Source organism: Canis lupus, chromosome 12, assembly GCF_003254725.2.
Source record: "Canis lupus dingo isolate Sandy chromosome 12, ASM325472v2, whole genome shotgun sequence".
Classification (NCBI taxonomy): Eukaryota; Metazoa; Chordata; class Mammalia; order Carnivora; family Canidae; genus Canis; species Canis lupus.
Window position 1 is genome coordinate 19,328,437 of NC_064254.1, and position 1,153,433 is coordinate 20,481,869.

At 40.1% G+C, this 1,153,433-nt stretch overlaps 11 protein-coding genes, 8 long non-coding RNA genes and 5 pseudogenes across 40 annotated transcripts in view; 12 read left to right on the forward strand and 12 right to left on the reverse strand.

The window, feature by feature from the left end:
- Window positions 1-32,798: 32,798 nt before the first annotated feature.
- On the forward strand, window positions 32,799-86,473 carry LOC112641206 (uncharacterized). Of its 3 annotated transcripts, XR_003124550.3 has the most exons (10): window positions 32,799-32,887; window positions 33,662-33,837; window positions 39,312-39,489; window positions 41,841-41,946; window positions 42,319-42,477; window positions 47,553-47,648; window positions 61,769-61,852; window positions 75,722-75,945; window positions 83,534-83,795; window positions 86,263-86,473. It is a non-coding gene; the product is annotated as an uncharacterized LOC112641206 (long non-coding RNA). The 3 variants fall into 3 exon arrangements; XR_004804354.2 differs by lacking the exon at window positions 42,319-42,477; XR_004804353.2 differs by lacking the exon at window positions 61,769-61,852 and having other exon boundaries at window positions 86,263-86,472.
- A 23,696-nt stretch (window positions 86,474-110,169) lies between these two features.
- PKHD1 (PKHD1 ciliary IPT domain containing fibrocystin/polyductin) lies at window positions 110,170-580,080 on the reverse strand. Its single transcript, XM_025419015.3, is given in 71 exon segments — window positions 110,170-113,273; window positions 127,831-127,950; window positions 132,120-132,278; window positions 138,325-138,432; window positions 145,696-145,783; window positions 146,956-147,091; window positions 157,394-158,408; window positions 228,448-228,605; window positions 230,391-230,559; window positions 231,689-232,567; window positions 237,654-237,806; window positions 239,187-239,341; window positions 255,230-255,317; window positions 257,765-257,878; window positions 274,003-274,140; window positions 316,138-316,266; window positions 322,550-322,615; window positions 333,393-333,588; window positions 334,960-335,137; window positions 347,430-347,676; window positions 350,166-350,301; window positions 356,640-356,774; window positions 361,288-361,393; window positions 362,635-362,747; window positions 373,120-373,250; window positions 373,692-373,748; window positions 376,230-376,355; window positions 379,656-379,847; window positions 382,121-382,278; window positions 383,088-383,298; window positions 410,394-410,606; window positions 430,949-431,105; window positions 483,263-483,413; window positions 489,757-489,976; window positions 495,654-495,797; window positions 497,763-497,781; window positions 497,783-499,362; window positions 500,808-500,875; window positions 501,585-501,780; window positions 502,177-502,312; window positions 504,221-504,351; window positions 524,568-524,843; window positions 525,552-525,657; window positions 526,862-526,984; window positions 527,919-527,981; window positions 527,983-528,104; window positions 530,379-530,506; window positions 532,713-532,851; window positions 535,453-535,628; window positions 536,650-536,780; window positions 538,143-538,285; window positions 538,965-539,055; window positions 539,167-539,256; window positions 540,474-540,752; window positions 541,917-542,031; window positions 544,840-544,856; window positions 544,858-544,982; window positions 548,236-548,331; window positions 549,141-549,242; window positions 552,191-552,261; window positions 552,890-552,929; window positions 553,441-553,505; window positions 554,857-554,931; window positions 556,202-556,280; window positions 559,582-559,639; window positions 563,751-563,859; window positions 566,508-566,652; window positions 567,253-567,330; window positions 568,856-568,990; window positions 569,336-569,588; window positions 579,909-580,080. Coding segments are annotated over 69 exon segments (12,225 nt in total). The 5' UTR covers window positions 568,908-568,990; window positions 569,336-569,588; window positions 579,909-580,080; the 3' UTR covers window positions 110,170-112,818.
- On the reverse strand, window positions 135,808-135,928 carry LOC112641878 (U4 spliceosomal RNA; annotated as a pseudogene).
- LOC112641735 (keratin, type II cytoskeletal 8-like) lies at window positions 395,880-397,469 on the reverse strand (annotated as a pseudogene).
- LOC125752212 (uncharacterized) lies at window positions 404,268-408,464 on the forward strand. Its single transcript, XR_007401174.1, has 3 exons — window positions 404,268-404,402; window positions 407,419-407,559; window positions 408,346-408,464. It is a non-coding gene; the product is annotated as an uncharacterized LOC125752212 (long non-coding RNA).
- A 20,514-nt stretch (window positions 580,081-600,594) lies between the features above and the next one.
- On the reverse strand, window positions 600,595-601,341 carry LOC112641207 (transcription factor BTF3-like; annotated as a pseudogene).
- An 846-nt stretch (window positions 601,342-602,187) lies between these two features.
- On the forward strand, window positions 602,188-602,603 carry LOC112641208 (40S ribosomal protein S24-like; annotated as a pseudogene).
- A 469-nt stretch (window positions 602,604-603,072) lies between these two features.
- Window positions 603,073-604,313, forward strand: LOC125752213 (uncharacterized). The gene is made up of 2 exons (XR_007401175.1): window positions 603,073-603,329; window positions 603,484-604,313. It is a non-coding gene; the product is annotated as an uncharacterized LOC125752213 (long non-coding RNA).
- A 76,198-nt stretch (window positions 604,314-680,511) lies between these two features.
- On the forward strand, window positions 680,512-688,344 carry IL17A (interleukin 17A). The gene is made up of 3 exons (XM_025418042.3): window positions 680,512-680,538; window positions 686,347-686,549; window positions 687,943-688,344. Exons 1-3 carry the CDS (start codon window positions 680,512-680,514, stop codon window positions 688,178-688,180), a joined length of 468 nt encoding a protein of 155 aa, XP_025273827.1. The 3' UTR covers window positions 688,181-688,344.
- A 30,232-nt stretch (window positions 688,345-718,576) lies between these two features.
- Window positions 718,577-720,195, forward strand: LOC112641210 (quinone oxidoreductase-like; annotated as a pseudogene).
- Window positions 720,196-730,187: 9,992 nt separating this feature from the next.
- Window positions 730,188-733,905, reverse strand: IL17F (interleukin 17F). Its single transcript, XM_049092606.1, has 3 exons — window positions 733,879-733,905; window positions 731,589-731,794; window positions 730,188-730,428 (listed from the first exon to the last, which is right to left on the reverse strand). The coding sequence occupies exons 1-3, from the start codon at window positions 733,903-733,905 to the stop codon at window positions 730,188-730,190; spliced, it is 474 nt and encodes a 157-aa protein (XP_048948563.1).
- Window positions 733,906-749,545: 15,640 nt separating this feature from the next.
- Window positions 749,546-770,903, reverse strand: MCM3 (minichromosome maintenance complex component 3). Of its 3 annotated transcripts, none has more exons than XM_025419016.3 (17): window positions 770,700-770,903; window positions 768,485-768,597; window positions 767,865-768,073; window positions 767,287-767,417; window positions 764,874-765,112; window positions 764,299-764,407; window positions 763,083-763,236; window positions 762,383-762,514; window positions 761,596-761,804; window positions 757,871-758,045; window positions 757,414-757,540; window positions 756,473-756,623; window positions 754,437-754,577; window positions 753,222-753,325; window positions 752,402-752,487; window positions 751,905-751,974; window positions 749,546-750,459 (listed from the first exon to the last, which is right to left on the reverse strand). In XM_025419016.3, exons 1-17 carry the CDS (start codon window positions 770,775-770,777, stop codon window positions 750,261-750,263), a joined length of 2,427 nt encoding a protein of 808 aa, XP_025274801.1. In that variant the 5' UTR covers window positions 770,778-770,903; the 3' UTR covers window positions 749,546-750,260. The 3 variants fall into 3 exon arrangements, with proteins under 3 accessions (XP_025274801.1, XP_035553285.1, XP_035553286.1); XM_035697392.2 differs by having other exon boundaries at window positions 768,485-768,611; window positions 770,700-770,874; XM_035697393.2 differs by lacking the exon at window positions 770,700-770,903 and adding an exon at window positions 770,210-770,363.
- A 22,824-nt stretch (window positions 770,904-793,727) lies between these two features.
- On the forward strand, window positions 793,728-888,846 carry PAQR8 (progestin and adipoQ receptor family member 8). Of its 7 annotated transcripts, none has more exons than XR_004804024.2 (4): window positions 793,728-794,344; window positions 805,639-805,752; window positions 887,126-887,291; window positions 888,655-888,846. XR_004804024.2 is itself a non-coding variant. In XM_025419017.3 (4 exons), exon 4 carries the CDS (start codon window positions 880,012-880,014, stop codon window positions 881,074-881,076), a length of 1,065 nt encoding a protein of 354 aa, XP_025274802.1. In that variant the 5' UTR covers window positions 793,747-794,344; window positions 805,639-805,752; window positions 835,344-835,477; window positions 879,933-880,011; the 3' UTR covers window positions 881,077-884,416. The 7 variants fall into 7 exon arrangements, 3 of the variants coding, with proteins under 3 accessions (XP_025274802.1, XP_025274803.1, XP_048948108.1); XR_004804022.2 differs by lacking the exons at window positions 887,126-887,291; window positions 888,655-888,846 and adding exons at window positions 835,344-835,477; window positions 843,605-843,878 and having other exon boundaries at window positions 793,733-794,344; XM_025419017.3 differs by lacking the exons at window positions 887,126-887,291; window positions 888,655-888,846 and adding exons at window positions 835,344-835,477; window positions 879,933-884,416 and having other exon boundaries at window positions 793,747-794,344.
- LOC112641740 (uncharacterized) lies at window positions 851,581-879,938 on the reverse strand. Of its 2 annotated transcripts, XR_003124812.3 has the most exons (3): window positions 879,681-879,901; window positions 853,053-853,298; window positions 851,581-851,777 (listed from the first exon to the last, which is right to left on the reverse strand). It is a non-coding gene; the product is annotated as an uncharacterized LOC112641740 (long non-coding RNA). The 2 variants fall into 2 exon arrangements; XR_007401176.1 differs by lacking the exons at window positions 851,581-851,777; window positions 853,053-853,298 and adding an exon at window positions 876,415-876,604 and having other exon boundaries at window positions 879,681-879,938.
- LOC125752214 (uncharacterized) lies at window positions 853,896-863,272 on the reverse strand. Its single transcript, XR_007401177.1, has 3 exons — window positions 863,150-863,272; window positions 857,751-857,844; window positions 853,896-854,156 (listed from the first exon to the last, which is right to left on the reverse strand). It is a non-coding gene; the product is annotated as an uncharacterized LOC125752214 (long non-coding RNA).
- Window positions 888,847-893,574: 4,728 nt separating the features above from the next.
- EFHC1 (EF-hand domain containing 1) lies at window positions 893,575-957,083 on the forward strand. 2 transcript variants are annotated; one of them, XM_025419020.3, is made up of 12 exons: window positions 893,575-893,728; window positions 902,131-902,352; window positions 905,749-906,036; window positions 910,181-910,330; window positions 913,532-913,724; window positions 918,708-918,928; window positions 924,594-924,734; window positions 930,855-931,068; window positions 931,461-931,608; window positions 951,810-951,950; window positions 955,213-955,426; window positions 956,844-957,083. In XM_025419020.3, exons 1-12 carry the CDS (start codon window positions 893,666-893,668, stop codon window positions 956,913-956,915), a joined length of 2,067 nt encoding a protein of 688 aa, XP_025274805.1. In that variant the 5' UTR covers window positions 893,575-893,665; the 3' UTR covers window positions 956,916-957,083. The 2 variants fall into 2 exon arrangements, with proteins under 2 accessions (XP_025274805.1, XP_025274806.1); XM_025419021.3 differs by lacking the exon at window positions 910,181-910,330.
- Window positions 922,056-924,029, reverse strand: LOC118350459 (uncharacterized). The gene is made up of 3 exons (XR_004804291.2): window positions 923,969-924,029; window positions 923,512-923,622; window positions 922,056-922,789 (listed from the first exon to the last, which is right to left on the reverse strand). It is a non-coding gene; the product is annotated as an uncharacterized LOC118350459 (long non-coding RNA).
- Window positions 957,084-960,843: 3,760 nt separating the features above from the next.
- TRAM2 (translocation associated membrane protein 2) lies at window positions 960,844-1,044,504 on the reverse strand. Of its 2 annotated transcripts, XM_025419022.3 has the most exons (12): window positions 1,044,288-1,044,504; window positions 1,018,597-1,018,689; window positions 1,001,840-1,001,903; window positions 980,613-980,722; window positions 979,993-980,109; window positions 973,447-973,505; window positions 972,243-972,327; window positions 971,384-971,454; window positions 968,886-968,990; window positions 968,464-968,607; window positions 967,452-967,615; window positions 960,844-966,200 (listed from the first exon to the last, which is right to left on the reverse strand). In XM_025419022.3, the coding sequence occupies exons 1-12, from the start codon at window positions 1,044,405-1,044,407 to the stop codon at window positions 966,127-966,129; spliced, it is 1,206 nt and encodes a 401-aa protein (XP_025274807.1). In that variant the 5' UTR covers window positions 1,044,408-1,044,504; the 3' UTR covers window positions 960,844-966,126. The 2 variants fall into 2 exon arrangements, with proteins under 2 accessions (XP_025274807.1, XP_025274808.1); XM_025419023.3 differs by lacking the exon at window positions 1,018,597-1,018,689 and having other exon boundaries at window positions 1,044,288-1,044,502.
- On the forward strand, window positions 1,037,388-1,039,407 carry LOC125752306 (tropomyosin alpha-4 chain-like). The gene is made up of 2 exons (XM_049092596.1): window positions 1,037,388-1,037,428; window positions 1,039,024-1,039,407. Exons 1-2 carry the CDS (start codon window positions 1,037,388-1,037,390, stop codon window positions 1,039,376-1,039,378), a joined length of 396 nt encoding a protein of 131 aa, XP_048948553.1. The 3' UTR covers window positions 1,039,379-1,039,407.
- Window positions 1,044,505-1,044,947: 443 nt separating the features above from the next.
- On the forward strand, window positions 1,044,948-1,115,849 carry LOC112641744 (uncharacterized). Of its 4 annotated transcripts, XR_004804036.2 has the most exons (5): window positions 1,044,948-1,045,143; window positions 1,046,769-1,047,193; window positions 1,106,910-1,106,973; window positions 1,112,734-1,112,918; window positions 1,115,724-1,115,849. It is a non-coding gene; the product is annotated as an uncharacterized LOC112641744 (long non-coding RNA). The 4 variants fall into 4 exon arrangements; XR_004804035.2 differs by lacking the exon at window positions 1,112,734-1,112,918 and having other exon boundaries at window positions 1,044,953-1,045,143; XR_003124818.3 differs by lacking the exons at window positions 1,112,734-1,112,918; window positions 1,115,724-1,115,849 and adding an exon at window positions 1,107,387-1,107,541 and having other exon boundaries at window positions 1,044,954-1,045,143.
- LOC125752215 (uncharacterized) lies at window positions 1,089,882-1,124,597 on the reverse strand. Its single transcript, XR_007401179.1, has 2 exons — window positions 1,124,367-1,124,597; window positions 1,089,882-1,090,169 (listed from the first exon to the last, which is right to left on the reverse strand). It is a non-coding gene; the product is annotated as an uncharacterized LOC125752215 (long non-coding RNA).
- A 17-nt stretch (window positions 1,124,598-1,124,614) lies between these two features.
- Window positions 1,124,615-1,126,215, forward strand: LOC118350371 (basic proline-rich protein-like). Of its 2 annotated transcripts, XM_049092154.1 has the most exons (3): window positions 1,124,615-1,125,027; window positions 1,125,226-1,125,333; window positions 1,125,791-1,126,215. In XM_049092154.1, exons 1-3 carry the CDS (start codon window positions 1,124,630-1,124,632, stop codon window positions 1,125,792-1,125,794), a joined length of 510 nt encoding a protein of 169 aa, XP_048948111.1. In that variant the 5' UTR covers window positions 1,124,615-1,124,629; the 3' UTR covers window positions 1,125,795-1,126,215. The 2 variants fall into 2 exon arrangements, with proteins under 2 accessions (XP_048948111.1, XP_048948110.1); XM_049092153.1 differs by lacking the exon at window positions 1,125,226-1,125,333 and having other exon boundaries at window positions 1,125,792-1,126,215.
- Window positions 1,126,216-1,129,598: 3,383 nt separating this feature from the next.
- TMEM14A (transmembrane protein 14A) lies at window positions 1,129,599-1,144,221 on the forward strand. Of its 2 annotated transcripts, XM_025419027.3 has the most exons (6): window positions 1,129,644-1,129,734; window positions 1,130,076-1,130,129; window positions 1,133,883-1,133,974; window positions 1,139,061-1,139,162; window positions 1,141,041-1,141,128; window positions 1,143,931-1,144,221. In XM_025419027.3, the coding sequence occupies exons 3-6, from the start codon at window positions 1,133,905-1,133,907 to the stop codon at window positions 1,143,968-1,143,970; spliced, it is 300 nt and encodes a 99-aa protein (XP_025274812.1). In that variant the 5' UTR covers window positions 1,129,644-1,129,734; window positions 1,130,076-1,130,129; window positions 1,133,883-1,133,904; the 3' UTR covers window positions 1,143,971-1,144,221. The 2 variants fall into 2 exon arrangements, with proteins under 2 accessions (XP_025274811.1, XP_025274812.1); XM_025419026.3 differs by lacking the exon at window positions 1,130,076-1,130,129 and having other exon boundaries at window positions 1,129,599-1,129,734.
- Window positions 1,144,222-1,145,777: 1,556 nt separating this feature from the next.
- Window positions 1,145,778-1,153,433, reverse strand: part of LOC112641747 (glutathione S-transferase-like) — a 29,067-nt gene continuing 21,411 nt past the window's right edge. For all 4 annotated transcript variants that reach the window (XM_035697479.2, XM_035697478.2, XM_025419025.3 and 1 more), the window contains 4 exons: window positions 1,152,901-1,153,033; window positions 1,149,832-1,149,973; window positions 1,147,520-1,147,651; window positions 1,145,778-1,146,127 (listed from right to left, as the gene is read on the reverse strand). In XM_035697479.2, coding sequence (XP_035553372.1) covers window positions 1,145,957-1,146,127; window positions 1,147,520-1,147,651; window positions 1,149,832-1,149,973; window positions 1,152,901-1,153,033 — 578 coding nt within the window. In that variant the 3' untranslated portion in view covers window positions 1,145,778-1,145,956. The remainder of the gene's footprint in view (window positions 1,146,128-1,147,519; window positions 1,147,652-1,149,831; window positions 1,149,974-1,152,900; window positions 1,153,034-1,153,433) is intronic.

The following is a 1,153,433-nucleotide window of genomic DNA, read 5'->3' on the forward strand; positions in this document are numbered from 1 at the left end:
ATTTAACACACTGAAGCAGCAACTTCTGGAATGGTCCCCCAGTGGCCTGACAGGGTCCTGTTCTCTATGAGATGTCTGTCCATTTGACTCCCAGTGAAAGGGCTGCATCAACAGTTACCAGCAAGTACGCACAACGCGTGAGCTGCTGAGCAGAGCATAATGCTTAACACAGTCTTTTGATGTTTTGTGGGGTAGACAGAAGCCTGGAAATAGGGGTGTGTTGCTGGGAATCCAGATATCTCAGAGCTGGGGTCCCTCTGGACCGTCACACTGGACGGTCCAGGAAACGTCACACTGCAGAGTCAGCGGTCCATATACTTACACCATGTCACACCATGACAGCCACAAAATATGGATCTCAATTTTGACTCCTCCTTGCACCACGACATGGCCAGTGTGAAACCTCAAATTTCCAGAAAAGGAGGCACACACGTCCTTGAGGTGGCTGCAGATGCAGCACTGTCTGCCTTGCTCTATGCTGAGCGAGAGGCCATCAGTTCATCTGAGCCTTTGGAACTTTGGAAAGCAAAGCAATCATATCCATTTTCCCCTGTCTTTTAAAAAGAAACACATCTTAAAATGTGTTTTATGAGGTCATTTCCTCAAGACTGCCATCCCATCTTATTGCAAAAACCATCATAATTTTAACAGTCTTAATGAGAATAAAACCTCCATTCTGAGCAGACCTGGGCAAAGATTTTCACTCTCACTCCATGGATATGTGTATACTGTTGGGGCAGCTTTTCGTTATGGCTGCCAATCAGTGCATGCACACAAGGGGCAGTCTCTCTTTTTCACCTCGAGGTCTGAGAAATGCGAGTTTACAGAGGGAGTTCTCCATAGGAACAATGGAGGGAATCAATGAAAGATCCATAGAGAGCTGTGGAAAACAGTTCAGATGAGATGAAGGTATTAGATGACTGTAAGGGGTTGCCCTCATTTTCTCCTACCAGTGGTCCATGAAGGGCAAGCACTGAGTCCTCTCATCATCTAAGCAGAAGGACTCCTTCTTCTTTCCTGCCCCCAGGATGCTGGGACACAGTGGGGTTCATCCAAGGTGCCCCGGAAGAATCAGCAGGCTGGCAATGAGAATCCTGTCCCTAACATGCATGGGTTTTAGAATGTGTAAATCTTGGTTAAGGTTATTGTGTAAAAGATGAAGGATGGAGGATGAAAAGAATTCCTCTCTATGAGCTTCCAAATGGTGAGACTCCCTGAACTGCTTCCCTTCTCTTGTAGGGGGCAAAGAAAAAGAACTAACTACAAAGTCCCAGAAACTCATGAATGGAACAGTTAATTCAAGATGTTTTTTTCTTTCAATGAAGGCTCTACACCCAGTGTGGAGCCCAGTGTGAGGCTTGAACTCGTGACCCCAAGATTGAGACCTGAGCCCATATCAAGAGTCAGACATTTAACCAACTGAACCACCCGGGTACGCTTACAGGTCTTCTTTATTGGCCTTCTCTCCTCTCTCAGGCTTTTTCCCCACCTACAACACGAGAGAAATAGTCGCCTAATGAGCTCTTTGTTCATTTTTTTCAGACAGAAAGAAGGCTCATTGTTGGCACCTTCAGTATTTCCAAAGGTGGGGACTAGCATAGATAACAAACAAGTTGAGAAGTTGGGTTGGATTTGTCATAAATTTTAGTTGCCCCTGCCTAGTCCCTGTGCTCTCACTGAACAGCGTTTTGCCAAATGAGGAGACTCTTTTAAAAAGCCACAGGACCACCTGGCCTGATGTTCGAGCTTGTGAAATTGAGCTAGAGCTAGACGGAAGGCATCTTGTCTGTGGATTATTACCTACCTGGCTTCTTGAAGACTTTTGGAGGTCACTACTAGTTTCCCCAGAATTCTCAGATAGGTTTAACTTGTTCTGAGGCCTCATGAGCTCTTCTTGGGCTGTGCTTTCAAAACAGCGGTGACAACCCTTTGATGGATCTGATTGACAGCAGTGAAAAGAGACACAGAGAGAGAAAAACAAGAAGGAGGAGGAGGAGAAGAAGGAAAAAAACAACACAGTACAGAAACAATATGTTACATGTAAAGAGAGTGGATGTTGTTTAGTGAAATTTATTTTTGTTCTACAGACATGCAAACACATACATGTGAAGATATGCATATGTGTTTGTGTGGGAGGGTCGTCCTGAGTTATCCCTTAAAAATCTGTTTGTTGCTGAAAGTCTCATACAAAAATGTTTGAAAGACACAGCTGTGGGGTGAACAAAGTGTTCCAGGGAATCACAGCATCAAAACAGGCCCCTAATTCAGTGACGCACTCCTATGGGGCCTCAGCGTACAATTTTGCTCTCTCTTTGAGTTTCTTCTACAAATGGCACCTCACTGCCCCCTAAACTTAATGACTGAACTATTTAATCACATGTCTTTTATCCACACTGAGTCATGCCAAAATCAAGTATTCTCTCTTCTTCTCTCTTCTACTAACTAGGATTCTGTAAAAAAGGAACAAAACCAATTCACATTTAATAATATTGCCATTTGAAGAAGCTTGACATTCCTTGTAATCAAAGTATTTGCACCAGGCGAGAGCATCACCTAAGCACCTGCTCTGGGTTAAGCGTTAAGCATTTTCTTATGTTATGTCACTTCATTTCTTTCTTTTTTTTTTTTTTTTTTTTTTTTACAGATTTTATTTATTTATTCATGAAAGTCACACAGAGAGAGGCAGAGACATAGGCAGAAGAAGAAGCAGGCTTCCTGTGGGAGCCCAATGCAGGACTGGATCCCAGGACCCTGGGATCACGACCTGAGCCAAAGGCCGATGCTCAACCACTGAGTCACCCTGGTGCCCCCATGTCACTTCATGTAAGTCAGTGCAGGGGCTGCAGTGTGAGCTGAAATGGAGAGTTCTGATGTGCCCAGGTAGGCTTGGTGAAATGGCAGGGCTAAGCTGCCAGGTGTTTATTTGCCTCAAGGGCTGAGAAAACATCTGGGAAAGAACACAACCCAGTAAAATGGGGTTTGTCAAGACAAACTCAACCAAGAAACAAAGCTTCAGTCATCTGAGTATCACATTGTTGCCCTTCAGCCTTGCCTTTGAGCCAGAATAACAGCTGGGTCATGTTTGAATCCTGTGAAGCTAGAGTGGTCTGGGAGAAAGCAGGAAAAATAACAGCAACTGAGAAGAGTTAATTGAATTAAAACTCTATGCAATGCAGCATTGCCCCGGCATCCTTTTAGCAGAGCAGGCCATAGATAGGATAGGAGAGATCTTCCCTCTACTTTCCCTCAAGCACTCATGTGGCTCTGACACCATTAGATTCCCTGTGCCTTGGCAGCAATACCCAGTAGGAATATGTGGTGTCCAGAGGAAGATGAGTGTGTAGTGGACAACGGGGTGCCTAGAACACGTGGCAGTGGGACCTGTCTGCAGCAGCGGGTGATAACTCACTGCGGGCACATGTGACGCACCCTCTGAAAACTCCCAAGTGTACTTTAAAACTGGGACTTTGGAATGGGCAGGTGTTCTACATGGAACAGTGAGAGAAATAGCCAGAGAAATATTGGTTACCCGTATTTTATGTGTAAGTATTAAATGGCAAAGAACCCACAAACAAACCCATATACTAGATCACATGTTTCCTTCAAGTGTCCTTTGGAGAATACAGCATATCATATTTTAGCTACTTGTTTTTCTAAGTTACTAATAAGGACTACACAGCATGTACAAGGAGATGCTCTACATAATTGGAAGCTAGATATAGACACACAGATCAGAGAATCTGGGTCACAAAGGAGAAAATGCTTCAGACTTCCTGGACATGCACTAAGGAAGATACATTGCTTCAGGCAAGTTCTGATAAGAAGTTACTAAGGAAAGAAATATGAATTGATCATTTCTAGATTCATAAGTTTACAGTTGACTCCTAAGGTGCAGAGAGGTGTCAGAGCATTTGAAAATTAAAATGATCAAATATTAGTTTTTTAAGCTCTGGCTGGAAGGAATTTCAACAATGTAAGATATCAAAATGAGCTATCCAGTTCGCTTGCTGGAGTGTTCTCAGTTTATCTACAAACAAGGTAATATCTTGATATTAGATAATGGAATACTTTTAGTCACTTTTCCTAGTTTTACTTTTGTGTCATTTCCCAATTCTAAATGAAAACTACTTTAATCTCATGGCGGGGAGGGCAAAATGCTGTGATTTTTTTTCACGACTTCTTGTGTTTTATGATCTTGTGATCTGAAATTATCAAACAGTGTGGCAGTCGGGATAAATCGAGCCTGGATAGTAAGCTCATTTTCTGGTGTTAGAGTCTGGTTTTTGATATATTCTTCACAAGTAAAGCAACAGCTACCAATCAGAGATGAACCAAAATAAGCATGGTCCTCAGATTTTTCAGACTGGGGAATGGCATTTAGAAAACTGGAGAGGAGAATTGATCTTCTGCTTTATACATACAATGAATGCCAACATTTAAACAGCATGTAGGCAAGTATCTTAAATATCAAATCCATCCCTACTCAATACCATTTATTAACTATTAATCATATGCACAGGCCAAATGTACTACAATAAAATTGGGTCAATATTGTTGTGATTTTTTTTGGGGGGGCATTTGTGATCAGAAGATACTAAGTAAAACATACCAACCATGATTATAATGCACATTATAAAAAGTTATGCAAAAACTTGTCAAGGGCTTGGCACCTAAATAAAGGAAGAACCAGGATAGTGCAGTGACAAAAAGTAAAATAAGTATTGGGCAGTCTGGGTGGCTCAGCGGTTTAGCGCTGCCTTCAGCCCAGGATGTGATCCTGGAGTCCTGGAATTGAGTCCCACGTCAGGTTCCCTGCATGGAGCCTGCTTCTCCCTCTGCCTGTGTCTCTGTCTCTGTCTCTCTCTCTCTCGAATAAATATAATCCTAAAAAAAAAAAAAAAAAAAAAGAGGAGAAAGAAGAAATGTTGATAAAGGAGCCAGTAGCCAAAACAATGAAATGCTTCAGAGAGTTTGAAGTAGAAAAAAACATAGAAAGTAGTTTTTTGTTTTGTTTCATCTTCTAGTTGTATTCCATTCCCTTTTACAGATGAGGAAACTGAGACATGGAATTAAAATAACTTGAGGAGGTTCGTATTGCCAGACTCAGAATTTAAACATGTTTACTTGACTCTAAAGTATGAACCTTTATATAGTATTGGGAATCATTGTTGCAGTCACCCAGCAAAAACTGCAGAGGACCAAATCAAGATTTTTAAAAAAATATTTATTTATTTTGGGGGCAGGGGAAGAGAAAGAAGAGGAGAGAGAGGGGGGAGAGAGAGAAAGGGAAGAAGCAGATGGAGAGTGAGAGAGAGAGAAGGGGGAGGGGCAAAGGAAGAGAGAAACTTAAGTAGACCCCACACTCAGTGTAGAGCCTGGGGCTCAATCTCATGACCCCAAAATTATGACCTGAGACAAAATCAAGAGTCAAATACTTAACTTACTGCACCACCCAGGCACCCCAACATTTTTTTTAACTTTCAAGAATTCTTAGTCTCCTGGAAACTAGAGCAGCAGAAGTAATTAGAGGATTAACCCAGGATTAGGAAAATGGCATAAATTCAGAATTTAAGACATCTAGTTGAGGATTTAAATGATTAGAATTGAGGGAATTAAACTGTTGATCCCAGGTTGCAAAATGGAAGAACAGCAAGGAAAAAGTGAGATGACAAAACTGAGTGAAAGAGTGCTGTGGTTGGAGTTTTCCATAAGGATGAAGACCAAGTTTGACAGGAATGAGAAAGTGCTAAAGGCATACTCAGGGAGGGCTATTTCAGAGTTTAAGATCACATAGATGGAGGTGCAGAGTGATGGTGTCTGACACGTAGACATTCAGGCATCTGCAGAAACAGAGTAGGAAGGTCACTGAGTTTGAAGAAGTGGAGTCAGGGCACTAGAAGTGATGTAATGAGAATCTGAAATCCACACGAGCCATTCAGAGATGTAGGTTAGACATTACTCTTGCACTGAACATGCCAGCAAGTTTCCTGTTTTGCTTGGAGTGGGCATTAGGACAAGACTGGGAAACAAATTGGACACATGGAGCTCTCCTTTTTCTGGTTTCAGCCCACATACCCTATGGCTGGATTGGGAGGACTGCGAAGAATAACAATGCCCATATTAATATTATTCTTCATCAGTAAATTCTGAGTGGCTCATCCCACTTGCTTTAGCTCACATAATCACTTTATACTTTATCTGAATATATATTCAGAAGAGAAACTGAGGCACAAATACAGAAATTCAAAGAGAAGCTACGTCAGTTTACAAGGACCTTAAGCCCAATTTTTAAACCTGACCTCATACCTCTTTGCTTCTAGACTTGCCATTAGAGCAAAATTCTTAGAAATATGTCCTGACTCAGAGAAAAAAAATATTGAGCACTTCCTCTGTGCTAACTAGTGTGCTAACAACTTTATGTGACATGACAGTTTCTAAAACAACTTCCAATGATCTCCACCCCTTGGTTTTAAGGCCCATGTTTAAATCTCTCCCACTTGAGAATGAGCTGGATCAAGTGATGTACTGCTAATGAATATAATATGGCAAAAGTGATGGGAAAGCACTTCTGAGATTAGATTATAAAAGATTATGATTTCTGTCTGGCTCACACTCTTGCCTCTCACTTGCTCACTCTGATGAAGGAAGTTGCCATGTTGTGAATGGTCCTATGAAAAGACCCACATGGGAAGTGCCTGGATGGCTCAGTCGGTTAAGCATCTGCCTTCGGCTTAGGTCATAGTCTCAGGGTCCTGGGATCAAGCCCTGCATTGGGCTTCCTGCTCAGTGGGGAGTCTGCTTCTCTTTCTCCCTCTGCCTCTCCCCCTGCTTGTGCTCTCTCTCAAATAAATAAATGAAGTCTTAAGAAAAAAAGAGAGAGAGACCCACATGACAAGCAACTGGAGGTGGCTTCTGACCAATATCCAGTGGATAACTAATATGGTCATCAGTCTAAGTAAATTCTTTTCCATTTGAGCATTGAGATGACCACTGCCCCAGCCTTGATTGCAGCCTTGTTAGAGATTCTGAGTAAGGAAGCGCAGCTCCACGATGGCTAGATTCCTGTCCCTGTTGTTTTAAAGCCAGTAAGTTTCGGAGGAAGGGGTAATTTGTTATGCAGACATAGATAACTAATACACATGGAGTATTTTGATTAGTCTTTGCAATAACACAATGAGATAAGTAATATTATGTTTACGGGTTAAAGAAACTGAGGTTCACAAGTATTAAATGATTTCTCAAGATTACATAGTAAGTTGTAGAGCTGAAATATTAATTAAAAAAATGTTACTTTGCTAACACAGCGCGTGTAACATTAACTAGAAGTAGGTAGCATGGTTATAAAATATGCATTTGTAGCAAATTCTTTTCCTGATTTTATGTTATCATGTGGTCAGTAGTGACTCCAATACCCCAACAGGATTGATGAAATAGTTTTCTTAAGACAAACTATCATAGGGCAAAGTGTTATGGTTTCCAAAAGTCTTCATCTCCTTTAAACCTTTTTTGGGGGAAACTAAACTGAATTTGTTTAAAAAGCACAGAGGGTGTGGTAAACTTTCATTTCACACAGTGGTGGGAAATATGTCACCCAAACATCCAATGACCTCTGATAGATGAGTCTAATTAATGATAAATGCAGCTCACTGCAAAATGTTTTCAAGAGTTTGCAATTCCACTGAATCTTTTTTACTTCAAAAACTCAATTTCAAGATATCGACTGTTTTTCTAGTGACTCTTACTTTTTAAGGTTTATTTACTTATTTTAGAGAGAGAGGGCACATGAGTGAGTGAAGAGGAGGTGGGCAGAAGGAGAGGGAGAGTCTTAAGCAGACTCCCACACTGAGCATGGAGCCTGACAAAGGGCTCAACATCAGAATCCTGAGATCATGACCTGAGCTATAATCAAGAGTCAGGCACCTAACTGACTGCACCAGCCAGATACTCTCATTTTTCTAGTAACTCTTAAGATTATTCTGTATGATCTAATTTTACACTTACCTGCGGAAAAAGATTTGGATTCTCTGTATGTTCAGATAAGGTTAGATGTGTTGGAATCCACGTGTCCCTTCTAACCTCTGCCTTGGAGTATTTTGTTAAAAGCTACCATTTCCTAAAAGCTTATTGGCATGGGAAAATCTGGTTGTTATATTTTCAGAAAAGATTTGTTTCTTGTCGTTTTTTTTTTTTTCCTTAACAAGTATAAGAGAATGAAAACAAACCTCACTTTACCTTAAGAAGGAACTCCTTGGGGATCCCTGGGTGGTGCAGTGGTTTGGCGCCTGCCTTTGGCCCAGGGCGCGATCCTGGAGACCCGGGATCGAATCCCACGTCGGGCTCCTGGTGCATGGAGCCTGCTTCTCCCTCTGCCTATGTCTCTGCCTCTCTCTCTCTCTCTCTCTCTCTCTCTGTGTGTGACTATCATAAATAAATAGAATTAAAAAAAAAAAAAAGAAGGAACTCCTTGGAGGCTGGTGTCTAAGATTGGAACATCAAGGTTTCTTCAAAATGTTGATGTCAAGCATGGGGTGGATGTGTGTGTGTGCATACATGTGTGGTGTGTGGGTATGTGAGTGCTTGTGTCCACGTGTGTGTTAATACTAAGGTCCTTGTGCAGACCTATGGCTATACTTGCTAGCTTTATCATCTCTGCTTTGACTGTCCCAGTTCCCCTATCATCTTTAGTCTCTAGACCTCTTCCTACATCATCCATAAATATGTAACAAAAAATGAAAGCTATAAGGTAGATAAATGATTCTTCCATAAACTCCATTTTAGAAAATATAAATAAGGTTCTGAAAGGACAGGCTCATGCTGGTTCAGGGACCAGAAGTAGTAATTGTCATTTGTCAAGTTAAGCACAATTCTAAAAGCCTCACCTATATCAACTCAGGTGCTTATTAAGACAATATTACCATGAGGCACTAGTGGAATCCCCATTTCATAAATGAAGAAACTGAGGAACAGAATAGTTAAGTAACCTGTAAGTAGTTGCTCATAGTCTAAGAAGAGAGCCAAGACTGAAAGTCAGGGTCTGAGTGTATGAGTACTAACCCCAGGGTCATAACTTCTCCATTCAGAAACTATGCTAATTTTTTTCACTGTTATCAACATGCTTTGTGTCCATGTAGACAGATCTTTACCCTTTAGCCCCAGATTTAGACTGTGTGTTTAAACTTGAGGAGGATTCTGAAATATTGCTGCCTGCTTCTTTTCTAATCCAGTAACTATATTTTATGGGTTCACAACATCATATTGTGAACATAAGAGCTTTTCTATAATACTAGCTAAAATGTCAATATTTAACCCTAATCCACATATGTGTCTCCACAAAATGGGTACACATGCTTTGCCTGTGATACATAAACCACAATCTACACAGTCTAAAATTATACCCTGAATGCCTTTATACAGTAATAAACACAATCATATTTGATGTTACTCTCCATTCTAAAATCTTAAAATATCACTTTCAAAAGTCTGACAATAATAAACATTATGTGGAAAAAAAAAGATGATTTTAGGATGATGAAAAGTAACTTCATTCTCTTAACATATATAGGCATATATTATTAGATCTTTTACTCTTGTTTCCCAAACTAACCTTTCTTCCCATCTCCTGGAGTCATCCATGTCTAGGCAATGACATTCTAAAAAAATATTTGTTATCTGATCTTATAAGAGTTTATACATTGGCAGCTTGCAACTTGCCATGTCACAAAATTAATTAATTAAAAATTAAGACAATGAGGTGTTTCTTGAGAACTATTTGATGAGGATGGAAAAAGAGAGCCTCTATTACTTGAGAGGTCAGAGGAACCTATGGTAAAACTAGCTCACTTTTAGCTAAGGGTCTATTCATGGACATGGTGAGTAACTCCTGTTAATCACATTACTATTAATATAATTGATCTTAATTCTCTGATCAGAGATGAAAGACCAGAATTCACAGTCTCCGTGAATTTATACGAGTGGAGAAAGGAGTTAATTAATACGAGTGGAGAAAGGAGTTAATCCTCTAAGTCAAGAGTTAGCAAATGTTTTCTCTAATGGGCCAGATAGCAAATATTTCAGTGTTGCGGGCCATATGGTCTCTGTTGCAACTACTCAACTCTGCCATTATAGTACAAAAACAGCCATGAACAAACATCAATGAATGAATGTGGCTGTGTTCCAACAAAGCCTTTTTTTTCTTCTACAAAAGTAGGGACTAAGCCTTCTTGGGCTAGTTTGCCAACTTTGACTTAAGTTATAGGTTTACTATCAACTCATTTCAACGTTTTATTAAGTTCCTAAATTGTATAAGGCATTACGCGGAATATAAGAAAAATGTCTGACAAGTTCAGCACATTCAATAATTCAATCATTTTTGGATGGGGTGCCTTTGGGGAATTAAGCAAGAAGCAATTGTAAGATCATATGCAAAACAAAAGGGCTTATCTGACTTCTGCTTTCTTGAATAGACTGTCATAAGGTCACAGACCTAAAATGGTTGGGAATCTCAAGAGAGTTAACCCTGCCATCATTTAGCCATTTGTCAAATACTATGGAATGCTTCTGTGCCAGACACTCTGGAAGGGTCAGGGAGACATGGATGAAAACCTCACAGTGTAACAGGATATAGACATGCCAACAATCAAAGCACAACATGACATATACTAAAGGGATAATGTGGTCCAATCCCTGCCTTCCTATAGACTCATTAATTTTATTGTTATTCCCATTTTGTAGTTGAGAGAAATGAGGTCCAGAGACTTTTACAAAGTCCCTATTTAAGGAAGTTACTCTAGATTCTTTAAGAGTAAGACAATTGTTTTTCTCCCATACTGCCTCTCTTGAGTATTATCTTCTGAGCCCATCTCTGATCTGCTGTCATCTGTGTTATCATTCAGACCTGCAAAATGGGAGGAATGACACTGTCTTGTCTTATTTACATTTTGAAGTTGAAGGTGATTTGTTCTGGAAATGCTGACTCCTTGACTATTCATGTTTTGTTGTATCAACTGGGTTTTATGAATTGTGAAATCATTTACTAATCAATGAGGATTAGAATCTTCAAACTTTGTCCTTATGATCAGGCCCACAGACCTGTTCCCTCATTTCTAACTCTGCATAAAAAGATGAATATTGAATCGCCAATATCCATAATGTCCCCTGGATTGGCTAGAGTATGACCTGAGCTCTCTGATAAATTTCACTCTTCCTATATATTTGCTTAACCCATTGATTTTTAAGCATGTGGTTTAAGAAAAACTATATCTGTACACTTCTGATTTGCACTTTTTAAAAAAGATTTTATTTTTTATTTATTTGAGAGAAAGAGAGAGCTAGAGAGAGCACTAATGGTGGGGAGGGGGGCATAAGGGGAGGGAGAAGCAGATTCCCCACTGAGCAGGGAGCCCGACATGGGGCTCAATCCCAGGACCCTGAGATCCGGGTATCATAACATATAAAGAAATAAGTTGAAGATGCACCCTGTAAATAGAATTCTGTCCATTTTCTGTGTTCTAAGATTAAAGTCCCTTTCCCACTTCCTCCTAGAGCCTGAGCAGCTACCAGTTTGTAAGCCACTAGGCGGCCCTCATAGCCACAACAGAAACTAAAAAGACATTCTGGCTAATTTTACCCATCCGCTGAATGAGATGTGTCTTTTTTAGTTGGAAAGGTGGGAAAAGATAGGAAATCTGACAATGCTTTCAACCTCTGATCTACAATCTCCTGTCAGGGAGAGGGGGCAGAGAGAAAAGGTAGCCACCAGCTTACCACAATCAGGGAGACAACCCCATAGGCTTTGATTTTCAGCTGTGAATCTCTCACACCCACAAAGGCCTTGGAGCAAGACCTTACCTTGGCCTGAGGTACCAACCCTACTTCAATCACATCCCTGAAGAAATAGGAAAAGATGAGGGAAGACAGAGTTTGTGCGCTCTTATACTTGCCTGCCATATCCTCTTTTGAAAGTTCGATGTCATCTTTCTTGGGCAATGGAAGCCAGGTGTTCTTTTGGTCCTTGGTCTCATTTTGTGTGTGAAGGTTAATGCATATCAGGAAGCACTTCGACGTGTAGATGCAGAAAATAGCAAGGTAATAAAAAATGCAGCCCACACTATTCCAAAGCCTTAAACCGACCACATTCCTTTGCATTATAGCACACAACATGTAAAAATGAAGCAATTTATAAAAACCCATCCTCATGTTTGTATCATCAAAATGCTAAATTAATATTGAATGACTAGAAAACAGAAGCATTTCAGGTAGTTTTCACGTTGGGCTATTCTCAGCATACATCATTTATAGTAATAAAGGGCAGACAAAGTTGAACAGAATCAGATGGTGATTTAACTCTGATCTTGAAGAAAGAAGGTTTGGAGTAAAGAGAGATTTTTTTTTTTCTTGTTTCAGTTTCTGAAACTCCTGTAATTATGTGCAATTACCTATTATGTCGGAAATTGGTTCTCAAAGATGTAGAACCTACTTTGTGTTCTTAAAAAAATTGTAAAAAATATGCAATTTAAGAAGGGAGCAGTTTGAGTGTGGAGAAAAAATGAGGCTACAGCTGTAGGATTTTGTTATGCTTTTAGTACCAAATCACAAAACCCATTAAATTATTTATCCTACAGGCAGGCGTTGTACTGCAAACGTTGAATACAATTGCAGATTCCAGGAAAAGAAATGTGTGCATTTTAATTGCGTCTGATTTAAACAACCCCTAATTTCATTAGGCTTAATTTTTTTTTCCTTTAGAAATAAAAGAGTTCATTTTTGGTAGTAGGACACAAATGACACTAATATTTTTTCTTTCCTTAAAGAAGTAGTCTATTGAGGATCAAGCCATATAGGAACACATGTCCATATATACATGGAAGGAAGCTGCATACACATGCATAACACGTTCTTCTGTACATACAATCTGCAATATGCCCCCAAAGAATTCACAGTGCACTTATCATATTCTTCGCACCTCACACATGCATATAGATTGGCTTACTATATTTCACTTCCATTGTTTCTCTTGCTACTATGTTACAAATGAAGATATCCTCCAGAAGTCCTGCTTAAAAGCAGATTTTTGTTCCCAGATGAAGAACACGGAAATTTATCAAAGGTTGGGTAATATGGGGGGAAGCTCTCTCAAGTCATACTTTTGGGTTCATTTGAAAAATCTTGGTTTTGCCATCTCTGTAATTAAAACTCTTCTGTTTTAAGATTTATTGGTGCAGTAGTGAATGCGCATTTTCAAAATGTTTCTTTACAGCAGCTATTGGAAATCTCTAACTCTGCCTGGGGCAGGATGCCGCGGCTGCTGTACTTTTTGGGGTCTATTCTCCCCATGATAAATGAGCTTAACTTCAAAGATAAGTTACAATAACTCTCTGAGGGGAAGCCCTTATTACTGTTAATATACGTTACTCTCTATCATTGCATTTCAAATACTGTTGCGTGGAAAAGAGACCATACAAGACTCCTTACATCTTCTTTGTCAATAGAGTCAGGGTAGGCATATGTAAGAATTTAATTGGAAAATTGGATAATTATCCCCTCCCAAGTTATAGTACTTTCTTTTGTATATTGGGAAATGGGTATATTGAATAATACATGATCCAGTGATGCCACCTATATGTGTGAGCAAACCCCGATGTCATGATGATAATATCATTATTTATTATCTGATTCAATCACTATTATGCCGACTTGACCCACCTGACACTCCTTAAAGTGAGATTTTTAAAATTGCATTCAAATGCTATGTTGTCTCTAAAAGGATGTGTGATTTTACTGTGATTTTGACTATTTCAAATTTCATAGTGTATTTCTTCCTTTCAGAGCCCTTATTTCCAGATTTCTAATACCCCACTCCTTTCTCTAAAAGTATGCTTCCTAAGTTTGCATGAGAATCCAGAAATAAAAGTGAAACTTGTAGTTGTTTGGTTTTACCAAGTTAATAATACACTCATACTCCCATCCCCATCATTTCACTGTGTTCCTTATCCGAGAACGGATTTGTTCTCCTGGCTAATGAATTTTTACTCTTCTTCCTGGGTTGTCAGCAAGGCAACACATAGATGGATGGGTGTGTGCAGATTGGAGCATGGCCCTTTCTCCTTTGAAAGGGTTAAGTGGAAAGGGGGCTGAAAGTAGGGAGTCAGGAGGGTGGGGGTATGAGGGAAGGGAAAAGGAAAAAGAAAAGGTTAGTGTTTTCTGTCCATTAAAGCGAGTATTCTGTTCTGAAACCAAATTGGTCATGCATTCCAGAAGCGTTTCCTGGTAGAGTGGAGTCTGACCGGAGCACCTGCCTCGCTATTGTACTAGGTCTGCGCTGCTCTCCTCTGGCCCTTTGCTTTAGAGGAGGCGGAATCTGTCACTTATTACAGACAGATTGCTCGTGGGCCCAGAAGGGCTGTGTGCCACCGTGGGGATGGGGAAACACTGTGACCGCCTGCGTCTCCACCCAAGCCACGGGGTACGCAGAGCTTTGTTTTTCCTCTCTGAGCCCTTAAAGAACAACAATGTGAATTCCTAATGACATCATGTTGAAGTTCACCAAACAAATGAGACCATCTGAACCCAAGGTACAGATGGGATAATATCCCAAGCTAAAGAGCAAGAAGTACAAAGAAAGGGTGGGAGCTAGGGGTTCAGTATTGCAGGACCCTGGAAGAAAAGGGGGTGTCATAGCCAGCATGTTGCAGGTGGAATCTATTAGCTCCGTAACACTGGAGGTAAATGATCGGACTTGCTTTGTAGATCCTGGGGGGAATTCCCCAGTGTCCCAGCTGTGTTTTTCTCTTCCACACAGACTACCTCTGGATTTATGCCCTGGACAACCTCAGCACTGAGGAAAGACACCTTATCCAGAAATGATGTCATAGCCTTACTCCTGCGTGTTTCAACTCGTTGTTTTTTTTTTTTTTTTAAACATGTTGCTTAAGAGGCAAACACACTGTGAACAACTTTTTAATGCATGCTTTAAGGGATTAGTCGGTTCCTCTTTCATCTAATCATTTTATTTTCTTCATTCAAGAACTGCGTAATGAACAGAAGAGAAAAAAAACAAGTTTTTTTTTTTTATTGCATTCTTTTTAATGTGCGCACATTGAAAGGAACTTGCTGTGATAAAATCCAGTTGTGGAGGATTCACATTGCCCTGTGGCTATCTGTTCAGATGAATGAAAGGTAGCCTTTGTAACCAAATCTCCCAACCCTAGGGTCACCATCTCTGGCCCCTCTACAACTGTCCTGCTGAACCTTAGACAGAAAGACAGACCTTAGATATGTTGGACATTGACGTCTTTGCTGATGTCTCCTGGACAGATGTTAATTATAAGAAAAATGTTAGTAGAAATGTATATGGCATAGAAGACAGTTATTAAAATTCAACTTATATAAATCATATTTTTAGTCAAAAGGTTTGGCTAGGAAGAGCACATGGCAAAGACTTACACAGAGCACCCCTACCCCCTTGTGGCACAATGACACTTGCGAAATGGAAATTTCATCCTTTTTAGAAGTGTTGAGACTTTTGAACTCAGAAGCGCCTGAATTGGGCCTTGAAGCACTGCCAGTTCGTTGAAGATCAGAATACTTAGAAAAAAGATGACTGCTCAGCTCTCAGGAAGAAGGGAGAGTATGAGGGATTTTGTTTTTAGATTATTTGGGTTTTATTTTGGTTCTAAGCTGCAGCACATTAAAATCTATGTGACCTATTGAATCATCAGCACTCCGGCTAAATCTAAAGACTTCATCATTTATTTAGTTAAATGTTTATTATCCTAATCAAAATAAAGAAAAACTCCAGAGTTTCTAAAAAGCTCTGACAACCATTAACTAATTTGATGCTTCTAATCACTTCAGGGAAAAAAAAAAAAAAAAGGCTGTTCTTATTTTGCAAATGAGGAAACTGGAACTCAGAAATAGTAAGAGCCTTGCCGAAGTTGACATCATGCTCAACAAAGACTATCACAGGGTAACATACCTGGTCAAGGAGGAAGCCAGGACTTGAGCCCAGGTTTTCAAATACTAAAGCTTGGAGTCTGTGGTACTCTGTATCTCATAATTTAAAAATATCCCAATGTGTTTAGCACATTGAGCTCTAACCGATGGTCTTATTCACCTCTCTCATCTTCAAGATCTTCTATCTACTTCTCACTCAAAATGTCTGCTCATCCTTGAAAATTCTCTTGAAAAATTGCCTCCTCCATGAAGCCTTTTCTGGTTTCCATAAGCAGTCATGTGTTCTCTCTATGTTTCACTCATTCTTCCATTGTAGCCATTTCTCTGTTGCACTGGCATTATCATCTTATCCATCTGTATCTCCACCATAGACCATGACTTGGGAGAAATTGTGGCTCATTCATGCCTGTGTCTCAACATTTATGGTGGAACCTGGCACATACCATCTATCAGGAGATATGTGGGGCTCCATATGACAAGGTGAATCTCCCTTATTGACAAGTAAGTCCCTTGTCAATAATGTTGGTGTCCAGGAACTCTAAAAGGGCCTTTCTGTGAATAAGTTCCAGGATTCTTTATCCTGGAAAAGAATAAAAGAAGAAAAGTCCCCACCAGTCTTTCCCTTGTTTTCCTATCCTTAATGTAGCAGACACCAGAATGGCTCTGGCTTTAATTCATTCATTCATTCATTCATTCATTCATTCATGTATTTAACATTTGCCTATTAATTCAACAAATCTTGAGTACTTATTTCAGGGTAGGTACTATGCTAGGTGCTGGCAATACAAAGCTTAAAAAGATAAAGGAAAGAAATAGTTTTGACCCCAAGAGACCCAAAAGGTAATGGGGAAGACAGCAAGCAAATAAACATGATGATGGAAGCAAGCTGGGTACAAATTCTTCTGAAGCCGATTTTAGGGGACAGAAGATAAGTAGGAAGATAAATCTATAAAGTTCCCTGGAAGAGGTCATATCTGAATAGTATTTTGATGCATGACCAGACAGAGCGTAAGGGTAGAGCAAGGGAGATGTGGGTAGAGTACTGTAATCAGAAGGATTAGAGTGAGAAAATAACAGATTCTGAGAAAATACAGCAAATTCAAGATATTGCAAAATGTTCAGTATGGCAGTCATGGTATTAAGGAGGACAACAGTAAATGATGAGGTTGGTGAATATTGCCAGAAACCCACCATGAAATACTCTGTGAGTCATACAAAAACCATCATTCTGAAAATAAAAAAGCAATGAGGAGCCATTGATGGACATTAAGGAGGTGAGTATGGTGATCATGTTTCCTTTTCCTGGAAAATTCACTTTAATAGAAGTGCAGAGAACACAAAAAAAGGGTAGGACTTGGGGGAAGAGAATCTGGTGGAAAGGCATGAGACTGAAGGCAAGGAAACAACTGGAATATTACACCAACTTGGGTAACAATTCAGATAAATAAATGGTGAGGGAAAGAACTAAGAGTTCCAAAACATATTTAGAAGATCTCATTTTACAAAGGAGGTAAAGAGGGGACTTGTGTAGGGGGGAAGCTAGCAGAAGAAAGAAGTTTAGAGGGAGAAGAGTGGAAACAACAGAAGACACACCACTCAAAATAAACCTGCAAACTAAAGTTCCAAAATTTGAAAAATCAAATACTAATAAACAGAAAAACTAAACCCAGATAAGTTCATGTTTGGGATTTTCAAAGACAGATGAAAGTATGTCTTCCATTAAAAAAGAAAGATAGAAACAAGAGGCAGGTATGCCTGGCTGGCTCCGTTGGTGGAGCATGTGACTCTTGATCTCAGAGTCATGAGTTCAAGCCCTACATTGGGCATAGAGCCTACTTAAAACAAAACAAGAAATGAATCAGAAATAGATCAAAATTAAATAAAATAAGATCTAGAAAGTGAACAACTAGAAATCTTATAAATAAAAAATAAAGGCATTGAAATAAAAAATAAAATTTGATAAATAAACTGGATTGGGATAAAGGAAGGATAACTGTACCAAAATTAACACAGAACTAATGCAGAATTAACACAGAACCTGGCACCAAGAGATAAGAAGATAAAGATATGAAATGTCAGTTACTGTTTACTGAATAAAGATTGAATGGGTCCAACAAATATTTAATAAGACTTCCCATAGAAGAAAATGCTGAGAATTACAGAGAAGTGATAAATACTATGGAATATTCCAAAATAAAAAATGTATATATATAAATCAAAAGTGCATTCCAGTCATTGATTAGGATAAATAAAAATAAAGCTACATCCAGACAGATTCCAGTGGAAGTGTGTAGTCTTTTAAAGACAAGGAAAACTCCTCAAAGGCTATCAGAAAAAGCATATTGCTTAAAAATTAATAAAAATTAAGTTAACTAAAGACTTCCTAGAAGTGACAATAAGTGTCAAAGCCTTTGGAATAATATCTCCAAACCACTGAGGGAAAATAATTATCAACCAAGTATTCCATATCCAAATGTATTATCATTTAAACTGAAGATCGAAAAAAGAAACATCTTAAAACATACAAAACTGGGAAAGTTTACCTCAAACTCACTAAAACAATCATTAAGTGATATTCTTAAACAGGAAGAAAAGTCAGGTGGAAAGCAAGAATAATAAAAATAACAGCTAACAATTACTGAGTATTTACTCTCTGTCAAGCACAGTTCTGAGTGATTACATTATTTAATTAATTGTTTTAAAAATTTAGTTAGTTATTTTAGAGAGAGAGTACAGCAGGGGAAAGAACAGAGGGGGAGGGAGAGGGATGGGGAAAGAATCTCAGACTCCACACAGAGGGCAGAGCCCGATTTGGGGCTTTATCTTGTGACCTTGCCTCGATCTCACCCTCACTGAGCCAAAACCAAGAGTCAGACACTTAATCTACTGAGCCACTCAGGCCCCCCTTTTAAAATTAATTTTCATAAAAATCCAGGACAGGTACTATTATTATCCTCTATTTTACAGTTGAGAAAACTGATTCACAAGAAGGATATATAACTTTCCCTCTGCTAGAAACCTGCAGACCTGGGGTTTGAACCTCAGCAGACTGGCTCTAGTAGACACATGCTCAACTACTACATACACTGCCTCAACAGAAGACAAAGATGAGCAAGAAATTGATGAGGCATATTGCTAAATGTAATTGTTATATGTGAAAGTAACCATTTTTTATGCCTGTAAAAATATCAGGAAGAGGTAAAGAAATGGAGACTGGTCAAAGATGACTCTTGCTTATAGAGAGTGGTGAGGAGGAGACAGAGAACAGAAGCATCAACTTCAATATCTGTGTGCTGAGAGACAGATTCATAATTGGGGAGCTGGCTGAGATGAAGAAGAGAATGTAGATGGAGCGAAGTGTCAGAGGCAGCAGGAGGAAGTGAGACCATGGCATAGGAAGTCTTCCTTGATTATTCCTTCACTTTAATCTTGCCTCTTTGGATTTCTAGAATCTTTAGGACCTCTATCACTCACATTGGCAAGTCATTATGGACTGAACATCTCTTATTTCTGTTTCTATACATTCTATCCTCTGTTACCCTCAAGTAAACACTAAGTTCCTTGAGGTGAGGAATTATGTTATATAGCCCCTTTATCCTCTTCAAGTGTCTAGAGCAATTCGTTGTATGGATACTGTGTATATTTCAAGAAACTTAGTTTAATTCATTAAAGCAATGGAAGCCTTGGAAATACTTACATTGGGTCTATAGGACTAACAGTTCTTAATTCTTTGGGATTAAAGTATTTATTTCTTCTGATCATTGTCTCTACAAGCTACACAATATATAATAGAGCTTTCTTAAGACATTTTCATTTGTGAATATTTGCCCATTCCTGAGCAGCTTCCACTGACTATTATAAATCTAAATTTGGAGATCCCAGAAATGAGTCCATGGACAAAAATTCTTTTTTTAAGAAAAGGGTGGGCACTCCTCTCGATTGAATCTCTTACAGAATCTGAGAATTATTCTAAGTTTATAGTCTCTAATTCCTCACTCTGCATTCCACTGGCTCAGTCAGCTGTCTCTTAACATACAGTCCTAGAATATTACTGTTGAGTTTGAGGTCAAGAGAATCTGCTCTGGAGGGACCAATCCAAATGTCTTGGTCCCTCTCCCTTTTTACTAACTTCAACAAGATTACTTCTAGAGAGGATCTAAGGAAGGCTCTAAGGTCTCTTTGAGGCTGCTAACGTGATCTCGAATGGTTGATTTGTTCTTTTCTTTTTCTCTAAAGTTCTAGCATGTGCTGCTATACCACAAGGTAAAGTTTATTGGTATCTTGGATCTGCTTGGAGTTCCTCAGCTCACAGGAGCCCCAGTGACCAGCTCTGGTCCTATTGTCAGAGGGCTCTACACAGTGGTTAGGAAGAAACTATTCCCTAGCTTTCTCCAAACTCTTCTGCTGTATTTCTAATCTGACCTACCAAATGAGTTCAGGTGGGGAGTCAGGGGCCAAAATGAATAACCAATGATCTCCCTCAGAACTGAAAAGCTTATATATACAACCCACTAGCACCCACAAACAATGCCCAGAAGCTTCTGGTAGCACTTTTTGAGATCCAGTGGCATGGTGGTGAAGTGTCTTTCAGGATCCACTAGCACTTCCCAAGACCCATTGGTAAGTACCCCACGGGATCTCAGACTCTTGAAAATGATCTGTCACACACCTCTAGATGCCCCACGGACTCTAATAGCATTTCCCAAAGGTACCTGTGGGCTTCTCGGGCCTTTTGTTTTTCCAGAGTGGCATTGTGTCTAATCAATTCTTCTGATCATTGTGCCAATTTATCAGGAGATCAGTTGAGCTTGAGAGAGGTGTCAGAGTCGCTGATTACTACAAAAAGCCAAAATTTAAGTAATAGTGAAGACTTTAATCACTCACTACAATAGCATAAACAAGAGGCTAAACCAGAGAAAGTGTCAACTAATCCATATTTCATCTGCTTGCTCCCCATTGCATGGCACCTGTAAAAGATCAGATGGATCAACACAGACACGGAGGTAGTCTTGCAGCCAAAGGAGCCTCTAACAAAAGGCTTCTGTGGACCTGGGACCGGACGAAGGAATATAGACATGCCTAAGAGTATGGCTAGCCAGGGGAGGGAGTCCATTGGCTGTGCACCAAGTCTGGTGTGGGTAGGGCCACTTTCCCCATGAGGTCTGCCATGTAGAGCCCTTGTAATTTTCTTTGGTAGAGTCTAAATAGTTGCACATAAGTTTTTGGTCAGGATCTGGACTCCCCACCTAGCACACTTACCTTCAGGGAACCCCTCTCCTCTCTGTGGGGCCCTGGTGAATTTGGCAATGATCATCATCATCCCTTTCTCTGTCCTCTACCCCTGCAATTGGCCAATTGTGGATCAGTTATAGTATTTTATTTCCCAGAGTGCCGTGACTGATCTGAAGATGGAAATACTGAGTCCAGACTCAGCAAATGGGAGCCCTTGCCCAGAATTTTCAAAAATTTGTATCAGAGAGAGTAATGAACTCTTCTTCTCAGCTCACAAGTTCTTAGTGTTGCCAGGGCCAGCATTTCTGCCAGTGCAGAGAGCTTGCCTGAGAATAAAGCCAACATACAGTGAAAAGACAAGCCAAATGATGGAGAGAGAGATAAAACTCTAGTTTGAATGGCCCTTGAACTTCCCAGTCATATGAACTTGTAAATCCTTTTTTTTTTTTTTTTTGGTTATAGAAGATGAGGTGATTGTTACTTAAAACTAAGCAGCCCTAACTAATGCTTTATATTTCAGTGGTCCCTTCAACCACCAATGCCTGCTCATGCTTGCACTCCCAGCCTCACCTCCAACATCATTCCACACCTTATCTTCTCAGTTCATCCCAAACACTAGATCTGTGCCCAATACCCTGAAACCCACTGTAAATCTGTTGCCAACCAATACAAGTGAAGGCATCTGCTCATGTTAAATATCAGCTTCAAAACCCAAAGAAATATAGGGTCAATTAGGCTCTTGGACAGGGAGGATTATTTTGAGGGAAAGAGAAGTAGTGGAACTTCTCCATGGTGTTCCTAAAATCGTAAGTGGTAGGAGACTGACTTTGTAGATGAAAAATCTGTCATTTTGGGGGCAGAAGAAGGAAACACTTTCCTATCAATTTTTTTTATTTGATTCTGTATGCTATGAGATAGGTTTTGAAATGTGATCCAAAGTGGAATTATCACAAAGAATTAGGCATTCCATGAAAGTAAGTGTACAGATACCCAACAAAGCAGTGACAGGTTTGACTTTCACTAAGTCCCAGGACTATTACATACTAGCATAGATTAAAACAGGAAGATGTGAGGATTATTTGGATATTATGGTCTACATTATGAATCATTAGATTCCCTTTGAATGAAAAGTTAATTGCAGATTTAAGTTTTCCACCTACCGTACTTGCTTCAGTAGGCCATATACTGTTTTCCACCAACTGAATTTTGCTGGATTATCTAAGTATAATAACATTCAAAATCAACCTAATATTTCTTGTGTAATTTTGGGGCACAATTGTAATTGATTTTTATACCTCTCTAGGGGTAACCTTTGCAATAAAGGAATACCTTCATTAGACCTATAATATGTGGTAAACTATTCCGAGAATCAAAATTATCACATGTGCTGTTGACAGTCCACCACCTGTGAGATAGTGGTCTATATATTTTTCTGACTTAAGTAATAAAATGCCATTTATTAACAAAGGGGAGTCTTAGGGGCATTCATGGGAAGCCTTTTAGGTCAGGACACTGGCTTGAGCTGAAGAATCTGCTTCTTCCAGAGATAGTTCAGGACACCCGAATTTTGATGGGCTTATCTCTTTCTCCTGCTCTCTAACCCAGCTATTCACTAAAAGCAGTTTGCCTCTGGTACAAGGCAATTTGGGAGTCTCTGTGTATGAGGATGGTGCTAGTCCCTAACATCACTTTGCTCTAGCCCAATAAAGGGGTGCCTGCTTGTGAGGCTCTGTGGCTACCACATAAGGCTCTGGGCTCCACACTCAGTGGGGAGTCTGCTGCTTTGTCTCTTGCTTTCTCCCTCTGACATCCCCCTACTCATGCTCTCACACATGCTTTCTCTAAAATAAATAAATAGGTATCAAAAAATTTTAAAAGAAGCTTTGTGGCTCTAAGTACAGTAACTGTATTTGCTGAGCACCTACTTGGGAATCTTTTCTGGTAAATGTAATTATCAGACAAGGAGCTTAGCAATTTAGAAACCTGAAATTCGTGGTTGTAGTATGACTAATATTTATTTTATCTATAGTTTATCTAATGCACTGTTCATCCAATTTATTCAAGTCTCGAATTATTTTTCCATAACACAAGTTACTATTTAATGAACTAGTGGGCAATAGAGAACACCCTTTCGTTTATGTGATGACAGATGATTTCTACTGGCCACCTGCCCCTTGATGCTTTATCCTATTTAGTTGAAACAGCAATCATACGAGGTTAGTACTTTTGTTACACTGATTCTGCAACTGAAGGAACTGAAGCATAAGGAGTGTTAGCATAGTGCAAGGTCACACAGCTAGTGCAGGGCATGCTTGGCTACAGACCTAGGAAGTCTGACTCTATGGATCACATTCTTAATTACTACACTATGTGGCCTCTAATATTTCCTGACTGGTGGTTATGCATTGAATATTCACCATGATGACCCATATATAAATGCTTGAATATAAATCACTGTACAGTTTCAGATATTTTTACAGAGCTGATATCCTGCTGCAGAGCTCATTGGCCAGGCCACTGTTAGCTTATGGCGTGAGTCCAGAGATCATTAGGTCAGTATCCTGCTCTGTAAAACAGCTACAGATAGAAGCAGTCCCTCACAGAGAGGATAATGACATAGTGAATCAGGTTAGCTGGCCTAGTAAGCTCTTCCCTGGCAATTAGCCAGGTGCTTCTAGAAGCTGAATGTTCTTTCAGTCGATGAGGGCAATCTAGGGTATAAATCACCCCTATGTCCTAAGTGTTCACCTAGCAGACCAATAGCCCAACACCTGCCCATCCCAGGTAACACTCCAAGCCCTTGCCCTCCTAACCTCTTGTGGCATACTGTGATGTGATAGCAGTTTAACAAGGGAGCTCACTCCTGATAAGGCTGTGGGGTTTTGTTTTGTTCTGTATAGCTGTAACTTCTCAAAATTAAAAACAATGTAAGAGTAAAGCAAGCCCATGTTAGGATCTACTGGTTTTGTTCTATCATTGTATCTCTAACTTGCATTTTTTAATATTGCAACACATTTTATACTTTATTCATCCACTCATTCACAAAATATGTACTGAGAGTACACCATATGCCTGAAACAGTGACAGCTACCTTGAAACACTGAGATCTCTGATTTGTGGGAATTGTCAGGGAGGAAAAACCCAATCGACTGTTCTTTTTGCAGAAGTTACTAAAGGCCCAGTGCGTGTGTGCATGTGTGTGTGTGTATTAAGATTTATTTATTTTGGAGAGAGAGAGAGAGACAGTGCTTGAGAGCATGAGTTGAGGAGGGTTAGAGGAGAGAATCTTCAGCAGACTCCATGATGAGAATGGAGCCCAACACAGGGCTCTGTCTCAGGACTCTGAGATCATGACCTGAGCTGAAATCAAGAGTCCTACACTTAACCAACTGAGACATTCGGGTGCTCCAATATCCAGTATATATTTTATTTTATTTTTGTTTTAGTTTTGTATTTGCGTATGGTTGATAGTCAGTGTTACATTAATTTTGGGGGTACAATGTAGTCATTCAATAACTCTGTATATCATGCTACACTCACTACAAGTGTAGCTACCATCTCTCACAATACAACATTATCATAATACCATTGACTATATTCCCTATGCTGTAGCTTTCATCCTCATGACTTACTCATTCCATAACTGCAGGCCCGTACCTCCTACTCCCCTTCACCTGTTTTGCCCATCCCCCACCCTCTCCCTCCAGTGTATCTTTTAACTTATTTTTAATGGTATAGAAAAGAACTCAGTCATAGAAAAACGAGTTAGACATTATGATAGGTTCTTTACATATAGCTGATGCTCACTTCACTATTATAAATTTGATATTATGTTTCCACTATTCTTATTATTTACAGACAAGGAAAAGAAAGCTCAAAAAATTAAGACAAGTACAAGGTCACATTGCTAAGGAAGGATGAGCAGTCTGGCTCTAGAAGCAGATGTTCCTGCCAATAACTAGAATCTCCTCTTCATTCTGGTAATTCTGAGGATAGGGTGCTTGTAGTAATTGTCAGGAAGAGCCACTGAGTAAGTGATAATCTGGAATCCCAATGCACAAAACCCAGGGTCATTAGGGAGAACTTTTAAAAGAATGGGCTTTGGAACAGTCTATGTTTTAACTCCGTCCCTGAAGACTGCATTTATTAAGAGTTAGCAGTATATGTCTTCTGATTTCTTTTCCCAGTCAGAATTCAAGAGATAAGTTTACCTGAAAGATAGAATGGTGTTGAAGAGCTGTGGGAAGCAATGGGATGAGAAGGCATGATTAAATTTAAGAAAATAATTGGATGTTTAGACCCAGAAATGATTTTGGGGGTTCACTCACTGAACCTCACCGAATAACACATATTCTCCAGGACATGCCAACCCAGGGTGAAACAGCACCTAATCTTTTCTCTTTTACCACTTGCATTTGATATAGGGAAACTGCTGGTTCCACTGTTTCTGGAAGGCTAATAGATATCTCACCCTTATTATCAGAAGTCCTCTTCAGAAACTTTCAGCTTCCACGGATTCCAAGGGTTCACCCTCTATGAAGCCCCAGGATGCTGCTCTCCTCTGCCACAGTAACTTAGTCCAACCCAAACTCAGGCTGCCTCCAAAAACACCATCCCAGGCAGAGCCACAAGAGTAACTGGTTACTCAGGGAGAGAGGGGACGTCTGACATTTAATTCCTGAAGCCACAGTCCCCAGAAGTTGAGAGATTTCTAAGAAACGCATCTAGTCATGTCCAAGATTGCACAATGAGCTTCTTTACTTTGTCTTTGACAAACAACTGCATGTGTTTAGGAAAAGCTAAACAGAGAATTGCAGAGAATACCAATATTAGAGCAGACATCAGAACCCTGAAAGTCAATGTTTACTAGGCATGTGATGTTTGTCTATATGACATGCACATTAACTCCTCCAGGACAGGGCCTGTGTCCTGTGCTGATATTTGCCTATCCAAGGCCCAGCACCATTCACAGTATGTGTCCAACACATGTAGAGTAGAGTCAGATATTCCTTAAGACACTTTCTTTTTTTTTTTTTTTAATTTTTATTTATTTATGATAGTCACACAGAGAGAGAGAGGCAGAGACCTAGGCAGAGGGAGAAGCAGGCTCCATGCACCGGGAGCCCAATGTGGGATTCGATCCCGGCTCTCCAGGATCACGCCCTGGGCCAAAGGCAGGCGCTAAACCGCTGCGCCACCTAGGGATCCCCAAGACACTTTCTTTAAAGCCTGCATTGCTTGTCAGTCATCATATGCCTTATCTCCAGTTATATTCTTCTTGTTGATTTTCAGAGTGATGATGGGGTCTCATTTTCATCATTTTGACCAATAACTTTGTAAAGCTTCATGCTAGTGTTTCTTGTAGCATCTGGAACTCTGGGCATCTTCTTGGAATATTTGACTCCTGAGAAGCTGAGGCCAGTTCAGAGGGAGGAATAGAAGGGGAAACTGCATGTGCATATATGAGCCACAACCCCCCAAATCCTTTATGCCAAGACATGACAAATCAGGTGATAATAAAAAATTGGGAGGAGACATGGGATAGTCCACACACGGATTTTGTCAAAGCTCTAAGAGAAAAGGTCATCTAATAAGAAACCACAAATCAGCAACTCCAGAGAAAGATTTAGAATTAATTATCAGGCTCATGGACACAACACTTTCTTTCTATAAGATGCCATTCCATCTCTTTTATAGTCAATAATGAGTTGTAAATAAGTGGGAAAATACAAGTCTTGACATCTGAACACAAGAGTTTGACTCCCCAAGCTTTCTCACTGCATCTAGAAAAGCTGACTTACTAGGGCAGATCAGCTAAAATTGCATATATATACAATTGTATATATAATATAATGATTTGTATAATGAATTATAATGATTTGTATAATGTATATGTATATGCATATGTAATCACACCAAGATATAAATATTTTTTATATCCAGTATAAATATTTTTTGTCCAGTAAGTTATACCCTGGACGGCTATAGGTGGCAATATTTTATTCCAATGTTTCCACTTTATTCCAATTGTCCTCCTGGGATTCTAGGTTCTTTTCACAGCAATGGGCAGCTGGGAATCCCCGATATTACATTAGTTAAAATTGTAACTGGGCTCTCTGTTTTTAAACTAGCCTGGTTAATACTTGACAGGTGGCAGTGTTTGAAGGCTGCCTTCTGAGAGTGAGTTTACAAGAGCACCCCAGGCACCCTCTGCAGAAGTATTTGTGCTAAATTCACAATCACTTTATTATTTTTTTTCTTTAGAGTCTGCTGTAGTTTACATCTGTTTGCCCCATGAGTCCACTCGTAAAACAAGAGTAGAATTAACAGTTTGTGAGGATTCGTAGGGACTTTATATGTTTGTGAAAATGAAACTAATTCAGCCTAACTCCAATATAACTGCTGCTGCACGCCGCGCACAGTACCCTGCATCCTAGTGGGTTCCGCTAACGGTTGTTGACTGACTGATAAACAAGTTCCAGGGTTCTAATTGGCCACGGCCTCCCTGGCTGCTCTGATGATACATTGCTTTGGGTGGAAGATCCAGCCTATATCACTCAGAAATGAGCAAAACAAAAGTATGCAAAAAAGACTATTTTATAGGTCATACTTGAGATTTAAGCCTACACCAGCTCCTGACTCCCTCTCCTTCCTTGTTGGCCATGGATGGAGGCTGCAGCCATTGGACAGTGCACTCAGACCCGATGGGGATGTGTTAATAACACAAGCCCAGTTGGAAGACCTGGAGCCATCGAGGGAGTCCAGAGAGGGCAAATTCAGTTCAGAGCACTTCAACTCATCAAACTCATTGAGCAACTTTGGGTCAAGCCAGACATTGGAAATGAGGAGATAAAAAGCACATTTTAAAAAATTTTTCAGTGGGGTAATTGACAAATATATAATTATGAAACTGTGTATTAAGTGCAATTTGAGCATTGCATATAGGAAATTGCCTTAAAGGGTTACTAAGTACACTGGGTGGTGGTGGCAGGGAGGGGAATTCAGGGAAGCCTTCCTGAGTGTAAGAATAGAAAGGATCCTGGTGATGCTAGGGGAGCCCTAGTAAGAGGGCAAGAGAATGGACAGGTATTGGAGAAAGCCAGGACAGTGTGATGACCTCGCATCAACTGGCTCACACATGCACTCATTGTGTGGCTTGTGGTGGGCCTGTGTAAAACCCTTGGCCTCTCTGCAGTGTATCGAATCGCCTGTCACATTTACCTTGAACTCTCTCTTCTCTTGGTCTCTGCACCACAAGCTCTTTCCAAGTCTCCTCACTCCATGAGTCTTGCCATATTATCTCTTTTGTAGGCTGACTCCTCATCTCTCTTGCCCCTGTCAGCGTTGGGGTACCCCCAAACCCTCTCCTGCATCTATGCCTTGTCCCTCAGTGGTCTCATTCAGAGCCCCGACTTTCAGAGCAATGATTAGGTTGATGAATTCTCAGTCTGCATTTCCAGCTTGACCTCTCCCCCGAATGCCATATGTTGGAAGACATGTAAAAGACATGTTGGAGACAGTAAAGTATCCCCCAAATTGAGATGGCACTTTAAGACCAGAAAACAAAACAGGCTACTCCACCCAGTTTACACAGAGTTTTATTCAGGGTAACTTACTGACTAGGGGAATCAGACAGAGGACAATTCATGGTAGCTGCATAGTTATGCTTTGCAAAATCCAGACCTTAGCCCCCAGATTTTAAAGAGCAAGGGGACACATAGAAGGGCATCATCATAGTGAGACCAAAGGGTTCACACATACCTCAAAGGGCTTGTGTGCACCTAAGTGACAGCTAACCTCTAATTAGATCTTGTGGCACCACCTGTGCATCAGGAAGGGAAAAGATCATGTTATCTCTAACAGATTCAGGGGAAGCCAAAACAAGCCTCCCCCCATCCCAGCCCCGGCAGGCATTTCTAAGGTATATATATTCATCTCCAAGGTGCCTAGAACATGTAGCCAAAAAGAGGTCACTGAGCAAAAGGGAACAAGCTAGAGGGCCAAAGATGGAGTCAGTATTGTCAGCATCCCTGCACCATGTTTGCATGTCACATCTCTACTCAGATCTCAAGCTTAACGTAGTGAATCCAGAATTCTTACTGTCTTTCACTCTCCCATAAATAGTACCACGAACCGCTCATCTGCTTAAATAAAACACCTAGGAATCATCTTGTTTCCCCCTTATCCTCGTATTCCATATCTGAATCAAAAACAATTCTCTTGGCTCAGCTCCAAAATAAATCCTCATTTTAAATGCTCCTTAGCATTGCAACTTCTAAATCTCTAGTTGAAGAGCTATCATCTCTCGTTTGAACCACTGCAATAGCTTCCTTTAGGTATTCATTCTCAACCCTTAGGATCTTTTTTTCAGATTTTATTCATCTTTTCGAAGCAAAATCAAACAAAATTTTTCCTCCTTGAACTACTCAATGACTTCTCATTTCAATGAGCATAAAATCCAAGCTTCTTGGGATACCTGGGTGGCTCAGTGGTTGAGCGTCTGCCTTCAGCTCAGGGGTGATCCTGGGGTCCTGGGATGGAGTCCTGCACTGGGCTCCCTGCAGGGAGTCTGCTTCTCCCTCTGCCTATGTCTCTGCCTCTCTCTCTATGTCTTTCATGAATAAATACATAAAATCTTTTTAAAAAATCCAAGCTTCTTGGTATAGCCTGCAAGCCCCTTCTCCCCTCTCTGCTTTGTCCGGCCCCTTCACTGTCTCCTCAATTTCTAGTTTCAGACCCCTTGCCCTTTCTCTGTCTTTAGCCACACCAAACATTTTCTAGTCTCAGACCTCTGCAGTAACTGTTCCCTTTGCTTCAAGCACCCTTCTTCATGACCCTAGAATGCTACCTCCACTCCTTCAGGGTTCAACTCAAATACCCCCGACACACACACACACACACACACACACACACACACACACAGAAAGCTCTTTTCTGACCATCCGAGGCTCAGCGGTCACCACCAAATCTCTTCTCCTATCTCTTTTTTATATTCCTCAAAAATTGTGTTATAGTCTAAAACTGTCTTACTGGTTTGTTCACTCACTTACTATCTCTCTTCCCTGTTGAGAGAACAGGGACTTTGATTTGCTCACCCCTAAAGCCCTAGTGCCTAAAGAAGAGTGTGACATACAGAAGGGCTTAGTAAATATTTTCCAGTCACCTTGTGAATGTCTGAACCAAGGGTAATTGGCTGTGAAGAATCACCAGCAAGAGCTCAGCTGATTCAGGATTGTCATCATTGTATCGTGAGGGACTGGACCCATCAATTGGATTGGGATGTTGTGAATTGGAGACACTGGGAGTAAGACTGTCAGCACCAGGGTTGATGGAAGCAGAGCTAGAAGTGATGTCGCTATACTGGTGGTCCATTAGAGTAGAGGAGAGTGGAAATTTCCTGCTTGGGAGATCACAAAATGATCAGACTGCCAAATGATTTTCTGGGAGGCCTCACCCTGCAGCTTACAAGATGGTTACCTGCTCTTCCATACTTCATCATTAACTAAGTTAGCCTGAATGTGTCTCTGTTCTTACACTTTGCAAGAGACTAACTAATGGAAAATTTTTATTATATCTTCACTTCAGCTGAAAGCATACTGGGATGCAGAGGGAGGGAGGGAGAGACTTGCTCAAGATTGCAGGGCTGAGTCAAGGCTTGAACTTTGCCACCATATTAGTTGCCTCACAACTGTCCTAGGAGATAGGAAGGAAATAAACTACCTTGAGAAAGACTCTCTTATCCCTTAGGTAATTCACCTGGAAGTTGGATAACTACCTATAGGGAATGCCTTAGTAGAGGTCCATGCTTTGGATTCACAGAAACTAGACTATATTGGCTTCTTAGAAAAATTCAAAGCCTGAGAATCCACGATGCTGTATTAAAGGGAAAGCATATGTATGACTGAGGTGTCCTTTCCTCACACTGGGGTTTCTTCTCCATAGTCCTGTGGAAGGCTCATTCATTTGGAGATCTTGGTATGCTAATACCTCTTCAGGAATTTCAGTCACCAAAAAAAAAAAAAAAAAAATTTCTTCAGTTAAACTTCCATTCAGGTCTAAGTTCCACAGATTTCTTTATCACCTGGATTCTCTGCTGTCGCTCTCCTGATCTATGAGGTTTTTAATTTCTGATCCATTATACCTGTAGTGACCAGGAGAAGCTACAATTCCTGGGACTTGCCTTCCCTAGTAACAATAAAATAGTCCTTTGTAAAGGATGTAGCAGCTACAGCACCAGTAGGGTCCCTACTTGTGAGGCAATTCTGTGTTTCCATAGGACTGTGACCCAGCATGAGAAAGTGATTTGTACCTTCACATAGGCCACTCTCAGCCTAGAGTTCAACCTAAATCTTGAAGTGCTGTGCTACTGGCTTTCCTCAGAAAGGGCAAATCATGTCTGACCTGATATAACCCTACCATTGTTCAAAGATCCCCATCATGACATACAATATCTCTTTCATCTTAGTAAGCTATAAAATCTGGAGTGCAAAGTCAGAATGATTTGTTCCCAGGTATTTTTTTTTTTTTTTGAGAATCGTAGGTGAAATATTTGGGACTCTCTATGATGTATTTCAAAGTATTCACTACTAGCTCTGGAGGACTGTGCACTAGATATACTTCTGCTACTTGGTGGTCCCCAGAGGTTGACACACACCAAGCACAGCAAAGCATCTGGAGAGTTCTTATTTGCAAGACTTTGAACATGTAGACACAAGCTCTTGGGAAATTTCCACAAGCAAAATCACATGATAACCTGTGGAAGACCCAGGTTTGGCCCATCACCAGGTAGATAGGAGAAATTGGGAGTGGTGGATCTGTATATTCTCTATTTCTCCTGAAATCCACACAAGAAGAAATGGGCAAACCAAGTCATAACAAAAATTGCAAGTTATACTTTCAGATCAGCTTTCTCATTGAAGGTGTTATAACTTACAGGGCTATATAAGAACTTTTAATAAGTTAGACCACCCATGAAATTACTAAAAAAAAAAAAAAATCCAGTCTTAAAGAAACCAAATAGAGCAATATAATATTAATTTAAAAAGAAGATATAATGTGGGCCTTAGTGCACTAGAAATGTACTTCAAATTAATGGCACTATTACATGAATCAGATTCTGTTGTTGGTAAGCATATTTATGCCTTTAAGGTCTTTTGAACTAGTTTATAAAGCTAATAGGTACGGGTCTACCTAGAAATTTGGGGGTGCTATTTTGCCCAGAGGGATAGAATGAGGGACTTAGAATATCTGTCTCCCTGGGATTCTTTCTAGACATACTAGAGCCACCAAATTAAAAATGAGAGAAATATAAAAATATCAAATTGCATACATTTCACTAACATATAGTGATCAAGCACCTGCAAGACATCTGCCAAAAAAGGGGCCAAATTTGCGGTGCCCCCACCCTAACATTCCTGCCCCAACCCCAGAGCACGTTAAAAAAAAGTCCCCCAAATAAGCAAAGAGTAGAGACCATGAATACTGTGCTGTAGTCATTCAGTGAAAACCCAAATTAACACTAATTATATTCTGGCTTGCTGTGGTGCAGCCAGTGTGACTTCACAAGGGAAAATGGCATCCGTGGCACTGGGTGGCATCATTCTGACACATTTACAGACCATTAGCCAGCGCTAATATCATTTCAAAGGGCTTGTGTCAAAGTGGGGAGGGCACCCGAGGAGCGCCATTCAGTCCTGTGTGATCTGTGAGTGAAAACTCTGGGCACCCAGGGGAGAGGAAGGGCTGGCACTGGGGGTAGGGGTCCGTTCCTAGCTTACCTACATCCCTCAATGTGGGTCACTCAGGGCAGGTTGTGTCCTCAGGCATAGAAAAAACTTCTAGAAACTTCTCTTTTTTGGGGAGGGGTTGGGGTGGGATCTTGTCAGTAAATGCCCTTGCCTCATTAACTCATAGAAAGATGTTAAGTTCTTCCTTGGTGTCTGAGACTAATGGCCACGTGACGCAGATGCTTCCTGGGTGAAAGCTGTAGTTTGTTTCCATAATTGGAGTTTCCGAATTAGGCTCTCTTAGCCTAGCAGGCTTCTACCAGGGGGAGGTGGCCAGGTTGACTGTGACCTAAAGGAATTGCTAGACTGGTGGGGAATTCAAAAAACATTCATGGGTTTCAGAGAAGTAGGGCAGGAGAAGCTGCCACTGGCAGTATGGTCCCTGACCAGCCAACAGGGCATCCCTGGGGACTTGCTCGATAAGCAGGGTCTCAGGCCACAGCCCTCCTAAGCCAGAATCTGCATTTCAATAAGATCCCCAGGTGATTCCCATGCATATTAGCTTTTTTAAAAGCCTGACCAAAAAGAATGCTTTTTAAGAGAAGGGTCTTTTTTTTTTTTTTTTTTTTTTTTTTTTTTAATGAATGTCTACACTGACATTGTATGTCTACATACACTGAAAGCTCTTGGGCTTTCTTGAAGTTAGACCTCCACCAAATCTCTTCTATCTGCCTTATGTCCTCTTTTACCAGTCTATTGCTCTACCTCCTCCTATGCGCCCAGTTTGTCCATGCAGCCTCCATAGCCATCTGGATCCTGCCAGCAGAAGGCCCCAGTCTGCAGTTAAAGCAGCAGAAAAGTGGAAAAAGCACCCAATTTAGATCATAAAAACTGGATCCAAACCTTAGTTCTGCGGAATCCTGAAAAAGTAAGTCTTTCCACTTCTCTAATAACACCCTCGATGTTTTCCTGGATGCAGAGATGAAGTAGCGTATGCAAAAGAGTTTTATGAGCTGTAAAGCATTAAAGATAAACCTAAGGTCATGTTCCCCAAGGGGCTATTTTTGAACATAAGCTATTCATCAAGGGGGCAATACTGTGTAAAGTTTAAGGACGTGGGCTCAAAGCAGATTGCTGGGGTTCAAATCCTAGAGCTACCCCTTCCTGGTTCGAAGACATCTGACTCCGTTTCCTCATTTGTCATGGTAGCTGCTTAATTATTATGATAGGGCCATTGTGAGGAGTGAAAGAATTAATATCTATGACATACCCAAAGACGCCTTATAAATGTCAGCAATGATTACTATCTGTCCCTGATGTCCAAAATATCCGTAAATATCAGCAATGACTACTGCTAAGTGTGGGTAACTTTACATCTGGGAACTTTATACTTGTATCATCTGTAAGGGAAACACAGAGACATGGAATGAATGAATAGAAAACAAACTTAGAGGCATTTGGGAGTGGGGGAAAGAGAAAGAGATAGACAGATATCCCGAGCTACAAAGGCATAGAGTAATACATAGAATAAGCAAAAAGCAGCCCTGGGTAGCTTATAAAAGGGTAGACTTTATATTATAAGGAAAAATAAGCATGGGGGGTATCACTGCAAACAAATGATTATTTGTTATAGTTCAGAGCCAAAATAGTCTAGGGTCCTATGTCAGGTGCTTGCCCACCTGCAGGGACAGAATTGCCATTATTGTGCATGGAGGCTAATTCTACATATTATACGAATAAGTTATCATACCATGCCCTTAAATAAATAAACTCAAGTTAAAGAGCATGACTTTATGCCACACAATAAAATTATGGAAATGCATTGAAATGCACTTACGATAGATCTCCAGAAAAAGCTTTATGTTCTTAGATCTCCAGAAAGAGCACTTCATGCCATCCCTCTTCATGCCATCCCTCTTGTATGGAAGTTTTGCTTTTGGTAACTAAACCAGAGACCTGCCCTCAACCATTTCCTCCCTGCCACATAAAAGACCACAAGATTCTGTGAAATCCTGCCATGGTCCTTTTCCTGTGGCTCTGGGACTCTCCCTTCCAGCCATGGCTCACAGTTGCTCACATAGCCATGGTCCTCTTTCCTGGGATCTTCTCCTGTTGAGTCTCTTTTGAAGGAGTGTTTAATGTGTCCCTGGATCGCTATTTTCTAGATAGCTAGCTCAACTTCTGCTTTCTCACGCTCTTTGCTACCTATGCTCCTATCCTGACCTAGTCCAGGTACAGGGCTTCCACTTCAGGGGGTGTAGGCAGCCTCCTTCAGTACCTTCTGCAATCGCCCTGTGCTCATGGCCATCATGTTAAAGACTGCAGTCTTGAAAGATGATCCTTCTCCTACATAGAACCCTTCTCTTCACTTCTGAAGTTCTTTTCCATTCCCCCAACGTCCTCATGGTGTCCTTTGTTTTTTTTTTTTTTTAATTTTTTTTTTAAATTTTTTTTTAAATTTATTTATGATAGGCACACAGTGAGAGAGAGAGAGGCAGAGACACAGGCAGAGGGAGAAGCAGGCTCCATGCACCGGGAGCCTGACGTGGGATTCGATCCCGGGTCTCCAGGATCGCTCCCTGGGCCAAAGGCAGGCGCCAAACCGCTGCGCCACCCAGGGATCCCCATGGTGTCCTTTGTTGAGCACAATACCCCACCATGGTGCTCCATTCTACCACCATTCATCTGACTTGCTGCCTGAAATCCTGCCATCAGATATTCTTAAGGTAAATGCCTCTCAGAGAAGTACCCTCAATTAAGCCATTAATGAACATGTGGGGGAAATTAGTGAAAGGGGATCCAACACCTTATAGTGTTTAAGATTTGACCAGATGGAACAAAATGGTACAGTGTGAAGAAGTTCTTATTGGAACAAATGTCACCTTGTAATGAGAGAAAGTAAGCAGGCTGTCTCATCAGGACTTAATTCTTGGGAGGCAGCCTTTTGCAGTAAATGAGATACAATGAGACAGTATTGTGAGGAAGTTTTATTCTGCCTCAGTTATTCTCAGATGTTGATTATGCCAACAAGATCATTTCCAGAGTCCTCCTAAAATAATTATACATATGAAATTCCATGGATTTGTGTTTGAAGTATTCAAATCTTCCTGGAATCCAAGACTCCACAGCTTCATTGAAAATTCAGTTAACATCCTTGCCCACTGACACTAGAGTATTGATCGAGTGGTATTATAAACATGTGCTTTCTAAGGATGACACTTGATGGGATGAGCACTGGGTGTTATACTATATGTTGGCTAATAGAATTTAAATAAAATAAAATATCTTTAAAAAATCATGTGCTTTGGGGTGACTGGGGACTCAGTTGGTTAAGCCTCTGACTTCAGCTCAGGTCCTGATCTCAGGGTCCTGGGATGAAGTCCTGTATCATTGGGTTCCCTGATCAGTGGGAAGTCGGCTTGTCGCTCTCCCTCTGCCCCCCCCCCCCCGCTTGTGCTTTCTCTCTCTCTCCTCTCTCTAATAAATAAAGAAAATCTTTAAAAAACAAACATATGCTTTGGCAAAGAATAATTCAGTGACATTTGTGTACAGTTTTCCCACAAAAGTTCTGGGAGACAGTTTTGGATCTGCTGGTCCAACATGTTCATTAATGTGCCCAGAGGGAGCTCAAGGCAGTCAGCTAATAAAAAAAATGGGGATAAATGGTTATTTTTCTTCCTTCCATTCATGAAAATCCTTTCTCTGAGTGACTTAGTATATGTAGAGCACAGACTCCTGAATGAGAAGAAAGGAACAGAGGATGAAACTGATGAGTGACCTCTCCTTTGATTCTTAAACAATCACCAATATCCATTGATTACAAGCACGTTCACACATACATTTCAAGGTATCATTGTGGTTTTTTATTTCATTCACATGCGTGCTCTCCCTGTCTCTCGGTTACTCCCTATCTCTGACTCTCTTGAATTATTTAATGTTTTTCTCCAGTTAATCTAAATTAGAGGGTTTTTTTAAGGGGGGGGGTGGATGGGAAGAGACACTAAAAATAGTCACTGAAGCCAGGATATATTACACCAACTGCTTTTGCCTCTGGTGGTTACTGGAGTTTCCTTTGTTGTCTTGTTTGATTGTTTCATTTATATGGCAGGTTAGACAGCAACAGACTTCTGTTATTGCCTTTTCTCAGTGGTGGATTTTTTAGGCTCAGCTCCCCCTGAGGCAGCCACTCCCCATCCACAGCTGGTGACAAGAGGTGCTGTTGCTCTCAGTGCTTACACCTACTGGAGAAAGATCAACAGAGATGCTATTAAGTGGCATAGAGTGTCTCCATTTTTAACTGTTTAGGCTTTTGTTGAGAGACACACGTGTACACACACACACACACACACACACACAGAAATTGGCAAAAAAAAAAAAAAAGCTAAGAGAGAGAGATCATCGGGCCAGTTGAATCTTCTAGATTCTTTCTGTCCTACTTCTGCAGCTGTTCAATTGCGTTTGTCTTTGTTCTTGCCTTCCCATCCCCAACTTCTGTCCTCTCCTGATTTTTTGCTGCTATTTTTCAATAAACAGAAATAGTTTTCTAACCAAACTGTGACAGAAATACATTAAAGTGAAGAAGACATTTGTAGGTAGGGCCAGGGTTTTCGAAACACAGTGAGAGCACGAGGATCAGAAATCCAGTCCTCGGGGCTATGTTTTAAAGTTCTCCCAGGAAACTTTGGGTCATTAGTCCCTTTCTCACTTTCCATTACTCTTTTAGTTAATGCAGCCTCGGAGTCATCCTTGGCATAAAACTGGGAATGAGGAGATTTATGGAGGAAAAGGAAGTGAAACTTTATGAAATTAAACAGATTAGATGGTTCTGGTAATACTTCAGGCAGTAAATTAGCACTACAAATTGCAAAGAGACCCAAAGGAATCTTCCCAGTTAGGAGAGGGTTCCTGCCCTCAAGTCTTCAGGCACATTGGCTGCCTTTTTATTTCCACTAAAGTCCAATCAGCAGAGAGTCGGGGTACAGAGTCTCCAAATAGTCACACTGTTGTTTTTGGTTGTGATGTTTTTTATTTTTTATATGCGTGCTAAAAGCAAAGTAAGGTAAGGAAATGTAGGATTAAGAAATATCACCTAGTCTTCAGTTTAAGGCCAAAACCATCTGATCACCTACTATGTGCATAGCACTGAGGTATATATAATCATACTCCAAAGAAAACATTCAAAAGATATTAAAAAGGAGGGAGACTCTGGAGCCAGGTACCTAAATTTAAAGCCATACCAGAGAGGATGGCAAATGTCTTTTTTTTTTTTTTTTAAGAGAGAGTAAGCATGTGCACATGAGTGGGTAGAGGGTGGGAAGAGAGAGGGAGAGAGAGTCTTAAGCAGACTCCCCACTGAGCAGAGCCTGACACAGGGCTCAGTCTCTCAAGCCCGATATCATGACCTGAGCTGATATCAAGAGTTGGACACTTAACCAATTGAGCCACCCAGGTGCCCTGAGGATGGCAAATGTCTTTAAGGAGATTATAAGAGAAAGTCAGCAGTCCCTCCTGTAATAATAATGCAAGTCACCAGGTGACTAAGAGTCCAGGTTAAGTCCTACAGAAGATCAAGAAGGGTGGTGTAATCAGAAATGGCCTGGCTGTGCTGAAATTATCATTGGGAATTAAAAAATAAGTAGGATTTGGACAACTGTTATAGATCGAAGAAGCCATTTTAAAATGTCTCCCTCTTTCCAAAACTATAAATTTATGAGTGAATTTGGCTCTATGTTTTAGAAAATCCCCAAAGTCCTGGCTATTTTCTCATTTGAATAAACCTGATAGGCTCCCATTAATATCACGAACTCGCCCCCTAAGCAAACTGAATGAAAATGTGGTGATGTCATATCATAGAATACCGCATGAGAAAGGCCTTCAACATCCTGTGACTTCAATTTCATTTCTATTCTTGATTAGTCTAGAATGGGATTTCATTTTAAAACTGGGAATCCTTTTCACAAAAATATAATCAATCTTGAGAACCCCCTGAGTAATTTATTAATCATATCATCAATGTTTCATGGCACAGGAGAAGGAGATTTTAAAACAATGTTTCATTTAAGGACAGTCTATAATTCAAAATTGATACATTCCAATATAATATTTAATAATATTTATGACACAAAAGAGTTAATTTTTACTTTTCCCCATTTAATACATATACACTATTTACTTTACTATTTAATTATGTAAGAAAAAGCATCATTTGTGTACAAATTAATTTTTAAAAAATGTGTTGAATTTGGTTTGGGGGCATCTGTATTAAAACATGAATTAAAAATTAAGTGTTTTACAACATCAAAATCTTTTAAAAATGCTATTATAACTTCTTATTTGGAATTCATATGCTTTATTCTCAAGTAATTGTTATTTTTAAAATATTTTTTTCTTGTGTTTCTAAAGGAAAAGATAATGGAGAAGGATTTTGGCTATTATTTGCATTGTCTTTGTAAATAATACATCTTAGATATGGATAGTCTATTTCCAACAAATGAACAGCCAAATTGGCCATAATAAGTGCTGTGTTTCCAACATGTGTTTCACAAGACTGGAGACAAGGTAATGCAGGAACTCTGATGAGGTAAGTGTGCCCTGTGGGTTCTGGGTAGCCTTTTCAGGGAGAGCTAACATAATGTGATGTTGAGAGGAGGATCCTGGAGCTGGGCACCTGAATTTAAATCCACCTTTCCCACTTTCTAGCTGTGTGACCTTAAGCAAGTGACTTAACCTTTCTGAGCATCAGTCTCCTCATCTATAAAATTGGGATAATAATAGTGCCCACCCACCCTCTGAGATTATTAAGAAAACTGAGTTAATTCATATTTTTATTTTGTATTATTTTTAAAAAGATTTATTTATTTATTTTAGGTTGGGTAGGGGAGAGGTAGAGGGAGAGGGAGTGAATCCCAAGCAGATTCCCTGCTGAGTGCTGAGCCTAATGCAAAGCTGGATCCCATGACCCTGAGATCGTGACCTGAGCCAAAATCAAGAGTTGGTCACTCAACCAAAAGAGCCACCCAGGGGCTCCTAATTAGTATTTTTAAAGCAATTAGGACAGTGCCTGGTATATGGTGCACACTATACATATATTAAATAATAAATTATTTAATAATAATTAAATAATAATTATTCTCCTCACTAATTTGTATTAAAAGTAAAATACCAGCATTTTTATGTGTATTGCTTGTATAGATTATATCCTGATGTCTAAGAGTAAAAATGATTTTAAAATGTGTAATGGTTCACATATAAAATGTGGCTGGATCACACACAGGCTCATAGAATCAATCAGTCAGCATGCAAATTTATGTCCCTTTTTGCATATGTTCAGGCTCCTCCTTCTTTAAGAGCAAACATTTAGATAATTATTTTTTAATTGAAATTGAAACTGACATCATTACCACCTTTTAAAACAGAAATTTCCTGGAACATCTTTACAAACTCCATGATTTGGAAAACCAGGCCAACAGTTTATCTCTAGATTTGAAGGCAGCTCATAGTATCTTTGTAAAGCTCGCTTTCATTCTGGCTCAAAATAGGAAGAAATTTCAAACTTACACACTCTCAGTGTTGCTTATACAGCTGTGCGGGCTGCAGACTGCACATCTTCAGGGTCCTGAGCCATTTTCTATGTGAACGTTGCCACCAAAGGGTACAACTGAGTACCCCTGGATCCCCTACTCCCTGTATGATCTGTTGAGCCATTTAAGACCTATCTTGTCTCTCTGTCACATGGCAATCTTCCTTCAAATACTGGGAGATAGTGATCATATTATTCCAAGTCTTCTCTTTTCCAAGTTAAATACCATAACTTTCATCAGTCCTGTTTCATATGGCATTTTTCCAAATTCTAAATTTGTTTGTTCAACATTGATTGAGTCTTGACTTTGTCCCATGGTAAGCTAGTCTGTGGTGATACCACTCTGCATAAGGTATAGCCTCTCCCCTCAAAGACCATGTCCCAGTTTGTTGTCTTCCCCTTGTATGTTGCCTAGCACTCAACAACGTACTTGGTTGATGAAGTCTGGATTGTAGCTTGCTTTTTTGATTGCCACAGACAGGTGCTGAGTGTCCAAACTCACATATTCTGTGCTTAGCTATGTCTCTCTCTGCCCAGAGTTTGGCATTTTGATGCAAAGAGCTTTATTTTCATTCATGCTGATTTTCATATTCTAAGACAGTCTATCAAGCCCCAGTTATTAACATTTTAAAAATATTCAATATATTCATTGTCATTCCAAATAAAATGACATTTTTAAGTCATCCATTTAAAATGTTAGACAAAGCAGAGTTCCCATTGAAGCCCTGCCCCCTGGTACCATTCCTATCCATTAACATGTTCCCTATGGTTTCTGTTGTTTGCATGCTAACTATATGCATTTATAATCTTTAGTCCTCAAACTTGTCCACCAAAGATCTCATGTGGGGTTTTTTCAAATTTTTCCCTGGAGTCTTGCTTTTATGTCGGTTATATTTCCCTAATTCTTGGTGTAAAGAACCTACCAAAGGAATAACTGGATATTGTAGAAATTGCTTGTTTTAGGAGACCCCATGTTGGTTCTTAATAATCACTACTACATACCCTAGGATTCTTAAGCCAGCCCTTTAATAAAAAATCCTGATTATTCTGGAGGCAGTAATACTAGAATTAAGGACCTTAGTAGGTTGTTTGCAAAACTTTCCTTTTAAAATTATTCCTCTTAAAAATTACCCTGGCAACTCCTGGTCATCAGTTCTGGCATCCGTCTTATTCTCCAAGATTCCTCTAAGACCAAGGATTACAAATTCAGCCATCTTAATTGCAAATCCTCTCTGCAGAGCTAAAGGCCATGGTGGAACTCTCAGAAGCTGGCAGAAAACATCCCTTGCCTCAGACAGGATCATCCTAATTAATAATAATCACAATAATATTGTGCTTTGCATTTTATCCAGGGACACCTGAACAGCCGAATGCTTTATGAACACTATTTAATTAAGCCTTATGACAATCCCGTGAGGAGAACCTGGAAACTGAAAGATTGGTTTAATCTCTGCATAGGTAAGGAGACCTGTCAGGAGGAGCAGGGCAACAATGTAGGAGGAGACAGGGTGGGAGGTTAAATAGAGAGAGGGATTGATGGCAGATGTGCACTGAAACCTTTCTAACCAGCCACCAGCCACCAGCCACCAGCCACACACCTAGAGGAAATTCTCATATCTGAGTCTTTCTGAAATGTTCTGGTGGAATTTTATGTCTGTCCCTCCGAAATAATAGCCATGCTCTATGTGATTCATGCTTCTAGATGTGACTTTAAATTTACTAAAGAAAATTCTGATTAAACAATGTTTGTATTTCCTCTCACTGTCTTGCTATACCTTCTCTCTCTCTCTCTCTCTCTTTGGTCACCTCTCTGGGGCTCATATTTGTCAGCCACAAGAATGAGATGCAATTAAGTAAAGCAAATGATCACATTCATTGTCAATGCCAAGCCCACCTGGTTCCATCCTATCAAAGTGGTCAGAGACTCAAGGTCTAGCTGGAGAAAGCTATTCCAGATTCATCCAGGGCAATTCCACTCTTGCCCAAGAGGTGCGTATGAGTGCACAGGTGCACAGCCTGGGGCTGGTATCTGCTCTGCCCTGGGAAGCCAGACTCCTTAAAAAACTTCCCTAATCACCTAACACAAAACCAGAATAAACAGTTCAACCTCTTCTTTGCGAAGCTCCCTTGAGAAATAAAGTCTGTGTGATATTGAGTAATGGAAAAAAAATAATTTGAAACTTCCTCTATTGACTTAAACACAACACACAGGGACCATTTTTTTTTTAATTGTGAACACTTTTGAAATAAAACTTTTACCTCCCTAAAAAGTACTTGCTAAGCTAAATGGTCTAAACATCGCAGCCGATCACAAAACCAAGGTGTGTTGAGTTGAGTTAAAATAAGTTTAATGGAATGCTCTTTCCCAACTGAGTTTATTGTCTTCCTTCACACTTGGCCACCACGTAGCACTCGCACACCTGAGGAGTTTCTCAGTAGGTTTCTCTGGCTATGGCTTTCCTTTCCTGCGTCACAGCTCACAATTCCACCCCGTGGATGGACCAAATGATGGACAAGAAGAAAGCAGACATGGTGAATAACTGGTTACTGAGATAAGCATCAGTAGTTGGTCATTTAGGTTGCTCTGTATTTTCTGTTGCAAATCAGTCTGGGCACTTTGTGGAAAACTGCCATAATTGTCATTTTCACCTTACTGTCAGGGAATGAAGCCAGCACATCTGTATATATATATATATATATATATATATATATATATATATATATGCATATGCAAATGTGGACAGAGAAAACGTGCACACATTCAAATATGCACAAACAGGAGATATAGATACTTATTTATATATCTATATATCTATATATTCTTCTCCCATCCATTCACCGCCAACACCAATTGCTTCAGAGATGAGGAAATGAAATGCTATTTTTAGAGAAAAGACCGATCTTTCATACGGATTGTCCAGAAAATGACGCAGCCTGCCACCCATTCAGACCTCAAGGCATTCAAGTGCTGCTTTGTTCCAATGCTTACTTCTATTCAAAGTTCATACTCTAAGATTAAATGAGCCTCCTTTGGCCAAAAGAAGAAGCTCCACCAGCATTGCCACTGATGCCCTTCTTTCTGTGTCTGCCCTACACGGGAGAAAAATGAACTTGGGCTTTGCAAAACTAGCGGCCCAATTATATTTTTAAAAAGATGTTTTGCTGACATCTAGAGGCATTGGGTAATAACACTTATTAATAATGATTCTTCCCACTTCTAGGGTGTCTCGCGTCGCACGAGCCCCTAGCTCTTTACACACATTAATTAATTACGCATCACAGCACCCCTGTGAGGTAGAGTAGGTAAGCATTATTATGTGCAAAGGATTTATTGATTTTTCAAAGCAATATATAGCTGGGGCACAGAGGGGAAAACCATAGGAGCATGAATTAAGGAAGGGAAAAAAAGAGATACAGTGAATGTAAAAGAAAACAAATAAAACGAAGAATTACCCCCACTGTGCTCTTTAGAAAGGAGTGATTACTTCACAAGTTTCAAGGGCCTGAATGTTAACTAATTTGATTGTTAGCAACTTATGCTAAAGCAATGGAAATTGGAGGAAGAGAATCGTCAATAAAAAGTCCAAGTCTTCCTTTCCAACTGCATTCATAGAGCTCCCTGCTATGAGTGCTCTTTGCCTGGGCACTCCCAGTAGTTGGTAAGGGGCTGTGAGAGTGGGACAGACCTCTGATTTATGACAGAGGCATTTTGTTTGTGGTGGGAGTGGGGGTGCGAGATGGGGTGCATAGAGAAGGAGCGGCAGACACTACAGCTAAGTTTCTATGCAAAAATATGCTTGGAGGCTCTGGAATTTAAACTATGCCACTGAGTGCAGCTATAAATCGACTATTTTTTGGAATCCTTCTAGTCTTGTTTTATGGTAGTGGCTCAGCTGCTATTTTTTTAAAGCGATAACTATCCTAGGTTCTTATTTTAGGCATGATTCTTATTTATTTCCATGGAGCGAAAACTTCTGGGGCTTACGATTCATTTCCAAGCTGAAAGGTAATATTCTACTTAAAAAGAAAAGTGTCATAAAATCGCTAGCTTGCAGACACCAAGACATGATAGAAGATGCGAGAAATGCTTTATATTCTTCATATAAGTTATCATAATGCTTTGTTTTTATGAGGCTAACAATAAGTTGCCTTTAAAACAGCTTATTTTGTTCAAAACTCATACTCATTGGGTCTGAAAAAACATAACAACAGAGTAAAGTGAACATAAGTGAGCATAAGTGGCTCTCAGGGATTTGGGGGTGTTTATCCTTGGAGTTGACACTGAAATGAAATATCACCACCTCGCCCACCTCTTCCCCCACATTCCCAGGCACATGGAACCCAGATCTGTCACAATAAACACTGTTACCTCTGTTGTATGTTTGTGCACAACTAAAACTCTAGACCTAGGCCCAAAATGAGAGGGAGAGGATATTGTGAGGAAACCAAGGCCCATTAAGGAAAACCCAACTTCTGGGCACAGCTTCCTGGTGGACTTCCTTCTTCCATTCTCTACTAATGTGACATTTTTTTTTTTCACTTCATATTGCCATACTGACAGAAATTCCACCAATCCTAAATTTCTTAGCAAAAACAATTTCCCCCTTTCCCCCTTTTTATAGACTTCATACATGAGGTTTATCAATCACTTGCTCACTGAAATGAAGTCACCGTTCCTCCCAACTTGTAGCTACAACCAGCTATTTTGAAGACACTGGAATTTTGTTTGAGGTGGAGGTGAGATGAGTCCTTTGGAATTGTGGCTCACTTCGGGGAAAGGCAGGCCAGAGAGTGACATATATTAGACATAAGAGCCCTGAAGGCCAGGGAAGAGGGCTGCTGGGTAAGAGAAAGAGGTGTCTATTGGAAGAGAGGGGGCAGATACCTGACAAATCATCAATCTCTAAATGTGGCCTGGTTTGTCTCAATGCCTCTGAATGAGGGAAGAAACCCTTCTTCCTCTTCCTTCTCCACCTTCCTGCCTTTTGTCTGTGCTAGCATTTCTGACATCACATCTTTGTTAGAATCTAACCATCCTCTGGGGCTAAGGAGGCTTCAGGAGCTCACCTGGGAATCCAAACACTATCAATAATCTTTTTTCTCAGGGAATATGTCTTTAAAGTTCCAAATTATGGGATAAGAAGATAATTTGGGAAACTACCCCCTTCAAAAATCAGAGACTGCTTTATTGTCATCAAACAAGCCAAGAAGTCCCCATAGTCATCTATATGGCACCACGTTTCTTTTAGTTTCAGGACCCGATTCAGTTCATGAATACTGCTGTTGATACATTCCATGATTTAAGAAAAAAAATTTACTATCAAACTTTCTGTGTACAGTCCTGTCCTACAAAGGATATGCAGTCACTTGCCTAAGATAGCAACAATTTATACCAGGTGAAGATTAGCAAATATATATGTCACTTCTTTTTTATGGCTAGATGCCTTCCAGGTGAAGAGAAGCTTGGATAGTTAAAACATTGCCATTGACTATTTTCACATGCCATTTGCAAAGCAGCTAGTGATATGAAGGAAAACATGTGTGGGTTCTAAAAAAAATCAAGGAATTTGCTTTAAGAGACTTTTTTTATTATTTAGGACTGGGCCTTTTTGGAGGGTCATTTTCAGTTCTGTATTCTATTAAGCAAAATTTTATTTCAATAAAACATTTGGAGTTAGTGGAATCAATGAATGGAGGCTTACAAGGACTTTTTGCTGCTTGGCTTCATCTTAAATTCTGGATGATTTAGGAAAAGAGGAAATTTGGAGAGGAGATGTGTTGCTGGCTATACATGAACATCGGAGTTAATTGCAGAGAGCAGAAAGGTCTCTGCCTCATTATTACTGCCTCTAACCACACTTAGGACCTTTATTTCTTTATATGATCACACAGCAACCAGTTGGTTCACTCATCTGACTGTATGTACTGATCTCTGGTTCAAAAGATTAAAAGACAGTCAAATACAAGCATCTCTCCTTTGTCCAAACCCCTCCAATTACCTTCCATCTCCTGCACAGTAAAAGCCAAAATCCTTACCACAGCTGACATGTTCCTAGCTAGTGTGTTCCCCTTCCCCTCTGACCTTGGCTCCTATAGTCTCCCAGTTATGCCACTCAGGCTTCCTCACTGTTCCTTAAGCACTTCAGAAATACTCCTGCCCCGGGGCCTTTGCACTTGCCATTTTTTCTGTCTTCTGTTTCCCTGGATATTTACGTGGATCTCTCTCTTATTTCTTTTAGGTCTGGGCTTCAGTATTGTCTTCACAGGGAGTTTTCCTTGGCCTTCATAGACTTTTTCAACACTCCTTTCCCTTCCCAAACCGTGCATGCTTCTCATCCTTTAACTCTGCTCTACTCTTCTTATAGACATTTTGATAAGCATAAAATTATTTATATTTTACCTCCTTATCATTAGTATCCCTCAAGTAGAACAAAAGCATATAAGGTCAGGAATTGTTGCTTTGTTCACTGCTGTATCCTCAGGGCAGAGAACCATATCCAGCACTTAGTAGGTGCTTAATAGACATGTATTTAAGTGAGTCTAGGGGAAAGTCCTAGGGATCAAAAGCAGAAATTGTTCATAGAAATCTGATGTGTAAATGTAGGAGCACCAAGCAGTAAATTTAAACGTGCAGAGAAATTAACTTTCTTTAAAGTGGCCAGTTGAACAAATTGAAATCACAGACCAAATTATGCTAGCAAGCCTTTAATGAAACTGCCACAAGTTCATTCAAGGCCGCCCAGATGATTTCAAAAGCAACGTGGCAGAGTGTGTCTATTTCAGAGTGATAAATGCACATTCTACTGCTAATGCTTCTTTCAGAAATCTTGTGTAGCTTCACTGAAGCTAATTTATAAACCTTAACTACTGTAGCTAATTTAACTCGCTAATTTTAGACATTGTATTGAATTAAAGTCTGCATTTTATTGTGTATCATTTTGTCTACTGCTAACATTAATATGCATTTTGTAAAGTGGAACTACAAATGTTTTAAATACATATTTATGCTTTAAGAAGCATTTGTGTTAAGTAGTTGTTTTTTTTTTCTTTTGTATATTTTAAAGGCTGTCCTATCAGATCATAGAGCCATCAAGCAAAGCCTCACATGCATAGGGCCAGATGGAAGCGCATCCCAGACTGGAAGGCCTGATAGGAATTTGGTAAATTCTTCCTTTTATTTCTTTTCCCCTATTGGAATAGCAAGAAAATGTGGTCTGGGGAGAGATGCTGAAATATTGCAATTGGTGTCCACATGTAACCACTCAGACAGTGCAGCTGTATTGCCAAAAACAAAAGAAAACAAAACAAAAAAAGGATGTTACTGGCAAATGGACTCAAGTCAATCCAATGTAACTGAGAGGGTCTATAAGCATTTTGGAAGAGTTAATATGTATTATAATCCCTTTTTCTTTACTATCTTATAGCCTAAATTGATAAAATGTTAAAAATTTCCACCTATATTCCATATATGTTCATTCTTTCCTACTTGCAAGCTTCTCAAATTCAGATAATTACTTATGGTCCTTGCCTATCCCACTATCCCCCAGACACATCATCCCTTCCCACACTGACACCTTCTGGTGTATAATACAGTTCTATGCATGTTGAAAGAATCTGAACAAATCATTGTTTGTAGAAATAAAAAAAAAACTTAGATTATATATATATATTTGAGCATGCCTACCAATTCTGGCCTCTGTATAGAGACATAGGCATGCCACTATCACTACAAGATTACCATATCCCCAGAGTGGAGATTAACCATTCTTTTCCAGGCAGCTTTACAGCTATTAAGCTACCCACTTTTCCAGGGAAGGGCCGTATCTTTTTACAATTAATTTATCCCGCTTGTGAGATTGCATGTATGCATTTGATGCTTATTAGTAGTAAGGGCTTGTGCTATGCCACCCATGAACACAAAAGATTTAGAATAAATGTTGGAAAAGACTGGCTCCATTATTTGCAGGCAAGTGTAGTTACTCATTTTTAAAGCAAGAAGGATGAGGAGTTAACATTCCTTTCTCCTCTTAAGCGTAATTGGCATTTCCTTTGAGTTAATAACTATAAAGTTCCTTTAAAGGATTGGTCCAAGCTTTAGTAAAAGTAATGAGTACATAAAAAAAAAAAAACATTTATAAGATAGGGCTCACAACAGATCTTGCTGGAAGACAGCAAGGGGTAGTAGAACAAGTGTGGCAGTTGGTAAGTCTTGGGTCCCTCACTTGCAAACTGTGTGTCATCTTTAAAAGATTGGAACTTACTAACTTTTACTTTTTAAAAAATATTGTATTTATTGAGAGAGAGAGAGACAGAGAGAGAGAGAGAAACAGAGAGAGGAAGCACGAGTGATAAATGTTTATCACTGGGCAGGGGCAGAGGGAAAGGGAGAAGCAGACTTCCTGCTCAGCAGGGAGCCTGACACAGGGCTCAATCCCATCCTGGGATCATGACCTGAGCTGAAGGCAGACGCTTAATCAACTGATCCCGTTAAGCACCCTAGCACTCACTAACTTTTAAATAAGTACTACCATCCTCGTATTATAGATGAGGAAACAAAGACTCAAGAGAGTTTGCAAAAGAAAAGGATCTAAAGTGCTTAGCACACAGTAGAAACTTGATGCATGTTAACTCACTATCATTAACAATAAAAACACTACCTGCATTTATGAAACCTTTACTGTTTCTCCAGCATTCTGGGGATCACTTTGTATGATCTCATTTAATGGTCATAACAATCTTCTGCCCCTTTAGTAGGTGGAGAAACTGAGGCACAGGTGGCTCACACACACACACACATACACACACACACACACAAGCACTATGGTTTTCCCTGGGAAAGACCATAGTTGCCAAGCATTTGCCAAGACCCTTTTGCAATGCCAACACTGAGACGTAGCTTTCCCAACTTAATTTTTTTTTATCTCAGTACAAACACAACCCTTAAATTCTCTTTATACTACAAAGGGCAATTACACACTGAGTCATCTTCTCAGATATTTTGAAATAAATCTCACATTTTCCTGAGCTATTGAAACTCAATGTAGTGTATTTTGTTTTGGAGAATCTAATCTTAGGTAGTTGCCTACATTTGCAAATTCATTTTCTGCAGCTGTGGACATTTCCCCTAATTTTATCTATCCTGAAACAGTAAAGGAATAAGATACTTGGTCTTACCGAAATGTGTATTTAGGTGAGTGAACCAATTCTCTTGTTAAGACTGAGAGATAGCAGTAATGGTTATGATTTTCATAGCAGCTAGCAGTTGGTTAGTGCTTTATGGTTGACATAGTGTTGTCCCAATTAATTATCACTTTGAGCCTTACAACCCAGCAAGATATCAGGGATCCTTGCTCTACCTCACAGATACGGAGGCTGAATGAAAGCTCCAAGTTGGGAGAATCCAAAAGGAGATTGGTACAGTGGGCATTGTGCAGACATCACCTCCAACCATCAGGACAACTATGCACACTTTAATTTTGCATCCCCATATACAATAAAGAGAAAGTTAAGCAAATCGGTTGACAAGGAAACTTTTAAGTGGCAGAAATGGAATTTGAGTTCAAGACTCACTGCCCGCCTCCAAGGCCATCGTATCAAGTCATGCTGACTTCCCCAAGTCTTTCCTTCCTCTCATTATTTAGCTTCTATTTAGGTCTTTTTAGCTTCCGCTCACTGTAAAGCCAGCCCCAACAGAGCTTTGTAAGGGTCATACATGGGAATAAGTTATTTAAGGTTCTTAGATAGATATCATCTTGGGTTCCTAAAAATGTTCAAAATGTGCAGAGGCACAGCATCGGTGGTGGCTCCTGGTGAGCGATTTCTCACTGGAGAACAATGGAATGGAACAGTGGAATATGTCTAAAACACATGATAAATGTCCATAAAATTCAAAGACATGGAGCAAAAAGATATACATCCCTTATTAAAAAAAAATGTCAGCAGGACCAAAAGGCACATATGTCAGAAGAACTTTGGATTCGCAGCCCCGGATGACCACTACACTATTCTGTGTTTGTGATTTCCTCTTCCCTGTATGTAAAATTCAGGCCTTTTGTCAGATTTGAACAACAAGTGTTTATTGAGAATCTATTGCACGAAGCATAAGGAAATTGATGTATGACTATTAGAAAAAATCAGGTTTCCCAGTTCCCCTTGAACCACAACAGTGATTTCAAATCACTTGAAAACATTTTGTTCCATTTTTCTTAAGCTTTCTAATTTAATCAAGACATTTAAAGAAAATCAGCTCAAGCTTATTAAAACCCTTAGCCCATGAAATGGAGAGGAGTGTGGTTGTATATCTACGTATGTATCTATCCACATATCTGTGTATCTGTCTATACTCACACATACATTTATCTATATGCATGCATGATTAAGACTTCCTAAAAATGATAATGGCTTCCACAAAAGTCATTGTTTTGCGGAGAGCTAGGGAAACATCCTTACAAGCCGAAAGCTTTAATTTCATTGTATCAGAAAGGATAGGCTGCCCATACACCGACAATTCTGCAGCCCCTTTCTCATCCTACCGTGTGCTGTGCTTCACATAACTTTCCCTTTCCTTCCTCCAGTTCTTCCTTTCTGGCTTCTCTCCCTCTTTTTGCCTTTATTAGGGAGTCTTTGTCCTTTAGCCAGAAGCAAGCCTCCAGGCGATACCCCATGTTCTAATAAAGCAGCCCCTTTGTCAATGGCAGTAATGATGACCTCTTTTGCAGCTGCCCCTGGTGTTGCATTTTGTAACACAATTTGGCCTCTTTGGGCTCTGGTTTGTCCTATTTAACGTACTGCAGGGGTCCCCTGTTTGATCTCTAATTGATATAATTGACTGGGAATAATCGGGAAGGCTTTATAGATGTTTATTGATAGCTAATTTTCCTTCATCCATTGTTTAATTCGATAAGAGCATAACCTAATTTATTGTCACTCCAATAGGGATCCATTACCCTTTTGATAAATGCTTCTGGGGCCAACTTGTCAGTAACTGATTTCAAAGAGCTGTTTAGCCCACAGAGTCCATCATTAGTTAATGGCAGTTTAGAAAGCTAATGATGTTATAAATTACAATCAATAAGAACATGGAAATTACAGTTGTTGAGCAAGATAACACTATATTATTAAACCAACACCAAACCACACCTTTGCTTAGTGTATGTGGTGGAGGGTTTGTGCATCCATGTACTAATCTTCATGATTACCCCCGAAAGCCATGGATTAGGAGGGAAATGGTGGGAGTAGTGGTACTCATTCTTACAGCACATTGCAGGAGAGAGAAATTACAGTATGTTCCTCTCTCGTGGAGGGAATCCAAAGCCCAACACATGAGCACACACATGTCTGCAGCTCCCCATTTTCTCAAGTCTTTCATCTGAGCCTATCACACTTCCTCACAAACCATGACTTAGCAAAAGTAACACCTTGAATTTATCAACACAGATGCTTAATTGACTAATAACCCTTGGAGCTTCCAGATGACATCATCTATTTTATTCCAAGTATCTAGTTGGCAAGCAGCACTTTTCTCCTTTTGAGAAAACTTCCCTCCAGTACTTTATTTAGCTGTGTCCAATATCTATTTATTTAATACTTAATATGTGCTCGATGAGGACACAATTATGGAAAATCCTGAAACAGTCCCTGCTCTACTGGAGAATATACTCAAACTGGGAAGATAGACACTAAGGAAATCAACAAACAAATAAAATAAAATAAAATGTCCAACTGTATAGGAAGAACTATGAAGGAAAAGTTTAAGGCTCTCTGGGTGTACCAAGAGAGATGTGGGTCCCTATGGTGGCCTCAGGAGCTAAAAGAATCTTATCTTAAATCCCCAAAAGCAGGACTTATTTATTTTGGTTTTATGGCACAACATTTAGCTTAGGATTCTGTACACAGTAATTGATTAATAGATACGTATTGACTAGAGTTATTTTCAAATAGGTGATCCAACTATTTCACTCACTTTTAATTTTTTTTAAATTTTTATTTATTTATGATAGTCACAGAGAGAGAGAGAGAGAGAGACATAGGCAGAGGGAGAAGCAGGCTCCATGCACCGGGAGCCCGACGTGGGATTCGATCCCGGGTCTCCAGGATCACGCCCTGGGCCAAAGGCAGGCACTAAACCGCTGCGCCACCCAGGGATCCCCAAATATTTCACTCATTAATGAAAATAGTCAATTAGCCAATTATCAAATCATTCTAGGTAAACAGATTATTCTCATTTTTCTTCCAGAAAAAAAGAAAAAAATTTAGATGCACAATCTCCCTCATTATATAACTTCACATGGAGTTAAATTCAAATCAAAAAGCATAAAAGTTATTTCCTATTCATATTGGTTTCTTCCTCAATATACCAATTTCATTAATTGGAAGGATGAGGGAACTCTATTCAGAACTCTATGGAGGGGATGAGGGAACTCTATCCAATGATCATGTGTGAGGTGAGTGTTATGTATAATGTCTACCATTACTGAGCTTTGGATTTTCACTGAATCACTGCATCAAAGAAACTCTTTTTTAACACATTTTTACTGTATAAAGCATGAATATACTATTGTGCATATTTTATGTTTCCCTAAGGCTTAGCATTGAACCATATCTCACAGAATCTCCATTTGGGGGCAGGTAGAGAATTGGGAGGGGGAAGGGGTTCCCACAAAACCTCGTCTCTCCCTCCCTCTCCAGTTCTCTCAGTGTCTCCACTTCTTCATCTGTAGCATCAAAATCACTTTCAGAGAAACCATTTGTAATCTTGCAAAAAATGAATTGCGAGATTGGGTTGGGAATAAACAGCTGAGCAGATGAAATCTTAAAAAATAAGTGAAATATTCTACATTCGGACATGGGCCATTAACAATAAGCAAGGGAAGCACCGTGCAAGTCCCAGAGAGGGAGCGGATCGGCGGCTCCACATCAGTCTTCTGTGAGCCATTGGCTGCCCCTCCACTGTGCTCCCTTTGCTACTCTGAAGACAGCAGAAGGGGAGCAAGTGGAGGGAGCTGCTTGCAGATTGATTTCCTTGCTTCAATAGCAACTTGACATGGCAAAGTTTGGCTCCATTCTGTTTTCAAATTGAAAATTTATACAGAAATGAGAAAAACCACCACACCCAACAATGAATTAATAATAGCTGCCAACTAGCTGCAAGACCCATTATATTCATAATGCTTCCCGATGCTGTTCTCATTGCCTGCGAAAGAGAATTTGTCCTTAAGCTGCTTATTTCTAAACTACATGTGAAGACAACAAATTGTATGGCATGTTTATCCAATAAGGCATAGCAAGGAAACGAAGGAATCAGATGGGAGGGAGTGAAAAGAAATAGAAATTTAGCAGCTAGCTGGCCAGAAATAAAGCAGGCAAGATTACGAGACACATGTACATTCTCCACGGTCCCTAAAGTCTCTAGCGAAAAGGTAGAAATGAACTAATTTATTAGTAAAATCACATCAAGGGCAGTAATTTCATGTTAGTGAATTTACATGTAATAACATTAGGCTCCCCACCTCCATTTCACCAGTGTGGCCCTATCCGATGATGAATGAGGTGCCTAAAGAAAGATGATAGTTTGATTGTTTTCACAGCAAACAGATCAGCATTTTAATTTCTTGCCTCTGTGTTTATTGCTTATTTGGCCCCTTGCTCGGCTTGTAAAAACTTGGCTAAATGGAAATGAATAAATGTAATTACTGCGGGTGACAGTGGTAATCTGTGTGGGTTTTTCATATTGGCTTTGCCAGCGTTAATCTAATCACCGGAGAATATGTGTCACCGCACAAATGCACTGACAGAGAAGCAGAGTTCTTAGTGCCAAGCACACGCAGGCTGCGAAGCACAGATGCAGGGGGGCTGTTTCCGCACCGCCCACTGCCTGTTTGCCCTCTGCTGGAGGAGCAGAGGCTTCCAGTATCCTGCCAGGTGAACGTGTGTGTGCAATGCTTCCTAGTTCGAAGTTAAGGGGTGGGAACCCCAAAGGAGCCTTGCATGTGATCCTGAAGCCCAAACAAATGGCGATCCATGTTTTCCCCAGTGTCAGGATGAGGTGTCCCAGGGCTCAGGGCTAAGTGAAGACTGAAATTTTCCATTTCTCCCCAATACTAAATGGCTGGGAGGGCTGGTTAATAAGTGGCTTCACCTTTCAGGGTTTTGTTTTCCATCTAAGAAGAGGGAGAGGGGACAAGTCAGATTGTTTGATGTTTGCATTGCAGGGGAAGCAGCAGGGGGTGAACCAGGCAATCAGTGTGGGGTAGGAAGGATGAAATGAGATAATGTATGTTAAAGTGTCTTGAGAACTACAAAGCAAAGCTAAATGGAGCAGAAGAGAGTCCTTCAAAACAGACTTTATTATATACAAGATTTATTTTATCAAAGCAGCAGGGAAGCAAAGGATTATTCAGTAAATGGTAGTTGAATAGCTGCTTAGCATTTCAGGAAAAAAAAAAATCAAGACTCGAAACTCCAAATACTGGTGAAAAGTAATTCCAGTTGGATAAAATAATTAAATAGGAAAATAAAATGTTGGGAAACCAGATGAGGAATTTAATATTCACTGGATTTGGGGGATTTGAGAGAGGACTCTCTACCCTGGAAAATAGTAAAAGAAATCATGTAGGAAGAATAAACAAATTTGATGACATTAAGGTTTCAAACTTTTGCAGTCAAAATAAGGTATCCCAAGTGGGAAAGTACACAGTATTTTCAGCAAATAAGGAAAGGGCCAATAACTATGTTACATCAAAAGCTCCCACATATTTATTTGAGAAAAATAAGACCCTATAGATAATTGTCAGAAAGGAAATGGATGGGAAGTGTCCAAAGAGAAATACAACTAACAGATGTGAGAGGGAAAATGTTCAGACTCGCCAAGAATCAAAGAAAAGCACATTCAAGCAAATTAGTAAAAAGGTATGATGCCTGCTTCTTTCAGAGTTGTGGATAGACAAAATTTCTAGACTACTAATGGCACCTAAAGTTAGTATAAACTTTTTGGAAACTAAGAAACAAAAGTTGTCTAGTTTTGGCCTAGTAATTCCACTTCTGGGAATATAATTTAAATAACATTTTATTTTATTTTATTTTTTTTTTTTAAATAACATTTTAAAAGAAGTGACTATTCTCTAAAAACATATATATGAGTGAAAAATTAGAAATAATTAAATGGTGCAGTTTATTGCTCAACATTCAAGTAATTAAGCAAATTAGCTACTTATCCTATACAAATACATTTTTGTTTGTAAAAAAATTATGACTTTTCCAATGTGGCATTGATAGACTGCCCAGTAAAAAGGAAATTCTGCAAAACTGTGCTTTCCTAAAAGCCCCTATTGGACTTCTCCAATCTCATAGGCCAGTATGAGGTCACATGCCCATTTCTAAACCAATCATTGGCAAAAACAACAACAACAAAACAAAACCAAACCCTGGGATAGCCATGACTGACTTAGAACATCCTTTTGAAGAATGGATATTTAGGCAATCTTCAGAGAGGGAAGGAATAAAGACCACCAAATGATACTCTTAGGGGAAAATAGATACTTGACATGTAGGGGTAGGAAAAGAAAGACATAGTATATAAGAAGGTGAGTAAAAGTTACATATATATTTGGAAAATTGAAAAGTTAGAGGAATGACTATGGTTTCTCAAGTGAGATACCAAAAATAATCTTGTTCCAAATTTTAGTAGGAAGGAAGGAAGGTGAGAGAGAGAGAAGAGAGAAGAAAGAAAGAAAGAAAGAAAGAAAGAAAGAAAGAAAGAAAGAAGAAAGAAAGAAAGAAGAAAGAAAGAAAGAAAGAAAGAAAGAAAGAAAGAAAAAAGAAAAGAAAGAAAGAAAGAAAGAAAGAAAGAAAGAAAGAAAGAAAGAAAGAAAGAAAGAAAGAAAACCAAAGAGGAGAGAGACAGGGTGGGGGATAGAGAAAGAGAATGAAAGGGAAGGAGGGAGAAAGGAAAGAAAAGAAAAAAGAAAAAAAGGCAACGAAAAGAAGGGGTGAGAATAGAGATCGAGAAAAAAAAAATCACTTCTATAGAACATCAGTCTTGGGAAAAGAAACTCTGGTATCTAACCCCTTCTGTTGTAAAACAAAGACTTTTATCACCATACTTTCAACCTGCAAATGGTCTCAGGGATATAAGGCCTCAGGCAATCTGCTGGGAAGGCAGCTGAAAGTCTTAGAACTTTCTTATGAAGACTACGAAGCATGACGAAACCAAAGTTAGGCCTTTCTGAGGAAGGCAATACAAGGTGTAATGTGACCCAAAGTATAGTAGGTAGACCTCCACTCTTTTAAGACACAGTGTGTGAACTAAGTCATGATAAGAGACAGCTAACCAGGAGGCGTAGCAGTCATTCAGACTTCTCAAAAAAGAGCATGTTCACTCAGGAGTGTTAAGCTTAAAAAAAGAAGAAGAAGAAGAAAAAGAAGAAGAAGAAAAAGGAAAAAAGTCCTCAAGGAATATCAAGTCAAAACTACTAACCTCCAGAGATGGGACCTCAGCAACCTGGGCATGTTTGCAAAGTGCCTCTTGTTGGCAGTGTATCCACAGAGGGAATGAGCGTCCATTTTAAAGTTCTTCCACTGACCCACATCTCTAGGGTACATTGTAATGAGCTTAAATAGGAAAGCACCACATGTGAGGTGATCACTAGGAAAAAGAATCTAGATCCAGGAGCAGATGTCAAGCCATCTCCGCTGGCTTCAGGGAGGCTGTGGAGCCATCTTTCCCAGAAGAGAGTTTATAACTACTTCTATAGAATATTTACATAATTCTTTCCAGGTCAGGGAAAGACAGCCATAGAACCTTCCAGAAAGTGGATTTTCTCGTTCTGTAAGTCAGTGATTTGGATTCTCATTTTGTCTGACAACTAGAGATGGTTTTCCTCCAGCGACACCCAGGAAGCTGGAACCAGTGATCCTAGGGGCAGAGATTTCAAAGCTCTAGCTTCACTACCAGGGAGAAGAAATCAAGGCGACTCAGGGCCTCTAGTTTGGAAAGTGAGAACTAAAGTACAAACACAGTACTCTCACTTGACAAAAAATAAAGATGGGGAAAAGTTTCTTTTATGTTTCAGGAAATTATTACATTTTGGTGAAGTGCTTAGAGGTATAATATGAGCTGGATAATTTTCACAGCATTTGATGTAGCGAATGTTGTGGGGCTTTTCCATGACACGTAATCAGTATTAAGCCAACATTTATAAAATAAAAAATGAAACCAAGTTTCTCACCAGGAAAATTGGTTTCCCTTCAACAAGATGTCCTACGGCAGCCTTATAATTTTTAGGTTTCAGTTTTCAGTACTCACTTTTACCACAAGGGATGACATTTAGAAAATAAAGAATCCTAGGTGTCCCCTAAAAGGAAGTGTACCAAAATATTAGGAGAGTATCTGACCCCGAGTAAATCAATATTTAATTATAACCATTAGTTTGAAACTTCTTCTTGTCCTCTTGCTGTCATAAAAAACTCCAATATTGCCGCTTTTTCTCTTTTGAATAACTTTACAGATCAACTTTCTTCCTAATATTGCACTTAGCATAAAAAATTGATTTTGACATGTCTAAGGAGAACTACATAAATCAGTGCTATTATTATTATTTTTTAAACGTAGGCTCTACGCCCAGCATGGAGACCATTGCAGGGCCTGAACTCATGACCCAGAGATTGAGACTGGAGCGGAGATCAAGAGTCAGACGCTTTGCTAAGTCACCTAGATGCCCCTAAATTAGTGCTATTAATATTGATTAATATTTTTTAAATCTTTTTTTTTAAAGATTTTGTTTATTTATTCATGAGAAACACACACACACATAGAGAGAGAGAGAGAGAGAGAGGCAGAGACACAGGCAGAGGGAGAAGCAGGCTCCATGCAGGGAGCCCGATGTGGGGCCCGTTCCCGGGACTCCAGGATCACGCCCTGGGTGGAAGGCAGGCGCTTAACCGCTGAGCTACCCAGGGATCCAGTGGGGAGCCTGCCTCTCCCTCTGCCTGTCACTTTGCCTACTTGTGCTTGTTCTCTCTCTCTGTCAAATAAATAAAATCTTAAAAAAAAAAAACTAAAAAAATATATAAAACATCACATTGAAACTTTTCAACACATGATTTGTATCAGACGCATTTATCATGTTTGTTAAAATGCATATGCCAGGGGCCCACCCAAGATTTATTGAGTCAGAATTTCATAAGGATAGAGCCTTGGAAGCTGCATTTTACTGGCACTCCAAAGTTGGTGAATATTTGCATTATATGAAATTGCCAGAATCCTTTCTAAGGACTAGAAGTTATCTAAGCAAACAGCAAAAGCAAAATTCTAATGACTAGAAGTTATCTAAGCAAACAGCAGAACAGGGAGATTATATTTAGTTGAGATGTTCAGGAAAAGTAACCCAGTATATGAAATTTGAACTTGGTGTTGAATAATAAGCATTTTGGCAGTGGTGAGAAGACAATACAAAAGATAAGGATGTAACATTTGAAAAATGCTGATGGGAAAAAAAGCCAACTGGTTTGGCTAATATTGAGAAGTATTTGGAGAGAAGCTGGAAAGATAATTTAAAGAGTTCTTGAATGCCTAGCCAAGATCTCTATACTTTTCCATTTTTAAAAATAAATAGTAAGGTAAGTATCTAATTATAAATAATGCAATTTTACTAATAAAATATTGTCTAGTTTTAAGAATACAGACATTTCTGAGTTGTTGAGAGAAAGCTGATCTTCACAGAGCATCCATTATCTTAGAAACAAAATACAAAACTGAAAAATCCTTCAAAATCATCTTTCCTAAGTACTGTACCAGGCCCAGGGGAGCCAGGAGTTTTGTGAGAAATACAAAAATAATTTCTCCTTCTCATTAACTGCCACAATAGCCAACTGATTCTGTGTTTTCTATTTACAATTCAAGGAAGCTACTGTGTCTGAAGTTCTTGCTCAAATGCATTTTCTCTCTTTCACAAGTGGAAAAAGAGGAGCACTGTGGAAAAATCTACTCCATTTCCCAAAGCCAAACTCCTATTCCCCTGGTGGATGAGAAAGGAAAACTGGATGAAAAGTTAACAATTGGAAAACCTGTCACGGCCATTCACCCTACTCTGCCCATGTATAAATAGGTGGATTCCTACTATTACCTTTCTCTGCAGAGGTGAAACCCCTTGGGAGCATCGCCTATCCTTTGGATGCCCTGCTGGTGGCAGCAGGGGAATTAGGGTACAGGTAATTCACAATTCCATGCCAGGCAGACGAATGCTACTGGCAAATTCTGAAAAGGATACACTATGCTGCTTGAGAGATCTGCCCCCTGGCTGCAGATGCCTCACTCATTCTGTAAAGTCACATCTAAGTAAATGAAAGAGGAAAAGAGAAAGACTGTGTGACACTGCAAGAATCGAGCGGAATGCAAAATTTAAACCGGGAGAGTGCCCTAGGTCTTCCATTAATAGGGCCATGATTAAGAATAGGTCTTGCATGGTTATGTCCCAGAACGATTTAGGATCCAACAAGACAAAAATACAAGGCCGAGTGGGGTTTAACTTACACTTTTGAGAATATTTCTGTGCAGAGTCTTCCTCCTATTAAGGTGAGGGATGAGAGCATGGAAGCACTCAAAGGGACCTGGCACAAAACCGGAAGCCCAAACTCTACGTTTAAAGAGGCAAATGAGGGTCACCTGGGTGGCTCAGTGGTTGAGTGTCTGCCTTTGGCTCAGGTCGTGATCCCAGGGTCCTAAGATTGAGTCCCACATCAGGCTCCCCACAGGGACCCTGCTTCTCCTTCTGCCTATATCTCTGCCCCCCTCTCTCTGTGTCTCTCATAAGTAAATAAAATATTTTTTAAAAGAGGCAAATGAGGTAAATAATTAAAATGAGCAATAGCTGAAGGTGCCAAAGAATACAGACTTAGTAAAACGGGTGGGTGGGAAGGATATGGGGAAGTCGGGGGATTTCCTAGTAACAGGTGAAACATACAGAGGGAAATACAGAAAATGCTGATGAAGAAAACAGCTTTGGAAGCTGTCCTCTGTGTCTCATGACGTTCATGCAGTTTTGCCTGCGCTGGAACACATGGACACCGGTAGGCCACGTCTTGCCTTCAGCATCCCCTGCTCTGGGTCCACTTCCATCCTCTGCTGCCCTCTCTTCTCTCACATCTTCTGAGATGTGTTCACAAACCTTCTGAGCATAACTCTCACCTGCAGATGAGATGGGATGATGGTGGGAGCAATGGCTCTCCCAGCAGAACTTGCGCACAGTTGTTTTTAGGCATACCTGCTTGGAAGAGTACTCATCATCACACTTGACAATTTTTTTCGATATGTGTTTCAGATACGACATGGTGTAAATTTAAAGTGTACGCATTAATTTGATACCTCTAGATAGTGTAATATGAATGCCTGCAGTGATAATTAACACCTCTACCACCTTACAAAATTATCATTTCTTTCTAGTGGTTGGACATCCTTATACTTTTTATTGAAACACATTACCCACAAGTATAGGGAAGGTTGAGGATGATCCTGGCCCTACACTTTGTCCTGTACTTCTTTCTGCTATTCTGTTCACTATATTTAAACTAAACTTGAGTCTTTCCACAAAAGAAACAAACAAAATCCTATTGGGCTTGCTCTCATTTTTTCTGTGTGACACAGGGTAGATGACACTTTTAGTAATAGTGAGTCATTATATCCTAAATCTTCAAATACTAGAACCATTATTATGTTTATATGATGCAAGTCAAGTAAAAGGATTATAACAACAATAGGTAATTGTTTTTAGATCTCACTATGAGCCAGGCTCTGTTGAAGGTATTTTTCATGCCTTAACACTTTAAATAGTCAAATAAAGGGTAGATGGGATAATTATCCTTATTTTACAGATATGAACATTGAATCATTGAGAAGTTAAGTGGTTTGCTCAAGATTACACAAGTAGGAAGAGGTGCAGCAATAATTCTAGTGCCTGAGTTCACAATCCTTGAATCATAATAACTTCAAATGAATTTTTAACTTTTAAAAGTAGGGAGTGAGATACATTGCCTAAACATCCCACACTCACAGGCAACAAATACATAGCAGTGTGATTTATGCAAAATGAGCACTCTGTGTGTGTCCATGTGAAAGGGTTATAGAAAACAAACCCAATATATAGTCATGAGGGACTTAATGATAAAGATCTGGAGAAGCTGAGTGCTAATGATATGACAATAGCACTAAAAGAATCACCAAAAAGGGTCAAAGACCATGTTTCTAAACATTTAGTTCATTTTTTATTTATTTATTTATTTTTATTAGCTCTGGCCTAGTTGGAAGCTGTAGGTGTTCATCATGTAGGCACACATTGGAACGGAGGATACACTCTACAAAGGCTTCTAATTGGTAAGTTGGAAGGGAATCCACTTGATAAAAGAGAGGCAAGTTGGTGGGGGCTCTCTTGCCTGAAATGCCTCAGAAAGGTCTTGAAGGGAAGCCCGGGTGGCTCAGTGGTTTAGTGCCGCCTTTGGCTCAGGGCGTGATTCTGGAGACCCGAGATCAAGTCTCACGTTGGGCTGCCTGCAGGGAGCCTGCTTCTCCCTCCGCCTGTGTCTCTGCTCGCCACCGCCCCCCCCCCCCATGTCTCAAATAAATAAATACAGAAGTAAATAAATAAATAAGTAATATCTTTAAAAAAAAGAAAGAAAGAAAGGTCTTGAAGAAGAACCTTTGAGAAAGGCTCACTGTGGGGTTCGGTACAGCTAGAACTAAGCCTGGAGTATCTTTTGAAGCCTTCTATTCACATGGACCCATCACTGTCTGCCCATCTATTGGTTACTCTGCTTTCATGTATGAGAGGGTACAAGAAATGCCCCTGGGAATAAACTCTTGCATTGGTATTCTATGTCCATTGGCAGTTGTCTCAAGCCTTCCTCCCTAAGGTTTCAATTACAGAAGATAGTGTTAACTTTTCATAGGCTTCAATTTAACATCTGCTCCTGCCAGGTTTATTTCATCTGGCCTGGGAGAAACAACGGAAGGAAACTTCCTTCTCTCCCGCTCTGCCTGATGAAATGGGACATAAAACACAGATTGGTGGCAAAGAGGGAAACACACAGGAGTCCCTCTACCTTTGCTGGATTAAGCCTTCAAAGATCAAGGAGAATATTAACAAAGACTTACTTACAGGAAAGGATATCAGATGTGCTTCTTCTTTTCTCCTGATGGGTTGGAGAATATGGGTTCTTTGTCACTATGTAACTATCACTAGCTCGCTAGTTGCTAGTTCAAAACTGTACTAAAAAGGCTGCATGAAGGAGGCTTGACAAAAGAAATAAAAATAGAAACTAGAAATAATAATAATAGAGGCAGATTTTTTGTACCAAAAGGCAGAAACTATATAATATTCCTTTAATCCTTAATTCTATTTCTGGTAAACATAATAGGAAGTTTTAACATGTATCCTTTAGAGATACAGGGTAGCAGCCCCATGGATGTCAGACGGAGGCACATAGAAGGGACTTGCTGATTTTGCTGTCTAGACTAGAGCTTACATTGATTAGTTTATATAAAAATAATGAAAGAATTGGCCAATAAAAACAGAATTAGCTAAAGAAAGGCTTCTGGACCCAAATGTAAGTCAAATGCCTGCAGCTCTGGGAAGAGAATGGGTTATTGGTTATTTGATTTTTTTGTTGCCTGCCCATAAGTAATAGAAGTTAGTTTGGGTACATCTTCTGACTTTAAACTATCAAGGTTTCCCCCAAATATTATTTCTCAAATTGTATTTGTTGAGACAACACAGAGCTATCTATTTCCCTTTGCTGGTGTATGGCTGCAAGGACAGGAAGTAAAGGTGAAAGTGGTAAATTAAGAGAGGACATCTGGCATTCTCCAGAAAATTTACTAATTGGACCTTTTTTTTTAAGTCCTTTAAAAAAAACTGCAAAGAAGAATAAAGTTTTAGACCAGGGAAGAGTTTAACATTTTAAAGAAATGACCTTGTTCCTCTAGGTCTGGAGGCATTCCCGACAATAAAAATGTCAAACCAGAAAAATCACACTCTTGTGAAATTCAAGTACACTCACTCTTAAGGAGAGACTATGATAAATGTAATCAGGTGAGACACTGACTTAAACAAATTGTTATGTAGGTTACAATAAAAGTATATACATAACCCAATAAGTTAATTCACCTTATTTGTTAAAATATATCAGTAATAGCTCCTATATGTCACTATATATGAGACATCCATTTAAGAATTTGATTCTAAGTTAGGTTGTTGTCCTCACAAAATAAAAAGAGAATACTCTGTAACAGGTTTCATTGGTGAAACATATTCTGGATAAAAACAAAATTTTGATGCCTAGTATTAGTAGGATGATCATCCTAGTGAATATCATCTAAGAATGAGAAAGAATCTTTTAACATCAACATTATTTTTAAGGTAGATAATAAATATATAAAATTATAACAAGGTGAAAGCTGATTACTTGCTGTATAATCAATAGATTGTAAACCATCCGTTGTTTTTTCCATATACTAATTAGAAAATGTTACATAGTAATTACATTTCTTTTTTTTAAGATTTATTTATTTATTTTGATAGAGAGCAGGAGGAGAGCAGAAGGAGAGACTCTTTCACACAGACACACCTCACTGAACAAGGGGCTCAATGTGGGGCTCAATCTCACAATGCATGAGATCATGACCTGAGCCTAAATCAAGTCGGTTGTTCAACCAACTGAGACACCTAGGCACCCTATAGTAATTACATTTCTTTAGATCAGTAACAGTTGGAAAAATTAATATTTATATCATTTATAATGGTTTTCTAAAAATGACATAGCTAAGAAGCTATAAAAATATATGTAAAACTTTTTATGAAAATGTTATATACTTTATTGAAAAACATTTTATAAACCTAAATGGAGACATACACTATGTTCATGAAGCCAAAAACTCAATATCATACGGTCATATTTTCTCAAATTGATATACAATTTCAATGACATTTCAGTGAAAATGCTAGCATTGACTAAGAATTGACTAGATGCTTCCTTTTTAAAATTTAAATGGAAAAGCATTTTAAAAAAGCCAAACACTCCTGAAGAAGAAAAAGAACTAATGTATGACATGAGGGGTAAATGATATATACCAACAATGAGAAACTACTTGTTCTAAAGATATTATAGTATTGACTTAGGTAGAGTTGGCTAATAAAAGGACCAAGGGAATTGATGTGGAGCCACAAAACAAGCCCATGCATTTATGGCACCTCGATGTATGACAAAGTTCATGTCGCATATCATTGGGCAGAGGATGGTGTGGGGCACCTGGGTGGCTCAGTGGTTGAGTGTCTGCCTTTGACTCAGGGTGTGATCCTGGAATCCTGGGATTGAGTCCCACATCAGGATCCTAGTAAAGACCTGCTCCTCCTTCTGCCTATGTCTCTACCTCTGTGTCTCTCATGAATAAATAAATAAAATCTTAAAAAAAATAAAACAAGGTATGGAAGAAAAGCTCAGTTATATTTTGCGAAAAAAATAAATTAAATCCTAGCTTATACATCACAAAAATCAATTCCAGATGGACTAAAGATCGTTTCATTCAATTTGAGGTTTACTATTTAACAAAAGATACCATAAAGGCAACAAAATACTTGCAATATGTATAACAAAAGGATTAGTATATTGAACATAAAAAGAACTCCTATAAATCAGGAAGAAAAAATGTATAATAGCTAGGAGCTGGCATTTGACTTATTAAGACACACAATTGAACAATAAACATAAATAGAGATCAATCTCGTTAATTATAAATGAACAAATTAAAGCCCAAATGCACAAACATTTCATGTCTTTTAATTAGAAAACAAATAGAAAAGCATAGAAATGCCTTAGTAAGGATTAATGTAATAAAAATTCTCATCTTCTGCTAGTGTCATTAATGATCTAAGTGGAATAAATGTACCCTCTGATGCTCAGTAACTCTATCCTAGGTATACACTTAGAAAAGTACAGAATGTTCATGGAGACATTATTTGTGATAGCAAAACCTGTAAACTACCGAAGTAATTGTCAGTGTAAAATGAGTAAATTGTGGTATATTTATTCACAAAATATACTATCAATAACAATGAATCCTTATTCATAAAATGAAATATTAATGAAATGAATAAAGTCAACTACAAGTTTCAACACAGAAAACCCCCAAAAATATGATGTGAGAAAATAATTTGTTTATGTAAAACCACAACAGGTAGAACCAAACAATGTATTATCAAAGGATAAATATAAAAATACAAATTAGAAAATATTAGAGGGTGTGTCCTTAACAGGAGCCGGAGCTCCTATTAGAGTATAAGGTTAACAGAAAATTTTAGGATATCCAAATGTATCTCATCTAATCTTGTAAGAACTCTTTAAGGTAGGTATAATTTCCCCCATGTTGGCAAAGTGGACTTGTTATACATTTCACAGAGAGATGGACACAATGATGTAATTTGTCTTATGGTCACATCAGAGTCAACAGATCTGAATTCTAATCTGAGCATCCAGTATCTTTTTTTCTTAAACCTACTATTTCTCAACTTTTGCACTATTGACAATTCGCAAGAGACATTTCTTTATTGTGAGGCCTGTCCTGTGCACTGTAGGATGTTCGGTTACCTCATTGGCCTCAACCTACTAGATACCTCTTTTACCCCCATACTCTGATTAAGAATACTTAAATGAAACCATGATTTTAAATTTGTATGTTTGCATCTTTATACATTATTATAATAGTGAGTTAGTTACTTTTTCTTTTTTAAAATATGTTTATTTATTTAAGAGAGAGAGAAATCACAGTGGGGAGGGGCATAGGGAGATGGAGAGAGTCTTAAGCATACTGAGCCTGAGTATGGAGCCTGATGCACGGGCTTGATCTCATGATCCTGAGATCGCTGTGTGAGCTGAAACCAAGTGTTGGTTGCTTAACCAGCTATGCCACCCAGGTGCTCCAGTAGTGAGTTTCTGAAAGTAATGTGTCCTACTAAACTCTGTTCCTCTAGAGTTCACAAAAAATTACTGGTAAAGAGTATTTGTTAATTTAAAAAATATACGTAAATGTGCTTAGAAATGCATCTGTATAATTATAAATATAGGAAAAATTAGAAATCACATCATTTTTAAATGCTGAAGTAGAGTCCTTTAAAAAAAATTCTGTCTCAAAAATTTTAGATCAATTAAATTTAAATGAGTTGAAATAACTCCTGACAATATGAAGACAAAGCTGAGGAAATAAAAGTGGTGGCTGATGCATACATTTAAGAAATCAATAATAACTTCATCAATAACTTTGTTATTTATTGATTATTTGGTTTATTATGGCAGTAATTATTTACATACCAATCTGGAGATGTTCTGCTCTCTGTATCTATAGTAACATCATTAACTGATTCAAGGTGTCTGGTAATTTGTTAAAGTGCAAATGGGAAAATGCATCTCCGTGATTTTCCATGGAAAATCCATAAATTCCCCATAATCAGGGGAATTTATCTGGAAATTGAGAATATAGTTTTTCATTTGTTAAAAAAATATTAGCACCTATTTAATATTAGGCACTGTACTATAAGTAGATGTGTGGTGAAGATATTTTAAGATTAATTCAGTGATGCTTCTGAAACAGTGTTCAATCTATGGGTTGGAAAAATAGAGAGATTTGGCTAGTTTTGTTATGGAACAAAAGACTGGCTTCTTGGGAAATGACAGTGGCATCCGCATGTTTTGAAGCCTAGAGGAGAAGAGACTTTGAAATCTGTTCATGATCTCCTTATACACTGTGCTTAATTAAGACTTCAGTATTGTCATCAAAATCAGAGAAATATTACTCTTTTATCTAGTGTCCACACCAGAGCAATTTTCATCTCACCAAAAGGAGAAGAAAACTGAGGAAAACATCAAGTATACTGTCAATATTTTCATACAGTGATTTCTCTTCATCTGACATATCTTCAATATGCTTTATCTATATTTCTATTTTATTAGTGTACACACACACATACAGAATTTTCTGCAGGCATCAGAAAGATAAGAAAAGCCTCTTGCTTCTTATCTGAGGTTTTTTATATCTTTTATTTTAAATTCTTTTTTAAGTAAATCATTTTTAATTGAGGTAAAATGGGTATATAATGTTATATTAGTTTCATGTGTACAACACAATAATTTGATTTTTATTTTTTTAAGATTTTATTTTTACATATTCATGAGAGACAGAGAGACAGAGAGAGAGAGAGTGGCAGAGACACAGGCAGAGGACAAAGCAAGCTCCATGCAGGGAGCCCAACTTGGGACCTGACCCTGGGTCCCCAGGATCATGCCCTGGGCTGAAGGCAGCGCCAAACCGATGAGCTACCAGGGCTGCCTTAATCTGAGTTTTATATCCACTACAAAGTGGTCACCACATCCATCCATCATCCATCATCACAATTACCATCTATCACCTCATATAACAAATCCCCTTCAATCATTTCAATTACCCCCAATCCTCTTCCTCTCAGATAACCACTAATCTGTTCTCTGTACTATGAGTCTTGTTCTGTTAATGCATTTGTTTTGTTTTTAGATTCCGCATGTATATGAAATCATGTGATATTTGTCTTTTTTTGTCTTACTTCACTTAGCACAATACCTTCAACATCCATCCAAAAATGGCAAGATTTTTTTCTTTTTCATGCCTGAGTAGTATTCTAGTGTGTAGCCTGTGTGTGTATAACATCTTTTAGTCCAATAATCCATCAATGGACACTTAGGTTGTTTCCATATATTGGGTATCATAAATAATGCTGCAATGAACTTAGGGATGCATATATCTTTTGAAATGAGTGTTTTCATTTTCTTTGGATAAATACACAAGAGTGGAACAGTGTATCATATGGTAATTCCATTTTTAATTTTTTAAGGAATCTTCAAACTGTTTTCCATAGTGGTTGAGCCAATTTACATTCCCTTCAACAATGTACAAGAGTTTCCATTTCTCCACATCCTAACATTTGTTGTTTCTTATCTTTTGATAATAGCCATTCTGACAGGTATGAGATGACATCTCGTGGTTTTGATTTGCATTTCCCTGATGATTAGTGTTGTTGAACATCTTTTCATCTGCCTATCAGCCATCAGTGTGTCTTCTTTGGAAAAATGTTTACTTATAACTTTTGCCCATTTTTTATTTGAACTTTTTGTTGGCTTTGGTTTCATTTTGTGATTGAGTTGATTTTTTTATGTATTTTGTTTGTTAAACCTTGATTACATAAAAGATGTGCAAATATTTTATTCCATTCTGTAGATTGGCTTTTAATTAGAATTTATTTTTTATTTTTTATTTTTTGAGAGAGAAAGCAAGAGTGGTGGGGAGGGGCAGGAGAGAGAGAATTTTTAGCAAGCTCCATGCTCAGCATGGAGGCTGATGTGGGGTCTGATCTCAGTACCATGAGATCATAACCTGAGTTGAAATCAAGAGTTGGATGCTTAACTGACTGAGTCACCCAGGTACCCTTTGTTGCCCTTTCATTTTGTTAATGATTTCCTTTCTATGCAAAAAAATTTTTATGTAGTATGATATATGATGTAGACTCACTTGCCTATTTTTGCTTCTGTTGCCTTTGTTTTTGAAGTCTTATCCAAAAATTTGACACCAAGATGTATATCAAGGAGATTATTATCTATATTTTCTTCTAGGAATTGAATGGTCTTAGATCTCACACTTAAGCTTTAATCCATTTTGAGTTAGTTTTGTATATAATATAAGATAATGGCTTACTTTTATTTTTTTATGTGGCTGTCCATTTTTCCCAATATTATTTATTGAAGAGACTTCCTTTTACCCATTGTACATTCTCCTCCTGTGTCATAAATTTATTGACTTTCTATGTGTGGATTTATTTCTGTGCTCTCACAATTATATTCCATACCATTTTGATAACTATAGCTTTGTGATGTAGTTTGAAATCAATGAGTGACACTTCTAACTTTGATCCTCCTTTTTGAGATTGCTTTGGCTATTCAGAGTCTTTTGTGGTTCCACACAAATTTCAGAATTATTTGTTCTAGTCCTGTGAAAAAATACCTTTGGGATTTTGGTAGGGATTGAATTGAATCTATAGATTTTTTGGGAAGTATGGACATTTTGATATTAATTATTCCAATGCATGAGCATGAGTATCTTTCCATTTATTTTTTTCTTTAGTTTATTTTATCAATGTCTTATATTTTTTAATACGCATATCTTTTACCTCCTTGATCAAATTTATTCCTAGATATATTATTCTTTTTGATTGAATTGTAAATGGAATTTTTCTTAATTTCTCTGATAGATAGTTCATTATTAGCTAATAGAAATGCCACATATTTGTGTATATTGGTTTTGTATCCTGCTACTTTACTAAGTTCATTTATTAGTTATAATGGTTTTCTGGTGTGGTCTTTAGGATTTTCTATATATAGAATCATGTCATCTGCAAATAATGACAATTTTACTTCTTCCTTTCTGATTTGGATGACTTTATTTCTTTTTCTTACCTAATTGCTCTGTCTAGGACTTCTATTTCTATGTTGAATAAAAGTGGTGAGAATGGGCATCTTTGTCCTGTGTTGAGTATATTGTTAGCTGTGGGATTGTCATCTATGGCCTTCATTATGTTGAGGTATTTTCCCTCTATTCCCACTTTGTTAAGAGTTTTTATAAGTTGGTGCTGAATTTTGTCAAATGCTTCTCCTACACCTATTGCAATGATCATATGATTTTTATCTTTCATTTTGTTAATGTGGCGTGTCATGCTAATTGATTTGTAAATGTCAAACCATCTGCATCAAGTAAAATCCCATTGGTCCTGACGTGTGATCCTTTTACTATACTGTTGAATTTATTTTTCTAGCATTTTGCCAAAATTATTGCAACTATGTATATCAGGGATAAACCTCTAATTTTCTTTTTTTTTGTGGTGTCCTTTTTTGTGGTATGTCTGGTATTGGTATCAGGGTAATGCTGGCTTTCCAGAATGAGTTTGGAAGTGTTCCTTCCTCTTCAATATTTTGAAAGAGCTTGAGAAAGATAGGTATTTCTTTGAATGTTTGGTAAAATTTACCAGTGAAGCAGTCTGGTCCTTGACTTTTATTTGCTGGGAATTTTTTGGCTACTGATTCAATCTTCGTACAAGAAATCAGCCCATTCAAATTTTTATTTTTTCATGATTCAGTCTTGGAAAATTGTATGTTTGTAGATGTATCTATTTCTTCTGGATTGTCCAATTTGTTGGCATATCATTGTTCATAATGATATCTTATGATACTTTGTATTTCTGTGCTGTCATTTGTAAATTCTCATTTATTTTCATTTTATTTGAGCCCTCTTTTTACTGAGTCTGCCTAGAGGTTTGTCAATTTTATCTTTTCAAAGAAACAGCTCTTAGTTTCACTGATCTTTCTATTATGTTTTAGTCTCTATTTCATTTATTTCTTTTATCATCTCTATCATTTCCTCCCTTTTACTAACTTTTGGCTTTGTTTGCCCTTCTTTTTCTAATTTCTTTAGGTGCAAAGTTAAACTGTTTGAGATATTTCTTCTTTACTGAGGCAGGCCTGTATCATTATGAACTACCTTCTTAGAACTGTTTTTGCTACATGTCATAGATTTTGGAATGTTCTATTTAAATTTTCATTTGTCTCAAAATATATTTTATTTCTCCTTTTATTTCCTTGTTGAACCATTGGTTGTTTAGTAGCATGTCGTTTAATCTGCATGTACTTGTGAATTTTCTAGTTTTCTTCTAGTAATTGATTTTTAGTTTTATATTATTGTAGTTGGAAAGATACTTGGATCATACTTGGTATGATTTCAGTATTCTTAAATTTATTGAAACCTATTTTATGGCCTACCATAATCTGTCTTGGGGAATCGTCTATGTGCTCTTAAAGAGAAGACGTATTCTGCTTGTTTTCCATGGAATGTTCTGTACATATCCATTAAGTTATCTGGTACAGAATGTCATTTAAGGCCAATGTTTCCATATTGTTTTTCTGTCTACATGGTCTACTATTATTGTGTTGCTGTCAATTTCTTCCTTGTGTATATTAACATTTGCTTTATATGCTTCTGTGTTAAGTGCATAAATATTTACAAATGTTATATCCTCTTGTTGGATTGGCCCCCATCATTATATAATGCACTGTTTTGCCTTTTATTATAGCATTCATATATATATATGGATATATATGAGTATATATGAACATATATATGTGTATATATGTGTGTATATATATATATATATATATATATAGAGAGAGAGAGAGAGAGAGAGAGAGAGAGAGAGAATGCAAAATACAAACAGGAGGGGAAAGGGCTCAATCTCATGACCCTGAGATTATGACCTAAGCTGAAATCAATAGTCAAGACTTAGCCACCCAGGCACCTCTATAGTATTGGTTTAAAGTCTATTTTGTCTGATATAAAAATAGTTGCACAAGCTTTCTTTTTGTTTCCATGTACATATAATTTGTTTTTCATTCTGTCACTTGCAGTCTGTGTGTGTCTTTAAAACTGAAGTGAGTCTCCTACAGGCAACATTTAGATGGGTCTTGTTTTATTAATCCATTTAGCCACTCTATGTCTTTTGATTGGAGAATTTGGTCCATTTACATTTAAAGTAATTATTGATAGGTATGTACTTATTTCCCTTTTGTTAATTGTTTTCTATCTGTTTTTGTAGTTCTCTGTTCCTTTCTTCTCTCACTTTTGTGGTTTGATTAATTTCTTTAGTGTTGTGTTTAGTTTCTTCTTTCATTATCTTTTGTATATCTACTATAGGTTTTTGTTTTGTGGTTACCATGTGGTTTATATATAACAGCCAATATGTATAGCAGTCTATTTTGAGTTGATAGCAACTTTAGTTTGAACACACTAATAAAAACTCTATCTTCTCCTCCCCCATTTTAACTTTTATATTTCTTATTTTAGGTGCCCCTTAATTAATTATTATTGTTATAGTTAATTTAACTACTATGGTCTTTTAGCCTTCCTTCTTGTTTTATAAGTAGTTAATTCACCAGTTTTACTAAGTATTTTCCTTGCAGTGAGATTTTTACTTTTATATGTTTTAAAATTTTTTTTAAAATTTTTATTTATTTATGATAGTCACAAGAGAGAGAGAGAGGCGCGGAGACACAGGATAGGGAGAAGCAGGCTCCATGCACCAGGAGCCCGATGTGGGATTCGATCCCGGGTCTCCAGGATCGCGCCCTGGGCCAAAGGCAGGCGCCAAATCGCTGCACCACCCAGGGATCCCGTACTTTTATATGTTTTACTCTTATTAGTTTGTGCCTCTTCTTTTCAGCTTAAAGAGGAAACCTTAACATTTCTTATAAAGTTAATTTAGTGGTGATGAACTCCTTTAGTTTTTGTTTATTTGGAAAACTCTGTCTTTCCTTCAGTTCTGAATGATAGCACTGGCAGGTAGAGTATTCTCGATTGGAAGTTTTCTTTTTTTCTCTTAGCACTTTAAATACATCCTGCCACATTCTTCCAGACAGCAAATTTTCTAAAAAATCAGCTAATAATCTTATGGTGGTTCCCTTGTATGTAGCAAATTGTTTTTCTCTTATTGCTTTTAAGAGTCTGTGTGAAAGCCTTTTAAGAGTGGACTCTCTATATCCTACAGCCTTTTGGTCTTCTTGATATAAGCTCTGTTGCTTTTCAGAGCCAGATGTTTTGGGGACCTCTCTCTCTAGTGTAGATACCAAATTTTGGAGTATTTTATATGCAATATGAATCCCTTGCTCCTCAGGGGAAAATTCTGTGTTTGTTTGATCCCTCTAGATTATGGGTCACTGCACTTGGGTTAGGGGCATGGTTTTTGATGAGACCACATCATTGCCTTTCCTACCTCTCTTAATGTGGCCCTTTTATCCTTTGCTGTGCAAGAGCTCTTCAGCCAGTTTTCAGGTTTTTCTCAGAGGGAATTAAATATAGCCATAGACTTGGTATATCTATGGGAGAGGTGAGTTCAGGATCTTCCTATGTCACTGTCTTAAACCACTCTCCTCTTACCCAAGGTTGTAAAAATAATAATAATAATTACCTTTATTTCCTGCATAAACCTGAATCAGTGTAACCATCTTATTCATAAATGTATGACTGTGTGAATGGATACTGTGGAGAGAGAGGGGTTATCTGGTTGACAAATTGGTGGTTTGTTACGTAATCTTATAATTATCAACATGAATACAACTCTCCCCCTTTCATACCTCAACACTCAGAAAATGAGAGAGGTTCCTCATTTTCCCAATCTTCTAAAGATTGAAGACCTAGATTTAATGTCAAAAATTGTTCTGGATCCTTAACTGACAGTAATTATATTTGAAATGTATCTGTTAACTGGGAAAACATACTTAAAAAAACTGAAGTTCTATGAAGTGATGATTTAAATAAATTTAAATTTTATTTATTCTAACATCTACATATATTTGAAAAACTAACTATATGTGAGATATATTATTGAGTTCATAGAAAATGTCTGGTATGCAAAAGAAGTTTGTCCTCTGCAGTTGCTCAGATATTAATAAATGAAGGATGGGGAATACTCAAAGACCTAGAAGATCTGCAATGAATTTTTCTCCTGGATCTTGGGAAAGACAAAGCCAATCAGACACTGTACTTGTAGGGTCCTTAGAGACTTCAAGGTGTGAGTTTTCTTATCTATAGACTGGGAACAATAGTTGCTTGCAGTACAAGAAAAGTTTGGTACAGTGGATATTGAATAATTATAGACTAACAGGTTTATTAAGTAAAAAAAAGAATCATTACATGATAAAAGTAATTCTTATTCTCCTAAATTATTTTAGCTTATGCCATTCATTTGGTGTTTTGATAGAAATCCATGTCAAGTACTGTTTTTGAGGAGTCTGTGACTTATTTCCTCCATTTAGATTAAATTTTTCTTTTCTTTTCTTTTTTCTTTTTTCTTTTTTTTTGTTTGAATAAAATCCACACCAAAAAGAAGAAGCTGTGAGTGGCAGAGCAAAGAGACAGAAAATACCTGATTTCATACCTAGCACCTGCACCACCTTTGTATTTCCTGGAGTATAAGATATTGCTATTTAAGTTTATTTGAATCAGATTCTTGTTACTAAGGGGAGGAAGTGTCCTAATGGATTACAGTCCTCTTTTCAATTGTGCTTTCTCCGAGGAACAAAACAACCTACTTTTCTTTCTTTTTAAAAACATGAATTTTTAAAAACTCATGGGGTGCCTGGGTGGCTCAGTCAGTTAAACATCTGCCTTCAGCTCAAGTCATGATCCCAGGGTCCTGGGAATGTGCCTTGCATGAGACTCTGTTCAGTGAGGAGCCGGCTCATCCCTCTCTCTGTTGCTCCCCTGCTTGTGCTCTCTCTCTTTCTCTCTAATAAATAAATAAAATCCTTTAAAAATAACAAAAAAGTCATATAAAACATTTTAATGACCATCCCTTGTTTAGATCCCTGTGAATTTTCATAAGTGTGGAGCCTCACGCTATCCCAAGTGGATTATCAAGGTAGTTTTCCAAACAAAGGTAGTTTCCATTCTAAGAAGAGTTCTGGCAATATTTATTAAGAACATTACTATTTCCTTATTACACATCCATCAACTATTATTTCTTATCAGCTCTGAGACAGAGCTGAAGCAGTTCTCATCTTTTTGCCCCCAGTGAAAATACCGCTATGTATCCTCCCCGCAGACTGCTACATGATCTTGCTATCAGAGAGCAGAGAAGAGGCCCTCTATTTACTTCTAGCTTTTAAGAAAGAAATCTGAAAATACTTCACTCTCTCCTTGACTGCCTTACCATCTGCAGCTACAGAGAGAGTAGATAACCAGTCACCCCATTTAATTCAGCCAGAGGGGGTTACCCATTGTAATGCATGCTGTGCCCTGCTACCAGATTTCCCTCTGGATTGAAGGATCTGTTGCCCACCTGCGGGATGTACAAGTTCACATTCAACCCTCTGCATTTTTGCTCTCTTCAGGAATTGCCCTCCACTGAAGAGAGCTGCTTGACCCAAAGTTTTACTTTTTCCAGGGGGCAGCCAATAGAATTGATGATGCAGAACGCAAAGGACCAGTATCCTTATCTCAACCTGATCAACCTTGCAAGACCATTTTGGCTACCGAGCTCCCTGGGAAATGTCTGAGCCCACTGTTGTGACTGTGTCTGCACCAGAGCCAACTTCTCACCCATCTCTGCTGCCTTTCTTTCTCCCACAGGTGAGAGAAATCCATCAGTACTCTCCAAGACATCTTCTGTAGACAAGTTCTCATCCAGGAGTCTCCTTTCCCTTCCTGGGGAACTTGACTGATAACAGTAGCAGAAGTAAGAGAAAGCAGATGCTGGCATGAGATTCTGGAACTGATTCACCTGCCAGCCAGTGGGCAGGAGTTCCCTATTACTGGTGGAAGGCACAAGACAGCAGTTAAAACTTCCATCTGAGGTAAATTGCAATGGTACCCTGGTGGAAGAAAATGCATTAGTGGGTGTGATATATTAGGCGCTTGGGAAATACAGAGACAATAATAGCTATAGGAACGATGAAATTGAGTAGGTTTGCTGGGGGATATTTGAATCTTTGGAAAGCAAATAATGGAAGGCTTGGAGTGATTAATCATAAATTAAAGGCTAGGTATGAAAGCCAGAAAATCCTCTTGGAAACATATAACGTTAGATCTATCTTGCACAATTGAAAAGCAGAACAACCTAAGGACCAGCCCAAGATTTATCCATAAGAATGGCAGAACTTCAGAGAACCTGAGCTGGTCTTCTATGCCAAGATCCAGAACCTGGTTAGGAAGAATGAGACCCTAAGATAAGTGATGAAATATTGAGCATTATGTATTGAACACTGCAAACCCCCAAGTTCCCCTAAACCAGGACTTCTCAATCTCTGCTTTATTGGCATATGGGGCCAGATAGTTTGTTGTTGGGAGGGGTCAGAGAGGCTGTCTTGTGCATTGTAAGGTATTTAGCAGCATCTCTGGTCTATCCACTAGATGCCAGCAGCCACTAGCTTCCCCCCAACCATTTGTGACAATCATTGCCAAACATCTACTGGGGGTGGAGGGAAATTACCCAGGTTGGCAACTGTTGCTGTAAATTCTCAGGGCTGGCGGGAGTGGCCTATCCTCCCTTTTAGAGACTGGGGCACATCTTTGCTTAAAGATAGTACAGAGACCTCTACTTTTCAAATCAAGTAGTACCCCACTCAAGATGTACTCTCATCTTTCCTCACAGTCCCTAAGCCAATGGTTAGGTTTAAGTCACATATTAGTCAGCTGGGAAATGTGCCTGCCAAGGGAAGTAAAGGACGACACCACAAAGAAGCTCCAGGACCTAGCCATCATACACCAGCAGGACCCTGGAGAGCTCATGTGGAGCTTGGTCCCGAGAATGCCATATTAAAGCTGGTGGAATATGATGGTGGATAAGGGAGAACAATCTCCCACAACACAGGATTTAATCTCCTGGCAAGGAACCCAGGAAATGATGCCAATGTGTTGCTAGAATGGCTTACAGAAGCTCCATACAAAGTGAAGTGTAAATGTCATAATTTCCATATCTGATGGAGGAAGAAGGAATCAAAAAGCTCAGAGAAGTAAGTATGCCTGAGTGGATGTACATTGTATAAGGTTGTAAATGTACTAGAAAATTATGGTCCTACAGGGGAGTCTGGTGGATACTTCATTTGCTAAGATAACAGAAAATGTGCTGATGAGATGGGCACCAGAATCACTGAAAGCCTTATAGTAGGAGGTAGGAGATGTTACTCTAGATCAGGGCTCAGAGATAGTGATGGGCATGACTAGATAGTGATGGGTCCAGCATTAACGGAGGCATTATTATAATGAGAATTGGATTGCCCGGATGTCCCACAGAACATCATACTGGTCCACTTCATTGATGGCATCCTGCTAACTAGACCGTAGGAGCAGAAAGTGATATGTGCAGTAGTACACATGTTTCCAGAGGGTGAGACAAAGCTTGGGTAATCAGGGATCCCCTGCATCAGTGAAATATTCAGGGAGGTGGTGGTTTGGAGCATGCAAGAACATCTTATCTAAAGTGAAGCTATTGTAGTCACAACACCCGCCACGAAAAATAAAGCAGAATGCTTGGCGGGCCTCATCAGGTTTTGGAGGCAGCACATTCTATACCTGGGAATACTTCTGAGCTGATACACTGATGGAATGGTTTGAGGTGAGCACCAAACAGGAATGGCTCTGAATGTGGCTGCGCCCATTGGGCCACATGATCCAGTAGGTCCAATGAGCTTGGAATGTATATGGTGGGGAAAGGTAGCATGTTAAGCCTTCCTTCCTTATGGAGCCTTAATGGAATAAAAAAAAAGACCCCTGGGTTTCTGAAACAGGGCAATGCCACATGCATTGGAAAATTATGCACCTTTCAAAAATCAGCTCCTAGTGTGCTACTGGGGCCTGGTTAAGAAGGAGCACGCAACCAATTGACTATCAAGTGACCATGCAGCTAGAATCACCCACCATGAGCTAAGGTTGGTCAGAGCCACTAAGTCATATGGTTGTCCAGGCTCAGCAACAATCCCGAATAATGAGAGTGGCTCATCTAGGATGAAACATACGCAGTACCAAAGGGTTACAAGTGAGCTGCACAAGCAGGCAGCCCAGACTCTCCTATTATCTATAACTGTTACATCACACTTCTCCATCAGCTCATACCTGTGGCCACATGGGGTGTAGTCTCTTATAACCAGCTGACAGAAGAGAGGAAAGGTCAAGCTTGGTTCACAAATGATTTGGCTTGGTATGAGGATGCAAACTAAAAACAGACTGCCCTACACTATAGCCTCAGGGGTAGCCTTAACACACAGTGGTGTGGGGAAATCCTACTAATGAATGGTCCACCTGACCATCTAATTTTGTGGACCCTAAGGGAGCAAGGACCTTGTTTGTCTCCTTCAATTCTGTACTTTGAGTACCTAGAAATTTACTTGGTGAGAAAGAGGTACTCAGTATATATTTGTTGAGTCAACTCAATATTCATTGAACATAGACTCTGACCCAGGAATATAATGTTTATTGGGGGCTTATGAATTAAGATTCTTGTTGATGTTGTGCCTGGCACAGCATATTACCCATGCAGAAACTAGGACATGTGTAGAATCAATTTTTTATTTATTTATAAATATTTTTATTTATTTATTCATGAGAGATGCAGGGAAAAAGGGAGAGAGAGAGAGAGAGAGAGAGAGGCAGAGACACAGGCAGAGAGAGAAGCAGGCTCCCTGCAGGGAGCCCAACGCGGGACTCTATCCTGGGACTCCAGAATCATGTTCCGGGCCGAAGGCAGGTGCCCAACCACTGAGCCACCCAGGGACCCCCAGAATCAACTTTTTTAAAGCAATGGTTAGCTGTTGAGTCTTTTACCTGAAGAGAGAGTTTGTGCATGAATAGCCAAGACTGGGCAGGAAGCACAGTTAAGGTATCCAGAGGCAGAAACATGGGACAAGGAGCTGGCATTATCTGACACAATTTTCCACTCACATTTCCATAATTCTAAAAGTTAAAAAAGTTTTTCATTTATTTTGAGCTAGATGCACACACTGTTCTTGCACTTATTTGGAAGGAAAATTACTGTTTCCAGGCATTATTCCATCTTATGTGGTAACCCTAGCATTTATAGATTTCTACTAAATTGGATTGAATTTCGTAGAATGTGCAGGGAAGATGATGGTACATGTAACTTAGGTAATAGTCTGAAGAGTGGTAAAATATAATCAATCAGATTGGTTTATATGTGGCAAATATGTACGATAGTTCACAACCTGCCCATAGACTGTAATATGAATAATGTACACACATATATGTTCTTCCCTGGTCCTTGCAAAACTTCTGTTCAAAATTCCATATATAGAAATAAGACTAAGATCCAGCAATTATGCTGCTTGGTATTTACTCAAATGGACCCATGAACAAAGAAGAGAGCCCCAAAATGTGAATTGCTGTTACTTTGGGCACAGGGAATTCAACCCACAGCACCCGACTCTCCTAATCTCATCTAGTACACATGCACAAATATAACCATGCCTGGTGGCTTATGTACTCCTGAGCAGGAAGAAAAGTTCTGGCTGAAAAGAACTTTTTTGGAAATTAAGTTGAGATTAAATTTGCATATAGTAGGGTCCTTGATTGGCTTCCATCTTTCAGAATTCTTGTGTGCATATTGTGTGTTTTAATTTATACATAAGTGGGAGCTGAAGTAAGTCAGGATACTGTCTATACTACTTACTTTTCAGATACATACCACCAATATGCAAAGATCTGAAGATACTAGCAACATTAGACATGGTGTCTGCCTTTTGGTACTTCTTCTTCATTTTTTTAAGATTTTACTTATTTATTCATGACACACACACACACACACAGAGGCAGAGACACAGGCAGAGGGAGAAGCAGGCTCCGTGCAGGGAGCCCGACGTGGGACTTGATCCCGGGTCTGGTCCAGGATCACTCCCTGGGCGGAAGGCGGCGCCAAACCACCGAGCCACCGAGGCTGCCCTATCTCAAGTTTTAAGCATATATAATCATTAGACAAAAAGGAAATGTGAGTTTTCTCTATTTAACCACAGAGTGAGTGCTTGACAGGACACACAGAAATACTTGCAAACATAAAAAGGAGTAACTCACCAAAATCTTCTGCAGCATAGAGTGAGATGGTACCTGGCACTCTGCAACTTTCTGATACCATTATGGTACATAGGCATAACTTGACAGGCATAACTTGACAACCTAAACTGTTGACTGTTTATGAATATGTGAAACGAAACAAGTCACATGTCAGTTGCACTTCGCAACATCAGGCTCCCTTGGAATTATTGTGTGATGGATATTTTCTATCTTTGATGTTAAGTGTTACAGGGGTGGCTCCTTGACATCTCATTTTAATATATTTTAAAGATATATCATCTTTCTTTAATCAAAATTTTTATAGACACTCTGTAAGAATCACTGTCTAAAGTTTATAATATCCTTCACAATATTATATCCCTGGTCACTCAGTCATATTTTGTTCTTGTAATCATTAAATATTTATTGAGTGCTTAATAAATAAATACTAGGCACAGTACTAGACCCTCTGAATCTGGTAGGGAATAAGGCAAATGATGGTCCCTCACTTTATGGGATTTAAAGATGTTTTTTAAAGATTTATTTATTTATTCATGGAAGACAGAGAGGAGCAGAGACACAGGCAGAGGGAGAAGTAGGCTCCCTGTGGGGAGCTCACTGTGGGACTAGAATCCCGGGCCCCAGGATCAGGCTCTGAGCAGAAGGCAGATGCTCAACCCCTGAGCCACCCAGGCATCCCAGAATTTACAGATTAATGGGGGAGACAGACATGAACTATTAACTATTAACATTTCCAAATATGAAAAATGCTATGAAAGAGAATATGTATAGACTCTGATTGAGTGACCTAAAGCTAGTCTTTTTGGAAGATATGTACTAAAATAAACATTTATATCTTTTCCCCATAATCCAAATTTGAAGTGCTATATTATTAACCTTTGAAACTATCTTTGGTCAGGATAAGATCAGAAAATGCTAAGTTCCAAAGGCATTCCATTTTGGAGGTTGATAACTTGAGACTTTGCCAACATCACACCAAAAATAAATAGGCAACGAGACCCATCTATATGCAGCTGTATTGAAAATTGTATTCCATATGTGACAACATATTATTAAAACAGCAAAATCATAGCTTCCATCTGCCTGTTGAGATGCACAGCGTCACTCTTTTCCCTGTAATGTTAGACTTTATTGCGTTTGTCGGCAGCATATTCCATTTTAATATTTGATAAATAGATATAGGAGGAATTGTTTCAAGCTACGATCCTGTACTGCTTCAGCTGTTCACCTCCTCTCTGAAGCAAACTCTCTATCCTCAAACTAATATCCCCCAAAAATCAATTTAAAACGACTGTGAAAATGTGTTTATTTTTCTACCCTCAGGATTAAAAAGCTGAGAAATGATTAATAATAATTTGTCTAGAAAGATAATGCAGGCATTATAGGGGGGTAGTGATTTTGCATCTTTAATTTTCATCAGTTCTCACATTTTATCATTAAAACTGCATGAATATATATAGAGAGAGATAAAAGAAAACGAGAGAGGTAGTAATACCTCATATCTCTTAGGCGGTATTTCCTACGTTTCAGATTTCTACGTTGTCTGACCCCATTTCAGTCAATTTTCCATAGCCTGCCTGTCTCATATCCGCTGAGGGAACACACTAGTGCTGTGTTTATGCTAATTTTATGCTCTCTGAGTTGTGTCTGTTATTCAAAGCAGTTGAAGCAGTTATTGCCAGTAATCTTATTTCTGTGGGAGCCCCAGGGCAGACGAGGCCTCAAAATCAGGCGTGCAGACCGAGGCAAAGCCATCACAGCCTGCTGGTAAATGGCAGTTCTTTCCCTCCGAATCTGATATCAGTTACTTCGCAAACACAGTAATAAAATGAAACAAATCAGATTTTCAAGTAAATAAACCAGACTTCAGTGGGAAGCAACAATGGTCAGGGCAACAGGAGTTTAATAAGTGATACATAGGGGGAAATACAAAAGCACTATGGCCTGTTCCTCTACCCTCTTTATTTTAAAGCAACCTCCTCAACCTCCTTGACACTGAAAAAAAGGAGGTTGTTTAAACCCAAAAGCAAAAAAAGGGAAGGAAAGTCAAATCAAACAAGGAGTAAAATTGATATTGACTTCCTTTTATCTAAAATCAAGCAAAAATACTGAAAATTGTATTATTTACTATTGAAGAGTGGCTAGGGATGTATCAACAAAAGACTGGCAAAAACAAATGGATTTGTCTATTCTCCTCACCCACAACAACTAATAGTCTTTTAGAAATATCAACAAAATGGAAACAAAGTTAACCAGTACAGTTTCCTGAAAGGAACATTTTTCCTCCAGCAACACAAAGCAGTGTGAGAGCTAAGATGCAACAAGAACAGTGACTAAGGTCTCTTTGCCAGATCAAAGAATCATGGACTCTGGAGATCATTTACCTTGGACAACTTCTTGTTTTCCAATACATTCTTAATTCTATCTATTCTAAACTACTTCCCCACTCAAGCCCCATCTGTCTTTATCACTATTTGCTATAAACAATTAAAATGTTTTCCTAATAATAAAGAATAAAATGAGGAGTGTCTAAATCTAAGTTACTACAGTCATAGAATTCTTCCAGAAACCAGTGGTGAATAACTTTGATGAATTTAGATGAAGTACTATGTTAATAAACTTGTATTTGTATATTTTTTCTTTAATCTCCAACAACATACTCCTGTCCAACCCAATAGCTGACTCATTCATTCATTCATTCATTCATTCATTCATCAAACATTTACTATCTGTCTACTTTATGTCACATACTCTAATTGGAACAAGGAATATAGTATTGAAAGTGTTAAAACTCTACTTACTCACCTAACTGCTATGAGTGAGCCATGTAGAAGACACTGTGGAGATACACTGAAGTACTCATGGTTGAAGATGGGCTTCTTGAGGAGATGACTTCTGAGTTGAATTTTGTTAGAAGAATAGACACAAGTCAGGGGGAAAGAGGACAGTATATTCTAAGTAGAGAATTAAGTAAATCCACTTGGAGAATATCAAGGAGATTAATATGAATGGGACAATTTCAAGGACATGATCAGGAAAAAGTCTAGGAATCTAGATTCATGAAAGACCTAGTATCTTAGTTATAAATTACCTACTGCTAGTACACTTATGGAATTTACACAAGGTAGTGGCATTTTCAGAATTTGTTTTTATAAAGATCACTTTTCCAAGCAGTATGGAAGATAAAAAAGAGAGACTTTAGCTGAAAACAGAGAGGCTGGTAGTAAACAAAAGAGGAAAATAAAACATAATGGAATCAGAGGACAGAGGTAAAGGAAGGGATGGGTTGATGAGATATTTGTGGTGAAGATGTCTTGTTCAATGTGGCATATTGAACACATGATTTTATCTTTGCATTCTCAGAAAGGACACTAAAATGACAGCAGAAGAAGAGAATACTTAAGACCTTACATAAACAAAGATAACAGAAAAGGAGATGATAAGAGATGAAAAATGTCAAGAAAAGGTTGAAATGGAAACTAGATGTATGTGTTTAATTGAATTAGTAGAGCCAAGAAGCTAAAACCAAACTTCTATGGGGAAGCCAGCTGACTGAATACCTGCTTCAGAAACCCCAAAAGATCTAGAAGTTGGAGGAGCCAGTATCTCTGAAAGATGAACAATGGTATGTAGTCAAAAATAAGGAGAATTGGTTGATAGTGTGTAAGGGAATAGTTGAGCCCTCAGAATCTTTTCCCAATCTCAAAGGAATACAGGGGATTTTCTTTCCAGAGAGATTGAATTAGAGAAAGTTGGGATTCAGGCATGCAAGTGGATGAAGGGTAAAGCTGCATCCTAGATGTTGAAAATTTCTTAGCATTCTTTCCCTGGTCAGCTCTCAAAATAACGGCAATTTTGCTCATAAATCTCAAGTAAAGATCAGTAGAACTTCTTTTTAGAGGAACTGACCCCATTTAAAAAAGAAAAAACTACAAATGGTAGTAAATTAGGAATTCAATGCAAATAGTCAAATCAAGCTTAATCAACTTACAGTGAGCCTTATGAGCTCACTTGTGCATACAGAGCTTCTATAGTTACCTTTTTAGTACCTCATTTTAAATATAAATGTACAGTCAAAGATTGCCAAAATTTTAAGGTAGACTTCTAATATACCAAAAGAAACTAAAAATAAAAATTAGAACTTGAACGATAGAGAGTGTTCAAACAAAACTCTGTATGTGTGTGTGAGAGAGAGTATGTTTGTATGGGTGTGTGCCTATTATCCTAGGAGAACTGAGATAAGGAGATATTATTTTCAGGCCTTCATGAACCAAGAACAGGATTCTATAAGTCAGGGATATTCTAAGAGTAAGAAAGAGATCTTGGAAATGAAAAATATGAGATCAGAATGTATTTAAAAAATAGAAAAATTGAATAGAATAATAGAGGACTGTTCTCAGAAACTAGAAAAAAGACAAAAAAAGATGAATTTTAAAAGGCAATAAAATTACATGGATGCATTGGTGGTTCAATAGATTAGGCGGCTGCCTTTGGCTCAGGTCATGATTTCATGGTCTTGGAATTGAGCCCCAAATCAGGCTGCTTGCTCGGAGAGGAATCTGCTTCTCCTTCTGCCCCTCCCCCTGCTTGTACTCTCTCCCTCTCAAATAAATAAATAAAATATTTTTAAAAGGCAATAAAATTACAGAATTTATATTAGGCATTCAATAGCTAACAAATGTAAGTACCTAAATGAACAGAGAAAACAAAAAGAAATCATCAAAGAAGTAAGTCAAGAAAATTTGTCAGACCTGAAATTCATTGACTTCCAGATCGAAAAGGTCTACTGAGTGTTGAATACAGTAAATAGGAAAAGAATATACACACTAATAAGTTTCAAGGTAACACTAACAAAGAGTTTTAAAAACCTCTGAAAAGAAAAAGAAGTGAGAATCAGAATAGCATCAATTTCAAACTGTAACAATAAGAAGTAGAAGGCAATAGTTTAACGACTTCAAAATCCTTGGGAAGTGATTTCCAGTCTAGAATTCTATACCTACTATACCCAGAAATTTGGCAGAAATGGATGAGATAAAGCAAAAGAAAATTATTTTTTGCAAAACTACTTTCTTTGTTATCATGCTACAAAATTCAAATGTGATGGATGCTAAATCATACTGCTAAGTGATTTTATTAGAAAATTACACCAATAAGAAACACCTGGCTGACTAGGTCAGTAGAGCACTGAACTCTTAATATTGGGATTGTGAGTTCAAGCCCCATGTTGGGCATAGAGATTACTTAAAAATCAATCAATCAATCAATCAATCAATATCCTACTCTTCTTCCTCCAACTACAAAAATGCCCCCTCTGCCCAAAAAAGATCTCCCAAATTATACACACCTATTGTCCTAGGAGTATAAAATCCATCTCTGAAGAACTATTAGAAAAATCCTGGTTTCATGTTCATTGACTCAGAAAAGTTATACCAAAATATAATCCATTCATTTACTGAGAATTAGTGTACTACTGTATAATATAGTTCATGATTTATAAGATAAACATATTGTCATAAAATAATATATCCATTGTTAGTCCCAAATCAAATTTACCTCTGTATTCAGGATTATTCTGCCAAATTGGGTAGATTCCATAATATGTTTTTTTAAGAAAACATATGTACATGTCAGAGTCTTAATGATATTAATCCTTTCAAATGAACAGGGTCTCAGAAGTACATATGGGCTAGACTTGAAGACATACCATGCTAAAGACTCAACTCTGGCTCTTCCATACCCAAGGAAAGTGAAATGAAAAATATAGTTACTATTTGCTGAGTGTTCAATAATGCTCAGTGCTATACCATGTTACATTTATTACCTAGTAAATTGTGAGCTTGAAGATAGTAGATAAAAGCTGAAATTATGAGTTATTTGTTTGAAGGTGAGTATTGTTGAGGTCTTATAAAAGAACTTAAGTGAATGGTAAACTTTTACTAGAAGTTGTTAACCATCATAAAATCAGTTTTGAAGCAGGAGCAATAGATTATCTTAATTTAACTCTGAAAATAAACACAGATTCATGTACTAATGGTCTAAAAGATCTAAAAATAGGTATTTTTCAGAAATTTAATACCTTTTTTTTTCCTTAGGTAGGCTCGATGATGCGCGGAGCCTGAACAACATGGGGCCTGAACTCAGGACCCTAAGATCAAGACTCTGAGATCAAGATCCTGAGATCGAGACCCAAGCTGAGATCAAGATCTGGATTCTTAACTGACTGGGCCACCCAAGAGCCCCATTTAATAATGTTTTAAAATGAAATCCACTCTATTAAATTTTATCTTTTAAATGATCATATCATAAAATTAACCTTTCTGTACAGTACTGTAAATGTTAACACATGTATATGTATTTATGTAACCATCATAACAATCAAGATACAGAACCGTTCCATCACTCCAAAACTTCCTCTTGTTCCATCTTTATAGTCATATCCTCTCCTGATCCTATCTCTGACAACTACTGATATGCCTTCCATATTATTTTTCTTTTTGAGAATGTCATGTAAATGGAATCATACAGCATGTGACCTTTAGAGACTGGCTCCTTTCATTCAGCACATCAATGTCTAGGAAATTTTCCTCTAATCTAGGTCATGAAGATTTTCTCTCAGTTTTCTTCTAAAAATATACTTTTATACTTTATTTTAAAGACTACGATCCATTTTGAGTTATATTTTATATAAGGTATGAGTTTTAGGTCAAAGTGATTTTTTTAAATTTATGGATGCCCAATTATGCCAACATAATTTATTGAAAAAACTCTCTTATTTCTTGATTTACTTGTCTTTTTGGGTTTTGCAAAAGGAAATGGCTCTATTTTTATGAATCTATTTCTAGATTCTCTAAATTTTTCCACTGATTTCTGTATCTAGGCTTTTGACATTACCACACTGTCTTGATTACTAGAGCTTTGTAATATAGTTTAACTTAATTCTTCTTTTCGAAACTGCTATAGTCTATTTCTTTTGTCTTTCCATTTACATTTTTGAATCATCTTGCCTATATCTATACAAAATCTTTCTGGAATTTTTTTATTGATGTGATATTTCTATAAATTGCTTTGGGGACAGCTGATACTTTATTATGATGATTCTTCCAAACCAAGCATATCTGATGTCCCTCCATTCAGTTAGGGCTTTTTTATATTACTTTCATTGGCATTTTGTGATTTTTAGCATACAGCTTCTGCATATGCTATGATAGAATTATACCTAAATATTTAATTTTCTGGAAATTTTTGTAAATGTTCATTGAAGGACGTCATTGAGAGGTTGTGAGTACCAGTTGACTTGAAGGCTGGACTCAGGCAATTGGAGGCTCCTTGCCCCCTCTTCTGTCCTTGGAATAGACGTTCCACCCACCACCCTCCAATTAAATAGGTGGAGCTGCTTCAAAGATGTAGCCTTGAGAGAGTAAAGTATTGTTAAGACCACATGTACAGAGTAAGTAACTGAATCCAGTTAATGCCTCTGCATGAACTTTTAAGACTCTGAAGAGTGCAGCTACTCAAGACAAGCCTTGTATGTAAATTCCCTTGCTTATTAAAACTGCCTCTTATCAATCTGGAGCAGTCTGCTTCTTTCTTCAGTCTCTCCTTGCCCTGTTCATAGGGGCCAGTTTCGGTTTCACCTGGGAAACTCCCAAGGTTTCAAATCAATACTGTTAAAGTTCCGTTAAATTTTGTTTTCAAACTGCATATTACTAGTATATGTAGAAAAATTATTGATTTTTGTGTACTGATCTTATATCTTATTACCTTGTTAAACTCAGTTTTTGAAACTGCCTTGGTTTTTACAACATAAGAAATCACGTTTGCATATATAAAGACAGTTATATTTCTTCCTTTCCACTCTGTATGCCTTTTACTTCTTTTGCTTGCCTTGTTTCACTAAGACACACTGCAGAAGTTTTAAGAGTGAAGATTCTTGCCTTACTACTGATATTAGGGGATAAATCACTGAGTATTTCCCCAATTAAGTGTAATGTTTCCTACAGGTTTTGTGTAGATACCTTTATCAGATTGAGAAAGTTATCTCTGTTCTTAGTTGGAAATAAGGTTTCATCATAAATATTGTATTTTGTCAAATGCTTTTTCTGCATCAAAAGACCATACTGTAGTACTGGAAGTCCTAGCCTCAGCAATCAGACAACAAAAAGACATTAAAGGCATTCAAATTGGCAAAGAAGAAGTCAAACTCTCCCTCTTCGCCGATGACATGATACTCTACATAGAAAACCCAAAAGTCTCCACCCCAAGATTGCTAGAACTCATACAGCAATTCGGTAGCGTGGCAGGATACAAAATCAATGCCCAGAAGTCAGTGGCATTTCTATACACTAACAATGAGACTGAAGAAAGAGAAATTAAGGAGTCAATCCCATTTACAATTGCACCCAAAAGCATAAGATACCTAGGAATAAACCTCACCAAAGATGTAAAGGATCTATACCCTCAAAACTATAGAACACTTCTGAAAGAAATTGAGGAAGACACAAAGAGATGGAAAAATATTCCATGCTCATGGATTGGCAGAATTAATATTGTGAAAATGTCAATGTTACCCAGGGCAATATACACGTTTAATGCAATCCCTATCAAAATACCATGGACTTTCTTCAGAGAGTTAGAACAAATTATTTTAAGATTTGTGTGGAATCAGAAAAGACCCCGAATAGCCAGGGGAATTTTAAAAAAGAAAACCATATCTGGGGGCATCACAATGCCAGATTTCAGGTTGTACTACAAAGCTGTGGTCATCAAGACAGTGTGGTACTGGCACAAAAACAGACGCATAGATCAGTGGAACAGAATAGAGAATCCAGAAGTGGACCCTGAACTTTATGGGCAACTAATATTCGATAAAGGAGGAAAGACTATCCATTGGAAGAAAGACAGTCTCTTCAATAAATGGTACTGGGAAAATTGGACATCCACATGCAGAAGAATGAAACTAGACCACTCTCTTTCACCATACACAAAGATAAACTCAAAATGGATGAAAGATCTAAATGTGAGACAAGATTCCATCAAAATCCTAGAGAAGAACACAGGCAACACCCTTTTTGAACTCGGCCATAGTAACTTCTTGCAAGATACATCCACGAAGGCAAAAGAAACAAAAGCAAAAATGAACTATTGGGACTTCATCAAGATAAGAAGCTTTTGCACAGCAAAGGATACAGTCAACAAAACTCAAAGACAACCTACAGAATGGGAGAAGATATTTGCAAATGACATATCAGATAAAGGGCTAGTTTCCAAGATCTATAAAGAACTTTTTAAACTCAACACCAAAGAAACAAACAATCCAATCATGAAATGGGCAAAAGACATGAACAGAAATCTCACAGAGGAAGACATAGACATGGCCAACATGCACATGAGAAAATGCTCTGCATCACTTGCCATCAGGGAAATACAAATCAAAACCACAATGAGATACCACCTCACACCAGTGAGAATGGGAAAAATTAACAAGGCAGGAAACAACAAATGTTGGAGAGGATGTGGAGAAAAGGGAACCCTCCTACACTGTTGGTGGGAATGTGAACTGGTGCAGCCACTGTGGAAAACTGTGTGGAGGTTCCTCAAACAGTTAAAAATATACCTGCCCTACGACCCAGCAATTGCACTGTTGGGGATTTACCCCAAAGATACAAATGCAATGAAACGCTGGGACACCTGCACCCCGATGTTTCTAGCAGCAATGGCCACGATAGCCAAACTGTGGAAGGAGCCTCGGTGTCCAACGAAAGATGAATGGATAAAGAAGATGTGGTTTATGTATACAATGGAATATTACTCAGCTATTAGAAATGACAAATACCCACCATTTGCTTCAACGTGGATGGAACTGGAGGGTATTATGCTGAGTGAAGTAAGTCAGTCAGAGAAGGACAAACATTATATGTTCTCATTCATTTGGGGAATATAAATAATAGTGAAAGGGAAAATAAGGGAAGGGAGAAGAAATGTGTGGGAAATATCAGAAAGGGAGACAGAACATAAAGACTGCTAACTCTGGGAAACGAACTAGGGGTGGTAGAAGGGGAGGAGGGCGGGGGGTGGGAGTGAATGGGTGACGGGCACTGGGTGTTATTCTGTATGTTAGTAAATTGAACACCAATAAAAAAAAAAAAAATAAAATAAAAAAAAAAAAAAAAAAAAAAAAAAAAAGACCATACTGTTTCTCTTATTTCATTGATATGGTGAGTTATATTGATGTGTTTTTGAATATTCAACAAGTCTGTATTCCCAAAACAAACCCAACCTGGTCTTGGTGTATTATTTTCTTTATATATTGCTGGCTTTGATTTGCTAATATTAAGGATGCCCATATTTACAGGCATGAAGGGTATTGGTCTATAATTTTCTTGTAAGTGCTCTAATCTGGTTTTAGTATCTGAGTATAGCAAGTTTCATAAAATGAGTTGGAAAATGTTATCTCCTTTTTTATTTTCTGTAAGCTGTTATCCAGAATTGCCATTATTTCTTATTTAAATGTTCTGTAGAATTACCAGTGAAATCATTTAGGCATGGAAGATTCTTATTCAGGAGATTTTTAAACAATAATTTCAAAGTTATTAATTATTATAGGACTACTCAGATCATCTACTTCATATTGGTTAAGTTTTGGCAGTCTATAGATTTGGAGGAATTGGTTAATTAGTCTGTTTTTGGAGGAACTGGTCCAATATGCATGGAGTTATCTGTAGTTTCGTTTACTATTCTTTGTAACATAATGTGATAAATAAGTATAATACAATACAATGGAATCTATAGGAACACTCTTTCACTCATGATAATGGTATTTTGTGTCTTTATTTTGCTCTTGTGAGAGATTTATCGATTTTATTGATGTTTTCAATGAACCAGTTTTTGCTTTCATTGATTTTTCTCTATTGGTTTTCAATTTTCAATTATATTGCCTTCTACTATCTTTATTATTATTTCTTTCCTTCTATTTGACTTGGGTTTATTCCTTTAATATTTTTTCTAATTTCTTAGGATGAAAGTTTAGATTGCTGATTTGAGATATTTTCTTATTTTAATTGAATTATAATTAATTAATAAAGTATTATATTGGTTTCAAGTGTACAATATAATGATTCAACAATTCCATACATTACTCATTGTCATCACAATAAACGTATTCTTGGTTTCCTTTATCTATCTCACCCATTGCCCCACCCAATTCCCCTCTGGCAACCACCAGTTCTCTGGATTTAAGAGTCTGCCTTTGTTTGTACATTTTTCTTTCTTAAATTCCAGTGTAAGTAAAATCATATGGTAGTTGTCTTTCCCTGACTTATTTCCTGTAGCCGTATGCCCTTCAAGTCCATCCATATTGTTTCTAATAGAAAAATATTATTTTTTTATGGCTGAGTAATATTCCATTGTAAATGTATACCACATCTTCTTTATCCATTCATTTATTGTTGGATATTTGGGTTGCTTCTATATCTTGGCTATTATAAGTAATGCTGCAATAAACATAAGAATGCATCTATCTTTTCAAATTTGTGTTTTCATTTTCTTTGGGTAAATACCCAAAGCAATTTAAAGATTTAACGCAATCCCCACCAAAATACCAACAGCATTTTTCACAGAACAATAACAAATAATCTTAAAATTTGTAGGGAACCAAAATGAGTAGACAAAGCAAACTTCAAAAAGAGGAACAAAATTGGAAGTGTCACAATTTCAGATTTCAAGATATAATATAAAAACAGTATGGTACTGGCATAAAAATACACAGATCAATAGAATAGTATAGGGAGTCCAGAAATAAATCCATACTTACATGGTCAATTAATCTACAACAAAGCAGGCAAGAATATTCAATGCATAAAGGCAAGTCTCTTCAATAAATGGTGCTGGGAAAATTGGACAGCTACTTGCAAAATGAAACTGATCACTTTCTTATATCATACACACACAAAATTCTCAAAATGGATTGAAGACCTAAATGTGAGATCTGAAACCATAAAACTAGAAGAGAAATTTTCTTATTCTAATGTGAGCATCTAACTATATAAATTTCCCTCTAAGTATTGCTTTTGCTGTATCTCAGAAATTTCAATAAGTTTCATCTTCAGTTTCAGTCAGTTCAAAATATTTCATAATTTTCTTGGAAACTTCCCTAATTGGCCCCTGGATTTTTATTTATTTATTTATTTATTTATTTATTTATTTATTTATTTAATATTTTATTTATTTATTCATGAGAGACACAGAGAAAAGGAGACTGAGACATAGGCAGAGGGAGAAACAGGCTTCCTGCAAGGAGCCCGATGTGGGACTCCATCCCAGGACCCCGGGATCATGACCTGAGCTGAAGGAAGATGCTCAACCACTGAGCCATCCAGGCGTCCCGGCCCCTGGATTACTTAGAAGTATGTTGTTTAATGTCCAAGTGTTTGAAGATTTTCTTGCTATTTTTATATTGTTTATTTCTAAGTTAATTCTATTGTGATCAGGGGTCATACTTTGTTTGACTTCAGTCCTCCTAGTTTGTTCAGGTATGTTTTATGGTCTCTCCCCATGAATATGTATAACTGAAAAAGTACTGCTGCCGTTGGATTCAATGTTCTATGAATGTCAGTTAGTTGATGGCATCATTCAGTTCTAGATTTTTTCCAGTTTTTAATGTCTCTTGTTAGGTATAAAAACAGCATTGTTATATCTTCTTAATTAATTAGCCCTTTATCAATATATAATGTCTCTTCTCCCTAAGTAATTTTCTTTGCTTTGAATCCAATTTGTCTGGTAAGATAGCCATTCAGCTGTCTTTTCATTAATGTTTGTACTGTATATCATTTCACATCCTTGAAAAGTGTGAAGAGGATTTTATATAAGGAGAAATGTGTGAGCAGTTTTCTTTAAAGAAAGCCATTGCCATCTCATGAGGCCAAATCTAGGAAGTGATAGGACTGCTAACTATGAAAGTGGTTTTTGTCAAATCACTTGGAGAACTTGAAATATTTGCTCTTCAGTGTAACATGGAGGATTGGTGCCTGACTCATGCTTAGGAGAGCTAAAGTGGCATATGTCAATATTGGAATTGCCTTACATTTGCAAGGTTTGAGTACATATGCCTTAGTACTTTCTATGCACCAGATGTTGGCCGCAGGGGAGTGAGAATCAGCTTGGAGATTTTCAGTTCTATTCTAAGAGTGAATACATTTTAAGAAGGAGAGTCTGTATAGTGAATTTATGGAAATTGGGCACTGAAAAGGGAGTAGGGAGTCACAAGGAATGCATTACCTGAGAATGAAAATGTAGTATAGAGGTTTCTCAAAGTAGAGGACACTAAAGATCCAAAGAATATGTCCTTGTTAAGAACTGTGAAAGATTTGAAATTTTACCCTTTTATAAGTTAGTGAGTTTGCTTTCCAGGGTTTTATGAATAATGGTAGAACAAGACTACGGGGTCAGAAACCAAGGACTTTATTACTCACATCAGTAGCAATACTCAGAGCATCAGCATTTTCTTGCACTAGTTTCCCAAGCCCCAGTTTCCACAGGGATTTGGAAAAAAAAAAAAGATCATGTGGCAGCTCTCTGAGCAGTAGGTTGCATTACAGAAGAGGAACCCCGAGTTCAGTGAATCTAAACCTTTTCTTTTGGACAGTAAATATGCCTATCAGCTTCTTTGGCAGGAAACACTGTTCCTGTCTTCTAAGGATGCTAATGATGTAAATACTCTCGGAAAGATGGTCTGGGACAAAGACAGTCAATGGCTTTGCTCATGAGATGCTCAGAAACAGAAGAGACACACCAAGAATTATCTTCCAACACCACAAAATCAGCTTTCAAAGTCTGCCCAATGAGGATGGCCCAGGAAGAGTAAAAATCAACTTTAAGTTTGTTCTCTAGAGGGGAAGGGGGGATGGTAAAATAGATAAAGGGATTAGGGGAGGATTATCTTAACAAGCATTGAGAAATGTATAGAATTGTTGAATCATTATATCTTACACCTGAAACTAATATGACACTATGTTAATTATACTTCAATACAAAGGAGAAATCCTTAAACAAGGAAGAAAAAAGTCAACTTCCAATGGTATCTGTTGCCTGATCAAGAGGTACTTTCCTGTCCTTACTTGTCACTTTGGTCCCAGAGCTCGTGAGAGGAGGAAGGGATGAACAGGGTAAGGAAACAAAAGTCACCTATCGACTTTCTCCAATGCAAACTGTCCATCAGTGCAAGCTGGTTGGAAGTAGAAAAGTTACTTTTCAATTAAGTCAAAATGTTGATTGGTACCTTGAATGGGACACTATCTTTTTCTGAATAAATTTGTGTTTGTATATCATAAAGTGAATATAGAACTATATAATACTTGTGGAGGAACAGAAAAATCATGTGGTCTGATATTTCATACCGTGACAGGGTAGAGGTATTTTCTACCCACAAAGTTTAAAAGAGTGGTAAAAGATAAACATGAGTTGCCTTTTGATTATTATGCATTCCATGCTATTCCATTTATTTGTTACAATAATAGTAGTGGCTACCATATTTTGAATGTTACCAACCTTCAGCATGTTCTTGTTCCTTTTACATAAACTAATTAATTTCACCTTATAACAATCCAAATGGTAGTTGTCATGATTATGCCCATTTAAAAGAAGAGAGAAAAGCAAGACATGGAGAAGTTAAGCAACTTGCCCAAGATTGAAGAGCTGGTAAGGTGGTTAAGATTCAAACCCCATTAGCTGACTTTAGAGCATCCTTTTCTAACCACTAAACTAATTTATAGCACCTGTCTCTGTTAGGGTAAGCACAGGTGTAAAGGACCAACTGGAGAAAATAGGGAGGAAGAGAAGTTGCTTTATGGTTGAAATTCATATAAAATTTTAAGGGCAGTCTAATGATTTTTGAAAGCCACTACTAAAACTGTGTGAGTGGATAAGTAGAAGGCTTACTAATTAGGGACTTTTAAATTGTCTTTGTTTCTTTGAAGAATTTAATGATTTAACCTATTAAATCTGATTCCTTATTTTTAATACAAGGGTATTAGATGGGAAGGATTTTTAAGTTCCTTATAATTCTCTAAGTCCATTATGTTGTAAATCTATCATGGCAAATCCAGACACCTATGAATTCAAACTTAATAGACAAAAGGAGAGAAGTGTATTTAGAATGTATTTACAATAGAAATAGAGAAAGTATACAGCCATATAAATAGATGGCATATATGTTTCATATTGTGGAGTGAGGAAGTTGGCACAGTTTAAAGAAAGTGTAAAACACATTTTAGTTGATATATGATCTATCCCAAATGGATATCTTCTTGTAAACATAATTGGATAATACAATTTTCTTCCCAAAGTAAATTTTGGATTATGTCATGCAAAAGTGGAGCACAGATCATCATCATGCATCCACTTAGAAGAGCCAGCCTTAAGAATGGCCTGACTGCCCTTTACCCAAAGCATTGGTATCTTGGGAGGTGCATGGTTTTAGAGTTAAGAGAGCCAAATTTACTCAGAATGCAACTAGCCCTGAAATGTCTTATGTTAGAGAAATCACTTTACATTTCTGAGCTTCAATATTCTCAAGAGTAAAAAATAATCATAGCAATACAATCCTCACATTGTATAATTTAGGATTAATAATTGTCACTCTGTTTATTAAATGGTTTGATTTTCAGAGTGGATCAGTTTAGATTTGTGATTTATAAACCTTTGAAAGATCATTATTATAATTATTTCTCTCTATAGAATATAAAATGGTACCATACCTTTTAAGAAAGCACTTTCCTAGGGCTATTTATATGATACTTTATATTCAATCAAAATGCTTGAATTAAAAAAAAAGTATAAGCTATCTGGTGTCCTAATGGAAAGGGAGCAAAGTGAATATGAGATAATATAATTGTCATAACTATCTCTGAGCTGAGTGTGACCTTTGCTTAAATCTACTACTAATATAAAGGTTTTTTTTCCCCAAGAAAATCATATACTTGTCAATTTTCCTTTAACTTGGATATTCTGTTTCCAGAAACGTAATAAGTTTACAATATTCATATAAACATTTAGAAAGAGTAACAAGAAAAAAAATTCGTAGGGGCAATCTAATTATCACTAGCAGCTGTAACCTGTTGCATTCAATGCTCGAACTACAAGATAGCTGCTTTAACCAAATGTTCAAGCATTTAAAAGGCTTCTTTTATCTTTTCTTGGGATTCAAAAGCAAATTACAGAGGAAAAGCCCAATGTAAGATACAAATGTGTTTTCTACCACATAGAAAAAGTCTTAACCTATCTCCAGTTAGCACTGATACTTTTGAATTATGAGTCCCCTCACCTCTCAAAAAATTAACTTCACCTCCTAGAGATAGAGATGTCAAGTATTTCACACCATGTGGTTTCCTTTTCTCTATTATATATTCCTCTTAATAAGATGTTGTTGCAGGCTGTCTTAGTACAATGACTGGAATACTTGTCATGGTGTTTCATAAGAGAATGATCTCATTTTAACAGAATACAATCAATAAAAAAAATTCAGATTTTGGCGATTATACATTTTCTGTGAAAATCATAATTTATTTGATTGAAAATCATAATTTAAAATAGGTTGTCACAATTCATTTAGATGGTTTGATTGATACACACATAAACAATTTGCGTTGTGCTTCTTAACAGCTATTATTTTGTGAAGGGAAGGATTCTTCCGATGAAGGAGACATCAAGCTCTATTTCATTCCTGGGATGCAATAGGTTGTGTCTATCCCCTTAAGTACACCCTCTTAAATAAGCTTACATATAGCATATGAGTGGTAAACTAGTAAAACTTTTTACCAAAGATTCTATGTTGTATGAATGTGTTCTACTCTCTTTAATAAGAAAAGTTTCCTCATTCATATGATGGGAAAGGGTAAAAGTGGAAAGAATCTTGAAAATGCAGTGTAAGAAGAGAAAAATATAAGAGACAAAAATAATTAAGATTTCTACAAACTGTTCTCTTATAGATAACGCAAACAATATCTTGTCTTCTTTTTAATTGAATCAAATCGTCGGGATCCCTGGGTGGCACAGTGGTTTGGTGCCTGCCTTTGGCCCGGGGCGCGATCCTGGAGACCCGGGATCGAATCACACGTCAGGCTCCCGGTGCATGGATCCTGCTTGTGTCTCTGCCTCTCTATCTCTGTGTGTGTGACTGTCATAAGTAAATTTAAAAAAAAATTGTGATTTCTTTTTCTTGCAGTCATTGGGTGCAGAAACCTTAATGATTTGTTTTACACATTTTGAGAATTGATATTTTTCCTTTGCAGTTCCCTGTAATTTTTGCTGAGGGTGTAGCAGTGAGAGTATTTTGTATGGTGACTCTTTCCCTTCCTCCTTCCTTAAGATAAAGTTTACTGCCTTTCTATTCCTAGTAAAGGAGAAAAACATATTATTGAATTTATTTTTTAAAAAAGAAACCTCAAATGTTGTGTGTTCAAACGTTTCTCCCCTCACATCGAGGCTTGGGAAGAATTTAGTGCTAAATAAATGCTGCCTCAAACCAGGCAAGATAAAACATAAATCATTGCATTAAAACCTCTAACAAGTCTATCTGCTTTTTGAAATGACTGGAAGATGAAAGCGAGGAGTCTCATTTAAGAAGGCCCAGCGGATCAGTTCTGCATTTATATAGCTGTTATCAAAAGCAATTCATTTGGAGATCAAATAGACTGACAGATAGGACAAGCAGGGGATCACCACTGCCTTCGGGCAGCCCAAAGCCAGGACGGCTCCCCAGCACCATCACTAATATTGAGTCTAGTCAATGCTCCTGTTTATTACCCTTCCATCCTCTGCCAGCTGCACAGTACTGCACATTTCTTCCACTCCTTCCTAGTCGGGCGACTGTAGGAAGAAGAGTATTAAGAATAATGTTTCCCCACTGGGTCTGGTGGAAAAACCTCTGCAATGAGCAGACTATGTTCACCCTAATTTTGGACAAGGGTGACAATGGTAAAGAGGAATAACAGCAAAAAATGAGAGGGGCTTGCCAAGGGGGCCTTGGGTTCCATGATCTCTTTCTGGCTGCAGATTAAGCTCAGTCCTCTCCAGCCGATTCTCCCACAGTGGGGCAAGAGGGTAGCACGTCAGTACAAAGTGCTTTTGTACAGGTAAGCATTTTCAAGGTCAGCAGAGGAGGGCTCTATTTATCACTGCAGAGGTTGGGGGTCTCTAGTCTTCTTTTTTTTTTTTAAATTTTTTATTTATTTATGATAGTCACACAGAGAGAGAGAGAGAGAGGGGCAGAGACACAGGCAGAGGGAGAAGCAGGCCCCATGCACCGGGAGCCCGACGTGGGACTCGATCCTGGGTCTCCAGGATTGCGCCCTGGGCCAAAGGCAGGCGCTAAACCGCTGCGCCACCCAGGGATCCCTCTAGTCTTCTTTTAAAGAAAGCTTACTAGGGCACCTAGGTGGCTCATTGGTTGAATGTCTGCTTTTGGCTCAGGTCATGATCCCAGAACCCTGGGATCAAGTCCTGCATCAGGCTCCCTGCAGGGCAGTCCCTGCAGGGAGTCTGTTTCTCTCTCTGCCTATGTCTCTGCCTCTCTCTGTGTGTGTCTCTCATGAATAAATAAATAAAATCTTTAAAAAAAATAAAGAAAACTTACTTTTTAAAATCCCATCAAAAGTAACCTGTTGAAGTCTAAATAAAACAAAAAAAAAACAAATTTTCAAAGATTACTTCTGTTAACACATACACACACATAAAAAGGCATAAATGCATATGCACAAAATTATGTGTGATTATACTCTATTTACATGCTATATGCTTGACTTTAATATTAAAAAATTGAGATTCTTATGCAATTATTTAAAAACATAGTTTTTATGAATCAAAGTCTTTAATTATGTGGACATACCAATCTTGATTTAGTTCTATCTCTTTTGTTGATAGTTTAGGGAATTTGTTGTTGTTGTTTTGGTATATGAGAAGAGTATATATTTTGCCTCATACTTTTCAATAAATTATTTCATTCCATTTTTATTTTTTAGTCACTTATATAAAATATATGCACATTTTAAAGTCTTTTGATAATGATCAAATTGCCCTCTATAAAGTTTTTACCAACTGATAGCCACACAGAGAATGCATGGGTAGGTTATCAGAGTGTATATTTGCCAGCATTAAAGAGTGCTCCCATAAGCTATTGTCATTTCTTTAAATGTTTGCCAAATGGATGGGTGAAATGTGGCATCACTTTGTTATAATTTGCATTATTATTGAATTGAACGTTTTCACAGGATTACTTGCTTGTATTTGTCCTATTGTAAATAGTATGTTTTTAGTTTTGAGGGGAGTTTTCCATGGTTATTTTTTTCCTAAGGAGTTTTAAAAGGCTTTTAATTATTCAAATTTATTTTACATGTTACAAGTAATTTTATCCAATGACTTTATCTTTGAAGTAGCATTAAATTAAACATTTAAAAGGGATGTAATAATGACATACATTATCAACTGTAAGCTATTGTATCTTGACCAATGGTTTCTAAAGCATCATGTGATTGTATAAAAGTTAGGTTTTACTTATTTTTTGAAGATTTATTTATTTACTTGTGAGAGAGAGAGCTCACACAGGGATAGGGTGGGTGGTAGGAAAAGCAAAGGGGGAGAGAGAGAATCTTAAGCAGATTCCATGCTGAGCACAGAGCCCAACTTGGGCTTGATCTCATGACCCTTAGGTTATGACCTGAGATCATGACTCGAGCTGAAATCAAGAGTCAGACACTAAACCAACTCTGCCACCCAGACATCCCTAAAGCTTAGGTTTTAAAATACTATTTACCCACAGTTTATGTATAAAGTACTTGTTTGTTTTTTTTCAGAGTACTTGGTTTTTTTAAAAAAAAATTCTGTAGAGTGCTTGTTTTTAACTTGTAGTATTTTAGAACAGAATAAAAGAGAAAAAAAATATTGGAAGCTCCATCTTAAATTTATTTTACATTTAGAACTCCAACCATTTGGATATAGAATGTTCAAGAAAAAAGAATATTAAGCCAGCTAATGTCATTAAAGTGAACCCAGAATAATTTTCCTTCTATAGAACTTACATTATCAATTAACAAATATTTATTGAGCACCTACTCCTGATTGCCTAGAAGAATCATAAATATTTAAAAATATTTATTTATAAATATGTTAAAAGGACAGATCTTGCCTTAAGTCTGATTTAAGAAAACAAATTTTTTCATATACTCATTCATTCAACATTTGTATCCACTCTGTTACTGAGGTATTGTATTAGGACAGTGATTCCTACTGTATTAGGAGTGGTGAGAATTCAATGATACAGGAGACATGGTATTTGCTGTCACTATGTTTACAACCTAGTTGGGGAGATAGACATTCTATAAAATGCCAGCAGTCACTCATCACCTAGGCATGTCCTTATATTGTAATGAGGGCAGCATAGACCATCTCAGGCAAGGAAAATCTCACTGGGGCATGAGGGATCATAATTAGACCCTGTCTGGACTCTGAAGAATATATAGGACATGAATTGTAGAAGGAAAGGAAGGGAAAATTATGAAGAAAAACACAAGTATTCTTTCTTGTAATTTTTTGAGCTTCAAAATATAATCCTCTTGCTTCAAGATCCGATAGGCTCAATGACTTTCATGTTTGTGTCTGTGGTGTCTTTCTTTCAGCTTTGGTACCTCCACTCCAGTATGACTGAGAGGGGACCTTGGAGACAGGGGGACAGAGGGGCTCCACTTTGTGACTTCTCCAACTTCGCTACCACAGGGACTATAAAGGTATATATAGAGGTAGGTATCATAATGAAGGACTCCATCCTTAATTTCCAAATATTATACTCTCAGCTTAAGGCAGGATTGTCATTACTATAGCTTTTCCTTCCTACAGAGGCAATCTCACCTATAGACATAAACAACCAGCGAGGTTATTATTGGTGGTAGGCTGAATGGTGGCCACTCCAAAGCTATCCCCCTCCTAATTCCTGGGAATGTTAGCTTACACTGTAAAAGGGACTTATACAACTGACAAGATTAAGGATCTTGAAATGAGAAGGTTACCCAGGACTACCCAGGTGGGCCCTAGATGTCATCACAGTGGGTCTGTAGAGAGGCAGGAGATCAGAAAAAAAACTGTAGGAGATATGAAACAAGAAGTTAAAGTGAAGTCAACACTGGAGATATGCCTTAAAGATACAGAAGGGACCACAAGCCAAGCCATACACACAACCACCAGGAGCTGAAAAAGGCAAGGAAACAGATTCTCTTCTAGAAACTTCAGAAGGACCCAGCCTAGACTACATTATCATTTTAGCCCAGCAAAACAGATATCAGACTTCTGACTTCCACAACTTTAAGAGAAGAAATTTGGTCTGTTTTAAGGCACAAAGTTTGTGGTAATAGCAGCAATAGGACACAAGTACATTATTTAAGGTAACTCTCCTAAAAGAGCTTTCTCCAGTAATTGGAACTCCAACTTTAGATATATTCTTTTAGGCCATGGCTTGAGAAATCTGTAAAAATAAAAATACTCCCAGCGGGTATGATATATTCAAATGTCACAGCATATGAATTATGAATTACGTGTGAATTATTCTGTGAAACTATCTAGAAATTCTGGAAGAAACAGGTCACTGAGTAGCCTAAGTTTGATGAAAAGGATGGAGAAGGAGTAGATCTAGAGCTTGAAACACATCTGGGATGAGCTCTTCTCAGCACTGAAGATATGAAGACTGAGATTAGAAGTAATAAAATAGGACAAAGGTCAGGGCAAGCCCCAAACATTCGTGTTGATAATTCCACAGTTTTGCCTCAAGTTAGCCCTGCTTTTATACTCTTTACATATATAATTTATACCCATTTCTAAAGCAAAACATTCCATTTTAATTAGCTTGTGCACAAAAATACTAAAGAGGAAGAACAGTTAAATCAAACATATCTAATTAAGCATCCAACGGCTATGGATCCTAAATACAATAACTCAAGTTAAAATTTCTACATTACCATATAAACTTTCTTCTTTGCACAAGGGAGCATGGCGTTATTATTATTTTTAATACTAAATGTAGCATCTTCTATCTCAGAAGCCAGACTTCTGCTAAGGTGAGAAATGTTATAGCTCCTTTGGGAAGTGAATGCACTATTTAGCCCAACACTTGATTTATATTTTTAGATCTTAAATACATTAATGCATCTAAGCTGCATTCTAAAATATAAGTAGAGATATTTTTATGCAATATCAGTTGTTCTTCTAGCACATTCCTAAGTATCTGAAAAGCAACTCAGGTTCCTTTACAGACTAGTTGTATCAAGAAGAATGTTTTTTGAGCTTAACCACAAGTCAGGGAAAGTAGGGGATAAGAATGACATTATTTTCAGATATTGATAGTAATGCTTTAGCTGCAACCTCACATATTTTGGAAGTCTGAACTCTATCTACCAAGTTTGAGCAAATCAAGTTCACTTCCAGATACATCTATAAGTTTATTTAGCTCAAGATCACTTTACAAAAATAAGTCCATGATACTAATAATTTATTATAGGATAAGAAATTACTATTTTACATTAATTATAATGGTAATATATTAGGGTGACCAACTCATCCTATTTTTCCTGGGACTTTCTTGGGTATCCTAGCTTTAGAACTAAAAGTCCCATATCCTGGGAAACCCCTTAGACTTGGGCACATCAGGACAAGGGGTTATGCAGGTGGTAAGTACAAACATATTCCTGATGAAACATCATTTCAAAAATGGTTTACCCACTTAAAATGAGCAAATTAAAAGAAGGTACATTAAATTATATTCTTCTCTTACACATAGAGCAGTATGTGTAATTTTTATTTAAATTTATTAAGTGGCATAGGCATAAATAGAATGTATTTTAAGTAATGGTGGTGCTTTCAACGTTTATCATTGGCTCAAATTTTACTTAGTCTTATTTTTACTTCAGTGAGCAATCAAAATGTGCTTTTATCATTTTGAAGCTAATCACACTTTTAAGGTTCCAAATCAAGATTTTCTCTATACACAGTCAGATGCCACCTGTCAAAACCCCAGACATGCTGGTAATTGTCCACATATTCACACCCAGAATGAAACATCTATATTTCTAATGCTATTTCAAGGCGGTGTATCAGATTTAAGATCTTTATTATCTCTGAGACAGGACAGCATGTAGATAAATGTCCTGATAGTCCAAGCTTTCAAAGAATGTCACCATTTATTCTGCAGATATGCATCCTTGCGCAGCCACCAGACATGACACAGCTAAATGCGATTCTGTTTCCCCAATTCCCTTCTCCTTCTCCTTTGCCTTCCAATTGTCTCTTTTCTGTTTTCTGCTCCCTCTTTCAAATGTTCATTTGAAAAAATACTTTTTACTGGGATTAAAACAGGGTTTGCATTTAAAAATTTCATTCACCAAACAGAACAATATTTTTTACTAGAAGGGAACGGTATTAAGGAGAAGTGATTTTCCGTGTGCCCTGAGGCCTGGCATAGACAGGATTTGATTTGCTATGTTCAGCTGGAATCTGGATTGATACGCAGAGATGAGAGGGGGGTGTTTAATAAAATTTACATTTCATTTTCTCATTTGACACCAGTCTCCTGTCACTCAGTGAACTGATGGGAATGCCGCAAATAACTTTTGTCAGAATCTAGTTGGGGAAACAGACTGGGAAATGAGAAGACAAGAAGGATATAGAGAGAAAAGAATAATGTGGCTTGTTTTTTGTCTTGTGGTTCTAGTGGCTCAAGGACCTGACAGCTGGCAGATTTTATAAAGAGGGAGTGCATGTGCCAGTGGTAAACTTGGGAAGACACCTGACAACTGATAGGACTCAGTGGCCCGCAGTAGGCAACCGTGCTGTTGGGAAGGAATCTCTGGATGGAAGGAGGAGTTGAAGTTCTGGAGGACTAGAAGTGATTTGTGTTAGCTGAAAAAGAGATCAGAAGAAGCCCAGGAAAAGACAAGAGAGGAGGACTAGGCTCCCTTTTTGTTTAGTGAAACCAGTTTCTATATTGGTTTTCTATGGCTGTGTAACAAATTATCACAAATTTGGCCGCCTAAAACAATACCCACAATATATATTATTCAGTCTTAAAAAAGAAGGAAATCCTGCCATTTGTGACAATGTGGTTGGACCTGGATAACATTATCTCAGTGAAATAAGCCAGACCTGGAAAGATGAAAATGTATGGTCTCACTTATATGTGGAATCTAAAATAGTCATACTTACAGAACTAAGCAGAGAATGGTGATTGCCAGAAGCTGGGGGAAAGGGAAATGGGGAGGTGATGGTCAAAGAGTACAAACTTTTAGTTCTGGAAGATAAGTTCTGAGATCTATCAATTCAGCATAGTGCCTATACCAAAAAATACTGTATTGTATACTGAAACTTTTCTAAGAGGATAAATCTTGTATTATTTGTTCTTACTACTACCACTACTACTACTACTACTACTACTACTAATAATAATAATAATAATAATAAGTGAAGAAATTTGGGAGATGATGGAAATTTCTATGGCCTGGATCGTGGTGATAGTTTCACAGATGGATACTTATATCCAGACTCATGGAGTTGTATACATGAAATATGCATACAGCTTTTTTTTTTTAAAGATTTTATTTGTTTATTCATGAGAGACACAGAGAGAGAAAGAGAGAGAGAGAGAGAGAAAGAGAGATAGAGAGAGGCAGAGACACAGTCAGAGGGAGAAAAAACAGGCTCCATGCAGGGACCCTGATGTGGGACTTGATCCTGGGACTCCAGGATCACACCCTGGGCCGAAAGCAGACACCAAACCGCTGAACCACCCAGAGATCCCTGCATACAGCTTTTTGCATGTCAGTTGCACATCAATAAAATGGCTTAAAACCAAAAATACAACACCCATTTATCAGCTCTCAGTTCTGTAGGTCAAAAGACTGGGACAGCTCAACTGAATTTTCTTCTTAGGGTCTCACAAGGCCAAAATCAAGATGTTAGCCAGGCTGAGCTTTTATCTAGAGGCTTTGGAGAAGTATCAGCTTTTAAACTCATTCAGACTATTGGCAGAATTCATTTCCTTGTGGTCAAAGGACTTAGATTCCTGTTTCTGTGCTGTTATCTGTGGGCCACTCAGCTCTCAGAAGCTACTTGGATCCCTTGCCAGGTCATCTGCTCTATTTTCAAAGCAGCAATGACACAGACTCCTTCCCAAGTTTGGCATATCTCTGGCTTCCTCTACTACCACCAGCCAGAGAAATCTGTGTCTTTTTAAAGGGTGCATGTGATTAGGTTAGGCCCACCCAAATACATTTCTCTATTTTAAGGTCAAGTAATTAGCAACTCTAATCAAAACTGCAGTATTGTTTTTGCTATTTAATGTAATCATGGGTATGACACCAAGTGACTGAGATAGTGGAGGTCATCTTAAAACTCTGCCTGCCATATTGTTTTATGTGTGACTCTTGGTGCCAGCCCAGGATAAACAGAATAGTTGCTGAGGTTAGCTGGTGGTTTCTGAGAAGCTAGAAGAAACTTCTGGAGATCCAGAAGGGTAGCAAGCAAGGCATTAAGCCAAAATATATTTATAAATGTCTTAATCTGTGTCCTTAAGAAAAAATAAGATATAGAAATTACAATTACTTTGTATTGATCAGAAAGATAATATCAACGCCAGTTTGGCACATTTCTCAGCACTAAGTCAAAATGGTTCTTCTTTCACTAAAGTTGATATGACAAGCAAAGGAGGAATCTAAACAGCCTTTGGAAGCCCTGATGGAGGGCTCAGGACTGTTTGGACAGAAAATTCAGTCTTGGGCCGTCAATGAATGGATTAGAAATGGTGGGCATCGTGTGTGATTAGGCACATCATCTTGGCCTCATGGATTCTCTAACTATGGGGAAGAAGGCATCTGCAGATGAGAGGAAGTCCAAATGGCGCTCTCTAAAGCCCAGAGCCTGGGCTCTGGTCCTCACTGAGTCTAAGGGCAGTATTGTCTGGGGTGCCATATGTCTTTGACCCCGATTTTATTTGACAGATGAAGAAATAAGAATACCTAGAGGTGGGCAGCCCCGGTGGCTCAGCGGTTTAGCGCGTTACCTTAAGCCCAGGGCGTGACCCTGGAGACCCGGGATCGAGTCCCACGTCGGGCTCCTTGCATGGAGCCCTTCTCCCTCTGCCTGTGTCTCTGCCTCTCTCTCTCTTTGTGTCTTTCACGAATAAATAAATAAAATCTTAAAAAAAAAAAGAATATCTAGAGGTCATTTACTCCATGACCTCCTACTATATTTATTAGACTAGCAAAGTAGCATTTAACCATGTCTTAAAAATCTTAAGAGTAGGATGCTGAAAGAATTGTAATATTTATACTCAGCCATTAGAAATGACAAATACCCACCATTTTCTTCAACTTGGATGGAACTGGAGGGTATTATGCTGAGTGAAATAAGTCAATCGGAGAAGGACAAACATTATATGTTCTCATTCATTTGGGGAATATAAATAATAGTGAAAGGGAATATAAGGGAAGGGAGAAGAAATGTGTGGGAAATATCAGAAAGGGAGACAGAACCTAAAGACTCCTAACTCTGGGAAATGAACTAGGGGTGGTGGAAGGGAGGAGGGCAGGGGTGGGGGTGACTGGGTGACTGGCACTGAGGGGGGCACTTGACTGGATGAGCACTGGGTGTTATTCTGTATGTTGGCAAATTGAACACCAATAAAAAATAAATTTATTATTAAAAAAAGAATTGTAATACTTACTGATATTTTCTTCAAGTAATAATTTTCTTTCCTAATGCCTAATCTCTTCATATATGGTGGGTATACTTCCATCTAGCCCAATCTAAGTTGAAATCACTTCTACCATCATTTTAATATAATTTCACATGCTTAAAATGGTTATTAATTATTCATTCAGGCTTTTATTTCCTGTGTTTAACAGCATTATTTCATTCTTTGAACAATCCATGATCTGGGGATAAGTAACTCTTCCAGTCCAATTTATATTTCCCCCTATCTGAAATGTCATCTTTTAAAAATTTTATTTAAATCCTATCTATTTTCTAAAGGCTTACTTACATTTTCCTTCCCTTTAAAGTTTTTCTTCCCTTATTTAAAAAAATTATTATCCTCTCTTTTCAGTGATTATTGCTAGTATACAAACAGACATATGGAGAGAATTTTCAAAGTATTTAAAATAATTTAGAAAAAAGATCTTATAGTTGTCCAACCATTCCTAAATAAGAACAAAACTCAGAATGGCTTCTGACATCTCCTCTCCTCTAAAACATTAAGTCAGAAAATACTGGAATGATGTTTCCACAGTTTTGCAAAGCAAAGGTTGTGATTCCAATGTTTATACTCAGCCAAGTGGTGTTACATGTCTGAAACCATCTTCTAAGACGATAGGCTTGGAAAGACACATCAACTTCCCATATACTAGTTCTCAGTTCTGTAAGTCAAAAGACTTGGAAGACTCAATTGGATATTCTTCTTAGGGGCTCACAAGATTTGGGATCAGAAACCCAGCTTTGAGCCTTCACTCTATTGCTGAGAAAGTTGTCTTCAGTGACATTAAGAGGGAATCAAGGAGAAGAGCCATTACAAAAGCCAAAAGAGGAAAATGGTTCAAAAAGACGAAGAGAAAGTTTGGATTAGATGCTCCTGAGATGTCATATAGGGTGAAGAGAAAGAATTATTCTTTAGAACTGGCTATATGGAAGTTCCTAGGATTGCCCCAGGAACAGTCCCTGTTCTGTAGATGGTCAGAAAGCATCCTGGAGTGCCTGTTAGAGTTCATGAAAACTGAGGAAGAAATGGAATGTGTGAACAAAAGTCTTTTAAACAATGTTGCTGGAATAGGAGTAGAAAAAAGAGAACTGAAGGGGCCTATAGAATCAAAGAATGTTTTCTTTCTTTCTTTCTTTCTTTCTTTCTTTCTTTCTTTCTTTCTTTCTTTCTTCTTTCTTTCTTTCTCTTTAATTTTTTATGGGAGCTACTTAACTATGTTGGATAGTAATGGGAATATCTAGTAGATGGGGAGAGATTGATAATATTGAAAGATAGCTGATAGTTGAGGTAGTGACATCCTTGGAAACAGAATGAAGATATACAGAAAAGAGTACTAAAGAGAAAATTTGGTATTACTAGACATATAGTCCAAGTTTATAGCACTTATAGAGTTGTTTAAACTGTAGCTAAGCATACAGGATTATTTATTCATCCCCAAATTTAAGAAAATTTTGGAGCATCTTATTTCTCAGGCCACATCCATGATTTGGAAATTAAAGTCCACAGTCTTTTTATTTAAAGCTTTATTTTTTATTTTTTATTTTTTATTTAAAGCTTTATCACAAATCTCTGAGTCTGCGGAATCTGCCTAATAAGTGTTCTGTGATAGCTGCTGCCAAGAGTCAGCCTTTTGTGTTCAGGTCTTAATACCACATGGTATGGATTTAGAATAAGTTCTTATGGAGTTGGGCTGGAAGAAGAATACAGTATTGCACTAAGCTGATAGAGAGAGGCATACTATCCAGTCGGCACATCTCGGTAGCTATGGGTATTGTGTTGGGCCTACTCATGACTTAGGGTGAGCATCTGCTTCCACAGTGTATACTCCATAAGGGTGATGGGAGGGTGGCTCTTTTATATTTGAATCTTACTAAGAAATGCTGAATCCATAGCCAAATACAGATTTTCCCTCACATGGTGGGATCTTAGGTGGCCTGCCCTATATGATATTCCAGGGATACTGTGTGAAAATTCAGATTTGTTAGTACTCTAACCATTGTCCACCAAGGAGCATTCCTTTCTTAAGTTGGAGACTTTCCTTCCTTTCCCTCTTATTCCTTTTTGGCCTCTCTTTCTGACATACTCATCATTCTCTCTCTCTCTCTCTCTCTCTCTATATATATATATATATATATATATATATATATATACCTTCCATCAAGAACTAAATGCATTTTCTATAAGCAAGTCCTACTCTTGGATGAGAACTAAAGAGATTGCTAACTTCTGGTCAACCATAAGTTTCAGAAAATATTTTTCAAAATTTTTAAAATTTAAAAATTTATATTAAAGTAATATGTCTTATAAAACACTGAAATACAAAGATATAAAATATGAAGTGCAAATTTGCTCCATTCCCTAAAGATAACTATTATTTTCAAAAGGTTATTGGCTATCTTTCCATAACTTTTCTATACATAAATAAACTAGAGGTAAAAGCATAATATATACATTGTTTTGCAATATGCTTTTTTTTTAGCTTAATAGTATACCTAGAATAATTTTCTATATCAGTCATTCTACTGGATGGACATACCATTACATTAAGAACATTTTAGATAGAATCAGATATAGTCCAGACAAATTTCCAATTTTGCCTTGGACCCTTGCAAAAGTTTAGCAATTGATTGTTTCTTCATCTATAAAGTAGCGAGAGAAGTGGCCATTTCCCACATTTTTCAAAAGGAAACAAACTTCCCCTTTGTTAAAGATACTAATTTGAAATAAAATATATGGTTATAATAATGAATCATTATTTTGAGACTGAAATAAGAAAAGAGAAAATTCTTAAAAACCTAGTAAATTCTAGACAGTCCTCCAAATGCATTAAATAAATTTCTGTTTCAAAAGAGACCAGATTGATGGGCAGAGAAATCCCTCTTCTTGAGTTGTTCCAAGCAGAGAACCCTGGTCTTTTTTCATGTATAAAAATAACAAATGTTAGAAGAATATTTGTAAACACACAAATCGCCATATTCTACCACTTAAGTATCATTTAACTTTATAAAAATGGCTTATATTTTTTAAAAGATTACATTCAGAAAATGTTATCTGTGTCTTAAATATATCTGCAATGCATCGCAGTGCTATCGTGTAGGCTGAAATAAACTGTTCTACACTCAGTAGAGTAATTCCTTCCGTGTATAGTGCTTTCAAAATTGACACTGAATACATTATAAATTCTGGAAACAAAATATGGAATAAATGCATGAATTTTAAATGATAGAATTAATTAAAATCCTTTACTGTTATTGACACGTAGGATTTTATAGAAGCTTGGTTGAATAATATTTGCATGTGATTTACATTCAATTTCCCCATACTCAGTTTTGCATAGAGTTTGCATACATCTCAATGTATAGTAATTTCATACATTTGGATTTATACTGCTAGATGGAAAAGAGCCATTCACTAAAAAATCCTTGAAAGGTCTGGGTCTCTTGGTTCTCAGTAGCCTCATTGGACAACAATATGGGCAAACCTGCAACAGGACACAACCCTAGTCAGATTGGCTCAGTCTGTCACTCTGAGGGAGACATGAAGTTCTGTCAAAGTGTATAATACCTTCTCTGAGCACACCCCTAAAACTTGACAGATGGTGGAAACTACCCTAGTTCTCTTCATCCTTCCCTCTTGATCTTAACATCCAGAAATATTTATAAATATTTTTGAACTCTTAAGAATTTTAGTTTGTTCAGTATCTTGGGGAAAAGAATCTACCATATGTAGAAAATCAGAAGGGAAGCAAGAAGAGTTGCTTCAAAATAACAGAGGAATAATGTACTTCTCAATTATTTATTTCAATAAAGAGTAAGGCCTGTCGCTGCTGGGAATTATTTTCTTGGCCACCTGTGTTAATGGTTTGAATAAGTTTAGGGTTGGCTGAAAGCGGTGCTTTATCTAATCAGCTCATTGCCAGACATAAATGACCCAAGAGCAACTGTCTTGGCCTCCAGTATTTACCCAGTTCTCCCATTTTCTGAGAAGAAAAAGAAGACTGGCTTAATTATGGGTTAGAGGATTCTAACTAGAATCTGAACTTCCATGACACATGCTAGAACCCTGCAAGTTACTCTGGATATTTCTGGCTGCTGTTCAGGGCCAAGGAGTCCATTTTGGCCCCAGGGATCCCAAGCATTGTTAAGGGAGCATTAACAGATTAATGACGGTTGTTCTTAAACAGAGGGATAGCTCAAAGTTGCTTTCCGGAAAGATCAGTCATTTGGCACAATGAAGATGATAAGAAGCTAGTAAAGGTTGGAAGAAGGGTAAAGAAGGAGTAGAAATAACAGCTGGGAAATGACTGGAAAGAATAAGATAGAACATGGAGTCCTGATTGACATCTAGATTTCCAAGCAGAGTACAGTGATATTGTGTGGTTGTGTGAGGGCGAGCACGAGGAGAAGCAGGTTTTAAGGCCATGTAACTTCTTAATGGATGTGGGATAATCTAGTGGAAGTTCTTAGTAGGTAGCTAACTCTTTGGTGTAGAGCTCAGGAAAGAAATCTGGGCTGGAATTTGTGGTGGTAAAAGAAGTCACGGGAGTGAAAGGGAGAATGCATAGACAAACCCACAGCAGTAGTGCTAAGACTGCTGTCATTTTATAATTCTCAAAAGTCTTAACTTCTAAAATGCTTTTGTACAAAAGATTACAGATCTCTGATGACTCAATGTATATACTAAAGATTGTAAATACAAATAACTTCATGGACCAGGAAACTACAAAAAAATAGATAAGGGACAGGTTATAGCAGAGATTAATTAAACTAGAGAAAATCTAGTCTGTCTAAACCAATCAAGTTATTTTTTTTCTTTGTTATGCTTTTAAACGTTGTTAGTGCCCAAACAAAACACAAAAAGGACTTAATCTGCAGGAAGCTAGTTTGTACCTCCAGAGTAAATTTCTATAGACCGCATTGCCCATCAATGCCCTTCTTAAACACAGCCTGGATTGAAATTTCTTGGAGAGTATCAGTTTGACACCTGCTGGTTATCTCCCTCAGAATCCAATACCATGTCACAGAGAAAGCTGCCTCCCTCCTTTCAAGGCAGCTTTACGATTTGAGATGTCTATAATACATCTAATGAATGGACAAAAGAATGTTCCTAAAAACTCATAGTAGGGTAAGACATACTTTCCCATTGATGCCTTGCAGATGATGACTTTTTGTCAGTACCCACTATGGGTCTAGTTCCAGGGCACCATTATTTAAAATGCTGCAATAGAAGAGTCTGTTTCCTTTCTCTATTCTAATTCCAACATAGGACAGCCTCTGAATCTTTCAGAGATTGAAAAATTCTGGTTTATATTTTGGGAAAAACTGAGAAAGTTGTTTCTGGAAATTCTCCTCATCTCTGCCATCCTTGCTCTACTCTCTTAGAGTGTAAGGCCTTTTGGATCCAGAGCCAAGAAAAAATCAAGCTGCTGGAAGTGTCTAGTCTGAACACTGAGGAGCATTCTATAAATGTTTGAATTAGGTGAAACTGCCTTTAGCATCCTTACCCAGCTTGTTACCAGTTGACCCTCTGCTCTGGTCTTCATTAGAACTCCCAGCACACAGACTAAAGAGGTTGCATATGATAGAATCTCTTCCCTCCTTCATTGGGCAGCTGTATGCATTATCTTCTCCAAAAATCAGTGCTCTGAAATATGAGTTCACTAATAATATGCTTGGGCATTTGGTTATCTCTGGTCTCCCAAAATAGTTTTCTTCTAGTTGTAAATTTGACCCAGCTATTAATGGAAAGAACTATTTAAAAATGTAACTTTGGTCCATGGACAATTTCCTTCCCCAAACTTACTGTTTTTATAGCTTTGTCCTTAATTGAAGTCTCAGCAAAGCCCATGGGAACATCAATTTTCATGCGCGAGTCACAGCTGTTCCTGAATAGTTTCTGGGTGTACTAAATGAGGACAGGATGCCTGGGTGGCACCACCAGAGGCTTTCTTCTCTTGGGAGAGCCCCACACTTCCTCCTTCCTGACCCAACTGGCTCTGCCCCTGTAACTGCTGCCTCTCTCGTCTGAGGTCTGGGCAGAGCAGCAACCTCTGATCTTGGCCTGCCAGCTGATAACTAACCAATTGCTCTTGGGCCTCCTTCCAGTTTCCAGCCTCTTGCAGGTATATCTGCTGATCAGGAGAGCCTGGAACACAGGTGTGCCCCTGGGATGTGATGCTGATAATCCTGGGAGCAGGTACAACATCCTCTTCTCGGCTGCTACCCTCCTCTCGGACTGCGCGACGGCTGACCTTTCTTCTGGACACTCCATTCAGTGATTGGTGGGGGAGCTGGTTCACCTTGTCCATGATGACCTTAATCTTCATATCTGTGAGAGAAAAGAAGTAGGGGAAGAAATGAATTTAGTTCTCAAATCAGTCAAGGTTAAGAACCCTCACTTTACATACTTAGCATTCCCAAAATGATACTGTCAATTAAAGATTGAATTGTATTAGCTTATTGATTTCCAAATATCTTTAGAAATATATTTTTCCCATAAAACCCCCACTGTATCCCATACCTAATTTATAATTAATATCAGTTATCTAATAAAAAATCGATAGGGGTGTCTGAGTGGCTCAGTGGGTTGAGTGTCCAGCTCTTGACCTCAGCTTGGGCCTTGATCTCAGGGCTGTGAGTTCAAGCCCTGCATTGGGCTCCACTAAATAAATAAATAAATAAATAAATAAATAAATAAATAGATACATACATACATACAAGTAATAAAATGAATATTTGATAATATCACTTCCCCAAAAAACACTTTTTATGATGTGGATAGGTCAACAACGATTTCTCCTTGTAAGCACAGTGGCTTACATGCAAAAACCAGACCATGCTCAGGCCTTACAGAACAGGATAACTCACATTTTTATTAAGACGTTTGAGCTCCAAAAGCCAGTCTTACTTAACACTGTGGTTTTTGTGGCAAATTCACAATTTGAGTATCTTTGATTTTGTAAAACATGAATATAAACATATGTAGAGATAACCTAAATCTATCAATAAACATGTATCCATATGAGTGTGTACATATATTGTTGTATAACAGGGGAAAGAGAGAAGGAGTACTAGACTGGAGTCACAAAACCAGGGTGAAATTCCCCCTTCCCTACTAGCTGGCTCTGTGACTTTCTTTCTGTCTCTTAGCCTCTCTGGACCTCAGTTGTATAATTTCATATTACTCTCAGGTGCTACTACACAGTTTACTAAAATGTGTTTAATTTTAGCAGTTCTGTTTTAATTACAGTTTTCTTCCCTTGACATTTCATTTGTATTTTACTTTCCTATTCAGCAGAATGAATATTCAACTCAGAAGAGTACAACATTGGTACTGGCTAGGGTAAACAGATGATCTGGGTACTTTTGCCCTAATCCATCCCAATTCTTTATAGGATGTATTATAAAAGCCATAACACTTCTAAGCCTTTAAAATGTGATCATGCCATATGTGAATGAGCTAACTAACCTATCATATTACATGGGTAATAAATAAAGATGAATTAGAGCTATATAAAGTTCTACTGAAACAGTTAAGTAAAACCTACTAAACCAGATGTTTATGGTATTAAATATGTGAGAGATGGTCCCCAGAAGCAACAGAGTAAAGCAGCTAAGAGTACATACAGGCTTGGAATCAAGCAATATAGTTAGATTTCCTGCTTGGTCCCTTACTTGCTGAACACATGTGTGGATTGTACTAACTTTCTATGTACTTTAGTTTCCTCATCTGTAAAACAGTTATATTGATAGTATCCTCCCCATAAGACTATTTGAAGGTTCAGTAAGATGAATCATGCTGAGCACCACCCAGAATCTACAATATGGTAGACTGGATAAATAATCTTCACCAGAATTCAAATCACTAATGTTCGGAGTACTAATCCCTGCCAAGCACTGTTCTTAATACTTTATATCCATTCACTCATTTAATCCTCATATCTACCCCATATGGCTAGTCCTATCATTGTCCTCATTTTACAGATGGAGAAACAAAGGTAGAGAGCATGGAGTTACTTGCCCTAATTCACAAAGCCTCCAAGTGTAGATATGAGTTTGAACTTAGCTAGCCTGGTCTTGACCATCTTTTTTTTTAAAAAAAAAAAACCTATTTTTAAATTTTATTTATTTATTCATGACAGAGAGAGAGAGAGGCAGAGGGAGAAGTGGGCTCCATGCAGGGAGCCCAACGTGGGACTCAATCCCGGGTCTCCAGGATCACACCCTGGGCTAACGGCGGTGCCAAACCGTTGGGCCACCGGGGCTGCCCATGGTCTTGACCACCTAACATAACTATTTAATACGACTCTATATGCATCGTTTTTGATGCTGTCTACAATTTGCCTTAATAAAAAATATACCCTAAATTAATAGCCATGTAGATATCTTTATTTTGCACAGATAGAAACTTTATACAAATTCACATTAAAATAAAACAAGCAAGCAATATCAACAAGAGAGACTCTAGATGTCTCATTTGGGAGTATCTTTTTTTTTTCCAAGTTTGCTTAAATTTCGTATATATATTCCATTCTCACCAATTTTCTTAAATGTCAGCTCTTCGATTTGCATTTATTTGTCAAATATCTTGGTTGCTAAAGCTTTGAGACATTTTCATTCTGAAGTTTCAAAAGTGCCTCAGATTTGACATCTCAAAAGAATGAACTTATCAAATTTTTCCCAAATTCTATTCTTTTCTCTCTTTACCCATTTTATTTATGCAATTCTTTTTCAGAGGCTCAAACTAGATTCCAAGAGGAATCATTCTGAGCCTCCAGAAATTCTTCATTGGAGAGCTCATCTATTTTCTCACTGGTTTGTTAGTTCATTCATTCATTCATTCATTCATTCATTCATTATTTTCTGAGCACCTACTATGTGGTAGACCTAGAAATATAGCAATGAACAAGAGGCAGTCTAATATCATGGAGTTTATGCTCTAGTAGTGTAGACAGACATAAATCAGAAAATGCATGGAGCCTGTTCTAGGTCCTATAATAACAAAGGTTCTAGAAACATGACCACTGCTTTCCAGGGGCTCCAGGAAACAGATCTCTATGCTGATTAAGGTGACAGTCTTATAGTGTGGGTAGCAAGTGTGTAAGTAAAATACTAGGGAAGACAAAAGAGGAATTACTTAACCCTGTCTGAAAGGTTAGGAAGACTTCACAAATTTTGAGTGGAGACACTCTAATATACAGTATGGCACATGCAAAAGCAAGGTATCAAGAACAAAAACAATGTGTTGGAGACTCTGAAAATAGCTCCAGACATTGAGAACTGAGGTTGTGTATATAGATGTGGATATGGATGTGGATGTGGGGCCAGGGGTAGTAAAAGAAAAAGGTAATCATACTTGATAGAGGCCATAATATAAATAGAGTCCTGAAAATTCTACTAAAGAGTCTGGAATTTATTTCATAGAAGATGGGGAGGTGGTTTTGGAGTAGGGAGGTGACATATTATTCCCATCTTGGGAAGAATTGCTTTTCTATAATGAAGTCAGTGAACTCTGAGGGACTGGTGGAGGTCAGTTGAAAGACTACTGCAATACTCTGAGCAAAATATAATAAAGAACAGTAGGCCAGAGTCAAACATGCTGAAGAGCAGAATAGACAGATTCTGAGTATGCATTACAACAGTGGTTTGGAAGAGAAGAAGACTGGTATTTATTAAACATCTACGTATGGGCCAAGGACTTAAAAACTATCCCCATTTATATATGAGAGATTAGAAGAAAGAAGAAATCTTGTAATCTAGAGAAAGTAAAACATAGTGTATTTCTATTGCATCAGAAAAAAACACAAAACATTCTTTGGTGCCCAGGAAAATAAGCCGATTGAAAATAAAAATATTCCTCTCGAGCTCTATTACTGGTGGCTGTCCAACTTTCTGATGGCTATGGATGCTAATGAATTTTTCTTGAATGAATACTATAAATATAAGGACATTAATACATTTTACATTTTCCCCCAAGAAATTTTAGCCTTCCTGAAAACATGGGCTTGCTCTCACTCTGCTTTTATCTTCTGTAGAAATTATCTCACTGTTAGCACTGACATTAGTTTCCTTTTTTGTTAAAAGGAATGTTTAAGAAAGTGGGAAACTTTCTCATATGATATATCTGGAAAGGTATTTCATATACCAAAGGCCCTAATTTTTCACATTCTGGCCAGTGCTAACTGTGTGTGTTTGTGTACGTGTGTGTACACTTGCACATGACCTCAGGGCAGGTGGAAAGAGCACAAGTTCTGGAATGGGATAAACTATTGAACCCATGTCTTGGTTGACTAGAAAAACTGACCCTTTTGGGTGCCTGAGTGGTTCATTGGTTAAGCGTCTGCCTTTGGTTCAGGTCATGATTTCAGGGTGGGGAATCGAGTCCCCATCGGGCTCCCTACTTCGCAGGAAGCCAGCTTCTCCCTCTGCCTCTGCCTGCTGCTCCTCCTGCTTGTGCTCTATCTGACAAATAAATAAAACCCTAAAAAAGTCAAACAGTTAAAAAAAAGAAAAAGAAAACTGACCCTTTTAATTGCAGTTTTCTTATTAGTGATATGGGATAATTTGGTCTGCTATCTTCTAAAATTGTCATGAAAGCAGTTGAGTTCCAATGTTTTGGCACCTTGTAAACAGTGAAGGACCCTACAAAGCTCAGCTGTTGTGTTACGGTTGTGTTGTTATTGTGGTGATGATGACAACTTGAGGAAGAAACAGAGGAACCATTCATATGAGCATTTCACTGAAATTTAATGTACACACTGGCTTACTCATTACAAACATTGCTCTAAAAAAAGTATAATCCTTTCTAACTTCAACATCTTAATGTCCCTATAGCTGAGTGTTCAAGTCCAATTCTTTTCAAGTACTTTAAAGACACATAGTGCTGGGTCTCTGGCTGCATCCTCTTCTGAGCCCAGAAGTCTGAATTCTTCTCCCTAATTACCTCATCTTCCACTTGTAAGAATTATCTTAAAACACCCTAGGCCTGAAATATTTTTTCCATCCTATCTTTCCACACTCTGTCTTTTATTCATCTCCCAAATGCCTCAATTCCTTCAGAAAGGACTTCCTAACTCATGTGTTTCTTATTGTCACAATACGTTGTATATAGAGGGATGTATCAATATGTTTTTATACACATTAAGCTATTATGGTTTGATCTAAAAAATAGTGGGGATCCCTGGGTGGCTCAGTGGTTTGGCGCCTGCCTTTGGCCCAGGGCGTGATCCTGGAGTCCCGGGATCGAGTCCTGTGTCAGGCTCCTGGCATGGAGCCTGCTTCTCCTTCTGCCTGTGTCTCTGGCTCTCTCTCTCTCTCTCTCTCTCTCTCTCTCTGTGTCTGCCATGAATAAATAAATAAATAAGTCTTTAAAAATTTGTTTTATTAAATTATAATTTTTTTTACCAAATTAAAAGGAATTCAAAATTGTTCCATTAATGATACCCTTATCATTTGCGTTCCAGGGTGTGTCTTTTGAAGAGGAACAGGCTAATAGTTGAAAATAACACTGAAATAGCAATTAGAGCAATTATCACATGTTGGGCACTAATTATACATATGTATAATTTAATACTTACTACAAACCCCTGATGTAAGTGTTATTATTATCTCCCTTTTAGAATGGAAGCCATTGAAGTACAGAGAAATTAGGTAACTTCCCAAGGCCACATACAAAGTAGTGACAGATCTTACTTACTTTACAGAATTCAAGATTTTTGGCTTCAGAGTCTATACTTTAAGCACCACATAATACTGTACAAAGTTGAGGACAGCAGCAGAGAGTTAAGGAAGAATGTTGGGTTGGATACATGCATGTATGCAAATGTCATCTTTCATGTGCTTTATGGTGAAAACAAAGGATGAGAACTATCCTAAGTTTCTGGGCAAGGGGCAATACTGTCATGAACATTTCCCATCCCTGCTTTCCTTATATCTCACTTTCAAATACCTTAATCACTTTTTTATGTGTAACGTAAATGCTAATTTGTTAACCTGTGTCATATCTGCTCTCTGTTTCCCAAGAGCTGTTTTGATGAGCATTAGCAGACAGTGATCTTGTCTGTATCATACTCTAAGAGACAGTATTGGGGCAAAGGATATCAATTTCCTGCCTCAATTTAATCTGATGACGAAGGGGAAGTGAGGTGAGGAAAGGAGGACTAATGACATAATATAAATATATGTGATATACTTTTGACGTGGAGCAGTCAAATGAGAGACAACAATCATGATGTTTACATTGTTTCTGTAATACACCAATTAATACGCTGCCACACCCATGTTATACCTATCTTCTCTGTGCTTTTCCAGAGTCCTTTTCCCTGGCATGTATCTGCTTTGGGATATGACCTAACTATGGGATGACTGTTCTGCTTAGAGATATGAGAATTTTCCGATTATCCTAGTTTCCCTATGGGATCTTCAGATCCTTCCAGAACTGTTCTTGAACAGCTCAGACTATATCAATTTATGCCTCAATACTTGATGACTAAAGTTTCTCATTTTACTTGGGCAACTGCTTTTATCACCTTTCCTTGTATGACAGCCTCTTCTTCCTCTTGGGATGTTCTGGGAAGGACCATTTTATGCCATCAACCTTGTCTCCCTACTACTCCCAGTCCTATGCCAACTACTGAGCTTGGTGTCATCTCCATAATTACTGCTCCTCCCAGAAGAAAAGATATAGTTTATTGAGATCAGCAAATAACCAAAGAAAAAGAAGAATAAATTGTCAGATAGAAGTAAACTTAAAAAGGGGGTGGGAGAAGACTTCGAATTTTTATCCCTTGGTAAAACCAACACCACTTCATAGAAGAGGAATCAAACAATGCAAGTCACCTATTTTCAACCCCTTGAAGATATTGTTGTCTTGTTTTTGAGAGACCGTCATTGGAGATCTGTTCTCCCTTGTTCTTCAAGTCTGCATCTATTCATAAAAGACTAACACAAGAGTCTCTTTCCTTTCTGGGCCCCAGAACATTTAAAAATCTCCCATGAATTATTTACATGGAAGCTCCAATCAGCAACATACCTGACAGACTCCCCAGTCGAAATGAAAGTGTACTGTGTAAAGGTGCCCAGGGAGGCTGGCCACCTCCCACTGTGAGGTTATAGACAGAACTAAGTCGGCACACATTATATGTCAGCACTGACATCAGAAGGAATCAGATCCTTTGATCTCGGACCTCCACAGGAAGCTTAGATCTCAGACAAATTAGATAAAAAATGAATTTATAGCAGATACGTGTCCTAAGGCATTCAGCTGAATGGGTTTTAGGGAAGGAAGAATAGTGAATATCAAAACATATGAATTGGCATGACTCTATTCTACTTCCACCTTGTTGGACAGTCCCCATTAAAATGGAAAGATAAGATTTCAAATGCCAGTTACAGTCCCACTAGTGGGTTTGATCAAGTTTTAGGAAGAATGAGATAAAATATGGGGCTATATATCCCTTTTCTATTAAAAAGAAGATTCAGTATTTTTGGATCCAGTTCACCATAGGTAGCTATAACTTTTCCAGCTATCCTTAACCTCCTTTGTCTTCCAAAACTTTCTTGGGCAACAAGTATATAGTGTGCCTGTGATTGTTTTAAATTTGTGTGGGTACTACTCACTAGCTTCTTTTGCAAGGAGAACATCAACAATGAATCTCTCCTCACCCTCCCATCACCTTCACTGCCCATATTTTCCCATGACCTGCATTCTGTGTTGGATGACCTGGATTCAGCATAGAAGGTCAAATATACTCATTTGGACCTTGGAGCCTAAATAGGGTCTAAGGCAGACAGATGGACAGTTGATCAACCAACAGAAAGAATGCACTCCTCCTTGGTTCCTCATTTGTTAATAAAAGCAACCGTTCTGCCTACATATTGAAGAAGACAAATGCAATAATTAAGATGAATGAATCTAGATTATTTTTTCCTCTAAGTGAAAAATTATATATTTTTAATAAGAAATGCACTGCAAATCAGAAGGTATGGGAATATTAAAAGATAAAGAAAAATGCATTTAATCCTATATCATATCATGAATGATTTCCATTTTATTTTTTTATAATATTCCAGCAATGAATATGTTTTAGTAAACTTGATTTAACTCATTAATCCATATGGGATCTACGTTGGTGTATTTTTATTTTTGAGAAAGAGGGAGAGACAGAGAGAGAAAGTGTGAGCTCAAGCGGGGGTGCGGGAAGGAGCAGAGGGAGAGAATCTTTTTTTTTTTTTTTCATTTTTTTTCCATTTATTTATGATAGTCACACAGAGAGAGAGAGAGAGGCAGAGACATAGGCAGAGGGAGAAGCAGGCTCCATGCACCGGGAGCCTGACGTGGGATTCGATCCTGGATCTCCAGGATCGCGCCCTGGGCCAAAGGCAGGCGCTAAACCGCTGCGTCACCCAGGGATCCCCAGAGGAAGAGAATCCCCACTGAGCATGGATCCTGACCTGGGGATCCATCTCACAACCTGAGATCATGACCTGAACCAAAATCAAGAGTCAGATGCTTCACCAACTAAGCCACCCAGGCATCTCACTTTGCTGTAGTTTTTGAAATGTGAATCTAGAACTGAGAAATGTTCTAAATAGTCAAATTTACTAACCCCATTTATAGACTAACACTTGTTTTCCTTTGTTTTTATTATTCCCTTTATCATTTGTTACATTTATATATCTAATAACTATATCTAATCGAAGTTATTTACACTAATATCTCCACATATTCTTGTGTCGGTATCACACTGCCTTAAAAATAGTAACCTAAATATTATTCCTTTGAGCTACCCATCCTTCCTCCATAAAGTCAATTTCTTATTTAAAAAATTGGCTTTGTATCATTGATCTGTATTTTCTGAAGAACTTTAGAATCATCTTATGCTGTTCTATTCAGTGTAAAATGATTGCAGCTGCATTAAACCAAAGTTAATTTAGGAATTACTGATGTCTTGCAATATTAGTCAATCTAATTAGAAGCATGTTGCAATTCCTTATGAAATCAAGTCTCCCCATTAAACAATTCAATAGAATATAGTTTATTTTTTATATAAGTCCAATACATCTCTTGTTAAGGTTGTTTTCCAAGACAGGATATTCTTTAGTCACTATTATGCATTTCAGTATGTTTCCTAACTGCATACCATTGATTTTTACATTATTTTTGCATAATATAATATTTGAGTAAGCTACTCAAGTTACTTATAAATTATAGCAGTTAATGGTTGAATCTTTAAAGTTACTGTTAAACAATTATATCATCTGAAAACCATCACCTATTTTCTCTAATACTGCCTTAGTTTTGTTTTTATATCTGTATTTCCTAGCATTCTAAAATATATATTTTAAAGTTGCGATAATGAGTTATTTGCTTTTGTCTTCATGAGACTAGTACTTCTAATATTCCATCATTAAACATGATATTGGATCTTGATTGCAAGAGCATTGGAACTCTCCATCTTATTTAGCAGGAAGGCTCTTATTCCTAGTATTTTAAAAACTATTCCTATTTTTACAAGTTTTCTTAAGGAATTAAGTGCTAGGTTTTATTCACATTTTTAAATTAGGAGATATTCATATATTTTAAATTATATGATGCAGGCATGCTATTTATTAATAATTTCCAAATATAGTTTTACTTTCCTGGGAACTTGGGACAATTTGTAGTCCTGAGATGTTTTGTTTTCCCTGCTTCTGGACATCTTGAGGCAACCTCCCCTCTCCCTGTCATTCTTATAGATTTGTACTTATGAAGGTAAACTGATAGTTCTTTTTATTTCATATTCATAAAATACATCATACATAGTCAATAGAACTCTAAAGTTGGAGACATAAATCCCTAAAGTTGATGGTTATTGTCACACATACATAATATCTTGCCATTTTTACATGTCAATTTACAATTCCCAACATTGGGTACATGGAATAAAGAAGGAGGAGGAGGAGGAGGAGGAGGGGGAGGAGGAGGAGCCAGTGACCAAAGATCAGTGTTTGCTCAGGAGAAGGAAGCACTAAGTTCTGTAGCAGCAGCTGTCCCACAAAGAGGAAGGCAGTAGCAAGGAAACTAAAGTGGTCCTAGCAAGCATTTTGCCTGGAAGTAAGAAGTCACATTTTGCCAGTTGTTAGGACCCCAAAGATGTAATTCATTATCCTGTGGTTAATTTTGTGAACCCAAATAAGCTTTCCACATTTCCTTTAGAAGAGATAGAGGGCTTTTCCTATAGCAGTTGAAAAAACTGCTGGAATCTAGGATTCTCTAGAGAGGGGGAAGGACAGGAAGGGGTTTCACTTCATCTCTAACTTCATGTTTCACTCAGCAACCATTATTATAAGCCGTCTAATATCCTAACGCTCTATGGTAATAGTGCTGCTGGAATTAGAAAAGATATAGAACTTTTACAAAAGGATCTAGACCACACAAACATCACAATTATATTATATTTAAAGGGTGTTAAGTGAACAAGAGGCAAATGTTATAAAAGATAAGAGAAGGGTATCGATCATTCCTTCTAGCTATAACAAAACAAAACAAAACAAAACTCAAAACACATACATACACACAAACACACAAACCAATTGAAAAGGAGAAGATTGGGATCCCTGGGTGGCTCAGCGGTTTAGTGCCTGCCTTCAGCCTGGGGCATGATCCTGGACTCCCAGGATGGAGTACCGCATCGGGCTCCTTGCATGGAGCCTGCTTCTCCCTCTGCCTATGTCTCTGCCTCTCTCTCTCTCTCTCTGTGTCTCTCATGAATAAATAAATAAAATCTTTAAAAAAAAATAAATCTGGAAAGATTTGAAGATAAGAGTTTAAAAAAAAAAAAAAGGAGGAGATACCATCCTGGAGGGAAAAGAAGGAGTGGTAGAGTGGACATCTATAAGGGGCGGGGTGTGAACTGAAACTGAACTGATGATAGATCTGTGAAAGAGTGGGTGAAGATGGAAACCAAAGATGTTACAGAGGTGGAATTGGTCAAACTCGAACAAATGCACAGGGTGGTACAGGGACAAGAGGAGGTGAAGATAATTCTGAGGTATCTCTCCTGGGAGATTGGCCCCTGGTTCACCCAATTAGGGGAGCAAGGGAACAGTTGAGAATGAATGATACAAAATTGACCTTTGACAGAGCAAAGTTAGATTCGCTCCCTGACATTTCTATAAACCTGAGTGGGTGAAGATTGGACAACCAAGGCAAATAGGATTTGAAACAATGTGATATGATTTAGGAGCTAGAGGGACTAAACATGTAACTTAAGTTGATGATATTCTTTCTCTCTTGGAGCATTCTCTCCCATCTATAAACTCATTGAATACATGTCATTCATTGTAATTGCTTTATATCTAATTATTTGCTGCCTAGGATTGTTCTCTCATTTACCCCCTAGTATTATTCTTACATCCCAACCATACTGCAAACTCATCACAGATAGGGGACCAGATATCACTTCCTTGCAACTATACAGCAAAGATCTCATAAGGTATTAAATAAATATTATAAGGTAAATAAATACTTATTCAATATTTATTCAGAGACATAATCTAACTGCATTTATCAAGGCATTCCAGCATCTTCCATTTACATGTTACAAAGACAAATAATAGCTTCTGCTAGGGTTTCTCAACCTTGACATTATTGACATCTTGAGGCAAACAATCTTTATTGTAGGGTGGTTTGTGCATTATGGATGTTTTATAGCATCCCTGGTTTCTTCTCACCAGATGCCTGAAATATCTTCCCCTCCCTGTGAAACTGTGACAATAAAAATGTCTCCAGACAGGAACACCTGAGTCATTCAGTTGGTTGGGTATCTGACTCTTGACTTCAGCTTGGGTCATGATCTCAGGGTCCTGGGATTAAGCCCTACATTGGGATCTGTACTGAGGGTGGACCCTGCTTGAGATTCTCTCTCTGTCCCCTCACCCAACCCTCTTGTGCTCATTCTGTCTCTAAAAAAAGAGTCTCCAGACATTGCAAATGTCCTCTGGAGGTAGGATGACCAACTATCCCAATTTGTCTGGGACTGAGGGAGTTCCTGAGACACAAGACTTTGATTTTTAAAACTGGAAAAGTCTTGGGATAACCAGGATGAGGGGACCACCCTATTTGGGGGCCCAAATTACCCTGGTTAGGGGCCATTGGCCTGTAGGAACAAAGATCTATCTATCTATACATTCTTAAAAAAGCAAGTACTACCATGGAGGTACACATTTAATGTTCTTGTCATCCAAAGAGGAAAATACTAATTTTCAATGAAGTAGGAGTGATTGGGAAAGACTTTATGGAAAAAAAAGAACACACGTATTTAGTGGCGCTTAAAAGCTTTAGAAGGTTTTAATAGGTGAAGATAAACAATCCAGCTGGAAGAAACTGTGCAAGCAAATGGATGAGAAGATATTAGACACATCTCAGAATGAGTGAGCTAGTATGGGGAGTATGAGCAGAGGGCAGGAAGGTGAATTGCAAAGTAAGATTACAAAGATAGGATGGAGTCAGGCTTGGAAGGCTTTGAGTCTTAAATAACAAGAAGAACCAAAATAAATAACACATATATATTACATACAATATGCCAGCAATTGTTTTGCACACTTTAGTGCAAATCTTAACTCACTTAATCTGCACAACTATAAGTGTGGGCAGTATTATTATGGCCACTTTACCAGTGAAGGAGCTGATGGACACAGAGAGGATAGTTGGCTTCCTTGAGATCAGGAAGCAAGCCATAGGATAGTTAGAATTAAACTTGCTCTATCTGACTCCTGATTTTCATGCTGTTAACTGTCACATTCTCCTGCTTTCCGGCTAATGCTGGGAATTCATTAGATCTGATTGGCAGAGTGATGAGCACAATTATGAATATTAAAGTCTGGTTCAGATGATTCTATATGTATGGCTGGTGACAGTAAAATATGAAGAATATATGCACCACTCTTTTCTTTCTCCATTGTAACTCTCCACCATCCCTACTGCATCCATGCAATTTTTAATAAAAGCCATAACATGATGAGTTTACAGTCTGAATCTACTGGGCAGTGGAAACACTCAGTTCCACCAGCTAAATAATTTTAGTGCCAGGATAGTACTTAGTGAATGCAATGTGCTCATGAGAGACAGAGCCAATCTTTTGATCAGCAAAGGCCAAGAGTTTAGAAAAAGAGGAAAAAGGGAAGCTTAAGTGCCATGGAAATATTGAAACAAAACCAAACTTATTCAAAGCTAGCAGTAATTAATTGTTTCATAGCTGGTAATAATTCCTGAAGAAAAGTAGGAGATGCATCATTACTTGCCTTGGAACGGATGCTCTTTAGATTTGGACAAAGGGTAGAAAATAAGGAAACAAATCTGCTATGATCCCTAGGGGAGGATTTGGATAACATATCTTTCTATTTTTAACCTGGATGTCCCAATAAAATGGCCTTTGATACTCCCATCTCTTCAATCTAAACTTTTCCACAGGAACCCTGCCCCTTATCTCATTCCTGATAATTTATTAATAAGTCACCATATAAAAAATGTTCCTTAATAAAACACCCAGGCATTGTGGACTGCTTAATGTAGTTAATTTAAGTAGAGCAACTGAGATTCATGTAGATAGCCATATTAGATTAGGGAGAGATTAGCATCACTCTTGCTGTTTGCTTAAGAATGCAGCTGAATATGCTGTTCTTTGCAGTGCTGATTTCACATGAGCATTTTTGAACACTTGTCCTGAATTTGATTGCAATAATATGGACAAGAGGTTTCTAGAAACCAAATTAAAATGGTCTTAGATGGAATCCAGAAAGAATTCTTGTCTCTTTCTCTCTCTTCATTCTTCTCATACCCACTCACTCTAAACCTCCTACCATCTTCTGGTATAGGTCTAGCCTGGAGTATGGCTGGCTAATTTGTTGGGACATTTCTAAAAAATTAACTTCGTTTTTTCCATGTGAAAAAATACAAACAGGAGAACAAACTGATATTTTACACACACACACACACACACACACACACGCACACACACCCCAAAGTTCATTGAACTAGTTAGAGGCAGAACAACATTGAATTGCTACTTTTTTGTTAAACATGGTACTAGAACCATTGGAATCATATTCCTTTCTCAAGCAGAAAATATCATGAATATTCACTATTGCTTAGAATAAATAAAAATATTATTTTCTTTAGAGTAAAGCCTACAAAGTGTTTCAGATCCATGGAAATTATATGAATATTTTTCATACACCATATCCATATTCTGCAAATCCATCTTGTCTTCTATTATCTTCCTATTTTCTATGTCTTAGAAGGACAAGGGCAAAGCAGTGGTCTGAAGTAAACGCTTACCTTTTCTTTGCTTGTCACCAATTCTAATGGCAATTAAAAAACATAACAAGTAAAATCAACTGGCATAATGTACAATGTAAGCAAATAATGCATTTTGCTAAAAGTATGACTAAAGAACAAAGCAGAGCTTAACAAACCTGACTCATTTCTTAAGGGTTCCATATTCAATCTAATTTGCATAGTTGGTATTTGGCAACTCCACTGTCTTATTTCCCAAATTCAATAATGTTGCCAGATTGGCAGCTTTGCAATAGCTAAGGGAAAGATGATATGCCTATACTTTAGTTTTCCTTTTTCTATGTAGCAAATTCAACTGTTAAACCAATTATCATCTCCTAAGAAAAAAATATGAACGTCAGCTTGAATAATTGGTTAATAGCTGAGTGAATCAGCGGGACTTGTATACTCTTAGGCTGGGGTATAATTTCCTTGAGAAGAAGTAACAAAGACTAAAGAAGCCACTAACAAATAAACTGATTCAGAAACTGACAGCCATGGGGAGAAGGAGGCCACAGCTCATCCATGATAGGTGTCTCTTGTGGGAATCATTCCTACTGTCCAAGCTTACCTTCTCCCATCATGGTGTCTTCCTTTTTAGTCTCTTGTGATCTTGGGTGTTTGGATGACATGTGAATATGACTCTTTTGATCATTAGTCTTGAATTCAGAAATATCTTCACTTTTTATTTCTAAATTAATGAGAAAAAAATGTGAATGTTTCTTGTTTTTTAGAATAAGACATTTTTATTCGTAAACAGGTCCTAAGTGTTAAGGCGTTTCTCTTCTATGTCTCAACAAAATGACTGTGATATACACACACTAAAATGCATGTAATGTATTCAGAGCTTAAGGAATAATGAAATACAATCTCATATACTTACCGGCAACTTTGAGGTGTCATACTGAACTACACAACAGCCATCATATATGGCTACTGAACACTTGAAATGTGACTAGTTCAAATTAAGATGTGCTATAAGTATAAAATATACCCTTGATTTTGAAAAACTGTAAAATATCTAGTATTTTTAATTTATTCCATGTTGAAATAAATTTTGATATATTAGGTTAAGAAGATACTAGAAAATTACATCATGTGCCTCACAGTTCATATTATGCTTTCACTGGATTGAGGTGGTATGGATTGTTACAATGCTCTTTTTAACTCTTTTTATTTTGAATTAATGATAGATTCACAAGAAGTTGCAAAGAAATATATAGGGAGAAGTCATGCACCCCCATCCAGCCTCCTCCACTGGTAACAAACTATATAACTGTAGTATGATATCAAGACCAAGACATTGACATTGGAACAATCCATAGAGCTCATGCAGTTGTGTGATTTGATTAAAGACTCCTACTTTTGACCAAAGGGATGTTTTATATTCTATTCATTTATTTATTAAATATCATAATAAAAAATATATATACATTTCTCATGCCAGGAACTGTTCTAGGCAATGGAAAGACAATGAGTAAGAAAGACTCAGTCTTTCTCTCACAGAGCTTTTATTCTACTTTGGAGGGCAGACAATAAAAATTGTAATGTAATTTCAAATGATGCCAGGCCATGGCATATGATAATTTTTCTCATGGAAAAGCACTTTAGTGACTGAGTTTAGCTAAAATAGCTGATTTTAGGGGTGCCTGGGTAGCTCAGTAGGTTAAGCATCTGCCTTCAACTCAAGTCATGATCCTGGAGTTCCCAAATGAGCCCCATATCAGGCTCCCAGCTCAGTGGGAAGTCTGCTTCTCCTTGTGCCCCTCTGGTCACGCCCCCTCCTACTCTCTCTCCCTCACTCACTCTCTTACATAAATAAATACAATCTTTAAAAAAATAGAAATAATAAAATAGTTGATTTTTTCACCGAACACCATTTTTACGTTGAAAGAAATTGGAAGAACAAAAGACAGATTCTGGTTATTCAAACTTGGATATTTGGTAGATTTTTTAAAGTGAATGACCAGCCTGTAACTTCTATGAAACAACTGACAATATTTGCTGCCAGTGATAAAATTCAAGCTCTCATGGCAAATTTAGAATTTTGGACAGCTTACGTTTTGCAGATATCTAATTATTAAAGTTTAACAAATGCAGTTTTTAAAAAATTATACTGTGAAGTATGTCAGTATTTGGAAGATTTTTATAACTCAGTGATACAATATTTTCCAAATGGCTAAAGCATAATGTTTCAAAATCACACATAGATAAATCTCCACTCAAAGAACATGACAGATTAGTAGTTTTTCCTGTAACCAAGTACAAAAAGTACATCAAGATGTACCTTTCAGTAACTATCTCTTGGCCAGTTTGGGTGCAGTATCAAAGAAGATTACCCACAATTAACTGTGAAGTCTATTAAAATACTCTTCCCCTTCTATTACGTATCTGTGTGCTGCTGAATTTTCCTCATATACTTCAGCCAAAAAACAATACGTTGCAGCAAATGTAATGCAGAAGCTGCTAAGTGAATCCAGCTTATTTTTTGATTCATGAGACACAGAGAGAGGCAGAGACACCAGCAGAAGGAGAAGAAGGCTCCATGCAGGGGAGCCCGAAGCGGGACTCCATCCCAGGACCTTGGGATCAGGACCTGAGCCAAAGGCAGATGCTCAAGCACTGAGCCACTCAGGGGCCTCTCAATTTGTTTTAATATTCCCAAATTGTCAAACACATGAGCACATACTCCTTGTATGAGAGATGAGGTGAATGGCATGCTTGAAAGTACAAGATGAATAAATTCTTTAAAAATGTTAAAAAAATGTCAATTCTTAAGGCAGACATTAAAGAGTTTTATAAAAATGGCATTCTTTTCATTATATATATTTGAAAACATAATTTTTAAATGTAATAATGTTAATTATGTTAACATGCATGTATTATTGTTATTTTAAGGTGAATAAATTTTACATTTGCTCTTTTAACTTCTTATTTGGAAATACTAATCTATGAACACACATTGACAAAAATTCTTTTTGGGTTTTTAATAATTACTGAAAGTGGAATAAGGTCCCCAGATCAAAATTTTGTATACTGCTGACATAGACCGTACAGCTGAATCAGAGAACTCTGTTTCATGAGGAAGATGGGGAATGATACTTTTTATTCTAAAGTAATGAATGCTAATTATAGAAAATTGAAAAACACAGAAAGATATAAAGAAGAAAATACAAATTACTCATACAGAACTGATTACTCTACCATTTTTTCATAAAGTGCTTCCTGATCTCTTTACATTTTTGTAAAGAAAATTAGGAGTCTGCATCCAGTCAGGAAAGTATGTGAATTTAATACAGAGAAATGTGTCCACAGATACTGAAAAGTTGAAAGAGCAAAAAAAGAGGATAGTGAAGTAATGATATGTTAGTAACTGCAGGAAGAAGCTTCCTCTGTAACTAGGGAACAAAAGTGAAGAGATGGGGTGAGCAGAGCTAGGTGGGAAGTCCCTCCATTGCTGATACACATACCTGTAAAATGGAGGACAAGAAATAAATAGGGTATTTCACAGAGTCACATGAAATTAAAACTTATGAAAGATCTTTGCTTTCAAACCAGAAAGCAACACATGCATGTGCGTGCACACACACACACACACACACACACACACACACCACATTTAGATTTAAAAGCAAAGACCAAAACCTGCATTCAACAAATGACAGGTGACAACCCAGAATGAAATCCCATTCTTCTTGAGAAAGACAGTTTTCCCAGCCCCATCAAGACAGGGAGAGAAGGGGGATATCATGCTGATACTTTGTTCAAAATAAAGAATGGATCTCCTGGAGCTTCCCTTCCTCAGCATCTCTCAGAAACCCAAGCTTGGTGAATCTTCTATTTCTGGTACCATGCTTCTCCCTCTTTCTTTTCTTTATTTTGACTTTCTCTCTGCTTCACCTCATTTGTACTCATGCTTGCTTATCACTTTGGTTTCCTAGCATCTCCTAATATCACAAGTGTTTCAGCCCCCCATTTATTTGGGTGGAGTAAGTGATTTTCCACTACCTGGTCTGCCTCCCTATCTCCCTCACTTCTGCTTTCTATGTAGAAAGATAAAAAGAAGCTTCTTTTAGGGGATCCCTGGGTGGCTCAGCAGTTTAGCGCCTGCCTTTGGCCCAGGGCGTGATCCTGTCCCGCATCAGGCTCCCTGTGTGGAGCCTGCTTCTCCCTCTGCCTGTGTCCCTGTCTCTCTCTCTCTCTCTCTATCATAAATAAATAAATAAAATCTTAAAAAAAAATAAGCTTCTTTTCCAGAACTCCTTTCCATCAGTGTTCTCTATGTCTCCAGCCTAAAAGAAATTATTTGCTTCTGGGAGAATGTCCAAGAATATAGTTTTCATGCTCCTAGAGGGAAAAAAACCCACCAAGCATTCTCTTCCTTCTTTTGATTCCCTTCCCCTTGATTCTTAAACATACTTTTTGGAGGATTATCCAAGCAGTGGAACATAATGGGATCTGGAGCCAAACTGTCTAGTTTTTCCTGATTATGCGACATTGGGCAAGTTACTTGACCTTACTGTATATCATGCTCCACCTGCATAACACAGACATAATATTTAATACCTACTTCATAGAGTTTTTGTGAACACTAAATAAATCCATGCATATAAAGTACTTACTACCTGGTCCATAGTGAATATTCAATCAATATGAGCTTTCACTATTATTGCTATTATTATTTAAGGCTAGGTAATCTTTGACTCTACTGTATGCATTGAATAATTTGGTTCCATGTGGTTTAATATGTTGCACTTTCATAAAAATTTCTCTTTGGGGGAAGAAAAAGAAATGTTACTATATTATACATGATGACATTTCCCCACCAATATTTTCATTCTAAAAACAAAATCTACATACTTCTGCTTTTGCTTTTCCTAAACCAACAGCACACCAGACAGCATAGAGCCAGCCATGAGGCCACTGAGCATAGGGAAACAGCCAAGATGATGCTTGACTTCTCTGATGGAGCCGCAGGTAAGACAGTGAATGACCTTGATCGAGCTGTAAAATTGGCCCCTATTAAAAAAAACAATAATAACATATTAATAAGATAAAAGATGCTGATATAATAAAAATATGTTGGAAGAGATATGTTTACAACAATATCTTCCGCTTAGTAGGTTCAACAAATATTTATTGAATTAAGCGATTAAATGAACCAAAAATAAATCCAAAATTTGTATTTCTGAAGAACTACAAGAATCCAATTCCAACAATAACATGCAATTGTTCTTTCCAATTCTGTCCATTATTCATGGGGCACTCTTCCAATTCTCTCCTTTTATTCTCAGACTTACCTTTTCCACCAATGCAAAATTTCAATTTCACTCTCATGTTCCACTAATTAGAACAGAAATGCTCTCAGCTCCAGAATGTGTGAAACTACTTGCTCTAACGTATGTATCCTATTTAAAAAATGGCATGTAACACATCAAAACAGGGGAACAGAGACTCCTACCATAGAGCCAGGAGAATTTGCTAATGTTCATGAGAATTTTGTTACCTGAAAAACTAGGAGTAGAGTAGTGGCAAATAGATAAAGCCATTCTGGTCATGATGGTGGAGCAAAGTGGACAAGTTCCTTTAGAGATGGGATCTTTCTAAGAATTTGTCTCAAATTCTTTAATAGTCTGAAGAATTTCATTCTCATTCCATTATTATTTTGAACTAAAGCATACAAAATCTGGGGCACCTAAGTGGCTCAGTCGGCTCAGGTCATGATTGAGTCGGCTCAGGTCCTGGGATTGAGTCCCTGCTGAGCAGGGAGCCTGCTTCTCCCTCTCCCTCTGCTGCTCTTCCTGCTTGTGCTTTATTTATAAATAAATAAAATCTTAAAAATAAATAAAGCATACAAAATCTAAAAAAATAAAAGCATGTTTATGTGCACAAAATTGGTTCACAAATATTTATAGCACCTCTATTTGTAACCACTCAAACCAGTAAACAACCCACATGTTCTTCAACACAGGAATGAATAAACCAACTATGGTTTATCCAGACAATGGAATACTACTCAGCCAAAAACAAGGGGGAAGAAAAAGAAGAAGGAACCAAAAAAGGAAGGGAGGGAATGAAGGAGGAAGGAATGAAGGCAGGCAGGAAAAAGAAAGAGAAGGAAGGAAAGAAGGTAGGAACATAGGAAGGCAGGAAGGAAAATAAAAAAGAAAAGAAGAAGAGAGAAAAAAGAAAAAAAAAGAAGAGAAAAGAAATAGAAGAAAGAAAAAAGAAGAAACTATTAGTAAGAAAGTGACAACTGGGATGAACTTCTAAGGCATTATGTTAAGTGGGAGACGTCCATCTCTAAAGGGTATATACTTTATGATTCCATTTATATGACATTGTAGAATAGACAAAATTATACTGATAAAGAACAGGTAAGTGATTGTCAGGCATTAATCATAGTGGCAGGGGAGGATGTGAGGACAGAGGAACAGAATAAAGGAGTTTTTCTGGGAAATGTTCTATATCTTGATTGTAGTGGTAATTACATGAATCTATTAATGTATTTGAATCCATAAAAACATATAAAATTAATTTAACGTATATTATTTTTAAATTTAAAATTTTAAATTTGCGTATAATCTTGAGGGTGATAGGTATGTTCATTTTCTTAATTGTGGAGATGTTTCATGGAAGTATATATTCATCAAAATTTATGAAACTGTATATTTTCAATATGTATAGCTTATCATATGTCAATTATACTTAATACAAAATGAAAAGTTAAAGAAAAAAAAAGTTTGCCTATGAACATGAGTTAGTTATAGCCTATGATTTGTTTCAAAACAAACCAACCCACACCAAACCTCTGCTTTCATCTGCATAATGCAGGCAAAAAAAGAATTTTTATTTTCTCTTCTCAGGGAGACATTGTGTTTTTCTTTTCTGTGCTTTCCTTGGGCTGAATCTGATAATTTGATTGAAAGTCACAGTCAGGTTTTCAGTCTGTTGACTCCTGGCTGACTTGGTCCCAAAGCTACCATAACAAAATTAGCTAGAAATGGTTCTCCTGTGTGTACATCTTATACTTGAGACATACTTGGCTTATTTGTTATTAATTAGTTGCTTTTTATGAGCATCTGAATAAGATAAATCTAGCCTAGAGATGAGGGGGTGGATTTTACTAGGGCTTTGCAGAAGTAAAACAAAATGCCTCATGCTTTTATCCATTTTCAAATGATTGCTCAGTGATTGTTTACTTTGCTAACTGGATGAGTTATTGTTCTCATTCTGAAGATATTTAGAAGCTACTAGATAAAATGAGATATATGTACAAACATTTATAATACAAATCAGAATGTGACACATGCCAAAAGAATATTGCAAATCAATTTTTCTGAAAGGATATTTCTCATCAATATGGTCAGGGAAAACAACCCAAAAGAGAGAATATTTAAGTAGGGCTTTGAAGCCTAGGCAAATAAAGACAGAAAGGAGAAAGGAGCAATGGTTTAGGAAATTAATGCTGAAAAATACTCAGAATTAATGCTGGAAAGCATTGGAGATAAATTTTGATGCACAGTAAATGTCAGCAAAAGATCCTTGACCATATTCTGAAGGCAATGAGGTGTCAAGAAGGAAAACTTCTGAGCTGGGAAGTGGCATGAACCAAGTGAGATATAGAAGATCAGGCTGTGGAAGAGTTTCAAACACATATAATGGCAGATGGGCTAAAGTCAGTGAATCCACTTTAGATGTATATGAATCTAAGGGTATAGACCACCAGCTTTCAAATATTTCTGGCAGAAGAACATTACAAAAATGTAATCTTTGACATAATCTCAATATCCTTACTTATAAACAAATTGTGCCTATGTTGTGCCAGATTTTTCTACACTCTGAAGAGATAGCGCTGAACTCAGCAGAATTCCTGTTCCTTTTGGGATTTAGGTTCTAATGGGGGGGGGGGAGCAGAGCACATAGGCAGTAGACAAACAAGCAAATACCCCAATAACCTTGATGCTATGTAGCAGTAAGAGCCATGAAGACCAAAGTGAGGCTGGCAGAGAGTGACTGGAGATGGAGCAGGGTTGGGAAGAGTGGTGGTACAGCCTGAGTGATGCAGAAAGGGCCTCTCTTTGGAGGGAACTTTTGGGAAGAAATCTGAGTGAAATGATGACGGAGTCATGTGAATTTCAGGAGAAAGAGTATTCCAGGCATGACAATGGCAATGACAACAAGGGTTTCTCTGGATTTGGTGGCCAGGAGCAGCCCTGGCTCCCTCAGACTCTTTTCAGCCCAACAGCCCCTGAGAATCCCCTACAAGCTCCCATGGCTCCAAGGAATGATCAGAGAAACCACAGCCAGATCATGGGAATGCTAACGAAGAGAAATTGGCTAGCTGGGAAGCCAGTAGAATAAATACACAGAAGGCCTTCTCGCTTGGTGGTGCCTCAGGACGCTCTATACTGAATAAGTGAGCTGGATTAGTCAACATATTAGAAAGACTTGTGAGGGTCCCATACACATTTGGCCAGACCTTTAGTTGTTCAGTTTCTCAAATTTTATTATTTCTAAAATAGGAGTAAGGATTTGTTCTTCTAAGACATATGACTTTCTGTCTTCCATCTATTCTCCTCTAATTTAGACTGTAAATATCATTCTATTAGTAATAATCGCGCCTCAGATAAACCTCATTGGCTATGATACTGCCACTTCGCAAAGCTTGTAGATCTCATTCTGACAGAGCCTCACCTCATAGATGTGGTTTTGAGAATTATGAAGATTAATTTAAGGAAAAATGCTAAAGAAATACTTTCTTTTTTTAATATTTTATTTATTTATTCATGGGAGACATGGAGAGAGAGAGGCAGAGACACAGGCAGAGGGAGAAGCAGGCTTTCTCTGGGGAACCTGATGTGGGACTCAATCCCAGGATCCTAGGATCATGACCTGAGCCAAAGGCAGGTGCTCAAGCAACTGAGCCACCTAGGCTTCCTAAAAGGAAAACTTCTCAAGATAATTCTTCAGTTAGCCTCTTCTATAAGTTATAGTGAAACCTAAAATAAAGTAGTAGTGTAGTAAACATGAACACTACGGCTGGCACAAAATCATGTTATTGAGAAGTTTTTGTCTACACCACGTTTTATATCTGGCTTTATAACTTATTCCTTACAATAAATATGATAAAGTAATTAGTCTTAGTTTACCAATGAAGAAATTAAAGGACAAAGGTCCTTTAAAAAATCCGGCAAATCTGGGTCAAAATATCCAGCTCTGCATGGATTGCCATTCAAAATATATACTTGGAAATCCCGTGGTCAAGAACACTGAACATGGATCTCCATGGATCTATACTTAACATAAGGACACTTTCATAGGTACTTAAAGGCTATTTGCCTTGCAAAATTAAAATTGATAATAATATATTTGACCTCAGAAGGTAATCCTGAAGCTATGTAGCAGTAAGAGCAGAAAAATTGCCCAAGATTTGGAATTAAGGGATAAAAGTGATTACTGATCTGATCAATGTCATACCGGAGACTTTAAGTTTATCAAATTCCCTGGAACATATTTTTTAATATTAATTATGCCCAGTCTTGTTAATTTGTAAATTAGTAAACTGCAAATGATTTTGCTCCAGTAAAGGTGCAAATGGTATCAATAGACATGTCATCTCAAAGGTTACAGCTTTATTGTCCTGTATGCAATGTGGCAAACTTATTTCAGCTTGGCTATGTGATCCATATCTCTCAAATGCTCTTTGTCTTATGCTTACTGTTTTACTGAGATAATCTCAAATATTCTTTAAACCAGATTTGCCATCTTCCTGGTACCCTCACTTGTGAGGTAAAAAATTTGTTGACAAATACTCATTATATATTTTCACAAGAGCCATATTTTTCACTTTTTGAGAAGTACACTATGACTGTTTGAATTTAAGTTTCATGAGGGATAACTAATATGTGGACTTACTTAAACATTTGTTGTTGGGCTTTGGATATCTCACATCAAAATATGGGATTCTTCTGGCCATTTCCATTAACTAACTGGTTTAAATCCAGTAATGATTATTCAAATGTATTTCATAAAACTTTGCATTATCACACCTGTGTATTAATGGCTTTCCACAGTTGCATGGCTTTCACATCAGACTAATTTTCTGCCCCAAATCAATAACTGATTACAAATATCAATTGTACTTTTTTAGTTCAAATGTGGGGTTAGCATTTTTAGAATTCTTTTCATACTCTCTTAGCTAAGGAATTTTTTTTTTCTGGTAAATCACAATAATAAATGGAAGAGTTAAATCTCCTTTCCCCCTCCTCCACCCCAGTGGATTACTCTGTGTCTCTATTAGAGCCCAATATTTTAAAAAGAGTATGTCAAAAACTATACTCTCAAAAAAAACCCTCAAAAATGCAAAACAAAACAAAAACCTCCATTCTTACATTCTTGCAGGAGAAGACTTGGCTCTATTATTTGTGGAAATGAGAGAGGAGTATTTTGCATGGGCTCATTTGAAGTTTAATTAACATGTTATCTACTTCAAACTTATTGAGTAGTATTGCCTTCTAATAAAGCAAAAATTGTCAAGAAGGGGGAAGACTTCAAGGTTTTGTCAAGAAGAACTGGAGCATATAGACAATTTATACACACCTTATATATCTCTACTTCTAAAGTACCAGGATTTTGAATGGATATGATTGCCATTTATGGAGTTGGGAGGAGGCAGTGGTTGAGGAGGGCAGAAATCGTAATATAAACTCAATATCCCATGACTCTTCTTATTAGTTGAAATGTTCTAATTAATATCTAACCAAATGCCACCACATGTCAGAGAAATATTAAATAATAATTTAAGAAAAGCATTCAAAGTAAATTTTAACAACTAGAAGAAAATGTACATTTGGATCCTTGCTTACCAGAATTCTTCTGGAGCTTAATTTCTACATGTGTTCTTGCTTTTCAAACCTTAATGATATAACCAAGTGAATTTTTTCTCTAAGCTGTGACGACTTCTTATTCATGATAGGAGCTCTTCCCATCGTGAAAGAGAAGGGGCTATTTTTTGTTTTTTAAAAAAGAAACAGATAGTAGAAACATACTCTGCTGATATTACCTGGAGGGGAAGTGACAGTAAAAATAAAGTGCCAATTTGACCCAGAGATCAAAACTGCCAGGTTGGAGAAGCTCACATAACCATCTTGACTTTCTGCCTGAGTACACCCTACAAACAAACACAGAAACACAAAGCGTTAGTTACCTACTCAAGAGCAGTTTCTTCAAGTCTTCTCTGTAAAGAGGCAATTGGACAATAATGGAAAATAAAAAGATTTAATGAAAGAGATTATGAAATCCATCAGGCTTTTCTTAGATAAATCTTGGAGCCAAATAATCCAAGAGAGAATAATAATAACAACAGTAATCGAAAGTTTGCTAGGCCAGATAATGTGCTTTATATACATCATTTTAAATAAACTACACAACAGGAGATAGATAAGTTTATGGAAAGTGAAATTACTCGGTGTTCAGATTATAACTCCACATCCGCCTGATTTGAAAGTTTGCATTCCTAACCACTACTATATGTTGATTATTTTATTATTAAATGTCTGTCAAGAAAGAAAGTCTGTTATCTTATAGGTGGTCACTTTCTAGGTTCTGACTCTCTTCTATTCAAGGGATCTGTAGTTTATGTAGTGGCAGAGTTAGGCCAATAGAGCAGGACCACAGCAATGCATCAAATCATGACTGAGAAAGGCTACCCTGATTTAGCAACTTGGGTTGCTTGCACTGTGGTTTCCTTGAATAAAATGCAAAAAAAAAAAGAAAGTTTACGTCTTCTAACAATAGGCCATCCATTTTTAAAGTGGAAGAAGGCAACTTAACTCAGGATCCCATTCTCAATGCCATTAATTAGTTTTCTAACTCCACCATCCTTAAATTACTTTGCTAATTAACAGCTGCTACAGTTCACTCTGGAAATGTCACTATGATTGATATGATGGACAATGAGTTAGGAGAGTGATCTTAAAGTTTATAAATTGTTTTGAGATCTTTAAGGCTGAAAGGTATCATAAAGATATAATATGCTTAGTGTTACATTTTTCAATTCAATTGCTTAATCCTTTTTGTGGCAACATTGTCTTTCCTCATCAATTTTGCAGAGCTAACAAAAACTCCTTTTTCAAAAACATCTTTTCCTTCATCTCTTCAGCATCCCGAAATAAATAAAATGCCCAGAAAAATGGAAATAAATAAGCCAAGACTCAAATAAATGATAGGCGCCCAAGATAAATGCAGTTTATTCTCTTTAAAACCTATATGCATCAAAATTATGGTCAATAAACTCTTGCAAACAATGAACTGCAGAGTACAGATGTTCAACATGAAATCGTTTGCTGCAGTTTTTCCTTTGACAAACGTCCTTATTGTTCCCATCTTTGGAGGAATACAAAGCAGCATTTAATCGAAATGTGTCCGTCGAGCACAGTGAGTTTGCCTCGTAGAACAGCCGCCAAACTGCCTAATGGAAAGTGTTTTAGCTCCAAATGGGTTTGCTTTTGTGTTAAATACCAGCTTGCCTCAGAGATCTCTACAAAGATTCCCATATATATCTATGATATTCTCAGATTTGAAGCATATGTGCCCAAAAGCTGAGGCAGTTGTTGCCAAGTACAGTACATTACTCCAGGGTTCATCATATCTCTGGAATGGTAATTGTAAAATATACAAGTGCCATCGACAGGCTCCCTGATCAAGCTGGTATAAGCAATGTACTGGCTGGGGGAACTTGGGATGAGATGGGATGCTGGGCTTGAAGCAAGACTGAAATTGACTCCATGACTTAACAGAGAGTGCTACTGATTGTGTTTCTGTGGGCCCTATGGTTTCCAAAATACTTTCCAGCCCTAATTCTCTCCTACAGTCATCCCTTTCACCCCTAGCTATATTAGCAAACTGATAACATCATTAATGTTGAGACTTTATTTTTTTAATATCAAAAATGTATTTTTTCCTATTATAATCTATAATTAAATATTAAAGGGTCTATAGGACTCTTAAATAATTATCTTCCAGTATATAAATTCACCTTTTTTGTTAACTGATTATAACCTCCTTTTTTATTTAGGAGGATTTACTGATACAAAAGAACATAAAGTTAAATTACAGGATGAAAGACTAGACTAGACCTACAAATATGGTTTTGTTGTTATTTTGTCTTTCACTGGGAAATACTTAGAATAAGCTAGGTAATCCATCCCAAATTGTTTTGGTTCCACTCTTTCTGAAGTTTAAGAGAAGCATTTTATGATGGCTTCAAGAGATACTTTCACTCATATGAAAAAGGGTGCTTTGGTGATGTGGGCATTCTAAAAACACACAACTCTGTAAAATTGTTTCTCTACTTCATGACACACACACAAATGTGTGCATAGAAACAACTTCAGCCCATTCCTCATACTTCCTCAGTGAATCCCCCAAGATTAATCCAGATGAGTCAGCTGGCTGAGTGTGACATTGTTAATTGAATAAAAGAGCAAACAGTTTAATTCATTTTGCATGGCCACAATATGATTCTAAGCTAGTCAATGATATCTTTGGAATAACTGAAAGAAAATGAATGATTGGGACAGGGTGTCAGGAGTGGGACAAAGTAAACATGGAGGATGAGTAAGGTATGGTACATAATGAGGTATGGAGGATGGATAAAAAAAAACAGAATATGGGTAAGGTGATGAGTATGGGTAATGTTTGAAGAATGGTGAGTTGTGGAGTATGAGTAAGGAATAGAGTCTAAGTAAGGTATAACAAATGGGTAAAGGTATGAAGCATGGTTAAGGAGTATAGGTAACTGAACTGTACATGTCAAAATAGTTATGACAGCAAGCTTTTGTTGTATATATTTACCACATTTTTTAAGAAGGAATATGGGCAAGGTGTAGAGTATGACTAAAGATGTGAAGTAGGGGTAAGGCATGGAGTATGAATGAGGTACTGGATATGGGTAAGTTATAGAGTATGGATAAGGTATTGCTACGGACTTAATGTCCATGTCCCTCCAAAATCCCAATGTGGAAACTTCATCTCCTGTGTGCTGGAATTTGGAGGTGGGGTCCTTGTGGACTGATTAGTGCTCTTATAAAAGAAACTCTAGGGGTGCTTGGGTGGCTCAGTCGATTAAGTGTATTCTTCTAAAAGAAAGAAGAAGAAAGAAAAAGAAAGAAAAAAAGAAGAAAGAAAGAAAGAAAGAAAGAAAGAAAGAAAGAAACAAAGAAACAAAGAAAGAAAGAAACAAAGAAAGAAAGAAGAAAGGAAGGAAGGAAGGAAGGAAGGAAGGAAGGAAGGAAGGAAGGAAGAAGAAGAAGAAGAAGAAGAAGAAGAAGAAGAAGAAGAAGAAGAAGAAAGAAAGAAAGAAAGAAAGAAAGAAAGAAAGAAAGAAAGAAAGAAAGAAAAGAAGGAAAGAAAGAGAGAAGAGAAAAAGAAACTCCTTTGGCCATGTGAGTACACAGTGAGAAGATGGCCACCTGTGAATCAGGAAGCTGGCCATCACCAGACATCAAATTTGCTGTACCTTGATCTTGGACTTCTCAGTCTCCAGGACTGTGAGTGGTAAATTTTTGTTTTTGTTGTTGTTGTTGTTTTAAGATTTTATTTATTTATTCATGAGAGACACAGAGAGAGACATAGGCAGAGGAAGAAGCAGGCTCCCTGTGGGGAGCCTGATATGGAACTTGATCCCAGGATCCCAGGATCATGACCTGAGGCAAAGGCAGATGATCAACCACGGAGCCACCCAGGTGCCCCTTTAGTTGTTGTTTATAAGCCACTCTGTCTACAGTGTTTTGTTATAGTAGCCTGAAAAGACAAAGACAGATCTGGAGTGTGTATAAAGTTTGGAGCATGGATTCTTATCTATATGAGCATGGAATACGGGTATAATGTGAAATAGAGGATTAGGGGTAGGTGAGCTTCAGTATCTAGGTGAGGACAGTTGATGTGCACATTACTGAAACATGGAAAAACAGCAGAAAATTGGTATTTTGACACTGTCGTCTTAAGATTAGAAGGGATTGTTATATCTTCTGAATTACTGTTATGTCTTCTGAATCTCATAGCAAAATGACACCAACAGCTACGTGGCATTGAAGAATGGACAGAATACATCATCAGAGCAGGCAGTTTAAAACTACCTGATAATACAATTTTGAATGTTTAATTTTCATATTGGCCAATCCTGGATTGCTTTGCTTAACTATCTTGCTTTCTTTATGATGTGGCTTGTTTCTGTGAATTTGCATGTCCTTATCATTTTGGGCTGTCCTCTTTCCTTGGGATTTTAAACCTAAGGTGTTTCAGGCTTAACTGCTTTGGCAAAAAAATGACCAAGAATAGCAAAAATATGAGTCAGCATTATGGGTGTTACTTTCACCAAAGTGAGTAAAATATACATTGTTATGAGTGGAAGAATGGAAAATATGGAGTCTGTGAGGTGAGTCTCACAGAATAAGCAGCATTACCTGGGCCTTTAAAGTTGAATTGTACAAATGAAGAGTGGACAGGATGCTCAGGAGAGTAACAAAACTATGAAAGTTTGGGGAAATAATTTTTGTGCACAGGCTGAAAAGATTTAGTTTCTCAATAAATAAGTAGATAGGATAGGGAATTTATAGGCCAAAATAGTTGAAAGGCAACTTGAAAAAAGATAGCAAAGAAATTTATAGCTCTAATAAGAAAGGAAGAGAATGAGACAAACCTGAGACAGGGTTTTTGAAGCTATGAAATATTTAATCATGAAATGTCAGTTGCCTCCTCAAGAACATTTTCAGAAGGGACTAATTCTGTTTTTCTGGAGTTGATGAGGGGTAGCTTTGCAGGAAAACAAAATGTATAAGCTAAATAGGCAGTGATATAAAAAACTTCTGGGATTAATTCATTAAAAACTATGTTGAGTGATAATTCATTAACTTAGAAACTTTATCATAAGAATTTTATATCTTTCTTTTTTTTCAAGACAATCACAAAGAATGGAAGGACAACAGGAGAGACAGGTGTTTTATGCCAGATGACAGTAATAGTTCAGGCCAAAAAATAAATTCAACTAGCAGGAGAGGTAAGATTTAGCATTTATTTCTACAATGGATTTATTCCTATATATTTTAGTGTTTCATATAGTTTACAGAATCCATCTGAAAGAGTTTAGGCTCATAGCCAGGATAGAGCAAGAAATAACAGTAAAGTCATGGCTTATTCTTGGAAACCAGCAATTTTATAGATATTTTGAACTGGTAGATGATTCATTTACAAGTTTGAGGAAAAAAAAAATTACAGACAACCCTAAACCAATAGAAATGTCTTGACCAACTCATGAAGTACATAAGAAAGCTGATAAGCTCATTTTTTAAAAGTTATTAATGCACTCTCTAATTTTGGTTCTAACTGTTGCCTGTGCACTTGATGTCAGATCTATGAAATTATTCCTAAAACCAATGTCAAGATTTCATTTATTTTTTCTAGGGGTTTTTTAGTTTCAAGTCCTTTTTTTTTTTTTTTTTTTTTTTTTAGTTTCAGGTCTTATGTTTTAGATTTTAATCCATTTTGAGTTACATACTCCAAATGATGTAAAATAATGCTCCAATTTCACTCTTTTCCATGTGGATATCCAGTTCCCCAACACTATCTGTTGAAATGTCTATCCTTTCCCCATTGTGTATTCTTGGCTCCATTGTCAAATATCAGTTGGCCGTATATGTGAGGATTTATTTCTAGGCTCTCTATTCTGCTCAATTGGTCTATACATTTATCTTTAGGCCAGTACCATACTGTTTTAATTTTTATAGTTTTGTAATACACTTTAAAACTACAAAGTGTGATGCTTTCAGTTTTGTTTTTCTTTTTCAAGATTTCTTTGGGTATTCAAGATCTTTCATGGTTCCATATAAATTTTAGAATTGTTTTCTCTATTTCTGTAAAGAAACACTATTGAGATTTTGATAGAGATTGCACTGAATCTGTAGATTGCTTTGGGTAGTATGGACATGTGAAGCAAAGTTAGACAAGATGCTTAACACCACTAATCATCAGGGAAATGCAAACTAAAACTCCAATGAAATACAATCTCACATCTATTAGGATGGCTATTGAAAGAAAAAGAGAAAGAAGGAAAAAAAAGAAAAAGAAAGAAAGAAAGAAAGAAAGAAAGAAAGAAAGAAAGAAAGAAAGAAAGAAGAAAGAAAAAGAAAGAAAGCAAGCTGGTAAAGATGTAGAGACACTAGAACTCTTATACACTGTTGATGGGAATGCAAAATAGTGCAACCATTATGGAAAACAGCATGGAGGTTCCTCACAAAAATAGAAATAGAATTACCATATGATCCAACAAGCCCACTTCTAGATATTTATCCAAAAGGATTGAAATCAAGATCTTAAAGAGGTATCCAAATCTCCCATATTCATCGCAGTGCTATTCATACTAGCCAAGATATGGAAACAATCTAAGTGTTCATCAACAGATGAATGGATTTAAAAAATGCCATATATGCATACAATAGCATACTATCCATTAGTCTTAAACAAAGAAAATTCAGAAATATGTGACAACATAGGTGAATCTAGGTGAAATAAGCCAGTCACAGAAGGACAAATACTGCATGATTCCACTTATATGTCATATCTAAAATAGTCAAACTCATAGAAGCAAAGAATAGAATGTTTTTTTTTTATTTTTTATATGAACAAGCTGCAGGGAAAATAAATGAAGCTAGCAGTGGTCCTAGGACTTACTAGGAAGGCAATAGAGGAGAAAGAAAGATGGAGAGGGAGACGTAAACTCTGAGAGCCTACTCTGGGCCAGGTGCTTTGCATTTGTCATAGCATTTATCCTTCATAACACAGAGTATTTCTATTTTCCTATAGAAACCACATCATAGGGGTGCCTGGATGGCACAGTTGATTAATAATTCGACTCTTGATTTTTGGCTCAGGTCATGATCTCAGGGTCATGAGATCAAGCCCTGAGTGGGCTCTACACTCAACAGGGAGTCTGCTTGGATTCTCTCTCTCCTTCTCCCTCAGCCCCTCCCCCCATGTCATGTACTCTCTCTCTCTTTTAAATAAATAAATATATCTTAAGAGAAAAATAAAAGGAATAATATCATATCTGTGACTTGCTCTCTGGGACAGTCCATGACACTGTACCAGAATCACTTGTCTTGGGGACATGCTTTTTTTCTTATATCATATTAAGGATACGATTATGACAAAATGGTCCTTATCATGCAAAGGGAGAAAAGGAGGTGGCTTTTAAGTATTTACTGCCGGTCTAATCTTCCTTTTTACAGATATGGCATTGTAGACTGGGGATAAAGGAGATTTCTTCCAAACTACCCATGATATTGAGTATTACTGACCTTGCTAAAGATTCAAATCGCTGCAAACATTTTCTTTCAGATGTAGTACTAACAGGTGTCTGAATGTCACAGGTACCTACCTTTCAGCACTGGATCTGATGTCCCTTCCAAGGAAACAGAAATGGCCCAAGGTTCTGATGGGGGACCCAAGGACTCTATTCTCTGATTCTGGAAATAAGAAAAAAGGGTGGGGGGAGTTGAATTGAGAGGAGAATTTTATGAAGTTATCTCAAACAGTAAAGGACCCTGAGAGAATTTTTTATGAAACATATTCAGTAGAGATAGGTAGAGGAAAGAAAATGATGAATATTTTCTTATGTTAAGAATATATCAAAATTAGTTTATCAAAAAAAGAGTATGGGGGGTACCTGGGCGGCTCAGTTGGTTAGGCATCTGTCTTTGCCTTGGGTCACAATCCTGGGATCTTGGGATTGAGCCTGATATGCGGCTCCCTGCTCCCAGGGAGTCTGCTTCTCTCTCTGCTCCTCACCCCCCTCCCCTACCCACTCCTGTTAGTGTGCATGCACACACTCTCTCTCTTTCTCAAATAAAATTTTTGAAAAAAAAATAAAAGAGAAGATAATGGAGATTATTGTAGGAGTATTTGGGGCAGGTCAGTGAAGAGGTGAAGAGAAAATCAACCTTACAGGAGAGGACAGTGGTATTTCCATTGAAGATTAATAAGGAAGGTATGATTGAGCAAAGGAAGCAGGGCTCAGCTGTCTGAGTGCCAGATTATACTTCCAAAAGGACAAATTTCCAAGTGTTGACCTCAATCTCACCACCTTCTTCCCCATGCAATCATGTCAGGGGTATATATGTACAATTAAGAGTAGAAAGCTTATTTCACTACTTTATTTCCCTTCCTTCCCCACATGACTTTAGTAAATATGGAAGAAATAAGATAGAATCAGAGGACACAGACACTAAAATTAGAATCACACAGACGCCTCTGTTGATGATTTACTTAACCACATATAAGAGGCATCATTTAAAATAACATAAAACTGTAATGCAGATGTGATAACAGACATTCCTTCATTAGCATATGGAATGATTTCTTTGGGAAGGCTAGATTTCCAGGAGATATGAAAGACCCGCTTCAAGAATTTGCTTGGGGAGGGAAAGTATCAGGATTTTATTTTTACTTTTCATCAGATCTTGGGCACTCACAGGAAGCGAGAGGAAGCCAGACCTCAGCTGTGAGGTAGAAGGCAGACGACAAAGTACACAGAGGTTCTCAGGGCAGCAGACAGACAGCCACTTGGTAAATGTGTGACATGTGCCCCATAAGACATGCTCCCAGCTCTAAGAGAGATGCGTACCCAGGAACCAGTTACCTGCTTATCCAGAAAAACAAGCCGTGGCTGTACTGTAAGCTCCTTTCCCACTTCTCCGTCTGAAGGCTGGACGAGGACCGAGAGAGCATAGGGCCGGATATATATGAAGTTCCCAGTTTTAAAACTGCTTGCATTTCTGGCACATGTTGACAAAAATAGAACACATCCATAAGGTTACAGATATCATAACAATTTCTCAAGTGCATTATTACCAGTGAAAATATTTACATTGGCTGTTGTTTCTAGAAACTTCATAATGTATTATATGGAAAATATGACCTTATAATCAAACAATAATTAAATATTTATTTTTCTGTGTTTGTTTAGCATTGATAAAGGATGGACTGGTGTGTGGGAGTGGAAAGAAGCACAAATTACAAACTTGGATTTTTATCACCGTTCCTTAATATCGGCCCCAAGAATGCCTTACCAGACTAAAATGTTTAGAAGGTGTAGATATGTTCACTAATCTGCTCGTAAACCAGCTCTCCCCCCAAAACTCTGATTTGTGGTATTTTCCAATTTTTGTGGTATAAAGACTTCTACCATGGCTGATTCGAGGTACCAAAATGATGTCACTGAAAGAATTGGAAAAGATGCCTGACAGCAAGCTCTGACAATAGCACTGTTCTGCACAAAATAGCTTAAGGACTCCTCACAACAACCCTTTCATATTTACATTCTCCACAGTGTGCTTGCACTAAATAGGCTCAATAACTGTGGAATTAATTGATTAATTTATTTTAATTGAATGAAGCCCTTAGGGAGAATAATACCTTAAAATTAATATATGCTGAGCGCTTACTGTGTACCAGGAACTATTCTAAGCTTTCCACATATAAACCCAGTGCATCTTTAAAATGACACTGTGATGTAGGTACTTCCAGTTAAACTAGAAGAAACTGAGACTCAAAAGGGTTTAAGTAACTTGTCAAAGGTCTCACAAATGATCAAGGTCTAGAGCCGTTAATCAAGGAGCTATATTATTTTTCACCCCTTACAAGCATGTTAATTGCTAATGTGACTCAGTAATAAAATACAATAAACATAAAATGGTTATGCAATTCATGATACCTCAAAATATCTTTTTTCCCAAAGCTTTGGTGTTTTTTCTTTTCTTTTCTTTTAATATTTTATTTATTTATTTGACAGAAGGAGAGAGAGAGCACGCAAGCACACAAGCAGGCAGAGTGGCAGACAGACAGAGAGGGAGAAGCAGGCTCCCTGCCAGCAGAGAGCCAAATGTGAGACTCAATCCCAGGACCTTGGGATCATGACTCTAGCCAAAAGCAGACACTTAAGTGACTGAGCCATCAGGTGACCGAGCTTTGGTGTTTTGATGACCAATACAGCTCTATTAAAAGAATATTATAGATTATATATCCATTGTCCTATTAAGCCTATTGTGTATATGCATCACAGCCATGCAATAGATTTTTAGCAATTACATGGTGATATATAGAAATCATATCACACATATTACCCTAGTAGAGGGCATCCTTTGTTGACTTATTCTCAAAACAGCCTAGGTCAGTTCTAACAAGGCTTTGATTAAAAAAGAAAGAAGAGGAAGAAGGAGGAGGAGGAGGAGGAGGAGACAGCTACTCTTCCCCAATTAAATGCTTCTTTATTCCCCAACCATTTTTTTCTTCCTCTTTCACCTAAGGAGAAAAGGATAAAATATTTATTTAACATGGAAGGTGTATGTCAGGCAAAGATGACAATTCATCCTAAAAAGAGGAAAGAGTGGAAGAGCGAAAGAGCAAATTGAGTGGATCACAAACTACGAAGTTTCTGTAGGAAGCATTTTCTCCCTCCCCTGAGAATCCTGGGTGAACAAGGCCAGGGTGGTCGTATGTGGTCCTAGGAATCCCCTTTGGTCATCTACTGGCTAAAGCTCTGACCTCTGTGCTAGAACCACTCACTGGGAATTCAACATACATTAGTTTAATCATCATTTATTAGTTTGCTTAGCCTGAATGAGTAAGTTTTCTTTTTTTAAGGGGAACTATTTAAATCAGATTTTTAAAATCCATGCTATTAATCCTATCCTTCCATGGGGCCCAGATTATTGGAAAATTCTAACATTGTTACCAGATCCTATCTCTCCCCTAAATCCTTTCTTAAATGCTTTCTGATGTGGGATAGGGTGCAGGCTAGCAATGGGGTTAAGGAAGCCAGAAGACTCCAGCGCAGATCCTGACGTAAGTACATTGCCGTCTAGAGATGAAGAGATGGGAGTCAACTGCCTGAAAACCTGCTGAAAGGCTCGTCCCTGACACATTTTAAAGTTTATTGTGAGCAAACATCTCTTATTAAATGTAAACAGCATCTCACTGGAGGTCAGAGACTTGCTGCTACAGCATATCCCAAGGTAATACCACTTTAAGCTCCGCATAAACTCTTAAGCAGTTTCTATCCTAAAACCTGACCGTAGGTGGTACAGTTTTTTACGATATGTTATAATAGTGCAATAAATCTGTTAGCTTAAAATCGAATCTCCGTGGCCTTTTAGAGAAATCATCATTAAATGCAGGGTCCTGTTAATGATGCCATCGAAGTGAAATTGTTTAATCTGCTAAGGGGGTGAAAGGTCACCAAATGAATTTTTTATAATACATCAACTTGACACGCAATAGGGAAAACTGTAATAGATAAAAGCAAAAGAAAAGGGCACTGTCTTCTTCTGATAGGTCAATAGCAGCCAAGAGAGTCACTCATCCACGTTCCTTTCACGATGGGGCTCCTTTTGCATTTAATATGGACACCCAATTAATACCTCAGCACCACAGACAACCTCATTTTAGGTGACTTATAGCAATTTCTCCCCCTTCCCTGAAATGAAAGTGATCACAATACATCATAGCATTGTGCGAATTAACGTTAATTGATTCAAGTTACCAAGCAATGATGGGCCACTTATATAATCTAGGCGTTATTGGGTGCTAGAAGGGATGGAAGGAAGATTAGATTCCAGTGTCCGTTGCTGTGACGACGGGAGTCACCTGACGCCTTGTTAGACAGTTGTAAGGTTCTATTGCTGGCCCCAGTGGGGTCGTCAGTAAACTGGAGTGATGTCCAAACATCATTAGACGCTGCTCCGATATTAAAGCAAAGGGATTAGCAACTTATTGCAAGCAACCTGGATTTGTCATTGTGCTGTCGTTATCCAATTTCCAACTGCTAATGTGACTGTAGCCTGCAGGCAGAAGGACCTACAGCCAAACTTTAAAAAATAGGGGAGGAAAGTGCCCTCCAATCCTCCCAGTTTTAACCACTATTTAACAGCTTCCAATACCCAGTCAAGTATGTGAAAGAATTTACCCCCCTTTGATGATGCTTAAGTACAAGCTAAAAAAAAAAAAAAAAGATCAAGAGAATACAGGCATTTCCCAATTCTGAGATCACCACTATTCACTCCAGCTCTTGATTTTCAATCTGCCAGATCTGAAATGCTTACTTTTTCAAGAGGAAAGGATTATTTCTATTTGCATGGCAAACTTGGAAAATAAACAAATAAGTTCTGTTGAAAGCTGGTTCTGGGCAAGACCTATGGGGGTGGGCTGAAGGTAGGACTGTTAGAGATACTTAATTGTTCTTTCTTCAACCTTCACCTCCTCAAAGTTAAGTCAGATTTCTGTAAAAGTGCCCCATGTTTCTATTAAATGTTTCAGTTGTCCTATATTTTCAATTCTTCCTGTTTTAAGTAGGCTAGATAGAGCAGAATCTATATGTGCCATGCATGAGGTGACTGGAATTCCAAAGAAGTTTGCAAGATTCCATACCTGGAAGAAGAAAGTAAGCTCTCTAGTCAACTCAGTTTCACAAACACGTTAACCCTTCCAACTATGTCCAAACATTGTTCTATGCACTGTGAGATGTGCAAACATAAATAAAACACCATGACCTCTGTCACTCAGGAACAGAGTCCCCCCACCCACTCCCTATACAGTCTGCAAGGCAAGAATGACTTTCCGGAGTACACACATACCATTTTACTTATATTTCCCAGTCCTTGTCCTCCCTATTAAACTTAGCCAGATGCCTTTAGCTGCTGTCAACTCCTAGGGAGAGAAGAGGGAAGAAATGGCTTAAGATCTGATGGTTTCCTTCTGGCACAACAGAGTGGTTCCAAACCTGGTACATGGTAAGCACCTAATACATGTTACTGTAGTAACATTATGACAGATCAGTGCCCATCATGCATTTCTCTGCTCTTAGGTCTTCATATGCCTCTGGAAAGCCATTACCTATCTTGGCCTGGCCAATCTCAAGTTCTGGCATATTTCTCATTTGGTATGCTTTGTGCTATGCTCTAGTATTTATTATTAAGCTCTGTGGTTCTTTGAAATTACTCATTTCAAATTGAGACTCCAGTAACCCTAGGTGTAGGTTGCAGTGTGCCAGGAGTATATAAAGGCAGAGAATAAACATGGCACATCTTCCAACAAGGTCAACCCAAGGGTTAAAATCTAAGCATTTTAGGTAGAGAAACTCATTTAAAATAATATTTTGTAATAAATCTATCATGACTATCTTATCTGGGATATTGGAAACTCTGAATACATTCTTTAAGATCACACACAAACTATTCAAAATGTTCTGTTTGCATTAGGGTGCTGTAGCAGTCATAGTGCAGCCAGGAAAACAAGAGCCAAGATTTATTTGCTGGGAGATATTTAATACAGGATATTGGTTACACAGGAATATCAGAATAACGAAGAAGCCAAACAGGTTACATTTCACTGCAACAAATATTTAATGGTTATTTATTTGCATGACTCTATGCTTAGGCACTCTTGGGAATATAATAATAAATTGAAGCATTGACCACCTAATAATTATTACAAAGAGAAAAATACACTACAGTTAATATAACTAAAGTTAATTTTATAAAAAACTAGACTAACGGTGAAGCAGGTTCATACTGAATTAATTTCTTTATAATTATACATAGAATTAGATTCAATATGACATATTCTTGTTAAATAGTTGTACAAATGTTTGTTTTGCCTTTCCATTAATTTTTAAATCTCTAGATTTTCATATGAGCCATATAATTTTCTGGATATAATAGCTATTCAATTAATGTTTGGGAACTAAAAGATATTGAAATCTAAGCTTTTATGAGTCCTTATTATATCTACCTACAACTTCACCATCTGTACACAGAGATCTTAGTTACTTGATTTTAAGGTAGCATGGTTCAATTTTAGAGTTAGAGCTACATGCAAATGTGATTGAGAAACTGCTGGATACAGATATGTGAGTGGTAGCAATGGATTACAGTTACATCCTGTTTATAATAAGGAAAATAGCAGAAAAATATAACCTGCAGAAGTAAAGTCAAGGATTTAGTGGTCTGGGGCCAATTAGTGTAAGAACAATGGTCCCTAAGGGTATCACTGCAGAAACAAGACTGTGAAATAAATGATAATTTTAATGATAACCATGAGTCATCAATAAAAATGTGAATGATCTACATTATTTCCCACTTAATAAGGGTCGATAATATGTGGGGGATTTTTTTGTTTTGTTTTTAGTTTAAGTGATGAATGCTTTTAAAAATGTAGTGATAAAAGGAACAATTTTTAATTAAATGGAAAGTTTGCCTATGCAAAGCATTTCATTTTCCTTAAAAAGCCAGATATATGAAATACCATTAAGACAATTTCGCCATCCACCTAGCTCAACAAAGCAGTGAATTTGTATGGTAGCAAAAAGAAGAAAGAGCACAGAAACATTCTTCAATGACAGATCACTGTTTTTTGCCATGAAGGAGGAAAGAGACAAGCTGGCAGTACAGAAATCTCTTCCAGGATGAACCTTCTGCCAGCCTTGAGAAGAATGTCCTCCCATGTTGACAGAAAATTCTGTTCTTATATACTCAATAGCTGTTTCCTAGAAAGCAGGTGCCTGGGGATATGGAGAGGTTATACAAGAGAAGATGCTAAATGAGACTGCACATCAATAGACTAGTTAGTCTCACCAATGGTCTGAGCTAGTTCTCTTCTCTATTCCAAGTTCATTTGAGAAGCTGCTATTTACAGAGTAAGGGAACTTAAAAAGATGCTAAGGTGATGGGCTCAAGAACTTACAGAAAGCCACTCATACAATGTCTTGCTCACCCTCATTAGAACCATTTTCAGGAGCCAAGGATCCTGGCAATGTCATAAACAGAGAACTTTATTTGAGATAGCATATTAGGTCTTTATTGCTGCATGACAAATTACCATAAACTTAGTGGCTAAAATAATACAAATTTATTATCTTTGGGTTATGGATTAAGAATCCAAACAGGCTTGGCTGGGTTTACTTCTGGAGCCTCTCAGGAAAAAACAATTTCTAAACTCATTCAGATTGTTGGTGGAATTTATTTCCTTGTGGCTGTAGAATGGAGGTCCATATTTCCCCACTGGCTGTCAGCCAAGGTCCATTCTCTATTTATTCCACCTGCTTTTTTTTTTTTTTTTTTAACATGTTCTCCCTTCCATCTTAAATCCAGTGATGGTTTTAAGCTCTTCTCACACTTTGAATCCCTCTGTCTTCCTCTGTGGCCAGAGGAGGAGAAAGCTCTCTGCTTTAAAGGGCTCATGCTATTATTTGGGCCCACCTTGATAATCTGGGATATTCTATCTTTGGGTCAACTGTGCCACATAACGTTCTGTATTGAATGAAGTTCTATCTCACTATATTCATAGATATTTGGGATCAGGGCAGAACATCTTTGGGAAGCCATTTTAGAAATTTTGCCAACAATAAACAGCCTTGGCATTTCAATATTTAAACATCCAAAAAGATACAGATATATTTAATTTTACTGTAGGACAAAGAATATTACTTAAAGGTGTTTAAAAAAAATATATATATATATATTTTTATGATAGGCATACAGTGAGAGAGAGAGAGAGAGAGGCAGAGACACAGGCAGAGGGAGAAGCAAGCTCCATGCACCGGGAGCCCGACGTGGGATTCGATCCCTGAATCCCGGGTCTCCAGGATCGTGCCCTGGGCCAAAGGCAGGCGCCAAACCGCTGCACCACCCAGGGATCCCAAAAATATTTTTTAATTAAACGGGAAAGGGAGAGAAAAGGGAAAGAAAGGAGAAACATTTGAGAGCAAAAATCAAGTTCCTACTGAAAGAAAGGTAAGCAATATAAAATGTGTCCTGCCAGGATTCCGGATGAAAAACAATATATAAATAAGACTTCTGTGGAGAATGCTTAGTTTAAAAAGGGCAGATTGAATTTATGGTTATCTCTGTGCCCCCAACTCCACTGAAATTACTGAAAAGCATAAATATAAATAAAATGGTGTGAACCATTAGCATAAATGGTTTTGTAAACTAACAAAGATAAAGACAAAGAAGAAGAGAGAAGTATTGACAAGAGGTCAATGAAGTTTTGGAAGGTAGAAAACAAGTTCCTGGAACGGACTTAGCCAAGTGGACAAAATTTAAATCCAGATGCCTCTAGGAGAGAATAAGACCAGGAGAGGCCAATTCACAGTGTATCATTTAACTAAAAAATAGAACGAATTCCATTTTTCCTCCTCAAAAATAAATTGGTAGCTTTTTTCGTTTTTTACTTTGGAAAGCAGGTAGTATTCCGCTTGAAAAGTAAATGTCCAATATGGCCTCAATTTGTTGAAATGCATGCAAACCCATTAAATTAGCAAGAGTGAACCTCTTGAGAACATCTATGGTGTTTTTTATTGAAAGGCCTGCGTTTCTGGGCTGATTCTGCTGTGTCAAGGTCAGTTCATTAGCTTGTCAATGGCTCTCCAGTGAGTTCAATGGAAGTCCCAACTGACACTGATCAAAGTTGAAAGAAACAGGGCTGGCCTGAGGCCTGCATAGGGCTCCAGGGTTGTTTAGCATATTGTGCAATTCTTTGGACCATGGGAAATCTTGCTAATTTTCATTCAATCCCTTAGGACAAGGCATTTCTTATTCTGTAGAGATTTATTCAGATATACTTAAGAAGCAGCTTTTCCTTATCTTCAGAAGATTTGCTTTTTGCCTTACATTTGAAATCTCTCTTAAAATACTAGAGGGACACAGAGAGATAAGGGAATAGAACATATCCCAACAGAAAATCGATGCTATAATATACATGTTTGGCAGCTTCTTATTAAATCAGAAATATCTGAGTCAAAAGTGAAAACATGATGGCTATGATGGATAGTAGGCCATAAAGGTGATCTCTTCTCTGAAGCTGTCTCATCTCTTCATAATAGAAAGATCGCCCACAGATATGTGTCTGTACCTAAACTGGTACTGGTTCTATTCTCCTTGCTGGGCTTCCTCTGCTATACATCCATTGCTTCTACTCTGACTTTTCTCTCCTTGTAGTTAAAGGCTAAATATTCACTGAGTCTTTTTTTATACATCACACAAAAATCAGTTATTTGGGAATGATGACCTGTTAGAAAAGCTCAATACTATAAAATCTAAATAAATTTTAGCAATGGATTGGCCCCTTTTTCTCTCTAGTCAGTCAGTCATACATGTATTATATCTATAAGAACTCAATGGGATCTAAATGAAATCGGGCTAAAGGAAAAAGATATTTAAATACAAGCTAAGATGCACTGGCATCATTTTTTTTCATATTCTTGATTCTTATATTACCATGCATTCATTATATATAGCATAATGACATTGATGACATGGTGAAGGTTTGTTGGTTGGTAAAAATAGCCAAGATTTAATAGATTCTGAGCAATCCACATAACTAAGAGTACTTTTTAATTTTTTTTTTTTTTTACTTTTTAATTCTAAGATAATTCCTAAAGTCCTTCAACTCAACAAGAATTCAAGGGAAAAAACTGCTTGAGTTTCCTTTTGATATCTCTCATACATATTAATGTACTGTCTGGAAGATGAATATCTATCTATGTTATAATTCAGGTAAAGTATGACACAAAAACACTAGCTGAGCTTTCATTTGGATATATTGCTCTATATATAAAAAAGGCAATAAGTATATTAGTTAAATATGACTAACAATGTGAAGGTGTCTTTTTTTGTTTTTACTTTGTTTTAGACCAAATCCCATATTCATTGAAGATGGCATATGGAAGTAACTAATATCCATTAAATATCAATTGCTTATTAATACTACCACAAATAAGATGAAAAAGCAGTAACATCAGAATAATCTAAAAGAATATGAATGCTTTAAAATCTATTGAATAATATAGATCAGAATATAAATAATCTTACCTATACCAGGGACCCAGTATCATCTGAAAATATGCACTGGTTTGAGCTTATTTTCTAGTGGTGATGACAAATTTGTAGGGAATACCTATGTTGCCCACCTTTAGCCCGTTTTAACTAGCAATATTCATTTATATATGTTTCTTAAGCATTATAACAAGTTCATTTTGTCTCTCAACCTGGGCTATCATTTTTCGGTTCTTTTGCATCTGCTAAAAATTGAAGCTTGGGACTCAGTCTTTACTTTATGAGAGATACTTTAGATGAACTTGGGCTAGTCAATTAATCCGTTGGCTAACACAATCTATAAAATTGAGAGTAATTTACACTTGACTTCCCTTATTGTGTACTTCCCATGCTTTTCCACTCACTAAATTCAGATAACATTCAGATAACATTCAGATAAATTTAATTCTGAAACATCTATTAACAGAAATCTGGTGGAGGATTCCAAAATATAAGTGTTTACAGTCAGAATAATATAGCACAAGGGGTGTTACAGATCTTATACAGGTCTGTGTCATAAATGTAGTTGGCAACAGGAATACTCCTGGTCATACAATTTGACAAAGGCATCCTCTTCAGGGCTTTATAATTCTAGGCTAAATAAGACCCAATCAGTCACTGCATTACCCTAGTAAACTTCTAGTCACCTCCAAATTTTTCCTAAACATTAGCCCCTTCCCCAGCTCTATAGGAAGAATTATTATCATCCTCCTCAATACTCAATTTTTAGCTTGTAGCTTGTTCAATTGTGATAGGTAGTGTTTCTGTCCCTTAAGGCAAAGATCATATCTGTTTCACCTTAGCAATCCAGGAATCTAGCTTACCACTTAAATTCATTACATGAATAAATGAATGAACAAATGAACTGAAAACAAGCTGCTTTGGAAAAATTTCTTCCTACATGATTTTCACTTTGAGGTACCAAAATAGAACATTTTCAACTACACAAAATATAGAATAGTCATGAAAAATATAGATTTAATAAAAAAATTTTAAATTGAGAATTAAGTCTATAAGTGACTCTCTAAGTTTTTATTCTTTTTTTTGTTTTGTTTTTTTGTTTTTTTTGTTTTGTTTTGTTTTGGTTTTTAAGTTTTTATTCTTATCTTAAGCATACAGGTTCTGTGATTCAGTGGAAGTCGACTGACATTTGCAATATGTGCCCAAGAAATCAGCCCTTGTCTAGATGTTATCATAATTAGTACTCACCCATAGTCAGTGACTCCCTTTGGCTGAGTTACCAGTAAGGCCCCAATAGTCATATTCAGAACATTCTCTAGTACTCCGGTCTGTTGAGCAGTGATAATCTGGTGAGCCAAATTCTGTAATTTGTTACTTGTTAAATATGAAATCAGTCTAGTGCTCCTTATTGTTGGCAGATCACCAATTTCAATGACTATCACTTTTGAAGCAGTTTCCATAATGGTTGGTGATGGGACCCTATATGAACTCATTTCCGTCATAAGAGGTCTTCGTTGACCGACTCTGTAAGGACTAGCACAAGTCACAGTTGGGCAATTGCGCTTTCTCTTTGCTTTATTGTCAGCAATGGCCTTTAAGGTTGCTTCATTGCCAGGCATCTCATGAATAAACCTGATTTGATCTTGGCTAACCTGCAAGAAGTCAGTTAGTCTTTCAAGGATGATGATTTCCCAGCCTTTTTCTAGAACTGAAAACATCACAGTGAGGGCCAAATGAATAGAGACACCTGAGTGTATTTCAATGGGCTCCTGTCCTTGTAGGACAACATACAAGAGGTTATCCAAGATGCTGAAATAGTTGGAACCAATTGACTCATCTAGCAATGAGGAAGTTGATTGAACCATAATGGGTGGAATGAAACTTTCCCCTATGAAAACACGGGGGTTCTGAAGTTCATGGTAGAATACAGCCAAAAGAAGCTTGGAGGTACTTCTGTTCCCCAATAGAAAAAAACGCAACACTTGGGGAGTCTGATCCACAAAGCAGATCTTGGTGATTTCTCTGGTAGGTAAAATGGAATAGAAAGTAGATGCAGACCCTGAAGTAGAACAGGGAGCATCGGCATTTACACTACTAAAGGTGTCGACAAAACCACGCGTAACAGATACAACTGGATATAACTTCTGCATTGCCCAAGTGGCATCAGCATTGTCAAGAATTAGAATTGCTTGGTCAGACTGTTTGCAGATGTAGCCTTGTATCAGGGCTCGGTATGTACATTTCTGTTCTTCTCTAAATGTACCTATAAAATAAAAGAAAATAAGTAATATACAAACCACAATCTCTCAAAGATGATTTGCAATCTATCATCCTTATTATCATCTGTAACTTCACGAAACATTTATTGAACTCAAGTGTGCTAGATACTGAGTGTGTAAAGAACTCTGGATAAAATATGAAAGGGTACATACATTAAATAACAGCTATGGATAACCTAAGTGTACATGTTACATAATATACATTATTTAAAAGTAATCATGGGGATGCCTGGGTAGCTTAGCAGTTAAGCATCTGCCTTTGGCTCAGGGTATAATCCCAGAGTTCTGGGATCAAATCCTGCATCGGGCTCCCTGCATGGAGCCTGCTTCTCCCTCTGCCTGTGTCTCTGCCTCTCTCTCTCTCTTTGTCTCTCATGAATAAATAAATAAAAATCAAGAGTAATAATAGATATAATAGTTCAGTGAAAAAAAGAGTTGAGTCAAATAATTAAGGAAAAGGAATAATCACTAAGGCCTCCCTAACAGAAAAAGGATAGGGGAGAAGGAGATAATAATATTTAAGTCAATGAAAAAAGAGGTAGATTGAGGGGGCTGGAAGGAATAATTTATGGACGTGTATTTTTAAAAATATTTTATTTATTTATTTGAGAGACAGTGAGCATGAGGGAGGTGAAAGGAGAGTAGAGGAAAGGGAGAAGCAGGCTCCCTGCTGAGCAGGGAGCCCGACATAGGGCTCCATCCCAGGACCCTGGGATCATGACTTGAGCCAAAGGCAGATCCTTAACTGACTGACCATCCAGGTGCCTGTATGGAGGTGTATTAAAATTGAAGAGGTATACTGTGAAAGGGTGTGAAAAAGTTTGGATGTCAGACTATATGATTGTCTTCATTTTCTCTTTTCTCTAAACATGAAGAATTTTTAAAAAATACAAGAAGAGGAAAAGAATAAAGTAGTAATTTGGGGGTATTGATACTAAATAGAGCCCAAGTTGAGGATGATTGGGGCTAATCAAGACGTTTAGAGAAATAGCATTATCCATTAGTCCTACTTAGCCTCAGGATTGGAACCAAAAAATCAAATTACTACATTTGGGCATAATCTAGCCTTCTCCTATTTCCTTCCTTCCATATGATATGATTAGAAATCTATGCCAAAGCTGCCTTTGATATCCATAAAATTAATTACCAACATGTTGCTTCAGGAGTAGGCCACATGGTTTAATTTTGCCTCAATAATAATAGCAACAATAGTCAAAATTATGAAGGAAATTGTAAAATGTTTCCATCTGAATAATAATGAAATCTTAGCATCAAAATTTGTGGATTTAAGGTTCTGCCTTACAAATTTAGAAAACAAGCAAAACAAATCCAGAGTAAATAGAAGAAAGGGAATAATAAATATAACAGCAGAAATCAATGAAATAGAAAAGAAAGAAACAAAGAAGCAAAAATAAAAGTGAACAAAGCTAAATTTGATTCTTGGAAAATATTAATTAATTATTTAACCCACTCACTAGACTGATAAAGATAAAAAGGAAGAGCATAAATCACCAGTTTCAGGGATGAATGGTTATTACTACAGATCCTACAGACAAAGGTTAAGAAACTACTAAAACAAACTTCATGCTAACAAATTCAACAATGTAGATGAAATAGACAAAAAGAAAACAGATACAGAATAAAACAGAAAATTCAAATTGTTCTAACTCTTTAAAGTAATTGAATTCACTAAATTGAATACTAAATTATTAATTTAAGTAGAGATTCAATTATCAAACATAAAAGAAGGGTCACTTTTAACATAATATGTTTTCTCCCTATGGTCATATAATATGGAAACCCTAATGTAAATCAAGAATTATTTTCAAAAACATGGAACCAGTATGAAGGGAATTAATTCCATGATCTTAACAGATATGGAAATTGTGCCCTGAGATTCTGATAAACAGCTCTACTATAGATATATCCTTTTGAAATGAGATATTTAGGGGGCCTTCCTAAAAAAAACAAAACAAAACAAAACAAAAAAAACCACTACTTTCCTTTTCTTTTCTTTTTTTAATTTTAATTTATTTATTTATGATAGTCACACACACAGAGAGAGAGGCAGAGACACAGGCAGAGGGAGAAGCAGGCTCTATGCACCGGGAGCCCAACGTGGGATTCGATCCTGGGTCTCCAGGATCACGCCCTGGGCCAAAGGCAGGCGCCAAACCACTGTGCCACCCAGGGATTCTCTACTTTCCTTTTCTAAACTTTACAGCTCACTCTCCTTCTTTTAACACGTTTTTTTTTTTTTTTTCTTTTTTAGCCATGTTGATGTCATGTCAATTATTCATTCACATTCTATCCAGTTTTATAGATGTCTGATTTTGTTCCTCCTGGTTTTGATTCAGGAGATATAACATCTTTTAAAGTGATCTCTACAGATTGCTAAATTTTAGGAACTATCCCTAACTAAACTAATCACTCTCTTATTTGATACAATTCTCAATCATTCTCTGCTACTAACTATAAGTAGTTTGATAAATTACACAGAATTTGTAAGTGTCAGTGCTTCTAAGGGGTTATTTCTCAAGGTGAGGGACTATATCTCCTATTACCACAGGGCTTAACACAATAACTCAAACACAGTAGATGCTTCTTAATATGTATTAGTTGATTGATGTATAATGTCCTTTTCAAAACTCTTATTTTTAAAATAATTTTTAGGGCAGCCCAGGTGGCTCAGCAGTTTAGCACCACCTTCAGCCCAGGGTGTGATCCTCAAGACCCTGGATTGAGTCCCACGTCAGGCTCCCTGCATGGAGCTTGCTTCTCCCTCTGCCTGTGTCTCTGCCTCTCTCTCTGTCTCTCATGAATAAATAAATAAAATCTTTAAAAAAATCTTTAAAAAATAATAATTTTTATCAATTCTTTCCAAGTATCTAGTTATAAGATTATTTTTCTATAGCTTGAATACATTTTAAACCAACATATGACAACAATAACAGAATATACTACAAAAATTTATTATGAGACTCGCCCCCTTTAATATATGACAAAGCTCAATACACTGAGAAATCCATCTATTTCATATGAAACCATAAGATTGAAATTATGGCTGATTATATTTATATGAATTTTCTTATGTTCCTAAAAATATTATTGATTTGTTTGCAAAAGAATTATGTTATGACAAAGCATTTTTTCCTATACTAACTCATTATATAAATACACATGTAGAAAAATGAGTATTTATTTCTATTCCTGATGGCAAGTGCCTTCTAAAGCTAAAATAACAAAAATGGAGGATTTCTAATGTGATTTAAATATTCTTTTACAAAGAATTTTTTTTTTACAATTTATTTTATTTTACAAAGCAAGCTCAGGTATAAGGTGATAGAATAGAAGTCACTGTCAAATTTTTATAACCTGTTGGAATTTTGTAGGAGTTAGATTATGAACCCCAAAAACCAGGCAAGAAATTCAATAAACATTTACTGAATTCCCTGTGCATGTTTAACCTGTCAACAGGAAGATTTTGTTACTATGTCTCTTCTCTCTTCATTGTTAGGAGTGAGTTACCTTTCTGTATTATTAAGCGTTGTGATGTGATAAAGATTAAATGCTAAGCGCATATGGCTACTCAAATATGTAGGAATTATTTGCTTATTTAAACGTAGTTACCTTCCTTATTCAGAGTAGTGCAATGCCAATTACACACATTGTTTCTATTCCTAATGTATTCATTTTTGTGTGTGTTTTGAAGCTCTGTGTGTGAACATCTCACTAAAAGGAACACATGCTTTCTGATGCTGAGACATTTGGTTGGAGACTTACTCCCATGACCTCCACGAAGTCAATAATTAGTATCTCCTAAGTTACATAAAAAAAAGTTTCATGAAACATTGGTTATTATAAAATATTATCCCCCATGCCTTCCTTCCTATACCCCCATAAGATGGAAGACAAAACATTTGATCCAACGTAAGTAAATAGAATACTTAAATTACTTCTTTGTTTCAGGTCTTCTTGACAAAATATAAAACAAATGAAATACTTTTCCTCCAAAATCATACACCCTACAATTTTTGCTATTCTAGGAATAGCACTGTAAAAAATCTGTAATAAATAATCTACTAATTATATTTTCAGGCTGTCCAGCTTATGAAAGAGTGTTTTTCTGGCCCACATGTTTAGAACTGTCAAATGTGGAAAATTTCTTATGAAGTTTTCCTCATGTATGAGCTGTAATATTTCAATAGCTTTTTATAGAATAACTTTTGTGGCACGGTCAATTAAAAAACCTACTTCTCCTCCACCTCTCACTTTCTTCTCATGCCTTAGGATACATTTGTAACACAGGAGACCCAGAGTCTGGCTCCTGTTTATCACAGCATGGGCAAGTTGACATAAATGGCTAGTAAGAACTTTATATAGAAGTGATTTCGAATCACAAAAAACAGACCTTTTTACACCCATACCAAGTGCATGTCCAGCTCAATTCTCTGTTAGCTAGATCTTAAAAATGCTTGTATCCATTGTTACCCACCCTCTCAGTGCTTATGATGGAGGAGAATTTAGAGCCAGGAGAGTGTTAGCTTAAATTTTCATTAAAATATCTCAAATTTGCAAATTTTACAAAAAAACATAGGGCCAGGGGATCCCTGGGTGGCACAGCGGTTTAGCACCTGCCTTTGGCCCAGGGCGGGATCCTGGAGACCCAGGATCAAATCCCACGTCGGGGTCCCAGTGCATGGAGCCTGCTTCTCCCTCTGCCTATGTCTCTGCCTCTCTCTCTGTGTGTGTGTGACTATCATAAATTTAAAAAAATAATAAAAATAAATTTAAAAAACATAGGGCCATGCATGGGCAGCCCAGGTGGCTCAGCAGTTTAGCGCCGCCTTCTGACCAGGGTGTGATCCTGGAGATCTGGGATTGAGTCCCATGTTAGGCTCCATGCAGAGCCTCTTCTCCCTCTGCCTGTGTCTCTGCCTCTCTCTGTCTCTGTGTCTCTTATGAATGAATGAATGAATAAATAAATGACCTTAAAAAAAAAACATAGGGCCATGCAAACTCATTGCTAGCATTCCTTCTGGAATCTTGATAGTGGCCTGTGTAAGCAAAGACCCTGAAACCTCAACTTTACCACCTTCACAGTAAGTCAGCCTGGATTGTAGAGAGCCAATGAGCAAATGCCTTGGATATGCTTAATAAGATATCATGGGAAAACAGGATGACTGGGTTCACTGAGATTAGGTTTCTGCCTGTGACTGAGAAGAAGGGGCAGAGGGTCACAGGTATTAAAGATATTTTCAAAGAACCAATCATATGAAGCATAGCACATCTCAGCTACAAAAGGAGAGAAATGAAGTAAGGGATGTTATATACAAATAATACTTGAAAAAATATAACAACAACCAACATTTATGGAAGACTTTGTCTGTGCCAGGTATTCTCCTAGAGAAGCCTTGAAGATGAGATGAACAGTAAGAGACTGAATATACCAACAGACAATAGCCATACCATACACGAAAACAACTCTGATTCATAGTCAGCAGTGACCAAGCCAAGAAACCGGTTTATTATTAGCACAACCAGTTGAGGAAGGTCACATTTCTATCTGTATCTAGTCCGGGATGACCAAACAGTAACCTCTGAAAAAATCAGCCCCAAATAGCTAGCACCTGATTAATAATTGTCAACTTCCCCCTCTCCAACTGAGGACCAAATGAAGAAAGCCAAACACATGCCTCTAATCAATTGCATAGGATGTCACACTTCTAAGTAGCCCACCTCCAGCTTCCCCATGCCAAAAACAGCACCCAATCAGGATATACCTGAAATCTTTCCTTTTTTCCACCATAAAGCTTTCTCACTCTCTCTGCCTTTGAGCCTCTGCCAAATGCAAGTGATGGTGGCTAACTCGCTTGCTATAGCAAATCTAGGTAAAGAGCCTTTGGCTGTTCTTTTTTTTTTTTTTTTTTTTTTTTTTAAGATGAACTGATTTGGTTAATTTTATTCTTTGGTTGTTCTTATTTGAGTAGTCTTTATTTTCACAGAAGTCAAGGTTTTAGATGAGTTATTTACCTGGAATAAGAGTGATGACAGAGTTAGAATGGACAAGGAAACCATAAACTAGTTTCAGTGGCTTTCAGGGACTGAAAAGCAATGGCTACCATGTCAATATGACACAGGTAGTGAGCCTAATGACATCAGCCACAGAGAAGCAGGGGTTTTTGCTTAAGGGATATGACATAGGGCATGTGAATAACATTGAAATGTGAAGATTTGAGAGTGTGATAATAGGTAGGCTTGAGGCAAAAGGGTTAAAGAACACTATGAAAACAGAAAGCAGTTTGTTGAATCTAATTTCAGAGCTAATTTCACATAGCACCAGGAGCAAGATTTGGAGAAAGAGAGTCAAAGGTTGGTTGACCTCATGAATGATCAGGAAAGACATGTGTATTCTGGAGGTGTAAATAACGTGTGGTGGACTTCTGATGGCGATTGTCGGAAGGCAGGGATGCTAAACAAAATACACTATACCCTTATACTCTCTAATGTGGTGTGGAAGTTGGACACTATCAGAAGGGTTCTATGGATTTCACAGCTTGTCAACTGGGGACTCTAGTTACTGCTTAAATTAGTCTTGTTGGCCAGAAGATGATCATCTCATGGTTGTTTCAACTACTATAAAATGGTTGCTCAGGAAAGTTTCAGGTATAGAAATATCTGACAGCAGGTCCACAGCCTAATGGAAGTGGTATCTGGAAGGGGAACAGGATGGGATAGAGATTAGAATAGTAGAGGAAGATTTACTTCCCTACGAAGATATCCTCAAGCCATCGGATTGGTGATCCTACCGTCCTTCTCTATTTTTTTTTCCTTCCTTCTTTCTTCTTTCCTCCCTTCCTTTTTCCTTCCATAACCCTCTTTACCTAAAACTTCTACATGGCAAGTTTATTATTCCTAGTTCATAGACAAAAAAACTGACTCACAATTTTAACTTATAATTATGTAGTAACAATAATGAGGAGAAAGGGGAAAAGAAAAGCAACATAATCCAAATAACTTCACTTTGAGTTGTATTTAGTTGTAGAGTCAGCTGTGATGAGTAATACTGGCCAAGAAGTACCACAATCATCAGGAGTTCTCTCAACACAGTGAGAGAGAGCAACTTATGGAGAGGTTTTCAGTGATTGGTTATTATTTGTCACATCATATATTTGGTGAGAGTCCATTTGCTTTTTTATATTGCCACTTGGTCTTCTTAATATTTTAGCATACTATCCCAGAACTCTAAACACACAACCACACATTTAACAAAGGCACCAGTCTAAAGATTATCAGCAAGTAACATTGATTATTATTTTATAGCCAAACTTGCAGCCCTGGTGTTCATAAATAAGAAATTTTATTTTTATTCCTCCAGAATTTAGCACTAAGAGACAGCGTGGTTCATCAGTCTCTTTCCATCCACTTTCCTAAGTCATCTCCAGAGCTAATCAATTCTAGTATTTTAATTTTAATGCGAGGCAAAATAAAGCATATGTAAGCAATGCATTAAGGTTCCTGCTAAATGGGCATGGTTCTTAACTGTAGGGGAGAAAACACGGGACTTAAGAGAAGGGTGTGCACACGGCCAGCAGGCATCATCATTTACTGTCCTGGCCACAGCTGGCAGAAGCTCACGGTGACAATCTGGCTTCCCTTCCCAACAGTGTTCCATCTTTTCTTCCTCTGGATTTCTTTCCCTCTTGCTTCTCTCAGTTGGGGAAGGCTTAGTTTTGAGTAATGATTATCTTTCTCACTTGTTTCTGTCTTTTCTTTTCCCACTTCTCCAAATGGCCTTATCTGCCAGTCACAATTTTTGTGGTCTGCAATTCTGATCACTTTTAAATGAAACCCATGCTGGCTTTGGTAATCATAATGTCATTTACAATTTACCACTAAACACGTTTATTCAGTTAGTAGCACACTGGAGAAAGAGAACTCCATATGAACTCACCGTGAAAGGCCTAATCTGATTATTTCCTCATGAAAATCCAGGCAGGGGTGCTTGTAAGAGGGGCTGAGAGGAGAAGAGGAAAAAAAGCAAGGTCTGGCCACAGCTGACTTTCATAATCAATGTGAAGAGATAAGTGACACAGCCTGTCAGGGCCGGCCGCCCAGTCACCCCAGGGCATTCCTCTCAAACAGGCAAGAGTGGACAGGACTTAATAAATGCTGAGTGACCAGTGAGTATTGGCTTGGCATATGCTATTGCATTCAAGATGGACAAGCACAGTGATAAAGTCCAGAAGCTCTTCTCTAAGTGGGGGAAATTAGATTAAGCAGGTTGTATTTGTGTGTGCATGTGTGCACATGAACACTTGGCTTTGTGTATACTTTAACATCCTAGAACGTCCTAGACATACAATATCCTCCATCTTCCTCTCCCTTGACTGGAGACCTCAGACCTAACAACCAAGAAAAAAAGTGAATTAGGTATGTCTGGTGAAGGAGGAGAAAAAAAGAAGGTATGTGTGTGTGTGAGTATGTATGTATACTCAGGTTGCTTCCAGGGTTCTAACAAATATTAACTTTGTGTCAATATTTGTCCTTCCTGTCGTGAAATGAGGATTTTCCACCTCATTTCACATTTGAAAAGAAAATATGCCAAAGGGGTCGTCTTTGCTAGGAAAAAAAATTAAAAGAAAAGGGAAAAAAAGAAACAACCTCTATCCTTTATTTAGAAAAATGGGTCAGAAGGAAAGAGAAAAAAAAGTATTTTTAAAATAAATGTTTTGACTCAAAGGCACATAGAATCCTTCCATCTTCCCCTTTCAACAAAAGGAAAAAATTTATATGTTTAAAATTGAATGAAATACATCAACATTAATGATTTTTTTTCCTCGAGGTTAACATCACCATTTCCCTCAATATTTTTTTTTTAGCCATTTTGTGATAGATTTCCCAATTCATGGTACAGTAAAGTATAGGAGATTTTGACAAAAGCAAAATATATAATCATTCTCTTATTTTCAAGAAATGAAATCATTTACAATTCTTTTCTGTCAAACAACATTTACACCTCATTATTTCTAATTTAACAAATATAAATGGCCACAGATCAAATAAAGTGTAGACAGGTTGAATTGATCCCCATTTATAGATGTTGTTGTAGACCTTCAGGCTATGAAGGGAGACTCCAAAATCTCAAAGCTGTGTTCCTAAATATACAAAGAGAGTAGCTGAAATCTTGGAAAGAAATATGAAGGAAGACATTTTGGTCATACTAAAAATAATAGACAAAAACTATCCACTTTTTTAGAATGAGGAATTCTTGCTAAGAGTTCTGTTTTATCTTTTAAACTTCAGAAATAATGGCTGTGCGTTTTATCTGTAAGGTGAATTGAGAATGATGCTCTTATGCATCATAGATTCAATATGGATGACAGAAAACATAGGCTTGCTTTAGAATTAGAGGTTTGTAAATTCTGTTGAGTGACTACAATATGGTAGTACTAGTAATCATAAAAGAGATAAGATAGATATGTATATATGTACAGTCACATACACAGATGGCATTATAAGATAATGTAATTTGAGAAATTTAAAGTTTATTAAATTGAAAAATTAATGTATTCAAAGTTCAGGACTGGAAGCTTCAAAATTAAGGTATTTTCAGCTTGGCTTTCATAATTCATTGAACAGTGGTGCTTAGGAATGTAGTCTCCTCTGGCATCATTCTTACTGAAAAAGACAGCACTCTTATAGCTGGTGATCGGCGTGGTGCAGTGGCTTCCAATGTGTAGGAGTCCTGAGCGGGCAGAAAAGAGAGGTCCTGGTGTGGAAATAGCAGTACAGGACTGAAGATACTGCACAGAAGAGGAAGGTGCTAGATGAGAAATGCACACCTCTGTAGGCACACAGAATGGGAGATGGACTTCAGGGGCTCTAGATGATAGGATTTGCCACAATTTCATGAGGAATCTCACCAAAGTCCTTGAACTTAGGTCTATTTTTGATGGGAATACATTTCCAACCTAATCTGAAAAAAATGGAAAACTATATAAAACTAACCATTACCTGAAGCAGGATGCCCATATGGCCTTTGGTGAAAGATCTTTCTATCTTTACTAAGATCCCTTGATGAGTATCTCCAAATATTTGGGTCCTTTTAATAGAAATGTTACTTTGAGAGGGAAAAATGATCAGAAAATGAAAGTATGTGATAAAATGACAATGAAGATGAGGGATGAGCATTAGATACATATCAAATAGATCCTTCTTCTGAATCAATCTTTTTTTTGTTTGTTCTTTTTAAATAAACAACACTTATTTTTATAGATAAGTCCATTCAAATCAATTCCAGAAGACTACTTTGTATTTTTTTTACTAAGTTGAAATGTCATCTATATTCTACTTAAAATAAGTGACCTAAAAATGCTTTTATATTTTTGTTATTTTGTTGTATTATGATTTGCCCTGCAAACACCAATGGGTATGGTCTCAATTATGACTTTTATTTTTTGACTACTACAGTGAAAACAGCCAAAGTAAATGCAAGTTCAGGAAAAACAGCTTGGTAGGTAAGACATCAATTTTTCTAGCCAGAGAGATTTGCATTGCACTTTCTACCTGCAAGACCAAGGGCAAGTTACTTACCCTCTTTCTGACCCAGTTAACTCATTTGTAAAAGAGACTGAAAATAGCATCCAACCCATAGGCTGATGGATAGGTTTAAATGAAATGATGTATGTTGGAAACAAACGTGCTAATAGACGTAGGTTGCTACAGTAGCCATACTAAAAAAAGTAGTATTCTTTAAGATGCTTCCCACTCTCCTTTTGCCTTTTTTGCTACTACCCTCATCACAAATTAATAACGTTCAGTGCCGTTTAGTCTGAAACAGCACCGACAAGTGCTGCAAGTATTCATAATGAATAATGTTGAAAGAGAGAGGTTACAGGTGAAGAAAATGCTACAAAGCAGATATACTATCTACGATCTTAGAAAATATGTGCAAGAAAGAAATGTACATGTCTATAAGCAGAATGTCTGTTTTTTTCACCAATCAAAAAATTAATAAAACCCTGCAAAATGCAAGATGGTTTCAACCCTTCCATCTAATCTTAGCTTTTTTCCTTCATTAGTTTGGTAATATTCTCCACCTCACTTCCCCTTTCTCTCTACCCTCTGATTTCCTTTTGCTAGCAACCCTTGCCTGCCATTTTTGACCACAGTGATGTTCAGGGGTTAGATTAAAGTCAGGAGCAGCCAACAGCCTTCGTTACAAATACAATCTGAGCATGCTCTTTCCCCAGAATGATAAACTTATCACCTCTCCAGCCCTCGGTCTGAAGCTGCAGCAGTAATTCTGCTGGATGCCAAAACTAAAATGAATGGGACTGTGCCATGCCCAGCTCTGAGCTGTGGCTGTAATGAGATTTGAATGGGAAGCCCCGGACACAATAAATCTGCGCCATATGTGACCATTTCCTGTGTCAGTTCCTTTCTCATAACCAGTGGAGACTTTTTTTTTCCCTCTCATGACCCCACACCATGACTCTGAAATCTTTCATGGCTGCTTATGGGCCTCAGGCTTTTTACAGCAGTTGTATAAATAAATGAATTTGACAGCAAACATCATAACAGTTAGCAGTAATGTGTGTTCGCCACAAGTGCCTATACTACTCACTGGAGAAATGGCAGAGGAAACAGCTTGTTTTGTTACCTAAACAAAAGTAGTTTCGTTTGACAAGTGGTGAAAGAATTAGTCAAATAAACTTGAAATCCACTAGGACTGTTTTTGCCAACCCTCCCTGCCAGTAAAATGTTCCCAGCTTCTCAGTGCCCATGATTCACAAGAGATAAATTTTCCTCTTTTATTCTGAGATAAAGATCTGGGCTGGGAATACAAAACCTTTGCCTGATATTTTATATTACTCTTCTTCACAAGGCAAGAGTGTCATGTAGGGGAACTCAGGTATGGTAAAGCGTTTCCAAAGGAACTTAGGAAAGAAAGACCAAGGGAGGTAGTTCAGGTAGGAAGGAGGAGAGTTCGTAATAGTGACCCCATCCCACTGATTACCTGTTGAAAGTAAACCAGAGCCTAGGAGGGCTTCCTTTTCTTTCATGTTTCCTTTATTCAAAAAAGGTTGTTGAAAGAAAGGGGGGGGGGGGGTCATCATTTTCCCTCTATCTCTACAGTCCCAGTAAAATGAAGTAGTCTATTTTGGGGAATTTGTGGTCAATTCTGATAAGTACAAAAAAAAAAAAAAAAAAAAAAAGCAAAGATTCTTCTCAGTTACATGGATTCGTTGGTTTAAGTCCTTAAATGTTTTTGCTCCTCTACTGGAATCTCAATAACCACCTCATTATTCCAGCTATGAAAAAAAGATGTTTTTTTTTTTTTTGTCTTTTGGGTTTTCTAAGAGATTTTATTTATTTATTCATGAGAGACACAGAGAGAGAGAGAGAGGCAGAGACATAGCCAGAGGGCAAAGCAAGCTCCTTGCAGGGAGCCCGATGTGAAACTGGATCCCCTGACCTTGAGATCACGCCCTGTGCCAAAGGCAGACACTCAACCACTGAGCCACCCAGATGTCCCTATGAAAGAAAGACCTTATAGCTTAATAGTTATTCTTATGGACTCTGGTCCAAACTGCCTAGATTCAAATCCTCACTTTGATACTTACTCTCTGTGATTTTAGGCAAGTAACTTAGCTTCACTGTGCCTCAGTTTCCACTTTTGCAAAGTGGGAAGAAAAATGGTATGTCATAAGGTAGCTGTGACAATTAAGTGTGTTTTAAAGGGCTCTGAACATAAATGATAAATGGGGACATTATGCTAAGTGAAATAAGCCAGTTTAAAAAAATAAATACTGCATGATAATACTTCTATGAGGTATTTACAAGACTCAAATTCATAGAAGCAGAGAATAGAACGGTGGTTGCCAGAGGCTGGAGAAGGGGATAAAAGGATCAAAGAGTGGCTAGGACTTAATATGTATTATTGTTGTCATTATTATTATTCCAAACAAAGAAACTTGGAAAATAGTGGTTTAAAACCACTAGAGCTCTTCTCTAGGATAGCTTGATATTGGCAGCTTATCTGGGAAATAAAATTTAAAACCTGAGGGGCACCTGGGTGGTTTAGTGGTTGAGCATCTGCCTTTGGCTTAAATTGTGATCCTCAGGTCCTGGGATTGAGTCCTGTATCAGGCTCCCTGCGGGAGCCTCCTTCTCTCTCTGCTTATGCCTCTGCCCCTCTCTCTGTGTCTCTCATGAGTAAATAAAATAAATAAAATTTAAAACCTGTGGGGGAAAACCATAATAGTACTTTCATTGAAGTCAATTGCAATTAATTATACGATGTAGTACATTGTTAATAAAAATATCATCTGGATTTGAAAATATTTTTTGAGTTGTAGGCTATTTTCACTCTTTCTAAAGTAGTGCTCTTTGTCATGGTCAAGTAACTTTTGCCTCTAGAATCTTCTCATACTCAATAGAAGAATCATTGATTAGGAGAATAAAAGTTGGAGCTATCCCCAACTAACAACAGATCTTAGAGTCTATGTCCCACTCTCTGTTTTTATCTTTTTAAAAGTTATTTATTAAAATGTTTCACTAACATGTTTTGTTTGTGCGATAATATGCAAGAAAGCACCTTAACATTTTAGAAGGTGCAGATTATAATTAATATAACAGAGATAGTTCAACTTATAGAGTCTACTACCTACACAATAAATTCCTAATTTCTGTTTTAACTGAGAAATGCACTTAAATATATATTTCTATATATCTAGTCAACTGTTTCTGTGGAGAAAGTCAGAAATATGAATGACTTGAACTGTGCAAAATTAAATGGACTCTTTCAGTTTTGCTTTTAGAGCAGTACCTAAAAATGGAAAGAAGTATGTCAACCAAAGTTAAGGAACCATTTGGCTTTATAAAACAATGACGAGCCAGGAGCGGGCAAAATAGGGTTGATTGTGATTTGGGGAGGTGAGTTTTGCTAGAAAACCAAATACATAAAGTGACATCATCCTGTGGTAAAATAGACTTAATGGAGACTCCATATATAGTAAAGTAAACAGACAACCCCATCTTATCATTGCTCCAGGTTACAGGCTGCAATGCTACATCTAGGAAATGTCTCCAAAATTGGTCTGTGAGAAAATAACTTTGTGCCCTAGGACCTTCACTGTTGAAGAATGTCATGTAACAAGACATCTTCCTTACTACATCCAAGTCCTTTCCCAAGATCGGCTCCTAGGATGCATATCCTGATTCACTGTTGGAGTTGCAAACGTGAAGATTTTATGCAGCTGATAACCCCAGCTATTTGCACCCCACAGCACCACCAAGGATGAATAAACACAGAGCTGAGCAGTGCTCTTTGTGATTGACTGGCCACTCCTACTGCCTCTTAAATAGAAAATGAACACTGCTACCTTTTAAAGTCTGTTTTGCTGAGTTAAGGAGAAAACTGAGAGGGCAAAGAAATTCTAAAAGAGCAGTAGCTTCATCAAGCATTGTGGAACTATGAAAATAACTGCTCAGCTCTTTCTTCATCATTTTCTGTGTATGTGTATCAACATCTATACAAGTTAGGCTTGTCACAGGAAGTGACAGGTTTGTACTTCCCTATCCTCCTATGGTTGAGTAGAATCATTTGTTAGTCATCAATCATTGAGCAGAGGTAACAAGCAACTTTTGGGGGCCATACAATTTAATTGAAAGAGTTGGCAAAACATAGGCCATAGGCTCAAGCCAGCCCACTAGCTACTGTAAATAAAGTTTTATTGAAACTTGGTTACAGGTGTTACTTCTCTGACCTTCAATCCTACTACAGAAATCTTGGCAATTGCTTCAGAAGAAATGAAAGAAGCAGTCAGATTGGTTCACCTTCCCTCCTGTACAGTATTTTCAAACTTCCCAGTCATTAAAAAGAAGACTATTTCTGTTGTTCATACCATGGATTTTTCTCCCAGAAGTGGATATTTTGCCTTGGGGAACAGAAAGGGCAAGGCCCTGCTATATAGGTTGCACCATTACTCAGACTTCTAAAGAGAATATTTAAAATGCAGTTGAGCCACAAGAGAAGCCCATCCTGATATATCTTTTCAGAAACTTTCTAATCTGTGATGATATATGTATAATGATTTGAGTCAGCTGTTCTTATTTAACAGCAATGTCTTAATAAATAGCAACTTTTGTTTGTTTGTTTTTCACTGTGCTCAGTTTTTTAAAAGTACAAAAACAAACATCAGGATTACAGGAAGCTGTTAATGTACGGAACAGAGAGTGCATATGAACCGCCTGGCTATCAAACCCATGACTTAATATCCAACTTCCACGTGAGGTCCAGGAGGTTCCATGAGCTCCAGGGGGAGGAGTGCAGTGAGGCCGTGTCCCCTGAGGCCAGGCAGCTCCGACCTGGAGGACCCGGCGATTGCTGCCCAGGTGGCCCACCGAGTCCCCGAGAGCGCCACCACCACCCCCCCCCCCCCCCCGGGGTGGACAGCCTGTTCTGGAGCACCTACACACTCCAGAGAACTAATATGAACATATTTTTAAACCAGTTGAAGTTGATGAAATAAGGAGACCCTGTTAAAGCACGAAGCCCATGTGCTCTCCACAGGGAGCTTCTGCCGCTGGGTGGTGCGATTTCGTGGGGGCCACATGCGGCTCCACGGGGACCTGCAGGAGCAGTCGGCCACTGGGGAACAGTCCACGTGCAATGGTAGACAGATGGGCCCTGTGAATTTGGGCCCATATTCACTTGTTTACCTATTATAAACTAATGTAAACTACTTTTGCACTGTAATAGCAGATTTGAGTAATTGTGACTGAAGCTCTATGGACTTGAAGTTGAAGTTGGAAATATTTACTGTCTGGCCCTTTATAAAAAATGTTTGCCAAAAAAAAAAAAAATGTTTGCCAATCCCTGCTCTAAGAGTTCTAAATTTGTCTCTGAAGCAGTGAGCAGCAAAGTACAAGATGGAGGCTTATTTCTCATCCTGGGTCCCCGCCAGAGATAAACAAGAAGAATAAGCAAGGAATAGACCTTTGTTATTTTCAGGTATCAAGATTTGCAAGTTGTGCATTATGACATCCTAACTTAGCCTACTCTGATGGATACAGAATCTTTACTATTCTCATGTGTATCTTTTTCTCTGCACATACATAATATATCCTGCTTTAGGGAAAGGAATGAAAAGCATAAGAGGACTTTATTCTCTTTTTTTGTACTCAGGAGACATGATGAGGACATGAAATGTTTGAGTTCTCAGTCAATATTTGGCTGGAATTTTTCCCCTTCTAAACATAAATTTTCTTTATATAGCTTATCTCAATATTTCCTTCAACTAATACCTGAGAATCAATCTTCTTTGTTAAAGCTCTTTGAAAACTTATTCCACAAATCTCCACAAACCTGCCTTCCTTGCCATGTAAAGATGAAATTTCTTCAATATATTGAGTACAGAAGATTGTTGAAATAATTAGAGAAAAAGATTTCTGTAAGCCCAGAATTGGCATGCTGATGTCTTTCAGAATGAGTTCTTGCATTTGGTCTTTGGCAGTTCTAATACGGTAGAAAATGCATACAGCTGGCTCTACGTGTTCATTTTGCTATGTCCAGATCTTCTCCTTTGGGGGAAAAAGAAACAGGTCCTTTTTTTTTTGGCAGAAAACAACATGGTCTCTTTCAACCTCACAGAAGTACAAGTTGATGGGACAGCCTGCCACTGATACTGCTCTTTGAAAGCAGGAAGTGATAGAGGCCATTACAAGAGTATCATGTTCCTAGTGTCAGCCATCAAAGGGAGAGCCAAAGGGTATCTTGCCAAGACAAGTGCTGTGATCTGATGGATAGGGACACTAGTTTGAAGATGGCAATTCTGATTTATATTCTTCTTACCCTTGATAACTTTGACAACAGACTACCATGCATCTCAGTTGACTTATCATACATTATAAAGCAATATACATGGATATTTACCTACAGAAAAATTGTAAAAAAGTTAACTGCATTAATGTCTATGACATACTGCAGGGGAAAGGGAATTGAAAGAGGCAGCAACCCAAGCAATCTGCCCACTGAGGGCAATAGGTATGAGCCAGGGGGGAGAGTGGATAGTACACGTGATGAGGTTAACCTGGTACTGTTCAGTCATTTGAACAAATAATTTGTTAGGTTTTTTACAAGTAAGATATTGGACCAGGGGCTCCCAGGTAAGCTACTTCCAAGTTACCTTTCAAGTTCAATGGCTCCTCTTAAAAACTGGTACAAACAATTCACCAGGATAAAAGAGTTTTAAGGACATTTTGAAACTTAATTTGGAGGAACAAAACATAACTAGACTACTGAGATGCACAATGAGCTCAGACAAGATGGCTTATTCATAGCAAGGGCTGTATAAAAACTGGAGGCAAAGTAGTGTCTGGAGCTATAAGAATAGGTACTACAAAATATATCTATAGATACCAATAAACACTATCTAGAGATTCAACATGGGAAAGAATAACTGATTAAGAAAAATTTTAGTTATACTCAACTATATGTAAGATTTAGAAATTATTAACAGTCATGTACTATGGTTTACATGTAGGGATACTTCAAGATGAACTCTTCAATTTGGATGAAGTCTGGTATGGAATCAGGAAATCAATAATCATTCTATGCATTATCTTATCATCTTGAATCTTTGTAAATTCTGGAGGAGGGGAGGGTGATGAGAAAAAAACAGGAACTGAGTATCATTTTCTAGCTAATTCATTGTACAGGTTTGCCATTTTAAGCATTGATTTAACACTATATTTGGGGCATTAATAATTATCCTGATAATGATCTAGGCTCTGGTAATATGTAGTTAAAAATAAAAGATAGTCACGATGCTTGCCGTCATGGAACTTACTTAGAATCAAGTTTCCAGTACAAAAAAAAAAAAAAAAAACAGTTTTCTTTTTCAGATAGTGAACTCATCATGAGCAATCAGAGTACAGATATCCACCTTACTTATCTTGGCAAGTCTTGCTCCTGTCCCAGAGCCTGTTACAGTCAAAGGGAAGAAACATCAAAATTCTATGGATGTGTCCTTATGGGCCAGGTATTGCAGGAGTCATTCATCATGTCTTATTTTACTTAGTCATCATGCCAAGCTGAGAGGTATGTTTTTATCATTTCTTTTTTCCAAATAAAGAAACTGGACTTGAAGCTGAATGTAGGGACCCCAAAATAGCAGAGTCAGACTAGAAGCAAGCTAAATGCCTGAGTCACCAGGATCACAGCTGCCAGGGGAGCCACCCAGTCTTCTTTAGGTTGAGATGCGAATGGGAAAAAAAAAAAAAAAGTTGTCCTTTTGTTGAACAATTGAGATTTGGGGGTTATCTGTTAACTGGAGTCAGTTACTCTGTATCACACAATATCTGTGTTTTATATGAGCAAATGAAACGAATAAGTACACAGACATAAAGAACAAACAAGGCTAAGGTCCCAGTTGGTTTAGAAGTAGTATTAAGAGGAAAGGTTGAATGCCCAGATTTTCTGACCTAGACTATACCTACCACTTAAGGAGGCTCCATTTAGTGAGAGTGTTGCTCTCTCTTGGAAGTTCACTGAGAACTGGCTACAGATGAGTTTACACTCTAAATGATCTCCACTTTGTAGCCAGCTCAAAACTAACTTGGGAGCTCTTAGAGACAGCTAAAAATTCAGTTTCACTAAGGTCTGGAATACAAGAAAGCAAGCAGCATACTGCATGCCAAGAAAGAAAAGTAGAAGCTCTAAGTACCTGGTTTATACTTTGAAAAAAGTTTGGGAAAAGAGCAAGAGCATAGTTATAATTCCTTAGGGATACATCATGTGCTTTCTATTGGACCTGCTCTGTGTCAAAAGCCTATTTCCATCTAGTACCATACACTAAGTTAGTTATCTGAATATTATATTTAGAGAAATGCACATATTGGGTCAAAAGCAAAATTAGGCCATCTCCGTAATTGGAAAGTTTATCATTCCACCAACTACAAAGTTCTTTTTGCTTGGAATCAAGGCTGATTTCTCCTGAAATGACAGGATTTTCCAGATAACACTAGTCACTGGCCTTTCAAGAATGGTTTTATAGGTTAATAGGAGCTGCCTCCTGAGAAAAACTATAGCCCATAATGCATCTGGCCAATTCTCTGGTGCCATTCAAATTGTTAGGGGTAAGAGTGGGAGAATTCCTTCCCTCTCCTCTGAGACGATCATTTTATGCCCCAAAGCTTCAACTTCATTATTCTTATCTTAGGGCATAATTATAATGTTATTATTGGTCATAAAATTAACCAGATTTTCCTCTCTTTTCTTTTCCTCTTTAGCATTTGACTCCCTGACCTTCCCCAACAGAAAAGTCTATGGACTGATTATATGCTAAGTGTAGAAGTATTTCCTTTTATTTGTTTAAAAATTTCCCACTGTTAACTTCATTGAGAGCATACTTGTTCTCATATGAAATAAGGTAAAGAAAAAATAAAAGAATTTTTACCACTTCTTTAAAATGTGAAAATTTTTATTCCTGTCTCTCAATGCTTCTAAGACTGTTCACTTTTGTAACTTCATGATCCAGAGATCCTGTTCTGCATTTACATCAACCTGCGGGTACTTGGTTCACCTTATACCCCGAGAACCTTTGTCAATTGCTCCTCTGTATTCTATGCAAACTTCACTTAACTATTCTTCAAAGTAACTTCTTTGTTCTAGCTAGCTAACCCACATGGAAAAAGGTTTTACTTTGAGGGCTGGTGCCTATCTGTGGCAGCAGCTGCCAAAATACTGTCTTAGAAAGGATTATTAAGCCATATAAGGACTCAGTAGAAAAGTGCTATGATAAGTTAGCAGTCTGCTGGGGTGAGAGGTGGTATATACAGGGGAGTCTCAACAAAACTTGCTGTCAGGACAAACACCACTATATCTGCTATACTAACACCTCTTATGTATTATGTGAGCTCTCCGTGTCCACATATCCAAATTCTAACCATAGTCCATTATCCAGAATTCTATCCAAATTCCATTCACCAATCCACATCTAGTCCTTTTTAAGCTTCTTTATCTTAATTTATTATTATTATTATTTTTTAAAAAATATTTATATTTGAGAGAGACAGCACACAGTGGTGGTGGTGGGAGAGGGAGAGAGAGAATCTTAAGCAGGCTCCATGCCCAAGCCTAGCATGTGAGCCTGACATAGAGCTCTGTCTCATGACCCTGAGATCATGACCTGGGTCAAAATCAAGAGTTAAATGATTAACTGACAGAATAACCCAGGCACCCCAAAGGTATATATTTAAAATTTTCTAAGGAAATTTTCCTAAAAATGCTTTCCAAGAAGGACTGGGTATCAAGGTTGCCATATGTCACTCAGGAACTTACATTTTCTCAGATATTCCATTTTCCCTTCATTTTCAGTAAAGTTGATATCCTTAGCTTCCTAAAATCCTAATACCACAAATAAAGACATAAGCTATTTCATTGCAAAAAGTGAATGAGAAGGAGAGGGACAAACAGATGTAAGGTCCAAATAGATGATAGTATTCCCAGTACTTTCTCCATAGAGGGGAATGAATTAAACATGAGGCAAGAAGGTCATTAAGTTAGGTACATGATTTCATCAGATTGCCTGGATTGCAGCAAGATTTCAACAAGAACTGGAAGGTAAAAGAACTTTACCCTTGTATTGTGCCTTTTAATATTCAAATAATTATAACTCCTGCTATTACATGAGAATATAGATACTTGTATGAAGAGATATATTGCATGCATTACATATCTTACAGATGAAGAGACTGATGCTTAGAGAGGTTAAATAACATGAACATCCATTTACTCAGTGGCAGAGTCAGCATCTGAAGCCATATTTTAGTTGCTGTATTGTGTACTTTGCCTCCATTTTACCTGTTGTCATTTGCTCTTTACAACAACTATAAAAGGTGGGTATGAGAGAGGGTATTTCCCTTTATCTGATGAAAAAACTGAGTTTCAGATACTTTAGTACTTGCCAAAGATTGAGTGAATTATCAGAAATACTATTCTCCTGACATCTTCGTACAATAGCCTTGCCACAACTTGATGATCTTTGCGTTGGCTATAAAACCAATGTATTACCCAGTAGTCACCCAAAATCACCCACATAGTGGGTGAACTTAAGAGTGAAAATATCAGTCAAGGCATGATTCTGTCATTTCCAAAGTGATTCTGAAATCATTTTTATATTTTCAAACCATGTGGATTAATACTAAAAACATTTTTAATTAAAACATAGAGGGTAACTATCAGACTGAATTCTATAAATAGTATTGCCTTGAGGTCCATCCACTTGAATTAACCAAAAATTTTGCACCACTAATTAGCTAGAGTTAAGCAAGGGCTGGTGCTAGGCAATGTGACCTTTTTATGTCACATGTCACTGGGATTACATTTTCTTTCTGATGTACAAGTCATTGGTCACAATAGGCTGCCAGAATTTGACACTATGGATTTATTTGACGAAGTATCCATATTGGTTTGTTAATTTCTAAGCATTATCTAGAGTCATTTTGTAATAGTGTGACCTCTTTTACAGTGTTTCAAGTATAGAACCCTGTGGCTTATTAAACACACTCTCACATGAAAACAGAGGAACTGGGTTCTACTAGCACTTTTGCCAAAATCAACTGCTCTTTTTAAAAAAATATTTTATTTATTTATTAGAGAGATAAAGAGAGAGAGGGAATGTATATGACTAGGGGGGAAGGACAGAGGAAAGAAGAGAAAGAACCCAAGTAGGCTCCAGGATAAGCACAGAGCCCTACACAGGGCTCAATCTCACAACCATGAGACTATTACCTGAGCTGAAATCAAGAGGTGGAAGCTTGACAAATTAAGCCACGCAGGCGCCCCCAAAATCAACTGTTCTTAAACAAGTTGCCTTAGCTCTCAGAACTTCAGACTTAGGGATCCCTGGGTGGCGCAGCGGTTTGGCACCTGCCTTTGGCCCAGGGTGTGATCCTGGAGACCCGGGATCGAATCCCACGTCGGGCTCCCGGCATGGAGCCTGCTTCTCCCTCTGCCTGTGTCTCTGCCTCTCTCTCTCTCTCTCTGTGACTATCATAAATAAATAAAAATTTATAAAAAAAAAAAAAGAACTTCAGACTTACCATCTTAAAAATGATATTGGACTAAATAAGCTATTGAGATCACTTTCAACATTCAGCATGTAATTGATTTTATCACTTAGAAACCATCCTCCTCATCACCACTCTAATGTTGGATCCTGGCCCTTTCATTTCTCCACCTTTGACATGGTAGAAAAGAAAACTCATCCTCCAATCAAAAACTACACTTTTTAATTAAAAATTATTTGTATTTATGTTCCTGCTGTATCTATTTGCTTACCTCACTGAAACTTTAGCCTTGGTCTATCAGCTATCTCCTGACTTCCTTCCATTACTCACATAATGGCTACTTACTTCCATTACTGCTTTGGACTCTCTCTCATCAGCATTTTCTGACCTCTCATTCTTTCATCCCTCATTTTCTGTCCATATCCATGTATAAAATCCTTGAATTTGGCAAAGCTAATGCATCCACTTCCATCGCTTTTACTCCTGGAAGTTTAAGAACCTACAGAAAACCACATCATTAAAAAAGAATAAAACCATCTATAACCAAGAACTGTGTTATTTGGTGCTATCACAAGTGCTTTATCTCCAATCTCAATCAAGCCTTCCATGTTAATCAACCCATCTTTCATTCACCTCTAGTGGAAGAGTTTGTTTAAGGCTTTGGTGTTCTCTTTCTACCATCATGACCAAGTCATGTCCTTCACAAATATATTTAAGGACACAGAGAATTAATCCTCCCACTTTTACCCCTAATGTTTTAAAATATTCACTCTTTCTTATATCCTCCTCATCTTCCCTATTTCCCAAGCTAACCTCTACACAGATGACCTTATCCCTATCTCTTCCTGCTTGAACACCACAAATTAGCCCTCATCAATCATTGGCTGTTTCTTGGATCTTCAAACTTCTTCAAACTTCTTCCCATCAGCCAGAAGCATATATAAGTTTCCCATATTATAAACACTTTTCTTTCTTTCTTTCTTTCTTTCTTTCTTTCTTTCTTTCTTTCTTTCTTTCTTTCTTTCTTTTTCTTTCTTTCTTTCTTTTTTCCTTTCCTTTCCTTTCCTTTCCTTTCCTTTCCTCTCCTCGCCTCGCCTCTCCTCTCCTCTCCTCTCCTCTCCTCTCAAATTCCTTGAAAATAAAGGTTTTCTTTTTATTTTGATTTATGTTACTTATTATTGTGCTTTTCTCATCTTTTAGACAGGTCTCAATCTACTGAGGTCTACACGTTGCCCCAATCATTCTACCAATACTATTGCCAGTAATGTTACTAGAACCTAAGCTTCAGATCCAGTTCTAAGGTCCAGTTGCTTTTTTTCTGATTTATTACTTGACATAATTACAGCATTTGCTATTGCTATTCTTGAGATGCCCTCTTGCCTTAATTTCTAGAACATCATTATCTCCTGTTTCTCTCTTATCTCTGTGCCTCCTCAACTACTATTGTTTCCCTGGGCGGCCGGGGGTGGCGGGGAGGCAGGCTTCTTCATCCAATCCTTTAAAGGAAGGTGTTTTTCAGGATTCAGTTCTTTGCCTCCTTCTCCTAATAAATATGCCCCGTGGACAAGCTCATACACGCAAAAAAGATAGAGAGAGACAGACAACAGAGGAAGACAGAGAGAAAAAGTATACGACAGAGAGATAGAGATAGAAAGCATGAGACAAATTAGAGTTCATGTGCTAATGGACCCTAAACTCATGATCTCTCTTTAATGACAAAACTGTAGTGTCAAGTATTCTCTCTTTCAAGGCATTTCACACACACCTCAAACATAGGTGTGTTTCCTGCATCCACTCCATGCAACCACTCCATGCTTCAAGAGGAACTATGTGCTCACACCTAGTTACTTAAGAAATGATTAGATTTAAAAGATCCAGAAAGTCAGTAGCTTACTTATTCCTTATCATATATGCAAATTTATTAGAAGAGGTTCCAATAGAACAGCTTCTAATACTGAAGCACTGAGTATGCCCCTGAGATTGCATGGAATAATTTTATAAGGACTGTAGTAAGTCAAACCTAAAAGTCTATGCTATTTTTATCTCCATTTAAAGATGTAGAGACCAACTAAGGAATTCAGAAATTTGCCAAACAAGTAAGTGATAGAAACATGGATGGTACCCGGCCCGTGTGGTTGCAGACCTGTTCTGGGTGTGATTCTGCCTTCAGGAGACAGTTTTATTTAAAGTATTGGATGACAGGGATATAGCAATTACCTCCTTTGCTCACTGAAAATAACAACAACAACAGTAACAGACTACATGGATTAAGTGTTTACAATGTGATACTGCTTTAAGTGCTTTATAAGCATAAGCTCATTGAATCTTCATGGTAACTTTATGGCATAGGTACTACTCTTACTCCCATTTTACAGATGAGGGAAATGCGGCATATATGGTTTAAACATCTTCTCCATTTTCAAGTAGCTTAAGAAAAATGAACACTAGGCAGTCTGTTCCAAAGCCCATGTCCTTGACCTCTATGCTATACTCTCTTGCTATTTAAGAACTTTATTGTGTTTCTGCAAGTAGCATTGAATGCTGGTTGCTATGCATCTCTTCCCTCTATAGCATCACCACACTACCTGGCTTTGTCCCAATGATTTATAGCCCTGCTGTTATAATACTTGCTTATTCTTTTCTCCTCTTCCATGTTTTGGCTTATTAGTTTTTAACAATGTCTTCAAATATTTTCTTTCTCAGTACCCCCAAAATCCAACCATATTCTGTTTCATCCTGGATAACCTAACTTTACTGATCTTCTTATAAGCTATACACTACTTCTATCATAAAAAATAAGAACTACTTGAACCATTACCACTCTCTGCATACATCTTTCTAAGTTTGGAGTGACCATGTAACTTATTGTTTATAACCAAGACACTTTTGAAAGTGGCTGTTTTACAATCATGCTGGGACAGCAAATATAGATTTGGGTTGTCCTAGGCAAACAGGAGTGATAGCCACATCACTTTAGACCCACAGAAGACTCAATATAGCTACACAACCACGTTGTTGACTCAAGAGATTTCCTAGCTAAAAGCTTCTCCACTGACAATGACATCATGGCTTCTCCCAATAGCACTGACTACACAAGAATTGGAATTCTGCTGGGGCCTTCAAATAACAACAAGCACAAAGAAAACAATCTTGCCAAAATTTTAAAACAGAAAATGAAGAATAAAAAAAATGATTTAAGGCTGTAAGTCTATATAACCAATGGCAAGTAGACAGAACTGAATAAAAATGGACTTAAAAGTATTTAGTAATATTTCTTTAAATCAGCAGGGTTTAAAGAACAGAGACCTTACTTCTTAAAGTCTTTCCAATAAAATCCTTAGTTTAATCTCATTGAAAACACTCATTTCTTGTTAAATAAACATTATCTAATGAACAAAGGATTTTCGTAAAATCCTTTCATATCTTGTTATTCTCAAGTATAAATTAAAGCTTTTAACTCGTCTTTTTAATGCAACCTCAATCTCAACCTTCTAACCTTTCTCTATAGCATTTAATACTGTTATTTCTGAGATATAAAGACCAACTTGCCAAAAATGAAATCTTGAAGTTTATAATCTATTATATTATTGGTGATCAAGAAATAACCTCTACCTATTTCACTTATTTCTAGGGTTCATTTCTATAGTTCTTCAGCTTGAACCAATGTTGCATTTATCTGAGTCTCAGAAATTGATACTCAAGAACATTTTTTCCCTAGGCTGTGAAATTGATAACTGATGGCTATTTAATATCATTGATTTAAAATAATAACACTATGGATAGATGTGGAGATCTCTAGGAAGTACATTAATTATAAAGTTCTAGGGTTTTGCAGACTGTAACGTGTGTAAGATTTTATTATGTAACTGAACTCTAGAATGGAAATCTTAATTCCTTCTCTTTCCTGCCTTACTATCTTGTATCTGCTGTACATCTGGATGTGAAGAGTAGAAGGAAAATGGCACAAGCCCAAAGTGAAATTGTGAAATAGGAAAAGTTTGCCTTTGATGGCCTTTTGGTTCTTGGAAAAACAACCTCTCCCACTTTTGGGTTCCCAAAACTATCCTCTCTTCCTACAGAAGAAGAAAGAATCTGCTATCCTTATTTGAATTTTGATGAAAACTTGTTTTAATAAGCTAGCATTCCCAGTTTCCATTTACAAGTTTGAACTTTTAAACTCTCCAGTGGATTTAAAAGTCTATCTTCAAGTAAAGGAATTATAAGCTATGACTTTTAGAAAGGGGTCTTCCCTAGTCTGCAAACCCTTAGCATTCTGAAGGCTGAATCTGAAGCCAGTTCTGCTTTAAGAATTTGGCGCTGAAGAAAAACAAACAAACTAACTAACAAACAAACTAAAATTAAAAAAAAAAAAAAAAAAGAATTTGGCAGTGATGGACAGACACCAAGATAGCCAAGAATAGCTGCTGGTCTATATAGCCCATAGATACATTATTAATGCCCAGGAAAGGGAGGAATTGGGCCTGAGGATTTTAGAAGGCTAGCTTCTAGGAGCAACATAGCAAAATTTATGAAAGGCGCATGACTACACAAACATCTGCCCAAATGTTCTGGAAGTGGTTTTCTTTAGTCCCAAACCAAGGACTGAGATACCTCATCCTTTCCCCTATGCACTCTCCCCTCAACAGTTGATTATTTATATAAAATCATTTTCTGGTTCAGGTACCCTACTATTGACTATCTCAATATAAAGAGTTTATTTACAAGATCCAGAAATCAGAAAGAGAGAGAGAGAGAGAGAGAAGAAATCAGCAGGATTTTTCTGCTCCAATAACCTTCAAGTTTAAAGATCAAACAGTTACACAGAGGATTAGCAAACTAGAAGATTAGAGGCAAAACTGATAACTGTAGCCCTGGAGAACTGTCATAGAAGCAAGGCAACCCCAGCTGATAGGATGTGGACCCAAGAAACTGGTGTCATTGATAGGAATAGATGAGGAAGAACTGATGACTGATCTTTGAAAACTAACTATAATAGAGAGGAAAACAATGCTTATTCACACAGGTTAAAATATGATACTGGTAATAGTCCTCTTAATGAGCTGTGTTCCATGTGTGCCTAATCAAACATGCTGCAAAATAATTGTAATGTATATCATGAAGTTTCTGTTAGATTAACATTGCTTTGCAATTTGCTTGATTACAATAATAAATACTCTCCTTTTTGCCCTGAGTCTGATTTGAGAAGTCCCTTGTGAAAATCACCTCAATACATATTCTGTACCTACCATGTTCAGGACAATGTGCTCAATGCTAAAAACACATTTTCTTCATTTTGTAGATTGAGGTTTCTCAACTTTGGCATGACTGACATATTAGATTGGATAAATTCTCTGTTGTGGAGTCTGTCCTACAAATTGCAGGATATTTAGCAGCACCTCTGTTCTCTACCCAATAAATACCAGTAGGTATACTCCCCCCAGCCTCCAGTTGTTGCAGCCAAAGATGTCTCCATATTTGCCAAACATCCCCTGGAGGGCAAAGTTATATCAGTTGAGAAGTCACTACTATAGAAGGATTCTCTACATACATGGTTCTTAGGTCACTTACTGCTCATGTAACAAGAGCCTTCTTATCAAGTTCTTATGTCAGCTAGACCTCTGCTTAAACAACAACAAAAAAATATTTTCATTGAGTAGAATGCCTGTGTTCCAACTCTTGGGTATTTGCAGAAGAGTTTGTCTCTTATCTGTCCTTCATTTAAAAAAATTCTTCGTTAGGAAGCTATAGATGCCAAATAAATTGCTGCTGGCCCTAAAACAATGCCTGTACATTTAACATCTACCTAGGTGATAGGAAGACCAAAAAGATCAACTTATATTAGTTAGCCAATTAAACTGTTTCATTCTTAAGGAATCAAATCAATATATTAGAGAGAAAATGGTAAAAAGTAACTAAAGACATGTAAGTTTGATAACTCCTGGGAAGAGGTTGGGAATAATTCATTCTGAGACCATAGCACATAAGCACTGAACAATCATATTACAAATACACAGCACCTTATTTGCTTTTCCACATATAAAATGAGACTTCAAATGTATAAAACCCATTAGGTGAGATTGTATCTAGTAATTTTCGCAGCCTCACAGTAGAGTAGAAAATCAAATGCTTGAGAATTAGATCAAGTGTATCACAACACATTCCTATTATTTGGGACCTCAGCAGTATCATCAAATGGTCAAAATAAAATTAGCTTTTAAAAATATAAAAGAACTTAGTTGTATTATATTGTTCCCTTTAGCCCAGCTTTCTCATCCACATCTCGGCAATGAGAGTCAACACTCTTTGAAACAATGGTCAATGCTTTAAAAGGAAGATTTAAATGTCCCTCAAAAGCATCAGATAATTACCTAAGCCAGAAGCAAGATGTTAGACTAGGCAGACTAATGATGTGATCTAGGATGGTAATTCCCATGGTTCTTAAGGAGCACAAACATCAATCATTTAATAAATACGTGGTTTCCATTGGACTCCAGACTGGGTAAAAAAAAGAAAATCTTAGCAGTGAGAAAATTGCCCAAGTTTTCCTGGCATATCAATATGCATGTCCCTTACAGCAAGGCTCTGTCTAACATAACACATTTCTAATCTTTCTTTCAAATTCTGTTATATTAATTAATGCCAGAATAAACACCAGAGGGGGAAATCTACATAACTGGGCAACAGAGTGATGGGCTCGAACAAGATTCCACAACTCTGCTTCAAATTTTGAAAAAGTATAGGAGAGTTTACTTTTTGACAGTAGTATTTTATGCTTTTTGAAAAAATTATTAAAGGGGCACCTGCATGGCCCAGCTGGTAGAGCAAGTGACTCTCTATCTCAAGATTGTGAGTTCAAGCCCCATGTTAGGCATAGAATTTAATTTTTTTTAAATAATTTTAGAAAATGATACTATAGCTGAATTTCTACCTTCCATAATTGTGTTGTACCTGAAAAGTTACCACCTGACTGTCTCAATTGGTTAAACAATTACCTAAATCTTAAAAGCTGAGAGATTTTGTTTTTTAATTATCATATGGTGTTTTTTTTTTTCTTCTTTTGGTGCTCATTTACCTGGAGTTCAATAATGTATCCACTGTTAAGATATAAAACAATTCCTTCATGCCTCCAAACTTCCTGTGCTATACCTCTGTAGTAATATTCTCACCATGCCCATATCTTTGCCAACTCCTGACCTTTTCATTGGCTTTATAGTTTTCTCTTTTCCAGAATATCACATAGTTGAAATCATACCGTATGTAGCCTTTTCATACTGGCATCTCTCACTCCCACAGGTCTTTGAGAATTATCTATCTTACATGTAGTAATATCAATATATGTCAATAGTTTGTTCCTTTTTACTTCTAAGTAGTATTCTATTGTACGGATATACCATGGCTTGTTTATCTATACCAATGTTGAAGGACATTGGATTGTTTGCAGCTTTTGACCACCACAAATAAAGCTGTTTTGAACATTTGTCTATAGGATTTAGTGTGAACATAAATTTTCATTTCTCTAGGGTAAGTGATCAGAAGCAGGATTGCTCAGGAATATGTTAAGTACATGTATAACTTTATTAAAAAAAATTGCCAAACTCTTTTCCAGAATATCTCTGTAATTTTGCTCCTACCAACAGTGTATGAGAGTTCCATTTGTTCCACATCTCCCCCAGCACTTGGTACTCTAGGCTGACAGTTTCAGTCTAAGAATAATAAAATGGCTTTATTAAAAAAAAAAAAAACTTTATCAACTGTTATAAGGTAGTATGTGCTTAATATAAAGCAACTAGTTCTCCAACTAAGAAATAGCATTATTTCCCAATAAATTGTTTTGTAGAAAGTGCTTTGATATCGAATATTTGAAACCATAATACAGTGTTGTATTCAAATAATAAGATCATCTAAAACTGTGTTAAGTAATTTGTTAGGAGACAAATTCCCTGAACTACTCATTTAATTCTTTTTTGTGTGTCTATGGTAACTATAAAAATGGATTCCATGCTTTTGGGGCTGCTACAAGGACCAGAACCACAGTCATTAGTTCAACAAATATTTGGTAAGTGCTATTAGCCTAGGAATAATATCCTAGGAGTAGTTATAGATAGGACAGACTTGGTGTCTGTCCTCATTTTATAAATATATATAAAATAACTAACTGCATGAGTAGTCAACCTAAAGATCTACATAGGAAATATTAGCTGAAAAAAAAAAAAAAGGAAATATTAGCTGAAGATGTTTTAGGAGAACTTGGTCTTGGTTTGATCAGGGTCAGGTACTCACCCACAGGAGACTGTGCTTTAATCCAAATAATGAAATTAACAAGTGTTTCTGATAAATTAATATTTATTAGAAACTAAGAAATTAATATATATTAGAAACTGAACAAAGCCCTTCAATTGCAAGATTCTGGAAAAAGCAGAACTAGAATACAAACAGAAAGAAAACTATGATAGTTTAAAATATCAAACCTCTTTTGAAAAATGGAGAGAACATTTTTAAAGAATTTTATTTATTAATTTATTTTAGGGGGGACAGGGAGAGGGACAAGCAGACTCCAGGCTGAGCATGGAGCCCAATGCAGGGCTTGATCCCACAATGCTGAGATCATGGTCTGAGCCAAAACCAAAAGTCAGATGCCTGACTGATTAAGCCATTCAGGTGCCCCTGGAGAGAGCATTTTAATGTTATTGATAGCTAAAACTTAATTCTCCCCTCTACTGAAAAGTGTCATCAGACCCTATCTCCCTCCCCCCACCTTCTTTCTCTGAATGTTCTCTCCTTGTCTAGATTCTCCATTTCTATCTCATTATTAAGGATCATACCAGGGTTCTTATTCTCTAACTCCTTTGATTGCTGGCTCTGGATCAGATCTGCATCTTCCCAGTGTTAGATGACAGCCAGCCCATGAGGGACTGCATTTGTCCCCATCTCAGATTTCCTAGCACCTTTGCTGGGCCATCTAGAGAGGGAACCAGATATTAATAGCTCATTTGTGATTCACTAAGGAAAGGATAATATGCCAGAACCATTCTCTCACATGCACTTAACATTGCTCCGTTGGGTAAAATGCAACCTGAAAGTCCTGTGAAATTGGCGGGGAATTGAAAACCTCATGCTTATACAGAAGGCTGAGTTGCTTCCTAAGGGTTAGGCAAGTAACTCAGAGCTCTACTGCTAACAGGATTCTTCAGAAATGAAGCCACCTGAACATAATCAGTTCACTCTAATTGATTGCATACAGTTTTATTACATAACTGATGGTTTTAAACCCCCAGCCAATTAGTTTGTCAAACATAGGTTAAATTCTTGACTGGTTTATTCAAACTAAATTTAGGCAGGATTTACAATAAACCCATCTTATCCAGGCAGTGGAAAATGCACTCTCTTAACCAGTGAAATTAGCAAGGACTTCCCGGAAACAAAAAAGGAAAAAGAGAAGTTTCACTAAAATGCTAACCTTAAATAGCCAAGGCATAAACTCTGGGTTTCATTTTACCTTCTGCAATTCCTTTGCTACGTAGTTAACTGATTTTGAGAACTTTAAAAATATTTGTATGGTTGATGTTGTTGGTAATGCTGCATTTGAAGTGATTAAATTAAAAGTAAGCAAAAACCCACCCATTTGGCCTAATGTGTTAATTCAGAGGCATCTCTTAGGCTGAGTTATCACCTCTAGTTCTTCACAGATTTCACCAACTTCTAATGTTTGGCAGAAAGTTAAATCTGATGATTCTAGCATTTATTTCTGAGCATATCTCTCATAGTTCAGCCCAGTCATTTAAACTAATCTTCATTATAAATATGTGTTACATTGAATTTTTAGGATTCCATTAATTAAAATTCTAATAGCATAAGGTAAAGTGTTTTCCTAACACTGAGCAGCTAGAGAAACAAATCAATTAACCACTTTTTATGAAGTACCCATTATGCATTCAGCTCTATGCCAAGTCAAATAAGGTAGAAAAGAAGGGTCAGACAGAAATGTAGGTGAGAAGCAGAATTCAAGATTTCAATGACCAGGCTAGTGTTATAAGGTTACATCAGGGAAATTTTTACAGACTAGTTGTTTCTTAAGCTTAGAAAGTATTTTATAGAATAGAAGTCAGAAAATCTTTCCTGTAAGTATTTTAGGCTTTGCAGACAGAGGCAAAATTGTGAATATTATATGCATACTTATATAATAAGAAAGAAAACAGATTTCCACAATTTTTATTGATGAGATTCAAAGCTTATATCAGATTTACATATCTCAGAGAATGTAATTAGTAATGGTTATATATTTTATCTTCTAAAACCTCAATGAAAAAAAATAAAAACTCAATGAAGAATAGAGAATTCAAATTTAGCAAATTTTCTCTGGGATCAAGAATTATCAGAAATTCATTCTTTTTGCTTGGAGCTGCCTTTGATTAAATAGGTATCAATGAAATATTTACTATGATTCTTGTGGAATTTGTGCTAGCTGATGAGGACATGAAGAGAAATGGCCCCCTAACTTCAAAGCACTAAAATTCGAGGGGAGACAAATAGATAAAATACTATAATGTCATATAATGTGTGTGCAATAAAAGTAGGTATATAGTGCTACATAAAAATTTATATAAAGTGCTCCATAAACACAGATGGAGGCTTATGAAAATATTGCTGAAAGTTTTTCTAAAAATGTATATTTCTTCCTTGCAGTCTTAGTAATAAAGACATTGAACCTTCAGAATATTTGATTAAGAATTACAGTTTTGCTTCTGAATAACCTTTCTGACCCATTTTCTTTGTTTAACTTCACAGAGGTGGACATTCCAGGTGATTTGCTCGAATTGGAAGGGACAATGAAGATAGAATCAATAAGTTATTTTATTTGGGTTTTTTTTTTTTTAAGCTATTTTATTGTGATTTTATTGTGATACCTGTCACAGCAAGCTTTCTTTCTTACTGGCAATTAAGATTCTGATTATTTGAGAACTCTAACTAATGGAAAATTTCCCTCTGGAAGTTTCAAAAATTCAAACAAGAATTTATGAGAACAAACAAACAAAAGTCCAGATCATTCACTATAAATCCAAGCCAGAAGAAAGAGGGAGAAAGTTTTAATAGTAGTATCTTTTTTATCTTTCAAAGCAAGAACATACAACAGGCAATAAACCACCAAGCCACACACTTGTTTTATAAATTCAGAAGGAAACCAAAGTCTACTATCTCCTCTCTCCTGGGGAGGCCTGTGGTAAAATATTACCTACCATTGGGCAACATGCCTGATTGATGAAGTATTGAAGACTTTCAAAACTAAAGGTTCACCTTTGGTTTTAAATCCTGGAAAGCTTATCTGGCAATAGACATAAAGAGAAGGGTCTAGCAGTTAAGATGCAATGCTGTTTCTGAGGAATAGAGGCTATTCATATCTCTGTTCTGATGGTCCTAGTTTGGAGAGTGCCTGGGACATCTCTGAAGTTATTTGTACCTCAGAGTCAGGCTAGTCCAACCAATCTTGATGAGAGGCAGTAGTAACCAGGTGAGAAACGATACATGCTCTGCCTTTCTTTATCCTTCCCGACACGAGCTTTAGTCACACCTTCCGAAAGGGAATTCACTCCGCAATCCCTTCTAGCATGGAGTCTATTTTCTAGATAAGTAGATAAGACACAGTCATGAAACTAAGAGAATGGTCCAGAAGGACATGCTGTCCAGAGGTTGTACTGTGAAAGGATGTGGTGCCTGAAAGAGGAAGCCAGAGTTTTGTGAAGGTGGTTAGATCACAAAGCACATCAGATGTTATGTTAATAAACCAAGATTTTGTTCTGGAAAATAAAGGGAATCAGGTTAGCAGGTTTATGCAAACATTTACAGATCAGATTTGCATTTTGGAAAAAGCACTTCTTCCTTGTGCAAATTTTAGAATTATAGAGGTTTAAAATAGTAAAATGAACAGCATTTACTGCTTTAGCTCAGATAAAGGCTCACACCAAGGCAGTAGTGAGAAAACGGAAGAGTATAAATTTAACAGCTATTAAGGAGAGAGATTTAGCATGTTTTGGGGACTGCATAAGGGAAGCCACATTAAAAGGCAAAGTAGCCAAGAATGACTACTAATTTGGGAGATTGGATATGGGGTGGAGGTGGAAGATAAGGTATTCTAAAATGGGTAGAATGGAGATATCTGATAGGTAGTTGGATAGTCAGGTGTGGAAGGGAGGTGAGCCTCGAATAGAGGTAGAGATTTGGGACCCTGGAGTCAGAAGTCAGGGCACTGATAAGGTCAGGGTGGGAAAAAAGAGGAAAAGAAGGTGATTATTATTTTTTTTTTTTAATTTTTATTTATTTATGATAGTCACACAGAGAGAGAGAGAGAGAGAGGCAGAGACACAGGTAGAGGGAGAAGCAGGCTCCATGCACCGGGAGCCCGACGTGGGATTCGATCCCGGGTCTCCAGGATCGCGCCCTGGGCCAAAGGCAGGCGCCAAACCGCTGCGCCACCCAGGGATCCCAAGAAGGTGATTATTGATAAAACTTTAGTGATCACTAACATTAGAGATATGAATAGAAGAAGACTCAGATGGTGAATATGAGGGGGAGGCAATACCTAGCCAGAGGTAGCTCTAAAATTTCCATTCAACAGGATCCATATCAGCAATTAGGTCAGAAAGGGGCCTGAATATTTGTTTGCATAGTACTTGATATACGAATTGAGAAAACCCAATAACCCATATCAAGAAACAAGGAATGCTGCTGGACATTATGTTTCCCCACCCCTACTCCCAACCCTGGGTTCAGTAGTTCCTCTAAAACTGAGAGGTTGGAGAACCAGGGGAGCACATTGCCTTGCCAAGAAACATAAAGAGGATGGGATTTTAAGAATCAGGGATCAGACTCAGAGTCAAATTCAGCAGATCATATACATAAGAAAACATCTGATCAATTTGTTGGTGTTTGCCAGGGCAATTTTCATGAAGCAATGGGGGAAGAAGTGACAATAAGTGGAAGATGGAATGATAAGTAAGATAGAGTCAATGAGGGCAGGCTTCTTTTTGAAGATGTTCAACTATGAAGAAATGAAAAATATGGTAGTAACCATGGGCGGATGCCAAGTCAAGGAGCCTCAAGAATAGTTTGAAGACATAAGGAGAGAGCCTGCCTCAGAGCTAGTGCTTGGAATGCCATGTGACAGGTCTGTACTGCCCACAGCACAAGCTCACGGCTGCCTTTTTCCAGAAAATGCCTCTCCTGCAGGGCCCCATTTCCATCTAAAAGTTTGCTAGGAAAGAATCCTCTGGATGAGCCTTAAAGACTTTTTCCTAGTAGCAATTTTCTATTACAGTGAAAATACCTAAGTGACAACTGGAAATGAGGCCAGGATAGATGCTTAAAGTAGAAAGAGGAAGTAAGAAGGAAAAAGCCAAAGAAAATCTTTGCCTACCTCATAGTTTTTGCCTGAGTTGGCCCCAGATGCAGTCACTAGTAATGCCAGAAAATTACTTGTGTTCTGTAATGGGCAGAGAACACTTAATCACAGATGTTGTTGAGCTGAAATTATCCTCCACATCCTACATACAGGGAGGCATCATACATAGATTATCAATCTCTAAGAATAAAAATACAATTTAAAAAAAGTAATACTAATTTGCATCAAAATGAAATCTCTCAGGAGATATAGATGGTGCCTAAAATTGTTAAATGCCCCAGGGTCAAACTTATAGGAATCAATTGCAATTTTCCCTCATTACAATCACAGAAGTGATGTAAGGATATGAGGAAATCTAAATCTGACAGTGGTTACTAGGTAAAACCTAGTACCTTTTGAAAGGTAGCAGCATATGCCTCACAAAAAAATGCCACTCTGGCATATCAGTTATTTCAAGCTGAAGACAATTGAGAAATAACAGAAATTTAAAAAGCTCTCTGCATTCCCTCTTTTCACCTAAAGATAAGAGATATATCTGTCTCCTTTCTACCAGGAAGGATTGAAGTTAATAATCATCTGAGACTCTAGACACCCCCATCAGCCTAGAGATTATACCAGAGGAATCCACATAATAAATTTTACTATGTAACCCTTGCCTGCCATTAATTTCTCCATATATTTGCCTCCCACAATTTGCCACCTCTAGAAACTCAAAGTCTCTTTATTTTATCTTGCTATTTTTCCACACAATTAGTGTTCTTTGCTAACATGCTATATAAGCTCAAGTTCTAACCACTCTTGAGTTACTCATCACTGAGTCTTCCACATATATAGGTGATGTACATGTTGGTAGACTTGTTTGTTTTTTTTCTTGTTAATCTGTCTTATGTTGGTCTAATTTGTTGAACCTAAGATAGATAGAAAATTTCCCTCCCCTACACATTCCTTCAAAAATTGAAACAACTCACTTACATTTGTGTCTGTTGTGTCTGCTATCCCCATCCCAAGTTCTCCTTCTTTGGATCCTTGTTTTGTTTTCTCATATACTGAAAGAAGGTCATATACAATTTATGTATGTACAATGTATAAATGTCCCAATGTACAAATGAGCAACTAGAAAAATACTTTTAACCTATATAAGAGCTACTGCAGCCCCAAGAAGGACCTTCCTTTCCACTTGCATTTTATTGTCCTTTCTTATCCCTATGAAGGACAAGTTCATAAACCATCTATAAATCCTATGTCACTCCAGGATTGGTCTATATTGGTAGAAAATATGTAGCATGGCTAGTAAAAGAGGGAGGAGAAGGAAGAAGAGGAGGAGCATGTAGAGGAAGAGTAGCAAATGGAATAGATGGAAGAAAACTCATTTAAACACCAAAAACCACTTTCTAGATATTCAATTATGATACTCCTCTTCAGGCTCTAACTTCTGTCCCATTTTATCACCTATCCATTCATGCCTTTTCTCCATAGTCCCATCCTTGGCCAAACACTTATATGAAATGCCTAAGAAAATGTGAATCTGATTCTCCTATGAAATAAAAATTAATTTCACTTCAATTCTTTGAAAGTCAAGGAAGTACTACTACCTTTTATATATGAGATTGCCTTTCTCAAAAGCAGCAGTTGAGCCTAGGACCCTAGCTTGTGGGTCTGACCCATGGCTAAGTTACTATAAGTAGAATTATTATTATCAAAATTATTGCAAAGAATCTGAGAATTCATATGTTAACCAAGCACTGTGTAGACTGGAAAAGTAATATTTGACACACAGATTCCCACTTTTTAAAAAATTTGCATAGCTGTATGGTGATTACTAAAGTATGTTCATTTAAAAGACTTGCTGAATATATAGTAGCTTTATGTCAATGTGTGTTTTTCCAATATCAATAGAGAATTAAGAAATGATTACTATTATGACAGTGTCATAAGTTTTTGACATTGATGGTGGAGGCATTCTCCCAGTTAAAAAGATTAGGAGTCACAATAAGGAAGAATATTGAACTGTAAATTCTGCCTGAAAGAAAAAAAAAAAAAAAAAAGAGCAGCATCTTCATGAATCCTTTCTGCTTTCTATTGCTTCATTTGAGATGTTCCTATTTCTATATAAGGCCACCTCTAGCCCAAAGGGCTGTGCTCTGAATCCTACATCCTTCTGGTTTCTCATATAACCTTGCTCCTGTACCCTAACATTATGTCCTTTGACTTTTTCTCATGCACATTAAAACATGTTCAGGACCTCCCTTATTTTAGCAAACCCCATCCTCATTCCCAAATCCAGCTCTAGCTACCATCCTATTTCCTTTTTTCCCCTCCAATGTTTCAACTTGCTGGGCTTCTTGATACAAGGTTTTACTTTCACTATCTCTATGTACTCTCACTCTTTGATCCAGAAGAGTTCAGTCTTCTCTGAAACTGCTTGTATTAAGATCACCAATGAAGGCTGTGTTAATAGATCCAATAATTTCTTCTCAAATCTTATTTTGTTTTCCCTAGTTGTAGTATTTTATACTAGCACCATCCCACCCATCTTGAAATGCTTCCATTCCTTGAATTTAGTTCTCTACAATATCCCAATTTTCCTCCCACAGGTCTGTCTATTCCTCCTGGTACGCTTTGTGAGATCTTCCTTGCCTAGCCATTCCTTCAACATTGGGAAGCTCTTCTTATTCTATATATGTGGTTTCACTAAGTTCTGTGGTCTTGGTTCCCACCTATATGATGATCTTCAAATCTATGACCTCTCATGTAAACAGCAGAGCCATATATCTAACTCATTAGATATCATCACTTGGATATCTAACATATACCTCATATTTAGCATGTCTAAAACTACATTCTTATTTTCCAAACCTGCTCTTTCTCCAGGGTGCATTTTTGGTTAAGGTTACCACCAGACACCTAGTTGTTTAACTCATAGTTTAAGAAAGAATCTGGAAGTCATCCTTGCCTCTCTCTCCCTCATCCCCTATACTCAATCAATCAACAAATCCAGCCAATTTCACCTCACAAATCTCACTAAACCCATATATTTGTCATTTTATCATCCCAGTCTATGCTGCTTCATTATCTCTCCTTTGGACTTTTGCCACCATACTAGACTCCTTGCTATTTCTCTTGCCCTCATGCAGATCTAATCATGATGCATGCGCCTTCATGTAAAATCCTCTGTAAATCTGTCTAGATCACCAGGATCTAGGCCTAAAATCCTTAACATGGATTATAAAACATTCTACGAACAGAACTCTCACATCTCAGTGTCACCTTGGGCCATTCTCAGCCAGGCTGTGTTTCTCTTGATCCTTTAAAGACACAATATAATCTCTGCGCTTTTGCACATATTACTGCTCCATCTGATATCCGGCTTCCTATGCTGTATCTGGCTAACTCATTCATTCATACTTCACACTACAGCTTACATGTCACTTGCTCCAGAAAGCTTTCCTGATCTCCTAGATAAGGCATTGACAAACTATGGCCCATGGGCCAAATTTTCCCCTGGCTTGTTTGATTATAGGCCTCAAGCTAAGAATGGTTTTAAAACTTTTAAAGGATTTTAAAAGAAAAAGAGGAGGAAAAGGAAGATAAGGGAGAGGAGGAAAGAGACCATATATGGCCCTTAAAGCCTGAAATAGTGAAAACCTAGCATATTTACTAGGCCCTTTGCAGAAAAGTTTGCTAAGACCTGCCTTATACTGTCAGCTGAGGGTCCTCTATTGTGTGCTCCCTTGATACCCTGGACTTCCTCAGTTACCACACTGATGCTTTACTGCAATTATTTAATATCTCCATCTCAAACTAGTCTCCACGCTTGACAAAGTCAGGTACCATGTTGTTTATCATACTATATCCCCAGATGTCATACATGGTAGATTCCCAGGAAACATTGGTGAAAAGCCAAAATGAAAATGAAAATAAATGACAGCTTCCATATTACTGTGTCTATAAATAGGCCACAGAAGTACTTTCAGGGGCATATAATTGGGACAACCATACATCCTTGTGCTGTCAGGACAATGATGATTTATACTTGTCATCTCAGCAAAATTATTGGTAGTTCCCTCTTTCCCTCTCAAAAGCATCCCACTTTGGAAGAAGATAGGATACTTGGGGAAACATCCTACTCCCCGGGAAAGGAAAGCTTCTTAAAACCACTGGAGCAGAAATTACAGTGGCTTTTGTATCAAAATGCAGAGCTCTTCATATGGGGAAAAGAATCCTTGTAACACCATGTTCAGAATCCAGAAAAATATTAGTGAAATACTGAGCTTGTGGAACATCATGATTAAAATAGGCTTTTGTTCACTGACCTGGAGATGCCTATTTTTTTCCAATGTAATCACTGTGTGAAAACACATCCCATATTGTAAATAACAAATGTTGGGAAATCAATCCATCTTGAATTTGGAGCAGTCAGTAGAATTACATTTGATGAACATATTTACAAGGTCTTTTCTCGTCCATGCTATATACAGGTAAGTCACTTTGGGAGAGGGCATGACTGGGAAATTAGATATTCTGGCTAATAAAAATGTAGGAATGATAAAATTAGTTAATTTGGATTACAAAATTTAAGAATTGAAATTAATAATGGTCTAGTTCAAGTTCACCACCCTTATTTCATGGAGGGCAAGGGAAGTAAATATTCCTGCAGTGTATCAGGCTCCTTTGGAATCAGTAACAGGTCTGTTTAAATTTTTTCCCGTGAATTTAAATAAAATTAAACATACCTGAAACAAAATATCTTTTTACATTGTACTCCTTTTTTTAAAATAATTTAGAATAACTTTGGGATCTTCATGCCTGAGAGTCATCTTAAAGAACGTTAGTCTGTACTACACTTCCCATACAGGAATCATACCTATCCAATGAAAGATATGAACCTTACATCTCTTCAAAATTTCCTATTCTGGCAGCCCCGGTGGCTCAGCAGTTTAGCGCCGCCTGCAGCCCAGGGTGTGATCCTGGAGACCCTGGATCGAGTCCCACATCAGGCTCCCTGCATAGAGCCTGCTTCTCCCTCTGCCCGTCTCTGCCCCTCTCTCTCCTCCCTGTGCGTTCTCATGAATAAATAAATAAAATCTTTAAAAAAAAAATTTCCTATTCACTTCTCTAAATGGTGTTTTGCCACCACAGTCTGACCCGCAGACTAAGCTCCTCAAATATATCTTTAATATTAATACTATTAAATATCAACGATAGAATTTATTGAATATGTGCAATGTACTAGGCGCTAAGCTTATGTGATTTACTTACTCATCACAACAACCAGATAAATGCCATTAATTAAAAAATGAGAAAATTGGAACTAGGAGAAAATGACTTGCCCCAGATACACAGCTGGGAAGTAATCCAGGTGGAGCCTCAACTCATATCTTTCTGAATTGACTCCGAACCACAACCCTATAATTACCATTTCTTGGGGATGCTTTTGTTGGGTAACTCTGTATGCCACGTCAAATCTCCATGATGTCAACTCTTTCTCCAGCTACTGACATGGCTCTCAGTTCTACGCAGGAGAAATCTAAAGAGAGATCTACTTGCCTTCTGCATCTGGGTGTCTCTGATACTACTGCATGATGAACCACCTTGCATTCACACATGTATAACCAGAAAGTATTTGAGTTGGGTCTACCTTTGACCAATCAGAGACATGAACTTTGTCTTGAGCCTTTTCTCTTTGTCCATGGTTAATATTGAGACACATTTCATAAGTTCTCAGAAGGTCTCACAAGATCAAGTAGCTCCTGTAGGCATCTTGAGTTGCTTTCTCTCTTTTGTTTCATTACTGCTGCCCCTCACATTCGTTCCCTGGAATCACTTCCCAAATAAATAGCCTTTGTCTCAAGCTTTGCTTTCAGAGGCATCCAGGATAAGAAGGGGCCATTTCCCTCACCATCTGAAACCATCTTGTCTCTACTCCTGAGCTTTATATCACTAATATGCAACAGCTAACATACTTTATCTGAAGAGGAAATCCCTTGTCTCTGATGGACCTGACTTCTTCATTTCCTGTGAATAGCAGAGCTATCTGCATCTGTAGGGTCTCAGGACAGCATTGAGAATATTTGTCTACCTCTGCTGGAAGCCCTTCTGATTAGTCAGGCTCCTTGAGTTGGAAACATAAGGATTTATAATGAAAAAGAATCACACAGTAAAAACAGAAAGAATGAAAAGAAAACAAACCAATAAAGAACCTATCCTATCATAACATTTGAGGTTCTGGTATTTGCTGGCTTTGGAGGGAGTTCAAAATAAATGAAAGAAATGTGTATTTTATTAAATGCTAATATTTAGAAGATGTGGGGGGGAAGGAAAGATAAATGCTTCCAATCATATTTGCAAATATGAGGCATCTCCTACTTCCTTCAAAATGGTTAGATGTTTTCCTTGTATTTGAGCCACCTACTCAGTTTTGGAAGTAATGCCTGGGACAAGCAGAAAATTGTGTGAGGAGTAGCAAATTTGCACAAGCATCCAACCAACAGAGATGGGCACTGCACTGTGCTCTCAGCCTGGACTGTAATACAATAACCAGATTTTTCTAGCCAAACTGCAGCTGCCCATCCGACTTCCTCCACAGGAAGAGCCTATTGCTTCTGACCCCACATAGATCTGCCTATAAAAAATTCTATCCTTCCCTTACAACATCTGCTATTGTTAACATGATCTCTGTTTGTCTTGAAGTATAAATAGGCCCCAAATTTCAAGAGTTCAAAATACACTGAACCATAACAGCATAGCTTCTTCCTTTTCTTCTTGGTAAGAGTCTTATCCCTCTCTTGGGTTTTGGAATTCATTTTAAGAACAACAATGAAATAAAGTGGAGAGGAAGAAGATTTGGAAGGATCAAGAGTACTCAGGCAGTCAGAAATGAAGAGTTGCTCCTTGCTTTTGTTTTTCCTATATTTGCAGTCATAGAGATTAAATGTCAATTTGAGCCATGTTCTGTATTCACTTTTCCCCACATTAAATTTAAGAGTTTGGGGCAAGAGAAAAAACAAATTTAGTTATTAACTAGTATCCAAAGTGTTTTTGCAATATTCAAATTTACCAATTTAAAATTTAAATTTTTGCTTCAGCAAGACATTTCCTTGTTATTTATAATTAATGTACTTGTTTTCATGAAAGGAAAATAGGTGAGCATGGGTCCTTTTCTCCTATGTAGTATATGGACAAAAAGCAAGACACTGAGGCCCAATAGCCTAGACTAGAATTTCCATTAGGTTAACTGATAAGTATGCTTAATAAATATTAGATGATAGTAATTATTCAGTAGGTATAATTTTTATCTTCCAGTGAGACCAAAAATCTAACAGTTCAGTTTTCTGAACTACTTCAGATAGGGAGGAATCAGCTCTATACGTGTCTTCAACTGAGGGGTTAAAACAGATAAAGTGCTCAGAAGAGTACCTAGCAGGCTGTAAACACTTGATAAATGTTAGCTATTCATCACCATCACTATTAATGTATCATTAATAATGTACAATTATCCTTAGTATTGTAATCAGTTTATCGAATGAGTTGGACTCAGCAGGTGCAAGAGAAGAAATTCAGTGTTTCTGACCAATTCTCATTTAAACTCATGCTGTCAAATGATTTTTCTCAGATCCTGGATGAAACCCTAGGTAGATGACATAGCTTTTCTGATTACTTTCACATATGAAAAATTCCAGTCCAATCCAATCCAATCTCAAATTCTTTTGAAAACATCTTCCTTCCCTCAGTTTGGGTCTGCCTCAGGCTGAGAAATTTGTGATGAAAAGAAGTGTGGTTGGCTTTGCACCACTTCCCTCCCTTGATTCTTCCTCCTCCACTCACTGTGAAGCCACTAGTTCTCCAGGGTTGAGCCTGAAGCTTGGGGTTAAGAGAGGGAAGAACAACCTAGGATGGAAGAGGTCTTCCTTTACTAAAACATTTACAATCCAGCATTGATGTTGTCTGAGTATTGTGAATTTCTAAAACAGTCTTTTTTGAGTTAGGTCCTCCTGAGGGTTCCACAGGGATTTATACCAAAGATCTGCAGTTGCATGCCTGGCATGGTGGTGCCTATTCCTACTGTCTAAGACTTATTTGGTAATTCCTGCTGTCTAGTGTCTACCCCTCAGTTAAAGTCACCTCACACCTCTTGGGTGGTTCTCTGTTGAAATGATGCCTGACTCTCTCCCCTAAGTGGCCCATACCTGGTCTACTGTTGGCCATCTTTGCTCAGCAAACTGGGAAGAGGAGCCCTCTTCAGCATCATCCACTTAAGCCAGTCTCTCAGGTTCAACTTTTCAGCATGACTGGCAACATTCTCTGTCTGTAAAACTCTCCTAGTTGTGCTTTAAACACTAACTCATTTGGATAGAAACATGAGGGCAAGCACTATTCTGTGCCCTTCTGTGAGAAGAGATGGAGAATTCATAGCACATTGAAATGATCTGTAACTTAATGCTCAGAACAGCTTCTTCCAACTCTCAATGAATGTACATTTTCTCTTACATATCCTGGAAGTACATGAGGACTAGGTAGGCAGGGGCTGTACTAGATTTTAGCCACTTCCTTTGCAAGGTCAACATCGACTGTCTTAGTCTACACTGTCCAACACAGTTGCCACCCACCACTTGTGTTTATGTACATTTACATTTTAACTAACCACAATACAGTAAAATATAATTTAGTCCCTTTTTCTCCTGAGCCATATTTCAAGTGCTCAATACTCACATGTGGCTGGTGGCTACTATAGTGGACAACATAGATATTGAAAAATTCTATCATTGCAGAAAGTTCCATGGACAAAGCTGGAACTCTAGCACCTCACTTTAGAAGGTGAAGTTTTTGTCATTATTTTTTGTTGTTGCTGCTATGTTCCCAGCCCTTGAAGTCTCTCCTAAAGCTACAATACAAGAGAAAATTCACATTTACCATTTTTTTTACATAATCAGTAAGTAGATAGATTTTGACATCTGGATTCTGGACTAGGGATATGCCAAAGCAAATGAATAGAAGACCATTTTTCACAATGCTAAAATCTTAGATAAAATGGAAATAATTAGAGTTCTCATGATTGAGCCTCAAGTCTAAAAAAATATTTACTCAGGCAGAATAAACATGTCCATCATTTCTGCCCCTATCATGGGACACAGAACCGTGTCCACCAAACGTATTTTCCTTTATATTTATGGTGTTTTACAGTTTATGAGCCACATGAGCTAATCTCATTTTTTTTCTAAAAGCAACTATAAAAAGTAGGCAGAACAGGTATCATTGTACATATTTGTGATGAGGAAGTGACCAAGGGAACATAAATACCTAAAGTCACAGAGTCAGTAACTGGGAGAGCCAGTGTACCCAAGCTTCTTCTACTTTATTATGCTTTTTCCTGGAAGGCCAGACAATTCCAAAAAATCAATTCTTACTACATAAAAAGAAAGCAGAAATTCTGAATTGAATCACTTTCAAAGACTTTCACAATTTTGACTTATCCATCATGTATATTCTTTCAGATATCTGGTATGCTTAGAATTAAAATTAAACGCTATTCTATTAGCAGGATGTTGAGAAGCACTTGGTCTGATAAGGAACATGAAAGACATATACTAGAGGTATTCCATTTTCCTCAACAAAATTGGGAGCTGGGTTTTGTCCTTGAGCACATTCTCACTTTGTCTCTTTGTAGCTTCACATCATTTATTCAACATTACTAATAGAGTTAATGCCAATTCCTTGGGAGGACATGCAGAGAAATGTATGACCCAATATGGAAAGGCATTTGAATACAGACGATAACAGGGTGAGAAATGTCACCGATACTGGTATTTTCCCGTGCAGAGTAGAAGCTTGTTTATTCATTCTTTCGTAAACAAATTTAATAAAGACAAAATATGAAGAAATGCATAGGAATAAGAAATACCAAATTCAAGATAGTGATCTCTGGGAGGGACAGGGAAGGGAATTCAATTGAAATCATGGAGGGGCCTAAAGGGTCTTCAACTACCTTTGTAAGTTTGTAATGTTTTACCTCTAAAGATGATGGTGGGTACATGGGTGCTCATTGTAGTTTTTTTTTTTTTTTTAATACCATCGAACAATAAAATCCTTCAAAATCAACTTTTAGTGATAAAAAAAGGAAAGTTAGTAAAGACCCACTTGCTGGGACACAGATTATTTTTATAGGCTTATTGGTCTTAAATTGTTGAAACACAACACTCACGTGTTTTTCTAGGCCAACAGAAGGCTAAAACCTAGAATGTTCTCTGAATAGGGCTGGCTTTGCCCAAGTGGGCTATAAATGTGATATGGAAATGAATGAAATGACGTTCTTGTAATTTAGCTTGACCACACCCTTCACACCAGTCACTGATACACTCCTGAATCTTAGGAGGAAGAGCTAAGGAGAGATGCAGCATTTATCTGAAAACATTCCAAAAGCACTAACATTAGCAAGCTTGCAGTGTAAATATAGGTAAAGACACAAATCTAGTACAATGAATGGTTTGGATTTATTGTTAGGCAGTGGCATAAGGTAATGGTGCCCATTCCCACTGCAGGGTCAGGAGAAGGTTCAAAAAGTATCTCTTCAGATGGGTCTTGGGAGCTGACCTCTGACTAAATGGACCCATAACCAAGCTCTCTCCAATCATATTCCCCCATTCTTTTGGACCCAGTGCTTTGTCCTGAAAGAGGCCTAAAGGACAAATAGGAATTATCAGTATTTCCCTAGGCCTGATACATAGATTTTGGGAGAAAACAAAATTCCTTTTCAGCTAGGGTTACAAAGCTGAACTAGATGAAAAAGGTTCTTTGGCAGAAGAAGAGAATGAGGTCAAGAGTCTCAAGGAGCAGAGAGAAGCAGCAACAGCAGAAAGCGGGGCTGACAGCATTAAATCCTTGGATCCAATTCCTAGTAGTCCTCAAGGCTCAGATCCTTCTAACTCTTTCTGCTATTGTGCCAGGGATTGCAATATCCTCTTTGTAGGCACAAGCCAAATATTTACATGTTGCTTAAGGTTCTCAGAGTACTGATTCACTTCCTTGCCCTGATTGATATTTTGAGTCAGCAATCACCTAAGGCAGGGCAGGAAAGGGGACTTTGAGAACAGAGTGGAAGGGACACAGGCATGAACGCATGAGGCAGTATTAGAGAAGGTAACCTAGATTCAAGGGGACTGGGTCTGTTAAGAAATAAAGCCAGCATTGTAAGCAAAGTTCAAGCCAAGAAAACAATTACTTACTCTGAACCTCACTACAAGTACCTACCTTATGTGTCTCATTTCTAAAGGTCAAAATATCTCACCAAGGTACCCCAGTGCAGAAACCTCTGGTTAAATGATCTAAGTCTTTTTTTGCTACCAGTTAAACATTTCTGCTGCATCTCAGAGCATTAACATTTTAATAGTGGCCTGTTCAAGCCAAGAAATTCTTCATTACACTTAATGATCAATCTTTTCTATGGAAACACAGGGCCTGAAGGCAGGTGGGTTGAGTTGAAGTCAAAGGAGGGAGAGGAACCATTTTTCAAGGTCCTTTAAATCATGCTGTGAGGACCATTGTGTGCAAGGCCTACACACACCACACTTTCTCAATAGCTGTGCTCTTCCACTGCGTACACCTCACTGCATCCACCCAATGATGTGGGCCATACTTCTAGTAACCATAAAAACAGTTGATATTCTCTGATGCTTACTTCCCCTGGGGAAAAAAAAATGGGGGAAAAAGTTGTCCTCATGGAACCGAATCATGAAATATTGTCATCAATGTTCACAGCCTAGAAATATGGATCTAGTCACTATGGTTTAGGAGGTAAAATCTCTAAAGGATACATAAATACATTAAAAATTTCTTTGCAGATTATCTTCTTGAAGTTTAAGCAATAAGGGTATTACTGGTGAGATTTGAGGTTGAGCATGGAGAGATTTTGCTATATCAGATCCGTTAAATAACACTTATTATCTGTCATCTGATCTGTAGATAAATAGAGATAGTCTCAATGAAAGTGATTTATGATATTTCCCGCCTCCTTCACACAAAATGAAACAAGTATAAATGGAGATACAATCAAATAAAAAAGCCTGGCAACAGCATTTTAAGTTGATAATGCAGATCAGTGTGATGATGCATACAAGTGTACCATATCAAGACAAAGGGAAATACAAACCCAATGTTCATGTGTTTGTATTCTTATTTATGGTGTGGGAAATTATCATTTAAGTACTTATAATATAGCACGAGGGTTATAGTATTTTTGTGCTTATGCTATTCAGACATTTCAATGTTTTATTTAACTCAGTCTATAGCCTACTGACCAGGTCTCAATATATTGACATGTGGTTGCTTCATAGAAATGCATAAGAAGTAGCCAATTTTAACCACATATATGAATACAGATTTAACTTGAATGTCAGTCAGATTGTAAAACTTCTAGGACAAGTAATGAAGCATAATGCAGAATGTGTCAAATTAGGAGTTGGATTATATTTTAGGCTAAAATTATTTTTCTTAGAGATAAAAAAGGAAATAACTTACAGCAAAGTCTCTCACCCTCCTTAGCCCTACTGACATTTTGGGCTGAATAATTCTTGTCATGGGGAGCTACACTATGCATTATAGGATGTATAACAGCCTCTTTAGTCTCTATACATTAGATGCGAGTAGCACCCTACCAGTTATGACAACTAATACGATGTCTTCAAACACATTTGGTTCCTGACTTAGAAGGGTTCAACCTAATGTTTTTTTTACTTTATGATGGTGTGAAAGCAATATGCATTCATAGAAATCATAATTACAACGTTGAATTTTGGTCTTTTCCTGGGCTAGTGATCTGTAGGACAATCCTTTCTTGTGATGCTGGGCAATAACAGTGAACATAGCTCCCCAGTCAGCCACATGATCACAGAGATAAATAGTTGGTACACTTACAGCGCTTTGTACCCATGCAACCACTCCATTTTTCACTTTCAGTACAGTATTCAATAAATTACATGAGATATTCAACTTCTTGTTAGATTATCCTGCCCAACTATGAGCTGATTTGTTTTGAGCACATTGAAAGTAGGCTAGGCTAAGTTATGATGTTCAGTAGGTTAGGTGTATTAAATGCATTTTTTGACTCAAGATATTTTCAACTTATGAAAGATAACCCTAAACATCCCCCTGGGGGATGCCAAATATCCCCAGGGACAAACTCAATCATTTCATTGAGAACCATGACTCGGAGGATTGTTTGAGAATCAAAAGAGATAATATCTGTTGCTATCTTTATAAAGTGTAAATTCCTTTATAATTATGATGTCTCTTATAATAGCAGACCTAATTTCCCCATCTTCTAATTGGACTGATTATACTGTACAATAGATGGCATTGCTCTCTTGTAGTAAAAACATTACCTCCTTGACAAAATTCATAAATAAAGCAAGATCTGATAGTTCTTCAAGCACAGGATCATTCTTTATTCACATATGTATCCCCAGTATCTAATACAGCTCCTGACACATGTTATCATCAAATCTTTATGTATTAAAAATGCTTAAAAGAGATATTACTATATATATGTTAAAGAATGCTTTAACTTTAGTGAATCTCAATGAATGACATCTATGTGGCATTCCAAATATTAGGAAAGCTTTCAGATGTATGTGCATGGGTCAGGGCGAGGGGGATATTTCTGAAGAACAAAGCACTCTTAATTCTATTGCCAATCATAGTTCTGTATCTTCTATTAAATATTTTCCAAATTATCAAAAAATTAGCAGATTTCCACTGCTACAAGAGCAGTCCATGCCACCATCTTTTATCACCTGGATCCCTGCAGAACTGCCAATTCATCTTTCTGTTAACCATTCTTGTAAATCTCCATTTATTCTTCCACAGATTTAAAGATGCAAAGTCAATTAAGTCAGTCTCCATTGCAAGTAGAATAAAATCTCATGCACTCAAAATGTCCCACAAGACTCCTCAGGATCTGGCTCTCATCCATTGTTCAACCTCATCACAGGCTACTCACATATATATGTCCTCACCATTCTTCAGTGCCTCTGGCCTTCCTTCCTCCAATATTCTCTCCTGCCTTGGGATTTCTCTCAGCCTAGAAAGCTTTCCCTTCCACACACAACCTGGTGAATGTCTACTCAATTTCAGTCTTACTTAAATATTACTTCCAAGAGCAGCCTTCATTGACTCCCCACCACCCAACCCTACCATTCTAAAGTAGTGTACTCATGACACTCCTCTTGTGTCATTTATCATATATAGAATTTATGTTTTCATTTGTTTTTATGTATATATTTATCTCTTATTGTTTACTTTCCTTAATAAAATGAGGGCAGGAATTATGTCATTTTGTATACACAGCTCTATCACAATACCTGGTATACAGTAGCTGCCAATAAATTTCTGCTGAATAAATGAATGAATGAATGAATGAATGAGTATATCTTAACAATGACTTTCCAAAGGAAAATATCTGACAGCAAAGTTAGCAGTTCCAAGCTAAAAAGGAGAAGGCAGTATGGGTAGGGGAAGTACTTAGGGGCTGGTAAGACCCCGGGTGAACAAATCCCCTACATCATACTGTATCTGCACCTATTTCCTCCATCAGCGCACAAGACTGGCATATAGTCTTCTCCCGATAGATGACACCCCACCCCATCTTTGTCACAGTTATTATTTTCCTATAAGTACTCCAGAAGTCAATAAGTAAGCATACAGTGAGAGCTTTTGCTCCCATGGTGGGTAGTTCTACCTTTGTGTCTCCTTGTTTCTGTAACAAGATATAAATGCCATGTATCACTTATCTGCTTGCACACTTTCAACGGCTCTCCTCAATGGCATGCATTCATCAACACTCTGGCTTCAGTTTACTTGCTTTCTCCCTTCCTTGGAATCTTTCTTTCCCCTTAATGTTTCACCAACCACCTAATTCTTAATAATTTTTATTTTATCTCTAGCTGCAATTTATCTTCCAGTCTCTAATCCTAGAGATTCTAGCCACCAGCTGCCTATGTGAATAGCTCCTATCCCATACAGTAGGCACCCCAAATTCACTAAAGGCAAAGTTTATGCAATCATTCACTTTATCTTACTTCCCCTATTTGCTCTTGGAACTTCCATTCCCCCAAATATTCCATGCTGACTTCCTCTCATCAGTTCCTAGCAGTCAGAAGTAGGGAAGCCCTTTCTACTTCTCTTTTGCATTTCTTTGATCTATACCATCCTCTCCATTCCAATTCCATCAATCTCTTTCAGATACTCAATGCATTTACTCTAAATCTAAACAATTGAAACAGTGTCCTAACAAGTCTTCCCAGTCTTCTTTCTCTGTCAAAATTCCATCCATCCAGTCTGCTCAGAGTATTCTTCAGGTATTTGCAGGTGCTTATCATATATTGCTTCATATTATAGTCAGATGCTTGGATTATTATACTAAAGTATCTCCTTGAGGGTCAAAGATGAATCTCACATGTAATTCCCCAGACAGCGTATATACAGAAAGGGTCATGGGCATTAAGAAAAAAAACTTAGGCATTGAATTCAGACAGATTTGGGTATAAATCCTGACTTATCACTGAACATATCATCTTAAACAGAGTCCTTAAACTCTGAGAGCCTGTTTCATTCATTTAGAATGATAAAAATGATGCTTACTTTGCAAGTTATTATAAAGATATGACATATAAAACACCTAACACAATGGCTGGTAGGAGAGAGGCACCCAGTAAATGGAAGCTACCACAATAGTAGTATCACTAGATAGATTACTTTGTTTTATATTGTTTTAAGGTTTTTAATTTTTAGGTAATCTCTACACCCAATGTGGGGCTTGAACTTTCAACCCCAAGATCAAGAGACCCAGGCTCTACCAACTGAGCCAGCCAGGCATCCTTATTATTACTTAGTAATACAGAATGAACACATATTGGTTAAACAACTAAAATTAGCATAATAAATCTGCCCTGTCCTCCAGGAGGTTATAATCAAACTGGGGAAAGAAGTCACCATTACATGCTAACATAATTAAGCATTCTAAACAAAATGTAACATGAATGATTGTTAGAGGCAGTTAGTTAGGTTCTAACAGGATCCCTGGGGACGCTAAAGAGGAAGTCATGGCCAACTATGAGAAAGTCAGAGGCCTGTCCTGGCAGCACTCTAAAATAAAACCACAGGAAACTGGATCAAACCAGATAGGCCCAAGATGGGTGACAATGCAGACCAAAGCTCATATTATTCTTCCATTGTACTATGTTAACATACTAAAATCTCCTCCTTAATGATGCCATGACAGGAAACCCTTGACCAAATACAAAAGAAAGAGCACATAACCCTGCTTCCCAGAAATTCCTCCTCAAGTCATGAATATTCCACTCCCTTGTTAACAACTGTTAATAAAAGATACCCAAGGGATCCCTGGGTGGCGCAGCGGTTTGGCGCCTGCCTTTGGCCCGGGGCGCGATCCTGGAGATCTGGGATCGAGTCCCGCGTCGGGCTCCCGGTGCATGGAGCCTGCTTCTCCCTCTGCCTGTGTCTCTGCCTCTCTCTCTCTCACTGTGTGCCTATCATGAATAAATAAAAATTAAAAAATAAAATAAAATAAAAGAAACCCAAACCCCAGGGGCCAAGCTCTCCCTTAAACTCACCCACTCTTACATCTTGACAGTATATTTTCACTTTGCAATAAAGCTTCTTCTGCTATACTTTACTCTGACTTGTCCTCGAATTCTTTCTCACAACAAAGTCAAGAACCTGGCATGGGCTGGTGACTGAGGTCTCAGGGCCTGAGAACTCCCCGAGTTTAGTATCATGATGACATCACCAGTAAGTTCCAAGGTTTTCTGAGGAAAAAGACTATTTGGTCCTAGAGTGGAGAGGGCATCCCCTCAAAAGACAGGTAGGTTCTCCAAAACCTTTTTGGAAATTTGGAATAGCAACAGTAATAGGCATAGTCTGAACAGTAAAGGGTTACTCTCAATCATTTTTCTTTTTCTTTTTTTTTTTTTTTTAGGAAAAAAAAAGAAGCTTGTTTTAAATGAGCCATTAATCATTTACTTACTTCACTAATTACTGATTTATTTCTTAATTAACTTTTTGTTAAAAGGCATTCTAATACAGGAGGAAAAATTCTGGCTTGAAGACTATAAGACTGGTATAATAGGCTGCATGATTATAAAGAAATCATTTTGCTCCTGGGACCTCCATGATACCAGCTGAAAATAGCAAAATGTCAGATAATGCTTTCAACAGGAAACTAGAAAGAGTGAGGGATGAACCAGTTGGCTATTTCCCTCCTTAAAAAGGGAAGATGGGGAATTTAGTAGCCTTTCTAGTGACTGAATACTATCATATAGACCAGTGCCAGAGTTCATGTCTACAAACTGGCCCTTCAAGAACAATTTAGGTTCAGCTGGAACAATTTTGAAACACATGGGAAAATCAATGGTTGAGAATTTCAAATGGTGATGATAAACTGACCTCCAAAACCCAAAGTGAAGAATGTTCAAAGAATATTAGAAAAACAATTGATGGTGAGATGTTATTTCAGATCTGTTGTGATTGTGTGTATGTGTGTGTGAGAGAGAGAGATTCATTTAGGCAACTCAGGAGATTTTCTTTCCCCATTCTCCTTCATCCCTTTCAAGAGGAGAAAGGGAAAGATAACACTCTAAATTACCAAATTTGTACTTTCCAAAACGAAATATATATATTTCATTTTGGACTCTTGGAATCACCAAACATGTTAGTCTGAACACAATGGCCACAAGAACTCCATGCCTTAATCATTGGACCCCATGACCATTGCCTTATATGATTAAGGATTGTGAGGTGGGGAGACTATCCTGTATTATCCTGGTGGGCTCTAAACATAAATCACAAATGTCCTCACATTTGCAGGGAAGCCAGGGAAGATTTAACCACAGAAGAGGAGAAGTTAGAGTGATGCAGTGACCACGCAAATAGCAAGAGGCAAAATGGATAGCAAAACATTCCAGTCGCACAGTGAAGGAAATTAAGGCAAGCCCCAGTCATGAGGCTGTAGGGAGAAAAGAGATGGAGAGAAGCACCTCTCAAGCCATGTGGTTCAGTGCTTCTTGGTTGGGACTTTTAGCTCTGAAGTGAAAGCAGGTGCCTAGGAAAGGGAAAGCGGTCCACAGTTAGGTTTCTGGAAAACAGAGGGGCTTCCTGGGACTGCTGTGTGTTCCTGCTGAGGAAAGGACCCCTCCCTAGCCCAGTGAAGAGGCCTCACCAGTTCACATGGTTGCTTTCTCCATAGTGGTTATTCAGCCACCAGCATGGGAGAATTGATGCCTATTCACTCAAATAGGCATTCGTACCGTTTCAAAAACAAGCCTAAAGAGGTGCTCCACGTTTGAAAAACTTCTGTTCCTGTGGCTGTTTTCACATTCAAGGCAAATGGAGAGCCACATTGAGCCTCTGCAATGGAAACCTTCCCTATTTCAGGGGAAATGTCACCCAGGATGTCCCTCGAAAGAATTTCCCACCACGTGCTTCATGATGTCCCTCCTCTATCTGGAGAAATGGGAGGAAGAGGGAAAATACTAAAGAAAAAGAAAAAGAAAGCAGGAACATGGGGGCAAGGAAGTCCAAGGAAGAGAGAGAGAGAGAGAGAAAAAGAGAGAGAGAGAGAGAGCGAACATCGGGTGCTTGTGCGTGACTCTCTTTCACATGGAATTAATGGTGGTTTAATGGGGTATGAAAGAATGTTTTACTGGAAACAATGAGGAACAATTGTCTAGCTCACGTTTCATTTCACAGGTCATTATTGCATTAAGAAGTAAATCGACCAAGTCCGGTAAATAACAGTGTGCGTATTGCCGAGAGCTTCAAACCAACAATTTTAGCCATTGCCAACTAATATCTCTGTCATTTTAACCCTTGCAGGGTAGTGCTGGGGGGCTAAACAATCACAGTCTTCATCCAGCTCTAGCAGGTGAGCATAATTCATTGCCCCTCTAGTCGCTTCTTTTGCAAAACCCAGGAGGCCGTATTTTAGCATTGTTGTTTTGTTGATGAGCCAGCCTAAGCCCACTGAAGCTCTGGTGGCCTTGAAAAACAACCCCCATTTTAGTGAGCGCTGCAGGCGTCTTTAAACAGACTGCTTTCTCTGCAAAATTAATTGCTGCAAAATGCAGTGCTCCCTCATCGAAGCTTTTGCTAGCTCATACTCAGCTATTTAGGTGGGCCATCGAAGTATCTGAGAGAGCCAGGGAAAATGAGCTGCTTTCCTTTATTATGGAAGTTCACATTTGTGTCACCGAGCATCATCAGGCACTGGACATCCAGGAGTTTCTAATGCCTAAATTCTGCTTCCCTTCACTCGGGGGCAATTGGTAGAGGAGGCAAATGCTAGCACAGGAAATAAATATATCAAAGGTGGGGTATAGCAAACAGTTGAAGTTAAAATATATGTAATAAAAGATATATTTAAATGCATAGCAGGGGATCCCTGGGTGGCTCAGCGGTTTAGCGTCCGCCTTTGGCCCAGGGCGCGACCCTGGAGACCCGGGATCGAGTCCCACGTCGGGCTCCTGGTATGGAGCCTGCTTCTCCTTCCTCTTGTGTCTCTGCCTCTCTCTCTCTCGCTCTCTATGTCTATCATAAATAAATAAATCTTTAAAAAAAAATAAAAAAAATAAATGCATAGCAAAATAACGTTTTCTTGTTTCAACTTATTACAAAAATGAGACAAAAATCAGGTTATGAATTACAATGTTGCATAATCACATCAAATAAATCAGGTTACACTGGTAATTTTTCCATCAAGCCTTGATGTTCACCCTGCAGAACAGCTGCATATTTCTATAATATCTCTGAAGCAAGACAAACGAAGCCTCACTTTTTTCCCTGTAAGAGAAGTCTACCCCTGCCGGCTTCGAAGGTTAAGTGGGCCACAAGTCAGGGAAAGTGAGGAGACTCAGAAGCTAAGTGTGACCTCCAAGCCTACCAGCAAGGAAATGGGGACTTCAGTTCTACAATCCCACAGAACTGAATTTGACCAAAAATCTGAGTGAGATTGGAAGTGGATTCATCCCTAGATACTCCAGAAAGGAGTACAGTCCTGCCAATCCCTTAATTTGGTCCTTGAGCGACTCAAAGTAGAGAATCAGCCAAGTCTAAGAGACTTCTGACTTGCAGAACTATGAAACAATGCATGGGTATTGCAGTGATTTATTATGGCAGCAATAGAAAAGAAGCACACAAGAATCATTAAAATGTGATGCCTGAAATGTTGGAAGTCATTGCCCCAGACAGAGCCACGGTCAATGGTGACAACAGAATAGTGATCATGAGTATTTACTTGGTGCTTATCTCAGTCAAGGTTTGGGACTAAGTATTTTATGTACATTGTATCTTTTATAGCTCTAAGGTCTGCTCCTTTGCCCCGGAAGCATTCAGAAAGAATATGGCCCAGATGTAGGGAAAGTCTGGTTTCCACACAGGCAACGCTCAAGGAGAGGTGCATCCTACCAACATTACCCAAAAGGGAAGAGATTATTATCCACAGCCACATTAAAAAAAAAAAAAAATCGGCTTCAACTCCCTTTCTCCATGGCAATTACTTTCAGGAACTTACATTCAATTTGTATTAATATTTCTCCTGTGAGGGAGTTAAGCAAATTGGAATTGGGTCCTACAGGGAGTCCCTAATTCCATAGTAAAAAGATTGGCTTCTAGGTCTACGAAAATTTCTTTTCTTCTGTGTCCCTTTTCTTGACATGCTTTACATAATAACCAACTCATTTTTCCAGATTCCATTTGTTATATAAATGAGTTTTACTATCGTTATTCTTATTAAAATAATAAGTTATACATATACATGATTTTTTAACATGGCAACCTCACAGTTGTTCCCTCTGAGCATGAAGATCAGGAAAGAAGAGGGCTAAGAGGCAGGGAGTGTTTTCTTTCTCAGTGTTATGTTTTACCGTTTTGTTTGTTCATTCAACAAAAATCCCTAGGATAATGTCTTAAAAGTGGAATTGCTGAGTCAGAACTTTTAGATGGGTACCAGATGCCAAGAGGCTACATCAAATGATATTTGAGAACAAAGTATGAGGACTATTTCTCTGCACTTTCTCCAACACAGAGATGAATGATCAAACTTTTTAAATCACTGCCAAGACAATTGCTAAAGCAATATTAATAGTAATTATAGTAGCAGTAGTCACCATTGTCTTAGTAATAGTGGTGGACACTTTTATTGAGCTTCTCTCTTTTAATCCTTACAATAATCATGAGCACATAATATTGATGTCTCCACCTTCTAAGTGGTGAAACTGAGGCTCAGAGAGGCTAAGAAACTTGCTTGGAGTTGAATATCTAGTAAGCGGATACAATCCAGGCAGCCTGACTCAGTGGAAAAACCCAGTGCTTTGATTATGAGAGAAATTGGACTGTTTTTATGTTTACTGGCATTTGTATTTCTTTCTCTGTTAAATACATTTTGGGAATCCTTTGAATATTTTTCAAATTGGTTTGTTCCTTTTTGTTCTTAAATATTGCTATGAATTCTTTTGTATTATAAGGTAATTAGCTCTTTTCTCTAGGAGTTGTAAATTTTTCCTAGTATTTTAGTTTAGTTTTTGATATTCTTTGCAAAACTTTTTAATTCTTAAATAGCCAAATTTATCAAATATTTATCTAATGTTTCCTGGGTTTTGATTTATGCTAAGGAAGGTCTCTGTAACTAGAAGAGTATGATCTCACCAATATTTTCTAGTAATTCTATATATTCAATATTTTCATCTTTAATCCATATGGAATTTATTTTTATAAAAAGAAAGGTATAAACTCCTCAATTTTTTCCTTAAATGACTACTCAAATGTCTTGATGTCATTAATTGAATAATTTCTACTTTCTCATGATTTAAAAATGTCATCTTTTTATAAACTAATTTCTCAAATACTTTAGGTCTATTCTGATCTTTAAAAGTTTTTTTGAAAAAAAAAATAAAATAAAATAAAAGTTTTTTTGTTCCTTCAACACATCTATTTTCAGGATATATTTAATAATTACACTCAAACCATTGTAAAGCAGCATTAGTTTTTACATCTAGTGAGTGTGCAAAAATAGATGCAGAAAAAACTGAGAACCAGATCAAAGAAATTTCCAGGTACATAATGTTGAAATGATAAGGTCTGAGTCACAAACTTGTTTAGTACATATTGGTAAGGCGCAAGCATTTTATTTACTGATGAGACTGTTCAAGTATTTCCTTCCATTAAAATGCACATGTGGGTGCACACACTCACACACAAACACACGTAAAAAATATATAAAATAATCATACAAATAAACAAGCAACATCCATCTGTCTTAGGTGTAAAATAAACTAAAGTTTGAGCTTCTGCCTTCTAAATCTTTCAATTTTATTGTACCAAAAGATTGAACACAGCAATGCAGGATTTTTCCATTATTAACATTTAAAAAATAGAAATACAGTTGACTATTCAATGAAGTCTGGAAATAATCTCAAGAGAGGGAATAGGGGATGGGGCAGAGGCAAAGAAAGAGAGAAAAATAAAGAAAACTAAGGAAGATTAGAGAGCCAGTATATTATCACAGCAAAAAGTCAGGTAATTTCATTTAGTTACAGATATTCAAAAATAGCCCCTCTTGTGAAACACTGATATTATCAATATTCTCATATAACAAAGCATACAAAAGTAAATAGACTTTTCAGTAAAAGGTCTTTGAATGGTAAAATTCTCAGTCTCAGAAATCCTTGATGCTTTTTGGAGAACTGGGTATTTGAACAGTAGCTCCTACTAATGGCAGATAATTCTGATAAGCTTCTTTCTTTTACTGACTGGCTTATGTACCCAGAACCAGTTAGGTGGTCTGTAAAATGGTTTCTAATTTTGGGCTTAGTGTCTAATCCAAAGAAACCGAAGTTGTATCTAACGATCTATAAAAATGACTTACAAAAATGAAATTTAAGAGATGAATAAAGCATGTAGTATGTAATCTATATAGTAGTAAATAGGTTAAAAAAAAAAAAAACACTTCTCTTTATTTGACCTCCCAGAATTAGGGAAGAAAGATACCCATTAAGGTAATCATAGCTAAATATAGTTATTTAACCCTTGAAATGTGACTAGTGCAACTGAGAATTAAATTTTAAGTTGAATATGATTTTAGCTACTTATAACTTAAACTGCATAAATGATTAATTATTGGAAAATATTTAGGTATATTTGGAACAACTTGTACATGTGAATCTACTTTTTCAATTGGAAAGTTTATGAAATCTAGACACACAGAACATATTCCTGATGAAAATATAGTCTCTGAATATGCCATAACTCTGAAATACAAACAAAATTTCAAATACATAATATGAAAAAATAAATGCAAAATATCTCAGTTTTATATTTAATCTTAAAATGATATTTTTAATATAGTAGGTTAAATAACATTCATTATTAAATGTAATTCCATCTATTTCTTTTTACCTTTTTTAGCCTATACACTAAAAAATTTAAATTACATTTAGGGTTTGCATTATTCTGTCTAGAGGACAATGCTGTCTAGATAGGTAATATTCTGGCTTTGACATTTTAGAAAAATCATCAACAAATTGAAGAATACCAAAAATAAATTTAGAAAATGAAGACCTAAAACAATTTTTAGTCATATGTTGACTAACAGAAGGAATTTAGAATTATTTGCTTGCAAAAGGCATACTGGGTTATTATAAGATCGTTGTTTTACTGATTTGAATAAAAGGCTGTAATATGGAAAGAATTAGACCTGTACTCTGTCACACCAAGAGGCACACTAGGTCACTGGTGGTGCAACTCACAGAAAGAATCCTAACAATTAAACTTATTCAGGGGGATCCCTGGGTGGCGTAGCGGTTTAGTGCCTGCCTTTGGCCCAGGGCGCGATCCTAGAGACCCGGGATCGAGTCCCACGTCGGGCTCCCGGTGTATGGAGCCTGCTTCTCCCTCTGCCTGTGTCTCTGCCTCTCTCTCTCTCTCTCTCTGCGACTATCATAAATTTAAAAAAATAAAATAAAATAAAAAAATAAACTTATTCAAAATATATTAGGTAGCCCTGTAAGCAAGTGAATTCTCACTTCCCAAGAAAGTTAAAGGTAGAGACCATCTATGCATTGTATGGGAAGTGGAACATATTAACCTTCAAGGAAACATCTAAAGTAAACATCCTGTAATCTCATTTCTTTCCAATTGGCATGTATCCCTACAAACTAATGAATTAATATGAGCTAATGTTTCTCATAATGCATTCTGAAGTACAGTAATTGTGTAGTATGAATAAGTACTCACTGGTTAAGAAGTTTGAGAAATATTTAATAAGACAAATTTAAATAGTATTTTTAATTTTTTTTTTAAGTTTTTTATTTATTTATGATAGGCACACAGTGAGAGAGAGAGAGGCAGAGACACAGGCAGAGGGAGAAGCAGGCTCCATGCACCGGGAGCCCGACGTGGGATTCGATCCCGGGTCTCCAGGATCACGCCCTGGGCCAAAGGCAGGCGCCAAACCGCTGCGCCACCCAGGGATCCCTTAAATAGTATTTTTAAATTTAATTGCAGAACGTATCAGATCCTATAATATCTTAATGTACAAGATAGATCTCCAAAATGGGAAGAATTAGAGTTTTCAAAATTTAGCCAACGACCACAATTTGTACCATCTCCTGAGGTGAGTGAATAGGGAACATTCTTTGAGAATGCTAAAACAAATTATATATTAAGTAAATCGATACAATTTACTTTGTGGGACAGTTGACTGACAACCTAAACTTGAGTTCTTGACTTTTTTACTCATTTATTCACCCATTTATTCATACATTCCCTCACTCAGCAAACATTTACTGAGCATATATTATGTCCCAGGGACTGTACTAAAAATTCAAGGATCTTTGCCTTCATAGTCTGGTGAGATGACAGGCTTGGAAGATGATGGCAGCAGAGCATCAGATGTGCTGTAATGGAATTTGGTGATAGGTAGAGCACGGACATAAAAGGCAGCTGCATCTGAAAGCCAGGGAGTGTTCCACAGGGGAGCGGCCACACTGCCACACACTGTGTCTACTGCTTCTAAACACCCCCTTGTACTTGCGTCTTTCACATATGCTTTTTAAAGCTTTTCCCAATGCTCTAGGCTTATGGCAAACTCTATTTCCTTCCTAGAGCCTTTGTCTATATCCCCAGGTACACATGGACTCTCCAGTGTATATTGTGCCAATTTTATATTAACTAATTTTCTCCATCTTGTAGCTTAGCCCCCCTCCACACATCCACAAGGGCAGGGATAGTTTCTTATTTGCCTTGCTGTATCTTATAGGATACCCCAATAATACATAGTACTTTGCTCTCCCTGGACTTTCAGTAAACATCTGTCTAAGTTGGACAAAACAAAACAGAACAAGAACCCTACCTCAATTTATTGGAGGAAAGGGGAAGCCACAGAAAAATTACCATAATAAAATTTTTATCTCATGACCAAAGCTTCTACTTCATACTGCTTGCTCTATGGTTGTCACACAACTTCCATGGGTTAACCCTGACAAAATGCTTTTCTTGGATGTGACAAAGTCCATTTACTTTGCACATTGGAAATAGCTATATATCATACAAAGGAGAGGAACTAAGTGAGGCTTTCTTGTGATCATTATTACCATTGCCTTTCAAAAATGTTACGGTAATTAACAGTTATAATTTAAAATCTAAAAATTGATTTGCTATAAGATGGAAATATGTGAATTCTTGAGTTAAATATCCCTCTGTGCAGTTCCTCACCAGATGATTCAGACCACAAGATGATAATTATCTAGAAGTGATTCCAAGCCCAGATTTTGGAATCAGACAAATATAGATTTAAATCTTGGTTCTGCACATTCTAGCTGCAGGACCATGAAAAATTAGTTAGCTTCTCTAAACCCCTATTTCTTCAAATGCTGAAAAGGGATAAAAATCCCTACATGTTAAGGTTGTTGAAGGGATAAATGAGAATGTTTATAAACCACTTAGTATAATGCCTGGCACATGGAATATGCTCGATAATTGGTAAGTATTATTATTGCTAGTTGGGGTGGATAATTGCTGGAATAATTGCACAGTCTCAGCTTGCTTTGTTCTGTGTAGACAGGAATCTGTGTGTGAGAATGGCTGATAGATGTAAGAGAACTAACACTGGAGAATGTAAAGAAAAAAGGAAAAAAAACTTAGCAATAGGGTACCATGTACAGTATTATTTTTTTATTATTATTTTTTTAATTTTTATTTATTTATGATAGTCACACACAGAGAGAGAGAGAGAGAGAGAGGCAGAGACACAGACAGAGGAAGAAGCAGGCTCCATGCACCGGGAGCCCGACGTGGGACTCGATCCCAGGTCTCCAGGATCGCACCCTGGGCCAAAGGCAGGCGCCAAACCGCTGCGCCACCCAGGGATCCCCCATGTACAGTATTATGTAGTGTTAAAAACACAGGTTCAGTCCAGAATCTTCTATTAATTAGTCATGTGGCTTGGGCAAGTTACCTAATATCTCTATATCAGTTTCCATAGCTTTATCAGGTAGGGAATAAGAATGTCTACCTCATAGGATATATTCTGTTGATGGCATTCCATGAGATAATTCATCTGACGGTCTTAGCACGGAGTCAGAAACATGGTGACTACTCACAAGTATTAGCTTCTAATGGAAGATTTGAGGATCAAGAAAATCTCAGGAATACAGTGTCCAGATTGAGGAGAAGCAACAGAAATTATTCCCATGGCTCATATGCCTTTTCACATCATCCTTTACAAATTACACATGAAAAGCATTCCAACTCACAGTATGGACGATTTCAAAATGCTATCAAACACATATGCCATTTACGGCCTGGAGACAGGGCAAGTCATGTGGGAGTGAGAGAATCAGGTGAAGGAAAGGTGCTCTTTGGGTCTCATAAAGGATCACTGAAAGCTTTACCCTCTTCTGCTTGGGAGAAAAATCCCTGCAGCCACACACCCCAAGATTCTAATATTTTCTGAGACTCTACTGTGCCTTTATATTTTAATACCCTGACATCTGGAATCCTAAAAGTCTAATGTTTAACCATAAATATCTGCTGAGATTAAAGAGCTATATACCAAGTTTCAATTTTGGGGGCCTATAATTGCTTGGGAAAAGAGAATGGTATTTCCCCCTCTAGCTAGAAGAAAAAGACCTCTGCAAGCACAGATATTGGCAGACAAACCATTTCCTCTCTACATTCTGTCCCTTCATTTTCTCCCTCCCTCTCCCTTCTCCCATTTTATAATACCATCTTGCTGTCATTCCCAGGACAAATGGGAAGAAAGAGAGGCCTAGAAAGCTTAAAGAAAAGATACATTTCGAGATCTAGCAACAAAGAGTTGAGAAAATGTTAGCCATTCCGTCTGCAAGCAGCTGAGCGTATGTCTCCCGTGCTGGAGCCTTCCCGTTATTCAGTTGGAAACCACTTCATCACCCCATGGGCTGACAGTCAAATGCCAGCTTTATTTTCTTTTTTATCAACCTAATCTTTCATTTTTGATTTGAGGCCAGTCATTTTTAAGGTCTCCATAATGGTTTATAACTTTCTTTCTCAAGAAGCGACCAAGAAGGAACACCATTTGAAAAATACTTCTTATCCTCTTGTGGCAAAGAGTGGGAAACTCTCAACTGCCTGGAAGGTGGATCTGGTCAGAAGTCCTGGTCAGACCACTGTACTTTGCTGGGAATGACGTCAAGGAAAGTGTGGGAAAAGCTTATCATGAGTTTAGGTTTTTAATATAATGATTCAATGTAGAATTCAAAAAATAAACTTAGCACTGAACTCATTTTTATCCAATGCTTTATTATTAAGGTGACATTTTGAGGTCATTCAACTCACTCTAGTACTAGCAAAAGTAATCTACGTTTAAAAAAGTTTAATTGGGGATCCCTGGGTGGCGCAGCGGTTTGGCGCCTGCCTTTGGCCCAGGGCGCGATCCTGGAGACCAGGATCGAATCCCATGTCGGGCTCCCGGTGCATGGAGCCTGCTTCTCCCTCTGCTTCTCCCTCTGCCTGTGTCTCTGCCTCTCTCTCTCTCCTCTCTGTGCATTCTCATGAATAAATAAATAAAATTAAAAAAAAAAGTTTAATTGTTACTATTCAAAGACTTAATTTAGATTGTAAATATTCCTATATCTTTTTTAGTTCATATCCTATTTCTTTTCAGAAATACATCCAGTGTGTATATAAGTGAGTATATTTATGCCTTTGGTATTTGGCACAGATAGTAAATTTTTTATTTTTCGTGAGAGATTGAGACTGCTCACTTTTTAAATTAAAAATATTGTCTTCATAACATCCCATCTATCTACTTCAAAGCGAGCATATTAGTCTCTAGCTAGTGTTTCTCAAACCTTAGCACAGCAGAATCACTTGGGGAGATTGTGTGTGTGAGTGAGTGTGTACATGTGTGTACGTATGTTTAAATACAAAGGCCTGGGCCTCACACATACCTACTGAATCCCCTGCAACATGCAAATTAATGCTTAATGTCCTAGGTAATTCTGATGGTAAGTCAGCTACAGAAGCCACTGTGCTAAACACATTAAATTTACCTTCTGAAACTAAAACATTTTCTTAAACTGGAAAATATTTGGCAGGAGAACAGGGATTTTTTTGTTTGTTTGTTTCATTCGTTTGTTTTTGTTTGTTTTAAAATTTCCAGTCCATTGAGGACCAATACTTTACAAAAATATAAATTATCTGACAAATCATACAAAATAAAAGCCCCAAGTTCTACTGATTAGTGTCAACAGATATAAAATTACTCTGTCATGTGTTGTTTCTAATTGATCCATTCATGTAATTATCTCACTGTAGACTAGTGCAAGACTTTGTGTGCCAGCACACGTGAGCAGAACACTTGTGGGGTCATGTATCCCCAAGCCGCCCTTAGCTGTAGCTTCCTAACAGCATTGCCTGCCCTGAGTCTGACTCCCACAGCCCGTTTATTCCATGGCTGTATATCCCATCTTTCCAGACAGTGAACAAAGTCTTATCACCACCTTTCTTTAAACCCTCCAATATCATCTTATCAAATGACCCTGGCCTAGGAAGGAGCTGGGTGCTGGCTACCTGCAACTACTCCCGTTCCCATTAATCACACACCGGTAGCACTGATCTCCTTTTCACCCACCCCTCATACACTTTGAGGCCATTCTTGTCCCAAAGCCTCTGTTCTGGCTGTTCTCTATTCCTACAAGGCTTCTCCTCTGCTCAGAGCAGTGACTCCTTGCTCCTCATTCAGGTCTCACTGGAAATGTAACTCTGTTTCAAATAGCAACTGCCTTATTCACACACAGATGCACACATGTACACCCTTCAACCTGCCTCTCAAATCCAAAACCCTATACTATTTTCTTTTTTTTTTTAAGTTTCTTTTTTTTTTTTTTAATTTATTTATGTAAGTCACAGAGAGAGAGAGAGAGAGAGAGGCAGAGACACAGGCAGAGGGAGAAGCAGGCTCCATGCACCGGGAGCCCGACATGGGATTCGATCCCGGGTCTCCAGGATCGCGCCTTGGGCCAAAGGCAGGCGCTAAACCACTGCGCCACCCAGGGATCCCCTTATTTTCTTCACACTTCCCCTCACTTCTGGAGTATTTCGATTTATTTTTTTATATATCTCTCTCTACTGGAACATAAGCTTGATGAAAGCAGGAGTGTTCACAACTAGAGCTCCCAATCTTGGAAGCCTTAGTAGACTGTAGGCGGCCAAAATGCATTTGCAGAGTGGATGAAAATGTCAACTTCAGCATGTAGCATGCAAAAGTCACTCATGGAATGCTACCTTCCATTGTATCTCCCTTCTACTTTCTTCATCATGGCTCAGAAATTATTAAATGCCATTTAAAGTAAAGCTCTGATTTCTTCCACTTAACCATATAGGTACTCCGTGCATACGCACTGGTCTGGGAGGTAAAGCCAACCACTTGTAGCCTGGGACAGACTGGAAATGACTAAGATGTTGGAGTGCGAAGCTCTGGCACCTGTCTAGTCCCACCTAAGTAGACCTTAATTTCAAGACTTTGTTTTTCTCAAATAAATAAATAAATAAATAAATAAATAAATAAAGACTTTGTTTTTCTCAATGATTTTGGATCTTCAGATCATTAGCTGCTCCCATACTCAAAAGAAATCCTTTCCAGAATAAAATGCAAATGGTTCTCAGAACATCTCCTGCTTGGGATTAGCTGCTTTGCACTCTATTGCCATGCATGTTTCAAAGTTGGCTGCAAATGCAAACTTACAGATAAGTACAAATCAAAATTAACAGCTCACTTTTCCCCTGGCTACACACCCTGCATCACACAGATAGCAAAACCCACTGGCACAGTGTTCCTTATAACTGATCCACATGGATAATTTTTGCTTCTAATGCCAGAGTATATGACAATGTGCCGGGACCTGTGGATATCTGTCTGGGTTGGTAGCTTTGCTGTGAACTCATATGTGCAAATACAATCTGTATTTTTCAAATTAAAAATAACCCTCAAAGGCAATGGACTCCAAACTGGTTATTAACAAAGTTGAGAAAGAACATAAGGGTGTGTCACACTCAATGTCACTTGGAATAAATATGAGAGTTGGTTCCAGTCGTCTCCATTTTCATCTCTCCTGCACTCCTCTTCCTGTTCCTCAGAAGATTATAGATTCTCGTCTCCGAGAGGAAAAATACAAAATAGACACTCCTCTTCAGATTAAATTTGTGTTTTTCTCATCTATCAGATTGTGTTCGGGAATTGGAAAGTGGCATAGAATTGAATGGTTTAAAAAATAAAAAGGGACTTGAATCAGGGAAGGAGGATCTATTCATATTTTGGAAATAAAGGAAAACCCCATAATCCTGTCAGCACCAGGAAGGCACCATTTATACTATGTGCTGTCTCCTTTGTTGCAAGAAGACACAGATTGTATTTTTAGTGCAGTAAACAGCAGGTTCTACTGTGGGAATCCTTGCGGTTGGTACCTATAGCAAACTCATTTAAAATGTTGTAAAGCTTTAAAACATCAGGAGTTGAAAGTAGTCAGTCATATACATTTTCTTATATACATTCAATCTCACACACACACACACACACTCATGCTTGTCTACACATTGATATTAAGCAGTATGTGATACTGTAACACCTGCTGGAGTTTTACCATTGAATCATACTTCACAACCAGGCTAGAGAGTTAAGAAAAATAAAATATACAACCAGCCGCAAGAGGACGTTTACGCCTAATCAGCATATTTATACCACACGGTAAGCAACCATGTGAGTTCATCGAACCACCTCATCATTTACACATGGAGTATTTTTAAAAGGTATAGTTATTTATTTGACAGAGAAAGGGGTGAGGAGAGAAAGAGCATGAGCAAGGAGAGCGGCAGAAGAAGAGGGAGCAGACTCCCCATTGAGCAGGGAGCTTGATGCAAGGCTTGATCCCAGGACCCTAGGATCATGACTGGAGCCAAAGGCAAATGTGTAACTGACTGAGTCACCCAGGCACCCATACACATGAAGTATTTGATCAACATTTTAGAGCTCCTACTTGTACCAGACATTTTTAGTGCCACGGCCATATGTTTTTAGCATTCACCTTCACCACCAGAGATGACTACTGCAAAACCCTACCACTTCCTTCTGAGAGAGGTTTGTTCCTGGCCAGAGGAAAGAGCATAGTTAGCCTTTGCTCAGGGAAAGCCAAGAGGCTGGAGAGTTAATGCCCAGAAGCAAACTTCAGCCAATGATAAGCGGGGATTTGAGCTATAAATACCTTAGTCTCTCCACAGCTTAGCAGGGACACATTTCAGCCATGGGTCCACGGTCTCTTGGATCCTCTCACCCCCCTCCCACCCAGACTTGAGCTCCAGCAGTCCATAGTGGTAACCAGTTTGATTACATCCCTCCTGGATGCATCCTCTTCCCCGTCCTACTTCCCCACTTCTCCGCTTTACCGAGATCACCTCCTCACATAAAACTTTAGATTCTAAGCCTTGTATCACTCACTGTCTGCCTCTGGAGCAATCCACACTAAGACCTGCTTCAGTCCTTACTCTTTTCTGAAATGTGCTTTTCATTAAATAGTCTAGGACACATGTCCCTTGGTACTGATTCCACAGAAATGTGGTCCTCACCAAAGACCACAAGTGTGGAAAAGCCCTACAATTATGCCTATACTTTGTCTTAAAACATGAGGATATTTTCTCCATGGTGGAAACACCTATAACAGTAGGATGATTCTTAACCAACAGAATAACTCACTATAGAAAGCTATTTGAATAGATATAGTGCTAAATGAGAGAGCAGTTGCCTATCTTTTTTTTTTTCCTTTTACTACTCTTGCACATTATTTCTCAATATATATTTTACCCAAATTTTATTCCTCTGTGCAAAAATGTATTTGCTGGTTATATTTAACAGATATGACCAACATATCCAAATGAATATTTACTTTGCGGGTTCCACACACTCAGCACTGACTTTTTAAAACCTATACTGAAGTCCCCACAGCTTGTCATCCTATTGCAAAGATAAGCCTTCAATCAATGAAAATATTTAAAAGAAATGTGCAAAAATATTAAAGCATGAAAAATTGTATGGTAATTAAAAGATTTATATAGAAACTTCTATAAATGCCAAACACTAAAAGTAGCAGCAATTCAAATGGAAGAAAGGTGGGAACAAGTAAAAAGAGACCTAGGAAAGACTCAGTTCCAGATCTCCTATTATGGATAATCCTTAAACCAATGACCTAAATTTAAGCTTCAATTTCTTCTGTACATTCTTGAATGGTTTGTGGCAAAAAAAAAAAAAAAAAACATTAATATTCTCCTTGGTTATCAATAATTCATTCACTTGATCAATGTGTCAACTAATGTTGTTGATATGATATTAAATTATATCACAAATACACAGCAATGAACAGGACAAAATTCTTGCCCACACTAAGTTTGCATTTTAAAAGACAAATAGTAAATCAACCAGTAAACAAGTATATTCATAATATAATTTCAAGTAGTAGAACTCTGACAAAAAATAAAGCAGGCATAGCAGGGCTAGAGAATAGTGGGGGAATAATTATTCTGGAAAGGGTGGCCAGAGATGGCTTCTCTGAGGGGCTATCATCTGAAAAGAAGAAGCCAGCTCTGCAAAGAAATGAGAATAGTATATTTCAGGTAGAAGAAACAGTCAATGCAAAGGCAAGCCCTGGGGTAGGGATAAACTTAGCACGTTAAAAAACAACAACATCAGACTACTATAAGTAAGTCAAAAAGGTGTCACACGTAGGCAGGGACCAGATACTACAGGATTTATAGGCTTGTAGTTTGGATTTCATTCTAGGGGAATGGAAAACATTCAGAAAGTTGAAAAGATCACTTTGGCTACCATGTGAAAAATAGATTGTGGAATATAAAAACAGAAGAAAGAAGACCAAGTAAGGAGGCTATCCTATTCCCTTGTTGAGTGAGAGATGATAATTGTTTACAAGTGAGAACATTTATATCAGAAAAAGGAATAAAGAACTGCTCCTAGATTTTTTACTCAAATAACCTCATGAATGATGATATCAATTATGGAGGTAGGGTCAACTAGGCAAGAAGCAGGCTGTGGGTGCAGGCAGAGCTCAAGAACCCTTTTAGAGTGTGTTGAATCTGAAATGCTGATTGTACTTCCCAATGGAATCAGTTGGATATGTCAGACCAAAGTTCAGGGCTGGAGATATAAACTGGAAGTCATCAGCAGTAGAAAAGATTTCAACCTTCAACTTAGCAAGATTAGGGAGGGAATAAAATACATCTGAGAACACTGTCCTGGGACATTCATTCACTTAGAAAATAAAGAGGGAAAGGGAGACTAGAAAGAGAAGTGTGGAAAGAATTAACACTGATACAGAAAGAAATCTGGGGAAATTCTTCAGATTTATGTGCAGCAGTTTCCACCTGAACCCAACAGAAACTCAGAGTCCCATTATTTGTGGACATAGAAGGACAATGATCTCTGTCTGGGGTTCCAGTTATTAAAACCGATCCCTAAATGGGCTCTGGTTGTATAAGCAAGAAGACGGATTTTTTGATTATAGCCCCCCAGGGACAATGAAAAAGGAAAGGAAGGAAAGCTGCGTGCCTTCTACTCTTCCACCCTCTCCTGAGGAAGAGCCTTTAAGTTCAGAGGGAAGAGAAATGTGGACTCAGATGGCAGAGCAGCTGGTTCCATGGCCGACTGTGAAAGAATCCTGCTTCAGGTTCAGATGACCATACTAGTGAGAGCATGTTCTCACCTGGGCACAGAGCTGCATGTCAGGAATCTGTGCCTTACACAAAGACATAAGTGATTTTGTGGAGGGAATAACAATGCTATAGTGACACTGCTTAATCCCTCAGCATCCCTGTGATAGCATAGACTCTAACTTGAGCTCAGTTCTTCTCCTGGCTATTTTGTTTCTATTAGACAACCGAGCCAACAAACCAGCTCCTTCACCGGCATGCTCCCTTTGCTGGAGGCATCAAGTTCAGATATAACCAACCTGTATTGAAGAAGGACCCAGTCCATTCTGCCTCTGTTTTAGGAAATACAGACACTGGTGGTGGCAGATCCAGGGCTCTCCCATCCAGATCCTTAAAGAGGTATTTTCTTGGATTTTCACAATCTGACTCAGGGCAAACCAGTATCCCTAAACCTTTCCTGTGAAGACAGAAAATAACTCTCTCATTCCATGATAAGCAACACAAAGAAAACATATATTGGTAGTATTGACATGAAAAAGAAATTCAGGGTGCCTGGGTGGCTCTGTTGGTTAAGCATTTGACTCTTGATTTCGACTCAGGTCATGATCTCAGGGTCATGAGATAAAGCCCTGCATCAGGTTCTGCACTCTGCGTGGAGTCTGCTTGTCCCTCTCCCTGTGTTCCTCCCTCCTTTAAACAAACAAATATATAAATAAAATCTTTTAAAAAAGAGAGAAAAATTCAACAGGATTTTATTATTAATAATGTACTACACAAATACAAAATAAAAAGCTTTAGAAAATGTTATTTCCCAGTTATATGGGCAAAAAGAAAGACATTCTTTTAACCAAATATTCTGGATATCTGAATATATAATCTTTGCCTCAATTGCTAATTCTGTAAGAAGCAAGATATAATAAAACGCTCCTACCTCTAATATCTACTGAGCATAATGTAATCATTTCTTTATGAAACTTTGGGGCCTTGCAGGACTTTAAGATTATTATTATAAATATCAATTCTATTTGTGCTATCTACAAACAAGGTAAAAATAGATGTTTTCATTCAACAAATATCTATTGAAAACCTACATCTACATGTTGGGGAATACAGTGGTGATAAAAACAGACATGGTTCCTATACTTTCAGAATTGAGAGTCAGGCGGGTTATATAAACAAGTTATGGACAATTATAGCATTGAATTATAGAGCATTTATTTGATTTCCCCTGGTCTAATAATTTTAGGCACCATTGGTAATAATATTAAATATTTATTGTATGCCAACCATGTGTCAGGTATTAATAATACAAAGAATCAGAAGCTAATATCATTTAGCTTTATAACTATTTCATCCCATAAGTAAGACATGAACCTAAGGAAAATTGGGCAGAAGAAAAAATGACAGAATAACACAAATTGAAAACCTCATAATGTTTAGGTACCGAAAAAATGACTCAGGGATGGGTATTAAAAAAGGACTGATGTTGGGCCAAACATATTAACTTTCTAATTAGGGCAATTTTTCTTGATTCTTTTCTTCCAGCTAAAGGCGTTTTCCCCAATGTTGTGGGGGAAAGAAAGTAACCCATCCTAGTCCCTGCACAAGGCCTCCTGAGCCTTCTTCCGAAAACTAATGACACCATACTCCATGGAAGAGTCAAGAATTGGGGTAATTTTTTTCCCAGTGATTTTGAAAACATTCCAAAGGAATATCTCTAATAAAGATAAAACAATGACACATCAATAAAATTTGCATTCTATCACTTTTGCTCCCTTTTTTAGTCAGGAAAACTCACATGGCTGAGCCCAATTCAAGAGAGAAATAGAGCCTCTGTTGTGAGAGATATCGCAAAAATCTTATGTTGAGAGACACCTGGGCTTGGTGGTTGAACATCTGCCTTTGGCTCAGGGTGTGATCCCAGGGTCCTGGGATCGAGTTCTGCATCAGGATCCCGGCAGGGAGCCTGTTTCTCTCTCTGCCTCTGTGTCTCTCATGAATAAATAAGTAAAATATTTTTTTAAAAAAAATCTTATATCAAAGGGCATGCACATAGGTAAATAAAGAACTGGGGCCATTAAATCTACCATTTCTTTCCAGAAAAACTTACTTCTATTCACATTGATGATTTTATTCTTTTTTTTTTTTTGTATTCTTTTTTTTTTTCTAAACATGTTTAAGGATTAGAGGAATTGCCAAACACTTCATAAACATGGCTTATTATAAATATTAAAACTGGTACCTAGCTTGTAAAGGAGGAAAGTAGAACTTGTTTTTATCTTTGATCTTTAGCATCCTGGTCCCCTCTGCCGTTATTGGATGCATGATTCCTGTGTTCTCCACATTGGGCAGGATGCAGATATCTAGGTCATCACTATAGCAACTCTTCACAAAATTAGAAAATGTGACATCTGAAAAAAAAGTTAAGATATCATAACATTGGAAAATATAAACTATCAACCACAAATACAGACTACACAACTAAATATTCTTATATCAACCCTTATCTGGGAGTAAATTTAAGTTATCCATGGTAGTTACAGGAGTTAATATATAAACCCTGACTTAAAATATCTGTAGTTCTTCAAGACATGAATATTGCATGCAAAAGAGGAGAGTATTCCAACACATTAAAGTCTTAAGAGCTTGGGGCTGAGCCTGGGTGGCTCAGTGGTTTAGGGCCTGCCTTCGGCTCAGGCGTGATCCTGGAGTCCCAGGACTGAGTTCCACATCGGGCTCCCTGCATGAAGCCTGCCTCCCTCTGCCTGTGTCTCTCCCTCTGTCTCTGTCTCTCTCTCTCTGTGTCTCTCATGAATAAATAGTTTTTTTTAAAAAAAGTCTTAAGAGCTCTACTTTTCATCAAAGTTTTGATCACAATCCAGTGAGAGTGAGTACAATAGCACAAAAGAAATCTGATGGAGGATTAACATCATAGGTTGTAGCATAACTGGTTCTAATCCAGGCTGCCAGATCAACTACTGAACAACTTCAGTGAAGCACAATTTCTGCATCTATTTTCTCCTGCTTATAGTAGGAAAAAGAACACCTACTTAGAGAGTAGTCATATAATCAAATGATCACTGTGAAAGTTCTTCAACAGAAATAAAGTAATGACTTTTTAAAGGATTCACTCACTGTCATTTAAATCACCATGGTGGGGCAGCCCGGGTGGCTCAGCAGTTTAGCGCTGCCTTCAGCCCAGGGCCTGATCCTGGAGACCCGGGATCGAGTCCCATGTCAGGCTCCCTGCATGGAGCCTGCTTCTCCCTCTGCCTGTGTCTCTGCCTCTGTGTGTGTGTGTGTGTGTGTGTGTGTGTATGTGTCTGTGTCTCATGAATAAATAAATAAAATATTTTTAAAAATTAAAATAAAAAATAAATCAATCAATCACCATGGTGATTATCAATAGCCAGCAGGCTATCCATTGGATGGTAAACACTAGACCACTCTTGATATAATTTCAGAACGCTATTGAAGATCCTATGAACAAATGTATGAAGATCCTATGCACTACATTGCTTAGGAGCTGAAACGTCCTACCTTGAAGTTTCAGAATTCCTGAAGTTGAATGGCCATTCCTCACTCTGTGCCATGGTTCCTGAGGCCACCAATTTGGTTCTGAAGTGAATATAGGCCACAAAATACCAACTCGACCCCCTCTTGGATTGGAAGGAGCTCGATCTGATGATGTCAAGTTGGCAGAGCGAGGCTTAACTCTGTCCTGAATGCAGTCAAAAGAGGAGCTAGTGGCTATAATGACTGAATTCCTAAGTACGATCTGTACATTTTCGATGTGACTCTTTGGAACAGAAGACACATACACTGTTGCCAAGAGACCAATCGAATTATCTACCAGAGTGATGTTCTCTATCTCCACACTGTTCTCCACATGTAGCATGGCACCGTAGTCAAAGTTCTTGAAAGCCAAGAAGCCAGAGATACCAGTACAGTTGTCAAGCCCATTTTCCTTATAGAGATGAAGGCCATGAAGGCTTGAGTGGGCCACATTGTCAGACCAGCGAGCTTCAGGAGAAGAGCACCTGTGACCCTGGATGTGAAAGCCAATTCTCTCTGATCCTGCCACAACATTGCCATAAAGGTTGATGTCCTTTGCCTGGTTCGCTTTGATTCCTGCCACCCAAACGGTGGACCATGCTGACTGTGTCATCAGAACCACAAGGTTATTAGAGAGAGAAAAATTCTGACCCTCCAAATCTATGCCATGGCCAACTGTGCCAAATACTATATTGTCATTTAAAATGATCCCATGACTGGCAGCTGCACGAATGCCCCCACTGCAGCTTTGGTGCAGAGAAGATGATATTATCCAGGATCCTGCCGATGCATTAGTGAATTCAATGGATGAATACAGTGGTGACCCAAAGTTCTGAATTTCCACATTTGAAAGTTGAAGGACACCTGCAAACAAAATGCATATCATCAGGTACTCTCTCTTTTCCTACAAAAGGCAAAAGGATGGCCCATTTGTAGGCATCAGGAGATGCAAAAAGTTTTTTTTTAATATAATAGTTTATTCTCAATACCAGCACTATATTTCACACCATGAGTCTCGCTGATAACAAATGAATCATTAGAAATATCACATGAGTGCCTGCCAAGGTTTCATGTGCAGTCTGAAGAGTCTGGCAGTTGGATGGGGAAGAGGAAGGACAGATAGGAAAGAGAGAGATAGGCTTTGGAGATGAGCACGCTAGCTGGCAGATTCCATGTATTTTTCTGCTGGGCTAGTCAAGGACTCGGATGAAAATGAAGGAAATATGGATTCCCAGCCACTCACCTCAATGGCATGTCTCTTCTCAGGGATCCCAAGTGAAAGGTCTATTACCATTCCCATAAAGATATTGCATGAAGGAATATAATATTCAATTATATAAAACATATTTTTAAGTCATTTTAACAATCTGGTAAAATATTTCCTGTATTTTTATCCTCACCATAGTGTGGTCCCTGTCTCATTTTCACAATAATAAGATTCTCTACATCTTTTATGTCAAGAGAGGATAGAATTATTTAGCCTTACCAAGAAATTTATTTGTACTAATTTAAGTAGATATTGCAAAAACACAGTTTGAACTGCAGCCACTAGACTGATTTAAAAACATAATGTGCACTGGGGCAGCCCCGGTGGCCCAGCAGTTTAGCGCTGCCTTCAGCCCGGGGTGTGATCCTGGAGACCCAGGATCAAGTCCCACATCAGGCTCCCAGCATGGAGCCTGCTTCTCCCTCTGCTGTGTCTCTGCCTCTCTCTGTGTGTTTCTAGTGAATAAATAAATAAAATCTTAAAAAAAATATATATATATATAGTGCACTAATATGTCAATGTATATCCTCTTGGTAAAATAGATAAGAACATGATTATAGAAAATAATGAGGTGGATTAATAACTTTATCACCTAACTCTCATTTAGCACTCATTAGGTACCAGGTACTGTTCTAAGTCATACATCAATATAGCATGTGTGTTCATACATGTGTGTGTGTGTTTAAACTCCTAACTTAACAAACATTCTATAAGGTAGGTATAATTATCCCCATTTTACCAATAAGGAAACTGAGGTAGAGAAGGTTTAAGTAACATATTAGACTTGGATGGAGGCAAATGCATGCAGAGGATAAACTGTTAACCCTCAAGCAGGCATGCTGGTGGGGAGTGGGAGATGCAGAGGAATAAAAGGAGCAGCTTTGCATTGGGATTCAGGCAATGGGGCTATACCTAATGTGCCAGGAGTTAATCATGTGCCCTTAGCTACATAGGTCCCAACTTCGTATTTCATGTTGTTTCTTTCTTCTTTCTTTTTTTTTTTTAAAGATCTATTTATTTATTTGAAAGAGATATAGAGAGAGTACAAGTGGAAGGGGCAAAAGGGGAAAGAGAGTCCCAAGTAGACTCCCTGCTGAACTCGGAGCCAGATATGGGGCTCAGTCCCATGATCCTGAGATCATGACCTGTGCCAACATCAGGAGTCCAACACTCAATCATCTGAGCCACCCAGGCACCCCTTTTTTCTTTCTTTTTAAAAGTTCTGCCGAAGGTGAACTATAAAGTTCTTTCTCTCACTAAAAATAGAGGGAGCTATGGTGTTTCAGGAATAGCATTTAAAGCTCAAAAGTAGTCCAGCCTAAACCCTCCACCTTCCCCACTTCTTTTTCACAGAGGAGAAACTAACACCCTTAAGAATCGGGTACCATGAAGGATCATACCATCATCTAGAAGACGGATGAAGTAAAAGACCATGTATGTCTTTCTGGGGCTTCTGGGTGTTTCAGTTAAGTAGCCGATTCTTGATTTTGGCTCTGGTCATGATCTCGGCATCCTGGGATCAAGCCCCACCTCAGGGTCCCACCTCAGGCTCCATGCTCAGCAGGGAGTCTCTTTGAGATTCTCTTCCTCTCCCTCTGCACCTCCTCCATGTCCTCTCTCTCTAAAGTAAATATATATATATATATATATTTTTTAAAAGAGACTACATATGTCTTTCTTTGTAGCTAGATGACAGGATTCCAATATATCTAAATTTCTCAAATGACACCAATTAAGGAGGCACTGGTGGATGGTGCAGAAATATTCACAGAATGACAAAATACTCAAAAACTGGGCAGCCCAGGTGGCTCAGCGGTTTAGCGCTAGCTTCAGCTCAGTGTGTGATCCTGGAGACCCGGGATCGAGTCCCACATCGGGCTCCCTGCATGGAGCCTACTTCTTTCTCTGCCTGTGTGTGCCTCTCTCTCTTTCTGTGTCTCTCATGAATAAATAAATAAAATCTTTTAAAAAATGTTCAAAAACTATTTGTCTGATGATAACATTTTTTACAGTGTCCCTCACCAATAGCACACAGCTGAAAGGGCTATGGAACCTGTCACCCTAGGACTGCAGCCCAAAGGATACCAGATGCTAGATCCCATACATAAATAGCTTATTTTGTAGAATGGAAAGTGGTTCTAGAATTTCAGTCAAGGCAATATATCAGTATTATTTTAATTTGTGGATTTTTTATGTCTTAAACTTACATGATTATAATTCATAGTTATAAATCATATAAGATCATTTTACTCATGTACATATTAATCAATGGCTGAAAGCTAATCAATAGTAAATACTTAAAATGTCTTGAGCATTTAAGTGAAACATTAAGCAATGATTATGTTTCCAGCTATTGCTCTATTTTTCCTTTTGAAAGATCACAATTCTAAGTACAAATTGCTGGATGTTATTGGTCAGAAAAAGAATGACAGGGGCCTCCAATTTAAAATAGAAATTTTAAGTACTGGCCACATTTTCTAACTTAAAATTGTTCAACATCCATTGCTAGCATCCTTGACCTACACCTGCAGATTTCACCTCATCCAGGCTCTGGCGTATATTTACAGAAAAATGGAAGATTTCTTAATTTAGTGTGGGAAACCAGATTGGATTCTAGAACAGAAAGGGACACTAGTGAAAATACTGGTGATATCTGGAAAATATCCTAAATTTAGTTAAGAGTAATGCATCAATGCTAACTTTTTGGTTTTGACAAATGTAGCAGATACGTCAGATATTAACTATAGGGAAGACTGGGCAAAAGGTACACAGGAACTCTCCATACTATCTTTGCAACTCTTCCATAAATCTAAAATGATTACAAAATTAGAAATCTATTCAACAAGGGCTTCAGAATCAGACTTGAACTTAAATGTTACCTCTGATACTTTCTTGCTGGATGACTTTTCTCACTCTTCACTTACTTTTCTTCATTCCCATTTATGGAGCACTTAATACATAGCACTTAATACAGTTAACTATATTAGAAAGCCAGTGATGAAAGACCCAATCTTACCCTCAAGTTGTTGTTCACAAGCTCATAAGTGAGTTTCACACATAAGCAGGCAATTTTATTACAGACTTTGTTTCCTCATCTATAAAAATGTCTCTCTCACAAAGATCTTAGGATCGCATGAAACAATATAGGCATGAAAACCTGCATTAATCTTGGTCTATAACATCCCTTTCCCCAGAAATAATTTAAGAAACCCTGGATCAGCAGTGCCAGAAGTTCAGGATCATGTCAATCTTGTTACCCATTCAGCTCTGGCCTGGTGCTAAACTGTCAGAACTGGACTTCTATCCTGTAATGATGTTCCAGGACCGCCCACAGTTTCAGGTAAAAGAGATCTGTCTCATTTCCAGAAGACCAGGACTTAGCCTGTGTCTCCATCTTCTAAAGTATGGTTTCTCAATCTCAGCACTATTGACATCTTGGACCAGAGAATTCTTTCTTTCTTTCTTTCTTTCTTTCTTTCTTTCTTTCTTTCTTTCTTTCTTTCTTTCTTTCTTTTTTAAAGATTTTATTTATTTATTCATGAGAGACAAAGAGAGAGAGAGAAAGGCAGAGACAGAGGGAGAAGCAGGCTTCCTGCAGGGAGCCCGATGTGGAACTCGATCCCAGGACCCCGGATTATAACCTGAGCCGAAGGCAGATGCTCAACCACTGAGCCACCGAGGTGCCCCAGAGAATTCTTTCCTGTGGGAGACTGTCCTCACCTTATAGGACTACAGAGTGCATTATAGGCAGTTTAGCATCTACCTACTAGATGCCAGAAGCTCCCCCAAGTTGTAACAAGTAAAATGTCTCCAGATACTGTCAAATGTCTTTTGGGGGGAGAGGGGAAGCAATGTCACTGCTGTTGAGGACTCATGGACACAGAGCCTATGGAGAGAGAGAGCTTGTTCTACAGGCCAGAAATTCTGAACTTTTGACTTAAGGTGCAAACGCTGCCCTTTACCATACTGGTAGAACAGATGTGTCAAAAGTGTTTCATGCTCAATATATTTGGGAAGTAGTTAGATCCTTTATTCTAGGCCTTCTCAGAGCCTTTATTATATTCATGTATTCAGTAACTTTCTAAGATGGAGCAACAGTGATATCCTTTCCTGAAATTTATTTGACCAGGAAACAATTATGGAATAATATCTAAGGAACACAAGTTTAAGAATAAGGTCCTAATCAAATAACGTTGCAGCATTCCAAGAGAGTTAAAGCTTGAAAGAAATGAGAAAGATTGAACTGATCCTTAAAGCAGTCTAGAATATGGAAATCATTTTTATTTAAATTTACGCTATTAATTTATAGCATGAGCTGAGGCCTGCCATCAGATATAGCATGCTACTGGGAAAGAGTAATAGAAAATCAGGAAAGAGATAAAAATTCAAGTGGTCATTAAATCATCTATAATTTCAAAGCAGAGGAAATTTCACATCTGCTGAAAATGTTTTCTTTGAGGTAAAAATGTGCATATGTGCTGATCGCTAGTATATTATTTTAACATCACACTGATAATTAAGCACAGATTAGAACTGAAAATTCATAGCTTCTCAGAGCACAAAGGAGCCATCTAATTTGAACATTTTGTTTTAGAAATGAAAATTCTCACAGTTGGAATTCCTGAGTGTCCCAGAAGAATAGGCTCCAATTGGTAAGGCTTAGTAACTTAAGATTCCATTTACCTGAAAATTCTTTACTGCTGGAGTTTCTGAAGGACCCCACAAGTAGTCTCGCCCTGCATGATATATCAGGCTGGATTTGTATATTTCGGGTCAGAAGTCCAACCTCTGCAGCCAAACGAATGCATCGGCCATCCTCCATGACATGGACGCTTCCTGGGGCAATAGGAATTGGGCAAGAAAAAAAAAAAAAAACTTTAAAAACCTATTTCGGAAATTGCCAGCTGGGGACCCAGAGAACCTGACAAATGAAAACACTCCTTTCCCCTCAGAAGTCCTACCAACATTAAGGTTGCTTTTCCTCAGGCATTCTCCACAAATGTCAGCTGAGAAATGAAAAGCTCGTTCACATATCTCTCTTTGGGATCAGAGTGAGAGTGTTCAAGCAAGAATTCATTTCTCCTTAATAACTGCGGGTACTGGGACAAGGAAGGCAGGGCACACCTGTCCAATTAGTGGAGTCCCCAACCTCCTTCCTTAAATTCATAGGCGTAAGACTTGAGTGTTTGGCTGTGCATTGTCCGTGGACCTCTTTCATGAGCATGAAGAATCCCAGACCAACTGAGGTGGTGACAGAGCTAAAACAGCAATGTATAGGAGTAAAGGGACGAAGAGCAGCAGCGCTGTCCCCTCCTGATAGGTCTTAACTGTAGTGCTGTCTGAAGGAGCCTCCTCAGGGGCAGGAAAGGAGCACCCTGCTGGTGTGTCCCACTGCCCTCCATTTACACTGCACCTTACATCCTACTGGCAAGGACTGCCAAAGATTTCTCCTTTCTCTTCCACTTTTTTAAAAGAAATTATCCTTGGAAGTATGATTTAGAAATAGTTTTAGACGGAATCTTGTTACATACATGTATTTTCCTCTCCCATATCAAAGACAAAAAGATATTCCCTAATCCCTCTATTTCTGTTTTATTACTTATGAGAGTTCTTGGATTAAATGTATTTATTGGACTGAGCCAGGAAACTCCTGGGTATTTACAATTTATGTCAATATATTTTAACTGTGGATAGCCTATAAAAATATACCTTTGTTGAGAAAAAAGATATTTGGCTTTTTATCTTTTTTTTTTTTTTAAATAGTAGTAGTAGTCAGTACATAAAGTGTTAGGAAGGACATATTCCTGAGTGTGGAAAAAGAAGCCACTATTTATAATAACTGCCAAATTTTAAGTGATTGTGTGATTCAGTGTGACAAGAAATGAACTAGAAATTCAGTCCCCCTGAGGTTTATTCTGGCTTAGCCATGAAAATGCCCAGTTACCTTGAACCAGATGCTTAACCTTTTTGCTTACTTCTAAACTTGCTATGATATGTAAAAAGCAAAAAACAACAACAACAAATTCCTTCACAACTAAATATTCTTTAAAAGTTAGGCAAAAAAAGAAGGAATAGAGGTAAAGCCTTCTAGAATGAGTCTAGAAAGCAGAAAGGTATTACCCATCCCCTCTGAATGGCCATTGGACATAAGTCAGGTTGCTGAACACATTCTTCCTGGTCCATTCACTTCCCTTACCCAGTAAAACAAAGCCTTACCAATGTGCCGGTATTTGAGCCGTTCATAGATCTTAACATGGTGAGCCTGGACTTCTTTGACAGTGAGGATCTCTGCTTCATGAGGCTCATAAGAAGAAGAGCTAAGGACAATTTTGTCATGCGGTCGCCAATCCACTGCGTCCTCTACTATAATTCTGTAACAGCATAAAAATGGGATCAAGTATACTGGCAGTGCAACACGGATCACCTACTAACTCCAAAGAGAAAAGGAAATCCACTGCAACCACCAATTCCCACCAGGGAGATTGACTTAGAAATAACAAGTCAAGACAGAGAAAAAATGGCTTTTGTGAAAAGTTTAATGCTCATGGAGTCCATGATCTGGCTTATGTATATTACATAAGATAGCAAAGATATTCTGTAGCCATGAAGGTCAAGACAAAAAAACAAGAAATAGTAAAAGTTCCAGGGTTTATTATATGCTGACTAAACATGGTTTCTTAACAGACATATTCCTCCTTGGTTGGGAAACAGTTTGAATAATAAAGATGTTTCACAAGAAATCATTTCTTGAATTTTCTGAAGAACTATTGTGCCATTTTTGGACAATTTATCATTATGTATTAAGGCTTATACCTTCATGGTCAGGCAGATATAATGTAGATCCTAGAGGTACCACTTACTAGCTATGTGACCTTAAGAGGTCACTTTTCTGAGTTTCCTATCTTCATCTGAAAAGTGCCAATATTAAAGGCTTCCCCCCTGACATCCCCATGTTACTGCAGGAACTAACAGTATGCATTTCTTGAGTGTGTTATGTTCCAAACACTGTGCTTTCACCACAATATGAAACAATGATAGTTTTGTTCATTTTCATTTTTTAAACTCACATTTAATGAAACTTCTCTTCAGTCTTTCACTGTTGCCTAGCTTTTCCTAGTGAATATGTCTGCTTTATTCTTCATTCACAGTCATTACCAACATCAGTGGCATAAGTTTATTTTAACCTGCCTTTTTCGTTAATGTCCACATTTTAGCAAGCTTTGATAAGAGATTCTCCTCTACCCATAAATATTCACCCAGGCGAGAGGTCCATGTGAAGGCTATTCAATCATGAAACATTTATTGATTGAACAACTGGTATGCACCAGACACTATAGTAGGTGCTAGAGGCAAAATGGTAAATAAAATATATGTCATTTGCATTTTTAAAAATGACAACTTAGATTTTGGCTAGTAGATATTCCTAAAGAGTTTACTACAAAGGGGTGGGAGAGATACACAATGTAGTATTAACACCAAAAAAAAAAAAAAACAATAAATTAATAGGGGATCATTTGTAGGTCAATGGTATGACTCTGCTATGAATCAAAAATTATAACTAATTCTAGTCTGTACAACTGAGCCTTATAGACAGATGGAGTGAGTCACAAAAAAAAAAAAAAGGCTACTGTCAAATGTGGTAATTTTAATGAAAGAATTTAGTCTTACCTGTGTTTCTGATTTGTAGTGACATCCTAGATACAGAATATTAAAGCAACTGCCAGTTTTTAAAGGCAAAGTAACTAAAGCCCGAGAGATGAAATAGCAAACCTCAAAATTAGGTCATTGAATGGAGTCAGAGGTTGGATTAGGACAAAGCAAGATTCCTGATTAAGTTCAGGTTCTTTCCACTAAATCACTTTGCTTCACCTGTCTGACTTGTAGTCCTTCCACCACTAAATGTAATAAAAAGCAATACTGGGGTGTCTGGGTGGCTCCGTCAGTTAGGCGTCTGACTTTGGCTCAGGTCATGATCTCACAGTGCTGGAATCCAGTCTTGTTTTGGGTTCTGTGCTCAGCATGGAGTCTGCCTGTCCCTGTCCCTCTCCCTCCGCTACTCCCCTACTCTTGTGCTCTCTCTCAATAAAAAATATGCTACTGAGCTATATAAACTGCATAGCACATAGCAATGTTCTTGACAAAAAGAAAAAAGAACTAATGAAATTATTAGTCCAAGTTTCATATTAAAAAATATAAATGAACTGAAGCTGACCTTTTCCATTAAGGCTCCTGAAACCTTGCAGGTTCTTGAAAATTCATCTCCGCCCCCCTACTCTTGGAGCCTTGGGAACCCATATGTCACAAAGACTGTATACATATGGCAAAGGAGTATGGCCCCTTCCACTTCTGTGTCCACACAGCAACAGTGGTAACTTCAAAGAATATTGTGATCCCTGTTGTCCAGAACTTAGATGGTTCTGGAGGTCAAGTATCAGTTTTTCTTCAGTTCCAACATCTACACTTTCCTCTCACAGTCTTCCATTATTTAGTCACCCTTCAACCATTTTGAGAAATCCTTCCTTCAGGACTGCTTGAAGCCCAGCTGTCTGATTAATACTAATAAGAGTCCTACAGCCACAGGGGAGGGGATAGACCTTTTTGTTCTGAGCAAAACACACCTAAAACAATAAATAAACAAAAAAATTAAAAGAGCTGTTTGCAACATAACTGGACCTAAATGAAAACCATATGAAAAGAGAGGAAACTCTGAATAAGTCTCCTGAAAGAAAACCTTTAAAAATATATAAACAAGATGTCAGCACAGTTTTCTTTATTTTGGCACTAACATTTTATCTAGTTTTGAGAAAATATAATACTTTTGGTCAAAAGAACATAATTACAAAAAAGCAAAAAAAATGTATGCTTTCCAATTTGATTTAAAAAGTTTTTACAACCAGGCATACGGCATCTATATATAAACACCTACCACTTAAATGGATTTGTTAACTAAACGTTGGGGAGGTCTTCATAATGATGGCTGCATTTGACCACAGACTCAGAGTGTCCGGATGCCAAGATATTTTCTTCCCAGGAATAGGGATAGCTATAGATTTCTGAACTCTACTAACACTGAAGGTTTGTTTTTAAACTTCAGTTAAAATTTCTTCTTTCATTTTCTTCAGTGACATCAAAAGATACTGTGGATTGTCAGTCTGCATGGGACAATGAGAAGTATTGAAGAAAGAAAATGGCTGTAGCGATGCCAACACTGATGATAATAGTCAGAAAAGCTATCATGTCAACTATTTGTGTACCTGGCCTCCTTTCTCCTTTTTCCCCCACAAAATCCACCACATCTTTTTTTCTTTTTTTTAAGATTTTATTTTTATTTATTTGAGTGGGGGAGATAGCACACACAGAGGGAGGAGAAGCAGACTCCCCACTGAGCCTGACATGGGGCTGGATCCCAGGATCCTGGGATTATGACCTGAGCCAAAGGCAGACACTTAACCAACTGGGCCACCATGTGCCCCTCACCATATCTTTTCTGATAACTGGTCTCCTTAACCACCATCCTAATTCTGTGTCTTAGTGAGCATTGCTGAACAGAGCCTCACAAAGCCTTTGCAAAAGGGTGTGCAAGGGATCCAACCTGCTTTTTTGAAAATCCTTCCCTTGGACTTCATTGTATCAGCTTTATTGAGGTATATTAATTGACAAAATATAAGATATTTAAAGTGCACGATGTGCCAGTTTGATAGATTCACACACTATGAAAAGACTTTCTCATCAGGTTGACACACACAACACCTCACACATTTATTTTTTGTGTGTGGAAACCCTTGTTCTACTCTCATCAGATTTCAATGATATAATACAGTGCCATGAGTGATAGTTGCCTGAACTTCAGAATTGAAATTAAGGAGAGAGAAAAATGTACTCTCTTGTGGTAGAGCTAGGAAAAGCCTGACAGATCTGGGTTCACTTATACCCTACAGAATGTAGAAAAATTTTCTTCCATAGATGCAAATGAAGTCAAAATAGAGAAATAAGGAGAGGTTGGGAGAAGGTCTGCCACAATCTCCCAAATGGATTGAGAAAGGCTGCTTTTACTTATTTTTACTATTACCACAATAACTGGCATGTCGTGAGGCTCACTTTGTGCCAGAAACTGGGCTAAGCACTTTACATATATTAATTCACTTAATCCTTCTAGCTACTCTATTAGCATTTTATTGCTGTATCATAGAATAAGAACTCGAGGGTCAGAAATTTTACTCAAAATTACACATTTAGCTAATCATGCAGTTAGAATTATTATAGTCTGGGGATACCTGGGTGGTTCAGTGGTAGAGCATCTGCCTTTGGCTCAGGTAGTGATTCCAGGGTCCTGGGATTGAGTCCTACATCAGGCTCCCGGCAGGGAGCCTGCTTCTCCCTCTGTCTGTGTCTCTGCCTTTCTCTATGTCTCTCATGAATAAATAAACAAAATCTTTAAAAAAAAGAATTATTACAGTCTGTCTTCCCTCAAAGTTCCAGTTTGTGTTCATGGTACCACACTATTTCCACCTTATGTTCCTACCTCTTGTGCCTATTCCCAGCATGGAGGCAAGAGCCAATCTGAGACCAGGACCCCACTAGCTCATTAGACCAGAGAACCATCTTCTACATACATGATCTTCTACACACATGATCCTGAACTCCTGCCAATAAATGAATAAGGTCAGCAACTCTTTATTCTAATATTACTTGAACTAAATTGTCATAGTGTAGCAATAAAGTTTGAGTAATAAGCAAGATAAATTACAGTGACTTTTAAAAATAAATGTAAGATTCTCATTTCTTAGATGATCTACCTCTGAATCAAGAGGCTCAGTAAGTTCTGATTTCCAGAAAAGACATATCCATGCAAGGTAGCAGGCATTTACTAGAAGTTTTCTTTGTGTTTTGCTGTGTACTAGATGCTGAGTAATATACACAATCAATAAAAAACAATATTTTCCTGCTCCTGTAGAAGAAGCCACTTGGAGGAACAAGACACAGACACCTTGAGTAGCTTAGTATCAGTCAACCAGGAAGCATACTTTTATTAAAATCATTAATCAGAAAACCACATTTTATAATCTAGATGGTAAGAAAGTCAGTGTATGCTAGAGGGGAGATTAAAAGCCTGTAGAAGATGTGGTGGATTCTCAGGACAAATGGAGAGTGTAAAGCAAGAAGAGATTCCAGAGCACTGTGTACACCCTTATTTTATTTATCAAGCATTTAGGAAGCCTAGTAAAAATAACTATATGAACAGTCATGTTTGAAGTGGGAATGTACTAGAAAGAAGAACAAGAAGTATCCAAACAAAGTACATCCAAAGAATATAATCACTAATTTGATACAGGAGATAGCAAATTAGATGAAGTCAGTGATGAGGTCAGAGTGGAAGGCCACGGTCCTGGGGCAAAGTTGAGGTGACAATGTGTTGTTTAGTTCAGAGTTATTTTCTTATAAATAACAGAGTAAGTGAGTACATCACAGAAGAAAAGTATGTCACAGAAGAAACCCAGAAAAATAATAGGACCAAGAGACTGGATAAGGCTCTATAACACTATCTTTCTTTAAAAACTAAATGAGATCTGCCCTATGACCCAGCAATTGCACTGCTGGGGATTTACCCCAAAGATACAGATGCAATGAAACGCCGGGACATCTGCACCCCGATGTTTATAGCAGCAATGTCCACAATAGCCAAACTGTGGAAGGAGCCTCAGTGTCCATCGAAAGATGAATGGATAAAGAAGATGTGGTCTATGTATACAATGGAATATTACTCAGCCATTAGAAATGACAAATACCCACCATTTGCTTCAACGTGGATGGAACTGGAGGGTATTATGCTGAGTGAAGTAAGTCAATTGGAGAAGGACAAACATTATATGGTCTCATTCGTTTGGGGAATATAAATAATAGTGAAAGGGAATAGAGGGGAAGGGAGAAGAAATGGGTAGGAAATATCAGAAAGGGAGACAGAACATGGAAGACTCCTAACTCTGGGAAACGAACTAGGGGTGGTGGAAGGGGAGGAGGGCGGGGGGTGGGGGTGACTGGGTGGCGGGCACTGAGGGGGGCACTTGAAGGGATGAGCACTGGGTGTTATTCTGTATGTTGGCAAGTTGAACACCAATAAAAAATAAATTTATTATTAAAAAAAACTAAATGAGAAAAGAAATAAGAAAAATATGAGATCTTTTGAGGAAGGTTCCCCATAAACCTACCCTTCCCCCAGTTTTCTCTTCTTTTCTTATTTTTAAAAGTATTTTATTTATTTATTCATAAAAGACACGGAGAGGCAGAGACATAGGCAGAGGGAGAAGCAGGGTCCCTGTGGGGAGCCTGATGCAAGATTTGATCCCAGGACTCTGGGATCATGACTTGAGTCAAAGGCAGACGTTCAACCACTGAGCCACCCCGGTGCCTCAACTCTTCTCAGTATATCAGAGCATTCCTCACCCAGTTGCTCAGGTCAAACATTCTATGGTAATCTCTGATTCTTCATTTTTTCTTTTACCCAATCTATCAGCATTCCACGTTTCCCCTGTCTGCCACAGGTATTTCACCACTCTGTCATCTCCATCTTCACTACTACCATAATCTAAGCCACCAGCATGTGTCACTTAAATGGCTATAATGTTAGAACACTGGCCTAACAGTCTCTCTGCTCCCACCCTTGTCCTCACCAACAGTCAACTCTGTACACAGCAGGAACCATATTAAAACATGAATTGAACCCTGTCCCTGCCGTTTAAAATCTTGTAATGACCAGGATAAAAACTAAAAGCTTTGCATAGGATTGATTGAGTAACCATTTAATTACAAAGAACATGTGGTCACCCTTAAATGACTCACAGTAAAACATCTACTTAATGCTTATAATGAGTAAAAACCAATGTCTTTAAATCTAAGTACAAATCTCAGTATAACTTCTCTTGACTTAGCTAAAGTCCAAAAAATCCAACATGTTGTTCATCAGTCTTCCTCAAAGTCAACTGGAGCAAGTGACAGTAAAGAGCAACTTAGCAATAAATTTAAATTATAACGTGTAACAAACGAAATAATATTGTTTCAAATATCTTGCTAAGCTTACTTTTATCAGTGGTAGTTTAAGTTTATAAACAACATGAAATTTTTCCTCTGAAGATTTCACTTCGGTGTTCTTCATAAAATGAATCAATTATACACAAGTAAATTCAGACATGTAATTCTGTTGGTAAAAAATCCATAAGGAAGTCTGAGTAAAATCTGTTCCTATAACAATGCACTAGAAAGACTTATTAAATTGACTTTTAACATAAGGAAAACCATAGATCAATGTTTAAAGAAATGGCTTGAATAAGGTCTGTACTTCAGTTAATACTATACTAATATCAATTTGCTAGATTTCATCATGTTCAGGTTATGAAATATATCATCAGGGAATGCTGGGTGAAGGGTACATGAGAACCTTGTACTATTTTTGCAACTTCTCATGAGGCTTCAATTATTTCACATTTTTTTAGAAGGTTAAAAAAAGGAAGGCTCTCCATTAAGTGGATGCACTACGGTAATTACATACCATTCATATAAATTCATTAAAAACTCCTTATCAGAACACTGATACAAGAAATTTTGTTTTTAATATTTGTATTATATAGAACACCAGAACACAAACAATAAAATCAGACAAATCATGATAAAAAAACGGTCAACCCCAGGAACTCCTAGCTTTATAAACTTAGAAATTTTACTCAACTTTTCTATATAGTTGTTGTATGTGTAAATGCAGATAATAATACCTAACATAGCACTGAAACATTTCAATGAGATCAATATATGTAAAATGCTTGGTAATGCCTCACATGAGTAAATGAACATGATAAGAACTCAATAAATGGTAGCGAATTACTATAGATAGTTTTCATTCATAAAATTGAATTTCCTTTGAAGGAGCCTATAGCTCTGACTGAATGAGGTTCTTAACACACCTTTAAAGAAAAATCCATTCATACAGCTCTTGCCAGATTCCAACTTGCTAACCTCATCATTAGTTTCATATTTATCCCTCCTTGAAACGCCTACTTCACAAATCTTTTTGGGTATCAGGCACTTCAAAGTCAACATGACCAAATCTGAACTCATAATATTTTCTTCCAATTTAGTCCTCTTTTAGTGAATGGCACCACATACATCTCTGCAATCCAGAAACCAAGAGAGTCCATCATATCCAGTATATCTTATAGATTTTTATTTCCTGTATCTAAATCTGCCCACTTCTCTCCATCGACACGTCAGCTCTTGACTACAGGTTATATTATCTCTTGCTTGGACCTGCTAAGTGGTGCCCCTACATACATTTTTGACTCCTGTTGTCTGCATTGTACCTAGAATGATTTTTTTTTTTTTTTTTTTTTTTTAGATATAGGAATGTGATTACAAGCTTTACCTCCCATCCATACTATCCTCTTAGGAACTTAAAACAGTTACACAATGCTCCTGGAGGGTAAAAAATTAAATTCTTTTTATTTATTTATTTATTTATTTATTTATTTATTTTTATTTATGATAGTCACACACACACACACAGAGAGAGAGAGAGAGAGAGAGGCAGAGACACAGGCAGAGGGAGAAGCAGGCTCCATGCACCAGGAGCCCAACGTGGGATTTGATTCCAGGTCTCCAGGATCGCGCCCTGGGCCAAAGGCAGGCACCAAACCGCTGCACCACCCAGGGATCCCAAAAAATTAAATTCTTGATATTGCCAGTGAATATGCCTTGACCCCTAACTACTCCTGGGAACCCTACTGTGCTCAGTCCCTGCTCTCCAGGTCAACCAACTTGGCCTTCCTCCAAGCCACTCATGTTGCTCATTCTTCCACCACAGAATCACCTGTTGGGCCTCTGCTTCTCCATCATCTTTGCTGACTCTATCAACTTCTGAAGAATTAGACTGGCCCAGTTTCATTTACAGACTCCAATTTTCTCCTCTTCCTATCTTCTTGATCAGTGGCATCATTTAGTTCCTGGATGACTCCCCATCATTTTTTGCCTTAGCCCTAAAATACAAATCTAATTGCCTTCTTGACATCTCCACTTGGTGTCTCCAACTTAGCATGTCCCGTCTTCCACCCTGACAAATCTGTTCCTCTTCCAGTCTTCCCATCTCAGTGCATGTTTCTACCTCCCACCAAGTTGCTCAATAAAAAAATCTGAAGCACTTCCTTCATCTCAACATTCAGTCCATTGGCATGTCCAGACAGTGCCATCTCTTCTCTCCATCACCATTGCCTCCTCTATAATTCTACCCACCATGATAGTTGGTCTCAACTGGCCTTCTAACTCATAGCCCAGCTTCTGCTTTTTTCTCCACCACTCATCATCTATATAGCAGCCAGAGTGGTTTTCAAAACACAAGTCAGAGTCTATCGATTGCCCTCTGTAAACCCCTCAGTGATTTTCCCTCTGAACTCTCACACCTAAACTAGGTACCATGTGACGTGGCATCTACTATATAATAACCATTCTCCCCTTTGCTTATTCTGGTCCAACTATAGTAACCTGCTCTCTGTCTCCCACTCCCCAAAGGCCACTTCAGAGACAATGCTAGATGTCCCTCCTTCAGTAAGCTCTCTAGTCCATTCTCATTAGACAGCAGGATGCCTCCTACCATTGAGAGCTCAGCTCAAATTTTTTTCCCCAAAGAGGTCTTCCCTTCAGTCTAAAAGGGTACCCTGTACACTACCCAACTGTTTTCAATCATATCATCCTGTTTATTTCCTTACTAGCGCATTTTATAATATGCAAGTATGTTGTTTATATTTCTGTATTAGCTTCTTTATTGTCCCTTTCTCCATGAAGATATAAAGTCCCAGAGGACAGTGATCTCTTCAAATCTACTTCTACATCTCCAGTGCTTACAGCCACCCTAGCACACGGTAAGTACCCATCAGATATTTGTTGAATGATTGAATGCTGTTTGCTCTTGCTGGAGTGCTCTTTCCATACATACCCAAGCCCACTTTGCCTAATTAAAGCCCACTCATTTTTTAGTTCTCACCTCTGAAATCACTCTGCAGGGAAGCCTTCTCTAACCTCCATTACTGCCTCAAGATCTCATATTCATGTTTTCAGAATCCTATAAAGCCCTCCTTCATTGCATTTGTCACATAAGTAATTTTACATTTACTTTATATTTATTTCATTAATGTCTAGGTACAGAGACCATATCAATTTTTACTTATTATTGTATTTCCAGGCCCCATAACTCAGTGTTTGATGTAGGGTAAGAGTATACAAAAATTGTATTAAAAAACAATAACAATGTGCAAAGGCAATAACTACTCTATGAAGAAATTCTGTACAGAGAGAAAAATCACACCAAAGCAGTAGCCAGCTATCATCTCTCCTACAGGGATCCTTGCTGTGGTGTACGTCCTTCCAGACATCCTCTATCCACATATATGCATACATAAATGTTATTTTACTTTATTTACAAAACTAGGCTAATACGTAATATTTTCTTGAATGCTCATATCTCTTCCCCTTTGTCAACATGGAATTCAATAATCTTCCCCTTTGATAATTAAATATTTTTAAATAGTGCTCAATTTTGTTTTAATTAACATTTGTTTCAACTCTAGTAGAGAAGAACTTTTTTTCATATGTTTATTAATCAGATGTATGTCTTCTATTGTGGCTTGTGTATTCAAACTCTTTAATGATTATTCTTCTAGCATGTTCATCTTTTTTTTTATTCCTAAGCATTCTTTACATATAAAAATATTAGCCCTCCATCTGTACTATTATAAATTGCAAATATTTCTAGTTTATTATCTGCCTTTGCATTTTGTAATTTTTTGCAAAAATACTGATTTTTTTAAATATTGACTTTTTTATGTTGTCAAATCTATGACTTCGTGCTGCTATAGTTGCATTTCTTATAATGAGAGGTCTTTCCTAATTTAATATTATATAATATTTACTTAAGTGTTCTTCAAATAATTTTATGGTTTTGGATTTTTTTTTACATTTTTTAAAATCTAGCTATAACTTTTTCAGAGTGAAGCATAATTTGAGAATCTAATTTTATAGTTTTCCAAAGTGTTTACCAATTACTCCAGCACAAGTCTGCAACTAAATTGAAATGCTAAGTTATTCAAATTCTAAGTAATAATACATACCTGAGTCTATTGCTAGGCATTCTTTTCTGTTTTGGTGCCAATAGCAATAAGATAATTATTCAGATTAAAGCTGTGATTAAATTATTCAGATTAAAACAAATATAATTTATTTGTTTATTTGGGAGAGAGTCCACACTGAGCATGAAGCCAAAGCAGTGCTTAATTCCAGGACCTTGGGACCATGATCTGAGCCGAAAACAAAAGTCAGGTGCCAACTGCACCACCCATGTGCCCCAAGATATACACAGGTATATATTTTTCAAGAAGTTACTGGTAATGTTGGCTATCTTCAAGTGTTTATTGTTCCAAAAGACTTAGAAATAGTGAACCAGATTTCAAATGCATATATTTGACTCACTGTTAAAGCTTCATTAGATTTAATATCTTTAGGCCTCTTGGGCAGCTCAGTCAGTTAAGTATCTGCCTTTGGCTCAGGTTGTGATCTCAGGGTCCTGGGATTAAACCCCATGTCAGGCTCCCTGCTCAGTGGGGAGCTTGCTTCTCTCCCTCTGTTGCTCTCCCTGCTTGTGCTTTCTTGATCTCTCTCAAATAAACAAATAAAATCTTTTAAAAATATTTCATATATTTAAAATTTTGAGCCTTTGCATTGATGATATGCATCACCATTTATTCTAATCTCCTTTTATGCCTTTTACTAGTGTTTTGTAGTCTTGTTTCTGTTGTTCCTATAATTTTCCTTAAGTTTATTTTTAGATATTTTAAATTGATATTTAAATAGGATTTTACATTGAAATATTTAAAAACTATTAATTTGTGCACTTACTGAATGCAATGGTAGTTTTTCAGATGATTCTCTAGGGTTCAAGGAAAAAATATATATAATTTACAAAAATCTGACAATTTGGATTCCTTTTAATAGTAGTAACTGATTCATTTTTTTTTTCTTGACTCAATACATTGGCTAAAACTTTAATAATAATATTTAATGACTGTTGTAATACACAATAATTTTTAATGTCAGGTTTTCCATAAAATAGAAAGTTGCTTGTTTAGGAGGGATTTTTAATTATTTATTTTGTATTATTATTTAAAGCAGTGATCCTCAACTAATGGCTAAACCACTCTATTAAGAAACATTGATTTAGTGATCCCGGGTGGCTCAGCAGTTTAGCACCTGCCTTCAGCCCAGGCGTGATTCTGGGGTCCCGGGATTGAGTCCCAAATCAAGCTCCCTGCGTGGAGCCTGCTTCTCCCTCTGCCTGTGTCTCTGCCTCTCTCTCTGTGTCTCTCATGATAAATAAATAAAAATGAAATTAAAAAAAAAGAAACATTGATTTAAAGGAATATCCTTTAAAAAAAGAAATAAAGGAATATTTTAGTAGTCTTAATTTATTGTTTATTCTAAGAATGCAAGCTGAATTTTATAAATGTGTTTCTGTTTTATACCAAATTAATCATGTTCTAAGTCTTTATATGTATTGCTTAGATAAATTATATTAAGGAATTATTTCATTTTAAACCATCCTTCTTTAGTTGAATAAATCATCCCCAACCATGATTTTTTTCCTAATAATATACTGGATTTCATTTGTTGCTGTTTTATTTAGAATTTTTGCATTTAATTTATCCTTAGGTGTTACCCTAGTATTCTTTATTTGAATTCTATCTAGTAACTGCTTTAAAAATTATTTTATGAAAATAAATAAATAAAAATAATAAATAATTAAAAATTATTTTATGCTTGCTTCCTAAAATGAATTGAAAAACTTCACGTATTTTCTTATGCTATGGAACAGATTATACAACATAAAAAGTGTCTGATATTTGAATGATTGAAAGAATATACTATCAATTTATTTGAGCCAAATTTATTCTTGGGAACAAAATTTTGATAATGGCATGTCTTTTGCTATTGTTGGTTCTCTCAGTTATATGCTCCTTTAGCCAATTATAATAATCTATATTCTCACATATAATTTAGTTTTTTAAATTTCACAATTACACTCTGTAGATATATACATTTTTATATTATAATTCTAGTCTCTTTGGTCTGTTATATTTGAATTTTCATTTCTGAATTTATATAGTATTTTCTTTGTATAATTAAAGTTATTAAAGATTAAACCACTATCTCTAAAAAAAATTTCAATTCTACTACTTTTCTACTTCCTAATTCACTAATCTCTGCCTTATATGTTACACAAATTAATTTCATTTGACTCATTGGTTATTTTGTTTCTTGTTTCTCACATTGACATCTTAGTTTGTGTATTTTTGTATTTTATTTTTCAGCAATAAAAGCATTTAATGTGATGACATATTGGCTATGTCTCATCCAATACTGTCATTATTGCTATTTTGCTAGCATTCTACTGAGGGAGTTTTCATCTCCTCTTTGATACAAAAATTATTTAGGAAAAGGTTTATTTTTTCTTTTCTGCTCTTTAATCTTGCAAGAGATTAATATTGTTGGTCAAGATTACACTTTTTATTGTGATCATATTCTACATCATTTCTGTTTACTAAAATTTGTTAAGGCTTTAACTATATATATATTCTGGGGTAAACTATATTTATATTCTTTGTATTTATAAATCAAATTTCCTTTATTATATTATTCAGACTTTGTCATGTTTTCTTTATGATTTTTAATTTAAATTAAAGGTTAAAATGGAAAGGAGGGTGCCTGGGTGGCTCAACTGGTTGAGCATTCAACTTTTGATTTTTGCTCAGATCATGATATTGGGGTCCTGGGATCGAGCCCCATGTCTCTGCACTGAATGTGGAGCTTCCTTAGGATACTCTCTCCTTCTCCCTCTACCTCTTCCCCTTCTCCCAGTCATGGCTTTCTCTCTCTCTCTCTCTCTCTTTCAAAAAAAAAAAAAAAAAGAGAGAGAGAGAGAGAGAGAGAGAGAGAGAGAGAAAGGAAAACAAAAAACTGAAAGAAACTTTCAGTATCATTTTTGTTTTTGTCAATTTCTTCATTATTTTTTGAGATTTACTTTATATATTTCTATATTATGTTATCTGGTATAAAACTTTCCTGACTATTAAGGTATCTCTGGAGATTAAGTTTTTATTAATATAAAATGTTTTTATTTTTTTCACTTAATTTTTCTTTTCTTATAATTGAGTCCTTTGTTTTTATTTCAATGACTCATTTTATCTGATATTTAATTAATTTTTTTCCATATTGGTCTTATTTTTCTCTATTAAAAAAAGTTGTGATTACATGTTGATTTATTACCCAGCTTTTTTTTTTTTTTAAGATTTTATTTATTTACTCATGAAAGACACAGAGAGAGAGAGAGGCAGAGACACAGGCAGAGGGAGAAGCAGGCTCCATGCAGGGAGGCCAACATGGGACTCGACCCCGGGTCTCCAGGATCACAGCACCCAGGATATATATATATCCTGTTTAAATTCTGCTAAAACAAATTGACTCATATTTACTTCATATGGCACTCACGTCCCATTGTCAAATTCCTATGGCCATAGTCCCAGGTTGTAAACCCAGCGTTTTATCTGAGAATTACGACCTGTGATGGTTAGTTTATGTGTCAAGTCGGCTCTGCTGTAGTACCCAGTAATTCTATCTAATCTGTACACTAATGTAGGTGCTTGTTCAAAGGTGTTCTGTAAATGTGGTTAACATCTACAATGAATTGACCTTAAGTAACCCTCAATGATGTGGGTGGCCTCACAATCAGCTGGAAGGACTTAAAAGCAAAATTGAAGTTTCCCTGAAAAAGAAGAAATTCTGCCTCCAGACAAGGTTCAAGACTTTGCAGCCTACCAACCTGCCCTACAAATTTTCAACCTACCAGCCCTCATAAGAATGTAAGCCAATTCCTTGAAATACATCTCTTTATATATACTACCATATATATTATATATTTTACATATATACAACACACAACAGAATCCTGACTAATACATTAACCTTTCAAATTTTATGTAGTTTCTTTTATGAGAATAACTAGACTTTGTCTTATTTTAACAGCCATATTTATGGTATTATATTTAACTTATTCCAATGCTTACCTTTAAAATTGACACTTTATGTACCTTTACAGATTCCTGAATTTTATTTTTATTCACGCATTTTAAATCAGTTTAATCTTTTTATTAAAATACTTTATTTTTACATTTTTTTCAGTTCTTACAAAGCAAAAGATATACATTTGTTTTGTTTTGTATTGTTTTCACATGCAAACAGTAATCTTAGCAGGGTGTCCAATTCTTTGATTAGAAATCTGTAAACATGTATATATTTTTTCCCTAAATGTGTATATATTTTACACCACTATTTTCCTATATTTAATGGTGTAGAGAATTCTAAGGTTAACGAGCTTTATGTTCCTTTCTGTTTTTCTTTTATTTTGCTCACCACTTTTTCTTGTACTGTGAGGCTATGTAGCAATCATTATTTTTGACGTTCATCTCTTCAAATTAAATGTAAGTTCTCTCAGGTTTGCTATGTGTATTTTAGGTAGAATTTTCATTATACTTTCTGTTGTAATTACTGTAGGTGCTTATTTAAAAAGAGCAATTACCTATATGTACTTTGCATTTTCTGTTCTCTATTTCTAATACCATCTCTTCTATGATTTTTATCTCCTGATCTTCTTCTCTTCCATATGCAGGCAGATCCCATCAGTTCACTCTTAATGGTGCCTATTCACTTTGAGGCAGGGGCAATTTCATTCTTTCCTACCTACAACGCATTTTAAAATTCTGTTATTGCATTTTAAATTCTATAAGATTCTCATACTTTATCTCATTTTTATTTTATTTCTATCTCTTAGCCAGCCATCATCTCAACTCAGACTATTAGGATGTCACTTTACATTTCATCTGTTATCTCATAGAATTCATATTTTTAAAGACTTATTGATAGGAGTAAAAATGTATTACATAAACTTTACTCCTTAAATAAACTATAGACTCCTCTGTTTTTGATTTCAGTTTTGTTCTTATATTATGTTACAGAGGTTTTTTTAAATCCCGTCTAGTCCCTTATTTTACCATTTGTTCATCCTTGAGTTTTGAGTCTTAATATAATATTTAATTAATTTTTTTTGTTATAATAAAACCTGAGACATCAGTAAAACAAACAAGCAAATACATCCCTAATTTACTCTCATTTCTTACCTCTCATTGCCCGAGGCGATGTCAGCTGCAAGACGGGTCCAAGATTTTTTAGGACAAGCACCGTGAAGCTGGACTTTCCCATATACCCCTGAAATGAAAAGGATCAACAGTTGAATAAGAAAGTTTCAGAGGAATTAAGGCCACCCAAGGAAAACCCACTAGAGAGCTTATTGTGCAAGATATGTGATATGAAAACTATATATGAAGATGTCCACCATATCAAAGAATATTTAAGTTCTCTATATTCAGAAAATCATATATATCTCACATGGCTATGGAACTCACTCTCATTCTCTCAAAAGCTATAGAGAAACAAATGCTACACCACATCTAGTAATCTGAAAGTTGGGAAATGGACCACTCTAAATGGCTAACTAGTTAAGTTCTACCATTAAGTGACTCCAAATCATTTGCAATTCTGTTCAAAGTTAACTGGTTTTGATATTTTATGTTATAGGCTTCATTTTCCAAAAGGCAAGGGTAATTTTATCCCCTGAGGAAACAGATTTGGTGCTATTAGCTTTGTTTTCAGTGGTTGAACTTCATATATTTTTGTATTATAGATATCAAAGGATAGATCTCTAGCTCCTTTGTTTCAAAATATAATTTATTTCAGACTCATAAATTAAAGGCGTACCAGGGACATGCTTGATGCAGTCCAGTTTTATTCCTTCAGGTCTTTCCTCTTACATGTTTTATTGCCATTTAAAATCACATGTAGCACAATTCCTTATATTCCAGTGGTCTCAAATGTTTTGAGCGTGAACCCAAGCCATAACAAAATTATGATCATGCACCCCTAAAGCATGTGTATTTATTTATTTTTAGAAAAACATACAGATATTTGAATATATTCACATATGTTTGAATTAGAAGTTCAAAATATTTTCTTCCTTAACCCAGATTGTCCACATACTCCTGGATTGGTACATAGCATATTTTGCAAATCACTAATCTTGAAATCTAAAGATTTCACAATTTTTAGCAGAAAACATATGAATAAAAGAACCAAACACTACCTATAAAGTACAAATACTATGCCTTGGGTTTTAATCCAATGTGAACAACAACAACAAAAATCTCAATCAATTAGAACCTAACCACTGTTTATGTCATTATTTATATTTTTTCCATACTCTAATTCAGAAAAAAAAGTCATAACACTAAAATTAGGATTAATGGAAATGTAAGAAGTATTCTCACTTTCAGGACATGTCTTGGAATAATCTTTCATAATAATAGTCATACAAATATGACTATATATTTTTTTCATATGGTATCATCATCACCATCTTAAAAAAATTCTAGCTTCTTTACTATGGGTAAGTAAACTAGGAAAGGGAGGAAAGTGAAGGAATTTAGATAAATTTTCAACAAAAGATTTTAGCGAAGATGTAATTTCCTTAAATTTGAGTTGTGCAGAAAATTAGATTGGCCAGACAAGTAGATTTCTTGATCATTTCTAATCATCAAAGATTTACTGTAAAATAAAACCATTTCTTAGTTGTTTCAAACTTATAATATTTAAATTAATACCTGTCATTTACTTATGATGTCACAAAATTTTAAACATCCAATGAAATAAATATATCATTCTTATTCAATTTAATATTGGAGAGAATTTCAAAAACATTAGCTGGAGTCAAAGATTAAGACAAGCATCCTTGTATGCTCTTAAAGTTTAATCCGATGTGGTGCTGTGTAGAGCACAGTGGACACCACACAAAAAATAAATTGAATGTTCTTATCAGCCATTTAGTTTGCCAACTTGAAAAAAGCAAAAATCTCATATTCTTTAAAAAATAAAAGCATGTATGAAAAATCCTTCAGAAACAATAAAGCCCCGCCTAAGTATAGTACTTTCTGGCAATGGCCATACATTATGAAACTAGGCTATCAAACTTCACACTGTCCTAATAGAATTGCTTCCATTTTGTTGAGTTGCTGAGATCTTAGAAAATTAGTAATGCCAGAGAAAGAAAGTGAGAATATGCTAGAATAAACAGCCTCTTATACCTATCCCTAAGAATGGAGTTAGAGCGGCTCTCACATCCCTGTTATGCAAACCCAGTCCCAGCTTCTGTGCTCTTACTAGTCAGTTTTAAAACAGGATTTGGTGCTATGGCAGTATCAAATGAAGAAACTGTCAACAGCAAATGTTTCTAAGCAATCTATAGATCTATCGATTGAAAGATATATCAACAACCAAATAGTATTTACAGTTGATAACAGACTCTTTAGTCTAGGCTCGGTACAATCTGGATACAAATCTAAGCTCTGAACAATCTGGATACAAATCTAAGCTCTGACACTAAAAGATATGTGGCTTTCTGCATATTGTTCATCATCTCTGAGTCTTATTTTTGACAACGGTAAAATGAACACTGTTACAAAAGACCAGGTAAGTGAAATAATAAATATAAATTATCTAGAAGAGTGCCTGGAATTTAGTAGATGTTCTATGAATGGTACTTCTATATCAGAAACACACATATTTCATTTCATTTTTAATAAAAAACTATATTATATTCTTACCAATTGTTCCTGGATCAATATGAATTCCATTCAAACGGTCACAGAAAATTCCCTCTGAGGCTCTAAGGAGAATCAGAAGCTTTTGTTCTTTCTCTAAGGGATTGTCCAGAGTACCTGTTTACAAAGAAAAGTATATCATTTAAGTTAATTTGAAATTAAAAGAGAGAGAAGGAAATTGTGATGTAATTTTGGGAATGCAAAGTAGATGCTATCACGTAAGCTATATGGAAAAGAGCCAATGATCACATAGATGAAATAAGAAAAGGGGGGAAAATGGGATGCAGAAAACTTCTCAGAGGTAGACTGTATGACTAGCAAATATTCACTGTTCTTTCTCCATTAGGGAAGGGTATACTTTCCTGACTTACTAAAATTTAGCCTGGCGTGTGATTTGTTTTGGCCAATAAAATTTAGGTAGAAGCTGAGTTGATGCTTTCAAATACTTCACCAGTTTTTACCAGATCATTTGCAATTATGCTCCTCATCATGAAAAGAGAATTCCTTAAATAACATCTAGTGCCTGAATGAAGAGTCCTCAGTAGCACACTTGAATAGAATGCATAAACTGGAACTGATGCTAGCATAAATATTTGTGGTTGTAAGCCATTGAGATCTGGGAGGTATTTGTTACACATTATTATAGCAAAACCTGGCTGATACACTGTCTGAGGCTGGATGTCTAAATTGCTAAAATTTACATGCATTTTTCCATTTAATCCTCACAGCAAACCTGAGAAGCAAGTATGACTCTATTTCAGTTTTAAATACCCAGACATGACAAGGCTTAGAAGTCAAGGGACTTGTCCGAATTTCTCCAACTAGTAAATAAGTGTCTGATTTTAACACTGATGAATTTGAATAATTTATGCCAAGTAATTTATTAAACTAGTACTAAGTTCTTTGCTACGCCTAAATGCTTTTAGCAGCATAAGGAGACAATCCGTTCAGCCTACAAAGGTCAGCATTACTTTTGACTTTTGACTTCATTCTATTGATGCAAACAGAGGAGTTTGGTCACTTTAAAAAAAAAAAATGATCTATTTATTCATGAGAGACACAGTGAGAGAGGCAGAGACATAGGCACAAGGAACTCAAGCCCAGGACCCGGGATCACCACCTGAGCCAAAGGCAGACATTCAACTGCTGAGCCACACAGGTGCCCCGAGTTCAGTCACTTTTACAGCATGAGAATTGTTCAGGGAATTTTGCCAGAATAGTGTTCACATCAACCTAACAAAGGGTATTTTCTGCAGAACACACATCATAAGATACAGAAAGTACTACAAAGACTTCGTTTCTCGAGAAGCAACTAGTGTGAAGGTCGTCCCCAAACTATACTCTGGATCAGACAGGTTGACAAAGAACATCTGTTAGCAAATGAGACTTTCTAGTTCCAAAATTCCTGAAAACATAACCCAAACTGAAGTTGCCAAATGAAGTATGAAGTAACTGGTAAACTTAAAACTGCTTTTATTTTGCTTAAGTGGTCTTTCAGGGGGCACAAAATCATCCTCCTCGGTCGGCATTCCATGTATGTACCTGGTCAGCCAGAAGGTTCCAATGTGAGTGAGTTTGCAGCTTGCTACATCTTTATAGTCTAGCTTTCACAGCCATTAGTCCATGAGGCCCTGTTGAAAGGAAGCTTCAGAAAGGGAAGGAAATCTGCCTGGAGCCACACTGCAGGTCAGTGGGCAAGGATTAGCACCAACAGCCTGTGTATTCCCATTGAATTGCTGAAGTTTGCTGCTGCTCCACGTAGGCAAGGCCAATCCTCAGTTGAGTGACTAATGCATCCTCTCGGCCCAAACAAAGATGTGCTAGAGCAGAAAGAAGGAAAGCAGGGGAGGAGGAGAATGTTAAGAAAAATGTGTGTGGTGTAGCTCTTATCTGGCAGTTTTAAGTCTGTCCAGTAAGCCGTTTTCCAACTGTGATTTCATTTATTTCACGGAGGGTAGTTTAGATTCTTGGGGGGAAGAATGGCCTAGCACTAAACAGATACCAGAGAGAAAAAAGTAGGACAGTTTTTGCCCTAGAGAAATGTATGCAGAGTCCCACAAAGAGAGTTCAGCGTTCCTCTAAAATCAGAGATTAAATCAATTATGCAACCCCCAAACGCAGCACATGTAAGCGTTCACAGAAAGTCTGGGCAAAATTAGTCTCTGCCGTTATATTTTGGTATCTGAAATGACCAGAGTTTGAATTTTTTTTGTTTTTTCTTGTGATGTGGGGGAAGGAATGATAGAGGATTGGGACTGGGAAGAAAGAAGACAAGAATGACCTAAGAGGGGGGGAAAATTATGCTATTTCAACATTAAAATGCAGTGCCTCTTGAATTTGTAAAAGCTGGTGAATAGGAAGCCCTAAAGAAGAGGCTCCTCTCTTATTCTCAAATCTAGCAAAAAGAAAGGTGAGGGGTCTCACTAGCTTGGGTTTATTCCTAAATGGCAGTAGCCACCTCTGAGAGAAACTTCTCAAGATAATGCAGTGCCTTTTTGGGTTTCCCTTTTCATGTTGCTTCAAGCTGCTCTCAAGCACAGCAAAAGGCATTTTTCAACCTGGACAAATTTATACCCATCACGGAGGGAAAATCATTGTTGCTGTGCTGCAGACATGCCAAGTGTTTTTGCATTCATGATTTCATTGAGTTCTTCCAACCCTCTGGTGGATGATTGCTAAGGTTCTCGTGAGGGTAACTTGTCAGGAATTACACAGCTCGTAAGTGGGTGAGCCTCGGCTTAGACATAATAGGTACCATCCTCAGACATGTGGACAGAGGGGATCAGGAAAGAAGTAAAGGGACGTTGCCATTACTTAGTGTGATGGCGGGGAATGGAGGGGAAACAGAATGTGTTCCAGATGCTAAAATCACCTGGGGAGATGGAAGAAAATAAGTTCTGGTATACAAAAGATAACTGTTATAATGATTTGAGGAATACGGTACAAATGGATTCCATGAACTTCAAAGGTAAGAAAAAGGGAAAAGAACCTTATATTATTTTATTAACTAAAGCTCTTTGATTGAATCAAGTATAAACCTAGTTTACACTTAAGCCCACTCTCTTAACATGACTCCCCACACCTTGTAACTAAGCCAACACACACTGAACTACTTACCATTCTCTCCACGCTCTCTCTTCTGTGCACATGAGAGTCCCAGGCTTTAGCATCCCCACCATTGTCCTGTCTAACTCCTAATCATCCCTCAAGGCTCAGTTCCACTGTAATTTATTTCTAACAGCCTTCTCTGACTTTGAATTAGAAGCCCTCTTTTGTGAGTAACAATGCCCACAGCCCTTGCTGCAGTAATTCTCCCCCAAGGAGCTTGTCCTAATGAAGTAGTATGGAATATGGACAAGGATGAATGCTCCAGGTCCTTCAATGCCGTGTTATCTATTTATGGTAGCAAACAATTGAGCAGATTTTGAGACAAACAATTGAAAACAACTTTGTCCATTTAGATCCTATCCCTTTTCCCCAGTTTCCTTGACATGCTCAAAAGCTGAGTCACCTAAGTCCCTAAACCAGCCCAAAGCCATCTCTGATGCCACCTCTTTTGGGATCCTTCCTTGTTAGCCAAGATTGGGCTAAGAGGCCCCCTCTGGGCTGTCACAGCATACCATGGCTTATCTCAGTACTTCCAAACTATGCCCTAAGTGCCTGCTCCCTGACGGCCTCCTTCTCTTTGCAGTGAGCTAATAGAGAGAAAAGGCCATGTACTGCCAATAGAGTTCATTTATATGTTATCACAGAGATGGTGAAATAGGTCATTTTAACCAATCTTCTTGCTTGCAGAAAACAATGAGAAATAAAGAGGAATACTCCAGAGTAGAAAATACCCAGTTCACGAATGTTGAAATAATCTTAAGTATCTATGTGCCTAGCATCATAGCTGCAGAGTAAAGGAAGCAAAAGTTGACAGAATTACAAGGAAAATAGGTATATCTATAGTAATAGCAGTGGAAAATAAAACATAACAACTCACAGAACAAACAAAAAGCAGAAAGCACATAGCAGTTTTGAATAATGCGATGGGAAAATCTAACATAATAGTCATAGATGAAAAACTGAACCCACAAAGAATACATATCATTTTGCTGACATGCACAAGAGAGTCACAAATATTGATCATATGGTGACTATAAAGCAAGCTTAACAAATTTAAAAGGACCAGAATCTATAGTATGTGCTTGCTGACCACAGTTCAATTAAAGTATACAATTCAGGGGCACCTGGGTGGCTCAGTGGTTGAGCATCTGCTTAGGGCATGATCCTAAGATCCTGGAACTGAGTCCCATATCAGGTTCCCCGCAGGGAGCCTGCTTCTCCCTATGCCTATGTCTCTGCCTCTCTTTATGTGTCTCTCATGAATAAATAAATAAAATATATTTTTTTAAAAGTATACAATTCATATTGAGAAAGGTTTATAAAATGATCTATATTGAAATAAAGATTTTCCAATTATCTAGAGATACCATTAAGAGAGTGAAGAAGCAAGCCACAGAATGGGCAAAGACATTTGCAGTAATATAACTAACAAAAGGTATATTCTGCAATATATAAATGACTTCAGTAAATCAATATAAAACAGATAATTCATTATTTTAAAAAGGGCAAGAGAACATCTACTTCACAAAACAAGATATCAAATAGACAATAAAAATGTTTAAATTGCTCAATCATGTTAGAAATGAGAGAAATGCAAATTAAACAATAATGAGATCCTTCTACATATTTGCTAGAATGGACTTATGTTTAATTTAGTTGTGTATTTTTTATTTCATATACTTTCCTATATATGCATATTTTACAATAACTAAAATTTTATTAACTGATTATTATGTTTCAGGGACACTCACAAATAAGTATTTGTTGATCAAAAGAATGGAAACTGGCCAAAATTATATTTGTTTTACTGTTCCTCCATACCATTAATATTTTTCAACTTGAGATATAATTGATACACAAAAACTACATATATTTAATATATACTAACATTTTAGACATATCTTCTTTTCAGGTCTTTTTCATTGAATCCAAAGCAACAAATTGTATTTCTAAATAATTTGTATATCTTAGCAAATAAACCTTATAAATTCCATGAAATATTGTGATCACACATGAAAGATGTTTATGGAATTACCCCCCAAAATCAGTTTTGCACATTTTCTTTTGTCCTCTGAAGTAGGTTATATGGTGATGACTTTAGAAATTGAGCTTCTAACTGGAGCATAACTATTTTTCTCTGTCTTGCTATAGTTATTTTCTTCAGAGTAGAGCCTCTAGAATGTTCTTACTATCAGACCCAAACTGACAAATAGTGCTAAACCAATTAAATTGTGAAGCATATTTTATTATGAATTAGATTTTAATTCCTAGTGTCCATTTGACCCACCCATCACTAAAACATTCCTCTCCAATAGAATCAAACCTGGGTGAAAACAAACAAACAAACAAACAAACAAACAAACAAACAAAACATAGGAAAGAGGGTCTTTCAGTACAATGAAATAATGATTGGTCATAACAGTCAGTAGTAGGCACAATGTAATGATAATTTGCAATCCCTTTGAGAATGATTTTGTTCAGGCTGACAAATTTTTATCATTGATGAGACCTGTAATTTTGTCCAACAATTGATAGAATATTAAAATAAAGTTAATACATGATTCATCCATTCACATACTTACAAAATGTATAAAAACCCTTAAAACTTTATAAATTGTTAATTCACTTCTGTAAGCCATGGTTTCTGCAACTATAAAGTAGGCACAATAATAGCATACATTTATTGAGAGTTAAAAGATGTACTACATGTTAATGATACATGGCACAGTGTCTGCATGTAACATAAAATGCTTTAAATGTTTATTAAAATGTTGGCTCTTAGTAGTAATAATAGTAAAAAATAGTAGTAGTAACAATGGAGAAATGAAACATTTTAAAATTAACATTTAAATCTAGAAATTAAGAAGAAGGCAAGCCTTTCCCAACTAGTAATTTTGTTTCTAAAGTGCTAAAAACTAGACATTCCAATGATAAAAACATTAGTTGATTACTCATTTGAATGTCAAGCCTAAGGAATTGCAGGAAATACAAGTAAATTTATCTTAAACACTCTGGTGAGAGGTTTTTAAACAAGGAAACAGATTACTCATTCATTCATTTAGTCACCTGTTTGCTTAAAATAATTCATTTTTCCATGCAAAAATAAATATTTAACAGTAATTTTATTTATTTTATAAACCACTACTTAATCATTTAAAAATAATAAATTTCTAAGGAATTTTATGTTATTGTAACAGAAATTCAAAAATCCAAAATATAGTTGGAAAAACACTGACTTAGAAAATATTAACATATTAAAGGAAAGATGCTATCATTTAGTAGAAACTGATAGCCTGACAAAACAGAAGGATCATTCCTTGTGGTAATGTTTTGCTTTCAAATACATATATATTTACGTATAAAGTGGTGTTTATCTGTTGGAGAACTAATATCCGTCTGAAAATAAAGATATTCCTGTGCTTAATTTCATTTTGTGACACATGCTAAACATTGGCTGTCAGTTTTCTTAGAGATTCCCAGAAATGGAGTTCAGTGTTTCCTGAATCTGTAAAGAACAAAGCTTTTGTGCTTTTATCCTTATTAGTTAAATAAGTACAATATTTAGAAGTAACATCCCTTTTGTGTCATTTTTTTATTTTACAAGCTAACAAGTGGTTTAATTAGAGAACTGTCAGTGTAAACAGAAACTGATTAGTTGATTGATGACTTATATTAGCTCATCCATAAATTATCTATTTTGCAGACATCTATATATACTTATAGTCATACTTACATATTAAGTGTGTGATCATTAGTATTATTTTATAATCATGATTCAACTCAAAAAAGTATACATATTTTTTTAACTTAATGTATTATTTTTAAATATCACGACAAGATTCTCTCTGGCTACTCAATGAGTTTAACTACTGAGTATTGTTGCTTTAGGCCAGAGGATATGTTTTAATCTACACTTTTCTCTGGTTTGTCTCCTTTTTATTACTTAATCATCCAATGAGCCTTACAGAACTGTCAGTTTGGAAGGCAATAAACTGTGTATGGATTTTTCTTCTTTAGGATTGAGAAAGTCCCAATCATGGAAGCAATGAAAGAAACTTCCATACACCTAGTACTTCATTTCCTGACAATCAAAGTCATGTGCTAATGATGACCTTAGGCTCCTGGCTACAAATGCGAGACAGGGCTGACAAATACCCATCACTAGCTCTGCAAAACAATATGTGACAAGTTTTAAGATAAAAACCCAGTTCTTAGCATAATTACTGAGCAGCTAGGCAGCATGTCATGTGACCTGGTTGTGACAGGCCAAAGAAACAATGAACTGCCATGTCCTCAGGGAAATTGATGTGTGGGGCATGTCATTGCTTACCTAGGGATCAAGGAGGGTTCTATTAACGTTTAAAGACACTAATTATTACTGGTAATCCCTCTCTGAAATCCACCTACAAAGTATCAGAAGATAAAAAAAAAATAAAAACAAAGTATCAGAAAAGAGTTGTCCATTTGCAATTTTAGAACCATGAGATTAAAACACTCTCTCCTGGGGTACCTGGATGGCTCAGTTTGTTAAGAGTCTGACTCTAGATTTCAGCTCAGGTCATGATCTCAGAGTCATGGGAATGAACCTCATATTGGGCTCTGCGCTGGGCATGAAGTCTCCTTAAGATTCTCTCTCTGCCCCTCCCTAACCTCTCTTTCTTTCTAAATGAAGAAATAAATAAATCACTCTCTACTGAGTTGAACATTTGGATGAATAGCATCTTAACATCACTAGATCTAAGATAACAAAGAACACATTTTAATGCATAGGAATGATGTCTCCTCTAAGAAGAGACACCAGTGAAAAAGATGAGTTCAGACAGCTACTCATGGTTAAAGGAATACACAGTTTAAAACAATCAACAAATCAATGTTTATTAAACAGGCTTTGAGTTGGGCATTTTTATGAGTTTTCTTCTCCTAAACAGACTAAAGATTGAAAATACTTTGGATGTGTAAAATATCACCAACTTTTCCAATGTGTTTCCCCACTGTTTTATTCCTTTCATACAGAGGGGAAAAACATTGCAGTCATTTACACATTAATACCATAATTCCTTTCTCGCTGGGATAGACATTTAAGTCTGGGGACACTGAACATGTTATAAGAAAAAGGCATTGAGCTGAAAGACAGAGTTAGAATATCCATCCATTTATGGATACATTAATCAGTCACAAAGAACAGTATCAGAAACCTGCTCTACACTAGGTATTTCAGTTACAAAATGTCTGAGGAATTCTATCATCTAATATATAGAAGGCATTCATGAAAACATACCATTTCATAGCAATACAATGATAGCAATAATGAAAATATGAACTAATAGAATGAACAAAAAGAAAAGACATACTGAAACCTAGTGAATGGAGTCAGGAAGTACTCACAGTGAAGATAGTCCTTGGGCAATGGCTTCAAGTATGAGTATTTAAGGTAACTAAAATAGCCTCTAATCCTGGTGCTGGTCTTTATCAGCTAGGAGACCTGGGAACAAATCAGTAATCCCTCTGGATCTCAATTTCCTAATCCAAGCAATGAGATAGATGATTCACACAATCATTGAGTCCTATGATACTACTATAATAAATCTAAAAATGAGAGAACTTTCCAAAAGTTGTAGAAGAAGTTGCTTAACTAGAATTATAATATAGGTCTCCAAAATGGTCATATTTATGAGGTTCTTCAACTAATTTCTATATTGTTAAAGTTATTCTCATGTGATTATGAAAAATAGTGATTTCCAGCACAATTTGGGCTCATTTTTGGCTTTAATACTTTAGAAAGCAACACTACATTGCTTAACATCCAGCCTTCTTCATGAAACTCGTTTCTACTGCTCAGTATTCTCCAGCTACTATGCTGCCACTCTGTTTTACGACAATGTAAAGCACATTCCCGCTCTGCCTTGGCACTTTTGCATTAGATCTTCCTTCTGTCTGGAAAACTGTAGTCCAAATCTTTACAAGTCTAGCATTTTCTTAGGTCTATGGTCTGAGGTTGCAATAACTTTTCAGAAAGGCTTTTACTAACTACCTAATCTATGGTGCCTAGATCTCACCTGGACTTTACTTAATTTTGTTAAAACAGGAATCTTATCTGTCTTGCTTACTGCTGAGTATTCAAATTCCATGAAAAATTTGTGGTGCTAAGCTAGCATTCTTTTTTTTTTAAGAGATAGATTTATTTATTTATTTATTTATTTATTTATTTATTTATTTTTCATTCATTCATTCATTCATTCATTCATTCATTCGAGACAGAGAGAGAGAGAGAGAGAGAGAGGCAGAGACACAGACAGAGGGAGAAGCAGGCTCCATGCAGGGAGCCTGATGTGGGACTCGATCCCAGAACTCTAGGATTGGGCCCTGGGCCAAAGGCAGGTGCTAAACTGCTGAGCCACCTGGACTGCCCCTGAGCTGGCATTCAATGAAAGAGAAAGGGAGGGAAGAAAGCAGGATGGGGACAGAGACAGAGACAAATCTATAAATGAAACTTTGGACAGTCATCATATCAGAGAAATAATTTTTTCCTTAATATTTACTAATTTCCCACATTTTATCATCCAAAAGAAAGTTATTTCATGAAAGCATATAAAGGTTTCATGACATCACTCTTAATATGGATTACTGTCCATTTTTAAACATGAGATTTAATATGTTCAGTTGTACTTAAGATTATACTGAAGCCAAAAAAAAATGAAGTTGTTAAAGAATAGGTAAATGGTATTGAGCTCATTAAAAGTTACTGTCCCTCAAATAATGTGTTGAATTTTTTCTTTGTTCCACATGCAAAATACCATTTTGTGTCAAAACTATACCGGACAGCCATTATAAAGAAAACAACAACAACAACAACAACAACACACAAAAAGCAAAATAAGATGGCCAATTTCCTTTCCTACTTTCTTTGCTCTCTCTGCTGTATCTTATACTAATGACCACTCTTTCTTTCTTGTAAATTCCTCTTGTGTTTCAAAATATTATTTTCTTATCATTTCATTTTCCTTCAGCCTACATGGCTGTTTCTTTTCCATCCTCCTTCCTGAGCCCAGCTTCTTCTAACACCCTTTAAAGGCTGGTGCTTCTCCAAATGTTAGACACTTACACACTCCATTGAAATCTAATTTTGAATAAAATTAAAAAAAAAAGAAATCTAATTTTGAGGTGTGTAAGTCTATGTGTTCAACAAACAACTGTAAGGGCTTCCTATGTGCCTGACACTATTCAAGCACTTTAGTAAATACTCCTCATTTAATTCTCATAAAACTCCATGAAATAAGAACTATTATTCCCATTTTGGAGGTAAGGAAACTGAGGCAGAGATAGATCCTGTCACTCACCTATAGTTACTCAACTAACAAATAGCAGAAAGGTGATTCCATCCTGGCACTATCATCTACCCAGATCTTTCAACTTGAAATGTGGGATGTATTCTAAACAATTTCTTCTCATCTCACATAAAAATTACCAGTAGGGTCTAATGATTTTTTATAGTCTTGGTATTTCTGTAATTTATTCCCCCTCTTTAATTCCAATGCCTTGGTTTATTCCTTTCGTCTTTCAAAACACCTCAGTAGCTTCTCATATTTCACTGTGCCCCTTCCAGTGCACCATCCACACTGCCAGGAGTGATCATTCTAAGACCAAATTTATTTACATCACTTCCCTACCTAAAGCTATCCAGTCACTATCCACTCACTGCCTTCGTGATAGAATCCAAACTCCTTAACATAATACATAAGGTCAAGAAACTTTATCAGATACCATCTTCTATAAATCCTGTAATTCAGATTTAGCTATTCCATACAATCTCCTGGAGGTATAATGCATTTCCCCAAAGATGTGCCTTTTCAGATCTCTTCTATCTTTATGCCCCCGCCAGGTTGGCAGATAGGGTTCCTCCAATTATGTTTTTACTTGTTTTTCTCCACTATTTTACTGAGACATCTCTTGCAAACCAGGGTTTCTGGACATCCAACTTCTCCCATGGTACTGGGCAAACAATAGGCAATGAGCAAACACATGATGAATGAAAGAATGGACACACAAATGAAATACTTTAAGCTTATCTCAAGTGTTTTATCAGATTAGTGAGACAATCATTGAATAAAAAATGAACTTGAGTTCGGCATGTATGATGCAGCTATAAACCTCTAAGCATAGCTTTGATCTTACACATCCCTTCTAATTCTATAGCAATCTATCTTTTTACTCTACTAAAAGTCAGTTGATACCTTCTACCAGCACCAGTTGACTTAGAAGCAGGACCACCAAGAAATATAATCCCAGTGTTAGGACAGTATTAGGACTTGGATCAGATGGCATCAGACAGCAGACATACTCTGGCAGTGCTCTGTGCCAATGTCCACATCTATTAAGTTTGTTTATTAACCAGTCTTTTTATTTATTTCCTTAGAGTGTGGCAGAATTAGACAGATGGGTTGAAAGTCTTCCTTCAGGCATAAAACACATAAAATTGGGCAGATGGATTCCAATAATCAACCTTTAGGCCTGGAACACATGCAGAAAGCAGGGAGAAAAATAATACACCATTGTCTACTAATAGGTAAAAATACAGTTGAGAATAGACAAATTTTAAAATAAGATTTGAAATGTATAATTCAAAACTGGAAAATGTCTGTGTTACTTCCCTTCAAAGGTACATTTTTTTTAAGACAACAAGTTTTTATCATAAGTGAACTCAAAGACCTAATAACAATCTATATATAAAAAGACTAATCTGAGCAATAGATGTTAACCTGAAATACATTTTCCAGTCAGAAGAACGAAGCTCAGTTTTATTAAGTATTTCTATCAGCTGAATGAGAATTTCATTTAACATTAAATAAATGAGCAAATGATATTAATCTGGGAGGAAAAGATCAAAATCTAAATGGATTTCCCCACTATGGAAAAATGGATTGAAATGACAAAGTAAAGAAATAAGTTAAAAAGTATTATACTTAGATCCCCCTAAAACTCAGAGAAAAACAAAATAATCCTTACACAAGTGTACAATGTAGAGATATGTACCTGTAGAGGCAACACATATAAATACAATAGGAATTAGAGTTGACAGTACAGGTGGGCAGGACCAACAGCATGAAGGGTTGGACAGAGAAATTAGTTTAAAGTTTGGCTGTATTAATAAAAGGGTGGTATGTATTATCGTAGCTGGAACCTGATTGTGTTGGAGAGCTTTTGTTGACACCTCCTTTTTCAAACTCTGCCTTTCTTTTCTCTGCTCAGTTCCCCAGGATGCTGTTGACTTTCATACACTACATCAAGTTCTCCTTCACTCTGAGCTTCAGTTGGGTTTAGCTAAATGATAGCATAAGCAAGAGATGAGGGAGAAAAGGAAGTAAGATCAAGGTATTTCTCCCCATAGGTCTTTCCTGGTCTGAGTGAGTCTCAGACACACAAAAGGTCATGGCACTGTCTGGCAATCATCTCCACACATTACCACCCCTACCCCACCCCTAATCTCTAATTCCAGCAATGACTTCCTTTTGTCACTCCTTTAAAGCAAGGGGTAGTAAGGATGCTCTGCTCTTACTAGCCCTAGGGAATGTCCCATGCTATTCATATTTTTGTGAATATTTTCTTCATTAACATCTCCTCAAATTGTCCAATTCAGTATGACACCTATTTCCTTCCAGAACTCTTAGAGGTAAACTTTTATCAAATACCTATTACATGCCAAACATGTAGAAAAAGCTGTTATGTTTAATGTTTTAAGATCCCTCCAAGGAAGTTTCTATTTTGCCATATACTTTACTGATCAATAAATGGATGTGTCCAGAGGGTGATTTGCTTAAGGTCAAACAGCAAGTAGGTAACTGAGCTGGATTTGATCCCAAGCCATTTGACTTAGGGCCCATGCTTGTCACTGCTATACTTATTTTACTTTGTTCAGAGTAAGTCAGGGTCCCCCCAGGAAAAGTTCTTTCCCTCTGGCTTTATACTCTCAGAGGAATTGAACAAAGTGGTATTTAAAGGCAATGTCAAGGAGCATGAGGGATCTCATAACTCTGAGATATGTGAAGGGAGCACAAATTTGTAAAATCTTTCTGAAAAGCAATTTGACAACATGTATCAAGGACCTTAAAACATGCATTTATCTGAACAGAGAAGAAATACAAAAACAACCATAAAACAAGTAGTAAAATGACAATAGGTACATACCTGTCAATAATTACTATGAATGCAAATGGACTAAATAGTCCAATCAAAAGACATGGAATCATGGAATGTTTAAAAAAAATGAGTCACGTTTATATGCTACCTATAAGACACTCACTTCAGACCTAAAGACACATGCAGATTGAAAATGAAGGGATAGGAAACGTTTATTGTGCAAATGGAGGTGAAAAGAAAGCCAAGGTAGCAATACTCATATCAGACAAAACAGATTTTAAAACAAAGGCTGTAACAAGACACAAAGAAGAAGACTACATAATCATAAGGGGAGCAATCCAACAAAAAGATTTAACAATTGTAAATATTTATGCACCCAATATGGTAACATACAAATACATAAAGCACTTATTAACAAATATAAAATAAGTAGTCAAGAGTAATACAATAATAGTAGGGGGATTTTACGCCCCATTTACATTAATGGATAGATTATCCAAATAGGAAATCAACAAGGGAACAGTGGCTTTGAATGACACATTAAGCCAGATGGATCTAACAGATATATTCAGAACATTTAATTCTAAAACACCATAATACACATTCTTTTCAAGTCCACATGGAACATTCTCCAGAAAAGATCATACAATAGGTCACAAAACAAGCCTCAACATGTTCAAAATGAGTGAAGTTGTACCATGCATCTTTCCAGCCATAATGCTGTGAAACTAGAAATCAACCACAAGAAAAAATCTGGAAAAAACACATATACATGGAGGTTAAATAACATTCTACTACATAACGAATGGGCCAAATAAGAAATCAAAAAGCAAATTAAAAAATACATGGAGACAAATGAAAATGAAAACATAATGGCCCAAAAAATTTGGAACGCAGCAAAAGTTATTTCAGGAGGGAAGCTTATAGCAATACAGGCCTACTGAAGAAGCAAGAAAAATCTTCATAAACAACTTAACCTTACACCTAAAAGGAGCTAAAAAGAACAAACAAAACCCAAAACCAGTAGAAGGAAGGAAATAATAAAGATTAGAGCAGAAATAAAATAGAAGCTGAACAAAGAAACAGTAGAACATATCAATAAAACCAGGATTTAGTTCTTTTAAGAGATCAACAAAATTGATAAGCTTTTAACTAGACTCTTCAAAACAAACAAAAAACAGAGAGAGAAGGCAAAAAAAAATCAGAAATGAAAGAGAAGTAAAAACCATCACAAATACAGAACATAAAAGAATATTATAAAAATATGCCAACGAATTGGACAATTCATTGTAGAAGAAATGAACCAATTCCTAGCAAGATATAACCTTCCAAAACTGAATGAGGAAGTAGAAAGTTTGAATAGATCAATTACCAGCAATGAAATTGAATCAGTTACAAAAAAAAAAAAAAAAATCCTAACAAGTCAAAGTCCAGAAGCAGCTGATTTTGCAGGCAAATTCTACCATTTAAAGAAGAGTTAATAACTAGTCTCCTCAAACTATTCCAAAAGAATAGAAGACAAAGGAAAGCTTCCAAATTCATTCTATGAGGTCAGCTTTACCCTGATACCAAAATCAGATAAAGGTACTACAGAAAAAGAGTCTATAAGCCATTATCTCTGATGAACATTAATGTAAAAATCCTCAGCAAAATATTAGCAAACTGAATCCAACAGTACATTTAAAAAATCATTCACCATCATCAAGTGGGACTTATTCCTGGGATGCAAGGATGGTTCAGTATTTGCAAATAAATCAATATGATAAATCATATCAACAAGAGAAAGAATAAACATCATATAATCATTTCAACAGATGCAGAAAAAGCATTTAACAAACATTCATGATAAAAACTCTCAGCAGTGTAGGTTTAGAGGGAACATACCTCAACATAATAAAGGCCATAGATGAAAAAATCCACACCTAGCATCATACTCAGTGATGAAAAACTGACAGCTTTTCCCCTGAGGTCAGGAACAAGACAGTGTTCTCACCACTTTTATTAAACATAGTACTGGAAGTCCTAGCCACAGCAATCAGAAACAAAGAGAAATAAAAAGGCCCCAAATTGGTAAGGAAGAAGTAAAACCTTTATTATTTGCATATGTCATGATGCTATATATAGAAAACCCTAAAGATTCCACCAAAAAACTTTTAGAACTGATGAATGAATTCAGTAACATCGCAGGATACAAAATCAATATATAGAATTCCATTGTATTTCTATACACTAATAATGAAGGAGCAGAAAGGGAAATTAAGAAAACATTCCCATGTATAATTGCACCAAAAATAATGAAATACGTAGGAATAAACTTAACCAAGTAAGTAAAAGACCTATGCTCTGAAACTATAAAATAATGATGAAAGAAATTGTAGATGACACAAAGAGATGGAAAGAAATTCCATGTTTATGAATTTAGAGAACAAATATTGTTAAAATGCCCATATAACCCAAAGTACTCTCCATATTTAATGCAATCCTTATCAAAATACCAACAGCATTTTTCACAAGACAAGAACAAATGATCCTAAGATTTGTATGGAATCACAAAGGACCCTCAATAGCCAAAGCAGTCTTGAAAAAGAACAAAACTGGAGATATCATAATTGCAGACTTCAAAATATGCTACAAAGCCATAGTAACCAAAAAAGTATGGCACTGGCACAAAAATAGACACATAGGTAAATTCTCATACAGAGGACTGAAGACCGAATTGATTTGTGGCCTGAAGAAAGCCAAGAGCCCTGCTATGAGCGGCAGCATGGGGATCCCAGGGCCAGAAACATGGCTTGATGACAGTGGGTGGTCATGCAAGAATGACCAAAGTTACCTCTGTCTATGTTGTCTAAGTCTTGTAAAGGAAAAGCTTTACTAGTAAACTCGCCCTTTGCCTTACCCCCCCCCCAAACTCCATTAACCAACTTGCTGGAAGATACCACCATTTGCCAAGGCTTTTCTCATAGAGTTAATTCTCAATCTTTGTGCTCTGTACTTACCAACTTTCAGCTCCCCACCTGCAATGACCATGCATGCCACACTCAGAACATTACTTCTGTCCACAGGGAATTCTAAAGTCCCCATCACATAAAGTCCTTTGAGGAATGGAAGATTTGTATCCACAAGGACCGTCCTGTCTGTAGAAACAAAAGAAATTGCTCAGACACATAAGCAAACCAAGAATTGCCTTCTCTCCTCCAGTGATTTACTCTGGGGTTCTCTAGGCAATTCAGGAGATGCTTACATTGCTACCCATGACAGGACAGATGGAAAAACCAGAACAAATATTTTATTAAAGACTAGGTCTTAATAAGGAAGCAGGAAGAAAAAGCACATGATTAATACATTTTTCCATTACCTAAGAAACCAAGTGTTATGGCCAAAAGGCAGTGTTTATGCCCCAAACTCCCAGGCCTACTTTTGTGCAAATGCACAGGTAAGTTCCCTACCCTATGCCCCTTCCCTTCACTTTGGCTGTAGTTCGAGAGAGGTAGAGAACTATAGTTATGACCTTGACTCCTAAAGTCAGATTATTTGTTTTATTTTATTTTATTTGTTTTAAATCAGATTATTTGGATATGAATCCCAGCTCTGCTACTTATAACCATGTGAAACAAGAGCTTTACCTCTCTGTGCCTCAGTTATCTAATCTGTGAAATGAGAATAATAAAAATACCTGCTCCATTCATAGGCTTTTTGTGAGGATGAAATGAGTTCATAGATCTAAAGTGCTTAAACAATACTAGTAAATTATTCTCAATCTCCAGATTCCTATCATGTAAAGCAAAGCTCTGATGTGTGCTCAAGAAATGCTGGGTATTTTCATTACTGAACTGTTGTCAATTAGCTTGGCATGCTTGTAGAGTTCACTGAACAACTTAAAACCATTGTTCTTCCTCTCCCCTTTCATAGAGTTTCCATATAACTTCAGAAGAAAGAATCACAGATTTTTGTCTGAAAGTAACAATAGGGCAATACATGAAGAAAAATTTTCATTTAAAACAGTAAATATTTCATGTGTGCCAAAGTATTAAGTGTTACTTTCTGAGGCTTAGTAGTAATTCAACACAAATTAAAGATCTCAAATAAATGTTTCTGCTTAAATCTCAAGTACCGTAATCACTGACACATGTAAAGGTTTTATGGAATTTTGTTAATATAATCTCATGTCTCATTCTAGGAAACAATGTACCCTGCTATTCTTAAGGACCTGCCTTCCAAATTAATGTCTCATAGGTTGTCTTTCCTGGTCCCTAACTACTTCCCTAGCTATAAGACTGCCACATAGCTTATATGGCAGAGATTCTAGGATTGTAAACCAATTATTTCCCTTTCCCTCTTGGGTTCACTATTAGACCATCTTTTCTAGCCTCCTTTGTAGTTAGGTAAAGCCACATGACTGAGCTGTAGTCAATAAAATGCAGGCAGAACTGAAGTGTGACCTCTGTAGGCCTAATCCATAAATTCTCTGGCATATACTTTCCCTTATGTCTCAGTTGGACAGTAGGATGATGGTTCTCAAGGTATGGTTGTGGTCCAAAAGCATCAGAACCACCCTCACTCATCAGAATCAACCCAAGTTCCAGCTCTGCTAGTAAGACATTTCCATTCTTCATCCCATTGGGCCCACCACTTCCCCCATGGAAATCTCTGTACATTCTGATAATAGAACATTAAAATACTTATTATAATTATATCCATAATTAGTATATGTAAGGAGGTAACTGTCACTGGGCTGTTTCTGAGTATAATTATGTCTTTCTCACCCACTGTAACTCTCTTAGGGAAGCAAACGCCCGTTTTTAAAAATTCCTAGTGCTTATTGTGACATCAAAGATAAAGTTATTAAATAATTGTTGCCCAGATCTGCTGAGTTTAGTTCCCTACACACCTTAAATTCAAGAGCACATTAGTAACTAATACAAAATGAGAAAACAGGCTAAACAGATACAAATAAATGTGTATATTTCAATTTAATCTCAGGTATTTTAAAAACATTCAAAGAGTGAAATATCTAGGGAATGTTTGAGGTTTAACACACATTTCATGAGTTCATGGGTTTTATATGTCTTCAAAACCCAGACAGAAATTATTTCAAGTCAGCACCTTAAAAAAAAAAAAAATAGAGTTCTATACCACTGGCCTTTTATCTCTTCCAACTCATGGCCCAAACTACTAATTTGGCTGCTGAACCTGATTGTACAAAATGATTAAACTGCTTCAAAAAATTTTTTTCTCTCATTCACAGAGTACTCACATTCATAAAAGCATGATATTAGGCTTCTTTTTAACAAACTTATTGGTTAAAATGTGACAACTACACAGAATCTAAAATTTCCCTTTTGGTCTTTATCACATATCCTTCTTAGAAGAAAATATTCCTTTTAATTGCCTTATCCACTCCAAATATAACAAATTTCACACAAACCATAGCTAGCCTAACTATTGCCAGAACCAGGAGAACAGGGATCCCTGGGTGGTGCAGTGGTTTAGCGCCTGCCTTTGGCCCAGGGCGCGATCCTGGAGACTCGGGATCGAATCCCACGTCGGGCTCCCGGTGCATGGAGCCTGCTTCTCCCTCTGCCTGTGTCTCTGCCTCTCTCTCTCACTGTGTGCCTATCATAAATAAATAAAAATTTAAAAAATAAAGTTGTTAGACTATTACAACTTTTAAAAAAAAAAAAAAGAACCAGGAGAACAGAGACCATAGCTTCAATTCTCATTTTTAGTTTCTGAGGACCTTGAACTATAGATATTCAGAAATAGCAGCAAAGAACACAGAGCACAACCCCACCCTACTCCTGACATGTAATATCAAATAGCTATAAGAAGAATTATAGGATGAAGACAAGAGGAAAACCATTGCTCTTATTGCTTTCAGTGACACCCTCCACTTTGAAATTTCCTGGGATCTATTTAGCTTTTCTTCTTTCTTTTCCTTCCCCAGATGTGCCAAATATTGTTGGGTGGTGGGAATTCAGAGATGAGTAAGACTTGTTTCCCATTATCAGATGATGACAGATAAACATATAAGCACAATGTGATACACAGTTGAATGATAATGATAATACAGTTGACCCTTGAGCAATATGGGTTTGAGCTGCATGGGTCCACTTATACACAGACTTTAAAAAATAAATACAGTATTTACTGCAAGTGTCCTTTATCTTATGATTTTCTTAATAACATTGTCTTTTCTCTAGCTTACTTACTGAAAAACTACAGTAGATAACATATATTACATACAAATTATGTGTTAATTAACTGTTTATGTTATTGGTAAAGCTCCTGGTCAACAGTAGGTGATTACTAGTTACATTTGGGGGGTTCAAAAGTTCTATACAGATTTTTAATGGCACAGGGTGGAGGATCAACACCCTAGCTCCCATGTTGTTCAAGGTCAACTGTATTTTTTTTTCATTATATGAGGTTGATCTCATCTTTATTCCCAAGTACTTCAAAAGAGAAAGTCTATCAATGTGACTAATAACAAAATTCTGTTAAGATGAAAGAAACATAGGCCCTATAAATATTTCTATAAAGGAATTTTCACATCATAATAACAGAGACTGCAGCTATCATTGCAAGTAACACAAGCAAAACAATAGATTCCAAGTTAGTCTCCACAGCAGATCAACTGCAGGTTCAAACTGACCAACCTTTAACTATAATGACAGCTTGTAATGGATTTCTCTCTGTTCCAGGTATGAAAATTAGGATCAATATGCCATGTTCTCTACGTAGCTTCATTTCCATAAAATTGCTCAAAATATTTCAGAAAAAAATCACTCAGAAAGTTATTTATACAACCCATTTAAAAACATGAATGATAGACCATCTCTAAATTAACTGTGACCCACTGTTTTCATCTCGCCTTACTTTGACCAAGGCTGTTCCATCCTACTCTGTCAGTGACCAATCTATCCTACTTGAGAGAATGAGCATGGGCATATGGAGGGAACCATCTGGAATTTCTATTGCTCAATGGGAGGCTGATGGGGGAACAGATCTGGAAAGAGACTCCAAAAAGAATTAACGAGTACCAGATGTAATTAAAGACTGCTTTTTCCCCCCAAAGGAGCTTAGGACCAGCCTTGGGGTGGTGCCTCTTGGTTCTGAATTACACCCCCTTTCCACTCGTTCATCTATCAAGCACTAAACATCTCACCATCTTTATTTTAGCATCTTTTGCCAAGCAGTGTTTTTCCCCCCTTAAAGAGTTGTATTTTGACAATTTTAAGGACAAAGCTTTAAAAATAAATACCTGGAAAGTTAACCCTAAGGAGGAATATCCTCAATTTCCTCATGTATTAAGTACAACAATAACAACAAAGGGGCTTTAGTCTTCTATAAATGCACTAGCTACACTTATGACCAGAAAGCTTGAACCAAATCAAAAGGCAGATGTCTGACAGAGGGCAAGGGATTCTTTTGTATCAGGACTAATCTGGTTATAAAGCATTCCATATCATTTCAACACTAGATTTAAACTTTTTTTTTTAATTTTCCAGCAAAGTCAAGGAATCAAGGTCACTATTGTGTAGCATTCCAAGGGTCTGACACTTGTCTAAATCCTGTAGAAATGAGATCAAGGGCGAAGGGCACAGATCCTGGGAATAATGATGGGGTCACATTAACAGACATAATTTAGAGCAGGCAGACCCACTGCTTGTATGGTATTCACTGTATCAGGCCCCATAACTTAGGTGGTGAAGACAGTTTCCATTACAACCCTGCTATTGTCAGAAACACAGCTTACAACCAACTTTGGACATAGCTCAGACTTCTGAGGGAGGGTGATGGCATGCAAGGGCAGAGCAGGACAAACAAGGACTATTTGTGGGCTTGTCATTTTCCTCTACCTACCGTAATTAACAATTAAACATAATTGTTTCTACATTCAGCCTTACCCACAATACTTTTCCATAAATATATGAACCTATGAAAAAGTAAGCTTTAATGCCATTTGAAACAGTGTTTGGTAGTGTTTTCTTTCCTTTGTAGTCTTGCTTAACTTTTGGTGGATCTAACAATTTATCCAATATTTTGTCTACACAATTTATGAGAAGGGCTGGTACCGTCTAAAAAAAAAAAAGTACTCCTAAGATAGAATGGAAATTCTCACAAATAAATCATTCACAGAGATGAAAGATTAAAGGGATTGAAAATTAGTATCAAGTAGACTAATTTACACAGATGATGGTATTCACTTATCAAGAATTCATTCTCCTGTAGGAAAAGCAGAACAAAGAAGTGCGAGAAGGTAAGGATGCATTTTTTTTCTATAAGTAAATTCTTTTCAAAGAGCTGGTAACTTTATATCTGCCTTTTTATCAAATCCACACAGGTGGTTTCTTTATTCTACTTTGCCTATATATATTTTGCTCAAACTAGTCTTAAAAATAGGCAGAAGAGGCAGTTTTCAAAGTTCCAGAGGCACATGATTCAAGACTGAAATCCAGCTTCCTTAACACCTTGAAGAAAAACCATCTGCCTGCCTGCCTGTGCGGGAGGGGGACCCTCAGGGAGGGGTGGCTTTAACTTTGGATAATAAATACCTATCCCACTCCTCATAGACACTCTCTTTCTCAATCACACACAGACGTGCATAACTCTTATAATAGAATCAACATTTTAAATTATGATATTTTAATTGATCAATAAAATGTTTAACATACAATGTTTATCTCTTCCTCTAGTCTATACCATCTGTTCTCCAAAAATATTTTGAATCTATTTAATAGGAAGGTCTTTAAGTAAAATTACCAACTGTATCAGATCAATCCTCTGAATCCCAAATTCTGAAAGGAAAATGCCAGAAGGTGCTGTTGTTTTCATAAAAATAGAAAAGAATCTGTGCCTTCTCTCATTCCAGGTTCTCTCTCTTTTTTTAAATCTTGAGATGGTGTTGTGCCCCTGCTCTCTCCACTAGACCTCAAAGAATTCAGAGTGACCAACTTGGTGTTACCTTACTTAAAAAACAACTTTAATATTAAAAAATATTGATAATCAATATAATGCTGTATATATTTCATGTATACAACTTAATGAGTTTGCAGATAGGTATACATCCATGTATCCATTATAATAAATCTATCCATTCTTTCCAAAAGTTTCCTCCCACCCTTTTTATTGATTATATTATTTTGTGATAAGAACACTTAGTCTAAATCTACTGTTTCAGCAAATTCTTGAGTATACAACACAGTATTGTTTCCTGTGAGCACTCTGCTGTACAGAAGATCTCTAGGATCTGTTCCTTTTGCAAACAGAACTTTGTACCCTTTGGTTACTACCTCCCCATATCCTCCTCCTCCCAGTCCCTAGCAATCACTCAATTAAAAAAAATAGGTGAGTGAATGAGATCTCACATGTAGAATTTAAGAAACAAAACAAACAATCATAGGGGCAAAAAAGAGAAAGACAAACAAAGAAACAGATTCTGAACTTTGGAGAACAAACTGATGGTTACCAGAGGGGTGCAGGGTGGCAGGATGTGTGAAATAAGTGATGGGAATGAAGGAGGGCACTTGCTGTGATGAGCACCAAGTGTTGTATGGAAGTGTTGAATCATTATATTGTATACCTGAAACTGATTATACTGTATGTTAACTAACTGGAATTTAAATTAAAATTCTCTTAATTAAAAATTTTTAAACTAATTTTTTTTAAATTTAAAAATGGGCAAAGGAACTGAATAAACATTTCTTTAAAGAAGACATACAAATAAACAAGTAATATAAAAGGATGCTCAGCATTACTAATAGTCATCAGGGAATTGCAATCGGAACCACCATGAGATATTACCTCATACCTGGTAGTATGACTTTCATTCAAAAAGAAAAAAAAGATAACAAGTATTAGTAAAAGATTAAAAAAAAAGGGTACCCTGGTACACTGTTGATGGGAATGTAAATCGGTACAACCACTATGTAAAACAGTATGGTGAATCCTCAGAGAATTAAAAATAAAACTACCCTATGATCCAGCAATTGCGCTTCTGGATATAAACCCAAAAGAAATGACAAGTTCTTAGAGAGCTATCTCATTCCCAAGTTCATTGGTGTTGCCATTTGAAAGAAGGTCCATGGTGCTCTGATGGCTTAGATGTCTTGAGTCTCAAAAAAAAAATCTAGGCCTTATAATCCTCAGAAGACCTAAAAGTAAAAACTAAACATTTTGATAAACCTGAGGTCAGATTTAAACTACAGTTTGACTTTATCTGCATAATTTGACTACCTCTATAAATTATTGATGAATGTATACTAACCATAAGTTTGGGAACAAAATCCCTCTTCAGTAATTATAGTGAATGATAGTTATATATGTGGAAAGGCATAAACTGGTAGCTCTCAGGAGATGGAATTATCACATTTTTACATGTTATAGTTAGTGTCAAAGCCAAAGGAAGCAGAGAACTTATTTTCCGATGTGGGGTTTCTGTTTACTTAAGAAAAATAATGAGACCAATTGCTAGTTAACAAATATTTTCACACCTTAGCCCTGAAGAAAAAAAATGAATATCCATAAAATAAATGATTTGTTCCTGAAAGAGACTATTCAGGCATAGGCCCATGTAGCAAACATTGTATTCAATAAGTTTATTTCCGCCATCAAGTATTTTCTTATTTGAAAATAAATCCTCTCTTTCTCTGTTTCACCTGAAAGAAGGCAATGTGTCCAGAAAATGGTGAGATTTCATTTTTTTAAAGTTGTTTTTTGACTCAAGCTTTCAATTGTTTCTTCTAACTGGGAAGAAAACCCAAAAAAAACCCTAAAACATTATTAAATTTCTTAGGAAGATGTTTATATCCTTTTTGCTTAAAAAGTTATCTATTATTTCAAAAATACATAATTAATGCCTAAGAGAAATATTAGAATATAGTACCTAATAAATATTGAGTAAATTACCTCTATTCTAGATTTTAATATATCAAAATTTTATCATTTTGGTGCAAACTATTTTCTTTCCTAAATTCATGAAGTGGTTATATTCTATATAAATACAAAAATTACTTCTGTAGAGACCTTCACTGTTGTCAACATTCTCATAGTTTCCATGGTTACATTTTCTAGAAATTCTCAAATTTCTCGAATTAAGAATTTTTTAATAAATTCCACTAAATTATACTTATTTAATGCAAAGAGTTCTTGTTTGAGGTTTCCAAAATAAGTTCCTTTCCCCTTGAATTCAAATACTGTCCCAGAGACCATAATGTTTCCTAGAACTTTTACTCACAATGCTAAGTATTTCAATAATAATATCCAGATTTTACAGCCTCCACCAAAAGCCCCAATGTTCTAAAATATCTCCATGTTGCCTGGCAAAGGTACTAAAATCCCCATCTTTAGTGTTAATCTCTTTTTTGGATCCAAGATATTTAGAAGTTCCTAGGAGAAGGATGATATGTAAAGAAAAGCATTATTACTGATCAATAAATATATCTATTCATCCGTTCATTCACTTAGCAAATATTATCAAGTTGCCTTGCCAGGTACTCACCCATGTCAAAGAAACAAATATAAATAAAACAAGGCTCTCTTTCCACATAGAGTGAATATTTTCATGAGATTGGTTGGGTGGAAGGAAGAAGTAGATCTGAATCATTTTTAGTATTTATTTCTGATACCCACCAAAATAATCATGAGAAGGTCTAGGTAATGTTTCAAAGTAAAGAAAACTATATCTGTTTCTCTCTTCCCTCTAGTGCCCATCCACCCCCTAAGAACTCAGTGCCCTCATCTGCTCATAATTCCCTAATGGCCAGAATCCCACTGATGCCCCCACCTGCCTACACTGCATACATATCCAGGGTCTAAGTGTTTCTATAGTTTGTCACTTCTCAACTGTGTGCTCATTCTCTTCAGCTCCATTCACAGACACCTACCTAATAAAGAATTAGCATAGGGCAAATACACTGGCAAATTCATCTATTACTAATTGCCCCAAAAGCAATCTGGGACAATGGGATGCTCACCAGATTAGAATTCAGACAGACCAAAGTTGGAATCCACATAAGTCATTCCTTGAAGAAAAATTGCTTAGCTCTTCTAATTTTCTGTTCCTCAAGTCCAAAATAAAAGAAATACCTCATGGAGCTGATAGTTAGGGTTAGTGAAATGCCACATATAAAAGTATTACAGTTCTTGGCACATAACAGAAAAAAATTATTAGCTATCACCTGCTTTGTATATCCAATATATATTTTTGAGTATCCACTCTATACCTGTCTCTCTACTGTTCAGTGATCCAGAGAGGCATAGTTCTTATGAAACTTAAAATATTTTAGAGAAAATTGCCATTTAACCATAATCACACACAAATAACTATACAGCAGAAACTGTACTAAGTGATAAGAAGGAAAATGCATGATGTTATGGAGATAGCATGCTCTAGAGAGAGAAAGTAATATATATAAATAGTGGGAGATTAAAAAGAGCCCCATACATTCAAAAGACTGAAAAGCAGTAGAAGTGCCTGGACTATAGAATCCAGAGGAGGACAGTGAGAGATGGGGTTGGAAAGGTAGGGAGGAAGAAGATCAGGTAGGACTCTGGAGGCTCTGAAACAACTGGAGACTTTATCCTAAGAATGGCATTAAGCCAGGAAAGGCTTGTAAGCAGGGAAATGACATAAGCAATTCATAATTTAAAAAGATCACTTTGGCTGCAGTAGAGTGGACGAGGGCAAGAGTAGCAGAAGAGAAGGAATAGGGATTCCAGTGATTTACCCAAGATGTGATAATGCATTTATTAGGGTGGTGAGAGAAGAGATAAGGAAAACAGACAGATTTGAGAAAGAGCTAGGAACAGAAAATACAAGTTTGGCCGAAGTGTCAAGAACAACTCAAAGTAATTGATAATGGAAAATGATGCCAGGTACTGGAATGGGAAAAGCTAGAGGAAGAGCAAGTTGGCAACTGGGAATGGCAGCTTCAGGGATGGAAGAGGATATATACAGAGGATCCTCTCTGGGTTGTTCTGGTTTAAAATACCTTTAAGTCACCCCAGCAGAGATTTCAAGTTGACAGTTGGACATACGGGTCTGATACTTGGCAAAAGCAAAAAGATTTTACGGGCTTCCAGTGCTGACTTTAAGTTGACAACTATCAAATTTATGTTCTCAAGAATCGCCACAGAAGCAAAGACAGAATGAGGAGAGAATAATCTGTATCTAGAGGTCAATGAGGGCTTAAGGGAATTATTTTAATTACGTAAGATACAAGTATACTGCTAGAAAGTACCCTGAAGGAGGAAAAGCCTGCAGATAGAGAGAAAAGACACCTGAGGTATGTAGAAGTCTGGAGTACATTGGATGCAGAGGACACCAGGTGACACTGACCTTTGGGCGAAGGTAAAGCAGTTTCTCTATTAGAACAGGAGAGAAGAGAAGAGCACAAACCATCTCTATGTATTCACTTCCTTTCAAGAGGAAACTGAGGATTGGTACAAACCATAAAAATTAAACACCTTGGAAAAATGGTGAAGTTAGGACACACCTTCAGCTTGCCTCTAAATCAGATAATAGAAATATTAGATTCCACCTGCCAACAATCAATCAGGAATGACCTCTACTACAGAACTCTTTGCATGAAATAAATCTATATATCAGAGCTTAGTATCTCCCTAAGAAACTGTGTTAACTTAACAACATATGAAGAGGATTCATTTTAAAGCAATTGTTAAGAATTAATACATAAAGATAAGCGACTACTGTATAAATGCATGATATTATTAATGTGATCAATATATGTGTATATACATCCATATATCAAACCAAACATGTATTTTTTTTTACATATGGGGTCTTTTTAGCCATCTGTCCATTCTCAAAAAGAAACTGGTTCCATACTACAACATGGATGAACCTTGAAAACATTATACAAAGTATAAAAACCCACTGTATAATTTCATTTATATGAAATTCTGGAATAGGCAAATCTATAGAGACAGAAACTAAATTAGTGGTTGCTTGGGACTGGGAGTGATTGCTAAGGGGTACAGGTTGTTTTTTATTTTTGCTGGATAATGAAAATGTTCTAAAACTGATTAGTGATTATTGCACAACTCAAATACTAAGGTCTTTGAATTGTACACTTTAAATGGATGAATTGTATGGAATGTGAATTATGCCTCAATAAAGCTCTTAAAAATGAAGAAGTACTTAATTTAACAATATAGAAACATCTTCAAATAATATCTTTTAAAGCAAGGTACAACAGAGTTTATAATATGCTATCATTTATGTAAAGGAAATGGTTAAGGAAAGATATATACATGTATATATAATTTAAATTTTTTGTATAGGCAGAATATCTCTGGAAGGGTATCCAAGGAATTAGTAATATTGTTGTTTTTAGGAAATGAAACTAGATGAAAAACAGAAGATGAAGGGTGACTTTCCAATGAATATCTTTTGTGTTTTTTTCTTATTTTGAAAAATGTGAATGCACTGTTTTTGAACATTTAAAAAAATTTAACCACGATTAAAAATAAACTTGTTATATCTTTTATTTGCAATAGGCAAAATTGTAATCCCATGTATATATGTATTTGTCTGTGTGAGAGGGAGAAGGAGAAGAAGAGAGATTGAGAGAGTCTTTTCTTGAATTCTCTTCTCATTTTTGCCAGACTTAATTTTTGTTTCCACTGCTAGCAAAGCCTTGAGGAAAAGAGTTAAATATGCAGTCTCTTCTTACTTGATTTGCTTTTTTTGACTATTTCTAGTGTCCTTAGTTTACATTTTGGTGTGCAGTGTTCCTTTCTCATTTTCTCCATTTTGGTCATTTTTACATTTGGATATTTGTGAAATGCCTCCCATTGCTGAGTAGCTGAGAATCCAGGAAAATTTTGACTCTGCCATTGAGATTGGAGTTTGGTACAATGTTTTAATTTGTTCTGATTTCAGCATTTTGCATGCTAAATTAATATTTGGACAAAACCAAACTTCAGTACCTTCCAGAGATTACACTGCTCTTCAGAAAGATCTCCATATTGCATTTTTACTCACCCAGAGTCACTGGAGACAACTTAATAAAACAAGGATTCATGGATAGGCAAACAAGGAATTGTAAATACAAACATAAGCAGAGAATCATAAAAGAGAGATCCTGAATAATCAATAATCAATTTAATAATCCCAAGAACTAGTATCAAAAGACACAAAACAGAGCAAATAGAAGAATCTAGTTTAAGCATATTTCAAAAGATATTTTAGAAACTATATCCATGAAAAAAACCAATTATATATATGGCATTTTTAAAATTATCATTAACCAAAAAAATTGTATTGAAGAATAGTTCCCATACACTGTGTATCATCAACAAAATTTGATTAATTAGTAGAGTGAATAAATAGTACAATGGATAGTGCTAGAAGTTTGAAACACAAAATCAAGCTCATAGAGTCTACCCAAAACAAAAAGAATAATAAGATAGAAAATAAGGGCATAGGGGGGAAGTTTATAGAACATACTAAGATACCCTAAAGTCCTATCTATCTACTTACATGTTTCCAAAGGAAAAAAAAAAAAGCAAAATATCAGGAAGAAAAACTATTAAGGAAATGGTTTACCATGGTCAAGGAAAACTATATCCCCATGCTAAAAGAGTCAAGTGAGTAAGAGAAAATCCTTAAAGTTTTCCAAAGATTAAAACAAATTGCCCACATAAAAATAAAAACCAAATGGATTTCAGTCTTGTGTGCTAGAAAACAATGGACAAGATCATCAACATTCTTTAGTTATTCTATGAATGAATTACTAGAAGGTAATTACTAGAAGGTATGTGTCAGCAAACAAAAAGTAAATCCAGAAAAGAGGAAGATGTGGGATACAAAGAAAGGTAGTATGCAGAGAATCAAGTACAAGTTACAGATTTCTAACTGTTAAGGTATAATGCTAATAAAGTAACAGTTCCAACTAAATCCTCATCTATAAAGTATGGATAATCATCATACATATCTAATATATATAGTAAGGTTATTATGAGTATAAGAATGTCAATGTTTAAAGCACATATATAGCAAACAGCAAGTACTCAGTAAAAGCTAATTTTTATAATCTCAGTAATCTGTGCTAATCTGGGAGCTGAAAAAGGATATCTAACTTTTTAAATTAACTTTTCCAACATTGTTTACTGAAATTTAGTCTTTCCCCACAGCTTTGAAAAGCCATCCTAACCACTGAGTAAATTTTCCTATATCCATGGATCTGTTTCTGGACTTTATTTTGTTTCATTCACTTCCAGCTATTTTTCTATTCTTATGTCAATACCACACCACTCTGATTGCTGAACTTTATCTAGAATAAGCTTCCACAAATTAACCTCCTCTTAAAAAATTCTTACCTACTGTTGTCTGTTTGCTTCTTTCTAAAGATGTTATAATCACCTTTTCCCATTCTGTCTTTAAAAAAAACTAGCTGCAGTTCTAATTAGGACCACTTGAATTTCTAGATTCATGTAGAAGGGAATCTCTGTAATAGTGTTTTCCTGTACTGGTATGTCATTCTACTTACTCACCAAAGTTTTGAGAGGTTTTTTTTCATATGATATATGAGTGCCTTGTTATGTTTATATCTAGGTCTTTTATGTTTTTTAATGAAAAGTAGAATACTTTGCCTATTGCCTTTTTAAATTAGAAATGCTATTGCTCATCATATGTTGGTGTTATTTCCAGTCATTTTACTAACCTTTCTTATTTAATAGTATTTCACCTGAATCTGTTGTATTTTCCTCAAAAAAAAAAAAAAAGATGTAGGTTTACCAATAATTGTTTTCCTTCTTTCTAATGGTTATGCCCTTTATTATATTTTTTTCTTATTCTATTGCATTGTTTTGTACTGCCAGTGATAAAAATGATGCTAGGCATTCATGTTTTGTTCTTGACTCTAATAAGATGCAGTTAATCTCTCATGGCTATTTATGATGTTTCCTATGGATTTCTTGTAAATATTTTATATCAAGTTAAGGAAAATTCCTTCTACTTCTAACCTCATAATTTTGTTTAGCAGTTATTGAAATTGATTAAATACTTTCTCTTTTATAGATCGAGCAGCCTTAGGGAAAAATCCTCTCAATACCACTATGTAATCATTTTTCCTTCAAGTGGGAAGCAGATAAATTTGACACACTGTGATTATTAGCTTTTGTCTTTAGTCAAGGCATACAAATAGCTCTGTGCCACATTCAAGAGAGAGCCTGTATATTAAGAAAAAAAAGAACATGAAATATCTTCAAAAGTCTTGCTTGAAAAAGATGGTTAGACTTTATATTTATTTGCTGTAACTCTCATATGAAATAACTTAGAGAAATTTTCCCTTCATTCTCCCAAATATGCTGAGAGACTTGTGATGGGATCATATTAAAACCATAATTTCTTTTCTTTTCTTTTTTTTTCAAACCCATAATTTCTGTTTTCAATTTGTCTGTTCCTCCTTCAGCCCTTCCTATCCCATCCGTCCCTAGAATAGTTTTCTCTGTGCATTCATTCTTAGTTCCCTACAATAGACAACACTTCTATCATTAACTCACAAGACCCTATAGGCTCTGGAGTTTGGACAGTCTGAGTATTTAAGAATCCCATACTTGGGTAGAGGAACAGAGCGGTGTAGAGGGAGGCAGTCATTGTACTTGATAAGGTGGGAAGAGGGAAAGTTAAGCTCTTACCATTCTCTGGTTCTCCATATAGTGAAAATTATGACTCATTATTATAAAAAAGAATCAAAGTGCAGTCTACGGTAAGGAAGAGAGAAAGTTCTAATTTTGCTTCAGTGAATTATGTTAATTCATGTTTTACCTGAAGTAGAACCATCCTTGCATTCCGAGGATCAAACCCTATTTAATCATTTATGAGTCCTCTAAAGTATGAGCACATTTGGTTTGCTAAGATTTCTCATCAATATCAATTAGATTAGCCTCTATTTTCTTTCATTGTGCTAACTTTGTCTAATTTTAACATTAATTCTATAACCTTGAGAATGAATTGGGAATAAATTCCAGAAAATTTATAATATGGTTATTATGTGTTCAAGGTATTTTTTGCATTTTTTTAAGAAGCAGCCTAGTGATTTCAGATATAGATAGGTTATAGACTCCACTCTGGGAATCAACTGGCCTAAAAAAAGTCCCACTTATACAAGAAGGGATATTTTTTGCTACTATATTTTTTGTAAAAGCAAAAAACTAAGAAAATGAAAACCTTTAGTGTTCATCAGTAAGATAGCTCAATGAATCATGTTACATTCCTACTCTGGAATATTATGCAGTTATACAAAAATGATATGATAGCTTTCTCTTTACTGATACGATAGTATCATCAAGATATATTGTTAATTTTATTAAAAATCATCTGAAATGAAATAATCCTTAGCATGGCAGGTAAGAGCACCAGAATTTGTGGTCCAAATTTTGTACCTCTACCGATGAGCTTTATGGTCTTTAAATCTCAGCTTGCTTGACTGATAAGGAAGGATAATAATAGTGCCTCATAAGTTGGTTATGAGGGTTACAAAGTATATTCATCATAAATGGTTATGATGGGCAAGAAAGATTTGTAGCACTAAGTTAATAGTAGTAGCAGTAATTACAGTATGGCATTAATAGTAGTATTACCAACAATAATGTGTCCATTAAAATAATAAGATAATAATGTGAGTTCAGTTTTTTAATGTGCCAGGCATTGCATTAATATTCATTTTATATCACCAAAGCTTCATAGAGATGCTGTAACATTGGCATCTAATAATACTGGCAATAAGTACAGTATGGTATTAATAGTAACATATAATAATAGTATGGTATTAATAGTAACATATAATAATATGCCCATTAAAATAATAAGATAACAATATGAATTCAGTTTTTTAATGTGCCAGGCATTGCATTATTCTTTATATCACCAAAGCATCATAAAGATGCTGTGACATTGGCACCACACTGTACACACAGGGAAGCCAAGACTAAGAATTTCTTAAACTTGAACATGCAAATAAGAATCACCTGAGATGGTTTTAAAATACTAGTGATCTGCATTTTGAGTGAACTCTGCAATTAGTAATGAAGCAAGGTGCCATAGACCATAGACCACACACTTGAAAGCCCTGGCTTGGAGTAACATTCCTTAGATCACACAACCAGTAAAGACTGAGTCAGCATCAAATCCAGATCTGTCTAACCCCTGCTGCCCTATACATACTTTTTCTCATGCTGCTTTGTACCCAAATGAAGGATTAATACTTTACTTTCTTGCCTTATACACCCAATTTTATACATCCTTACAGTTAGTTTTGACTTCTGTAACTTTATTATTTCACAAAAAGCTTACTTAATACATGAAAAATCCTTCTTGTCCAAAATAATATAAAGATACACACAGCAGAATATCCAAGAATTCTTTAACCCCTTCTTCTTGCCCCCTTTCAGATATCTGCTATTCTCAATTGGGATTATATGATTCTCTCTATTGTATGTTTTCACCTGTATAACATATAGCTTTTCAAACTACTAGCAAACAGAGCGTTTTATTATCAGGCTCCAACTGAATATCTTGAATCTGAATATCCTCAATGTGGCGTATCTCTCTATAGCCTTATATTTATATAATTTATGTTCTTTTTTGGCTCAAAAAATTAAATTTGAATACCTCTGCTATTTTTGTATATCATTTCTTGCCAATAATTGTTTGTGGCTTTCTGGTGTCAACTGAGTCTCTCTGACCACTGTTTTTTAATAACCTGAGATCTTGAAAGGCACATTCAGCTCTTGGCAATATCCTGGCATGCTCCTTACTAACATGATGTGATTTGGATCTGCCTGTGATAGGAGACGGTGGAATTAAATGGGAAAAGAGAAGATACTAAAACAGTAGAGTTCATAAAAAATGGTGAAAGTTTTCCTCCTGGAGTGAGGCTTGAACTTGGCCGGTGTAGCAGAGTTGTTATCGAGGAACCTTCTATTTTCTGAATACTAACACGTCTCCCCCTTCGCTTTGTCACCTGAAAAACCTTAGCATGAAGATATGTGCACCTTTGATCCGAGTTCTGCTCTTCCATCCAGGGGGGAAAAAAGCACATTTCTCACACAGCTTTGGGGAAGAGACTCATAACCGTACTTAATGTATAAAAGCTGTGATTTCCATGCAAACTGCTATTTTCCCAGAAAAATGGAAAAGCCTCTTTTAGCAGTCTAAAATCCTTTAACTATTTCCTTCCCTTTTTACTTGAGCCATGTGGCCAGCTTGCTCTGCCTCCTCTCAAGTGGTGCTTCCAGATGAGTGAGATAACCTAAGCAGTGTTAGAAGCCACTCTCATTCATTCAATCCCATGAGAGAGCATTAAATACATACCAGGTGCAAACATAGAAGCATAAAAGACCCACCATACCTCTCCCATCCCCTCACTTACAAATGACTTCCTCACCAGTACTGTGATTTAGACTTTAACTTTTGTACAAATAGCAAAACTTGGGTCCTTTGCAGTAGCCAACGTAATGACTCGAAGCCAACGCACCAGTATTTTCCCATTTACACTCTTCCTTTTGCCAGAAAAGAAAACAAACAGGTGCATGCACACTATGCAAATGAGAAGAGGTAACCTCTGAAACCATTTCACAGCAAACAGAAGATCCTCAAGCTGCTCGCTAGCTAAAACCACAGGAGGTGTGTCAACCGCCTAGATACTAAGCTGTGGGAGGCCTGCAGGCTGGGAAGGCAGTAAATTCCCAGAGTGCTCTCAACTCCTGATTGGCAAGCCATACCAGGCCCCTCCGTTCCTCAGGTGCCGATCTGCAGGAGGCCCATTAACTGTGCAGGTGGAAGGTGCAGGAAGGAGGGAGGAGGCAAGCTGTGTGAAGGAGTAGCTTCAATGTAAGGCCACCAGCTCACCAGGGGAGAAAGAAAATGGGAGGTACCTACTGGGAATAGTAGAGTTCAGAGAACTCCATTAAGAAAAGGAATGAGCCTGAGCTCTCTTGCGAAGAGTAGCTTCATACAGGTGGAAAGCACGTCTCACAAAGGACAAGTTTCTGGTGCAAGGGTTCTAAATAAATGCTGGAGTTGAATGGTTCCCAGACTGAATGGTTCTGTGGCAGACCACCAGAGCTCCCCACCATGTCAGCACCTCCCAGTCAATTGCTAAGGTCCTTAGGGACCCACCACCCTCCACCCATCCCTTGTTTGACAAGATTCTCAGCAAGCCAGTGACATCTCTCTCCCATCAGTTTCCTGAGTCCCTAGAAATACTTGAGCAGGAACTAGCTGGACAATTCCTGCATCTCACTCTTGCAGATCTTCACTCTCAAATTCACCTGCCGAATCCCAGGCTTTCACCTGGAGATATAAAAAGTCAAATGAGGTGTGGCCTCTGTCCTCAGAGTGACATTCAAGTAAATAATTTCAGAATACAGGCACATGTAGAAATATGCCCCAGGTTTTGTAGGAACACAGGGGAGGAGAATGAAATCAAATGGGATTTCGGATACTTTCTGAAAGAGGGGACACTAAATCTAGTGTGAAAGGACAAAAAAAGGAGTAATTGGAAGAGAATGTTAGGGTGGAAAGGGGAGGGGAGCCAGGAGGAGAGGCCAGGAAAGCCAGGCACAGAGGAAGGGAAAGGAGGAGTTGATTCCACACAGTAGCAGTAAGCAGATGGGTTTGATTGGGCTGCAAGGCACACGGGGAAGTGTGAGTGATGAGGCCAGATCATAGCAGGCTCCCTGGTGGAACAAGTGATTTTGAGATTTACCTTGAAAGCATCAGAAAGTTCCTAAAATAACATACAAAACCAATACAAAAGACCAAGGCCTTGGGGCACCTAGGTGGCTCAGTCAGGTAAACCTCAAGCTCCTGATTTCAGTTCAGATCCTGAATTCGGGGTCATAGGATCAATCGAGCACCATGTCTGGCTCCACACTGAGCACGGTGTCTGGTTGTCCCTCTCCCTCTGATCCTCCTTTCTTTCTCTCTTTCATGAATAAATAAAATCTCAAAAGAAAAAAAAAAAAAAAGAAGAGACTAAGGCCTTAGGAAAATTAAAACTTGCTGCTTTCGACCAACCAAATTTTCCAGATTTCCATAAAGGTTAACTTATGTTTAAACTTCTTGAAGTCAAATTTCTAACTTTATATTCTATCAATTTTTTTAAATTTTTTTTGATTTTTATTTATTTATGATAGTCAGAGAGAGAGAGAGAGGCAGAGACATAGGCAGAGGGAGAAGCAGGCTCCATGCACCGGGAGCCCGATGTGGGATTCGAACCCGGGTCTCCAGGATCGCGCCCTGGGCCAAAGGCAGGCACTAAACCGCTGCGCCACCCAGGGATCCCTCAATTTTAAAAGCTTCTGTAAAATCATATACAGATGGAGGGATGCCTGGGTGGCTCAGCGGTTGAATGACCAGGTATCCTGCATCAGGCTTCCTCAGAGGACCCTGCTTCTCCCTCTCCCTCTGCCTCTCTCTCTGTCTCTCATCAATCAATCAATCTTAATAGATAGATAGATAGATAGATAGATAGATAGATAGATAGATAGATAGATAGAATGACGTGTATCATATACAGCCCATATTTTACTCATAAGTACTTTTAAAGAGGATTTTTACTAGTTATTAAACACTATATTTACTATGGTATTAAAATTCAAATAAATGTCAAATATTCCTTCTCTAGGTGAATAAAATTTTAATCATATATTCTCAATATTTTTTACTTATAAATTTAATGGTAAATTGATAAATTATATACATATATTACAATACTAATCTGGTAACTATTATCTACATAAGAAAACATATACAAAAGTAAAACTTTCAAGGGATGGGATAAAAAGTAAATTACAATAAAGGTTTTCATATTTCCTATCTGCTCTTCCATGGATTATCTTTTTTTTAAGATTTTATTTATTTATTCATGAGAAACCCACAGAGAGAGAGGCAGAGACATAGGAAGAGGGAGGAGTAGTCTCCCTGCAAGGAGCCTGATGCAGAACTCCATCCTGGACCCTGGGATCACGCCCTGAGCCAATAGGCAGACGTTCAATTGTTGAGCCACCCAGGCATTCCCCATGGATTATCTTTCATGCCCCGTTCTGGAAGCTACTCCATTAGACAGCTAACAAATGCCTAGACTGCCCCCCTCAACTACACTGATATATGCATGTAGAGAGATGTAACTATGCCATTCATGAAAGCAAATCAACTAAATGAAGGAAAACAGAGACAAGGAGAGTAATCAAAGACGGTGATGACATAACATGCTCCAGTCCAATTAATCTCTGTGTAGCTGATAAGAGATTAAGGCACTAGATCATAACTTGATACCCTTCCTTTAACTCTCTGGGGTCATTATCAGGCTTATGGCTAGCACAAATTATGAAGCAAGCCCTCCATCCCGTTATAGCACAGGAAAAGCAACCTGGGTGAAGTTAGAGGACTAGAGGCAGGATATTTCACCTGAGGAGTGATGGGGAGTCCAGAGCTTCCAGGATAACCTCTGTTCTCGTATTACCAGAACTCTAAAATCTCAGAGACAGAGTCATATTTCTAGGGACTAATTTTCCAGCTGTCCCTCAGGAGGATCTAGGAGTCAGCACTCTGGAACTCACCCTATATCAGAGGAACATGTCTGTATTGCTTTGCCAGAAGTAGTATTGCTAAGCTTGAATCCTACTCATAGGATCCTGCCCACTTCCTTTTACCACAAGGTTTTAGAAAGAAAAACTGCCAGTATGACAAAAATTGGAACTATAAATACCTGCATCTGTGAGAGGAAACTCTGCTCTAGACACTCATTCCCTAGAGCTCTCAAGAAGAAAGCACTTCCACACCCAAGCCTCCACCCTGAGATGGGGCTGAAAGGAAAGGGAGGGACCTGGTTTGTCAGTGTCCACACTGATTCAGAACTAGAGCCCAACCACCTGAGGTGTTTGCCAACAAGCAACTTCCTGCTCAACTGTCCCAGATTCAGCAATTGTGCCATCAATATAGATGGAAGAGAGGAGCTGGGCTTCAATTGGTGCTCTATCCAATTCACCATTCACTCACTCACTCACTCACTCACTCACTCATCCACTTACTTAACAAAGATGCGAAGAGCATCCACCCCTGTTCTGGGAGAGGTGTCATATCCTGGACACTGGGAGCATAAAGATGATGAGTTCCCACGGGTACCAACAATGTACTGCAAGACAGCAGTGCTGTCTGCCATTTGCACTGCTAAGCACAGCCCATCCAGTCCTGACAGAGTGCAATAAGTTCACTGTCTTTGTGCAGGCTTGATTGACATTCTCTCTGTGCACACTCCCACTGCCTGGGAAGTGCAGTCGGAGGGATTAGCCCACTGTCAGTAAGCCAGACAAAAACCCAGCTCAATCTAGGTAGGAGCAATGTTTTTTATCCAGACACCAAATTGCCATGAGGTGATGTTATCATGTAACTAAAGAAAGGGAAACAGATGGCTTCAGACAGGATTCAGGGCTGGGAGAGCGTCACTGATGTTACAGATGCAGAAAAGTGAGGACAACCCATTTGACACTGAGCAGGCCATGGCGTGCACAGCAGCCTGACAAACAGAATACTGGTCTTAATAATATATCCAGAGTGAAAGGCAATCACATCTCACATATTTTGTTAATCTAATGCTGCTAATTTCCAAATATGGGGATATATCTCCAACATATATTCCTATCTTTCCATTAAAATATACTTAGCAGTACTGTTATCTATTTAGATCCCCAGGTTTAGACCTGTTACCTGTTTATATCACATCCTTTCAAAGGCTCTATTCTGATCCCCTCCCCCAAATATGTAAACAGTATAATGAATTAAAGAGACTCAAGGAATCTGGAGGCTTGTATTTGAATCTGTGCCCTCTCTACCATCTTGGAGGAATCTTAGGCACACTTTTGGGGTCCATTTTTCTCAGCTGTAAAATGAGACCACCAGCTGCCTCTTAGTATTTTCCCTCTCTTTCCTTACTAACAAAAATTCCAGTTTCCAGCTGGATATTTTGTTACCTAGTCAAAAGTTTCTATTTCCCAGACTCTTTTCCAGTTAGTTATGGCCATTTGAATAAGTTTTGCCCAATAAGGTGTAAGAGGAGGTGTCATGTGTGACTTACAGGAAGAATTCTTTTATATTTCCTCCTACTTAGAATGTGGTTGCAATGGCTGGAACTCCAGCAACCATACTGGAACAACAGAGTGATTTTGGGAATGGAAGCAACACATAGTGATGCAAGAAGATAAATGGAGTCCAAGCCCCTGACCCTGTGGAATAGACTGCTTTTTTTAAGGAGACATAAACTTCTATTTCTCGTGTCTTTGTTATTCACAGAAGACCTAATCTTACCTAATCCAAATGAATAACCAACCCCATGGAGCCCTTGTAAGGATTAGATTAAGTGTGAGATTACTTTGTATTCAGAATGTTTCCCTAAAACTCTGGCCTTATGAGCTTCTCTGTGAATAAAAGGATTACATGGTTAAACATCATTGAAAAATAACATATACCACGTCTCCTGTGGAAATTACATGATCTGTATTACTATATAAAAGGCTTTGAAAAGACCAGATGCAAAGAAGTTATTTATCTGTGTTTAGTCCAAAATTTTCCAAGCTCATTGGACTTTATCTTTTTCCATGAGCCATGAATTCATAGGAAACAATTTGAGAAATTCTGGATAAATTAATTATTTGCAGTAGTTAATATAAAAATGGTTGTTTTTAGCCTTATAATATGGTTCGCCTAGTTGGATTCACTTCCATTCCAGTCCAGGCTCTCATGGTATATGGTTTCATAACTCTTTAAATATTTCCTACACCACAGTTGTTAATTTTATCAGTTCATAATTGTATGTGTGATTACATTGCTGTCACTCATACTAGGCAGTAATTTCCAGGTGAGTATTAGAAGTGCTTTGCTCACCATTTTATCCCCATCATAAGGCAAAATGCATGGCACATGATAAATCATATACCTTGTAAGCAGTTGATCAATACATTCATAATTCCTTAACTCTGCTTTAATGTCAGGCACACTGTGCAAATGGCATGATAGAATACGTAAATCAATTTGGGGAGAAAAGATCCAGTGTTCAGTTTCAGAAGTTTTTGTCACTTTTTGCTCTCTTGGATAGCATGGAGGCTATTAACTCCTCTAGGGCCCATGTGGAATCCTAATGGACAAAACTTTGGAATATTCTTTCTAAATAAGTACTTAGACTTATTTAGACATGAAATCCTGAGTAATGCCAACCTAAGGACAAAATAGGAGATTTAAGATGTTTTCAGATAAAGGGAAAAAAAAATCTCTCAGACTTGTCAGCAAGACCCCCTTTGGGGCTTAATTGGCCTGAATGTCTGAAGATAGATCACTGACATGGCTAGAAATTGGTGTTGGCCACAAGCTAGCGCTTATCTGAGGCCAGCAATCAGTATGAAAAACATGGCTTCTCCACATAACCTGGGATTCCCATACCCTAAAGGAGCAACCCAACAGCAAGTAAGACGTTCAGGCAAAAAGGTCTTCTTATATAAGGGTTCTAATGATGTACCTCTGGTGGTCCCAGATCATCACTTCTACTACATTCTATTGGCTAGCTCAGATTCAGAAGAAGAGGAGTGAGCCCCAACTTCTCCAGGGGAAGAATAGCACACATGTACAAAGAGAGAAGGAATACATGGCAATACATTTTGAAGAATAGCTACAACATTTACATTATGATAGTAATTAGAACCAGCACTAGATATTATCATTTAACACACTAATAAAGAAGCATATATATCACAAATTTTATTTTTTTAATATTTTGATAGATATATTAATATCACTGGTTTTTTTATAATCTTATTTTCTTGTTTTTTTTTTTTATGTTTTTTAATTTGTTTCTATTGAAGTTCAATTTGCCAACATATAGTATAACACCCAGTGATCATCCCATCAAGTGCCCTCCTCAGTGCCTGTCACGCAGTTACTCCAACCCTCGGCCCACCTCCCATTCCACAACCCTTTGTTTTTTCCCAGAGTTAAGAGCCTCTCATGATTTGTCTCCCTCTCTAATGTTTCCCACTCAGTCCGCCTCCTTTCCCTTATAATCCCTTTCTCTATTGCTTATATTCCCCGTATGAGTGAAACCATATGATGATTGTCTTTCTCTGATTGACTTACTACACTCAGCATAATACCCTCCAATTCCATCCACATCGAAGCAAATGGTGGGTATTCGTCTCTTCTGATAGCTGAGTAATATTCCATTGAATTGAATGGAATATATATATATATATATATATATACACACACACACACACACACACACACACACACCACATCTTCTTTAGCCATTTATCTTTTGATGAACATCGTGGCTCCTTCACAGTTTGTCTATTGTGGACATTGCTGCTATGAACATTGGGGTGCTGGTGTCCTGGTGTTTCACTACATCTGTATCCTTGGGGTAAAACCCAGTAGTGCAATTGCTGGGTCATAGGGTAACTATTTTTAACTTCTTGAGGAACCTCCACACTGTTTTCCAGAGTGGCTGTACCAGTTTGCATTCCCACCAACAGTGCAAGAAGGTTCCCCTTTCTCCACATCCTCTCCAACATTTGTTGTTTCCTGTCTTGTTAATTTTTGCCATTCTCCCTAGTGTGAGGTGGTATCTCATTGTGGTTTTGATTTGTATTTCCCTGATGGCAAGTGATGCAGAGCATTTTCTCATGTGCTTGTTGGCCATGTGTAGGTCTTCTTTGGAGAAATGTCTGTTCATGTCTTCTGCCCATTTCATGACTGTATTGTTTGTTTCTTCGGTGTTGAGTTTGATAAGTTCTTTATAGATCTTGGATACTAGCCCTTTATCTGATATGTAATTTGCAAATATCTTCTCCCATTCTGTAGGTTGTCTTTTAGTTTTGTTGACTGTTTCTTTTGCTGTGCAGAATCTTTTTATCCTGATGAAGTCCTAATAGTTCATTTTTGCTTATCTTTCCTTTGCCCTCATGGATGTATCCTGTAAGAAGTTGCTGTGGCCAAGTTTAAAAAGGTTGTTGCCTGTGTTCTCCTCCAGGATTTTGATGGATTCTTGTCTCACATTGAGATCTTTCAACCATTTTGAGTTTATCTTTGTGTATGGTGTAAGAATGGTCTAGCTTCATTCCTCTGCATGTGGCTATCCAATTTTCCCAACACCATGTATTGAAGACATTATCCTTTTTTCCAGTGGATAGTCTTTTCTGCTTTGTTGATATTAGTTGACCATAGAATTGAGTGCCTGTTTCTTGGTTCTCTATCCTGTTCCGTTGGTCTATGTGTCTGTTTTTGCACCACTACACACTGTCTTGATGATCACAGCTTTGTAATATAGCTTGAAATCCGGCATTGTGAGGCCCCTGTCATCGGTTTTCTTTTTCAATATTCCTCTGGCTATTTGGGGTCTTTTCTGATTCCATTCAAATATTAAGATTATTTGTCCCAACTCTGTGAAGAAAGTCCATGGTATTTTGATAGGATTGCATTGAACATGTAAATTGTCCTGAGCTGTATAGGCATTTTCACAATATTTATTCTTTCAATCCATGAGCATGGAATGTTTTTCCATTTCTTTACATCTTCCTCAGTTTCTTCCAAAAGTATTCTGTAGTTTTTAGGGTATAGATCCTTTACTTCTTTGGTTAAGTTTATTCCTAGGTATCTTATGCTTTGGGGTGCAATTGTAAATAGGATGGATTCCTTAATTTCTCTTTCTTCAGTTTCATTGTTAGTGTATAGAAATGCCACTGATTTCTGGGCATTGATTTTGTATCCTGCCACATTGCTGAATTGCTGTATAAGTTCTAGCAATCTTCAGGTGGAGTCTTTTGGGTTTTCTATAGACAGTATCATGTCATTTCAATGAGGGAGAGTTTGACTTCTTCTTTGCCAATTTCAATGTCTTTTATTTCTTTTTGTTGTCTGATTGCTGAAGCTAGGATTTGTAGTACTGTGATGAATAGCAGTGGTGAGAGTGGACATTCCTGTCATGTTCCTGATCTTAGGGGAAACGCTCCTAGTGTTTCCCCATTGAGAATGATATTTGCTGTGGGCTTTTTGTAGATGGCTTTTAAGATACTGAGGAATGTTCCCTCTATCCTATACTCTGAAGAGTTTTTATCAGGAATGGATGCTGTATTTTGTCAAATGCTTTCTCTGCATCTATTGAGAGGATCATAGGCTTCTTGTTTTTTCTCTTGTTGATATGATGTACCACGTTGATTGTTGTACGAGTGTTGAACCAACCTTGCATCCCGGGGATAAATCCCACTTGGTCATGGTGAATAATCCTCTTAATGTACTGTTGGATCCTATTGGCTAGTATATTGTTGAGGATTTTTGCACCCGTGTTCATTAGGGATATTGGTCTTACTTCCCCTTTTTGGTGAGGTCTTTGTCTGGTTTAGAATCAAGGTAATGCTGGCCTCATAAAATGAGTTTGGAAGTATTCCCTACCTTTCTCTCTTTCAGAACAGCTTTAGTAGAATAAGTATTGTTTCTTCTATAAATGATTGATAGAATTCCCCTGGGAAGCCATCTGCCCTGAACTTTTGTGTCTTGGGAGGTTTTTCATGACTGCTTCAATTTCCTTGCTGGTTATTGGCCTGTTCAGGTTTTCTATTTCTTCCTGTTCCAGTTTTGATAATTTTTGTTTTTCCAGAAATGCATCCGTTTCTTCTAGATTGTCTAATTTGTTGGCATATAGCTGCTCATAATACGTTTTTAAGATCATTTGTATTTCCTTGGTATTGCTTGTGATCTCTCCTCTTTCATTTGTGATTTTATTAATTTGAGTCTTTTCTATTTTCCTTTTAATAAGGCTTGTCTATCTTATTAATTCTTTCAAAGAACCAACTCCTCGTTGTGTTGATCTGTACTACAGTACTTCTGGTCTCTATCTCATTGAATTCTGCTCAAATCCTTATTATCCGTCTTCTCCTGCTTGGTGTAGATTCTACTTGCTGTTCTTTCTCCAGTTTCTTTAGGTGTGAGGTTAGCTTGTGTATTTGATTTTTTTCTAATTTTTTGAGGGAGGCTTGTATTCTGATGTATTTCCCTCTTAGGATCACCTTTGCTGTATCCCAAAGATTTTGAATGGTTGTATCTTCATTTTTATTAGTTTCCATGAATCTTTTTAATCCTTCTCTAATTTCTTGGTTGACTCATTCATCTTTTAGTAGGACACCACTTAACCTCTATGTGTTTGTTTCTTCCAAATTTCTTCTTGTGATTGAGTTCAAGTTTCAAAGCATTGTAGTCTGAAAATATGTAGGGGTTAATCCCAATCTTTTGGTATCAGTTGAGACCTGATTTGTGACCCAATATGTGGTCTATTCTGAAGTACTTTCCATGTGCACTTGAGAAGAATGTGTATTCATTTGCATTTGGATAGAAAGTTCTGTACATATCTGCGAAATCTATTTGTGTATCATTTAAGGCTCTTGTTTCTTTGGTGATGTTCTGCTTAGAAGATCTGTCATGTGCAGAAAATACCATGTTGAAGTCTCCTACTATGAGTGTATTATTATCTAAGTATCTCTTTACTTTGGTAATTAATTGATTGATATACTTGGCAGCTCCCACATTAGTGGCATAAATATTCATGATTCTTATTGGATAGACACCTTAAGTATGATATAGTGTCCATCTTCACCTCTTACTACAGTCTTTGGGATAAACTTTAATTTGTCTGATATGAGGATTGCTACCCCTGCTTTCTTTTGAGGACCATTTGAATGGTAAATGGTTCTCCAACCTTTCATTTTCAGGCTGGAGGTGTCCTTAGGTCTAAAGAGTCTCTTGTAGACAGAAAATAGATGAGTCTTGCTTTTTTATCCAGTCCAATACACTGCGTCTTTTGATGGGATCATTTAGCCCACTCACGTTCAGAGTAACTATTGAAAGATATTAATTTAGTGTCATCGTAATACCTATTCAGTCCGTGTTTTTTGTGGATTATTTATTTGGGCTCCCTCTTTCTTTTACAGGGTCCCCTTTAATATTTCATGCAGAGCCTGTTTGGTGGTCACCTATTCTTTCAGTTTCTGCCTATCTTGGAAGCTCTGTATCTCTCCTTCTATTCTGAATGACAGCCTTGCTGCATAAAGTATTCTTGGCTTCATGTTCTTCTCATTCAGTACCCTGTATATATCATGCCAGCCCTTTCTGGCCTGCCAGGTCTCTGTGGAGAGGTCCACTGTTAATCTGATATTTCTCCACACATAGTTAAAAATCGCTTGTCTTGTGCTGCTTTAAGAATTTTCTCTTTATCTTTGAAATTTGTAAGTTTCAGTATTCAATGTCAAGATGTTGAAGGGTTTTTATTGATTGGGGGGGGTCCTCTCTATCTCTTGGATCTGAATACCTGTTTTCTTCCCCAGATTTGGGAAGTCCTTACCTATGACTTGTTCAAATATACTTTGTGGTCCTCTCTCTCAACCTCTCCTGGAATCCCAATTAGACATATATTCCTCCGTCTCAAACTATCATTTATTTCCCTGAACCTTCCCTCATGGGCTCTTAATTGTTTTTCTCTTTTTTTCCTCAGCTTCCTCCCTTACCATCAACTTATCTTCTATGTCACTCACTCTTCTACTTCATTAACCCTAGCAGTTAGAACATCCAATTTCGATTGCATCTTATTTAACCTGTTTTTAATGTTGGCCCGATTAGATCTCAATTCTGCAGTAACGAAGTCTCTAGAGTCCTCTATACTTTTTTCCCAGAGCCACCAGTAGCTTTATAATTGTACTTCTGAATTGATTTCGGACATCGTATTGAAATCCAAATTCTGTAACTCTGTGGCAGAGAGTACTGTTTCTGTTTCTTTCTTTTGTGGTGAATTCTTCCTTCTAGTAATTTTGTCCAGTGCAGAGTGGATATCTGAGTGGGCTGAGTCAAAAATATCAACCACGACCTAAGTAAAATTCACCCTAGATGATTCCAAAGAGGTCAGAGACCAGAAAATGAAAGAAAAAGAACAGAACAAAATAAAACAAAAGGACTACTAAAGTGAACAACAATTTTAAAACAAAGTAGCAAAAATAAAAATCCAAAAACCAAAAACAAAGAAGAAGAAAAGATAAAAAGAAAAAAAGTAAAGAGGAAAAAGAGAAAAAGGGGGTGGTGGTGGTGAGGAAATGGTAGCAGAGAGAGAATGTCATCTACCTGAGGGGTCCTAGAGGGTGATCCTCTTGGTTTTGAGTATATTTTGTTCTGTATGTTAGAAGATGATCAATCCCAAATTTATATAAACCAGCAATACTTATAGAAAGCCCCAACATTGACCACAAAAACATAAATAAGATAAAAGAGGGGGGCAGAATGGGAAGGAAGAGAGAATATAATCTCACAGAATGAACCAACACAGTATTCCACTTGGTTCTGGGTGTATGTTGGTCATATTTGATAAGGTACTAACTTCCACCATTGTAAAACAGAATGAGGCAGATAAACAAAAAACAAATACTCATATCTCATATATCAACCAAAATTAAATTGAATATGTTGAAGGGAATCCAGAAGTGAAAAATATATCTAAGACATGTAATTGTAGAAATTTGGAAGTCAAAAAGGAAAAAACTTAAAAATGAAGAGCCAGGGGATCCCTGGGTGGTGCAGCAGTTTAGCGCCTGCCTTTGGCCCAGGACGCAATCCTGGAGACCCGGGATCGAGTCCCACGTCGGGCTCCCGGTGCATGGAGCCTGCTTCTCCCTCTGCCTGTGTCTCTGCCTCTCTCTCTCTCTCTCTCACTGTGTGCCTATCATAAATAAATAAAAAAATAAATTAAAAAAATGAAGAGCCAGTAAAATATTGTAGTTACGGTAGGAAAAGAGAAAAAATATTGGAAATTTTTAGTCTGATATAAAAATAAGTCATAATGGAAAAAGAAAAAGAAAAGGACCCTCTAGTTCTAAATACTATTTACCTTCAGTCCTGGGGCTTTCCAGTGCTTCTTGGTCAATAAACATGTTCTTCCAACAGTTCTTCTCGGGGAGGGGCCCGCTGTGCTGATTCTCAGGTGTATGTGCTTGTGTGGAGATGCCCTGCCCCTTGCCAGGTATTGAGCTCAGTAGGAGCTATTTACCCTGTGAGGCCTTTATTCCCTAGAGGCCCCGCCCCTCCCAGGCACAAGGTGAAACAAAGAGGAAAAACAACAATGGCAGTGGCCAGATTTCCAGCTCTGGAGTCAAGCTCCCCTTGGGTAACTATCCATAGTCTTCGTCTGCACTTGCCTAGATGCTCCTGGAGGCCGGCGCGGGTGCACTGATCTGCACAGCTTGTGGGGCGCCCAGCGGCAGGAGAGTTCTTGCTGTCCTGTGCCCTCCCTGCTTCCGCCTGTCCCAGGGGGATGGAGGATCGCTGGCTTTATCTTCTTGGGCACCCTGGGATCTGGGGCTCTGTGCCACTGGACTGGCACTCCTGGGGGCCACCTCTCCCAAAAGAAATGGGGTACAGCCACTCCTGTCTGGAGCCAGCCTGCCTACCCGACTGGCTTCTCCAAAGTGCCCCAGAGGGCGCTCCAGCCCTTTACCCATATCGAACCGCGGTTTGTGGTGAGCTTTCCCCCGGTGCCCCTCCTTTTATAATGACTCTGGGAATCTTGAGGCTTCACTGCCTTTCCTGTGATTCTGCCCAATTTCCCTGCTAAGCACTTTTCTGTCAGGAAAATAATCCTATTTTATCTTATGTATGAAAAGTATTATTAGGAGAATAGATCTGGGCTTCACCAGACTGCCAACCAGACCAAGAGTACAAGAAAAGTGAAGAACTCCTGGGTTGTATAAAAGCATGGTGACTCAGGAGTTGACAGCAAGCCCCCTGTGCTACTCCTGCTCCTGCTGGCTGGGCTGTACCATAATCACCTTCTCACTGGTCACACTTATTTTACCTGTAAAGCTCTGCATATGAAGAAACTCCAAAAGCAACCTCAGGAAAGTATGTATAATCAACTCAAGAAATGGCAACTCTACCTACTAAACCAATAATTGGGAAATCATGAATTATTTAATTCTACATCCCAAGAATATCTTCATGGAAAAACAGACCATGAAGTAAAGAGAAAAAGATGTAATTCAATTAGAACAAGTGAAAAAAGCCCTGCTCTATATTAAGAGCCCTATGGGCAGCTGTTCCTAACTTGGCTCTACTTCCCCAACCCCAACCAGGAGGGCAAAATGCATATGCAATCATTCAGGTCCCCTTCTCTTTTAAGAAATGCCTGTGTCTCTTCAAAGAATATTAATTCCATGAGACAAACTTCCTGAGGGAATAAAACTAGGTAAAACATCAGTTTATGTATTTAAAGCAAGAAAAAACTCATTAATTCTCAGCAAATTTGTAGTAACACAAATCACAGAATATGGGGTTGGAAGGAACATTAAAAGTGATTTTGGGGGCAACGCGGGTAGTTCAGCAGTTTGGTGCAGCCTTCAGCCCAGGGCATGATCCTGGAGACCTGGGATCGAGTCCCACGTCGGGCTCCCTGCATGGACCCTGCTTCTCCCTCTGCCTGTGTCTCTGCCTCTCTCTCTTTCTCTGTGTGTGTCTCTCCATGAATAAATTTTTAAAAATTTAAAAAAAAATGAAGAGCCAGTAAAATATTGTAGTTACGGTAGAAAAAGAGAAAAAATATTGGAAATTTTTAGTCTGATATAAAAATGAATCATAATGGAAAGAGAAAAAGAAAAGGACCCTCTAGTTCTAAATACTATTTACCAGCAGTGCTCTGATGGCCTACTGCTGCCTGTCTTAAATACGACCTTCAATTCTCACCTCCAAATGAAACCCATTGTAAAAATTATGCACAATCCTCTAAATATTTTAAAAATTATTTTTGTCCTGTTCTGTATTTGTCTAATACTGTGCCTCTTCAGGAAGTGACAGTTGATATCTTAGAGGTTATAGTCTATTTTCCCAAACTGATTGAACTGTACAAATTGACCTATTCTATTGGAATCAACATATCATAGGAGACTATTAATTTAGAACACTTAGTATTCTAACCAGAGAGTAACCAGAGATAACTTGGTTGCCACCTTAGAAGTGCTGCCATCTCATCTGAGAGTAATTGCTTTAATTTTCACAAAGATAGGGAGATCCTTAAAGACATCGATCTCTACAAGTTTACATAAAGGTTTCCAATGTAAATGCATGAAATTGTAAGACAAGACAAGCATTATATTTTGCATTTGACTTGTAGCAGCTTTCAGGGAAGTATATAGTTTATCTTTGGGCAATTTCTAAGTGACAATCCTTCTCTCTCTTTTTTTTTTAAGATTTTATTTATTTATTCATGAGAAACACAGAGAGACAGAGAGAGAGATAGAGAGAGAGAGACAGGGAGAGAGAGAGAATGAGAGGCGGAGGGAGAAGCAGACTCCCGGGATTCGATCTTGGGTCTTCAGGATCACACCCTGGGCTGAAGCCAGCGCTAAACCGCTGAGCCACCCAGGATGCCCATAAATACCATCCTTCTCGTCCTCCTTGGAACATTTACTGTTGACCACCTCCAACATCTTGGTCTTGCTCTCTTCTTGCCTTCTGCTGTCCCAGCTCACTTCCTAGTTTCATGATTGTTCCTTCTCTGGTTTCCTTTTCTGCCACTTAAATTAGAATTTCTTCCAAGATGTTGCCTCCTATCCTCTCCTTAAAGCTGTGTGTGATGGCTCTCCTGTTGGCTCTAACCCTAGTTAGAGCCAACCCCAAGGCTTCTTCAGTCTCAGTCAACTTTTCTGAGGATTACCAAATCTAAATTCAGATTCCCAACTGGCTTCCCTCCCAAACTTCTGGTCCACATTTCCTGTTACCATTCAAGAATCTGCACATGAAATTTAGTATATGTCTAAGGGAATTTATTAACCTCCCTGCTAAATCTATTCCTTCCCTTGCATCCTCTCTATTGATGGCCTCCCTACCTGTTCACCCATGCACAAAAGACGTTCACCCATGCACAAAAGTACTCTTTTTAGACTCATTGTCTTTACCTTTCACAATTAATAAAACGCCAAGACCTGCCAGTTCTGCTTCCCACCATAGCAGCACCATTTCATTGCAACCACCAATGCATTTATTACTACTGTGAAGCTGGTGGTTTATACTGTTAAGGTCAAAGTATACTTAAAAGTTCTAAGGAAGATAATGCATAGTTTCTTTAAAAAGTAATATTATACAATATTATACTATGCATGGAAGTATGCAGAGGATATGTAGGAGAAGTTGTTACAGTAGCAAATAAATCACACCTATTGCAATTGAAGGAAAAGCACTATGAGTGTTTTACAGGCAAACCTGTTAGGCTCCTCTCAGGTTGGAACATAAGGTGCCCAGAAGGGTCATACTTCTGGAAGCCTGGAGTCAGGAGTTTGTAAACTTAGAAAAGCAGTGATTCTCAAGGTGGGTGTGAATACCAAAATAAGCCCTGGGTCTCTTTCTTACATACTTCACACTTGCCAATGCCACTCTGCCCCTTCACCCAAATTACGACCTTCAAACCTGAAGAAGTATGTCCCCTCCTAAAAAATTGCTATGGTACTAATACTAATGGACTATGATAATGAGTATGTTTCTCAGGTGTGTAATGACAGCAAAGGGTTTGAAAAACCACTCAATTAAAGTAGAACTCTAATTAGTTCCAGCAAGTTAGCAAGCCATAAAGAGTGTAAGGGCCTACATGATTTTGGGTCCCAAGAGAAGATTCTAAGTGATTTCTAATTAGCCCAGAAACAAATTCCATGACTGAGTCAAGCAAAGATTGACAAATTGAGATCAATGGAAGGATATCAACCTATTTTAATATTTTTAAAATAATGCTCCTTTTGTCATTTACAGGAAGTAAAAAATCTCTGTTCTGCCATTATTTTAACTAAACTTTAATTTTTATAAAGAAAACATATATAGTCATAATTTTTTTTTTTAAATTCCAACTCCTCCTTGATTTGTCCATACTTTGTAAGGACTGTTACAGGCTTTGGTCAGTAGTTATGGTACTACTACTGTTATTTGTAAGAAGCCATTTGAATCACGGTCATTGCAACTAGAAGGAATTCCCTAGGCTCCAACCGTGTCTTGGAGATATCCTATTTTAAGGAAACAGAAATCTAAAACAACAATATCCCTTCTTATAAATTTTAGGACGCAATTTGCAACACTAGGTTGAGAACAAGGAGAAGAAATTCTGCTCTTATCCTTGGCACAAAATACCATAAAAGTCTGGGCAATAATAATGCATTTCACAATGCTTTACAATTTCTAAAACACTTAAAATACCTTAGCTCATTTGAGTTGGATTAGAGAGCCACTAAATTCCCTAGGAGCTACAACAGTGCTATGTATCTATATATATGTATATATATATATTAATATTTATTTAATACAAGTAAATCCACATAGAGACATTCCAAAATAAAACAAATTCCTAGATAACCATTCAGTTCATCAAAGGATTCTATACTGCAAAGGATTTTACATTTAGATTGCTTTGAAGAGTGAGCTTCTATAGTATATTCTAAAGTATACTCAAAATAATGGATATATGAAAAGTCAATTTACATTGAATATTTCAAAACTATTTGGGGGAGGTCTATGGAAATACTTGCCCCATGAAACCTGAGATTTTGAGTTTTCCTTCTTGTGGGAAGAACATGGCCTTAACACTCCTTACCATTAAGCAATGTTCACGGTCTATATTCTCCTCCAAGGAACTGCTTAAAAGGAAGGAGATTTATACAGTATCTAAAGATCCTTTGATCTTTGGTTTCAGATTTTCTTTTTATTTATTTTTATTTGACAATAATATTGATTAAAGTTTCTGTGTCAAAGCTACTTCTTAAAGAATCATATTCATCTGTTCTTCCTCATAAAATCTTAAAGAATAGCTTTCCTATTCATATTCTAAATAAGGTAAAAGAACAGTCTGACTGTCATCCCAGTGCACTTTTAATTTCTGCCCTGAGAGAAACAAAATGTTCAAAATATTTGTGCTCTGTTCCCCTCACCCCAGCACACTCCTCTCTCCCAAGAAAAGGCTTCTGGTCGTGCATGGAAAGAGTTGGACACATGCTGCTGCCCAAACACTGTCATCCAACACCCACTCAAAGTGAGCAATCCCAGGTCAGGGGCCCATAATTATGTTTGGAGGGTTGAAGAATCCTACTTTAAGGCAGCAAAGAGGCAAGACCACCAAGTGTATAGGTTGTAAAGAATAAAGAAACTAAAATCTTCTGGCCAGTCTGTCTCCTGGTGTTCCTCAGTTTCTAATTCAGGTAAGCCAACAGAATCTAAATATATTCTGCCAAGAGTGGGAAGACAGTACAAATTTAGCAGACCCTAAAACACTCTAACCTTTTGAATTAAGTCAGGTGCATCTGCTCCCAATTACATGCCGTGTACACACACTCACACACATAAACACATACACAGTGGTAGATTTAAAACAGCTGCAAGTTCTCTGTTGGTCCTCCCATTGAGAGATGGAGCCCAATTCTCCTCCTTTATATCTGGGCTGTCTTTAGGGCCTCACTTGACCAAGCAAATGTGGTGGTCATAATATTCTAAGGTTGCTAAGGTTGGCTCAGAAGACATGCAGCTTCCACCCGGGTCTCTTGGACTGCTCATTCTTGGAGAACTCACTCGTAGCTGTCTGTTTCTTGGAATCCAGTTGCCATGCTGAGAGAAAGCCCAAAAAGCTCCACAGTGAAACACACATGGAAAGAAACTGAGACCTCTCAGCTGACTGCCCTGACTGACCTCCCAGCCAATAACCAACATCAACTGCCAGCCATAAGAGTGAGCCATCTTAAACTATGTACCCAAGTTGAGCTTTTAGATCACTACATCCCAGCCACCATCTGGTTACAGGGCCTGGAAGATCCCAAACAAGAATAGTCTAGTCTTCCTCACAAAATTGAGAGCAAAATAAAATGTGGCTTTTAGGTTATTAAGTTTCTAGGTGGTTTGTTAAGTAGAAATAGATTTCCAGAACATGTCAGTCACCATTTTGATACTATACACAATAAAAGGGACCCCAGTGATTTAAGTCTAAATTTCTTCCCTTTTCCATTCACCAGTAATCCAGAATAAATGGGGTCGTGGTTTGCAAGACTCAACTAAATGGGACAAGACCAGAATATTGAAAACTACTCAAGCTACAGAGATAGAACATAGGTTTTATAATGTCTGATTTATAATTGATCTTGCAGACTCAAATCTGTTATGTATATCTTATCCTCAATTAGTTATAATCTCAAGTAAGAAAAAGGCAAATCGAGCTAATAATGCTATGATTACAACATTCTGTAGAAATTCTTCCCCCAATATTACTTCCTGATTTATAATCATTTAACTTCATATCACCAATTTTAATGCCTCGTGATTTAACAAAGAAATGCATTAAATATTGCCATCTTTCAACATCACTAGGCTTTGATGAGCTTCTCTGCCATTTAAAATACCCAAGTATTGAAAATCAGAACAAACAGAAGAACTATTATAAAGGAAACACAGTATTCTCCCATTCATTTCTTCAAATAAAGACAGTTCAAAGTAATACACAAAAAGGAACACAGTGAATGCTGTCATACACACACACACACACACACACACACTGCGCTGGAGGCTATATGATATCATATCTGTACCCTTCAAAACAGAATCCTATCATTTGGAATTAAAACACATTTTCCTTTCATTAAGCCTGCTCTGCATGAAAAGGGTGTCATTTTGTCATGGCTGAAATTCCTTCAGAAAAAGCACTGGAAGCATCTTACACAAATCCTCTTAGGTCATTTCAGGACAAAACATGGAGTATAGGTTAGCAGGATTATGTCACCCATTGACCAGCTATGCTTGTGAAAGTGTGATTTGTGTAACATGTTAGATAGAACTTGTTTCCACTCTGTAAGATGTCTAGAATGCATTTATACCAATTCTCTCAATATTTAGGAGGCAAAGACAATCAGATATACTTGTTTGTGGGAAGCAAAGTTATAAACTAAAATGCAAAGAAAATTCGTCATGACTACCTTAGCTTACTCCATATAATACCACCGAGTAGAATTTACAGCTCTTTCAAAATCCAATGTCTATAAAGACAGAACGCCTTGGAGGAAAATGGTACCATACTTAAGATAGTGATATCTTTTATTAGTACAGTAAAGTCCTATTTTTATGGAATAGGATGGGTCTGAGGTCATTCCATAAAATTGATTTCCCAGAAAATGGAAATAGGCAATTTACCCTAAGAATTTTATTGAAAAATTATGCTATTCTATTTGAATAATGATGGGAATGTTCTACACGTTTCCTTTATTAATGAATTAAAATACACAAAACACCATAAAATTATATTAGAGGTTCAAAAGTATCACTTAAATCTTCTTTACCAGTCACTTTCATTTTGTAAAATCAGCAGTTCCATTAAAATCGTATTATGTAAAAATGGGTTTTTACTGTAATAATAGTTATTACCTATTTAGCTCCCAAGGATGTTGTGAAAATTAAATAATAAGCCATTGGAAAGCAAATACAAAGTGTCGCTAATACCAGAGGCCAAGGGGGGCAGCCAAATGGAAAAATGCTGGAAAAGAGCAACTGATACATTAAAAATCACAGCTTTCATCTCTAATTCCATTACTGCCAATACTCTATGCAGTGGTCATGTGTACTGACATTACCTGATTTCATCTTTTTAACACCATGACATACATATTAATTAGAGTCCGCATTTTAGAGATGAGGGTCAGAGAAGTTTAAAACTTGTCCAATGTCACACAATTGTCACATGATGTCAAAATCCAAATGTGAACCCAGATTTATCCTAGTCAACAGCCCATTCTCATGTCCTGAAGCATCACTAACTGTCCGATATGCTTTTGTGCCTCCTAACTGTCCCTCAGATTCTTACTCCATTTTTCTAGTTCCTCTTCTTCCGTGAAGCCGTATCTCTTCCATTCACCCAAGACATTTTGATTCAAAACACTTCTGTTGCTAATTCCAGCCATTTGATGTATTATTATGTATTCTGTATTTTATTACTCGACTAAATCCCTAGCTATTGGAGGTCACGGTATATCTGACTTCCTTCCCCAGGTCAGGAGCACCCAGTACAGTACCTTGAGCACAGTGAGTGTTCAGTAAATGTTGGTCAAACTGAATTGGAAAGAAGAGTGAACTTGAATTACAACTACATTTGCTGCCAGATGCAAAGCACATGCTTTTACTAAAGTCTCATTACATCAGATACCTCTTTGGGAAGTTTCTCCAGTTTTCCCAAGTGTATGTACTAATGGGGATGTGGTAAGATAGAATTCTTTGAGTATCTGACATATGCTAGGTAGTCAATAAATAGTTGAGGGTTTTTTTCCCCCTTTTAATTCCAACCGGAGGAGGCAATATGAACAATAGCAGAGAAATACAAATCCTATATAATATGTCATCTGATTTGGATGAATCAGAATAGGCAGAGATGGTAAATTTTGTGCATCTGTATGTGTGTTTGTTTGTTTTTAATTACAGTATAATGAGGGCTCTGGAATCAAACTGATTTCCTGACCCAGCCTTTTGACTAGCTGGATGAAACTTGGGCAAGTTACTAAACCGTCTGTGTCTCAGATTCCACAACTATCAAAAGAGGGACAACATGGGCAGCCCGGGTGGCTCAGTGGTTTAGCACCACCTTCAGCCCAGGGTGTGATCCTGGAGACCTGGGATCGAGTCCCACGTCGGGCTCCCTGCATGGAGCCTGCTTCTCCCTCTGTCTGTGTCTCTGCTTCTCTCAATCTCTCTCTCTCTCTGCCCGCCCCACCCCATGTGTCTCATGAATAAATAAATAAAATCTTTAAAAAAAAGAGGGACAACAGCAGATTTACCTCGTAAAGTAGTTATGAGAATTAATTGAGAAAATCCATGTGGAACAATGGAGCATAGGGCAGGGCACACACCAAGCAGTCAAATTATATTTGCTGCTATCATCATCAATGTCATCATCATAAAAATCTTAATTAATAGATATCTACTCAAAGGAGAAGACGTTCTCTTTCACAGACTTGTACAATCTTATATTGTACTATGTCAAAACCATCTAACTCAAATATTTAATTCTAATATTAAATTATAGGTGGCAAAAAAATAAATAAATAAATAAATAAATAAATAAATAAATAAATAAATAAATAAATTATAGGTGGCAACATTGAGATGGTGCACTTCACTCAAGCAATATATATTGTCTATTTTGTGCCACCCTTAGTGGTGAATAATCTTACTTGATTCAAGGAAGACTGGCAATGAAAGAAACCAGGAGAGCCAGGAAAAGGTCAAGAATACAAAACCACAAGTAGAAAGAGAAGGTAAATTCAAATGAAGTCCCATCAGAGGTCAAAATATGAGGGTTTGCCAAAAACCTGAAGGGAAAAGTACGTCAGAATAGCTCCAAAAAGAACAGAACAATGGATTAAAATGCTGGCCACTATAAGATCATCATTGGAAAAACTTAGAAGGAAAAAAAGGCAACAGAATAAGAGTAAGACTTCATTTATTACATATTACACACCCGTGTTCATTCATGGATCTTTCCATGGATCTTTTCCATGGATCTTTCCATTTCCAGAAATAATGAACAATAATTGCATGGTTTAAAGGTCTTAACTTCTCTGATTCTCACAATAAGACTGAAGGACCAATGGAAAGATACTTTATACATCCAATGTTTGCGCCTCTCCCTAACACCCCACTTTTTTCCAAAGCACGGATCTGTGCATTTTGTTATTTATTTTATTTTATTTTATTTTATTTTATTTTATTTATTTATTTATTTTATTTATTTATATTTTATTTTATTTTATTATTTTTTGATCTGTGCTATTTAAGAGCAGCTTCATGGAGAATTCAGGCCCATTTTATAAGCCTACCATGCACAAACAATGGAATGAAGAATGATGGAGAATGCCAGGGGCTCCCAACACTCAGGGCACACAGTAGATACAGTCAACTGCAGTGCCAAGCAAGATAGCTAAGATTACTCCTCTCTCAGCATAAAGGTCCCAAAGGATACTAAAAGCTTGGCAACCTTCAAAAGCTTTACTTGCTTCCTGCATGGGGTGGGGGAAAAACAGCTTGCTTAGTGGGAAAAACCATAGCCCAGGGCCAATCCGCTGGCTACATTCATCAAAGAAATGGCTGAGACAGAACAGATTTTTCCCTTCCGTACAGGAATGAGTCATGAGCTTGTTTATTCAAAAAGTTACATTCTCCATTGAAAGAGGTGGATGATAGGGGAGTTGGATGATAATAATAGTTCAAGTTCGTGCTGGTCAGCGCTCCCCCTCCTGTCCCTCATCTCTCTATGCACAGCTATACCAGCACGCCACCAATGCCCAGAGGTAGTTAGTGTTTTAATCATTCTGCCTTCTTTTTTTTTTTTTTCTATCCTAAATAAAACAAGCACCACAACTACTCTTTGTCATTTCCTCTTGGTCCTTTTAGAAAGGGAGTAGATGTACTTGATGGGTTAAGAATATAGCCTTCAAGTCAGACTGCCTGGCTTAAACTCCTAACTGCTGAACTGCAAATTACAAGTTACTCAACTGCCCTGGGCCTCTGTTTCCTCAGCAGTAAAAACAGAGATGATAGGGATGCCTGCTGGGTAGTTCAGTTGGTTGAGTCATGAGTCAGTTAGTCATGATCTTGGGGTTCCAGGATTGAGCCCCACATCGGGCTCCCAGTCCAGTGGGGAATCTACTTTTCCCTCTGCTCCTCTCCCCAGCTTATGCATTCTTTCTCCCTTTCTTTCTCTCAGATAAATAAATAAAATCTTTTAAAAAAAAAAAAGGATGATAATATCACTTATATCACAAAGAAGTTATTTTGAGGGCTCAATGAGTTAACATACGGAGAATCATTCCTACCATGTTGTTAGTTGTTAATAAATGTCGGATACTATCATTGTTATCACTTTGCAGATGACCAAACCTTCTTCTTACAATATGGATCTTTTTAAATTCAGTAGTACTGTGGAAATTCGAACTAAGCCATAAATGAAATTAGGTCTTTTAGGGAAAATATATTTGTTCTTCGAAAAACATCTACTTCTCAGGCTAGAGAGATTTTCTAGGAGTTTCAAAAACTCTCTCTTTAAAAAGAAGAATTTGGGGATGCCTGCGTGGCTCAGTGGTTGAGCCTCTGCCTTTGGCTCAAGGCGTGATCTGTGTCGGGGATGGAGACCCACATCAGGCTCCCTGCAGGGAGCATGCTTCTCCCTCTCCCTCTGCCTCTCTCTGTGTCTCTCATAAATAAATAAATAAATCTTTTTTTTAAAAAAAAAAGAATTTTGGGGACACCTGGCTGGCTCAGTTGGTGGAGCGTGCAACTTGATCTCAGGGTAGTGAGTTTGAGCCCCATGTTGGGTATAGAGATTCTTTAAAAATAATAATAATGAATATTTTTTAAAAATAATTTTATAATTATGTTATGTTTCTGTTTATCTGAAGACTCATCTTTTTCCACATGTGTCTATGTGGGAAGAGAGTTCTAGATGGATGATAGATACATACATACATACATACATGTATACATACATACATGGACTTTTATTTTTCTGTTTTATTTATTAGTTTCCTTTTCTAGCATCTTTGAAAAATCATGGTAACAGAGGAACTTATTCATTATTTTTCTGTATTTGAAAGATTCTATATTTAAAGTTTAAAAGTTCTATTATTTAAAAGATCCACAAAAGGCAAAGGAAAAGAAAGCACTTGCAAATTGCTTCTTTCCAAACACCCTGTCTTTCCAAATTAAAGACCCTAGAATTTTCTGCAAATCTGTTCTCTGACACATAAGAAGAATATCCCATTAGTGGATTAGTCTAACTCCTTGTGGCATTGTGAATGCTTATTCTACCTTTAATGAAGGTAAGCTGAGCTATTTTTGTCGGATTTCATAGGATTATGAAATTTGTCACCTACAAAAATTCAGAAAAGAAGGTTGTAGACATAAGTGCCCACAAATAAGATTGCCAACGTTCTATACTTGTTGTACAATATATTTAAATGACAGGTAATCCCCAATTGGATTATCCTAGTTCAGTCTGTCTGTGATTATTTAATTCGTGGACTGTTTTACTCACTGGGTAAAATCAGGATGTCATCCCCAGGACCTGGAATGGTATGGTTGTGTCCTCCCCAGCCCTCTTCAATCCCTGTCCATGCTTCAGGAAGGGACCATTTTAAAGCTGACTCAGGTGCAGAAGTAGAAGCTACAAAACAAAAAGAAAATAGCAAAGTAACTATGAAAATCTGATTCGCTATAATAACTTGAAAATTCTACCTTTATTTTAAGATATTGATGATATTCTTACTCTCCCAAGGTAGCTGCTTTTTGATATTTAATAACATTCTAAAAATCATTTATCAGTGTAAAGCAAGTAATTATTCAATCCTTCAATTACTTCTACTTCTAGAGTAAATATATTCTACTTTTGTTATTAAACATTTGTGTTTTACCTGATATAAATATGACCATATGCTTATCATGGAACAGTTGAAATATGCAAATATAGAAAGAAAAATAATAATAATGGCCTATAATCTCACTACCTAGAGATAACTGCCATTAATCTTTTCTTTGCATTTCCTTCCAGAATTTTTCAGCATTTTTATATAATTGAGATTACATCATACATGCAATTTTATATTCAGTTCTTAGCTGAAGTTTTAACATGCATTTTCTAATGTCATTAAAACTCCTTGTCAACATAATTTTAATGGCTACATAATATTCTATCATATGAAAAGTCTATCATTTACTCAATCTTTAATGTTTGGTATTTAGGATCTTTCCATTCTCTTTTAAAATTATAAGTAATGCAGTGTTAAATATATCTACATAAATCTGCCAATAACAATTATTTTTTCTTAAAATAGAATCTTAGCAATGGAATCACTTAGTCAAAAGGTATAATCTTTTCATAGTTCTTAATGCATATTAAAGGCAAGATAATAATCTGGACACCTCTCATTACAGTAATTTACATACAGTTCATACGTCTCAACTGGGTTTTATTGATTCTGCCACTGATGATCAAATGGGATTTTCTTTTCAAACACCTCACTAGCCTCTTCATCAGGAATTGTAACACAAATCTAATAATTTCCAGTGGTGACCGCACAGTATTCATCACACACAACACCATGTTGAACTGCACCCACAGATTCTTTTCTGGAGTTTGATCCTTAGCACAAAGATAGAGGGCAGAGAGAGAGACTCTTAAAAGAGGATGAAAAGATTCATAGATGACTTCAAATGTTCTTTGAGTTTCAAGAGCTCAAGTGATGTGGGACCTCACATGACTGGGGAGAGAGGGCAGATTTGCATCCATTATACTAATTTCACAAGCACAAAGAATGAGTGCCTTCTCCACCAACATCTCCTAAAAAGTAGAGACACCAAAAGGAATAAAATGTCATTCTTGCCCCCAAAGGAGCTAGCAATGTTGTATAAGTTGTCTAAATAAATATTGGGAGGATAGAACTCTGAAGGGATTTAATGGTACCCAACAAAGAGAATAAGTGAAACCTTGCCAGGAGAGGCTTCCTGGAGAGGGAGCCTCTGAGCTGCATTTTAAAAGCCTTAGGAGCTACAAAGGTAAAGGGGATTGTGGTGAGAATTGCATCCCTCTAGACAGAGGGATGATCAGGAGTAATGGCAAGAAATAAGAGATTAAGTGGAGGATCTCTAAGCAGTTTGGAGTGCTCAGTCACAGAGCTGGGAGGAGGCAAGTGATAAGGCTGGAGAAATAAGCAGAGATCCAGGTGCAATTGGTAACAAAGATGGAAGAGCTAAAGATGACCTCTGAGTTTCCAACATAGGTGGAATAGGCAGAGATGTCCATTAAGACAGACATTGATGAATTCAGTTTAGGCCATAAAGAATTTGGAGTGTCTTTGAAAAGACCTCCAGGTGGGGATACACAGCAAGAAGGGATTGGATATGAATCTGAGGAATCTGAGAGAGCTCGGAGTCAAAGAAACAGATTTGGTGGTCACATTTGAAACTCTAAGAGTTGTGATAGCTCCAGAGGCTTACAATGTGAAAAGAGAAAATGCCTGAGGTCAGAACTTTGGGGAACACCCAGTTACTTTGTCTACCAGAACCCAACTCCCTCCTAATCATGATCTCCTTAGAGCCCTGGGATAACTGAGAAGTATATAGATTGTGGTCAAGTAGAAATCCTAGGCAATTTAATTAGCACACAATCAACCCCACATCATGGGAATCAGGCATGGTCTTGGCACAAGCTTCACTCAGAAAGAGGCTTTATAAATATTTTACAAACACTAAGACTATAATACCTAGTTTCCTCCCAATTTTGCCTCCTTTCCAACAGTATACTCTAAATACTCAAGTGGGGATGGGGTGGGGGCTTTGTTGAAGTGGCCACTAAGCACCACAAAGGCCAGAAAGAGATATTCTGGTGCCTTATTTCCAGTGATATTTCAAAAGGGCAATGACTAGCCTCTTCAAAACCCTATACTAGGATTCAAAAACTCTTTATACCTTAGATGTTGGAAACAAATTCTTCACTTTATCATCTTCAATCTCATTTATAAGAGGGCTAAAACTGTCTTTAATTGAACAAGCTAATCTTTATTCTAAGTTGTTATTATGAATGAATTTGATCATTCTACCTTCAGATGGGAACACATAATGGAGAATTTAACACATTTCAGTCTCTTGCAAAATTATCAGATTTCTATAGTTAACATCAGGCTTCTATATGGTTATTTAATATAGAAAGGTGGGGAGAGAACAAGAAGCTTACAAGAGTTCAAGAAGAAGTAGAGATGTTCAAGGAGAACCAGGAGAGAGGAATGTCTTGAAAGCCTAAGAGATAGAGTATGTCCAGAGGGCAAAAGTGATCTTGTCAACAGCAGTTCTGATAAGAGAGTGAATAAGGAGTGACTACTGAATTCAAGAACCAGAGCATGGATGATCCAGGTAAGAGTGGCTCCAGTAGAATGGTCGAGGTGGTAAGTAGTGTGGATTACAGTAGACTGAGGAATGCACAGGAGGTGAGGAAGGGAAGAAACAAGGTCAGATCATCCCAAAAGCTCACTGAGGAATGAACAGTTTTAGGATTTGAGATGCTCAGGCTTTGATCTGTCTCTCCAATATTTAGATAAATGAGTCTTATCTCTAAACCCGATTCCATGAATTTTGGTCAGGACCAACACTTGTGAAGAAGCCTCATCTTGCTTTCCTCTACAAATCTGTCACTCAGCAACAGCTACAATTTAAGGGGGTCTCCAACTTGATATCTGAGCCAAATATTGTCCTCTCCACCTCAAACCTTCATCTGCCCTGCATTTTATGGCTCTGCACCAAGAGGTTAGTCTTTTGAGAAGTTGCAGCAGAGATATCAACTAGAGAAAGACTCATTGACCAGGAATTTGGTTTTGTTTTGGTTTGGTTTAACTGACAGGTACTGATCAGAAGGAGTCAGTAAAATAGAGGTTAACTACACAAGACAGAGTCATTTACTGATGGAACAAAGTTCAAAGGATGCTGAAAAGGATGAATTGACTTTAAATAGGAGAAGGGCTGACAGATTCTCAGAAACCTGAGGAAAGGAAATAAACTTCGATTTGTGGGGGAAGGATGGTAAATATAAGAAGACGGGATCCCTGGGTGTCTCAGCAGTTTAGTGCCTGCCTTTGGCCCAGGGCATGATCCCAGAGTCCCAGGATCGAGTCCCACATCGGGCTTCCTGCATGGAGCCTGCTTCTCCCTCTGCCTGTGTCTTTGCCTTGCCTCTCTCTCCCTCTCTCTCTCTCTGTGTGTGTGTGTGTGTGTCTCATGAATAAATACTAAATAAATAAATAAATAAATAAATAAATAAATAAATAAATAAGTTATCTGATCAATTGTCCCATACAACTATGCACCATGTTTCCAGTTAGCCCCTACTGAAAAGAAAACATTTTTGAGGTAAAAGCTCTTTAGAAATATTTTTATATTTCTAAATATAAATATTTAGAAGTGGGTTGTTTTTCCCATTTTCCTGTCTCCCATTTTTTAAACAGCATTGCACACATTGAGAGGAAACCAGTAAGGGCACAGTGTTGGAGGAATATGAATGATTTGCACTGGAGTGTTCTGAAACATCGATATCATCTTGACTCAAATTAGCATAAATCCTCACCACAGACCCACTAAGCATCCATTCAACAACTTGCATCACACCACCTCCTCTGCCTCTCTTTAACGTTGGCTGATATGTACTCTAATTTCTGCTGGTTCTGGAGTCTCCTGTCCACGATTTAACCATAAGTGTCCAGCACAATCTTGTACACTCAGAATAAATCTTCAATTGAGTCAACTAGGAGACTCTGCAGCAGAACACTCTAAAGCAAAGTCTCATCTGCATTATAGATCATATTGAATCTCTGAGTGAGTTAACATATAGATAGAATTCCATTAATCAATCATTCCATTGTTTTGTCAAAGAATTTTTGATATTGTAATAATTCTATTGTTTTTTTTTTAAGACTTTATTTATTTATTCATGAGAGACATAGAGAGAGAGAAGCACAGACATAGGTAGAGGGAGAAGCAGGTTCCCTGCAGGGAGCCCGATGTGGGACTTGATCCCAGGACCCCAGGATCACAACCTAAGCCAAAGGCAAATGCTCAACCACTGAGCCACCCAGGTGCCCCTTTACTGTTTTCCATAGAACTTTTCATTAAGCAAAATAGACACTCATATTTAAATTTTGTCATTAACACATTTACTCACACAATAGGAATCAGGGAATATCTTGGGAGCATATTAGTATTTGAAATTTCTTCCTGACAAATGGTAATATATGAATTCTGTAACTCCCTGTGTTTAGGATTGTTTTCTGTTCTAAATTATGTAGGCTAGGAAAACTGAATAAATACAATTAATTTTAATCAAGTCATAAATTAATATATGCCAAAAAAACATATTTTAAACAGCTTAGAGTTTATCTGGCATAGCAGAACACACACTGGACTGAGTTGGGTAACCTGAGCTCTCATCCAAGTTCAACCACTGAATAGGTGTGACTAACTAAACGACTTAATCTCTAGGCTTCCATTCCCTTATTTTTAAAATGAGGCAATTGGATAGGATAGCCTGTGAGGTTCTATAACTTATTAATATTCTATAACTTGTTGAAGCTTTCTATTTGTTTAGCATGTTGTAATTGATTAGCCAAGTGAAACATCTTTCAGTTAAACCGACCCCTCCTAAGAAGCCCTGGAGTCTGGCCACTGACAGTCTCCTTCCAAAGAGTCCTTAATACGAAAATCTTCCCACTAAGTACTGAGTGGCATGGTACCCTAACTATATAGCTGGTTGAATGAGGAATGACCACCCACAAATGGAACAGTATCCCCAAAGGGGCTTGGCATGAGAACTACCCCCAACAGATATGTTCTCTACAAATGAAGACCGATCCAATCAGTTGGAAATTTGAACACAGAACTATCAGAGAGGAAAGAATTGCAAGATACTTTTCTTGGTAACAGTCATTTTAACGGAGATTTACTCATTATTTAGTCATTTGTTTGAGATCCCCATGTGACCATAAGACCCCATGGAGTCAAATACTATTTCTCATCATTGTAGCCTCCTACATCTTGCACAAGAGGCACTCAATAAATAATGCGTTGTGAGCCACCTAAAGGAAAGGAAGGATAAAGGACAGGGAACATAAAGAACAAAATGCTATGGTCACCCACAAACAGTTATGAAAACAAAGAACCACATTCTTCCCAGTCCAATAAGTATGGGGCATTAGCCACCAGTCCATCTAGTTCAGAGTTTTACTCTACTGCCTTTACTTCATTTACTTATTAATTTAAATGGAAGAGTTAGATGATTTTCTGGTTAGCATGGGCTCTGCTCTGACATATCACAAAAATGCCACTGAAAATCAAAGGAAAACCTGGCCTTTGAAAAGACTTGTCCCTGATGCAAATGCATAGTTAAACTGGCTCAGGATAAACAAAAACAAACAATGAAATACATTAGAAGGTGCGTATGAGTCTTTTAGTCTTTGAGAATTTGGCTTTTATGAGTTAGAGAGATTTCACAGAACCATATGACTTTTGGGAAGGGTTTGTTTACCCTGATGTCCTGAAATTACTGGGAACAATTAAAGTTTTGAGATACCCTGAATTTTTCTTTCCATTTGGTAGAGGCCTAATGGCCCATCTGCAGATCTGGACTCCTGTGTGCACATATGGTCCATAATTTATGAAATATGCTTATTTACACATTTTAATTCTTATTTTCCAATGTTTTGAAATGTACCCTTCTTACATCTTTCTGTGAAATGCAGACGCACGTTTCAGCTATTGGGGTGGCACAATAGCAAGTCATTAGACATGACAGCATTAGGGCTGATACCTACCTGTTATAAACAATTTGATGGAAGCAATTTATGGAACTATTATTGGAGGACATTCTGTGGTACCAGGCATTTCTATCTGGTGAGTGGGTTAATACTCACCTGAAATAGTTGGGGGAACTCCTTCCTTCACCTGGAGAGTCACTTGAACTTGGCCTTCACCTGAAACTGAATACAAAAAGCCAAAACTTGGATGTGATGCAAAGAGCATTTTTTAAAAAAGATTTTATTTATTTATTCATGCGAGACACACAGAGAGAGAGGCAGAGAGAGAAGCAGGCTCCATGCAGGGAGCCCGATGTGGGACTCGATCCCGGACTCCAGGATCACACCCTGAGCTGAAGGCAGACGCTCAACCGCTGAGCCACCCAGGCATCCCCAAAGAACATTTTAATACAAAAGATATTCCTATGTGATAAAGATGGCTTTATGCTAAATTCCCCCCAACCTAACTAAATTTTCAAAATAAAAAAATGAAGTCCTCGTTAGTCTAACAATTGATTTCCAACATTTGATTTTGATTGCTTTTATTTGATTAAACTCAACTGCAGTGAGGTCTCTAAGAGAATTGGCACATAAATAAATTAGGGGGGAAACTCTTTAGCCATATGTTCTTTGGAGGCCAATGTTGGTCAGCAGGGCACACTTCATATCCTTTTTCTCCTCTCCATCATTTTGAAGGGTTAGCTGTTAGAATTCATGTGTTTTTCAATAGAGTTCAGATCACCCATGAAATGTATTTGCTTTACCTTTATCTAAACAAATTATCCTTTTAATGAAGGCTTTTTTCCATCCCCTCTTTCTCCTCCATCTTCCAAACCAACTGAGCACATTTAAAAGGCCTGGGGTTCATTAATTTTAAGTGTTCAATAAATTAGTGGAAATAATCAAAAGGCCTGATTCTTTCTGATAATGACAATTTGATGTCAGTATAAACCAGTAGATTAAGCTGGGAACATATGCTCCTTTGCCAAGAGAGGCTGCTATAATTAAATAGTGAATGCATCTACAAGGTGCTCTCACGCCTGATTAATTAGTAATCAGGTGCGCCAACTCCACTTTTCAGTAACACCTTGTCTTTTATTGGTTAATTACCTTTCTGCCTTATCAGATGTCACATGAGCCAACACCTCCCACTACTGGAGGGCCCAAAGCTTGAGGACTTGGTCAAACCCATGCTCTCCATTTGCCTTTCCATGGAGCCCTAAACTTTTTCCTTCATCACAGGATGGACTAGACCAAGGATCATTTTTTTCTAATTACAAAGCAAAAGTTTCAGATTACAAAAAATAATAATAATAATCCCCAAGGGGATCCATGATGAGATGTTTCCAATCCCTCTATTCTTACTCTGATAATTACTCTCATTAAAATTTTTCCCACTATAAAAAGTGGCTTTCTCCTTATACTACATATTTTGAGACCAGGTACAATGACCAACATGTTCTCTCTGTGTTCTACTTTATCACTACTTCCAAGGTTTTGTTTATATTGTTTCTCTAGCCTGTTGCATATTTCACGCACTTTTCTTAGTAAATAAATAAACATAATGCCACCAGCCCCATGTTTTATCTCTCTTTTTTCTATAATGTCTAATTCACCCACTCGTGCTCATACTGATATTGGTGACATTTATCCCAAGCTTGCTCTCAATTTAGCAAATATTTATCAAGCATCAACTGTGGTAAATTTCAGATTGCATCAGTCATTAGCTCTGTCTCTAAATCTTAGAGGGAGGAACTTTTCTCAAGTACCTTAGGACACTAGACATTGCTGGACATGTAGATACTTACTATGAACTAACCTGGAGATGCTAAATTTATAGGGCTCTACTCTGAATACCCAGTACTTAACTGACAAATTTAACCAATTGAGCAAATAGAGACAGGAAAAACCCTTTTAAAGGAACTAAAAGACAAAATAATAGAATAGACTCCATTATAAAGAAAAGCAAAAGAGAATATGGACAAGATTATATCTAAAAACATGAAAAAGAATGTAACAAAGGAGCACTCTTCCATATGAAGAAGGACTTAAATATTATAATAGAATAAAACTCTGAAGAAGGCAAATTAGAAAAAATTCCAGGAATCATTTGTAAAGGATTATTAGTTCATTTAAAGGTTTTATATAAATCATCCTTGTTAAAAGCAGCTTCCAAGTAATTGTAGATTTCATAACACCTGTGCCTCTTCCTTAAGACAGAGCCACTGAAATAAAGAAAGGAAAAAAGTAAAGTTGCACATGACAAAATCTTTTTTCAAAACTACTGCAGTCATTTTATATTGCATCATGCATTGTAACTGTCATGGTGATAATTAACCCAAAGACTGAAAAGGCTAACCCCCACCATAGCCAACTCCCATATAGACTGTTCCACTTGTCCTTCCATTCAGGAACTAACTTAACCCAGGCTCTGTTCTTTGTAACTCAAGGCTTCCTGGTGACTGTGCTATCATAGCTGCAGCTCTACACTGATGGCTTCTGAACTGCATGACCACTGTGTTGTTATTGTTGTTGTTTTTTCCAGCCTCTACACATGCACAAATGTTTCCCACCTCCTGGGGACCCTCTTCCCCAAAATATATGTTAAAAGCTATCACTCATTTTATTAAAGCGAATGTGAGAATACCATTCACTCTGAGAAAAGGAGTAGTTTCAGTATCCAAAGAAATGGAGAAAAGTTACCAAAAGTAGGAAAGACTGAGAAAGTCTGATTTCCTTCACCACCACATGTACATGGCCCCCTGCAGACTGGTTCTGAAATGTGAGTGTGGGTCAGAGGGCTGGCTATTCTTCCCAAATACCATTTCCACACCCTGGGAATGGAGCCATAGTCAGTCACTGGGAGGAGTTTGGGTGCTGATTGAAGTCCAACAGCCTGAGTTTGAATACTGGGTCTTCCAGTTCCTTGATGTGAGCAACTAATAAGTTCTCTATCATTTCTGAAACTTCCTTCCCATGAAAAATGGAGATAGTCATCCTATCCACCCTTTAGCGTTATCTGGAAGAAAAGATGGGATAATCCCTATATAACATGCTTAGCACAGTGCTTGGCATATAAATGCTAGTCATTACCTATACTGTTATCATGGCAAGCTCGTTATTGTAGCATCCAGTTAACCAAAGCCAAGAAATATGCTTCTACTCTTTTTACAGCTGCACCTAATCATGATGAGCCATAGTATTCAGAATTGTAAGCAACTTAACCAGATCTGCTAGTTTGCTAAGTGCTTCGACTCTATAAAAGACAGTGTAAATGTTAAGCGTTGTTTCCAATTTGGATAAATACAAAGAGGGATTAAAATCATTTGAGAATAAAAGTATTGACTCAGGAAGAGTTTAAAAGCCTTACACGAGTGTGATATTATGCATATGTCTTCTCAGTGCTTATGATTTCTGAGTTTATATTTGTAATATGAGAGTGGTTAATCTACTTTGTTTATAAACGGAGCCTCATTGCAGTTGATCCTTCCCAGGTTGTAAGACTATCTGGTTAGTCCTCAAAAAGAAAAGAAGTCTTTAGGTCAATTTTAGTCAAATTATTCCGATGAGTGCTATATGATGTAAGGTTGCTATAAATGCAGAGATCCAGAAGAAAGTGAGAAATATGCCAAGAAAGAGGAAAGAGTTACTCAGCCAAATATACTAGTGTCTTCCACCATTGTGTATTGTTTCCAGCAGGTTTTGTCTTCACTAGGGCACTAAGGGAAGAGAAAAATTAATTCTCTCCTTGAGTAGGTCCCATTTTCTCTTGTAATTTTGAAGGGAGAATTAAGGAAAAGGGAAAAAGTAAGTGGCATCTTAGTGGGCCTTTGCTCCTTTCCTATTTAATTCTTCATCCATATTCCCATTTGCACTTCACCATTGAGGTTTAACACATATTTGGACCTCTCATTGAATTCATATTTACATAGTATGAGTCAGCAATTGACCACTCATGAAGAGAATTTAAAACAGCGATGGCATCTGTGTCTGCGGGTTTCACCCTTTCTCTCCCTGACTCATGCCTTCTTTCTCGGTCTCTGTCTATGTTGGACCCAGGCTCCAGCTCTGTCTTCAGGAGCCAGATGTTGGGTGTGGTCCCCTCTCTGCATTGCAGTTTAGCTTTGCCCTATCTTCCACTTCCACCTCTTTTTCTCTCACACCCATACACTCCTGCTCTGTTCTCCCTCCCTGTTAAGTGAACTTGACCTCATTCCCCAGAAATTAGCCTTTTTCACTTAACCTTTGAGAATTACTTGCCAGCTGGTCCCTGGGCAGCTAATGCTTGATTCACAGGAACATACTTCTGTCTGATTCCGGCTGCACAGGGGCAGCCACAGAGCCACTCTGTCCCTCATAACACAGGATCTTTCCAAGTCCTTCACAGAAACATTACATGAAAATCCTACAATCACCTTTGAGTCTTCCATTAGCCCTAGTAATATTCATTCATGGAAGGGTATAAATTTTTTTAGGTGTAATAGTAAAAGAACTTATGCAAGACACTGACAGATATATGTACATTAACTACAGTCCTAAGACATCAATCAAATCTTCTTAATTAACTCAGAAAACAATAACTATTGCTAATCTGACTCAGAGATGTTTGCTACACTTGCATGGAGCATATGTGATGTCCTGGGCCCCATGCAGATCTACAGAACCAGAACTTCCAACAGAGCAGCCTGGGAACAAACATTCCAGCTGTTTGCCCATGAGGCATATTTAAAAAGCTCCAAATTGAGGAATTTTACAATTTCTCTCAAAAACGTGGCTTGTTCTCAGGAGCAGGTGTTCTTAGCAAGTGAGAAAAGAGACCCAGATAAAAAAGAAATCCCTGGGCTCACACTTTTTACTTTCCATCAGTTATACCCAAAACTTGCAGACTGTATTATATTCCCAAAATATAAAATCTGAGGTGATGATTTTAGTGGCATTAATGTTTTATTTTATTTTATTTTTTTTTAATTTTTATTTATTTATGATAGTCACACACACAGAGAGAGAGAGAGAGGCAGAGACACAGGCAGAGGGAGAAGCAGGCTCCATGCACCGGGAGCCCGACGTGGGATTCGATCCCGGGTCTCCAGGATCGCGCCCTGGGCCAAAGGCAGGCGCTAAACCGCTGCGCCACCCAGGGATCCCTAATGTTTTATTTTAATAGCTATGGATGCTAATATATTTTAGAGAAAACAACTAGGGCATTAAACCCATGATTTTATGAATATTATTACTTAAAAATAGGTTAGGTTTTTTAAAAAAGACAGCATGGGTATTGATTTAAGAAAACTCTAAGGTAAATAATAGTACAAGAGGTATAGGATGTGACAAAGAGTGAAGCTGGATTTCAAATATCTAAAGTTTAGGAAGCATAAAGTCCTCAAAAGGCCCAAGTTTTTCCTTTAAGTAGAAGGAAGAAGAACTGGTTTATAAGAATATATATAAGTTTGGATTAAAAAAACCAAAACACCAGTGTACTGGAAAAAGCACTGACCTAGGGTCAGAAAGGCTGAGTTTGAATACTGGTTACACCACCTATGCTCTATGTGAACTAGAGCCAGCCATCAGCATCACTAAGCATTAGCTCCTTAATCTGATGCCTGGAAAAAATATTTGATTCTGACTTCTAAGTTTTCCTTCCTTCTTTCCTTCCTTTTCTCCTTTTTTTTTTTTTTTTTTTTTTCCTTCCTTTTCCTTTTGGGAGAGAAGTCGCTTGCAACCAAGAGGCAAAACTCCTTTTCCCATGGCCAGCTCCTCTTCCATTCTCTGTATTTTTGCCATAAAGGTTAGTGCAGTTCCCCAAAGTCAATCCTCTATATTACTGGCAAAAATCCTTGGAGATCTTCGGGGAATGAGTTTTCCTTGAGAATGTAAATTAATTTATTAACTAGAGTGCTATGGATTGCCTTCGAGGGCCTCAGCATGGGGATGGCAGCAAAGTTTCGAAGGAGTATGATTCTGCTCTGCTTATAAACCCCTCCCCAGATGCTCGGGGCGGCCGGCCGAGGCCTCTCTCCCCACATGTGCCAGCAGAGCTCCTTCCCCAGGAGCTGACAGGGTCTTCTGGCCCCGCCGGACACCAGACGGACGGATGTAGCTGCGGCCTGCTCCGTCCCTGTGCCCTGGGCACTTGGGAGACAAGAGAAACCCAGGCAGTGCCCACCACCTCCTGGCCGCCAACTCTGCGATTCTCAGGACCTCCCGGGTTGACAGCATCTCTTCTGAGCCTTCTGTGTGATGCGCCTCGACTTCTTCAGGGAGACGGCTGCGGACAACGAAGTCCATCTGTCTGTCTACCACAGCCCCCTTGCCCTCATCGAACATGGCCCCGGCTTCTTGCCAAGCAGCCTGCCTTTAGCTCGGCTAGGGGCCCTTTCGGAGACAGGCCCTGGCCAGCCTGGCTAGGCGTGGCTTCTTTTTTCTCTCCAGTCAGGTCCGAAGAGGGTGGTAGGCAGGGGCCGGGCGCTCAGCTGCCGCCCCACAGGAGCCCCACATGACATCCGGCGCAGTGTGGCTGTGCGAGCCCGGCAGGGCCGCTCTGAATGGCTCAGCATCTGACAGGAATTTATCACCGGCTGCTGGTTGGCCGAGGCAGAAAGCGAGGGGAAGGGGCTGGGGGTGTTTGATGCTCTCTGCCACAACCCAACAGTTTGCCCTAAAGAGCCTTTTCCCGATAGAAAAGGACAGGGTCAAAAGTAAGTTGACCCCTGACAGAATGTACAATTATTAGGAGGGGACTGTGCACGAGCAGCTGCTGGAACCCCACTGGCTCCGCATCGGGCTTCCAAGAGTCAGAATATGAATAATCAACTCAAGATTGTCTCCTCCACCCCTACCAACCCCCCTCCACCCCCAACCTTCTCCTCCTGTTTTGGGCAAGTCCTATTATATTCCTACAGGAAGAAGCATAGCCCTCCCTGGCAGCTGCAATAATTGTGTTCCTATTGTGATGAAGACCTCCTCCTGGCCACCCCCCTACAAGTGGCCATTGTGAGTGGAGAGTCAGTGATTATACGCTCCGCCTGATGCTTTGGGGGAGGGACCCAGCTGTCTAAGTGCTGACACACGAGTGTGCGGAAGGCCAGGGAGGGGGCCGGTGGAGGTGGAGGCGAAAGGTTGAGGGGGGATCCTGCGTCTGTGAGACGGGACCCTGACACACCAGACCTTTTTCATAAGTCAAGCCCAGAACAAATGAGGCTTTATCAGGCCCCAGTGATGAGGGGGTCTCATCTCCCTTTGAAGTGGAGCTGAGCATGGGGCCTAGCAGCTTTTCCTCCTTTGGACCAAGCAAACATCCTTCTTTTGATATGCTACATGCTCATTATCTCTGCCCCATTTAATGATTTTTGATTGAAGGGTGGCGGCTGGGATGCCGAGAAGATCGTTAGAGAGGCTCCATCCAGCCAAGCCTGCAAGAAAGGCTTTCCTTGTGCCTGGGCCTAAATTTGGAATTTCTTAACAGTGTGCGCTTGTTCTTAGAGGCAGATAAGGGCTGAGCGTGAAATTCTTAATTAAGCAATAAATAGAGAGTGGGGTGTCAGCAGATGTAGCCAGTAGCCATGGCAACGCGAATCACATGGGCAAGAGAGCTGAGACGAGATGTAGGCCTCAGGCCGGGGCCTGACTGGCAGCTGAAGAATCCTACAAAGCTTGTAAACCAGATTAATTAGCTGACTAATTATTTCATAGCGTTAATGTAACTAAGAAATAAAAATAGTTAACCATGAACTGAAACATCCCTGGGAAAAAAAAGAAAAAACAGCGGGGAAAGAGGCAGTGGGGAACTGGCTCTGTAAGGCAGAGACAAGAGCTGCCACTTAATCAAATCGCATAAACGGAAAAATGGGCTTCCTGGGATTCTGAAAATGTAAAAGAACACTTGTCCTGCAGTCTCACCCATTCCCAAGCGTGGCATAGAAGTTACAGTTCGGAGCTGCCATTCGGAATCACTTCTCCCATCAAACACTGCTCCTCCTGGGTCCTCACACCAACTGTAGCGCACCAGTGCTCTTCTATGGTCTGGTAGGCAAGTGGCTTCTTAAGGCAAAATTCCCAGGGGCTTTAGAAAGGCAACCCGAACCAATCTCCTTAAAAGATATTTTTAAATGAGCGAGGTTATCTTATTCTGTGGGTAACAATTGCTTAAGTGGTATTAAATTTCAATCACAGAAACAATATATCAATATGTCATATTATCGTGAATCTCAGTTATCTTACAAAATCTAGTCAAGGAAAATAGAATGAGACCCTTTCGGAAAGGTTACAACGTGTATGCTAAGTTCAAGGCATATGACATTGTTAATCTTCTGGGGAAAAAAGAAAAAAAAAAATCCAGAGAAATAATCTACTGAGAAAACCTGTGGTAAAGTAACAGGGTATACTAATCACATTTGAAGATATTTGGGCATTTTGTACCACAATTCCAAGAGATAAGTAGGTATTCTTAACCTCATCGTATAGGTGAAGCCATTGAGTCATGGAGCATTTTTAATTCCATGCCCCAAGTGGAACAGCCAGCCAGCCACTGATTAAAACCCTAAACCCTAATCTCTGGCCATGAGCTTTCCAAAGAACCTGCATACCATAAAAGACATTTGCTAAAGAAAGACAAAACTTGCCTTGGTAGAGAAGAGCAATACTCTCAAAACATTACGTACAGGATTGTTTTTCTTTGTCACTGGGGATCAGTGAGAAGTTTTCTCCCACAATCCTGCCTAGCACCCCCTACCCTATTTGGGCAGTGATCAATGATTATTTAGTGGGCAGCACACTCTAGTGGGGAGATCCAGAGCCAGGAGCTAGAATGCCTGGGTTCTGATTTTTTCCCTTCTGGGCTGGGTCTAAGATTAGTCAGGTATCTTCAATCACACACAAAGTAGCCAAATGGAGGAAACAGAGATAATTGTGATTTTGTTTGAAACTTCCTATCCTGGGGGATGTGGTAAGGTTGGAAACAAAAAATACAAAAAAGATGGTCCACTTAGAAGTGGTCAACAAATTAATGAAACACAGCCAATTGTCAGTGAAGCGGCACTCTGAACGAAAAGCCAGCCAGGAATAGGAACAGGGTCTCTTCATCCCCACCCCTGAAAGTCTGGCAGGAAATTCAATGGACCTGAAAGAGGTCAAGCAGTTTCCCTACAATAGATAAAATGGAACTTCTGTATATACAGCTCTCCCCACATTTTTTTTTTTTTTTAATCTCAGGAATATGTCCACACTGACTGTGAGGTCTTGACTTTTGTTTTCTTCTTAGACTAAACGTATTTTATGTAAATTCTCCCAGTCGCAGACCTATAAAGTCACATGGTCCCAAAAAACAATTAAGTGAACGTAACGAACAAATCAATATGTAAAACACACAGCACAGAGCTAGAACTCTATTGCTTGGGGTCTTGGGATACCAGCTTCAACTACCTCACTGCCATTATGGCATCATCAGCCTTCCCAACAATGTTGTAAACTTGACACAGAGAATGTCCAAAATATAACCGAATCTACCCAATTCAACATAGCTGCACAGGACACCACCATCGAGGAGCAGTACAAGCTTGGGTTCCCCCTGAATCCTCATATCCTCACTGTACCAGCCCAGAAATGAGAACCAAAGTGGCTCTAGCCACCTACCTACCCCAATCACAGGATATAGAAGGCACAAATGACCACAAAAGCCAGTACACAGAGCACTGAGAATCCTCTTAAGGAACAAGGGTCTCCATGTTCATTAAACATTCAACCAACCCTCTGTGATTTCCTGTTCCTTTTCCAACTCATTACCTAAAGGTGGAGATATTAAGGTATTCTGATAAATAGAATGTTTTAAATTAATAAGGGCTATCTACCTAATAAAAATGTCTTAGACTGAAAAATGCCTCCGTATCATATATCTGCTCATATAGACATACAGATATACAAATATATACAATATTCATATTTACAAATATGAATATATAAATATTTATACTTAGGCAGATTTGCATTTATACCATGTATGTGTATAAATAGTCTAAGAGTATAACTTGCCATTAACTCAATAAATAATGATAACAAAGGGGAAGAAAACATGTAGTTGCATGACTTGATTTTTTTTTTCCCCTTTATGCCACAAATGTTCCTTTACCATGTTTGGCTTATGGGGTCATTTAAATTAGTTTGCAGTTGGGGGCACCTGGGTGGCTCAGTGGTTGAGCATCTGCCTTTGGCTCAGGGAATGATCCTGGGGTACTGGGATCGAGTCCTGCATCAGGTTCCCTGAAAGAAGCCTACTTCTCCTTCTGCCTATATCTCTGCCTATCTCTGTGTGTCTCTCATGAATAAATAAATAAAATCTTTTAAAAACATTAGTTTGCAGTTCATGAACAAAATCTGACCAATGGACAAGACAGGCTCTTCACAAGCATGCTAAGTAATAGAAGGAGAACCATTTGGAATTAAAATTTTGTTATAGAATATATATCAAGTGAACAGTCATACTTAAAGTTAATGATACCTATTTGTTCTTACTTAATGGCTGCATTCAGCTCTAATAACAAAAAGGATTCTCAGGGATCTCTGTTCATCCTGAGTCTTTATAGTTTTAGGTTACATTTATGGTTGATCAAATCAGAAATAAAATTCAAATGGTACAATTCAGTGCAGATAAAATATACAACAATCCATTTGGCAAAGACTGAACAATACCAGGGAATTACCATACTCTCCACTGTAGTGCTATTAAAATGTAATAGTCCCAGGGCTCAAGTATAGGTCAGGCTCAATTGACACTGAAGCACAAGGGAGATGGATGAGGAAGTCAGGACAACTGCCCAGGCAGTCTGATTTCAGAGTCCAACCATTTAACTGTAACATACAACTCCCCCTTCCAGTTCCTCATAGCTTCATAACACAAATGTTTGGAATTCAAGAGTGAATGGTAGTTTCCAACAATGTGCCCTCAAAATGCTCATCCAATTATACTTACCAAGGTAGATGAGTTGCCTCAACTGGGTATTGAAGAACCAGTCGCAACCTTGGTCCTGACCAGGTAATGGCAGAGATGGAAGGGACCGTCCCTCCTGACTCCCACACCTTACGAGGATGTCAGGGTAAGGCCATAGGACTGTGTGCACCAGCAGGAGGTAGTTTCCAGGAGCAAAGCTGCCAAATGTGGCTGAGTACTTGAAGTGAGAGAACAATACAATAATGCTCATTTAGTAAGGAAGGCTTTCCAAGAGCTACAAAGAACACAGATGGAGTACTTTAGAAATACAGCAGTTCACACTTAGACTACTCTCCTTGCAGGAAATGGGCTTACTTAAATCCATTCCATAATAAATTCTTAACCAGAGCTACAAGATCATGGAACATGAGGATTGAAAGATGCCATTGAGTGTCTCTTAACAACTTCAATTAACAGAGGAGAAAACCTAGACAAGTAAGCTGACTTGTCCCAGGTTGAACAGCTAGCCAAGACAGAGCCAGATTTAGAATTCTTTTCCAGTTTTTCCCATAACTTAAAAAGGCAGGCAATGATAGGAGGCCCGTTCTTTTATAACACCAACAGCTAGCACTATTGTTGCATTTGTTACATGCTCAGGTTCTATTCATACCAAAGCATTCAATCCTTCAAAGACTCCTTGTCATTGTCAGTACTACTGCCTCCATTTTACATATGAGGAAGCTGAGGCAGACAGGGGGTCAGTAACTTGCCCCACACCACAAAGCAGGGGAGTACTGAGCCAGGAAAGACAGAAGAGTATCCACCTCTGCAGTCAACATTCTGCTGCCGTCACCTTATGAAAATTCCCCAAAACGTTCTCATGGGAACCTCAAGGAAAGGAAAGAGCTCTCTTTTCTGAGAAGGGTGGTGAGAAGATCAAAGGAGATTCTCTGCCTCGAACTATACCACACCCAAGACCTGCTCTCATGACTTTAAGGAGAATGTGAAGGAAGAAAGGAATGTGTTAAAAGAAAGAGGTGAAGTTTGAAGAAATCCACTGGATTGTCTTTTTTTTTTTTTCCAGAAAATGCACCCACTTTCCACATGGCTATTCCTATCTTCACTGCCCCTAACCATTTGACACTTTAGCCAACCCCAATGAACGTCCAGACCTTTATTTGCAAGTTAATCTTTGACCACAAGGTGGCAGTATGCAATGTAAAAATGCTTTGTTAAGACGTTTTTCTCTGGCTACAAACACTTCCCTGAGGGGTAAATTGGTTCTTAATCCCTTATCTAATAATATAATTCCATAGAATGCTTAGAAGGTATTTCTCATTGTATAAATAAAGTTAAAATTTCAGGCAGAACCATTCTGTTACTTAAGACAAGATTCAAACAGATTCTAATATATTCAAGTTAAAAAAATTAAAATAAAAAATAACCACCACATCTTATATTCAGATTACATTCATCAGGTCACAACACTGTGGCAGTTTTCTTTATCAGCACCAGAAGATGCTAATTCCTGCAAACTGCTATTTCACGGGTAGAAAGATAAGAACCCCTGGAGAATAGACCATACCCGTGAAAGAATTCCTGGGGTTACCTGCAGGGATCTGCTGATCCAAGGGGTTTCAAATTGCAGTGAGTAAGTCTCCTGATCCAAGAGCAGAGCCATCCAGCCATATAGGTTAGACAATGTGTCACGTACATAATTGACAGTGGTTGTCTTATTTCTGCTGTCGGTTATGGTTAAATCATAAGAAACATTTGAAGCATTAGCTCTAGGGTGATTTAAAAAGAAAAAAAAATGGGTGGTAAGTTATTTGTCCATTCTGGCTCTAATACACTCCTCTCCCATCAGTGGTAATTCATCTTTTATTCTTTCCATGTATTTCTTGCTCTTGCGCCATCTTGTCTGTACATCTAGGGAGCTTTTAGCAATCACTGTGTGGGTCAAAACAGCCCCCAGATGTCACAGATCATTTGTGCCTTCCACTGGCCTGGTGGGTTGAAGGTAGTTAACATTCAGATCTGAGACCACTAATAAATGCCATAACAAGTTCATAAGGGCCAGGACTATATATTGTTATTTTAATAAAGAAATATCCATGTTCAGAATCTTGCCATGGACCTATTTTATCAGCATCAGGAAATATATAGTTATTAGATACTCTCATAGGAAGCAATGACGGAGACCCAGAAACTAATGTGCCTAGACTCTCAGAAGTCCACCTCCAACTGCCGGGCAGAAATGGCTGCCGTAGCCTTCCCTAGAATGAAAAAGTAACCTGGCTCCTCTCCCATGGGCTTGCATAACGCCCAGGGCTCAGTCCTACCACCGCACCTAGTGTCAGTTTTTTTGTTGGTTAACATAGACTGTGAGATCTTTAAGTTAGAGATATTTTGTCCATTTGGTGTCCTCCACCCTGGCACAGGGTCTGCACACAATGGGTACTCAACTCATGTTTGTTATATCAAGGTAGGACTGCTGGATGAACTCTCTCTAGAGCAGCTGGTGCCAATTTCCTAAGTTTTAGAAAGCATTTCTACAAGTGCATTTTAGCAAATGAGGAAATTGAGGCAGAGCATGGCAAAAGTATTATTAGAATGTCACAAGGCAGCACTAGAAATTTATTACTTTCTACAAATTACACAGCCCACTCCAGAGTGATTTTTAAAACTTCACTAGAACATAACAGATTTAGCCACATGCTAAGACCCTAAAAGAAAGTCAAAGTGGACAGAAAATAAAAGGCAAATGTAAAAAAAAAAAAAAAAAATCAATACACATTATGACTGTCCTTCCCCATTTGGTTTGGTTTTCATGAGAATCTTTAACTGTGGCATTTTGCTGCAGGCAGATAATTAAATTCTCAGAGTAGAGGGAAATGAGACGAAGGAGGATGTTGGGTTTTCAAAGTGAGGTGTGGCATGACCATATCCAAAGCCAATTTACAATCCAGTGGATTTTATAAAAAGAAACTGTTTTTAGTCTGAAATGCTTAGGCACAATGGTTAGATGGCCATAAACTGGAAATCTTTATCTATGTACATGAGGTGGATGAATTTGGGCAAATTACTGGCCCTCTTTAAGCTTTCCTTTCCTTTTTCAACAAATGAAGGCAGATAGTATGTATTTTTCATATATGAAAGACTGTGAAACTTAGAGATAATCTATGTATTCAGTAACCCACTAATCACTAAGCCCAGTCACATCTACCCACAGCTCATTTAAGAACTAACCTCAGGGGGTGCCTCAGTGGCTCAGTAGGTTAAGTGTCTGTCTCTTGGTTTTGGCTCAGGTCATGATCTCAGGGTCCTGAGATGGAGCCCCACATTGGGATCCATGCTCAGCGGGGAGTGCCCTTGAAGATTCTTTCCCTCTACTCCTCCCTCTACTCACTCAGGTGCTCTCTTCTCAAATAAATAAGTAAATCTTTTTTTTTTTTTTAAAGGGAATAGACCTTAAGATGTGCCAGATTTGCCATTCTGTACTATTTGTTTTAATGTTTAGCAGTTTATTTAAAAACACACTTAAAACTCTTCATGGTACAAAGCTGTGGCCCTGGCAATGCAGTATTTGATACATACTTACTGTAAGAATGCATGTGCTTCTTTCATTCATTAACTAATAGAATGAAAGGGATGAAAAATGTTCAGAGCATTAGGAAATTAAAACAAAAAACAAGCAAAAAATAATAATAAAAACCATGACTACTCTTTCCCTAGATTTCCTGATGCAGGAAGCTTTAGAAAGCTCGGGGTGGAAGACTTTCTCTGATAGAGCTTGGAACCACACATCCCAGGGTCCCAGGAGATGATCCAGCACAGTTTGGCCCAACTAATACATTTTAAAAATAGTCTTCTGAGAAATAAAGGTAACACAAATGTGTTAAGAGGAGATAAAGTTGGAACCAAGAAATACCAAAGTGGTCGATAGGTTGGCTACAGTAGGTGTCATGATCAGTGTGTAATGTGGGATTCGTTTTAGTTCAGAGAATGATTCTGAGTATTTCAGATTCTGAAAATATAACCTTTCAGTTTTCACAGAAATATATGGATCCTGGAAAATGAATCACAAGAACTAAATCCAGGAGAGACTAATAGATAAATCAGAATTCCCATTTAATAATTCACAGTAGGAAATAAGGCTTCCTTTCACATAGTCAGTATTTGATAAATATTTGTTGAATGAATGAGTGAGTGTTAAAATGGACCAGTACACTCCAAACCAATACTCGGTGATGTTTCTCCCCAACAGAGAAGACTACCTGGAAATCCCACACAAGGGTAAGAAGATTTCTTATAAACTTAACAATTGAAGAAACAAGTAACTTAATTATAAGCTATCAGAGCTTAATACAGCCAACCCCCATATCAATAGGATATTTGCCATGAAGACTTAAACACTTATATTTAATGGTCAGAAAATAGGACATATATAAGCAATCTACACTACTAGTAAGACTGGTTTTAAAAAATGCTAAGGAAAGGGATGCCTATGTGTCTCAGCAGTTGGACATCTGCCTTTGGCTCAGGGAGTGATCCTGGGGTCCCCAGATCAAGTCCTGCATCCAGTTCCCTGCATAGGGCTTGCTTCTCTCTCTGCCTATGCCTCTGCCTCTCTTTCTGTATCTCTCATGAATAAACAAATAAAATCTTTTAAAAAATGCTGAGTAAAAAGAATAAAAATTTTAAAGTGCTAATGTTTCCTGATAAACTATTTCTTTTACCCTAGTCAAGTGCTCTCAAACCACTTTTACAATTTTTTAAAAATTATAGACCAAAGGAAGATTTCTATTTGTTCAAATCCATCCGTCTCTTCACATTTAGTTCCTCTAACCTATATTTTGTCACTTACTTTGCCTTAGCAATCTATGTTTCTCATTCTTTTCTTAAGATATCATGCATACCATCTTGAGTGTTATGAAAATATTGCCTCAATATGTTACAATACAATCATTTGGGTAGATAGTTTCAGAAATGGTTCCTAATTTCAGCAGTGTGGCCCATGGCCCCAAGAGTCCTCCTGGTCATCCTAACTAGACATAATTATTTCTCAAATTTCTATCAGTATCACATTTATAAATCATTTTTTAGGGTACAATCTCTCCTGGGTTCAGTTTCTATTGATTGTGACTTCAATTATTGAAGGAGCCATTTTTCCAGACCATAGTCCCAGGTTTCTAAAAGCTCTTATAAACATGACCCCCTCTTCAAATATTGTAAAACCACCAAATGCTAAGAGTCATTCAGTTCTACCTGTCTCTGGGACTATTACACCTTCCTTTTGATGCCCTTTTCCTTCCAAGCAGCATCCAGCAATCTGATGCTAAGCACCTGATCAACCAGAGACCCACCACAGCACATCATGATCCTAAATTATATCTTCCTCTTTCTTCCTCATGCATTGCCCTGATCCTATCAAGCCATCCCAACCATTTCAACTAAGGTTTAGTTGGGATGCAATTTTACCAGTACTAAATGTGCAGCACCTTTGTGTAATACAATCCAAGTAGAGAAGGAAGTTATCAAATATATCTTTACTATAGCTGGTAGTGGAAATGGTGCATTCTGAAAAGAAAATCAAAACATCAAAGATCCATCAGGAGATAGATAGGTAAGTGAGACACCTTGTATTGACCATCGCTGGAGGCCAAAAACCCAAAGTCAAATAATCTCCTCTCCTTCTAGGCCAAATGCCAGCAGTGACAATGGTGGGCTCTTCTGAAAGGCACCAAAAGAACATCAAGTCTCAAAGAACACCATGAAGAGAATTTACCAATGATAATGACTACAATTTTCACTTGCCCTAAATAGCCACCAATTTCCCTGTGCCCTAAATAGCCACCAATCTCCCTCTCTTTACTGTTAATGAAGCAAAGGAGCACAAAAGTATTTCTAATTTGGAGGAGCCAAGGGAGTCTGCATGGGCCATTAGCAGCAGAGAGCTTCATTACTAGGGGAAGAAGTCTCTCTCTGAACTTCTCATGGCTTTATGTGCAAGAAATCAGGAGGCAACCAGTCCATTTTAAATATTAACCCTTACCTCTGCATCAGCAACAGCTCTATATATAATCAAAAAGACAAAAGGACTACAAGCTTTTTCTTTTCCTGTTCAAGGGGGTGCCTTAATTTTTGTTCTTTTTTTTTTAAATAACCAAGCTTGTTTTTAATTAAGGGATATTTTCCTTTAAAAATAATGGCACTATCGCTTGATAAGATTTCCCAGCCTAAGTATCAATTTAAAATACTAGTTGTGTAAACAGTTATGTAATTTAGTGCCCATATACAGTGTGGAACTGTTGAATGTATACTGCCCACAAAGGATTTGTCAGGCAATCAACAATACCAATGAGAACAAATATTAACTCCCTGGTTTGTGTTTACCATTAGCTTACTTTTCCTGAGGGTCCATATCTCTGTGTATTAAGACAAACATTGTATTGAGCTCTAAATGCTCTCAATTCAGAACAATTGTGAAATAAACCCTTTATAATTACACATCTCCTAAGCCATACACATCCTAATAACTAGCCTCAGATGATGTTGCATCTCCTGAATATTAGGGCTTGCTGCTGTCACTCTCATTTTGTACTACACAAAGAAGGTGAAATTGGAATTTTAAGCACAGCCAACAATTTTTTTGTGTGTGGCACAGCATTGCTTGAACATCCTTTAAAATACCTTGTACTCAAAAAAAAAAAAAAATACCTTGTACTCATAACAAGTCTTTGTCAGAAAACCATTCTCCTACCTCTGATCTGCCACCATCCAGTACTATTTTATATGTATCAATATAAAAACTATTATATACCCTTATTGATTGAGGAACACTTAAATATATTTCTCCTTTCAAGACACGTAAAAAGAGGAAGAAAGCTATGACATTCAGTGTTTCCCTCAAACTTTTAAATCCCTAAATTCACATGCAAAACAGAACCAGTAAGCAGAGAAGAAGCCCTGTGATTTAAAAATCCTTGTTTCTGATAGCCACACCCAACATCACTCCCTTGTGACTAGGCAAGTATCTATTTCTGTTTATCTTTTCAGAGTCTGCTAAAGCAATAATAATTTGTTATAGAGAAGTCCTGGAATCAACCTAGCACCTCCTCAAATGTAGCATCTATAGGTTTGGCAGCACACTTAGGACAACACTGCTTGCTTATTATATCTTAGTTCATGAAGAAAAGCAATAGATGCCTATTATCCTACCTAAGAAAACCCTTCATACACTATTGCATCTCTTCTCTTGATTTGTTGAATCAGCCAGAACATGTGAATGTTACCATTGGAGCTATGCCCCCAAAAAGTAAACAACTACTTGTCAGAGATACTGAAAAACAATTTTATACATCAGGTAGGGAGTTAGACTAAGAAACTTGTCATCCCTTTTACACACACACACACACACACACACACACACACTTCTAGTGCCATGGTAGAGCTGACTGACCCCTACTCAGGAGCTCATTGTCAGTCTCTCTTCCCAACATGTTCAGTGACAGCATGATGGTAGCCATGAATAGGTCCTATGAGTATTTTCACCATGGAATTGGGCAAATGCTACAAATCAGGGCTTTTTATTCTAGAAAGTTAGTTGCTAAACATTTACTGGCTTGCTACTGTGCCCCTTTATTATTCATGAAATTTAACAACTATGTGGTGTTGTAGATATTCCTCAATCTGGGGTCCATTATGATTTTTAGAGCTTTTTCTACTTTACTTCTGTAACCTCTGGTGACAAGAAAGGAGATACTTCTTGGAATTTCCCTGTATGACTTTCTTTTTTAAGTCTGAATAGATACCATTAGTGATGCTATGCCTTTATCCCTAGGAAAGAGAGTTAGGCGATTATTAAAGGAAAAGCTAGGCCAAAATTTCCATTTGAACTCTTCTTTACTTTTGCATTCACAGAGGCAGGGGGTGCCTCATACTTTGAACACTGACACATTAAGAGCAGTTACATAGGTAAAAACTGAACGCAAGCACTACAGGAGAGGATGTTAAGCAACATCTAAGAATCAAGGTGATCAACAAGAACATTAACCTTTTCTGTTCCAGAAGTAGGAAGAAAGACGTAGAAGGTGCTGGAGCAAAATGAATCAAAAACTGTCCTGAATAACTCTACATTCTATGATTAGCTGGGAGGTTTTGCTAGATTGGTACAATGTCATGTGACCCTTGGAAAGTATTCCTTATTTTTCAAGAATTGGATTAAGTTACATTTGAGCTCACTTAATTCCCTTGCCAGGCATTTGTTTCTCAGATACATAAAATCTATAGTATTTTATTCAATTAGCAGTATGTTCACATGTTGTTTTGTAAATCACAGCTGTAAAATAGAGACTTTTTAAAGACATTTATTAAGTACTCAGTATATACCACGTGACCTTTTGAGATAAATACCATTATGTCTGTTTTATTGATGTGAGAGCTAAAGCAAAAAAGCGGGGGGGTAATTTGTCCAGAAAAAGACCCCTCAGGAAGGGGGTAGGGAGTTTCACCTGGTACCCGCAAATAGTTCTTACTTACTTCTCCATTCTTTAGTCTTTGAAAAATAATTTCAAATACATGCATGTGTCTTAACTATTTTATGTACATCCTATAAAGTTGGAGGGACTGGTTGGCCAAACTACAACACCTTATAAACTCTTAATTTCTCCCACACTCAGTACAAGACAATTAACTAGAGAGAGATCAGGGTTTGATTTATTGGTATTTGAATAAGTCTAGGACAATTGAAATATTTATAGAGTGCTCTACACTACTACTACTACTGCTACTAATGACTAATAATAATAATAATAATAATTCCCACGTGGTAATTTTGAGGGTTGAGTTCTTATTCTCCCCATCACAACTAGATGCATCTAAACCACCAGGGAAGGAAAACAACTACAAATGTTGACAAACTGCTAATTCCATCGGGGTGAGATAGGAATGGAGTGAAGAAGGAATCAGCTGTTGGAATACATCATCTGGTCAACTGATAGCCTCAGGAAGCAAAAGCCCAAAAGACATTATGAAAGAACATTCTTAAGTATTTCATGTTCCTAAAATTTTTAGAAATAAAGTCAGGATGGTATTTTAATCTTGGGTCTTATAAACAAAAATTGAGTGCATGAACTCCTCACAAACATGTCCTAACAGAGAAATGGGCAGTAAAAACATGAGAGGAAAATTTGGGGGAGTCCGTAATTTTTAAAGCTATATCCACTTATTAAATATTAATTTTATTGAGTTACTGCGTTCTACAAGAGATAGACAATTTATAGAGCTGTACAGGAGCTTTGAGTATTGGATAGAGCAAATATAGAGAGCCAGCACACAGCAGGGCTACCAAAACCTGTACAGGAAACTCAGGGAAGCTTACCTGAAAAAAATAACCTTCATGCTGAGTTCATGGAAACTGAACCTTATGAATTGAAAGGCACAGAGAGTTGAGCATGGCCGAAGCCTGGGCTGCAGGGAGGGGAGGGCAGAGCATTGAGAGATGAGTCTACAATTATAAGCAAGAAGCAGGTCATGAAGAGCCTGAGAGACAATAAGAATGTGGGACTCTCTAAGGGAGGCACTGGAAGCTCTTAAAAATTTCCAAGCAAGGGAATGAATAGATGGCGAGACAAGATCTGCATTCACTAACTTCAAGGATAAGGTCACAGCAAGGTAGCCAGCTAAGAGGCTATTTTGATCCTACAGGTGAGAGGACTAGAGAGGTGAAGTGGGCAAGAAGTAGAAAGATGCAAGAAGGGTTTTTGTTTTGTTTTGTTTTGTTTTGTTTTGTTTTTTTAAGAGAGAATGAACAGGACTTGGTAGGCAGTGCTTGTGGGAAATAAGGCAAAAAATGAGTCAAAGGTGACCCTATGGTTCTGGTTTAGAAAACTGAAGCATTTGCCTGAACATCCAGAAATTCTCAATGCCCAGAGAGGAACAGTCTATGGATAAAGAGCATAAATTCAGTTTTGACAAGTCAAGTTTGAGATGACTATTATTTACTCTAGTAGAAAGCATTGCTGCTCAGTAGAAATATAATGCAAAGCCATGAAGGCCAGCCACAGGTATAATCTTAAATTTTATAGCAGCCACATTAAAAAAGTAAAATGAAATAAGTGGAATTAATTTTAATAATATGTTAAACCCAATATATCCAAAATATTATTATTTCAGCATAAAATAAACAAGTTATTGAGATATGTCATTTTTTCCTATAGCATCTTAGAAACATGAAGTATGATTTATACTTATGGCACATCTCAATCTGGACTAGCCACATTTTAAGGCTTAGTACCCACATATGGCTAGTGGTTATGATATTGACAGTGCAGATCCTAAGGGCAATTGGATAAATAGGTCTGGAGGTCAACAGTAGAGGAAAAAAAATCTGGAAGCATCACTGTATATTAACTGAAGTGGTAAGGTAATTCAGATTACCTGAGAAGAGTGTTACTTAAAAAGCAAGGAAAGTGTTTCACAGAGCCCTAAGGAACACTAGCATTTAATTTTTTCAAGTAATCTCTGCACCCAATGTGGGGCTTGAACTCACAACCCTGAGTTCGAGTTATATGCTCTACCAACTGAGCTAGCCAGTTGCTCCAATATTAGCATTTAAGAGACAGGGAGAAGAACTTACAAGGGAGACACAGAAGGAGCACACAACAAACTCTTGGTAATATTTTCTGTGTTCCATGTAATTAGCCCTATACAGAAGAAAATATCTAAATTTGGGGGAAATCAATAAATCAATGAGGTATATGAGGCATGTCATCATATGGGACCTCTGGATTAAAATGATCACTGATATATTTATTTGAAATGAAGTTCTGACTTACATAATAGGGCTAACATCACCCTTGTCTTATCAGGAGGGATGAGGTTGGTAGAATGAGACTTATTGTGAAAGAAGCCGGAAAAAGCACACTATCCAGAGGGGCCCCTGGGTGACTTAGTGGTTGAGCATCTGCCTTTGGCTCAGGTCATGATCCCAGGGTCTTGGGATCAAGTCCTGCATCGGTTTCCCCATAGGGAGCCTGCTTCTCCCTCTGCCTATGTCTCTGCCTCTCTGTGTCTCTTATGAATAAATGGATAAAATCTTTAAAAACAACAACAACAACAAAATCACTATCCAGAATACCTGTGGCTCCTACAAAAAGAAAATGTTTTTACAATTGGTAAGTGAGAGAATATAAGCAGCATTTATGCAGATCAAGCACACTGTCATTTTAACAAAACATAAACTAGACTCTGCTTTGTGGAGGGTGGGAATTTTTCTTTACCTAAGTATTAAATATTATTACCAACTTAAATATATACATATGTCTCAGTCAACCCAACTGTAATAGCTGGAATCAGAGGAAGCAATAAAACAGGAAATGCCACAAATATGGAAACAAATCAGACCTAAATAAGGTAGTGAGGGACAGAAACAGAAGGTGTCCAATGTCAAACAAAGAACTTACAGTGAAATTGGACCATAGAGGGGGCTTTCCCAGGAAGAAATCACACTCCAGCCACTGGTTGTTAGCAAAGGGGGAATGGATGCCTTGTTTATGCAGCTCTGTGAGGCCTCACACCCTGCCCTTGGGGGACCTGTGCTGGGGGAGGGAGGTAAGAGCTGAGAGGGAAGACAGCAGGGTGCTTGTGCCATATCAGATCTCCATCAACATGCAACCCCAAAAGATCGTGACTGTGAGAGCTTTGTAAATCAACTCTTAGGGTGCTTGCTTCAGGGCAAATAGCACAACAAATTAATCCTTTCTCCATGAAATGCAGCAAAGTTTGTATCTATGCTGAATTCAAATTGCTCATTAGCTCTGACATGTTCCTAATGAGGTTATAATGCTCTGGGACAGAGATCAAGTCACTGAGCACAAATAGCTAGAGATAGATCATAGAAAAATAAAGTTATAAGGACCTCAGAGCAGTGCTTCTAAAACTTTGACACAAATCACCTAGAAATTCCCATTCAGGATGTCCACAATAGAGTCTGAGAAGTCCCATGTCTAAAGAGCTCCCAGGTAATGCTGATGCACTTTGACTAGCAAAGTCCAAGAAATGATGGAATCTAGTCACCTTAACCTAGAGGTAAGGACAGTAGAGCCAAGAGACTTATAATTGAGAGCCTGCTGAAACTTCCCTGAGGATTATTTTCGGGTAGTTGGGCATTTATTCATAGACCTTAGATCCACCTGAAATTTTTAAAATAGAAGCATAGGGAGTAGGTAAGGTGGCCAACCATCCTAGTTTCCTCAAGGCTGGGATATGAGATTTTCTATTTTAAAACCAGGAAAATTCCAGACCAACCAAGATAAGTCTGTTATCCTAGTAGGACAATTTTGAATCTACTCATTATATTGTATCAGGACTATTATCATTTTTACCTTGTAGGTCCCTGAGTGCTGGGATCATAACCTACTATGAAGGCACGTATCCTGTCCTAAAGTCCTCCAAGAATGGATGCTTCGACAAGATTACATCTGCCCAACCTTTTAACACCATATTGCTAAGTACCTTTCATTTTTAATTTTTTTAATGTCTTTAATTAAGTCACGTTGGTGCACAATGTTATATTAGTTTTAGATATATAACATAGTGAATCAATTACTTTCTATGTTACATTCACCACGAGTCTAGTTCCCATGTACCACCATACAACACTAATTAGAATACCACTGGCTTCCTTCCTTGTGCTGTACCTTTTATCCCTGTGACTTATTCATTCTATAACTGGAAGCCTGTACCTTCTACTCTCCTGCTAAGTACCTTTCTAAGAGACCGTCTCCAGTAAGTCTCAAAGTAGAGCATAAAAAAGGAGTATAAAGAATACAGAGAAATAAATACTCAAGCCTCTCATGTTCTTTTTTAACTACACAAATCTATTTTAATTTTCCATTTGAAAAAAAAATGTATTTAAGAGATAAATAACTTATATAAGTCTCAAACACCCATTAAAAACATCTTTGGTAAAATCACTAAAATAGAAGTAATACTCGGATGCATCCCTGAGAATGAAAACAGAAAGTATGCTGTGCACAATCGAAATGATTAGAAATGAAAATCTCTTTCTACATTGCTATTTTGCTCACTAGAATTAGGCCCATTAACATTTGATAGAATAATAAACAGTCAAGAAAGCAAAAGGGGAAAGCTTTCAGACTAGTCAATGCTAGCAACGTACTGCTGAGGTTTTGAAAAAAGAATGTCAGGATACTGATTTCATGCGCAATCAAAACGCATACTTAGCATTTTAGTAATCCTGATCACATTGACCTACTGTGGAATTTACCTGTTTAAATAAGATGCCAACATAGTCTAGCTGAATCACTTGGCTTAATATTCATGCAGTCAGGACACTTAAAACAATGGAAGGAAAGAAGTGTGGCTAAATATATGCAATGCATTTGAAATAGGTAAAAGATAGAACCCTAGACACTCAGCAATCATTACCTGGAAATTAAAGAGGGCAGAAGCAATCCTATTATGCATTATAAACAGCCTAGCTGCTGACTTAATGGTAGTTTGACTAGCAAAACCACGGAGTCCTTGCTCCAATATTAATAGGAAATGTATTGTACGAATCCAATAGTTCATGAAATTAACAAGGAAAATGAACTGGAGTGGAGCAACTTTGCAAGTAATGGGAAGGCATTAGCAATTGCTTCCCCAGAGCATACTGAACACTTAAAAAGAGGTTGGGGAGAGTACATGTATATAAATGAGAATGGACATTATTGGAATTTTTAAATAATACTTCAAATTTAAATACTTTTCAAATTCTCCATTGGTTGCAAGTCTTTTCAAGAAGAAGCTGTTAGCTCAAAATGTCAATAAGAGGTCATGGGCTATGTGACCTGGTCCACTGATATTGAAAGTTAGTTAGCTGCCATTTGAGTCAGCCTAAAATGACCATAGACTTTGATTTGACAGCTGTCAAAAGTATTCCAATATCATTTTTATAGAACTCAATACTTCTAATAGAATCTGGAAAACAGTTTCCTTTCTATAAACCTCAACAGCCTGAACAATATATGGATGCTCACTGGGAAGCTGAAAAGTATGGTTAAGTCAACTTACAAACCAATAGACATATGATGAAAGATAACATCTTCCCCACAGACACTGCCAGGAACAATCTGACTGAAGCTTAAATTGACCAAACAAGAAGCTGAAAGGGTTTCCATAGAAGCAAGAATATGACTTCTATTTCTCCCAGACAGAGACCCATCCAAGTCTTCCAAAATTGCTGCATGAGGAAATGGAAATGCTACTAAGTTTGGAGAGTTTATAAATTTTAGCTGGTTGGTCTTCACAGTAAATCCACCTATAAATTAGAAAAAAGAAAGACTGTTAACACATGGCACAAAAGACGATTATAACAAATGACCGCTAAATTCACTGGGATGCTTTTAGTACTTGAAAGTGCATATTTATACAGTTACAATTCACTCACTTATTTATTCAAGAAAAAAAATCATGAGTGTCTGTTGTATGACAGGCTCTGTGGTATGGGCTAGTGACAGAGGGAAATAAGGGCAGGACTGGCATTGCCTTCATGTAGCCTATATTCTAAGGGTAGTGATTCTCAACAACGGTGGTTTTGTCCTCTAGGGGACATCTGGTACTGTTCAGAATCATTTTTGGCTGCTACAGCTGGGTGAATGGCAGTGCTACTGGCATCTGGTGGGTAGAGGTAGGGATACTGTTAAACATCTTCACTGCACAGGACAGTCTCCACAACCAAACATTATCCAGCCTAAAATACCAATAGTGCCAAGGGTGAGAAACTATACAATGAGAAATACAGATGCAGAACACTAAATTACTACTTACTAACTGTAAAGGTGTTGTGGTTCAGTCTTTCAGTCTTTCTGCTCTAGTTCTTCATAGGGAGCCTAACCCTATCTCTTATGAGGCTCACATTTTAAACATTTTCTTTCAAAAGCAACATTCAATCAACCATATGGGCAAATACTAACAGTAGCAGTATTAGCAGTAGGGATACACTTTTTGCAGTCTTTCCCTGACCCCACTTCCATGTGACTCATTGGTACTGCTGCTGATTCAGCTGCAGGGGCCTTCTAAACTCCACGCCCCTGTCATTAAAATGCAAACACTGAGTCTACATGCCTCAGTACATATGCTACAATATTTCTGCATTATGTGCATTATAAAATATACCAAAAGGGAAATAAAAAGAATAAGATATCAATAATTAGTGGCCCCAATGTTTTCATTCCACATCCCAACAGAGTCCACGAAGTGAATTAAGTCATGCACTTCAAGACTCCAGGATTCTACCTCTTACAATTTCCATATTTCATCTAATACCACAACCACCAACAGCTCTACCATTCAGCCCTACTAGAATTTCAATGTTTGCATATGCTGTTTCTAATTCCTACAAGCTTTTCTCTGCCATTTGCCCCCTTGTGAATTCCTGCTCATCTTTCAAAACCCTGCTCAAGAGCCATCTCTATAAAATATTGCCTGACCCTTATCTTGCTCCCTTCACTGACTTTGCTTAGGATTGTACTCATGTCACTTACTACAGTGACTAGCTTAATATTTTTATGCCTAGATCAAGAACTCTTGGAAGAGAAGAATTATGTGTTTTTCATCTTTGTACACACCAGTTCCTCAGACAGAACTTAGAATGGACAGTTCTTAAACAAATAAAAGAGCTCAGGCCAGATCATCTGGTGAGAAGAGATACAAGGTCATAAGGAGTCATATGCTTTTCTTCAGTGTCTTACAAATGCTATGAAACAGCGAAGCTTTTAAAGAACTGAGGTATTGTAATCTGAAGTGAATGCCATAAGGCATTTTTTATTCCTATTATTATTTCTACAATCTCAAACTCAGATGCCACCCAAATAAAAACAATTTTTGACTCTGCCTAAACAGAAAAAAAGTAAAGCGGAGACTTGCTGATTATTCATTTAATTAAAAAAACAAACAATTATCTAAATTGGTGATTCAAACCACAAGAGCATATTTACTTGAATTACTTGGTTTGGTTGTTTACAATGATCAAATCAACTAGATTGCTCTCTGCTTCTTTTCACTTTGGCCCATGAGTCCTCCAAGGTATTTCTCACCACCTCAGAGATGTGGTTAACAAGTGAACGAGAATTCCTACAGTTTTCTCTGTGTATACAACAAGCCTTGGGCTGTTGTAAACATAAAGTACTGAATTCTGGCTCTTTTAGGAAAGATTGCATGTGTGTTAGTTTATATCCATATGTCTATCCACCCAACTCCACTTATTCAATCAATGAACTGCCTAGTATGCACCAAGCTGCTGGGTACTAATGCTAAACCTCTGAGCAGGAGATACATGGTCTCTGCCTTTATGAAGCTCAGAGTCCAGCAGCACCATAAAGATGGAGTAGACAGGGCAGCCTGGGTGGCCCAGCGGTTTAGTGCCGCCTTCGGCCTGAGGAGTGATCCTGGGGACCCGGGATCGGGTCCCATGTCGGGCTCCCTGCATGGAGCCTGCTTCTCCCTCTGCCTTTGTCTCTGCTTCTCTCTCTCTGTGTCTCTTATGAATAAATAAATAAAATATTTAAAAGAAAAAAAAGATGGAGTAGACAGATGCCATCACAGGGAAAGAAAGGGGAGCTACAAGAGTCACATTGGGAGCACCTAGTCTCCTCTGGGAATTCTTTTAGGAGATCAGAGGAGCAGTTTCTACTGATGCAATCTTATAACCGAAAGAAATGATGAATCACAAAGGTTTTACCACTGTATATCACATTTACTTGAATGTTGGCCTTTTTATCTTCTGTCTTCTCTCTTCAAACAACTTACCCTGTCCCCGGGAACAGCCCGAACAGGTCCTGATGGACACGCAGTCAGTAAGATCAAAATTAACAAAGGTTGTGTTAGATATTATCAGTTCCCATCTTTTGGGAGTTTTGATCCCAGCTGACATACACAGGCTTCCCTGTAATTTAGAAAGAAAAAAAAAAAGAAGGGAACTGACCACATGAAATAAAATTTGTAATGCACAAATAAAAATAAGAGAATAAAAAGACAACCTAGAGAGTGGAAGAAAATATTTACAAATCACAAATATGACAAAAGATCACAATAGGATGCACTATACACGAATGAGAATGATTAAATAAAAAATAGTGATGATATCAAGTGCTGATAATTTCCATAGTGGCCACAGCAACTGTGGAAAACAGGTTGGCAGTTTCTTATCAAGTTAAATAAACTCTTATCATAGGACGTAGCAATTCAAATCCTAGGTATCTACCTTTGAGAAATGACAACTTACGTTCATACAAAAACCTTACACAAATGACTATGACAGTTCCATTTATAATCATCAAATCTGGAAACAACTCAAATGTCTTAAATGAATGGAATAAACAGACAGTGGTACATCCATATAGTGGGATACTACCCAGCAATAATAAAGAATAAAATACTGCTTCTTACAAGTTAGGCAAATCCCAAAGACATTTGAGAGTGAAAGAAGCCAGGCTCAAAAGGTTGCATGCTATCTGATTCTGTTTAGATGATTATTCAAAAGATAAAGCTATAGTGACAGAAAATTGATTAGAACTCCCTTGAGGCTAGACTTGAGAGGAGGATGTGGCTACAAAGATGGAGCTTGAGGCAGGTAATTTTGAGTTGAACCAACTGTTTTGTGTCTTCATTATGGTGGTGGTGGTGGTGGTGGTTACACTAATCTACAGATATGCTTAAAATCATAGAACAGTACATCAAAAAAAAAAAACAGTTTTACTGGATGTTAATATAAAAAATAAAAATTAGAAAATCTAAAAAGAAACAAAAACTGCTTCTAGTATTTTCCACAAAATCTCTTCAATAAACTCCATCTAATCAAGTTGTTAGTGTTTTTTACTCTTCTACTCTTAAAAATAATTGTATGCCTGAGAATCACCAAAAATTTGTCAGGGGCCTCCACCATGAAAGACAGTGCTGAAAAGAAAGAAAAAAAAGCAAACCAGTGGCAACAAAGCCAGTATACAAATCAGAAGAACAGTTCACCACTATTATTAAAAACCTCAAGGAAATAAGTATATTATATCCATGAAACAAGAAGCCCCAAAAGAGATTTTTCAGAAAAGAAAAAAAACAAAAAACAAAAATGAGAGAGCAGAAATAATCAATTTAATTTAAAAAGAATGAGAGAGCAGAAATAATCAACTTAATTTAAAAAGAATGAGGAAGTACCCCTGAAAACAGAATAAAAAGACAGTTGACAAATCAGAGACAACATTAAGTAGAAAAGCAATCAAGGAGGCCCAACACCCAAATAATAATAATTTTAAAAAGAAAGAAAGAGAGAGAGAGAGAGAGAAACATGAAGAATTATTAAAGAAATATCTGAAGAAAACTTCTCAGAAGGGAGAGATTTTCTAAATTGCAAAGTCCCATGTGGTGCCTAACATAGTTGTTAGAACAAAAAGCTACAAGAGGGACATCATCTTAAAACTGCAGAATACCAGGGACAAGATTCTAAAAATTTCCGAAGAAGAAGATCTAAAATGTTACAAACTAGACCTAGGTCACAGTATATTAAACTAGTCAACCTCAGTGCTAGAATCTAGAAGACAATGGAGCATTTGCCTTCAAAGTGTCAAGGCAAAATGAACTTCAACCTCTTCTTCCATAACCGACAACCTATGAATAAGGGCGGGGGGCGGGGGGAAGTTTCTGTTGGTAGCTCCAAACATTTACCTTCCATAGACCTCCACTTTGTTCAGAAGGTTACTATTGGCTACAATCTAATAAAAATGAGGTATTAAACCAGAAAGAAGGAAAATGTGTGAATCAGAAATAAAAGTTCCAATACTAGGGAGACAGCTGTGAACCCCTTCTCCAAAACTGCTGGTGCACTTGTAAACCCTTGGAACTGTTTTTTGACACTATTCACTAAAGCTGAAGGGATATCCTCTGACCCAGCAATTTTATAATATGGCATATATTCAACAAAAGTACATGCACATGAACACCATGCGACACAGGAAAGAATGTTCATGATGTCATTATTGTTAGTAGCCCAAAACTAAAAATCTTCAAATGTCCATCAATAGCAACATGCCTTTAAAAAAAACTGTGGTATAGTCCTGAAGTGAAATACTATATAACGATTGGAAGAACAAATTATCGTAACATATAAAAAATATATAAAAACATGAATGAATCTCACAAACATAATGTTGTGCCAAAAAAGCCTGGCACAAAAGAATTACTACTCTATGATTCCATCTATATAAAGTTCAAAAACAGACTTCAAATTAATCTATGTCTATAGAGGTCTGAGTAATGGTTCCACTTTGGCTGGTGGAGCTAGGGAGGGGGGTTGTGGTGGGAGGAGGTATGAAGGGACTTCAAAGGAATGAGTAATGTTCTATTTCTTGACCTGGGTGGTATGTACATGGGTTTTGCTTTATAAAAATCTATTGAGCTCTTCACTTGTGATTGGTGCACTTTTCTCCATAAACATTCTATTTCCATAAGACATTTATTTTAAGAAGTGGAACGAGCAAGACAGAAAAGTAACATACAAGATGAGAGGAAAGAAAGAAGTTAAAGGTCCTTGCATTGCTTAGGTAAAGTTTAACAGGGCTATTGTAATGTAGCCTTCATTAAGACGAGAGGGCATGTTGAAAATTTAAGTCCAATAACTAACATAATCATAACAAAATGAGTAACTTTCAAATAAGTAAATATAGAAAAGATATTCTTCAATGCAAGACAGATCAAGTTTGAAAAGTGGGAAAGAAAGAAAGAAAGAAAGAAAGAAAGAAAGAAAGAAAGAAAGAAAGAAAGAAAGAAGGAAGGAAGGAAGGAAGGAAGGAAGGAAGGAAGGAAGGAAGGAAGGAAGGAAGGAAGGAAGAAGGAAGGAAGAAGGAAGGAAGGAAGGAAGGAAGGAAGGAAGGAAGGAAGGAAGGAAGGAAGGAAGGAAGGAAGAAGGAAGGAAGGAAGGAAGGAAGGAAGGAAGGAAGGAAGGAAGGAAGGAAGAAAGAAAGAAAGAAAGAAAGAAAGAAAGAAAGAAAGAAAGAAAGAAAGAAAGAAAGAAAATAGATTGCCAACTCGGAGTACAAAGTAAGATGGTAAAAATAAATGCAAATATATGGGAAACATCAGCATGTGGATAATTGAAGCCACTAGAGAAAATGAGATTTTGCCCAGGGAGAGCAAGTGCATTGAGAAAACAACAGACCGTACAACAGAACTTAGAGAAACAAAAGGATGAAAGGTCTAAATTAAGAAGATAAATCCACAAGAGAAAATAGGAAGTAACCCCCCTCCCCCGCCAAGAAAGAGTAAGAAGAATTAAGCCATCCATCAGCATCTGTCTGAATAAGATGTATGTTAAAGTATTATTATCTGCTCAAATGAATTTCAGTAACAATAAGAAGGCAACCGTCCCACAGATACTTCCCAAAGTAGGGTGACCACAATTCACATCCAAATCAGGACATTTCTGAGAGTGAAAGGAGATGCTAATGAAATAGGACTTAAGGACAACAAGGTATAAACCACAGACCAGCCAGACTGGGGTACATAGTGATAGAAGGCATCTCTTTTTCTGGTATATTAAAGCCATCCTCCCTGAAAGTTATATCACCAACCTCAATATAACAATATAAAGGTAATGTTGAGTGAGAGGGTACCAACATATACACAAATATTCTTTTTTTTTTTTTTTTTTATTTATGATAGTCACACACAGAGAGAGAGAGAGAGAGAGGCAAAGACACAGGCAGAGAGAGAAGCAGGCTCCATGCACCGGGAGCCCGACGTGGGATTCGATCCCGGGTCTCCAGGATCGCGCCCTGGGCCAAAGGCAGGCGCCAAACCGCTGCGCCACCCAGGGATCCCCTACACAAATATTCTTAAAAGAGAAAAATCCTTTTTAATGAAAAGTTGTCCTATTAACTAGTGTTTGTTTTAGGACAGGACTCCCTGGTAATTGCGTGTCACCAATTATGTGTGGGTGGAAGGTCTAAGAAAGGATAGGCCACAGTCTCTGAAAATCTTATTTCCTAGAGGACTGGCAGGCATGACAGACAGAAGCTAAATTCCGAGTTCTATAACCACAGATGGTCGGTCATCCTTTTTTCTTTTAACAACTGACACAATTTCATGTGACAATAAAGTGATTCCCAAATAAATCTGAGCAATCTTGCATTAAATAGAGATTCATAGATGTTTTTTTTTTCTTTTTTGTTTTTGACCTTACAACTTCACAGAGCCTTTAGAGGGTGAATATGCAGTATGCATTTCAGGGAATGGAGGTACTATAACAGCATATCCTAAATGTAATTAACCTAAGAATCTTGCTTTCCTCAGAACTCCTCTTGGGACTCGCCTTCCATGAAAAGCACTTTGGAAAATATTGGATTAGGCAATGCTCGTTGTCAAAGCTATTTTCCATGTGCAACTGGAAGAGTATTCAGCCACATGTGGCAGGATATGCCATGGTCCTAGATCCATAATATTAAGCATAGATCTTGGGCTACCATTAGAGTTCCCAAACCTTCCATCTCTTTACCTGTTAATTCAGGAGTTCTAACTAGATCAACTCTCAGGGAGTAGGTAGCTCTAAAATTCCATGTTTTTAATGATTGGATGCCTAACGAGGCTCTAGATCTTTCCTAGAACAAACTTTTAACATCTCCTATTCAGGGACTTTTGACCTGCACTTTCCTAAGGAGAAGAGATCTTCATTTGGCCACATTGCATTCATGGTGAATCACACCCCAGAAGGGGGATTATTTTTTCATTATCTCATGATAAGCACCCTTTTGTCATAATTTATATCTTAATTTGTGTCACTCTCCCATTAATTACAGTGTCCATTTACTATCAATTAAGATGTTGTGACATTAATTTACTAGGACAGTTAGTGACTCATTTTGTTTTTGGCATCTTCTCTAAGGTTATTTCTGAGGAAGTTAAGAGCCTTTGATCTATCAGTATCATGGAATCTAAATCTAGGTTCCATCCTTTCTTGAAAATCCTTCAATCTAAAAAGAAGATTCATCTTTCAAGGTGGTAATCCTTTCAGAGAAAAGGAAAAATGGGCAGGTATTTCCCTCCTGAAAAGGATGGTTCAAAAAAGATATAACTAAATTTGAGGATTAAAGATAGGAAAAATGAAGCCTAGTAAGAAAATTATTATTTTTTATTATTTTTTAAAAGACTTTATTTATTTATTTGACAGAGAGAGAGAACACAAGCAGGGAGACTGGCAGGCAGAGGGAGAGGGAGAAGCAGGCTCTGTGCTAAGTGGAGAGCCAGATATGGGGCTCCATCCCAAGACCCCAGGATCGTGACCCAAGATGAAGACAGATGCTTGACTGAGCCACCTAGGTGCCCCAAGAAAATTATTTTTTTAATCTTGATATTTATACCTATACCTATAAAATAACCTCCAAAGGAAGTACAAAGGGCAATCATTATTTAAATTTCAATTCGTCCAAGTATTGAGGAACAAACTGAAGAGAATGCTCTTTTGTTGGTTTCCAGAAATACTATAGATCTCTTCCATCTATGATTATTATGACAATGTGAAATGAATATGCATGTAACTCCTTCAAGAACAAGAACTTAGGGAACCCATTACAGATCTGAAGCCTACTGAGACCAATGGCAGTCATGGACTTCCCTTAAGGGGAACCAGTAGTCCTAGTTCTACATCTGGGAAATTTTTTTTTACCTCATCTACATTTTGGAACCCTGGCCATGCAATAGCAGAGAAGTTATCTATAGTCTGTTGTTTATCATGTAGAAACCCACACTTAGGCAAATATTAGGGAATCCTCTAAGAAACCCTGTATACAATGTAAGTATATGCTACTTCTTTGGGGGTCACCCTAAATAGAATAAGGATCCAATGGACAAAATGTTGATGTCGAAACTTGGCAAACCATAATACAAAGAGAAAATGTGAAGTTATGCCATTCCATAATCCTTATGAGGTTAAATTAGCCTAAAATTATTAGGTTTATTATTGAATTGGTATGAAAATGATGCTAAGTAGCAATCAAGTAAGAATTCTTCAAGCTACTCATGACTTTTATAATTTATATGGACTCATTATATTGAAACCTTGTGTATATTTGAATTTTATCATATCACCACTGCTACAAATATAAAGCTCTCCCAACTTTTACCAATTAAACACAAGATTCACTGAAGAATGCTATGAAAATTACATATCTTGGATCACCAGGGAACCTAGCACATTCTGTTTTGATGGACAGCCTAAAACAACTACACTAAGGCACTTACCTTGTGGGCAAAATGGCCAAGTAATAAGCTGTCAGTAACTGAAGTATTTGCATCACTTTCCAAGATGTCAATTCCAAAATCTCTGCATGAATAAACTTGGAAGTTTTTCAGGTGAAGATTGCTACTTCTAGAAATCTATAAAATAATAGCATATGTTATGGCAAAGGTCTGCAGCTTGGTTTTTCTCGCAGACTTCCTATAGCCTCTTTAATTATTGATTAAGTATAAATAAGCATGCTATGCCATATTTAAGCAGTTTTTGTCCATCAATATCTGTACAGACATCCCAAAGTTGCCGTGAGGTCAGCACTAACTAGTCCCTTTTGGTAACATCCCCTCTGTACTTTCCATTTCTCCTCATAATAACTGTTATATTAAAAATGTCAGTGTGAATTCTTCACATATCTAGAATAAACTTGCAGTTGTCAAATCACACAAAATTAATGGAGAAAACTAGAGCATCCAGGAACTCCAGTGCTTACTATTTCGCTCAGTATAGTATGTATTAACTAATATTATCAGAAAATTATAAATATGAAATAAGTGATTCAGCGTGACTACAGACTCAAAATATGTTATGTGCATATATACTCATGACAACTTGGGTTAATGGGGCCAAACAGGGATTGAATATTAACAAATTTAGCTTGGTAGAGTGGAAAGATTCCCTCTAATTTGGGGACAGAGCTCTTGGTTTTGAGCTAGCACTGATATTAACCAACTAGGGCAAGACATTTATCTTTTCCTAGACTTCAGTTCAACCATCTTTAAAATCAAGGTGGAGGTCTGGACTAGCAATTAACCTAACATAGTCATTCCTTTCTTTATTAAATAGGATCATATTTACTTTCATATCTTCAAGTGGAAGTTTCCTATTAATTAAGGCCAAGGTAGCCTTGATTTATCATAGTATCATGCTCCTATTTATCAATCAATCTTTGTGCTTGATTACGTACCAACAGCTTTTATAAAATGATAGGTCTCCAAAGACACAGAGGTTTGCTTAAACAAAATAGGTACGATCTGAACTGTTAACTTGACAATAGTTGTGACCTAATTACAGGCATCAGCCCAAGTTCTGTAAAATATAGTCATATTTAAAAACAACCTGCACCTGTCATTAACTAGAGAAGGGGGAGAATTTTTTTTTAAAGGAAGGTTTGGTTTTTTTAAGATTTTATTTATTTATTCATGAGAGACAGAGAGAGAGAGAGAGAGAGAGAGAGGCAGAAACACAGGCAGAGGGAGAAGCAGGCTCCATGAAGGAGCCCAATGTGGGACTTGATCCCAGGTCTCCAGGATCAGGCCCTGGGCTGAAGGTGGCACTAAACCGCTGAGCCTCCTGGGCTGCCCAGCTGTATGACTTTAGCAGTATTTTAACTCCTATTCAGAAAGTTTCCTTACCTTCAAGAAAGAGTATAATAATGGTGAAGCTCCCTCAAGGTTATTAAGATGAACAAATGAGAAAATATCCAAAAATATTAGCTATCAAGCTATCAATATCATCAAATAAATATAAATTTATGTTAACATACAATAGGAATTTTACCCAATGGAATCTTCTAAACAAGTATCTATATACATGACCTTATGTCTAATGACCAAAATACAGTCAAATATATCTAATAATGAAAATTTATTAAATCTAAACACAATGCATTTTTGATGGATGCAGAAGGCATTTCTCAATGTTAAAGTTTCCAGAGACATTATAGTTAACATTGATCTATCACTATTACCTACTCCTGTTTACTAACAATGGTAAGAATAAGAGCTGTTACTATGTACCCACGAAGATCCAGGTATTCTTCTGGGCACTTTGCATGCAGGCACTTACCTAACCCTTAAAACAAACTTATCCTTTAGATATTATTACATTTTATAAATGAAGTAAGAAAAATCATGGGGTTTGCCCAACATCACACAAATAGGACTCAACTTCTTTCACTGAACATAAAGTTTCCAGGGTTCATTCATGTTGTTGCATGTATCAACACTTCATTTCTTTTCATAGCTAAGTTATATTCTATTGTATCTATTGTATCTATGTGATATATCTATAAGATATATCACATTACATTTGTCCATTTGTCCAATGGTAAATATCTGCATTGTTTCCACCCTTTGGCTATTATGAATAATGCTGCTATAGAGATTTGAGTAAAAGTTTCTCTGTGAATCTATGTTTTATTTCTCTTGGATATATACTTAGGAGTAAAGTAGATAGATCATATGGTATCTTTATATGTAACCATGTAAGGAACTGCCAGACTGTTCTCTGAAGCAACTAGACCATTTAAAATTCCCACCAACAGTGTGTGAGGATTCCAATTTCTCCACAGCTTCATCAGCACTTGTTATCATTTTGATTCTAGCCATTCTAGTGGGTGTGAAGTGATAGTTCACTATAGTTTTGATTTGTATTTCTCCATTAGCTAATTACATGGAAAATCTTTTATACATGTGTATCTTCTTTGGAAATTGTCTATTCAGATCCTTTGCTCATATTTTAAGTCAGGTTGTCTTTTTACTGTTGAGTTGTAAGAGATCTATTTCTAGGTACAATTCCCTTATCAGATATATCATTTGCAAATATTATGTCCCATTGGGTAGGTTTTGTTTTCACTTTCCTGATGACATCTTTTGAAACATGAAAAATTTTAATTTTGATAAAGTCCAACTTATCCGTTTTCTGTTGTTGCATATTCTTTTGATGTCATACCTAAGAATATTTAGCTAAATCCAAGGTCATGAAGATTTACGCCTTTGTTTTCTTTTTTTCTTAAGATTTTATTTATTCATTCATGAGAGACACACAGAGAGAGAGGCAAAGATATAGGCAGAGAGAGAAGTAGGCTCCACGCAGGGAGCCTGATGTAGGACTGGATGCCGGGACTCCAGGATCACGCCCTGTGCTGAAGGCAGGTGCTCAACTGCTGAGCCACCAAGGCATCCCAACCCCTTTGTTTTCTTCTAAGAGTTTTATAGTTTTTGTCCAAAGTTTAGGTTTTTGATCCATTACTGAATCAATTTTTATAAATAGTATGAGATAAGGAGAAACTGCATTCTTTTATATGTGGCTATCCAGTTGTTCCAGCACCATTTGTTGAGAAGACTATTATTTCTCTCACAGAATGGTCTTGGCATCCTTATCCAAAATCAGTTCTCTGGGTTTATTTCTGTACTCTAAATTCCATTCTATTGATCTATATTTCTATCCTGTGCCCATATCACACTGTCTTGATTACTATTGCCTTGTAGTAGTTTTTGGAATAAGGAAGTGTAAATCTCTCTATGCTTCTTCAGGATTATTTTGGTGGGAGTTACTTTTTTAAATTTCCTGCTATCATGTTAATTACTCTCCTTTACTCTCTTCATAAAAGTAAAGTTCCAAAAGCATTCTCATTATTTGAACTTTTTGATTAATTAAATTGGAGTATACAAGAGTTTCATCTTCAAGGATCTGTGTTTTCTTTCTTGGATTTAGCACTTCTGACTGCAGAACTTGAGAAAACTGACTTTAATAATCATCTTTTAATATTTTCATATTAGGTTATTTCCTTTAGAAGGTTATTTCCTTTAGAAGGCTATTCAAGAGCATGGAGACATAATATAAGTCTCTATAAGGCATGAATTACTTTTCTGCCTAAGATGGCACTTGGTCAGCATTTCTACTGGATTTGTCACCCCTATATTCATAATGTTTATGGGCCACAAAGTACTCTATAAAGTTAAATAAGAACTAAGAACAAACACTAAATACAATTGGGATTCTTCCTGTTAGCTACCCTAATTACATATTTTTGGGTTTTCTGTATCCACAATTGTCTTCCTCTTGTTGGATATGTGAAATAAATGTCTAACTTTAATGTAACTTAATTATATGTTTTTATTCTACTTCCTGAATGCCCTGTAAACATATTTCTTCATCTATGCATCTTAGGCTCCAGATTGCTAAATGGCTGAGACCAAGTATATGTAATTTACTCTGTGTAGCACCAAATAGTGGCCTTGAATAATTTTGTATGCTGCTGTTAACAGTGAGCATCCAAAGCTTCCTTATAAGAAGTCATTGTGGTAATGAAAAGTGAATGATTGAACATGAACTTATTTCCCTTTTGAAGAAAATGTAGTTGATAAAGGTAAGAATGGCACCTTGAGCTGGAATTTTTGTGTTTCAATGATAAACAGCATTTCTTTTTTTAAGACTAAAACATGCATGATTCAGTATATTAAGGCATCAGATGCACAGCATTTGGAGTCTGGATCCTACACCAGGCTGTGTTATTAACTGTGTGACCTTTGGCAAATACTTTTATTTTCTGAGCCTTCATTTCTTATCTCTAAATAGGCATGGAAGGTGAGGAACGGATGACCTCTACAATTCCTCCTGCTCGTAAACCTCTATGATTTTGTTGGTTCCATTAGAGCTGTTGAGAAGTCACCATAAAGGAAATCAACTGACCCTGGCTTACTGAGTAGGAATTTGTTCATTCAACAGCTTTTCCACACACCTATGATGCTGTTTGCTCCTTACAACTATGATAATATTGCAATGACTCCCTAGCCATTCCCCCTAAATAAAGATGTGTAATAAATTACAGTGAGAAAACAAATGACAATTTAATGAAAAACGAACATGGCTTACCCGAGCGCCACCTGCACTCCCCCAAACTGTGAAGTTTTGGAACAGGGTGGGGCCCCTGCCATCATCCCAAGGAGGCTGAAATTGAGGGTATATAAAGAGACCATACCTTGAATGCAAAACAAAGAGTGAAAATCAACCACTTTGCATGTTTCAAATGTCCCGCATTTTCTCACTGGGAAATATAAAATGAAGGCAATGAAGAAAGGAGTGGAAATGAAGCCTGTGAGCCTTCTCTCTGACCAGCATTACCCATCCCTCAGCCTCCACTCTCTGTTACCTCCATGACCTGCTCCTGCATCTCAGCAGATGCAAACTGCCATGATTCCAGTCTTTTCTCCCAGCCTCTCTTGAGGTCCACCCCTTCCTAAGGGTCAGGAGACCCATGCCTAGCCCATTAGAATATGCTAGGAAAGTGGAGATGAGCATGTTTACTCCCTCCAGCTTTTGTTTTTCTCCTGGAAATATCTCACTTTCACAGGATTCTGCATACTTTTTTTTGCTCACACTACAGGGGTGCTGAGAGCTCATTGGTAAAACTTCATAATCTTAATGATAAATTCATGGCACATGTGCTAATCCCAGCCTCAGCTGGCACTTCAACACGGAGCAGCATTCTTAATTCTGATTCCACTCTCCTCTCACTGTCCATCATAGCACTATCGCTAACCATTATTATCATAATTATTTATAGCTATCAATTATTGAGTTCCGACTATATTCCAGATGTTCTCTTAGGAGCATGATATGAGTCATCTCTAAGTATCACATCAAACTTTCAGTGTAGATCTGAAATTTTACAAATGAGGGATCTGACTCTTTGTTTAAAAAAGCCAACTGTTTAGGAGTAGAGACCAGATTTGAATCAGGGCCTGACTGACTCTGAAGTCCACATTTTTCCCATGTCCCCACCATACTTCTCGGCTCTTGGCTCTTAGCAGATGACCTTACCTCCATGTACCAAAGACTTTGAATAAGTCTCCTCCTCTCTTACAGAGTACCCATTCCAGGTGAAGAGCTTCTTCCCAAAGGCTCTTTACCCAACTCAGCTCCTGAGGCCAGGCACCCTTGCCTCCAGGTTGCTCCAAACTCCTTAGAACTTTAACTGCTCTATTGAATTCCCCTCTGGGTGCAAAAGATGCACTCTGTCCTGCTTCCCTCTCAAATGATCTCCCTGTCCCTTTCCTTCCCTTCAATACCCAACTTTTATGATCTAAAATGCTTACACAGGCACATCATCAAATCTGACATCGATGCCCCAAATTGCACCCTGAGAGTGCTGTACAAAAAGAACAAAAGTTAAACCATAATCCTCATACCCAAAATGTAGATGAATTTCCCCAAGGTTACCTTGTACAAGAATGCGCAATATTCTGAGTGAAGGAGAGAAGTGGAGCTTGTGATGTTTGGCTGGTCACAAGATGAAAAAAGTAGCCCAAACCAGCAACATACACCCTGTTTCCCTACAGAAATTAAGCATAGTTAAATAATAGTTATTTCAGATACAGTAAGGTTGCCAGAAAGACTCTTCTATGTGCTCATTCTGCTTTTCTATTTACTTCTTGTCAAAATATGTTGATACTTTCACAGACTATTTTACTCTTCACACACCCCAATCATTCCCCCACTACCCCAGGAATCAGGTATACTCTCATTTTTCTTCCTCTGTGCAGCTCAGTTAAACTGTAATTTGCCCACCTTAATAAGTGATAGCTCATGTTAAAGCGTTCTTATAAGCTTCCATAGTGAGATGCTTACTTCATCATCAATCCAAGCCCTCCTCTTTAGTGTATGCAACAGTATACAGGGGCAAAGGCATACCTTAAAGCCAAGTCTACACACAAAGTGTCCTCTCCAATCCTTTGAACAATGATTTGGCTGACTTGAAGACCAATGATTGTACTGGCTATGTCTTGGTTCTGAGATACAGTGCCTGAGCTTAAATACAACTTAAATCTCCTCAATGTACTCTTATCCTGATTAGATGATCTTAATCACCTTAATATTTCTATATAGGATTTCCTATCTAAATAATTTGATGTCCTTTATACGTTCATATAAAATCTAAATTCTTCATTGGACCACATTTAATTCTGATTAAACTGAACACAATGGATTATCTTTATAAACTCAACAAAACACCTACAGTAGAATCATCACTGTCTAGTATACTTTAAGACAGAGTAGAAAATTAACTCCTTAAAGTCTATTATTCTATACAGAGGTATTTTTATTTGGCCTACCCAATGTTTATAAAAATTGTTACTTTGCTTCCAATATTTTAAAATTGGGACACTTGATATTAAAGTTCAGGCTTTCAGTTTTTTAACAATATAGAGCCCAAATTCCTGTGGGGTAGCCATGTACAAGATGGAGATAAGAAGTGTCTGCTCTCTTGGATTATGATTATTTTGGCATAGTCCCCACCCTTCCTCTTTCACTGATTTATGATACCAGCCTAGCACCTATGGGTATTTGAATTTGCAACCTCTAACTCCAGGCAGTAAGGTAGATGGTATGTTGGCTGTTCTATGTTCCAGTAGGAGTGAAGGGCCAAGAGACCAAGCTGCTGGACTACTTCCTATGCAATTATGTGCATCTTTTCTCTTTCAGCCTGAGAGGCTGGTCTGAGGCCAGATGCCCATATCTACCTAGAGAATAGAAGTCAAGAAACAAGCTGCTCAGCCAGCCTCAGGCCTAAGCTTTGTGCTCCAGGGACAAAGGGAGCTCCAGAAGTTTCTACACAGTTCATCCCTGATCACTTGGGGAGTTGACATGGCCTACCAGTGTGACAACAAGAAAACTGGAGTGTCCTATCTGTGAGCAACTCATCTCCCGAGAGTACATGCTATAGGCCTAGGACAGCTCATCCTGAACATTAGCATCAAGTCCCAGAAGAGAGAATGGAAAGCAGAAAGGATCATGATGCTGTGCAACCAACAAGGCATTAAATGTCTTTCTATGAAACAATATTTCAGTGCCATAGTTGCCTTTTTATAGGACTTGGTGGGACTATGTTGTGAGTGACTTGCTAGAACAGTTTCTCAAACTTCAGTGTATGTGCAGGATAGAGCTATAAGATTTAGCAAACAAAAACACAGAGGCCAAGGAAGATTTAAATTTCAGATTTGAAAGAAACAACTATTTTTTCAGTATAAGTATATCTCAAAATTGTATAAGATATATTTATACTAAAAATTAGTTACATTTCTGAAATTTAAATTTAGCCACATATGTTGTATTTTGTTTGGAAACCCCAAAGGGGGAGGCAGTATATAAAATACAGATTTCTAGGCCCCCACCAGTAGATACTCTGACATAGCAGGCACTGAAGGTGATAGTGAAGAGTTGAAGAACAATTTTCTGTAATCTTGAGCACCACAGGTGGTGATCACCAATAGAGGTGATCTTTTAACCCCATTTTGAGAACGACTTCTCTGGAGGTGACTGAGATACTAACAGTGTACTGTCTAGTCATCAAGGGCTCCAGGAGATGTTCAAAGAGGAGACAGACACTTGGAAGAATTCACTTCCTGGCAATTTTGCCATGAGCTGCCTTGGGAGCCAACTTCATATGGAAGCCACTATAGAAAACTGCAGGAGGATAGAGACATAGAAAATCAAGATGGGAATCTGTTATCAGATCCCCAGCAAAAAGATCATCCAACTCAGTGCAAGTTATTATTTTTTTTAAGATTCTATTTATTTATTTGAGAGACAGATTGTGAGAGAGAACACAAGAGGGAGGAGAGGGAGAAGCAGGCTCCCCACTGAGCAGAGTGCCTGATGCAGGGCTCAATTCCAGGACCCTGAGATCATGACCTGAGCTGAAGGCAGACGCTTAACTGACTGAGCCACCCAGGTACCCCTGCAAGTTGCATTTATGTTGAATTTTTCTTTTCCTTAGAAATATTTATCTTGTCTTAACTTAGAACCTAGTGTGATAATAATACTCCATAGTTAAGATTTCTAGAGAAGCTGCTATTGTCCAGGTACCAGATTTTAGTCTCATTTACTTTCACAACAATTCTGAGTTATATGTTATTATTATAATTTCACAGACAAAGAAACTGAATCTTGGAGAATTTGAGTAAATTCTTCAAAGTCGCAGAGCTAATAACTCAAAGCCAGTTCCATTTGTGTCCAAACCTGAAAGTGTCAGAGATTATAGACTAAACTAGAGAAATGAAGGCAAGACCCAGATCAAGATGCCAAACAATATGCCATAAGTGAAGAAATGTAAACAGTAGAGTGCAATGCAGTCACATCACCAGATTAAGGGCAGAACTGGAGAGTTTGTTCTGGCCTTCCTAATAGTGGATGAAATATATTGAGCAACCTTCTTTGCAGAAGTCTATGCAGCATGGACATTCAAGCAAGAGAAATCCCAGAGAGAAATTAACTGTCCAAGTAAACTTGCTTTTTAAGTTGCACCATTATACTCACAGGAAAAAAATAAGTTAACCCTTCAGATACCAAGTAATCTGTGCACAAGACTGGAATAGTTTATGGTATTGCTACACAAATATAGGTTTCCTCAAATTGGAGAGCATTTTTCAGGTCAGAGTTAACTAAAGAGTTGTTCTGTTCACACCCAAATCCCAGTATAAAACCCCTTCCATTCCCACCAAAGGGGAAAAAATAGCACACTCAGCTCAGAGGACACAGAAAGACACGTGGGTGAGGAACTGAGCCACATCCGACTGGTCAGCAGGAAAAGACATGGCATTTTGAAGAGTATGTTTAAGGAGGATGGGGGGTCTGAAACCCCTGCATTAAGGCATTAAGCACTATCACATTATATTATAGGCATCAAGTTAACTAGGACTGGCTGCTGACATGAGTTTTTTGAACGACAACAGAAGAAAAGATTGAGATTGTCTGCAAAGCCTATGGAATGCTAATGCACACATGGGGAACACGGATATTAGGACAGGACACACAAAAAAGGTCAGAACTGAAGGAGGGAGTTCTGGTTACTCAGGCCAGAGCCCTCTCACAGCCTTTCACATGGCTCAGGAGTTTTACTCCATTCTGAGTGAGGGAGGACTGACGGTAGAGATTGCAGGTACGCTCTTCTACTTGTAGCTGTTCCCTATTTATCCTTAGGTTGAGTAAAATTACTTCGGCCCATAGCTTCAGTCATTCTAGACTAATACTTTCTTGACTTCAATTCCTAAATGAAAGAATTTGAGGTATTATGAAAGGCAGCTCTCTGAACCTGAGTAGACCACTGGTCATCATTCGATAGCAGTGTTCCCTATGGAAGGGAACTTTAAAAACTTGTCCTCTCTGGGTGTGCTACATGTTCCACGAGGAGCATACATACGTGCACACACGTGCACACAGAGCCAAGCAAAGTCAATGTGGAGGAAAAATTGAAACAGGTTGGGTTTTTTTGTTGTGGTTTTTGTTTTTGTTTTTGTCTTTATTTTTAACAGGTTGTTTTAAAACCAGCAATACTCAACTTTTGCCTCATGTGAGAAGAGGAGCCAATGCCCCAGTGCTCTAGTCCCTTGAGGTCTCCCGCCTCTGGGGAAGCGTTATTGGGGGCCAGAGTTAATCAAACCTGGCGGCAGGGAGCAACAAAGACCTGACCAGGGAGCCAGCACATGCTGACACAACCAAGGTGCTGTTTCCTTAACTTTCAGCTTATTATTCACTGTGTGCCGGAAGGCTCTGTCATCCTGGGCATTTGTAATTAGGCCGCCATTCCTCATTTCTTACTCAGTTACAGAACATTTTCTTTCTTTGTGGACTAGTGGGCCCTTCTCTCCTGTACTTCCTTATTTTGGATTCCGAGCATTTCTCCAATTTCCTGAGGCCATTTAAGATTCTAATCACAGGTCTCACCTACCACACGGAACTCGGCACAAGTGACTTTGGGACATCATATAATATGAGGATGAATTACTATTCAAGATGCTAGCATGACTTCAGGAAACCTGGGCCATCTCTAAGACTCCAATCATCTTGAAGTGGCAGAGTTTAGAGCTGGAGCTGTCAATCAGAGATGATTTTGTTTCCCAGAGAGCATTTGGAACGCTCTAGAGACATTCCCAGTTGTCACAAACAGAGGGGGAGGGATGCTACTGATCTTCAGAGGGTAGAGGTCAGGAATGCTGCTGTACACAGGACAGCTTCTCACAACAAAGAATTAGTGCGTAAACTACTAATACTATCATGATTGAGGACCCCTAATCCAGACTAGTGCTATGGGTTGTGGAAACAACCCATGCCTGCTTTCCCTCAGTAAATCTCTAAATTTTGATGGAAAGACCACCAAAATATAAAAACATGGTTAATTACAGTAAGAATACTTTGACAGTCTTTACTAGGAGGATATGCATGTTTTTTAAACATTTAAATCTGACATCACGCATTCCCAAAAATAATTACTAATTAGCATCAAATCCATTATCTCTTTAGCCCTCATAGAAACACAAGGAAGTAACATGGCTACTGATTCTGTTATAATTACACAACTGGAACCTTCCTCAGAGAAGACCAGGTGAAGCTCAACCTTCCACATAGCCTGCGTGGATTAACTGTGTCTCTATCACACGTGTGAGCCATGGGAAAAGACATGAGTACATAAGCACTGAGAGTTAGAGAGTGGAGACTTCTTAAACACCCACCTTTTCTGCAAGTATATAAACACTGAGAAAGGCACATCTCATTTGCACGTACACCTCTAGATCATTACCAATGAAATGCTCATTCATTACCAAGACTCTACCAGAAGGGAAAAAGATTCCGGGATTTCAAGAATATATTCTATGGACTACATTCATATACATTACTTTTGCCAGACAGGTGCTCAGAGAGTACATATTTTGAGCAAAGGAATAGATTTGTGGAATCACCTGCCCTAGTGTCATTAGCATTTATGGAACATCTGGGTGAACATATATAAATAGAAATGCTTTCCAAGTGCATTTATAGTTGGTCAGGATATTGCAACTTTGGTCTTCCGTTAGCTGGTAAGGCTCACTTTTCTTATAAAAGAAGTACTTGAACAGTCAGATCACATTACTTCCCAGCCCTTTTTACTCTCCATTCCAATTGGGTATGCTACAAATGATTCATGAGGAAAAACCACATATTTATGCAGGCAGCCGGCGGCTTGTGGGGAAGGGTTTAAGGCAAGCAGGGAATTTTGTGTGGAAATCAATTCTTTGCGGAAGTCAATGTATTATGGACATTCAAGCAAGAGAAATTCCAGAGAGAAATTAACTGCCCAAGTAAGCCAGCTCCTTGAGGTGTGCATCTATAATCACTAGAAAAAAAAAGTGAGTTAACCCTTCAGGCAGCTCTTAAATATACATTAGCTATTGAGTAGGGAGAGCTAGAGAACTGAAATTGGCCTTTAAACACAGAATTCCTTACAAAATTGATTCACAAACCAGAACAAATTCCCCTCAAATTAAATGGATGTTTCCAAAGGGCTTGTCTGCAGGGTTTTTCCACGGACTATCCTAAACAGGAGTCTGGTCATGGGAAATTTCCAGTACCTACAGAAACATGGGATAGTCTAGAGCTCTGGAAGTGAACAGCCCCTTGCTGTTTGAGAGCAAAGACTTTCCAACCTGAGGCTGACATAAGTTATGTCTACTGAAAAGATGGAACCATGGAGCCTCTAGACAGATAGCAAGAAATCTCCCTAAACAGAGTCACAGATTCAAATGCTGGGGAGTCAAGGGAAGACAGCCTGGAAATGGAATGCTCTAAATGGGGGTACCTGAGTGGCTCAGTGGTTGAGCGTCTGCCTTTGACTCAGGTCATGATCCCAGGGTCCTGGCATTGAGTCCTTCATCAGGCTCCCCCTGGGGAGCCTGCTTCTCCCTCTACCTGTGTCTCTACCTCTCTCTCCGTGTGTCTCATGAATAAATAAATAAAATCTAAAACAAAAGAAATAAAAGAATGCTCTAAATGTCATAGATGAAGCACCAAAGAACCACACCACCAATCTCTTTGTGAAAAGCATGGCAAAGTAGACTACTTTTCAATACTCCTTTTCAATGCTACTACCTAAGGAGTACTCAGAGGAATACCTCAAATTCCTCAGACACTGAAACAGGAATAGCACGCTTGACTATCCTATCACTGGCAAAAAGACACAAAGCTCAGGTTCTGCTTCTGAGAGAAACTGTCCTGGGCTTGGTTGGGCTGCAGCCTGGGCAGGGAAGCAGACAGACCACTCGTGGCTATGAAAGCTACAAAGGAATATCACACTTGAAATCCCCTTCTACTGTGCCAGGTTGAGGTGGCTGACTAGCAGCCAAGGCAAATTCCTTGCCTGGTGGCAGAGCATTTGGTCCTAGGCTCTGGGTCAGGGCAATTGGGAATAACATGTTACCATAAATCACTGCAGACACCTAAGGATCAATGGTTTCTTCCCTGTCTGTCTGCCAAGCCAGAGATTTCAAAGTCAGACCCCTGTATATGAGAAGAGGTTAGGCTTTGAGAAGTGGTTGCCCAGCAACTAGGATTAAGTCACCTTCTCCAAGTCCAAATAAGGGCTTTAGTTTAGTTAATGGTTTTGTCCCATTGTCAACATCCTGGTTTTGATATTGCTATGGCGAGGGTTGATATGGTGACAGTTATGGTTGTAGTTATGGTATTACTGAGGGATTGACAATGGTTATGGTGATAGTAATGAAGTTTTGGAATATAGGTGGTGAAGTTTGGTGGGGTGAGGTCCAGAGCCGGATGACCAAGAAAGAATTCTTGAGACATCTTTGGTGCAAAATGGTTGTTTTAGTAAAGCTAGGGGACAGGACCCATGGGCAGGAAGAGCTGCTGCACCAGGGTTGTGAGGGGTGGCTGGTTATATACCCAAGAACTGGGGAAGGTAAGGAAAAAGGAGATTTCAAAAGGATTTTCATGCTAAGGAGGACCTACAAGATACTGGAGGCCTTGTCATTGTCAAGTTAAAGACTGCTTTTCCCTCTAGCAGGGCATTCACATTAAAACAACTGAAAGCTTCCTGAGGAATGTCATACATATCCCACTCTGGATGGGGGTCCTTTGTGGGATATCAGCTTGTACTTTGTCCTCAGCTAGCCCTGTTCCCCATCAGTATCACGGGGGAAGCTGAAGGAAGGGCCCACAGGAACTCCTGTTTTTGCAACTTCTTCTAAGTCTAAAATTATTTCAAAATAAAAAAACAAGAAAAGAAAAATCCCAAGATATTACAAAAATACAGTTACTTTAAAAAAATATTTTGCCAGGCTGTAATAAAACTTCAAAGCAAGGCATGAGAAAAGGATACAAATCCTGAGTATACCCTAGACTTGATGACCTTCCAGTTAGGGGTAGTCTGACTGAACCACTTACATAGCAGGACATAGAAGTCACAACCCATGAAATGATTCCTCAGAGTACAGGAATGTTTCTCTCCTAAATACCAGAAATACCCTGGAAGAGGGAAGGTTTTCTTCCTATTTCACATATTACACATGCACACACATCGTTGTTTGCACAGCTTCCTTATCATTCCTTTGGAACTACGGCTTATTTCTAAAATATAGTTTTCAAAGTACTCTGTGGATCACTCACATGGGATACACTTAATGAACTTGGCGTTTGCTCAATGACTGAAATGACCTTCATTGGCCCTAAGGGTCAAGAGAGGTTCATAATTTTTAAGTTTTGCCACATACACCAGTTACCACCTACGTCTTTAGTCACGATACATTCTAAACAACAGGATTCAAAAGAGACAGCATAGCACAACACCAGTGACATGCAGCTAAAAAACTGCAGTGTATTGTGTAATATTTAACACTGAGAGATAAGTCCCACAGGATTTAAATGCTGGATCAGATAAACATCTTATTTTTCAGTGATCAGAATAATTGTGGGATCTTGGAATCTATTCTTTACTTTTCTCTTTCCTCCCTCCATTCTCTGATTATGGAACTCTACTTACATTCATTAATTCACTATACTTAATTTTTACTGAGCAACTACTATGCTTCAGATTCTGTGCTAGGGTCTAAAAGCTAATAAGCTAATGAAAAGACAACTGCAGAATTTTAAGGTCATCAAAGATGAAAATGCCATGAATACACCTAATGAATATGTTTAATGAATCTACACTACCAGCTTAAACTAAAGCTTCCTTCTCAAAACATATGCATTGTTTTTTTGCTTTTGTTTTTGTTTTTACTTTCATAAAGTGAATATAAGCAGAGAAAATAAAGGGATAAAAATGGAAAGCATCTAATGGGAAACAAAGAACTTGCTTCAGACTCAGTTTTGTCCTTGCTGACTTGATACTGTTCACAGGTCAGTCTGCCAAAGCGCAGGCAACCTATCAGCTTTTTAGATGGCCCCCAAGTCCCATGCACCTATAGCCAACTCAATGATGCCAGCAGACAAGTGTACTACCCAGAGAAGCAAAGTCAGATGGGCATTACACCTGCCATTCAATGCAGGACTTAGATACATTCCAACCTCATATGAGAAGATGAACTGGATAATCCTGAGGACCTATTTGACTCTGGGTATTTCAATGTAGTCAAGTTAAGCTGTGTGAGAAGGCATACAAAAACAGTTTTTGGGATGCCTGGGTGGCTCAGTGGTTGAGCGTCTGCCTTTGGCTCAGGTCATGATCCTGGGGTCCTGAGATTGAGTCCCGCATCAGGCTCCCTGCAGGGAGCCTGCTTCTCCCTCTGCCTATGTCTCTGCCTCTCTCTCTGTGTCTCTCATGAATAAATAAATACAATCTTAAAAACAACAACAACAGCAACAGAGTTTTTTAGGCCCTAAAGCTGTGGGCATAATGGCACAACAAGCCTCCTAGTCACCAACAAGTTAAATGCTACTCTTGTTGTTCTGGGCCTAGAGTTTGGTTTCCTTCAATCTAAAGCAGTTCTGCTTCCTTTCCTCACTGGCATATTAGCTGCCCCTATTAGGCACCTAAAATGGTGTGTAAGTGCTGTGCTTGGAATAAGCGTAATTAAGAGTCTGGAGGAAGGTTGAGGAGATAACCATGACTTTTATTAGGGGTTATTCAACTGAAGGTAATTAAAAACAAATGATCAGAGAAAGAGAGAAGTTCATTTTCTTGGTTCCTCAGAAATCTGGCATAATTGCCACAATACAATAGACGCTCAGACAAATGTCCTGGAAGACTAAGGCCCTTAACCTCTCGGTAGATGATCCATCCATAGGTTAGACTCATTGTAAAGGGAAACTAAATGGCCTTCCAACTACGCTGATGTAACTCTTCATTCATGGATCTCTGGTTCAACTGTACTCAAAAAAAAAAATTTCTTAAAGTGGTTATAGAGAAATTTACCAAGGAAAAGTAACGTTCAGTTGTACTACATAATGGGATATGAAAGACCATCAGAGTGTACTTTATTTGTCCTGGAATCTGACATGATCTCATACATCTCATGATTGCTGATCTCTCATTCTGAATACTCTTAAAGGGCAACAATATGACCAATTGATATAGTAAGATAATGAAGACTTAATAAGTAATTATTATTGGACTCGAGACAAAAATCAGCAAGCATAGCAGACAGCTCAGGAAGATATTGTAGTGTGCATTAATCTAAAGGACCAGAAAATAATCAATATCTACTTTGTTTTGCTACATATAGTTACTGCTTCAAAGAGTATTCACAGGAATTCTGAGAGAAATGATTACATTTATTCTAAAGCACTTGTTTAACATAAAATCATAAAGTTGTTTTTCAATACCGGTATGCCACAAGTAAACATGTTATACCATCCTACTACTGCTGCCACTTCCAAATAACTTTTGTAGTGAATGTTATGGCCTCTCAGCTCTGACTTTCCTAGTGGAGCCAGTCTTACCTCTACAACGTTGGTGGGATTGAGGATATAGATCCCAGATGGTGTCAACATTTCAGGACTGGAGAGTCCCTCGGTGCCAGAAATACTGATGATCACATTGTTTCTTATTATATTTCCCTGTTCTGACCAGTCTAATTTAAGAAAAGATAAATCAAACCCAGGGGAATCACAAATATAATTAAAATTTACATAACAGTCTTGCTTCTACTAATACACGTTATAGCTTAAATAATGCATATAAATATATATACATATATTTAAAAAACATTTAGTATGTTCCACAATTTAAGATATCTAACATTTTGCCATCAGACCTGTCTATAAAATATATGACAATTTAAGTGGAGTGTAACTAGCTTTAAAACCAATTTACAGGGCAGCCCCGATGGCCCAGCAGTTTAGTACCAGCTTCAGCCCAGGGCATGATCCTGGAGACCTGGGATGGAGTCTCATGTCAGGCTCCCTACATGGAGCCTCCTTCTCCCTCAGGCTGTGTCTCTGCCTCTCTCTCTCTCTCTCTCTCATGAATGAATAAATAAAATCTTTAAAAAAAAAACAATTTACATATTTACCAGGTTTTTTTTCAGGGGCAGCCTCCCAAGAGATATATTTTATGTCCATGTCTGTACCTGAGAAAAAAAAAGGTCATGTTACTTCATTGAGCATACTTTATGCCACCCAGAAAAATGAGGGATACAGCCACACTATTTCTTCTTTATTTAAATTTGGTTTTGTGTTTTTAATTTATGGACCAAAGAGATATAGATTATATGGGCTTTTTAGTTCTGGAGTACTATAGTGAATGCTAAGTTCATTTTAAACAGAATAAAGAACAAAGAAGTAGAGGTACAATTTTACTTCTTAGGAAGAGTCTTAAATGACTGTCTCTGGAGGGTATTATGCTGAGTGAAGTAAGTCAATCAGAGAAGGACAAACATTATATGTTCTCATTCATTTGGGGAATATAAATAATAGTGAAAGGGAATATAAGGGAAAGGAGAAGAAATGTGTGGGGAAATATCAGAAAGGGAGACAGAACATAAAGACTCCTAACTCTGGGAAACGAACTAGGGGTGGTGGAAGGGGAGGAGGGCGGGGGGTGGGGGTGAATGGGTGATGGGCACTGAGGGGGGCACTTGACGGGATGAGCACTGGCTGTTATTCTGTATGTTGGCAAATTGAACACCAATAAAAAATAAATTTATTATAAAAAAAATGACTGTCTCCATAGTCAAATGCCATATATGCATGTGTCAGCTCCAATCCCTTCCCTAGCTGTTCATATCAGCCATAACTACCAGCACTGGTCTGGAATAGAAGAGAATAAAAGAGCATGGACCATGCCACAGAGACTGATTAGCCCATATGTGGCATCAACAAGGAACAGCCCCACAGAACCTTCTCCTTTTTAGGTATCTAGGTATATGGGTTTCCATGTCATTTCATGAACTGGGTTTACAATCCCATTTTGCATGAAATTAAGCACTTTATCTATACTGCACAAATAGAAAAAACAAATATTCTATTTCATCACTTGCAGTATAATAGATGTCAAGAGCCTCAAATTCACAAAAAGCTCTAAAGGCTAAATTCCCCCTGCAGGTTTTCTTCCTTGCCTAGTTAATGTCTATTCCATACAATTGTTTTCTGCTACAGTAATGTTGTTAGTGTACCCTCCTGAATTTCTGCTCTGGGTTTCAGCAAACTTTTCCCTTACACAAACCAAGAGTAAGAATAGACAAAGTCAACCCTCCATCTGTTAGTTTAACTGCCCTGTAGGTGTTCTTTTCCAAACAAAAGAACTCCCTGCACCTGATTGTCACTATTGTCTTTAGTTCTTTGTCTTTTAGAGCTGGAGTTTGTTTTAAAGCAAGCTTATATGATCCATATTTTCTCACTGAATAGTTTCCCTCTCAGGATTAAGAACTTTACAGCTCTTAACAGATTGTTCTTAAATGAAACACATATGTGTTCCCAATGATGATATCACAGAATTAATTTAAATATAAAACACTATTTAACAAATATAGCCTGACTTCCATTTAAAACCTCTGATTTCCTTTTGTATTTCAGTGTATTAAAATACCTTTTGTTTACGAATTCATTCATTTCTTTCAACAAATACACCTACAATGCACTAATTAATGTGTACTAATTAATGTGCTCCATGCTAAGGAAACTGTGTTCACATGAAATCTGGTGGTACAAATAGACATCAATCAGATGATCAGAAACATGAACATGATATGTAATTTTAAATCAATAAGTAATGACTGGTGCTCAAAGAGTTTAAATAAAGGTCCTTGACTTGGGAGTGTGTGGGAGAGAACTTCGTAGGAGGAGTCTGACGAGAGGAAAAGAGCTTGTGGGAAGGCCTTGAGGCAAAAAAAAAAAAAAAAAAAAAAAAGTGACCTTTTGAAAGAATTAAAACAGTCCAGTGTAGCTAGAGTACAGAGGAATAGCAAAAGAGCAGGCCAAGTTTAAAAACCTTAATAGAGACAAAAATCACTAAAGGAGTCTTCTAAGTCAAGTCGAGGGCTTAGAATTGTATCCTAAGAGTAATAAGAAATTCTTAAAGAGTTTAAAACATAGGAGTGATATGATGCAACTTGAGTTTTTTTAAGGATAATTCTGGGTTCTGCAAGGGGAATGAACTTTAGGAGAAAAATGTAGATACAAGTGATCAAGCAGAAGATTCTCAAACGTGAGCTTCTTTAGCAAGCCATGGGAGAAGCTAAGAACAGAATTCAGGATTTTTAACTCCCTGTCAACATCAAGGCTTGACATTCCTTGAGACTGTATAGAGATTTATTTATGTGACTTTGAATTATTGTGAAAATTGCTGAAAGTATATCTGAAAACCTCCCCTTTCATATTTATTAACCTTAATTGAAATGTCATCTTTAAAAGATCAGTTTCCTCGTGATTAAGTTTAGGGAACTAAACTTAGTCATGGGTAAGTTTAAATTCAGAATTTTAACTATGTCCTACTTCCAATGATCAGAGGCTAAAGTTTTTATAGATTGGGAATTCAAATTTTGGTAAAATTCCTTTCAAAAAACGATTTGTCCTAATCAAGAATGCCTAAATGAAACAAGCTCATCTCTTACCCACTAGCAGTGCATGGCCTAAAATATTATAGAATATATTACTGTCCACCTTCAGGCCCAAGGTCCTTGACATGCTGAGGCCTCTATTGAAGGAGCTCCACACTGTGCAGCCTTGTACATAGGAATCTGAAGAGAGGAAAGAGTAAGGCAAACATTTGAAGTGAGTCTTGATGGCTCCTCAGATTCTGTTGATCATTTCCAAAGCAAACTGTAATATAACTGAGAACATTCTCCCATACAATGATGAAAATCAGGAAATGAGGAGTTGGAAAAAGAAATCAAATCAAGAAGATGGGTAACTCAGGCCAATGTCCCTCAAAGATACCAGAGATAAGCAAAGTAGAATCTGAGAGTCAGGTGCTAGAAAGAAGAAAACCATCTGAGAAAGAGACAATATGGCCAAACTACCAAAGGACTCATGGCTGTCAGGGTTTCCAACTGACTAACATCTTTGGTATCTATTCTTATCACAATATGGCTGACAGTGGCTAATGAGAAGTCAAGGACAATATAAAGAGTATTTCTGAAGGAACAAATCTGATCTTTGCAAATCACATCTTCCATAATAAGAAGATACAGTCATTATTTCTTCAAGCTATGACATAATTTTTTTTTAACTTGCCAGGCAATTATATTCTTGGCCCAAGACAGCCAGAGATTCTTATTGCAAAATGTAAGCAAAGACAGAGGTTGACCTAAGGATCATGACTCTCACATTTGAATGTGGTAGGTTTAAGACAATGAAGGGCAAGTACCTATATTGTGCCAAAAGAAATAGACACTTAGGAAAATCATTACCCTGGCTCCATGGGCATATTTTATGCCCCCCCATCAAGTTATGTCCACTGGATCAGTTGATAAATACATATTTACTGAGTATTGACTATGTATTTCAGGAATTGGGCATTTTGCTAGAGACAAAGGTGAACAAAACTAAGTAAATTCTGCACTTGTGTATCTTATTTTGATGTAGGAAGCTTACATTAAAATAATAATGGTGGCAGTCCCGGTGGTTCAGCGGTTTAGCACTGCCTTTGGCCCAGGGTATGATCTTGGAGACCCAGGATCCAGTCCCACGTCAGACTCCCTGCATGGAGCCTGCTTCTCCCTCTGCCTGTGTCTCTGCCTCTCTGTGTGTGTGTGTGTGTGTGTGTGTGTGTGTGTGTGTGTGTGTGTCTCTAATAAATAAATAAGTAAAATCTTTAAAAAAAATAAAATAGAATAAAATAATAATGGATAATTAAATGATAAACCCTGATAAAGGAGTTTTGTATTATTCTCAGGTAGGGAGATATATTATATAAATATCAAATGTTTGAAGTACTGAAAAAATTATTTTGCTTCCTGGAATAATTTGACTTTTCAATTAGAGCTATCCAGCAAATTCTCAACTATAACGTCACTATAGACACAGAGCCTCCACATTCCCCTTGAACTCAGCTCCTCTGGTATGGTACCCTCACATTACTCACCAATAAGTTAACCCATCCATACCTACCTCTGTAGGAAACACTGCCTGTTGCAGACTTTTCCTGGCTCCAGATCTCTACTATATCATTCATTCAATTAGGTCTGCCCACTCGAACAATCAATAAGTACTAATGATTAGAGCTATTATGGGCAGAATTCAGGGATTTACCTGCACAAGTAGCAAAGATTTCAACACCTTTAACTTCCCTGGCTGGAGGCAACTGGCCACAGAGGGTTCAAGAGTCTTCAGGGCATGAAACAATAAAAGATTCTCTGGCAAGCATGCCAGAAGTTTCTAACCCCTCCCAGGGAAGACAATTGCATATTAACAGGCACCTATAGGGGATAATGTATTCATTCAGCGATTTTCAAACCTTTTAAAGCACTGAACCCTTTTCAACTAAAACCAAATTTAAAAAATAGATAAAGCTGTAGATATTCTGAAGCAGGCTGGCAGAGGCAGATTGACTTTTGAGCATTTGTTTATGTTCAACTGAGAACTCATATGTTCTGATTTATCCTGATTTATAAAGAACTGGTTCCACATCAAACTTTCCGCAGCATGATAAGGACCAGAAGACCGAAGAATTAGAGAGTAGGGCACAAAGATACTGATCATCCCAATGTGCTAGGGGAGGAGCCATATTAGGAACCATCTCCCTAAATGAATGTCAAAAATAAATAATGTGGAGGAGATCTGGGAAATTAGTATAAATAGACATCCTTGGTGTGCAGACAATTTGAGATGTGGAAAAAAATGCTGCAGGTGACAGTATTCTGCCCTCAAGGACCTCAAGGATTACTTTGTCTTAGCCTGCTGAAATCCTAGCATCTCTCAAGACTCACCTGAACCTCCAAGGAGGCCCTGATACTCTTTGTTAGACATCACTCCCAGAGCACCATCCCTTTCAAGGAAGGCAAAGCTTGAACGTGTGGGTATTGGAGGAGCTGGGGGTTGGGAGGATGATTCAGAAAGGAAGCTGCTATCCTCATTACTTAGCATCTCTGCATGTCTGCATCTGGTATTGAGCTTTTGCCCTGGATGCTTCTATGTCTCTCTAACTTTGGTTTCAGAACCTTTCTCTATATCTGGTTACATGCTTCCTTTCTGGTTCTGGTTTTGTTTTTCACCTAGTTGTTCTCACCTGCATTTGCTGTTTCCTGCTCCCTTCCTATGTCTTTATTTTTTAAAAAAGAATTTATTTATTCATGAGAGACACAGAGAGAGAAAGAGACACAAGCAGAGGGAGAAGCAGGCTCCCCACAAGGAGCCTGCTAAGGGACTCCATCCCAGATCCCGGGATCATAACCTGAGCTGAAGGCAGACGCTCAACCACTGAGCCACCCAGGCATCCCCGTTCCTGTATCTTTAGCTCTGGCCAAGATCTGCATGCTCTGGCTACTCCGTGGCACCCAGGAAAAGTATCTGGTTCTCAGCCCATTCTCTCGCATTTTCCCAGATGGAAGATATCTTCAAGTTAGGACGACTTCGTATGGAAATGCTTTCTTCTGTGCCTGGGCTCTCATAGCACAGATTATTTATAGTATTCAGTATCAGTTTGCCTGTAATCAAAAGCTAGTAAATGACAGAAGCAGGATTCAAAACACTGATGTGTGTGGTTCACTCCATGTCTATTATACCTCTACTGATGGTTGTCACAGGGTACTCCTTGGACTTCTTGTTCTAGAATCACAAAGTTTGCTTTTAAAAATTCAGATTGTGAGGCCTAGCTTAGACCAGAATTTTTCAGGGCAGAATCTATAGCCCTAAATTTTAGTGAACTCCCCAAATAATTTTTGTTAAGCACACTAAAATTTGAGAACCACAGATCTAGAGTATAATTATCCACCTTTGAACTCCCATGTCCCTATATGTCACGTATCATGACCCCTGCATGCAAAGCCTTGAGCAAAGAAGAGAGAAAAATGAGAAGTCATAAGCCTGGACCTGCTTACCTCTCATAGCTCCCACCAGAGTCAGTGCGCTCACATGCTTACGAAACGCTTGCCCCAGATCCCGAAACTGCACTCCCCTCAGCTGGACCCGGCTGGGCTCCTCTGGGAAAGACTGAACGATGACTCTGGCCCCCAGATCCCTGGATCCCAACATCTTCTCACTCTTGGAATATAAACAGTCCTGCAAATTCCCTGAAACACAGAATGAAGTCAGGGTTAGGGGGGAACTGAAGCATGTGCAACGTGCTTCTAGACAAATCATCTGGTATGAAAGGTACTGTAAGTGCAGAGGATAAACCATTATTGTTTGTTCATTTAATAATCTTATTTCCCTTTTACTTTGATTTTCCTCTTTGGATTATTAATTAAAACATCCAATAACTAGGACATGATGTTGCCTTCACTCTATTATTTCCAGAAGCCCCCAAATCAATCACCTTAATTACTGTCACAAAGAGGCTGGCTATAACCCACAAACTCAACCTAAATAGATGCTTATTTCAATCCAAAAGATCCCCTGGAGGGCGTGTGCAATAAAATGACCTTCTCGTGGTTGATAATTGTAGGGCAGAAATGTGAGCACTGAATGTAATCACAGCTCTTTTTAGTCTTTAGCTGTCCAGTGGGGTTTCCTCTTTATTTTGCTGCTTTGTCATTTGGGGACTTAGCAAACTACTAAAGGCAGAAATGGCAAAGGGCTCCAGAGAAGTAACTGAGTGGTATCCGCCCCACTCCCATCCCCACCACCTCCTTCCCAGACAGTTCCCTAGTGAGGACAACACCCTGCATTATACTCAGCTACCTTTGCAGTATTGTAACCTCAGGATCCGGGATGCTTTCATTGACACATGGCATTTGGTGGTGTGAACTAACCTCAGAATGGGTAAGAAATCATACTCTGAACTATTTCTTTATTATCCATGCTAATAAACCAAAGGGCCACAAATATGAAATGATGTATCATTCCACAGTGAATAATTCACAGTAAATTTGCTTACACCCAGGAATAAATATATAAGAGGTAAATGAAGAGATGTTTCATATTTGCAAGATTTATCACAATTTTGATGATTTCTACCCAGGATCCATGATATTTTGAGTGGCCTGGACCCATATTTATTTGGCTACCTCATTTCCACACTTCAGCCCCACACAAAGAAAGGGCAAGTAATATGTAATTCTTTCTAATAAATGTGTATGGATTTGTTTTACCTTGAGGATTTTGTAATAACATTGAAGAGTTGTGATGAAATCAGGGGTTTTTCCATTAGGAGCCAACAGATTTATAATGGCTGAGATCGAGAAGTATGGTCTCTCTAGCAGCATAATCAAATGCAGTGTTTTAGAGAATATGATCTGAGAATGCCTATATGAGGAGTATTGAGATAGTCTGAATAGAATGAATATCAATTTTATCAAAATTGTTAAGTTTGTCAATCATTGAATTCAAACCCACAGTATCCAAACCTTTTTCAGAATGATATGTTTGTGAGCTAGGTGACTGGGTGGTGGAGGGTAGAGTCAAAGTCCCTCTCACCCAACTACATTCCAACTTATACCTACATGCATCTATATGTAGACATGATTCAAATCTTTAACTCCAGCCATGACATTTCTTCCAGGCCCCAGACACTACCAGGCACCTCTGCTCAGGTCCTGGCCTGGCATCTGTCTCGACATGTACAAAATTAAAGTCATGATCTGTAGCCTCCCACTCCAAAAGCTGTTCCTCTTCCCATCTCACTAAATAGCCTCATCATCCATCCAGAGCTCATGCCTGGGAGTCATCCTTGACACCCACACCATCCTAAACCAAAGTTGACAAATGATATCTTCACAACATGTGAAAGCCTCATAATCTACAGCCTGGGAAACCAAAACATAACCTACTAAACTAACCATCCCTGAAATAGATGTTTAATAGGCACATCAGTGTGATTCAGTGCCTGTTATTCTTCTAGAAGATAAATTGACTTTTTCAACCACTTACTTAAAGTATGTGGTAGTTCACTCAGAAAACAAACTCTAAAAGTAGGGGTTGGGGGTAGGGACAGACACAAGAACCCTATCAGTCTAATCAGTAAGAATGTGCTGACTGGGTCTGTGATTCTAGCATTAAACTGTTTTCCTGAGAATTTTAGAAGGGGCCTAGAATGAGAATTAAGACTTCATTACAAATTTCCTTGGAAATTTAATCTGACTCTCTGAATTTAATTATTTAACAGGATTTTTTTCCCCAGAGAAATAATTTCACAAGTGGACACTTGTTTACCTCATTCCAGGGCTGTGGAAGGTAGGAGATGAAATGACAATTTATCAAAAGCATTCTGAAAACTAAAGAATATTATGGACATGCAAAGGTCAAGGGTTTGTTCCATTTGAAAGAAGCTGACAATACTAGATATTGTTTGAGAGTAAGAACATTCTTTTTCACTCATTGACTTTCCAGAAAAATCTTTCTCTACCTTCTGAATCACTGGCCTCCTGGCATGAAGCAAGGTGCTTCATCCTCTCAGCAGTGAGATTTCCTTGTATGGTAATACTCCTGCTGAGCAGCACTACTGTGACTTTTAAAATATGGAGTACTCCAGCCACCCAATTCTCTGTGAAGTTGTGAGAGTATCTGAGGAAAAAAAAACATGGAAAAGACACATCTGAAGATATTCCTCCAAATCTTATTAGAATAGTAAGCCACTAGATTAGCCTAATTCTCCTTTGGGAGTCTATTTCTTTACAAACTCAGACACAGAAGAGTTGAATTATAGGCACAAGTATGTGAAAATTAGGTGCATTGCATCATAAGACAGAAGTTGCAGAGTCTTACAGGAAAAACTTATTTAAGAAGTCTAAATTTAAAAAAAAAAAAAGAAGTCTAAATTTTTCAGGGATGCCTGGGTGGCTCAGCTGGTTAAACATCTGCCTTTAGCTCAGGTCATAGTCTCAGAGTCCTTGGATCGAGCCCCACATCAGACTCCCTGCTCAGTGGGAAGTCTGCTTCTCCCTCTCCCTCTGTCCCTCCCACTGTGCTCTCTCATTCTCTCTCTGTCTCATATAAATAAATAAAATCTTTAAAAAAAAGTCTAAATCTTTCAAAAGTTTCATGCTTTCTAATTTTCTTATCAACACATCTAGCATTATTTACTGTAAAAATACAGCACTGAAAGACAAACAAGTGTCCAGACACCAACACAGTTAAAAACTCATCTTCTGAGCACCTTGGTAGCTCAGCAGTTGAGCATCTGCCTTTGGCTCGGTCATGATCCCAGGATCCCGGGATCGAATCTCGCATCAGGCTCCCTGTGAAAAGCCTGCTTCTCCCTCTGCCTATGTCTCTGCCTCTCTCTGTCTGTGTCCCTCATGAATAAATAAATAAAACCTTTAAAAAAGAGTCCTCATCATCTGTCTAAACAGAGCCAAGCTGATGTTCATTACCTCAAAGGTGACCTCAGATAAAGGTCTGTATTGTGCACAGCTTCCACAATAACAATCTCTTCCATGGGTTTGGCACCTCCAACACCTATTCTGCTGATGATGACAGCTTCATCCCCAGGGTGCCAATCCACAGCATCCTCCAGAGCCAGTACTGTGTCACCGGCATAGGCAGCTGCTTGAAGATGGGTGAAAGTCACTTCTGGTAGCAAACCTAAAGCCGAACGAGGAAAACTTGCCTTACACATTTTAATAGTTAATATGAGTATCATGTTTTTCAACCAAGGAATCCTTGAAAGAAGAGTCTGGGAAAACAAGCTTCAGGCTTGATAAGCATCAATGCTTTTACTTTTTCTTGGATATTAGTTTTCTCATCTGCTACATGTTGCGATAAAAATAATGTAGGATTGAATATAGCATGGGATGAAAATACAGGAATTGGAGTCAGACTCAACTGACAATTGAATCAGTTTTGCCATGTTCTAACCAAGGGTAATATACTCAAGGATGGGCTCCAGTTTCCTTAGTTACAAAGTAGAAGTAGTGAGGCCTTTCCCCACAGAGAGTTAAGAGGTCTAAATGCGAGGACTCAAACATTTAGCTTGGACCTTGCACATAATAGATCTAAAACATATTTTAGTCTTTCCCTTCCTGGCATCACATTGTTTTGAGAATAAAATTGTACTACCTATTTCTTATTCCAAATAAAATTAAATGGCTATTATTAGGCTCTCTGATGTAAAAGTTCAAAACAGATCTCTAATCTGAAGACTGCAACTCAGTTTACAAATAGGGTTAGTAGAGTGTGGAATCAAAACTACCTTGGATTGGTTGTTCTCAGTCTTGATGTATCAAATGATCCCTTCAAACTCTAAAGTGGGTGTGTCCACAATGGGTGTGCTGAGCAAAGTTGAACTTGAGACTCCAGAAATCTTGATTTATATCAGGCTCCAGCTCATCCATCTGATCCTCCCCATGCCAGTATACTCCTTAACTATCAAAGATTCAAGAAGGTAGTCTGTCTCACAGTTTACTCTGGCCTTTCCCAACAAGGGTCAAGGCAAAGACTTTTTTCAAGCCATTATCTGAAACCATACCTCAGAAAATACATGGCTTATTCCCAACTCCTTCTTCTTTCCTCAGTACATTTCCTTCCTCCTTTGCAATAGATCATAATTTACCTTTAGCCCACAGCAACTTACTGTCCTCCCTTGTTGCACTAAAGCAAAGTAATAATACTTGAATCCCCAACTACAGAGGTAGCTGACAATAAATCATTTTCAAATTATTTTAAACTTCCCTCTTAATTTATGTGCCTGTGTGTGCATGGGCACTTGTACCAATAACGTTGTTCTAGGCTTAGAAGGGTCCCTAGGTTAATAATGTAATTTCTGAAGTTTACTTGGGCAATAATTTTATCTTGAAATAATTTACAGAGTTCAGAATTTCTAATTATAGGGCAGGTAGAAATTAAGACATAAATCATCCCAAAAGAAAATAATTTTAATTTTATTCCTTGTTTGTATGTTTTAACCTTTGGGAACACTAACATAAAATAAAGTCTATTTATATGTATATGGATATATATGCAAATTTCTATGATCTGTTCTTGAATGTCCACACAGAAAATTTTCTGCCAAGCATAGAAAATGTTTATCAAAGACAAGATGCTCTTAAACTCTGTGATCAATTCTTCACAGTAATAAATCAATATGCAAAAAACACCTACTCTCCACCTACAAACATGCAGGCTATAAGTGACGGAACCTAGAGTAGAGTATGCGATATTTCTCAACTCATCATTATAAATAAAATAATAGTCACATCAGAATGAATGAAAAAAATCACATAGCATCTTTGAAGTACATTTTTGACTATTAACATAAACATATGTCCTTTCAATTGTTGACAGGGTTTTAAGAAAGCAGTAAAATTATCTCATAACTTATTCATTCTCATGGCAAAATAACACATATCTATGTGTATGACCGAAACATTGAACTTGGATATTTCATCAATGCTAGCAGCATCTTTCCAGCTATGTGGTGGATACTGATGTTTGGATGAGCTACTGTTTCCTCAAACTCATGAATGTCAGAATAATTATAACAATTACCTGAGCTAGACCCTCTGGATATACCTTTTTCTCTTCTGATCATTCTGTATTTTTCTTTTTTAAAAAGCTTTGCAAAGTTATTTTAGCTACATCCCTTCTTTGCTTACAACCCACAGAATCTGCCTACAATACTCAATAGTAACAAAGCCCCAAATTCCCCTCTTGACTCTTAAGACTCTGTAATCTGACTCTACTTTATGGTCTTTGACTGTAATAAACTCTCTATTTCAGGAAGCCAAGTCTGTTTACCTCTTCTCATTTAACAGGATCATTCCTTCCTCTATCCCTTTACCCATTCTATCCCCTTCCACCTGTATGCCTGGCCTTCCTTCCTTCTTCTAGTCTTCCAAAATGAAGCTCAAGCTCCATTTCTTCCATTGGACTTCAGGGAGCACTTCAGTCTGTGATGATGTCCACCTCCTCCTATAGACCTTGTAGTGATGTGGGGTTCGTATCTGAGCAAAAGATTTGTTTATACTTGGGATTTAGTCATGCCCAAGTTTGTGGCTAGTCAGTGGGCCACTTGTTGGAGTTGCTTTGCATGAGAGGAGAAGCTTATAAAAAGGAGCAAATGGAAAAACAGGATGACGAGGTCTGTCTCAGATATAGGCCTTCTTTCCTGAGCCCATGGACCCGTGACTGAGCCTGAGAACTCTCCAGGTGGCTTTTGCACCTGATGCTTCTCTGCCTGGAACTCTAGCACTGACTCACTCTGCCTCCTTCTTCAGCATTATCTTCAGCTTGGTTCCTTGGAGAAGCCTCCGAGACCACCTGACTAGGTCCAACCTCTTGGTATAATCTGTCACATCATGGTGCTTTTCTCCTTTCTAGCATTTAACACACTGCAGTTTGACTTCTTACTGTAATTCTGTTTGTCTTTCCTAGTGCACAGGACAGCAGGAACCATTCCTACATTTGTTCACCACCATAGCACCAGTGCCTGTCACAGTGTTTAGCATATCATGGGTGTTCAGTAGATGTGTGCTGAATGAGGAAAATCATGACTGCGACATGGAGAAACATGCACCCCAAAGCTTTGGTATCTGGGTGACCAAGTGGAACCCCAAGTGGCAAAAAGAGGTGGTCAGTACACTGCATCATGGGACACAATACTCCCACAATACTCAGGGGTTTGACCACCTGAGTGGCAGTGAAAGCTTATACCCTCAGCGTCCATGTGGGGAGTACTCTCATGGCACAGACTCACAGTAGGAGCAGCAGGCCAGCCCTCAGCATCTTCCTGAAGGGAGGACAATGACCAAGGAAGCCAAAATGGAGGAAAAGTGCACGAAAGAAGTCTCACAGTGACTGCAACAGACAGACTAGTTGATGAACTCACATGACATTTGTCATGACAATATGGGGGGATACTGAAAAGTGAATATGGAGATTCTGTGAGAGTTGGGGGTAGGGGAGGGCAATAAATTTTTTAGTATTACTGCTGAAATATACATAGGCTGAGAAGGGTAGGCATGGGGGCTGGAGAGACAAGTTATGTAATCTATAGTTCGTACCATACATTTCAGTATTAAATTATTTCATAATTAGTACAGTGCTTATGCCTTATCTCCCACTCAAAATTTACTAGCTGAATGCAGGGCCACCACTTTACATGTTTCCTTCATATATGTCACAATTCCTAACCCAGTCCTGGACTTACAATTAGCATTCAACTCATAAGGCTTTTTTAAAATATTTTTTTTATTTATTCATGAGAGATGCAGAGACATAGGCAGAGGGAGAAGCAGGGTTCCTGCGGGGACCCTGATGTGGAACTTGATCCCAGGACCCTGGGATCACAACCTGAGCCAAAGGCAGATACTCAACCACTGAGCCAGCCACCCAGGTGTCCCAATTCATAAGGATTTAAATTAACTATTTGAATACTCTCTTCTGGACACTCACTTGCAAACTCCCATCAGATATATGCCTACATGACTATATAATATCCAATATGCTTCAAAGCAGAACAAACAACACAAACATTTATTAAGAACTCCAAATAAACCCAACCTAGGCTAAGTAGTTCCACTCAAAGTAAGAACGGTTTGTTTTTTCTTGTTGTTTTTTTCCTTTGACAGATTGTACAGATTACACAACTGAAATGCTTCAGGGACAAGATTGGACAGTAATGAGATGTCAGCAGCCAAGTTCTGAAACCAGGGCTTCTGAATCCAGAACCAAAGAACTGGACACATAATCAAGTTGCCAGCCTCTGGAAATAACTTTAAACTAACTGTACCCAGATCGCAGTGTACTCAAAAAATTATTTTCCTTATTTCATAAATGTTATTTAAGTGCCTTACAAGGCAAACTAGCTGGCTTCTGGGATGAAGAAAGCATTGCCCACATTGTAAACGTGAGTCATTTCACTTCAAGAACTCTTAGAAAACCCAAGTTGGGCAGCTCCCTTCCTTTCTCTACCACAAATCAAAAACCATACAAATACAGTTTAAAAAGCTCAATAATTTATGAATATGCTCAAATGAAAAGGGTTAAGCTCTTAATGTGTAATTTAATACAATGTTTAACCACTTTGGGCTTTCAACATTGACCTGTTAACCAACAAACTATTCATTTAGTCCCACTAATGACTTCGACTCATAATTGTATTTCCTACAAATTATTGTCCAAGCATTTCAGTGCCATTCATCCATAATTACACAGTCCCAGAGAACCATCTTACCAAATGGGCATGGAGAGAAAGAAAATAATCTTTGTGAGTTAATACACTTTAAAATCACTAATTGCCCTCTGTTTATTTTGCAGGACTTCAGTCTTTATTCCAAGTGAATAACTGCCAAGACCTTTCCAAATCACTGGGGGCGGGGAGGTAGTGTAGGATGAGGAGAGGAAGGAGAGGGAGAGAGAGGGAGGGAAGGAGATAAAGAATAATTTCATTAAAATAATGTTCACATCAGAATAGAAAGATAAGGGAATTCACAGAACTAGAAATATTTTTCTGAAATACATGCAAATTATTTCCCCCTATTTCTACATGAGCTTCATATTACACACAGTAAAATGATGAATGCTGTCTCCTTTGTATGTGTAGATGAGCATTTCTCATGCACTAGAAAAGACAGACATGAAGAGAACTGGGTCCCTGTCTGCCAGGGTCCATGACCAGTACAGGAAATAGACAAAAATCACAAATGTACCATGTTAAGTGTTAAGACAAAGGGTATCCAGGGTCTACTGGTACAACCATGGAGCACCTCACTCACACAAGAGGAGGGGTTGTTTCTGGGATTGCTTCCCAGGAGAAGTGATGATTGAGCTGGGTCTTTAAGGATAAGTCACAGTGGGCCAGGTGACAAAACGGGCAGAGCACTCCCAGGAAAGGCAATGATGTATATGATTGTGTGGGCCAACATGACACATTCAAATAGTTGCTGTATTGTGGCATGGGCAGAATGCACATATACAGAAGGGGGTGTTGCTGATGAGAATGAGAGTATGGATCCCGGGGTGACTCAGCGGTTGAGCATCTGCCTTTGGCTCAGGGCATGATCCTGGAGTCCAAGATCGAGTCCCATGCTGGGCTCCCTGCATGGAGCCTGCTTCTCCCTCTGCCTGTATCTCTCTCTCTCTCTCTCTCTCTCTCTCTCTCTCTCTCTCTGTGTCTCATAAATAAATAAGTAAAACTTTTAAAAAAATAAAATAAATTAAAAGAAAGAGTGAGAGTAGCCTGGAAAGGTGAATAAGACCCACTCAAAAAGGGACTCTCAGGCCCTCCCAAAGAACTAAAAGTTTATCCCAAAAGTAACCACCAAAGGAATATTCAAGATGCTAACAAAGAAATCACACTTTTGTGAGACTAGTGATATTTTAAGACCATGAGTACACATATTAAACTAAGGGGAGAGAATCCTTAGTGAGAAAATGTATTCACTGCACATTTGGGAAGTTGAGAAAAAACCTGATTCAAGTCCTAAGATGAACAAGACAGGGGGCAAGAGGAAGCTCGATATGTTCCAGGAACTAAATGGAGATAGGAGGGTCTGGAGAAGACAAATGAGATGGCACAGTGTGACTGGGAAAGACGGCACAGGACCTTGTTGGCCTGTTTTCAAGGACTTAAATCTAACTCAAAATAGTTATGTGATCGAATTTCTGTTTTTAAAAAGGTTACCCTTTTAAAAGGCTGTTGAGTGAAGGAAAGGGAAGGGAAAGTGAGAGTCTATGTAGCAGGCTGCTAAAATAAATGTAGAAGAGTGCGGTATTTCAGACAAAATGTTTGGTAAGTTTGATTAATTGTTAGGCAGTAGCTCTTGAAAGAAGCATAAAAATTTGAGATATCTTTTGGAGGAGAACCAAGAGGACTGGGTGATTAGATGTAGAGGTAAAGGAGAAGATGCCAATGATGCCTCACAGGCCTAGAGCAGAAGCAAGTTGGTAGATAAGCAGGGGCATCTGGGGAAGAAGATAGAGAGTCCATTGAATAAACATTTATTAAACACCTACTATGCTATGTTCCATGTGTTCTCCTAGCCACTTGGAATATAGTAGTAAGCAAAAGTGTCAAAAATCCCTGCCCTCATATGGTTTCTATTCTAGTGGCATTTGCTTTTAGACATACTAAGCTTTAGACATCAGGCAGGTTACAGTTTAGATATTAAAGAGAATATCCAAGTGAAAAGTCTGGAGCTCAGAATAAATGTCTGAGGTTAGATAGAGAAATATATAAAGAGACGTTAAATCCATGGAAATGAGTGGGATTGCTTGGGAGAGAGTATATAGCTATAAATGAAGAATATCCAAGCCTAAGCCCATGGGAACTTCATCATTCCAAAACTGAGTGGATGAAGACAAACCTAAAAGGGGCTACTAGTAGAAGGAAGAAAACCAAAAATTAAGATACACACTTGCCCATAACTAAACTAAACAATGCAGTGAAGAGATACTCATTCCTCCCCATCTCCTTACTCTTTTATTATTGTTAAGATCTGGGCACCCTGACCAGTGTCTCTTGTGCTTGAGTTCTATTCCTCACTGTTCATTTCATCCTTCTTCCTACAGAGTAGCAGGATATGGGCTTTGAGAGGAAAGAGATGTAGAGAAAACACGGCCCTTCTACCATTTCTCATTCCTTCCTTCTTCTTTATGCCAACACTTGGCTCAAATTCTCCAGTCATATACTATCTCTAACAATAGGAGGGGGTGATGGGTAACCAGAGAAACTGGGAAAGGCTGACTATTATAATTCCACCATGCATCTGAGCTGGTTCTCTCTGCTCCCAGAAACCACACTGTGCCAGGAGTCTGCCTCCAGCCCACAGAAGCCACTCTTAGGGCAGAGAGACTGAGAAAGCCATTCTCTGTTACTAGTACTCAGTAAGAAAAGAATTAAGATAGTAGATCCCAAATGGAGAGAGAGAGGTCTCCCTGGTATCCCATAGTGGAAATGGACCTACTTCCCCACACAATTAGTCTTATACTCAGTGGTCAGCTACTATACTCCCACTAACATTAGACAGCAAGGAAATTTCGGTGAAATTGGCCTTTGAGGGCTTGCCTGCATCCTTAACCAAAAGGTTATCAGCATTTCTTCGAGAAAAATGCACTCTAAGTTCCAGACAGCCATCTTACAAGGGAACTCTTTGAACTCAAACCATTTGTGAATTGGAAGCGATCCAATTTACTGTACTTTAGAAGAGGAGACTGTGACATTAGCGTTAATATAAGATTATCTGGCAGACCTAAGAGATGTAATGGGGCATTTTTCATGTACCATTTCCCTCTGCCCTTGAGAACCACTTGCTATGATACCTCTGCTGGTTGAAGACAAAACCTGGCCAGGGAATCCTGCATGAGTTCAGCTCTGTGTGTACACTGTGAGCCTTCTGCATCATTACTGGTTAATCTCCGGTGGTACTGATGGAGCAGGGAACATGTGCCTGCAGGAAGAAGGCAGCTCAACAGAGCAATCCTCTAATGTGCAGATCAGCTGGCTGCATCCATAGCTGAGCAGTAACATTTCTACACTGTGATGAGAGGGAATTGGGCATAGCCTGCTCCCAATGCTGAGAAGAAGTCTACCATTTTGTTGGCACAGGGGTTTAGACCAAGGCTAACCAAGGTTACTTGGATGGTGCAGTGAGCCATGCTTTGACTGAAGGCCATTGCCAAAGGCATAAAGGAAAGGCTCACCTTGGTTTCTACCCAATCTGAGCTTAACTATTGCTACTGTGATTAAGAATAAGTGACTGAGAAGAATATAAAGATAAAGCTCAACATACCCAGGAAATAGTAAATTGCAAGATACATGGAAATAACTGTAACACTGTTCCTAGCTCCTTCAAGGATTTCAGGCCAATTAAATAAATGATGTTCTTAGGCCCTACAGAACTGTTCTGGCCAGTCCTTTACTTAAAGTAGAGGTGCAAAATCCTGATGGTATGAGCAAAAGGCTTCTGCAGTATGCCTTTAATTCCCACTCCTATTCATTGTCCAGGAAATATATAAAACTTCAGGTATATTTCAGACCAGATAGTATTTTTGATAATCATTGCTTGGAGTGGAGGCAACAATGAGGGGGAAAAGGGCTAATTTTTAATGACATAATTTCTTTTTAGAAAAGCAACTTACCAGTTGCTTGAAAAAAATACAGAGAAGCAAAATGAAGATAATAAAAGCATTCACAATCTTACAATGACTAATAAATGTCTTTTCTTTCCTATCCTTTCTTTCTTATGTTCACAAGTTGACAAAATGTCATATATAAATAATTAATTCTGTACATACCATAGAATTATGTTATAATTCTCAACATACCATTTTTGCAAATTATCTTTAATTTAGTAAATATTAATATATTTAACTAATATAATATATATTAATGTTTTCTTTATTATACTTAATAATAGCTGTATTATATATTATTTAACTTCATAATGGTATCATAGTATCCCATTTAAAAGATATGTGTTTTGTATACTAATCCTTTATTCCTTTGTACTCAGTTTCTTCTCAATATTTTGCTCCCATAAATAATGCAAACATGGACATTCTTGAGCATAATTTTTACGCATGCTTCATGATCATTTCCTTAGAACGAAATCCCAAAAGTGGCATAGCTGTATCAAGGTACATACCTCGTTTTAAGCCTATTGATATAATTACCAAATTTCCTTACAGGAAGACTCACAACTTCTATATTTACTAGCAGCATACATGTTTGCCCATTCCTCATACTTTCTACTACTTTTTTTTTTTTTTTTTTTGGTTTTGGTTTTGGTCAATTTGATTACTAATGGAAAAAGAAATCACTTTTGTTTTAATTTGTGTTTTTTGATTACAAATGGGGAGAAGGTAGAATAAAAACCAAAAAGAATCTCTCTTTCATTGTCAACATAAGATAAACCTGAGCCTTCTCCACATGTACTCAGATTAACTGGACATTTGCATTAATTATACAGATGTGTCTATTCACATTCTTTGCCAGATTTTAAATTTGGTCTAAAAAGTTGTTTATAAAAGATGTTAATCTGTATATAAGTCAGATAAGAATTCAGCATGTGATAAAGGTAACATTTAAAATTCTAAGGAAATATTGCTACATTAGTTTCCCACTGCTACGGTAACAAATAAGCACAACATTATTGTCTTAAAACAATACAAATATATTACCTAATAGTTCTAAAGGTTAGAATTCCAAAACTGGTTTCACTGAGCTAAAATCAAGGCATACATAGGACTGTTTCCTTTTGGAGACTCTGAGGAAGATCTGATTCCCTGCCTTTTTAACTGTTAATGGCCACCTTGTATTCCTTGGCTTGTGGACTCTTGTTCTTCAAGGTGTATCCCTACTATCTCTGCTTCCTTCAACCCCATCTTCTTTTTTGTATGACTCCTCCTGCGTCCCTCTGATAAAGACCAATGTACTTACATTAAAACCATTTGGAAATCCACAATAATCTCTCCATTTCAAGATCTTTAATTTAATCACATCTGAAAAGTTCCCTTGGTCAAATAAGGCAAACTTCATGGGTCCCAGGAATTGAGACATGAACATATTTGGGACCATTTGTCAGCCTAGCAAAACTGCATTGTTAAATAAACAGTATCAAGAAAACTGACTAACCATTTGAAGAAAAATAACATTTAAGTCAGGTAACTTACTTAATAATAAATAAATAAATAAATAAATAAATAAATAAATAAATAAATAAATAAAATAAATAAATAAATTCTAGGTAGATTAAAGCAGAAGTTGGCAAAGCTGTTCTGTAAAGAATCAGATAACAAGTTGTTAGGGGTTTGTAGGCCAGGAGGCCTGTGTTGCCACTGCAGCATGACACAGCCATAGATAACACCTAAACACATGGATGGGCATGGTTGTGTGAAATAAAATTTTGTTTACAAAAACAGGTAATGGTTCAGATATAGCCAATGGGCCATAGTTTGCCAACCCTGAATTAAAGACTGGGTTTAAATTTAAAACTCTGCTTTCAGAGTCTCCAAAAGGAAACAGTCCTATGTATGCCTTGATTTTAGCTCAGTGAAACCATTTTTAATGTGGAAAAATAAATAATAAATAAATAAACAAACAAACAAACCAACCAACCAGGAAACAAATAGGCAAATTTTTATGTCATCCATAAAGGAGTTTTCTGGGGTGTCTGGGTGACTCAGTCAGTTAAGTGTCAGACTCTTGATTTTGGCTCAGATCATGATCTCATGGGTTGTGCTGTCAAGCCCCGTGTCTGGCTCACACTGGGAATGGAGCCTACTTAAGATTCTCTCCTTCTTTAAAAAGAAAAAAAAAAAAAAAAAGACTTGTAGACTTGCTATTATACAGGTCAGAAAATGTCATAAAAATACTGAAGGTAAATAAGTGGGAAAGAAACAGGTTCTTTATACCCCGATCAATAATATTACAAAGGTGGGAAAAAGAAATTACAAAAAGAGCTAATAATGTGAAAAATTAAAATTGAAAAGACTATTCTGGAAACCTGAAAGGAGTATCTTCAGTTTTTCTTTCTGCCACAGCTATGGGTACACAAAATAGAAGTGAGCCACGTGTATCTTAAGCATATGAAAAGGATGGAGGGATCCCTGGGTGGCGCAGTGGTTTAGCACCTGCCTTTGGCCCAGGGCGCGATCCTGGAGACCCAGGATCGAATCCCACGTCGGGCTCCCGGTGCATGGAGCCTGCTTCTCCCTCTGCCTGTGTCTGCCTCTCTCTCTCTCTCTCTGTGACTATCATAAATAAATAAAAATCAAAAAAAAAAAAAAAAGAAAAAAGAAAAGGATGGAATGAGTGTTACCTCCCTGTCTGGACCTGGTTTCATTATTGGTAAGACAAAAGTAATAATCCCAGTCTTTGCTACTTCATAAAGTTGTTGTGAGAGTTAAAATGACAGGAAAGAATGGGAAGGAGTTTTGAAAATTATAAAGTGCCAGGATGTAGGTAAAATCCAATTTTAACAAACACTGCATATAATGCCGAATTCAACAATACTCTTCCTCCATGACCAGGCTGAAAGCAATACTATTTATAGTACTGCTTTGATGATATATATGGAAGAATTTTCTTTGAAGGAAAAAATCACAAGCTCCAGCCCATGTAACATTCCATTTACTTAGCAACACTGAATTCGTTTTTGATACTAGAAAATGTAAAAAATGTCAAGTCAAGACTATTATTAACCATTTGATAAACTAAGAGAAGTTTACCAAGACTGGAACACTGCAGTTAGGCAGGGCAGAGTAGGAGGGGCATGCAGAGACAGCAGAAGGAGTACCCAGAGACTACAACAGATAGAACACCATAACTGTGTTAGAAACCTTGGACGGGACACCACTGGAAAGCTTTCTCTGAGCAGCAGCATGATATAAACTGATCTGTGCTTTTAAAGGACCACCTTGGCTCCAAGGTAAAGAATGAACTGGAGAGAAACAAAAATGGCAACTAACAGATAAGCCAGAAAGCTTAAACAGTAGTCTGGACACAGGTTGGTGGTATTGTGAAGGAAGGCGAGAGTAATGGGGGTGGGAAAAGTAACTGGGTTCATGAATTGTCCAAGAATTAAAATCAGGACTTGGTGATGGACACAATATAGGGAATGATAGAAAAGGAGAAATTAAGAATACAACCAGGTCTCTAGGTAATGGATTACTGGAAAACAATGTCATCCCAGCATTCTTAGAATAATAATGAGGCAGCTTTATCACATCAAAACTGTAGGCACATGGGGGATCCCTGGGTGGCTCAGCAGTTTAGCACCTGCCTTTAGCCCAGGGCACGATCCTGGAGTCCCGGGATCGAGTCCCACGTCGGGCTCCGGGCATGGAGCCTGCTTCTCCCTCCTCCTGTGTCTCTGGCTCTCTCTCTCTATGTCTATCATAAATAAATAAATAAATCTTTAAAAAAAAAACTGTAGGCACATGATAACAACAATAAATAACATCTACTGAGTAGTTGTTTGACGTTTATTCTTGGGCTAAATGCCTTACATGTTTTAGTTCATTTAAACCATAGAGTGCCATGAGAAATGTTTGTGGGTTTTTTTTTTTTTTTAATTGCAGGCAGAGGGGTGGGGATTGGCAGAGCCACCTGAAGCTTTATTTTGGAACAGACACTTGAATTGGCTTTTAGTTAGAGGCATGGGCAGGAGGGAGTACCCAAGGCAGCAGACTCCCCTCAAGGGTAAGCTGAGGACTGGGGCTGAGCCCTAGGTGGGTCTCCTGTTCTCACCACTTCCCTGTACAGCTCCTTCCTCCAAAGTCTCTATGGCAGACACAGAATGGGGGAGGCTGGGAGAGACCACAGCGGCTATTCCCTTGGACAGGACATTGGACAACTCAGACACCAGCCTCCCATCACAGGTCTTGACCTTCTTTACAACTACAACCTTGAACAAGCTTCCCTGGCTGAAGGGACTGCTGAAGAGTCCCTGCCAAAGTCAAAGACTGGACTGGAAGGAGTTCAGGTCATAGTTGAGGCCAGGGTTTGTGAGCCTCTCATAGGCCAAGTGCAGGCCACCTGAGTAGCTGCTGGTGGTCTTAGCATGGATACTCATGTTCTGCATCCCAGACCCCAGCTGGCTCTCCTTGCCTTCTAGCAGCTTGTGGTAGGCAGTGACTTGACATTCAGGAGTGCCTGGTACTCATGAAGCTGCTGCGCCATGTCCTGCTTGGCTCACTGTAAGGCAGCCTCCAGCTCAACCACCTTGGCATTGGCATCCTTAACACCCAGCTCCTCATGCTGTTCAGCATCAGCTGTGGCAGCCTCCAGGGAAACCTTCTGGCTTTTGAGGTCCTCAATCTCAGGCTGAAGTCAGCTGATGTTCTGATTCATCTCAGAAATCTCCATCTTCATGCACCAGAGGTCATCCTCTTGCTTCCCAGCCAATGTCTGTAGCTCCTCATACTTGATCTGGTACATGGTCTTGGCCTCAGCCTGGCTGCAGTTGGCGATTTCCTCTTAGTGGGACTTGACCTTGGTGACAATGCCGTCCAGGTCCAAGGAGAAGCTGCTGTCCATGGAGAGGACCACAGACATGTCTGAGACCTGGGATTACAGCTTATGTGTCTCCCCTTCATACAGCTGCCTTAAGAAGTTATTCTCACTAGTCAGAGCTTCGAGGAGAGACTCCAGGTCTACCTTGTTTATGTAAACTTCATCTATACCCTTCTTGATGAGGACAAATTCATTCTTCATCTGGATGTTCTTTGATCTCCTCCTTATGTTTATTCTTGAAGTCCCCCACCAGCCCCTGCATGTTGCCAAGTTCCACCTCCAGCTCCAGCTTCTCCGAGGCTACTGCATGTCCAGCCACCACCAAGGGTTGTTGATGTAGCTCTCAAACACATTGTCTTTGTTGCTATAAGTAGTTTTCTGCTGCTGAAGGAGGCCCTGCTCAGACTCCAGAATCTTGTTCTGCTGCTTCAGGTGCTGCAACTTGTTGATGAAGGAGGAAAACTTGTAGAGGGTCTTGATCTGCTACTTTTCCTAGGTGTGCACAGCCTGGATGTTGGGGTCCACCTCCAGCTTAAGGGGGCTCAGCAGGCTCTGGTTCACTGAGATAGCCATGATGCCTCTCACACCCCTGACCTTGCTGTAGCCCCTGACCACACTCCTACTGCTGTTCAGACCACCCCAGAAGCTGCTGCTGCTGCCCACTCAGGAGAAGGTGGAGGAGCTGATACATGTGCCAGGTGTACTCATGTAGGAACAGTTGCTGAAGGCCCTGGGGACTGGAGGTGGACATCTTGTAGGACTTCTGGGTCACCCTGAAGGACATGGTGGAGGCTGGAATGGAGGCTGGGGTGAAGGAGAGTAGGCTGACCCTGATGGAGCTTCAAGAAAGGGCCAAGAAGCTGTTTTTAGGTCAAAATGTTTTAGAATCATTCCAGTTTATGGATATGGAAACCATAACATTGAGGAATTGACTTTCAAGTTCCACCAGATAACCAGTGATAGAGATGGCATTTGGACCTAAGCAGTCTACTTCCAGAGCCCAAACCCTTGACATTCATCAGGAGGAAGATGAGTGAGTGAGTGTTCTCTGAGTCAGAACAAGCTCATCTGGAGAAGATGCGGAATGCCAGCAAAGATCCTCATGTGCTAGCAGGAGAAAATAAACTATAGAAATATTGAAAGGAAAAAATGGATCTTATAGATAAGTATTTCCCCTTGGGAAACTATGTGTCAAGACAAAAGGCTTGCTTTCTTCCTGGATTAGGTGTCCAAGATATGATACAGAGTCAGTTATAGAAAATGGGATACACGTTAGTGATTGTGATGTGTCAACTTGACTGGGCTAAGGCCAAAGACAAGTGGCCAAACATTATTTTCATATGTCTGTGAAGAGGTTTCTGGATGAGATTAACATTTGAATTAATGGATTAAGTAAAGCTGATTGTCCTCCCTAATGAGGGTGGGCCTCATTCAATTCATCAAAGATCAGAATAGTACAAAAAGGCTAAGTGAGAGGAAAGCCCTGCCCAACTGCTGTGCTGAGACATTGGTCTTTTCCAGCCTTCAGATTTGGAATGAAACACTGGCTCCTCTTAGGTTTCAAGCCTTCTGGCTTTTGGACTGGAACTCATAGCATTTGTTCTCCTAGTTCTCAGGCCTTTGGACTCAAACTAGAACTATATACATCAGTTATCCTAGGTCTCCAGCTTGCTGACTGCGGATCTTGGGACTTCTCAGCTTCTCTAATCCCATGAGCCAATTCCTTATAAAAATCTTATTATAATCCACAGTATTAGTGTTCTCAGGATAAATATAACTAATATGATATATCTGTCATCTACATACCTATCTATCTATTTCAACTGTTGATAGGATTAAATAGTGAAAATAGTATGTAAGGCCTTAAATTTCCTATAAAAAATCTTATGATTCCAAAGTTTTTCTCTGAATTTTTTTATGTTATTCCTGAATGAATAAATCACTGTTAGTCAGTGTTCTCCAGATAAATAGAACCAATATGATATATACATCTATGCAAATATTTTGGAACTATAGGGGCTTACATAGGAAATTTAAGGCCTTAGATACTATCTTTCCATAGTTCATTTTATTAACAGTTGGGATTTTAGAAGGAAGTGGCACGCAGTTTCAAAAAAATCTATTGTTCTAAATTGAAAAATACCTTCCCAATTTATCTTTGTGTGGCCTAAACATTCTATTGTAGTACTAAAATTTATAATATGTTAATGCCTCTGCTTTTGATAGGAAATAATAATTTCCTTAGTAGTTAAGAGATATCCACAGCACTCTTCCCTGCCCCACCCTCTCAATCCCTCACTCATTTCTAGGTTATACTTGGCATAGTCCTAGGGAATGGAAAATTCACCAGGCCAAACAAAGGGGAGTCTCCACTTTTACCCTCTTCTCCCTCATAGAGATAGGGAAAAAGTTTCAAGAGGCAGCTCCTTGGAATCTTCTCCTAAATCTAGCAAGGCCTAAAGTAGATAGGCTGGACAGGCTCTCCCCTGAACACTGAGACAAGTCTGCTCCCTTCTCTTCTTAAACTCAGTGGCTACACTAGACTTACATTTTTTTTTTAAGATTTTATTTATTCATGAGAGAGAAAGAGAGAGAGGGAGGCAGAGACACAGGCAGAGGGGGAAGCAGGCTCCATGCAGGGAGCCTGACATGGGACTCGATCCAGGGTCTCCAGGATCAGACCCTGGGCTGAAGGTGGTGCTAAACCGCTGAGCCACCCGGGCTGCCCTAGACTTACATTTGTTAATCAGCATAGTCCCCAATGTCTTTTGTGGTCTTAGGAGTAGAGAAGGAAAGCAAGCTTGTTGCCCATCCCCTTCTAGCTTAGTCAAGAAGAATTAGTCATGTGATACATCATTGCTCCCTATAGGTCCTCTTTATGGCTTCAGCCAAGTCCCAATATAGTTGAGCCTTGAACAACATGGCTTTGAACTACACAGGTTCACTTATACACAAAATTTTTACACTATATTACTTCAAGTGTACTTTGTCTTTTATGATTTTCTAAATAACATTTTCTTTTCTCTATCTTACGTTATTGTAAGAACACAGTGTATAATATATATAATATACAAAATATGTGTTGACTGCTTATGTTATTGATAAGGCTTCCTTCCAGTCAACAGTAGACCATTAGTAGTTAAGTTTTAGGGGTGTCAAAGTTATACATGGATTTTCAACTGTGCAAGGGATCAGTGCCCCTAACCCCCATGCTGTTCAAGGGCCAACTACACTCAGGATTGATGACTTTGCTGGCCATTGCCTTTAATGTATATATTTACACCAAAAAAGTGACCAATCCAGATAAAGATTCATGTTGTCCTAGATCTCCTAACTGAAAACGATCTTAAAGTCAACTTCATTCTTTTACTAACACTTTCTAGGCATAATCAAATTTAGAAAATATCAAAATGTTATTATATATTCCTCAATTCTAAATTTTCTATTAATTATGTTTCTATCAATTGTGGTTTCACTTTCACATTTTCACCAGTGAATTGACTGGTTTGTTGGTTTTTTATCCCTAGCCAAACTAAACAAATTGAAATTTATTATCCAATAAAATTGTATTAATTTATAGTAGCAAATTAGTAAAAGTAGTAAAAATGTTAAATGGTCAAATGTTTAAAAAGTATACAAGCTGTTGTTTCTACCTGTCCCTTCCCTTATTTTGGTTAGATAACACATCTCTAATGTTAATAAACTATCCTGCCTCCACCTCAGACAGTGTTGTTCTGGGTGCTTGTACACACATTTGCTCTCTCCTGGCCCAAAGAATACTACCTCTGTGGTCATAGCAGTGGTTTTAGTGATAGGCTTATGACCCAAACAGGGCCAAAATTAATCCTGAGGTTTTTGTTCAAGCTTTTTATTCAGTTCACAATATATATTTCTTGAAAGCCTACTATGAGTCCAGGCCCTATTGTAAGTTATAGGGATATTGTAAATGAATAAAACAAAACAAAACGGTAAATTCCCTACCATCATGATCTAAACATTCTACTAAGGAAGACTCTAGAACAAGCACAATAAATATGATAAATATACTGTATGTAATACATTAGTGTTAAAAACTAGGGCAAAAAACAGGAGAGATGTGAATGTTGATGGAAGGAAATACTAGAATTTGCTCAGAGGTCAAATAGCAGGTGGATAACAGTCACTTTTTCATCTGCAGCTGCAGAGACCCATTTCTGCCTCCAGGAGAGGAGAGTTTGACTGAAAACAAATCCAACTTGGGTCTGGCTCAGTCAGTTGTGTCCAACTTTCAGCTCAGGCTATGATCTCTGGATCTTGAGATGGAGCCCAGCACTGGGTGTGGATCCTGTGGATCCTAAGATTCTCTCTTTCCCTCTCCTTCACCCCTCCCCTCACTCATGTGCATGTGTTTCTTCTATCTCAAAATAAAAAATTAAAAAAAAGGAAGGAAGGAAATGAAGGCAACTCAAAGGAAAGCAGAGCTTAGAGTTGCAGTGAAACAAAGTCCTGATGACTTCATTGGAGCACCTGGACTCAGCTGTGCCTCAAAGTTTTTTTTTTGTTTTGTTTTGTTTTTTTCCAGTTATATGAGGCAATAAATACCCTTATTTTTTTTTTCTAAACTGGGTTTTCTGTCACTTGCAACCAAAAAAGATCTGACTAATGCCAACATTTGCAGGTATATATAGAAACCTAAAGTATCTTACAATGTGTTTCTAAGTGGGGTTCCTGCTGTACTTGGATTATTGAATAGCTAGAACTCATTTCTAATTACCAGTATGCATTTACATGTAAACACCTAAAATCCGAAAGACCTTAAAAACAGCAGGTTCACTTTAACGTGTTTAAATAAGTTCCTTAAAGTGTAGTTTATACTCTTAAATTAAGGAACTCTTTCATATAGATTGTTCCAAGGTCACTCTTGTCCAAATCAAGGAATTACAGATTTTAAGTTGTCTCAGTTAAAAAAAAAAAATCAATTAGATTTTACCAGAAACATTTCTGCCATTGTGCATAGGATAGTTGTATTTTGGACTTTCTTGAAGCACGACACAGAATAAAGAAAATTCTCACCTTACCTTCCATTGGCAGGGTTGGTTATATTTTGAGAGATATGTATGTAGTCAAGGACCGATCTTCCCCCGCTCAAAAGGAAGAACGAGTCATGCATCACTAGCCCTCCTACCACGCTAAGGGTTCCAAGATAACTTGACCACATAACAACGATCCGCCATGACATACAAGCTGACTAGAACCCCAATGCTGTATTGAAGTTTGTTTGAATTTAAGATTATAGAAAGCAAAGAATTGGTGTTAAATTTTCCACATCCTTCTTCCTCCATTTCTCCCTACAATTCTATCTTACTTCCTTTCCACCCCTAAATCAAAATGAATCATAGCAAAATACACAGACACACACACAAAAGCACAAATGTCGAACTGCTCTCCCTTTCAACCCAATATCCCTTGGGGCACCCTTTCATATGGGTGCAAATGTAGCATGTTCTCAAGCAGGACTTCTGCTCCCCTAAAGCAACCAAGAGGGCCCAAGCAGGAAACAAAGAGATGATAAACGTCTCACATTGTAAGTGAGCCATGAACAGTTAGGGAGCAGACATTTCCTTGGGGGTTAGAAAAAGGAGACTAATCTAACTCTGCCATCTGAGCCATCCCTTGACAGACCCCACCTCAGGCTATATGAGCTAACTAACTAAAAGAGGACATTCAAAGGAATTCTCAGAAATGGGAATGAGTCATCAGCCTGGGTAAACTGGCCATGTCCTTTCCTCTCCTTCCCGTAGAGGGAAGACTGAAGGTACTCCTCTCCACTTAGAGAAAAGGGGTTTCAAAAGTACCAGGCATAGGGTTGCCTGCAAGGATAGGAGCCTGGATTCATTCCCCCAGGTTAGATGTCTGCACATGCAGCATAGTTGATGGGTTACCTGTACCTATCTGAACAGGAAAAAGGATAATTAGAAAAAGAGAGCTGAGCAGGGCAAGGGGTGGTGAGTGGAACATCTTTCCTGTGCAAAGTTCAGTAACTTTGTTCTGATTAGGTGGATTCTGGGGGAGATAGCTTTCTGTGAGCCAGTTTTCTGGTACTCCATCTTAACTGAACCTAAGGTGGTATCTAAGGGCATTGCAAACCTGGGGGTGGGGGTTGGGACATGCCTCCACACTAGAAAACAGAGGGTAGGTCTCCTACAAGGCTCCAATGATCTTGTATAGAAATCTTTAGGAAGAGAATCAATAGTCGACCACTTTTATCCAGAGAGCCAGCCACACCTAGCAGAGGATACAAGACACAGTTTTTTCAGTAAAGCCTCCAGTGAGCCTTCACACCTCACCTTGTCTACCTGTCGCAGCACCAAGAAAATATAGGTAAAAAAAAATAGACACAAATGCAAAGGAGCAGACCAAACCCCTGCTACTCCAAATGTCTCAGGCCAGAGCTTTGAGAAGGAGAAAGAAGCATTACATGAGAAGGAGAGTGAAGTTTTAACGTAGATAAGTTGGGAACACCTGGGTGGCTCAGTAGTTAAGCATCTGCCTTTGGCTCGGGGTGTGATCCCAGGGTCCTGGGATCGAGTCCTGCATTGGACTCCCTGCAGGGAGCCTGCTTCTCCCTCTGCCTATGTCTCTGCCTCTCTCTTTGTGTCTCTCATGAATAGATAGATAGATTGATACATAGATAGATAAGTTGGAACTGGCCTTTTTAAATATCTTAAATCCACTGTAGGGACACCTGGGTGGCTCAGTGGTTGAGTATCTGCCTTTGGCTCAGGTCGCGAACCCAGGGTCCTGGGATCAAGTCCTGAATCAAGCTCCCCACAGGAAGCCTGCATCTCTCTCCCTATGTCTCTGCCTCTGTGTGTGTGTGTCTCTCATGAATAAATAAAATAAAATATTTTAAAAATATGTCTTAAATCAACTGGAAAGCTATGGTGCCCAAAGTAGTGGTGTCAAAGGGAAGGGGGAAAAGATCCATCAGAATATGGATTAAGATAGTAATTAATGAAAAATACAGTCTGTTCTGAGTCAGATTTCTGTCTGGAAGGTTCAAGTCTCTCAAACATCCCCTAAAAATATACCTCTTCCATTTGCAAAGACCTACGGCCAATTTGCACACCACCAGCTCCAGATTCCCATGAGATCTCAGGCAATAGTTTGTGGTAAAAAGTGCTAGGGGAAGACAAAGCAACTATTTAATATTGAGAAAATCCAAGATCCTCGAAAAGGAGGAAGAAAAACCATAGCATTTCTGGTAGCCCCTCCTTATCTGTAGGCTATACATTCCAAAACCACCAGTGGATGCCTGAAACCACAGATAGTACCAAACGCTAAGTATCCTAAGTTTTTTCCTATGCATACATACCTATGATAAAGTTTAATTTATAAATTATGCACAATAGATTAATAATAACTAATAAAATAGATCATAATAATCAACTGTAATAAAAGTTATGTGGTCTCTCTCTCTCTCTCTCAAAATACCTGTACTCATCCTTCTCCTTGTGATGATGTGAGATGATAAAATGTCTATGTGATGAGATGAAGTGAGGTAAGGACACAGGCATTGTGATGTGGCATTATGCTACTACTGGCCTTTTGAGGATACATCATCTGCTTCCAGAGCTTTTTTCTTTGGTGGTGGAAAACTGAAGTCCACATGAAACCAGAAAATGCAGTAACCATGTAGAAGTAGCCAGTAAGGAGTAGGAGCAAGTGAAGCCAATACAAGCATAGAGATGCATAGGTGAGAGATTGTGAGTGAGTCCTGACAGGATGGAGACCCTGGAGGCAGTCATACCTCAGGCCCATGGTCTTCCCGTCCACCTTGCACCTTGACCAAAAACTCATAAGTTCTCTGTTCTAACTTTGTTGCACGGGGTTTCTGTCCCTTAACACCAAGCAATTTAAGAGGAGTAAAACTACACACAAAAATGCCATGCCACCACAATGGTTTATACTCCAGGCTAAAGGAATAAGAGACAAAAAAGGGGAAGACTCATGGTCTAGAAGAAATAGATTTCAGGCAGGGTCAAGAGGAGATGTTATGGATGTGGAGGAGACTGAATTGGAAGTGGCTGTTCAGGTAACAAAAAAGCAGAGATCTGAAAATATTGTTGGAAGAAATATTCTAAGATGAACTAGGCTCTGGAAAGTTTTACCCTACATCAAAGAGTAGATAGTTGGAAAAGTCCCTGAGCTCTATCAGTTCTGGGGAAAGCAAGAGTCAGACAAAGAGGAGCCCTGAATTCCTCAAAAGTATCTACACACCACAGTTAAAAGGATGAGTTTAGGAGAGTTGCTTTTAATTACTATTTTAGCAATGGAACTCTTTCTTCTAATGAAATATTACTTAAAACACAAATATAGAGATAAGCAATAAATGGATTTCTTGAGCAATTTAAACCATTATTGCTCACCCCCCAAAGGTTTTTGTTGTCTGAGGAACCCCTGAAGCTCCTCCAGGAAACATCTAGATTTTGCAGAGCATAGGGCGAAAACCAGGAATATGCTTCTAAATGCGTGTCTACTCCACATACCTGGTACTATGCTTCAAGACAACCCAACCAGCTTTAGCAACTAAAATAGTGTCCATCATACAATACTTATAAAAAGCATGGAATTTAAATAAAGGTACTTGGTACTTTTGGAAGGAAAATAAACCATATCTACACTTGCTTGTTTAGACTAGTTTTTTTTCCTTACCAAATCCTTAGGTTCATAATGATTGTACCAGTGTTTTCCTCAACCATGCTCCCACATACCAGCTTTACTCAGAAACTTCCATGTATATTTAATGCCTGTATCTTGTAATTTACTGAAAAGGACAAAGGCAGAAGTCCATTCAAGGCCATAAGACTGCTTTTTCTCCTAAGAAACTGTCAGCCAAATTTCTCAGGGAGGAACTGGAAATGAAGTGAGAGACATTGATAAATTTCCTTGCTGAACAATCAATAAAAGCCCCACCATCCTGTTCAGACTCCCACTGTGGAAGCAAGGGCCATAATTACATTGTCAAAAATTCAAGTTACCCAGGTTGACAGCGACCCCCTTGAAAAGTGACAAGTGATTGACACTTGGTTTGGGGTAGTGAACCTGGACTGGCAGACAGAGTGGGGAAAGAAAAAGCACGAGTGAAATTTCCTTATTGACTACAACTGGCCAGACCCCAGACTGCCACTCTGGAGGAGTCCTGAGACCCTTGAGTCACATTTAGAATCCCAGTGAGCCACTGACAGGATTTCCTAAGCAATCTGAAACCCATCAGAGATTCCGAACAGAACAGTCCACTCCCAAATCCCAAGAAAGAGAAAGATGGTGCTATGTGTGTGTGTGTGTGTGTACAAGTGTGTGAGTTTTCCTACATTAAAAGAAAAACATGAAATGCACTTTCAACTCCATCGTTCCTCATGACAGCTGAACAGAAAAGCCTGTTTGCTTAGCTATGTGAATCCATGATAGAAATCAGCTGGAGCAGAAGGGTTCCAGGGGTGGCAGTGAAGAATGTGATAGGAGAGGGAAGGTGGGAAAGCTGTAGTCCTGACATGCAGACCATTTGTGTGATTCTCTGTGACCTGAGCTGGAGCTAAATTAATACCCATCAGTCAGGCCTCTCACTGTTGAACATGAGGGATAAAATGCCTACAAAAGGCCTCATTACTGGGCAGTGCTCTGCTTCTGGCTATTCTAGGGCCCATACAAATGGTTTCCAGAAGACTTTCTTATAACCAAACCCAGAAATGGTGGTTTTCCACTGCTGGGAAGCAGCTGTGCCACCAGAGATTAAAATCAAAAGGTGTTTACTGGATGGTGGGAACAGAATAGAAGATGCTTGGTAATATTGCTAAAACCTCTCTCTTGCTCTGACCAGAAGGGGTAGACAAGGAAATTAATAAGGAGAAAAATCTCTAGGCAGGGCTGGCCTTATGCCAAATTTTGAGATAGACGCCCCACACCCTCTCCCCACTAAAAGAAAACATGAGATAATTGGCACTGGGTCCTCAGTGCTTGGGCTAGCAGGTAAGAATATACTAAAATAGTCATAACTAACTCTGCTTGTGTGTTAGTTTGTGCCAAACACTTGAGAGTAGTTCATAAGCAGTAGATCTACAAGGTGGGAACCATATTTTCCTGGTTTTATGGAGCTTCATTTGTCCAATTTGTCATAGATGGTAAGTGTCCAGAACTGGACAGATTTCTGATTCCAAAACTATGAACCGCTAATAACCAGCATTTCCCCAAGAGTACTTAGTGAGCTGTCTGAATCAGATCTCCTGAGGATCCCACTGAAATGCACACTTCTAGGCCCACTAGGGCCCACCGAGTGAGTCAGACTCTGGGGGTGAGGCCCAGAAACCTGGATTTTAAAAATCTCCTGGAGACAAGTCTTCTGTGCACTAGGTGGTGAATCTCACTACATCATGCCAGGAAGCTGAGTGAAGGCTAGGCCATTAGGGACTTTGGGTGTGAAGCACTGAATCAAGTTGCTCGCCGTTTTGCATACTTGACAGCAAAAGAAAATTAGTTTTTCCCTAAAGCCCCAGTGTCACCAGACCCACGTCTGGCCCTGAGAAAAGGCCAGTGAAATTACGTAATGATTTTAGCCATGCTATACAGCCCCGCCAGAGGGGATTCTGAGACCTCAGGTGTTCAGGAGACAGGGAAAGGGGAGGACTGATGAGCTGCAGGCTGGGGTGGGGATACTCTGACAGACACTGAGGGAAGCAAACCCTCTCTCACTAACTGCGCTCTTTCCCACACAGTGTTTCCTTCAAATGAATGAGATGTGGCGGCATCATTTCAGAGAGGAAAATAGCTTGGCTTTGCAAGTGTTCACTGTGCAAGTGCTGCGGTTCTCCAGAGATCCTAGTTACCTCCACACTGGCAGTGCTATGCGGAAATGGGTAAAACAGTTGTTAATAATGACCTAACCCTGGGAATGCAGGAAAGGAGAGGGGGAGGAGGTGGAGGGAGCAGAAGAAAGAGAAGGAGAGAACAGAGGAGAGTGTCTGCACTCTCAGTATCCAGTAACATCACAGGGCTTAAAGCCACAACATTGTTTTATGACTTTCAGAATTCTCAAAACATATTAGAAGCATCTACTCTGTTTTGGTTGCCCCACATTGATTGATTATAAACAATGAAACTAAGGATTTTCTTAACTTGACAATTGTCAAGTTGACACGCAAAGGCTTAGGAGCACAGGGTACTTTGAAAATGCAGGCACAATAGAGGTTTATTTTTTTTTTCTTAAAGATTTTATTTATTTATTCATGAGAGACACAGAGAGAGGCAGAGACATACATAGAGGGAGAAGCAAGCTCTCTCCAGGGAGCCGATGTGAGACTCGATCCCAGGACCCTGGGATCAGGACCTGAGCCAAAGGCAGATGCTCAACTACTGAGCCACCCAGGTGCTCCTAGAAGTTTATTTATGAGTTGTTTTGCTGATTCTTCATAATAGAACATGAGCATGAGATGGGTTGGAATGAAAGAAATAGAGTAAAAGAATTAGGAGTCTTCACTCTTCTTCATTTGCATTTCCATTTCTAGCAAGGGGTATGCATCTGCATCGTATAGGACAGTGGCTCTCAAACCAGAGGACCACCGTTAAGCTTCAGGGTCCTTCAGATGGTCTATAAAAAGTACTGATCTGTGCCCTCTTAACTGTTCTTCTGCTGTGTTTTTCAGTGGTAAACAGCAGTACACTGGAATGGTAGCCTAAGTGGCCTCTGGACTGGCGCAAACATTTGAAGACCACAGCTGATGTGCAAATTGAAAACCCTCACGATGCTAGACTACCACATCAATGTAAGTTCTTGCTGATGAAGATGGGAGAAGAGTCCTTCCATAAAGTAGAACATAAGAATCAGTACTGTATGCATTTGGAATTTCTGTCTAGATATGGGTTTTTAAGCCTTGCAAACTCTGTCCTCAGTATATAGCAGCCTGGCCGGTGCAAAGTCAACACTTAATAAGTGCTTGATGAAAAGATTTCGTTTCCTCTCACAGTAAGCCAAAAGAGGCAAAAGACTACATTTTAGTAAACTATGATTGAGGCCCAGAGATTATACTAGTCCCCCCTTATCCGCAGTCTTGCTTTCTGTAGTTTCAGTTACCCAGGATCAACTTCAGTCTGAAAGCTGATGATCCTCCATCAGACATATGGTTGGGAGGTCACTAGGAGCCTAACGCTACATCACAATGCCTACGTCTTTCACCTCACTTCGTCCCATTATGGAGGCATTTTATCATCTCACATGATCACAAGAAGGGTGAGTACAGAATAGTGAGATCTTTCAAGAGACCACATTTATATAACTTTTACTACCTTCTATTGTTATAATTATTTTATTATTAGCTATTGTTAATTTCTTATAGTGCCTAATTTACAAATTGAACTTTATCATAGGTGTGTGTGTGTCTGTCTATCTATCTATCTATCTATCTATCTATCTATCTATCTATCTATCTATCTATAGGTTTGGTACTCTATTGTTTCAGGCATCCACTGGGGGCTTTGGAACATGTCTCCTACAGATAAGGGAGGACTACTATATAATAAATAGAGCCTTGACAGAACAAAATGACAGATTCCTCAGCATAGCTACAAGCCCATGTCTAGAGTAATCATTCTATGATAGGTAATGGGGTTTTAGTTTGTCACGCCAATATAGAAACACCAACAGAGATAACATCATGTTTTCTGGACTGAGCCACTATCTGGAGCCTACCTATTGATTTCCCTTGGGCTCATGCTTTGTAACCAAAAGTATATAAGTAGCAACTGAAAGATACTTAAAGCTCCTCATTTTATACTTAACCACTTACTAGTTGATATTAAATATTCTCCTGGCACACTTAGTAATTTCTTGAATCTCAAGGAAAATGAACATGCCCATTTTGCCAAGTGAGACTAGGTGATTGGAAGGCAAAACTGCAGCAGAAGCACATGTAACCTAGTTTTTTTGTTTTTTTGTTTTTGTTTTTTTTTCCCCAGAAATCCATAAGCACCCAACCCCTCCGGGGCAGGATCCTCAGTAGAACTCTACCCGAACCCTACTTATAGGAAGGGAAGACAGCCATGACAACAATAGAGTTGTCTCTATTTGATTTGTGATGCCATCTATGTACATGGTTCATCAGTCAATTTGCACTGTACTATGCTGCAGTTATAACACAAATCTCCATGATTTCAGTTGCCAAAGATCATTCCCCAGGTGGGCTGCAGTTCTGCCCCTAATGTCCTCGTTCAGGTTCCCAAGCTGAAGAAGCCACCCCTACTTGGGACAGGCTATTCTCAAGCAGAAGGAAAAGGACAGATGGCCAAAGTATCGTAACAGTTCTTAAAACTTCTCTTTGGCCATGTGGTATATCATTTCCACCCACATTCTTTGACCAAAGCAAGTCCAAGGCTAAGCCCATGTCCCAGTGGGATAGGGAAGTATGGTTCACCTAGTGGGAGGCACTGAAAGTCACCTGGCAGTTGGTGGAAGCATACAATCCTCTTCCAGGAAGAGGAATAAATAATTGGGAACCACATATACTCTGTCTGCCACAAGAATCATAACAGCTGATATTTCTTATTTAAGGAAATAGTGTCCATGCTATAATTAACTTTGTTGCCTCAGTACCTAACAGCCAAAGATTTTTAAGAGGTTTTTGCCATTTTCCTCATCACCAGTACATTGTCTAGGAGCCATTCCACCTCACCTTTTTTGGTCAAGTGTCTCACTCACCATGCAGAGAAAGAGTTCCATTCCTCACAGCCAGGAACTTGACGCCATATGGAAAGAAGGGGGTAGAGTGGGAGCTCCCATAGAGTTTGATCTCAGCTTTGCCTTGGAAGGGCTTGTCCTCTGATCCAATCCGGAGCTCTCCACCATCAGAAATGAGGATGGCATGTGCCCTCAGCTCAATGGGCCCTGGATCCATGAAAATCAGCTTGCCTCCTAATGACCAAAGAGAAGATTGTCAGTCCCTGGGAGGATAAATTTCATCTCCTTTTGACAGTTCCAATGTCTGATGAAATCCTCTTCAATTTATATACTTTGATGAAATTTAAACTTATTTTATCTTGCTCTCTCTTCTAGAAGAGTGATAGAATATAGGTTGGACCACCCAGGGGTAGAAGCACTATGCTACTAAGCCAGTTGAGGTTAGCTATCACTCTTCACTATATCTTTATTTATGGTATTTTTATTTCTCTCTCTCTCTCTTTTTTTTTTAAGATTTCATTTCTTTATTCATGAGAGACACATAGAGAGAGGCATAGACATAGGCAGAGGGAGAAGTGGGCTCCCTGTAGGGAGCCCAATGAAGGACTCAATCCGAGGACCCCGGGATCACGCCCTGAGCCTAAGGCAGATGCTCACCCACTGAGCTACTCAGGGATCCCTAATTATGTTATTTTTAATGACAATATGCTAAATGACAGCAGTTTAGGACCGGTTAAATGAGGATGAGAAGGTCACCATTTTAGCCATCTAGCAGCAGATGAAAGCTGCCTATAAAATTAAGCTTAGAAATACAAATAAACAGGGATCCCTGGGTGGCTCAGCTCCATGATTGAGCACCTGCCTTCGGCCCAGGGAGTGATCCTGGAGTCCCGGGATCAAGTCCCACATCAGGCTTCTTGCAGGGTGCCTGCTTCTCCCACTGCCTGTGTCTCTGTCTCTCTCTCTCTGTATCTCTCATGAATAAATAAATAAAATCTTAAAAAAAAAGAAATACAAAGAAACAAATGAATAAGAAATAGGAATAGAAGAAAATAGGCCAAAATTACTAGAATTAGGGTAAAAAGGAAATGTAATTAGGACTACCAGCATGACATTTGCCCCACTTTAGCTGGCCCCACCATCGATTTTACTTAACTTTTGATAATAGATCCAATTTTCCTTAAGAAGTTGCTCTGTTCCACTGAATAGGGTTAAGTGAGACTATCAATCACAGCATCCCATCCTTCCATAGCCTAAGTCATGTACCCAGGCTTCAAATGGAAATTTGGAACAAGAGGGAATAGAAGACTGGAAATGTTTAGATTTTAGCAATTCCAGTGGTAGTATCTAAATGAGCCTGAGAAGAGCTCCCGTTGCTGAGGTGCCCCCAATTCCCACCTGCGAAGCCCCTTCAAAATGCCACTGATCCACAGAAATCAGTGGCATTTCTATACATTAACAATGAAACTGAAGAAAGAGAAATTAAGGAATCCATCCCATTTACAATTGCATCCAAAGCATAAGATACCTAGTAATAAACCAAACCAAAGCAGTAAAGGATGTATACCCTAAAAACTACAGAACACTTGTGAAAGAAATTGAGGAAGATGTAAAGAGATGGAAAAACATTCCATGCTCGTGGGTTTGAAGAATAAATATTGTGAAAATGTATATGCTACCCAGGGCACTGTACACATTCAGGGAAATCCCTACCAAAATACCATAGACTTTCTTCACAGAGTTGGAACAAATAATCTTAAGATTTGTGTAGAATCAGAAAAGACCCCGAATAGTCAGAGGAATATTGAAAAAGAAAGTAAATGGCAGGGGCATCACAATGCTGGATTTCTTGAAGACAGTGTGGTACTGGCACAAAAACAGACACATAGATCAATGGAACAGAATAGAGAACCCAGAAATGGGCCCTCAACTCCATGGCCAACTAATACTCGACAAAGCAGGAAAGACTATCCACTGGAAAAAGGACAGTCTCTTCAATACATCGTGTTGGGAAAATTGGACAGTCACATGCAGAAAAATGAAACTGGACCATCTCTTACACCAGACACAAAAATACACTCAAAATGGTTGAAAGATCTCAATGTGAGACAAGAATCCATCAAAATCCTAGAGGAGAACACAGGCAACAACCTTTTTTCAACTTGGCCACAGTAACTTCTTATAAGATACATCCATGAAGGCAAGAGAAACAAAAGCAAAAATGAACTATTAGGACTTCATCAAGATGAAAAGCTTCTGCACAGCAAAAGACACAGTCAACAAACCTAAAAGACAACCTACAGAATGGGAGAAGATATTTCCAAATGACATATCAGATAAAGGGCTAGTATCCAAGATCTATAAAGAACTTATCAAATTCAACACCCAAGAAACAAACAATACAGTCATGAAATAGGCAGAAGACATGAACAGACATTTCTCCAAAGAAGACCTACACATGGCCAACAAGCACATGAGAAAATGCTCTGCATCACTTGCCATCAGGGAAATACAAATCAAAACCACAATGAGATACCACCTCACACTAGGGAGAATGGCAAAAATTAACAAGACAGGAAACAACAAATGTTGGAGAGGATGTGGAGAAAGGGGAACCTTCTTGCACTGTTGGTGGGAATGCAAACTGGTACAGCCACTCTGGAAAACTGTGTGGAGGTTCCTCAAAGAGTTTAAAATATAGTTACTCTATAACTCAGCAATTGTACTACTGGGTATTTACCCCAAAGATATGGATGGAGTGAAACACCAGGACACCAGCACCCCAATGTTCATAGCAGCAATGTCCACAATAGCCAAACTGTAAAAGGAGTCACAATGTCCTTTGACAGATGAATGGATAAAGAAAATGTTGTATATGTATACAATGGAATATTCCTCAGCCATCAGAAGAGATGAATACCCACCATTTGCTTTGACATGGATGGAACTGGAGGGTATTATGCTGAGAGAAATAAGTCAATTGGAGGTCAATTGGAGGACATTCATCATATGGTTTCACTCATATGGGGAATATAAGAAATCGTGAAAGGGATTGTAAGGGAAAGGAGGGGAACTGAGTAGAAAAAATTATAGAGGGAGACAAACCATGAGAGACTCCTAACTCTAGGAAACAAAGGGTTGTAGAAGCAGAGGTGGGGGAGATGGGGTAACTGGGTGATGGGCACTGAGGAGGGCACTTGATGGGATGAGCACTGGATATTATACTATGTGTTGGCAAATTGAATTTATTTTTTTCTTTTTTTTAAAACCTTATTTATTTATTCATGAAAGACACACAGAGAGAGAGGCAGAGACATAGGCAGAGGGAGAAGCAGGCTTCATGCAGGAAGCCTGATGTGGGACTCGATCCGCAGACTCCAGGATCACGCCCTGGGCTGAAGGCAGGCACTAAACCACTGAGCTACCCAGGCATCCCCTGGCAAATTGAATTTAAATACATTCTTAAATGCCCTGATCCTACTTCTATATCTGATTTTCCAGACTTTCCCATCAATTCTCTTAGTAACCTAATGCATTCTCAATAAATTTCCTTTTGTAAAAGAAAGCTGGCTTCTGTTATTTGTAATCAAATAACCTTAACCAATTCAGATATGTTTCTCTAATATCCAAATTTTCTATAAGAATATTATTTTATAATAAAATTATATTGTAAGAATAAATACTTAAGATATTAAAACATACTTTTCTTTAAAGAGACTTAGAATTCAAGCAATATTTTCCGCATAATGCCAAAATAACTAATGTATCCCAAATAAATAACCACTTTAAACTGAATGAGTTACTAAAACTATCTCCCTCCTGGATGTGGTTTGCAAAAGTACTGGACAAGACTCTTCTATCCTGTAACATGGTCAGAGTTGTGACTTCATACGGGAAAAGCCAGGGGTCCTCTTTTCTATACCACACTACTATGTCCCATCTCAGCCAGAATAAAAGTCCAAGTCTCCATATACTGGGCTGCAAGTAGCCTTTCATGGTTTACCAACCCATCTCCAATTCCCTTGCGCCATCTTCTTGTAAGACTCACTCCTGCATTCAAGTGCCCTGAACATGTCAGGTGTCTGACAGGTCTCCTGTCGGTCCCTTACCTGCAGTGTTCTTCTGTCAGACATCCCTGTGACTCACTCACTCCCTGTCATTCTAGTCAAATGTTAACTTCTCACAGAGGCCCTCCCTCTCTGGTCTATAGAAAAGAGCAGGCACTAGCCCCTCATCCAAACACACTTTCCTTCCTTCGTAACACTTACCATCAGGCATATTTTATAGTTACATATTTATTGTCTGCCTTCTTCCCACCAGAATGTCTGTTTCATGAGGGCTCTTCTCTGTTTTGTTCACCTCTGTCCCGCTAGTGGTCTAGAGCAATGACTGCTAGGTAGTTGGCACTCACTATATAATTCTGGAACAAATCAATAAATGGTTATATCACCTTAAAGAATCCGATGTAAGTATCTGAGTTTCCTTTATGGATACACACACAACACAACACACAACACACACCCTCTCATTTCCTCAGAGAGGATGTTGTTATCACATTTAACCTATAAATCCATACATTGTCTCAATGAACCAAAGGGAGACCAAGGATGTGAAGAAGCAACATGTCAGAAAAGAAATAGCTCAAAAAGCAGCTTCTTCTGCAGTAAGAGGGGGTCTCAGAGAGTGAACGACAGTGAGTACCAAGACTCCTTTGGTGGCTAAATTTAGTCCTAGATCCAATGTGCCAAGTTATTGAGTCAGATTGTTGTTCTCCAGAAATCACAACTGGAAGCACTCAAACATGCACTGGAGGAATGAAAGGGGCAGAAGAAAAAGGTTAACGTGCCTTTAGTCATTTTTGTTTACCTCCATCTTCATGCAGAGATAGTGATCAATAAACATTTGACCCAATAGTCAGATGTTGAAGCCACCTCACTCCTGACCTTCTGCTCCAACATTGCTCTTCCACTGCTCTCATCCTCTTCATCAAACCTTCTAGTCTTGCCTCCTAAAGCCCAAGCCACACACCATCAGCAACAGGCACAGGATGTTTACGTGGATCTGACCCCTGAAAGTGTTCTCTCCTTGCAGCCACGATTTAGAACACCATACCCCATGTGGGTATCCAGTTTCTCCCTCAGTAAAATGTGTGTGGTAAGGATTCTTCCCTCAAAGAGCTATGATGAGATTTCTTGAAGTAATGCTTAAAGATCCCTAGTCTCGGGTCTGACACCTATTAGACACTTAACACAGTCGTATCAGCGGCTACTGAAACATTCATCATTTGTACGTCTCTCACTATTGCCATTACTTCTCATTTTCACAGTTCCTCCATTGTGGTAGCACTACTGGACCCTCTTCTTCCAATGTCTCACCATTGGCAGGCCCACCTTTCCTTCTGAAACATGGCACAGCAATCACATCCTCAGGTAAATAACCTGAGAGAAGTGAAAAACTATCCTTTGATCTATAGGCTTGATGCTCTGAGCAGCACCACATGGCTTCCAGGCTTCCAAAGGACCTACTGGTGATTTTGACTTTAATTTTCCCTTCCATTGTCATTATGATGACAAGAATAATCATTAGAAAGGCAATAATAGGGACACTTGGATGGCTCAGTCAGTTAGGTTAAGCAGCTGCCTTTGGCTCAGGTCAGGATCCTAGGATCTTGGGATCAAGTCCCACATCACACAGCATAGCATTGCACTGGGCTCTGCTCAGTAGGGAGCCTGCTTCTCCTTCTCCCTGAAGCTCCCCCTGCTTGTGCTGGCACACACACACGTGCATTCTCTCTCTAACAAATAAATAACATCTTTTAAAAAGAAAAAAAGAAATGCAATAATAATCATTAATCCTGCTGTGAACAAGAGGGAAGAAATGTGACCTGTTTACTAAAACTTTTTCATTCACAGCCACATGTCATTAATGTCCCAACTAATTATCTTCAACTGGTGGACCATGGATTTGCATGGCATGATTCCTCCATTATAAACAGTCAGGAAATTTGAACTGACCTTGATGAGCAAGAGGTGGAAACAGGGGACAGACTCCATCTATTGGCCTCTGAATGACCCGCAATAAGTCCCATAAGATTGCTAGGCCTCAGATTACCTGATCTCCAGACCTGTCCTACTCAGTGCCAGGGGCTGATCTGTTTTTTCATCATTCATGTACAGAACAGAACCATGCATTCGCTGGGACTCCTTCCAGCTCTAGAACACTGGACACCTACATCTTCAAGGATGCACTCCGGTGTGCCAATACTGATGGAGACACGGAGCTCATGTTTTCCTGACACCACCTATGCTGCAGGGAACTCTGAGTTACACGTGAGAAAAGTATCACATACACAATCAGAAATTCAAATAATACTACAAATTCAAAAAGGGTGCTAACACTTAGGAAACACCTACCATATGTCAGAATCTTTATACATGTCATCTGAAATGACCATCCAAACAAGCTCAGGAAGTCACTACACACTCCATGTTTCACAGGCCAGAGAGCGGGGTGGGAGAGGGGGTCTGTCTCAGCCCAGAATAAGCAGAGCAAGCATCAGAGCCCAGGAGCCCCTGTCAGAAGAGCTCCTACTCTATCCACTTCTACAAACCCTCCCAGGTTACTTTATTATTCATTAGAATTATCATAGTTACATTTAAGGAAAAACATGTGTTAACCTAAGTTAAGTTTGCCTGTGGCTTGTTTATATATGATTTATTTTCATTTTGTTAATGTAGATATACCTCGCCTCATTCCAAACAGGATTTGAGGCAGATTACAAGGATTAGTGGGTAAATTTATAAACCTGGGCTTTGTTCCTTGTCACATCAAGCAAACTATTAAACACACTAAAACAAATTGGTAGAAATTTAAAAACGTCATTTACTGATGGGAACTAATAATGACGCTAATGAAGGGAGAAATCTGGGCCCAAAGAAAATGAATGATTTGTGTTGGCAAGAGTACTAAAAACAGGACTAATTAATTAATATGATAACCACTATTCCAGGCTAAAAAGCCCTCCCTCCTTCCTTATCAGTGGCAAGGATAAGGAAATCTAGGTAAATTAAGAAGAGAGTGTGATGAGGAATTCAGCTCTTTTTAATTGAAATAATTAAAAGTGATAACCACAATGAAAGCTTCTAGTGTGAAGGAATGTAAGGTTTATACTCAATCTGGCCCTGCACCAAGGCCCCGAGTGTTTTATCCTCACACCTTATTAGCTTAAAACAAATATCCCGTGGGCTGCTGCAGAGCATAGTGCTTGCGTATGGGAGGGCAGAGGGAGGACTTTATTCCTCCACTTTATAGCGCTTGACCACATTTCTGAACACTGAAAAAAAGCGCAGGGCTGAACGCAGCCTGTGGCCATGACCCTTACATTGCTTGTTATGATTGTTCATGAAAGCCGAGTCTGTCCCACAAGTAACCTTGGGTAATTTTATTAAAATCAATCAACCATCATTATTGTTACTTCCCCTCTAAAATAAATAAATGAACACAACTTTTTACATGTAATCACTTTTTTCCATTAAACATCCCTTTTATTTCTTTTAAAGGGAAGTCAAAGAGACTTTTAGCAGCTAGCTTAATGTTTGCAAAGCACATCAAAATGTGCTTTTGGCTAACCCTACAATTAGCCATCCTCTGTAATAACCGCAAAATGATCTGTTGTTTTGAAAAAAATAAATAAATAAATAAACAGCAACACCATTCTAGCTATTTTCCCCCTCACACTAAAAATTTAGAGTTATAAGTATTTTACCCCACAGTAAGACCCAGAGTGCCGGCTATACTTTCTATCTTCAATTCTTTCTCTCCCTTTCCTGAGTCCTCCCCAGGTGGGCCTTTTCCTGATCAGTCTATCAGAACTGGTCCTGGTAAGGTCACAATGGCAACAGCCACACAGCTGGATCGAAGGCTCAAAGCTCTGTTCTCACCTGTCCTGAGTGACCAGCACTATTTGGCACACTTGGTCACTCCTTTTTTCTTGAAACTCCTTCCCGTCTCTTGCCAGTGCTGGTTTTCTTCTTACCCCTCAAACCTCTCCTCCCAGCCTCCTCTACCTAATTTCCTCCTGATTTTCCCAACTACTGGCAGTTGGGGGTACCCTGACACTTGGAGTGTCTCCACCGTTTTTCCTATTATTCCATGAATAGTGCATTGGTGGTCTCATCTTGTCCTTGGGGTTTAAACACCATCACAGGCTAATTGCTGATGACTCCCAAATTTATATCTTCAAGGCCCACCCCTGCCCTCGGCTCAAACTCATGCACCCAACTACCTCTAAAGATCTCTACTTGGATGTCTCACCGACCCTCAACTTAGTATATCCAGAAAATGATCTCCTCGCCTTGTCCCATGGATCATCCTACAGTCCTTGCCAAGGCCGCAAGTGGCAACTCCATTCTTGCAAGTGCTCAGTCAGAAAATCCTAGGGTTGATATTTCACTCAGAGCCAATTCTCTAGGAAATTTAGTGCCTTCTTCCTTCAGAAAATCCCCATGATCCAACCACTTCTCACCACTTCCATGTCTACCACTGGGGTGTAAGTCACTCTCATCTCATCCCTGGATTATTGTAACAGCCTCTCCACTCAGCTCCCTACTTCTATCCCCAACCCCACCCCAGGGTCTACTCTCAAAACAGCACCCAGTGTGATTCTTTTTTCTTTCATGTAAACTTTCTCCTGTCCCTCTCTGCTCAGAGTCTCCAATGGCTCCCACCACACTCAGAGTCAAAGCCTACTAAATCCTACAGGGTTGGTCCTCTCTGGGCCAATCTCACTCTGCTCTGCCGCAGGCTCAGAGTCCTCCTGATGTATTGACCTTCCTATTCCCACTGACTTGCAGTCTTTGCCTCGCCATGTGAAAATCCCGCCAACCACCACCATTCCTGCTGTGTTTTTCTCCATGCTGCTCAGCAAATCTCACAAAAATATAATCTGCTCCCTGGACTACTTTCTTTATAGGCATAAACTCCATGAGAGCAAGAATTTTGGTCCATTTCCCTCACAACTATAGCGCTGTGCCTGGAAAAGTGCCTGGCACATTGGGGACTTGGCAAGTGGTCACCAAATACTGGTTGAATAAGGAACAGTTGAAGTGACATAAATGAATGAGGTCTCCCAAGGAGAACATGGAGAGTGAGAGCAGAAGAAAGATAAGAGAAACACCTGTCAAATACTAATATTTGAAAACTAGAATAAGGAGAGAAAGGAGCAAGATTCTTGAGTGTGGGTCAAAGAATTAGGTGAATTAGAGCATTTGGAAGGTCGTAGTGACAGAGGCCCTAGGAAGAACTTTAAGAAGTGTGAAGGTGGTGGATGAAGATGTCATTATGTCATTTTTAGGAGGCTCACGGGAGAAAGGGTGCAGAGCAAGAATGCACTTGTTTAGGCAAATGCGAGGTGACAAAATGAGCCCAGGGAGAGTGACTCCAGGGTCAAGCAGAGGGAAAGCCAGAGGTGAATGGAGGTAAGACCCAGGCAGGCATCTGAGGACCTCAATTAATTAGATTAATCTATAACCCAAACTAGAGAATTCGTTGCTCAAAGCCTGAACTACCTAAATTTGTATAGGAAAACAATCCAGTTTACTTATTTATATTGATTAACCCTCATTCGGTTTTTTGTGTCAACCCCAAATAATTCCTTAAAATGTTTAGCCGCCTGTATTTTGGTTACCTTTACAGTTGTTACACAGTCAGATAGATACAGAAGCTTGTGGAATTTCCTTTCCCCAGAAAATTATAGATGACTATCCATTCAGGATGGTCAGAAGGGCTGGCTGAGTGATGCAGGCACATTGCTGCACCCTATCATACCACGCTGCTGTGGACATGGGCATCAGGAGAAAGTGAGAAAGAAGGGGGAAAAGGTGGTATATGGGGAAGGCAGCCACAGCCCAAAGCCTGTGTTGTGTTGGGGATGCACACAGCTTCCTTTGTTGGCAAGATCCGGATTAGGCTTGTGCCTGATCCACTGGAGCAGAGCCTGGAAGCCTTCGAGGTGGGCTTGTCCCTGGCCAGAAAGGCGGAAAATCAATTTGGCTGGCAAACGAGAGCCCCCAAGAGCTCAGTGCACGCTCCATAATCCTATCCACTAGCAGCTCAGGAAATAGATGCCTGAGCCCTCACATATTCATGGGGGATGTGAGGCATAAATCAGGCTTTAAGGATTGGGGGCAAAGGGAATGGACTCTCTGACTGGCTACTAATTAATCAAGCACAGAACACCTAAACCTAGCAACCTGGGAGCGAGCCACACACACACACACACACACACACACACACACACAGGCACAGGCTGCTGCTGTTGCTTTTTCCCGATTTTTTTTTCATTTCAATTAAAATAGATATCGAATGAAAATTTCCCCTTTAGCCGATGCTGCTTATGCATCCCCCTGTTCTTCCTTTAATTAAAAAACATGCTTATTGCAATACTTGCCAGAATCGCTTTAACGGTATTTTAATTGTAATGTCTCTGCCTGATTAAAAAAAGAAAATATGAACTAGAAAGTGTGGGCAAAAATGTTCTCAGGATGCAGGAAAAGAATCACATGCCTCCTCGAAATAGATGTCACATACTAATTCCTTAATTAGCCTGGTACTACCGTCAAATGGGCAATGGAGAGGGGAAAAAGCATATCTGAAACAAAATCACCAACTCAGAGCCACAAACAATAGTAGTTGAAAGAAATCATCTTCATCAGCTCCAATTCCCCTGGCAGGGCAGAGAACTACAGCTAACAAAAAGTGCCATGCTCAGGATTGGCCCATGCAATGTGGCCAGCCAGAGTTTTCACTGTTTTTTGCAAAGGGTCGCATAGCCTTTGGGGAAAAAAGTAGCAGGGCTAGGTAAATTGTCTTCCAGTCCCAACAGTTCTATATGGCTCCCTTTATTGTTTTAGGCTAGTAGTTCTCAAGCCTCAGCATGCATCTAAATCACTGGGAGGTCTTTTTTTTGTTTTGTTTTGTTTGTTTATTTATTCATGAGAGACACACAGAGAGGGAGAGAGAGGCAGAGACACAGGCAGAGGGAGAAGAAGCAGGCTCTATGCAGGGAGCCCGACGTGGGACTCGATCCCAGATCTCCAGGATCAGGCCTTGGGCTGAAGGCGGCACTAAACCGCTGAGCCACCAGGGCTGCCCACCTGGAGGTCTTAAAACACAGATTGGCGGGCCTCATACCCAAAGTTAGTTTGCTGTGGGGCCCCCAAATCTGCATTTCTCACAAGTGTCCAGGTGATGCTGATGCTGCTGATCAGGGACCAAACTTTCAGAACCACTATTCTAGGTAAATAAAGCGATTGATCTAGGTGTCCATATCTTGTGTTGTTTGCTATCACTGAAAATAAGTGGAGGAATACAAGGCTGGGATTGTGGATTAATTCACTTCATCATTCAACCAACATCTGCATTATTTCCCAGACTTTCTGCTAGATGTTGAAATTAAAAATGTGAAAAATACAGTCTCTATTGCCACAAGATCAAAGTGAAGTCTAATTGCTCCAGGTGAATAAAAACACCCTGGTTTTAGTGGCTTGGCCATTTTTAGACATTTGAGAAAGACAATAAAGATTGTGAGTCAGCTTTTACTTTTTCTATGAAACACAAAACTCTTAAACTTTATAAATTAACTGTATACATTACAACATTTAAACATATTTGTGGAAAAGAAACTATATAGAAATACTTAAAGGAACTGACACACGGATACAAATAAATGCCTTTGTCATTACAGCTATTATTATCTGTTGTTACTTAACTAAACCTTGATTCCTTTCTCTCTCCAAAAAATCATCACTTCCTTTTATCAACACAGCTTCTGGCATTTAAGTACATAAGGCCCTCAACTGTTCTGTGGATTTCTAAAAAGTCTCTTAAGATCTCAGAATGAAAGCTATTTGTAAGGAGAAACAGAGAAGACCAAGGGGGGACAAAACTACAAACAAACCAACAAAACCCCATCTTTTCTTTAAAGAACTGACTGATTTTTACCAGTCATGTAAGAATCTCCTTCACTACCAAGGTACTCATTCATTCATTCAAATAATCTCCTCCCTTCTATCAAAGATCAAATTAGCATCGACCCAATCACATTTTTTAATAAACCCTCCAGTTTGTTACATTTCTCTAAGCAATTCAAAAAGTTCCAAATATAATTGTTCTCTGAATATTGTAAACATAAACTGGATATAGCATAATAACTTCATGAGTGAAAGATCATGGTTGTTTCCTCATAGGACTTACTTATTTAAAAAATCAGAATACCTCCTATCTTTTCCTGACCCCCCACGAATATCATAGTCTATAAGAAAAGTGATGAAATGCTTGGTCTCTGATATATTTTTATATGTATAAGAATCCCAGATACATAAGCATCCCAGAGTTCTAGTTCTGCTTTCAATCTGGATAAACAGGATATGGAAATCATTAATCAACAAATGAGGTAAAGAGGTAAGGAGAGACCAAACCCTGAAGGACCCTATAAGCCATATTAAGGAGTTTAGGCTTGATCTCAAAAGCTAATGGAAAGCCAGTGAAGGGTTTTAAGTAAGGAAGTTTGAAATATTTATCTTTCATTACTGAAAATATTATAGCTTCTCTGCTAGGAAGGGACTGATCCCATTTGGTAGCATTTTTCATGTTACAACATTCAAGTTGTCAAGACATAAAACTGTAAATTGTTTAATATCTATCTATCTGTCTGTTTGCCTATCTATTGAAAGCATGTCCTTTCTCATAGCAATGGCTTATCTTTCATTTAAGGCTAATCAAGTGCGTCTGGGACTGTTCTCTGGAGGTAAATAATGTAAGCCATTGTCTGATTGGGAAAAATAAGGGGTTTCAGAGCCAAGTGTCCCCCACAGTAAAAAGCCTTTGTCTCTGATCTCCTGATACACAAATAGTAAATGAAATTGGTCACTGTCTGGACTAATCCACTAACATTTGAGAATACCAGGAAGGACTCTGAATATAGAGAAATCCACGACTAACATTAATCTGCCTCTTTAGGTCAGAATTTCACTCATTAGTTCACTCATTCTACAATTATTTGAATGCCTACTATGTGCCTGAAGATATAATGGTCCTGCAATATAGACATGAGCAAAAGCAGACCCTGTTCCTGCTCTCTTAAGCGTATAGCCTTACACCGCACCTTCTCCAAAGATAGAGGGAATTAAAAAATACACTCTAATATTAAATATGTAGTCACCAGGAAAAGACAAACACATAGAGACACACAAGGTAAAGGGAGTTAACGGTGGATGTCACAAAAAGTTGGGCTATTTCTTTTGATACCGACTTCTTCATCCGGCTTCACCATTTGCCTACTGCAAAGCCCAGCCTCTTCTGGAGCACCATGCTTGAAGAGAGAGGAAAGTACATTAACTCCTTTACTGCACTTCCCTCCTACAAAGGGGAGAGAGTCACCGTTGTTTGCATTTTCTGCATTGATCTGAGGACAGGCACCTGATTCAAAGCTCAAGGAGAATCTGTGGCTGCCTCATATTTCAACTCAGGCCCCCAGTTTCCTGACCAAATTGCAAGAAGTCCACCTTTCTATACTGTCTATACCTCATCATCTTCCCTCTGCCTTGAATGGTAGCTATGGTTCAACTGGAAGAGGAGGCAGTTCAGTTGATCTTTTTCAGCCAGCTTTCAGGAAAATTATTTTAAACTCACCAATTTGTAACAAATTTTACCAGCCCCCCAAACTTCCTCCTGCTGACTAGGATGTTATATAGTTACAAAAGAAGTATTATTTCAGGGTACTTCATTTTTAGCAAAACTCCAGCCTGCCTGCAGTTAGATTTCTTTTAAATCCATGCTGGTATCTGTGAAGTTGAAATTACATGCCTAGGGTAATCTGCTCAGTGACTCACACAGACCTGAAGCCCAAATAAACCACAAGTTATGTCCCAGGGAAGTCCCGCCTCACAGCATTCCCAGACTACAGCACTGCAAAGTGTTATCTGAAGCATGTACCTACTGCAACTGAGCCTGACTCAGTGTTCACTAGAAGGAACCCAGTGGAGAATCCCTGAGATTAAAAAAGGCTGTGCTGGGTACAGCACTGAATGCCTTATTCTGAAATCTGCAAATCCTTGGCAAGGATGAAGAAACTCGGGACGCCTGGGTGGCTCAGCAGTTGAGCAACTGCCTTCAGCCCAGGGCGTGATCCTGGAGTCCCGGGATTGAGTCCCACATCGGGCTCTCTGCATGGAGACTGCTTCTCCCTCTGCCTGTGTCTCTGCCTTTGTTCTCTCTCTCTGTGTCTCTCACGAATAAATAAATAAAATCTTTAAAAAAAAAAAAAAAGGATGAAGAAACTCTGCAATGAACTTGATAGTGGGTCAAGAGAAGGTGACTCATCTTAGTGAGCCCATATGCATTTGCATGTCACAGAAATCCCAAACATAATAGACTAGAAAGATCTGAGTATTTTCAAAACTGTAGACCACAAAAAAATTGGAGAAAATAAGACCACGTGCCAAAAAGCACCAGAAAAACACGCTCTTATGAAGTCAGAATAACAAGGAAAATGGAGACGACCAAACAGATTCTGCTACTGCCATCTCTGTATCTTCCCTCTCTTCCATAGAAAGAAAAGCACTTCAATATGTATTCTGAAGATAACAGAGGCAAAAGCAAATCCAAAGTCCTTATTACCAAGCTAATTCTTTCAGTAATCCAGTTTGCTTTGTATATAAAAGCAGCCACTATCTGTAAATAAGTTTGCAACTTAGGCCTGATATTTCAGCCTTCTCTTCTGTTATCCCCATCAGTCTGGAAAAAAACAAAACCAAAACAAAAGCTATCATTAATTGGGTACTTACTCTGGACCAGGTACTGTGCTAAGGGCCTTACATATATACTCCCTCATCTAATACTCAAAGCATCCATTTGAGCTGGGCAATACACCGTAGACTTGCCACACAATAGCAAACAATAAAAGTTAGCCATCATTGTTACTGTTGCTGCCATTATATCAAGCATGACACTCATGAAGAGAAATGTGAGGTTTACTAAGGCTATGCAACTTGCCCAAGGTCACAAGACTAGTAGGAAGCAGAACTCAGATTCAGAGTCCATTCTCTCTGGCCCAAAAGCCTGCCAAGCATTTAACTGCTTTGGTATACACTAGCAGACCAAGAAATAGAAAAATCACATTAAAAGAAACCAGTGCACTATTCAGCAGCAACAGAGACTAGAAACAAGTTTCTGCTCAAGCATTTTAAAGGGATGGCATTGTAAGTAGTAAGAAACTGAAATATCTTCCTTTTGAAAGCCCAACACCAAGGGAAGAGGAGTTCCTGGAATTCATCTTCCTCTAATTGGCCCTGTCTTAACCATCATTTCTAGGCCACCTTATGTCAAACTGCTTGGCCATCAGAAGAGAGAGGAATTCATTCCTTCATTCAGAAAATACGAATGTTTCTCCAACTACAGACTACAAAATGAAGATCCTTGTCCATGATGCATAATGGCTCTGACAAGAGGGTAACATCCCTCCTGTGTTATTATGGCTCATCATAATTACTTGGGATAAAATAATAAATTTTAATTCAGAGATGCCTATGGCTGTTGGGCATCTTAACATAAAAGAACGAAAAATATAATTAACTAAATTAAGGCAATATGCCCATTTCTATCCCAGCTCATTAGTATTAATTGATTGGGTTAATTCTCTTTTGTGTTTAATAGTACCCCCTAAAAATAATTTTTAAAAAAGGAGGGAGAAATGGAAAGAAGAAGTAGAGATGGTAAATAAATGAAAGTTCTGGATATTTTGCTAATTAAGGTAAAATAATGATAAATATAACTATAGCTCTTATGATCCTAAAATTAAGATGCCATTTTTAAATAAAGTTCAGGAGTCAATAAGTACAGCCTTATAAATAATGGTGAAAATTTTGCCTCAAAGAAATTTATAATCCTCCTTTCTACTATATAAGTTGTACTAGTAAGAAAAGAATGTCAATTCTGTTTTATAGATGGAAACACAAATAAGGCACAGAGAATTCAAGACTCCTGAAGGCCATATGTAGAACTATTGGGTTTCCTGATGAAGGGGCCTAGTCTTCGATATATTAGGATGCTGGTTTCCATAAATGGAAAAATAATATAGAGGATGCAATATTTTCATAAAGTAGTTCTAAATATAGTTGTTAGGTGATCTTGATTCACTTTTACATAGCAGAATCCTTTGAAAGTACATACATACTCCATGTAGAATGTCACCTTTGTAATACTGTGGGAATAGCTGATAAAGTGCTTCCACTATAATACTTTCTATTTCATTTGTTCAAATCTCTTAAAGAAATTATTTGGGGGCTTGAAACTTTTTGTCCTTTATCGTGGCCCATAGATGGTATCAGAAAAAGAAAGAAAATTCCACTCAGCTACTTTTCTGGTACCATAAATGGGTATGAGAAAGAGAGAGAGGAACAGAGATTCAGAGATTGAATTACCACTGATGATGATAATAATGATGATTCAATCTTATATTTGAATAACTTTATTATCTCTTAAGAACTTTCATACATACTACAGACAAGAGAAGACAAAAGTTTAGAGCTATGCTAGCAACCAGATTTTTGAGAGTTGGAGTCCTTTAGCAGTTTCAAATGTCTTTTAGAAACAGAAAGATAACTTATCAATGGATTTTACATTTCTCACAACTCATAATTACATACATTTGTGGATATAGGTATATGTCTGTATATATGTGTGTAAATACATACGTGTATGTGTGTGCACATATACATGTGTTTACATGTGTACCCATGTACACATAAATATTTATATATGTGAGAACAATTAAGGACGGTAAAAATTAATTAGAAAAAATTTAGTTAGAAAAAATAATAATTGGGATGCCTGGGTGGCTCAGCGGTTGAGTGTCTGCCTTTGGCTCAGTGCATGGTCCTGGGGTCCCAAGAGCAAGTCCTGCACAGGGCTCCCCGTGAGGAGCCTGCTTCTCTCTCTGCCTATGTCTCTGCTTCTCTCTCTGCGTCTCTCATGAATAAATAAATAAAATCTTTTAAAAAAGAAAAAGTAGTAATTAAGAAATCAAGAGTTTACAAATTATGCTTCTTAAATTTAATCCAGGACCTGAATTCTGCACCATTTTACTTCTCCATCAACCTTCAACACATGGTTTTATTCAACACATCAACACATATTCAGTGTCCTAGACATTGAAGAGACAGTAGTAAATAAATCACTAAAGTCGTTTGCCTTTTGGAACATTCTAGCAGAAGAAGCAGATTGTAAACAAATAATAAATCTATAATATGTTATGTGGTGATGAATGTTATGAAGAAAAGAAAGCAAAATAAGAAGATAGAGAATAATAAGTGTCTGCAATTTCAAAAAGATGACCAGCAAGGCCTCTCTGATAGGCTGATATTTTCTCAAAGAGCAAACAAAATAAGTGAGCCACATGAATATCTGGAGAAAGAATACTCTAGGCAAAGGACATTATGTGCAAAGCCTGAGGTAGGTGTATGCCTGGTATACTTATAGAAGAGCTGCAGCAGAGTGAATGAGGAAGACAGGTCAACGAAGAGATCAGAGGTTAGTAATCCTAAATTTAGATTCTCTTCCTAATGAGATGGGAAACTACTGGAGTGTGTTAAAGGAAAGAAGTTAGAAGAAAGAAGTGATCTGATATATTCTTAAAGGATGTGTACAATATGCTGCTGGGGGTTTATTTTAGCATATGGCATAAAAATTAAATACCAATGACTTAAACATATGAAATAATTTCAGAGGTGAGCAGTCCAAGTTGCTACTCTACTATGGCAACTCCAAAGTCATCAGGCTCCTGGGTTTCTTCCATTTTTCTGCTGCCTCATTCTTCATGAATCACCTCATTATCCAAGATGGCAGCTGAAAATGTAGCTATCATATTCACATTCCAAGAAGCAAAGAATAGGAAGAAAGATGGACAAATAGGACATGTCTTCTAATGGGTCCACTCTACTTTAGGACGTTTCCAAGATGTCCTGTACCACACCTCGCCTTATATCTCATTGACCAGCTCTTAGCCACAAGGTTACATCTAACTACAAAGAAGGGCAGAAAATACAGCATTTTAGCTGGATACATTGCTTCCCCAAATAAAAACTGGACTTCCTTCTACCAAGGAAAGCAAAGAATCATAAACATGGGAACCAGTTACAAGGCCATTTGAAATGGTCCTAGCCAAAAATTATATTGGTTAGGACTAAGTTGGTACCAATGAAGGTGCTGATATATATAAGACACATGTTGCAGGTCCAGACAAGATTCATGGATGGATTTGTCATGGGATGTGAGAAAAAGAAGTCCAGGATGATTCCAAGGTTTTTGGCCCAAGCCACTGGACATTTATAGTTCCAATAAGCAAGATGCAGAAGTTCCTCAACTTTAGATTCTCTATGTATGTGGATGGTCAAAACTTATTCATAAATGACAGGCTCTTCTTCATCTCCTTTTCACTACTCAATTATAATCTTACATCCTCAATACCCTGAGTCCCTGAACTACATTCTGCCTCACTGCTTGTAATACACATTTTAGAATTAGAAATGTTACTTTTTAAATATTTGCTCCCTAATTAATTTCTTTAGTGATATGCAGACTATTGACATTAAGTATTATTCTTCACTTTTTCTCGTATCTCTTAAGAGTTCCTATGCCACTTCCTAAGTATCCACAGATCACTGGTTGAATTAAATTTGACCTGTGTCCTTTCCTGGTTTTCATTCTTTCTAGAAGCTGTGAATCATATACATATATGGAATTTGAAATTTTTCCATATATATGGAAATATGAAAAATTTCAACTTCATTCCAGGCAACCCTGCTCCCTGCCAACAACTCTTGTACATATTTGTAAGAAACTGGTGTCCTCTACTTACCCTCATATTTCTACTAATGGCCCTACTCTCCAAGAGAAAGAGGGAATCCTATAGCTAACTTACTCTCCCTTTCCACAGAATGAGGTTTTGCTCTTCCAAACCTAGCTCACTTATTTCAAATAATTTGAGACTGAAATATATTGCCTGGATTGGGAATATTATTAAAAACTACTTTTGAAAGGTGACAGGTCAGGGCAAGTATTTGCATTATTCAGATCTTGAAATCTCCAAGAGCAATGAGCCAAGTGTATATTCCACATGTCCTTGCCTTACCCTTTGCTCTCTCGGATGCCTCTTCTCCATCTTCAGTCTCTGGCCCTATCAACACCTTTCCTTGATTGAACATTTACCTGGAGCTAATGGGAGATCCAGAGACTTAGTTGGGCAAGACTTGTAGCTACAAAAGTTCTCCCAAATGATATCAATATAAGGCAAAGTCCCGAGAGCCTAAAGATCATCCCATCCTCCAGCAGCATTTGACTCCTAGATAAAAGGTCAACAAAGAGCATCTTTAAACTGAGTATTTAGGTCTGTAATTTTCCTGTATCATTGCTAGTCCTTAGGTAGTTGATGTCCATCAACAAGTCAGCATTTCCCAAAGCCACTGGTCACACACACACACATACACACACATGCACAAAGACAGGTCAAGAGCCCAAGCTGATAGATCATTTTCCTTAAAGGGTACCAATTAACTGATTTGCCTGAAAACTTCTTCCTTGCTACCAAGATAAAAAAAAAAAAGACCTTCTAAAATATAGAATGTAAAATGCCTAATCAGAAAAACCTGATTCCATCCATACGAAACAGATATCAATATTACAATGGTTTATGCCTTCAAAATATTTTATTTTCCCTTATGTAGCCATGTTCTTACAGTAACAAGAGCAAATGCCCCTGTAAGTGTTAAATATATTTTTAGTAAAGAGTATGGTTTTAGTGCAGAGTTTTATAGCAACCCATAACTAATCCTATTCTCAAAGCTATTTTCATTTGCCAATGAAGACAGTCACTTTGATAACCATTCCTTATTATCAGCCACTGAAGTAGGCAATGATTTTTATTCTCATTTAACAGATAAGGAAACAAATGCTCAAAGAGGTGGAATAAGTGACTTAGTCACTTGGTGATGTGGTGGAGGAGTTGAAATTTGAATTCTCAGTCTCATCCAACTTCCCAGACCCTAGAGCTATGTGGCCAGCTCTGCAATAAGGAAGCCTATTTATATGACTTTCCATGGGACCAGGAAGTCAAAACCACAACAGGGTAAAAGCAGGAAGACATTGCTTTCTTGGCAGGCAATTTCAAAGGCAACAGCATTAACCAGTTTCAGAGCATTTTTCTGTATTGTGGGGGCTGCCCTGGACAAGCATGACTACAAAGTACTTGCATAAAGAAGCATATTCTTTGATAACACTGCTAACCTTCTTGTATTTTAAAAAATAAAATAATTAAGCTCTGTGCTTATAAGAGCCAAAAGAAAGGGGCTTCATTTTTAACCCTCTGACCACTTCTTCCTTTAGAGTAAAATTTCAATTCGTTCCCAGAATAAGTTGTCAAGCAAGTGCTGGAACTTATCCAAAAATTTCCTCTCCCTTCTGCTTCCCAAAAGTGATAGAATTATATACAGTAATGCCACCACCGACCTCCATGCTCTACAAACCTTTAATGTGCAGTAAGTTGAGGATGCTTGTGTTGGTGTCAAGCAGTAGCAACTGGCCATTCTCCACCGTGACGTTGTCGCCATCTTGTGGCACTCTTTCAGGAAACCAGCTGTGAGTCCTTGACCACCTCAGGCAGAACTGTAAGGAAAAGTTGCCCTGGAAAACAGTTTTATTGTTTTGTTTTGTTTTAAAGTAAGATAGTATGGGGGATCGATCTAAATGGAAACTTCTTAAATGAAAATTAATTTAATAAAATGTCAAATGTCTTAATAAAATTAGTCACTTTCTCTTCCTCATATCACTAACTCGAAAGGGGAAAAATACAGAAGGGGCAAAGTTACACTTGAAATGTCTCTGTCAGCCATTGGAATTCCCCAACAATATCATGCTGCTCATGTTTTCTTACCTTTTTTTTTCTTTCAAGACAAGCCCCAGTCTACCTAATAGAGTTGATTCCATTTTTTATTTTTACAGACATGTATTGAGTCTTGAACAAAAAGTCATAAATAGCCTAGAATAGAGAGAATTAAAATGTTCTGCTTGATGGGTGGCATTTTGTTTTATGTAATTGGTATCATTTTTCACGGCTCTACTACCAAGCATCCCTGTTTTATAGGAACATTCCTCTTTCCAAGTGTTCAGATCCATCCCCCCACTTTTTTTTTTACATTTTTGTTGTCTTTCCCTCTGAACTTGGTGCATCAGTGCTGAAAACAAAATACATAGGTGAAAGGCCCACTGACTTCGAATGATAGCCCAGAACCTTTGAGTGAGGCACAGAGAGTGAGGTTGAGATGAGCCCAGCCTCCAGTCTCCCTTCCAGAACTGTTGGCTTTCCTTTTGATTTATGGTCACACTAAAGTCACATGTTTTTCAAAAGAGGAATGTAAAACCACAGAAAGCAGTACTCAACTCATGCAAAGAGGCCGAGAACATGTCTAAATGTCTTGTACACTTATGGAACTATAATTATAAGTATAATAAAATCAAAATAAACAAGGTGTTTCCCTCAAGGTAGTACCTACAACATGTGTCTGCCTCTTCCCACAAACTTCTTCTTCCTGCCCAGATTCCAACCAAATGTGAAGCCTGAGTCCCTATAAAAGAACTTCCTATAAGGTCCTCTTGTGAAATATTAGAGGCAGATGGGAGAACATCATTAAGAAGGGAAAGCATGTTTATAATACCAATAACTACATCTACACAGAGAATAGTACCATGGAATATTTCTGAGAGAGAAAACAGAAAAGTGTGTAGCCAGAAGAGCCAGTAGATTTTCCAGGTGAGTGTACTAACCCCCCAGCACAAAGGTCTTGAGTTGTATACCCAACCCAATCACCAACAAGCCTTTTGCATAAGGAAAAGCAGCCACACCTACAAAGGAGAAAAAATTCAGTGACTCCTCTTAATTTAAGAGACAGAGAAGCATAAAGCATAGTGATAAGCAGTACCACACCATGACAAGAAAAAAGGGTGGTGTGTGAGCATCTTCGTGAGCCCTGTGAATCACAACCCTACCATGACCATCTGTAGACTCAAATAGTAGAGAGAATTTTAGCTCTCTAGTAATTTCACACTGAAGCTATGCAAAAGGGGGTAAAATTTCAAAGTGATCCTTAAAGGCTATACATGATATGTTCTTAGGATCCCTTAATTCACTCTCATAAAATCCATGAAGAGGAAAAGCAGATGAGTAGGAGGAAACTGGAATGGAATACAGTGATGAGAAGGTGGAAAGGGCTGAACTATATGAAGACAGTAAAGTCAACGGCAGAGAAGGTGAACCTGACCATTGCTCATATTGGTTGCAAGTCCACTATAAAAGGATAAAATTTCCTAGGAGATCAGAAATGGAAAGACTAGAGAAATCCTGGGCCTTCATTTTAAAGGGACAGCTTAGAGCTGCTTAAACTACAGAGTCTCTTGATCTATGTGTCTGTTTTTGTGCCAGTACCATCCTGTCTTGATGATCACAGCTTTGTAATACAGCTTGAAATCCAGCATTTTGATGCCCCTGCCATTGGTTTTCTTTTTCAATATTCCTCTGGCTATTTGGGGTCTTTTCAGATTCCATATAAATCTTAAGATTATTTGTTCCAACTCTGTGAAGAAAGTCCATGGTATTTTGATAGGGATTGCCCTGAAAGTATAAATTGCCCTGGGTAGCATAGACATTTTCACAGTATTAATTCTTCCAATCCATGAGCATGGACTGTTTTTCCATCACGGTAAGTCTTCCTCAGTTTCTTTCAAAAGTGTTCTGTGGTTTTTAGGGTATAGATTCTTTACTTCTTTGGTTATGTTTATTCCCAGGTATCTTATGCTTTGGGGTGCAATTGTAAATGGGATTGACTCCTTAACTTCTCTTTCTTCAGTCTCATTGTTAGTGTACAGAAATGCCACTGGTTTCTGTGCATTGATTTTGTATCCTGTCATATTGCTGAATTGCTGTATGAGTTCTAGCAATCTTGGGGTGGAGTCTTTTCAGTTTTCTATGTACAGTATCATGTCCTGTGCGAAGAGGGAGAGTTTGACTTCTTCTTTGCCAATTTGAATGCCTTTTGTTTCTTTATGTTGTCTGACTGCTGAGGCTAGGACTTGTAGTACTATGTTGAATAACAGTGGTGAGAGTGAACATCCCTGTCGTGTTCCTGATCTTAGGGAAAAGGCTCTCAGTTTTTCCCCGTTGAGAATGATATTCACTGGGGGCTTTTCATAAATGTCTTTTAAGATATTGAGGAATGTTCCTTCTATCCCTACACTGTGAAGAGTTTTAATCAGGAATGGATGCTGTATTTTGTCAAATGCTTTCTCTGCATCTATTGAGAGGATCATATGGTTCTTGTTTTTTCTCTTACTGATGTGATAGATCAATGGAACAGAATAGAGAACTCAGAAATGGGCACTCAACTCTATGGTCAACTAATATCAACAAAGCAGGAAAGAATATCTACTGGAAAAAGGACAGTCTCTTCAATACATGGTGTTGGGAAAATTGGACAGCCACATGCAGAAAAATGAAACTGGACCACTCTCTTACACCAGATACAAAGATACACTCAAAAAATAGTTGAAAGATCTAAATGTGAGACAAGACTCCATCAAAATCCTAGAGGAGAACACAGGCAACAACCTTTTTGAACTTGGCCACAGCAACTTCTTGCAAGATACATCCATGAAGGCAAGGGAAAGAAAAGCAAAAATGAACTATTAGGACTTCATCAAGATGAAAAGCTTCTGCACAGCAAAAGACACAGTCAACAAAACTAAAAGACAACCTACAGAATGGGAGAGGATATTTCCAAATGATATATCAGATAAATGGCTAGTATCCAAGATCTATAAAGAACTTATCAAATTCAACACCCAAGAAACAAATAATCCAGTCATGAAATGGGCAGAAGACATGAACAGACATTTCTCCAACAAGACCTACACATGGCCAACAAGCACATGAGAAAATGCTCTGCATCACTTGCCATCAGGGAAATACAAATCAAAACCACAATGAGATACCACCTCACACTAGGGAGAATGGCAAAAATTAACAAGACAGGAAACAACAAATGTTGGAGAGGATGTGGAGAAAGGGGAACCTTCTTGCACTGTTGGTGGGAATGCAAACTGGTACAGCCACTCTGGAAAACTGTGTGGAGGTTCCTCAAAGAATTAAAAATAGAGTTACCCTATGACCCAGCAATTGTACTACTGGGTATTTACCCCAAAGATACAGATGTAGTGAAACACTGGGACACCTGCACCCCAATGTTCATAGAAGCAATGTCCACAATAGCCAAACTGGAAGGAGTCACAATGTCCTTCGACAGATGAATGGATAAAGAAGATGTAATATATATCACACACACACACACATACACTCACACACACAATGGAATATTACTCAGCCATCAGAAGAGACGAATACCCACCATTTGCTTTGACATTGATGGAACTGGAGGGTATTATGCTGAGTGAAATAAGTCACATGGAGAAGGACATTCATCATATGGTTTCACTCATATGGGTAATATAAGAAATAGTGAAAGGGATTATAAGGGAAAGGAGGGGAACTGAGTGGGAAAAATTAGAGAGGGAGACAAACCATGAGAGACTCCTAATTCTGAGAAACAAACAAAGGGTTGCAGAAGGAGAGGTGGGGGGCGGAGAATCAGGGTAACTGGTGATGAGCACTGAGGAGGGCACTTGATGGGATGAGCATTGGATGTTATACTATGTGTTGGCAAATTGAATTTAAATTTTAAAAACATTAAAAAAAAAAGTGCAGAAAAAGTTGGCCACTGTGACAAACAGAAGCCCAAGAGGTGGGGCCCAGGGAACTGTCATGTTAATGATCCATCCACTTCCCCATCAATGTTTGAGGATGAACTCAGGGCAAGGGCTAGAGGAGAAGAAGATATATCCCAGAAAGGGACCCAGATATGTTTCCTCCAAACCAGCCCCTGAAACTCAGGGTCATAAGGAAGCCCAACAAGCCCAGTGAGATGGGAAATGGATGAGTTTTAAGGAGTTTGAAGGATTCAGCATCCTAGCTCTTCCTGAGACATTAACCTGGTAATCAGATCCATATCCTGCTACAGAAGGACAAAAAAACCAAGGCTCATGACCCTCACAGTGGAAAGATCTGGAACAATTAGGTATGTAAGGGTGTCAAAGGAAGGCCATTCCATGGTATCTTCCATTAATTGAGAACATCTTAACACTTAAAATTAGCACTAATACCTGTTATCCAGCTCTGCGTGAACTTTTAAGACTTTCTCTCTTGTTCTGAAGTACCTGTGTGTTGTCCTCCATGTGTTATAACACCTTGGCCCAGCCTGGCTTTCATTTGGATAAAGAAAAATTATCAGAATTCAAAAATTGCTACACTCAGTCCCCCCCTGCCAAATGGAAAGGTTAAATATTATTATCTCCTCTTCACAGTTGCAAAAACAAAGGCTCAAAGAGTTTGAATGATGTGTCAGAGGCCACAGTAGTGAAAACAGATGGGACCCATGCAGAGTAAGCTCCCAAATCAGATTTTTTCACTCATCACTTTAACTCAGAACACAGTCCTCAAAATATCTGCTAGCTCCCCTTCCTACTTCATTCAGGTCTCTGAGCAAATAATCCCTCCTACCCTAACTCCTTGATAAAATAGAACCTACAATCACTCCCTCTCCCCAAAGCTGCTTTATTCTGGTCTAAGATCTTTAATTTTGTATGTATTTATCATCTATTGATCTTTATCCAAATGAAAGCAAGGACTTTGTTTTGGTCGTCGCTATATCCCCACCCCGCTTAAAAATATCTGACACATAGTAGATGCTCAATGAAAATCAATGAAATAATGTTCTAAGTGAATCATCCAACTGCTAACCCCATATGTGCATTTACAGATGTTAAATACACACACACACACACACACACACACAGGCATGTGAGTACAACCACCTTCCTGATAGAGTAGGTGAACAAATAGGTGGAAATCCAGAATACTTAAAAATCTGCAGCCCATGGGTTTCATCCATTGGGTTTGGCCCACATGCTTTCACATTGCTTTCTGCATTTTCAAGCTCTGTTTAATTTAAACCAAATGATGGTGACTGTACCCAAATTAAAACCCAAGACTCAAATTCTGTCTCCCTGTGAAATCTTTTACCATTTTTTTCTTTCGCCTTCAGTTTCTCTATTTAGTGTGATAGATTGCAAATGAATGTAAATGTGAAGCATTTTAAGAGACCCAAGCCTCCTTTGTGCCCACAGTTCTCCTTAGCATAATAATGGTATCTTAAGATGTGTACATTTTTATTGATGGTTCATGCTTCAGTACAAAACAATGACTAAATACTAAAAGCTCTAGTAATGCACCTCAACTATCTAGCAGCCACCTGGGGAAGTGGAAGAGAAATGTATCGCCATAATTACGAATTGTCACTGAACCTGGAGGTAAAAACACACAATTTTAGCTCTTGACAATTTCACAGGTGACACGCTGGTAGTATCATTCCCTGCATCAGTGGCAGTCTTGTGACTACCAGGGCAACACTCCAGAAAACAGTGGGAGTGGCTCACCCTCCAACATCCCTATCTTCTAATTCCTGTTACTTTAATCCAATTAAGTAAAAAAGAATGCTAAGGGCATTTTTTTTTTTTTTTTTTTTTTTTTTGCTAAGGGCATTTTTTAAAGATTTTATTTATTTGAGAGAGAGAGAGAGAGAGAGAGTGCACAGGTTGGGGGGAGGGGTAGAGGGGAGGGAGCAGGAAAGGGAGACAATCTCTAGCAGACTGGGCTGAGCATAGAGCCCTACTAGCGGCTCCCTGATCTCATGACCCTGAGATGACTTGAGCCTAAACCAAGAGTCAGACGCTGAACCCACTGAGCTGCCCAGGTGCCCCTGCCAAGGATATTTTAAAAGACACCTTGTTGGGGATCCCTGGGTGGCTCAGCGGCTTGGCGCCTGCCTTTGGCCCAGGGCTCGATCCTGGAGTCCCGGATCGGGTCCCATGTTGGGCTCCCGGCATGGAGCCTGCTTCTCCCTCCTCCTGTGTCTCTGCCTGTCTCTCTCTCTGTGTCTATCATAAATAAATAAATAAATAAATAAATAAATAAATAAATAAATAAATAAATCTTTAAAAAATAAAAATAAAATAAAAGACACCTTGCCAATATACAGAAAGCCACTCATTTGGTTCCAGCATGATGTATTTGGTGAAGGCCTATGTTGCGTGTCACCAACCCAGCTCATTGGTCAATGCAAGTTTCACTTCCACTAAATATAAGCTCTTTCCACTCTAGTCCCCAAAATACTGAACCTCTCGCTTTAGCTTTCTTCTTTGAGATAAACAAATTACTCATCCCCATCCTCAAAACCATTTCTTCACAGGACTGTGGAAGTGAGAGTGGAAACAGAGATTTAAGAACTATCCAGAACATGTCCTCATCTTTACCTCAGTACATACAACCTCAAATAGACCTATATATATAAAAACTTATATACTTATAAATATGAGCAAAAACTTTCCAGCCTCAGCGAGGAAGCTTATGCAATTTGTTTTCTTCTTACAGCATGTCAGCACTTCTCTGAACTTCAGGGAATGTGCAGTGTCTGCAAATCTTACATGTCACCTTAAATGTACTTGCAACACCACCAGAGTCATCTTGAAAGGAGTCATTGATCAGCAAGTTGGAACACCAACCACAGCAGAGACCTATTTGTGAGTGTATGTGTCAAGCTGGGGTGCTGGAGAAGGCAGAGTGTGAGAATCTCTCTAGTTCCAGTGCCCCTGGATGACAAAGATAAGGAAGAACTGTCTTGACACCTCACCAGAATGCCTTCTTGAATATGCAAGCTCAGGAAACAGGAAAAGACAGGTCCCTGCGACCAATATTTTCTCTACCTCTGACCTTTCTTCATTTTCTCCAAAGCTTTTATCATCACGGAAATACCGTGTGCTTGTTTATAGTCCATCAACCGCTAATAAAATATAAGCTTCGTGAGAGCTTCTGGAATTTCTGCTGTACCCCCAATTCCTACAATGCCTGGCATGTGGTGGGCACCCTCAAAATATGTTTGAATCCCCAGTCGACTCTTATTTGGGCTCCTAATCACTATGCCATCATTTAAAGTATCATTTTAATAACTAAAATAATTGGATGTGAAGCTACAAATTGTTTTCAACCTTTTTTCACATAGAAATGTTTTTAAGTGTTATAAAACAAATGTCTTTATATTTTCTTTTGTGACATCCTCTTATTTGACGCACAGGACACCCTTTTCTCATTCTGACATAGAACGTCACTTGTATGTTCTTCTTGATTTGTAGGGTTTCATATCTGCATGTTAATCCTCAACAAATTTAGAATTTATGTTGGTGACAGGTTTTCCATTTTTTGTTTTTCCCCCAAATAGTGAACTGTCATCGTATCCTTTATTAAATAGCATTTGCTCTCCCAACTAGTAGTCTTGGCTATTTTAATAATAGTATTATAATGTTGGGTGATAGTAAACTTGTTAGCCAATTAAAATCCCAAACCTTTTATGTTTGAGCTAATGTAAAGGCATCTCTTCCAGGTACACCCGACCTCACCCTTATTCTTAAGGTGCTCATATTATCATTGAGAAAAAGACAAATAGCCAAATAATTAATATAATGTGTAATAACTAAAATAATAACCACGGTGCTATGGGAGTTCAGCAGATTAGCTGGCTGACCCTGGTGGAGACTTCCTTATAGGTGCAATCCAGCTTACTAATCACTTTCTCTTTCTTTCCTTTTTTTTTTTAAAAATCTGGACTCTAGATAAATTAACACAGGCTGAGATTATTTCAGCTGATTATGAAACAAAAAATGCTTATTTTAGAAAAGTCAACCATCTACAAATCCAGGATTACGAATAAAGCCTCTGACCTATAATCTAATAACTCCTAAGGGAACAAAAAGGAAATTAAATTAGTTTGGCATAATTTGTTCTTACTGAGCTCATGCAGGCCCTAAGTGATCACTTTCTTTTCTTGGTGCTGATAAACCCTTCATGAGTATGAGATAACATGAGAAAGTCCTTCTACACCGTTCAGCATATTGACTCCTCAAAGAAATGGCACCAATATCTTTTGCCAGATACATGTGCCCAGTTCAAATTTACCCACTGTCCCTGTTAGAAAACAGGGCAATTTACTAGCTTACCTCTCAGTTCTATACATATCCTAAACTCCCATTATTTCACAACAAATATTTATATTAAGTTAATGCTTCTTACATGTAAGTTATTCCCACACTTTTGAGCTTCAGGGAACTATGACAATCTGCAAACAGAACAAATTTACAGAGCCGCTCTTTATCTTCCCTTCTGTGTGAATCTTCAGATCTCCACTAACAATGACTCTTCTGAATTATAAACTAGAGGATCATTCCACTTGCCAGAGAAAGTAATGACAATGACAGCTACAGATCCTTGCATGCCTCTCATGTCTCAAGCACAGCGCTAGACATTTTACTTACAGTGTCACCGAATCCTCACAACTGAAAAACACACATATTACCCTACTTTAAATTTGAAGGGTTTTTTTAATCTTAAAAATTAATAATAATGGCTAAATATTTTTGCATGTACCTAACAAGTATAATCCCACTTCATAATTCTTCTCTCTTTTCAGTCTTCTTGCCTGGAACCACTGAGCAGATGGATCTCTGGATTCAACAAATATTTTTGTTACCTACCAGACACTGGTATAGGCACAAAACAAAACAAATTCCTGACCTCATGGAGCTTATATTTTAGAGAGGTGAAGTTAAATATATAGAGCAAATAATGTGAGGGTCACCTGGGTGGCTCAGTCAGTTAAGTGTATACTCAGGTTATGATCCAGCCCCACATGAGGCTCCCTCTTCAGTAGGGAGCTTGCTTCTCCCTCTCTCTCTGCCCTACCCCCTAGCTCCTGTTCTCTCTGTCTCACTCTCTCAAATAAATAAATAAAAACATAAATAAATAAATAAACAAATAAATAATATGCTCTGAAAGAAAAAAAGAACAGGGTGAAGAGTATCAGAAGTGCCAGGGTGGAAGGGGCTATTTCATATCTAGTGATCAGGGACTGCACCTCTGTTAAAGGACTGGACTAGAGGAGTGGAGTACGAGCCAGAGGCTATCTGGGGAAGAGCTTAAGGAAGGAGTATGTGCGGAGTGCCTCGGGGTCAGCTAAGAGGGCAGCCATGGCCAGGGAGGCTGTCCGAAGGAAGACTGCACAGCTCTCTGACCTTCCTGCTGATGCAGTGGGACACTTGTTTTTCTTCAAGCCACTGCATTCAGGTTTCAAGTTCTTCATATGCCACAGAGAAAAGAATCACGTAAAAATAACAGGATCAGCAAACTACAGCTTATATCCGGCCCACCCACTGTTTGGATAAATAAATTTTTACTGGAACATGGCTTTGACCATTCATTTACATATTGTTTACAGCTGCTTTTAGTTTGTGTCAGCGATTGAATTGCTCACAGAACCTAACATATTTACTATCTGGGTCTTTATAGAAAAAGTGTGCTGACTCCTGGTATGTTCCAATTCATACAATCAGTATGGTAATAAGGATTGATATTGCCCAAGTACCTCTAATACACTCGGTACAGGACATCTATATACTTCATCGAGATTTAAATACATTCAAGATAAAACTGTCTATAATTAAAAATAAATCAGTATAATACAGCTACTTAGGAGTTTGGGGAATGATAAAAAATTCTTAGTAAATGATATACATCAAAATGCTGGAAACTGGTTCAATTCTTTTCATTTTCCAATAAGCAATAATCCAGGTTTCTGAAGGCTACATAAATGCAAATAAAAGTGTGGGCGTGTGTGTGTGTGCGCGCATGCATGCACGCACCACACATGTGTCAATGCACACATACGCACATAGAACCAAATCAGAAGATTGACAGATACATGCTAGCCTTTTCCACAGAGCTGACACACTGCCATTTAACCAGCGAGCACAGAGCATGTGTTTCTGTTCCCAGTCACGAGTAAGAGACAAGGTTAACATTTTAAGTGATGGACTACAGCACGTTATTTCCCCATGCAATGGACCCATGACTACACCACCTTTGAAAACACTTAATTTCAGTGATTGAATACACGGGAGTACACTTTCCCTGCTATGAACCTTTGACAGCTCCTCAGTTTCACACACAGGGGAAACCTTTTTTCCCCTCCTTTTCTCTTTTCCCTCCCCTTTATACCTGAAGGGAAACAAAATGAGTATGTGGCGGCAGAGGGAAAAGAAGGAAGCCAGAGAAGGAAAACCCATCAGTGTATTTTACAATAGAAGTATTCACTGCCATCTGCTCTAATTACTTTTAATGTTTGGGCTACTATCTTCATACAATAGGAATAATGATCTCCTTAAGGGCAAAAATAAAAATTTTTTTTTAACAGAAACAAACAAAAGTTGATTACATTTAGCTCCCAGGCTAAAGAAGCATCAAGCTACTTTGTAGTGAACAATCAATTAGGAAAGTGGGTAGGTCTCTGATTAACACAACAAATTGGGTTTCCTTTGTGGTTCCCTCCTACTCTCCTTTTCCTACCTCTGGAAGAATCATGCCTACAGCTCATAGAGGGCAAAGAGCTGACGAGCCACATTTCTAGGTCTGAGGTTATTTCATACCAGCTCCTTACATTTGGGTCAGAAAGAGACAAAGCCAAGTCTTCTGTCAGCCTTTTTGTTGGCAGCAGACATGTCCACCTTTGAGAAATACTGAATATGGAGATGGATATTCTATTAAGAATACAGATCAGGGGCACCTGGGTGGCTCAGTGTTGAGCATCTGCTTTTGGCTCAGGTCATGATGCCAGGGTCCTAGGATCGAGTTCCACACCCCACGGGTAGCTTGCTTCTCCCTCTGCCTATGTCTCTGCCTCTCTCTGTGTCTCTCATGAATAAATAAATAAAATAATTTTTAAAAAGGGTACAGGTCATCTCATTGAGTGAGATCCTGGGAGGCCACCCAAGACCTGAACCCCTCATGAGAAGCTAGAACTAACAGCCTCATTAAAGTCTCCATAAATAGAAATTACCCAGACTAGGAGCATGCCTTGGTACTCCAGGAGAGCTCAGGATTCAGTGAAATAGGTAGAAGCCAGGGAGACATGGAATAGATCACCACAATGCCAGTAGAAAATTGGCTTTCACAAAGGCAGTGTCTAGAGACCTTCTCAAATTCCCCAACTCAAGCATACCACCTGTTTTAAAAAAGAATCCCAAGGTGCCCCCCCTCCCAGAATTCCTGCACCCTGTGGACAAGCCCAGCATAATCTCCTCCCCTTTAGTAGGAACAGAGCTGGTGAATACAGTGAGATAGCACTCCCATGATTAGGTCTGGGCAATGGTGAAGGAATTTTGCAGGTGCAATTCAGTTCAAAAATCAGTTGGCTTTGGCTTAATCAAAAGGAGATGGGATTCATCTATTCAGGAGAGCCCTTAAAGATTTATTTATTTATGATAGAGAGAGAGAGAGAGAGAGAGAGAGAGAGAGAGAGAGAGAGGCAGAGACACAGGAGGAGGCAGAAGCAGACTCCATACCAGGAGCCCGACGTGGGACTCGATCCCAGGACTCCAGGATCACACCCTGGGCCAAAGGCAGGTGCCAGACCGCTGAGCCACCCAGGGATCCCCCTCAGGAGAGCCCTTAAAAGAGAGAGAACCCCACTGGCTTTGAAGGAGCAAAGTGCCATATCATGAAGAGGACCAGGAAACAAGAGCAGCTTCTGGGACCTGAAAATGGTCCCTGGCCAACAGCTAACAAGCAAATAACAAGCAAACAAGCTGCCAATGACCTGAATGAGCTTGTAGGAATACCTTGAGCTGGTAGCAAGGTTGACTCCTTAATAATTTCAGCCTTGTAAGACCTGGAGCAGAGAGCCCAGCTACTCTGTGCCCCGATTTCTGACTTCAACCTAGAGCAACTCTGAAATAATAAGTAGGCATTGCTCTAAGTCACTGAGATTATGGTTATTTGTTATGCAGCAATAGAAAGTGAATATGCCACCATCATGGCCATCTCTGGAGAGTCATTTTCATTTGTTTTCATTGGGTTTACCAACCTTCATTGAACTTATCACTCAAGAGAGTGGATAACAACACACCAAGCTGGGATGGCAGTACTGGCCAATGGCCAGGTTGTTCTTTCAGTGACCTGGCCCACCACACACACACAGAGGACATGAAGTATAAATTGTTTTAAATTTATGATGTCAAGAAGTTTAAATTAATACCTGATAGAGCCCTTCCATTTGTTCAGGAGGAGCTAAGACTACTGAGCCAACAAACGCCACAAGACTGCTATCTTCACAACCCTTCTGTCTGTAAGCCGAAGAAATGCAAAACCTTCCTGATCCTGAACACAGCCAGAATGTGTGTCCTTTAGGAGATACTAAGAATATTTAAAAGTCCATATTCTGAATCTACTTCTGAGAATAGTATTTGAATATAATTGACTTTAATAGCACTACTCTTTGTTAGCACTGGTTTGCATTGCTTCCTTAGGAAAGAACATCTGACTGCCTTTTACACACACACAGAGAGAGAGAGAGAGAGAGAGAGAGAGCAACACTTTGCAGGAGAAAACCAAGCTCTAAGACCAGAGAAATCTATCCTCTACCTGATACCTTCACCGGTCTTGACTAAATAACTTCTCCCTCATTCTTTAAGCTTCAGAGTAGAGATTAATATACTCTTTAGGAAGGACAAAGGAAATGTTAATTTAGATTTTTAGCTCTCCTGATATCAAAACAACATCATGTTTTGTCTTTGAGCATTCATGTATATATTACCTGGTATTTAATGATGCAAAAGGTTATTCATTTTAAAGCTACTACCACAAAATTATTAATCTTATCTGAGGAAGGAGAAAGATGTAGTGATGTGTTTCAGAGCTGGGATGAAATCCCAAGTATCTAGAATTTAGGGAACTTGCCTAGGCACTACAGTGCAGATGCCTTTTTTATATATTATTGATTGTGCTAATTAAAATCATCACCATCATCTTCAAGAATGTTCAGTGGGTGCTAACTATGGGCCAGGCATTGTGGTACCTATCCCTGTACCCACGAATGCCTAATTGAATTTCTAAGCCCTTAGCGTCCAGTTTCGAGTGCATTGTTCCTTTTACTCCAAACACATCCGCCACACATTGTCCCTTTTCTGCCAAATTCTGCTTATTGGTTCCAGATGCGATGAATCATCTACTGACTTGAGTGACATTAGAGGTAAACACCAAGGTAAAATGTAGAGATAATTGAATAACACCAACTACCAGTAACAGCAGTCCAGGCAAAGGAGGAAATAGACCCAGAGATTTCAGATAGGGTAGTCTGATGGAAACCCTCCACTCTCAGGATCAAAACCACATGCCATTCTGACATGATGGAAAAATATCTGTGTTTTATTTTTCCAAAATTTCTTATGCCAGTTATCAGTATGGGTAGTGGCAAGCAGGTGGTGACATAATCTAAATGTCTCCATGATTAAAAATAAAACATCCAAAAATCAACTGCCATCTATTTAGTATATCAAAGCACTATGCTTCAAGCTATCTTTAAAAAAAAAATATATATATATATATATATATATATATATATATATATATAATTTATCTTTTTGACTGCTGGTAAATAAGATTAATGAAATGTATGCATTTTCCTTTCTAGCAAACTCTTCTTCAGAGGAAAACCTCATAAAGCAAAAGGGTTTCAAAGCCTTTTCAAAAATTCATAAAGCTCAATAGAATTTCCAGATAGAAAAAAAATGCACTTTAATCATTTGCTTTACACCTGGAATTCATTGCATACAATGCACATAATGTAGAAACATGGGCTTATAACATATACACCTAAGTTTATGTAAACATTTGAAAAGCTTTCCTTATTACATATTTGTCTTTAAAGGCAGAAAATTCAGAACCCTTGACAAATACCAAACAATCCACAGGCATAGTTATCACTCAAGAAGCTCCTCAAAGTTTAGAAGTTTGAAAGCCACAAAGACCCCTATGAAATGAGCCTGAAAGCAGCAATAATCGGCTACACAGGGAATCAAGGCCAGACTAACTCAATAAGCAATAAAGAGAGTGATCAGAGGCCTAACCCCTCTGTCTTTCTGCAGAATTCTCTCAACTCTGGGGCATTAGCCCCTCGCTGAAAATCAGTTACTTAATGCGGTGAGGTATTAATTATTCATGTGGCCTCTGTTTTGCCTTAGAAAATAGAAATTTCTCCTTTCCCCATTTTCCCAATTGGAAGAAATAAAGCTCTCCATAAGTCCCTCTAGTTACCTCAAGTTGTTGAAAGCTTAGATATTGGGACACCTGGGTGGCTCAGCAGTTGGGCTCTGCCTTTGGCTCAGGGTGTGATCCCGGAGTTCCAGGACTGAGTCTCACATTGGGCTCCCTGCAGGAAGCCTGCTTCTCCCTCTGCCTATGTCTCTGCCTCTCTCTCTCTCTGTGGGTGTCTCTCATGAATAAATAAAATCTTAAAAAAAAAAAAAAGCTTAGATATCTGTCCCAATGCAGATTGCCCATGGAGATACATTAAGACTCCTCCACCATATATGCCTGACACCACGCATAGCAGTGAACCTTATAGATATTATGCATTTTCCTATACATGCATACCTATGATAAAGCTCAATTTATAAATTAGATGCAGTAAAAAATTAATAATAGCTACAAATAGAGCAATTACAGCAATATACTGTAATAAAAGTTGTATGAATGGGGTCTCTCTCCACCTGAAAATTATCTTATCATGTTGTATCCACTCTTCTTGTAATGATGTGAGATGATAAAATGCCTAAGTGACAAGATGAAGTGAGGTGAATGAGGAGATGTTGTGACACAGCATTCGGCTTCTATTGACTTTCTGACAATCAGGAGGAATATCTGCTTCCCAGACCACAGTTTGTTGTGGGACACTGAAACCAAGGGAACCTGAAACCATGGAAAGCAGAACTACTTAATGGGGAACTACTGTATCTTACTTCAAAAATGAAAAATAAAGCAACTACTGCAAGATTACCCACAGCATCAAGGAGAAGGGTTAGGATAAAAGCCAAATCAAAGTGACTTATTTTTCCACCAAAAGGCATGTACTTTATTTTTTTAATTTAACATAGTATAAGGAGCTCCTTTAAAATGTTCTTGATGGAGCAATCACTCTTGGGGAGATATGAGCCACCCCAGTGGATCCCATGAAAAAGCCGGCCAGCATGTGGGTACAGCTATCACTTCCCTCTCTTACTATTTGACAACTTCCTGACATCCCCCTCTACAGCTGAAGTTTCCCTTGCCTGGGATCTACCCAAAGGAGTTTTTATTGTTGTTTTAGAAAATTAAGAAAAAACGACTTTACCTCTTTATCAATCACACAGAACAGAAAGAACTATTCCATGGTATTCCCTCCCGTTCCCCACTGTACTCAACAAATTCAGATGGGAAGGTAATTTTTCATCTGTAAGTCTTTAGGTTTCTCATATGAGCAGATCAAAGTAAACCTAAACTTGATTTTGTTGAAAATATTTTTTAAGCCTTTGAACATAAGGAGAACATTTATAGACAATGTAATGGACAAATTTACAATTGACACCTTGCCTGGTTCCCTAAGCAACCAAGATGATAAAAAGGTACCCAAAGAATGTCTAGAGGCAAGGAGGCAAAAACAGACAATAAATGAAGCTTAATTAAATTCTGCAGACCATGTAAGAGATTTGGATTTTAATATGAAACTTAGGTCAATATAATTTATATAAAACATAGTTCTTTTTTTTTTTTTTTTTTGGTTCATGAGAAATCTTAATGACATTAAATTCGGCAACAATTTGTTGGATATAACACCAAAAGCACAGCAACAACAACAAAAATAGATAAACTGGACTTCATCAAATTAAAAACTGTGTGTCAAAGGACAGTAACAACAGTGAAAAGGCAATCCATGGAATGAAAGAAAATAACTTGCAAATCTTATGTCTGATAAGGGATTAATATCCAGAATATATAAAGAATTCCTACAACTCAGTGACAAAAACCCAAACAACTGTATTTCAAAGGACATTTCTCCTAAGAAGATATATAAATAACTAATAAGCACGTGAAAAGATATATAAGGTCACTAACCATTAGGAAAATGCAAATCAAAACCATAATGATATTTCCCACACATTTCTTCTCCCTTCCCTTATATTCCCTTTCACTATTATTTATATTCCCCAAATGAATGAGAACATTGCTAACTCTGGGAAACGAACTAGGGGTGGTAGAAGGGGAGGAGGGCGGGGGGTGGGAGTGAACGGGTGACGGGCACTGGGTGTTATTCTGTATGTTAGTAAATTGAACACCAATAAAAATAAATAAAAATAAATAAAAAAACCCCATAATGATACCACTTCACCCCATTAGGATGGCCATTAGTAAAATAAATAAATAAAAATAACAGGCTTTAATGAGAATGTAGAGAACTGAATCCTTGCATTTCTGGTAGGAATGTAAAATGATGCAACCACTATGTAAGTGATATGGAAGTTCCTCACAAAATTAAACATAGGATGGAGCACCTGGGTGGCTCAGTTGGTTGAGTGCCCAACTCTTGGTTTCCACTCAGGTCATGGTCTCGGGTTGTGGGATCAAGCCCCACGCTGGGCTCTGTGCTCAGTAGAGTCTGCTTGGAATTCTCTCTCTCACTCTCCCTCCCCTTCTGCCCCTTCCTCACTCAGGTGTGCATGCACAACTTCTCTCTCTCTCTCTCTCTCTCTCTCTCTCTCCAATAAAGAATAAATACACAAATAAATAATTTTTTAAAAAATAAATTAAACATAGGATTATCATATAACCTGACCTTTTCACTTCCAGGTGTACATGAAAAAGAATTGAAAGCAGGGACTCAAATATCTGTACACCCATGTTCACAGCAGCATTATTTATATTACCCAAAAGGTGGAAGCAGCCCGCGGCTTCATCACAAGAAATGGACAAACAAAATGTGGTATATACATACAGTGAAATATTATTCAGCCTTAAAAAGGAAGAAAATTTTGAGACATGCTATAACATGGGTGAACCCTGAGGGCATTATGCTAAGAAAAATAAGCCAGCCGCGAAAGGACAAATATTATAAGATTCTACTTAGATGAGTTATCTATGCTATCAAATTCATAAAGACAAGAAGCAGAATGGTGGTTCCCCCGGGCTGGGGACAGGAAGCATGGAAAACTATCCTTTAATGGCTACAGAGTTTCGGTTGGGGAAAATGAGAATGTTCTGGAAATAGACAGTGGTAATGGCTGCACAACAATATAAATATATTTGAACTGTACTGTACAATTGAATATAATTCAAATGGTAAATTTTATGTGTTTTACCACAATTTAAAAACTGGGGGGAAAAAGACTTTTTTGTTTGTATTTAAATCATTAAACCTCTTGGGTTCTCTAGTTCTCTAGACCAAGTGACAGATTAAAAATGAAACTTTGCCAATTGTTTTGGTGCTCCTGTAGAGCCTTGCTAGGTATTAGGGAATTTCAGAACACTCAGTCTCCTCACGTTTCAGATAAGGGCACTGGAGCCCAGAGAGGTTAAATAACTTTTTTCAAGGTCCTAGATAAAACCAGATAAAGGAACAAACAAAAACAAAAACAAAAACAAAAAAGAAGACAAGTGTCAGCATACATGTTTGCCTTAACTGCTCTGCGGAGTGTGGGTTTGTCCACTGTTTGTGTGAGCATGCGTGCATGTGCCTGTCTACCAGGCCTCTCTGCTATAGTCTCTGTTCACCTCTCTGGAGACTCTACTCACCTACTTCCAGTGTGACACACAAAGAAATCTCCTGCAGGTCCCAGCCACACTGTGCTATTCCACAGCTCTAAGCCTTCTGTCATGGGGGTCTACCTCTACTACCTCTGCCTAGATCACCTTTCAACCCTGTTCTTCCAGGCAAATGCTTGCTTGGTCTTCAAAAGCCAGGTCATCTCCCTTTTCTATGAGGCTTTTGCTAGTGTCCCCCTCACCCAAAAGCACAATGAGCTGTTCCCTCCCCTCTTTTTTTCTACTTCCACTGGGCTTTGCACTTACTTCTATTGTACTTATGCCACATACTGCTTCACTTCACAATATTTAGTGTCTTGTGATATTTTCCATTTCCACTCCTACCTCATCTAAGCCAAATGAGAAGAGATTCAAAGGAACCAATGGGAGAACTTAATGGAAAAGTCACTCGCGTTTGATTCACACCTTCAAAGTCTATAGTAGAGACTAGGGCTGGAGCTGTCCCTGGCCAGCAGCAGAGGGAAAAGAGGGCACAGGGTTGGAAGCAATCTGTATGTCATTGCTGGACAAACAGAGGTGACTGCAAGTCCCATCAAAGGGAATAGATTTTTTCCAAAGGGTAAGCTGGACCACTGGGGAAAGCAAAGCCCCCCACTGCAAAAAAGCAATGGGCCAACCATTCAGAGATACTTGCAGTTCATGGACGTTGTTGGAGTTGTTAGCTCTCTCATGGGCTTTTTTGTAGGCTCATCGGAAATCCTTCTACTGATGTCCTTGAATACGTGTAGCTGTGCCCAACACATATGATATGCCCTTGTACCCTCACACTCCTTCACCCCAAGTAAACTGCTAGAAGAAGTAGGGAAGGAGATAGAAGAAATAATTGTTCCCCCGACTGAAGGCTTCCAAGATATCTGAGGGTGAGGGAATCTTTATGAAATGTCTAAAAGCTTGAGGTTTGGAAATTACACTGGACTGAATTAGAGTTAGCTGATGATTAGAGCCCAACAAGACTAACACATTCAAAAGCAAGTAATAAGGATTTAAACATAGTCCTCACTCAGTCAGAAGTTGCAGAAGATCTTAGCCAGAACCATTTCAGCGCTGAGGGGCTATCAAAGCCAAGAAACTTGAAGGGAAAGATGCAACAAAGGTCAAGAACTGGAAACAGCAACAGTGTTACCCTTTCAACAAGCATGGTTGGACAGGAAGGAGTGAATACAACCACTTTGTAAAAGGAGCCACAGGGTCCAAGGAAGATTAGGGGAAGTTCGGAGCTCTTTTTTTCAGATTAAACAGATTATATACTGAGGGAAATGAGCTAACCAAACAAGAGACATAGAAAATGTAGAAAGGAGAGGGGGGCCATTGAGGACATCAAATGGTGCCAAGGTAGAAGAGGAGGCAGTCTAGACACACAGGCAGGGACCAGCTTCCTTCCCGGCTCATCCCACAAGCACTGGCAGTCCCCAAGCACCCATCCCTTCTTCCTCACCTATCCATTCTCCTTGGATATTGTCACTACCTCCCATGGCCTCTATTATCATCTACCTTCTAGCACTTCTCAAATCGATATCCCAAACACTGAACCCTCTCCTCGACTGTAACAGCAGTGTATCTCCATTTGTATGTTACATGGAGCATGTGTAAACCTGCATTCATTACTCTCCCCTTCCCACACACTTACTCATCCATCAATACCTAAAATATCACTTAATGATGCCACTATCCACCAAACTGCAGAGTTCCCTTACACCAAAAATACAGTCACCTACAACTCCTCCCATTCTTCACCTCTGACATCCAGTAAGTCACCAAACTGTGACCATTTGCTTCATAAATGCCTCTTCGTTCATTCTGCTCCTTTCAATGTGTGGGTTATAGGAGGTGTTTGTCTCTCATCTGGATCTTCTTGACAACAGGCTCCCTGAGGGTGGAGAGCAGGTCTGTTTGTACATGTCGAATTTAGCACAGTACTTGGCCCACAGCAGATTTTTAATGAATGCTCATTAAATGAATGGATGGATGGTTAATGAATGACCATTGGTTGTTATAGCTTATCTGTTGCTCTGCACAGATCCTTCCACTCTTTTCTCCACAGCTGATACAGCTAATATTCTCTTTCTAGAAAAATGAACATCATTAATTCATATTCTCTCCCTCTATCTCCTCCCCCCAACTCTCTCTTTCTTTCTCTCTCTCACACACACATACACAGGCACACACATACCTGGTCTGCTCCCCCCACCCCTGACACACTTAGAATACACACGTATGAAGCTTAGAAGACAGCTGATTCCCAGTACTGATTCAAATAAGTATATGACTCTGCTTCCTAACATAACTCTCACCCCATAATTAGTCTCCCCAGCCTCATCTCCCGCTCTTCCTCATGCCTCCACTGGGAACTCTCCTGTCCTTAATCTATACCAAAAGCCACAGTTCCTCCTAAACATATTGTGACCATGCTTATGTATATGTTTCTTCTCTCCTGGACAGAAGAATTGTCTTTCAAGATCTGGCCCCATTTTAAATTCCCTGTGATGACTTTGTTAGGCTCTTGAGAAGTTATTCTGTTCTTAGCACCTGCCCTGCACTTTGCTCTTACTGCTTCTGTGGTCCATATTTACATCAATGTTTTACCTTGCTAGATTGTAAGTTCTATAGGGCAGGGACTACATCATGGTCACCCATGAATTTTTTTTAAGATTTTATTTTTTTATTCATGAGAGACACAGAAAGAGAAGCAGAGACACAGGCAGAGGGAGAAGCAGGTTCACCGCAGGGAGCCCAACGCCGGCCTCAATCCCAGGACTCCAGAATCATGACCTGAACCAAAGGCAGATGCTCAACCACTGAGCCACCCAGGTGCCCATGGTCACCTATGTATTACAAGTCACTAGCACCATACATGGCACATAGCAGGCACTTACCAGTTAATTAGACCAAATTAATAAATTAGACCAGCTATGTGGAACAGGCAGCCAGCAAACAGTGGACTACAGTGATGCCAAAAGCTTTCTCTTGCTTGGAATTTTATAATTTCTTATCTTCTATTAAAGTTATTTAGTGTTTTTCAGAAGATTACAGAATATATTCATCAAGGCAGAACTCAAACTGCTGGCATTGTGTCTGCTAGCAAAGTTTCTCCAGCGCTGCTTCAATAAATTGATAGCACTTATTTGTAATTTGCAACTCCCATTTGCATGCAAATAATTAATGTGCTAGAGTCCATAAAATTGATTTTTCTCTTAAGTTAAATATTCCACCTATAATCTTGTTAATGTATCAATTAATGAAGTTTTACTATATTCAACCAATAAACATTTATTGAGTAGGTACTGTGGTAGGCCCTAAGGATAAAATGATAAATAACATAATTCCCTGCTTTCAGGAAGCTCACTGTCTATAAGAAACTAACATATAAGCTGATTCTTATAATAGCACAAACACTTGTTTCTTTTCTTAAAAGGGCAGAATCTGGATGTTTACAGGAAAAGGTAGAGAAGATAAAAGCTAAAAGGGTATTTTTAAGAATACTCTCCTCAACTACGATCCTACTTGCAGAAACATAATTACTTGGTTTTTAAAAGGAAATCATTCTTTTAGTACTCTAAACAATATAGCCCACTCAACATGATCCCATAGTATTAAACCTTTATCTATGAGTCAAATATCATTGAAATCTACAAACAATAACTGAACACACATCCATTTAAAGAATATAACTAGATTCCTTTTAACAGCAAGATGGTAGACTGCTTACAATTAATGACTTGTGGTAGCATGGCAAAATTTGTCCAAATCAGTCAGCTTCTTTAAAAATCTAAACAGGGATCCCTGGGTGGCGCAGCAGTTTGGCGCCTGCCTTTGGCCCAGGGCGCAATCCTGGAGACCCGGGATCGGGTCCCATGTCGGGTTCCCGGCATGGAGCCTGCTTCTCCCTCTGCCTGTGTCTCTGCCTCTCTCTCTCTCTGTGTGACTATCATAAATAAATAAAAATTAAAAAAAAATCTAAACAAACTGTTCCCTTGTTTTGATGAAAAAATGGGAAAAAGCCACAAGGCTCACAAACCTCTGTTTGGGGCTCATGCTTGCCCCCAAGAGAATCAGCATAACTCCTCTGAAGAAATCCCTGGTACAGCACCATCCCTTGTTACACCTTCATTCTACATATTCTCCTAATGACCCTCTACAGAGGTCCTCTGATCAGTCACATAAAACCACAGTGCAACCCCAGCCCAAATTCCTCAAGACAACTGTGGCCACAGGATCCCAATAAGAGAGGTTCCAAGATATCCATACCAGACTACCTCTGAGGCATCTGCCCCGACTCCTTAAACCTACCACACCATACCCTGAAATGCAGGCCTTGCTTACTCCACACCCAGGAAGACTTGTAGGATTGAGGAAGGACGCACACTACGGTGTGCTGCTAGCAAAACCCAGGATCAATGAGGAGGCCTCACTGATGTCAAATTCGTCCTTGGTGGCTTCATTATTAATTACTTTGTCATAGAATTTAACACAGCTGGCCAGCCCACGGTCATGACCACACAGGCAAATTGAGAGCAAGCTTTTAAAAATGTGTTTTCATTTGATTTTCTAGGTAACCACAGTGGAGAGAACCAACCAGACTCTGAGTACCGGGGGTGCTTGCTTGTATTAATATTTTCATTTTCGTATTGCTTGTATTGATGCTTTCAGAAACCCCATTATTTTGTCAACGGAATCTCCCTGTGCATTTGTGTTCAGACGAGGCTGGAAACAGCATCTGAACACATAATCATATCACAGTGTGTTTCTCCCCCTCAAAAGCTGAACCTTCTGCCTTAACACTTTCACAGACTCCTCCAGGCCCGCTTCAAACAGACAAAACACTCCTCCTAAAACTCAAAGAAACATCGCAACACCTTTGTAATAGGCCTATTTCCCAAGGGGGGGATAAAAGGACAAGGCAAATTAAGGGAAATGCGGAATATAAACTTGAAACCTACTGTCAATAAAACCTAAAACAAACTCGAAGCGGAGGTGAGGAAAGCAGGGGGAGGAAAAGCAATGTTAAATGGTCATCTTTCTTCTCATTTTATTTGAGGAAGTTAAGTTTGCACAGCTCCTTACAAGCTGTCTTTGGCTAAAATCACTATTAATGAGCTTTGACATTTGAAATTTAACTGAGCATGAGCTAACAGCTTCCAGCGCTGCACCACCCATGAAGGCAACTGGAAATATTTTGCTAGGGCCTAACGGTGTGTTTATTGAAAAGACACAGCTTTCAAGGGAAAGTGTTTATAGCAACCACTTTACCTGCTATCCCTGCCCTGTGATGTCTGTTTGGTTTCAGGGTTTGGGGGCTTTTCTTTAACTCCTTCAAGTCACTACTCTAATTGTTTTTCAAGCCGAGCAGGAAAACGTTAATGAAGTTCTTTGCTCTATAGCACCTGGATCTGAAGGACAGATTTGAAAATTTTGAGTTATGACAAAGGGGCAGGCCACAAGGCAAAAAGGAATGAACCCACAGAGAGACTTCAGCTCACTCAAAAGGCGAGACAAAAATACTGGGGGGTATTTTGTCAATAGCACAAAAAATATTCTTTTCCAAAAGAGAACTTAGCAAGTAGACTGATGAGGCTAGGAAGATGCCATGGATCCTTCTTAGATAAAATTCTGGTTCACTGAATGGAAGTAGTTTAACCAAGTAGTTAACCGAGTAGTTTCCCCCAACAGAAAGGCCTATGAGGGAGCTATTCACTTACTCTTCACCAAAGAAGGCTGGAGGCACACTGACTCATTTTAAAAAGGAGTACGATGAAAGGGAAGGAATGAACTTGAAATGAAAATATACTCATACACACCCTGCTCTTGCTCCAAGTTTGCAGGTTGTCAGCCTCCACCTCCATGATGTATTAAAATAGAGTGGGAGCATGACTCTGAATCTCATGCCACAGTCCCAGGAACACTGTTGTGTGGCCAGAGATCCTGTATTGATTCTTGACCTTAAACATGCCTGGATGCTAATATCAGTATGAAGCTCAGAGTCACCACCCTTTCCCTGAAGCCAGTGTTATGCTGAAGAATGCAGGGGTATCCTTTGCCTGAGGCATTCCTGGACCAAGGAAGAGTAAAAGTAAAAGGAGAAATTAGACCCTAATCTGGAATGCCTCTGAGGAATGCAGATGGAATTTCAGTTACAAAGAAAAGGAAGTTCAGAATCTGTGAACTAGAAAGCACATGTGATTTCAAGACTTTCCTTCACCAGACCAACATTGGGCCACCCCTACAACAGAAATGAGGAGATGCTCAAGGATGATACCAAATCATGAAGATAGTTTGTGGGTTACAAGTAAAGAAATAAAGAAAAAGCAGGAAAGGTGGGCTCTGTGTCCAAAGATATTTTTGTCATTACTAGATTTTTTTCATAGAAAAATCCATTATTCAATTGTAGTTCTTTTAAAATACCATATAGAATCTTTGTTGTATGTTCCCTAATTGCCATATATTACAAGACTTCTAAGTTATTTCTAAAAGTTATACCATGGGCAGCTTTTTTTAAAAAATCACTGATAATCATCATCAATGAATCAGAGTGCACTTTTGAGAGCTATGGCTTAGCAAATGGCACAGGTCACATTACCAATTTATTTTTCATCTTAGCATACTTCCACTGATGAAATTGACAGACTGGTGTAAAAGCTTAAAGATAAACAGGAATCCCTCTGTTTTGTAAATGCGCGGAACTATAATGACCCGGTATCCTATATTTTAAAAGACCCATAAAAAAAAAGATCCATAAATATAAGTAGTGTATAGCATTTGGTTCTAGCTGTATAGGAGCACTGCACTAGGTCTTGATGGTGGAAAGGTGCAGAGCCAATGCCCCACAAACTCAGTCTTGAAGATGATAAATGGGGGAGGGGAGGAGAGTATGACGTAGTGTCTGCACACTAAACCTTATGCACTTCCTCAAGAAGTATCTTTTAAGGCTGTGCTTAGAATCTTTTTACTCTGATTGTGCACATGTATCTATTAAGATTTTGTTACCTTGTCCCTTGATGAAGAGGAGAACAGAAGCAACCAGATGTGACACCTGACCCCCACAGTTGACAGCAAAGGAAGGGCCAGAACATATCAGCACAGTCATAGGCCACTTATTGAGGAGCACACATGTTCCTGCAATTTCAATACCACCTGGGGTAGAGGTATTATTTTTTAAAGTAAAATAACTGATGTTTATGCAAATGCAGAAGCATCAAGAAAACATTTTATTCTACTGCCTATACTCAGCCAAAGAAGCAGCACCTTTATTGTTTTATAAGATAACATACAAAATAAACATGGCTTGGAATGTAAAGGGAAATTTTTTGGCCGCCCAGAAAATTAACACGCATATTATTCCTCATTCCCCAAAGAAAATAGAAGAATAAGGACTTTGGTCCAGGAATGAAATTTAGAAATGTCATTTATTCAACAAATAGTGGTGTAGCACCCACTAAACTCCAGGCACCATGCTAGGTGCCCAGACTACTCCCCCTGGGCAAGTAATCTAATGGGAAACAAGTATATTAGCAGGTGCTGAGTATTCTGATGGGTACAGAAGGCATGGAGGTACCATGATGGAGCACCAGCCAGCAGAACAGGAAAGCCCTCTGCTGTAGGGGGCAAGCATATGCCTGATACAGTCTCAGATTCCAGTTGTTCGGTCACTCACTCAAGGCCCCCCATTCTGGTAGCATTTTAAATTGATCTGAATTTGGAAAGTATCAAAATAAAAACTGAAATGATTAAGATGCTCAGGGCTGAAGGCATGAGTCTGGGAGGAATAATAATTATAAAAATAATAAACACCAAAAAAATAATAATAAACACCAATGGAATTTGTTAGACACCAAGCAACACCTTTACTTCCACAACGCTTTTAAAACCTCACAATAGCCTTCTCAGGGATCTATCTTCTTCATCCTATTTGCAGATGAGAACACTGAGACTTGTCAGGGCCCAAAGGCACAGACTCAAAGACAAAATGCTAAAAGTGGTGGAGCCAGGCCTTCAGAGCTATGTTTTCAGATATTAGGAGCTTATGCCCTAAAGAACAATCTAGAGTAATATAAATACTTGTCTCAATAGTCCAAGTTTCCAGAAAGCTGAAATTATGAGAAAAATAACAGCCCCAGAAATAGAAAGTTCTCAAGTTAGACTGAATTGCCAATCAAAAGTTATACTCCATTTTTTCCCCTCATGAGGGAGAAGTTCTTTTTCTTCAGACCTTTTTTTTTCCTGCAAATATAAACTTTCAGTATCTCTGATTCTGTGGAAAATCCTCTGGTCCCCACATCACAGCAATTGTTTTCTCTTACCAGTTGAAGAAAAGAGATTTTGGAGTCAGCAACACACATTCAGATCCCACTCTCACCATTACTATGTGATCTTAGAAGTCCCTCACTCAGGGCACCTGGATGGCTCAGTGGCTGATCATCTGCCTTTGGCTCAGGTTGCAATCCCAGGGTCCTGGGATCGAGTCCCAAATCAGGCTCCCCACAGGGAGCCTGCTTCTCCCTCTGCCTATGTCTCTGCCTTTCTCTCTGTGTCTCTCATGAATATATAAATAAAATCTTTAACAAAAACAACAAAAAGTGCTCACCGACAGAATGGAGATTTTTCAAGGGTTATTATAATGACTGAGGTAGTAAAGTGAAGACTAATTCAGTGCCTAGTAAATAATAGGTGTTTACTACGTGTCATTGTTTAATCCCTGCTTTTCTCACACTTCTTAAATTATGGCAAAAATAGGGAAAAAAATCAAAACAGCTAAAGCAAAACCAACTTCCTTGGGTGATGATTTTCTATCCCTTAACTTGAAAGTGGGCCTCATGGTATACATATGTCAATGAACTATATACATTTAAGATCAATGCATTTTGGGGATCCCTGGGTGGCTCAGTGGTTTAGTGCCCGCCTTCAGCCCAGGGTGTGATCCTGAAGTTTCAGAATCCAGTCCTACATCTGGCTCCCTGCATGGAGCCTACTTCTCCCTCTGCTTTTCCCTCTGCCTCTCTCTGTGTGTCTCTCATGAATAAATAAATAAAATCTTTAAAAAAAAAGATCAATGCATTTTATTTTTTTTTAATTTTTTTTTATCAATGCATTTTAATAAATATAATTTACACCTCAATTTTTATGAAGATAAATTCTTGACAAGACAAACTTTAATTTTAAATTTAGTATCTTAAACATATTAATTCTATGAGCCAGCCAAATTACACAGCATATATTTTAGATTGTCAAACTAGAAACTGGTAAAAGCACACACACAAAAAAATCCACACCATATATTTTTCATCTAGCCCTAAAATTTTATTTCTCCACCTTGCTTCCACTTTAATCAATCGTAGAAATTTCTAAGAACCGCTGTCTCATTGCTTTATACTGCAAATGCCACATTACAGTTTTCTATGCAGGCGCTTGGCCACATTACAGGTGGTTACCTCCACAGTACGCCACTGGAATCCACATTAATATGAGAAATGTCAGAGTTAAATAGTGCCTTAATACTTTTGGAAGGTTTTCATATCTGTAGACTCATTTAAATCTCAAAAACTTTGCAGAAAGATATTATGAAGCAGTACTGCCATTGTACTGCCATTGTACATAAGGGCGATTATGGCTCTAAGAAACGAAGTCATTGAGTTGGGGTTCTTTAGTAAGATGGTGTTGGCTGTGACTAGAACTCAAGTCTTCAAAAAGCAAGCCTCATGCTCTTCCCTTACACTGATGCCTCTGACAGAGAAAGGGATGGCAAAGCAAAAGGGAAGCCCTCCAACTCGTGCCAATTAAAGATGACCTTGAATAGCACCGGCTAGTGAGAACCAAGGAGGTAGGCCACACGGTCACATTGTTAAACTCCTTTGGCCTTAGAAAAGGATAAAAATTTGCCTAAAATAAATTTCTCTACTCTTTCCAGAGTTGTTTTTGGGGACCAATATTTTTATATCAGACATGACTTCTCAAAGGAGAACATTCCTTTGAGAATGGCATGGATCCACTCCAGCCCTCAGACCCCTGGCCCCAGAACCAACATTTTACCTTCTATAAACACTCTAGAAGGGGGGGAAAAAAAAACAAAACTGGATTTTTCCAGGTCAAATAAAAAGAAAAAATTCACACTAATTAAAGCCATATTCTTTTAGACAAGAAAATTCAGTTCTTCCTTTTTTTTTCCCCCTGCAAAACTTGTTTCAAAGCTAAAGGGAGCCAATTAAAGCTTCTATTATCACAAAATAGAATTCTGTTGGTGCAACAAATACTGAGCAAAAGCAATTTTATTCCTGCCTCTCCAAAAGTGTGTATAGGTGCCTGTAAAAAAAAAAAAAAAAAAAAAAAAACTATGCATGTTGGGCACACCTGCGGGTGTGCATGTAGTGCATGAGGAGGAAGACAGGAGAATTATTACACGATCGAATTCCCATATCCACCACAAATAAATGAACAATAGCATTTTACAAAGGCTATTTTTCTGTTATCTAGAGGAATTTCATTTTGTTTTGGATTTTTCACTCTTGAATTATCATTATTTTACAGACAAAGTGGCAGGGTAATTAATGTCTTTAATTTCATCTCTCCTAGAAATTAAAAAAAAAAAAAAAGACTTAACAATCTCAATCAGTCCATTTAAAATTTTGAAGAGGAAAACAACAATTCTGTAGATACGTCTGCTAAATTCCCCAGTACAGCTCAGGGTCTCTCTTAATTTCAAAGAAAAGGGGAGAGAGAAGGAAGAGAGGGAGAAAGAAAGAAAAAAGAAGGAAGGAAGGAAGGAAGGAAGGAAGGAAGGAAGGAAGGAAGGAAGGAAGGAAGGAAGGAAGGAAGGAAGAGTGATTTCTCTTATTCCATCCATGCACCTAGCAGCTGCTTTTATTGTTATTTATTTATTTCTTCCCCTTTTGAGCTAGATCCTTTTTTCTCATTTAGTCCGACAGAGATTGTCCTCCTGGAGTGACCTTTTATTCTTTCCTTTTCCTTCACCCCTCCGGGCTATTGCCCTCATGCCAGTAACTAGATAACACATTCTATCAAAGATTTTTTAAAAAAAAAAATCATTGGGAAGGCACTAGGGCTGATAGTGGCATCAATCGTAGGCTGACACGGGCTGGGGTCAACCATTTATCTCTTCACATAGCCTGTGGTTACTTTGGCGGCCATCTTGACTTGCTACATCTTAACAACCTGGCGCAGATGTTGCCTCTCCCAGCATTGATAATATCTGCTCCCAAGTCCTTTTCTTCCCTTGTATGGCATTTTTCTTTGTTTGATTCCAGTGGACATCCTTTCATACAAAATCAGTGTGGGTAGCCCCTCCCTTTTTTCAGAGCCTTTCCATATTCCAGGGCCAGAGCTGTGAAAAGCATCTTGCTCTTTTGTGCCAAAATTTTCAAAACAAAACTGAAACATTTCTGTTCCTTAGTAAATACAAAGCCATGCCCTTGAACTTATACAGCATCCAAAGAGCATTGTTCTAATTTTACGAGACATGAGATTTTATTAATTTATTTTGATTAACTCAAATTTGTTTTCCAGACTACCCCATCTTTTCGCTATCTCATTCTCTCCCTCACCCCTGACATACCATTTGCTATCATTTTTAGTAACTTATTTGACAGGGAACATGATGGTTAAGAGAAAGCTCAACACTAGGCAGACTGCATTTCACAATCCCTGCTCCGATATTATTAGCGATGCGACCTTGGGCAAGTCTCTCAGCTTTTAGAAGCATCCATTTCCTTATCTGTAAAATGGAGCTAATAATATATACTCCATAGTACTGTGAAAACAATGTGCACATAATAGTTATACAGCAAGTATCAACTACCTAGAAACACTCAATATATCTGAGTTACTATTTATTCCCTGAAAGTTACTGAATAGTCAGTCATTGCTCAGGCAATGGAATCTGACAGGGTAACAAGTTTGCCCCACAACATATGCAAAAATTATCCTCACTGTCTATTTTTCTACTAGTATACCTTCCAGTATTTGGGTCTCCAAGAATTCTCTTATAAAATGCAAATACACCTGGAGAGTTTTAGACCTCAACTTCAAATAGGAGTTGAATAGGAACGAAAGCAGAAACAAAAGAGGCTCAATGCAATACTTTGCATATATATATTCACATATATGAACAATTTTTAATCTAAACTCCAGATGCCTCATTGTTCCTATAAATGCCAATAAATGTGAAATATGGTCATCCTTTTCACTCTGAATATATTCTGTATAAAATACTCAACTATGAACATTCTGGGTTAAACATTGCCTTTATCCTTAAAATTCCCATTAGCAGATTCCATTTTCAAAGGTAACCCATATAAAAACGTCTTCAGTTAGAAGTGAAGAAAGCAAAAGTAAATAAACTAATAGCTGTTGAAGGTGGGTAATGGGCACATGGAGTTCATTATGTTATTCTCTCTACCTTTATATTCAGTTGACCCTTGAACAACACAGGTTCACTTATACTCAGATTTTTTACAGTACAGCACTGTAAATGTATTTCCTCTTCCTTATGATTTTCTTTTTTTTTAAGGTTTTATTATTTGAGAGAGAGAGCAAGCAAGAGAAAAAGAGAGAGAGAGCACTTGCATGCACATGCACATGGGGGGGAGGGACAGAGGGGTAGAAGGAGAAGCAGTCTCCCTACTGAGCAGAGAGCCTGAGATGGCTTCCATCCCAGGACCCCAGGTCATGACAGGAGCTGAAGGCAGATGCTTAACCAACTGAACCACCCAGGTGCCCCCCCTCATGATTTTCTTAATAACATTTTCTTTTCCCTAGCTTCTTTTATTGTACAACTATAGTATGTGATACATATAATAAACAACTGTTATATCAAGTGTTAATCAACTGTTTATGCTATTGATAAGGCTTCCAGTCAACAGTACGGTGTTAGTAGTTAAGTTTTGGGGAGTCGAAGTTATACACAGATTTTTGATTGCACAGGGAGCCAGCTGTTCAAGTATCAATTGTATTTTAAATTGTTTCTAAAAGGGGTGCCTGGGTATCTCAGTCAGTTAAGCATCTGCCTTCTGCTCAGGTTATGATCCTGGAGTCCTGAGATCCAGCCCCACATCAGGATCCCCACTCAGCAAGGACTCTGCTTCTCCCTTTGCTGCTTCCCCCTCTCAGCACTCTCTCTCTCTCAAATAAATAAATAAAATCTTTTAAAAAAATAATACACACTGTTCATTAAAAAGCTGAAGAAAAATTAGGCCTTAATAAGTATATTGCCTTAAATAGACCAATTGTACTGTTCTTCCCATTTTACCATAGAAGTCTGTGACATCCCAGTAAAGAATAGGGTCAATTTCCCATGATTCTGAGAGGGATGATTTCTTAAGATGGAACACAGAAATCTTTAAAATTGTTTTAATGCTGAATTTTATGGATAGATATATAGTCATAGACATAAATATATCACCCCATGCATTGTCAACATTAAACTTATGACCTTTCCAAATTTACTCATCCTGCAGAGAATATCTTTTAATTACTTCACCAAATTATCATACTTCTACATCATGTCTATAGACATTAAAATCAGGAGTTGCCATCTTTAAATGCTCCAGCTTGAAAGTTACAAGGTAAAGCTGCCAAGGAATCGTTGAATGGCTCTTGACATCACTGGTCAACATTTCCTTGGCCAGAATCAAAGAAACTTGATTCTAAAATTATGAAGGATATTTTTTGTCTTTTTCTATTATCTCCTTTTAAATTTTCTACTTATGCAGCATGTAACATTTTTGTAACAAGATGGAAACATGTTTTCTCTTGTTTTGCACACTAAAGCACTTAAGTGATATTGTAGCGAGCCCACAATGGTAGGAAGAGTGAAGCTGGAATTACAGGGCAATGTAAAATTGGCAAATGTTTAAACCTTATGAAACTCTTATATCTCCCACACCAATACCACTCCTCTCTACCTTAAGATGTACTGCCCCATTCCCCAGAAAATTTAAAAAAGAAAATTAAAGTGCACATCCTGGAACTACAGACCTGGTCTCCCATTACTTCACTAAAATAACATAGCAAAGAAATTATGAGGTTTTCTCTATACTGCAAATAAGTAATTTCTACTAAATTTTACATTATCAAGACTTAGTAAAAGAGTTCCGAAAGATACCATGAGAAAGTCAACTATGTCAAGCACATCTTCCACCTCTGCAACCCATAGGAAAACCCAGGTAGTAAATAGTAAGGCTAAATGCCTTTCTTTGAAATGGGAGGGCCCTTCTGAATAAAACTGCCCTTTGTATACCATTTCTTTAGTAATAGTAGGATTCTTTGGTGGTTCCTAATGTCTACAGTCTCAAAATAGTTTCCGAAAGTTTCACAATGAAAGTTTTGGGAATTGATTTCAATTCTAGTGACCATTAACCTGAATTATGTTCATGCATGTATTCATTTAATAAAACTTTCCTCCAGTGGTCATTACAGAGAAGATATAAATGCTAGGGCCTTATATCGCATACTACCTCACGAAGATAAATGCATATAAAAATACACACAGGGCACTGGGTGGTTCAGTAGTTGAGTGTCTGCCTTTGGTTCAAGTCATGATCCTGGGGTCCTGGGATCAAGTCCCTCATCAGGCTCCCCAACAGGCAGCCTGCTTCTCTCGCTGCCTATGTTTCTGCCTCTCTCTCTTTCTGTCTCTCATGAATAGATAAAATCTTTATTTTTTTTAAGATTTTTATTTATTCATGAGAGACACAGAGAGAGAGAGAGGGAGGCAGGGACACAGGCAGAGGGAGAAGCAGGCTCAATGCAGGGAGCCTGACGTGGGACTCGATCCCAGGTCTCCAGGATCTGGCCCTGGGCTGAAGGCGGTGCTAAACTGCTGAGCCACCCAGGCTGCCTGTAGATAAAAATCTTTAAACACACACACACACACACACACACACACACACACACACACACACAGAGGCACTTCCCCTCAAATCACTGTCAGAGAGAAAGGAAAAGGGAAGCAGGAAATCTTACTGGAAGGACATAGAACACAAGTGGTAGGGTAATACCCACAAGAAAGCAGAAGCTGTGGTAGGTGAAGTGGGCAGAACCATACTCACGCTCATAACTGAGGTTGAAGCTCAGGAGATAAATTTTAATATACTATGCTTTCTCCACTACCCTGAGATTTACTTCTACTCATCGATATTGTAATTTCACATATTTATTTTGGGAAATGTCTACAAAAGAGAATAGATTTTTTTCTTTTCTTTTTTTTTTTTTGAAATATTTTTTTCAAAAGAAATTAGCAGTAATAGTATGGGCTCTAGAATTCTTATATCTTTGAGTCCCCACTCTGCCACTTACATAAGCTGTGGGCCCCGAAATAAGCCACTAATATTTCTGAGCACTTATTAATCTGTGAATTAGAGATGATAACAGCAATCACTTCAAAGTTTCATTTTGAGGATTAAATGGGCAGTTGGGATTGAGGGCTTCACTCAGTTCCTGACAAGAAGTAAGTATTCAGTGACTGTTACCGCCTTCTTTCAGTAGATGTAGTGTTTCTTTACAATAAAACACAGAATATACCTTTCTACATGGTGTCAGACCCAGCAACGAAGCACCTTATCACGTTTTTCCTCCCACTTTCCTCAGTCTTACCAAAAGAGCACTTAGATGTTCGGTTGTTTAATTTTACTGTGTGAAAGCCATTAGTGTAACCAGGGGAAGTGACGAATTCTGGAAGAAAAGATTCAGCAAAGGATGAAGAACTACCTTCTGATGCAGTGGTCCGGATTAGACGGAGTCCAGTGTGAAGATGAATTTAAATGCTAGAATGGCTCTCCAAGAGAGCTCACCCAGTCTCCTTTTCGAGAAGCTACCAGCACAGCAAAGTCCTAGGACAATCCGACTGAGATGAGGAGCTGGGAACTGTTGCCCATGTGTTTTCAAGGCCCCCTCAGGCAGGGACACACAAGGCTTCCATCAGTGTGAGGCCAGAGGACCCGAACTGTAGCCCAAATTGCATGCCACCTGGCTGAGTGAGGCCTTTTTTTCCAGGAGCAGTGCATTGTTAGCATATAAGAAACATTAATAAATTCCTATCTCAACTGTGCAGAAACGTCGCACAAGGAGAGAAGCCAGCGTGTCCTCTCACTGAACGGTTCCAGCTCCAGGTTAAGAAGGTACAACTTTCAGCGCCGCCGGTACAAGGGTCCCAGTTCAAACCTTCGGTCCCTGCCCCCATTAAAATTTAAAACCAGATTGGACCCATCACGGAGTGGCACCAGAGGACTGCAATTTCATCCAGCATGATTTTTATTAGCCTTGCAATTTCTTAATGGGCTCCCCTGAGGGCTGGCTGGGAGATCCCGCACTACCAGTCCGATTCGCTACAGGCAGCCTCATAAACGTGGCATCTGCCCCGCGACGATTGTCATAACATCCCACCGGGGTGCAGAAGGCAGAGCTAAAGGTCAACAAAACCACCGCTCAGGTGGCAGGGAGGTGAATGGGGAAAATGCTGCTTGCCGATCCGCTCCGCTCCCAGGAGCTAAGCAGGCAGCTGGGCGCCTCCTGCAATCAGCGCGTTTCACACATCTCATCAGTGTCACCACTCCTGACATCTCATTATGCACCAGAGGTGGAAGTGGACAGGTACGGAACACCCGAACTTTTCCTTTTCTTATTATTGCTGCGGCACACCATGAAGCTGGGAGTTAATGAAGTCCTGTGGGACAGACAATCAGTGTCTTTTTTGCTCGGTTAAATTACATTATATACAGATGCAAAAGAGAGAAGAAAAAAATAATCCCTCAGCTCTTTCCTGGTTAATAGAGAACGTTAGAAATATGATGATTCCATACTGGAAGCTGAAGTTGATAGCTTCTTAGCATGCAGGGTTTCTAATGAAGTCAGGTGACAAATCCACCAGGGATCTTCTTCATCAGAAGACCTCAAAGCGCTTTAAGAAACATTGTGAAAGAACTTTTTGCCTCAACTCTGAGGCAAAGTTGATTGGGGAATGATGGTAAGTCCTCCATTATAGGGAGGAGAATGCACTCAACCAGAGAGTAGAAGAGAATACCTCCCTTGGATCTGGAAAATCTGGAAAATCCATCACCCTCAGTGATGACCCAGAATCAGAGAATGTGACAATGAGACTTTTCTCTTACAATGATAGTTCGAAATTTCCACAGGGAGCTGATAGGAGTTGCATGGGGAAAAATAAATAAATAAATAAATAAATAAACTTCTTATGACCAAAGAAGGCTGGGGGACAGCCAGTTCGACAGGATAAAACTGTGTTCCTTTCTGCAGGACTCCGCACGCCTCTAATGTGTCACTGGGTGTCATGACTCCCAGAGTGAAATGGGAGTGTCTGTAGCATTTCCCATGCTTATTTGACCACAGAGCCTTATTCTCCAATGGTATATTCTTCACATGCTGAACTCACATGCGAAAATGCTGATTCAGTCCCATTCCTCATTACAGATGAGGAAACAGGTTTTCCTCAGGACTTGCCTATAATCTCGCAGGTAGGTATCATCCATGCCCAGAAGGTAGGACCAGACTAGCGACTCTCAGACCACTATAGCATTTTCTAACTTACCAGGAATCCAGAACACCAACGAGAGTCTCTATGCTTCTCCTCACTCAGTAAGTCATTCAGCATTTCTCTGTACTTCCTTCAGAATACCCATCCTCAACCCTGTTGGCTGCAGCTCGAAGATGCCTCACTTCCTTCTACTCTTGCCTCAGTATTGACCTTTCTCTCCCTGTATCTGAGCCCTAAGAGAACAGCAGTTAACTTGTGTTGGAACTAACCTGGCGTCAGACCACACTTGAGCCAGACTAGCATTCTGACTCTAATAGGAGCTCTAAATGGTATTTTATGAGACAAAGTGGTAGCTGCGAAATTTATAAAGCCTCAAATAGCTCTATAGTTTCTCCTGGAGGAAACCACACTCCTTAGTTTGACATCAAGACCATTCATGTTCCCCAACCTTTGTTTCTAGTCACTCCCTTTCCTGCTACTTCTTTTCAAACCTTACATTCCAATCAAATATCATGACTTATGTATAAGCCGTGTCTTCCCACTTCTGGGACTCCATAATAATTGTCTCTTCCCTAGTATCCACCTTTGCTCCTTGTCTCCCCTTGTCCTTATAATCCAAATAAATGTAGGCCTGGATAAAATGCCATACCCTCCAGGGAATTTCCAGGTAATGATTTTTCCATCTGATGATTTCTTGACCTTCAATGATTTTCCATAGCAAAATGCAATGCCTTTATTATCACATTTATGACACTTAGCTCACAGTTCAGTTATTGGGTTCTTATAACTCTCCTATCAAACAGTACATTCCAGGTTGAGGTTGTATCTTATTCACCTGCAGAGTTAACACGATCCTTCCAAAGTTGAACACAGAATTTCATCCAAGACCTTCACAGTTTCACAGTCTTCTGCTATGTATCAAAGTAAGTATCTAAAAATCCCATCCAGGGACTAATACACTGACTGGCACCTTGAGAGTGAGCTGTCAACAATATTTGAGGAGGACTAAAGGACCATAATTTCATTTTCCTGGTGCAAGAGTAACTTGCCCTCTCCGTTGGTCATGTTCTTCCATTCATTCAACATCTGAGTAAAATCATCAAGTAGTGTCCTTCAAACTCATATTAATCAGGGTCAGGCAGAAACAAAATAGATTTGCTTCTGCTTGTCTGTGCATACTTTTCCCCTCTGGGAAGAGAAAGAAGTTGAATGGCAGTGCTTTTTGGGGATGGGTACAGGAGCTGTGAGCCCAGGAATCATGGTTCTTACTTTGAGATTTATGGGGGGGGGGCGGGGGGGGGCTTTAGTCAATTGATTCTGTCAACTTCACTCCATATAAATAGGTATTCATTGTGCAGGGACACTGAAAGGTTTAGTTAATTAGTATTTGTATAGTGTTTGGGAGGACCCATTATGAGAAACAAACGTTATAACACACCATTTCTTTCCTTAGATGGCTTTTCTCTCTATTATTAGAGGAGGGCTGTCTCACATAGAACTGAATGATGAGCCACCCCCGTTGGGAGCTGGTACATCATAAAAACAATCACTTTCATTTTGAATCAGGAACACTGCACATCACCAAAAAACAACTGATTTTGCGGTCCTGCATGCTATTGAAGGTGTATACGCTTTTATGTGTTTGTATTCTTTTGTTTGCTTGTTTACTTGTTTGTTAAAAGCAAACACTCTACTGAATTCTAAGGGAGATTTACCAAGTCTATGCTTCCTTCTCATTTAGCCAATTCTTTCTCTCTCTCTTTTTTTTTTTTTTTAATAAGGGGATCTTGCTGGGTTTTTAAATTTTAAAGTCAATTAATTAACATAGAGTATATTATTAGTTTTAAAGGTAGAGTTCAATGATTCATCAGTCTTATGTAAAGTCATTTAGTTCAGTTAGATGCTCATTCAGTTAGATGCCCTCCTTAATGCCCATCCCCCAGTTGCCCCATCCCCCACCCACCTCCCCTCCAGGACCCTCAGTTTGTTCCCTATAGTTAAGAGTCCCTTATGGTTTGTCTCCCTCTCTGATTCATCTTATTTTATTTTCTCTCCCTTCCCCTGTGCTTATCTGCTTTTTTTCTTAAATTCCACATAGGAGTGAAATCATATGGTATTTGTCTTTCTCTGACTGACTTATTTCACTCAGCATAATACCCTCTAGAGCCAGTTCTCTTATACAGAAGAGGTGCTTTATTTTCACACCTGTCAAAATGCCATGCAATAGCAATGTGTTAAGTTATCAAAAAGGATCAGTGAGCAGAACCAGAGGAAGAGGCCTTAATTGAGAGCCATTAAGAGAAAAAGTGAGGTGTTGTAGGCAAGCATTGGCTGATTCCCCTCAATTTCCATTCTCCAGCTTCCTTTCATCAATAACCCCAAGATTTTTCTTCCAGGCATCACTGGTCTCATAGTCTTACCCAGGTGTTGGTTGGATGAGGTCCATTCTAAGTTCCACAGTGGACACTCATCTAAAGCCTTGCATGGGGCAGTGTGGTCAAGTAACTCAACTTGGACCAATGACTCTTGAGGAGATATTTGTTGGAGGATTCTGGAAAAGCACCTTCCTCTTTCTGAGACTGTTCCCATAAATGAAAGACCCTTTCATTCCCATGCAATATGAAGACGAGAGCAAGTAGCCTTGGGAGCTGCTGACAGCCATCTTGTGGGCACAAAGGAGGCAGGCCTAGGTTAAATCTGACCCTCTGGTAGACAGAGCCATCCCACTAGTGAGCATTGAACTGCTGGATCAGGCCATATCTATGATTCCTGAGTTTTCCCATTCTGTGAGCCATCCTGTGAGTCTCTATCATTTAAATCTATTTGAGTTGTGTTTCTTCCCTTGTGATTAAAGTCTTTATAACAATTTTTTTTAAAAAAAGTAAAATATAAAAAGACAAATAAGAGAGTATGAGTTATGGAACTGGCACAAAAACAGACACATAGATCAGTAGAACAGAACAGAGAACCCAGAAATGGGCACTCAATTCTATGGTCAAATAATCTTAGACAAAGCAGGAAAGAATATCCAATGGAAAAAAAGACATCTCTTCAACAAATGGTGCTGGTAAAATTGGACAGCCACATGCAGAAGAATGCAACTGGACCATTTCCTCACACCATACACAAAAATAAACTCAAAATGAATGAAAGACCTATATTTGAGACAGGAATCCATCAAAGTCCTAGAGGAGAACAAGGGCAACAACTTCTGTGACCTCAGTCACAGCAACTTCTTGCTAGATCACATCTCCAGAGGCAAGGGAAACAAAGACAAAAATGAACTATTGGGATTTTATCAGGATAAAAAGCTTTTGCATAGCAAAGGAAACAATCAACAAAATTAAAAGGCAACCTACATAATGGGAGAAGATATTCACAAGTGATATATCATATAAAGGGCTAGCATTTAAAATCTATAAAGAACTTACAAACTCAATACCCAAAAAAAACACAAAAAATCCAAGAAAAGGGCAGAAGACATGAACAGACATTTCTTCAAAGACGACATACAAATGGCCAACAGACACATGAAAAAAATGCTCCACATCATTTGCCATCAGGGAAATACCACAATGAGATACCAAAAGCACAATGAGATATGACCTCATTACCAAGTCAGCAAACAACAGATATATGGGCAAGGATGAGGAGAAAGGGTAACATTCTTACACTGTTGGTAGGAATGCAAACTGGCACAGCCACTCTGGAAAACAGTATGGAGGTTCCTCAAAAAGCTAAAAATAAAACTACCCTATGACCAAGCAATTGCACTAACTGGGTGATGATTCCATGTGGTCAGAGAGAAGAATTAAAGACACCATGTGGAAGGTAGTGGGAAAGCCACAAAGCTAAAGGTGAAAGATGATATGGTTAGCCACTATCTAGGGCTGGGCTAACTTATATGCGGTAATAAATTATCTCAAATCCTCCTGGACAATACAATAAATGTTTATTTCTTGCTCACACAAAGACGGCTATAAATGTTAGCAATTCTCTAGGGTAAAACAACTGTCCTCTATATGTTATTGACCTCATGCTCTGAGCCATGTGGTCATCATAGCAAAGAAAAAGAAAGGGCTAGCTAGAGAGCCAAGCCCTAGAAATTAAAGGCTTCTACTCACATTCTAAGCAACTCATATGCCCCATCAGACCTTAAAAGGGTGGGAAAGTGCAAAGCTTCCTTGTGCTCAAAATAGTTGAGAACTGGATATTAGATAGAGATGGCTATCACAGAGGAGACTAAATGCAGAACTGTGATACATTCTCTTAGTTAAAACAGAGAGACAATTCTGGAAAATCACTTAAATACCCATTAATCGTAGGAGGTTCTTGGCACTTAATTGGAAGTAAGGAAATACTTTACATGGATTCCTCCTGAGTTATATCTGCATCCCCCATCAAAAGAACCTGAAGAAACTAGTACAGTGGTTATCATATCCTAGAAAGGCCAGAAGTTCCTTTGGCAAATCAACAGAATCAATACATGCCTTTCCTGTTTTTCATTTTTTATGGTTTTTAATGTATAAGCTTCTATGAGCAATATATTCCTTCATTAAATGCTTTTAGAGAATTCCTTTCTTCCTCCTTTAGAAAGGACACATGTCCCTCATTTTAGTAAAGCTGAGGTGATCTGTTGGTGTATATTTCATGGAAAATCTTCCCTCAACCACATACCTTGATTTGCATTTATGATGGTTCCATAGAGAAGGGCAGGCAGAGAGAGAACTTAAACCATTGTTGGGGTCAAATACACCTTCATCAGTATCCTGGCAGGAGTCTGTCATCAGCACACTTCAGTCAACAATGAAGGGCCACAAAAGGTCCTGCCCAACAGCCCTACCCAGGAACAAAGCAACATATGAAGATGGCAGGACAATACAGAGTAGGACCTATGTACCCTTCATTGATCTGCCCAGTGACATTAGTCCAATCCCCTCAAAGCTGAAATGAACCAGTAGGAAAAGAAGCAGAATGTCCAAATTTATGTAAGAGAGCTTATGCCTGAGACAACCATTTCATAGACTCAAAAACAAGTTAACATCCATTGATTCATACAAATGGCAATCCCATCAAGAGGACCTCCATCTCCATAACAGTTTTTATCAAAATGCGGTTCAGTACTCTTTTAATTCTACCTAACACCCCTGTTTCTCTCCTTCTGGTCCCCCTTCTCTCCACCTCTAAAGCAAGCCCCTGAAAGACAAGAGTTCTCTCTCTCAGAGCTGGATGTCCAATCGATGAAGTCAGCTTCCATGACACTTTCGATGTTTGAACGACCGCATTCTCCCTCATGCAAAATGAGATGCCCTTCCTATAGCTTTTACCCAAATTTCTTCACCCTCAGGGCTCCACCTGGTACTATCGCTAGCTAGACAAGGCTCTCTATACTCCTTTCATAACAACATGCGTTTTTGAGGCAGTACTGTGACTCTTTGGAGAAAGCACAAACCTCAGAGTTGTGGCACTAACAGCAAGGATCTTGAAAAAGAAGATGGATGGGTAAGCAAACAAGATTTCAAAGAGGACATCACTGAGTTGAAAACCCCATTCTTCCAAATTCACTGAGTTGCCTGTTATATTACAAGACAGGTGATTGTTTGCTGTTTCAAATAGAAATGCTATATATATATTAGACTCAAAACTGATAACATTTCACAGCAAAATTAAAAATGTTCAACATGCCTAGTAAGACACCACATGTCCAAACACTTATGAAACTCATATTGTTTCCACCAACACAAACACCTCCACATCAGTACCACTACCACTAACACACACACACACACACACACACACACACACACACATCTAATCTATATCTAATTTCTGAAATCCGTTCAACTACTACCTGAGACCCTTCATGGCCTGGAAAGGGAGCCTACTCATGGTTGAGTGCTCTCTTACTTCTTCATCAGGTTCAGGAAGATGGTGATTCACAACAAAGTCTCCAGGAAATGAACTAATAAACCTCTGAGAAAGCAAGCTTCTCTATCAGATGAAGAATTCAATATACTGATAATGTAACATATTCATATATCACAGTTCTCACATTCCATTGCTAAGAGCTTCCATATAATCCACCCATGACACAGATGGAGAAACTGAGACCAAGATTAGAAAACTAAATCGTCCAAAGTCACCAATGAGTCAGTGAACAAACTAACTCAAACATTTCTGGTTCTTCATTCACCAAGCCCCAGTGCCCCTGTAGAATCCAAAGAGCCATATTATGGGCCATCCTACTACCCAAAGCAATTTCTTAGCACTTACACCTCTTGGTAGGCTAGCTAAAGTCCCATATTTGGAAAGGCACAGAAGAAAGCTGATCATTACACTCCCATAATCAGACCCAAAATGAGTCCATGTATTTTTGCATGATATGAGGTTCCCTGAGAAAATTCCACACAGTATTTATTTAGACCAGAATGGTTTCCATTTACGAAGCTGTACTTCAGAAGAAAATAATCATGTCATGTCCCAGTGGGACTGCCCTCTGCCTGTCATTAATAGAGTCATTTTCACAGGGCTAATAAAGCTCACTGTTTTCCATTGAGAACAGAAACTATTATTTTAAGATAAAAGCTAAGAACAAATTTACCTAAGATGATTCAAACTCTTGTATGGTAGTGTAATAATTACTTGGTGATATTATAATATCTAAGAATGATAAGGACTTTTGGGGACCAAAATGGGATAGAGTCTTTGAAATCATAACCTCATTTGTTGTTAAAATACCTTGGTGGGAAAGGAACAGGCGGATGGCATGAACTCATTTAATACAAAGAGTCTTTGAGAAACAGAGAGGCACAATTAATTTGTTCAGATGAATTTAAGCCTGCATTCAGGCTACAAATTGCCTGAATTCCCTCTTCTTAAAGAAAAAGCAAGAGAAAGAAGCCTTCAAAGTCTTGAGCTCAAAAATGTGGCAAGGCTTCTATTACATAGCCAGTTCTGGTTATGACAAAATTGCAATAAACAATGCCATAAATTATAACACCTAAGCCATTCATAACAGTTTGCAGAACACTCACTCACTTTCTTTCTTAATTATGTAGTCCCACTCTGTTTTTAACCAGAGGTAGTAATATCCAGCACATTCTGACGGTTTCCTGTGAATGAGACACTGCTTTAAGTGTTCTATGTGTATGAAATAGGAATTAATGGAAGGAAATTAAGAAAATTTGCCCAATTTTATATGATAAGTAAGTAGAAGGATCAGCCTCAAATCCAGTTTTTATTCAGAGCTCAAGCTCATAACTACTCTGGCATCATGCACTTGAATTCTTAGTTTCCTCCTATCACTACCCTTTTGTATCAATTGTCTTCCTCTATCCAAAACCTGGTAGTCAGGGAGTACTAACCTTAATCAACTGACAGGTTAAGTGACTTGCCACACACTCAAAATCAGACAGGACATTTCTAGAACTATGAGTCAGGCTGAAGGAGTCCTGTTCATCACGTATCCCATCTGTCTCTGCTACCTGCCGCATCATCCTTTTAAGGAGGGAAAGTCTTTTTCAGATGTGAAGCCACTTGCCTTCCCAACTCACCCTGCCCTCACAGTAGGGGAAATGGTACACATGAGGGGCCTCACTTCACAGAAAAACTAGAAGCACAAGGGATTCTGTAAGTTTCCTCCAAGACAGGAAGGTAATGGTTGGGTTCCTACATCTTGGGTTTCTGGCCTAACAACCAGCTCAACCCATCTTTCAGTAGCACCTACCTCCCCAGGCACACAAGACTGATGATACACAAGGAATAAAAATGCTTTGAAATGAAAGAGAGGAATAGGAAAAAAAGAGAGAGAGAGAGAGAGAAGGAGAAGGAAATGAGAGGAGGGAAGGGAGAGAAGATAGGAGGCAGAGGAGGAGAGAGGAGAAAAAAGTAAGAGAAGAAAAGAAGGAATAGGGAAGGCAAATAATAAGGAGAGAAGAGAAGAAACAACAGCAGAAAAGTATTTTTTGTGTTTCAGTAATAGGAGGGGAAAAAACAGGGAATGGAAAGTCATTTCAGATTGGCCTCTTATCTAGCTATACACATTATTTTTCAAATGTAAAATCTGGCACATCACCGTATTACACCAATTTCTAGAAGAATCCCCTTCAACAGAAAGTAAATATTAGATTAAGCAATGTGATTTTGCTTTTTAAATAATAATCCAGTGCAGATATATACCTTCATCCACCCATCCATCAAGGAGGAATCCAATATGCATCCCATTCACAGAGAATTTAGTATCTAGTTGAGGGAAAAGATATTTCAATAAATACACATAATTTAAATAATTTTAAAAGATAAATTCCTAAAATGAGTATGATATGGTACTGTGGGACTTCCCAAGAGGAAAATCCTTCAATTTTAAGAAAAATAAAATTTTCCTAAGAGACGTATACACTGAAGATTCCCCAAGTAAGTCTGAAAATATAAATATTTCCCAAAAGATGCTGGTGATTTGACCATATGACATCAGGGTTATGTAGGAGTTACTTTGTGGTCACTAGATGAATGGATGTGGTAAGAAGCTTGGGGTTTGCGTTTTGTCAAGTTGAGGAACATCCTTGAAGACCACAGCTTTAATCCATTACCTTCACTGAAGAAACCATCCCTAGTGCTAGTGATGGTGAGTTCTGGGTACAAGGAAGGTGCTGCCCAGTCACAATACTCATCTGCACCCTTCTTTTCTCTTCCTGCTTGTGATCAATACCACCTACCTGCATTTATTTGCACTCCCTAACCATAGAAAATCTGAGTTTTTCTCCACCAATACCATCCTACCACCTCAAATGTTATTAAAGATCTCCTGATCACATTATTTTTGATACATCTCATCACACCTTCCTTCAACCCTTTCCCTCTCCTGGGTTTCATGATGCTGTGGCAAGAGCTTTCAAACATACATTTAGCAAGAGAATCCTTCTTTCAAATGAGATCATAAAGCTCCAATAGATTACCACAGTCTTATGGTAAGATTTGAAATCAGGCACTGTTAAGTCCTCAAATTTTTTTTAAGGCAGTTTTGGCTATTCATTGTGTTCCCATAAAATTTTTTAGTCAACCTTGAAATTTCTATTGAAGGAAGGAAGAAAGGGGAGAAAGAAATAAGAGAAAGAAAGAAAGAAAGAAAGAAAGAAAGAAAGAAAGAAAGAGAGAGAGAAAGAAAGAGAGAGAGAGAGAGAGAGAGAAAGAAAGAAAGAAAGAAAGAAAGAAAGAAAGAAAGAAAGAAAGGAAGGAAGGAAGGAAGGAAGGAAGGAAGGAAGGAAGGAAGGAAGGAAGGAAGGAAGGAAGAAAGAAAGAAAGAAAGAAAGAAAGAAAGAAAGAAAGAAAGAAAGAAAGAAATTAACAAATCTGTTGGGATATTTTATTGGAATTGCATTGACTCTAAATATTACCTTGGAGCATACAACTTAACTGGAAGAACTAACACCTAAACATTACTGAGAACTCCAATAATGGATTTCATTATGTTTCCACTGGTTTAGATTCATTAATCTTCTTATATTTGTGGGTTTGTAATTTTCATCAAAGTTGAAAAAATGTTGGCCATTATTTCATTAAATTCTACCTACTAGCTCCCTACCTAAGCAGCCCTGAGCTCCTACCAGTGAGACTGGGCTTCTCTCTTCTTGGGTTCTATTTCCCAGCGCTGTGTTTGGGAATGTGCTCCCAGACAGAAAGCCACTCTCCTAGTGTGTTCCCCTTCTCTCAAGGATCACAGCCTTGCGCTGTTATCTCTTACATTTCAACTAGATATGTAGTTGGGTATGGCAGGAGGGTAGTCTGAAACTCGTTATTCTCTCATGGCCAAAACCAGAAGCCCACCCATTCATATATAAGAGTAAGGCACTAAAAATCTAAGTGGATGATCTGTGTAAGCAGAACTTCATGAGGCTTCCAAATGTCAAAATCTGTGGATCTTTACTTTGATTTTATCTTTCCAAAGAAGAATCTTTGTCTCCTTTCTAAAAGGAGGAGAACTTGGGTTGCCAGGATTCCAAGCTGGGCAGAGGAAAGAATTTAGTGGGATCAGGAGAAGTTGACCTCTCTCTAAAGAGCAAGCAGATTTTCCATTCATCTGCTAGATTTCAGTACCACCCTACATCTCCATCTCTCTGTGCTTGATATCAAGTGCCTAATTAATATCTTATAAATTCAATTTGTCCACAAATAATGCCTCTGCATCCTGGAGGGAGAGTAAGAAGAGATATCTGGTTGGGTCAGTCAGGAGCAGTACTCTAGGGATCTAACCATTCTTTACAGTTTTTTTGTTTGTTTTGTAGTAAAGTTGAACTTTGGCTTCAACCAGCAAGTATGTGGTTTCCAGAGAATGTTGATGAAGATTTTTTTCATTCAGAACCTCAAATAACCACCCACATGCATACCTTTTAGCATCTTGCCTCAGACCTATTTCCTTTTACTTAGATTTTTCTAAACCTAAAGCTTCTTTTGGGTTCTTTGGGGCAAACTGTCTTGCTTTTCATCTAAAAGCAAGTGGAGTGCCTCCACTCTACCCCATTAAATCATTTGCGCCTCTCTTACTTTTCATCTTCACATAATGTTTGTGTTTGAAATGTCTCCTCATTTTATCAAAGAAGAGATTTATGTCTCTGTTTTCCTATTCTCCTTTGATTATACCTATGTGAAACAGGTCCCTGACTCTGGTTAAGAATACATTCTTAGCTATGTTCATCTTCACAGCCACATTTTCAACAATTTTTATCTGCTTTTTGGGAGACCATTAGTTCATTACTATTTCTTGAATCCCATATCATCTCCCTTTCTGGATTGCTTTTACAATTTTTCAGAGACTGCACAAGGGTGATAAACTTTCTGAATTCTGTATAGTGTGTATGTCTTTATTTTGTTCTTACTCCAAATAGTATATGACTGCATATAGGATTCTAGGTTTAAAATCCTTTCCCAGATAACTTTAACAGCATTGTTTTCAGACTTCTTTTTCCACTAATATGGCAGATCAGATGTTCAGAGAAAATTCTTCCAGTTATCACAACTGAAATTGCTGGGTAAAACATCTGGATGAGTCAAGTGAATGTAAAGGAATTTCTTGGAGGCAGAAATGGAGAGGATGCTGAGCTCTCACCCTCCCTCTTTCCCTGGAGTTTCAGAGTTGCATGGGTTTAACCGCGTTTAACAGTGGTCCTAACATCCACAGTAGACCAAACCTATCTCTTGCTCCCAAATAAATAACTCCTCTTTGTTCTATGAGCTACTTTTAAGACATCACCTTGAGAGCCATAGATCCAACCACATCGTGTACAAAGGGAAAGAAGGAGGTGGGGAGGGAGAGAGAGAGGGGGAAGAAATGCCAACCCAGTAATTCCCACAGCAATCCCTTCATTAATTACCCTAAGGGTATGCCCTGACTCAAGCTTGGAATTTCTTCCAGAGCCCTATAGAAGAGTATAGCTATATTATATCAGTTCTCTCTACATTTACTTTGCTTTGTGTTTATTCTGCTCTGGTTTCTCTACCCATCCAACTCAATATGTCCTTCAGAAACGTCTCAAGCCCATTGGTTGCCTCATAGCATCTTACAGTGTTTTCCAGCATTCTTTCAGATTCTTTGTCCTCATATATTTTTTCTTGTTTTGATGTATCACCATGATACATGGTAGGTACAATCAATGTCTTGTGAAGAAAATGAAAAATGTACCTGAGCTAAAATGAAAAGAAGACCATGATGTATTCATTCATTTATAAATCCATTCATCCATTCCATAATTTTTAATGAGATCTGCTGTTTATTAAGCATAGTTCTAAGCATTTGGAAACATTACTGGCAAAACAAATTTCCTCTATTCAAGGAGCTTATATCCCAGAGTGCCATGAGGTCTTAAAAAAAGTACAAGTTGAAGAACAATATAAATAAGGCAATAACATCTTTGTGTGCAAATGTATGCATGTACACCTGTGTGTGTGTGTGTGTGTCCTTTCAGATATAATCACCAGAGGATAGGATTAGAGAAGCAACATGTGATTTGGCTTGTTTTAACTCATCATTTGCATTTCTATATTGTTCATTAGTACAATTGATTTAGTCTCTGTTCTAGGTAGTTGGGATATACCAGTGAACAAAGCAGACAAACATTTCTGCCTTCTTGAAGATCATATTCTAGCAGGAAAAGCTAGATGCTAAATAAATATAACAAACTTATATAGAATATTGGCAGGTGATAAGGACTATAGGAAAACAGGAAAGAAAAAAAAAGAAAACAGGAAAGAGTAAGGGAAATTGCAAGCATGATATATTTGTGAGCAACACTGGGTTGCAGTTATAAATAGGGTTGTAATGGTAGACCTCAACGAGGAAGTAACTTCAGCAAAAAAGTTAAAAGTGAACAGTGGTACTTTTTTTTTTTCTTTTTTGAACAGTGGTACTTAAAAAAAGGACGAGGAAGAGTATTCAAGCAGAAGGAGCAGTAAATACAAAGGTTTCAGTGTAGAAGCAAGCCTGGCATGGTCCAGGAACTGCGAGGAGGCAACAATCTTGGAACAGAGCAGACAAAGGTGACAGAAGTGAGTAGTGAAGGCAGAAAGGAATTGGAGGAGGGGATTAGTGCAGAGAATGGCCCATTAGGTCAATGTTAGGACTTGTCTTTTAATTGCAAGACCATTTGGGAGCCACTGGAATGTTTTTGGGAAGAGTGAAATCATCAGACATATTTTGAAATATCACCAGGGCCCCACTAATCTGGACTGAAGGGAGGTAAGGATGGAAGTAGAAAACCAGTTGGGTAAGCCTTGTAATACTCAGTAAAATGTGAGAGTGATGATGATAGCTAACATGCTACAAAGTGGGCAGATTAGTGGTAAAGCCAACATAATTTCCTGATAGATTTGATATAGAATTTGGAGGACCAAGGATACTTCCATGGCCTGAGCAACTGAAAAGACAGAGCTGCCACAAACTTGGTCCAGGACTACAGTGGGAAACAGAAGACAAGCAGTGGTGATCAGGAATTCAATTTATAATCTCCTAGACTTGAGATGCCGCTTCCATATCCAAGTGAAGATAACAGTAGGCCCTAAGGTATGGGAATCTAAAGTTCAGGAGAGAGCTCTGGGATGGAGATTACAATATGGGAGTCATGAGCATGGAGATATATATAGAGAGAGTTCATAAATTTGAAAAGATCATTTGGGAAAGTTGGCATGTCATTTTCTACTTACCATCATTCATTTTCCATTCCTTGAACACCTTGACTAACACAAGTTATCAAATGCAGAATATTGTGTGTGTTCCTCCTCTCCATTCCCTCTACCACTTCCCTAGTTCAATTTAACTTTCTTGGTTGAGATGCTCCTGCCTCCCATGGATCCCCAAGGCATCCTACACCCCACAACCAGATCAGTGTGACTAAAGCACACCTGTGATCATGCAGTGCCTCCTCAAAGCTTACCTGTCACCTGATGAACTCAAGGTGCCACACACTCAACCAGCCATCCTAATTCCAGCCTACTTCCCAAACCTATAACTCACTAGTCCCATTCACACACATCATGTTCTTTGCACTATTCCCACAGGCTCTTGCCTCAGAGACTTGTGCATATTGGTTTCTCCACCAGAAATGCCTTTCCTCTGCAACCCTGAACCTAAACCCTGCCCATTCTTGAAGGCAAAATACAAATACTGTCTACTTCAGCAGACCTAGATGGCTGCCCCATCTGGAAGTAATGTTTCCCACCTTTGATCCCCCACTTGATGGTAGGGGGAGAGCACGGCATGAGCAACATTTTGCAAAGCAAGCACAGCAGGACAGAGAGGAGCTTCAATTCTGAAAATAAAGTGTTCCACGAACGAACAAATTTGGATAATACAAAAGTTCTCTCAACATTCGCATTATGTTGTCACATGTGGAAGGCTCTCAAAGTCCACAAAAAAAAAAAAGAACCCTATTACTTTGTTTAACCCAGCTTTCACAAATGTATTTGACCTTGGAACATTTTATCACAAAATACTTATTAACATTCCATGAAATGTGTGTTCCAAGGTTCTCACTTAGTATTTAGAGCTGGAGACCTGAATTCTAGTCCTAGTTAAGCACCTGTCAGCACTGGTTTTCATCAGATCCAGGTCCAGATAAAGCAACTGTGTTTGTCAATACAAGTGACGTGTTATCCCCATACCTGTGCAGGGAAACCAGACATCCCAACATCTATAGGGTAACCATGCATCCCAGGACTGGAGTCTCCCAGACACTGACACAAGCCAAGTAGATTTTGACAGACATGCCCTTCTGGTTCCTAAAGATTCCCTCATAATGACTTAGGGCCACATGGGCTATGAGGCCAAATTACTAGGTGTGTGACCTCTATCAGGTCACCTCTCTTTAAGGACCTCAGTGAACTCATCTCTTGAATAAAGGGCCTTGTCTAGATGATACACAACATTCCCTCCTACTGTAGTGAATTGACTCTATATGTCCTTTAAGACTTACCTAATCCCTAGATGGCCTCTCCTCCCTAATTATCCCCTAAAGGGGTCTCTTTTCATGTTACTATTCTCCTTCAGAAAATGGCAGATAACCGTGAACATGTCTATAACTCAATAAATATATGCTGCACAAATATTTAAAGACAACTAAGGCATTGAAAAATTCAAAATTACTTTTTGAGATGGTGAAAAATTAAATGAAAACTAAGAACCAAAATGATCTGGTCAAAGCAGCAAGCACCACAGAGAAATAACACGGTATCATTTTCTAGCACTCCTACTAGCAAACTTGCACTGCCAGTAATGGCTACCACTAGAAATTTACTCAGTTGGAGGAGCAGTTTCAGTGGCCCAGATGTTAGGATACCAGCCCCCAATCAATCCTATTAGATGGGTACTATTATTACTTCCACTTTGCAGATGAGAAAACTGAAGCACAGAGGGGTTAAGTAACTTGTCTGAAGGCTGCCAGGTAGCAAATGATATGTTCAAGTCCCCACAGTCTAGCTCCAAGGTCCGTACTTAAGCACTATGCAACCTGCCTCTCCCTCCCATTCACTGGCATTGCTCTCATGGGCATCCCAACAACTCACATTATTGCCCAGGAAGACTTAGAAACTGTTCAATGTCCCACAGCTCTCATTACACTACACAACACTGATACACAACACAACTCAGCACACCCACTGCCTCATGATAAACATTTGAGATGTTACTGACAGCCAACTGCAAGAAAGGGACAGAGGAGCAAGGTGGAGTCTATGATCAGAGGACTATGGTCCCAGAGATGATAAAATTGGCAATGAACTGAAAGGAAATGTGTATTTGGGGGACACAGGAAGCCAGAAGTGGCAGGCTGGTGCAATCTTCCTTGAATGGAAGGTGAAAGGAGCCCCTGAGGGGAGGATAAGGAGGTTGTGAGGCATGGGGGAGGGAGGAGACAGGCAGAGAAGTTAAGGAAGAACAGAAAAGTTATGTTATTTGTCATTGCATACATTTTTGACACTAGTCCAAAATTATTAAAAACCCCAAAACAAAAAAACCCATGCCCACAAACCCAGGAAGTATAGTTTGGGATTCGCAAAGTTTAATTGAATGAAGCAGCATTCACTAGAGAATCTCATGTAGTGTGTGGCACCTAATAGGCACCCCATAAATGTTTGTTCCAAATAAAGGAGACAAAAAGAGGAAAACCGAGAAGTGGTTTCATAATGAAAAAAGCCCCTAAGGGAGTAGGTGCTCAATAAATATTTTTTATCATTATTTTATCAACATTATTTTTTTATCATTTATCATTGAGAAGTCCAGAGAGTTGTAAAAGATTATCTGATATACTTCCAAAGAGCCCTCAGCCTCTGATTTCAAGTCTTGAAAATGCCCTGGGGAGGCTGTGGAATCTCTCAGTGGGGACATTTAAGAACACATTCTTAGGGGAGCCACTTGGAGGGGTGCTTAAGATGATTTCAAAGCAGATAAATCAAGGTAAAGAGGGCAGACCAAATGTCCCAGCAGTGCTTTCCAGCTCTGATCTGCACTCGGGAGCTGAAGCTTCCACTCTGCTCTCCATGGAACAGACGAGCCGGATGAACCAGCAGACATCCCCATCCCACCAACTGAGGATGGCTGAGTGATCTGGAAACCTTCCAGGGGGGCCTGGTTAAATTGGGGGCCATTTATTTCATGAAGAAATAAACCACAGAGAGCCCCTTTCCAACACGCACATGGAAAGCAGGACAAAACGCTGCGGAGATTATCTGTTCAGAATTTGCTTTAAAAGAGCCCAGGCAGCACTCATTTGTTGTTGAGAAAATATATGATTAACCATAGTTAACTATGAATTCAGATGTTGTGCATTAGACTCGCTTCTCAAAGTTTGAGAGCATTTAATATTATATATCGCTGCCATTTGGACTAAATTGTTTTTTTAATGTACACAATATTACAAATTTAATTTGAGCTGTTTGAATCAGTCTGTAAAAAAGATTTGATTATACCTGAGTGCTCTGGCCCCGGCTCTTCCGTATCTCAGTAATCTTGGCGGTAATTGGCTGATTAGGCGTCTCACACTCCATCTTTGCCTCAGTTTCCATGGCAATGTTACAGGAGCTATTATAGATGAGAACTTCATCTCTTTCCACTTTAGGGCTGAAACGAGAGGGGAGGTTAAATGGGGTGTCATCAATCTTAATGAAATGCAATTATTTTTACTCTTATTAATCATTGCAAGCCATTAGCTTGTGGCAACTACAGGCCACCATTTGTCAAATTTTGCAAATTTCTGTAATTTTGTTTCCATTCTTTTATTGTTTATTTGTTTTCCTTTTATCTGCACACGCTGCAATGAAAATGCACATGGTAAATATCTTTCACTGAGGCCTTTCTCTTTTCCAAATCTATTAGGAACATTAGCAAAAGCTTCTCCATATCCCAACTTAACAAGCAATGTGCACACAATACTTTCAGTTCCAAAAATGGAAGCAAATGTTGGGCAGAGGTGTTTCTTTCTTTCTTTTTTTTTTTTTTCTTTTCCCCTTCCCTCTTTCTGTTCTTACTCACACTTAGTGTTGGGGGAGTGAATTGCCTCAATCCCCCCAGGGCAGATGGAGAAATTGGAAAACCCACACAACTGGCTAACTGGTCCCTAATTCCAACTGTGAAAAAATGAGCTCATTTAGGCTTTCAATTCCCTCTCCCCAGCTGATGGCAATGAGGCTCTGTTGCTAGCAGTGGAACATTAACTTAGTAAATTAATTAAACTTACTTAACAGCCCAGACTAAGGAGATTCGATATATGTGCCAGTTATACTACCAGCCACTCACTTTAAAAGTCCTCTTGCTTTAAGGAGAGAAGCCAGACTGGATTTAAAATGAAAAACAGCAGTGTGGCATTACAGAAAGTCTAAAAATATGCTGTCTAGAGGAGGTGAAAGTGTGGATATTGCAGGCTATTGTCCCCAACAGGTGTGATACTTATTCAAAAACAATCCTGGTTTCAGGCATTGTTGCAACTAACTCAAAGATTATTAGTAACGATAAAGCATGATGTCCCATACTTTTTAACAATTTCATTTGTATGATCTCATTTGGGCCAGTAAAGTAGATACAGGCATAACAAATGTAACCTAAAGAGATCGGGAGATTTGCGTAAAGCCAAAAACAAAAGTGCGACAGCTCCAAGATTAGAACCCAGGTGTCCTGTTTCCTAAAGCAAGACTCTCAAGTTTTACAATGCTGTTTGAACATCAGCATAAAGAAGGCAGATACCATAGGAAAAGTGGCAGGGCCATGGAAAGGACAAAAGGTCACTGCTTGACAAACTATAAATCATGTCAAACTAGAGCATCTTTTCCCAAATCAATGTCAAGATGGTTTTTCCCACAATTTGCTAGAAATACCAAGGGTAACCACATCTACTTAATCTCTTCTTCACAGTAAAATATTCCCACCTTTGTATTCGCCAGGTCAGGACTTTCATACCCACTGTGCTCTAGACCTACTCTAGATTGTTCACATTTTAACATCATGTGGTCCAGAACTGAACACACACAGTTTGAGCTGACCACTGGGGCTGCGGTCTCCTCTTACCTGAGTCCTCCTTCCCATGACATCTAACATTGTGCTTGTTTTGCAGCCCAATGCTTACATAAAGATGGTTGTAAACTCGGTCTCAGAGCCACAACACCTGAGGATTTCACCATGTTTTATTTGTTCAACTGATTTTCTGAGAAGTATTAGCATGCAGAGGTTAGGCTTGGAAGCGACCAGCTAGGTTTGAATTCTCAAGCAGATATTTACCTTGTGTAGGATGTGACTCTACGTTTTGGTTTCCATGTTTATAAAATGGAGTTATAATCATTGAGTGCCTATTTTACATAGGTGTTGAGGGGTTGGGGTGAAGTGCAGCCTACAAAGTGATTTGCAAAGAATCTGGCACACAGTAAGTGTCCAATAAAGGCTGCTCTTGTTATAGTTTTTGGTGGTAGTGGTGTTGGCGATATTATTGTTGAAATATAAATGTGGGAATTACATGCTGTCTCACTCATAGGGACCTGTTTCCCAAATGCATTTTGGACCTGGAGCCTTTCTTGTAACTACAAATCCATTTAGCTGAGCCATGATCTAGGGGGTAGACAGAGCTAGAGGATAAATACAGCATTCGCTCTGAAGTGTCACTAGTACTCAAAGTTTCAGAAAAGTAATTTAAATTTTAAATTAAAATATAATATTCAGATAAAAATGGAAACATGATTGAAATAGAAATGCAATGTTTACATATTTTTTCAAAACACCTGACTTCAAAGCCACTTGATGCTTGTGTCAGGCCACTTTGGGATTTGCAGCTAGAACGTTCCTTTTGCCATGTGGGTGGGGGCGGGAGTTGTTAGAATAGTTTGAGAAGCTCTCTCTATATATATATTTCCATCAGAAATCACTTATAAATATAACAAGGAGGAAATAAAGTTGGTTTACCACTCCATCACATTCCTTATGAATTGGTACCCAGATAACTACAGACGGTCCTTGAGTTACAATGGTTTGACTTACGATTTTTTTTTACTTTATGATAGTGCAAAAACAATAGGCATTTAGTAGAAACCATACTTCCAATTTTGAATTTGGATCTTTTCCCGGACAGGGATATACAGTACAATCCTCTCTCATGATGCTGGGCAGCTGCAGCTCCCAGTCAGCCACACAATCACAAAAAATAAACAGCTGATACACTTATAAGTCATCCTTTTTCTATATAATCATTCTGTTTTTCATGGTCAGTACAGAAGTCAATAAATTACATGAGACATTCAACACTTTACTATAAAACAGGCTTCCTGCTAGATGACTATGCCGAACTGCAGGCTAATATAAGTGTTCTGAGCATGTTTAAGGTAGGCTAGGCTAAGTTATGATGTCCAGTAGGTTAGGTATTAAATGCATTTTCAACTTATGGTATTCTTAACTTACAATGGGTTTATTAGGTCATAACTCCGTTGTAAGTTGAGGGAGATCTGTACTTCTGTTTCTGAAAACTCACAAACCATTTGATTAGTAATGAATTCTAGAATTTTGTCAGGGATAACAGAAGCTGAGTTGTCTAAATGTCCAGAATTCCCCTTTTTCCCTTTTTAGGCAAAGGAAAAAATAGTTGTCCATCTACTCTATTGTATTCCCCCCCTCCCATGTTCACTACCAGCAAGTAATGATCCTCAATCCTACAAGCAAGTATTTTGTATATACTGTATGTGCATGTATATAAATGATCTAAGACATAGACTTGAACTAAAGGAAAGGCGTGACCAGCTTCCCATACAACCTTTTCTGGTCTTGAGCTTCTACCCTGTTAATGAGCCTTCTTCTGTTCTCTCTAGGCTCTTCATCAGCAAAGTCTAGAGAAAAATGGGTTAAGCCACTCAGCAATCCTCTCATTTGTCGGTGGCAATGCACCATCTTCCCTAATCATGTTCTTTTTGCTCTCATAGAGTTAAAACCATTTTCTGTTAGCTTAGACTTTTTTAAAAGCTTTAGGTCATATTTATTTTTGTATTTGTCCCTGGTTATCTCACTAGAGATTATTTTTCATTGAAAGTCCATCATCAAAATTAGCAGAGATACCATGATATCAAAAATAGAGTAACATTTACAAAATTTCAAAGTTTCCTAAAAAGATACTTTTCCATGTTTTCTTCCACAATAATTCTGAGTTAAGTATAAATATAAATGTAAATATACATGTATATATAGACATACATACATAGATATAGATAATACAGTTGTGCATGCATGCACATTTATGTTTATTTTGAGGGAATGTGGCAAATATTTTTGATATGGATAGTGGCAAAGAGACTTCTTGAACCTGTTTCCTGAGTCCTAATGTATGGCTCTCTCAGTTAGTCTGATCAGAACCAAAAGTAGTAAGCAGGTTATCCTGCATGCACCCTCTAGGATAGGCATCAAAAACACTTGCTGTCTTTATGTCTCCCTCACTTAGCCTTAAATTGCTACTGGTGGTTCTGGAATCTCATTGAATCACACACCTCAGTCGAGGCTCTCATCCCTGACACTGAAGGCACAGCACCATGCCAAGTACACTGTCAGTCAGAGAAGTCTGGGTTCCAGACCTGACACTGCTAAGGCTGGACTGTGTGATTCTGGAAAGATACTTAGTGTGTCTTTAGGACAGAATCTAAACTCCTTACTATGGCCTCCAAGATCTTAAATACCTCCCAGAGCTCATGTAGAGAACTTTCCTTCCTTCTTAGTCTACTCCTGCCCTTCTGGCCTCTGACAGTTTATAAATGTGGTGGGGCCTTGCATTGCTGCCCCCACTGCCTGATTGGCCACAATGACCTCTTCTTCTCAGCTCCACAAAAGATACTCCAGAGAAGCCTTCCTGAGCACATTGTATACAGGAGTCCTCTATTATTTTTTTTATCACATTATAGCTCTTATCACAATATGTGAGCTTGTTTATTCTCTGGCTTCTTCCTCTTCCCTTAAAGGCAGGAATTTTGCCATCTTATTCCTCACTGAGTTACCAGCTCCTGTCACAGTACCTACAACATAGTAGACACTTGATAAATTTTGCATAGATGGGTGGATGAACTGAGTATATTTTTACCAGAGATACACATGTCTACCTTTGTCAAATGACATCAAATCCATAGAGGTAGTGGCTGGCAAAGGATAGGATAGGATAAGGCATTTAATGGAAATGGGTTCCTTGCAAAGATAATGGCAAGTAATTCTTCAGGTTCACAAGCATAATCTTAAGAGGAACTAGGGTAAGCTGTTTGGCATATAATTTTCTTAATACCCCTTGTATAATTATAGTGTATTTACTGTCATTAAATTAGTACATGTTCACTGAAAAAAAAACATTAAAATGCAATGAATAAATGTAATACGCCAATCACCTAGGGTAGGCACTCAACCCTTAAGAATACATCCTTTGAGTCCTGTTTCTAATTACCTGTTATATGTGTATACAAACATATGTACTATATACACCATTAAGATTAAATCTATACACTCTTTTATGATCTGTCCCTTTTACTTCCCAACATACTGTAAGCATTTCCTGCTTCAGTAAAATATTCTACATCATGATTTTTAAAGGTTTCCTAATACATTAGTATTTGGATTCATCCTTTATTACTAAAGACTTCATTTCAAATTTTTTTTGTTATTATACTGAAAACTTCCAAAAATGTAGTTTTCCATAAATATTACATATTTCTAACTGCTTTCTTGAAATCCTAGAAGTGAATTACTAGAACACAGGGAAGGGAGAATTAGAGGTTTATTTGTGCATATTGCTAAATGATATAAATAAGAAGGGTGTAACTTTTAACAGGGTCTGAGGCTATTCCCTCAATGACTTCCTGAGTAGAGAACAACATAGAACTTCAAAGAAGAGTTGTGGGAATTTTGTGAAGTCTTCAAATTCAATAGAACCAGAACCTGACATGTGCTTTTTGGTATCCAGCATTTGTGAGTTCTGAAACCCACGCCTGCCTGAGTACAACCTCCAGTATCTCGTTTCCTGTATGACCTAAACAGGGTACTTCACACCTTCTAGAAGGCAATTGGCCAAAGAGGTTCTTCTCTTCCAACGGCTAAACACAAACCTCTCTCTGGTGATGAATTCATACTAAAACACAGGCTGCCTTGGGACATCAAAAAGTAAGACTGCCATGAAAAGTGCTGGTTAGCTCTTTCATTCTGGGTAATTAGCCATGTTTAGTTTTAATTTTGAATGGAAAGATAGGCCTTCATTAAACAATCAGATGTGGCCACTCAATCTAGATAAGAAAAAAAAAGTGCAGGGCAACATTTTGCTCTGAAATATCACACTGCATGGGAAAAGAACTGCTAGTAGAAATTAAGGCTGCCCTGAGTCAACAACATGATCACACTTTTTCCTTAAATAGGTTTAGAAAAGAGGCTTTTACCTGGAAAGTGGTGCTATTTATTTGTCAAGTTCAAAAAACTTTTATAAGCTTATGACTTCTAAATCCTAGATCTACTACTGTAGAGTACTTCTGCCTGCCCATCCCCCCTTCTTTTGAATAAACATTGTGCAATCTGCTGGATTTCTCTATGACTTTTTTTCATACTTGTGAATCTGTTTGGAAAGAAAAGAAAAAAGAAAGGGGAAAAGAGCCTTCTGTTTTTCATAATGTCTAATCTTTTTCCCCATTGGCATTCACCAGATGTTGCTTTGGATCGGAAGATAAATATTAAAATCTAAGCAAGAACAAAGCGAGCTGTTTACTGGGCAGATTTTTCAGATGTTCTCTCAAACACTTGAAAAGACAGGAGATGCTTTGATATGCAGGCTGGCTGGAATCCACCAAGGAATGGTCCCTCTAACAAGAGTGGTAGGCCCTGGGGGCCACATCTACCCAGCCTGCAGTTTCTGATGGTTCCATCTGTTAGTTGGCCATGCATTTGTGGGGAAGGCCAGGAAGGTAAAGGACAGAGTTACCTGATGAAGAGGCCTGAGAACCATGGAAACGTTGACTCTGTCCAATGATCTGGTGCAAAGAGGCATTGGGGACTTTCTTCACAAATGTAGAGATAAGGCCATGATTGGGGCAGTGTCTCTGTCCCCACAGTGACAGTCAAATCACACTGCACATAGGTGCTGCTAGAAGCCTCACAGCTCTCCTCCGAGTGCTTCAGGCCACACAGGAAAGCCAAGGACACTGCAGGAAACACTCACCATTAGGTTAGGTGGTGACCACAGAAAGAACTGAAGGCCTCATACCATTACATAAATGCATTTTCATGTGTTGCTCCTTGACCAATAGGGAAATAAAGTTACCAGTTTACTTTTCTTAAAAACGCATTATGTGTACAAAACACACACATGGAACATAAGTAACATTTTTGTAAATATGAATCATCATAATAAGAAAAACTCATATGAATCTATAAGCCAACATAAGGTCTAAAACAATTGTGATTTTCTCAAATCTATGTCTCTTTGTCAAGCCCATCATCTTACATCTCATCTTCAGAAGCAACCACTTACATTTCCTAAATCACTTTCTCACATGAGTTAGTATTCTTAAAGGAAAGACTGTTGGATTTCACTTGTTTTTGAATATTATACAATAGACTACATGACATTTTTGGACTGCTCCTTTCCACTCAATATTACATTTTGAAGATTTACCAAGTTTCAAATTATCACATAAAACTTGATAATACATTTTCATTGCTGTTCAATACTGCATTGTGTGAAATTACTGCAGTATATTTATCTATTCTCTTACCAATAGACTGTTGGCTATTTCCCAGGTTTTGCTACTACAAACATATACTCAATTTCCTCTAGGGCCTCTAGGGTATATGCCTTAAAGAAAATTGCTTGTTCATAGGGTAGGCACAAATTCAACTTCACAAGATAGTGTCATATTTTTTTCAAAGTGCTTGTGCCATTTTACATCCCTACCAGCTATATTAATGGGTTTCCAATACTCTACATAACTTGTCAGCACTTGGGATTATCACACTCTTAATTTTGGTCAGTCCAGGACAAATAAAATGGCATCTCATTGCAACCTTACTTTGGATTTGCATTATTATTTCTTAGGTCAAACAATTTTTTATATGTTTAGTAAAAATTTTTTATATGTTTATTTCTTCTTCTGTGAAATTCCTCTTTCTGTCATTGCTCTTTTTTATATTGGAATATTTGTCTTTTTCTTATTGATTTGTGCTCTTTATATATTTTGGGTACTAACCCTAGAAGGTTATATGGTTACTCATATCCTCTCCAGGTTCTTAGCTAGTCTTTTCATTTTCTGGATGGGATCTCTTGATTAATGGAAGTCCTTGATTTTTACACAATTTTGACTACTAATATTGTATGAAGAAGAAAAGCAATAATTTGAAGCCCTATGACCCTTAGGCCATTTCTTTCTCATTCACGAGACACAATGTAAAAGGCATCAACAAGGTAGACTGGCAATAACCTTTAACAAGAAGATCAACAAGTCTCTACATGAGATGGTCTGGGAGCAGCTCTGTTTGAAAACCGTACTAAAGGGATCCCTGGGTGGCGCAGCGGTTTGGCGCCTGCCTTTGGCCCAGGGCGCGATCCTGGAGACCCGGGATCGAATCCCACGTCGGGCTCCCGGTGCATGGAGCCTGCTTCTCCCTCTGCCTATGTCTCTGCCTCTCTCTCTCTCTCTCTCTCTCTCTGTGACTATCATAAATTAAAAAAAAAAAAAAAAAAAAAGAAAAGAAAACCGTACTAAAGGAAAAAAGGAAAAAAAAAAAAAAAGAAAATCTCTTCAGTCTTCTACCTCTGCAGCTAACCTGTCAAAACAAATATGCAACAAAAATTACCAAGGACTGTGGGCTTGAATCCAAGCTGCCCTACCTATGTCAGAGTGCTGTGTGCAGCAAGGGGTACATGAGATAAGCACATGTGAGGTTTACAGTTGTTCAATCACACACAAATATTATTATTGTTGCTGGTACATTCCAAAGCATGTGACACATAGTAGGTTCTCTGTGAATGTGTTCAGAATAAATTACAGCAGGACTGTAGGAATTACAGCAATGACAGTAGGACTCTTATGTGTAAAAACCTAAGAACTTTCCAGTTAGTAAGGCTTCAGGCAAATATAGGCTCAACACCTATAAAATAATGAACTCATTACAGGTGATGAAGTGGATGCAAACTGACAAGGTGGACTATGAAAAGGGCCCAGGGCTGGGGATCAGAATCCATGGTTCTACCACAAAATATAACTGTATGACTTTAATCACTTTAGCTTTTCATGCCTCATGGAAAAATTAAAGTTTCCATGAAGAAGTCATGCCATATAATTCAAGGTATAAATTCAAGAAACATGAACATCAAAGATTTTGCTGATTTAAAAAAATACAAAATATTAGTTCCTGTGAATAAGATGTTTGAGCAACCCATCATAGGAAAAAGTAAAGTTCTTCTTTTGTTAAAAGCGTTAACTAAGAGAAACGTAAATACAGAAGACACCAGAGCAGCAAAAGCACATCCTCAGAGCTCCACCTTTACTGTCTCTGCCCCACTGATGAAAGAAAACACATGAGCTCCGTGGCGTGGGAACAAGAAAACAATCATTAGGGAAATTGGAGTTCTAGGCCATCATCTACAACCTGGAATGAGAAACATCACTGTCTTTAGAGTGCAAAATCACACTAAGGAATAAAACTCAGAACATGGGTCAGAATTCAAAGTGACCTTAGTAAATTAGAGAAATTACAGAAATAAACAAAAAAAAAAATGAAAATAGTAAGGCAGCAAACCACAGGAAAAAAAAAAAAAAAGGAAAACTCATGTAAATATCAAATGAGGAATGTCCAGCTGTACACAAGCATGGAAAGAAAGAAAGAAAGAAAAAAACACCTTGGAACAATCGTAGGTAACAGCAAGATTAAAAACCAGCAAGACAGTGATGCAATTGTAAAAACAAATACGGTGCCAGCTTCTATGCAGGCAATCTTCTGATGCTACCCAATAGGGCCAGAACTGTCTTACAAAGAGGAGCTACCTAGTTTGAGACTTAAAATTAGGGGAAAAAAGGTTGGAATTCAGAGAAGGCTCAGAAAAGAAATGCCAAAATATTTACTTGTTGGAAAGTTTCTGATTCATTAGGTCACCTCAATATTTGCATTTCTACCAAACTCCTAGGTGCTACTGCTGCTGCTCCAGCAACAACATTAGTATGATATTCTCAGGAAGCCTGGGCGGCTCAGTCAGTTGAGCCTCCAACTCTTGGTTTCCACTCAGGTCATTATCTTCGGGTCCTGGGATCAAGCCCCACATCGGGGTCCAGGCTCAGCGTGGAGTCTGCTTGAGAATTTCTCTCCCTCTCCTTCTGCCCCCCCCCAAATAAAGAAACAATTCTTAAAAATAATATGATATTCTCAATAATAATGTAATTCTTAGTAATAATAGTAAGAACCTTGTGTTAGAAGGACCAAGATTATTCTGCATTCTGAAGGCCTGATTAAGTTTGAAAAAAGGTGTGCAGGGGAGCATCGGTTAAGTGAAAGGATGGATTGCTCTGACAATGGCAACTGAGAAACACGGCTAACGGCTAACGGTAGGTTGCTGCTCTGAAATAGTCCTCTTAAAAAAAAAACCTTTTAAAAAATAAGATTTTTAAATCTTATTTACCTTGGTAAATATGCAATCCTATATGAAGTAGGGGAATTATTAGCAGTTTCTAACCATTTGTGAGACATACTCTGTTTGATCATTTGATGTTCATTGTAGACTTACTCTCCGGGAAAAAAAAAAAATACACAAACTTATACTCAAAACGTTTTATCCAACTCAGGATATTGATAGAATCCTTGAATACCATCCTGGATCTTAAGTAAGAAATCAATAGAGTTGACTTTCATAAGTTCCTCTCTATTTTTAGATACTGTAATTAAAAGTCTTTAAAAAGATTTTTTTCTTTTTTTATGAAAGGAAAATAAGTCCAATTATCCATTTCCCAAGAGCAAATGAGCTGCTCTTGCACAATCAGTCGGTGTTTGGTGACACCTAGTGGCAAAAGCTAGAGTTACAGCTTCCAACTTCTGTTTTCCTTTTTTAAAAATCAAGGAATTTTGAAAAGTCCTTTTCTAAAATTAAATCAAATCTTTTAAAATATACCAATGTCTCTTCTTCTTCTTCTTATCAAATTTCTAATATCACAATTTACCTGGCCCAGAAACCTCTGTGATTTTTATTTTGTACTTCTAATCAAAACCGTGTCTTGACAGTTTCAACACCAAGAAGTTTTAGAAAGTTAATTAAGCTGTGTATGTGTGAAAGTCTTTTAAAAAGACTGTAGCCCTATTTGTTAAATATCAGAACCTAGAAATATGGAATCTTGGTTTTCTGTTTCCACAATTTCCCAATTCATTATTCTTTTATCAAGCATTAATTTTGCACGTACACTGTGCCAGCATTGGTCTATGCACAGGAGGTAGAGCAGAGGAGCCAACAGGTAATGCCTTAAAATTAAATCTTCCATTATATCTTAAGTGTCCATCATGGAATCTTTGGTGGAATACACCTCTCTTCCATAATGCTTTGCTTATATATATGATGCTAATAGGAAACTCCATTTCTAGTTTGTATTTTAAACAAGGATCATCACTCCTCCTCCTCTCTCTCTCTCCATCCCCTTCCTTCTCCTCCTCCCCCATCTTGTTTAAGACAATCTCTTGCAAACTGCCATCACTAATTACCCACCACGGGATTTTTGTCCAAGTTCAAATAAAATGATGTTTTGATCATTTTGTAAATCCTTCACCCACATTCAACTTGCAGACACACAAGTTAGGAATATAATTTAAAGCACTAAAGGGACACCTGGGTGGCTCAGCCGTTGAGGGTCTGTCTTCAATTCAGGGCATGGTCCTGGGGTCCCAGAATCAAGTCCCGCATTGGGCTCCCTGCATGGAGCCTGCTTCTCCTTCTGCCTATGTCTCTGCCTCTCTCTCTCTCTCTCTCTCTCTCTCTCTCTCTCTCTCTGTCTCTCACAAATAAATAAATAAATAAATAAAATCTTTTTTTTTTTTAATAAAGCACTATTCTGAAAGCATGTGTACAAATGGTTCCTAAGCACACAGATACGAAATCTATGACTATGCAAACAAGTGAATCACCTGGCTAAGCTGGTCCTATAGTGATAACAGCAATTTCTTCTCTGACTTTTTTTCTGAAGCTCAGTGAGAAATTATCCAGGGTTTTAAAGCCCCATCACGGGACTATCAAAGCTTTGTACCTTTCTCTCTAACAAAGCCACAGCTTCCTGTACCATGATTTACATGATGGCTGTGAAGCTTAAAACAGTGAGAGATCATAGCGTTCTATTGAGTAAACACCTGGGCATTACAGAATAAGAGGATGGTGTTGGTGTCAGCTCTTTCACCTACAATAAGAATTCCAGAACTGGGTGCACCAGGCAAATGTGCAAGAGATATCCAGCTTGTTGATCCCATCCCTTCACTAGTATCTCCAATAAGCAGATGTTTTCAGCAATCCCACCTCAGAACAAGACCAAGAAATTGCTTTCCCCATGATGTCTAAGGTTGTCACTGAAACTAAAATTCAGAACACACAATTACTTTCTCCATCATTGTATGACAACAATCAAGAACACAGGTGATAAATTTTCCATTGCCATTAATATGACTAAAGTTACTATGAAAAACATTCTAATAGGCAATCCCATCTAATATATTAGATGGAGGACACAGAAATCCTCTTCCCAGGAACACATAGAAAAATTAAGGTCTTTACAGCATTGATTACAAAAATGTGAGTTAACCAAAGAATACCATTTTTATATACACTCTTAAAAAATATGTGGCATTTGTACAGACCATTCAGTGGCAGAACCAAGCAACTGAAGGCTGACACCGTAGCATTAGCCAAGACTTGGCAGGGAGCGCCACACACGGCAGCTGACACGTTCCCTGGAGAAAATCCTGCTCCAAACACATGCACAAGCCTTCCACCCAGGCAGCCTTCAAAACAAAATACAAGTTCATGATTATAGACACAAATCTCTCTTTCTTTACTTAATTCAAAATTCAGATCCACACTTTCTTGCTGCCCATCATTCTTTTCATGCCCTCTAGAATCCACACAATGGCTTTAGGTCCCGAATATCCTTAGTGTCTTCCCACTAAGTTCCAGCCTCCAGAGCCTAGAGTCCTTGTTCTGTCAGATTCCAACTGTAGTCAACAATCTATTAAAATGTAATAGCATTTATATAGAAAAATAATGCTTATTTATCGTTCTTAAATTATTTATACCAAAAACTATACAGTGAAAGTAAATTTCCATTAAACCACCTAGCTACTCCCCAGAGGTAGCCACGTTTGGTTTCTTGTGAATGCTTCCAGAATTTTTAAGCGTATATATTTTTCTACAAAGAAATCTTTCTAGGGGCACCTGGGTGGCTCAGTCGGGTTAAGTGTCTGACTCTTGATCTCCAGTTAGATCTTGAGTTCGAGCTCCACATTGGGCTCCATGCTGGGCATGGAACTATTTTTTAAAAATTCTTTCTACACAGATTCTTCTTGTTTCTTCTATACATATTCAACTTGTTTTTTTTTAATTAAAGATACAGCATATACAATTTTCCAAGTATGCATACATGTATGTATGCTACTTAGAATTCCATTATGATTATGCCACAATTTATTTAGTAATTTTTTTACTAAATGATACTTTCCTTATTTCTCCTCTCTTGCTATTATTAATGGTGCCGATGAACTAACTGTACATTTATTGGCATAAAACTGTTGCAAACTGTTAGAAGTGAGATTTCTAGGTCAGAGGAAAAGTAAGGTTTTAGATTTGATGGATATTGCCAAATATCTCTCTAAAATAATGTTGCACCAGTTTACACTCCTACCAGCTCCACATGACAGCACCCATCTCTGATGGGTAAAAGTATAATAATTCTAAACAAACATGTTTTGCTTCAGTCTAAGAATCAATAAAGGTAAATATCACCTGGACTCTCAGACATGTGGCAACCTCTAGTCCACACTGAGATAGAGTTCCAGTATCTACTGCCTTCAGGTCAAGTCCAGATGGTGCTCACAGCCACCTGACAAGCCTCGGGATACCACTTTGCTTGGGGTGCATTTCGTAGCCCTGCTCTCTCATCATAAAAATCATGGAATCTTAGAAGAAAGAGGAACTAGTGAGCATCCAGCCCAAACCCCTTTGTCCTTAGAAAAAGTACCCAGCTCAATTGCTAACAGACCAGGACCCAAATCCCAGGCCTTAGAGCATTCCACCCAGCCAAGACCAGACAAATTTGTTCTAAGAATTGGCTTGGCTAGCACTTCATCAGTGTAGGATTCAGCTCTCATAATTTCCTCTGTACCTTCTGCGTCACAATCAAATTTGAGCTATCTCAAGTGTAGTAAGGCTTTACTGAACAGAAACTGAAACCATCACTGGAAGAAAAGGCAAGGCAAATTTCAGTGTATATATATATATAAAGAGAACAAAGTTCAACCAGTGCAATCATACTAACTGGCCTACAATTGCTAGAATGTGAATTCATCTGTGAAATATTCCAAAGCAATAAAAATGATATTTAATAAACTTAAAATAATTCAAATTGACATATAGGTCTAAAAATAGGTGAAGGCATCTATGTACTACTCATTTGATTAAATTATGAGCTCTTAGAGATGAAATTGAAGACACAAATTAAATTGGGTTTAGGAATCAATTTAAAATAAAATCACACTTACAGAATCTGCACAAATTCCTTGATAAAAAAACAAAGCCTCCTACAGGGTGCATGACAAAGGCAAGATTGAGGAGAAAATGGGGACTATAAGATTCCAATTAGGCTTCTCTTTCCATTTGTCTTTTAGACTGTGGTTGATTTTCTATCTTTTAGAGTTGTAGCTATTAATTCACTTACATAGGAAAAAGAGGCCTGCCTTATTTGCTTGACTTACCAAAGTTCTCAGTCACTCCCTGAAATAGTGGCTGTTGATGTGAACACCAGAACAGATGAGGCCCACCCCCTCATGCGGTCATACCCTCTGACTGGGTACTCCCCAGCAGGAAGGGATGAAACCACACACTGGAGTACCGTGTGGTTGCCAGAGATACCCACACAGGGTGACATCCCAATAAAAATGTCAACGTTCTCAGCTCCTGAGACCTGAGCCACTGCAAAGGTTAGGACGTCATCAGTCTGAGAAATAGAGAGTAATCGTGGAGTGAAGGCACTGCTGTAACCAATGACTCCCATCTGGTATGAAAGTCCATCTACTTCGATGACCAGGCCAACAGAGCCATTCCCTGCAGGAACAATGCACTGAATGAGCTCGGTGCTGATGCTCACTGTCAGGCAGGCCTGCTGGCCAACATAGACCAGTGTGCTGTTCTTTCCTCTCAGAGCTGTGCCCTCCACGGTCAAGAGGCTTCCACCATGTATGCTGAAATTCTTGGGGAAATAATGAAACACTTGAGGTAAAATGTAGAAGTGTCTGGAAACATTACCAAAACAAGCATATCCATTTCTTGCATGAAAAACTGATACGTAGTGGAGTCCTGGGGTCAAGTCACTTATCCAGCAGATCACATAGCTTGCATTAAAGAAAGTTACAATGCAGGGAAGGTGATCATCTACAAACACCATTGGCTCAACTGCTGTGATGCCTAACTTCCGACCCCTAATCAGCACCATGGTCAGAGACCCACTGATATTGGTGGTCAAGGAGTCCACAATGGGAGTTGTCTCTTCCTGCAAGAAAAGAGTGCAATTCCCCTGACACTCACTGGGTAGCCCATTGACTATGACTGTGACGTTCAGAGTGAAGGAAACATCAGGGAAGGAGTCATTCACCTTATTAATCTGGCAGAGGATTGTCTGGTGCCCCAAGCTCAAAATCACACAAGTAAATGGACCCAAAAGGTCAACTTGAACTGACCTCTTCCTAGAGCTGAGAGCCAACCCCCTCACTGTGAGTACAGTCCCGCCACAAGCAGACCCATGTGTCGGTGAGATGGCCATTATCCAAGGTGTTATCACATATTGTTGGGGCACTGCAGACATGTTAGCAAATCCCATCTGCTTCTGACGTACTTGGAGAGGATAGAAGCCTGCCTCCAAACTGTGGAGAGGAAAGGAGCACCCAGAGAGGCTCACGTTGTTCCTTAAAGTCTGTGTCTCGAGATCACAGTGTGAGACCCCCAGAAGGATCACTGAGTTGGAGAGGTTATTTCCTTCCACATAGAACCTCAGGCTGTTGTTTATAATTTCTCCTCTCATGGCAGTGACCACTGGTGTCATTGCTGCTTCATACAGGAAGGTGAAACTCAGGTTCAGTAAGGGTTCTCTGGCAAAGGACACATTGCCAGCCCAGATCTCCATGGGGACTGGGATAGCAGGAATGTTGGAATCAGGTAGCAAGGCAGCAGGCGGGGTCTCACACCAGATGACTGTCTCCGTTGAGTTCAGGATGTCACAGGACCGATTACCCACAAACACCCAAACCAAAGTGGGGTCCCTGATGAACCCTATTCCTGAGATGCTGAGGATGGTTCCACCTAAAGCATGAACATCAAAAACAAAATTTAAAAGTGAATATTCAGAACTATGAACTCACAGCACCTGCACAAACCCCAGTGCAATTTAAGTGGATGGTGGGGTGTTAGCAAAACTTCAGTGACTTCACCTCACCCCATCAGTGTTCCATTTGTGATCATTTTGGCAGGATTTAGATGAGCTGAAATTCACAGAATAGTAAAACAATATAAATTGTTATATAGGAAAGGATGTTTATAATATTTAAGACAAAATTTTCAAGTATATTTATAGATCCTAGAATCCACTCTTGTCAATTTATACGTTAAGGAAAAATCTAATTTCTTGAAGTATTCTTGTCACTGCTATGTTATCTGGCATGTTAAGTCTGTAATGACGTTCTATATAATCATGTAAAGATAGTATAATGTCTACATTAGTGGAAAATCAAATTCCTTAGTCTTCTTGTCATTTGCCATATGATCTCACATATTATTCCATATTATTATATATGTTATGATGTAGAGTATATATAGATTTTTCTGTATATATTCAACTTATGTGCTGATAAAAATCCAATTTTTTGAAGTCTTATACTTATCTTTTATATTATTCTATGTGATATTCCAATAGTCTATATATTATATAGGCATATGTCTGTGTGTGTATGTATGTGTGTGTGTATATGTTGAGATATATCAAGAGCCACTGAAATATTAAAATACGCTTGTGATCCTGCTAGTATATTCCTAGATTTTGTCTCTCTAATTGAGGGACAAGCAAGCCCTGTCTTCAGGATAGGGGTTGGTCATATCATGACCAAACCTGTGGTATAGGCAGGCAGCTTTTTTTTTTTTAATTGGAGTTCAATTTTAGACAGGCAGCTTTAAAAAGGATTTTCCTATACTCAAAAAAAGATAAAGCACTACTGCATGCACTGTCACAATGATGATTCACATGCAGATATATAGCTTTCAATTTTTTTTTCTAAAAATGCATAGTTTTTCAGATTTTTTTGGCTTATCCTTACATCTGCCATATCACCATTTGTGTTTCTAACTCCTTCTGGGTCCTTCATCTGCACCCCTAGAGGAAAATGAAGACACCAGATTCATTCCTCCTCCCCTTGCACATCCAGGATCTAAAAGGATAAAATAAGGTTCTCTTCTCTTATTTTTCTAATATCCTCTAGAGACGTGTTACCCATTGGATGTTTCAGCCTCTTTTCATTGGAAAAACAAAACCAGGCATATCTTCTTGTCATACCAATTTTTCAATTTCCTGAGCTCACGGAGCTAACAAATCAGCGGTTTCTACACCCTTCAAAGTACACCAGTCAATTCCCAGAGCACAAGGAAGGTTCCTCTCCCTGTTGCCCCATCTCTGGTCTCACTGACTCAAATCCAGGAGCAAAACCTGAATATCCAGTGAGTAGATCTGCTGAATAAGTGATATGAGAGCCACTCACCCAGAAGGGACCCACAGCAAGGTTCAATGCTGAAAACTTCTGTGATATACTGGATATGAAGATCAACCCTGTAGAGAATGGGAAGATTGTTATAAAATAACTGAGTTAGAAAGAGAGGAATGGAGGTGCAAGACAAAGAGACATGTATTTGGGAGAGAACAGACCCAGAGAGCAGTGATGGAAAGCAAATGTGAATGGCACTGCTTCACAGGAAAGAAAGGACATGGTGGAGGAAAGTGTTGTGTGGGGCACTTTCCTGGGCTGGTATCTGGTGGTGGCATCAGCCCCATACAGTTTAGCTAACTTCCTGGTTGAGAAGAGGAAACTTCTGGGAAAATACCAGGCAGGGGGACTCTGGGGCAAAAAGGATCTGAGCATAGCTTGTGCAATAATTGTAAGCCATTTATTCAAAATCCTAGACACAATCTTATTAAAGGTCAGATTTAATCACAGATTCTAATTAAAGCACAGAATATTCCCCCCCAATACATATAAATGCTCACCTCACCCCCACCTTAATCAAAAGCCATGACATCCTCATCTCAGAAAGTTTTCTGTTCCCCAACTAATAATCCAAACATTTCCCTTGGATTGGTCTTGAGATCAAATCATCCAGTAGGGTCTCTAGGACTTCTTCCAACTGTATGATTCTCCTGTGTTTATCTCCTAACTTCAGAAGAAGGGGAAAAAGTGAAGACCTAACTCAAAACCAGATTTCCTCAACTAAATCACTAGACCATTCAGCAGACCTAAGTGAATGGCAAGTGTCCACCTCACCCTGGTGAGCGAATGCTGATCCCATTGATGGAGACTGAGATGCTATAGAGACCGGCGGGCAATGGGGGCAGTACCACCTCCAGGCCCTGAGGCATCTGCACATGAGCTGGAGCCAACGTGTTCTGGATGCAAACCTCCACATCCAGGTCTGTGTAGTTCACCAAAAGTGCCATTCTGATGAAAAGGGTATCACCTCCTGCATTAAAGAGAATCCATTAGCCTCTGTGATAGGGGTTTGTGGCTTCAACCACTTATCATCCTATAAATTAGTGGCAGAGATTAAAGTCTATTAAATGTCTGTGCTATCATTACAGCATAATAGGTGCTCCATAAGTATATATTGAATTGTTACCTTTAAATTCTCATGCCAATTTCATGATGGAAATGGTCCCAATATTACAGAGGAAAAAAGTAGATATAAGGAGATTTGTTCAGTGATAGCTAAAATGAAAATAGCAGCAGTCCAGCTTTCAGAAAAATAATTTCCATTCAAAATATAATGCTATCTTCAATATAATTGAGACCACTATTTGCCTTTCTTATAGGATCAATGGTCTAAAAAGAAAAAGATGCTGCAGTATCATGTATTTACCTGCTATGTTGCTCCTGTTTCTGCTCAGAGATGTGATCACTGGATTCAAAGAGGAGACATATGTAAATGCCATGGGAAGAACTGCAGAATGGTCCCCTGAAACCACAGTCAAATTCACAACGGGTCCATCTTTCCCCTGAAAAAATGGTTTTTAAAATCAAACCTCTAACTTGAGAGAGGCCTATATCGAGTTAGTTTAAAAGATTAATTTTAAGAAAGTTATTTTTTAAGTATATTGCTACTTTCAAGTTTCTCACTCTCTTTCTCTTTCACACACACACATATACATGGTGACAATTACTTAGAATAGGCGAGTGTGGCATCCAACTAATTAAATAAGAATTATGTGCAATTAACACACCAATTGGTTTTGGAAAAAGTGGCAATTTCAAGTAAAATCTATACCTAGCTAAACTATCCATCAAGTGTGAGAATACTTTCAGACATGTAAGTACTCAGAAAACTTCCCTCTCACATAGTCTTCCCTCTCACATAGAAACATAGAATGTTTCTTCAGGCTGTGGCCTCATAACATAAACAACAGCCACAAAAGAGTGAATCTACCCACAAGAGCAATCAAGGGAAGTGCTAGGATGAAATCTGTAGAATAAACCAAAAAAAAAAAAAAAATTAGATGAAGCAAGAGAATAGAAAACCTCAAGGAAAAAGAATAATTAATGTGATGGAATTTTTTTAAGATAGAGGATTTTTATTATGAGGAAAACATATTAGGATAAAAAATTAGAAACTCTAAGAAAAAAACTATAAAAGAAAAAATACATTATCTGATTCTGCCCACATCATTAAAATAGTTATGATAATGTAAACACAGTTTGTTGATTTAACAAAGAAATGGTACTGTAACTACATTCAAAAGAATTAAAAGTAGTTATTTCCAAAAAAGGAACTTGAAGAAGAGTCCAGAGGGGCAGGAGAGCAGGATTATTTTACTATTTTTCTTTTAATCTTTGCATGTATTACTTTGATCGAAATTTGAAGTTTTTTTAATGCTTATTCTCTCTAGCAAAAGAATCCAAACCATGCAAATCTTACCAAAAGAAATTTCAAATAACTGGATACTACATACCAAAAGCTTTAGAATTTAGATTAATATATCCTGAGAAAAATAAATATGCTCCAAAATATAGTTAGTGGGATGCTCAAATTTCTGTTAAAATAAAATATTTTGAAAATTATCTTAATGTCCAATAATAGGGAAGAGTTAAACAAATTACCATACAACTATATATTGTAATTCCATGTGGTTTATATGTAAATGTGAGCATTTCATAATATTTGAATAACTAGATAAGATAAAAATGTGGGGCCAGAGATCAAAGATGATTCTGAAATTTTTCTTCTAGGGGTCTTTATTTGTTCAGTAAACAGTCATCCTTTGGGGTCATGAATGTGCTGAGAATGCTAATGACACTGAACTGTGAATAGATAGTTCAACTTCCACTGTGAGCATGACTTTTGCCAACAGCACCAGGGAAGAATGTGGACTCAAATCTCCTAGTAGGCTTTGATAGCACTAACTGAAGAAGAAAGAGAAAGCTAAGGGACTTGTTTTTAAGGGAAAAAAGAAGCAGTAGAGAATAATTAGGAAAATATTTTCTAGAAACGAGGCATTCTAGAAGTTTCTAATTTCCACTATTCATATCCATGCCAAAAAAGAAAATTATTTGTAAAAACTAAGTTATTCTTGCTTGCTTGAAAGAGAAATGAGATGAAAATATATGGAAGTTTTCCAAATCAATATATACACTACATAAATTCATTTATTCTGTGGCATTATTATTCATTGAGAATATGAACTGGGACTGCCTGGTATCTTCTTTTAAAAAAGATCAACTGATGTTAATTGCAAGTTCCACTATTGGAGTTAGCCTCCCACTTTTTTGCAGCATAGGCAATATAAACAATATTAGCATACTCTCATGATGAAAAAGTCATGTTAATTAAGTTCTAAGAAAAGATTCGTGAAAAACCTTACACTACATGTTAATAATGGCCACCCACCCAGAGAGGAGATTCCACTTACTCTGGGTGGAACTCTGCATTGAATTCTTCGTGAATTGCTTGTGGTAATGTTGATAGCACAAGACTGAGATCCAAATAACACCAGGCTCACATCTTCTAAACCAGAGCCTTGGATGGTGGCCCAGAGCCCTCCTGCAATAAAGAAAGCATTTTCAGGTGGAATGAAGAGCCATACAGGAAGACAAAAAGCAATTATCCACAAGAGAAATAAAATGAAATTAATTAAAATATGAAGCTCCTTAGTCAAAACACAAGTCCTACTCAAACTGCAGGAAAAGACTGATGCTAAATATATAAACTAGTATATAAACAGGGAGAAATTATGCTTAAAGGGCAGACAGGAGTAACACGTCCTGGAAATATTTAAAAATAAAACATAGGGGAGCCCAGGTGGCTCAGTGGTTTAGCAACACCTTCGGCCCAGGGCGTGATCCTGGAGACCCGGGATTAAGTCCCATGTCAGGCTCCCTGCAAGGAACCTGCTTCTCCCTCTGCCTGTGTCTCTGCCTGTGTGTGTGTGTGTGTGTGTGTGTGTGTGTGTCTCGTGAATAAATAAATAAAATCTTAAAAAAAAACAAATACTACCAAGTGTCAGAGAAGTAAAGTAGATGGTCTCTGAAAACTCTTCCTTCCCTAGAGTTTTAAATATTATCCCTCCTAATCCTATAAAGCTTATTCTCTAAGGACTCAAGTATAAGAGAGCATCATGGGGGCACCTGAGTGGCTCAGTTTTTGAGCGTCTGCCTTTTGCTCAGGTTGTGATCTTGGGGTCCTAGGATCAAGTCCCATATCAGGCTCCCTATGCCTATGTCTCTGCCTCTTTGTGTTTCTCATGAATAAAATAAAATAAAATCTTAAAAAAGAGAGCATCATGGTACAAAGAACTTGGACCCAGAGTCAGGGCCACAGATCACTCTGCCACTTATACTAGATCATTTGTAGCATTGTCCCTGAACTCACTGGCTCTCATTCCCTCATCTTTTTTTTTTTAATTTTTAAAAGATTTTATTTATTTATTCATGAGAGTCACAGTGAAAAAGAGGCAGAGACACAGGCAGAGGGAGAAGAAGGCTCCATACAGGGAGCCTGACATGGGACTTGATCCCCGGTCTCCAGAATCATGCCCTGGGCTGAAGGCGGCGCTAAACCGCTGAGCCACCCGGGCTGCCTTTGTTCCCTCATTGTTAAATGACAGCCTTTGCCCTTCCAACCTCATGATTTGATACCATACATATTAGGCTCTAGTCTCCACGATGCTGGAAAGGTGACTGATACCACCACCCACCACCATCAGGATTTCTGTACTAACCACTAAAGAGCAAACACATAAACTTCTCCTTGCTGCAGACATCAGCAAGCAGAGTCATGGCACCAATCATATTGATAATTATGCCACACATGTGGAGGGCCAACACTTAATCAAGCTAACAAACAGAAAGCTCACCTATTATTCCTGAGGGCAATGATTCCAGTCTGCCATCTCCCCAGAAAGAGGATACAAGAGAGGCAGGAAAGCCACCAAATCAAGACACATACACCTTGAGAGTGGGAAATGGATGCAGAAGCAAGATTTTCTTCCCCAAGCATATCAGGGTTAGAGAGCAAAACATCTAATCTGATGAACACCTCTCAGGAGAATGTGAGTGGATGGAATTAAACCTTGAAGTTAAATATATGAACTTGCCCTAAAGATTCAGAGCAAGACTGCAGTTATCTTCAGAGGAAGAGAATAAAATTGAAGAAAAGAGGCAATTTATAATAGCAACATAAAAGATAAAATATCTGAAAACAATGTTGACAAGAAATATTCAAGAACATGAAGAATTTGAAGAAAACTCTGAAATGTCACTGGGGAATTTAATAGATGGATTAAAACTTAAATTTAAAAAAACTTTAAAAAATGGGTAGAAATAGTGAACCTCATGAGGGTGGTATATCTTTCTAAATAAACTAAAGCACTAAATAATCCTGATAAAAATATAAACAGAATTTTTTTATTTAACTTAGATAAGCTACCTTTAAATTTTTAAAAAATTAAAAGCAATAAACAGAATACAGAATTTCAAAATAAGAGCAAAGGGGTCTTCTGCCATACATTAAAATATCTTATAAAACAACTATAATTAAAATGTAATAATAAAACATGCACATACAGACAAATCAATAAGCAGAAGAGGAAGTTCAGAAATAAACCCAAAAAAGTAAGAGGCTATAGGAAATAATAAGTGTGGCATTTCACTTAAGTGAAAAACAGATGAATTTTTTTAGTAAATAAAATAAGTGAATAGTATTGAAAAAATCAAATCTGTTATCCTACCTCACATCCGCATCAAAATAAACTCCAAACTGATCAAATATTTAAACATAAAAAAGGAAATCATTAAAGAATGAGAAGGCAAAATGGGAAAACTTATTTTTATGTAAATTTAGAGATGGAAAGCCCATTCTAAGTATTTTATAAATCCTAAAGCCATAAAAGAAAGATTGATACACTTACTGTATAAATATAGTATTTATAAATTACAAAAATGGTAAACAAATAGACAAACATACAAAGGCTTGTATCCATGATGTATTTTTAAAGCTCATAAAATCAATGAGAGAAAAATAACCCAATTGAAAAAAAGTGGGCTAAAGAGATGAACAGACAGGTGACTGAAAAGAAAATACAATGCTTCTTAAATTTATGAATTTCTCTCTTAAAGTAAATGCAAAGTAAAACTATAATGAAATGTTATTTTTCTTCTATAAAATAGGCAAATATAAAAAAAATTGGTAACACTGCTAGGAAGATGTAGTAAGTATATAGTAGTATACTATACTACTATAGATGTAGTAAGTATATAGTCATATATATTGCTACAGGGAATAAACTATAAAACCTCTAAAAGAATATTTTAGTATTACCAAAATTTTAAATGTACATAACCTCTTGACTTCCAAGTCATTTATTATTTTTTTAAGATTTTATTTATTTATTCATGACAGACACACAGGCAGAGGGAGCCCGATGCAGGACTCAACCTCGGGTCTTCAAGATCACACCTTGGGCTGAAGGCGGCACTAAACCATGGACCCACCTGGGCTGCCCTCCAAGTCACTTCTAAACAAATTCCACTTCTAAGAAATTATGCTACTATTTTCACATATATACAAAATGGAACAACTACAGTTCCACATACAAGTGAAGTTGGATCCTGTTTGGGGTTGAACTGTGTCCCACCCCCAAATTCATATGTTGAAGTCCTACCTGCCAGTACCTCAAAAGGTGACCTAATTTGGGAATAGGCTCATTACACTTGTAATCAATTAAGACGAAGTCATACTGAACTGTGGGCCATTATGACTGACATCCTCATAAAAAGGAATAATTTGGACACAGAAAAGACACAGGGAGAACACCATATGAAGATGAAAGCAGAGACCAGGGTGATATTTCTGTAAGCCAAGGAACACCAAAGATTGCCAGCAAACCACCAGAAGCTAGGAGAGAGGCATAAAACAGATTCTCCTTCATAGGCTGGTTTAGAAGGAATCAACTCTGCTAACATTTTGATTCTTAATTTCTAGCCTCCAGAACTGTGAGACAATAAATGTCTGTTGTTTAAGCCATTCAATTTCTGATACCTGGATAAACAGCCCTAGAAAACTAACACAGACCCCTACCTCACACCATAAGCAAAAATTAAGATAAATAAAATAGCTAAATACAAAAGCTAAAACTATAAAACTATCAGGAAAAAATATGCATAAATCTTAGTAATAAGGGGCTAGGTAATTATTTCTTAGATATGACACCAAAGCACAAATACCAACAAGAAAAGGACAAACTAGATTTCATCAAAATTTAAAAGCACAAATTGTGCTATACAAATTGTGAGAGACGTGAGCAAGAGAATAAAGGATCAGAGAAGATCTATAAAAATAACACCAAAACAAGTAACAAAAAGGCAATAAATACATATTTATCAATAATTACTTTGAATGTAAATGAACTAAATGCTCCAATCAAAGTACATAGGGTGGCATAATGGATAGAAAAGTAAGACCCATCTTTATGTTGCCTACAAGAGACTCATTTCAGATTTAAAGACACATATAGATTGAAAGTGAGGAAACAGAGAAACATTTACCACGCAAATGGATGTCAAAAGAAAGCCAGGATTGTAGTATTTATATCAGAAAAAAATAGACTTAAAACAAAAACTAAGGAGAAAAAATGAGTGGGAAATATCAGAAAGGGAGACAGAACATGAGAGACTCCTAACTCTGGGAAACAACCTAGGGGTGGTAGAAAGGAAGGTGGGCGGGGGGTGGGGGTGACTGGGTGACAGGCATTGAGGGGGGCACTTGATGGGATGAGCACTGGGTGTTATTCTATATGTTGGCAAATTGAACAATGAAAAATAAATTTATAAAAAAAACTACAACAAGAGACAAAGAAGGACACTATATAATAATATGGGGAACAATCCAACAAGAAGATATAACAATTATAAATACTTATACACCCAACATAAGGGTGTCCAAATACATAAAACAGTTAATTATAAACATAAAGGAAATAGTAGATACTAATACAATAACAGTAGGGGATTTTAATAGTCACCTTACATCAATGGACCAATCATCCAGAAAATCAATTAAGAAACAGTATCTTTGAATGATATCTGGGACCAGATCGACCCAACAGGCATATTCAGAACAATCTATCCTAAAACAGCAGAATACAAATTCTTTCCAAATGCACATAGAACACTCTCCAAAATAGATCATACAATTGGCCACAAAACAAATCTCAACAAATCTAAAAAGATTATGTCATACCATGCATCTTTTCTGACCACAACACTATGAAACTAGAAATCAGTCACAAGAAAAAATATGGAAAGATCACAAATATATGAAGGTTAAATAACATGTTGATAACCAATGAATGGGCCAACCAAGAAATAAAAAAATACAAATGAAAATGAAAGCACAATGGTCCAATATCTTTGAGATTCAGCAAAAGCAGTTCAAAGGGGGTTCTAAGGGGGAAGTTTAAAGAAATATAGGCCTACCTCAAGAAACAAGAAAAATCCCAAGTAAACAACCTATCCTTACAACTATAAGAGCTAGAAAAAGAACAAACAAAGCCCAAAACCAAGCAGAAGGAAAGATTAGAGCAGAAATAAAGGAAATAGAAACAAACAAACATAAAGCACAATAAAACAGATCAATGAAGCCAGGAGTTGGTTCTTTGAAAAGACTGACAAAATTGATAAACCAGTAGCCTGATTTGTCAAAACAAAGAGAAGACTCAAATCAGCAAAACCAGAAATAAAAGAGGAGAGATAACAACTGACACCACAGATATACAAAGAATTGGACAAGAATATTATTTTTAAAAGGTATATGTCAATTACTAGACAAGTTAGACAAAATGGATAAATCCCTAGAAACATATAACCTACCAAAACTGAAGCATGAAAAAAATGGAAATATTGAAGAGCTCAATTACCAGCAATGAAATTGAATCAGTAATCAAAAAATTCCCAACAAACAAAAGTTCAGGACCAGATGGCTTCACAGGCAAATTATACCAAATGCTCAAAGAAGAGTTTATACCTATTCTTCTCAAACTATTCCAAAAAAATAGAACATGAAAGAAAACCTCCAAATTCAATCTATTAGGCCAGCATTACTCTGATATCAAAACCAGATAAAGACACCACAAAAAGAGATAATTAGAGGCTGACATTCTGAATGAACATAGATTCAAAAGTCCTCAATAAAATATTAGCAAACCGCATACAACAATACATTAAAAATATACACCACAATCAAGTGGGAATTATTTTTGGGATGCAATGGTGGTTCAACATTCACAAATCAATAAAAATGATGCATCACATCAATAAGGGAAAGGATAAAAACAATATGATCATTTCAGATACAGAAAAGGTATTTGACAAAGTACAATATCAATTTATAAAAGCTCTCAACAAAGTAGGTTTAGAGGGTACATATCTCAACATAATAAAGGGCATAAATGAAAAATCCACAGCTAACATCATCCTCAATGGTGAAAAACTAAGAGCTTTTCCCCTAAGGTCAAGAACAAGGCAGGAATGTTCACTCTTGCCATTGTTATTCAACATAGTACTGGAAGTCTTACCTATAACAATCAGACAAGAGAAAGGAATAAAAGGCATCCAAACTGGCAAGGAAGAAATAAAACGTTCACTATTTGCAGATGATATGATACTATATGTAGAAAATCCTAAAGACTTTACCAAAAAATTCCTAAAACTGGTAAATAAATTCAGTAAAGGTACAGGATACAAAATCAATGTACAGAAATCCATTGCATTTCTATACGCTAATAATGAAGTAACAGAAAGAGAATTTTTTTTAAATCCCATTTATAGTTACACCAAAATTAATAAAATACCTAAGGATATATTTAACCAAATAGGTGAAAGATCTGTACTCTGAAAACTATAAAATATTAATGAAAGAAACTGAAAATGATAAACGGACATTCCATGCTTATGGATTGGAAGAACAAAAATTGTTAAAATGTCCATACTACACAAACCAATATACAGATTTAATGCAATTCAGGTCAAAATATCAGAAGCATTTTTCATATGAGAACAAACAATCCTAAAATTTGTATGGAATTACAGAACACCCTGAACAGCCAAAGTAATTTTGAAAAAGAAAAAGCAAACTAAAAGTATCACAATTCCAGATTTCAAGTTATATCACAAAGTTGTAGTAATCAAAATTGTATAGTAAGCACAGAAATAGACACATAGATGAATAGAACAGAATAGAAAGCCCATAAATAAACCCACAATTATATGGTTAATTAATCTTCAACAAAGGAGGCAAGAATATACAATGGGAAAAAAGTCTCTTCCACAAATGGTGTTGGGAAAACTGGACAACAAGATCTGGAAAACTGGACCACTTTCTTACAGCATACACAAAAATAAATTCAAAATGGAACAAAGACCTAAATGTGTCATCAGAAGTCCTAGGAGAGAGAACAGGTGGTCATTTCTCTGTCACTGGCTATAACAACATCTTTCCAAATATATATATATATATATATATATATATATATATATATATATACACACACACACACACACATATATATGAATATTATTCAGCCATAAAAAATGAAATCTTACCATTTGCAACAACATGGATGGAGCTAGGAAGTATAATGCTAAGCAAAAGAAACCAGTCTAAGAAAACCAAATACCATATGACTTCATTCATATATTGAATTTAGGAACCAAAACAAATGAACAAAGGGAAAAAAGAAACCAAAAAAACAGACTTAATTGTAGAGAATAAACAGTTACCAGAGGGGATGTTGGTGGGAGAATGAGTGAAATAGGTGAAAGGGATTAAGAGTACACTTATCATGATGAACACTGAGTAATATATAGAATGATTGAATCATTATATTGTACACCTGAAATAATATAATACTGTATGTTAACTACACTGGAATTAAAATTTTTAAAAATTAAAAAAATAACTTTTGTGCTCCAAAGAATATTATCAAGAAAATGAAAAGACAATCCACAGAATGGGAAAAAAAATACTTGCAACTCACATATCTGGTAAGAGACTCTTACCTGCTATATATATAAGATATATAGTAGGTAATATAGTAGTATATATAATATATATATTATATATACTATATATGTGTGTGTGTGTATATATATATATATATATATATATATATATACACACATATATACTACTTGGGTGAACATTTCTCCAAAGGCATACAAATGGTTAATAAACAAATGAAAAGATATTGAATATCATTAGTCATTAGGAAAACACAAATCAAAACCACAATGAAGATAGGTTCCAGTTCAAGATGGCAATGTAGGAAGACTCTGAACTCACCTCCTCCACAAAACATACTAAATTATACCTGCTAATATACCTGTCCCACCTGAAGAAGAACTGAGAGCAGACTGAACAGTAACAACAAAAGACAGAGAATAGCAAGAGAACAATAAGAGATATGGAAAGACAGTAACAAAAAGAACCCCCATTCCCAATGCTGCAAATGGCTGTGGAGAGGAATAGTACTGAAGGAACAGGAACAGATCCCTCTGTCCTTGGAGACACCAAAAAAATCTGTAGTTTAAAAGAGCATCTAGCTAGCATATAAAAAAGAAACACAAGAACTCTGCCAAGTGGTCAAGTTGCTGCTAGAAAGCTCTTCAGATCACAGGGACTGGAGAATGACACAGTTTACATTCTCATCCTGCCACAAAAGCCTAGACCAGAATAGGGTTGAGACAACATAAGTGGAACATTCAGTCATCTTGGTGAACTTGTGACTTCAGCAAGTTTAAGGGCCACAAGCCTGCACCAGCCACTCTGCAGTGCTGGGGCACAGAAAACAAGCTGTGGAGGGAGGGGCCCCTGGGTGGCTCAGTCAGTTAAGTATTCACCTTCAGCTCAGGTCATGATCCCAGGATCCTGGGATTGAGCCTCCCATCTCCCTCTCCTGCTGCTCCCCCTGCTTGTGCTCTTCCTCTCTTGTCAAATAAATAATTAAAATCTTTCAAAAAATTTAAAAAGAAAAGAAAACAAGTCATGGATTTGTGTGAAGGCTTCTTTGTTTTAATTTATACTGTCTTATTTTATTTTTACTTTTTAAAATTTGTCTTGTTTTGTTTTTATTTTTTCTTCTTTATTTTGTTCTTTTCTTTCTTTTCTCTTTTTTCTTTCATCCTTTCTTCTCCTTTTTTCTTTTTTCTTTTTTCTGCTTTCATTGTATTTTTTTAATTTCATTATTATTTGTTTCTTTATTCTCTTTGTAAAAACTCATTGTTTAAAAGAGTAACTAGCATATACATCCACAGCTTCAGTCAGCAAGAATCATGAAGCACAGACAGTCTGCACAGGGGTTACTATACCCAACTTCACAGAGAAGTAGCCATTTTGCCTAATCCATAGAAACAAACATAGTAAGTCATGCAAAATGGGGAGACAGGAATATGCTCTCCAAAAGAAAGAACAAGAAAAAAACTCAGTAAAAGATTAAGTGAAACCAAGATAAGTAATATGTGATAAGGAATTTAATGATCACAAAGACACTCACTGGATTGGAGAAAAGAATGGAAAAACTCAGTAGAGCTTCAGTAAATAGAATATATTTTAAGAAGCAAAACTCAATGAACTCAATCAGAGTTGAAGAATACAATAACTGAAATTTAAAAGCACACTAGAGGGAATCAACAGTAGATTAGGGGATACAGAATAATGTATCAGCCATAGGGTAGAACAAGATGATGGAAGGCATATAAGTGCAACAGCAAAAAAAGAAAAAAAAACTCTATTTTATTCTTTTTTTAAGAAAAGAATTTTTAAAAATGAAGGTAGATTAAGAAATCTCTTGGATAATATCAAGTGAACAAACATTCACATTGGAGGTCCCAGAATAAGAAGAGAGAAAGGGATAGAAAACTTCCTTGAAGAAGTAATAACTGAAAACTCTCCTAACCTGCAGAAGGAAATGGACATCTAAGTCCATGAACTACAAAAAGTTCCAAACAAGGTGAACCCTAAAAGGTCTACACCATGGCACATAATAATTAAAATGTCAAAGGTTAAAGACAGAGAGAATCCTAAAAGTAGCAGGAGAGAAACACAAACAGTTACCTACAAGGGAAAACCTATAAGACTATCAGTTGATTTTTCAGCAGAAACTTTGCAAGCCAGAAGAAGGAGCATGATATATTCAAAGTGTGAAAGGGAAAAAAAAAAAAAAACCCTACAACCAGCAATATTCTACCAAGGAAGGTTATCATTCAGATTTAAAGCACAGATACAGATTTTCCCAGACAAACAAAAGATAAAGGAATTTATGACCACTAAACCAGGCTTACAAGAAATGTTAAAGGGACTTTTTAAGTGGAAAAGGAATAGTCATGATTAGACATAAAAATACAAATAAAAAGATATGAAATATGAGATTTATGTTTTTTATTTTTTCATAATGTGTCTGAACATAAATGACCATCAAATTAATATCAACTGCTATTTACTTGGGATGTTATATATGAACCTCATTATAACCACAAACCCAAAACCTCTATAAAACCTAAATAAATAAATAATAAATAAGTAAGTAAATGGAAAGCCAACAAAACAAAACACCATAGATACTCAGGAATCACAAAGAAAGAAAAGAGAAAATGAAAGGAACAGAGAGAACTATAACAACAACCAGAAAACAAATTTTAAAATATCAACAATTACTTTGAATGTAAATGGCCTAGATGCTCCAATCAAAAGATAGATTTTAAATGGATTTTAAAAAGGGGGAGGGGGCAGCCCAGGTGACTCAGTGGTTTAGCACCACCTTCAGCCCAGGATCTGATCCTGGAGACCTGAATGCCTCTCTCTCTCTCTCTCTCTCTCTCTCATGAATAAATAAATAAAATCTTTAAAAAAAATAGGACTCATCTATATTCTGCCTTTCAGGAGACTCACTTCAGACCTAAAGACACATACAGACCAAAAGTGAAGAGATGGAGAAATATTCACCATGCAAATGGAAGTGAACAAAAAAGCTAAGGTAGCAATACTTACATCATGCAAAATAGACATTAAAACAAAGACTGTAACAAGAGACAAAGAAGGGCATTACATAATGAACAAGAAGTTATAACAATTGTAAATATCTATGAACCCAATTTTGAAGCACCTAAATACATAAAGGACATAGAGAAATTTATGGTAATACAATAATAGTAGGGTGCTTTAACAATCCAATTACATCAATGGACAGATAATCTTGACAGAAAATCAGTAAGATAATGTCTTTGAATGACACATTGAACCATATAGACATAACAGATATACACAGAACATTCCATCCAAAAACAACAGACACATTCTTTTCAAGTACACATGGAACATTCTCCAGAACAGATCACATATTAGACCATAAAACAAGCCTCAATAAATTTTAGAAGATTGAAATACGTGCACCTTTCCACCATAATGGTATGAAACCAGAAATAAATCACATGAAGAAAACTGAAAAAAAAAATACATGGAGACCAAGCAACATGATACTAAACAACGAATAAATCAATGAAGCAATCAAAGAAGAAATTTATAAAAATACATGGAGACAAACGAAAATGAAAACGCAACAGTCCAAAGTCTCCAGGACAGCAAAAAAACAGTTTAAGAGGGGAGTATATAGTAATACAGGCCTATGTCAAGAAACAAGAAAAAATTAAAATAAAAAATCTAACTTTATGCCTAAGGTAACTTAAAAAACAAAATCCAAGGCAAGTAGAAAAAAAGAAAATAATAAAGATCAGAGCAGAAATAAATGACATAGAAACTTAAAAAAAAAAGAAAAAAGAAAAAGAATCAATGAAACCAAGAACTTATTGACAAATTCTTAGCCAGATTCATCATGAAAAAAAGAGAAAGGATCAAAATAAATAAAATCAGAAATGAGAGAGGAGAAGTAACAACTGATGCCACAGAAATACAAAGGACTATAATAGAATAATACTATGAAAAATTATAGGCCAACAAACTACACAGCTCAGAAAAAAATGGATAAATTCCTAGAAATATACAATCTTCTAAGACGGAACCAGAAAGAAATAGAAAATCTAAATAGACTAATTACAAGTAAGAAATTGAATCTGTAACAAAAAACTACAAAAAAGTAAAAGTCCAGGAACAGATAGATGCATAAGTAAATTCTACTAGACATTTAAAAAAGAGTTAATAGGGATCCCTGGGTGGCGCAGCGGTTTGGCGCCTGCCTTTGGCCCAGGGCGTGATCCTGAAGACCCGGGATCGAATCCCACGTCGGGCTCCCGGTGCATGGAGCCTGCTTCTCCCTCTGCCTGTGTCTCTGCCTCTCTCTCTCTCTCTCTCTCTGTGTGACTATTATAAATAAATAAAAATTTAAAAAAAAGTTAATAGCTGTTCTTCTCAAACTATTAAAAAAAATAGAAGAGGAAGGAAAACTCCCAAATGCATTCTACAAAGCCAGTATTACCTTAATATCAAAACCTGATAAAAACCACAAAAAAAATAGAAAACTATAGACCAATATCCCTGATGAACATAGAAGCAAAAATCCTCCACAAAATATTAGCAAACCACATGCAACAATACATTAAAAAATCAGCCACCTCAATCAGTTGGGATTTATTCCTGGGATGCAAAGATAGCTCAAAAGTCACAAATCAATGAACATCATACACCACATCAACAAAATGAAGAATAAAAATCATATGATATCCTAATAAAATGCAGGAAAAAATGACAATAAAAACTCTCAACAAAGTGGAGGTAGAGGGAACATGTCTCAACATAATAGAGGACTATATATTAAAAAAAAAAAAAAACCCAGAGCTGGGACACCTGCGTGGCTCAGTGGTTAAGTGTCTGACTTCAGCTCAGGGCATGATCCTGGTCCAGGGATCAAGTCCCACATCAGGTTCCCTGTGAGAAGCCTGCTTCTCCCTCTGTCTATGTCTCTGCCTCTCTCTGTGTGTTTCTCATGAATAAATAAATAAAATCTTAAAAAAAAAACCAGCTAATATCATCTTCAATAGTAAAAAAGTGAAGAGGGAGTGCCCTCTAAGGTCAGGAAAAAACAAGGATGTCCACTCTTGCCACTTTTTCTCAATATATTACTAGAAGTCCTAGTCACAGCAATCAGACAAGAAGAAGAAATAAGAGGCATCCTTTTGGTAAAGGAGTTAAACTGTCATTATTCACAAATGACATGATACTATAGTAGAAAATCCCAAAGATTCTGCCAAAAAACTACTAGAAATAATAAACAAATTCAGTAAAGTGGCAAGATACAAAATCAATACCCAGAAATTGGTAGCATTTCTATAAACTAACGATAAAATCACAGAAAGTAAAATTTTAAAAAACAGCACCATTTACACTTGCACCAAAAAGAATAATGTACCTAGGAATAAACTTCACCAAAGAACTGAAAGACCTGTATTCTTAAAACTATAAAAGTGATTAAAGAAATTGAAGATAACACAGATACTCATATATTGGAAGAATTAATATTGTCAAAATGACCCTATTAATGAAAACAATCTACAGATTTAATGCAATCCCTATCAAAATAAAAATACTAATTTTTACACAACTAGAACAAAAAATACTAAAATTTGTATAGAATCACAGAAGATCCTTGGATAGCCAAAGCAATCTTGAGAAAGAAACACAAAGCTGGAAGGATCACAGTCCCAGATATTAAGGTATACTACAAAGCTGTAGTAATCAAAACAGTATGGTACTGGCACAAAAATAGACACACAGACAATATAACAGGATAGAGATCCCAGAAATAAATCCACATTTTTATGGTCAATTAATCTATGACAAAGGAGGGAAGAATACAAAAGACAGTCTTTTCAATGAATGGTGCTGGGAAAACTGGACAGCTACATGTAAAAGAGTGAAACTGGACCAGTTTTTAACACCACACACAAAAATAAAATTAAGTGGATTAAAGACCTAAACACGAGACTTGAAACCACAAAAATCCTAGAAGAAAGCACAGATAGTAATTTCTCTGACATCAACGATTAGCAAACATTTTTCTAGATATGTCTCCTGAGGTAAGGGAAATAAGAGCAAAAATAAACTATTGGGAGTACATAAAAATAAAAAAGCTTCTATGTGGTAAACAACCAACAAAATAAAAAAATCAACTTACTGAATGAGAGAAGATATTGGCAAATGATATATCTAATAAAGGGTTAATATCCAAAATATATAAAGAACTCATAAAACCTAACACCAAAAAAGAAGCAATCTGTTTAAAAAATACACAGAGAATCTGAATAGACATTTTTCCAAAAAAGACATCCAGATGGCAAACCGACACATGAAAAGATGTTCAACGTCACTCATCATTAGGGAAATGGAAATCAAAACCACGCTGAGATATCATCTCATGTCTATTAGAATAGCTAAAATCAGGAAGATAAGAAACAACAGATATTGGCCAGGATGTGGAGAAAAAGGAACCCTCGTGCACTGTTGGTGGGAAGGTCAACTGGCACAGCCACTGTGGAAAACAGTATGGAAGTTTCAAAAACTTAAAAATACAATTACTATATGATCCAGTTATTCCACTACTAGGTATTTACCCAAAGAAAATGAAAACACTGACTTGGAAAAAATATATACACCCCTATGTTTATTGGGGCATTATCTATAATAACAGAGACATAGAAGCAACCTAAATGTCTATTAACAGACAAATGGATAGGAAATGTGGCTACACCTGTACACCTGAAACTAATATGACATGTATACATATACATATGTATATATACATAATGGAATGTTACACAGCCATAACAAAAGATGAGATCGCCCCATTTGAGACAATATGGAAGGACACAAAGAGTATTAAGCTAAGTGAGAGAAGACTGAGAACGAGAAGACACCATGTGATTCCACTCATAAATAGAATTTAAAAAAAATAACCAAACAGCAGAATAAGAACTATAACTACAGAACAAACTAGTGGTTGCCAGAAGGGAAAGGAGTGGGAGGGTTGGGCAAAATAGGTGAATGAGAGGCGGAGATACATGCCTCTAGTTCTGGAAGTCACAGAATAAAAAGCAGAGTGTAAGGAATACAGGGATAGTGTAATAGTAATGGGACACATAGCAGCTACACTTGTGATGAGCTTGGCATAATGTATAAGCTAAGCTGTACACCTGAAACTAATATGACATTGTGTGTCAAGTATACTCAAATTTTAAACAACACAATGGGATACCATCTCACATTCATTAAAGGCTTCTAACAACAGCAACAAGCTTAAAAATAACAAGTATTGGTAACAATGTGGAAAAGTTGGTGCCTTCATACATTACTGGTGGGAATGCAGTATCATGCAGTCATTTTGGAAAGAGTTTAACGGCTTCTCAAAAGTTAAACATAGAGTTACTACATGGCCCAGCAATTCCACTTCTAAGTAAATACCCAAGAGTATGGAAAATGTACATTCACACAAAACCTTGTACACAAGCTTTCATAGCAGCATTATTCTTAATAGCCAAAAAGTGGACACACCTCAAATGTCCACCATGAAATGAAGAGATAAACAAAACATGGTGTATCTATCTCTATGATGGAATATTATTTAGCCATAAAAGGGAACGATGCATGTTACAACATAGATGAACCTTGAAAACACTATCCTAAGCAGAGAAGCCAGACACAAAAGGTCACATACTGTGTGATTCTATTTATATGAAATGTCTAGAATAAACAAATTCACTGATGCAGAAAATATATTAGTGGTTTCCAGACATCAGGAGAGGGGAGAAATAGGGAGCGACTCCTAATGGATAGAAAAGTTTCTTCTCAAGGTGATGAAAATGTTTTGCAATTAGGTAATGGTGAGGTTGCATAACTTTGCAAATATACTTACATTGAAAACCACTGAACTGTATCCTTTTAAGAAGGGAATTTTATGACATGGGAATTATATCTCAATTTTTTTAATTTCAAAAAGAAGAAGAAGACCTCAGCCGAAATGAGAATGCCCCCAGGGCAACTCTATATATTTCTGAGATACTGCCCTGGTCCAGCCCAACACTGTCTCACCTCTGGATGATTGCAATAGCATCCTAACTGGTGTCCCTGATTCCACCTTTGCTTCCCTACAGAATATTCTCACAGCAGCCTAAGTCAGATCATGTTACTTTTTCACTAAAAACCCTCCAGCGGCCCACATCTCACTCAGAACAAGAGCCAGTAACCTTTTATTGTCCCTGGAGCCATCTGACCTGCTCCCAGTCATCTCTTATTCCTCACCTCTGCTCAAGCTGTTCCAGCCACAACTTTCTTGCTCCTCTTGGAAGAAGACAAGCTCATTCTGACTTAAGACTTTATCATTTGGTGTTTCTTTTGCCTAAAACTCTCTTCTTCAAGATTTCCCAGGACTCATTCCTTGACTTCATCTGTGTCTCCATTCTCCGATGCCACCGTGTCACTCCTCCAAAGCTAGTGATCATCCTATCACAGCCACCACCGCTCCCCCACTCTTTCCCTGCTTGATTTTTCTCTTACACACTTCCCATCACCTCTACAAGAGCAGGTACTTAGTTTTAATGGACTGTATCCCCAGTACTAGTAGTGCCTGGCACAGAATGAGAGCTAAATCAATTGTTATCATTGTTACTGTTGGTGTTAACAATTAAAAGTTGCAGAGGAGATGAAACTGTACCACTCCCTTTGAAAGCTGAGGTGCCTCACAAGGATCTGTACCTAAGGAGAAGGCAACTCTATCTCAGCACAGAAATGGGCCAATGAAGTACGTAAGACAATACCGAGATTTCCCTCAAAAACCCTTTCAAGAGGGCCTGTGTGGCTCAGTCAATTAAGCAGCCAATCCTTGATTTCAGCTCAGGTCATGATCTCAGAGTCCTGGGATAGAGCCCTATGTCAGGCTTTCCATTCAGCAGGGAATCTGCTTAAGGACTCTCTCTCTCTCTCTCTCTCTCTCTCTTGCTCTCGCTCTCTCGCTCTCTGCCCCTCTCCCCATTTGCACTTTCTCTCTCTCTTAAAAAAAAAAAACCTTTCAGGGGTGCTTTGACATATGCGCAAGTGGTGATTTAAAATGTTACTGATTACATTACTTTAGGTATTCATTACATATTAAGCTATTCTGTGAATTTTTTGCTGGTAGGCCTTGATCTGGTTCTCTTTAAACCCCCAGTAGGAACATTTCTCAAACTGTACTATTCATAGAAATTGCCTGAGGATGCTGTTAAACTGTAAATTGATTCAGGAGGTCTGGGGTGGAGCCTGAGACTCTGCATTTCTAACTAGCTCCCAGATGATGCAGATACTGCTGCTCCAGAACCACACTTTGAGTGCCAAGATCTTCAGCATCCAGCGCAGGGCTTTATAATGTTGATTAACTGATTGACACTAGCTGATACTAGATAAGTGGCAGGGAAGAGGAAGGTTATAGCCAATAATTAGAAAAGTAGGAGCTAGAGCCCCTCTCCCTCCCTCCCTCTCTCTCTCTCTCTCCTGCCCTTTCTCCTTAGCTCACTTGCACCCATAAGACACTAACCCTTCTTGGAGTTTTCTCCACCATTTACTAAGGTCTCTAGGGATGAAGTTCAATCCTACCAGACAAATCCCTGCACTATGCATTGCTGATGCAGCATACCCTAATAGGGTGACCAACTCATCATGGTTTGCTTGGGACTTTCCAAATTTTAGCATTAAGAGTTTCACATCCTCATTTTAAAACTCGAAGTCTTGTATCCTGGGAAACCCCTCAGTCCCAAGAAAACAGGACAGCTGGCCACCCTGCTTAGGCAAAGCACGCTAGGGCAAAGAAGATTTATATGACCTGAACTTCAAAAGCAATCTTATAGGAAGATCAAAAGCCCCTTATAAATCTAGGGAGAAGACTATTTTAAACTCTAAATTCAAACCAATAATTATTGAGTTCATAGAGAATATAACCTTTCACCCTGAGCACCACATATCATCTGGCCTCTTCCTGAAACCACCAAGAAATAAAAGCAAACTTGCTTTGTTTCTGTGCAGAGATGAGGCAGGGGGGGGACCTTATAATTCACTCTATTAGGCAAAGTAAAATCAGAAATGAGCTGTTCCTTTGCAATGACTCTGTGGCCGGAAATGTTGCTTTAAGAAAGTGTTCTAAGCCACAGTTCTTTGACCAAGTGAACAAACAATGACAAAAATCTGAGACATTAAGGAAAGTAGTTCTATGCTCTAAAAATGATACATTAACACATATAAGCATGAATGTTCCTGACATTCTTACAACCTGGCTGGGTTGTTTTTAATTGGTTGTGCCCCCTCAAAGGCATGGAGAGATCCTTGGTTTCCATGGCACGAACCTACAATCTATGGGGTCTATACTTATTAAGACCCACTGCCCTCTGTATACCCCTCTACTCAAATAGTAGTTGGCTTTGCATGCTAGCGAAGTATTCAACTGTACATCAGTCCACAAACAGTTTGTGTACATAAGACCTGTACTTCATATTTGCAAATTTTTTTCACTTTTCAAAGTACTATCCCACCTGTTGACTCATTTTAATCTCACACAAAAGTAGGAGGCTTGTGAATTAGGCATCATTAGGTCTGCTGCATAGCTAAGACAGCATGGCACCATGGAAGAAGCAGGAGACTGAGCTTCTGAAAATCCCAGTTTGCATCTAGCTCCACTTCTTTCCATTGGAAAGCCTTGGGCAAGTCACTCTTCTTTAAACCACCATTATCTCATCTAAAAAAAATGGGTAACAATTCCATCTTATCTAAAAGAAATAAGTAACAATTCCATTCCATGGGGCAGCTCTAGACATTTAGAGAGTGCGATTGCCCAGAAGAGGTACTCAATAAATGATACTGTGCCTATCATCATTGTTACTAGGAAACTATGTCCCATAAAAGTAACCAAAACTCCTAAGGTCACACAACTGACTTTCACAGGACAAAAATCGAGGCACATGTCCTAACTCTCAATCTAGTGTTGTTTCCACTAGACCAAATTGTCCCATGACTCAGTGACTGAGTTATGCCTGACACCATCAGTGAACTATGATCCTTCATGTGGCAAGTGACTTCACTTAAGGGCTCAAAAGTCTATTGCTCATTTAAAAACTGCTGCTGGCAGAAAACAAAAAGCTATGAATTGTAGGGGATATGGAATTTATCAAGTGACAGGACTACATTCCTGCATATTAGCAAGAGTGTTAGCTTTTAAAAACCATAGCTGGGGGCATCACAATGCCAGATTTCAGGTTGTACTACAAAGCTGTGGTCATCAAGACAGTGTGGTACTGGCACAAAAACAGACACATAGATCAATGGAACAGAATAAAGAACCCAGAAATGGACTCTAAACTCTATGGCCAACTAATATTCGAGAAAGCAGGAAAGACTATCCACTGGAAAAAAAGACAGTCTCTTCAATAAATGGTGCTGGGAAAATTGGACATCCACATGCAGAAGAATGAAACTGGACCATTCTCTTACACCATACACAAAGATAAACTCAAAATGGATGAAAGATCTAAATGTGAGACATGATTCCATCAAAATCCTAGAAGAGAACACAGGCAACACCCTTTTTGAATGTGGCCACAGCAACTTATTGCAAGACACATCCATGAAGGCAAGAGAAACAAAAGCAAAAATGAATTATTGGGACTTCAAGATAAAAAGCTTCTGCACAACAAAAGAAAGTCAACAAAACTGAAAGACAACCTACACAATGGGAGAAGATATTTGCAAATGACATATCAGATAAAGGGCTAGTATCCAAGATCTATAAAGAACTTATTAAACTCAACAGCAAAGAAACAAACAATCCAATCAGGAAATGTGCAAAAGACATGAACAGATATTTCACAGAGGAAGACATAGACATGGCCAACAAGCACATGAGAAAATGCTCCGCATCACTTGCCATCAGGGAAATACAAATCAAAACCACAATGAGATACCACCTCACACCAGTGAGAATGGGGAAAATTAACAAGGCAGGAAACAACAAATGTTGGAGAGGATGTGGAGAAAGGGGAACCCTCCTGCACTGTTGGTGGGAATGTGAACTGGTGCAGCCACTCTGGAAAACTGTGTGGAGGTACCTCAAAGAGTTAAAAATAGACCTGCCCTACAACCCAGCAATTGCACTGCTGGGGATTTACCTCAAAGATACAGATGCAGTGAAACGCCGGGACACCTGCACCCCGATGTTTCTAGCAGCAATGTCCACAATAGCCAAACTGTGGAAGGAGCCTCGGTGTCCATCGAAAGATGAATGGATAAAAAAGTTGTGGTCTATGTATACAATGGAATATTACTCAGTCATTAGAAACGACAAATGCCCATTATTTGCTTTAATGTGGAGGGACCTGGAGGGTACTAAGCTGAGTGAAATAAGTCAATCAGAAAAGGACAAACATTATATGGTCTCATTCATTTGGGAAATATAAAAATTAGTGAAAGGGAATAAAGGGAAAGGAGAGAAAATGAGTGAAAATATCAGTAAGTGTGACAAAACATGAGAGACACCTAACTCTGGGAAATGAACAAGGGGTAGTGGAAGGGGAAGTGGGCAGGTTGTTGGGTGACTGGGTGATAGGCAATGAGGGGGGCACTTGGTGGGATGAGCACAGCACTGAGTGTTACGCTATATGTTGGCAAATTGAACTCCAATAAAAAAAATTTTTAAAGAGTGTTAGCTTTAGAGGGTCAGATGCAATGTGGGGTGCTCCCCAGATTACCAATCTCTGCAGCTCTGGAAGGCTCCACAGCATCCAGTCTGGGCTCCACACTTAGGAAGAGGGCTTCTCCACTAGTGTTGATGGCACGACCAAAAGGCCTTACCACCATGAAGAGCCGATGCATTCCAACAGGTAGTAGATCTGTCTGGCAGATCACATTTGTTTGGTTTGAGAAAATAACTTTGCAATTCGTTTTGTTCACCATAATCTCCAAGGCCTGGGGGTCACCAGAGAAATTGATTCCAAAAATATAAATCAGTAGGCTGATGTCACCATCTTAAAGTAGGAAAAAAAAATAAAAGAACAAAGTCATCTCTCAGTGATGTAACTTCATTTAAGAAAACTCTTTCTATGTCAAATGTTCATTCTCTTTCACCTTCCTCTCCCAAAATTCAGAGTTGAGTGCTGACTCAAATATTGAGCTCCTATACTTATTATTGCAATGTACAGCCCCCATATGAAATTTTAGTAAACTAGGAATAAGAGATCACTAATCAACTTTAAAGAGTGAAAACATATCAAACAACATTTCAAAACAAGGGACAAAGAGAATAAGATATTTTAGGTCATCAAAACTTTACCTGTCTTGGGAGCACCTGGGTGACTCAGTTAAGTGTCTGACTCTTGGTTTTGGCTCAGGTCATGATCTCAGGATTGTGAGACTGAGCCCCATGTTGGACTCCATGCTCAACATGGACCTTGCTTGGGATTCTCTCTCTCCCTCTCCCTCTGCCCTTCCTCTGCTCATGTGCTCACTCTGCTCACACACTCTTTCTCTCTCAAAAAAAAAAATCAAACAAAAAACCTCCACCTGTCTCCATTTATTTAGATGGAAAAAATATATATACTTTCTGCTGCATCACTCAACATCCACCCCATGAATCGATGCACCTTCTGTCCACCCATCACCAGGTACATGGTCTCTAACAAATCACTCTGAGTCTGAAGTTCATGACCATCTCAATGCCAAATCATAAATCATACCAAGGGAATACCATGCAGAGTGGATCTGGGGAGTTGACCCTTCGAGGTACTGGAATGAACAGGAACCTGAGCAATGAGCTGGTATGTCATTCACTCGCACAACCACCTGAAAAAAGGCAAAGGAATTAAACGCAAATGTGTGAATTTCATGTGCTCAAGAGTATTCATAAAGCACTTTTGAAATCTGTCCAAATTAACATGTTTAAGGATTCATTTTTTTCTTTCTTCTATTTCCCAGTACAAACTTTAGTGAATGAATCAGAACATGTTAGGTTTTCTTAAAATGATGGTAGTTATGCTGAAACCTAACATTTCTATAATCAAATATCCTAAATCTTGAGAAAATTTCCTTTCTGTAGTAAATTTAATAAAATTCAAACTGCCCAAGGACTTTTAATCACTTGAGATTATACTCAACTGGATACCTGTAAAAAGTCCTTTCTTTGCTGGTACATGCCAACAAAATAGGCACCTTTCTTCAATTATACTATGTGGATATGTAAATGGAAAATAGTGTATTTGGGCATTTATTCAGTTGGGGTCTTTTTGTCCTAGAATGGTAAGTCCTCAATAACAGACTATATGATTCTTCCTCTCACTGTTAATCTCATTATTAATCTGGTACAATACTTGGGGATGGAAAGAGTGAAAAAGATAGGACTTGTTTGATGCTCTCTCTATAAAACATGGATCAAAAGCACACACTATATTTATAATAGTGTTCGCTTATGGAGAGAAGAGGTGGGGGATGGCATGAAGGCATAGGTGACAAAGAACACTTCAATTTTATCTTTAATGTTTTCTTTTATTCATAAACACACAAAAAACCTTATCCAAATGTTGGCAATTATTAAACTTTGGTTTGGGTACCCAAGTGATGGTTACATTATTCTTTATAGTTTTCATTTTTTAAAATGTTCTCAAATTAAAAGCAGATGACTTATAACAGGAACTGGGCAGATTGGAAAGATAAAAAAAATATATTTCAAAGACAAAAGGCACTGACCTAACTCATTTACTTTCTGGGATCACTGTCTGGAAGTATAAATTCTAGGTAGCTATAGAGGTTCCCCATTTTTTGTACCATAATAATAGCATTGATAATTATAATAGTAGGATGCTGTGTTTGCAAAGCATTTCTATTTTCAAAGGTTTTTCATGCACTATGGAAGAGAAAGAGGATAGGCATAATTGTCTCTGTTTTATGGATTGGATAAATTATCCTTGAAACTGGCTCACATTACAAATCAGGAAGGGGCTGAGACACTTGCAACTGGTACTTGCACTTTGAGAGGCCCATCTACTCTCACCTGAGTGTGCTGGTTGGCAGTAACCAACATGTCTCCAAATACAGGTCCAAGAAAAACTCCACCATCATATACTACACGCACGGTTGCAGCAGGGTTCACTCCAGTTAGATTTGCATCAGAGACCTGAGATGGTTAAATTTCTGGTGAATTCTGTCATAGAATAGAAGTCTAATCTAACAGAAGTCTAAATCTAATGATAAAGGGTCTTTTCACATTTTATTTAAGATAACCAGATAGCTAGAAAGCAAAGATAGGGTGACAGGGGTTGAGGCCTAGAAACCTAACTGTAAGTAACAGCTAACCAAAGCCCCAGTAGACTAGAGGAGTATTTATCTGCAAGTAGAATGGCCAAAAAAAAAGGCACATAAAACAATCTTTTCTCTCTGTCTTGAGATATTTTGTTTCTATGTGCTTTTCTATTTTATATGTTTGCAATCCAAAATATTAAAATAAAAGGTAAGGGAAAAAAAGTGCTGAGATGACTCCTCATCCATCCTCCATCTCCATCCCAGTATTTTGTTTGAAAACCAGATGACCCACAATATCATATAACAGGGATAAAATTTTATCTTGAGTTTCATTTTATAATAACCAAATGCTAGATGATCATTAGATTATTTTTTAAAACCCTAAATATGCAAGAGCATCTGCTTTTATCATTATCCACAGACAGCAAATCCTTTTCTAAACTTCCTTCTGCTATGCCATCTGCCTCTATGATAATCTAAGTCAATCACATCTGCTTAAATTATCCAATAACAGATGTAGAATTATTGTATGGTGGACACTGACCAACAACTTCTACCTATAGTCTGTTAGGAAAGGAGATGTTGGGTTGCAATTGCTTTATCAGGAACATGAGATACAAAACATGCCTTGAAAACTTCCCAAAAGAAGATCACCGAACCCCTTTACTTGAATATTCCAACAAAATTAATAATTCATGACAGTTTCATTCAGATAATTCTGAGGGGTTTTTTGTGTTTTTGTTGTTGTTGTTGTTGTTGTTTTACAAAACTGCTCTAGGACACGAAATCCACACCACTACCATACATACCCTAATGAAATTGGGCAAATCTCCAACTTGGCTGGACCAGGAGAGGGTCCACTCATGTTCGTAGCGAAGACTTTAGATCCTCCATTACAGTGAGGTCACTGCTGTTGAGGTACCTGGATGTAAAGTTATCAGCATTGTTCTGCAAGAGCTTGCGAAGGTGACTAGCTGAAATATGCACAGGGACATCTGTGGGACAAGTTTTGATATTAAAAAAAGATACTAATTACTCCACAGCATGGGGTTTAATCATTAAAATAACAGAGAATAAATGTCAAGATGTCTACTGACTATGCAGGAGATCCTCAAGTTCAAACTATGCTTTCAAGAGAAACCCCAGTCCAGTTAACCATGTGTTTCCTAAGGCAAATACAAGTAGATGCCTACTTTTTAAATATTGTGATCTCTTTAATCAGTATCCCATCTCACAGCAAGAAGGGAGCATAGGCACATCAGACAAAACTATCTCCACTGTCAACTCCAAATGTACACTCCAGACACCCTGGTAATGCCTGAAAACCTAATTAAACAGTGGTTTTTCCCTGGAAAAGTTTAGCTGGCCCTGTGAACAGAGAAAAGTTGGCCACTTTTCACAGGGAGTCGGGGAGGCACACAGCAGCTGACACCCATAAAAACTTAGCCAACCCAGCTGAGGAATGTTGGCATTTAACTTTGGTTTCTCTATTAGAATTCTTTTAAGCCCAACCACCTGCTTCCCTGTTCCCCATCCCCACAGAGAAATAATAGCATTCTGTGCTTAAGCCCTGCCTGCGTTTGAACCCCAGTTCTCGCTTTACCAAAAGTTTCCATTTCATTAGCTACTCCCAAAAGCCCTGTGAGTGAGCCATTTAGGTATCCTCATGCCTACTTTAGAGATGAAGAAAATGAGACTCAAGGAGATTCAGCTTGCCAACCAAGCAAGATGGGTTCACACTTAACCCAGGATGCTTCCTAACTACTCAAGGATCTGCCTCCTGAATTCCACATGGCCAGGGAGTGTTAATAAAATACCACTGAATTTCTACCATGCAAACAAAATTATCCTTTAAAAAAAAAAAAGCTTGTTCTACATTTACATAATTTGAGGCTGTTATCATTTCTAAAGGCTAGGTTAAGGCTGCCTTTCCTGGATTGCTTTGCAGTGATGTGAAGAGCATCATGACAGAACATGGTGGTATCAAGAGTAGATGTAGTAGTAGACAGACTGCAGCTCATGATAAGGTAAACTCATGACCCAGGGATGGACTTCATAAATACAGAGCACCGCTTCCACAGCCATTTTTCAGTCTCCAATAGTCCGTGGCCTTCATTTTGTCCTAAGTGGCTCTGTTAGGGTAAAAGCACCATTCCTTCCACACAAAAAGAGTCTTGGAAACCCAGCCATCTTTCTTCTCCAAAGGCGGAAGACTTTGGACCATGTGCCAATTTTTATACAGCCACCCTTGAATTCTTCTGAGCCTCCTTTCTGATTCTTCTGTGTTTTACCAAATAAATAGTATAATCACTTCTATTCCTTATCCTTTGTAAAATGTGCATACCCTTAAAGATTTAGAAAAGGTGTCATGCAAATTACATCTGAAACCTCTTTCTACACTGTTATGACCACTAAAATTCTCAATAGTATATGGTGTCACTATGGAGTTTAACTTGGATGGACCATGGCTACCATGGAAGTTGGCCTAGGAAACTCTAGAGAGAATAGGACTGACCTGATAGTCAAATACCTGAGTTCATATCCGGACTTTGCCATCAACTATTTGTATGACCTCTGGGCAAGCTCTAGTATACTCGGCTTCTGAAAGATATGTCAATGCCCTAATCCCTGGAACCTATGAATATTTCCTTATAAAGCAAAAAAGTGTATATTACCTTACATTGCAAAAGATGTGGTTAAAAATCTTGAGAGGAGGAGTTTATCCTGGGTTATCCAGGTAGGCCCTAAATGCAATCATATGTATCCTTGTAAGAGAGAGACAAGATGTTTTGAGAAAGAAGAGGAAGAAACAATGTGACCATGGCAGCAGGACTGGGAGTGACGTGGCCAAGAAATATGGGAAGTCACCAGAAGCTAGAAGAGCTAGGAAACAGATCCTTCCCTAGAGCCCTCAGAAAGAGCGAGGCACTGCTGACAACTTGATTGTGGATCTCTAGCCTTCAGAAATGTCAGAGAATGGATTTCTGTTGTTTTAACCAACCAAACTTGTGGTAATTTGTTATGACAGCCCCAGGAAGCTAATTCACTCAGTTACCACACCTACAAAACCAAATGTTGGGTCATATTAACAATAATATGGTATGGTTATTGTATAGATCTTTAATTTTATGAGGGTCACTTTCAAATACTGGAAAATAAAATAGCTTTAAGACTATCACTCTGCCTGACAATCTCTCAGGATATTGTTTGCCTGGGAATGCCCCTAAAAATGGAAATGAGAAATCGGTGCACTCTAATTGCCTCTTTACCAGGAATCACTGAAGTAGGAAGTTGGATGTGAAAGTATCCTCCTAAAGGTGGGCTTGTCTTCTGTATTCTCTGTGTTGTCACCTGGACCAACCCAGATCTTCTGGCTTCTCCTCCAGTGGGCACAATGCTGTGGGATGTCAAAAACAAAGTATTAACCACAGTAAGCATCCAGAAGTGTCACTGTAAACAGAACTTAACTTCATCCCAAAGACCATATAGTCTGCCATGTTTCCAGGACACAATGTCAACCTCCCAGATATATCCCTGTCGCATCACAGCAGATACAGTGTAGTGTAAATATTAGGATTCTTACAGAATGTTCCACCCTGCCCCTGCACTGATCCTGGAAGCACAGTGACCCAGAGTAAAAAAAGTGGTAACTTCAGCCTCCACAGCTTTGGCCCTGAAGCACAGAATGAAAAAAGAATTTGATATTCTCTAAGCTATTTGCATCATGAAATGAGGAATCAGTACCTGTCCCACAGATGCTTCTCCACTCTGTATCCCCACCTGAAACACAGGCCACTCCTTCTGGCCCACTTCTTAGCTACTGCCTGTTTGCAAACACACTGCTTGCATAATCTTGCTTTAGTACCATAAATGGGTCAAATGAATCATGGCATACCATGAGATGGAATACCATTCAGCCAATAAAATAATATTTTAGAAAAATCTTACCATTCCCCATTAATGATACAGGGGAATATTCAATGTATACCATTAGGTGAAATGGGCATGTTGCCAAATATAGTGTGCAATGTATGGTCCCAATTTGAGGTTTAAAAAGTAAATATATACATATATATGTATACAAAAGCTGCTTAAGAAAAGGGAGTTAGAATATGAATCTGACATGTCAATAAAAGTTATCTCCAAGGAGAGGGATTATGAGTGACTTTTTATCTTCTAAGTCTTTTTCTGTATTTTCCAAATTTTCAACAATGAGCATATATTATATTTATCAATATTATTTAAGAACCACATGTTGATATACATAATTACAACTATACAGAAACAGAGTGATACTAGCTGTGTTGGGGGATGAAGCCAGTAGGGGCCAGTCCAAGGGGGTCCTATCTTGCTGAGGTGGGAGGCTTCCAGAAGGACTTAAGGGACTTGAGGAAATATCAGAAAGGAAGATTGTCAGGACCATTCTATTGTGGACCTGTTCAGAGAAACCCAAATTAGCCTCTGGCATTTCTGAGTTAAAGCTTAGGCACTTGGAATACAGGACTGTAGGCTGACTAATATGGCAGGCTCCCTCCCCACCGCCATAGCTCCTTCACTCCTTGATTCTCCTGATGGTTTTCACATCTTTCCTGCCCAACAGGCCCTGGAACACTAAGTCAAAGAGGGCAGACCACAGATTCAAGCTCTCTGCACCTGCCTTTTATACACCATCCCAAACGTCATAGGAGTAGAACTCAACTGGGAACACGTTAGAAAAAGATGGAAAGAAAAATGTTAAAGGCAGAGCATCTCAATTCTTTCATCCTATTGGGGTTTAAGTGACAAATGGAAAGAACGAATTAGAGCATACATGTGTTCAAAGAGTTGGGAGGAGACTGATCCGTAGTTACTGCTTTATGAACTGCAGCTAGACTCTGTTGACAATTAAGGAGAAGCCACTCTTATGGGCCTTTAGTGCCATCTGGTGTTAAGTTCTTAGAAATAGCTGGTTTAGTCCGTTGGCGTATTTCCTTTCACCTCAAAAGATTCCAATAAGGTTAATATATGGAAGATGGAATGAGGGATGTAAACAGTGGGAATGGGATACTCTGAATAGCATAAAAATACAACTACTTTAAAACAATTCACTAGAGGGACACCTGGGTGGCTCACTGGTTGAGCATCTGCTTTTGGCTCAGGGTGTGTTCCCGGGGTCCTAAAATCGAGTCCCACAACAGGCTCCCCGCAGGGAGCCTGCTTCTCCCTCTGCCTGTGTCTCGGCCTCTCTCTGTGTGTCTCTCATGAATACACAAATAAAATCTTAAAAAAAACAAACACAGAAATTCACTAGAAACTAGTTCTCAGAGTGTAGTCCCTAAACCAGTAGAATCAGCATTGCCTGGGAGCTCATTAGAAATGCAAATTCTTGGGCCTCAGCTCAAACCTACTGAGTTAAAGACAGAGTGGTTGGGGCCCAGTAATTTGCATTTTAACAAGATTTCCAGGTGAGTCTGTTGCTGCATTCCTACAACTGAGAATCCTGAGAACCATGGTCTTAAGCAACAAGTCAGGTGGCTCTTTCTGATAAAAGTCCCAACCTCTGTGTCCCCAAAGGCCAATGAAAAATCCTAAGAAAGGACAAATGAGCAAAGACTGCTCCCTACCTTGCGGTGATGAGTGGGAGCTCCTGGCCGCACCCCACCAACCAGAAGCTTATGTTGTAGACTGGAGGGGATCCCACCACACAGAGCGACTCTACCAGATTCCCACCTGGGTGAGCTGTTTCAGAATCTGCTTGAGAAACTAGAGACCAATGATCCAATCATTAGCAAGTGACTCAAGATGGAAGAGCTGATGTCTGGTGGAAAATCCTAACCGTAGATGCTGAGTTACTTAGATCTCCACTCACACTTCAAGCAGAGATCCTACCTATCTGCCACCATGAAAATCAAAGGAAGAGGAGGCAGTAGGACTCGGCTTGATACCAAAAGGAAAATGTAAGGTCATGGTTTAGAGAGACAAACACTAATTCCATAGCAAAGTTTAATAAGCCTCACACTAGGCAAATGTCCCTCCTGATACTATTGGAGGCACCTCCACACAGAGGATCTACTGCAGTGTGGACTTTTCCCCTACTTCCTTTCCTCCCCAAGGCCTCTGGCAACTCTGGGTACATACAGCTGATCCTCTTCAGGAACACAGAGCACACAGGCACCTGATGGGGGTGCTCATCCACAGCATGGACTCAGCATGTGTGCAGAAAAAGTGCAAACTTTAAAACCAACTACTGTTCAAATCCTGATTTTCCACTTCCATTAGGTAACTATTTGGCTGATTAACATAACCTCTCTACTAAGACTGTTTCCTCATCTGTAAAGTGGCGATCATAACACATCAATCTGCATGGCAGGGAGAGTTTAGTAGGATCACAGATTCAAAATGAGCAGCACAATAGAATATCCTCTTCCCCTGGGTAAAGGACGCATCTTCCCTAAGACTGTACAATCAAAACAGTGGACAGTGTAAAGGCAGCATCTTTGCATGTCCCATGCTTATTTAGCACAGTAGCAGGCACACAGTAGGGCTCAATAAATGTTTCATTTGCTCAGCTGGGGATAGAATCATTGAAGGCTTGCCTCTGGTGTCCAGATTCCAATTTCTCCCACATCCCAGCTCTGTGATTTTGGACAAGATACTCAACCCTTCTTAGTTTTGGTTTCCTCCTCTACAGAACAGAGATAATAGGACCACTTCATGGACTCCCAAAATCTCAATGAGAAGTAAGTGGTAGGCATCAGTAGATAAAAAGGAACTTTCATAGAAGAGATTAAGTGAAGCAATATAAAGTGTGAAGCTGATGAGATGAATCTCAATTAACTATGACTCTCTGGCCCAATTGTTTAGGGCTCATCTTGCCATTAAATAATCCTCAAAGCAAAATCATCACCAACAGGGAAACTAGACAAAGTGGGAAGGAGGCTGTTTCACCTAACCCGCCCCTGTCTCCCTCCCTCCCCACTCACCTCACCTGTGGATGGTTCCATGTACTGGAGCATTTGGTGGCTAAAGGGTAAAGGCAGTGAGAAGGGGCTCTGGCTCCTGGGCTTCAGGGGTTTGAAGAGAAGGGAAACAGTATTTATCATCTTGTCCCAAGTTCCCAGTCAGTGCTTGAAATATTGATCCCCTCAGCACTCCGGGAATCCGCACAGCACTTAGGGTCCAGGATGGGTACACCAAGGGACCCAGCCAGTTGCCTTGGGCCCCGAGAAATTCAGGTGGTTACCCCAGCACATCATTTGAATATTATCATCATCTAAGTGTGAAATAACATGAACAGCGTTTGAAATCAGTAATACCTCCTTCCAACGCAGATGTCCCAAAACGCTTAAGTGTGTGAAACAGATAAGAGATGGAATTTTGAGTATCACAGAATGATGAGATTTCGGGGCTGAAAGTGAGTCCTCTTGCCATCCACCCCCAAGATCTCCTGCCCTCAGCTCTACAATTTTCAGATGAAAGACTAACGTGGGAAAAGGGGAAGTGAGCAAAAGCTTGAAGCCTGAAAGCCCCAATAAACAGATGACACCATTCTGTCCTGGCCATGGGCTTCTCTTCCCTGAGTGCATGTCATACTGGGCCAGCGTCAGGAGGACCCCTGATGAGCTAGCTTTCTGTCCCTAAGACTCGTGGACAAGCGAAGCCAGGGGAGGCCGCTGTGCCTAAGGGACATCAAGGGGGACTTCATGGAGGAACGGGCCATGAGCTCCAAATGGTGAGTAGGAGGAATGTGGATGGGCAGAAAGCAGGACAAGCCTATTCTCATGAGGACGCGGTTACTTACTCTCTATCTTTTCTGCCTTAAAGGTGCAAATGAGACCATTAGCACATTTACAGGCCAGATATTGTCTTGTTCCTTCCAGCACTTTGAGTGACAAATATTAATTCATGGACAGGTGAAGAAATCTTGCCGGCCTAATAATAATACTGATAATAGTAATAATAATTGCTTATATTTATTGAGCATTTACTATGGTCCAGGACCTGTAATGACTTCACTACATGCTATATTTCAATCAACCTTCACAGTAAATCAATGAGATGGGGCCCTGATTATGCCCATTTTATAGATGAGGAAACCAAGCCTTCTCAGGATGAAAGTGGTAAAATTGGTGTAAGAGAACAGAAGCAAGAGCAAGCATTGGATAAATAGGGGAAAAGGGAATTAGCTAGAGAGAGAAAGGGACCAAGGGCACACAATCCTGAATGCATCGTCTTTCCAGAACCAAGGCAGACAAGATGGGGAAGCATGTGTTCCCTCTGCATTAAAAGAAGAGCAGCCCCTAGCAGAAAAATTTGGGGTCAGCATTTGATAGGCTCATTGACAAGAGCAGATTCGATAATCACCTGTTATGTTTGTGTCCGCAATAATAATTTCATCCACATAGAACCCACTTGTCTCCTGAGACAGAGGGAAGAGGTCAATCCGATGAACCAGCACAGGGGAGTCTACCAGAGGTGGCTGGAGATACATGGAGTGGTGCACACAAGTCTCCCAGAGGTCAGTGCAAGTGAATTGCCAGCTGAAAAACAAGCCCAGAGCAGAAATGGACCTCTCTGTGTGCACCTGCAGCCCTTTCCCAAGGAGCCAAGTTCACAAACCTGGGTGCCTGAGGACTAAGCGGTCAGGAGAGACGCCCCAAGGACCCCTGCACCTAAACAGCCCTGTGTGCCACAGGTACAGGCATCATAACCAAGACAGGTTTGGTTCAGCTTGAGGTATCATGCAACTGAGTCACATTTCAAGGCAATTATTTGTTCATGACACCCAGTGTCAGCGGCATTTTCAGATTACAACATAACTATGTATCTTAAGCAGGGCATATGTTAGGCTCTAACCACAGAGAAGATGAATACTCCTGGACTCACTCAAGTTTAAAACCACTCACAAACCCATAAGGCATCTGTGGAAAGCACACAGAACCAAGGGATCAAGAGGCCTGTATTTTATTGCAGAGTCTCTGTTTACTTGCTATATAAATTATGATAATTCACAAATTCCCTGGGTCCCAATTTTCCTCATCTGTAACGTCAAGGAACAGTCTCTAAAATCTCTTCCAAATATGATCTTCTATCATTCTCTCCCTGCGAAAAGTGTCAGAGTACTTCTAAGTATTATATTCCTAACAACGAACTGCTCTTAAATCAAACTTCTTAGTGGAATAAAATGTGTTCAGAATCCCAAGTCAAGGGGCACCTGGGTGACTTAGTCGGTTAAGCAGCCAGCTTTTGATTCAGTGCAGGTCATGAGCTCAGGGTGGTGGGATCGAGGCTCTGTGCGCAGCGGTGAGTTGGGGCCTGCTTGAGAGTCTCCCTCTCCTTCTGTCCCTCCCTGTTTGTGTGCGTGCTTTCTATCTCTAACATAAATCAATAAATCTTTCAAAAAAAAAAAAAAGAAGAAGAAGAAGAAGAAGAAGAACCCCAGGTTAGTATCTGAGGCCCAGAATAAGACATCATTAATACCTCATATGGGCCCCGGTCCCCAAGAGAGCTAATCATCCCATTTGGAAGAATGCCCACCACACCTCCCCACAGATTAGCTACCTGTTGGGACGAGTCCCCACAAGATTCCAGTCACAGGTGATGTTCTTCTTAATGAAATTTTGAAAATCAGTTGTGAAAAACACGGTCACCTTCAGGATGTTTTTCATCCGGCCTTTGTATGCAATGCACAACTATGGATACCAGATAAGTGCACAAGTTTGATTAGTGCAGGAAGCAGTCATTCCAGCAGTCAGGAGAACCCCCTCCCTATGAGACCGCCTCGTGCTGTGAGAGGTAGAGTCAGCCCAGTTCCCTTCCTCCTGGAGCTTACTAGTCTCCCGAGAAAGACAAATTGTTATTGACTCCACAGAGAGTTAGTAAATGCCTACCACTGTGTTTGGCAGTTACGACTTCAGAGTATCTCGAGTAGAAAACCCCTGTTCCGACCCAGTTACCTGTGCAACCTTGAGCAAGCCACTTGACCCCTCTGAGCCTCAGTCCTGAACTCAAACTCAGTGGCATCCTTGGTTTCTGAGTTAAGTAAAATTGTCACGAGAAGACTTTATTTTAGCATTTTTTCCACTGTTGGCCTTTCAGACTGGATAATTCTTTTCTGTGAGGGGTCTTCCCTGTGCATTGTAGGATGTTTAGCACCATTCCTAGGAAGTATCCACTGGATGCCAGTAGCACTTCCCCTGGTGTGACAACCAAGTGTCTTCACAATTGCCAACCTTTCCCAAGTGGGCAAAATTGCCCCTATTAGGGGCCTGTACTGCCTAAGACAGGCAGGAAGATGGGTGGTGCCCCAAGCTGACCCATCTAATCCCAGGTCCCACTGCAGTCCCACAAAGAACCGACTGAACACTGAAACACATAGGAGATGGAATTTTGAGGGGGTATCAAAGAATGACATGATCTCAGAGCTGAAAGAGACTCCTCTTGCCACCACCCCTAAGCACCGCCATTAATTTAGCCAAACTTTTAGGCTCCATCTGGATCCCAAAGAGCAAACAGACTGCATTTTTTTTGAAAGTTGCTAGAACTTGACACAAAGGATATAAGTTATTCAAGAAATGTGCCAGTCAATCCATCAACAAAAAAAAAACTATAATAAATAACAGCAACTAGCATTAAACAGAATCCTAACCAGTGTGTGTCAGTGGATTATCTCATTTAATATCCACCATAATTCTAGACCAGATGACTATCCATTTCACAGAAGAGTAAACTAAAGTGAAACCCTGAGAAGATGTAAGGGTAGAGTCAAAATTCAAAGCCAGATAGTCTGACTGTAGGGTCCACACTCTTACCTAGCGAGCAAAGATACTGGCGGACATAAGAACATCCATAGGTCTCACAGCTAAGACAAAGGCATTTCCATGTAATAACTAATGAAGGATCAGAGGTGTCTGTTCACTATTTGAAACAGCAGTTAAGAAACCTGGAACCTCAGCTCAAAATGCATTGGCAAATCACAGCTCAGTCTAACCCCAGAGAATAATGCCAACCCCTCCTTACCCACCTCACCTGGGAGCGTGAGCACTGCTACTTACATGTGTGTACCGATCTAGCCAGTAGTCTTTCTGGGCAGCTGGGGGTGTTAGGACAAGTCGTCGAGGCTGATGGAGGCTGAACCTCCCACAGAAGGGCTCTGTCCCACTGGTGAGGTCCCCCTCAAAGCTGGATCCTTCTGGGCCTGGATGCACATAAAACAGGACGACTGGCATAGAGATCCATAAGACAGAGCTTACCAACATGTTGAGTTATGAGTTCACCATGGCAGCAGCCCTTGAGCCCTTGGGTAAGCCGGGTGAGGCTTGTGCTTGAAGACTTGAAGATGTGAGAACCCCATTCTGTCTGCCATGGAGCATCGAAAATCTATTACCATTTTTTCTGTGTCCTATGGCATGAAAAACTGTTGAGAAGCAAAAATACAAGGAGTGCTGACTGTAATTTAGTTCACTGTAATATTTAACATTGAACATGCCCTCACATTTTTAGAATTTGGTGAAACAACTGTTCCATGTAACAATTCCTTTATTTGGATACAATTTGAATTAAATAAAGTATGCTGTTTTGCTGTTTTTGTTCCGCCTGTATGGTTTGCCCCTTCCCCACTGTGCAGAATGGTAGCACTTGGCTTCATCGGACAGCTCAGGGAGGATGCCTTTTCTTTCTCTGACTCCCACACCAAGTGGCTTCCTCCCACGCGTGTAGTCACTCTCTTAACCACTAGGTGTCCAGATCCACTTTCCATATATTTGCTTGACTCTGGTAGTAGGAAATGAAGATTGCTCCCATTTTACAGAAAAAAAAGAAAGAGAAGACAATGGTGGTGAAGAGGATCAGCATTTGTCAAACCAAGGAAAGCACACCTTGCTCAAACCCAAGCCAGAGTAGGATGTTAGCCGAAAGCGGTTCCAGTTTGCATTTGACAGCAAGTAACTCCTCAATGGCTGTTTGAATCTGTTTTAAAAGACAAAAACAAACAAACCAAAAAACCCCTCAAGAGTTTATACCGTGGGCATAAAGACCTCCCAGCTCCCCTACTTGTCATTATTTGAAGAAGGTTCCTACCTGATGGGCTGTGGCATTTTCAGGGATTGGCTCGCTAGTGACATTGTCCCAAGTAAGGAAGAAGCTCCCTCTACCAGACACAGTCAGCATCTGAGATGTCAAGAGTGACAGGAATAAATGACGTGAACCAATTAAGCTGGAGAAACTCAGGCCCGATCTCCTCCACTGGCTATTTCCTTTTATTTATAATTTCAGTTTTGTCTACACTCACTATCATCTACAAATATCTGGAAACCCAAGGGTCAGCACCAAATGAAAACATTTATATGACTATCTCTGTATTCATCTGTGTCTCCTGTTTCCTTTAGGGTGTGAGATCCAATGTTGCCACTGAATGGCCCCGGTTCAGCCTTTATCACCAAGTGCTCTCTCCCAGGGTGTGTGGCCTGGTGGGCAGGAGCAGCCACGCAGCACGCCACACTCTCTCAGAGCCTATTCAGTCTCTGCTTTGCTCCTAGCACATTCCCCGACAGGCACACTGTACTTCAGTTATGAAGTAAGATTGGTCATCTTATATCACTCGCTCCTTTCTACTTTGTTCTATGGTTCTTTGTGTACATATTTTACTATTAGACTGTAAGCTTTAATAGCGGAGTCCATGGGAGGCCTGGGTGGCTCAGCGGTTGGGCATCTGCCTTCAGCTCAGGGCGTGATCCTGGGGTCCCAGGATTGAGTCCCTCATCGGGTTTCCTGTGGGGAGCCTGCTTTTCCCTCTGCCTATCTCTCTGCCTCTCTCTGTGTGTCTCTCATGAATAAATAAATAAACAAATAATTTGATTTTTTTTAAAAGAAAGCAGAGTCCATATCAACTCATCTTTGTATATCAAGAAATGAAGAACTGAAAGTACACTGATATAGTTCAATGAAAATATGGGGCACAGCGGAGAGACCTAAAGGCCTTGACCTTTAAAAAGAAGATGTAGAAAACGCCATGTACAGGGAGATAGGACTTGAATCAGTAAAAGCAATGCAATCACTTGTGTGTACACTAATGTGCATGCATACATGGGTGTGTTAGTTTAGAGGACTTTATCTCTACTCTGGGGAATAAGTTTCCAGAAGAAGATTTACCTGGAACTTAAATTCCTAAAACTAAGACCATGATTAAAATTATCTTAATAAGACACTACGTTTTTTTGAGACATCCTCACAACCCTTTTGGATAGATATCCTATCTCTTTAGCTGCAGATTTATCATTATGACTCAAATCTCCTGGCTCCTGGCTAGTGATCCTTCCACTAGGCAAAACTATGTTCCTTCCAGAGTTGAGCCTCTGAATCTAACCCCACAGAGAAGAGACACAAACCTGGATTTCCGGAAGTCTCTGGGCACGGACTCGGATTTGATGCTTCTCCCGGAGGTAAGTGCTGACCACATCAGGATTCAGCCAGGTGTTGTGGATCTGGACACCAATTCTCATCCCCCTGCTGGGGGTTCTCCCATAATGCTCTGCTTCCAGGTAGTACCTGGTACCACCAACCAGCTCCAACTTGGGAGTCTTCCGTTGCCAGACCCCCTCATTCCTGTCCTGTTCCCAGGCGTCAAACCAGTCAGCAGTACCCACCCTGATGGAAGCCACTTTCACCTGTGGCCCAAGAAGCATATCATAATCAACATTGTGAAGCTTATAGGCATTTCTTTCTCAAACAGAAAGTGTCTGGACAGCTACTAACAGGGTCTTTGGACTGGTCTGCTTTTCCAACAGTTAGCCTGTGATTTTGTATGCTTCTTCCCTCCTCACTCTATCTCAGTGTATTAAATTGTATTCAGGGCAGCCCAGGTGGCTCAGCGGTTTAGTGCTGCCTTTGGCCTGGGGTGTGATCCTGGAGACCCAGGATCAAGTCCCACATTGGGCTCCCTGCATGGAGCCTGCTTCTCCCTCTGCCTGTGTCTCTGCGTCTCTCTTTCTCTCACAAATAAATAAATAATATCTTTAAAAAATAAAAATAAATTGTATTCAGATGAGGCCGGATGGATCATGTTTAGAGCAGAAACAGCCAACCTAAAAGCCTGGCTTTACATGATACTATGGATAAAATAGTACTAAGCCAGTCTAAAGACATTTTAGAGAAATCTAAAATGACTCGACCACATCAAAATCTATGATGTTCCTCTAGCCAACTTACAAAGCAATTTCATAGAAGCATGTTAATAATTTGAGGGAGGAAATGTGGTTCTCTGTCCATGGCGCTAGTGAATTTTGGCTTTTTGTTAAAAGCACCTTTTCTTATCCTTCAAAGCTGACTTGGAAATTCCTAACTAAGACTGGTTACATCTCTACCCAAAAATCAGTGGAAAACGCACAAGTTTTAGAGGCAGACAGATAGGAATTTGAACATGGCCCTGGATTGGCCATACAATCCTTCTCAGTCTCAATTTGCTTATCTGGAAAATGAAGATAAATATACTTAGCTCACAGAGATGCTGTGAAGATGAGACACAAAGTACATAAAAGAGGTAGCTTAATGCCTGGCTTATAGTAAGTACTTAAAAACATGCCAACACATTCAACCAAATTCTTTTTCAATAATTAAAATCATGTCGATTAGATCTCAATTTTCAAAACAAATTAATAAAAAAATACCCCACACACATACACACACAAAAAAATGAAATGTTAAAACCCCTGGTTGCTTAGTGGCATGTTACAACTATTAGTAGAATATGAGAGCTTTAGAGTTTATTCCTTTTTTTTTTTTTTTTTCTTTTCAGGGAAGAAGAAAAAAAAACATAAGAAGGAGGTGAATACCTTCATCCTTGGGTCCTCTGACTGGCTGAAGTATAGGGAAGCTTGGTTGTCAGCCTGGATCCAGAAAGTGTAATTATTTGTCTCTGGGGCCACAAAGAACCCACTGAGCCGTGCTCTGGAAAGCACAGAAACAGAGAGAAGTGAGAGAAACCCACACCCGAAACACTGACCCAACAAATGGACTCCCTCATACTTTGTTTTTCTTTATGGCAAAATGAGGAAGAAAGGCTTAACTCTTGTGCCACCTGAGCAGTCAGGGTACTCTGTAAACAGCTCTTCCTGTGGCACTTGCAGTCAATATCTCAACCCAACCCTTCACAATGGCCAGGACTCCCTTTGCAGTCATGTGTCTTTGGGAAAGTTGTAGCCACAGCACAGGGCTGCCTGGAAGCTTAGCTGAGAACATTTACTAACAGTGCAGGGCCTGGCCCATGATAGGCACTCAATTAATAATAAATATTATTCTGATTATTAGAAATAAAGAGAGATCACCAATCAGAATTTTCTCTGACTTCTAGAAACCTTGTTCCTTGTCTCCTACTCCAATGCATCATACTTCATGATGTGTGTTAGATAATCTCTCTGGCAAAAGCCAGTGATTAGCCACATTACAAGTGTGTGTGTGCACAGCTCTAAGTATACGTGGATAATCATAAATCAACAAGAGTGTTTCCCGCCAAATAATCTTACTTGATGGGTAGATAACACTTTGAAGTTCTTTTTGAAGGGAGTAATAGACTTGACATGGCCCCAAGTGATATTAAGAGAGGCTTTTGTTTTGTCTTCCTCATATTAGCCATTAATTTCACAGAAGCAGGTGTTTATGTGAGATTTCAGACTCGTGTGTCTCTTTAAAGTATTGTATTCCTATGGGTGAAGAAGGATGCGTGCATAATGGGGTGTAGGTGGATTTACAGAGAAATCATGAGACTTGAAATCCCAAAAATTCAGAGATTAGTCCTGCTGTTTGACAATTGCATAATATTAGAAAGACACTTTACCTATTGGGGACTATGATTCCTCATCTGCAAACTAGACCTATAAATACTTCCTCAGTATTGCTCCTCATGAACTAACTTGTCTTCGAAGGCCTGGAGCATGGAAATAAGTCAATGAGCATCAGGTTGAACTGAATCAGAAGACGAGCAGACACACCAGATACTCTGAGGAATGTTAGTACATGCTGCCTGACCTTGCTCTGTGGCTGTACATGAACATGACAAGGCTGGTCATTCTTCAAGATCATGACCTTGCTCTCTACCTTCTAAACTTCTCAATACCGAACACAATGTTGTGCGTAATGTAAGCAGTTTTTCATTATCTGAAGGTTTATCCATTAAACGTTATCTCAACAAACGAGGGGGGTGATTTGCTGGGAGCTTACCAGATACCTCACTACCTATAGAGACTATTTTTCCAATTAAAAATATTATGGCCCACAGAGAAAAGTCAGCCGAATGAGTCAATGATTTTGAATTAAAAGACATCAGTACAACTTCAAAGAAGGTTGCAGGTAATTTTATGAAACATTTTAAAAACATGACCATATTTTTTAATGTTTAAGATAAATTGTAGAGACCTTAGTATTAGAGATATGGTTAAGAAAATTATTAAACTATCTCAATAAATACCAAGAATATGTTCTGAAAATCATTTTGAAAATAACTATTTTAAGGGTTCATCAAAATAATAATTTATCAATTAATTGATAAATAGTTCAATGCTTTAACAATTTTAAAGAAATGAAGGACAGAAAGAATGGGAAGAGTTACTCTGGCTTAGTGGCACCCCCAAATGGCAGTTAAAATTCCCTGCAGGTGATACCATACAGTCAAAATGCCCTTTTGTATTTTGAGATGATCTGACTCTTTCCTTAACATTCTCCCACATACTGAATATAGCTGAAAGGTTTTCCTTTGAACATTATTGTTAGTTCTCAAAAACTATGATAAAGATGTATCATTAGGTGCCACAAGGGACCACACGATTGCCACTTTAAAACTATACATTGGTGGTTAAATACCTAGTTAGTTAGGCTTCTGGGACAATAGAAACTACTCTTTTCTGTTCAAAGATTTTCTTCCCTACTTGGCTTCTTTGATGTCTGTAATACCCTGAATAAGGAACAAAGTCTTTCATTCCACAATTGAGTTGAAATTTAAATGGCCAAATCCTTGGAGGAAGTCCCAGAATGGCTGGAATTCACATTCAGGGGTCATGACCAACCTCTTTGAGAAGTGATTTGAAAGAAGAAGAGATTCATCACACAGTAAAGAATCCATCCCTCTGTATATACATTGAGGGCACACTAAGGAAACAGTGTGTCTAAGCAATTCTCAACTTTTTATATTTTTATGACCACTTTAAAAAGCTAGACATTTTGACCATGTCCTTGAAGGGATTAAAAATATTCAGAACAACACTAATAGGAAAACCATACTCACATTTGCCGTCACTGCTGTAGAAAACAATGTCTCTTAGGACCCATAATAGCTTCCTCTGCTATGCACCAGCCATTTGGTTGACCTTCAGCACCGGGTGGTTGTTCCAAATGACCAAAGAGCATATTCTTGCTTTTTTCTTTGGCATCAACAACATGTTGATTTCATGTCTTAGCCATGTACCTGACATCAAGTTTTACCCTGCTCTCTACCAAGTTTCTGGGCTTATCCAGCTTAATGTTCCAATTAATAGTCATCTCCCAAAGCAGACTGTAAGCAGACTTGTAGAAAATATCAATTATATCTATTGATCAAAATTTCGTGTGCACTATAAAAGGCTTGTGTTACACTAGCATGAGCTGTGGTTGAATTGGTAGCTGTTAGAATTCTTCCCCTGGAAATTTCATTGCTTATTTTCTCCTAGTCTCATGTAGGCTAGTAAAGACACTTTTGATATGAACTCCCACTTTCCTACAGCATACCTGAAAGGTTGCCCTTCTTTGAAGCCAAAATCCAAACGGTGAACTGGCATTAGGGACAATCTGCCACCGGTATCCAGGGGTGGCTACGGTGAGATCCAAGCCCTCGACAGCTTCTCCAACTTCAAACAGAAGCCCTCGATTGCCTGTAAGACATGCATGCCTCATAAGCATCAGAAGACTTCCATCCCCAAATTGGGGAACTACTTTACCTTGGACAACAGAGTGAAGCTGATCCAGATACTATCTACAAAGGTGAGTCAGCTGAGACCTAGAGGGAGTAGTCCCGTGAGAAATTCTACAGATAACACAAATGTTCTGGAAAGCAGTAAATATTGTGTATTGTAGGACGGAGTCTCTTGGAAAAAAAAAAAGATGCTTGATAAGGAGCAATAAGGGAAATATTTTCAGAGGACTACAGAAGGGTAGGGAGCCCTTTTTAATGGGAGTGTCAAGGAAAGAGAAACCAATCATGGGGAGAACTGACAGAGCAAACAAATACTATGACTGAGTAAAGGAGGACAACGTCATCATGGGCTCTGACTTCTGTTCAAGAATGAACTTAAGTATTTTAAGATTTTATTTATTTATTTGAGAGAGAGAAAGAGCGTACACACAAGCACAGGGTTGGGGGGTGAGGGAGAGGGAGAAGCAGACTCCCTACTGAGCAGGAAGCCTGATGCTAGATCCCAGGACCCTGAGACCATGACCTGAGCCGAAGGCAGAAGCTTAACCCACTGAGCCATCCAAGTGCCCCCTCAGTATCTTTTAAGGTCTAGTTCAGCCTGGGAATCCTATTCCCTACAACACTTTTTCCTCCAGAATATTGGCAATCTTTAAATTTTTTCACATGTCATGGCCCCTATTTGTGGGACAAATTATGTAGCATGCTACCATTACATGACATTTTCAAGGATATTGTACTTATTAATTTGTGTTTTATATTAAGCAAACCCGGACACCAAAGGTACAAATATAATCAATATTGCATGCTAACTCGGAATGAAAGTCAAGCAATGGAGTCATCTGTTTGTGGACTCAGATTCTAGCTCTGCCACTTACTAGATGTGCAGCTTTGAGCAAACTTCTTAATGCCTTCATTTTCTTGTGCATCAAAATGGGGTCAACAATATCAAGATCATTCACTAAAGACTAAGGTAGATGGAGTTATAAGTCAATCGTATCTCAATAAGGCTGGGGGAAGAAATGAGTCAATTTGACAATTTCAGAAAAAAAAAAGACTAAGGGAGCTTAAAATATATACACAAAGAGCCTGAAATATAGTAAGTACTCAATAAAGGAGAGCTGGGGTAGCTATTATTTTAAACTCCTACTGTTTTTCCTTGTTAAATCCAAAAAAAAGGAAATAGATGCGGAACAAGCAGAAAAATAAGAGCATATTTTTCCCTTTTTAATTTTTTTATTGGAGTTCAATTTGCCAACATATAGCATATCACCCAGTGCTCACCCCGTCAAGTGCCCCCCTCAGTGTCCGTCCTCCAGTTACCCCAAGCCCCCACTCACCTCCCCTTCCTTTACCCCTTGTTTGTTTCCCAGAGTTAGGAGTCTCTCATGCTCTGTCTCCTTCTCTGATATTTCCCACTCATTTTCTCTCCTTTCCCCTTTATTCCCTTTCACTAATTTTTATATCCCCCAAATGAATAAGACCATATAATGTTTGTCCTTCTCCGATTGACTTATTTCACTTAGCATAATACCCTCCAGTTCCATCCACATCGAAGCAAATGTGGGTATTTGTCATTTCTGATGGCTGAGTAATATTCCATTGTATACATAAACCACATCTTCTTTATCCATTCATCTTTTGATGGACACCGAGGCTCCTTCCACAGTTTGGCTATTGTGGGCATCGCTGCTATAAACATAGGGGTGAAGGTGTCCTGCCGTTTCACTGCATCTATATATTTGGGGTATATCCCCAGCAATGCAATTGCTGGGTCATAGGGCAGGTCTATTTTTAACTCTTGGAGGAACCTCCACACAGTTTTCCAGAGTGGCTGTACCAGTTCACATTCCCACCAACAGTACAAGAGGGCTCCCCTTTAAATAAGAGAATATTTTAATGTAGAACTTAGATTAATGGAGAGCTTCCTTCATGCCTGTGCTGTGCAAGGAAAGATGTTTTGGGCACCTCAAGCCTCCACTCAAGAAAGGCCAGCTGTGCCACCACCGCCACCATCACCCCAGCTGTAACAACCAGTTGATGCCAAACATCCCCTGTAGGCCACAGAGCACTCCTGCTTTACATAATAATTTGCCCTAGTTTCACAGAAGAAACTTCAAGAGGTCTTCATAAAGGACTTTAACTCCCAAGAACAGCTGCATTCAGGAAATTATCCTACCATTACCCAAGTAGCTGAAGCAGGAACCACTCAAATAGGGGATAGCTCTCTATTTCCTGACAGGAAACACACATTCTCCCTATCATTTGCTTCAGGAGTTTCCTTTTCTTGGATGGGAGCTTTCCCTGAGTAAAAATTGCAGATCTGGGACCTGGGGAATGCTCAAACCAAAGCTTTGCATGCATTTTCACACCTGAATGGCCTTTCTTTAGAAAGGCTTCTTCTGCCCCACGCTGGGTTACTTTCCCTGTAAGTGCTGAGCTCCTGGAGTTGAGCTCCCTGTCTATAGTTTAACCATGAAGTCAGCCCCTCATGGGACAGGTGAGGAACACAAGATGTGCAGCCTGTGGTTCCAGGCTACGTGACATGCCAACCACCCTTAGTCCCTAACTATGCTTGAGCTTCCAATTCTAACACTTACCAGAAAGGTGCGTTGGTGGTGTGCTTTTGATCTGCAGCCATGACATGCAAGCTTTAAACAGAAAAGAACAAGTAGAACCTGCCACCTTGCCTCCTCTATTTCTGCCCACACCAGGCATAAACTTGAGTCAATGGTGCAACACATCCCTACTTTTCAAAAAAACAGACAGCTGCCCCTGGAGGAAGGAGAAAAGGCATTTAAATGCATTCCACTGTGCCCTGCTCCCTAGCCTTGCCTACTGCTGTCATGATGAGCACAGGAGGGCACTCTAACGCCCCGACTTCTTAGACAAAGGGCTCACAACTGACCCATGGCATGAAGGGAGGCAAGTTAGGGTCTTCCCACCAGTAGCTACCACAATGTCTTGACTGCCATTCTGCTTTCTAGATCGGGTCTCCCCTGGCCATTCATCTGGTTGGGGCTAGTACAGTGTCACTCAATATTGGAACAAAGCTCAGAGCCTCTCTGAAAGGAAAGCCCTGACAGTGGTATCACAGGCCCAGGGCTCACCAAGCTAACCATTCAAACAGCTGAGACGGCAAACACTCATTTCTATTTCCCAGTCTCTCATGGTCATGATTGGAGGTCACTGAACAGCTATGGTGGCTTCCTTACCTGCCTGAGGAGCAGTGAGTCTTGCCCGTTTTCCTGGAGCCCTAGTGGTACACTCAATCTTCCTGGGAGACATGTGTCTGATATCACATGGAACACCTAAGGAGAATTTCTGAAATTAGAAAAATGGATAAAAAGAGAAAGAGAGAGGTATATAGATGTATATAGAAGTATATAGAGGTATATAGATGGCAGGACAACATGACCACATTGAAGTAGACAGCTCCTATTATCAGGCAATGAACTGGATGTTGTTCTCCCAAATGAAGGGGGCCAGGAAAGGGAGAGTTCAGGGCAACCAGACACAGGGCAGCTTACAGTAATCAGAAAGAAAACAGGCTAAGCAGTGCCATTCACTGAGAATGCACCAAACCACTCAGCTGAGTGTAGGAGGTTAAGTGTGACATGAGATGGTGAGGATATTTTCCTGCACCGTTGGTGTTGCCAATTGAAGGAAACTCCCACCAGGCAGAACTGAAAGTTCTAGAAGAATCCCACAAAAGGATTAGCCAAGTAGGCATTCCAGAAGACTCTGCCTAGCAGACTCCTGCCCACTTCAACTTATAGAGAGAGCTAAGCAAGGAGAGTGGGGAGAGAGGTTGCCTTGCAGCAGGAGTAGACGTTTGTGAAGATGCAGCTATACTATTCCCTTCTCTTCATTCCCAGAATGAGGACACCTGAGGGAATTGCCCATGAATTATGAGTGTGTCCACAGAATACTCTGTTCCTGCAGGACTGCGATCCCACATAGTCTCAACCAAACAGGTAAAATACCATAGAACAGGGTGACATGATGAGTCCGAGGAGGCAAAAATTGCTTCCCCCACCCTCTCCATATCATTAGAAATACATAATCTCCTACAGCAGTTAAAACTATGAACTATTTTCAGCCATTTCAACTTAGTTACCTGCTATGGTAACCAGGGCAGGATTGTCGAAGAAGTCTCCTGTAATTATGATATCTGTTTTTCCCCCAAGGCTTCCAGTTTCTGGAAACACTGATAGTATTTCTGCAAAAGAAAAAAAAAGAGTAAGCTTCTGAATATAGGCCAGAATGTGACACAGAGAATAGTATAATAATAGAAAGCTATCAATAATGTATTCCTTACTTGAACTTTCTAAGACAAGCAATGGTTAGAATTTTTTCTAGTAGCTATTTAAAACGCATAATATAAAGTCTCATCTATAACAATATGCACTAATACATATAATACAGGATCAATATTTCAAAGTGACTGAATCACTCATGCTATCAGCAGAAATCCCTACATACCAGGATGCTTTCTTAGGAAATCTGTCACCAGATCTCAAGTACTCAATTTATAAGTCACAGAATAGTAGGTTATATGTTATGGAGGAATCAACTTTGGATGTACCAGGCAAGACCTCCGTTCACCCATGAGTCTGCAGTGTGCACTAAGCGAAAGAATGAATTCCACCACTGTCTTCGGGAAACTTGCCTCCTCCCCAACCCACACGCTCCTCCCCCATGTGCACTCACCACCTCAAACCTGTTCTATGCTGCCTCCTGGTTGCTTTCAAAACCTCACTGTCATATGCCATCCATCTACCAGAATGTAAGATTTCTAATCTTTTCCTCTCCTATGATCCAACTTTGACCATTCTGAGTTCCATTCCCTCAAGAGGAAAGAGGAGTTGTGTTCTCCAATAAACTAAAGATACAAAGAAGCTAATCATGAATGGTTATGGATTTTATCAGGACATTTCTTACACAATGCTTTTGCCAATGACACAGTATAATTATCTGGGCATTCTGGAGTAGTGAAATTAGAGAGAGCACATGAAAGTGCACAGGGGAGGTTTAGGAGTAGAGTGAGGGTCTGGTGAAAGAAAGAAATGTCTAGAAATGACTCCTGAGCTGAATCTTGAAGCATAAATTAGAACTGGCCAAGTAGAGGAAAGAGAAGAAGGGAAAGGGTGTTTAAAGGCAAGCAATAGCCTGAGTATGGAGAGAAGTTGCATTTAAAGTTCATGTCAGTGTTGCTGGAATATAAGAAAGAAAGAAGGAGCAAGAGAAGCAGATGAGGGGGACACCAGAGTGTGGTATCTGGTACCCTTTCCTATAGAGGGCACCCAGCAAGGGAGAGGCATCAGATGTATGTTTGGTATAGGGCATGGTGGTGGCGATGTAAAGCATGAACCATCAGGGGACAGATGGTACATCAGGGCCCCTGGGAACCATTGTGGCAGGCCGGGCAAGAGAGGATGGGGTCCTGATTCGAGGCAATGGTTGTAGAGACAGAGTGAATACATCATATTTAAGAAATCCATGGGAGGTCTAATTGTAGTAAATAATATAAAACCATATCAAGAAATGGATGTGAGGTAAAGCTGGCAGAAACTGTTAACTAAATGGATTAGAAACAGGAGAAGGGAAGAAAACTGTAGATGAATCCCAAGACTCTTGCTCATCTACTTCTTTTGACAGCTTTTTGAGTTAGGACAGACACCATTTTTTCCAGTTCATAGATACTTAATTACGGCTCAGAAAGGCTCAATGACCTAACCAAACTCAAGGTGTAATTGAATGCCAGCCCTTAGAAGCTCTGCTCAGAGCACTTTGTCACTGTCCATATCTCCTCTCCTGTAGCTTCCTCTGCTATGAGAAAGTTCTGGTGCAAGAGAGTCCTCACCCAACGATGTTGGTGCCAAAAATAGCTATGTGACTGGAGATACCTGTCAGCCTGTCTGGCATTCAGGGTTCAATAGTGTTAGGCACATTCACCAGGAAGCTTTGGGTGGCCAGGCAAGTGTACTTCCCATTGTATCTTGGTAATGTGCATAAGATTTTGAATTGGATCTGCATTTCTAGCACTAGGAATTTTGGTTTCTTTGCCTCTCTGGGTCTATTTCTGCAGGATCTGTAAAATGAGACTAGTACTATAGCTATCTCATGGTTGAATTAAATAAATATTGAGATTGCATGTAAAACAGTCAGCAAGGGCCAGCCATGCTTCTCGTGGCCCTTGCCATCACCACCCCCTCAGGTGGCTTCTTCAAAGTCACTCCCAAAGAGACTAGTTACATCTGTTTAAAGAAAATAAAGACAATGGTCAAAATTCAGCTTTTTACACAATTAGACTATTTAGAGAGGGAAAGGCATTTGCCCCATGATCTGTGAAACTTCTTGCACTTTTGGCAAAGGCTTGATCCTGCTGTCCCTGGATTTGCACCTTCCTCACAGACTTGTCTTCAATGGCTTTATGATCATCTTCAAGACTCAAATCTAAGCACTCTTCTTGAGTGGTCAACTTTCTACTATTGAATTGAGTTCACAATTTCATGCAAGTTGCCAATTTTCAGCATTCATCTCTTAACACAGAGGTTTGCTCATCAGATAACAACACTATAATTTAGCATCAGTATCAGCCAGTCATAATTTGTTGGGTGATGCTCAGAGGTGGTGTTAAAGTAACTGGAAAGATGCACTTTTGTATTTTTTGGAGCCACCTCTTTTCTATTATTTCTCAGAACATAGAACAAGGATGACTTCCTTTCTTCCATTCAGTTTATATTCACAAACTTTGTATAGAAGTCTATGATCAAGCAACTAAATATAGATAACATAGCAACTAAAACTGACATTCACAAGACGCCTGGGTGGGTCAATGGTTGATCATCTGTCCTTTGGCTCAGGGAGTGATCCCAGAGTCCTGGGATCGAGTTCCACATCAGGCTGCCCCCAGGGTGCCTGCTTCACCCTCTGCCTATGCCTCCGCCTCTCTCTGTGTGTCTCTCGTGAATAAATAAAATCTCCAAAAAATAAAAAATAAATAAAGCTGACATTCACACAAGCAACTTCTCACCCAAAATCCAAGGATCACTCATCATTATGGGACCACCTTCAGGTGCCCAAGGCCAAGAGAAATGGCCAGGAGAAAGGGAAGGAGGATCCAACACTGAGTGAGGCATGAGGGAAGGAGCGAGGAAATCATACCTGAGTATGTCTGGTATAGGAAAAGGTCCAGTTTAGCACTGACCAGCCATGCATTCTTGTGTACCATGGACCTTCCAAGACAAAGTTTTGGTTTAGATGAGAAAAGCATTTGAGATTGCATTTCTTAAACTGGCTACCTAAAATAAAGATTGGGGGCCAATGTCTCCTGATCTTCAGAACAGTTTCTTTACCACTGGTAGAGAACGATACCAATGTGGTGACATGTGTTTTGTGACTTAGAAAGTTTTTGTATGGTGATGGTAATACCTACTTCACAGAATCACAAGCATTAGGGAAAGATGAGCATAAAGGGGCCTGGGAAGTAGCTGGCTTAGAATAGATCTTTAATAGATAATTAGTGTTATTACTTCCTAAATTTGAGAGAAAGAGAGAACCTCCATACTTGGGGCTGTGAGCTATAGGCAATGTGTCACGTTATGTCCCATAATGGGATGAATATCAGCTATAATATAGTACGCTTTTCAGGAAAACCCCTGACAAATTCAACATTAGGTAAAGCATGCAGAAATCATTCAGAATCATAATGCATGATGCTATTCTGTTCCTATATGTTTGGAATTTTACATTATAAAAGGTTCGAAAAAATAAGCAAGACAAGAAAGAGATCGATAAAAAAAAAGAAAGAAAGAGATCGATAATATAAGGTGGCAATAAATTTACTTGCTTCCAGTTACTTACTTTCCTTTGTTAAATACTGAGAAACTAACATTCTGGGAACCTGTAACAAAAATAAACAGACATTAACACCAGAGTCTGCATATATCACCATGTATGAGACATGCCATTGCTATCATAAACCCAAGGTCACCAGGTATCACCAACTGACCACCTAAACCTGGAATTTCTTTAATAGTGCCCAAAAGAAACACTGCCGAGACTTAGCACCATCAGTGCTGACTCACAACAATAAAAGGATAAATGTAGTGATGCATAGCAGGTAAGAGCCCAGGCTTGCAGCTACACTAAACATCATAAGTCTGGCTGCACTGGCTACTAGCCACAGTTTTTTCACCTATAAAGTGAAAATAATTCTACCAACTCACCAATCCACTTATTGTGAGGATTACATTAGTTTCTATTTAAGCTGTTTGTATAGCTTTTTAAGTGGTTCTCAATACGTGGTAGTTACTATTATCATCGTTATGAGAACAAATTCTTAAAATCGTATTTTTCTGTTACAAAAAAAGAAACAGGTAAGACTTTAAATTTGTGTTACTTCTTGAACAGACCTATGTAGTTGCCTTCCACACGGCACTGCAGAGTCCCAAGACCATGGTCTTCCTGAAGAGGATAGCTAAAGAAAGAATCAAAACCTGAGGTGAGAATTATCAGACATATATACACAATGGAATGTTACTCAGCCATTAAAAAAATGAAATCTTACTATTTACAATAATGTGGATGGAGCTAGAGTGTATTATGCTAAGCAAAATAAATCAGTCAGAAAAAGGCAATTATATGATCTCACTCATATGTGGAATTTAAGAAACACAATAGTTAGGGGAAGAGGCAAAAAAAGAGAGGGAGGCAAACCATAAAAACTCTTAACTATAGAACAAACTGAGGGTTGATGGAGGGAAAGTGGGGGGATGGGCTAAATGGGTGATAGGGATTAAGGAGAGCAATTGTGGGGCACCTGAGTGGCTCAGTCAGTTAAGCATCTGCCTTTGACTCAGGTCATAATCCCAGGGTTCTGGGATTGAACCTCATATTAGGCTCCCTGCTTAACAAGGAGTCTGCGTTTTTCTCTCCCTCCTGCTCGTTCTCTCTCTCTCTTTCTGATAAATAAATAAATAATTTTTAAAATGGAGGACATTTGTTATGTTGAGAACTGAGTATTATATTGTAAGTGATGAATCACTAAGTTCTCCTCTTGAAACCAGTATTACACTGTTAACTAACTAGAATTTAAACAAAAATTTGGAGAAAAAAGATGTCAGCCCAAAAAAAGAACAATTCCAAGCAAACAAACTGAAGACAGTAGGAAGAAACTATATTATAGAATTTGGCTCTACAAAATGCCAGTCCTAAAAAACTGAACCATAGAGTATATAATGGCCTTGTGATGGCCTCACAAGAAGGTTAAATCTACTCAGTCCTAAGTGAAGTGAAAATCCAGCAAAATGTTGGTTAGCTAAACTGTAAGCATGTAGATGTAGACACTCATTTTAAAAATTGTCATTATAATACATAAACAAACAAATCGTAGGGTTTTTTTCCCCTTTGGCTAGTCATTATAGTGGAGCGGTTAAGGGCATGAACTTGGAGTCTGGCAAGTTACTAGACCCCTCCGTGCCTCAGTTTCCTCCTCTATAAAGTGGGATAACTATATGTCCTCATAAGGCTATTGGGTAACTTAAATGTAAAAGTGCTAGAGCAGGGCGTGGCCTAGAATGAGCACTTAGTGTTAGCTATTTGTTCTTAAGAACAGTTTCAGAATTCACTTCAATTTGCATTTCCAATCAATTACCATGTATTTTCCAGTAAGTCTAAAAACAAGGCAGTCAGCAGTTATGGGTTATCTATATTTAAAAAAAAAATAGATGTGGGGTGGGGAGAAGGCTAGAGAGAGAGAAAGAGAGAGAGAGAAAGAAACCCACATGGAAGAAGCTAATAGCATGTATGTAGGCAGGAAAGACACTCACCAGCTTCCTGTCTGCCTGTTTATAAGAGAGCAGGCTGTGACCCATTTGTCTCCTTGAGCTTCCAAGATCAGTGGGCTTGATTTTTTTTAAATGGGGAAAAAAGACATGAGACAATAGTGTAAGGCTCCAGTAAACACTCCTGGCAAAACTCACAGGAAACATTGTTATAAGCATTCTCTGGATTTATGGGGCATTCTGCAGGTGGCCGAAGCCTGTCCCCTGAGGAGATGTTAAATCTACTCTCGGCCTGCAGGTAGGAGTGCATAGCACTGTTGCATGGGCCACATTTGACACTGCAGAAGGAGCATCTCCCTTTTCCCCCCAAATCTTCGTCATGTCTACATTGGCTATGTTGGGTCTACACAGAACTACTGTGGAATTTATGCCTATGTTCCTACTTCCCAAAGCTCTATCCCAGACCCAGGCTGACATGGGACCAAGCAGTGAATGTGGCATATTATGTATGTACTTGGGCCTTCTAGACTCCACAGAAAGAGTCATTTCCTTTCAAGACAAGTAGACTATGACTTAATGGCAGGAATTAGATCCCGAGAGTAGCCAGATCATGTCCTCTTCCACTAGGGCAGAATCACAGAGAAGGAACAGAACAGAGGAGGAGATCCCCATCTAGGAGGACGAGGAAAATGAGACACAGTATATAGAATCTGCTCAGCTATAGTAACACTAGGTTTTTCTTCGACTTTATCAATCCTCACTGAAACTAATTCAGATGTCATGTAATCACAGTTGCTAAAGTTGCCGCCAAACACAACTTTAATACTTACCCTCTGGTTCTCCTCTTTTCCTAACACACATGATTTAATAGTAGCACTTTCCATTTAAAGAGTCTCTGGTGAAGAAAGTCATGTTGGCAATCCCAATCATTCCCAGAAAACAGTAAAACTCTCAGTACCTTTTCCCATATCTTCCTCCGATCACGCTAACACAGTTTCTAAATGCACAAGTGCATACCAACCAAACAAGGAAGTTATGATGTTCTTTTGGGTTCACACATCGTTTTATAAAATATTTATTTCAGCCTGAGAAACATGGGGAACAGGGTAAGAATCGCAAAAGAAAACCCACAGATGAAATTACAGCACGATTCACGCTGAGCCCAGAGTGACTAGTTGTCAGTAAATAAATGGACTGACTTAATCGACCAGTTGCAATTACATTAACAAAGTTTGCTGAAGCCCAGCTCACCAGGGACCATAAACCGCAAAGAGGAAAACAGCAATTCTGTGCCAACTGCTCAGAATTTATTGCTATTGGGGAAGCTGGTCTCAGGAAGCAATCCAGCATATTTGTAACTAGTTGAACACCGAAACAAACATACACTTACCTATCAATGTACTCAGCATCAAAATCAAAGGTTTCTGATCTTCCAGTGATAATCCAGCCATACACATGTATCATTTTTCCTGTTTTAAGAGATTTTTTAAAGAGTTAATACACTTAGCTCAAAACATAAATTATAACATAAACTATTTCTTTTTGGTTCATCTATTTAATACAGCCGCATTGGTCATGACTCAGAATATTAACGCCTTTTAAAAACCGTACAACAGGAAAAGAGTGCCAAGTATGATCCAGTGATCAACACTACGTGTTAGAAAGGCTAAAATAACCAATTATTGCAATCACTGACATAATCATCTATGTATGGAACATAGAAACAATAACAGGTCTTCCTCACAGTCCCATAAAGTATGAGGCTTTTAGGAGGAAGGTATCAGTTTCCACACACTGCCTCATTCTACTTTCTTGGCTATGTATAGACCATCCACTTAACACGAGATTTAAGGACAATGTGCCTTGGGGTGCCTCACATTTCTATAGACTTTCCTCTGGACACTTGTTAATATGGACAAGCGAGAAGGTTCCTATCACACAATCTGGTTAAACTGTTTCCATATCTCAGAGTACAAAAGAGAAATGTCAAGGATGACCCAAAAGGATGGGAACTGAGAAAGGAGAGAATGAAATAGAACAGAGTTATGGCTTAAAGGATGGACAATTGCACATATTCATTCAACCCATATGCTCATGTTCAAAGATTGGGCAAATTGGGGATCTGCAAACAGCTGGTGTCTGCCTTGCTCACTGACAAACAGTTGACTTCTACTGCTGAGCTCCTCGATGTGACTCACAGGGATTTCCACTGGGTAACAAGCATTGCCTTAATACTCCCCTCTTTTGAATTCAAGTTCAAGAGGAAGTGCAGGCATCAGCAATCCCCTCTCAGCCAGGTGCATTCTCGGTACTGTCCCTACCCACTCTGCTCACAGGAGGTGAGAAAGGAATCTGATGTAACTCTTTCTCAAAAAGAGTTTGGGGGCCCCTCCCGGATGCTATATGAGCTGATTTCTTCCACAGTTGAAAATACCTAAACTCAGCTCTGTGGAACTACATGAGGCAAGGTTTTAAGCAAACACACCATAGCTAGGTGATGTAGTTAAAGTTCACCAGACAACCCTACAGCCTGGAAATGTGTGCCTTCCAAATAATTAGAGAATCTGACCAGCTTGTCATAGTCTTGGAGCATCACAAATGATGTTAAGAGGTGAGAGAGGTTTTGGTCAGTAAGTAAAACCTGAAAGTTGGAAAAGAAAAGAATACCTATGGGGGGCTCATGAGGTCACCGAGTGCAGTAGGCTTTGAATCTCTTCATGGCCACATTCAAAGTCACAAAAGAACATCACCAAGTTGTTTCCTTCACATTGTGCTTGTGTTTTATTGATACAAGATGACTTTCATACGGGGTCATAGGATGACTGGCACTGGAAGCATGGGAGACTTCAAGAAGTATGAGAGCCACTGTACGGTGAGTAGGTAGAAAGGGACCTTAGCCAAAGGTCATGGACACAAAGAAAGCATAGAGTCCGGAGCTCTCTGCTACTATTAACAACTGGCAAAATAATTTCCCTTTGTTTGAATAGAGCTAAGTTATTGGTTTCCTGGCTTTGGTGAGCATGATTTCTAGCTTTGATGGGCACAGTTTTAAAAATTGGTAACAAGTTCTAAAATTGGGAATTCTGTGAGTTTCTGTCTTATTTCTAAACAAAGAAGCCCAATAGAAGCTGAGAAATGGCTAAGCCTGCCTATGGTGCCAGGGGATTCCATGTCACAGTGGAGGACTGTTAACCACATATAGAAATTCAGCTGCTAATGGAACCCACCTCTCCTGTCCCCACCACCTCCCCCATCTCCCTGGCTGCCACTCTGGGCAGGCTTCCCAAATGAAACGAGAGTAATTGTCTGGAAAGTGATTTCTAAGATGCCGCTGTGTGGATCCTGCCTGGAGGGAGCACTCCACTCCACCCAGGCCAGTCACCAATCATTCCCCCAGAAGGTGGAGGAGACCATCTGCGACACTCAGACTCAGCAGGAGAGGCGGGCCTGACAGATCTGGGTGAGCCAATATCCCATTTCACACCTCTGATGGCAGGCTCCTTCCTCATCCCTCACCCTGTGGCCTTCTGCCATTTAAACAAGAGCTTTCTAACCCCAGACCAGCAGGGACCCAAACATCTGCATGTGATTTTTAGACCACATGCTTGTCTTTTTAATAAAACATGATCATGCCTTGATCATTCAGACAAATGGAAAGCAACAGATCTCTGAATAACCTGCATTAATAAAATCATACCAGATTCATATATTCTTCAGGATATAATTTAAATACATGCATACATAATCTGCGTCTATACACACATGCACACACACACGAAAGTACAAACATTTTTCAGCGACTCAGATATTCATTTTGACATTCTGGAGCAAGCCATTCAAAACTAGATCAGTTTATGCATTTAGACACAACTATATATAAACATTTAGCGACTTATATTTTCGTAATTACACCATCTGGAAACCCTGAACAAAGGAAAAATCTGAAGTAGACATAGGGATTTGCCAAGAATCAGACAGCGGATTACATATAATCCTAGTTGTGCTTACTAGTTGGTTGTAAGGCAGGCTTAGCAATTCTTGAATCTATTTCTTACCTACAATCCTCTTTTATGTAAATCTCAGCTTTCTCTCTCTTCTCTTCTAGCCCCTGGCCTTGGCATGTGTGTGTGCCCTCTAACTCATAAATACCACCCCAGGATAATTATCAGGGTTGCTGGCCTCCCATGTGGTATGCAACACTGTTCAATGAAGAACAAAATGTTGGATATACCTGCCCACTCTGGATTCTGCCCATGTGGGTTCAAATCCCAGCCATACGCAGACTAGCAGACTTTAAGCAAGCTACTTAACCTTTTAGTATCTCATTTTCTCATCTGCAAATGAGAATAATCATCCCTATGTCATCAGGTTCTTGTGAGGATCTAATAAGATAACACATGTCAAAAGCTTAGAACAGTGCTTGGCTCACAGTAAGGTTCAATGAAGGTTTGCTATCATGCAGATGATTATAAGATTAAGAGCGATGATGATTTCTATTCCCTCCATTCTCTGGCAGGACCTGGTTTGATTTTGCCTGCCTCTTTTTCTTTTCATATTTGGGTTCCTTTTGTTATCAGTGAAGTAACAGAGACAAAGTGTCCAGAGGTGAAACCAAGCCCAGTTAAAGATAAACCAGAGATTAACACTTATTTTCAAAACAGCACTTGAAAGAAAGCACCCATTTATAGAAAGCAGCCCCCTAGGTAGAAGAGTTTGCAGTAGCTTTGGCAAAGGGATCCATAATTATTCCTATTTTAGGAGATTTCTTACCTGGAACTCCACTTGGTGGTGTAACTTGGTAAACAATGGGTGTCTGTTCCCTGGAAAACTGTCAGGAAAGGCCATCCCAAGGGAGCATTTCATTAGAATATCACAACCACAAACAAGAAGCAAAAGTCATTCCTCATCAAATATTAGTCTAAGGTGGTAAATGGTTATGTTTCCTCAAATCAACTTACACCTATTTCTTTTTATCCTCATAATCTATTTGTGAAGCAGAAATGACAGATACTGTTCTAGTTCTTCCAAAGGAATTTTAAACAAGGTCACATAGCTCTCTGTCCTGCACCATATTGTCCAAACTTTGGCAAGTCTGTTTCTACTTGCCCACCTGCCATACCCAGGAACACATTTTACCAGGAAGAAAGGTAGGTAGGCCAGACTTGAGAATTCCATTATTGCAACTTGGTATCTTGGAATCTTGATGGATTTTTCTAAAATTTTTCTAAAGAGTTTCCTTACTTAAACTGAAAGGACTGCAACTGAAATTATCATCACCCAACACCTTGGCAGGAATTAGCGAGCTACAAAAATTTGGAAGTTGGGTAGGCACACAAGTGAGGTGTTTGTTGGGGAAATGGACAGTGCCTATTGGGAGAAAAGTGATTCAAATGGATTCAAATGATTCAAAGGAATGGGAAGCAGCCTTACTCTTTGAGAAGAAGGAAAAGAGCACTGATGGAAGAGGTGGAGGCCTGCTCACGGCATTCTAAATCATCTTTCTATGCCCCCTCCCCCAAAACCCATTCTCTGTTCATTATAAGCTCCAGAAATGTAGGGACGATGCTGGATTCAGTCACGATCATATCTTTATGCATAGCCTGTGATAGAGAAGATATTCAAATTTTTGTGAATGAATAGAGTGGCATCAAGTGAGATGATTGATACGGTGCCTGGAAGTAGATGAGAGAAAAGGACAACTCCAGAAATTCCATCTCACCTGGCATCTTGGTTAGCCCAAGAATAGTGCATTACATGGCCAGGGCCAGTGTGAACAAATAGAAAAGCAGAAGGAAGGACTAACCAGACCAAGGTTTGACCCATGAGCCAATGTCACTCAGGAAAAGACCTGGTCTCCCCCTCCTGCCACCCTCACCCCCAACCTCCTCTAAATACCTAGATTGCCTTCATTCCCCCATAAAATACACTGCTTCACACTTGTAAATCCAATGACTGCAGATTGTTTTGCATGGTCTGCTTCCAGCATTCCAGGAGTCCACCTTCCCAGGAAGAATATTAACAAAGAATAACTCCATTGTTAATCGACAGCCCTAAGCAGAGGGGAGGGCCAATGACATTTCAACAAAGCTGACAGTGGCTTGGCAAGTGTGAGTTTTAAGTATTGATCGGCATGGCTGTACAGCCTGCCATCAAGGCTAGTTTCCTCCTTTCTAAAGGAGACGGTTAGAGAACAGGTCACAGAAATTATGTACAGTCAGGAGGTCAAAGTAAGAATGTTGTGACCTCACCGATTGGGAGCAGGCTCTGATCTCACCAAAAGATAAGGCTTAATCCAATTCCACACACACCTGCCAAACATGAATTCCCTACCTCAGCGTCCTAACTTCCTACCCCCCCCCCACCTTTCTCTCTCACTGGGGCGCCCTTTGTGCCATTGTCATTCCCATTGGAAGTATATCCTAGGAGCTTCGTGAGGTAGAGCAGTGGTTACTGCTCCTTCTCACAGACGTTAGAAACTGAGGCAAAAGAACAATCAAGTCCAAACCAAATAAGGAAACGTGCCTCTGGACTTCCAGCTTGAAATGTAAGATCTACCACTCAGTGTGTGAGCCTTGCACCAGAAGTGTGGGGGCAATAGAGTGACTCCTTGATCACTCCCTCTCATTCCTCCACCTCATGGGGTGGCTCAGAGTTAAATCTCTGAAAGAGCTTTACTTGTGATTCCCTCTGAGCTGACACGACATAAAAATGGTACATTTCTGAGGAAAATGGGCCGTGTTCACCCACCAAGCTAGAGACACGACAAAGTGAAAAATTAATGAGCTTCCAAATCAAGCTTCCCGCATGCTGATCCCTGAGCCCCAGTGAGGTCAGAGGCAGCGAGATGGGGAAAAGGAAAAGCAGCAGATTAGGAGAGGGAAGCCACAGCCACCAGCTGCTTGATAAACCTTCTGCGAGTTGTTCAAACTTGTCAGCGCCTGCAGCTGGCTCTTTGAAGTGGACTGGCGAGATGGAATTAATTTTTAATACTCATGGTTCCCCCAGTCCCAGTCCCAAAACAAAGAGACACACCGTGTTTTATTTAGCTTGGAATGCCTCTCATTAACTGCGTCCCCTGGTGATTTTTCATCAGCTCTCCGAGCTAGGAGAAGCACTCGAGGACTTGTTTTCTTTAATGTGCAATTTTAGGAAGTGCTTCCCTTGTCTCCCCTTGCTCTCTTTTCCGATCTTTAATAAGTAGGAAAACTACTATCTGGGGTGAAAGGAACATCAAAACCAAAAACCACATGGTGATTAGGGAGGGGGCTTGGCCATCCATCTTCTGTTACATTCACAGAGACCGTGGAGAGGTGGTGGTGTGGGTCTTAATAAGAAAGAACGATTTTGTTTTTTCTTTCTGCCGCATATGCACAGAAGCAAAATTCCAGAAAACAAGAGTCTCTTGGAGTCAGAAACAAGTTGTTAAATGTGAACTGACAGCAAATTCTTAATCTGTAAGTGGATCGCCTATATAAAATGTGGATCATAACAGGAATGAATTTAGGAGGTGAAGGCTTGTTCTAAAGGAGCCTTCATTCATCAGTAATGCTTTTATGAATGGCTCTCTAACAGAGGCAACCTATGGAATGACAACCATGACAAAGGAGCAGTGTCAAACCTCAGCCTTTTATGAAAAGTCTAAGACCTACCCTTTCAGAGATTAGTGTAAGACTAACCTGAAATGGACAACAGGCCGAATCAAACATAAAATTAAGTATGTGTATTGCTTCTCCAAAACAAGTTAGGCACGAACTCAAAGTCTCCCTATCTCTGCTTCCTTTCAGCTCTGCACTTGAAGAAGAATGGCACCAGCAAATGTCCTTTCAATCTAGGATTGGTAAGAGTAGCAGAAATAACCACAAAGCAGAGAGGGAGGTAAATTTTACATCTCTGAGTCCTTCCTCCTACTGAGACTCAGGAGAATTGCAGCTATAGAATGAAACACTAACCCACAATGATAATCTTTGTGGCTCCTCTATGGGCTTCGATTTAGGTGAAGATTTAGAGTCAGATGCAGGCTCAAATCCTAGTTCTTTTAGATTCCACATATAAGTGAGATCATATAGTATTTGTCTTTCTCTATCTGACTTATTTCAATACTCTAGTTCCATCCATGTTGTCACAAATGGCAAGATTTATTCTTTTTTATGGCTGAGTAACATTCCATTATGTATATATACCCCATCTTCTTTATCTATTCATCTATTGGTAGACACTTGGGCTGCTTCCATATCTTGACTACTATAAATAATAAATATAGGGGAGCATACATCTCTTCAGATTGGTGTTTTCATTTTTATCACGTAAATATCCAGAAGTGAAATTGCTGGATCATATTTCAGTTTTTAATTTTTTGAGGAACCTTCTTACTGTTTTCCACCGTGGCTGCACCAATTTACATTCCCACCAACAGAGGGAATATAGTTAATAATATTGTAATAACTCCATACAATGACAGATGGTAACCTAGATTTATCATGGAGATCATTTTCCAATGTACAAAAATATCAAATCACTATCATATACATATGAAGCTAATAGGACATGATATGTCAATAAAAATTAAAAATTAAACTAATTTTTAAAAATCCTAGTTCTGCCATTTACTACCTGGATGACACAGGCAAACTAATGATGAGATAAGCACATTATTTCATCTCTCAGCCTTAAGTCACTCATCTGTAAAACCAAAATAAAAAATAGCTACCCCATAAAATTGTTGTGAGCATCAAATTAAATGTACATAAAGCACAGAGCCTGATGTACAAGTGCTCAATACTTAACTTTCTTTGGTATAGTCTCAGAAACCCCACAACTACCATCCCTCTTTCTTCTTACCCTTACAAAACAGATTCTGACTGATTTATAACTTGCTTGTCTAGACTACAGGCCTACCCTCAAACTAGGCAAACATGCATTTCTCCATCCTTAGAACCCACCTTGAAAGTACAACAGTCTTGCAGTCCTGGACTTGGGCTGCCTACCACCTGTCCCCCAGCGTGCGCTTCCAGGTAGTACAGACCCTCGTGTACTTCAGGCAGCAGCGATCTAAGGGCAGAAAGTAGGAAATCCTTGTGAACCAAAAACTATGTACTACCAAAGCCAGCAGCCTCACTTCCCACTTCAAATTTCCTCCCACACCTTCAAAACAGAGCTAAACAAGGATTCCTATGTTTATTTTTCACCATCTAGATCCACTCACTTACTAGACTTTAAACATCGGATCCTTCAGCAAAATGTTATATTTTACTGAAAGTCTTTAAAATTAAAAAAAAAAAGTCTGTCTTGTTCCTCAGAACCATAGAACTTTTAGGACTTTAAGAGTTGGAAGGGACATTGATAAAAAATCTAATCCTAGTTTCCTTAAAATTTTTTTTGACAGTTCCAAATAGGTGAAGGAACTTACGTATGCAAATACTATAGGTCAGGGGCAATGTGGGGCTTGAATCCTAGACTCTTTCTGATAAAAGGCATTGATTTTACATATTGCCAAAAAAATTCTTGACTTCATAATATTCAAGCAGTCCATTAATACTTCATATATATATATATATATATATATATATATATATATATATATCAAGGGGGTCCAGGACCTCCTCTTCTCTTTTCACAGATATCAGAGTGATTTCTTTGCCTCTTTCATGTGACCATTCAAGTTGATTTTTCTAAGAGCGGGAATATGATGAATAAGGAACTACAGTTAAGAAGCGCCTCCCCGCCAAACCTTCTCACCAAAATCTTCAGTATAACTTTAAGTATTTCATTCTGCATCATCCAATGTGTTATCCATTAGTTATATGTGGTTATTGACCACTTGAAATATGGCTAGTACCAAATACAATATGCTGTAAGTGTAAAATACACTTTGGATTTCAAAGACTTGGTGTGCAAAAAAATATATAAAGTATATCATTAATAATCTATATATTGATTCCATATGCAATAATATTCTGAATGTGTTGAGTTAAATAAAATATATTATTAAAATTAATTTCACTTGTTTCTTTTGATTTTTTAATGTGGCTACTAGAAAATTTTAAATCACATTTGTGGCTCACATAATGTTTTGATTAGACAGTGCTGATTTAGATGCTATAATGCCTGTTTTGGTAAAAGCAGATATGTCTTCATGATAACGAATGGGACGGTATTTCATTGATGATGAAATGTGCATTTTTTCACATTTAAGTGTTAACTGAATTTGATATTCAGCTTGCAACCAATGAGTAAGTGTAAGAGCGTACTGTTTTCTTTCCTCTAAAAAGATTATATAAAATCAGTGGTGCACCTGAAAATCATTAGTGTGACACGATTGAGGAGATAGAGCATATAAAACTTCAGAGTTTTGATTTCTCTCATGCAAGTTCTTGCAGGAACTCTATGTCCCTATTGACCAAAAAATGTAAGTAAAACATACCACAAAGTTTTAAAACCAAGAGCTTTAAGGGCTGTAAAGAAGTTCAGTTCACAAAACACCTATGGAGCAGCTTCTACTCATAAGGTATTGTGCTAAGCACCATAAGGACTGCAAGAGTGGTAGCAATACATCCCCTGTCCCCAATGCGCTTAATTCTAGGATGAAGCTAACAAGGGAACAACTGACATAAGTGTGATAAGAAACATAGGGCCGAGGAAACGGGACCACTGAGGCTAAATGTGCCATGCTTCTGTGTAAATTATAGAAGGTGCCTGGATTTCAGTCCCTATGTGTCCCCCTCTGAAGGAAGGGGAAGATCACACTCATCTGTATGCTCGGGGAAAAGGTGACATTTGCAGGTTAGGGTTTCAGTAGGCAGAGATGGAAGAAAGGGAGACTTCCTAAAGAAGAAAATAGAAGAAACTGACCATTTTTTTTTTCTCTTAAGCAGTGATCCACTTTCACGCAGCATCTCTAAGATATAAGTAGGGAAAGAATGAATTCGTGGAAACTTCATAAGTCAACAAAAACTTGAGTAAGACAGATTACCCGGAATCCTGTGCAATTCATACCCAAAACAAAATACACTGAGGACTAAAGCAAATTTCCTTTCTATCTAGTTTTGGGTTTATGCCCAATCATTACAATTATGCCTATTTCAAATGAGTTATTTTTTCTTTTTTTCAACTTATTTTATTTAAATTCAATTAGTTAACATACAGTGTATCATTAGATGAGTTCTTTGATGGCAAAATGGTAACATTTATTGAAATTTTTAAAATATATTTTATTTATTTATTCATCATGAGAGACAAAGAGAGAGAGAGAGAGAGAGGCAGAAACACAGGCAGAGAGAGAAGCAGGCTCCCTGCAGGGAGCCTGATGTGGGACTCTATCCCAGGACTCCAGGATCATGCCCTGGGTCAAAGGCAGGCGCTAAACTGCTGAGCCACCCAGGGATCCCCCACTTATTGAAATTTTAATAGCGATAGAGCTCCTTGCAAACAACAAGAAGAAAACACAGCTGGAAACACAATCCAAGCCCTCCTTATAAATATCTCAAGTTTCTCAAAATTCTTTCCTATAACCTTCATCTTCCCTTAAGCTGTAGAGTCCTGATAGGGGACTTTTAAGAAATATATTCACATGGAACATCTTTAAAGCAATAGCTGATAACTGTAGTCATAGCAGGAGTTGCTCTAATTTGCCCCCAAAAACTCTCAAGATAAGCAAAGCACTCGCCCTATTTGATCTTCTCATACCCAGACAGGTGTACCTGGTCCTGCACATCACCACTGGCAAATCCAAGAAGACAGGAGAGACGTCACAAGGGATGCTCGGGAGGGCAGGCACAGCCACATTCACCAGGTGTATCTCCAACTGAGAGCCATTGGTAGGATAGAGCTGCTCCAACTCCAAACCTAAACTCAAGAAAAAGGGGAATCTCAGGCTGAGTAGAGTTGTAATCTATATAGGAGAATATAGAAACTTGGCCGCACAGGGGCAATGTGACATGCTGAGCTTGCCTAAGGATTAAATTACTACTCCTCATTTCCAAATGCATTTATGACTGCTGTATAAATGAATGTTCTCATTTATGAGTTTGTTAAAAGGATTTTCTTTCTTCAGATCCATCCACATAAACCCAGGAATTTCTCAGCCCTCAAAATGACACTTTACCCTGGTACAGATGGGTCAGCTAAGCTGCAGTTTTGAAATTCCCACATATAAAACCATCTGCAAGGAAGATAACTAAGATTCTGGGGAACAGTTGCCAAGGACTCTGCCACATACTTCCCTATCGTGTCATTTAGGGCCCCTAAGGTCCCATCCCACAGTTTGAGAGAAGAAAGAGGACCTGTGACATCAGCAAGCAAGCATCTGGAAACACAGAAGTCACTCAGTGGGTCCAACACCCTTCAGGCCCTCTTTTACACCTGTCCTTAGCCAAAGACTCATCTTAGTTAGGATTCTTAATATCAATACATAAGAAACTTGTGTTTGGTAAGACACAAACCTACCATCAAAAATGACTGTGATCCATGTTCCTCCTGCAAGACTACCTTCTTTGAGCTCAATGTGGAAACTCAGGGCAGGCCCTGTAGATAAGTAAGAAAAACACTGGTTTTGAAGCTCAGATTCAATACACTTGCTTCCCCAATGTTATAAAAAACAAAAGTTTGCTTTCCTCAGAATCACCAGAAGGCCTTGATAAAGTACAGATTGCTGGGCCCCACCCCTGGAGTTTCTGAGTTAGCAGGTATAGGATAAGGCCCAAGAATTTACAGTTCTGAACAAGCACTGCTCTTGCTACTGGTCTGGGGATCACACCTTCAAAACTCTCATTTTAGAGAATTTCTGACTGATCCTCTTATTTTGGACATCCAAAAGCTCAATGTCCTGAACTAGGAAAGGTCCTTTGGAAAGGGCCTCAAGGACACATTTGGCTCCTAACTAAACCCATAATACCTCTTCTCTCTTTCTCACTCTTTAATTAGGTAGTCATACATTAGTTGTAAAATCACCTCCTATTTCTTGTAATTCTACTTCTCAGAGAAGAGGAGAAACTTCTAGAAGCTGTCCCTACTTCAATCCTCCTGCTCAGTATACCATCCTCTGATTTCCTCCTTTTGAATATATGACCAGAATGACTCCCAGATAGATACAAAATTCTGTACAGAGGATACCAAATTTTTGCCTTGCTTTCTTAGAGAGAGGCTGAGGCATGGATCAGTGCTGGAATTTCCTTGGCGGGGGGCAGCACTATAGACTATACATGCTAGGCTAGATTGGTTCTCCCATAGAGATCATTGGCTGAGCATAATAATCAAATTCTTATCTTTGAAGATGCTCATGGATGTGGATTAGCCAAGGCAAAGACAATTCAAAGAGCCATCAAAAATCAGTCAGTATCTCAATGAGATCATATAGAAAAAATGTTATCTATAGAACCATTTTCATTTCCTATATCAAAAAAGATCAAGGATAATCCAGGCCATGCTAACTCCACTTAGCTCAGGGCTTCCATGTGCAGTTATGTAGGTGGCATAATGCATAACCAAGGCTGGTGGGGAATCATTCACATCAGCACAATTATTTATAGCAGCCCCTGCCAGATCAGCCCATGCTTATCCTTCAAAAGTGTATTAGATACTTCTAAAGAAGGCAAAAAACAAATGCCATAAAAAGACAGCGAGGATAACCAAATTCACAGAGAAAATTAGAGACATGATTTGAGAAAAGAAGAGTTTGATACCAACAGTCATTAACCGCTAAGACAAGATAAGCTATTCTCTTTGGGAAGATAAAGCTATAAGATCTAAAAAGAATTATATCACATGGCTTAAAAAGGAATTATAAAAAGAAGGTTATAAGTCATTATGAGAAGCTCTAGACTATAACAGCAACCTCCATTGGCCATTCAAAAATAAAATTATATATTAATAACTAATATATAGCCTCAATTACTAAACAGAAAAAATACTTTTTAAGCAGTGAAAATTTAAACCCAGAGCAGATACTTCAAGATTTTCCCCTGAATAATATTTTAAATACTGATAAACAGGTTCTCAGTGTAACTTGTTGTGTTCTATCTATAATCCCTTCAGAATACAACCTACTCACCTGCCAGTAGTAGTATTTCAATACTCATCAGTGAGATCAGCCAGACAATCATCCTGTCCACTTAAATCAATTCTCTCAAAATGGCTCAGACATTAAAAGCCTTTTCAATTTTGCAGGAGCAGTGTAGCTTTTGCGCTTTATAAAAAAATAAAATAAAAATTACTATCATTTTTGTTCTCATACAATTACTTTACTATGCCAAAACTCAGGAAATTAAAGAAGTGAGACCAACATGGCCCTAGAGTCTTCATGGGGACCTACCATCCTCCCAAGCTCAGAAGAAAAGGATAATCTAAGAATCTTGTATAAAATCATCCCTATTCCACCCCATCCCCCCTCCCATCAACTAATTTTATGCATGTTTGAGATGGGTAAATAATAACAGCCTCTTCAATTAATTCATTATTGAACAAAAGTTTAATTTTAAAAATACCTAGAATTTATTATTTTGGATATTTTTTTAGATATCAAGATACTTACATAGTGATTGTGGAGGGGGGATGGGGAGGTTGTTTTGTTTTGTTTCTAGAAGAGTCTCCGTCCTCCAAGACACCAATCAATACAAAAAAGTTTAGGATGTCTGGGTGGCTCAGCGGTTAAGCATCTGCCTTTGGCTCAGGGCGTGAATCCGGGGTCCAGGGATCCAGTCTACATTGGGTTCTGGGGAGACTGTTTCTCCCTCTTCCTGTGTCTCTGCCTCTCTGTGTCTCTCATGAATGAATAAATTAAAAATCTTTGAAAAAAAAAAAGTAAAAAGTTTAACAAAGCAAATGTTAAGGACGGTACTGGGTTTAAAAAAAAAAAATAGTACTAATGGGAATGATGGGGGAACACAGGGCCAGCTGAAGACAAAGCACGAGCCCGAGACAACACATTGACAAGTCCTTGAAATAGGCAAAGGGACATTCCTCTACAGACTCAATTGCCTTGATGTTAATACTTTGGTAGGGGCAAAAGGCAATCTTAACCCAACCCCCAGGATCCTATAAATCTACTTTAACATATAAAAATTCCTTTAGAAATTTCCTTTATCTCTAAATCCCCAAGGTACGTGTTGGCGATCATTTCCCAAGCACAGGGCCCAGCAATATATATCTGAAGAGTCTCATGACTAAGGTTTAATTAGACAGTAATAAGTGACATTTTCCCAACAATAGCTCTCCGCCTCTAGGTCCTGGAAACCTTTCTTCCAAAATTCCTTCGAGAGTACACTATCCTCAAACCCCTCCCAACTCCCAGGTATATAATCAGCTTCCCCTCACAGGCCCAGAGCAGCAGCTCTTCCTGCCCACGGCTCATGTCCCCATAGTTTAATAAAACCATCATTTTGCACCAAAGATGTCTCAAGAATTTCTTCTTGGTCACTGGCTCCTGAACTCACCCCATCAAACTTCACCTACATTCCAAAACTTCATCAGGAATTTGGGGGTAAACTGTCTTGTCCTCGCAGCAGAGGAGAAAGGGAGGGAAAAAAACAGGAAGAAAAAGCTGGACCCTCCAAAATAGACCTCCCAAACTGCCCCCCCCAACATGATTCCAGGGTCTCTCTACCCCATTCCTGTGGAATCCTGGCCCAGTTCAGCAGGTTATCTTCCTTAAACACTGCCTTTATTTATTTATTTATTTATTTATTTATTTATTTATTTATTTTTAGGATTTTATATTTTTATTCATTCATGAGAAACAGGGAGAAAGAGAGAGAGAGAGAGTCAGGCAGAGAGAGAAGCAGGCTCTATGCAGGGAGCCCGAAGTGGGACTGGATCCCGGGTCTCCAGGATCACGCCCTGGGCTGAAGGCTGCGCTAAACCGCTGCGCCACTGGGGCTGCTCAAACATTGCCTTTATCATGCAGTTGTTCTGCTTAATGTTTTGTTTTGTTTTGTTTTGTTTTTTCAGTGCAAAACTTCCATCGTTCATAAAATGGTAAGAAAAGCCATCAATGGGGCACCCGGGTGGCTCTGCCTGTTAAGCAAGCCGATTGCTAATTTTGGCTCTGGTCAGGATCTCAAGGTCACTGGATGGAGCCCTGATCTGGCCTCTGCACTCAGCGTGGAGTCCACTTAAGATTCTCTCCCTCTGTCCCTTCCACCATTAGCACTTGCTTTCTCTTTCTCTCTCTCTAAAATAAATACATAAAATATTTTTTCTAAAAAAGAATACTCAGGATTTTTTAAAGACATTTATTTGACCTTAGAGATATATTTTTTAAAGAATTTATTTAAGAGAAGCAGGAAGAAGCAGGCTCCAAGCAGGGAGCCCAGAGCGAAACCCGATCCAGAGACTCCGAGATCACACCCTGAACCGAAGGCAAATGTTCAACCACTGAACCACCCAGGTGTGGCTTTATTAAGATTAATTCAGGGCAGCCCAGGTGGCTCAGCGGTTAGGTGCCACCTTTAGCCCAGGGCATGACCCTGGAGACCCGGGATCCAGTCCCACGTCGGGCTCCCTGCATGGAGCCTGCTTCTCCCTCTGCCTGTGTCTCTGCCTCTCTCTCTGCATCTCTCTGTGTCTGTCATGGATAAATAAATAAAATCTTAAAAAAAAAAAAAAAAAGATTAGCTCAGGTAGGGCACCTAGGTGGCTCAGTGATTGAGCCTCTGTCTAAGGGCATGATCCCAGGGAGCCTGCTTCTGTCTCTGCCTATGTCTCTGCCTCTCTCTCTGTTTCTCATAAATAAATAAAATATTTTTAAAAAATTAACTGAGGTGATATATACAAAGAAATTAACACAGGGCCTGGCACAAAGGAGACACCTCAGGGATGTTAGTTTTCCTTTTAGGAATTCTCTTTTTCCAACCCAAAACCCTGTCTCTGACTTCTCCAGTCGGCCACCATCTGGTCCCTGCCTTTCCAACTTTCCCTGCCATGGCTCTCCAAAGTGAACCCTGCACTCCGCCAGATGATTCTCCCCATCACCTCTCAGACAAACCTTGGTCAGGTCAGCCCCTTCCTTGGCTCCTGCGGCCACCTTCTGCACTCCCCAAACTCTCTCATAGTGTAATTAAACCCCAGCCTTCCTTCACGACCTGCTCAGGAGCTACCTCCTCCATGGAATGTGTCCCCCGGGGTGGTTCGTTTGCTGCCCCCTTACCCGTAAGGCAAGGAGAGATGGAGGCAAAGACAGACACACCACTCCAGGCTGGAAAGCAGCAGGTTCAACAAGCAAAGAAACTTACAGACAGGCTTGTCTTGGGCATCCTCAGTGTGAGTAGATCTCCTCACTTGCCTGCCACAATCTTCAATGTTTATATAGAGGCCTCAACTGGGTTCAAACTATACAGGCAGGTAGTCTCAGCCCCACATTCCTCTCTCAGGGCTGTGTCCTTGAAAATGGTTGTCACTGTGGGAAAGGTGGGCGGAGTGTACGTTTCAAGGACAGAGAAGGGGGTGAGGAAACTCTGATTGCCCGGGTCAGCTCTCTGGTCAACCGGAGGTCTCATCCCCTCCATGATTCCTCCTCCCAGCACTCCACCCCTCCTAACCATCTCACATGCCCCTTCTTCTGCAGTGTGCCCTGAATAGTCAGCAGGGGCTTCCACTAGCACCAGGGTGGCTCATTTGGCAGCTATCCAGCTGCACTTAGAGGCAGATACTGCAGCAACACTATGGGCACATGCAAAAGAAAACATAGATTAAGATAATGATTTCCAAAATAAGTAATTTTTTTCCGTCAAGAGCTCCATGATCTAAACCATTCATTTACTAAGTCCCCTAGACTAGGGGTCAATCACTCAGAGCACTCACTTGTGTCTTTGTGATTTAATTAGCAGACTCTAACAAGTATGAACATACAACATTCTATTTGGATAATGGCACAGGTGTCTCTTTTTGAGGCAATTATAATGTCCAAAGCCCTCCTATTGTGGGGGAGTTTTTCTCATTAGAGACATTTCTATGTTCAGTAAGGACAGACTTTGCCAGTTATCATTTAAGGTTTGCTGGCTGAATGTAGGAAGGGCTTCTATGTGTGCTATGATGTCCTCCAGGCCAATGATGGGACAAAGGGTGGGCAAATGATTGTTCCAGTGGAAAAATAGAACATCCTCACCTGGCCTTGAGGAGAAGGAGGTTGGTAGCTTTAGAAACTTGATCTGGTGCATATCATCTACCTGCCTCTTTCAATGGTGCCTGTCCCATCCCAAGCACAGTGTGTTTCAACAGGTCCAGCTTGCCACAGGACAGTTGGATCCCAGGGGAGACTGAGTAGTTCTCATTGACCAGGAATGCGAAGTAATTCACCCATTCCAGTAACGCATCCCATTGTAAACTCTAGCAGGTAATGCCTTTCCCAGGCATGATGGGGTTTGGTGTTCTCAGCGGCATAGCACCTTGATCCACAGTGAGAGATAGGGCAATGGCTACTTCCCATGACTTCCATATCTTTGCCATTTTGGGTGTCTCAGTAAAGGTTCCCAGTCTGTTATATGGGGCAATGGGACCTACCAATTTATCATTCAAATGTATTAACGCCTGGGATAGTATTTTAGCCTACCCAGTCAAATAATTTTGCTTGTTAGTAATTTAATCTGTTGCTTTAATATTAAATTTTTCCTTTCTACCAGCCCTGACGCTTGTAGGTTACAGGGGTGATGGACCCTCCACTGAATGTCATGTTCTTTTGCTCAGGCTTGTACATCATGACCTTTGAAATGTGACCTCCTGTCATTGTCTGTTCAGTAAGGGTATCTGTACATGGTACTTAGCTTCTCTAATTCCCTAATAATAACAGCCTGGTTTGTGCTATAATAGGGGATAGTTAGAGTTAAGCCAGTTACAGTTTCCATATAAAACAAGGCATATTTAGAACCCTCACTCAAAGAGAGGGGACCATTATAATCAACTTGCCAATTCCTCGTTAGTTGGGAACTCCAGTGGATGGCCCCAGACTCCTCTAGTAGTTGTCTTGGGTGTTGTTTAGAACATACAGGAGGATATGGTGTTACTGCATTAACCATGTCACTGTATTTCAGAGGCAATAGGAATCCTTGGCAATATGCCATCTTATTCGGGTGCTAGGATGACTTCTCTTCATATGTACCCAATCTGCTTTATCTACTGATGGATCAGTTGCTACAATTTGTACCCGGGCTAGGGCATCAGCTTCCTGATTGCCACAGGATGTCAGTGCCTTATTATGTGGGATGTGGAAGACAGTGAGGACTATTTCAGCTCTTGCAGATGAACCTAAATGTCTTTCCGCATATCCTGACCCCTCAAGGGCTTATTCATGATCATCCATCCCATGGCTTCCCATTATTTAAGCCATAGGATTCATCTCTTTGTAAAGTCCAGTTGTCAGTGCAAAGAGTTAACAGGCAAGATGCATAAGTGATCACCAGCCAAACCACTGAGATCAGCCCGCTAGCTATTGAGGTTCCTTACGGTTTCCATCCAGATGGTGTCAGTGTTGGGTTGAATGGCAGCTGCAGTCTCTATAGAAAAGTTACCTTGACCAGACCCATCCCTATACAGGCATCAGCAGGAATTTCCCCCATGTCCTCTCTTATAGGCTGCCTGGGCCTCAGGGGCAGCCCTAGGAGGAATGTGGGGAGCTCTGGAGGCTCTACATACTCTACATGGCCTAGTAGCACCTACATTTTTGAGACGGTGGGCTGCTTCTCTGCTGCAAACAGGCACACCACTCAAAGTGGAGGTTTGAGCTATGGCAGAGGTGGGTCAGTGGAACATATTTTTAACACATCTCTTGATGGGAATGGAAATTTCTACCATGATATGCTATTCCTTCATGTGAGGCTCTACCTGGAAGAGCATGGGGTATACTGCTAGGAGCTATTGCTCTATGGAGGTAAATTGGGTTTCTACCCCCTTCTGGGGCTGAGACTAATATCCCAGAGGTACTCTGTCCTTCCACTGTCTTTGTTAATTGTGCCCAGTCCCTACCTTATGGAGCCACAGACATCTCTAATTCAAACAGGAGAGGCTCTGAGCTTTAACCTGCTTCACTAATATTTTCACTTTCTCAAAGGCAGCTTCTTGTTTCTATCCCCAGTTCTATATGTGTCCTTTCTTTACTAAGCAGTGCAAGGGATTGAGGTACTATGTCAGGTACAGAATAAATGTCCCCTCAAGCCCCCAAATCCATACAAAGGCTTGCATTTCTTTCATATTCTTAGGGGTTGGATAGGCTTGCATCTTATCAATCATAGCTTCCAGAATAATATACATTTTTCCCAACCAAACAACTCCCCAAAACTTTATGGCAGTGCCTTGGGCTTGAATTTTCTGTGGGTTCACTGCCCATCTTCTTCCACAAAGATGTTTCAGCATATCCTGCAAAATGTCCTGCAGTGGAGACTAGTCCTCACATTTTAAATAATAATATCTTCAATGTAAAAGGCCCATTTTTATTGATGTGGGGAAGGAGAACAGGAACAGGTCCGAGATTACCATTTGGTAACATACTGTGGAGCTATGCAAGTAGCCTTGGGGAAGTACCTGAATTATCCATTGTTGCCCCTCCCACATGAAGGTAAATTGATCTTGGGACTCTGGCCAGTGGTATACTGAAAAAGGCTTTTGCTAAGTCTGGAACAGCACGGTACATTCCTAGGACTGTGGCCAAAGTATCTAGGATGGTGGCAGTGTTGGGTACAGCCACATGGATGGGGGGTATGACGTTAGTCAATTTTTGGTAATCTACTATCATCCTCCATCAACCATCTGGCTTTTTTTTTAATTTATTTTTTATTGGTGTTCAATTTACTAACATACAGAATAACCCCCAGTGCCCGTCACCCATTCACTCCCACCCCCCGCCCTTCTCCCCTTCTACCACCCCTAGTTCGTTTCCCAGAGTTAGCAGTCTTTACGTTCTGTCTCCCTTTCTGATATTTCCCACACATTTCTTCTCCCTTCCCTTATATTCCCTTTCACTATTATTTATATTCCCCAAATGAATGAGAACATATAATGTTTGTCCTTGGCCATACAGGGCTATTGAAAGCATTACAAGCAGGGCATATAATATCCACTGAGTGCAGTTCTTGGAGAGGTTTTCTATTTCTTTGTGTCCCCCTCAATGTAAATTGTTTGACAATTAGCATTTTCAAGTGGGTGATAGATGTACCGATTTCCAGCTGGCATCTCCCCTCGGCATTAGTTTGATTCCTCTAACCTGGAGGCAGAATTCACCGATTATGGTTCGCAGAGTTTGACTTTGTGGGATACAGATGCCCAATGTTCCGTTATTGAAGAGATTAAAACTTTGTATCTTTGGGGCACCTGGGTGGTGCAGTCGGTTAAGCATCCAACACTTGATTTCAGCTCAGGTCGTGATCTTGGGGTCATGATCTTGGGGTCATGAGATCGAATTCCCATGTGAGACTCTGCCCTAAGCACAGAGTCTGCTTAAGATTTTCCCTCCCTCACCCTCTGTCTCTCCCCCTTGTGCCCGTGTACATGCATTCTCTCTGTCTCTGTCTCTCTCAAATAAATAAATCTTTCAAAAAACAAAAAACCTTGTATCCTTGGGGGAAGAACGCCCAATTTTTAGTGGCAAAGGGAACTTTCTAATCATAAATATTAGTCGTCTGTAACCCTCAGTGTCACTAAGGGGGCCAGAAAACTTCTGAGGGTTACCATGTATTAGAGTACATTCAGCTCCAGTATCCACCGGAGTCATCACCTTTTGATAATCTCTGAACAGTCAGCTAAACATGAGGCCTCCAACATCCTTTACAGCATCCTCACCTGGAGGCAATCCTGGACTGCATCCTATACAGTAGGTGTGGAAGGCACCCACCCCAAATAGGACTATATCCCTGAGGCCTCTGCTGGCGGAGCCAGGGCACCAGGGATGGTAGGGGCCAATGGAACTGGGCTTAACTATTGTTCAGGCTTTAAGGATTTCCCCCAGGCTGACCAACACAGCATTGGATTGCCAGTCAATTTTTTCAGGTGGAGTCCCATCAAACCACAGTTACATCCTCATTAATTTTATTAGACCCTTTATAGCCAGTTGGAACAGCTTTATAAATCCCCTTTCTGTCTCATGCTTTCCCACAGCCCATACCCATTCTCAGGATTTTTCAGTTTCTCCTAGATCATCAATGGCTTGCCCAACATCATAAATGTCTTGTCCCACCTTTGGACTCAGCATGGATCTCAGTGTCCCATACCAGGTGCTAAGGGCACACTGAAGTATGTTGGCTTTCATCCTTGCAGTGAATGTGGCCTGATTGGGGCCTTCAAAGACAGAGGGATAGATTCCCTGTCTTATTTTCAATCCCCTAAGATTTTGTGATACCCTGTCTATAGATTTCCATGACACCTTGTGCCCAGGGAAAGTCCCCTTGTTAGGCTAAGCCTCCCTACAGGCTAGAATAATCCAACCTATGAGAAACTGAGTCCCTTGAGCCCCTGAACATCATTCAGGCACTGCTAGAAGGCAAAGTATATGGCAACATTGCTCATCTTCTCTGTCTCCTGCCTGTTCAGAGAAATGACACGGCCTCCTGTATCTATCCCATTGCCACACTAACCATGCCTGAATACTTATCCTTTGCTGGAATTTGGCATCTGTATCAATAAATTCAGTAGTAGAGTATGTTCTCTCATCCTGAGTGTTTCCTGAACTGGTGGCTGCTCCAGCTGGCTGGGGTTGCTGTTGCTGTGCTTTTGCTTTCCTTTGTATCAGAGGTAGGATGTCATGGGTCACTTTGTTTCACAACATCCCCCTCAACATCCTCCCCCTTGCTCTCCTCACTTCCACAGGGATTCCACCTCTTAGGATCCCAATCAGGCTTTGTCATAAGTGCTGGCATCTTAATCCATGGCATTTTGTGCCCTCCTAGCTTTGCAAAAAAGCACACAAAGTTCTCCAACTTATTATCCTTATTATCCTTATTATTATCCTGCTCTTCCACCTTGTCTGTCAGCCACAGAGCCAGCAGAGTAGTGGACACCTGGACATCTTTCTCTAATGTGAGCTCTTCTTCCAATTTCTAACTTTTAGCTCCACCTGTAATTGGACATCGGTAATCTGGCCAAACTGCCCACAGCAGACAGCCCACTGCAGCAAATATTCATTTCTTCTCTCTGCCACAGGGTGGCACATACACTTCTTCTTTTAAATTATTCATTCTTCAAAGAGGTCTACAGCCCATTCTTCTATTTCCACAATCATCTCTATGCAAAGGTCCCACATAGTATTCAGTAAATTCTAATTGGTGAATATATATTTTAAAACTCTATGCCTGGTTTACCTAATCTGAAAGAAATGGCTTTCACACATGTAAGATGAGCAGAATCCATGGAAGTCCAGCTAAAAAGCCATATGCCTTAGATAACATCTTAATGACTGCTCTACAGAGGCTGCTGAGCTCCCCCACCCCCTCCTGGCATACCCAAGTCAGAGGACAGACAAAATCCTCTGAAATATATTGACACTGAAGTTTTCTAAAAGTTACAAAAATTCTACTGGATATTTATCCAAAGAATACAAAGACACTAATTTGGAAGGATATAAGCACCCCTATGTTTATTGCAGCATTATTCACCATAGCTAAATTGTGCAAGCAACCCAAGTGTCCACTGATAGATGAATATATAAAGAATATGTGGCATATATATAATGGAATATTACTCAGCCATAAGAAAGTATGAAATCTTGCCATCAGCAACATGGATAGACCTAGAGAATATAATGCTAAGCAAAATAAGCCAGTCAGAAAAAGATAAATACCATATGATTTCACTCATATGTGGAATTTAAGAAATAAAACTAAACAAAGGGAAAGAAATAGACAAACCAGAAAACAGACTCTTAACTACAGAGACCAAACAGATGGTTACCAGAGGGGAGTTGGGTGGGGGGATGGGTGAAGTAGGTGAAGGGGATTAAGAGTACACTCATCTTGATAAGCACTGAGTAATATGCAAAATTGTGAATCACTATATTGTACACCTGAAACTAATATAACACTGTATGTTAACTATACTGGAATTAAAATTTAAATTTAAAAATAATAACAAGAGTTTTAAAATTTTACAGAATTAAATGTGTATATTACTAAATATATGTCTAATTTACATTTATTAAGAAAACACTGAGACTAGCAAAAATAGTTATACCATTTCAGAAAATATAAAAGCCACAAAAAACTCCCAGATAAAAGAATATCTGCTTGGAACTTAGAATGAACTTAGAGGAATGTCCTGATTAAGATAACCCAATATATGAAATAATCTATATTTAATTAAGCTCCACAAACATTTATTATATTCCTAGTATATGCTAGGCACTGTGCTAGGAGTTGGTAAAACAGAAACAATCTGAGTATGTGCCTTCAAGTCCCCAGCAGGTGGGATAGGAATGGAGGCTACTTAACATTTATGAAGGAGATTTATGATATCCAAGAGGATTCAACAAGTTTTCCTATAAGTTGCAAAATTCTCTACATTTTTACAACTATTTGGAATAGAATTCTATTTTAAAACATCCGATGTTCAGAAATACATCTACTGCATAGGGAAAGGTACCCAGGAGTATTTGCTACTCAGTCAAAAGAACAGGATCTGACTTGCCTATTACACCCAATGGAATATCCTCAGCACGGGAGAGTCTATTTTCAATCTGACTGCATGATTTTAATATTTTCTGCTTCCTAGTTCGGAACAACAGAAGTAAATACTTAACACATTGGTTTTCTTAAAGTTCTATCCTCAGACCTGCATCTTTTCCTCTAGAATGGAGCAATCAAATCAATAATAAGTGTAATTTTTCTCAACATGATGAATCTACTTACTCTTCCTAAGGATAAAGTCAGCCTCCACTTAATTCTCTTAACCAGAGAATTTCCAACCAAACAAGAGCTGTGTGCTTTTGGTCCTCTTCTCACTTTGTCTTTCTCTGCTCCCATTCCTCCCCTTCCTCTTTTCTTCCCTCCTTGTCACCTTCCCCTCTGGAACTCAGAGACAGAGCAGTAAGGTTGCTAATATGGATCCTCCATTTCCTTTTGTTCACCAGGACATTGGCAAGAAGTACAGTATCTAGAGAATGGAGAGCAGAGACATTTCTGAATTGCACTTACCTTTTCTGCTTCTGTCTCGTTGTAACTCATGGGAGAGATGATCTTTCCTTTCTAAATAACCTCATTTATCTCTGATAAGAACCCATGGCCGTGTTATCTGGTTAGAGCCCAGCCTGTAGCTACTGTACAGGTAACCCCTCGTGTTGGACTGTAACTCACCTAACTCGTTTGTGTCCTGGCCAAAAATGCACCAAAATAAAAGTTCAGAAGTGACCATAGGGCGAGTTTAATGATTAACACAAGCTACTTAGGCTTTTACCACTGGGGACTTTTATTAATGACCAAAGACTGTCTTACATTTTTCTCCACTTACTGCATGTGCCCCAGACAAGAATTTTAAGTAAAAGTCCACCCAGTGAGACAAACAGGCATTCAGTGATTGAAAGAATTTGCCAGTAAGTCAGTGACCAAACACAGGGCCCAAGACAAAGGGCCAATGGAGGGCTAGTCCTCTTTTCATCAAGAGGAATGATTTGTGAGTTCCCTGCTATGGGCTGACACTCTCCCTACAGGGGTGTGGGGCTAGAGAAACAGAAAAAAGAAGTAATTTATTCAAAGTCATCCTAAGAAAGGGCACATTAGCCCTCTTTGTTGTACTTTCCTCCCTCCCTTCTGACCACACTTTCTTGACCAAGAAGATGAGGTCCTTGACCTCTACTCACCAGCTTCTAGTAGGACCAAGACCATGGGTCTCAGTCATTGGTTTGACTCCTGATAAAGAATCAGAGAATAGGTCCAGGAAGTCAACACCAGGCACTTTTTTCATTGGTTCATGTCTGACCTCTCTGTTTCTGTCCTACCATCCATTCCAATATACATCACCAGCTTCTTTATTGCTAAAGGTTTCCAAAAATTAATCTCATCTATTCTTGGGTAAATAGCCTATAATAGATATTTGTAATTCTTCTGGCCAGCCTTACTGTCAAGATTTTATTCAAAAGCACCCCAATTTTCCTATGGGTGGATTTGCTTCTCCATTCTTAATCAAAAGAATCCTAATAACTTTGGCTTCTGTGCTTTACGAGCCTCCTGGTGGGCAATCAAGCTCTACTGTTAAAGAAATGAAGAGAAATGAGCCATTTACTGCTCTAAGACCTTGGAGTAACTCTACAGGGAGTAATATACCACCTGAAGCTTGGGGACCATCAAGTACTACCCCTTTGTGAGTTCCCGGGTCCACCTGAGAGCCTCAAATCTAGGTACAGATCTAAGTCTGCCAAGCAAACACAATCTCTAGACATCTAAACATACGCCAAATTCCCTCTCATAGAGAAAATCTAAATAAAGTCTTGAGCTCAGGTCTGTGACTCAATGTTGAAAACAAATGTTCCTCAGAAGGCAGCCTGACCCTTGTTCCCCTGCCACCGCAACACAGGTAGCCATGCCCACTCCCAGACATTGACACCATCCTACAGGAAGCCATGTCTATGAGAGTTTATGAAACCTTGGCACAGAAATTTTTGTTCAGGGCTATGAAACAAACTCAGGGAGGTCAAGGGAGAAAGTCATTCTCTGACCCTTTTCTATTGGATTCTAACATCACTCTGAACTCCTGGGGACTAGCAGCTTTGGGAAGTGGGGGGAGGGGGGCCCATGAGAAGGCACTTTACAGATCCCCAATTATGGAAAGTATAATCAAATAAGGGTCTAGCTGTTGTGTCCTGAAGTTCATCACCACATTTGGCCAAGGCCACACTCTATAGGCTGCTCCCAACCAAGGAGTGAATGGGACAGGCCTAGCAAGGTACAGGACTCCTCTCATAAGGTCTTTGGCTTGAAGGCTCCCCAACAATCTTGCAGAACCTTCCTTAGATTAGATAGCAGCCTAAGATACTTCTATCCACCTCTCCTTCACTTAGGGTCAGTCTGACAACTCTCCCAGCCTTGCCAGCTCATCCCTGTTTTCTCTCTTTAGCAGTTCCCCTAGTAAAGTCCTTGCATTTAATCCTGTCTTAGCATCTATTTCTCAGAGGACTCAGACTAACACAGGTACACTGGAAGAAAACACATTGGCAAGAACTTCAGACATGTTATTAGTCACCTCAGCAGAAGTGTCAGTCAGTGGTGAAAATCCTAGGTCATTTTGTAGGCTGTGGTTCTTAAACAGAGGAAGCCAGAACAAAAGAAGAACAAGGGAGTATCATCTTAGGAACTTTCTGAAATCAGTGTGTTTAAGATCTTCCATCTGACCCCCCAGATCTACTCTTTATCCTTCTCCACCCTGCTCTGTACCCTGGAAGGGTGACCTGTGTGGACTATGCCAGTGGTCTTCCTTGCCCATTGGCTTCTGGTTGATTTCACAAATGGAGGACAGTACCAGGAGCCCAGGGGGAGGTGCAGAGGGGCAAGATTTGATAAAGGGGTGTATTTCCCCCAGTTACTTCCCAGCTAATCTTAGCTTCTGATAGGGTACCCTTTTCATGTAGCCTCTCTTTCTCCCTACACTCTGCAAGTTCTGGTAGCCCTTCTCTTTGTCCCTTCAGGCCCAAGACTAACAGCTCCTATTGTTGCTAGTTTGCACATACCACACCATCCTTTATTGCTTCTCCTAAGCCTTGGTCACATCTCTTAGAATAGTTCCTTTATTATTTTTTCAGGCTGAATGTCCATCTGCTTCCTACTGGAAACCTAACTGACATATAAGCTCTAAGAGATAACTAATTTCCCAAGTGGGAAAATGTAGAGTTCCAAGTCATCAAAAATTAGATGCTATTGTAAATGTGACCTCATGAATATGCACAGGCTGGTGATGCCTGGCAACATTTGAGCTATACATGTCATTTCCAGACCAGATGCTGCATTTCTTAAGGAAAATAATTATCTTTATTTCTCTGTACCCAGAGAACATTTTACACTGTACCTTATACAGTGTAGGCATAATAAAACATACAGGAATGCCTTGTAAATCCATCTGAGAAAAAACACTGAGTAGATGAAGGCCGCAAAAGCCAAAACTAGGTTTTAAGTAGAAACCGAGAATGCTCAGTGCATTTTGCTTTTTTGCTTTCTCTCCATCGAACTTGGTTTTTATATGCTCTTCAAATTACGCACATGTTTCTGATAGAAGGCAGAGGCAGAGCATGGAGCAGGACATTCACATGGCCCCTTAGTCTAAGTAAGAACTTCATCTTACTTAGATGAAGTATGAGGAAGAGGAGCTCTGAAGCAAACTTTGCTGTCATTCTCCAGGGACAGGTCCTATGTGACCAGCCATGGAGCTATGGCCCTGCTATGCTATTTCTGTGTTGGAAGAATCCTCCCCAGGCAATTCCTCTTCCACCTGTCTAAAATAGACCCCTTATCCTCCTTCCTTTTCCTCAAGTCTTCCTGGTATCCCTTCTCCATGGAGAAACAAAACAAAACTAAAGCAATGATATTCTCTCTGGTTTAATATCATACTCCTAAGTAAATTGAGATCCTAAAGATAAATGAATACAGGCATTCCAATTTGGGGGGAAACAAATCTGTTCCACCAGAGGGTCTAAGTTACAGGTGACATACCTGCTTCATAATTTCTTCAGAAAATTTTCTTTCCCACTAAATAAAATTATTCAAAAGTAATTTGTCATTATTGCCTCTGTCTTAAGTCAGTTTTGCTCACTAAATTATTTTGATAACAATGACCCCACTTATCCAGAAGCCAAACTGTAGTGATCTCCATCATCTCAATGAGAATCCTGAAAACCAACAAGGCCCCTGTGGGGCACAGGCAAAAACAGCTTACAAAGCTGGACATTTGGGAGTGACATTGAACAGTAGCTTATAAAGCTGCACACTTGGAAGTGACATTGAACTGTAGATAGTTCCTCAAAGAAATGAGCAGAGCTGACTAGCGACTCTAACATCATAGGGTTTGAAGACACATAGTGATATGCCTCAATCACCCTGAGGGCATCATTGGATTATAACATTCAACACAGCTGAATGTTCATACCAACCAAACCCAGCAATTGGAAAGTAGTGAAATTAAGTGTATATCTAAGTGGAGGGTGGCCACCTCTTCCAGTTTATCCCAGCTAGGACCTTTCCTGGAATGTGAGACTTCTGATGTTAAAACAGGGCAAGTCCCAGACAAAGCAAGACAGTTGATCATGCTGCATGTAAGAAAATGGGGAAATGAGTATAGTACATGTTCGACCTTATTCTAGAAAAATTAAATATTTTATAAAAATACATTGGCACTGGAAGGGGGTAGACTTCAGTTGCTCATAAAATGTACTTATGTGGAGTAACTCGATCCTTGTCCTGTCGGATAAAATAGATGTTGCAATATCCAACATCTTCCAGACTGCCGAAACATCCTTTGCTCTGAATTTGGAGCATCTGTGAGAGATGTGGGCGAAATAGCACATGTCAGTTTCTGAATTACAGGAAAGCTCCTTCTCCCTGGGTTCAGTGGAATTTAAAATAAATCATACCAGCAGGGAGCAACAACACGGAAGCAATTAATTTTTTTCTAGTGTGGTACCATGTTACTCTCTGAGTCCAGAAGCCCAGCTGAGATTTCAGAAGTGTATCTCATGCTTAATTTTAAAATGATGAGTGACACTGAAGTCAGACATTTCTGCGGCCCAGTGGAGTGCTTGCTTTAGCAGCAGAATATTCTGATACTGTCAAGTTCTATATCTTAGAGGAAACTGTTTGAAAGATAAAAAAGCACTTGCCCCTTCCCTGGCAAATGTTACACAGCTGATAAAACAGCAGAGAGTGCAATACTTACTATGAGGGACATACAGGTGATCAAAAGGACAGGATTCCAAAAACCTAGAAAGAAGATTGCCTTCAGAATTCAACAATAAAAACAAGATAATGGATCAAATTGCTCAGTGAGATTTATGGCTAGTCATCTAAAGAACACCATTCAGATGGCCTACTTGTGAAGATATGTAATGTGGCAGTTCTACAAAAATGGTCACAAATTCTCTGTCAGCTATCTCACTGGAAGCAGAGTCCACGTCTCCCTCCCCCTGAAGCGGAGGGGCTTGTTACTCACTTAAAACTAATAGAAGGTGTCAGAAATGATGCGGCCTGACTTACAAAGCTAAGTCAGAAAACACAATGCAATTTTGCCTTGTATGTTGGAACGCTTACTTACGCTCAGAGCTCTGAGTCACCCCTGTGAGAACTCCATCTACTCTGGGGCTGCCACGCTGGGAGGAAGCCAAGCCACATAGAGACACCTCTTGTAGGTACTCCAATTTGCAGTTCCAGACATCACACGCATGAGTGAATGGGCCTTCACACCATTCCAGACCCTGGGCATCCAGTCACTGCCAACCTTTGAATCTTCCTATCAGAGGCCTCACACATGGTGTATTAGAGACAAGCCTTCCCTGCTATGCCTTTTCCAAAGCATTGATTCACAGAATCTGTGACTACAATAAATCTGCTGTTTAATGCCACTACTTGTAGGGTGGTTTGTTATGAAGCAATAGTAACCAGAATCAGCCCTAAGAAGCTTAGAAATAGGTGGGTCCAGGGATAAACACTTACGTGATCTTCTAAACTCTGAATTAAGAACCACTCTGTACTCCTGTTACCTGACTATTAATTTCTACTCATCCTAAGATCTCCAAATGACTATCCCCCCAAGCTTTCCTCCAAGACCAGATGAGTTCCTCCATTCTGTATACTTGTTAAATCTTTTTTCTTCATTGTAGCACTTAATCTGATTATATTTAAATAATTATTATTGATGTATTAAATTCTGTATACATCATTATTGATGGAGGTGAAATGGATTTCTTTTGCTCTAGTCAAAGCCTTCAATCATGCTCATCAAATCTTTATTATTGCTTTTTTTAATAACACTTCAGGTGTATCTCATAGTTTGCACCTTATTTCTATTTGTTAAAAAAAATCCAGACCAGGTTAAATGTGAATAAAGCATGCAGTTGAGTTAAAAGCATTGTATCTATGTTAATTTCCTAGTTTTATAAAGGTTCTATAGTTGTGTACGATGTTACCCTTATGGAAAGCTGGATGAAGGGTACATAGGAACTCTGATTTTTGTAATTTCTTGCCTTTTATACTATTTAAAAATAAAAGTATATTTTAAAAAATCCAGTCCATCTTAATGTGTTCCACTTCGTGTAGAGAAAGTTGCATCAGGTAGTACCGGATGCCCTGAAACATTCAAATCCTATATCCAGTCCCCAGGACTGATTCCCATGCCACCAAGCATATATTTTGGCTCTGGGGTACAGGTGTAAAAGGAGAGCTATGCCAGCCAGGATCTGCCTTATCACGAGCAAATCAATGAGCATTGGATGATAACTGAGCAGTCACTTAGGATTCAGTGAATTAAAACTCACCTGAGAAGCAGAGAGTCCTTGCTATGCTGGCCAATCAGGTTTCTGAACCACGCTTCATCCTGACCTTGAGTAATCTGTCAGGGGGAGCACTACTGCCCTTGAACACTAGTCTGAATGCTAGCTAGTCTTCCACAGGTGGGGCACCCAGGCTCACCATATGCTGAGTAAGCCTATTTATTTTGGTACATCATATGTGATAAACTGTAAGTATTCAATAAAGGAAATAGTGGATGAACAAATGGATGGATGGACAGATGAATAGATAAATTAATAAAGTCACAGACCATGAATAAGATTTACAGTAACACATTTGCTATGTAGACTATGTCTGAGGCACTGAGACACATCATGCTGGGAACATTCATATCCTAAAATAATGCCTAATTTTTTTTTTTTACTTTTTCAAGATTTTCTTTTCTTTTCACACATTAACTCATATAATCCTTACTACAGTCCAATGGCTATTGTACTCACTGTGACTCTCAGAAATATGAAGCAAGCTCTTCTAAAGTCACAGTTAATTCATGTGTAATAAGGACTAGAAACCCAAATTCCTGGATCACAGACCCCCATGTGTTTCTCCAACTGAATTTGGTATATGCCTTCTGCTGTGAGGACCAATAGGCACCAATGCATAAGGTGGTCTTAGGGCTGACTTCGTGGAATGAGATACACTTAGAAAGAAACTTCTTTCCTAGCCCACATGAATATCCCAATGCAGACAGACACTCAGCAGCAGTCCTGAAGAACTAGCCCTATAAGGAAAATGTGCTGTCATTAATTGCATTTGTTGGTTTCTCACTTAATGAAGAAATTGAATTCATAACTTCTAACTCTAACTCAATCCCATTAAGCAAAAAAAAGTAAATGTTGATGGAGTACCTGTGATGTGAGGGCCACAATGTAACTTCTGCCCTCAGAAGCTTTCAATCTACTTGAAAGAAAAAAAATAGAACACTTACAAACAAGGCAACATAAGGCAGGATGTTGGAAACACCATAGAAGAAGAATGAGTGATAGATCCAGAGTAATCACTTCAGGGAGGCCTTTGGAGCAGCTGACACCTATGTGGGATGTGAAAGGATGGGTGAGATTTCTACAGATGGACAGAGGAGAAAGACTTTCTTTAAAAAGGAAATTCAAAAGTAAGGTTGAAAGCTACATACTGAGAAACAAAGTAAAAGAAAGCTGCAGAACTAGGGCAGGGTCAGCTAGTCTTGGGTAGAGGCAGCAGTGGAAGGTTTAAATGTATGGACATTGAAACTTATCGGTGTGGTGTGGACATCCAAACCTCAGCCCTGTGCTTTCTCAGAGATTTCTGTGGTCCCATCCAACAGCTAAACTGCCATGAACATTACAGCTATATGTGCAGAGAAAAGAAACAAAAGATCTTTGTTTTTGAAAAAAATTAACATTGCAAATTAACTTTTCTAAAAAGCAGGTTGATACATAGAGAAAAAGATCATTGAAAAAAAGAAAGGTGCAATGTGACCTGATCCAGCTTCGGCTAGCTCCCTAAACCTGAGGCAAAGACCCTCCTCAGTCCCCGCAAACCTGTTCTCTTTGTACATCTGTCTGTGGTCACAGATTTATTTAACTCAGACCTGCTTTTCACCCTCTAGCCCACTTCAAAATAATGCTGCATTGGGGTGGCTCATGTGGCACTGGACCCACACTCACCTTTGGGCAGCATTTCCCACCTTCTTCTTAATTTCACACCCTGGAAAACTCGCCCAGGCTCACCCACTCCTCACCAAAGCTGCAGGGAAATTATTATATTTGGCTCTTTATTTTGTTATTACCTGTACATACCAATAGCATCGCCTTGAGAAATAAATTATTTCTCTTTATCTTTTCAATTTAGACATTGATAACCATGTTTGGACCCCTAAAATATGTTAAGCAGAATGGTTTCGTTGCTGGGGCAGAAGCAGAGACTGTGCAGATTCAAAATAGCCAAAATTCTGATCATTATAGAATAATCTCCAACTTTTTCATATTTAAGAAGCAAGCAAGCAAATAAACCTTTTTTTTTTTTTTAGAGTGAGCAAGAGAGGGAGAAAGCATGAGTGGGGAGAGGGAGAGACTCTCAAGCAGGCTCCACACCCAGCCTAGAGCCCCACACAGGGCTCAATCTCAAGACCCTGAGATCACAACCTGAGCAGAAATCAAGAGTAGGATGCTTAATCAACTGAGGCCCCCAGGTGCCCTGCAAGAAAATAAACCTTAATCAGATAAGACACTCATGGAATTATTTTAAGTTAAAACAAATGGAACATATGAGAAAGTAGAGTCTATGCCATGGTAACACGTTTCAAACTTGGAATTAAAAACAGAGCTTCCAGTCCTGGTATCCTGGTTTTCAAATAGTCCCTCAGAAAGAGACAAACTATCCATATTAACCTGAACTGTGAATCTCTGTACAAAACCATTAGTCTTCATTCATTAATTCATCCAACAAAAACTTAGTGGATGTCTGGGGAAAATGAGCATTTCTGTGTGACCCAGAGGTGCCCTAGGAGATTGCGAGAGATACAGATAGACAGGTGGGATGGGCCAAATTGTGAAGAGCATTTTTGGCCATGCTACAGAAACAATCATTTTATCCTATAGGCTTTGGAAAGCTGCCAATCCTTTTCAGGCCATCAAATGACATCAACTGACACAAAGAATAACTGGCATCTGTGTAGGCCGGTGGAGAAGAAAATGGATGCTGGAAGAGATGTGATGAGGTCTTGGGAATGATTCAAGGAAAATGGACTAATAGGAAAATAGTGGTTGCCTGAACTCCAGCAATAGCCAGAGAAGAACAAGTTTGAAAGGAATTCTTTTTTCTTTTTTTTAAATTTAATTTTATTTGTTTATTGAGAGAGAGTGAATGAGTGAGAGAGCACAAGTAGGGAGAGGGGCAGAGGGAGAGGGAGAAGCAGATTCCCCACTGAGCAGGGAGCCCGACATGGGACTCGATCCTGGGACTCTGAGATCATGACCTTAGCTAAAGACAGATGCTTAACCAACTGAGTCACCCAGGCACCCTGAAAGGCATTTCTAATATAGATTCAAGAGAACTTAACCAGTGACATAATGTAACAGAAAGAAATAACAGCTATGAGCCTGGCGTTTCTATTTGGGCTGTTGGACAAAAGGTTGTCTGATGACCGAGACAAGAGGTAGAGGCTGGTGATGCCCAACTCAGATCCCAGGCTGGTGCACCTGTCCCCCTGCTGCTGTGAGTGTAGGTTCCCTTGTAGCTGTGCCCACCCCACAGCCCGGGGAGCCACCTTGCCTGGAATGCCTGGGATATTACACCCTCCTCCCAAAGCAGCCCAAAGCCACTGACTGATGGATGTGGAGTTCAAAAGGCCAGTTCTGGATTTAAAAGGGCTTTGTGGTACTGTGGTATTCCAGAGCTCCCCCATCAGGCTCAACCACATCTTTGCCTGCCTTGCAGGATCCTCAACCGCATTTCTTTACACATTATCTCCTGCGGTCACGTATTAAAAAGCACCTTGCCCAAGGATGGCACAGGCTCTGCTTCTTGGGAACCTGACCTGAGACAGGCAGCAAGATAAGATAACTGGAAGGAGAAGATAAATTAAAGACAAAGTGGTTATTTTAGTCGAGATGCTTCCAGAGAGCCTAGTATTCACACACACACACACACACACACACACACACACACACACACACACAAAGGAATCTGGACTCAAGAATCATACAAACATGGCTTCCAATCTACAACTTTTGAGCCTTGGAGTCTTGGGAAAATTAAGGTATGCTGAGGTCTCACCCACTTCAGCACACTGCGGATAGTACCTCAGCACCTGGAGGCCAAGGCCCATCACCTTTACTCTGAGCATCTCTATCATTTTCCCTCAGGGTAAAGTTCAAATGTTACCACTGTCTATGGTGTGCCTAGGAGTGAAAAATTGGGGAAAGCACTGCTTCACCTCCCTGCAGCCCTGACTTTTCAACTGTGAAATGGAAATTCTTACACTTCAACTCCAGGGGGATGTCATAAAGATGAGATGAGAAAACCTAGCATAGTCGAGTCAGAAGTGAGCCCCCATAAATGCAGTTATCATTAGCGTTACCACCCAGAGGGTCATCCAGGAGGCACCGCGGCTCAGGAAAAGTTTGAACTGATGTTGGCTACTGGGCTCTTATCCAAATGCTCATTTCTTCCCTCTTCCTTCTCATTAAAGGGAAGCAGGAGAGAGTCTGCCAAGTGTGACAGAGCTTTGATTATTCTCTCTGGGGCCTTCATGTATTTTTTACACAAAGTTGGAGGTGGGAGGATAGAGGGGAGGTGGGCGAAGACGAATGAAACCAGGATGGCTCCCTAACATTGCCCTGCACTTCCAGTGTTCTTGTGAGTCATGCCCTTCATCTCAGAACTTTGATGGTGCCGGGCATGCCTTATTTATGGACAGCAACTGCTACAGAGCTTCAAAGGGGGCACACAGCCAAACCAGAGACGTGGCAGGAACACTCTGAAATGCTAAGTTCTCAAATACAGCATGGAAGGGATGGTACACAACGACTTCTAGACTCCAGCTCTGAACCATGCCAAGAATGCTCAGTTGTCTGCTCCCCCTAACCCTGTGCATAGATGGCCAAACCCTTTATGTCAATCCCAGAAGTGCGACTTTCAGCCAAGGCAGGTGATGCAAGAGAGCTTTATTTGACTTACTGCCACCTTCTGACAAAATCTCATCTTTATCAGATTAATCCAAGCCTTTAGAGACCATGATTTCCAGAAAATAAAAAATATATAATTCTTACCTGAAGTTGTAAAAAAATAAAATAAGAAGCAGTAGAAGAAAGAAAAAGCCAGTGTGGTAGACTGAATTGATTGAATAACACTCTCCCCACAAAGATACCCACATTCTCATCCCTGGAACCTGTTTTCATAGTAGGGAACTATACTCCCCTACACACCAAGAGGGACTTTGCAAATGTGCTTAAGAATTCAAAGATGGGGGACACCTGAATGGCTCATTCAGTTAAGTGTCTGCCTTTGGCTCAGGTCATAATCCTAGGGTCCTGGGATTGAGCCCTACATAGCAGGGAGCTTGCTTCTCTTTCTCCCACTCCTCCTGCTTATGCACACTCGCTCTCTCACTCTCCTCTCTCTCTGTCAAGTAAATAAATAAAATTACTTTTTTCAAAAAGAATCCTGAGATGGGGAGGTTCTCCTGGACTGTCCATGTGGGCCAAATGTAATCACAAGAGTCCTTATAGAAGGGGAAGGAGGACCAGAGTCAGTAGTAGGAGAAGTGACAATGGAAGCCAAGTTGACATGACCTGAGAAAGGGGCCATGAGCCAAGGCATGCAGGTGGCATTTAGAAGCTGAAAAAGACAAGGACACAGATGATCCCCTCAGAACCTCCAGAAGGGACCGGCTCTAAGAACACCATGACTTTGGTCCATGAGACTGATTTTGGACTTCTGAGCCACAGAGCTGTAGGATAATAAATCCATATTGTTTTAAGTTCCTAGGTTTGCGGTACTGCTACAGCAGCCACAGGAAACTGACACAGCCAGGAAAGCTGTCTTTGGGTGCCATTAAAGTGTGTTTCTCCGCTGGGACACCTGCACCCCGATGTTTATAGCAGCAATGGCCACGATAGCCAAACTGTGGAAGGAGCCTCGGTGTCCAACGAAAAATGAGTGGATAAAGAAGATGTGGTTTATGTATACAATGGAATATTACTCAGCCATTAGAAATGACAAATACCCACCATTTGCTTCAACGTGGATGGAACTGGAGGGTATTATGCTGAGTGAAGTAAGTCAGTCGGAGAAGGACAAACATTATATGTTCTCATTCATTTGGGGAATATAAATAATAGTGAAAGGGAATATAAGGGAAGGGAGAAGAAATGTGTGGGAAATATCAGAAAGGGAGAACGTAAAGACTGCTAACTCTGGGAAATGAACTAGGGGTGGTAGAAGGGGAGGAGGGCGGGGGGTGGGAGTGAATGGGTGACGGGCACTGGGGGTTATTCTGTATGTTAGTAAATTGAACACCAATAAAAAATTTTTAAAAAAATTAAATAAATTAATTAATTAATTAAAAAAAAATAAAGTGTGTTTCTCTTGGAAGACATTGATGCAATTACCCATAAAACATAGCAAGCTACTTAGCTCCTGAGTTACTCCATCAATACTTCACCCTCTCTCTCCTCCTGCTTCCTTTATTGTTTAAAGATTTTTATTTATTTATTCATGAAAGACAGAGAGAGGCAGAGACGTAGGCAGAAAGAGAAGCAGGCTCCCCATGGGGAACCCAATGTGGGACTCTATCCCAGGACCCCAGGATCACACCCTGAGCCAAAGACAGATGCTCAACCACTGAGCCACTCAAGTGTCCCCTCCTGCCTCTTTTAAAAGGACCAAAAATATTCAAAATGATGTTTAAATGAATACACACACACACACACAAGCTAGAAAAAAACTTTTTCACTTAGGAGCAGGAGAGATATGTATTTTTATGTACACATATAAATAAAGATGACTAGAAGGATATGAATGTCTAAAGATTAATAGTTGATTTTTGAGCCGTAAGATCGTGAATTATTCTTATTTTGTTTAGCTTAATATTATTGTTCCAAAACAAGCTCATATTATTGTGTCATATTATTGTTTAAATGATATCCTGTATGATAACAGTATTATCTTTTTTGGGACTTTAGAAGACTTTGTTTTGTAGAAACTGCCAAGGTCATAGGACTATTGCACAGAAAAGCCAGGATCTAACTGGACCCACTGGGGGGCACTATTGAACCCTTGAAGATAAACACAGAACCAGACTGCTGTGAGCAAATACCTATCAGGAAAAGATAGGCATTCAAAATGTGAAATTTCATGCACCTCAGTGCCCAGTCTAGCCCAAAATATCTACACACCAATCAACCTCACAGAGCAGCATTAGAGCAACTTCTTTCATTTGAAGGAGTCTTAGAAAGTATATTTTGCACATCTGAATAATTTAGAAAGACATAAATACACATATAAATCCATAAAAAAACAAGTTCTGCAGACAAATAAGTTTGGAAAATGCTAAGAACTATCCCCTCTCATAAAGACTTACAAAGTAGATTGAGTTATTAAAGCCTCTGAGAAGTCCTGCAGAAAGGAATCCTACTTAAGATGTTCCAGTATCTCACAACAATTTCATCACAGATCTATCATTTTGCCTGCAACTAGGATTTCTGAACATTCTCGGGAATTTCTGGTGTAATATTGTGATTTGTAACAAGAAACATATATTTGAGGGGTGCCTGGGTGGTTTGGTCGGTTGACCGTCTGAGGCTTGGTTTTAGTTCAGGTCATGATCTCAAGGTGGTGAGATCAAGCCCCGAGTCAGCCTCTGTACTCAGTGTGGAGTCCACTTGGGATTCTCTCTCTCCCTCTGCCCACTCATGGACTCTCTCTAAAATAAATAAATAATTTTTTTAAGAAAAAGAAATACATATTTGGTTTTCTTCCCATTTCTGGCACAGAGCTCCTAATATCCTTGGAATGTCCACAGTAGTAAGAGCAATAAAGATCATTTGATATTCATAACAAACCTCTTTCAATTACATCTGATTATGTTAATGAGATAATTTTTCAAAAACTCCTAAGGATGGGGGCTGGTTTCCAAGGGAACCAATCTTCTGATTAGAGGGTTGGAACTCTCAGCCCCACTCTCCTGATGTCCGGGAATGGGAGTGGGGCTGAGGATGGAGTTCAATCACAGTAGTCAAGGATTTAATCAGTCATGCCTAAGCAATGAAGCATCCATAAGACCCCAAAAAAACAGAGTTCAGGTAGTTTCTGAGTTGGTGGAGGTGTAGGGGAGAGGTGCCCTCAGAAAGGACATGGAAGCTCTCTGCTCCTTCCCACATGCTTGCCCTATGCGCCTCTTCCATCTGACTGCTTCTGAGTTATGTCCCTTTATAATGAATTGGTAATCTAGTAAGTGAAATGTTTCTCTTGAGTTCTGTGAGCCACTCTAGCAAATTAATTGAGCCTGAAGAGGGGATCACGGGAACTTCTGATTTATAGCCAGTTGGTCAGAACTACAGGTAATAACCTGGATTTGCAATTGGCATCTAATGTGGGAGCAGCCTTGTGGGACTGATGCCTTAACCTGTGGGATCTGATACTGTCTCCAGATAAATAGTATTAGAACTGAGTTAAATTGTAGGACACCCCGCTGGTATAACAGAATGGCTTAATGTTGGGAAAACCTGCACATCTGGTGTCAAAATGAAGTAGTGTCACAGTATAATGTTGAGAGTAAGTACCTAGGAGAATGTTTTCTCATCTCATCTGATGTAGAGTTAAATGCAAAAAGCCCCAGTATGTTAATTTGAGAGAAGCAACGTATTCCACAAACACCAGTTGGGATTTCAGAAATTGCTTTTTCTATAGTTTGGTAGAGTTTCATCATCTCCAGGACTAGGTGCCTGGTCCACGTCTACCCTTCTGATTACTAGTGCATCCTTTATTTACCAAAGAGCTTAAGAGATGGGCTAGGAGCAGAGATATTTGATCTTAAAAGTCCTGGCATATAGGACAAATGCAAGAGCTTACAGACATTCTGAGAAGTAGGTAATAAAATGCCACCACTGTTTCCTACAAATAGGACTCTTCTCATGGAACTCTAAGCCGGGAAGACCCCATGTGTCTAAGTATGCTTCTACAAAGAGGTGGTCAAAAAAAAGGTGTGCTGGCTCCAGTGTATCTCTTCAGATGGTCCTTCTCCATCACTGGAAGGAATTGAGGCAGCTTAGCAAAGTCATCATCGCTAGGCAGCCCATTAGCAAGAGCCATTTCCGGAGGATATGGAGCATCCGAATGACAGGGGTTAGGTCTAGAAGAGGAACAGTGTGGCTAGATCTTCACTGGTGATGGGTGGGAGGGTAAAGGAGCCTGGGGTGAAGAGGGGAGGAAGGCATCAGGGGGGTGTAAAGCAAAAGGTAGTCAAGGGCTGGGGCACCTAGGTAACTCAGTTAAGTATCCAACTCTTGATTTCAGCCCAGGTTCTGATCTCAGGGTTGTGAGACTGAGCTGCATGTCAGGCTCTATGCTAGGTATGGAGTCCACTTCAGATTCTCTCTCCTCCTCTCTCTCTTGCCCCCTGCATGCTCACGCACACACGTGTGCACTCTCTCTCTCTAAAAATAAATAAATAAATAAATAAATAAATAAATAAATAAATAAATAAATATCAAACAAAAACATAATCAAGGATATCCAAAACCAGAGAAATGACCCTCTTGGGATCTGATCCACTCTGTACGCATAAAGGCAGAGAAGCTACTATAGAGAACACAGAAGATCTTGTTTTGACTCCTACTTCAGCATGAACATAGGCAAATCTCTCAATCTCTCTGCCTTTCAGAATCTTCATCTACCAGATAAAGGTGACTTTTTTCTTTTGAAGATCAGATTAGAAAATAATTGTGATACACTTTGCAAACTGTAAAGTGCCCTCAAATGCAAAGAACTGGTGTTATTGGAAAATTTTATAAGATGTATTCATGCATAATGTGTATAATTTTTTAAAAAGGGATGGATGGTCCTAGGAATGAAGGGATTAATGATATAGTTCAAAGCCAAAGAGCAATTAGAAAGAAAATGAGCACAGTGATATTATTATGTGTCCAGTTAATTTTAATAAACTATTAAATATAAATAGATTTCATAATTGAACTTATGAAATATTTCCTAATTATTTCATATTTATGAAATTACATTTATGATATATTTCATAATTCAAATTTAAATAAATTTCATATCTTTCAAACTTGACTGGAAACTAAATTGAAATAAAAAAGTTTCAAGGAAAGGAAAAAATTAGATGAAACAAATAATTAATTTTTTAAAGTGTGAGTCATTACCATTTTGATAATTCACTTTCACAAAAAGTTGAAGTAGAAGTTGGAGGTATCTGACTGCACTCTGCCCCCAACCCCACCAAAAGACCCCCTTTCACCCCAGTGCCTCATGACTCATCACTTCTTTTTGGAGCCTTCTTATCCCCAACACACTTGACAGCCATCCGCATGGCTTCTCAAGGGCAACACAAGATTCCTGAAACATGATCCCAGCTTGCTGTCCTGGGACAGTTGTTCACAGTGGAAAAAATCTCCCTATGGTATTCAGCCCTATTGGCAGCCTCTGCTGAGGAAGGGGGAAAATTTGCAAGGGATTTGGTGGCATGTGGCCCTCTTGCCCCCACCTGCTCCCACTCCTCCCAAAGGGAGGCAGCTGCCTGTTCTCAGAGCACACCACCTCCTGCCCAAGAATTAAGATCTGATTGTACTCCCAGGTGCTTTTCAGTCAAAAGCTGCCTAGAGAAGCCACATAGAAGACCCCAGCACAAGCAAGATATTCATTCATGGCAAACAGCTGCTACAAAGAAACCTGAGTGGAACCAGAGTGAATCATGCTAAGCTGTTGAACACAACCAAATTTGAATTTAAAACATAATTTAACAAGACAACCAATTGAACCAGTTAAAAAAGAAAAAAGGTGGAGAGGAGGAAACAGGACTTGTATTTCTCACTTATACCCTTCTATACTGAACTTTTTACAGTAAATACATCATTAAAAAATATATTTTAAAAAGAAAAAGGATAAAAAAGCCTAAAACAAATGCATAGTTTCCTATCACCATTAATTCAGAATGAAACAAAGATACGATAATGTCAAAGATGTTTATGGAGCAATAGCAAAATCTGTGTTCAATTTAAGGCATTTCCATTAGCCTTGTGCTCTTCATTTCTTAGTTGTGTGTCCTCTGCCTCCACATAACATCAAATGACTGTGGTCCAAGCACAGCTCCAAAAGCTTTGAGAAAAAGTTGCTCCAACTTGCAGCTGGGTTAGATGACTATCACCATCCCCGTGTATCTTCTTCACAGCCAGGTTGGTTGGTGGAGAAAACTCAGAAGTGATGCAGCAGGGAAATCCGAAAACAGAGTGCAGTGAAGAGACTACAGAGTTGCACTAATGTCCAGACTAACCCTGGTGGGAGGGTCACAGGTAGGACTCAACAGAAAGTTTAAGGCTCCGGTTGGAGATTAAGAGTACTCTGACACTCAGTATAGGAGTGACATAGCAAACAAATCTTCTCAGAGAAAAACAACCATAAATGCTAGAACCATAAAAACGTTCGATGAATTTTTGGTCTCACAGGCGCAACCTGATACTGGTTTTTGTTTATAACCTACGGCCATGGCTTCATGTACTATCTATGTGCCGATGACTCAACTATTCTGAGCTCCTGACCTGAATATCCAACTGCCAACACAGTATTTCCACTCCTCTATCTCCCAGGCATGCGAAACTCAGCGAGTCCAGATACTTTGAGCCCTTGATCTTCTGCCTGAAGTCTCTTCCTTCTCTAGGGTTTTCTGTTTCCAGGAATAGAACAACCATTCACACAGGTACTCACTCTAGAAACCTTAGGTTGTTTCTTGATGCAGCTCAGCTTCCCATTTCTAATCACTCACCAGTTCTTATACATTCAGCCTCTTGACTGTCTCAGATTCACCCCCTTTCTCCATCCCCTCTGCCACAGCCCTAATCCAGGCTATGAATATCTGTCCCCCAAACTACTGCAAGTTCCTTCTACCCTGTCACCTAATTACCATATTTACTCTCCCCATCTGTCACAGATCTCCAAAGCAATCTTCTTTCAATAGAAATCTGACATTCATCTCCTTAAAATCATTCAATGTCTTCCCAATAAAGTCCAGAATTTGTAATGGAACCTACCAGGCTCTTCCTTTTTTCATCCACTCAACGAATGTTTGCCATTTGAGAATGACTGTATACCAAGCACTACCCAAGCATTGGATATAATAGTGAACAAAACAGACAAAAAACCTTAACCCTCCTAGAAACTGCAGTCTAGCTGGAGAGAGTGAAAATAAACAAGGACAGTGAGAACAATATATACCAAGTTAGATTGTGTTAAGTGCCAAGGAGGAAAATTAAGGAAGGAAGAAAGGAAATGCCAGGGTAGGAGCTAAAATTTGTGATAGGAAAGGGAAGGAAGTCCCCAGATGAAGACATGAAAGATGAAGAGCAAGCCTACAGATGGCTCAGGTGAGAGAACTCCCATCAGAGGAACAGCAAGTTTAAATCCCCTAGAGCATCTGCTTGGTCTGTTCAATGTTTTTTGTTTTTTTTGTTTTGTTTTGTTTTGTTTTTGTGTGTGTGTGTGTGTGTGTGTGTCTGTTCAATGTTTAAGAGTGATTGGTTGATTGATTGACTGATTTCAGAGAGAGAATGTGCACAGTGGGAGGGGTAGAGGGAGAGGGAAAGAGAATCTCAAGCAGGCTCTGCCCTCAGCACAGAACCCAAGGCAGGGCTCAATCTCAGGACCCTCAACCTGAGCCAAGTCAGGTGCAAGAGTCAGATGCTCAACTGACTGCACCACCCAGGTGTCACTGTTCAATATTTAGTGAGCAGACCAATGAGACCAGAGTAGAGTAAGAAAGATGAGCTCAGGGCATTGGTGGTTGGGGAACAGGGCGGGGTGGCAAATTGTATAGGATCTTGTAGGTCTTCAAATGCACAAGACCTTGACTTACCTTAAAATGAAAAGAAGTAAAACATAATGAGCAGAGAAATGACTTATGAGCACCCAGTATGCACCACGGACCATTGTAGGCACTGGAGATAGGGAATTAAATGAGACAATGTCTCTATTCCCATGAAGGTTACATTCTTTTGGAGGAAGACAGGAGAAGTAAAAATAAATAAATAAATAAATAAATAAATAAATAAATAAATAAATAAATAACTTCAGAACTTGAGAAACCTGAGTAATAAAAAATAAAACAAGGTGGGGAGCCTGAGTGGCTCAGTTGGTTAAGCATCAGACTCTTGATCTCAGCTCAGGTCTTGATCTCAAGGTCATGAGCTCAAGCTCCACTTTAAGCTCCACACTGGGTGTTGAGATTACTTAAAAATTAAAATTAAAATAAAACAAGATGATGTAATGGGGGTTACAAGGTTGTCTAGCAGCTTTAGATATCCAGGGAATATTCTGAGGCAATGATATATCAGCAGAGACCAAAACATCCAGAAGGAGATGGCCATGGGGGAAGAGGATTCCACATGAAGGAACAACTGCAGAGGGCCTGAAGTGGACATGAACAGGAACGTCTAAAAAACAGAAGGGAAGTCAGTGTAGCTGGAGAATAGAGCATTGAGAGAAGTGATAGCGGTTGACGTAAGAGAAGCTGGTGGGGTTTGCATAAGCTATAGAAGAGATCATGGTAAGGCTTTAAGATTTTATTTTAAATAAAATGTAACTCTATTAGAGGGGCCTAAACCATAAAATAAAACATTCTGATTTGTGTTTTGCAAAATCTCATGGCTAATTAGTTACAAATTGATCAAAGGGAGGAAAGAGTGGTCGTAGCCCAGATAAGACTTACTGATGGATTGGAATAAAGTGGTGATGCACAAGAGACAGATATAGAATATATTTGGGAAGGCTTGCTGACAGACCAGAAGTGAAGAGAGAAGAAAAAGATAAAGCAAAGATGACACCAACCTGGATTTGGGGCCTAAACTACTGAATGTTATCTCCCGAGGTGGAGAAGAGAAAGGGAAAAATATAAAATAGAGTGTTAAGAGTTACAATTTGGCCATGTTAAATCTGAGATACTTCTTTGACATCCAAATGGACAAGTCAAGTGGGAAGTGGGATATATGAGGTAGAAAGTTGGGGAGAGGTAAATCTGGGGTCATCTGTATAGATGAATACTGGTCAAGGCACAGGGCTATACAGGATTACCCCCAAGAGAGATTACTACAGGGGCACCTGGGTGGCTCTGCCAATTAAATGTCTGCCTTTGGCTTAGGTTATGATCTTGAGCTCCTGGGATCAAGCCCTGCATTGGGCTCCCTGCTCAGAGGGGAGCCTGCTTCTCCCTCTCACTCTGCTCCTCCCCCCTACCCCACCTCAACACTCATGCTCTCTCTCTAATAAATAAATAAAACTTTTTTAAAAAAAAGAGAGATATTACAACTAGAGAAGAGTTAGGGGTCAGCAGGGTACTCTAATATTTTTAGACCAAGCAAAAAAGAAAGAGCTGACATAGTAACTGAGAAGAGGCAGTGAGTAAGCAAGTGAATGGTGGCTGCAGAGAAGCCAGAATGGGATCTAGAAAGCAATAGTTGAATTTGGCAGGGTAAATATCATTAGTGACCTTGCAAGAGTTTCACTGCAGAGAGGAAAAAAGTCCAACTGCTAAGAAGAGAAGAGAATAAGAGGTAAAAACATGGGAAGGAGGCAAAAGACATCTTTTTCAAGAAGTTTTGCTATGACAGGTTTTGGAGGGTTTTTTTCCTAGGCAAAGAACTTTATTAATCTTGTTTCAAATTTTTTTCCCAGGCTTCTTCAGCTTAATTAGCTGCAAAGAATGAATTGTGTATAAGCAAAAACTGAAAAGAGTTTCAGTGTCCAAGAGGCTTGGGCTTAAAAATATTAGAGATCTAGATTTTATCAGATCCATGAACAAAATTTTATAAAGCAGTCATAATATAAAATAGGAGCTCCCAGTAACTTCTTTAAGTTTTATCTTCTTCAGAAGTTGACTCACTTCAGTTTCCTTCATTCTTGGAAGCTTCATCAAAATTCTCCACAAGATCTGGAACTTCGTCATCATCATCCTCTCCGGTAGCAAGTGGTGCTTTTCCATCCATAGATTGTTTGGGCAGAGCTTCAGCCAGTCTTCTTGAACTAGTCAAACTGTCTGCACCAAGCTGGTTTAAGATACCGGGTAGCATTTCTGTCCACTGCTTTGTCCCAGCCTGCCCTGTAATGGTGAAAGTGTTCGCTGCCAGCGATGCCTGAACTTTAGGGTTGTTAAAGTGGATCACTGTTCCTTGGTTTGTGAACATATTCACTTCTTCAATACTAGAGATATTGTTTACCCCTAACTTCTTTAGGGAAAACTGAAGGTTTTTTTTATCATCTGCTGTAGCTGTTCTATGAATCACCTTCTTCTATCGGCGAGCAGTTCCTTTCCCACCAATGCACACTTGTGCTTCCGGTTTGGCGAGTTTCTCCTGGTTCATGATAGTCTCTTTCATCTTGTTGGAGCAGAAATGGGACCACGTGGGGGAATAGGGTTGGCGCTCAGGGGGTCTCAAGTGGACCAACTGAGATTAGGTGTATACACATGGAGATGCCTCTATGACAGGTTTTTGCTGTTGCTAGTGGTGATCTTGGAGCACACTTGTATGGCACAAATAGATGATGCAGGAGAGAAAGAAATTGATTCTCAACAAGGGCCATCACACTGTGTTCAGGCGTTGTCCTAATTAATTTCAAGTTCCCAAGGTTGTATTCCAGTTCATTTTCCTACCTCCATAACCACAGATTGTGCCTCCAGCTGTGGCCAGTCACAGGGGAGAAGAGTGTCCTTAGTCACCAGGAACCGGATGCTAGAGTACGGACGGATCACCTCAAAACAATTAGCTCAACTGGGAAAGAACTCCAAATACAGGTCCAAGAGGGTGGATTGGCAGCAGCACCAATGTAATAGGCAGCTGGTTATTGGTCATTGACACACAAAATAAGCCTCCTTCTGGATTTAGGGAATGCTCTCAATACACAAGTGTAGACAATTCTTCAAGGATAGGAAAGTCTCCTAATTCATTTCAATATCCACAGCACCTAGGATTATAATAGGCACATGGGGACTACTTAGTAGCTTGTTGGAGGAAGGTAGGAAAGAAGGAAGGAAGGACAGAAGGAAAAGGAGCCAAGGAATTATGTAAGATGCAAGATTGCTGCCCTTATAGTTTTCATGACCAGTGCGAGTTTCTATATGTCTCCTTTCTTTAAAACTCTTCAGTAACAGGAAATAAACTAAAACACTCATTAAAATTCAAATGTATGGCTTTTTTCTTCTCCAGCTGCTTGAAGTTCGGCTGCCATCATGAATGACACAGTAACTACCCGAATCAGGAAGTTCATGACCAACTGACTACTTCAGCAGAAACAGATGGTTATTGATATTCTTCATCCTGGAAAAGTGACAGTACCTAAGATAGAAATTTGGGAAAAACTAGCCAAAATGTATAAGACCAGACCAGATGTCATATTTGCATTTGGATTCAGAACCCATTTTGGTGATGGCAAGACAACTGGCTTTGGCATGATTTATGATTCCTTGGATTATGCAAAAAAAAAAAAAAATGAACCCAAACATAGACTTGCAAGACATGACCTAAATGAGAAGAAAAAGATGTCAAGAAAACAGTGAAAGGAATGCAAGAATAGAATGAAGAAAGTCAGGGGGACTGCAAAAGCCAATGTTGGTGCTGGTAAAAAGAAGTGAGCTGGAGATTGGAAACAGAAGGAGTAAAGATTCTGCAGTGGCTTTATCTGTGGTGATTGTGCAGATTTTTTCACGAGAGGATTAATAAACTATTCTTAGTTTAATGTTAATGTGAAAAAATAAAAATAAAATTAAAACGTATGAATAAGCCATCCCTCCTCAACACACACACACACACACACACACACACACACACACATACACACCTTACATAAAAACACACAATTTATGTATGATGTGTGGCCCTCATAGAGATAGGTATGAGACCCCACTTGGATGGCCAAGATCTTTATTTGTAATCTGCCAGGGAAGAAAATGAAGTAGAGATAAATTTACAGGATTGCTCTTCTTCATTTGTAAAAACATATGTATGACATCATAAAGATCAATATGATAAGGAGCCCCTGCAGGGCCCAGAGAAGGGATGCTCTGTTATTGACCTCACAATGAGAAGGCTCTTCAATGCTCTCTTGGAAATGGTAATCAGCCCAGTGGTGGAACTACTCACCAGGGTGATGGTGAAAACAAGCCTGACTTAGGGAATCTATAGGAAAATACAGCCTATGGATTTTTTTGTCTCCAAGAAGGAACCTGGAATTCTGTAGCTCTGAGCTGGATAAGAAAACCAAAGAGAAATCTATCTCAATCATAGCTGCTCCCGTTTCACTCTCTGCCCTTAGAAAGCCACTGGGTCTGCTTCTGCAAGCAATTTATGGCTCGTGCAGCTGCTTTGACAACAGGTTTGGGACTTCTTTGGTTTCAGCCATCAGCTCAGCCCCATGCAGACCTCCTATATCTGTGGGGGCTTAGGAGGTGTGCTCCCAGCTACCCCCATCATAAGGACAGCAGATGTTCTACATGTGAGATTAATGGGTCTCTCCCTCTCCACTCTAGCATCAAATAGCATGGAGTATGAACTTGGCTTTCTGCAGCCATGGTCAGGAAGAAGCTAAGAAGATGGACTTACACCGTTCAGTGGCATAGATAGTGCTACCCACATCTTGGTTTATTTTGACACAAATGCATGGAAGATGTGCCTCTGAGTGGAACTTTTTTTTTTTTATCTCAATGGATAGTTTTTTCCCCTTGATCTGCTTTAATTATATAACATTTTCTTAAATTTTTCACATTTGCTACTTCTTGGTTGCAAACATACAGAAACAGCCGACAAAATTAATGAATAAAAAGCAGCTTTTTCTTGAGTTTGTTAAAGCTTCTTTTGTTTTGGTGGTCTTGTTTGTATGTTTCTTTTTGTGACTGCCTGAAACATTATCAGCCTCACCCCCGCGATCCTCTATTAGTTTGTCAACATCATTTGTCAGAAGTCAATACCTGCCAGCTGAGTATGTGCTGGACAAACCGGGCTGGGTACCACCTGACCTGGGAGAGCTGTCCAAGGTCACCAAAGTGAAAACAGATCAGCCTTTACCGGAGAATCCCTATCACTCAAGACCAAGACCAGAGCCGAACCCTGAGATAGAGGGAGAGCTGAAGCCTGCCAAACATGGCAGCCGCCTTTTTTTCTGGACCATGTAAAGATTGGTCCATGGCCCACGCTCAGTCACATGCCCAGACGACCACTGATGAAATTCCCATGCAGTTTGCATTGGCTGTTTGAGTGTTCTTTCCAGGATCACAAACTGAACAAAAAAGTTAATTTATGTGACTTGGCAGTTATTCTATACCATTTCCTGGCCATTAAAACTTTTAAAGGAAAAAAAAAATCCTTCTCCAATCCCTCCCTCCCATACCGTTCAAATAGAGTATCTAAACAATAGATGGGATGAGCTGTTCTTCAGAGACTACCACTATAACTCTTTCTTGGGCCTTTCACAGAAAGTCATTGCTTCCTGCATGGCTAAAGCCCTTACACTAGATATTCAGCATTGATTTCCAAAGAGAACAGTATACTGGTCGTTTAAAACTTGTCAATTTCGGGATCCCTGGGTGGCGCAGCGGTTTAGCGCCTGCCTTTGGCCCAGGGCGTGATCCTGGAGACCCAGGATCGAATCCCACGTCAGGCTCCTGGTGCACGGAGCCTGCTTCTTCCTCTGCCTGTGTCTCTGCCTGTCTCTCTCACTGTGTGTCTATCATAAATAAATTAAAAAATTTTAAAAAAATTAAAAAAAAAACTTGTCAATTTCCAGTCAATTTCCTTGCCTATGGTACAGTGAAGATTTACTAATTCCTAAACATTCATCTTCAACAATGTTCTCTTTCTCTTATGACTCAAACTATTTATCATGTGTCCTACTGGATATCATCACACCATGCTAGAACTGAACCCATAATCTGCCCTCACAACTCCCATCCCAAATGGGTGTCTTCATGAATTTCTCCCTCCCCTCCAACTGCCTTATAGTAGCCAAGACCTCTGTCTCTCCAACCCAGCCACCTCTCACCATCCCACAGCCATTCCCTCATGTGGATACCATCACCTTCTGCCTAAATTACCCTCATTGCCTACCTCCTAACTACGCTCACTTCCCCAAGCCTTGTCTCCTTTCTACCCTTGTCACCCTGAGGCGGTGTGTTCTTTCTAAGCACACATAAGATAGTGGCTTTCCCCACTTCCAACCCTTTAACAACCCCTTAGAGCCCTCAGGTTGAATTCCAGGTTGAAATCCAAAATGGCACCTGTGCATTCCCCATTAGGACTTTGCCTGACTATCCTCTTCTCTGTCACTGGCTGATTCCTACTTGCCTGTTACTTCCCTGTCCTGCTGAGGTCTAATAGCCCTGCTATGTTCATGCCTGGTGCTCTCCACTCCCATGGTCTCCACACCTACTAGACTGTCATAATTTTCCCTTTACCTGCCTGTATTCCCAACCAGCAGGTAGCAAAATGGGCACACAGCATTTCTTAAATGAATGAGCAAATTAATTTAGTCTACCTATTCTCCACATTCCTCCCAAACCAGAAAAGTCAGAAAGACATGCTATGCTCATTGCAGCCATCCACCACTTTTCTGGTAAAAATTGGAAAGAACAAAAAAGAGTAAAGAATTTAAAGACTATCATAGCACCTGAAAACACCTTATAATGACATATGCTTTCTTTTCTCTTATCCTAGAAGTGGAATAGCTGGATCACATGGTAGGTATATGTCTAACTTTTTAAGAAATTATCAAATTGTTTTCTAAAGTGGTTGTACTAAATTCCTACCAACAATGTTTAAGTTCTATTTCCTTCACACTTTCACCCATATTTGATATGGTCAGTCTTCTCTTATTTCAAACATTCTAATAGATATCTCATTATGGTTTTATTTTGCAACTCCCTAATAACTGTTAAGATTGAACATCTTTTCATGTGCTTGTCATCCATAAATCTGCTTCAATAAATTCAAATTTAAATTCTTTTCAAATCTTTTGTCCACTTTGAGGGGGTGGTAGGAGGCATTGTTTGTTTTTTTATTGTTGAATTTTGAGAATTCTATAGGTATTCTGAATAGAAGTTCTTTATGAGATATAAAAATTTGCAAATATTTTTCCCAATCTATGTCTTTACTTTTCATTCTCTTACAGTGGGTTCTAAAAAAAAAGGGTTTAATTTTGATAAAGCCTAATTTATCTTTTTTTTTTCCTTTTATGGGTTGTCCTTTTGGTACTGTATCTAAGAAATCTTTTTATAACCCAAAGTCACAGAGATTTTCTTCTATGTTTTCTTCTGCAAGTTGTGTAGTTTTAAATATTAAATCTAGGCTTATGATCCATTCTGTCCTAGCACCACTGAAATACTATCCTTTCTCCACTCAATTGCCTTTACACCTTTGTCAAAAATCAGTCCTAAATACATATAGTTTATTTCCAACCTCTCTATTCTGTTCCAATGTCTGTGTTAATGCCAGATACCACGCTGTCTTGATTATTATGGTTATATAGTAAGTCTTTATTGTGTAGGGAGTATTATAGGTATATTATAGGTACGTCAAGCAGTGCCAGGTCTCCAACTTTCTTCTTTTTCAAAGTTGTTATGACTTCACTTTTGTGAATTTTAGAATCAACTTGTTGTTTTCTATTGGGATCTCTATTTGCAGGTATTTTGGAGGGATTGCACTGAATCTATGGATTAATCTGGGGAGAATTAATATCTAAAAAACACAGAGTCTTCCAACACATAAACAAAGCATACCTGTCCATTTATCCAATCCCTTTTAATTTCTTTCAGCAGTGTTTTGTAATTTCCAGTGAAATTGGGCTTGGTCTCCTAGGATTCTTAGCACTGTGTCCTCATCTCAGAGTCGGCTGGGCTCCAGTTGGGCTCCCTGTCCCTGCACTACAGCCTGGTGCCTGACTCTAAGCAGTAAGCTGAGGAAATCTTAAAACAAGCCTCATTTGTTTCCATCTCTCAGAGATCACTGTCCATGACCTGATATCTGGTGTTCTGAAAACCACGCTTTATATATTTTGTCTGGTGTTTTGTTTCTTAAAGGTGGGAGGGTAAGTCTGACCCCTATTACTCCATCTTAGTCTGTACTAAGCTGACTTTCTGTCTCTCCAACATACTCTTCTGTTTCCTGCTTTTATGCCTTGTTCATGCTCTCCCCTCGTTTTGGAGTGCCTTTGATCCCTTATTCACCTGGGTAAATCTTGCTTGTCTCTCAAAACTCAATAGAAATGTGTAACTTCTCTGAGGACATATTCCATGTAAGTAACACTCTTCCACCTCTTTGTTTTGATATTATTCTGTGAATATGTCTGTTTCCTCTTTTAGCACTTTATTTTTTTAAAGATTTTATTTATTTATTTATTCACAGAGAGAGATGCAGAGACATAGGAAGAGGAAGAAATAAGCTCCTCAAGGGGAGCCCGATATGGGACTTGATCCCAGGACTCTGGATCACACCCTGAGCTGAAGGCAGATGCTCAACCACAGAGCCAACCAGGTGTCCCCTTTTAGCACTTCCTATTCAAATTATCTGTTTATGTAACCTTCTTATCTACTTGATCATAAGCCCTCCAAGAGAGGAGCCGTGTGTATTCCCTTTCTATCCTGAGTGCCTGGTAAAGAACTTAGCACAAAGTAGACACTCCATAAATATTTGCTAAACTACATCTTTGAGACACAAGCTGTGAACAATGAGTGAGAAATGGCTATCCTCCCTCAGAGACTATAGTCTCCAGGAATGGAGTGGGGCAGGGATGGGGTCTCCTTCTGAACACAACAATTTAATACACTCTCAGGGGGTAAGCTGCTTCTAGAAGTTGGGTAGCTTGGTCAGAGTATTTTTTACATGGATAATTACTGCCAAATTACTTTCCAAAACAACTATCAATTTATGCCACCAATAATTTATGAGAGTTCTGACTTCTTTCCATCCTCACCAACTAAATTAAATACTTTATTTCAATTTTCCCAGTCTGATGTGAGAAAATAGTATCTTATTGTTAAAATTATATTTCACTGCTCATTAACAAGGTTGAGTTTTAAATAAATTAAATATTTATTACATATTTATATTTAAACTGTGGGTTTCTGTTTATGACTATCCTGCTTATTCTTTGTTCCTCCAGCCCCACCACAGACCCTTTCTTTACCTTTCTATGCCCTGCCTTGCATGTCTGCTCAGGCTCAGATCCAGGACCCAGAACCTGCAGGAAACCCCAGCTCTCTCCAAGCTTCAAAAAACCTTTCCTTCCCCTTATGCCTCCAGAGCTAGGAGTGGTAATGGCTTCCTAATCTTGCTAGTACCATTACTTTTGTCCTCAATTCTGGTATTATCTCTGTATACAGTCCCTTCATTAAACTTCTTAACTGAAATCTTTGAGTAAGCCATTATTTCCTGCTAGGAAGTGACCAATAAAATAACCTTTGTCTGTTTTTACCCTGTAATCTTTACTATGATATTGATTTATAGGAGCTCTTTACATATTGTGGATATTTTACTTCTCAGATGATATACATGTTACAAATATTTTCTCCCAGTTTATAATTTCTCTCTTCTTTCCTGTTCCTGAATTCTGTACCAGCATGGGATATATACATGACATATCAACGTGACTGATACTAAGCCAAGTATTATTCCTTAGAAATAAAGATTTTTCACTTCTTCTACCCTATAAAACACTCCATAAGTAGCATCTCTGTTCCCTAAGCACCTTTAGAAATGCAATGAAGGATAAGAGCACACAGAAGAGAACACTCAGACTTCACAGGGGCAAGTATCCTGATAGAGTTGTGGGGTTTTTTTTTCCCCCTTTCTTCATTGTAAAACTATAAAGGTGGTTCCCTTTTGGGTTGGGTATATATGCAGGGATTGGGGCAACTACCTTAAGACAGAGAGCAGGAATGCTATCAGTTAGAAAAGAAGAAAAGAAGGGGTGGGTACCTGACCGGCTCAGTGGTTGAGCATCTGCCTTCGGTTCAGGGTGTGATCCCAGGTTCCTGGGATCAAGTCCTTCATCAGGCTCCCTGCAAGGAGTTTGCTTCTCCCTCTGCCTATATCTCTGCCTCTCTCTGTGTGTCTCTCATAAATAAATAAATAAATAAATAAATAAATAAATAAATAAATAAAATATTTTTAAAAGAAAGAAAGAAAGAAAAGAAAGAAAGAAAGAGAGAGAGAGAGAGGGAGGGAGGGAGGGAGGGAGGGAGGGAGGAAGGAAGGAAGGAAGGAAGGAAGGAAGGAAGGAAGGAAAGGGGGTAGAGTCACCCTTTCATTGATTTTTTAGTGGGAAAAGGCTAAGATGAGGGGCAAAGGAGCCATGACCTGAAAGATACAAGAGCATTGTTCTAGGAAAGCAACTACTGTTAAGAAGCACCTATGCATTAGAAACTGTGCTGGTCTTGGTAGGCTATCCATCTCATCATATGAATAGAGCCATTCATTTAACACAGAGATGTTCTAAGCATTTAGGATATATCCATGGACAAAATAAAGAATTCATATTTTAGCTATCATCCTTTCTATGCATACAAGCCCTACCTATCTACTCTCTAGATACGGCATAGGTGGAAATGTGATCCTACAGGAAAAAGTCCTCAAATAACTATTTATTTGTCCAGCTGTGGGGTCGATCTTTGATATACCCCAGTCATGTATAATCCCTTAGGGGACTATATCTAACTCCTAGCAGAATAGGGAAGTAAGAATGCTCATGAGGGGTCTGTTAAGGCACTCCAAGCTGAGGATGAAGGCCTATAGACTTTACATGTTCTCACAATGTTCTTTCATTCTTATCAAGCAATTAAAAATAAAATACCATTTATTTTAGTAGGATCCTCCATTGCCTCCTCTCCTCAGATCACAGGCTGAATGTCAAATATTTACTTGGGTATTTTTTTTCTTGCTGCCCACATTAACCACAGTTGATAAAATTCCCAAACATTCTTCCAGTGTGGTTGGAGCTAGTTAATGATTTGTGTATCACAAAAGAGCAGAGAAGATGGCCTTTCTCAGAATCTATTTGACTGACTTCTCCATTGAACATCCAGTTGTTCTGTAGACCCAACTCATGGCCAATCTGGTGATTTGTTTTCAAAGGGCCCAAGACCCTCTTCTGAACACACTGATGTCTAGGGTCCACTAATCTTCTCAGTACCCCCCTCCCCTTGCACAGAAATTCTAGGCTTTTACTCAGAATCTTGTTTTTCCTGACCTAAACTCTAATAATATTCTTCCCTGAGAAACTAAAATTCCATCTCATCAAAAGTTATTTGAGATTATACATCTAGTGTTCTTTGCCCAGGAAAGACTTTGAAGGGAGTTTCTGCATGAAGGCCTTTCGCCCTTTGGGAGAATTTCTTTCTGTTGAACAGGTTTTTGTTTTAAACATTAACTAGGCAACTTACTGGTCTTGAGCATTAAGGGCAGAGCAAGTCTGGGGAACAAGTGGGAGTGTTGGTTTCTGTCAATGGAGTAAGGGCAGGCAGGCTGTACTAGTCATTTTCCTATTGCTGCTGTAAGAACCACTCCCTCATTTCTCCTTGAAATGATTTTCAAGAGGTCTGGGACTCCATCTCAACTAGGTCTATCAGAGGCCTGAGACAGGGGATGATAGATTTTGTGTTGAGAAAAAAATCAACACGAAAAAGGTTTACTTCACCCCCAAATCATTGCCAAAATGGTACTTTTCAGCCCTAGCCACTTGTGGAAAGAGTGGGGGAGGAGTGTGGGATGTGGTAACTCAGAAGCAGCTGAGAGAGAAGAAGGAAGGGGTTTCAACAGTTGCCACTCAACAAGAACTAAGATTTTTGTCTGTAACTTGAGTTTTCACTGGACAGCCACACACATTGGAATGTAATGACAAATGAGGTGTCATGAACCCAAATGTCATGTGCCTTGCCCTTACCTATGTGCTCATCAGGACTTTAACTTCTGATGATTCTCCCCCAAGTATGTCAAAATTTCTGAGACTCCCCAGGGAGATTTTTATGTATTTGTTTGTTTATTCACAAATAAGTGCTCCAGCTACCAAAGGCCTCTGCCAGATACTACTGACAGATCCTTGAGAACTACAGATTAAGAAATGGGTGCCATACTGCCTTGTGTACAATTTATATACCCCTCTGACCAAACCATTCTCCAAACTTAATTTTTGTTCATCATACATACATTAAATATTAATAAAATTAGAAAGATAGAAATGTGGCTTGTTTATACTTATGTGACAACTCTCGCAGGAGGCGTTAGTGATATGTGAAACTATCATTCTGTTACTGAAATAAAAAGTATAATTCAAAACAGTGGAAGACAATCTGACATTATGAATAAAGTCAACTTTTGATTGTGATTGAAAAATGCAGGAGTGGCTGGGTGGCTCAGCCAGTTAAACACTCAACTCTTGATTTCTGCTCAGGGCATGATATCAGGGTTGTGAGACTGAGCCCTACATCGGATTCCACACTCAGTGTGGAGTCTGCTTAGGATTCTCTCTCTCTCTCTCTCTCTCTGCCCCTCCCCACCATGCATTCTCTCTCTCTCTCTTTCTAAAATGAATAAATAAATAAAACATTTTAAAACAAAGAAAAAAGGAAAAATTAGTCACTTGGACTTTCCCTCTTATTTAGACTTCTGCCTGCTTTTGTACCCTTAGACATTTTTTTCTACTGGAGTGAACTTATTTCTCCATTTTTAGATGCAAATATATTTAATTCTATAAAATCTGTGACTCTCAAATGCTATGAGAATGATTAACATTTTCTTCATTTAGCTCCATGCCACAATAGGGTAAGCCTTTCATTTGAAGGCAGTCAGCCTAGAGTACTATGAAAACAGCCACTTGGTTCCTCAACCGTTCTGGCCCCCACCCTAACCCCAAGCAAACCCTCTTCAGTTGATTAGATCAGAGTGCTGGAAATGGATGTAAACAAAGATCTCCTAACAGATACATGGATATAGAAAGTTCTAGGAAACTACTCCCAGATCCTTGGCTCCTACATATACTCTGCTAAATCTCATTTCTTCTTACCACCTTGGTCCAATTCTCTTATACTACTTTCAGAGCCTGATATTTTGCACTCAACAAAAAGACATCATGTATTTAATTCCACCTGATTCTTCCTAGGGCAAATTTTCCTGAGTTGGAAAAAAAAAAAAAAAAACTCAAAGATGACCAAAAAAGGGGGGGGCATTTGAAATATTAGAAATCTGCAAAACCTGCTTCAATCAAGGCCCTATGAAACTGTCATAGAGCTGCCTCTCTTTCTTTCCTTGATATAATTCTGTCACTGCAAAGTATAACATAAGAAATGGGCACTTGGGCCAATATGTGGATGTGTTGAATTTAGATATAAAGTAGACTGGTGATGCCAATTTTATCTTAATGTCCTCTCTGATCCCCTATTATTAAAAAATACACTGCTCTTGATGGGGAATTTGTGACTCTAGAGATTAAGGGTGGTACAAACTTATCTTGCAGTCTCTTCTTTTCAAACATCCGGATTTGAAAACTAAAACTACACATTTTTTGTTGATGAAAACTAAGGGCATTGGCAAAAATGTAAATGACTTTAACATTTTCAAATAGTCATCAAAGTCAACTTTGTATAACCTATTACAAATTAGCACTGTTCATTGCAAAATATGGAAAGTGTTACATGATTGTTGAAAAAGTTCTAATTCTTGGTATACTGTGGTGACAGCTAGAAAGTTGACGAAATTTTTAATAGCTAGACACCAAGATATCATTCATTAGTTCAATGATTCATTCATTTATTCATCAAAAAAATACAAGAACTTACTATGTTCCAAGCACTATTCAGAGTAATTAGGATACATTAGTAATAAAACAAATATTTCTGCCCTGGAGCTTATATTCTAGCAGGGAAAGGTACAGAGGATATATTTGTTATTTAAGTAACAGATTACTCCCAAAATTTAGTGGCTTAAAAGAACAAATTTTTTATCTCAAAGTTTCTGTGGATCAGGAATCCAGGCACAACTTAGTTGGACCCTCTGCTTCACGTCTGCCATGAGGCTGCAATCAAAGAGTACAGGGTCTGTGGTCTCATCTGAAGGCTTGACCAGAGAAAGATCCAATTTTGAGGTTCCTCAGCAGTTGTTGGCAGCACTCAGTTGCTTGCAGATTGTTTGATTGTGATCATCAGTTACTATCTGGCTGCTGATGGAGGCTCCTCACTTCCTTGCCACACACACACTTCTCCCACAGAGCAGCTTCTGACATCAAAATGTGCAAGTCAAGAGGGCAATCAAAAAATTTGCTAGCAGGATAGAAGTTAAAATTGTATATAATCCTATCATGGAAGTGACATTTCCTCAACTTGGCCATAGTCTATTAGTTAGGAACAAGTTACTTGAAGGAAAGAGATTACCCAAGTGCCTGAATACCTGGAGGTGAGGATCGCAGGGGCTATCTTTGAGGCAGCCTGCCAAAGGTATAAAGGGGAATTGGGCATGCTAAGCCAAGAAATATGGGTAGCAATTTCAAATAGCACTCTCAGTGTAGGCCTCATTGAAGTGACAAGTGAACAGAAGCTTGAAGAAGGTGAATGGGTCAGCCATATGAATATTTGTGGAATTCAGTTCAGGCAGAGGAAGTAGTGAGAATGAAGACCCCTCCCAATGGGAGAACCCTTGGGGTGCAGATGAAGCATCAAGGCGGCTAGTCAGTGGTGAGAGGAGAAGTCAAAAAGGAAGGATAGTAGGGAATGAGGTCAGGGGATTAAGGGTAGGGGGGAATCATGTAGGAGGATCTTGTAGGCCACGGTAAAGATAATGACTTTTATTCTGGGTGAATGGGCACCATTTCAGGGCATTAGGTGGAGGATGGGCAAAATGTTTTTATTATTTTTTGCTTGTATGTTTTTATTTATTTTTAAAGATTTTATTTATTTATTCATCAGAGAGAGAGAGAGTGATAGAGAGGCAGAGACACAGGCAGACTTCATGCAGGGAGCCCGACGTGGGACTCAATCACGGGTCTCCAGGATCACACCCTGGGCTGAAGGCGCGCTAAACGGCTGACCCACCTGGGCTGCCCGGATGTATGTTTTTAAATGATCCCTTGGGCTGCTGTGTTAAGAATAAACTGTAGAGGGGCACAGGCAGAAGCAGCAAGAATAGTTAGGAGGCTACTGCATTAATTACTTTTTTTAAAGATTTTATTTATTTATTCATGAGAGACACAGAGAGAGAGAGAGAGGCAGAGACACAGGCAGAGGGAGAAGCAGGGCCCATGCAGGGAGCCCGACGTGGGACTCGATCCCGGAACCCCAGGATCACACCCTGGGCTGAAGGGGGCGCTATATCGCTGAGCCACCCGGGCTGCCCTGCATTAATTTAGGCAAAAAAAAAGACAGTGTCTCAGAACAGGACAGAGATTGTGGAAGTTGGGGGAAATGACCAGATTCTGAATATATTTTGAAGTCCAGCCTATAGGATTGCCTGATAATTTGGACTTGGGATAAAAATGAAAATAGGATTCTAGGATGACTCCCAGGATGGATTTTGGCCCAAGCAACTAGAAGGATGGAGTTGCTGTCAACAGAGATCAGTAAGGCTGAAGATGAAAAATGAGTTTAGAATTGAAAATTAGTTCAGTTCTAGAGATCTCAAGTTTGCAATATCTGTTGGAAATGAGGAGGAAGATATTCAGCAGGCAGGTGAGCGCATGGTTCCAGAATTCAAGGAATAGCATTCCTACAATTAAACTGATTCTCTATTCAGATATAATGGTAATTCACTGAAAAGCCATTCAGCAGATTATGTTGAAAATTGAAGGAGATAAAAAATATTTGCCTTACAGATTGGTAAACCGAAGGACAGTTCCAACCATTTTCAATTAATAATATACGTCCACCATTCCAGCAAAAGAAACAACATTGTATTTAACAATCCTGTTAAATGCTACAGCACGCAAAGGCTTTTCTAGGTTTGTAACTGAAGATGTAATTTTTCAAATTTCCCTCCTTTTATTTGCGTTGATTTGGGCTTTCTTTGGGGAGAATGAATAAGAATGTCTACCTTTAGAGTCTCTGCAATGCCCAGGCACAACAGGGGCTTCATTGCTCAGATCTATGCTTTAAAACTTAATGAAACCTTGTTTTATTCATGAACAAGCTTGACTTACCAAATGGTTGAATCTGAATTCTTCCAGAATTTTGGATAGCATTGGATGCTGATCTCCCGGATAACGAATGGTGTGAAGTTAGGGGCATTGAATTCTGTCTTCCTGAGATGTTTGAGATAATACCAATTTGAGCTGTTTGAGATGGTTTATTGTTGTGTTCAGAAATAAAATGGGTGCCCCAGAAAGGCATATTAACTTGTTTATTTGTATTGAAAAAATAAAGACAGGTAGGTCACATTGAGTAAGTTTATCTTAACTGATTGGTTTGACTAGAAAGGCTGGTTTTGCCAATAGATTATAATGGCAGAGACTCCTAAAACTTGAATGAATTAAATCTATGGCTCCAATTTTCTTTTTACGGTTCCCAATTTTTAAGGACTGTATATTCAAAATACATGATAAAATTTGCAAAGAGTTTTTCAAAACTATGGCATTGACAAGTGTGTACTAAACTTAACAATATTTAGATTATTTTTCCCAACACTTTGATTGTATTATAGTCATCAGGCTGCCTCCATGTGAAACAGTAACTACTATAATTAAGAGTCATTCAATGAGCCATGATAATGTCTTCTTTGGTAGTGTTCCCAGAAATTAAAAACATAAATATGTCAGGGTCTGTGAAGGATCTGGGATTTTACCGTACTTAAAAGTTAATGAACTAATCTGTGAGGGTTTCATGGAAGCAGACAAAAGACATGAAACTTGATGGTCAGAGGTTATGACCTTTGATACCCTCAGCACAGTGAGAAGCATGAGCTTGGTTGGTTTGCATTGGTTTCCGGTGTCCTCCAAATCTCGTGGAGGGAATGCACGTCAGTGGGTGGACTTAGGTGCATGCTGTGTACACTGTGGGTTTGTATCACACGAAGCCTGGGGGATTCAACACTCTTATAGCAAGCAGAAGCAAGCCTGCTCTTTATCTGGGGAGAGTTGTTACTTCATCTCAAGGTTGCTCACTGTCCTGAGAAATGGCCCAGATATAAAGCAGCAGGAGCCTTGCATTCTTTGCAGACCCCGCAAGAATATTCAGGAACACTCAGGGCCCAAGCAGACTGCCTCTCCCAACAGAATACTCTCATAATTGGGTAACAGGTTCTTCTGCAAATGGTATAGGTCCCATTTTCTAGCTTTCAACAAAATTGAAGGAGTACCTCAGCAAGTTGTGAGTGAAGGATCATGAATCATAATTCTTATAATAGAATACTGCATAATATCTGGCATAAAACTCAAGTGCGGATCAAAGAATTTTGAGAAATTGCCATCATAAAATTCCTTCCCCTCCCATTTTCTTGGTTATGCAATCAAGTACTCTCAATATTCATAAATATAGGTGGAAAAATAAAAGAGAGTCAATGCCAAACCTCCCCCCAACAATTGGTAATATCCATCAGGGATAGATGAACTCATGGAAATGTTTGGAAAGTTTTTAAAGCCCTATCAATTTCATGAGATATATTTCCAATAAATATTTTTTATGTTTACTTTAATTTCAAGCTTTGTACCAATAAGCAAAATCTGATAGAGTAATAAATAAAATATTTTCAAACATAATGCACTGCATTAGGATAAAATGTGTTGTTAACAAATAAAATAAGGTAACAGGTTTCAGGGAAAGAGAATGAATATTACCAAATTTCAACTGCTTCAAAGAGCTTACTTTTGTATTCCTTTAGTGAGAGATGATGAGTGTCAAATTGCTATGGATTAGGTTTCACTGGATACACTTAAAATAATGATATACTATTTGAATTTAAAATATAAGTATGTATAATAGGCCAAAAATTGAGTCTTTTAAGTAATTATCATTTAAAACCCCAAATATAAATTTTAAAATGTGTTTGAGAAAATGTCTTTTTTCAAAATTATTTTAACTGGTGCATGGATAAAAATGACATAGGTTACATTTTTAAAAATAATAACTTAAGGGTGCCTGGGTAGCTCAATGGGTTAAGTGTCTGCCTTCTGCTCAGAGTCCTAGGATGGAGCCCTGCATCTGGCTCCCTGCTCAGCGGAGAACCTGCTTCTTCCTCTCCCTCTGCCCCTCTCCCCCCTACTCGTTCTCTCTCTCTCTCTCTCTCTCTCTCTCTCTCTCTCTCTCTCTCTTTCTGTCAAATAAATAAATAAAACCTTTTTTTTAAGTCTTAAAAAAATAAATAAATAAAATAATACTCTAAATGCTGAAAGCCAGGACAGAATATGAAAGATAAAGAACTCTGCCGTTAGGGAGTTTAACATGTCTTTGGGGTAAACAGTTTTGTGAGGATTAAATGAGAAAACATGTGGGAAGGCATGGAGCTGTCCCAGGCCAAAAGCCTGATAGAACTTAGTTTCCTTTATATGTAACAAAACAAAAAAAATTTTTTTCTAGAGTGCCTGAGTGGCTCAGTGGTTGAACATCTGCCTTCAGCTCAGGGCATGCTCCTGGAGTTCTGGGATCAAGTCCCACATCGGGCTCCCCTTGAGGAACCTGCTTCTCTCTCTCTGCCTGTGCCTCTTCTTCTCTCTGTGTGTCTCTCATGAATAAATAAATAAAATCTTTAAAAAAAAATTTTCTGCATTGAAATCACATATTATAAAACAGGGGGGAAAATCAATGACTGGTAGTCAACTTTCATTTAACATCCCTTTGTAAGCTAAAGAGAGTGAAATCGCCTTTATAGTTTCTTTTAAGTTCTGATCAAGCCTCAAATGTTAAATTTATAAACATTAGGAAAAGGAGAAGAGAGACAAAGGAGAGAGGAAGGAAGGGAAGAAAAGAAGAGGGAGAAAGGGGAGAAAGGAAGAGGGAAAAGGAAGTAAGGAGGAAGGAAGAGGGAGGGAGAGAGGGAGGGAGGGAGGAAGGAAGGAAGGAAGGAAGGAAGGAAGGAAGGAAGGAAGGAAGGAAGGAAGGAAGGAAGGAAGGAAAGAGGAAGGAAGGAAGGAAGGAAGGAAGAAAGGAAGGAAGGAAGGAAGGAAGGAAGGAAGGAAGGAAGGAAGGAAGGAAGGAAGGAAGGAAGGAAGGAAGGAAGGAAAGAAGGAAATGAAAAAGGAAACAAGGAGAAAGCCTTTAAACACTATATGCAGTGTCTTCCCAAACCAAGCAACTGGGATAACCTTTGTGTTGATTTAAGGGCACATCTAACCAAATGAATGTTCCATTGTTCCCACCTGTTTGCAAACAGCTTCAACTGTTCTGCCTTTGACCTGCTTTGGCTCCATCCTATATAGAATCTGCACTCTTGGAATCCCCCACTGCTGAGCTCCTCCACCACAGAGCTGGCCCTAGCAGCAGCTGGGAAAACCTCCTGGGGAACAGCTGGTGTCCAAGGCCCCACATTTCTGCCTTTACCCAGGGCAAAGAGTAATTGTCTGCAGTACAGGGATTTGGGGGGACACATTTCATTAAAATAACACTTCACATTTATGTAGTATTATTTCACTGACAGATAATTCTCATAAGTGTTTATCTCTTTTGGTCTCACTTGAACAAACCTGGCAGACGCTGTAACATTATGAATCAGGAGCCCAAGATCTGGGCCTGGGTTCTGACCCTAGCTCTGATGCTTATTCCATGAACAACATGGAGGGGGGGACAAAATCACTCCAAGACTCAGTCAGGACTTTATTCCTTTAGTACAAAAGGAGAAGATTATACTAGATATTCTCCTCTTAGAATAAACATTTATGGACAAATGCTTCAAAGCAACCTACCCCCCACCCCCACCCCATCAATTCCATCCACCATCGAATGAAATTCAAACTTACCTTTATCATACTGCTGAATATTTACCCACCCCAATATGACCAAAGCCAACCAACCAAGAACCACTTTGGGATATCTCATAGCAAATAAGCTACTTCATTTATTCCTCCCAACAAACCTAACGAGGGAAGTAATTCAGATATTATTACATCAATTTTTTAGATGAAGAAATTGAGGTGAGATTCAGGAATTTCTAGCAATCACACAGAAAGTAACAAAGTCCTATCTTCTACATTTGAGGAAATCAAACCATCTTGGAAACAAAAAAGTTAACAGAACTTGACTGCCAACACCACCTTCATGTGTGTCCAGCCTCTTCAATGCTGACAACTGTCAATTGTTTGGTTGAAAACAAGATAATCAACTGGGGCACCCGATACTTTATTTGATCTCAGATCCATGCAAGCCAGTTCATGGAGTCATAAATGCCTCTCTGTCAAACTTGACATTTTGAGCACATTTTCAAATTGCTAATTCCTTAAGGAGTGGTGTCTAAATTGAAATCTTCACCTCCAAGTGGCTTTGCCCTGTGTGTGCCCTGCACACCCTTGTTGATTTGTTTCTCCCATATCGGGGTGGGTCTCTCCTTGACAACTGGGGACCACATTTAGCCAGGCAGCTGCCCATTGGCATCTAAAGCTTGTGATATGTAGTTCTGGCAGCATCTCAAAGGATTTATTATTATCATCCCATGATTTCATTATTATTATTATCATCCTTATGAAATTCAGTAGCTGATCCCACTCAAAGCACTGGACCCATGTTTAACATGGAACACTCTTTCCACGGTTGTGGGGTTTCCCCTCATTTCTGCTCACTGTTGGAGGGCTCTAAGAGGTACCCTGCAGTCAGAAACAGGTCAGTCTGAGTATTGCCTCTGCCACCACTGCCCTGTCCCAGTGTCACCCTGTGGGGGTGGGGGGAGCTTGGGAGGGGACCTCTTCAAGGGCTCTCTACCAAATAGGAGGCAGTCAGGATGCGATACAAAGAGCACTGACCTAGCAGTCAAGAGGTGCTCATTCTGTGATGGAGGGCAAGTCTCTGCTAACTGAGTCTTGGTGTCTTCCTGTATTAAATGAGGTAAATGGGATTATTTTCAAGATTAATTTTGAATACAATCTTGCTCAGACCAGCTTTAATTTTACCCTTTTCCTGGCTTCTGGAGATTTCCACAGGGAAGAGCATCTCATTAGGAAAGATGTCGGCAAAAGACCCTAGTCACCCCTCACTCCAGTCTCTACTTCGCTCATCGATTTTCCTGGTTAAAAAAACAATCTGGTTGGGTAGCACGGGTGGCTCAGCAGTTTAGCACAACCTTTGGCCCAGGGTGTGATCCTGGAGACTGTGGATTGAGTCCCACGTTATAACAAAAACAAAAACAAAAACAACGATCTGGTTTGTTGAAGATTTTAAGGAAACAAAAGTAGCACTTTATCAGAGAAGTCAGAATTCCTCACCTAAAATCACTTCCCTCTTTGATCCTAGATAAATCTCGGAGAAACTGAAAGATTGATACAACATTAAAAAGATGTTTGTCTACCTATCAATGGGGTGGCTGGTGGGTTTATAATCTGTTGTAGAATTTTAGCAAACCTCTTTACATGGTTTACTTAACATTTATTGGGAGCCCACTGTGTGCCTTGTACTAAAGACAAGGCAAGAAATTAAAATGAGTATAAATCTGACTTCCAGGAGCTTATAGTCTTGTGAATTCAAGACTTACACAAACACAAAAAAAAATTGTAAAACAAATTTTAAAACAATATAATGGTGGGGCGCCTAGATGGCTCAATCAGTTAAGCATCTGCCTTCAACTCAGGTGGTGATCCCAGGACCCTGGGATCCAGCCCCACCAGGCTCCCTGTCCAGTGAGGAGTCTGCTTCTCCCTCTCCCTCTGCCCCTACCCCCAGTGTGTGAGCTTGCACACACTCTCACTCTCTCAAATAAATAAATAAAATCTTAAAAGGAAAAAAAAAAAACAGTATAATGGCATGGTAAAGTGTATATAGACCTATAGCAAATAACTTAACCCAGCCAGGTTGGATGGAGTCTTCAGAAAGAGGAAAGATGGTGTTAACTAGCATTCGGGACAAGCTATATGAAAAAGATAGAACTGGAGACAGACTGTGAATGAGTGGGATGAGCAGTTTCAACAGCAGACCTTCATAACAAATGCCAGAATTAAATAAGAAAAAGAATTTGGAGATAGAATGTTTATTTATCTCCATATTCAATAGCAACAGATTTCAGACCATGATTTTCCAGATGATGATTATCAAAGAATCCAAATTTATATTTGTTTAATTTGTAGATATCATACCAACATAGCATTACTCTTTTAAAATTAGGTTACCTATGAATGTGTGGTCCAAAGGACTCTTTAAAAAAAAGAGAGAGAGAGAGAGATTTCCTACTATGAGTATATTTCCTCAACATGGCTGCTTTGTGCCCAAGGCCTTCCCCAGGGTCACCCCTCTACAAAGCACTGGATCCAGCCACAGGTTAATTAGTATTTCTGGAGCACTCTGGACATTCCAGTTTCCATGCCTTTGCTCTAGCTGTTCCCCCATCTAGGAAAGGCTTTCTGTCACCCCTCCAGGTATGTAAGGCCTCCCTATCTTTAGGACACAGCTGAAACCACATGTCCTCTGTTAAGCTGTCACTACCTGGTTCACCACTTAACAATATCTGCCTCTAAATGCTAATAATACTTATTTTTTGTACTATCACTTTGCAATTATCATATTCTTTTTTTTTTGTATATTTTTCTAGATATAGGTTCTAGCTCCAAAAGAACCTATTTAAGCCTCCCAAGGAAGGGAACATGGATATGTCTTTGCATTTCCAGGGCTCAGCACAGTACACCAAGATTAGCAGACATTCACTAAACATAAATTATTGAATCTAGTCAAGCCAGAAATTAGCCATTTTTTCTATAGCTCTACTACAGCCATCCTCCCCTTTGAAAGATGACCAAAACAAGTTAGAAACAAACTGAAATGATTGTATCTGAAGTGGTATATATTGACATAGCCTAAAAGAAACCCAGTATCAAAGGATAGGGATTCATTCACTTGAAAAAAAAAAAAGAAGAATATTCTCACTCCTTAAAATAATACATGCCTCATTTCAGTATATTCCATTAACTGAAGCATTAATATAGATTTGCCTATCTGCAAAGGGATTTAGCAAAGGACATTTCTCCTTGCCATGGGACAGCTGAAGAGGTGTAATTTAACGGCTTTCAGAGGCCCGTCACTGGGGTGATTGAGGTGGACAGAAGGCATGGACATGACCAAGGCCCTTAAAAGACACAAACAGGTGGAGAGTGTGCTGGGGGTGGGCAGAGGGCTGGGGAGTACAAAAGGGGGAGGCTCGCTTGGAGAGCAGGGACAAGAGAAGGCAGAGTGTGAGGCTGGCAAGGAGCAGGAGGAGGGGTGAGGAGATGGGGGGCAAGATCTCAGCTAAACAGGACCCAAAAGGAGAGAAAGCAACAATAAAGGACAGACCTGTGCAAAAGACAGATGAATGGACAGAGCCCGGGGAGAGATGACAGTTCATCGGGGCAGGGGGTATATATATATATATATATACCAAAAGACAAAGATGGCTAGGATAGGGATTTGAAAGATAAGGGTAAAAGGAAAGAAAACAGGGAATAAGTAAGGAGACAAAATAAGTAATAAGAGTACAGGTACCAGTTAAATGCTTCAAAAATCACCAGGCTGTTAGGCTGAAGAAGCCCCACAGCCATACCCAGGAGGGGACCATCAGTAAAGACACAGGCAGGCAATTTAAGTAGCTAGCTACTGAGGTAAAAAAAAAAAAAAAAAAAATGAAAAAAATGAAAAAAAAAAAGAAGATGGAAAAGGTGAGAAGCAGGAGAAAGAAAACCCAAAGGAGACACTGGCCCAGAAACCTTTTTAACTTTCTGTAAGAATCTTCAAGGCCCCAAACTAGGCCAAGATTCTGACTGACATTTCTGAGCTCACCAGCTGCTGTTTCCTTGAGAGAATTCTGACAAGAAGGCATAGAAATGCAAGCCAACACTGCCAGCTCTGAAAAAAAAAAATAATAATAATAACAACCCATGCTCTAAACACCTCAATGGGGCCGAAGCCTGCAGGGGAAGGAGGCGCACAGAGGAAGAGGGACCTGCCTGCAACTTTCCCCCAGGTATGTACTGAGCTGTTCCCTGTGCTGCTTTCTCCTCTAATTGTCCCCTGGCCGTTCCTGCTTGCCCATCTGTCTTGCTTTCTTTGTGAATTTTTGGGAAGCCCTGCAGGCGATCTGCTTCTGTCATCTGAAGCCAGCACGGCAGTGTCTATGCGAGCAGGTGAAGCTCCACATTCTGCTTATCACATGGGCGGGGTGGGGGGGGGAGGACTGCTGGAATCCAGGTCCATGAGGCAGAGCTGGGCGAGGGGAAATCAATGAGAGAAATCACCCCTGCCCAATTCTCAGTGCGTAGGAATGATTTGTTGGCTATGCTGACAGTGGACTTGTTTCCGTGTGTGGGCATCTGAAGCAAAGGCAGAGGCAAGGAGGGTGTGTGTGGAGACAGGGGGACAGGGCAACGCAGGGCAGCTCGAGGGGGGAGATCCTGGCACAAGCACCCTAGGAGCTAGTCAATTACTAAAGAAGAGCTAGGGTTTTAGGAGTGACCTATTAAAATTTGACAGCATATGACCTTGAACTTTCGGCTCGTCTTTTCAGTGCCTTGGTAAAATACTTTGAATGTGTGTTGAAATTTCCTTCAAAGTAACCCAAAGGACTTTATTTCTAATATGTAATTTATCTCAAATACTCCATCAGCAAAAAGAGTGGTTTCTTCGGATGACCCCAAAGACACCCTCACTAAAACAACGTGAACTGTTACATCTTTTTGAAAAACTAAGAAGCTAAGCCCCTGAGCAATGTATTTCTTTGGAAAACTAGGACAAGAACCAGTTTCTCTGACATGGCCCCTGGAAATAATTCTTACTACTCACTCAATGTAATAGGTGTACTTTTTTAAAAAGAGTTTTTGGAGCTAAAGAGCTTTATCATTATTCTGTGTTATTACATTATGTTATATAATCATCGCCATCCCTTTGCAAATATGATACGAGATCCTGTGAGTCAATGGACCCCCTGCTGGGCTGTCTTTCCCAAGAAAAACATGCGCTTCATTTTATATCCATTCTTCACCATACTCCAGCCAAGGTTTGTTTGATAAGATTTGGGAGCCAAAGAGACGATCCCCAGTCGTGTACAAGCCCCCAAGCAGAAAATTCTCAGTGACTTGGTCATTTAGCAACTTTGTAACTTCACAGACAGGGGTTCCCCTCTCTTTGGGGTGTTTTTTTTTTTTCTTTGGGGTGTTGATCATCTGTCTATACCCTCAAGGGTGAAAGCTCCTACAATCATACCTTGAAGAGGATTTACATCATCCTGGCTTCTGTGTGGCTTTACTCTTTTTCCTTACCTCCCCATTTTCAGGAAGCTCACAATGTAAGGGCCGATTCCTGGCCCTCGAATTGTTCAACATCAGAAACTCTAAACTAGAGCAGTGGTTCTCCAAGTGTGGTCCCCAGACAAGCAGCATTGGAATCACCTGAGAACCCTGTTAGGAATGCAAATTCTCAGATCCCTCTCCAGAACTCCTGAATCAGAAACTCTGGGGCTGGGGCCAGGCACAAGTGCTTGACCAAGACCTCCAGATGACTCTGAAACACTGAATCAGGAGGTTACAATGCTTTAAAATAACACACAGAGCTCACATCTCCTTACACGGGTGATTCCAGTTGCCTATAGAGCTATTGCTTCTCAAGAGACCCCTCCACAAATAACCACCTCTCAGTCAATGCTGTGTGTCTTTGGCCTGCAAAATAGGAGTATTTCTGATAGAAGTTACTTATTACAGCACTGAGAACAGTACCTGTGTACAGTGAGTGCTCTCTGAATGAGGTGGGGGTTGTTTTACCTGTTCCACCTTTCCTGTGCAAAAGGCCTTCACTAGGTGGTGTAGGAAGTCAAAAAGGAAGTAGCCAGGATCCTGGTCCCATGAGAGGAGGTATGTGAAATTAGAGGTAAATACACAAGGAATGGAGCAGCAAAATAAGACACGATACAGGTCCACACAATAAGAACTAAGAAGAGAACGAGACAACTGGGAGAAAACTGTGGCGGATGTGTCTTTTGAACTGAGGCTTAAAGAGAGAGAAATTTTAAAGAGCAGAGATGGGCTAAGAGAAAAGAACATTGTAGGTGGCTGCTGAGCACCTGGCTCCTGAGTGCCCGCTCCCCTTTCTGTTACTAATAAGGTAGCCATTCATGTTGCGGAGGGGCATCACCTTGTGTCTGGGTCTAACCGTTTGTCACAATGTTTGCAGAAAATCTTCCTTTAATCCAAACTATACAACTTTCCTGAGACTTTCGTAAAATGAGTCCTTTCCAGTATTAACAATTTTTTTACTTTAACATTCATCTCTCTCTCTCTCTCATATATATATATATATTATTAGGTCAATGATTTTCAAAGTCCTCTGTCCACTTACAACAGAATAAATTGGAAGTGCTTGCAAAAGTGCAGATTCCTGGGCCCTAGCCCAACTGGCTTATTTTGGTATTATTGAGAGCAAGTCAGAACAATCTGCATTTTAACAAGCTCCCTTGTGATCCTCTTGTTCACACAAGTTTGAAAGCAATGCTTCAGGAGTTCTTCTTAGCCAAATTTGCGGAGCATCGCTTGGGAGGGCTTGTTAAAAATATGGACACCTGGCCATCCTGGAGATTCCAAGTTCACGGATGTGGAGTGAGGTAGAGGGAAAGGGGTGTTAATAAGTGCCTCGGTGACACTAAGGATCAGGCAACGTTGGAAAACACCGCGTGTTAGAATGAATGTATCCTTTGGGTTAGAGAGCAACTGTAAGTCGTAGGTTGGCCATCTGCCAGCTGTGTGATTTGGGTGAGCTTCTTAACTATTCTGTGCCTCCAAATTCTTCACCTGCTGAAGACAGCCTTCTCCTGTCCAATAAAATGTGCTTCACAGAATTGCTGGAAGCATAAATAAGTAACTGCCTTAGTATAACATTGGCTCCCTCTCTACCCCTTGTTCCATCTCCCCTGAAGTCCCAGCTCTGGCTCTCCAGCTCTGATGAGAAGCAGGGCAAGGACAACAGTGATGGTGAAAGGCCATCAGTACTTACCTCTGCAGAGAAAGGTGGCAGGATGCCTGCAGGGAGACAAGATGGGCTCTTGGAGTGGCCTTGCTTTTGGCTGCCCTGGGAAGTTAAAATGGGACTCATGCCCATGATGGAATCAACACCCAGAACTGGCCAGGCCTCTAAAAATAGCTAGACATTCTGGCTGAGCCTTAGGAAAAATAAGGTCCTCTCCTGACATACTACCCCATGCTAGCCTTAAAAGGAGGGGCCTCTGCTTTATTTCCTACCTCCTCAGCCAGATGATGGTAAGCCCCAAATAATTTGGCCTGTACCTTGGTGAACTCCAGAATAGCTTCTCTTTCATGGACAGTTACCAAGAACATGAGTAATGATACTGGTGCAGAAGGTCACAAGTGCTCAGGTTTGGGGGTGCATGCATCTGAGCAGGCCACTCCTCCTATGGACACTAGCAGGGTCCTAGTTCCCATAAAAGCATACAATTCTGGTTATATTCTAAGAAGAAAAAAAGAATAGAGATAGTTATTGGTTATTTAAGACTTGCAAGCTTGACTGTGGGGTGGAGAAGGAGTAGGGAGAGGTAAGTTCCCTGTATTAGATACTCAGAGTTGACACAGGTGATTTTTCTGCCAAAAGTCCTGTTTTCCTTCCCTCATCCAGCAAAGGGCTGACTGAGTAAGGATCTGTCGCCAGAGGCCCAAGGCCTTGTGGCCAATAAGGGAACAGTCTGAGCATTTCACCATATCTCTCTTTTCATAAAAGTCCTGCAAGTGAGACTGGAGCCCCGGATATTCAGAACCTTATAATAATTGTTATCAGAAATGACACTGATGAATCCTTAACAAATCTTTTTCAGACATTGGAGAATATCAAAAATTGTTTTTAAAAAACAGGCAAACCAGGGATCCCTGGGTGGCGCAGCGGTTTAGCGCCTGCCTTTGGCCCAGGGCGCGATCCTGGAGACCCGGGATCGAATCCCACGTCGGGCTCCTGGTGCATGGAGCCTGCTTCTCCCTCTGCCTGTGTCTCTGCCTCTCTCTCTCTCACTGTGTGCCTATCATAAATAAGTAAAAATTAAAAAAAAATTAAATAAAAAACAGGCAAACCAAAATTGTGGGGGGAAATATTTTTCATAATATTTAAGCTTTCTCAAGTATCTTAGAACCACCCCTTTCATAATAACAATTATCATGTCAATGAATCTCTTTAAAGTAGAGCATATATAGGGACTTCCATGCAGTGAGTAGTTTTGGTTGCCGTCTTTGTAGTAAGCACATATCAAATAATAGTAATCACAGTAAGAGACCATTTATTAGACTGTTAATTCTCTGTTCATGACACCTTACAGAAATCTATCTCATTGAGGTCTACTCAGTAAGCATTATTATCCTCACTTTACAGATAAGGAGAGTGAGGTTCAAAGAGGTGAAGTAGTTTGCTCAATCAAGGTCACAGAGCTAGAGGCACAGATACACCAGTGCCCACGCCATGGCCTTCCTTCCTACTGCCCTCTGCCTAAAGAGTACATCATGTTACTTACATTAGTTACACGGTGTTCTCCCTGTCTTAACACATCCTAGGTTTGTCCCAAATCCAAGAGTCTTTCTGCTGACCATGAATGGGAAATCCCTATCCCCACTTCTCCGTAGTGCTGTGCCTTAGTCACTTATGTGCAAATGCTGCCCAGCTCAGAGAAAGAAATAGAGGAAAGGGGGGAAAAAAGCATGTGATTGCAACTTATACTTTAGATCCTGCTTTTACTGTTCCTTAAATTCTGGGAGCTTTAAAACGATACTTGCTCCCCAGGAACGAGGAAAAGGACTGTTTATTATTCATTTAAGGTTTTGAACACTTGTCTGATTACAGGACAGAGGGAGGGAGAAATAAATCTTGTTTTCAATAACATGTTGAGTGACATTTTCTATTGTCATCAGTCTGTTCTGAGAAATTCAAGACCCTTGCATGTGTTATCCCATTAATCTTCAACCCATCCTGTGGTGGGCAGATGGGGTTACACAGTTATTTGCAGATAGCTGGCATGGGATCTGGTACAGGGATAAGGGACAGAAAGGTCACCAATACCACCCAGCACAAAGTGGCCAGGAGACACATCATCCTTCTCCATTCTTCCTATTAACACTATCTACTAAAGTCAGAAGATTTGGGGAGGCAGGACACTAAATGATAGTGTGAAAAAAACCTACATTCAATTTCCATATCAATGCCCTTTGCAAAGTTCAGAGAAACATGTCTTTATGTTCCCATACTTGATTTTTTACTTCTAATCATGCTTGACCTGAAACAGTTTAATTCTGTTGCGGTTGTTTGTTTCATTTTTGTCTTTCCAGCCTACCTGTGCTCCATTTTCTAAGCCATTCCATGAATTTCTTTCCTTGCATGTTAAATTGGATGATCAGGGAAAGGGTCACAAGGGTTTAGACAACACTTTTATCATAGGGTTTAGACAACACATTTGTTCCCGTTTCAAACTTTCCCTTCAGGTTCAAAATTATTTGTGTATGTATTTTTTTTAAAAGATTTTATTTATTTATTCATGAAAGACACACAGAGAGAGGCAGAGACATAGGCAGAGGGAGAAGCAGGCTCCCTGTCAGGAGCGTGATGTGGGACTCCATCCCCGGACTCTGGGATCACAATGTGCCAAAGGCAGATGGTCAATCACTGAGCCACCCAGGTGCCACTTCTTTGTGCATTCTAAGTTGAAAAGAAATTAGTTTCCTGGACTCAAGAACAACGGAGTAATTGATTATTAAAAGTTTTTTGTTATTATTTTTTTCCTGTAGATTTTGAAGTAAACTTTTAATTTAGCAAACTCTTGACCATATAAGGTTGGACTTGATAAAGACAAAGAAATTCACACCCTAATGTTAAGTTATCTCATATCACATCTTGCTTATCTCACATTATTTCTCTGGAAATCTTTTCTTTTGTATTCTTACATGAATTAATCACCTTTGGATCTCAGCTTACTCATGAATGGCAAGTCTTTTAAAGCTAGTCTTTCTTGTTTTCTGGACCAAAAAACACAGTGATCTTTCTCTTCTGTGCAAACCCTCACTCCTTAAACTGATACGCCAAACACTTTGGAGGATCTTGATCTGACGGTAAAATGAAACTACTTAGCTGGTAAGTTCCCTGGTTCACTGGAAGAGATGAGACAGTCTCCTCTTTTCAGCCACATCTCCTTTGGCCCCGATTTCTTTCCTCTCATCAGCCCCTGCTTTTGATTGACCACCACCCCAGACCTGGGGGAGGAAGAACAACCCCACATTCTCACTCATATGAAGCTTGCATTTGACTATGGGGGAGAGCCAAGTTCTCATAGCAGAAGCTTATATAGTCATTGGATTGGATTAAATGGATAATTCCCAAGACCAGCCAGTAAAGGTTTTGAATGGGGCACTTAGGACATTTTCCTATTTTCCTGAGAAAAAATTATGGTTTCTAAGCCATCACCAGCAGTAGCAGCAGCACCCCAAGTACACAAATACAGAGGAATTAAATGTACAGAGTGCAAGGCCCATAGTGTTTCTTTCCCTTTCTTCTTTCTCAACTTTTACCTTCCAGGCCTGTCTCCATGGGTTGACTGAGACTGTCCCTCCAACCAAATTAGTTTTTTGTTAAGGATTACCATGTATATATCTGTAAACCAATTTGTTTCTATGACCCTTACCTATGAAGCCGGATAACAATAATAGCTACTTCATAGAGTAGTGAAGATTTAAGGAGATTGTGTTTGCAAAGCACAGAAAATTATCCCCATCACAGAATATGCTCAGGAAAAAAAAAAAAAAAAGCTTGTTCTCATGTTCAGTACTTTTATTAGTAGAGTTCATTAACTGCCCTGAGCCTCTAACCTCCTTTGGGGTGCAGTTCTACTTTAGGCATCCTCCGCGTTTCCTAGTAGAGAATCAGATGCCATGAAGCTGAAAACCCCATCTCCTTCCAGCCAGGGTGGCCTGTCCAGACCCAGAGTGGCAAGACAGCTGCCAGCATCCCTCACCCTCACCCTGGCCTCCCAGACTGTGGGGCAGGTGACGGGCCAGGGGGAGCAGAAGCCAAACAAAAAAATCCTTCCCACAATGAACAATCGTGCTTGGAATGCTGGGCCAGCAGCTGCGGCCCATCAACGTGTGCCCACAACAACTGTACAATAGGCAGCGCAGGAGGGCCCGCTGTGTTTCGACGTGGGAGATGCACTCCCCACGCATGAAGAACAGTTTTCTGCTGTATTCTCTCTCTCTTTTTTAAAAAAAAGTTTTGCCTTTGTAGGGTTCCAAACAGGAAAAAAGAATCATATCGACATATATAAAGCAGCAGCTATTAAAATAATAGCAATAACAATAACAAGATGATGGCTGCACCAAAGTAGGCCACTGCCACTTGGGTGGTGTTTATTTCTGAATAAAAGGTAGGGAAAGAAACTGGGCCCGCAGAGCACCACCGTTCCACAGCATGTTATTCCAGGATGGTCTGGGGGGCCACGATAGGATGGTGGAGGTACTTCCCAGTGGTCCTGCCCCAGATAGTTCCCATTTCCTGAGGGTGGAGAGGTACCATACCATTAGATGTGCAGGGCTGCATCTGGATGACAGGAGAAGCCAGGCCAGGGCCAAGACTGCTTCCCGAGGCCACATGCTTCTTTATATCCCCATACGGATTACGTTGCTATGGAATGTAAGGAAGTGTGTGGTTTCGGCAAGTGCCTCTTCACAGGCCCACACCAGCCCCTGGCACAGGTCTGGCCCTTTCCTCTTGGGGGTTTTGTGCCCCCAGGTATTTCCATCTACAACCAAGCAGGAGCCTCTGGATCTTGTGGGGCCCTCTCCCACTCACCCTTCTCTCCCTCCTGAGGCCAGGTTCCAGGCACGCAGATGGCTGTGCCAGGCTCCCAGACTATCCCCCACCCCATGCCCATTGGCAGAGAGATCACATTTCCTAAAAGTTTTTCACACAGTCAGCCTTCACCCTCCACGTTCCTCCTTCCAGTCATTTTGCTCCTGAAATAAGAGTTTTCTACTAACCAAACTGACTTGTGATTCCTTCACATCCATCTCTATCACTTCCCTTTAGGACCATCAAGTCTATGGCACTTTGCGCAGCTCCAGGGCTTTCCCTGCAGGTCAGCAGGTGCTGTGAGGATGGGGAAACCATGGTCTGGGTCTCTAGAAGCCTCCTGGCCCTGCTCTGCCACCTTTTCCACCTCACATCACAGCCCTGTTGCAAAGCAGTGCTGGGTGAAGCTGCTTGCCAAGAAGGTCAGAATACTCAAACAGCAAGTCACTCATCCAGGTGGCTGAGTTCCTTCCCCTCCTCTTCCCTGAACCCCTACATCTCTGGCCCTGACCCTAGAGGGCCCGAACCCACATTCAGAAGGAGTTGGACTCACAGAGTGAAGCCTTGGGCGCGAGGAGACACAGCAGTCACCCAAGGCTCATGCTATCACCTACCCCAGCATTTCAGAATAAGGGAGGAAGCTGAAAGGACCCCTTCCCTCACTTAAACCCCAGCTGCAGGAGGGCCTGTGCCTTCCACAGCTCTGCTTCCTGTCGTGCTGTTCGTGTGTGTGTGTGTGTGTGTGTGTGTGTGTGTGAGAGAGAGAGAGAGAGAGAGAGAGAGAGATGAGGGCTGGGCCACTCTGAATTTCTACTGTGAGTTCATAAGCAGAAGCATAGGATTTGACCAACACAAGGCCAGATGCCCCAGATGCAGAGGAGGGGACTGTGAGACAGAATTGAGAAGCCACAAGACAAGGGCAGGGGCAGAGGAGGACAAGAAAGGGCGAATGCAGAGTGGTAGGAGGCAGAGGGGACCACCCCCCTCACAGGTGACTGCACCACAGCACACCAGGCCGGGGGCCCCATCAGGCTGCTGCAGCGCAGGCAGTGCCACCCACTACCTCTTCCAGACACGGGGTGGGGGTCTAATGGCCTTCCAGGGCATGCTGGCCTGTACTCCTAGGGGACTAGAGAGAATTCAGAAGAACGTGAGGGGCTGACCAGGGATGGGGCAGCTGCAGGACTGAACACAGAGACTTAGAGCCTTAGATCAGTGGCTCTCAGCTGCAGGAGGCATTGTCCCTCAGAGCACATTGGCCAATGCCTAGGGTGGGGGACAGTCCTGCTGGTCACAGCTAAGGAATTCTACTGGCATCTAGTGGCTAAACACCCTGCAATGCACAGGACGGTCCTTCACAGCAAAGGCTTAGCTGGCCCCAAGTGTCCCTCTGCTGAGATTGAGAAACCCTGCTCTACATTGCGATGCTTTGAATGAACAAGGCCTCTGAAGTCGGCATAGTATGGCACACTCAGTGTTCCAAAGAAAATTACTACCCTTCTGGTCCAGATGTTGGTCAGGCTTCACGTCTCTAAAATAGGCAGATGACTCAAAGCTCTACTTCCCAGTGACAACCCTTCCTTCTTCTACATCAAACCCGCTCCAAAGATAGTTCTCCTTTTCCTCCCCTGAGATTGATTTCATGTCATCTACCCAGAAACTGGGGGACCGTCGTGCAGGTGGAGCAGGACGTGAGTGAAGAGAGGGGAGAGGTGATGAGGGATACTGTCCTGACTCAAAGAAATTGCCCTGCAAGAGGTCTGTCCTGACTTGATGAGTGGGACACATGTAGTGCCTGGCTGCCCCCCCACCCGTCCCCACAGCTGCCTACTCCCTTGCTCCCCAGGAGCAGCTGAGAAGGAGGGTTGGGCAAGAACTAGGTTAGCCTGAGGAAGAGTCCGTGGGCCGTAGCCCCCAGACCCCTATGTCATTGACAGGAGGTGGAGGAAGAAGGTAAGATGCCTGACGGCAGAGCTGCAGGATGCATGCCAAGGCAGAGGGGACTCACACAAGAAAGTAGCTGCAATATGGCCCTGCACAAACCATCTAGAGCCAAGCCATAGCTGCTGCAGCTCCTGTTCTCCCCCCCCCCCCCCACCACCACCACCACACCACAACATGCTTTTCCCCAGTCGCCACATCTACGGTGCCTTATTGACTGCACTGACTTCTGCAATAACTTACTTATTTCAGACAGACCCCCCAGGTGCAGTCCACTTGGCAGAAATCCGCTTGGCCAGGTAAACCAGCTCTGTTTCCTCATCAGTGGTCTTTACAACTTCAGAGATGAAATGAAAATACTTGCAGCCCTGGGAAGGGAAATATGTGAAGAACAGCCTGAAGTGGAGAATGAAACTTTTGGCCTCAAAAGCAGGCATGATTGTCTCTAGGACTTTTCCCCCAACCCCTGAAACTGTCTACTGTGTCCCCCATTTTGTATTGAGCACCTTGCCTTTGTTATCATTCAGTCTAATAAGAGGAGACAAGGTAGGTGTGCTCCCCCACTGGACAGATGTAGACATCGAGCTTTCAAGAATTTATGTAACTTCTCCAAAGCAAAAGAACCAGGAAACATCAGTGGGATTTGAACCCAGATAAGTGTGACTCCCAGGCCACTTGCTTTCCACTTCTCTTCATCAGGGAGAGGAAATTAAAAGAATAGGCAAGAGTATCCCCCAAGGGAGGAGGACAGCCTTCTGGCATTCTTCAAACTCTCCTTTCTGCCTGCCTCATCCCCTACCCACTCAAATACATCATTACAATAGCCAGGAGGCCTTTCTGTGGAAGGTCTCCTTCCTCATCAGCTTCCTGCCCTCTTGATCACACTTTCCCAGAAATAGGCAGAAACCAGGGGGTACCTCTACAAGTCCGGGGGCTCTCAAACTTCAGCTGCATGGGAATCTCCTGGAGGGCAGGTTACACAAATGCCCAGGCTCACCCCCAGTGTTGTAGACTCATAAATGTTGCTTTCCTCTGCAAGGGCAACATACAATTCTTACAGGCTGGAATCCAGACTTCTCCCTTAGAAACTACAAAAATCAAAGATTTCCCCACCTCCCTTGAGAACTGTTTTGCCAATTCTACCCACTTGTCAAACCAAACAATCTCAATGTCTGTTGCTGGGAGAATGACTAAATAAATTGTAATATATTCACATAATAGAAAACCATAAAAAATGAAAATTAATAAACTACAGCTGCCTCATCAATATGGATAAATGCACAAATACCATTTTAAGTGAAAATACCAAGTCATAGAGGACTGCCTGCAGCATGGTACTATTATATAAAAAACAAGCAATATATTGTTTAGCAATAAATGCATAAATGATAAAACTATTAAAAATAACATTTAAATTATTTTTTAAAAAGGAATTTGGAATAATAGTTGCCTCTGAGGGGAAACTAAAGAGATAAATTGGGAAATGGCTTCAGGAAGCTTCAGCAGTATTGGTAAGGTTCTTTTCCTGAGGTGGATGGTTATTTGTGGGTGTTGGTTTCATCATTACATGTCATAGCTTACATATGCATGACATGGATTTTTTTTACTTGTACATCATATTTGAATTAAAAATTATACATTTTAATTTTTGAAATAAATTACATAAATATTTAAAATAATCTTAATATTCAGAAGAATAGAGACCAAAATATTACACTTATTTTGGAATATAGGAGAAGAGAGAATTATGGAAGGCTCGTTTTTCATATCATACAATTCGATATCATTTCAGTTCTTCACACTGTTTCTATTTGAAAATGAATAAGAATCAAAGACAGAAGATAAAACAAAGTCATGTAATGCAAAGTACAAATTCGTGTGGCTTTCACAAGCCCTGTGAGAGAGCGTCCTGGACATGGTGAGCTACTGGGATCTGATTCATGCTAATGCTGGTTCTGTCTATGTTGCAGGCTTGTACAACCGATACTCAGAGGTACCAAAGGATCCTTACACCCTGGAGGCTACGGTCACCTCCCAAGGGAGCTGCCCCCTGCTCTGGCTGGTCAAACGGAACCAAGTCCGTCTTCCTGAGAGGTTTGGTCCCCTTCAACCAGCTACAGCAGGGCTGGCAATACCCAGTCCTTGGAGAAACAGAAGAGATTCGCCTGAAGCTGAAATTACTTATTAATGCTTCCCTTAAGGAATGACTCTGATTTTGTCATATACTCTCATGCTCCTGGGAAGGGAGAAGAGAGGAGCCCTGGGTTCAAAAGCAAAGAGGAGTCTCATGCTCTGCACATAGAGGTCCATGCCCTTGCAACCACAACTAGAACCGCTCCCATGCTCTTGACACACACATTCAGCAAAGATTTTGAGGATGGAATTTGTGCCAGCCAGGGGAAGAGTATAGGACCTAGAAGACAGGGCTCCTGCTCACAGGGGGCCAACAGTCTAAGAAATTAGACACATGAATATGGCTCAATTCAATGGAATTGCGAGTCAAAGCACAGATAGTTCCAAAACATAATTCTTCTCACATAGTCCACCAAGTATGCCTGGCACATGGCACGCCATCAAATCTCTACCCATCCATACAGCCCCAAATACCATTTTAAGTGAAAATACCAAGTCATAGAGGACTGCCTGCAGCATGGTACTATTATATAAAAAACAAGCAATATATTGTTCAGCAATAAATGCATAAATGATAAAACTATTAAAAATAACATTTAAATTATTTTTTAAAAAGGAATTTGGAATAATAGTTGCCTCTGAGGTGAAACTAAAGAGATAAATTGGGAAATGGCTTCAGGAAGCTTCAGCAGTATTGGTAAGGTTCTTTTCCCGAGGTGGATGGTTATTTGTGGAATTGCGAGTCAAAGCACAAATATCTATTCACTAAGCAATATGCACATGACTCAGTTCCCTGATCTGTGGGATGGGGATAATAAACATACCACCTACCACATACGGTTTTATGCGGAATGAAAGGAGAATACATGTAAAGAAGTTAGAAAGCTCTCAATAATTGTTATCGATTATTAAGGGGGTTATCCTGACCTGTCTTTTTTCCAAAATGTATCTCTTTGACAGTGCACCTGGGAGTGTACCCAGAACTTAGCTAAAGCTCATAACATTTGTTGTTTGAATTCCAGAAGCATGCGTGTTTTCACATGCTGTGCTCTGACAGTGTGGTCTCAATGCCAAGAGCCCACCACACCTCCACACAGGGGATGTGGTGCTTATCCGTACATACCTGGGAGTCAGGGAGACCCAGGTTTGGATCCTGCCCCTCTCACTTTTTAGCTCTGCGACAGCCTCTCTGAACTTTAGTTAACATTGCAGAAACCTTAGTTTCCTCATCCATAAAATGGGGACAATGATACTTAAAGCTGATTTAAAGATTTAAAAGGTTATGGTTACAAAGAGCCAAATATAAGCCCTCAAGAAACAGTACCTGTTGTTTTGCTATTGTACATGGCAACAGCTCAAGGCTGATGTTGGGTCCTCAGGCACCTGACAAAGGGAAGATGAGATTTTTAAAATAAAATAAAAAAGAACTCAAAAAATAAATAAAACCTCCTTACAGGATCTTTTTATTTTCCAATTATTAATTATATTATCATGTAGCATGCATTCACCCTTACATGTGTTACTAGTATGTAATAAAATATACTATTAAAAACTGCTTCATACATGGGACTGATCTTAAAGAAATATCCTGACTGGGAAGCCTTCATTTGTGAGCAGTGCTGAGATGCTAGTCTGTAACCATACGTCCTCCTGAGTACATGAAGGCCACAGAGTGTGTATTCCAAAGGTGTGGAGTTTAGGCATAAGCACAGGAGGCAGAGTGCCTGGGCTCAAATCCCAGAATTCCTACCCACTCCCACCAGCTGCGCCACTTTGGGCAAGCTGCTTGACCTCTCTGGTTATTTCTTTACCTGTAGAATGGAGATATTGATAATAGCATCTACCTTGTAGGGTTTTCGTAAGAATGAAATAAAAAATACATGGAAATGAATAAAACTAGTGATGGGTACATAATATGTTTTTAAGGATTTTTATCTTTGATAATGTACCTGAAATGTTCCTGGAACTAAATTGGTGTTCAATAAACACTTATTTAATAAATCACCTGTTCTTTTTTTGTATTCTAAACACAAACTGTGGGATCATAGAATTTCTGGTTCAACTATTTCTGCTGTTCTCTTTAAACACAGTACACTGGTGCAGACCAGTAGTAAGGAGTGGGATACTGGCCAGTCCCCTCTCCTTTTTCTGATGGAGCCACCCCCAGAGCTAGACACATGCCTCTTAGGGGACCTAAAGCACAGTGATAGAGCTCTGAAGCAGATATCCAGAAGAACAGAAGGGTTAAATGATGTGAAAACAAATATGACATAGTCAAAAACTAGATGGACTTGACAAGACCTTCTACCTCTGGGAGAGCAGAAGTCATGTCACTAAAGATTAAAGGATGGCAGGTGCACATGGTAGGAGAAAAGGCCACTTTCAAATTGGGGATTTTATGGCCAAAATACCTGATGAAACTAGACAGGACCATGTAAGTCTAAGATAAATAACGTCTTCCTCTATGTTAGGAAGAAGCAACCCACACGCAACTCGACTTGAAAACCCCCTCCTACTGGGTGATTTAGGAAGCAGCTATGTACCTATTGCAGGTCATAGGACTTCTGACAAGGGTCAGAAGACACGGGGTAAATATGTCGATCCCAATATCCCTTGACCTTGACCTTCCCACAGCGTGAAAGCAGTTCCAGCCACAGCCTGCCTCCAAATCCAAGATTCCATTCTTGGCCCCATGTATTTGGCCCCAAGAATACAACTTCAATGCAAGTTTCTGTATGATGTTCATAAAACTAGAAGAGGAAATGCATCTCTGCTTCTGCTAGCCACTAAAAAAGAAAGGCAAAACCCATCAGAACATGGATATTTTCTGCTAAGTTTGAATGTTCGTGATGACTTTGCTCGGCAGTGTCACAAGACTGAACTCTGCATTAGGTAAGGAATTCAGTTCAGTCACAAGAGTTGGGGCATCATGCCCCAGGTTTGCTCTTGCTCATTTTGCCACAGCCCCTTTTCAGGGCAGAAATCTAGGTTAGGCCACCCAGTGGGGCATGTGGTTTTGCTCTAGCTGTACTTACATGAAGCCTGTGTCCCTTCATGAATGTTCCTGTATATTTATCATTCCTGTGCCAGGAAGAGGCAGCACATGACATCACGGTGGTCACAACTGACAACTCTGGCTCACTTTCAAAATGGATCCCACCCCCCACATCCGGCAAGCGTAATCTCTAAGAAGAAAATAATGATAGCATGGAAAGTGCTGAAGGCGCTCTTTCCCACAGGAGTTGATAGAAAATAGTGCTGGGGCTATTACGTATCTTGAAGAGATTCAGAACAGGATGATCCCATTAGATAAAATTCATCAAGGCCTTCCTTTAGATGATAATTTCCATCCTTGGCAAGACTGCTGGCCAACAGGCAGCTCATACACTGCAGTGGGGAGTGAGTATTGGTGATACTCTCTAGAGTATAATTTATCAACACATATGCATTGAGGATGCTATTATTTCCCTGTCCCAAACCCTCCCTGCCTCTGTTAACAGCTCAGACCCTCTTCCTTCTCCTTAAAATTCTCCTTAACATTCTTCTTCCACTCCACTCACCAGTTTTCTACAAAAACCTTTCATGACTACACACAGCTAAGTAATCCTGGTGAGCTCTTACACACAGTTAGGCAATCCCAGGGAGGCCTTTTGTGGGAATTTGGACTGTGGTCTGTAAAAAAGGGATATAGTTCCTTGTAGAGCTAACTTGGGAAGATGTAAAGAAAGCTCCATAACTAGTCCTAGTATGTCCCTCCCAGCATTCACTAAGAGAGAAGAATAAACCAATTGCATTTGAAAAAACATAATGAGAAGAGATATAGAGTCCCAGAGGCATTTATGTCCTAGACCCATTTATTCCCAAAGCCCAGTCCCTATATCCTGTATCCCTATTACGGCACTTACTACTGAAATTCTTTCACTTGTAAACAAAATAAATATGGTTAAGTGACCAAAGCAAAATAACCTGATCCAATTTTGTTTAAAAAAAAATACATCTATGTGTGTGTTGAGAAAAATATGAAAGCATCTACAAAGAAGTTTCAATGGTAACTAATTCTAGATGGTGCATCTCGAGAGTAGTTCTCTAAATTTTCTTAATTTTGCCCAATGAGCATGTATTACTTATATAACAAAAAGCAGCAGAGATTTTTGTAAATACTTCTTAAATTTTTCTCAAAGGCACACGTGTACAAAGTTTAGATATTTAAAGCTTTACATGAAAAACGGTAGTGCTCTGTGGTATCCCCAGCTTCTTTTCCAACATAGGTATCCACATCTAAAGCAATCGAAAATACTGTTTGGACAAAAACATGGGTCATTGGAGATAGGTCTTTGGAAATGAAATTTGGGAATGTTCTGTGAGTCAGATCAGGCCATCCTTGCTACAAACATAACCATTATGTAGGGCAAAGCCTGATGGCTCCTCAAAGGGCAGGGCTTAATTGGGACATGACTCCAGCACTTGGAGTACCCCTGGAATCGCTGCAGGCAGAGGGACCTGGGAGAAGGTGGTGGGGGTCACTGAAGAGGGCTCTCTGTGGCCTAATGTGGACCCTGCCGAGACGACCATCCTACAACCTAAGGAAAGAAGCTTCATACATTCTTGAAGGAAAGTTACTGCTGAAAACTCTTCATTATATTCCCCTAAAATCCCCCCTACTGTGTAAACTCATTTCTTCTCAAGTTTTTCTCTGGGGAAATCAATAGTAGCCACATTTCCATTCAACCCCCACCCTCCAAATTTTTGGTCTTTTCTTCATAGAGAGCTAATAAGGAAGTCTCACATACTTATAGAATTTTCCACTAAAACATTAGGAATTCTTGTTCTTTTCACAGAAAAGCATACTGTTATAAATAAAAGGTATTCTAAGGAGAGCACACTTAGAAAATACAGAAGCACATGTATTTGCATCCTGAACTTCCTGATATCCCATGGCTTGTCCCAGGGGGCCATGCCCAAGTAGTTTCTTCCTCCCAGATTTAAATACTTCCATGGGCTTTTTCTGTTAGCAGGCATGCAAAGTAATTTCTGTTTTCTTATAGTTCTTGAGGAGAAAAAAAAGATCAGTGTGAGAGAAATAACTTTATGCATCTTGAATGTTGCCCTTTAAAATTTCTCATGTTATCCTGAGTACCTCACATTTTACTATGGTCACTTTGGAGCAGCTGTCCTGGACCCCTTTATTCCCAAGGCCTAGTCATGTTTGGACACTTACACTGTTTCATGACTCTTTAAAAATTGTTTTTATTTTTAAAAATTAAATAAATGTTGGATTCGCGCTCCCGGGCCGCACAGCACTTGCCATCAGGGAAATACAAATCAAAACCACAATGAGATACCACCTCACACCAGTGAGAATGGGGAAAATTAACAAGGCAGGAAACAACAAATGTTGGAGAAGATGTGGAGAAAAGGGAACCCTCTTACACTGTTGGTGGGAATGTGAACTGGTGCAGCCACTCTGGAAAACTGTGTGGAGGTTCCTCAAACAGTTAAAATTAGACCTGCCCTACGACCCAGCAATTGCACTGTTGGGGATTTACCCCAAAGATACAGATGCAATGAAACGCCGGGACACCTGCACCCCGATGTTTATAGCAGCAATGGCCACGATAGCCAAACTGTGGAAGGAGCCTCGGTGTCCAACGAAAGATGAATGGATAAAGAAGATGTGGTCTATGTATACAATGGAATATTACTCAGCTATTAGAAATGACAAATACCCACCATTTGCTTCAACGTGGATAGAACTGGAGGGTATTATGCTGAGTGAAGTAAGTCAATCAGAAAAGGACAAACATTATATGGTCTCATTCATTTGGGGAATATAAATAATAGTGAAAGGGAATATAAGGGAAGGGAGAAGAAATGTGTGGGAAATATCAGAAAGGGAGACAGAACGTAAAGACTGCTAACTCTGGGAAACGAACTAGGGGTGGTGGAAGGGGAGGAGGGCGGGGGGTGGGAGTGAATGGGTGACGGGCACTGGGGGTTATTCTGTATGTTAGTAAATTGAACACCAATAAAAAATAAATTAAAAATAAATAAATAAATAAATAAAATTAAATAAATGTTTGACTTTTCCTTGTTACCAAATTATATATATAGCCACACTCACCCCTCCCTGAGCCTTACCACACCCCATCCCTGAACTTCCTCCAATCCCAGACTTGTATCCACCCCTATGGGGTCATTCAGAGAAGAAGGATGTAATTAAGGTGATGTAGGCAGGTTACTTGTAATTTATGTTTTTATTTTTTTTAAAAATGCTAAAGGTTCAAAGCTCCTTTCTCTGTTCTCATTGGAATTGTCAGGGGCCACATCACAATGGTTTTTAAAAATACTCCTTCAGTCAACATATCCAAAAGTGGAATTAGGGCCCAGGACCTCAGAAGGTACCTGAAGGAAGAAACCCCAATGTTGTTTGACAGCAACTGAAGTCTGTAGAGTGGTATCCTCTAAGGGAATTTGCACACTTTTTTCTCTTTATTTATTTTTAAAGATTTTATTTATTTATTCATGACAGTCACAGAGAAAGGCAGAGACATAAGCAGAGAGAGAAGCAGGCTTCCTGCAGGGAGCCCAATGTGGGACTCAATTCCAGGACCCCAGGACCACGACCTGAGCTGAAGGCAGATGCTCAACCTCTGAGCCACCCAGGTGCCCCATTTCCTTTATTTTTTAGGTTTTATGGAGACAGACTACTGGTCAGAAGACTTCTACCCAGTGACCTAAGCTCAGAGTGACATCCTTGTTACTGCCTGACCCTGCCAGACTCAGCTGTTGAACATATGTGATGGTCCTCAAGACCTCTGTCTCCTTTCTGATCCTCCCCGCACTCCCCCCTGCCCTCCCCCCAGCCTCCACATCCTCTTCCTGAGGTAGTAACTGTGGGCATTTTAGAGAACTGGAAAAATGCATCCTGGAAAAACAGCCACCTGTTGACTGCCTTTGCTGAACTTTAAAACACCTCACCCCCCAACCAAGGGCACTCAGTAAAGCATGTTAGCCAGAGTGACCACTGTTCTGCCTCACTTGTCCAAACTGGAATGTGCATGGTGGCTAAGGGCATATGCCAAAATAAAACACACTCTACAACAAAGAGAAACTTTTTCCACTGCCTGTGGCAATAGAACCCCTCCAACACATACACACACACAAACACACCCATACACACACATATATAGGGTAGAGAAATAAAGCCCAGAGATGGGAAGAGAAAGAGAATCCTTAAAAAAAAAAAAAAAAAATGCTTCTTGTGTTACAGACATTCCTTTGGCTCCCAGCCTTTCCAAGTGGCAAATGGTGCCTTCAGTCACTCTCTGTTGAATCTGATCAATGTGCTTTATTCATCACCATGGACATACATGGGAGGAGGGGGTGAGGGCAGGAGGGTGTGAATTGAGGTGCAGAAGAGTGAAGAAAGAAGGATAGAGAAGAAATTGGAGAAAAAGAAAGGGACAGGTTTTTTAAGATTTATTTATTCATTTTAGAGAGAGAGAGAGAATGAGCAGGGAGGAGGGGCAAAGGGAAAGGACTGAGAGAGAATCTCAAGCAAGCCTCACACTCAGTGTAAAGCCCCACACAGGGCTCAATCTCATGACCTTGAGATCATGATCTGAGCCAAAATCAAGGGTCAGATGCTTAACTGACTGTGCCTCCCAGGCGCCCTGAAAGGGATATATTTTTAAATATTGAGAACAGACACTGTGTTCTCGAACTGTAGATCTTCCAAATACCTCGCTGCACATGGGTTTCTAGGCCAGAAGCAATAATATCTTCTCAAACACCAATTCTCAAATTCCAACAATGTAATGTGTTTCTACTTGATCCACAGAAGTCCTTCTTGATGGAAAAGGATTTCAGAAAGATCTCTAGGGAAATGGATCAGGGGAACCATGGAAGCAGACATTCAGAAAAGAAAAACCCAGCGTGAGGAATAAACACTAAAAACTGCCCTAGACATTACTCACTTTAGATCTTTCTATTACCCTATTATCTCCTCTCACTTGTCTTGCTCACCCCCTGCATCTTTCCCATTGTGTTTCCCTGGCTGTCTGGAGGCCTCCGCCTCAATTCCACATGCCCTAACAGGTCACAGTCTGAGCATCACCCCCAGGGTTCCCATCCAGTCCTCAGCCTTGCAGTGATGTGCGGGGACATCCCCAAGCTTCCAACTGGCTGAAATAGTGAAGCTGAGCCAGAAACTCTTCCCTCTAATCAGCTAAAGGAGAAGGAGGACAAATAAGGCTAGACTGGGAAAAACCAAAAGTGTCCTTGGGGGTGAGAGCTGAGGTGAGCATTAGCTGGAGCCTCTTAAGGGCATCCATTACTTCCACGGCCCCCAACAGGGACATATGGTTCCTATCATTTATGCCATTCCTACTTCTCCCAATGAACACATAGAGTTCAACCTTCAGTTTTGTAGTTTGGGTTTTTGGGTTTTTTGACTCTAAAAGCCCATGATGTAGTGATTCATAATTCTTCTGAGACAGGAATTTGTGCTCCTTCCCAGAGGCTAGTGTATGGAAGTGAGTCATTTAAGAAGTAAGTGAGCCCCAAGGGGTTGCCCTGCATCTGCCCCTCAGCTTGGGGGTTCTCATTTCTTCCATAGTTTCATTAAGCCTCACAACAATATAGGTGTCTTTATCTCCATTTAAAGATGATGAAATTACAAAATCAGATACTTGTGGGGTTCCTGGGTGGCTTGGTCAGTTAAGCATTTGCCTTCAGGTGGGACCATGATCTCAGGGTCCTGGGACCGAGCCTCGCATCGGGTTCTCTGCTCCACAGGGAGTCTGCTTTTCCCTCTCACTCTCCCTTTGTGCTCTCTCCCTCTCTCAAATAAATAAATAAAATCTCTTTAAAAAAAAAAAAAAGCAGGTACTTGAGATTTAGGTAGTCTGAAAGGTTCTGGGGCAGTTCAAGATAAAGTCAGAGGAGAGCACATGATCTGAAACACGTACATGAAGAAAGTAACCCAAACCAGGAAAAGACGTGCACTACAATCAGGCATTGAACTTGACCAGGAGCATCCTTGCAGCCAAAGCCAGGCAGAAATACAACAAAATTCAACAAACTAAATAGCTTAACTTTTCAATCATTAGTGCTATTGCTTAAGGTATCATATGTATTTGCTTGATAGAAAGAAATCTGCTGAAAGAAATTCCTTAAAGAGCCAGGGCACCATTGGAGTTCAACCTCATCTGACTCACCAGAATCCAGTGGGGAAATCTTTCCCTCCATCTCATGTTAATACATGAATACCATAGAACCTGCATTCTCAGATTTATTGAAAAGTACTACTTTTTAGTATTGTTTTCCTTAAAATAATAACAGAACGGTTTTCAATGTACAAAAAAATGTGTATCTCAATAGAAGGCTAAGAAAAGAAACAGGCCATTTCACCAATATCTACATGCCAACTGTTTACAAAAATCTCCAAAGGAAAAAAATATCCAAGGAGTATTTTCTTCCTATGAATACATTTTTCTTATAAGCATATTTGTGATAAATATAGTCATGAAATAAGAAAGTATTAAGTAAATGTAAATGGAGGTCTAAGAACACCCAAAAGGCCAAAGCCTCTCCAGATGAACAGCACAAAACAGAATTAATATTTAATTTAAAGTTGCCCAGAAAGTAAAAAAAAAAAAAAAAGCAAATGTTTTCCAGTTCATTGTATGAAACTAGTATAATCTTGACTCTGAAGCTGTTTATGAATGATATAAATAAAATTCTATTATTTTCATTTATGACTATGGATAATGGTCATAATCGTGATAATCCTGGGTAAAATATCAGCTAAGCAAATCTAAAGAGTAATAAAACAATAATAATATATTATGAACAGGTACATTTCCTCCCTCTCCAAAGGAATGCAAGCATAGTCCAACATTTTAAAAATCTATCAATATAATTTACTACAAAATACAGTAAAAAAGCAAAACTATCTAATTATCCCAATAGGTGCAGAAAGGGCATTTGGCAGATTTCATCAACTATTCATAACTTTTAAACAATTCTTAACAAACTAGGTTATATTTTAACTTGGTAAAAGTTATACACCTAAAAACAATTATTTACCTCTTCCAAATACTTTAAGGAGAAACTTTGTTCCATTTCTTTTAAGATAAGGAACAAGGTAAAGAAACTCCTCCATACCACTACAGTCAAACATGGCATTGGTGGTCCCAGATGACATAGAAGGGTGAAGGAGATGGATGCCTGGGTGGCACAGCAGTTGAGCATCTGCCTTTGGCTCAGAGCATGATCCTGTGGTACCAGGATCAAGTCCAACATCCAGCTCCCTGCATGGAGCCTGCTTCTCCCTCTATGTCTCTGCCTCTCTCTCTCTCTCTCTCATGATTAAATAAATAAAATCTTAAAAAAAAAAAGAGTGAAGGAGAGGTTTAAGAATTGGAAAGGAAGAGATAAACCTGTGAGTATTTGCAGATAATATGATTACCCACCTCTATAAATACTAACAGAATCAACAGGCCAGCTATTAGAAAAGAAAAAAAGTGTTCAGCAGGGTAGCAGGATATAAGATTTAAAAAGAAGAAGAAAAGCAACAGAATTTTTCAACATCAGCCATAGCTGCAAAATATGTTTTAGAAATAAGACACCATTTGGTGTTACAATAAAACTACTCTCTTAACTGAAATGTTTTATTTCTGAAAAATTAAGAGCTCAGTAAAAAAACATTGAGAATGATTTCAATAAGTAGAGATGCATTCTTTGCTCTTGACCCATATGGGTGATATCATATAGAGATCTCTTCTTCCCATTAATCTACACATTTAATGTAATCTCAAATAAAGTTTGGATCACTTATTTTTTTTCAAGTCAAAAAAAATTTTTTTTTCATTTCAGAGGTAGAGTTTAGCGATTCATTATTTGCATATAACACCCAGTGCTCATTACTTCAAGTGCCCTCTTTTATGTCCATCACCAGTTACCCCAGTTCCCCACTCTTCTCCCCTCCAGCAACCCTATTTGTTGCCTATAGTTAAGAGTCTCTTCTGGTTTGTCTCCCTCTCTGATTTCTTCTTATTTTATTTTTCCTTCCCTTCCCCTATGATCATCTGTTTTGCTCCTTAAATTCCACATTATGAGTGAAATCATATAATTGTCTTTCTCCGATTGACTTATTTTGCTTAGCATAATACCCTCTAGTTCCATCCACATCATTGCAAATGGTAAGATTTCATTTTTTGATGGCTGAATAATATTCCATTGTATATACATAGCATATTTTCTTTATCCATCCATCTGTTGATGGACATCTGAGCTCTTTCCATATTTTTGCAATTGTTTATAAATCTGATATAAACATTGGGGTGCATTACTTATTATTTTTTTAGGAACCAACTGCATTTAGTCCAAAAATAATGAAAGAATAATTATTAATTGCAAGTTAAGTCAACTTAAAAAACAGGTACATATCTTGCCCTGCTAGATATTAAGGCCTACCAGACCAAACTCACTGAAACAGAGAGTAGATTGATGCCTGCCAGGGAGTGGGGATGGGGTGAACAGGGCGATGTTGGTCTAGGGGTACATAGTTTCAGTTATAAGAGAATAGGTTCCAGGGATCTAATGTACAACATGATGACTATAGTTAATAATACTATATCATATACTTGAAAGTTGCTAATAGGATAAATCTTAAGTGTTCTCACCACAAAAAAAAAGTTAACTATGTGATGAAATTGTTAACCTTGTTTTGCTACTATTTCACAATATATACATGTATCAAACATCATGTTGTGCACCTTAAATTTACACAATGTTATCTGACAATGATATCTCAACGAAGCTGAAAAAGGAAAAGAAAGTACTTATCAGAAAGCCACAACCATAAGTTAGTTCAGTGTAGTATTTATGCAAAAAGAGAAATAAGCCAATGAAACAGTTGGAGAACTCAGAGGCACACCTCTGCATAGGAAAACTTAATAGCTATCAAAATAGCTCCCATATTGAATGGAAAAAGGTGGATTATTAAGAAGATTATGTAGAGAAAACAGATCATTTTATAGAAAGAAATACAATTGGTAGGTAGACTCCAGGTAGATTAAAAACTCACCTGCTAAAAGTAAAGTTCTAAAGTCAATAGAAGAAAATACAGAGTAACACTCTGATACCTAGGTGTGAGGAAGCGCTTCTTAAAGTCTCAAACAGAAAATTAAAAAGGGGGGAATGAATCAAATTACATCAAAATTACTGATTTCTGTTCAGTAAGGAACTCCACAGAAATATTAACGAATAGAAAAATTCACAGAAGTGCTTTGCAAACTATAAAACAAGTATTGCAAAGGCTAAACAACTAATATTTATAGTATACAAGAAATTCCACCGCTCAGCAATAAAACAAAAAAATTAAAAAGTTAACAAACCTCAAAAGAGATGTTCAAAGTTATTAGTAATCACAGAAGTGTTAATGGAAACCATGAGATATGACTTAACACATACTAGATTTGCAAAACATTTGGATCTGCACAGAGAAACCCTTGTGTTCTGAAAGAAATAAAGGCTGAGGAGAGTTCTGGCAAGTCTCAGTAAAACTGATACAACCACACCTGATGATGCAGAGTTTCCACTCCTAGACATAGAGCCTAAAGAAATTCCCACCCAGAATCTGTAGAAGCACATGTTCAAGGGTATTATTATTGCAGTGGTAGGCAGAGGAGAGTTGACTGCAACCTGGCACCCATCACTGAGAGAGGAGCTGGGTGAAATGTGGAACAGGTGCACCATCAGGTCAGAAACACTGGTCAAAGGGTGCTAGTAATAATTTGAATGCCTTTTATGATGGAATCCTGAGTGGGCTGGTAAGAAACTGAATGAAATTTACAACATAATATCATTTGGGTAACTGAAAAATACACATGCACAAACAACACCCATGCTACAAGAACACAAAAGCAAAAAGATATAAATTAAGCTCATTTTAATGCTTGCCTTGGATGGCATGGGGGAAGATGAGAAGTGTGAATAAAATGAAAGAGGGAGAGAGAGAGGTTTTGAGACAATTTAATGAGAATGTTTAATAATTTGAGAATCCTATGATCCTATTTTTCCAAAGAAGGGGAAAAGAAAATACATTCACAAAGAAACATTAATATACTCTTGAAAGTAAAGATTCCTTACATTCTTTTGTCAATGACTGAGCCCACTACCACCACCACTACCACTACCACCCCTGCCCTCCAACATCTCCATTCATCTTCCACCTCTTTCTACTCCATGTCAATCAACTGCAGCAGCAAGAACTGGGGCCAGAGCAAATTTAAGAACCCTTAAAACAAAGTTATGAAAGTAGGTCACTCAAAACTGAATATTTAAAAGCAAGTAAATGTGGTGCACTGATCAATTGATGAATGACTTTCAGGAAATTGATTTTTGGAAAGTTGACATAGAGGCATTAGGAAAACCTAAGTTTTGATTCTCTTTAACCAACTTCCCATAACATTCTGAAACAATGCCATTTCCCTGGCATCAGTTCCAGATCTATAAAATTGGGGAAAGCAGTAAATGGGAAAAAAATCAATTTTATAAGCCAATAAATATTCAGTAGGCCCAAAAGCCAAAGAATTAAATTGTGTAGCTTCCAATCTAGCATGTTCCTTCATGCAAAGCCAGCAATATTCCTTCAATAGTTAATGGGCACCTACTATGCACTAGGTACTGTGGTAAGAATGTGCACAGATTTCAACAGTGACATAAAATCTACACCTAGGACCAAAACTCTCAGACTTTATCAGCAACCAAAGTCTAGCATAACTGAGGAAATACTACATAAAATAAGAAACATATGTCTAAAAATTTTAATGATATAAATATGTCTATAATTATTAATGCATTTTGGTAGGCAAAAAATTGCCAAAAACATTAAGACAAATAGTACATGATTTGCTTTGTTTCTTCTCTTCTATTGAATTAAAGCCTGCACCCCACACACTGCAAAGAGAAAGTTTTAAAAGGTCTTCATGTAAAAGTTTTGCCTTTAAACCTGTTTCCTATTCCAAATATAGAACTAGGTTCTCTCCATAGACAAAGCTCTTTATAATATTTTGAGCATATTATAAATATACATTCTTAATATTCCAGAGAAGCAACAATATCTCAGAATGCTGGGCTGGAAGAATCCACATGAAAATGGAGTTTCTGTTGTTTCTCTCCTGAAGATCAGTAGAACTTTGTTTCAATGACTCTCTCCACAATTGTCTGGCCATGTTCTCTCTACCAGGTATTTCTGAGAGTTCCCAAAAGACTTGGGGCATGTAGTTTCTAAATTTTCTCATAAGTATAACGTCTTTTTAGAACCAAAACTTTAATTAAAAGGCTACTATGTAACAGAAGTGGAGGCAAAAGTGGTAGGAATGAGGGTCCCAATCCCACCAGCCAAGCACTCCCTTCCTTCTCATCCCCCTCCCACTGGTCTCATCACATGTGGAACCACCAGCACATCACAAATACCAGCTTGAAAACCAATGATCCCGTCCACTTCCAAGATTTTATAGAAAATAAAATGGGACCCAGAGAAGGGAAATAAGACCAAGGTCAGATGTTGTTGAGGTAAATCATTTTTGGACCAAGCAATTATTATTAACAAGGTAACAGTGGAGCTAAAATTCACACCCAAATCTCCTACTTCCAGTATCTTCTCCCTCCCTGGCCATCTTAGTTTATGCATCTATTGTAAAGTAGTGGTTAAGAGCATGCATACAGAAAACAGATCTCTTGGTTACTGTTCCAGCTCTATCACTTATCAGCAGTGTGAGTAGACAAATTAGTCAACCTGTGGATGCCACAATGTGATAAAATGAATAATGATATCCACCTGACAGATGTCTCATGAATAATAAATAAGATAATACATGAAAAGCACTTAAAACAGGTCTTGGTGTCTAATACACTTTCATTAAATATCGGTTATTATTATAACCTGAAGAAAAATGATTGAAGGTGTTAATTTATGATAAGTGCTAGCTTTGTCAAAAAATGCTTCATTTGATCATATACTATAGGCAAACACATGACCACACTCAATACACTTTGCTGAACATGAAAAGAGAAAATTACTATGGAATTACTTACTGAAGGTTTCTGCTATTCCTCAAATTTGCCACCAGATGCAATCACATGGAGGTTAAAGAGCATCCCACTAAAAGATGAAAGGGTCAACCAGGAAATTAGAGAAGAATTAAAAAGATTCATGGAAACTAATGAGAAGGAAGATACAACCACTCAAAATCTTTGGGATACAGCAAAAGCAGTCCTGAGTGAAATACATCACAATACAAGCATCCCTCAAAAAATTGGATAAAACTCAAATACACAAGCTAACCTTGCACTTAAAGGAATGGGAGAAAAAACAGCAAATAAAACCTACACCCAACAGAAGAAGAGAGTTAATAAAGATTCAAGCAGAACTCAATGAAATAGAGACCAGAAGAACTGTAGAGCAGATCAACAAAACCAGGAGTTGGTTCTTTGAAAGAGTTAAAAAGAGAGATAAACCATTAGCCAGCCTTATTAAAAACAAAAGAGAAAAGACTCAAATTAATAAAATCACGAATGAAAAAGGAGAGATCACAACCATACCAAGGAAATACAAATGATTTTAAAAACATTATGAGCAGCTATACACCCATAAATTGGGCAATCTAGAAGAAATGGACACATTTCTGGAAAACCACAAACTACCAAAACTGGAACAAGAAGATATAGAAAACCTGAACAGGCCAATAACCAGGGAGAAAATTGAAGCAGTCATCCAAAACCTCCCAAAACACAAAGTCCAGGACCAGACGGCTTCCCAGGGAAATTCTATCAAATGTTTAAAGAAGAAACAATACCTATTCTACTAAAGCTGTTCTGAAAGATTGAAAGGGACAGAATACTTCCAAACTCGTTCTATGGGGCCAGCATCACCTTAATTCCAAAACCAGAAAAAGACCCCACCAAAAAGGAGAATTATAGACCAGTATCCCTGATAAACACAGATGCAAAAATTCTCAACAAGATACTAGCCAATAGGATCCAACAGTACATTAAGAAGAGTATTCACTATGACCAAGTGGGATTTATCCCCCAGATGCAGGGCTGGTTGAACACTCGTAAAGCAATCAACATGATAGATCATATCAACAAGAGAAAAAACAAGAACCATATGATCCTCTTAATAGATGCAGAGAAAGCATTTGACAAAATACAGCATCCATTTCTGATCAAAACTCTTCAGAGTATAGGGATACAGGGAACAATCCTCAGCATCTTAAAATCCATCTATAAAAAGCCCACAGCAAATATCATTCTCAATGGGGAAACACTGGGAGCCTTTCCCCTAAGATCAGGAACAAGACAGGGATGTCCACTCTCACCACTGCTATTCAACATAGTGCTAGAAGTCCTAGCCTCAGCAGTCAGGCAACAGAAAGAAATAAAAGGCATTCAAATTGGCAGAGAAGTCAAACTCTCCCTCTTTGCAGATGACATGATACTGTACATAGAAAACCCAAAAGACTCCACCTCAAGATTGCAAGAACTCATAAGCAATTCGGCAGTGTGGCAGGATACAAAACCAAAGCCCAGAAATCAGTTGAATTTCCATACATTAACAATGAAACTGAAGAAAGAGAAATTAAGGAGTCAATATCATTTACAATTGCACCCAAAAGCATAAGATACCTAGGAATAAACCTACCCAAGAGATAAAGGACTATACCCTAAAAACTACAGAACACTTCTGAAAGAAATTGAGGAAGACACAAAGAGATGGAAAAATATTCCATGCTCATGGATTAGAAGAATTAATATTGTGAAAATGTCAATGCTACCCAGGGCAATTTACACATTTAATGCAATCTCTATCAAAATACCATGGACTTTCTTCAGAGAGTTAGAACAAATCATCTTAAGATTTGTGTGGAATCAGAAAAGACCCCAAATAGCCAGGGGAATATTGAAAAAGAAAACCAGAGCCAGGGGCATCACAATGCTGGATTTCAGGTTGTACTACAAAGCTGTGATCATCAAGACAGTGCGGTACTGGCAAGAAATAGACACATAGATCAATGGAACAGAATAGAGATTCCAGAAATGGGCTCTCAACTCTATGGTCAACTAATATTCAACAAAGGAGGAAAGACTATCCACTGGAAAAAAAGACTGTCTCTTCAATAAATGGTGCTGGGAAAATTGGACATCCACATGCAGAAGAATGAAACTAGACCATTCTCTGACACCAGACACAAAGATAAACTCCAAATGGATGAAAGATCTAAATGTGAGACAAGAATCCATCAAAATCCTAGAGGAGAACACAGGCAACACCCTTTTTGAACTTGGCCACAGTAACTTCTTGCAAGATACATCTATGAAGGCAAGAGAAACAAAAGCAAAAATGAACTATTGGGACTTCATCAAGATAAAAAGCTTCTGCACAGCAAAAGAAACAGTCAACAAAACCAAAAGACAACCTACAGAATGGGAGAAGATATTTGCAAATGACCTATCAGATAAAGGGCTAGTATCCAAGATCTATAAAGAACTTATTAAACTCAACAGCAAAGAAACAAACAATCCAATCATGAAATGGGCAAAAGACATGAACAGAAATCTCACAGAAGAAGACATAGACATGGCCAACAAGCACATGAGAAAATGCTCCTCATCGCTTGCCATCAGGGAAATACAGATCAAAACCACAAGGAGATGCCACCTCACTCCAGTGAGAATGGGGAAAATTAACAAGACAGGAAACAACAAATGTTGGAGAGGATGTGGAGAAAGGGGAACCCTCTTGCACTATTGGTGGGAATGTGAACTGGTGCAGCCACTCTGGAAAACTGTGTAGAGGTTCCTCAAAGAGTTAAAAATAGACCTGCACTATGACACAGCAATTGCACTACTGGGGATTCACCCCAAAGATACAGATGCATTGAAATGGCAGGACACCTGCACCCCAATGTTTATAGCAGCAATGTCCACAATAGCCAAACGGTGCAAGAAGCCTTAGTGTCCATCAAAGATGAATGGTTAAAGATGTGGCATATATATATATATATATATATATATATATATATATATACACACACACACACACACACACACACACACAATGGAATATTACTCAGCATTAGAAATGACAAATACCCACTATTTGCTTCAACATGGCTGGAACTGGAGGGTAATGTGCTGAGTGAAATAAGACAACTGGAGAAGGACAAACATTATATGGTCTTATTCTTTTGGGGAATATAAAAAAATAGTGAAAGGGAATAAAGGGGAAAGGAGAGAAAATGAGTGGGAAATATCAGTGAGGGTGACAGAGCATGAGAGACTCCTAACTCAGGGAAACAAACAAAAGGTGGTGGAAAGGGAGGTGGGTGGGGGGTTGGGGTGACTGGGTGACAGGCACTGAGGGGGCACTTGACAGGATGAGTACTGGGTGTTATACTATATGTTGGCAAATCAAACTCCAATAAAAATATACAAAAAATAAAAATAAAAAGAATTTTTTTAAAAAATTTGCCACCAGATGATAGCAGTTGATAATAGGAAGTACAGTTTGGACAACAAAGTGATTAATTCTTCCTCCATTTGTAATATCAGAAAGAACACCCCTTCATGCCTAATTACAGACATATGTTTGTAAAGCTTTGCCAAAGAGTAGGACAATGTCCTTTTCTCTCTAGAGCTTCTACTCTAAAGTGTGTCCAGATAACAAAGGTTTAAACATAGAACACACTCTAATAATATGCATTTTGAGGGAATAGTGCTAATAAATATTTAGAAACTATACATACAATTTACGCTTAGGGAATAATGCTAATAAATACTTAGAACTATACATACAATTCACAGATTATCACAGTGAATAAGCTGTGTCCAAGGCAATAGGAGCAGTTGTTTACAAAATAAGATCCCAAGCATCGAAAAGAAAGCAGCTTCTAGCCCCATTTGTCTTTTAATTGAAGCATTGAAAGTAGAGTTTATATAGAACAGAGGGTTGTATGAATCTGATTAAACCCAATGAATTGAGTGAATCCAGATTTTGCTCAGTCCTTCCAGCCTAAATTATGGGGTCAGTGGCTACTAGTAGAACTCAAGAGAGTAAGAGAGAAGGAGCCACGAAGTTTGCTCCAGAGAGCTGGTATACAAATTAGCCTCCTGAGCCCTTGGGCCAGACATGAGGAATTCTAGGCTAACAAGTCCAAGGTTCCACTGGAGCGTACAACTCATGGAGTACACCAGACCATCCATTGAAAATATGAGCTCAGAATCAGACAAGTCCAGTTAAAATTTTGGGTTTGCCATTTGCTATCTGGCTGTCCTTAAAAAATTTATTTCACCTAGCTTATCTTTCGTTTACTGGTTTATGAAATGGAAATGATACTACCTTCCTCAAAAACATTTATTTTTTTTTAAGATTTTATTTATTTATTCACGAGAGAAGCAGAGAGAGAGAGGCAGAGACACAGGCAGAGGGAGAAGCAGGCCCCATGCAGGGAGCCAGACGTGGGACTCGATCCCAGGTCTCCAGTATCACACCCTGGGCTGAAGGTGGCGCTAAACCACTGAGCCACCTGGGCTGACCCTCAAAAACTAAGAGAAGTAAAATCTAAATTGGGAACTAAAGGATAGAAAGCTTTATTAGGGTGGAGTGTTTACAACAGAAGGAACAGCACCTGCTAAATCTTGGATTTCAGAGACTGCATGTAGCTTATGATTAAAAATAATGATAGCTAACACCTCCCAAGATCTTAGTATGTGCCAAGCACACTCATAAATACTTAACATGTATAAATGCATTTGCTCTTCATAATAACCCCCATAATATAGTACTATCACAATCCCCATTTTACAGACGAAAAGACTGAGGTAGAAGACCAATCAGGTCACATGCCTGAAGGCATATATCCAGTAAATTGCATAGCCAGGATTTGGCTCCAGAAATTTGACTTTTAAGGAGTTGTTACTAGGCTCCATTGTCTAGGAAGAACAAGCTATATTGGAGGATTCTCTAATGTAAGTTTGGAGAGACCCCCAAAAGACCAACACAAACTAAAACACAGATCTCCAACCCCATCAAAGAGCACTCAGGAATTAATATCAACTCTCTGAAGCCATCATTCTGAGAATGAACCACAGATTGCCCAGAACCCCTGGGATATCTTCAGATCACACGAGCCCCCAAGGAAATAGCAAGAGCCATCTGTTGCCACAAAGTCCTTTCTCGTGGAGCTCTAAAAAGCCATGCTCTCCAATACAGTAACCACTAGCTATGCATGGTTATTCAGCACTTGAAATGTGGCTAATAGGACTGAGGGGCTGAATTTTATGTTTACTTAATTTTAATTAAAACTTAAATTTAAAAATTGAAGCAGTGTACAATACTTCTCTGTTAAACTCTGATTTATTGTTTTGGTAGAACTGCATTTCCCTTTAACTGCTATATTCCATAAGACATTGTATTGTAGTGTGTACGTGTTGGCAAGTATTGTCTTTTCTAATTTCTTGCTAATTAATTTTTTTTAATATTTTATTTATTTATTCTTGAGAGACATAGAGAAAGAGAGGCAGAGACATAGGCAGAGGGAGGAGAAGCAGGCTCCATACAAGGAGCCAGACGCGGGACTCCATCCCGAGACTCAAGGATCACACCTTGAGCTGAAGTCAGACACTCAACCACTGAGCCACCCAAGCGCCCCTATTAATTTTATATTATTGCATGTTGAAATTATAATGTTCTACATGTATTGGGCTTAATCATTTTTTATTATTAAAATTCATTTTACCTATTTCTATTTACTTTAAAAACATTTTCAAATTACACATGTGCCTCATATGCTCTCTATGGCACAATACTGGTCTAAAGGATCCCTGGAGGTTACATTCAGAATCACCATCCCATCATCAACAGAGTCTGAGACAGAGAATTTGACCCCTTACACTCCAGGTACTACACACTTGTGCTTATAATGTGTGAATTGCTTAAGCTTGAATTAGAACAAGTCACAAAAATCAGCTTAAATTTGTTAGCACAACTACTTAAATCCATGTGTTACAGTAAAAAGAGCACTGACTAGGGAGTCAGACATCAGGAAGCTCATAAACTAGCCTTAGCCTTCACCAAATTCTTTTTTTTTTTTTTAAGATTGTATTTATTTGACAGAAGGAGAATGCACCAGCAGAGGTCTTTGGGGGGAGGGAGGCACAGAGAGAGAGGGAGAAGCAGACTCTCTGCTGAGCACAGAGCCTGATATGGGACTTGATCCCAGGACCCTGAGATCATGACCTGAGCTGAAGTCAGACACTTAACCAACTGAGCCACCCTAGGCACCGCCACCAAATTCTGTAGTGACATACCTGCTTCCTCATTCCAGGTGGGCTAGATGCTTACTAAGATCTGTTGATATTGTAATCTTTCATGATTAAACCAACTTATCAGAATCCATCCTTCTCCAGGCCAGAGAAAAGCAGGTCCACAATTGCGAATACAGCAAAATAACATTTTGGAGATGCCCTTGGCAGTGAAGGAGGAGAACATGGACAGAAAGTGGAAAAACCAGCACAAGACCTTCACCCAGTGGAGTGACAAAGTGACAAAGTATGTACACTCATCCACTTGGGTGCTCACACAGCTCTCTCCCCCCCAACACACACATCCTCATTATCTGACCACACACAGATATTAACCCAATCCCTAGCCAAAGATCCACCGAAAGATGACACTTGACACCATTCATTCATTCATCTAGAAAATATTTTGGGCCTATATACCGTACATAAGCACATGATAGATGCTAGGGATAGGATGTTAATAAGACTGAAAAGCTTCCTGCCCTCAGGGTGCTTAATTTCTGGCAGAAGAGACATTTAAGAAAACACTGCATAGATCATATTTAATTTAGTACAAAGTAGGGAAAAGAAACATTGGATGCCAAGAAGGCTTAGAACAGGATCACACATCTTGTCTGGGAGATCTTTCTGACATGCTTGGCAAGCCAAAGCAGAATAGTGATGAAGAAATTAGACTCTGGGTGCAGACTGTTGGGTTCAACACTCAGTCATGTGGTCAACTAGTGGTGTGATTTCCAGCACATTGTTTAGCCACTCTATTCTTTATTTTTCTCACCTGAAAAATAGGGATGATCATAATAATACTATCTAATAATACTATCTACCCATGAGAGTGATTGGAAGGAGTTAGTGGGTCAATTAGAACATCCTTGGGACAAAGTAAGCACTATGTCCCAAGGATTTGCTATCATTGGGGATTCTAATAGATTTTGAAGATCTCTGAGATATCCATTTGCGACCAAGCCCATTTTAGAGACTTTCTTTACTAACAGCAAGTTGAAGAAGAGCCAGTCTCCCACATACAAATTACAAATGCTACCCTTCCTCCAAACAGCACCAGATATCAGTTCCTTCCATAAATATTTGGACCCAGGAAAGCATCTGATAATTCCCAGAAGAGCAAAAATCAGGACTAATAAATGTAAGGAAATTTTCCCTGTATACTAGTCTTCAAGGAAATGTCAATCATAATAGCTAAATGCAATTCTTTCTGTATCAATTAGCTAGAAATGTACTGTTATTAATGTTATGCTTTTTCTCTTTTAGTGTGGATTGCTTATGATAAAGTGCCAGGAAGGATTCAATTCAATTCATTCAATAAATTAAATAGTGTGTACTCTCCTTGGTAGTAGTAATAGAAATTGGAACCCAGGTGTTCAGGAAGTAAGTTGAATATGTAACATGATTTCCAAAAATGTTTATACTCTATCAATTTCACTTTTAGAATCCTAAGAAAATAATCTAAAGTGGAGACAAAGATTTATATGCAGAGATGTTCATCGTGTTATTATAGCAGAATACTAGAAATAGTCTAATTATGCAATAATATGGAAATATTAAATTATGGTATAGCCACAAAAAGAAATTTTAGGCACTCACTAAAATATTCACGAAGATATTTAATCATATGGGGAAACCTATATCATACAATTTTAAATTTTAATCTTTTAAAATGTCAGATATAAAATTGTATATCCAGACTAATTTCAGCTACATATGATGATAGACATAAAGAGATGTGAATGCTGTGATGCTTTTGTGAGCTGATGGGGTGATTGGTGAATTTTTTGTTCACATGAATATTTTTCTGCCAGTTCCAGTTTTTCAAAATGCACATAGAAGTATTATTTGTTTTAATGTTCTTCCAAGCTAGTAACAATAGGTATGGGCATGTGACTAAAGATTTTCAGGATTATAATCAGCTGACCTTGAAAGAGTAGCTAAATAAATAAATACATATATACATACATAGTCACTGCAAAAACAAAAAAAAAAAGAAAGAAAGAGTAACTACAGGTCATGGAGTGCCTAATTCAAGCCTGCAACCCCAATAATTGGGAATACAAAAGACAGGTCTCAGAACCAACCAAGGAGCAGGAAAATTTATCCTTTACCTTTTCAATACTGTCTCTGCACCTTCCCTCATCTTACCCTTACCCCCAGGCTTTCTCTCCTGGCTCCTTAGGTGCCCTTGGAGTATCAAGAAAGTCTCTTTGAAAGGAGCACCCACCACCATGTGTTTAATTTAACATCACTTTTTAAAAAGATTTTATCTATTTATTTGAGAGAGAGTGTGCTCAATCAGGGAGGAGAGGGAGAAGCAGACTCCTTGCTGAGCAACGAGCCCCATGTGGGGCTGGATCCCAGGACCCGGAGATCATGAAGGCAGCCCCTTAACTGACTGAGCCACCTAGGCACCCCTAATATCACTTGTTTTAATAAAAGAATTTCAGAGACTGGGCAAAACTTATAGGCGAAGAAATTTACCTCCAACAACATCATTCCAAACACTACCGTGACTGCCTGGTGACAGAAATGTCATGACCAGACAATCCTTTGAAAATCTGCCTCCAGTCTCCCTAAATGCATAGGCAGCCTCAGGCTGTGGTGTCGGGCGCTTTGCACATTCAGACTCCTTTCTCTGTGGACAACAAGAAGGTTTCACTCACCCATGTGACTTTTCAATCTCCACTCTGATCCTCAAGACTCACTCAAATGTGGAGTGAATCTCACTGAAGAAAACTCAACTGTATTGGTTTTCCTCCATCGCCAGCCCCCTTCAGGATCCCTCCTACAGCATCGCACCTAAGAGCCATGTACCTAATCAAGCACATCTGCAACAAAGTTTTCACTCTTCAGCAGCTACAAGAGAGTAACAAAGATGGGTATGGCTTTCCAAGAGGATTCCTCCCCCATCTCAGAAGATTCTTATTATTATGGAAGCATGTATTCTGATGACCATGAATGCCTTGGGTAAACCCAGGCTCTGGGGCCTGGCAGTCCTTCGCTCAGATGCCCGAAGGACATATAAGAGTACCTGGTGCTTCCTAATGTGTCATAGGAAAGAAAGAGGATTGTTTTCTCCTGTGTTGTGCTAAAATGCTGGTACTCTGCAAAATATTACATCAACGGCATCTGAAAGGGACGCCTGGGTGGCTCAGTGGTTGAGCATCTGCCTTTGGCTCAGAGCATGATCCCAGGGTCTGGGATCGAGTTCTGCATCAGGCTCCCTGCAAGGAGCCTGCTTCTCCCTCTGTCTGTATCTCTGCCTCTCTCTGTGTGTCCCTCATGAATAAACAAATAAATCTAAAAAAAAAAAAAAAAGGCATCTGAAGAACAAAGCACACAGTTACATCCATTTCTATAACAGATTCTTAGTTTTAGGCAAAATATTGTATCTTCTGACCATTTTTCCTTTCCATTTGTATTGATATCAAGTAAATATTTCAATTTCTATTAGACACGAATCATAAAATCTTTATTGTTCTAACAGGGAAGACGTAATTTCGATTAAATTTCATTCCTCCCTACATTTCCAGCATTTATCTTTGATGTGTTTTCCAAGCTGTCTTTTTAATTGCTATTTTGTTAGAAACATAAATTCAGAATCATTAGATTCTTATTATTCAATATATCTTTCCCATTACATGCTGTTTTTCTTATATTCAGAAGTCTTGAGAGCTTCTAAACCATCTGCTAACTTCATCAATGTATATCTTTTTCTTTCTCGTGGAGATTGGATTGTCAAATTTTTAACTTTGGTCGGAAAATCTTTTTGTAGGGAAATTACAATCTTTTTACCTTTCTCATTCTCTCAGTTTGTCATTATTGAGCTATGATCTCTTTCATTTGCATAGTTTCTGTAAGTAAACTTGAAACTTTATTTCCTTAGAAAATAGGTCATAAAATCATCTTAACTGATCCAGTTAGTTCACTAACCTTCAAAGATGAACTGCTGTTGTAATCTGGCAGTTTAAGTTATAGTATTAACCTATTTTGTTAACTCAGCAACACTTGATCTTCCTGCTAGGAGATATAAACCATGGATCCTTCTTCCCTTATTAATTTTAATAGTGTTTCTTAACAAAGAAACTTTAAATGCTTCTTCTTGCCCTAATTTGGGCTTAATTGCCTGAAACCTGTTAGCCATTCTCCTCTTATACCTTATAAGTCTAACACAGGATCTAATTTGCCAGAGAATTCCACTTAGTTCATTTAGATTCATTTATTTCTGAAGTATCTCTTTGAGGGAAAAAAAAAAGCCTTCCTTTTTTTATATTTAGTAGATAGCAAATTTAGAATACATTGTTTCAGGTATATTAAGTATATTCTTTCTACCCTTAAATATATTACCAACTCAATTCTTCTTAGTATTCAGCATTTTTAAAGGTTTTTTTTTGTTGTTGTTGTTGTTTGTTTGTTTTTATTCATTTGAGAGAGAAAGAGTGAGAGCACCAGCAGAGGGAAGGGGCAGAGGGAGAAGCAGACACCCACATACACACTCAGCAGGAAGCCCCATGAAGGGCTCGATCCCAGGACCCTGGGATCATGACTGAGCAGAAGTCAGACGCCTAACTTACTGAGCCACCCAGGTACCCCAGTACCTAATATTTTTAAATGCTTATAATGTGATTGTCACATTACCATCTATTAGCACTTAATCAATTATAGATGAAGAACCATGGTTTAGCAAGCTTGCATACCTCATATTAAATAGCACAGAGTAAAAAGCCAGGATTTGAACCCATGTGTCTGCCTCCAACAACGCTGTGAGTACTCAGGGCATTATTAGGGAAAATAAACTACAGACATATAAATGTCAAATCATTTTTTTAACAAGTGATACACACAATATGTGTCCTCAGTTGGACTCTGTGGTAAGGGTTTATTTTGTAAAATCTCCCCAATCTATTTTATGATGACGAACCACTGCTCTAGGAAGAGAAAACAAGAGATTTGCCAGAAATTCAGTAAGGAGTTGCAGCCTCATGGATTTAAATATGACAGAAGGACAGTTAGGCAACAGGTGGGTATCTGGGGGTGGGAAAGCTGTAAGTGGGGGACCCACGTGGCATACATGGAGGGAAGCTGCAGGAAGAGGGGTCTCCTAACTGCACCACATGTTTTCCATTGCCCAGATAAGATAGTACCTCTCATCCGCCCCACAAAACCTTATCACTTTCCTAAGTTTCTGGTTCTTCAAAACAGCTTAGATTCACAACTTCAAAGTCTTACAAAACACTGAAAGGAGGAATTACAATAAACATAATGTGAACACAGAAAAAATGTTGAACATATAAGATAATAGGAAACTTGGATAGCTAAACCCTCATCACAAATCTCTTAATCGACAAAATGGTCTACATACATAGAAGTTACTCTTCTTTCCACCTACAAGGATACTCCCACCTGAAACCATTGTGGGTGGCCCTGTTAAAAAGGATCTCCATTTTTTCCAGAATTCAATTCTTAATCTCACAAGCATGTTCCATATGGCCCCCTGCTTCCTCCAACCAGATTTTCCATCCTGCCTTCAAAATCAGTGCTCTAAACCAGCCTAAATTGTGGTTGCCTAATCTCTGACTTCTGGAACTAAGAAAAAACCCTTTTCTAGTCTCAGCCTAATCTTGGGCACTCTGACACTCAGGAGGTTCTAAGATCATTTTGTACAGATTCCTCCTGGCCAGCGCTGATGACAGGTGTAGTCTAGTGACCCTTGGTTCCTGCCCCTTGAGTTTCTCTCCAGTATCCAAGCAAAGACTTCATCACCCGGTGTGGTACAAGGTGACGAGTTTCATCCTGGCAGTGCTCAGTCCCAGCTTCATCCTACATCCCTTTGGCCGGTCAAATCCCTAACCAAAGCTGCTTCTCATCAAATGTCCTGTTTCTCCTAATGAAAGTTATGGATCCTCCCCCCTGAAATACATGCACATACACATAAATCTTTCCTTGTAATTTTGTAAGTTCCCAGGTCTCTGAATCCTGTCCTAGAAATCCAAGGACCGTAAATTAAGAATCCCTGTCTTGGAACCTCCCATCTTTCCCATGTCCTGGTCTGAGAAAGACACACAGTTCCCAGCTCATGTGTAAACAGATGACTATCATCCCTAAACTCTGTCATTTACCCTCTCAACTCTTCTCTTCCATAATGAACTACTAGCAAATGTTTAAACATTTATAACTGCTCACTTTTCAAACCATTTAGCCACATACTATTCAAAAGTGAGAGGTTGTCTAGTTTCTTCAGAAATAAATTACAGGAGCAAAGACTTGCTGAAAGAATGGGAGCTCTATGTTTGCAAGACAGAAAATGACCAGACAGAGGCAGCGCTAAGAATTAAAAAGAACAGAGCTGGACAAGAAGGACGGTCCCTCAGGTGGAAGATCTTGATGTATGACAGAGAAGTCCAGACTTCATCTATCCTATAATAGCTTCACATTTTTAAAAAAATGCTTTGATTAGAGCAATGATTAAGGAAGATGGATGTGGTTTTGGTGAGCAAGATAGTCTGCAAGCAGAAGCGTTCTCGTTAACTTGGAAGATATTCCTTAAAGATAAAACAAAACAAATTAATTGAATTTACATATGTGAGGAGTTTGGTTAGAAATAAGGATAAATTTCAAAGGCAGTTATAACATCTCTCTTTCTGAATGTGTTTAGATAAAGCATAGATATTCAGACAAGTTTTCAAGAATGCCTACTGATTGGATAAGCTCTCTGAATTGTTTCCATTTTTCATTCTGTAAGTCTAAGTCTAAGGCCATGTTCACATACTGTCCATATTTTCAAATGCAAAGTGAAAAAATTAGCCCATCTGGATACAGTAGTAGAAATAAAGTTGTATTTGGCAACACATAGGCAAAATATTCTGATTATCTTTTCTTCCTTCAGATATCTTTTTATTTTATGGGCACATCCTACATGAAGCAATTTCCTTAGAATGATGACTTGTGGCAGGCAGAACTTTTCTTTCTATATATTTCACAGCGCATTAAAGTTTGAGCTCCTATAAGAACTCATTGTAGTCGATGATGAATTTGATTTTGATGATTAAAAATAATAATACTTAATATTTCTGGCTCTGTGCAAAAAACATTACATGCAGTATCTCTTCCAACCCTTACCATGACTTTATAAGTATTATTATTACTGCCATTTTAAAGATGAGAAACTTGATTTTTATAGAATATTATGTAACTTGAGTATGGTCACAGAGGTGTCTAATCAAAGCTTTCCTATGTATTTGTGAACTCTGAGTGAGTCTTAACCAGTGCTCCTTCTAAAACTAATTCTTGCTGCTTTTTATATAATAATTGCTCAATAAATGTTTATTAGAGGATAGATGGGATGGGTGGATGGATGGAGACATTTAACAAATTAAGCAATATATTTCTGCTGTGATCCTAGCTCCCAAAAACAAAGCATTTCTAGAGCCTTCCTATGTATACAACAGGCACCCTGCCAAAGTATCTTTTCTGGCAATGAGCATAAGGAAGATAAGTGAGTTTTTCACCTTGGTCAAATGGTCTGTCAACCACTTCCTTGATGGCTGTTTACTCATCATGTCTAGCAGATGTTCTGTTGAGCCCACATATGACCCTGGTTCCCTATATCTCACTTTCAGGTATTAAGCTTACCACATTTGGTCCCCATGCTTTATGCAGCAGATCTTATCAAAGAAAAGTTTAAAAACCACATAGGTTCAGCAAGATCTACACAGACTTATATAAAACATAATTACTTTTAAAAGTGATAGATAATAGGTCTACAGCTAGCCTTTTCAGGCAGGGAAATGCTCTTGAGAATATAATAAACAGGCATGTATTAAACATCTACCATATATGCTTTGTACAATGCTAAGAACTGCAACTTAATAAGTTTAAGTCTCATGAAAATAGACTAAAAATATTTTATATATAAAATATGGATACATATGTGGCTATACACACACATATATACATATAAATTCTATATATACATACATATATAAAGTATATACATATATATTTAAAATATAATACCATCAACTTCATAGCAGCATTATCTACAATAGCCAAATTTTGGAAACAGCCCAAGTGTCCATCAACTGATGAATGAATGAAGAAGATATACATATGGTATACACACACACACACACACACACACACGCACACACACACACAATGGAATATTACTCAGCCATAAAAAAGAATGAAATATTGCTATTTACATCAAGTTGGATGGAGCTAGAGGGTATTATGCTGAGCAAAATAAGTCAGAGGAAAGACAAATACCATATGATCTCACTCAAATGTGGAATTTAAGAAACAAAAGTGGACAAGCAAAGGGGAAAAAGAGAGTACAAACCAAAAAACAGACTCTTGACTCTAGAGAACAAGCTTATGGTTACCAGAGGGGAGGTGGGTGGAGGGATGGGTGAAATAGATGATGGGGACTAAGGAGTGAACTTGTGATGAGCACCAGACAATGTATGGAAGTGTTGAATCATGGTATCATATGCTTGAAACTAATATTACACTGTATGTTAACTAGAACTCAAAAATTTGAAAAAAAATAATGCCATCAACAAAATAAAAACAATCATTTTCAGGTTGACCAGGAATAATAAAGCTCAAAGAACTATGGGCATCTTTGCCAAGATTTGATGGTATGGATGAAACTACCTTGTCACCTACAAATGTCTTTCCTCTGTCATAGGGGGGAATTTACTTAGAGTACACACATTACTTAGAATGTCTTCCCAACCAACAGCCCTTTTCTTTGAGAATAGGGCTAACTGAACCACAAGGCTAGACCCCCAGCAGCACTGGTTGTACCAAATGATCCCTCACAAGGATAGCCAATTGGATACATGACTCAAATTAAGCCAATCAGACTTTCCTGAGACTCTGGCATGGATTGGAGAAATGCCTATCAGTGGACCTGAGAATATGTGAACTTGGAGAGCCAGCAGTATAGAGAAAAGGTATTCACAGAGAGTAATGACATAGTTTAAGGAAGGAGACTGAGGGCGGCTCAGTGGTTTAGCGCCACCTTCAGCCCAGGGTCTGATCCTGGAGACCTGGGATCGAGTCCTACGTCGGGCTCCCTGCATGGAGCTTGCTTCTCCCTCTGCCTATGTCTCTCGTGAATAAATAGATAAAATCTTAAAAAAAAAAAAAAGGAGACTGAGAGATTGAGGAAACAGTTGCTTGACTCCTGTTTGTTTTTTAGCTCTTGTCCCAGTACTCTCCTAAATGCATGCTGTAATTCCTATCCTTGATTTCCTTGAGCCATCTTTATATCCTTACAATTATTTCATGTTTTTGCTTAAGCCAGCTCAACTGAGTTTCTAGTATAGGGAAAGAAACTATATAATCTGCAAATTTTCTTAATGAAATAGAGACAATAATACAACCCCTATGTGTCCTATAATAATAATAACATGTAGTTGAGCAAAGATCTAACTAATAACATATTTATCACTGTATTAATAGTGAATAATTTGAAATGAATTTAAAGCACATTCATAACAGACGAAATATATGAATAATGATATATAAATACAATTGAACTTTGATTAAACATTTTTAATAATATGTACATCAGATATTTTTCAAAATTGTTTTTCACCTATTATCATCTTACACTTGGCATCAGGTTCATGAGGTTTAGCTCAGTACTAGTCTAATGCTCTAAACCATGACTCCTGCAAAGTTTTCCTCCATAGTAGAAATGTATAATGACTGTAATGTTCTAGTTCTTCAGGTCAAATAGAAAAACAATCTCTTTCATAGTCAACATGTAATATGTGGTTCTCACACTTAAATTATACTTCTAATGCCCCCATTTTTAGGGAAAAAGAAAAATAAAGGTTACTAATCTTCTAATCAGAAATTAAGCCAGATAATTAAGCACTGATCGTTTTACCTCCACCCTCAGTGAAAGATAGAAATATAGACACCTCTCTATGCTCCTCCTTCATTTATTTTTATGGAAATCTACACCTTGGGGGAGGGTCATTAAATAAATGTATATTAGAGATATCTTAATCTATACATGGTCATTACACCAGACAGAGAGAAATTGTCATAAAACACAGGTAATAGATAAGGGTAAATGGAAGGGGGTTGATACCTGCAAATAGATGAACAAAAGATAATTTTATAATTTTTAAAACTTCAAAATTTTGAAGCTCCAAAAATAAGAGAAATTTACTTTTAGGAAGTAGAGTAAGTTGCAGAATAAATTTTTGTAATGTTTCAACATCAACAACAGGTGTTGGCGAGGATGTGGGGAAAAGGGAACATTCGTGTGCTGTTGGTGGGAATGCAAACTGGTGCAGCCATTGTGAAAGACAGTATGGAGGTTCCTCAAAAAGTTAAAAATAAAATTACCATATTATCTAGTAATTCCATTGCTGGGTGTTTACTCAAAGAATATGGAAACACTAATTTGAAGGGATACATGCTCCCCTCTGTTTACTGCAGCATTATTTACAATAGCCAAGATATGGAAGCAGCCCAAGTGCCCACCAGTAGATGAATGGATAAAGAAGATGTGGCATATATATATGCAATGGAATATTATTCAGCCATAAAAAGTGAAATCTTGTCTTTTAAAACAACATGGATGAATCTAGAGACTATAACACTAAATGAAATAAGTCAGTCAGAGAGATACAAACGCCATATGATTTCACTTATATGTGGAATTCAAGAAACAAAATAAATGAACAAAGGAAAATAAAAAGAGACAAACCAAAAAAACAGATTCTTAATTATAGAGGATAAACTGTTGGTTACCAGAAGGGAGGTGTATGGGGGTGGGTGAAATAAGTGAAGGGGATTAAGAATCTACTTATCTAGCAGAGCACTGAGTAATATGTAGAATTGGTGAATCACTGTATTGTACACTTAAAACTAATATAGCACTGTATGTTAATTATACTGGAATTAAAATTTTTAAAAAATAAAATTGCAAAAAAAAAGTTTCACTATCAGTGTTTTCAGTTTGTCAGAATGAAGAGACCACATACTTGAGAATCAACCCTATCTGTGACCCATCTCAGGGCCACCTGCAGATTAGGTGACTTTGGACTAGTTACTGAAACTCACCAAAACTTTGTTCTTTTTTCTATAAATTTCAATAATAATATACTATAGGATTTTTGTAGAAATTAAATTAAATTAATGAATAGATAAATACCAAAAAAGTCTTGCTCTGTGATATTACAAAATGTATATTATTGACATTGGATACCTACCTTATGTTGGCTACTGTTTTTCATACTCATAGGCCTTTCCGACGTCAATATTTTTGTTGATGACTTTAATGGCTATTGCCCTTGTAATAAAACCACCTAGGATTTTTAAGAAGCTTTATAGATTTCTGTCAATTTATCTTCAGCATTATTTTTATTATTATATGCTATTGTCATCCATCTATGAATAGATTCAATACATTATATTCATATTGTTGTGGACAGATAGCATACTTTCCTTAACAAATCTGTTAACATTAACACAATTTCTATTTATTCTTACCAAGCAAAAATTGCTGAGGAAGTATTTTGACCCAAAATATTCACTCCTTTCTCCACCATAGGAAAGTCAGAAAATTGCAATGCAGTGATGCCTGAACAAATCAATCCTTTCATTTAATGATTTATCTGACATAACAATTAAAATACTGAATGTGTCCTATTACCATTACACTTTTCATACTACTGTAACTACAGAGCAAACTTCTCTCTTCTAACCCATCCTGTTGGGTTTTGTGATTAAATTGTTCTTTTCTAACACTTGAGTTGGAGTTGCTTCTTTCTGAGTCAAGCCATCATCAAAGGCAATTGTAATTTGCCAGTGTTATGAATTCACAAAGGTCACCCTACTTTCACAACCAAGCATGTTTAACCCTGTGGGCCTTTCTATTTCATTGTTTTTACATCCTGAGAATATTGGTTTCAGTCAAATTCAGTCACTTTGGAAGTGTAGAACTCCACAGGAATTCTACTGAGCACCCAGGTAGTAGGAATGTCACTGCTATGGGGGGATGAAATAGGGAAGTCAGAGTCATAATGAAAATTTAGAAGCTGCTAAAATATTTAACAATTGACAATCGGTTAAATGGTTTGCTGTTCACTCATTTCTCAGGAGGTTAGGTAGCCAATGTGTTTCAAACACACACACAAACCAAAAGAAGCTTATGAGGACAAAATGTTTAGAATGCATTGTGAGGTGAGAAAACAAGTTACAAAACAGTATTATAACATGGCCCAATTCATTACATAAAATATTCATAGTTTTTTAAATGTATTTTTAAAAACTAAAACAACACCAACAAAACCTGAACAATACACCTAAAATGATCACAGTCTTGTAAAATTACAGGAGCAGTATACTCCAAGTTTATTTCTAAGAATTAGGATTATGGATTAATTTGGCTTTCTTCTTTTTTTTTTACTTTACTTTCTACATTCACCCCAGTATTTGGGGAAATTTTCTTCAATATTTTATTTAAATTCAATTTGCCAACATATAGTATAACACCCAGTGTTCATCCTATCAAGTGCCCACCATCCAGTTACCCCATCCTCCCACTCTCCTCCCCCTTTGCAACCCTTTTTTTTTTGTTTCCCAGAGTTAGGAGACTCTCATGGTTTATCTTCTTCTCTAATTTTTCCCCACTCAGCTTCCCCTCCTTCCCTTAGAGTCCTTTTCACTATTATATTTCACACATGAGTGAAATCATTTGATAATTGTTGTTCTCCAATGGACTGATTTCACTCAGCATAATACCTTCCAGTTCCATCCACATTGAAGAAAATGGTATGTATTCATCCTTTCTGATGATTGACTAATACTCCATTGTAACCACTAGCATACATGGTTATTATAATCCATTGTAATACTCCACTAGAAAAATGGTGAGCGCTCAGAGTTAGCTTCCAGTGCTACCAGTGGCATGTGGAGAGTTCTGCCCAGCATTTTGGAAACACACACACACACACAAGCACACACACACCACACACATATTGCAGAATAAATATATATACATTTGGTGGTATCTTATTGTGGTTTTGATTTGTATTTCCCTGATGGCAAGTGAGGCAGAACATTTTCTCAAGTGCTTGTTGGCCATGTGTAGGTTTTCTTTGGAGAAATGTCTGTTCATGTCTTCTGCCCATATCATGAGTGGATTGTTTGTTTCTTCAGTGTTGAGTTTGATAAATTCTTTATAGATGTTGGCTACTAGCCTGTTATCTGATAAGTCATTTGCAAATATCTTCTCCCATTATGTAAGTTGTCTTGTAGTTTTGTTGATTGTTTCCTTTGCTGTGTAGAACCTTTTTTATCTTAAGTCCCAATAATTTATTTTTGCTTCTGTTTCCCTTATCTTCATAGATGCATCTTGCAAGAAGTTACTGTGGCCAAGTTCAAAAAGGGTGTTGCCTGTGTTCTCCTCTAGGATTTTGATGGATTCTTGTCTCACATTTAGATCTTTCATCCATTTGGAGTTTATCTCTGTGTATGGTGTCAGAGAATGGTCTAGTTTCATTCTTATGCATGTGGCTGTCCAATTTTCCCAGCACCATTTATAGAACAGACTGTTTTGTTTTGCTTTTTTCCAGTGGGTATTCTTTCCTGCTTTGTCGAAGGTGAGTTGACCAGAGTTCAGGGCCCACTTCTGGGTTCTCTATTCTGTTCCATTGACCTATGTGTCTGTTTTTGTGCCAGTACCACACTGTCTTGATGATCACAGCTTTGTAGTACAACTTGAAGTCAGGCACGGTGACACCCCTAGTTTTCATTTTCTTTTTTCAACATTCCTCTGGCTATTCGGAAACTTTTCTGGTTCCATACAAATCTTAAGATGATTTGTTCCAACTTTGTGAAGACAATCCCTGGAATTTTGGTTGGGATTGCATTGAATGTGCAAATTGCTCTGGGTAGCATAGACATCTGCACAATATTTATTCTTCCAATCCATGAGCATAGAATGTTATCAATCTATTTGTGTCTTCTTCGATTTCTTTCATAAGTGTCTGAGTTTTTAGAGTATAGTACCTTTACTTCTTTGTTTAGTTTTATTCCTAGGTATCTTATGCTTTTGGGTGCAGTTGTAAATGGAATTGACTCCTTAATTTCTCTTTCTTCAGTCTCATTGTTAGTGTATAGAACTGCAACTGATTTCTGGGCATTGATTTTGTATCCTGCCACACTGCTGAATTGCTGTATGAGTTCTAGCAATCTTGGGGTGGAGTCTTTTGGGTTTTCTATGTACAGCATCATGTCATCTGCATAGAGGGAGAGTTTGACTTCTTCTTTGCCAATTTGAATGCCTTTTATTTCTTTTTGTTGTCTGATTGTTGAGGCTAGGACTCGTAGTACTACGTTGGATAACAGTGATGAGAGTGGACATCCCTGTCATGTTCCTGATCTTAGGGGAAAGGCTCTCAGTGTTTCCCCATTGAGAATGACATTCACTGTGGGCTTTTCCTAAATGGCTTTTATGATATTGAGGACTGTTCCCTGTATCCCTACAGTTTGAAGAGTTTAAATCAGGAATGGATGCTGTATTTTGTCAAATGCTTTCTCTGCATCTATTCAGAGGATGATATGGTTCTTGTATTCTCTTTTATTGATGTGATCTATCACACTGATTGTTTAGTGACTGTTGAACCACCCTTTCATCCCAGGGATAAAACTCACTTGTTCATGACGAATAATCCTCTTAATGTACCATATGATCCTATTGGCTAGTATGTTGGTGAGAATTTTTGTATCCATGTTCATCAGAATTTTTGTATCCATGTTCATCAGAAATAGTGATCTGTAATTCTCCTTTTTGGTGGTATCTTTGTCTGGTTTTGGGATCAAGGTAATGCTGGCCTCATAGAATGAGTTTGGAAGTAGTCCCTCCATTTCTCTCCTTTGAAACAGTGTTAGTAGAATAGGTATTATTTCTTCTTCTAATGTTTGGTAAGATTCTCCTGGGAAGCCATCTATCCCTGGACTTTTGTTTCTTGGGAGGTTTTTGATGACTGCTTTAATTTCTTCACTGGTTATTGGCCTGTTCAAGTTTTCTATTTCTTCCTGCTTCACTTTTGGTAATTTATACATTTCCAGGAATGCATTCATGTCTTCCAGATTGCCGAATTTGGTGGCATATAGTTGCTCATAAAACATTTTAAAAATCATCTGTATTTCCTTGGTATTGGTTGTGATCTCTCCTCTATCATTCATGATTTTATTGAGTCTTTTTTCTTTTTAGTAAGTCTGGCTAGGGGTTTTCTGTCTTATTAATTCTTTTCAAGAACCAGCTCCTGGTTTTGTTGATCTGTTCTACAGTTCTTCTGGTCTCTGTTTCATTGAGTTCTGCTCTAATCTTTATTATCTCTCTTCTTCTGCTTGGCTTGGGTTTTATTTGCTGCTCTTTCTTAAGTTCCATTAGGTGTGAGGTTAGCTTGTGTATTTGAGATTTTTCCAATTTTTTTAGGGAGGCTTGTATTGCCATGTATTTCCCTCTTAGGACCACCTTTGCTGTATCCCAAAGACTTTGAACAGTTGTACTTTCATTGTTGTTAGTTTCCATGAATCTTTTAAATTCTTCTCTAATTTCCTGGTTGACCCATTCATCTTTTAGTAGGATGCCCTTTAACCTCCAAGTGTTTGAGTTCCTTCCAGATTTCTTGTGATGGGTTCTAGTTTCAAAGCATTGTGATCTGAAAACATGCAGGGGGTAATCCCAATCTTTTGGTACTGGTAGAGACCTGATTTGTGACCCAGTGTGTGATCTATTCTGGAGAACGTTCCATGTGCACTTGAGAAGACTATGATTTCAGTTTCATTAGGATGGAATGTTCTGTATATATCTGTGACATCCATTTGGTTCAGTGTGTTATTCAAGGCCCTTGATTCTTTTATGATATTCTTCTTAGAAGATCTGTCCTTTGCTGAGAGTGCCATGTTGAAGTCTCCTACTATTAATGTAGTATTATCTATATTACCTATGTATCTGTTTACTTTGGCTATCAATTGATTGATATACTTAGCATAATTGATTATGGGCATAAATATTCATAATTGTTAGGTCTTCTTGTTGGATAGACCCTTTAAGTCTTATTACAGTCTTTGGTATAAAATCTAATTTATTTGATATGAGGATTGCTACCCCAGCTTTCTTTTGAAGGCCATTTGAATGGTAAATGGTTCTCCATCCCCTCATTTTGCCTGGAGGTGTCCTTAGGTCTAAAATGAGTCTCTTGTAGATAGCACAGAGATGGATCTTGCTTTTTTATCCAGTCTAATACCCTGTGTCTTTTGATTGGGTCATTTAGCCCATTCATGTACAGACTAACTATTAAAATATATGAATTTAGTGTCATAGTTTTACCTATACAGTCCCTGTTTCTTGAGATTGTTTTTTTGGCTCCCTCCCTCGCTTATGGGGTCCCCCTAGATATTTCTTGCAGAGCCAGTTTGGTGGTCTTATATTCTTTCAATTCCTATCTATTCTTTCAATTCCTTCCACTTTAGAGATAAGGAGATCTCTCTTTATGTCTCCTACTATTCTGAATGACAGCCTTGCTTGATAAAGTATACTTGGCTGCATGTTGTTCTCATTTAGTACCCTGAATATATCATGCCAGCCCTTTCTGGCCTGCCAGGTCTCTAGGTAGGTTTGCTGTTAATCTCATATTTCTCCCCATTAGGTTAGGAATTTCTTGTCTTGAGCTGCTTTTAGGATTTTCTCTTTATCTCTGAAATTTTCAAACTTCACTATTATATGTCGGGGTAATGATTGTTCTTTGTTTATTTGGGGTGTTCCTCTCTATTTCTTGGGTATAAGTGCCTATTTCCTTCCCCAGGTTAGGGAAGTTCTCAGCTATGATTTGTTCAAATGTACTTCTCTCTCTCTCTCTCTCTACATCTTCTGGAATCCCAATAAGACGAATATTATTCCTTCTCAAGCTATCATTTATTTCCTGAAGCCTCTCCTCATGCTTCTTAATTGTTTTTTTCTTTTTTTCCTCAGCTTCCTTCCTTTCCATCAACTCGTCTTCTTTGTTACTCACTCTCTCTTCTACCTCATTAACCCTAGCCTCTAGAGCATCCAATTTATAATTTCACAGAATGGACCAGCAGTGTGCTCCACTTGGTTCTGAATGTATTTTGGTCCATATGCTAGAAGATACTAAATTCCAAAATTAAAAAACAAAACAAGACCAAAAAGAACCCACATCCATAGCTTATATATCTACAAATTTAAATTGAATAGGTGAAAGAAATTCAAAAATGAAGACTATATCTATGACATTTAATTGTAATATATGAAAGTCAAAAAGGAAAAAAAACTTAAAAATTAAGAGTTGATAAAATACTGTAGTTAAGGCAGAAAAAAAGAAATAATACTGGAAATTTTTGACCAGAAAGAAATACAAATTCTGCAGTGAGGTCAAAATGAGACTTGCAGTTTCTGCTTTGGTCCTTTGCAATACTTGGTCTCTTGATGATTTCTCCTGAAGACACAACCATGAAGTTCTGAGAATTCCAAACCACCTAAAAGCCCACATGTAGGTTCACTCGTCAACAGCAGCAGCTGAGTCCAGTCCTCCAGCCATCCACACCAAAGCACCAGACATAAGAATGGAAAAGCCATCTGGGAAATGGATCCTCTTGTTCAGGGTGTTCACTTGAAATTTCACTGAATGAAATTTATGTACATGTCTACATGAAAGAATTATTTGTGTTGCTATGAGTTTTCTATAAGTTAATGTTTATTTCTACAGAGTTCTAAAACAGCCAAGTCAATACTGGATGAAGGCAGAGGTGACATTGGCAATTACTACTGAGTGGATTTGCAGAATTAAGTATGAGTTAACAAGTTTAGAGAGATCTACACTAGTAAAGTTGGGTTGAATTTTTGGGGGGGACTGGTTTATCAATGTGCTGTTCTCTTGTTTTTCATTTTTAGAGGTGAATACCTACCTCCTTACCCACTGAATGGTAAAATAATCAAAAATTAGCATCTGGAAGTGTGCATGGTACTTAACAAGATAGCAAATATTGACTTAGCTAAAACTAGAATGAAGTTCTCTGGAAAATTTGTGGACAACATGAATGCCTGTAACTTTATTTTTTTTTATTTTTTTGCCTGTAACTTTAAATGTAACTAATAAACTGTTGGATAGAAAAGAAAAAAAGAAAAGAAAAGAAAAGAAAAAAGAAAGAAAAAAGAAAAGAAAGAAAAGAAAAAAAGAAAGAAAGAAAGAAAAGAAAAAGAAAAGAAAGAAAAGAAAAGAAAAAAGAAAAGAAAAGTCCTGGAATTTTCCAGGGCTGCTTGGTCAGTAAAATTGCTCTTCCCCTGCTCTTCCAGCAGTTCTTCTGGGGGAGGGGTCAGATCCACTGATTCTCAGGTGCCAGTGCCTGTGCCTGAAGAGATGCCGTGCCCTTTGCCAAGTGGCAGGACTCCATGTAAAGCTGCTTGTCCTGTGAGGCCTTTGTTCCCTAGAGGCTCTCCTCTTCCAGATGAAAAGAGAAAAAAAGAAAGAAAGAAGGGTGGCAGCCAAATCTCCAGCCCCAGAGCCAAGAGCTCCCCTCATGTCCCGAACTACAGTCTGTAGGTGCACACTGGCTTAGATCCCCCTGGAGGCAGGTGCAGGGGCACTGATCTGCACCAAATGAAGGGCGATTAGCGGCAGGATAGCTTTTGCCATCTTAAGCCCTTCCTGGTTCTGCCTGTACTGAAGGGAACAGTGAACAGAGGATTTTTCACTTCTATCCACTGCTGGGCATTGGGACAGAGAGCCCTGCACCACCGGACTTGAGCCTCTGATCTGCCTCTCCAAGATGCCCTTGGAGGGTGGCTGCATGCATTCCAGCCCTTTACCAGGACGTAGGAGGCATCCGTTCTACGATCTGACCACAGTTTGTGGTGAACTTTCTCCCAGACTACCCTATTCTTACTATTTCTCCAGGAATATTGAGATTTTACTGCCCCTCCTGTGATCTACCCTATTTCCCTACTGAGCACTTTTCAGACAGGGAAAACACTCTCAGGAGATTTCTAAATCTCCCCATTGTGCACCGCACCACCTTCCTGCAGTGGCTTACCGAGGCTCCCTCCCAGCCACAGCTGTTTATTTTCTGATATATCCACTCTGTTCCTCTCTCCACACTCCTACCTTGTAGGAAGTGTTCACTTTTCTCTCTGTAGCTTCTAGATCTTCTCTCTTTACATCTCAGGTTGAATTCATAGATGTTCAGGATGGTTTGAAAGTTATCTAGGCTTAAGTTTGGGGGACCCGATAAAACAAGGACCCCTACTCTTCTGCCTTCTTGCCTCCCTCCCCACCTCACTATTTTGTATAATAAATGAGCATATATCACTTTCATGGTCTGAAAGAACGGTGTGTGTGTGTGTGTGTGTGTGTGTGTGTGTGTGTATGTACATGTGTAGAAAGGTATATGATGATAGATGATAGATAGATAGATAGATAGATAGATAGATAGATAGATAGATAATAGAAAATATATTGGTAAATATATACGGGATGGCAGCTCTTTTTTTATAATAAATTTATTTTTTATTGGTGTTCAATTTGCCAACATACAGAATAACACCCAGTGCTCATCCTGTCAAGTGCCCCCCTCAGTGCCCGTCACCCACTCACCCCCACCCCCCGCCCTTCTCCCCTTCCACCACCCCTAGTTCATTTCCCAGAGTTAGGAGTCTTTATGTTCTGTCTCCCTTTCTGATATTTCCCACACATTTCTTCTCCCTTCCCTTATATTCCCTTTCACTAAGTTCAATACAATATATATAAACCTCGAAATTCCTTTATTGACAGTACAATAGTATATAAACCAGAAGGACAAATTAATAAGTCATAACAGGAACTATTCTTTGTACTAATCAGAATTCCTGTTTCTACTGTCCAGGGCACTGGTTTTCAGGTTATCTAAACACCTAAAAAGCCTACTTTATTATTAGCAAATAGTCTGATAAGCACAGAACATGAATATAGGTCCTGAATTACCCTGCATGTCAGCCTCTTGAAACAGGACCTTTTCTCTTTCTACCCTACTGTATCCTCAGAGCTTAGCACTGTGCCTGGCATGTAATGGGTACTTGAGAAACATTCATTGGATGGATGGCTATTTCATCCAGACCATTATGAAATCTGAAGAAATTCCCCTATCCTCACAGAATAGACATTCAAGTGATCAGACATGTAGTATCCCTCAGAACTAATGGCTCTTTTCTCAAAAAAAGTTTGACAAAAACTAACAAATTCTCATGCCCTGACATTCTGATATAAGTTAACATTTTACCAACATTGAGTGAGCACTTAATACACATATATATTATCCCACAAATATTATCTAATTCATTCCTTACCACTCTTTATGAGTCATGTTTTATTATTATCTCCATTTTGTTGGTATAGAAACCGAGTCACAGGGGATATAATTTTCCCAAAGGCACACAGCTACTAATATGGAGCTGAGATCTGATTACGGGAATGTCTAATGTCAAAAACTTGTCCTTAACCAATATACTAAACAAGAGCCCTTTAAAAGCTCCAGACAAAAATTTCTCTTCAAAATTTAACTATAGGAAAAACTCCCATCTCCTCTAAGAAGTTAGCTAGCTTCTTCCTTTCTCATAATGAGAACTATGTAACTGAGTGTATCTACTTTTTTTATTTGGCTACCAGGAAGCTCAGAGGCAAATGTAAACCTCAACTAGAGTAACTATACTGGCTTTTATTGGACTTGTCTATTGATTTTACCATTTTTCCTAGTCACAGAGTTGCCACATCACCATATCATGCTTTGTATTTCCTAGAGAAGAAAAACCAGTCAGCAATTCATATGCTATCTGCTTCTTTTTAAATACGTTCTGAGGTTGTCTCTAAATCACATTAGCTTCAAAATTTCTGAAAAGAAAATAACGATGTTATCTTGGTAGCCCACCCTTAGTGTGCGGTTTGATTTGCTTGTTTAATTTTAGACCTTACTTTTCAGCGACATCCGTTCAGACTTGAAACTTCAATCATTTGCTGACCTTGATTCTCGGGGTATAAGATGAAGTCAGCATTACCAAAGGGAAGGCCACCGTAAAACAAATTTGCATGTGCCTGCTAATGTATAGTTATAGAATTCTAAATTTATTTGTTCGAAAAAGAAATGGAAAGTTTCCTGACCCACTTTAAATCAGTGTTTCAGTAAAAGGCTAGTGAGAAACCCACCTAAGGAGGAGGCTTGGTTTCCATGAGGTTAACAGTTATTACTCAAAGGAGAAATTGACATGCTTATATGATGTGTTTGATTGTGGATTTTAATGTAGGGATTGGGGAAACACTGATAGATTGCGGTTGTTTTAAGATGACGTACTGTGAGGTATCTTCCTTCTTGCATGACTCGGTCTTTTACAGAGATTCCAGGCATTATCTCAGTGCTTTAGGGCTGGAAAAGATGTGTAAAGAGAGTCTTGTTTCTGAGATAAATGATAAAGTCATTATGCATTATTTGTAAGTTACCAGGAACAGAATCAAATATCTCACATGGATAATGTAGTGGTTGTTTTGACCATATAGATTAGGTTTATTTTGTAAAGATGTTCAAACAGTTTTATGATCTGATTCCATCAGATAAAGTAGTCTTCTCTGGACCATATATGGGGCAGTATCAAAAATCAAAAGTAGAAGAAAATAAGTTCTCAAAGAAGCTGCTCACACAGATCTTCATCAGGGAAGAACAACCCCCCAAGAGTTGGAATGACCAATGGTGATAAAACAGAATCCAAATGTTGAAGAGGACTCTATCTCTCATCTCTCAGCCTTCACCAGCCTATTAACAATCACCCTGTTCAGATGTCCTCATTGTCAATCATTTCTTCAATCCATCATGTCACTAAGGAGGAGAAATTCCTCCAACAGGGATTCCAGAGGAAGCCTCTACAATATCCCCACCCAACAATTCATCATTCAGGATGGTCCTTAGAAACACAGCCACTGTGGATACCTAACAATAATATGCTGGAGAGGAACAAAGATACTATCAGGTTGACATTAAGATTGTTATTTCCTAGTTAATAAATCATATTAAATTCATATATAGTAAGTCCTGCTTCTTATGAGACAAAGGCTTTAAGCTCAAAGCTGAGCCTCTGGTACATAATACCATTAATATCTTGAAGTTGGGGATAGATAATCTAGACCTTGATAAGCTGAATATAAATCTGGATCTCAATTAAATCCTGACTTTGGCAATTCTCCAAGACCTTCCAGATGACTATCACAAACATTCTCCCTTAATATCATGTTTTCATTTGAAGTGTCTGATGTTGCTTGATGATGTTAGCCTATTTTCAAAGTAAAATCTGGCCTCCACATTTTAAATTCAAGAGGAGGGGCACATGGGTGACTCAGTGGCTGAGCATCTGCCTTTGGCCCAGGTTGTAATTCCAGGGTCCTGGCACCAAATTCCACATCAGGCTTCCTGCAGGGAGCCTGCTTCTCCCTCTGTCTTTGTCTCTGCCTCTCTCTGTGTGTCTCTCATGAATAAATAAATAAGAATCTTTAAAAAAATAAAAATAAATAAAACTCAAGAGGATACACTACAGCTATTTCCTCTCTCTATTAGATCAAAATCAAGAGAAAAGGGGACGCCTGGGTGGCTCAGCAGTTGAGCAACTGCCTTTAGCTTGGGGCATGATCCCAAAGTTCTGGGATCGAGTCCCACAGTGGGCTCCCTGCATGAAGCCTGCTTCTCCCTCTGCCTATGTCTTTGCCTCTCTCTCTCTCTCTCTGTCTCTCTCTCTCTCTTTTTCTGTGTATCTCCTATATAAATATTTTTTTAAAAAAAAAATTAAAAATACCCTCCAGTTCCATCCACGTTGAAGTAAATGGTGGGTATTTGTCATTTCTAATGGCTAATACTCCATTGTATACATAGACCACATCTTCTTTATCCATTGGAACTGGAGGGTATTATGCTGAGTGAAATAAGTCAATCAGAGAAGGACAAACATTATATGGTCTTATTCATTTGGGGAATATAAAAAATAGTGAAAGGGAATAAAGGGGAAATGAGAAAAAATAAGTGGGAAATATCAGAAAGGGAGACAGAACATGAAAGACTCCTAACTCTGGAAAACGAACAAGGGGTGGTGGAAGGGGAGGTAGGGGGGGTGGGGGTGACTGGGTGATGGACACTGAGGTGGGCACTTGACGGGATGAGCACTGGGTGTTATTCTATATGCTGACAAATTGAACACCAATAAAAAATAAATTTATATAAAAAATTTTTTTAATTTAAAAAAATTAAATCAAGAGAAAAGGAGTTTTGCTATTGACTTTCATGGCATTAAATAAAATGGCATGCACATCTTTGGATAGCCATCACCTCAAATGTTAACACATATTGATCACTAATGATGGCACAGGGCCTCTTCCTATACTGAGACAGACTATTGTTATTTTTTATTTAAAAAGGCTGGAGAATAGTACACCTAGGTGGCTCAAAAGCATCTGCCTTTGGCTCAGGTCATGATCTCAGAGTTCTGGGATCGAAACCCACATCAGGCTCCCTGCTCAGTGAGGAGTCTCCTTCTCCCTCTCCTGCTCTCACTCCTGCTCTGCCTGCTTATGGTCTCTCCCTCTCAATCTCTCTCTCTCTCTCTTTCTGTCTCTGTCGATCCCAGGACCCCAGGATCACAACCTGAACCAAAGGCAGATGCTCAACCACTGAGCCATCTCAGTTTGAGTTTGGGTGCCCCAAAAAGTCACTCTATTAAAATGGAAATTGAACCTCAAGGTAATGAGGTACCCAAGGGCATGTGTAATTAATGGCAGAGCTGCAATGAACACAAAAGTGACTTTTGTCCAGTGTCCCAGGCATCCTAATTCTCAATCCTGCATTCCCCCATCTCAAGAGATATTCAAACCTGAGCCAGCTACGTTTTCTTCTTTACCCATCACGAAAGGAAATTTCTCTGACCTCATTTGAGGATGGAACTTTGAACTAAAATGGTGTCATCCTTGAACCCACTTCAACACGTCAACGTAAGTGACCACAGAGGAGCAAAGTCCTATAAAAACGGAGAAGATAGCGCTACACTTTGTCCATTTCGCAGCAGGCACAAGCTCATCCATCTCCAGTCAATTGGGAGAAACTACAATGACTCTGGTGACAACTTCATCCATGGTGAGTCCTACACTAATATGCAATGCTTTTGTTGATTTAGACCAGATAATGTTTTTGGACTGCAGGCTTGATATTCTGGATTCTAACTATGGAGATCCAAGAATGCTGCATACACAGGATAGGAAACAAAAGCTTTGGTAGATACTTGTCATTTTATAGCATTTTCAAGAACTGATATACATCAGTTTGAAAGATGAGATGAAAACTGAAAGATAGCTAGATTAAGGCTAAACCACATGAGAAGTGTCACATGATGCTGTGCAGTGAGAAAGATTGTTTATTGAAAATCTGCTTTTCTGAGTACAAGGGACTTAATATAATTCTCCCACAGCATTTTTCTTTATTCCCTAATAAAATAGGACAGTATCCTTGAGAATTTAACTAATTGCAGCACTGATTTTCCTTTCCATTATTCTATTATTATACCACAGCCTTTTTAAAAAGGATTTATTTATTTATTTTAGAAGGGAGATGGGGGAGGGGCAAAAAGAGAGGGAGAGAATCTCCAGCAGAATCCCCAGTGAACATGGAGCCCAACATAGGGTTCAATCTCAGGACCCTGAGATCATGACCTGAGCCAAAATCCAGAGTCAGACACTGAACCTACTGAGCCACTCAGGTGCTCCTATTATACCATAGTCTTATATGCCAAACCTACTTATGCTAATAGATACACATGTAACTATGGTTTAGAGTAAAGTATCTTTATTTTTTGTATATTTTTATTGGAGTTTGATTTGCCAAAATATAGCATACAACCCAGTGCTCATCCTGCCAAGTGCCCCCCTCAGTGCCTGTCACCCCGTCACCCTATCCCCCCGCCCACCTCCCCTTCCTCTACCCCTTGTTCATTTCTCAGAGTTATGAATTCCTCATGTTCTGTCTCCTTCTCTGATATTTCCCACTCATTTTCTCTCCTTTCCCCTTTATTCCCTTTCCCTAATTTTTATATTCCCCCAAATGAATGAGACCATATAATGTTTGTCCTTCTCCAATTGACTTACTTCACTCAACATAATACCCTCCAGTTCCATCCATGTTGAAGAAAATGGTGGGTATTTGTCATTTCTAATGGCTGATTAATATTCCATTGTATACACAGACCACATCTTCTTTATCCATTCATCTTTCAATGGACACCAGGGTCCTTCCACAGTTTGGCTATTGTGGACATTGCTGCTATAAACATTGGGGTGCAGGTGTCTCATCGGTCTTTCACTGCATCTGTATCTTTGAGGTAAATCCCCAGCAGTACAATTGCTGGGTCGTAGGGCAGGTCTATCTTTAACTCTGAGGAACCTCCACACAATTTTCCAGAGTGGCTGCACCAGTTCACATTCCAACAGTGCAAGAGGGTTCCCCTTTCTTCACATCCTCTTCAACATTTGTTTTTTCCTGTCTTGTTAATTTTCTCCATTCTCACTGGTGTGAGGTGGTATCTCATAGCAGTTTTGATTTGTATTTCCCTGATGGCAAGTGATTCGGAGAATTTTCTCAGGTGCTTGTTGGCCGTGTCTATGTTTTCCTCTGTAAAATATCTGTTCATGTCTTTTGCCCATTTCATGATTGGATTGTTTTGTTTCTTTGCTGTTGAGTTTAATAAGTTCTTTATAGATCTTGGATACTAGCCCTTTATCTGATACGTCATTTGCAAATATCTTCTCCCATTCTGTAGGTTGTCTTTTAGTTTTGTTGACTGTGTCTTTTGCTGTGCAAAAGCTTCTTATCTTGATGAAGTCCCAATAGTTCATTTTTGCTTTTGTTTCCCTTGCCTTCATAGATGTATCTTGCAAGAAGTTACTGTGGCCAAGTTCAAAAAGGGTGTTGCCTGTGTTCTCTTCTAGGAGTTTGATGGATTCTTGTCTCACATGTAGATCTTTCATCCATTTTGAGTTTACCTTTGTGTATAGTGTAAGAGAGTGGTCTAGTTTCATTCTTCTGCATGTGGATGTCCAATTTTCCCAGCACCATTTATTAAAAAGACTGTCCTTTTTCCAGTGGATAGTCTTTCCTGCTTTGTCAAATATTAGTTGACCAGAGTTGAGGGCCCATTTCTGGATTCTTTATTCTGTTCCATTGATCTATGTGTCTGTTTTTGTGCCAGTACCACACTGTCTTGATGATCACAGCTTTGTAGTACAACTTGAAATCTGGCATTGTGATGTCCCCAGCTATGGTTTTCTTTTTCAATATTCCCCTGGCTATTTGGGGTCTCTTCTGATTCCACACAAATCTTAAAATGATTTGTACCAACTCTCTGAAGAAAGTTCATGGTATCTTCATAGGGACTGCATTGAACGTGTAAATCATCCTGGGTAACACTGACATTTTCACAATATTTATTCTTCCAATCCATGAACATAGAATGTTTTTCCATCTCTTTGTGTCTCCATCAATTTCTTTCAGAAGTGCTCTGTTAGTTTTTAAGGTATAGATCCTTTATCTCTTTGGGTAGGTTTATTCCTAGGTATCTTATGCTTTTGGGTGCAATTGTAAACGATATTGACTCCTTAATTTCTCTTTCTTCAGTTTCATTGTTAGTGTATGGAAATGCCACTGATTTCTGGGCTTTGATTTTGTATCCTGCCACACTGCCGAATTGCTTATGAGTTCTTGCAATCTTGGGGTGGAGTCTTTTGGGTTTTCTATGTACAGTATCATGTCATCTGCAAAGAGGGAGAGTTTGACTTCTTCTCTGCCAATTTGAATGCCTTTTATTTCTTTCTGTTGCCTGACTGCTGAGGCTAGGACTTCTAGCACTATGTTGAATAGCAGTGGTGAGAGTGGACATCCTTGTCATGTTCCTGATCTTAGGGGAAAGGCTCCCAGTGCTTCCCCATTGAGAAGGGTATTTGCTGTGGGCTTTTTATAGATGGGTTTTAAGATGCTGAGGATTGTTCCCTGTATCCCTACACTCTGAAGAGTTTTGATCAGGAATGGATGCTGTATTTTGTCAAATGCTTTCTCTGCATCTATTGAGAGGTTCTTGTTTTTTCTCTTGTTGATATGATCTATCATGTTGATTGCCTTACAAGTGTTGAACCAGCCTTGCATCCTTGGGAGATCCCCTTGGTCATGGTGAATACTCTTCTTAATGTACTGTTGAATCCTATTGGCTAGTATCTTGTTGAGAATTTTTGCATCTGTGTTCATCAGGGATACTGGTCTATAATTCTCCTTTTTGGTGGGGTCTTTGTCTGGTTTTGGAATTAAGGTGATGCTGGCCTCATAGAATGAGTTTGGAAGTATCCCATCCCTTTCTATATTTTGGAACAACTTTAGTAGAATAGGTATTGTTGCTTCTTTAAACGTTTGATATAATTCCCCTGGGAAGGCATCTGGCCCTGGACTTTGTGTTTTGGGAGGTTTTGGATGACTGCTTCAATTTTCTCCCTGGTTATTGGCCTGTTCAGGTTTTCTATTTCTTCCTGTTCCAGTTTTGGTAGTTTTTGGTTTTCTAGAAATGTGTCTATTTCATCTAGATTGCCTAATTTATTGGCATATAGCTGCTCATCATATGTTTTTTAAATCGTTTGCATTTCCTTGGCATCGGTAGTGATCTCTCCTTGTTCATTCGTGATTTTATTAATTTGAGTCTTTTTTGTTTTTAATAAGGCTAGCTAATGGTTTATCTAGCTTATTAATTCTTTCAAAGAACCAACTCCTGGTTTTGTTGATATGTTCTAGATTCTATTTCATTGAGTTCTGCTCGAATCTTTATTATCTCACTTCTTCTGCTGGGTGTAGGTTTTATTTGCTGTTCTTTCTCCAGTTCCTTTAGGTGCAAGGTTAGCTTGTGTATTTGAGATTTTTCCAATTTTTTGAGGGATACTTGTATTGCCATGTATTTCCCTCTTATGACTGCTTTTGCTGTATCCCAAAGATTTTGAATGGTTGTATCTTTATTCTCACTAGTTTCCATGAATCTTTTTAATTCTTCTCTAATTTCCTGGTTGACCCTTTCATCTTTTAGTAGGATGCTCTTTAACCTCCATGTGTTTGAGTTCCTTCCAAATTTCTTCTTGATTGAGTTCAAGTTTCAAAGAATTATAGTCTGAAAATAAGCAGGGGATAATCCCAATCTTTTGGTGTCAGTTGAGACCTAATTTGTGACCCAGTGTGTGGTCTATTCTGGAGAACGTTCCATGTGCACTTGAGAAGAATGTGTATTCAGTTGCTTTTGGATGTAAAGTTCTGTAAATATCTGTGAAATCCATCTGGTCTGGTGTATCATTTAAAGCTCTTGTTTCTTTGGAGATGTTGTGCTTAGAATATCTGTCATTTGCAGAAATAACCGTGTTGAAGTCTCCAAGTATTAGTGTATTATTATCTAAGTATGTCTTTCCTTTGCTTATTAATTGATTGATATACTTGGCAGCTCCCACATTAAGGGTATAAATATTCATGATTGTTAGGTCCTCTTGTTGGATAGATCCCTTAAGTATGATATAGAGTCCCTCTTCATCTCTTACTACAGTCTTTAGGAGAAACTTTAATTTATCTGATATAAGGATTGCTACCCTTGATTTCTTTTGAGGACCATTTGCATGGTAAATGGTTCTCCAACCTTTCATTTTCAGGCTGTAGGTGTCCTGAGATCTAAAATGAGTCTCTTGTAGACAGCAAATAAATGGGCCTTGCTTTTTTTTATCCATTCTGAAACCCTGCATCTTTTGATGGGATCATTAAGCCCATTCACGTTCAGAGTTACTATTGAAAGATATGAATTTAGTGTCATCATAATACCTATTCAGCCCCTGTTTTTGTGAAGTATTTTTTTGGGTGTCCTCTTTCTTTTACAGAGTTCCCCCTTAATATTTCTTGAAGAGCTGGTTTAGTGGTCACATATTCTTTCAGTTTCTGCTTGAAAGCCCTTTTTTCTTAAGATTTTACTTATTTATTCATGAGAAACACAGAGAGAGAGACAGGCAGAGACATAGCCAGAGGGAGAAGTAGGCTCCATGCAGGAAGCCCGACGTGGGACTCTATCTTGGGTCTCCAGGATCATGCCCTGTGCTAAAGGCGGCGCTAAACCACTGAGCAACCTGGGCTGCCCTCTTGGAAGCTCTTTATCTCTCCTTCTATTCTGAATGAGAGTCTTGCTGGAAAAAGTATTCTTGGCTGCATGTTCTTCTCATTTAGTACTCTGAATATACCCTGCTATCCCTTTCTGGCCTGCCAGTTCTCTGTGGAGAGGTCTTCTGTTAATCTAATATTTCTCGCCATATAAGCTAGGCATCTCTTGTCTCTTGCTGCTTTAAGAATTTTCTCTTTATCTTTGGAATTTGCAGGTTTCACTATTAAATTGTAAGGGGGGGATCAGTTTGGGGTGGAACGTCTGCCCAGCATTTCTTGCATGAATACTGATGTGATGTGACAGGAATTTTCTTCAGGCCTTTCTTCTAAGATGAGCATTTGGGTTCACATAGGACTTCAAGAATGCTAGGACAGAGATAAATGATATAGGAGGACATTTTCTCTCAGAAAACCAAAGCCATTTTAATCTAATGGCCTGACAGAGATCCATGTACCGACAGAATGATGACTTGTCATTTTTACTAAGATTACTGCCAACCAATAAAAAAGGTATCTCTCCTCAGTTGAAAGGAGAATGTTTAAGACTGGTAAACACTCCATGGTCTATAACATTATTATATATAATTGGTCATATAACCAGTTTTTCATCTTACTGATCTGAAAATTTATTACAGACTGTACGTTCTCTATGATTAACAATACAGTGATCGGCACAATTTGTTAACAAAAACCATACATTAATTCAATCTCCTACCTCTCCTTCTCATTCAGTTCCAGTCACTGTTGCTGCTGCTGAGCCTGGTGGCTATCATAAAGGCAGGAATAGCATTCCCACAAAATCCAGGATGCCGAAATACTGAGGACAAGAACTTTCCTCAGCATGTGAAGGTCAATCTAAATATCCTTAACCGGAATACGAACTCCAGAAGGCCCTCAGATTACTACAACCGATCTACCTCACCTTGGAATCTGCAGTACGTAATGGCCCCAGATAAAAATCTCTGTGTTGTTCTATCTTTTATGCATCAGATTGACAGTTAAGTCACCTTGAGGATTATTTTACTCAAAATCATCAATCACATCTGGAATGGCCATTGTGCAAAGCAATGATTCTCAAACTTTATTCGATAGACTTCTTTGATAGAGCATAGGACCACCTCTCCCCCATAATACCTATCCATTAGATCTCAGTGTCACCAACACCAAAAACCCACTCAAATTAATGGTGGTCATTATTCTAATATTTATGATACCCCAAATCTATTAATTTATTTTTTAAAAATAGAAATTTTTTTAAAAGATTTTATTTATTTATTCATGAAAGACACAGAGAGGGGCACAGACACAGGCAGAGGGAGAAACAGGCTCCATGAAGGGATCCCGACGTCGGACTCGATCCCGGGTCTCCAGGATCACACCCTGGGGGGCTAAACCCCTGAGCCACCCGGGCTGCCCTAAAAATAGAAATTTATCATAGAGGATTAATGCTTGAATTTTCTTTACCAGACCTACCATTAAGATGATTTGTTGAAAGTAACTAGTAATTAACTGGGATTTTTGTGCCTTTTTTTGTCAGATTAGCAGTGGAATAACATAGTTTGAATCCCAGTGAAGAAAAATATCATGTTGAATATTTCCACCCCTTTTTGAGTTATATAGTCTTTATCTATATCACCAACAGACCTATTATATTTGCCATGACCTTAATACAACCAATATTTAGACCCCATTAGGACTAAATACAAAATGGATTTTAGTGCTTTGATTTCATGCAAATAAGCCTCAGTTATGTGATGACTATAGATTCACCTGACTGTGGTTTCTTCTCCTCCCATTACTAAGAACAGTTCAAATAAGTCAGTTCAAAAGCCAAAACAAGTCATTCACTCAGCTGGAGAAGAGAGGGAAGAGAAGGTTATAGAGATTCCAATCCTTCGTGTCAGATCTGGGCTTTCTCCCATGAATGTGCTTTCAGATAAAATTCCCTGCTTCAAAGACAGTCTTCAATAAATCAGATTAATGGCTCTCATAATCTTAGATGATTCCCTTGGCCTTTCTCTATTAAACAGACCCTAAGAAATTGTCCTTTGTATCAAACTGAAATTCCCTCTGCAGTCTCAGTCTATCTTATTTGGTTTGGTGTTCAAAGAAATTGGGAAAAATGGATCATTCTTTTCTGTAACATTTCATATGCTTACAACTCCAAGTTTTCCCCAAACTACTTTTTCAGACTAGCAATACTTCAAGAATTTGCAATGCCTATCATTTGTCACCCTGTGAATTTGCCTCCCTTCATTTATTCCTGTCTGATTTCCTTCCTGCTTTACCAGGTATTCACTTCCTCCCTTGCTTTTGTCTTCTTTACAGCCGCAATGAGGACCCTGAGAGATACCCCTCTGTGATCTGGGAGGCGAAGTGCCGCCACTTGGGCTGTGTCAATAATGAAGGGAACATAAACTACCACATGAACTCCGTCCCCATCCAGCAAGAGATCCTGGTTCTGCGAAGGGAGTCGCAGCACTGCCCCCACTCCTTCCGGCTAGAGAAGATGCTGGTGGCTGTGGGCTGCACCTGTGTCACCCCTATTGTTCGCCATGTGGCTTAAGAGCTTCTGATCTAATCCCAGCTCCCCAGAGCAGACTTTCTGGGAAAGTAGACCCAGCCCCATTTCTGACTAAACTCATTAGGGTTCTTAAACTAGTTCATCCAATTGAAGTTTCAGAGGTAACACTTTTGTGCAGAGATAAAATCTGAATGAGCCTTCCCTCTCCCCAAAGATGAAAGTTTTCACTGAGTACCACTTTGCTTTTTATTGTGCTTTTCTAAGGGCTTTAAGTTATTTATGTATTTAATAGACCCTGAGATAACTTGGGGGCCAAAGTTTCCATTTTAATGAATTACATGCCTTATTTTGTACTTTTTTAAGACCAGATTCCAGACTTGATAATTTTATTATTTAACAGGTAAAATCTCTATTTATATGAACTATTTATGGATCTATTTATATTTCTTAGGTCTTTATAGAAAGGTGAAAGAGTGTGATTATCTGTTCTGCCTAGGGAAATCCTACAGAGAATTCAATGGCGGTTGAAAATTTCTGAGTTTGTATTACACATGGATAAAGGATTCTTTTTCCTCTTTGTGCTTTACAAGTGGATGACATGGCTATTAAAAAATGACTAAAGACTAAACCTAGTTTCATATTTATTAATTTTGTAAATTGTTGAGGTTTCACAAGAGAGATGGCAAGTCTAACTGCTCTGTTAAACCCTCATAATAAAAAAATTTTGTAATAAAGTTTGGAAAGAAAATTGGTTTCTCATTTTTTCTCATTAAAAGTACTTCAGAGAACTCAGCTTTTCCCTATTTGAAAGAGTTTGAAATTTTGCTGACAGAACAAAACAAGGCATGCCTTTGAGTAATAGCTTCCCACCCAACCCAAGTCCAAGTACTCAATTTTATAAGCCTTCCAGACAATAGAGGACTGAGGCTTTCATACTATTGGCCCATGCTGAGGACACAAGCATTCCAAAATGAATTAAGCAAGTAAAAATAAGGGCTCTGTGAAAACAGCCCATCATTATTTAAGAACTTACAAAGACAAGACAAGACCATCCCAAAAATATGACCTGAAGTTTGACAGGAAGAAGGGCTGAGGGGAAAAAAAAAAACATTGTTTTCAGACTAGAATGTCTATTCTCTCCCCAAACTTAGGCTTCTTTTGAAATTAATGCTAACAACTGGAGATCTAGAGAGGAATATTTTCCTCTTCCTCAGGCCACACCCCAGGACTACCCCTCCTGCTCCTGGCCTCTGATCCAATGCTCCCAGGATAAAAAAAAAAAAGAGCCAGTGAGGCAAAACAAACTTCAAGTATGAGAAATGTTTAGCTCAAGTAAAATAAAAACTGAATCATATTCAATCCCAGAGTAGTTTCAGGTTTCAAGTCATAATCCTGTTCCCCCACCATGGCCTGACACACTATCTTGCCCTACTTCTAGAGGCCTCTGGAAATTCTCAGGCCAGTCCAACTTCTCTCTGTTTGGTAAAGTCTATCTTGTGAGATCCTTCATTCTCCCACATGCACCAGCCCCACTAGGAGGTCCGTGACTTCTCTCTGCTCTTTTCCAGTTCCAAACCCAGGGGTCCCTCCTTCTGGTGTCATTTGTGTGCCCACATTGATTTGGCCATCTCCTGTCCTGGTCCTCACGTAACAGGTCCACAAGCAGCTGGCCCTGGCAGTTCCTTACCACCTTCATACTTCCCAACCTTGTGTTTAAATCCTGCTGCTCATTTCCCAGTTTTCCCTGAATGATGGCGGTGAAAATAAAAATTTGTTTCTGTTTTGGGATGGAAGCAGGAAATGGGCAAATGTATCCACAGTCCTGATCGACTCTTTCCCACTAGACTGTATGCCTGGGAGTTCTATGGGTGGGAAGAAGGAGTTACCTCCCGCATCTCCCTCCAGTAGGTGCTGCTTTTATTCTGTCTCCCTCTTGCCCTGTTAGCTCCAGCATCTACCCAGTCACCTAGAAATTTGTGAGGCATCCCTGAGGCTTCCCTCTTCCACCTCCTCAGGCCTAATGCCCACACATCACGAAACTCTAACTTTAACTTTCTGAACATTCTCAAATTAACCCCCTCCCTGAGACACCTGGGTGGCTCAGTGGTTGAGCATCTGCCTTTGGCTTAGGGTGTGATCCCAGTTCCTGTGATCGAGTCCTACATTAGGCTCCCCACAGGGAGCCTGCTTCTCCCTCTGCCTATGTCTCTGCCTCTCTTTGTGTGTCTTTCAGGAATAAATAAATACAATCTTTTTTAAAAAATTAATTCCCTCCCTGCCCAGGTTTAAGTCATCATCTTTTCTTATTTCTCTCCTTAGTTACTGCAACTGTTTCCCAGATGTCCTGGCAGCTATAGCTCCCATCCTCCCCAGTCCCTCCTCCAGCATCTGTCTATGGCACAAAAGCAGACACAACAATAGTCACCCTCTGTAACCTGGCCCTGCCCCTACATCTGCTTTATCTCCTGCTTCCTCTTTGATGTTTACCCTCTAGCCATAGTGAATTCCTTGTTGTGATCACCATGCTTTTCTTGAACTCAATGCCCGTGTCATGTAATCCTCTCTACCTTGAAAGCCTTTATCACCTTCTCTCCCTCCTGTTCCTCCATTCATCCCCTTCTGTTACGATCTGAATGTGTACGTCTCCCCAAAAAGTCATGTGTTGAAATCTAACCCCCAGCATGATGGGATTAAGAGGTGGAACCACTGTGGATGATTAGATCATGGGGCAGAGCCCACATGAACGGGAGTGGCATCCTTATAAGAGAGACCCCAGGAACTCCCTCTTTCCTTCTGCCAGCTGAGTATACAAGAAGACTTCATCCTGGAAGAAGGCCTTCATTCAACCATATTGGCCCATCAAACTCAGACTTCCAGCCTCCAGAACTATTAGAAATAAATTTCTGTCATTTATAAGCCACCTCATATGTTATATTTTTTTACAGAAGTGCAAATGGCCTAAAACACCTGCCCTGACCCCTCTGCCCTATTCCACTGCTCCACACATGCTTGAAGACTCCATTAGGTATCATTTCCTCTAACGAGCTATCACTCCAGAGCAGTGCCCTCTCTTCTGGGTCTAAGAGCATTGTGGGCATCATTTATCACTCCTCATATGTACTATATTGGATTTATCTATTTCACCAGTTTGTGGTTTCTTGAGAGCTAGACCTTTTGCACCTGACCTGGCATGTAGTTGACAGTCAATAATGAAGTAAACTTTGAACCAATAGTCCATAGGCACCTCAAAGTCAACAGGGACTAAACTCACTAGCTTTACTCTCAAGCTAGTTCTCCTACTGCCTTTTTTAATCAACTCAAATGTCAGCAACTACTTACTCATCTGAGCAAGAAATAATCCAATTTCTCTGTCACTCATTCCTCTCAGCCAATCTGTGACAAACCTCTCATCAGTTCTCTTATGTCTTTTCTCCCCTCTCTAACTCCAAAGTTACTGAAAGTTGCATTGTAATATGGCTCTAAATGGTCTCTTGGCTTTGCTTCTTACAGTTCATAATTCAATGATTCTCAAACTTTTCTGTGACCTGGTCAGTGTAAATAATTAAGAACTGTTGCAGAGGTGCTTGGGTGGCTCAGTCCGTTAAACATCTGCCTTCAGCTCAGGTCATGATCCCAGCATCCTGGGATCAAGCCCCACATCAGGCTCCCTGCTCAATGGAGACCCTGCTTCTCTCTCTCTCTCTGCTTGCTGCTCCCCCTCCTCATTCTCTTTCTGTCAAATAAGTAAATAAAAATCTTTTAAAAAAATGTTGTAATAGACAATGCCCAAATAAACTAAAGTCTATTTCTTGTTCTTGTTTCTATCCAGCAGGGATTCTCATGGAGCTTTGCTCCATTCAGACATTCAGGAACTCAGGCTGACAGAGGTTCTGCTTTCTTGTAGTAGCACCACCTAGAACTGCACTGTCTCAGGGCTCCTGAGTGGCTAAATCAGTGAAGTGTCCAATTCTTGACTTCAGCTCAGGTCATGATCTCAGGGTTGTGAGATTGAGTCCCACAATAGGCTCGGTGCTGGGCCTGGAGCCTGCTTCAGATTCTCTCTCCCCTCTGACCCCCAACCCCTTCTCTACCGCCTTGGGAGTGCAAGCATACTCTCTTTCTCCCTTGAAAAAAAAAAGAAGAAAGAAAAAAGATGAAAGAAAGAAAAAGAAAGAAAGAAAAAGAAAGAAGAAGAAAGAAAGAAAGAAAGAAAGAAAGAAAGAAAGAAAGAAAGAAGAAAGAAAGAAAGAAAGAAGAAAGAGAAAGAAAGAAAGAAAGAAAGAAAGAAAGAAGAAGAAGAAGAAAGAAAGAAAGAAAGAAAGAAAGAAAGAAAGAAAGAAAGACAGACTAGGCTATTGAGCATTTGAAATGTGGCTAATCCTAATTGAGTTGTGTTATATGTAAAATACACACTTATTTCAAAGAATTTTTTTTGCTATTTTTGAGAGCAATTCTTTGCAAGAGCTCAATTATTAGTTGTGAAGGTCATAATTTCATATGTGGCTCATACAGAAAGGGTGACAGTACACTTAGCATGTGTTCTTCCTAAATACAAAGCATGAGCAATCTTATTACAGATGGGAAGGATATAAGATATTAGGGGGACTGTGACAAATACTCTTAATATTTTGAAGGAGTTAGTGCTGTGGAACACTGCAATGCTTGTTTTCCACTTTGGCTCCTTAGTTCTGGCGATTCTGGTATTTTCCTCTTTTTAAAAAATTGAGATATAATGGACATATTATATTAGTGCTAGGTGCATAGCATAAGGATTTGATATATGTTTGTATTGCAAAAAAACTACCACAATAAGTTTAGTTAGTGTCCATCAGCACACACAGTTACAATCATTTTTTTCCTACGGTGATAACTTTTAAGATCTACAGTCTCAGCAACTTTTAAATATATAATACAGTATTGTTACCCCTATTCACTATGCTGTACATTACATCCCCAGGATTTATTTAACTTATAACTAGAAGTTTGTACCTTTTGACCACCATCACCCATTTCAATATTTTAAATGTAAAATATCTTTCTGTCTTTTATACTAATAAATGTTGAAATGACAATATTTTAGAGATGTGCTGGGGTGGTTAAATATATTATTAAAACTGGGGCATCTGGATGGCTCAGTAGTTGAGCGTCTGCCTTTGGCTCAGGTCTTGATGCCAGGGTCCTCTGATCAAGTCCTACATCAGGCTCCTCACAGGGAGCCTGCTTCTCCCTCTGCCTATGTCTCTGCTCTCTCTGTGTGTGACTCTCATGAATAATTAAATAAAATCTTAAATATATATACATATATTATTAAAACTGAAATTACTCGAAATTCATGTTTCTTTTCCCTTTTTATTTTATTATTATTTTTTTTTAGAGAGAGAGAGAGAATTTGGGTGGGGGGCCACAGCCCAAAGGAAGAATATCTTAAGCAGGCTCCACACTCACTACAAAACCCAATGCAAGGCTTGATCTCATGACCATGAGATCATGACCTAGTCAAAACCAAGAGTCAGATTCTTAACCAACTGAGCCACCTAGGTGCCCCTTTACTTTTGTAATATGGCTACTAGAAATTTCAAATTAAAAATGTGGCCAGCATTATATTTCTGTTGGACATGTAGCCAAAAAAATAAAAGAGAAGGCTGAAAACTATATGTACAGTTTTTAAGAGCTAATTTCATTGGTCAAAACTCAGTCACACAAACCCAAATACCAATGAAGATTGAGAAATGTAGCCTTTCTACATATTCAAAAAAAGGAAAATGAAATGGGATTTAGTGAGACAGAGCATTTCGTCTGCCACAGGACATATGAGTGAAGGTTCAGTCATGATATACTCCCAGTTATACAATTCCAAAGAGCTGGACAGTTACACGGCCACTTTCAAGTGTAAGAAAGCCTACATTGCACTTGAGAGTGATATTATTAATAAATAATCTTGAATCTACTCTAATTTTTAAAAAATATTCTTTACGAGTTTTGGTGTTTCAACATACTACAAAACAAGTAACATTGCTGTTACACCTCTCAACCAACTTTTCTGATGCACCTGTCAACCAAATATGTTTTGTTACCATGCAATAATCATTGCTCTGTTCCATTTCTCTCCATAGTTCAAGGGTGTTCTTTTTAAAATGCAGACCTGATCACATAGCTCCCCTGATCATTCCTCAGTAACACCCCCATGCCTTACTATAAAGCACAGACTCTACTGCATGACAAAAATGCTCCTGCATGACCTTGCCCAAGCCATCTCTCACAGTGCTCTAGATCACTTTATCCCTCTCCACCACTAGCACTCATTGCCATGCATAACTGTTCCCACATGTGGGGCTTTGCCTATACTTCTTGCTGATCTGGAATGTCCTTCTTGATCTATTTCTCATCACCTTTAAAAGGGTATAAATATCTCTGGATATGGAGTTTGAGAAACTATACTTAAAAACTCCCTAGGTGGGATCCCTGAGTGGCTCAGCGGGTTTAGCACCTGCCTTCAGCGCGGGTCATGATCCTGGAGCCCCAGGATCGAGTCCCACATTGGGCTACCTGCATGAAGCCTGCTTTTCCCTCTGCCTGTGTCTCTGCCTCTCTCGCTCTCTCTCTCTCTCTCTCTCTCTCTGCGTGTGTCTCTCATGAATAAATAAATAAAATCTTAAAAAAAATCCCTAGGTGGTACTTTCTGTCTGGAAACCACCTACAGACCAGTCTTTGAGAGGACTGTTGGAGAAGACCAATTTGAGATGTTCTCTGGGAATACAGAAGAAGAGTACCAAAGTAACAAATAGATGACAAATACAAATTGATAGTAGATATAAGAGACAGGAAAATGTGGGATATATATAATGGAATATTACACTGTCACAGAAAAAGGATGAGATCATGCCACTTGAGACAACATGGATGAAACTAGAGGGTATTATGCTGATTGAAATCAGTCAGACTGAGAAAGACAAGTACCACATCTTTCTATTCATAAATGGAAACTTTAAAAAATGAACAAAAAGCAAAATCAGATCTATAAATTCAGAGAACAAACTGGTGGTTGCCAGAGGAGAGGAAGATGGTGTGATGGGCAAAATGGGTAAAGGGTGAACACAGCATAATGTATAAACTTGTCAAGCCTCAAAATTGTATACCTGAAGCTAATGTAACATTGTGTGTCAACTATAGTCAAATTAAAAAAATAATAACAATGTGCTGCATCAAAACAAGAGCATAAAGTAAGACATAGAAGATGTGAAATATAGGGAAAAGGGAATCAACATAGGGAAGGGGCAAAGAAGATGCCAGAATGGTAGCTGTGTACCAGGGATGGAGGGCACCGAGTCTAGATTGGAGCCATATGATTCAAGAGACACACATAGTAAAGACTGTTAGCAGTAACATTCCCACTCCCACAGAGCTCTCTTTTGAATTTAAGAACAGAATAGCTGGATAAGCCTATCCCAGATTCTTATTTGTACTTGGCTTCTTTGGCTATGAGTTGATGAGCTCCTTTCTCTGTTGACTGGATTGGTTTAAGACATTCATCTCCCTGTCACCAAAGGATTTGTTTTGATCTACATTTGAAATCTGGAGATTGGGCCTGGTAGTCTCAGAAATAGACAATACAGAGCAGCTTGCTTACCATGACTATCTTTCCAACGGACATGGAGAATGTGCAGTATCTGTTAGGGTAGACTAAATGGCTGAGGGCAAGATCCAGAATGCTTAGTGGTAGAACAGAACTTTATCCCCACTCACATGTGGTAGACATGCTTGTCTTCCCCTAAAATTTGTACATTGAAACCTAATCCCTAGTGTGATGGTATCGGAAGTGGCGCCTCTGGGACTGAAGTAGGTCATGATGGTGGAACACTTATAAATGGGATTAATGCCCTTATAAAAGAGGCCCCAGAGAGCTCCCTCATCCTTTCTGCCATGTGGGGACACAGCCTTCAGAACCGTGAGAAATAAGTTTCTGTTGCTTATAAACCATCTAATCTTGTATTCTGTTACATCAGCCCAGGTGGACTGAAATATCACATGAGATTTCAAGTGAAGTGTTCCTGGTCCCTGTGCCTGTGTTCTCCATGTAGAGATTTGGGTGCCCAGTCCTTTTTCCCTTTCATTTATAGTGAGGGTCCTGGGAAATGAAACCCCTGCATGAGCAGAAGCATCCCAGCTAGAACTCTGTACCAGATTCTGGAGGCAGCTGGCCACTTGGCTTCCCTGCCCCACCCCACAACTCTCAGTTTCCCAGGTCCACTTCTGCCTTCCCCAGGTGCTCTTGCAAACTCTCAGGAAAGCTAAAGGCAGATTCTAAACAAGATAAAGGATCGCACAGCTCCTGGGTGCCTCCTGCAATAGTGGTGATGTGGCCTCTCACTAGCTAGGTTTGTGTTTGCCCCTTGGTTTTTCACAACTAAACAACATGTTATTTAAGATATAAACATAAGGGGACGCCTGGGTGGCTCAGTGGTTTAGTGCCTGCCTTCCGCCCAGGGTGTGATCCTGAAAACCCAGAATCGAGTCCCACATCGGGCTACCTGCATGGAGCCTGCTTCTCCCTCTGCCTCTCTCTCTCTCTCTCTCTCTCTCTCTCTCTTTTCTCTCTCTGTCTCTCATGAATAAATAATATATATATATATATATATGGAATATATATATATATTTCCATCTCTTTGTGTCTTCCTCAATTTCTTTCAGAAGTGTTCTGTAGTTTTTAGGGTACAGATCCTTTACCTCTTTGATTAGGTTTATTCCTACGTATCTTATGTTTTTGGGTGCAATTGTAAATGGGATTGACTCCTCGATTTCTCTTTCTTCAGTCTCATTGTTAGTGTAGAGAAATGCCACTGACTTCTGGGCATTGATTTTGTATCCTGCCTCACTGCCAAATTGCTGTATGAGTTCTAGCAATCTTGGGGTGGAGTCTTTTGGGTTTTCTGTGTAGAGTATCATGTCTTTGGTGAAGTGGGAGAGTTTGACTTCTTCTTTCCCAATTTGAATGCCTTTTATTTCTTTTTGTTGTCTGATTGCTGAGGCTAGGACTTCTACTACTATGTTGAAAGCAGTGGTGAGAGTGGACATCCCTGTCTTGTTCCTGATCTTAGGGGAAAGGCTCCCAGCGCTTCCCCATTGAGAATTATATTTGCTGTGGGCTTTTTGTAGATGGCTTTTGTGATGTTGAGGAATGTTCCCTCTATCCCTACACTCTGAAGAGTTTTGATCAGGAATGGATGCTGTATTTTGTCAAATGCTTTCTCTGCATCTATTGAGAGGATCATATGGTTCTTGTTTTTTCTCTTGTTGATATGATCTATCATGTTGATTGTTTTTACGAGGGTTGAACCAGCCTTGCATCCCGGGGATAAATCCTACTTGGTCATGGTGAATAATCTTTTTAATGTATTGTTGGATACTATTGGCTAGTATCTTGTTGAGAATTTTTGCATCCATGTTCATCAGGGATATTGGTCTATAATTCTCCTTTTGGGTGGGGTCTTTGTCTGGTTTTGGAATTAAGGTGATGCTGGCCTCATAGAACGAGTTTGGAACAAATTATTTTAAGATTTGTGTGGAATCAGAAAAGACCCCAATTAGCCAGGGGAATATTAAAAAAGAAAACCTTAGTTGGGGGCATCACAATTCCAGATTTCAGGTTGTACTACAAAGCTGTGGTCATCAAGACAGTGTGGTACTGGCACAAAAACAGACACATAGATCAATGGTACAGAATAGAGAACCCAGAAGTGGACCCTCAACTTTATGGTCAACTAATATTCTACAAAGGAGGAAAGACTATCCACTGGAAAAAATACAGTCTCTTCAATAAATGGTGCTGGGAAAATTGGACATCAACATGCAGAAGAATGAAACTAGACCACTCTCCTGCACCATACACAAAGATAAACTCAAAATGGATCAAAGATCTAAATGTGAGACAAGATTTCATCAAAATCCTAAAGGAGAACACAGGCAACACCCTTTTTGAACTTGGCCACAGTAACTTCTTGCAAGATACACCCATGAAGGCAAGAGAAACAAAAGCAAAAATGAACTATTGGGACTTCATCAAGATAAGAAGCTTTTGCACAGCAAAAGAAACACTCAACAAAACTAAAAGACAACCTACATAATGGGAGAAGATATTTGAAAATGACATATCAGATAAATGGCTAGTACCCAAGATCTATAAAGAACTTATTAAACTCAACAGCAAAGAAACAAACAATCCAATCATGAAATGGGCAAAAGACATGAACAGAAATTTCACAGAGGAAGACATAGACATGGCCAACATGCACATGAGAAAATGCTCCGAATCACTTGCCATCAGGGAAATACAAATCAAAACCACAATGAGATACCACCTCACACCAGTGAGAATGGGGAAAATTAACAAGGCAGGAAACCACAAATGTTGGAGAGGATGCGGAGAAAAGGGAACCCTCTTACACTGTTGGCGGGAATATGAACTGGGGCAGCCACTCTGGAAAACTGTGTGGAGGTTCCTCAAACAGTTAAAAATAGACCTGCCCTACGACCCAGCAATTGCACTGCTGGGGATTTACCCCAAAGATACAGATGCAATGAAACGCCAGGACACCTGCACCCCTATGTTTCTAGCAGCAATGTCCACAATAGCCAAACTGTGGAAGGAGCCTCGGTGTCCATCGAAAGATGAATGGATAAAGATGTGGTCTATGTATACAATGGAATATTACTCAGCCATTAGAAACGACAAATACCCACCATTTGCTTCAACGTGGATGGAACTGGAGGGTATTATGCTGAGTGAAATAAGTCAATCGGAGAAGGACAAACATTATATGGTCTCATTCATTTGGGGAATATAAAAAATAATGACAGGGAATAAAGAGGAAAGGAGAAAAAATGAGTGGGAAATATCAGAATGGGAGACAGAACATGAGAGACTCCTAACTCTAGGAAATGAACTAGGGGTGGGGGAAGGGGAGGTGGGAGGGGGGGTGGGGTGACTGGGTGACAGGCACTGAGGGGGGCACTTGATGGGATGAGCACTGGGTGTTATTCTCTATGCTGGCAAATTGAACACCAATAAAAAATAAATTTACAAAAAAGAACAAAATAAAAAATATATATATATATATATGTATATGATGTAAACATAAGTGTGATAAAACTATTTTTAAAAGCAAGAACAAAAGGAACATGAAAATCCGGCTCCTTCTAGAGGGAAAGAGGAGGAGGGGAGGGGCACCAGAACCTCAAGTCCTGGTAATATTTCACTTCTGAACTAGGGTACCATGATTTCAGGTGTTGGGATTTTGTTTGTTTTTATTTAGTTCTTTAAATTGTACACATACTATTTTATTCATTCTTTTGTATACATTATGTATTTCACAATTAAAAGTTTTTTAAAGATATGGGAAAAATCAAAGGAGAAAAGTCATAGATTCAGCTGCACAGAACTGTAAATCTTTTATATATTGAAACATTAAACTGAAAGGAAAACCACAAATTGAGAAAATATTTGTCACAAATACTGCAAGACATTAATAGCTGGATTATTAGTCCAAGAACTAAACACACTCCCACTTTCAGGGTTTCATCTTTGCTGTTCCCTCTCCCAGTACACTCTTCTTCCTCATGAACTTCTCTTCCCTTATTAGAATTTGTCTTTGGAAAAAAAAAAAAAAGAATTTGTCTTTGGGCAAATGTCACTTTCTCAGTGAAGGCTTCTCTGACCACCCTGGCACTCTGCCTCCAACTTCTATGACTTCTTTTTCTCCATGGTGTGTACTATGTCACCTATTTATTCTGGTTTTGTTTCTCTCTCCTCACTAGAAATCAAAGCTCTTTGTGGGAAGGAATATTTGTCTGCCTTGTTCAATGCTATTTCCCCAGTGCCTTGAACAATGTCTGGCACCTTGCAGGTGGACCTCCATGTGGTCCTGGATGTGGAAATCTGGGAACCCAGTCTTCTTTCCCTCTGATGGATTCTGAGGGTGCTGGGAAATGAGACCCCTGCATGAGCAGAAGCATCCCAACTACAACTCTAGTAGACACTTATACTGTACTACAAGTAGACATTTGTTGACTGAATGAATATGAAAAGCTCATGTTAATTGATAAGGCAAGCATTAAGAACATCTCCTCAAAGGACAGAAGATGTAAACTGAAAAAATAATAAAGGATCAAAATGTCTTTGAAACCAATGCAGAAACATTAACCAACATTAATAATCAAATAAATTCACATTAAATAACTATCTACCTTTTTCAGAGCATATGATAACAAGTGTAAACTTGCTTTTGGCAGCCCTGGTTGACACCTGGCCTCAGCTTTAGTCATTCTGGATATCCTTGATAATGCTCATTACACTGTTGGCATGGTCATGGTGTCTAGGGTATAGAAATGGCTCAATAAACTTAAATGATTTGCTATTGCATCTGTTCTTTATATTGACTGGCCACCTGGCTATACTATATATAAAAGTGGTCAGCAGAAAATTCTGAACCCCCACTAATATTGTGGTGGAGTACAGGGACCAAACTAAGAAACAGCTGAGTCAATGTGTGCCATTATATGTTTGGTCTTGTTCCTTGGGTGGGTTTTCCTCTTCTGCTGGAAAAGCCTTTCATCTCCCTTCTAATTGGATGTGGGTCCCATCTGGAGGTCAGTCTGCACCATGAATGCTGCTCTCTTCTCAGCCCTGATCAAACTCCAGTAAGAGGAACTGGGAGATTTAACGCATCAATTTTTTTTAATCAATGTTTTCTCCTTCTTTCATGTATTTTTGTTAGCTGCTTAATCTGTGCCTAATTTGAACTAAGCATTTATGGTGGGAAAAAGGAAACATAAGACCATCTTCCTAGAGTTGATCGTGCCTACCTCTCCCTCTCTTTTCTCCTATCCCTCACCTCCCTTGCCCCTACTTCATCTTCTCCTTCTTGCTTGCTTTTTATTTGTCTGAAATAAAAGTTTTCCAAGAAGGGCAAAAGATAACAGCTTCTCCAGAGGGTAGGGTGAATAGATAGGTCCATGTTACAACTTTCCTAAGCCTTAGGCACTCTTCCTTTTGAAGCCTCACTGCACATGAGATCCAACCATAAAAAATTCATCTATATCCAACAATAAATATAATTTACATAGAATTATTTAACGTGATAAAATGCAACTAATTGACATGATGCTTGATTCTGTGAAGGCACATAATTTTTTTAAAAAAAGACAATATAAAATTTAACTTTGCTTTTTTGATATCTGTTTCCTTTAACATTTTGGGGCCAGTTAACTCCTTTTTTCACATCTCAAACATTTTTTAGGCTCCAGCTAAGTTTATAAACCCTGAGCACTATGTACTAGAGCTTAAACGACAAACGGCCCTGGCTGGATTAGGTTTAGCCCATATCTATCTGTTATTTAGCTCTATGAGTTTGGGTAGATTACTTAAATTCTCTGAACATCAATCACCTTATCAGTCAAATGAACCCACTCAGACATAACTTAGCAAGCTCTGAGCCCACTACTTTCATCCAAAAGCAGCTCAATGACTGTTTTTCCAAATTTTCTCACTCAGAGTCTTAAAGTACACAGAGTCCCCAGCCAACTTACTCTGAACTAAATAGAAAATATGATATAGATTGAGATTGGGAAGGGCCTGTCTCAAAATAGCATCTCCTTCCTTTAAGTTCCAAGGCTCAGTCACTGAGAACCTCAGATGGACTATGCTGAAGGAATGACAGATTCTCTGAGAACACTTTTTTTTTTAAGATGTTACTTATTTATTTGAGAGAGAGAAAGAGAATGAGCAAGGGGAAGGGCAGAGGGACAGGAAGACTCCCCACTAACTGGGGAGTGCAAGGCAAGGCTCAATCACAGGACCCTGAGATCATGACCTGAGCTGAAGGCAGATGCTCAACCAACTGAGCCACCCAGGGGCCCTGTAAGAAACATTCTTATGTTTGCTTTTGTTCATTCCTATCCTCACACTTCAAGCCCCAGACTCTGTGTTCTGCAACAAAAACAATGACTCTTCCCTTCACATTCATGGGGAACATCCATCCTGGAGATCCAAATCTCAGACCTCTTGTGCTCTTGTGTCTTCGGGTGGGATGGAGGGTGGGGCACTGTGAGAAAACAGAAGTGAATAAGGAAAGCACACAAATGGGCCCAGACAACGAGGGCTGGAACCACATGGAGGCATCTTAAAACACTGGTGGTAGAGCAGAGCTTACAAAGTGTCACAGAGCAGCTGCTTTCTTCAACTGAACAGCTCTTCTTGGTTATTCTCCCTGAAGGCAAATCCAAATGACCAAACACAGTTTACTTTTTTCCTCATATGTAACAACTGTCATACATAGAGCCATGGATCAAAAGCAATATGAGGGGAACCTGGCTGGCTAAGTCAGTAGACCATGTGACTCTAAATCTCAGGGTTGTGAGTTCAAGACAAAAGGTTGAAGACAGAGGACAGTTTAGGAGAGTAAGTTTCCTCAGGCAAAGGAAAATAGAATCCAAAGCACTGAAAGATGTCCACCTCTTCCCCTATCGGAAGAAGCAAAGGATGGTTCAGATGGAAGTATCTTTATGTCTGCCATGGTTATTGAAAGACATGTCTGTCCTTATTTCCTCCACTTTCTCATTACTTGATCCTATGCATTCTTGCTTCTGACTCCACTGTTTTGCTGTCACTGCACATTCTAAAATCTTGAATAACCTCCCACTTTCAAATTCAGCAGCATCTTCTTGGTTCTCTCCTTTTAAGCCTCTGCGCAGGATTAACCCTATTGAACACCTTCTCCTTCCGAAAACTCTCCCTTGGCTTGGTTTCTGTGACATTTGACCTCATCTCCCTATTAATTTCTTCTATTTCCATGTCAGTTTCACTTCTTTGTCTTGTGCCCTAAATGTGGATATACTCCCAAGATCTGTGACTTCAGCTGTCTCTATATAAAGATGGCATTTAAATTTACATTTCAGGGATCCCTGGGTGGCGCAGCAGTTTAGTGCCTGCCTTTGGCCCAGGGCGCGATCCTGGAGACCCAGGATTGAATCTCACGTCGGGCTCCCGGTGCATGGAGCCTGCTTCTCCCTCTCCCTTGGTCTCTGCCTCTCTCTCTCTCTCTCTCTCTCTCTCTGTGTGTGTGTGTGTGTGTGTGTGTGTGACTATCATAAATAAATAAAAATGTTTTAAAAAATTTACATTTCAATCCCTATTATCTGACTTCAGCTGTCCAGGACTCTATTGTTTAGGCTTCCCATCTTAAGATTTTTTTTTTAATGGAGCAGATCCATTAGGGTCACTGGGCATTGTGAATAACACCAAATCAGTAAAGAGAATCAGTGATGACTTACTGAAGCTTTCAATATAGGACTATGGTGGAGTGACTGTGGCACAAACATGAAAGCCAGAAAAGCCCTGTATCACCTGGGTGAGTTCAGAATAAGATAAATGCCAGTCTATCAGGAGGAAAGATAAAGGTGAAAGGTATACTTGTACTTAAAAAGGATGAAACTGGAACCGGATTGATCACTGAAGGACACATGACAAGATGCAATATATTCTGTGAAGAAGCTCAAAGGAATCCTCACAAGATCGGGACAAGTTGACATAAAAGATGAAAAATCAACTTTTCTGATAAAGAATTTTCTAAGACAGAACTGCTGGTACATGGGATTGACTACTTGTGCTTACAAGCTACTATAAACCATAACACCTAAATGAAAGGACAGAGCTCTTTGGTGTCCCAAATGTTTAAATCAATATAGTATGACATGCAAAATAAAAGCATGTTCATGGGGTGCTTGGGTGGTTCAGCTGGTAGAGCATCCAACTCTTGATCTCAGGGTCATGAGTTCAAGCCCCACATTTGGCATGGAGCCTGCTTAAAAAGATAAGATGGATAGATGATAGATAGATAGATAGATAGATAGATAGATAGATAGATAGATAGAAAGAAAATAAAAGCACATTGAAATACAATTACTCACCCACTAGAGAGATGGGAATTTAAAACCTAACAATACCAAGTGCTGACAAGAATGTGGGGGCATCTGGAACTCTCATATGTTTCTGGCAGGAATGCAAAGTGACACAATCATTTTTAAAAATAGCTTAGAAGTTAAACATACACTACCATAAGCCCCAACAATCCTATTCTTAGGATGAAATGAAAATGTATGTCCACTCAAAGATTTAGGTGTAAAATTTAGTCATAGTAGCCAAAAAATGTAAACAACTCAATGCCTATTGACTGGTATAAGAAAAAATAAATTTTGGCACAGGCATACAATGGAATACTATTCAATAGTGAAAAGGAGCAAACCACTGATGCACAACAATATGAATGAATATTAAAAGCATTGTGCTGGGCAGCCCAGGTGGCTCAGTGGTTTAGCACTGTCTTCAGCCCAGGGTGTGGTCCTAGAGACCCAGGATTGAGTCCCACGTGGGGCTCCCTGCATGGAGCCTGCTTCTCCCTTTGCCTGTGTCTGTGCCTCTCTCTGTGTGTCTCTCATGAATAAATAAATATTTTTTTAAAAAGCATCATACTAACATGAAAGTAGTCAATTGTTGAAGAATATACCTTCATATTACCTGCTGCTCAAATTTTAGCAGAAGCTCTGTCATTGTAATTATATTTGGAAATTATGCATTCAGTCTACCATTTCACTGTGACTGTGATGAGCAAAGAATTTTGCCCCAGGGAAATTTTTGGAAAAGAAGAACAGAAATATTTGCAGGTTACACTTAATTTTATAAATTACAGTTTTCTACCAGGAGTGCAGTATCTGCAACTAAACTTATACATCTGTTCAATATTTCCTTAACCAAGGGTTTCAGATGATTTGCCAAAGTTTCTGAAATGACAGAGGACTATACAGTACAGGATCTGGTTTTCACTTTTGTCCTTGAATAGATACTGTTGTTATTTATAAAGTTCTCCCCATCCCAGATAATCTAGCCTTTATCTCTGTGTCACAACAAAGGCTCCTCCCACAAGCCCTGTCCTCTCCAGGCTTTGTCTACCTTGTGTCTCAGTAAGCTGTGTGGTTAACCAGACTCTCTACACCCTCCAGAATAGTTGATGCCTCACTATAGTGTTGCTTACCACAAGAAGGTGATAACCCTTTCTCTCAGATCCAGAGAGAAAGAGGAAGAAACAAATCTTGTGCTGTCTTCATTGCAGCGAAGTCAAAATTCTCATCTTGAATAATAATATGAGTGAATCTAGCACAGCCAGAAAGAGAGCTAGTCTGATGCCCGTCTCTTTGGAGACCTTTCCCCCACTTTTTAGAACCCTTTGCCTGCCCTCAGCATCAGCTTCAAGTTCAGAGCTAAAGAAAAAATTAAACAGAAATAACTTTTCTCTACTTCTAGAAAAAGTTAAAGCTTTCATAATCATGGCCCAACCTGAAATACCCCTGAGTTGCTACTGTAGTTGTAATTTTTCTAAATTTCTTCAAACACTGGCAGATCAGCAAGTTCAAAGAGGCCCTAAACAAAAAAGAAAGAAAGTGAGTGAGAGAGGGAGGAAGGGAGGAAGGAAGGAAGGAAGGAAGGAGGGAGGGAGGGAGGGAAGGGAAGGGAAGGGAAGGGAAGGGAAGGGGAGGGGAGGGGAGGGGAGGGGAGGGGAGGGGAGGGGAGGGGAGGGAAGAGAAAGAATACCAATGGAAAATAGAATGTGGCTTTGAGGAGAGGGAAGTTGGCAGCTTTAGGAACTTGACCGGATTGTATATACCATACATGTTGGCTGGGGAAGACAGCCTTAACAGACATGAGGCAGTGGCCTAGGAGACCCCCACCTTCTTGCCTTCTCCAATGGTATGTGTCCCATTCCAGGCATGGTACATTTCAACAGGCCTAACTTGTAGCAGGACAACTGGATCCCAGTAAGAAAAAGTAGTTCCCCCTCACCCATGGGTGTGAAATAACATCTATCCCAGTAGGACATTTAATTGCAAATTCCAGTAGATACTGCCTTTCCCAGGCATGATGGGGCTCAGTGTTCTCAGCAGTATAGCACCTTGATCCATGGTGTGACTCAGGGTGATACATGTTTTCCATGACTTCCATGTCTTTATGGGGCCTTGGCAGGGATCTGAAGTCTGGCATATGAAGTCCTACTGGAGGATCATTCAAATGTACTAAAGCCTGGGATGATACTTTAATCCACCAGGCCAAGGTGGTTTTAACTCTTAGTAATTTAATCTCCTGCTTTAATATCCCATTTGTCCTTTTTACAACTCTGTTGCTTGAGGGTTATAGGGGAGATGGACCCTCCATTCAATGTCACGTTCTTTTGCCCAGTCTTGTGTATCATGACCTTTGGAATGTGACCTCCTATCATTGTCTATTCAACAAGGTATCTGTACATGGTACTCAGTTCTCTAATCCCCTCATAGCAGCAGCCAGGTTTGCACAGTGACTAAAGACAGCTTGAGTTAAATCAGATGCAGTGTCCACACAGACCAAGGCATATTTAGAATCCTCACTCACAAGGATGGTGACCAATATAATCAATCTACCAATCCCTTACCAGTTGGGAATTCTAGTGGATGACCACAGACCATTTTAACAGTTGCCTTAGACATTGTTTGGAACATACAGAACATCTTGTTACTGCATTAAACACGTCACTGTATTTCAAGGCCATCTGGCTTCTTTGGCAAAACACCATCCCACCCAGGAACTGTGGTGGCCAGTCTTCCTATGCACTCAGTCTCCTGTATCTACTGAAGGGTCAGCTAGGGCTTGTATCCAGATAAGCAATGGCATCAGTTTCCTGATTGACTAGAAGACCTCTAAACCCCTAAAACCCCTACAAAGACTTGTATCTTCTTTATGTTCATAGGGGTTGGATAAGTTTGCATCTTATAAAACACAGCTTCTGGACAACATGCACCTTACCTGACCATACAACTCTCAAATTTTATGGCAGTGCCTGTGCCTTGAATTTTCTGTGGATTCTTGACACATCTTCTCCCTCACAGATGTTCCAGCAAAGCCTGCAGGGTTTTGTCCTGCAACAAAGACAAACATTCACATGTTAACTTTATATCATTGACATAGGGGTCCATTTGACAGATATAGGGAAAGCGAATAGGGACACATCTTAAGTTACCATCACATAGGTACTGGGAGGCTATGCAGGTAGCCTTGGGGAAATACTTGAAAGGTTCATTAGTGTCCCTCCCACAAGAAGGCAAATTTATCTTAATTACCAGAAATCTGTAATTGTCAAAGTCTTTTCCATGAATCTCCTTGAAGATGAGGCACTTCTGCAGAAATACTTTTTGCCAAAGCATCAGAGTAAAGCAATAACTGTCTGCAAATGACAGAAGCCTTAAAATGTCCATGGTTAAGGATCTGATAAGAGTTCCTCATTGTCCCAATTGGCAAGAAATTTGGTTATTTCTTTGACATACATTTTCAAATGATGACTGACACATGATACCAGGGCATATCAGATTTAGGAATTTCATACAAATATACTCTAAAGAAAGTCTACATTGTTTCTTATTAGACAAGGTTTCCCATGAAATTTAACCTATACAAAAAGTCTCATAGTTGTAAAAAAAAAAAAAAAAAAAAAAAAAAAAACTTGATCTTTTTTAATAGAAAATACTCAGTTTCTTAAGCAATCAAAGACCAGGTAAAGACAAAACACAGCACCTTTGTTTCCTAGGTAGATACCATTAAAGGTAAAGAAAAACCTTTGTTTACAATTTCTTACCAAGAGCAGACCAATAGTCCAAGAAAACTTTGTCCTTTAACAGGGAGGAAACAAAATTCTAATTTGGTATCAGTATGCATTTGATGTTAAAACTCTTTTTTTCTTCTTAACTTATACAAACCCATTCCAATCTTACTTTAACTGCACATTATATTCCTTTATATATATATATTCTTTTTCCACAAACCATCTGCAAATTTCCATATCCATTCAGCTTTTGTCTTATATACTTTTTCCATCCTGGGACAGTCATTTCACTTTAGGAGAAAATTACTTTGTTTTTTCCTTAAGAAAGAAAAAAAGAGAAGACATAGAGAGAGAGAGAGAATGAGAGAGAGAGAATAAGAGAGAAAGAGAGAGAAAGAAGAGAAAGAATGAACCTACCTGAGGAAGCAAGATGGCAAAAGAGTAGGGATCCTCGTTTCATATGGTACCCAAGTTACCTAGATAACTTTCTAATCATCCTGAACACCTGGAATTCAACCTCAGATGTAAAGAGAGAACAGCTGGAACCCCACAGAGAGAAAAGTGATCAAAAGTGATTGTTTCTTATAAGAGCCTGGCAGTGGACAGAAGTGGACTATGCTCTGTTCCCCGTTCCCTTCAGGACAGGCAGAACCAGGAAGGGCTCAAGATGGTGAAAGCTCTCCCACCACCAGGTGTCCTTCAATTGGTATAGATCAGTGCCTCTGAAGCTGCCCCAGGGGGGATCTAAGCCAGTGTACACTGACAGACTGTAGTTCGGAACATGAGGGGAGCTCTTGGCTCTGGAGCTGGAGATCTGGCTGCCATCATTTTTTCTTTCTTTTTTCTCCCTTCATCTGTAAGAGGAAAGCCTCTAGGGAACAAAGGCCTCACAGGACAAGCAGCTTTACATGGAGTCTGCCACTTGGCAAAGGGCACAGCATCTCTGCCAGGCACAGGCACCTGAGAATCAGTGCAGCTGGCCCCTCTCCCCGAAGAAGTGCTGGAAGAACAGGGGAAGAGCAAGTTTACTGACCAAGCAGCCCTGGATAGTTCCAGGACTGAGGGAAAACAGCAAATAGAACTCGAGGTTTTTCTTTTGGGTTAAAAATTTCCAGTATTATTTCTTTTTTCCTGCCTTAACTACAATATTTTACCAACTTTTCATTTTTAAGGTTTTTTTTTCCTTTTTGGCTTTCATATTTTATAATTATATGTCATAGATATGTCTTTATTTTTTAATTCCTTTCAAAGTATTAAATTTAAATTTGTAGATATATGTTATGGATTTGAGTTTTTTCGGTCTTGTTTTGTTTTTTAATTTTGGAATTTAGTACCTTCTAACATATGGACCAAAATACACTCAAAACCAAGTGGAGCACACTGTTGGTCCACTCTGTGAAATTATATTCTCTTTTCCTTCTCATTCTGCCTCCTTCTTTTATCTTGTTTTCGTTCTTGTGGTTGCTATTGTGCTGATTGATATAAACATAGAATTTAGCACCTTCTAACATGCAGAACAAAATACACTCAGACCAAGAGGATCACCCTCTCGGTCCACTCTGTGACACTATATTCTCTCTCCTCCACCACTTTTCTTTTCTTTTTCTTTCTTTCTTTTTTCTTTCTTTCTTTCTTTCTTTCTTTCTTTCTTTCTTTCTTTCTTCTTTCTTCTTCTTTCTTTCTTTCTTTTTCTATTTAAAAAAATTGTTTTTCACTTTAATGGTCTTTTTTCCTTTCCTTTCTTTCACTTTTATTTGGTCCCTGACTTCTTCAGAATTGTCTAGGGTGTATTTTTCTTAGGTCATGATTGATATTTTTGACTCTGCTCGCTCATACAGCTATTCTGCACTGTACAAAATGACCAGAAGGAAAAATTCATCACAAAAGAAAGAACTGGAGTAATACTCTCTGCCACAGGCCTAATGGATGTGGATTTAAGGAGCACGTCAGAGATACACTTTAGAGGTAAATTATAAAATTACTGGTGGCTCTTAAAAAAGCATAAAGGACTCTGGAGATTCTCAAAATTAAAAATACTTTAAGTGAGATGCAGTCTAAATTGGATGCTCTAACTGCTAGGGTTAGGGAGATAGAAGAGAGAGTGAATAACATAGAAGACAAGTTGATGGAAAGGAAGAAAGCTGAGGAAAAAAGTGAAAAAAATTAAGAAGCATGAGGAGAGGCTTCATGAAATAAATGATAGCTTGAGAAGAAATAATATTCATCTTATTGGGATTCCAGAATATGTACAGAAAGAGAGAACCACGAAGTGTATGTGAACAAATCATAGCTGAGAACTTCCCTAACCTGGGGAAGGAAATAGGCACTTATACCCAAGAGATAGAGAGGACCACACTAAATCAACAAAAAACAATCATCACCTGACATATAATAGTGAAGCTGGCAAATTTCAGAGATAAAGAGAAAATCCTAAAAGCAGCTCAAAACAAGAGATTCCTAATCTAATGGGGAGAAATATGAGATTAACAGCAAACCTATCTAGAGACCTGGCAGGCCAGAAAGGACTGGCATTATATATTCAAGGTACTAAATGAGAACAACATGCAGCCAAGGATACTTTATCCAGCAAGGCTGTCATTCAGAATAGTAGGAGAAATAAAGAGAGATCTCTTTATCTCTAAAGAGGAAAGAATTGAAAGAATAGACAGGAATTGAAAGAATATAAGACCACCAAACTGGCTCTGTAAGAAATATCTAGGGGGACCCTGTAAGCGAAGGAGGGAGCCAAGAAAAATCTGCAGGAACAGGGACTATATAGGTAATACTATGACACTAAATTCATATATTTTAATAGTTAGTCTGAACATGAATGGGCTAAATGACCCAATCAAAAGACACAGGATATTAAATTGGATAAAAAAAGAAAGACTCATCTCTGTGCTATCTACAAGAGACTCATTTTAGACCTAAGGACACCTCCAGGCCCAAAATGAGGGGGTGGAGAAACATTTACCATTCAAAAAGGCCCTCCAAAGGAATATAGGGTAACAATCCTCATATCAGATAAATTAGATTTTATACCAAAGACTGTAATAAGAGATTAAGAGGGGTACTAAATCACACATAAAGGGTCTATCCAACAAGAAGACCTAACAATTATGAATATTTATGCCAATAATCAAACAAGCCAAGTATATCAATCAATTGATAGTCAAAATAAAGAGATACATAGGTAATATAGATAATACTACATTAATAGTAGAAGACATCAACACAGCACTCTCAGCAAAGGACAGATCTCCTAAGAAGAACATCATCAAAGAATCAAGGGCCTTGAATAACACACTGGACCAAATGGATGTCACAGATATATACAGAACATTCCATCCTAATGCACTGAAATCACAGTCTTCTCAAGTGCACATGGAACGTTCTCCAGAACAGATCACGTACTGAGACACAAATCAGGTCTCAACCAGTACCAAAAGATTGGAATTACCCCCTGCATGTTTTCAGATCACAATGCTTTGAAACTAGAACTGAATCACAAGAAATTTGGAAGGAACTCAAACCCTTGGAGGTTAAAGAGCATCCTACTAAAAGATGAATGGGTCAACCAGGAAATTAGAGAAGAATTTAAAAGATTCAAGGAACTAACAAAAATGAAAGTACAACTGTTCAAATCTTTGGGATACAGCAAATGTGGTCCTAAGAGGGAAATACATGGCAATACAAGCCTCTCTCAAAAAATTGGAAAAATCTCAAATACACAAGCTAACCTCACACCTAAAGGAACTGGAGAAAGAACAGCAAATAAAACCCAAGCCAAGGAGAAGAAGAGAGATAATAAAGATTAGAGCAGAACTCAATGAAACAGAGACCAGAAGAACTGTAGAACAGATAATCAAAACCAGGAACTGGTTCTTCAAGAGAATTAATAAGACAGATAAACCCCTAGCCAGACTTACTAAAAAGAAAAAAGACTCAATAAAATCACGAATGAAAGAGGAGCGATCACAACCAATACCAAGGAAATACAAACGATTTTTAAAATGTATTATGAGCAACTATATGCCACCAAATTTGGCAATAAGGAAGACATGAATGCATTCCTGGAAATGTATAAATTACCAAAAGTGAAGCAGGAAGAAATAGAAAACTTGAACATGCCAATAACCAGTGAGGAAATTAAAGCAGTCATCAAAAACCTCCCAAGAAACAAAAGTCCAGGGATAGATGGCTTCCCAGGGGAATCCTACCAAACATTAAAAGAAGAAATAATGCCTATTCTACTAACACGGTTTCAAAGGAGAGAAATGGAGGGACTACTTCCAAACTCATTCTATGAGGCCAGCATTACCTTGATCCCAAAACCAAAGAGACCACCAAAAAGGAGAATTACAGATCACTATCTCTGATGAACATGGATGCAAAAAATTCTCACCAACATACTAGCCAATAGGATCATACGGTACATTAAGAGGATTATTTGTCATGACCAAGTGAGATTTATCCCTGGGATGAAAGGGTGGTTCAACATTCACAAAACAATCAGTGTGATAGATCACATCAATGAAAGAGAATACAAGAACCATATCATCCTCTGAATAGATGCAGAGAAAGCATTTGACAAAACACAGCATCCTGATTTAAACTCTTCAAACTGTAGGGATACAGGGAACAGTCCTCAATATCATAAAAGCCATTTAGGAAAAGCCCACAGTGAATGTCATTCTCAATGGGGAAACACTGGGAGCCTTTCCCCTAAGATCAGGAACAAGACAGGGATGTTCACTCTCATCACTGTTATCCAACGTAGTACTACGAGTCCTAGCCTCAACAATCAGACAACAAAAAGAAATAAAAGGAATTCAAATTGGCAAAGAAGAAGTCATACTCTCCCTCTATGCAGATGACATGATGCTGTACATAGAAAACCCAAAAGACTCCATCCCAAGATTGCTAGAACTCATACAGCAATTCGGCAGTGTGGCAGGATACAAAATCAATGCCCAGAAATCAGTTGCAGTTCTATACACTAACAATGAGACTGAAGAAAGAGAAATTAAGGAGTCAATTCCATTTACAACTGCACCCAAAAGCACAAGATACCTAGGAATAAAACTAAACAAAGAAGTAAAGGATGTATACTCTAAAAACTCAGACACTTATGAAAGAAATCGAAGAAGACGCAAATAGATGGAAAACATTCTATGCTCATGGATTGGAAGAATAAATATTGTGCAGATGTCTATGCTACCCAGAGCAATTTGCACATTCAACACAATCCCTACCAAAATCCAGGGGCTTTCTTCACAGAGTTGGAACAAATCATTTTAAGATTTGTATGAAACCAGAAAGACCCCGAATATCCAGAGGAATGTTGAAAAAGAATACCAAAGCTGGGGTTATCAGAGTGCCTGACTTCAAGTTGTATTACAAAGCTGTAATCATCAAGACAGTGTGGTACTGGCACAAAAACAGACACATAGATCAATGGAACAAAATAGAGAACCCAGAAATGGGCCCACAACTCTATGGTCAACTCATCTTTAACAAAGTAGGAAAGACTATCCACTGGAAGAAGGACAGTCTCTTCAATAAATGGTGCTGGGAAAAGTGGACAGCCACATGCAGAGGAATGAACCTGGACAATTCTCTTACAGTAGACACAAAGATAAACTGAAAATGGATGAAAGATCTAAATGTGCGGGCAGCCCGGGTACTACGGGTGATTCAGTGGTTTAACACCACCTTCAGCCCAGGGTGTGATACTGGACCTGGAGACCCAGGTTCAAGTCCCACGTCCGGCTCTCTGCATGGAGTCTGCTTCTGTCTCTGCCTGTGTCTCTGCCTTTCTCTCTGTGTCTCTCATTTGCTTCAATGTGGATGGAACTGGTGGGTATTATGCTGAGTGAAATAAGTCAATCGGAGAAGGACAAACATTATATGTTTTCATTTATTTGGGGAATATAAATAATAGTGAAAGGGAATAGAAGGGAAGGGAGAAGAAATGGTAGGAAATATCAGAAAGGGAGACAGAACATGAAGACTCCTAACTCTGGGAAACGAACTAGGGGTGGTGGAAGGGGAGGAGGGCGGGGGGTTGGGGTGAATGGGTGATGGGCACTGAGGGGGGGCACTTGACAGGATGAGCACTGAGTGTTATTCTGTATGTTGGCAAACTGAACACCAATAAAAAATAAATGTATTATTAAATTTAAAAAAATGAATAAATAAATAAATTTTTTTAAGAGATCTAAATGTGAGACAAGAATCCATCAAACTCCTAAAGGAAAACGCAGGCAACAACCTTTTTGAACTTGGCCACAGCAACTTCTTGCAAGACACATCTATGAAGACAAGGGAAACAAAAGCAAAAATGAACTATTGGGACTTCACCAAGATAAATGCTTCTGCACAGCAAAAGAAAGAGTCAGCAAAACTTAAAAGACAACCTACAGAATGGGAGAAGATATTTGCAAATGACATATCAGATAAAGGGCTAGTATCCAAGATCTATAAAGAACCTATTAAACTCAACAGCAAAGAAACAAACAATCCAATCATGAAATGGGCAGAAGACATGAACAGACATTTCACCAAAGAAAACATACATGTGGCCAACAAGTATGTGAGAAAATGTTCTGCATCACTTGCCATCAGGGAGATACAAATCAAAACCACAATGAAATATCACCTCACACCGGTGAGAATGGCTAAAATTAACAAGACAAGAAACAACAAATGTTGGAGAGGATGTGGAGAAAGGGGAACCCTCTTGCACTTTTGGTGGGAATGCGAACTGGTGCAGCCACTCTGGAAAACTGTGGAGGTTCCTCCATAGTTAAAAATAGAACTGCCCTATGACTCAGCAATTGCACTACTGGGGATTCACCCCAAAGATGCAGATGCAGTGAAATGGCAGGACACCTGCACCCCAATGTTTACAGCAGCAATGTCCACAATAGCCAAACTGGAAGGAGCCACAATGTCCTTTAACAGATGAATGAATAGGGATCCCTGGGTGGCGCAGCGGTTTAGCGCCTGCCTTTGGCCCAGAGCGCGATCCTGGAGACCCGGGATCGAATCCCACGTTGGGCTCCCGGTGCATGGAGCCTGCTTCTCCCTCTGCCTATGTCTCTGCCTCTCTTTCTCTCTCTCTCTGTGACTATCATAAATAAATAAAAAAAAAACTTTAAAAAAAAACAGATGAATGAATAAAGATGTTGTGTATATATAGACACACACACACACACACACACACACACACACAATGAAGTATTACTCAGTCATGAGAAAGGATGAATACCCACCATTTGCTTTGACATGGATGGAACTAGAGGGTACTATGCTGAGTGAAATAGGTCAATCAGAGAAAGATAATTATCTTATGGTTTCAATTATATGTGGAATATAAGAAAGACTGAAAGGGACTATAAGGGAAGGAAGGGAAACTGAGTGGGGAAAAATTGGAGAGGAAGACAAGCCAAGAGAGACTCCTAACTCTGGGAAACAAATGGTTGCAGAAGGGAAAGAGAGTGTGGGGATGGGCAACTGGGTGATGGGCATTAAGGAGGGCACTTGATTGGATGAGGACTGGATGTTATACTATATGTTGGCAAATTGAATTTAAATAAAATATTTTTAAAAATAAATTTAAAAAAGAGAAACTTCACCCTTCATACCATTCCTTTTCCAAAAAAGCCACATCTATTTTCTCTATCTTCTATCATATATAGTCATTTTCTTTTCTAGTCACCCTTATTATTTCTAGTAGTTTGTTGGAAAAAAACAAAAACAGGGGTGTCTGGGCAACTTAGCAGTTGAGTGTCTACCTTCAGCTCAAGGCATGATCCCCATACAGGGATCAAGTCCTGCATCAGGCTCCCTGTAAGGAGCCTGCTTCTCCCTCTGTCTAAGTCTCAGCCTCTTTCTCCGTGTCTCTCATGAATAAATAAGTACAATCTTTTTAAAAAAAGAAAAAACAAAAACAAACCAATAAACAAAAAGCACATTAGATCTCTTACAAAGATATCAATTTTGGCAATCCCTCTGGAGGTAGAAAAATATCACCAGACGTGGCTTCCTGATCTTTGATTCCCCAGTAGTTGGTACAATGCTGGACCCTTAAGAGGAGAGTTTGGGGAGGATGTCACAAAACTTTAGCCTACCTTACCACTCCAATGTGTCAACCTCCTGGAGGTGTGTATTTAAAAAAAGGGAGCCCTCAAAAGTGATTTTTCGAAGAGAGGATTTGAGCATAACACAAAGATCTATTTTGGAGGCAGAATGCCTTCACAGTGCTCCACAAACCACAACACATAGAAAATGGTCTGTTTTGCTAAGCCTGAGACCCAATCGTAGCTGACAATCCCACATGAGGTCAGAAACAAAGAATGAGAAGCTCTGGAAGTGGAGGGAGGCAAGTTTTCCTAAAAAGAAATCACACCCACCAAGACAAATAATGACCCACTCAACTTTTTGCCCTATTGCCTTTTAGTATATCAAACTCGAAGAGTTTGAGAAGCCAAAGAATTTCAAATAATCTTAATATCAAACATGATTACTATGCACTGTTTACTTCTCTGTGTTGAACCCTGAACCACCACAGTAGAAGGAAGGTCATTTTGGAGGATGAAAATGTAGGTCAGACATCTGGGCTTAAGTTCGTGGAAGGAGCACTGCACCAACACTGACTTCCTTCCCCTGAGCTTACTGTAAGAAGTTGCTCGTTTCGATCAGATGGTGAGAAGCCAACTTTGTGTCCCAGAATGCTCTTCATACATCTCCCACACGGGGCACATAGCAGTCAACCTGAAACAGCATCCTTCTGCACCTTTTCTGACCCACCACAGGGGTGAGTCAGAGGCATTTCCCAGTCTGCACCTCCTGCTGTCACCCAAGACTCTGTTCAATTGGGTTGGCCATGAGATAAAACACATTGTCCAGAATAGGCTAACAAGAGGCCTGAACACAATGAAACTCAATTCCTGCTCTGCATCAAGGATAGTGGCCCAGAGATCACCAACAGGTAAATCATGCCTAATAATTCCTAATGTGTGCTCTTCCAGCCCAGGAATACAATGCTTAGGGGCAATCAAACAACCAGGCTGATGAAGAGTTTCCCATGCAAGAAAAATTTTCAAAGAAGAAATAAACAATCAGACACCCACTCTGTTAGTTTATTACCAGTGCCACAACCAATTACCGCTAACATGGTGGCTTAAAGCAGCACATATTTATTCCCTTACAGTTCACTGGGCCAAAATCAAGTTGTCAGCAGAGATATGCTTCTTTCAAACGCTCCAGGGAATTTGCCATTTCCAGCTTCCAGAACTTCATTTCTTGATCAGTGGCCCCTTCCTCTATCCATTACATTATCCTCTTCTGTTGTCAAATCTCCTTCTGTACCCCTTTTACAAAATCATTTGTGATTACATTTTAGGTCTACCATAAAAATCCAGGATAATCTTCACATCTCAACAACCTTCATTTAACCATGTCTGCAAAGACCTTTTTGCTATGTAAGGTAACAAGTACAGGTTCGAGATTTGGACATGGATATATTTGGAGGTCAATATTGAGCCTACTTCCCATGCAAGATTTTCTGAGAAGAAAGCAATCAGAGACATTCTACAGCACCCTAACACAATAGAACATAATAATCTCTTGATTATTTAGAAAATAACACCTAAAAAAAGAAAGCAACACCTAAAATTATTCTCTCTATGAATATTAACTTACCATCAGATTCTAAGGTCACAAAAGTGCTTATTAATGCAGAATTCTGGCAAATAAATAAAACCAGAGAGTCAGCTCTATTCGATTTCAGAATAAACTGCAAAGTATGTTTTCCTTCAATAAGAGTTCCCTAAAATCTTTGAAAGCTTAGTGCAAATAGTAGAATCTAGAAATCTGCATTTCCAAGAGGCAAGCTTTTTTTAAATTTTTTTTTTTTGTCTTGCACAAGATGTGTCTTGAAACTCCCATTTGTTTTCTAAGAAATGCATGCAATTAGGCCTTTTAATTATGCAGCTATAAAGTGGAACAACTTGGGGAAGCTGTGGTACCTGGGGATTAAATTTCTCTTTGTAGAAGGTGATTTTGAAGGCCATTTATCTCGTTGGCAGAGTTGTATCTCTGTAGACTATGTCCTTTGTAGAAAAAAATGCCTTTTGAACTATCAATATCCTGGGCTGCTGTGCACTGTTACTTGTTACCATACAAATGCGTGTTTGCAAGCTTTTAACTAGCAATATTGTTGAAATAGTAAAAAATGCAGTAAAGATACCAAGGCACAATTTTCAATTCCCACTCGAGGACAGAACAATAAAAAGAATTGGACTATAGGTATAGCCCAGCTCATACTCACAAATTTAAGGCTAAATGAACTTTTAGAAAGTTTAACAATGGTGAGCTGAAATAATTATCCTTAGGGCTAATGTGATTACTGTGGCCCTATAATAAATCAGCACAGCATAAATCTGTGCTGATTTATTTTGATCACAAAACTTTGGGAAAGGCTCAGCGGAGTTCTCTGGAGATCTTGTGAGCAGTCCGGCTTCATGTATGTACAACCTGTGAAGTTGCATAGGACCCTATTCTTAAATGGACCCCACACTTGGCTTAATACTCTGCTTGACATCTTGGAATTGTGTGCTTTAATTTTTCACTGGGCCTACTTATGAGATTGCATTCTGATATCGACTGGGGCTGAAGTGAATTAAAAATCTCAGCTAGGCGGGATCTCACCCAGTGAGCCATCCGCAGGTTTCCTCCCCCACTCTAGAACCAGATCACCATGGCAACTGGAGGGAAGTTGATGAGAGCGACTGGAGTTTTTTAATTTGGTGGACCAGAAGTGCTGAAACTCCGGTCGTATGTTGCAATACCAATTCCAAAAGACCATCAGGTTCTAATCAAGGTCCACGCATGTGGTGTAAACCCCATGGAAACATATATTCGGTCTGGTACTTACAGAAAAAAACCACTCTTACCCTACACACCGGGTTCAGATGTGGCTGGGATAATATTGGAGATAATGTATCTACTTTCAAGAAAGGTGATAGAGATTTCACTACCGCCACCATCTCTGGGGGCAATGCTGAGTATGCGCTTGCTTCATATCACACACTGTGTACACACTGCGGGAGAAACTGGACTTGAAACAAGGAGCTGCCATCGGCGTCCCATATTTTACTGCTTACCGAGCTCTGCTCCACAGTGCCCGTGTGAAAGCTGGAGAAAGTGTTCTGGTTCATGGGGCTAGTGGAGGAGTTGGAATAGCAGTGTGCCAAATTGCCAGGGCTTATGGCCTAAAAGTTTTGGGTACGGCTGGTAATGAGGAAGGACAAAACACTGTCTTGCAGAATGGAGGCCATGAAGTGTTTAATCACCAAGAACTTAATTATATTGATAAAATCAAGAAATCTGTTGGTGAGAAAAGGCATTGATGTGATCATTGAAATGTTAGCTAATGTAAATCTTAGTAATGATTTGGATTGTCTGTCCTATGGAGGACAAATAATAGTTGTTGGCAGCAGAGGTCCTATTGATTTAAACCCATGGGATACCATCCCAAAGGAAACCAGTATAATTAAAACTGCTCTTTATTCATCAACTAAGGAGGAATTTAGGAAATTTGCAATGGCCCTTAAAGCTGGAATGGAAATTGGTTGGTTGAAACCTGTGATAGGTTCTCAGTATTCACTGGAGAAGGTGGCCCAGGCTCACGAAAATATCATCCACAGCAGTGGGGCAACTGGGAAAATGATTCTTCTCTTAGAATGATTCTCTTACAATGATTCATTCTTTCATATATTTCCAATGCAATTAGAGATCTCCTGCCCCTGTTTTACTTACACTACCTTTGCTCTAATCAGCATTCATTAGATTCAGTGAATTTCTTATATTAAAAAACAAGATTTATCTTTAGAGATTTGGTCATTGGAGCACAATTTATTTTATAGTTCACCATATTTTTTATGCCTCCCACCTACCTCTAATCAAAGACTCATCATGGTAGGAAGTAGAATGTCAGTCAGTAGTCATTTGGCATTGGGTGCGTTACAGAAAATCCTGGTACTTGATCATTAATTCCAAGACCTTTGACTAAGGAAGCTAATTCAAAATAAGACTATGTGATTTCCAAGCCTGTTTGTCTTTGTAAAGATTCTTTAGTATCTGATTAGCCTGGAACTATCCTGGACTGAAGATTTTTCTGGACTCAAGAAGACTGCTTTTCTAGACTAATCTCATCTGGATCTACAAGGACGAGATAAACAATGTTGAGAGAAATTTATTTTTTAACAAATAGTTTTCCAATATTCCCCCAAATATTAGAACATTCACTGTGTTGATGGTTGATTACTCATTCTCCATATACTCTGTGAAGAGAGCAGCCTTATTTTTGGTATGCTATGATAGGTATGTCATCTTCCGATAGATATTTCTTGATTTATTTTTCAGAGTAGATTTAGAATTATCTGTGTAATGGGAGCCATGTATTTTTATTTAAATTACTAAACAAATTCAACACATTTAGAGTAACCTACTTTTGTTTTCATTACGTGGTAACTCGCAGTAAATTCTGTAGAAAAATTAAAACTACTTCTATCTATTTGGTCATTATATGGTACGTGCCTTACATCTCTTTTACATGGTTCCTAATGGTTAATTTCTAATAGTGTTCTGTACTGGAAGTCTTTATCTAAACCAAATAAAGGGATGATTACTTAGAAATCTTCCTGTCAATCAATATTATGTACAAGGAAATAAAGTTTGATTGTTATTTTTTTAAAAAAATCTCAGCTAGGCTGAGTGCTTGAGGTGGCTCTTTCACATGCTTAGGAGTTGATGCTGGCTGTTGGCTGGGAGCTCATCAAGCCTGTCAACTAGAGCATCTATGCATGGCCTTCCCAGCATGGCATTCCCGGGGTAGCTTGACTTCTTACATGGCGATTGCCTTCCACTGGAATCAGCTTCTTAAGAAAACCGGATGGAAGCTGCATAACCTTTGATAGCCTAGCCTTGGAAAATCATAAAGCCTGACAGAAGTTACCAGGCCTCTTCTGGTGGGGAGAGGGGGCATTGAGAAGAGGGGAGGATGGGAGGGCAGAGATTGGTTGTTCAAAGCCAGACAATTGACCAAAGTAAGTAAGCAACCTCAGAAAACATTAGAGAGACATGAGGATGCTGCTCAGAGATTCCCAGAAACCTCTGAGGAAGAAGACCTGGTAAAGGACTAGAATTCCTATACACAAACAAGATGAAAGCCATTACAATGTGAGGTATTTATGGAAGCTAGTAAAGTCAAGGATCTATTGATTACATTTCCAGGGAGGGAGCTTCCCATAAAATTCTATAATTGGATGACCAAATACTGTAATTCACCTGTTCTTTCTGACCACTTACAGAAAAGGATCCTCTGAGAAGATTCCATGGTTGAGACATTTCAATACAGGCAAGGGATTCCTGGTGGATCTCTTACAGAGACACAATGTAGCTTAGTGATGACAGACAAGAGTCTATTGTAAACTCATAAAAGGTATTCACTCAATCTGTACCTTCATTTTCTCCTGTACAATTACACTTCTAATTAATAGTTCCTAAATCAAAGCATTTTCATAATTGAATGAGTAAATGTATATAAGTTAGAAGAGAGTCTATTCTATTCAACAAACCTTAGCTTTTATTATAAAGGGTTCTGCTACTAATGAAAATAATTGGGAATTTCTTGGTATTCACCTTTGTACAATGGAAGTAATTCAACCATTTCTTCACCCAGTAAATGCCTCATATGTCTCATATGACAACCTCAATTCATCTAAATTCTTAAGCCCAAATTATAGTAGTAGATTTCAAAAGCTGAGCAGCTTAGATCCATAGATCCAAAGGATGTGTTTTCTTTTATACTTCATTCTATTTTCTACATGTTTTCAAATATAGTATCCAGAAGCTTGGCATCCCCTATGCACACACAGTCCAAAGCAAGTGGTAGAAGCAAATCTTGTTTTCTTAATGGATCTCACTAAGGGTTTGGAGTGACCATCAAAGGCAATTAGGTTTTTGACGAATGATCTGACAAGAAATCTGTGTCTTTTTTCTCCTAGATGTTGAAAATCCCAGGAGTGTGGATTTGGCAAATGCCTGGGACCCCAGAAGCTTGGAGTTTCCCATGAGCAAGGTATCCCATCTGAAGAAACAAGGTGCACTCACTCCAACATCCAGCACATGTAGCCCATCCAGAACGGTGCCTTCCAGATCTGATCTCTGTCAAAGTCACGAGAATGTGGTTGTGGGAGATGGTTGCATGGCTTCTGGTGTTGTCACCACTATAAACAAGGTCTGGCCCTTGCCTTTAGGCCATGCAAAGGGCTGTGGTATGTCACCTACAGACAGCATGTAAGGAAACCACAGAGGTAAGCCAGTGGAGTAGGAAGTCTAAGTTTTGTGACAGCCACAACCCCAGAACAACTCATAAATCCATCTTTGTCCAATGCATTGATTTACTTACTTAATTTTTTTTTTTAAGATTTTATTTATTCATGAGAGACACAGAGAGAGCGAGAGGGGGGCAGAGACACAGGCAGAGGGAGAAGCAGACTCCATGCAGGGACCCTGATGCGGGACTCAATCCTGGAACTCCAGGATTACTCCCTGGGCCAAAGGCAGGCACTAAACCACCGAGCCACCCAGGGATCCCTACTTACTTAATTCTTAACAAGAATTAAAGGGTGAGAGTATGTATCCATAGGCTCTGCTTAAGGTGGTGTATTAAACCAGTAAGTACATTACTAGTAGCATTACTAGTAACAGCTAGTTTAAACTTAGAACTACTGCAATGATTTATATTTATTTTTTTAATCTATACCACAAAACCCTAGGGGACAAGTATTATTGTCATCCGCATTTTATAGTTGAGGAAAACAAGGCTCAAAGATATTAAGTAACTGGCCCAACGTAGCCTGTAGACATGAAAATGCACACACATAAAATTTTAACATGGAAGGCAACTGTACATATATAAAGATATACTCTTCCATCCACATTATATAGTTCATCATAAAAAGACACTAAAATAGCAACAAGCATCTACTTTTGTAAGGGGGAAAATAAAGGTTTAAAAAAAGGAATAAATAAATTCTGGTTCATCAATCTGTAAGAGTAGTATGAAACAACTAAAAATTATTTTGAACACTAAACAGAAACATAGAAAATGTGTAAAATGTAACGTAAAAAATATCAAATACAGATTGTATATATATATTATGGTTACAGTGTATAAAGCAGATGAGACAAAAGAGCAGAAGAGAAAACAAGATATAAAAACTAATACATAATTGGGGTGCGAAACTGGGTGACTTTTCGCTTTTTAAATAACATACTGGACAATACATGTACCATACCAGGTACTAGTCTTAGCACCTTATGTATATTATCTCACTCTAGCCTCTCAATAACCCTAAAAAGTAGGTACTGCTATCATCCCCATTCTACAGTAGAGAAAAGAAAGGCACAGAGGGGTTAGATGACTTGCCCAAGGTCACTAGTAATGGTGTAGCTAGTAAGTGCTAGAGCTGGCATTTTCACCTGGCATCAAGCCCCAATGCCCATGTGCTCAGCCATTACTCTGTGATCTCTGATACTGCTGTGATGTCTCTATATTTTAAGAGAAGAGGTGGCCATTGTGTAGGCAACCTTAATGCTCAGATGAGAGTCATCCTTTTTTTAAAATTTCATCTTAGTTTCAACATATGTTCTTTTCACTACTGAGCAAAATTCTTAAAATCAGCACCCACTAAGGGCTATTAGTGAGAGAGTAGTGCATCACAGTTTTCAAATTTTTTTTAAGATCAGGAGGGGCAGAGGGAGAGAGAATCTTAAGCAGCCTCCATGCCCAGTGTGGAGTCTGATGAAGACCTTGATCTCACAACCCTGAGACCATGAGTCAGAAATCAAGAGTCCAACATTTAACCCACTGAGCCACCTAGGCACCCCAATACATCACAGTTTTTAAACCACACATTTCACATAATTCCTATTATAAAGTTACAAGATCAAGGTCAAGCATCTGGTACTAGTAAATAGATATGTATTTCTGGGGATCTCTGGTGGCTCAGTGGTTTAGCACCTGCCTTCGACCCAGGGCGTGATCCTGGAGTCCTGGGATCGAGTCCCATGTCGGGCTCCCTGCATGGAGCCTGCTTCCTCTGCCTGTGTCTCTGCCTGTGTCTCTGCCTCTCTCTCTCTCTCATAAATAAATAAATAAATAAATAAATAAATAAATAAATAATTAATTAATTATTTTTAAAAAGGTATGTATTTCTGGAAAGGCAGTGAGTAGTGGATCTCCAATGTCCTTGTAAATCAAGAATGAATCTTGAGAACTTCCAGTGAGTGACTTATGTAAGAAATGTAATCGTTCTTAATTTTTGACAGAAAAAAATCAAGTGAAGAAGTACTAGGTAATTTATTCAACTTTACACAAATGGACCAATGAGATGATCAGGCAATAGAGGGTCTTCAGTCCAGGAGATACAAGTTTAAACCTTGAGGCTAAAATAAAATAAAATAAAATAAAATAAAATAAAATAAAATAAAAAAATAAACCTTGAGGCTAAGTCACTAGCTAGTGACTAGAGTCACTAGCTCTTGTGACTTTGGGCAAGTAATTAATTCCTCAGTTGCCTCGTCTGTAGAAAGGGGATAATAATCTTTCCAAACTCATGCCATGTGAGGATTAAGATGTATATAAAACAGTATACATAGCCAACACTGAGGATATATGAGCTGCTATTGTTGTTATGTTTAATAACCTTCAATGGAACTGTTATTGAATTTAGCCCCCAGGGCCACACTAGTACTCCAGACATGAAAAGTAAGGTTCTGACAGGCCGCCTGGGTGACTCAGTTGATTGAGCATCCAACTCTTGATTTTGGCTCAGGTCATGATCTCAGGGTCATGAGTTGGAGCCCTACAATGGGCTCCACGCTCAGTATGGAATCTGCTCGAGATTCTCTTCTCCCTCTCCCTCTGTCCCTGACTCTGCTTGCACACGGGTGTGAGCACTCTCTCTAAATCTAAAAAAAAAAAGAAGAAAGAAAGAAAGAAAGAAAGAAAGAAAGAAAGAAAGAAAGAAAGAAAGAAAGAAAGAAAAGAAAAAGGAAAGTAAGGTTCTGTTGCAAATGCAATTTAATCCTGCCTTGAACATAAGAAGATGCAGAGTTATAAGTTGGTAAGTGCCACCTCCCTGGTTACCATATTCACGAACATAAGGAACAAATGAAGGAAAACCCTCCATACATAACTGTTTCTCCTCACTGCCAGCGGGCCAACACCCCACATGTGATTTCTCTCATTAACTGAAGGAATTCTATCTTCTTAGGCATGCTTCAAGGAGGAAGGGCTGGGTCTTTGTAGTCCTTTATGACACATGGAGAGGTACAAACAAGGTTCAGAAGCTACCACTTTCTCAGCGATTCTTGTGGCACCAAACAGCCTGTGGAAAAGAATGTTTCAGTGTTGGAGAAATGGTGTATTGTTTCATACCCTGAGGGAAGTGTACAGCTCCTGGGACTAATTGGACCAAAAAATGCTTTTCTTCCCATTTATACCAGTGGAGTACACTACAATGAACATTTCGGGCCAAGGGGAATTTTATTTCAATGTCTCAAATCTATAAGTTCCTCTATTCCTGTCAAATTAATTTAAAGTGGATTGAACAAAGGATCTATATAATAATATGAACAATGTCTAGATCTTTTGTTTAAACCGCCTTAAATTATATGTGTATATAGAGAGATTAAATGAAGAGTGAAAACTTAATAACCACGAGGAATAATAGAGCTGTGGTATTTAAGCAAAAGAGTTGGTTGTGAGTTTCCTGGGGCCAAGCAAATGGGAAACATAAGTTCTGTACTTCTTGGGCTAAGGACAACCAGGTACTAAGAACCTATTATTTCCTTGGTACTGTATTAAGTCTTTTTTTTTATTTTTTATTTTTTTAGGTTTATTTATTTATTTATTTATTCATGAAAGAAAGAGAGACAGAGACAGGCAGAGGGAGAAGCAGGTCCCATGCAGGGAGCCTGATGTGGGACTCGATCCCGGGACTCCAGGATCACGCCCTGGGCCGAAGGCAGGCGCCAAACCACTGAGCCACCCAGGGATCCCGTCTTTTTTTTTTTTTTTTTTTTTTTAATTTCAATTACTTTACACTCTACTTTTTTTTTTTTTTCTTTTCCCCATGGGATACACAGAGAGAGGCAGAGACATAGGCAGAGGGAGAAGCAGGTTCCTTGCAGGGAGCCCAACGTGGGACTCAATCCTAGGACCCCAAGATCACACCCTGAACTGAAAGCAGATGCTCAACCACTGAGCCACCCAGGCATCCCTACACTCTACTCTTTAAAATAGATATTATTTCCCATTTAACATATGAATAAGCTGATTCTCAGAAGAACTAAACTGCCTAAATTCATATAACCAGAAAATCACAGAATCAGGATTCAAAGCCAAAAGCTAAGTATTAAATGCATTTTTTTCTATAAAAAAGAAAAAAATAGAAAACCAGGGAAGCCTGGGTGGCTCAGTGGTTTAGCACCGCCTTCAGCCCAGGACGTGATCCTGGAGACCCAGGATCGAGTCCCATGTCAGGCTCCCTGCATGGGGCCTGCTTCTCCCTCTGCCTGTGTCTCTGCCTCTCTCTCTCTGTGTCTCTCATGAATGAATGAATGAATGAATGAATGAACGAATGAATGAATAGAAAACCAATTTTGTGACCATTTTCCTCACTGTAAATTACCAGTTAAATTTCGCCCCTGGAGCATTACAAACATAGGTGATTTTTGTCTGGATGTGGGAGTAGGGGAGGGAGGGCGAGGGAAGGACAGACAGAGAGAATACGTATTTCCCCTCAGCCAAGCTGTCATAAATAAGAACTGGATATCGAAAGAAAAGACTATATGCTTTCAAGTTCCATGTGAAAGAGAAGTTCCTCTCTCTGCACGTTATGACGGCAATGCAGTATTCTAGAACATCTAGACTGCTCAACGTAGACCTTTTCTCTTGCATTCAAAACAAAGCGAGGCTCAGCCTGAAGAACACAGGCTGTTCATTCTGTCTCAGCAGTGCCTCAACTGGCTACCAGAGACGGATTTCTGCCCCACAAAGGGAGCCTTTTACCTATGGGTGTGTTGTGCCACCTTGTGAGCTGGAGACAATGTGCAATTTCCTGAATGACATCCAGCCCTCAGAGCAGCTGTAAGGCAGGCCTCAAACCCCAGGGGGCACTGTGTGCAACATACTTGGAAGTGTGAGATATGGAGGTACTTCTGCACCCACTCCCAGAGCCAGCCCTAGGCCGCACAGAAAAATCACGGATATTTACTGGAAACATGATCGAGTACTGCAAATCCAACATAAAAAGTCATGAACTTGGAGTCATTGAGTTCCTTTCTGCCACTGACTACTCCACGTGACCTTGAACAAGTCCCCTAATTCCTCGGGCCTCATCTGCAAATGTAAAAGGTCCACCAGGTGATCTGCAGGAGCCCATCCAGTTCTAACAGTGTGAATCTACCACAGGAGAGAAACTGCCACCTCTCTGGTTTTCTAACTGGCCTCAGCTTCTGATCCTGTTTGTTCACTCCTGCTAAAACTATAAGATACAGCTATGCTCTTATCACATCTGTAATACAGCACACGAAACCATTCATAAGCGGGCCATTTGCCTACTGTTCCACATTCATTCATTCAATCATTCTTTCAAGAGATATTTATTACATATTCCCCACCATGTCCCCATGTCCACACTATCCAGGGACATGGGACTACTCACTGTTCCCCTAACATGCCAGGCTTCTGTATGCCTCTTTGTTTGCTTATACTGTTCCCTGTGCTATGAATTCATTTCTCCCATTTTCCACCAGACTGACACATATTCATCTCAGTGTAAATCTTTTCCTTTCCAAAATTTCCTGGAGAGCTATCATCCTCTGTGTCTTCCTAACATTTCATGCCTTGATCATAGTATGTAGCACATTGTTTTGAAATGACATGTGTTGGGGGATCCCTGGGTGGCTCAGCAGTTTAGCACCAGCCTTCAGCCCAGAGCATTGCAGGATCGAGTCCCACAACAGGCTCCATGCATGGAGCTTGCTTCTCCCTCTGCCTGTGTCTCTGTCTCTGTCTCTGTCTCTCTCTCTCTCTCTGTAGCTCATGAATAAACAAAATCTTAAAAAAAAATAAAATGACATGTGTATATGTGTACAAGGTAATATCTTTTTTAAAAAGATTTATTTATTCATGAGAGATACAGAAAGAGGCAGGGGGAGAAGCAGGCTCCCTGTGGGGAGCCTGATGCAGGACTCGATCCCAGGTCCCCAGGATCACAACCTGAGCCAAAGGCAGATGCTCAATCACCTAACCACCCAGGTGCCCCAACATGATAATATCTTGATACACTCAGATACACACACTAATTTTTCCCTCTACAATTTCCTTCCTCTGTATACTTCTACCACTTGGAGGCTTTTTATATGTGCTACCCTCAGGATAAGGCAATTACTGCTAAAATCAACAGAGAAAGGAGGATTCATTACACAAATTTGAGCACCAAAATGGACATGTGAGATTCATAGCAAACTTATGAAGATGGAAGCTATGACAGGAAATGTTTTTTAGATTTCAAAAGCCTGAATATTTTAAGTACAAATATCAATATTTATACCATAAGCAAAAGATTCTGCAGCCAACGGTGAAGACCCAGCATACCCAGCTACTCTATTCCCACTCTCACCTAGACTAGAATAAAGTTGCCCACACCCCAGTTAAAAATAGGTGTCAGGCTTCTGCCACCTGCCTATCCTCAAGCCAAGTTTCAGGTGGGAGTGAGAACTTGTGCCCCACTTCCTCTCTTGGATCTGAAAAGCAGGGGCAATGTAGTTGTATTCTGAGCCAGTGGTAGCATTAAGGAGAAAATGTGCTGTGCCACAAAGAAGCAAAGGTTGTATGAGAGAACCTCTGAATTTTCCCCAGAATGTCACGAAGACCAGAATCTGGAAGCTCCTGTGCCCCCAGGAAGCATAAGATATTAATGAAAGACAACTAGTAACCCTAAGGTCTCAGAGGTCAGAATGAGGAGAACACAAAGAGACTGCATGGCCCCAGTGACCCGGAGCTCTGTGGATGGCGAGTCCCAACACTGTGGTTCTTCCATATGCATTTCTTACTTGTCTCTATATCTCCAGTGGCTAGCTCAGTGGCCAATAAATGTTCACTTTGTAAAATAATGTAGCCAGGAACATGGAGCAGTAAAGAGTTACCAGGGAAACTGAGTTCAGCTTACACCATTTTCCTTAATTCTCCATGTAGCCCCCAAGTACTATTAATAATAAAATCATTCTCCATCTCAGAAACAGAGTAGAATGGTAGTTGCCAGAAGCTGGGGGGAGGGGGTGGAGAAATGGGAAGATGTTGGTCGAAAGGTACAAACTTATTTGTAAGATGAATAAGTTCTGGGATTTAGTGTATATAGTGACTATAGTTATCAATACTGTATTGTATACTTGAAATTTGCTGAGAGTGGATCTTAAATGTTCTCACTATATACACACACACATGCACACAATACTACTACTACTAATAATAATAATATAATATTTATAATAATAATAAAACAATTCTAACAGTAGTCCTCTGATAAGGAATTGATGAGAAAATATGAAAAACAAAAGACAAGTTTAGAATTTCAAAATCTTGAGCAGTATGAGCTCTGTGAATAGAAGCCAAGACAAGAAACAAACACCTGAAGAATTTTTCAATCATTAATACTTTATTATATTAGTACTTGATATATTAATTTTTCTCCTAAAATTTTATATAACAATATATCATAAATAGATGGACAGTTTCCTTACAAATATGAGTTATAGTTATCAGGCCAACCTCTTTACTTAGCAACTCTGAATAAACATGTGTACTAGATCCTTATCCCCATCCTTCCCACCCCACCCTGCACAGGCCCTCCCACATACCCATATTGTGGTTACATTTTCTACATTTTCATCCACACAGAATCAGAGCCCCATTTTCCCAACAGAATTCCCAGGAGATGGCCCCGTATCACAGTGACTGCCACGCTAAGCAGTAGTTATCACTGCCCACAAACAGAGAGGGCATGGGCGTCTTCATTCTCCTCCATTCATTTTCAAGGGGTTGGGACGATGGAACAGCTCAGGACTACGTTATGATTCAGAAGCTAACACTATATCTAATACAGAGCTTTGAGAATTCCAGGCAGGTCTTACCAAGAAGCCTATGAAGGGGAGAGAATTGGGACCACACTGGACTTGCTGCAGAGCGCTGGGTAAGGAGGGGCATTTCAGGGCTTCCTCGGCCAAGCTGATGTTCAGGCACGCACATAGCGGACGATGGGGGTGACACAGGTGCAGCCTACGGTCACCAGCACTTTCTCCAGGCGAAAGGAGCGAGAGCAGCCCTGGGGCTCCCTCCGCAGGACCAGGAACTCCTGCTGGATGGGAACCGAATTCATGGAGCTGTCTTCCTGCCCTTCGGCATTGATGCAGCCAGAGTGCCTGCACTGGGCCTCTGCAATCTCTGAGGGGAACCGGTGGGGGTCGCGGGTAATGCTGCAGGGGGAGCAGACAAAAGCAGATGGTGAGACAAGGGAGAGAGAGATGGACAGGAGTGCCCCACAGCACTGGGCACTCGCTTGCAGGGAGGCATTTCCGAGCAACCCAGGGCTGCAGCCAGATGGCCTGGATTCATGACTGCCCTCCAGCAGGTGCTTAACTGCCTAAGCCTGTTTCCTCCACTCTAGAATGGGGATTCTCACAGGTCTCTTTCATCTGACTATTGACAATTTTCAGTGATGTGAATGCACATGAAACACTACATGTTGGCATTCAATAAATGGCAGATCTTTCATTTTTCATTACACTGCTATTATTATAATTATTATTCATCCTTTGCGTAGATTTATGGACAATACGAGTGGGTCTCCTGATATACAGTCTGCAAAGCCTGTTGCTTGGAAAGGAAAAACAAAGCCCCAGAGGTCCTGTGAATCCAGCACATTTTCTAGGTTTCTCCCTTCTTAGCCCTCTCTACCAAGAGTCACGAAGTGAGCAAAGCCTCACCAGCCAACTTGCCACCATACACACTTCCTTCCTGGAGGAAGTCATGCAGGCAGCCCCAGAAGCACTTCTAATTATCCCTGGAATCTGTTTTTGTGCCTCTATTTGGAGCATATAGATGAGTGCTTGGTATTCTAAGATCTGACACATCAGACGATATCACCGGAGAGTACTCCAAATATCTCATCCCCATCTCCCATCCCCTTTCCCAGACTGGCCTTTCTTGTCCACTCTTCCCTGCTCCCCATTCCTTGAAGACTGATTTCTAATCTGACTGGATCATTCCACACTGACTTTTCTGCTTCACACATATCCCCATGCAAAGATCATTATGTGGGCTGCTTTAAAGAGCTCCTTCTCCCAACACAGAAAGTTTGTAAATTCCAACCTGGGAATTCACGAAGCAGGAAAAGGCATTTGAGTCAATGAGAAATTGGAAGCAAAATAGCAGGACCTCTGACCACATAGAAGGACCTCACCCAAAACAGCAGGAAAAAATTATGAGCTCCCAGGCAAAGTGAGATTCCTGTTTTTAAGAGTTAATCTTGGGGCTTTTATTTTTTTCTACATTTTCTAAATTTTCTACTTTATGATTAGAATAAGTTAACATATTTTTTCAAAAGAATGTGAAGATCAGTCTCATTTACACTTACTTGTAGTCCCAGGGGGAGCTGGAGCGATTCTGGAAATCATTTGAGATGGAAATACCCCGGTTTTGCCTGAGGATGCGAATGTCAACCCTCACACTATTATCCTCCAGAGGAGGGCACAGAGCAGTTTCCCCTGCCTTTAGATGTTTCCGAGCTGCCACCTCACTCAAAAGAGTGAGCCCCAACACCAACAGTAGCAGGGACTTGACCTGGAAAATGGAGACAGTTGAGTTGGTTAGAGACCCTGGTGTTATTTCCTGGCAAGAGGCACCCCATGTTCTAGTTGAACTCAGGATCCTCAGTCTTTTATGGGACCACGGCTCTCTCAGGTCCTCACCTGGAAATGGGAACAGTCATACTGGAAGGTACTAGAGTGCCTCTCTGAGTTGTAAATTCATTAGCCTGGTAACTGAGCCTCCAACAGTCTGAAAGCTCCTCAACAGTGGGATAGAAAGATATCAGGATCTAGGACTGGGTTTAATCTTGACTTGGCCTCATCCCAGAACCTCTGGATTTCTCTTCTTTCCAACTGGAAATATATATATATATATATATATATATATATATATATATATATACTTGCTTTATAATAATATTCACAAGATTAAGTGTGATATTCTATGTAAATCACCAATAAATGTATCTAATAAAAATAAGAGATTAATGATAGTTCTTGTTTTTATTCACAGCTTTGTATTTCATGAATTTCCCACAAAATCCATCCTCCCAGCCATCTGTCCACCTAGACTATACTGCCCCACCTCTACCTATCCAAATTCTACCCTTCCATCAAGGCCCCACTCAGAAGTGGTCTTCTCCAAGAACTGCCTCTAAAGTCATTCAATTAGGAATATGTTCATTTTCCTTGAATCATAAAGCACTTGCCATCTAGCATTGAAGGCCAGAGCATTCAAGTGCCATTTCTTTATTGTCTGGAAAGGTACTATTTGTGTTCAGGTCAGACAGACACCTACTGGATTGTAAGTTCCTGCAGGAGAGTGTATCATAGAACAGATGTTCTACAAATACTTTCTGATGAATGGAAGAGTGGGTGAGTGAATGAACAATACAGTTAAACCCAAAGTATTAAGAAAAACACTGCACAAAACCAACTACAGCAAAGTTCCAATTATCCATGCTAATTGAAAGAAGCAGGGCCACTAATTATGTACAACCACAGAAAATATGGAAACTCTTTGTCTTTAGCTCTGGAACATATATTCTTTATACTTACATCAAAATATTGGTCTATCTGATGTTACAGTAATGCACAAAGAAAGTGCTCTGTGAAGACCTAACTAAAAGAAGAGCTAAAAATCTCCCCAGTTTCCCTTTGTCAAAATCACATTCTACTCACCCCACCATCACTACCAACTCTTACTGGGGACGGATAAAGCCCATCACCCACTCTCAACGTAATGCAGAACAAGAGCTGAAAGTGAGTTGCTTTCATTCTCTGGGCTTAATGTTGCTCAGGCTCATACTTTTTACAGGTTAAGGGAGGGGAGGGGAGGTAACTAGAAATGTCTATTTAAAGGACCTCCTTTTTATATTTTGCAGACCCCCGTCTGGTGGAGCCACCCAGGCACCCTCCCAAACCGTGTTTTCAAGTTCCTCTAAATTAGATTCTTCCCAGGCTTTACCTGACTAATGCCAGGCAAGATTCTAGACCCAGGAGAGGTAGATTTCCATCATACTAACATCCCTCTCTCCTCCATGAGGACTAAGACAAAATAATCAGCTGAGACACTGCAAATTTCCCTCCTCTGGGAGCTATCCAAAGTTCAGCTTTGAGTGATTTTACTTCCTTCATCCTGGGCACTCTTTGTCTACTTGTAGTCTTGGGGAATCATTAAAACTTTTGGGGCCCCACTTTACTTGGCTAAAATACATATGTACATATCCTAAAAGGCTAGAAGTCCTCACTATGAGATAAGAGTTTTAGACTAATCTAACTTTATAATAATGGCCACAGGGAAGAGCATGTTCAGATCATGATCCTTAGGGGAGATCATGTTCAGCCACAGGGGAGATTACGTCTGTGACACCAGAGGTGAACAAGCTATCAACTACCTATGCAAAAGCCACCATATTAGGAGCTATGTTTTGTACCCCATTATAACTTCTAGTTATTTTTTCTTTTTCTCCACTATACAGGGGTCAAAACTAAAGTTGGTTCTGTTTTTAAGAAATAATCCCAAAAAAAGATGCCAATCAAGCCTAATTCCTTAGAAATCTGCTCTCTTAAAATCCTAAGGATGACTGCTACTAAACAGGAACGATTTTTACTCACCATAGCTGTGTTGTGCAGGATGGCCATTGTCATTTTGCTCTGGTTGTCTGCTTTGTGTTAGTAAATTCTTCCTGTGTGTGTGTGTCAGGCTGTATATGCTTGTGCTGTGTCAATTGGAGTACCTGATGGTTTTATAGCAATCACTGTCCTTATTTCGATTGACCTGCTTACTGTCTAAGTTGTGGTTACCCCAGAGTTACTGACGAATGTATTTGGTTTTTTTTTTCTATTCCACTTCCTGAAGGGGAATCAGAGAGGGACCAAAGGAAGATTTGGTCCTTTTCTTCCACCCCCACTGCCCTCATATTACAGCAAAATTCTTAACTAATTTACTACAGAGATTAACCAAATTACAAATTGCTGTAATGATCTTTCACATTCTTCCACAAATGGCTAATGACTCTCGTCACATACCGTATGTTCTACTTTCCAGTCATGCAATATGAACCATGACTTAAGTGGGAGATATGTCATCCTTAGAGGGTCCTTGGTATTAAATGAGAGGACTATATTTGGCTCCATTTTATGAATGAGAAAACAAATCCAAAGAAATTCATGACATCAGTAAGAGATTCAGAATTATATCTGCAGGTGGTTTCATAGGCTCCTTGAACAAATTCTATTTTAACCTCATGCTTAAAATCCTGCTGATGCTTAATAAATAATCATTTTCATAAAACATATAAATGACCATTATCTTGGCCCTCTCTGATTGAAGATTTTTTTAACAAAAATGAATTAGCACATGGAACGTTTAAATGCTCTAACATAATTTTAAATGACCTACAGAAAGTTAATTTTTCTCAGTTCTGTTTAAGTCAACAAACATTTATTAAGCACATACTCTATGTCTCGTATATGTATTCTAGGGATACATAGATATTTCTGAAATAACAGTAATTTACCTTTTTTTTTTTTATCCCCAGTAAGATCAGGGAAAATTGCACATGCTCTTTTTAAAAGGCAGGGTACATTCTAGCAGGGTAAGTCATTTTCCTCTATTACAACATATTTGAACAACTTTCCTCCATTTTCTTTAAATGAAGGCAATGAAAAGGCAGTAGTTCTTGGGATCACTGGAAGCCCCTCTAATACTGATAGAAATTCTTCTATCCATATTTCATCCTTTAATCCATATTTCTCCTTCCCATACCTGTAGATTCTTCTCTGAACCTCTCCTCTGGATCAATGAGAAGTTTAACTCCCAAAGAATGTTTCCTTGAATTATCCCCTCAGGTATCTTTCCCTTCCTTGTTACTTCGGGTGCTCATATTTAGTCTCTCTCCTACTTGTGTATATATTTTAGAATGGTTTTCTGAGGTCTTCATGGACTTAGGGTAACTTCAGTTTCTCCTTCTCAATGATCTCTACCAGCCTCCTTCTCTAAATATACATCCTCAAGTCTAAGACCTAAATTAAAACAGTGCATTTTCTATGCATATATAGATTCAAGATGAGTCCCCTAGACAGCCCCTTCCAGCAGATTGAAGTCCCTAAGCCCACTATATAGAGAATTTCCAAGGCCCTTCCATATACTCAGAGAAGCTAGTACTTAAATCAAGAGCCATGTTTTCAAAATAGCTAATTATCTATCAGTCATGCTACCAAAGCAATATATGCAATAGACCCTTAAGAGCATAGTAAATTGAGTGTATTGAGTGACTCACTTTCTTTGGTGGTCTCCTCTGTATACAGAGCCGTATCTCAATACATAGAAGACTACATTAGCTCTCTTGAAAGAAGGAACAAGTAAGTCACTTTGAATTAAAAATGTCTAATTTGGGGCACCTGGGTGGCTCAGTCAGCTGAGCATCTGACTCTTGATTTCAGTTCAGGTCATGATCTCAGGGTCCAGAGATTGAGCCCCAAGACAGGCTCTGGGCTCAGTAGGGAGTCTGCTTGAAATTCTCTCTCCCTCTACCCCTTTTCCTTCTCTCTCTCTCTCTCTCTCTCTCACTCTCTAAGTAAATAAATAAATAAACTCTTTTAAAAGTCCCTGATTCAACACAAGAGGATTTGCTGCATTGCAGAGAATTAAATGGCCCTTTATGTAAGAAGGAAACTGACCTTTTATACCCAGAAGTCACAGTTTTCCCTCATTAAGGTAAAAACAAGTAACTCATCAAGATGTCAAACTAGTAACCATCTATCCCCAAGTTCAAACTTAATCAACAGATCCAGAACATTATCTCATCTAACATTTACTAATTACTTCTTACACTGTAAATTATGTGCTAATACTAGGGACACAATAATGAATATATGATTAACACACACAGCTGGTTATGGTGGAACCCCTTCACTGACTATCCCTGTACCAAAGCTGTTAACCAAAACCAAAGCTGTTACCACCTAACTCTAAGTTTCAGTGATACAAGTGGAACTGTTATTTAACTCACTGACCACCAGGACACTCTACACACAAGTCCAAGAACCCACAGAAGGAGACAGCAAAAGATGTCGTAGTTCCAAAAATGAGTTACAGACTCACGTGTGGTAAAATATTATAGCTGGTCAAACATCCAAACTAGCAAGGCTTTTTATGCTCTACCATGTGACAGAAGTCATGCTACATGTTTGTTGGGGCTACTGTTGGAGGAAATAGACTGTACTATTATAGTCTCTACCTTATTGAGTTTAAAATCTAGTTGCGGGGACGCTTGTGTGGCTCAGTGGTTGAGCAACTGCCTTCGGCTCAGGGTATGATCCTGGGGTCCTGGGATTGAGTCCCGCATCAGGTTCCCCACACGGAGCCTGATTCCCCCTCTGCCTATGTCTCTGCCTCTGTGTGTATGTGTCTCTCTCATGAATAAATAAATAAAATCCTGAAAAAAATCTAGTTAGGGAAAGAAAGTAAATATACATATATTAATCAATACGATAATAACATGAGATTGTTGGGGATATTGATAGTTAAATGTACACATTTAGTTTACATTGGAGAGATTTTATCCTCAAAAAAGTTGGCTCTGATCAAGATATGTTGTCAGGAGTACAACAAAAAGCTAAAAGAGTGCCATGATCACTAATGGTCAGGCACCAGGATGCAATGAGAGGGCATAGGTCATTGCATAACATTACATGACTTATGTTATGGAATGGCAAAACATTTAGTAAAATTATTACCTGCAGTTACCTGGAGGTACAATAAGAGCTCTAGAAGAAGATATTGGAAATCAGAATGTCAGTTATGTATGTTAGATACTATTGTCTGCATTTGACAAGGTAATACAGGAAAGAGTTGGCAAGAGTACAAATAAAAGGCAAGAGAATGAAGAGAGTCCAGAATTCAAGCCTTAAAAAAAAAAAAAGCCCAACTATATCTATCCCCTAAAAACAAAAGATGAGATTGCAACAGGCTTTAAGAGAGTAATGCCCAGTAACACCTTTCAACCAAATAAACTTCCTACAGGCAAAAATCAAAATGAAGCATCTAGTAACTCCTTTCAATTGGGTAATGTCAGTTCTTTTTGTGGAGTATTTAAGGGTATAGTTCTAGTAATCTACTGCTAAATCAAAGAGGGAGAGAGATTTCCAGGAATGAAAAAGCAAAGAAATGGCGATGTCCTGGAAATTCTACCACAAAAAGAACTGACTTACATAAAGTTTACTAAGTTTTCGAGAGAGTTCTGAAAGTTAGTCACAAACCAACTCTCAGTCCTGTAAGCATCTAGGAGCAGGAAGTATGACCCCAAGGAAGGCTTATTCACCATACTATTTCAGCTGTGGCCAGATATTATTGGGGGAGATATACTTTCGAGAGATAGAGCCGGGGACCATATGAATACTTGGGAGGTGAGCCCCTCTCAAAAAACAAAATCAGGGTCTAATCAGAGAACATCCCACATGCGCTGGCTATGGGATCCCCACAAGCAGGTCTTCAAAGTTACTACAAAACGATTTTTTTAAGATTTTATTTTTATTTATTTATTCATAAGAGACACAGAGAGAGAGGCAGAAACATAGGCAGAGGGAGAAGCAGACACCCTCCAGGGAGCTCAATGCAGGACTCGATTCCAGGACGCCAGGATCATGACCTGAGCCAAAGGCAGATGTTCATCCACTGAGCCACCCAGGCACCCCCAGACCAAAACTATTACGTACCTCCCATTCTTTCTCTTTCCAAATCGAAGTATTTTATCCCAGTCTCAACTGACTGATAGGAATATTAAATAATTTTACAGATTTTCTGCTTATTTTCATTTTTTATCAGTGCTCTGACTCCTTATCAAAATAGTTAAACAATATTATCATACACTAAATCTAAAAAATATTTGTAAGGAATCAAATACAAAAAAATAAACTGAGACCATCATTCACTATCTTATTCACTAAACACAGGCTATTAGTATATATTTACTTTAACCCCAGTCTTATCTCCAAATGATGTTAAAACACTTCTTTCTAATTTCCCTGAAGCACTTATTTATATGAGAATCAGATCTTACTGAATATAGGTTAAAAACACTGGGTCAGAATGGCCTTCAAGTATGATTTTTAATGCCAATCCTCAAATTTCTTGTAGCTCTCCTCCTCATCATAAAAATTCTTCCTCTGCTTAGGTTATTCAAACTAATCAGATACATGGTTTATTTGTCTTTTTAACCTCTAGATCATTCAGAAAGTCCATGCCCCATTCCCTTTTATAACCTTACTTCTCTGTTCCCTATTGAAGAAAACCATGTGGTAATATGACCACATCTGTTACAGATGTGAAGCTACAGACTCTACAAACTCCACATAATCCTCTCCCTTTTGAATGCAAAGGGTTATTTCTGGCTCCAGGATTTTTTGTGCCTGTTAATTGAGTTTTACCTATTTTGTTTGAAGTCAAATTCAGACTCATTATGTGCTTTCTAGAATCTCCAGAAAATCACACTTCATAGCAACCAACTCCCCTCTTTTAAGTTGAACAAATTTTTACTGTGAAAGACTTTCAAGAACAAAACAACTTTACTTTTGACTTAACCACGAGAAAGGGCTAATAATAATGATCATTTGTCAGATGAAAATACAGCACCAGGGTTTTCATACACTAATGTTTGTGGGCATACAAATTATGTGGGACTTAGGACAACAGGGATGGGAAAAAAAAACACAGAAAAGTGGGATGCCTGAGTGGCTCAGTGGTTGAGCCTCTGCCTTTGACTCAGGGCATAATCCTGGAGTCCCGGGATCGAGTCCCACATTGGGGTCCCTGCATGGAGCCTGCTTCTCCCTCTGCCTGTGTCCCTGCCTCTCTCTGTGTGTCTCTCATGAATAAATAAATAAAATCTTAAAAAAGAAAAAAAAATACGGAAAAGCCCTCTTTTCCTTTTTCTCTGTGCGTGTCTCTCTCTCTGTTTTCCTTTTTTTTTTTTTTAATTTTATTTATTTTATTCATGAGAGACACAGAGAGAAAGGCAGAGACATAGGCAGAGGGAGAAGCAGGCTCCCTGTGGGGAGCCTGATGTGGGACTAGATCCCAGGACCCCTCAGCTGAAGGCAGATACTCAACCATTAGAAACTGAAATAGAAATAATCATTAGAAGTTGTTTTCTGGGATCCCTGGGTGGCGCAGCGGTTTAGCGCCTGCCTTTGGCCCAGGGCGCGATCCTAGAGACCCGGGATCGAATCCCACGTCGGGCTCCCGGTGCATGGAGCCTGCTTCTCCCTCTGCCTATGTCTCTGCCTCTCTCTCTCTCTCTGTGACTATCATAAATAAATAGAAATTTAAAAAAAAAGAAATTGTTTTCCAAGAGAATTTAATAACTTTAAAAATACCCCTGTTCTAACATTTGTTGAAAATATCAAGACACAATTCATATAATGCATGACCTTACCCTGTATGTATAGATACATACATACTATATATGTATACGTGTATATACAGAAGTGTAAAGGTACATAGAAAAGTGCCTAAAAATATATGCAAAAAAATGTAAAATCTCTGTCCCCCACCTCAAACCCATTAAGTCAGACTTTGTATTTTTCACAAGAATCACATCACATGAAAGTCTGGGACGCACTGCTTTATGACGGAACATTTAAGAAATGCAAGACTTCCCGTAAAATCATAGTGGGGTCACTAGATGCATTACGTTCACTGAAACAAAAATAGTCAAGTGCCCTGGAAAAGTGAATGGGATAGGAAAACCTGAGCCTTAAATCTCAAAGCTGTACACCCTCATGGCTAAGAACCATAACGTTCCTTGGTGAGGGTAGGATGAAGGCAATACAGGACAGTGAGATTGTACCATGTCATAATTCCGTAACAGCTGCTTTGGGGTGGCCTAACCAAGCTACCCACAGGCTAGCTGTAAGCAACTCAGGTTTCGTGCAGACTTTCACTTACTCAGCAGCCAAGCTGATTTCCTGCATCGAGGTGGATGGAATTAGTCAACATAAGACCCGGGTGCCGATGCCTGGGGAAAGCCCGAGTGAGTGTCTATCAAATGCTGTCGAATTTTCCTGGCTTCCTCTCACTAAAATTTCTCCTCAGCTTCTTTCCACCAGGGTCATACAGGAACCAGGATCAGTGACTTTTGCTCCTGGATTTCCCCGTTGTTGTCACACTGACAACCAGCAGTATTCTGGAGTAGAGAATTGGGATGGCATGTCTAGCATCAGAAAGATGACCTTGCCCTCCTTTCTTGCATCTAGTTTAAATTTCCAATTCCTTAGACACTGGTCCAAGTCTAATGCGTGGAACCAGCCCAGTTCATTAAATAAAGTCACCTTTCCAAACTTGCCACGTGAGGGGAAACTCAATTTTCAGCTTCTGCTCCACAGAATGTTGTTTCTGAGCCCTTGCTTTCTCTGGGCCAGTTCCTTTTCCCTGGACTGACCTTTCAGTTCTTTCTGCTTAGCATTTAGGTTCTCTGCAAATTCTTAGCCTCTTCCTCAAAATCCATCTCTGACTGGTAACCCACTGGTATCTTTTCTTTTTGTGATCTCTCAACTTACTCTCATGGCATTTCACTTTGCATTTACTTAGAGACAACTTTCCTACTGTCCCTTTGAACAGCTATTTGTAGGTGCTTTGGCTTTTTAAGTTTTCAAGTGTTTATTGGGTCTTATTTATTTTCTGGATCTTAAACTCTTTCAAGGAGACAACTGTGACTTCTGCTTTATGTTCCACTCCCACATCCCTAGCAAAATATCCTATTCATAACTAGTACTCTGAGTGCTTATTCACTGGATTTAATTTGATGTTGACACTAGTTTATTATTTCTTTCCAGTTTCTTGCTAATGAAGGGGATCAGAGTATGCCACTATAAAATGCAGGAAAAATTCTCTGGCCTCCCCCTGTCTAAAAGCAGGGCATAAATTTTTCCCTTTGTAAAGCTGTCTCCCTCTCTCATATTAGGGAGAGAGGATAACTCTTAATCATGGGAGGCAACTTTTATCAATAGTGAAGGTAGCAACTTGAGTCTGCATAACAAATCCTACTAATTATCCTCATCTTTTATTAGTTTCCCCCATATACCTATCTTCCCAAAATTTACTTCCCCTAGAAATCCAACCCTTGGTCTAGTTACTTCTCCATAGTTCGTCACTCTTCATTAAAATAGAATGAGTCCCCAGGTCTGACCACTTCTTTGGTCTTTCGTATCTCTTCTATAAGGCCTCCATATGCATAAATAACAAACCCCTTCTACTATTAATCTGTCTTTTGGGGATGCCTGGGTGGCTCAGCGGTTGAGCGTCTGCCTTTGGCTCAGGGCATGATCCTGGGGTCCCAGGATTGAGTCCTACATCAGCTTCCTGCATGCAGCCTACTTCTCCCTCTGCCTGTGTCTCTGCCTCTCTGTGTGTGTGTCTCTCATGAATAAATAAAATCTTTTAAAAAAATCTGTTTTTGTCAGTTTAAATTACAGGACCCGGGACAAGAACCTAAGAGGGTGCAGAAGAAAGTTTTTCTTCCCCTACATTACTTTCAATTCCTAATAGATCAGATGGGCTGCCCAATAAATTATTAAAGAGGGTTATTTTGAACAAGAGAAAACAACAGGCACATAATATTGTTTTCAAGTATTTGGAAGTTTTATAGAATGGAGAGAGATTAGACTGTCACCAGAAGGTCATACCAAGATGTTGGTGAATATCAGGTAGAGACATTCCAGAGGGCAATTGTATATCAGGGGGCTCTTTACCCTGGATCTCCCTCAAGGTCTCTTCAATTTTGGGATCCTATGAAAACTAGGTAGAAAGGTAGAAAAGAAAAAAAAAGAAAGGAAGGAAGGAAGGAAGGAAGGAAGGAAGGAAGGAAGGAAGGAAGGAAGGAAGGAAGGAAGGAAGAAAGGAAGGGAGAGAGAGAAGATAGAGATATTTTAATTAAACATACCGACAATCTCAGCCTTTGGAGTAGGGGTGTTTATGAATGTGTATGTGGGTGGATTCAGTAATGTATCTTCTACCCTTTTCCTCAGTTTTTTCCTCTTTCTATGGAAAACAATCACATGACTCCAAAATGCTAAAACTCCTAAGTATGTTTCCCACAAAGATCCAAGTTAAGAAGAGAATAACTTGGGGGTGGGGGAAAGACCAGAGAAAGAGCACTGTAACTACACTTCTGGAAAATGTCTTACTTTCACTCAGTGACTGGCTGACTCAGAATTATCTCAGGGCTCCCCTCATTTTGGAAGAAACACTGTAGAATGGCAGGATGAAATGGGTTTCCTGCAAGGGACAGTTCAGAGAAAGAGGCAGAGACAAAGGCAGAGGGAGAAGCAGGCTCTCTGCAGGTAACCAGATGTGGGATTCCATCCCAGGACCCCGGGATCATGCCCTGAGCCAAAGGCAGACACTCAACCACTAAGCCACCCAGGTGCCCCCATTACCCAGGTTTTATGCTAGCAAATAACCCAGAGAACAAAACTGCTGACTTTCTTATTGCATGACACCTGTCACATCTGCAAATGTGTGTGTCCAGAGCACCCCTTCACCTAACAGCCATTACAGTAGCCATTAAGGCAGGGAAGCATCTCTACCTCTGCTGTTGGCCTGCATCACAGATTTCCAGAGTTGTGCAGGTCTTTAGAGGTAATCGAGTCCAACCCTCTCAGCTGTTGATGGAGGTTGGATGGCTTCCCTCCAGACCCCCTCTGCTGGAGGAGCCCAGCCTGGACTAAGGCCTCCTGATTCCCTCCACTATCTATCTTCAAATAAAGGGGCCCCTCTCTCCAACTCTTCTAGAGCCATTTTTCTCTTTAACAAAGTGCTGTCAAGGAAGGAAAATGATTATAATATTAATAGCCTTACATTGTAGGTAAAGCCATGCAGCTCACAAAGCCTTTTCATATATTTGATTTTATTTGATTCTCACAGCTGCATGAGGAAAAGATGATAAATCTCTCCATTTCACAAGTTTAAGACATTGAGACCTAAAAGTGCATGACAACTGTCCAAAGCCATGCAGCTATCAAATAACAGAGTTTGAAATACAAACCAGGGCTTCTGACCCCAAGCCCAGAGAAGCAGTGCAGAGGCAGGCTGGAGAAAAATTTAAAACAAAGATGCCCAAGACACAGTGGAGAAGAGAGCAGTTGTCAGAGGATAAGACTTGAAGAGTGAGCAGCATCTTCTAAGTGATATCTGGACTGGAAGCAGGACACCTGAATGACTCTGCTTGTTCTCTGAAGAGGAGAAGAAATAAAATCAGTCTTTGATTTTTTTTTTATTCTGCCCTTTTTATTTTTAGCCTTTGTACATTGTCTTACACACATTTATCTGGATGTAAACAAGATAAATGGAAACAAGGGCAGGCCAGATGGTTTTGGTGACAGCTCTTAAGATGCCTTGCTCTACCAACTTTTCATCTCTAGTTCTCAAAGATTAGATGGTAGTGGGAAGTTGCCTTCTTTGCACTTACTGCTTGTAATGATAGGGAGAATTTTTTTAACTATTCTATTAAGTCTGAATTGCAAATACTACTAAAGATATTATATGGTAAGTACATAGTATGAGAGCTTAAAAAGGTAATTTCAAATCCTAACCAGAGTAAATTTGGCAATTTAAGAAGGGTGTGAAAAATAAATAAATAAATAAATAAATAAATAAATAAATAAATAGGGTGTGGGTGGGGATGAGCAGATATCCAATGTCAGCAAGGATGTTGGATATGTGTGGGGGTATAAATTGATAACTTAATGAAACATATCAAAAAACTTTAAATATGTTCATATTATCCAGCAATTACACTTCTAGGAAATCATCCAAAGGAAGTAAATAAGTAGGTACATAAAAATTTGGCAACAGGGCTGTTCACTACAGTATGATTTATAATCATGAAAAATTAATTAACAAGTGCCCAACTGTATAGGCATATACATAGACTTATCTGGTCGGGGAGGAACCCAAAATATATTTTCTCTGGGTAACTAGATTACAGGTGCTCCTATTTACTTCTTACAGTTGTTTTCTAGGATTTCTCTAATGACAAGATTGTTTTCATAATGAGAAAAAAAATGATACTTTAGTGTTTTAGTTAAAAAAAATTTTAAACAGGTTCCAGAACAGTAATGTCCTGGCAACTGGAGGGCTCACCACAGAGCAAACTTTGTGAGATGGTAGGAAATAGCAAATACCAATCATTACCAAATAGACTTCCAAGGGCAAATTGCTGAGAGTATCACCAATAATGGAAAGTCTTCAGTTTCAACTCTGCACACTGGCACCTGGGCTATCACACCAGCTCCACTAACAGATGTCACTGTGGCTACCTCCAGCTCCCTAGAGCCGTTTCAGCCCTTTGAAGGCAGCAAAACAATAGCATGGTTAGAATACCGTAGTTAAGGGGATCCCTGGGTGGCTCAGCAATTTAGTGCTGCCTTTGGTCCAGAGTGTGATCCTGGAGACCTGAGATCGAGTCCCATGTTGGGTTCCCTGTGTGGAGCCTGCTTCTGCCTGTGTCTCTGCTTCTCTGTGTGTCTCTCATGAGTAAATAAATAAAATTTTTACAAAAAAAAAAAAAAAAGAATAAGAATCAAGACAGCCTTGAATTTGAATCTGGAATCTACTGGCTACTAACTAAGGGGGCCTGGATTAATTCTCTGACCTAAGGCCACTCCCTCTTTGGAAAAATTGGGAGAGTAAAACTCATTTTAGAGGATGGTAAGGAAAATTCAATGAGATGATTTACATGGTACTTAGTACATATAATAAACTCTTAACAAATGAGTAGGGCCACCTATTAGTAGGGCCACCCCTCCTCAACTGCCACAATCACTAAGTGCATGGAATTGCTGTCTGGGAGTTAGTTTGCTTGGGAGGTTGGAACCTGTACACAGCATCCCTATGTTAAATCTAATTTGTTAAGTTTTTTATTATCCACTAGAGTTAAATGTGACATGTATTTTCACTTCTTCTGCAGGATTTTCAGAACTCTGACTTTAAAATCAAAGTTTCAAAACATTCTTACTCCCTAAATCCCTACCACTATTCATTAATCTCAATCTCAAATGCCTAATCTGTAACTTGCTGGTACTGCTGCGTATATGGAAGAGTGTCACTTTCAAAACTGGTTTTAAAGTTCATCAAGAATAGAAGCACCTGGATGGCTCAGTGGTTGAATGTCTGCTTTTGGCTCAGGTCATGATCCCAGGGTCCTGGGATTGAATCCTGCATTGGGCTCTCTGCAGGGAGCCTGCTTCTCCCTCTGCCTATGTCTCTGCCTCTCTCTGTGTCTCTCATGAATAAGTAAAATCTTTTTTAAAAATAACATTTATCAAGAATAAGTTATAATAGTTATAGTAAGATGATAAAATAATTTTTGTTCTCTATTTTCCTAAATAGTCCATTATCTTTTATTAGTCACAGTAACATATTTAAAAAATAAATCTATACACATAGTTCAACTCCAACTTTAGGCTATATTTTTGCAGGTTTTATCCAGCTTTATTACAGCTCTCATTCAGGGCTCCATCCACTTAAATAGAATAGCAGCACATATATGTAAGATGGCATGAGCCGACCTTTCTATGTGAAGGTTAAATGTTGGTACTTAAAGGTAGAAAGGCTTAAGTTTACTATCAAAAGTACCTGCTGGGAGAACTATTACCAGTATGGTAGATCTCAGCAGAGGCTAATATCCTCCTACAGGCTGTGAGAACATATTCAGGGTTTAATAGTAAAAATATTTAGGAAAAGAATTTAGAATCTTAATTCCCTCCCTTGAGGAAAAGACTGAAGAGAATGAGCCAGGATTATATGCTGGTTAATAATGGACCAGGCAGGAACCAGCATTCATCACTGAGGCACCAGATCTGAAAAAGAAAGTGAATTACGTTTATATTTCATTAAATTAAAATGAAATTAAGCAAAAACTGATTTTATTCTAAAACTTTTCTAGGAATTAAATAAAACCCCTTGAGATAAATGGAAACATCCAGCGTTCTACCCACAAAACAGAGAAACCCAAAAATCACTACCCTCAAAAAGGATATTTAACAAGAGGATAGAAGACTCATTCTGACCTGCCTCCAAGTGGTGCCAGGGCCAAGAGCATTGTCTTGTGGGTAGAACTGACACTGGGTGTTAAGAGTCATGCATTACCAGAAGACCTCTGATCACCTATTTCAACCACCTCCCTTCCCAGATAAAGAAACCAAGCATTTCCCTCTAAGGAAGTGGCTTGCCCAGCCTGGCTCACTAACTCAGCCACATGCTGTCAGAAGAGGGACTTGAAGGTAGTTCCCTTGCTTCCCAGAGGGGGCTCATTTCCTGTGTCTAGGCTCTCAGAAGAGATCTCCTGTGCAACTGTGCACAGCACTTCAACTCGCCACTTTCCCGACTCTGAAGTTCAAGTGGTGATACCTGGCTCCTGGGGAGCGATGATGGGAGGGGAGGTAGACATCTCCCACAGAGCTCTTGCCAGGACGGATTAGGGAGGTGGCCAGCAAACAGGGGACTTAGACCTGCCTTACTCCACCAACCAAACCCACAGAATAAATCTGGCCTCAAAAAGTCTGGAATCAGGGCACCTGGGTGCCTAAGTGGTTAAGTGTCTGGCTTTGGCTCAGGTCATGATCCCGGAGTCCTGGGATCGAATCCTACATTGGGCTCCCTACAGGGAAGCCTGCTTCTCCCTCTGCCTAGGTCTCTCATGAATAAATAAAATCTTAAAAAAAAAAAAAATGTTCTGGCATCATTAGGACCACTGAGTATAGTATGAAAACTCAGGAAAAATGAGAAGTGCATAACCTATTGTTGGTGTCTGTGAGCCCTTCTCCTCCTTACCTTTCTACTCTGTGTTTTCCTAATGACTATACTTCACAGGGCTGTTGGGGAGGGCTGCCCACACCAGGCAGATGGATCCTCATCCTTGGGAGAAGGCTCATGAGCTAGAGGTAAGGGTCATCCCTGTGAGAAGTACCTGAGTCAGAGCCACATATGGAAGGGCAGGGAAAGGAACAAAATTCAGGAACTCAACAAGAGGGTGATTGCTTTAAGTAGCTTTGACCAAAGGATCATATTTTCTGCAAACACACTAAAAGGAAACATTTTTAGTGAAACTTGGAATTTACAGTAATAACAGGAGTATCATGGAGTATTTCCATGCTGGCAGGCACTTACCACTTGCTGTTATGTCTTACAAGCACCCTTCAAGGCATGAAGTACCTCCATTTTACAGATAAAATAACAAGTAGCTCAATACTTACCCTAGGTTATTTGGTATGTGGCAGAGGAGAGACCCCATTCCAGCAACTCTTACTAAATGGTCTTTTTTGACAACTATCTTTTCATATTGACACTTCATTTATCCAGGAGAGCTAAGGGATAAACTAGCATAAAATTTTCCAAGATAGGACATATCTCTCTAAGGCCCACAAATTATTTTAACTATTTCAATAGCAAAATTAAATGTAAACGGACATCTCTTTTTGAGGGAAGCATGTAGATAATGAAGTGTGTATTTTTTTGTCCTGGTGAATCTGGGCTATCATACATCTCAGTGCTGTGTGGCACAGCAACACCCTCAGGGGGAATGACCTGCAGACAAGTCAATGTCTGCACAAGCAGCCTGTCAGTTCCTGCAGCAGAACGAGGACATAAGGACACTGAATAGGAACATATCCTTTAAATGCTTACCAACCTTTTTAATGTTTCTGTAAGTTGGGAAACTACACACACACGTTTTTAAAAACCCAGTGTAAAGAGTTACTGAGTTCCTAACAGTTAATTTAACACAATTAGCATCTACTGTGGCTGCAGAATACATGGTCTTCTCCTTCGATTCTTTTGGTTAGCTTGTAGAGCACTGAAACGTTAGCAAGGGAAACTTGCCTTTATAGCGATCTCGGACTGCTGGATCCTCCTACTCTCCTACTCTACTTCACTTTCTCCAGGCATGAAGGAGAGCAAGAGTCAGTATTACTGACAAAATGCTGGACCTTTCTGGAAATGATCATTTGAGGAGATTCCTAAAAGCCCTTAGGCTTTTCTTTACACCAGTACCCCATGGTAGTCTGCACCCCTTCCTGATACTCTCATAGCCCCCTCAATTCCTGTAGTTATTTTATATGCTCTCATTATATTTTTTTTATTTTTATTTTTTTTTATTTTTGATAGTCACACAGAGAGAGAGAGAGAGAGGCAGAGACACAGGCAGAGGGAGAAGCAGGCTCCACGCACTGGGAGCCCAACGTGGGATTCGATCCCGGGTCTCCAGGATCGCACCCTGGGCCAAAGGCAGGCGCTAAACCGCTGTGCCACCCAGGGATCCCTCATTATATTTTAAAATTTCTTGTGGTCACATTAGATATGAATCCCCAACTGGTAGGCCTCAAGAGCAAATAGTCCCATACCTGCACCCACTGCTGAGTACAGCACAACATAGGACTCATTGCCAGTGCTCAATTAATTTCAGATTCCTCACCCTGATACAAATGCCCTCTCCTGACTCTCTAGATTACTTCTGATAGGACTTGGATTTTCACATCAGCAAAAAAAAAAATAAAAAAAATCAAAGATGAAACTAGAACTCTCCATTTTCTGCCCCATGGTTTCAGGGTAAGATGTTCCCCTCATCAAAAAAGGGAGGAGGAAGTACACCAATCTTGGAGTGGAGAAGCAACACAACCTCCTTTTCAGAGCATCCTCCAGTTCATGCGACATAGGCCCCAATAAAGTCACATTTCTTTTTTTTAATTTAAGTAATCTTAAAAAGTTCCTTGGAAGCTACTCAAAGGATTACAGCAGGAAGAACCCATCCTGACCTCTCCATAAACTTCTGTGCAAAAAGACTAAGAACTGAACATCCAGGCGCAAGTGGTTTCAAAAAGACCCCATAGGGGGATCTTTTTATGAGTAAGAACTCACAATACTGAGATGTCTGATATACCAGGTATTACTTCTCTGTGAAGTAATGAATATGAGTTTTGATCTATGCTCAAAAAAGGCAGGCAAAGGGTCAATTCTCCTGGACTCTCACTCACTGGCCTCCTGTAGCCATTTAGGTATTCCGAATTGGCAAAGTTTGGCTTGCACAAGTTTAACTGATAAATGCTGGTGTCCCTGAGGAAGAAAATTGCCTAAAGACCTAACCCCCAAGGACAGCACAGCAGCCTGCTGCCACCATGTGGTGACTTGGTGCAAATGTGGAAGCAGCAAATCCTGCAGGGCAGAGCTTTCAAGGATAACAAAATTAAACCTGACCACAAAAGCACAAAGTATTAAGACCATGTGTATAATTTAAAAATAGGTAAGTTTATTCAGTGTATCAGATATTTAGGTCAGAAGTATGTATTAGTTTTCACTGGTGCTACAAAAAAGCGAGCCTTCTTGGCCTTTGTGACTTGCCTCAGAACTTTACCAGCATAAAACAGCCCAAACCTGTTCTAAATGATTTTTATTTTTTAATTATCTATTTATTTACTCATGAGAAACAGAGAGAGAGAGAGGGCAGAGACACAGGCAGAGGAAGAAGCAGGCTCCACACAGGAAGCCCAACGTGGGACTCGATCCTGGGTCTCCAGGATCACAGCCTGGGCCTAAAGCAGGCGCTAAAACCGCTGAGCCACGAGGGCTGCCCCCCAAACCTGTTCTAGACAGACATGCCCAGGAAAGTGAAAACAACCAACAAACAAGGATGAGCAGAAACCAGCTGTGCTCCCCCCATATTCTCAGAAGTTAGATGTTATTTACTGCAAACAATAGTTTGATTTATTCTGGGTGGGAGATAGGGAGAATGAATGAATGAAGATAAAATAGTCATAGTCCTTTCCCACTTTCTTCTTTTTATCCTACAGCAGCTTTCATTACCCATTCCCAAAGCTCAGCTTTGTCACATGTCCCTCAATTTCCATTCAATTAACACTGTCATCCAGGGAATGAAGGCAAAGACTGGCGGGAACAGGGAGAGGAATATGGAAAAAACATTCTTGGCAGGGCCCCAAAGTTCTCAGATGAGGAAGATGATGCCTTCAGAGACCATGACCTGGTTGTCATCTTGCATCTTGCTCAGGGCAGCCTGAATCTCTGCTGAAGAGAAGGGCTCTTCTTTGTCCCGGTTGATGGATTCTGTGAGGCGATTCATGCCCACCGACTGTGCATGAGCTTCCCGGAACACATCCAAGAGCGCCACCTTGAACTCCTTCAACCTACCCAGTCAGGAAAAGATGGGTGAGGGTGAAAAGTCAACAAACCCAAATGCTCTCAGGCAAGATCTATGTAAGTATTAATATAGTACAGGCATCCCCTCAACATTCTATTAAAGAGCTTCCTGCATACTAAGAAATAATACCATTTTAAAAACCAGAGGCCTATGAAGATGTGGGAAATTGGTGTTTCCATAGAAATGTATATTGGGGGGCACCTGGGTGTCTCAGTTAAGCATCCAACTCTTGGGCTCAGGTCGTGATCTCAGGGTTGTGAGAAGCCCCGAGTTGCACTCCACTCAGTCTGTTTGAGATTCTTACCCCCTCCCTCTGATCCTCTCTCCCCCAGCGCATGCCCTCTTTTTCTCTCTCTCAAATAAATAAATAAATAAATAAATAAATAAATAAATAAATAAAATCTTTAAAAAAAAGGGGGGGGGGCATAAACTGGAACAGCACCTTTGAAAGGCAATTCAGCACACACTAAAAATTTTAAGTACATATCCTTTGTCCCAGGAAGTCCATTTCTAAAAATAACTTTATAGCTACACATTTGCATGAATACAGTAATAAGTATGTTTTACTGTCAATACCAGCTTTATAGAACCTAAGAGCCCATCATTAGAAAATTCAAATAAAATTTTATATATTTATACTATGGAAAAAACCGCAGTCATTAAAAAAAATCTACATAAGCTGACTCAGAAAGCGCTTTAAAATATAGTTCAAAATAATAAAAAAAAAAGTGAACCTTAAGCATAGATTTTGTTTGGTATTCAGTAAACACAAAAATTTATATATAAGGGGTGGCTCAGTCGGTTAAGTGACCAACTCTTGCTTTCAGCTCAGGTCATGATCTCAGGACCACATCCAGCACTGTGCTCAGTGAGGAGCCTGCCTGAGATTCTCTCCCTCTCCCCCTCCCCTGACCCATGTACACTTTCTAAAATAAACAAAAAAAGCTCTAAAAAAATGTTTATATAAAACAGTTTCTGAACCTCTAGTGGTAACAATTTTTCACCCCAGAACAAAGGACAACAATTCAATGAAGAAAATTTGTGTGTGTATGTGTGTGTATACCCTACTGAAAGAACCCAAGGTTACAGTAAGACAAAAAATTTGTCCTTGCTTCAAGACTCTACTCTCCTCCTACCTGAACTCCCAAGGACATTATATTTAAAATTCCCACAGAGAACTGTTTATAAAGCAAATGGTAAAATGTAAACAACTGGAGATTCTGTGTAAAGAGTATAAAAGAGTTCTTGATACTATTTTTGCTACTTTTTTGGTAATTTTTCTTAAGTTCAAAATTATAATCAGAATATAAACTGTCCTAAAAATCATTGGGCCTACTATTTTGAGCTCTGCTGATAGCCAGCTTGTTTCATACCCTCTCCCCAGAAATAAGTCCTTGCTTCAGCAGCATGTGGCATTCATTTCCTACTCACCTGGATTCACTCAATTCCACCTTCTGGGACTCCTTGGTCTCCTGTGAGTCTGCTGTCTTTGGAGTGTGCACTTTAGATGATAAATGATTGCAGATAATGGGAAGACAATATGGTGAGGCCATTTCCACAAACACCAGACAAGTAATCTCCATTGCCCATACCTCACTGAGTCTGACCAGCCTCACTTCCTAGGGTTCTTCTGGAGCCAGCCAGGGTAAAGAAATTGAGTCACGCAAAAGATCCTCAACATGTTATCTGGGATGCTTATGCCAGGCTTGGCAAAGAGCACAGTTCATCAAGAAGGAAGCAAACAACTGAGCAAAGCCCAGTTTCCAAAGTTCTGATTGGGTTTCCTGAGGTTCTCTTGGGACAAACCTCTTGGACACAGGGCCCTGAGCAGGGAACGAAATGGGCACCCACCAGAAAATGCAGTACACAGAGCAACTAAGGTCAGCAGTCAAAGGAACCAACTCTATCAATAGGAGACATTCACTCACCTTGAGGCATTTCTTCTTCAGTGTCACTGAAGTCATAGGGGTCATAGGAGCCCCCATCCTTAGCATCAGGGTGACGAGTTTTTCTCCTAGAATACCCACAGCAGTTAAGAGAAAGGCTTTGGGAAACCCATCCTGTACCTCTGACTAGAGAAAAAGAACTAGATCTACAATCAAAGTGAAATGCTAGGCCAAAAAATTTTTTTCTTAAAAGAGACCAAAGGTCTCTGGACCAGAACACAAACAGGCCCCACTTCCCAGTGCTCTTTTTCTCTATCATCCACTTAGAAATTCAACCACAGGCATGAAAGGGTTACCATGAGGAAAGGGCTTTGAAAGATACACTCAAAAACCTGTGGGAGTTAGTGCTCCTGCCACTTAACATTGCCTTAGCAGAAAGAGGTCAAAAGCATCATACCAGGGGCATCTGTATGGCACAGTCAGGTAGGCATCCTAGTCTTAGTTTCTGCTCAGGTCGTGATCTCAGGGCCCTGATTTCAGGGTTGTGGGATCGAGCCCTGTATTAGGCTCCATGCTCAGTGCACAAGTCTATTAAAGTTTCTCCCTCCTTCTCTGCCCCCAACCGCCAATACACATGCACATGCTCTATCTTGAATAAATAAATAAATCTTAAAAAAAAAAAAAAAAAAGCATCATACCAGAGAATAGAGGAGCTAGCTAAGCTCTCTACTTTGCCTAGGTTGTCTTTGGCACCCGAATTTCCCAAAACAAACTTGATGTCAACCAGCAGTACAGATCCACCCCTCTCCCTTGTCCTCAACGCCAACTGAAGTCTACCTCTTTTCTCTTTGCTCTGTCTTACCTCTTGCTCTTCTGCTCCTGGTCCTCCTGGCTTTTCTCCTCTTCATCATCTGTCTCTGATTCATCCTCATTTCGCTTCTTTCGTTTCTTCTCCTTCTCTAGAACCTAAGACCAAGTATGAGTGGGCGGAAAGGGTCAATCATGCCAAGAAACTAAATGAAGAACTCTGAGTAAGAGTCCCTTCTACACCATCAGCAGAAATAACTTCCATGGGTCTAATGACTGAGCCTCTTTTGTCCCTGAATCCCAGAACCAGGGACAGAGGAACAGGCTGCTACCTATCTTTAAAAATGCTGACAGGTGGGGTGCCTGGATGGCTCAGTTAAACATCCAACTCTTATTGTCGGCTCAGGTCATGATCTCAGGGTTGTGGGATGGAGCCCCATTTGGGGCTCCCCACTCAGTGGGGAGTCTGCTTGAGATTCTCTCTCCCTTTCCCTCTGCCCCTGCTCTTGTGCTCTCTCTAAAATAAATAAATCTTTTAAAAAAAATGTTGAGAGGAATGTTCAATTCCTTTCACATAGTAGGTATTCAATGGTTTAAGGAACAAAGAAATGAATGAAAAGAAAGTTCAGCCCATAATGGTTAAGTGGAAAATAATTCATTTCTTTATAGATCAGGTAGTTAATTTAAATTTAAGACAACTCCCACCCTAGAAAAAAAGAGTAAGCAGGAAAAGCCAATCAGACCAATAACTAAACCTCAAGGGCTACAATTCACTAAAATGGGGAGGGGATGGGCAACAATGAAAAGATAACGAAGGCCCCAAAGCTTGGTGTCTAAAATGACAGAAACACAATGTCATAAGCAGAAACAGAATGACAGGCCATGTTTGAGAATTGAGAGTTTTGATGCGAGTTGTTGAGATGCCAGTGGGATACTTGAAGAGACTGGCAATGCAAAAGGTATAGAGGGAAGAGGAAGATCACCAACATCAATCCTCTGGAAATATCTACTTTTTTAAGAGACAAAGGAAGTATGAGTAGACAGAGAAGCAGTCAATTGACTATGTAACACATCAATTAAATCAGAATCTCTGGGGTCATTAGGGGATCTGGCATCAGTATTTTAAAGCTTTCCAGCTGGTCCTGGCATGCATCTAGATGCTGCTTTCCATTGATGACCTAAATGCAAGTGTTACCAGGGAGGGCTGGGCAGCCCAAGCACCAACATTTACTCAGAAAAATCTCTCACGCACAAGCATCGGAACCCTCACCTTCTTGAAGTAAGCATACTGGACTAACTCCACAGCTTCCTCTGCATCCTGCAGGTCCACGGTCTTGCTCATGCGAGCCTTGGCATGGGCTGTGGCCAATCGAATCAAAGTTTCCAGCGTCCGGGCTGTAACTGGTGATGTCTAGGGAAGAAAACAAGGGACGATTATTTGTCCAGAATTCCTTAAGCATGCCCATCATTCCCACTGTACAGAAAATGTCAAGATAGTACCAGAATGATTCTAGGAAGTAAAGCAAAGGATTCAGACCTCTGTATTCTGTATAAACACCACATAAAATTCACAAAGATAAAAATAACCAAGGAAACATGAGTGTTAAGGGACAAAGGGATAGTAGAACAGGGAAGAAAATGAGGCATCTTATAGCTGGAAAGAGAAAAGGCTAGAAAGACTACAATAAGGAAGAAAAATAATCCTTTACTGTCTGCCTGCAGCGCTCCAGGAACTTTGCTTTTATATCAACTGTGCCATTTAACTTCTCCAAGTTTTATGGATGAAAATGGGATGGAAATGGGACTCAGGGCTTCAAGTAATTTGTGCAAGGTCACACTAGGGGAGGAGTGTGGAAGAGGTCATCTGAAGTTGGATAAATTCAAGTCCAGAGGAGGAGCAGAAATCTAGCATGTTCTCATCAAGCAGTTCTCATGGGGGTGGATGCATACCAACTGGTGTGCTTCTTTCATTTTTACATGTTATTGGCTGAATGGCATCTCTGGTCTAATGAGTCAGAATGTATGTGTTTAGGACTGTACATGTATTCTTTTTAAGTTTCAGGTGATTGTGATGTGCTCACCTAGTTAAACATCCCTAACATTATCCAACATTCTCACTTTATGGATAAAAAAACTATGACCTGTGAGATGTGAAGAGACTTGTGTAAGGCCCAAATATTAGCTGAAAAGACCTGGGACCAGTACAGAGGGCTACTTCTTTCTGTCACACCCACATCTCGCATTGTATGATCCTTGATCTAGTCACTTCTCCTTTCAAGTGTTTTACGTTCAATAGAAGGCTTTTTGACACACTGGAATGTGTTCACGTGGCAAGAGAAACAATTAAAAAGAAAGGGGATGCTTAATCTGAAGAAGACAGGTCATACACAATCCCCAGAAAACAAAATTAAGACCCATGGGTCTAAGTCATGTGGAAGTAAGTTTAAGCCTAATAAATAGAATGTTCTAACATTTCAATGCAGTGATGTACCAGGCATGTTGCCACTAGAGATGTCAAGAAGTCTTAGCAGAAATTCCAGAAGGTAGAAGTCCTGTCTGGGTGTGAAGGTGGAATAGGTGACCTAGGATCATGTCTAAATCCAAGGGTCTATGTCTATAGCACCTAATAATGGTCTTAGACTTGGGTCTTGCTGCCATGAAATCCAGTGTGAACTATACTGCCCCAAAAAGTTTAGATAAATTCACAGGCAGATTTCTAGAAATGACTTTGGATAACTACTATGGTTACCAAACTAATCACTTGTCAAAGTCTAGCTCAAATATCACCCTTTCTTCCCTCAAATTCATACCCCTTCTATAATCTAAAGGAAAAACTAATAGTTTCTTCATCTATACTCCAATCATCTTTCACATTAGTTCTCTTTTAGGTACCACCCTGTGGTAGATATATATAAATATGCATATAAGATCTTTCCATCTACCTTCCTGCCTGCTAGTCCCAGATCTGAGCTCTCTGGGTATCTGAGGATAGTTCTTTCTATTTTAACCCTGCATGTTAAGAACACACACCAGTTCAGTTCCCAAAAGTTGCTCCTTATGTTTACTGAATGAATCATAGCTTCTGGAGGCCAATGTCATCTGAATTAATGAGTTATAGGTAACTCTGGTATTCTCACTTCATTCTCCTTTTTAAAATTAGAACTATAATACAGGAAGTCCTTCAGACCAGAAAGAAAAAGGTAAGGAACCACTAAGTTAAAATGCTTTTAGAGCTCCCAGATAAGAGGGACTCCCCAGCCTTCTACTTCAGGAATTCCTAGGCCCATCTTCCCTGTGGGGACTCACCCTGGCAGTGTCCGAGCTCATGCTGTCTTGGCTGCGCAGGCGTGAATACTCTTCTGCAATGTAGGCGGCTGACTCCTGAGTTAGGATGGGCTTAATGATTTTGGCCACGTGGATGTACTTCCTCATGAATGCTGCACTCACCATCTTCTCCCTGGATGCACACACAGTGAATTCTTCTTCTCTGCCATACCTTGGCACCTGACTGGGGGTTGGGGGCTTGGCCTCTCCTCAGAAGTCAAGGTCAAGTGGTAGAGATACAATCTAAAATCCATTATCATAAATCCCACTCATACAGAACGTGTATAAGACCTTTTCACATATATTTATTGAATTCTGTGGCTATTACTTAGATATTATTTGTGAGATAAACAGTACAGGTAGGAGTTTAGGTATTACCTTATTTAATCGGTAAAAACAATGGCTCAGAAAAGACTCAAATTCAGTTTGCTGACTTTAAATTCTATTTTCTTAAATGATAGGTTTGAAACTATATGCTTTCTACCATACTATAACCCTAAACAGAGGTATAAGATCTCACATTTCATGCTTTAAACACTTGATCCCTTATCTCCTTTATCCAAATCCACTTACACAGCACCCAGGGCTTGTCATCTGCTGTCCCTTCAACATAAGCTTGTCACAAACAGCTACAAGACTTGTGCAGTACTTCACATATGAGGACAACATAAATACCCACCATCAGTTGAGCACATGTTATCAAAACTTCTCATTTTAGGAAAAGATTAGAACCTAAGCCTAATTACCACAAACACAAGTAACTGGCCAGGGAAAGGGGTATATTAAGTGTGGGATCCAGCAAAGAAAACAAGCTCACATGGCTATGAATCTAAGCATGACCTCGCCTGGGCAGCACATAAAAACATGCAAATATGACACAAATCTCAGGTTCCCTCAAGGGAGAAAGTGTGAAGAACGCTCACTTTTTCTTCTTGGTTCCATGCAGAAGGTTGTCATGCTTCTCATAAATCTGGGTGTCCTGTTGGTCTTCCTGGTTAAAATCAGGATCGTCTGTGGCCAGGATATCCACGGCACTACCCAAAGGCATGGCTGGAAAACCCAAGTTGGGAGAAAGGACAGTAAGAATTTGCTTCTAACAAAGCAAAGTCACACAGATATGTGGAACCCACAAATAAGAAAAGTGGAACCACCTGGCACACATAAGATGCTCAGAGTTGTTCCTAGACCCAGAAATGGACAAAAGATACACCTCAGGATAACTTCCAGGGAGTAGGAAGAGTGGCCATGCAGGCAAGGACACCTTCAACACCAACCCAGAAAGGGCAACACCCACCACGACCTGGGCCAAGTCTAAGATAACCGCAACTGTTTACGTCCCCCTCCATTAATCAGCCTGACTTTTCCCATGGCCTCACTCACCATCGCCATCCTGTTCCCCGGGGGCCCTGTAACGGTGCATCCTAAGGACATGGTCTGAGATCTCTCGATCCTGCTCTGGGTCCATCTGATCCAGCATGATGAAGAGTAAGTCAAATCGGGATAGCAGTGAGTCCTGCAGCCCAATGTTCTCCATAGGTGTCTTATACTGATCATACTGTGAAATGGAAGGAAAAAGGACAGTGGAGGCAAAATCAAATTGGGAGAGGACAAGGAGGCTATTTAAAGCTATTAAAATACTTAATTCAGTTAGCCTCCCTGCAACCAACCCTTCTCTCAAGGAAGTTTGGGAGACCTGTGAGAACTCAAGAGCCCCACCTTCTAGCTGAAGTGCCTCTAACAGGCGAATCATAGATCTCAAAACCAGCCTCCTCCTTCCCAAGCTTTATTCTGCTCCTGTCATTCCCAGGATAGGACTACCCCTGAAAGATGATTCCTTCTCCTCTGTTATAAAGCTGACAAGCTGGCTCAGCCAAAAACATTTGGAAACTTTAGAGTCCCTTACTCAGAAAGGAATGAGTAAAATCACAACAAAAATGGACAATAATCTATAAATCATGTCTTCAAGAACCTGTATACCTCTTCATCTTTCAATTCTGGGCCTATGAGGCTACCCACCTGCAGAAACTTCACAGTCAGAGGGCCTAACAACCATGTGGGTAACATTAATAATGATTCTGACCACACTCCCATTTCAGGACCTGCAATTTTTTCCCCAAATTTCCCAATATAATTCTTCAGAATGACATAAATATGTTACCATTAATCTAAAAACCAAGGTTCTCAAACCAAGCTATGCATTATTACCAATCTTATGGAGCCTTTCTAAACCATAGCGACCAATAGCCCCAACCCAAAGTGAATTCAGAAACCATGGACTGGAGTTAGACACCTGCATTTTTAAAAACTCCACCAAAACAGGTATCCCCATATGCCGTGGAATGTGAAAATGTCAACGCTACCCAGGGCAATTTACACATTTAATGCAATCCCTATCAAAATACCATGGACTTTCTTCAGAGAGTTGGAACAAATCATTTTAAGATTTGCGTGGAATCTGAAAAGACCCCAAATAGCCAGGGGAATATTAAAAAAGAAAACCATAGCTGGGGACATCACAATGTCAGATTTCAGGTTGTACTACAAAGCTGTGGTCATCAAGACAGTGTGGTACTGGCACAAAAACAGACACATAGATCAATGGAACAGGATAGAGAATCCAGAAGTGGACCCTCAAACTCTATGGTCAACTAATATTCGACAAAGCAGGAAAAACTATCCACTGGAAAAAGGACAGTCTCTTCAATAAATGGTGCTGGGAAAAGTGGACAGCCACATGCAGAAGAATGAAACTAGACCATTCTCTTATACCATACACAAAGATAAACTCAGAATGGATGAAAGATCTAAATGTGAGATAAGAATCCATCAGAATCCTAAAGGAGAACACAGGCAACACCCTTTTTGAACTTGACCAAAGCAGTTTCTTATAAGATATATCCATAAAGGCAAGGGAAACAAAAGCAAAAATGAATTATTGGGACTTCAGATAAAACGCTTCTGCACAGCAAAAGAAACAGTCAACAAAACTACAAGACAACCTACAGAATGGGAGAAGATATTTGCAAATCTGATACATATCAGATACATATCAGATAAAGGGCTAGTATCCAAGATCTATAAAGAACTTATTAAACTCAACAGCAAAGAAACAATCCAATCATGAAATGGGCAAAAGACATGAACAGACATTTCACAGAGGAAGACACAGACATGGCCAACAAGCACAGGAGAAAATGCTCTGCATCACTTGCCATCAGGGAAATACAAATCAAAACCACAATGAGATACCACCTCACACCAGTGAAAATGGAGAAAATTAACAAGACAGGAAACAACAAATGTTGGAGAGGATGTGGAGAAAGGGGAGCCCTCTTGCACTGTTGGTGGGAATGTGAACTGGTACAGCCACTCTGGAAAACTGTGTGGAGGTTCCTCAAAGAGTTAAAAATAGAACTGCCCTTCGACCCAGCAATTGCACTGCTGGGGATTTACCCCAAATATACAGATGCAGTGACACGCCAGAACACCTGCACCCCGATGTTTGTAGCAGCAATGTCCACAATAGCCAAACTGTGGAAGAAGTCTCGGTGTCCATCAAAGATGAATGGATAAAGAAGATGTGGTCTATGTATACAATGGAGTATTACTCAGCCATTAGGAACGACAAATACCCACCATTTGCTTTGACATGATTGAACTGGAGGGTATTATACTGAGTGTAATAAGTCAATCAGAGAAGGACAAACATTATATGGTCTCATTCATTTGGGGAATATAAAAATTAGTGAAAGGGAATAAAGGGAAAGGAGTGAAAATATCAGTGAGAGTGACAAAACATGAGAGACACCTAACTCTGGAAAATGAACAAGGGGTAGTGGAAAGGGAGGTGGGCAGGGGGTTGGGGTGACTGGGTGATGGGCACTGAGGGAGGCACTTGGCAGGATGAGCACTGGCTGTTATGCTAAATGTTGGCAAATTGAACTCCAATAAAAAATTTTAAAAAAAAAAGCTAAATTTAAAAAATAAATAAACAAACAAACAAATAAATAAATAAATAAATAACTCCACCAAAACCGGTATCCTCATACACTGTTCAATCATAAATTGCCAGAGCACAGTTAGGTTCTGGGTTCAAATTCTGTCTCAGCTGTTTTCTAGCTTGTGACTCTTGAGTAAGTTACTTAACCTTTTATGCCTCCATTTTCTCAGCTGTAAGATGAGGATAATAACTACCACCTACAATGTTACTGTGAAGATAAAAGAAGTTGATAAATATAAAGTATTTGTAAGTCTTACTTAAAAGTATTATTATGGTACAATCTTAAAAGGCAATTTCGCAATCTCTACCAAAATGAAAATCCATGTAACTCTTTAATCTAGTGATTCTGTTACTAGGTATATATCATACAGATATATTCCTAAATGTATAACAAAATGCACATAAAGGAATACTCACTGCAACTCCATTTCATAATTAGCAAGAGGGAAAAAGGAAAATCCCAAATGCCCATCAAATGGAAACAAGTTAAACAAATTACTATAAATCCATACAATGGAATATAAGACAGTTCCCCCCCCAAAAGAAAAAATAAAGTCAAAATTCAGCAACCCCAAAGCTAGATAAAAGATACACCTTAGCAAATCATCATCATAGTAAAAAAAACAAAGATAAACAAACTAATTTGTTAACAAGGAGCCAGTGTAGTTGTTGGTACCCACTTAAGTTTTTGTTTCCAAACACGTCAAGAGTTGTTAGCAGTTATCTCTTAGGGAAGATATAGGAGAGAAAAGGAAGGCTTTTAATGTCTATACTGCACTCTATATTCTCTTTATACATCCTAACATCTGCAGGTGGTATTTTTGCTGTAATGACAATACAGGTTACTAGGTTGAGACTGCAGGTCGCTTTTATTTTCTTCTTTGTATTTTTAAAATTACTTTAAATAAATACTTTCCAGGGGATTCCGATGTGGATGAAAAGGTAAGGAACCACTGCCCTAAATCAAGGACAGTAACAAAACGTTGGATGAGCTTATTAGTCCTTGGCTTATTATTCCTCCCAGGCACCAAGAATCAACTTCATGGCCCACCTAATCAGCAAAACCAAAAGTGAGGACAACAGTGAAGTGCCTGACTCCACTTACCCTGCCATAGACAGGATTGGCAGCTGCCAAAACACTGCAACGGGCATTCAGCCGAGCATGGATGCCAGCCTTGGCAATGGTGACTCGACCCTGCTCCATCACTTCGTGGATGGCCGTGCGGTCCATGTCAGACATCTTGTCAAACTCATCGATGCAAACCACACCTCGGTCAGCAAGGACCATGGCCCCTGCTTCCAGGCGGCGCTCCCCTAGAAAAATGAGGAAATAAAGATATGTGTTACTATTCAGGTTGTAGAGGACCAGGGGAGAGATTTCAATCTCCGTCCTAAACACTCACTGCAGCTCATGAGAACATAGTGAGGAGCAATAGTTCCCAGAGACTAAGAGAAATACCCTAGTGGGTCAACCGTTTTAGCTCCAACGTGAATAATCCCCAAGCAGTCAGCCTCCAACAAACTTCTTTCATAGATTTTTTTTTTATGTTCATCCTCAAGTGATTCTCTAGCTGGATCTCTGCTCTCTCTTCACTAGTCTTCCAATCCCTTCCTCTGATTTATAAAATAGCACAACCTTCTTTTTTCTTTCCAATTTGCAAAGCTTTCTCCTTCAAAAAGTATCTTCTAGGAGACATTCTTATCCATAGAGGGCCACCCAAAGACTTAAATCATTCGTGCCCTATTGCCCGAGAATACTCAATCCTCTACAGTCTGGCTCAAACTAACCTTACTAGTGTATCTTCCCAGTACAAGCTAGTACTGAGAGCAAACTCAAAGAAACTATACATGTTTCACTGTGAGACCTTTGCCAAAGACCCTTAAACTCTTACCAGTTTCCTGGTCTGTGGTGACAGCAGCTGTCAGACCCACTCCAGAGGAGCCTCGGCCAGTAGTGGGGATAGCCCGGGGAGCAGTGCACAGCACATATCGTAGAAGCTGAGACTTGGCAACCGATGGATCCCCTGTAATTGGGTGGGGGCAAGGTGACTTGCTAGGAAACCCCTCCCCCAGCCCCGCTCCCACCCCTACTTCAGCAAGTTCTACTTTTCTAGCACAGCTCCTGCCATAATAGAAATTTACAGTAACTGGTTGTAAATAGTATCCTTTCACTTTTGCTTTAACATTCATGGAAGAATATATTCTAGACATTATAAATAAAGAAACCCAAAAATAGAGAATAATAATAAGAAAAGATTCATTTTAGCCTTTTGCCCTCTGATGGAACTGAAATACACCAGGAAGAGAATACATGGGCAGCCTAGGTGGCTCAGCGGTTTAGCGCCGCCTTCAGCCCAGGGCGTAATCCTGGAGACCCGGGATCGAGTCCCACGTCAGGTTTCCTGCATAGAGCCTGTTTCTCCCTCTGCCTCTGTCTCTGCCTCTCTCTGTGTGTCTCTTGTGAATAAATAAAATCTTAAAAAAAAAAAAAAAAAAAAGGAAGAGAATACACAATCTTACAGATTATAGATTCCCACAACCACACTCCACAAGAGAAGACCAAGAGTCTGATGTAAATCTCCAATGCCATACCAATCAGGAGAATATTGATGTCTCCACGGATGTGGCTGCCGTTTTCAAGGTCTCGTTCCACCCCTCCCAAGAGCAAGCAGAGAATCGCCTTCTTAACATAGTCATGCCCATGGATGCTAGGGGCCAATGACCTGGCCAGCTGATCAAAGATATCCTAAGAAGGAATTACCAGAGGCATCAAAAGCCTGGTGAGATTCAATGAAGCTGAACTCTGCTTCATACTTCAGTCTATAAAAATGCTTGAAGAAATCCACAAATGTAGACATTGTTTCTAATTGTAAAACCTTTTCTTATGACAAATCACATTGATCAGACCGTTAACAGAACAGATATAGAGAAAGTCTGAATTCCAAAACTTGCTTAGAGGTTTAATCTTCAAGGAAAAGAGTATTGCCGGGTTCAAAACATTTTCGGTTTAATAAGAATGTGCATTGTGATTCCAATAACCTTTTGGTTTGGTTTGGGTTTGTTTTTTCAGTAACCTTTATCACACAGGCATATACAGATGATTCTTGAACAATACAGAAGTTAGGGGTGTCAATCCCCCATGTAATCAAAAATTCAGACTACAAAAAAGAAATAACTTTTGATTCCTCAAAACCTTTACTAATACCCTACTGTTGACTAGCTTTACCAATAACATAAAAACAGTCAATTAATGTATTTTGTATGGTATGTACTATATACTGTATTCTTATAATAAGTAAGTCAGAGAAAGGAAAACGTCACTAAGAAAATCATACGAAGGAGAAATACATTTATAGCACTGTATTTATCAGAAAAAATCTGCAAGTAAGCAAACCCACACAGTTCAACTCTTATTCAAGGGTCAACTGTATATTCTTCAACTCTAAATGTGGACATTCTGTCTTTAAGAAAAACAAATTAGAGAATTAAAAAAATAACCTATTTTAAACTTCGGTAACAATGCGTCACTACTGTCTTCTGCATGGACTTATTGGTACATTGATATTTTCTTATTCTAGTACTTGTCTTAGGTTCACTTAGCAACCCAGCAGGTAACACAAAAGAAATACTGAACAGCAAAAACACCCTCTTGCTTACTGACTGGGTCAAACTAAAAGCTAACACCACATGCTTCAGAGAAAAAACCTTGACCCTCCTCGTGATCCAGTGCAAAGATAAAAGGTGTCCTACGCCAAACACAACCCTAACAAATCCATCCCACCCTCAAATTCCTAAAAGATGCTCAGACCTTGGAACGAGTTTTACTGAACTTCTTGATCTTGGCTATATCCTCAGCAGAGAATGAAGGCTGAACGTCCTTGCTCATTTGCTTCACATTACAGGCAATCAGGATAGTCCTGGGACAAAGATAGGAATAAGAGGAAGCCTGCAGTTTTCAAATCCTAACATCAGAGCCAATAGCAATTTGGAAAACAATAAAGAAAAAAGACAAATTGTTCTGAATTCAGCAACTGACTAATCTTAGTCTGTGACACAAATATGCTGATAATTCTTCACCTCGGAATTTATCCTCTGCTGCCACACAGATCTTCGGACAGAAGTGTGGATGAGACGGAGGTGGGAATATGTGAACTCCCAGGTAAGCCATGAGGCTATGACCATGTTACCAGTAACTCCCACTTTTAGCATAAGATACTATTACCAGTTTTATCTGATGAAAAAGAGGTATCCCATCTCCCATGCAGCAAGGTTGTTCCACCTGTCTGTTGTGATGCTCCAGAATATGGCAAAATTGGAGCAAGAATACTACCAGAAATGCAAGCTGCCAGCAGCATGTCAAATACCTCACAACTGCCCCTTTACCTGAAGGTCCCTGAGGTGTAGCCTCCCTTCTTTCCCGGAAGGCAACGGTAGGTCCCCACCACCTGGACTCGGTCACCAGGCTTCACTTTATCTACCAAGTCATCATCCAGAATGACATCCACAGAGCGGGGAAGTTGGCCTGCTGGGGCCTTCTCCGGCATCTCCTGGATGGTGATGGTCTGATGGTCCTTGTAGACAGAAAGGCCATATTCGGTCTCAAGGGGATTGTTTTCCTCGTCCTGAAACAGACACACAGAAAAGCATCATTATCTCACCCCAGTCTTAGAAATGCCATACTCACTTTTTTGTTTTTAAAGATTTTTTTTTTTTTTTTAATTCATGAGAGACAGAGAGAGACAGAGAGAGAGACAGAGAGAGGCAGAGAGAGAAGCAGGCTCTCTGCCTGGGAGAGGCAGGGAGCCCGATGTGGGACTCAGTCCAGGGACTCCAGGATCACTCCCTGGGCCGAAGGCAGGCGCTCAACTGCTGAGCCACCCAGGCATCCCCGTACTCATTTTTTATAGGAAGCAAATATAATTTGGAAATGACCTCCGGAGATTTTAGTATCTAGGAACAAAAAAAGCCAAATGTCTTCTCCAGTTTTTTTCCATTCCCATCTGTTATAGTAACAAATCATCTAATGGAAGGGACAACTATATCCTAAAGGAACCATGGCTCTATTAACACCTAAATTAAGATTCCTGTTCCCCCTATACTATGGCACAGTATTTCCCACTCCTAGGTAATACCCAACAGAAACATCTATCCAAAGCCACATACTACAATGTTCATAGCAATATTATTCCCAATAGCCAAAAATTAGAAAATATCCAAATGCCATCAACAGAATGGTTAAATAAATGTGGTATATCCACCAAAAAAAAAATACTATACAGTGATGAAAAGATATAAAATACACCTATAACAGCATGGATGAATCTCAAAAACATCTGATGAACAAAGGAAGCCCAATATATGAGTATTTAGATAAAATATAAAAGCAGGCAAAAGTACTCCATGTTGCTAGATATCAGAATAGGGTTAACATTTGGGAGTGTGGGTCCTCAAATATCTGAGTGCTAGGAAGGTACTGTTTCCTGGTTTGGATGCTGATTTTATAGGTATATATTTAGTGTATACTTATATAAACTTTCCTGTATGTATATTAAACTTTAGTAAAAACATTTTAAACTTTGACTTGCTTGCTATTTGAATTTTCTAAAAACAAAACAGCTGTCACTTATTGAGTGCTTACTATGTAGATGGCATTGTGCTGTTATTTATGAGATGATCTCATGTAATCATCCCAACTACTCAGTAAAGCAGATATTTTTCACATTAACAAATAAGGAAACTGAAGCTGGCAAGGTTTAAGTAAGTTCCCCAAGTCACATAGGAAATTGCAGAACCAGAACTCGAGACAAGTCTAACTCCAAAGCCATATTCTTCAGTACCACACTAGACGACCTCCAGGAGTCCAACGTATTTCAAGTATTGAGCAAAGAAGCCTGGCCCCTGTAATCATCAGAAGAGTACTCTCTGAGTACTTATGAAGACACTCTAGAAGGAGGGATCTTAATGAAAAAGAGGATGACTTAAAAAAGGCAAATGGCCTGAAAGTAAAAGGACATGAATCCTAGCCCTTAGGGTCATCACTAACTGGAACCATGTGCAAGTCACTTAACCTCTCTGAATTTCAGCGTTTCACCTGCAGATAGACTCAATGATTCTAAAGTATGCTTTAGTTATAATTCTAAGATACTCATTTTTGTTTTATGTTAAGATTCCTGCACCAATTGAGTTGAAAATAAGAACTGGGTCTCATTCGTATTTGTATCCTCCACAGTGCTTAACAATTATTTGGATACAGTGGCTCTCAATTAAAATTTGACGGCAGGGACAGGTATTCTTTGATAGAATGAATTCAGATAAGTATCCAACATTAATCATCTTGTCTCATTAAGAAAGCCTCCCATTGTTCTCAGTTCAGGCCAATCTGAACACTTAAGTAAAAAGCCATTCCCAATGCCATTCTTCTCCCAAACCCAAAGTAAAATATCTGCAAAGATTTCATGGTAACATTATAGCATAAACACTCTCCCATATTACTTTAGGTAGATGATAAAGTTATATATAACCCTGCTAAAAGATCAATGTAGATTAGTGTCTTTTTTCAATCCTTCTATAATTTGCCAGGTTTTCTAAAGTGAATCTTTATTCTCTTTAAAAAAAAAAAAAAAGAATTGAAGACTTTCCATATTAAACTCTAGCTAGCAATCAATCTTTCCTTTAGATTAATCCTTACTTTTCATCTGATTTACTTCTAGAAGACTTCAGATATCAATTATTTGCATTAAAACAGACATCTTTGATTCCAACTTCCCAAGAACCCCAAGTAATTCATTCCCCTCACCTTAGTGGGATAGACAGAGCTGGAAGGAAAAGCCACCAGGGTGGTGAGATCAGAATAACGTCGCTCTATAGTCTTCTTGGTAGCGGGGCAGTAGTGGACACTGCGGACGACTTTGGGACGAACTAGAGAGCCTAGCAAAGGAACACATGCATATAAAGTCATGCAACTAGACAGCAACAGAGGTGGAACTTGACCCAGGCAAGTCTATCTTGATTCTAAATACTGTGTTCTTCTGACTAGTTTAAGCTACTTCCATAATATTTGTTTTATTCATTTTTATATTTAGAACATCAACATTTCTATATAAAACCTCAAGTACAACCAATCCTGACCAAGAAATAATAGTTCAGAGTTAAGAATGAGGAGATTGCCAAGGGCCGAAACTCCCCTACGCTCAGCAGAATTCACCATTCTGGACCCCCTCATCACTGTATATGCTCACAGCTGCTTCCAGCTCCCCTCTGTCAGTTTAAGGCCCTACACTACCTAGCTCTACTCAGTAGCTCTATCTTCCTGCTTTCCCAGCCCTCTAAGTCTATCCCACCTCCGTTCCCTTGGCCCCACTTGAAGCCACTCACACTTAGTGACAATGCCCTCCACACAGACTACACAGCTGAGGAAGCAGGAGGTAAGAGTCCGAGGAGAGACATGCTTGGAGCCAAAGCTGCCCTCCAATCCTATGTAGAACTCCTCATACTGCTTGGCATAGGTAGCATCAATGGAGGCCACAAAATCCTTTAAAGCCCGCTGGAAGGCAACCAGCTCCTCAAAGGCATTGCTCAGGAGGCTGCACATCGGCAAGAGAGAGAATAATTAGGCAGAGAGAAAATTTCAAAAAATTGACCGTCAAAACCAAAAGTGGTAAGAAAATCTAGTTCCTAGTTTCTCCTGCCGTTCTAGAAGACTTGGGAAAATACATCAGAACTGACAGTTAACTTTAATTCAACTTCTCAAAGATGCAGAAACGATACTCAGTTAAACATGGAAGGCGGAGCTGTTGAGAGGAAAACACCCACCACCTACTTTGGGAAGAAGAAAAAAAAAAAAAAAAAAAACAGAAGCTGGTGAGGCAACAAGGATCAAAAGCATTTCATCCAGGTCCTCTCCTGGGAAGCCTGTTCCAATCAATCCGGGGAAGAGAAAGGGAGCCACTATCACTCAGAGCCAGGGTATCCTCTTGGAAAGCCCTGCCACTTACCGGTTAGCCCTCTTCTCATTTTTCCTGCGCAGGTCATTCACGTTGACAATCAACCGGTATTGGTTGTCACTGATCAGTTCCCGAACTTTGCTCTGATAAATTCCCTGGTCTTCCTGCAAAATAACCACTACGTATCACAGCCACAAATCCAAAAAAAAAAAAAAAAAACGACAGTATTTAAACAGAGGTGGTTCCCACAGCAAGATCAATCAATCAATCAATCTCTGCAGAAGAACTGACCTCCAATTTCTTCACATTTTCACTCACTAGCCTGAGATTCCAAATGCAGCTGCAGGAGTTATAATGATCTCCTCAATGTCCATGCTATTATTTTTCTATTATCATCTGCAGCTTTCCTGTATGCAGTCATTTTTCCACTTCTAGTGGAGAATTAAAACAAGCTCACAAGAAATCTAAAGGGACAAGTAGAAATCTTGTCAAAACCTTACCTTGCATATTAAGGCGCCTTTTCATTTAAGAATTATGTAGGGAACTAAAATACTTTCTCTTCCCATCAGCTGTGTGGTAAGGAAAGAGTTCGCTCACATCCAGACTTAAAGGAATAGGGAGCCTTGCTATTTGTCTACAGACACAGCATTAACAACGCTGCAAGGTGCTTTACCCACCAATATTCTACAGCCTCCAACAAGCACATGAGGAAGTGCTCCGCATCACTTGCCATCAGGGAAATACAAATCAAAACCACGAGGAGATACCACCTCACACCAGTGAAAATGGGGAAAATTAACAAGACAGGAAACAACAAATGTTGGAGAGGATGTGGAGAAAGGGGAACCCTCTTGCACTGTTGGTGGGAATGTGAACTGATACAGCCACTCTGGAAAACTGTGTGGAGGTTCCTCAAAGAGTTAAAAATAGACCTGCCCTACGACCCAGCAATTGCACTGTTGGGGATTTACCCCAAAGATACAGATGCAATGAAACGCCGGGACACCTGCACCCCGATGTTTCTAGCAGCAATGGCCACAATAGCCAAACTGTGGAAGGAGCCTCGGTGTCCATCGAAAGATGAATGGATAAAGAAGATGTGGTCTGAAGACTGCTAACTCTGGGAAACGAACTAGGGGTGTTGGAAGGGGAGGAGGGCGGGGGGTGGGAGTGAATGGGTGACGGGCACTGGGGGTTATTCTGTATGTTAGTAAATTGAACACCAATAAAAAAATAAATAAATAAATAAAGACTTACTATAAACCTACAAAAAAAAAAAAAAAAAAAAAGAAGATGTGGTCTGTGTATACAATGGAATATTCCTCAGCCATTAGAAACGACAAATACCCACCATTTGCTTCGACGTGGATGGAACTGGAGGGTATTATGCTGAGTGAAATAAGTCAATTGGAAATGGACAAACATTATATGGTCTCATTCATTTGGGGAATATAAAAATTAGTGAAAGGGAGTAAAGGCAAAGAAGAGAAAATGAGTCAAAATATCAGTGAGGGTGACAAAACATGAGACACACCTAACTCTGGGAAACGAACACGGGGTAGTGGAAGGGGAAGTGAGCAGGGGATGGGGTGACTGGGTGATGGGCACTGAGGGGGGCGCTCAGCGGGATGAGCACGGGGTGTTATGCTACATGTTGGCAAATTGAACTCCAATAAAAAAATTTTTTTTTTTTTAATATTCTACGGCCTCCAATCTTGGGTGGCGTACAACCCCCCCCCCCCCCTTCCCAGCTTAGCAAACACTGTTCCTCTGCACCTTCTTGGGCACTGAAAAGGGATATGGCCAAATGAGGAGGTCTTTTCCGCCCGTTAGGAAGTCCGTCCCCAAAACCTGCAGGTCTTTAAGGTGGCTGGTCACTACCGCTCTTCAGCATTCTTTCCCCCACGCTCCCTCCAAATCCAGAGTGGGGAGGGATTTAGGAAAGGTCAAAGGGAGCTCTGCCACCTTCTTGGCAGTTGAAAGAAACCCTTCGCCCTTCGCGAGACCCCGCGGTCACCTGCACGCAGCAGCGACACAGGATGGCTCCCGCAAGGCTGCACCCACAGGACACCAACCACCGACCGACTCCACCTCGAGACGTGGCGAGGTCGCGGGCGGAAGAGTCCTGAGGCGCCGGCCGGCCGCCACAGCCCGGAGGCCCCGGCGGACCTCCCGGGGGCTCACGGGCCTGACCCGGCTCGGCGTGGAGCAGAGCGGCCCCAGGGGCTCCAAGCGCCAGGGTCTCGCGCCCCCGCGCCTCCCTCACCTCGTCATCCAAGAAATCCAGGTAATCTCTCTGCGCCTCTCGCAGCTCTACGTCGTCCAGCACCACAGTCCCCGCCATGCCCGCCGCCACAGAGCCGCCTCCTCCAGCTCCGCGCCGAGGGTCTCCACACGGCCCCGCCCCGGCGCGAAAACTTGCGGACTTTTCCCGCCACCAGAGGCTACGTCGCGAAGGGGCGAGGGGTTCACGGAGAATATACACATTCTGATTGGCTGATTCCTCTTACGCGAGAATAGCAAGCATCCAATCGAGAGCTTGCTCTTCTTCGGCGTTTCCCGAGCCGGGCCTCGCGGTGGCGGGAAACAGGACCTCCGGAGCCCTGTGTTTCTGCCCCCTCACGAACAGGAAAGCTGACCAATGGGGCAGAGAGGAGACTCGCGGAGGCTGGTCATTGGGCCGCCGGGCCAGACGGGGCGCGCGCTGCATTCTGGGAGTCGTAGTCTTCCCCATTTGCCGGAAGTTTTGTAGTTTTTTGTTTTTGTTTGTTTTTCAAGATGCGGTACCTTGACTTGCCGCAGAGGACCCCAGCCTGGCGGTTTTACTAAAAGTAACCTATTCTTAAAAAAAAAAAAAAAAAAAAAAAAAAAAAAAAAAAAAACTAAAAAAATTTTTAAATGTAAAAAAAATAAAAGCAACCTAAACGTCAGAGAATGGGAATTTATACACAAGGAGATAAAAACATAAAAGCAAATCGTTTTTTAAGCGTATTCAAATCAGGTGTGCTGGATGCGTTTCTCAAGCAACTGGCCGCAAGTAGCGTTCCAAGAAAAAAAAAAAAGTGGATTTTGAGACTCTGTGGGATGGACATAGAATAATAGCATCTTTGGGAAAGGTTCTTTAGTTCAGCGTAAAAATAGGCGGCGGCGGAGGGCGAAGTGAGGAAACATTTTCAGTATTGTACTCCGCTCCCTAGGGAGGGCCTCGTGTTAGTCCACAAAATTCTGCACAGGATCATTGCACCATCTTACTTGCAAGTGGGTAAATTAAAGCCTTTCTCTCCTTCTAAGGAGATCACAAGATCTTTTAATGTAACTTACTTCGTTGACACCTAATTACACGGAAGAAACAAACAGAAAAGTGTTTTCAAGCCACTCTTAGGTATCTGTCGTAACTAAGTGACAGCAAATCTGAAATGACAAACAACTAGATGATCAATTGCATGTCCAAGATTTGTGTTTGTTTGTTGCTTGTTTTTAGTCTTTTGTGGTCTATATTTTTTAGGTTTATTCTTGGGCCATAACTTATATACAGTAAAATGGGCAAATCTTGTGTACAGCTCAATGATTTTTATTATGTGTATACCCACCCGGTGCACCGTGAAGAACAGTCCCGTTGTCTGCAGAATGTCTTTAATTTTAGTGACTGACAAGACACCTGTTAACTCTATATCTGAAATGTCAGCCAATTAATTATCAGCTTATGTTCAAAGGTCTCCAGGACTCACTGTGTCCTACCTAATAAGTATTCTAAGTATAATCTGCCTAAACAAAAAAAAAAATTTATATATAGCATCTATTTGTATGTGAACATGCATTTTTAGTTATTTTACAGTTTATAGTTCTATGTGTTCGGTGTCATCATAGTGGGTAGATACATTGATCCTTAGTCAAGGATAAAAGCTGGTCATCTGACTGCTGGCTTTTGTATATATTAACAGGCAAAAATTTTTTAAAAAATAGAAATTCTAGATGAGGATCTGTTCGCAATTGTACAGTAAGAAATAATTACTTATTAACTTAAGAGTGCCTTTATCCCTTGATCATAGCTATCATTTTATTAATATATTGAAGGTGGTACTGACAATATTCTCAGCTCTGGAAACAAGTTGAAATTAATACTAAAAGAACCAGGATGCTTAGTTGAAGCAAACAAATTAAGCAAATAATTTCATTTTCAAAGTAAAAGCCCAAAGGAGTGGAAGTATGAAAACCATATCCTTGACTCTAACACACTTTTCTGCTGACTTCAGTTTCCTCATATAAAAGATGAGGAAATTAGAAAATTCCTAATGATTTATCCTATTCTAACATTCCATGAGCCCAAGGCAAACTTGGAAACTGTAAAGACAATTCAGTTTAAAATTAATCATGCTGTGGTCCTTGATACAGACTTCATTTGCCTTAATGTCATAATCTTCCATCATGAAGGACATGTGGATATTTAATTGGTGTTTTTCTCTTTCATGAGGGCATGAGATCTCTGAGTAAAGAAAGGGTTTCATTTGTTATTCCCTACTCCTCTAAACTACTCTGAAAGAAAAATCAGGTTGTTACTGAAAAAAAAAAAATTTTAGAAGCATTTATAACACATCTCATACAGAGCCTACCTGAACTTAGCCAAAGGCCTTCCTCTACTACTCACTCAGAATGAGGAAGCATATGTAACCTGATGAAGTAGTGGATCAATGGTTTCTATTATTGCTCACATTCATGCTTTCCCTCTGTATCCATTTTCTCTCCACCCAATTGTCTGATGGGCCTTTGCCAGTCTCCAAGCTAAAGAAACACTAGGGGGCTCCCTGGAGAGCAAAAACATGCAGGAAGATGGTGGGAAAGAAAGATTGCAAAGTGTATGTAATACTTCCATTTTCCATGTCCTAGGGACACAAAACTTTGGGATATTATGGCACCCAAAGGTACCATGATAAGATGATTTATTCTCACTAAATGATATGTACCTCTTTTCAAACCAATGAGTAATTATCATGTGTTGCAAAACCTGAAACCATACTCTGTGATTAAGAAGGAGCTTTAGGCATTCAGGAAAATAGCATATACCATTATAGAACTTTGGCACTCACTCAGAGGCCACAAAAAACCAGAGGTCAAAAACCCTACACCTCTAGGTACCAGAGCAGCCTAAGGAATAATCTACAGGTCCAGGCTTGTCCTGATGAAGCCCATCTGTCCTCTTCTGTTCTGTGGACTAGTCATAATCTTCTCCAGCTGCTGTGGTCTAGGGTCTTGAGAACCTACATCAGCAGGCTCATTTCTCTTTCTGGCTGCTCTAATTACTAGTTGTGCAACTGTGGGCAGCCTCCTTAACTACTCTGTACCTCAGTTTCCTCATCCTGAAAATTAGAAGTGGTATCTAGTTTAAATTTTAAATTTTTTTTAAAGATTTTATTTATTCATGAGAGAGAGAGAGAGAGAGAGAGACAGCGACACAGAGGGAGAAGCAGGCTCCATGCAGGGAGCCTGATGTGGAACTCGATCCCGGGTCTCCAGGATCACACCCTGGGCTGAAGGTGGCACTAAACCGCTGAGCCACCTGGGCTGCCCTGGTATCTAGTTTAAAGGACAGTTTGAGTATTCAGTGAGGTAATAACCAGATTTTATATATATAGAAAGAGGGATCCCTGGGTGGCGCAGCGGTTTAGCGCCTGCCTTTGGCCCAGGGCGCGATCCTGGAGACCCGGGATCGAATCCCACGTCGGGCTCCCGGTGCATGGAGCCTGCTTCTCCCTCTGCCTGTGTCTCTGCCTCTCTCTCTCTCTCTCTGTATGACTATCATAAATAAATTTTAAAAATTTATATATATAGAAAGAGAGGGAGAGAGAGAAAGAGAGAGAGAGAAAGAAGTACCTGGCATGTAGTAAGCATTAAGTAAATGTTAACCACTGGTGTTGGTGGTGAGATGGTGGTAGAGGCATTAGTGGTTGGGGAAGAGTCAAGAGATGTTGGGGGGAAAGGGGAGCATGCACCCTGGTGCATTCTGTAACAATTCAATCATATTGAAGCCCGTTTCCACTCCCAGCAAAAGCTTAGATGGAACCAATCCAGGCATTTCTTTCAGTGAGACCTTGTTTGCTGCAAATACAATCGGCAAAGGAGTAATACATTCAGAGAATGTTATCTGGCTCCAGTTCTGCCTGTGTTGAAAACCATCAGAGGCATGCTCCATGCTTAAGGAACATTATGGAAGAAGACCAAATGGTCTCTGGAGTTAGCCAGTATGTCTTATACTGACAGGAGAGTGTTCAGCATTTTCCCCCATCCTTTGCTTCCTGGAATCCTTCCAGTTAGACATGCTATAAAGATCAAAGTAAAATACAAGTAAAATACAGGAGCCAGAGGGCATTCAGTGATCCTGATTTGCCTATTAGGTTTGACAACATAGCTGGCCTGCTGACAATTTGTGATTCAAATTGTGATTCATTGTCATTGGCCAAAGTTAATTTCAGCAATTGGGTTTCTTAGTCCTGGAAAGGTCATCTCTGTTCGTTTTTGTTTTTTTCAGCCTTACTGAGGTATTATTGACAAATAAAACGTCATTCCCATTCTTAACTGCAAAAATTTCACTAAAGCTGTTTGAAGAGTTTTGCTTCAGTGCTTAACGATTTGCAGGAGAAAATCACCAAAAACTTACTGAGTAAATAACTCATTTACACATGAGATTCTCTAATAATAATCATTCTGTAAATCTGTCTTGATTTGTGGGCACTTAAAAAAATACAGTTTCTTGTGCTTTTAATTGTGCCATTGTAATGAATGATGAAGAGGTTTAGACATATCGACTAACCAGTCAAATATTAGTGGAACATCTGTATACCTAATTCTCTTCTTGACCAGAGACTTTAGCTCAGTGCTGCCCAATAGAAATACAAGACACATATATAATGTAAGGTTTTTTCTAGTACCTATTTTTTTAATTAAAAACAGTTTTTACTTTTGAGAGGTGAAAATTAATTTGACAATACATTTTATTTAACCCAATTTATCAGTTCAATATGTAATTGATATAAAAAGTATTTCTGAGATATTTTACCTTTTAATACTGAGTCTTAAAAAAATCCAGTGTGATTTTTATACTTAGCCACATCCCAATTCAGACTAGCCACATTTCAAATGCTCAATTACCAAATGTGGGTAGTGTCTACCACATTGGACAGCACAACTTTAGAATACAAAAATCTATCTCTTGAAATAGGTTATAATTTAACTTAAAAGAATAGCAACCATTTATTGAACATGTACTATATGCCAGACACTATGCTAAGCACTTTACTATATAATCTCATTTAATCTTTAAAATACTTTGTAATGTGGTTATATTTAATCCTCATTTTACAGGTGAGAGGACTTACAGCTTTAAGGATCCCAGAATCCCATACCAGTAAGGGATAGAGGTAGGATATAAACCCAGGCCTGTATGGCTATATTGAATACTCATTTAAGAACAAATGAGTATGTTAAGATCCAAATGCAGAATCTGACCCAGCAGACTCAGTAGAATTTATTTAAATATTAAACAAACAAGTAGGGCAGCCCCAGTGGCGCAGCGGTATAGCGCCGCCTGCAGCCCTGGGTGTGATCCTGGAGATCGGGATGGATTCCCACGTCGGGCTCCTTGCATGGAGCCTGCTTCTTCCTCTGCCTGTGTCTCTGCCTATCTGCCTATCTGTCTCTGTGTGTGTGTGTTTCTCATGAATAAATAAATAAATAAATAAATAAATCTTAAAAAAAATAAACAAATATTTAGTATTTTAAAATATTTTACTTGAGTTAAAAAGACAGTGTATTATATTTTACCATAGTGCATTATACTTTTTCTTATTCATCTTACTGTTTAAAGTACAAAGAGACTTTCTCTGGACATGATGAATACCTTGTGTTAGTTTACAGATAGGCTAGTGTCTATATGTGTCCTATAACATTTGTTTATTCATTCATTTAATCAATTATGTGTCAGTTATGTATGGCACAGTAAATTAGATGTTATTTGTCATCAGTTTTTATTCTATCTTACCCTTCAAGTAAACTGTATATCATAATTTTGAAGTTTCAAATTATTTAAATGCCTATTTTTATTCAGCCAACAGAGCTTTGAGATGTGAATATTCATACTACAAATAATACTACCAGTATTTTATTATATGCAAGGTATTTAGGAGGATACCAAGATGAATAAGATGACAAGGTTACAGTCTAGTATGAAAAATAAGGCACAAGCATAAATTATCATGGGAAAAGGCAACATGTCTTCTAGGCGAGGTACAAAGTGCCTTAGGAGTTTCAAAATGGCAGATATGAATTTGGATGAGTGATGATGGAAAGCTAAAGAAAAGGGATAGGATTTGATCTGAGCCTCAACAGGTGGGCAAGATTTCCTGCAGGGAAATGTGACAGCAATGACATTCTAAGCAAAGTACAAAGGCAAGTGAGTTCATTGTAGGACTAGAAGCAGGGCTGCCTTGGACCTGACTGTAGAGGACACTGACCAGCAGAGTAAGGCTGTGCTTGGTTTAGAATAAACACATATGCCACACACACACACAATGTCTCAAGGGCTTATAAAAAGCATTTAGTTGCTAATGATCTTTATTTAGATCTCTGTTTAGAATGAATAATTGTTTCACAGTTAAGACTCAGAGAAATTTAAGAGGCAGCCACCTCTTCCAAAACATCAGTAGGAGAGGAATACAACTTTGACATTTAGTTCCAAAACTTTGTCTAGTACAGCATGGAATAGAAAGGAAAATTATATTTGTTGAATCTTAAAACAAAGTATATATAAACTATACCTCAGTAAAGCAAAGTGTACATAAATTATGCCTCAATCAACTTTATTCTAAAAATCTAAGCAGAGGAAATAAATCATAAAAGCAGCATGACTGCATCCTGTCAGGTGAGGGGGATGTTGGGGGAAGCCAGTGCCTTTTGAAGTAAGCCAAACATCAGTTTTAATTGGCTCTATTCCATTTGCCTAAGAACCTACAGGTCGTATCCACAGCATTCACAGATTGAGTCTCATTGCATCCTCTACTCACTGAACATTTGACATCATAGGAGCAGAATCTGAAATGCTTGTGAGGCACTCTGAGATACAAGCTGCAGAGATGGTTGTATTGATCACTCACTTTCCCTTTATAGAAATATATTAAGATCACATCCTACGCTCTTCACCCCAATTTATAATCCATAGTTCACTTCCAGCACCTTATATTCTTCTAGCTCAATTGTGGTAATCTTTATATAAAAAGAAATACAGGCCTTCATTATCCTTCTTTGAGCCTTCCAATATTCCAGAGAGTGTAGAAAAACCATGAACACTCTAATTTTATATTTTAAGTACTACAACAATCAATCCAAAAATCTCTGAAAAGCTGAGAGGTGTAGTGTTTATCTCTTTTCCAGCCTTTCAACTGGATTCTTTGATGAGTCTCCAAAAAATATCTCTGATCTGAAACCAAACCCAGATGGATATTTTTCCTGGCCTGTTTTCAGCTGGTTAGCCACCTGTTTCTTTCTGTGCTAATATAGGAAGGGGAGATGAGAAAATGGAAGATGTTGGCACAAAGCCCTAGAGGTCTGGGGAAGGTGGCTTTTAAAATAATCATTCTTTATTCACTGCCAGGCTCCAATGCCACCTTCATTGATTGGAAATGCAGAGTTGTAGAGGCCATTTAATTTAAAGCCACAGTTCATAATCTAGACAACTAAAGTCCAGAGAAATTCAATTATATTCTAAAATCTATACACTTAAAATAAATAGGTAGAGAAATGCTCAGTACACGACAAGACCCCAAAAGAAAGATAGGTTTGAGCAAACCAAACTCTTAGAATTGCAAAATAGAGTTATTGGAAGAATAAATTAATGGACTGGTTAAAAGCAGAATAGACAAATATGAAAAGAGAATTAGTAAACTAGAAGGTGGAGATAAAGAAATTGCCATAATGCAGAAGAGTAGAGGAAACGAAAAATATAAAGAGCAGTTAAGGGAAATTAATAGTAGAATGAAAAGTTTCAATATATTTAATGGGAATTCTAGATGGAGAAAAATTTAAAAAATAAATAATATGTGAAAAATTTTCAGAATTGATCAAAAATAAGAATCCTCAAAAAAAAATAAGAATCCTCAGATTAAAGAATTACAATGAACCTGAAGCAAGGAATATGAAATCATATCTTCCCTTAGACACACTGTAATGAAACCCAGAAATATGGGGAAAATATTAAAAGCAATCCAAAAAAATTTTTTAGACTGGCCACAAATTTCTCAACTAGAACAACAAAAGCTAAAAAACAATGGAATAATATTTTTCAATTCCCAAAGAAAATAACTGACAGCCTAGAATCCTATACCGTGCTAAACTGTTATTAAAGAGTTAGGGCAAAATAAAGACTTTCAGAATAACACTTGAGACCTTTGTTGAACAGACTATATTTGTCTGTTAGGGCTGCCATAACAAAATACCACAGGCTAGATGGCTTAAACAATAGAAACTTGTTTCTCACAGTCCTGGAGGCTGGAAGTCCCACATCAAGGTCTGACAGGGTTTAGTTTCTGGTGAGATCTCTCTTTCTGGCCTGCAGATGGCCACCTTCTTGCCGAGTCCTCCCATGACCTTTCCTATAAGCATATGTAGAGGGAAAAGGAGAAATTGAGAGAGAGAAGGAAAGAAGGGTCTCTCTTCCTCTTCTGTTCCGAATAATAGATTCATAATAGTCATATTTCAGTCTCAAAAAGGTAAGAAAACTTTATTATTATTGAAACCTAAGAGAAACAGAAGAGGAAAGGAGACTATACATAGATGAAGGCAAGAAACGATAATAAGACAAAGTTACATCAGATCAGATACTTACAGCATCCAGCCTCAACTGGGGAAATTCTGTGGAAACAGCAGGTTAGAGTACCGATTGAGAGGCCTGGGCAGAGCATTCTCCCTTCAGGTGAGACTTCCAACTGATCGTCCCCATAAGGGCCATATTCATATGGCAGACAACAGGGTTTAAAATTAAATATTTGTTCACCTACATGCAGTTTGGAGCAAGCTATATTTCTATGTTATCATGTTTCTGTATTTTTGAGGACCCTGAGCTATAGGTGTCTGCCTCCCCTCCCTGATGCCATTCTGGGGGCCATCCCAGACTGAAGCAGGAGGGGATGTGAGACAAAATTGTAGCTCTTGGTGTCCAGAACAGAAGGGCCAGTCTGACCTGGAGGCTACATAATATATTTCAAGGAACTAGGCTCCCAAGATTATTCACACAACATGAGTATCACAAACGATACTCCTTAGCCTGCTTGTGTATATGCTAGTCCAGGTGGTTGGTTATGTGGGACAAATCACAAAAACATCTATCCCTACAGAACATCTTCTAAAAAGGGCACCAGTCCTATTGGATTAAGACCCCATCCTTATGACTTCATTTAACCATAATTATCTCCTAAAGACCTTTTTCCATATATAATCACATTGGGGTTTGGGGCTTTAGCGTATGAATTTTGAGCAGGACACAATTCAGTCCATAGCAAACTCCTATAGGATAATTTCAGAAGGAAGGAAATTGAATACAAAAGTAAGGGGAAAAAAAAAACAAAGGTAGGCAAAGAAATTGGTAAACACAAAGGTAAATCTAAAAATCAGTACTACTAATAACTAGTTTGGAGAGGGCTAAAACTATATGTAAACAAGTAGCACTGTCCAATACTACTTTCTATAATGATGGGAATGTTCTATATCTGCTCTGTCCAATATGGTAGCCAATTGCCACGTGTGGCTCTGAAGTACTTAAAACATGGCTATGCAACCAAGAAAATTTTTAATTATATTTAATATTAATTTCAACTTAAGTAGCTGTATGTGGGTAATGGCTACCACATTAGACAACACAGCATTACACAATAATAACACGGCAAGTGGCTAGAGCAGATCAAAGGTAAATATTCTAAGGTCTTTGTTTGGAAGGAGAAGGGACATTTTGGAAGGAGTTATTCATATTAAAAACTTAAGGATAGGGCAGCCCCAGTGGCTCAGCGGTTTAGCGCCGCCTTCAGCCCAGGGCCTGATCCTGGAGACCCAGGATCAAGTCCCACATCAGGCTCCCTGCATGGAGCCTGCTTCTCCCTCTGCCTGTGTACTGTCTCTCTCTCTCGCTATGTCTCTCATGCATAAATAAAAGTCTTAAAAAAAAAAGATAAAAACTTAAGGATAGAAGCTAGAAAAATTGAAATTGAATGTATCGTTTCCAAATTAGTCGAGGGAAAGAGGAATAAAGAAAACACTATTGATACACAGAAGATAGGAAAAAGAGAGGGAAAAAAAGAAATCAAAGCATAGTAAATAGAAAGCATAAGAAATATGATAGAAATAAATAAGAACTATACCAGTTTCTTCTTATGATAGAATACAGAATTTTAATGGAACCTCGTATATCCAGGGCATATTGAGTAAAAAAAAAAAAAATCAGGTAGAAAAAGATATATACAGTAGTAAACCTTTTATGTAAAATTTTAAAACATAAACTAGTAGTATTTATGTTTTATTAACATATAAATATGTCAGCTATAACAATATGCATGGAAATGAATGACACAACTCAACTTTAGAAGAATGATTTCCTCTGGAGGAGGGTCAAAGGACAGGGAGTAGATCTTTAGTTGAATCTAAATATTTTTAAGAAAATATTTGAAGCAAATATGACAGTGTCAACCTATAAAATGTGGGTGGTGAGTATCTGGGTTTTAGACTATATTGTTTGAAACTATTTTTCATAAATAAAAATTCAAGTTCAAAAAAAACATATCCACCCAGATCCTTTCCTCTTTTCTCTGTGTTAGACTGTTTCTATCTGACTCATTTAGGTCTTAGGACTTGAACTTGGTTTTTTGCCACTTAGGAAACTTCTATCCACAAAATAATAATCTAACATAACAAGTCCTCCTCACACCATAGGACCAAGGAGCTAGACAATCTAATTCCACTGGAAAGTTCTGTTTCATTAGGACAGGAGTCAGAACTTATTTGGCACTGTTTCTATTAGTGGGATGAGTGAGTACTCTTGGGTGCCACTGATGGCTGTGGGGAAAGAAGAAAGCAGAGAGAAGTAAAGGAAAAGAATAGGGGGAGGAATTGGGGGAGGAGAAAGAGTTATGGCAGAGGGCTACCAATTGACTGCTTACATGGAAGCCACCCCCAGCATATCCTTATAGAAGAAAGCAGGGTGGAATGACCTCATCTCATTGCTTTGGCATTTTTTTTTAATTTTTTTTTTATGATAGTCACACACAGAGAGAGACAGAGAGAGAGAGAGGCAGAGACATAGGCAGAGGGAGAAGCAGGCTCCATGCACCGGGAGCCCGACGTGGGATTCGATCCCGGGTCCCCAGGATCACGCCCTGGGCCAAAGGCAGGCGCCAAATCGCTGCGCCACCCAGGGATCCCCGCTTTGGCATTTTTTTTTATTAGTTCTCCTTTCATTGTATTACAATTACAGTTTACATAATTGGTCCCCATGAACCAAGTCTCATTCCACTTCTTACCTTGAGTGCTTAGCACATGCCTGACAGAGTATGTCTTAGTGAATGTCTGTTGAATTAACTTTGAATACACAATTTCAGATCTTAAGTGATTTCCTGGCTTCTTGTTTAAGCTTTCCAAGCCTTTGTCTTTTGCTTTACCGCCTTCTTGGGTTCTCTTTCAGGCTCTCAAAATTTGAAACCTTTAAGCCTCCGCCCAGCTCTAAGCTGGGACAGAAACCCACATCTAGGTGGCCCACAGAGTGAGTGCTTTATCAGGAAGACAAGGGAGATAGACTGGGAACAATGTCTGGAAATGAGGATTTTCTGGGGGTGTTCCAGGAGTGCCACAGAATCCTGAACCTGACTTTTCTACTTTGTGGGAACCGTGACGGGGAGTCATGATCAAGAGGATAAAGGACAGGGATGTGGCAGTCCCTGACACCTAGGGTTCATGTTGTTCCTCCCCTGTGTCCCAGGCTGAAGTGTGGGTCCTCCACCCACCTTTTCACTCCCAGCTCTGGTTTCCCAAAGCCAGCCTTGGTCTTCATGATAACAATCCTCTCTTTTCAAGACAAATCAGCTCTTCCTTACAGCTGTGGGTGGTACTATCTTAACAGAGACAGCAGTCTGGACGGCAAGATATTTCTATCATCTATGCTGTGGAAACAGGTCTGTTCTGCTTGGTTGTCATTGAAGGGATTTTCCTACAAAGATGTTTGTGCAAAAAAAAAAAAAAAAAGATGTTTGTGCAAACAGTCTGTTGGGGGGTAACTGGCCCTGCCTTGGGCCTGCTTGCTTATTGGCCAGCTAGTGTCTTTCAGCAGTGAGCTCTACAGGAGCCATATTGAAGCAGAGGCAAATAAGCAGGATAGCTGAATGTTACTCAGATAATTGCACACTGCAGTGAAACAAACACATGGGCAGTGCACCCCTGGCTTATTTTGAGGAAGCCTGCTGTTTGCTTCAAGAGGGCACAAGACAGCAGGTGCATACTTACCTTTCCTTGTCAACAAGGATTGAGATTGAGATTGAGATTGAGATTGAGATGGCTGTGGCTGGCCAAGAAACTAACTCCTCACCTCATATCCAGTCTTGTTAGATCCTGGGCAGGTCTGGGGTCTCTGATTCATCTGGGTGAATAAACCCTCTCTGTAGGTTCTGTCCCTCCATGCCAGAAGCTCTAGCTTGAGCAAAATAGGGCAGAGTACAAGGGCCTACAACATTAGAAAGCTCTACTATCTTGAAACCTCCATAGCATCATCTATTGTACAGGGCACATCCCTGATAATCTCCAGCAGCTAAAGGAACAAAAAAAAAAAAAAAAAAAAAAAACAGCAACCATAGCGAATTCTACAGGAGTGGGGGGCTTCTCTGGGAGTTCTTTCCTCAATAACATTGTCTCTCCCCTACTTCCATTCCAAGCACTCTGCAATAGGGGTAGAAACAGAGTACAGGGCCTTTCATGTTAGCTGACCTCAGTATAGCCCACCCTGACTATCCCATCACCCATTGGGGTTGTAAAGAAAGAAAAGGGATCCCAGCCTACTGTCCTCCTAGCTTCCAAATTGCTCCAATAGAAATGCTATGCCCGGGGAAGCAACAATGGACTCTGAACTCCCACACAGCAGAAAAGATTTGCCCAAACACTGTGCTAAGAAACTTGATCAAACTTTAGCCTGGCTCTGCCTACATTAGGCTGTGTGCCTAAACGTGACCCCAGCCCCTATGTTGAGTCTTTGCTCAAGAAAATGAAACTCTGCCAAACGTGAAAATGTACTTTGTCCCAACCCACATTGCCAAACTATTTTCAACCATTTTCCACTTACCCACTTTATTAATTCTCCATTTCCCTGTGGCCCCCTTTTTAGTTCCCCATAGTCTGTCCTACTCCCCTTGTGTTCCTGCTTTTTTACTATCAAGTAGCCCCTTTCAGTTACCTCTAAGGGGTTAATTCCCTTTAGCCCCTTAAAAAACCTCAGTCTTAATTGAGCTCACTTTACAGTGGAGTCTCTCTTCCCTATTGCAGTAGTCTGAACAAAATCTGCCTTGCCACCTTTAACAAGTATCTAGTGCTCTTTATTTTTGGTAATACCAGGCCAGGACTTCCACTGATGGCTTCAACCCTCATGCTCCCAGGCCAGGAGCCAGTGGAACCATCCAGACACCACAGCAGGATCCATCTGGCCATCCACTGCCATCATAAAGGAGCCTGCCATCAAGAGGTGCCTGAAGATGTTTCACTATAATACTTTGATCTTCGAAGATGTGGCCAGGTACCTTCAGGAGCAGGGATGTGTCTAGCACGCACAGGGCTCTATCAAGTTCAAGGACCCCTAGGGGCCTACAAGAAGGCCCACATGGCATTCTGCACTAGTGATAGGTCAGGTGCGGCAGATCATGGGCAACAGCAGCCTGACAACCTCAGGGAGCAGACCTGTCCATGGGATCTCAACCACTACCAACACAGGGGAGGAGAAAAGGTAATGAGCAGAAATATGGATGAGCAGAAGGATACTCTCCCAGGTAGCAGCAGCTGGAGTCACCAGAACCACAAATGGAGATAGAGACAGAGTATCAGTTTAAGCTGGAAGTAGAAGTGTTAGAGCTGTCCAGTGACCTCAGCCCTGAAAGTCCAGCTGGTACCCAGACCAATAAGACAACTGAGATGAAGGATACCCAAGGGATGACCAAGGGACTGGGCATATAAGTGGCCAAGTATCTTCTATCAGAGCCCTAATGACATGAGACTGGGTGGAGAAGGAAGTCATAAGTGATAAAAGTTGGGATCCCCTCAAAGGAGTCAGAGCTCCTGAAAATTTAAGAAAGCCTGGTTTCACTACAGATGTTGGAGTCAACATATTAATGCTCTAAGGAATAGCTAGAGACTATCTTCAACCCTAGCATTTTATAGATGAGAAAACCTAGCCAAAGGATGGTAATTTGCAGAAGGTGACACTGCCAGTCAGTGTTAAGGCTGACACTAAAACCCAAGTCCAGTGATTCTTCCACTGGCTTTTAACTGGCTCTTGTCTTAAATATAGTTGATAACTGGTCATCATGGTAATCTTTTACAGTTTTAAAGCTGGAGTCTGAAAAGAATGGGATGAGCAGAGTAGGTATATTTTCTCTGTTTCTCCAGCAGAACTCCAGAGGAGGCCAGAGTATCCAGACCAAAACTATCCTCCTGGAAAGACTCCATTAGCAGCCCCCAAATTTCCAGGGGTGTCTGCAGTATGCCCTGAAGCACAGGTGGCCCAAGTACACAAGCTCCAGCACAGCCAGGGCCTTCAGGCACCATCAAACTGTGTGGTGACACAGTTGTGGCTGAAATGGCAGTGAACAGGTGCCTGGTCAGAGAACTTGCCCAGGAGCCAGCTGCTTAGCTAGAATAGCACAATACCCACATGGCAGCCCTGGTCCAGCTGGCTAGACAGAGTTATACCTAGCACCAGGAGGATGTCCATAAGAGCCCTCCTAAGGGCATCTCTAGGCCACTTGGGCCAGGAATGAGACCTACAGACTACAGCCTCTGCCATACTCAGGTACTCAGGACTTTGGGAAGATTTCTCCATTGGGACTTGGATTCTTGCTTCTTTTTTCTCCTTTTTCTTTTAGAAGAAATTCAAAAATTAAATAGAGGAAAGGGGTAGATAAAAAGGTGAATAAGAAGTAAAGAAACTTAGAATTTTAATAAAAAGATCTTGATTCAAAAGCAGCTAGTGTTTTAGGTTTCTTCCTTATGTTTCATTCTATCTCAGCCCCATAGCAAATGGTGGACAAGCTTCTGGATCAGGGCTTCTAATGATTCAGGCCTTAGCCAAGAGAGGCCATGGTGGTGAAGCTTAGGTCAATTTTCTTGTTAACCTCAAGCCCTTTTTGTTATCATTCAAAGACATTTGAGGGTCTACCTTATGCCCAGCCACTATCTTAAGTACAGGATTTGGTATTCATTAGTGATAAAAATGCACATCATCTTGGGAAAACAGTAGGACAGTTTTAAAACATTAAAACTGGAACTACGATGTGATGTAGCAATCCTGCTTCTAGGTATATATCCAAAAGAATTGAAATCAGGATGTCAAAGAGGTATTTGCATACCCATGTTCATTGGCATTATACACAGTAGCCAAAACATTGGAGCAAAATAAATGCCCCTCAGTGGATGAATAGATAAACAATATGCAGTCTATACATGCAATGGAATACAATGTAGCCTTAAAATGAGGGAAATCCTGACATATACTATGGAATGGATGAACCTGGAGGACTTTGTGCTAAGTGAAATAAGCTAGTTACCAAAGGACAAGTGCTATATGATTGTTGATTAATTTTTTAAAGATTTTATTTATTTATTCATGAGAGACACAGAGAGAGAGAGAGGCACGCACACACACACAGACATAGGCAGAGGGAGAAGCAGGCTCCATGCAGGGAGCCCAACGTGGGACTCGCTCCCGGGTCTCCAGGATCACGCCCTGGGCTGAAGGCGGCACTAAACCTCTAAGCCACCCAGGCTGCCCTATATGATTGTTTCTATGAAGTATCTAAAGTAGTCAGATTCACCACCCTGGTCACTGCAGGTGGCATATGGCAGTGGTAGCAAGTCTCCCACTAGCAAACACAGGCCAACTAACCCTTCTCCCTCTGCACAGCACAGAGTCGGCTGAGGGTGATAATTGCCTGAGCCTACACCAGAGCATTCTTTTTTTTGCGTGGTATTATCCTAAGCCTTTTGTGTATGACTTTTTTTTAGTCTTTGTAAGCAGGAATACTGCCTTAGTATCTCAAAACATCTTTAGTATCTCATTTACAGTTATTGTGCAGAGAGTAGGAGCTCCACACACACACTTAACTCATAAGTGCTTCTCTCTAGCCATTTCCAACTAATCCTTGGAGGTGGGTGTTTTAGTGGATATTTTCAAACTCCCTGAAAAGACTTGTCCTTTTTCCTGGAGGTAAGAGGGTTTACCTTTGATGTTTTTTCACCAAATAATGATAAAACCATTGGTGGAGCTTCTCTCCTTCTGTACCTTTGATGATCTCAACCTCCACTCAGTTGCTCAGCTCCTCCCTCTGCCCAGGGCCATGCTGTCACCGTGACCCAGGCCTCTGGGTAAGCACCTGCCTTCCTTGGTTCCAGAAAGTTAAGAATGGCAGGGGACAAGAGAAGCAGGCCTCCTTCCCTCTTCCATTCCTGCCACGTAGCTGAAAAGTCTCCACCCCAGGAACTGGGTGATCTGATCTGATCTGATCTGATCACCTGATCATCATAAACTTGTCTGAGGCCTCAGAGAATGCTGCTAGGTCTACAATGAGCAAGGACAATGACATTTTCACACTAGAAGTGAAGCAGTGCTAAAGCTTCAGGCAGAGAAAGAAATTGAGACCTGAAGAGGTTCCAACACCATGGAGTCCTAGGAGATGGACTCCAGAACTTTTCTATGTTTAGGCTTCACCCAAAGCTTACCTTAATCTCACCAGAGCCCCACCACTATCTTTCTAGCAGTAATCTCTTGGTAGAATGCAGGAGTAAGTAAAAGATGGGCCTGAGTTGTGATTTTACTCTTCTCCATCCATGGTTTGGGTGCCACGCCCTCTCCTCTGGTCACTGGTTGCAATTGCTTAGAATTCTTGGGGCCTTAAGACCAGCCTCCCTCACCCCTCAAGCCTGAAACAGCTCAAGAACATGCCATTTCCTCTTCATTCTCACCCCCATATTAGCAAATAACTGAACTTCTGTCCTATCTCCTCATGTCCCCCAACCAAAACAAAGGCTTTCTCTCTGCCTTATTATCATTAATATTAAAAAGCATTTTTAAATTACCTATCACCACCACCCCCAAGGTGACCCTCAAATCTTAAAAGAGATCTTTCAAAAGACTATCCAAAACTTTGTTTTAAAGAACACTTTTTAACTAGTAGAGCTTGCTCATACACTCATGGTCCACCCTAAAATCCTCCCCACCTACCCCCCACCCCACATGGACTCTTGTGAGGTTTTTTACTTCCAGGAAATTATGTGAGGGAGGAAGAGAAAAATGGAGGGGCACAGGGCAAAAACAAGCAAAATCACAGCTGGGTTTGGGATTGTCTGGCTACATTTCTTAAAATGGAGAGGCTGAGGCTCCTCCTCCAGTTCTATGGAATTTCAGTCCCCAGTTTGCCTCTCACTCTAGCCAGCTCCAGCCTCTGCGGGTGGGTGAGCCTCAGCATGGAAGAGGACTCTGGCAGCTTGAGGGGTGGGGGAAGATACTTGCCTTTAGAAAACTGCCTGAAAGGTCAGGGCAGCTGCTGAAACTCTATCTTCTTCAGAGTCCCCAAAGCAGAGAATGGACAGCTGCATCATCCAGTAAGCTACTCTAGCCAATCACAAGTAGAAGAGGGTGGATGCTAAACAAAGCAAAACTTTCTGGGTAATCCAATAAAGTGCACTCCACCCCACCCCTATACACACACACACACACACACACACACACACACACACACACACAGCTATACAGTTCAGCCTCCAGCTTTCATATATTCCCCACTGATTTCCTAGCTGATTCTCCTGCCCTCTTTCTTCCCCTTCTAACTCATTCCTCTGTGCTACAAAGGATTGTCTTTTAAAAGGCTAAACTGAGGGGCGCCTGGGTAGCTCATTTGGTTAAGCATCTGACTTTTGATTTTGGCTCAGGTCATGATCTATGGGTCATGATCTCCTGGGTCTTGAGATCAGCCCTGCTCATTGGGCTCCTCCCTCAGCAGGGAGTCTGCTTGAGATTCTCTCTGGCCTTCTGCCCCTTTTCCCACTCTCTTTCTCCCTCTCTAAAATAAATAAATAAATAAATAAATAAATAAATAAATAAATAAATAAATAATAAATAAATTCTTAAAAAAAGAGGCTAAACTGACCATGTCATGCCTTGCTTAATTCCATCAATGATTCCTTTTGGCTTACAGGAAGTTCAGCCTCCTTAGCCTGGCAGGCAGGTCCCCACCTGCCTCTGCCACCCCACTCCACCCTCTAGCTTGCATAACTACCTCCAACTCTCCTGGAGCAACTCATTGCTTTCACTCCTGTGCCTTTTGCAAGCCCCACTTTCTCAAGCTCCCTCTCCCATGCTTGTCCTTTACCACTCAGCTCAAGGGCAAACTCTTACAGGTTTACGCAATTGGCTGCCCCTCTTCTGCAGCCATATGCCCAGATCTTACCTCCACAACAGTTCTCTTACTGTGTGTAACTGTCCAGTTGCTTGGCTTTTTGTCCCACTGGAATTTTTGAAGGCAAGGACTATATCTTTTTCACTTTTGTATATCTAGTGCCTAATACATTGTAGCACATAAAACTTTTAGTAAATGAACTCAACAGTACATGTGTGGCCCAGGACATTGTTTGGAAGATGAATTCATGCCTTGAAGGGTCCCTGGGCAACTTTAGCACATGTCTATCCTCTCCTGGCTGTAAGCACTTTCTCTGAGTTTGGGAACATGGAATCATTGTTAGACATGGAAAGGACTTCAGAGCTCAAGAGAAGCAGGATGGGGAAGGGGACATGACAATAGAAGCAGTGTCAGAAAGGAGAGAAGATGCTCTGCAGCTAGTTTTGAAGATGGAGAAAGGGGCCATAAGCCAAGGAATATAGGTGGTTTCCAGAAGCTGCAAAAGGCAAGGAACAGACTCTACCCTAGAGCCTTCAGAAGAAGCATAGCCCTGCCTACACCCTGACTTTAGCACACTGAGGCTGATTTTGGACTTCTGACCTCCAGAACTACAAGATAACAGATTTGTGTTGTTTTAAGCCACCAAGATTGTGGCAATAGCAATTGCAGCAGCAATAGAAAATTAATATAGATTATTGTTATTTAAATAGGATGGTTCCAGAGAAGCATAGGTGTGTGTGTGTATATCACTGTAAATGTACATGAAAATGCATTATGCCTTTATTGATGATAAAAGCAGCACTAAGGAAATCTTAAGCAGGACCAGCAGGTGAGCAGATCTGCCACTATAAACTGCTCAGCGCTTGTATATCAGCCACACACCTGAAACAAGTTTCTGTGACAGTGCCCCTGGGACAGTGCAGACAATTTGTTCCTCTTCTCTGGAGATGACCAGCCTACATGCCTTTCCAGGCACTTTATAGAAAGATACAGCACCTTTGGAGTGTGACAAACATTAATGGCAGTGCTTTATCCTTTGGGAGAAGGGAAGCTTAACATGGAAAGAAGAAAAAGGGCCTAAAGGAGAAATTCAAGTGAAAAAGCAGAGTAGATAGTCATCACCTTGAATTGGCTGGGTTTGGGACAAGCAGGTGCCCTGATGACTTGACCCACCTGGAACTCCTACTGCCTTTGTGCCTCTTTGTCTGCATGGCAGGCTGCAGTCTAGTTCTACTCCATGCCACAGTCAGGGTGGGAGGCACTGGTTGCACTCTAGGTGGAAGACCTCATGTCAGTGGATACACAGATTATGGAGCCAGTCGCAGCCAGTGAACATATCATAAATGTTCTGTGCCTGACATATACCTTACCCTGGAGACACTGTCACCACCCTTCCAAGTTCCTGAAGGCTTGCTCCATAGTGCCCCCAGAAAGCCAAGAGCCACTTACTGAAATACAATGAGTGATGATTTGGTGTTACGAGGCTGCCAGCCATGATGGATGGAGAAGGTATGCTCTATTCACCCATAAGGACAAGCTTTGTGGCCACAAGGCTTTCCCCATTTCTTTTTGGGTAGAGGAGAAGAGAGTGCCTGCACCTCCCGTAGGGCAAAAATAACTTGCCTTCAATACATGTGAATTAAGGCTGGATCCAATCAGTTTTACTTGCCCTGAGCAGCCAACAAATGCTTGGCTGCAATGAAGATCAGGACCCGCCATAGCTTGAGGAATTACTGAAAAGTACAGATGCCTATTTGTATAGTTCTTTTTCTGCCCTTTGGGGCAGGACACCTCGATATGTGTGCCTCCAATAGCCCCGGCACACATCAGGAAGCCATATTGTTGTCCAGAACCTCTCCATGACCTCCTCCAAGTCAGACTGGTTTTCTTGGAGGTGCCGAAAGGTAGCACAGATGGCATCCACAACTTGGTGGACAATACACCCAAAACTAGCTCTGCCCACTTCAGAGAGCTCAGTTACACAGCCCAGAGGCACCAGGGAGGCCAGCAGATACATTCCAATAGCTACTTTCTGAGACACAGAGGAAGGTAGCTTCGTGTGGGTGGCTTCCCTTTGAAGATTCGGGACCAGCTTTTTGCAGATACCATAAAATGTCTCCTGAGACATCCAGAAGGCTTGCCTCCATCTGTGAAGGCTAAGTCTGTCTGCCTAGAGTTCTTGCCAAAGATGGATTGTGTAGGGAGAGCCCCAGTCCTGTGTGCTCTTCTCCCAAAGGACTGGGACATAGCAGGCATCGGTGGCTTTCTGAGCAGAGAGTGGATGACTGCATGGGTCATCCAGGTATGGAGGACAGCTTGATTCAGGTGGACCTGCATGGCCTGGGCAGGGCAGCCTCTTTGTCAGCCTCTTTACTCAGCCAAGCATGGCAACAGTGGCTCCCACTTGCAGGGTGGCTTACATAACCAGCGGCAGCACCCCCTGGGCTGAATTCACGGAGCATGCTTTGGGGCTTGTGAGTGCCACTGAGCTGAGTTAGGCAGAGTGATATGTTGCTGTATATGTCTTTCCTAATGATGGCCAATGAAATTCTTATCCCCTATGTAGGTGTGGGCATCAGGAAGCTCAGGGTTGAGTTAGCTGATGATTATCAGGCCTGCCATTATGAACTGAATGTAACGAATGTAATTCCATCCGTGTAACCACACATCAGCAACTTCTGTTCATTTTCTTGCAGACTGAGTCAGCAACTCAGCTATGGTAAAAGAGCTCAGAGAAAATTAGACAAGGTTTTTAGTGTGCCTTCTTTTCTTCACAGACAAGACTTCTCAATGACTCCTTCTGGAGGACTTTTCATTTCTCTTGGGCTTCTGGATCTCTTCACAAAGCAAACACACTGGTGAAATTCTATGGGAAGTCCCCTTCCACACACTAAAACTAAGGATTACTCCGAAAATACAAAGACCTTCACTTGCCTTGATCATCTGATGCTCCCACAAGGAAGTACCTGAAGAGATGATCAGTTAATCTTTTGGAGGGCAAGAAGATAAAATGCTTTTCAATCTCAGGCATCTGGCTCTTAGTTAAAAATTACACCCTGGATTTCAACTTCTTTATTATGAAGGACCTGCTTCACAGAAGCACAATAAAAGATCAGTTAGTTATTCCTTAGAGTTTTCAGAATGAACAACCACAAGACAGAATAACTTTAACATTAGCATTTATAGTTCTAGATTTGAGAGTTCCACATTGCCAAGTCACTTATAATGACCCTATGAGGGCTTAATGTCAGGACTGAGAGACTGTTAAGGACTTCACACATCACTGCAATGCCTTTCCTGATGTTTTTTTTCCCTAATGAAAATCTACTTCTATATCGTCATGTGTCCTTTGGGCTGATATTTTTCTAAGAGCTGGTGTCCCTCCTACGTAGGATTAGGAGTGTTCATATCCCAGCTCCATAGGCTGTATGTGCCTAGGGAAGATACCTCCTCTCAGTGCGCCTCAAGTGTTCTCCTTGTAAAGCAAATAGGGCGGACTCACCTAACCCTAACGTTGTTGCTCTAACATCCTTGGGCTAATTTATATCTTTTTTAAAAGATTATTTATTTACTTTATCTGAGAGAAAGAGAGAGAGAGAGAGCATGAGCAAGGGCAGAGAACAAGCAGACTTTGCACTGAGCATGGAGTCTGGCATGGGGCTTGATCCCAGGACCCTGGGATCATGACCCAAGCCAAAGGCAGCTGCCTAACCAACTGAGCTACCCAGGCTCCCCTCCTTGGACTAATTTAAAAGGCCAGATCCCATATCAGCTAAAGATGGCTGAAACTGCATCTCAGAGCTTATTTCTAAGCAAGTCTAATAAATACAATGTAGTAAGGGATCCCTGGGTGGCTCAGTGGTTTAGCGCCTGCCTTGGGCTCAGGGTGTGATCCTGGAGTCCCGGGATTGAGTTCTGCACTGGGCTCCCTGCAGAGAGCCTGCTTCTCCCTCTGCCTGTGTCTCTGCCTCTCTCTCTCTCCCTGTCTCTCATGAATAAACAAAAAAAAAATATATATATATATATATATAATGTAGTAAACATTATGAATTCAGCAATGCATTCCACAAATATTTATTGAGCCTTATTATGTGCTAGGAATTCCAACAGGCACAAAGGATTACATTGCACCTTGGTTATTAGATCAGCAGCTTAGAGAAAGAAAATGCAGTGACTACTCATCCCTTTCTAGGTGGCTAGGTTTGTAAATGGAAAGTCTGTGCTTGCTATTGGTGGCTGATTCTTGACTTGGGCAGGACTGAATATTATGGCACTTGGGGTTTTATGACTTAGATGAATCCTTCCATGTAGTAATTAAACATATCTCCTATCTGAATGGGAACGAGTTTATTAGTTACGGTCACAACCTTGGGGCTCACTGTAATCTCATTTTAATAGTATATTCTCTGTCCACCTGTCAGAAAACTGCTCTCTTACTAAACTTTCTGGCATCTTCCACTTGGAAATAACAGCTTAGCCAACCCCCATTGATCAAGAGGAAATGTGAGTTTCTATTCTGCGTTTTCTGCCTATTTCCTTTGATGTAAGACATCTTCACTATCAGTCTTTAGTAATACCTCCTCCTAACATGTTAAAAACTGAGTGCCTAGTGCTTCCTCCTTTGTTATCATTAACTTAACTTACCACCTTAGATGTCAGGTCTTTTCACAAATCATTTAAAGTTCTCCTTAGCAGTCATAGACTGGTCCCATTGAACCCCACGAGGAGAGATGGAGGCAAGAGGAGTTTCCAGCTGATTTTCTCAGCATCCCATTGCCTACCTTTGAGCAAGTCCTTCTGTTCCTAATTAGTTGCTATCAACTGGTTGGTGGGAAGTGGAAAGGAAGAAAAATGAATGCTCCCAATGCCCCCTCCCCCAGCAACACATAACTTTTAAGAAAAAAAAAAAAGGACAGTACATGGATGAGGACAGTCTAAAAATTTTATTTTTCCATTCTGGTTTGAAGCTTTTATCACAGAAGCTGCCCCCAGATCACCTTTACTGACTGCTCTACTCTGTCCCTTCTCCCAAGGTTTGCTCTACCTCTCCGCCAGCACCGCCCACGTTACCGCTTCCGGGCCGTCCCTACAGGAAAAGGGGGTTTTGTTAAATTCGAAAACCTGCACCAGGTCCTTGCAGCGCAGATGCAGTGAACCGAGGACTGACCTGACTCGCTGGTTCACCTCTGAGCCGGGCTCTGTTCACCCAACCTGAACGTCGGCTTCTGAGCGGAGACAGGTAAGAACCTGCGGACCCCAGCCCCGGCGGGGGGCACCGGCAGCGTTGGGCCAGCGAGCCCCCTGCCCTAGCACGAGCTCCCCTGCAGCGCTGCTCGGGGACAGCCCGGCGGACCTACGCGCAGCCCGAACCCAGGCAGGGCGCGCGCCTCTCACCACTGCCCGGACCCCAAGGCCTCCCGCCTGCGCTCGCCCTCCGCCCGCCCACCGCCCCTCCTCCCTGGCTCTTCTAGGCCCCTCTCGCCTCCTTGCTTCCTCCAAGCCACGTCTACTTGCTTTAAAAAAAAAAAAAAAAAAATATATATATATATACACACACACACACACATATATAATTTATATATTATATAGATATATATTTATATATAATTCTATATTATATAGATATACAAATTATTAATATATATCATATAGATATATGAATATATATACATATGTCCAATTTGCGGAAAAGTTTTAAAAATAGCTGGAGGGACTCCTATCTGGATTTCCTGAAAATCCTCAATTGTCTTCTTTTGCCGGATTGGCCATGCTCTAACCTCTGTGGGAAAACAGTTCTCTCACTCCCCAGGCAGAAGAAAGGATCTCTCCCAGCCAGCTATCTAGGGGTCTGCCCTTACAGGGACGGAAAACTGACTTTGAAGTTAAAAGAGTGTGAAACGCAAAAGAAGAGATAACAGGTGACTGCGGGCTCTTATTCTTATCAGATACCTGGGCCTTGCTGCTATTAACACTTGAAGTGAGTGAATTTATCAGACTTATGCCAAGCACACTCTTAGCTGAAAACAGATCCTTGCAACAAAGGAGAGTTGGTAAGCAGAGACAGGTCCACCATGTGAGTGACACCTGGAAGGGACCACCTGAATTGGATTCTGCAGTTTGGGGACTTGGCTCTCAAAATGAAAAAGATAGGCAAAAGTGAGAGGAGAGTGGAAGAAATTTTAAAACCCTTAAAATAAAAATAAAACCTAGACGTTCTGGCTTCCCACTTCCTCTCTTTGCAGTAAAGACTCTCCCCAGTAATTCCAAAACAACGTTCACAGAAACTTGGTTCTTTGGTGCAAGAAGCTGGCCACTAGAGGATTTTGACTGATAGATAAATAAATGCTTAAATTCAACCTGTAACTACAAGGTTACTCTGCCTCTGTCAGCTTGGTTCTAGTCTCCTAGCTTCTACAATTAGCTGTGTGACTTCCAGAGTCCCTTTTCTCCTCTGTAGGGGAGGGCGTAGATCTGACTGGGGAGGCTGTTTGCCCGTGGAACACTGAACACTTTCAGGAGCCAAGCTCATGGCCAGTGGGCTGAATCTTGCTTCTCAGACTTGTTTTTAAGTTAGTTGCTAACAATGAAATACTAGGAGATTTCTTATAAAACTCTGGATTTCATCTAAAAAAAAAAAAAGATTCATACATGCCATCAACACTGGACCTACATTTTGCACAAATCAACAAAAGACAGTTACTAGATACAGTCTTTACCAAGCCAGATTCACACATTCCTACATGTCAGGTGTCCATGGGTATTTGAGACTGGGCCTGTACTCTACCCCCAATCTAACCCCAGGTAGCACTCATTCCCAGAAGGCTGACCCTGATTTCTCTACTTAGTCTCCTCTTGTACTTCATAGGGCCACACTGGAGCCTTGATCTGCCTCTCGTAAGCATAAGAAAATAATGTTCTAGGAAGCCAAGTTGAAGCCCTCAGTTAATATAAAACCTATGGAACTGACCACAAAAGGAAGTGAGTTTGGCCTAGAAAATTAAACAAATTACTTATCTATATAAATAAAAAGGAGCTGATAAAAGAATCTCGAAAGACATAGGAAAGGACATGGCCATGATTAACATTGGGATCCTGTGCTACTTTTTTCCCTAAGTGCCATAACTTAGAATAGTTTATTGAAAATAAAAATAGCTCTATTTATTGAATGCTTACTGTACACAAGGCAACCTGATAATGCTAGAACTGTTTTTATCTTCATTTTGTGAATGAGGAAGCTGAGGCTTACAGAGGTCAAGTTATTTCCACAGGTCACAAATCTAGTGAGCTGATGGAGGTGGGATTTGAGCCCAGGATTTGAATTAAGAGTGGGAACCCTAGTGTCTTGAAACACTTTGAGTTTAGGGAACTGAGTCAGCCTTTTTGTAGCTCTCCAGATGGATAGAGATGCTCAAAAACTATTGAGTGACAGAAATAAAGAAGAAAAGAATGATAGAAAAAAAGAAGAGAAAGAATGATAGAAAGAAATGAAAAAAATGAATAGCCAAAATTTATATTTTTCATGGAAACAATAACATTTAAAATTATTTATTAAGTTGAAAAGAATAGGTTTTTAACTTGTTATGACTCCATTTGTCTATCCCCCAGTATATACATTTGTAACTTGTTCATCAGAATGAACAAAATGACTTGTCTAAATAAAAACATAGCAGTATTTTACCTTATCACAGAGGGGAGAAAGGTTTATCTAGAATAATTTCTTCTCACTGAAAACTCACTGGCACCTAATAATTATTTCCTTTCTTTTTTTTTTTTTTTTTTTTTATGTTCACAACTTGCCCTTCAAGAACTTTGCCCAGGACTGGCATCTATAGTTTGCAGAATCCACTTTCTTCCCCTTTTCACAAATTGGAACAGTGTGTACCCATCCAGCCTTCTGGCACCCCTCCCTGGCTCCACAGTCCCTGAACAACTGCCAACAGTCTTTTCATGTATAAATTCTGTTGGTACCCCAAATGGAATTTGTTCAACCTTGGAGACATAAGCTCATTCGAAGCTGGGCGTTCTCTTACAATATCCCACTCATTTTGTGCTCCAGTGTCTTCCTACTGATTCTTGTCTGACGAACATTCAACTTCACGAAAGTTGGATCAGGAAAGCTGGTGTTTTGAGGTGGAAGCCAGGAAGTCCTGGATGCAAATCCAGATTCTGTTACTCTCCAGCAGTATAATCTTGGGCTAAGTAAGTGATTCAATTCTTTGAGCTTCAGTTTGTACCTCTGTAAAATAGGAATAATAATAGCTATTATTATTAGGTTGTCAGACCATAAGGAAGATTGAAAGAGATATTTGGAAGAGTGCTGAGACAAATGGATTGATAGTTACAGCAAAGTAGGTGAGATGAATAGATTTGCTTCTTCACAGGTAAACGGATTTATGAGACTTCAGAGTTGGAAGGTACTAGAGAAGCTGCCCAGTCCTGCCTCCCATTCACTAGAACTGGTACTCGTGAACAGTGCATTTCAGCACTCAACAGTTTCTCTCTGTCACGCATTACCACCACATCTTCTGCTCTTGATGCACACTCCTGTGCATTCCATGCTCCATCAAAAGTTTCAAAGGGCCTTTTTTCTGTGTCAGGCACTTTAACCCCTCAATCTCCTAATTTTTACCACAACCCTATATTGTATGCATTTTTATCTTCACTTTACAGCTGTGGAAACTGAGATGTTAAGTAATTGGTCCAAGGCTACGTAGTTAATAAATGGGATTTAGCCAGTACTGTGTGAATCTGAAGTCCCTATTCTTTTCTTCATTATTACACTGCCTTTTAAAAAAAGAACTGTGCTTATTTTTCTCAAGTCTCAGCTCATCCCCTTGCTCCTCTTTTAGGTGTACCCTTCCACTGTGGACTAAATTATATTGCTCAAAATTCACATATTGAAGCCTTAACCCCCTCCCCAGTGGTTTTATATGGGAGATACTCAGGTTTAGATGAGGTCATGAGAGTGGAGTGCTCATGATAGGATCAGTGCCCTTATTTGAAGACGCCCCAGAGAGCTTGCTCTCCACCCCCTCCTTGCCCACAAAGAGGAGGTTATTCGAGCACACCGCTTAGAATCAAAAGGAGAGGCCTCAGAATCACACCTACTTTGCAGGCACCTTCATCCTGACTTCTATTCTAACCTCCAGAACTGTGAGAGATAAATGTCTGTTGTGTAAGCCACCCGGTCAATGGTGTTATGTTCTGGCAGTCTGAACAAAGACGCTGTCTTTGTATCTATGCCTTCTCTTTCCCAGTTGGTCTTTTCCAAATCTGACCTCAATGAGCTTGGATTTCAACCTGCACAATGTCTGTAGCTCTCAGCTTCCTGCCATCCACATTGTTCATTGTATCCTCGGTATCAGATTTTTGACAGCTCTCTCACCTTCTAGAGATATCTTTCTGTTCAGTGTCTCTGGCCAGGTAATCAGACCTAAGTTTTTTTTTCCTGGATGGTTTGATATTTGCCTTCATAAAATCTGACTGTCTGTCCTTGGATACTCCAAAATTTTTAAAAAGATATGGTTACTTCTTACCAAGACTCCTAGTGCTTTCAATTGACTCACTAGCATCTGCTTTGGGATCCAAGTGCCCTCTTACTTCCTGTTTCCTGGGAGTAGTAGTATTGGCCAGGCAAATCAGCAGGTTACCAGAAGCCGCATGTGAGACCTCCTGCTCTGCTGACATCTCCTTTCCCTCATCTTTCCCATCTCAAAATCCCTGTGCATTTGTTCTTATAACCAGTTCAACCCTTGATTGCAGGCTGTACCTCTTATGCAAAATGCTCAGGACCTACAGTTCTTTTTAGGGTCTAAAAAAATGTTTGAGATCTCTGAAAGTAAATCAACTTTAAAAAAACCTTGCATAATCAAAATTAATATGTGTGTCTTTAAATGTCCACAAATTTATCATCATGAAAAACAACTTGACTCAACTCTACTTTTAGGTGGTAACATATAAACAATGTTTGATGTAAACTATGGGTCCATTTGAACACGTTTGGAATAATGTGGGGATAGTAGGGCCTCTGAGAATGAGAGTGCCTGGAACCTACCCCAGTCTTAAAACAAAGACTTAACAAAGTCTTAAAACAAAGACTTAAAACTATGAACAAAACAGACCTAGTTTCTACACTTAAAGTCTTAAAAAAGTCTTAAAAAACTCTACTTGATTATGCATTATTTTAAACTTATTCTAATTCCCTAAGTAAACTCTTGATATCTTAGTAAGAATGTAAATAAGTAAAGTAGTCAAATCTATCAATGTATTGGTGTATCTACTATATGTTAAATACTGTGCCTGGTACTCAGGGTAGCAATGAAGGGTAATATATGAAAGACAAAATGGGGTCTCTGAGCTTAAGGAGTTCAAGGTCTAGATAGCAAGAAAGGGCTTCATCTTTCCCAACTTTCCTTTGCCTCCCCTGGCTTCTTTCACTTCCTCAAATTCACTGAGCTCCTTCCTACCTCAGGGCCTTTGCAGATAACTGCCACCCTTCTTGCTGCCTAATCCATCCTTCAGGATCTGTTTAAATGTCACTTCCTTGGAGACCCTCCCTGACCACACACTGTCCCCACCCTCTACCCCATCTAATTTAGGCCCCTCTGTTATTCATAATTTTCTAATTTTTCTTTTTTTTTTTTGCCTTTGCAGCTCTTATCACTTGAATTATTTGCATTCATTTATTTATTTACTTACAGTCTATCTTGCCTCATTCATTTATAAGTTCTAAGAGGGTAGAAACTAGGTCTGTTTTGTTCACAGCTATACATCCAGTGTCAATTACACTGTCAGACAATAGTGTTTATGAAATATTTGCTTAATAACTGAAAGAGCACACACTCCTAAAGTAAATAAATAGCAATGTGAAAGTGTCTAGAACTGAAAGGAAATCACAATACTTTGTATGATATAGCAATGGTGGATACATGTCATTATACATTTGTACAACCCACGGAATGTACAACACCCAGGAGTGAACCCTAATGTAAATTATGTACTTTGGGTGATATGATGTGTCAACATAGGTTCTTCAGTTGTCACAAATGTACCACCTGGTGGGGGATGTTGATAATGAGGGTGGTTATGCATATGTGAAGATATATGGGAAATACCTGTACCTTCTGCTCAGGTGTGCTATGAACCTAAAATTGTTCTCCAAAAAATAAAGTCTTCCCCAAAAAAAGGGAAATTGGAAATAAGACATGGACCTATAAGGAAACAATTGAGTAGAGAGAGGTGGAATAGACAGGATTTGATTACATGGAGAAGGGGACTGAGCATTGAATAGGGAGAGCAGCATGAAGAGGAGCCTGGTTGTAAAGATAGGTTTACTGGTCTCAGAACAGTTGAAACGCTAGCTTGACTGCCTGATTCCCACTTGAAAATGGTTCAAGACTGAATTAGACAGTGGGTTCAGACCATACTGTGGAGGGGCTTGAAAGTTGTTCTAAGAGTCATACGGAGTCATTGGCAGTAGCAGTGAGACATGATGGAAGTAGTAGAGATCAACTGTAGGGTAGATGGTAAACTCAGCAAAGAACAAAGACAGGGTTCAGGAAGCTGGACCAGCAGACCCTTGCAGTTATCCATGGTTGAGATTCTAAAGGCTCTTTGAAAGCAGGAATCCTATTTTTTATTCTTTTATATTCATCACTATGCCTTATTAAATTCTAAGTATTCAAGTTTGAACCACAGATAAGAAAATGGAGATAATCTGACATGGATACACTATTTAATCTTTAAATTAGAAGGAAAAAAACTGTGAAAACACAAGCATACATTTCCTTCAAAACTTCAAGTTGAACCATGAGTTTATTTTGTTCTATTTTTTATCATTGAGTATCTGAGGTAATTAGAGCGTGAGTTTGCATTTTTTTCCTCTCTAAATCAAGAAATAATTATTCAGACTCCATGCATATATGGAGAATAGGAGCACAGAGGGAGAGTATCAGGACTATATTTTGTGTTTCTTGCCCAGATAACACTGTCATTTGCCTCATGCTCTCTGATACAGCATCATTTGCCTACTGAGCACTAATCACTAGTCTATAGAGGTTCTGAATGACACTGGGTTTACCCCTAGCCTCTCCAAGTATTGCCTCATCCTGTCTAGTTCCTTAAAAGTTTCTCTTTGAAATAGAACTCCAACAAGGTGAGAAAAATGCTTACATAAAACTAGTTTGAAAATGACCTCAAGTTAAAAGAGAATGTGAAATATAAATGTCTGTGCATTGTTAAAAATAACAATATCTGTATTTTTTGACATGGAAGAACCCTTGTCACAGAGACCCACATGTCCATGCTATCCTTCATCCATATCGTACATCTCTCAGGGATCAGCTGGTCACTTGGCCCCTTGGAACAAAGACTCCATTTCCTCCCATCTCTTCCAGCTGGCTGTGCACATATGTCTAAGTCCATTATATGCCTATTGTAATATCTTTAATGATGGTATCTTATATTTTATATCATCTTTCTTCCTAGAAGATCAAAGTTTTCTTATACATTTTCTAAAATAATATCTTTCATTAATTAAAATTTTAATATCCATAGAGTTCAAGATATTATAATATTTTTATTACCAAAGGATGTTAAAGCTGTTTTTTTTAAAGAAAATAACTTTCCAACTCACCCACGGACATTTTTTCTTTTCTTTTCTTTTCTTTTTTTAAAGATTTGTTTATTAGAGAGAGAGAGGGAATGTGCATTTGTACTCACACATGTGCACAGGGAAGGGTCAGAGGGAGAGGGAAAGAATCTCAAGCTAACTCCATGCTAAGCATGGAGCCTGCTGCAGGGCTCAAGCTCACAACCCTGAGATCATGACCTAAACTAAAACCAAGAGTTGGACGCTCAACCAACTGAAACACCCATGCACCCAGACATTTTCTTCTTATTTTAATACATGTAAATTTCTTTGAAAGAAAAAAAAATGAAAATAAATAAACAAAAATAAAAAAATAAAAAAAAAGAAAGAAAGAAATGGAGAAAGAAGCAAGCAGTCTAATTTCATTTTTAAATATGAGATAGGGATCCCTGGGTGGCGTAGCGGTTTGGCGCCTGCCTTTGGCCCAGGGTGCAATCCTGGAGACCCGGGATCGAGTCCCACGTCGGGCTCCCGGTGCATGGAGCCTGCTTCTCCCTCTGCCTGTGTCTCTGCCTCTCTCTCTCTCTCTCTCTCTCTGTGACTATCATAAATAAATAAAAATTTTAAAAAAAAAATTTTAAATAAATAAATAAATATGAGATAATTTTCCTGGTAATTATTTGCAAGAGAGATATTTAGATTACTTATTTAACATTTAAATCTAATTTAGGGAGATCCCTGGGTGGCGCAGCGGTTTGGCGCCTGCCTTTGGCCCAGGGCGCGATCCTGGAGACCCGGGATCGAATCCCACTTCAGGCTCCCGGTGCATGGAGCCTGCTTCTCCCTCTGCCTGTGTCTCTGCCTCTCTCTCTCTCTCTCTCTCTCTCTGTGACTATCATAAATAAATAAAAATTAAAAAAAAATACAATTTAAAAAAAAATCTAATTTAGGGCTAATAATGTGTAATTTATACTACTCACATTTTGCATGAGATAACTGATGTGTGAGAAGTATATATCAGTCAGGGCTCTCTATAGTGAACAAAAATGTAGCCAATTCTGGCTATTTTATTTTTTTATTATTTTTTAAAGATTTTATTTATTTATTCATGAGAGATACAGAGAGAGAGAGGCAGACATATAGGTAGGCAGAGGGAGAAGCAGGCTTCCTGCAGGTAACCCGATATGAGCTCAATCCCAGGACTCCAGGATCATGCCCTGAACTGAAGGCAGACATTCAACCACTGAGCCATCCAGGCATCCCAAATTCTGGCTATTTTAAATACAAAATAAATTTATTTTTTTATTTTAATTTTAATTTTTTATTTTTTATTTGAGTGTAGTTCACACACATTGTTGCATTAGGTTCAGGCATACAACATAGTGATTCAATATCTCTATCCATTACACTATGTTCACTACAAGTGTAGCTACCATCTGTCACCATACAACACTATTACAATATCATTGACTATATCCCTATGCTGTGCCTTTCATTCCATAACTGGAAGCCTGTATCTCCCACTCGCCTTCACCCCCACTCGCCTTCACCCACTTTGCCCATCCCACCACAACCCTCCTCTAAATTGATTTATTTTTTAAGATTTTATTTATTTGAGAGAGAGAGCATGAGCAGGGGTGGGGGTAGAAGGAGAGGGAGAAGCAGACTCCCTGCTGAGCAGGGAGCCTGATGTGGAGCTCAATGTGAGTCTTGATCTCAGGACCCTAAGATCATAACATGAGCCGAAGACAGATTCTTAACCAACTGAGCCACCCAGATACCCCTGGGTTTATTTTTAAAGTATTGGGAAGGTCATAGAATATTTCAGGGTGTGAAAACTGGATTTGGAGGCCACATTGCAGAACTGACATTCCTGATGAAGTTCAGATTCAGTTGCCTTCCAAGTGAAACCAGCTAGTGAAAATGTCCTGGCTGAGCAAGGGCACAATTGGGTGACCTTGGCATGATTTTGAGGGATAAAGGCATACTTAACTATAAAAATGAGATATTATGGCCTTACAGGTTAAATTAAGTTTACATGATACAGATGATAACTGCTATTCCTAACTCAACTTAAGCACGAAAACATCCACCGTCTCATAAATCTTAAAAAATTGAGTCCACAGGACATTGTAAATAATGCATATATTCTATCTGTTGTTTTACAAGTACAGATTAACATGCTCAATATTAAAGTCACCTGATTTATTTGTACATATTTAAGGCTCAAAAATTGCCCCCCCCCCCAAACTCTCAGTTACTGAAGCTGCCATTAGGAACTTAAGAGGGGTTAAAATGGATTATTGGTAACAGTTCACGCATAAGGCGAGGAGCCAGTGCTAGCAGTCTAATTAAGCAGTTTGCGATACAAACAGCTCATGAATTCTTCCTCTGACCAAAGCAGAAAGCACTTTTGTCCCCTCTGCAGATAGTTGTTATAAGTCAGCAAGATACCTTCACTTTGACTTGTTTCAGGGTTAGAGAGACAGGGTGAGAAACAGACATAGTCTTTGGTATACCCACCAGAAACATCAACCCTAACCAGAAGTGTGCTTTGACTTTTATTTGCTGCTTGTGAAAGAGGAGATGCCCACTAATGTTCCCCCACTACATGATCTTACTACCTTTTTTCTTTCCTTTTTTTTTTTTTTGCTTAAAAAATAAATATTTGTTATCTCAAAGTGTCTTTGAGTCAGGAACTCAGTAGAAGCTTAGCTGGATGGTTCTGGTTTAAAGTCTCATGTGGGGTTGCTGTCAAGCTAATCGCTAGAGCTGTTGCCATCAGAAGACTTGAGTTGGGCTGGAAGATCTGCTCTCAAAGTGGCCTGCTCATCTGGATGGCAAATGGGTCCTAGCTATTAGGCAAGAGGCGTCAGCTTTTTACCACGTGGGCCTCTTTATAATGCTTTTTTTTTAAATTGAGGTATAGTTGACATATATAAAACATTCTTTAGTTTCAGGTATACAACATAATTATGCAATATTTGTATACACTGCCAAACCATCACCACAGTAAGTCTGGTTAACACCCATCACCACACATAGTCACTAATTTTTTTTTTTCTTGTGATGAGAACTTACAATAATACAACTTGCTAGCACTTAATGAGCAACAATATGTGCCTGGGATTGTGCCAAGCACTTGGATGCTTGATCCCCATGAGAATTCTGTGTAGAAGGCACTGCCAGGTCTCCATTTCACACGTGAGGAAGCTGAAGATCTGAAACTTTATGCAACTTCTTCAAGGACAAGCACATAATAGTGAGAGGTAGCCTGGCCTAGAATCCAGTCTGTGATGGCAAAGCCAGGGTGCCCAGTTCCCATGTTATACCTTGTGACCTTCTGATGGTATCCTGGCCTTTCTTTCCTTCTTAGCATTCTTCTTAATATCTCTCAACATCCTCCACTCCCCTTCACATCTCTCTCTTACCTGCCACTTACTTAGTTCCATGGAAGTGCCCTGGAAGCGTAATTATTAGAATGATTACTGGTTAGCTTCTATGTTCTAACTGGAACCTCGCAGAATCAGCCACAGAATAGTGAAATTATCAAACTACAGAGAGAGAACTTTATGCATCTTCTGCTCCATCCACTCTGAATTTGTGTCATATATCATTAGTAGAGTTGCATAGCATAGTATTACCTCTACAGGCTCAGTACCAGAGCTATTCCCTCCACCACACCAAAGGAAGACACAACCAGGCTGGAAACTTCACCGACCCCAAGCCATACGGGAAATCCATTTCCTTGCTTATCTGGCAGAGTGCTCCTCTCTGGCCTCAACTTGGGTTTATACTTCCCGCTGGGCCCTTAGTCCCTATGTGCATTGCTCCAGCTCTGGGTTCTGCCTGATAAAGGGTTTTTCTTCTGAAGCTCCTAAGATACCCCACCCAAGCTCAGGTGATTCTGCACTAACTCTGCCTTTTCCTATTTTCTCCTTCAGGAGCAGGAGAGTCTTCAACACTCCAAGGAAGTCCACCCTCTTCCTTGACCCTTTTTGGGGATCCACCAGTCCTTGTTCAGGCTGATTCTAGCTGGCAAAAAAGCAAAACGTAAGGTAAGAGAATAAGGAAAGGGCCTCAACTGAGCCTCCTCATTCTAAAGGTATGCAAGCCACCCAAGTGAACACCATCCTCCCCTGGAACTTTTTCAAAATAATTTCACTGAGGCATTTTGCACGTTAAGAGTACAGTCTAGTGATTTTTAAAGTAAATGTATCAAATAGTGCAACCATCAACATAAATCCACTTTGGAACATTTTTATCACCCCAATAAGATTCTTCATGTCCGTTTGCTGTTAATTCCCTGCTCTCCACACTGGGGAACCACATACCTAATTTTTGTCCCTATAGCTTGGTTTTTTACAGATGTTTCATATAAATGGAATCATATACCATGTGGTTGCTTGTGTCTGGCTTCTTTACTGAGCATAAGGTTTTTGAGATTCATCTGTAATTTGATCCTTTCTAATGCTGAGTAGTTTTGCATTGTATAGCTATATATAACATGGTTTATCCATTCACAAACTTTGATGAACATTTAGATAGTTTGCAATTTGGAGCTATTATGAATAATGCTACTATAAATTGATTGTTATATTCAAATAGTTTTTAAACTTTAATTATCATTTAAAAAACAGTGCAATGTATAATCTTGTAATCTTGTATAATAAGTACAGTATATAAGTACAGTATGTCTGTAGAGTAAATTCCTGGGAGTAGAATTTCGGAGTCAAAAATATACATTTTTATAATTTGGATCAGTATTGCCAATGTTCCTTCAATGGGGTGGCAATGCATGCATATTTCCTCGTACGTTCATTGGCTTTTGGAATGGTACAGGTGTAAGGTAGTATCTCTGAAATTTGAATTGTATTTCTTTTTATGAGTGAAGTTGAGTATACTTTTATATATCTAAAAGCCAATTTCATTGCTTTTGTGAATTCTCTGTTCCTACAATTTTTCCCATTTTTCTTTTGTACTTTGGGTCTTTTCTGTATTGCTTCATAGGACAATTAATCCTTTGTTCTGATAGAAGTTGCAAATATTCTTTTCACTTTGGTGGGTTTTGACAAACAATTTTATTTATTTTTTATCATGGTAAAATATATGTAACATAAAATAGATGATTTTAACCATTTTTAAGTGTACAATTCAGTGGCATCAAGCACAGGTACTATGTTGTATAACCATCAACATTATCCATTTCCAGAACAGAAATCCAAAATAGAAACTCTAAACTCCTTAAATAACAACTTCCCTTTCCTCCCTTCCCACTACCCTCCCACCCCTGGCGCTGGTAACCACTATTTCCAATTTATGTTTCTGTGAATTTAACTACTCGAGGGATCTCATATAAGTGGAATCATGGCACTCATCCTTTTGTGACTGGCTTATTTCATTTAGTATAACATCTTCAAGGTTCATCTATGTTGTAGCATCAGTCAGAATTTCCTTCCTTTTTAAAGCTGAATAATATTCCACTGTATGCATATGTCACATTTTGTTTATCCATTCATCAGAATTTTATTTTAATGTGGAAAAATCCATCTTTTTAATGAGTTCTAATATTTATGCTAATAAGGGGTATACAAATTCTTCTCTAGTTTCTTCTACATTTATAGCTTAGTTTTTAAAATTTTACATTTGAAGCTCTGATTCAGCTGAAATTTATTCTAGTTAAATTTGCAAGGTTTGCATCCAACAAAGAAGAAAGTCATATTGAAGATCAAGTTCTCCAAGAGACAGATTTTGGGACAGAGATTTGAACACAAAAAGTTTGTTGGGAAATACTCTCAGGAATCATACCTGTAAGGAAATGAAGGAAACAGAACTGGGCAGAGGAAGAAGTTGAATTGAGATTCAGTGGCAATAAAGCTTTTATCTGATTCCATGAGCTCTGGATCTGGAATGTCCTTACAGAATTGTCTTAAATTGAGCAAAGAGGTCCAGGCTTTTGTATTCCTGCATCAACCAGTCCTTGGATATTACTGACCCTAAGGTATACTTTAAATGAGGCAGCTGCCTTTGGCTGAGAGCAATTTCTGGGGAGGGGCTCAGCCAGGAGCATCAGTGAACAGCACTACCAGCAGCTGGGGAAATCAGTGCCTTGGCCCTGAACCAGGAATATAGATGGCACACCACAGCATCCATTACACTGCCTTCCTAACGTGAGTAAGTAATGCATCTCTTTGCTAACTTTATTATATACAAAATCCCATATATGCTTGGGTCCATTCCTGGATTTCTCTATTCCATTCCACTGGTTAATTTTTTCATACATCATTAGTATACTGGTTTAAAAATTATAGTTTTATAATATGCTTTAATATATGCAAGAGCTAGTCCCTTCTCATTAACTTCAAAATTTTCCTGGAAAAAAAAATTTCCTGGATATTCTTGCTTGTTTATCTTTCTATATAAACTTTAGATCAGCTTGCTAATTAAATTTGGATGGGTGAGGATGACTGGATTAAATTTATAGATTAATTTAGAGAAAAAAGACATATCTATGATATTGAGCCATCACCCTCTCCAAGAATGTGTTTTAACTTTCCAAATTATCTTTTGTGTTCCTTACTGGTGTTCTAAAATTTTTTTTCTATAGGTATTATGCATCTATTACTGTTTAATTTATATGTGGTGGTTTTATCCTTAATTTTTTAAATAAATGGGGTCTTTCCTGTGTATTTCTGACTAGTCGTTTGTCTGTATGAAGATTAATTATTTCTGTATATTAATTTTGAATGCCACCACCTTACTATATTCTTTTACTGCTCTGGTAATTTTTTAGCTGATATTCTTGGGGTTTTCAGATATGCAGTTTTATAACTTTCAAATAATGACATTTTTGCTTCAGCTTTCAGTCCCTAATCTCTTTATTTTACTTAATAAGCAAAAGTATAAGATATTTTAAAACACTAAAACTCTGAAACACATCATTCACAACAGGAGAAGAAAGCCGTTGTGTATACTTTTACAGCTGTGGTTACCACACTCCTATAATTACATATTGTAGTTATAATCTTGTAAGTGGCTATCTCCATTGTAAATCATGATCTTCCTTAAGGGCAAGGACTGTATTATTCACTTTTATATCCCTGGCACTTAGCTTAGTGCCTCAATAAATGTTGGAAAATTAAGGAAAAATCAATAATCTAATAACCACAAACCAAAAACCAATAATCCTAAACAGGTAAAAATAACTATGATTTCCAAAGTGTCTGTTAATGTCAACTAGCCCTATTTCTCTTAAACTTTTCTAAACCATGGAACATAAAATAATGTTTTTTAGGTCTGAACACCTTCTCTCCTTGGCCTAGTTCTCTGTTCTGCCAACCAAGTGTAGGCCTCAGAAGCCTGGTAACCTCTCTATCACCAAATATCAATTGCTTGAGACAAGTGAGCCATGCTGGTCAGCTCCAGTAACCTGGACAACTTGGAGAATTGAACACTCCACCCTCCAGGTGTAGGGCAGATGTAATGTGAGTAATTCTGGAGAGCATAAACTAGAGACTGAAATCCTTCAGATAAGTTTTATATTTGGATCTATTGTTTTTAAAGATCTTTGCAAAAAAAAAAAAATCAAAATAGGATCTGGCCTACTACTCTGAGGTCTCTCAGTTTTTTTTATTAATCTAAAATATTCTCAAAATACCATAAGTAGTAACAGACTCAACTAAAACTGGAGGTTACATGTACTCATTCCAAGTCCAGTGCTCTTTCTAGCAGATTACCATGTTGTTTCTACTTGAATTTAACTCATCAAAAACTCTTTCAGTTCTCTTCTATTTTGGTGATGGTGATGAGTGCCTTCTAGTTTACAAAAATGTTGTCAATATTCCTAGGAACATTAACACACAAAAGGAAATTACAGTAATAATAAACAATAAAATCTCAGCCAGAATTTATAGAATAGATACCCGGTTAATAAAATAACGAAGTACTATTTCACATTTATTAAACTACTAACAAATTCTATAGTAATAATTTCTAATGACAGAAGATTGTGTTGAAATGCTCCTTGATGCAGCAGTATAAATGCTATAATTTTTTTGGAAAGCAATTTGGTAACAGATAAAAAGAGACCTAAAAATAGATGTTTACCCCCTGTTACTCCATCATCCTACTACTCAGGATTGATATAAGGAGTTAATTCAGTTGAATAAGATAGTCATCTGAAGGAAGATATTAATTTTATGTAAGATATAGTCTATAATAAAAATATTATTTTTTTTATAATGGCCCACAATAGAAGGATGGTTTTTGAAAATTATGCACATCAATTGAAGGGAATGTTATATCCACATTAAAATCAGATTTATGAAGACTGTGTAATAATATGTGGAAAGAGTGCTTTATGACAGTGTTAATAAACACAAAAGCACATGTACATGAAGATAATCAGGCCCCCTACCCACCCTGCAAAAATATGTATCAACTAGGGCGAAACACAGAAAAAAATAAAATAGATGTATTAGGAACTGATATAATTAAAAATGCCACAATTTGAGTTCCCCAGAAAGCAGAGTCTGAGATGGAGATTTGAATATAAGACATTTCTACCTCTTGACCCTCTTTTTGATCAGCACCTGGGGGGCAACTTAGAGGAAGGTTCATTAACATAGAACTAAAAACTAGTCTTCTCCACTGCACCTGGTCTCGAGGTCCCACCTAGTACTCATTAACTGCATCTTCTACTATCCATGATGAAGTTCACTTACCCTTAGGTAGCAGTTTTTCTGGGTTAGGTAGTTTTCCTAAGTGGCGTCACCCAGACTCTTGTGCATTAGGATCTTGATTTCCTGGTCACCTTGCCCTCCTTGAGTTAAAGCTGCTGCAAGAGAGTACCAAGTGGTTACCAGTATATTGGGGTCAAATATATTATTCCAAGCCTCCCTATATCCTCCAGATATTTAGAGTCAATTTCCCCCATAAGGCAAGTGACTTCTCTCTATGCCTGCTGATTTCTTGGCATGAGGAAACTGAAGTGACAAGGCAGCAGACAAAACTTGAATAGGATTCCTGCTGTGCACCCTGGTGGAACATCCTCTTCCTGGGAGCTAAGCTCTCTAAATTCATAAAGCCCAGAGTTTCAGGAACAAGAGCAGAAATTCTCCCAGTAGGTCTCTGGGAGTGTAGGTAAGCAGGGACACTTCTATTTCTACTCCTTGGTTCATTCTTAGACCAATGTTTTCTAACCACGAGGGACACCACACCATATAGTAGTTGTTGATTTAGGGTATATACTGTAAGGTATCACCTCCAGCCTGGTCTTTCAGTTGTACCTCAACAAGTTATTCTGTTGCTTTATCTATGTGGTGCAGTATGGGATTGGATAGGGCCAGTGGATCCTATGATCATATACTCACTACTACAGCTCACCTTATTCCCACGTTATCTTTTGTAGAACTCCCTATTAATGGATCAAATACTCTATGAGCCCTTGGATAATGGTGTTGTCCAGGGGCCCGTAAACAGGAAAGATAAACTAATAGCTGGAGTACTTGTTGATTTCAGTCAAGATAAATTATTGCCCCTTCCAGGGTAGAAGGAGTCCAATGAAGTCAACTTGACACCAAATGACTGGTTGATCTCCTGTAAGTGATGGGGATATATTAGGAATATAGGATTGGCCTCTATTGTTGGAAGATCAGAAATTTGGTAGTGGCAATAGCTTAAGCAGTCTTGGTGAGTGGGAGCCCATACTGTTGAGCCCATATGTATCTCCCATTCCTGCCACCATGGCTACTTTGTTGTACCAACACTGAGGCACAACACAAAGGCTAGCTGATGTCAACTGCCTGAGCCATTCTGTTTACTTAATGCTTACTGTGTTCTGTGGTTCAGGTAAGAGTTCTGGGTGTGTAAAATAACTCAGATATGGAAGCTGGGCAAAGGATCATGAATTCTTATTGGCATTTCTGCCCTCAGCCTCTTGATCTTTCATCCCTAATTATTTTTATTGAGTCGATTGAATAATACTCCTATTGGCTGTCCATCTATTTTGCCCATAAGGAGAATCTTTTCTGATAACCCTCTCCATAGCTTTCTATGGATCAAGCCCCTCTTGCAACATCTGCAACCTTGCCTCTCACTTTAATGATTGAACCCATTTGGCTTCTAAAAGCAAAAGCTAAACACTGTCACTGCGTCTGATATTTCAGGTTGTTGTCATCCCTATCATTATCAAGGGTCCCAGTTCTATAATGACGTCTCTAACCACAAGCTCTGGACTATAAAGGAGAGCCACCAGTGAGTTCCTCAGTGAATCAGATGTCCCTCTTACCAGGTCCTTCCTTACTTCTTTGGTCTTTCCTCTGAGCCTTCACATGAAAACAGTCATCTGGTGGAGTTTTCAGCCCCACATAATAAATCCACTCAAGCATGCTTCCTTCTATGAGACATTTGATCCTTTTTTCCATTGTCTGCAAGACAAGTTTTGGCATTCACTCCTCATTGAATGTGAGCATCACTTTCTCCAAGAATCTGAGAGCCATCTTAGCAGTGTACACTGGGGTCCCTGCCATTGTCTAATAATCCTATATAGCCCAGGAGAATGCTCCCATATCAATTAACACTCTGTTAGCCAACTTTATATTCTACTTCCCCTTGATTCCACATCCTCTCTTAGCTCTGCTAGTATGCATTGCCCAGGACCTGCAGCTCCTTCAGGGTGTAGTTCCTTTCCTCCTCTCACAGACCCAGTGCATCCATGACTGCATTTGCTGTGATTTAATGGGTTATGTTATTGACTGTAATGGGTTATGATGGTCCTGGTGGCAAGAAGGGAAATGGTGGCAGATTCACATGGGAACACATGTTATCTTGCAAGCCAGAGGCCTAAGTAACCATCCTTAATGGGGGATGAGTAGGGATGAGTACCAGCCTTTGACAGGGAGGAGTGGGTTTTTTCTGCATACCTAGAGGCTTCAGGGGAATATGCATATTCATGATTTCCATCAACCCAAATATCTACCCCTCATTTATCAGAATCCTGCTCTTTTCCATTTAGAGCTTGGACCTAAGTGTAGCCGACCTGCCACCGAGAATTTAAGGTTTTCTGGAGCTCTGCTAAGTTTATGGTTAGATCTGAGCCTGATCTTCAGTTTTAGATGCCCTCCAGCTATTGGAGATGAGAGTCTCATTGTTCTTTACAAGAAGGCCCTCTGACTTTTATGTTTAGCCTTTAATTGCTAATTAATCACACTCAGCCTTTCCTTGTCTTTCTCCAGAGCATCTTTTGCCCTTCTAATTACCAATTTCCTCATGCTTCTCAAAAACTGGTTCCATTGCCCCAGCCAATGCATTCCCTTCCAAAAGTGTATCATTCCAGAAACTCAGTGATCACACTGCTGTTGTGGACCTGGCTTTATCCATGCTCTACCAACCAACGTGATGGGGTCCTTATTTCCAGATAACTAGCGGATGATGCAGATTTAACATCTGCTTTCTTGCACTGTTCCTCCAATCAACTGTCACAAGCTGGGCTTCCAGGGAGACAGCATCTGCAGTGGAGAGCAGCATGCAGGAAGCTTATTGGAGGGCTCTCTTGGATCAACATCTGTGGGAGTGTAAAGAAGCAGGATTGAGCAGAGAAGATTGACTGTGAGGCTGTCACAACATAGGCCTCCACAGATTGCAAGAGAGTCTCTGGAACTGAGATGGCCCCAAAGGGTTACCCTTACTCTGGGGACATTGACCAGCCATTGGGTATGGGCTGCCTCCGAGAAGGGAACAAAACTTTGGATGAAGCTGTTCACTTCAGCAGAGGATAATCTCAAGGCAGAGGGGGTTAGCTGGGAACTGTCAGCTATCCACCCTCCCTGCAGCTAGCTAGCTAAAGGAAAAGAGGCCTGAAGTAAACAGCTTCATCTTTTCTGTACTTTTGTCCAGAGACCTAGTGGTTTTTCCTGGGGCAGATTTCCCCACCTGAAGAATGGCCCAGACGTCCCATAAAACAAATAGAAACTTGGGAGTGGCTTGGTCAGTGAAACTACTGATAGGGGGTCAGTTAGCCTCTCGTGACTCACCATCCCCCAACCTACCCAACCCAGACCCAAAAGAGGTGAGTCAAGTGTAGACTTCAGGCTACTTCACAGCAGAATGGGCAGGCAAACCTGTGTAACCTGAACAAATAAATTGAGGCTTGCTTGAAAGCTTGTTGCCACATAGCACCCACACTAAAAACAAACATAAATCTGATGCCTAAGACCTTGAAAAGCAATTCATGTCTTTACTGAGCCTGGTGAAAATGTGGCAAGGACATACTTCCTAAAAAAATCACACTTCCTAAAAATCATGTGGGGACAGCTCATTCCTAGGTTTCATGTCTTCAAGCTGCTGCTTTCTGAATCTCTCCTTTCTCCTGCTGGCAAAACTCTAGAAGACCCTTTCTTTCACCTCTGGATTCAGTCCTTTCTTTCACAAGTATAAATACAAATCAATTTTATGTATGTAAATCAATTTTGTCTTTCTCTGCACTTACCAATTCTCTTGTCCTCATTACCCTCAGTAGATGAATAGGACAGACACAGACTCATGAACAGAGATGGGGCAGGGGTAAAATTTGACCTGTCACACTTGAATTGGTAAATATACTATATTTTTAATACTTTATTTGATGGTGAAACACTTCACCAAATAAGAACCTAATCATAAATTAAAATGTATGAATCACCCCTTCTTTGGAGCTGCCATCTCATTATTCTTATAATGGCCTATCCCTCCTTCTCCCCTCATTGCCCATCAGAATGTTTCTATGGCGCTTTGTCTGGAATAAATCAGGCTGCTTTCCATTTGTCCTTCCTTTTTTTTTTTTTTAAGATTGTATTTATTTATTCACTAGAGACACACAGAGAGAGACAGAGACACAGGCAGAGGGAGAAGCAGGCTCCATGCAGGGAGCCGGATGTGGGACTCCATCCTGGGACTATAGGATCATGCCCTGAGCTAAAGGCAGATGCTTAACTGCTGAGCCACCCAGGCGTCCCTCCATTTGTCCTTTCAAAGAAACTTGCCCACCTGCCTGATAGAGGAGAACACATAAATGTTGTGCATAGACACACAAATACAGTTTTGCATATTACTTTGGTGAGTTCATGGACTCTTCAGTAAGTCTGTTAATAACCACTTAATTAGTTTCCTTCCCTAACTCTCAGTTCCTAAAATTCTGACCCCTAAATTTTAGCTAAGCCAATAATATACTTGATGCCTGTGACAGGGTACAAACTCCATTTTTTTATATGGCAAATGATTCATCTTTATAAATTACATAGAGGATACATAAATTGTATACTAGAGAAGCCAACATTTTTATTCCTTCCTCCTTCCTTCCTCTGTTAAATGAATTTAACAAGCATTTGTTTGCTAAGCACTTACTATTTTGGAGTAATGTATTTATTTAAAATCAATTTCTAACTTTAAGAATGAAGCCACTTCATGGGGAGAACTGATATATAATTAGACAATTACACTAGTGTGATAGGACAGAGGATGTTGTGGAAGCCTCAGGGAAGAAAGGGAGGGGGAGATGGTGGTAGAGAGGGCACCTGATTCAGCCTAGGAGGTAGGTATGGCTGAGAGTGATTTCAGGGAGAGCTTTTGGGAGAAGGTAGTACATAAACCGTATATTGGGAAATTCTTAGTGTTTCAGAAGACAAGAGTAAGAGAAAGATGTTCCCTCCAAAAAGGATAGCATTTGTAAAGACAGAGAGACACAAGGAAGCATGGTGGGTTGGTGAGCTCGTCACTGGTTTACTAGGGCTGCAGTGGAGGGTAGATATGGAGACAGTCCCAAGAGGTGAAACAAGGGCCAGTTCACAGAAGGGCTGGAATGCTGGTTGAGGAATTTGCTCCTTATCCTCAATAGGCTGTGGAGCCTCTGAAAGCTATTTAACAGGCATGACATAATCAGATTTGCATGTAGCATGGTGAGGTGTGGGAGTCCTCACACCCATGCATGAAGATTGCTTCTATGTCAATTGCATTTAAAATTTGTAAACGATAATAAAGAATTGAAATTATAAACAAAATTATAAATTTAAATTTAATGAATTTTAGTTTTAAATAAATTAAAATAGGTACTTGACTAAATGTTTATATGATAGCACTCTAAGCCACTTGCTTTTAAATATTATTTTGAACGGCATTTTCTCCAGAGCTGTGGAAATAGCATGCATAACTCCCTTCAGCTTATACCTGTTTTAACCTTCAGAGAGGCTCCTGATATAACCTCTAATACCAGTGGAGATTAAAATATTTTTTATTTATAATCTTATATTTATTTTTCCAATAATTATATTTTTATCTTTATTTTTCCAATAATTATATTTTTAGTTTAAAAAGGAGAGAAAATGGAAATGAAGAAAACATGCAGAGAAGTATCAATATCATTAAGTGGATATTCTACTTACATATTTAGAATATGCTTTTATTAATATAATACCTCTTCGCTGAGTAGTCTGTGATCTATTTGCTTCATTTTCTAGGTAAATTTGCATCAGAACTTAGATAAACTCAAGGGAGTGGGTATGCATATGAATGTCATGATATACGTACTGCACAGGAAAAAATACTTAAATCCAATTCACTGGAGTAGTGCAAAGAACACAAAGTTTGGTAACAGATCTGGATTCAAATTCCAATTCTGTTACTTATGAGATAGCATTGGGGAAGATTTACCTTCTCTAAATCTCAGTTCCCTTTGTGTAAAATTGAGGTTAATAATTTTCTTGTAAGAATGCTGTGATAAGGTGGTAGTTTCTGAAACAGGGTTGCTTACCAAGAGCAGGCACAGAAGACTCACTCAGGAAGATGAGCAGTCAGCTCAGGAGGCCTAAAAAACACGATTGCAAAGAGGAGAGAAACTAACTTCTAGAAATATTCAAAACTTGGTGGTTAACTGGAATATGCTAACTGCTGAAGCAAACAACTCCCAAATCTCTGTGGTATGATACATTAAAGGTTCATTTCTCCCCTGTGCTAGTTCAGGGCTACTGAGAAGCAGATGCCCGGATGAGATTAGTTGTACAAGACTTGGTTGATTAGGGGAAACACTTGTGAAGGATAAATAGAAAGATGTCATGAGAGGAGATGAGAGCTTTCAGACCACAGTACAGACCTGACACCACCGAAGAAGAGCCACAAGGAAGGAAGAATTGGGTAGCAAGATACCCAGACTTCATTGTAGTTCCAAGAAAAATTCATCCAGGCCAGTGGAGACTCCAGGAGTCAGAGTTACCTGCTGGAGGAATCCTGAGTCTTGCAGAAACGGGTCTGAATTCCTACACTCACCATGCTCAGTCCTTGGCTGGTAGAAGCTCATGGGAAATGTAGCCTTGGCACAAACACAGTGATAGGCCCAGTGTGGCAGCAGCTGGGGTCATAGTAAATCTTGTCTCCTTCTCCCTGCAGTAGATCTGAATGACACACTCTCATGACCCCACTCCCCTTCCCAGCCCACCCACACATCGTTGTATAATGCAGATCAGTTCTGGGAGTTGCAAAGCTCCACTGAGTCATTCAGGGACCCAGGCTGCTTATATCTATGGCTCTATCCTCTAGGATCCTAAAGTTCTATTCATTCAGTTGGCAGATGTGGAAAGAGAACACAGATAATATATGAAAGGTTTCCACAGGTTTCACCCGGACTTTGCTCACATCACCTATGTTCAGATTATATTGGCCAAGATGCAGTCACATGGCCCGACCTCATTGCAGGAAGACTAGAAAATATAGGCCAATTGCATACCTCAACAGCCATTTGCGCAAGGCAGATGAGAGGCAGAGCAATGTCCCTAATTTCTGGCTTGGATTACTGGATAGATGGTGACGCCATTCATTGATATAGAAGATATGGGGGAGGAAGTGACTTTAGAGGAGACAGAGCTGTCTAGCAGCCAGCTGGACATTCAAGTCTGGAGCTCAGAGTTAGAGACAACCCACAGGATGGTTGAAGCCATGAGTTGCTGAGAGATAGTCTTAGCACCAGAAAAGGGCCAAGAACATAACTCTGACGAACACTGAAATTTAAGGGACTACGTGACTCAACATCTATTTCAATCTCCTTTTAGTGCTCCTTCCTGTGCTATAAAGTTGGAAAGCTAAAAACACTTCTGAGACTCCCTGCTTCTAGGGTTTCCAAGGATGTGATTTAGGTTCTGCCAATTAGACACACTCACATTAAGACTCCAGCTTCAGAGCTGAATTCATGGGGGACCAGGCAGGGCAGAAGGTATCCATTTTGCTGATATGGAGTGTAGTGACTCTGGACCCAAGGTGGGCCACTATAGCTTCGGTTTCCTATCTCAGCAAGCACTTCCCGATTGTGGCAGAAGCAGCAGCTTCCTTGGCAACTTGGTCCTGAGTGTGGTTTTGTTCCTAGTAACTCTGCCTAGAATCTACTTCTTCAACTCTTCCATTGATTCTGTAAGCCAATTAGTACCTTCTAATTATCCTTATCTACCTAAACTGACAAGGGTGGGTTCCTCCCTTTGTACCTAAACCAAGAAAAGATATAGTCAGATAAATCTGAGCGTGTTGCAAGCATCTGAGAAGGAGAGGCTAGAGAAATGGGAGGAAAACCAGGAAAGACTGCTGCCCCAAAATCCAGGGAAGGGAGCATTTCAACACATGGTCCACAGTTAAATGCTGCAGAGCAGCCAACACAGGTACAAATGTAAAGTAAAATAATTCATAGGCAATCTCGACAGGAACAATTTCAGTGGAATAATTGGGGAGGAAGCCAGATTGCAAGAGATTTAGGAGGTTTTTTCATTTAATTTGGTCTCAATTTATGGAGTAAGAGTCAGGTATTATAGTTGGATATTAGGAAGATTATTTCATGCTTATTACTGTGCCTGAAAATCCAGCATAGCAGTCAAATCCCTCCAGAGGTAGGAATTTGTCTTCTGACTTCATTTATTCAAGAAGGCTGTAACCCCAGCTCTGTTAGTTCTGTAAAATAGGTCTCCAAACCTCCACGTTTAAAAAAGAAAAAAGATCTTTTAGCAAATGGACGTACTGAGTCCACTTGGCCTTCTGCACAGTACGTGGAGAGAGACCACCTGCTTGTACAAATAGGAAGCTCAGAAATCCCTGGAAATGGACAGGTGAGTTCCTCTTGCCTCCCTGCCTAGACCAGCCCTACTCTTGGCTCTCCACTACTGCAAAGAGGTGGAATTACCTTCCATTCTCTGCAGCCCCCCTTTCTTTGTTTCTCTTCACAGGAATACAGCCATAAAAGTGCCTACTGATGGCCAAGGGACCTCCTGATACTCTCGACCCACCTCCTATATCACTCTACCCCATCCATTAACTTTATCCTTATTCCCATCAGAGACTAAATACAGACAGGAGAGTGAGTTTTTCTCCGTGGATCATTTTATTTCTTCCATTCACTATTATTCGAATCATCAATCATCCATTTTCCGTTAACTCATTCTGTAAAGTGAAGAATTAAAGCTGTGTTAGAGTTCAAGGTCAGGCTACCTTCTGCAGCTGGAGGCACCCCTGGTGGCCCTAGGCCTTATTCACTTGACTGCTGTCATAGTCTCTTTGAGAGAGGGCAGAAGAGGCATGTGGTCAGAGGCAGTGTGGCCTGCTGAACAGGTGTCAGTGCTGGCTGAGTCAATCCACTAAGAGGGAGGGCTGGTGCTGGCCCATGGGATGATCAGTAAATCACTCCTGACTGCTAACCTCTGAGACTTCACACCTTATAATTTCCCAAAATAGACCTGTGATTACAAGCACTCAACCTAATCATCACTGCCCAAGCCCAGATGTTCTGAAGAAGTGGGGCGTAAGCTTGTATTTAAAAGGAAAAAGATAAGGAGGTATTTACCCAGCAAATACATTCTGTAGAGCAGATCACATGTACACATTGTACTGCCTTCCTCCATCTTCCCACAGCACCCTACTAAGCCCCCACAAGCCACCAAATCAAGATTATATTGTGGCTGTCCTTTCTGTAGGCTGTGCTCAAATTCTTTTAAAAGATAATTTAATTTTATTCAATTCAGCCCACCAAGTTTATACATTTATTTTAGCTCCTATTCTATGCCTGGGACTCTGGGGGTGAGACATGAATTGAAACATTGGGACTGCCTTGAAGGTACATTCAACAGAGTTAGAGAGATAAGCACCTTGACTATTTCACAGTGAACACTGAGGGAAATAGATAAAAGTGCTTTTGGTTCTCCCCTCCACCCTAGACTTTCTGAAGATCATAGCCTATACTTTCCTCCCTCTCTTTTGCCTTGGTGAAAGAAAAATTAAATCTTTATGTAAGGCTCATTCTTCCATGGGATTTGAACCACACAGGGGACTTGGCTTCATTCATCAACTTTTTTTCACTGTCAACCTCTTTGCACTTGCCCTAGAAACATGTTCAACTCTATTCTATCTTTACATTTCTTTCTCTATCTTCTTTTGTTCTTGGGATATAGTTTTTTTTCTTCCATTCATGCAGTCATTTATTCATTAATTTCCCAAATGCTCAGTGATTGACAGTGTGGGCAAGGCCTCTCCTAGGCTGGAGACATAAAAACAAATAAAGTCTTTGCTTTTGAGGAGCACTCTTTGTGGCTAGAAAGACACATTTAAACAGATATATATATATATATATATATATATATATATATATATGCCCTCTTTCTCCTTCTTTTCATTGTCGAACTTCCTGGAAGAATAGTCCCCTCTTTGTTTCTCAATTCCTGTGGCCCTCACAACTCTTCTGAAATAGACACAATGTCTCTGCTGGAACTTCCTATTTCCAAATATCCAGTCCTCATCATAATACTCACTTATCTTGGCCCTTTTGCTGGATTTGACATCTTGCTGAACTTCTGTCACAACCTGGTTTTCTGGAGACAGAGAGTCCCTGTTCCAGCTACACCACTTACTAGCTGTGTGGTCTGGGTGAGTCACAGATCCCCTCAGGCTCAGTTTACCCTGAGACTCTGTCAACCAAGAATTTTAAAAGTCTATGTACCAGGATTATTGTGAGGATTAAGTGGGGATATTACATGAAAAGTTTCTCTCCTGTAGTTGGTATTAAATAACTGATAGTCTCCTTCCCTTTGATAACACTAAACATTGTTTTTAGTTTTTGGCTATGTCTCTTACTTAGAATTTCTTTCCTGGGTATTTATCCTCCCTATTCCTTGAATGATAGGAATCGCTTTAATGGAAATTTGCTTTTGGGGGGATCTCCTCCACAAAATTCCAGCACAAGTCCAAGATTTCTGTCTGGAGAGTCTACACCCTCCCAACCTCCAGCTCCAGGAGATCTGAGCATGGCATGTTACCTAGGCCTAACCAAGCAGAGTCTTTCATTCGCTTGGACAAACAGTGATTGGCTCAGGAGTGGACAGGAGACCTCCACTCAGAATCACTGAGACTCTAGGAGATTTCTGCTAAGTCTTCTGGGAGTGAAGTGCATTCTCCCCCTGGGCTTGAAAGCGTGAAGATATAAAACCGAATGCAAATGAAGCCATCCTGCTACCACAAGGGAGACCCAGCTTATGAATAGAGCTAAGCTAGAGGAAGCAAAGCCAAAGGATAGAGAAAGAAAATTTGTCCTAGTGAAGTCATTTGGGCCTCTGCACCACGTCACATCTAAAAACAACATAATACCGGGACTTCTCTGCTTACTCATTAAGTCCTGCTTTTGCTTAAGCAGTGATCCCCTTTTTGGATTGAGTTTTCTGATACTTATAAGTAAACAAATTTTAACCAAGAAATATGTTAGCATTAACTCCTTGTTTATTCAACAAGTGCTTGTTGAGCATCTTCTGTGTGCTAAAGACTGTACTAGGAACTGGAGGTACAATTAAGAGTGAAACCCATCTCTGCCTTCAGGAAGCTAGTAAGAGACAAGAAAGTAAGTAAAGATGGTATAGTGCCATTAAAACTACAGAAAGAGGTAGTATAGCCTGCTCTGGAAGCACAAAGAGGGGTATCTTCAACATCTCAGGGAATGATGGAAGACTTTCCAGGGAGCATAATCTGCATGGAAACCCAAAAGATACATAGCCAGGCAATGATATAGAAAGGGATGAAGAGGGTTTTGTGCAGTGGAAAATGACAAGAAAAGTCTCAGAGGAAATACAGAGCACAGGACATTTTGGAGATCCATAAAAAGTAGAATACTGTTCTAAGGAAAGAGTCTATCAAGAGTCTAGAGAGGTAAGCAACAATAAAACCATGAAGGACTTTGGAAGTTTGAGGAGTTTGATTGGAAATGTGAAAGGCTTTCAGCAGAAGAGTGTGTGGCCATGATTACCTGCTGCTACATACACAAATATACCATCCATTCCCACAGTTGTCAATGTCATCTACCCCTGGATTGATGATATCCAAGTCTAGGGGATCCCTGGGTGGTGCAGCAGTTTAGCGCCTGCCTTTGGCCCAGGGCTTGATCCTGGAGACCCGGGATCAAATCCCACGTCGGGCTCCCGGTGCATGGAGCCTGCTTCTCCCTCTGCCTATGTCTCTGCCTCTCTCTGTGTGTGACTATCACAAATAAATAAAAATTAAAAAAAAATGATATCCAAGTCTATGCTTCTCTGCCCTGAGCTCCAGATGAACACCTATGAGAACCTCAATGAATCTCTTCACCTCAGAGAATCCCTTCTCTGTCATTCTGCTTGAGTCTCCAGGTCCAGTAATAGCATTGTACTTTTCCCAGTCACTGGCTCTAAAGCCTTTGAGTCATGCTTCTCTCTTCCATTTCCTATACCATACAAAATGGTTGCCATATCTTAGTAATTCTATTTTCAGAATGTCTCTTTAATTTTTATTTTAACTGGAAGCTACATCTTTAATTTTCCAGAAAGCTTTCCCATCCCCCATCTTCTGGTAACTGAGCTGGTATATGACCAAGGCCTTGCTATTCATGGTATCTGCAGCAGAAAGTTGCTAGAATGACCCCTTGTGATTCCCACTTTCTAGTGTTCATGCCTCTGTGTGATCCTCTCTCTTTGAGTATAGGTAGTATGTATGACTTGCTTGTACCCAGCAGACTATGGCAAAGGTGATGGAGTATCACTCCCATGTTTATATTTTGTAAGACCCATCTTGCTAGAAGACTCACTCTAGAGATTTTTCTTGCTGGTTTGATGAAATAAGTGCCTATGGTGGGGAAGCTCACTTGGGAGAGAACTGAGGGCAGCCTCTAGTTGCTGAAGGTAATCTCCAATCAACAAGAAGCCAGGGACCTCAGTCCTACAAGAGCAAGAACATAAATTTTACTAACAAAAGTAAGCTTAGAAGTAGACGCTGTTCCAGTTTTGCCTCTAGAAGAAAACCTAGTGCTGTCTGACCTTGACTGCAGCCTTGCAGAAAACTCAAGTATACTGTCCTCAAACTTCTGACCTATAGAAACTGTGAAATAAGAAGCATGTCTTGTTTTAATCTACTATATTAGTGGCAAATTTTTATGCAGCCATAGAACACTAATACAGTATTTCATTCTCATTGCTTAGTAGATATGCTAGTTGCTTGTTTACTAACCATTGTTCTCTCTTTCAGAACACTAATTGTGTTTTAGATGGTGGGCATTCATGTGCTTCATGGGTATCTCCAACCCTAGGGGGTATTGGTTGATTGGTCTTAACAGTCTTGTTTATCCCATTTGCCACTGATGGACTAAATATGCCTACATAGGACACAATCACAACCAAAGAAATTTAAGAGGACATTTCTGGGAAACCTTTCCTCATTCTAAATATCGATGCAAGTCAAAGACTTGCTTCTTTCTCCCCTGAACTTTGTTTTGTAACAAGGTGATCCTGGGAAATGCAGCAACCATCTTGCCTTTGAAGGGAAAGTCAAGAGAATAGTGAAGAAGCTACCTGAGACTCTAACCAATTTTGTTGCACCACTATCTTAACCAACCAACTTGGAACTATAATAAAAATATTTCATTATACTCATTATTTAAACTACTTTTATTATTATTTTTTAAGATTTTATTTATTTATTCATGAGAGACACACACACACACACACAGAGGCAGAGACAGGCAGAGGGAAAAGCAGGGTCCATGCAGGGTCCCCAGGATCAGGCCCTGGGCCAAAGGCAGCACCCTAAACCACACTGAGCCATCAGGGCTGCCCTTTAAACTACTTTTGAATGGGTATTCCATAGCTCCCAGCTAAGAGCACTCTAACTAAAACCTTGTAAAAGGTTCAGAACAAGGAATAGAGGGCAGCCCAGGTGGCTCAGCAGTTTAGCGCAGGCCTCAGCCCAGGGTGTGATCCTGGAGACCTGGGATCGAGTCCCATGTTGGGTTCCCTGTGTGGAGTCTGCTTCTTCCTCTGCCTGTGTCTCTCATGAATAAATAAATAAAATCTAAAAAAAAAAAAAAAAAAAAAAAAAGAACAAGGAATAGGAATAGGAATAGGAAAGGGTCTTTTAGAGTCATTCACTGGGATTGATGTCCAAGTTCTGGACAAAGACCAGCAGACTTGCTAAACTGGAGGAGGAAATGGATCCTAAGCTGCTAGAGGCTGTCTTTACCGCCACTTTGAGAGGGCCTCTGTGCAGCAAACAATGAGGCCAAACTAGGGAGAGGCAGAGCAGTCATGAGTTCCCACGCTGTCACCAAGCTCTGGTTTCCTGTAGCTCGTTATCGTTTGGTTCTGTAAAATAACCTCACATTCTTCTCAGCTATGCCAGCCGAGAAATAAACTCTCGTTTACTCAAGTTTAAGTTGAATATCTATCACTTGCCCTGTAAGAAAGTCTTCTGCCCTGATAGTACTTGCCTAATTTACTGCCTACCAGTTGGTGTCTCTCACCCTTTAACCTGTTCTTTCTCTGTATCTGATTATGCCGTTACCCTCCTGATCAAATGTAAAAATATTTATATAATTATATACTATATATACTATATTTTATATATAGTATATCCAATATTATATAGTTTATATTATATAGTATATATGTAATATATGTGTGTGTTTTACATTATGACCTAACATATATATATACACAAATATAACTAAAACATTTTACAAAATTATACCTATCTTTACTATTTATGATACACTATCTTTCCTTTCTTACTCTATTGATTCTTTTTTATTTTTATTTATTTATTTATTGGTTGATTCTTTTTTAAAATGCTGCTTGCAGCCCATGTGCTTCTCTCCTCACCAGAGTGAGAAGTGGCAGTTGCTTTGTGCTCTGTCCTGTGGTCACTATGGCCATAGAGGGTTTGAGATGTTCTATGCCATGATGAGGGCCCCAAGACCAGGGCTTTTCTTATGGGGAGAGAATCTAGAGTCCAGTTTCCTGCCTCTAGATTTAAGAAGTTTGCAGCTGGGATCCCTGGGTGGCGCAGCGGTTTGGCGCCTGCCTTTGGCCCGGGGCGCGATCTTGGAGACCCGGGATCGAGTCCCACGTCGGGCTCCCGGTGCAGGGAGCCTGCTTCTCCCTCTGCCTGTGTCTCTGCCTCTCTCTCTCTCTCTGTGACTATCATAAATAAATAAAAATTAAAAAAAAAAAAGAAGTTTGCAGCTGAGGATGAAGTTGAGCCTTTGGCAGAAACTATAAGCCCCTGTGGCTCAGAAATGGATGACAAGGAACAGGGGATGATTTCAATCAGCTTCTCTTGGACAGACCCCCAGGGTACACCAAGATGTTCAAATACTGAATAACTGCTCCTCGGGAACCTGCTAACAATCCTAGATGAAAAGAATTCAGCAAGAGAGAGTAGTCTAGGAATTTCTCCCTGAAGGACTGGCTTCCAAAGCGGGAGAGAACCAGACCTCAACTCATAGGCATCTACCTAATCCTCCCTCTTCTGTTCCCCAGTAGCATTTTAAGGATGTTCAGATGGGACAGTATACTTTTGATGACCAGATATCTACATTTGAAGTAGAGAGCAAGTTTGGAAAGCAAAGAAAGATAAACATGTGCAATAACCACACGTGAGAGCAAGCAAGAGACTTGGTGACTTGTTGGATGAGGATGAGAATGAAAAGGCAGTGCCTTTGCAAAGCATGTAAAACAGAACATAGTACTTGCCTTAGCAAAGACAACATTTTATGTACTGCTACACTATATCATTCCGGGATTCTTTTATTTTTAAGCTAATAATCATGAAAATGTATTTTTATACACAAACATTTCCCTCACTCTCTTTGTGGGGATAATTTGAGCTGATACTTAGCATCCTCTAAAATTACTACTTTATAGTTAACTGTGGTGTATGTAGAATAATTGAAAATTTTGGAAGTTCATGGGAAAGCCATTATATAGACCACAAATAAGAACTATTGTAATCTTTTTAAATTGCCAATATTCCTTCTACAGACAGTGTTTTAGGTATTTTAAGGTAGAAAAAAACGCAGACTTCATCTTCTTTAAGCAAGAAAGGCCCTGAGACAGGGCTACTTTTTATTATTGATTTGCAACAGAGTTTTAAACTTTTATATTCAATTGATGCAAAAACATTGAGAGAACATACCTCACCTTGAGAAACATTATAGTAATGGGGGTTCCCTTTTGTCTTTAATTCTAAGAATCACTTGCTTAGCGACTGACATTGAATATTTTTAGAAAAGTTTCTTTTTTGTCTTCTACATACATGAACAGGAAATTAAGTAGCATATTCGATATAAATCAATGTTCTTGTATCTTAAAAGTTTTTTCCCCCAAAAGAGCTCATTTTATAATTTAGTTCAAAGGAAGCCAGTAGAAAATGTTCTATCAAGTTGCCTGAAATATAACAGGTCCTCAAATACTTGAAATAGAGTTCAGTGAATATGAATGAAGTCTGCAGTAGTGTTGATAAAACAAGTTCTATTTGAAAAGGATTGGCTTGCCATGTATCCAGATTCTTAGCACTCCCAACTTCTGTTATGAACACATTCTTCCACCCTTCTTCAACATCTTGTGCTGTTTTCTCATAGACCCTGCCAAACTAAGGCTACCATCTCTTTTCTATGTATTTTTTGACTTGTTATTTTGAGATATTTGTAGATTCACATCAATTGTAAGAAATATCACAGGAATCTTATATACTTATATACCCTTTATCTAGTTTCCCCCAGTGGTAACATCCTGCATAACTAGAGTGCAATATCTCAACCAGGATATTGACACAAATGCAATCCACCCACGTTGTTCAAATTTAACCAGTTTTGTGTTCATCTATTTGCATGTGTGCATTTAGTTCTATACAGCTTATCACAGGTGTAGTTTTTTTAAAGATTTTATTTATTTATTCATGACACACACACACACAGAGAGAGAGAGAGAGAGAGAGGCAGAGACACAGGCAGAGGGAGAAGCAGGCTCTATGCAGGGAGCCCAACGTGGGACTCGATTCCAGGACTCCAGGATCACACCCTGGGCTGAAGGCGGTGCTAAACCGCTGAGCCACCCAGGCTGCCCCACAGGTGTAGATTTGTGTGTCCGCCATCATATTTAAGATAAGGAACAGTCCACCATGCAGACTCTTCTGCTACCCTTTAATAGCCACAGCCAGCTCTTGCCCTTCCCTCATGCCCTTGCCTGTAACACCTACACATCTGTTCTCCATCTCTATAATTTTGTCATTTCAATAATATCATATAAATTGAACCATTTGGTCTATAATCTTTTGAGATTGAGTGGGGTTTTTTTGCACTCAGCATAATTCTCTTGAGATCCATGCAAACTGTTGCCTGCATTGATGATTCATTCTGTTTTACTGTTGAGTGGTACTCCATAATATAGATGTCTGACAGTTTATTTAACCATTCTCTGGTGAAGGACATTTGGATTTTTTCCAGTTTTTATCTATAATGAATAAAGCTTCTAAGAACACTTGTGTAAAAAACAAAACCAAGTTAAACAAATGCTGGTTGCAGTCCACAAATTGATGTCATGATCCACTAATGGGTTGACATAAAATTTTAAAAGATGTCTTTAATTACTTGGCCCTACTACTAACCTTGTTCTCAAGCCACCCTAGAGCTCTTCATTTCCTCACACCTGGCTCATAAGCTCCTATTTCTCTATCCCTGCTTAGGCTATCATTTGTGTCCCAACTGCTCTACCTAGAACATCTTTGTCTAGTGAAGTCCTACTTACTAAAATAAGTTAGAGGGATCCCTGGGTGGCGCAGCGGTTTGGCGCCTGCCTTTGGCCCAGGGCACGATCCTGGAGACCTGGGATCGAATCCCACATCAGGCTCCCGGTGCATAGACCCTGCTTCTCCCTCTGCCTATGTCTCTGCCTCTCTCTCTCTCTGTGACTATCATAAATAAAAAAATAAATAAAAAAAAAATGCTGAGTGAAGTAAGTCAGTCGGAGAAGGACAAACATTATATGTTCTCATTCATTTGGGGAATATAAATAATAGTGAAAGGGAAAAGAAGGGAAGGGGGAAGAAATGTGTGGGAAATATCAGAAAGGGAGACAGAACGTAAAGACTGCTAACTCTGGGAAACGAACTAGGGGTGGTAGAAGGGGAGGAGGGCGGGGGGTGGGAGTGAATGGGTGACGGGCACTGGGTGTTATTCTGTATGTTAGTAAATTGAACACCAATAAAAAAATAAAAAAATAAAAAAATAAATAAAATAAAATAAGTTAGATATGTGTTTGGCTATGAATCACAAGAAATTTGACTACAGGATTTTTCCCTCTCTTTCCCATAACAGATATTGCCTAGAGCAATAGTAAAAAAACTATTAATATTATGAAAAAGTTTGCTGACTTAAAAAAAACTATTAATATTATAGAAAAAGTTAGCAAACTTTTTCTATAATGTTAATGGTAAATATTTTAGACTTTGTGGGCTAAAAAGTAAAATCAAAGATACTATGTAGGCACTTCTATAACAAAAGAGAAAACTCCTGCCTGCTCCATTTTTTTCGCAGGGGCCATGTGGGTGGGCATAGTTTGCATCCAGTTGCCTTCTGCTGCAGACATTCTTGAGAGGAAGAGCTTATCGGCTTAAGTGGGAGGGGCTTGGTCCAATGGGTAGTAGGGATGGCCACCTCATTGGTTAATATCACTCTGCCCCAGTGACATCAAGAGTTCCTGTGCATCTTATACTCCTGTGAACCCAGCATATCAACTTGGGCAGCTGGCCAGAGACAAGGGGACTAACGGTCACCAATCCCTAGACTGAGAGTCCTACCACTCAGTACCCATCTGTTGCCAACAGTGGAATCCTTAATATCTTGGTGATGGCCAGCTAGACCCTGGAAACTGGTGATGCATACCTGCTATTGGCCAGAGAGCCAAGTACCAAGAGCAGAGAGGGGAAGTAGGGGCAGAGGAGGATGCCCTGGTTTGGTCTCTTCAGCTTACCATGCTAGCCTGCTTAGGCAGTGGCCCTGAGCCATACAAACACAAATTATGTTTGAGGACCTTAGTTTGTCAATGCTTGGCCGGAGTAAGGTAATTGCTAGTTATTGTTTGGAGGGTTTGCAGATGTCAGTATTGACATCTTTGTGATTCTCTTTGTCTTTCCCTCATGGTCTCCAGATAGCTGCTTCAGCTCCAAACATGACATATGCATGCAAGTCAGAAGGGAAGAAAAATAAAAAGGACCATGACTATCTCCCCTACCAACAGAAATTTTTCCAGAGCCAAGTCCAGCAGATTTTCTTTAAGTTGCATAGCCAGAACTAGGTCTATGGTTTCATTCTCAGGCAGAGTCCCTCAAGCACTGGGTTTGAACGGTCCTTACTAGGCAGATGTGTATCTCTTTACTAATGATTCCTTCCAGTCCCAGAGAAAACGTCAAATGGTCCAGTTTGGGTTATATGTTCATGCCTATTGCCAAGGGGTTAGGAAACTCTAATCAACCATCCTGGGTCTATTCTTGACTCACAGGACCCATGGGAAGGGGGCAATGTGATTGTCAGCACTAGCATGTGAGGGAAGGTGAGTTCTCAAAGGAAAAGATGCTGGCAGAAACAGCCACTGCAGAAGAGAGTCATTACATTGCTGCTAAATTGAATTGAAGTATCATGAAGTAGTTATACTCAAGGTTTTCATGGATTTATAAATGCTGTGCTCCTGGCAGTATACAAAATAATTGATAGTATTTGCCTTCAAGAAATTAACAGCCTAGGGTAGACATTGGTTACTTGGCTAAATATGATTTTTTTGGTAACAAATTAAAAAATATTTAACAAAATAAATAGCATGGACAAAGCCATGAGATTTTGAATAACAGAGACTCAGAAGTAAGTCAGTAGTGTGCTTTTGCATAAACAAATGGAAATGGAGAAGATTTAAATGATGTATCTGCAGCTGTACTGAAAATAGTGACAGAAGTGGGGTCAAAAGACAGATTGTTACCTTGGAGCATGGACTAAACCTCTGAGTCCATCCAGCTTGGTGTTTCATGCCCTAAGATGAAAGGTACTCCATCTTGGCAGACATGCAGAGTATCTACAGACTGTGATCATGTTTCACCTTGGCTTGCTCAAAGCATCTGGCTAGACGTGAGACATTTTGCTGTGCCAGGCAACACACATGCTGCCTGCAGCCTGGCTGGGATTTGGCCAATCAAAGAACTATTTCACAACCAGTGATACAGGACATCTTTGATTATTTGAGATATTCTAGGTTTCCTCACTTTCCTTTGCCAAGTGTAGACTAGGACAGAGGATGCAAAAAGTGGAAGTGGTAATACTAAGGAGAAGAGAATGTGTTATGATATGGTGGTGCTGTCAGGTGGGGGTGGTCAGAGAGCTTGCAGTATCAAAGCAAAGAGCAGAAAATCCTCTTAATGTGTGCTAGGCAGTTAAGAGTTGTCTTTATTTGGTAATTACTGAATTAAACCACCATATGGTATGCATCAATTTCTGCTTGTCAGCCACAGTCAAGATCTAGCAGGTCAACCAGGATTGTTGATAGTTTCAAAGTGGCCCCCCCCCCAAAAAAATGCAGTTGTACTCTCCTTATCAGTGGCAGTTATCAGGGCAAGTAACACAAGCACTGATTACTGTAATTTCTTCTGCCATTAAATGATGCATGATGCCAGGGGTGTGAAGCAGAGAAGGAGAGGGAGTAGTTGAAGGGAAAGACACCCAAAGTGAATACAAGGGGGATCTACAGTCTCCAGTCTCATAGATCAGTGTGATGCCAGACAAGTTCTCTGGCTTTCTGAATCTGTTTTTTCATCCTGTCAAATGATAGAGTGATTTCTTTTTTTTTTTTTTTTAAGATTTTATTTATTTATTCATGATAGACATAGAGAGAGAGAGGGGCAGAGACACAGGCAGAGGGAGAAGCAGGCTCCATGCCGGGAGCCCGACGTGGGACTTGATTCCAGGTCTACAGGATCAGGCCCTGGGCTGAAGGCAGGGGTAAACCGCTGAGTCACCCAGGGATTCCCTAGAATGATTTCTAAAGTCTCTTCTAACTCCATTTTTAAAAAAATAATGTTTATATTTAAAATAATTGGGAGACTCAGGTGGCTCAGTCAGTTAAGCGCCCCACTCTTGATTTTGGCTCAGGTCATGATTTCAGGGTCACGGGATCAAGCCCTATGATGGCTCTGCCCTCAGTGGGGAATCTCCTTGAGGATTCTCTCCCTCTCCTCCTCCCCCCACCTCTTCTCTCTAAAATAAATAAATCAATCTTTAAACAAATTTTTCATAAATATTTTAAAAAATTAAAAATAAAAGCATTCTCAATTAGAACTCTTGGTTATCAATAACAAAGTCACTGGAACTAGGTAAAATTAAAAGACATTTGTTGGAAACTGTAGTATGCAAGGAATGGCACATTAGTAGATTTCCTTTGACTCAAACAAAACCTGATTCTGATCTTTCATCCCATTGTGCCAGCAGGAATATGCAAGATAGGGTATGTGAGGGTTTAGGGATGAGGATTTGAGAAGCAATATGATACAAAATATTTAATACCCACTACAGCCAAAAAGGTGCATCCCAGCTGAACCGTCAGTCTGCATGGAAGGGGTTGGGAGCTGGTGAAATAAGGAGCAACGGGAAAAGAATGAAACAAAAGTAGCTCTTCTTTCTGGTTCTTTTCAACAAGAATGTTGGTACCTTAATAAATTAACACACAAAGATACATAGACTTTTAATGGAACTCAAGGGCAGAGATATAGTCAGCCTATAAGGATGAGTTAAAATCAGGGGTTTGGATAGGATTAAGACTCTAGATCCATCTTTTGCAGGCTCCTCTCTGTAGGAAGGACTCCCTCACTGTGTTTTTCTTTTTCTTTCATTTCTCTAACTGGCTTTGTATAGTTTTTCAGTTTGCATGCTGCCACTGCCAATATCTCCTGAATTTACTTTTTTTTCTTGGTCAAAACATCAAATAGATTAAGAATGAACCAAATCCGAATTCTTTATGAAGGGGACTAATTGGCAAAGTTTGGGTCCGGTGGCTTTTCCTGGCCTATCTAACTAAGTGGCATAGTCATGTTGCAGTGGGGGGCACAGGGGACCCTGCTGTATACTATTGTGGCTACAATGTAAATGGTAGCACAGAAGTGGTATTGAAAATATTTAACAGTTACTATGGGATAAACATCAACCATTGAGAATGAACATCAGCCATGAAGAACCACTATAGCTGGATAAGGGCATGCTAGATGAATATCAACCTGGAATGGGGACAGAAGAGAACCAGTTTCTAGAGAATGGAAAATAATCATGAACTGGACAGTCATAAGAGCAGTCTATTAAAGAGTCTGAGAAAAAAGAGTCAAATCCATTTTAAAAATTAATAGTGTCCCTGGAAACTTTTTAGCAATTAGAGGAATAATGTAAGTGTTATTTTGGTTTCTATTTGATTGTAGGAATAATTCCATAGAATGCTATATTAAGTGTTGCAAACAATAGAAGAAAAATATAGCACAGGACACTCCCTGCCCTCTGTCCCCAGAAGTTTTCACTCTGATTTGAGAAGGAAGATGGGAAATTTATAGAACCAGGCATTTAATTGCATAGTGCACACAGTGTGTGCCCTGGGAGTCAGAAAAAGAAGACATCCTTGTGAGCTAGAGAAGTCAGGGATGCCTTCAGGGAGTAGCTGAGGATGCTTTTTATGACTCCCTTCAGGAAATTCAGTAGATTAATGAAGGGACTCACCATCTCAACTTTGAGGGATATACTCAAAAGTTCTGAGAGAGCCTTACAAATCAAAGATGGGAATGCAAAGATGGGAATGGTGCTTAATCTTTAGCAAAGATTAAACAGCCCTCTGAATGGAGTGCTGATACATGCTACATCATAGAGGAGCCTTGAAAACATTATGCTAACTGAAAGAAGCCAGACATGAAAGCCACATATTAGATGACTCCATTTACATAAAATATCTGGGATAACCAAATCCATGGAAACAGAAAGATAATTTGTGGTTGCCAGAAGCTGGAGGGAACAGGGAATGGGATGTGATAGCTAATAAGTATGGGGTTTCTTTTGAGGATGATAAAAATGTTCTGGAATTAGATAGTGGTGATGGTTGTACAACATTGTGAATACGCTAAAAGCTACTTAAATACACACTTTAAAATGCTGAAATGTATGGTATGTGAATTATATATTTTTTATGTATAAGATTTTTATTTATAAAGAAGGATTTTATTTATTTATTTTAGAAAAAGAGAAAGAAAGAGAGAGAGCACATGTGGGCAAGTGGGAGGAGGGGAGAGGGAGAGAATCTCCAGCAGACTTCCCACTGAGCACAGCATGGAGCTCAAAACAGGGCTCTTGATCTCATGACCCTGAGATCATGCATGACCTGAGCCGAAACCAAGAGTTAGACACTTAACTAACTGAGCCACCCCAGTGTCCTGTGAATTATATCTTAATAAAAACACAAACAATACGAAAAACAAACAAACAAACAAACAAAAAACCCACCAGCCTTCTGGTTAGAAAGAACTTTTTTGTTCTTAGCCCTTTTTGCTTCCCTCTGTATACTTATCCTTCCTATATCTATGCTGTGAATGTCTATCTATTCACTGACAACCACCTAATTTACAATGCCAGACTAGAACCCTTCTTTGGGCTCCCGTTGCAGCTGAACATCTTCCCCAAAGATCTCACAGGCACCTCAAACCCAACATAAGGAAAATAAAATTACAGTTCTGGAACTGGCTCTCATTTTCCTCCTGTATTTCTTCCTTTAGTTGATAGCTCCCCTAACCATCCAGTCATTTAATCCATCCACGTGTGGGTCGTTCTTTATGTCATTCATTCATTTGCTTATTTATCCTTTCAGTGAATGTTTTTAAAGACCTGTTATGGTGGCGCAGCGGTTTAGCGCCTGCCTTTGGCCCAGGGCGTGATCCTGGAGAACCAGGATCGAATCCCACGTCGGGCTCCCGGTGCATGGAGCCTGCTTCTCCCTCTGCCTATGTCTCTGCCTCTCTCTCTCTCTCTCTCTCTCTCTCTCTGTGACTATCATAAATAAATAAAAATTAAAAAAAACATTTAAAAAAAATAAAGACCTGTTATGTATCAGGCATGGTGCTGTGTGCTGGGAACAAGATGTACATGGGTTTAACCTTTGCAGAGGACCTGGGAAGACTATTTAATGAAGAATCGCAACACAGTGAGATGAGAAATAATATCTGGGAAATATAGGGATGTGTATCTGTATGCAAGCACACAGCTCCTGGGATCCAACCTCCTACCTCCAATTAACCACCTTTTAAATACTTCTTAAATCTGGTGTTTGCTCTTCATCCACAATACTCTTGTCTTCCTTGAAGCCCTCAGCAGCTCATGCCTACATAACTGCAACTGCTTCCTAACAGTCTCATTGTCCCAGTTTCTCATGCCTCCAGCCTCACTAGTCTCAATTCCTTCTCTCACATTGCCTCCAGAAAGATATTTCAAAAAGAAAATATCTCATATAATTTCCTTGTTGATAATTGCTTATCTACTGTAGTGACCCAACACACCTGGGGGCCATACCATGCTCCCACCACAACAGGAGCCCATGATAGCAGAGAGATTGATGACATGAAGGGGGTTTGCCCCCCAACCCTGACTCTGGTGGAGAATCATTGTGTAGTTCAAGGTCCTTCCCAGGACATGCATAGCCCTTTATCATGTGACCCCTGCTTCCTTCTCCAGTCTCACTCCTTGACATGGCTCCTCTCATGGAGTACGATGGATTTTCTTTCTCCAACTTTCCCAAACCCCGTGGTCTACTCATTGCCAAGCTGAGACTACCCCCCAAAGCAGAGATGTTGACAGGCTTAATATAACAATTAATAATGCTTTGCTAGCAAATGGATAAATGAGGCCACAAGAAATGTCTGAAGATCTTTCAGATATTTGACCCTGAGGCCAATTCTTGGGCTCTATCCGCCACTCACTTGATTTGAAGCTCCTGACCCAGTCCAGCAGCAGAAGTGGATGGAGTGACTGACAGCCTCCAAGACTAAGAACCAGAAGAGGTGGGATGCTGGGTAGAGCAGGGCATGGGGAGAATGAAACTATTTAAATATACCAAAGAAAGAGGGCTAAAGTGGCGCAGCGGTTTAGCGCCTGCCTTTGGCCCAAAGCATGATCCTGGAGTCCCGGGATCGAGTCCCATATCGGGCTTCCTGCATGGAGCCTGCTTCTCCCTCTGCCTGTGTCTCTGCCTCTCTCTCTCTCTCTCTCTCTCTCTCTCATGAATAAATAAATAAATCTTTTTTTTTTTTTTAGAGGACTGAAGAGAGGAGGAAGAGAGTCCAAAGGGGAGAAATAACCCTCCTGTACTTACTTACTCTGGGTACAGATCACATGGCCACTGTGAATGCTGATACTAAGTCTTGGTGCTAGTTAGAGGAACTGGTGAGGTAAGAGGAGCTGCTCTGGAATATCTCTTCCCCTGAGGATTTTATATGTTCTGGAACATGCCACTGGAACCCAAAGTAAAGGGCTGTTTTTACTTTCTTTAGTATTCCATGTGTGTGATTGATTAAATGACAGTAAAACTATTAGGTTATGGACTGTACCATCTCTTCCATCCTCGTTGAAGGCTATAAGCAGGGGTTGCATGCATATGTGCCCTTGTCATTCCTTGCTAGTGTGGCGCTGTTGTCAGCTTGTCCCTGCTGTTCCCTCAGGCCAGAATGTTTCCCTCTCCTCTTGTCTGCTTATTAGACCTCATCCTTCATGACTTACCTTGAGCTTTTCCTGACCCTCCCAACACTAAAAAGCTAGATGACTAAGGGAGCTAGGTGCTCCTCCCCTGTTTTTTCATACAGGGAAAATCATCCGGTATCCCTTTGTTAACCACCCTTGCCACAGTGTTTCATAATTATTTGTATAAATATTTTCTCTGCTAGATGGGAGGATGGGGATTGCATCAAATGTATCTCTTTATCCTTAGGTCTTAGCAGAGTGCTCTTAGCATGGAGGCAAGGCGGTCTTCAATAAATATTTTCTGAATAGATGAAAGAATTAATAACAGACTACTGCATATTGGATAATAGGCACATGTCCCTTTGTCTCCAGACTAAATCTTATTTAGTGTCCTCATAACATCCAAATAAGGTATTTCCCTCCTGCCCTAAACGATTTGCTGACCCCCTTGTCAACAATGTAGAGGGATCAGGGCTAATTGGATCTGTCTAAAGAGGAAGAGAGAAGAGAGAGAGAGAGACTTAAAGCAGCCAGGCCTCATCTTGTTGCAGAGTTTACTGGACTCAATCTCCATAAAATTGGATCAGCTAGCACCATTCTCTTCCAGCCCTGATTTAATAGAGGGGACAAGAGATGTCAAATGCACCATTAACAAGGAGCATGGCAGGAAGAGAAACTGTTTACATCCAAAGGAGCTGGCCAAAGGAGCCAGTCATGACTATTAGTGGCTGTTAAGAGATGGGACACATTGCCTTTTGCACTCAGTGTCCCCTCCAAGAACCTTGGGTTCTTGGAATCTAAGCATGCTGATTTTGACCTCCCTGTCATCCCGCTTCCCCAGTACCACTGATGATGGAGTGACTCTGACACAGTTTATGATTGCCTTGAGCAAGTTACCTCTTTTAATATCTATTTTAAAAAGAGAATAAGAATACTCATTTGTTGTTATGATTTCAGAAGCACCAACATGTCCCAATTAACTTCATTTCATTTTTGTCCTACGGTAATCTACAACTAATTATATTCCATTAGAATTAAACTTAGGTGCAGAACAATGAACAACAGCCATTTGTTTATGTTTGTATTTAATTAAGGATATTTTGAAAAATGTTGGAAATTATTTTTAAAAATTTTCTCCTGGAATATCACCATTGAGAAATAACCATTATGAATGTACAACTTTCTTTTTCTTTTCATTCTTTTTTTTTTTTTCTTGTGGTGCATTTCTCTTGCTTTCTCTCTCTCTCTTTTAGATTTTATTTTATTTTATTTTAGATTTTATTTTTAAGTAACCTCTACACCCAATGTGGGGCTCAAACTCACAACCCTGAGATCAAGAGTCACATGTTCCACCAACTGAGCCAGCCAGGTGCCCCCATATATGTCTTTATTATAAAGTTGGATCACACTACATAACTTGCTGTTTTACTGAACCACAGAACTGCAGACTGCACGTTTCTGTATGCCATGCGGTCTGCATGATTTTTGAAGACTGTACAGTATTCCATCTCATGCATGGACCCTAGTCAATTTGGTCAGGACTCAGATATCATATTTTACCCCAGAGACTATTTGCCCTATGTGATTCCTGCTGAAACTTCCCATTGGCATTAACAGGATTCTAAGATTCTGGTCAAAATACACATGCTGTTAGGTAATTCTTGAAGACTCTCAGGAACATTTGGGGAGAAAGACCCAATAAAGTTATATCTCTATGCCTAGAGTGGCTTCCAGGTTCATCCCTGGATATCTTCAGGGCTGGAGAGTCATAGTCTAGTGGGAAGAGTAACCAGAGAAATTTAATTTAATTGGGAGGGAGAATAAAGGAGGGGGAGAATTTTACTGTAGGGTTTTTTGTTTTTTTTAAGATTTTTAAGTAATCTCTATGCCCAATGTGGGGCTTGAACTTATAACCCCAAGATCAAGAGTCATATGCTCTACCTACTGAGCCAGATATATGCTCTAGCTACTGAGCCAGACCCCAAGAATTTTACTTTAGTTTGAACTCTTCAAGATGTCCCCTCCATAGGATGAATTCCTGCAACTCCGTTTACTTCAGTTCAATCCAGTTTGATTTAAAAAACTGGAGTGGTCTATTTCTGTAGCATGTCCTGCTGGGGACCCAGAATTACCCTGGCTCATTCTTTTTCCTTCTCTCTCCAAATGGGAAAACATGCTTCTCCTAAGTTTCTTTTTCTTGTCCTCATTGTTCCCATCCCTGGGGCATGTTCTTTTCTAGTCCATTTCTAGATTATTCTACCATCCTCTAAGGGATCTAGAGTAAGTGATCATGGACTCCTGGGCTAACTGGATTCCAAATATGCAGAGCATTCACATTATTCATTCACTTATTGGGTGATTTTTTTTTCCAGCACATACTATGGGCTAGATTTATGGGTGTGGCAGCAAATGGCATGTCCACAAACCTTACTGCCTAAGAGTTTACAGTCTAATGGAGAAGCCAAAAAAAGACATAGGGAATTACAAAATGATGTAATGATGTAAGAGAGGTCAGCTCAATCAAGATGCTTTGTCTCATTAGACTAAAGGTCACTTTTAACCAAACTTATAACTTTAAGCCTGGCTCAACATTCAGGTCACTGGGCTTATTCAGAGAGGTATATACATGAACTAGAGAAGACTCCAGTTTGTCTACTCTACTCCTGAGGTCTAGGCTTGAGTATAACCCTAGATCTCCTCTATTCTCCCTTATACATATCTTTGGGTATAGCTCTAGATCTCTAGATGGCCAAATGAATGGGGCAGTTCTGGATCCCTAGCTCACCCCTATGCAGTAAAGACAGACTCAGTGAACATGAGCTGGCTTAAACTGGTTAATTGTTGCATTGATTTTTTTTTTCTTTTTAAAATCATTAAAACCCTGAAACCAAGCCAGAAGCAAGCATCAATAATGCAATTGTTAGTCATGTTGTCCAAGATTGCCATTTTCATCCTTCCATGCTCTTTAAAAGAACTGAGAGCCAGGATAAGTCTCTCTTAGATAAACATCAACTAAAAGGCAATGGATGGAACATTCTGCCACAGTAAGGGATTCTGGCCCTACCCCACCACTGTTTAACAGAGGATGATCTGTGCCTTTGCTCATCAACCTGACTTACATGACAGATAATAGAAAGAAATGAGCTAGAAGAGGTTGTATACTTCCCCTGCCACACACCAGTGGGAGACGTGGCAAAGGCAGAGGTTTTATACAAGCCTATTTTCCATCCTGAGTGACTTCTCATGGCTCTTTCTCTAGTCCTAAAGCTAAGAAATGTCCTAATCTCCCTTTAGAACATAGTTGGCTAGAGGGGAGGGCAGGGGATGGGATAACTGGGTGATGGACATTAAGGAGGGCACATGATGTCATGTGCAGTGAGTGTTATATAAGGCTAATGGATCACCGACCTCTACCTCTGAAACCAATAATACATTATAGGTTAATTGAATTTAAATTTAAAAAAAGAACACAGTTCAGATTGAATTGGAGTTGAGCAGACTAAAAAATGTTTACTCCTCCAAATTTTTGGCTTCAGTTTTTTTTTAAAAAAAGATTATACTTACTTATCCATTAGAGACACACACAGAGAGAGGCAGAGATATAGGCAGAGGGAGAAGCAGGCTCCCCAGGAGGAGCCCGTGCGGGACTCAATCCCAGATCCCAGGATCACGCCCTGAGCCAAAGGCAGATGCTCAACCACTGAGCCACCCAGGCATCCCTTGACTTCAGTCCTTGAAGTTCAATTCCTCTGATTTTCCCCTGGATTAGGGATTGCCCCCATCTTCCTCCCTCCCCCTGAATATAATAACTTAAGAATCAGGAGCAAAGTGAAGGGAAGAAACATAATTGTTAGGACCTTTCAAGAGGGGAGCAATTGGGTGATTTACTCTGAGTCTTTTCATTCTTCTAAAGAATAAATAAAGGCCTCATATTTTAATATCCACGCTCTTATTTGCCATTAGATTATTATGATCCAATTATAAACCATATTTTCTAAATTTAAGTCTTAGAATAAATGTTAAAATTAACACTTATGTACATCAAACCTTATTGGAATGTAGGAATTTATATTGTATTATTGATTATGTAAAGGGTAACTGGTTGCTCATTTTATCATGCTCCTTGTACTTTCCCATCTGAAGCTCTTCAGCCAGGCACAAGTTGCAACAGAGTGGGAAGTCAAATGCAAGGCGACACAACCTCACACATGCCCAGGAGCAATTGCTGCATTTTGTCTCTCTTGTCTATATGTGTTCATTGGTTTGCTCCCTGAATTGTTAATTGATTGTTATCATTAAGAAATATACTAGGGACAGACAGGGATAAACCACTCCAGAGGAAATCAAATTAATGAACCCCTACCATTCTACTATTAAATAAGATAATATAGACACACAATACAGGAAAACCATTATTCTTATTTTAATTTTTTATTTTATTTTTTTTATTTATGATAGAGAGAGAGAGAGAGGCAGAGACACAGGCAGAGGGAGAAGCAGGCTCCATGCACCCGGAGCCCGTTGTGGGATTCGATCCTGGGTCTCCAGGATCGTGCCCTGGGCCAAAGGCAGGTGCCAAACCGCTGCGCCACCCAGGGATCCCATCTTATTTTAATTTTTAACTTGATCCAACCACAGCTTGTTAGAATCCTGTGTGTGAAATTAGTATCATGGTTGTTTCTCCACCTCGCAGTGGGTCTAAATAGAAAAGCTGAGTGTGGGGGCACCTGGGTGGCTCAGTCAGGTAAGCATTCAACACTTGATCTCAGCTCAGGTCTTGATCTCAGGGTCATGAGTTCAAGCCCTGTGTTGGGCTCCATGCTGGGTGTGGTGCCTGCTGAAGGAAGGAAGGAAGAAGGAAGAAAGCAAGCAAGCACACAAGCAAAGTATGGATGTCTGTCTGATGATGGAATATTAAGGAATGGATAGGTTTGACTTCAGTGTTAAAAATAGAGATATTCAAGTTTCTCCAAATTACTCCTATGCAGTCCTCTCGAATAAGTATATCTTCTCGTCAAATAGAAAGTATTAGAACAAGGATCCTATAAAGAACCATTTACATGAAGCCATTGCTTTTTTATCTACATTTATCAAGCCCTCATTATTATTATAAGTACAATGATGAGTGTTTAATGTATGTTGTTTCACTTAATCCTAGCAATAAATATATGAAGCAGGTACAATTTTTATTTCCATTTTACAGTACTGAAGTACAGTACCAAAGACTAAGTGATGGTAATGAGGCTCAGACTCAAGATGGTCTGACTTTCAAGCCCATACTTTTTTTTATTAAAGTATAATTGATGTAAAATATTATATTAATTTCAGGTATTCAACACAATGATTCAATATTTGTATAGTTTGCAAAACTATCACCACAATAAGTCTAGTTTCCTCTATCACCATATAAAGTTACATGATATTCAATATAATATTATTGACCATAGTCACCATGCTGTTCATTACATCTCCATGACTTACTTATTTTATGATTAGAAGTCTGTACCCCTAGGACCCCTTCTCCCATTTCACCCATTTCCAAACCCATTTCCCCTTTGGCAACCACCAATCTGTTCTCTACACCTATGAGTTTCTGCTTGTTTGTTCAATTTGTTTTGTTTTTTAGATTCCACTTATATGTGAAATCCTACACTATTTGTCTTTCTCTGCCTGACTTACCTCACTTAGCATAATACCCTCAGGATCCATCCATATTGTCACAAATGGCAAGATTTCATTCTTTGTTATGGCTGAGTAGTATTCCGTCTTCTTTATACATCTTCTTTATACATTCATCCATCAATGGGCACTTCAGTTGATTGCACATCCTGGCTATTGTGAATAACGCTACAATGAACATATAGGACACATATGTCTTTCCTAATTAGTATTTTCATTTTCTTTGAAGAAATACCCAGAAGTGGAATTGCTGGACCACGGGGCAATTATATTTCTTGTTTTCTCAGGAATTCCATACTGTTTTCCATACTGGCTGCACCAATTTACATTCTTACCAGCAGCACAAGAGCATTCCCTTTTCTCTACATCCTCACCAACATTTCTTACTTCTTATCTTTTTGGTAATCGCCATTCTGACAGGTATGACATGATATCTCATTGTGAATTTGAATTTGCATTTCCCTGATTATTAGTAAATCTTTTTGTGTGCCTGTTTGCCATCTACATGTCTTCTGTGGAAAAATGCCTATTCAGATCTTCACATTTTAAATCCCATTTTTAAACTGGACGATCTGGGGCTTGGATGTTGTTGTTACTGAGTTGTATGTCGTTTGGATATTAACCCCTTATTGGATATATCATTTGCAAATATCTTCTCCCATTCTGTAGGCTGCTTTTTTATTTTGTTGATGGTTTCCTTTGCCTTGCAGAAGCTTTTTAGTTTGATCTAGTCCCATTGGTTTATTTTTGCTTTTGTTGCCATTGCCTTTGAAGTCAGATCCAAAAAACATTGCCAAGAACCATATTAGGGAGCTTACTGCCTATGTTTTCTTTTAGTAGTTTAGTTTCTTTTTGAGTAATTTTTTGTGTATGGTATAGGATAGTGGTCCACAGTGCAAAGTGATTCTCCTTTTCTCTGCCAAGACAGTGAAAACACTCATGGCCCTCTGTTTGCCCATAAGATGTAAAAAGAAAATAAAAATAACTAGTGTTTTTAAACAACACTCTCTTGTATGAGTTTTCAGGAGTAGGTCTTTCAGGGTAGACCAGTATAAACCAGAATAGATGTTCCAGCAGATGTTTTAGCTCTACCATACTTCCATTTCTTTGTGTCACTGTAAGGCTAACAGTTCCTACCCCTTTCCTACTTCACATAAAATGTAAGAAGTTTAGTGATACGATGTCATCGCATGCACTTGGAGCTTCTTGGAAAACAATGCTTTGTAAACACACTGTGAAAGCAATAGAAAAACAGTGTCAGTGTGGTATGTATACAACATAAAATGGACCAAATTATTTTGTTAAGAGTTTGGTACAAAAGTAGCTCCTTAATCTTGCATATTTATTTTTTAATTACACTGTATATTGGCTGCATCTGTGGCTCTCAAGGGCAATCTGAACGGGAAATGCGTCTGATAGAATGTTGATTGGGTTAGCAGTTTAGCATTCTCTTTTAGAGGAAATTCTGTAATATCCCAGATCTTGCCTATTTAACAGCTTTCGGAAAAACCAAAAGTCTAAATTTTGTTGCCAGATGAAAGTATTACATGGAGGGAGGTTGGCTGTGAACTTCTATGTACTAAAGGCCATCCTTACTATCCTTTATGAAAAATCCAGAAGGCTTTTATTAACTCAAAAATAGTAAGGTCACTTTCGGACTCTTTTTTCCAGAATTACCAAAGATGTCACTTGTACTGCCCAAACTGAAGTGAGCCATCACCTCTGAGTAAAAAAATGGAAGAAGCTAGTGTAAGATCCAAGTAGTTTTATAAGGCATGAAGGTTGTGGCTGTACTTAACGCTACTGAGCTGTACATGTGAAAAATGGTTAAGGTTGCAAATTTTATATTATGTTTATGTTACCACAATTAAAAGTTTTTTTCAAAAGGTTAAGATGGTAACATTTATGAGCATTTTACCACACTTAAAAGAAAAAGAGGCAAGATGAATGAGGAACCATGTCTTTTATCTAGTGGCTCTGGATGGCAACGCTTGTAAACAGAACCCTCTGCCCACAGATAAAAATGCCTGACACCCATTACACTTCATGCTGCACTTTGACGCCTGCTCCCTAGATAAAGGTTCGTAGGAAAGGAACATTTACCATTTTCTTGCTGTGACACTGAGAAAGCCTTAAAGGACTTGTTGGTCTTCTTTTAGGACAAGAGAACCCTTCTATTGCTCCAGGTGGAGGGAGTCTCAGGGGAGAAGAAAAGCTGCAAGCATAATCAGCATGCATCTCACAGACTCATCAGCTCTGATAGCTCACTTCAGTTAGACTGAGCCTGTGGTTGGGCCTTCATATTTGCTGACCTGTAATTTTGTTTTTAGAGTGGCAGAGAGAGGGGGAAAAAAGGACTGTTTATCCGCTGTCGATCAGCTTTGCTGTACATTTATGATCTTTGGATGAAAAATAAATGCCTGTTAATATTGAGCGGTTGCATTTTTGCGAATAGAGAATTCCCTGACATCTTTGAGGTAAAGCAGAGATGGAGAGGGCAAATCTGCCAAGGGCCTACTGTGACATTTCCACCAGTATCTATGTGTGTTGGGCCTGTGATTCTGTGGGAAGAGCAGTGGACCTGAAGACCAGGCCCCTTACTCTTTCCTAGTCCTGACTCTGCTTCAAACCTGGTCACTGAACTGCTGGATCTATTAAGTCTTCCATTTATGAAACTCAAATAACTTCTGTTGGAAAACCTATCTTTGCTTCATGTTGTTTTGCTGAAGATAAAGACAATAATGGATTTTAAAATGTTTTGAAAAGTGAAAACACAGTACAAAAGTGAGGTGGTGTTGTTAAGCAGGGTGGTATAATGGCAAATTGCCAGGTATCACCAAACCAGAGTTAGGCCTCAGTGTCTCGGAAAAGCAATAACATAAATCAAATGAATCTCCTGCAGGAGCACTGGCTCAGGCCATGTTCTCAGGATCTGATCGGTTTTTCTTTTTTCCAGATAATGGACACTGCTTTTTAACAGCAAAGCCAATTTGATTTGTTAATTGATGCTCTTACATCTTAAGTGTATTGTTATCCTGGTAAAAGGTCCAGAAATTACGGGCAAGGGGGGCAAGTCTGGGTCTACATGTGGAATTTCACCTCCTGCCCTGTCGCCCTGTGGATGTAGGTCACGGATACTGCCGACTGGCTAGGGAGCTGTGGATTGAGCATACAGGGGTATGGACGTGGGTTCCTAGCATGACAGTGCAAGAGGTGTGTTTGTGTGTGCTTAAGTCACAGGAGAGAACTTCACGGGTGTATCTCAGGAGTGTGAAAATGTGTGTCTGCCAGGGCCCTCCTGGGTGTGCTACCACATGATCTCACAGGCAGGATGGCCCTGAAGGTGCAGATGCGGGTGGTGGAGAGGCCAGCATTTGAATCGCTCTTGGGATGGAAGATGAAGTTTGTTGTTGTTGCCCTCACCGTCCTCCAAAAACACCTCCCCAAAAAACAAAAAAAAAAAGCAAAAAAAAACCCCATCAGAAATGGGCCCCTGGAGTGGGTTCTTCGAACCGACAGGACAGCAGTTAACGCGTCTCTCTGTCCCTCGAGTCCTCTGTACCTCTCGAGTCCCCGCTGAAAGGGGACTGTGCGGCCTGACCCCGGGGGAGGGACAGGGGTCCTCGACGTCCTCGGCGGCGAGGCGGCGTCGGGGGCCGCGGGGGGCGCGCGGGTCTGCTCCCCCCTCCCCGCCCCGCCCCGCCCCCGCCCCCGCCCCCGGCCGGGAAGGGGCGGAGCCGGGCGGTCCCCGCCCCCGGGCCGCTCCCCTGAGCTGCGCCCGCCGCAGTCGCCGCCGCCTGCGGGAGGGAAGCTGGGAGCGGGGAGCCCGAGCCGGAGAGCGGGCCGGGCGGGCCGGGCTGGGCTGGGCTCGCTCGCGGGCTCAGCCGCCGCCGCTGCGGTGAGTCGGGGGAGCCGCGCCGGCCGGGCGAGAGGTCGGGACCGTGCGGATGGGGAGCCCCAGGCTCGAGAACGGCGGGCGGGGCGGGGCGGGGCGGGGCGGGGGGTGGAGGCGGGCGGGAAGGTCAGCCTCCAGCGGTTGGGGCGCCCCGACCCCGACCCCGACCCCGACCCCGAGGGCGTCCAGAATCGCGACGAGCAGGAGCCGAGCCGGGGGCCCGGGGTCAGTGCTCCGGGGCTGGGGAGTCCCAGAGCCCGAGCCCTGGGGCCGAGGCTGCAGGTCAGGATCCAGACGTGCGGGACTGCGGAGCCCGAGCCTGGAGGACCGAGGGGGCTCAGGACCGCGACGCGGGAGAGCTTCGCTGCGGGGACCGGGGCGTCCTGCCGGCATTCTTGGGGCGCCCTCCGCCGGGCGGCGGGGAGAGCGCGGAGGGGAGGAAGCCCGAGGCGGCGGGGGGTGGGGGGGGCCGGAGAGGGTCGGGCTCCTCGGGGAGAAGGATGGGGGCGCTGTCGGGGAAGGGGCGCGGGAAGCGGAGTTGTGCGGGGGCCAGGGCTACGTGGTGGGGCGCCGGGGCTCGGAGGAAGGGCAGGCGCGGCGGGGCGGCGGGGGTGCCGGGGGCGGGGGCGGGGGCGGGAGGCAGGGCTCGCGGCACGTCGCGCCCTCTCGGTGGAATGGGGTCATGGAAGCCTCGAGACGGCGTTCGCTCGGGCGAGCGGGGCCAGGCCACCACCGCCGGGGGGCGGGAGGGACCAGGCAGGGGCGCAGGTCGCTGAGCCGCGCGGGGGCGCCGGGCCTCCCGGGCATCCCGGGCATCCCGGGCATCCGTGTGGGACCTGGAGCGGGACGCTCGGGGGCAGATCCGCCGGCCCGGCCCGGGCCTTGGCCGCACCTCCTGTTTCCAAGCTGGGTTACAAGGCGTCTTGCCCAGGGACCCACTGAGCACAGGCGGGGCTTAAAAGAGTCGTTAAGGAGTGAGATTTCAAATATGCAGAGAAGCTCTACCTGTGTGTGTGCCTTGAGCACAACTCATAATGAAGGTGCATTTAATTCTTAGATCCACTGGTGGCACTTGCTCCCCATTCCCCTATACTCTGGGAGAAGCTGTTTCTGAGTAAAAACTGGAGGAAAATCAGCAAGGCGGGGGGGGGGGGGCGGGGGGCGTGCACGCGCGCGCACACACACGAACACACACTGCCCACAAACGCACTGCATTCCACAGCCGAGTAGACAGGAGAAATAGTGTACAGTTTTGGATTGTGTGTGTTGGGGAGGGCTTCCTTTACTGAAGTTAGTAGGAAGTTACCTGCATGGAAGGTGGGCTGCCCTCAACCGCACTCTAGCTCTTAAGATGTGTTCACAGTCTGAACCCACCCCTGAGCTGCTTCACCAAGGTCACCTGGCAGGACACTAGGCTGCTTAGGACCTCAGTGAATGGGGTGTCCAAATGTGTGTCTAAAGATAAACAAATGACCAGTACATTTTGTTTTTTGTTTTTTTTTTTTCCCCTGTTGTTTGTTTTGGGTCTCTATCTCCCTTCAGTTAGCTAAATAATATTGACATTGTATAATAACTTATCCAATACGGTTAGTTTTGTATAGTAATTAGTTTAATTATTTCACGTAACAGCTAATTCAGGATGACGGGGTGGGGTGGGGTGGGCAGGAATCCTATTCAGTTCATTTATCCACGGACGTATCCTGGGCTTTGAGGGGCAGGAGGAAAGAGATGATCCCCACTCCTTTTCTTCTGTGCTATAGATATAGGTTCATATTATGACATATACTAAGATTTAAGCTTCCTGGGAGGACCAAGGACTATTTTGGCAACTAGCTTATGTTGGGACTCTTTTTTTTTTTTTTTTTCTTCATGAGAAGGAAATCTCTTCAATAATTATCCAAGTTAATGGAAAAGTGATTTATTCACTTTACAAGTATCATTTCAGGACAGGCTTTTTTTTTTTTTTTTTTCTCAATAAGAGGGTGGTCAGAACCTTGCACCAAAATCTGCATTATCATTATTGCACAGCATATTTATTTACTTGGACATAGCTAGCTGATTCTTTCTATTCTTTATCCAAATGTTAAAATAAATATGCCAGTCTTTATACATTCAGATGAATATTTCTCCCCTTCAGAAGACTCATCTTGGCAAGCTGTGGCCTGATTCTAGTCATGCTGTCATTGCTGAGCATAATTTTAGAGTTCCTACCTTGGAGTTGCCTTCAGAATTTGTAACACATTTACTGAATTGCCTCCATGATGGCAAACCTTCCTTAGTTGGGAAACAGCCAAATAGCAAGTGGGACCAACTCTGGTTTTTGAGGTGAGGAATTGAGGTTGTAATAGGAAGTATGCCTATTAAAGTAATGAAAGTCCTTTTGAAGGACTGGTGGATTTAGAAGGGGCATCCAGTACAGGTATGTGAATGTGTTTAGGATTGGAAAGTAATTGTTTTGAATTACAACCTTTATTGGGGTATATATGCTCTCATATGTGTGTAAAAAAACTGGTCCTGTCACCCCTTGTTATACTTTATGGCCTATTGGGCTAGAGAAAATAAGCCTTTCTTTTCTCTTTCAACGTATTCTTTACCAGGCAGGTCCTATCACTGCATTTTTACAGAAGGCAAAACAAACAAAGAGTTGTTTTCTCATGCACACAAATATGGTACCCAGAGGGTCACCTACCTCACATGTAGTTAATGCCTGGTACTTGAGCTTTTATGTGAAAGGGATCTATATAGAAGTAAGGAGAGGAGAGTGAGTTTTGCAAATCCATTTCAGTTTTGGGACTCCAGGGCACACAATGAAAAATTAACATATCCTTTTTACATTTATTCCCTAAATAATCAATTTTTTTAAAGTTCTATAACCTGAAGCTTCATACACCCAGGGCTTGAATCTTGATCTAGCTGTGATCTTGGGCAAGTGATTTCATCTCTTTCACCCTTAGTTTTCTTACATTAAAATGAAGATGCTAATGAGTGTGCACCCCAGGAGGTTATGATGAGATTTCTGCATGTAAAATACTGGGTCCAGTGCCCAACACATAAGTGCTCAAGAGAGTCTAGCTATCTTTGTTATTAATATTGTTTATTGATAGTTTTATACTAAGATTCCTTTGAAGCCATGTATAAATTTACCATTTCCCAGGTAATTTTTCTGGGCTTTGCAAATGAATACGTGAATGGGAACATTTTGTTTTTACTCTCCTAGCTTCTCAAGAGTTTTTAAAGTGACCTTAAAAACAACCATTGCTACCTGCTTTTTTTGAGTTTAGATTTTTTAAAAAACCAACATTCTTACTTTTATTGTATGTTAGGTATAACAGTTTGGTGAAAATCTGAAGTAAAAACTTTAAAAGCTCCTCCTATAATTCTTTTCCTTGATTGGTCAATTACTATTCTAATGTAATAGGTACCATTCTGTGGGCCTCTATTAAAAGGGATGATTCTGGTGCACATTTGTATTAGTTAAACTTAAATTTCAATCTGCTTTGTTAAATGAAATGGAAGAATAACTTGGCACTAAGGTCTCAGCTCTTTCATAAATATTGACATTAATTTTTTTCTGATTCTGTGATTTTTGTTTAAATATAAATTAGGGAGATATAAAAATGTGGGAAAAGATTGTTTTTTACAATTTTATTTTTTATTTTTTAATTTAAATTCAATTTGCCAACATATAACACCCAGTGTTCATCCCATCAAGTGCCTTGCTCAGTGCCCGTCACCCAGTTACCCCATCCCCCCACCTTCCTCCCCTTCTGCAACCCTTTGTTTGTTTCCCAGAGTTAGGAGTCTCTCATGGTTTGTCTTCCTCCCTATTTTTTGGGAAAAGAATTTTATCTTAGTTTTAATCAATCAGATAGTTAAGGATTACTATGAAATACATGTTTCATGAAATGCTCAACATTCAGTGAGAGTTCTCTGTTTTAGGCAGGTGTGTGCAGAAGATAAAGGTCGAAACAGATCTGTCCTCTAAGAGTTCACATAAGGTGTTCCCTTAGGACCATGTGGTAGCAAAAGTTTTTTCTCCTAATGGCTTATGGGACTAAGGATTAATGTGGATTCACTACATGTTCTTTTCCCTCAATTTCTTAGAGAAGGTTAAATATATGGATCTCTTAACAGTGTTCGTATTTTTGAAGTGAATTAACTCTTTCAGAATTAGATCCTGCTGTGCAGTCATATGCCGTGAAAGGAGATAATGGCTATAAAAGTCTTAGTGAATTGTAAGTGATATATAACTAACTGTAGCATAAGGTGGTATTATTGTTGTACAGTACTGTTCTAGAATGTTCTAATTATCACCTCCATAGTAGTGTTTGGTTCCAGCTCTGTCTGTCTTCTGAGTAGTGGTTGATGTATTTATAAAGTACCAGGAAACAAGACAGCAAGGTGGTTTAGACCAGAGTAAAGGTTCTACTCTAAAGGGGGGGGGGGGGGGGGGAATGGTCCCCTCCCCCATTCTGCATATCTGATAATGTCTGGAGACATTTTTTATAATCACAGCTGGAGGGGAGAGGGATGTTACTGGCCAAAGATGCTGCTAAGCACAGTGTAATGCAGAGGACAGCCCTCAAAACAAAGAATGACCAATTGAAACATTAGTAGTGCTAAGAAAGAAACTCTGGACTGGAGCATGGGATCTGGAGTGGGCATCAACCTGCGTTAGCATTCTAGCATATCCCTGGGCAAGTTCTTTAAACCTAAGATTTCGTAAAACTCGTGTCTGAAGAGATATTGTGGAATTAAATGAGATAATGTATATAAAGTGCTTAGTATACAGAAGGTGCCCAGTAAATGGTAACTCTTAGTATTACATCTGTTTTGTAAATCTAGAGACTAGACTTCAAACAGACAGCTTTGGTTATTTAATCCATTGTATACAGAACCAGTCCAGGCTTCCTGATCCCATCTGTGTGTCCAGGTGTAGGGCAGAGACACAAACTTATGGTCTCTGGTCCCCGTGGTTCCTTCTGCATTCTGGCCCAGGTTCTGCCCTGGTTCTGCTGGGCAGCTAAGTATAGGCTAAGGATGACTCTAACCAAATGAACAGGACAGTCAGTCCCGCACACCTCCCCTGTGTAGAGGAAAGGTGCACTGTGGGTGGAGGCCTTTTCTGTTACATCTGAGCTAAACAAGGAAGGAGGTAGCCAAGCTGGGAAACTCCCCTCAACTGAGCTAATGTCCAGGATCTACTCAGACCCTTGTATATGCCTGGTCAAAGCTTTCTCTACTGCATTAGCAGGCTATGAGCAAGGTCTGCAGTTTCCCTTTATTTTCCTTAGCCTCTCCTACTCAAGCAACAAGTTCTTGTAGGGGTCCCTTTGCTTTTTAAGGAATCATTTAAGTCCACTCGTTTTTTGCTCTGTGTGGGGTTACCAGCCATCTGGGAGAAGATAGGAGACCTCCCATAAAGCCCAGGCTCTGTTTTGATCTTCTTGCCTTTCTGTGTTTTCCTCCTGCACACTGGAGCCACTGAGTGAGTAATGCGCTCACTGTAAGCAAGGAAGCCTCCGCAGGGTGGGGGTGGGGCAGCCATTCTGGGTGCAGAGAGTATTTAGCAGACCAGGATGTAAATAAAACAGTGGTTTTTTTAGCTGTGAGCCAGAAACCATTAGTTGTGTTATACAGTAAAATCAACTGGGGATTTCTTAAGAATGCTGATGCCTCAGTCCCACCACAAACCATTGATTGAGAATTTCAACAGGGCGTAGATATCAGATTTTTGAAATTATAATGATGCCTAGTGAGAGCTGAAAGTTAGGACCATGCCTTATGAAATTAATGGTCTGCATTGAAAGAAGAAAGAAAGAAAGAAAGAAAGAAAGAAAGAAAGAAAGAAAGAAAGAAAGAGAAAGAGAAGAAAGAAAGAAAGAAAGAAAGAGAAAGAGAAGAAAGAGAAAGAAAAGAAAGAAAGAAAGAAAGAAAAAGAAAGAAAGAAAACAAGGGAGGGAAGAGGGAAGGGAAAGAAAGAGAGTCTAATTAAAAATATCAAAATAACATAAGAATTATTTTGTTAAGCTTTTGTTTTAGCAATGGATGTTTGTTTGCAATGTAAAATGTTTCTTTTAATGGGTTTCAGTCAAAAAGTTTGAAAAACATTGTTTTAGAGCCTTAGAGGTATTTAATATTGACAAATTTACCTCTCTCAATATTCCTGTGTGAGCACCTGCTGGACAGATTTCAAAATGCTTTTATGTTTCTTGTCAAATACAACTTTTGCAACCGTCCTATGGAGGCCTAGAGAACAGATATCATCATTTTTTTTTTTTAACAGATGAAGGAAACTTGGGGTTGGTGAGGGTAAGCCATTTGTCAAAATCACAATGAGAAAATGACTAAAACAGGGACTCAAACTTTCAGGGCTTCTGATGACTGCTACAGGGCTCAGTCCACCACATCTCACTGCTTCTTCTGATTAGGAGACCCTAGGAGAAAGATACAACTAGAGCATGAGTTGGCTTCAACATTGTAAAAATAATAACTGTTGACTGGCACTTGCTAGTGTCAAGAAATGTGTTTGTGTTACTTCATTTAATTCTCAAAACAATCCAATGAGATAGGTACTATGATTAGCCCCATTGCACAGATGAAGAAACAGGTTATGACCTGCCCAAGGAGCAGAACTGAGCCCTGACAGCAAACCCACACTCTTTATGTGTGCTCTTTATTGCCTCAGTACTGGTTTGTTGCCATTTCTCTAACGTCTACATTCCAGCCTCTAGGGATTGTTTAAATAACAGAGAAATGGCTCTATCTCTTAGTCTGCTCAAGTTGCCATAACAAAATACCATAGGCTGGGTGGCTTAAACACCAAAAGTTTATTTCTCACAGTTCTGGAGACTAGGAAGCCCAAAATCCAGGTGCAGCAGACTCGGTTCCTAGTGAGGGCCCTCCTTCTTCCTGATTCACAGATGGCTGCCTTCTTGCTGTGTGCTCCCATGGTGGGGGGTGGGGGAGGAGAGAAAGAAAGAGAGAGAGAGAGAGCCCAAGGGCAAGAGTTCTTTTCCTCTACTTGTAAGGACACTAATCTTATCATGGAGACCAAGTCCTAATGATCTCATCTAAATCTAATTACTTCCTAAAGGCCCCACATTCAAATATCAGTCATCACATGGGAGGTTAGGGCTTCCACATAAATGGAACTTGGGGGGAACAAAACACTCAGTCTAGTACTTGTAGCTTCCACTCAGCTTTCCTTGTGCATGTGGCTAGAAGTCTACACCTGCAGTGATGAAGTGAGGAAACCCTTCTCTGCCACCTGAGCTACTTTATGGATCCTTGTTCAGACTGTTGATGATGCTCAGTGCCATGAATTGCTGAAATTTCATGATGGGGCTTTGGTAGTCCTGGCTGCAAAGGAACCTGAACACTAACCCTGGAGTGAGATCTTGATGGATTTCTCAGTGGTCTGGAACCCAAAGACATCTTGTTCATGCATGCATTCATTCATTCATTCATTCATTCATCAAATACTAAGGACCATGCTAAACAGTAGAGATAGAATGATGAGCAAAAAATGCTGTCCCTGCCCGAATGGAGGATGCAGTTTGCAGGTAAGTTTTAGAGATGACCTTCCCCTTTAAAGATTGAGGGGGAGGGAGTATTTATTGTGGCTTTCTAATACCTTTACACGGGGGTAAAATGACCAGAGCAATGCAAAGTTCAGGTCAAGTGTAAATAGGAGAGGGCTGGTTGGTTACCTCCTGAGAAGCTTAGAGTGGAAGAATTAGACTTCACATTATCCCATGTGACATTGAGAAACCACACTTCTGCAGAAGTGGGGAACTGCTGCTCTCTGTTGTAAGTCAACTGGGGTTGGATGATCAGGTTGAGTTAAGCCTGGGGCTTCAGGAATAATTTCCTTCTCTGCATGTCCGGGAGGGTACAAGCTTCCAAGCCATCTAGACAGTCAATAAAGTATTTTCTTACGTGAAGAGGATTCAATACTATATAAGAAGGAAATTTGTTGAGTGAGTAAATTAATCATAATTACAATGAATGTTAATATATAGTAGAGATAATTGGAGACGTCAAAATTTTGAGATGAGTATACCCAGAGAAGTACCAAGGATCCCCAGGCTGAGCTGATATCTGAGTTTAACCAGTTCCCAACTCCTAGGATTTGAGGTTCAAAGCAAAGGTTGCTGATGTTAAGACTTTTTTGTTGGTCTTGAGATGTAGCTAACATTAAGGGCAGTGACATTTATCCTTCCCGGATGATGCAATCCAAGATTAAGAAAAGCAGAGAAGAAAACATGTTTCTATTCTCAAGGAATAGAGAATTTGTTGCTTTTCATCAGTGGCTTGAAACTCTGTATTTACCTTATCCTTAACACCTGCTCTTGGAGTCTAAGAGGATACCCAAGAGGTCAAAGATAAGTCTACAGGTGTAAAACTGGAGGAGGGCTGCACCTACTCCAACCAATTGAAGATGGAATTAAAACACACATACTTTGCTGAATATGGCTTATAGATCATACTTTTGTGAGAAATAAACCTTCTGTTGGTGAAAACTACCTTCTTGTTTTTCTTTTAGACTCTGCAGAGGATTGGTAAGAAATTAAAAAAAAAAAAAAAAAAAGAAGAAAAGGGAGGATGATGTAAAATCAATGTGTATCAAGTGTATTGGCTCTTGATTAGAAAATTTAGGGCAGCCCCGGTGGCGCAGCGGTTTAGCGCCGTCTGCAGCCTGGGTTGTGATCCTGGAGATCCAGGATCTAGTCCCACGTCGGGCTTCCTGCATGGAGCCTGCTTCTCCCTCTGCCTGTGTCTCTGCCTCTCTCTGAATGAATAAATAAATAAATCTAAAAAAAAAAAAAAAAAGAAAATTTATATTCTCCATAGTCTATTCAAGTCTGTCCAAAGAATTCATTCCAAAAAATAAAAATAAAAAAAAATAAATAAGAATTCATTCCAAGAGTTCCAGCTTAGTTTTTTTTATTCCTGCACTTAAACAAAATAAAGACGCTGCTATTGTTCTCTCGAGCTGCCAGGAGCCCTGAGGACTTCAGAACATGAAGTTAGTTTCCTACATACACAGATGCCGTGGTCGGAATTGGCTGTGGTACTAGAATGTCACCCAGGCAGGTTGAGGTAAAGCTGCAGGAATGTCATTGAAACTGGGCAGCATTTCAGGTAGAAAATGATTCATCAGATCTTGGCTTGGTGAAGGGTTCAGGTTAATTCATGAGGTGCTATAGGTATTTCTTGCGTTTTTCTCCCCCCCCCAAAACATTCTGAATGATGATGACTTTGTTGTTTATGGCTTACAACTCAGAATGTAATGGCACCTTCTGACTTGCTGCTCTCAGGGTCCTCAACAATTTTGTCTTATCTAAGATGGTAATATTTTAGATTTTTGCAGCTGGAGAATCATTCTGATAGAGGAGCACTTGGAAGGATGAGGGAAAAAAAAGAAAACATATACTTGGGGAAGTAAATGGAATCATGCCAGAGTAACAGAGGTGGGATTCAAATTGGAAATCTGTCAGTTCATGTATAGGGTTTTGACGACACAATAAGTGCCCAACACTGTGCTAATTACTTTGAGGGATTTAAGAGAAAGATAAAACATGATTTTGTGCTTAAGGAACCTGTAATACATTTGAAGAAACAGTTTTTTTTTTCTCATATAAGAAAGAAAACCTTAAACTGCTTATAGTTAAGCACAGGGCTGTAAAGCACTGGATAGCAAAGGGCAGAGCCACTGTGAGCTCTTAAAGTCAGTATAATTCAGGAGAAACAACCTGAATGAGATCTTGAATAGAGGTAACATTTAGGTTAGGTTAGGTTAGGTTAGAGAGGTAGGTATTTCTGATGGGGGAAAGCTTAACCAATAGCACAAGGCCAAAAATCAGAATGATACCTTTATGTGGTGTACATAAGGCCCTAAGGAAATCACTTCATTCTGCTTCATTTTTCTTCACCTCACATGGTACCACTTCATACACTCTGTGCTTAGGTGTTTATACCCTGTCTTCTGCAGTGGGTCGCAGTGGTCAGCTATGTGAGGAAAACATATGGCAGGATTGCATATCTAGATGTGTTTTTGTAGTTGGGTGTTTAGAGAAAGGAAATGATAATGAAATAATTACAAAATATTTTTCAAGGGCCTACTCTGTGGTTGGCATTATTATAGTTGTTAGAGATACAGACATGATCAAGATCCCTTTCATGTAACATATATTCTCTTGTGGGGAGACAGACAATAAACAAAATCAGGAAATATATTCTTTTAGGTAGTGAAAAATGTTATGAAGAAAAATAACTCAGGAGGAGGGGAAAGAGACTGCTAGGTTTAGGTAAGGTTAAAAATAAAATAAAGATTTCCGATTAGCCCTAAACTTCCCCAGAGAAGCCTGGATTGCTACTGGATCATTACTGAAGTCTTTGCTAATGGAGTTCTGGCTTTATTATTAATATTCATCTCATCCATTGACTTTACACAGTATATATATAGTGGACATGGACATTTAGCAAACATTTCACAATAGTAATAAGAATGGCCTTGCTAGACTTGTACCACATTTTTCTCCTTTTTATAATTTTTTTAAATAAAAGATATTGTCACAAGATTTTTATGGAAGGAAAAAAAGGAATCAAGCAGGAGAGGACATTGTAGGTATTGATGACAGTAATATAGTTACCTATACATTAGCTCTATGGAGGAGACTGCAGCTGCATCAAAATTTTGTCAAATGAAAGAGACAGAAAATATTAAACTATAATTATGTGGCCTCGGTATGTCTCATGGCCTGGGGAACCACTGGGCCTAAAATACAAACCAATTCCAAAGGATATGGGTGCATAATAATACACCCATGCATACACACAGGCATAGAGCAACATAAAGTAGCTACTGTACTGAGGAATTACCTGTGTCAGGCATCGTGCAATGCAGTTTGTTTACATTATCTCTAATCCCTAAAACAGCCTTGGAAGGGAGATAATCCCAGTTTACAAAGGAGAAAACAAAGATGAAATGGCTAGCCCAAGGCCATTATAGTTAGTAAATGTCAGAGCTGGGGTGGACGATTCCTTGTTTGTAAGAGGGCATGGAGTGGATGAGTGTGAGTTTAATTAAGGACTCCCTTAGAGTGTATATCTAGCCTGGAATTGGTCCAGGGTGGATTTTCCTGTCCATCCAGATCATCACCCTATTTAAGGGATTCCAGGAACTGGAAGTTTCTGGAACTGACTCTGAATTTATATATGCGGTTTCCTGGACGTATTGGAGGCATAGACTCTGGTGGTAGGGGGTGAGAGGTAGGGGTAGAGGTGGTGGTGGAGGTATACATTGGGCATTTTTTTCATTATCTCATACACCTGCAAAACTGCATATATGTGTGCTGCTCAGGCCCTTAAAACTTGGAAGTGCTTTGCCATGGGCTGGCGTGATGGCAACTTAGTTTGGAGCCAATCATCAGCTCATCTAAAGCTGACTCAAACCCTGACTTGTGTGTATCTAACTAAAATATAGGGGATAATGAATATTTATTGGATGTAGTTGATTTTGTAAACTTTCAAAGCATAGGAAATGAATAATAATTTAAAGTAGGTTTGATGGTGAAAAGATTGGGTAGTTGGGTGTTTGGAGAAAGGAAAAGATAATGAAATTCTAAAAGATAATGACTCTTTCATTATAGTTCTTTAAAATTCACAACAATTAAATTTATTAGTCAGGTACTATTATATTCTTATTTTATAGATGGAGACAATGAGGCACAAGGAGATTAAATTACTTGCCCAGGGTCACCCAAGGTGTAAGTGGCGGTCTTACAAGTTGCCTAACTCCAGAGCCTGTTCTGTTAACCGCCATTCTAGGTGGTTGCCTCTAAACCTCTCTGCTGTAGCCAATCCTACACTACACAATTGGATCTTGGGGTGGAAGAACAGATGTTCAGGGATATAACTATTGATTTCTGTGAATTCACCCACCTGACCACTGCTGCAAATTGGGTTCTCTTTCAGTACACAGGGACAGAATGCCTCTAAAAGGCTTGGAATTGTCATCTCCATTGAATGATATGATCAGCCTGAAACATTAGTGTATTCTCTCTGGGCAGCAAACCTGATAAAGCACCATTATTGCCATAGTATTTGAGATGTTGGAGAAACCCACAAGGGAAAGGACTTGATAGAAAATATGACTGTTGTTGGACCCCGGCTGCCAAGGGAAGCAAAAGGGTGTTTTTTTGTTTTTTTAATGAATTTCCCTTTGGTTTTCTCTCTTGGCAGAAGGATTCAGTCTTCCCACTGAGGCTTTTCAGTTTGTTTCTAGCACAGCTAATTGTGTTTATTTGTCTCCAGAATCACATGCCTGCCTCCTCTCCCTTGCCTTTTCTTAAGGTCTCTTGCTTGCTTTGTACTACAGTTACTGCCAAAAATGTTCTCCTCACCTGGGAGCCAGTTGGCTGACAACACAGAGTAGATGTTGGGAGGCCAACTCTGTCTCTCCAGAGGGTTAACTTGGCTTCTGGCATCCAAGCCCACCTCAGGGGAGAGGGAGAGAAATTATATAAGCTGGCTGTGAAAGGCACATGCTATTTGCCTTGTCTGCACCCACTTGGTCCATCAGTGTTAGGAGCAGAGCAGAAAGCAAGTAAATACTATTGATTGTGTGAAGAAGAGAGCTTCGCTGGTTCAAGTTCAAGAAATTGATTCCCTATTTTTCTTATCAAAACAAGCATCACATTGACTTTTCTGCTTAATACTCTCCTTTGTCTTTGGGAATCATTGACATTTACTTGACTCTCAAACCTCAGTCTTTTTTTTTTTCTTCATCATTCCCCATGCAGTCCTATCACAGAAGCCACATAACCCATGGAGAACTACACAGTTCCTACTTAATCGTCTCACAGTGGAGCTCTAAAATATGACACCTATCAGGAGGTCGGTGAGCAAGAGCTTAGAAATTCCACCCTTGGGGGCACCTGGGTGGCTCAGTTGGTTGAGCGTTGACTCTTGGTTTTGGCTCAGGTCGTGATCTCAGGGTTGTGGGATTGAAACCCAGGTCAGACTCCACTCTCAGCATGGAGTCTGCTTGAGATTCTCCCCTCCCTGCCCCCTTCTCTCTCTCAAATAAATAAAAATCTTTTAAAAATAAAAAATAAATTCCTCCTTTGGCTTTCTCTGGGACATGCCAGCAAGGATTCAGCTGATGTCCTTTTCAGGGCGTATGGATTTTCTTTAAATATTTATTTCATCAATATTTCAAAACAGTTTTTCATGATTGCTCCAACTTCTACTTTTTAAAAAAAGTCAAGCGGGGAAAGTGGTGGACTGCAAGTCTCTTAGCTCTCTATCGTAGAATCAACTTGGGGATGACAAATACATGGCTCTGTGCCATGGCTCCCACCTGAGCCTGGTGTCCCTTCAGAGCCTATGGCAGTAAATCAAACACAGCACTTTTCCCTCTGAGTTCAGCCCAGGCCTAGAATGCCTCTCAGCACAGGACCCTAGGAAGCCCTTACCAAAGAGGTTGGCATGAGAGTTGAAATCTATTTGCTGTCTCCAAAGTAAATGGTCTTTAAAGCTCTCCCTGCACTATAATCCCTTGAGTCTTTCTGCCTGGGGTCACATTTGGTCTTTAACAGTTAGGGACCAGCTCTCTTCTTTCAGCCAGAATCAGATCAAAGGTCAGGAGGGAGAGGTTACCACCATCTGGAAAACAGATGACAATGGAAAATGTTTTAAATGTTGATGGTTCATGGAAGATTTGGAGGTGGTGACTTTCCAATCCATAGTAGGTTCCTGTGGATTTCCATAACACAAACCCAAAGTCGATTCAGTTTGTAGATTGTTGGTTAGTCAGTAAGACTAACTAAGATCATTCTTTTCATGGGAGAAATGGAATGCTTAATGCTTAAGGGGCATAGAAAGGAAATGGCAGCCCAGAGCCTGTCCTTAAGAGTTCCTAATCTAGCAGTTGTATTAAGCTGAATTTAGTGAATGAGAAGTGAAAACAAGAAACTTTGTGCTTCATTGTAATTAACTTACTCTCAGCTGACTACCAATCCTTTTTACTTCTGAAGAAATTTGGAGGTTGTTAAGTTAATGCCTGTGAAGTGACAAGACTTCCTTGACAGATGTTTTAAGTACTCATGATCATATTATAGATAATGTACTAAACAGTAGGAATAGCCTGGGCCAGTCTATAGTCACTAGAAAAAATTACCCTCTGATAAACCGTGTGGGCAGAGGCTGCGAGGGCTGCTCCAGGCCTGGCCATCTCTAGGAAGATTGACAGAGGGTCAGGCTGCCCTCTGGGTGGTCAAGAGCAGGCTGTATGTGTCAAGTGTGGTTTTCTCTTGTTTTAACCAACAGTACATTCTTTTGCAAGCAAAAGTCAAACCAAGGTTCATTTTGGAATGCTCTGATTTATTAGCAGATCTGCAGAGGCCCTTTTCTACTTCAGAAGTCTCAACTGGATATGAGGGGGTAGGGGAAAGGGAAAAACCACATAGGTCAACAAAGCATTACTCTGGCCCAGTATTTTAAAGGTATTTTTTAAAAATCAGGTTAGGTTTAGAGCCCTGCTTCCTGCTTTTATCTAGCAATGCTTATCTAAAAATCATACTTCAACTGAAATCACTTCTTGTTTACGACCATTCTTTACCTCCTCCATCCTTTTGGATGTCATATAAAAAGAGGCCAAAAACCATCATTTGCTGTTTTTGGGAATGTCCAAAGTAGTTGAATTCTCTGCCTGGGATGAGTGGCTGGTGAGGCTGAAATAATAGCAAGCCTGGGGGATAATTGCAACTTTTCAGTAGATACTACCGTCCTTTGTGGAAGGGAGCGCCGGGGTGGTGGAAATGGAACTGCAAGTACTGACCTTGAGTTTTCTGGTAACAATCAGTGCTTGTCTCTTCCCAAGACCATATGATCTATGGAACTTGCCTGAATTGCTTCTGGCTGGTACTGCATCTTTTGTTTTCTAAAGGCACTCTTGGGGTGTGAAAGTGCATCCCTTTGGAGTTAAAATCATCTGATTTAAAAGGATCTTGTTTGAATGTGAAATGGATGATGAACTTAAATAATGTGGGCTGTTATACACAAAATCAGCTTGAAATTTGGAAGTGACACTTTCTGGACCTGTAGTCCTCTTGTCTTAGGCTTATAGTTACATTTGTTTTTTTATTTTTTCAACTTTAATTCAGGAATCTCAAGTTGTTGGCCTTTATTATTCTCCATTTACAGATGGCACTGTTGGTGCCAGAAGGATTGTGGTTTATTTTTAAGTATGTGATTCATTTAATTTGAGTAGGATTTGGGTCTTCTTCCTTCTGGTGCCTTTGGCCTCCAAGATCAATACAATCTCAAAGTAGAAAAAATTGTCCATTTTTTAATAGTATTTATATAATGGATATGCCTTGTTTACATTAATGATAATGTATCAACTGCAATATAGTTTTGACTAATCAAAATCTTCAGTTAAGCTAATTGTTACTGACACATTGCACTTTGAAAAAAAAAACTATCAAAACAGGAAAATAAAGTCCTACGAGAACTTTTATTTGAAAGCAACTTCCCAGTAAGGCTCTAGGCACACCGTAGACACTGTCCACAATCTTTCTGATCATTGGTACCTTCGTTATCCAAGCTATCTAATGATCACTGATATCTAGAAGGAGCTAAAGGACTTGCACAGTTCTGAATTATACAAATTATTTTCACTTACACATTTAGGAAAGTTAGCTAATACATTTCAGAATAAATGAGGTTGAAACAGCATTTCTTGAGTAGTATAGAAGTTCAGGGCATAGCCTCTGGAGCAATACCATCTGGGTACAGATTCTGGCTCTACCACTTCCCAGCCAGGTGGTCCCTTCCCTTGGGCAAGAGATTTGACCTTTTGCCTCATCTGTATTCCATTTAATAGAGTTGTGAGGAATAAACAAGTTAATAAGATGCAAAGAACTTAGAAGTGTTCCTCGCATAGAGTAAGAGCTTACTATATGTCATTCATACATGTCAGTAATAGTTATTATTGGCAACTGGATAAAAGGAGTACCAGGTTAAACTGAGGGAAAAAAAATATATGGTTTCTGGGAGCTACTCAGTGAGATAGAAACAAGGAGTGTGGGACAGAAGGAAGGTCAGTGGAGGAAGCAGCTCTGTTCTGTTTGGTTGTGTTCATTTTGAGGTATGCACAAATGAGCAAAGGTATCAAATGGACATTGAGAATAAATGGACATGCCAGATAAGAACTAAGTTTTCTGTGTACTACAGATTCTCTCCTTGGTTTTCTTTCTTTTTTCTTTTTTCTTTTTTTCTTTTTTTTTAAGATTTATTTATTTAGGGGATCCCTGGGTGGCACAGCGGTTTAGCACCTGCCTTTGGCCCAGGGTGCGATCCTGGAGACCCGGGATCGAGTCCCACGTCGGGCTCCCGGTGCATGGAGCCTGCTTCTCCCTCTGCCTATGTCTCTGTCTCTGTCTCTCTCTCTCTGTGAGTGTGTGTGACTATCATAAATTAAAAAAAATTATTTATTTATTCACAAGAGACACAGAGAAAGAAAGTGGCAGAGACATAGGCAGAAGGAGAAGCAGACTCCTCACAGTGAGCCCAATGCAAGACTTGATCCCAGATCCTGGGATCATGACCTGAGCTGAAGGCAGGTGCCCAAGCACTGAGCTACCCAGGCATCCCTCTCATTGGCTTTCTTATGGATTTCTTGTGAGCTCTCCAAAAATACTGAATTCCATGTGCTTCAGAATTTCTATTTGAACAATATTGAACAAAATAATGGCACATAGTGGACACTCGGCCAATAATTTTTTAAAAGAATAATTGCTTTCATAAGGTGCTAAGTAGCTTGCATAAAGGTAATGTGTGGACGATATAGATGGATGGAATGATAGACAGATAGATAGCTAGATTGAGATGTTGACATAGAAACTAGGAAATTTAAGACTAGTATACTGTCAGTGTGTCTTTCTTTCACCAATTCATTTATTCATTCTTAAAATATTTACTGCTTACTTACTATATGCCAAATCCTGTTCTAGGTTCAGGGATACATCCGTGAACAAAATAGACAAAAATCCCCCTGCTGGTTTAGTAGCCAGGCCAGGAAGGACAGACAAGAAACATAATAAATAAAAATAATAGATTATTTTTTAGCCACTATTAAGGTGGCTACAAAAAAAAAAAAAAAGCCAGATAATAACAAATGTTATTGTTAACAAATGTTGCCAAAGATGCTGAAGAATTGGAACCCTTGTGTACTATTCGCTGGATTGTAAAATGGTGCAGGCAGTATGGAAAACAGTATGGCAGGTCTTTAAAAAATTAGAAAATAGAATTACTGGGGTGCCTGGGTGGCCCAGTCACTTAAATGTCTGACTCTTGATTTTGGCTCAGGTCATGATCTCAGGATCGTGAGATCTGAGCCCTATGTCGGGCTCCGCACTCAGTGGAGAGTCTGCTTGAAATTATCTCTCTCCTTCTCCCTCTTCCTCTCCCCCCGACTCTCTCTGTCTCTCTTTCTCAAATAAATAAATAAATCTTCAAAAAACTAGAATTACCAATGATGGAACAATTCCACTTCTGAGTATATAGTAGTTCCCCTCCCCCGTATCTGTAGGGGCTACATTCCAAGACCCCCAGTAGATGCCTGAAACTGCCTGTTCACTATACATAGTGAACTCTATGTATATCCTATACACAAATACTTATGATAATGTTTAACATAAATTAGGCAAACAGAGAGATGAACAATAACTAATAAAATAGAACAGTTATAACAATATACTATAACAAAGTTATGTGAATGTGTTCTGTCTCAGAATACCTTGTGGTACTGTCCTCAGCATTCTTGTAATATGAGAGGATAACATGCTCACGTGATGAGATGAAGTGAGGTGAATGATGCAGGCATTGTGATGTAGCATTAGGCTCCTATGGACCTTCTGAGGATACATCAGAAGGATAATCATTTGCTTCTGAACCACAGTTGACTGCCGAAACTTAAACTGCAGAAAGCGGGATCCCTGGGTGGCACAGCGGTTTGGCGCCTGCCTTTGGCCCAGAGCGCGATCCTGGAGACCCGGGATCGGATCCCACGTCGGGCTCCCGGTGCATGGAGCCTGCTTCTCCCTCTGCCTGTGTCTCTGCCTCTCTCTCTCTATCTCTGTGACTATCATAAATAAATTTAAAAAAATTTTTTTAAAAACTGCAGAAAGCAAGTTCTTAAGAACTGAAAGCAGGTTCTCAAAGAGATACTTGCACACCTATGTTCATAGCAGTGTTACTCACCTTAGCTGAAAGGTGGAAGCACTCAAATGTCCACTGACAAATGAGTGGATAACCAAAATATGGTATATACATACAATGAAATATTATTCAGTTTTTAAAAGGAAGGAAATTCTGACAAACACTACAACATGGATGAATCCAGAGGACATGATGCTAAGTGAAATAAGCCAGTCACAAAAAGACAAATGCTGCATGCCTCCATGTATATGAAGTATCTGGAGTAGCAAATTCATAGAGACAGAAAGTAGAAGGGTGTTTTCCAGGGGCTGGAGGAAGGAGGAATGGGGAGTTGCTATTTAATGGCTATAGAGTTTCAGTTTTGCAAGATGAAAATAGTTCTGGATATTGGGTATACAACAATGTGAATGTGCTTAACCTACTGTACTATACACTTAGAAAGGGTTAAGCTGGAAATTTTCATTAGGTATATTTTGCCACAATTAAAAATCTATGAGAAAGAAAGTAATGTATGAAGTGAAAAGTACTACAGAAAACAAAAAGTAAAGCAGAGTAAGGGGTTCTAGAGGGCTGGGGAGAATGCAAATGATATTAAATCAGTAGTGTGGTGGGGATGCCTCTTTGAGAAGGAGCAATTTGAGCAAGGACTGGAGAAATTCTCTCTTGGTGCTGTTAGAGTCTATGTCTTCCAGGGCCCACAGGTGGTATGTGGCTATGCCAACGCAGTGACCAAGTGGTACATAGCTGTACAGTTTATGGTGGCGGGCAGCTGACACAGAAACCATGGCCGTGGGCATTTCAACTCAATTGGAAAAACAATCCAGGCACTCAGGTGGCACTTGCACAGATTATAATCAGATGTCATCTGAGACTCGAGGTCATGTTACAGTAAAGAGAAATGGTTGTTCTCATGCTTGGTCCTTTCTAAAATCAAACTCCATAACATAGAAACAACAATCAGGAGTTTGAGTTTTTAGTGTCTCCTAAGTTTGCGTGTTGTTTAGCCCATTTCCAATATGAGTTTTAAGTCCTTCATAGGACTAGGATTTTCAGGGCTTCAGCTGACCTTTCTGTCAACCCATAACTGGGGTGGGTGCGGGGGGGAGTAGCTCAAGAGTACTTATTTTAGTTACTGTCTCTCTGGTAGGTCATATGGCCTGGAATGGTGAGCTGCTTATAAAAATCCTGTGACCTGGACATGTTTTATTACTAATTTATGAGGCTGTTATAAATAGGTATCAACTTGCTATCATTTAAACCAATACTTTGTACTCATGAGTAAAATGCAAAGAGGTTTACAGCATTGGGTTCTTGAATTGATTTTCCCACATCTCACCAGTTAATCTTTTCCATGGCTAGTAAAAACAAAAGAAGTATAATCAGGATGTATCTCTGCTCTGAAATCAGGAAGAGTCCTTCACAATGCCCTCATCTCCACACCACTGAACTTGGATCTATGGGTGGACAGGCACCTTGTCTCACCACAATCCTGTCCCTGGCCAAGGATTCTAGAGCTATACTGGCAGCCATTGGAAACACATATGCTGTCTTTGCCTCTCTCCCCAAGCTAGAGTTGTGCAGTGATTGCTGAGGTCTAGGGACTATTGGGGACTAGATAGAAAGAGGAGAAATGGATTCCTTCCCAAGTCCTGCCAACACTGATGGCAGTAAGCCTTGGTTGACCGGTTTGTAACATAGTTATCTGCTCAATGTTTGATTTCTTTTACATCTGAATGTATTTGCCTTGATCTTTATACACAGATGCTGCCTGTGGTCATTTAGCCCCAAGAAGTTATCAAGCTCAAGGATATATATATATATATATCACATAAAAGTGAGACTTAGCCTCCTGTGTCTAAGTCTGTAAATTGTACCTCCATTTTCTCCCAACATACAGTGTTGATGGTAGTGATGGGTTTCTCTTTACCCTCATGGTGAAATGATAATGCACAGGAATGCAGCAGCCACTAGGTGTATACTGTTGTTATGAGATCTATATGTCATTAGATGGTGATAGCAGTGCTTGGTACCAAAAGAAGGGAAGCTCAGTGGCATCTTCAATCAGCATTCCCTGGGATCTGCTCTGGGCAAATATCTGCACCAAATTTAGTGTATAGAGACTGCTGGTGGGAGAGGAGGATGGAGTGGGTAGACTCAGGCTAAGTCTCAGTTTTACCTGTTCTATATGTGTGTGTGTGTGTGTGTGTGTGTGTGTATATATATATACATATATATATATACCTGCTCTATATGCATATATATATGCATATATATATGTCTATATATATAGACACTTCCACATAAACACACTCATATATACACCCATACACATAAATACACATATACATTTTAAAATCTGAAGTATATGTGACATGTTAAGAATTGACAATTGTTTGTTGTATTATCCTCCAAATTAGTCTGTATACTTTAAATATTTCATAATTTCAAAATGAAAGAAAGTCACAAGGCATGCTTAGGAATAGCAAATGGCATAGATCAGTGGTTTTCAAACAACATCACCCTTGGTAACAAATATGCTTTATTTTAGGAACCAGGAGTTGCATGACGGTACTTATCCTTAATGTGAAGTGCACTCTGACATGTTCTATTCTATTTACTCTGTTATGTTCTGCATGAATTGAAGCAGTGAATGATGTTTGAAGATGTAGATTATAATCAGGGCACAGAAAGCTTTGACTGCCAGCCTGGGGAATTTGAGCTCTCATTGGCAGAGAGAAGAAGACTCCCAGTGGCTTTGGGGCATATCATCATCAGAACCAAACTTTAGTCAAGTCAAATAATATGGAACGGGGGCCAGAGACTGGAGGATGCAAGCTCAGTTGGGAACTTATCACCATAATATTTTGGGGACAGTATATGAGCTTCCAGGGGAATGAAAAGAAGGAATAGGTTTTGGATATGCAGCAACTTAAAAAAAGGTGGGGAGGGTAGAGGGTTAATGACAGATTTGAAGGAAGGAGGAGGAAAAGGAAATATTCCAGTTTGATTTCAAGGCTAGGTGACTGGGAGACTGGTCATACCAGTCACAAAACTAGGTACATCAGTTGTTTGGTTTTAAACACACAATGCTTAATGTGGGACATCCAAATGTATAATGTGGAGTCTTGGTGGAGGTTAAAAGGCATGGATTCATAATGGTCTCATAATATTTCATGACTGTCTCTAGCGGTACATAGTAGCCGGTGAGGAAAGAGAGAAATATGGTATAATCATGGTGGGGCTGACCCAGCGAAAGGCTAGAGGGTGAAGAGTGCTGGCCAAGGTAGAAATGAAATGAGGCTTTGCCAGGCATAGAGGGGTACAGCTAACACTGGCAAAGTGTGTGCTTGTTCAGGGAACCAGGACAGTCTGTTCTGGCTTCTTGTATGCAACAAGGATAAAAAAGTAGGTTTCCTAATCTGCTAACTCTTGCTCCAATGTTATTTTACTTTATCTTTTTTTCTGCGTGGGCTCTCTATTTCCGGCATCTTTGCTTAGGTATTCTTGGGCACAAAAGTACCAATGGTAAGAGGAGATAGACCAGGAGTGACGTGGTGACTAGAAATCAGTTAATAGTTTAAACACTGCTATGGATACCTACCACGTAGATGAACCACACAGAGATATACAACATCCAATTCAAATGTTGTTTCCTTTTGAAAAATACCTCACATTTCCGTTATCAAAGATCTCACTGGTTTTACTCTTAGAAGCAAAGAGGGCCAAAGGAGAATCTTATTTCCCTTTGTCTTAAACAATGATCTATTGACACATTCTGGGGCACCTTTACTGTGATAGTTGCTGATAGGAGAAAGGATGAGTAAGTCAGTGTTCCTGTCTCAAGGAGCTTGCAACTGAATACATAGGAGAGACAAGGCTTTCTATACACACAGCAGTGAAATAGTGCTTGGGTCTGGATATTCTGCTTACCAAATGTGTGGAATAGATAGATAAGTGTTCAGGGAGAAATCAAGGTGGCCTGGAGGTTGACCTTCATAGTCAATGTAGAATTGAATTAAGGCCTTGAGAATATCTAAAGAGAAACTGAGAATGAAGAGACTTGCCTTAAAAAAAAAAAAAAAAAAAAGTGACTTGCTTGGGAGCAAATAAAAAGTCTGGGTCTTGGGACTACCAAGAGAGTGGACTGCATTAGCTGCAAAAGGGTTAATGTTTCATTGCTAGGGAAACTGCATTCCTTATATTGTGCTCCAGCCTGGGCTTAATTTGTTATCAGATTCTTCTGCTATGGAAAGTACATTTCCCAGATTTATTTCCTGCCAGTGGAATCTGCAGCTCTCTTCAGGGTTCACCTGGGTTGGCCCCAGTCCCAGCAGAACTGCGGGTGGGTGATGAAGCTTCCTGCAGGCGAGAGGCTGGACCAAGCTGAGAGGCTGCGTTACTGTGCCAGACCATACCTAACAAAGCCTGTAGTTACACTCTTAACAGAAAGTCTGGGGGGACTCCTGTCCCTAGGCATTAATTAACAGGCATTTCAGACAGCAGAGCTTACCTCTACCCAAACAAGAAGTCTCTGAAGAAAAGCGAGCATCACACCCAGCTAACCTGTTGATTGACTTTGGACTGTTTGATGTGTTCTAAACTGTTCCCAGCTCCCCTCAAATCCTCCCACTAGAATTAAACACAGATACTATTTATTGACTATGAAAGGGGTGTTCTGTGTCTGTAATGATGCATTGTGAAAACAGTACCTGTTCAAGTGAGAAGATGACCTGAGATTTGGGAAGTATAGGAAGTAACAATAAAGAAAATGCAGGAATCCTAGCCAGAGGGTTTCAGCTGGAAAGAAAAACTAGGAGGAAATACAGTCTGCTCATCTTCCCCAGAGCACAGCAGCAAATGAATGTTGTCTTTTCTTTCTCCTATCAATATTATGGGGATCCACAGAAGAAGAGATTCAGAGGTGGAAAGGTCACTGATCCCAGAAGGTGACACATGTTTCTGGCTTATCTGTGGCACTCAGGAGCACCTCCTTTTTTTACAGGCAGGGTTCAGCCATGCCAGGTTCCCATGTGGTCAGGGATTGACATATTAAAGCCATTTAGGGTTTGTGTGCTATGATAAAGTCGTTAGACAATATTGCAGCCTTTCCCAATCTAAGAGAACATGATTGCCTCCTTAACAGTAGATGTTACATATTTTCCCCCTTCAAATCCCATACAACCATTATCTTACATTATGGCAAGTATAGATAGGTTGCTTCTAATAATAATTTTATTTGTATGGAATGCTAACTAGTACTAGAGCTCAAAATCCACAGAATACTGCAAATAAGTGTATATTTCTCTGTAATACTGGGGTGTTTTGGGGGGGAGGGGGAAGGGAGAGTGTCTTAAGATGTATTGTACTAATTAATCATGTCTTACCAAGTTTACATACTTATGTCAAATATTCCTATGTGTAGAATAGCATTAACCATTTTTCCAATTACAAAAGTAGTAAATGTTCATTGCTAAAAAGTATTGTAACGAGGGGCGCCTGAGTGGCTCAGTCGGTTGCTTCTGATTCTTCATTTCAGGGTCATGATCTCAGGGTCTGGGATTGAGCCCCTATGTGGGGCTCCACACTCATTGCGGAGTCTGTTTGAGGATTTCTCACTTCCCTTCCCCCTCCCCACTCATACATCCATGTGTGCACTCTCTCAAAAATAAATCTTAAAAATAAAATACTCTAGTGATAGTATCTACCCTAGAAGAGAAGTAAAATTCCCCATAATCCTACCACTTAACAATGTCTGTATTAATGTTTTGATTATTTGCAGTTGCATGCCTATTCTGTGCTACATGTATATGTTTACAAAAAGGGGACATATTCTTTTTATTTTCTTCTCCCTTGTAACAATGTCCTTCATTCATTCTATTTATTCAGCAAATCCCTGTTGAGTACCTACTGTGTGCTAGTCAGTCCCTGTTCTAAGTGCAGGGGAGACTACAGGGAAAAAACAAGGGAAAACATTCATATTTCACATGAATCTTTCTAGAACAATAAATGTTAAATATTTGCATAATTATTTTAATAGGTGTATAGTATTCTATTGTATAGATTTATCAGAATTTATGAAGTCAGATCTCTTATTGTTAGATATTGAGATGTTATTTATGATTGTTAGGTTTTCTTAAATATGGAGAGAATATGCATTGACTGTTTGTGAATCTGAATTCATGTCAAAATTATCTCTGCTAATAACAAGATTCTGCTGCTAGTGCCACTCTTTAAAATGACTTTATAAACACTGATAAGCTACATGGCAGATGTGACTACATAGATCAATGTGGGGCCAGCAGCCTCTCACTTGACGGATGCCTGGAAATCCTGGAGGTGTTTGAGGCTGTTTGCAACTTCATGTCTGTGTCTGTTAGGCCAAAGGCTGTTCAAAGCAAAGTTCTAGTCCTTACAAATGGACCCTAAATTGGAGTTTTGGCTGTTGTTTCTTCCTCAACCCTTTATAGTTATGCATTGATGTGTGACGCTGGGCTTCTGTGGATTCTGGAAGCATTTCTTCTGCTCTTTGATGGAAATTGCCACTCTTTTGTTCTCTGTCCAGCAACCAGCAGGCCACCTTCCTGCCATCTGTGGGAGCCCCCCCGCCCCACAGTGACATGAGGTGATGTCATAGGATTTGTTTGTTGGTGATTTCAGCACACTGTTTGATCTCCCATACAAAGCAAAACATAGCCTAGATGAATTGCAGAATTCTACAGCTTGTAGAGATTAACCCCATTTTTATGGACAAGGACACCAAGTATAGAGAGGTTGTGTGATTTGTCTAAAGTCCCATAGTTAGGGGTAGAGCTGGAACTAGAAGTTGGAATTTCATTCATTCACTCATTCATTCATTCATTCATACATGAGAGAAAGCACACACATAAGTAGGGAGAGAGGTAGAGGGGGAGGGAGAGAGAGAATCTCAAGAGACTCCACACTAAGTGGAGAGCTCATGCTGGGGATCAGTCACACAACCCTGAGATCATGACCTGAGCAGAAATCAAGAGTCAGAAGCTTAACCAACTCAGCTACCCAGGCACCCCTAGAAATTGGGATTTCTACATTCTCATCTGGTGCTTTTCTAGGGAATCAGCTATTCCAAGCTTGGTTTCCATTAAAGTAGGTAATAGACTAGGGAACACCATTGCTTTGAAGCACTTCTATTTAGCCTCCAGATACCATATCATCAGTACTATGTCTGTTTGCCAAGTATAGAGCTTTTCATTTAATCCTCTACTTTGTTAATCAAGGAAAGACTTTTTAGATTAACATGCTACAGATAGAACAGAATTCAGTGACTATTCTCAATATCTGTGTGCTTTCCTCCAACAGTTTGATAAATGACCTTAGTTTATGGTCATTATGATTTGAATGTCTCACCACACCAGTTCTGCAAAGCCAGACATAAGATGAAAGAGGCCCACTGGGCTTATGACCACTTTTATCTGGGTTACAGACCTACCTGGATTGTCCAATGGATTTCAATTAGATTTTATGGAAGTTACATTTTCTTCTCTTAGAATCTGATTTACAAATAGACTCAGTGGCAATGCAATGAGTTTTGTGATACTGATTGCTTTTGTAAGGCCAACTACAAATTATCTTTGTTAATGGAGCAGAGCAGTTTTACAGCAGCATATCTGAAGTTTCATATCATAATCTGGATTTAGAGTGCAGTTTTTGAGAGCATAATGGTTAAGGGCTCAGACTCTAGGGACAACTGCTTTCGGTTACCTGCTGGCTCTGGGACTTATGGTATAGCCTTAGGCAAATTGCTTAATCTTTCTGTGCTTCTATTTCCTCAACTGTAAAATGGGAATGATGACAATAGTACTAATGCCAGATAGTTGTTAGGAAGCTTATTTTTTTTATATAAAAAGATTTTATTTATTTATTCATGAAAGAGATAGAGAGGGAGGTAGAGACACAGGCAGAGTGAGAAGCAGACTCCCTGAGGGTAGCCCAATGCAGGACTGGATCCTGGGACTCCAGGATCATGCCCTGAGCCAAAGGCAGATACTCAACCACTGAGAAACCCAGGCTTCCCAGTTGTTAGGAAGTTTAAATGAGCTAATATTTGCAGTATACCCAGAATACTGTTGGGCATGTGATAAACACACAAGTGTTTGTTATTATTCTGACATTTTCATTCCATTCAGTCATATATTCAACAACAATTTGTTGGCACATCTATGTGCTAGGCATAGTGGTAGGTGATAAAAGATTCTCAAGCCCTCAAAGGGTCTTACAGTTTATTGGACAGAGATTATACAAGCACACCTCAAAGATATTGCAGATTTGGCTCCACACAACCAAAGTAAAGTGAGTACTGCAATAAGGTCAGTCAGATGATTTCTGTGGTTTCCTAGCACATACAAAAGTTACATTTATACTATTGTCTATTAAGTATATAATAGCATTGTCTTTTTTTTAAAGTACATACTTTTATTTAAAAAAATTTTATTGCTAAAAACTGCTAATCATCATCTGAGCTTTCAGTGAGTTGTAATCTTTTTTGATGGTAGAGGTCTTGCTCAGTGGCTGCTGACTGATTAGGGTGGTGGCTGCTGAAGGCTGGGGTGGCTGTGGCAATTTCCTAAAATAAGATAACAATGAAGTTTGCCTCATCAATGGACTCTTCCTTTCATGAACGATTTCTCTATAGCATATGATTCTGTTTAATAGTGTTATTTTGACCTCTTTCCATGAATGTTCTTAATGACATCTAGAATCATGAATCCTTTCCAGGAGGTTTTCAGTTTACTTTGCCCAGAACCATCAGAGGAATTTGTATCTATGGCAGCTATAGCCTTATGAAATGTGAATTAAATAATATATAATTTAATTTATATTATCAATTTTATAACTTTATTTACAAACTAGAGAATTTAATTATGAATTAAATAATAAGACTTGAGAATTAAATTTACTCCTTGATCCATGGGCTGCAGAATGGATCTTGTGTTAGCAGGCATGAGAACATTAACCTTGCTGTTCATCTCATCTCTGTCAGAGCTCTTGGGTGATCATTGTCAATGAGCAGTAATATTTTGAAAGGAATTTTTTTTTTTTTTTTTGAGTAGCAGATCTCAGTAGTGGGCTTAAAATATTCAATAAGCCGGGATCCCTGGGTGGCTCAGCGGTTTGGCACCTGCCTTCAGCCCAGGGCATGATCCCAGAGTCTGGAATCGAGTCCCGCGTCGGGCTCCCTGCCTGGAGCCTGCTTCTCCCTCTGCCTGTGTCTCTGCTTCTCTCTCTCTCTCTGTCTCTCATGAATAAATAAATATAAAATCTTAAAAAAAATATTCAATAAGCCATATTATAAATAGATGTGCTATGATCCAGGCTTTGTTATTCCATTTATAGAGCACAGGGAAAGTAGACTGTGTATAATTCATAAGAGCTCTAGGATTTTTGGAGTGGTCAGTGAACACTGGTTTCAATCTAAAATCACCAGCTGCATTAGCCCCTAACAAGAGGGTCAGACTGTCCTGTGCAGCTTTGAAGCCAGGTACTAACTTCTCTGTAGCTACGAAAATCCTAAATGGAATTTCCAATAGAAGGCTGTTTCATCTACACTGAAAATGTGTTATTTAGTGCAGCCACCTTCTTTATCTTAGCTAGACTTTCTGGGTAACTTACTGCAACTTCTACATCAGCACTTGCTGCTTCGCCTAGCGCTTTTATGTTATGGAGATGGCTTCTTTCCTTAAACTTCAAAACCAACCTCTGCTAGCTCCAAACTTTTTTTCTTCTTCTGAAGCTTCCTCACCTCTCTCAGCCTTCATAGAATTGAAGAGAGTTAAGGTCTTGCTCTGGTTTAGGTTTAGGCTTAAAGGAATGTTGTGGCTGGTTTGATCTTCTACCTAGACTGCTCAAACTTTCTCGACATCAGCAATAAGGCAGTTTCACTTTCTTTTCATTTGGGTGTTCACTGGAGTAGCACTTCTGATTTCCTTCAAGAACTTCTCCTTTGCGTTTACGACTTGACTAACTGTTTGGTGCAGGAGGCCCAGCTCTGGGCCCATCTTGGCTTTCAACTTCTGCACAAGCTTAATCTTTTCTAGCTTTTGATTTAAAGTGAGAGATGTGTGACTCCTCCTTTCACCTGAATACTTAGAGGCCACTGTAGATTTATTAATTGGCCTAATTTCAATATGTCATGTCTCAGAGGAGAGGCAAGCCCAAGGAGGGGAAGAGAGACTAGGGACTGGCCAGCCCATGGAGCAATCGATATACACCTGTATTGATTAAGTTTGCAGTCTTATATGGGGACCATACATGGCACCCCAAAACAAATACCATAGTAACAGCAAAGATCACTGATCAAAGATCATTTTAACAAATATGATAATAATGAAAAAGTTGGAAATATTACAAGAATTACCACAATTTGACACATACACAAAGTGAGCAAGTGAGCAAATGCTGTTGGAAAGAATAGTGCTGACAGACTTGCTGGATACAGTGCTGCCACAAACCTAAACAGGCTTTACCTGTTCTTCTCTTTCTAATTTGTCTAACATTAATTATCTTTAATTTTTCTAAATAATTTTAAAAGAGCATCTGAAATAAAACTTTAAGATTGGACTCCTAAATAATCCAAAACATGATGTAACATTTTTAAACACTTTCTTGTACAAATACTACCTGAATTCATGGTACAGATATCATACTTCTATTATTAAAATAGAGTTAAATAATAGCTCATATTAAGATAGAACTTCAAATTCCCATGACATTATAATCTGAGTCTAATTCAAACTCTATGAAAGCAGCTGGGGAAGGTTTTATGAGGCTCTCTAGAAAGGAACCAAAAATTTTAAGTTCCTTTTCAGTTTTTAAAGACTGAATTAAATAAAATATAAGGCAGAAAAATGATATATTGCTAAATTATAATCCTTTTGTGAGTTCTTTATTACTAGTACTTTAATGTGCATGTTTTGTCTCTTCAAAGCACTATCCAACTACAGCCCATTTTAATCATTATCCTCTTATTTTTCTGAGAGATGGAAAGACAAGAAATCACCTCCCACCTTTTTTTAATGAAGAAAATTACAATGAGTACTTTATTTTTTAAGATTTTATTTATTTATTCATGAGAGACACAGAGAGAGGCAGAGACACAGACAGGGGGAGAAGCAAGCTCCTTGCAGGGAGCCCCATGTGGGACTCGATCCCGGGACTGGGATCACCCCCTGAGCCAAAGGCAGATACTCAACCACTGAGCCACCCAGGCATCCCACAGTGAGTAGTCTAATGTCTTGCGCATGGCCACACAACTAATTAAGGACAGCAAATACGGAACAGTCAGACCCCCTGACTCCCAAACCATTATTTCTCTGTTCCCTTAACCTTGCTCAACAGAAGGGAATTGGTGCCATATGTCTGGGCCTAAAGAACTATTCATTCAGTAAATAATGATTAGGGTATAATTACTTTATATGCTGCATGCCATTTTTGACATGGGAACTTGCACACTACACAGTCCCTGTCCCAAATGGAGCTAGCCATGAATGGGGGAGTGAGCAGAGTAAAACAACCATTAGAACCCCAGGACAGAAGTGTGCTGGGAGAGGCAAGGCTAGGGTAGATGGTTGCTGGGGAGAATCTTAAACCTGGCCTGGGGGTTAGGAAAGGCTTCCTGGCAGAGCTGGTACCTGGGCAGAATGTTGATGAGTGGGGATTGCTGGACTGAATGGTTGTCATCATGTGCAGAAGCATGCACTGGAGATAAAAAGAGTGTGGCATTTTTGAAAAACCAGTGTTATGATCCAGGCCATCAATGTGGCCAGGGCCTGTGGGTCCTCGCCTAGGAGAGGAAGGAGTTCAACAGAAGTAGGCCTGTTAAGGGCCTGGAGTCTGTGTTATAAATAAGCAATGGTGAGCTACTGGGGAATATGGGGAGGGGAGTGGTGGTCAGATTTCCATTTTTAAACTATCATCCTGAAGTGGTTTGGAGAAGAGAGGGTCTGGGAGACATGAAGCAGGGCAACCATCACTTGAGGAATAAAGATCAGTTATGATACTGCTGTTTTCATCCTCTGCATAAGTTCATTTTGAAGGCCCAAATGGAGAGCAGTAGAAGTAGAAAGAATGAACGGATTCCAGAAACGTGGAGATAAAATCAGCAGGCCTAAATGACTGATTAGATGTAGGGGGAGGGTCAACTCTGGGTTGAAAAAGTTTGAAGATGTTGAAGTGCCCGTGAGATATTTACTTGGAAATCCAGAACCATTAAGAATTTGAATCCAAATTTCAGTAAAGATCTGGCTGCAGATGTATGTGTGGAAATTGTCTGATAACAGGTGCTAGCTGAAGACAACCAAAGGTGTGGGAGAAGTAACCACGTGAGAGAGACTGTGGATGTGGAAAAGGGGGCAGATGGTGGACGGCTGGGAACCCCACAGTTGAGAGAGGTGGTGGGACAAAAAACAGACCAGAGAAGATAGTGTCACTTAAGCCAAGAGAGGGGGGCATTGGTCAGCAGCATGAATCCCCACAGCCCAGGTGAGATGATTGAACAAGCTAAAAGCTTTTTGCAACCTCAGATCTAAACTCCTTTTCCTATTGCCAATGCACCTACCCCACTCACTGCCTTATTACTCCCCCACGGCCCCTTTGCTCATAGACCCACAAAGAAGCCACTGCATTCCCTCGCTCATAGTCCCCTCTTTCCCAGAATGCCCTGCTCCTTACCCCTTCACGTATCTAAACCCCAGTGTGCCCTGAGCGTGCTCTGCTCTGGAGACCTGTTTATATTTCACTCTACTTAATACCCAATTATATGCAGTCTGGCGGTATTGGTTACAGATTCAGGAAGTTTGAATCTATAGGCTGTTTGAGGTAAGGGGTCTTATTTTTATTCTTCCTTCATGGCCTTTGTAGTCTGAAGTATTGTTGAGCAGGCAATCTTTGCTCCAGAAGAGCTCTGTGGTTGACCAAAATATGACTTGAGCTTAGCCAGTTCATAAGGATTCTTCAGGAAGATTACATTTCAGCTGTCTCAGCAGAGGAGCTGGAGCATACCCTGTGCACAAGAGATTATTCTAAGGTTGCTGGTGACCACATCAGCTCAGGGAGGAGTGCATGGGGACAGAGGCCAGGAATGAGGGGAAGACCCTTATTCAGAGCCAGCACCAGGAAAGCTGGAGGTGTGCGCCTGCACCAATGTCATGAGACCAATATGTGGTTTCCTCCCAGACAGGCTCTCAAACTTTACAGCTGGCTCTTTGAAGCCTATTTCTGGAAACACAGAACACTCTGGCTCAGTGAAAGTAAGTGCTGTCCACGGGGACAGACAATGGGGGACTCCACTGGACAGGGGCTTCTGAAGTTGATGATAAGAAAAAATTACACCTTATCACCATTGTTGTTGCTGTGGGGGCTGCTCTCAGAAGAAGGGAGAATTTTATAGCAGGGGAAGGAGCAGTTGCTCAACAGAGGACAAATAATTCCCTCTCTTTCTGACCATTAGTTTAGAATTTTTCATGACCCTGCACTTCCAAAGAGGAATTTAGATCTTTTCACCCACAGACAGATGACCTAGATCTTTGTAACACCCTCATCGCTGACAGAGATAAAGAGATCGTATCTTGAGTCAGAGGCCATTGTGGTAGTGTCCCTGCAACAACCAGGTCTCTCTGTGGGTGTTGCGCTACAGACTCTGGAGGATGGAGTTATTAAGGAGACCCTGATACTGGCATGATGGCATTTTAAAGATCCTTGGAAAAAGAAAGCTTCATTTGCAAGAGAAATGATGATTCTGCCAATTTTTTTTTTTTCCTGTGCATCTTTTCCTTTGAAGCTGGTTAAAACTCTTCTATCTTGTACTTCTCTGCTTCTTAGTTCTATAAACCTCTTCTAGTTTATTTTCCGTAAGTAAGAGAGAAGTAGAAATAATTTTCTGAAAAGGACTTGTCAACATAAAGCCATGAGGTGAGGATGGTGATATGAAGACTGGAGGAACCCCTGGGGTCAGAGCTTGGCAGATGGGATTTTCTGGAAACTGACAGTAAAGCAACAGCAGCATCTGTCGTTTTTCCCTCAGACAGATGCCAGTGGATTCCCACATCTGCACTGTGCTCTATTCCAACCATCAGACAACCAAAACCCAAGTTTTCAGTCTTTAGAAATGTACTTGCGTTGTCAGTTTATAAGAACCTGCTATTGTCCTAGAAACCCTGTATTAGGAGACAAAAATGAGCAGAAGTTGTGCAATCATGTGTCCTTTAACTTAAGTATGGAATTGTCTCCAGCTGGTTTGGGTACCCAGAAATGATGGAAACACCCTTGATCTTAGACAGCAATACTACGGTGGGGCCTATCCAGGAGCATCTTTGGGGATTCCTTCTCTGTAGCTCCTATCTCCAGTAACTCAACCTCTCTTTCTCTCAACGACTAAATCAGACCAATATTTCTATCTGATTTAGCCCTCTACTTCACAAAAGATGGTCGAAGCCTGTATCTAAAGAATAGAGCTTTTAATTCCCTGGAGCTCCAAGAGAACCCAGTTCCCCTAGGCCACATACTTCTCAGCCAGTAGCCACAGGACAACTTGAAACACTGTCCCATGTCCCAGGCACAGTCATGCAGTGGATCCACTTGATCCTGGGGCCAGCATACTCCACCTGTTCCCACCTTCCCTTCCCTCTCCCTGACCCCTTCTATGCTCTGTCACCAACAGCCACAGAGGTCAGTTGGAGGTCTCCATCTACAACTTAACTACCAGGCTCTTGGATCCCCCTGCTGGCTGCCAGCAGAAGCACTCTTAGCTTTTTCTTTGTTTTAAAATAAATTCAAGTATTTCTGATGACAGGTTCTCTTTTTTTTTTTCTCTCTCTCCCACTCTCCCTCTTTTTGTCCTTCTGACTCCATAATCCTTAACAATCATTTTATATTTTAGAGTCTCACATTTAACCATCATAACCACCCATACAGTATGCAGAATCATTACTCCCACTTTACAGATAAAGAAATTGAAACCTAGATAGTTCTAGAACTTGCCCAAGGTTATGCAGGAAATGGCACCAAACCAAGGATTGACTCCAGGTCTCCCTGAACTTTTTTGACATGTTATAGATTTTTAGGTCTTACATTTTAGACATATTTTTTTCTTTTTCAATAATAAGAAATATGAGTAAGTAGAAAGATGAAATTTTCTTCACTAAAATTAGTGGTGCCTTGAGTAGCACTTGCTGTCTCTCTCCCAGCAGAAGGGCTCTGAAGCAAGGGGCCCATTTAGATGAATCAATCAGGTTTGGACTTCTCTGAGGAAAAGAGGCTGAGAAATATGAAGTACAGAAGGCAGCTGTATATATGCTGAAAATCTATTTCTTTACCCCCCCCCTTAAAAAATCACATTAAATTTTGCAGCTATTTTATGAAATATTTCCTGAAATAATTGGTATGCTCATCTGGCTCATCTGTCATGTAAAAATTCCAAGTGTAAGGTAAGCATTTCTGAGGTCTGAAATTCACGGAATACAGATTGAGGTACTCAGAACAGACAAATCCAAAACTATTTACTTTCCAGAGCATAATTTAAAAAGAAAACAAAAGTACTTCCCTTCCCCAATCTTTACAGTTAGATTTTATATTAAATTTAGGCCACGTGTTAATTTTAACTGTTAAAAGTATTTCCCAGAATATGTATTGGTCTTTACCAACCAAATTCGCGGGTCATTTGCCTGTCACTGCTTTGAAGTTCAAGCTAGTACTGCTTATCTCAGAATTTCAAGTCACTGGTGAAGTTAGTGTATATTTTAAGATGAAGTGCTCAAGAAACGTAGGCCATCGGTACTTACAATTTTTATATTTCAAGATAATATCTTACACTATTAGGGCCTGGCTGATGACTTTTTTTTTGTTTTTTAAGATTCCATTTATTTATTCGTGAGAGACACACACAGAGAGAGGCAGAGACACAGGCAGAGGGAGAAGCAGGCTCCCTGTGGGGAACCTGACGCGGGACTGGATCCCGGGATCCCAGGATCCCAGGATCCTGACCTGAGCCCCTCAACCGCTGAGCCTCCCAGGCGTCCCTAATGACTACATCTTAATGACCTCTAGGGAAGCTGGAGGCCTCTAAGGGCACCCTCACTTACCCGGTGGCTATGAGCAAACCAGGCTGGCTAGCAGCGCCATCTTACAAGATGGGACTTCGCTTCACGCTGCGGTGGGCCCCAGAGAGGAAACCGCAACCTTCGCGTGTCGCGTGTCGCGTGTCGGGTGGGAAGGGCTCTTGGTCCCCCTCACCGCGTGCAGATGAAGCGAACGTGAGGCCCAGGGAAGCTGCGCTCCCGGGCTGCCCTCGCGGCCTAGGCGCCCGGTGTGCCATTCTCCTGTGTTCTCCGCAGGTCGCCGCCCAGCCCCGTGCTCCGCGTCCTCCGCGTCCTCCGCACGGCCGCGCCCGCGCCCGCGCCCGCGCCCGCAGCCATGACGACCGCCATCTTGGAGCGCCTGAGCACGCTGTCGGTGAGCGGGCAGCAGCTGCGCCGCCTGCCCAAGCTGCTGGAGGACGGCCTTCCCAAGATGCCCTGCACCGTCCCCGAGACCGACGTGCCGCAGCTCTTCCGGGAGCCCTACATCCGCACCGGCTACCGCCCCACGGGCCACGAGTGGCGCTACTACTTCTTCAGCCTCTTCCAGAAGCACAATGAGGTGGTCAACGTGTGGACGCACCTGCTGGCCGCCCTGGCCGTGCTCCTGCGGTTCTGGGCCTTCGCCGAGGCCGAGGCCCTGCCGTGGGCCGCCACGCGCTCGCTGCCGCTGCTGCTCTTCATCCTGTCGTCCCTCACGTACCTCACGTGCAGCCTCCTGGCCCACCTGCTGCAGTCCAAGTCGGAGCTGTCGCACTACACCTTCTACTTCGTGGACTACGTGGGCGTGAGCGTCTACCAGTACGGCAGCGCGCTGGCGCACTTCTTCTACAGCTCCGACCAGGCCTGGTACGAGCTCTTCTGGCTCTTCTTCCTGCCGGCCGCCGCCTTCTGCGGCTGGTTGTCCTGCGCCGGCTGCTGCTACGCCAAATACCGCTACCGCAGGCCTTACCCGGTCATGAGGAAGCTGTGTCAGGTGGTGCCGGCGGGGCTGGCCTTCGTCCTGGACATCAGCCCCGTGGCGCACCGCGTGGCCCTGTGCCACCTGGCTGGCTGCCAAGAGCAGGCGGCCTGGTACCACACCCTCCAGATCCTCTTCTTCCTGGTCAGCGCCTACTTCTTCTCCTGCCCGGTGCCCGAGAAGTACTTCCCGGGCTCCTGTGACATCGTGGGCCACGGGCATCAGATCTTCCACGCCTTTCTGTCTGTCTGTACACTCTCCCAGCTGGAGGCCATCCTCCTGGACTACCAGGGGCGGCAGGAGATCTTTCTGCAGCGCCACAGCCCCCTGTCTGTCTACATGGCCTGCCTGTCTTTCTTCTTCTTGGCGGCCTGCAGCGCGGCCACTGCGGCCCTCCTGAGACACAAAGTCAAGGCCAGACTGACCAAGAAAGATTCCTGAGGCTGGCAGGTGGGGTGAGGCGTGGAGGCAGCCTGTGGAGATTCTGGAGGGGCGGGGGGGATGGGGAACTCAGTACAGCAGTAGGAGTTGACTTTTTGTTTTTACGAGTCGCTTTTAAATTAACACACATTTCCAAGGGTGTGCTGCGGCATTGGAAAGCCAAAGGATTCAAGAACTTCGTTGTTAACGGTTGTTGCTAACAAAAGGAGTATTACTTTTCCTTCCGTGTCATAGCCTTACAAGATACAGGAAAGGAAGGGACGTGGGCTGGGATTCATGGGACACTGAATTAAGGACGATCATTCTGCCTGAAATTTTAGTGGAATTCTGACTGTGGCCTCCAGGGGGGCAAGTCCTGGAGCTAAAGGGATGATAGAGTTGGACTGGAAAGTAAGTGCGTGGCTGGTCCACACCGAATTGGAATGGCCACTGTACTATGTTGGTCTTTGGTGATTGATTGAGTAAGCTGTCCCAAGAACTTGATTTCATTTGGCTTTCAGATTGTCCAGGGTGGAGAAGTCAGAATCTTCAAGATGATTCAGTGAAACCCTTAGACAATGAATTATTCGCTTCGTCTGATTTCTGGTCCCTCCTCTCTCGCCCTCTCTGACACTGACCCTTTTCTCAGGATGACTTCTGCCTGGCTGTTTTTTCTACAGTGCACTCACTCCCATCTGTACCTTGCATGGTAATATAGAGGACTATGAAGCAGTCCTATTTCCAGGAAATGCTTGGATCCATGTGGACATTTTCAGGAAGCTTATTCTCCTATGATACCAAACGGTACTAGAAAGTACAGTGCCAAGAGCCATCAGGATGCCCAGCCAACAACCATGGATAATGTTTTGTGTCACCAGACCCTTCTGTTTTATTATACCTGTGGACTGCAGTACTTGAGATCTATTAGGGCTGCCTTGCAGGCCAGAAAATCTGGGGCTTGCACTAGGCAATCTTCTCCAGATTTGAACCAGTATGCAGTATGTTTCTAAAAGACCAAAAAAAAAAAAAAAACAAAAAAACCCCAAAACCCTAATAGAGTGAATTGGTTCTGGTCCTTCTAGGGATCTGATTATTTCAAGAGGAACCCAGGGTCCAACCCCTTGACTAGATGCTACCACGTAAAGGACCCACGTAACTATCCTAGTTCAGGGTCCTCAGGCAGGAGGTTATGCTTCAACTTAGAGATAACTCCTTAATCAAGCCCCAGGACAGATGAGCATATGTGCTCACTATGGGTTGGTCCCTGAAGGCTCCTTTGGGTAAGAATGGTGAACAAGGTGCCCTGTAGCTAGGATTTTCTGTTGCCCCGTAGCTTCTATGGGATAAGTGGTACTAGTGATTGATGTGCTCTGGTCACATAGCCCTCTCTGAGGACTGATTTATATACTTATTAATCCAGTGAAGGGGGGTGTGTTGACAGAGGAGCCATAGGAGTCTTCTCAGAGGCTGTTTCCTATCAGTATAAGGTCCCTTTTACTACAAAGGGAGGTACTTTGTTTTCACTCCAGTTTGATGAAACTATTAATAGGTTATTTTGTTATCTTCAGGTCTTTGTTTTCTTCCTTTCTCAGAGATTTGTGGAATTTATGCCTTATAAATGGAAACATATGAACACCTTTATATATATATATATATATATATATATATATATATATATATAAAATATGGAGTTTTCAGTTTTGGGTTATTGGGATAAGAAAAAAAAGAATTCATTGATTTGAACCAGTGGGTGAAAGAAATGTCAGAAAACCAAAATTACTTATCTATCAAAAGACACTGTCAACAAAAAAGAAAGAAAAGATACTGTCGATCTGCATCTTGGCAAAACAAATTTAAAAAAATATACAACCTCAACTGAAGCTTTCCTATAATCTTCGTATCAAGAAAGTATATGTCTTGTCTGCTATGTGGATTTCCCTATTAATATTTAAATATCTGAAATTCTGTGCTACCCAGGTGTCTTACTTACATAAGCCTCTGGTGTCTAGGCCAAATTCATCACAAATAAAGTTGGCAAAACTGAAGACAGTTGAACTAAACAAGGGAATTGGAGTTGTACAAACACATCACAAGAAGAGGGTCACTTTAAAATGAAGACTAGAAAATGTTTGAAATGTTCCTTTTTATGGATTCAAAGGCCTTATTCTTCTAAAAGTTGGGAGGAAGGTGTAAGTCAGGCTCTTGAATATAGTGATGGTCCTGATGGACAGAGATTTTCCGGTCATATGCAGGTATTTTTTTAGAAAATAGGAAATAGGACAGCAACATTGATCTTCACATGCAGTCGACAGACTAAGGCCAGTTGACACACTCTAAACAGCCTGTGACAAGTTCAGATAGACTACGCTCTAAGATATTGCCATGAAATTATCACTTTAATATACACAGGTATTGGTCCTTCAAGTGATAGGAAGTTTTTTAAAAATCAAGTTTTTCACCAGAGCTATTTGACAGCTTTGGGGACTAGGTATCTCATTAAAATACCAGTATCTTAAAAAAAACCAAACAGACAAATAAATAGAATAATCAGTGTCTTGTTAGAAATATATAAACATAGAAAATGCAAATGTTTTAAACTCCTCACACTTTTGAGTGATTAAGTTCCCTTTTAGAACATTTTCATTAAAATGAGTGTATCAGCAAGGAACAGGCCTAGTTTATTTAAAAGAATTAAGTATTTGCTATAGGAGGTGATTGTTTTGCTCCACCATAGCCTCCCCAACAGGTGACATCTGGAGATTCTCCCCATTCTCTCTATATATTAAAATGTAAATGCCTCTGGAAAACCTAAACTATGAGTCATTTATATCTTGTGATTAAAAATTCTGATGGATTTGTATGAGGCCCTACTCAGGGCAAGGAGATGGGGCATCAGGATACAGCGGGTTGGGACTCATTTACCAATTTCCCTCTTGCCTAGTACTTCTGACTTATATTTACTAATGAGCTAACGTCAGTACTCCTCAGATGTTAAAATTTCATTTCCCATCTCTGCTAAAAGCACTTCACTCAGTCACAATATTCTCAGTCCTCTCGTGGAAGCTTGAAATAATAGGAGTTCAGGTTGTGGCATAAAGGTAGCTCATTCCTAACTCCTATCCACAAATGGTACCTTAATACTTCACAGGTTCTTCAGATGCTGCACTGTAGTTTCAAGTGGATCCTCCAGATGGCGCTCATGTCTTACTCAGCGTGGCCATTGTATCCAAGTCTTTGAGCTATTAATTGTATTGGTCCTAGTGTTTTGCTTGATTGCTTCTTAAAGAAAAAATGGAACTGTTTTCTGTTTATATAAATCTACTAACATGAATGACCATTAAACAGATTTTGTATATATGGATTGTTGTACTGTCAACAGCTATCTTGTTTCTTTGATAAGGCCTACCTTATAGAAAGGTTTTATTTAGACAAACATTGCCAGGAGGAGATCAGGACACTTTATATCCACCTAGAAGTAGAAAAGTACAAGCTCTTTAAAAATCTCCATACCCCAGGCCCCCAAATACATACACATGCGCCGTAAATCCCCACTTGTGAAAAGATCATTAATGCCATCGCCCCCTCTCCCCCCTCCAAAAGCTGTAGAGTTGATTTTTCTGAGGATTTCCATCTAATTGAATAAATTCTTCTACTTTCCTGGAAAATAGTGTTAAAGATTCCAAAATTTTGAATTTATGAGTCGCATTTCTTAAATACAAAAATTATGAATTATAATTATAACAGCTACTATAATGGACGTGTTGTGAAATGTGGCACCTATCAACCAAAGGATTTTGTAGCCTGTTAGGTTTCATAGCTGTGAAAAAAAGTCATTCTCCAAACTGCTCCAGCTTTGGGCCATAATACTATCATAGCAGTAAGAAAACAGCAGCTGTCTGGCTTGAGGCGCCACTGATAGAATTATGGATATACCCCTTGCCCAAACCCTTTTTATGATCAACAGGGGCCATAGGCAGTTTGCAAATGCTTCTGTTGTCACTGTTAATGGTTTAACCACTCTTCAGTTACTTATTCATCAAGTATTTATGAGCACCTATTGGTAGCAGGTACCCATGTTGATTCTGGAGATACTACAGTGAAGGTGGGGGGAGCAGGGACCCTTCCACAGAGAGTTTTCACAATGCTAAATGAGAACCAGTATCTTCCCATGTTGTATAGTATCAGAGGATCCCCCTCTAGATCTTGGTCCTAGTCACAATCCATGGGCCAGATGGCCGGCCAAACCCAGGGGAGGCTGGGACTTGCTTTGTGCCAGAACATTTTCAAAGGGATTGAGCTCTCTCCCTTTGGCCCCTAGAGGCTAGAAACATCTCTCCCACTAAAAAGGTTGTCACGTATGGTCACTTCAACTCTACTTCCATTGCTTCTCTAGCCCTTTACACTGTCCTCTAGTGTTTAATTCAGTCTCAGACATCTTGACACATCTGGACACAGAGGAGCCCTATATTTCCACAGGCAGTAATTAAAGTCCCAGGTAATTAAAGCCCCATCCTTCAGGGAAGGGCATGTAGGGTTCCAACCTGAGTACAGCTTCCTGATTTAGTGTATTGGAAACAGCATGTTGCACTCTGGCTGCCTCCTTTAAAAAAACAAAACAAAACAAAAGCAAAACAAACAAACAAACATCTTATCCCTTAAGGAATTTTTATTAAAATAATATGAAAGGGGGATCCTTGGGTGGCGCAGCGGTTTGGCGCCTGCCTTTGGCCCAGGGCGCGATCCTGGAGACCGGGATCGAATCCCACGTCGGGCTCCCAGTGCATGGAGCCTGCTTCTCCCTCTGCCTGTGTCTCTGCCTCTCTCTTTCTCTCTCTCTCTCTCTCTCTCTGTGTGTGTGACTATCATAAAAAAAAATAATAATATGAAAGGAAAAGCTTTGCAATAAAAAAAATTCATTTAAATATTAACTTTGAGAGTGTATCTAAGGTAAGGGGTTTTCTTACCTAACATGATCTCATAGGAAGAGATATGCACTATATTTTAGACTCCAAAAGGCATTGATCAACTCTATAGAGTAACACCTCAGATCTTATCATGCATTATGCTTTCCAAAACATTTCCACATCCATTCAAGCTTCTAAATAACTGTGTGAAGTAAGGCCAAAAAGATCTCCACTAAACTAGGAAATACACTAAGAAAGTGGAATGATTGGTTCAAAGTCACATAATTAGTTGTAATGTTTAAACTCAAATGCACTTTTTTTTTTTAGATAAGTCCAGGGCTCAGACATCAACACCCAGTATTTGCAGAGCCCTTTATAGTGTGTGAAGCACTTTTACTATTGGGCATACTTTAACCTAATCTCATTTTAACTTTTGTTCCTAAATACCTCACCAGTAGCTAGGGTTGTATTGTTTTCTTTGCAGGTTAAAGTGACTTACTTCACACCACGTCCTTGGTGCCAAATAAAGCGTTCTCTGCACCTCACAATCTTCTCAGAGCCCAAAAGGTCATTGGCAGCAGGCACTTGGCCTAGAGTATAACATCAAATCTCATTCTCCAGTCACAGCTTCTTGAAAATACTTTGATTCCTTGGATAAGAAACATCTAGTATTGATAATCTTGCCAAGATTATACAAGCCCTCCCTTTCATCTTTCACTGGGATTATCAGTTCTTCGAACAATTGGTTCTCCTGGGATTTTGACAAGTGATATGACCTTTGGGACTCGAAAAAAATTCTTCTCTGCGTTATAAAAGTTATACAGTCTTAGCAGAAAGTCTCCCAAAAGCCCTTATTTCTCAGTTTCAAGTAACATCTGCTTATTAAAGAAAATGTAGAAAAATAGAGGAAAATGATAATCCATGGACCCACCACTAAAGTAAATCTCTTCACAGGAAAAAGAAGGGTATGGTGAGATGTCATCAATTATAGGTAAATTAGAAGTGTCACATAAAGCTTCCTGAAAAAAAATGGAAATTGGGAGCCATAAATTTTAAGCAACCTAATACTTTCATGCTATGAAATACAAAATCAATGGTCTCTGGCTCAGTTTACAGGAATACCAATATAGTAACATTATACTCCCTTCTGACATTACACTATGTAGGGAATTTGATGATGCTGTGGCTGAGATACTGGCTCATGCGACAAGGCCAATGATACATTATCTTGTGTTGAAAGAATCCTTTGAAATGCCTCTCCCGAAGCCAACCCTCTGAGAGTATTCTGCTAGAAAGACCTTCACTGGAGGGGAGGCCTAGCCTGCTGAACTGGTGAGTATATGGATTCACTGACAACCACTCCACAGACACCGAACACCACCGGGTGCCAAGCCCTGTTCTAGGCACCAGGAATATGGCAATGGACAAAACACACAAACCCTTGCCCTTAGGGAGCTTACATTCAGGGGTTGCAGGTAGGGGTGAGAGAGATGATGAGCTAAAGAAGCAAGTTATACAGTCTGTTAGAAGGGGATGGTGCCAAGGAGAAATAGAAAGCAAGGAAGAATAGCCCAGAGGGGCAAGGCGGGTGTGCAATTTCAAACAGGATCAGGAATTTCAAAGAGGAAAGGGATTTGGCTCGGCTCTGTTTCTCTCCCTGGCTGAGGGAAGAAGTGTAAGGGCCCTGAGGCCAGAGCACACTAGGAATAGCAGGAGGCCAGCATGAACGGAGAGAGGGAGGGCAGTAGGAGATGCAGACAGATCGTGAGAGCCTTGTAAGCACTCTGGCCCTTACTCTGACTTCAGGACAGTGTATGCTGGGGAATAATTCTGTTCAAGAAAACTCAGGGTTGTTGTTTACCTACAGGGACGAATTAATTACTAATTACACATCACCTTGCACATAGAAAATAGAGTAAATCCTGTCCTTCAATCTACACAAAACCAGGTTATCATCATTAGGTTATTCTGTCTGTGGTCCTGGCAACATGGACTCTGTGTTCCTGTGGATACACTCTGGTGCTTGCAGGATTCTTTCCAGATTCTTAGCATTTTCTCAAGTCAGCTCTGAATGCTGACCTCCACTTCCCAGATAGGCTTTGAATGTATCCTTGTTCTACTGACAGTGGTTTGGACTCTGGATAATCCTCTGGGCAAAAATGCAATGAAACACCCAGGCTGGGGTCTATAAGCTAGGAATAATAATAACATTAACAGTTCACATTAGCTAGTGCTCACTCCTTGCCCAGTCCTTAGCTAGGCTGTTTTCTTAGATTCTTTCATTTAACCCATCAGACAACCCTATGAGATAGATATTGTTGCCTCCATATACAAATGAGAAAACTGATAGATTAGGTAAACTTACCCAGGACTACCTGGCCAGTAAGTAATGCAATCTCACAGAAACTTGGGCCTTTGAATCCAGAGTCCATATTCTTAACAACCAAACAAAGTGAATGTAGAAGGTCTTTTGGTCTAGCTTCCCCACTGCCAATTGTGTGCACTAGAAGTATAGAATTGGGAAGGAAATGTAATGTGAATTTTTTTTGCCCTCATAAATGAAATCAACCTAAAGATGCAGTTCTTGTTTCATTTCTAAACACTTTGGTCAAGCATATGTCCTTAGGCTGTTACTGCTGAAGCAGTATGGATAGTGAAATTCTTAATTGTATTTTTTTGCTAAAATCCAATGCAGCCCTAGTCACATTACAAATGTCTGTCTCAGAAGCCATCTGTGACCATCTGGAAGAACTTCAAGGACTCAAACCAGCTCTAAGAACCACAGACTATTCTTGATTATTTCCCTACATTTCTCTAGTGAATCCTTCCTCATCTTCAGGACCTATTAAATATATCCTATTCCTCATTAAAGTGAATTTGAGCACCACTCTGGACTAAATCAATTTCTTTTTCTCAAAGACAACTATAGAAACATGCAAAGCATCTCCACTCAGTGTTTCTTTTTTTTCCAACAAGAATAAATCATTTTGGAATCTGACTAATTGTACTGTGGGAAAAATACCTTAGCATAAAGTTCACCTTCAATAAGTACTAGTGGCAAGCACTGTAATAATTATCAGTATTTCTATCACTTCATGCGGAGCAGGGTGCTGTGGGTTCTATACAGAACCTCTTCCATGGGCTCTCAGAGGTAGCTTACCAGAGTGGGAGCTCTCTTCCCTTGGGAGGGATTTCTCTCCACTCATAACAGATCAATACACATTTTATTTTCCTGGGGTTCTGCATATGTTTTGATCCATAGCTTTCACTTGGTTTTCAAGATGACCTCATGACCTCAAAACAATTAACGATCATTAATTCTGGTTTAAGCTTCTCATTTTAGAGATGAAAAAAAAAAAAAAACCCAGAATCTCAAGTAGGTAAGTTCTCTAAGCTCACATAAATATTCATGACACAGTGAGGACATGACTGTGGGTCTCAATACCCCAACCTGGTGTTTCATTTTCTGTTCCATGCTCCCTATGGGAAAAATGAATAGTGTTTGAGGAATGCAGCGGGAGAGAGGGTACCAAAAATACTTTCCCATTGTTTCAAGGTTACCATTTACCTGAATTAATGGACTTGCCTGTCCACAATCAGAATCTACAACTATAGTAGATATTACTGCCTCATTGCCCTCATACTTCTCTTTGTCCGTACTATTAAAATATTGGATCAGAGATATCTCACAAGCAGGATGGCAAGGTCAGTGATCCCTCATGTGCCACAGGAGGAATATCTTTTCCATCTGAAGAAGACTGAGGTAGAGTATAAGAAATATTCAACTGGGAACCAGTCATTAGTTGATAGTTTCTTAATCTCTTTTGGTATGGGGATTGCTCATCAGTAAAATGAATAGGCTGGATGGTGTCAATCAATTTCCAAGTTTTTTGATTGTGACCATGAAAAAAGTTACCCAGAATATGAATGTGTATGTATCTATCTCAAAAACTTTTTCAGTAAATTATTCTTACCCTTATAACATGGGATGCATCCCAATAATTTGCATTCTATTTCTTCCTTAATAAAAGAAATTCTGATTGTTGTCACAATCCATTAAATTGATTTTACTACCGACTAATGGAGACTGGTAGTTTGAAAAATACTAGGTGATCTCCAAGTCGTTCACTCATTTACCCGGGCAATCATTTCACAACTGTTTGTTGAGTATTTATGAAGTGTCAGCACTGTGATGGGATCCAGCAAAATGGCAATGAACAAAACAAAGAACTTATCTTTATGACGCTTATAACCTGTGAAATCTCTGACTCTGTGAGGTAATGTTTGGTAGGCTTTTTTGGAGAGAAGAAAATCCAACTGAATCAGCTAAAGTCATAGAATGGGTTTGACTTAAGGAAGAAAAAAAACAGCAGAAAACCAAGTTTTTCTAAATCCCTGTCAGGAACCCACTGCAAGGCCAAAACAGTCTAAACCTAAATTGTATGAATTTGTGTCAAATGAAGATTTCCTGGGGGTCCTAAATCTGTTCCTGTAACTACTTGGAAATCCCTTTTGATGTTTCTCTCTCCTTCTACCATACTTTGCAAAGATCGAGGTGGCTTGACTGGGTACTCTTTTTAGATAACGGATTCCAGAAACTAAGAAGTGAGTGGTGGAAATGAATTCTAGCTGGCATTCTGAGTGAGAGACACTCCCCTGCAAGGTCTTACCACTATGGGCACGCAACTAGCCACACTCCTAACACTTTCAAACTTACAGGTGTGTATAATTGAGTTTTTCAGAAACCATGCTGTACCATTTTTATCCAACAGAGGGAAGTAGAGCACCCAAAATCATTGTACACTATCACACACACACACACACACACACACACACACACCTGCTCAATATATGTCCTGTGACTTTAGGTCCTGAAGAATAATATTATAGGTTTGAAAACAAATTCTGGGTAAAGTCAGTGCGGGAAAGTGCTGAAAAGGAGATGCTTATTTTAAGCAACTGCTTTATTTTAGACTCTTTTCAGTTAGATGCCTCCTATCAGTTCCTGGGAGGTATGATCCAGCATGAGGCCCTCTTTCAGGTTTGGTCTGCTGGCTGATTGATCTTTCCATATTTTTCTTTCTCCATGTTTTGAAACACCTTCTAAAGTCATGCAATGTCTCTGTGCTCTTCCGAGTCCAGGCTTAGTGCACAGCCTTCAGACCATGGCACTTTTTACTTTAGCTGCCAGGGATAGTCAGGTTCCTGCTCTCTCCTATATATTGCACAGTGAAAAATGGTGAGTGCAAACCGAAGTGTGATCCATGCTGAGGAGTCCTATTTGGGAGAAATGAAATATAAACTCTTCATTACACTAAACCTCAGGGTTCAAGCAGTTTTCCAAAGCCCTACCTTTATTTCTTTCCCCCCTTCTTTACAAACTTGTCCCTGTGCTTTTTAGGATTGATGCAACACTGCTTGGCTTCCTCTCCTCAGAGGTTGTGGCATTTTTAGGGGATCATAGAACAAGAAAGGTTTTCCTCACCATGCATATCTAGGGTCTGAAAGCAGTTAAAACACACTCAGTTAACCATTTAACTAGTGTGTGCTTCTGGAACAGAAAGGCATTTGAGCCGAGGCCACTCTTCAAATAGTAACAGGTACCACATGGACAATGGGCTTAGGCATGACCTACCCTATCCAGCCCGCATGAACTCTTTTCCTACCCAATCTAGGGAATATAGACCCAAGTGCAACCATGCAGTTAGTCCAGAAGGGCTCTTTCAAATGTATCCTAGTGCCACGGATTTAGTTTTATTAAGATAGAGGGAAAGGCAGGATCATATAACTGGTAAGAATGTAAGTTTATCATCAAGAGTCAGCAAGGATTATAGCTACCAGTGTTTCTAGGTACTAAGCATCAATGAGGTGGGGAGAAGTGACAGAGACATCTTCACTCTTTGAAGGTTGAACTTGTCATTTTGAAATGAATAGCTGGCTTGCATCCTAGGTCAGTGGCTAAGATATAGAGGAGTGGACTGATTCTTTTAAAGTTTTTATTAAGTTCAACAATGGTAATTCATTGATTTTTTTTGAAAGTCTTAAATGCCTGCATTATAGTACTATTAGAAAACAGACAAAAATTTTAAAGGTAAAAAAGGGGAGGAGGAGAGGACAAGAACAGGAAACAGAAGTAGTCAAGAGAGGGGAGGGGTTAGCAGAAAAACTGTTTGGGCAGGATGTGGTAGACAGCCACCAATAACTGCTTCAGGTGCCACCAGTGGATTCATGTCCTGGGCCCCCTGAGGTTCATGCCCATTAGGGAAACCCAACAGGGGGATTTGCTCTGACATGCAGCAATAAAGCTAAAGCTGCTGTCTGCATTAGCAGTAAACTACCCATGACGTACACTATGCTTTTGTGTCAGGCTTGCTACTCTATCATATTCCTAAACTAGCTCATTATCAGAAACAGCTGTTATAAAAATCAGATTCCTGGGCTCTATTTCAGACCTAATGAATCCCATGTCTGGGCACTAGGGTTTTGTTTGCTTTTTTTTTTTTTTTTTTTTTAGCTCCTCGGTGCTGATAGATAGGGTTTTTTTTTTTTTCTTTCTTTCTTTCCTGAAAATGTTTCAGGAACAGGATTATGTTTCTTTTATGGCATAATAATTGAAACAAGTTTTATAAAAATCACCAAAGGTGGGATCCCTGGGTGGCGCAGCGGTTTGGCGCCTGCCTTTGGCCCAGGGCGCGATCCTGGAGACCCAGGATCGAATCCCACATCAGGCTCCCGGTGCATGGAGCCTGCTTCTCCCTCTGCCTGTGTCTCTGCCTCTCTCTCTCTCTCTGTGACTATCATAAATAAATAAAAAAATTAAAAAAAAATCACCAAAGGTGAGAATACCTATGATCCTGACAATTATTTCACCCTACTTTGTTTGCTTCTTTATGACTTAGTTCGCTCTTTGAAGGAGATGCATTTCCCCTTGTGGTTCTGATCTTTACATTGCAGCTGCCAATAGGCATAGAGAGCTGGAGAATTGAGATAAGCATCCTGTAGCTTGACAGTCAACGAATATTGAGCGTCCTGGGGGCGAGTATGCAAGGCGCAGCCTTCCAGAACTGAGAGGCTGCAGAGCGGCAGCGGCTGGCCGTAGAATAGAGTGGTGAAGATGGAAAATGACAATGCGGCGGGGGAACGGCAGGGACGAGACGGGTGCATTAGTTCTTTGAACATCCTTGAGCAAGAGCGACACCCACGAATAATCTGCAGCCCCTGCCCCCAAGAAGCACGGAGTGCCACTTTCAACCAGAGCCAACCATTTACACTCTAGTGAGAATCGGGCCCGGAGAAGAGACAGGGCTGGAGTTCCCGGCGCCGGCGGGGCCGGCGAGGACTGGGTGGACGGAAGGAAGCACCTCCCCCCCCCCCGCCCCCCACCGTCCCCAACTGTAACTCATCTAAGGGCCGGATCCCACCCCCGGACGTCACGGCGACGACGGCGGCCGCTTTGCAGCCACCTCCTCCCACCCCGCCCACCAGCTCCCACGTCTCCCCCGCAACGCTGGCCCGCGGGCGGCGCACGCGCAGACCCGTCGCTCCCGCGCCTCTGGCCCCGCCCCCACGCGCGACGCTCCGGATGTTTGGCGTTGCCATGGAGCTCCGCGTGGCGGGCGGACGCGGCTCGTCGCCGGGGCAACCGAGGAAGCGGACGCGGGACCCAGGCGGCGGCGGCGGCGGAGGTGGCGGCGGAGGCGGCCGCGATGGTGTCCAACCCGGTGCACCGCCTGCCCTTTCTCCCCGGCACGTCCTTTAAGGACTCCACGGTGAGGACTTCTGTGCCCCGCCCCCAGCCGGCCCCGGCGCGGGAGGCCTCGGAGGGCTCGCCCCGCAGTGCACCTGCCTTCTCTACCCAACATCGCGCTCTCCCTGCAGACCCCCACCTCTTCTCTGCCCGCCCCGCAGTTCCGTCGGCCTCCGCTCCAGCCTCATCCTTTGCCCTCCGCTGCAGCCTCTAGTTGTTTCCCTCCATCCGGGCAGTGTTTGGGCCTCCTTGGTTCTCGGCGTCCTGGCCCCGTTCTTCCTCCTGCGGCGCCTTGGCCCCTGCCTCCTCTCCCTCCAGAGCGCTGTTTTCCCACTTTTCCGCGCAAGCTCTGGCTCGGGCCCCTCCGCAGCTCTTCCTCCCACACTGTACCCCTCTCCGCCCCGCTCCCTTCGTGACCGCCCTCAGCCCCCAGCCTAGCCCCTTCTCCCACTCGGCCCGCCTGCATCTTCGTCCTCCTTCCCGCAGCCCCATCCCACCCATCCCCCGGGCCCGTCATTGCCTGCTCGCCTTCTTCCTCTTCCTTATCCCGGACCCGCTAATCTCGCCCCCTCCCAGCTCCGTTTCCTGTCTTACATATATGTATCATTTCCACTCATTCTCTTCTTTCCACCAGGTTCTTTTTTTTTTTTTTAAGCTTTTATTTATTTTGACAGAGAGAGAGAGCACAAGCAGGAGAAGTGGTAGGCAGAGGGCGAGGGCGAGGGAGAAGCAGGCTCCTCACAGGGAGCCCGATGCGGGACTTGATCCCAGGACTCCTGGACCACGCCCTGAGCCAAAGGCAGACGCTCAACCACTGAGCCACCCAGGCGCCCCTCCACCAGGTTCTTTTATGCATTCTCTGCCCTCAGCATTTATGCTTCTACCTAGCCCCATCCCTATTCTGTTCAGCACTTCTGACTTGTTTACAACTTAGCCCCACTTTCTCCCCAGCCCTGTTTTATATTCCTTCTCAATTGCTGTTTCTTCAAAAATTAGATCTTCAACACTTGCCTATCTTCTTTTTTAAAAAAAGATTTTATTTATTTATTCATGAGAGACTCATAGAGAGAGAGAGAGGCAGAGACACAGGCAGAGGGAGAAGCAGGCTCCATGCAGGGAGCCCAACGTGGGACTCGATTCCCAGTCTCCGGGATCAGGCCCTGGGCTGAAGGCAGAGCTAAACCGCTGAGCCACCGGGGCTGCCCGCCTAGCTTCTTCTTTAAAAAAAAAAAAAAAAAAGTTTGATTTGAGAGAGAGAGAGAGAGAGAGAGGACAACTGAGGAGACAGAGGGAGAAGCCGGACTCCCCTCCCCGCTGGGCAGGGAGCCAGACACAGGGCTTGATCCCAGGACCCTGAAATCATGACCTGAGCTGAAGGCAGATGCATAACTGCCTGAGCCTGAGCCACCCATGCACCCCAACACTTGCCTATTTTCGTCCCAAAACATCCCTCCATGCCCTGTAGGAGATCATTCCATTCCAGTCTTTCAACCACAATTGATTAGCTATTTTTTTCTTCTAGTCCTATTCTTTTCTAACATTTTAATTAAAGATGCCTGATTAGATTGTTTTTGCTCCTTCCCTGCTTTAACTGTTTTTAGTTTCGTTCTGTAGACAAATTGAAGAGGAAAAAATAAAAGCTTGATATTTTTTCCTCCTGACATAGCTTAGCCTTTGGCAAAATTATTAAGTATTTGTTTTAATTTTAACCTGGCTACTGAAATATATGTTTGAAGATCAATGTTGAGATTTAGTAAGCTATCATAAATCAGAGAATAATACTTTATATTTGTATAGTTTAATAATTTAAGCTATAAGCTCCTTTCCATGGGTATAAAGGTAAGATAAAATATGTAATCTATTTTCTTTGGGAGGATGAATTGAAATTGAAATTGAAATTTTGGTGAGGGAGTTTGGATTCTGAGTCTCTTCTTCATAATTATCCCTGCATTAAGACACGGCATCAGAACTTTTCCTTCAGTGTGACTTTTCCATTCTATGTAAGTTATAAAATGTAGGCACATTCCTGCCCTGTGCAGGAGCAGCCTAAGCATTTGGTGTTGGTGAGTGTGGGTTACCCACAAGGCAAGGTTGAGTCGATTTGGGGAATTACAAGGGTGTAGACTGGAGTTGCCAGGCTCTGAGAATATACGTTGCTCTACTTCATATAAAATGAACTGTGCATTGGTCTTATATTCTATTTTAAATACACTGGCCAAGTGTCAACCTATTTGCCTTATTTGAAATTTGGAAAACATGGTCACTATCTTTATTCAGCACTGAAGAAATAGGTGTGCCTAACATTCAAAGCATTCAGAGGATGAACCATAATGACTATGAGGGGCAGGGAGGCTACCCAGCCTCTGGTATTTTGTTAGACTACTGGACAGACTAAGACAGTTTGTAAATATTTTTTTCCCATTCCCTAGGTTGCCTTTTCATTTTGTTGATTACTTCCTTTGCTGTACAGAAGCTTTTTAATTTATTTTTGCTTCTGCTGACTGTGCTTTTGCTATTATATACAAAAGTCATGGTCAAAATGTCAGGGAGCTTTTCCTCTTTTTTTCTTCAAGGAGTGTTACAGTTCCAGGTCTTATGTTCAAGTCTTCAATCATTTTGAGTTAATTTTTGTGAGTTCTATAAAATAGGGATCCCATTTCATTCATTTGTGTGGATACCCAGTTTTTCCAGCACCATTTATGAAGGCACTGTCCTTTCCCCATTGTGTATTCTTGGCACTGTTGTCAAAGACAGTTGACCATATATGCATGACCATCTATTCTGTTCCATGACTTATGTGTCTCTTTTTACGCCAGTACCATGAAGTTTTGATTACTCTAGCTTTGTTACAATAGTTTGAAATTAGAAAGTGTAATGTCTCCAGCTTTGTTCTTCTTTCTCAAGATCGCTTTGGTTATTTGGGGTTTTGTGGTTCCATGTCAGTTTTAGCATTGTTTTTTCTATTTCTGTGAAAAGTGACATTGCGATTTTGATAAGGTTTGCATTGAGTGTGTAGATCACTTTGGATTGTGTGGACATTTACACAGGTATTAATTCTTCTAATCCAGGAACACAAGATCTCTCTCCATTTGTTTGTGCCTTCTTTAATTTCTTTCAGTGTCTTACAGTTTTTGTTGTACATGTCTTTCATGTCCTTAAATTTACTCTTTCTCAAGGTTGCTCTGGTTATTTGGGTCTTTGTGTTTCCATGTGAATTTTAGGGTTGTTTCTCCTTTCTTTTTAATTTTTAAGATTTTATTTATTTATTTTTATATGAGATACAGGCAGAGACACAGGCAGAGGGAGAAGCAGGCTCCCCGCAGAAAGCCAGATGGGGGACTCAATCCCCAAACCCTGGGATCACGCCCTGGAGCAAAGGCAGGCGCTCAACAGCTAAGCCACCCAGGGGTCCCTTAGGGTTGTTTTTTCTATTTCTGTGAAAAATTACATTAGAATTTTGATAAGGATTGCATTGAGTGTAGATCACTCTGGATAGTGTGGACGTTTAAACAGTATTAATTCTTCCAATCAAAGAACACAAAATATCTCTCCATTTGTTTGTACTTTCTTTAATTTCTTTTGTCAGTGTCTCATAGTTTTCAGTGTATAGGTTTTTCATGTTCTTAGTTAAATTTATTCCTAAGTATTCTATTGTTTGTTAGGCTATTGTAAATGGAATTGTTTACTTCATTTCAATTTCAGATAGTTCATTGTTAGTGTATAGAAACACAGTTATTCTCTGTATATTGATTTTGTATCTGGCAGCTTTACTGAATTCATTAATTAGTTTTTTGGTGGAGTCTTCAGGGATTTTTGAATGTAAGGTCTTGTCATGTCATGTCATGTCATGTTCATTCATGTCATGTCATTTCTTTAATATATTTAGGTCCTTTGATATGGGGTGCATATATATTTATGATCATTGTATCTTTTTTCCCATTTGTTTATTTTAACTCCAGCATAATTAACACACAGTGTTAAATTAGTTTCAGATACTTGACATAGCTTCTTGATTAATTGATCCCCTTACCATTATAAAATGATCATCTGTGTCTCTTGTTACCATTTTTGGCATAAAGTCTGTTTTGTCTGATATAAGTAAAGTTACCCATGCTTTCCTTTGGTTTCCACTTGCATCAATTATCTTTATCCATCCATTCACTTTCAGCTTTTCTGTGAAAAGCCATAGTGAGTCTCTTATAGTATAGGCAGTATATAGGTGGATCTTGTGGAGTTTTTTTAAAAATCATCCAGCTTTTTGACTTTTGATTGGATAATTCAGTTCATTTACGTTTAGAGTAACTAGTGACAGATAAGGACTTACTAATGCCACTTCATTGTTTTCTGGCTGCTTTGTAGTACCATTGTTCCTTTCATTCTGTCTTGCTGTCTTCCTTTGTGAATTGATGATTGGTTGTAGTAGTATCTTTGATTTCTTTCTCTTTATTTTTTGTGAAGTTACTGTAGGTTTTTGTTTTGTGGTTACCATGAGACTCATGTGAAACATATATATGTCTATTTTACACTGATAGCAGTTCAACTTTGATCACGTATAAACATCCTGCCCTTATTTATCCTCCTTGCTTTATGCTTTTTTGATGTCCCCAAATTAACATCTTTTTATATTTTGTATCCACTAACAAATTATTGGAACTAGAGAGGGTTTCAGTACTTTTGTCCTTTAATCTTTATACTAGAATTAAGAAATGAACATATCATCATGTTACAGGATTAGGGTATTCTGAATCCAACTATATGTTCACCTTTACCCATGTGTTGTATATTTTCATATTACTAATTGACACCTTCTTGTTTCAGCTTGAAGAACTTTTTTCAGCATTCCTTGTAAGGCAGGTTTAGTGGTGATAAATCCTCTCATATTTTATTAGGGCAAGTCTTTATCTTACCTTTCTTTCTGAAGCACATTTTATCTGGATAAAGTATCCTGGGTTGGCAGTTTCTTTCTTTTAGCATTTAAATGGATGGTCCCCATTCTCTCCTGGCCTGCAAGATCCCTGCTGAGAAATCTTCTGAAAGTTGATGGAAGTTCCCTTGTATAAGGGAGTTTTTTTCTTTTACTGCTTTTAAAATTCTTTCTTTGTCTTTGATTTTAGACAGCTTTATTATTATGTGTCTTGGAAAATATTATTATTTTTTAAGATTTTATTTGTTTATTCATGCGAAACACACACACAGAGAGGCAGAGACGTAGGCAGAGAAAGAAGCAGGCTCCATTCAGGCAGCCCAATGTGGGACTCCATCCTGGGATTCCAGGATCACGCCCTGGGCTAAAGGCAGGCGCTCAACCACTGAGCCACCCAGGTGTCCTGGAAAATATTATTTTATTTTATTTTAAGATTTTATTTATTTATTCATGAGAGACACCGAGAGAGAGGCAGAGACAGAGGCAGAGACACAGGCAGAGCAGGCTCCATGCAGGGAATCTGATGTGGGACTCAATCCTGGGACTCCAGGATCAGGCCCTGGGCCGAAGGCAGGCACTAAACCGCTGAGCCATCCAGGATCCCCAGGAAAATACTATTTTAGATTGAAATTTTGAGTACCTATAGCTTTATGAACTTGAATGTCCAAATCTCTCCCTGGGTTTGAGAAGTTCTCAGCCATTATTTCTTTAAATAAGCTTTCTACCCCTTTCTCTCTTCTCCTCCTAGAGAAGGGTCCAGTGATATATACATGATTTTTCTTGATGGTGTCATGTAAGTCGATAGGCTTTCTTCATTCCTTTTCATTCCTTTTTCTTTTTGCTCCTCCAGTTGGTTAACTTCAACTTATTTGTCTTCTAGCTTACAGATTCTTTCTTCTCCTTGTTCAAGTCTTCCTTTGAAGCTATAGTTAAATTCTTCACTTCAGTCATTGTATTCTTCAGCTCCAAAATTTCTGTTTGGTTCTTTTTTTTTATGTTTTCTATCTCTTTGTTGAACTTCTCACTTTGTTCCTTTATTGTTTTCCCAATATCATTAAATTGTCTGTGTTCTTTTGTAGGTCTCTGAGCATCTTTAGGACAATTTTGATATTTTTTCATTAGGCAATTCTTTGTTCTCCATTTCTTTGGGGCCAGTGCTATAGGTGGTGGAATCATGTTTTCCTGATTCTTCATGATTCTTGTATCTTGCATAGGTGTCTTCACATGAGGATGCAGCTACCTCTTCCAGACTTTATGGATTGATTTGGTAAGGGATGACTTTCCCGTATGGGTGGAGGAATGCTGAAGCTTGCTGTGATCCTGGACCTAGTAGTGTAGGGCACCCAGTGCAGGGATGTGTGGTGGTACTGGTTTCAGATTTGGGGAGCATCATGTCTCTTTGGCTCCTGCCACTGGGGTCTACAGCATTGATAATGGTGTAGTCTTTGACAGGTGTTATGGGGGTCCATAGTGGCTGCAAGGGTTGTTGGGGTCTTTAGCAGTACCTCTAGGTCCAGCAGTTATGGACCAGGGCAAGCAGTAATGGTAGCTGGAGCAGGTAGGGATACACATGATTGGCTGCAGGGTGCCAGCTATGGGTGCCTGTGTAGTGGCAGGGGCCATTTACAGGCACACACATAGTAGTGGGAGCCAGAGAAGTAAAGGGCCAGAGCCAACTATGGACTCATTGGCAGCTGTGGGAGGTGCTGGTTGTTGGCATGTCCTCCTGTGGCTGCACACTCTCCCCTCACATGCACACTGCAGTAGAGGCCTGTGATGAGGCCTGTGATGAGGCCCATGTGCAGATGCACAGCTGGAGGGGCTGGTTTGAAGTGTATGAATGGGGGAGGGGTCAGCCAGAGGGTGTCTGTGCTGGCATCTTGCACTTAAGCAGCTGCAGAGGCCAGAGCTGGCTTCCAATGTGGTTCCCAGGCTCTGGCGGGGAAATGGGGAGGGTGGGGAAGGGAAGGGGTTCCAATGCCTGGCATCATGAATGCCTTTGGGATGAAAGCTGGTGGTGGGCAGGGGATACCTAGTGGTGGCAGCTATCCTGGCCCTTTGCTTTGGGTCAGTGGTAAGATCTGCTGGGTTTGTCTGTAGAGCAGGTGTCTGCACACCACAGGCACTCCCACTGAGAGCTGCTGCCAGTAGCCCCTATTTTGCTTCTGTGTGCCTAGCTGGACTTAATATACTTCAGCTTTGCTGGTCTGAAACTGAAGTGGGACCTTAGTGGACTGCTCCAAAAGAGTGGAGAAGCTGGTCGCTCACCCTACTCTTCTTTCCTGGCCAGAGGACCTCTTCCTGGCTGGGAAGTTCCCTCTTGACACTGAACAGTGCTGGCTTGGGGGATGAGATGATGCAGACAAAATGAGGTCTTCCTTCTCTCCTTGTGTAGTTATTCTCAGGATTTTTGTTCCACTGTGTTCCTAAAACGTCCTAACTGGACTCCAGAACTCTTCCAGAGCTGTTTTTCTCCATGGATAACTCTAATTGTTGAACTTTGTGGAGGGGTAAGGAGTCTGGGGTGTCTTATGTTACCATTTTGGTCTCTGTCTTCAAAAATATTTCCTTTCCACTTTTTTCTTTTCTTATTTAATCTTTTGGTTTTTTTCCATTACCAAAAGAAAAATATGTTCATTATAAAAAAAGACAACAACAACATAATTCAGGAAGAATACAGAAAAACATTGTCCAAATCCAGTTTCTTTTTGTTCATGTGTTTGCATGCTTCTAATTATAGTATACTTATAATTTTATATGCTGCTTTTTTGGGCTTATTAAATCATACACATTTTTCCCAGATTAACACATGATCTTTAAAACCAATGTTTTAATGGCTGCATCACAGTCCATTAAGTGAGTTTTCCATCATTAACTCATACGTTTGTCTTTTATATTGTTTCCAACGTTTTACTATTATAATTAACATTATAATGGTCAGCTTTAGGCATATTGTTCTTTCCCATAATTTTGGATTATATTTTTAAAATAAAGGATCAGGAGTGGAATTATGGAGTTTAAGACTTTAAATATAAAATACTCACCGCCTTCCAAAGAGTTGTATAAATGTATCAGTGTTACTATAACAAGAAGAAACCTTTTTTTTAGGTAAAAATTCATCTCACCTAGTCAGGTCTAGGTTCCATTGTTTATGAGCACTAGATAAGATTAAAAACATGGAAAGAATTAAGTGAAAGATTAAAAATATAGATAAGATAATATTTTAGTTTCTTATGAAAAGTGAGCTGGTAATTAAATTGGGCATTCTGGAGCAGGGCTCTAAGTTTTATTTTAAGGTCAGGCTGCTGCTTTTCTCCATGTTCCTGACCAGGTGTTTTAGCTTAAAATATAAGAATCTTCTAATATAAGTAAGCTTTTTGATATAAGATTTGTGATGTTTAAAAGCAAAGGTTTAAGTTACAATGTTTTTGAAATTTAGCTCTCTTAACTAACACATATTTATAAAATATTATTAATGAAACATTTCTTTTCTTCTTCAGAAAACAGCATTTCATAGAAGCCAGACGCTGAGCTACAAGAATGGCTATGCAGTTGTTCGACGTCCAACAGTTGGGATAGGCGGGGAGCGGCTTCAGGTCAACCAGCTGTCCCAAGCTGAGCTGGATGAGTTGGCCAACAAGGCACCAATTCTAACTTATGGCCAGCCTAAGCAGGCCCCACCGGCAGAATTTATTCCTGCACATGTAGCTTTTGACAAAAAGGTATCATCTGGGATTTCAGGGTACCCCTTGAATTCAGATTTCTGAGAGCCAACTGTTTGCAGAAAAGTCAACAGCAAACCACAGGTTTTCCAGAGTGCTCTGAGGAGAAAATTGTTCAAATGCCTCAACCTTTAGTCATAGACAGCTGAACTCAGGATTGAAAGAGGCTTTCTTTAGTCAGGAAGCCTATTACAGAAAATAATTCCCTGTAGACTTCACTGAAATATTTTCCAAATACAGTTAAAGAAAAGTTGGATGAATTCTGAATTCTTGAGTTCATATTGCTCCACGTTTACCTGCTCTGTGCTATTTTTTGAAAGTCTTATCTGTACTGATGGCAAATCCTTAGCCTCTATGAAATGCAAAATGTCATCACAACAGCAACTTCATCTTTTGTCAGTTTTCTCCAGGCTGTCTCCAGAAGTTTTTATTTTTCAGGGAATGTTTCAGGTTTGGCATAATGTAACCAAAGGATAGTGTAACATTTTTGTTTGTGTCTCATTTACCCTTATGCTTTTGTAATGTGAGCTATTTTATTTCCATCTGTTGACATTTCCATATCATCCTTGATTTTCCTTGTCAGTGAGCGTCCTCTTTTAACTAAGATGAGGTAGTCCTAACCCTGGCCATGCAACAGAATCCCTAGGGATTTTTAAGAAACTGGGATGTCACCCTAACCCTCATCAATCCTGATTTCCAGATAGTTTTTATGTATAACTGAGTCTGAGAATTACTGACCAGTTTTTACAAGATAGCTTTTCTAATTTACTCCTAGCCTATTTTCTGTCTTTTTTTTTTTTTTGGTCTTTCTTTTCATTTTATTCTTTTTGTTAAATGTCTGTACTGTGTTCATCCAACTAGTCAACTTTTATTGAGTACCTAGTGAAACCAGAGGCTGGAAGTAACAAAATAACCTGGTGGTGGAACTATACCATTTACATTCATAATCACTTAGTTTTAATTTTTTTTTTTGATGTGTCAGCCAGATTCCATAGCATTCTCCTTTCCCCATCCCAGTGAACTCATCCAATAGGAACACCTTCATATATCCATTCAGAGGCTGAACCTAAACAGTATCAGTTATATGGTTGGGTATTTCTTTACCTTTTTCTTGCTTCTCTATCACTCTACAGATAGTTTTAGCCCTAGCCATGCCCTTAACCCTGAGTTTGGCCTCAGGCAAGTCACTCTACCACCTTGAGTCTCCCTAAGATGAGGGAGGCTCAATCTGATCATTTCTGGCTCTCACATTTTGTGTATTTATATATGTGTAGCTCAAATACAGACCATTTCATGCATGAATTACTGATTGTGCCCCCATTTATAGTGATTATGTCTCCATTTCAATTCTTTGCAGTCGATCTAAAATATTTTTTGAAAATGATCTTTTGGGATGCCTGGTTTAACATCTACCTTTGGCTGAGGGCATGATCCCGGTCTGGAGATGGAGTCCCACATCGGGCTCCCTGCGAGGAGCCGGCTTCTCTCTCTGCCTATGTCTCTGCCTCTCTGTGTCTCTCATGAATAAATAAATAAAATCTTTAAAGAAAAAAATTATCTTTTGTCTTTTGCTTTTACTGTATTATCTTTCTCCTTTAAACATTCTATTCCATTCATGCATTTAATCTTTTATTAAGAATTTTAAGGTTTTATCCATTATATTCATATTTCACCTATGCGATTGCCCGATCTCTTTTGGTTTTTAATTTTGTTTTTCCACAGTAGACACCAAACCTTTTTAGTGACAGCACTCTTGTATAAAATTATTCGTCTTCCCATTCATTAAGCCATATTTGTGTCCTCACTAAAAGGTTGTCTTGGTTTGTTCCTCTAATTCCAATGGAGGTTTAGGTTAACACTCTTGCCTATCTACACTGTTCTAATCTTTTCTCTTCATGAGAGGAAATATTAAAAATAAAGACAGGATAACAGAAAAATTTCAAATTAATCCCAAAGCTTCTCAACACAAGCTTTTAATATTTTTAAATGTGCAATAGAATGTGCCATTTTGACTTCCCACTCTTGTTCCCCAGAGGACCTAGGGTTTGCTCCATCTGTCATATATGTTTCTGAGTACAATTAGGATGTATTTACATGCCACTCAAAGATTTTGTGGTGGATTGATAATTTGAGCCTCATTCATATATATTTTCTAACAAAGAATGTCATTAATACACATTTATAGGGGACTCTCCTAAAGAAATGGACTTGAGCCTTCATTTTCTTTTTTCTTTTTTTAAGATTTTATTTATTTATTCATGAGAGAGACACACAGAGAGAGGCAGAGACACAGGCAGAGGGAGAAGCAGGCTCCATGCAGAGAGCCCGACATGGGACTCGATCCTGGGTCTCCAGGATCATGCCCTGGGCTGAAGGTGGCGCTAGACCGCTGAGCCACGTGGGCTGCCTGAGCCTTCATTTTCATTTTGAAACCAAACATTATAGTCTTACCCAAATTCTAAGAGAGATTTTTGACACAGAAGTTAAGCTAGTAGAGTTAAGGGCTTTAAGCCGTCTCATCATGGAACTCATTACTACGTAATCTATATGTAGTTTGAGTATCTAGAGCAGAGGTCAGCAAACTTTTTCTGTAAAGGACCAAATAGTAAATATTTGAGGCTTTGTAGCTATCTTAGCCTACTTGAGCTGCCAAATACCATATACTGGTGCCTTACACAATAGGGATTAATTTTCTCACTGTTCTGGAGGCTGGGTGTCTAAGATCAAGGGTCCTGCCAATTGGGTTTCTGGTGAGGGCTCTCTTCCTGGCTTTAGATAGCTGCATTCTTGCTATATCCTCATGTGGCCTTTCCTTAGTGTGGGTATGCTAAGAGAGACGTCTTCCTCTCCTGACAAAGCCACCAGTTCAGTTGGATCAGGGCCCCACTGTTAGGACCTCATTACTTCCTAAAGACTTCCTAAAGACTGTCTCCACACACAGTCATATTAGGGGTTAGGGCTTTTATATACAAATTTTTTTGAGGGGGAGACAGAATTCAGTCTTAAGTAGCCTATGTGGTCTCTTCCACAACTACTCAATCCTGCCCTTGTAATGGGAAAGCAGCCATTGGCAAGTATCTGCTAATTATTTACATAATTATTTGTGGATATTGAAATTCAAATTTTATGTCACTTCCATGTGTTGTGAAATTTTATTCTTCTGTTTTTTTAACCATTTAAATATATAGATAAAACATTCTTAGTTTGGAGGTCATATAAAATCAGGTGGCAGGGATAGATGGGTCCCACGGACCATAGTTTAGCAACCTTCGATTTAGGAAGTAGGAGTGATGAGTACTTAGTTCTTCTGGAGTGGTTCTCTTTATAGGAGGGTACTGGATGTTTTTTTGGATGAGAGACTAATAATGCCATTTCTCCCTGCCTCATATGGTCTAGGTGCTGAAATTTGATGCCTATTTCCAAGAAGATGTTCCTATGTCAACTGAGGAACATTATAGGATTCGTCAAGTGAACATTTATTACTACCTGGAAGATGACAGCATGTCTGTCATGGAGCCTGTTGTGGAAAACTCTGGGATCCCTCAAGGCAAGTTAATCAAACGCCAGCGGCTAACCAAGAATGATCAGGGAGACCATTACCATTGGAAAGACCTAAATCGAGGAATAAACCTTACAATTTATGGCAGAACTTTCCGCGTTGTTGACTGCGACCGATTCACACAGGTATAGTATATACTTCTGGAAGTATATGCTGGAAGTACTGGAAATTGTGGTGTCTGAGGCATCATTCTAATTTATGGAAGGGTACATTTCATTTACAAGGGTAAGAGGAGGGGTATTTGGGTGGCTCAGTCAGTGAAGCATCTGCCTTTGACTTAGGTCATGATCTGTGGGTCCTGGGATTCAACCCTGTGTCAGACTCCCTGCCTGTCCCTCTCCTTCTTCCCTTCCTCCCCCACCGCCAACTTGTGCTCTCTTTCAAATAAATAAATAAAATCTAAAATAAAAATAATAAAAATAATAAATAAATAAAATCTTTAAACATAAAAATATAAGGGTAAGAGGAGGACACTGGTAATCTGTCCTGTATGGGTTATTATGTAGATTAATTCGGTGTTTGTGTGGGCGTTATGTGTTTCAACACTGTGTGGTGACATCACTTTTTTCACAGTGACATCAATACATATCCATTCAAATAAAATTAAACTCACATCGTGGCTGAATCATTTGATAAGAAACCAGTTCCCATGCCCATGCAAGCAGAGGATAGTGGAGGTAGCACCCTTGATGGGATAGAAATACGAAAGAGGCATTGGACGATTTATCTGAAGTTCGGACTATAAAAGTAGTCTTACTTTTATTAGCAGTTACGAGCCTAACATTTTTTGTGCAGTTCATATTTTTCCTTTAAATCATACTTGCTATATTCTGGAGAAACTTGCTATCTAAAGAATTCCTGAAATAAAACCATTTTTAAAGGAGAACGCTTATTTATATTGAGAAGAATCTTCCATTTCATCTATTTCACAAGTATGGATTTTTGACAACTTTTTTTGTAAGATTTTATTCATTTATTCATGAGAGACACACAGAGACAGAGACATAGGCAGAGTGAGAAGCAGGCTCCCAGCAGGGAGCCTTATGCCGGACTCGATCCCAGCATCCTAGGATCATGACCTGAGCCAAAGGCTCAACCACTGAACTACCCAAGCATCCCTTTGACAACTTTTCTTAAAGTTATGTGTACATATATATAAACACAGAGAGTCCTTTCTTTAACACGAAATGTAGGTATTAGAAAGTCAATTCTAAATTTGTCTTGCTAAAAATTTTTAGAAGCCAAGATATAGTTGCTGAATTATTCATGCCTTTAATCCCATGTTACCAAATGCCACATGTGATTAATCTGTACCATGCACCGATTCCTTGAATTCACGCCAATTATGTTTTGCATTTAGTAACTTATTTAGCAAATACTTACTGAGTGCCTGCTCTGTGCCAAGCATGGTTCTAGGTGCCAGGTACCTAGACTTGCCCTTATGAAGGCTATTACATTTTGGCTGGAGGAGACAAAAACCAGCCAACAAATATATATAACATGTTAAATGCTGATTAGAGCTGCAGAAGAAGAAACTAGAGCTGAAGAAAGTGGAGGAGAGTGTGAGGGTACTGCTGTGTATAGAGGCCAGTCAGGAAAGGCCTCACTGGTAAGAGACAGATAGACAGGCACCTCAAGGAAGTGAAGAAAGGAGTGCTGGCATCCATGCCATTCCAGAGCAACAGAGAAAAACAGTGTAGAAGGTAGGGTGCTAGACCATCTTTGGAAAAACATGTTTTGATTTCTCATTTTTTTAGGTTTTTGAGGTCCTTTTATCATAGGCAGTTTCAGAATTGTACCTAAAATGAGGAATTATAAAATGTTATGTAAATTTCAGGTATCATGATTATTTTTACAATCATCTCTTTATGAACAATTTGAATGTTGGCAGTTCATTACTGAGCGGTGGTCTAGGTCGGTGAGTCAATTCTCATTTTTCCTTATAGTTCTGTTCTAGGAAGTCACCACAAACTGTAATTGGCAAACATGGATCCATTGCTTCTAAGAGAAGTAACTGAGTTAGGTTTCTATAACCTTGTTTTTTTGGAATTTTTAAAAAGATTTTATTTATTTATTCATGAGAGACAGAGAAAGGCAGAGACATAGGCAGAGAGGCTCCCTGTGGGGAGCCTGATGTACAACTCAATCCCAGAACCCTGGAATCACGACCTGAGCCAAAGGCAGACTCCGAGCCACCCAGGTGCCCCAAGAATTGTTTTGTATGCTTTCTTGCACATCTTAACTTGACTACATTGAAATACCCAGAGGAAAGTTTTCAGTAATCGATTTGTTAGAAATTGGCTCCTATAACAGTTTAAAATTTATACACATCCAATTGGTGGCTTTCATTAGGGATGGATCTATGAGTGGATAAAAAAGATGGTTGTCTTTATGGTGTAGGTTTGAATGAGGAGCCACCTCTAATCAAATATATCACCAACACCTCCCTTCTCACCTCCTCTTCACTGCTCCAAATAAATGTTAGTCCTATAGACAGAATAAACATATTATAAAAATAAACTCCAGAAATCAGAGACCTAGAGTTTATTATCTTTATTAGAGTATTACCAATAGTATAGCAGATATGAATTCTACTCCACATAAGCAAGTGTACAGGAAATATTGTTTTGTGTTTTAAAAATAACTTAAAACCTACTTGAGTCCCCCTCCCCCATTCGACTGGGCTGCTGTTTCTATTCACCCTCAGCTTTGCCAAAAATTCCAAGCCCTATGCCAGACAAGAAGGCGCACCCAGGCCTAATGTGGTTGTGTAGGCAGGGTACATAGGCTGTTAATGACCAAGAGCACCTCCCTGATGCTCTGTGCTCTGGTGCTAGGTCATATACTGAGACCCCGAATGCCTGAGACTGACATGCCTGATTGTTTGCACATGTGCTCTGAGCATCCCTAAGAGCACATGTAGGATCTTGCTGTTCTGAGACCCATCAACTTGTGTCTGCTTTCCAGACTGGGAGAATTTCTTCTTTTCTTTCTCCTTGCCTTCAAAGACATTTCCTTCTTTCCCCTCCTTCTGGGATACTTTAGAATAATCTCTTCAGAGAGGTTAGGCTTTTTCTAAAAGACAGGAAGAATAGTCAGCTTCAGGAAGCTTCTGCATTCCTGCCCAAATCCCTAAGGTAAGGTTAACGAAGGGCCTGGTTATCTGTTGAAAGCAACAGAAAGGAGTAAAACCCTCATTAAATACCTCAATCAATAATCCTGCTACACTAATACATCATCTCAAGGGAGAGGAGTATATTATTAGTCATTATCTTCAGCTCAGTAGTTTTAATAGATATTGAGGTCACAATATTTTAATATTGAAAGGATATTGGAGACTGCTTAGTGAAACTTTAAATACTAAGATACAAGCCAGTTAGCAGCAGAGCTAATATTAGAACCCAAATATTTTGGCCCTGAGTCCTATATATTTTCTATTGAATTATCCAAAAGCAAATCACACAATTCCCCAGAGAAACCTAGATTTCAGATTAATTTCTAGCTCCAGGATGTAAACAGATCCCATGACATTGTTCTTTTCTGATTACCAAAAAAAGTACAGCTTAAAAGAAGAAGAAATGCCAAGTTGTATTAAAAGATATAGTTACTGAAAATATATCTACTTATAATTAGCAAATTAAACAAGATCATATCAAATTCAGATGTTTTCCTTAACTTTATCTGGTGAGACTTGAGTACTTCGTTTGTGTCTCCTATTTTGCTAAAATATTTCCTGGTCTAAAATAACCAGTGATTATTTTCCCTTTCGGAGGGGGTGGAGATGGGGGCTTCATCACATACTTATTTTTGCGGAGTTGGAAAGTTGGGAATTTGATTTCAGCTTAACTTTGCCATTGTGTAGCTTGCCCCCTGATATGAATTACATATTGTTTGAAACTGTGGTTGGATTTCAGATGTGTGTATGTAGGCAGTCCTAGGACTTAACTCTGTTCTTGGGCATTTAATTAAATTTCATTGGTCTAAATTCATATTTGGAGCCAGTTACCTTACTATTATGTCTTCCCGTTAGCTTAGCATATTGCCTAGCCATTTTATAATACAGCATACTTACGGTAATTACCAGTTGTTATCTGCATTATGGTTTGGGTCAGTTGGAGGTTTGGTGCTGCTAAGATGTACCTCAAACTGAAAATTAATTATTAATTTGGACAATGGCATAGAAATTATTTTTACAGTTATCTTTACACCACCAGTTAATACTTCAGAAGCTTCAAGAAAGATGATCATTATTACTTTTGCATGAGTTAGGTATTTTTGGAAAGTCAAGGAATTGAATTAAATCCACCAGAGAAGATGGCTCTTGATCCTTACACTGAACTCCGGAAACAGCCTCTTCGTAAATATGTCACCCCATCAGACTTTGACCAATTGAAGCAGTTTCTTACCTTTGACAAACAAGTAAGTGATATAAGCATCTCACTGGGTTTGCTCGTTTCCAGATGTGGTGCATGTTTATTAGCAAGCTGTTCTGGTAGATGTGTGTTTTAAAATATTACATCTGTAATTTAACCATCTGGAGACAGTGCTATCTTTCTGGTTTCATCTAGAGTTACAGGTACAGGAATGCTCAAGTTTTGTATTAGAGACCCAAAGGAAGTTGTGGAGTTAAGTCTTAGGAGGTCCACCAAACTTTTCAATATCAAAGCAATTCCAAGAGTTGTGTCTGCTTCCACCTTACATTTCCAACCAACTATTTCTTTTCCCAAATAGAAGTTAACTTCATAGCCTCTTTTGGGAAACCCTAAGTGAATTATTAGGAAATTTCAAAGCTATTGCATATAGGTAGGTTTCTAATATTAAAATGGTAATTTCACAGAAATCCTATTGCAGATGCTTCCTTGTTAAATTTTATATGAATGTCTGAGTACAGAATATTCTGGGTATTTTTCAGCTCTGTTCCAACTATCCCATCCTTCCCATTGTGAGGTGGTGTGTGGGGGCAGATTTGGTCTTCTCCTTTCTTTACAAAAGGGAAAGAGAAGATGGAGAGATCAACTTCAGTGTTTCTTTGCTGCCAGTTTTCTCTCAGAAATGTAATTCCTTTTAGTTAAGAAAAATTTGCCTACCACTAGCATCATCTTTCAAGGATATTCTTTATATCAATCATATAATCTGTTATTATTTTATCTTTAAAATTGTGTTGTTGATGCTGTTACTAGAAGGTGTATGTTGATGGATAAAAAAAGACTGATTAATAAATGAAAATTCTTTCCATATTAATTATATATAAACTCTTTGCATATACCTTTATTAATATGTGAGCCCCTGTATAAAACACATCACTCTTTTTGCTTTTTTTTTGTTGTTTATTTACAACAATATTGTTGTTATTTACATACAATATTATATTAGCTTCAGGTATACAATAGTGATTCCACAGTACATTGCAAAATTTTTACCACCATAAGTTAGTAACCATCTGTCAGATTACAAAGTTAATTTAATATTATTAACTATATTCCCCATGATGTATATTACATTCCTACAACTTACTTATTTTATAACTGGAAGTTTATACTTCTTAATCCCCTTCATCTATTTCACCAATTTCCCCACCACCCGCACTCCAAGCTCCCTATCCTCTGGCAACCACCAGTCTGTTCTCCACATTTATGAGCTGGGTTTGATTTTGTTTGTTTTACTTTTTAGATTCCACATATAAGTGACATCATACAATATTTGTCTTTGTCTGACTTCTTTCACTTAGCATAATACCCTCAAAGTCCATCCGTGTTGTTGCAAAGGGCAAGATTTCATTCTTTTGTATGGCTGAGTAATATCCATTGTATGTATAAACCACATCTTCTTCCTTCATTCATCTGTTGCTGGACAGGTTATTTCCAAATCTTGGCTATTGTAAATAATACTACCATGGACATAGGGTGTATTTCATTTTCTTTGGAGGCTACCCAGTAGTGGAATTGCTAGGTCATATGGTATTTCTATTTTTAATTTTCTGAGGCACCTCATACTGTTTTCCATAGTGGTCGCACCAATTTACATTCCCACCAGCAGCCTGTGAGGGCTCCTTTTTCTCCAACCAACACTTGTTATTTCTTGTCTTTTTGATAACAGCCATTCTGACAAGTGTAAGGTGATATCTCCTTGGTGTTTTGATTTGCATTTCTCTGATGATTAATGATGTTGAGCATTTTTTCATGTACTTGTTGGCTATTTGTATATCTTCTTTGGAAGAATGTCTATTCAGACCTGCTAGTTTTAATTTTTTTTAATATTTTTATTTATTTATTCATGAGAGAGAGAGAGAGAGAGAGAGAGAGGCAGAGACACAGGCAGAGGGAGAAGCAGGCTCCATGCAGGGAACCCAACACGGGACTCAGTCCCGGGTCTCCAGGATCAGGCCCTGGGCCGAAGGCAGGCGCTAAACCGCTGAGCCACCCAGGCTGCCCTAGTTTTTGTTTTAATCAGAATGTGTGGTTCTTTTGTTTTTGATTTGTAGGAGTTCTTTATATATTTTAGGTGCTAACCCTTTCCTTATCAGAGAGGATTTGCAAATATTTTCTTCCATTCAGTAGGCTGCATTTTGTTGATAGTTTTCTTTTCATTTTGTTGATAGTTTTCTTCATAGTATAGAAGCTTCTTAGTTTGATATAGTCTCGTATGTTTATTTTTGCTTTTGTTTCCTTTGCCTTTGGAGTCACATCCAAAGAAACATGGCTCAGATCAGTATCAGCAAGCTTACTGCTTATGTTTTCTCCTAGGAGTTTTATGGTTTCAGGTCTCAAAGTTAGGTCTGGAATCCATTTGGAGTTTATTTTTGTGTATGGTGTGAGAAACTGGTCTAGTTCCATTCTTTTGCATGTAGCTGGCCAGTTTTCCCAGCCCCATTTATTGAAGAGACTGTCTTTCCCCATTGTATATTCTAGCCTCATTTGTCATAAATTAATTGACCAGAGAGTATGAGTTTCTTTCTGGACTCTTTATTCTGTTCTGTTGGTCTATATGTCTGTTTTTATGCCAGTACCATACTGTTTTGATTACTATAGTGTTATAGAATAGTTTGAAATCAGGAAGCAGGATACCTCTACCTTTCTTCTTTCTCAAGAGTTTTTTTGGCTATTCAGGGTCTTTTGTGGTTCTATACAAATTTTAGAAGTATTTATTCTAGTTCTCTAAAAAAGTGCCATTGGAATTTTGATAGGGATTGCATTAAATCTGCAGATTGCTTTGAGTAGTATGGACATTTTAAGAATATTAATTCTTTTACTGTGAGCATGAAATATCTCTCCATTTATTTGTGTCTTCTTCAGTTTCTTTCATCAGTGTCTTATAGTTTCCATTGCTCTTTTAATTCAGCTTCTCTTTCACTGACTAATATTTTTGGATCAAAGTGAATTCTGCTTTCTCAGTACAAACTTATAAGCCTGTTATTTAATACTTTCCAGCTGTTGACATCTGGTATATAATTTCAGATGTTTTTGTATCTTTGGTGAATTTTTTTTTAACCACGTGAGATTACTTCATAGTCTTTGTAGTTAATCTTTTCATCATTGTTTGATATATGAATGCCAAAATGACTAAGTTAATCTCTCCACTTGTAGAATTCTTACTTAAGTCACTACTTTGGATTCTTCAAAGGTCCTTCGATTCTATGCAATCTGGGATGATACAGACAGCATGTTTGGTGAATGTCGAACTTACATCATTCATTACTATCTTATGGATGATACAGTTGAAATTCGAGAAGTCCATGAACGGAATAATGGGCGAGATCCCTTCCCACTCCTGATGAACCGCCAGCGCATGCCAAAGGTTTTGGTGAAGAATGCAAGTATGTTTGATTCAGTTTATCCTCCATAATTGGGACATCTTTTGGATCTCATAGGAGTTACTTAATCAGTATGGTCATTCCCTTTACACTTGGGAGGCTCTTGCTGTGTTCTCATAGGTACTCAAAAAATAACTTTCCCGTAACTCCCCTCATTGCTTACCCCACAGTTACCCCACAGTCCAGGCTTGCCTCCAAAATGGTCTGGTGGAGATGACTGATACCCAAATCAAGGAAACAACCAAACAACAGTGGGAGGCTCATTTCAAGTGCCAAAGAGCAAGGCTTCTGAAGTAAAGCAACTTAATATCAGATTTTTAATGCATTTTTTAAACAAGTTTGTTTTCGTATAGCTTACCATTTCCTTATGTTCTTTCCTGATTTTCCTTCTCACCTCAATACTTCCTAAATAGGAAGTTTGTATGTGGGATAACTTAAGATTGGAAAAAAGCATGTCTATGACTCATAGAGGCGGGGCCCCGTTGTGTTAGTTCCTGCTCTCTTTGCTGGTGTAAAATAACCTAGTGACTGGAGAGGAAGAATGCAACTAAGTGCAGCTGACACCCACCACACTCTGGAATTAAGTACACTTAACTTTGGTTGTTGACTTAGTAGTTTAAGAATTTTCTCTTGTAAAAATGTCATCTTGGTCACATGTAATGACATCTCTCACATTTGGATAGCTGACAGAACTCTGTAAATACTTTTGTTAGTTTTTCTCTTTACCCGTTTTTTTTTTTTTTTTTTTTTGGAACTAGGAGATAAGAAATTTCAGGTATTGTGCAAGAGGTTTGTCTGAGAGGTTATAAACAAGTTGAGGTTAGAAATTATACACAAATTGGCAGTCTGAAGGCTAAATTTAATCTACCTACACATATTACTTTGCCTATATAGTATTTTTTTTTTTAATGCAGTGTTACTTGGGGGCAAGGAGGTAGAGATTTCCATCATTGGGAGAGTGGATAAACAAAATAGTGAAGATATATCTTGATAAATAGTAGTTAGAAGCAATAACTAAATGTAAAGAAAGCAAATTGATTCACTTTAAAGCATAGTGCTGTGTAGAAAAAAAGATGAGATATGATGCAGTAACATTTCTGTAAAGTGAAATACAAATAAAACTATATAGTACATACATAAAAAGGTGCACTTTAGAATAGTTGTCTGTGAGGTAGAGGAGAACGAGATTTGGGAAAAGGATTTAAAAATGGTAAAAATAGTCTTGATTTTAAAACTAAGAGAACAGTAAAAATCTCTTTTAGAGAAAGGAGAATAATTGCTCTCATAGCTTGCATTCTCAGATAGCAGCAACTGGATTCGAGCCCCAGTTCAACATAGTCTGGCTGCTGTCAACCATATTCTTATTCTTGGCCTCCTGTAGAACCCTCTTAGAGTTCTAGGATACTGGGACTACTGTACTAATTTTAGCCTCCCAGAATGCTTACAATGAGCCTGAAATTCCTGCCATCTAGAGCTAACAAATATTAGATTCACAGTAGATTAAGAGAAAGAATGGGAATTTATTCAGGCATGAAAAAAGTATCACTGAAACTGAACCCCTTAAAAACTTGAGTTCTATGTTTGTCTCTGCCTTATCAATGTGGCCTATGTTTAAAATTTTAAATGTGTAATCATCCTCTTTTATAACGTCCTCATTTTTTTTAAGTGGTCTCTACACCCAACATAGGGCTCAAACTCATGACCCAAAGATCAAGAGTTGCACACTCTACCAACTGAGTCAGCCAGGCACCCCTATAACTTCTCAAATTTTAACAAAAATTTTACCAAAGTTATATGGAGAGGCAGTCTGGTGGCATATGTAAGGTCCTTTTAAGAGACAGGAAACATATCTTTTTATAAAAGTTATTGTTAGTCACGCAGCAGCAGGACAGAAAAGGCTAAGCTTCTATCAGCTGAATAATTCCTAACTAGAGCTGTGATGTTGAAGAGGTAGCATCTAATTGACTCTCACAGGCATGGATTATTTTAATTACATTCAATTAAACAAGAGTTAAATATCTACCAAGGGAACTATTTTATGTGGTAAGGCGCTGCGGAGGATAAAATCAAAATGTAACTTCCAGACCTAGAATCCCTGCCCTTCAGTCACTTCTAGTGCCTAGGGAGCCAAGTCATATAAATATACAAGCTGTGTAACAATAACACAAGTGTACCAGATCATCTGACTATATAATTAGTTATGTCATGTAGACAGAGCTCAGAAGAAGAGATGTGACCTAGAAAGACTGAGGAAGGCTTCGTGGGAGAACTGAGATTGGACCCAGATTTAGCATGGTAGGGAGCAAAGGGAAACTAAGTACACTTTAGGGAAGAACAAGAGCAGAAGTTGGGCTTTAGGAACAAGTATTTACGTTTGGGGGCATCCAAGAGACAGTGGCTAGGCAAAGTTTGTGTTGGACAGTAATAGGCAGTTAGGGGAGTATCTTTCAGAAGTTCTCTCTGCCAGTGCCTTCATTTAAGTAGTTAAGATGAATGAAAATTTGGGCAGCCCTGGTGGTGCAGCGGTTTAGTGCTGCCTGCAGCCTGCGGTGTGATCCTGGAGACCTGGGATTAGGTCCCATGTCGGGCTCCCTGCATGGAGCCTGCTTCTCCCTCTGCCTGTGTCTCTGCCTTTCTCTCTGTGTGTCTCTCATGAATAAATAAATAAAATCTTTAAAAAAAAAAGATGAATTAAAATTTTATTTTTATAATGGATTGGAGTTAAAGGTTCAGGAATCATAAAAGTTCTTCCTTTGTTGAGCATAATTTCAGTTTACCAGTATGCGGTGAGTAATATCAAAAGGAGGTCATCAAAAGCCTTCTACTCAGCTGTTGAACCTAAGGTTCTAGGTTCTGAAAGTCTGTTAATTATCCTTTAGACTGGATTGCATCCTTTGATGTTGCCTTTCTCTTGGTAAATACAAATGTTAAACAATAACAAAATTGTATACTCTAAATATGTACAACTTACTGTAGTAGATTATACCTCCATACTGTTGTAACAATATAAATCCACACTTAGATATGTTATACTCAAACTTAAGAACACCAAATTCAAAAAGATCATAAAGGCAGCCCCAAACAACAAGGTTATCCATACAGGAAGGCAGCTACAATGACAGCTGACCTCGCAGTAGTGACACTAGTTACCAGAAGACAGCATAATAATATCTTCAAAGTGCTGAGAAGATGGAATTTCATACCTAGAGAAATTATCTTTGAAGAAGAAAGTGAAATATATTTCCAAGCAAACAAAGTAGATTTTACTAACAAAAGACACTTACTAGTAAAATTTTAGAGTGTACTTCTAATAGAAGGAAAATTATACCAGAAGCAAGGTCTGAGATATAAGAAGTGATTTTAAAAAAAGAAGAAAATGGCAAAGTATGGGTAAATCTAAATAAACACGGACTATACAAACTAAAGGAACAGTGTTGAATTTCTGGGAGTTAAAAAATATCAAGGTAGAATTGAGATATATTACAATAATGACCTAGAAGGAAGTAATAGGATTAAAAAAACAACAAAGTTTGAAAAATGTTACTTTTAAGAACAAACTTAAGATACAGAAACATAGAAAAGTTTAAAAAGATGTACCAGCGAATAGCCAAAGAAACTTATAAGGCTATATTACTAAAATGCCAATAGATATTAAGGCAGAAAGCCTTGCTAGAGGTAAAGAATATCATTACATATTGTAAGAATTGTATTTGCCAGGAAAATATACTAATTCTAAACTTGAATGCAGGTAGTAACATGGCTTCCAAACATATAAGACAAAAATGTATAGCATTATTATGCAGAGAGAATGGAAAAATTCATTAAAGTAGAAGGAATCATTACAACATTTCTCTTTATAATTGTTAGATCAAAAAGATAAGTCAATAGGTACATATGTATAGGATTTAAATAGAATTATCAAAAAAATAGAATTATCAGTGTTGATATAATGAATATGTATATCTATCAACACCTGGAGAATCCCCATTTTTTTCAAGCACAAATAGAACACTTATAAAAATGGGTCAGTCTTAACAAATTTTTAAAGACTGGCATCTTATGCCATATTTTCTAATTTTAACACAAGTTAGAATTCAATTTTAGAGTTATAAAAAATTCATGTATTTGGAAATTAATTTCACTTAGATGAAATGAACAAATTTTAATTGAAATTAAATTAAAGTTCTAGTATAGTTAACATATAGTGTTATATTAATTTCAGGTGTACAATATAGTGATTCAGCACTTCCATGTGTTACTCAGTGCTCATCAAGATAAGTGCACTCTTAATCCCCACCACCTATTTCACCCATCCCCCCACCCACCTCCCCGCTAACCATCAGTTTGTTCTCTATAGTTAAGGGTCTGTTTTTTGGTTTGTCTCTTTTTTTTCTTTGTGAAATGAGCAAATTTTTAGAAAAATTTACCTTGTCCAATAAGAAATAGAAACCAAATGTCTTTAACCATTAAGAAAATAGGATCATTCTGTTTTCTCCATCAAGGCAGAAATTTCACCTACATTATTTATTGTTATAATCTCAGTATTTAGCAGGGAACCTGGTACATGATATATGTGATTATAGCTAATATGTTGGGTGAATTAGTAAATGGATAGAAGGTTGAACTGAATGACCTGAATCCCTCCTTAGATCTAGTACTCTACAGAAAGGCATTTCTTCTTTCCTCCTGTGGTAATTTCCCCTAAGCATGAGTTCTCCTAAGATTAGGGACCTTGTATTGATAGTTCAAGCTGAATATGGGAGAGAGACTTCACAAAAACCATCTGGGATATGATTTCTGTGTCCTGTCAACAGATGGAAGTATGCAGCCTTATTTTGTGCTGGAAGAATAAGGGACTCCCTGACCCTTGACCAGAGCTAGAAGCCATGCTCCCTCAAATTCTCAAGAGTGCGTGGCTGCTGTGTGTCAGTCTTTCTCCTCATCCTCATTTCTTTTCTCTTTGCTGTCCCTCTTATCTCATGTTAGAGAACTTCCCTCAGTGTGTGCTGGAGATCTCTGATCAAGAAGTATTGGAATGGTATACTGCCAAAGACTTCATCGTGGGGAAACCACTCACTATCCTTGGGAGAACCTTCTTCATCTATGATTGCGATCCTTTTACTCGGCAGTACTACAAAGAAAAATTTGGAATCTCTGATTTACCACGTATTGATGTGAGCGAGAAGGAGCCACCTCCTGTAAAACAGGTAATGGAACATTCGTTCCAAGTGTAGTGTGAGAATTAATCTTTTGATATAGAGGTTTAAGAAAAAGAAAAAAAAAAAGACTCTCATGTAAATACCCAGTTAAAAATGGACAATAAATAAACAAGTGTTTTACAAAATCTTTTAAAAGAAAAGACCCTCGGGATCCCTGGGTGGCGCAGCAGTTTGGCGCCTGCCTTTGGCCCAGGGCGCGATCCTGGGATCGAATCCCACGTCGGGCTCCCGGTGCATGGAGCCTGCTTCTCCCTCTGCCTGTGTCTCTGCCTCTCTCTCTCTCTCTGACTATAAGGAAGGAAGGAAGGAAGGAAGGAAGGAAGGAAGGAAGGAAGGAAGGAAGGAAGAAAGACAGACCCTCAACTGGTAATAAAAGAAAATAGAGATGAAAATAATGAGGTTTTGGATCAATTTGATTTAAAAAGACTCACAATATCCAGTGTTTACCTTAATGTGAAGGTAAGGGAATTTTATGCATACGATCTCTTTGGTCTGTTGCCTATGTATAAAATTGGATAAAATTTCTTTTTTTTTTCCCTTTTTAAGGTAATCCCTACACCCACTGTGGGGCTTGAACCCATAACACCAAGACCAAGAGCCCCATGCTCCACTGACTCAGCCTGCCAGATACTCCGAAATGGTCATTTTCATATACTGTTAGTAGGAGAGCCAAAGGAAAAACCTTTTTGGAGGGCAGTGTCATCATTTTAATTTTTTCAAAATAAAATATTACCTATCTCTTGACCTAGAAAATCTGGCGTGGGGACTATAAAAGGATATGTGTAAGGACGTATACTGTAGTACTACTTATGAGAAAGTGTAAGGAAATTGGGAGAATAAACTACAGTACAATGAGAAGACTGTGAAGCTATAAGACTGGTTAAAAAGAAAAAAGAGGAAGTCAGTCTCTGCATATTAACATGGAAAAATGTCCATCACATTTGTAAGTGAATGAAGGCACTTATGCGATATGGCCCTATTTGTTTCAATTGCTGCATATAGTACCTGCTTGCATTTGCTGAAGAGAAGGCCTGGAGCAATGACCACCTACACTGTCCTCGGTGGTTAGTCCAGCATGTGGGAAGGGGGAGGTAGGGAAGTATGAGATGACAAGGGACCTTTCCTTTCATATTCTGTGTGCTCTGAACTTCTCCTTTTATACCAAATCTCATATTACTTTTATAATTTTTAAAATTTTGATTAGAAAAAGACATCTCTTAAAATTTCAGACTGCGAGGGGATCTCATTGTTCCCTGCCTATTTATCAGAACCTTTTACTTAAAAACTGATGGGGAGCAAATAGAAGCTGACTAATGAAGATGTTGGAAGGTGGCTTTCTTTCATTGCAACATAGCTTTCCCTAGAATTACACTAACCATAAAATCTAGTTCTGTGTACCAAGTCCACTCTGATCTGAGAGTAAGGCCGTGGTGCTTTTAAATGCACCAACATAGTAATCTGATAGTCTTGTGCCTTCAATGTGATTCAGCACCATATTTTAGAAATTCAAATAAGAATCGCATGTAGGGGTGCCTGGGTGGCTCAGCTGGTTGAGCAACTGACTGATTTCGACTCAGGTCATGATCTCAGTCTTGGGATCCAGCCCCAGGTGAGGCTCAGCCCCTCTCCCCACCCCCAACTCCCACTTGTGCATGTGCTCTCTCTCTCTCAAAAAAAAAAAAAAATTGCATGTGTTAAAAATTACACATTATACAGCAAATTCAAGAAGTATCTGATGTGTTAAGGCAGCACAGTATCACAGGCTGCAAGCGCAGGTTCCTGTTACATGTGTTTGGGTCCGGAGCAATGTATACGATCTCTTTGGTCTGTTGCCTATGTATAAAATTGGATATTAATACCCGTGACCTAACTTTATATTACCCTTCTGTGTGTAAAATAATGCCATGGCTCTTTCTTTTACAAAGAAAGATGTGAATGGAAGGATGGAATTAATGAATTCCTCCAGCCCAGGCTTCTGCTTTCCACTGATTGGCTGTCCTGCTTTTTGTACTTGGCCTCCAGTTACGCAAAGTAGGTATGGTTTTGCCAATACAGCATCTTGCTTCACTCTCCTGGACTTTTGTTGATGCTCTTCCACTTGCTTGAACCACTTTACCATCATTTCTTTACGCAGCCTTTCTTATCCTTCAACACTCAGTATAGGCCTCCCGTCTTCCAAGAAGGCTTCTCTAAACTCCTAGCAGGGTTAATCACCTCTCCCCTGTGTGTTCCTGGGGTCTGTGCCTCCCTCTGCTAGCATTTGTTTACTATATTAAAATATCTGTCAAAGAATCTTTTTTACTGGCCTGTAAGTTCCTTGGGGGCAAGGAGCCCCTAACTCAGTGCCTAGCAAATAGGACCCAAGTGGTATGTTTTTTGAACTAGATAAGAAGACTGCCTATGAATGTATGTATTTGTTTCCCAAGGAGGCAAGTGATATCTTAGGCAAGCCTTTTCGAATCAACATTTCATAAAAACAGTTACAAAGAAAGATTTGGATTTTGGTGTGCTATGAGTTTCCCAGGGGAAATAAAACTTTTGGAAGGAAGTGCTGTCAGTTTTTTCTCTGATAGGATTCCTTACCAATGAATGGGCTCATTGATTAAGAATTATAAAGCCCTTGCTCCTATCCCCAAATTTTGGGGTGCCATTTGTTTCAATATACAGGAAAAAGTACCACAGGGCAGATCTAGATTTTGATCAAGCCAACTATTCCATCACTTTAGATAAGTATAGTATGAGATAGCAGTCCGAAGGACTTGCCCAAAGTCACACTGCAAAGTACAAGGGTGAATCTATTAAATGTCAAACCTTCTTACAAGAAAGAATCTGATCTAACCAGGAGGTATGATGGGGAGGGATTACAATACATTTTTCTTAGTGAAAAGGCTTTGATCCATCTTTTGAAGCTGATAAAAGTTTTGGGTCCTAGAACACCCCTGCTACCCATCCCTTTATTATCATCTTTTTCTCCTAACCTGTCTTCTAAAGGAAAGGAAAGGAAAGGCTTAGTAGAAAGCGGAGTGAACCGAAGAATCACTGTAGATTTTGGTTTGTTTGTTTTGCCCTGTCTCAGTCACCCGGTATAATAAAACCAATTCTACATCCATCCATATAGCATATTAGTCATAGCATTTGGTCAGTTTATTTTCAGTAAATTCTCTACAATAAACAGTTGCAAGTAAGCTCTCTCTGTCTGTCCATGAAAGTCTTAGTTGGAAATGAGTAGGAGAGCACCACTTAACCAAACAGCAAATACCTTTCGGCTCTCCTTAGTCATCATGCTTCAGTCATTTAAACCCTGAGCAACATAGTTGGAAAGCAGAGATGGGAAGCTGTAGCTGGGTCTAGCGGGATAAAGCCAATGCGATGATCAGGGATAGAATGGATATGAAGTGGATATATTCAATTCAACAACCATGACACTTAGGTCAGGCTAATCTGTTAGATCAGGAATAAGTAAACATGCATCTACTGGCCAGATGTGTTCCATCTCAGAGACTCCATCTGGAGACCTGCCATGGGGAAGAGGAAGAATCCAGAAGTAGGAGAGCCAATCTGCTACGGACCTGGCCTCTAGCTTTATCTGAAGGATTATGGGGCTCTCAAGCTCCATGTGTACTTGCTTTGTTATGATAATGTGGGTGGGTCGTGAGAGCAGGATTATCTAGGAGTGATAATGTCCACAGTCAGAAGAGTGGCTCATCTGGTTTAGAACAGGACACAGACAGTAGCTGGGAGTACAAGAAGCATGGTGCCAGGACCCCAGGCTCAGGGGGTGATATTGAGGGAAGGTCTTCATTTCAAACAGGGGGCATGAGGTGCAATTCAGAAAAAATAGGTTGAACTCTGTTGAAACACAAAAAGGAATTTAAGAGGAAGGTGCTTGGAGGCTTGCCTCCCTATTTCAAAATTCAACTTTCACTACCAACCCCCAACCAGGCTGCTCTCAGAATATGTTGATGCGCTTACGGAGGAAGTTTAGATTCCACCACTGTGTATTTCTGTCCTCTAGAGTAACTCAGATGCTCAGCATGTGGTGTCTCACCCAAGGTCCCTCTGTCCATGGCAATTTGTATATTCAGTGAGAAGTGGTTTTGCATTTGGAGCAAGTTAGGTCATTGTCCATCTACTGGATCTGATAGTCACATTTCCACCATGATGATCACATTAACTACAGCCCCAGGAAGTGGGCAAAGAGGCAGTGTTCCAGGCACTACACCTTGGGTGAGCATAGTAGTCACAGGTATTTGAGGGAATACTCTGTTATAGATGGACCATGTAGACTAATTTGTCAAAGTGCCTGAATACAGTATCTAAAAAGATTTGGGGAAGGTATCTACAAGTGAAAAGTATGGAATAAGCTGACTTTGCTGAGAAAGCCTAGTAAGAAGAAGTCCAAAGGAAACAGCTCTGCTACAGTCTGCCTGGCCTTAAGGAGAGGAAAACAGCCACTGAACTACTTAAGTTTGTAGACCAACAAATCCTAGAATCCTACAGTGATGTTTTCAGCTCTTTATGGAGACCGAATGAAAAATAAAAGCTCATTCTGTACTTTCACACTAACTTACCAAAAACCTTCTTGGTAGAAGTTTGGTCTCTTGAGTTTGCTTCTTCATTAGGAGACGAGAGTTCTGTGAAGACAAGGAGTTTGAGTTCTCAGTAAAGAATGGCTGCCATCCCTGTTTTGTGAGGCAAAAATCAAGAAATAAAAATCTTAGGAATATGGAGATAAATAGGAGAAAAGTAGCACGAACTAAATCCTGCCCTCCCCCAACACCAACACACGCACACATACACATTTTGGGTAAACTGGGAAATCAGTTTCCAGATTCGTTAGGCTGAGGCCTACGCCCCAGAACAAAGAAGTCACAGACCTTAGGCTTTTCCACGGTAGGATGACTACAGGGGCCAGGATTGGGACCAGGAGTAGGGCCAGGTCCTGCTCTGGCGGTAAGGGATCAGTGGACATCAGCAACACACAAGTCCCCCCTTATCCATGGTTTTGCTTTTCACAGTTTCAGTTACCTGCGGTCAAACCCCAGTCTGAAGGCAGATGATCCTCCTCCTGATGTATAATCAGAAAGTCAATAGTAGCCCTACACTCAGTCCCAATGCCTACGTCATTCCCCTCACTTAGTCTTATCACGTAGGCATTTTATCATCATGTCAACACAAGAAGGGTGAGTGCAGCATAGTAAGATATTTTGAGAGACCACATTCACGTAACTTTTATAACAGTAGGTTGTTATAATTGTTCTAGTTTATTATTAGTTATTGTTGTTAATCTCTTAATGTGCCTCGTTTATAAGTTAAATTTTATCATACATATGTATCGGAAAAAGCATAGTGTACATAGGGTTCAGGCATCCATGGGGAATCTTGGGGTAAGTGGCACTACTGTACTTCCACTGTAGCCCTGAGGGTTACTCTGTGGCATCATCAGTCATTCCTATGAGCAGTGATCATGGTGTAAAGTTTATATATAAAAAGGAATGAAATATATAATGTAATATTTTCTGACTACTATGCATTTGTATATATAGAAATAGTTTTAAATAAATGTCTTCTATATTTTTAAAAAAGAAACTTTGCTACCTTTAATGTAATTTTAACACAAACAACATTTACTTTACTTCTTGTATTTCTTCAGGAATTACCTCCTTACAATGGTTTTGGACTCATTGAAGACTCTGTTCAGAATTGCTTCGTTCTCATTCCAAAGGCTCCAAAAAAAGATGTTATTAAAATGCTGGTGAATGATAACAAGGTGCTTCGTTACTTGGCTGCACTGGTGAGGATGACTTTCATGTACTAAGATTCCATTGTGTCTCACTACTGTGCCCAGTTATCCTTTTTGTTTGTAAGCTGTTGAGTAACAGCTGTTAGAGTTGTATGTTACTTAAACAGCTGTGGGATCCAGTCCCCAGCCTTTGGACAGGTTGGATAGTACTGGGGGTAGTGTCCTAAACCAAGACCTAGTTCTAGTCCTATCTCCTATAAACATCTTTGTTAGATCATTAATCTCTCCCTTCTACCCCTCAAATTTTGACTGACCTTTTTACCTTTTTTTATTACATAATTATGAAAGCCTGACATAGTAGAATTATTTGTGTACTTATGTGCAATTGAGTGTACTGTGATTTCCTTGAGAGTAGGGATCATATCTTACTATCATTATCTTTGATGTCTAGCTTGATGTATTTTGTATTCATTAAATGTAATAAATGGAATCAGACCAATTTAATAGGTATTGCCTTTGAAAAGTCATATGGCTGGTAAATTAAGAGCATGTGTTTGGAAACAGACATAAATTTAAATACTGAATACTCCACTCATTGGCTGAATTACCTGAGGCAAATTACTGATAGGAATTCAAAGGGCAATGTTTTTTAAAATGGAAAATATGTAGAAATAGGGATATCAGAATTTTATTTAGAAATACGGATATAAATAGAAATTGGAAAAAGTTACTTCCAGGAATAGGAATTGGGAGTGTGGAGAGGTGGGCCAAGTGATTTTTCAAACTGTATGCATATATTTGAAAAAATAAAAATTAAATCAAGACATAGTTGACTACTATATTTTCGAAAAATGTTGAACAAAGCATTAAATAAAAAAGGAATCCTAGCAAACTCTAGGCCAACTAGCATACTCCAAACCATAAAAATTCTGCTTAATGAATGTTTTACATCATCACCAAGTCCTCTCAGTTACTGTTAAAGTTTAAGAGGCTTGTTGAATTATGATATATAGTAACTGTAAGCTCCTTGAGGCTGGGATGAGGTCTTTCTACAATTTTAAGTATTCAATAACTTTGGTTGAATGGGTAAATGAGTTTATTTACACATACACTATCCATGAGTTAGGCAGTATAATATGCACATTTTATGTTTCAAAACATAAGAACCAAGGAGGCTAGTTGGCTTGTCCCAGGTCTCAGCATGAGACCTCACGCATGAAATCTCATGCTGTTCTGGCAGAGGCAGAACTGGAACCCAGCATTCTTTTTTTCTAGCAGTATATTTCTATTTTACAGTGACAATGTAAATAATTTTGGAAATATGACAGTACCTTCAGTATAAGCAATTATAATACAATGATCTAATTAATATATGAGTGAGGCAGTAGAAGAGAATATCACAGGTATTTTTCCTGTAGAGAAAGTTAACAAAGTCCTCAAAAAGGTAACGTGAAGAGTCACTGTAAGAAAGGAAGTTGGAAAACAAATCTTATTCCTACAGCTCTGAGAATCCTCAGTCCTGCATTTTTTTTTAATCAAGAGCCAGTACAATGTTTAGGTTATGAAAAGAGAAAATAACTTACATGAGTTTGTAAACTACATAGTATTAAGCTTATGTCTCATACCCACAAATCATGGAAAAATTATTATATAATTGAGTACAAAAATTACTATGAATAATGTTGAATATTGCTAAATGAGGAGAAAAAAATGCATTTATATTGACTGCAGTATCTATACTCACAAATAATCAGGGCAAATGTAATATATCGCAAAAGGTTGAAGAGTCAGTAGGAGCAATGATAATGACTGGGTAATTCGGATCTTCCCTCTTGCTGAGGGTACCTAGAAAAGCCAGTGTGTATGTGTACATGTGTGCGTGTTTGCGTGTGTGTTTATGTACTACTGCTTAAAGGTGCTTGACAACAAGATGTGAAGAATCACTGAGCAAGAACCAGGAAAATATTGAAAACCAGAGGGTGAGCCTGGAGGATGGAGCCTTTCTCCTCAGGGAATTTTGCTAATTACAGAAGCCTCCTCTATGAGAGCAAACACTGTAATTTGGGCCTGTTAAAGGTAGAAGCTCTGTGCTTTAATCCATAAATGGATAATCCTTGAAGGGACTATTGTCTGGCTTTGAATGATCTCAGTCCCTGAATTGTCTCAGTTCCAGAAATCAGATTAAGATCCTGGATAACTAATGACCCAAGGTATCTGACAGAAGTCAATATAAAGTCTTTGAAGACAGCATCATCGAAGGCTTCTATTTCTATAAACAATGTAAGAAATATAGTGTATTTATTTTTAAAATATGTAAACAATACAGTGTCCAGACGTACGGCAAGATGACATGAAGGAAAATGAACAAAAACAACGGACAATAGAAATTGATCCATAGGGACTTCAAATACTGATGTTACCAAATTCAAACTTAAAAAAAATCAATATTTACTATGTTTAAGAAGATAAAAGTATAAGATTGAAGATTCTAACAGAGAACAAGAAACAAAGTATTTCAGTTTTGAAAATTTATCAGTAATAGAATAAAGGGGAAAATTATATGTAGAAAAGTACTTAATAAAATTCATCCACTGTGGCTTCAAAACAAAACTCTTAGTAAATAGGGTATAAAAGAGAATTTCCTTAGTCTGATAAAGAGTATTTACCAAAAATATACTAAGTATTCAAACAGCACACTTAGTGATGAAAGGTTGAAAGTGTACTCTCTGAGATTAGAAAAAAGGCAAGACTGCTATCACCCCTTGTATTCAACATTGTACTGGAGGCCCTAGCTAGAGCACTAAAGGAAAATAAAAGGGGGATATATATATATATATATATATATATATATATATATATATATACACATACATACATACATACACCAGCAGAACTATTAGTAAAGCAGTAGTGGTTATCATCCCACAGGCAAGAAGAAAGAGGTGATATTCTGGTCATGGTAATTTTTAAGCGTTTTTCCCTGACCTATTTAGCAAAGTAGAGGGTGTCTTCATTTAGTTCATCACGAAGCTCTGAGGATGAAAGAAGGGTGGCTGACAGTAAAGAAAAGGGGCTTTGCTGGGGACTTCAGAAGAAAAGATGGAAGTTCAAAAGAAGGAAGTCTATTGTAGAAATGCTCGGAGACAAATTCAATGGAATCCTCTTGAGTTCAGACAGACACTGTACGTGTTATGAGGAAATAAAGTCTGCTAAACCCAGCCAGGGGGTTGGGGCCCAAGTGAAACTATGGCTAGTGAAGTATCTGGGGCTCAGGGTGAAGTGCCAGCTAGGGGGCTTGGGAAAGCTCAAGAATGCCACTTGAGCAGTGGTCTGCACAGCAGCAGGCTTGTCCTTCCAAGGAGCCTGCAGACAGCATGTAATCTATGCAGGATGTGAAGAAAACAGTATAGCCTCTGTTCATAATTTATATGAGTACATTTATTTTATAGCACCTGATATTTATATCTGCTTTGTAGGGCACAGAACATGTTTATGCAGAACATATATTGAATTATTCATTCATTCATTCAACAAATATCAGAGAACTACTTTGGGCTTGGCATAGTTCCGGGCATTGAGGGTACAATGGAAAAACAAGGCAGGCAAATCTCCGGCCTCATGGAGCTTGCATTCCAGTTGAGGTTATTCTGGTCAAGAGTAAATATATCATCAAAGAACAAGTAGTAAACATGTTGTAAAAAGTAAAGCAGGAGAAAAAGATGGGGAGGGGATCATTTATACTGGTAAATAAGAGAAATGCTGGGGGCGGAGAGTGCACAGCTGAGTAGAGACCAGAAAAAATGTCCGAGGGGGCTAGCCAGCAGCATATCTGAGGAAACTGCATTTCATGCAGAGGTCATAGACAGGGAATGGAGGGTAGAAAGACAGAAACAAAGACGAGATCAGGAACCAGCTCAGAGCTTTGCAGCCAGTGGTCTAACAAGGCCCGAGGGATAGAGTGGTGGGAGTAGTCACCCATGGTGCTGGCAACAAGGGATGTAGGTAACAAGCCTGCAGACAACTTAAAAATAAACCCAAAAGTTGATCTGCCTTTTACTGTCACTGTGTGCCTGTAATTCTAAATATTAGCAATACAATACTAATCCTCAAAGAGACCATGCCTCCATACAGTAGAATTTCAGAAGAGGGCAATAAAAAACTGCCATTAAGCACACACCACAGCAAGAATTGTGGAGAAGATCCATCAGTGTTGCTAAATACAGGAAAACCTTTGAGAAGAAACAGGACTTTCATAGTTTCAGGGTGTGTTCCTCAAGATATTTATCAATTGCAAAGGGAAAGATGGTAATTTTAAAAGAGAGAAACCCAGGATTTATCTTCTTATCCATGTGACCAAGGTCAACATCACCCATAGTAAGATACATCAATACTGTGTCCTCCTTGGTATGCTCTGAGAAAGACACGATATTTTGTCTGTGGTATTTTTGCCAAAGATGCAAATATCAGATCCACAAGGGACGTTCAACAAAATAATTGACCATTACTCTTCAAAAGTGTCAAGGTCATGAAAGATAAGGACAGAGTGAGGAACTGTAACAGATTGGAGGAGGTCAAAGAATAACTAAATATAATGTGAGATCTTGGATAGGATCCTGAGACAGAAAAAGAACACAAGTGAAAAACAGGTGAAATCTGAGTAAGAACTGCAATTTATTTAACAGTATTGTGCCATTACTATTTACTATTACTGTTGTACCATTGCTCTGGGTTTGATAATTGTACTGTGGTTATGTAAGGTGCTAATATCAGGGGAAGTTTGGTGAGGACTATACGAATATTCTATATTGTTTATGCAACTTTAAGTCTTCGGTTCTAAATAAAAACAAAGATTTTTTTTTTAACTTCTAAAATACTCCTAAAGTACTCCTGCCAGGGTAAATCATTAAACCTCCCCCACTTGATACAGCCCTGCCTGTGGCTGTGTTCAGAACTTTGTATTTTATTCAGTGTGATGGGAATCCTCTGGGGTTTGAGAGCCAAGAGGTGATGTGATTTGATTTTTATTAACTACATTGTGGATGTTTGTTTAAATTTTTTTTTGTGTTGTTAGAGTGTCTAATCAAAAAAGTTTGGAGAATATTGGATTTGGGAATGGTATAGGAAATTATTTTGTGAAGAGGAAACCCAGTGACTTTCTTTGATAAAGGAGAAATTATCATACAAGAAATTCCATGTTGTAAATGAAAAGATATGTGCTGAAGTTGCAATTTGAGAGAATTTTAGTCAAGAATAAGCATGTCTGTATTTAGACTTGTTCAACCTGGAATTGGTTTCTTAGGGTTATGTGATCGCTCTTCAGTGATTAGATGTAGGAACAGTCTTATCTACAAGGTAGCATCTCAGAATCAATTTCAACTCTATGACATTATATTACTCATCCAACCTTTCTTAACTTTTCTTTTTAAAATTATGTATATAAATGGATTTCTTTGAAGAACTAAACTTTGCATAATCATCTTAGTGTCTATGAAGTTGATCGTGTCAGCCAAGAGGTCTCAAACTATGGGCAGCCTGTGGGCAGAATATTGCCCATGTTTTTTGTTTGTTTGTTTGTTTGTTTTGTTTTTGGCCCACATGGCACTTTAAAAGAGTTAAGTTCAACATTTAAAATCAGGGGTTTTTTTTCCAAGTTTTTGTTTAAATTCCATTTAATTAACATACAGTGTAGTATAGGTTCAGGTGTAAAATTTAGTGATTCATCACTTACATACAACACCTGGATTTCTGTCTTCCCGTGAGAAATGGGAAGATCTAGCAACATAGGGCTTACATTCAGACAAGGAGTTGAGTTGGGGCAGCCTCCTTTAGTTGAGGCATGTCCTTTCCAGGCCAACAGAGTCCCCCCTCCCCTACCCCCATACTGTTCACTTACATTATATTTTGTATATTTGGTTTATATTTTATACGTAGTCCTTTTTTAAAAAGGTTTTATTTATTTATTCATGAGAGAGGCAGAGACAGGCAGAGGGAGAAGCAGCCTGATGTGGGACTGGATCCCAGGACACCATGATCACACCTTGAGCCAAAGGCAGATGCTCAACTGCTGAGCCACCCAGGTGTCTATTTTTACCTAGTCCTATAGATTCTTAAATTTAGAACATCTGAGTAGACCATGTACCTTCCTTTTGCTTCCTTTCTTCTCCTTTCTAGGAATCTCCCATCCCAGAAGACAAAGACCGCCGATTTGTCTTCTCTTATTTTCTTGCCAGTGACATGATTAGTATCTTTGAACCTCCTGTTCGAAATTCTGGCATCATCGGTGGCAAGTACCTTGGCAGAACTAAGGTTGCTAAACCATCCTCGACAGCAGAAGATCCCATCTACTATGGCCCAACTGACTTCTTCATTGGCGCTGTGATTGAGGGTAGGTCTAAGTACAGCATAGCCTTTCCTACCCACCAGGTGAATGGGTGCTTCCTTGTGGGAATTTAATTCATTTAACTCTTTTAAGAGGCCATCAGGCTGCATTCCACCTGAAATGAAGCCAGTATTCTTGTATGTGTGATACAGTATTTTGATCCCCTTCATATCAACTAAATTGTAAGTTGGTCACATTCATGGGCTATAGATGGAAACCTCAAGCTTCCTAAACACTGAGTGGACTACTGCATATTAGTTTAGAGTTGTTGGAAGTTCATTCGTCTAGGTCACAGATGCCTATCTGTGAACTTGTCATTGGAGGATCAGTATTATTTTACCCCTAATTGCATGATTAAAATCATAATCAAGCTAAGTGTATTCCCACCCTCTCCCCAGTGTTTGGCCACCGGTTCATCATCCTTGATACAGACGACTATGTTCTGAAGTACATGGAGAACAATGCTGCCCAGTATTCGCCAGAAGCACTCTTGTCTATTCGGAACCGGATTCAAAAGCAAGAAGCTCCTGCACCAGAATTGGAAAAGTATGTTTGACTCTCTAAGGTCCAATTTGACTTTGGCACATGTAAGACATTTAGGAGATAGTTTTGGATAAGATGAATGGGTAATCACATTTTAGATTTTCAGATTTCCCTCACCAGATGGGAGTTATCAGACATACAAGGAAGGTTCTCTGGGTCCATTATAGTAACATCATTTATTTAGCAAATAATTATTGAATGCCTGGTATGTATCAGATACTATCAGCAGGCCCTTGGGCTTTTGCCAGTCAACAGAATAGACAAAAAGTTTCTGCTGTCATGGAGTTTGCCTTCTAAGCAACAGGAGAGAGAGGCAACAAATAAACAACACAAGTAAATCATACAGTACCTTAGGGGATGAGTGCAATGGAAAAATGGAGAACAATAAGAGTGATAAGAATTTCTGGAGGGTGATGGTGGGCTGTAGTTGATCTGGGGAGCCAGGTACACCTTGAGAAGGTGTCCGTGAGCAAACACTTGAAAGAAAAGGAGTTTCTCAGGAAGAGGGCCTGGTGAGTGCGAAGGCCCAGCCTGCCTAGAGTATTGGGAAGAAGCAGGCTGGTGAGAACAGCGAGACTGAGACTGAGGATGTGAGTGGAAGAGGAGGAGATGGGGTTAGAACATAGCACCATAAGAAGGGGCTGGATGAGGTAGGACCCACTGGGTCTTTGGAAATATGTTGACTTTTCTTTGTAAAATGAGAGCCACAGGGCAGGGGGTGAGCGGGGGGGGGGGGTTTCTCAGAAGAATGGCAAGATTTGACATGTGTTTTAAAAGAACTCCCATGGCTGCTGTGCTGAGGCTAGATCAGGAGGCAAACGAGTTAGGACCATGTTATAGAAATCCAGGCAAGAGATGAGGGTGTGTGGACCAGGTGCCTCAGTGAACGTGGGGAAAAGTGGTCTGATTCTGGATGAATTTTGCAGGTAGAGCCTGTAGGATTTCAGACAGATTATACAGAGGCTATAAGGCAGTAATTAAGAATGATTCCAAGATTTTTGGCCTGATCAACTGGAAGGAAGGGGTTGCCATCAGCTGAGATGGGGAAGTTGTGTACTGTGGGTAGAGGAGGGTTATTTTGGTTGGGGGAAGGATTTGGGCTTTGGTTATTGTAGGAGTGCTGACCACAGTGATTCCATCTTAGGCCCTCCATCTTGTTCATTCTCACACAGTGTCCCTCCTCGAGGCTATGTGTTCCTGGCCCTGGGGAGGCTAATGTCTGCCCTGATGGGATTGCAATAAGGCTTATTCTGATCCTCCCCAAAGTGGTGCACAGAGGGCCCCACTTTAGGTAATTAGTAGAGATGGCTGGTGCACAGAAGGCCCCACTTTAGGTAACTAGTAGAGATCCTTTGGTGCACAAATGGCACCACTTTAGATAACTACCCTGTGACCTCACCACCACGCTCCTTGCTCCATAAAAGCTGGGGATTGAAGTCCTGACTGGGCAGAGAATAGCTGTGTGTGGCCAGGACCATCCTGTCTGGATCAGTCTACTCGATTCTCCCATAAGTTACCCTGAAAGAAACTGCACAAATGGTATGGAATCGCTTGCTTTGTGTTTCAGTCTTAAAGTGCCTTTCCGTTATAGAGGATGTTTTACTGACTCTCCATCTTCTAATAGATACACTAGATTTAAGGTATCTATTGGATATCCAGGTGAAGATATCAACTGGCCATTGGATATATAAACCTGGGTTTTAGGCAAGAGGTCTGGGCTGGAGATGTAAATGTGGAAGTTGTTGACACAAGCAGATGATGTTTTAAGCCACAGGGCTGGCTAAGGGAGCAGTGCAAATAAAGAGAATAGCTCCAAGGACTGGGCTCTCATGTCCCCCAACAGTGAGCATTGAGAATGGAGACCCGGAAGTCAGCTAGTGAGGCCGGATGAAAATCAAGTGGGTGTGGTGCCCTGAAGTCAGATCAAGGAAATGTAGGCCATTCTCCCTTTGCATGGAGCTCGGAACTCTGAAAACAACCAGGAAAACCAATCTTAATAATCAATGGTAAAGTTAACTATTCTGTGACCTTTAAAATTTTCTGTCAAAACGTGAAAAACTCCATGGTTATATACGTGTAAGAAGTGAAAAAAATAGTAAAACCAATTTTTATTTGGTACACCGTAATTTAAAACAAAGGCAGGACCCCCGAGTGGCTCAGTCAGTTAAGTGTATGACTCTTGAGTTTTGGATCAGGTAATGATCTCAGGGTCATGAGATCCAGCCCCTCATCAGGCTCCACACTCCAGCAGGGAGTCAGCTTGAGAGTCTCTCCCTCTGCCCCTGCCCCCACTCGCATGCCTGCACATGTGTGTGCTCTTGCTCTAAGATAAATCTAAAAATAAAACATTGGCAACATTAAGAATCAAAGTGCTTTACTTCTTTGGGGGAAGGGGGGGGGACAACTTGCTGAGACAAGGTTGAACAGTACTTGCCTCGTTCTTGTCACATAACCAGAGCAAATATCTTTCCTATGCGTTGGCAAATTGACCTATTCCTTTCTAATTTTGGATCAACTTTCACCATTTTATTATTTTTGCTCTCCATGTTGTGAAATACCTCCTCCTGTTCCTTTAATAACCATGAAGTGCCTCCAAGAGTTCTATCAATGGGAAGTTTCTCACTGCACCTGAGAGCTGCTTGTCCTTTCCATGCACCCTCTGTCCTCATGCAGGCCTTAAGTCACCTTTCCCCTAGCTGTGCGCTGCCCTGGGAATCCCACTGGCAGTGGGGACCATGGCACCCATCAGCTACTGCTATACCTCCATTATGTTAGAGGCGATATTTTACTTCCAGTGCTAGCACTTTTTGTGTCTTTGCTTCACTTTCACTTTTTTTTTTTTTTTTTTGCCAATTTCTTTTTCACTGATACACATTTTTGCCAAGTGGCCAGTCACTGACAGACTTTGAAAAACATGAGCTGATTGTCACCAATCGATGTGCACGTGTTGTTTTTGTGTTGATCCGTACACCGACCAGCCAACAGTGAGTTTGTGCTTTGTGCAGTTCCTCACTGTTCACAAACTGTGGTAACTGAAATTTGAACCTTGTTGTTGAAGAACTGGGTTATTTAACTAAACAGTGTTAACTGAAAATCACACTCATCAGAGCCTTGCAGAGGGACAGCTGCCTGTATATCAAGGAATGATTCATTGTGTCAAATGGGGATTTAGCAATGTGGGGGGATCCAGGTGGGATCCCCCCCATTTCAGTGGAATGGGAAGGGCAGGAAAACCTGATGGGAGGGGATTATTTATTTATTTGTTTATTTAAAGATTGTATTTATTCATGAGAGACACACAGAGAGAGGCAGAAACACAGGCAGAGGGAGAAGCTCCATGAAGGGAGCCCAACATGGGACTCAATGCTGGGTCTCCAGGATCAGGTCCCAGGCTGAAGGCGGTGCTAAACCGCTGAGCCACTGGGCTGCCCCTGGGAGAGGATTTAAGAGAGAGTGGAAGGATGGCAGCTACCTGTGTGAGCACAACATAAGGAATAAACTTGTTGAATCACCATGTTGTGCACCTGAAACAAACATCATGTGTCAATAATATTGAAATAAAATTAAAAAAAAAAAAAAGAATGAGTGGGAGGAGAGGAATTGAGACCAGGGTTATAGACAACTCTTTTGAGGAAGTTTGGTGCAAAGGGGAAGAGACATGGGTGGTAGTTGACAGAGGAGTAGAAGTTTTTATTTTTAAGATAAAAATAAAAAACAGCATGCTTATACATAAATGGGAATGATTTTGCAGTGAGGGAAACCAACAAATGTGTGAAAGGATGGGACTCCATACCTGGTGGAGGAATGGGCTTTAAGATAGAAACACCAAGCATTCATTTCTGGCAATTCTCAAACTTTTTGGTCTCAGAGCACCTATATACTCCTAAAAATTAATGAGGACCACAGTGAGTCTTTGTGTGGTTTTATATCTATTGATATTTACCATGTTGAAAATTATATTTGAGAAATTTAAAAAATATCAGTTTTTAAAAATAATAAACTCCTTTCGTGTTAACACAAGTATTTTATAAAAAATAACTATTTTCCAAACACCCCCCCCCAAAAAAAAATAGAAGAATGGCCTTGTTTTACATTTCTGCAAGTCACGTTAAGGTCTGACTTTATTAACAGAAGACAGCTGGATTTTCATCTGCCTCTGTATTCAGATTGCTGGATCTCATTCATCATGTAACCTTTGGAAAACTCCATTGTGCATTTGTGAGAAAACAAAGGTTAAAAAGCAAATACTGGTTTAGCGTTATTATGAGAATAGGTTTGACCTCACCCCAAATGGATCTCAGGAGCCTCTGGGGGGTCCTGGAATCACTCTTTGAAACCTTGACCTAAAAAAAAAAAAAAAAACCCTTGACCTATGGCAACAAGCAGGAAGCAGGAAGGTGGAGTGTGTGGGTGTAGCTCCTGGGAGGTGGGTGGATATGGATGATGGATCTTACCAAGCGTGTCCTTTTCAGAGTAGCAGTGCCATAGGGAGAATAAGGATGGGAGATTTCAGGAGAGAGGAGGAGTTGTGAATTGTACCATTCTATTGACTACATATCAACCAGATATAAAAATGAAAAATAAATGCATAACTTATCTACTAAGAAACAATTATAATTGACATTCATCATCAATTAAAAAACTCCTCCTACTTCCAGACATATTAAAAAAATGTGAAACAAATGCCACAGGCCTAATGATATATGGCAGCTGTCTAGGAAATTGGGAATTGCATGGACTAGAGAAGCATGTGTTAGTGACTGCACAGCATTCGGGGCCACGGGGAGACTCATGGTCCTATATCTAATTCAGGTGCTTCTCCAAAGTTTCTTCTGTAATTTCCCCATGTCTGTGCAAATACCAGCAACACTGGGAAGCTTCTTGCTTTGGCACACTACCCGTAGAATCTCTCTCCCTTTTCGTTCTGATTTTCTAATGAGGAAAAGATAGTGTGTGGCACTTAGTATAAAATGCCAATAAAAGTAAAGAGAAATTCAAGTTCTAGGTTGAGTTCCATTGCTATCCTTACTTTCACCCTCATCTCATCCTCCCTCTCTTCTTCTGTGATGGGTTAGACCAATAAGTGACAGAAAGTGCTTGAAGGTGATATGAACCCTTGTGCCGCCCCTTCCATGTCTTCTAGCCATTCTGTCTTTGGATCCTAACTCCTCCCATCTGGTAAAGAACCCACTCTAAGGAGATACAGATCATTTATTTGACTAATCATTGCTAAGAATAATGAAAGGGGATCTCAAGTACCTGTCAGACCTGAGTACTTATGTCAAGTGTCAGTCACAGGAGGATAATATTTGCAGCTAGCCATTTTCTTTCTCTGAGCCAGAAAATTAAAAAGTGCACGGGTAATTGAGCATTGACTTTATCTGAAGTTCTTATTGGGTTTTTGGTCCTCGTTGTAGTATATGGAACTCAGACTTACTTTAAAAATGCTCATAAATCCACCCCTCCATGTGAAATCTCCACGTGTTCATATGTTATCACTTAATTAGCATCCCACTTGTGCTCTTCATTTTTGAGAGGACCCTCCTCCCCTGCTTAGTGAGCTTTTTCATGATTTTCCACTTTTAGCCACTTTTCCCATATAGGCATTCCCCAATAGTCTTTTTTCTATCTTCTTTATGCCCCAAGCCCTTCCATATTCAATTTGCTGTTGGTCTCAAATATAAGACCAAATGATCCAAGGTAGTAAGTTCCTTCAATTTTCTCACTCTTCACCTTAGAAAGTTTCCAAACTGTTACTCCTCTTTTCTTTACCTTCTTGTCAAAGATAAGTAGATCCCATTTCTCCAAATTTAATTCTGTTTTGGATCTATAACCACCTCCTTTCTGTCTCCTTTAGAATCCATGCTTCAAAAGTTGCTTTCTTAAAGGTCATCAATTCCTTCCAAATCTAATGGTCTCTTATCATTCATTCATTACCTCAACAGATACGTGAGCTTGCACCTTGTGCCAGATCTTTATAAACGCTCAGGCAAGTATATGAGAGAAGAGGGAGCTTGTAGTGTAAGACAGGGGATGGCAAATATATTTAGTGAAGAGATAGGTAGTAAATAGTTTAGGCTTTGTGGGCCATACCGTCTCTGTTGGAACCACTCACTTGTGCCCTTACAGGGTGAAAGTGGTCATAGACAATGTGTAAATGAGGGTTGGGCTGAATGCCAACTAAATTTTATTTAGAATAGGCAGCACGTTGGTTTTGAGCTGTTGTAGTTTGCCAAGTCCCTGGTTTAATGTTTAGTCTTTTTTGATCTACATGTAAGTCACTCTTTAAATTCCAACTTTTTAGATTCCATTACTTTCTTTTCTTTTTTTAAAAAAAATTTTAACATAGAGCATTACATTAGTATCGGGTGTGTGGTATATGCAACTATTCTATACATTTCTCAGTGTTCATCACCACAAGGTACTCTTAATCCCCTTCACCTGTTCTACCCATCCCCCATGCTCCTCTGCTCTGGTAACCAGTCTGTTGTCTAAATTTAAAAGTCTTTTTAAATTTCTTTTTGTTCATTTGTTTCTTAGATTCCATGTATAAGTGAAATCAAATGGTATTTGTCTTCCTCTGACTAATTTCACTTAGCCTTATACTCTCTAGCTCTCTCTGTTGTTGCAAATGGCAAGATTTCATTCTTTTTTTATAGCTGAGTATATTCCTGTGTGTGTGTGTGTGTGTGTGTGTGTGTGTATGCACGTGAGAGGAAGAGAGAGAGAGAATGTGTATGCCACACCTTCTTTATCCATTCATCTATTGATGGATACTTGGGTTGTTTCTATGAATTGGCTATTATAAATAATGCTGTAATAAACATAGGGGTACATCTTTTCAAATTGGTGTTTTCATATTCTTTGGGTAATTACTATGGTAATTCTATTTAATATTTGAGAAACCTCCATACTGTATGACCTCCACAGTAGCTATACCAGTTTGCATTCCCACCTACAATGCAGGAGGGTTCCTTTTTTTCTTCATCCTTGCCAACACTTGTTTCTTTGTTTTTTTGTTTTTGTTTTTGTTTTGTTTTTTAGCCATTCTGACAGGTGCGAGGTGATAGCCCATTGTAGTTTTGAATAGCGTTTCTCTAAGTGATGTTGAGCATCTTTTCATGTATCTGTTGGCCATCTGGATGTCTTTGGAAACGTTATCTGTTCATATCTTCACATTTTTAACTGGATTATTTGCTTTTTTTGTGTTCTATAAGTTTATATATTTTAGATACTAACCCTTTATAGGACATGGCATTTACTAATTCTTCTCTCTTCAGTAGGTTGTCTTCTGGTTTTGCTGATTGTTTTCTTTATTGTTCAGAAGCTTTTATACTTTGATGTATTCCCAGTAGTTTATTTTTGCTTCGGTTTTCCTTGCTTCAGGAGAACTTTCTAGAAAAATGTTGCTACAGCTGATCCCACAAAAATTACTGCCTGTGGTTTCAGGTCCCATATTTAGGTCTTTTATACATTTTGAGTTTTTCTTTTTTGCATGTAACTGTCCAGTGTTCCCAACACCACTTATTGAAGAGACTGTCTTTTTCTCATTGCATATTCTTGTCCGCTTTGTCAAGGATTAATTGACCAGATAATTGTGGGTTTATTTCAGGGCTCTCTATTCTGTTCCATTACCTATATGTCTACTCTTGTGCTGGTACCAAACTTTTGATTACTACAGCTTTATGGTATATCTTGAAATCTGGGATTGTGATAGCTCCAATTTTGTTCTTTTTCAGGATTGCTTTGGCTATCTGGGGTATTTTGTGTTTCCATACAGATTATAGGATTATTCTAGTTCTGCAAAAAATGTGGTTGGTATTTTGATATGGATTACATTAAATCTGTAGATTGCTTTGGGTAGTATGGACATTTTAACACTATTTATTCTCCCAATCCATGAGCATAGAATATCTTTCCATTTGTGTGATCTTCAGTTTCTTTCCTCAGTGTTTCATAGTTTTCAGAGCACAGACTGTTCATCTCCTTGGTTAGGTTTATTCCTAGGTATTTTATTATTTTTGGTACAATTGTAAATGGGGCTATTAATTTATCTTTCTACTACTTCATTATTAATGCATAGAAATGCAACAAATTTCTGTTGATTTTTTTGTATCCAGTGACTTTTTTTAAACTGAATTCTGTATCTATTCTAGTAGTTTTTAATGGAGTCTTTAGAGTTTTCTATAAATAGCATGTGATGGCAAATGTGACAGTTTTACTTCTTCCTTACCAATTTGGATGCCTTTTATTCCTTTCTCTTGTCTATCTGCTATGGCTAGGACTTCCAGTACTATGTTAAATAAAAGTGGTGAGGGTGGACATCCCTGTCTTATTCTTGATCTTAGGGGAAAAGCTCTGTTTTTCACCACTGAGTATATTAGCTGTGGATTTTTCATAAATGGCCTTTATTTTGTTGAAGTATGTTCCCTCTAAACCTACTTTGTTGAGGATTTTTATCATGCATAGATGTACTTTGTCAAATGTTTTTGCTGAATCTACTGAAATGATCCTATGGGTTTTATCTTTTCTCTTAGTGATGTGATGTATCACGTTGATTTGTGAATATTGAACCACCCCTTGCATCCTGGGAATAAATTCAAATTGATTGCGGGTAATGATTTTTTAAAATATATTGTTGGATTGAGTTTTCTAATATTTTGTTGAGGAATTTTGCATCTATGCTCATCAGAGATACTGGCCTGTAGTTCTCTTTTTTTTGTAATGATTTTGGTATCTGGGTAATGCTGGCCTCATAGAATGAATTTAGAAGCATTCCTTCCTCTTCTACTTTTTGGAATAGTTTGAGAAGTCTTTAAATGTTTGGTAGAATTGGGGCAACTGGGTGGCTCAGTCAGTTAAGTGTCCAACTTTTGATTTCAGCTTAGGTAATCATCTCAGGGTTGTGAAATTGAGCCCCATGTCAATGGGGCTGAGTGTGGAGCCTGCTTAAGATTTTCTCTCTTCCTTTCCCTCTGCCCCTACTTTCCCCTCACTTAAAAAAAAAAAAAAAAGTTTGGTAGAATTCACCTGTGAAGCCATTTGGTCCTGGACTTTTCTTTGTTGAGGGCTTTTGGTTACTGATTCAATTTTATTGCTGGCGATCAGTCTGTTCAAATTTTTATTCCTGATTGTTTTGAGAGCTCATAAGTTTCTAGGAATTGGTTTCTTCTAGGTTATCTAATTTGTTAGAATATTATAATAAATGCTATGCCTTTACAATCCTTTGAATTTCTGTGGTGTCCATTCTCTCTCTCCTCTTTCATTTCTCATTTTATTTATTTGAGCCTTTTTTTTTTTTTTTAATGAGTCTGTAAATGTTTATCAATTTTGTTGATCTTTTCAAAGAACCAGCTCATGGTTTCATTATACTGTTCTGTTTTTTAGTTGCTATTTTGGTTTTCTTCTATAATCTTTATTATTTCCTTTAACTGGTTTCGAGTTTTGTTCGTTCTTTTTCTGGCTCCTTTAGATTTAAGGTTAATTTGTTTGAGATTTCTTTTACTTCTTGAAGTAAGTCTGTATTGCTATGAACTTTTCTTGGAACTGCTTTTACTGCATCCCAAAGATTTTGAACCAGTGTATTTTCATCTCTACATATTTATTTCCTCTTTGATTTCTTGGTTGACCCATTCATTGTTTAATAGCATCATATTATTTAACCTCCATGTATTTATTCTTTTCAGGTTTCTTTTTTCTTCTAGTTGATTTCTAGTTTTATAGTGTTGTGGTCAGAAAAGATGCATGGTATGACTTCAATCTTTTTGAATTTTCTAACACTTGTTTCATGGCCTACCATATAGTCTATCTGGAGAACATTCCATATGCACTTGAAAAGAATGTATAATCTGTTTAGGATGGAATGTTCTGAATATTTCTCTTCAGTCCATCTGGTAGGCCAGTGTGTCATTCAAAGCCACTATTTCTTGACTTTGGATAATCTATCCATTGATGTAAGTAGTGTATTAAAGTCCTTTACTATTACATTGCTTTACTATTGTGTACTTCTTTTGTAAATATTTATGCCCCCAACATAACATAACAAAAAGCAGCTAATAACAAACAATTGTTATACCTTCTTATTGGATTATTCCCTTTATATAGTATCCTTCTTTATCTCCTGTTAGTCTTTGTTTTAAAGTTTTTTTTTCTGGGGCACCTGGGTGGCTCAGTTTGTTGAGCATCCAACTCTTGGTTTTGGCTCAGGTCATGATCTCAGGGTCATGAAATCAAGCCCTGCATCAGGCTCTCCACTCAGCAAGGCGTCTGCTTCCTCTCTCCCTCTGCATCTCTTCTTGTTCACACACGTGTGAACACACACACACACACACACACACTCTCTCTCTCTCTTTCTCTCTCTAAAATAAAAAAAATAAAGTATTTTGTCAGAGGTAAGTATTTTTACCCTGGCTTTCTTTTCACTGCCATTTGCATGATAAATGCTTTTCCCTTCCTTCCCTTTCAGTCTGCATGTGTCTTTAGATCTGAAATGAGTCTCTTATAGGCAATATAATATAGATAAATCTTGCTTCCCACCACCCATAGAGCTCAGTGTGGGGCCTGAACTCACAACCTTGAGATCTAGACCTGAGATAAGGTCAAGAGTCAGACTCAGACATTTAACTGACTGAGCCATCCAGGCACCTCTGGGTCTTGCTTTTTTATCCATTCCATCAACCTGTCTTTTGATTGGAGCATAGTCCATTTACATTCAAAGTGATTATTGTACTTATTGCCATTTTGTTACTTGTTTTATGATTGTTTTTGTATTTTTTTTTTTAGCTCCTTTCTTGCTCTCTTCATGGTTTTCTGACTTTCTTTAATGATATACTTGGGTTCATTTCTCTTCATTTCTTACATATCTATTACCAGTTTTTGATTTGTGACTGCCGCTAAGATTGTATATACCATTTTCTGCAGGTAGCAGTCTATATTAAGTTGATGTTCACTTAGGTTGGGATGCATTCTACTTTACATCCTTTTTTTCTTTGATTTTTATAGATATACTTAATTTTACTGCTTTTGTGCTTCCTACTTTTCTTAATCCTACTTACAGTCTTTAATTTCCATTCAGAGTACCCTTTAACATTTCTTGCAGGGCTGGTTTAGTGGTGATGAATTTTACTAACTTTTGTTTGTCTGAAAATTTTTTTATCTATATATTCTGAATGATAGCCTTGCTGCATAGAATATTCTTGACTGCAGGGTTTTTTCCTTTTGGCAATTTGAATATTTTTCTGGCCTTCAAAATTGCTGCTAAAAAATTAACTGATAGCTTAATAGGGATTCCTTTGTATATAACTGTTTTCTTTTCTCTTGCTGTTTTTAAGATTTTTCTCTATTACGTTTTGCCATTTTATTTTATTATTTTTTATTTTTTTTATTTTACTTTTTGCCATTTTAATTGCTATGTGCCTTGGTGTGGACTCCTTAGGTTGATTTTGTTGGAGGCTTTCCATGCTTCCTGAATCTGGATTTGTTTCCTTCCCCAAATTCAGGAAGTTTTCAGCTATTTCTTCAAATACATTTTCTGCCATGTTTTCTCTCTCTTCTCCTTCTGGGATCCCTATAATGTGAACATTATTACACTTGATGGTGTTCTGTTCCTTAATCTAGTTTCATTTTTTATTATTTTTTCTCTCTCCTGTTTGGCTTGATTGTGCTCCATAACTGTCTCTTCCAGATTGCTCATCTGTTCTGCTTGTTCAGTCTAGTATTTATTCCTTCTAGTGTATGAAATATATATAATATTAATATATAAATATGGAAGTATTATATAAACATACATATTTAATTTTAGGTACTGAGTTCTGCATCCGTAATTGGTTCTTTTTTATGTTTTCTATTTCTTTGTTGAGGGTCTCACTGAGGTCATCCACTCAAGTACAGCAAATATTTTTATGAGCATTATTTTAAATTCTCTGTCAGGCATATTACCTATCTGTTTCCTTTAGCTCTCCTGCTGTGATTTTTTATCTTGCTTTTTCATTTGGAACATATTCTTCAGTCTCCTCATTCTAACTCTGTTTCTTCAGTCCATTTGTCTGCAGTGGTTCTCTTTGCCTGTTGCATACAATGTTTGGTCCCTGTGGTGGGCCAGTCTGGGGCCACCTTGGGCTTGAGTTGAGTCAGATGAGGTGTTTGCCAAAGATTCAGTAACCCTAAACTACAGGGCACTCTTCCTGTGTTGTACACTGAGAAACTTTCACTGATGGGCAGGACCTATAGTCAGACCAGATGTCTGCCCCCAGCCCACTGCTGGGATCATAGTGCAAATGGTGTGTGTGGTTATTTTCTCCTCTCCCTGGAGCAGGAGAAGTCACTTTGGAGTGGTGCTGGGAGAGAACTCTTAGGGCTGCTTGCACCTTGCCAGGCTTGTGCCACAACTTTGGATGAACTCCTGCCAAGGTCAGGTTGGAGGGGACAGGTTGTACTGTGCCAGCAAGTCCATGCTGGTCCTCTGTGTAAAGGGGTTGGGGCTTAAAACTCCTGCCCCGCCTGGGCTGGAAAGGTGATTTCTGCAGGAGAACCCACAGATCTGGTGCACTGTTAGCAAACTAGTTGGAGAGTGCTCGTGCTGCCCTGGTTCCCACAGGTGTCCTTTTATTTTGGGTGGGGTTATGGGGAGTATGGGGAGGAGAATGGTGCCTTCTCTCTCTCTTTTTTTTTTTTTTTTAAGATTTTACTTATTTATTTGAAGGGGGATGGCATGAGCGGAGATAGGGAGTCAGAGGGACAGGGAGAAGCAGAGTCCTCACTGAGCCTGGAACCGATGCAGCGCCTGATTCCAAGACCCTGAGTTCATGATGTCATGAACTGAAGCATGAGCTGAAGTCAGTCACTTACCTGACAGAGCCACAGGGGCCCCCCTCCCCTTTTATTCTTAAGGAAGTCTCTCAAACATCCCTACTCCTCTAGCACATTCTGAGATTAGTAAACAAATCCCCCTCATTTATATCCCAGGTGTTTTTTCAAACTGCTGCTTCTATGCTGTATCTCAGTGGGGCTGTTTGTTGTGCTGTCTCTTTAAGGGCAGGGACTCAGTTTCCTATTGCCCTCCTGGCTCTCCCAGAGCCAAGCTGCTGATCTTTAAAGTAAAGCCCTAATGATTATTAGGCCCTCTGTTTTTCAAAACCAAATGTTATGGGGATTCTCTAACCCTCTGTGAGTCCCCTGTGCCTGGTTGCCTGGGGTGGGGTCTTCTCCTCTCTCTGTCCACATTGATGGTGTCCCTCCCTCCCAAGGACAGTCACGTGGGTCTTTTTAGCTCCCAACCACATCTCTGCCCTTCCTACCCTCTTAGTGCGGCCTCTTTTCTACATGTAGCTGTGGAGATCTGTTCTGCCATTCTTTGGGTCACTTTGGGGTTATTTACATTAATATGGGTATTATCTAGGTGTATCCATGGGTTGAGGTGAGCCTAGGACCCTCCTATTCCATCATCTTCCCTGGAAGTCTTTATCACCCTTTTTTTGAAACCATCTTTTGAGTTCTGGAAAGTCAGAGTCTCTGATACTCCTGCTACATCTCTGGAAGCCTATTTGTATCTTTTTGCTACTTTTTGTCTGCTAGATTGGTGTTTCTCAAGATACTATTTTTGGTCCTCTTATTTGCTTTTGCTAAACTCTCTTGACAATCTTACGTCATTGCACAGTGTCTAAATAAATTGCTCTCCATCCTGACCATTCTCCTGATTCTAGGCCTAGATTCCTGTTGCCCTGTTCAGTGTCCTCATCAAGCTGAGCCACAGTACCTCAGTTTGTACAACACACAAAAAATGAGGCCATTATCATTTTCAACTTTCTAGCACACTGCTTTTCCTTCTTTCTTCCTTTCTGTCTCAAAGTGGTGATAACAATGAGTTGTGATAACATATGTAAAGCACCAGTATAGTGTCTGGCACACAGAAGGCAAGCACTAAATGTTAATTGCCCACTTTCTCTTAATCACATCAGTGTTCCATCTAACTTAGTTTGAAACCTTGGAGGTACCTTTGACCTCTTTTATTTTGCACCATATTCAATATGTTAAATTCTTTTATTCTATAATATATCTTGCCTCTGACTTCTCATTCTCCCCACCATTTCCTAATTTAAAGCACTCAATCAGTTAGGAGTTGCATTTTCTGCACATAATAACAACAAAAACAGATTTATATTAGCTTAACCCAGTGGAGTTTTATGTTCCTCCTAGAATACAACATCTGGAGGGAAGCAGTCTAGAGCTGGTATGGTGGCTCTGCAATGCCAATAGAGACTTGATTTTTTTTTTTTCTCTCTCTCTCTCTCCTCAGATATCCATAGCAAGTAGTTTTTGTCCTTCTACTTTTCACTCTTTCCCACAAAGTGAATGTTCCATCTCCAGCATTGCATCTGTAGTCCAGGCAGGAAGAAGGGGAAGGACAAAGGGTAAAAGACTGAACAGCCAATCTCACCATGTCTTTCCTGTTTTTAAAGGGTTTATCCAAGAGCCCCACCTAGCAACTTCTGCTGACATCTCATTCTCTGGACTGTCACACAGCCACTCCTAACTGCTGCTCCAAACAAGATAAGGGCGCTGTTAGGAAAAGGAGAGGCTGAATGTTGCATTGCACCGGAACCACTGGTGTCTTCCATACTTCCATCACTGCTTACCTGGGCTTCCACAATATCTCCTCGTGTATCTGCCCACATCTACTCTTTCCCTTAATCCATTTTACATATATTATCAGACCAGTTACCCTGGAACTTGGCTCCAAATTCATCAGACTATTCTCCCCTCAACTTTTTGAGGTGTAATTGTGTATAGTTAAAATCTACAACGTGGTGATTTGATATACATTGTGAATGACTACCACAATCAAGTTAATTAACACATCCATCACCTCGCATGGCTATCATTTATTAGGAGTATGTGTTTGTGTATGTGGTGGGAATGCTTAAGATCTCTTTGCAAATATCAAGTATACAGTACAATGCTATTAATCATAGTTACAATACTGTAGACTAGCCCTCCAGTACTTACTCATCTTGTTACTGAATGTTTGTACTCTTTGACCAACATCATCCCCTTCCCCCAGCTCCTGGTAACCACCCTTCTATTCTGTTTCTATGAGTTCCTTTTTTTTTTTTTTTTTAAGATTCCACATATAGATGAGATTATACAGTATTTGTCTTTCTCTGGGTTATTTCACTAAGCACAATATCCTTTAGGTTCATCCATGTTGTCACAAATGGCAGGATTTCCTTTTTTATGGCTGAATAACATTCCATTGTGCCATGTTTCTTATGTATGTGTCATGTTATTAAAATCTGCTCATCCATCTATGGACATTGTGGTTTTCAAATCTTGGCTATTGTGAATAATACTCAGTGAATATGGGAGTGCACATGTCTCTTTGAGATCCTGATTTCATTTCCCTCAATTCAGAAGTGGGATTGCTAGATCCTAGATCTTATTATGGTTCTATTTTTAATTTTTCTAAAGATTTTATTTATTTGAAAGAGAAAGCAGGACAGAGGGAGAGGGAGGAGCAGCTTCCCCACCGAGCAAGGAGCCCAATGCAAGGCTCAATCCCAGGACCATGGCATCATGACTTGAGCCTAAAACAGATGCTCAACTGACTAAGCTACCCAGGTGCCCCTATTAACTTTTTCAGGAAATTCCATAACTGTTTTCTATAATGGCCATACTAATTTACATTCCTGCCTTATAGTGGGAATGTACAAGAGTTCCTTTTCTCCACACCCTCCCCAAGTTATTATCTCTTTTTGATGATAACCATCCTAACAGGTGATATCTCATTGTGGTTTTTGCTTTGCATTTCCCTCATGATTAGTGATGTTGAGCATCTTCTCATATATCTACTGGCATTTGTATATCCTTTTTGGAAAAATGTCTACTCCAGTCATTTGCCCATGTTTTAATTGGATTGTTTATTTTTTTGCTTTTGAGTTGTAGGAGTTCCTTATATATTTTAAGTATTAACCCCTTATCAGATACATGGTTTGCACTGTGGTCTGAATGTTTGTGTCCCCTAGAATTTATATGTTGGTATCCTGGTCCATATTAAGAGGCCATGTCATGTATTAAGAGGGAGGGCCTTTGGAAGGTGATTAGGTCATAAGAACCCTATGAATGGGATTACTGCTTTTATAAAAAAAAAAGGCTCCAGAGAACTTGCTAGCCTCCCTCTACCATGTGAGGACACAGAAGATACTGGCTATGAACCAAAAAGAGCCTTCACCAGCCACTACATGGAATCTGTGGTGCCCTGATCTTGAACTTTTTAGTCTCCATAATTATGAGAATTAGGTTTCTGTTGTTTATAAGCTACCTGGGCTCTGGTATTCTGTTATAGCAGCCCGAGTGGACTAAGACAATTTGTAAATATCTTCTCCCTTTTCATAGGTTGCCTTTTCATTTTGTTGATTATTTCTTTTGCTGTGTAGAAACTTTTTGGCTTGCTATAGTTCCACTTGTTTGTTTTTGCTTTTGTTGACTGTGTTTCTGGTGTCTGATCCAAAAAATCATTGCCAAGACTAATGTTAAGGCACTTTTTTTCCTTTGTTTACTTCTAGGAGTTATACAGTCCCAGGTCTTATAAGTCTTTAATCATTTTAAGTTCACTGTTGTGAGTTCTATAAAATGGGGATCCTGTCTCATTCTTTTGCATGGACACCTATTTTTCCCAGCACCATTTATTGAAGGGACTGTCCTTTCCCTATTGCTTATTCACGGCACTCTTGTCAAACACCGTTGACTATATATGAATGAGTTTATTTCTGGGCTCTATTCTGTTCCATTGGCTTATGTGTCTCTCTTTATGCCCGTACCATATAGTTTTGATTACTCTAGCTTTGCAATGATAGTTTGAAATCAGGAAGTGTGATGCCTCCAGCTCTGTTCTTCTTTCTCAAGATTGCTTTGGCTATTTGGGGTTTTTGTGGTTCCATGCAAATTTTAGGATTTTTTTTTTTCTATTTCTGTGAAAAATGCCATTGGAATTTTGATAAGGATTGTATTGAGTTTGTGGATTGCTTTGCATAGTGTGGAGATTTAAACAACTATTAATTCTTCTAATCCAGAAACACAAGATATCTCTCCATTCGTTTCTGCACCTTCTTTAATTTCTTTCAATGTCTTACAGTTTTTGGTGTACATGTCTTTCATGTCCTTAAATTTATTCCTAAGCATTTTATTGTTTTCAGTGCTATTGTAAATGGAATTTTTTCTTTTAGATAAGTCATTCTTAATGTATAGAAATACAACTGAGGGATCCCTGGGTGGCGCAGCGGTTTGGCACCTGCCTTTGGCCCAGGGCGCGATCCTGGAGACCCGGGATCGAATCCCACGTCGGGCTCCCGGTGCATGGAGCCTGCTTCTCCCTCTGCCTATGTCTCTGCCTCTCTCTCTCTCTCTCTCTCTCTCTCTGTGACTATCATAAATAAATAAAAATTAAAAAAAAATACAACTGATTTTTATACTTTTTTTTTTTTTAATCCTGCAACTTAACTGAATTTGTTGATTTAGTCCTAACATTTTTTTGGTGGAGTCCTTAAGGTTTTCGGCACATAGTACATGTCATCTGTGAACAGAGACCGTTTTACCTTTCTCTTGTGTTTGGAGGCCTTTTGTTTCTTGACGAATTGCTCTGGCTAGGTCTATGTTGAATACAAGTGGCAAGAGTGGGCATCCTTGTCTTGTTCACTATTGGATATGATGTTAGCTGTGGGTTTGTCATATGTGGCCTGTATAATGTTGAAGTAGGTTTCTTCTATCCTTAATTTGTTGAGAGTTTTTATCAGGAAAGAATGCTGTATTTTGTCAAATGCTTTTTTTTTTTTAATTTTTTTTTTTTTTTTTAATTTTTATTTATTTATGATAGTCACAGAGAGAGAGAGAGAGAGGCAGAGACACAGGCAGAGGGAGAAGCAGGCTCCATGCACCGGGAGCCTGACGTGGGATTCGATCCCCGGTCTCCAGGATCGCGCCCTGGGCCAAAGGCAGGCGCCAAACCACTGCGCCACCCAGGGATCCCTTTTTTTTAAATTTTTATTTATTTATGATAGTCACACACACACAGAGAGAGAGAGAGAGAGAGAGAGGAGAGAGAGAGAGAGAGAGAGGGGCAGAGACACGGGCAGAGGGAGAAGCAGGCTCCATGCTCCATGCACTGGGAGCCCGACGTGGGATTCGATCCCGGGTCTCCGGGATCGCTCCCTGGGCCAAAGGCAGGCGCCAAACCGCTGTGCCACCCAGGGATCCCCTCAAATGCTTTTTCTTCATGGAGATGATCATATGATTTTTTATTTCATTCTGCTAATATGGTGTATCACTTTATTGACTTTGTATATGTTAGACCATCATTACATACAAAGGTTAAATACCATTTGATCATGGAATATGATCCTTTTCATGTGCTGTTGAATTTGATTTGCTAGTGTTTTATTGACAAATTTTGCATCTAAGTTCACCAAAGATATTGGTGTGTAATTTTCTTGTAGTGTCTTTGTCTGGCTTTGGTATCAGGGTAATGCTGGCCTCATAAGATGCATTTAGGAATGTTCCCTTCTCTTTAGTTTTTTGGAAGAGTTTGAGGAGGATTGCTTTTTAAGTTTTTCTTTAAATCCTTGGTAGCGCTCATCAGTGAAACCATCTGATCCTAGGCTTTTCTTTGTGAGACTTTTTATCACCAATTCAACCTCCTTACTTGTTATTGGTCTGCTTAGATTTTCTAGCTCAATGAGTTAATCTTATTAGGCTTGGTTTGTTGATCCTTTGTTTCTACGAATTTATTAATCTCTTCCAGGTAATCCAACTTGTTGATATATAATTGTTGATATATAATTGTTCATGATGATCTCTTATGATTCTTTGTATTTCTGTGATATCAGTTGTAATAGCTCCTTTAATTTTTGATTTTTGTCTTCTCTTTTTTTCTCAGTATAGCTAAAAGGTTGTCAATTTTATCTTTTCACAAAACCAGCTCTTTGGTTCATGGATCTTTTCTATCATTTTTCTAGTCTATATTTCATTGTTCTCTGATTTTTATCATTTCCTTCCTTCTGCTAACTTTGTGCTTAGTTTTTTCTTTTTCTAGTTCTTGAGGTATACAGTTAAGGTATTTTGAGTTTTTGTTTTTTGTTTTGAGAGACAGCAAGAGGGAGAGAGGGAGAGAGCACATGAGCAGGAGGTGGGGAGGGAGGAGAGAGATAATCTTAAGCAAGCTCCACACCCAGCATGGTGCCCAATGCAGGGCTTGATCTCACAACCCTGAGCCGAAATCAAGAGGCAGATGCTTAACTGACTGAGTTACCCACCCAGATGCCCCAAGATCTTTTTCTTAGTGTAAACATTTATTGTGATAAACTTCTCTCTCAGAATGGCTTTTGCTGCATCCCATATTTTAATATGTCATATTTACATTTGTTTCAAGATTTTTTAAACTTCCCTTTGATCTCTTTTGATTTCTTCATCATACTACTATTAAGAGATCTCCATCACTTGAACTCTAAAGCTCTTAATCTGGTATCTGAGAACCTCCATAATGTGTCTCCGTATGACCATGTAACTTGAGTTCCAGCTTACCTTTCCACATTCTACACCCCCAGATAAACAGTTTTATTATACTAAGCCCCAGCATTCCTTTCTTCATGCCTTTTCTCAGGCTGTTCCCGTTGTCCTCAGTTCCTTACATTTCATGCTGTAGGTCCAAGCCCTCACATCCTTCAAGGCTATAGGTCAAATGCCACCTCCTAGTTCAGCCCTTCCTGATCCTCTCAGGCTTTGTACCTCCTCTACATGGTAATGGTCATCTTCTCCCTTCAGTGAATGATTTTAAAGTCCATGTCCTAATTTCCTTCTGGAAAGCAGAGATCCTTACTAGAGACAAGTTCCTTCTAACATTGAGCCATACATGTTCAGTAAATAGTTGTGAGATGAGAGAATATTTCTACTAGGACTATCAAAGAACTTTGTTCAAAGCTGACATTTGCATGTATCTATGTTAAGTACTAAGTGCTTCAAATGTAATCACTTAATTCTAACAACAATCTTTATGAGGTGGCTTCTTTTCAAAGCTCCCATATGACAGATAATGAAACTGAGGCACAGAACAATTAGGCAATCTACTCAAGATCATGTTGACTTTAAGTGGTAAAACAGCTTTTGAACAAATGAGATTCTAGAGCTCATGTTCTTTACAATTTCTTCTGTCTCACCAGAGAAAAGCACCAAGAAATCAAGAATGTTGCTCAGCTTCCTGATTATCCAGAACTCTCTGGGCAAGGGACTGCCTGTCCTGAGAGTGGGTCTACCTTCACTGAGGCCAAGGAGAGACCCTGGAGCGTGGAACAAGAGCTAAGGTCAGACCAAGGGTTTGATGCTGAACCTTTGCAAGTGAAATGGCCACACTTTAAAGTTCTAATGTATCAAAGAGTTGCCCACTAACCAACCCCACTCCAATATAAGAGAAAACAAGGTTGGGGATCCCTGGGTGGCTCAGCGGTGTAGCGCCTGCCTTTGGCCCAGGGTGCGATCCTGGAGTCCCGGGATCGGATCCCACATCGGGCTCCCGGTGCATGGAGCCTGCTTCTCCCTCTGCCTGTGTCTCTGCACCTCTTTCTGTCTATGTCTCTCATAAATAAATAAAAATCTTTAATTAAAGAAAAAAAAACAAGGTTGAAGTCTCTCTGCTGTTGAAGAAAATATGTGAATTCCATTTACATTTTGCTAAGTAGAGGGTTTTGCCAAGTTGCTCCTAGAAAAGCATTCTAAGAGTGGAATGGAAACCCTGATGTCTTTCTTACCTACGGGAGATCAATCACCCTATAAAACTCCTGTTTGCTTTAGGGAAAGTAAAAGAAGGGCATTGGAGGGATTGGTACACAGTCTGCACCTAGAGTGATGGGAACCCAGCCACCTCTCTGTTGGCAGTCCCTGTTAAGGATAACTACTGGGCCCCTGTGGTCCTTTGTTAACACATGGGTCTTACAGCTTTCCTAGAGAATGGTCCTGGTTTGGACCAATAAAATAGGGGCTGTAATTTTCACTAGCTGTCTTAAATAGCAAGCTCTGTTTGAATTTACTCCATCATACTCCAAGGCAGCAGATGCCATAAGCATTTTCCCTATTGTATGAAGCAGTGTGAACATCTGGCCCCTTCAGAAAAGGGAGTTATCTTTTCTTTCCCAAAATGATTGGAGAATCACTTTTTTTTTTTTTTAAGATTTTACTTACTTATTCATGAGACATAGAAAGAGGGAGAGATAGGCAGAGGGAGAAGCAGGCTCCCCTGTGGGGAGCCCAATGCAGGACTTGATCCCAGGACCCCTGGGATCACAACCTGAGCCAAAGCCACCCAGGTGCCCCAGAAAAGTCACATTTTAAATATATATGCCCTACGGCTCTACTCTTGGGAAGATATGGAAGATTGTGATTTGACTGCTTTCTGCCACTAAAATAGCTCCCTGGCAGTCATTCATAATTTAGTGTAGTATATAGGATTGGAGGTATACCCATCAGATACGCATGTTCTGCTTCAATAATAATGCCAGACAGCATTTAGATACTAGAGATTTTTATTAGAACTTATAGTTTTTTTCTTATAAAAGTAACATGCTCAAAATAAATAATATCCAGGGAGTAAAAATTTAGAAAATAGAAATAAAAATATTTCCTAAAATCTAACCCAGAGATGATTACCTCCAATATTGCTTTAATATGCATATAAAATAGAATAATCCTTTAGTATTTAACTAGCTTTTTGTACTTGATAGTATATCACAAACATTTCTGATGTTTTATGGGAAGTTTTTTTTTTTTTTTTTTTTAAAGATTTTATTTATTTATTCATGATAGTCACAGAGAGAGAGAGAGGCAGAGACACAGGCAGAGGGAGAAGCAGGCTCCATGCACCGGGAGCCCGACGTGGGATTCGATCCCGGGTCTCCAGGATCGTGCCCTGGGCCAAAGGCAGGCGCCAAACCGCTGCGCCACCCAGGGATCCTATGGGAAGTTATATATATATATATATATATATATATATATATATATATATATATATATATATTATATGTTATAAATATATATATAATAAAATATATAAAATAAAAATGTGATAAAATATATATATATAACAAAATTTTAAAAATTAAATCTTTGAAGGGACAAATGAAAAGTTTTCCCTCCCACTCTGTCTTGCATCTACCTGGTTGTTATCCTCTATTCTCCATAGGTAACTACTTCTTTTTGTTGGTTTTAAAATATCTTCCCAGAGCTTCTTTGCACATTATAAACAAATTTAAATATATGTTCTTATTCCCTTCCCCACTTTTATGCAAAATACAGCCTTCTGTATCCACTTTTGATTTTTCTCACTAACAAATCCATCTAATCTTCCTGCAACATTGTCCATATTGAATTATTATTATATTGTCTGTTTTTAGATATTGCTTAACTAATTCCTGATTTGGGGATGATTTTTTTTTTTAGACCTATGCTGTTTCAAAACAGCTTTATTAGATTGTATCCAACTTTATATACAGCTCATGATTATTTCCTTAGGATAAATTATTTTAAATTCTTCGCTGGGCTTTTGCTTCGTGTTTTTCAAATTGTTTCTGAAATGTCCTAGCAATTTATACCTTTCTCACCAAGGGTTGCCAACAGGTCAAGAGGGAATTAAGTTGAAAGAGGCCATTTAGAACAGTGAACCTTTTGAATATTATGTGCAGAAGGAAGTAGGAACAAGAAAGCCATGGTGGACAGGTATTGTGATGGTGTGGAGGGAGAGGGGTCAGCAAGAGGTGGTTGGGCATACTTGAAAGAACACATCAGAACCCAAGTGAGATGTCCATTCCAGTCTTGCCTCTGAAGGGACAACCGGAATAAGTCTCTAAGGTCTTTGAGTCTGTTCCTTCATCATCGAAAAAGGAGGAGGAGTGCTTCTGAGTTTATTCGGGCCCTCATTTTCTCCCAAAGCAGGTTTGTAAAGATGAAATGTGAGTCTTTACCAGCTCTAAAATTCTTTATTTTTTGGAACAGTACCTTTGTGTTCAGAGAAAATAAAAAGGGGGTTTCTGCTTATCCTGGTTGTGTTTTGAAGGGACAACCTCCTTCTTTATAAAGCTGTGTTACTAATCTCTCTTCATTTCAATAAATGCTAAGCCTACACCTCTCAATCTATCATCTTTCATAAAATTAGGAGTAAACTGGAGAATGTTAAAAGTATAAGAGATTCCTGACTCCCTGTGTGTAAATTTTTAAAACACTTATTTTTAGATGATGTAACATAGATGGTATGGATCTGCAATAGCATTAAGCAGCAGCAGGTGAATCATACAAACCCTGACCTTAGGGAGGTGGAGGCAGTAGATTTGGCTCTGTGGGGTGCAGTGATTTAACAGGTGGCAGCCGGGGAACGGAGCTAGAGTTCAGAAACGCTCTACTCAGGCTCCCCAGTCATCAGCAAACCCTGTGGGCAGGTGGTCAGTTACCGGTCAGCTCAGTGTCAAAGCCATTTGTCACTAGAAGCTTCCTCAACATCACCAGAGAAGAACTCTGGTCACTGAGAGAAGACTGGTCAAGAATAAATAAGATGCCCAGGTATTTCCTTCCTTTCCACAGCAAGCAAACTAGAGAGGATCCTCCAGGTGTGCAGGAATTGGAAGCATTAATAGACACAATCCAGAAGCAACTGAAAGATCACCCATGCAAAGACAACATTCACGAAGCATTTCAAATTTATGACCAGGAAGCTTCAGGATTTGTCGACAAAGAAAGATTCTTTAAAATCTGTGACTCTCTCAACCTCCCGATTGATGATTCCTTGATTAAGGAGGTCAGTATGAATTGTTCTTCTGGGTAGATTGCAGAGGCTGTGAACACCTGTTTGTTCTCTTCCAGAGGCAATTGTATATTTTAATAGGAAAATTTAAGATGTTCAAATCAGATCTCTTATTCGGCCCTGGTTATGATGTTTCCCCTGGATTCTCACATTGGGGTTCTTTGCTAATGGCTGCTGAAAGGGCCTCTCTTTAAGTGTGTATGGGCTAGATAGCACACAGTGGCTGATAAGCCATATCCGGTTGAAGGAGGGCTACAGAGGTGATCCAAGAGGGGCAGCCCTGAGGGGAGACTCAGAGGAAACTAGATTGAGCAGGAGCCTATGACCCCCTTGCCAGCCAGTGCTTATGTTACCCAGCAGGATAGCTAGCCTGGGAGAAGGTGTGACCACTGCCAGGTGGCAGTGGTTTCTGCCAGTAAGGGGACACACATGGCCAGCTGCAAATGGAGAAAGGTCATGGACATTCTCCTGGAATTTTCATGAGTGAGTGGAAGAGGGTTTCATTAGAAATCCCTTTAGCCAGAGCTTCCCTGGAACCCAGAAGAAAATTTCTCCCACAATTGCCAATGACTATGACTTATCATGGAGACTCCTCGCTGATAAAAACCACTGCCGTAGACCTTCTTAAAGATCTTTTAGCAAAAAGGGGATGTTTAGAAGTGAAGACTCATTTAGGGGAGTCTGTCCTGTGGTGCTGTAGGGCCTAGGTTGGAGATGAGGATTTTTCAGATACTGGAACATCGGCAAGGGAGGGGCGAAGATGGCAGAAGAGATGTGTTCACTTGGGAAAATGCCCATTTAGCTTCCCAAAGCTCACATTGACAGCTTGCCCGCTTTTGATTTTTAAGTCATTTGTGCTGTGACCTTGACATAGGAGGAACTGCAGTCAGCGGGCAGTGAGGTGGGGAAGGTGTGGGTGGCAAGGATCTGCACACATAAAGGTAACCACAGCAGGTCACTACCACTACCCTCTACAGTTGAGCATCAGGGGACATGGTTTGAGCAATGATGCACTGCTTCTCGGCCTTTTGACTAAGACCAAGTGAGCAGTGACCTAACTAGATCCTTCTGTTAGGCTGTGATCACAGCAGCTTGCTATTTTATGAGTTTTACTCTGCGCAGACTGGTGGACAAAGCTCATATTTGAATATAAAAATAATTAAAAGTGCTCTAGAAATGACAATGTTCTCATAAATGTTAGTCCTGAAGTCTCAGGCGGGCCATTGCCTCCCTCTGAGCTTCAGCTTCATTAAGTTGAAGATGGGGATGACATCTGGCCTCCCTGCCCGGTTCACAGGAGCATCTTAGAGACCGCTGATAGGGACTCCGGCCTGGCTTCCAGGGGCTGCGGATGGTTATTGCTAAGTGCGCCCTGCAGCTCTGTGTCACCTGTTCTGTGCTCTCTCCGCAGCTGATCAGGCTGTGCTCTCACGGAGAAGACAAGATTAACTACTATGACTTTGTGCGTGCCTTCTCAAACTGACCTGGCTGACGAGAGCACGCAGGACGAGGCTTTGAGGTTAGCCCTACGTTTTGAAACACCTTGTGCTTTTCATAGAGGCGTTTACAGGGCTCTTAAAATTCTGCTTTTTGGTTCTTAGATTTCAATCCTACCTAAGTCTAAATTAAAATTGGGTCTTTTAAGAGCTAAGATTGGTGCTTTATTTAGGGGAAGGAGGGGGTATTGTGATGGTTAATTTTGTGCATCAACTTGTATGATCCACGGGGTGCCCAGACTCAGACATTTTTCTGGGTGTGTCTGTTTCTGGATGAGATTAACATTTGAATCAGTAGGCTGAGTGAAGCAGCTTGCCCTCCCTGCTGGACGTGGGTGGGCCACATCCAATCCATTGAAAGCCTGAATAGTAAAGGCTGGTCCTTCCCAAAGGAAGAGAGAATCCCTCCTGTCTGCCTTTGAACTGTGACCTCAACTTCTTCCTGCCTTACGACTCCCACTAAACAGTGGCTCATCCCAGGTCTCGCGCCTGCTGGCCTGGCCTGCAGACTAGAGCTCCACTGTCAGCTCTCAGGGCCTCCAATTTGCTGAGTGTGGATCTTGGGATTTGTCAGCCTCCATAATCATGTGAGACAATTCTTTATAATAAACTTCTTTCTCTATTCATATATTCCACTGGTTCCGTTTCTCTGGAGAAAGGTATAGAATGCTTAATACAGGTATAGAATGATTAAGAGCAGAAGGAAAGCTAAGAGAAGCACCATTTGGGGTGTTGGAAATAAGCACTCAGTACTGCTGTTGCTGCGAGCCGATGCCCCCCTGCCCCACTACCACGTACCTGCTTACCCCAATTATTGTAGGGAAATTCACGTTCTCACTAGTAGAAAATGGAAAAGAATAGGAGTGTGGTACAAATAGTAGGTTATACATTGTTTCACGAAACTTTTTGTTTCAACTGAGCGTGTGTTTACTGGGTCCTAATAGAAAACATATTCCTTAATGTGAATTATAGTTTAAAAATATATATAGATAGAAAAACGCTGCTTTTCAAGAGCCTGGTTGAGATGGGAGGAAAAATAGTTATTAGTTATCTAATCAACTCTGCCTCAGCTTTTTAGAACCAGGGCTGTTTCCAAGTTAAAGTCCACCACTACCCCCATCTTTATAAGTGCTAGCCCAGATTCTCCCTTCTTCCTCCCTTGGGCAGTGGTGTAAACGACTACTTCCTTTCCTACTTTCGGTCGGTATCTCAAGACCTCATTTTTAAATGTTACCCGCAGTCACTTAACTATTGAAAGCCTAAGCTCTGAGTATTCAGAAGTCCATTTCAGTCTAAGGTAAAAATACTAAGCTCTATACCCTGCTTGCCCAAGCTGAGAAGCCTGTGTGTGTGTGTGTGTGTGTGTGTGTGTGTGTGTGTGTGAGAGAGAGACAGAGATGGGGGGGAGGGGAGAGGGTGGGTGCTAGGATAGGTACAGTGAGTTTGTTCTTCCTTCTGGTTTCTGTTCCTTTTGCCCCCATCTGGCCGTCCCACTGCTTCTGGCCTTTGCAGTACCTGGGAAGGGAAGGGAGGAGATACCAGAAGAGGAAGAGGGCAAAGTCTTATTTCTGTGGCAGGTGGAGTCAGGGTTTTGAGCATGTCATGTGCCGAAAGGCTGGCTCTTGCTCTCTCCCAGGGCAGCTTTTGTGAGTTCTTAGGACCCTTTCCCACAGGAACCTCCCAGTGCACCATTCTCGGTACAGATGCCCAGTCCCCAGCGCACCTGGTCCAGCAGTACATTCCCTCCAGGTTCCTCCTCATCCCCTTGGAGGCCTATGCGTGGGGGTCCCCGCGGGCTTACCCTTCCAGGGCCTTCACCCTGACCCAGTGTGTCCATCTAGATGGCTCAGCTCAGCTGGTCCCTCTCCTGGAGATGCACCATAGGTGAGAATCAGATACCCTAAATCTCACATGCTCTGAACTCCAGGGGACACGTGTCAAACCCAGAGTCTGTCAAAGCACCTCCCTCACTCAGCTTGTAGCCCTACAGCATCTCTACAGCCCCTTTCAAGAAACCACACCCCAGTAACTTCCCCACAGCCCTTGCAAGAGGGAAGGTCACAGAAGTTTGGATCCTCAGTCTTCCATGGACCGGCACCGACTGCAGCACATGGAGATCCCCACCACCTTCCATCTGTGGCCGAGATGGAGACCTCAGGAAAAAAGCCATCCTACCACCTTTTGCGGTCCAGGCTCTGAGCCCGTCTAACCTCGTCTGACAGTTCTCCTTTGGTTCCCTGTCCCAGCCCCATGGCAGCGGGGAGCAGGATGAAAAAATGTAAGCCCCACTGTGAAGGTCAGACGTGGCCCCAGAGGACGGTCCCGAGCACGGCGGGCAGCATTCACACACGTCGCTGCAGCTCACGGTCTGCTCCTCGCTTCCAGCCTTAACCAAGACAGATGCTTGGGATCTGTCTGCCCTGTCCCCTGGGACAGACCACTTCCCAGAAGACCAGAGCCAGCAGGTCATGCTGGGGTTGCACACTCCCCACTCAGACCCGCTGATTTCCACACGACAGCTGAGTGGAGGAGCCACACACATATATCCTTCTCCTAGTGAATTCCGGTGGTGCCGCAGCCATCGGACGTCACCCAGGCGACAGTCCCACCCAGCACCCAGCACCCAGCTGGGGTCCTGGCTCAGGTGATGGAAGAGCGGAGCATCCGCCTGCAGCAAGCAGTATCATAGGGAGGAGCATTGGCCCCGTGTGAGGGGTCACCAGGGAGGGGAGACAAGCGACCTCACTACTAGCGTCCGGCCCAGAGGCCAACAGTGCAGCTACCCACTCTAACTGAATAGTGTGCACCGGGTACCTTAGAGTGGCTTATGCACTTGGGGCTAGCAAAAGCTGCCCTGACGGCGAAGAGTGCTCCGAGTTAGCCACTGCTCGGGCTCTGGGCCTGGACCCAACTCTGTCTGTCGCACCAGGAGGCCTTGAAAATACCATCTAATTACGGTGTATCAGACCACAGCTATAGGCTTGGAGGGTATTTGGGACCAACAGGTGGAGAGATCTCTAAATGTTTCCAGAGAATCAAGGGTCCCTAGGGTGAGTGACTCATTAATATCCTGCTGGCACCTGAGTACATGTGTTCATAAAAAAAAAAAATTGAATGCTTTACTTATACCATGAACTGAGCCTCACTATCCCTCAAATCTCACCACCACCACTCCCTGCAAAAACAAGCAGCAAGTACACAGCCTCCAGAACTGTGGAACACAGATGAGCAAACAGCTCAGAAAGGTTTACTGCCCAAGGTCACCTAGCTGCTTATGGCAGAGTGGCACGGAAACCCAAGTCTGCCCCAGAGCTTGGCCTCTGTGGGTGTCATTCACCTTCGCCTCAGGTGAATGCATCCTGTAGAATCCTCATGCGCGGTGGGTGTAAACCACCACCTATGACTGCACTCCTCTCCTGAGATCTCTAAAGATGGCTCTGGAAAGCTCAGACTGCTGCAGGCAAGAGCAGGCCACAGAACGGACACCAGCAATCCGCCACCCCCCTTCCCCGTCATTACTAATACTATTTGGCACCAACTCTAATATTTTACACGCATGCCTGCTTCCTTCTCTAAGCCTGGGACCTCACAAGGCAGCATGAGCCTGCGGTGCTTCCCCGGGGAGCTTGTCTGCAAACCCTGTGTCAAAACTCCTTTCCACTTTTCTGCTTTATGGTTACAGACTCAAAACTGCCTATCACTACCTAGCACTCGAGATAACTTTTCTCCATCCTTGATTCTAATTCCCTCATCCACATGACCAAAATGAACAAATACAGCTCAAGAAAGATCCACAAGAAAGGATTCATAGTGAAAAACAATGTAAATGAGACTAAAATTGACAATTATTTTTCAAGTGAAAGCAAATGGAAGCATCCAGATTAAAAAGGAAGAGAAGGAAATATTAACAGACGATTAGATGGATAATTCTATGCCTTTTATTCAGTTATTTCAAAAATATTTGTTGATTTTTCAAAATGTACATTTAAAAAAAATCCATACAAAACTGTAATTTGTTTTAAAACCAGACAGAAACCGTGGAAAAGGCTTTTGAAAAAAGTTCACTGAAAGTAAAAAGAACCCCCCCCCCCCCCAAAAACAAAACAAAACCTTTTACATGAAAGCATAAATACGGCAGGTACAAATTTTCCTTGAGTTCCTTGTTGAAATTTGGTCCATAACATGAACAGGCTAAAGTAGAAAAACAAAGACAACTTGTCCACGTTTGCATTATGAGTTGCTCATGGCACCAGCAGCCTCAGCTCATCCTTCAGGTGTTTATTAAACAAGAAGTGAAAAATGAGGTGTGTGGTCTCATCACATAAACACTCGGGTCCGTACCCAAGGAAACGGTGGTACTTCAGGCCCAGCCAGCTCCTAGCCGGTGAACAGGGCTGCTTCTCAGAACAACCTCCTTCCTCTCCACACAAACAAGAAACTCTAGAATGCTTTTAGGCAGAACGACGGTGACATCTCAGGTGTGACAAGAGATCTTATTCCCAGACACCTATTTAATGCCCCATCGTAAGGATGGTGGGATTTTTTTTTTCCTTTTCATCAGAATTTTGTTAGACTATATGGTGATGCTACAGTGTTCTAGAAGAGTGCCACAGAAACCCAGCCAGGACGAAGACAATGACAGCAACGAAGGGAAAGTGGCACCCATTTCTTCTGTAGGGGATGACGACCACCCTCCCCCGGGGCCCTTCCCTTCCCGACTGCAGGGTGTTTGGGGACAGTGGGGCCCGTGGAAAGACCACTGGCTGGGAGAGTTATTGCACAACCCGGAGGAGCAAGGCAGGCAGCTGCTGCTAACATAGGGAACACTGAATTAGGAGCGCCAAGGAATTCTGCAACAGCCAAATGAGACCCACGGTCAGCCCAGGCTCTGTGAGCAAACACTTGTGACTGGGAAGTAAAAGTAAACACCTTTATTGTATCAGCTGGGGGTTGAATGGGAAGAGGAGGTTATAGCCAGGCTACCTTTCTTTTTAATCTGATGGGCTGGGGGGGGGGGGGGGGGGCGCTGGCCCCTTGAGGCCTAGTGCTCCCCGAGGTCTCTGGGCCTCCCACCCCAGGTAGGAGGTGCGGGTGCCTGCAGCTGGGCTGTTGGGGCTTCTGCAGCCACCCACGTGGGCCAGAAAGCCAACACGAGGGAGAAACCAGGAACAAAACCTACAACATACTCTGGACCCCAACACCATGGAGGGAGGGGACTAAGACCAATGAAGCCAAACTGTCACAGTCCATGTCCCCTCTACGAGTACATGTACCAGGGTCCAGGGTCACATGACAAACCATGCTCGAGGCCTGGCTGTGTAGGGGGGTGTGGGGAGGCCACCCAGCACAAGCCAAGGCTGGAAGACTGTGCAGCAAGTAAGGCACTTCTTACATAAAAAGGCTGAGGGTCTGCTCAGGAAAGGAGCCCTCAGGGGTCACCGAGCACAGGGTCAGCCCGGGACGCAGAAGTCCCAATGCTTTTCTGAGGCCGCTCTACAGAGAGGGAGTGGGCCGGAGGGGAGGCAGCTGCCCTCCATGGCTGGGGACACCAGAGTGAAGGGAGGGGAGTCGGTGAAGACTTCCTCTCGGGGCCAGCTGGGCCGGAGAGGGCCTCTATTGAAGTTTCACACGGTCTGACGATGACCCGGGTCCCCAGTCGTGCCCACAGTTCCTACTGAGGGGCAGGGCCACGGGCGGGGGAGGCAGCAGGAGGGAATAAAGACCACTCTGTTGTCCTGCCTCCGTCAGGGAGGAACAGGGAGCCGTGACATTCGACATTTGGGAATGAAGTCCGTTCCCTTGGGTCTCTGAGGCCTGCGGCCGGGGAGGAACACTCGACCAGGAAGGCTAAAACCTGTGAAGGAGATCCAAACCAAGCCTTCCATGGCCACATGGGGCCTGGCAAGCCACTGCAAATTTTAAAAGGCATCCAGGGAACAGAATTTGCTCCTGTGGAATCTTGGGAGGGGGTATCCTCTGCCCCTACCTCTCCTTCACCACTTAGGAAAAAAGCCCAAGGGTACTGAGGAAGGAGGTCTTTAGAGGAGAACCCAGACGCGCACTCCCCCGAGAACACCCAGGCCAGGCTTCAGGGGTCTCTAGGTGCCGAGGGATTCCAGTCAAGAGAAGCACCTGCAAAGTGGCCAGAGCCACAAGGTCTATTTTGGTTTCTGAAACGTTAGTGAGCTCTGCCTTGGGAGAGAAACAGAAAAGGCTCCTGGCAACCGTTTAGGTCTGGTGGCCTCCCCCTGCCCCCAGCACACAGGGTGAGAAAGCACTAGGATGGGGGCGGAGCAGCTCCCCTCCTGGCTCTGCTTACACCCAGTTTCCTCCAGAAACTTCCCTACCTTCAAAAAGAACACGTGTAACTTATTAATAGTGCAGTTATCAGAGCCTGATGGTAAAATAACTCTCTCACCACCGAACCCCAGCAGCAAGGGTCCCCCAGCCCCACCACACGGCCTGCCTCTCCCGCCACTGCCACCTGCTCAGCCGCCTCCGCGCCCGGGCTGGTCAGGGGCGGTCTGGGCAGAGGCGGCTGGTGCTGAGGTAGATGAGCGTCTGTTCTGCTCTTGCCGAGCCCGCCTCTCAAACCTGGAGCTGGCCTGGCCTCCTGGGCACAGAACAGCGTGTTGAAGACCCACGAAGACAGCCAAGGTGGCCCGGTCAGGAGAAGCCAGCACAAGCAGCTCAGGACGAACGGGGGTTATTTCCGCCCCTGGCAACCTGCTCGGAGCCAGCCTGCCAAGCCCAGGCTCCGCTCTGAAACGTGGCGGGGATGCCAGTGGGGTGACAAAGCACCCTACAGTCACTCTCCTCGCCCCTGCCCTCTAATCATGCCTAAGGCCGGGCTGGTGACATGGGAGCCTTACTCATAGTCTCAGGGGTGTTGACATGGCTGGAAAAAAAAAAAAATGACCCCTCAGCCCAGCACACACCCGTCCTCTGTGGAACAGAGCCTATGTTGGCCCCAGCCACTTGGGGGGTGGGGGAGCGGTGCCACCTCTGAACCACACATGCCACAGCACCAGACGCTTGCAAGAGACTTAGGGAACGTGAGGCCATGTGGTCTCAAGCAACAAATATTTAGGATGTCTATGGACGTGAGAAGGGAGGCCGTCTGACAGCACGCCTCGAGCCGCTCTCCCCACCTCCCGGCCTGCAGCACATGCGTACCTGCCAAAGCTGAACCGGGGCTCACCTGGGGGAGTGGCCCCTGGCGGGGAGCAGCACGCTGCCGGGACGCAGCCAGGGGAGGACCGGGATGGGCGGTGTGGCCGATGGGGCAGGTGTGGAGGCTGCTGGCCTCACAGGGCAAGGTAGGGGGTGTGAACAAAACCACAGCCTGGGTGCGGGTATTTGGTCAAGTGGCTAAAGGGGGTCTTGGCTCATCTGCTGGGTTGACACCAAGCCACCTGCTTGGCAGCGTTCTGCTCTATGGCCCAGAGAAGCGTCAGAGAAGATGGGAGAAATGCATCTATCCAAAAATGCCATCCTGCTTCCTAAGGCTCCTCAGAGGCCAAGGGTAGCTCTTCCCGTTTCCACAGCCCTATCCTGGACAGAGAGGAGGGTATACGATGGTGTTCGGGTGCAAATCCTGCAGACCCTGGAAAATTAAATCTATCTCTGATATAAGCAACATGGGGAAGGGGAGTTGCCATGATGAAAAGGCCCATCTCTCCCTTTTGAGGATAATAATCCAAGGTTTGGCTTCTACTGTGATACCAGAATAGAGGACCAGCACATCAAATGACACCATCTCTACACCCACTGAAAACTGCTCCCCACACCTCAGCGCAGAGTTCAAGAGTTCTTAACAACTCTAAGAGCCTAAGAGCCTGACCCCTTCTGGAAGTCCTCCCCAGGCCCCATACAGACTTGGGGGCCTTGTCTTTGGGTGGAGAAGAGGGAAGGACTATGTGAGGGGCAGGGCGGGGGCCTCCCTGTGGCACCGCTGTGTCTGCTCATCTACCCTGTGGATGCATCTGAGTCAGTCCTGCTTTCGTACAGCCTAAAACGAGCAGGTACGCTCAGCAAACATCGCAGGGTGGCGACCACCATCCCAAAGCCACTTAACAGATAAGCGGGCGGGTAAGTAGCCGGGCGACCCTCCCTGCGGCACCAGGGGGGCCAGTGGGGGGACCTTGGGGTTCCTGCAGCAAGAGAGACGAAGCAGGCCATGAGGCCAGCCCCTCGCAGGGCCGCCTGCATCTGGGCTTCAGGACCCGCATCTCCAGACTGCTCTGTGAACTGTGGTTTAATTGGGGTTTGAATGCTGGTGAACAGTTGAAAAAGCAGCCCGGGCTGAAGAGAGGCCTAGGTCGACCACTCCATCACCTCTGCCACCATTACCTTTCCAGAAGAGCCTGCTGCCCTGTCCACTTTGTTCTTGCTCTAGAGGGTGGGAAGGCTTGTCCTCCTTCGGCACCTCCCCAGCAGAGTGGGGGCTGACTGGCCTCCATCCAGGACTGGCCACCAGGAAGCAGTCTTGAGTCACGGGACCCAACACAGTTACCACCACCTTTCAGGAGTCACAGGTCACCATGCCCAACAGTCAAATGCCCCGGCATTGCCAAGGGGCAGTGGCGCCACCAGGCCTCTGGACTGGAACCATACATCTGGGTTAATCAGCACCTGGAGATAATGATCCCAGAGGGCTGGTCTCTCCTCTCCTTGCCCCAACATGGGGGCCCCCCAGGGGCCTGCGACCAGCCCCGGGTGGAGGCTCACTGGCACGAGGCTTCTGACTTTGACAGGTCCTGGGGACTGATGCTGGGTGTTGGATGGCCGGGATTGCAATTTGAGCTCCCTCTCATTGTAAAAATCAGACACAGAAAAATTGCACAATACGGTGAAAAGTCAGGGGAAGCAGCCATGAAGGAAGAGAAAGAGGAGGCAAGCAGAGAGACAACAACGAGAGCCTGGGCTTCTAGAAACCCAACACAGCACAGAGGTGAGGACATGAGGTGGCTTGAGGGAGAGAAAGAAGAAGAGTTTTGGTTTTATTGAGAATGGTTTATGGAAGAGGAAGGAGAGAAAACCAAGAAAGAAGAAAGAAGAAAAGCCCCGTTCGAAGACAGGTTCCTGCTGCTTGAGACGCAGCATCAGGAGCAGGCGGGGGGAGGCAGTGGTGGGGGCCGGGCTCCCCACCTTCCTGCTGGGCGCCCACGACAGGATCTCTGTTCCGGCACTTTGGCCTCAAGGAGACTTGAGTTTCTTAGTCCGTGGGGAGGTCCCATTCTCCGCTTTCACCACTCCGTTTTCATGGTAACCTAGGAAGTGAAGGGGACAGACCGACGTGGTGTTTCCGCCAGGCTCCGCGCACACGGAGAGGGGCCTGGGGGCGGGGGCAGCACACACGGGACAGGTCAGGAGGTGTCTGAGGCGGCTCCCCCCGAAAAGAGAAACCAGCACACGGTTCCTGGGGGGCCCTGCTTCCCACAGGGTGACTCTGCCAGAGGTGGGTGGTCTCTGTCCTTCAGTGGAAGGGGGCAGAGGTGACATTCAGTGGTGACTCAGGAACAGGCTGGGGCCTGTCCGCTTGCCCGCCCCAGCCTCAGGCTGGACCAGATCCGAGGTGGAATCCCACAGATGCCACCAGTGGCCTCTGTTTCTCTCGGCGCCCCACAGGGCACCAGCCACTTTAGCAACCACTCCCAGGGAGGAGAGAACGGAGAGGAGGAAGCAGAGGCTGCAGGGACAGGTATTACTCAGAGGCCCAGTACTCCTCTGGCAGAAAAAACTGTGCTGTCATTCTATTGTTGTCGAAAACCCCTCCCTGTGCGTGCTCAAAGTCATTCGGGCTGCAGCCTCGCGCCCCACATCCACTCCCAGCCAGGCCTGATGCGTCACACCCAGCCGTGCACGTGTCTGCTTCAAACACACAGGAGCCCTTGCCAAGCAGGCCACACCTGGAGCAGGGCAGGTGAGTCAGAGAACAGAGCCTGGTGCAGACAGGCCCCCGGGCTGGACAGAAAGGGCCAGGCTGGCAGTGGCCTGGGACCTGGGACAGGCGGTTACTGGTGTGTGGCCAGGGCCAAAGGAGAAGTGGGTGTCCCACCCCTGCTGCCCACCCAACACTGTGTCACCTTGAGTCATTCGTGGAGACAGAGGAGGAGCCTGTGGCCTGGGAGGCAGGCGCAGGCTGAGATGCAGAGCAAGAGGGCAGGCGAGGACAGAGCCGCTGTGCCGCGCAGAGAACAGGCGACAGATCTTGGCTGGTGTTCAGAAGCCACTTCGAGGACACGCTTCCCGCCAGAGCTCCCGCCCAGCTGCTGCCCTGCCCCACCGTGGCCAGGAGGGCTCCCTGCCTAGTCAGGGCCAGCCTCACCCACAACGGGGCCCTGGCCCACGCCCAGCCACGTGCCAGTCAGGCCCTGGCAGGAGCCGAAGAGCCTGGGCCCCGGGAAGGACAGACGAGCGGCAGGACTGGTCTGGGGAGAGCCTGAGGTGCCAGGTCTGGGCTCCTCCCCATTCATCCCAGACAGACTTCGCTGCTACCTGCCCGTGGGCCTGGCACTCACCAGATTCCCTCTTGATGAGCCTGGCTGGCAGTCTGGGGGCAGCCGGGACTCTCCGCTTGGCGCTCTGCTCATTCCAGTATTCCCGCCAATGCCGCAGCTGGGAGTGGATGAAGCGCCACATGAGCCAGGCCTGGGCGGCACACACCAGCAGCAGCACGCAGAGCCTGCGGGGGGACACAGTGGCCCCGGGAGCCGAGGGGGAGAGACATCAGGCAGGAACCCTGCAGCTCCTGTGGCCGTCACCCTGGGCAGCAGCCTGCCCCTATCCAACCACCAGTACCAGGGAGAGTGGTTCAGAGCCAGCCTCAGCTCTGGCACACCTTGGGACTGGTGACAAATTGGGGGGCGGGGAGGCATAGAGACTAAGGAGGAGGAGGTGACAGACGCACGTCCAGCTCCATAGACACACTGCTCCCTGGCCTCTTTCGTACCGGTAGCACAGAACAGGACTCATTTAAGCTCCATATATATAGTGAAAGAATTCAGATGAACTGAATTAGGATACAGCAGAATGATTCTAGAGGAGCGGCTTCCCATCTAACATGCCACTTAAAAGCTGAGCAACACGGGACAAATCACAGGCCCAAGGCTGGTGTGGAAACACAATGGCTTCCTCCCTGCCACTGTGGAAGGCCACCGGCCCAGTGCTGAGCACATCACTGCGAAGAGTCCCCAGCGTGGTTGTCACGATCTACTGGGAGCTAGATGTGATCCTGATGGTGCCCCAGGAGGTGCTGGACAAGGGTGAGGGGACTCCCCCATGGGGACCCTGACTGCAGTCCCCCCCAGGCCCGGCCTGGCCCGGCAGTGGAGATGGTGTTGCTGGAAGCAGAAGGCTGGTATTCCTTCTCCCCTCAGGCCTGCTGGCTAGAGATCTCCAGCTAAACATCAGTGTGTGGGAGACTCGGGGGTCTGTTGCCCCTTGTCCTTCCAAAGCTGTGCCGAGTTCAGGAGGCTCCTGGCAGTGCTCGGGGGCCTTGATTTACCTCCCTGGGGCTTGTTCCCAGCTCACCTGCAAAGTAAGGTGTTGAAGTTCCCTTTCTCAGGGTCAAAGGCCTGGTTTTCCATACGAGCAAGTCCAAAGCCAATGGCCAGCACGGCGAGTGTGAGGATGAAGAGGCGCGTGATTCCAAATACAGCAGCCCAAGCATTAAACCTGCTCGTGGAGGTAGAAAAGGGACTGTCAGACTTTAGGGCCCGGGAGGGAAATGTCACCCACTTCTCCAGAAACAACTCTAAGTGGAAAGAGCATGCAAGGGTAGCTGAGTAGGATGTCTCAGGATCTTACTCTTTTTAGAGTAAGATGCTCTAAAAATTAACCTCGGGGTGCCGCCTACAGGTAAGGGGCAGTTTATACCCAGGGCAGGACCCTCCCATCAGCCAGGCCTCGCCTATGGCACCTCCGAGCAGGTCCGCCTGCCTCACACCACTTACAGCTTCTCGTTGTTCTCGTCTGCAAAGTAGAAGAGTCGAGCCATGTGGAAGAGGAACTCGGTGGAGTACTGCAGCAGCAGCAAGATGAGGCCCAGGCGGCTCAGGCTGGGAGAAACAGACAGGCCTCACAGTCCCCCCAGGATGCCGCAGAGAGCAGGGGCCAGGCCATGGCCCGGCACCCTGGGTTCCATGCTTCCCACGCCTGCTTTCCCTGGCTGGCCCTCCTCATCCTGTAGGATCCAGTTCTGCTGTCTGACCTTTAAGATAATACCGAATCCCGTGGCCATCCACCTGCCCTATCTGGGTCAGGAGCCCCTCCCTGCCCCCACAGTGAACCTAGCTTAGGCTCTCACAGCACCTGTCACCTTTATGCTTCCCCTGCCCCGGGACCAAGCACATAAAAGGTGCTCAGAACAAGTGGCTGAGTTTTGCATGTAGAAATACAAGGCATTCCTACTGTGTGGCTGTTCATTATCCAAGTCTTCATGGCTAAGAGGTACACGAAGAAGCAAGACTCGACATAATGCAAAAATATGTGCTAATGAACCAACCTCTTAAAAAATGAGCACCGCCCACTCAGACATTCCCCCTCTGCTCAATTCCTGGCACGGTGTTGTTACTGACTTTCTTAGGCAGTTGGCTACCGACAGTCAACTGTAGTTCAAAGAAATGCAGAAAGACTGCAAAGTCCAATTGCAGATCCTGCTGAACATGCAGGGGCTTCAGGAAGTAAGATAATGTGGGAGTGCTCTGACAGGCAGTGCTAACTACGGCTCCCGCCAATTCCACCCAATAAGACCAAGGCAGGGCAAGGCTGACTGGGAGGGTGGCTAGATGTGAGGATGGTGGAAAGAAGGATGTGAAAAGTGGCCAATGTCTTCACATGACCTGGAAAGTCCAACATGGTCTTGCCTATGACCTTACCTCAAACCTGAGTCACCTCTCAAGAGTTCCCTCCCCATGACAAAGGTGCCAAGGAGACAAGTCAATCTCGTGCATTACCCAGCTCTATTATTCTCATCGCTCTTTCCAACATAGGAAACTATTTTCTTTCCTTTCAGCATGGAGTCCAATGTGGGGCTTGATTTCACGACCCTGAGCTCATGACCTAAGCTGAAATTGAGAATTGGACACTCAACCAACTGAGCCACCCAGGTACTCAGAAACTCAATTTTCTTAATGGCCTACCACCTGCTGGAATGGACACCCCAGGAGAGCAAGACCTTGGACTGCATTCACCCAGATGTGATAGCAGCTCCTAAAGCAGCACCTGGCCCAGAGGAGGAGCTCAGATATGTGTTGAGTGAGGAAGGCCTCTAAAAGTTAAGCTCTTCACCAAATCAAGGCCCTGCATCAGTCAGAGATCGGTCTTCCCTGGGAAATCTTGTAGTTAAGGGGTTCTCCTTTCCCCACATTCACTTCTGCAAACCAGAACAAGGATGGAAGAGAAGAAAGGTCATGGTCCCTACGTGAGCACAGAGGCGGCTGTGCCAGCATCACTGGGGAATGGAATGGGCCTCATTTTGGAGGATCTGCTGCACTCTGCCCTCTTGGTTCTATTCTGATTCCAAAACAAGGATCACAGGACTCTGCCCAAACAGGGTCAGATGCCTATCCATCTCCTTCCCTAGGACACGTCAGATGTGGAAAAAAACAGACTTTACTTTGGGAGGAAGAGTGATGATACAGTAGGGACCTGATAGCAGGCAGCTTTCTCCGAGGTCCTGCCTGCACAGCCTCACCTGTGTCCTTGCCACACGCTGCTGGGCACAGCACAAGAGCAGAACTGGTCCCCCCATATAGCCTTTGCGCCCCCAAAGGCTGAACCAGGAGCTGACGCCATTTCAGCCTCCAGAGACAAGAGAGCAGATTCAAGAGCTGCCTTCCTTTTAACTCCATTACCCCAGGTCGGCCATCCTCACAGGACACCAGCTGTGAGGACCTTGGGGACGATGGACCTGAGGACCTCCAGGGAGCCTCGCAGAAAGTTATACAACCCTCAAAATGTTGGCCCAGAGAAAGTGCAGAGTGTTCTCCTATCCCACATGGATAAAGCTTAAGAAAATTCCAAGTTACCAATGACATATCCTACTCATCAACAGTATTCTTTTTTAAGTGACATTTAAGGCCAAACACTACAGCAGCTCCTTCAACTTCAAAGCGTTGGTTCAAGTGCCAACGTCCCTCGAAGCCTTCCCTGGCTCCACATCAGGATGAGTTAGTCACGCTTCTGGGTTCCCATGGCAGAGGATACATACTGTAGCATGGCACCTGTCCCACTAAGCAGTCCTCACCTGTGCCTACAGCAGTCTCTCCTGTTGGGCTAGGCATGAAGCACTAAAGATACAGGAATCACCACCTGTGCATTCCCAGGTCTTAGCACAGTGCTTGGCAAACAGAAGGGGTCTAATAAATGCCTCCTAATTGAGCGCATGTGTGGAGAGACACACGGACATAAAAGGGCATGGAAATGTGACCAGCTCCGAGGTCATACTCACTTTAAGAGGTATGCTCCAGCTATGTGGACCAGGTACAGACAAATGTATTGGAGCTGGCGGGGAATTTCCTCCTGCAAACAAGAGAAGCAGACGGTGAATGTGCTCATTCCCTAACTGAAGATGCAGGAATGGAGGGGAGGTCCAGGGGGACGAGGGGGACCCTGGCAGGGCTGCTCTGACACAGCCAGTCCTAGATCATGCCAGAGGCCCATGTGCCAGGCTGCTGGAAAGTGAGAGGGCAAGGCACCAGCTTCAGGTCCATGGGGTTGGATGGGGTTGGATGGGGTTGAGAAAGCAGAGACAGGGACTAGGGAACAGGGCTCTTGGAAGTAATTCAGAGGGAGGCTATTTAAAAAATAAATAAGGGCAGCCCGGATGGCTCAGCGGTTTAGCACCGCCTTCGGCCCAGGGCCTGATCCTGGAGACCGGGGATCGAGTCCCATGTCGGGCTCCCTGCATGGAGCCTGCTTCTCCCTCTGCCTGTGTCTCTGCGCCTCTCTCTCTGTCTCTCATAAATAAATAAAACCTTTAAAATAAATAAATTAATTAATTAATTAATTAATAATAAATAATAAATAAATAAAGACTGAGAAAGGCAAAAAACCTCTGCTCTGCTATCCAGAAGACAAGAGGCAGACCTCTTCAAAGAGAGGTGTCCAGTGTGGGAGGCAGGAGAGGCGGTGGTGGCCTGTTCTCAGGGAGGGTTCGCTGGCTCAGCGCTTTGCACAACCCGCTGACAGGCCTCGGGTTACCACCCAGCTCCCTGCTCCTAGAGGAAGGCTCCACAGCTTAGCACTGGGAATAGCATGGGGCCGGGGGGAGGGGAGGTCACAGGGCTTCCTGGATGGGGAATACTCACCTTCCGTACCTTCTGGAAGTACAGCTCAGGAAGTGCGTGCAGCCAGTAGGCCAGCTGACACAGGTAGAAAAACTTCACCTGGAAGCTGGAGACAAGGGAGGGATGAGTGAACTCCCTGCAGGTACTCCCTATGCACGGGGGAGGGGCGGGGGGGAGCACTGTGGGAAGAGCCGGTCCAGGAGCCAGAGGGAGGCCCTGAGCTGAGGGAACCCCGCTCCACAGATGAGAACATTTCAGGGGACACAGAGTCCATGGAGGGTTACAAAAATGGTGAGAATACCCTGGCTCGGAGAAGGGAAGGCGGAGCACGGACGATGAGGATGGAGCGTCAATATACTGATGAGTGAACAGAGCCAAGAAGCAAAGGTGGCCTCTCACTCAGCTTGAAGCCCTTTGGTGCTGGTGTTCTCAAGGGTCTTGGGAAAGGCAGGGAGGGTCTCCTGTGGGAGGCTGAGCCTCCTGGTGTCTGGGCAGCATGGGGCAGGAAAGGAAGGAGGTGCTGCCTCTGAAGGGGCACCAGCCATGCCAGGCTGGGAGGAAGACGTGCTGTGAAGGTGTGTGAGTCATCAAGGAGGTACAAGGCCCAGAGAACTTTACAGAGATGCTCTGCTTCCATTCTCCATCTCCGATGGTGGAGGGGCCTGCTATGGACCAAATGCATGTGTCTCCTCCAAATTCACACTGAAACTCAATCCTAACATGATGGTATTTGGATGTGGGACCTTTGGGAGGTGATTTAGTCATGAAGGCCAAGAGCTCATCAGTAAGATTCGTGCCATTGGAAGAGACCCCAGAGAGCTCCTTCTCCACGTGAGGACTCTGTGAACTGGGAAGCAGACATTCAGTGGACACCAAATCTGCCAATGCCCTGATCTTGGGCTTTTCAGGCTCTAGAACTATGAGCAATACATTTCTGTTGTATCATTTATAAATCGCCCAGCCTATGGTGTTTTGCTACAGCAGGCCAAGCCAAGATGTTATCTCTGTGATAGAGGCTAGCCCAAGAGACATTCCATTTTGAGATTCTCCAGTCAAGTGGCTCCCAGACAAGACTGCCTTCTATAATCCTGCGCCCTAAAATAAGCTCAGGGTATGAGCTGATCCTCATGCCAGTTGGCCCATGGTTTTCTGGCCACATGTTGGGATGAGGAAGCCAGTGGACCAGCTTGCTTCTCCCTGGAGACTGAGTCATGAGAATACTCACGGGAGGTACACATGTGGGTAGTCTTCCCAGAGGCTTCTTGGGTTTGTTAAATATCCTTCCTGTAGTGGGCAAGGAGAGACAGCATTTAGACATGTGGATATGAGACTGCTGGGCCAGGGGTCAGGGGCGCACCCAATTCCAAGCTGCCAAAAAGAGGATAGGATAGGAATCACAAAAATGAAGGATCTGTCTGCATGGGAGCCACCCGGCCCTCAGCCAGCTTCTTTATTGTGAAAAAGCCATAATATAAGAGGAAGAGCCCTAGTCTGGGGCCTGAAGACCTGCGTCTGGATGTGGGTTCAGCACTCACTGGCTGTGTCCTCTGGGAAACTTAGTCTCCCTAAGCTTCAGTTGGCTCATCTGAAAATGAGGATAAAAATACCCTCACAGGGTTATTGTTAGAAATAAATGTGATAGCTTATGTTTATGCATCTAGCATTATGCCTGGCATGCAGGCAGGCACTCAGGAAATGCCTGTAGAATGAATAAGCAAGTAGACTCTGGAATCACCATCCACTGGAAAAGCAAAAAGCCTAGTTTGGCTTTTCACATCACTATGAATAAGAAGAACACAGGACTGCACAGGCCTCCCTAGGAGGCCTCCTCTCATGGGCCTCTTTAAGTGTAACACCTACCACACTGTGTCACTTTCAAGAGATGTCTCCATTACTCAACAAGTGCCTTCATGCCAGGGTCTTATGCCCTTCTTTATACCTTCAGCACCTAGCCTGGGGCCTCTTATGGAGTAGGGGAGGTAACCTGAAAACCCTCCCTTAGCAAAACATCTAGAAATACTGGATGAAATCTAACAAGTATCTTTTAAATGCAACAGGTTTTTGCATGCAAAGGGATCCCAAAGGGATAGAAGGCTAAAAGCCAGAGCAGTAAGGGGAGGCTGGGACAACACAGAAGCCACTAGTCTGAACACTAGGGTGTTCATGCCCATGTGGGAACAGAAGATGGAGCCCTTAGAGGTGGAACCTGAGACCCTTGTATAAAATCAGGACCCCTGAAAGGCTATAAACTTCAAAAGAAGGTTAGACTAGAGTTTGCACTAGTTTGGGTTAGACTAGAGAAAGGGTAGACTTTAGTCTGACAACCAAAAAAGGGAGTTAAAGAAGCTTTCTGTCCATCCTGGGCTTAGGATTAAAAGCAAAATGTATCATCCCTTGAAAATCCATAACCCCAGGTTTACTTTCACATGGGTTTAGAGTTCAAATTTATACAACTTGTATGGTTCGAGCACCACCAAGCTAAGAAATTAGTATTAATAATACTGTGGGCCAGTGATACCACTGGGGCATACTCTCATCCAAAGATGCACAAGATTCTCATGCATAAAACCTTGCTGAGGATGAGTTTATGATCCAAAATTACAAAACGTAAGAGGAAAAACTCTTCCACAAGCAAGAGTTGGCTGACATTACAAGAACCCAATAAAAACTTGTTGGTTGAATGAATGAATCAATGATGAGTGCTTCAGGCAATTTCTCTCTTCCAAGGGAAGAGCAGGGCTCGATTTGTCCCTGAGAGGTTAGGACAGTATGACTCCATTTCAGAAACAGGGAAATGAAGGAAAAGACAGAAAGTAGCTCCTGAAATGAGATGCTTTTTCAGCAACATAGGTTGAAATCTGAGCTGGGCCACCAGCCTCAATTGAGGACAGTAACGTCAAGCCAGCTTCCTCAAGAAGTCAGCCACTGAGCTGGTGGCTTTGATGAGGAGATAGACACAAACATCACACCCTGGGACTAAGGTCAGGGGGTCAGCAGTGCTCTGGAGAAGGAGGAAGCCAGTATGGGTCTCAGGGAGAACACTGATTTACAGCCTAATAGATCCTCAGCTGGATTTCCAAGTGAAAGCTGATCCTCCCACCCGTGAGTCACTAAATGCCTTGGACGTTTCGGGTATGGTCCCTGGCCCCCAGCCCACGACCTGGGGCCCCATTAGTGCTGTGACCGAACTGACAGGCCCAGTCAGGCACATGTCCTCCCAATGTGGTCATGGTGGCTTAGATCACCCTAGCCTCTTGTGGCCTCGGTCCCAGTCCTTTCTCTCTACCACTGCCTTCTTCCCTTGGTCACACACAGGCTGAGGCACCGAGGGAAGGCTCTGGGGCCTCTGGAGGATGACAGGAGGGCTTTCCTACACTCCAGCTATCGGGCTCTGCTTGCCCTCTCTGCTGCTCACAAGGATCGGGGTACACCGCAGTCTACACAGTCTTCCATTCTCTACCTCATTTCAGGGACATCTCTGGGGGGAACATCCCTTCTTAGAGGAAGCAGTGATGTATGTAAGGAGGCAAATGGTACATCCGAGACTCAGGTGGGAGTGAAATTTCTGCCCAAAAAGAGACTGGCCAACATAAGCAGCACTGAGAGAAATGTAAAGCCCAGATGATCTTGTGATTTTAAACAGGAAGCCTCCTCAGCTTGGCCCCTTTCCTTAGGGGACAAGGAGGTCAGAACTTTGAAGCCAACAAGCAAAGAAACTCCCCAGAAAAATGCGGCCTGCTTGTGACTGTCCAGTCCACGGGGACTGCAGGGAGAAGGGCGGGAAAGGCAGAGGAAGGTGACTCACTGCTCTGAGAACAGCCTTTTCCAGACCTCGGGCCTGGCAGCTGCCTGAGGGCGGCCAGGGGTTGGGGTGCCCTCTGAGCTCCAGCAGGCCGAGTACCTCAGGTCCCAGGGGGCAGAGCACGGCAACCATGCCTGAATCTGGGTCCCTGACAGGCACTGGCAGAGGGGCTGGGGGAACTCCTGAAATCCTTCGTTATCTCTTTAGCTCCTAAGAGCTACGGGGAGGACTGAGCAAACTGGAACAATCTCTCCCTTTGCCCCAGCAGCCTTCCTCTTTGGTGAACGGGCAAACAGAACTACAGAAACAGCAGAATCCAGTCATAACACAGCCAGTTGCTACCTAGTCTCAGACATACCAACATCATTTGTCCTTCAGGAACAATCATGTACTCAAGCTCTGCTCTAAGTGGCCAAGCTGTTAATAGAAATCAGTCCAGCCTGAAAGGCATTCCCTCTACCAGGCTCTCACGGAGCACCAGACTCCAGGTGTTTGTTTTTTAAGATTTTATTTATTTATTCATGGGAGACACAGAGAGTGAGGCAGAGACACAGGCAGAGGGAGAAGCTGGCTCCCCATGGGGAGCCCAATGTGGTACTCGATCCCAGGACCCCGGGATCATGACCTGAGCCAAAGGCAGATGCTCAACCACTGAGCCACTCAGGTACCCCCAGACTCCAGGTTTTAAAATACAAAGTGAGACATCCTAAGGAAATCGGGCAGGGAAACCCAATGCTTGCCCATCCTGCTTCCCCCAGTAGAGTGCTGATGTTTTGTTTTGTCTTCTGAACAATCAATAGGAGTTCAAAGGTAGATTAAAAGTAGGTTGACATACTCATACGTTATTGATTGGTCTGGCCATACTCTCATCACTCTGCTTGTATAAATGTAGAAAGAAAGGTCTGAATCAAATACCCCCCAAAACCCAGTTATTTCTAGGGGGAGGGATCTGGGGCAAATTTTTATTTTAAAAAGAAAAGAAAACAAAAAAAACCTGGGGGCACTTGGGTGGCTCAGTCAGTTAAGTAGCTACCTTCAGTTCAGGTCATGACCTCAGGGTCCTGGGATGGAGCACAGAATAGGGCTCCCTGCTTGTTGCAGAGTCTGCTTGTCCCTCTCCCTCTGCTCCTCATTCTCTTTCTCTCTCAAGTGAATAAAAAATCTTTAAAAAAAAAAATCTTTGTGTATTGCTCACTTTTTATAGATGATCATCTAGGAGTTTATAAAAACAAGCGACTCATAATTTTAAAAACCGTTAAGTTAAGGGTCAGAGCAAGAAGATGCGCCTGCAAGTTTATGCCTTCATTCTCACAAGGGCTACTTAGGGAGCACTTAGTACCTGCCAGGCTCTGCACTAGAGACACTGCAGTGAGCACGGACTGTTCACAAGCTGCGTGGGATCTAGTGAAGCGGACAGCAGAGAACACACACATGAACAAGCCGTGGCTGTAGGGCACCCAGTAGGAACCGGGGTGGGGAGGGTTCCCTGAGGAGGGGGACATTTAGGTGGAGACCTGGATGGGAGGAGCCAGCCACGGGATTCAGGGGAATCCAGCGTCTGAGCAGAGGAAATGCCCAAGCAGAGCCCGAGAGCCAGGAGAGGTAAGAGGAGGAGAACCTGGGTCACAGGAGTGAGGAAGGAAAGGATTTCACTGAAAGTAGGATAGGGGCTTTTACACAAGGGTGCAGGATTTCATTGATGTCCTAAAAAGACCTGTCTGGCTGAGTGGGAAATGGATTTGGGTGGTGAGCTACAGGAACAGAAACAGCCTCCTTCTAGAAGGATGATGGTCAGGGGTCCAGGCAAGAGATGATGGCAGCTTGGACTGCAGGCTGGGATTTCCCAACGCCAGCACTACCAATGCTTGGGGCCGGACAATTCCTGGTTGCGGGGACCATTCTGCTCATGGCAGGCGCTCAGCAGCATCCCTGGCTTCCCCGCGCCCGATGCTGGGAGTGCTGCCAGTGTCCCTGGGGGCCCAAATGTCCCCTGTGGAGAACTGCGGGCCTGGGGCAACAGTGGGGGAGAAAGCAGCACAGAACCCCCCACCCCATGGGCTCTGCAGGGGGTGGGGGGTGGGCAGGACCCACTGATGGACTGAATGTGGATGGTGAAAGAAAGAGAAGAATCCCAAAAGATTTCATCCTAACAGCAAAATAGCATTTAAAAAAATACTAGGTATTTTTCACTCCTTTTACATAACTACCCTCTCCTCTTCTTTAATCACCTTCATTCCCCGCGGGACAGTACAGATGGAGGAAATGAGGGCCCAGGGCACCATGGTGCTTTTAGGAGTTGGGGTTCACTGGAGCTTTCCAGGGTCCCCCCGGTATCCACTTCCTACTGAAGATGTTGAGCAGGGGAACTGGCCGTCCCCGTAATAAAAGCCTGTCATGAGCTTCCCCAAGTAAAGTGCTACATGCTTCCAGACTAACAAGCATCATCATTTTCAAGCCCTCAATGGCCTGACAGAGGCAAAGACGAGCAACTGGGCATTTAACATTCTGGAAGGGGTGTTTAAGTGACATGGCTTTTGGCTTCCAGAATCTAGCCTAAATGCATCACAGCTCAGGTGGAATGTCTGGGGGTGAGGTAGGAAGGGTATACGTGATCCAGAGATGAGGCAAGGCTTCTTCTGAAAGATCTGAGGCCATTCTGCCTCAAAGCCCCCAAGGGCTTCGCAGGCTACAGGAACCAAACACAGAGCGGTTGGCGGAAGAGGTCTGAGATGCAGCGTTATCCAGATCCGAGACGGTCAGGACGTTCACTGCACAATGGCAGGGGGCGCTCTGCAGGTCTTTCCCCAGGGACAGTGCAACAGGGCAGTCCCTCCTGAGAGGACAAAAGCCTTAGGTCCTGGCATTTAAAACTCTTAATGTTCTGGCTAGGAAAACTGTTCCATGATTAAATGATGATAGAAACACAAGCAAGATACGAAAGGACATGTTGACTCCTGCTTTCAGGGTATGAATTCTGCATTCAGCTCTGGACGTGGAGTTCCTTAGGATGTGAGAGCTCATCACGGTCACTGAAGGAAGAGGAAGCGGGTGAGAGGTCAGTGGAAGATAGGGAAGGGAACTTCTCAAAGATCACAGGGTTACTGAATTTTCCAAAGCCCAGGCCTGTATTTCTCACAGGACAATTCTAGCTCTAGGGAAAGAGACCATGCTCCAGACAGGAGGTGCTCCCAGTGGGGGGGTGGGGAGGCTGCTAATTAACATCATGTACCACAGGCCAGGTGTTGTTACCAGTGACCCTCAAAGGGCTGTCCACATTCCTTGCTACAAAGGAATTCTATGCTACCAAGGGCTGCTCGAAATAAGAGTCCTATTGTGTAGAAAGGAGAGGTAGATCAGTTGTCTGGTCCTCCGGACATTCATGGGAATGGCCCAGACTCTCACAGGATTTGATGTGCGGACAGGAGGATTCTGGCCTTACTTGCGAGAGGCCAATGTGGTAAAACGGAATGTGTGCTAGACCTGAAACCAGACTCCAAAGTCCAAGTGTGGTCCTTGTTGCTTCCAAACCCCGTGACCAGGCGGACACAGTAAAATTTCATCCTAGATGTCTTCAATCCATTAATATGGGAATCAGAATAAACAGAAGTCTCATCCACTGGATGGCATGGGTGGAGGGCCCTGTCAAATGAGGTGGCCCTATGGAGATGTATGGTATCATTACCGTACCATCACAGAATAACAATAATGTGGGTTTATTTTCGGACAAGAAGGCTCTCTCTAGCTACAAAAGAGCATCTATACCCCTTTGGCATAGGTTTATTTAGCCCCTCTCTTACCATGAGGATGCAAAAATAGCTTCAGTTCCAAGAAACTGCTCAAAGTTTTTATAAACTGCTCCTCTTTTCCTTCCCTGCTCAGCCCTGCACGGTTGTTTTATTAGAAATCGGAGAAGAGACGCGAGGCCGGCAGCCGAGGCTCTGAGCTCTAGCAGTCCCCAGGGCCACTCACCGTCACCACCACGTAGAAGCACCATATCACCGAGCTGAGATGAAAGATGACCAGTTGCCCAGATTCGTTGAACTTGCTGTGTTTGACCTTGGAGAGGTGAAGCCGTTTGCTGATTTTCTAAGGAATAAAGAGAATCCTGCATATTAATGTACGCAGGTGGATTGGTAATGGGCAGGCTTCAAACTTCCATTTTCTACCCATGAAAGGGCAGTTTCCTGGCCACGACCCCGGGCTATCCAGCGTAAGCCTGCTGTGTGCGCAGAGCACTCAGTTCAAGGCAAGCATTTTGAGAGAGTGGCAAGATGGAGGTCTTCAGCCTAGATGTGAAGAAAACATCCCCCAATCAGGCAGCATAGGACAGACCCATAATGATGCTGTCCTGCCATCTCAGGCAGCTCTGCCCTCCATCATAAATGCTGCCGTCCCACATGCTAAGAAGGCTGTAAGAGAGGACAGAAACCACGGTGTGTGGTGGGGGATGTCCAGTTAATAGGACCAATCAAAGTACGCAAATAAGAGGAGGCAAAGGGGCCCAGAGCTGCAGCCTCCCCCGAGGTGAGGCCCCACCACCCATGGCATCTCTTCAGCTTCTGATCTCGGGACCCAGACACCTCACTCACATCTAAAATGTACTCCTGAACCACAGCATGCAGGATGATGGTGATGAAGACATAGAACAAGATGGTGACCAGGTCCTTCGGCCCATAGTGGTAGTGCACAGTCTCACCGTCTGTGGAGATAAGAAGAGCCAGGTCAGCATCCCTGGGCTGATGACATGCTGTGGGACCCCAAAATGAAGAGACCTCTGAGGCAGAATGCGCTGCACTACACCCCTAGACAAGGCAGCAAGTTTCTTCCCTAGAATCCTACCCAACCTCTGGACATGGCCTTGGGGAGTGCCAATGGAGAGCATTAAGGGTATACCATGATGACCACCTCCCCTGGCTCTGGGCTGGAGGGCACAGTGGTTAGGAGCTAGGAGAGGAGACAGCAATCTCACGCACACGCTGGCTGTGTGACTATGCAGAAGTGACCGACCTCTCTGAGTCATACTTTCCTTCTCTGGAGGATGGGACTACAGCCTTCATCAGGGAAGCATGGAGTGATGGGGAGGAGTGTGGACTCAAAGCCTGAGTTTATATCAGATCTCTGTCATTCCCTATGTGACTTTGGGGCACCTCTCTCTGTGACCTTTCTGTGCTTCAGTTTCCTCATCTATAAAATGAGGGCAACAGCAGTTTCTGTATCGTAGGGTTCCCGTGAGAAGCAGAGGACTTCAGTGCAAAGTGCTCAGAACTCTAGCATGTCATAAGTGCAGTATCTGTATTTGTTACTATTTTTGTTGTTGTTGGGCTAGTGTGAGCATCAAGTGAAATAATTTGTATGCAAGATGCTGATCACAGTTGTCTACACCCACGGCAAGCATGCAATAAACGGTTGTTGATTAAAATACTATTTAATAGTAATGAACTAGACAGAACCCCAGGCACAGAAGCCTTGTAAAGCTCTGCGGTGGCAGCCTCATCTTCCACGGACAGAGGAGCATTTCTACCTTCGTTCCAGTTAGCAGGCTAGGGTTGCAAGGGCTCGTGAACCCAGGCCTGGATCTCTGCTGCTCTGGAAACCGCCCCCCTGACTCGGCCAAGCAGACACACTGGCTGCCTTTCCAGCTGTGCTGCATTCACGCTGAGTCACACACACATGAGTCATCGCTCTCTGCTGGGATGCGTTTACCAGAAGGTAGACTTGGGTCGGTGAGGTTCAGGGTGGCCACAGAATGAAGCAGAACTGACTGGGTTGCTCTGGGAGTCGAGCCACGCCCCCTGCCACCCTGGACTGGGAGAATGGGATGGTCCCTGGCACCGAGCGGCGGGAGGGCAGTGAACATGGGAACTTTGAAATCAGGCTTTTTCCTTGCCCTCCTCCCCACAAAGATCCGCTCTGTGAATGAGCACTGGGTGTTATACTATATGTTGGCAAATCGAACTCCAATAAAAAAATATACAAAAAAAAAAAAAAAACCCCAAAGACCTGCTCTGTGACGGGCACTGAGCCAGCTGTCGAAGTGTGGACATAAGGGACACTGGCCCAGCTTCAGAGCACACAGACTGGTAAGGAGATGCACAAGTAAACGTGCAATTAGCCTACAGATGGGCACACGGGGCCAAGAGGTAGACAGAGCGCCCCAGCAAGCAATGGCAGGCCAGAGCCCAACACTGGCTGGGGTAGGTGGTGGTGGGGTGTTGGTTAGGGTGAACACGAGGATGTCGGGACCTGGCGATCAGCGCAGGTAGTCAAGTGGGGGAGGAGAATCTAGGCAGAAGCAGTGGCATCTGCAAAGGATGCAGAGGATGAGGCTGGGGTGGCCCCTGTGAATGTCTGTGTGCCATGTGAAAGGGGGTGGACTTTATCCTGAAGGCAATACAGACACACTGAAGAATTCAGATTCAACAGGAAAATGATGAAATACAGGTCTGGGGAAGTTTACTCTGGCAGCAGTGAACAGTGTCAGGCTGGGAGGTGAAGACACCAGTCAGAGAGCCAGTGCAGTGATCCACCTAAGGAACCATGAGGCCTGAAGTAAGGCAGAAGAGAGGAGAAGTGGGGAGGAGGGCGTCAGTGAGAGAACGAGCAGCACACGATGACAGGCTCACCTAGGGGCTGGGGGCTTGGGGAGGGGGTGGGAGTGTGCATCAGGCATGGGGGCCGGAGGAGAAGGCACAGGAGGTAGAAGGACAGCTAGGATGACATGTGCCTTGCCTCCTGCAGAGGGAGGACCAAAGGAGACAAACTTGATGGCAGCATATTTTGAAACCAGAAAATAACTAAACACATGCAAAGTTTCATGGAGGCCAGCATTACCAAGCAAAGTAGGATTTATGCTCAACCAAACAAGCATGGTCCAAAAGTAAAGAGAGAACACCTATCAGGGCTTTGGATTATCCTCTTTAAAGCCTATTCAGGGTCACCTGCCATTCTTCACCCCAAACACCATGGTTCCAAAGAGATGTGACCATAGCCTTAGATCCCTCTTGAAACAAGAATGAGTGCATAAATTAATACATTCTTTTGTCCCTTCACTGTTGAGAGCTACATGCATGGTTTTTCATCAAAAATAAACCAGGGGCAGGGCTCCATTCTGAGTGCCAGGAGAAGACCATGAACAAGGTGGGCACAGCCCTGCCTTCTTGGAACTTAGTGGGTACACAACAAATTCTCACACTAAAAAACCAGAGGCTACAACTACAACACAGGGCAGCCCCGGTGGCTCAGCGGTTTAGCGCCGCCTTCAGTCCAGGGTAGGATCCTGGAGACTGGGAATCGAGTCCCACATCAGGCTCCCCACAGGGAGCCTGCTTCTCCCTCTGCCTGTGTCTCTGCCACTCTCTCTCTATCTCTCATGAATAAATAAAATCTTTAAAAAAATTTTTTTTAATTAAAAAAAATTAAAAATAAAACAACACAGCAACAACAACAAAAAAAAACCAAACAACCAGATTAAGAAATGGACAAAGGATTTGAATAGATATTTAATATGTCTATTTTTATTTTATTTTTAAAATGTCTTTTAAAAAAAGACATGTGTATGGCCAACAGGTATAGGACAAGGTGCCCACCATCACTGTCATTAGGGAAATGCAAATTAAAACCATGATGCCATCTCCCATCCATTAGAATAGCTACAATTAAAAAGAAAAACACCAAAAATAGGAAATATAAAGTATTGGTGGAGACAAATAAATTGGAACTGTAGCACATTGATTGTGGGGAATGTAAAATGGGACCGTCACTGTGGAAAACAGTATGGCAGTTCCTAAAAAATTAAAAATAAACTCAAAATGGATGAAAGATCTAAAAGATCTGAAGTCATAAAACTCCTAAACAAACAAACACATAGGCAGTAATCTCTTGGACATCAGCCTTAGCAACATTTTTTTGGATATGTCCCCTGAGGTAAGGGAAACAAAAGCAAAAATAAACTTGGGCCTACTCCAAAATAAAAGGCTTCTGCACAGCAAAGGAAACCATCAACAAAACAAAAAGGCAACCTACAGAATGGAAGAAGATATTTGCAAATGATATATCCAATAAGGGGTTAATATGCAAAATATATGAAGAATTTATACAAGTCAATACACACACAATAATAATCTGATTTATAATGGGCAGAGGACCTGAATAGACATGTTTCCAAAGAAGACATCCAGATGGCAAAGAGACACATGAAGAGATGCTCAACATCACTCATCATCAGGGAAATGCAAATCAAAACCACAATGAGAGGAATACCTCATATCTGTCAGAATGGCTAGAGTCAGACAAGAAGTAAGTGTTGGTGATGATGTGGAGAATAGGCACCCTCGTGTACTGTTAGTGGGAATGTAAATTGTTCCAACCACTCTGGAAAACTGTGGAGGTTCCCTCCAAAATTAAAAATAGAAATAGAAATACCATACAATCCAGCAATTCTACTACTATTTACTCAAAGAAAATGAAAACACTCATTCGAAAAGATATACGCACCCCTATGTTTACCGCAGCATTATTAACAATAGCCACATTATGGAAGCAGCCTCAGTGTCCGCTGATAAGATGAATGGATACAGAAGAAGTGGTATGCATATAATGGGATATTACTCAGTCATAAAAAAGGAGGAGGATCCTGCCATTTGTGACAACATGGATGGACTTACGGGGTATTGTGCTAAGTGAAGTCAGAGAAATAAAAATACCTTATGATTTCACTTATATGTGGCATATAAAAAACAAAAAACCAGAAACAGACTCCTATATACAGAGAACTGGTGTTTGCCTGAGTGTGGGAGTGGGGGATGGATGAAATAAGTGAAAGGGATTAAGAGGTACACACTACCAGTTAAAATAAGTCATGGAGATGAAAAGTACAGCATAGGAAACAGAGGCAATAGTGTTGTACTAACATCATATGGTGACAGATGGTGACGACACGTATGGTGATGAGCAAAGCATAATGTACAGAATTATCAAATCACGTTATACACCTGAAACTAACATAACATTGTATGTCAAGTATATTTCCATTAAAAAATTAAAAATAGAGTTACTATATGATCCTGCAATTCCACTTCTAGGTATATACTCAAAACAACTGAAATCAGGATCTCAAAGAAGTATTTGTACACCCATGTTCATAGCATCGTTTTTCACAATAGCCAAAGGTGGAAATGACCCAGGTGTCTATTGACGGATGGGTAAACTAAATGCAGTCTACACACACAGCAGAATATTATTCAGCCTTAAAAAGGAAGGAAATCCTGTCACATGCTATAGCGCAGATGAACCTGCAGGACGTGACACTAAGTGAAATGAGCCAATCACAAAACAACAACAACAACAACAAATATTGTAGCATTCCATCATACAAGGTAGAAGGTGAATGTAGTAAAATTCATGTACCCAAACCAGAATGCTGGGTAGCAGGAGCTGGAGGGGGAGGGGAGCAGAGTAGGGAGTTGCTGGTTAATAGCTACCAAGTTGTGGTTTTGCAACAACAGGGTTCTGGATATGAGTTGCACAACAACGTGAACATATTTAACACTACAGAACTGTACACTTAGAAATGGTTGCAGTGGTAAATTTTATCTTATGTATATTTAAATGTAAAAAATACCACCCATGGCAGGTGTGATAAGAAGTGCTCAGGAGAGGACTGAAGGCTGAAGGGGAGGGAGCAGGGAGCAGAAGCGTCGCTCAGAGGGACAATGGCAGACAGTGGCTGGAGGAGGAGACACAGCAGAGCTAGCCAGCCCAGGCGAGGGCAGAGGCCCCAGGCAGAGGAGGCTGGAATGAAAGGGAAGGAGGTGGGAGCGGGGGTCTGGGAGGGCCATAGCATCACCTGCTCCTCTGAGGCCTTTCTCCTACTATGGTAACAAGTGGTAGCATCCACAAATACTTGAAAGCTGTACTCTGATTCATACACGTTACCTCTGGTGCTTTCCCCTGACCCACTCTCCCCACTTTTGATCAAAACAAAGGAAACTGGTTTGGCTCCTTCTGTTCTCCACAGAGCAAAGGAAGCTGGAACTTTGTGATCTTCCAGGAGACTATCAAGAAATCGATGTTTTTGATATATCTTTTTAGATTTTTGGTTGCTCACTAATGCTTAAAAAATCCTCTCAGGGGGCACCTGGGTGGCTCAGTGGTTGGAGCATCTGCCTTCAGCTCAGGTCGTGATCCTGGGGTCCTGGGATCAAGCCCTGCATCGGTCTCCCCGCAGGGACCCTGCTTCTCCCTCTGCCTATGTCTCTGCCTCTCTCTGTGTCTCTCATGAATAAATAAATACAATCTAAATTTAAGAACCTTAAAAAAAAATCGTCTCACTAACCAAGTTGGAGCTCCTGCTCTTGAAGGACTGCCCTGTCTTGCATGCGCTCTCAAAAAAGAAAGCAATAATCTGGCAGTAAAACCTGTTATAGTTTTTCAGAAAAGTCACTTGCAGCACATCTCTGAGAGAGCTCAGAGAGGCCACCCTAGTCACAAATCATAGCAAAATGCTTACAGGTACCAGGTGGACAGCCAAATGAGCAAAGCAGCCCAGGTCTCATAAGTCCAAACCTTTCAGCACAGAGGTCTGCTGCATTACACAGGTAACATCTCCACTTCCACAGTATGCCTCCTGCGGATTTTCTTTAAACATAGTGCCCCTATGTTTACTGGGGCACTTTTCTTGGTCTATTGTTCACATTTCTACCTTGAGAGAGGGATAAGTTTAAGAAATAACTACTTTCTTATAAAGAAGACATGGTATAAACATACAACAGAGTATTACTCAGCCATCAAACAGAAGGAAATCTTGCCATTTGCAATGATGCGGATAGAACTAGAGGGTGCTTAGCTAAGTGAAATAAGTCAGTCAGAGAAAGACAAATACCATATGATTTCATTCATATGTGGAATTTGATGCAAGAAACCAGATGAAACTATGGGAGGTAGGGAAAGAAAAAAAGGAGAGAGGGAAACAAGCCATAAGACACTCTTACTGATAGAAAACAAACTAAGGATTGCTGGAGGGGAGGTGGTTGGGGGATGGGCTAGATGAGTGATGGGGACTTAGGAGGGCACCTGTTCTGCTGCACACTGGGTGTTATATATAAGTGCTGAGTCACTGAATTCTACTCTAGAAACCAATACTGCACTGTATATTCACTAACTAAAATTAGATCTAAAAAAAAAAAAGTTCTCAGCACAAGAAAAAAAGAAATATCCACTTTCCACCTTACTAGAAAGCAAACAGTTAAAACTGGAACACACAGTAACTGACAGGTAGTGTCGCAGAGGGGAGTATGACAGTGGGAGGCTGCAGACCCTGTGTCCCCCGGAGGTGATGAGAGAGTGGGGAAGGTATTCCTCAGAGACTGTGGCTATGGGAGGGGTGCAGCCCAGTGTGGCTGGATTCCTGATATTCCAGACACAAAGAGACATTTTTACATGAAATCATCTGATTTTAAAATATTATTTGGTTATCAGAAAGGATGAATTTACATTTACAATGATGTGGATGGAACCTGAGAGTACTGTGCTGAGTGAAATATAAGTCAACTGGAGAAAGACAATCATCATATGGTCTCACTCATATGTAGAATATAAGAAATAGTGAAAGGGACCATAAGGGAAGGGGGAAACTGAGCAGGGTAAAAGAAGAGAGGAAGATAAACCATAAGAGACTCCTAACTCTGGGAAACAAACAAAGGGTTGCAGAAGGGGAGGTGGATGGGAGGATGGGGTAACTGGGTGATCAGCACACTAAGGAGAGCACATGATGAGATATACACTGGGTTTTTACTATATACTAGCAAACTGAATTTAAATTTTAAAAAATCAAAAAATAATAAAATAGAAAAAAATATTGGGGACTAATCTGCGATTTAAAAAAAAATACTTTATGGGCCAATACCAGACTGGCCAAAGAACCTAGATCTGCAGGCCATCGCTGACCATGAGCCACCAATATGTAGCCTCCAGCCTACATGATCCTGACACCTCCCTTCCTACACCCCCCAACACAGAGTAGGTCAACATGCCCTTCTGTAGGCTTTCATCTGGCTTTGGAAGAAAGCACCTTCAGTAATGATCCTCCAACTGTAGATGAGTTATTCATCTCCCATCAAATGTGGCATTTGCTTGGCTTACCTCTGATCACAGTTTCAAAAGAGAGCTAGAATTATCGATATGAGCCTTGGCTGTTTTGACCACCTCTGTCAGCAGCTGTCCCTGGACAGGAGAAATATTCTTACGGACATCCTGTTTTGCTTCCTATGACTAAGAGGCACATTCCTGTTTCCTTTGGTGTCACCTGTAAGTAGCTTCTCTTGTCTGCCTTATGTGTTCCCATCTCATCTGGGTACTCCCACATGGTCTCGCACTTCCTCCTTGTATACTTGAGCTGACTGGTGGCCACCTGCAGCCCTCCTGTCCATCTTTCAGATCCTTAGAGTCTAGGCATTTGCCAACAAGACTTGTATCTTTGTGTGAAAAGCTGGCCGCTCAAAGAGCATCGCTGCACAACCTGGCTGTCTCTTGGTTCTTGATGCCTTTCCTAATGCCTGCACATCCAGACTGACAAAACTTCTGCTGGTTTCTGTGCATATGGCCAACTCTGTTTCCATGTTATTTTGAAGTTGTAAAAGAAGAACTCAGGGGTGCCTGGGTGGCTCAGTTGGTTGAGTCTGCCTTTAGCTCAGGTGATGATCCTGGGATCAAGCCCATGTTGAGCTCCCTGCTCAGTGGGGAGCCTGCTTCTCCTTCTCCCCACCCCGTACTCATGCTCTCTCGTGCTCGCTCGCTCTCTCAAATAAATAACCTTTAAAAAAATAAAAAATAAAAGAAGAATTTAGATATGAAAAAAAACACCACAATCAAAATCAAGAGGCAAAATGATCATTCAATGTGGGTGATCCCAATGTGGGACTCAATCCCAGAACTCTAGGATCACGCCCTGAGCTAAAGGCAGACGCTCAACCACTGAGCCACTCAGGTGTCCCAGAATGAAGGGGCTCTAATCTTGCTAATATGTAAAGAGCACCCAGCATTTGAAGCTGGGTGAGATAAAAAGATCAAAACTGTAACAGAAAAATGGGCAAAGGGATAAGAACAGACCATTCACAGAGAAAAGATACAAGGCCTTTGTGCATTTAAAAAGATGCTCAACCCTATGCAGAACAGAAATGCAAATTAAAACTATAGTGAGCTACCAGTTCATACCTATCAGATTGGCAAAAATCCAAAGCTTGACAATATACTCAGGCTCTGTTTCACACTGTTGATGGGAATGCAAAATGGACCCCCTCTTTGGAAGGGCAATTTGGCAATTTCTATTGAGATTACAAGTGTATCAACCCTTTGATGTGGCAACTCCACGTCTGGGAATTTATCTTCTAGTAATACCTGCCATGTTCAAAATGACATGTGTACAAGGTTATGCACCACAGTACTGTTTTTAACAATAAAGTAATGGCAGCAATCCAAGTTGTTTTCATCTATTGGGGCCTAGTTAAGTAGATGATGGTTCCAAGGCACTGGAGCACTCAGACTGCGGCTGTGGACCAGCAACACCAGCATCATCTGTAAGCTCCAAAATGAATGTTGGTGCAGATCTACCCCAGGCCTGTTGGGTCAGAAAATGCCAGGGATGGCCCAGGACTTTACATTTAATGACATCTCCAGGTGGTTCTGATGCACACCGAAATTTAAGAAGTATTGACATAAACAATGGAGCTCTTTTTAAAAATAAGAAACAAAGATCAAGAATGGGGGAAACTAATCAGGAGATTAAGAAAGCAGAATAATGGTGGCTTGGGAGGGGGTATTGGCCAGGAGGAAGCTGGGAGCACCATATCTTGATCTAGGGGATGGTGGCATGGGTGTGCACCTATGTACAAATGCACATGCTGTACCCCTAAAGAACATGTGTGTTTCGCTGCATGTGCTATACCCCAATACATTTGTGAAGAAAACAATGAAGCTCTCCACACGTTGACGTGGAAAGGTATCTGGGATGAATTACTTTAGCGGGGGAAAAAAGGTATAGAACATACAGTATTCTACTGGTTATAGGAGGAAAAGAGAAAAGAAACGTGTATTTGTGTGTGCATAAAGAAATAGTGGAAGGTGAGAGGAGAAATCCAGGAAGGGCACATAGGAAACAACAGGGATTATCCACAGGGGATGCAGGTGTCAAAGGAAGAGAGTTCAAGGTAGGAACAAAACGGTCACACTGACTTTTTTGGACAGGTTAATGTATTTTCTAGTTAAAAAATAATCTTTAAGTAACTAAATGTTTAAATTCTTCTGCTTTGTATGGATAAAATGAAAATGTGATGTCTTTCCCACCTCATTGATTTTTTTTTTTTTTTTTTTTTTAAACCACAGGGACCCGGACCAGGCATGGAGAGACCTGAAGCTCATTTCTGGAGCAGCTACTTGTCCATCAAGTGATCCAGGGTCTCCCTGCCTGCACTTAGCCCCCTGGACAAGGAGGATAATACCATCTACCTTTTCTCACAAAGCTATAAGGATGAAACAGATAACTGACTTATAAACTGTAAAGTGCTACACAAACAGATGGCATCATTAGGACCACTTCCCTCAGAATCAGAAGGCAAAAGAACAGAAGTGTCACCATGCACCACACACAAAAAGTACTCCCATTAGGGTGCTTATTTAGGGTAAAGATCACAAACGACAACCACGAGGCTTTTATTGAACACATGCTCTCTGCCAGGCGCTGTAGTGAATATATCTTGTAAGTGACATCATTCACCTCTCACAGGAATCCTGAGTATTCTTCTCATTTTACACAGACAGCAGCTGAACGCTAGAGGCCAGCAACTAGTGAGGGGTGGGCCAAGACCCCAACCATGCTGCCAATGACAGGGCCAAGGCCTTCTGGCTTCCTGACTCCCCTTCAAATCACACAGATGGTGCATCCGTTAAACCCTGCAGGTCTGCTTCTCCCCGAGGTGCTGGAGAGAGTGGGGCTGAGGGCAGGCAGGGGGCACAGAGCCCCGAAGGGCAGCATTCGGACCTCCACCCCTACTCTGTCTGGCCACGCTGCCAGGCCACGCCCTCCCTGACCTCCCGACGGAAGATGTGGCCAGTGGCACCTGCACTACACCCACCACCGTGGTTCTCACATGCACTCAGCAGTTAGGAGTTGAAATATGGTTTCCCCCACCCCCAAAAATGATTACATCCTAACCTCTACCACCTCAGAATATGACCTCATTGAGACACAGGTCTTTACAGAGGTCATCGAGTTAAAATGAGATTATTACTGTGGGCCTTCATCCAATTTGACTGGTGTCCTTACAGAAAAGCAAAACTGGCCATAGAGAGACGCATACACAGGCAAGACGGCCATCAATATACCAAGGAGAGAGGCCTGGAACAGAGTCTTCAAATGAATCAGCCTGCCAACATCCTGATGCTAGAACTTCTAGCCTCCAGAATTGTGAGACAATAAAGTTCTGTTATTTAAACCATTTGGTCTGTGGTACTTTGTCACAGCAGCCCTAGCAAAAAATATATACCCCTATACAATCCTTCCTCACCCCCCACCCCCGCCCCAGTTAACCAAAGATCTAGCCAAGGAATCATCACGGACGATTACATGACTTGGGATAGATCTTCCCCAATTTTCTAGTAAGAGAGACAAGGAAATAATACTTTGATGATGTAAAAAGATGTAGCAAAATGAGAGAAGCAGTAAAGAGAAGCCGGAAACAAAGGGCCTAACTTTGGAATTATTTCTTTGATGCACCATTCCTTTTTTACAAGGCTGCAATCCCCACTTCCCACCCCAGCCCCCAGGGCCTTCAGGGAAGAAATACAGCAGTAACTCCTAGATGCCAAGCACACACTCAGCCCACACTACAGTTCACAAATATGAGGCTTCTATGTACAACCCACCTGGGCAGACAACATACAGCATGGAGAGAATGCCTACTGGGACGGAAAGTGTGAGCTTTTAAAAAACTGGAGGTGCTGATGGGTTGGTTCACCTTGTGAAAATTCACTGAGCTGACCACTTATGGTCCATCGACTTTTCTACACAACTGTGATGCTTAATAACAGGTGCCCTCGTCTGAATGTGTCCCCCCACCCCTCTAAATTCACATGTTGGAGTCCTAACACCCTACAGCCAATGCAACGATGTTACAGGTAGGGGCCTTAGGGAGGCTTAGATCATGAGGTGAAGCCTTCCTGGATGGGACTAGGGCCTTATAAGGGAACCCACAGTGCTCCCTGTTACTTTGTTTAAGCAGACCAGAGGAAGGCAGTAAGTTTAATAATAAGTTTTGGTTTACTGTAGGGGGGTGGAATCAAATCCAGGACTGGCTATAAGTCCTGGTCAGAGGCTTCCCACTCTTTTTCAGATGACTGACCAATAAGGCCAGGGACACTGGGAGATGTGATTTATTTTCTTATTCATATAGACCGGACCTGAGGGCCAAAGGGAACCTTGGTGGTTGTTTCACCAGAGAGGCCAGGACAGAGCTAAGTCTTTGCCTCCCTGGTTAGGTCCCCCCCACCCTGCCCTACTTAGCAAACCCAGTCTTCCGATGGCTTGCCTGGGTCCTGGTGCTGCATGGGGTGTGACCAGCCCAGCCTGTGGCATGTCCCTGGGAAGTTGTCTCAGTCCCCTCAGCAGGAAAAGGATGGGGCCAGGCTAGGTAAGCCTCAAATACCCTCCATCTGGGAAGACCGCAGGTCCAGGTTGGGTAGCTTGCTCTGTAATCAAGCAAGGCTCCATTGCCAGAGCCACTGCTGCCCACCTGTCTCTTCCCTTTTGTCCCCCACAAGCTTATCTTACAAACCGGGGCTCAGTCCGATATGTGATGCCAGGCTTTCAAGTACATGATACAAGCAGGAAACAAGATGAATTCCTGCCAGGCAGCGCAAGAAACAAAAACACACTCTGAGCCCTGGACAAAGGCTTTCAGCTGAATGAGGCCTGAAAACCATCTGTCTTAGGTGGTTTTATGGGGCAGTGTGTCTTGTCCCACCAGGGACTAGGAGAACCACAGCCAAGCTATAGTATGGGAGGTCCCTGGCCTTTCCATCGCTAGCTGCAAAATGCTGCCATAAAGCCACCTAGGACCGTGTGAGCCAGGGAATGTGTCCTTGTCACCTGTGAGGACTACAAAACAAACCCTTCTCCTGAAGGGGTCCCTCACCCTCAGCCTTTTTGTTCGAGGTGTGCAGCAACAGACAGGCCCAGGAATGTAAAGCTACCATGACCCGTGCCCACACTGCCTTACAAACCTAGCTGTGACTTCTTGGGGAGCTGCGGTCCAGCTCAAAACCAAATCCACCCTGTGGTACTCTTCACCTTCCTCCACCTCTCAGACCACAGAATCCTTGAGAAACTAAAAGTGGAAGAAAACAGGAAAACGCAAACAAGGTATAGGATTTAGTGGGTCTCCCTGTGTTACCTTTGAGGTCGGAAGCACAGGATCATTTGAAAGCCTGCCTGGTACTTTATTATGCAGGGCACTGAACAGCACTTCCAGTGTTCACAGGAATCACCTATGGATCTCCTTACACAGCAAGATCTGCGAGCATCTGGGTGGCTCAGTTGGTTAAGTGGCTGACTCTGAGTTTCCACTCAGGTCATGATCTCAGGGTCCTGGGATCAAGCCCCGAGTTGGGCTCCATGCTTAGCAGGGAATCTGCCAGAGGATCTTCTCTCTCTCTCCCTCTGTCCCTCCCCCACCCCTCTCAAATAAACATATATTTTTTAAAAAAACAAGATCTGATGTAATAGTTGTGGGGTGGGGCCTGGGAATCTGCATGTCTAACAAGTTCCCACGTGATGTGAATGACGTGGGTCTGTAGACAATCTGAGTGGCAAACACTTAAGAGGACTTTCAGGACTTCCTGTATTCAGGAAACACTTGGGGTTGAGACTGAGACCATAGCTGTCAATTTTGCAGATGAAGGATACACACAACAAATGTTAAGTGGTCCACCCAAGACAATTCAGCAAATTAGTAGCACAATCCAAAACAATCTTGCAAGTGCTCAACCTATTTGGAGTGACCTGCTCTGGATAAGATGGAAGAATCTGTATAAAAAATCTTTTTCTGAGCTTTTAGGTTCTATATATTTCTGGCCCCAACATCAACACCTTGTGCTATTTTCCTCAGAAAGAAAACTCAGTGTCTAGTAAGACCAGAAACTAGACATTTTATTTTTTGCCAGAGCTGGGCAGAGTGTATGGTTTCCAGACAAAATATAAGATGACCGAGGCACTTGGATGGCTCAGTCAGTTAAGTGTCCAACTCTTGGTCTCAGCTCTGGTCTTACTCTCAGGGTCATGAGTTCAAGCCCTGCCCAGAGTGGAGCCTACTTAAAAAAAAAAAAAAAAAAGACCAGTTAAATTCAAATTTCAGATAGATAAGGATAATTTTCTAGTATAATTATGTCCCATGTATAATCTGGGATATACTCAACTAAAAAAGAAAATATTCACTCTTTATGTGAAATTCAAATTTACCTGGTGGTCCTGGATTTCTGTTTGCTAAGTCTGGTAACCCTAACAGGGTAGTAATGGGAACAAGGATAGTATGGATTCATTGGTAACAAGGAACACTTCCTGCTTCATTGCTGTTGACCCTAAAGAAAAACAAGGATGGCGGGCATGCCATCAGGATGAACAATTTATTACTACAATAATAATGCCTACTTCCTCTTTTAGCTCATCCCTCTGAATGGGGCTTAATCTTCATAACCAGCTCATTATACTGTGACAAAATCATACATTTATGGCTAGCATTATGAGTTGAAAAACATTGCGGCAACTTCATATGTTGGAAGCCCTAACTCCCAACACTTCAGAATGTGACCTTATTTAGAAATAGCATTGTAGCAGGTGCACATAGATGAGGTCACAATGGAGTAGAATGAGCCCCTAATCTAACGTGACTGATGTCCTTATAAAAACGGGAAACACGGACATGGAGACTGACATGCACACAAAGCAAATGCCATACAAGGACTGGCATTTCTGCTGCCATGAACCAGAGAACCAGCAGGCAGGACTAAGAGCTGGAAGAGACCCTTCCCAAGAGCCTGCAGAGGGAGCATGGCCCTGCTGACACCTTTATCTTAGACTTCTTGCCTCCAGAACTGTGAGACAATGACTCTCTGTTGTTAAGCCACTCAGTTTGTGGCACTTTTGTGACCTTAGCCCTATACACAGATGTGAGGAGCTGGGAGGAGGGAAGAGAGAAGGACAGAGGTGAGAAACTCATCAACGTTATCATGAAAGGAACCTGAAAACCTTGGCAAGGAAAGACGTGGGGATTCAGAAATGGTAGACCGCTTTGTAAGAACACAGCCACGGTTCTACTAAGATTCAAATTTAAATGCCAAGTTGAAAAATAAATAGATAAATGATGAATTGAGCCAGTTACACAGGATTTAAAGAAGAAACCTTAGAAATCAGAATTTACCCAGGTTATGCAAAAAGGATACATGCCCAAGCACCCTCAGCTCAGCCTTAAAGAGATTTGGGAGGAGGGTTCTAAAAATCACAACCTTAACAGACCCATTATTGTGAACTGCTGTTTTCCCATGAAAAGTTTGCTTTCCTCTCATACTTACAAACCAAACATGACCATACCAAGCTGGTGCTTAAGGAGGCCCAATACAAAATGAAGCAGGCTATTCTGATTTCATTGCCCCTCTTGATTATTTGCTTGTCATATTTCGAATAGCCCCAAATGGCAAGATTTAAATAAGAGATAGGCTACTTAACAATACTTTATCCTCTCGTTCTAATGTAACTGAATCCTCCTCATTTCAGTATGGATTATAATGTACCTTCACCTTTACCCAGGCCTGGAGGACGATGCCAGGAACAGAATTCAATAACCCCACCCTAGAAAGATGCCAAACCCAGCTGGCTCCAGGTACACTGGCCTTTGTTCAGTCACTAGAATGTGCCAAGATATTTGTTTCTCACTTGAGGCCTTCACACATGCTAATCCCTGTGCCTGGAACATTCTTTCTTCTGCCTGGACCCTCTCCCTATGTCCCCAACACAATTTGCCACACATATTTAGCTCCAATGTCAGCTTCTTGGCAACATCTCTGTCCTTACTTTTTCATTTTTCTTTATCACACATAAGCTTGTCTATTCCCTTCACTACCCCTACTACAACTGTAACTTTTTATTGTTTACTTGTTTATTATCTATCCTCCCCTAATAAATGAGGAGCTCTAGGAGTAAAAAATCAGACATGTTTTGTGAACAACAACAACAACAGGGATCCCTGGGTGGCGCAGCGGTTTGGTGCCTGCCTTTGGCCCAGGGCGCGATCCTGGAGACCCGGGATCGAGTCCCACATCGGGCTCCCAGTGCATGGAGCCTGCTTCTCCCTCTGTCTGTGTCTCTGCCTCTCTCTCTCTCTCTCTCTCTCTCTCTGTGACTATCATAAATAAAAAACAACAACAACAACAACAACAACAAAAAATAGACACACAGATCAATAGAACAGAATAGAGAGCCCAGAAATAAACCTATGCTTATATGGTCAATTAAGCTATGACAAAGGAGGCAAGTATATTCGATGGAGGCAAGACCATCTCTTCAATAAGTGGTGCTGAGAAAACTGGACAGACATATGCAAAAGAATGAAAATGAAACTGGACCACTTCCTCACATCACAAAAATAAACTCAAAATGGATTAAAGACCTAAATGGAGACCCAAAACCATGAAAATCTAAGAGGAGAACACAGGCAATAATTTCACTGACATGTGCTATAGGATTTTTCTAGATAGGTCTCCTAAGGCAAGAGAAATAAAAGCAAACTCTTGGGACTGTATCAAAATAAAAAGCTTCTGCACACCAAAGCATCAACAAAACAAAAAGGCAACCTACAGAATGGGAAAATATACTTGCAAATGATCTATTTGGTAAGGGGTCAATATCCAAAATACATAAAGAATCCTTACAACTCCATGCCAAAAAAATCAAATAATCCAATTAAAACTGGATAGAGAACCTGAATGGACATGTTTCCAAAGAAGATATACACATGGCCAACAGACACGTGGTAAGTAGCTCAACATCACTAATCATCAGGGAAATGCAAATCAGAACAATGAGAGAATACCTCACCATTGTCAGAATGGTGAAAATAACAGGTATTGGTAAGGATGTGGAGAAGAGGGAACCCATGTGCACTGTTGGTGGGAATGTAAATTGGTCCAACCACTGTGGAGAACAGCATGGAGGATCCTCAAAAAACTAAAAATAAATATAGCATATGATCCAATAATTCTACTACTGGAGATTTCCCTAAAGAACATGAGAACACTCAAAAATAACACATATATGTACTCCTACGTTTATTACAGCATTATTTATAATAGCCAAGACATGGAAGCAACCAAAATGTTCATCCATAGGTGAAGGGATAAGAAAGATGTGGTGAATATATACATAAACAGAATATAAGAGAGAACAGAATACTATGCAGCCATAAAAAGAAAAATGAGATCTTGCCATTTACAACAACGACAGACTTGGAGGGAACTACATTAAGTGAAATTAAGTCAGAGAAAGACAAATACCATATGATTTCACTTATATGTGGAATCTAAAAAACAAAGCAAATGAATAAACGAAAAGCAGAATTAAGGGCTCCTGGGTGGCTCAGCTGGTTAAGCATCTGCTTCTTGACCTCAGCTCAAGTCTTGCTCTCAGGGTTTTAAATTCATGCCCCATGCTGGGCTCCACATTGGGCAAGGAGCCTACAGAAAAGAAAGAAAAAGGAGGAGGAAGGAAGAAGGAAGAAGGGAAGAGAAAAGGGAGAATCAGATCTATAAATACAGAGAACAAACTGTATTGTTCTCTGCTGGCTGCCAGAATGGAGAAGGGAAGAGTATGGGGCAAAATGGATAAAGGGGAAGGGGAGACACAGGCCTCTAGTTACAGAATGAATAAGTCATGGAAATAAAAGGCACAGCAAAGGGAATACAGTCAGTGATATTGTAACAGCACTGAATGGTGACACGTGGCACCACACCTGTGGTGAGCCTAGCACAATGTATAAACTTGTCAAATCACCATGTTGTACACCTGAAATTAATGTAGCATTCAATGTCAACTATACCCAAGTAAAATAAATTGAAAAAATAAAGTTGAAAGTTAAAATTAAAAACTTTATTTCACTTCACTCTCTTCTTGCTTGTTCAAAGTTTTGGAGAACTCAGACATAATTCTTACCTCTTTGCTCATCTATAAATAAGTCATACCCCTCCCAGATTGATTTTTAATAATCTTAAAACAATAATTTCTTCTAAAAAAGGAAGAAAGAAATCAGACCTGTTTTATAAATTACTTAACACCCAGGGCTTGGAGCACAGGAGGCACATGAACATTTGTCTGGATTGATCAATTAGTTATTTAAAACAAATAAATGAGGGGCGCTGGGCGGTTCAGTTGGTTAGGAGTCCAACTCTTGATTTCAGCTCAGGTCATGATCCCAGGGTCCTGGGACCGAGCCCCAACTCGGGTTCCACACTCAGCCAGGAGTTTGGTTAAGGATTCTCTCTTCCTCTTCCTCTGCCCCTTTCCCTGCCTCTCATTCTCTCTCTCCTTCTCCCTCTCCCTCTCTCTCTCAAATAAATATTTTTAAAAACAAAAACCGAAAAACCAAATGAGAGCATGATATGATCAATAGTGGCATACTTCCAAATCCTAGTGGGAAGCTCTTATGCTCAGAGGTTCCAGGTTCAGCTCTAATCATCACTAATCATCAGGGAAATGCAAATCAGAACAATGAGAGAATACCTCACCATTGTCAGAATGGTGAAAATAACAGGTATTGGTAAGGATGTGGAGAAGAGGGAACCCATGTGCACTGATGAAGTCTACCTTCTCATCCCAGCTGGAGATGGATTTCTCTTAGGATATCACTTGTCTGCTAATTTCTCTGGGAAAGCTGCAAACTCAAAAATTAACCCTCTGCTCATGATCTGGCTTTACAAACACAGGCATATCTCAATTTTTTGCATTTCACTTTACTGCACTTTGCAGACACTGCATTTTTTGACAAACCAAAGGCTTGACAGCAACCCTGTGTCAAGCAGGTGTATCGGTGCCATTTTTTCCAACAGCATTTGCTCACTTGTCTCTGTGTCACATTTGGTAGTTCTTAAAATATTTCCAAGTTATTCATTATGATTATGCTTGCAATGGCCATCTGTGATCAGAGATTACAACTCACTAAAAGCTCAGAAGATGGTTAGCATTTTTTAGCAATAAACTACTTTTTACTCAAGGTGTCTACTCTGCTTTTTAGGTATAATGCTATTGCACACTTAACAGGCTACAGGAGAGTGTAGACATAACTTTCATATGCACCAGGAAACCAAAAATTTCATCTGACTTGCTTTACTGCACTATTCATTTTATGACAATGGTCTGGAACCGAACCCACAGTATCTCAGAGGCCCTTCCTATAATAAAAGCATGCCCTGGTCACATGCATACCAGCTGCTGTAGCCCCCAGGACAACACTTTCTCATGGTAAATTAATAAAGCAGTGTTGGGTTATGATCTTGCATCCCATATAAACTGACTTCAGGGAGAAATGCAATGAAAATATCAACACAATATTCAATAGCTGGACCTCTCTTTATAAACTAATACACTGGCATTCTGACATTTTAAAAAGCCTGTCCATTTTAAATTTGCAAAAAAACTTAAAAACTTAGAATTTATGGGTCATAAGAATTAGATGACAGAAGATATTTTGGCAATGCATATATAAAACCTTTAAAATATACATAGTACTTGACCCAGAAATTCCAGTAATAGGAATTTATCGTGGGAAAATAACCATAAATGCATGTAAAAATTTAGTCCCAAGAATGTTTACTGTAGCACTGTTTACAACATAAACTGGAAACTTAACTATCCAATAATATGGGATTGAATAGATAATTTGTGGTAATCCCTATTAAGAAACACACTATAGCTTTCCAAAATATCTTATTGAAAAGAATAATAATTAATGGCATGGAAAAGGCTCATCATATACTAAGAGCAAAAACAGTGGATCATTATGAATCAATACTCACTAACTGGAGTGGTTAGTTGGGTGGTGGTATCATGTGTGATTTTTATCTTCCTATGCTTATCTGCATTTTATAAATTTCCTCTGAGGGTCATGTATCACACAAATGCATTTTGAAAAATGTTTATAGACAAATATAAACTTTAACCAGACACAAGAAGACAAATACTGTATGATTCCACCTACATAAGCTACCCAGAATAGTCAAACTCATAGAGGCAGTAGTAAGCAGCACCATAGTTGCCAGGGGCTGGGGATGGGGGTAGGGTGGGGAGTTACTGTTTAACGAGTTCAGAGTTTCAGTTTTGAAAGATGAAGAGAGTTCTGGAGAAGGGTGGTGGTGATGGTTGCACAACAGTGTGAATGTGCGTAACGCCCCTGAACTGTATGCTTAAAAAGCATTAAGATGCTAAATTGTATGTTATGTGTATTTTATCACAATTTTTTTTAAAAACAGAAAAAGAAAGGAACGCCTGGGTGGCTCAGTCGGTCAAGCATCTGACTCCTGATTTTGGCTCAGGTCATGATCTCAGGGTCCGGGGATCAAGCCCCATGTTGGGCTCTGTGCTCAGCATAGAGTCTGCCTGAGGATCCTCTCTCTTCCTCTCCCTCTGCCCCTCCCCCTGCTCACACACACACTCTTGCTCTCTAAAATAAATACATCGTTTTAAAAAGATAATTAAATGAGCCTCATTTGATCTAGAGGTGCCTTAGTTACTAGGATTTTCAAGAGACAGGAGTAGCTAATGTAACATTGTGTGTTGACTTTACTTCAATTTTACTTTTTTATTATTTTTATGTTTTTCTTTAAGATTTTATTTATTTATTCATGGGAGACAGAGAGAGAGAGAGAGGCAAAGACACAGGCAGAGGGAGAAGCAGGCTCCCTGTGGGGAGCCCGACACAGGACTCATCCAGGAACTTCAGGATCACACCCTGAGCCGAAGGTAGACGCTCAACTACTGCACCACACAGGCATCCCAATTTTACTTCAGTCTTTTAAAAAAGAGCGGAGGGGCAGGAATGGAGAAGACAGAACCAGACCTTGGGCCACATGGCCCTGGGCACAGCAACCCACTGTGCCTGCCAGGGCCGGAGGGCGCTTGGGGATGAGCAAGCATTGGTCTTGTCTCCTGACCACCTGCCCTGGCCATGGCAGTTCCTGTCTCTTCTCTCATGAGCCCAGAGTTCTCCTCCTCTCTTGCTAACACACCTCAGCTTGAGTCTCAGATGTAGGAACTGACTGGCTGCCCCCCAAGCACAGCTTCCCCTGGGTCTGGCTACAGGGACTGTGTCCTCCGCAGGTCATGGGTTAAGGGCTCTGCCCCCAGAATCCTTCAGCTAGTCCCTGGGAGAGTGAGGCAAAGAGGAGACTCTCACTTTGAAATCAAGATGCTTCACCTCTGTACTAAAGAATGAACTAGAATCAGCAAACAAAAATTCCTCCCTTATTCATTAAGAGGATGCCCAGCGCTCTGCAACTGAAAGAGAGGTGCAGTGACTGGTTCCTGACGGTGGGGCCTGGGAACCCCGAGAGGCAGAACCATGGGCCAAGGGCCTCACATGGCCCCAGGCTGTCTCTTAGCAGGGCTACGATGCGGCAGGCTGAGCTCTGATATCTAAAAAGATCATGCATGGACACAGGACAAGGAAGTTTTTTGAGTCCTTCAGTGTTAATGGGACGAGGGCAAGACAGAGACTCATGCTTTTCTTACCTGCTGTAGGCACGCTAATGTTATACTGAGGTAAAATAAATAGGAAGGCAGTCTTGGCGGTGACCTGTAAAATAAAGGAAAAACATTCCAATTTAGCTTCTTGGTCACATCAAAAACAAAACAAAACAAAACAAAACAAAACAACAAGTAGATCCTGCTACCAGCCCCGGGGGCCCTTCTTCCCTTTTGCATCTCAGACCCACAGATCTGTCCCACAAAGGTTTCTACCTAATGAGGAGTCAGCCTCATTTGTTTGTTTGTTTCCCCGTGTTTCTTTTTTTCTTTTAAAGATTTATTTATTTATTTATGAGAGACACAGAAAGAGAGGCAGAGACACAGGCAGAGGGAGAAGCAGGCTCCCTGTGGGGAGCTCGATGCAGGACTCAATCCCGGGCCTCGGAATCCCAACCTGAGCCAGAGGCAGACGCTCAACCACTGAGCCACCCAGGCGTCCCGCCCCGTGTTTCTTTTTTTTTTTTTTTTTTTTTTTAATTTTTATTTATTTATTTATGATAGTCACACAGAGAGAGAGAGAGAGAGAGAGAGAGAGAGAATGAGGCAGAGACACAGGCAGAGGGAGAAGCAGGCTCCATGCACCGGGAGCCTGATGTGGGATTCGATCCCGGGTCTCCAGGATCGCGCCCTGGGCCAAAGGCAGGCGCTAAACCGCTGTGCCACCCAGGGATCCCCGGCCCCGTGTTTCTTTAATGACATGCCTCCCAATATCTACACAAACAAACAAACAAACAAAACAATGCTGGTCCCTGGGTGGTATCTAGACTTGTACTCGCTGCAGATGAAACCAAGCCAAGTGCTCCCAAGCTGAGGCCACCATTCAAGTATTTAGGAAGTTAGTCCTAGGCACCTGGCCCTGTGGAGGACAGAACCTGGTAGAAAATGAGGACTCAAGATTTTAAGAAGCTTCGACCTGGTTAAGGTTTCCCCGGCAAGCCAGTTAACTGCACACTGGACAGCAGCCCTGAAAGTGTACCCCTGAGCTTCAGAAACAGAGCCCTGCAGCTGCTAATTTCACACGTGCTGTGCTGGGGGGCACGGGGCAAGACAGAACAGCCCACGCTGCTGGCTTGTTTATTTCGAAAGCTGCCTTGAAAATCTCACTTGTGCTGGGCCAAGTCCATGGCCGTCACCTGGCTAGCAAGAGCCAAATCCGGACTCTGGCAATTCAGCCTGCAGGGAAGAGGAAACCAAATGTAGGGGTTCAAGGCTTGGATTTAAGGACCAGCTACCTGGATTCAAAGGCTGCCTCTGCCTTGCTAGGTGTGTAAGTAATCTGACACGCCGGGCCTCAGTCTCCCTGTCCACAAGATCGGGGACATGTGTAGCACCCCAGTGGGTCTGGGTGGCACTGGCCCAGCTGCCAGTGAGGTCCAGCTCCCCAGATGTTTCTGATGTACAGGTGGGGCTGAGAAGCACCACCCACATGTTCAGAAGCAGGGGAGGAGGCCAGGTGAGGAGGAGGCCCAGACCCAGGCCTTCTCCAGGAGGCCCCTGGATACACCTCAGCAATACACTCACTGGTTCTCCTCTAAACAAAAAGGTGTGCGGGCTGTACTGTGGGTGTGGGGGGAACATACTGGCCATGACCACAGCAGTGTGGAACCAAGCGAATGACACACTGCAGACCCTCCCCGGGTGGACTCCCAACACACCCAGATAGAGGTGACCATCCTCGGCCACTTGCCCTTGTCAACAACCCTATTTCTCTGCAGCGAGGTGTCATTTGCCCTTTGTACACAGCGATGCGTGAGCCTTCTCATGTGTTTGTGCTGTTGTCTGGGACATGTTCAGTCACGCTCACAGGGAAAAAGTCAAATGGGACTGAGGGTTAAGAAGGCGCTCTGGAAAACACAAAGCCCTATCCAAACACATAGGTCTCCCCCCGACCTCCACCCCAAAACCTTACTACTGGTGGTCCACAAGACCTTCCTCAGGGGGCTCCCAGCCTCCCTTCTAGCCCAATTGCCTGTATTCCTTTAGAACAGATGGACACTTTGAGCCGAAACATGCTGCTCACTATTTCCTTTGGGGGTTTTAGCTCCTCTCATTTTGTATCCTACTTCTCTCTCTCTCTCTCTCTCTCTCTCACACACACACACACACACACAATCAAAATCTATTGATCAGAATCTCATTTATCCATCATAACCCAGCTCACCCGTGGCCCTGAACGAAGCCTTCCCTAACTGCTCACAGCGTGTGATGCCTCCTTCCATGGAAAGCATCCTGTACCATGGCCCCCATGCCACCCTTTCTGTCTACTCCTTGGACTTCTCAGGTGCCACTCCTTGCACACAGGGACTAACACAGGAAGGGCTCAGTTACTACTCGATGGACAAGATAGAAAACCAAAAGCCGAGTCTGTGCTGGCTTGCTTCACTCAACTCTTTTGTTGCCCACTCTTCAGCAGGAGCTGACCCACTGCTGTCACTCTGGCTATCCTCATCATCTCATCATCACCTCGCTGTCACCACGGCCTTCTCCTTGACAACATCTGGCTGCTAAACCACCTGCACCCACACCAGCATGAAGCCCCACTACAACCACTCCAGCCACAGTGGTGTCCCCTCCTGAATGCCACTCACATTGGTCACCCTTGACCCAACTGCCTGACTCTCTACTGTCCACCATGACTCCTTTGAGGGTAAGCCTTGTCTTCTCAGGCTGATATCCCCAAGAGAGAAGACGTGGAAGCCAGTGGCAATGGGAAAGGGAAGAGAGGGGAAAGGCAGGCAGGGAGGAAGAAAGTATTTGCCAAACACTGCACATGTTCCAGGCACAAATTTCCATTCAGTTTCATCCAGGAAACACCCATCTTTCAAGTTCATGGGGCAGAGTGGGCCCCCATGAGGTTTTGGCTGACCTGCTTCCTGAAGGCACCAGCATTTCCTGGGGAAACACCCCTCCCCTTCTCCCCAGATATGTATGTGTGCACACGTGTGCACACACATGCATGTGTATGAGGGAAGTGGTTACTCTGATGATCAGCTTCCTCCTGGAATGATGATGGGGCCATGTCCTCTCCCCAGGACAGAAGACCAGCCAATCAGACACCTTATCCTAGACTCTGAATTTGGGGCAGGAATGGAGGAACATGCTGGTCAGTGCCGTGTACCTACCCAGGTTCTTCCTCTGCAGTTCCCACAGCCCTGCCCTAGGGCGCCCCAGGCTCCCACCAACTGCGTGAACCCCCTAGAGAGCCTCCTTAAGCTGGCCAGAGTCTACTTCTGTAATATAGTTCTGTGTGTAGAGTCCTGGTGTCCAACTCTAGCTCGTGATTTGAATCCCTGGGCAAGCTTTTAAAATCTTTATCCCTGGATGGCTCAGCGGTTGGGGATCCCTGGGTGGCTCAGAGGTTTGGCGCCTGCCTTTGGCCCAGGGCACAATCCTGGAGTCCCGGGATCGCATCCCGCATCGGGCTCCTGGCATGGAGCCTGCTTCTCCCTCTGCCTGTGTCTCTGCCTCTCTCTCTTTCTATGTCTATCATGAATAAATAAATAAATCTTTAAAAAATAAAAATAAAAAAAATCTTTATGCCTGGGTCACCCCAGCCCATTAAACCTGATCCTCTGGGGCATCGGCATGTCCCCAAGCTCCCCGGAGCGTTCCCATGTGCAAGCATGTCTGCAAGCCACTCGTGCAGAGACTAGTCCTCACCAACTTCTCAGTGACTACTAGGCCAGTCTCTGTCTTGGAACTTTTCCTGTGCCCTTCATAGAATTTATTTAATTAATTAATGTCTTGGGGCACCTGGGTGGCTTAGTGGTTGAGCATCTATCTGCCTTCAGCTCAGGTCATGATCCTGGGGTCCTGGGATCAAGCCCCACATCGGTCTCCCCGCAGGGAGCCTACTTCTCCCTCTGCCTATGTCTCTGCCTCTCTCTGTGTGTCTCTCTCAAATAAATAAATCTTTTTTAAAAATGTGTCTTGAGTACGTTTTTAACTTCAAAAGAAACACAAATACTTTGAAAAACTGAACAATTGAGAAATACATAAAAACCTACATCCCCTCTATGTTCTTTGCTTTCCTCCCTTCTGCAGCTGGTATTCACATCTCCCTCCACATATTTGATGCCAGTTCTCTGAGAGCTTTTCCTATGCATGTATCCATTTGGAATTTATTTCTTTTTATTTTGACATCATAACTTGAACTGTGTTTATATAATTTGACGCAAGGGACGAGAGAGTGAAAATTTTAAAAAGAGCTACACCTTATAAATAACATTTAAATCACATTTTTTAGCTCTGTTAATGAAATAGTTATTGTAGTATGTCATAGACCAAGTTACAAATCTATGCAACATACATCAAAGTATTTGAAGTATATAGTTAGCTACATGGAAAATGTGTAGGTCAACTATTGTTCGCTAATGCCAACATACAAATAACTGGTTATATAATAAAAACTTCCTTACACATTCTAGTACTTTTCATTAGTATGTTCCTTTGGAACTAATATTTGACACCAAAAAGCTCAGCTAAATAAAACAGGATCTGAGAGTGTATATAAATGTTTAGAGTCCACTACTCTAACTACTCAAAGAATCATCCTGTTTTTCCTTTGAGGAAGATAGACATTTGGTATATGGGCTGTACATACATTCTTTCCCTAGTCCTGAAGATACAGTCAATTCTTCTTACTCAGAGTAGTTGTGTTCAATGAAGTCACTGCAGATACAGAGTGACACTGGACCATTGCTCTAAGGGGAAATACAGAGTTAGGTACCTACAATCTCTGGTCACAAATATTTCCATCAGCCAATCAATATACAACCTTGATTATGCGTGTTTTTGTTTAAAGATGCTGTATTTAATATATATTGCTGAAACATGAACACTGAACTCATGGCCAACAGCACTATAATTCATGCCTAAGGAAGCTTATCTGACACACGTATGTCCTCTGTGAGGCATATCAGAGCCTTCTTGTGCTTATGAACGATAGACAGCAATTGAGCACCCGGGGTAAGGACCATTTTAAACACCAAAATCAGCAACAAAACACACAAAAATGCAAAAGAGATGTGGTACTACAGAAACCACAAAGAAGACACTTGCTTACAGCAGGAAAGCTGAAACTAGAAGTCAAACTTGTTTGACTTCAGCTAGAGCTGTGCTCATTGGGTGACTCAAATTTTCCACTGCTATGTGCATGTCCACAAGTGACTGCAGAACTGCTGAGTGTTGATTTTAGACTTACAAATAAATTTTAGCAAGTAGGAGCAACGGCAGACGCAAAATGTGTGAAGAATGAGGATCAACTGTGTTGGGGCAAACCTGACTGCCAGCTCCATGAGGGCCAAGATTTTTTCTTTTTTTTAACACCTTTTTGAGATATAATTTACAGACCATAAAATTTACCCTTACCTGTTGTAAGGGGACAGCTTAATAGGGTATATCTTGACTTGTTTTTAAACTCTTCCTTCACTGGAATAGAAGGTCTAAAAAAGTGGGGATCTTACTTGTCTTGGTTATCTTCAACCGATAGCCTAAAACAGTGCCTTGGACACAGCCAGCATTCAGCAAGCACTTGTTAAATAAAAACAACAATTAAACAGGGTAGCCAGGATTGTGCTCAGTTAGCTGACCCCCAGCCTAACAACTGCCCACATTTATACTCTTATCCATGTCCTTGCTCCCTCCCTGGGCTCCCCAGTGGCTAGGCCTGTAGTAGGGTAACTCATAAATGCCTATTTGATGAACTAATACTGCAAGCATCCATCATAGTAACTACAGATGAATGCTTAACAAATGTTTTCTGAACACGATTCTCAGAGAATAGGATCTAGCACTTTGATTAAGGCAAAAACACAAAATTCCAGTGTTTTTCCATCTCTAAGCCCTGGGTAGCAGCAGGAGAAGCCATTCTAAGCCATGCACCTTTCTTTGTAGGCAGCCCTGCTTGTTCCCATTTTACTATGTCTCAGCAAGCTCATGTCCTCTTTCCTTATTTTATAGATGAAGATAAACGTGGGGCCCACACACATACAGTGGCCTCCCAAGACCTCAGAACTTTATAAACAGAAAAGGCACGTTCAATTTGATTCTTGAAAAGTTTGTTCCCAAATCAAATTTAGGATATGTGGCACAGAACACAGAATGGCAACATAAGACAGAAGCAGGAGAGGACCAAAAAATATCTACTGAAGGCAAAGAGAAGGAGTAAGGAACGAAGCTGATCCACAAAAATGCAGTCCAGGAAGTCCTTCTCATTGGCTAAGCGTGGCTAGAAATTTGGCTCTATGCTTTTTCTTGAAGCCATCTGAAGGAGGAAGGAGTGATATGCTCCTTCATTCACCGTGTTTGTTAATTTAAAAAACAAAAAGACTACTCAAAAAAAAAAAAAAAAAAAAAAAGCAGTTCCACTTCTCCAGCATAAAAACCACTCTCTGTGCTTTAAAAGGTCCTTTGGCACCCCAAAACCTCACTCCATAACCTTCCACCAACCTCAGAGCAAGGACAAAACAACTAACAAGCTCCTCTCTGCAAGTTCTCATTGGGTTCAGACAGCACACAGGGCTGAGAAACAGGAGCCTATTAAAAATGTCATTCCAATTATTTCCCATCCCTCTAAGACTGTTTATAGGAAACATTATTGAGTTTAATAGCATTTTAAATGCCAGGCTCAGTGGGTGAAAGGTTAAAAGTGAAAACGTGCTAACACACTAATGCAAAAGGAGAACACTAAATTATGTAGGAGGAACCACATCTCCCTCCCTCCGTCTCTCTCAAACACACACACACACACACACACACACGTGCACACGTGCGCAGGCACGCACACACACACACACAGAAAGCTTCACTGAACTTTTAACTAAAACAGAGCATCATGCACAAAGGCAATGACATTGAGCATGCTTGTGTAGCCATAACAAAACTAAAACCATTCCACATGCCATATTCTATTAGGGGCACATGATTCTGAGCTCTTGGTCGACACCAGACCACAGATGCCAGCCAAATAGCTGCTTCTGGCAAAGCAAACTGGACTTGGTTCCAGTCCCACTTCTGCTCCAGGGCAGCTGGGTGACCTCAGGCAAGGTATTTTACCTCTCTGGACCCCAGTGTTTTCATCCATTAACAACAACAACAATTATGGCAGTTAAAGTCATCCAGCGCTTAGTCGGCACCTGGCATGGTTCCGAGGGCTTTACATAAATTATTTCATGGAATCCTCACAACTACCCCACAGGATAAAAACTAGTAATATTCCCATTTTACAGATAAGGTGGAAAGGATCAGGCCAACTAAGGTAGAATGGATGTTCTGAGAGATTCTCTCCACCCTCAGCTCCAAAAGTCTTACACTGACAACTTGCTGCAGTTAATCCCCAAAGTCTGAACTATATTACTGCTTCTCCACCCTGTGGAGATGGCACCTGGGTGTCATTTCTATCTGACAGAGCAAGGGAGCAAGTCCTCACGAGCTAACCCGCCAGCCTGCCAGCCACAGGTCCCCAGGAGCACCTGGGCTTCCGAATGCCCCGAACTGTTGTCTATTCCATGCAAGTGGATATCCAGGCACCAAAGATAAGAGAGAAGAAATGCAATGAAAGCAGACTCATCATTTTCCTCTTAGGGAACATTTCATGCTCAGGTCTGGCTGGTTCTCTTCATTTCTTGGCAGACACAACCACGCATGGGCACCTGGAAGGGGCTGGGTTGGAAGACGAGCCACCGAGGACGGGAGAGGGTGTGGGGCCTGTTTCACAGAAGCAGCTCTGTTCCAAAGACTGCTGCTGCCCCACGACCACTACTCCCACCTAGGGGCGACAACACACAGAGCAGTACGTGGGGAACCCTGACCCCATAGGGGGAGAGTGGGCACAGGGTCCCTCCTCCTGGGGAGCACGAGGAGGACCAAACAAAACATCCTGGTCCCCCAGCTCAGCCGGCTCACTGGAAGCCAAATGGTCTCAACCCAGACTTTCCCAAAAGTGATTTTGCATCTCTCTGCTGAGGCAGTGGATAGGAAAATTTCAGTCAGACAGGAAAACATTTGAAAGTTACGCCCAATTGGTGGGGAAGATTTTTTTTTTTTTTAAATAAAGAGTCTTTTAGCCCCTTTCCTAGAGGGTTCTTCCCTGAGGCTCCTGCTTCGGGAGCACCCCAGGAGGCCAGCTGGTCACCTGCACGCATGTTTTCATGACTGGGACTCGATGTACCCGGTTTGCAGCCCCTCTGTCACTCAAGAAAAGGCAGATACAGCTGAAACAAAGATGCTTTTCACTCCTGCTCTCTGAAATTCTCCGTTCTGGATGACCAGGAGCTGGCTGGAAGGGCCGGGCGTCTGAAACCAGGAGGCAGAGTTCTGACAGTACCTTTCTGTGTGGTTTTGAGCAACGCCTAGAGATTCTGGTTTTCTCACTTGAAAAACTGCCTTGATATAAGAATTTAGCAAAGCTACACAAATACACGCACAACAGATTTTCTACAAAGCCCATGTTCACAAGGCTGAACAGACTCACCCTTAACAGTCACGATCACAGTTTTCTATTGGAGTAAAAAATGACAATATTTATGAGAAAAGTCCATAATCAGAATGGCCATGATAAAATTATACTACCTGCTTTATTATACACATCAGTCCCAAGATCTAAATTTTCTATTGGGATAAATAGGAATTTAGAAAGGGTCACTTACAGAGTTCTAAAAATCATTGAAGTTGGGTTTTTTAAAAAAAGATGCATCTGAAGATTGAATTTGTCATGCTATCCATCCCCAATTTAGGAAGTTAATTATATACTGAAAAATAGGAGGTGACTTAGGGACAGCTCTTCCCCACTGCCTTTACAACGAAACTAAATAACTTCAAGAAGACTGTATTATTTAAGCAATCTAAGCTTGCATATGTTGAACTTGACCTCCGAGGTGCCTTACAGACAGCCTTAGATAGCACATATACTTTCTCATGAAATGTATTTCTTCTCTCAAGGCCTTAATTATATATATCCTCACCTGCCCCCCCACAAGACCTCTGGATCAATATTTCTAGTATCCTATTTGATTACATACTTCACTCTCCTCACCCCCTTTCCGAAAGCTTTCCCTGCATTTGGACAGCATGGCATATTCATAAACCATAAAGTTTATGACTAAACTTAAAGCATAAAGTTTTTTGCTTGTGGAAGCAAAAAACTAAAGAAAAAGAAGTATGCACACAAAATAATCGCTTAAAAATCACTGTTCTTCAGATGTATTTCTCTCATGCCACATTGGCAGAGTTCAAAGTACTGGCTACATTGTGGATATTCCTAACACACACACACTGGTCCAAATAAAATATTTTTAAGTGTAATCCCAAGAGACAATATAAATATTAAACAAATAGATAATTAAAGATTAAAAATCCAAACAGGAAAATGAAGAGGTTTTGGAGTGTGGGATTTCAGGTTGCAAGTGAAGACTGGGTAACATTTCAGACTAGACTGCAGAAGAGGGGCCCCCGCCAGTGCCACGGTGTCGTCTCAGCCACAGTTTTTATAGAAGCTTGAGCTCCATAAAGCAAGACACACAAAGAGGGGGTAATTCGAATGGTCACGGATGTGTCTGCGACAGCAAGTCACTAATCATTGTCAATCGTCAAGAGCGGGTGCCAGGGAGAATCATCTTCAAGGCACTTACGGCGTTTCCTGGTATTTCAGGAAATGAAAGGATTACCCAGGTGCTCCAAAGCCCAGCGATAGCTGGGCCAGGCAGGGCCCAGGTGACTTTGCCTTCACCTGTTTGTTTACACTCAGGGAAGGAAAAGGAGAACAGAAAGTGATCTATCTGCAGCAACCATTTTTAATTATTCTCCACCATCTGGAAAGTTTCCTACTCAAAACAGCAGTGTGTCGATCCCCATGTTTTGTCTGAAGAGCCAGGCATGTGGATTAGAGCTTGATAGAAAAATGAACTGTGAGTTCACAGGGATGGAGTGAAGTGAAGCCACCTCCAGGGCCATGAACCAGTTTTATCAGGGGGCTGATGGCTGATTCCCCCAGGGAGCCTTCAGATTCCTCCAGTTATTCGTGTCAGGGCTCCTGAAGGGAGGCCCATATTTAAACTGCCCATATTTAAACTGAGCCAACCAGGGCTAAAAGGCAAATAAATGAGTTTTTAAAGTAAGCCATTCTTTTTTTTTTTTTTTTAAGTAAGCCATTCTGTAGGAACTTCAGATGCATCACCTCTGCTGTCCCAATTTCTGCACACCCCTACTCCACTGAGAGGTAAAAGAGATTAGGTGATGGGTCCCAGCAAGTGGGCCATTTTACCAATAAGAACCATACCCTTCCACACAAGGCCTTTGCTATGTGCATCACCTTGATTCTGCATCACCTTTATTTCCTACCATTCTCTGTGTTACAACAATGCCTCCTACGCCTATGGGACATTCATTATACCTCCATTCTAGGCTCGCATCCAGCTTGTTTTGCATAGTCTACAAAGACCTGTCAAGGACCACCTGAATGAGAGAGCACCTGATGAACAGAGCTTAATGATGATGATTTGATTCAAGTAGATTAAATCAAGGCCAAGCAGGCTAATGAAAAACATCTAGCACTCAAATATCCCTATTTGTCAGCAAATAATATTCACAGGGGATATTCCAAATCATCTTCAAAGCAGAGAGGAAAATAACCACATAAAAGGCAAGAGTTCCCAGAAAAAATGTGCTACAGATAAACAGAAAACACAAATCTAACCCCAAAGGCGTAGGCTGGGGTAAACACTACCCACACTGTGCCACCAACCAATCTGTCCATACCCGTAAACCTAATAAAATCTAGGCCAATGTCAATATTTAGGTATAATGTCATATTCCAAGATATTTCCCTCTCTGTCTCCTCCCACCCACCCCACACACTAAGATAATTGCTCTATACATTACTACAGAACTCATTTTACTAATAGGAAGTAATATTTTAGGGGCACCTGGGTGGCACAGTCAGTTGGGCATAGATGGCTGGTTTTGGCTAGGGTAGGGATCTCGGGGTTGTGGGAACGAGCCCCGGGTCATACTCCACACTCAGCGCAGCATCTGCTTGGGATTCTCGTCTCTCTCTCCTTCTTCCCCTCCCACTCATGCTCTCTCTCTCAAATAAATAAATCTTGAAAAAAGAAAAGAATGAGTTTTAAATAATATCTAAAAATTGGTATGCTTTTTCTCTGCCCAGCCTTTCAGCACCCCAGGGGCCTGTATGACCTCACACAGGGTAAAGATAACCCAGGACGAAAACCAAGCATCAGAGGGAGAGGCTGGACCCCAGTCTGAACTCACAGCTGGTTAGCTGGTTAACTCAGAGGTTAACAGGAGGCTGCAGGCACCCTCATCCAAGGCTTGATGTGCAACACCCCATTTGCTAAGAAATCCAGGCCTTGGAGCAAGAGCCAAGAGGCCAGGTATCCCCTGTCCAGGGCCTACTGGGCAGCTCTCTTTCAGGGGAACACAAAAAGGAACAGAAACTGCCTGGGACACCAGCGACCTTAAGCTCTGGCCAAGAAACCCAGATAATCTCCATGCAAGACAATCACACAGTGAGAGCTGACGGAGGGGAGGACATAGCCACACACAGACACATACAAAGTAGGAGGCAAAGAGGAAATACGCCCCCCTAACAGCCTCGGGTGTGGGGGTGTGTCTGCTCCTCTCACAGTTTGAGCCAGTGCTCTGTTCGCCCTGAGCAGGAACTAAGGCCATGGCCTGCAGAGGGCAGATTAAAGGACTATCCTCAAATGCTCTTTCTGCCATTTCCCGACTACACTGGCAAAGATGACAGATCCATCGCAGGCCTTGTTCTACAGTCCCCCATGACTCCCTAGTGCCTAGGAGAGACTCAAGCTCCCTGCCTGGCATCACAGGACAGATATTAATTTAGAAATAAGGTACAATAAAAGATTAACAGCAATAACTAATAAAACAATTAGAACAACATGTGATAAGAGTTATGTGAATGAGGTCTCTCTCAAAGTATCTTAGTGTTTTGTACTCATCCTCCTTCTTGTGATGATGTGAAATGATAAAATGCCTATGTAATGAGATGAAGTGAGGGGAATGACGTGGGCCTTGTGCCCTAGCATTAGGCTACTAATGCTGATCTGAGGATCACCTGCTTCTGCACTGCCTCAGAATTTGGATAATTAAGACCACACAGATGGGGGGAACTACTGCATGCACAAGCAGTGCGGGAGACCAGAGGGGGGGCCCTGACGGGACTGAGCTCCCCCCTAACCACCTTGTCCCATGGAAAACATCACCAGTGAGGTTCTGTTTCACCCGTATCCTGAACGAATAGATGGGCCAAGAGAAGACAGAAAAGGGGCTGCTTGCACTAAGGCAGAGAAATTGGGGAAATAGGATTCCCAGGAAAAATGAATGGTCTGTATGTACAAGGTGATGTGGCTGGAGGGCTGGCAGGAAACAGGCCTGTGAAGGATCCTTTATGGCAGGTATAAAAAGTGGATCTTCTCCTACATGCAGGAGATAGCCACCTACAATTTTTAATGGGATAGTACAGTGCGATTTGCACAGCAGAGAGCACACTGCGCTCTGGGTGTGAAAAGTGGGCTGGGGAAGGGGAGGTAAGCCAGGCCATGCGAGAAGCTTAGGAAGGGGGCTGCTACAAGGGATGATGCGGGCCTGGATGATGGTAATAGTACAGACACAGGACAGCAATGGGCGATCTTCCAAAGACTAGATGGTGCAATAGATTAAGGTGAAAAAGTACTCAAGAGTGGTGCTCAGGTCATGCTCAGGGAGCAGATACACAAACATAATTTTATTAAAAATATGCAAGGTGTTATGATATTTACTCAAAATGTTGTTGATGGTAGGGGAAGTGGGTGATGCAGTGGGTAAGCATCTGACTCTTGATTTTGGCTCAGGTCATGATCTCAGGGTCTTGGGATCAAGCCCCATGTGGGGCTCCACGCCCTGCTCTTAGCACAGAGTCTGCTTAGAGGTTCTCTCTCCCTCTCCCTCAGCCCCTCTCACCCCCCTCCCAGCACTTATGTGTGCATGCTGTCTCTTTCTCCCTCTCTCTAAAATAAATAAATAAATCTTTTTTAAAAATATCATAGCTGGTGGTATCATCAACAGCAGAAGAAAAAAAACAGCAGAAGTAAAAAAAAAAAAAGAAAGAAAGAAAAAGAAACAGCAGAAGTCCAGGACTAGTAGGGGGGACTGAGGAAGACCAGCCAGAGGCCAAAGGAAACCCAAAGAGCCCCAGCAGCCAAGGAAAGTGAGCAGCAAGGAGTCCATGCTCACCATGGGGAGACCTTCAGGGAGAACAAGGCAACTTGGGACTGAGATGCAGGCTGCACGGGGGGGGGGGGGGGGGGTTAGAATCTTCATTTTTTTTTTTTTCTGATGGGTCCCAAGCGGTGGGAATGATGCTTAGAGCACAGAGTGAGATTTCAGTAAGTATCTGTGGAATGAATGAATGAATGAATGCATGAAGAGTCCATCAGATTTGGGGGCCAGAAGGTGACTGAGGACTCTATAGAGTAAATGTTATAGAAAAGGAGGGGTGGAAGTCAGCGTACGTGGGTGAATGTGAAGTGGAAGAGTGCAGACTGAGGTCCGTACTGCTTGTCTGGGTGGCTGGGAGCTAGACAGGAGGCAGGGGTGGGAAGGGGGTGGGAAGTCAGGGAGGGCTGGGAGAAGCTGGAATCTAAGCATGGTAAGGAGAAAGACCATGGAGAGAAGAGTGGTCGGATATGCAGAAAAGTAGGGGGAGCTGGAGAGGAATACATCAACCCAAGGGAAATTTCTTTAGGAAACAGCATCTAGAACCACAGGAGAGGGATGCCTAAGGAGGAGCACTGGCCCTGAGCAGGTTCCCCTTCAGGCCCCACACCTCCTGGTTCCCCAAGATCCCCGCTCCCTCTGAAATTTTTTTTCAAGATTTTATTTATTCATGAGAGACAGAGAGAGAGAGAGAATGAGAGAGAGAGAGGGCAGAGACACAGGCAGAGGGAGAAGCAGGCTCCAGGCAGAGAGCCCGATGAGGGACTCAATCCCGAGTCTTCAGGATCACACCCTGGGATGAAGGTGGCACTAAACCACTGAGCCACCCCGGGGCTGCCCTCCCTCTGAAGTTCTGACAGAGCCTAGATACAAATACCAGATATAGAGAAGATGCTCAATCAGTGTGCCTCAAATCGACGTAACTCAGAAGGGAAACAGAAGTGAAAGAAGACAACCGAAAACTTAGGGAAGGGGGGCAAAACCAAAATTAATCCCCCTATTACATTCAGAACAAGACTAGAAAATGTTTCTGCCCTCTATTTAATCAATTCTTTTTTTTTTTTCAAAGATGATTTATTTATTTGAGAGACAGGGAGAGAGAGAGAAAGAGACTGTGTGTGTGTGTGTGTGTGTGTGTGTGCGCGCGCGCGCTTGCAGGGGAGGAGTAAAAGGGGAGAGGGAGGAGGAGAAAAAAGAATCTGCAGCAGACTCCTGGCTGAGCATGGAGCCAACCCTGGGCTAGATCCCTGGGCCCTGAGATCATGACCGGAGGGTAAACCACGAGTCGGACACTCAACGGACTGAGCCACCCAGGCTCCCCTAATCAATTCTTCTAAACCAGTGCTACCCTATTACTCACAGTGGCCATAACTTTCATTCATTTCCCAAGAGGGAGAGGCCGGGCCACCTGGATGGATTTACAAGAGGATGGCTGTTCTGTGGGTCCCCAGGGGGGAATGGTTACAGTGCTGGCCAGAGGGTCATGAGGAGGCCTCTGGCTTCCTATCATCTCATCAGCCTGAGCTGGCTCTGGCCGGACTGATCAGGTTCGGAATCAGAACCTACGGACATGCAGATAAGCTTCTGGCCATGGGCCAGGGCCCACGTTCTGAGACCTGCAGTGACCGATGCCACAGCCACAGGGGTGATTCTGGGGCTTTTTCCTGGATCTTATAATGGCCACACCAGGTTTTCTAAACGGATGTGTCAAGGGAAGCAGCACACACACGCAAACAAATCTAGATGCTAAGACATTTTTTCACACTCCAGAAACACACCTTTGTTTAGTGACATCTCTAGAAAACCAGAATTAAAAATATATAACTCAACGCTTCCATCACAAAATATCTGAGTGCATGCTCTAGGCAAGGCACAGTGCTACAGGAGACAGACTTCTAAGGCCCACTTCCTTCCCTCAGAGACCAAAATCACGAGCTAGGTCATCAATCAAGTCCAGCTCCCTCATTTCAGAACTGATAAAACTGACCACTTTAGATGATTACCTCACGGAACCCTCAACAACCCCATGAAGAAAAGACTTATGTGTGAGATCTTATTAAATGCCAGGCACTGTGCTAAACACCAAACAGGATTACCTCATTTAATCTCCCACTCTAGAAAAACTGCTGCCACGTCTGCTACGATTACTATTATTTACTGAACTGCTTTAAACTCTTACAGAAATTATCTCATTTCACCCTCCCAGAGGCCATACTGTCCAGAACAAGTTAGGCTCAGGAAGCTTCAGACATTTGCTCAAAGGCACACAGCTAATAAGCCCAGAGGCTGTCTGGATCTCAAGATCCATTGGGCTGTGACGTCTGGATTCTTACCTACCATGGGAGGTAAGCTACTAAGCAATGTCTCTAAAAACTAATGATCAGAGCAAGACTTTGCTCTGTGAAAAGTTAGTTTTAAGCCAAGTAAAGATGTCATGGAGCAGGACACAATTAGGCAAAGGACAAGTGAAGGTTCTTTTCATTTCTCAACCCCACAGTCCTTGGCACAATAGAGGGACTCAAAAAATATCAGTTGAGTGCTCTGGGTTTGGAGATTTATGAATCTCTTCTGAGAAGACTTCTGAGAGGGACTGAGCTAAACTAGCAAGACACAAAGTGTGGGGCCGGGGAAGATACAGATTGTAGCTAAGTAGAGAGGAGGGCTCAGGGTTAGAACAGAGTCACTACTGCGCTGGGAAAGTACAAGAGGAGGACTCCAGATGGAACCTTCCAGCTTAATGTAGTCATGGTGGTTTGCAGGGACCATCTACTGTGTGTGCCAACTTCAGATCTCAGCCGTCCTCATCTGTTTCAAACACATCTAAAATGGGAAAAGAGAAGGAAACCTGGCCCTCTGACTCCTTAAAGCTTTTATCCATTCATTCATCCATTCATTTATTGTAAAGGCTACTGGGCCCCAAAGTCAACTAACTCCATCTACTGAGTTCATCAATAGAGATGTGCCCATTCCCCCACTATATACATTTCAAAACCATGCTTCCCCAAACCACTCAAGCCCAGATAAAGAAACAGTTGCTTCCCTCATAGTAAGGGAAGCAACATTGTAACATAAAGATTCAAACTCTTTCCTTTCCAGCCACAAAACTCTAAAAGCTCTCCCATATTTCATAATTTACCAATTAAATTTTATCAGTTACCTAATGGACAAGTGATTCTGAGCTCCTCCATGTGAAACTGTTAAGAAAGTAATTTCCTGTTGGGATACCAATATTCAAAGGCTAGTGGTAACTGGACACGGCGATTAGAATCCCATTAATGCTACACTGGAAACTCCTCTTGGTCCCTGAGGGCTGAGCATGCAAAGCACTGGGTAAGAGAAGGAAATGGGTTTAAGTGGTACTTGAGTATTATCTGAGCTAGCCGCAAAAGATGGAAGTGGAGGTATTTGATGTACTGCCACTTTTAAGAAGCAAGGGTGATCCTGGTCTCACCGGAGACCAGAGCAGTAAGTAGCTGAAAGTGGACATGTTACGCTATTTGGCTTACTGCAATCAGGAAACATCTGTCCAGAAAGCCTGTTGTCAGAGTTCGCAAGTATTTCAGGGGCGCCAGTCTTGCTTTGCCACCTTTTCCGATTGCCTGTGGGTATAAATGAGGCAGGATTCGAATAGGAAATAGAGAGCCTGTACGTGCTACTGGGCTGGACACTTCTCCACTTGCCCCTCCAGGTCCACTCTCCATCCTGCCCTGTGCCCCAGAGCAGAGAACAGATGACCTTTTTGGAGCGCATCAATGGGCTTCCCGGACAGCTGGCTTCAGATGAATCCGCAGGAGGTCAGAGGGCATGAGGAGGGCGCTCCTTACCTGGCTCCCTGCCTGATGGGCAGACGTGGCAGCCTTCTGACCTAGAGTCACAGGTCCAGCCCCTCTCAAGACTTTAGCCACAGCTCCTGGCATTACCTCCTGCTCGAAACTCCTTACATCTTAAGAAGTTCTGTATCCACTCCATCCCTGGGCCCTTCGGGCTTAGGGCTATCTCCCAACTTCTGCAAACCCTGGGGTGCTTTACCATCCCTTATCGGCCTCCCCTGAACCTGTCTATGCCCCTTGTTAATAGTGCCTCCACTAACCTTCCTTTAATCACCTCATCTATTTCCTGCGGGACCCTGGCTGATGCAGTTATGTTTCTCAAATAAAAGACCTAATAATAGGGACGCCTGGGTGGCTCAGTGGTTGAGTGTCTGCCATTGGCTCAGGGTGTGATCCCAGTCCCAGGATCGAGTCCCACATTGGGCTCCCTGTGAGAAGTCTGCTTCTCCATGTCTCTCATGAATAAATAAAATCTTTAAAAAAAAAAGACTTAATAATACTAACAGCACATGATCATAATGAACCTCATCTGTACAACCACCGGCAACAGGGTACTTCAAATCAGCAATATTCTCTCCCAGGCACACATACCAGGACTACTCCAGGGGAAACCAGCTCTTCCCTCAGGGCCAGGTGAGTGCTGAATGCCCAACAGTGCTGACGTCTAGCTTTAATCTGTTCAGGGTGGCCTGGAATCAACTTCTCACAAACTTGGATTGAGACAAGCTGCACTGGGGATCGGTGACCACCTGTCTGAGTGTCTCAGGACACCTTTACTGAGGACAGAGGAAAATACAGGCTCCTGAGGACCCCACCGACCTCAAGCTGCACGTTCAAATCCCAGGCCTGGCATCACAAACACTCCACCACACAGCTTTTAGGATCGATTGTAGAAAATCACATCCACTAGGAATGGGGACTGACTTTATACTGACAAGTAATGTCTTTTTAAATAATATCTGACCTGCTCTAGTCAGGAAGTAAAAGGGTCTTTGCCTTATGCGCTCAAGGTGATACCTGAGGGTTCCTGAGATGGAAGGGGGGAAGCCAGGGGAGCCCTAGCCCAGTACCTCCTCCGACACAAAGAGATCCTTTTTCCTTTTATTTTTTCAGGACAGAACAAGAATTGGAGTAAGGGTGCGCATGAGGGGGGAAGGTGAATGAGGGAGGAGGGTAAGTGTGCAAACAAACGGGCCACTCATCTCTGGGATGTCTTTCTACCTTTTCCTACAGCTGAGTAGCCTGGGGGCAAGCTGTCTGCCAAGCTTCCCCGCCCGCCGTGTAAACACTCTGGCACCAGCTGGGGTTTGGAATCTGCTGAGTCTCTGCCAGCTGGCGACCTGGAGATGGGTCAGATTAAAGGAATGTGTAATGAGTGAGGGGGTGGGAGGCAGAGGCCGTATTTACACAGAGGGGGCCTGCAGGGGTCAGTAAGGCAATGGCCAAGGGAGGCGGGAGCTCTGGAAATGGAAAAATAGGAAGGTGAGAAGAAAGGGGTTTCAAAGTATCCAGGCACCACGCCCCACCCCAATGTCCCAAGGCTGTTATGTTCATTTATTTTTCTTTTAAAAACTGACTTCTTTGTCCCCATCTCGGTCCCCACCCTCCCCCGCCAACAGCTCCCAAACCAATTACGCACGGCCCTTTGAAAGGTTCGCAGCTGCCTGCCCGAGAAGGCTCAGCGTGACCAGACAGCGCGGACACTCAATCCTCTGGATCCCAATTTGGGAACGTTAACACGGAAACCCAAGCCACGTGCTGACAAGCCGGCTCTCGGCCACGTTCCGCCTCAGACGGGGCCGGGCGCGGTGGAGGGCACAGAGAGCCAGCGGTCCGGGCAGCCCTCCTGGTCTCCAGCCCGGGGGACGGACACTTCGGCGGCGGTGGGCAGTGGGGCCAAGGCTTCAGGGGAGACCGCCCGCCAAGCAAGACCGCCAGGCCACGCGGGCCTTTCTGCTGCCCTGCGGAGCGGCTTGGAGGACAAAAGCAGAAGTCAAAAGTCCTGGTGGGCATTTGTGGCCACACCTGTTAGGAAGGCCACCTGCAGCCCTTCTGAAGCACCTGCAGGTCTCTAACCCCAGATGGCTAAATATATATTACTAAGAAGAGGAAGTCAGCAGCCCTGAGGAGCAAAAGAGAAAAAAGCACTGGGAGGAGGCAGGAGACCCATTCTGGGGAAGCTCGGCCACACACCAGATGTGAGGCCTCAGGCTACTCCCATCCCCCTCACTAGGCCTCAGGGTTCTTATATTTTAACTGGTGTTAGCAGAAGTGCCTCTGCTTCCACGCACTTCCAGGATAGGGATTCACCTCCAGATGGAGAGTTCAAACCCAGGCCCTTCTTGCTCCCTCTATATCCCTGCCTCTATTCCAGTGACTCTCAAATCCACCTTTCCCCACTCAGATCTTTCTCCTGGAGGATAGTCCTGCATCCCTACCAAAACAGCACACAGCCAACTTCCATTCGGCACACCCCAAATCGAACCTTGCATCTTTATTCCAAAAGTTGGTGCCTAAGAAACATAATTCTACATGCCCATGTCCCAGGCTGCCCATCTTCCCCTACAGCCAGCCACCTGTTGGCTTTTTCCTTTATTATTTTAGTAAATCCATTATTTCACTCACACTGCTACTAGAAAGCCTCACTCCCTCATCTCACATCAGCCTATAGAAGAGGTTTCTAACTGGACAGACGGTCTGCCTCAGTACTCCAGCCCCTCCCACCATCCTAGATAGAACAGCCAGGCCACACATAATATAAACAACAGACACCCCCTTCAAGGCTCCCTGCTGCTTACAGGATAATATCTCTTTAATCTGACATTCCTGAACCTCCTTCCCTCTCCTCCTTTGATTATCACAACTCCCCTAAACAAACTCAGGTACAACTGCCCCGAGTGTCTCAAAGGATATGCTAGATTATTATTCCATGAAATACTCTCCAAAGTCAACAAATAGGTTTGATGCAGATATACAATATTCATTACTACAATATTAAAGGCTCTGACAAGTCCTGCAGTAAACCAACCTGTTTAGCATTTCCCAAGCCTATATGGCCCAGGAACTTATTGTTAGCATTATACCTATTAACTGCTTTCTTCAATTCTCAGAATGCCCTTTCTTGCCTGAAATACCAGGCCTCTGTTCTGCCTTCCATTTATGTCTCTGTTTTGCCTTTTTTGGGGGGGCCAGTTCTCACACCATACCTCCCCTGGAAGCTTCCTTCTCCCCCATCCTACCACCAGTGCCCATGCTGCTTCCTTCCTTCTCATCTGAAGCACCTGCTCTCTGTACCTCCTTGCTGAGAGGCAGGGGCCCACAACGGTTAAGAGCCTGGTTTTTGAATTCAGAAAGACCTGTATTAAAATCCCAAATCTGCCCTCACTAACTCTGAGATGGAGTTGTTTAGCTTGTTTGGTGTGGACAGAGATAATAGAATCTACTAAAGAGAACTGTTGAGGGGATTAGCAGGATAAGAAGATCAAGTCTAGCACAAGGCCTGGCACATCACAGTATTCAATAAGTAACATTTGGTCATTTTTCTTATTTTTTTAACATGGTTTTATCACTTATTATTTTCTGTGTATCTACTAGATGGGAAGTCACCGGAAGCCCCACAGTTAGGTGCTGTCCCTTTGCCTACCTCTCCCTCTACATATAAATCAGGTTTAACAAATACGTCTTGATAAGGCAACCACCACCGACAGCTCCATCCTCCACCAGACAGCAGGTAAATGTATATCTACGGCAGGGCAATAGAGCCACCAGTCCCAGACTCTCAGAACTGAGCAAGAAGCTGTCAGTACAGAGACTCTGCAAGGCAGTAGAGTCCTATAACTTCACAGAACCTCCTGGACTGTGCTGTCCTGCTCTGCCCCCCAACGCTGGTTTACTATGCCCTAGAAAGGGGGGGGGGAGGTGGGCTTTGTAAACCAAAGTGAAAAGGTGTCACCCAAAAGTGGCCTGAGTGGCCCATCTCCACAGCCCCACAATAGGGCAACAAGGGGCTGCTGTGCTGGGATTTAAACTTTACATTTTCGGGATGCCTGGGTGACTCAGCAGTTGAGCGAGCGTCTGCCTTCGGCTCAGGGCATAATCCCTGGGTCCTGGGATCAAGTCCTGCATCAAGCTCCCTGTAGGGAGCCTGCGTCTTCCTCTGCCTATGCTCCTGCTTCTCTCTGTGTCTCTCATGAATAAATAAATAAAATCCTTTAAAAATAAATAAACAAACAAACTTTAAATTTTCAACAGAGGCCATTTCATTCATGTGACTTTTCCAGTTAATATCTGGAACTGAGAAGTTTCATTTCCACTTCTAGTCAATCCTGACTTGCGTTTTTCTTGATGCTTTTGTATAAGCTTCTCTGAATGGTTTTAAAATATCCCTATTTCACCCTCTGACCCATTCTTCAAAAGGTTTCTGAAAAGCAAAGCTTTTATTTATAGCACGTGGGAATGACATCTCTCAGATCAAGAGCAAGGGCTAATCTTTACAGCATCCCCCTAGCTGCTCTGCTGGAGCTCCTCCTCCTGCTTTCACACACACACACACACACACACACACACACACACACACACACACCACAGCCCCAATTCCATGTCCCAGCTTCTCTCCCTCCCTCTCCCCATTCACCTTTCCTGCTCTCCAAGCAACAGGCTGTCACTGATCCCACCTTTCCATCTTTCTATTTCCAAAATGAAAACAGCTTTCACATGCCTTTCCTGATGATCAAAATAATATTCCTTTAATTGAAATGTACAGAGAAAAAATTTACTTGTAACTCTACCACACAGAGAAAACCATTGATTAAATTTTGATGATTATCCTTATAGATACCTTTTTATAAAAATAAAACAAATCCAAACATTTACAGAAAAAATCCCACAACAATATGGCATTCTGTAATCTGTTTTTGAAAAAACACAGCCATATGTTTTGGACACTGTTCAATGACACTGCATATCAATGTATGTCACCATTTGAAATTTAACCAATTTCTTACCAGTAGGCATTAGGGAACAACCTTATCTTTTAAAAAATGTTAACATCTCAAACTATTTGGACATAATGTCAAGTGGGAAAAAATCAGAATTTGGTCATTGTATTTTTATTACAATTACAAAAACCATAGTGTCTGGGCATAAGAACAGAACAGAAGTTAAATCAACTGTGTTCTGTGGAAAAACATGAGGAAATCTGTTTATAAAGGTGGTATTCAAACAGCAAAGAAGTCTTTCAACAGAAGTAATTCATAAAATACAGAAATCCCTATTGTCTAAAAAGATATTACAACAGGTCACGCCTCAATGTAAAATATTTCAAATAGCTTATTTAACCACTTATTTAACCTTATTTTTAACCTTAGTTTTCAAAGAAAGACAGAAGTACTGAAGCCATATGATCTTTGAGAAAGGGAAGAGGGGAGAAGTAATTCTGGAAAGGAAAGGCATTCATAGGGAGAACCCTGGACTGGGGGCTCAGGCTCAGAGCCTCCCTCCCAGGGAGAAGCCCTCAGATGGACTCAATCCCCACATTTCTTAACAGTCTTGGTGGCCCAGGCAGCAAAGTCTGAGTGTGAAAGGTGTATCTGGTGCGGAATGGATAAACCAGAATGTATAGATTATACATAACTAATATGGAATTAGAAAATGAAGGCACAGAAAAATGGGCTAACTAGTGATGGCTAAAATTGTCACAGAATTGACTAATTAATATTCATGAGTAACTAACATCGGTGAATTCCTGATGTGGTATTATTAGGCTACGTGAAGGAGCTATATGTGCATTACTAGCTTACTTGATGCTTCCAAAAACTTCGTGAGGTAAGCACAATTATCTTCACTCCTGTTTTGCTGACCAAAAAAAGAAAAAAAAATTGGAGCATGGTTAAGTAACTTAATCAAGTTATCTCGTGAAGTGAGGGAGCTGGTAAAGAATGAGGCAATTTGATTTCAAAGCCTGCACTCCCAACGTGTACACACATCACAGTATTTATGAGCCCAATACAATCTGGCACCGTGCAGTGGGGAATCGGGGTGCATATGCAGATGGCTAAGGCAACTAGCCTCAAACTCGCAGTCTATTTTTCGGAGGAAGGAGAGCCTATGAGTTAATCATCATCATAAACCTTCTTCTCTATAAGGAGCTCTATGGACTATACAAGAATGCTGGGGCTGTCTTTTACTTCCAAGAGGTCTCCATGGAAATGCACAAAACCAAACGTGACCTGAAGCCAATCTGTTTAGTTTTTGACGTGCCCTCAGTCTGGGATTTCGGCCACGTCACCGTGGTCAGTTTTTAAAAGCAAAGCGGACTAATAGCACTTAGGCATAATCACATAAGTCATTTCTGGAGGATGCTGAGCTCCCAAGCTGCAGGACAGCACATTTGGTTTAAACACATCACATGGAAAAGGTCTAGAATACTATATTTGGGCAAACCGTTGATTTGGGGTTTGGTGCAGCTCTGGTTTTGGCAACAGCACCTTTTTCCCATCCTGCCCCCACCCCACACCACATGGGCTCAGCTACAGAGCTTGGCCCTCACAGAGGCACCGTCTACCAACCTCTCCCCAAGCTCTGGAGAGCAGAGGTCGCAAGCTACTCGAGGGAGCAACTGGGCAAGAGACAACCAGCAAGTAGCCATCAAGAAGCCAGAAGAGAAGGTGCCCTAAAGCACTGAGTGTCATATCTATGTGCTTTTATGTCATATCTATCATATTCACTGAGTAATGCAATCCCATCCCAAAGCACAGAAGCCCCCCAGGGACCCAATCCTATAAGGAACACGTCAAGACTCTGACCATACTAAACTGTAACCACTGATTTTTTTAACCATCTTCCTCATCAGAGTGTCCCAGGCACCTTCAAGGAGCAGTTGCTCAATAAATATTTGCAGAATGAATTAAAAGGAGTTCTGGAGATTATGCAACAATGTGAAGGTACTTAACATTACTGACCTGTACACTTAAAAAATGGTTAACATACTAAAATCTATGTTATGAGTATCTCAGTACAATTTTTAGAAAAAATAATAGTACATGTCATGGGGTGGAGGGGAGGTGGCACACATTAATTCTAATGCTTTATGAAATTTGGTAGAACAGAGTATGGGTTGGGTGATCTGAGTATTAAGAACTATGGGGGAAGGCTTAATGAGGTAACTGTTATCAAAACAGTTTACTGAACAAAAAGTCACAAAAAGATGGCAAAGATGACACACTCAGTAGGTTCCTCCAGGTGTTTGAAAGCAGGAAGGGTCGATAAATTGTGTAGGTGGGTAGAGAGGTGGCCTCAGATCCATCCAGGGAATTCCACTGCATTCATTCCAACAAATACACTCTTCCTCAGGCACTTCCAACCCTGACCTGAAAGCTGGCACTCCTAGTTATTAAAGTTGAGAGAGAAAGCTGCTCACAAACCCACCTTCCCTCGTGCCTCCTGACAGGATGGGAAGGTGGTATCTCACAAAGTGAGATCTGCGGGGTGTTACTAAATACTGCTGGAGAGACACGGTCAGGTAGGTCAGAAATGTAGGACGCTACTTTAGTAAGCACACATGGTATGTGACTCTCCAAAGGGGGCATGATATGCAAAGTTTCACACACCTCTCTAACCCAGAACCCCCCAGCCTCCCATTACCACCTTCAGAGATTTCTTTTTATAAAAAAAAGATTTTATTTATTTGACAGAGAGAAAGAGAGAGTGCACACAAGCAGGAGGAGTGGAAGGCAGAGGGAGAAGAAGCAGGCTCAGGGAGCCCGATATGGGGCTCGATCCCAGGACCCCAGGATCATGACCTGAGCTAAAGGCAGACACTTCATCGCTTAACCACCACCCAGGTGCCTCCACCCTCAGAAATTTCAGGGGAATTTTCTGAGTTTCCTAACTGCATGATCTTAGGCAACTTACTCGAATTTTCTAAGCCTCAGTGTCTCCCCTTTAAAATGGAGTCCAGGGATCCCTGGGTGACGCAGCGGTTTAGCGCCTGCCTTTGGCCCAGGGCGCGATCCTGGAGACCCGGGATCGAATCCCACGTCGGGCTCCCGGTGCATGGAGCCTGCTTCTCCCTCTGCCTGTGTCTCTGCCTCTCTCTCTCTCTCTGTGTGTGTGACTATATCATAAATAAATAAAAATTTAAATAAATAAATAAATAAATAAATAAATAAATAAATAAATAAATAAAAATGGGAGTCCAGGACACAGGCTCTGAAGTCCAACAAACAGGCTTTGAATTTTGATTCTGACATAATGACCAATGAGGGCCTGGTCAGGTTACTGTCATTCTAAACCTCAGTTTTCTCATCTGTAAAATGGGAGTAACCATGGTATCCACCCCCCAGGGACACTGCAGACTGAGTAAGAGAAGGTAGGTGAAGTGCTGACTTACTACAGCACTTAAAATGCATTTATTCTTTGGCCCCAGACACTGTGAAGTGCTATATAAATGTCACCATCCCTTATGGCCCCAGCAAAGGCCCACCCTTCTCTCATGAAGCTCCCCTCTCAGAGTCTCAGTGTCCTCTCATACCATTCATGAGATTATTTATTCACAAATTTATTCAGCTTCAGTCATATGCTGATGTGTCGTATCAGATCCTACACTCATATCTAGCGTTTTCCCATATAATTCTTATCTCAAGCTCTTTTTCCAAAATAGAATTGGGCAAATTCTATTCAATTAACTTAACAAGTTTAAGTAAGTTTGAAAAGCTCTATACTCCTAATGTAAAAAAAAATTTTTAAGGGAAACAAGTTACACTGGAAAGTTAAAGTCTTCCATAACCTACCATCTAGATACATAATAAATGTTGACAGTCATCTGTGATCTTTCCAGATTTTGACCGTGTATATATAAACATCAGTTTTTTATTAAAACAGGCTGACCCTGTACATATTAATCTCCAGCCTGTTTTTTTCCTCACACATCAGTCCATGGCATTACCTAAGGATTAACCTTATCCTCACTTAAACAGCTATAGAGGATTCCAGTGTACAACTATACCATCATTTACTTAATTGATTCACTATAGATGGATATTTAGGCTGTTTCAAATGAATGATGGCTTTAGGGCAAGGGCTGTGTCCTGTGTGTTTTGGCATCTCCATAGAGTTAGTGCAGTACACGTGGTAAGAATTCAGTAAATTGTGTTGTGTAAACTCTGACAATATTTGCCTCAGAATCACAGATGATTATTGAGCCACAGTCGATTAAATGTAACTCTCAATAGCCAACACCACTGTGAGAAGCCTGGATAAGAATGAGCAATATTTGCAATGCTGGCCCTTGAGATAACAACTCTCAGATCCAAAAGACAAGCTGTTCAAATTATAATTTCAAATCTGGCTCCTTTCCTGTATTAAAATTATTTGGTGACCCGGCAATTCCACCCCTAGATACAGGCCCAAGGGAACTGAAAATATTATGTCCACATGAAAACTTGTCCATGAATGTTCACAGCAGCATTATTCATGTAATATGGTGGCAAGAATCCAAATGTCCATCAACTGAGGAGGGAATAAACAAAATGTGGCATTTGCATACAGCAGAATATTAGTCATAAAAAGGAATGACACAAGCTACAACATGGATGGACCTTGACAACATTATGCTAAGTAAAAGAAAGCCATCATATGATTCCATCTACATGATGTGGCCAGAATAGACAAATCCAAACACAGAAAGCAGATGAGTGGTTGGGGGCAAGGGAGTGACAGGAAGTGACCACTCACTGGTTTCTTTGGTGGATGATGGAAATGTTCTGGAATTAAATAGTGGTGACAGTTGTAAAACCTGGTGAATATACTTAAAAACTGCTGAACCGTATACTTTAAATGTGTGAATTTTATGACATATAAATTATATCTCAATTAAATACACAAAAGTCCTTCGAAAACTGGTTGTCAGTGGGTAATTCCACTTTACCACCTATTTACTGCAAGAATATTATAGGAGAACCACCTGCATGCCACATATTGTGCTGGGCCCTGGAGAGAGAATGGTGAGCAAGATCCTCTCCTGCCCCAGCAGATCACATGGTCAAGCCCTGCAGAGTGGCAAGGCCACACACCACAGAGGCAGGGCAAAGAGAGAGGGGACAGGGGAGCCCAGGGAACTGACTGCTGACGCAGAGGTACCCTACCCAGGGGAGGCAAAGGAGGGCGTTCCAGAAAAAGTGGGCTGTGGCCTCAGGAATGAGGAATAGAGGCCGAGTAAAAGCAGGAGAGCTTCCTGACAGAAATATTTGAATAAAGGGACAGACAAGATGCCTGGGTGGCTCAGTCAGTTAAGCATCTGCCTTCAGCTCAGGTCATAATCCCAGGGTCTTGGGATCAAGCCCCACATCTGGCTCCCTGCTCAGTGAGGAGCCTGCTTCTCTCCCTCCCTCCTGCTTGTGCTCTTTCTCACGATCTCTCTCTCTCTAATAAATAAACAAAATCTTTTTAAAAAGATTTTTTTCGGGGGGTGGGGGGCGGGTGGCCAGACAAGGAGACAAACAGCGTAGAAGAGCTGAAAGATAACCAATAGCCAGATAACCATTACCCAAATGTGCCAAATAATGTAATCTTATAAATCCAACAAGTATTTGACTCCTATGATGTGCACTATGCTAACTGCTGAGAATACAACACTGAACGAGATCAATGCAGACGTTATTACGTTTCCAGTGAGACATGGTAAAGAGTCTATGGCTGATTCCTTGGTTTCAGCATGGTATTAACAAGGATAAGGGCAATTTGTCAATTTCTATCAAAAATGCAAATGCACTTATGGCTTGGACCCAATCATCCTACTTCCAGTAAAGACATGCCACGAGATATATGGCTATACAGGCATGAAATGACCTATGTACCAAGATATTCATTGTAGCATTGTTTATAAGAGTAAATGATTGGAAACAACCCAAGTATCCATCGAAAGGGGACTGATTAAATGAATTAGAGCAAACCTGCACGATGTAAGACTATGCAACCTTAGCCATGAGGAAATTCTTTGTGTACTGACATGGAAAGAGCTTTAGGATATTTTGTTAACCAAAGAAGGCAAGGTACAGAACAACACAGATAATATACTTTGTTTTTCACAAGAAAGGAGACAGGAACACACACATACACACACACATATATATGTATACACATATATATATATGTGTGTGTTATATCTGTATGCATATTACATATATATATGCAAAATCTATCATATAATTTATAGCTGCTTGTATTTGCACAAATAAACACAAGGATACACAAAAATTAATGAAAATGGTACCTGGGAGCAGGGGAGGGCAGCTGGATGAGAAAAGGCCAGAGAGGGACACCTTCAATGTGCTCTTTTTCTTATGTTTTTTATTTTTGAACAATGTAACTGTACTGCCAAATGCTATTTAAAAAAGAAAGTTAAATGGCTAGGATTCCCTATCTGCATGCACACGCTAGAGTAGCAGGCACTCCTAATATGCTCACAAGCATCTCTTATGGAAACCCAAAAACCCTAAGGAGACAGCATGGATAGAAAAACTGTAAATGACCACCAGCAGCAGAAAGGCAACCCAAGACACACACTATCCTGTGTGAACTAGACCATCCTCAATCAATCCACACCAGCTACGTGTTAAGCACAGAGGTGCTGGGGATACTGAGAAAACGTAAAGCAACTCCTTCTTTTCAGGGAGCTCACAGCAAGTGCAAGGAGCAAGCTTCGGCCCAACTGCCTGCGACCCCTAAGAACAAATGTGATGAAGTCACTCCTATGCTCGGAAAACTTCAATGGTATTGAAGCTATTGAAGCTATTACCTGGGCTAAGAAGTAGATCCAAACTTTTGAACCAGGGCCACCCTGAGCAAAACCCTGCCTGACAGTCCAGGCTCATCTTCCATCACCTCCTTCCTTGACCCCCACCTGCGCCCCACTTTGGTAGCATGGAGTCACACACCACATCACCCCCATTGCACCTCTCTGTCCTTTTACACATGTCCACTCTCTGCCTGGCCAATGCCCTTCAGGCCTCAGGGCCCAGCTCAAACTTCTTCTCCATTTGCAAATAAACTGTCCCTAATCCTCCCAGGAGAACTATGCTCCCCTCCCTGACCCTCACCTCCTACCCACAAGAGTGGCGGTGACACTGTCACCTCCCTAAGGACTCTTGGCTCCATGACGACAGAATCTTTACCTTTTCATCTTTTATCCTAGCTCCAAGAACAGTGCTTGGCAGAGAGAAATGCTATGCCTGAGTCTGGCTGAATGATAAACAAGAGAAATACAGAGACAGACAGAAAGGAGGAGTGCACTCTGCTAGGGAAGAAGGGCTGGGGCCAAGGTTCGGAGCAGGTGGCGCCTGTGTGATATGGGAGGCAGGTGTTCAAGGAGAAGGAAGGCTTACCTGAGAGAGGGAAAGAGAAGGGGCGGGGCATGAACAAAAGCAGGCAGGCATAGAAAGAGGATGATCTGGAACTCAGGTAAGTGGTTTGCAATGAAAGGGGGGGTAGGGGAGCGCAGGGCAGGGGCCAGGTCTGAGTGAAGAGTACAGGAGATCCAGGCCAAAGGCTGGTCAGACCTCGGGGGAGCTTAGAATGCCATGCTAAGCAGCCTGGACTTTAGGTGGCACCATGGAAGGACTTTAAGTAAGGGAGCCCCAGGCTCAGCTCTGTGTCTGAGGAGCTAAGTGGAAAGGGACCAGAGAGGAGACAAAAGGCTGAGGTCCAAGACAGGACCCACATAACCATTCAGGGGCCTGAGCTAAGGCCAAAGAACAGTTAAGAGTGCGAGGGGACTTGGGGGCACATCGAGGATAAAATTGCTGGGAGTCAGATGTGGGGGGACAATGCAAGGGTTATAATAAGGTCTAAGGAAAGGCTGCTCGCCTATGTCACATCAAATGCCTGGAGAAAGAGAACTGAGAGAGAAGAGGCCTTGCCATTCCAGCAGCCTCTGAATCAACATCAGAGAATTTAGATGTGGGGGTCCTGGTCCCTCCTCCTGGTTGGAGTGGAGACTGAAACTCTGTGATAGGGGGCGGTTCTCACAATGATCAGTGCCACAGCCTCCTGACCAGACTCCTCGTTTCCAATCTCACCCAAAGCACCCTATGACACTAGCCCACAGAGTATATGAATGTTTCATGCCAGCCCCAGCTGTGCATTCACAAGGACGTGTTGATTCCCCTGGCCTGTGTCCTCTCACATCCTCTTCTCTCCTGGCCTGACCCAGCATCCACTTACCCCTATTCTGGACAAGGAACCCTTCACCATGTTCCCAAAGCATCCCCTCTAGAAGACCACTATTTAATGAACACCAATGTGTGCTAGACACAAAAAAACAATATGGCAGCTCAGCTGGAGCACCCATCTTCAAGAGACTATACTCGTTTCCTTTTATCTGTCTTCCTTATTAGATGGTAAGGTATGTTCCCTGTAATTGGGCAACATGTCCTTCCCCTGTGTTCCCAGCTTCTAGAACAATGCCTCACAAAAAAGCACTCTCTAATCAATGTTTGTAGAAAGAGGAGGCAAGAAATCAAAAGTGGCTCAGGCCAGATTCACATCCATTGGGCCATGTGAGCAAGAAGCCAAATGATAGGACTGAGAAGCCAGCAACGTTGGTCAAGTTACACTTGGCTAAAGCTGCAGGCTAAAGGTGTGGTAAGTTGCCAGTGACAATCTGATGAAGTCACAGTTGTCAACCTGGAGTATCTGGACCCATGAAACTCAAGGAACAGTGACTGAAAAGCATCTCATTTCCTTTGTTTCAAAACTCCGAAAATGACCACAGGAGAGCAAGTCATGGCAGCAAATATGTTAGCTGGCTTCCTTTTCATTTTTTTTTTTAAAGATTTTATTTACTTATTCATGACAGAGAGAGAGAGAGAGAGAGAGAGAGAGAGAGAGAGAGAGGCAGAGGGAGAAGCAGGCTCCGTGCAGGGAGCCTGACGTGGGACTCGATCCCGGGTCTCCAGGATCACCCCCCGGGCTGAAGGCGGCGCTAAACCGCTGGGCCACCGGGGCTGCCCTGGCTTCCATTTCAGATTTCAGAATCTTGCATGGAATAGATGTCCTTACTGAATGATTAAAAAAAGAAGAAAATTGAATGGCAGGTGGTTGAATAATGTTGAATGAAGGTATTTCCCAGGCTAGATGATAAGAATGTCAAAAAAGTTTCTTTCACATTTCTTGGGTAAGAACATGCACTGCACAACAGGCCCGCTCTGCTTGTATTGCAGGACTGTAAAAAAAAAAAAAAAAAAAACACAACAAACTGTGGCTTGCCAGAAATTTCTGGGGCTGGATCATTCTGGATATCCAAATTTTCCCTATTGCTAAAGATTTAGGTACCAAAACTTTAACATTAGTCCTTGTGGACAGAAATGTTTCTAAAAATGTTTGTGAGCATACTGCATACCTTTCCCTTTTTCTGCAGATAATCATTATGGTCAAGTACCATACTGCGTTAGTCTATCATGGTAACCTCAAAATCTACAGAAATTGTTTGTGCATATACTGACACCAAGTTTGCATGGCTTTCTTTCATTTCTTATGACTCTTAAGTGTTTATTTAGTAATGAATAGTCCTCCTAGCTGTCAGCTACCCCAGCCACTTCTCCCATTTTAACTTATTCTTTGTTCTGTAATCTTGGGAACCAGATAACCAAGGTTCATATAACTGTATGGAAAGTAAGTATGAGTGGGCTTTGAGCGACTAGCCTAGGTGTGGTGTCAAGACAAAGGTTTGGGGCCACCACTGGGCTGCTCCGGGACCTCCCTCTGCAACCTCCACATACCATCCTGTTTCTCAGCTATGTAGCTATGTTCCAAACAGATAAAGCAGCAGCAAAGTCAAGGTGTCACTCGAAGGCTGTCCAAGTGGTCAAGTGTAGTGAGAACAACAGGTGCAGGTATAGGGCACTTACCCTGTGTCAGGCCTTCTTCCAAGCACTGTATTTATATCAACATTTCTAACATATTCTATATCAATGCTTCTAATCCTTCCAACAACTCTACGGCATATTTTTCCTGATGAATACACTACAGAACAGAGAGGTTAAGCATTTACCAAGAGGACAAGGTGAGGACATGGAAAACCAGAATTCAAAGTTGGGAAGACTAGAGGTAGGACCCTGACCTTAGCCACAGTGATCCGGGGCTTCTAACGGTTCCCCCACAGAACCACACCACAAGATACTGCTTACTACTTAAAAAAAAAAAAAAAAAAAACACACACACAGAAACAAGCACTCAGAAAGCAAAGTGTACACCAGCGCAGTCCAACAGAACTCTGCGGTGATGGAAATGCTCTATCTCTATCTACACTCCTAAGATGTGAACTATGGCCAGTGTGACAAAGGAACTGAATTTTTAAGTTTGTTTCAGTCTAGTGAACTGGAACAGCCACACGTGGCTGGTGGTCACCTTTGGATGGCATCAATGTGGACCACTTTTGATGAGCCAAACACTGAACTTAAAATGTGAAATGTCATGGGTAACTCCTACTTGGGAGTTAGGCGTCAGAAGAATGTTATTAAACCCTGCCACATCTCTCACAACCTCTTCTCCACCCTGTATGGGTTTTAATTCACTCGTAATTTTGAGAAAGAAAGTATGCTATTTGGTCAGAGTGCTGGAAGAGGCTTCTAAATGAAGCAGTAGCTTGCAGTGGTTATAGTTGGCCAGGCAAAGCCTTGAGAGCACTGTTGGAGGCAGGGTGATGAAAGTGATAGAGCATAGTTCAGGTTTCAGACACTAGGTTCACCCTACTGATCGGGAAATAAAAAAAAAAAAAAAAGCCAGAGATAAGTGTGCATGTGCATGTGACAATTACATCACTGAATATGAAGATCTGCTCAAAGGTAGGGCCTCTGACCACACTCAGAGGACTAGAATGATAAAACCCACATGGCAGAGCAAAAGCACACAGGCCACTCTTCTTGCTCTTCCCCACTCCCTGGTTGGTCTTGGAGAGTCACAAACAAAACATACCCTCTCTCCCCGGCCCCAGATGATTCCTGCCTAATAGAAGGATCTTCTCCTTCCCCAACACTGGTTCCACTAAGCTGGACTCCACATCAAACCCAAATTTAGGCTAGACCCTGATTTCCACTCAAATTAGAAATGAAACCAAGATTAAAGGTGGAGACCACCTAACCCAGTGGAGGCACAACTTAAGCCTGTCTAATCCTAAACCTATGTGGCTGGGGGGGGGGGGGGGGGGGGGAAGGTGCCTCCTTCCTTCCCCTCCCAATTCTCACTGGCAACTTATGTCGTCTACACATCCCCAGCCCTGTTCTGTGTGTGTAACTGTGTTGAAAAGGTGTGACTGAGCTACACAATAGTTGACACCCCAGGAAGCTAGTGGAGCTCAGAAAGCTGAGGGGCTTGCATGGGCCCCACAGCTATTTAGTGGCAGAGCCCAGGGGGGAATCCGGGGCACCCAGCCTTCATCCCTGCCCTTGTCAGCACGCGCTTCCATGCTCGGGTCACAACTCAAGCAACGAGGACTCTGGAAGAGGAGCACGTGTTCACACTTCATGCCAAACCAGAGAGCAAACTGTAACTAAAAAAAAACAGAAACAAAAAACAAATCAGCTATCAACTATTCTTTCCCAGCTTCCGGGCAACAGTCACTAAATCCATATGAACAAGTGATTCCTTGCCCAAGAGGTCAAAAGTTGATCCAGTGCAAAGTCAGACTACAAACTAAATACACTCTAAACTCCAGAAGCATTGGGTCTGAAAAGTTCAATTCTGCTCCAAGTTCCAAGGAATTCTCAGCAGGAAACCAGGCATTGTGAAGCAAGCCGGGTGATTTCCTGTAGGACTCCAGGAATTACTGCAGGGGAGGCCTGCTTACCCCAGGATGGCTCCTTTAGGTCAGGAGCCCCCAGACTGCTCATAACATTCAGGAGAGGAGCCAATAATACATTCCCTGGTACTTCTAAACCTTACGCCACATTCTCACCAACTCACAACGCTATCCTTTGGCAGATCCCATACTGACCAGGCACAGAGACCAGGCTATAAACACTTGTTGACTAACCAGTGTGGGCCTGAGCACTCTTCAAAGCAAGTAGTGTCGGGGGTGGGAGGGGGTGGGGGGCAACAGAGGAAGGAGAAGCATATTTGTAAAAATCACACCTCTGTCCTTTGTCTTGAAGGAGGTACACCCTTCTGCCTCCCCACAAGCCACAGAAAGCTTCATAATAGTGGTGGGTCACCAAAAAGTCTCTTAGTATCTGTAAAAAGAGTGTATCTATATCTTTATAATAAAAATGAAGGAGCAAACTAATTGATAATGCCCTGCCCTAAGGTGCCTGGCTGGCTCAGCCAGTAGAGCATGCCATATGAGTTCAAGCCCCATGTTGGGCATAGAGCCTACTTTTAAAAAACTATAAAATGAATAAATAAAGAAGAAAATACTCTGCTTTTGCAAACTTCAGGAGCTTTATTAAGAAATGCCCTCCTTTCTTCAAAGAGAGGACAACTGAGACTCATAGTATTATGTCCTTCATACCCCATATGTCCTTCATACCCCATAGTATTATGTCCTTCATACCCCCAAGAAATCATTTAAGAGATCTCAGAGTCCTGGGATCAAGCTCCACACTCAGCAGGGAGTCTGCTTGAAATTCTCTCTTCCCCCTCTCCTTCTGTCCCTGCCCCCATGCTCTCTCCCTAAAATAAATAAATTAATCTTTAAAAAAAAGAGACCTCCTACTACTAGAAATCACATCTGTGCACACATGCACTCACGAGCATACATACACACATACACACACAGCCTTTGATCAGTTCACTTATTCTCAAAGCTACAAAGTATAAGAGTATCAGCTCTAAAGCTCTTTAGAAATAACCACCTCTCTTGTCGTCTAACTACTGACACCTCCACACTCAGGGCATTGGGTGTCAATTTAATAAACTACTTCCTTCAACCAACAGCAGTAGCTTGAGATTGAGGCCCAACATTCTGCAAGCTGCACCTGCCACTTACGTCAAGTTGAAGACCTGATTCCCCTCCACAAACAGTTGACCAGCTTGAAGCTACCATGCGGTGACCTCTTTGAGGACAAGGACCCCGCCTTATTCATCTGCATTCCCAGGGCTCAACACAGGCACACAGCAAGAATTCAATAACAGCTGCCAAGTTAACAACGAATGTAGCACACTTAAGAAAGATAGATCAATTGCAAGGCTTCCACACATACCCTTGCATTAGAAGGTAGCATCGAGAATTCCAGTGGGCAAACGTGTAAAAAATTCTCCAGACTTGAGTCAGAAGATATAGGCTCCAGCCCCTCATTTGCCAAAAATTCCCTCTACTGCCCTGGGCAAATCTCCCAACTTCTGAGAATCTGATTTTTCCTTTTCTATAAACACAGTAGATGACTTCTAGGTTTCCCTCTAGCCCTTCAACTTGTGAAATGCAAAGGAAAGATATGCCTTTGAGCTATGGCCACAATATTAACTTGAGGATGAGGACGATGAAAATAGAACAGCCAGAGGCAGCGACGCTTACCCAGATGTAGGCTAACGACAGGTAGTAACTTTCATGGTAGGTAAAGCTCCTGCCCGTTCGCTTATGTTCACATGTGATACACACATCTGGGTCATTCTCTGTAGTTTCTCTCAGGGAGACGCACATTTCGGTGACTGTTCCAGGAAGAAAAGCCTCCAAGTGGAACAATGACCTGCAGACATTACTTCCAGGTAATAAACAGATTCCACTCAGACAAAGAAAAATAAAGCAGCCTGTGGCTACATTCCACAGACTCCCCGTTCATGGAAGCATTAGGGCTGAGCTCTAAATGTGAGCCAGACGTTGCTGAATTCTTATTTTGGCTCCAACTGTAACTAGGAGGGAATGGTCCTTGGCCAAGTTTCTCCTCGGCAAGCCAGGCTCTGGATGGGTATGACAACCCCCATAAACCATCCAGATTACAGGGTGAGGCTAGTAAAGCATTTCACAGATGTAAAATATTGCCAACCCCTCAAGACAAATGAGGGAAGCCGTCAAGAGGCAACGTGGCTCGGGCACAGAGCCACAGAGCAGCGCCTCCCCTAACCCTGGGCTCCCGCAAACTCACCAGAGGGCTTCGGGGGCCTCTGAGCCCCCCCACTCACAATCTGGCTCCATTTCCTCTGCTGAAAAGCAGGGAACACGGTGTGAACCTACACTGGCCAGAAGAGCTGCCTGCAAAGCTCTTTAAACCATAAGGTGAACTTGCAACATCAACCAGCTGTGACTAGGTTGGGTTGGGTTCTCCTCTACTGTGGGACATCTGAGACGGTGGAGGTAAATCAAGGCAAAGCAAGAGACTGTGTAAAAGATAAAGGTCTGCTTGTTAAAAGAAGAAGGGCTGTGTCAGGAGCCATGCTAGTAGTTTTACTGTTTTCTTTTCCTCTTTTTCTCCCCCCCCCCCCTTTCTTTAACCATTAGGTACCAATGGATACCAGATACAGAGCACTGGATGAAAAGGTGAAGAGATAGCATCGGCGCAGTTTCCCACCGAAGCCTGCTAATAGCGCTCTGGCTGATTAGAAAGCACTTCTGTCATTTGGAAACTCTAATCCGGTCTTATCAACCCTCTGGCTTCGTCATTTATCAGGGTGGGAACCGGAGGGACATCAGCTCTGCCACAGAGTGATTTCTGGGGCCCCTGCCCACGACGAAGCAGATCAAAAGGGAGCTCATGCCTGCCAGAGTGAAGTTTTCACCATAGCAACACATGTACTCTACAAACAGCCAGGACTGAGGAGCTCTGTTGTGACTGGTCCGGACAGTGCCCCCGAGAAACGAGCAACCCAGGCCTCAGACAACAGAGCGAGCAAGAGAAAAGTGGCACCTAGTTAGTGTGCGGGGCAGTCTCCTCCCGGTTTTTACTCCTCCACATGGCTGACAGTGGCTGCACAGAGACCCATGGCCCTCATTCTAACGAGAGAGGGAGGTCAGAGAGAAAACAGATGTTCTCTGAAGGGCAGCTGTCCCACAGGCTCCCTGGGGATAAGAGGGACCCAGTATAAAGCGATCATTCCCTTTGGTGAGCAGATGACCAGCACTGGAAAACCTGGGGGCAAGGTCTCATTGCAAAACATGTCACATCTAAAATGAAATGCAAGGAAGCTGGTGATCCTGGAAGGAGAGCTGGAGCGCTCAGAAGAGAGAGCAGAGGTGGCTGAGAGCCGAGCCAGGCAGCTGGAGGAGGAGCTCCGAACCATGGACCAGGCCCTCAAGTCCCTGATGGCCTCAGAGGAGGAGTATTCCACCAAAGAAGATAAATATGAAGAGGAGATCAGACTGCTGGAGGAGAAGCTAAAAGAGGCTGAGACCCGAGCAGAGTTTGCCGAGAGGTCTGTGGCAAAGTTGGAGAAGACTATCGATGACCTGGAAGAGACCTTGGCCAGTGCCAAGGAGGAGAACGTGGAGATTCACCAGACTCTCGACGAGACCCTGCTGGAGCTCAACAACCTGTGAGGGTGGCTCTGCCCCAGCCGGGCTGTCAGCGCCGCCCCAATGCAATAAAGTGGATGTTACTGGCAAAAAAATTAATTAATTAAATAAAGTGAAATGCAGCCCCGGTGCACAGCGAGCCAATACAATGTAGAAGCCAATTCCAATGGTGGAAGATGTACTCACAGACTAGACCACGAAGCCAAAATCAGCAGTGATCAGTGTGGTTGTTGAGACCATCAAACTAGTGCCCATGTGCTGGGCACAGGGCCCGGCATTTTTACAGGTATTAGTCTTCATTCTGAAGTCAGAGTTAAAAACTCACTAAGTGGGACACCTGGGTGGCTCAGTCGGTTAAGGGTCTGCCTCCAGCTCAGGTCATGGTCTCAGGGTCCTGGGATGGAGCCCCACATTGGGCTTCCTGCTCAGCAGGGAATCTGCTTCTCCCTCTCCCTCTGCCCCTTCCTCTGCCTGTATTCTTTCTCTTGCTCTCTCTCCTCCTCAAATAAATAAATAAAATCTTTTTTAAAAATTAAAAAATAAAAACTCACTAACTGATCAACACCACCTTTCTGGATATCACATTTTTGCCATGGGAAGAAACACGGAGGGCTGATAGGCCATTACATCCCATAGGGTAGCCTTACACTTGAGGCCTGACCAGAAAAAAAACTAGTTCCAAATTTCTGCTCCGTTGCTCAGACCACTAAGTGATGTATGTAGAAATCCAACCACAGAGCAAGGGCACCCAAGAGAATAAGTAACCCTTCTCAGCTTCTCTTGACTAGTTTCTCTAGAACACCACTAAAGGGTGATGGCAGAGCCTAGAGAAGATGATGCATAAAGTCAAAAGCTATAAAAGCTGGCCGAGAAACATCTTCAAAAGTGCATTAGAAGTTGGTCAGAGTGGGACGCCTGGGTGGCTCAGCGGTTGAGCATCTGTCTTTGGCTCAGGATGTGATCCCGGGGTCTGGGATCGAGTCCTGCATCGGGCTCCCTGCATGGAGCCTGCTTCACCCTCTGCCTGTGTCTCTGCCTCTCTGTGTCTCTCATGAATAAATAAAATCTTTAAAAGAAATAAAAGAAGTTGGTCAAAGAAATAACATGTCCACAGATGCATGTCTGTGCCATTTACATACCTCTTCTCCATATAAACACAACAGAAGCAGAACTAGTTCACGACAGGACCAGCAGCCTGGCTTCAGGTTATCATGCCTACACACATGTCTGGGAGGATGTGAACTGGTGCCACGGAATCCATGCACTAACAGGACTCCCATTGTATATGCTGCAGACACATCATCCCAATAAGTCAATCGCGGTGTCGGAGACAGGAAAGAAGGTAGCCCTACCAGAAAAGTTCTCTGGGACCTGAACCCTTAAATCATCGTAGACCAAATGGGAACCGAACCTACAAGTGACAGGCCTAGAATTTTAGAAACACTTTCTTGCCGCAGAGCCAGCAGAGCCTGCAAACGAGCTTGAAAACCAAAAAAAAAAAAAAAAAAAGTTTGTTTCAAAGGGACATTTTAGAGGTAATGTATAATTGCTTCCTCTCTGTTTGATGCCCCCCTCCACCCTTGCCTTTTTCTCCTTCTCCATTCACTAATGAGAGAGTTTTCCTCTTCCCCTGCCTGTTTCAGTTTGATACGTGGCACTGGACAGGCCACTGGAAAGGGACAGGGGAGGAGAAGGCTGCTTTCAGATCTGACGCACACACACACCCCCAAGCTGGCTGCCTGCCCCCTGAAGGAGGGTCAGGCCCGATTCCATTCCACCGCAGCCAGGACTGAAGATCCAAACCGCCGGGGAGAAAAATCCCACTTGCACCAACTCCCCCGAAAGCAGAGTTAAGAAAGAGAAAGCTGGAAGGGAAGGAGGGGGAAAATAAAGCTCCACATTCCTGACATTTTTTAGCCAAGTGCTGTGGCTGCATAGAACAGCTCTATTCCAAACAGCCTTACAGGATGGAAAGAAAACCTGGGTGCAGGGCAAAGAACCTGCCCCCTGCCTTGGAAATGGGAGAAGGAATTTTGGGACGGCCCAAAACTCAACCAGAAGGCTGAGGGAGGGGCACTTACAAGTGTGTTCCCCAAAGGAAGTGATCCCCAGAGGGGAGAATTGGAGTCACCATCTCCCAGGAGATAGAACTGAAGTCCCAGGGTCCCTGGGGGTGGGGGGAATGAAAGTCCCCCTAAATGCTGTCGAGCTGAGGGTGAGGTGGGAAAGGGCAAGGCAGGGATGAGATGGAGACCTGTGGGGGGTGGAGGGGATGCGAGGGTTTGTGGCTGCCTGGGGTGGGGGCAGAGGGGTCCAGCTCATTGGCAGAGGCTGGGCAGGGGACCCCAGAGGGAGGAGCAGCCAGGGGAGTCACTCTTTGTGGGAAGAATCATAACTCTGTTTTCCTGACTCAGCTTCTGAATGAAGGAACTCTAGCCCTGCCCAAATTAGAAACCCAAGAACCTAACATCCTCTCTCCCTGTCTCTCCCTTCCCTTTCCACCTCCTTCTGTTCTCACTTCTAGGAAAAAACTTGTTAAGTGCTGGACTGCCCCCCCCCACCCCATCTGCATCCCTACATACACACCATAGCTCCAGGGGAGAACCCAGAAGGCCCTAGTCCTGTGCTGGATTATGAGGTGTCACCCCGACTTTACTCCAAATGTGAAGATGCCCACATGTGTTTCTCTGAGGTCCCGAGGACTAACTGAGCTATTTCTATTCTCATTTGGGGGGGAGAGCAGAGCTCCAAAAACCTAACTCCCTCTCCCATCTCAGTGGAGACAAGGACCTATGTGCCTAATGCAGCAGAACGTGCATCCTTCATAAGGGAGGTCTGGGCATGGCCCTCCTTCTCACCCATGGGCAAACACCAACAATCCCAGGCATTGCGGCCAGGGCCCTTGCCACACTCCCCAGGCCCATCCCGAGGCAGGAAAGGGGGAAGGCACGTTTGTTGTTATTTCTTCCACCCTGGACCTTTCTCTTCTGTCAGGTAGTGGCAGTAAGGGCTCCTAGCACTTTTCAACTCCCACAAAGTTCCAGGCTTTATGCAGAGGACTTTCCACGAAACTAATGGGAGGAGAGGGAAGGAGGCATCGAGCTCAAACCCTAGGCAGCTCTTTTAAGCAAAGATAAAACCCACAGAACCATGAACCTTAAGCAATTGCCTGAAAACACAGGAGAGAGCCACAATGCTCTGCAAGAGACCTTGCTCGCTGAAGAGCGTGTGGCTCCGAGGGCTACGGCTGTCACGTGTGTCTTTCCAACCACACCCTCCAAGACTGGTGACACGGCACCGGGAGACCTCTGAGAACAGAGGACAGCAAACAGATACCGAGGGTATTGGCTGGACAAAACAAAATTCTCATTTCATTAAGCTAGTAAGATGATCAATAATCACAGGGCTCCAGGAGCAAGCAGCGTGTTTTCACATCTGTAGAATCTGTTCTGGCTTTTGTTGCTTACGTGATCTCAGTTAAACCTAGTCCAATAACCTCGTGAGGATGACAGATTTTCCTAACCTCTTTAGTGAAGGGGAAACTGAGGCTGCAATTTTTTTTAGTCTGACTAGTGACAGAGCAGAGTCTGGGACCCAGGGAGGGCCCTGGCATGACACAGTTAGGGTCATATACCATGAGAGCTGTGGGGGTGCAGGGGAGAACAGAAGCAGAGGAGCACTACCAAAAGCTGGAGCGCAGACCCCCATCCCCAATCCCCGTCCCAGGTCCCGGTTGAGTTCCTATGGATGCTGAAGCCCAGCCAAGGACACATTCGCATATCCAACCCACAGGAATGTCCCCAGCCTGAGGGCAGCTTCACAGCCAAGGAGAACCCTTGCCATCCTTAGAGAGGAGACAGGGACACCGAAGGAGCAACGAGCCACACTGGGAATGCTCCATCTCCAAGGCAGTTTCTAAATGGTTACAGCTTCCTACTCCATCCCTGAGAAAACAGATAAGCAACCATACCCAGCAGGGAGGACGAGGCATGCCTCAAAGAGAGAGGGGAGTGTCACTCCCGTAATCTCGCTCTGGAGACAGATACACCACAGTGAGCCCTATACTCACTTTCCCCCAGTCCTTCCCACTTTGGATATCACATTTTTCTCCCTCTCCGGGGCAGAGAGTCATTCCCATCAGCCCCCTTGGATTCTGAGCCCCGGGCGGGCTGACTACAACTCTCTGCTTGCTGAGGCCTACACCAGGGCACTGCTGTCCTCCGTGGGACCCCATCCTCTCTGCCCCCTGACCCCCGACAGCTCGGAGACAATCACCTTTCCCCTAAAAGCAGAGAACATTCCTGTCCTTCTCCTTGCCCCTGTACCGGGGAAGAAGCTCTCGGCCCCGCTACAGAGGGATCTAAAGGAACAGTCCACAGGGTAATAAGGGGTATATGAAACCTGGCCTTTAGGCAAGGGCCAAAAAATAGGGGCGCCGGGGGTAGGGAAGAGCAGGAGGATGGTCCTGCTGGGATGGGGCCAGGGCCGCACGTGAGCACCCAGAGCGCGGTCCAGAGGGGAGGATGCATGAGACCCGGAAAACCAGGTGGGACGTGGAAAAGAGTCAGGCTCCCTCCCACTGGAAAAGCCCAGAGGAGCTGGCAGCCACCGGCTGGGAGGGGGAGTTGTGCAATGACCGCGGGTCCGGGAGTCTCCGGGCTTGGCTCCCGGACACCAGAAAGGAAACCCCACTGGTCGGGCCAGGGTGGCAGCGCCGCGGTGGGTTTGGGGCCAGGCTTCGGATCCAGGGCTGCAGGGAGCGCGGCAGGGGGCGGCCGAGCAGGGCAGCGCCGGCCCGGGAGGCGCGGGGGGCGCGGGGGCGCGGGGGGCGCGGGGGGCGCGGGGGGCGCGGGGCACGAGGCCGGGGTGCGCCCTGCGCCCGAGGGAGCCGCTGCGGGGCCGGGCCGGGCCACCCCTCCCCGGTCGCGCTCACCTCGAACATAAGCCCGATGAGGACGCAGAGCACCACGCAGAAGCCGATGTCCGCGTGGTTGTGGATGACGAACTCCTGGCTGAAGAGCGGGTAACTTTTCGTCCTCCTGCGGAAAGCCATGGCAGCGGGCGCGCAGCGGCCGGCGGGGCCCGCACCCTGCGCTCTCGAGCCGCCGCGCAAACTTCCCCAGCCGCGGCCCGCTCCGCCCGCCCGCCGCCCGCCCGCCGCCCCGCTCGCCCGCCCGCCCGCCGCCCGCGACCCGCCGCCCGCCGGCCCAGCGCCCAACAACTTCTGGGGCCCGCCCCCTTCCTCCGCCCGCCCCGCCCCGCCCCGCCCCGCCCCCGCCGGAACCGCCCCCGGCCGCAGCCCCCTCCCCGCCCGCGCCGCCCCGCCCGGCTCGCCGCAGCCCCGCCCCCGCGCGCTTAACCCTCGCGCCGCCGGGACGGGGCGGGGGCGGGGCGGGGCCGCGGTGCCCCGGGACACGGCCGCCGGCACAGGAAGTGGGCCCGGGTCTCCCTCTTGGCGGCGCCCGCTGCTTCCTCCGCGGGAAGGGAAGGGCCCGGGAGGCCGCGGCCCGGCCGGGGGTGGGCGGGACACCGGGGCACCGGGGCCGCGGGGCCGCGGGGCTGCGGGGCCGCGGGCGGGGGCGGAGCGCAGGGAGCGCGGCTGCAGGCGGGGCCCTCGCTGGCCGCGCGCGGGGCGCGACCGCCGGGGCATCCAGTCGACCAGGTGGCCGTTGAGCGCTCGCAGTGACCTAGGCACGGTCCGGGCTGCTGGGGGTCCGCGGCCAACACGCAGATACGTACCTACATACCTGCCTGCCTGCCCCGGGGGAGCCTGTGTTCCAATTATAGGAGTGAGTGCACGGATGGGTGGGTGGGTGGTGGGTGGGTGGTGGGTGCAGTTCTGCCAACTTGGGAGACGAGACGTTGGTGCTACTCTAAATGAGCTTTACGCGCCTACCCAGAGTCTACCTTAAATGTTAATTGATCTGAAGAATAAACACTGAAGAAGAAGAAGAAAAAAAAAAAAAAAAAGAAGGCCCCCTTCTCTTGAAAAGTTTCTGTTTAATATTAGTTTTTAAGACTACTCCCGGAAAGGACAAAATGTATTTTTGATCAATTAATTTATATAGGCAAATATTGGATTTATTCCTACCAGTAATGAAGGAGTCAACTAATCGCTTTCTAGATGTGCAAAAAATGCAAAATGAACACAGAACTATTTAATTCCTATTCTCTTTCTCATTGAGTGCACCGTTATTTCATGTCTGAGTAAATATGATTTCTTAAACATGGCACAATGCGTGAAATGTGATTGAGACTGGACGTATCTTGACCTTCTAGATAAATTTTAAACTTGACGTTTCTTCACTTGGCAGTATTTAGCATAGAGGCTTCGGTCTTTTAGCTTCTTTATCTGACTTCAGGAAATGTGAAAGTAATGCCTAGGTCGGACTAAACCTCATTTAATTTCAAGGCTGAACTTTCTTAAAGTCAGACCCGAGTCTCATGAGGAATAGAAAGATCAAGAACTCTAGAGCATCTCAACTTTCCATCTGTCAAAGGTGTTCACATTTTCAAACTGCAGCCAAATCTACTATGTTGAACCCTGTGCGATCAGTTTCTTTATAGGTCAAAACCAGAATACTAGCGTTTCAGATAGTTCAACCTAATACTTTCCTTGTGTTTCCCCATGACTATTTGTAGAGGATATCATGGTGGGAATTTCTTGCAAAAAAGTGGGATATTGCCAATCTCTTAACATTGTGTTCAGGCCAAAAGTCTTTGAGAGATAGTTAGGTATTATAACTGCCATGTTTATAAATGAGAAACCTGAAGTAAGGGGGATAGCTTAGTGTTCATACTGATGATTGCCAGCCCTGAGTCTTTTCAAATGCAATCAAACAATTTTGACAAAGGGTTCTTAGGTGCTTGGTTCCATATTCATTACCTTGCAACCCATGAAGGAAGCACTAGATGCCTACTTCAGCCACCTCAGGCATCTCTAAGTCCCAGTTTCAAAACCACCTTCATTCAAAACCCCAAACAAGACCTCTTCCCAACCCCTCATGCAATCAGTCATGAATCCTAGGAATCTCAGCACCTCAGAACAACCTCCCAACAAACCCCACCTCCAGCATTCTTCACCTGGCCCACACCAATCCCATAGATACCCTGCTTCCAGTATAACACATCATTCCATTAGAGACATCTATTGAGCACCTACTGAGCGCCACTGTGCTAGTTACCAAGGACAGAAAGAAAAGACGATCCATCTGTGGTAGTTTGAAAATACATCCTCAAGTTCTTTGATATACCTCCCTTCAAGAAGCGACAATTAATCCCTCCCCACTTGAATGTGGGCTGGACTTAGCAGATGACTTCTAACAAATAGAATACAGCATAAGTGATGGTGTGTGACTCCCAAGACATCCCAAATGTCATGAAAGACATTTTGGTTTTCCCCTTTCTGTCGTAGATCACTTGTTCTGGGGGAAGCCGCCTGCCATGTTGTGAAGATATTCAAGCAAATTTATAGAGAGGCCCACATGGTCAAGAACCAATGCCTCCTGCCAACAACCAGCACTAATTTGCCAGGCTTGCCACCTTGGAAGCAGATCCTCTAGCCTTTGTCAAGCCTCCAGATGACCGCAGTCCCACATGACCATAGTCCCAGCTGACCTCTTTAATGAGATTTCATGACTGCTTAATATAAGATCTACAGGAGTTAAAGGAGTCAAAACTTAAGGCTGGGATGACATAAATAATGGTGGGACCATTAGAAAAATCTATGTGGAACAACAGAGAAAGAGCAGGCCTAGGAGAGGAGAAGATGGCCTCGCCTATGAACAAGCTGGTCTTGAGGAATCATGAGACATCCAGATCGCCACTTTGACAGCTCAGGTAAAAAATGGATGGACTGGTGTGTGTGTGTTGGGGGGGGGGGGCAGAATTAAAGGTATTTGTCGTTCATCTGCAATGGGACTGTTGAAGCTATGAGGTTAAGTATGTGATCCTGGGAGAGTGTGCTGAGTGAGAAAAAGCCTGAGGACAGAAGCATGTTAGGGAACCCCGAGCTGAGAAGGGAGGAGGAAAAAAAGGACAGTGCAGAAAGCCATGACGCAGGCTTTTTGCAAGAGTAGGGTAAATCAGGCAAGATGCAAATAAAATGAAGCCCCTCTTATGGCCTTTGAGAGCACCCCTTTTTTTGAGAGCCCATTTTTAATTGGACATTGGAGTGGGCTTACCAGTGGGTTAAAGATGAGAAAAGGAGGTGAGTACGTAAGCTATTCTTTTGAGATGTTTGGTGAGGAAAAGGGAAATGGATGTTGTCTTGGGGGATATAGAGGATCTAAGGAAGGATCTTTAAATTACATATATTTTTTGGTATTGGAGCATGTTTGGAGAAGAAACATGAGAGAAGGAAGGAGTGAAAATACTCAAATTTTAATAATAGAGATCATTGAAGAAATCAAGTAGAACAGCCCCAACCATAGGAGGAAGAGGGAAAAGTCCTCGGGCTGGGGCAAGGACCTAAGAATGGGTAAATATATAGTTACATCTGGAGGGGGAGGAAATAATTACCTCTCACATTTCTATTGCACTTTACAGTAGCCTGTGAGGGAGGCAAGACAGTCATTACCAACCCCTGGTGTCTCCGTTCTGAGACACATGAATGACCAAGGGCCACATAATCAGTGGGTAGCTGAGCCAGGACTCAGACCAGTAGGTCAGCACAGGGTTCCGTTTGCTGGACCATCCCGTAGCATTTTAGGCTACCTAAAGCGTGGCACCGATCAAGGCGATACCATCTGTCTCTCCACCTGTCCTGTCATGGCTGCTGATAATTCAGCCACACCAGGGACACCTGGGTGCCTCAGTGGTTGGGCATCTGCCTTCGGCTCAGGGTGTGATCCTGGGATCAAGTCCCACATCAGGCTCCCTGCGAGGAGCCTGCTTCTCCCTCTCCCCTGTGTCTCTGCCTCTCTCTCTCTGTGTCTCTCATAAATAAATAAGATCTTTTAAAAAAAAAAATTCTGCTACATCAGTTCTTACCTAAATTGGCATAGTCCATCTTTCCAGAACAGACCATGTAATTTCCAATCTCTGTGTCTTTGTTCCCCCCACAAGGCCTTTGTCCAATGTCCCTTTGCCAAAAAAGGTAACCATCCTTCAAGATAAGGAATGTGTCTCTTCCTTCACAGAGCTGTCTTCAGGGCACTAGGCTGGAGGCATGAGCACTGTACCATGGACATCTCGGGTAGCAGCACATTCTCCTGCAATCAGTGTATTTGTCTTTGAGTTTTACCACCCCCTCCCCCCCCCCCCCCCCGCAGTGGATAGTGTCATCCTTCGGGGCAGGAATCTAGCCATTTGCTCTTATATTCCCACAGCACCAACCGCAAGAATCCCACATGGTATGTTCTCTTCAAGTGTTGTTGAATGAATGAATGAATGAATGAATGAATGAATGAATGAATGAGATATGCTGTTGCCTGGGCTGGTATAAATGTAACCATTATCTCCAACCAACGGAAAATTTATTTTCTCACATAACAAGAAGTCCTGAGTTAGTTCATTCCCAGGAGTAAATGATTCATCAAAAACTAGGGTCTCTCTAGCTTCCCACTTTGCCACTCCGTGTTTGCTTTTGTCTCAGACTTTTCCCTCATGGTTACAAAGTGGCTGCAACAACTCCAGGCATTCTTCATTCATTCCTTCCTACAATAAGATCCAAAACTCAGACAGGAGGGAGAGGGGCATTTTGAAGAGTGAAGAAAACTTTCCCAGAAACCCCAGACTTCTAATGCCTCACTGTCCAGAAGTGCATCCTATGTGCATTCCTAAACCAGTCATTGGCAAGGTGAATGGAATTGACATAATTGGATTAACCTCACCAAGGAGACCTCCTCAGAGAGCCTCCTGTGAGATCCTGGCTACCTCTTACTTGAATAAAATAAAAATTCTGATTGCAAGAAAAAAGCGGAGAATTGGTAGGGAGCAGATCTAGAAGGATCTGCATAGTGATTTTTTTTTTTCAGGGTTTTTTTACTCTATATATTTTCACGACTTTGCCTCACAGGACACACAACATTCTTGCCCAAAACAATCCTTGCTTTCTGGTTCCTTACAGAAGGAACATGAGCCTTACAAATGTCATACACCTAACAGTCACTGTCCGAATGTCTGGCTGAAGCATCTCCAGCTTGACAAAGTGGACAGTTTGCACTCTGGTAGTCTAGTACATTATATCAGACTCAATACCACCATTCGTCAAAGAATGAGGCTTCAAGGCCACCAGGTCTTCTTGCCTCTGATATCACAGCAGTTTAGTGGAATCACTAAATGAGGCTTCAAGGCCACCAGGTCTTCTTGCCTCTGATATCACAGCAGTTTAGTGTATATGGAGGGCAGGGCCGTAGGAGTAGTCATCACTGGTAGCAAGCACTAAGGAGTTGCATGTTCTATAAGGAATTTTAAAAACAATGATAAACCTCTAAATGCAGTGTAGTATCCTGGATTAAACCCTGAAACAGAAAAAGGACATTAGTGAAAACTGCTGAAGTTCAAATAGCCTGTAAATCAGTTAACCGCATTGTACCAATGTTAATTTCCGTGTTTCAATAAATGTACCACACTTATATAAGTTGGGTGAAAGATTTATGAGGACTCTCCCATTTTTGCAACTCTCCTACAAATCAAAAATTATTTCAAAATTTAAAAGAAATTAAATGACAAAAGTGCCTAAAATTGGATATACTTTCTGCATTATCACCATGGCAATTCTAAACAATGTTAGTGGTAAAAACACTTCCCCCTCAACCAAGTCTTTTGGTTCTAAGTTCTAAGCAATTGTTGTAGTTGTTGAGTCTTAACAAAAATGTAAGTTCTAACTTAGCACATTTTTATTATTTATCTTTTAATAAGCATTGCATCCTACATGCAGGTTACTCCTACTAACTCATATATACAATTGACCCCTAATACATGGGGGTCTCAGATGCATGCGTTGGTTTTGAGTAAGTTCAAATCCAACTGGAATCATCTCAGCTTGTTTCCAGCCCAGTCATGTCTCCAGCCCAGTGGTACTTCAGAAACTTGCGTTTGAACCACAAATTGGAAACAATTCTAGCACAGTGATTTTAGAGATGAAGAAATAGTACTGTGGCTTCAATTCTGTCATTCTGTGGGACCACTTATAGCTTTTATGTGTTTAAAATTTCAAACAGTGAAACAGAATGCAAAAAGCCAATTTATTATTTGTTTCAAGACACATGTCCAAATTTTTTTTCATGTAGAGGAGCAGAGAGTTAAAAATGATCAGCTCCAGGTATTAAATATGCTAAATATGGGGCACTCCAGTGGCTCAGTCTATTGAGCATCTGCCTTCAGCTCAAGTCATGATCCCAGGGTCCTGGTATTGAGTCCTGTATTGGGCTCCATGCTTAGCAGAGTTTGCTTCTCTCTCTGTCTCCACTCATGCTTGCTCTCTCTCTCTCTCAAATAAATAAATAAAATATTTTTTAAAAAATAATATGTTAAATATAAGAGTGAGTGGAATTAAAGTCCCAGGTACTAGAAACTGCTGTAAAAATCATATTTCCCCTCCACTCCTTTTAGGGATCAAGAAAGTTTGAAGGCCCAGAAAGTTGCTGAGGTTAAGAAGGATTTGGTGAAGGGAGGCAAGGACAAGGGCCTCTCCCCCACTGACCCAGTGCCCCTGGCACTGTCTCTGCAGCCCATGCCCACTCTCCTTTAGCAGACAGGCAATAACTTACAAAAACCGAGTCATTTGTTCAGTGTCAGCTAGTGAGTCAGTGGCAGAGCAAGACGTGGGAACCAGGACTCCTGACCCTGCAAGGCTCTAACCACTGCCCCCTATTTCCTCTTTCCAGCTCTCACTCAGCTAGAGACAGATTAATTCCAGAGGGCTAAAGAATGTGCCACCTGACATATGGGAAGAGGGGAACATTTTTTTAGAGTCACAACTTGAGTTGACTTTAGAAAAGAGTGAATTTCAGTCAGAATCCCCACAAGCAGAAAAACACTGGAATACAATATTTGAGAAGCAAGGGAATGATTTCAGACCTTGGTTTCCACTGACTTCTCCAATTTGGCGGGGGTCAGGGGGGCTACTGTTCAATGGAAACTATCTGGGGAACTTAACCACAAAGATGCTCATCCTCAGTTTTTTCATGTTTAAGTAGAAAGCAATAATTAAATAGAGTGACCTTTGTGATGCAGGGGGCATCACACTGAGGAAAAGCTCAATAGCAAGAACTCCGTGAAAAGGTGTGCACGAACCACTGCCTTCCCTGAGCCACTCTTTCCTACACTTTCCTAGACTCCTAGCATGGTAGACGCTATCTTGATTAAATCTAAGCAGCTCCCTGTGAACCTTTGCTACCAGTCCTTGAAATTCATACCATCTCTGTTTTCTCAGATTACAGTCCAGGGTTTAGAAACCATTCACTTGTGAATTGTCAGGCATGGATGCTACATACAACTATTGGGTTGTGTCTTTGCACAGCTCCCTACCACAATAATTGTTTAGGTGATCCCTGGTCCCCACTGAGCTAATAACTGACTTCCTACCTCACGCTTGGAAGGATGATGGTTGAGTAGATGGACCAATGGATGGATGGATCAGTAGGTGGATGGATGGAAGGATGGATGAGTGTAAGTGTGGATGGGTGAATGATTGGATGTAGGTAGCATTTTGTTCCCTATATGAGTGGATGGATAAATAGACTTATAGATAGGTAGATGGATAGATGAGTGAATGGAATGGAAGAATGGAAGAATGGTTGGATTAATGGATCAATATACAGGAATCCATACCATTCCATTTTTATATTGGTGCCCAAGATAATTTTTTTTAAGATTTTATTTATTCATGAGAGACAGAGAGAGAGGCAGAGACACAGGCAGAGAGACAAGCAGGTTCCAGGCAGGGAGCCTGATGTGGGACTCAATCCCAGGACCCCAGGATCACGACCTGAGCCGAAGGCAGATGCTTAACCACTGAGCCACCCAGGCGTCCCAACCCAAGGTAATTTTATAGTGAAGGGGCCCCAAGAGGATTCTACTTCCACACAGGAGATATGTTTAAGACCAAAGCTATATTCAGATTGGGTAGAACTTAGCCTTAAGGTAGACTTTAAGGCCCCAAGAGGCAGGAATTGAGCTTTCCATCTATGAGCCTTAATAACCAGCTCATTCTCTGCTATATAGTAGATACTGCATGAATATTTGTTGCCAAGAATGAATGAATGAATGATTTGAAAAACACAAATCAAGGAAGGCTCCCTTGACCCTGAAATTCACTTCTACGGTCTGATTCTTTGTGCTTATAATCCAACATTAAAATTTCATTCCTTTATAAATCAATTATATATTCAGAAAGTATCCAGTTAGGATGCAAAATATTCCTGGATATCAAATACATTAAGTTCTTTCCATTTGTTGTCTCCTGGGCAGGAATTAGTCTCACTGTTGTCCCTCTTGATTCTTTGCTGATGAAGTTGGGCATGGGGCAGGTCCAGAGGTTTCTCTGACTGAGCTGAAGGATTCTTGCTAACTAGAAGGGAATGGGCCCTTTAGAGAAGGAAGTGCCAGGGCTGTGACGAGCGACCCAAAGACTCCTCTCCCATGTGACCCCTGGGAACTAGCCCCTGGCCTTCTCGGCATCCCCTCCTCTTAGGGATGGGAATTTCTCACTTTGTCCCCTGGGTTTCTGCAAGGTGGGGCAGGGCGCTGAGTGAAGGAAGAAATAAGAGAAGAGGGACGCCAGGGTGGCTCAGTGGTTAAGCGTCTGCTTCAGCTCAGGGTGTGATCCTGGAGTCCCTGGATCGAGTCCTACATCAGACTCCCTGCCTGGAACCTGCTTGTCCCTCTGCCTGTGTCTCTGCCTCTGTGTGTGTGTGTGTCATGAATAAATAAATAAAATCTTTAAAAAAAAAATGAGAGAAGAGGAAAAGCGAGAGGAAGAAGGGAAACGTGAGAAGAAGAGAGACACGGGACAGTAAAGAGAGAGGGGGAAAGCACCCAGTGAGGCTGGCGATGGGCAGAGACAGGAAGGATCGGAATGATATTTGCAGCACAATGCTTCCAGTAATAACATCATCATTGTCTTGCCCGAACAGATGTGCAAGGACTCCATCTACTCATTATACAACATGAAAATGGAACACGTTGGTTTCTATCAGCCTCATCAGAAATCTTGGCAGATGCTGTCAGAAAGAACACACTACTTCTGAGATGTGATTTTTCAATAATGCAGACTGTACTTTTTGATTGGGGTTGGGAAAGAGAGGAAAGGGGAGTTGATTGTGCTTTTTTTTTTTTTTTCCTTTTTAATTTTGAAATTATTCTTTTCCAGGAGGCTTTTCCTTAGACCCCACTGAGCTCCTCTGACTAGCCAGGACCACACCACCAGTGGTCTGGGGCGGGCCAGCCATCTCGAGGCCACCCTAGAGCCCTGTGCCAAGGATCCATTCCTTTGAAACAGCCCCCTGTGTGCAGTGTTCAGGGCTCACCCTTGGTGGCTCTCACCTCCCTGGAGTCCAGCATTATTCATAGCTCCCAGTCTCCTCCACTCCACTTGGCCTCGACCTCTGTGTCCCTGTCTTGCATTAAGACATCTGAAGTGGGTGGTTCAAGCAAAGAGCATTTTGTTCCCAGCGGAACGAGGCTCAGGGAGACCGGCAGTGCCAGAGACAGGAGTGGGCACCATTCGTCATTCGACTAAAGCCTCGCAGTGTGCAAGCTCCCCACGACAAGCACCACCTTTCCCTGGGAAGGCGGCCAAGGCCTGGAGCCCTGTGTAGGAAATCCCCAGCGAGAGGCCCTTCCTGAGCGCCACAGAAAATGGTTCTTTTCAGAGACTGAGTCCCCTTCCTTTCTAGCTACAGGCCCACATCACGTCCCCCTTCCTGGCCTTTTGCAGCCCGTTCACATGCCAAGTGCTCCCGCCCCGGCGCCGCAGGGCTCCTGCGCCCCTTCCCTTTCCGAGCCACCCTCAACTGGCTTCCCCAGCCCTGGCAAAGCCTGCAGTCCCCACTTGGGCTGCCAGTGCTCCCTCCACCCCACATGAAAACTGTCCCATGCCCTGTCTCCACATCTCCAGAGGCTCCTCTTGCGTTGAACAGAAATGATTTGTTGACTTTACTAAATTAGCAAGGGGAGCAAATTCCACAGATGCCTCTTTGTTCCTGAGTCTCAAAGTTCAGACCTCTAGCTTGATGGCAGGACTGAGGTGGTGCCAGCAGCTTGAGAGTGCGCGAGAGAATGACAGCTGACAGTCCCTCTTGACAGGGCCATTACGAGCTGGCAGGCGGTGGTCCACGCCTCTCACAGCTTCATAATGTGATCTTCACGACAGCCCGCTCTCTGCAGCAGGTACTGTTGCTAGGCCTGCTTTACAGAGGAAGGAGCTGGGACGTGAGGCTAGCAAGAGTCAGACCCGGGTGTGCCTGGGGGATGGCACCCCTGCACCCATCCGACTACCTCTCCCGAAGTGTGCTGGGGAAGGGGAGCGGGAGACTTGGATTCTGGCCTCCTCCTGCCACTCTTTAGGTGGGTCACTTTGGGCCAGCCACATGCATTTTTCCAAATGTCCTTTCCTGATCAGAAAAATTATGGGAATGAGGTGATCCCCTAGGGCACTTCCACACAATGACATTCTCCCCCCCATTATAAAGGCACTCAGAAAGATCCCCAAATTCCTGGACTCGAGGCCAGCCCCAGGTAAAGGGATGATGTGGCTCTTCTTTGAGTGCATCCCCATCTGTAACAGAGCAAACACACTGCCCAGGTTAGGCAGCTGTTCCAGTCCAACTCTCTTGGGCAAGAGAGTGTGATACTTTACGCTTTGATATGAGATGGAGTCATAAATAGTCATAAATACTGTTGCAGATGCCAGGGGCCATATGATCACAGATGTCCTGCACCCCTGCCAGGATCCCTCAGTGACTGCCCTGTGCCTGCAGGAGGAAGCCTGCACTCTAGCTCGGCTTCCTCGAGGAGCTGCATGAGCACACTTTCACCTTCCCACCTTGACCTGTTATCTTCTCCAGAGACTCATGTGTACCTCCCCTGCCAATTTTGGCTGAGCTGACAGGATGTTAAGGGTTCATCCTTACCACTGGTGGAAGATTTGTAGCACCATACTCGATCGATTCAAAGGTGCACATTTTTCCTCTTTTTATTTTTTGAATATTTTTATTTATTTATTCATGAGAGACACACACACAGAGAGGCAGAGACCCAGGCAGAGGGAGAAACAGGCTTCCTGCAGGGAGCCCAATGTGGGACTCGATCCCAGGACCCCGGGATCATGACCTGAGCTAAAGGCAACCACTGAGCCACCCATCATTGTTTATTTGGCAGCACTTTTTCTTTCATGGTGGTTCACAAAATAATGATGTATCTTGCAGCCGAAGGCCTCTTAGATTTGATGAAGTATGGTGAGTAGCATTTTCCAGATCTGAGCTCTAGAAGCTCAGCCAGACACTGGCAACCTGTGTGCCCTTTTTCTGAGGCTTTTCCTCCCAATCAGGATGGGGTCCAGTATAATGGAGATGATCTTGGGGGGTTTCTAGGGCTCTCTAATTGTAGCCATGGGGGATATTCAAAGTGTTTCCTGACCAGACCAATCAGAACGAAGACAGCTGAAAACATCTGGCGTGTCTGTCCTGGAGTTTACCCAGTACCCACCCTGGCTCTAGTACTCCTTGCCATTGGCTCCAGATGTGCAGCCATTTTCTCTCCTCCTTAATTTTATGGGCACTTACCAGCACTCTCAGGGAACATGGCCTATCACCCAACCCCAGGGGACAATCCCTAACTGGATGAAGCCAGGCATGGTTATCCCAGTCTCCTTTGCTTTTATTGTTTTTAGGAGTGGGCATGTGTATTAATTTACCATTGCTGCCATAACAAATGACTAGAACTTTAGCTTAAAGCAACACAAATGTATTATATTTGTGTAGGTCAGAAGCCAAGTACAGATATCACTAGCCTAAAAATCAAGATGTCTACAAGACTGAGTTCCTTCCCAGAGGCTCTAGGGGAGAACTTGTTTCCTTGCTCTTTTGGGTATTGGCAGAATTTAGTTCCCTACAACTATAAGAATGAGGTCTCTGGCTGTCAGCTAGGAACCTCTATTAGGGTCGAGAGGCACCCTCCACCTTGGGACAAGTGACAAATCCTCCTCACATTGCCATCTCATCACCCAGCAGGGCTTGTGGGATTATATTGGGCACCCCAGATAATCCAGGATAGACTCCTCGTCTCAAGGTTCCACCCTTGGTCACATCTGCAAAGTTCCTATTGCCATGTAAGGCAACATGCTCACAGGCTGCAGGGACAAGAGCATGAGCATCTTAGGAGGTCATTGTTCAGCCTGCTACAGCAGGTGACGAACTCTGGCTGATGAGCTATAAAGGGGTACCGCTGGGCTTTTGGAGATATTGCTCCCTAACAAAAAGACAGACTTTGAGGAGGCTTGCCCTGCTCCCACTTGCTTTGTTTGAGACGGTGTGAGCTGCAGCAGCTACCTTAGCAGCATTAGGCATCAATGCCAACAATAAAAGTTGACACTGAGAACAGCAGTGAGAATATCAGAGTGAAAAGGAAAAGCTTGCCTTTGGATGGTAATGTTGAGCCATTGAAACTGCCTAGATCTCCTGCCTAGCTCCTGTTGACCCCTCTTGAAGGGCAGGGCAAGCCTCCTATATTTCTGGTTATGCCTGGTTAGTCGTTGATGAATAGATCTCCCATAGTCCATAACACTGCCTGCCAGGTTGTACCTCCTGGTTGAGATGATTGTCTGAATTATGCCTGAATTTGCAGTGCCCTCCAAACTTGATGGCTTAGATTGCTGGCTGCCCTCATGGCAGCTCTGTTTTTCAGGCCTGGTACCAGGCTTAGCTTTTCCCTCCTCGTTAATCTGCATGCTCGGGGTCACACCATACCTACATTCCATCCATCTTAGTGTTTCTGGTGTATCTTAATATCCAGATACACTAGGCTACTGGCCATTCCCGGACAAGTCCCTTCACCTTCATTCTCCTGTGCCATTCCTCCTGCTGCTCTCTCAATCAGAAATGCCCTTTCTATATCCATATATCTTTGCCATTATATCCTTACAACAATTTTATGAGGAGGTGCTATTATTCCCATCTGGCAAATGGTTAAAAAACATCAGGTAACTTATATTTAAGGGTACTGGCCAGTAAGTGGCAGAACTAGGATGCTACTGTAGGTCTTATGAACCTGAAAGCCCACATCTTTTCACTTGCTCCTACATTGGCATTTTAGAGGAGACACTGCTCAACTGAAGTCTTAAAAGGATTTGTCTCCCTCACTGCATTATAAGCATCTTGAGCGCAGGGGGTGAGTCATTCCTTAGTGACCCCAGAATCAGTGGTGTGCATGTCAAGGTTAACAACTGGCTCTGAGAGAGGATTGGGTAGGGAAGGAAAGCCCTAATTTATACTGTTTTTCGTGGGGAAAATTCTCCCATCGTGGCTGATCTTGAGCTTCCAATGTGACATTGCTGAACAAGGAGTTAGGAGAGATGTGTAGAAGCACACCATCAGATGATACTTCCACCACAAAGATAAAATATAGGTGAATAACCTCAAGAGGACAGAAAATGGTAAAAAGTAGTAAAATAATTAGGGAGTGAATGAATTTTGATTAGTTATTACCATTGTTTTATCTAATTTATTCTGTTTTAATCTTACGTAACTTAACCTTTAATAATTGTTATGTTTAATGATCAGCTTGCAAATTTCCTGAACGCTTAACAATGAGGTTTGAGGTTGGTTTGAGCTGGTTCTGGCACACCACCGCTAGAGTCTAGTATAAGGATTTGCTTTTTTTTTTTTTTTTTTTTTAAGATTCATTTATTCATTTAAGAGAGAGAGAGAAAAAAAATAAGGAGGAGGCAGGGGGAAAGGGAGAGGGAGAGAATCTTCAGCAGACTCCCCACTAAGACGGAGCCTGATGGAGGGCTCAATCTCATGGCCTGAGTCAAAATAGACACTCCACGGACTGAGCCACCCAGGTGCCCCAGATTTGCTTTTAATAGGCTCTGGAATGGTGATGAGGATGCTAATAAAAAGAACATGATTATCCATTAATGAGTTTTGAATAGAGTCTGATAACTCAAGCTGCAATGTTCTTCCTGTGTTTGAGAATTTCTTAGTTCCATTACTCAGACTTCACCAAAAGCCCAACAAATAAAAACTAGCTGACAGTAGAGATCAAAGAATAGCCAAGGCTCCCACTAAGGGCTGTGAAGACTGAACTCTGCCCAGTGTCAGGGTGGGGCGCTATGACTGCTTCCAGTTCCAAAGGGTCTGTGTGGACTGGGCTTGAGCAAGCCTCTGGAGTTATCACTGTCTCCTCACTTCACTCACTTCCCTCTGGCCACGCCCACAACAAGAGCTGTCCTGGACAAAAAGCACCAAGTCAAATTAGCACTTAGTTACATTCAAGAAAGTTCACTCTCTCAGGAAGTAGGGAGCCTAAAATGAAAAGGAAACTACATTGCAGCTCGCCAAGAAGTCCTGCCTTTCACTGTCTTAAACTTTTGTCATGGGTGCAAGGCTGATGTCACTGGAAACTGGAGTGGGCAGGATCAGCTTAGGGAGGGAGACCGACAGCTGGTGAATCAGCTGTGCTGCATTACACTCTGCACTCTCCTCGTCCTGGCTCAGGGATTGTACCATATATGGACTCAGCCTCATGAAGGCAGTCCCACTGATTTGCATTGGAGCGCCCTTAAAACTGCCTTTAGGGATTAGGTCATTGTTACCAGGAAAAGGGAGACCCCAGCAAGGTTGGTCAACATGAAGAAATCAGGCCCAATTGTGGTCTGGCAAGGGAAGGCTGAGAAGAGGGGCAGCCCCATCCAGCCACACAGCTCTGGGGAATGAAGGACAGAGCCTGAGAAAGCAGTGGGAGTGACTCTTAGCAGTGGTTGCAAGGGGGAGGGATTGGGCACAGGACCAGCCTACTTCTGTAGACTCCATTCTGCCTCTGGGCGGCCTGGGGCTGCAGGAGCTTTATCCTGAGGCTGACTCAGACCAGAGGAATAACTCCCAAATTTCAGATGTGAGACACAGCTTCCCTGCTTGTGGGTGAAGGTGGCTGTGATGCTGCTGAATGTACAGGAGCCCCACTGATGAAGTGAGGGACAGTCCAGGCTCTGAGTTATTCTGGAACTGAGAGGGGTTCACCCAGGTAGAACACAGCTTGTTAACCTCCAGCCCCCATTCCATCCATCCAGACTGGGGTAGCCCAGTGTGACACAGAGAGGCGGTGGGAATCCAGGGAAACAGGAAAGGAAAAGGAGGTCGGGGAGTGATCTTGGAAAGTGGCTTTTAATAGATGGCCAGGAAATTGGATCCAATTTGTAAAGATTAACCAACTTTTTTCATTGTTGTTTCAGCAATCTGTGTGCTTTAGCTTTGTTTTTTAAGGACCAGCTTGAGTCATTTCATGACACCTCTCTCTCTCCGTATACCCCCTGATTTTGTTCAAAAGAGCAGAGCTGTGGAATAATCTAGCGCTGTGAGAAGGAACTACTCCATATGCAAAACACAGACAAATCTCACAAACGTAATGTGGAATGAAAGAAGGCAGACACAAAAGAGTACTGTGAAATCCCACTTATATCAAGCTCAGAAACAGGCAAAACCAATATGCGATGTTAGAAGTCAGGATAGTGGTTCCTTTGTTGGTGCTAGCCACTGGGAGGGGCAAGAGGGCTTCAGGGGTGCTGGTGATGTACTAATTCTTTGTCTGGGTGCTGCTTACATGGATGGAAATACCCTGAGCTGTCCATACACATTTCTGTATGCATGTTATATCTCAATCAAGCTTCCTAAAAAAAAAAAAAAAAAAGAAAATCACAGGAAGAATAAATTCCTGTGTGCCAACCAAAAGGAAGCCTCTGAGGGTTGATGTAACAGAATGGCACTCCCTGAGGGCTAAGAGTCAGAACACTCCATTTCCAATCACACTCTGTTATCCACTGCTGGAAGGGTCTAGGAGGCTTAGCTCCCCTGCATCTCACTCTCTGTGCTGCAGAACAAATGGGTTTTAATCAATTACAGGAGCTCAGAGAGATTCCCCTTTCTTACCTGTTCAGCAGAGATGGAATATAATTTAATGCTCATTTTGCCTCTCATGTGATCTTCTTATAAAGGAATGATCCCCAAGCTCGGTGAGATCACAGATCGATTACTACAATGTCAAATCGTGCACACACAGATGTGCACACACACATGTGCACACCTAGGGATATGTGGCCTCTCTCTGTTTCCTTTTACCCATCATCAACCTTGACTTTCTCATACATATCCTCCTTCCCCTTCATCCCCACCTTCTTTGGTCTTATCATTTCTTTGATTCCTTTCCTAGGACTGCCCTATAATGTACCACTGACTGGATGGCTTAGAATAACAGAAAATTTTTGTCTCGCAATGATGGGCGCTAGAAGTTCCAAAATCAAGTGTTGGCAGAGCCATACTGCCTCTGAAGGCACTGAAGGATCTTCTTCCTGTCTCCTAGCTTCTGATAGCCTCAGGCGTTCCTTGGCTTGGTGCTGATCAATCTAATCCTCTATGTTCATGTGATGTTCTCCTGTGACTTCCCTCACGTGACCTTCCCTCTGTGCTTCTCTGTGTCTGTGTGACACTGGTCATATTGGGTTAGGGCTCACCTGAATGACCTCATTTTAACTTGATGACCCCATTTCCAAATACAGTCACTTTCTGAGGTCCTAGAGACTAGGACTTCAACATATATTTGGGGTTGGGGGGACACTATTCAACTCACAACAGCCAGCAATTAAAAGGCTTCAGGAAACCCTAAAGTAGCACCCCAACTCCATGTCCTGCCAGGATAGGTTAAGAATCCCAAATCCCAGTTGAAGACCAAATATCAAGAGACTTGGACAAATATATAGTGATATTAGCCTATGTTTGTATAGTGCTTCCCACTTCCAAAGCCCTTTCCTAATTATTAGACCATTTGATTTTTTCACAGTAAGAAAGTCAGAGCTGCAGGCTCTGAGGCTAGACTGCTTGGGTTGGGACCTTAGCTCCTTCTGTTTTAGCTGTTTGACCGCGGAGCACATTGCCTCTACACCTCAAAAAGGGATGTGGTGACAATCAAGTGAATTAGCATACATACTTACAATACCACCTGGTATGCATTTAGCATTGATAAATGCTAGCTACTAAAACAAGGAGCCAGATAGCGTCATCCTACATCCTACAGATGAAGAACCTAGAGAGCACACAAGGCTAATTCAAAGCAGATCCAGAACTAGACTCAGGTCTTCTGAGATGTAGCACAGACTTGTTATCTGGCATGACTTGCTGTCCATTTTTAGGTAAAAATAGCAACAATGACAGCTACCTTTTACTGAGCACTTACTAAGCACTAGGCACTGTGTTGTTTTATATTCATTTATATTCAACATCTCTCTTAATCCTCATAATGACCTATGAGGCAGGTATTGCCCCCATTTTAGAAAGGTGCAAAGCGAGGCCTAAAATTTTAGGAAGCAAAGTTGGATCACCCAGCTAGTGATGAAGAACTAGGATTTGAATCCTAGTCCCTGCAAGGCCAAGGCCAAGTTTTCAACCACTTACGCTCTCCTCTGGAAAGAAAACCAGCATAGTTGCTGGCTTTATATACAACCAGGGATTGCCAGGATGGACAGGGTGATGCTTGTAAGTTCCCCAAGGGTCAAGAAGAAGCCATTCTTAACCATCCTTCTCCCTTCCCCCCGCTGCTGCAGGCACTGCACTTCAAAAAGTGTCCTAGATCCTCAATGGAAATTTGCAGATCAGTCCCTAGGAGCTAAGGAAGCCTAGCATCGGAGTGAAGAGGAACCAGAGGAGTGTTGGACAGCCAAGCCAGAGGGATTGTTAGGTGCTACCCAAAAGACAGGGGAGACCTCAATGCCAGAACCCAGAGGGAGCCGTGGTGCGCAGGCACAATGGGTTTGTGACACCTCTCAGGTCTGTGAAAGGAGGGGGAATGACTTGACATGAGTGCAACTAGTTGGAGAAGGGGAGTACTGCTCCCCCCAGATGGCTTCAGATGGCTGCTCAGAAACACCTGCCTGGTTTGGAAAGGCCTAAGGAAAGCAGCCCTTAGGAGGGCTCTGCCCAGGAAGGCCCCACATCCATCCCGATGCCCACATATGGTTGTGGCTAGCAGCCCAGACAGACACTACTGTTTTGGCTTCTGTCATTTCCTTTTCTCCCTCTATCGGCAGTACTGTACTCGGAGTCCTTGATCTCAGCTAGCCTGATTAGGGTCCTCAGGATCCCAGCACCCTGCATGTGCCTCCTGGGGCCCCCTAGTGGATGAGCAAAGGTTACATGAATCATTTGAGTCATAAAATAAGGCAGGTGCGGTTGTAAAGAAGGGGGAGGAGGAGGAAGAAAAAAATCATGGTGGGTTTTTCCCCAACAGAACTTAAGGATCTCTGTTGTGAATCTCTCTCTTGTCCCAGCCTGGGTGAATGATTTACTATGACTTCAGGAGCCACACAAACACAAGCTCTGACCCTGGAATGGACTTGGAGGGGGGCAGGCAACGTAGAGGGCTGGCCTCTTCCCTTGACTTACATTAGGAGCACCCCACAACTATCAGGGTATTTAGAAAGTAACACATTTAGAGTTTTCCCAGAAGAATGTGAGCTGTGCCCTGAGGAAAAGGTGTTTACTCCCATGGAGGTGGGATTTTTATTGCTGGTTTCAACATCAAGGAGGTGTGAAAGTTACGGACAAATCCTGACAATCAATACCACCTGAGGAAGGCCAGAAGGCGGGGGGCATGGGCCAGTGTTTCTCAAACGTAAGGTGCACAGCTCAGAAGCACCTGGGAATCTTGTGGAAAGGCACATTCTCAATCAGTAGGTCTGGGGTGGGGCCTAAGAGCCTGTATTCTCAACATGCCCCTGCTGCTTGCCGGAGGACCACTCTGAGCTAAGAAATAACACCGGCACTTTTCTTGGCATCCTCTTCCATACACACCTCCCTTCACCAAAAACAAAATAAAACGAAACAGGGAGACTGCATTGTCTAGAAGAGTCTTACATAATTCCAGGTAATTGGGAAGGGACTGCCATACTGTATTTAGAATTTCAATCAGCTCCCTCTCTGGCCAAGAACGGGCTTATTCTTGATCAGGTCAGAGGGTCAGGCAAAGGATGAAGAAAGTTCCATGGAGGGACACCTGGGTGGCTCAGTGGTTGAGGGTCTGCCTTTGGTTCAGGTCGTGATCCCGGGGTCCTGGGATCGCAGGGAGCCTGCTTCTCCCTCTGCCAATGTCTCTGCCTCTCTCTGTGTGTCCCTCATGAATAAATAAATAAATCTTAAAAAAAAAAAGTTCCATGGAATCTTGGGCAATTGTATAGAATAAGCAGAAACTACAGTATTACAACTACTGTTTTTGCTTTAAAATATATTCTTAAAGGTGGCATAAAAAATAGTAGAAAACATAATTAAAGGCAAATTTTGCTTGTTCTTTGTGTCTTCCTTTATTTCCCAAATTTTCTACAAACCAACCTATATTGCTTTTTTTTTTTTTAAAGCCTAACTTGAAACATCCTGTATTATTGAAGTTTATAGGCCTTTTCCCTGGTGCTAGGAACCAAAACAGAATCTGATATTGTACATACAGGTACATTCTGCAGATAACTAAACCTTTGGGATAGGGGATGACAAGAATCATCTGGTGTTTAGGAGATGAAGTGGGCAGGGCACATCATCAGTGAACCACTATTTAGCATGGAAAGGAGCATAGAGAAGGCTTATGAGGAGTACCCAGTCTCTGCCTCCTGAGGTCGTGCTGACCTCTTGCTGGCCTAATGTCTGATTTATTTTAGTTTCTATGGCTCTGAGCAAGGCCAATTTGCACAAATGGTGGTCTGGCATCTTGATCCGTGTTTACAAATCAATGAACAGACTACCTAAATCAATGAACTCTGATCTTGTGCATTTTATAGATGAGAAAAAGCAAGTTGGACAGAGGAAGATTGCAGAGGGTGGAAGTAATCATGGAAATGGAAACTTCATAACTCAGTTTCCCACCCCATGGCATTTCCTTTAAATCAGAGATTCCCAATCTTCAGAATCGCTAGGGCAGGATAACTTTGGATAAACACAGTCCTTCCTTATCAGCATGGTGCTTTGTGTACAGTGGGTGCTCAGTTTTTGAATACACTAATGTTTCTTTCATAATGATCTGAGACATAGAGCACAGAGCACTTTAGGAAATGGCTATCTTTTCCCACTGGTAGCAATAAGCTTTGAGAAGAGGTTTGCATAGGCAGTCACCCAAAAGCTATCTGTTAAATGGAATAAAAGATCATTGAAGCAACAAGATTTAAGAGGACTGAAATAACAGAACAGATTTCTAAGAAATGGGAAAAGAAACGACTCTAAATGTAGCAATACTCTTTTCTATTTAAACATGTAAGTTTGCTTTATTGTTTGAAGAATGTGATTTTTAAGGTTTGAAGAAATAAAATTCCAGGAGGGCCCATTCCTTGGTCTCTCCACCTACTATTTGGGAGTGAAGACTGGACTTATGTTGGCATCTTGGCTGATCTCTTGCCTGCTTGGTGCCAGTCTCACTCAGGTTTGAGTATTCTTTATCCTTCATGCTTTGGCTGCAAAGGTAAATGTAAGCACATTTTGTTCTTTTTGTCTCCATTTTTTTTTAAGATTTATTTATTTATGATAGACATAGAGAGAGAGAGAGGGGCAGAGACACAGGAGGAGGGAGAAGCAGGCTCCATGCGGGGAGCCCGTCGTGGGACTCAATCCCGGGACTCGATCCCGGGACTCCAGGATCGCGCCCTGGGCCAAAGGCAGGCGCTAAACCGCTGAGCCACCCAGGGATCCCCCTGTCTCCATTCTTTATTCCTCTAGATCCTTTATTCCCTTGACCATGACCCTTCCCACCAGAGTTCCGGTATTTTCATAGCTTCTCTAGAAAAAAGGGAAAACTCCTTTATACAGAGGTACAAACAACTGATAATGACTTAGACTAGCACAGATAGGTTCTATTCTAGACCAAGTCAAGAACAGACAAAATTTATTCCCTAAGGATCTGCTTGATTAGTTTTGATCCTCTGCAGTGTCAAGATGTCCCTGGCTTCAAGGGCACCTTTCTGAAGCTCTCTATCTGCTCAGAAAAGGCTCCCTACATGCAACGTTGCCCTGACTCCTACACCATCTCCTTCTCACCATCCCACCAAAACTAACCCAACCTTCCTGCCTTCATCATAAATTGACCAGATATACCAATAGATCCTCTTGTTAGTGAGAACAAGAAGCAAGTCCATTTTTGAGATGGTAGACCAACCCTGCGCTTTGGCCCAGGGGCCCAATAAAGATTGATGACAGATGAGTTAAGTTGTGGCCTAGACAGTCTTGTCTTGATTCCAAAGCACATTTCCCCAGCCCTATGGGCATCAGTGACTCACCTGAAGACTTAGAGGATCGGTTTGCTCCCTTAGTAAAGCAGATAAGATGAAAACACAAAGTGGTATTTGCTGGGGTAGATCACTGCCCTTTCAGTATGTTTGCATTGTCTACTTCTGATCCAAGGTCCCTGGCTGAGCAAACTGATACGTGACCAATTACATTTCCACTGCAATGGATTCGGCACATACCCAAAGCTTCTGTCATAATAAAGTGCACTCCCTGAGTGCCTTGCTAATGGTAAGTGGGCTTTGCAGCATACATACCACGTTGCAAGAACCAGAAGACTAGATGTGGGTCTCGGCACCCCTTTTCCTGGGGAAGAACCAATCCCGAATCCCAAGTTTACCACATCTTACCACTATTCTACACTAACCTCCAGAATTATTTATGAAAAGCAGTCTGTTGTAGAGAAAAGCAGCTGGGAAGACTCTTAGACACCCTGATTTCGGGAGTGTGCCAGCACTAGCAGCTAATGAAAACAGTGCTTCATTCATTTGCTGTTGAGGGAGCATGAGCTGGAGTTCTCAGACCCAGGGCACAAAAATATGACCTTGAGAAGGGAACTCTCCATCAGCAGGAGACAAGTCTGTCATCTGTGTCATACCAGGCTGCAGTGGGGACTAGGTCTCCATAGGACAGCATAGGTTAGTGGCTTGGTCAGGAGGGCCACATAACCCCTAGAACTTTCTGGGGGATCCTCTTAACCAACAGTCACCCAGATCTGATTCATTCTCAGTTCACTGAAGGCTACTGACAGGAATGGGTCTCTCAGTCTAACTGAGGATGTTAGACTGGGGCAATTGGAGAAATCTGTTCCTGGAATGTCTGCTTGTTTAGGGTGGGGGTGTACCATCAACTTTCTGATCTGAGAGTAAACGTGATGAACTAAAAAAGACTCTTGGAAGTGTAAGCTACAGGCAAACATAAAGTTACCAGTTTACCTCTTAAATATTTATCAGCCTAAACTTACTTATCTTGAGAGGCCATAGAGCACGGTGATGAAACCCACAGTTTTTGGCACCAAACAGATCTGGGTCTGAATTCCAACTGTACTCACCATGTGGTCTTATGCAAGTTACTTAACTTTTCTAAGTCTCACTTCCCTTATCAGTAAAATGGAGATGATGATAATAAAACAGTACCTTCCAAATAGAGTTACTATGAAGATTGAATGAGCCAATGCAATCAAAGTGGTAGCACAGAGCATTATTTAGTAAGTGCTTAATATGTGTCAGCCCTAATCTTGGGAATATGAAAGCTCATCATTTCTTGGTAAAAGTCAGGTTTGTTTAGATATAATTTACATGCAATCAAATCCACCCCTTTTGGTATACATTTCTGCAAGTTTTATCAAATACATGCAATCATGTAACCACTACCACAATTGAGATACATCACCCCCAAAAGTTCCTTTGTGCCCTTCTCCCCAGCCCTAACCCTAGGCAGTACTCCTCTGTTTGCTGTCCCTATAGTTCACCTTTTCCTGAATGTCGTATAAATAGAATCACACAATAAATAGCAGAAAGCTCATCATTTTTAAAGGCTGACACATGTGGCATCCAATGAATTTCTAAGTATATTTAAAGAATCAAGTTACAATGTTCATTCCAAATCAGATGATATATTTCCTGTTGACTTACAGAAGAGGTATATTATTTCAAAACGCCTCCTGAATTAGTCCCTTTATGGGTAAGTGGATCTTTCTCATATGCTCTCTTATCAGTCATTACATCTCAACCTTGAGGCTAGAGTTGGCAAGGACGAGGATAGGGCATAAGGAGATCTCAGGTATACAAAAAGGCGAAATAAAACTTCTTACCTGAATGAATAGTGGGAAGAGGAGCTAGAGTCACTTGAGGCAGGAAGTCAATTATATGGTTCTCCATCTTTCTATTTTAAGGGACGTCTTGGGGCTTATAGAGAGTAATGCCAAGGACAGGGGCTTTGTGTGTGTTTGTGTGTTTTTTCAATTTATGCCTTAGACTCTGGGATGAGCTTGCCTTGCAACCTGTCCTGCACCAAGCATAGGAGATAACCACTCTTAAGTAAACTTGGTGGCACAGTAACTGTCTCTGTTTCCACATGGTACAGAGGGGCTCCTGAAGTTCCTTCATGGAGTGAGAGGGAAGAAAGTAGCTGAGTTGAGAATGGCCCACAGTCACAAGGGGAAATGACTCATAGCAGACAGCATGGGCTAATTACCTAGACCAGGAGCTAGATAGAAGACAGCTTTGAAGGGTTTAACACTAACAAGAGCCTGGAAAACCAAGGTAGCCAGGAATCACTCCCACATCCTGGCCAAGAGGCCAGTTGTTGAAGCACACCCACAGTCGACTTAGCTATGTGCAAAGGTTAGGAGGGAGGCAGTGGGCAATGGTGAGGATCGGAGCATCCAGGGACACTTCCTGGATTCCAAACCTCTCTTCTCTACTCCCATGATAATTCAGTCCACACACCTCTCCCCATAATCCCAGTTTGTGGAAGCACAGGAGAAGGCAAGGACACTGGCAAGACTAAGCCTTTTTCTTCAAGCACTGTTTGAATTGTTGCAGGGGACTAAGGTGACTCAGTGGGTGAGGGCTTGTGAGAAACTCATGAGCTGTTTTCTCAGCCCACTTGAGCATAAGGTGTGTGCCTCTGCAGCCCCAGTACATTGCCATTACAATTTCATAGCTACTTTATCTTCATTTTTGATTTATTACCTCTTGGCCATGGCCCCTAATAGCACAGCTTTAAGACTCTTGGTCTTAGAATATTATTCAGCCATAAAACAGAACGAAATCTTGCCATTTGCATCAACATGGATGGATTTAGAGAACATAATGCTAAGTGAATAAGTCAGTCAGAGAAGACAAATACCGTATGATTTCACTTGTATGTGCAATTTAAGAAGCAAAACAAATGAACAAAGGAAAAATGAGATAAATCAAAAAACAGATTCTTTTTTTTTTTTTTTTTTTTTATTCATAGAGACAGAGAGAGAGAGGCAGAGACACAGGCAGAGGGAGAAGCAGGCACCATACAGAGAGCCTGACTTGGGACTCCATCTGGGGTCTCCAGGATCACGCCCTGGGCTGCAGGCGGCGCTACACCGCTGCACCACCCAGGCTGCCCAAAAAACAGATTCTTAACTATAGAGAATAAGCTGACGGTTGCCAGAGGGGAAGTGAGTGGAGATATGGGTGAAATAGGTGAAGGGAATTAAGAATACACTTATCATGGTTGAGCACTGAGTAATGTAGAGAATTGATGAATCACTATATAGTACACTTGAAACTAATATAACACTGTATGTTAATTATGCTGGAATTTCAAAAGTTAAAAAATAGCATCTTGGTCTGCAACTTCTACACAAACCGGACATTTTAAGGAATAATACAATGCATCCCTCTGTAAATAATGATATTATTTTATTTTGTTTTTTAAAGATTTATTTATTTACTTTTGATGGAGAGTGTACGGGGAGGGGCAGTGGCAGAGGGTGAGAGAGAATCTTCAAGCAGACTCCCTGCTGAACATGGAGGCTGATGTAGGGCTTGATCTCACAACCTGGAAATCATGACCTGTGCCAAAAACAAGAGTCTGACACTTAACTGACTAAGCCACCCAGGTGCCCCAATAATGATTTTTAAAAGCTTGTAACTCAGGCTTTCAAGTTAGTTAAGTGTCTGCCTTTGGCTCAAGTCATGATCTCCAGGTTGCAGGATTGAGCCGCATGTCAGGCTTCCTAGTGAGCAGAGAGTCTGCTTTTCTCTTTCTCTCTTTTTCTCTCTCTGCCCATCTCCTTCCGCTTATGCTCGCTCTCTCGCTCTCTCAAATAAATTAATTAATTAAATATTGAAAAAAAAGTTTGTAACTCAAATAAGCACTCTATAACTCATCTTTAAGTTCAAGATTTTACATTCCGATTTCCTCAAATTTCTCCCTTTCTCTTTGGATACACACAAACGTACATCATGCCATTAGATGCATTTATGCATTTCCAGAAAGCAAACATGAGCTTTTTATAATGAGCAATTGTAATAGGATTTGGCTTCTAGGAGAAGATTACGAAAATGATTATAAAAAATAGGAAGAACAAATGCCCTTTATGTGAGAGCAAATAAACTCTAAATGTTAGAGCAGGTTACAATGCCTCAGTGATAAAGTAATTAGTAGTTCCTACTGAAACAAGCTTAACCCAAGGGAAATTTCATAACCAACTATATTTCTCATGTATAACTGGGCAGGAAAAATACGAGATTTAAGAAAGTAAAAAAGGAACTTCTTTGTAGGCCTCCATTAAAACTGGACATTGGAACATGAATGCACTCCAAAGTATATCTATTTTTTTTTCACTCTGAAGTGAGGAAACCAATCTATGAAAAAGGTGAGAGTCAGCATTCTGAAATGCATTGGAAAATTACAAATTATGAAAGCTATTGATAAAGTTGGTATTTATAGCTCTATCAAGGATTTTATATTATTTACATCTGGATTGTAGACACAATCAAAGCCCACTAACCTATTCCAATTTATTAATGCTGTTTCCATTTTTGGTGTCAAATACATATGAGACAAAGATACTCTGAGAGGGTCACTTGGATCAATTTAAAATATAGCCACTTAAAATAAAGGCCTCCTAAGCCAGACTGTATGTTTTGATATAAATTGCATCCAAACTGGTATCACTGAGGATGTACCTTTACTACTCATCTACAAATACACATTCCTGTGAATGAAAGCAGTTTGAGAAACATGCCCCTGGGCATATAGAATGTCCACTCAACTGGTGAGTTTCTGATTCCAAAAACTTTGGAAGAATTTTCCCCAAAACCCCTCCTTTGGTTTCTATGGTTGAGAGAAACATAATCACATAGGAAGCATTGACAATTGCCTCTGTCTTAGCACATCAGTCCACTTCCTCCCCACCCCGGTCTTAACTTCCCCTTCCTTTAGTGAGGTCTTATGTTTTATCCATTCACTTATTAATCTTTTTACTTATTTGTCTTATTAGTTATCTATTGTTGTGTAAGAAATTACCCCCCTACAAGACTTAGTGGCTTAACACTACACACATTTATCACTTCGTAGTTTCTGAGGACCAGGAATTGAGGCATGCTTAGGTGGGTCCTCTGCTTCAGGTTCTCTCACAAGGCTGTAATCAAGGTATTGACCAAGGCAGGGATGTCATCCAAAGGTTGACAGGGGGAAGCATCCACTCCCTAGCTCATGTGATTGTTGGTAGGATTCTATTCCTTGAGCTTTTCCAATGAGCTTGCTTCACCAAAGCATGTACAGGGGGAAGGTAATCAGCAAAATGGAAGTTACCATCTTTTGCAACCTCATAATGGAAATCACATACCCTCAACAGTGCTGAATTCTATAGGTTTGAAGCAAGCTACTCCAAGTAAAGAGATGACACAGTCTGTGAATAGTAGCAGGTACAGATAATTGGAGCCATTTTAGAGGTTGCCAATTTATTAAGAATTTGTTGAGCACACCCTAGGTATTGGACACTGTACTAGGTGCAGATAATATTGTGGTGAACTTCCTTCTCTCAGAACTTACAACCCATTTGGGGGGGAAGGAGCGTCCTTGAATAGATTATTGCAATTGTGATAAGCCCACTACATTAGAAATACAGGGAATAAAGGATCCACTCTGGTCTAGGCTGAGGGAGGTAGGATATCAGAAAGGGACATTTCAGTAGAAACTCAAAGAAGGACTGGCCCAGAAAAGGAGAGGAGGAAGGAAGTTTTCCAAGCAGAGGGAATGGACTATGCAAAGATCTTGAGGCCAGAAAGATCGTGTTGTATTAGAGGGAGGAGTAGCTGGCATACAGAGTGAAACAGTGGGAAGAGCAAGAGAAGGAAATAGGGCCTTGTCTGCTATATTAAGGAGGTTGGTCCACAGCCAATGACCAAAGGGAAACTCTTGAGAAGTGATTCAGAAGATCTCTTTGGCCACCTTTCTCCTTCTACAGGTCTTCTCTCTACTGGCCTAGAGTCAGCCTTGAGTGGCCTGATTCCTCTTTAATCCTGTAACAATCTCCAGCTGATACTGTATCATATGGTCCTAAAGCTTTCTTTTTCCACCCCCAGGATTGTTCTGGCACTTTTCAAACTGTTTTCAAACAAAACCACACGTAAACTCCCTATTATTTAAAAGAGCTAAAAGCAGAATCACTAGGATCAAAGACAGCTACAGGAGGAGAAGGGACACTTGGCAGTGCTCTCCCCCATATTCCCATGGGGGCCCCCAAAACACCTGTGTGGAGTTCCAGGACTCCAGTTTGAGAAACATACCCCTGGGCCACAACTCTATCAACTATTATTCCCAAGGACTCATTCTGTCTATAAACTTTTATTGAATCTTTATGACATATTAGACATGTAGTAGGCACTGGGAATAGAAAGAGATTAAGATATCTCTTCTCTCTTCCCTCCATGAATTCATTGTCTAAAGAGGGATTCCCGTGGTTGAATGACTCATTGCATTACCATGTGATATGCAATTATGGAGGGTTGGGCAGGGAATTGTGGTGGATCAGAGGGGACACAGTCAAGGGAAGACTTCAAGAGGAGATGAAGCTTGAGGGAAAAGGAGTTTGCAGTTGAACAAGAGGCCAGGTGGTACCCATCTCTGAAGATTTGCTCTTTATCTGAATTCACTTCCTTCACTCTGCCTATGTCAGACACCTCACTGTCTAGATGGGGGCCCTTTCTCAATATGCCAAAATAACTGCCCTAGGCTTTAAGTAGAAAGGCCTGATCGATCTCTCAGGTTCTATAATAACATAGTGTTAGAGAGCTTGCATTGGATTTTTAATTTCTCAGGGTTTCTGGATTAGAATAGAAGATGAGCAACTTTACACAGTTCTATACCTCAAATTGTCTTTTTCCCTTTACAGAAGGAGGGGCCAAGCAGAGAACACTCTTTGTATCCCATCTCAGTGTTTCCTCCCTACCAAGGTTCTGTGCAGAAAGGGCAGCAGCAGCCTTTGACCTCCGGTCTGATTTCAGAGTCTTAGGCTAGGATCACCCATCAGGTCTAGCATGTTCTGTTGGTCTCAGAGGTCCTCCCCGATTTGTCTCAACAATCCCGAATTCTAGGGTGAGATGGCTAGCATTTGCTCGTTATTTAATTATCCAGGGATTTGATTAATCCTTTATAACTGACAATTGAAAGCTCGTACCAGTATAAGACAGTAAGTTCGGTAAACTTAAAGTCTTAGCACAGTAAAGGATGCAATACTAGGCTGAAGCTATGCAATATCAGAAGAACTGGCCATGCAGAGGAAAAGGCTTCAAGCCCGGATGTTGGGTTGTGCAAGCCAAGCACTCTGTTGTTTAATTGTTTTATCTCTCCATGACTCATCTGGCATGTTTTAGCTTAGCCCCAGGCCAGGTTTGAATAAGAACAGCAAAAGAATCCAGCTCAACTTTCTCCTCCTCCATAAGATCTCTCCAACAAAAAGCAAGCTCATCTCTGTCCTACAAACTCAGGTCTCCTCTTGATTTTTGGACACATTGTCAAGTGTTGGCACAGTCTCTTGGGATTCCTACGTCTCTTATAATGCTGAATTAACATTCTGTGCTGTGTTTCTTCTCAAGAAATGCACTTTGTCTGCTTGAGTAGATCGTAAACTCCTTTCAGGCTCAGGAAATGCTTTACTTGTGTTGGTATTTATGGTTCTCTCCCACCTCCAGTAGACTTAGCACAGTGTCATACAAGTAGGCACTCTATAAATATTTGTGTGTGAATGAATGAATAACCATGGCCTACCCCATGTATGACGCAGCTAGTCTCATTGACATGTGGGTGACCTAGCTGGGGTATTTGTGAGGGAACAGAGTTATAGAGGCTATCTGGGTGGGCAGCATATGGTTCACAGCTGGCAGGCCACATCCACAGACCCCTGGTCAAGTATGTGTGAAAGTCAACATCTTTATGCCTTGGGGAAAAAGGTCACTGGTTAAAACTGCATGGAGGATGATTACCATTTACTTAACCCCAGCTTGGATGACATATCGCCAGGTTTCCCTTGCACACTTTTCTTTAGTTGTAATTTAACCATTTTTGCAACATTTCACTTCTTTACCCAAGAGTGTATTCCCTGAAAACAACCACCCAGAGGATTCTACTAAGAGCAGCATGGTTTTTATTTTCTTTTGACTATTGCCTCACACGTATACTATAGGCAATTAGAATTTTATCTCCTTCAACCTAGATGAAAAGTTGAAGAGGAGGTAATATAAGCAGAATATCATGAAGCTCTTATTCAAATCAGAATTTGCTTTATAGTGCAAGTAAGGAGGCTTAATGTTCTAAGCCACAGATAACCATGTCAGGAGGGCATTAGGTCCCACTGGGACATGCCCTTCTGGCTTTATGACTGTCGGTGATTCACTCAACCTTCTGGCAACTTTCTTCCTGCCACCAAAGAGGTGAGAAAAAGACAGGAATATCATGAACTCTTCTCAGGCTAAGGATGTTATGAGAATGAATTGCTTTTTGTCTATCCCCTCTAGGAAAAACATACAAAAAGTGTGGACTTCTGGGCTCACCTTTTCCATAAACTGGATTCTGTTTCTTTTTCCCCTATTTCTAACAATAGTATTATTAATTACTTAACATCTTTCCAAGGCAACCAGTCAAGTCTTAGCAAATCTTCCTTGCCAAAACCTGTGCATTTGTCCTTTTTAATATAGCTCATTCATTCACTTAGAGACTGTTACTGACCATCAGTGAAATGCAAGCCATTGTATTCGTTGTAATGGAAAGAAATAGATATAGGACCAAGAAATGACTACAAATAAGAAATAAGACTTGGTTCTTATAAAGCTTTTTAAAGGTCACGATTATCAACTGTTCTTCAGTTTTTTTCCTTATACTTGAGAAGCTGAGGTTCCAAGTCTAATCTCCTGTCTGGAATCTCTTACTCATTTTCTCTATAAAGCACTCCACTGCCAAATTAATATTCCTACATAAGCATTATAATCATGTCATTTTATGGAGGTAAAAATTTTAATAGCTCTTCAGAGCTTCTAAAGAAGCTCTAACACGAGCTTCTAAAATATAGAATGAACTTATTCTCACAACTCTCACAACTCTCCACTGTAATTTTTCTGCTTGGACAAACTGGTATACATCCTTTTCCCACTCCAATCTATTGCTTGAAGAAAGCCACAGGCCCAAAATGGCATCACTTAGGCTAAGCCCTCAATCTAGGGTTTAACTAAACTAATTGTAGCTTCAACCTTCCTCAGAAATACAGTCTTCCCTAGTTGGTCGGGCATTTCTGATAAGCATCAGTGAGGTAATCTGTCGCAGAGTTCTCTCTCTCCCTCAAAGGAAGATGAGGTAATTTGCATGAAAAGACCCCTTCCCTTTCCCCCTCAGGGAAAGTGACCTTGCCTGAAACAATCTTTTCTTTTGCTAATAATTCCTTGCTCTACCCTCCTTCCCATAAAACCTTCCATTTTATTTTATTTTATTTTATTTTTTTAAAACCTTCTATTTTAAACAACTCCAGGCTACTTGCTAGATAGGCTGCTGCCAGATTCATGAATTGCTTAATAAGGCCAATTAGATCTTCAAATTTACTCAGTTGAAGTTTTTTTCTTTAATACTATTTATTCATATATTCAAGAATGGATTGGATGTCTTCTTTGTGGCCGTCTGTGATAAGAGATGGTGCACAGTTCCCGCACTCAAAGAGCTTATTGTTTAGTCAAGGATAGAGACAAATGGATTAACCGTGGCAATGATAGGAGGAGCACAGGATGTATTGAAGCACTAAATGTAATGGCAATGCACAGAAACACACAATATCTGGCCTGGAAGAAGTCAGAGAATGTTACTCAGAGAAAATGATATCTAAAGGGACCCACATAGAGAATGAGTAAAAGTTGGGCAGTAAGTTGAAGAAAGTGTGGACCAGACAGAAAGCAGTGGCCTGGTGAGGAGGATACATTGGGTTTGAGCAACTGAGTGGAGGTGGATGCGAATGGAATGTGGAATACAAACAGCAAGAGGCTAAAGAGGGAAGCAAGTCCACAGGATTTGAGATCTTGTAACCTGGTTGACAGGTTTAGGCCAGACAGGCTTGAAGCAGCAAAGGGCCATGACCAGATTTGACTGTTGTGAGAATGCTGTACCCTAGTCTCATAAATCAGGAAAGAAGTCTTTGGGAACATTAAGGATGGCCTTTCTTTCCAGGAGTATTGTTAATGATCTTAAGGTGCTTGATTAATTTCCTTGCATTAGTCCTGAGACTCTGAGAAGTCCAACTGAAGCAATCTTTGAGAATTCAGGTTTTTGTTGGGCCTTAGAAAAATGACAGGGGAGATCTACCTAAATCAATATGGAGGCAAATATGTCACCTGGTGGTTTTCATATCAAATTCTTGCCACAAAGGTAATAGCTACCACTGGTTGAGTGCTCACTACATGCTCATATACTCATATCACTTTATGTGAGATATGTATTATTAGACCCATTTTAGAGATGAGAAAACTGAGACTCAAACAGTTCAAACAAACAATCTGGCTCAAGGTCTTAGAATTGATGGTAAATATTTGCTTACTATGATATGAACAAATAAGGCTAGAATTTGAATCCAGAACAGCAGGACACCAAAGTACAAGTAATTTTAAGGTTTATTTAGTTGAAATTTACTCTGTATTAGTCAAAGATATGTTACAATATTTCCTTTCCATCATCCTTCTCATAAGGCCAGGTGTATAGGCTACTATATGCTTTGCCTAGAGTGGTAAGAATTTAGCAAATGCACATGGCATTAGATAAAAAATAAGGAGTAAAGGAGAGATACCCCAGGGAACAGGGTGTTTTAGGGTGATTTGTACTGATGAGATTCGGGAGGGTAGAATTTAAACCATGCAAAATAGGTAGGATTAATGTTTCCCTCACTGACTTCAACTCTGGCCCATGCCTTATAGTAATAATTAGTAGGTTGGAGTGAAATCGCTTCTCTTCTATGGCCCATTCGAGAGGGGTAATGAATGGTTCCTTACATAAGGCTCTCTTGTATGGAGGAATACGGTACACAGAACTGAGTCCTCCAAATACAGAGGCCCATGTCCAGGTTTTAAACACCACCAACCTGTACCCAGAAACAGTCATTCCTTTAGATGTGTAGGAACTAAACAACTCCAGAAATGTTCCAAGCCAAATGGCATGGGGTAAAAAACAAACAGCAGTAGCTTGCTTGCACGAGGTTTCCAGGAATCACCCTGTCCAATAAAGAAAACAACAGCCCAAATCTGCTTGTTAACCAGTTCAAGTCTGAGAGGATAACTCTGCATCTCAACACTTTTTTGCTATTTAATAATGGAAAAAATAATGAAAATCATCTAAGACCTTGAAAATAGGTTATGAACTCAATGAGAAATCACAGTATTTCAGCTGATATTCCACCACTTAATATCCACCCCAGGAAGCAAGCAAGATGTTCATCATAACATTTCTTATTATTGCAAAAATACAGAAAACAACCAAAATATTCATTAATGGGAGATGGCTAATATACCAGTGTAGCCATGTAGTAGAATATCACGCAACATGGAAGAAGAAAGTACTGATGGGTACTGATAAGTACTCAGATGACTGGCTCTTCTTGTCACCCCGTTGAATAAAAAAAAGTAAATTGAGAATAATATGTACAGCTTGACAATTTTTATGTATTAACAAATAGAAAGCAAAACTAAATTTGAGCAACTCTGTGTCTTTTCTGAGAGTATATTGGAAAAAGTTCTGGAAAGATACATACTTTTGGAGAGCACAAGAGGGAAAGTGAAGACAAAGTAGGGACTTCAGTTCTATTTATAATATTTAATTATTTGTAAGTAAATATATCCTTGTATTTGTTGTATAACTATAAACTAGAAATAATTATCTAATAAGTTATAATAAGTCAATTTGAAAAAGAATAGGCATTAGGGTTGCTAATATGAGGATCCCACATAGATACTGCCAAATTCACGTAGGGAAAAAAATTTTTTTAAGGAAATTGGGATCCCTGGGTGGCGCAGCGGTTTGGCGCCTGCCTTTGGCCCGGGTCGCGATCCTGGAGACCCGGGATCGAATCCCACGTCGGGCTCCCGGTGCATGGAGCCTGCTTCTCTCTCTGCCTCTCTCTCTCTCTCTCTCTCTCTCTCTGTGTGTGACTATCATAAATAAATAAAAATTAAAAAATAAAAAAAAATTTTTTAAGGAAATGTAGACTTGTTAAGCAAGAATTTCCATTCAGGTTGGTGTATTGAGATGACAAAGCCGAATTTCCATTAGTTGGTATTTTGAGACTACGAAACAGGTTACCAAAGGAAACTGTGAAGACCTTCTTACTGAAAACCTTTACTACCAAGATGTACTTAAGGAGTAAGCTTAGGAATAGATAAGGAAACCCCTCAAAATAAAGTGAAATTGAGTAAAATATCCAGAGTTATGCTTAGTTTTCCAATATATGAGCAATTATTGATTGGAAGGAATTTTTTTTAAGATTTATTTATTTATTCATGATAGACATAGAGAGAGAGAGAGAGAGGCAGAGACACAGGAGGAGGGAGAAGCAGGCTCCACACCGGGAGCCTGACTCGGGACTTGATCTCGCGACTCCAGGATCAAGCTGTGGGCCAAAGGCAAGCGCTAAACCGCTGAGCCACCCAGGGATTCCCCCCAATTGGAAGGAATTATTAATGAAAAAAAATATGTTGACAATAGCAGCAAAAAAGGATAAAGCATCCTAGAATATACAGGAACTTTATGACCAAAACTTTATTAGGAAATATACATAAGTAAATTGAAATAAATGGAGAGGTACATTATACTCTTGGCTGAAAAAGCTGGCTGTTATAAAAACAAATCCTTCTCAAATTAATATATAAGATTAAGGCAATCCCATTGAAAAATCCCAGTGGAATTTTGTTTTCCTGTTGAACTTTGAGGACATGAAAGAATGACTAATGAGAAAAAGCAACATTTTTCTTATTCCACAAAATTTAAAGTATAACACAGGACATCAATGTTTAAAATGTTGTGGTATTGATACAAGAATCAAAAGAAAAACTAATACAGCAGAATAGAACATAGTTCTGAAAGAGATCAGTATATGTATTTGAGATAAATCACATCAACCAATGATGAAAGGAAATATTATTCAACACGTGATTTTTTTAATTGGTTATACAAAAAGGAAAATAAAATATAGCTAATTCCAATGTTTTGGGTTTAAATTTTCCATATAACCATAAAACATATGATTTTACTTGAAAATGCAGATTAAGATATAAGTGATATTTTTGAGAAGGACATTATAAACATAAAAAAGGAAAGAGATCATAAAAGGAAAGATTATGCTTTGAGCATTAAAAAAATAATAAATAAACAAAAACCCAAAACTCTTACAGGGCTTTTAGGTTACACAATTACAAAGGAAGAATGGTGATTACTGGAACCTGAATAGCCACAGCCTCACTGCTGTATAGCAAAAAACACCATCATCCAAATTATTTTTTTATTGAAGTATGATTTGCCAACATATAGTATAACACCCAATTCTCATCCCATCAAGTGCCCTCCTCAGTGTCTGTCACCCAGTTACCCCAACCCCACCCTACCACCTCCTCTTCTTCAACCCTTTATTTATTTCCCAGAGTTAGGAGTCTCTCATGGTTTGTCTCCCTCTCTAATTTTCCCCACTCATTAAATAAAGGCAGAATTGAAAAGCACTTCTGCATCATATATGACAAGGAAGTTCAGGCAGAGTGATCCATTTACAACATGGCAAATCACTTCTCCCTTCTCAATCCTTCCCATGGCTTCCATCTCACTCCAAGTAGAAGCCAAAGTCTTTGCTATGGCCTTAGGGCCCTCTGCCACCTCTCTGACTTTGCTTCCTTCTGGTCTTCCCCTCTATTACTCTACACCAGCCACATCTGGCCACTTTGTACCATGAAAATATCAGGTACACTCCCATTCCCAGGCCTGTGCTCTTGTCTCAAGGCTTTCTTCACTTTCTTCAGAACTCTATGTCATTTTTTTCATTAGGGTTGCCCCTCCCCCAAAGGATTGTTTTATTTTCCTCCACAGTACAAATCCCCACTGTCATTCTATGCGTTTACTTATTTCTTTGTTTTCTGTCTGCTTGCCTCTTGAATGTAAGCTCAGTGAAGGCAAAAATTATGTCTACTTCGACCACTTGTATATTTCTAGCTTCTAAAACAGTGCCTGCAGGTAGTACTCAGAATTTATTTGTTAAATAACTGAATAAATATACTTATTAACTAGTACTTTTTAAAAAAGATTTTATTTATGTATTTGACAGAGAGAGAATATGGGTCAGAGAGAGAAGCAGAGGGAGAGGCAGAAGCAGATTCCCCACTGAGAACGGAACCCTGGGAGGCAGGGCTCAATCCTAGAATCCCGAGATCATGACCTGAGCCAAAGTCAGACACTTAACGGATGGAGCCACCCAGGCACCCTTAACTAGTACTTAATATGATTGCCAGAGAACCATTTGAGCTAACTTAACTTAAAACTAAAGATGGGAGGGATGCCTGGGTGGCTTAGCAGTTGAGCATCTGCCCTTGGCTCAGGGCATGATCCCAGAGTTCTGGGATGGAGTCCCACATTGAGTCCCACATTGGGCTCCCCACGGAGAGCCTCCTTCTCCCTCTGCCTGTGCCTGTGCCTCTCTCTGTGTGTGTCTTTCATTAATAAATAAATAAAATCTTTTTAAAAAACAAAACACTAAAGGCGGGAAGGCAGCTGGATCTCAATTATTAGAATCAGCACCAGAATATTATCAAGATCTAATATTGTCCCCCCAACTCTACTTCATACTTATCTTTTCCCACAGATCCTCATCTCTGTTTCCCAGAGCACATGGTAATCAGATAATCCCTAGAAACACCCAAGTTTTATTGTAGGTTGCCCAGCTACTTGGGAGAGAGGATGACCTGACTCTCTTGATTCTATTCCAAATTCCTGGGGAAGGCTGTGAATAACTTAGTCTACACTGAGGTCTATCCACGACCAATTGACTGTGGCAGGGGTAGAGGTAGGGGTAGGGTCAGAAGTTCACTGTGAAACCATGCTGCCTCACTGCAACTATATGGATAGAGGAGAGGCCAATTCCTAACAATGGGTGTTAGGAAGTTAAACCGATAGTGTCTACTATAATATACAATTAACTCTTTCAGATAAATTATAAAAAATGCCAATCCCTAATTGAAAATGAAAAAAGGTATGAACAGATAATTTTAAAAAAAGAAAATAAAAATGCATTAAAAAAGGAAATATGATTATCCAACACATTTAAAAAAGGATTTTACTTATTTTATAGTGTACACTATAAAATGATGGTATATTGCTGGGGAAAATATTTGCCACAATAAAACAAAATATTAATCTTCTTAATATATAAAGAGTTTGTAAACACTGAAAAATGAAAGATATTAATGTGACTTAGAAAGGGTAAAAGATGTGAAAACTACTTATCATAGAGAGAGCTTAGAAAGTTATCAGTGTTCATGGACTGGAATATTTAATATTATTAATGTGTCAGTACTATCTAAACTGCAGGTTTAGTGCAGTTCCTATCAAAATCCCAATGGTGTATTTTTTGCAGAAATAGAAAAATCCATTCCAAAATTCACATAGAATCTCAAGAGATCTGGAAAAATCAAAACAATGTTGATAAAAAAAAAAGTTGGAGTTCTCATATTTCATGATTTTAAAACCTATTACAAAGTTTAGTAATCAAAACAATGTGGTACTGGCATAAAGACAGAAATGTAGATCAATGGGACAGAATAGAGAGCCCGAAAATAAAACATCACATACACAAAGAATTTTCAACAATGCCAAGATCATTCAATGAGGAACGGACAATCAACAAATGTCAGGGAAACTGGACATCTACATTAAAAATAATGAAGTCACACCCTACCTTACACCATATACAAAAATCAACTCCAAATAGATCAAAGACATAAATCAAAGACCCCAAACTGTAAAACATAGGGGAAAGAAATATGTAGAAGAAAACATAGGAGAAAATTTTATGACATTGAAATTGGCAATGATTTCTTATATATAGCACTAAAAACACAGGGAACAAAAGCAAAAATAGACAAATGAGACAACATAACATCAAAGTTGAAAACTTCTGTACATCAAACAACAAAATAACCAACCCACATAATGAAAAAGCAACCTGTGGAATGGGAGAAAATATTTGCAAATCATATATCTAATAAAGAATTGATATCCACTACATATAAAGAACTCCTACAACTAAACAAAATCAACTAGAGATAAATAATTTGATTTAAAAATAGGCAAAAAAGTTGAACAGACATTTCTCCAAAGAAGATATGCAAATGGCCAACAAGTGTATTTAAAAGATGCTCAACATCACTAATCATTAAAGAAATGCAAATCAAAACCACACCTCACACAGCTGTTAGGATGGTGACTATCAAAAACCAGAAAATAGCAAATGTTGGTAGTGATGTAGAGCTACTGGAATCTTTGTGCACTCTTGGAAAGAATGTGAAATGGTGCCTTTGCTATGGAAAACAGTATGGAGTTTATTCAAAAAATTAAAATAGAATTACCATATGATTCTGCAATCCCATTCCTGAGACTATATCCAAGAAAGAAAGAAAGAAAGAAAGAAAGAAAGAAAGAAAGAAAGAAAGAAAGAAAGAAAGAAAGAAAGAAATTTTCACACTTACATTTATTATAGCATTATTCCCAATAGCTTTAGAGGTGGAGGCAACCCAAATATTCACCAACAGATGTGGTATATACCTAAAATATTATTCAGCCTTTAAAAAAGAAGTCCTGTCACATTCATGACATGGGTAAATCTTGAGGACATCATGCTAGATGAAATGAAGCAGTCTCAAAAAGACAAATACACAAATTCATATTATTTCACTTATATGAGACATGTAGAATAGTCAAACTCACAGAATCTGAAAGAATGGTGGTTACCAGGAGCTAGGGGAAGGGGAACACAGTTGTCATTCAGTAGTTAAAAAGTTGGGCAAGATTTAAAAGTTCTAGGGATCTGCCATACAACAATGTGCACATACCTAACACTACTGGCTGTACACTTAAAAATGGCTAAGATGGTGGGATGGCTAGGTAGCTTAGCAGTTAAGCGCCTGCCTTCAGCCCAGGGCGTGATCCTGGAGTCCTAGGATCGAGTCCCACATCCGGCTCCCTGTATGGAGTCTTCTCTCTCTGCCTATGTCTCTGCCTTTCTCTCTCTGTGTCTCTCATGAATAAATAAATAAAATCTTTAAAGAAAAATGGCTAAGATGGTAAATTTTATGTCATATATTTTTTAAAAACCACAAAGAATTGCAGATGGATTTGTACATGGATTCAAGTCTGAGTTGCACTATTCTAGATACTAAAAACCCTGGTACTGTTCCTTCAATACTCTTAAAAAATATTTTATAGATGTTGCCTGGAAAACATACCAAAACAGCACTTGAACAAAGCAACGAGTACAACCTTCCAAAGGAATATCCACCAAGGAGTTTTAATGTTGAAATACCGATATAATGCAAATAAGGCATTCATTCACTCACTACAGTGGAAAATTCTATTATAAAAAGTGTACTTATGGTCAAACAAGGAAATTTGGTGATCAGGCATAATGATATACATGGAAAGATGAAAAAATATATACTATTCCCATCTATCAAGTCGGCAAATATAAAACAGAAATACAATGTAAAGAGCCATATTGAGAAATAATATACATATAGCAAAGAAAACAAATTTTAAAGGTAATATTCAATGATTTCTGACCCATATGCATGTGTGTACACACACACACAGACAAGAGTGAAACCATAGAAATCAAGATGCAGCAAACATCCAAAACTACAGAAGATTCTCTCTCATGCCCCTTTCCAGTTAACCCCTCTTGAGAATGTTTTAGAGATAATACTCAGTACTCAAAATTATGTTGTGTGACATCCACTTCCATGCAATATTATTAATAGGAGTGTAATCAGGGGATGCTTTCTATAAAGCAATTTTATAATATTATCAAAAGTATTATTAATGCTCAAATTCTAAGGAAGGAATTGAGTTTCTTGAAATCTGTCATAAGCAAATGACATGAAATGTAATAAAACATATGCATATAAGGATGTTGGTCACTCCAAAAATGACATCAAAAAATTAGAAATTGGGGAGATGTAGGTCAAAAGATACGAACTTTCAGTTGAAGAGTAAGTTCTGAGGATCTAATAAATAGCATGGTGACTATGGTTAATAACACAGTATTGTATACTTGGAGGTTGCTGAAAACAATCTTAAGCATTCTCACTACAAAAATAAAATAAATAAATAAGGGACGCCTGGGTGGCTCAGTGGTTGAGTATCTGCCTTCAGCTCAGGATATGATCCTGGGATCCTGGGATCGAGTCCTGCATCAGGCTCCCCACAGGGAGGCCTGCTTCTCCCTCTGCCTATGTCTCTGCCTCTCTCAATGTGTCTCTCATGAATAAATGAATAAAATCTTAAAAAAAAAAAGCTAAATATGTGTGGGGATGGATGTGTTCATTATCTTGATCATGGTAATCACACCAAAATGTATACATATATCAAATTATCACCTTGTATGCTTTAAATATATATAATTATATCTATCAGTGATTATCAACAAGCTTGAGGAAAAAATAAAGGACACACAAAAACATGAGAAATACCCATTCCATCATGAAGGAATGGTTAAATTATAATATATCCACTTGATGAAATAGTTTGCAATTATTAAAAATTAAGTTTTTGAAAAAACTTTCACATAAAAAATACACACAATGGTCATGTATTAATTAATAAGGATTAAATGAAATGAGAAATGCAATATGATCCTAATTTTGAAAAACATTACTTTCATGGGGAAAGAAAGAGATTAGCTTGGTATTTTAGTTAATACGAATATAGGAAATTTTAATTTTTTTCTTTCATTTTTTGTATTTTCCAAAATCTTTTAGAATAACATGTGGTTTTTTGGTAATTAGAAGAAACTATATTTTAAAAAGCAAACAAGGGAAGTAAACAAATTGCTATTGGTTCAGTTCCTTTGAGGATGAAATAAAAGCTTTCCCATGGTTGACTGCAATTTCCATACAATTCATATTGGGGACTTAAATAATGAAAACAACAAAACATAGAATGGATCAAAAGTCAAATGGACACTTCTATGAGGAATCTCATGACACACCTTATGTTATAGACAATTGATAAAGGTTCATCATTTCAATGTTTTATCAAAAGGAAAAGACCGTAAAGCTGCATAAAATTCTGTGCTATTCCTTCAATGGGAAGAAAGAGGGAACTAAAAGAAAAAGACCAATCCTATATAATGACTCATTTCACCTTCTTTCCAGAGTTTACAGGACAGGTCAAAAATCAATCCAATCTGGAAACTTTTGGAGGGAACCCAAAGTCCTTCTAATACCCACGTAACAGATTACATGCGTAAGCTAACATCTGACCTGCTCTTTCATAGTTTTAAGGTCCTTCACCGAACAAAAAAAAATTTGAGGTCAGAAGCTGTGCTCCCTGGTGAATCCTCAGATAGCTCCCTGCTTTATTTTTCTAGAAGTTGGGGGAAAAATAAAGTTGCCAAAGTCTGTGCAACACAATCCATATGAATGGAGGAAAAAGACAGTAGAGTTTTAATTTTTATTCATTTTCACATCACCTTTTAAAACTTTCTATTCTCTCTGCACAGAATATGTAAGTACAGTGTTACATGCACATAATTTTTAAAGAAATATATATACATATATTGGGGTGTTCATGCTCACATTTTTTAATGGTAGGGATACATGCAAAAAAATAAATAAAATTGGAGGCCATTAGTCTAGACCAGAGGAACTTAGCCTTAGTTACCTGTGAAGCATCTTACAATCAATGTTTTACTGATAATAGTGAAATACCAGTTTGGGTTTTTTTTTTAATTAAAGCAGATTCAAAATTATCACTCTCAGTTCTTTCAGAGGTAGTATGCTTAAATTTTTTTTTTAATTTTAAAGACTTTAGGGCTGCCTAGGTGGCTCAGTTGGTTAAGCATGTGCTGTCGGCTCAAGCCATGATCTTGGAGTCCTGTGATCAAGCTTCTCATCAGGCTCTTTGCTCAGTGGAGAGTCTGTTTCTCCCTCTCCCCCTTCTTCCCCTCCACCTGTGTTCTCTCTCTCTCTCTCTCTCAAATAAGTAAATAAAATCTTCAAAAAATTTAAAGACTATATTTTAGAGCAGGTGTAGGTTCACAGCAAAAATAAGAGGAAGGGGCAGAGATTTCCTATATACCTCCTGTCTCACCTATACATAACCTCCCTTATTGTCAATAGCCTCCACCAGAGAGGTATGTTTATTATCATTGATGAACCTACATTGACAGGCAATAATTAACCAAAGCTCATTTTTTACATTAGGGTCAACTCTTGATGTTATATATATATAATGGGTTTGTACAAGGACATGTATCCATTACTGTGGTATCATACAGAGTATTTTCACTACCCTAAAAATCCTCTGTGGTCTGCCTATTAATCCATTCTTCCATCCTCCAACCCCTACAACTACTGATCTTTACTGTCTCCATAGTTTTGCCTTTCCCAGGATTTATATGGTTGGAATCGAACAGTATGTAGCCTTTTTCAGATTTGCTTTTTTTTTTACTTGCTAACATGCATTTAAGCTTCCTCTGTGTCTTCTCCTAGCTTGATAACTCATATCTCTTTAGTGCTGAATAATATTCCATTTAGTATTTAAAATAAATATCTGGATGTATAACAGTTTATTAATCCATTCACCTCCTGAAGGATATCTTGGTTGCTTTGAAGTTTTGGCAACTATGAATAGAGCTGCTAAAAATATCTGTATGCATCCACATGCAGAAGAATGAAACTAGACCATTCTCTTATACCATACACAAAAATTAACTCAAAATGGATGAAAGATCTAAATGTGAGACAAGATTCCATCAAAATCCTAGAGGAGAACACAGGCAACACCCTTTTTGAACTTGGCCACAGCAACTTCTTGCAAGATACATCTATGAAGGCAAGAGAAACAAAAGCAAAAATGAATTATTGGGACTTCATCAAGATAAAAAGCTTCTGCACAGCAAAAGAAACAGTCAACAAGGGATCCCTGGGTGGCGCAGCGGTTTGGCGCCTGCCTTTGGCCCGGGGCACGATCCTGGAGACCCGGGATCGAATCCCACGTCGGGCTCCCGGTGCATGGAGCCTGCTTCTCCCTCTGCCTGTGTCTCTGCCTCTCTCTCTCTCTGTGTGACTATCATAAATAAATAAAAGTTAAAAAAAAATTAAAAAAAAAAAAAAAGAAACAGTCAACAAAACTAAAAGACAACCTAAAGAATGGGAGAAGATATTTGCAAATGACCTATCAGATAAAGGGCTAGTATCCAAGATCTATAAAGAACTTATTAAACTCAACAGCAAAGAAACAAACAATCCAATCATGAAATGAGCAAAAGACATGAACAGAAATCTCACAGAGGAAGACACAGACATGGCCAACAAGCACATGAGAAAATGCTCCGCATCACTGGCCATCAGGGAAATACAAATCAAAACCACAATGAGATACCAGATGGAGTGAGAATGGTGAAAATTAACAAGACAGGAAACAACAAATGTTGGAGAGGATGTGAAGAAAGGGGAACCCTCTTGCACTGTTGGTGGGAATGTGAACTGATGCAGCCACTCTGGAAAACTGTGTGGAGGTTCCTCAAAGAGTTAAAAATAGACCTGCCCTACGACCCAGCAATTGCACTGCTGGAGATTTACCCCAAAGATACAGATACAGTGAAATGCTGGAACACCTGCACCCCAGTGTTTATAGCAGCAATGTCCACAATAGCCAAACTGTGGAAGGAGCCTCGGTGTTCCAACAAAAGATGAATGGGTAAAGAAGCTGTGGTCTATGTATACAATGGAATGTTACTCAGCCATTAGAAACGACAAATACCCACCATTTTCTTTGATGTGGATGGAACTGGAGGGTATTATGCTGAGTGAAATAAGTCAATTGGAGAAGGACAAACATTGTATGGTCTCATTCATTTGGGGAATATAAATAATAGTGAAAGGGAATAAAGGGAAAGGAGAGAAAATGAGTGAAAATATCAGTGAGGGTGAAAAACATGAGAGACTCCTAACTCTGGGAAATGAACAAGAGGTAGTGGAAAGGGAGGTAGGTGGGGGTTTGGGGTGACTGGGTGATGGGCACTGAAGGGGGCACTTGGCAGGATGAGCACGGGGTGTTATGCTATGCTGTCAAATTGATCTCCAATAAAAAAATTAAAAAATAAAAATAAAAATATCTATATGCAGGTTTGTTGTTGGATGTAAGTTTTTCATTCCTTTGGGTAAGTACCAAGGAGCTTGATTGCTAGGTCATATGGTAAGAATATGTTTAGTTTTCTAAGAAACTGCCCAACTGTCTTCCAAAGTAGGTGTACCATTTTGCATTTCCACCAGCAATGAATGAGGGTTCCTGTTGCCCCACATATTCACCAGAATTTGGTGTTATCTGTGTTCTGCATCTCACCATTCTAATAGATGTATAGTAGCATTTCATTGTTATTTTAACTTGCATTTCCCTAATGACATATAATGTGGAGTATCTTTTCATATGTTTATTTGACATCTTTACCTCTTCTTTGGTGAGGTACCTGTTAAGATCTTTGGCCCATTACTTAATCAGGTTGTTTGATTGCTTACTGCTGTGTTTTAAGAGGTTTTTGTATATATTTTTTTAAGATTTTATTTACTTATTCATGAGAGACACAGAGAGAGAGAGGGACAGAGACACAGGCAGAGGGAGAAGCAGGCTCCATGCAGAGAGCCTGATGCAAGACTCATTCCAGGACTCCAGGATCACGCCCTGAGCCAAAAGCAGGCGCTAAACCATTGAGCCACCCAGGGATCCTCAGGTCTTTGTATATTTTGAATAACGGTACTTCATCAGATGTGTCTTTTGCAAATACTTTCTCCCAGTCTGTGGCTTGTCTCCTCATTCTCTTGACATTGTCTTTTGCAGAGCAGATATTTTTAATTTTAATGGAGTTCAGCTTATCAGTTATTTCTTTCATGGGTTGTGCCTTTGATGTTGGTAGTGTGATTCTTTTTTAGAGGAAAAGATAGTTATACAACCTGCTTCATTTTCTCCAAGGCCCAAATCAGCCCTTATTAATGATATAGTATTAATAAGTAGGAAAACTGAAAATCATTGCAATGGATTGTTTTCTCATTTTCTCATGGGAAAATTTCTCACTTTCTTTTAAATGAGAAGCATGGATAGATATATAGTAGAATACAAAGAATAGACAAAGTATACATAAGTACTTTATAAACTAGAATAGTTATGAACTATTTCTATTTCTATTGCTATTGCTATGAACATTTCTATTATAATGACATGATAAAATATTATTACCAAACCGAAGCAACATTTGCATTAATGTTATTGATATTAATGCTGATTTTTAAAAAATTCAACAGATGGTACATTAAAATAACAAAACAAGTTTTATCTAAGTTTATTCTTCAACTGAAATACCAACTTGCCCTGGTAATATTCCTGTGGAGAAATGTGATAAAAGGCAACTTGTCTTGCATTTTTAAAGATTACTTATTATTTATTTGTTTGTTTGTTTGTTTATTTATTTATTTATTTATTTGAGAGAGAGAGAGAGAGAGAGAGAGAGAGAGAGCACAAGCAGTGGGGAGGGCAGCAAGAGAGGAGGAAACAGGCTCCCTGCTAAGTAGTGTGCCCAATGTAAGGCCGGATTCCAGGACCTGAGGATCATGACTGGAGCCAAAGGCAGACACTTAACCAACTAAGCCACCCATGTGCACCTCATCTTGCATTTTAAATAAAGTTTAAAAATTAGACTAGCCTTGTGTTTTCTCATGTTTTGTTATAATTTTTGAAATTCCAAATGACTGATTTATTAGATGGATAAAATGATGTATTAATATTAAATCAGGAAAAACAGTTTTAGTAGTATTTTATTATCTTTACTATAAAATATTTCCAGACATTTTTTTAGTGTGTGGATAGAGCATGAAGGAGTGACATGGTTGTGAGCATCATTTATCATTTGTGATGAAGTGGGAGAAAGAGAGCCTTGGGTATATATTTCAGTCTCATCTGAAGAGAATATTTCTTCATTGGCATTCCAGAAAATCCATACTGCTCCTCAATCTTCTAGTGCATGTGAACTAGAATTGCAGAGGCGTAGATGGTATCAGGACCCAAAGAGGCTCTGTGATCTAGAGCTAGGAAGAGGAAGATGAGCAATCAGAGACTGACTACTGTTACAAGTGCATCAATATGTTATTTACTCCAAAGTTTCCTCAGAGATAACAGAACCACTTGTCAGGATGGCACCCTAAGTCAATGCCTCCAGCTACCCGCAGCCTCACTTAACCATGGATAGGGTCACAAAAATGTAATATTAACATGAGAGGACATTTCATTCCCTTTAGATCTCACAGTGACTTTGTCAAGCATTGAAGGTGTTGTGTGTGAGAAGGGCAAAAATCAAAAGCCAAAAGGAAAAAAACAAACAAACCAATCAAACAACAAAAACAAACAACAAAGGCTTTCTAGGCTTTGTACTAGAAATGGTGAACAGATGTTCCTTAGATCCACTGAGAAATGGCCTTAAGTTAAAATAATCAGAATTTAGACATATCATAATTTGGGCACAGATGGGATGGAGAGCCCAGGGGGTTAAAAATCTAGTTATAAATAGGAAAGCAGAGGTAGTGAGTGAGGATATTTTCAGAGGGGAGAGTTAGTTAACACGGGTATGGGTTATTGATGAAGGTCATTCAATGTACATTCACTCTCAGTAGACATTAAAATCAGATAGACTCTCACCCCGCTGAGCCAGCACAAATTAATTCTCAGGTCTCTCAAGATTTTGAAACTCTAGGACTCTTTGTAGGGTATAATTATATTTTATTATCAGATTTTCCCGTGAAATGCCACGAAATGGACATCTCTCAGAAATCAGACATCTTAGTCAAGGTAAACCCGACTTCCCTGTCCCTAGCAAGGCCATATATGGACAGCTAACCTAAGATTTGTGATTTGGGGGACAATCTCATGGACATTAAGCAATGATTCTCAACACTGCACACTATAATTTGTTGAAGAACTGTAAAAAAATACCAGTGCTGCAATACTGTACACTGAAAACTTTTATAAATCATCATTGAAAGCAATTAAAGAAGACCTAAGTTAATGGAAAAATCTCAGGTTAATGGATTGGAAGGCTTAATAGTGTTAAGACAGCAATACTCTTCATATTGATATATAGATTCAATGCAATTCCTATCAAAATACAGGCTCTCTTTTTGGTAGAAATTTGACAAGCTGATCTTAAAATTCATATGGAAATGCAAGGGACCCAGAATAGCTAAAACAATCTCAAACAAAACAAAACAAAACAAAACAAAAAACAAAGTTATAAGATTCGCCCTTCTTGATTTTAAGCTTACTACAGTAATCAAGACTGTGTGGTTACTGGCATAAGGATAGATGTATAGAGCAATGAAAAAAATTGAGAGTCTAGAAATAAATCAATGTGTGTATGGTCAACTGGTTTTTGACAAGGGTATCAAGACATTTGGTGGGAAAGGAACAATGTTTTCAACAAACAGTATTGTAATGACTAGATATCTAAATGCAAAAGAATTAAATTGGATTGCTACTTCATTCCATATGCAAAAATTAACCCACAATGCCTCAAAATATAAATGTTAAGGGGTAAAATTATAAAACTATAGAAGAAAACATAGGTATAAATCCTCATGACTTTGGATTAAGCAATGGTTTCTTAGATTTGATACCAAAAGCATATATAATAAGAAAAAAAGTAAAACTAGACTTCACAAAAATGAAAAACTTTTTGCATCAAAGAGTTTAGAAGTAGAAAGCAACCCCTAAAATGGGAAAAAAAATATTTGTAAATCATATATCAGATATTACATACATCTATTGGTGTCTAGCTATTGATATCTACTGGTACTCCAGTACCCAAAATATGTGAAGACTTTTACAACTCAATAATAAAAAGAAAAATAATAACCCAATTTAAAAGAATTTGAATAGTCATTCCTCCAAAGAATATATACAAATGAGGAATAAACACATAAAAAGATGCTCAACATTATTAGTCACAAGGGAAATGCAAATCAAAACTGGCAGATATTCCTAGAAATATAAACTACCATAACTGAAGCAGGAAGAAATAGAAAACCTGGACAGATCAATTACCAGTGGTAAAATTGAATCATAATCAATAAACTCCCAACAAACAAAAGTCCAAGACCAGATGGCTTCACAGGTGAATTCTACCAAACATTTAAAGAAGAGTTAATACCTATTTTTTTCAAACTTTTCCCCCAAAATGAAAGAGGATGGAAAACTTCCAAATTCAATCTATGAGGCTAGCATTACCCCGATACTAAACCAAATAGAGACATGACACACAAAGAAAGAACTACAGGCCAATATCTTTGATGAAGATGCAAAAGTCCTCAACAAAATACTAGTAAACCCAATCTAACAATATATTTAAAGAAAATGATTCACCATGATCAAGTGGGATTTATTTCCAGGATGCAATTGTGGTTCAATATTTGCAGATTAATCAAGGTGATATATCTCATCAACAAAAGAAAGAATAAAAACCATAAATCATTACAAATAGATGCAGTAAAAGTCTTCACATATTTTGGGTACTGGAGTACCAGTAGATATCAATAGCTAGACACCAATAGATGTATGTAATATCTCATATATGATTTACAACATTCAACATCTATTCATGAAAAAAACCCTCAACAAAGTAGATTTAGAAGGAACATACCTCAACATAATAAAGCCCATGTATGAAGAACCCACAGCTAACATCATACTCAATGAGGAAGAACTAAGAGCTTTTCCTTTAAGGTCAGGAACAAGGCAAGGATGTCCACTCTCACAACTTTTATTCAATATAGTATTGGAAGTCCTAGCCATAGCAATCAGACAATAAAAAGAAATAAAAAGTCATCCAAATTCATAGGGAAAAATTAAAATGTCACTATTTGAAGATGACATGATACTATTTATAGAAAACCCTAAAGAATCCACCAAAAAAACTATTAGAACTGATAAATGAATTCATCAAAGTCCCAAAATACAAAATCAATGTACAGGGGATCCCTGGGTGGTGCAGCGGTTTGGCGTCTGCCTTTGGCCCAGGGCGCGATCCTGGAGACCCGGGATCGAGTCCCACGTCGGGCTCCCGGTGCATGGAGCCTGCTTCTCCGTCTGCCTGTGTCTCTGCCTCTCTCTCTCTCTCTCTCTCTCTGTGTGTGTGACTATCATAAATAAATAAAAATTTAAAAAAAAATAAAATAAATAAAAAAAACAAAATCAATGTACAGAAACCTGTTGCATTTCTATATACTAATAATGAAGCAGTAGAAAGAGAAATTAAGAAAATAATCCCATTTATAATTGCAACAAAATAATAAAATACCCAGGAAATAAACTTAACCAAAAGGATAAAAGAAAACTTTTATTCTGTATTCTGTATGCTGAAAATTATAAAACATGATAAGTAATATTAACAACACAAACAAATGGAAAGATATCTTATGGACTGGAAAACAAATATTGTTAAAATGTCTATATTACCCAAAGCAATTTAGAGATTTAATGCAATCCCTATCAAAATACCAACAACATTTTTCACAGAACTAGAACAAAATCCTAAAATTTGTATAGAACCACAAAAGACCTTGAATGGCCAAAGCAATCTCAAAAAGAAAAATAAAACTAGAGGAACCACAATTCAAGACTTCAAGTTATATAACAAAGTTACAGTATTCAAAACTGTATGGTACTGGTACTAATAGAGACACCTAGGTCAAGAGAACAGAATAAAAAAGCCCAGAAACCCATATGATAAGTTAATCTTCAACAAGGAGGAAAGAATGTTCAATGGGAAAAAGACCGTCCCTTCAACAAATGGTGTTAGGAAAACTGGAGAGCTACATGCAAAGAATGAAACTGAACCATTTTCTTAACCCAAACACAAAAATAAACTCAAATGAATTAAGAACCTAAATGTGAGACCAGAAACCATAAACATCCTAGAAGAGAGCACAGGCAATAATTTCGCTGACATTGTCATAGCAACATTTTTCTAGATATGTCTCCTGTGGCAAGGGAGACAAAAGCAAAAATAAACAAAATTAAACAATAAACAATTGGAACTACATCAAAATAAAAAGCGTCTGCAGGGCAGCCCCGGTGGCTCATCGGTTTAGCACCACCTTCAGCCCAGGGCGTGATCCTGGAGACCTGGGACTGAGTCCCACATCAGGCTCCCTGCATGGAACCTGCTTCTCCCTCTGCCTGTCTCTGCTTCTCACTCCGTGTTTCTCATGAATAAATAAATAAAAATCTTAAAAAAAAAAAAAAGCTTCTGCACAGTGAAGGAAACAACCAACAAAACTAAAAGGCAACTTAGTGAATGGGAAAAGGTATTTGCAAATGACATCTCTGATAAAGGGTTATTATCTAAAATATATATATTAGTAATATATAAATATACTAATATGTTTTAGTATCTAAAATATATTATTCAACATCAATAAAACAAATGTGATTTAAAAATGGGCAGACGACCTGAACAGACATTTTTTTTCCAAAGAAGACATACAAATGGCCAACAGACGTATGTAAAGATATTCAACATCGCTCATCATCAGGGAAACGCAAATCAAAATCATAACGAGGTATTACCTCACACCTGTCAGAATGGCTAAAATCAAAATCTCAGGAAACAACAAGTGTTGACAAGGTTGTCAAGAAAACGAATCCTCGTACACTGTTGTTCGTAGAAATGCAAACTGGTATAGCCAGTGTGGAAGACAGTATGGAGGCTCCTCAAAAAATTAAAAATAGAATTACTCTATGATCCAGTAATTGCACTACTGGGTATGTACCCAAATAATATGAAAACATTAATTTGAAGAGATATGTGCATACTGATGTTTATTGCAGTATTATTTAGAGTAGCCAAACTATGGAAGCAGCCCAAATATCCATCAATAGATGAATAAAGAAGTGGTAAATACACACAATGGAACATTAGCTATAAAAAAAGAATGAAATCTTGCCATTTGCAACAGCATCTATAGTGCTAGAGAGTATAATGCTGAGTGAAATCAGTCAGAGAAAGACAAGTACCATATGATTTCACTCATATGTGGAATTTAAGAAACAAAACAAACAAACCAACAGTTAACTACAAAGAATAAACTGATGGTTCTGGGGGAGGGGTGGAGGGTGGATGGGTGAAATAGGTGAAGGAGATTAAGAATACGGTTATCTTGATGAGCACTGAATAATACATGAAATTGTTGAATCACTATACCGTACATCTGAAACTGATGTAAAACTGCAAGTTAACTATGCCAGAATTAAAATATAAAAATAATTTAAAAATTTTTTTCACTATGAAGATATCACTTCTTCATGACCACTAGGATGGTTATAATCAAAAAGACAGATAATAACAGGTGTTGCTGGGGACAGAGTGAGAAAATTAAAACCCTCACATTGGCAGTTCCTCAAAAACTCAAAACATAGGGGTGTCTGTGTAGTTCAATCAGTGAAGTAGCCATTCTTGATTTTTTTTTAAAGATTTTATTTATTTATTCATGAGAGACAGAGAGGCAGAGACATAGGCAGAGGGAGAAGCAGGCTCGTGATGCGGGATCACGACCTGTGCCAAAGCCAAAATAGGTAAATCCATAGGGACAGATCAATCATATCTTAATATCTCGGGATGAGGCCTGGGCCTTTGAATTTTTAAAGGTTCCTGCTAATTTTGAAGCACTGGTGCATTAAATAAACCATCAATCTTTTTTATTACAAATTTATTGGCAGAGATTAACAAGATTTTTTGACCTGCCTCCCACTCCCATCATTATTATAATGGTTAATTTTGGTGAGGACAGTGGTGGGAAAAGGTCTAGAGTAATGATTGCTAAAATTCACCAGGACTAGAATTATTCACCAGTGCTATCAACAAAGGGACATATGTCCCTATGTTTCATTACGTTATAATGTGCTTTAAAAAAAAAAAGTTTCCCCCAATTCTAAACAGCATTTTCTTACCTGTTCTTTGCATTGTAATATCATTTAAGATATTTCAAAGGATGTGACATTACCCTTAGTTACCATGTCAATACAACAATCTGTAATGCCAGAGGGGTTTGGGTTGTGTTTTGCTTTTAATCTACTCCTGCTTCAAAGTTCACAGTGGAATAGCCATGGTAATCCCTAGCTCTGAGGATTTCTCCCTGTGGGATCCAGCCTTCAGATCTTGGGTGGTCCAAAGGGTTGGGTGGGGGTGCTTTAACTCAGGATAGGCTAAACAATTTCACCTACCCTAAGTGAAGGCTAGAACCACAACCACCCAAGTGGTTTTTAATTTTGCTTTATCATTCGTTTACTATTCCCACTTAATTTCCAAAAGGAAGTTGAAGTAATTTGATTGTCTAAGAAAGTATATTTAGGCTGGAGCAGGCCTGATAAGCAAAGGCTTAGGTTTCCAGCATGATTCTTTACTGATATTAACCTGGATATTATGTATCATTTTGGAAAATGACCGCTTTCCACATAGTCTAATCCCATGATGAGAATCAGCAGGGACAAAGCCATGCAGAAAATGCAGATATAATGGCAAAGTTCTCGTATATTCTACTGGGAAACACCTCATTTCTGCTAAGATACCAGAATCATATACACATTTACATTTATTTTATTAGAAAAGTTTTCCACATTTAAGCAATAATCTTTCTGAAACATTTCTAAATAATGGGTTTCAAACTTTTAATCTATTATTAAGCATAATGGATGAAATGTAAAACCCATGGAACATATTAATGAAAAATAACTCTACCTGTAACTTTACTATTTTTAATCTCATACAAGAAAGCATATCAGAATTGAAATGAGCAAAAATAATGTTAATTATTGACTCTAGGTGATGAGTACAAGTCTGTTGTTCCGTGTACTGTGTCTCTGCTAATATTGAATTATCCTAATTATATTAATACTTAATATTGGGCCCAATTCAACAGAAATGTGAAAATACAACCTAATGAGGTAGGTTCAGTATTGGGGTAATATTGAAACTATTGAATTTAGAATTATCTTAATAATAGCATCAATTAAAACAAACTTTTTACTAGATATTCTGTTCTAGCCATGATGAAATAATTGATACCACAAAGCCCTCCCACTATAAACCCTCCCACCCCCTCAAACTAAATAAAATATATAAAATAGCTGTTTTCATATACTGGATAATAGTCATGGAGGACTATAATTTCTGAAAGAAAAAAAACAAGACAAGTTACATGGACACAAAAAAAGACTTCACTGATGAATTATCTCAAACATTTTAAAGGAAGAAACCTTATCAATCCTATATAACTCCTTTTAGAAAATAGAAGAGGGGGAACACTTACAAACCTGTTTTATGAGACTAGAGTTACCCTGATATTAAAGCTAAAAAAGACAAAGTTTTCCTTTTACAAAAAGGAAAACTACTGACCAATACTGTCATTGATATAAAAGTCCTTAACAAAATTTTAGCAAATTGAGCCCAATGACATAGTAAAAGAGTAATTATCATGATTGAATGAGACTTATTCCAGGATGAAATGTTAGTCTAATATTTGAATACAAATTGATGCAATTTAAAGAATAAAGAAGGAAAAACATATAATCATCTTTATAGATGCAAGAAAAGCATTCAACAAAATTCAATACAGGATAAAAGGAAACTCCCTCAACCTGATAAAGGATATCTATTGAAAAATCTACAGGTAGCAACATACTTAATGGGGAAAAATTAAAATATTTTCCCCCTAAGATGAAGATCAAGGCAAATATGTCTACTCTCACCACTCCTGGTAGAGGTCTGAAATACTTTTACTGGAGATTTTCAACACGGTAATAAGATAAGAAAAAGAAATAAAATGCATTAAACTGCAAAGGAATGAGCAACACTGCCCTTATTTACAAATGATATGATTGTGTACATAGAAAATCTTAAGCAATTCAACAAAAGCTACTAGTGCTATTAGGTGAACTTAGGATGATTTCGGAATAGAAGGCCAAGATACAAAACTCAGTTGTATTTCTATATATTAGCAAATGAACATTTGAAAAAGCAAACTTAGAATAATACCACTTACAATAACATTAAAAGCCCAAAAGGTTAGGTATGCACATAATAGAATATATGGAAGATATCCTGAAAACTAAAATATTGCTAAGAAAATCAAAGGTGACAAACAGAAAGACATACTATTTCTTGTTAAGACATCAATTCTCTAAGAGTTGATCTAGAGATTCAACACAAACCCAATCAGAATCCTAAACTTTTTTGCAAAAATTGACAAATGGACTATGAAATTTTTATAGAAATATGAAAAGCCTAACAGAGATAAAGAAATTCTGAAAAGAAAAAAAAAGTTGGAGGTTGTATAATATCTGATGTCAAGATTTCTGTAATGCTATGGTAATCCAGACAATGTGATATTGGCATAAAGACAGACAAACAGATGACTGGATTAGATTATAGTACAAAAGTAGACCTATATATATTGATTTCTCACCAAGGTACCAAAGAAGCAAAATGGGGAAAAAAATACTTTTATCAAATGGTGCTGAAACAATTGCCTATGTATGCAGAAAAAAAAAATCAATTGCAATTCATACTCACACCAAACACTAAAATTAATTTGAGATGGATTATAGCTCTTAACGTAAAATCTGAAATCAAAAAGTTTCTAGAAAAACATATGGAGGTTATTTTTGCAACTTAGAGATCAGTAAATATTTCTTTGTCAAGGACCCACAAAAACTAATCTTAAAGGAAACAAACTGATAAAATGGACTTAATAAAAATTTTAAACTTCTGTTCATCAAAAGTCTTTGTTAGGACATTGAATAAGCAAGCTAAAGGAAGAAAATATTCACAACATATCTGACAAAGGACCTGTATCTAAAATGTATGAACAACTCCTATGATTCAGTAATTAAAAGATTTTTAAGAAGTAGTCAATTTTTAAAAAGCAGTCAAGAAGACTTCTGCTTCCAGAAAGATAGAGTAGAAACAATTTTTTCCCTTACTCCTTCTGCTAAGTAGACCTAAAAACTCTGGGCATTCTACATAAAACAAGGTAAAAGGGCTGAAATGTGGAGAGAAGGCAGACCAGCGATAGACATCAGAAACTGAAGAACAAGATGGTGAGTTCATAGGTTTTCTTTTTGTCTCATATATCCCAGACTAGATGGTAGAGAAATCAACAACCTGAAAATGCAATTGGTCATGAACATCTTTCCCTATCAATAAATATGTTTCTATGCCACCATTTTCTTTCAATCAATGTTCATTACTACTCAGCAATAAAAAGGTGCATGTGTGCACCCTCCACCCTGCAGAAAAACCTGCTGGCTCTAGTCAAAGGACCAAAATGGGACAGGCTAGGAAGACAATAACAACTCTATTCCTGCCAAATACTCCGGATAAAATGGAACTCCACCCCCATCCGCACCAACAAGTCCAGGTAGGGAGTCTAAACCTCCATCCTCAAGAGCTTATAATGAGGTACCCCAAACCTCTCCCCTACCCTCCCAGTAAGGTGGTGTCAGAGATCATGGAGCTAAAGATTAAGTCCCGGCTTTAACTGAGTCTCTGATTCCAGTTACTCATTTTTTGATACCCTAGGAGGCAATGAATTGCCCTTTCAGCTTAAACTACTTTAATGAAGTTTATTTAAGAGCCCTAATTTGACTTAAAACTATTTTTTTCTGCAACCTAAATTCTGCTATATACTTTCTTCTCTCAACTTCCTATCCTTTCATGCCTCTTACTACTTAATTCTTCTCTTTAATTGTGTTGGTCATGCTTGCCCACTTCCTTCAGTGCCTAGCCTGTATCCTATAATGCATCTCCTCAACAATGCTTCTTGTTGAAATCAATTTTACTGATCTATAATTTGCCTGCAATAGGCTTCCTTTTACAATGTACAATTTGGTGAGTTCTGAAGCATCCATATGCCAGCGAAACTACAGCTACAATCAATACAGAGAATATTTTCGCCACTCTCAAGTTTCATCTTGCCTCTTGGCAGTCCATCTCTCAACCCCAAGTTTTTTTAGTCACTGTATTTGAATTCTCACTATAGTTCATATTATTTACACTTTTATGTCTGGTTTCTTTCATAATGGTTTTGCATTTATCTATAGTCCATTCCTTTTTATTGCTGAGTTGTATTCCATCACATAGACACCATATTTTGTTTATGCACTTACCAAGTGAAAGGTTGTTTCATGTTTGGGCTATTGTGCATAAAGCTGTAAATAACATTCATTTTTTAAAAAATGGTAGCATAAAAGCATATTTACTGATAGGGAAAGATATTCATGACCAATTGCTAAATGAAAAAAACAAGTCATGCAACCGTTTATAAATATGAACCCATTTTTTATAAAGAGTATACTTATGTAAATAAGTAAATGCATAGAAAAAATCCAAAATATTAATGATGGTTATATCTGAGTGTTGAGATTACACATCTTTTAAGGTAAAAATCAGTTAAAGTGGGCAAAAGACTGGAACAGTCACTTCACAAAGGAAGATATACCAATAAATATACGAATAAATTGGTCAACATCCTTAGTCATCAAGGAAATGTAAGTGAAAGCTACAATGAGATACCACAACTGATAGCACCAAACATTGGCAAGAATGTAGAGCAACAGAACACTCATATATTACTAGTGAGAATGTAAAATGGTATAGCCACTTTGAAAATCAGTTGGCAGTTTCTCGTAAGTTATACATACACCTACCTATGACTCAGCAAATACACTTCTAGAAGAAACAGAAATACTGGACACAGAAAAGTCTTGTGCATGGATTTCATAGTAGTTTTATTCTTAGCCCTGAATACTCCAGGAAGAAAATAAGATTTCAAAATATTTTACTTTGTTTTCTCTTTTCCCAGCCTCAGTCTCAACAACTAGAAACTAGAAACAACCCAAATGTCCATCAGCAAGAGAATGAATAAATAAAATCAGTATGTCCATAAAATGGAATACTTTACAGCAATAAAAAACAAAACACAAAAACCTTCTGATAGCTGGTTGCACCCCAGTATCATTACACTGAGTAAAAGAAGACAGAGACAAAAGGATACGTACTGCATGATTCCATTTGTATGAATTTCTGAAATAGGCAATGTCAATCTATGGCAAAAGAAATCAGCACAATGGTTGTCTGCGGAGGAAGGGGCAGGCAGGGATTAACTGGGATGGGGCTTAAGGGATATTTTGGGGGTCAGGCAGTATTCTGTATTGTTATAGGGTGTGGTTGACACACATGTATGCAACTGCTGAAGCTCATCAATCTATACTTAAGAGCTGTCATTTCACTGTATATAAATTATATTTCAATAAAATGGGAAAAATGAAAACAAATCTTTTTGTTAATGTAGATTTTCAAACACACAAGAAAAGTAGAAAATACACTATAAGGATCCCTCTATCATATTTGAGTAATCATTTGCTAACTTCACTTACTGGCAAAAAAATTGCTTACGACACATAATTCAATGGATTCCCATAGGTTCGTGAGCCAAGAACGATTGTGTTTACTTTCTAAAGAAAGGCAGGGAGTTTTTTGATTGCTTGTTTGTTTCTTTGACAGATTTCATGGTTTGAGAAATGGTAGTATTTTCTATTTCCCAGGGATTTCAACAGAAAGTCAAAATTTGAGGGACACCTGGATAGTTCATTGGCTAAGCGTTTGCCTTCAGCTCAGGGTGTGATCCTGGAGTCCCAGGATCAAGTCCTGCCTTGGGCTCCCTGCATGGAGCCTGTTTCTCCTTCTTCCTGTGTCTCTGCCTCTCTCTCTCTCTCTCTCTCCTAAATAAAAATTTTTAAAAAAGAAAAAAAAATTTTAATTTTTAAAAAGAAAGTCAAAATTTGATCCACTGACACCTACTTAAAAAAATGTGGTCATTTTCAAATACCAGCCAGCTTCATTTTTAAAGGCTTTTTATCAGTTAATGTTGCTTCTTAGAAGGAAACAACCAGAACTGATTGATTTTAAAATAAGCTCAGGGGCACTTGGGTAGGGTAGTCAGTTAAGTGTCTAACTCTTGATTTTGGCTCTGGTCATGATCTCAGGGTCTTGAGATCAAGCCCCACATCAGACTCTGCACTCTTGAGATTCTCTCTTTGTCTGCCCCTCCAGCTCGTGCTCTGTCTCTAAAACAAACAAACAAACAAACAAACAAGCAAACAAAATAAGCTCAATATTTTTTCCATTTCACCAGCTCAGGAACTACAGTGATAGTTTCTGCTATACTACTCCCCACTCATATTTTAGAAGAGGAATCAATGGAAGAAAGGAGGTAGGTTGAGGTTATGATGCTGTTCTTACCAATTATTTGCTATATGATCTTGAATACATTTCTAAATCATTCTGATTCTCAATTTCCACATCAATAGGCATGACAATCCCTATCTCAAAGTTTCATAATGGAAATTAAATATTGTCTGTGAAAATGCCTTGACATACACCAGGAGCTCAGTAAATATTACTACCTTCCCTGAACAGAAGACAAGAATGAAGAACATGTTTTCCTTCGTATTTCATAGTTAGGTACACTCTGGTATCTGGACACTCTTTGAGTGATTTACACAAGTCCTACTTGAACTATTTTTTAGGTGAGGTGAGGATGGGTGGATCAACGTGGGCAGGGATGGCAAGGCTGAGAGATCCTTAACTTTTATCTCCTAAGAACATTGTGAACATTTTATAAAAACTAAGGATGAAATATTGCTTATTTTTTGCAGTTTCTATTTGTCTCTAGGAAAGTGTATCTAGAAGGCAATTTCTTGTGGTGGTGGTGGTGGTGGTGGTGGTGGTGGTATTTCGTTTTGTTGTTGTTGTTGTTGTTATTGTTGTTTTCTGCACTAATCAGTACAGACTGCAGTGATGATTCCCAAACTCTGAACAATAGTCCCCAGTGTGTGGGCAGGGAGGGCCAGCATATGGAGGCCTCTCATATAGCCAAATACTGGCTCTCTGCCCTTCCTTCAGCTTTGTTTAAAGACAAGATCCGTTTCCTCCTTTGTCATCCCCTACAAGGCCTCCAGACTCCACTCTGAAGCCCAGCCAGATTTCTGTAATAAATTACCTGGGAAGCTGAGGCTGAAAAAAAGAAAAGAACAAGGTGAAGTGTTTTGAAATCTGACTTTCCTTTCTGGAGCATTCAGGATTACCTATTCAGAGGGGGCAAGGTTGCACTAAGGGTTGTGCTAGGAAATTTGCCAGCTAAAGTTTGTAGAAGAAATTTGGTCAGTTCATGTAGGCCATTACAAGTTTTTCATATTAAGGGTAAAATGTGTCCAAACTTAAAAAAAAGATAAAGAAAATAGGTTCAGAGAATTACAAAAGAGTACATATAAAAAAGTTTTGTGGCATGATATAAGCCTATACAGGCATGACTTGTTTTATTGCACCTCACTTTATTGTACTTGGCAGAGGATGCATTTTTTACAAACTGAAGGTTTGTGGTAACCCTGCATCCACCAAGTCTATAGGTGCCATTTCCCAACATTTGCTCACTTGTGTCTCTGTGTCATATTTCTGTTAATTCTCACGATATTTCAAACTTTTTCATTATTACTGTTTTTGTTATGGTGACCTGTGATCAATGATCTTTGATGTTACTATTATAATTGTTCTGGGTAAGCATGAACCATGCCCACATAAGACAGTGAGCTTAATATATAATTATTTAGGTGTCTGACTGCTCCACTGACCAGTTTCCCTCATCTCTCTCCCTCTCCTTAGGCCTCTCTACTCCCTCAGACACAATATTGAAATGAGGGTGATTAATAACCCAACAATGGCCTCTAGGTGTTCAAGCAAAAGGAAGAGTCACACATGTCTCACTTTGTTTTTTAATTTATTTTACTTAAATTTGATATAATTAACATAGCATATTATTAGTTTCAGAGGTAGAATTTAGTGATTCATCAGTTGCATATAACACCCAATGTTCATTGCATCATGTGTCCCCCTTAAGGCCCATCACCCAGTTACCCCATCCCCCCCCCTCCTCCCCTCTAGTGACCTTCAGTTTGTTTCCTAGAGTTAAGAGTCTCTTACGGTTTGTCTCCCTCTCTGTTTTCTTATTTTTCCTTCCCTTCCCCTGTGTTCATCTTTTTTGTTTCTTAAATTCCACATAAGAGTGAAATAATTTGTCTTTCTCTGACTTTTTTGCTTAGCATAACACCCTCTAGTTCTATCCACATAGTTGCAAATGGCAAGATTTCATTCTTTTTGATGGCTGAGTAATATTCCAGTGTGTGTGTGTGTGTGTGTGTGTGTGTGTGTGTGTGTGTGTGTATTATCTCACATCTTCTTTATCCATTCATCTGTCAATGAATGTCTGGACTCTTTCCATATTTTGCCTATTGTGGACACTGCTGCTATAAACATTGGATTGCAACACATCTCTCACTTTAAATCAAACCTAAAGGGATCCCTGGGTGGTGCAGCGGTTTGGCACCTGCCTTTGGCCCAGGGCGTGATCCTGGAGACCCCGGATCGAATCCCACGTCGGGATCCCGGTGCATGGAGCCTGCTTCTCCCTCTGCCTATGTCTCTGCCTCTCTCTCTCTCTCTCTCTCTCTGTGACTATCATAAAATAAATAAAATTTTTTTAAAAATTAAAATAAATAAATAAATAAAACCTAAAAATGATTTAGTGAGGAAGGCATGGCAAAAACCCAGACAAGCCAAAGGCTAGGCCTCTTGCAGCAATTAGCCAAATTTCAAATGCAAATGAAGAGTTCTTGAAGGAAACCAGAAGTGCTACTCCAGTGACACATGAATGGTAGGAAAGTGAAACAGCCTAATTGCTAGTATGAAGACAGCTTCAGTAGTCTGGATAGAAGATCAAACCAGCCACAATATCCGCTTAAGCCAAAGCCTAAAGCAGAGCAAGGTCCTAACTCTTTTTAGTTCTACAAAGGCTGAGAGAGGTAAGGAAGGTGCAGAAGAAAAGTCTGAAGCTAGCAGAGGTTGGTTCATCAGGTTTAAAGAAAGAAGTAATCTCCATAATATAAAAGCAACAGGTGCTAATGTAGAAGCTGCAGCAAGTTATCCAGAAGATCTTACCAAGAGAATTAATGAAGGTGGCTACACTAAACAACTGATTTTCTTTCCTTCCCTTCCTTCTTTCCCTTCCTTCCTTCCTTTCTGCAACAGATTTTCAGTGTAGATGAAACAGCCTTCTACTGGAAGCAGATGCCATCTAGGACTTTCATAGCTACAGAGAGGTCAGTGCCTGGCTTCAAAGCCTTCAAGGACAGTCTCACTCTCTTGTTAGGGGCTAACATAGCTAGTGACTTAAATAATTGAAGCCAGTGCTCATTTACCATTCCGAAAATCCTAGGAATCCTTAAGAATTACACTCAATCTACTTTCCCTGTGCTCTCTACATGGAATACAAAGCCTAGATGATAGTACATCTGTTTATAACATGATTTACCAAATATTTTAAGCCCACTGTTGAAACTTACTGTTCAGGAACAAAAGATTCTTTTCAAAATATTACTGCTCATCAACAATGCACCTGATCACTCAAGAGCTCTGATGTAGATGTACAGCAAGGTTAATGTTCTCATGCCTGCTAACATAGCATCCATTCTGCAGTCCAAGGAGTAATTTCAATTCTCAAGTCTTATATTTCTTAGTTAAACTCCATAATTTATAAATTAAATGATAAAATTGATAATATAAATATAAATTAAATGTTATTTAATTCATGTTTCATAAGGCTATAGCTGCCATAAATAGTGATTCCTCTGATGGCTCTGGGCAACGTAAACTGAAAACCTCCTGGAAAGTATTCATGATTCTAGATGTCATTAAGAACATTCAAGGAAGAGATCAAAATACTAATATTAACATGTGTCGGAAGAAGTGGATTCCAACCCACATGGAGATTATTGAGGCGTTTAAGCCTTCCATGGAGAAAGTTAAAGTGCAGGTGGGGTGGAAATAGCAAGAGAACTAGGATTAGAAGTACAGCCTAAAGATATGCCTGAGTTGCTGCAAGCTCATGATAAAACTGAAATGGATGAGGAGCTGCTTCTTGTGGATGAGCACAGGCAGTGGTTTCTTGGGATGGAATGGATTCCTGGTGAAGATGCTGCAAAGACTGTTGAAATGACAATAAGGGATTTAGAACATGACATAAACTTAGTTGATAAACAGAGGCAGCATTTGAGAGGACAGATTCCAATTCTGAAAGAAGTTCTACTGTGGGTAAAATGCCATCAGACAACTCACATGTTACATAGAAATCATGGAAGGAAGAGTCAATTGATGAGGCAAACTTCATTGTCTTGTTTTAAGAAATTGACACAGCCAGCCCAGCCTTCAGCAGCCACCACCCTGATGAGTCAGCGGCCATCAACATTGAGGCAAGACCCTTCACCAGCAAAAAGATTATGATTCTTTGAAAGCTCAGATGATGGTTAGCATTTTGAAGCAATAAAGCATTTTTATTTACTTACTTACTTACTTGTTTATGGTGGGGAGGAGCAGAGGGAGACAGAGAATCCCAAGCATGCTCCATGCCCAGCATGGAGTATGATGTGTGGCTGGATCTCACAACCCTAAGATCATGACCTCAGCCAAAATCAACAGTTGAATGCTTAACTGACTGAGGCATCCAAGTGTCCCTAAGGTATTTTTAATTAAGGTATGTACATTGTTTTTTTTAGACATAAGACTATACCACACACTTACTAGGGTATAGTATAGTGTAAATATAACTTTTATATGCACTGGGAAACCAAAAAAGTCATTTGATTCTATTGCAATATTTGTTTTATTTCAGTGGTCTGGAATTGAACCTGTGATATCTCTGAGGTGTGCCTAGAAGTTGACAAAGTTGTTACCAGGTAGGTAATATTAGTATCCCTCATTTTATAAACAAGGAAAGAAAGTCTCAAAGAAGTTATGTGCTTGTTTGATAAAAGCATATAGGCAGTAAGGAGTAAAATTAGGTCCTGAATCCTGGCATCCTGGTTCCAAATCTTTCCCAAGGCCAGATACCAATTTCAATTCCTCTGAGAATAGTCCTAGTTGATGTGGCCAAGCTTTGGGGCAATGTTCCCTGAAGCACAGACTGTGATAGTGGGGATCCAGAGAATGAGGGGGGAAAGGTGGAGATGTAGGAAGCAAACATGAGATGTGGCACATGAACATCACAGCAGTCATTTGCAGGGCTAAGTCAAGAGGTGCCCCTGATAGCATCTCTTGGGTGGGACCCCCTTTCACACATCCCCTTTCTGAGATTACATCTCTGTTTCAGATTGGGAACAACCAATGCAGAGGGAAGAACAAAGGAAAATAGAAAATAGCATTTCCATAATGTGTTGAGTATCATCCAAATGAGAAAGAAATTTGTGAATGTACATAGAACAACGCATAATTTTTTTAGATTAAAAACACTGTATCCCATCAAGTACAAAGCTTGTTTGACTTTTTTTTGTCAGCCCCATGGGCTTTTTTTTTTTTTTTAACATTTTATTTATTTATTTGACACACAGAGAGAAAGAGCACAAGCAGGGGGAGGGGCAGAGGGAGAAGCAGACTCCCCACTGAGCAGGAAGCCCAGATGTCCAGCTCCTTCCCAGGGTCCTGGGATCATAATTTGGGCAAAAGGCAGATGCTTAACCGACTGAGCCACCCAGGCACCCCAGCCCCATGTATTTTTGTTAGCAATGTTGACCACTGAAATTATTTTCTTAGAAGAGAATTTTCCAGTAAACCTCCCACATCAAATGCAAACTTCCTGTTCCCAACTGCTATTCCTCTTCTTAGGTCCATCATTACAAGCAGCAGGAGGGCTGATGTTCAGCAGAAAATTAATTTGACAGGGTGTGTGCTTAAAGGCATCAGCTTCCAAGGGGAGGAAGTTTTTGTTTTGTTTTATAAAGCATTGCTTTTTACTTGTGGTGTGCCTTCTGTAGCTATGGATTATTTTTTGAAGGTAAAGACTTTAGGTTTAGCTTATTTCTCCTGGAAAATATTCCGTACATGCTATTGAACTGAATGTTTAACAAATACTTCCCCTTAACAAAATAAGGAAAATTCTATGGGTCACTCTTCATTTTATTTTGTTTTTTAAGTTAAAGGTTTTATTTATTTATTTATTGACTCAGAGGGAGAGCACAGCAGTGGGAGTAGCAGACGGACAGGGAGAAGCAGGCTCCCCACCAAGCAGGGAGCCCAATGTGGGGCCTGACCCTAGGACCCTGGGATCATGATGTGAGCTGAAGGCAGACACTTAACCAACTAAGCTACCCAGGAGCTTGGGTCACTTTTCATTTTAGATGAGGTTATAGGAATAGGTGATTCAGAAATTAGGGAAATTAATCTATAAGGACTGTGATCCAAGTTTAAATGTATACTTTTAAAAACAGGGCTTTTGACACTTTATTAAGTATAAAATAAGCACATGGTTAGCATAAACCTCCTCTAAAATTGATCATACCAGGCTTGGCTGCATAGTGGGGACATGTGAGGTGGAATGTGTAGTAGGATTTTTTACAAATACTGCTGCCAGGCTCAGAAATATAATTGGTAATCTGTAGCCTGGGCTTCAGAGTTTTTAAAAACTTCCTAGGCGATTCTAATAGACAGTCAAAGCTGAGCATCATTGTCCTAAATGAAAGAACACATTTAATCAGCACTTACTAAGTACCAGGCACTGCGCTAGGTACCTGTTATCCTTTATTTTATGAATATGGAAATTAGGACTCAGAGAGGTTATCTGCTTAGCATCATAGAGTAATTAAGTGTTAAGGTTGGAAAGAAAAAAAAATCCTACGACTTCACACTCTTTTTGCCATTTACATTGTAGTAAAGAATATGCTAGTGTCTGTAAAGGCCAATGTATTGGCCTTTGAAAATGAAGGCATGATTAAGTGAAGACTAACTTTGTTGAAGATGAAAAGGATAGTCCTTGGGATGCTATGTGAAGCAGGTTTTTTAATCCACATAGAAATAAAATCTGGTGCAAACCTGTTGATCAATATTTCCTTCTAATGCCACATTCTTTTGTTTGAAACCCAGCAGTGTCTCCTATTGAGTTGGAAATTGCAGACTGATGTGAAGGGCCTGATGTCAGGCCTTGCTGATTTGGGCATTAGAGGCTGTTCAGTTGGCTCAGTTGTTTAAACACCTGACTCTTGGTTTGGACCCACGTCATGATCTCAGGGTTGTGATATCCAGACCCACGTCAGGCTCCGTGCTCCACGGGGAGTCTGCTTGAGATTCTGTGTCTCTCTCTCTCAAATAAATAAATAAATTGGCAGCTAGAGGACATAACAGGCACAGAGAACTTAAACACACAGAGAAGAACAGACAGTAAAGGACAGAGAATGAAGGAGACAGAGACAGGGAAAACCCAGAATGAGAGAATGGAGAGAAGCCAAAATGGAAACTCAGGGAGAGCTAGGCAGAGAGAGAGATGGTCAGTCAGTAATGGGAAGAGAGACAAACAGAGGCAACAGAGAAAACCAGACAGGAGACAGAGATGAAGAGAGAAAGGAAGAAAGAAACAGACATGCCGAGAGGAACAGAGAAGACAGATGGAGGTGAACAGGAAGATGGAGGTGAGCAGAGAGGCAGAGCCAGGCAAGAGTGTGGACAGTTTTGTATGCATTCTTGTGGAGAGATGAGAAGCCAACTGGTTTGCCAGGAGGGACAGCCTTCCCAGTCAGGGCTGTTGGGGCGTATGAGTTTAGTCATGCTAAATAGAAACAGGATTCCTTCCTCCTGAGCCTAATTCTGTTCCATCTGGAGGGCAATGTGGTGACTGTGGTTTCTATGCCAGCACTCTGGGCCATGGGAGGACCTCACAGAATTACAGAATGTTGGAACCAAGATCCTTGTGGTGGACATGTGTGGTTTCCTGGCCAGCCCGTATCCATTTACCCCAGTAAAAGCCAGTTTCCAGTAAAAGCCTCCAATATTTGTGGGGGAACCACCCTTTCCCACCTTCAGTCCTTGTGGTTTTTGTGGCATTGACCGTGCCTCCCCACCATCCCCTATTCCATGGATAGTGTATAACCCAGGCTTGGCATATGATCCAGAGCATCAGTTTCTCCTGTGGTTTCAGTGATTGGTTCAAGGACAGGCGCATAACTCAAGGGAGGCAAATCAGAGCCAATCAGTCTCACTTGGGTTTTCTTTCTGGGCTCCTGGGTTTGCCCTCAGATCCAGACTTGAACCATGGAGCCATGTTGGCTGGAGCTGGGGCTGCCATATTGCCAACTTATATAGTCTGAAAATGAAGCCAACACACACAGCAGCAGAGAGTAAAATGAAGAACAACTGGGTTCTTGTGGCCTCTTTGGAACACTGATCAAACTGTTCTGAGGTCAGAACCATCGCTAGGCCTTTTTTTTTTTTTTTTTTTTTTTTTTACAAAAGCTAATAGATTACCTTTTTAAAAAAAATTTTAAAACAGTTTGAAGGGATCCCTGGGTGGCGCAGCGGTTTGGCGCCTGCCTTTGGCCCAGGGCGCGATCCTGGAGACCCGGGATCGAATCCCACATCGGGCTCCCGGTGCATGGAGCCTGCCTCTGCCTGTGTCTCTGCCTCTCTCTCTCTCTCTCTCTCTCTGTGACTATCATAAATAAATAAAAATTAAAAAAAATAAAATAAAACAGTTTGAATTAGGTATTCTTTCATTTGCAACTACATCCTAATGATATAATGTCTTAGAGATCATACATTACTACTTTCTACAAAAACTGAGTTGAACTTATCTATGATTTTAGCTCATTAGTGGCAGCATATGAAGAAAGGTTTCATCCACCACGTACCCCAATGAACTCACTCTTTCATTCTCTCCTCTTTATTTTATTTCAAATTAAGCAATAGGGACCATTTCCAAAAAACATCTTTACTCGTGTGATTTCATAAGCTCTAGAAACACCAGCCCTAAGCAATATGCCCCCTCTAAGCAATGCTTCTCTTTGTTTGGCTAACTCCCCTTCCTACAATGTTTTTCTTCCTTCCTAGTCATGGTAAGCAGAATACAGCATATATCACTGACATTTTTATGTGAACTTACCAAACAGAACCTATATCTTTTAAAAGAGAATAGTGAAATGAACCTGAAGAAATACACATCTAATGCAGGAATTCCAAACATCATAGCATGTGGTTAGAAGACATACTGTGGAGTTGGTGAACCTTCTTACAATTTTCTGAAATGTCAGCTCTGAGCACTAGGTCCAGTATTCTTTTTTATAAGATTCTAGATGAAAACTTACTGAAGAACTCTGAAACACATCTCCCATGTAACATATGTTTAGAGCAGTGGTTCTCAAGCTTCACTGTGCATTAAATCACTGGAGATTTGTTAAACCCTCTTCAAGCCCCACCCCAGACGTTTGGCTTTAGAGGGGGTAGGGGTGGGTCTGATGATTTGCATTTCTGACAAGTTCCCAAGTGATGCTGATGCTACAGGTCTGGAGGGCACCATACTTTGAAGAACATGTTCAGATTTTAAAATAAAATACAGCTTCGAGAGAGTTTGGCCAGGTAGCATAAAACCTCAGCAGTGCCCTGCCCTAGTCTTAGAAATTAAGCCCCTCTCCAACCCCAGCAGAGGTACAGGCTACAGTTTGAGGTGCAACCTGCACAATTGTGGGAGGGGCCCCTGGTGCCCTGCAGGTGAGTCCACTGGTGAATCAGATGAAGGACTACAGCCAGAAGTTGTTGAGTGCTAGGATTGGCAGATGCTTATGTGGTAGGAAAACGGTTTTGAAATACAAATTCAAGTGTCCTTTCTCCCTTTCTGATAATGCCTGTTACTCCAGGCATTAACTAGAGCTGTTTTATTCTCTCATTGCCCCAAGGGATGATGTCACACAGGAAAGAAGCCTATATCCTGGCTTTTGTGTATCTAGATACATAAGCAAGCCAGGTTAATGTGGCCAGTGTGAGTGCACAGGACAAAGTGTTCAGAAGGGCCTGGCACATGGGTTTAATGCTCTGCAGTGGCTGTCTTGAAATTTTTAACAGTTTTAACTTGGAATGTTTGATTTGTAAAGTAGAGTGCAACAGGACAATGGAGCATGCACTTGGGGCTTGAGGCCTTGACTCACATGTAATCCTGCCTCCAGCTGTCTCCTGGGGCAAGTTCCCCACCACTCAAATATCCCCTGGTGCCCTAGTGCCATGGCCCTACTTGGCTTTCTTCCATACCTGGCATAAGCCTGGGCATAGGTACAGAGAGAAGAGGGTGTCAGGCCCTGGGGGTGCATATGCCTCAAGGCATCTGGTGATGAGAATCAAAGAGGATGCCTTTGGACCTCAGGTGGTGGGTGCCACAGCCATCAGGTGAGCAACTCAGTGAGGTCTCTGGTTCAGCCCCAATCCAGACATGGGGGCATATGTGTGTACATGTGTATGGCACGCATGTATGACAATCCCCTTGGAATCAACCCACCATGTGTGTTTGGTGGTGTGTTGACTTTTCCCACCCCATCCCTACCTCTATGTTTTCATATTGCATTGAATCCAGCAAATGATGTAGTTGGCCAATACATAGGCTTTGAAACAGACACCTTTGTACCCCAGAATACCTGAGATGTGATGAAGGCCATTGACAGTCCCATGGACGTTTTTACTTTTCCCAGCATTGTTGTGGGAAGAGGAGACCTATCCTTTGCACTTGAAAGTAATGAAGAATTGAGCTGAGAGCAAGCTGGAGCTGGAGGGGTCTTGGGCCAAGGATGACTTAGCGGTGACCCACACAGTCCAAAGGCCAAACAGGAACAGGCAAAGTTCAGACTATGCCAGCAAGGATAGTGACCTAGACTAGGTACGTGTGTGCGCATGTATGTGTGTAAATCCCACATTGTCGGGAATCCCTGGGTGGCCCAGCGGTTTAGCGCCTGCCTTTGGCCCAGGGCGCGATCGTGGAGACCCGGGATCGAATCCCACGTCGGGCTCCCTGCGTGGAGCCTGCTTCTCCCTCTGCCCGTGTCTCTGCCTCTCTCTCTCTCTCTCTCTCTCTCTCTCTGTGTGACTATCATGAATAAATAAATAAAATCTTTAAAATAAAATAAAATAAATCCCACATTGTCAGATTAAACTCCTGCCATCAGATGACGTGGAGGTTTGAAGTAGAAAATAAATGGCTTACAGAAAAAAAAATTAAATCTCTTACATTCCTGAATTTGCAGATCGATGTGTATATATGCTATACTTGTCCCCAAAAATGAGAAAAGGAGTTTGTAGAGGCAGAGTTAAGAACATCCAGGGAAAGAAACCACTTGCAAGGCTGAGAGCTGGGAGAGACTCGTCAGGCCTGGCAAGGAACCACTGTTCAGAGGATCTAAGAAGGGAACTCTCAAAGTCCACTTACAAAAGCCAAATTGCCCAGGGTCAAGAAGCATAAGGACTGAGCCTGGTCAGGGGAAGCCGACCTAAGAAGCAGTATCACAGCATAGCTTCCTTCTAAGAGAGTTGTTTAAATTGTCCATGAAAATATTTTGTTCTTTCATGAATACAAATTCCTTGTGTACTTTATTTGGGAGAACATTTTCTTCAAAGCAATTTAGCTAAGGCGGTGGCGGGGGGGGGGGGGGGCGGTGGCGGGGGGGTTGGGGAATACTGGTTGCCAGGAGTTCCATCCAGGTCCAGGGGAAGAGCAATACTTGACAAAAATTAGCAGGAACTGAGTCTCAGAAACACTGGAAAGAGCAAAGTCATTGAGAAACCTGATTTTTTAAGCGGGACGGTATTTTTGGAGATTTCTTTTCTCTTTTTTTAAATTTCTCTCTCTTCTAGTTTTTCTACAATGCATAGCTTTTACTTAAGCAGTTTTTACAAAGGGGTAATTCTCTAAAATGAAGCAAAATGTGGGCATTCACAATACTTGTAGTGAAGATCCATTTATGATTCTAATCTGCCTTTCTCTTGGGAAGAAAGGGGCAATAAAAGAAGAAAATGAAAAAGAAAGCCCAAGTATTTAGTTTTATTCTCTTTCCTATTAGCTCAATCCAGACACAAATGAAAGAACAAACATTCCCAGGGAAAAACCAGAATGGAGGGGAGGCAGGGGGACCCACAGGTGGCCAGGTCTTTAGAGGACCAAAGTGCACCCACAAGAGGCCTCCTCAAGGAGATATCTCAGACCAAATCATAGCTGACCTAGAGGATGTACCACAGCAGGTTACTGGGCCTCTGGGATTGTGCTGGTGGGGGGCAGGGAATGGATTCTGTGAACAAACTAGTCAGGCCCATGTCAACAAAAATTCTTATATAACCAAAGATGTTCCAGGTTGTAATAAATAAATACAAAGCCCAGATAAAACCAAAACCATTGTGTCAAAAATCCATGAATAGTTCCCTGGAGTTCCTTGGAACTGGATTTGACTTATAGAAGGTTTAGGGGGAGAGGGGTTTAAAAGATTCTATTTTTAAGTAATCTTTACACCCAAGGTGGGGCTTGAACTCACAATGCCAGGATCAAGAGTCACATACTCCACTGACTGAGCCAGCCGGGCACCCCCTTTATTTATTTATTTTTCAAGATTTGGAAGGTTTTAACTTGTCCATCTGGTGCCAAATCTGCCATAAGAGGGAACTCTCAATATGGATACAATTCATACCTGTGACAAACCAGGATAGAAAAAGACATTCAAATGCCAAAGCGCCCAGAGAGAATAAAAGGGGAACAGAGAAAAGTAGATGCAGAGAGAAATGGCATCCAATAACTCAGAACAGATAATGGATTTGTTCTTATGGAATCGGTGAAAAAAGGTTCTGCAGAAGGGGGTCAAGTCCCTGACCCATTTAAAAGAGTGTGCACCCTACTTGGCAGGCTGCCCTTCCCTGATGTGGCCTCCGTGTCAAGAAAACTGGATCCCAGTTCTCAGAAGCTTGTGTTTCTTCTCTCTTAGGGATCCTGTTTAGCTCACGATGAGAATTCTGTCCTCATCAGCATCAGTTTCCAAAATTCCTCACACTGACACAAAATTAAAAGGGAAGCAGAGGCCCCTCTGGGCTGTTTTATATCATGAATCACCAGGCCCTTCCTGACTCTCCTGGGAATCCCATCCACACACAGAGGTCCCATTGACTCCTGGGGTCCCTGTCAAAGGCGAATTCAAGAATGGAAAAGATGAGCTGGAGTTGATTTCATGTTGGCCTCATCGGCTGAGTCTTGTCACAGGCAAGGGTCACAGCAGCTTAAGATTAAAGAGCCTGCCATTCAAATACTTGGGGGCTTCTAGCATTCTGAGCGTAAATGGATCCCATAATTTACATGCGGACTATTTAGAAGGAGATGAATGAACAACAGAGCTCCACAGTGTTCTTTTTAGACATACAGTGCAGCCTGTTTGCGTGGTAACTAGACTGTAAACACGTGCCACTGAAGGAAGTGCTTTGCCAGGTTTGCTGTGTTTTATTTTAATCCTGAAACAGGCAAAGGAAGAACAGAGTTTAAGAAAGGACATCCTCAAGCCTGGACAATCAAACACCTTTCCAGAGACATAACAACTTTGGGTTTTTTAAATACTTCACTGCTTTAAAGATTCAACAAGAATAAGGTTTTGTTGTTGTTGTTGTTGTTGTTGTTGTTGTTGTTGTTAACAAAGGCTGGATCCTCTCTGTACAGGATCCCACGCTCTTCCAGCAAGAGAATAGAGGAAGACTGACCATGGCATGGATATCAGAAATTTGCCTTTGGAAATGTGAGAATTTCTGTTACTTGTAAGTAAATCGTAGGACTTTGATTTGTTCACTCTTTCATTCAGCTATTCACTTTGTTTATGTAGTGAACATCTGTTAAGTCTCTCCCATGTACAAGGCACTATGCTAGGCACAGGGTGAACAAAATGACATGAGATAGATTCCAGGGTTCCATGTAAAATGGACTAAGCTGGCTAACCAACCTTGCTCCTCCCACTGAATGTAGCTATAAAACCTGGACAGAATGCAAGGAGCAGGTATTTACTTTGAAAAGTAAATAGTAGCAGGTGGCTTGGGGAAAAGATCGAAATTTGAAGTACTGCTAAAACTGGTGGTGAGCTTCTCACTTTTCTCCTCCTGGTGTCCCTTGCCCTGGATTCAAGGCAGCCTAAAACCTGGAAGTGAGTGTTGGCAAGAATAGAGAGAGCTCCAGCAAAGGCCCTTTTGTTTTGACATGAGCAATAGAAGGATCTCCCAACATTCAGAGAAAATGGAAGAAATTTCCCATATTCCTTTTTCTTTCTTTTTCTTTTCCTGAATCTCTCAAATTACCCAACCTGTGATGGCCCACAGGTCCCTAAAACTCCGAGGGACAGGAAGGAACCTTCCCCTCTGATTCTAAGAACTGTGGCCCGAGAGTGGCACTAATGCCTGCTACTTTTTTTTCCCCCTTCTCCATCTTCCTGCCTCTTGGCCACTATAATGAAGAATCTGACTCTATTTTTGATGTTTGATTGCTGACAGCTTTTGAGCTTCACCACTCCCCATTCCCTTTGTCCCACATCTGGACAAAGCTGGTAAGAAGGCTCAGTTGCTCCTTTGTCACCAATGGGAAGTACAAACCCTGGTGTTCCAGCCTTCATGCAGGGACTTTTGTCCCAGCTGCACTCCCTGGCTCGCAGAAACACCAAGCTAGTCTCCATTTCTGGCTCTTTCAAGCTGTTTTCAAATCAGCTTGGGAGGCCTCTTTGCTCTCTCCAGAAAGTTCCATGACATAAGTAATAAACTTTTCCATACTTCCTTGTTGATGTATGGCTCATTGATCTTAATATCCAAATAAAAAAAAGTTTTGGCACAATTACAGTGGGGGAGGTCCATCCCATTTTTGCTGAATGAAAACAACATCCCCAGATATGGGCACTGCTAATAGGAAATGCACAGCAGATGAAGACCAACAAGGGACTCTTTGGGGAACAAGAAAGCACTAGGGAAATCTCAGAGAGGACGCAGCTGAGGGCACTGGTCAAATTGTTTAAGAGCTAGGGCTTATTCCCAGGCTGTGCCTGCCTGAATATGACAGTAAGAGTGTATCCCAGGAAGAAAAATTAATCATGGGAGATGTCACTGCCCAAGTGTCAGACTGGCCACTAGGTGGCGTACACTTTAGGTTGATCCCAGCAGCAGAGCAAAGGCTTGGAAAACAACTGACTGAAACCACAACCTACACAAGGCTGGTCAGAACTTGCAGCCTAAAACCAACTAGGTTGATTGCCTGCTAAAACAAAAAATGTCAACAATCTATCGAATTTAAACAAGACCCAGAGTCTCATAACAGAATCTTCAAAATATCCAAGACACAATCCAAAATTAATCAGCATGCCAAGAACTAGGAAAACCTCAACTCTAATAAATAGACTTGCTTGCGAGAAGTACACAACCGAGTGTGGAAGACAGAATCGTAAATGGATGGTGGCATAACCTTTGGTATCTTTGGTACCTATGCTGTGAGAGATGCAGATAGGACAATGCAGGAGCACAGACGTAGTAGACCTAACCCAGTCTGGGGAGGTGGAGTCAGGAAATTGGGACTGGCTTCCTAGAAGAACAGATGTTGGAGTTAAGTCTGAAAGAATAAACAGACAAGGAGGAGTTAGGTGAGGAAGTAGAAAGTAGAAAGTATTTATAGGGTGCCTGGGTGGCTTAGTCGGTTAGACTCTTGATTTCGGCTCAGGTCATGATCTCAGGGCTGTCAGGCTCTTAGCTCTGCTTGGAGTGGGCTTGGGATCCTCCCTCTCCCTCTGCCCCGCCCCCTCTCTGAAAAAAAAAAGGAAGGAGTATTCACATCTATGCAAGGGTCAGCAAGAGAAAAGAAAGCAGGTCAGGCAGGCGTGAATGGGGGACTGCAAACCACCCTGTTTTGATGGGGCACTAGCTACTAGGCAGGAGGTAGCAGAAATGGATGGTGGAATGTCCAGGAGCAGGCCACAGAAGGCTTCAAATACCATCATATATCACATTGGACCTTATCGGTCATCCTATCTGATCTCAGTTTTGGCAACACTGATACATTAATACAACATAACACAGTGGTCATAACGAAATCATAGAAATCATGGCACCCCTCTGGGTCTTGGCTTCTTGTGGCCTAAACTATTGGTATGCACTGTCCTACTGGTGTGCACTGATGACCTGTCTGGCCCAGCCTCTCTTGAAATTAGATTCGCTGTGTGACTGTTTGTGCCTATTGGATGCGAGTGTAAGTGATGCATGAAACACTCAGGGCTCAGCTGTCTCAAGAACCCAGGGTGCCTTTCCTGAACTCTCTTCCCCTTTCGCGTAGACCTTAGAGGCATGTGCTCAAAGGCCATGCAACAAGATGGAAGGAATAGGGTTTCTGGGTCATCACTTGGAGGTGAGTCACTTCAGGAACATTAACAAAGGAGTTTGCACAAGGGAACAATAAGCTTTTCTTGTGTGAAGCCACTGAGATTTCATGGTCCAGTGTAATAGAATTTCTCCATCTCTTTATCAAGAACATGATAAACCTCCCTCCAAAGTCTTCCCAGATCCATAAATCTAACTTTATCTAGAGAAGTCCCTCCTCCAAACATCTTTGTCCAATTTCTTGGGGTCAGTTCTGCCTATGTTCTTCATCTTGAGGACACTTCTGTATCCTCCCTTGGAGAAGAGTCATGATGCCAGAGACACTGAGGACAGAATAGGTGAGCTTTATAGCTCACCTAGTGCACCTTACTTCCTAGTACCTGACTCACCTTTCCAACAGTCCTGCTACGTGGTGGTCCAGGATCTGGTTGAAAACTTCCAGTAACTCTAAATTTACTGCCCTGACTACAAAAATTCTTCCTCCCCCAACATTCTGAAAAAGAAATACACTGCCCTTAATTGATAATCCCTATGGACCATGCTTAATCTCCTCACTTTATTTTTTCAAAAGAATGAGTAGTAACTCTATTCAAATGAATGAGTTGTGATTCCATTTGGTACATGTAAGCTTTTTCCTGACCTCTTCCCATCATAGCAATAAATTCTTTTTTTTCCCTACACAATGAACTATTTATTTGGTGAAAATGTATGGCCTGTGAGTGACAGTCCAGAAATTATCCTTATATTCATCAATTCCATGTGCCGATGAGTAGAGAGCTCTTTCTTTGAGAGGATATTGTCTATAACACTACAATTTTACAGACAAGATCTGATAAGCAGTAGCAGTTTTGCAGTTCAAATCTTTGGAAGCATTAAGTCTACCTATATGTCCATGTGGTATCTCTGAAACCATGAAGATCTATAAAAAAGTCAACACAACTAAACAAGAAAATAGAAATGAACACCCTCATCTGGCTGGAAACTTTTTAAAATGAAAGGTTTTTGTAGTGAGGCACTCTGTTTTCTTGGATGCAATGTCTGCTTGGTTCATAACACTAGATAGTTCTTGATTAATGCAAAGCACAATCCATAAAAGGAAAAAATGATCAATTGGACTGCATCAAAATTTAAAACTTTTGCTCTGTGACTCTACTGAAGGCATGAAAAGACAAGTTCTTTACAGAGTGGGGGAAAGCATTTGCAAACCACATATGTGACAAAGAACTAGTATCTAGAATTTATAAGGAATCTCAAAGTGCAACAGTAAAAATATAATAATAATAATCCAAGTAGAAAATGGGTAAAAGACATTTTGCCAAATGGTGGCAAATAAGCACATGAAAAGATGATTAACATCGCTCACCTAAGGGAAATGCAAATTAAAACCACAATGTGATATCGCTGCACATCTATCAGAAAGGCTAAAATATAAAAAGAGAGACTGCCAAATGCTAACAAGGGTACAGAGAAACTGGATCTCTCATACACTGATGGTAAGAATGTAAAATGGTATAGCCACTCCAAAAAATAGTTTAGCATTTTTTTAGAAGTTAAACATAAAAAAAAAGAGCAGTCCCAGTGGCCCAGCAGTTTAGCAACATCTTCGGCCCGGGGTGTGATCCTGGAGTCCCGGGATGGAGTCCCACATCGGGCTCCCTGCGTGGAGCCTGCTTCTCCCTCTGCCTGTGTCTCTGCCTCTCTCTCTCTCTCTCTGTCTGTCTGTCATGAATGAATAAATAAATAATTTAAAAAATAAAATAAAAAAATAAAAGTTAAACATACACCTGTCAGACAACCCAATAATTCTATTCCTGAATGTTTATCCCAGAGTAATGACAATGTATGTTCATACAATAATATGTACATGAATTCCTATATTAGCTTATTCCTAATAACCAAAACCTGAGAGCCATTCAGATGGTTAAACAAAGTCTGGTACGTGCATACCATGTACTATTACTCAGGAGTAAAAAGGAACTAATTATTGATCCAGGCAACAACCAGGATCAATCTCCAGATAATTACACTGAGTGAAAAAAACTAATCCCTAAGGGTTATAGATAGAATGAATGTTATTTATATAACATTCTTGAAATGACAAAATTATAGAAATGGAATATAGATTAGTGGTTGCCAGAAGTTACAAGGGGTTGGAATGGGAAGTGGACGTGATTACAAAAGGCCAACGTAAGGGAGGGATCCTTGTGCTGATGAACATGTTCTGTATCTTGACCACATCAATGTCAATACCTGGTTGTGCTATTCTATTACAGCTCTGGAGATGGTACCATAAGGGGAAACTGGATAAAGAAGACAAGGAATCTCTATTATTTCTTACAAATGCATATAAATCTACAATTATCTACAGTTATAAAAAGATTAGATTTTAAAAAGATTTTCAAAAACATTCATCATTTCTGGGTTGCAGCTCATACCAGGTAAATTATAATAGCTGGATGTAAGGGCCAGGCATCGGTAGTTTTTAAAGATGCCCAGCTGATTCCAGTGGGGAGCAGGTTTGGGAACCACTTATTAAACATCTTAGAAGCCTCCAAGGAGATATTTAAAAGAAGGGGGGAGGGTTCTTAAAGTCCAGTCTATAGATATATCATTGTAAAAGGGAATGACACAGAAGCATCCTATAACATTTTGGTCACAGGCCCAGTCTATGTGTGGGAGATGCTTTGGCCCTTTCTTATTCATCTGGCAGGCTGCTGGCCTTGAAAGTTCACTAACTAAACTTAAGCCTAAAAGCCAACGTTATTAACCACTTTGTTAATTGGAATAACTTACCAAAATGTTTTAAAAGTCATTTCATAAACAAAGCAATATCTTCCTCTCCACCTTCATCCCAACATTCATGAAATCTCACCAGGGAAGGTGAGATGCAAATACTACTAAGTGATCTAGAGCCTGCTCGAGGTTTTACACGTGTATTGTTATTTTAAAATTAACACTCTATCCACATATGATTTGAATTTCAGCTTTTTAAATAGCTGTTGCCCTTCTTTTCAAGAAATCTGTTAGAGGTACTACCTCTACTTGCTAAGCAATTAGCCTCTTAGACCAAACTGTAAGGAGAGAAAAAGGAACTGTATCTTTCCTCTATTAAATTTGGACCCAATTTATGCCTGAGTGGCTCAGTGGTTGAGCATCTACCTTTGGCTCGGATCATAATCCCAGAGTCCTGGGATCGAGTTCTGCATTGGGCTCCCCACAAGGAGCCTGCTTCTCCCTCTGTCTCTTCCTCTGTCTCTCATGAATAAATAAAATATTTAAAAAAATATTTGGACCCAATTTCACCTCTACAGTCAGCTCCACTGCCCTGCTGAGAGGACCTCAGAATGTTCTTCAATTGTATGCTTTCAAGTATTATGCCCTATTTTTCAGCCTACACCTTCTCTTGGGACTTTTTCTTTTAAATTAAAAACACTGTTTAAAATGTGTTATTGAAGCAACATTAATGTAATGAGAAAAAGCCTTATCAGACAAGATAACCTGCTTTTCCTCAAAGATGCCATTTTTATTGCATTAAGTGCTGTTTGCTCCATAAGATCTGAAGAAGTCAAATGGATTAACCCTGTACATCACGTCCTCTTTCTCAAGAACCCAATTTTCTGTTTGATTTTTCCACTCCAAGTATCACAAATACAGTAGTAGCTCCATGGGGACTCACAGAAGAGGAAAAATTGAGCTCTCTTTAATTTTTGCCTTGTTTTATTTCCAAGAAATCCCTTTTGGAGAAGAGCAAGTTAGGCATGTATGCTAATGAATGTATGTAAATCCATTTTACCATAGAAACAAACGTAGTTCTTTTACAGTTAAGCAAAACACAAGAGTTGAGGAGTCATTTCATTCAAGACAGAGGCTCTTCTGGATTTAAGCGTACACAGACACACAGCATTAAACTCAGTTGAGGACAGCCAATGAAAAACAAGCTGCGCGCAAAGATTGCCTCTCACACGGTGAAGTTTTGCACACAGCAACATCTGCAGGCTGCACAGTCCAGATGACTTAAACAGAAGATTCAGAGGCAGGAAACCATACGCAGCCCTGGCTCTTTGTGAACAGAACTTGTTGCTGAACCAATTCACTCTTCTAATTTACAATTCTCCACCCTCAACCAAGTACCCTTCCTTGTTTTCACAAAGCACAGAGCCCTTTCCCCCATAAGAGTCTTTGCTCAGACCATTCCTGCTGCCCCCGATGTGGTTCTCCTGATTCCTTGCCTGCTGGCTCCCTCTCAGACTTCATGTTTCAATTAAAATAATATCCCTTCCCATCCCCCTCGCTCCAGAGTCAGCCTCTGACTCTGCACTCTGTTTATTTCTAAGTCCTATTCCAGGACTTGTCATCTAACAGATAACCATTTGTAAAATTAATAAAACGCTTCCTCTGAAAAAACACTGATAATCAACAAAAGCTTCCTCCAGCTGAAAAAGTAGATATCACAGCATTCCTTAAGTGTTCTAGTGACGAGTAAAAATTGATTGTATTTTTAGTTAAACACACACGCACACACACACACACACAATAATCAAATACAAAGAACATAATGATTAGCCCAAGTGATTGAGGATCAGAGGCTAAGGCCCATTGCTTGGGTAGAACTTGAAGCACCTGCTACCATACCCAGCAACCTTTGACCCAGACCTGACTAGTATTGCACAACTGTTCCCGCCTCTGAACACTTAACATGCATCTTGTATCTGTCCCATTCTGCCTTATGAATCTTACCAACCTCGAAAAGTATCTTTTAAGCTCCTAGAAACCAAGGACCACTTTTTAAATAATAATAGCAAACACTTGAATATTTCCTATGTGCTAATCATAATGTTATGTGCTTTCCTGTATTAATAATATTCACAATGGGAGTTGTGATGGATATCCAGGCAGAAAGACTGCAGAGCCTGCATGCACCTTCTTTCCTGAAACCTGGATCTGACATACTCAGCTGTTCACATGACCTTTGGCAAGTTGCCTCAGTTTCTTCCTCTGTAAAATGAGGATGACAATGACATAGTATTACCTTGGAGGGTCCTTGTGAAGATTAAAGCAAGTTGATACCTGTAAAGTGCTTGGAAGGTGGCTGGCACACAGCAGGTACTCATTAAATGTTAGTTGTTATTGTTTTAGGAAAGTCCCTAATCCTGGGAAAGCCCTCAGCCCCCGCCCCCTCTTTTTTTTTTTTTTTGCACGGGAAGTCCCCAGTCCTTAGCAAGGGTTCAAAATGGGTCCAAACGGCCGGCTTAGGACAGGGAGTTGGCCCAGGCTCTGTGGTCGCTCTCTGCTGCCCTGTCTTTCAGAGCCCACCTCAAAACTCTCCCTAGGTCCTGTGACTGACCTCTCCTCCCCACACGCCAGTGACATTAAGGAAACTACTCCTTAGCCAGTAGGCTGTAACACAGAAACCATGTGCCTTTTTCTTACGTTTTTCCCCGTAGCCCATTGCTCTGTTTTTCCCATTCACCCTTCCGTTTTATAACCATCCCTGTTTCCTAAGAGCAAGCTACTGGATGTTTGGGAATAACGGACAAGCCTGGCCGAATGAAACTAGGGCATCTAGTGCCCCCTGCTGCCACTCACAGGAAAGGCAATTTAAATGAGAAAAGCTCGATTCACGGACCCTGAATTTTGCTTATCGAGATCTAAACAGAAATCCGTACAAATACCCCAAGTTTGAAATTAGACTCATCTTTTTATCTTTTCTTGAATTCCCACTCTTGAATTCCAGCTTTTGGCTTTGCCTTTGCAAAAACCGATTTTTGCTTATTTATACCTTTCTCTAGGCACCTGGGTGGCTCAGTTTGAGCCTCTGCTTCCACTCGGGTGGTGATCCCGGGGTCCTAGGATCCAGTCCTGCATAGGGCTCCCGGTAGAGAGCCTGCTTCTCCCTCTGCCTGTATCTCTGCCTCTCTCTGTGTGTCTCTCACGAATAAATAAAAAAAATTTTTTTAAATTATACCTTTCTCATTCATATGCCTTCCTTGAGTTGGCTGGCAGCTCTGTTGCTTTAGGGATTTGAACTGGTTTTGTCTTACTCTTGGCTGTTTTCACCTCGGTGGAGCCCAGAGCGGGCGGGAGGCTGAGGCTGCAGCGGCCGGGAGGTGCAGGCTGGGACAGACAGACAGGGCTCCGGGTGGGCCCCTGGGAGCTCGTCCGCACCCGGGCTCCCCCGCCTTGGGAAACCGCACGTTCCCACGGATTTAGAGCGCGCTCTGGAGGCCAATGGGACGCCGGCGCCCGGCTGAGTGTCAGGCTGGTTCAGCCAATGAGCGTGCGCCGGCACAGGTGGCTCCGCCCTCCCCGCCCCGACTGGAACCTCCCAGCGGCAGGTGGGGGCTGGGTCAAAGCCCGCCGCCCAGGCCGAGGCGAGGGCGAGCCAGCCGCCCGCCCGGCATCCGCGGCATCCACCCGCCGCGAGGGGTCTGTCCAGGAGGTCGCGAGCAGGTGAGGGCGCGCAGCCCATGGGAACCCCCCGCCCCCGGCGGAGAACCGACTGGGGCCACCCCCGAAAGTGAGTCTCCAGCTGGGACCCGGGGACCTCCCACTGGAGCCGGAACCGCGCCGGGGCGCCCAGAGGATGGCCCGGGGATGAACTGCGGCAAGAACCAGGAGGACTCGAGGTTAGGGGCGGTGGCGTTGGCAGGAGTTGTGGGGTGGACTTTGGTGCTGTCCTGCAGCCACCTGGCGGAGAGGGCAGGTGGCCCGGAGTAAGGTGTGCGCTGGGAACCGGTGGAGCAGCGTCAAGGTCTGGGCCCCTCGCGTGCAGGCCAGGGCCTCCATCCTCCCACCGTCCTCCCTCTCTCCATCCTCCCCTCCAGGTGGGAATGGAATACACTGTCTGACCTAAGCCTCTTTCCCCAAAACGCCAAGTTCCTTGAGAGTCACATCTGGGCACCGAGGAAGACAGACATAGATGATTGCACTCTGATAAGAGGGTTTTTAAAAACCAACTTCCAGGGGTGCCTGCGTGGCTCAGTGGTTGAGCGCCTGCTTTCTGCTCAGGTCGTGATCCGGGGTCCTGGGATCCAGCCTCGCGTCAGGCTCCCTGCAGGAAGTCTGCAGTTTGCTTATGTCTCTGCCTCTCTCTCTCTCTCTCTCTCTCTCTCTCTGTGTGTGTGTGTTTCTCATGAATAAATAAATAAAATCCTTAAAAAAAAAAAAAAACCCACTTCCAGTTGTGATGAGTGCCCAGGGCCTACACCCTGGCCAAGTTGCCCTTTCTCCCTCCCAGTCTTAAGTTTTATTACTGTCAGGCTGGAGTTGAGATCTCAGTAAGGAGGTAGTGTAGATTTATTAACATCTGTCAAAGGTAGAGTCCTTACAGATTGGATGGGTGGGTGTAGACCCTTGCTGTGGATGGTGAATTTATTTGTAATCCTTCCAGTGAAAGCTTTGGGAGGTCCGGTTCTTCCTTAATTCATGGATTTTTTGAAGACATTCCAAGCTCATGGAAGGATGTCCTAAAGGCTGCAAGCAGTTCAGAAAAGTATTATTGGAAAAGAAGACAGAATAAAAAGTCTACTGAACCATGGGACAGAAAGAAATATGTCATTTTTAACTAAATGTAGGAAATCTGGTTCAACCTTTTATATTCATGTTCTCCTTTTAAAGCCTTGCATTATGTAGGGCAGCCCTGGTGGCTCAGCAGTTTAGCGCTACCTTCCGCCAGGTGTGATCCTGGAGACCCAGGATCGGGTCCCATATCAGGCTCCCTGCATGGAGCCTGCTTCTCCTTCTGCCTGTGTCTCTGCCTCTGTGTGTGTGTGTGTCTGTCATGAATAAATAAATAAAATCTTAAAAAAAATAAAGTCTTGCATTATGTATTTTATTTTGATGTATATGTTTGTATTTGAAATATCCACAGCATATTAGCATAGCAGGTGTCTGATTTAGATGTTTCTTCAAAATTTCTTTTACTGATGAGCAGAGGCCTAAATAATAAGTAGCTCTGTAGCATCTGGAAGAAGAGAAGGATCACGAAATTGAAGCAGGCTTTTTTTGTTTGCTTCAAAATCAAGAAGTCCCTTCTGACTTCAATTTGTTTTTGTTGTTGTCGTTTTTAAGATTTCGTTTATTTATTTAAGAGAGAGCACAAGCAGGGGAGGGTCAGAGGAAGAAGCAGACTCCCAGCTGAGCAGGGAGCCCTACTTAGGGAGTGTGGGGGGAAGCTCCATCCCAGGACCTTGGGATCATGACCTGAGCCAAAGGCAGACTCTTAACCAGCTGAGCCACCCAGCACCCATGACTTTGCTTTTTATGAATTAATCTCCCAAAGCCAGGGTGTTCCTGGAAGAGCTGCTACAGACTGAGTTTTGGAACATTGTTGGAAAACAAGGATTAGGCTCAGGATCCACAGAGCACTCACTGAGGGGTAAACATCCTATGAGGTCCTGCCTGAGCAACCAGTCTGTCTGTCCATCAGTCAGGCTCTCAACCATGCTCTCCTCTTCTCCAATTCCACCTGTATACAATTTATGAAAGCCTGTATTACTATAGATTGGAAGTTCCACCAATCCAAAGGGAACTGAGGATGGAAATCAGGAGATCTGAGAACCTGGATGGGGAGATTTCTATCTTCACTAACCTCAAACTAAAGTGCAGCATTTCTTTCATAGGCAGCAAACCACCATGGGATTAGTACCCATGACTGTGTCATCACTAGGAATCACAGATGTTCACAGGTTACAGATGCCTCAACATATCATTTATGTGCAGCATTACTTGGGAATTATGGTAATTATTATTCCCACTCTGAGATCTTGTAATTTAGTATAGTAAAGAAGTACATCTATTATATCACAGATTTAAATTTTTAATAATTTAATAACTGTATTTCAGTAAAATTGGCTTCCTTGGCAATCCCATTTTTTATTGTGTGTGTTTTTCCAGACTGCCAAAGGGGATGCCATCTGTCTCTGCTGTGGATCATGAATAGACAGTGTGACAAATAGGTAGAGATGAATATGCATTGTGGTGCTCTTGCCTTGTTCTCTAACCTTACCATTAGCTGGCTTATGAGTTGAGAGGACAGTGGCCCCTTTGCCTAAGAACCTTCATGAACCCACATCTCCAAGAATATGGAATTTCCCATGAGGGAGAGTTGTTCTTTTAGGTTGAGGTGAAAATGCCTTGAGAAGGAATATCATGGGACTGTTCTCAGCTTCTAATACCTCAGTGACCAGGTGGAAGGGATCTCTGAGAACACCTAGTCTGAGCAGCATCTTATATATCCAAGCACTGAAGTCTGAAGTCCAGGGGCAAGTTATTTACTAGAGCTCATATCAGGTAAAGATACCATTATGAGAAGGCTTTTAGTTGTATTCTGAATAGGGAAAGTGTCCTGGGAGTCTGGAGAATGGGTGGATGGAGGCTAGGGTAAGGGTGGGCATAGAAGGGGATGGAAAGGAGAGCTGGCTATTAGGTATTTATTCAAAGGATACAAACATAGTGTTTTGAAGGGGCACGTGCATCCCAATGTTTATAGCAGCAATGTCCACAATAGCCAACATATGGAAAGAGCCCAGATGTTCATCAACAGATGAATGGATAAAGAAGATGTGATACACACACACACACACACACACACACACACACACACACACACAATGGAAATTATCTGGCCACCAAAAAGAATGAAATCTTGCCATTTGCAACAACATGGACGGAACTAGAGGGCATTATGCTAAATGAAATAAATCAGTCAGAGAAAGACAGTTACCGTATGATTCACTCATAAGGGGAATTAAAGAAACAAAACAGATGAACATAGGGGAAGGGAAGGACAAATAAGATGAAAACAGAGAGGGAGACTCTTAACTCTAGGAAGCACTGAGAGTTGCTGGAGAGGGGTATGGTAACCGGGTGGTGTGCATTAAGGAGGGCACCTGATGTGATGAGCACTGGGTGTGGGTGTAGTATGCAATTGATGAATCACTGAATTCTACCTCTGAAACCAATAATACACTATCCATTGATTAAATTGGGGCGGGGGGAGGGAAGGAGAGCTGGGCGTCAGAGCCAAACCTCAGGTACCACCTCCCCGAGTCCACATTCCAGTGCATGCCATCAACTCTCCTGTGAACCTTCAGCGACTTAGACTTCTCATAAGTTAGTCACGTTCGTTCCCCGAAGCACTTTTATGCGCAAGGAATAAGTTCAGCAAACACGTTTCACGAGATTTAATCTATATTCTTTGGGTTCTTAAAATACTGATAAGCTCTGCTATTATTCACAGGCCGGCAACACTCCTAGAGCTGCCTGATGACTCCTAGATAACCGCCTTCTTCCACCCTCTGAAGGACTGTCCTATATAAGGAAGAGGGTCGGGTTGGAGTTACTGGATGCAGTTGAGGAGGAAGGCAAACCTGGCATGAGATGAGATGTCGTGGCCAGGAGGCTCAATTCCAAATCCATTTTTTTAAAGATTTTATTTATTTATTCATGAGAGACAGAGAGAGAGAGAGGCAGAGACACAGGCAGAGGGAGAAGCAGGCTCCCTGCCGGGAGCCCGATGCAGGACTCGATCCGGGACCCCAGGATCACACCCTGGGCTGAAGGCGGCGCTAAACCGCTGAGCCACCCGGGCTGCCCCCAAATCCATTTAAGCTTCATTCCTGGGATCCGATTATCCCCGGACGAGACCTGACTTTCAAATCTGTCTATACCTCTCCCTTCTCATACTGGAAGCCCAGCAAATCCTGGGCTTGAAACCAGGGTCCTGATCTCGCCTCCACATCTCCACGATCACCTCGACAGCGCGCTATCACCAAGGGAGCTCCAGCTTAGAAACGCGACAGGCTCGGCCTAACCTTTGCACCCTGCTTAGGAGCTGAGACCGTGGACACCTAAACCACTATACCTGTCTGGACCTTAGCTCCCCCCCCCGCGCCCACTGAAAAGGGCGACAGTCTGCTGGCGAGAATCTAGGAGATCCCGGTTGCTGGCGAGGTCCCCCAGAGGTCCCTTGAGGGATGAATGATTCTCAGGGTGAAAAAAACCATGTGCCTTCCGGGCCCCCTGCTGCACGCAGCCCGGCTCTCTGCGGAGGCCCCTCGGTCCCGCCCCGGCCGCTGCAGGGAGCACAACTCGGCCGGGTTCACGGCCAGCGCCCAGGGCCCCGCGGACGCAGCAGGGGCCGGGCCTCCGCCGCGCCTCCTCCGCCCTGCGAGCCTGCGCAGCTCACACCAGCCCCGGGTGGAGGCGAGGGCGCGGCAGGGCGCATGCGCGCCGCCGGGAAGGCCCCGCCCCGGACCCGCCGCCCCTGCACCGCGCGGGGAGGGACGCGCAGGAGCCGAGGCGCTGGCCGCGGGGACGCTGCCGAACCTCAGGTACAAGGTTGGCCGCAGGCCGGCTCCTCATTTTTGCATTTTGAGCCGCGGGGAGCGGGGAGGGCTGCAAGTCAGCTGTGCGCAGTCGAGAACTTCCTCTCCTGGATGGTCTTGTAAAGGCACAGATTTGAGCAAAGATGCTGAGGCCCTTGGGAGGATCTTTCAGGGGCTGTGGGCTGCTTCTCCCAGGGATTGCTTCTTTCCAGCTCCTGAGAATTCCCCGAGCTTCTTCCTTCCGGGGCCCTGAATCTCCCACCCGGTCTCCTTCCTACCTTCCTGGAGCTGGGGAGAGGTGGGGAAGGGATGGGGTTCTCGGAACATGGCAGTTTTAACCTTCCTAGTACCGCCCAGACTTCACTGGAAAATGGTCTTTCGAGACCCCAAGGAGTACAGAGGTAGGTAGCTCTTTATATAGTAGCTTACGGAAAATCTCTGTGGGTTCCCCAATTTTGGGAGGGTTAGGGGCAACGCAGGGAGGGCCCTGTCACCTGGGTTTCTATGTGGTGCAGTAAATCATTTTGCTGCATTGCACCCAAGATGCTTTCTGGCCTTTCCAAGTGCTGAGGTAGCCTTTGCCAATGAAAAAGCATGTGATGCAAGGCGCACATCGGCTCCCCCTTGCATCACTTTCATATGTGGTTCTGGACAGGCCATAAGGTCCTTCGTGGAAATGGAGCAAGAGGGGTGATTGCTTTTTGTCTGCAGTTTCCCTGTGAGTTCAGAAACTTCTTGCAAGTGTTGGAAATAGATTTATTTTCTCCTTAGAATATTCAGTTCAGTAAGGAGATGAAGGGAACAGGCTGTTTCCTGGTAATAGAGCTATATTGAGGGTTGGTCAGTTACAGAATGTCTTCCTTCAGACAGACGTTGTTCCTTTGGTTCACTCACTCGTTCACTCAGCAAGTGTTCTGTACACACCTGCCTTCTGCATGGCAGTGAGCTCGGTGATGTAGGAAGGGCAGAGATGAACTGAACTTGAGCTTAACCTGAAGGAGTTTGGCTGGGAGGGGAAATGAGGGTGGGGGAGCTCAACCTAAGTAACTACACCAGGTATAAGGGAGTGGGGCCCCAAGAGAGAGTCAGAAGAAGACTGAGGGTCAGAGGAGGGAAAAGAATCATCCTTTTACATCAAGTGGTTGGCTTAAGGAGAAAACTAGGTCCCCAGATTACTACCTGATGATGAGTGACCTCTCCTTAAGCTTCAGATCTGTGTGTAAAGGTGTTTTCCTCACTGTGTGTCAGGTGCCTTAGACTATGTCTTAGATAGGTCCCACCCCTTCTGGTGACCTCCCTCCTGCTGCCACCACATGCTTACTGCTGGTCCAGTGTTCCCTGTCTCAGGGAGTAGCATCAAGGCCCCTCTGCCTCCTACCTCTCCCTCCTAGTGGTCCAAGCCAGAGACTTAGAGGTGAGTCATCTCTGACTCATCCCTGCCGCGCACTTACCACACCCAGGCTCTTGATTCTGCTCCCTGAACCTCTCTCAGAGCCATTGCTCCAGGCCAGGCTGCCCCATCATCTCTGGCTTAGCTTATCTTCCTGCTTCACTCGGTTCCCATCGCAAGGAAGTACTTGCTGGAATTAATTTTTTTTTTTTTTTTTTTTTTTTAATGATAGTCACAGAGAGTGAGAGAGAGAGAGAGAGAGAGAGAGGCGCAGAGACACAGGCAGAGGGAGAAGCAGGCTCCATGCAGGGAGCCCGACGTGGGATTCGATCCCGAGTCTCCAGGATCGCGCCCTGGGCCAAAGGCAGGCGCCCAGCCGCTGCGCCACCCAGGGATCCCTACTTGCTGGAATTAAATCTGGCTATGAGACTCCCTTCATTCCTCCCTACCACCCTTGAGACAGAACTCAGCCTCCCTTACAGGACTTACAAGTGTCCTGGCCCTGTTGTTGTTGTTACTGTTGTTTAACCAACCCCATCTTATCACAGCCCCCTTGCACTTCTGTCAATTTGAAAACATGCCATGCTTTCTTATGCCACTAGTTTTTTGCGCATGTTCTCCCTGTTGCCTGGAACACATCCTTCCTTGTCACTGTCTTCACTTGGCGTACTCCTCCTCTCCCCCAGGTCCCAGCCAGGACCCCATTTGCTCTAGGAATCCTTCCTTAGGCTCCCAAGTCTCATTAGGCACCACTTCTTATTATGGTGCTCATGAGTCTCCTCTTAGGGCTCATCTACACATCTGCCTTCTCTGCTGTGCCCTGCTGTGTGTCCTAGAAGGCCAGAGCCAAATCTGAGGGCTTTTCTTTGCTTCCTACTGAAGGCACTCAGTAAACAGGTGTTTAATGGAGTTGAGGAGAACATGTAAGATTATGGTTTGATTCATTGAATACCTGAACCATAAATTCACTCTATCCCCATTGTTTCCTGAGTGGGCTGATATAGTTATGGCCTCTCCCATGTCAAGTTGAAAAATGGGTGTGATGGTGAAAGAATAATCACTATTAAAGGAGCTAGTATCGGTTGAGTGCTCAGTATGTGCAGGCACCTTATAGTATTACCTCATTTAATTATCACAACTCTGAAAGGTGGATAATTTTATTATCTGCATTTTATAGACAGACTGAGTTGCACAGAGATTAAGGAACATGCCCAATGTTACATAACTAGTAAGTAGTGGCATCTGGTTTGGAGCCAAGCATACACTGTGGAATTCAATTAACTCTTTGGGAAAGACAGTAAGTAGGACGGACCATGAGAAGCTGACAGGGCTGAAGATGGAAAGTCACCAGATGGACGGCAGTGCAGTGTGGTCACAACTTTAAGCTGTGAAACCAACAGAAGCAACCGACCCAGAGCTTTACAGATCTGAAGAACATTCATTTTTTGTGTTTTGTTTTTTTATATACTCACTTTTCTTCAGATAGCTAACTCCATTTTTTTTTTAATTTTTATTTATTTACTTATGATAGTCACAGAGAGAGAGAGAGGCAGAGACACAGGCAGAGGGAGAAGCAGGCTCATGCATCGGGAGCCTGATATGGGATTCGATCCCGGGTCTCCAGGATCGCACCCTGGGCCAAAGGCAGGCGCCAAACCGCTGCGCCACCCAGGGATCCCAGCTAACTCCATTATTAGAGGTATTATTGCTAGTGGTTAGGAATGAGACTTCTCTCAGTCTGAAACCTTGGTTCTCTTGCGTGGTCTCGGGAGTATTGCTCACCCTTTCTGTGCCTCAGCCTCTTCATCTGCAAAGTGGGGGTAATAACAATAGTGCTTATCTCAGAAGGTTGTGGTAATAATCAAATGAGTCGATGTAAGGCTTTAGAAGGGTACCTAGCACATGGTAATTGCTCCCAGACATCCTCATCCCCATTATTGTCCACGGGGTGGACACGACTGAGCTTTCCTCTTTTAATTCTTCCCGTGGATGTTGAGAATTCTTCACCGGTACCTTCTGATCACTGCCATCATCTCCTGGGCTTCAGGATTTCCTCCCCCCAGGCCTTTTCTCACAGTAACTTCTAGCTTCCTCTCTGCTCAAAACTCCTTTCTCTGTTCTTCTGGGTCAGTTTGGGTACCAGTTTGTTTAGAGGATAAAACACTCTTTTAGGTCAACCTAAAAGAGGAGCAGTGAGAACACTGTAGAACTACAAAGAAACCTCATATGCTATTCCTCTTATATGAAGATATTTTCCTCAGGGAAGAGGTGTAGTTGTAAAGAGTTAAGATGCAAAAGCACCCCTGGGAATCAGAAATTAAAATGCCACAAGGGACTTATAGGGTTCATCTCATCTACTCCCCTCGTTTGGGGGGAGTTGATGTTGGGATGGGACGTGATCCAAGGCCCACCAGCCAGCTAGTGACTATGTCTCCAGCCTATAACCAGCACACTTTGTCCTACATCTTATAGATTCCTTGGTAGGATTTTAATGGAACTTCTCACCCCTAGATACATGTTTCAACTGCTGCTATGAGGCACCATAGATTGTTCTTATCCCTTACTTAATTTTATGCCAGGGCTTCATTATATTCTTCAGTGATTTACTAGTGATTAAGCATGGATATCTCTGCACTTTTTGTTTTCTTTTAGTAAACTAGAAAAGAAAAATTAACCTCTATAATTCTATGGAATGCGTATCATTTTTATATTATATATGCTCCCCCAGTTCTTTTTATTTTGTAAAACCTGTCCCTTCCCCCAGCTTTAGAATTGCAACCTTGCCAATGGACCTGATTGGTTTTGGTTATGCGGCCCTTGTGACATTTGGAAGCATTTTGGGATATAAGCGGAGAGGTAAGCCTTAACCATATTTTTCATCAAAGGGACTTCATTGGGGATTGGTGGTTGTGCTAAGATTATCTGAGGGTTTATAAATAAGACAAGAAGCTAAAGATGTCCTAGAGGTGGGTGAGGACCAGCATGTTATGCATGGAAGTGAGTTGTAGAGGGAAGGGGCATAGAGCATTCTAACCCAGATGTCTGGGTCTTTCTTCACTCGTCATCATCAACTGCATAATTAATTGGTTTAACCTCCTGAGCTACTCACATATTATCAAATCAGGATTTTTATTTGTTTATATACTCTTGGTATCAAAACCTGAATTATGTTGATACGGCATTTTGCAAAGGAAAATTGGTTAAAAACTTAGATGTCCTATCTGAAGTTGTCTTCATCTGTATCCAAAAGTGGAAAAAAAAAAAAAAAACACAACCCCAGTTGATAAGCTTTCATGGAAAAAAATGAAAGGTCAAGTTTTATATTTTGTTTTAAGGTAGAAGCATTTTTAGTCATGGTATCTCATGTTCATGTTTCTTTCTAGCTTCCTCTCTGGAGGAAAAATTTTTATGAAATTTTTAAAATGAAGTTATATTTCAAAGAGTGTTCTTTTTGTGAAGTAGTGGGCTTCAATTTGAGTGGAAAAACCAAATCTGGGCAGCCCTGGCGGCTCAGTGGTTTAGCGCCACCTTCGGTCTAGGGTGTGATCCTGGAGACCTGGGATCAAGTCCCATGTCGGGCTCCCTGCATGGAGCCTCTTAACTCTAATATTCTGTTATTTCCACCGTGGGAAATGTGTGTCAACGTTGAACCTGGTTAGGGAAGCTGAGTCCCCTGGTACTGTTTCCATTCTAGTTGTCCTCTCCCCAGTCAACCTCACGTAAGTTTTTTTTTGTAGAAAAACCCTATTTTTCCTTGAGAAGCTACTGTGCCTACAGCCCTCTGCCTGTGTCTGCGCCTCTCTCTCTGTGTCTCTCATGAATAAATAAATAAAATCTTTAAAAAAAAGAAAGAAAAACCAAATCTATATAGTTATTAGAGTTATCCCTTAGAGATTACTAAGAAGTCCAAGGCCAGAAGCACAGGTGTCTGTAGGGCCTGAGGGGTGGCGGGTTAAAGTAGATTATTTTCTAAGATTCCTAAGAACCTATAATTCACTTAGACTTTTGTTTGTTGTTCTTATTTTCTGTCTCAATGTGTGTAACATCATGGATGTGTATTTGTTGGAAAAATATGATGGCATCAAAGACCTATAAACCACTACTCAAAAGCTGATGTTTTATAATCAATTTTAAAGAAGACTCAGATGAAAATTCTGATAGGATTGTTATTGAAACACTTGTTCATCGTCAGAGGTGTCTAAATATTTCTGTTACAGAACAGAAAAGCACATCTGGACATTTTAGCTTGCGTTTTAGGGGCGTGAGAAGAAGGAAGAGTGTGTGTGTGTGTGTGTGTGTGTGTGTGTGTATGTGTGTTGGGGTAGCTGGAAGTGGCGTAGAAGAGGAGAGGCAAGGATTACTATTCTAACACAAATCTCTGTAGGAACAAATGAAATCACATTCGCTGTAAGGTCTCTGATTTCAGGTGCCTGTTGTTCAGATGCACAATATGGTTCCTTGGATTCCGAACAAGAGCCCCCAGCTAAGTGATCCTGGAAGCCTCTGGGGGCAGGTGTTCTCGAAGAAGCCCACTCTCCTATAATATAGGTTAAGAGCACAGGCCACAGAATCAAGCATGGCTAAATTCTGCTCCTGACACTACCACTTACTAGCTCAGATACTCATGTGAGTTGTTTTAACTTCTGGGTCTCAATTCCTCGTTTGCATATTACTCAGGATTAAATAAGAGAATGCATGTAACACATTTCACAGCGTGCCTGGCCCAGAAGAAGCATTTAATATTCTTGTTTCTGCTGCTGCTGTTCTGCCAGTGGGCGAGTCTCTGGGCCAGTGGGGCAAAGTACCTTTTTCTGGTTTTGTATTCCATATTATATTCTAAGCTGCCTGTGGCCCCAGTGTCCTAGTACTTTTGTAGAAAGTGAATCAGCCCTTTCTATTTTTACTTAAAGCTTCCCTAGACATGAATCCCATATAGTTCGGCCAGGAGACCCTTCCACAGGACAGTTACTGAGAACAATGTTGGATAGGTTAAAGATGGGACCTCAAAATGGTGTTTGGTAAGAAAACAAGTATATCTGAATCCTATAGTAGACCGGCTGCCAGACATGGGTTGGGTCAAGGTGAGAGACTGATAGATTGCCTTTCTTGCTGGGAGCACAGTGGCAGGGCAGGATGCTGAGCACTGAGTTCTGAGTTCATTCCTTCCCCATCCCTCTCCCATACAAGTCCCCAGAAAAGTGCATAGCCAAGAAGACACTATGATTTTGAGGCTTTTTCTGAGCTAAGTAGCCAGTGCCCAAAGCCAAAGATGGCCTTCTTCTGCACCAGGGCTGAATCTAGCCTAATATCTTTCTACTCCAGTTCAGGGGCAGGGCACAGCAGCCCCTCCAGAGAGGAGGGAAACAGGAGAGCTTGTCAGGCAAGTGTCCTGCTCTGAGGGAGGGAGGCCCCCAAGTGCACTTTGAAAACTTCTTGAGACTGCCCCCGCCAGGTTGGCACTTGGAGGAAGGGGGTGTGGGACAGAGCTTGGAGCTTCTTTTTTTGTAGCCCCACCATAGACAAGTGAGTTTTTTTGCAGGATCCCTCACCCCTCCACCAACCAAGTCTTTCTTACGAGGTGGAGCCCACAGTTCCATTTCCTTCCTCATGCAGGATGCATTCTCCCAGGAAGCCTTCCCATTTCTCAGTCATGTGGGCTGCTGGCGTGCCTGCCCATCCCCACCGTTTGGCTGTCTCATCTCACCAAGGCTCGGGTGCAGATGCTGCCCCTCCCTCCATATACATAAGGTGGGGAGGATTGTAGCAGGGCAGAAACTGTCAGGGTGTACAGAAGAGAGTCAGAGATCTGTAAGTGAGAAGACATATTAATTAAGGTGACCTAGTCATGCATTCCAGAAAATGCTTAAATCCCCTTACCTATTTTCTAATCTGACGTCTTGTACTTAAACATGACCCAGAACAGGGAATGCCCGGGCATGCATTTTGTCAACATTTATCTAGTGTTGCCAAGTACCCAGCACCATGTCAGGCCCTGGAAAACATGAGTGAGCAAAAAGAGATGGTACTCACAAGGAAGGCAGGGGGCTGACCTTTAAATACATGGACAAGTGTACAAATATATGATAGAGAATCGTGGGAGGTTATGATGGGGGCCCTCGTTCAGAGAAGAGAAGACTCTCTGAAGAGCTACAGAGACATCTGGAGGGGAGCTGCAGTTGGCCAGGTGAGCAGTGCAGGGAAGAGCAGTGCAGGCAAAGAACAGCATGTCTAGACGCCATGAGGAATAAAGAGTTTGACATATTCAGGGAACTGAAAGAAGGCCAAGCCTCCAATAATAGAGTGGGCATAGGTTTTTCCCTAAGTGCCTTGGGAAGCACCAAAGGTTTTTAATTAGAAGAATGACCTGTCCGGGTATATGCTTTTAAAAGATGATGTTGCTGAGTAAACCTGGATGGCTCAGTCGAGCATCTGGCTTCAGCTGGGGCCGTGATTCCGGGGTTCAGGATCGGGTCCCACGTCAGCCTCCTTGCGGGGAACCTGCTTCTCCCTCTGCTTCTCCCTCTGCCTATGTCTCTACCTCTCTCTCTGTCTCTCATGAATAAATACATAAAATATTTTTAAAAAAAGATGATGTTGCTGTGTTTGCAGAAAAACTTGTGGGAGGGGGAGAAACAATGAGGAATTTTTTTTTTTAAAGACTTATTTATTTATTTGAGAGAGAGAGCAAGCAAGGGAGAGAGAGTACAAGCAGGAGGAGCAGCAGAGGGAGAGGGAGAAGCAGGCTCCCCGCTAAGAAGGGAGCCTGACGCAGGGCTCTATCCCAGGGCCCCACGATCATAACCTGAGCCAAAGGCAGACGCTCAACCACAGAGCCACTCAGGCATCCCAAAAATAAGGAACTTAATATTATCTAACTGTAACATTCTAAGCCTTTATATATTTGACATGAATGGTATTATTAACTCTGCTTTGCAACTGACAGAACTCAGAGAAACTAAGTGCCTTAGCCAAAGGCAACAAATAGAACAATTAGGACTAGAACCCAGTGCTTGTGGCTTCTCATCCAGATGCTGCTGCTGCTGTGTGTTTGCGTGTGTATGTGTGTCTGTCTGTGCTTGCGTGTGCAACTACACATGCACACATGTTGCTGCAATGGGTTTTAACCCTGACTACAATCCAAATTTCCTGTAGATATTTAAAAAATAGAGATGGTTGACCCTACCCAGAGGGATTCCAATCTGATAGATCCCGAATAGAATGAACTGCATGAAGCACCAACTGCGCGTGTGTCTTGTTCACAGTGTCCCTGGCATGTAGCCCACTGCCAATGCACAGGAAGTACTTGCTGCTGGGCACAGTGCCCTGGGAGCTGGGTGTGCACTGGGTGGCCGACTGGCTGGCTGGATCAGTGCCCTGGCTCTTCCCATTGCTCAGTATAGTCACCATTCATCCCTGAGTCCTGACATCTTGAGGCTGGAAGCTTTGTTAATTATTCAGGACAAACCATCACTCGGTTGGCACAGGACTTCTCTTTCTACCTCTATGAGCTTAAATATCAGTGCATCCTATTTTTATTATCACAGCCTCAGAGTAAAAAGACAGAGGCAAGAAGAGGAAAAAAAAAAAAAAAAGAACAAGAGGGGTGTAAAGAAGTCAACTGATTGTCCAAGATCATGCAATCAAAATCAAAACCACTACCACCAGGCAGGCTTTCTTATTCACTCAAGCTGTATCTAACACCTGCATTGCTATGTATTCGTGTTTCCTCTGCCTTGCATTTAGAGCTCAGCAAAGACCAGTCATAACTTAGAAACGGCTGACACATAATTCAGCTTTGTCTAAGTAGCCTGTGGACTTTGTCTACAGTACTCGAGTAGATAAACATTTGAAGGTGCATGTATCATACTGGAAGGATTGGAAGGAATTCCTTTCATTTGGAGATTCTTTTTCTGAGCCCCCCCCCCTTTTTTTTTCTTTCCAGGTGGTCTTCCATCTTTGATCGCTGGTCTTTTTGTTGGATTTTTGGCTGGCTATGGAGCTTACCGTGTCTCCAATGACAAGCGAGATGTCAAACTGTCACTGTGTAAGTAAGACATTTTTTCCAGTTATGAAGCATTGAACCTTTGGAGTGGCTTTTTTGATACCCTATCCTAGGTATACTAGAAAACATGCAGTCACATGGCAAGTGGATATGCCAGCGTTGAGAATGAACACAATTTTTGTTCCTTTCTAGACAGGCCCACTCAAAAACAAGGATATTGCTCCCAGGCCTTCAAACACAGAAGAACATTTCTATGAAACGTATTACTAGAAAAATAAAATAAAATTAGAAAAGTAGGGCAGCCCGGGTGGCTCAGCGGTTTAGCACCGCCTTCAGCCCAGGGCATGATCCTGGGGGACCTGGGATCGAGTTCCGCATCAGGCTCCCTGCATGGAGCCTGCTTCTCCCTCTGCCTGTGTCTCTGCACCCCCCTCTCTGTCTCTCATGAATAAATAAATAAAATCTTTAAAAAATAAAAATAAAATTAGAAAAGTTAAGGAATTATGCCTAGATTTTCTGCTAACTCCCCTAAGCTCATATAAGCATAGTTTTTGTGTTTGCTTATTAAAATACCTAACAAGAGACAGCTCACATTATTTTATTTAATTCACAAGCAGCTTTTAGATCCTCTTTTTGCCTTAAGACTTAATCTAGAAAACCAAGGCTGACCTTTTTTTTTTTTAGCTTCTTCCCTTGTTGGGCGTGGTAGGGGAATGTCCCCAGTAAAAATGGAAACCTGTATGTGTTTAAAGGCCCAGGCTGCTTGGCTCTTTTTAGCTTGAAATCTGGTGAAGGTTTGGAAATTGTCTCTATTGAATTTGACTATTAATCAAAGAGGCCTGCGTATGTATGGAAAAATATGCAAATGAAGACAAATTGTATCAGTTTGGTCTTTGAGGGAGAGAAGGAGACAGTGTTGTATTTTTTTTCATGACGTGTTTGAAATAGAACTGGGGATAGTTTTTAAGAGTAAAGGTGTGTCAAAAGAAGAAACAAATCAGCAAGAGGTGGATATTTTGGGTTTTTTATTTCACATGCATTTAAGTAGTTCACATATGTTTATTGTCATTTTGTTCTATCAGCAAGTGATTTTTCGTTGAAAGCTTTTCTGAATTTGTGACATCAGCACCCTAAGCTCTTACATAAAACAGCCTCATTCTCCATATTGGTTCAGCTCCTAAAAGGCTGGTATGATGCTTCTGAATTTAATGTTATTAATACTCTTATTTAGTCTCCAGGCATCAATTTCTCAAAATGCAGTGCTGCAAATTAAAAAACAGCCTTTTTTCCTAGTATTTTTTTATTCATCAGGTCTTACTTAAAAAAAAAAAAAAAGATATTTGGTGGCTGGGTAGCTCAGCAGTTGAGTATCTGCCTTTGGCTCAGGGTGTGATCCTGGGGTCCTGGTATTGAGTCCCACATGGGGCTCCTCACAGGGAGCCTGCTTCTCCCTCTGCCTCTGTCTCTGCCTCTCTCTGTGTCTCTCATGAATAAGTAAAATCTTAAAAAAAAAAAAGATACTGATTATTTACTTTCACTTAAATGAGCATTTATTGGATGTCTCCTGTGGATCCAGACGTACTGCCTAGTGTTCCTGAGAAAAGTTGAATTAGACACAGTCCTAGCCTTTCAGGAGTTTCTACAAATAGAAATTTAAGTTAGACAAGGCTTTTTCTTTTGAAGATATTTCAGGAATGGATTTTAATGTGCTTGTTAACTCAGAAAAATTTTCAGTAAGCTAGTTTATAAAGTCTTTTAAGAGCACTTTATCTTTTTAAGAAGATAGCAACTTGATACTTATACATAATAGTCATTATATTAAAAAGCTGAAACAATGTTTTTTTTTTTTTTTTTTTTTTTCACAAGCAAGCATTGATAATGTGTTTGAAACTCTGGTTCATGCATTGATTTGATTTTTAGTTACAGCTTTCTTCCTGGCCACCATAATGGGTGTAAGGTATAAGAGATCTAAGAAAATCATGCCAGCTGGGCTAGTTGCAGGTTTAAGGTAAGAAAAACTATTTTGATCTGTACTTTCTTCTGCCATCATTTTGCAGTGCTGACTTTTTGGCAAGAGTCAGTTTTAACTTGAAAGGTCAAAGTAATTTTTTTTTTTTTACAATAAGCATGACTGTAAAACTTTAAAATATCATGCCTGCAATCAGTCATGGTATTGATGTTTCCATGAGCCCTTTTTGGAGTACATGCAGTGTTGCTATAGTATCTGATCACATGCACCCGCTTACCTTTTTCCAAAAAACTAAATTCAGCCTCATATTTCCTTAAGATTTACTCATCTGAAACAGTAAATGTGTTCATTTAAATCTAAAGTCAGTCTTTCTTAGAATGTTAGACTGATAGTAGGCTACACATCTTCTGAGTATTCAAGGGAAGACCATATTTAAAAAAAAAAAAATAGGCACCGTGGGTGGCTCAGTCGGTTGAACGTCTGCCTTTGGCTCAGGTCGTGATCTTCAGATCCTGGGTTGGAGGCCCAAGTTGGGCTCTCTGCTCAGCAGGGAGTCTGCTTCTCCCTCTTTCTCTGCCCCTTGCCCCTGTTCTTAGGTGCCCTTGCTCTCTCTCAAATAAATAAATAAAATCTTAAAAAATAAGTAAATACAGAGCCTCCAATTTCTCTTAATTTGATCCCAGTGATTCTATCCATGAGATTAAGCATATTACCATGTACAAATTTATAGGTAACATTTTTAATTCTTCCTGGAAGCAGCCTTTCTATGTTAAGTCTTAAATATGTTTACTTCATTATACATTTTTACTTTTTGAAATAAAAAGAAACAATGAAATGTATACAAAGACTGATGTTTATTACAACTTTTTTTTTTGAAGATGCTAAAATCCTACAGATTTATTCATTTATTAATGAATTGAAGATGAAACAGAAACAAGATCAAAGTCTGAGCAGACTGTGGTTCACTGTTGCCCAATAAAAGGAAACAGAAGTTGGCCCATGTGAAATTCAGAGAGATTCTGGGCTCAGACTCAGCAGGCAGGAGAGAGTTGTAATGCAATTCATGTTAAAACTAAAGGAATAAAAAAATAAATAAAACTAAAGGAGGGATCCCTGGGTGGCGCAGCGGTTTGGTGCCTGCCTTTGGCTCAGGGTGTGATCCTGGAGACCCAGGATCGAATCCCACGTTGGGCTCCCGGTGCATGGAGCCTGCTTCTCCCTCTGCCTATGTCTCTGCCTCTCTCTCTCTCTCTCTGACTATCATAAATAAATAAAAATTTTAAAAAAATAAAAATATACTTTATTTAATAAAACTAAAGGAATCAGGCATCCTGGGTGGCTCAACAGTTTGGTGCCACCTTTGACCCAGGACACGATCCTGGAGACCTGGGATCGAGTTCCACATTGGGCTCCCTGCATGGAGCCTGCTTCTCCCTCTGCCTATGTCTCTGCCTCTCTCTCTCTCTCTCTCTCTCTCTCTCTCATGAATAAATAAATAAAATATTTTTTAAAATACTAAAGGAATCAACGCAGGGTCCATATTAGAAAGCCTGCTCTAGTCCATAGTGCTATACTCTCCCACCAGGAACAGAGAATTGGGAGCCTGGGTTATCCTCAGACAATCTTTTTTTTTTTTTTTTTAATTCAGTGAATTAACATATAATGTATTATTGGTTTAAGAGGGAGAAGTCAGTGATTCATCAATGTTATATAACAGCCAGTGCTCATTACATCACGTGCCCTCCTTAATGCCCATCACCCAGTTACCACTGACCCCCCCCACCCATCTTCCCTCCAGCGACCTTCAGTTTGCTTCCTATGATTATTGCGATTTTATTTCTAATGAAACACACGTGAACTGAAAAATTAGAAACAACTTAAAAACTCACCAATAAGGAAATGTTTCAATAAGTGTTTTGTCAACTTAATGAAATATTGAGCAGGAATTACATGTCACATTTTCAAAAACTATTTAGTAGCATTATAATATCTTAATGTTCTAATCAGGAAATACTAGGAAGGCAATGCTTCCAACTGCTAATAGTGTTTATCACTGGGTGGTAATGCAATGAGTAAGTTTTTCCTTTTTACTTTTCTTTCTCTTTTAAAAAAATATTTAGTTATTTATTTGACACAGAGAGAAAGCACAGGCAAGGGGAACTGCAGAGAGAGAGGGAGAAGTAGGCTCTGCTGAGCAGGGAGCCCTACATGGGGCTTGATCCCAAGGTCCTGGGATCATGACCTGAGCTGAAGGCAGACACTTAACCAACTGAGCCACTCAGCTGCCCCTCTTTTTTACTTTTCTATAGAACTTTCTTCTGTGGCTATGCATCATGTTTATGACTTGGTGGTGGAGGGAGGTATCAGGGAGGAATGTGGTTACAGGGAACTACTTTCCAGTTATGGCTGTATGATACTTGATGAATGAAAGAATCGGAAGTATGGGTCCCGAAGACCCTAGTCAGTGGAAAGTAGCTGAGACTGTAATAAGAACACCCTAGAATTGCTCCTTGCTTTTTTTTCAAGCCACTTGCCTTTACTAGCGCATCAAAGACTTGTGTTCCTTTCTAAACCTTTCTCTTAAAAAGGTTCATCCCAGATTTGCAGAATCATGAGTTCTGATTTTGCTCATTCAGTCAATCAATGTTTTTAAGTGGTTAATTCAGCCATGTCTGAAGTTCCAATACAGGGATCATGCGATCACCCCTGCTCCAAGGAGAAACAAGAGAGAACCTTGGAAGCCAAAGTTTAATAACAGTACAGGTTAGGTGAATAGGTGAACCTCTGTCTTATACCAGGTAAGCATGACCTGCTCTTTGCCTTTCTTTTATTTTAATCCAGCCTCATGATGATTCTGAGACTTGTCTTACTGCTGCTTTGAAAATCCGAAGGAACTGAAGACTAAATTCATATGATTCTACTGTAATGGGCAGAGCATACACTTTGTATTTAAAAGATAATCTTCAACTTGGAATGTGAAGTGTCTTATTTTACATTAGAAACAACAGAAACACTCCAAAATGAACGCTAGTTTGAGGGATTTTTTTTTTTAAACCAAAAACTCGACCGTTTTCTACTTGTCAGATAATGGTTTCATTAAAGATATTTAATAAATCATTATACACTCTTTCATTTACTGTGTCTTGTTTTATATATGTGGAGGGTTTTTTTTGTTTTGTTTTGTTTTGTTTTGACGATTCCAAATACTTGTGTCTGAAGTTTACATTAAGCTTTACGTCCTCAGATAATGGAATGCTGGAAGTGAACTTTACAAAATGCTGATGTATCTTCTTGTCCTTTGTGTTATATTAGAAATTATAGTTCCTCCATTTTGATTTTATTGCCGCCAATGTGAGTTTTCCCTTTAAAAAAAACTATTCTTAGCACCCTCTGCATATTAACAGGATGTATTTGGTATTCAGATAAAATGCATTCTGTTTTAAACCTGTTTCTCTCATTTTAGTGTCCTATGTACTCTAAATCATTTTTAACATTTAAATATTCAATTATTAAAGAGATTGGGAACTCTTCCTCAGGAGCAAATGTTCTCCCTTGCTGGAACAGTAATAATTCTGAAAGAGAAATGATTTTGTCCCAAGTCACCGTTTCATTTTTAGGCATAATTATGACAGTGTCCACAGCAGTTATCTTCAGGCCCCAGACTGACTATCAAGAGAGCTGAGTTCTAGCCCAGTTTTCCCACTGACTGGTTATATGTTCTTTGGAAGGTCATTACCTCTCTCTGGGTCTCAATTTCTCATCCTTAAGGTGGAATTTGGACTAAATGGTTGATGAAATCCCTTCAAGTTCAAAAATCTGCAATTTTGGGCAGCCCTGGTGGCGCAGCGGTTTAGCGCTGCCTGCAGCCCGGGGTGTGATCCTGGAGACCCAGGATCGAGTCCCACGTCGGGCTCCCTGCATGGAGCCTGCTTCTCCCTCTGCCTGTGTCTCTGCCTCTCTCTCGCTCTCTCTGAATAAATAAATAAATCTTTTAAAAAAATAAAAAATAAATAAAAATCTGCAATTTTGATCCTGTTGCTTCTACTCTAGGGTGTCAGATTGCAAACCCATTCTTTATATGAAATGGTGGGTAGAGTTGATACTGTTGTGTTCAGTTACCTTTCCCAGCTGACTTCCAAGGAAGTTATTAGACTTCCAGTGATAAGTAATGCGATTAAGGGAAGGGAGGGAGGGAAGAAGGAAGGAAGGAGAGAGCCTACCAGGGTAACCAAATAGAAAACCCAGACAAAATTCTTTGATAAACTTTGAAAATAGTCTACTTAAAAAGAAAAAAAAAAAAATCCCACTTATACCAATGGTGCTAAAGAGGTTGTTAGCACAAAGTTGGAAAAAGTGGCCATCATTGGGGTACTGTGCATACTTACTATCAGAGATAAATGAGAATTGGATTGATAATTCATACTCAAACTCTGATTATGATACTGAAGCAGAAACTACGAAATTGATTATAAAAATATATGCCATATCTGTAAAATGCACTAGTGATTGAAAGTTTAAGAAACTAGTTTGAATCTATGCCATGTCCTGGACTTTTCCCAAAAGGATGTGGAAGTAGGTGAGGGTATATGTATATGTGGAGTTTTTTTTGTCTTTTAAAGAAGTCCTTGATATCCATTGCCTTTATGATTTTACTCTTTTGCAATAAGAAGAATGCAGAAGGATCTTCATTTTGATGAGTGATTGGTGTTTTATTGTTTTATGAAAAAGGGTTGTCCGATTTACAAAGTATTAGTTTATTTCCTTTTGCTTCTTATTACTTTATTAAAGTGGCCTCATGATATCTTCCTGAGCACTGCTACAAATGCAAAGTGAAACATTTGCCAAATTCTCTAGCCCTCTTCATTTTTTAATACTCGGCTACTATAGTGCTCATGTTTTTGAGAAACATGCCACGTTCAAATTTGAATATGTTCTTCACGCTCTCAATGGAGCTTTCATCTAGTGGAGGCTTCCTTTGGCTTCCAGGCTGGAGAAATTTTTGAATTGTGGGAATGTAGCTTATTCTGGCCTTGAATTCCTAAAATGCAGAAGTATACTGTCCATGAGAAGAGAATATGGCAAAATAGGCAAAATATAAATGATACATATTTTTGCAAATGAGAGAAACCTTGTGTAAAAATTATATTCCTCATGGCTGGCAGAAGTAGGGGATAAAATGGTGTTTTCACACACTGTGTGGCATTGTGAAACGATGCTACCCTTGTACAAAGCAACTTTGCAGTATTTCTCAAAAAACACAAAAATGTTCCTAGTCTGTAACCAAGTGACCACATTTTTCAGATTGCTTCCTAGTGATACCACCATTTTAAATGAAAAATTTATACCCATGAAGATGCTGTTGCAATATTACTCGTAAGAGCAAATATTTCTGAGTATCCTGATATATAACTAATAAATAGATGTCCTTATGTCATAAGGATTTCTTCATGTCCTTATGTAATCTTTGAAAATACACCTTTAGGTGGCTGTATAAAATCTACCCAATGGATGCATCCTTGTTTATGTAGACCCTTCTCCGGTATGAATATTTAAATTGTTTATGGTTTTCACTATTTAAAATAAGATTATTCTGAGCATAGTACATGGAATATTATATAATCATGAAAATTTCAAAAATAGAAGACTAGGTTGTATCAAAATGAGGCGGATTACATAAAAATACCAAAACATGCTTATTGTGTAACATGAAGTGGGAGGTTGAGGCTGCAGAGTTATCACAACTTTGACAACAACTATATTTTAAATAAACATATTTTTTAAAGGTTAGGTTAGGTTAGCAGAGTGTTCTAGGAGTCAGGTCATGGAATCAGCTGAGGGTTATGTCCCAGTCCTGTCACCTACCAACACTGTGACTTGAAGGACAGTTATTTGACCTCTTGGAGCCTTGTTTCCTATCCACTTTGAGGATGGAATAAAATCAGTGAGGTAATGCTCATTCAGTGCTTGGTATAATGCTTGGCACATAATAAGAATATAGTAGGTGGTTATGGTTACTGTTAAATAATGGCTATGTTAGGATGATAATATCTTAAATGTTTTCCCATCACCTTATCTAGAGGAAGACAGCCATTTTATTGAGGTTCTGCTACATTCAGGGCAAACCCTTGGAGACTGAAGGCCTAGGATCAGAAGTCTGCCTCGGATCCCCATGCTGGCCCAGATGACCCTCATCTGCTTTTCTTTCTCACTTTATTTTTAAATTTACTACCTTAGATTGAGGTTATTTGTCTATGTGCTTCTCTCGCCCACTACATGTTTCCTTAAGGGCATATTTGTATCTTTAGCACAGGTCTTGGCATAAAGAAGTTAGTAGATTCTTAAATAATAATGAAGGACTGAATGAAAGAATAAATGAATGATAAAAATTTATTCTTCCTGCAGTTCTTGGGAGTTATTTGGATAACATTACCTGTAGCAGAGGAAAGCCTGTGAGGACACTGGGTTTGCATTCTTCAGCCATTAGGATGACTTCAAGGAGCTGTATATCAGCCCAGCTCAGCCGATTGCCCACAAGAAAATCTTGCCCATGATCTCTTAGTGCCTGCATGACAGTTGAAAAGAAAGTAGAGGATTTAGGGGCATACCTAGCAGATAAAGGCAGTGAGAATTGGCAGAAAATCTAGAAGTTTAGAGACCTGGCTCCTAAGCTTGGCTGCTGGCTAGCTGTGTGAACACATATAAATCCCATCTCTGAGGGCTTCGGTTTGTTCATCAAAAGAGATGAGATAGCCTGAATTGTCCTGAGAATTCTCCACACCAGAAACAGCCTAATCTCACATGCCATTGTTTTCTTTTCATTACATCTCCTGTGCCTATTCTATGAACCTTTATAGAATAATTTTACCCCCATAGCCTGGATTGGTGGTCCTCCTGGGTGTAGGATGATAATTCTCTCCTCACATCATCTCAGGTCATGATCCTTAGTGCACTGTTCTTCGTGGGAGAACATTGTTCTCACAGGGACCCCCACCGTATTTCTAGAAGTAAATTTTCTAATAGGGCTCTGACTGCTAGGTCACTTTGAGTCAAAATCAACTGAATAGAAAAGGTTGGAGTAGAAAGTCACTAAGGTATTTTGTAGCCCTAAAACTCTGTGATTTTGTGATGCTTGGACATGGAGTTAGAGAGACCTGAGTGTCAGCCCCAGTGTGATTAGTTGTATGACATCAGGGAAGTTACCATGCTTCTTTATGCTCTGCAAAATGGGGAGAACAGTGGCACATCTTTAATGAATTTAAGAAGATTACATGGGATCATGCATGCAAAATGCATAGCACAGTGCTAACACATAGTAAGCACTTGGCAAAAATTAACCATCAGGAAAGTTCTGTTTGATGATGTTGTTAATACTATTTTTAGCCATGAGAGAAGTCTCTGTTCTTCATAGTATCCCATCACAAAAACATAACTCATCCATCCCATTCTCAATATTGGTAAAACTATAAGATAAAAATCTCTTAACTAAAAAAAAAAATCTCTTAACTCATATGCTCATTACAATGGAATGGATTATCTTTCAAATAATTTTGAAGGAATGACAACAAGAAAGCTGGAGGTATAGAATATTCAGTTTGATCCGTCTTCCATCTTGGACCAAGGGGACTGATAACTCACTAAATGTAATTAACGGAAAAGTATAACCTAGGAAGTTAGAATATCTATAATCTGTATTAAGTACATAAATATCAATTAAACAATCTGTAGGATTAGACCATAAAATAATTGATATGATAAGTATATTTAAGTGTATGTACTAAATCATTCAATTAGAACCATTATTACTCAACCTGGAAAGGATGGATTAAAACAGCATTGCTGGTGGGTTTGGAAAACTGATGTCTTGTTTTTACCAAAGCTTAACGTTATTCATGATCCTTTCCTATATTGACTGATATTATATCAAACGCATCTTGACCTTGAGGTCAAGAGCACTGTTAACTCAAGAAGCTATCCAACTCTGTGTCGGGGCTGGCACTAAGTATTTGCTTAAAGCTCAAGTTTTTCAGACATATTTTCAGCTGTTAAAAATGAAGAGACAGATGAAAAATAGTATCAGTTTTGGAACAATTTTTTTCTTAACATTTTGAATATTGTGTAGAATTCAGATAAGCCTTATGAAGTACCCTGAGCCCTGGTACTATCCCGTGTATTTTAGAAGTAATATCCATCCTTTCCCCTCACTCTAGCTCTCTAATTAGTGTGGGATTTTCCCCTCTAGAATTCTCTTTACAAGACTCTGTTTTACTCCAGAATTTTTTTTTAATTTTTATTTATTTATGATAGTCACACAGGGGGGGAGAGAGAGAGAGAGAGAGAGGCAGAGACACAGGCAGAGGGAGAAGCAGGCTCCATGCACCGGGAGCCCGACGTGGGATTCGATCTTGGGTCTCCAGGATCACGCCCTGGGCCAAAGGCAGGCGCCAAACCGCTGCGCCACCCAGGGATCCCTACTCCAGAATTAAATCAAGCAACTGAAATTATGTCAGCACTAGAACCACAAATATTGCTGAAGTTATGCATGAAATCCTTAAAAAATAAAATGCAGAAGACTGAGGTGAGAGGAAAGAGATTTGTTTCATAATGGCAACTGGGGGAAGAGTTTTACTTTCACAGAGTGTTTTTGGGATCTTTCACCCACCAGTGAAGTTCTTTATTTTTAGTTTAGTTAGTTTTTCTCCCCCTTGATCCGAGTCATACAGCAGGGCAGAATTTGTCACTTACCTTCTCATAGACGGGGAAGAATTTTGTAGTGGCTCTTTCAAGGATGTATTCAAGATTCATCTCCTTTTCTCCAGGCAGGGAGAGTGGAAAGAACATAATCATGTCACTGAGGTCCTTCAAGCCCTCTACATACATGTCAATCCTAGAGAAGGGGTGATAATTCAAGAGTTCCAGATAAAGGAACCATCATTTCATGATCCAAAGAAACATATTAAATAATGCCTTAGTTCCACCTGCCTTGTTAGCAGGTATCTCAGTGTCCCATGAGTTAATACCATTTCTACTTAATATCCTTTGAGATATTAAGATCAATTTGAGAAATGGGAGAATTATAGGACTAAAGTATGGGAGCAATTATGTGAGTGTGAATATCAACTGTGTAACATGAGTGCTAATTAAAACACAATGTAGGGGATCCCTGGGTGGCGCAGTGGTTTGGCGCCTGCCTTTGGCCCAGGGCGTGATCCTGGAGACCTGGGATCAAATCCCACATCGGGCTCCCGGTGCATGGAGCCTGCTTCTCCCTCTGCCTATGTCTCTGCCTCTCTCTTTCTCTCTCTGTGACTATCATAAATAAATAAAAATTTTTAAAAAATAAAATAAAATAAAACACAATGTATTAAAATAGTCCTAAAGTAATATATTAGGCAAAGATTGTATTTGACTATTTAAATGTTATAACAACAATGATACTGGGGCACCTGGGTGGCTTAGTGGTTGAACGTCTGCCTTTGGTTCAGGTCATGATCCTGGGATCGAGTCCCACATCGGGCTCCCTGCAGGGAGCCTGATTTTCCCTCTGCCTATGTTTCTGCCTCTCTCTCTAGTCTCATGAATAAATAAAATCTTTAAAAAATAAAATAAAAATAAATGTAAAAATCAATGAAATTGCCCATGTCTATACATGTTGGGGAAGAGATAACTAGGAACCTCTATGCCAGCAACAATATCTCCACCTGGACTGAAGGTTCTGAAAGTTAGAACAATTCAAGAAGGCACAGAAGTTACTCAACAGTTCCCCTTGCCACCACTCACATCTTTATGCCAGAATGAATCGAAAAATAGATACTATGTTAGACAAGACACCATAGTGAAAAGACTACTGGTTTGGGCATTGGCAAACCCTGTCCTGGTCCAAAGGGAGTCTCTTAATCTTTCAGAGCCATAGTTCTTTTAGCATTAACCCAGAATAGCAACAAGTATCTTGAAATGGCCTCAAATTCGTTGCTACTTCTACTATTGAGAATGAGTCTCATTCTCCCCTTGAATTTGAATGGTTCTTGAGGACTTGTGTGACCAACAGAATGTGGGGAAGTAATGTTCTAAGATTTCCAAGACTAGGTCAAAAGAAGTCTTACAGTTTCCACCTGGTCCTCTTCCACATTTGCTCTGAGGGAAGCCAGCCACCTCATAGAAACTCAAGCTGTCCTCATGGAGATGTCATGTGGAAGGAAAGACATACCCCACCAGGCCCATTTGTTCCAATTCTCCTAACCCAGGTGCCAGATATATGAGTGAAGAACCACATGAGAGACTCTTGAAGAGTGCCATCCAGCTGGCCCCTGTCAACTCACAGAACCGTAAGAGATGGTGTCTACAGCAACAAATTGCCAGAGCAATAGCAACAGTAGGGTTATGTTGGGATTTTGTAGTTGCAAGAGTTTTAAATAATAAAGTCTCTAACATATGAGGTTGTATCATAACAATATCTCAGTGAAGGCACCATAAAAATTCTTAATTCATTTTCAATTTATAAACATTAGTTTTATGAAAGATGTACTTAAAAACAATTTTGCAGTAAAAGGAACCACAGCTCCTCAGAGAAATGGCTGAGTTCAGGTCTAGAACAAGAGATGTACAAGATAAATATGGATTATCACATTTTATCAGGTAATAAGGAAATTTTGAGAGATAACTAGGGTAAGGTCAAACATTCCCAGGAGCCACTTCACTCCCACTGGCCAAAAGTAGTACAATTTGAGCATCAATAAGAGTAACAACTGAAGTGAATTGAAACACCTCAGAGATATTTAAATTGACAAGATCACAGTGATACTAGAATAATAACAATAATTAATTGGTCAATGTTGTAGGATGCAGGTGAGCCAACTCATTTGGAAAATTGGTAAACAAAGGTCTATCATGTCTTTCCTAGAGGAAATTGTACTCCAGATAACCAGAGAGTAGATGAAGAAAAACTTTTCTTTATAGAAGTATTCTAGATAATAAATGCAGAAGGAATGATAGTACTGAACACAAATGGTGTTAACATCGTAAATAGACAAGCAGATATTTTTTGCTTCCTGATCAGGGAATGCACCAATACCTATGAAATAGTCTTGCAAAAACCACAAGAACTTGAGTCTGATAAAACTTCTATATCTTACAACCAATTGACAGGAAATACAGAGACAGAGGAACGTGTTAAACTACACTGCAGAGATGCAATCAGCAGAAATTTGGCTATGAGAATCTGCTAGAAAGCATGAGAAAGCTTATGTTAAGATTTTAAAATACAAAAAAAAAAGATTTTAAAATACAAACTCTATTTCAAAAATTATACTGCATTAAAAATTTTAGTTATGTTTCTGAAGAATGTCTGGGAGACTGGGTGACTATCTGGTGTGCCAGAGACTGAGGAGGTGGCTATTCCTCAGGAAGGCTACTTCCTGAATCAATTTCACAGGTTCACACTCCAAATTTTGAGTTTGTTCTTGTGATTTACCCTGTGCTTTACTCCCACCTAGTGGAGCGAAACACAGAGTTCATCAGGAAGAGGCAGATTTCCTTCACTGGTTTTTGTCCTTGCTTTGTTCTCTGTAAATAGAGAATTAGAAAATGAAATAAACTGTGTAACTGGCCATGAATTGATAATTGTTGAAAGTAACTCTGTACATAGGGTTTTTTTTTTACCAGTCTCTCTCCTTGTGTGTTAGATTTTCCATAAGAAGTTAAAAAACAAGAAAAGAAGTTTCAGGTAATCTATCAAGAACTACATACAATTGCTAACATGCCTAATGGTTAGATTTTCGTTTTTTGCTTGTTTAAGTAAAAAATAATTGTTGTTACCAGGCTTGTTCCTGTATATTCCTTCCATACAAGTTGTATTTTGCAGCTAAGTATCTTAGGATGGCTCTCGTTTCTACCAAATTCATTCCATCAATTTCGACCATGGGCACTTGTTCATACATCAGAGTTCCACCTTTAAATGTACAAAGGAAAGTTGGATTATTTACTGTCCCTAATGGTAGCATCTGAGTTTTTTTTAACTCTTCAGGTGCTACAAAATGGGACTACGTAACTAAATATGATTAAAATATTTTACAGACTAATCCACAAGGAGAAATAATTATGTATTTATTCACAGATAGATGTGTAGAGTGCAAGACTTGAGGCTGTGTCCTCCAGGAGATACAACAAGGTACAGACAGAAGCTTTCTTTCTGGCCAAGAATGTCTGTTTCTCGTCACTTAGTCTCCATTCCTGTAGCCACCCTGCTGGTGAGACTCTTTCCCTCTGAACCATCATAGTAATGTCCTAGCTGTTAACATGACCCTCAAATGATCCCTCCTTTTTTTGTTGTTAAACTTTTTTTATTTTCA

What these genes read in the sequence shown, in the direction of transcription:
- IL17A (XM_025418042.3), top strand. Translation starts at nt 680,512, where the DNA reads ATGACTCTGGTGACAACTTCATCCATG. An exon ending in TGGTGACAACTTCATCCATG is followed by an intron (nt 680,539 to 686,346) that starts GTGAGTCCTACA and finishes CTTCTCATTCAG; the next exon opens with TTCCAGTCACTGTTGCTGCT. An exon ending in ACCTCACCTTGGAATCTGCA is followed by an intron (nt 686,550 to 687,942) that starts GTACGTAATGGC and finishes TCTTCTTTACAG; the next exon opens with CCGCAATGAGGACCCTGAGA.
- IL17F (XM_049092606.1), bottom strand. Translation starts at nt 733,905, where the DNA reads ATGGCCATCCTGCACAACACAGCTATG. An exon ending in TCCTGCACAACACAGCTATG is followed by an intron (nt 731,795 to 733,878) that starts GTGAGTAAAAAT and finishes TCCATTTTCCAG; the next exon opens with GTCAAGTCCCTGCTACTGTT. An exon ending in AGCTCCCCCTGGGACTACAA is followed by an intron (nt 730,429 to 731,588) that starts GTAAGTGTAAAT and finishes CTCCCCCTGCAG; the next exon opens with CATTACCCGCGACCCCCACC.
- MCM3 (XM_025419016.3), bottom strand. Translation starts at nt 770,777, where the DNA reads ATGGCGGGGACTGTGGTGCTGGACGACGTAGAGCTGCGAGAGGCGCAG. An exon ending in GCTCTGTCTATCCCACTAAG is followed by an intron (nt 765,113 to 767,286) that starts GTGAGGGGAATG and finishes TGTCTGTTTCAG; the next exon opens with GACGAGGAAAACAATCCCCT. An exon ending in AGTATGCTTACTTCAAGAAG is followed by an intron (nt 753,326 to 754,436) that starts GTGAGGGTTCCG and finishes ACTTGGTCTTAG; the next exon opens with GTTCTAGAGAAGGAGAAGAA.
- PAQR8 (XM_025419017.3), top strand. Translation starts at nt 880,012, where the DNA reads ATGACGACCGCCATCTTGGAGCGCCTGAGCACGCTGTCGGTGAGCGGG.
- EFHC1 (XM_025419020.3), top strand. Translation starts at nt 893,666, where the DNA reads ATGGTGTCCAACCCGGTGCACCGCCTGCCCTTTCTCCCCGGCACGTCC. An exon ending in CGTCCTTTAAGGACTCCACG is followed by an intron (nt 893,729 to 902,130) that starts GTGAGGACTTCT and finishes TTTCTTCTTCAG; the next exon opens with AAAACAGCATTTCATAGAAG. An exon ending in GGTTTTGGTGAAGAATGCAA is followed by an intron (nt 913,725 to 918,707) that starts GTATGTTTGATT and finishes ATCTCATGTTAG; the next exon opens with AGAACTTCCCTCAGTGTGTG.
- LOC125752306 (XM_049092596.1), top strand. Translation starts at nt 1,037,388, where the DNA reads ATGAAAATAGAACAGCCAGAGGCAGCGACGCTTACCCAGAT. An exon ending in GCAGCGACGCTTACCCAGAT is followed by an intron (nt 1,037,429 to 1,039,023) that starts GTAGGCTAACGA and finishes ATGAAATGCAAG; the next exon opens with GAAGCTGGTGATCCTGGAAG.
- TRAM2 (XM_025419022.3), bottom strand. Translation starts at nt 1,044,407, where the DNA reads ATGGCTTTCCGCAGGAGGACGAAAAGTTACCCGCTCTTCAGCCAGGAG. An exon ending in GCTGGAGCATACCTCTTAAA is followed by an intron (nt 968,991 to 971,383) that starts GTGAGTATGACC and finishes TGTTTCTCCCAG; the next exon opens with CCTGAGCCGCCTGGGCCTCA. An exon ending in GACGAGAACAACGAGAAGCT is followed by an intron (nt 968,608 to 968,885) that starts GTAAGTGGTGTG and finishes CTCCACGAGCAG; the next exon opens with GTTTAATGCTTGGGCTGCTG.
- LOC118350371 (XM_049092153.1), top strand. Translation starts at nt 1,124,630, where the DNA reads ATGGGACGCCGGCGCCCGGCTGAGTGTCAGGCTGGTTCAGCCAATGAG. An exon ending in AAGAACCAGGAGGACTCGAG is followed by an intron (nt 1,125,028 to 1,125,791) that starts GTTAGGGGCGGT and finishes TAATCCTTCCAG; the next exon opens with TGAAAGCTTTGGGAGGTCCG.
- TMEM14A (XM_025419026.3), top strand. Translation starts at nt 1,133,905, where the DNA reads ATGGACCTGATTGGTTTTGGTTATGCGGCCCTTGTGACATTTGGAAGC. An exon ending in TTTGGGATATAAGCGGAGAG is followed by an intron (nt 1,133,975 to 1,139,060) that starts GTAAGCCTTAAC and finishes TTTTCTTTCCAG; the next exon opens with GTGGTCTTCCATCTTTGATC. An exon ending in AGATGTCAAACTGTCACTGT is followed by an intron (nt 1,139,163 to 1,141,040) that starts GTAAGTAAGACA and finishes TTTGATTTTTAG; the next exon opens with TTACAGCTTTCTTCCTGGCC.